This window comes from Lissotriton vulgaris, chromosome 3_2 (assembly GCF_964263255.1).
Source record: "Lissotriton vulgaris chromosome 3_2, aLisVul1.2, whole genome shotgun sequence".
Lineage (NCBI taxonomy): Eukaryota > Metazoa > Chordata > Amphibia > Caudata > Salamandridae > Lissotriton > Lissotriton vulgaris.
In genome coordinates, this window is record NC_141690.1 from 177,068,275 (window position 1) to 178,136,188 (window position 1,067,914).

The 1,067,914-nt window shown below is 45.9% G+C and overlaps 1 protein-coding gene across 2 annotated transcripts; it reads right to left on the reverse strand.

The window, feature by feature from the left end:
* Window positions 1-149,924: 149,924 nt before the first annotated feature.
* Window positions 149,925-874,540, reverse strand: HGFAC (HGF activator). Of its 2 annotated transcripts, XM_086964147.1 has the most exons (14): window positions 874,224-874,540; window positions 835,385-835,445; window positions 743,166-743,262; window positions 642,231-642,298; window positions 634,840-634,962; window positions 598,986-599,120; window positions 595,905-596,012; window positions 435,633-435,810; window positions 377,300-377,388; window positions 349,061-349,304; window positions 261,449-261,588; window positions 260,177-260,314; window positions 203,902-204,050; window positions 149,925-150,295 (listed from the first exon to the last, which is right to left on the reverse strand). In XM_086964147.1, exons 1-14 carry the CDS (start codon window positions 874,287-874,289, stop codon window positions 150,125-150,127), a joined length of 1,767 nt encoding a protein of 588 aa, XP_086820273.1. In that variant the 5' UTR covers window positions 874,290-874,540; the 3' UTR covers window positions 149,925-150,124. The 2 variants fall into 2 exon arrangements, with proteins under 2 accessions (XP_086820273.1, XP_086820274.1); XM_086964148.1 differs by lacking the exon at window positions 203,902-204,050 and having other exon boundaries at window positions 874,224-874,429.
* Window positions 874,541-1,067,914: the final 193,374 nt, after the last annotated feature.

Here is a 1,067,914-nt window from a genome sequence, read left to right on the forward strand (position 1 = left end):
CGCCCTGTCTTGGACCCTTTTGTGATGATTTGTAAGGCGAGACGATAGACGGTCTTCTGGTGGCGTGACAGACATCTTGGTTAAGTATAAGTGGGTCGCTCCCACTACTTTGTTTGGTTCTTAGTTTTGATTCGGTCATTGCAATTGCCGGAGCCGAGGGGCTCGTATCTTTGCGAGTGTATCGATAGAGATAACCACTTGAAGTTTGAAGCGAGACTAGTGAGCTTAAGATGCCTGGTCTTTGCAAATTTGGAAGATTGTTTTGCCTTGGTTGTAACAGAGATTCCCGATTGGAGGACTTGTGTCTGATACCTCCGGTTGGAACTCCGACTTATGAGCTCTATTCAAAGTATGGAGTGGGTCCCATTACGTATAATGAAGTATGGGTCCGCTATACACGTAAAGATGGAGTCTTAAAATGGCCACAACATGGTAGTTTCGAATCAAATGTTTTAGATAATTTGGAAGTTGCGCTATTTAGGAAGAAAGCCCGGCCGGAGATGTTTGACTCTTTCCGCCTCTGGCGTAAGGAAGCCAAACAGCGAGAAATTAAGCAAGCTGAAAGAGATAAGAAAGATAAGAATATGTCGATAATGCAAGCTGCTAGGCAGTTTAAAGAAGATGAAGAAGATCATGCGATTGAGGTGTCAGATAGACAACATTGCATTGCCATTGATAAGTGTTATCCGGCTTTGCCACCTCTCGTCTCGAATGTGACTAAGGACCCTGAAAAGGATCCTTTGATGTCGAATTTGTTGAGTTCACAACCCCCTTATGTGCAGAGTGCTACGGCACCTCCACAACCTCCAGTTGTTCAACCCCCTGCTGTTGTTCAGCCATCCGTTCTTCCACAGTTGGTTCTCCCACCTCTGGCGCAGCCTTCTCTAGGGCTACCAGCTTTGCCTACAGCTTTGCCTCAAACTCCTTTGCCTTCTTCTCCTTTACCTTCGACTTCCTTTGCTACTGACCCCGCGTCTCTGTTGCCTCAAAATACTTTGTCTCCTGTCCTCATGTGGTAAATATAATTTTTCCATATAATTACTGACAAGTAAAAGAATAGCTCAATCAATAAGAGTCAGAGTCCGTGGTGTCTGAGTCATACGGGCTTTAATCGGGATGGCTCGAGCCATAGAAATCAATTCCATCAATACAAGGGTTCGGGGGTATATGCAATGATGGCAAAAAGATGTCAACGATTTATTAACAGTACATGACATATATAGTAGAACTGTACAATGGCAATGGATACAGTAGGCGTGACAAGTGAAAGAATGTGATAAGAACATATGTACATAGCAAAAAGGCGTGTACAAAGGTGTGCACGGAGGCGTGTGCTGAAAACGTCACAAAAACGTGTCATAAATGGGTGGGTGCATAGAGGATTCTGCAGAGTCAGCTGAAACCTATGACCTGGGTGCGCGCGCAACTGGTATGACGTGTATCTGGCGTGTATCTGGGGAAAACTGAAGGCTTGACTTTAGCACTAGTAGGGGAGACAGAAGTCTGGCATGTCAGATCGACCTGTTCCTATAACATGTCTGATATCTTGTGTTTGGGGAATGTTTAATCTGAAGTAAAAGGTCTCTCGGGCAGAGGCTATTCTATACTAAATGTATATGTGTCTAAGTGCAATGCGCGGGCCATGGGCCTACCATGGTAACGGGAGGCAATGAATTACATGAAGGAGACAGGAAGGCTTGGCCCTTTGCTCTGCAGCCGGGAAGATGTTTACCTATTTCACTAGACTGGAATGTGTTTTCGAGGAGGCTGAGCAGATACCTGTAGGCAAAACATGAACTTGGCAGGCAGTCCAGGCCGAGCCGGGCACCGCCGCGCTGGCAGGAAGTAAGGCAGGGGTCAGGGATGCGTGCAGCTGTCGGAGACAGGAGAGATGAGGCAGAGAGGCCTCGTTAAGGGCTTGGCTTGACTTGGTCAGGAAACATGGAGAAAACGTGTGCGAATTTCAGAAGTGCACTACATAAAGACGGTGGTAACACATGTTTAGGAACATATTTAACAGGCTTTCTTGGTATGGTTGGATAGCTAACAGGTTAAGGATGGACGCAAATGTATTTGCGTCTCTCTAACATGAACAGAACGGGAATTACACGACATACATGGAACATGGGTACATGGATAGGGTGCGAGCTGGGGGACACTTTGGCTACCTAAAAATTTCTATTACCTCATTCCCTCCTTGGACCCCACTACACCCTTCAGGATATATCTATTTTCATGAGACCATCTATCTGTTCGTAAAGCATCATTTGTTCATCTTTCTTTATTCGAGAACGGGAACGTATACTTGGACGGGGAATGCAGACTGTGGCGCACAAGCCGCAAATCGCTGGCCCACATTGCAGACAAAGGCAACAACTGAATACTATGAACAGTGCAATTCCTAGGAATGACAGTAGCTTCCATCCCCAGGCAGATACTACACTCCAGAACCAACCGGACCAAGTCCAGGAGCCTGGATTCTGGTGTATCTGATGAGCTATTTCATGATGCCGAGTTATGGCCTTATAGACTGATGGCGCGTTATTAGGAATAAACACACAACAACTGGATCCGATGACTCTACAAGCTCCGCCCCTATCGGCCAGGATGACGTCAAGGACAAGGCGGTTCTGAAGAACAACAAGTCTCATAGCAGACTGTTCTTCTGTTAAGTTACCCAGGGCAGAAGTAGTTTCGTTCACTACTGCTTCAAGGATTCTGGTCAATTGGCGTATAAGTTTACTATTTGAGACAGTGCCTAAATAAGGAAAGAAACCTTTATTGAAGTCTGTATATTGTTCCGATGTAGTTTCAGTCTGATCGACTATTGGGAGATCTCTCTTATGTCTAACGTGAATAAGGCGAGAATTTCTATGATAATCAGATGGGGCTAGAAAAACAGGTGGCAGTAGGAATGCAATGAAACAAGTACCATCCCAGTCTGGAGGTAAACGTAAATAGGCAGTCTGACCACAAACGAAATAGGAATGTCGGGAAGCTTTGAAAGTAGACTTGCCTTTATCACTGAATTCGACAACAGTATCACAATCACTGTGTCCTAGATGTACTGAACCACTTTTTCTGACACATAATTCACCTTTTACTGGTAAAACTGTAAAAGACGGCAAGTCCGAATTAGTCTCGGACTGGACGTTCAGGATCATGAGGTTGAGGGAAAAGTTACCTAATGCATACTCTTCGTTTTCTAGATCGGTCCCTGTCATTTGTGGAAGACCTTTGTCTGGGAAACATGCTTTGTTCATAACTGTGTTCAGGTTTCCCCATATCCAATTGCCTTGGGAAACTTTGGACTTACTATCTAAGGAGGACATTAAAGCAAACCATGCACCACATGAACCATTATGTGTAAACGGGTAAGGAAAGAGGGGCAGAGCTCCCTTGTATTTATGATAGGGAGGGAGTCGGCCACATATCCAGCAATTAGTAGCATTGCTGGTTTGGTGTGAATGATGTAACATACGAATGAAGGTATTGTTGCGCATTGCTAAACGATAAGAAAGCTCATGGGGAGGTAGGTCACTAAACGTGTGCTCTGCAGTGTCATTAGAAAAAGAGTGTGCAATGGGAAAGTACATAAATAACATCCAACTGATGCAAATTAACGTAAGACTCAGAAAAAACATAACAAGTAACGTGCAGATACAACGGCTTTGGAGATTTTTACAATAATTTCTTTTCTTGATCTCCTGTCTATCTCTCTCTCTATTGGGGTCTAACTTGTGCATGTCAAGAAACTTTCTAACCGCTTCACCCAGGAGGGGACTTAAACAATTAAACTGTCTGACTTACTAGACCTCAATTTCAATCGATACTCCTGTTGAGGAGTTTTCTCTACCAGGGGGAGTTTAGTATCAGTGTCTGGAATGCAGTAGGGCTGAGAATCAGTCTTTGGCGGAAGTCCATAGAATTTTTTCACATGGCTCGAGTGGAGCCAGCCTTTTCTTCCTTCAAGTTTCACCGCAGTCCTTGTGGTCAGTAAAACGATCTTCGGTTCTTTCCAGCGGGGCTCCAGAGGGCTTGACCTGTCGAAATTTCGGACTACGACGACATCTCCTGGGACCAGCTCATGCGGTTTCACCTCGGTGTTGTCTGGAAAGGCTGCCGCAACCTGTGAACGACATGATAGTAGTGCAGACATCAAGGAAGCAAGGTAATCTGTCAGCATAGTACTGTCAACATCGGTTATTTTTCGTGGCATAGGCGTCCCCCACATATTAGGAGGCCTACCGAAGACCACCTCATACGGGGATAGTCCTGTCCTAGAATGGGCTACCATTCGCATATAAAAAAGGGCAACTGGTAAAGCTACTATCCAATCTACACCTTTCTCTTTACACACTTTGGCAAGACGAGTTTTTAGAGTCTGATTGTGTCCCTCCACGAGACCTGCTGCCTCGGGATGTCGGACACAGTGAAACTTCCATTGATAACCTAACAGAAGTGAAACCTGCTTCATGAGTTCGGACGAGAATGGCTGACCATTATCTGAATACACGACACGGGGCAAACCGTACCGTGGGAAGAATTCACGAACCAACTGCTTGGCAGTGGTCGGGGCAGGGTAATCTGGAACGGGATATGCTTCTGTCCATCTGGATAGGGCACATACAACTACGAGGACATACTTGAATCCTCACAAAAAGGGGTGGTGAGGGACAGAGTCTCTGAATTAAACAGAAAGCTCTCACCCAGTCAAAAGATCAGGGCTAGATCCAACACCGTTTTTTAGCTCACTGCACCATCCCAGTTTCAGAACCTGACTGTATGCAAATTAGTCTGTTCCTGTCCCAGTGCATGATGGGAACAGGACAAACCAAACTACAGAAGCCAATTCTTACACTGGGAAGGAAACAAGCTCCCGGGGACCGGTTTCTGGCATTACAGCCGTCTTCGGCCCGGTTTGCTTGAATCCTGATGGTGCAATGAGCAAGGGTCTCACATCTGAGAATACCCTTCCACGCTTAGGGTGGACAAAAATATTTACAAAAAGGGGTGGTGAGGGACAGAGTATCTGAATTAAACAGAACACTCATACCCAGTCAACAGATCAGGGCTTGATCCATCACCGTCTGCTCAATTCAGACACTCTGTTCATCACCACCCCCTTTTGTAAATCGATTTTGGCCACTATAGGTGTGGCAGGGTATACTCAGACATGAGTCCCTTTCTCACTGCTCCATCAGGATTCAAGCAAGCCGGGCCGAAGAGGCTGAAATGCCAGAAACCGGTCCCCGGTAGCTTGTCTCCTTTCTGGTAAAGAATTGGCTTGGTAGTTTAGTCTGCCCTGTTCCCATGATGCACTGGGCCAGGGACAGACTGATTTGCATATAGCCAGGTTCTGAGCTGGGATGGGGCAGTGAGATAAATAACGGTGATGGATCAAGCCCTGATCTTTGGACTGGGTAAGAGTGGTCTGCTCAATTCAGACACTCTGTTCATCACCACCCCCTTTTGTAAATCGATTTTGGCCACTATAGGTGTGGCAGGGTATACTCAGACATGAGTCCCTTTCTCACTGCTCCATCAGGATTCAAGCAAGCCGGGCCGAAGAGGCTGAAATGCCAGAAACCGGTCGCCGGTAGCTTGTCTCCTTTCTGGTAAAGAATTGGCTTGGTAGTTTAGTCTGCCCTGTTCCCATGATGCACTGGGCCAGGGACAGACTGATTTGCATATAGCCAGGTTCTGAGCTGGGATGGGGCAGTGAGATAAATAACGGTGATGGATCTAGCCCTGATCTTTGGACTGGGTAAGAGTGGTCTGCTCAATTCAGACACTCTGTTCATCACCACCCCCTTTTGTAAATCGATTTTGGCCACTATAGGTGTGGCAGGGTATACTCAGACATGAGTCCCTTTCTCACTGCTCCATCAGGATTCAAGCAAGCCGGGCCGAAGAGGCTGAAATGCCAGAAACCGGTCCCCGGTAGCTTGTCTCCTTTCTGGTAAAGAATTGGCTTGGTAGTTTAGTCTGCCCTGTTCCCATGATGCACTGGGCCAGGGACAGACTGATTTGCATATAGCCAGGTTCTGAGCTGGGATGGGGCAGTGAGATAAATAACGGTGATGGATCAAGCCCTGATCTTTGGACTGGGTAAGAGTGGTCTGCTCAATTCAGACACTCTGTTCATCACCACCCCCTTTTGTAAATCGATTTTGGCCACTATAGGTGTGGCAGGGTATACTCAGACATGAGTCCCTTTCTCACTGCTCCATCAGGATTCAAGCAAGCCGGGCCGAAGAGGCTGAAATGCCAGAAACCGGTCCCCGGTAGCTTGTCTCCTTTCTGGTAAAGAATTGGCTTGGTAGTTTAGTCTGCCCTGTTCCCATGATGCACTGGGCCAGGGACAGACTGATTTGCATATAGCCAGGTTCTGAGCTGGGATGGGGCAGTGAGATAAATAACGGTGATGGATCAAGCCCTGATCTTTGGACTGGGTAAGAGTGGTCTGCTCAATTCAGACACTCTGTTCATCACCACCCCCTTTTGTAAATCATACTTGAATCCTCGGCATCTGTCCATCTGGATATAATCCATCTGGAGGACTTCAAAAGGATGGTCGGGAGGATGAAATCCACCTCGTTCCACGGGAATACCTTTTCCTGGATTGAACTGACAACAGATCATGCAGGTACGCACTTTCTGTTTTGCTGCTGCTCGTAAATGTTTGTTAAACCAGAGGTTCTGTAAACTGTCTAACATGGCTTTCTCTCCCAAATGTGCTGGACTGTGTGCAGTGTTGATAATAACTTGAACCATAGAGTCGGGGAGAAACCATGTGGTCTTTCCCTTCGTCATCCATCCCTGTTCAGTCTGGACCCCTCCTTGTTCAGTCCATCTCTTTATTTCATCAGGAGTAGCATGTGTCTGTATGTCAATGACATCTTGTGTGGGGTCCCTAACTGTCATGCAATGTGTCAGTGAAGATACGTCAGTCTTTGTCATATCAGTCGTCTGAGTATGAGTCTGGGCTGTATGTTTCGCTGTTCGATCGGCCAGGACGTTACCCTGGGAAATAGTGTCTGTGACTTTTGTTTGTGCTTTGCACTTCATGATGGCTATGGCTGTAGGCAAATGTATTGCTTCCAACAGAGCTTGGATGAGGGGACCATGCTGGATTTTGGCTCCGTGAGAGGTCAGGAAACCCCTCTCTTGCTAGAGGACACCGAAGTCGTGTACGACTCCAAATGCATAACGTGAATCTGTGTATATATTTACTTTAAGGTACTTGGCTCGTATACAGGCTTGGGTCAGAGCAATGAGCTCTGCTGCCTGAGCTGACAGGGTGTCAATGCAATGTGTTTCTAAGACTTCAGTTTCAGTGGTCACTGCATATGCGGCCACTAGCTCTCCTGTACTTGTTCTCATACATGAACCGTCCACATAAAGTGTCAGGTCTGGATCGGGTAGTGCAACATCTGTCAGGTCTTGTCTGGGCTTCGTGATCGTGTTAATGACATCCACGCAGTCATGTGGTGTCGGATCTGTTGTGCTCGATGGTAAAAGTGTAGCAGGATTTAATGTATTGCAGCGTCTGATTTCTATGTGTGGTTGGAATAATGTCAATTCATAACCTGTCAATCGTGCTATAGTCAAGTGCTGGGTCTGTGTTCTGTTCAGGAGAACTTCCACAGAGTGTGGAACCTGTACTGTCAATTGATGTCCCAATACAATGGAATCACTTTGTCTGATTGCTAGAGCTGTTGCTGCAACTGATTTTAAGCAGGCAGGCAAGGCCTGGGCTACAGGATCCAATGTACTCGAAAAATAAGCACACGGTCTGTGTTTGTCTGCTTGAACCTGAGTGAGAACTGATAACGCTGTGCCATCGCGTTCTGTGACAAAAAGTGTAAAAGGTTTGCTGTAACATGGTGTCGCTAAAACAGGTGCTTGACATAAGGCTTTCTTTAATTCGTCAAAAGCTTGTGTATGTTCCTGAGTCCAAGGGAGAACAGACGAAGACGCTGCTTCCTGTGTTGTCAATTGTATAAGCGGTTTAGCTAGAAATGCGTATTGGGGAATCCATTGTCTGCAATAGGAAGTGAGTCCAATAAAAGCTCGTACTTCCTTCTGTGTCTTGGGTTGTGGAAGATGTGCTATTAACTGGATACGATCAGGTGTCAGCTGCCTACCCCACTTGGACAGCAAGTGCCCAAGGTACACCACTTGCTGGGCACAGAACTGTAACTTCGAAGGAGACACCTTGTGTCCCTTGTCCGCCAGGAAATACAAAACTGTCAGTGATGCTTGTTCACACTCTTGTTCACTTCGGGCGGTGATCAACAGATCATCGACGTATTGGAGTAGGGCAGTGTTAGGAGGCATGTGAATACTGTCAAGCTGTCTTTTCAATGCTTGGCTGTAGATGCTGGGACTTTCTGTGAATCCTTGAGGGGCGCGTGCAAATTTGAAGCTACGGCCATTTAAACAGAATCCGAAAAGGTACTGGCTTTCCGGATCAATGGGGACACTAAAGAAGGCGTTCTTGAGATCGATTACAGTAAAGAACGTCGCCTCTGAATCAATAGCTGTTAATAATGAAGAGATGTCTGGGACCACTGGATACTGTGGTACAATGCATTTATTCAATTCTCGTAAATCGATCACCAACCGATAAACTGGAGGTGCATTTGGATCAGTGCGTTTAAGAATCGGAATGATAGGGGAATTACAAACATTCGAGTCGGTTTCTACAACCACTCCTTGTGCAATGAGCTTGTCAATGATTTCCAGTAAAGCCACTACAGCATCAGGTGGTAACTTGTATTGTCGGATTCGGGGCAGTACAACTCCTGGCTTGAGTGTAACACGGTATGGTGTAATGTGCATACAACCTACATCAGTGGGGCCTTGTGCCCATAAATGTGCAGGAACATTCTGTAACCTGGGATCAAAATCTCTCAACACATAATGACCCTTGAAATCACGAAGGAACAGCCTTACTCCTTACGGAGAACAACAAATCACCGCTCCTAGAGCTTTCAGTGTCTTGATACCAAGCAAGTTTTCTGGACATGATTTCGTGAGCAATAAATCTGTAGTACGAGATAATGGACCAACTGCAAGGAGAACAGGTTTCGATACTTCATTAACAATAGGCTTTCCTGAGAATCCAAGGGAAACATTCTGTGAGCCTGAGAGGGGTGCCCCTGGAACCTCGTCATGACTAATGGTAGTTCTGCTTGCCCCTGTGTAAATCAAAAACTTTCTATCCTTTCCTAATACCTGACTATGTACATAAGGACCCTCTTGATCTACAGGAACCTCAATAAGAGGCAAGCCAACCTCCCTCTCTAGGCTGTTTCATGTGTATTGCTGATAATCGGGGTAGTCGGATTGTGCATACTGGTACATCTGCTGTGTGACATGCTGTGTCGCGGCAATGGGCTGGGGCTGTGGTACCGCTACGGTCTGTTGTGGAACCTGCATAGGCTGCACGTTCTGCGGAATATGTTGTTGGACCTGGTCCTGTCTAGGTGGACGTGGTCTCTCTTTGGTTTTACCTGTGGCTATATTGTGTTTCAGAACTGCACAATCGTTTACATAGTGACCTGGCTGTTTACAATAGTTACAGGTCCCTTTAACAGGAGCCGTCGAATTATTGGACAGTGTCGTACCCCTTTTCTGACCATTAGCTGGAACTGACTGAGCAACTAGCACTTTCATTTTCGTGTCTTTCATACGTCTCTGTTCGTGTTCATGTTCCTCCCTAATTCTGTTCTGGTGGTACTGTAACATTTGTAACATTTGGGAAGGCGTATTTGCTTGCCATGTGCTCTCGACTTTCAATACACGGTTCTTAACCTGGGGTAAGGAATTCTCGACTAATTTGGTCACAAATAGGTGTGGGTAAGACTCGCTACTTGTTTTCAGGCCACTATTAATAATAAAACATTTCTCGAATCTAGAATAAAAATCACTAGTATCCTCATCGTGTTTCTGTTTGCAGGCTGAGATTGCATCCCAGTCCTCCTTTTTAGTTGTCAACAATCTTGGCAAAACCTGTACTAATAATCCTGGTAATGCTTTAGTCTTCTCCCGAAGACCTAAACCTGGGGTTCGGCCTGTTTCCTCATTTTCCAATTCAGTCCAATTGATCTTTTTATCTCCCACCTCCCATTCTTTTTCTTTGAGTTTCTCGTAAATACCGGCAGGTAATAACACTTTTAGTATTTTCATAATATCGGGATAGGTATAATCTCCCATGAGTAACATGTCTTTTATTTCACGGTGAAACCCTGCTGGATCCTTATCATGACTAGGCACTATTTTCTTAATTTCTAATAATTCCATTTTAGTTATGGGCGTGTATACAAATACGCGTTCAAGTGTATCATCTGGTTTACGGATGGGATGTACTTCTCGCAAAGGATTCTGTCTGTCTAGGTCAAAAGGATAGCTTACTGGGGGTGGAACCGGAACGAAATGTGGAGTCAAGAACGTTCTGTATTTACGGCGTTGTTCGAGAATTACATTAATCAAATCAGTACCTAAACCTCTCCATCTATTAAGGAGTAAGTCTTGCAATAGATTATACAATGGACCTGGATCAGATTGTTCGTTTTCATACTGTATGATAAGATGTTGGGTCATGTATATACCAGCTAGTCGCTGTTCTTCTGGAGCAAGACTCAAAAATGTTTGCACTACTAAATCATCTTTATATCTACTGTCATCCCCGGCCCATTGGACTGCGGACTGGGCTAGCTCCTGATCACGTAAGGTATTGAGTTCATGATAACCTACTCTTTCTTTCAGGATTTTATCAGTAACTTGGAAAATATGTTCAAGGGAACACTGCTCTGGTATCGGAGAAAGAAAACGTTTCTTGCTTTCTGGACGAATGGGTCTGTTGAAAGGTCTGTCAAGAGAATACTGTTTAGGGAGTTTTTCTCTACCTACGTACGCTAATATGTCTTGAGTCGCTGCTGGATTCTCTTGTTCTTCCTCCTCTGAGGATTCCCTTTCGTCTGACTCGGGTGTTTTATCAGCTTTGCGTCGGGCATGTATGGCCACTATTGCCTTACAGATCTTTCTAGTCATGGCATCTACACATTTCTCTTTGTCATGCTTACATTCTGCAATATTCTGACTCCATTTTGTCAATCCTTCCATTTCTTTTTGAGAATAACCTGGCTGATCTTGTTCCCTAATCAAACAATTAATCAAAAATCGCAATAATAATCCTTGAGTCTCGACTTTCTGATATGCCATGGCTTCACGAACACATTCTGGACCCTCTCCCGAACGAATGAAGTGATATATTTTGTCTAGATGTTCTGGCATGTCTGGTAATGTCATCAAGTAATCTGTAACACGTCTTAAACGTAATGATGCTAACAACAGGTCCCCTTGCTGGCCAGGAACAGGATCGTATCTACAATCTCAAGTCAAGTCAAGTCAAAAAAATTTGTATAGCGCACTACATACCCAGAGGGTTTCAAGGCGCTTAGGGAGGGGAGGAGGATTATTTGTCAAATATCCACGTTTTAAGCTGCTTTCTGAACGCTAGGTGGTTCTGGGTGAGGCGGAGGTGAGCGGGGAGTGAGTTCCATGTTTTAGCAGCCAGGTATGAAAAGGATCTGCCTCCCATGGTGGTCTTGTTGATGCGAGGTATAGTGGCGAGGGCTTGGCTGGAAGAGCGTAGTTGGCGGGAGGGGGTGTAGAAGGACAGTCGAGAGTTGAGGCAATCTGGTCCGATGTCGTAGAGTGATTTGTGTGCGTGGGTAAGCAGTCGGAAAGTGATTCTCTTATTGACGGGTAGCCAGTGGAGGTCTTTAAGGTGACCAGAGATGTGTTCGTTGCGTGGGATGTCTAATATGAGTCTGGCTGAGGCGTTTTGGATTCGTTGGAGTTTCTTCTGGAGTTTAGCGGTGGTACCTGCGTAGAGGGTGTTTCCGTAGTCCAGTCGGCTCGTGACCAGAGCGTGGGTGACTGTTTTCCTTGTTTCGGAGGGGATCCAGCGAAATGTTTTTCTGAGCATGCGAAGAATGTTGAAGCAGGAAGAGGATACGGCGTTGACTTGTCTGTTCATTGAGAGTGAAGAATCTAGGATGACGCCAAGGTTCCGTGCGTGGTCTGTCGGGATGGGTGCTTTTCCGAGGGCTTCCGGCCACCAGGAGTCGTCCCAAGCAGAGGGGGATGTGCCTAAGATGAGGACTTCTGTTTTGTCTGAGTTCAGTTTCAGACGGCTTTGTTTCATCCATTCGGCAACTTCTTTCATTCCTTCGTGTAGGTTAGTTTTGGCGGTGCTGGGGTCATTGGTGAGAGAAAGGATCAGTTGAGTGTCATCCGCGTAAGAGATGATGTTGAGGTTGTGTTGGCGTGCGATGGCCGCGAGGGGGCTCATGTATACGTTGAAGAGGGTGGGACTGAGTGAGGATCCTTGAGGTACGCCGCAGATGACTTCAGAGGCCTCGGACTTGAATGGAGGAAGGCGGACTCTCTGGGTTCTTCCGGTGAGGAACGAGGTGATCCATTCAAGTGCTTTTCCTTGAATTCCGATGTTATTGAGGCGTTGTAGAAGGGTGCTGTGGCAGACTGTATCGAATGCTGCAGAGAGGTCGAGGAGGATGAGGGCGACTGTGTCTCCATTGTCCATTAGAGTTCGAATGTCGTCTGTTGCTGCAATGAGGGCGGTCTCAGTGCTGTGTTTTGCTCGGAAGCCAGATTGTGAGGGGTCGAGGGATTTGTTGGCTTCGAGGAAGGTGGCGAGCTGGTTGTTGACGGCTTTCTCGATGACTTTGGCCGGGAATGGAAGAAGCGAGATGGGGCGGTAATTTTTGAGTTCGGTGGGGTCCGCTGTTGGTTTTTTCAGAAGGGCGGTGAGTTCAGCGTGTTTCCAGTCTTCTGGGAAGGTAGCGGAGTTGAAGGAGTAGTTAATGACGTCTCGGAGGTGCGGTGCTATGACGGAGTCTGCTTTGTTGAAGATGTGGTGAGGGCATGGGTCTGTGGGGGAACCTGAGTGGATGGAATTCATCAGGCGGATGGTGTCCTCGGTGGAGATTGGGTTCCAGGCATTAAGGGTGTTCACGGGGGGAAGATGGTCAGCAGATGGTGGGGTGGGTTGGTTTCCGGGTTGGTTGTCAAAGCTGTTGTGGATGTCTGCAATCTTGTTGTGGAAAAAAGAGGCTAGGGAGTCGCAGAGGGTTTGAGAGGGGGTGATGTCGTTGGAATTGGCCGAGGGATTTGAGGAAATATAAATTTTTGGTCAAGTTATGTTCCCTATCGTGTACCCCACCGTCTCCATGTATGAGTTTAAATTGCATGTAACTTCCCTCCTGTGCCAGCTATGAAGACGCAAATACATTTGCGTCCAACGTTAACATGTCCTCTTTCAGACCCACCCTGAATGGGTTGAATAGTCCGTTCCTAAGTATGCCATGCCAACGTCTTTTTGTGGTGTACTTTACACGTTTTTCAGCTCTGGCAAAGTAGGCCCGGAATTCTGCCATCGAGCCTTTTTCCTGCCTTCTGACTCGGAAAGCCCAGGCTGCCCAGGCTGCCCCCGTACCTGTGAACTCTGCCTTACTTCCAGCGCGGCCCACCGCGCTTAGCTCAGCCTGCTGCCTGCCAAGAATGAATTCAACCTTCGAGTTATCTGTTTCCCTCTCCGAAGATACATTCCTGCCTACTAGTTTAAGTAAACATTCCCCCAGCTGCAGAGCGAAGGGCCTGGCCTTACTGTCTCTGTGCAAGTAATTCATAGCCTCTGTTACCATGCCCCACGCCTCTCATGCAGACACTTAGGCGCTTATACATGCACTCCAGTCAGTATAGAATAGCTTCTGCCCCAGAAACCTTTCCGTCCAGATAGCTCAGTTCCTAAACATCAGATATCAGATATGATAGAAGCACAAGTTGATCTGACATGCCAGACTTCTGTCTCTTTCCGCTAGTTGAAATGTCAAGTCCCCTGCACCCTTCAGCTTCACGTCAATCACACGTCATGCAGCTGCGCGCGCATCCAGGCCTCAGATTTCTGCTGACATTGCAAGATTCTGCTCTTGTTGCCACCCACTTATGACACCTACCTGTGACGTTTCTAGCACACACCTCTATGTTCACGCCTAGTTCACGCCTTCTAATTACGTATCATGACCACGTGTGTGTTTTATCTTGTTTCTCTCAGCTGTTACGCCTACTATATTGGTTTCCTATAATGTAACTCAAGTATATAAGCTATGTATTGTCAATAAAATATTGCTCTATCCCTTCTTACACCCCTGTGGTGGTAAGAACCAGATATCCAGGTCATGACCATTCCTTTTTAAGGAATAAAACCCCTAAGAACTCTAACACCACGGACTCTGCGTCTTTCTTTCCGATTGAGTTATTATTGATTAAGTACTTACCTGCATAGAAATTAAGACGGTAAATCATATATTTACCACATTATTTTGGCGCCCGAACAGGGACCCCTCCCCCACCTCACGCGCCGGTTGGTGCGTTGCAAACTCTGTCCCCTGCCATCAGTTAGACGGAAACTACGCGTACCGGCAGGATTTCCTGTATCTCCCTCTGGCCCACGGAGGTGACGAAGACTGCAATTAGCACCCAGACGAGGCGGTGAGGAGCGCGGAGGATCCCGACTAGAGCCTAGCCGAAAGAAGCAAGGTCCGAGGTGTCAAGAGGCCCACCAGTTTTTCCGAAGTATCCACGTGTCGAGTCGAGTCGAATCCAGTCCAGTCCAGTCAAGTTTTCCGAGGCCTTCTGTTTTCCGTGCTTCCCGGTGAGTACCATTGCTGGGACGTATCTAGACGGGTTTGGGTACACAAGTCCGGTCTGCACTGTTTTAGACAGTGTATCTGTACTGTTTAGCAGTATATCCGATGATTCAAGTTCTTGCACTGTTCTCAGCAGTGTATCTGTGCTGTTTAGCAGTACATCCGGTATAGGGGGTAGTAATAAGTGTTTTTAAATGTCTTTTTTCATGTGATTAATGTCGTTGTATGAGTGACTGTTTTATGTACATTATTGTGTTTTTGTGTAACTAGCTGTATTCAGTATTAAGTAGCAAGGATTGAGCATTCAGTATTAAGTAAACAAGATGCCGTTTTTCAACAAGTTAAAACAGATAGGAACTAGGAAAGGGATGCTAGAGGAAGAAATTCCTATCCCCCCTAGGGACACTCCTGGAAATTTCATGTACCATAAACATGGCATAGACGCCATACTGTATCTAGAATTATGGGCAGATTATACTAAGCATCTAGACGAAAGACACAGATGGCCCGTTACCGGAACATGGGATGCCGAGTGCATCATGAAGGTAGAAGAAGCATTATGGAAAAAGAAAGCCAGACAATCTCAGAAAGACGCCATAGAATTTTGGCGTAAGGAATCACATAAGCGTGCTGAAAAAGCACTCCGTAGAGAAGACAGACTTAAAGAATCAGATAAAGCTCAAGAAAACGAATTAGTTACTGAGGGGATCCGAGTAAAATCAGAGCAAATAGACCGCGCACGAAACAATCTCGTAAATGGCATGTATCTCGTGGCCGAGGGTTCGCCAGAGGCCACTTCAGAAATACCGAAAAATCTGCCGCCACCATTAATTCCAACTAAAGTAACTCACAGGACCACTAAAGACATATTCCTGAATTCCTATCTAGAGGATGTAGCTCCCGCTTACACCAATCTGCCTGTCCGCGTCCCGCCTACCGACGGTGACGGGGGTGGTAACCCGCCCCGAGATCGTATCCCGCCAGTACCACAGCAAGGTTCTCCCGTCCGACAGGTTCCCCCTGTCCCACCACCTCCACCACTTCCCGCACCTAAAATTAATATACCGAAACCGCTTCTACCTGATCCTACTAAAAGACAAATTCAAGTGCCGATACAGACTCCACAAAGAGATAACGCTCAAGCTTCAGCCTCAGGAGGTGCGTCTGGGGGTCCCCAGACCCCGCCGCCAACACGTAGATTACACTTGCAGAAGCCCTTTATGCTCCACTCACCCCGCCTTGACCCACTCAAAGAACCGCTTCAAGTTTGCAGATACGACCCAGTACCCGGTAAAGATGATAGGATGTTTATAGCATCACTACGCTTACGACAAGCTACCGATTACCTACTGTACTTCCCAGGAATGAAAGAGTACCTAGATAGAATATACAATTTTGTCTGGACTGGCGAAGACCCTGACAGTATTAAGGAAGCCATGGCACATCAGAAAGTTGACACTCAAGCGTATCTACTACGTTTTCTCATAAATTGCTTAATAAGAGAACGAGACAGGCCTGAGACAGACCAGGATGAATTAGATGGACTCAACAAGTGGGGTCAAAATATATCTGAAGGAAAACATGATAAAGGGGGTTGCATAGCCAGTATGTACAAGAAAATAAGAAAAGAAGTAATAGAGATACACAAAAAAGAAAAAGAAAAAGAGAATGCCTCCTCCGGGGAGGAGGAAGAACCTGAAGAACCAGAAAAGACTACAGATACGATAGCGTATGTAGGTAAGGGGACTTACCTTAGGAAAGGCATCCGTCCAGAAAGCAAGAGAGTTTTTCTCTCTGGCATAACAAAACCGAATTCTCCTGAACATCAGTTCCAGGAGACTGATAAAAGGCTTCGAGAACGAATGGGGTACCATGTACTCAATTCTATGGATGAACAAGAACTAGCCCGGTCAGCTGTACTATGGGCTGACAGCCCGAATATATACAATGATGACACCGTAGCACAGACATTTCTGAACCTTTCCCCAGACGAGCAGAAGTTAGCAGGTGTGTACATGATTCAACACCTCCTCACGCTATTCAGATATCAACACGCTGACCCAGGTCCCTTACACGATACATTAGAAGCACTACTCATGGATAGATGGAGAGGTTTAAGTACCAAATTAATTCAAATAATTCTAGAACAACGACACAGACATAACACTTTCCTGGGTTCGCAATATGTTCCTGCTCCGCCCCCAGAAAGAAAAATGTATCATATGGAGCGCCTGCATGGCATTGAAAGTCAGAACCCCTTACGAGAAGTACATCCAGTCATGGGTGCCGATCATAATCTGATACGTGTGTATGTACATACGCCTCTGACCAAGTTAGAACTATTGGAAATGAAGAAACTAGTACCCTGTCATGATAAAGACCCTGCAGGTTTTCATAGAGAACTTAAAGACATGTTACTGATGGGGGATTACACATATGAAGATATCATGAAAATGTTGAAGGTACTGCTGCCCACGGGCATCTACGAGAAACTCAAGGAAAAAGAATGGGAAGTGGGAGACAAAAAGATTGTATGGGCAGAAATAGAAGAAGAGGAGGGAAAACGTACCCCAGGGCTAGGCCTTGGGGATAAAACTAAAGCATTACCAGGTTTGATAGTACAGGTTCTCCCAAGATTACTGACAACTAGAAAGGAAGATTGGGACGCAATCTCGTCCTGTAAGCAGAAACACGATGAAGATACTAGTGACTTCTATTCAAGATTCGAGAAATGTTTCATTATTAATAGTGGCCTTAAACCAAGTAGTGAGTCATACCCGCATCTTTTTGTATCAAAATTAGTCGAGAATTCCCTGCCATTAGTTAAGAACCGCGTGTATAAAGTTGAAAGTACTTGGCAGGCAAATACGCCATCCCAGATGTTACAGATGTTACAATATCATCAGAACAGAATTAGAGAAGAACAGGATCAGGAACAGAAACGCATGAAAGACACGAAAATGAAAATGTTAGTGGCCCAATCGGTTCCAGCCGACGGCCAGAGAAAGGGTACGACCCAGACAGGCCATTCCGCAGCTCCCGTTAAAGGGACATGCAACTATTGCAAGCAGCCAGGTCACTACGTACACGAATGTCCAGTTCTGAAACATAATATAGCGACAGGTAAAACTAAGGAAAGACCGCATCCGCCTAGACAAGACCATAACCAGCATCAGTCTTCACAGAATGTACAGCCCATGCAGAATACACAGCCTATGCATGCTCCATCACATACAGCACAGACAGTAGCGGTACCTCAGAGACAGTCACAGCCACAGCCCATTGCCGCGACTCAGCAAGTATCGCAACAGATGTACCAGTATGCCCAATCTGATTATCCCGATTATCAACGATACACATGAAACAGCCTAGAGAGGGAGGGTGGCTTGCCTCTTATTGAAATTCCTGTAGATCAAGAGGGTCCTTATGTACACAGTCAAGTATTGGGAAAAGACAGAAAGTTTTTAATTGATACAGGGGCAAGTCGCACCACAATCAGCCATTATGAAGTCCCAGGGGCACCCCTCTCAGGCTCACAGAATGTTTCCCTTGGTTTTTCAGGACAGCCTATTGTAAATGAGGTATCGAAACCAGTTCCCCTGGCTGTGGGTCCATTATCACGTGTTACAGACCTGTTACTCACGAAATCATGTCCAGAAAATCTGTTAGGAATAAAAACATTGAAAGCCCTAGGAGCTGTTATATGTTGCTCCCCGGAAGGAGTTAGACTTTTCTTGAGAGACTTTAAGGGTCATTATGTGTTACGTGAGTTTGATGTCAGATTGAAAAATGTACCAGATCACTTGTGGGCAAAAGGCCCAACTGATGTAGGTTGTATGCACATTACACCATACCGTGTTACACTCAAACCAGGTGTAGTTTTACCCAGAATCAGACAATACAAGTTACCACCCGATGCTGTAGTGGCTTTACTGGAAATCATTGAAGAGCTCATTGCCCAAGGAGTGGTCGTAGAAACCGACTCCAATATCTGTAATTCACCCATCATTCCGATTCTTAAACGTACTGATCCCAATGCACCACCAGTATATCGGCTGATGATTGATTTAAGAGAAATGAATAAATGCATTATTCCACAGTACCCTGTGGTTCCCGACATCTCATCCTTATTGACGGCTATTGATTCAGAAGCAACGTTCTTTACTGTAATTGACCTCAAGAACGCCTTCTTCAGTGTACCTATTGATCCAGAGAGCCAATATCTCTTCGGATTCAGTTTAAATGGACGAAGTTTCAAATTTTCACGCGCACCTCAAGGATTCACAGAAAGCCCCAGCATCTATAGCCAAGCACTGAAAAGACAACTTGATTGTATCATTATGCCAGTTAACACCGCTTTACTGCAATACGTCGATGATCTGCTGATCACCGCACGAAGTGAGCCCGAATGTGAACAAGCATCACTGACAGTTTTACATCACCTGGCCGACAAGGTGTCTCCTTCGAAGCTACAATTCTGTGTTCAGCAAGTTGTGTACTTGGGTCACTTGCTGTCCAAAGTGGGGAGACAGCTCACTCCCGATCGCATTCAGTTAATTGCAAATATGCCACAACCCCAGACACAAAAGGAAGTGCGGGCCTTTATAGGCCTCACCTCGTACTGCAGACAATGGATTCCCCAGTATGCATTTCTAGCTAAACCACTCATCCAGTTAACAACACAGGAGGCAGCGACTTCGACTGCCCTCCCTTGGACTCAGGAACATACACGGGCTTTTGAAGAATTAAAGAAAGCTTTATGCCAAGCACCAGTTCTAGCGACACCATGTTACAGCAAACCTTTTACACTTTTTGTTACAGAACGTGAGGGTACAGCATTGTCTGTCCTCACTCAAGATCAAGCAGGTTCATATAAGCCTTGCGCTTATTTTTCAAGTACATTGGATTCAGTAGCTCAGGCACTCCCTGCGTGCTTGAAGTCAGTAGCAGCAACAGCACTAGCAATCAGACAGAGCGACTCAATTGTTTTAGGACATCCATTAACAGTTCAAGTTCCACATTCTGTAGAGGTTCTTTTAAACAGAACCCAGACTCAGCACTTGACTATAGCACGACTGACAGGTTATGAATTGACACTATTCCAGCCACACATAGAAATCAGACGCTGTAGCATTCTGAACCCCGCAACATTGTTACCTACAATTATGACAGATCCAACCCCGCATGATTGCATAGAGATCATTAATACAGTAACAAAACCTCGACGAGACCTAACAGATGTTCCACTGGAAAATCCAGACCTGACACTTTATGTGGACGGTTCATGCATGAGAACAAGTACAGGAGAATTAGTGGCCGCGTATGCAGTGACCACTGAAACTGAAGTTAAAGAAACACATCGTATTGACACACTGTCTGCTCAAGCGGCGGAGCTCATCGCTCTGACCCGAGCTTGTATTCTAGCCAAGAACAGAAATGTTAACATATACACTGATTCCCGCTATGCGTTCGGAGTCGTACACGACTTCGGAATGTTATGGCAAGAAAGAGGTTTCTTGACCTCTCATGGTGCCAAGATCCAACACGGTTCCCTCATTCAAGCACTGTTAGAAGCAATACATTTGCCCTCGGGCATATCAGTCATGAAGTGTAAAGCACATACTAAAGTTACGGATTCTGTTTCCCAGGGTAATGACCTGGCAGACCAGACAGCAAAACATACAGCATTGACTCACACCCAGACTACTGATGTGACAAAGACAATAGTACCAACTCAGTGTATGTCAGTCAGGGATCCCACCCTAGACGTAATCGATATTCAGACACATGCCACTCCAGATGAAATAAAGAAATGGACTGAACTAGGAGGGATCCAGACAGATCAAGGATGGGTCACAAAGGGAAAATATACATGGTTCCTCCCTGACTCAATGGTCCAAATCATGATAAATACAGCACATAGTCCTGCACATCTAGGAGAGAAAGCTATGTTAGACAGTTTACAGAATCTCTGGTACAACAAACACTTACGAGCAGCAGCAAAACAGAAAGTGCGTACTTGCATGATCTGTTGTCAGTTCAATCCAGGTAAAAGCGTTCCTGTAGAGCAAGGTGGATTTCATCCTCCCGATCACGTTTTTGAAGTCCTCCAGATGGATTATATCCAGATGGACCGTTGTCGAGGATTCAAATATGTCCTCGTAGTTGTTTGTGCACTTTCTCGTTGGACCGAAGCATACCCAGTCTCAGATTACACTGCCCCGACCACTGCCAGGCAGCTGGTTCGAGAATTCTTCCCACGATACGGCTTGCCTCGTGTCGTGTACTCAGATAACGGACAGCCGTTCTCATCCGAACTCATGAAGCATGTCTCTCTTCTGCTAGGATATCAGTGGAGATTCCATTGTGTCCGACATCCCGAAGCAGCAGGCCTTGTAGAAAGGCATAACCAGACATTAAAAACCCGCCTTGCTAAAGTTTGTAAGGAGAAAGGGGTCGACTGGATAGTCGCCCTGCCAGTTGCATTGTTCTATATGAGAATGGTTGCCCATTCGAGATCAGGACTATACGTACGAAGTGGTTTTTGGCAGACCACCGAATATGTGGGGGACGCCCATGCCTAGGAAAATTACTGATGTCGATTGTAATATGCTGACAGATTACCTTGCCTCCTTGATGTCTGCACTCCAATCATGTCGTTCACAGGTTGCCGCAGCCTTCCCCGACAACACTGATGTAAAGCCGCACGATGTCCGACCAGGTGACACCGTCTTAATAAGGAACTTCGACAGGAAAAGTCCGCTGGAGCCCCGCTGGAAAGAGACGAAGACCGTCCTGCTCACTACGAGGACAGCAATCAAAGTGGAAGGCAGAAAGGGGTGGATAAATACGAGTCATATTAAAAAATGCAACGAACTGAAACCAGACCCTGACTCGTCCACCCCCACCAAAGACTGTATTAAACCTAGTGACTTTAAGGTTCCCGAACGAGAGAACACTCCCCAAGAGGAGTATAAACAGAAACTTCAATCTAGCAAGTCAGACAGTTTAATTGTTTAAGTCCTCCCCTAGGTGAATCGGTTAAATAGTTTCTGACATGTATCCCCTAGATCGAGATAGAGAGAGAATTCAAGAAACGTGCATATTGCAAATCACTCCGCAGCCACTGTATAGTGACTTTATTAATCATGTTTTTTCTAAGTCTTCTGATTATTGTGGCGAGTATATTGCTTCCTATATATTACCCTATCTTCAAGCGTGAACAATCTGTTTACAATGTTTCTGCTGAACATTCTTTTAGTACATTACCCCCTCACGAATTGTCTTACAGACTTGCGCTGCGCAACAACACATTCATTAGCATGTTACATCACTCCCATCAGACGAGCAATGCTACAAACTGTTGGATATGTGGCTGACTCCCTCCCCATCAGAAATACAAGGGAGTTTTGCCCCTCTTTCCGTATCCGTTCACTCACAATGGCTCCTGTGGTGCATGGAGTAGATTGATTAATTCTTTAGATTCTGATATTGCTGTTACCCGCGAAGGGGGCTGGGTTTGGGGAAACCTGAATTCAGTTCTGTTCGACGTCTGTTACCCTGAAAAAAGTGGACGATCCGTTAGAATAGGAACTGATCTAGAAAACGAAGTATATGGATTAGGTAATTACACAGTTAACCTCATGATCCTTACTATTGAGTCCGAAGCTGCACCCATTCTCCCCGCTATGTCAGTATTACCAGTCACTGGTCATCTTTGTGTTAGAAAGAAAGGTTCAGTACACTTAGGTCATAGTAAATGTACTACTGTGGTCGAATTCACTGATGAGGGTAGGTCCTCATTTCGAGCTACGCGCCATTCCTACTTTGTTTGCGGCCATACCGCATACATACGTTTACCTCCAGATTGGGATGGTACCTGTTACATTGCTTTCCTTCTGCCCCCTGTTTTTCTAGCTCCTCCTGATTATCATAGAAATACAAATCTAGTAAAAGATAGATTCCGAAGAGATCTCCCGATTGTCGACTATACTGAAACGGCATGGGAGCAATACACAGATTTTAATAAAGGATTCTTTTTCTTCACAGGCCCCGTCCAAAACAGTAAATTAATACGTAGATTAACTAGAACACTTGAAGCAGTAGTACATGAAACTGCCTCCGCCCTAGGTAACTTAACAGAGGAGCAGTCTGCTATGCGGATTGTTGTCCTTCAAAATCGTCTTGTTATTGACGTCATCTTGGCAGATAGAGGTGGAGCTTGTAAGGTCATCGGGTCAAGTTGCTGTGTTTTCATTCCAGAAAACGCGCCATCTGTATACAAGGCTATTACACGTCTTCATAAGATTGCAAGTTTAATACATCAGAATCCAGGCACCTGGACTTGGTCCGGTTGGTTCTGGACAACGTTGACCGCTTGGGGATGGAAGATCCTATCCTTCCTAGGCATTGGCCTTGTCATAGTATTCAGTTGCTGTTTGTGCCTACAGTGTGGGCCGGCGATATGTGGACTGTGCGCAACATCGTGCATTGAACATTCCAGTTTTCTCTCAAACCGACAACGGAAGAGAGACGAGCAAATGATGTTACAAGAACAGACTGATCGATTCATGATGATCGAGATATCATGAAGGGTCCGTAGGGAACAAGGAGGGAATGAGGAAATATACATTTTTGGTCAAGTTATGTTCCCTATCGTGTACCCCACCGTCTCCATGTATGAGTTTAAAGTGCATGTAACTTCCCTCCTGTGCCAGCTATGAAGATGCAAATACATTTGCGTCCAACGTTAACATGTCCTCTTTCAGACCCACCCTGAATGGGTTGAATAGTCCATTCCTAAGTATGCCATGCCAACGTCTTTTTGTGGTGTACTTTACACGTTTTTCAGCTCTGGCAAAGTAGGCCCGGAATTCTGCCATCGAGCCTTTTTCCTGCCTTCTGACTCTGAAAGCCCAGGCTGCCCAGGCTGCCCCCGTACCTGTGAACTCTGCCTTACTTCCAGCGCGGCCCACCGTGCTTAGCTCAGCCTGCTGCCTGCCAAGAATGAATTCAACCTTCGAGTTATCTGTTTCCCTCTCCGAAGATACATTCCTGCCTACTAGTTTAAGTAAACATTCCCCCAGCTGCAGAGCGAAGGGCCTGGCCTTACTGTCTCTGTGCAAGTAATTCATAGCCTCTGTTACCATGCCCCACGCCTCTCATGCAGACACTTAGGCGCTTATACACGCACTCCAGTCAGTATAGAATAGCTTCTGCCCCAGAAACCTTTCCGTCCAGATAGCTCAGTTCCTAAACATCAGATATCAGATATGATAGAAGCACAAGTTGATCTGACATGCCAGACTTCTGTCTCTTTCCGCTAGTTGAAATGTCAAGTCCCCTGCACCCTTCAGCTTCACGTCAATCACACGTCATGCAGCTGCGCGCGCATCCAGGCCTCAGATTTCTGCTGACATTGCAAGATTCTGCTCTTGTTGCCACCCACTTATGACACCTACCTGTGACGTTTCTAGCACACACCTCTATGTTCACGCCTAGTTCACGCCTTCTAATTACGTATCACGACCACGTGTGTGTTTTATCTTGTTTCTCTCAGCTGTTACGCCTACTATATTGGTTTCCTATAATGTAACTCAAGTATATAAGCTATGTATTGTCAATAAAATATTGCTCTATCCCTTCTTACACCCCTGTGGTGGTAAGAACCAGATATCCAGGTCATGACCATTCCTTTTTAAGGAATAAAACCCCTAAGAACTCTAACACCACGGACTCTGCGTCTTTCTTTCCGATTGAGTTATTATTGATTAAGTACTTACCTGCATAGAAATTAAGACGGTAAATCATATATTTACCACAGATTGGAAAATTCCTTGACGATGTTGAAAAGTTCCTTGCTGTTGTGGGCGTTGTTGTCAAGTCGATCCTTGAATGCTGTTTTCTTGGCTTTTCGGATCAGTTGGTGGTGAGTGCGGGTGGCGCTTTTGAAGGCGTCCTTGGTGCTGGTGGTTGGGTCTTTTTTCCAGGCCTTTTCAAGGGAACGGCAGAGTTTCTTGGACTTCTTGAGATCATCGTTGAACCATGAGGCCTTCTTGCTGCCAGGTTTACTTTGACGTTTTTTCAGTGGAGCTAAGGTGTCGGCGGTGTTGGATAACCATAGGGTGAGGTTGGCGGCGGCTTCGTTAGCGTTAGAAGAGAGGGCTGGGGTGTTTTGAAGGAGCGATGCGGAGATTTGGTCCGTGGTGATTTTGTTCCAGTTTCTTTGCAGGGTAGGTTGGAGGTGGATGTTGGGTTTTGGTTTGTTGTAGGTGAAGTGCACGCAGCTGTGGTCAGTCCAGAGGAGATCCGTAGTGTGGCTGAAGGAGACATGATTGCTGGAGGTGAAGATGGGGTCGAGTGTGTGACCTGCGATGTGGGTGGGGGAAGTGACTAGTTGTTTAAGTCTGAGGTTGGCGAGGTTGTCCAAGAGGGTGGTGGTGTTGCGGTCGTGACTCTTTTCAAGGTGAAAGTTGAGGTCTCCCAAAAGGATGTAGTCTTTGGAGGGGAGCGCGTGTGGGGTGATGAAGTCTGTGATGTCTTCACTGAATTTAGCGCGGGGTCCTGGTGGTCTGTAGAGGAGGGTGCCTCTGAGTGTGGTCTTGGGGTCGATGTGGATCTGGAAGTGGAGGTGTTCGGAGTTGGCGAGGTTGGCGTCAGAGCTGGTTGAGATGCGGATTGATTTCTTTTGGACGATCGCGATTCCTCCTCCTGTGTGGCTGGTACGGTCTTTGCGAGTGATCTTATAGTCTTCAGGGATGGCAATGGTGATGTCAGGTGCGGAGGAAGCATTCATCCATGTTTCTGTCAGGAAGGCGATGTCCGGAGAAATGGTGTCTAGTAGATTCCAAAGGTCAATGGCATGTCTGTGGACGGATCGGGTGTTGAGAAGGATGCATTGTAGGTGGTTGGGATCGGGGATCTGTGTTGTGGGCGTAGCGGAGATGTTGACAGTGCCGATGAATTTGCAGGAGTACCAAGAGAAAGGTCCATGGGTGTGACCGGGAGCGGCTTGGACGCAGTTGGGGGCGCGACCGGGGTTAAGGGCTAGGAGAGTGGCTGCATCGTAGGTAATGAGGGAGGGCTGGGGAGCGCGAGGGGCAGGGGGTCTGGCGCTGGGCGCGGTCCAGGCGCGGACGGGCGTAGACGGGCTTACCTTTGGCGCACCTTCGGCGCGGATTGGGCGCGGTCGCTGCGCGTAAACGCTGCGCGCGGGAACTACTGTCATATGTGGATAGTGGAGGGGGAGGGGCGAGGGCGTCACAGCTGGGAGGCGGGGCGGGCACACGAGGACAACAACAAACAAAATGGAGGCGGAGGGGGGGGCACAGCGTAGCACTACAATCAAACGCGCTAACAGGACTGAAAGCAGTGTGGAAACAAATAATAAAGCGCTAGCGAGGCAAAGCGGCAATGAGCAACACAGCAGATGAAGAGTATACAATTAAAGCAGTTCAGGCAAGGCAGCGCTATTAATACAGCAGGCGGAATGTAACAAATCAGTTCAAACAAGGCAGCGCTAAGAAATAATTAATGCAGCAGGCGATATGAAACCAAAATGAGAGACGCTTTTTAAATCAGAGTTCTAGCAATGCAGCGCGATAAAACCAGATGCCTGCAAGAGACACTGGGAGCGACCACTCAGCTTGTAGGCGAGGAGCGAGTCATCTCGCTCCAATCTCCAATTTTTTGTTTGAGCTTTTCAGCTGGACTTGCTTTAGGTGTACGCTGCATTGCTAATTCTCTCATTGTCAATCGATGTACTTGTGGCGGAGTGTGATAGGGACCTCCTGAAGCACCTCCTGAGGCAGAACCATGAGCATGACTTGACGTCATTGGGTGTGGGAAAGGTACATTTAACGGAGACGACTGACTCTGAGTCGCATCTGTAGCAAAAGGGTTATGAGGACCCATAGTAGGGGAAGTGACAACAGGTGCGGGAATTTGGTGACGTGGAGGGGTCGTGGCTTGATCAGCAGGAATATGCTGTGGCAGATTATTATTAGCAGGATGTACGGTGACATTGGTATATGCGGGAGCTACATCATCTAAATAGGAAGAAAGGAAAATGTCTGCTGCGGTCTTTTTATGACGTACTTTAGTCGGAACCAATGGAGGGGGCAGATCATTCGGTATTTCCGGGGTCGCCTTGGGCAGGCCCTCGGCCAGAACTGGATACAGTCCTGTAATAAGGGCATTACTCTGTCTATCGTGTTGTTCCATTCTGACTCGCTGTCCTTCTTCTAGTAGTTCTTTTTCTCTAGCTTTTTCGGAATCCTCTCTACTTCTCTCTACTTTTCTGAGTTCTTTCTCTGTCCGTCTATGCGATTCTTTGCACCACAGTTCTATGGCATCTTTCTGTGATTGTCTGGCTTTCTTTTTCCATAACGCTTCTTCTACTCTCATGATGCACTCAGCATCCCATGTCCCTGTAGCGGGCCATCTCTGTTTCTCTTCCAATTCTTTCGTATAGTCCACCCATAAGTCTAAGTACAGTATGGCATCTAAGCCATGCTTGTGGTACATGAAATGACCTGGAGTGTCCCTAGGTGGGACGGGTACTGCTTCTTCGAGTATCCCTTTCCTAGTTCCTATCTGTCGTAACTTCGAGAATAACGGCATTGCTACCTTACTCTGGACGTGAATACAATAAACACAGTAATGAAATGCAAACAATCACTCATACCACGACATTAAACACATTGAGACATTTCAAACAGATACTGACCAAAACATTCTATACCAAAAATACTGAATCACTGAATCACTGTATTACTAGATGTACTGCTAAACAGTACAGATATACTGCTAAAACTGTACAGACCGGATCTGTGTACCCAAACCCGTCTTGACCGGATACAAATTAATGCACCCGTCTTGATGCGTCCCCAGCAACGGTAATCACCGGGAAGCACGGAACGGAAGGCCTCGGAAACTCGACTGGACTGGACTAGACTGGACTGCTATGACGTCACTGCTGCTGCGCACTACGCATGCGCCTCGACGCTTCGGACAGGTGGGCCTCTGGACACCTCGGACACTGTTCTCTCGGCTGGGCTCTGGTTGGGATCCTCCGCACTCCTCACCGCCTCGTCTGGATGTCGACCGCAGTCTCCGTCACCTCCGTAGGCCTGAGGGAGATACAGGAAAACCTGCAGATGCGCATAGGAGTCCGTCACGGCTGTGGTAGGGTGCAAGGCCTGCGATGCATCGCCGGCGCGTGGGGTGGGGGAGGGTGCCTATTCGGGCGCCAAATTATGTGGTAAATATAATTTACCTAACAATTTTTCCATGTAATTACTGACAAGTAAAAGAATAGCTCAATCAATAAGAGTCAGAGTCCGTGGTGTCTGAGTCATACAGGCTTTAATCGGGATGGCTCGAGCCATGGAAATCAATTCCATCAATACAAGGGTTCGGGGGTATATGCAATGATGGCAAAAAGATGTCAACGATTTATTAACAGTACATGACATATATAGTAGAACTGTACAATGGCAATGGATACAGTAGGCGTGACAAGTGAAAGAATGTGATAAGAACATATCTGCGTAGCAAAAAGGCGTGTACAAAGGTGTGCACGGAGGCGTGTGCTGAAAACGTCACAAAAACGTGTCATAAATGGGTGGGTGCATAGAGGATTCTGCAGAGTCAGCTGAAACCTATGACCTGGGTGCGCGCGCAACTGGTATGACGTGTATCTGGCGTGTATCTGGGGAAAACTGAAGGCTTGACTTTAGCACTAGTAGGGGAGACAGTGAGGTTCCGTGAAAATTGTAAGTGGTGTTTTCGACTCGCACGAATATAGTCGAGTCTGGTATCTATGAACCGCAAATGACGAGTTTAGTGGGTGTATGCAGTTTCGCTGTGCTAACCTAAACCGTTCGTCTGTTACGTGGGTTATTCTATCTGTACCCATGGGTTCCATCTTAGATATGGGATCCATTTTGTCTCTTGCCCTCAAGTAGCCAGCGAACGGACGTTGTCCGCTTCGCGACCCTGGGATTCCCAAGGCATCTACGGAAGACACATGTTCTTTGAAAATGTCTTTATGACAAGGGGGATGATACTGTAAGGCAAATGGCCCCGCTCGAGGCTCATCTTGCCGTGCCGGTTTATTGTCTTAGCCGTGCATCTCATTAGGCACGTCCCTTTGATGCCAGGAGCTCGTGTTTCCCGATACCTCCCCTTTTACACCCTTTCCAATCTCCCCACTGTTTCCATCTTCCCCTGCACCTGTCCTTGTTCCTTCTTCGATCTGTTTTACTGCTGATTGGAATGTACTAATGGTGGGAAGATGGGTTTATACAGTTGGGAACCGCCAAATGTTTCCGCACTTATGTTCCGGACCTTGAATGTATCAAAGTGACCAAAGCGACCCCTCTGGGGGATAATCATGGGAACCGAGCCATAAACCTTTGTGTACCATGTAAACCTATGGGTGAATTATGTATAAAAGGAGCGATCCACAGAACCAATTTGAAGCAGTCTCCACAAGTAGCACGCGTTGTACTTGCCGTGATTTCTGTGTTCCCTGCAGTAAATAAAGCTCGAATCTTTGACGCCGAAGGAAGTGTCCCGTGTCTCTGTCACTTGTACGCCGGAGCAGGTTACCCACGAAGGTTTCAGGTGTTGTCCCCTGGCACCGCTGGGTCTTAAATAACCCAGTCCTTCAGTTGGCGCCCAACGTGGTGCTGCATCAGTGGTACCGGTCCAAGCCCGACGATCGTGAGGAACTTCGTGTGAAATCTCCGAGGGAAGGTGCACTCCGCTTCATCGATCCTGTTGTCGAAATAAGTGGCCCGAAGACTTTTCCCGCGAAGATTCCCGCCTCCTGACGGCTGCGACGGACTGCTGCCCTGACTGTAGACCTGTTTTGGCGCCTGGCGTAGACCTTGGTATAGCGAGACGATTGACGGGCCTTCCTGGTGACGCCATCGATCTTTGAGTTAAGTATTTGTGGGTCGCTCCCAGAGTTCTTGGTTGTGGTTACTTAGTTGTTGCATGGTTCCATTGCATTTGTGGTTCTTGGTACTTTGTTGTGATATTTGACGACTGCAGACGCCAAAAACCGAGGGTTTTTGCTCTTTGCTGGGACTTGGTAAATCCCGTAACCCTTGAAGTTTGTGAAACACGGCTAGTGTGCAACATGCCTGGTCGCTGTACTTTGTTTAGTTGTTTCAGACGTTGTGGTACCGATTCCCGACTGGAGGACTCGTGTCCGATACCTCCGGTTGGAACTCCCACTTATGAGCTCTACAGTAAGCATGGGCTAGGCCCGATTACTTTTAATGATTACTGGATTCGGTATACTAAGAAGGATGGTGTCCTTAGTTGGCCACCTCATGGTAGCTTTGAGACTCCAATCTTAGATAATCTAGAGGCTAAATTATTTGCGAAGAAGTCAAGGCCGGCCATGTTTGATGCCTTTCGGTTGTGGCGTAAAGAAGCCCGACAGAAAGAGATCAGACAGACTAAACGTAATCAGAGAGATGGTGTTGCTACCATTGTAAAGAAAGCAGAGCAGTTTCAGCGTGATAAGGAGGATAAGGAAAAGGAAGTGTTTGATAGGTTACAGCGTATGTCCATAGATAAATGCTATCCTGCTTTGCCTACGGAGTCGGATAAGAAGGAAGAACCAGTTGAGGATCCTCTAATGTCTTATCTTCTGAAATTGCCACCTCCGTATGTACAGGGTACCGCTGCTCCAGTGGTTCCCCCTGTACTTGTTCCTCCACCCATTCCTCAGCCTGTTCCTCAACCTGCACCCGTTCTTCCGACTGTTCCTGCTCCTTTGCCTACTGCTATTCCCACTGCTCCTCCACTTCCGCATACTCCTGCTCCCGCTACTGTTCCTGCTCTACTAACTCCTGTTGTTGCTTCTGTTTCTACTCCTTCTCTTGTTAGTCCCTTGTGCTATACTTCTTCAGCTACTCGTAGTCGTACTTCTCCTGTTGCGGCTAACTTCTTTCATTCTCTTGGACCTGTTCTTGGGTCCGCCGGTTCAGATGGTCCTCAGAGACGTAGTCAGCTTCCCGGTGGTAGGGAACGGGCTTCGCTATATAACATGGCGATGGGTTGGATGACGCATCCTCTTAGAAATCCTCCACGTATTGTACTTGATACGTTCTGTCAATTTAATGTACCGACACAAAGATTTGTTTTCGAAGAAATGTGCAAAGTTTTGCGCGATCAGATATCGGCCGATGCACCTGACGAGGTGTTGACCGCTTTGTCTGATCTACAACTTCAGTTCTCGAACGGACTGATAGTGGATACCAACGTTCGACGTGCTGTTGAGCGGTTGTTATCTTTCCGTCCCACTCCTATACCTCAAGCCCTGTTTGTTGAGGACGTTGAGAGGCAGTTCGATGCGTCTGGTCAGTTTCCCATGCGGGAAGTTCCACCAGTGTGGATGCCAGGCGATCCTAATGCTAACCCCATTGTTCCACCCTATTTCCAGAGAGTATGGATACATCTCCCATGGAAAAGATCGGAAGTGTTACAGGTGAAGCAATCTTTGCCTGACCCTCGCAAAAATCCTGCAGGGTACTATAAGGAATTGTCGCAGCTTGTAGATGCTACGATAATGAATCTTGCCGATATTGATATGCTGTTTGGCAATGTAGTACCGCAACCGGTATGGGCTAAGATTCGCCAGGAAAATCACGCAAACGAACTAGGTGGTGATTGGGCGGCCATTATAGCGGCGGATGGGTTGCAAACTGGTGGTGCTAAACCCGAACAGTTGATTACTGCTCTCCCTCAGAGAATAATTACACTGATGAAAACTCTTATGCCAGCTATGAGGGTGAATTGGGACAAATTGTCAGCTTGTAAGCAGAAAAAGGACGAGAGTGTCTCCGACTTCTTTACGAGATTTGAGGAGGCATTCATCGATCATAGTGGGCAGGATATGGGCACTGAGGGTGGTCACCGGTTGTTTGTGGATAAATTTGTCTCTAACTTGTTGCCTGATTTGGGCAGTAAATTGAAAAATTCTGAAAGTGCGTGGGCCGTTTCTACCTCGGCTCAAATATTGGCTACAGCACAGTATTATGAGAATAGAGAGAAAGAGGAGAACGACCGCGCTGATAAAAAGACGAAAGAACTTAAAACCAAAGTGTTGTTACAGCAAGCGTATCCTCTGCGGTCGAATCAGAATGCTTCACAGCAAAATAGATCACAGTCGCAGTCGAATCGATCACAATCTCAAAATGACTCCTCTTCTCAAAGATCTTCGTTAGGGTACAATCAGTGTGCCTATTGTAGACAGGAGGGTCATTTAAAATTCAATTGTCCTGTCCTAAACGATCGTAATAGTGGTAACACATCTAGAGGAGGTCGTGGTGGTTCTCAGCAGACATCACGTGGTAGAGGTCGTGGTGCTCAAAATGACCGTTCGGATAACCAATCAAATTCTAATAACTGTTTCGATCAACGTGGATCATCGCAAGGACGATCTGCGCAGTACAATGTAGACGATTATTACGTCGATCAGGGAACTGACGACAGTAATTACTAGGACAGCCATAGACAAGGAGAGGGAGTGGTATCAGTTCCGGTTGATCAGAGAGGGCCTTACGTCGCAGTTGCTACATCGGGCGTCGTTGAGCCTTTTTTGTTGGACACTGGTGCAGCGAAAAGTTCCATTATGCATTCGAAACTCCCTGGCGCACCTTTGTCTGGCTTAACAAATGTTTCCGTTGGATTCTCTGGCGCCCCCGTTAGCAATCCAGTTTCACGCCCTTTGCCTCTTACAATTGGACCACGTGAGCTTGAAGCTCCGTTGATTTTGACTACTGGTTGTGGTGAAAATCTCTTGGGTCTGGATTTGCTAAAACGTTTGTACGCAACTCTGTATTGTTCTCCTGCGGGTGTAAAGCTTACGTTAGGAGAGAGGGTTGTCTCTCCTATGTACTTGTCTCTCGATAAGCTTCCACCGGAATTGAGTTCTCTTCCTGCATCTCTATGGGCAACAGGTCCCAATGATGTGGGCCTGCTTGACATCTCCCCTTATGTTGTTCAGTTGAAATCTAATGTGCGATTGCCACGTATTCCCCAGTACCGTATCTCTCTTGATGGTGAACGAGCACTGTTAGCGAACCTCTATGATTTGATCGACAAAGACGTTATTGAAGAGACTCGGGGAAACGTGTGCAACAGCCCTGTACTGCCTATTTTAAAACATACTGATCCTTCGAAACCACTTGTTTATCGTTTTGTTATCGATTTACGGGAAGTAAATAAAATTGTGATTCCTCAGTTTCCCGTTGTGCCTGACATCACGGCACTACTGACTCTGATTCCAGCTTCTGCGTCTTGGTTTTCGGTGATTGATTTGAAGAATGCATTCTTCAGCATCCCGATCGCAGAAGAAAGTAGAGACCTTTTCGGTTTCTCTCTTGGTGGACGCAGCTTCCGGTTTAAACGCGCTCCTCAAGGCTACTGTGAGAGTCCATCGATTTACAGTCAAGCCTTGAAGGGTCAACTGGATGCGTTTACGTTGCCGGTTGGTGCGGCCTTAATCCAATATGTCGATGACTTATTGGTAGCTGCGGATACTCAGGACATTTGCAAAATTGCTACGGTGTCGTTGCTGCAACATCTCTGTGACTTACATCACAAGGTGTCACCTTCTAAACTCCAATATTGTTGTCAAGAAGTAACCTATCTAGGTCACTTATTGTCAAAGGAAGGAAGGCGGTTGACCCCAGAGAGAATTGCAGCAATTGCGCGAATGACTGTGCCAACAACACAAAGAGATGTGCGTGCCTTTCTAGGTATCACGTCGTATTGCAGACAGTGGATCCCGAATTTTTCATTGCTAGCAAAACCATTTGTGGCTCTTACGTGCAAGGATGTTTCAACTCCTTTACCATGGACGGAGGAATGTCAGAAGAGTTTTTCTGAATTACGTGATTCATTGTGTTCTGCTCCTGTGTTAGGTACCCCTGACTACAGTAAGCCGTTCACATTATATGTTCACGAGAGGGAAGGTTGTGCTTTGAGCGTCTTAACGCAACTTTTGGTGGTAAGCAACGTCCATGTGCATATTTTTCCTCGACCTTGGACCCGGTAGCTGGAGCATTGCCGAGTTGCCTGAGAGCAACAGCGGCAGCTGCGGTGTCCATCCGACAATCAGCAGGATTGGTCATGGATAATATGCTTACGGTGATGGTTCCGCATGCAGTCGATACTCTTTTGAATAGTACGAAAACTCAGCACTTGAAAAGTGCGAGGTTGTCTGGGTACGAGTTGACGCTGCTGGCAAGTCATATTCAGATAAAACGTTGCAATGTTCTGAACCCGGCAACTTTGTTACCCATTAGTACAGAGTCAGATGAAATAGCAGCCCATGACTGCTATTTGCGAACAGAAGAGGAAACAAAAGGTCGAGTGGACCTCAAAAACACCCCTTTAGAAGATCCAGATGGAACGTTGTATGTGGATGGCTCGTGTTTAAAATTGCCGAATGGTGATGTGACCACTGCGTATGCGGTTGTAACTTTGAGTACTGTTGTGGAAGCTGCAAGATTGAATCAGAATTCTGCCCAGGCTGCAGAGCTGATTGCCTTAACTAGAGCATGTGTGTTGTCGAAAGATAAACGTGTGAATGTGTATACTGACAGTCAGTATGCATTTGGTGTTGCGCATAGCTTTGGACGGTTGTGGAGAGAGAGAGGTTTTATGACGTCGCATGGTACGAAGATTCAGCATGGCCAGCTTGTGAATGATCTTCTGGATGCACTCACGTTGCCTAAACAGGTAGCGATTGTTAAATGTAGTGCACATCGTAAGGTGACGGATGATGTTGGACGAGGTAATGCGTTTGCGGATGAGACTGCTAAGGAGACTGCCCGGAACCTTAGCACTCGAATGTATGTGGCAAGTTCGGTTAGGTGGCCTGCGGAGACTAGTATGTGTGAGGACACTATCGAGAGTGTGAAGGCGATACAAAATGAGGCCACTGAGACTGAAAAGAAGAAGTGGAATGAAAGTACGGGAAAGTTGGATGCGAATGGTTGTTGGGTAGACTTGTCGGAACATAAGAGATGGATGTTGCCAGATGCGTATGTGCTGGCTATTGTGACAATGGCACATGGGTTAGCACATATTAGCATGAAAGGTATTTGTAAGTTGCTGTCCCCTGTGTGGAAGAATGATGGTATCACGAAATGTGCTGAACGATTGGTTAAGAATTGTATGGTATGTATGTTGTACAATCCTGGTAAGGGAACCCCAACTCCTCCTGGTAGTTTTGCTCCCCCTTCGTGTCCCTTTGAGGTGATTCAATTAGACTTTATCCATATGGAGCGATGCAATAACCTGAAATATGTTTTAGTTGTGGTTTGCGCGTTCTCCCGATGGATTGAAGCCTATCCTCTCAAGGACAACACTGCTTTGTCAACGGCAAAAATCCTACTGAAGGAATACTTTCCTCGGTACGGAATGCCTCGGGTTGTGTGGTCTGATAACGGAAGTGAGTTTGTGGGGAGTGTGATGAAGAGTGTGTGCAAAGGCCTTGGAATTAATCAAAAATTCAACAGCGCCAATCATCCCCAGTCAGCTGGTTTGGTTGAAGGATATAACGGCACCCTTAAACTAAAACTGCGAAGATTCAGGCTACGACTGGTCTTTCGTGGCCTGACGCTTTACCCTTAGCCTTACTGTCAACAAGGGCAACCGTACACTCCCGAGTAGGGCTTAGTCCCTATGAAATAGTGTTCGGTCGCCCTGCGAATGTGTGGGGGTCCCTAGACCAGGTGTGTTCCGTGATCTTGAGTACCCAATGTTGATTGACTATCTTCATGATCTGACTGCTAAACTGAGGTTAATTCACCAACAGGTTTACGAAGCATTGCCGACGCAGACGGAGGGTCCAGGCCACCAGCTCCAGCCCGGAGACTGGGTGGTCACCAGAAATTTTGCTCGGAAGAAGAACTTGGAGCCCAGGTTCACCGGACCCTACCAGGTCCTCCTTGCCACGAGAACTGCCGTTCGTTTAGAGGGTCGGAAAAATTGGGTGCATGCCACCCATACGAAGAAAGTTCCTATTCCGTTACCGGCAGACTCGTGGGTGAGGAGGGGCATTGCTTCAACTGAGTCCGAAGGATTGCCGGCGTTTGTACCTTTCAGCGACGCACAACCTGTCGGAGAATCCCCAGTGCAGCAGAAAGATACTGTTGAACATTTGTCATCAAAAGACTCGAGACCAGAACATTCGACTGATCAACAGAACTCTGTTTCTTCAACGGATCCTTTGTTCGATGAACAGACACGTCCTGGGAAAACTCGATACTTTTTGCGATCCAGCACTAAGGACAAATAAAATTCTGTTCTGCCCCTTGGCAATTGCATTATCCCGTTTTCCACGATCAGTTTGAACACCCGTATCATTGTAATTTTTTGTATATATATATATATATATTGAGTTTCGTTCCTCATATATTTTTTTTTTTGCTTCCACAGCTGAGAGACATTTGCATATATGTTGTAAATAAAGGCCGTAGGGCCGCGCGCGTACTTCCTTCTGGTTAGTAGGTCTTGACGCTAGGTTAAAGACCGTCGGTTCCTGGGAACTCCTAGGGATTGACTATTGCTACACAGAACGAAGTGCGTCAAGAACGTTGCGGACGGTCATAGGGGATGGCGTTTTCAAAGCTGATGGACTTGGAAGAAGCTCAGGCGCAAAGGTTCAAGTTACAACAACTTAGTCGTACCAAATGTTTTATGTTTCAAATATTCATATTGCTTTTGACTGTTTCTGCATTATTGGCGGGTGGGGTGTATTACATGATGTCTTACTTCTTACCTTCTGCCATACCTACTCCTACTCCTACTTCTGACTCTAAACTTACCTCTACTGCATCTCCTCATTCTTTCCATATCTTACCCGAACACGAGCAGGCTAGACGTGCAGAATTTCGCAATAATTCCTTTATTCAGCTCCTTCACCAGCACCAGTTAGTGGTTACCACTACTAATTGTTGGGTGTGTGGGTTGATGCCACATATCACAGATAAGGGAATTCCCTATTTGGTTTTGCCGTATAGTTCCCAGGGTTCCGCTCGAGCATTCCAAACAATGTTTCGAAGCGCACTAGGTTCCCACCCCAATCGAGAGCCACGATCCCCCTACTCTGGCCCTGGCTCGTATCAAAAGCCTTTGTCTATAGCGATAGAGGATTTAGATAGAGATATCTATGAACCCTCGCTTATTCCAGAAGAAGAGGTACAAGCCTATAGGGTCCTGAGTAGAGGCGAGTATAGTGTGTTCGCTGGTGAAAAACAGCTTAAAAGCTCGCCTCCGATATGGGTCGTACCCCACATTGGTAATTTTTGTCTAATAGGTCGTGGCCGAAGATCGAAAGCCCGACTTGGAGAGAGTGCTTGCACTGAAAATTACATTTTGCCGATGGTCTCGTCCCCTGTGTTTCTGGCTGCCAAGGGTACATAGTTTATCTGCCATGATCGTGCGTATGCATGGTTGCCCTTCGACTTTGTGGGCTCATGTTTTATCGCAAATTTGTTGCCTCCGACGTTCACTGTAGATGCAGACTATCACAAGACTAGAGTTGTGAGAGGCGTAATTAGCGAAGAGGACACTGCCGGTCAAGAGGCAGGAGACTTTTTCAAGGGTTTCCTCCCGTTTTGGGGGCCTATGGTTAATAGTAGGAACCTGAGACAGTTGACTCGAGTGGTGGAATCGACAGCTAATATTACTGCCAGTGCCCTTGGTAATATCACCACAGAACTTCAGGCGGATAGACTTATGACGTTACAAAACCGTATGGTTTTAGACGTGATCTTAGCAGATCGAGGTGGGGTATGTAAGGTGATCCATTCGAGCTGCTGTATTTTCATTCCAGATAACGCTCCGACTGTTTATCAAGCCATCTCAAAGTTGCATAAGATCTCTGAGTCCATACACGTGGACGTAGGGGATTGGACGCTACTTGGGTGGTTTTGGGGCCTGATGTCGACTTGGGGTTGGAAGATTCTGATGATTATCGGAGTTGTTGTGGCATTCCTGTTCACGTGTTGCCTTTGCGTGCAGTGTGGTCCTGCCTTATGTGGCCTCTGTGCTACAACGTGTATAAGACAGCCGCCTGTTACCAAAGAAGCTCGATTGGACAGAGCTATGTTACAGCAACATCTAGATGGTCTGATGAATATCGAGTATGATTCCGACTAGTGCTTGCCTACATGAGGGCAAAAGGAGCGTCTGAGGTTCCGTGACAATTGTAAGTGGTGTTTTCGACTCGCACGAATATAGTCGAGTCTGGTATCTATGAACCGCAAATGACGAGTTTAGTGGGTGTATGCAGTTTCGCTGTGCTAACCTAAACCGTTCGTCTGTTACGTGGGTTATTCTATCTGTACCCACGGGTTCCATCTTAGATATGGCATCCATTTTGTCTCTTGCCCTCAAGTAGCCAGCGAACGGACGTTGTCCGCTTCGCGACCCTGGGATTCCCAAGGCATCTACGGAAGACACATGTTCTTTGAAAATGTCTTTATGACAAGGGGGATGATACTGTAAGGCAAATGGCCCCGCTCGAGGCTCATCTTGCTGTGCCGGTTTATTGTCTTAGCCGTGCATCTCATTAGGCACGTCCCTTTGATGCCAGGAGCTCGTGTTTCCTGATACCTCCCCTTTTATACCCTTTCCAATCTCCCCACTGTTTCCATCTTCCCCTGCACCTGTCCTTGTTCCTTCTTCGATCTGTTTTACTGCTGATTGGAATGTACTAATGGTGGGAAGATGGGTTTATACAGTTGGGAACCGCCAAATGTTTCCGCACTTATGTTCCGGACCTTGAATGTATCAAAGTGACCAAAGCGACCCCTCTGGGGGATAATCATGGGAACCGAGCCATAAACCTTTGTGTACCATGTAAACCTATGGGTGAATTATGTATAAAAGGAGCGATCCACAGAACCAATTTGAAGCAGTCTCCACAAGTAGCACGCGTTGTACTTGCCGTGATTTCTGTGTTCCCTGCAGTAAATAAAGCTCGAATCTTTGACGCCGAAGGAAGTGTCCCGTGTCTCTGTCACTTGTACGCCGGAGCAGGTTACCCACGAAGGTTTCAGGTGTTGTCCCCTGGCACCGCTGGGTCTTAAATAACCCAGTCCTTCAACAGAAGTCTGGCATGTCAGATCGACCTGTTCCTATAACATGTCTGATATCTTGTGTTTGGGGAATGTTTAATCTGAAGTAAAAGGTCTCTCGGGCAGAGGCTATTCTATACTAAATGTATATGTGTCTAAGTGCAATGCGCGGGCCATGGGCCTACCATGGTAACGGGAGGCAATGAATTACATGAAGGAGACAGGAAGGCTTGGCCCTTTGCTCTGCAGCCGGGAAGATGTTTACCTATTTCACTAGACTGGAATGTGTTTTCGAGGAGGCTGAGCAGATACCTGTAGGCAAAACATGAACTTGGCAGGCAGTCCAGGCCGAGCCGGGCACCGCCGCGCTGGCAGGAAGTAAGGCAGGGGTCAGGGATGCGTGCAGCTGTCGGAGACAGGAGAGATGAGGCAGAGAGGCCTCGTTAAGGGCTTGGCTTGACTTGGTCAGGAAACATGGAGAAAACGTGTGCGAATTTCAGAAGTGCACTACATAAAGACGGTGGCAACACATGTTTAGGAACATATTTAACAGGCTTTCTTGGTATGGTTGGATAGCTAACAGGTTAAGGATGGACGCAAATGTATTTGCGTCTCTCTAACATGAACAGAACGGGAATTACACGACATACATGGAACATGGGTACATGGATAGGGTGCGAGCTGGGGGACACTTTGGCTACCTAAAAATTTCTATTACCTCACTCATGTCGACTTCTTCTCCTTCTGCTCGACAACGAATGACTGAGACTGTTACTAGCCTTTTGTCTCCTCTTTTTGGGTCGTTTAATATGACCCCAGTTTCGGTGAGGAAACAAACGCGTAGTCAGCTCCCTAGTTCCGAGGAGCGGACTGTGTTAGGTCTCCTTGCTCGTAGATGGGTTTTGAATGCCTCTAGGTATGATCTGCAAGCGGTTATGGATGTTTTCCTACAGTGGGAAGTGCCAAAACAAAGGTATGTTTTTGATGTTATGTGTACTTTCCTTCGTGAAGAGTGGGATGATGCTAAATTGGGTCCGATTCCATCGGAGTTACTTAATGTTCAGTCCGAATTTGCTAAAGGGACGATAGTGGGTCCCGATGTTGAGGAAGCGGTAGAGAAGCTTCTTGCGTTTAGGTGTAATCTTCCTTCTCAGTCGTTGTTTGAACCTGATTCTTCTGTTAGGAGAAAAGTGAAGCAGTACCCGATGAGAGAGGTTCCCCCCGTATGGAGAGAGGAAGTTGTGGCTAATCTTAATCAGGGTATTCAGGGAGTACCGGCTCATTTTCAGCGAGTGTGGGTACATGTTCCTTGGAAGAGAGCTGACGTTCTGGCTCTTAAGCAGACTTTGCCTGACCCCCGCAAGAATCCAGCAGGCTATTATAAGGATTTGTCCCAGACAGTTGATGCGTGTGTGATGAATTTAGCTGATATAGATATGTTGTTGGGGAATGTAGTCCCTCAACCTTTGTGGGCGAAGATCCGTCACGAGGATCATGCAGTAGAGTTAGGAGATACGTGGGTTAATATTGTTGCTGCAGATGGTCGACAGGTAGGAGGGGCTAAACATGAGCCTTTAGTTGCGGATTTACCAGGTAGGATTATTAATTTGATGAAGACTTTGATGCCTCCTATGCGAGTGAATTGGGATAAGTTAGCAGCATGTAAGCAGAAGAAAGACGAAAGTGTGTCTGATTTCTTCATTAGGTTTGAAGAAACATTCATCGATCATAGTGGTCAAGATATGAGTACAGAAGGTGGTCAAAGGTTGTTTGTGGATAAGTTTGTCTATAATTTGCTCCCCGAGCTTTCTAATAAGTTAAAGGACTCTGAGAGTTCATGGGCTGTTTCTTCTTCGGCCCAGATATTGGCTACTGCACAATATTACGAGAATAGAGATAAAGATGAGAAAGATAAAGCAGAGAAAAAGACTAAAGAATTAAAGACGAAGGTTCTTTTGCAACAGGCGTATCCACCTCGCTTTAATCAGCGTGAGTTTCAGCAACCCCCACAGTTTCAGAGATTGTTGCAGAAACCCGAGTCTTTTCCGCAGCGAATTCCGGTAGGCCCTAATCAGTGCGCTTATTGTAGGGAAGAGGGCCACTTCAAGCATAGTTGTCCGATTTTGTTACAACGTACGAGTGGTGCGTCTGGTGTGAGAGGTCGAGGTGTACAGGAGTCCCTAGGGGTAGAGGACGTGGTATTTTCCCCCAGAATGGACGTTCCTTTCCCCCACAGAATTCTATGAATTGTTTTGATCAGCAGAATGTTTTGTTTGGTCAGTCGGCTCAATATTATGCTGATGATTATTATGTTGAAAGTGAGAATGCTGATATGAATGATAGCTAGGACAGCCATAGACAAAGAGAGGGAGTAGTGTCAGTTCCAGTAGACCAGAGTGGACCTTATGTTGAAGTGATTACATCAGGTGTGTCAGAACCTTTTCTGTTGGATACTGGTGCGGCAAAGAGTTCTATTATGCACTCTAAACTCCCTGGCGCACCTTTGTCTGGCTTGATGAATGTTTCGGTAGGATTTTCTGGCTCCCCAGTTCGTAACCCGGTTTCTTGTCCTTTGTCTCTTTCCGTTGGGCCTTGTGAGCTGGAAGCACCCCTTATTCTAACGACCGGTTGTGGTGAGAATCTGTTGGGTTTGGACTTGTTGAAAAGATTGCATGCAACATTACATTGTTCTCCTGAAGGAGTACAGCTTACAGTTGGTAAGAAAGTGATTTCTCCGATGTATTTGTTTAAGGATCGGCTTCCACCTGAATTGCGTTCTCTTCCTGATACACTTTGGGCTACAGGTCCCAATGATGTTGGTCTCTTGCAGATTCCACTCTACGTTGTTACCCTCAAGTCGAATGCTAAGTTACCTCGCATTCCCCAGTACAAGATCTCTAGTGATGGCGAAAGAGCTCTTTTAGCGATTATCTATGATTTGGTCCAGAAAAATGTGATTGAAGAAACGAGAGGTAATGTGTGTAACAGTCCTGTTCTGCCTGTCCTTAAGCGTACTGACGCTTCCCAGCCACCTGTGTATCGGTTTGTGATCGACCTTCGAGAGGTCAATAAGATTGTGGTGCCACAGTTTCCTGTTGTCCCGGACATTACTGCTTTATTGACTATGATCCCTGCCTCAGCTGCCTGGTTTTCTGTTATTGATCTGAAAAATGCTTTCTTCAGTATACCGATTGCTGAGGAGAGTAGGGATATTTTTGGCTTCTCTTTAGGAGGCTGAAGTTTCCGGTTCAAACGCGCTCCTCAAGGTTATTGTGAGAGTCCCGCCATCTATAGTCAGGCGTTGAAAACTCAGCTTGATACTTTTTCCTTGCCTTCTGGTGCCACTCTTATCCAGTATGTTGATGATCTGTTGGTTGCTGCTGATGATGAAGAGATTTGTAAAGAAGCTACTCTTTCTTTGTTACGACACTTGTCTGACCTTCATCACAAAGTGTCACCTTCGAAGTTACAGTATTGCCGACAAGAAGTGACCTACTTAGGTCATCTCTTTTCGAAGGAGGGAAGACGATTGACCCCAGAGCGTATTCAAGCAATTGCTCAAATGACCGTGCCACGTACGCAGAGAGAAGTGCGTGCTTTCTTGGGTATTACGTCGTATTGTAGACAATGGATTCCGAATTTTTCTTTGCTAGCGAAACCTTTGTTGGCACTTACTCTTAAGGATACGCCACACCCTCTTCCTTGGTCTGACGAATGTCAGAAGAGTTTTATTGAATTGCGTGATGCAATATGTTCTGCTCCGGTGTTGGGTACCCCTGACTACAGTAAGCCTTTTACGCTTTATGTGCATGAGAGAGAAGATTGAGCGTTGTCAGTGTTGACACAACAGTTTGGAGACAAGCAGCGCCCATGTGCGTATTTTTTGGCTACTTTAGATCCGGTAGCCAAGGCGTTGCCTAGTTGTTTGAGAGCTGCAGCGGCTGTTTCTATTCGACAGTCTGCTAGTTTGGTATTGGATAATACGTTGATTGTGATGGTCCCACATGCAGTGGATACCTTATTGAATAAAACGAAGACGCAGAACCTTACTAGTGCGCGTTTGTCAGGTTACGAGTTGACGCTTTTGGCTAGCCATGTGCACATTAAGAGGTGCAACACATTGAATCCAGCTACGTTGTTGCCGATTTCAGTTGAGATGGATGATCAAGAACAGCATGATTGCTTTCTTAGGACAGAGGAAGAAACTAAGGGTAGAGTGGATCTGAAGGACACTCCACTCGTGAATCCTGATGGTACTTTGTGGGTGGATGGATCATGCTTTAGGCTGCCGAATGGTGAAACGACTGCAGCATATGCGGTTACGACTTTGCGAACAGTGGTTGAAACAGCACGTATCGTGCAGAATTCAGCGCAAGCAGCGGAATTGATTGCCTTGACCAGAGCGTGTGTGTTGTCAAAAGGAAGGAGAGTGAATGTTTATACGGATAGTCAGTATGCATTTGGCGTGGCTCACAGTTTTGGTCGTGTGTGGAAAGAGAGAGGATTTTTTACTTCGCATGGTACTAAGATTCAGCATGGACAGTTGGTGAATGAACTTCTTGAGTCACTTATTTTGCCTACACAGGATGAGATTGTGAAGTGTAGCGCACACAAGAGAGTTACGGATGATGTTGGTCGAGGAAATGCGTTTGCAGACGAGGTTGCGAAAGAAACCGCAAGAGATGTGACGAGTCAAATGTATGTTGCAGGCCCTGCTAATTGGAAGGTGGTATGTGTGAAGACACAATAGAAAGTGTGAAGATGATTCAGGCAGAAGTTACTGAGAAAGAATTGAGTATGTGGAGAGAGAGTACGGGAATGTTAGACTCTACAGGATGTTGGATTAAGTTGTCACAACGCCAGCGATGGTTATTACCAGATGCGTATGTGCTTTCGGTGGTTACTATGGCTCATGGGTTGGCTCACATTAGTGCGAAAGGGATATGCAAGTTGTTGGCTCCAGTATGGCAGAATAGTGGGATTCATAAGTGTGCAGAGAATTTGGTTAAGCATTGCATGATTTGTCTGATGCATAATCCTGGAAAGGGAACCCCAACTCCTGCAGGTCATTTTGCTCCTCCAACGTATCCGTTTGAGGTGTTACAAATAGACTACATTCACATGGAAAGATGCAGTAACTTGAAGTATGTCCTTGTGGTTGTTTTTGCCTTTTCCAGATAGATAGAGGCCTACCCCCTGAAGGATAATACTGCCTTGTCTACAGCCAAGGTTTTGCTCAAAGAATTCTGCCCTAGGTATGGAATGCCGAGAATTGTATGGAGTGACAACGGAAGTGAATTTGTGGGTCAGATTATGCAGAAAGTGTGTGCGGGATTGGGTATCAGACAGAAATTTCATGCTGAGAATCATCCCCAGTCAGCAGGCCTGGTTGAGTGCTATAATGGCACTCTGAAGCTAAAGCTAGCGAAAGTGCAGGCAAGCACTGGCCTTACATGGCCTGACGCTTTGCCGTTGGCACTTTTGTCAACAAGGACTACAGTACATTCTCGTGTGGGACTTAGCCCATATGAGATCGTGTTTGGGCGCCCGCTAACGTCTGGGGTGTCCCTAGACCCAGAGAGTATAGCAACATTGAACATCCTATGTTAATTGATTACTTACACGATTTGACTGTTAAACTGCGTGTCCTTCACCAACAGGTTCATGATAAACTCCCATCAGCATCTGTAGACCCAGGCCACGCTATCAACCCAGGTGATTGGGTGCTCGTCCGAAATTTTCAACGGACCAAGAACCTTCAGCCCCGCTGGAACGGACCGTATCAAGTCCTTTTGTCAACCCGGATGGCTGTGAAGGTGTTCGGCAAGAAGAACTGGATCCACGGCGTACACTGTAGGAGGGTACCTTTACCCCTACCGTAGGAGCATTGGGTCCGTGAAGGCATTGGCGATTCTGAGACTGAGAAAGTGCCTAGATTTGTGCCTTTTAGTGACACACAGCTTGAATGGACTCGGTCTGAACGAGAGGACGATGATATTTTACAAGCAGCTGTGCCTCCACATTTGAGATTGGACACTACAGAACCTGAACTATTGTTTTGTGATCAAACTGTGCCTGGCAAAGACCACTATAGCCTCAGATCTAATAAGGACAAATACATTTTGAGTTTTTTATGATTTATTTACTTCTTCCAAACACAGACTTTTTTGTTTGCTGCTTTTTCGAACCACCATCCGGGTTCAGCTGTAGGGTCGTGGTATAAAGACTTAAGGTTGTGAGCCGTGTGGACGCAAGGTCAGCGGTTCTGGTTTGTTCTAGGGCGTTCCCTGGACTTACAGTTGCACACTTGAGCGAAAAGAAACAAATGCAGCGAACAGCACGGTTAGAGGATGGAGTCTGTTGTTGAGAGAAGGAGTTTTTCAAAGTCGAAATCTAAATCAAAATGTGATGCATTATTACATAATAACGGTTTTATAGCAATGTGTATTTTAGTGTTTTTAAGTGTCATATTAGCTTGTGTGGGTTGGATTATTTCTGCTGCACCTACTTCCCAACCTATGCTTTCTTTCACTACTGTTTCTTTGCACCAGTTTCATACTTTGCCTGAACATTAACAGATAAGGAGATCAGAATTTGTCAACAACTCGTTCATACAGTTGTTGCATCAGCATCAGTTGATAATGAATACCACTAACTGTTGGGTTTGTGGCCTTATGCCTCATACGACAGATAAAGGTATGCCATATTTGGTTTTGCCTTTTTCTTTTAATGGGTCTGTGTGGGCTTTCCAGACTACGTTCATCTATGCAAATGAGGTATACCCCTTCCTTTCCTCTAAAGACAATCCGAACAATAGTGTCCTGATCAGAGGGATAGTAGATATGATCCGAGATATTGATGCATATAATGCTATTCCTAAAGATGAGTTGCAAGCTTATGTTGGTTGGAACGTGACTGGATACAGTGCTAGTTTGACAGAAAAGGAGAGACGAAAAAGGTCTCCCCCTATTTGGATTGTGCCCCATTGAGGTCAGTTTTGCCTGCAAGGTAATGGTAGGAATCCGCGAGCTCAGCTGGGTAAGAGTGTGTGAGCTCAAGCCTATGTTTATCCATCCCGGACTTCTCCACCGTTTGTGCCAGCTAAAGGTACATATTTCGTTTGTCACAACAGAGCCTACACATGGTTGCCACCTGATTTTTCAGGAACATGTTATGTGGCGTTTCTGCTTCCCCGGACATATACTGCCTCCTCAGACTATCATAGAACAAGATATGGTAGAGGTGTCTTCGATCAGGAAGATACTGCTGCACAGGAAGTAGGAGACTTCTTTAAGGGTTTCCTGCCCTTCTGGGGTCCTATGGTGAATAGTAAGCATATTCGACAGCTTGTCCGCGTAGTTGAAGCTACCATTAACGAGACAGCTGGAGCATTGAGTAATATTACAGCCGAGCTTCAAGCGGACGCCTTATGACTTTGCAGAATCGTATGGTTTTAGAAATTATACTTGCAGATCGAGGAGGAGTATGTAAATTGATCAGATCTAGTTGCTGTGTATACATACCAGATAATGCCCCGACAGTGTACCAGGCCATTTCTAGATTGCATAGGATCTCTGAGGGCCCGATGTAGGTCGGTCGGTAACGGACGAAAATCGGTATTTTCGGCCGTTACCGACCGGTATTCAAGGATTGGCATGTAGGGGCACAATTTTACAGAATCGGTAAATTTACCAATTCGGTAAATTTACCAATTCTGTAAAATACCGAATCGGTATTTTTACCGATTCAGTAAATCTCAGATGTAGGTGGGACTCTTCTGAGTCCCAAAGGCCCTACAAAATCGGTATTTTACCACACAATCCTATTGTGTGGTAAAATACCGAATTCAGGTGTGCATGCACATGTGTGCATGCACACCTAGCCATGTGACAGACAGACATGCCCTTAGGGCATGTCTGTGTGCCACATGGCGCACATGCCTATTTGTGGGGTGCCAGAGGGTGTCAAAGTGACACCCCCTGCACCCTTGCAAAATTCGGTATTTACCAATTCTGTAAATACAGAATCGGTATTTCCCACTGATTCCTATGGGCTTCAAAGCCCATAGGAATCAATGGGAAATACCAATTCTGTATTTACAGAATCGGTAAATACCGATTGTTACAGATTCGGTATTTCAACATCTGGAAATACCTACATATCCACCCTTTAGATTTACCGATTTTTAATTACCGAATCGGTAAAATTCGGTAATTAAAAATCGGTAAATCTAATTTACCTACATCTGGCCCTGAGTCTATTCACGTAGACGAAGGAGACTGGTCATTGACAGGATGGTTTTGGGGACTACTGTCCAAATGGGGATGGAAGATCCTGACATTCCTTGGTATGGTTTTAGCTATTCTCTTCTCGTGTTGCCTTTGCATCCAGTGTGGTCCCGCCATTTGTAGTCTTTGTGCTACTATGTGTGTTTGGAGACCTGTCCCGAGAGAAGTAGAGAATAATAAGATGATGCTACAGCAACACCTTGATGACCTAATGAACATCGATATAGAATTAGATTCAGATTAAAGTGAGTCTTAGGTTATTGCCTACGTAATGGCAAAAGGAGGGTCTGAGGTTCTGTAATTTCCAAGTACACTAGATTGCACAACTCCATTTTAAAATATGGGTTCCATTTTGTACTGTGCCACCAAAATTGTGTTGCCCTCACGTAGGCTCATGAAGGCAGCCTGACGAACAAAGTGACCTGGCCTTTTTGGTTCATGTACACATTAACTAGGTTTCCTTCTGACACTGGAGTGAACTATAGAAACTGACCTCTTCACCTGAAACTGGCCTCGCAAAACCAATTTCCCTGATCAATCTCGTTTTGAAATAGCCAATCAATGTTCAGGACATCGTTAACTTTTAGTTTCCTTGCAATCTGCCTTATCTTCTTCATCAGCTATAACTGTTCTTTCCTATGTTTCTTCAATTACATGGGTCATGCTTTCAATTATGGGTTTGTTCAGCTTTTGGAAAATGTACTTAAGACATTCCTAATAATTACCTTTTGGGTTGGGTTACTGTAAATTGAGTTTTTGATGTGTCATACTTTTTTTTAAAATGTTACCGATTGGTCAGAATTTTGTGCAGTGGGTGTGCATTTATAATGTGATTTTTCTGCATAAAAAGAGACGTCTCGCCTTAGTAAAGTGAGCAGTCTCCTGAGAACTTACACCGTGTTGTACTTCTAGGACCACTGTAACCAGCTGCAGCTAATAAACTTGGTCTCTGACGCCACCCAGAAGTATTCCGTGTCTCTGTATACCAAGGCAGGTGAATCCGGAGATTACAGGCGTGGCCCTGACGCCGCTGGGTTTAAAGGCCCGGTTCTCCAATGTCCTTTAAGTTCTTGCAAATACATATAATATGAATAAGATTCTCCGTGCCGCAGGTGCACAGACGACAAGACTGTTCGCCTCCCTTTCTTTCCCAAGGTGGTAGAAATGGGTTAATCAGGCCAACTCCCAGCCGAAGTCTTAAAAACTTTTCCTTGGTGGCAATCTTTGTATGTGCCATAAGGTAGGGTTGGAGTTTGAGGACTTCATAGTTATTAAGCACAGCCCAACCGTGAGCACGTTTGGACAATGTATTCTTGTCCTCTATTGATGATATTATTCTTGTTGTCTTTGTTACTAGTTTTTTAAACTCCAAGTAGCTGATTGAGATGTTTCAGGCGTCTGTCAGGCCTAAGGTTTTAATGGATTCTTGGACATACATGTAAGCTGGCAATTTTGCGGTTCGGTGCAACTCTATCCAGAGATGAATATTTAAGGACCCTATTTCTGCAGCTCTAATTTTGTGCCAACTTTTTATGAAGGTTCCCATCCTATCTACTGCCTGTTTTTGAAGGCCAAATTCCAGCCTAATTTGAGCTGGTGAAGTGTAATTGGGAAGATGGAAAATTGCTCTATAGGAGGATACCATTATGCTGTTAAGAGTTGCAGCGTCTCTACCGGTCATAGATTCACTTCCGTAGGTGATTATAGGTTTCAATTTGGCTCGGAGGACTTTTAGAAAGGGGTCGAGAGTTAAGTCCGGAAGCAGCTTCTTCAGAGGTTTCAGTGCTAAATAGGTCGTGACTCCCTTCCTTCGCAAGGAATCCCGCTGCGGCTTAAATGAGTTGTTATGGTCTAACAACACACCCAGGTATTTGTAGATTGTTACTTGGTCTAGATGTTTACCTGCCACATACCAACTAGGTTTTGCCTTCTTGTGATGGTTTACTGCCATGGATTTGTTTTTTTTAAAGTTTATATTTAGGCCATTCTGTTGCGAAAACTTGTGAGTCACGTCTAGAAGGCGCTGTAGTCCAATCAGGGTCCGGCTGATCAGGACCAGATCATCGGCGTATAACAGATTTGTTAGTGTTATGCCGCTTAATTTTGGAGCGTGGGAAGAGCAGCAGTTGAGCTTATCAGGTAGATCCGCCAGGAAAAGACTGAATAACAGGGGGGGCAAAACGCATCCTTGCTTTAGACCCTTTGTTGTGGTTATTTGGTAGAAAGATGGGTCCCAGCACCTAATTTAATTCTTACCCTCGTATTAGTATGCAGTTTAATGAGCTGATCTAAAAGGGGTGCTGGTATGCCCCATCTGTCCAGCTTGTGCCAGAGCTTCTTACGATCAACGTGGTCGAAGGCTGCTGAATAGTCTATGAAGCAGAGGTATAGAGGATATTTGCCCTGCTCTGCACATCCATAATCATAGTTAAGGCCATGATGTTAGTAGTGGTGCCGTGCCCTTGGCGGAAACCGGTTTGAGTTATGGGTATGATGTTGTTCGCAGAGGACCAGCTAGTCAGATCTTTTAAGATGATGCCCGCATAGTATTTGGCTTCAGTGTCTACGAGGGCTATCAATCGATAATTGTTTGGAGCTGTCCTTGACCCCTGCTTATGTATTGGGCTAATGATTGAGCCGCGAACCCAGTGTGTTCACACCAGGAGGACGCGCTGAGAGCCACGCACCCAGGGCGTACACACTAGGGGGCCGTGCTGAGAGCCACGCACCCACTGCTTTCAAACTAGGGGGCCGTGCTGAGCACCACGTTAATAACGTTATTCCAAACTTTTCTAAAAAAAATAAACGGTCCACTTCCATGAATTCATATTTGCCCCGAGTACCCCATCCCCCGGGGCATGCCCAATTCTTGAATGTTGTTTTGAATCATTAGGAAGGGGGGCAGCGTGGTCCCCCTTCCCTTATCTACTTCTGGCCCCGGGCACCCCATCTTCTCAGCAACTACTGAACGGATTTACACCCTTTAAAAAAAAGTTGCTTTTTGGATCAAGCACTACCTTTTTGGCAAATTTGGTGTAAATCCGTTCAGCAGTTCTGGCTGTAGCCTTGGCTAAAGTTTCCTATAGAAAATTGATTTTTTGTTTTTTATATTTTGAATTTCTCAACAGCTACTGAATGGATTTATACATTTAAAAAAAAGGTTGCTTTCTGAACCAACTGCTTGCCAAATTTGGGGGCAGATTTACAAGTCCCTTGCGCCTCTTTTACGCCACCGTTGCGTCACTTTTGTGACGCAGCGGCGGCTCAAAAGATGCGCCATGGTGCGGGGTATTTACAACGTGACGCATCTGGGAGATGCATCACGTTGTAAAGCCCTGCTCCATAAGGAGGCGTTCCGGCGCAGGGGGGGGGCGTTCCTGCGCAGGAACGCCTCCTAACAGTGGCTGAGTGAAATCTACAAGATTTGACTCATTCACTTTTAGGTCAATGCTGCATCAAAACCCTGCGCCTGCTTGAAGCAGGCGTAAGGCGTGACACAGCATTGGACAGATAGGGCCAACTCCAGCAATGCACCGCCTTTACGGCACAGATGCGTCATGCATCTGTCCCATTATTGCCCCATGGTGCGCCACATTGTAAATGCGGCGCACCATGGGTGGCAGAGCTGCGGTGCACAATAACTGGCGCATCCCTCGGGATGCGCCAGTTATTGTAAATCTGCCCGCGGTGTTATTCCGTTCAGAAGTTCGGGCTGTAGCATGTAATAAAATTTCCTATGGAAATTAACATGGAGAAAACACTTTTTGGAACCACCCTTTTTCTCAGCCCCCGCTTGACGATTCATCCCCAAACTTTCAGGATAGGAGTTGAACTGAATAGACCATTTTTTGGGGAGAATTGCGCGAAGATTCGTCAAGCGACACCAAAGTTCTTAGCAAATGAAAAAAATGCTTTTCCTATGTAAACTAGGTTCTAACTATAACTACCTACTTGCGACTCCCAGTAGGTAATATATATATATATATATATATATATATATATATATATATATATATATATATATATATATATACTAATATAATAAAGAGAGAGCCCAAACCTTTGAGGCGGGTAATCTCAGGAACCACAGCACCAATCACAACACCCAATACAGCGTTGGAAAGGGCAGTTGCAGCAGAAGGACATAGGCAATGCAAACGCCCATCTTGTACATTTAAAAGGTAAAAGAGCCGTGCCAGGAAAGTAGTCCTTTGTGGGCGTGTCTGCGTTGTGCTGTGGGCTTGTGCTGGGGGCGTGACAAACGCTGGGGGCGTGTGGTACGTTCCGCCCTTCATGACATGTCTCATATCGTGTGCTAATCCCACCCTGCTCCCTTTAAATACCCCTGCACCCCATAATCATAACCCACCCTTACTCCTTAAAATACCCCAACACCCTTAAACACTAACCCATCTTAATCCTATAAATATACCCTGTACCCCAAAACCCAAACCTATCCCTAAACCCGAAAAGTACCCCTGTACCCCAAAACCCAAACCTAGCCCTGAACCCTATAAATTCCCCTGTACCTCAAAACCCAAACCTACCACTGTAACCCTAAAAATACCCCTGTACCCCAAAACACAAACTTAGCCCTGAACCCTAAAAATACCACTGTACCCCAAAACCCAAACCTACCCCTGAACCCTAAAATACCCCTGTACCCCAAAACCCAAACCTAGCCCTGAACCCCAAAACCCAAACCTACCCATATAACCCTAAAAATACCCCTGTACCCCAAAACCCAAACCTAGCCCTGAACCCTAAAAATAACCCTGTACCCCCAAATCCAAACCTACCCCTGAACCCTAAAATACCCTTGTACCCCAATACCCAAACCTAGCCCTGAACCCTAAAAATACTCCTGTACCCCAAAACCCAAACCTAGCCCTGAACCCTTAAAATACCCCTGTACCCCAAAGCCCAAACCTACCCCTGAACCCTAATAATACCCCTATACCCCAAAACCCAAACCTAGCCCTGAACCCTAAAAATACTCCTGTACCCCAAAACCCAAACCTACCCCTGAATCCTAATAATACCCCTGTACCCCAAAACCCAAACCTACCCCTGAATCCTAATAATACCCCTATACCCCAAAACCCAAACCTAGCCCTGAACCCTAAAAATACCCCTGTACCCCAAAACCCATACCTATCCCTAAACCCTAAAACTACCCCTGTACCCCATAACCCAAAACTATATCTGAACCCTTAAAATACCCAAACACCCCAAAACATATACCTCAGTACCCCAAAACATATACCCCTATACCCATACTTACGTTATCCAAACATTAAAAAAAACATGCTTTTACTATTCATGCATTTACAACGAATTTCGTTGTAAATGTATATGTGGTAAAAGCATATAAAATGTAATGCCATGCGTTATAATGGCATTGCGGAGTCATGGTACTTTCGTAATGAAAGTATGCGGAGTGATGGTATGCGGAAAGAAAGTTGCGGAATAATGGGTGTTTACCCTCCCCCGGTAAGTACATTGGTGGCACGGCGGCCCACATCTCCAGCAACATACTCATATTTTTTCACCACCCATTTGAAAAATGTACAGGTCTCTCTCATTGATGGCCAGCACCGACAAACACTTTTAGACACACCTCCCGCCACAAGTTCTAGAATTGCGAACTTTAGAGCTGGGGAGCTACGTTCGAATCTCGGCATCAGCTCAACATCCTGTGATTCCAGGCAAATCGCTATGTCTCCCCGTGCCTACCACAAATGAATGTGTTCTTCTGTAATGTAAATTGTGCTCATGCCATGTTGTCGAGTTCGCGCTATATAATACTGCAAGGAATAATAAAGTAGGGAAACTCGAGTTCACACACTACTGAACGCGCACTCTTAAGTGCATCAGCAGTGCACTGTGAATCGGAGCGTTTCACAGGCCTGTCACAGATAAGAAATGCTATCAAAACCAAATCCTACAAAAAAATATACTACAGGCCGGCAGCAACTCATACCCGGACAACGTCGGGACGGGCTGCTAGTATTCTAATAAAGTGAGCATTGAAAGTGTCATGAACTCAAACGAAGGGCAACCGCCCCAACAGAAGACGGCAGACATCTTAGAGTGGTAAATATATATACAAATGAGCAGCATCTTAAGGGTCAGCCTAGTAGATAACACAAATGTACTGTCACGTAAATTTAGCTGTCCCTTCTATGGATGGTACATCCCACGCAGTAATGAGTAAATTACACAGAAATAAACGTGCATCTCGTAGTGTCATACAAATCCTGAATGGATACATAAAGTTAAAAATGCGGATGCACAAGAAAATATTCACATTAATGTTAGTAAATCACTATTAAAAATTTTGTCCAACAACAGTGACTTGTCTAAACCTGCGAGGGTGGGAATATCGCCAGGACGAGGAACTGGCGGTCCACCTTAAAGACAACTAACATTCTGGTCCTCCATCAGTTTCCCTATGATGTATTTGGGTCACGTCACTTCACTTGTTCTACACGACCCACTCCAGTCCTCATCCCTTTCCACTTGTTTTGTCACTTCTGCACAGAGCACGGTTAGAAGGGCAATAGTCCCAGAGACGGGACACGACAGGATGGTAATCGGTTCGGTTAATTGAGACCCTGTCCTTACCCGGCATTGTAAGGTATTTTACCTGGTAACTGGACTTAGCCCCGCTGCGATATTCCCACCCTCGCAGGTTTAGACAAGTCACTGTTGTTGGACACAATTTTTAATAGTGATTTACTTTTTGGAGAATTGAATGACCGGCGTGCTCGGCCAGAGTACACGCCACCTCCCACGGGGCCATCTGCAATCACTCGGAGCAAACGTGGATATATATATATATATATATATATATATATATATATATATATATATATATATATATATATATATATATATATATATGTGTCTTTACGTTTGCTCCCACGAAGACCCTGGAAAGCAGTAAGTGGCTGAACTTGCTGAACCCTCGAATGTAATTGCAGCATAATGACCCCTATGATTGTGACTTAATTGAAACTACCCTGGGTGTGCCACTTACTGCTTTTCAGGGTCTTCGTGGGAGCAAACGTAAAGACATATTTCGCGGTACAGCCCAGTGCCGGTAGAAGTGGGCCTCACCTCCAAAACGAGAGGGTCTCACAGGGCCATAATGATTGTGGGTCAGTGGTGGAACAAGCTGAACCCTCGAATGTAATTGCAGCATATTGACCCCTATGATTGTGACTTAATTGAAACTACCCTGCCCAGGATGCATTGCAGCGATGACACACAATTTCTTTGCATTTATTTTAGATCACCTGTGGGAGTGAGGAGTTCCTGTATTTGTCAATCCCGTGATCAAGACGAACTGTCAGAACGCGTTGGGAATATGAAAGGAGTGCTGCTACAATGATTAAAGGACACAGTTTCAGCTTGGGTGTGCCACTTACTGCTTTCCAGGGTCTTCGTGGGAGCAAACGTAAAGACATATTTCGCGGTACAGCCCAGTGCCGGTAGAAGTGGGCGTCACCTCCAAAACGAGAGGGTCTACCAGGGCCATAATGATTGTGGGTCCGCGGTGGAACAAGCTGAACCCTCGAATGTAATTGCAGCATATTGACCCCTATGATTGTGACTTAATTGAAACTACCCTGCCCAGGATGCATTGCAGCGATGACGCACAATTTCTTTGCATTTATTTTTGATCACCTGCGGGAGTGAGGAGTTCCTGTATTTGTCAATCCCGTGATCAACACGAACTGTCGAAACGCGTTGGGAATATGAAGGGAGTGCTGCTGCAATGATTAAAGGACACAGTTTCAGCTTGGGTGTGCCACTTATTGCTTTCCAGGGTCTTCGTGGGAGCAAACGTAAAGACATATTTCGCGGTACAGCCCAGTGCCGGTAGAAGTGGGCGTCACCTCCAAAACAAGAGGGTCTACCAGGGCCATAATGGTTGTGGGTCCGTGGTGAAACAAACTGAACCCTCGAATGTAATTGCAGCATATTGACCCCTATAATTGTAACTTAATTGAAACTACCCTGCCCAGGATGCATTGCAGCGATGACGCACAATTTCTTTGCATTTATTTTAGATCACCTGCGGGAGTGAGGAGTTCCTGTATTTGTCGATCCTGTGATCAAGACAAACTGTCGAAATGCATTGGGAATATGAAGGGAGTGCTGCTGCAATGATTAAAGGACACAGTTTCAGCTTGGGTGTGCCACTTACTGCTTTCCAGGGTCTTCGTGGGAGAAAACGTAAAGACATATTTCGCGGTACAGCCCAGTGCCGGTAGAAGTGGGCGTCACCTCCAAAACGAGAGGGTCTACCAGGGCCATAATGATTGTGGGTCCGCGGTGGAACAAGCTGAACCCTCGAATGTAATAGCAGCATATTGACCCCTATGATTGTGACTTAATTGAAACTACCCTGCCCAGGATGCATTGCAGCGATGACGCACAATTTCTTTGCATTTATTTTTGATCACCTGCGGGAGTGAGGAGTTCCTGTATTTGTCAATCCCGTGATCAACACGAACTGTCGAAACGCGTTGGGGAATATGAAGGGAGTGCTGCTCCAATGATTAAAGGACACAGTTTCAGCTTGGGTGTGCCACTTATTGCTTTCCAGGGTCTTCGTGGGAGCAAACGTAAAGACATATTTCGCGGTGCAGCCCAGTGCCGGTAGAAGTGGGCGTCACCTCCAAAACAAGAGGGTCTACCAGGGCCATAATGATTGTGGGTCCGTGGTGAAACAAACTGAACCCTCGAATGTAATTGCAGCATATTGACCCCTATAATTGTGACTTAATTGAAACTACCCTGCCCAGGATGCATTGCAGCGATGACGCACAATTTCTTTGCATTTATTTTAGATCACCTGCGGGAGTGAGGAGTTCCTGTATTTGTCAATCCTGTGATAAAGACAAACTGTCGAAATGCATTGGGAACATGAAGGGAGTGCTGGTGCAATGATTAAAGGACACAGTTTCAGCTTGGGTGTGCCACTTACTGCTTTCCAGGGTCTTTGTGGGAGCAAACATAAAGACATATTTCGTGGTACAGCCCAGTGCTGGTAGAAGTGGGCCTCACCTCCAAAAGGAGAGGGTCTAACAGGGCCATAATGATTGTGGGTCCGTGGTGGAACAAGCTGAACCCTCGAATGTAATTGCAGCATATTGACCCCTATGATTGTGACTTAAATGAAACTACCCTGCCCAGGATGCATTGCAGCGATGACGCACAATTTCTTTGCATTTATTTTAGATCACCTGTGGGAGTGAGGAGTTCCTAAATTTGTCAATCCTGTGATCAAGACGAACTGTCGAAACGCGTTGGGAATATGAAGGGATTGCTGCTGCAATGATTAAAGGACACAGTTCCAGCTTGGGTGTGCCACTTACTTCTTACCAGGGTCTTCGTGGGAGCAAACGTAAAGACATATATATATACATGTACTTGAGCACTGAAATAAGGCTTGTACTTGAGCACTGAAATAAAGGCTTGTACTTGAGCACTGAAATAAACCCTAAAACTTAAAACTAACGGAGTGCTGGAATTAATTTTCTCGTGTGAAATACAAACACGGAGCCCTGTCCTGGCTTCGACTCCAGCACCAACCAGCTAAGCGCTCCCTCTGCGACAGGACAAATTGTGTTGAATATATATACATATATATATATATATATATATATTTATATATATATATATAAATGTAATTGAAGCAGGATTGGAGGAGATGTAAAAGTGGAGGTCAGTTCTGCTTATCTGACACGCCCCTCGATCAGGAGCTCCGCGAATGCTGACAAACTTTGTGGACTGTGGTGCTTGGAAAGCACAACGCGGCCCCCCCCCCCAGCCTGGAGTGTGTTAAAGGTACTGGGGAGAGGGAGCAGACTGTCTGCTAAGGGGAGAACCGGCAACAACGAAATCCACCATACTAATCCCGCAAAATTAAAGGAGCACACAAAAAGAAAAGGCATTATCATGTGCTAAAGACTGGTCACTGTACCTTGTTCTGGTTCGTTTTGCCCTGTTCCACATTGCGGGACCCAGTGCGCTGTACACGAGGAACATTGGTGGGCTAATGGCGCCATACAACATCGGGAGAGACTTTCCCTGTCCGCTGTCTACTACAACGATACCCAGCCAATGAGAGTCCTCGGTGGGTTTATAACGGAAGCCCCACGAAAAGGTTCAACTTGGCACACTCAGCAGATACCCGGCACTGAGGAAGGCATCCGCCGAAACGCATCTGCCAGGGGCTGAAAGTGTGGACATCGCGAAGATTGGCAAGTGCACTTTGGTGGCAATTAAATTGAAGTTTGGCAACCCCCAGCATGTGTCAGACCTGGTTCGTAATTGAAGCAGGATTGGAGGAGATGTAAAAGCGGAGGTCAGCTCTGCTTATCTGACACGCCCCTCGATCAGGAGCTCCGCGAATGCTGACAAACTTTGTGGACTGTGGTGCTTGGAAGGCAGAACGCGGCGCCCCCCAGCCTGGAGTGTGTTAAAGGTACTGGGGAGAGGGAGCAGACTGTCTGCTAAGGGGAGAACCGGCAACAATGAAATCCACCATACTAATCCCGCAAAATTAAAGGAGCACACAAAACGAAAAGGCATTATCATGTGCTAAAGACTGGTCACTGTACCTTGTTCTGGTTCGTTTTGCCCTGTTCCACATTGCGGGACACAGTGCGCTGTACACGAGGAACATTGGTGGGCTAATGGCGCCATACAACATCGGGGGAGACTTTCCCTGTCCGCTGTCTACTACAACGATGCCCAGCCAATGAGAGTCCTCGGTGGGTTTATAACGGAAGCCCCGCGAAAAGGTTCAACTTGGCACACTCAGCAGATCATTGATCAAGGAGGATCAGTGGCAGTGGTCCTCCTTGATCTTAGTGCGGCGTTTGACACGGTCAGTCATAACACCTTACTGAACCGTATATCAAACGTCGGCATCGTGGACAAGGCCTGGCTCTGGATAAAATCTTTCCTAAGCAATAGGTCGTTCCAGGTGTTCGACGGACAAGCAGTCTCCTCCAGCATACCCCTGAAGTGTGGAGTCCCCCAGGGCTCCTCTCTAAGCCCTGTGCTTTTTAATATCTATATGAGGCCACTGGCTGAGGTAGTTCGTCCGTATGGAGTCAAGATCATATCCTATGTGGACGACACACAGCTGGTGGTCTCCTTAGCGCAGGAAGCCCAACACTCTCCATCGGGGGGCCTAACCAAATGCCTGGAGGAGGTGAAGTCCTGGATGACCCTGTCCTCACTAAAGCTGAATGGGGACAAAACGGAGCTCATGCTGTTAGGCCCGGCCGATCCGACCCTCTTCAAGTCATTATGGCCCACCTGTCTAGGCTCCCCCCCGGTTCCGAAAGATAACATCAAAAGCCTGGGGGTATGGCTGGACAGGAATCTGACTCTTAACACTCAGGCCACAAAGCTCTCCGCCACCTGCTTTGGACTTCTCCGGACACTGAAGAAGGTCCTTCCCTTGCTCCCAATGGAGGCAAAACAAACAGCTATTTAGGGCATAATACAATCACGCCTGGACTCAAATAACGTCCTTTACCTGGGAGCCCCAGAGTACACATTGAATAAACTACAACTGGTACAGAACTGTGCGGCCCGTACCCTACTGCAAATTCCACGCAGAAACCCAGTCAGAGAGGCACTGACCAGCCTTCACTGGCTGCCAGTACGTAAAAGAGTCACCTTCAAAGCAATGTGTATCGCCCACCAGGCCTTTTGGGACTCGGGCCCTAAAATCATGCGTAGCCTAGTTAGCCAATACCATCCAGGCAGAGACCTACGCTCTAGTCAGGCTTTTATGGCAACAGTCCCCAGAATTAAAAGGTCTAGAGCAGGCGGAAGAATGTTCACCTTAAACGCCTCAAAAATCTGGAACTCCCTTCCCCTTCACCTGAGATCTAATCCTAACCTTGCCTCCTTCCGCAAGCAACTTAAAACACATCTGTTCAAATCCCCGTAATCATTTCAGCCCCCTTCCCCTCCTCCCAGTCTCTGCCAGCCTCACTACATCCCTTTCTGGTTCCTTAGCGCTTGGACGCCCCAGGGCAGCAATCGCGCTGTATATAAATGCATTTTCATTCATTCATTCATTCATACCCGGCACTGAGGAAGGCATCCGCCGAAACGCGTCTGCCAGGGGCTGAAAGTGTGGACATCGCGAAGATTGGCAAGTGCACTTTGGTGGCAATTAAATTGAAGTTTGGCAACCCCCAGCATGTGTCAGACCTGGTTTGTAATTGAAGCAGGATTGGAGGAGATATATATATATATATATATTTATTCAGCAAGTATCCAAGTATTTACTGCCTCCACCAGATCGAGAGTTGCGTCGTCTCAATGGGACTCCTTGGACCGAGTCCCTCACAATCCCTGCAAAATGACCACGTCAAGTGAGGTTTCACGATTTTCTTTATTGCCGCTGCCAAACGCGTTTCGACTACACAGTAGTCTTGATCACTGGATGTGATATATATATATATATATATATATATATATATATATATATATATATATATGTTCAATCTTGCTACCGAGGACTAATCTTTAAAATCCCAGTGCTCTCACTCTAACTCAGTGCTGTGCTCAAGGGCAAACCCTCACCCAAACACACACACACACATATGATATTATGAAATATATATGTATATCTTCTCTATATAGATATACATATATATATATATATATATATATATATATATATATATATATATATATATATATATATATATATATACAGAGAGAGAGAGAGAGAGAGAGAGAGAGAGAGCGAGAAAGAGAGACAGAGAGTGAGAGAATCTTTGTTATTCTTTTCCTCTCTCTTTCTAAATATACATAGAAAGATACATATGTGTACATATATGTATTTATGTACACATATGTATCTTTCTATGTATATATACAGAGAAAAGGAGAGACAGAGAGAGAAAGAACAACAAAGATTAAAGCACTGGCTATACAACCTAAAAAACCTTAGAAAGTCACTTAAAATTGACAAATTACCCATACCACCTTGACAGAGTTGGCGATGAATGTAGCATGTAGTACCGGTAATTGGCTTGATTATGTGTTGTTATTTAATTACATTTTGTTTTTAGGTGTTTTTATTTATAGGTATACATATCGTTATGTTATACAATAGCAATTGTATCCCAGGTCCAGGAATAAATATTGCAAACTATAGACTTTGCTTCTATTAATTAATTTATAGACCAACTTATTTTTGACTATGAGATTATTGACTTTCTATTCATAAAGTCGACTTCGATAAATTACTCTAGTCTAGCGTATGCATTCAGAATTTATTATTCAATAAATATCATCTGGTAATACAGAGGCGTACAAAGTTATTTATATGTGCTCATAATCAACTCTAAGCCAAATGTTGAACACGTCATTGCAGTTTTAGACAGGGGCATTTAAACGAATACAGAAAGAACATGTGGAGATGAGAAATAATCTAGCAACAGAAGCTGAGATGAAATCCTACTTTTAAGAAATACATCTCAGGGTTATAGTAAAAGGCGGTCTGCGACAGGTTGTGCCAGAAGGTGAGCTGTAAGTCGCTTTACACATTCCAAGTCCTGTCGAGGTTCCTGCCACAGCTGACATCTGACAGAACTTCTTGTTCGTTACAGCGAGCTGACACACACCAGGCGGTCCCTCATTCCAAATTATGGTTGTTAAACTCAGAATCTGTCATCTGAAAACCTACAGAGACCGATTGTCTTCTTTCTTGACAATGTGCAATTACTCACCGGTTTCCTGTCGGCATGCATGTCACTTTTCATATGAGGCCCAAGACAGTTACCCAAGAGGCAGTAAGTGGGGGTCGCTGGCTACTTTTCTTCCTCAGATAAACTCCTTTAAAATGAAATTTGTATTTCTGTATTTTCTTGTTATACAAATTCAGGGGGGTCATTCTGTAGACTGTGAATCCATGCATTGCGTCATTTTGCACTTGCCGTTCTCCATGCCAGTTGAAACATTTACATTGCAATTATGCTTTCAATTCTTTTACCATATCCGCTGGCACCATTCTGGAGAACTTCTGTCCAGCACCATCCCCTCCATTGGCACTTGACGTGGTGTGCGAAATGGACAAGACATAGATGAGGCTTAAGTATGCATAGGAAACCTGACTTTCACTCTGGAGTGCATAATATTTATTCTACTTCACTAAGACTTTATTTTAAATGGAAGGTATCGTTTTTGCAAAATGATCGCTTACGCCCTTGTGGAGCAGCATAAAGTTAGTTCTACCCGCATTATCCTTGATTAAGCCACCCATGTATATTGAGGGCTCTTGCATTCATGAGATATAATGTAACCCGCAAGAGAAAAGTGCACTTAAGCCAAATAAGGAATGCACTTGCTATGTAACCACAACATTTATAAATGAATGTGTTCGCTAACGCTTTGTTTTCAATAATAACGACTTATAATTTAGATGCATTTATAAGAAGGTGTTTTGCTTTTTGCTATATAATGGAATGTCTATTAATGAGAAATGCATTTACTTTCATAACGTGACTATTCATGTACTAGCATTTTATCTAATATAATGTGCATTGACAGTTTGAATTTGTTAACTGTGGTTCACAAAAGAAAGAGTTTTCGAACAATACATCAAAGAAGAAGGGATTATGAGTGTGATTTGCCAAATAGAGTATTGTTTAAAGGTGGTCTTTAATTTGGTCCATGACAATAATTTAGGAGGGCCTTTGAGGAGATAAATAGGCAATATTCTGTGGCTTGGTACACACATTACGCTGATATTTTGTTAGGGTAGGAGAGTGTAGACCTGTGCGCCTTACATTCTATGCTTTATTCTCTTTGCATGTCTTCATGGAATGCATTACTTATTTTTAGGAACTTCTGAAGTTTCACGCTGACACCTTTCTCTTTATTTTATGGATCTGATTGAACCAAGTTTAGCATTTCTAGTGTAGTTTATTTGGGGAATTAGAAATCTACATGCATTATAGACAGGAGGATCAGACTTTTCAATCTTCTGATTCTGCTGTGTTGCTTTTACTTGGTACCATCGCTACTGAGGTTCTCATTGGTTATTCACTATTGAGAATTAATTTTGTTTGTATAGTTGGAAGGTCTTTGATAATTATGTATTGCTATGCAATGTTTATGATACTAATTGATAATCTGTTGTCTTTGAATTTGTAATAAATCTATTTTCAACGTAGTAGCGTTTTTAATGGGTCCGACAGTGGCCTACGTTCCCGGGATAGTATTAAAAGGTGTAGAAGACACCGGATTGCATTGTCTCCTAGAATTTTGTGGGATTTGTCATGCAATGTTGTCGGCAGCCAAAGAAGATAGGGACTATTCATTTGTGTGATTGAGGCGTACGATTAGTACAGTGGAAACCTTTGCGCAGGAGGATGTTTTATTGATTAAGGTGATTCTTCAAGGGTCGAAGTTTCACTTGATGTGTGCTTGACGAGATTTTCCTGTGTGACAGGATTCTGTTGATCTCTTTAGTAAATCAGACAATTGTTGTATTGTATTTGGTTGTATGTGTGAGGTTGAAAGAGTACGCTTGTAAAAAATTGTAAGGGAGGGTGAACTGTTGCAAAGAGTGAGATTGGCGTCACGCTGTGCTGTGCTGGGATTGGTCAGTTGGAGTGAAGCCGTGCTGTTATTCATTGATTACATCACACTGTGCTGCGCTGGTATTGGTTGCTGATTCACAAAATAAATTGTGCGAATATCTTTGATTTTCTGTTGGAATGGATAATATTGATTGTGATTTTTGATATATTGTACTAAAAGTTAAATGTTTTAAAGTGATACAGAACTTTTTAGAGATGTGTCTATTCCTGTAAGAGAGGAAGATGAGGCACCATCATATAATGATATGGTGATAAATATAGTGCTCAACACTTGTTTTTGGCTTAAACAATGGCACAGGATCACAGAAAAGGAGGCCGCATTAGCGTTTTCTCATTATGGTACATTTAATATACGAATGAATGAAAATTTGAGACAGATGTTTTTCCGAAATTAAGCCACAGCCCAGACTTGCACAGCTCAAGGCACTTAATGCATGGGAACACGCTGCACATGCTAGAGAGAAAGAAAGGTTTCAAGGAAGGGCTAGAAGACAGTACGTGTGTATGCAAATGCGTGATAGAATGCAGAACAGAAAAGGTGGAAGACGGACGTGATAGAAAGAGCTAAATTATATCCAGCATAAACAGTTGAAGAGTTTGGAAATCAAAGCAAAAAGAAAGTGAGAGGAGATGGGTTGAAGGAAGTAGTTGAAGGAGCAGAAACTGATGAAAGTTACCAGTGATGATCTTTTAAATGTTTTGCTGTCCGAGTGTCCATCTCCTTTACAATGAAACACAATTGAGAAAAGGTGGAAGTTTAAGGATTAACAGAAATTCAGAGGTTGCTACTGCACCAATGAATACAAGCACTAACGCAGTGGGAGATACCTTTACTAATTGGAACCAGAATATGACAGGAGCTGATTCAGGAACTTGACTACTTAGTCACCCTATAGCTCAAAAAAATTTTACAACCCCCAAATCTACTTGGTGCCCTTATGGTTCCAGTCACAATTGGGTCCATAGTCCTGATATATAACCCTAGTACTACAGGGAGTGTTATATGTGATTTTTCCGTTCCAGGTGAGACAAGACCCCCAGAAAAGGATTTGACTAGATCTAGTGTGAAGTTTGTTCAATTAGTTCCCATAAATGAGGATTCTCCTTGTGCTGCGACTGCAGATCCATCTATGAGTCGGATTTGGAACTTTAAGGTAATTTGTGGGATTGCCAGAATTGGGTTCCCTTGTATGGGAAACACCTTTGAATGTACCCAAAAGCACTCCTAAGGTTAATATAGTGTCTAAACCACCTGAGACAACATGTATACTGAAAGATGAAAATATAAATGAGTGTTTAAGGGAACGTAATGTTTCTCTAGGTAAGGTAATGTTCCGTCGAATGAGATTCAGAGTCCAGAAATAAGTCTGGGGAGGATTCAGTGAACTTTAAAGGTACATTTGGTAGATGTATGCAAATTAAAACTTGAATTGGATGAAATGATAAGTAGAAGTTTGGAGTTCAATTGGATTGAGATTTATCAACCGAATGAGCTTTTGTTTATGAGCAAGGATGTTATTCGAAAGGTAAGACAGACTCATGCGAAAATTGTCAGTAGTACAGAAATACTAGGTAGATTTAGAACAAACAAAAGCTTTACAGAAAAGTCATCAACTTAATTTTTCGAATCAGGATTTGGGAAACATGAGGATGGTACGCTTGAAAATGCAAATGAGGGAACTAATCCAAAGTATTCACATTTGGGAAACATTGGAGAAGTGGCAAGTTAAATAGTCAAAGAAGAAGACACCAGTGATTGATTCCAGCAGGGAATATTAAAAGAAACTCACCCATTGTGGACCTGCAGAAGCCTAGCAGTAAGTACTGCATAGTACAGGACCCATGTAAAATAAATGAAATTGTGGTCCCTTGTTGTTCTGTGGAACCGAATACTGCTGTAATATTGTTTCAGATTCCATCCGAGGCTGAGTGGTTTTCTGTTATCAATTTGTGCCAGGCATTTTTCTCCATAACCTTAACTGAGGACAGTTAGTTCCTCTCTGCATTCCAGCTAGGTAATTGTGTCTTGGCATGGTGCTGAATTCCACAAGGGTATATAGCGGGTCCTTCTATCTTCAAGATTCGGGAGTCTCTGGTCATGGCTAGTAATTCTGTCCTGGTCCAGTATATTGACGACTTGTTGGTTGTGTCAAATACTCGTGAAGCATGCAAGGTTGATACCATCGCATTGCTGAACCACTTGGCTGAGAATGGATATAAACTGTCCCCTGGAAAGTTGCAGTACTGTCTGAAATAGTTCAGTACCATCATATCAAAAAAGGAGTCAGAAAAGTGTCACAAGAAAGAATCTCAGAGATTTTGCAGGTGAAGCCGCCAGCAACCCATAAAGAGGTTAGAATGCTTTTGGGAATGATGGGCTACTTTCGTCAGTGGATACCCAACTTTTCCCTATTGGCTAAGAGGCTGACACACAATTATGTGTTGGATCCGGTACCATGACAATGACTGATTGCTTTCCTGGAGTTTAGAGAAAGTCTTTGTTGCACCCAGCGCTAGGAATGCCGGATTATAACAAAGCGTTTTCGCTTTTCTGCAGTGAGAGGGAGGACTGCGCTCTCTTGGTACTAACACAAACCAATGGGAATGCCTGTAGACTTGTGGCCTATTTTTCAGCTACTTTAAAACCAATAGCTGCAGCCCTGCCTGGGTGTCTTAAAGCTGGGGTGGCTGCAGGTGTCAGCATAGAGAGATGTGAAGGCACTGTCATGGCTCATCCTTTAACAGCATACGTGCCTCACACTTCACTGAACTGCCTTCACAGTAATGCAGACAAAGGTACTTTCATTTACACAGTATAGAGTTGTCCAACACCAGACACATTTTGGCAGGGGGTGTTCACATGTTTAAGTGATGCCTCTCCTGGCAGATCCCATGAAATCCAAAGCTGTCCCTTCTCCACCTTACGGAGGATGTGTGCGGGAAAATATATAAATTATCCCTACTCTGCTTGGGCTTTACACTGGTCAAACAAGATATTGCAAGATAATGGAACACCCAAAAATATGGCAGAGATGGACTGCCACCAGTCTGTCATACACAACTGCATGGATGATGAAATAAAAATGTTCCATGGCAGAAAGACAACCAAATAGAGACGAGTGCACTGACCTAGTGATATGCAAACCGCAGGGAATGAAGACCAGCATCACAGAGGTGACAGAACACTACCAGCAACTGACCCACTAGCAGACCACCTGGATTGCCATCGGAGTTCCGAGGAGGCCTATCCAGGGGGCCAATATGCGCCTGCATGACATGACTACCGAAACCAGGCACCAAACCGCTGCCAACAGGAAGGCAGCAATGGTGACAGGAGGTGGCAGTCCAGCACCACCGGAGGAGCTGGAGGAAACCCAGGCCACAGTCAGCTCACGAGGACCTGACACAACATCAATAGGGAGTGCAACGAACAGGGACTGGGGTGATGACGGGAGATGGGCACAATGGCATGCATGCACAATGAGGTGTAGCACACTGCACACCCACAATTACCCAGGATCATGTCCCAGATCCCCTTGGCAAACTGCAGCGCTCACACATAGCACAAGCAGCACACCCACATTGACGACAATGTGGAAAAACATGGATAGCCAACACAGAGGACACAACTGGCTCTGCACATGCACAGAAACATGCCTACTACATCTGACAGAGCCGGAAACTGTGAAATGGAAATGTACGCCTACTACCTTACATCCGTCATGTAGTCCAAAAGTACACTGTTCCACAGAGGAATCCAGCACCCCCAAACAGTCACAATTTACATTGCTGTACAGTCTGCATGCAAACCAGCACAATGCGCAAACATACATAACAACACAAAGTCAACATGCACCTCCCCTTCACACCGCAAAGGAGCACACAACACCTTCAAGAGCACAGAATACAAGACATCAGTGATGCCGGAGAGGACCACCACACCGCCGATACTGACGCCCTACCACAGCCCATGGATATCTCATGCAACCCCCCCACCAGGACCCGGGCAGCCAAGCCACTCAGGGGGGGAACACCGGTCCTGCCACAAACCACACAGCAGGAGGCACCCGCAAGCAAAGTTGGCTCACAACACTTCACCCACACACACATGGCACCCCAATGCCATGTGTCAGCACGCCAAAAGGAGGTGGCCCAACAGGTGTGGGTGGAGGCCAAACCCATAGAATGCAAACCAGGACACATACATAGGTGTCTATCACCATTCAGGGCCCACCCACACCCCACTAAGGAGACCCACACTGCCATAGAGACACGTGCAGATGCACATTCACAGTACAGAACCACGCCCAGATGCGCCCAAGTAGCAGTCACACAGCCATGTTGGCTCTGCGTACGACGGCTCTGGCCACACCCCTTACAAATTGAGTGGGTGACGACAAAGCTACATGTCCAAGCTCAAACTCGCTGCCTGCGGTGACATCTCTGCATCCGATGTACACAGCACAATGTAATGTCGTAGGGCCCAGAGTCCCCATGCATACAACAAGACCGCAGGCATACACGCAGATATTATGTTGAACTGGCTACGGGCACATGCGTCGCCCCCTTTATTGGCAGGGCCACATGGACTCCATCTATCTCAGATATTTACCTAAGGCAACGCGATCTCTTCCAGGCACCACCAAATTACCTTCTGCTTGGTTAACCAATCGCCAGCCCCATCTACCACCAGTAGGTAAAATTCAATATAGCACAATTGCTATGTCAGGTTAAAGCAGATGTCCTTCGTTAATATTTCTATCTATGCGTTAAAATGTCTTTTCGTATTCTTTTCCCTCTTTATCTAAAAAGCCTATATATTGATGTGGTACCTCTACTGTACAATTATTGTCTCTGGGCTTAGTCTGAACGGTACAAACTGTTAGTCATTATCAGTATGAGTATCTACGTATTCCTGTCCTATTGTGCCTTGAACCCATGCAAGTATGTCTTCTAAAATATATGTTTTTAATATGTTTCCCCATACAGAAGCTCTGTACATGTGTGGTTCCTCCTTCGCTACCCCACTTTGCCCTGATGAAGGTGTTGCCCCGGACGGGGCTACACACCGAAACGCGCGTTGGCGTCTGTTCCTATTTAGGAACCCATTGAACCAACCTGGACATTTGATCACCGGTCCCTCCTGTCATCTAAAACCATCTCTGCATAGTGCTGTAGGATGTATGATGCGTGAATGCTTTTTGTATGAATGTTAAGGGTATGTTAGTATGAAGTTAGAACCACCATTTAATTGTTGCCATGATGCTTATTTATTTTGATACTAAATTATTTATATCTATATACAATGACAATGAATTCACAGAAATAAATAATAAATTTTGATAAAATCAAACTTGTTATATGATTTGCTTGGGTTCAGGACAATTTTTATAATACTAAGGACCTCTCCTAGGCCATTGATTAAAATTAGTGCGGGCAGGTCCCCTTCCAGTGTTTGATTGTTACTCCCCATCGACCTGCCTAAATTGATGTGGGGTCCCCCTCCGATTTGAAGAAACCATTCAGGGCCCACCCACACCCCACTAAGGAGACCCACACTGCCATAGAGACACGTGCAGATGCACATTCACAGTACAGAACCACGCCCAGATGCGCCCAAGTAGCAGTCACACAGCCATGTTGGCTCTGCGTACGACGGCTCTGGCCACACCCCTTACAAATTGAGTGGGTGACGACAAAGCTACATGTCCAAGCTCAAACTCGCTGCCTGCGGTGACATCTCTGCATCCGATGTACACAGCACAATGTAATGTCGTAGGGCCCAGAGTCCCCATGCATACAACAAGACCGCAGGCATACACGCAGATATTATGTTGAACTGGCTACGGGCACATGCGTCGCCCCCTTTATTGGCAGGGCCACATGTACAGTGACGCTTGTGCTGGATGTGTGTGGGGTGAGTGTAAGCCAGCCCGCACAGATTGCCTGGTGCTGGCAACCACCTGAACATTGTACACCAGTGCAATGGAAACAGAAAAAACATGCATAACAGAGTCAACTGCTGAGCAACATGGAGTGAGCCGGAGAAAGTCCAGAGGACAGCCAACATGCAAACAGAAGTATCCGTGAGTTGCAGTGCACTGGGGTTGGAACCCTAGAGATGACCGTGCTCATGTGAAGAAAAAGTCTCGGATTGTGTCCCTTCGATATATTCATGATGCAGATGCAGTGAGGCATGTGAGACCTGCATCATATTCCCCATCAACATCTCAAGGCCCACACACTGTTTGAGGTGACATGTCAGAGCAACCGCTCAACAGCGCAAAACACAATCAGCCATGGACAATGGCCTGCGGTGCACTGAGTCACTGACACCTGGAGTGCTGAGCAGGGTATCAGGCAGATGACATCATCCACCACAGGTCTGAGCAACCCAGTAAGTCTGTCAGGACCACCACTTTGGCAGATGGCACTTGGAGATGGTCTTTGCGGTGGTGGCGTGTGCCTCCTGCAGTGATGCGATGTCCGGGCTGGCCTGGACTCACTTTGGTGTGTGAGCCCTGGTGGGACGCATTTGGGCCTGGAGGCTGCGTACAGCGCAAGGCCACACAGAAATGGCGTTGATGACCCCAAGGCCTACACTTCAGGGGCCATCCAATGTCCCTGAAGAAGAGGTCCCGGACCTGACCAGCACAGAGTTAGTGGCCCCAGAAGCACAGCGGCCGGCACAGGCACCCAGCCACGGTATGTTGACTTGCGGTGCAGTTAGATGGGCCATGCAACCTTTTTGGGTTCACCTTCAATGTCTGAGGTGTATGTTGCGAAAGGTTGCGGGGGACAGTGGAAGGTGTCCTCCAGGGCAGGACGCCAAATTGTTTGATTTTATCAGGAAGCAGCACATGGAGGATTGGAGTGCAACAGCCTCGTTGCCACCACCAATTCGGTATCGGCTACTTGAGGATGAAAACTGCTCCCTAGTCCATAGGCTCAGACACGACCAGAGAGTGTCCATGAATGTCGGGGAACAGACTTAGTGGCACCGGGCCGAGAGGGGATTCAGTCTGCGATGATGCCGGTACACTGATATGAACTCAGCCATTGCTAAATCATGACTCTGTGAGCTACTGGACAGTAGTGTAGGTCGGAGGCAGCGGTCAGCATTGGCCCACAGCCACGTGTCATTGGCTCGCAATGCACAGCGCTAGTGACAACAGAGCAGTTGTCTGTAGTGTACGAACACCTCCGTAATGATGATCCTGTCCTCTCCGCCAAGATGCAAGGCGTCATCCACTTACACCTCTCCTTGCGTGCAATGATGTGTAATCTGCCTTTGCATAATCGATGTTCAGTTCCAAACCTGTGACCTATTTGAGCAAAGACTATCCTTGAGCGGTGTAGGCCGGAGGGAGCGGTCAGCACGGCCATTCACCAAGTGTCACCGGCAAAGATTGGTGGCCCCACGGGCCTGCGTAGTTCAGGTTTAGTAGCACCACTTGTTCGGTCACCTCCGTGACTGTGGCCCGGCTTTCGTCCAGACAGAGCCGCATCTTCCTCTTACTCCTCTCCGTGTGACCACTCGTGATTCGCAAATAACTGCTGGATGTGAGACCTACTGGTCCACAGGGTAGTCATAGTCCCTCATCCATGTGTAGCCGGCTGGCGTGGAACAGGGTTTGTGGCACCACGTGGCGCCGGATGGCGTTGAACAGGGTTTGTGGCACCATGTGTTGCTGGATGTCGTTGAACATGGTTTGTGGCACCACATGTCGCACGTAGCCCATATGGAACTATGCCTCACCGATCGGGGGGTCTGGTGCTGTGGCCGCTGGCCTGGATTTGGGGTCACTGCCATTCAGGAGCTACGACACAGTTTCACATATGGGGCCTGCTGGGCTGTAGAGGACGCCGGTGGAATATGTAAATGAGGACAGAGTAATGTAGGCTAGCGCCGGGCCAGCGATGGTCTGATACGCTGGCAGGGTCGCGGGCCTTGGGCTTGGAGCTTACACAGGCACATGGTGAGCCCTCCTTGACACATGCCGGTGTCGGGTGGTAATAAGTGTGGTTGGCTGCGCAGGGTTGGACCTGATGTGTTCGTGGTCCAGCGGGCCGGGGTACGGCAGGTGCACAGGATCGCAGGCAACTTCGCTAACATGGACGGCATCTGCCTTGTGGCGGGGTGGGAGGCGCTGTCATGTCAGAGACGTTGGGCTTCCAGAAGAGGACCACGCCCAGGGCTAAGTGCTTTTTATTCACACCCCTACGCTGGCCTGGCGTACGCCGAGCTATCTCAATCTGCTCACGCTTACGGGGGGCGTAACAGGCAACATTTCCACGAGGACCCCCACTGGCTGGAGTAACACAGTGTATGTCACCGTGGATATGGGTGTGTTCTGCATACTGCGGACTGACCAGCACATCGCCACCGCTCTTGGCATCATGTACTTTCACAATCATGGTTCTACCGCATCCTTCACTCATGCCTGGTAGCCATCTCTCCCCACATTCGGCTATTGTGTGGCTGAGGTGCCATGCCGTCGATTGGTCATGTTCACCGCTTGCCAAGGTTACCATTGTAAGTTGTTCTATCGTGTCTGGTGGGTGGGCATGTTGGTTGTGATTTTGTGACGTGTGCTTTGCCAGATTTGTGGATTGCATTGTTGTGGAGTTGAGGTGAGTGGGGTGTTAATTTGGCACTTGCCAAGGGGCTGTGCATTTCCCGTGGTGCCATCCTGGGGACGCTGTTTGCTGATGGACTGTCGGAGGGTGAAGGGATCATGCACACTGGCTGTGTATTTGGAGGTGACATTGGTGAAGGTCCCACGGTGTTCTGATGTTGCCTGCACATTGATGTGTGATGTGTGCTTCCTGTTGCGCTTATTGTGTGCTGTGTCACCAGGGGGCACAGGTGGGACATGTGTGCAGTGGATTGCCCGCTACACGTGTGTGCATCCAGCTATGGCCAATGGTCCTTGCTTGGTCTCCAGTGGCATTGTGTTGGACGTATGGGGACTGGAGTGCCAGGGTGATGGTGATGTCCAGGACAGGTGTGGGGGACTCGAATGTGGCTTGCTGTGAGAATCCGCAGACTCTGGCGGGTGTTGGTTGGGGTGTGCCAGGAGCCAACAGGTACAGCACAGCCAGCAGCTTGGTGTGGGGTAGGATGTTGGCTGTCCACTGTGTTGGTGCTGTTGTCCTGTTGGGTGAGGATGGCCAGGATGCATTAGATGGTTGTTCCTTTCAGCCTGTAGTGGACAGTGACATTGTCAGATGTTGTGCTTGTGAGGCAGGTGCATTTCCTGGGGGGGCGCTGTCTTTGTATGCGCTGCCTCTGTGGTGGTCCGGGGTGGGGGTGTGCCGTGTGGGTGATGTGGCCCTCTTGGGTCTCCGGGCTGCATGTTCAGTTGCTTCATGGCATCTGTTGCCCTTCCAATGATGCCCTGGGCTTGGCTCCCTACTGTGGTACAGGCTGCCCTCCGACTTTACACCAGGTCGGAGCAGGTGTAAATTTCCTGCTGCTAACGTGCCTTATCGCGGGTTTTGTGTTCTTATCGCCGATCTTGCTGGTCATTGTCAATGTTGAGGTGTCGTGTTGTCGCGGCTCTCTGCACGGGAACGCCTACTCTGCATCTCATTAGAGATAGATGCCGGGGTCCTCTGTGGCAATGTTTTTTGCAACTACTATCGCGGAAAACTGGTGCTTTGGGCTGTTAGCACCGACTTGTGAAAGGTGGGGTAAATTTATCACTACTTTGGCTGTGATATTGTGCCATTAATGTGGCGATGGCTCCTTGTAAATATACCCCTGAGAGTGTAGTATTCTGAGTTACAGATGTGAGGTTGGGGTAGGTGGGCTGGATTTATTGATTTTTGTTCCTCATTTGTGTATTATTATGTTATTTATATTATTTGTCCACTGTACATTTTTATTGATACAGATTGCGTCAATTAGGCCATGTTGGCCTTGTTTTTTTTTTTTTTTTTTTTTTTTTTTTAAACCTTTATTTACGAATGCACAATACACAGCGTCTGCCTACAACCCCGCAGGGCCGGCCGCTATGACATAGACAGGCTGAGTGAAAAGTAGATCCCGAGGCAGTACGTTGCTGAAGCAGTCTATCAAGTCCACATTATAGGTGAGAGCATAGCATCATACAAGTAGGATAAGAAAGGTTTAATTTTATGTTTTTGTCGAAAGAACACCAACACACAAACACATGATATCATAGTGGCAAGGGTTGCTGGAGGCGGGGGGGGGGGAAAGTGATGTGGAAGAAGGGATGCTGGCAAGGGGGGGGTGACACGTGCGGGAAAACAGAGCATGTAATAGAATTAGAAGAGGAACGTAAATCATGGAGAGGAGGGGAGAGGGATCTCATAGTCAAGAGGAGGGGAACAGATATCTCCTCGATAAGCATTCCACTGAGCCCAAACTCTGGACCACTTCCCTGGACGCCCTCGAGCCTCATACACAGTCTTCTCTCGGAACATGGACCAGTCCATGTTCTCCTTCCAGGCACTTAGCAATGGTAATCTAGGGGAGCCCCAGAGCTGCGCGATATCCCTCTTCGCGACCATGTTGCCCAGGGTAACCCAAAGTGTCTGGGCAGCATTACAATCAGACGGTTCCCACACATTCAACAGACAACGACGTGCCTCGGGAAGTAGCGGGATCCCCGTAACACGACTCATAACATCATGCACCCTGGACCAGTACGCTGCAATCATCGGGCATTCCCACAGAACATGAAGAAAGGTACCGTCCATCCCACACCCACGCCTGCATCGTCCGTCCGAAACCAAACCCATTCGCACCAGACGCACCCCAGTCAGATACACACGGTGGAGGATCTTCAACTGGACGAAGCGAAGCCGTGCCGGAATAGCCACCTCCTTAGGGGAAGACACAGCTGACTGCCAGTCCTCGTCGTCTAATTCGAGTCCGTCAGCCGTCCAGGCCGCCCTGAGCTTCTCGAGCTGGTCAGCCCTGTTGTTAATAAGCTTTTTATAGATTAAGGAGATGGTACTATCCGGGACATGGCCATCTAGAACACGGTCTTCCAGGGGGGAGGACTGCGGAATATCGGTACCAGGTGGAAAGACGGAAGACAGGGAGTGTCTCACCTGCATATACCGGAAGTGTTCTCTATCGTCGAGCCGGTATTCCAGTTTCAAGGACTCAAAGGACTTAACCGCGCCCCGCGCCCACAGGTCCTCCACCGTGCTGATCCCAATCATGTCCCACTTTTCAAACCCTTTCGTCTTCCACAGGTTGCCCAACCGTTCCGAATCATACAGTGGCGTCTTACGTGTCAGCCTACCACCCCAGCCCGTGGCCACGGTAGCGTCCCTCCATGCCCGTACTGCACATTTCGTCGGGCCCGTAAGGAGTCGAAAGGGCGCCTTTGAATACAGAGCCCTATTAAAATTGCCACCAGGCAACAATAGTTTATCCAAGGCAAAGGCGGGAGCGGGCTCCGGCGCATAGGTCGCATGGTTGATGGCGCTCAGGTGTGAGGCCCAGTAGTACCGTCTAATATCCGGCAACGCGATACCCCCATCATACCAGGAGAGCGTGAGCTTGGACAAAGCAATGCGGGCACGGCCATCCCAAATAAGTTGTCGCTGTAGACTCTAGACTTCACGGAAATAGCGAGCTGGAACAGGGTCGAAGAAATTTTGCAAGGCGTAAAGAAATCGGGGGAGCGACATCATTTTAAAGAGTGCCGCCCGGCCCAATGGAGATAGAGGCAAATCGCGCCAACGCCGAACGTCTTGCTTCAGTCTACGGAGCGGAGCATACAAATTCCGCTCGTAGCGGACCGAAGAGGTCGTGGATACAAAGATCCCCAGATACTTAAAGCCGTCGGCCGCAACCAGAATGGGAAACCTGCGGGGGAGAGGCGGCAGCGTACCAGCTATGACGTAGACACAGGACTTGGTCCAGTTAATGACAAGTCCCGAGTTTTTACCGAAGGACGTGAGAACGTCGAAGAGAACGTTGAGCGATTTCTGAGGGGAAGTGAGATAAAGGAGGATATCATCCGCGTACAAGGAGACACGATCCTCGAGGTCAGGGGACCATCGGATCCCTTTGATAGAGGGTTCCCACCTGAGCCATGCGGCAAGGGGTTCGAGCGCCAATGCAAAGAGGAGCGGGGAGAGCGGACAGCCCTGACGTGTGCCTCGGCCTAAGGGGAAGGGGTCCGAGCATCTACCATTCACCGCAACCTGAGCAAGTGGGCGTTCATAAAGAAGCTTGACCCATGCGATGAAATTAGGGCCAAAGCCAAATTTAGCGAGGGCCGCCCATAGGTAGGGCCATTCGATAGTGTCGAATGCCATTGTGGCGTCCAGGGAGGCGACCACTGCCGGCTCGGCGAGGGTCGAAGCTCTCGCGAGAACGCTATGGAGTCTACGCAGATTGAGGGCAGTGTTCCTATGGGGGATAAAACCGGATTGATTTTGGGTTCCGCGTTAAGGAGGGAAATGGGGCGGTACGAGGCGCAGCGGTCACGCGGTTTGCCATCTTTATAAATGACGACTATGGTAGCGAGGCGCTGCTCGAGGGGGAGGCATCCGGCCTCAACCGCCTCGAGAAACATGTGACGCAGGTGGGCGGCCATCTTGTCGGGACAAAGTTTGTAAAGTTCAATGGGGAGTCCATTAGGGCCCATCGCCTTTCCCGAGCGAAGGGAGCGGATTGCGAGGGCAATCTCATCGACAGTAAAAGGGGCCTCCAGGGCAAGGCGGTCCTCCTCCGACACAGAGGGCAGGGCGATGTCACGCAGCAGTAGCCTGGAATCGGCCTCATCTCGATCGCTAACAGGCGTGTAAACCGTCCGGAAGTGGTCCACAAAGCAATCAACAATTTCACCCGGATCAGAGACACTCTCACCAGATTCACGAACAATGGCAGGAACAACACGACTCGCACGTTCAGTCTTATCCAACCACGCAAGAAGCTTGCTAGCCTTGTCACCCACATCATACAGTCGGCCTAGCTGATTCGCCCGCATCAATTTAGCAGCGTCCGTGACACAGGCTCTATAGTCCGCCTGCTTCAATTCCAAAGCGTGCAGCAGCGCCGGCGTGTCATTCCCACCCAGCTCACTTTCAAGCGAAGTAATTTCGGTTTCAAGAGCCACAACAGCCTCCCTCTTAACCCTACGCTCTGCAGCAATGAAGGATAGGGCGGAACCCCTAATAACCGTCTTGAAGGCCTCCCAAAGAACAGTGGGGGAAGTGACCGAGCCCACATTCTCAGAAAAGTAGCAATCTATTGCCTTAACCAAATCTGAGCGGAGCCTGGGGTTTCGAAAATGCCAGGGAGGAATGGGGGGGACCCTGTTGCAAAGTGGACCGCCCACAGAAATCGTAATCAGCAAGGGGGAGTGGTCAGAGATACCTCGGGGAAGATGTCGTATCTCCCGAACAGTGGACAGTGTGGAGGCTAACATAAGGAAATAATCGATACGGGAGAGGCTACCATGCGCACCAGAATGAAAAGTGTATTGCTGGAGTGTAGGGTGTAGTGAGCGCCAGACATCTACCAAGCCAAAAGTATCAGCCATCTCACTGAGCCACATCTGGGACTGCAACAATACCCTAGGGGGAAGTCGATCACATTCACCGGACATTACAGAATTAAAGTCCCCACCCAGGATCAACAATCCGTCCGGAAGCCCAAGGAGAGTCCTGCCAAGATCAGCATAGGTGGTGGCCTGCAGTCCCGGGGGGATATAGACAACAACAAACACGATCTGTTTACCCTCCCACCTCCCGGAAACAGCAGCATACCGCCCACGGTCATCAAGGACAACCTCGTCAATAGCAAGAGCAAGGGAAGACTTTACCATGATACCCACACCCCGAGATCCTGAAGTGAAACCAGAATGTGCAACCAGGCGATAACCCCGGCGGTCTAAGGCCTTGCAAGCATTTCCAATCAAGTGGGTCTCCTGAAGGAATACAACATCTGGGGTGTGGCGCCTCAAAAATTGCAGTACAATGCCCCGCTTAATCCTATCGCCCAAACCGTTTACGTTCCAAGAAAGAACCCGCATTTCACCCCCCCCCATTGTGGCAAAGACATTCCACCCCCACCCACCAGCAGAACCCACAGTTCAAAGTCATTGCAAAATGTGAAATACCATGAAAACAAAGACAAAACAAACTAAACGAAACATAACCAAGTACCCCGGAACCAACCCCAAAACCAAAACCCGTTACAACACCCCCCCCCCCTGCACCCCTGCTGACTAAAAAGCCACCCCCAACTGCAGTGTGCCTGTCGCCCCATATTATCTACACAAAGAACCCCCCGAGGAGGAAGGGAGAAATCACCCGTTCCCGCACCGTCACGGGCAGTGAAAAAATGAACAAAGTTAATTCACATAGTACGTTGCATAGTCTCAATCGGAACCTCTGGGGCCCCAATTACTCCTGGGCCGTTGCACCACCTTCCGCACCACCAGGGCCTCCACTCCCAGAGTCATCTGCCGGCAACGAGTCCAACCAGTCGGCAACACGTTCAGGCTGATCAAAAAAGTAGGCACGTTCTCGAAATTCGATTCGTAGCCGGGCCGGAAACAGCATGGCGTATTTCAGTCCCCGATCTCTCAAGCGACGTTTCACTCCAAGGAAACCTGATCTTTGTCGCTGCACTTGGGGAGTGAAATCGGGATATATGGAGACAGAGTTATTGTCATATTTCAAAGGACCATGCTTACGGGCGGCCTGAAGGATAGCGTCCCTGTCCCGGTAGTGAAAAAGCCTCGCAATAATCGGCCTCGGTGGGTTTCCTGGCTTCACTTGTCCTCCTGGAAAACGATAGGCGCGCTCCACGGCAAAGAATTTACTGAGTCCTGCCGGAGCCAGTTGAGCGACAATCAGTTCCTCGACCAACAGGTCGGTCGACACAGCACCATCACATTCCGGCACTCCGACCAGGCGTATTTTGTTCCGCCTGGCCCTGTTGTCATAGTCCTCCATCCTTTTGAGCAGCAGATCGTGCGAGGCACGCAGATTACCAATCTCGGATTGCGCCTCAGCCATGTCCGTCACCAGACTCGACGCTTTGAGATCTAGAGCCTTCACCCGCTCATTCGTTTTGGCTAAGTCGGCACGAATAAGAGTTACATCCACCGCCACCGTGTCTATTTTGGACACCACGGCTTCGAATTGCTGACTCATATCGGCCTTAAGTCCAGTGATGGCAGCCAAAAGATCTTGGAGCGATACTTCCGACGAAGATGGCATGTCCATTTGAAGTCCTTCAGCACCAACGTTTGTGGCCCCGGGGGAGCCCCTCGGCTGGGTGTAGCGTTCGATCATGTTGGACTGGATCAATCCCCCCCGGGTCGCAGCCTTCCGGCGTTTTTCGGCCTCCGCTTTGGTTGCCATCGCACGTTCAATGTTGGCCGGGTAGCCAGGAGAAGCGGCGAGAAGGAGGAAAAGTCTCGAAACTCCGATGTGCCAGTGAAATGGGAGTATCGCGACCTCCGTGCCAGTCCTACGGAGGGAAGTGTGGGCTGTAAGAGCAACAGGCGAGGGCAGAGTAGGAGGAGACAAGAACAAAGAGGTGGAAACCGAAAGTGAAAGCAGTACACCTCCGGTGGGCCAGATGCCAGTCAGCCGTTGTTGTTCAACTACAGGTCGGCCACAATGGGTAGCCGAGTCCCCGGTCGCGCCCGCGGGCAGGCCAAAAAGTTGCTGATGTCAGAAAAATGGTCCCCAGGGTCCGTTTTCGACCAAAAAAGGATCGTTAGCTTCAGTGAAGAGAGCGCTGCAAAAGCCCGTCAAAGTGACCAGGATAGGTGAAGGATAGATAAAGAAAGACGGCGCGGGTCTCGGGAGCTCTCTGCTCACGCGACCATCTTGGATGCCCGCGTAGCTCCTCCCCCCATGTTGGCCTTGTTGATGTTCTCATCTGCAAACAATAAAACATATATTTTTTTAAAGGTTTGAATGAGTACAAGGCTGCAATTTACAAACTGAAGAGTATAATATGGAAAACAAAGAAATGAAATTCTGGAGCGATACAGATACAGCAAATTCCTTGTGAGCCAATGGAAAAATGTGTGGCTCCATCAAGGACACTGGCAACTATGTGCAATACCAACTCCTTTCATGATTAAATGTTACGAGATCAGTTGATTAAAAAAAATCCATAGGAAGTTTAAAGAAAATGTACTCTATTGAAAATTTGACTTTGCATAGGACTAGAACATTAGATAGTATAGAAGGGAGAAAATACCTCTGGAGTTTGAGGGACATATTTCTTGGGACTACAACTGTGGTAATAATGGTCAAGGGTACAAGTGAAACTGCAAACAAAGGATGGATTTAGGAGTGGATGAAAAAGCAGAGGCTACTCAACCAGTTTGTTTTTCAAGGTTAAGATGGGGTTTCAATGGTAATTTAGCAATAGAAATAGTTTGTCCAGCCTGTATACAAATTTATAGAGAGTGCTAGGGCAGTGTCTGTTAAGCCCACATGGGGAAATAATTTGAAGTTTAGGGAAGAAGAGGACATCATGGTAAGATAATATTGTCACTGAAGGGAAGGATCAAAATGGGGTATAGATATTGTACACATCAGTGAGGTTGAGGTTAGAGAAAGGATAACCAATATCACACGGATAAGATTCAGGTTAGAGGGAGCAGTCCACTGATAAGTGACCTTATCAGTGGACTTCTCCCTTCTTTGTGCAGCTACGCCTGGTAGTTGCTGTCCCAGAGCTCTCTGCTGCTGCTGTCCATCTGACACTTGGGACAGTTGTTTAGGGCCCTCCTCTATCCGCAGGCATCCGCCTGCACCTGAGCCCTGGTGATCTAGTTGAAGAGCGTTTCTGCTGTGCTAATTGGCTGTCCTCTGTCTCTCTTTCTTCTGCCTTTTTCAGTCCTTTTCACCCTTTTTTGCACTATTCTCTCCTTTTACATCTTTTTTCCTTTTGTTTCTCTTTTGCTGCATTTTGCACCTGCCACTATGATCCCCTGTGGCCTGCCACTTTCCCACTGCCGCATTTCCTGCTTCCCAACTGTCCAGCTCTCCCTGCATACTACTCAATGGCGGCTGCCCAACGGGCATGCTACTGGCACGCCGAAGGTGCTCCAAAGGCAAGCCCCTCTGCGCCCATCCATGCCTGCACCTTGCCCAGGGCCACAGACCCTAGTCCTCGGATCTTCCACAGATATGATGCGAGCACCCGCAACACCGGGCGCCACGCTGCTTGCCACCTCGCGTCACCAAAGGACACCCAAGGATCCTTCTCCTGTTGAAACTGCAGCTACACCCTCAGCAACCTCCACACTCCAGCACCTCCCGCTGCTCAGCTGACCAACAGCATACCCCGCCAGATCAGCCTCATCCTCCTCAACATGTTCTCCCTTCACAAACACACCACAGAGATCTAGGACCTCCTCGACACCGTCTGTCTCGACATTGCCTTCCTCACGGAAACCTAGACAAACCCCAGCTCTGGCCTGGATATCGCCACCACCATATTTTGCCACTTTTTGCCCCTGCAATCCACTGTGGACTGCCCCCTTCCGGTGCCAATTTCATGCTACCCACGTTTCCTGCCTTTCGGCTCCCGCCTCTTTTAGAAGGGAGATCCTTTCAGGTCTTCGAGGGCAGTACCAACTCACGCCCCTTGCCTCTACAGTGCGGAGTCCCACAGGGCTCTTCGCTGAGTCCCACTCCTTTCAATGCCTACATGGCTCTGCTGGCTGAAGTGGTGGCCCCTTTTGGGATCCATATGGTAACCTACGCCAACGATTCACAGTTGGTTGTAGCCCTGAACCACCCTAGCCAACAGACCAATCTCCCCTCCTGCTTGCAAGAAGTGGTAAAATGGATAAGCCTATCCCATCTAAAACTCAATGGAGAGAAAACAGAGCTTATGATTCTTGGTAACTCTGTAAGTGCACTCCTAAAAAATCTTTGAACATTCACCATAGGCCCAGCACCGATCCCCAAAACAGAGATCAAAAGCCTTGGAATCTGGCTTGACCAGAATCTCACCTTTAAAGAACAGGCAAGGAAAACCGCCGCCCTATGCTACGGCCTATTGAGAATCGTTCGTAAAATCCTTCCCTTCCTACCGCTGACTGCAAAAAGATTAGTGATTCAGGCCTTGATTTTGTCCAGATTGGATTACCGAAATGCTCTATATTTAGGTGCCCCAAAGGAGGTGATCTTACAACTGCAGATCCTACAGAATTGCGGGGCGAGGATGCTTACTGACACCCCTAACCGATGCTCAGCTAGACCTTCATTACAATCCCTCCACAAGGCACTGAATGAAGGAAGGCCCATAATTACAAATACTATGATCCGCCCCCACAGGGCAAATAGGAAACTCCGCTCTAATGAACTCCACCTTGCAATAGACCCTAGGATCAATAAGGCGAGAAGTGGTGGAAGGCTTTTTTCGCTAAACGCCTCCAAACTCTGGGATGACCTCCTGTTACATTTACGGAGGGAACCGAACCATCTAAAGTTCTGGAAACAACTTAAGACCAGGCTCTTCCCCTAAAGGATCAGCGCCCCTAGCAACGTTCACAGCACTAGGATGCCTCCAGGTAGCCATGCGCTATACACGTTCCAATACAACACAATACAATACTCAGCTGTCCAGCCCCTGCACACTACTTAATGGCAGCTGCTGCTCAGCGTAGGTGCAATCCACTAACCTTGAAAGTGGATTGCTCCCTTCCTTGTGCAGCTCTGCCTTGTGGCTGCTGCCCTCAAGCTCCCTGCTGCTGCTGCTGTCCATCTTACCCTCGGATCAGTGGTTCGAGGCCGTCCTCCACCCGCATACACCTGCCTGCGCCTCATCCCTGGTGATCTAGTAAGAGAACGTATCTGCTCTGCTGCTGGACAGCCCTCTGTCTCTCTTTTTCTGCCTTTTTCTGTAGTTTTTACCCTTTTTTACACTTTCTTTCTCCTTTTGCATCTTTTTTCCTTTTCCTTCCCTTTTGCTGCTTTTTGCCCCTGCTGCTGCGATCCCCGCGACCCGCCTCTTCCAGTGCCACTTTCCTGCTCCCGCATTTCCCACCTCCCAGCTGTCCAGCCTCCTTGCACAATACTTGATGGTGGCCGTAGTGCGGCTGCTCAGCTGGCACTGTTGGCACGCATAGGTGCTCCAATGGCAAGCCTGTCTGCGCCTGTCCGCACCTGGACCGCACCCAGTGCCATGGACCCGGGTCCTTGGATCTTCCACTGATACGATGCAAGCACCCTCCTCACCCTCAACAATGGGCGCCATGCTGCTTGCCACCTCGCATCACCCAAGGAGCCTTCTTCTGTGGAAACTGCAGCTGCACCCGCCATCTTCGCACTCCAGCTCTTCCTGCTGCACAGCTGACCAACAGCGCACCTGACTGGCAGAGCTGTATACTCAACACATGCTCCCTTCACAAACACGCTACAAAGATCTGCAACCTCCTCGACTCTGTCTCTCCAGACAACGCCTTCCTCCGGAAACCTCCGCAAACCTGGACAAACCCCAGCCTTGGCCCGGATATTCGCCACCATCCTCTTTTGCCACTTTTTGCCTACCTCTGCGATCCCCCGTAGCCTATTCGCATCCACTGCCACTTTCCTTCTCGACCACGTTTCCCACCTCCCAGCTGTCCATCCCCCCACACACTACTTAATGGCAGCTGCTGCTTGGTTAAGGTGCAATTCACTGACCTTATCAGTGGACTGCTCCCTTCCTTGCGCGGCTCCGCCTGGTAGCTGCTGCCCGAGCTCCCTGCTGCTGCTGTCCATCGGACCCTCGGGTCAGTGGTTCGATACCCTCCTCCACCCACAGACAACTGCCTGTGCCTCATTCCTGGTGATCTAGTGGGAGAACATCTCTGCTCCACTTCTGGGCTGCCCTCTGTCTTTCTTTTTCTGCCATTTTCTCTCCTTTTCACCCTTTGTTCACTTTTTTTCTCCTTTTGCATCTTTTTTCTTTTTGCTTCTCTTTTGCCGCTTTTTGCCCCTGTCTCTGTGATCTTCTGCGGCCCCGTCCCTTCCAGTGCCACTTGCCCACTACCACGCTTGCTGCCTCCCAGCTGTTCAGCCCCTCCACATATGACTTAATGGCAGCCGTGTAGAAGGCGTTCCACTGGCACGCCAAAGATGCTCTAAAGGCAAGCCTGTCTGCGCCCGGCTGTGTCTGGACCACACCCAGTGCCACAGACCCTGGTTCTCGAACCTACCAATGATACGATGCCAGCTCCCTCCTCGCCCTCAAAACTAGATGCCCCGCTGATTGCCACCTCGCATCACCAAAGGACACTTCTGCCGAAACTCCAGCTGCTCCTGTCGCACAGCCAACCAACGGCGCACTTGACTGGCTCAGCTTCATCCTCCTCAGCACGTGCTCCCTTCACAAACATGCCTAAGAGATCTGGGACCTCCTCTCCCGACATCGCCTTCTTCGTGGAAACTGGGGCAAACTCGGCAAATCTCTGGCCCGGATATCGCTACCACCATCTCCGATGGCTACAAGATCGCTCACAAGAACTGCACCAACTGACTATAAGGAGGCATCACCATTGTCCACAAAAGCACCCTCAGCCAGACCAACCACTTGTATGACCCAACTAGAACCATGGAACACCTCCACTTCCAGGTCCAGAACAACCCCAACACCACCCTGCACGGCACCCTCGCCGACAGACCTCCGGGCCCATTCCGCCCTTCACTGACGCCATCATCGACTTCATCGCACCCCAGGCTCTCGCATCCACTGATTACATCCTACTTGGCAACCTCAACTTTCAGCTGGACAACGCCAATGACCAGAACACGTTGCCGGACAGGGGCGTCATCCCTGGACCTATGCCCTTTGTCCTGCGGATGGGGCGGGCCATGGTCCATAGTTGGCCTCCCCTCTCCCTAGGAGCACGAGGCTGAGTCTTCCCTGTTCAGATGTTTTCAGCTAATACGGGACACTCATCTATCCAATGGCCGTACAATAAGCACACTGATCAGTTTGGAGGGCTCCCGTGCGTTGAGGGCGTGAGGGGGTAGACTGGGGGTTGGGGCTGTGGTCTGAAATTCCGGCAGGCATCGGGACCTCGGGGAGGGTAAGCCTGCTGCAGAAGTACCTTAGTCTTAAGATCCCTAGCCTTCTTACTTTCCTTCTCTCTATCTTCATTCTCCCTATTCTCTTGATACTGTGCCATAGCCAAGATACCAGTCATAGTCTGGGCAGACCATGTACTCTCAACTTTCTTGAGCCTGGCGGAAATCTCAGGAAGCAAGTTGCTGACAAACTTATCGACAAATACTGGGCTAGAGCCTGGGATCCGGGGGTCCAAGCCACTATGTCCCTTGTATTCTGTTTCAAAACGGGTAAAGAAGTCAGCCACACTTTCATCTGTTCACTGCCTAGAGGTATTTATCTTATCGCAGTTAATGACTGTTTCTGGCAAAAATGTTTTCATAAGCTTTATTATTTTATTGAGCAAAGTCAGGATGGCAGCTTCTGGCTTAGTCCCTCCTGCCCTTGCGTCTTCCTTAGCTTCCAGATTAGCCCATTTACTTCCCAGCTCTACTTCATGGTCAGTATGTCGAATTTTTTCCCAAATTTCAGTAGGAACGGCCGAATTAAAGAGCAAGTCGATGTCTTCAAAAATAAGTGCACCAGCAGATATTATCTGGCTTAATTATTTGTAAAAGGCAGCCGGATTGTTTCGAGTATCTGGTAACTGCCCTTTCAACTGCATCACCTCTGACCTTTTCCAAGAGACATGAACCCATAGCCTAGGCCCGTGGGCTTCAACAGGCCCTCGGCCATTATTCTGGGCATCGGTGAGTGCGTTAACAAAGACAGGGGCCGCTTCTCTCATTGGCATAGCTGTCTCTAGAGGGGGTTTATATCACGGTAAGCTATCAAATCAGACATAGCGCCAAACATCCCCTCTCCCTGCACATCGCCTCTTCATATTTGTGAACTGAGGTCCACTAATCCGGCGGGTATCTGCATTAATGAATTCTCGAATCTCTGCATAACCAAGGTACACATGTATTCAGCCCAGGTGGTCTGTTCCATAATCGTCCACTGGGAAAAGGTGGACCATATTTCTTTAAATGGATAAATATTCCCGCTATTTATCCAACATTCACACTGTTACTTTTGCAGGTCATCTTCTTGAAGGGACGAAAAGCTGACTGCAGAGCGCAAGGAAGCCAGTCGGGGGAATTCAATAATCTATATAAATCCTGCTTAACCGTAGGCCACGGGGAAGAAGTGAAGGGACGGGCAGGGGTAAAGTTGCAGGGATTGGGCGGATGGGGACTCGTCATTCCCGTGGCGAAGACAGGGGTAGTGTGCGCAGTCGGTGTCAAAGGCGTCAAAATAGGGGGGTCGATGTGACGGGGGAACAGTAGGAGGGGCAGTGGGGGCAGGAGTGTGCAGCACGGCTGGTGCAGCTGCATGCGGGGCAGGGGGTGTCAGCGCAGGGTACATGGGGGCATAAGCAGGAGGACTTTCCAACATTTGTTGAGCAGGGAATCGCCCTCTTCTCCCCCTTCCATAAAGCATTTTCCTTTCTCTTCACGGCCCGGGTAGCACTTCTGCACCCGCGCCCTATGCTCCCTATCAGCTATCTCTACAGATTTTTCCATTCGGTCCTGTAAGTGCTCCCTAGCATGGTCAGCCATTGACATCCGCTCCTGCTTCCTTTCTAGTGGCATTTCCTTCTTTGCTCTCAGCTCAATTTCCTTCCTCTACAACCTGACAGACTTCAACATCAAGGGACGAATCTTCCGTTTAAATAGTTGTTCCTCTAGATTTGCCAGAACTTGCGGGTCAAATGACCCATAAGGCCATAAGGCGGCCATTGTAATTCTGAGTTACTTTGTTTAGTGTATTTGGTCCAAAAATGGGAAAACATTATAGCAGAAGGACCATGTTTAGTATACATGGTGTGACCAGGGGTCCCCTCTGGAGGAAGCGGACAGGCCGCCTCCAGCTGGGAGTCCTGTGCACACATACAACAACATAATTTCTTAAACTTACTACTGGCCGGCATGTTTGTAAACAGATAACAGACAACAGCGGGTTTAAAAAACTCACCTCGCTGGCTTGGCTTTTGCAAAAGTCAATAACAGCAAAATCACACAGACTCGGTGGGTGATTAGCCCACCCTTACCTGACAGGGGTAGTTCTCTTCTGCAGACGTAGGGCTGTGTCCTGTTCCAGAAATCACTTTGTTAGGGGACCCCAGCGAGGACGCAGTCATGTGGCCCAGACCGGGTGGGGAGGAACAGCGGATGAGTCGTTCGGCTACCGGACTGCAAGAATCCCTCGGGTAGGGTACCTCCGTCGGAGTCTCTCTGTGCACCTCCTCACATCCACCGGGCCTGACCTTTGTGCTTGTGGGGTACCTGTTCGGGCGCCATTTGAAGAACTGTTTATACCCACTTACTGGGTCTCAGAGGCAGGGGAACTGCCCAAGTCTTCCATACCCTCCTTATATAGGTAAAGGAGACACAGGAGCCTTCGTCTGCAGGAGGAACCAAGTTTTATTCGAATAGACCGGGCTATGGAACAGAGTCCCATGCTCGGCGGAGACAAGACAGAGGAGGCTGCTGTTTCACTCCGCAGCTTACAGGCCTTATATACACATTTCCCATCTTAAGAAGCCATTTCAGATGGGGCCCTGGCGCCTCTCAGTCAGAATGCAATTACGTCATTCTTTGTTCAGGCAGGACGGTGCTCCAACAGATGGTACAAAAGATTACGGACAGGTCTTACAAAACAGGATATGTACATGAGAGAACAGACAGATCTTGAACAGCAGGATATGTGAAAGAAACAAGTTTTGTGGCGGTGGTGTGACCAAGTCTTGCGAAATAGGTAGGGGTGTGCAGGAGCTTAGTCCGAGGGTGGTGAGGCCAATTCTTTGTTCCCTTTTTCGAAATTGGCTCAACCACAAGGAGCAGGAAGGGCAGAGTGGTCGTGACAGTTAGAGTTTCATCAGACATCAGCAGAAATGACCAGGAGGTTCGAGCAGAGGTGTTTGACACGAAATGGCAATGCAAAAATAATGGAGTCCTGACACAAAATAAATGCCAACAAGAAGGACACTTTTCCTCAGATCTAAAGACCTGGCTCTTCAACTGAACCGGGAATAGTTAAGTAGAGAAAAACCTACTTGTAGTGCGCACTGTTCCTACTGCTCTTCAACTGAACCCCAGCACCCAAATGGATCAGCAGCTCCCTTTCCCCCAAGCATCTTGGGACCCTCAGGGGTGAGTAGCCATGCTTTACAAACCCTGATTGATTAACTGATTGATTGAGCTGTTAGTACATTCACGAGTATCATACACTCTCTTTAAAGAAAATCTACTGCTTATTGTTGGGGACTTGGAGTGAATCCACCAGATATCAAATTAATTGCATATGGACGCACACAATACATGTGGGGGGAATATGGACTTCAAAATTATGATTATATTTGCAAGAGTATGGCGGCATGTATGGGGGTCTGCCAGGATGTACGTGTCCTGTTTGTTAGGTTATCCTGAGCAGTAGGATTTATTAATAGCGTTAAAGGGAGCTAATATCATTGAAGATGTTGGTGAAAAATCAATTAAGGTGTAGGAAAACTTTCCTGAGGTATTAAAACTCGTTTTGAGATTGTTAAAGGGGTTTGCTCACAAAATTATTCTGAAGGAAGGAGCAGTTCCAAAAGTACACAAAGTGAGGTCTATGCCATTAGAGATGCATTAGCTATTAGGGCAGTCACTTCAAAGGCTGTATGAAGAGAATTGACACATCTGAATATTTAGCATGTTCTGTTAAAGAAAGAAATCCATTGGAGATTTAAGACATTGTATTAACTTGTGTGACTTGAATTCTGAGGTTTGGGTAATTTTGTATCTACTGGTTTATTTCCACAGTGTTCACTGCTTTAGTTTTAACAGGTTCTTCTCATGTGAATTAACACTCTGCTATTAAGTCGGGTATCAGTGTTATTTCTTCTGGGGTTTATATTACATGTTTATGTATTATATTTTTGCCTGCAATCTTTTCATGATGTATGTATGCCTTTTACAATTTTTAATGCTATTTGATTTTAGATTGCAGCAGGTATTATTATTAATATTGTTTAATATCTGTATACAATTTCATTTATAATACAGCGCTGATTATTATCCACAGGAGTACTATGTGTTCTAGGGATAAATGTTACCAGTTCTTATGTTATGCTAGCTAAATTTTAATGACAGATTCTTAGTGCAATTTTCATTTGACGAAGCATGATGCAGTTATGATTGATAGTGTTTATTTGAGTAATTCAAATTTATGCTTACTTTATGAGTGGACATTATTTGTCTACGGTTACCGGTTTAAATGATATATATGATGTTTAAGTAATTCTAATTTATGCATGTTTTATGAGTGGACATTTTTTGTCTACGGTTACCGGTTCAAATGATACATATGATATTTAAGTAATTCAGATTCATGCATGCTTTATGAGTGGACATTATTTGTCTACGGTTACCGGTTTAAAATTATATATTTTTGAATTCAGTACTGTTTTATGATAGTTATTTTAGAGCTCTAATGATATTATTCTCTTCCTTTTGCGCAAAAGTGTCCTGTACATTTTCTGAGTTTTTCATTCTTTGTGGTTCAGTGCACGGAACCCTGCATTTAAAGTTGATGCCAGATTTTCATTCTTTATGCGTTTGATTTCTTATTACTGGTAAATTTAATTCATGTTTTTGTATTGCTTGGTTGTACTCCTGTTCAATGTACATATTCTCTTCTCTTTTCTCGCTTTGTAATGGAGTTTTCTCTTGAATTCTCCTGTTGGGAGTACGTTTCTTATTTTTTCTCTTCTTAGTGCTTTTGTTCGTTGGTTACTCTCCACCCTGGTCCGGCCAACTGGTGTGTGTTGTTGTGTCCGAGAACTCTTCACTAACTTTCCTTCATTTCTTTTTTTTTCTCTATTTCTTGTAAGTGTTTTACTCGTTCTTTTACCATTAAAGGGAGAAGATGTGGGCTCTCTTATATTCAAGCTTCATAGTTCTTTCATTCGATTTTCTTCTCATTCTTCTATTCTATTCTGTTTACATTTCTGCTTTCATTTGTATACTGTTCATTACATTTAGCATGTTTTATTCTTTCTTTGATTCTTCATTTCTGCTTTCATTGGTTTACTGTTTATTACATTTAGCATGTTTTATTCATTTTTTGATTCTTCTTTTTATTTGTTTCAAGTGTAAAGAAGGTGGATATGTTGTATGGTTATTTCTCTATCTTCTTACTTCCCATGCTCTCTGGTCAGTCTGTGTGGAATGTTGTACATGTCATAGAATGTTGGAGGGGTGAACTGATTCAGTTGGTGACTGAAGGCTGAGCTGCCAGGAGGACAGCTCCTGGTGGGGCATATTTACAGAGATACTTACTGGCTTACTTTCCATCTTGCTTCAACATCTTATTTCTGTAAACTTGTTTTACAATACTTACTTGAAACTACCACCTCTGGACTCATTATCATTGTAACAGTATCCCTTACCTAATACTGGTGAAATATTGATGACATTGAACATGGTGGAGTTATTCCCTGCCTTTGCTTTATCGCCAGCTTACCATCAGGTTGTATTACATGTGCATTCTATGAATGTAAATAGACAACCTTTAGACATGCTTTATCAGCTGCTATTTTCTAAAAGCCAGTGCATCAGTTGTTTAAAGGGATTCATTATGAACATATTTTCAGGATGGCATCTTGGGTTATGGTGGAAACAATTTAAAGCATAATAGGACCCAGTATACTATTTTGGATATGATGTGGAAGACTGGGTTAACTAATAAGCTGGGAAAATGCAAAAGAGGCGTGGATGGGATAGATTATTTTGATCACAGGTTGGAGTATGCCCATCACTGCAGTCTAAGGAACAGCTGCACTCATTTCTGGGGCTAGCCGAATAGCAGTTTCATTTTATCTTCATGTTTGCTGACAAAAACGAGACCATGAGAAAACTGACGAAAACTTAGAAGCTAAATTCATTGTGAGGGTTGTGAAGGGGAATTGTTATGATTAAAAAGAGACTGTGTCTGCTGCTGTGCTAAAACCACTGGACACCAAAATAAATCCATTGTGACCACTGATGCTAGTAATACAGGATTGGTAACAGTTGTAGAAATGGTAGGGAAGTTATTCCACTATTAAAAAAGAAGTAAACATTGGTTTGTTAGTGGGTATTAAACTCTTTCAACAGATATGTTTTGAGAACAGAATTTATAATTAGAACTGATTATAGATGGGGTGTGGCATGAGTGAGAACCTGACTTGATACTTCCCCTCGAAGCTCTGATGGGACCTCTCAATTTCCACCTCATTTCCAATCTGTAATAAATAGCTACTCAACATTCATTAATATGTGCTGATACCCAAGACTTTTGTACACTTGCGGGCACAAGTTGAAAGCAACACTCCATCCCTGGAATAGTCAACTGCATTAATGTGATTGACACCCTGAATGCTAGGGGAGCCATGTGGTTATAAGCATTGGTGAGCTTTGGATAGCGGAGAAGTGCAGCCAGCCTAAAAAAACACACATGCAGCAACTGGAGGCCAAAACCTCCAAAAAGCACTAGAGTCCTCTCTCTTTAGCACCAAAATGTTGATCCTAAATCCACGCATTGCCACTGGCTTCAGCGAGGCATGTTACAAGTTTGTCAGTGTCATGAATGGCCTTGGGAGTGGGCAGTAGTTTGTGGCTGGGACCAAGGAGGGGTGCCAGGTTCCTTGCAGTAGAGAGCAGAAGCAAGCATCATTAATTGGTGTGACATCGCTGGTAGCACCAGAGGCCAGTGGTGCGCCAGTTGATCAAGTGAGTCGCCTAGGGAGAAGAAAGAAGACATCCCATATACCCAGATGAAAGGCTATTTGTTGCAACATAGAAATAACTGCAGTTTAAACGGTATCATGAGATAATTATCTGGCTAACCTATTAGATTGGTCTTAAGCCTCTCAAGGTGAAACTTTGAAAGAAACTGCTAGGGTTATTGATCAATCCATTGAATCTGATGGAGGTTTTGAAAAGAAATTTCACAGCCCTAATGAGTGTTTGAGCCCACACTCCACTGATATCAAACAACAACTACCTGTAAGTCTGCGAGTATAGCACATTGGTTTTTTTTTTTTAAACGTTTATTTCGATAAAAGCAATACAGTTGCAGACCTACAACCACAGGGGCAGGCCGTTGTTAAAACGAAATAAAAACACAAAATTGCATCGTTACACAGCTCTTCAGCCGACAACACGAGGGCCCGGCAGCGATTTCGCATATTACTCTGAGAAGACCTGTGGTGGTAAGCAGGATGAATTAAGGTTTCACATTTTACATATATATAAATAAACAATAAACAGAAACAGAAAAACTAGCGAGGCAATAAGAAACTACAAGGTGAGTGTCTGTCTCAGGGCGGGGGGAGTCATATCAAAAAATTGGTGTATGCAATGTATAGAGATGAATCTCGGGGGGGCAGGGAGCGGGCGAACACAGCATAGACAGAAGTGTGTACCATACTAGGAATGTGCGGTCACGGGGACAGAGGTATTTCAGGGACGTCTACAAAAGGAGGAGTGCAGATCTCCCCACGATATAGGTTCCTTTGGTTCCATATTCTCCCCCACTTCTTGGGTCTACCACAAGCAACATACACAGTTTTCTCCCTAAACATGCACCAATCCATGTTTTCTTTCCAGGCTGAAATCAGATGTGCTCTTTGGGATCCCCATAGTTGGGCTATGTCCCTTTTTGCTACCATATTACCAAGGGTAGCCCATTGCGTCTGCGCCACATTATAATCGTTTGGCTCCCATACATTCAGTAAACAGCGTCTGGCCTCCGGCAACAACGAAACACCCGTAACCTCTTCCATAACAGCATGCACATGATTCCAAAATACCACAACATCCGGGCACTCCCATATGATATGAAGGAAGGTAGCAATCATACCACACCCGCGCTTGCACAACCCGTCCACTGAATAACCCATACGCAGCAGCCGTGGACCCGTGATATAGATGCAGTGTAGGATTTTTAATTGCACCAGCCGGAGACGGTCCGGAATCGCGACCTCTTTAGGAGAAGATATCGCAGCCTGCCAATCTTCATCGTCCAACTCCAGTCCATCGTCGGTCCAAGCACCACGGAGCCGTGAAATTAAATCCGACCGATCGTTAATAAGTTTTTTGTATATTAGGGAAATAGTGCTATCCGGGACGTGTCCGTCAAGCACCCTATCCTCAAGGGGAGAAGACTCCGGGATAACGGTCCCGACCGGGAAAAATGAACCAAGAGCATGACGGATCTGCATGTAATGAAAGTGTTCCTTATCACTTAGCGCATATTCTGATTTGAGCTCGTCAAAAGTCTTAATCCTGTTCTTAACCCAGAGATCCCCGACCCTGCTAATGCCGATGAGATCCCACTTCTCGAAGCCTTTCGTTGTCCAAAGATTGCCCAATCTCTCCGCCGCATAGAGCGGGGTCGCTCTAGTCAATCTGTCCGACCACCCCATTGCTGCGGTTGCACTACACCACACCCGTACCGCGACCTGAGTGGGGCCAGTCAGTTTCTTTCCAGTCGATCTGGAGTATAGCGCCCTATTATAGTTCCCTCTCAGCAGCTGCCATTTGTCCATTTCAAATGCGGGATTTGGAACGGGGCCGTACATTGCATGATTAATTGCACTTAATTGGGATGCCCAATAGTAACGTTTAATGTCAGGCAACGCGATGCCCCCATCATACCAGGGCAAAGTCAGCTTCGCTAAGGCAATGCGAGGGCGCCCGCCCCACATCAGCTTCCTCTGTAGGCTCTCAATCTCGCGAAAATAACTGGCGGGTACAAGATCAAGCGTATTTTGGATGGCATACAGGAATGGGGGAAGGGACATCTTCTTAAAAAGAGCTGGCCTTCCAACTGGGGACAGCGGCAGGCCGCACCAAGCCGTCACATCGGATTTAAGCCGGAGAAGGGGGGGAAGCAGGTTTCGCTCATATCGAGCTGCGGTGTCTAGTGATATAAAGATCCCCAAATATTTAAAACCAACGTGCGTGATCGGTATCGGGCAGACGCGTGGCAAGGGGGGGTACTTCTCCGTTGAGTGAATAAATACTAGATTTGGTCCAATTAATCACCAGACCAGAGTTCTTCCCGAACATCAAACAGTACCCCCAGTGATTTCCGGGGGGAGGTGAGGTAGTGTGGCTCACTGGTTAGAGGCGGCAGACCCGAGAGCAGAGGACGGCCCGGGACCAGGGTTCGATTCCCGGCGCGGCAGGTTTCTGGACCAGGGTCAGCGGACTCGTTAATTCTCTCGCCTCGGTGCCCACTCTGATCAGCGTTCACACTCGGGAACTCTGGGCATTAGCTTGCCTCATCTTCACTAACGGCCCCACCAGACCGCCGGGGATGCCTGGTCTCACCCTGGAGATACCCATTAAAGGACCATCTCTCAGGGAAGCCAGGAAGGGTTTCGCAGCGGTCGAAGCGCCTTGGGACCCTACGGGTAAGTAGTGCGCTATATAAATGCCAATACATTTACATTACACATTTACATATAGCAGAATGGTGTCCGCGTATAGCGATATGCGGTCCTCAAAATCAGGGGACCACCTAATGCCTTTAAGCGATGGTTCCCATCGCAGCCACGCAGCAAGTGGTTCTAAAGCAAGCGCAAAGAGCAATGGAGATAGAGGGCACCCCTGTCGCGTACCCCTGCCAAGAACAAAGGATTCCGAGACTCTGCCGTTGACCACCACCTGGGCCAACGGTTCCTCATATAGGAGTTTAATCCAACAGATGAACCCGGGGCCAAAACCAAATTTCACAAGGGCCGCCCATAAATATGGCCATTCCACCAAGTCGAAGGCCATCGAGGCATCCAAGGATACCAAGATGGCCGGCTCGGGCAACAACTCCGCTCTTGCCAGGACGCCATGAAGACGACGCAGGTTGAGCGCGGTGTTGCTGTGGGGAATAAACCCGGACTGACCTGGGTGTATCAGGTCGCCGATCACCTTTATCAGCCGGTTTGCCAGGAGTTTTGCCAAGATCTTGGGTTCGGCGTTCAAAAGTGATATCGGCCTATATTATGTGCATAGGTCTCGGGGTTTCCCTTCTTTATGAATGACTACAATGGACGCTAATCTCTGGTCTCGAGGAAGGGATCCGACGTCTCGCGATTCTAGGAACATCTGATGAAGATATGGCGCCATTTTGTCAGGACACAACTTATACAGTTCGATGGGGATGCCATTCGGGCTCGTTGCTTTCCCCGAGCGGATGGAGCGGATGGCGAGCGCTATTTCATCGTTAGAAAATTCCGCCTATATAAACTCTTTGTCCGAATAAGACAAGCTAGGTAATGCGATATCTCTAAGCAACAAGTGCAAGTCCTCCTCCGGTCTGCCTGAAACCGGCTCATACACCCTTTGGAAGTGGTGTGCGAAGACATCCACTATCTCAACCGGATCCACAACCCGCACTCCATCCGCTCTCTCAACAACAGGCACAACACGATTCAGCCTATCCCTTTTATCCAACCAAGCAATCAATTTCCCCGCTTTATCTCCAACGTCATACAGACGTCCCTGTTGCTCACGACTCATTGCCTTGGCCGCATCAGTCACCAGGGCTCTATAATCAGACTGTTTGAGGGCTAAAGCGTGTAGCCCCTCCTGTGTAACCCCAGATTGCAGTTCTTCTTCCAGGTCAGTAATTTCGGTCTCCAGTCGTACCACCTCCTCATTCATACTTTTCTTTGCAATAGCAATCAATGAAAGAGTTTGGCCACAGATTACCGTCTTGAAAGCCTCCCATAGTGAAATGGAGGAAGACACAGACCCCAAATTTTCAGCGAAATAGTAGTCCATAGACTTAACCACACCAGCCCTGGTTTTAGGATTGCGAAGGTGCCAGGGGTTAATCGGAGCCACTCGACCCTCCGCTCCCAGCTGTATATCAATAGAAAGCCAAAGTGGGGAGTGGTCCGAGATATCCCTGGCTAGGTGTCTAATTTCTCTCACCGAGACTGCCTGCACCGCCGGCACTAGGATATAATCAAGCCTTGAGAGGCTCCCGTGTGCGCCCGAATGAAAGGTATATTGTGCCTGTCCGGGGTGCAGCAGCCTCCAACAGTCCACCAGACCCAGTGTTTCCAGGAAGTTACCCATCCAAGATTGCGATCTCGCGAGATCCCTGGGGGGGCTGCGGAACATACACGGAGAGTATGGAGATCGTCTTCCCCTCCCACCTGCCCACGATAGCAGCATATCGTCCCCTATCGTTGAGTATAGTGTCATCTATTTCCAGGGGGAGGGTGTTCCTGACAAGAACGCCAGCCCCCCTCAACCCAGTAGTGAATCCAGAATGCGCTACCAGACGATAGCCTTGCCTGTTCAGTGCATGGCATGTGTTACCTATCAAATGCGTTTCTTGTAACAACACTACATCAGGGGAAAGACGTTTCAAATACTGCAATACTATCCCCCGCTTTATCCTGTCTCCCAGACCGTTAACATTCCAACTTAGCACCCTTAGCCCCCTACCCCCCATCCCGGAAACGAAGACAGAGCCCCTCCCATAACGAAACAGACTCCAAAGTCAAAATATGCAGTAGTACGTAGCCTCGAAATAAACAAATAGAAAGCAAAGTTCCCCCCACCACCCCCAAAGAAATTCCCCGAACACCCCCCTCCATCCTGCACCCCTGCGTTAGACCAAAAAGCCACCCCAACTTGCAGTGTGCCTGTCGCCCCAATAGAAACTAATCTACAAAAAGAGAAAAGACCCCTGGAAGGAGGAAGAGCCCCGGTTCCCTACCGCCCCTGGGTATTTACAAATATACATACAAGCACAAAACGTCATCGGACCACTGCTGCAAAGTCCATAGAGCACGCATGCCGGTCGGCATTCACTCCTCCTGTTCCGATGGACCACCTTCAGCGCCCCCTGATTGCTCTGGGCGGTCTCGATGCGTCGGCAAAGTATCAAGCCAGTCACTGACGACCTCTGGCCGGTCAAAGAAGAGCGCACGTTCCATGTACTCAATACGTAGTCAGGCAGGGAAGAGCATAGCGTATTTCAAGCCCATGTCCCTAAGTCTCCGTTTCACCCCCATGAATCCCATCCGTTGTTTTTGTACAGCCTGCGTGAAGTCAGGGTAGAAACCGATGGTCACACTCTCGAATTTCGTGGGGCCATTGGCCCGCGACGCCTGCAGGATAGCGTCCCTGTCCCTGAAGTTGAAAATCTTGGCTATGATAGGCCGTGGAGGGGTGCCCGGTTTATGTTTCCCACCTGGAACTCTGTGTGCACGCTCCACTGCAAAAAAGTTACTGAGGGCCTTGGGGTCCAGATGGTTCAGTATGAGGTCCTCTACAAGGAGATCTGTTGTTAATTAGGTGGACTTCTCCGGAGCCCCAATGATAAACACATTGTTGCGCCTAGCTCGACTTTCTAAGTCATCCAGCCGACGGGCAAACAAATCATTAGAGGACCGCAGATTACGAACTTCTGTCTGAAGATCGGACACGTCGGTCGTAAGGCTGGCGGTCTTAATATCCAGAGACTTGACCTGTTCATTGGTCTTCACCAGATCAGTCCTGATCAAATTGACATCGATGGCCACCGTGTCAATCTTTGAAGCCAATGTTTCGTATTACTGGCCCATGGATGTCTTCATGCTTGCAATGGCGCCCATACCATCTTGCAGTGTCAATTCCTCTGTCGCTGAGGAGCCATCCCCGGTCTCATCGAGGGCTTTACCGACACCACTAGGGGATCCTTTCGGACGAGTGTAACGGTCCATACTGTTGTATTGGATGGCACCCCCTCGGTGCGCGCCCTTGGAGGTCCACTTCTCACTATCCGACTTGCTCGCCATCTTGAGCGGCACGCCCCGGAGGGGCCTTTGGGACCGGGTGTGAATGGCTCCTCACAAATCAGACTTGCAGAGTCTAGAGACGAGGGGCAGAGGGCAAGTGATCAACCGGTGGCAGATCATGGGCCATCAAAGTCAAATGGCGGCGGGTTACGATAGACAAAGACCAAAAACGAAACCGAAAGTACTTCAGGGGCACTGGCAGACCTCCACCGGCCGCTGTTGTTCAATTGCCACCTGGGTATCTCGGGGACTCAAGTCCCGGGCTGCTCATCGGTGTAGGCCGCAAAATTCCAAAGTGGAGTAAGTCCGGGTCCCGGCAGCCGATTCGATTTCTGAAAAGAGCTTCTATGTCAGCAGGGTGATATCCATTAGAACCCGTCGTCTATATCAGGATCTGTGCCAGGATAGATGCGGGAGGTGGCGAGGGTCTCGGGAGCTCTGTGCTCACGCGACCATCTTGGATGCGCACTAAGCTTCTCCTCCTAGCACATTGTTCTTCGACATAACTGTACTGACTTCCTCTGAATCCAGAAGGATTGCAGCATTAGGATTATGGTAATGCTAGAGAGGGTTAGGACAAGGAACCCTACCATTAAATACCTATTCGAACCTGCCCCTACAAGGAATAAATATAGACAGTGCAAACCAAATATTTGATGGCTCCACAGATTATGACAGTAGCCACAAATAATGACATAAAATGGCTGATAATGGAGCTCTTCAAGGATCTCACCATGCTGGACTGAAGCAAATCAATAACGGGTCGGTACTGTTCCCTTCAAAAGGTGGAAACTAGATTTGACCATATCAAAATAAATTGGACTGAAGTTCATGATCACAATGAACTGGCATCAAGAGTGATTACCTTCGAACAACAAGATAGGATCATGGAAACGAAGGGCCCGATGTATGTACTGGCGGTATGTGTGCTCCATCTCAATCATGGAAGAGTATACATACAGCCAGTTTGAAGGTCCGCCTGCCCAATTTTATTGCGGGAAGACCTTGAGTTTGGCCATTGCAGAGACTACTCTGTCACTGCCGTGGTCCAACTTCTCAGCCGGTCATAGGGAATAAGGGCAGTCTGAGAAATGGCTACATGTCTCTCTTCCAAATTAGATGGGCAGAAATACATGAATTTTTTTATTGTTCCTTACCACCAGAGAAAAGTAAGGAACAGTAAAATCGTTATGATGCTCCCCCATCGACAAGCCTTATATTTTTACTTTAAAAAAATATAACATTTTTGGGATTTCCTTTTTGAAAAGAAAAAAATAGTGTTTCTTACAGGGCTGCGACCTTCCAATGCAGTCCAGTAGTAAAGAGTAAAATGCTTTGGCAGGAGCCTGCTTGATGGCGGATCCTGCTAACGCCTTTACAAATGACTGCTTGCTTGGCTACCATACATATTTGTCGAGTGGTCTGTCAGTCAGGGGGATCGAGTAAATTACTCTGTCTTCATAGCAGAAAGGCAGGCCACCCGCCGTTATATAAACTGGGCCCTAAGTTAGACAATGTTGAAAATTGTTCAAGATGCAACAATTTGTGCATTCAGGGACTCAACAAGGGGTCAGCCAATTCCAACCTGGGAATTAGGTTCAGGTGCTGATCTGACAACTTTTCAAGGCTTCTGACGGCAGTGAGATTGTCCTTGATGAGATGCATCAAGTGTATTCAATTTTCTGCATGAAGAATTATCTATCCCCAGATTTCCTAGCACTAGTATATCATTTGCAAATCAAAAGAAACTAGCCCCAGATGTCCTAGCACTGGTATATTATTTGCAAATCAAAGAGAAGATTTTAGTAGCTGCCAAATGCAAAAAAAATATAGCTCAGAGACAATAAAATCTCTATTGACCAGGATATGTCGTCCATCATGCTGGCCAAGAAGATATATGGCCAGGTGCTATGGTTTTGACATCTGAAAACATTCCCTACAGGTTGGTGCTATTGCCAGGAATGGGGTTATTCATTTGTGGTGGTGGTCACTATCAAGCTAACTATCTGGTTAAATCAAAGTTCTGAGAGGATCTCCGATCAATCCATGCTATTTATGGCATAATGGCAGAAGCAGCAAGCAATCCTCAAAGATGTTTAGTACAAACAATAGCAACAATTGTAAAGTAAGGAGCACAACAAAATAAAGTTCCCAAACCAAATTAAAAAATAGGGACATGTTTCATGAATGTTTAATGAAGAAAAGGATTCCGGGATCATTGAAACAGGTCTAGCGGAAATGGAAACATTAATTGTCAAAGGTTTTGGGCAAAATGCCCCAAGAACATGTAAAGCATTATTTAAAAGGCACTGTTCATGGGTGGCCAGGAGTTAGGTGCAATTTCAGGTGGACCATGATAGATCAAAGGTCATACACACAAGGTAGGCCATTCTCAGTTAAAGGTTTTACCATGGGAATTAATCTCTGGAATGAAAGTCAAACTCCTACAGGGGTGCAAGATCCAAGGATGTGGCTGGCAAGGGTCCCTTGAGGTTGACCCATCAAGCACCTGCTGAAGTTGTTGGTTTTAGTTCCAAAAGCTTCAAACAGGACAAACCTAGATTTTGTAGCCACTGAGGTTTCTTCACTGATCAGATAGAGTTGATGCCTTGCCGCGGTCTAATGTTTTACCTTCTGACTTGGTCACTTTTTTGGGAATTCAGAGTCCTCCTGTGGGGCATAGCAGGATGCTATTACTGGGCAGGGCTTCACTAATCTGGATGCCTTTGCCACGAAGTCCAGCAGAACCAGTTTTCAATGTAGCTAAAGTGGCCAAACCTGGTTTTCTTGCTTCATTGTCCCGGTCCTCCAGAGGTAGAAAAAATTACTAAGCCCTAATATTTTAAAGTGATGAAAAGTTCCACCTGCCAGTCCTGCAGCCCAATGTTCTCATGGCAGGCTTCTATGCACTAGGCCTCTCTCCAGCCAGGTCACATGGAGGGTCAAAGCCTGTGTGTCAGTTTGGCTCTCTTGGAGCTAGAAGTACTTTTACTTTTTGTGCCCCTGAAGCAAGCAAACAGGAGGGCACAAGTACCTGGTGGCCAGCAGAAAGAGTGGGTCAATCAATCAATCAATCAATCACAGCATTTGTATAGCACGCTACTCACCCGGAAAGGGGTCCGCTACTGCTCGAACAGCCAGGTCTTGAGTTGTCTCCTGAAGGCGAGGTGGTCCTGGGTCAGCCGGAGGTGGATGGGGAGGGAGTTCCATGTTTTGGCCGCCAGGTAGGAGAAGGATCTGCCTCCGGCGGTGGCTCTTCGGATGCGTGGTACGGTTGCGAGGGCGAGGCTGGTTGACGGTAGCTGGCGGGTGGGCGTGTAGAAGGTCAGGCGGTCGTTGAGGTACTTGGGGCCCAGGTCGTGGAGAGACTTGTGTGCGTGGGTGAGGTGCCTGAACGTGATCCTCTTGTCAACGGGGAGCCAGTGCAGGTCCCTCAGGTGGCCGGAGATGTGGCTGCGTCGGGGGATGTCCAGAATGAGTCGGGCGGAGGCGTTCTGGATGCGTTGGAGTCTTTTCTGTAGCTTGGCTGTGGTTCCGGCGTAGAGGGTGTTTCCGTAGTCCAGTCGGCTGGTGACGAGGGCCTGGGTGACCGTCTTCCTGGTTTCGGTCGGGATCCAGCGGAAGATCTTGCGAAGCATGCGAAGGGTGTGAAAGCATGATGAGGATACGGAGTTGACTTGTCTGGTCATCGAGAGGGAGGAGTCCAGGATGAAGCCCAGGTTGCGTGCGTGGTCTGTTGGCTTGGGGGCGGTGCCCAGGGCTGGGGGCCACCAGGAGTCGTTCCAGGCGGAGGGTGATGGTCCCAGGATGAGGACTTCCGTCTTGTCTGAGTTCAGTTTTCAGTCCTCTTTTTCGAGCAGGACAATCTTCTTCAGTTGAAGTCTTCCCAGGTCCTCAAATGTTACGGGAAGGGCCTGATTGATACTGTGCACTAGCCAGTAATGGAAGAAAAATTCTTAACTAGATCGAACTATTTTCTTGCAGTCTCTGCTGCATTTTGCAGCATCTCCTCTTTGCCTTACTGCAAAATTCCAAGGAGCCCATGTTTCAATATGATAGAAATCTGCTTCACCAGGTGGCAACATCTTAAGCTCCTTAGCAACTTCCCTATTTAAATGATCTCTCCTTCCATCTGTCAGGGCCGAAACTCATTCTCTCTCATACCGTGACTAGAGCCTGGCTGTCTCTGAAGGTCTTGGGTATCAATAGTAGAAGCCGTTCCTGACATCTATAGTGCCAAGACTGCCCTCTGTTCCTGTCCACTCCCATATAGCTAATCTCTGCTAATTGGTCAGCAGTTAAAACCTATTTATTCATCCAGGGCTCAAAGGCAGGCTATTGTTCTCTTATTCAAGGTTTTTAACTCCTCCAACCAAGCATGTGTATTCCAGCTGTGAAGGTACTGAGTGGCAAAACTGGTTTAAGATGGCTTTGGATCAGGCAGCACAAAGTACATTTTTACTAGGTTACTTTTTCACTTAAGTTCTCAAAAATCATATTCGGCCATTACATCAGGATTTGAGAATTAAGTAAGATATCATTTGAAAAATGTTCTATCTTTTTTACAAGCGGGGACAAGACATCACATTTTTTCATCCCATGTAGACCTTTTCTGGAAAAGTGTGGCAAAGCCTACACAGTAAAATTGCTTTTGCATTATATATCAATTTAAGAGCACTCTAATCCCAATACGCAATGTGCCCTATATTTATATATCAGCACCATGTCCGCTGGGCTACAAGGTACACTTTAGGGTTGAGAAATGAATAAGTAAAAATTGCCTTTTCCTATATGGCTTGGGTACTTTTTTCTGCCATGTCTCTCTACAGTAAATTTAAACTACTGTTGTGCCACAGCACATTGGTTCTCCTTGCAGACATATATTGTTTTTATATATATGGGTGGTGTAAATACACATATGGCACATAACTTCCACATCCTAGGTGCATTTTCTGTGTACTCTAAAATGATACTACTGGGCAGTTACATAGTCCAATTTGGTGAATACAATTTTCCCAATGCCAGTTTAGGGTCAAAGCACACACACTGTGGCACTGAATAGGAGTGTCACTATGCACAGAGTCCTAATACCAGCAACAATATGGTCCAGATAATGTCCAAAAACTCTGTGGTGACCAGGCAGAAAACACAAATTTGCTCAAACTATCCATTTAAATTGCTGTTTACCTTCAAGTGTGATGTGCAAGGGTAAAAGCCCAGGCAAAATAGAAAACACAATGTCTGACAAAAACAAATATGTATGGAGGTAGACACACCATAAGGAGAAAAAGACTCAAGGAAAATTTTTATATGATAACATAGAAAATTTAATTACATTTATAAAAATTGATATAATACCCATGGTTAAAAAAGAGATGGAAATTTGTTTTTTAAAAAGACAAATCTACAATACAAAGATTGTACAATAATCAGGGAATTGTTAACACATTAATGATTCCCGAAATTAATTGAAGATGCTGATTCCTGTCGACGCGTTTCGACACATACTTTGTGTCTTCCTCAGGACAAATTCAGCGTGATTCTAAAGTTTAAACAAAAAAGAGTCAAAATATCTCCTTATGCCAGTCGGGATAAATTCCACATTATTAAATACAGTTGTATTACCATCTGTTGTCAGACACATAAAAATAGAACATGATACATCGCTAGGAAGAAGTACACAGACAAATATATTCCTATATGCAAATATACAAATGTACAGCTAGTCAAAATTAATCTATAATGAAATTGCCCCTTTTTATGAGTCTGTTTCCCATTGGTATCGATACATCGATGACAACTTTTTTGTGTGGACCGATGGGGAACAGACTCTGAAGGAATTTTCAGAATGGCTCAACTTGACCGATGAGAATCTTCAGTTTACTGCCCACATGAACTCGCGTCAAGTGGAATTCCTTGACATTTACATCAGGCAGAATGAGGGTCATCTAGAGGTTGATTTATACACAAAACCTTCAGCAAGAAACATGTTGCTGCATTTCAAAAGCTATCACCCCAGGTGTCTAAAGGATAGTATTCCGTTCTCACAGTTCCTTAGTGTGAGGAGGAATTGTACGAATCTGAAGGACTATGACTCCCAGTCTATAAAGATGAAACAAAAATTTGCAGAATGTGGTTACCCCCATCATCTCATCAGAGAAGCTTTAATAAGGGCACGTGTCTACGATCGGGACTCCCTCCTTAATGCACATAGACAAAAACAGGACCCGAAACTTGTCTGCATAACCAAACATCCAACCCTGGATGCTACTGTTAGGCAGATAATCAATTTGAATTGGCACCTTCTAAATGTGAATCAGACCCACACAAACTGGCCAAACCTATGTTCGCACATCGCCGAAATAAATATTTGAAGGACTTTATAGTGAGGTCACGTTTCAACAAGCCCACAAGTAATCCATCACATATACAGAAATCTATTGAAGGAACGAATGGAGTGAAAGGCACATCTCACTGTGGTTCTTGCCAATCTTGTGATCAGATTATCAGCGGCGAGACCATGACATTCAACAGTCGTACCATACATGCAAAAGAACTTTGGACCTGTAATACACGGAATGCGGTGTACCTTATTGTATGCCCCTGCAATTTGGGCTATGTAGGGGAAACCTCACGTGCGATTAAAACAAGAATGACTGAACATAGGTCAGCAATCAAAACCTTGAAATACACAGCCCCACTGGTAAAACATTTTGCAGAACACAAACATTCCCCATCAGATGTGAAATGGCGGATTTTAGAAAAAATCCACATTTCGAATGACAAGGGAGGAGAGAAAATCAGAAAAAAGAAACGTTTTTTGGATTTTTTCTCTAGGCACTTTCACACGGGGCCTAAATAATGAGCTCCCTTGGGAAAATGCAATAATCTGATCTTGTTTTGAATATTAGTTTGCACTGAATTATTATAATTTTTTTTACTTATTTCTGTGGTCATATTTTTGTGACATTAGTTAGGCTGTTTATAAATTAAAATAGTCAAAATAGTTAAATGAGTCATTTAGACCCCTTTTTACCATCTAGTAACACCAATAATACGGGAGAGCAGAAGGCTTTTTTCACTATTCCTGTCGTCAAGCGTGTTTCTATGGACAATGTATTCTCTGCTATATATAATGCTATATATAAACGTCTAGCCCTTTAAGAGATAGAGCTCACACACCTGCAAACAATACAGGAGGCGGCGTACGTATAAAAACGCCTTTGCTTCAAACATGCAAATCTTTCAGGACACACGAACCGGGCTCCCGAGACACTGTGGAATAATCCAGTCCTAAGAAGGTACGTGCGTTACGGTCGAGCCAATATTCACTCTGATGTAAGGTCTTAAACCGTATAAGTGGCTTTATTTTACCGCTTGTCGTTTTAATTACCCTGTCTGCTAGGTCATAGACAACGCCTTTCTGGATACTAAGTATTGACTACGCCATCGAATATATGTAAAATCCCACGATAAAGGACAAAGGATTTACTTAACAGGCACTTTTTATCAGGTAACGTTATGCCCTGATTGTTTATAGTTCCACACGCTGAGAGTCCATACCATTAGCATTAAAATAATACCTGCACACTGTCCCTTTTAAGCCAGGGATAGAAAAAGGAGGCCTGCGCCTGACTTGTCCCCATCGGGGCCTGCAGCCGTTTTCAACCGGCTGGTGTGAGTAAACGTGCAGCACACGAGTGCAGGTAACATCTTTTTTTAACATCATTTAAACAGCTGATTTAGTGTTATTTAGCAACGTCGATCAAACTAGGAAGTCCGTTTCATAAGGTGTATTATTCTCTTTCTTGTATCTTGCAAACAAGAAATGGTTTTAAATTTAAAGAACACGCTAAACTTACGGCATTGAAAAAACGATTTGGTCTGTTCTGACTCCGCGCATGAAAGGTATAAGTTGAATATAAAATGCTAATTTTTTAATCATGAGGGAGAGACTAAAATTATTTTCTGTTTTCAATCTGACTAATTTCGGTCTATTATATGTTATCCATCTCTCTATAGTGTTTAAAACGAAGTCTACATCTCTACGCCGTTTTAACTTCAGAAACCTTTCCTTTTCTATAATTTCTAAAGGTAAGAACTATAGGCCCAAAATGAATTATAGACTTGATTTTGGAGATATGAATCAATTCTGTCCAAAACCTTTAAAATATAGGCTTCCCTGCCAACAAAACCTGGCTACTTAAAGTACCCTCCACGTGCCTCCCATAGGTTATACTATTGTGCACTGATGTCAATCTGATATCCAACTTTCTTCTTTTATAAATTTAAAACAAAGTAAAGAGAACGGCACGAGTCCAAACCTCTCTTTTTTCCTCCTGATGTCTTCTCTGCCTCTCAAATCTATCCCCTTTTTTCCCCTCTTTCTTCGTTCTCCTTTTTCCTTATTCCCACCAAACCCTCCCGGTCAACAAACCCCCCCCCCCCCTTTTTTTACCCACCTCTTTGCTCTCTCTCCCTTACTTTCCCCCCACCCCCAAACCCTCCTCCCTTTCCACCCCTCTCCTTTTTTCCTGCCCATCCTTTAGCCTCCGGCTTTTCCCCTTTCTTTTCCCTCTTCTTTCGTGTATCCTTCTTTTTCTTCTAAGCTTTTACCCTTTTTCTTTTTTCTTTTTTTCTTTCCACTCTTTGGCTTTTAAAATAATGTGGTAAACATATGACATTAAGCTTTAGAAATTACTGTTCTAGCTGTACATTTGCATATTTGTATATAGGAATATATTTGTCTGTGTACTTCTTCCTAGCGATGTATCATGTTCTATTTCTATGTGTCTGACAACAGATGGTAACACCACTGTATTTAATAATGTGGAATTTATCCGGACTGGCATAAGGAGATATTTTGACTCTTTTTTGTTTAAACTTTAGAATCTCGCTGAATTTGTCCTGAGGAAGACACAAAGTATGTGTCGAAACGCGTCGACAGAAATCAGCATCTTCAATTAATTTCGGGAATCATTAATGTGTTAACAATTCCCTGATTATTATACAATCTTTATATTGTAGATTTGTCTTTTTAAAAAACACATTTCCATCTCTTTTTTAACCATGTGTATTATTGAATATGTTCATATCAATTTATATAAATGTAATTACATTTTCTATGTTATCATATAATAGTTTTCCTTGAGTCTTTTTCTCCTTATGGTGTGTCTACCTCCATACATATTTGTTTTTGTCAGAGATTGTGTTTTCTATTTTGCCTGGGCTTTTACCCTTGCACATGATTGCTTTACCCTGACCCAGGAAATTTATCCCATTCAGGGGGTCCTTGTTACTTTACCATAAAATACCTTCAAGTGTGAGCCATATGGAGCTAATTTAATACTGGGAGCTGCAAGGATACTAGTACTACAGCCTTCAAAAGCAGTAGATGAGACTTCAACCCAGTAAACAACCAGTGTTCTTGAATGGCAGATGCACAAATCATCAAGAAGTCAGCGGGTTGTCCACTTTGCTCAGAAACAAGAAAGAATGCAACTCGGGGAATCCTCTGGAGAGGGTTGAAGTTATACTGAATTGACCTTGGACCTTATCCTACCTTGATCAGGTTTCTGTCCTCAAATTGAAATAATGTTATACTTTTTATTTTCTTTAACGTTAGCATGAAAATCTTAGACTATGGTTTAAAAGTATAAACTTTACAATGTATGCAGGATTCCCTGATCGACCTTATGAGGCGTTTAAGGTTATGTCTCAGAGCTATCCCTAACCGCTCATTGCTTTTGTTTTACTCTTGAGTGGAATGTCTAGGCAGAGGTTGTTGCATCATGTCCTCAAAGGTTGTCTTAATGTCCCTATCCTTGCTTTCGCTTTCCTCTTTTGTGAAATCTAATGAACTTGCAAGCCAGTGAGCTCAGCATTTTGGCTTTTGGATTACCGCTTCTTTCTACTTTCCTGCTGGCAGGGGACTTGATTCCGGTGGATAACAGGACTTAGGCTATCACAGCCTGGAAAGGGCCTAGGTGGTACTCTCTTTTTTTTTTTAAATCTCTTTATTAGCAACAGGTTGGTCCGTATAAGCATACAGTCAAATAGTAAACAGAGTACATTGACAACATCTGTAGACATTATACAAAATAAGCATCCGGAAGACGTGACCAAAAACATTACAGATGGTGTAACACATTCTAGAATCCAGTTTTCCGTTTTCCAGTTCTGGTTGTGAACCGCACGTATGCAAGGATAAGGCAAAGAGATACATATATTTCCAAACATAACAATAATGAAAATGCCAGCGTGAGAGAGAGAGCGACAAGCAACACAGCAATCATGACTGAGGTGGTGATAGTGTTGGCTTAGATAGACGAGGAGTGACGGAATGATACACAAGCAAACGTAAGTAGTGCAATATCGTCATTCGGAGTCAAGTAGGCGAAGAAATAGGGAAACAAGCACCCTCCCCTCAGGCACCATCAACAATTGGATCCGTGGTACCCCTCCCCCTCTCAGTCACAAAACAGTAATAGCAAGACATTCACTACACGGCAAGCCAGGCTCTCTCGATAGGGCATTGGTATCTATCCCACCCCTTCCGGGACAATAGAACTCGCAGCTTGAGATTGTGCAGCCTGCGTTAACTTGTTAATGTATTGTCGATATGGGCCCCAGATATCCACTGGGCGTGAAGCCGTCGGGACCTGTGTGGAGTATTCTACACTATTGACGTTGCAGTGAGCCAGACTGCGTAGCCACACCTTGGAGGTGGGGATTCGTCTGGACCCCCAGAGTATAGCAATTTCCCTCTTTGCGAGCAAAAAGCCTATGGCAGCAAGTTTCCGCGTAGCACGGGGGAACTCCACAACATAACCCAGCAGCGCAATCTCTGGTATGGGCAGCAGCTCGCATTCTAAAATGTCGCCCAATATGCGGTGCACCTGTAGCCAGTACTCATGTAGGTTGGGACATGTCCAGGTAAGATGTGCAAAATCGGTGTGTGGGGCTTTGCATTTGGGACAGCAGTGGGGCCTGGCCAGGTCGAGTTTGTGAGTTAGGGCCGGCGTGAAGTAAAGCCGCCTCAAAAATTTGAAATGTATAAATTTATGCCTACTATTAATTGAGACGTCTTTGGTAGCTTGGCAACAAGCAGCCCATTGGTCATCTGAGATAGAACCACCCAGATCAGTCTCCCATGCCGCACAAACCCGTGTATCCGAGGCAGGCAGCGCAGCCACACAGAGTTTATACAACCTAGAAACGATGTGTGCGCCCGTCTGGGACTGAATTAAGAAGGTTAGGGCCGCCATTTCATCCGGGGAGAGTGGAAACGAGGGGAACTTTGCTCTAAGCATGGATCGCAATCTGGTCAGGACAAATGAGTCCATAAACGTCCGGTCAGTGAATCGCTGATCTTCGGACACTGAAAAAACGTGTCCATCCGGGAACAAATCACCTATCATGGTGATCTGGTATTTGATAACGTGTTGCAGACCACTGTCTCAGCGGTGATAGGGAACCAGTGGGGGTTCGGCAGGGGGAGAGCCGGCGAGTACAGCACGTCAAGCTGAAGTAGCCTGCGCAACTGTAACCGTCCATCTGGGAACCACTGAAGACGCCGCTGCGCGGTCCGCCATGCCCGCCCCCCCAGGAGGAACCCACTCCTGGAATCTCCTGCTCTGCGACCCTTCCCAACCAGTAGGACCTGGATATGACCAGCCAGTCCATTACAGGACTCTGCCCTTGACCAGTACTTGACCCACGGTCAACTCGCTCTCTTGCCCCTGGCATTACAAAGACTACGCCTTGTGGCACCGGTTGCTGCCCCACCCCTCAGTGGCTCGTTTGATCCCCCAGGACCTTTAAGAAAAATTGTGCTTTAAACTTTACTCACCCCGCCGGCTGACGCCCTTACGTCGTATTCCAGTCTGCAGGATCCTGCGGGACCATACGCTTTTCATCCTCCTATCTACTGAGACTGCCTAGCAGAGCGCACCCCTTCACTTATCAGCTCAACCCTGGAGTATGCACGGCTGACCTGTCTCCCACTTATTGACCTTTTTACTCGGCTAGGCTCACCTCCGCTCCAGCCCCCCCGCAGTGTGTTCATCATTGCTTTGTCCCTGCCCCCCAAGGTCTCCCTCTCCCTGATGAAGATGCAGCCCCACTAGGCTAAGCATCGAAACGCGCGTCGGCGCAATCTACCTGGATGGCACTTATGCAGTATTATCTCTAAAAAACCATCAATTGCTTTTTGCCTCCTTATTCTCATTGCAGCACCTTGTGGCTTTAGTTTAAAACTGTATTTACATAGAATGTCATGTGTCTACGTTAGATTGGAGTATGAATGAATTGAATGCTTGAAGAGCTGAAAGAGAATGAATGTTTTTGAGTGATTGAGGGAGTATGTGGGACTTGTTATTATGACTTAACTGCTTACCCTCTTTCTTTGATGACATTTTTTTGACCATTTATTTATGCAGAATGTATTCTTTTTATGTCCTGTAAATAAAACTTTTGTACATTTTCCAATAGTGGCTGGAATCATAAGTTTATTCATTGATTGCTCAGACAGGTGTTCTTAGTCACTCGCAATTCCATTGTTAGGATCCCTGTATGGGACCTATTTATCGGCCCTGGCAGGGTTTTTGTCTTTCTATTTAGCAGCAGCAACTGTATCCAAGCCCAGGACGTAGTGGAAACGGTCTGTATGTCTTGTGGATCTCGGGGTATGCCCTTGGGTAGTATTGTCTTGAGGGTGATTGGCATCGCCAAGTCCACTTCCGGCTTCAGGTATGGAATCCTAGCGTCCGGGTGAAACCAGGGTTGTGCATAAGAGCATTGCGCGACTATGTAGTAAAGATAAAAAACGGGTACCCCAAATCCACCACGTTCATAAGGCAAAGTCAAGGTTCGCCAGGAGACCCATGGGTTTTTGTCTCCCCACACCAACCGTAGCAGCAACGAGCGCAGTTGAGTGAAGAAGATTTTGGTGAGTGGGATCGGGATGTTGTTGAACAAATATAGAAAACGGGGAAGCACTATCATTTTTATTATGGCGATGCGGCCAGCCATCGATAAAGGAAGGCGGAGCCAACGGGCGAGACCATCTTCCAGAAAGTCCAACGCCCGTCCATAATTTAGATGAATCATGGAGACCGTGTCTAGATGAATATGAATACCCAGATACTCCACAGAGTCTGCATTCCACTCAAGCAGAAACGGGCAGTCCCAGCGCTCTGTGGAAGGGGTGAGTGGGAAGATATCAGATTTGTGCCAGTTGATACGAAGGCCAGAGAACTCTCCGAACCGAGCCACCTCCAAAAGCAGGGGCTCGAGGTTGGTTTCTGGGGTCCGGACATATAGAATGGTATCGTCTGCATAGAGGGAAATGAGAAGCGGACCGGTGCGGAACTGGAGACCTTGGTGCATATGTTTTTCCTGAAAGTGTCTCACCAAAGGGTCCATGGCCAAGATATACAGCAGGGGGGACTTCATCCCTGTCTAGTTCCTCGCGAGAGAGGAAAGCTTTCAGAAATGGTGCCATTAAGGCGCAACCTCGCCCTGGGGGAGGTATATAGCAGTTCAACTGTGGCTACGAACATCGCAGGCATTCCCATCCGTCTCATGACTTGAAAAAAAAAGGGCCATTCTAAGGAGTCGAACGCCTTTTCAGCATCTAAAAACACTGCGGCCGCCGGGGTGTCAGGGTCTATTCTGTGTAGGACCGAAAACAGCGTTCTGAGGTTGAAGGAGGTGGAGCGGTGGGGGACAAATCCGGACTGAGCCGGCAAAACAATGTACTCCATCAGCAACGATAATCGGATTGCGAGGACCTTGGCCAAAATGTTGTAATCAATATTGAGTAGCGAAAGGGGCCTATAGGAGCCACACAGGGAGGGGTCACGACCAGGCTTGGGGAGCAGGACAATGACCGCCTCTCGGAGCGTGGGCGTCAAAACCCCCTTCTCAAGTGCCTCCGCATACAACTCCATCAGGCGCGGGACTAGTTCTTCTTTGTATTCCTTATAGAAATCGGCCGAGAAGCCGTCAAGACCCGGTGCCGAAGAGCCCTTTAATACATCTATGGCCTCGCTGACGTATTCAGGAGTGATAGGCATGGCCAAGAAGTCCGGCATATATTTCTCCAGATACACCATTGCTATCTCATTGATGTAGGGGCCAGGGTTGCGACGATCCCCCGTCAGAGTGGAAGTGTATAACTTTTTGTAATAGGATAGAAATGCATTGCAGACGCCAGGGGTGGTGTGGTGTCTAATGCCTAAGTCGTCCACTATGTCAGATATGTACGCGGCCTGACGGGGAAGGTGGAGCAGTCGCGCTAGGAGCCTGCCAGGTCTATCCCCTTCTCTATATTGTCTTGCTGAATGTTGTGCGCACAAAAACTTCAATTCTCTGTCTGCAGCATCCCTGAACTCCTGCAACAACCCCAACCTTTTCGCTTCGGTTGTGTCATCTGTGTCAGTGAGTGCGTCCCTGTCCACCTTGGATATTTCGCTCTCGATATGTGTCATGGCAGCACGAATCTCGCGCAAGGCACCCACGTGCTTAGTGATGCAAACCCCTCGAATAGTGGCCTTGAATCCCTCCCACAACGTGGCCCATGTGTCTGCTGTGCCCGTGTTGATCTCAAAATATTCCTCTATCGCTATACGGATGCCTTCTTTGAAGACCGGGTCAGACAGGGCCCTTCCGGGAAAACGCCACTGTCTCTCGTATCCCCCCAACCTGGGAATCAGTAGAGTCAGTACTATAGGAGAGTGGTCTGACAACGTGCGTGGGAGTGTCGTATGGTTATCCACCCAACCAGCCACCCCTGGAGAAAGAAGCCAGTAGTCGATCCTGGTGCTAGTGCTGTGATATCCAGAGTGATGCGTGTAGTTGGGTGAGTGAGGGTGTAGACGGGCCTCTATGTCGATTAACGGGTATTGTGCGCACATATCAGCCAGCACAGCTCGAGAGCGGGGTTTGCAATCTGGGGAGGGTGACGTACTGTCCCTAGTAGGGACCATCAACAAGTTAAAATCCCCACCTAACGCCAACATGTCAGTGTCAGTGCGCAGCAAAGCATCATGGAGGCCCTGGAAAAAGGCGGGGGAGTCAGTGTTGGGACCATACACCCCAACAAAGGTGATCTTGAAGCCAAGAAGCACCCCTGTGACAATAACATATCTGCCCTCTTCATCGATGATGCACAAAGGGGACGCGCCTGTGTACCAGTATCGCCACTCCCGGCGCATATCTGCTGTAGTAGGAGAAAAATCTATGCGCGCCCCAGCTTTTAGCAAAGGAGGAGGAGTCGGATCGCACCAAGTGTGTCACCTGCAGGAACAGCACATCCACCCCGTGTCGCGCTGCATAGTTGAGGACGTGTCTCCGCTTTCTCGTGTTATTTAAACCCCGTACATTCCATGTCATCAAAGTAAGTCTGGAAGGACCAGACTGCTGCCCTATCCTAGCCATTCAAAACCACAGATATCATAGTTGAACAGGCGTGTGCACATTCGCCGCCTCGCTCCCGCAAAATAGGCATTATTCAAGAAGAAAAACAGTGCATTTATAGGAACAATAGAACCAAGGAATGAAACAACCCCCTCCCCCCACCCACCACCCAGCCTCTCATTAAGCCCTAAGAGGCATCTCCCTACCCAAGGAGTAATATCAAGGTCAACTAGCAAAAGCAATGCTCCAGTGATAAACTCGAAAAAAAGAACAATCTAAGAAAGAGGCACAATACGGCCCGTGCCATGGGAGGAGGCAACGCTCCGCCATGCGGGTATCCCAGCCGGGACGACATCCAACTTTCAACAAGTATAGAAATATTGCAATGACATCGACAATTTTAGACGCATTATGCAAAAGTGAACGGCCTATGTGAAGAGGATATGTGTCAGCCCTGCCCGCTCTCAGCAAAGAGGTCAGCACTTATCTGTGAGTCTGTGTGTGGTGGCGATCGTTGTGCTTCGCCTGAGGCCCGAGGTGACCCTTTGTTTTTATAGGCTTGACAGAATTCTTGAGCCTCAGCGGGGAAGTCAAATATGCGGAACCTGCCATCCACGTCCACTCGTAGTCTGGCAGGGTGTAGCATTCCGTAGCGCAACCCCAGTTTACGCAGAGAGGCCTTGACACCAGTGTATTTGCGGCGTGCGTCTTGCACCATCATCGTAAAGTCTGGGAAAAATGATAGTGGCCCACCCTGCCATTTCACTTCGCCTGCTTCCCGGGCAGCCTTTAGAGCAGCGTCTCGATCTCTGAAGTTCATGATTCTAGCAATTATGGGTCGGGGTAGCAGTCCTGGAGGGGGCCGAGGCCCCAACGATCTGTGCGCACGTTCCACAATGAAGCCAGTAGTGAAAGTGTCCCTGCCGAATAACTCGATCAGGAGATTTTCAACAAACGTGTCGAAGCGTCCAGTCGCCGTCGTTTCCGCCACCCCTATTATGCGAATGTTATTGCGCCTGCTGCGCGCTTCTAAATCCTCATTCTTTATAGCAACATCTTTAAGGATCTTTTCCACTCGTTCCAGTCTCTTCAGCGTCGACGCAGCTCCATCTTCCAGGTCAGAAACCCTGGATTCGGCCACATCCAGACGTCTATCGTGCGTTTGAATCTTCGGGCCCATATCCTCCATTTTCTTTTCGAGGGTGTCAAAGCGGGAATCCAGGGTCTTGAATCCAGCACGCATTTCACCCAGCATCTCGGCGACCAAACCAGCGGCGTCTCCTGTTGTCGCTGGGACTGCAGTGTTCGTGGGTTGGTCAGGCAGGGCATCAGCTGAGCGGAGGGAAGCCTTGTCGAAACTGAGTTTCCTCTGATTAGGGTCTCTTTTCCCCATGGTGGGAATGATGGAGGGAGAGCTACAGTGCGACTAGCCCACCGCGATGAGCGTGCCCAGAAAGAGTATTGTAAACAGACCCAGGCCTCCCAACAGGGGAGGGGGGGGGCTTCCAGACCAAGGCAAATAGATCAGGGGCCCCAATCTCCACCCCGAGCCGGGTGTAGCCAGCGCCGCGGGAATCCAGGGGCTACGAAGGCCAAACTGCGCAACACCAGGGGTCAATTGATCCAGGGCAGCACTTCCGTCTAGTGGTAGTCCGGTGGTAAAGCCCCCGTGTTGTATAAGGCCGGAGTAGGGTCAGGGTGTTAACGCTGTGCCAGCAGTGCAGGTGATCTCTCCACTTCGTGGTGTGGCAAATGATGACGTCGCAGGGTGACCAGGCTCTCAGGGCAAGCGATGAAAGCGGGCAAATAAGCAGACCCACAGAGGTCATGCAGACCTATCGTGGCATTTCCACTTCTCCACTGGCAAGCCGTGTGTAGTATTGGCAGTAGCGGTGAAGAGATGATCAATTGCGCTTGTTGTAGGCTTATAAGGGGACAGGCACGCTTCAGGGGATTGTTACCGTGGTGGGGGCGAAGGTGTAGTGCCCTGTGAGGAAATGCTCACCGATGTAATCCCGTGGGTCGATAACATACAGCGGACTCCACAAACGATAACACCCAATCCGGATCCATGACGTCTTTTCCTTTCATTACAGAGAGACGTAAAACTGAGCCCGGAAGTGGATGACAGTAACCCCGGAAATGGTCTACGGGAACCAATGAAAACTGAGCACGGAGGAGGGTTTAGGAGAGAAGAAGAAGACCGGATGTGACGGGGAGGAGGATTCGGATCCACCTGGCTTACCTGTTTCACCTCTCTTTAATCAGCATACAGGAACATGGAGACACAGTGAAGAACCAGAAGATACGGATCCGGAAGACGCTGGAGATTCCTGTTACTTTAATTGGGCGGAGTTGGACAATGAAAACGTCACCGGTTACGCCCCCTCGGCTCAGGTAAAGGCCGCCCAAGAACTCTCACAGGTGTGTTATGCACTCGGAGGTGAAGGAGGAGTACGCGGCGGTTGGCGAGGAGAGGACGTGGACGAGTGGAGTTCGAAGGAGCAGAGCCGGGAGCAAGAAGGACCAGTGGAACAGGTTCGGAAGCCGGAGGAACTTCGGACACAGGAAGGAGAGACGAGAGCGGGAAGACAACGAGGAACCGAAGAGACAGTCAAGGACGAGGAAAGCGAGAGGAGTACGGAGAGAGGAGATCCGAAGGAAGAAAACGACAAGCCAGGAGGCCAACAGGAAGGCGCTTCGCCCAGCCACACTTCATCGAGGGAAGTGTGGCTACCAGAGGTACGATCACGGCTTTCAGGCTGGGCGGCATTTAAGTGGGTTTAACCACGAAAGTAAATTCGACACTCACACCCTATGCACTACCCTATCCTCACTACCCAGCACTGTAGTCTATAGACGGAGAATTGTGCACGTGTGATTCCTCACCCCCTTCCCCGTGTTATGGTCCAAAACCAGTAAGCTAAAACGCTGTTCTCTTTCCTCCCTGCACGGCGGAGACGTCCCGACATCGTGGAGGAGAACGCCAGGACCACCAGTCCCAGAATCCACCGGGACGTTCGACGAACAGCTGTGGAGAAACGCCACCAGAGACTCTCAGACGAGGCCGAGACAGCACTGCCTTACTATCGGAAACCAGTACACCGAAAACATACATTTAAGTTAATAAAACCAGCGTTACCCAGATTACCGGTGTCTGTAAGTCTATTAGACGGGAGTGTAGCCCCACCCACAAACCCGCTCAATGTACAGAGCAACCCCGAGGCGCCACACCGGAAGAGGACGCCGGGCGAGAGGACGCGAGGAGAAACTCCATACCGGAGCCGAGAGGACTACAAAGAGAAGACCGAGGAGAGAGAAACCCAGGACGAGGAAGTAGACGATCCCTGGACCGAGGAGTGGTGCATTCCACCGGAGGATGCTGAAGAGCGGCCCCGGACTCAGGAGAGTTTGCAGCAGGAGTCGGTGAGTTAAGGGTTTTCACTTATTACACGTGAGGTTAACGGGTGGTTTCTATAAGAGTGGCGGGTGGCAGTTAGTGTAAACGTTTGTACTATTCTGCACAGAGAACCTTTTTCATTCTTGAACCATTCGTCATACCTGATAAAGACGGTGTTTTGTGAACCTTTTTGCTGCTAAATGAGTAGAGGTGATTTCATATGCTTAAGTAATTTGACGTTAATCTCATAGGAAAAATCCTGCCTGTTGAAACGTTGTCGTATGAATTGCATTTGCGTAGACAACTGCCTTAGAAACTAATCACTCTATAAGAAGGGACACTACTGTTCTTAAGGGAGGGAATCTCACTATACTTTTGCTTTATTTATTCATGAGTCCCTTTGCCTCCCCTTTTCTTAGTTTAAAGCCACAACCCATTTTCCTAGCACAACTGTGGTGCGGTGACGGGTTAGATTCCCTGTTATAGGGTAAACTAGTGTTCTGACGACTCCCTATCTTTCCTCTTTTTATGAGCCTCCGGGGAACACCCTTCGATTCCGAAGATGACGAGCCAGGACCATTGCCAGGATCCGAAGAGGACTCTCAAGAGGAAGACTACCGTGACGCCCGAACATCTGTTTCACCTGATCCTACCCTTGTACAAAATAAACCGATACCTGTTCGAAAATGTATTCAGCCTCCTCGCCTGTATATTAGACCCGCGCTCCCACATGCCCCCACCTGTCTCGTAGATGCGGGCCGCCTAAGAGTTGCCCAAGAGCCCCCCGAGTGAACCCCCCGCCACCCCCCAAGCGCACGAAGGATCGGCCGCCCGCCGCCCCCGCCCGCCACCACACATCCCGGGCAGGCCCCAAAATCGAGGCCCCGGCTCCCGAGGCCGGACCAGGCCTCAAAGGCCGGTCCCGCTCCGGGGGCCCGCACCCCCACCAAAGGAGCCCACCGGGGACAAGCAGCGGGCCAGGGAGAGCCCGACAGCGACCCCAATGCCAAGGGGGGCAGCAAGGAGCCCCACAGAACACTCACCAGGCGCTCCGGCGCTGCAGGGTCACGTCCGGCGAGGCCCGACAGGCCTCACCACCCCTCCTCAATCTCGCCCTTCCGTGCCGTCCCCCAGCCTCAAGCCTCTGTCCGCCGCATCTGGATGTCTCCAGGGCCGTCACTGGGCATTTTCAGCCGTCTGGCAGCGTCGGCTCTCATGGGAATGTCCCCGTTCGCGGCCCGCACAGCGGAGCTCTACTTTCAGGCGGCCATTCCGATCGCCTGCGTAGCCACGCCCCCCTAGGTGGGACTCTCTTTAGGCCCACCATTGAGAGATGAGGCGAGTGGGAGTATATGGTCTTCCTGCTTAGGAGTGCATTCTAATCTCAGAGTGGTGCACTTAAAATGGTCCTGTTGTAAGAGACTCATGCACTTCAAATAGATGGACACCACTTGAACTCCTACTGATTACCTTACCAGTACCATTCCAATCAATCAGGTGACTTGTAAAGCATGTAAGGGTCTCAATACGCTGGGGGGGGTGAGTGGGAGGTGAGTATGGGCTGCTGATTCCACAGCTCTGAAAATGACTAGGGGCAGAGTATTACTTAGCATAAATTAGCAATTAACCTAGAAGTGTTGGGAGGGGGTAGTGTGTTGGGAGACCAAGGCAGGATTTTAAATGCAGAAGACTGCATTGGCAGGAAGGCTCTTCAGTGGTGTGAGTTCTATTTGAGGACAAGTCTCAGGCTGTTTATCTACCTCCGTTTTGTGTCAGAGTAGAAGTCACTGAGGCAAGGCGTTCCTCAAGTTTTGGCCTTAAGCCTGACGCTTTATAACATCTATATTCGTCCTTAGGCACAGTATGTAAAATATTTTGTTCTCAACTGCACCATACAGATAACACCCAAATAATGATTGCCATGGTCCAGTCAGGTACGGGACCCTTTCAATCTTTCCATCAGTGTATGTTGGCTGTTTCATTGTGGCTACAATTTAACTCCCTAAAGTTTAACTCTCACAAAATGGAGGATGCTTTGGATCAATCATTCTCCCATTTCCAGCCCGATTCCGCTGGATTGCTGGCCTCCACCCTGCCCTATCCATCTACAACTGTAATAAAAAACGTACACATTTACCTTGAGCCACGTACGCATTTACCTTGAGCCTCAGCTCTCACTTGAAAATAGGTTACCCACCTTGTCTCACTTTAATTGTTTTTTTTTAACTATTTGAACCGTAACATGCGACCGGGATGCTTATCAAGGCATCAGCTTTGGAGGTATTTAATGTGCATCCTCCACCAATGAATGATATTGCTATAACTCATTTGCATTGAATACTGTGAACGTATAAGAGGAAATTCATACCACACGATAACTTAATCACCAAATCAATTTATGAGTACTCAACAATACATTGGGAATTGGTAATGAAATAATGAGCCCTTATGAAGTTCAAAAGACCTTTCTTTGAACAAAACGCGTTGGCTGGGCTGAACGTTTGTCACACAAACAAGATTGTTCTTATATATGGATGTAAGACGAAGATGAAATATAAATAATAAAATCACAAAGTTTGCAACATTTACTGGATTTACTTGGACTCATTTAATTTCCGGGTGCACCTTTCCATCTGTAATTACACATTGCCTCATTTGTTTCTCCCTCCTGAGGGTATTAAGGAAGATCCTGCCCTTTTTTCCAAAGTATTTCCATTGTGTGGCGCCATTTTGAGTTGCCTGGATTATTGCAACTCTCTTTTTTAGGCTTGGTGGTAGGTCTGTTGAAGAAGCTGAAAAGGGTCTATAATGCGACGGCCCTACTGGCCCTCGGGCTCCCACAGTTTTTATCTGCTTGGTCTGCACTGAATACTCTTCACTGGCTAACGCTGGAGAACCGCATTTTCTTTAAATCCTTTAAAGTGGTATATATGATATTACTTGAGGAAGAAATTTACTAACTATGTACCAGTGTGCTCGCTTTGGTGTAAGGAGGCTCCTCTACGTACTATTCTGGGAGTCAGGTGGTCTCTCTCCGGGGTAAGTGAAGTCATGTTCGGAATTGGCAGTCAAACTTTGGGACACTTTTTTTCTGGCTTTCTAGGAGCTAAGGTATCGTTCTTCGCTCCTGTGATTTATTTTCAGGCTCTGGTAGAGCCAGGGAACCTGCATAGGTATTTAGTTGTTCTTTATAACGTAGCACAAGGTAAATCAATTGGTGGCATTTTTCTACATCTCTTGCCCAAATAAAAACAAGGAAAACATTTTTGTCTCATTTTTTTTCCTTTTGGTCGTCAATTTCGCAGGTGGAATTTTGATAGTGAAGGATGATTTCAACATTGTCCTAGATCATCTAACAGACTGCTCAACAGCTCACTATGGTAGCAGTGGCCCTCCTCCAGCTGTCTGAGAGGGAATGCAAGATTTATACCTTATTTATGTAAAGCATATCCAGCACATTTTGGATCAAGATCCTTTTTATGGAGGCATGCTGTATTCGAGTATGCACTTGGAGCTCCGCCCACTCTCCGCCCATATTTTTCCTATCGCTTGTGTCTTAGTCCTTTGTAAATGCTGGCTTCTGATTTGGTAATCAACTTGTTAGTCCCTCCTTAGCAACCCTTGTCTTCATTTGAAACCTCCCATGAGGACTGGCCCCTTTACTTCTGTTGCTAACCCGTCTGTGTCATTTAGTCTGTAAGCACTATTTTCTTTAGTGAGTATTGTCTTACTGAAGGCACGATGTGCTTTGCAGCAACATTCAGCTCGCCATGTGCACTCTCACTTTCCAGGCAGCCGGGACAATGGCAGCCGCTTTTTTGCAATGCAATAGGTCTTGCATTTTGGAGAGTTTGAGCTATTAGCATTGCAAGTGACACTAGCTTATATGGCTGAGATACCCGCCACCCCCTCTCAACACAATCCCCAAGAATTGGGAAACCGGAAACAGTTCTGAACTTTTGGAAGGCGGGAGGGAGTTACCCTCCCGGCCGTATTTATTAAAATATGAAACAAAATTAAAACATTAAAATAACAGTTTCATATCATGTACAATTTCATATCCACATTACGATGTTTTTGGCTAACCTTAACACATTTCTAATACAAAGGTTCTCCTAGCCGATACTAACATCCTTACAAATGCATTCCAATTTGAAATTGTACATCCTAACGTTAAGGGCCAACGGCAAGGTCGTAACCGGTGTCAGATCCCTAAACCAGAACTCCCCCCTCACTTGTGAGGGGCGGCCGCACAGAGGACTGCACCTCATGTGCCATACCAATTTCCCTTGTCTTGACGGGGGCCCCTGTTAACTCGACGCCATCTACGTGGTCGTCCGAGGACTCGTGTGAGGTGTCTAGAAGGTAGCGTAGACCCCCTCCCCACCCCACACAACTTACCACATCTGCCGTCGCAGATGTCCTGGCCCCGGGAAATTCCCAGGAGGGGCCCGTAGCCCCTCCTATCCAGGGAGGGGCCTTGACCGCCTTCCCTTTCCTTTAGGCGTCCCGTCCTTTAGAAGGGACCGCCTCCCCGTTGAGGGGCCAATGGCCACCTCCCCCCGGGCGCTCCCATCCGTAATGGGTGACGCCCCCCCCTAGGGATCTTCCAATGACTGCTCACCGATCATGACCTTACCGCCACAGGCCGGATAGTTGACCGGCTATCCGGACCCCCCACAAAACTCCTACCTAAAGGTCATGTTGTAAACTCCTTAACCAGGCTACGAGGTCTCCTATGAGTAAAGAATTCCCCACCCGGGACAAATGGTCCCCATCCTCTAGATACATATTGTCCCCCCTGATACAACCATGAGGAATCGAATGCAATGTACTGGTACGGAACAGTCTACCAAGCTTGTTATTAATCTTTTTCACAGAATGGTTTATAGCAGACACTGAATTAGCCCCCCGCCACACCTTTCGTGGAATCATATGGGACCATGCAATCGTGCACCCTGGAACCCTTCTCGCCAACCAACTTACTGTGGATAGTATCGCCTCGAGAAGTAGTCGTCTACCAGAGGTCACCAAATCATTGCCCCCAAGATGTACTATGATTATAGATGGCGGTGACCTTGTCCGCCCTAACAAACCCTCAAGAAAATGCTGAAACTGGTCAATACAGAGCCCGCCCCTTCCGTAGAAGGTCACCCTGTACCCGTATTCCCCAGCTGTGTGAATCATGTCACCTGCTTTGAATACGTCCGCGGCACGCCTCACGTATGAGTGGCCCACGACCCACACCACTCTTTCCTAAGCCGGTGATCTCTGACCGCTGGTTCCCAGGTGTCGGGTCGACTGCACAGTCCGCCCCGCCTCGAAGGTTTGCGAAACTGTAACCAAACAAAAACAAGAAGCGTGAGTACATGATATCAGCTTCACAACATGTGCAACCGCACATACCTTTTGTAACAATTCGAGGACCAACGCCCCAACTGTTTCACTTTTTCCACACTCAGACCCCTGGCTGTAGCCTCTGTAGCAGCCCCTATCCGGAAGGAATGAGTCCCAAACTCGCCCGGGTTCAAGCCCGCGGCCGAGATTGCCATTGCAAGCACCTGCTGGAACTGAAACCTCGTCAGTGGGGTGGCATCTGCGTGCCTCAGCAATGTCCCTCCCCATGATGCCGCCCTCTGCGCCAAATACTCCTCAACGCATGCAACCGGGCACATGGGAGATCCGGGAATCCGCTGGACTACTAGACTGTCCCCGATCGCCCCCTGATCGGTCTTGGACCTGACAAACGAGACAATCATCGTCTCCCCCTTTACTTGAATGTGCTCTCGGCACAGTCCACCCCCCGTATCCTGCTTGTTTTTTGCCACCAGTTCGCTTACCCGCATAGCCCCATGGAATGCTAATGCAAAAGCGGCCCGGAATAACACTGCTTCCGACTGGGATGAACATGTTGCAGGCAGTACGGACAGTAACAAGGTCAACCTATCCAGACCTATCGGGTGCCTTACATCTACTCTGCGACCCTCAAGGCGTTGCCACCCACACAGTGCTTTCTGTACTACGAAAGACGCTGTAGGGTCCTGGATACCATGGGCCCGTGCCATGAAGGAAATGGCGGCCCGATGCCTCTGAGCCGTGGCCACCGATTTGCCTGCCCTGCGTAATGACAGTAAAAACTTTATGACAAATTCTTCCTGGCCCCAAAGCTCCCTCCTAGCAGAACCCAAAAAGGACCAATAGGAACGGAACGCCCCTTCATATGCCTTCCTTGTCCTGGGTGCTAAACTCTCTCCCACGAGGTTTTGTAGTTCGGGGCACCGAGAGACCAGAGAGCTTCGGGAAATGGTGCCGCCACCGGGTCCGCTGTGGGCAGAAAACCCCAGAAGGCCTGCATACGGAAACGAGAAAGCGCATCAGCAGCCTGATTCAGCACCCCTGGCACATGCCTCGCTCTGAAGAGCACGTTCAATTGCATACATAGTAAAACAATTTCTTTGAGCAACCTCAGAATCCATTTGCATCGTGCTGCCTGACTATTGATACACTCAACCACGGTCATGTTATCAGACCAGAACACCACGGAGTGATCCCTAAACCCCTCAGGCCATGTTTTCAAAGCCACCAGAATAGGGAACAGTTCGAGAAAAGCAATGTTACTTGTAAGTCCACACTCGTGCCACCATGGCGGCCACATTTGAGCCGACCAGTGATTGCCAAATATGGCGCCAAAGCCTATACTCCCCGCCGAATCTGTCCACAGCCCCAACTCTTCGGAGGACACCGCCGGCTTGGTCCAGACAACCCGACCATTGAAATCCGCCAGGAATGCCAACCAAATGCGCATGTCCTGGCGAATCTCTGCCGAGAGCCTCGTGCGGTGGTGCCCCTCTTTAAGACCGACCATGGCTTGTGCAATCGAGCGGGAAAAAGGGGGGGCCATTGGCATTACTCTAAGGGCAAAATTCAACTGACCCACAGTCTGTTGCAATTGATGCAAGTTCACCTTAGTTTCCCTAATGCATGCCTCAAGCGAGGCCCTGAATTTCCGCACCTTTTCTTCTGGCAACCGGAAGCAGCCTTCTTCGGAATCGAGCTCTATTCCAAGAAACTCGAGCAAAGTTGATGGCCCCACAGTCTTACATGGCGCCAATGGCACACCAAACTGACTCATCAGATCACAAAATTCTTTCAAAGCCTGTGCACATTCTGTATCCCCGGCAGCCCCCAGGAACAGAAAATCGTCAAGATAATGCATAACATGCTGAAACCCCGTCATTCTTGTGAATGCCCATTGCAGGAAACAACTGAATTTCTCAAAATAAGCACAAGATATGGAACAGCCCATTGGCATACATTTATCCATGTAATAGCGCCCCTGAAACATAAAGCCCAGGAGACGCTGATCGTCTGGGTGTACCGGGAGCAACCGGAACGCTGACTCGATGTCCGACTTGGCCATCAGCGCTCCGGGCCCCAGGCGATTCAACATGGCGACGGCATCATCGAAGGATGCGTACCGCACCGAACAAACCTCCGGGTCTATCGCATCATTGACTGACAGACCTCTCGGAGCTGACAAATTATGTATCAGTCTAAACTCACCCGGGTCCTTCTTGGGGACCACTCCCAAGGGTGAACAAACAAAATTAGGAACTGGCGGCATGTCGAATGGTCCCGCAACCCGACCCCGGGTCACCTCTTTCCCAATCTTCGCTTGTACCACCGCCGTATTCTGCAGGACCGATAGTTGGTTCCTACAATGCGCTTTACCCTGAAAATTCCCCACCGGGATGCGGAAACCATAGGAATAACCGTCTCGCAACACCCCAGCGGAGACATGATCCGGGTATTCACTGAGCCAAGGAATCATTGCCATGGTATCAACTGGTGTAGGTAAAGGCGCCCCTCGGACTATGTCAGACCTGTTTGGCGCTTCCCCTACTTCCGTTATCACCCGTTTTGGCTCTGCACATGGTCTCGGGATGCGAGGACTGTCCACACCCCCCACAGTCGTGCCTAAACTTGCATGACCCCTGGGGCCTCGTACACTTTCCCCTGTTAAAATTCCAGCATACCCCTTTCTTACCTGTATTGCCATTCGACCTTGGGTGATGCTCATTACTTGGCCCCGCCCGAAAGGGCGCCCCGGATGAATGGCGGGAAAACTCACCCCCGCTCCCCCCAACAATGGCGCCTTTAACATGCCAGAGTTCTCCATTTTTTGCCAAGAAATGGAGTCGTAACAATGCCACGTCAGGCACGTGTCGAACTCCTTGGCCTTGCGAAAAATATTATCATAGCAAAACCATTCATTGCCCGCATATGTCTGAGAAAACTCCATAATACGTGTCTGGTACACGGGTAACTCGGCCAACAGTTCAGGTCTCTGTTCCCCCATAATTGAAGTGAATATGCCAAATGCTCTGCCCCAATTACCTATCGTCTCATCGACTCTAAAAGCGGCCATTTTGGCGCGCCAAACACTCGGATGCATAAGCTCTTTCTGGACTTTCACATGCTCAATCTCGTAATGATCAGTTAGCAAGGAAAACATGTTTACATATTTCTCAGCCCATATCCGTTCTTTGATTTCCATCGGGATATGCTGTGCCAATTTCTCCCTTCTCGAGGGTACAGACCCCTTCCCCGCAATCAGCATTAGCTGCTTACCTGAGCTAGAAGCTGTAACCGCAGTTGCTGCCGAACTCGTGCCCGCTGCGGGTTGACCTACTGGAGCCTGCGGGGAAACAAAAGGACAAGGTGGTTTTGCGGCCTCCCGTGACTGCCGCAACTGCCTCATTAATTGCTTGGCCTCCTCGGCCGTGTCCCCCGGAGCCACGGAACCCCCGCTGCTATTACCCAACCATGCCGCCAGCTGGGCGGCCAACTCCGGGGGCATGTCCCCATCGTTCACCGGGGTAACCACCACAGGGATCCGCTGGCCCTCGGCGGGAGCCGGCGCGGGAATCTCCGCTGGTCTAGGAGGGCTCGCCGGGGGAGCCTCCGGAACTGGGACCTCGTCCTCGTTTGCCCCATTCCTGGCCCTCTTCCTTCTTCCGGCCGGGACCTCCACTGGGCTGGATCTTTTTGGCCTTCCCGCATCGTCCCTGGCCGCCATTTTCCTCTTCATCTCTGCCATGTCTTTCACCAACATCCGGAGCATTTGGTCGGTGCTGACCTTCTTTGCGACTCTCTTGCCCGGCATTTTCCCTCGTAGGTGAATGGTCCTGAACGCGATTTGCAGTGCTAGAAGAGAAAAGAGAGAAATTACAAATTTCAAAATTGGCTCTTCGTTCCGTCTCGAGCTCACGTGCAGCGAGGAGGTGCAGCTTCAGAGCACAGGAACAAGAGGATGCTTCCTTGGACTATCGCTCCTTTTATTCTTCCTTGGGCGGGCGTAAACCCGCCTCCTCCCGCCTCCGGGGGCGTGGCTGATAGCTTCAGTGTCTAGGACAACCCACTCTTGGGCGGGAAAAAGCGCGCCCCGGCTACGCCGCTTTGGGCATACCAGCCGAGACGCGCCTCCCGCCCAAAATGGTTTCCCGGGGGGATGGGGGTACTCCACCATACGTTCGGGGGGACCGAGTGGTCGCCCCTTTCCAAACTCTCGCTAAAGCAAGACCTATTGGTTTACTAATATATCTTTTTAGGGTTGTTTCCAAGTGCCCCTGCCTCGCTTGCACTTAATAGAGCCCCATGGCCCTTTCTTTACACGCTGCTCGTCTAAAGAAAGGGACGTGGCCTCTATTCAGTGCAAGCGCAGAATGGGGCGCTGGGAAACAAACAATATATTCAATTCAGTAGGTAGTTTGCGAGAATTTAAGCTACTGACATTTACCGTGCCAAAAGCTCAAAGTCTCGGAAATGAGAGACCTATCCATTGCAAATGCTTGTTCTCTAGTGTACATAGGTCTATTTCCAGAATTATTCTTCATCCACAGGACCTCGCTTTCTAGAGTAATATCAACAACCATAGCAATACAAATATTTTTCAATCAGGATTCAGTAACATTTGAACTTGATTATTTTGCATTAGTCCCATCAATCAGAAGCTGTGGGTTATGAACAAAATAGCATTTCGCAAAAAAGTCCTAAGAAAATCCATACTTGAGAGATTAGGCCATTACTTTCCTATAAATGCTGATCAGGAAGTAACGTGGGACACTGTGAGAGATGAAGATAAAGTGAGTATACAGGGAGAACTTGTAGCTCATATGACCCATTTTACTTATCTTCAACAAGAGAGATAGCAAACTTGGAGACCAAATCGAAGATCTAATGTTGAAACATAAAATGTACAGCTGGTGGCTTGTGTAGGACTTAGAGATCTGAGGGCAGTGAGACGTGAACTAGAAGGGATTCTGATGAAGGAAGCCACACATTAAAAGCAGGACAAAGCAGATCAATTACTGGTGTAGAAGGTCTATAAGCAAAGGCACACAACCAAATGACATAAATAAGAAGCAGTCGGCAGAAGTATTTGCATGATTGATGATGACGTTATAAGAGTTCTCTCTTTTGTACACTTCTCAACTAGATGGATCACCAGAACATGATGACTTGTTGGCTGACGTTCGCTTTCCTCATCGACAACCTTAGTTAATGGAGGCTTTTGATTCACTGATAAGCTCCATTGACTTCAAATGTGAGACTGGGAATGGGAAATGAGAAATGGGAGACTCTGGACACCAGAGAGACTGGTACTGACATAGGGCTCGTCCATGCTGCCAAAAAAACAGCAAATAATAGAGTTTCCTCCTACTTCGCCATCACAGCTATCAAAGACTCACAGGTGCCGACAACAGGGAAACACAACATGGCAAACTGAGCATCATCCTCTGCACCCAAGAACTTAATATGAAAACATCTGGATTGCTGATGTGCAGCGTACTATAAACTTCTGTGAATCGTGAAAAAAAGAATTCGAATTACTAACTGTGTGCTTCATGTCCTGGATGGCAAAGCATCTGGAATGGCCTGTGCTAGGCTTTTACCTTAGAGATGGGGCAAACTCATGTCCACAGAGAGAAAACAGTCTGTCCCCCAAACTGATGCTGTTTGTTCCCATTTAGTACTCTTTCTTTGTCTACTTCCTTTGCTCCTATCCCCTCTCCCCTGAATCTCGCCCCTTGCCTGCTACACCGTCTAGCCCCCTGCCCTTTTGTGCCCTTTGACTAAGCACCCCTTCTCCCCTTGTTGGGGAAAGATCCAGTATTTATCACAGTTTACTGGACTTTGGACGCAGTTTTGTCTTGTGTACCGGTTTGTGTCCCGTCACCCTCCCCCTCCTCTTTTCATGCTGTGTCTCACTCTCCAGTCCTCTTTCCTTCCTCCATTCTCTACTTCTCCTGCTCCTACCCACCCTCCCTTGAATCTCTACCCATGCCTGCTTTTTCCCTTACGTATATGTCCTTCTTGTTTGTCTCGACCTTACATGTAACTATATTGACATTCTCTAATAACTGTGCAACCATTGTAACGATGTAACCTGCAACTATGGTCTGATACTCATGTAAAGTGCTCTGATACCTCCGGGTCTAGCCAGCGCTATATAAAACCTTTAAAATAAAATAAATACATGTGCAATCAGGCTCCTGACCCAATGGCTGTTATTCCTCATTCTACAAACTTAAAAATGTATATTAAAGCCAACAATTTATACAACAGACAATGATCAAAATAAATGGGCTTCCTTCGATAACTCATTCTTCTGGTACTAGGCAGGGCTGTCTTGCCTCTTCCTTACTTTTTCCACTCTCTTTGGAGCATCTTCTACAAACAATTATAAGGCACAAAAAAAGTGAATGGAATAAGAATGGCATCTGGACATCATAAGGCAGTCATGTTTGCTTCTGGACCATTGGTCAGCTCTGATTTCTGACCAGTGGGTCTTATCTGTCATCAGGGGGGTTTATCAGATTCCCTTCCGGAGTCCTACCCCTCTGGATTACTTTCAAGTTACCCCATTGTCAAGGAACCCAGTAAGGCAGTCTGCCATGTTGCCCAGCGTCGCCATGTTGTTGTTAAAGGGGGATGTTGTGCCGGTTCCAGTGGAGGAAGTGGGCCTGGGGTTCTATTCCCATCTGTTTCTGGTCCCAAAGTCAGATGGTTCCTTCCGCCCGATTCGGAATCTCCGAACTTTGAACAAGTTTGTGCAGTTAGATCATTTTGGGATGGTCACCTTACAGTCCGTCATTCCCCTCATACAGGAGGGTGATTTTTTGGCTTCTCTGGACTTGGAAGATGCCTATTTTCACGTTCCAGTCCAACCTGCCAGTCAGCGGTTCCTGAGGTTTGCTGTCCAGGGGATGCATTTCCAGTTTCAGGTTTTGCCTTTCGTCCTCTCCACTGCTCCCAGGACTTTTACCAAGGTATTGGCTCCTGGGGGTTTTGCAGCATCAGGGTTTCTCCATGTTTCCCTATATTGATGATTGTTTGATCTCTGCTTCCTCCTTTCCTAAGGCTCTTCTGGCAGTGGAGGCTACTTTGACCCTGTTCAGGATCTGGGGTTCAAGTTGAATCTGGCCAAGTCTCATCTGGATTCCATTCAGAGACTTCAGTTTATCGGAGGTCTGACCGACACCTCTCTGAGGGCGATATTTCACCCTCCTGTTTGCATCCTTTCCCTGCAGACTCTGTTGCAGGATCTGTTGAGTCATTCCTCTGCCCCTGCTTGTATTTGGTTGCTGGTCCAGGGGTTGATGGATGCCACCACTGCTGTGGTTCCTTGGGATCGCCTGCATCTCAAGTCCTTGGTGACTCATCTGTTGGCTCGGTGGGACTCCACCCAGGCGGATTACGAGATTCTGGTTCCTCTCTCTCCTGCTCTGGTACAGGACTTGTCCTGGTGGCTTTACACTCCCAATCTGGAGAAGGGGGGCGGTTTTGTCTTCTGCCTGCCCTTTTGTTGACCAAGGGTGCCAGTCTTTGGGGTTGGGGAAATCATTTACTCAGCCCAAAGCTCTCCTACCGGAAATTCCCCCATCACAAGAACTCTGTGACCAAATCTCCGACTTCTTCGAAGACAAGATTGCTTCCATCCAAAACAACTTTCCCGCCCCGGATACCTCCCTTTTCCCACCCCTTCCGGACTCTAGTGCCGGCACTCTCAGTAGCTTCTCGCCGGCCACGTTAGAGCAAACCAGAGAAATCATCCTGGCCTGCAAATCTGGCTCCCCATCCGATTCCCTGTCCCCCAAAAATACTGCACCAACTAATCGAGGTGTTGAATCCTACGATCAACAAAATAGTTAATTCCTCACTCCTCACAGGGTCTGTCCCCAGCCGTTGGAAGAAGGGAATTGTCAAACCCCTTATGAGAAAGGCCAATAAATCCCCGACAGATCTGACCAACCTTCGCCCGATTTCATTACTCCCTGCCCTGGGAAAAATAACGGAGCAACTAGTCTACAGAGAGTTAAAACGCCATCTCGAAGAAAACAACATTCTCCACCCCAAACAATCGGGTTTCCGTCCAAATCACTCGACAGAAACCGCTCTGATAGAGCTATCAGACACCATCAAATTATTACAAGATCAGAGGAAGAATTCTATTCTTATCCTCCTTGACTTAACGGCGGCGTTTGACACCATTTCCCATTCCATCTTGATCAGTAGATTGATGGACATTGGCGTTACCGACACTGTTTTAACCTGGATTAAGTCGTTCCTCACTGACCGCTCACAAACTGTAGCCCTTGGTCCCTTCCACTCGAAAGAGAAGATGGTCTCGTCTGGTGTACCACAGGGGTCCATCCTAAGTCCCCTCCTTTTCAATATTTATCTCATCCCACTCCTTTCCCTGATCGATTCCTTTGGTATACCAGTCACCTCGTACGCCGATGACACTCAACTCATCGTGCCTCTAGATGACAATTCCACCGATGCCGAGCTCAACCTTAAACTCTGTCTAACTGAAGTCTTCCGCTGGATGGATCGTAACCATTTAAAATGCAATTCCAGCAAAACTGAGATCCTTCCAATTGGAAAAAACGCGTCCTTCTGCCCAGCCCTCTGGTGGCCAGATGACTCAGCTCCTCCCCCCCAGACTGTCACATCCGCCAGAAACCTTGGCGTTATCTTTGACTCTGACCTCTCTTTTGACATACATGCCAGAACGGTAGCTGGAAAATGCTTTGGAATAATCAAATCTCTTAGAAAATTCTTCAACTTCCTTCCTACCGACGCCAGGAAAACTGTGACAGTAGCGCTCATAATCTCCCGCCTAGATTATTGCAACGGCCTTCTGGCAGGGGCAAAAAAGAACACACTATCAAAACTTCAAAGTGTGCTTCACTCTGCCGCACGATTGGTACTCAGGTTGCCTTGCAGATCCTCTATCTCTGCAGCTCTCCGTTCGCTACACTGGCTGCCTCTTCATAAGAGAATTCTTTTTAAAATACTGATCATTGCCTTCCGTGCCTTCAATAAAACAGGCCCTAAATACCTCTCCAGACGTTTTCCCCACTACACCCCCAGCCGTTCACTCCGCTCGTCCCTTGACAATCTCATCCTCCCTGCCAAATTTAACCTAAAGACAAAGGGTGGCAATACCCTAGGATCCCTGGCCACCAAAGCATGGAACAGTTTGCCCAAAACTCTCCGACAACAGACGCTTGAAAAACCCTTCAGAAAGCTTTTAAAAACCTGGATTTTCAACCTCTCTGATGATTACGCCAAAACGGCCATCTAACCCCCTCTTTAACCTCAGGCTCGTTCACTCAGGATCTTTAGTGCCAAGATGCTCCCTACGGAGCGAACGCCGCGCTCTACAAATAACCTCACAAATATCACAAATATCACGTTGGGGTCCTTGGAGGCCAAGGGTCAGTGGCCTCGGAGGAACAGTGCCGGTTCCTCAAACTGGCAGGAGTTGGCAGCCATCTGGGAGGCGGTGCAGTTCTTTCAGGTTCATCTCCACGGGACAAATCTGTTGGTTTGTACCGACAATCAGGTGGCTCGTTGTTACTTGAACCGTCGGGGGGACCAAGTGCGCATCTCTGAATCTGCTGGCCTCCATGATATGTGCTTGGGTGGAATCTTACCTGTTGGTCTTGAGGGCTGTGTACATTCTGGGGCAGTTGAATTTTCATGCAGACGCTTTGAGGCGCAACCTTCCAACCTTTTGTTCTGTACCATCCATCTCTTCCTCTGTTCCAGGCCCTTTGTCTTTGGTTCGAGACTCCCTGGATCGATCTCTTTGCCTCACCCCACAACACTCTTCTCCCCAGGTTTTATTCAAAAGTGATGTATCCTCAGGCTTGGGCGATGAATGCTCTTTCAATTCTCTGGCCTTCGGGCCTTCTGTATGCCTTCCCTCCTATTCCCCTCCTCCAGAGGGTGCTGCAGAAGATTCAGTGGGAGAGGGTGTCGGTCCTGTTAATTGCTCCCTTCTGGCCATGCAGCCTTTGGTTTTCTCTCCTGATGCGGCTTGCGGGGAAGCTTAGTCCGGCTTCCTTTGCTTCAGGCTCCTCTTTAGTTTCCGCTCCTGTCTCTGCCATGTCTTCATCGTTTGCAACTAACGGACTGGCCCTTAAGCGGTTGACATTATAGTCTTTGAGCTGTTCTTCTGTGGTGGCTTGTGACATCCAGTTGTCGCGTCGGCCTTCGACCCTTTTATGCTATGGTCGCCATTGGGGCTCTTTTGTCTCTTGGTGTTCTTCGCATGGTGTGGATACTGTGCTTGGGGATCTTGCTTCTGTGCTGGATTTTCTAGGGGACGGGTTTTTGAAGGACCTTTCCCCTTCCACTTTGTCTGCTCAATGGGCGGCAGTTCGTGCTTGTCGAGGTCCTGGGGCTTCCTTGGAGGTTGTTGCCCCTCTTGTGAGTCGGCTTCTTCGGAGCTTTAGGCTCATTCATCCCGTCCCTTGTGTTAGTGTGCCTTCCAGGGATTTGCCTACTGTTTTGCGGAGTCTGCAGTTGCCCCCTTTTGGGCCTTTGTTGGAGGCGGACTTGTTGTGGTTGTCTGCCAAAGTGGCTTTTTTGCTGGCCATCACCTGCGCTCATCGGTTGGGTGAGTTGGGTGCTTTGCTAATTTTTTTTCCTCTTATTTGCAGTTCCTGCGGGATTGTGTTGTTTTGCGGCTTGATCCGGCTTTTCTGCCTATGTTTCTTCCAAGTTCCGTTTTCAGCAAGAGGTGATACTTCCTGATTTGCCTGCGGAAGGAGATACCCTTGGTCCTTCTTCTTTGGATGTTCGGAGGGCTCTTCTGATTTACCTCCAGAGTTCACTGGAGTTTTGGCTTTCTCCTGCCCTGTTTGTCACTTGTGGAGGTGTGGCTAAGGGGAAGAAGGTTTCCACTTCTACGATCAGTCGATGGGTGCCTTTGGTGGTCTGCCAGTCATATAAGTCTGTGGGTCTACCTCCTCCATCTCTGGTGCAGGGTCGTTTGACTCATTCTGTGTCTGCTTCCTGGGCTGAGGTGGCGGGGATCTCCATCAAAGGGATTTGTAGGGCGGCCACCTGGGAGTCAGATCACACGTTTGTCCTGCATTATCGACTTGATGTTTTACATGCCTCTGTTGACAGTTTTCCTTTTACCGTTTTGAACGCTGTTGTTCATTGATCATTTATTTGATTAAAGTTTTGTACTTTTTGCATGCATCCCTGGTGTCCTGCATTTTTTCTTTCTGGTTCTCTGCTTGTGAGTTCCTTACGTTGTAAGGACTGGGAAGAGGACCCATGAGGGGGTAATGTTTGTTACTTACCAGTAATCTTCATTACCCCTAATAGGGTCCTCCTCGTCCCATTCCTCTTCCCTCCCGCCCTCCCTCCTGCTGTGTTTGTGTCTGGGTCTTGTTGATAACAGGCATTGCAGTAGTTGGGAGGGGTTTATGTGACCTTAAGCTTTTGGGTCATGCGTTTTGATTTTCTGGGTGGAGGCAAGACTGCCTCACGTTGTAAGGACTGGGACGAGGAGGACCCTAATCGGGGTAATGAAGAATACTGGTAAGTAACAAGACATTCACAGTTGCAAAGAGTTAAACATTTCTGGATATTTTAACTGGAACTCCAGATGTGTGTTTTGAGGTAGGAAGAGTACACTGTGAAGCCAGTCAAGGATCCAGGTCTTGGAGGGGTACTTATTGGGGATCAGAACTCACTTTAGCAGAGGCAAGCAGCAGGGCACAAGCAGGTCCAGGCAAGTCCGGTTGGTGCTGGTAAGATTGGCAGTTCCAGGAAGGCCCCTGGAAGCTTGTTGTGTCCTTATAGCTTAAACAGTAGATCAGCAAATCGATCCTTACAGCTACTACTGGGGAACGTGGGTTGAAGGCAAATAGGTCCAGTCTTCCTTCTTCAGACTGCAGGGCAGTCCTTTTTTGGACTTTTCCAAAGGTCCAGGAGTGTCCTGGTGAGAGGTTCTAAAAGTGCCACTTTAATCCCAAGTACCAACCTGTAGGCGGGGGTACACACTTATTCTAACCTTTCTGGTTGACTCCAAACTGTGTAGGGCAACAAAGGGGAGGCACCCGCAGAGTGGGCTGCATTTGACAGTGGCAGGCAGCTCTTAGGAGTCAGGAAGGGGGTGACTTGAGACTACCTTTTGATGCTTAGTAAGGTGGAGTACAACCCCCTGGACATACTTCTCTGGAGGTGAACACCTTGCCCAACATCCAAGGCCCTTTTATTCTCATGTCTAGATGAAATACACAAAACACCACAGGAGAGCCATTCAAAGTCATGTGACCCTGCACACTAGCATGAAAGCACATTTTGTTGAGGCAAAATACCAACTTTCCAGAAGTGGCCTTTTTCAAAATAGTAACTTAAAATGTGACTTTGCCATTAAAGAAGATTTTAAATTACAACTCATTTGAGTGGAAACACCATTGCTCTATCTGGTTCCAAACTGAAGTTATAACTTATTAAGAATAATAAGGTACCCCATTGTTAGTCTATTGGAAAGATAGCCTTGCAACAGTGAACAATGATATCAGGAGCTTTCATTGTGAGGAAATGTATAATTTAAATATACATGTTTTACTTTTTAAATACCATTCACCCTGCTCTACGAGTAGTTAGGGTCTACCATAAGGGGTGACTTATAAGTATTAACAAGCATTGGCATAGCCAATAGGTCTTGGTTTTGGGACCTTATAAGTATTTAGTTATGCAGCACAATATCCTTGGTGCAACACCATTAACTGTTGCATGGTTAAACACTTATAAGGTCCCAAAGGCTAGACCTATTGCCTATGCCAATGCTTGTTAATCTATAGATGTCTGATCTTCATACCAAATCTAGACAGTAAATTGCTGTCCTCCTAACTTCGGTGGTGTTCGAGTTATCATGCTGGCTTAAGCATATTAGCTCATGTTTGATACCCTCCTAGTGGTTTGCAGCATGTTAGTTGTGCTAGAGGACTATACAACTGTCTCTCGTAGTAAATCTAGTTTAAACATAAAACATAAATTATCATCTTTGCGAACCCAAGTTATAAGCGCTCATGAGACATTGGGGGGAAGATTATTGAATAGGTAAACTAATAATTAATTGGGTATAACAATTGATTATTTGGGTATATTTGTTTATTCAGAGTTGTTCTGGTTTGGGTTAGATAGAGGCTCTAAGAATTAAAAAGTGAAGCGCGGGTGCCGCGATTATAGCAAAAGTAAAGAAATAGATGTTTTTTACAATTTTTTTTACTTTTGCTATAATCACGTCACCAGTGCTTTACTTTTAATGTTAAAAGTAAAGAGCGGGTGGAGGCGCTAGGGGGCGCACAGCGGAATGGCTGCCTGAACCGCAGCTCCGCCGGGCTATCACACACGATGTGATCCGATGACGCTGTAACCCCACCATCCCGCATTTCACGACCAGATAAGGGTGTGGGAAGATGAGAGGCATAAGCGGTACTAAATAAATGCGGTCTCTGCCTCCGCTCTACAGAGAAATGCCATGAAAATCGCAACGAGTGTGGGACTGCCTGACAAGATGGCCGGCGGCAGGTAACGGACATCGCACAAGCATGGCGGATTCGGCGAAGGACGGCCCAGTGCATCCAGCACACAAGACCCGGGGGTATGCACCTACTGCCAGGCACGGAGTGCCAAACCTGCGCTGCTCTCACCCCTGAGCGGTAACGGCTCAGCCCATCGACACCCCGGCCGAGTGCCTGACAAAATGGCGGCGCCCGGTGCTGGGACGGCGGGCACTTCGGACTAGCGCTGGTGACCTCGAACTCGGCTGCGCTGTGCTGCCTGACCGGCGGATCGGCATGTGAGGAGGCTGGGACTACCTTTGCATGGCATACGAGTCTGGGGACAGCCCACTGCAGGCGTTTTGGTGCTGCTCGCACTGCCTAACAGAGGAGAGGGTTCATATACTACAAGACAAAGGCGGGACACCACACGAAGAGGTAACGTTCCGTGTGCCTGGCTTGTTGCGGCAGGACCCCCCTGCAGTAGAGGTTGAGTGCCGCCGTCTCACTTAAAGATACTGCTGACATGATATGACCACGACCCACCCATACCACATACACCCAGGTGGGAGGCGACTGACGGTGGCCTTGTTAAACTCGGAGCCCCACCACGTGCAGCTGCTGGCTAACACTGCCGAGGAACCACGGCGACAACGGCCAGAGTGACGAGGGCATCTGGGCCCACATTGCGGAAAGAGCGTTCCCAGGCCACCACAATGGGGAAACCAGATAAGCAGCAGCCGAAACTCTCCTTTGACAACAGGAAGGCGCCGAAGCCCGCAGAAGATATGGCGGAGGCCGGCGGAACTTCAGAACCACCGTCAACTAACAACATAGAGAAGATTCTGATAGCAATTCAGTCGAATTTGCAAGATATAAATGGTATGCGTTATGCTCGTGTGCTGAATATTTTTAAAATACCCGTATTTTTTCTCTGTTGTAATTTTATTTTAGTAGCGTCTCACCTGCTTTTAATTCCCCTGTGCGCATACTTGCATTTAAACTGTGTCCCTCACCGCTACTTTGGCGGCCCGGTCCCTTGCGCTTTCGAAATTCGGAGCGCCATCTTGGTAGGTTCAGGAAACGCTAGACACTCCCGCGCTCTAGCAGTCAGGAGGACTGGCTAGAGCTCCTCTTAAATCGAGGGCGATGACGCGCAGCGTGTGCGCGCAGCGTGTTCGCCGTAGCCACGCCGGAGTCACGCCAGAGTCCAGCCCATCTGCGCCCGTCCGCGCTGAGGCCGGGCTGGACGGCTGGTCTACTGGCCAAAATGAGGTAGGCGCCCTTGTCTTGAAATATTCTTTACAGGATGTACTGCGCCTTAAGCCCTCTCCTGCCCCATGCTTTCACCGGTACAGACCTGAGGAATTCGCTACACGTCCCGGCTGTGCTTGCTTTCAGAGAGATGCGGATGAGCCTCAGCTCTCTCTCCCTCCTGCTCCTCCGGAGCCTTGCCCTTTTTCAACACCTAAATGTCCTAGCGAAACTTGTCTTCTCCTCAATGCTCGCTCGCTTATTAAAAATAATATCGCTTTTAAGGAGCTTGTTCTTGATAAAACACCATCCTGGGTTTTTATCACGGAGACCTGGGCCAAAGACTCTTCAGGCCCTGATCTGGTCGAAGCGGTCCCTGAGGGTTACTGCATAACCCGATATGACAGAATAGGCCGTGTTGGCGGTGGCCTGGCTATTTTGTATCAGGACAAATTCCACTGCCATACTATACCCCTTTCTGACCCCAAGGATGTATTCCAGGTTTTATATTTTTCCTTATCTGACTCTGCTAACCCTGCATTTAATGGAATCTTGGTCTATCGCCCCCCCGGCCCAAGAGCAGGATTTGGGCTTAAACTGATGCAGGTTCTGGAACCCTACTTTAGCCGACAAAACCTTACTATTCTAGGCGATTTCAATTTCCACCTAGAGCTACTGGAGGCTCACGATACTATCTCCTTGGTGGACATAATGTCAGCCTGTGGACTCACCCAACTGGTGAATGGTCCCACCCACCGAGCGGGGCATACGCTCGATGGCATCTTTTCTAACGACCCAAGGCTGACAGTCACCAACCCTTTCCATCTTTCTTGGTCGGACCATCTGGCTGTTCCCTTTAATATGACGTATCTGACACGGGACTCTGTCAGAAGGGTTTCGAGCACTATGGAAGTGCGAAGGAACTTTAAAAAGATCAGGGAAGACTCTTTCCATCCATGGACAACTAGCCTGTCCATTCCTCGGGAGGTGGATACCTCCACTGCGGTTTCTATATACGAAAACATCATTTCGGAGGCCCTAGAGGAGCTGGCTCCAGCTAGGTCTTGTTACTCTGCTAGGAAAAGACCTTCAGCTCCCTGGTTCTCTGAACAACTACGGCTTCGTAGACAGGAAGTAAGGAGGCAGGAACGCCTATGGCACTCTAGCTGGGCCCCTAAGGATAGAGAAGCTCATAGGTTCCTGCTTAAAAACTATAAATTGGAAGTAATTAAAACCAAGCAAGAATATTTCACGGCACTCACTTCCTCACTTTCATCTCCTAGAGAACTTTTTAGGATTGTTGATTCCCTCACTTCCCTTCAGACCCCGGATCCTGTAGTTGCCTCTCAGGACCTGTGCAATAAGATAGCTGCCTTCTTTCAGTCAAAGATCGCCGACATCTACACTGCTTTGGAGGTCCAAAAATCCTTGACCGCCGTACCCTTGCCGTTTGCTCTTTTTGAGCCTGGTGATGCTGAACCATCTCAACATCAGGATCTGGTATCCTTTCCTCCTCTTTCCTGTCAGGATCTTGAAATCCTGCTTGATAAAACCAAATCTGGCTCTCCGCTGGATGTCTGCCCGCTAAAGATCCTCAAGCAGTGCAGAGAATCTCTCCTTCCCCCTCTGGTTGACATCAAGAACAGGGCGATGAAGGAAGGCATTTTTCCCCAGCAGTGGAAGAATGCTGTAGTAAAACCTTTGCTTAAAAAGCCTTCTCTGGATCCTGGGGTGTTAAAAAACTTTCGCCCCATCTCACTGCTCCCGGCTCCCGCAAAGCTGCTAGAAGCCCATCTGAACAAACATCTGGCTGCATTCGTGGAGAGCTCGGGCTGTTTGGATCTTTCCCAGCATGGTTTCAGGAGGGAGCACAGCACCGAGTCTGCCCTCACCATAGTGCTGGATAATATCCGCACCCGGGTTGATGAGGGTCAGACCTCCCTCCTGATCCTTCTAGATCTCACAGCGGCCTTCGATACCCTATCTCCCGCGGTGTTAACATCTCGCCTGAGGGAGACTGGGGTCCGCGGATCTGCTCTGGGACTCCTTTCCTCTTTTCTCGATCACAGAGAACAAAGGGTAATGCTGGGATCGTTTCTATCTCCATCCCTGTCTGTGCAATGTGGGGTCCCTCAAGGGTCAGCGCTTAGCCCTACCCTCTTCAATATCTATGTGACCCCCCTTGCCAGACTCATTAGATCTTTTGGGATGGAGGTAGTCTCCTACGCTGACGACACCCAGATCTTAGTCTCTCTCTCCCAGTCAGTTACGTCAACTGCCGCCAATTTTAAATCTTGTATGGAGGCAGTTGGCCAGTGGATGATTCACAATTCACTAAAACTGAATGGGGAGAAGACGGAGGTGATGGTTTTTGGAGGAAAGGAAACGATCTGGTCGGCTGAGTGGTGGCCGAACTCGCTGGGCCTATACCCAGAGCCCACCTCGTCAGCAAAAAACTTGGGAGTCATGATCGACCCCACCCTTAGTATGTGCCAACAGGTCAACAGGACTGTCTCGACCTGCTGGGGGATTATCCACATTCTAAGGAAAATCAGGCACTACTTGTCACCCCAGGCAAGAAAGCAACTTGCTGTCGCACTTCTGGGCTCGCGACTGGACTATTGCAATGCGCTGTATGCAGGACTGAACAAGAGTCAGCTACAGCGCTTGCAGGTGGTCCAGAACGCGGCAGCGAGATTTGCTCTTGACCTACCTAAACGTGCCTCTGCTACCGAAGCCCGAAAGCAGCTTCACTGGCTCCCTGTTGAGGACCGTATTCTTTTTAAATCCATGTGTCTGGTGTACAAAGCCCTAGCTAAATCTAGCCCCACAGGCATGAGATCGATTCTATCCCAGCACAACCCCGGCAGGAATCTTCGCTCTAGTCATAAACTTCTTCTCTCTGTACCTTGTGTTAGAAAAGCAAGATGGGGAGGCAAGGCCTTTTCTAACCTGGCACCTAAATGGTGGAATGCCCTCCCTTTGGAAGTAAGGTCCCGCCCCACTCTACAAGCCTTTAGATCTGCCCTTAAGACCCACCTTTTTACACGTGCATACCCCTAGTGGTGCTTTGCAAACTTTTTGTGATTGGCTTTGATAGGCGCCTTGACACCTTCGGGTTTAGTTTGCGCGTTACAAGTTGCTTAATAAATAAAATAAAAATAAATAAGCTGGACAATTTGACGTGCAGGATGGATGGCATGGCGGCTCGGCAAGAAAAGCATGGCAAACATTTAGATGAAGCGGAAACAAGAATCTCAGCCGTTGAAGATGAAGCGCGAACGTCCACCACTAAATGCGCGGGAATGGAACGAATTCTGGAGGTGATAAAAGCGAAGGAGGAGGATTTGGAAGCGCGCTCGAGGCGCAATAACGTGCGAATCGCGGGCCTGCCAGAATCGACCAACACAGGGCGAATGGAGCAGTACATCGAGGGACTGTGTAAGGATATCTTTGGTGTGGAGGCCCTGTCGCAGATCTTCATCGTGGAAAGAGCCCATAGGTCGCTAGGCCCCAAACCACCACCCGGTGCCGCGCCTAGGCCGATTGTGGCGCGGATTCTCAACTACAGAGACACGATCCTCAGGCTCGCAAGAGAGAAGGGCAAAATCACTCATCAGGGCAACTCTCTGGAGTTTTATCCTGATCACACGGTCGCTGTTCAACAGGCACGTAAGGAATACACCACGGTGAAGGCTAAGCTGCGAGAGTTGAATGTTGGCTATTCGATGTTATATCCTGCCCGACTTCGAGTGGTGTGGAAGGAGAAAACGATCGTGCTGGCGACACCCAAAGCGGCCCTTGACTTGGTCAAAAAAATACAGCGGGAAGCAAGGTCGGAATCCCAGCATGATCAGAACAGGGACTCGGAATGATGCACCTGGTGATTGTCGTCATTAACCAGGGGTGAGTGGTACTACGCAGATGGCTACAGTGGACTGCTGCATGGCCAACTTTAGCTGTACTGTGCAGAGCAGACCGATACGAGACTCACGGAGGTGAGAGGTTGGCGCTCTAATACGACACTGGGCATTGAAAAGGTGGGGAGCGGATGGGACAACATGGGCTGTAAAACACTCCTGTCCTGAAATGCGACAGAAACCCATGGCTGGGACTTGCTGCTGCGCTCTCCCCGCTGGATAACTAGTCCCGCGGTGGCGTTAACCTGTAACTATCACTGCTGCTGCGGGCGATGGGTCAGAACATTTCACGTGCCTGAACTCGCAGTCCCTATGCTCTGGGGGGGTGGTGAGGGAAGGAGCAGGCCACTAAACACTGATGTGCATATCATGTTGTGAGATGTAAACTAACAGAGATGTGATCATCCCGGCCCGCCACTGTTTGCATATCTGCATGGGATCGGGTGATAATTATGTGTGGGACAGGCTGAAGGCTTGACAATCATGACCTAGTTCCTACAATATGCGTCTGATTGATTTGGGGTGTGGATACCTTTCCTCTTTGACAGTGCCACTACTTGCGCCCATGTGGGGAGTGGTGATGGGGTGGTGGGGACTGCTGAATCATGGACACATATTTTGCGTAAATGTTTGAGTTTTTCAGTATCGCCTGCACCCGTCCACCGGGTGAAGGGTTGTGCTCCTGGCGGTCCTCCATGAGGGTAATACCCGACACAAGTTCTTAATAGGAGCACTGAGTTGATGGTTATGTGGTTAAGGGGGTTGTGCTCTGAAGGGGGATGGCTTCGGCAGGTTGGGGATGCTGGAGTGGGTGGGATTTGGGGAGGGGGGATATTTGATTGTTTCCTAAGACCGAAGGCATTGCAAATGTATGCATTATTGGTTGCTCCACGGAGAGAGTTTGTCCTTGCGACCTATGTTCGAGGTGCTGGGGGTGGACGGGATCCGGGTATGTCACCTGAGGGTGCAGAGATTAGTGATTTTGCATTGACTAAGACCGGCAGGTTCTAGAAGTGAAAATAGAATTGGTCTGAACGTTCTTACTTGGAACATACGGGGGTTCTCACGCCCTCAGAAAATTAGACAGATATTTACTAGCCTTACCAGGTGGAACGTTGATATAGCGTTCCTGCAGGAATCACACCTCGCACCGCACACTCACGCTTCACTAGGATCGAGATGGGCGGGGGCGACCTATAGGGCATCGTACTCATCTTACTCTCGGGGGTGCTTATACTGATTAAGAAGGGGATCAACTTTGAGGGGAAACATGTGACGCAAGACCCTGCTGGCAGGTATGTGCTGGTGACAGGTACACTAAGAGGCCGACATATAACACTCCTTAATGTATATGGCCCAAATACGGATGCTCCTGAATTCTATCGGGAAGTTTGGGGACACATGCAGAAACATGCTAACACACACATGTTATGTGGTGGGGACTAGAACGTGACATTACAAGATGGACTGGATCGCTCATCACATTCCGTGGAACAACACAAGCAGTCAAGAATAATGGTGGGTCACATGATGGGGGATCTTGCTTTAGAAGATCTCTGGAGACTGCAACACACTGACGCGCCAGGCGCCACGCACATCACCACATCGCACAACAGTTGGTCCAGGCTGGACTACTGGTTGGGTTCCAAAGATGTGGCTCTGTGGGTCCGTAAGATACAAGTACTACCGCGCACGTTATCGGACCACAATCCGGTCTTGATACAGATGGACATTCCACGTTACGCACCCCCGCCGTTCCAATGGCGATTTAACTCCCAAGCCCTCACAGACCCAATTTATGTTGACACCTTGACAAAGGCGATAAAAGACTACTTCGCTAATAACACTCAGACTACTGAGGACCCATGCCTCCTCTGGGAGGCCTTTAAGGCCACGATCAGGGGTGTATGCATTGGCACTACCATAGGAGTACTCAGGGACATAAGGGGCCAGATTCGCCGTTGTGAAAGTCAAATGAGGGACTTGGAACTGCAGTATGAAGCGACGCAGGCTGATTGCTATTACCCAAATTGCGCGACTTACACACCGAACATGCTGACTTTTTAACATCAGAAATTAAATATTTAGATCGCAAACATGTGGCTAGGGCCTTTGGAGAGGGGGGAAGACCGGGGAGGGTGCTGGCGCTGAAAATTTGTGAGGGGCAGGGACAATCAGCGATACTCCGAGTCAAATCTAGGGAAGGGGTATTACAAACACATTCCACTGATATACTGAAAAGCTTTGTGGACACCTACAGCACACTATATCAATCTCAACCAACAGCGGCAGCGGAAGAAACGTATGAGTACTTGCATGACGTGGCAATTGGCTGGCTATCAGACGCCCATAGGGAATATCTGGCTCGGCCAATCACGGTGGAGGAGGTCACTGAGGTGATCGCTTCACTCCCAAATGGAAAGGCACCGGGCCCTGACGGGTACACATCCGAATTTTATAAGAAATTTGTAGATATCATCGCCCCCTACCTAGTGGACATGTATGGGACCTCCTTTGAGCGAGCGCTGCTCCCCCCCACATTGAGAGAAGCAATGGTCATTGCACTCCTAAAACCATCAAAGGATCCGGAGCATTGAGATTCCTACAGACCCCTATCCCTGATCAACGTAGATTCGAAGATACTCGCTAAACTGCTAGCTGTTCGGCTGTCCCCCTTGATGACTCGTCTGGTCCTCCCGGACCAGGCGGGGTTTGTTCCCACCAGATCCACCTCGCATAACACCAGATCCCTGTTTGCACTAGCGCACTACCTGGAACCCTCGGTTAAGGCGGTGGCAGTCATGCCGGACGCCGCGAAAGCTTTCGATTCTATTGAATGGCGTTATATGCTAACTGTCCTCAATAGGATGGGCTTCCCTAAAAGGTTTGTCCAGTGGATCTCCCTGCTATATACTCAACCTTGTGCAAGGGTCAGGATCAATGGCTATGTTTCAGCACCGTTTGATATTGGGCGGGGCACTAGGCAGGGCTGCCCCCTGTCACCCCTGCTCTTTGCACTGGCGTTAGATCCGCTAACGTGCATAGTGCGACAAAATTACAAAGAATCGGTGCTGCAATTTGTAGCTAGGCCACTGCACATATCGCTCTATGCAGACGATATGCTGCTATATGTTCGCGACCCAGAGGTACTTCTGGGCCCGCTCCTCAGAGAGTACATCCGATTTGGGGGACACTCGGGGTTAGCGATTAATTGGTCCAAATCCTCACTCATACCCCTCACGGACACCACAACTCCATTTGAGGTTGATCACCCGCTAGAGTGGCAACAAGATCCGATTCGCTACCTAGGGGTCATGTTCCACAGAGATCCGGAAGAAGTCATGCGAGCGAACTATGGGGTGGTACTCTCCAAACTGGACGAAAAGGTCAGTCGTTGGATCCACTTACCTCTATCACTAGCTGATCGAATAGCGATCGTCAAAATGAACATCTTGCCCAAGCTCCTGTATCTCTTTAACAACATACCCATCACACCAACTCGAGAGGTCTTCCGCCGTATAAAATCCCTGGTACTAACCCTGATATGGGCGGGTAAACAAGCTCGTATTGATCTGCAGACACTATCACTCCCGATTGCGCAGGGTGGCTTCGGGGTGCCTGATTTTCTCCTATATTACCTCTGTGCTCAGGCACAGTATGCAGCATACTGGTACCACGAGGTCCCCTATCTCACTCACGTAGCCATTGAAGAGGGAGATGCCCACCCTGTCCCCCTGTCGGCGATATTATCGCACGCCAGACCGCCACTACACAGAGGGGATATCAACACTGTAGACACCACGATTAAAGCATGGAACAAACTGAGGCAGTTAGCTCGCAAAACCCCGCTATATGCACCGAACATGCCATTGCAGTATCATCAGGCGCTGTCAGTCACTAACGAAAAAGTGGGGTTGTCCTTGCTGAATAGGGCTGGGATCGACAAGATGAGCGACGTGTTCCAGGGGGCCACGTTTCTGGACATCACCCAATTGGACTATATCCAAAACCAGACTCCTATGTTTCGATTCACATACTATAGGTTAACAAGGGCACTGAGGGAACATTACCCATCCTTCCCTGCGGAACCGGGAAGCCTAGCACCTCTGCAAATGCTGATCACTACAAGGGATCTATCTCACTTAGTGTCCAGACTGTACGCTGCTGCACAATTAGAAATAGCGGGCCACACACTTAAGGCTAAGGAGAGGTGGGATGTCCTACTAGACACTCCACTAACAGAGGAGGAATGGCACAACACCTGCGCACTAACACAGATACTGACGCCAAACGGGAATCTTAGAATTATTCATTTCAAGTACATTCACCAGGCCTACTACACGCCGACGAAATTGCGTAAATTTGGATTGCAAGAGGAGGACAAATGTAAGCGTTGTGGCAGGGAGGGTGCGGACTTTGTGCATCTAGCCTGGACTTGTGAGAAGATAGCGGGTTATTGGGTAGAGATTACTGCCACACTCACGATCATGCTAGAGGATGAGGTGCAGTGCACGCCACAGGTCTGTTTACTAGGTGTTATACCTCAATTCAGAGCATTGAAACGAAAATTCTGTGCAATCGCCCTGTTATTAGCGAAAAGACAAGTGGCACAATGTTGGCACAGCCGTAGAGTACCGACTATAAAAGTATGGCTACATGACATGTCCATCTGCAGGGATAAACTGCAAACGTATGAGGAGAACTTGCCAGCGAAATCGAGACCGAAGGACGTGTGGTGTTTCTTATCAGACTACCTAACCTCATTGCAAGACGATGAGGGGGAATAACTTGGCACTGGCTATACTAACGGATGGGCTGTCTGGGATGTGGGTTGGAGGCGGATGGGAGCTGCACTAGGATAATGCCAGAATACTGTTCCACACTGTATAGGCTGTGTATGTGAGTAATGTAAGGTCTTAAGTTGGGGTATGTTGAACTTTCCGTTTTCTAAAAAATGACAAAATGTAAGACTCATATCGATTGTTTGCTAAGAGTACTACGGGAGGTATGCAAGGCAGCTCAGCCTGAAGATATTACACTGCGTTTCATGACTAACTTATTGTCTAATGGATACACAACATCAAGTGGCGAGCCGGCCTCCGGGTTGTAGGCTCATGCTGTGTAATTTGCTTTATGTTAATAAAGGTCTTACGCAAAAAAAAAAAAAGAAAAGTAAAGAGCGGGTGCCGCGATTATAGCAAAAGTAAAGAAGTAGATGTTTTTTCTATTTCTTTACTTTTGCTATAATCGCGGCTCTCGTGCTTTACTAGTAATGTTAAAAGTGAAGAGTGGGTGCCGCGATTATAGCAAAAGTAAAGAAATCAAATTTTTTTTTCTATTTCTTTACTTTTGCTATAATCGCGTCACCCGCAATGCCTGCAGATGCATGGGAGTGACTCCTTCACTCCAAGGGAGAGTTACTTGGGTGTCCTTGATGCCCACTGGTATGTTGAAGAACCTGGATGAAGCACAGACATAGACCATGAAGAGAACTTGAAGAACAGCAAGACCAAGAGCAGCAGGAATCTACCTTGGTGCAGTCTCGGTTCCAGGCGAAGTCCAACAAGGTCCAAGTGTCCTGACAAGTGAGGAGTGATGTAGTTTCAGGGTTTAGTCTTGTCCCATTATGAATCTAAGGTCCCACCCACAGGGGAGCCCTTAAGCACCCTAAGGAAATGGTTGGAACAACTTGGGGGACCCAGAGGAGGGGCAGGACAGAGGGGAGTATACTCCCATGTCATTTGTCTAGTTTCAACTAGAGGGAGAACCAGGGTTCCTGGACTGGCTCAAACTGGAGTATGCACGGGCCCCCACCCCAGTGAAATACACTAAGTTCTGTCTGGGAGGTGGTCATGCCACCCTGTTACAGGAAACCTATTGTTCTACCTTCCCCTGCTTGGCTCAGCAGCAGGAGGGCAGAATTGTGTCTGTGGTCAGCCGCAGCACTATCTTGCTTGCAGATCCTGAAAGGCTGTTTACTGGGAGTACAGGGGGTCCCCTAAGGAGCCCCATTGGACATGGGATCATACTTCCAACACTGGAATTGGTGTTGGGGTATGATTTCAACATGTTTGATACCAAACATGACTGGGTTTGGTGCAGCCCCTATATAGACATCTCAAAATGACTGATGTCCACTATGTGTCTAAAAACTCCTGACTACACTTACAAATACTGAAGAATCGACTCTAGGGTATGTAGGGGTGTCCTGCTCATGCAGGGGCACCCTCACACTTATAACCAAGCACCCTGATCTCATGACTGAAGTGCCTGTCATAGGGGTGGCACAATACATGCTGCAGCCCAAGGGAGACCCCTGGCTGCCTATGCCCTGGGTACCTTAGCACCATATACTAGGGACTTACAAAGGTACACCAGTAGCCAATAGTGGTGGTACCAAAGTACTTACTATAACCGATTTAAGGGAGAAAGCACAGTTGCTGGGGTCGTGATTAGCAGGATCCCAGCAGACCAAGTAAAAAACACACTGATAAAATTGGGGGTAACCATGCTAGAAGGATCCTACCTTTCTACATAACTCCCCCTAAACAAAATGAGATAAGACTAACCTTGCCCAGTTGAGTCTTTATTTTCTAAGTGGCCATATAAGGAAGGTCCAACTGCTCTGGCATGGATACTCCCTGTTCTATGGTTCACTGAGCAATTCCTCCTCTGTAGGGACTTGGAACCTCTCCAAAGTTTGTGGTCTCTACCTGCCAACTGTTTGAGCCAAGAGAGGGGCTTGTGGTGTGTCTGACTAGTGAAGCGAGGACCTAACAGGGGTTGCCTTAAGTTTTCCAAACACATACCATAGCAGATGCCTTTCTCTCTATGACTGACCTTAACTTTTTCCTAGGAGTCAAGCCTTTGCTGATTATAGCTTTGGTTAATCATGTCTGTTTGTAGCTATCTGGAGCCAGTGAAGGGGTGGAGCAGCTTTGTCCCAGGTCTTGCTTTGTCCAATATTGTCCACTTGGTAGATGTCACTTGCTTGTGTTAAGAGGGATCCCTTAGATTGCTGTAGGTCATCCAACTCCCTAGTACTACCAGGCTGAGGGTCCCTAATCTGAGGATGAGGGGATTCCTCTTGGCAGTGGGCCCTATGGGGTCCACTTACACCCTTGTCCCCTGCAGCACCAGGCTGACTAAGGATTTGCAGAGAGGAGCAGGATACGTTTCCAGACTTACTTCCTACTTGGATGGTCTCCCTTCTCCCAGTGGCTCTGCCAGGACAGGTCTGACCTCCTCAAGGGACGTTCCCTCCCAAGGGACATGCTCATCTCCCTGAGGAGGCTAACCCTCACCCCGTATGTCTGGGGGAAGTATGACTGTTCTTCCTCCCTTTTGCTCTCTGAGGTAGCTGAGTGGGCCATCATTTCAGGCTCCACTGCTCCTTGACATCCCTGCTGTTGGAGTTGTGACCTAGGGGTCCCACCAACTTGGTCAGGGAGGTCCAACATGTGGGCTTTTAACTCTACTACAGCCCAAGCTGAAGTTTCAAAATCATTGCCCAGGAGACAATCTACAGGCAGTTTGGTGGGTACTGCAACGCTTTTAGGGCCAGTTACCCAATCACAGCTAAGATGAACCACTGCCATGGTATGATCTGTTCTGACAGCGCCAACATTGGTCACCTGGTAAATTTGACCAGGTAGGAGCTGTAGGAGGGACGCAAGCCTCTGTGTGATCATGTTGATACTGGCCCCCAGGCCCCTATAAGCTACAGGCTATAGGCTACAGCTTCTTGACTATTTATAAGAGGCTCCTGTCTGTACTTGCCCAAGTTAGTCGGACTTGCAGCAAAAGTGGCAAGGCTGATGCCACCATCACAGACTAAGGTAGCCTGAGTGGGTGATCTGACTAGGCCAGACCCCACTTCAGTATCCAATGTGAACCCAACTAAATTCTTGGGGGTACTATTCCTATCAGTGCTACTGCTATGGGAACTAGGGGGTGTAGTAGTAGTGATGGTGCTAGCCTTAGGGCAATTTGAGTCCTTTCCTTATGGCCTTTCTCTGTACAGAGATAGCACAATGGTTCTTACCTGGGGAGGAAGAGGTTTAAGACCCACCCCCAGAGGAAGATTTTTGAGGACATTCAGAAGACTCTTTCTTCTCTTCAGATGTTCCCACCTTTCTCCTGCTTCTTCTGGTTACCACCACCTTGAGACTTGTGTTTCACCCTGGTGCGAACCCATTTGTCGGCCTTCTTTTCCAATTATTGGAGAGAGGGCAGATCTGAGTCTACCAGGTACTGGTGCGGTTGTTGATTTTGACAATTATTAAGGATGTGCTCTCTCACTAGTAAATGGAACTCATGTACTCTACTTTCATGAAGCTAGCCTTCCATAGCCTTAATAACACTGTCTACAAAATCTACCCAGTCTTGAGTCTGGGTCTTCTGTGTGTCTCTAAACTTAGCCCTGTGTTGCCCAGTGGTTAAACCAAACCCATGTAGGGGGGCATTCTTCAAGACTTTGTAATTATCTTCATCTTCTTCCCTTACAGTAAGAGGTTTGTCTCTACCTTTGTTAGCAAAGGAGAGCCATGAGATAGCTGCCCACTGACTTTGAGGTACCTTCTGTACCATGGCTCTTTCTAAAGCAGTGATCCATTTATGGATGTCATCCCTTTCCTGCTAAGGAGGGACTATCCTGCTCAGGTTTCTAGTGTCAAAGGAGTGTTCCCCAAGCCTAGGTTCACTAGTGCTGGCACCATGGGATCCTAATCCCAAATTGAGAAATGCGGTAAGAGGGTATTATTGAAACTAATGATTCTCCACTTAGATTGTCTCTAATTGTCATAGAACGCAAAAAGTATCAAGAGGAGCATTTATCTTCAAATCTTAAATCGTGCAGTCTGGTGAGGTGGGCCTCCCCTCCACAAAATATGTGAGATTATGTGGCTAATTAGCAATGCAAGATGTTTTTCAGACTAGACTTTAAGTCAGTCTTCCATTAAGTAGTTGTGACAAAACAGTTGTTGGGACGGAATTGGCATTTGCATGGAAAACAGGCGTTCTTCTCACCCTGAGGGCCCGACTGCATGTGAATCTGGCATTCTATTCGGCACTGCAATCAAGCTAATCTTGCGTGTTTACAGGGGCCTTGGACTGTCCATGGTACCAAGGCCCAGAACTTACTCTGTGTCGAGGAGGGGCACACCAAGCATATTGGTGTGGGGTAATTGTGGCAGTGTAGCAATATTTTGTTAATCACCAGTATCACTAGATAATTTTTCTGTGTCAAAGGTCTACTGAGCCCTCTTTTGTAAAGTTCTGCTTTTAAGTGAGTTCCAGATCCTTGTGCTGAAATTCTGTGTTATTGATGAGTACATGCATGTGCTGCGGCTTGCAACACGTGTGGTAGTTGGGCTCTGTGTGGTGAGGCTCTGAGACCAATACGATCCATTTTGGCTCCTAGTGTTGCATGGCATAAAAAGGAGGGTGAATACAGCTTCCGCTGGACAGTGGAAGTGTATTGACGGCATTCCTGTGGCTTGTGGGCAGAGATGTAGGCACTGACGTAAGTACAGATGGAGCCAGGGCTACCCTTCAAGTTTCATTGATGTCCTTCTTAGGAGAGGAATACTGGAATGCTTTATTTGATGAAAGGTGTGGGGTGAGACTGCAGTGTCTGTTGTGCAAGGTGAGGACATTACTAGGCAGGCTTTTGTCTGTCCGATTACAATCTCAGACATACTCCTGCTTGGAGCTAACATCATTGAACCATCAAGTTGCAAAAAGACTGTCTTAGCAAGGTCAGAAAATGAAATTTGAAATAAAACCAACCCAAATTAGCTATGAAACCGTGGGCAGTGAATCCAAATTTCCTGTCTGGAAAACGAGTATTGAAGTGGCCCCAAACCACCATATTTCTTTCCATTTCCAAGCTCCTTATGGGCAAAGAAGGGAATGCTTCACAGAGTACTAGAAGGGCTGCAGTGTGACCAGGGCTGCGGTCTGCATGATAGCCCTTCTCTCAGAGGTTCGTTAACATCACCTCTGAGAGAGGCTGCACTTTTTGCTGCAAGAGCTGACAGCCTGCCAGGCACCTAAAAGCCTGCCTGTAGGAAGGAAATGAGGGTGCTTGGCCCTGTAGCAGAAGATGCTGTCCAGAAGGAGAAGCCCAGTCAGGAACACCCAGAGGAAGCTCACTGAGAGAGAGGGAGATGCCAGGAGCAACCTGACAAGAGGTCCCCAAATCTTGTGATTGGTTCCCATCCTAAACCACGCCAAAACTTTCAAGAGCAAAGCCAGGAGCTTAATGTGATAAACTTATAAGCACTCAGGATCTGAAAAAAGAGAAGAGCATATGAAACCAATCAGGATTCAATGAAATTCCCGACACATCCACCAACAGTAAGTAGAGCAGCCAGCATGGCATTTAATACACATTACCTACAATTGACCTGAGTTTATTTGAGTGGTTATTAAATATTTTCACACTTGGAAATGACTGTCTTCATATAGCCAGAGACGGGTGGTACAGCTAAATAATGCAGAGTACTTTCAATTTCCTCAGCACTCAGCAGACCCCCCCCCCCCTGGAGTATTGCTAGTTGTGTACTGGTTTTTTGGTATTGGTTTTAGAGTGAATCCAGTCCACAAACTTAGACACTTTGGTATAAACGCCAGGCTTCAGGCCACATCCATCTCCCCAGCTGATGATTCCGTACAGGTATGACACCTTTCCATCCTGACAGGCCAGCGGTCCTCCTGAGTCTCCCTGTGTGAGGAGAAAAGAAAAATGTTTACTTTAAGCAGAAAACACTAATATAACATGCTAGAGGTTCGTATACAACACATTAAGGTCTCTTGCCCTTGTTTCTAGAACCAGAGCCACTGTTTCTTTGTAATGATAATTGTAGTCCTCACTGTTGGTGCTTGCAGCTACATCTTCATTCTGTGCAACTTTTTAAATGAGTCTATGGTTGTGTCCACCAGACGGTCTTGAATGCCTGATTGGTACTCGCCTCTTTGGGTACTCCATCAAGATCCTTCTTCATTATCCCTTCCTGAGTGTACATACGGTATGCATCTTTTTCTATGAGTCTTACTGTCTACATTGGAGCCCTTTACTGTCCATTGGATCCCATTGATATGCCACCATATAATGTTTTTCAATTGGGTGCATCTCGTGGTAATTCAGAAGCCATAAAATATATATTTTAGCTATCATCTGGTCATCAAAATAATAAGTCCAAAGTTCCTATTTCTACACTGTAATCAGTGGGGTTCTGTTTTCAAAAGTTCCTTTTGACTTGGGTGATATCTGGCTTTGCTTATGTGAGTGTATTTTCTACAATTTAAGTTCTCTTGGGGGAGATGCTGATTGGAGAGCTGGAGAGAAAGCTGTGGTTGGAGTTTGGTGTCCTCATCTTTAAATAAATACCATCTCAATCATTCGTTGTTTGAAATTAGGAGCTTTATTTTGGATTTTGTATAAAGGGACTGCTAGAAATTGGATTAGTGGCTGACTGGGGTGTGAGCCCTGATCAAGCAGCAACCACAATCCAAGATGGTGTAAGGCACAAGCAAACCCCAAATTGACCTGTGCTCAACCCTCTGGTTGCTTGGCACAGATCAGTCAGGCTTAACAGAGGCAATGTGTAAAGTATTTGTGAAATACGTCAAACAGTAAAACAGTGAAAACACTACACAAAAGATCTCAAAACAGATGTAAAAAAACAGTCTAATTTAATAAATAAAACAAGATAAAAACAACAAAAATCAAATCAGTAGAACCAGAGTTATTAATTAAAAAAAATAAACTGCAATATAGTGCCTAAAAGCAGAAAGCACCAACCGCAGCTATCTGGTTGCACTGGATCAAAATCTAAATTTTAGGCCGACTGTGATCGTGCGCAGGTCAGATACAGACCCAGATTAGCCGCGCTGAAGGTTTCCCTTCTTCAGTTTTTTGCCAAGAGTCTTGTTTGTGTTGGAGAGGGTCGCGAGAAGCAGGGGAAGCGTCGGGGATGGTAGTTGGCATTGTGTGAAGAACAGGCCGGGCGTTACGGAAGGGTGGGCTAGTGCTTCATGTCGGTGGTCTTCCGCGGGCAATTGATGCTTGTTGCTTGAAGGCTGTGGCTTGCTCTGGATTTCGTTGTGCTGTCTGTGCGAACTGGCACATGCGCGGTAACAAAGAGCATAAAAGCTCGATTTAAAGAGCCTGTGAGTCACACTAAGGGGTCTATTGTGATGTAGGGCGGATCCACCCTACATCATCCCCGCCCGCCTCCCATTTCCCCCGCCATATTATGTTGGTGGCAAGACCGTCCGCTGCTGTGAGCACCGCCCACCACAATGCTGTGCATGGGGGATGCCACCACCACCGTGGCATCCTAATTGCCGATGCGGGACCGCCGCACCACTGGTGGCCGGTCCTAGCACCGCTAGGGTGGCGGGCGGACGATAGCCCGCCTGCCATCCTAATAGGCCCCTAAGCATCCAGGACCACATAGGCTCCATGAGGGGGGGTCAGTAACTTGCTGCTGCTAGGTCCAGGAGCTGGTTGGAGAGCCTTTTAAGTCCCTGAGGCTCTAATCAAGAGGCCAGCAGACTAGCCCTTTGAGTAACTTTGGGGTCCTAGGTTCAAGGTCCAGGTCTTTTTCCATAGGCAAGAGGACATCAGGCAGCAGGTCAGCACAGCAGGGCAGAAGTTCCTTTACAGCAGCAGTTCAACAGAGTGGCAGTCCTTGTAGCCGCACAACAGTCCTTCATCCTGGCAGAGTATCAACATTTCCAGAAGTGTATTGAAGAGTTGATGTCTGAGGTCCTTTTATACACAGTTTTGCCATTGAAGTGGGGGGGAGGGCGCAATTTATTTGAAGTAGAACAGGGACCATTGATGAAGTGGGTCCTGGTTACAATTCAAAAGGACGGCTGATAACTAACAAAGAAAAAATCCTGTGTACTATTGCTAACACCAAGAAGGCCACCCCTCGGTCGCACACACGATGTGTGCATTCGCACCGTTTAGCTTCGACTGAATGAGTTTATTTCTTTGCCCTAATGATGACCTCCTGAACGACTTGTACATACATCTACAATGTTTTTAGGTCGAAAATGCGCTGGAACTTTTCTATAGGGATTTATTGGAAGTAACACCTCAAGCATTAAATTATTGATTAGGATTCTAACAAGAATCTATTCACTCTAAAAAGAAACGTAATCATTATTTGGACACCATTGAGTGTGTGAACATAATACTGGCTATATAATCCCATGTTATACACAAGGGGAAAGACAATCATTGGAGTGAGTTACTTTGGACTTATTGACATAAACTCCTGTTTGTTCAGCAGATAATGTATCTTTGAATCATTTCCATGTTTTGTGTTATATTGTGTTGTGATTTGTTTTGATAATTTTTGACGTAGTTTGTTTATAGTAGTGTTTTGATTGTACCAGATATATGTAATTATCATAAAAATAACAACTATTAAAAAAATATACGCGAAATAATATAAATACTCAAACAGATGAGCTTGATGTGCACGAAGTGTTTCTTGAATTAATGTGTTTTGATCTGACCTCTCCCCGCATATTAGGCCTACTGGATCAAACCCCTTTGCGTTCCTACATTTGAAGCGGGGAGAAGCTTCTAGGGGCATGCCTTTAAAATGCATAGATGCTCTGCCTTCCTGGCCCTGACTCTAGACTAACTCCACGGGGTATTCATTTCTTTGTTTGGATGCCTATTCAAGTGTAAGGTGGGATGTGCCCAGCCCCTCCCTCCTATTGTGTCAGTGATGGCCCATTAAGTCACACCTAAGCTCCCATTGTGTGTGGCTGTCTAGGAGGAATAAATAAAGCCCAACTGTCACCCATGTGACCCAGAGACAGGTTGCAGGCACCAAATGGCTAAGGCAAGAAAATTTCAACTCTCAAAAAGTGACGTTTTCAGAAATGCAATTTAACCATAAGTTAGGATTGTGAATTGTGATTCCAGAGACACCAAACATGAATTGGTTATCTCTTCCCATTTGGAAATTACACTTATAAAATGTAATAAGGCAACCCTAATGATATCCTATGGTAGAGATAGGCCTTGCAGTAGTGGAAAAACAAATTGAAGGGTTTTTCAGTACCAGAACATGTAAAACTTAAAAGTATATGTCCAATTTTTTAATTCTCTGCACCCCGCCCTTGTGGCTTGTCTGGGCCTAACTTAGGGGTGACATATATATAAAAAAGTAGAGTTTGGCCAGGCAAAAAGTTTATTTTTCCAGGTGGAAATGGAAGTTTAAACTGCACACACAAGCTCTGCAGTGGCAGGCCCGAGAAATGTTTAAAGCGCTTCTTAAACGGATGCCACAACCAGTGCTGCAGGCTCACGATTAGCATTTAATTTACAGGCCTTGGGCACATGTAGTGCCACTTTACTAGGGACATAGAATGCCACTTTACTAGGGACATAGAAGTAAATTAAATAGGTCAATTGGGTATAAGCCAATGTTACCATGTGTTAAGGGGAGAACACAAGCACTTTAGCACTGGTTAACAGTGGTAAAGTGCCCAGAGTCCTAAGGCCAATAAAAAAAGTCAGTTAAAACAGGAGGTCCGAAGGCAAAAGGTTAGGAGGAAATCATGCATGATATAAAGCTTAAAGTGGATGTTATACCTTTTTCCTGCAAGGAACATTCTTTATGGTGTTAGGGAAGCTGTTAAATAAAATGAAATAGGCTCTGTGGTGAAGTTGTCATTGAGAAAGTTGAGATAATAGACTAGTTGACTCCCATTGTTGTGGCCTACAAGTCCATTAATTCTATTAGGTTTTGCATTGACTTGAGAGAACTTAATAGGAGGGTGGTTGAACATAAATTCTCTTTCTCAAATATAACGGAAATAGTGGGTGCTCTTTCAAGAGCAATATGGTCCACTACATTAGATTTCACCTTGGCTTATCATCAGGTGAGACTCATAGACCGAGGCAAGGATTTCACTTCATTTATCACACCTTTTGGCACTAATAGCTTTGACCGCTTGCCCTTTGGTCTTTGCCCTGCTGCCTCAATGTTCCTAAGACTAATAATAAAAATGTTTGGAGACATAGAAGGGGTCCCGTTTTTAAGGATGACATTCTAATATTTCTATGAGTTAACTCAAAAAAGAGGGACTGGGGGCTTTTTAAGGTCTAGCATATGCGCCCCTATAATGATCAGTACAAGAAGGTATGAAGTTACTAAAATTGGAGGAGAGAGAGGACAGCAGGACTAGGTGGTATTTTAGTCCTTAAAATTACAGGAAGGATGAGGGATTCCTCCTGTTGGAATTCCGACCCTCACACACCTAGCAGGGTGTCATGTTTCATCATGGGGCATGCTCCTCGTCAGGTCGGCACTGCAGTACCTCAGGGGCTCCTTATGAGCGGCTTTTTGCCAGAGATCTTTTATTCCAAAGTGCCTTTGGGAGCCGTGGGGGTGAGGGGCCTAGGTGTGGAGATGAATGTGGTGCAGGTGAATGTTCAGAGTGAGTATTAAAACAGTGTATGGAAGTACCCCACAACATTATTTTAATCAGCGACTCTTCTACCCTGATTAAAAGCAGAGTGGCGCATTACTGAAATAATGTTTCAAGGATATCGCAAGGGGTCTTGCCTGAATAGTCCTCAGATCTAGTGGCAATTCCTCAAGACCTAAGTAAAAAAGCTATCTACACTGTGGTTGGTTGTCTCATAATGTGACCCTGATTAATGGAACCTAAAACCTACAGTGTGGTACCTGAAATTCAATGACCGACCTATTAAAACACAACACAATGCATTAGACAAACAAATCATTGATATTCTGTCAGTGATACATTAAAATAGGGTATGGAAGTGCTCCAGAAAATTATTTAATCCATGAGTCTTCCAACCTGATTAAAAACAGGTTGGTGCAATACTGAAATAATGTTTCAGGGATGTCGCACTATCAAGTGGTCAACATGTTTCTTGCCTGAATAGTCCTCAGATCTAGTGGCAATTCATCAAGATCTAAGTAAAAAGCTATCTACACTGTGGTTGGTTGTCTGGTAATGTGACCCTGATTAACCAAACCTAAAACCTACAGTGTGGTACATGAAATTCAATGATCAAACTATTAAAACAAAAAAAAATGCATTAGACAAATAAATCATTGATGTAGTCCAACACAAATTATGAACAAACTTAAGTGTCCTCTCATAATATGGCATACATTAAACCCATTGTGATAAACAATTCAAAACAACATGACAATCACGTGAATAAAAAACGAGCTAGTTGGTGCGAGAGAAAAGTACGGTGCGACAACCACAGTGGTAGCAGAAAATAGAACTCACCCTATTGGGGTTGGTATCAGTCGTCAACAACTCACGTCAGGAAGGACACTTGGAATTACCTAGTGTCCTGACGGAGTTGTGCAGGATATAAAGACAGCATCAAAATCAGCAAATAGAAATTAAAGAATGCTGGGAGCTAGGAGCAGGAGAGACAGTAAAGAGGCAACTACCCCGCAGGCTAAAAAGTGTAGCCAGGATACTCCTGGTTACTCAGCTGCAAGTAATCCGTCATACCTACCCACTCACTGCCGGAATTGGGCTGGTAAGGAGAAAGTGTGTGGTTGCTCACGTTCTACTCCGTAGTCTGGCGGAAGTGTGAGGAGACTCGTCACGGAAGATACTAGAAAGTGTGGCGGGACACACCTGGTGGCGGAAACGCCTCGAACACACTCTTGAAGTGTGTTCGAGGTACTCGAATCACTGAACAGGCTGACGTGTGCTTAGAGGCATACACCCAGGGGTAAAAGTGGCCACCATCTTGGGGTGTTTGGTAGAACATCACTGTTAGTCAATAAACATGACGATACCTGGACACAATGTGGTGATACTGATATTGCTACAGGATGCTCATTGTTACGTGGGAAACATACCACTCACCCAACTAAGGGAAGATGTGGTGAAAGTGGTATCGGGCACATCTTTATGGCTCTCAACGTTGGTGTGTAGCGGCACACCCAGGAATGTGAATGGCCACCGCCTTGAGATGTGTTGTAAACTATTGCTGTAGAGCAATGAACGCAGAGATGACAGGACACAGTGTGGTGAATTTTTTTAACCAAAGCATGCTCTGTGTGTCATAGCTACACTCGCTCCCCCCCCCCGATTGTGGAGATACATTGTGAAAGTAGTGTAGGGCCAATGTCTGTGTAACAAGGAGACCCATGTCTATGGAAATAGTCCCGCAAAGATTGTTACATGTCAAGCCTTTTTGTCATAGTAGGTGGCCCTACAGTGGTCTATTGATAAGGGGACTAGCACTATTCCTGTGTGTAACATTTGTGCATAACCTTTAGTAAAACAGAGTGGGAGCAGAGGATCAGGAAGGGCTCATGGCCCTGAAGGGTGTCTAACAAGATATTATCTGTTGAGCTCTGTCCAAGGGCTTTCCTCATTCAATCCCAGTTTATTGGTTGAGAGACGGTAAATTCACCTTTGTTCTTTCTGGAACAGTGTCCCTTTGCTCATTTTGGGGTGTGCCTCGAGTACTGCCCAACCTAAAGTGTCTGGTGTGTGTTTTCGCTGGTCAAAATGTGTGCCAGCCTGGTGTTCAATTTATGGTTACGGATACTACTGCGATGTTCAGTGATGTGGATTTTAACCATCCTATTGGTCATCCCTATGTAGAGTAAGTTACATGGGCATGTGATAATGTAGATACAATTGTAGCTATTGCAATTTTTGTGGGTCCTCAATTCTCATTTAAATTAACTGGAGAATTCAATATCTTTAGTAACCTCCGTCAGATAGCACACAGTGCAAGACCCACAAAGATAGTGTACTTTAACGGGGGAGGCCCCATAGAGGTCTTTGTGGGTTTGTGAAGGTTTGCCGAGGTCTGATATGGACTAGCACATGGGTACTCACAAACTTTCTCTCGGGGGCCAAATTTACAGTATGGTTTGTGGCCGAGGGGCGCACCGGTGGGGGCAGGATCAGAGGGGGAGGGGGCGAGTCTAAAGCAAAAAAATATTTGTGACCATGAGGTTGAACACAGGTCCCTGCAGCAGACACCTTCGTCCACTGAGCCACCAGATCTGGCATACACACATTTCTCTCTCTCTCTCTCTCTCTCCCCCCTCTCTTTCTCCCTCTATCTCCCCTCTCTCTACCTCCCTCTGTCTGTCTCCCTCTGTCTGTCTCCCTCTCTGTCTCCCTCTCTGTCTCCCTCTCTGTCTCCCTCTCTGTCTCCCTCCCTGTCCCCCTCTCTCTCTCTCTGTCTACCTCTCTCTGTCTCTCTCTTTCCCTCTCTCTGTCTCCGTCCCTCTGTCTGTCTCCCTCCCTCTGTCCCCCTCCCTCCTCTGCCTCCCTCTTTCTGTCTCCGTCCCCCTCTATTGAGCTCCCTCTGTCTCCCTCCCTCTCTCTCCCTCCTTCTCTGTCCATCCATCTCTCTCCATCCCTCTCTGTCTCCCTCCCTCTCTATCCCTCCCTCTCGGTCTCCCTCCCTCTCTGTCTCCCTCCCTCTCTGTCTCCCTCCCTCTGTCTCCCACTCTCTCTGTTTCCCTCCCTCTCTGTCTCCCTCCCTCTGTGCCTCCCCACCTCTGCGTCTCCCTCCCTCTGTGCCTTCCCCTCCTCTGCGTCTCCCTCCCTCTGTGTTTCCCACCCTCTCTGTCTCCCACCCTCTCTGTCTCCCCCTCTCTGTCTCCCTTCCTCTCTGTCTCCCTCCCTCTGTCTCCCTCCCTCTGTCTCCCTCCCTCTCTCTCTCTCTCTGCTTTCCTCTGTCTCCCTCCCTCTGTCTCCCTCCGTGTCTACCTCCCTGTCTCTCTCCGTCTCTCTCTCCCTCCCCCTCTGTCTACCTCCCTGTCTCCCTCCCTCTGTCTCCCTCTATGTCTCCCACACCCTCCCTCCCTCTCTGCCTCCCTCTGTCTCCTTCTCTGTTCATCTCTGTCTCCCTTCCTCTCCCGCCCTCTATCACCCTCTGTCTCCCTCCCTCCCTCCCTCTGTCACCTGCTGTCTCCCTCCCTTCCTCCCTCTGCCACGCTATGTCTCCCTCCCTCTGTCACCCTCTGTCTCCCACCCTCTCCCTCCGTCTCCCTCCTTCTGCCTCCCCCTGACTGCCTCTCTCTGTCTCCCTCTCTCACCCTCTGTCTCCCTCCTTCTGTCAACCTCGATCTCCCTCCCTCCCTCTCCCTCCCTCTGTCACCCTATGTCATCTCACCCGTGTGTGTGTCAGACCTCAGCCTGGGCTGAGACAGCTTCCTGGCGCACACAGACAGCCACACCCCAGTACTTCACAGGTTTTTAAAAGACCATTTACATGTTAATAAATCTTTGTATTTCACCTCTTAGCACCCCTGCATTTCCACGCTGACAATCACTGGAATCCCCCGGCCCACACAGAGCAGAGTCTCTCAGAGCCGGGCTGCTGCAACGCGCAGTGTTTGCTAGCACTATTGAATTCTTTTTTTTAAAACACAGGTAGGATGTCTGCAAGGTCCAAGCTTTCCTTGGCGGCCCACGGGCCGTACTATGAGTACCCGTGGACTAAGGTTTTTTTAAGTTTAAATACAAATCTAAATTAAGGTTTTTGGTAAGTTTAAATACAAATCTTGGAGGTTGCAGATCAAATTTGCCAGTCTGTAAAATGCCCCAGTGTTTTCTGATGATTTCCCGGATTCTGTTGGAATATGGGGTATAGGTCATTACACTTGTAAGAGGTTCTGATGTTTGTTTTGGTCGTGTTTCTAATAGTGCTTTCAGATTATTTTTTCTAGCTTATTTATTCGAGAGTGAGAGACCTCGTTTAGGGTATTCTCAACTGCCTAAGATGTTTGAGAGTTTCTCTGCCTCAATTTTGTAGTCCTATACAGAGCTACAATTCCGACAAAATCTAAGGAATTGGCCAAAAGTAAAATTGAAATTCAAGACTTTAGGATGATGACTACTGTAAAGGAAGAGGCTAATGCAGTCAGTTTTTTTTTTTTTACAAATGGTGGTACTGAGTTGTCCATCTTTAAGCCTGATCATGAGATCCTGGAAAGGGATGTTCGTGTGGGAGATGGTGCTATTGAAACGAAGATAAGGATTAAGGGTGTTAATCCATCCACAAAACTCTTCACAGCTAGATTTTCCCTTTTCCAGATGATTAGAAATTCATCTATATATCTCTTCTAGAGTAGTAAGTTCGTTTTGTAAGGGTTGGAGATATTGAAGATATTGAAGATCAAACATACATGCCACACCAGGAGCAAAGGTGTGGCAAAGGTACTACCCTGGGATTGATGGTATAACTGATTTTGAATTCAACAAAATTGTCTATAAGAGCAAGAGTGGCACATTTGAGAACAAAAGGGACCGGAGTCCCAAATTTCGTTACTGAGGGCATCTTCTCTCACATTCAGAGTGATTATTTGAGGAATATTCATATAGAGGGGCTCTAAATCCAGTTTAACCAATAAACTGATGTAATTAGTGTGTCTGACCTCGTCAATCAAGCGTAAGACACCCCATGTGCCCTGTAAAAAAGAGGGTGTCTTTCTTATCAAAGTTTGTAGGAAGTGGTCACAAAATTTGGATAAGAGTTTGAGGAGTAGTCAATTCTTGAAACAATTGGTCTACCCGGAGGAAGGACGGTGCCCTTGTGAATTTTGGGTAGAATGTAAATATAAGGCACTATTGCATCTTTTTTAATGAGGAAATGTGTTTCTTTATTGCTTATCTAACCCTCGAATCTCCGCTGCAAAGACCATTGCTGTGATGTTCGTGGTGAGCCGTGTCATGTGATTGGTTGCAATGGGGTGTAATATTGGAGGTTTTCCAATTGTCAGTTACATTTCATGCCATACTCCACAGTGGACATGATCACTGTGGCCCCTTCTTTGTAAGCTTGTTTGATGGTGATGTTGGGATCATTCGTTGGAGAATTTACAGCTGGGAGTTCCATTGGGGACAGGTTTTGGAAATGGGTAGAGGTCTTGCCTCCTGAAACTTTTTTCAACATGACTTGTTCAAATGTAAGAACCTCGTTGGGTACCATAAAGTGAAAGTAGAAGGATTATGAACTCCAGTGTCATTAGTTGCAGGAGTTGGCTTGTCCTGAAAGAACGCTTTTAGGCGTACTTTACGAAAAAAGTTCTGAAGTTCGCAATTATCACAGAACTTGTCAATTTTCGGTGAAGGCACATATCTTAGGCCCTTCTGCTTACCCTGGTTTCTGTCTCAGTAAAGGCTCCAAGGGAAAGGTTGACAATCAATTTTTCTTCTAGGACTGGTTCTGCGTTGCCACTGAGTATTGTGGAGGTTATTTGTACTCCTTGGTGATTCCCTCCTCTTTGACCTCTTCCTCTGGCAAACCTCTGTCTAAAAAAGGTGGTTTGCTGCCTGTTGGAAAGAATTGAGGTGGACCTTGTGAAAACATGGGGTACAGCCAAAAGGCAGCTCCCTGGAAGGGAGGTATTTGGGAATACTTGGTACCCAGACGTGGGCCTCGTGCTGAACCATTGCATCCCAGCTCTCTGTGCTGGAATCACTGTTTGAGGATGAACCTATCCTAGTGGTGTTGTTGCCTTCATCAGATGAATTGTTCATTCCAGTTGGAGTGAAATCATCCTTAAGATATGGAAAGAACTTTTCCTTGTCGAATTGTGAATGTCCTTTTGCAATTTTGTTATTTTTTGCTTCACTGCGTAGTCCTTGTTCTCCGCAATCTCATTGTTGATCTCTGCTAGTTTCGTTTTAAATGCAAAAACAACATTTGATGGACAGAATGCAGAACAATGTCATACATTCACCCCAGTACAGAGATCTGGGCTTAAATCCATCGTTTTTGCACTCCACACCACCCCAGTTCAGACATGGCCATATGCAAATCAGCCTTGACCCTGTGCCTCATGGGAACAGTCCAGCCCGAACTGCCAAGCCATGTCTTTCCTGGAGCGGAATCAAGCATCCTAGGACCGGTTTCTGGCTATCAGCCGTCTTCAGCCAGGATAGCTTGACTCCAGTGGTGTGGAGAGCATGGGACTCACTTCTGAGCATACCCATCCCACTCTGGGTGACAAATGCAAAAACAATAGTTGATGGACTGAATGCAGAGCAATGTCATACATTCACCCCAGTACAGAGATCTGGGCCTAAATCCATCGTTTTTTTGCACTCCACACCACCCCAGTTCAGACATGGCCATATGCAAATCAGACTTGACCTTGTGCCTCATGGGAACAGTCCTGCCCGAACTGCCAAGCCATGTCTTTCCTGGACCGGAATCAAGCATCCTAGTACCGGTTTCTGGCTATCAGCCGTCTTCAGCCAGGATAGCTTGACTCCAGTGGTGTGGAGAGCATGGGACTCACGTCTGGCCCCCAAGACTTCTCAGGTACATTGTGTGATATATGATATCTTATCTGTGGCTAACAGAGAAAAAGCTAGTATTACACGGTTGATGAGTCATGTAAATATAATGTCTTGAAAATATAATATCCTGAAATTGTACGAGTAATGACCATCTGTGAACCTTATCCATTAGTGAAGGAACCCGCAAGTAATACAAAACTTCATCATAGTCGTAGTAATATACTAATACGTGGTATAGTCTGAAAATGTCAGATCAAATATTTAACTCTACCATGGTTATGGTTTATAATGTATACAATGAAGTTCTAATTTACTCCCAATGTAGGAATTATAATTCTGGGCTCCAGTCAATGAAATTTGAAGGTACTAGCCCTCCAGCGCAGCATATTCCACCATATACCTGGGGTCTCTCCTATTTGTGTTATTAGAAAAAACATATATATACAGGTAAATATTATTATATGTGTTTAACAAAACAAGCCAAATTATGATTTTCTTCCGTTCCTCTTTATATATAGCTAGGAACTTAGTTACCAGTCTATAGCTGAGAAATACAACCTACTGTCTTTTAGAGAATTGGGCCTTCCTTTAATAAATTGGTCAATTGTGTGTAAGAGTGAAAATGTATGGATAGCTTAAAAAATATGTATGTATGATCTGTGTTAAGAAAAAAAGCTCTACGGTTCATTCAGTCTAGGCTATCATTATGCCTTCTATAGATTCCACGAAACAGGGAATCTATCCCAGGGAGTGTCTTTGGTTAGTTTGACACTGCACAGTTACAAAAGGTCAACATCATATATATCTCTTCAATATTTTTAAATGTGTGTCTAAAATGTCAAGATACATTTTAATTATGAACTATGAAAAGCATTTGTGGGAAATGTATATTTAACTGATTGTTATTATATGTATATAGAACAGAAAATTGAGGACTTTTTTTGCTTTCTATTTTCCAGATTTTATATTTGTGTCCCTCCCAGTGTACTGCCCATAGCCCTGACGAAGGTGTGGCCTCATTGGCCTGTCACTGAAACGCGCGTCGGCTTGTGTCTCCAGGAATACGGTTCTTTGTCCTAATTACATCAGGACCCGTAGTATAAGTCATCTGCCTGGAAAAACATCCCGATTTATGCAACATAGTTACCATCTTTGTGTTGCGTATGCCAGGAATAGAAGAATGAATGGAAGAATGAAAGTTGAATGATAGAATACAAGATAGAGTGAGAATATATAGAAGTAAGTGTGAGAGTGTGTTTGAAGTATGGCTTGTACTGGGTAGGCTTGATTGTAGCACAATTTTCCCTTTCTATCGTTGTCCCTATATCAGTGTTTGTCTTTTTTATACCTCGATTGTATCATGTGAAATGAAAGTACTGTTCACCTTTTATACTTTTTTGATATCTTTATTCTAAAATGAAAAAAATATACATTCAAAAGAAATAAAAAAATATATACTCTGAATATGTCTTGTTGAGTCCATTTGGTTTGACCTTGTGTTTCGTGTGTGCAGTGTCATCTCCCAGGTTAATCACCCCTTCTTATTCATTTTTGAGACCCTCTAGCTAGGGCCACTATATCCCGAGGCAGGGTTCTTTCTCTTGTTCTATTCACAGCTATCAGCCGTCTTCAGCCAGGATAGCTTGACTCCAGTGGTGTGGAGAACATGGGACTCACGTCTGAGCATACCATCCCACTCAAGCTGACAAATGCAAAAACAATAGTTGATGGACAGAATGCAGAACAATGTCATACATTCACCCCAGTACAGAGATCTGGGCCTAAATCCATTGTTTTTTTGCATTCCCCACCACCCCAGTTCAGACATGGCCATATGCAAATCAGCCTTGACCCTGTGCCTCATCGGAACAGTCCAGCCCGAACTGCCAAGCATGTCTTTCCTGGACCGGAATCAAGCATCCTAGGACCGGTTTCTGGCTATCAGCCATCTTCAGCCAGGATAGCTTGACTCTAGTGGTGTGGAGAGCATGGGAATCACGTCTGAGCATACCCATCAGACTCGGAGTGACAAATGCAAAAACAACAGTTGATGGACAGAATGCAGAACAATGTCATACATTCACCCCAGTACAGAGATCTGGGCCTAAATCCATTGGTTTTTTGCACTCCACACCACCACAGTTCAGACATGGCCATATGCAAATCAGCCTTGACCCTGTGCCTCATGGGAACAGTCCAACCCGAACTGCCAAGCCATGTCTTTCCTGGACCGGAATCAAGCATCCTAGGACCAGTTTCTGGCTATCAGCCGTCTTCAGCCAGGATAGCTTGACTCCAGTGGTGTGGAGAGCATGGGACTCACCTCTGAGCATACCATCCCACTCAGGCTGACAAATGCAAAAACAATAGTTGATGGACAGAATGCAGAACAATGTCATACATTCACCCCAGTACAGAGATCTGGGCCTAAATCCATTGTTTTTTTGCATTCCCCACCACCCCAGTTCAGACATGGCCATATGCAAATCAGCCTTGACCCTGTGCCTCATGGGAACAGTCCAGCCCAAACTGCCAAGCCATGTCTTTCCTGGAACGGAATCAAGCATCCTAGGACCGGTTTCTGGCTATCAGCCGTCTTCAGCCAGGATAGCTTCACTCCAGTGGTGTGGAGAGCATGGGACTCACGTCTGAGCATACCCATCCCACTCGGGGTGACAAATGCAAAAACAACAGTTGATGGACAGAATGCTGAACAATGTCATACATTCACCCCAGTACAGAGATCTGGGCCTGTAAAAACCATAATATATATATAAAATAAACCTATACTATTAATATCGTTTTTTTTATATAATAAGGTTATTTTTTAATAATATTTTACACTACATTAAATATAACAATACTAAATACGTTGCATAGCGTAAAGGATAACATTACTATTTCCACACCAACAAGTGGTACAGTAGGGAAAGTGTTGGACAGCGAGTGGAACAGTAAATAAAGTGTTGGATAGCAGGTGGGAAAAAATTACTATTCCCACTCCAGTGAGTTGAACAGTAGGGAAAGTGTTGGATAGCGGGAGGGTAAAAATTACTATTCCCACTCCAGTGAGTGCAACAGTAGGGAAATGTTGGATAGCCGGTGGGTAAAAATTACTATTCCCACTCCAGTGAGTGCAACAGTAGGGAAAGTGTTGGATAGCGGGTGTGTAAAAATTACTATTCGCACTCCAGTGTGTGCAACAGTAGGGAAAGTGTTGGATAGCTAGTGTGAATAATGTATTATTCCCACTCCATCAAGTGTAACAGTAGGGAAAGTGTTGGATAGCGGGTGGGTAAAGATTACTATTCCCACTCCAGTGAGTGCAACAGTAGGGAAAGTGTTGGATAGCAGGTGGGTGAAAATTACTATTCCCACTCCAGTGAGTTCATCAGTAGGGAAAGTGTTGGATAGCGGGTGGGTAAAAATTACTATTCCCACTCCTGTGAGTGCAACAGTAGAGAAAGTGTTGGATAGCGGGCGTGTAAACATTACTATTCCCACTCCAGTGAGTGCACCAGTAGGGAAAGTGTTGGATAGCTGGTGTGAATAATGTGTTATTCCCACTCCACCAAGTGTAACAGTAGGGAAAGTGTTGGATAGTGGGTGGGTAAAAATTACTATTACCACTCCAGGGAAAGTGTTGGATAGCAGAAGGGTAAACATTACTATTCCCACTCCAGTGAATGCACCAGTATGGAAAGTGTTGGATAGCGGGTGGGTAAAAATTACTATTCCCACTCAAGTGAGTGCAACAGTAGTAAAAGTGTTGGACAGTGGGAGGGTAAAAATTACTATTCCCACTCCAGCAAATGCAACAATAGGTAAAGTGTTGGATAGCGGGTGGGCATAGTTTAATATTCCCACTCCACCAAGTGTAACAGTAGGGAAAGTGTTGGATAGCGTAGGGGAATAATTTAGCATACCCACTCCTGCAGCATAATTACCATTAATTAACATTTTTTTCCAAAATTAATTGACCTCCCACTATTTTCCCCTATAAACGTCACCTCCAATATTGTAAAATATAAAATAATTATCATGATTTATTTAAGAATTAGTTAATTAACTAAAAACAATTACCACTAAAATTAATAACCATCAAACTTGAATGAATTCACACAATTAACATAATAAAATAACTTTTAATAAATATAATATAAAAAATAATAATTAAATTAAAACTAAATTACTTCCTACCCTACTCCCCTATCAACCCTCAACCCACTCCTAAAAAAGTACACAATTAACATATTTAAAAATTAATGATTAATAATTAATAAGCATCGATACATATGTAATAATAAATTAATTACTTTAATTAACAATATAAATTATTAAATACTAAATTATTAATTAATAAAATAATTAATTAATTAATTAATTGCAATTAAATTACTTCCCACCCTATTCCGCTATAAATCCACAACCCACTACAGAATTAAATTAGGCAAAAAGTAATTAACAAATAATTAATTAATTCTAAATAATTCTTAAAAAATATATTATAATTAACCGCATCGCTGCTGCGGTGATTTTTCCCCTACGCGGCTTTTTTTCAAAAGCAGCGTTAGATGACGAGCTCAGCTCGTCATCCGCAGACGCCCCCCCGTGGCTGATGACGAGCTGAGCTCGTCATCAGCATCGAAGGGGTTAAATTACTTCCCACCCTATTCCCCAACCCGCTATGGAATTAAATCACACAAAAATGAATTAACATAACATTCATTACTTTTAAAAAATTCAAACATACATTACAAAAATACATACTTTTAACACATATACTAACACTTAAAATACTAAAAAAATCGATATTTTTAACTATATTATGACTACCGATCATTACTAACTTCGATATTATGACAAACGATATTTCTTACCTGCATTTCGATATTCTGCACCACCATATTTTTGAAAGTCGATATTATGTAACTCGATATTTTAAACTCGATATTTTGCCATATCGATATTTAAAATTCGATATTTTGACTGTTTACTGTTTTAATACTCACCCTGAGCATTCACCTGCACCACATTCATATACACACCTAGACCCCTCACCCGCACGACACCCAACGGCACTTTAGAATAAAAGATCTCCAGCAAAGAGCCCCTCATAAGGAGCCCGTCAGGTATTGCAGCGTCGACCTGACGAGGAGCACGCCCTATCATGAAGCATGACACCCTGCCAGGTGTGTGAGGGCCCTAATTCCAACAGGAGGAATCCATCATCTTTCCTGCAACTCTTGGGACTAAAAGACAACCTAGTCCTGCTGTCCTCTCTCTCCTCCAATTTTATGTACTGCATACTTTCTTGTATTTAATATTTGTATGTGACCTTGAACAACATTTGGAAAGTGTCAAGAAGGTGCTTAGCATTTTAACTGAGAACAATGTCAAGCAAAAAGTCAAGAAGTGCAAACTTGTTGAGGAGGAGATATTTTACTAAGAGCAAAGCATTTCTGTCAAGGGTTTTAAACCACAGGAAGATCTTGTCAATGACCTTCAATTATCAAGAACAGAAAGGAAGGAAGATGTACAAACATTGTTGGGAATGGCAGACTTTTGAAGAAAGGTGTTGATTTTGAATGCAATGAATAATGTGAAGAGGAGTTTATGGGTGTTAAGATAAGTTTGAAGAGGGCTCAAAATGTAAGTACTTTTGTCCAGGACTGTTTTGTTCATTTTCCACTGATGCCAGTGATAAATGTATTGGGTGGTTTTTAAACAATTTCAAGGAGAAAATTAAGTGCCTATAACTTTTGCCCTGAGGGCACAGAGAGGGTTAGAGTCCAAAAATTGTCTATTATCGAAAAAGAGGCTTTGCAATTTATTGGTCCATAAAAAATGTAAGAAGATTTTATGGGGACAAAAGTTTGATGTGAATTTGGATCACAATCCTTTGCACGAAATGTTTGGAAAAAAAGGATTGGATTCTATATATAGTCGTATTTGTAAATGGATTGTGTTTTGCAGGATGTCCAGTTTAAAGCAAAACAAATGGAATCCCAAATAAGGCAGCAGACTGCCTCTCAAGGTTAGAGAGGGAGGATTATGGTACAAATGTTGCTGAGGATGAGTGGGTGGATGAGGGTATCTAAGTATGTAAGGTCACTTTAGGCTGCATTTCAGAGTCTGAGTGGTTGGATGTGTTGAGTAAGGACAGTGTTCTCATCAGTATTCGTGACAAGTTCCTCGGAGAATGAGTCTGAGAAGCATATAATTAAAGTAAGAATGCATTGGGTAGGATACATGATGAGTTGTCTGCAAAGAATGGTTTTACTTGTTTAATTTACAATACTTTCAGGGGCAATGTTACAAACATTGTTATCTGGTCAACATGGGTAACATTTCTATCATTAATTGAGGCTGGGGGAACTGTTAACCGGAGAAGTCTTGTGTAGCCTTTTTGATATCATAAAATACAAAATACTTTAGGGTGGTATCTTTAGAAGGTTTTTTGGAGAAAATAATTCAACCTTTTCTAATGAAATGAGTGGTTCTGGAATAATTTACAGAGTGGGGAGTGCTGCTATCAATGTTGCATCACTGAAGTAACGGGATTGTTGAATTTCCAAGCGCCATTCAAAGAACAAGTGTAGCAAATACATGCAACAGAAGAGTGGTAATGATGTACTATGTAGCTGATGGTGCTGTTTGGAGAACCCTGTTGGAAATATATTTCTAAAGCATGATGTGTTAGCACACTGACATTTACAGACAGCCCAGTTTCCAATGGAATGGCCACTAAATTCACTCAGACTTACAGTTTGTTGCTGATAAGAGTGCACAGGTACTGTGCGGATAACAGGTATCAGGAAATAAGTATGCTTTGATTTATTTAGGTCTCATTAAAATGTTTGTTTCCATCACACTTCAGAATTACTAAGAAAGTGTGTTGTCGTGTTTTCCCATCTGTTGGTATAGTCTGAAACATTTATGCAGTTAATTTACAGGTTAGAAACAAATTACACTACTACTCTGCACCTGAAAGATTGCCAAATAGTTCTCTACAAAATCATCTTGCTAGTTAAAGAAAATATACACCAGTCTCCATGTTAAAAGTATATATACAGCCATTTACCAGAAGTTATTGCAAGACATTTTACCTCTGTCTTTGAAGCAAAACAAATGTTACCAGATAAAAACAAAACTTAAAGATATTTTTATTGTTCATTCACCTTCTTAACTCCCACATGGTTATTTTGCGGGTGCAGCAGTACCCCCATAACCTCTACTTCCAGCGCCTATGGAAGGCTACCAGATTTGGTTTATTTGGAATTATTATAATCTATGTATTTGGTACATTCCATCTCCCCTCCTGTCCTAGCCCTTTTGGAATGTACCATGACTGTTATGACATGAAGATTCTACAGCTGACTCCAGCTGACTGGAACCTGTGGTGTTGGAGAGGTGAATAAAGAAATTTTTTGTAGTGCTTTGCGTCATCTCTTTGTAACACGTGCGACGATCTACTGTGTGGGGACGGTTTACCACTAGCCCCAACTCCTTCTCCAGTGACAGCTTAATTTATTTTTATTTTTATTTATTTTATTTGATTTTTATTTATAAAGTTTTATATAGCGCGAACTAGACCCAAGAAGGTATCAGAGCGCTTTACTTTTAGGATTGTTGTGTTAAGAGTTGCATCAGATACAAGAGCATTGTAAGATACAGTACACATAAACAATAATTCAGGAATGTGGATGAAGAAACTGACATAGAGGACGACAATGATGTCATTCTTAAACTGACAAGCTTGAATAAGGAAGAGTGAAATGAATGCGTGATGTCTGACATGGAGTTGGTTTAATTCAGAGTATACATATGAAATTTTTATCCTATTAGAAATATAATTCCTCCTTTATTGTCTAAATACTGGGATGTAAGGTTCGAGCTCAGTATTCAGGACAGCATGGTGTGCAAGGGAGAGAAAATTGTTCCTCCAGAGAAACTAAGGGAAAATATTTTGGAGTTGGCACACGAGGGACATTTCAGGAATAGTCTTACAAAAAAAAAATATGCCTTGGTTACTGGTGGCCGGGCATGGATACCATGATGGAGGCCAACATGAAAGACTGTATGGAGTGCAGAGTGAGTGACAAAACCCACCAGGCTAGGAAACTGCCCCTGCCCCCTGTGGAGGTCCCGGATAACACTTGGTCTAAGTTAGAGCTCGATATTATTGGCACACTAAATCTTAAAAGGCTGAATGAGCATTTCATCCTTGTGTTAGTGGGCTATCACACTCTCTGGGTAGTGTTTAAATGTGTACATCAAATCAATACCAATGCCCTTACCCAGTTCTTAGAAGGAGTATTTTTTACAGAAGGTGTCCCAGACATTTTAGTGACGGACAACGGGTTCACTTCACATCAGAAGTCATGAAAGAGTTTTTGTCTGATCTTCAAATTGTACACCACAAGACTGCATTATATTGCCCTTGGGCAAATGGATTGGTGGAACAGATGAATCGTATAATTAAAGAGTGTTTGCAAAAGGCGGAATCACTAAGTATTCCTGCTGTAGCTGCCTTACGTGACACTTTGTGGGCGTATCACACTACCCCTAATTGTGTAACAGGTGTTGCTCCTTTCACATCCCTAAAGGGTTGAGCCGCAAAGACCAAACTATCTGCTACTTGGTTAATGAAGAAGGGTGTGCGTGCTGTAGACAGGAGCAACATCTCTAGGAGAATTGCTACTCACCAGAATAAATAGAAAAGCAGATATGACCAAACCAAGCATGTGAAATTCTCAGTCATCCATGCGGGGATTGGGTCCATATTGCTCTTCCTAAACCACAGAGAAAGGATGTTTCCACGTACTCTGATCCTATCAGAATTGCTAGGGGAGGCAGGAATGCTGGTCATCTAAAACATGGGCAAACCTGGGTATGGACAAAATTGTTCCACACATGCCCATTCTTGTGCCCGGTGTACACCCTGTCCGTTGGGGGAACATCACTTAGAACGCATTTTTTACAACGCACTACCATTACAACGCATACCATTACAACGCATACCATTACAACGCATTGCGCTGGGGGGCGCTCTAGGATAGGGAATATATTTAATTTACTATCCAACACCTTCCCTGCTATCCACGGGGACTGGAGTTGGAATAGTAAATTAAATAATTCACTATCCAGCGCCTAAAAGCATTATGCGTTGTAATGGACTGTGTGGTAAAAACCGCGTTGTAAAGGCATGCGATGTAAAAGCATGCGTTGTAGTGACACCAATCCGTCCGTTGTAATGCTCTTATGGACGCAACTCTTAATGTTACCAGGAGATACATTTTCTCCTATTTGGCAAAATGACTACTGTAAAACATGACCTCTTTTTGCTTTTTCCGTCGTTTTACCTCATCTTTTTCTTTTTTCTTGTTCCAGTCTTTCCTAAGCCCTCCTTGGCTCCTTTTCTTGTTGCCTTTCTTTTGTGTCTTTCTTTATGCTGTAACTCCTCAATTTTTCCTCCCTTGCATGGGAGGTGAGTTACAATCTGTGTATGTGGTACATTCCATCTCCCCTCCTGTCCTAGCCCTGTTGGAATGTACCATGACTGTTATAAGTTGAAGATTATACAGCTGACTGGAACCTGTGGTGGTGGAGAGGTGAATAAAGAAATCTCTTGTACTTCTCTGCGTCATCTCTTTGGAACAGTAGTGCTATAAATAACTAGTGTTGATATGAAAGAATGGTTTAGTGCTGCCAGTATTTAAGATCATGATGGTGCAAAGTGCACCATGGGTCAGCTGTGAGTAATTAAATCTGTTAGCTTTGATACCAAAAAGTATGGGCCAGATTTTCAATGTTTTTGTGTCAGGTTTGCATTACTGTTTTACTGCAGAACTTACACAAAATCCCTTTTGGTATTTACAAAGCAATGCAAATGGCATCAGGGAGGCATTTCATGGGTGGTGCATGTGCTCTCCCATGCATTTACCCAAGTCTTTCAACACAAACTCATAATTACAAAGACTTGTACACGTGGATTTGAACCAAAATCCTGCATGATCCTGAGGATGGTGTAACGAGGAGAATTCATGTTTATTTCTCCTTGCTCTGGTTCCTCTTTTGCATGAGTGCTGAATTACACAGCACACATAGAAAAAGGAAATAGCCTCAAAGGAAAGACTTTGTGCTGGAAGGAACCTGCACAAAGCGTATCCTGACTACCACACAGACACCCTTGCACTCAGGTCAATGGGCGCTAAGCAGAAGAAAGTGCACCAGCACATGGAGAAAGCAGAACTGTGCCATTTCTTTGAAGATATGATGCAGCTCTGCTCTCTCTAGGCGATGCAGCACTGCAGTATTGCTTGCTGTGCTGTGGTGCACCATGTGTTAGTACATTTGGCCCAATATTTTGTGAAAGTTCTATTTGTCAAACGTATTTAAAAAAAAGGTAGTTTTAGGTCCATAGGTCTATTGCTGATTCCTATTAGGCAATCACACTGGAATCCATAATATAAATAAAATAAAAAAATAATCTCATGTTAGAAAATGCTACATCAAGTGAGAGATCTATTTAAAGCCAAAAAGTACGCCTTAAGGAATACCAGTACATTCAGAAGTGTGCCGAATTCCATTGAAGTGCGCATTCAGTAGTTGCTAAGCACCATGGTGTTATCAGTGCATACACTGGACAAATTAGCGGTTAAGGAAAGAAGTGCCCGTAGAGATTAACTTAAACTCTAGTAGCATAGGAAGTCATAAACGAGCATCCCAAAGGGACGGAGATCCCCCTTAGCAGTGTATGAGAGAGTGCTTAGTCAATGAATTTGATCTAAGTACAGTGTCATTAAATAAAATGTTTAGAATTAGAAACTAGAAGAAATTAAAAAAAATTGTAACAGATATGAAGAAAAAACAGCAGGAGAATAAAAATAGTTATAAAAAGAGTCAACACAAATGAGGTGCCTACACTAAACTTGAATCTATAGTTCCGTGTGTCTGGACAGACCACCGCCGCATTATTTTCCTCATCACCGAATCGCTGCCCTCAAAAAGAAAAAGAAAACAGACGCTGGATAAGGAGCACTTGTAACATAAACCTGAATGATCTGTCATCTATCAGCATTTATGTCTTTCCCACTCCTGAGGAAATGTCTGATGTCCTGGTCCTTACTGCTCATTACAATACCTCAATGACAACCATCTGTAATGAAGAACTATTGCATCTGAAACCGGAAATCTTCTTATAAATTTACTTTTATTCAGAAATAATGAATAGGGCCTTCAAGCCAATGCCAAATACTTCAAATTGAATGCTTCAACCCCCAACACGTAAAAAAAGTAACATTTTACACAAAATCCTTAGTATGTATGCCTGACATTCCATAGCTTTATGACATACCACAATGCGATGAACAAGCTGCTACGCGTACTTACCCCATGCAACACCATCCTTGGTGCTACTGCACCCCCTCCAACTTGAAAGAGTGTCCCCCAAAGGCTCCAAACCATGATACAATTGTAGCCTAAATGCTGAAAGACGCGATCTACAAGTAGCTGAACAGCTCAGAAGACTCTCTCTCGATCGCCTCAAACACCTGATATCTCAGAAATATTTATAACAAACGTATACAAACCTCAAAGGCAGACTTCTTTAGGAAACAGCTAAATGATGGCAGGAATTGACCAAAAGCACTGTTAGAAATCATCAAATTGCAATCTAACAGGCAAGCCATCTCCTTTTCTTGGGTCTAATCTGCAGCCTAACTGTGAAGAACAGTCTGACTTCTTCCTGGGTAAAATGAAAAAGATTGAAATAGACTTACGGACTGCTTTGAATCTCCTTGCGTACCTGCACATATTAGCCCCCACCAGTCTGTGGGTCCTGAGTGTCCTACACACACACCCAAAAACAATGTCTTTTGGTGCTCATTCAAACCCTACGATGAAGCTACTGTACTAAAAATACTGTCAACTCTCAAACCCTCAAACCACTTTAATGATCCACTGCCCTTAAATCTCTTCAGTGAGATAAAAACCTCTCTGCTCTCACTCTGGACCACAATAGTAAATGCTGCCCTACTTTATGGCGCTATACCAGAATGCCTCAAGTTGGTACAGGTTATACCCATTCTTAAAAAACCCACGGCGGACCACACTGATCTAAATAACTTCCGCCCTATCTCCAGCATCCCTACTCTTTCAAAGCTCATAGAGAAATGTGTCCATACCCAGCTACACAATCACATTGAGCAATTTAAACTCTTCAACCAATACAAATCTGGCTTCCGTCAAGGACACAGCACTGAATGATGACACTTTACAAATGCTTGATCAAAATGAATCCTGCCTGCTTATCCTCCTCGACCTCTCTTCAGCATTTGATACGGTCAAACAGGACAGCCTCCTTGATTTACTAGAACACAAGATGGGGCTCTCCGGTCCTGTCCGCACTGGTAATCTATCTCCTGACACTTTGCCTGTTCTGTTGATCTCTATCTTTGTGATTGAGATTATTGTTTATTATTGCCTGCCCTACCTCTCTCTCACCCTTATCTTGTTTATAACCTTAGGTTGGACTCTAGAGAGTTCTCCACCCCCATTATTACTGTTTATTATTGACTGACTTACCAGTTTTTCTCACCTGTTCATTTGTAAAGTGCTCTGATACCCTCTTGGGTCATGTTTGCTCTATATAAAGCAAAGGTGAAAGGAATAGAGATTAGAGAAAAATATTAGCCTAGTTTGTGCCGCACGGCTTCAATTACCTCTGGGTTAAATTGGGAAAATAATGGCTTTCTTTGCTACAGATATGAGATGTTGTGTCAGATTGATAAAGACCTTGTTGTTTTTCCAGTATTGGTTCAAATATTGAACAGCTCTAGATATGAGGTTGGGGAGCAAACGAACCAATAAATTAAAATTCAACTCTTTGCAACAGACACAACTAACATGTTAAATGACTCCCTCTGCTTAGGAGTTATGCTGAGCCCTGTAAAACACACTGTCATTGCCTCCTCCCAAAAAATTGTTGATCCTAACATTTTGTCAAACTTCCATCCAACCTCCAATCAGCCATGTGCCTGTAAGATCACAGAAATGCGAGATGAGAGAACTCGAAAAGCACACTGATTAAAACCAGCTTCTGTGTCAAGATTTAGGTTACTACGATTGTTGAATATGTACTAGCCAACATAAGGGAGGCACAACATTTCTTCATGGATTAAGACAAGAAACAGCCCTTATACTCCTTGACCTCTCTGTGTCCTATCACACTGTCAACTACCCAGCATAGGTAGAAAGGCTAGAATAGTGGGCAGGAGTATCTGGATCTGCTTTTTTCTAGATGATTTTAATTCAAGATAGTCAAGCCTCTTTAAAGGGGTAGTCACTTCATGCTTCTTGGGAACGACCCAAGAACACTTAGTTAATACTTAATTGAAAGTCTACATTGCCAAAAAAACACTTCATACTAACCAATAAGGCTTCAGTGAATGACATAAAACAGAACATACCACACTACACAAAGTCAACAATGCCCACAGAATATTAGACTAAAGGGAATCATGCATTCTAGTGTTCCTTCACCACATCTTACAAAAACCTTTGACGGTGTTAACCACTGAACTATAATAAATGTCATGCATAAAAGGGGAAATTCATTGGAAACCTAAATCGGTTCCTATCTTACTTCAAGGACAGATGAACTATAGTTAGGATAGGTAAACAGTGTTCACAAACAGTCTTCACAAATAATTCCATCTTCACATTATTGCTCTCAATCAATACCCCACCTCCGACTGGAATAATTTGATCATCTGTGCAGATGACGATATCGATAACCAGAAAGAAGATATTTCAGCAGAGAGTTTTTCAATATTGTTCATCTGCTGAAGAGAAGTGTTAGACCTGACACCCTTTAGTGGCAGTCCCCAAACGTTTTGTCTTCACCTCTTCTGTTTTACTGAATTTGGTTTTTGGGCTTTTGGACCCTGTGCACTTTACCCCGCTAACCAGTACTATAGCGCTTGGGCTCTCTCCCTAAAAATTAGTACAATTTGCTTATATCTAATTGACACCTTTAATTTACTTGTAAGTCCCTAGTTAATGGTACTCCATGTACCCAGGGCCTGTAAATTAAATTCTAGTAGTGGAATTGTAGCACGTATTGTGCAACCCACTTAAGTAACCCTTTAAAACATGTTTCAGGCCTGCCCCTGGAGCTTGTAGTGCAGTTTTAAACTGACATTTCAATGTGGCAAAATGAACCTTTTGCCAAGCCTAACACTTCCTTTTTAATACATATGTCACCCATTAAATAGTAAAGTCGGATTTTAAGATTCAATTCTGAAAATGTCACTTTTAGAAAGTTAGCATTTTCTTGTCTCAATCATTTGATTCCCAATGCCTCTGTCCTGGATCGCATGACTGTAATTAGTTGCCAGTTGGCATTTATATATTCCTCCCAGACAGTGAGACAAAGACAGACTAGGATTAGGTATTGGCAGAATGGCCCACCCTTCAAGAACAGTTGGGGCAGACCTGTTCTCTGCCCCACTTACATTTCTGAGGGCTGCCTCTAGTACACATACAAAGGAACTTGACTTCAGCCTTTTGTCATCTTAGAGTACTTGGAGTCTTGACAAGGGAAGGAGAATCTTTCTAGAACCAGATGTTAGGGTAGTATAAGGAGTCCCCCTATCTCACAGGCTGGCATTAGGTAAAAATATTGGACATCTTGAACCATTCATTAGATCTCCTCTGGGCATGTAGAAGAATTAGAAGAACTAATGCCCTGCTGTTGGAAGGACTGCTCTGCTTCCCAAGAAAGGAAGCCTTAACCTGCTTCTTGAAGCCCGTACCTCTAGAGTGACTCCAAGGGGTAGCAGGCTGGCCTTCTGTTCTGAGCTATGGGGACACAAAAAAGCTCCAGAGGCCTTCCTAAAACTGCCCAGCTGACATGCTGCTACTGGCTTGTTTGGCCTCTGCCGGCCTCTGCTAGAGTGAGTCCCTGATCCCCAAGACGTGACTTCTCAGGTTCTGGTCCCTTGACTGGCAACAGAGTGCACTCCTCTGACAAGAAAGGTGGAATCCTGGAGTTACAGGCTCTTTGCAACCACATACTCATTTTTGCTGCGACTATGCGGCCCACAATGACCGCCAACGCGAAGCTCCGATGAACCTCACTTCATGCTACATCCAGCACCAGTGACGACTGGCAAAGTGACATTTGCACGAAGTGCTATGGCAATGACAGCCAGCGGTGACCGCCAACATGAAGCTCCAGCAACGGTGTGATGCCTGACCAGATTTTTGTGCTACATAGGCACCCATTCACGGCGCCAGGCCTGCCCAATTCGCTACAGCTCCGCAACGCTCTCCCTGCTCTTCGCTCCATCTTCCACCATGAAATAGACCATTTGCTCCGGACTTTGATGAGGTTACTGTGATGATTGAGTCAGGTACAAGTTATGAGTTTCAGGTAGCTTTATTCAAGATGGTACAGAGACAAGAAGATTAGAGCAAGACCCAATCAAGACCCCACCAGGAGCAGCCAGCATGCTGCTCAGCCCAGTCAGCTGTGACTATTTGACTCACAACATTCTATAACATGTCATCACAGTATGATTCTACAGGCAGGGCATGAATAGCATTGAACTCAGGATATAACAGTTACTTTTTTTGTGGACCTAACCTGGTCCCTGCATCCGGCCCATGGTCTATCATGGTTGGCCTAAAATTGTGACCTTCATCTGGTCTATCACAGCGGCCAAATGATTGCAAGTGGTGATTTGTGCTTTTAGACATTATACTTACCTAAAACTTTGAATCGTATATTTCTAGTTCTACTAATTGGATTCTTGTCATTCTGGTATAATTACTTATTAATATTTACTCTATTTTTCTAAATTGGTGTGGGACTTTTCTTGTGTGTGTTTTCATTTTATTGCTGTTTGTATGCTGCATAAATACTTGACACATTACCTCTTAATGGATATATGATGTTACAACGCGGACTTTTACTCCGCATACCGTTACAACGCGGTTTTTACAACGCGGATACTGTAACAACGCATGTATTTACAGCGCATTTTTTTACAACGCAGGTACCTTTACAACGTAGACCATTACAACGTAAGTATTGGTAAGTATATATTAAACTTAATATTATAATCGCAAATTAAATTTAAAAAATATAATTTAAGGTAATTTTATATAATTTAATTTCCGTTAATTAAATTAATTTAAAATTAATAATACATTATTTTTACACTGTACCCCTGTACCCCAGAAACTCAAAACTGACCCTCAACCATCAAAATAAATTAAAGTAAATTAATTTAAATTAATTTAAATTAATTATTGTAATTTAAAAAAAAATTATTTTATTTTTACCCTGTACCCCTGTACCCCAAAAACTCAAAACTGACCCTCAACCCCAAAAATAATGTAATGTAATTTAAATTAATTTATTTACTATTAAATAATTTATTTTAAAATTTAATTTAATTTACCCTGTACCCCAAAAACTGAAAACTGACCCTGAACCCTAAAAATACCCCTTTACCCAAAAACTGAAAACTGACCCTGAACCCTAAAAATACCCCTTTACCCAAAAACTGAAAACTGACCCTGAACCCTAAAAATACCCCTTTACCCAAAAACTGAAAACTGACCCTGATCCCTAAAAATACCCCTTTACCCAAAAACTGAAAACTGACCCTGAACCCTAAAAATACCCCTTTACCCAAAAACTGAAAACTGACCCTGAACCCTAAAAATACCCCTTTACCCAAAAACTGAAAACTGACCCTGAACCCTAAAAATACCCCTTTACCCAAAAACTGAAAACTGACCCTGAACCCTAAAAATACCCCTTTACCCAAAAACTGAAAACTGACCCTGAACCCTAAAAATACCCCTTTACCCAAAAACTGAAAACTGACCCTGATCCCTAAAAATACCCCTTTACCCAAAAACTGAAAACTGACCCTGAACCCTAAAAATACCCCTTTACCCAAAAACTGAAAACTGACCCTGAACCCTAAAAATACCCCTTTACCCAAAAACTGAAAACTGACCCTGAACCCTAAAAATACCCCTTTACCCAAAAACTGAAAACTGACCCTGAACCCTAAAAATACCCCTTTACCCAAAAACTGAAAACTGACCCTGAACCCTAAAAATACCCCTTTACCCAAAAACCCAAAACTGTCCCTGAACCCTAAAAATACCCCTTTACCCAAAAACCCAAAACTGTCCCTAAACCCTAAAAATACCCCTTTACCCCAAACATATAACATTTAAAATATAACTATATACTTACCAATACTTACGTTGTAATGGTATGCGTTGTAAAGGTACCTGTGTTGTAAAAAAATGCGTTGTAAAAACATGAGTTGTAACAGTATCTGCGTTGTAATGGATGCGTTGTAACAGTAGTGCGTTGTAAAAAATGCGTTGTAACAGGTGCACACCCCTCTTAATTAATACTGACTGCTTTTGTGCCAAGCTACCAAGTGGTTAAACACGGGTTAATTTGGTGACTTTTTGTGGGTCACCGTCACAGGGATTGGTGTTGTTGATTGAGAAGGGTCTTCACACCCCTCAAACAAAAACCCAGTTTCATATAATAAGGTCAAGATTGAGAAGTCCTCTTACAATATTTGGTGTGTTTGGCTGCTCTGGGTCAGACAACACACAAGGCCTCAGGAACAAATGTAAAATCAACTCTAGAAGCACCCAGTTATACAAACACTTCTGCTGGGGGAAAGAAGAAGAGAGCTAAAGACACACTGAAACTCTTCAGGTATACAGGTCGCACAGTCCCCAGTACTAATTGGCTCCACCCAGCAGCACTGCATTGGCACAATAGAGCCTGCAGATTGAAGCAGCTCAGACATCTTGGGCCCGATTACGACATTGGCGGTGCAGCACCAGGTCCGCCCTGCGGCCGCAATACCAAAGCCATTGTCAGACCGCCCGCCAGGTTAAGAGTTTCCTCCTGTTTGGTGGGTTTATTTTTATGTCCCCATTGCGGTGCCCTGAAAATGGGCACCGTAATGGGAATGCCAAAAACAGTTCCTGCATGGTATAGACCGAATAGCCCATGCTGTGCAGGAACTGGTGTGCATGCACATAGGGGGCACATGTTGTGCCCCCCTTTATGCATCCTCATGCGGAGGAGGCACAGGGGACCCTACAGGCCATCCATGACACCATCAGCGGAGAGGAAACTCGTAATATGCTTGGCGGGACCACATATTGCAGGTTCCTAACTGCCACAACACCGCCAGGGAACAACGGTTCACTGACAGCTGCAGCAGGGCTGTGGAGGTCCGACCGCCCAAATCATATTAGGAAAGTCAAGAGACTGCCAACGTCGCACCCCCACGACTCTGGCAGTCTGTGGACCAGGAGGTGTAAACTTGCTTCCAGAACTGAGACAAAGGCCATCAGTGTGGGGAAGTGTTCTGTTTTTCTGGTAGGCTGGCTATCTGAGCTGTGCCCAGGAACTTAACTTCAAAGTTGCCTTCAATGTCACAGGCAGCTGTAGCTAACACCTGGACCTTCCCTTCCTTTGCCCCCCTTAACAGTCAGGCAACAGGCCCAGTGGGAGAGGAGCTGCCACCAAGAACAGTTTTGATTGACCATTTAGGAGGATTTGATCAATTTCCTGGACACGTGTCTAGGGTGTGCAGAGTAGCTCTTATAGGGGAAGAAAGGTTCTGCTATGTTGAGTTTGGGCCGTTAGGCGCACTATGGCATTGTTTGCAGTAAAACACACAAGAAGTGCCACAAAAGCGGCCATGGTTGGTGCACTGACAAAATAGTGACACTCAAAGTATCCCATATTGTGACCAAAATATCAATGTTAAAAATATTGACATTGTATCATTTTGACATTGTATAAAGGTAAGTACAAAACAATTAGGGGAAAAATATCGATGTCATTAATATAGTTGTAAAAAATATTCTTTTTTTAATATATATGGAATAAATAATAAGTATATCAAATATTAACATTAATTTTAAAGTTTTTAAAGATATGTAATATATATGTTAAGAAATATAACAAATAAACGTAATTAAAAAAAGTAAACGCATATAATTAAAGATATTTACAAATATCTACTTACAAAAAAGTTATTAAACTAATATTTTATTTTATATTATAATTAACAAATTATATGAAAACAAATAAACATCCATATATCTGCATCTATATATATGTACTTATAAATATCTTATATATATATATACATACATCATTAACATTAAATCTTCAAAAAAGAAACCGTTATAATTAAATACAATACTAAACAACTTTAAATTCTTTAAATGTAGCAAAAATATTTTACGCATTACAAATATTAATAATTAAAAATATTATCATTTTAAATAAACAAAAACATTATAATATACATTATTACAGCATACAACAAATTATAAAATATAAACTTTTATACTTATTGTGTTCCCACTACAAATTATTCCAAACTACGTAAACTATTAAAATTAATATGTATAAAATGTACTACTACCATGCCACACAACGCAAAAATATTAAAACTGGTTAAAATTTACAAATCTCCCTCCAATCAATGCAACAGTAGTAAAATCTTTGGATTGCAGATAAGCAATATTTGCTTTACCCATTCCAGCCAGTACAAAAGTCACAAAAGTGTTGGAGTGTGAAGGAATACATTTACTATTCCCACTCTAATCCCTACAACAGAAGGGAATGTGTTAGTTTGCAGAGGGAAAAATGTACTATTCCCATCCCAATGAGTTTAACAGTAGGGTAAGTGTTGGATAGTGGAGGGGTAAAATGTACTATTCCCACTCCAGTCAGTACAACAGTAGGGAAAGGGTTGGATTGTGGAAGGGTATAATTTTCTATTCACACTCCAATGAGTTCAACAGTAGGGAAAGTGTTGGATAGCGGAGGGGTCAAATTTACTCTTCCCACTCCAGTCAGTGCAATAATAGGTAAAGTGCTGGATTGGGCGGGGTAAAATTTACCATTCCCACCCTAATGAGTGCAACAGGCGGGAAAGTGTAGGATAGCGGAGGGGTAAAATGTACTATTTCCAATCCAGTCTGTACAACAGTAGGTAAAGTGTTGGATTACGGAGGGGTAACATTTACTATTCCCAGTCCTATAAGTGCAACAGTAGAGAAAGGGTTGGGTTGCGGAGGGGTATAATTTACTATCCTCACTCCACTAAGTGCAACGGTAGGGAAAGTGTTGGAAAGGGGAGGAGTAAAATTTACTATTCCCACTCCAATAAGTGCAACAGTAGGGAAAGTGTTGGATAGCGGAGGGGTCAAATGTACTCTTCTCACTCCAGTCAGTGCAACAATAGGGAAAGTGCTGGATTGGGTGGGGTAAAATTTACCATTCCCACCCTATTGAGTGCATCAGGCGGGAAAGTGTAGGATAGCGGAGGGGTAAAATGTACTATTTCCAATCCAGTCTGTACAACAGTAGGTAAAGTGTTGGATTACGGAGGGGTAACATTTACTATTCCCAGTCTTATAAGTGCAACAGTAGAGAAAGTGTTGGATTGCGGAGGGGTATAATTTACTAGCCTCACTCCAATAAGTGCAACAGTAGGGAAAGTGTTGGAAAGCGGAGGAGTAAAATTTACTATTCCCACTCCAATAAGTGCAACAGTAGGGAAAGTGTTGGATAGCGGAGGGGTCAAATTTACTCTTCCCACTCCAGTCAGTGCAACAATAGGGAAAGTGCTGGATTGGGCGGGGTAAAATGTACCATTCCCACCCTAATGAGTGCAACAGGCGGGAAAGTGTAGGATAGCGGAGGGGTAAAATGTACTATTTCCAATCCAGTCTGTACAACAGTAGGTAAAGTGTTGGATTACGGAGGGGTAATATTTACTATTCCCAGTCCTATAAGTGCAACAGTAGAGAAAGTGTTGGAATGCGGAGGGGTATAATTTACTATCCTCACTCAAATAAGTGCAACAGTAGGGAAAGTGTTGGAAAGCGGAGGAGTAAAATTTACTATTTCCACACCAATAGGTGCAACAGTAGGGAAAGTGTTGGATAGCGGAGGGGTAAAATTTACTATTCCCACGCCAGTCTGTTCAACATTAAAAACAAGCACAATATCTTCAACAAAATAAAACATTTTTAGAAAAGTTAATAAAAAATATATAAATATGTTGAAAAATAAAATAATAATATATTTATTATAAAAACAAATTAAAAATAAAAACGTCACAAATAATATTATAAATAAAATACAAAAATATTTTTCATACAATCCCCACAACCTGAACCTAAATTCAAACTTTAAAAAAATTAATTACACAATTAAAATTAATTTTCAATTAAATAACTAATAATATTTAACAACTAATTATAAAGTAATAAAAAATAATTTACGCCCCACCCTTTACACCTATAAACCCAAAACCTGCACCTAAAAAAATGTAATTAAACAATTAACATAATTAATTATCAATGAATTAATTGATATTAATTATCAACTAATTATTAACTAAAATAAATTACTTCCCACCCATTACCCCTATAATCCCACAACCTGCATCTAAAAAAGAATTACACAATTATCATAATTAATTATCAATTAATTCATATTAACAACTAATTATTAATTATTTAAAAATAAATTACTTCCCACCCTTTATTACTATAACCCAACCCCACAACCCACACCTAAAAAACAAAATGAAAAAATTAATATAACTAATGATCAATTAATTAATTAATATTAATTATCAACCAATGATATATTTTTCAATTACTTTCCACTCTTTACCCCCATAACCCTACAACCAACACCTAAAAAAATTACACCAATAACATAATTAAATATCAATTAATTTAATTCATATTAATTAAGATCAAATTATTAATTAATTAAAAATATATTACTTACCACACTTTACCCCTATAAACCCCACACCCCACATAAAGGGGCAGATTCTGATTCGGTAAAATCCCGTCCGAATCGTTGTACGGAGCCTTTTTCCCCAACGAATCGTACAGAGAACCGTACCAGTACGTACGATGTAGTACGATGTGTACCGAATGCAGTTCTCCGTACGATTCGTACGACTCAATGATCCGAACGAATCGTATTCAGAACACGCAGTATGCGACGTCCAGACGGATCGAAACAGCTTTTTCCGACCCAGAAAGTACGATTCGTGTTGACAGCACTCCGTACAACGCTTTTTCTACGGGAGTTTAAAACATCAGAAAAACCAGATTTCGGCTCGAAATGGGTGCGGAACGGACCCCCCGTGTACGGTACGGTGCATAGGGGTATGGTGCGTACACCCCTGGATTACAGGGGTACGGTGCGTATGTCCCCTTGCATAGCCCCCATGAATGTAGGTGTACGGTGCGTAGGGGTACAGTCCGTACCCCCCAAGGTCGTACGTGTACGGTGCATACACCCCCTGCATACTCCCCTTGAATTTAGGGGTACGGTGCTTATGCGATAGTGTAGATCTCCGTACGAATTGCTCATAACCGATGTATCCGTACGAATCACGTCCCCAGTCCCCGGTCCGGATCGTACTTGGCGGGTCGTACGGCATGTTTACGATTCGTACGGTTTACTGTGCGGGTCTACGTCGTACGGACTCACCCTTGACTTTCGTACTGTTTGCGACGATTCGTACGTATTTCGAGCCAACGGATCATACTACGTGATTCGGACGGATTACTACGATTCGTGCGGAAACGGCTAAGAATACGAAGCGTCGTACGGAATCAACCCCAAAATGTACCGCAAAAAAATTGAAGCACAATTAATACAATTAAATATCAATTAAATAAATATTATTACATTAAAATAATACTCAATTTGTTATAAACATTTCCCACCATATTCCCCTATGAACCCACAACACAGTACGGAAATAAAAAACAAAAGATTTATTTAAATTAAATTTAATAACTACTGAAGATTTAACACATATATTAAAAAAATAAACACATACAAAAAATGATATCACATACAATTAAAATAAATACCAAAATATATAACACTAATTTAAAAACGATATTTTAAACAACTGTATTTTTGCAAATGATATTAATGACTTCTGTATTTTAAAAATTTATATTACTTACCTTCAAATCGATATTCTTGACATCAATATTCTTGACATCAATATTTCCATGACAAGATATTTTAAACCTTATATTCTTCTACATCGATATATGTGCAACTCGATATTTTGTCTATACACCGCCATGGTTACCCCTAGGACCTTTTTTCTACTAGTTAGGGAGTGGCCAGGAATTTCCCCCACCCACAGGCTAGCACTAGGCATAAATATGGCACCCACAGTACACTCCTCAGATCGTTTGGACCTGGGTAAGAACTGAAGATAACTGGACCTGATAGCTGTCTCCTGGGACTGTGAAGACTGGATCTGCCCTCCCTTGTGCACGCAGGAAAAAGACGTGAACTCCAAGGGTCACAAGACTAACCTCCTGTTTGGGCTACAGGCACATAACAATCTTCAAGAGGTCTTCTTTCTGCAGGGTGAACAGTTCCAAGTGGGCCTGACTTGCCCCCTGCTGCTGGCCTCTACTGAAGGGGGTCTTGACCCCTAGGTGCTGTCCACAAGATCCTGGACCCTTGGATGATGTCAAAGTGTACTCCTCCTAAGAAATCTTGAGACCTTGGACTTACAAATGATTTGCTCTGAGAACCAATGGGCGACCGGGGCCAACCTGCCAAGCAGATCCAAGAAAACTGCATTGCCTTTGGGCCAAATATTTAAGGTACTTCCACTATGTTCTCCTACATAGCAGCAGATCTGATTCTGCTAGACCTCAAAGAAAAGCTATCAATCCTTGTTCAGCTGCAGCCTGTCTGCTCTGTGCCACATCTACCAGGGGATTGAGCTCAGATTAATTTAGTGACTTTAAGGATTCGCCCTAACAAGGATTCGGGTTATTATTTGAGGTGGGTACTAACCATACTCAACTAATGGCCCAATTACTCATGCATGTATCTTGTGGCAATGCAACAAAATATTCGGAGATAGCATTTGTTTAATTCACATTCAGACACTGATTATTTTGATTCAGATTTAGACCTTTGCCTGTTTAAAGTCTTGTTCACATTTTGGATCAGTCCATGGCACGGACCAGTGACTGTCGGCACAGGTAAGAGCATTGAGGCGGAAAGACGATGGGCTAGGTAAAATGAAATAAAAAAATTAATAAAACCATTAACCTTGCCCTCGGCGATATGGAGAACACAAGGTAAGTGGTTTTATTTGTTAATTTTACCTATCTCATTGTCAACTTCTCCCTCCACACAGCCCCACCCCAGCCACTGCCCCACGGCTCTTAACTGTCCCGGCCGCCACTGCCACAGGTATTGGAAGTACGAAATGTCAGTGATGATGCAAGGCATTTTGTGGATTATTAATTTTTTTTAGTAGTGATTACAAAAAGAATCCATCTCCCAGTCGGACAGGTCAGAGGAGCAGGATGAACCTCAGTAGGTTGCTAGGGGATTCCCCCTCCGAATGTCTGACATAATATCGACAGACAGAATATCTACATACAAAAATATCGACACAAAAATATCGAAATCAAAAATATCGGAGTCATATCTTCATAAAGGTAAGTACAAAAATATCGAAAAATTAATATCGTAGTACAAAAATATCGAAATTAAAAATATCGTTTTTTTAAATGTATTAATAATAATGTAAAAATAATTTTAAAATACATATAATTTTACAAATATTAAATAAAAATATTAAAACATAATTAAAAAATTAAAACTAATACATATACATTTAAAATAAATTAAAAACTTAATAATTTAATGTAATTTTATTTTTTTTAATTTCATTTAATTGATTTAATTTAAATTTATTTTATTTTTACCCTGTACGCCTGTACCCCAAAAACCCAAAACTGACCCTGAACCCTAAAAATATCCCTGTCCCCCAAAAACCCAAAACTGACCCTGAACCCTAAAAATACCCCTTTACCCAAAAACCCAAAACTGACCCTGAACCCTAAAAATACCCCTTTACCCAAAAACTGAAAACTGACCCTGAACCCAAATAATACCCCTTTACCCAAGAACTGAAAACTGACCCTGAACCCTAAAAATACCCCTTTACCCAAAAACCCAAAACTGACCCTGAACCCTAAAAATACTCCTTCACCCAAAATTAATTAATATTATTTAATTACCAATTAATTATTAATTAACAATAACAATAAAGTAAATTTATTAGCACATTAGCTGTAATTAATTTAATTTAATAATTAATATTATTTTTTCCCAATTAATTAATTAACAATAACAAAAAATTATATATATATATAAAAATTACTCTAATTAATGTAAATAACTAATTAATATTAATTAATTACCAATTAATTAATAATTAAAAATATGTACAAAATTATATTAATTAATTAACTAATTAATATTAAATAATTACCAATTATTATTAATTAAAAATATTTACAAACATATATTAATTAATTAATTCTTATTAACCACTTGGATGCTATGCTTCTTCTGGCACTTCAATGTAATTTCCATTGAAATCAATGGAAACTCCATGACGAGTTACCCTTGTCATTAGCACTGAAGGGGTTAAATTACTTCCCACCCTATTCCCCTATAAACCCACAACCCGCTCTGATACTAAAACGCAAAATGTAAACAAATTTACAAATTTTCAAACATACATTACAAAACATGTTTAACAAACATATAAACAACATAATAAAATACATAACACTAAACAAAATTTCGATATTAGTAAAATTCGATATTAGTAACATACATACCTTAAAAAACGATATTCTGTCTGTCGATATTTTGGACATCGATATTCTATACTGTCGAAATTAAAACATCGATATTATTGTATATCGATATTTTAATTTTGATATTTTGTCTGTATACCCCCCTCCGTAAGATGGCTGCCATATGATTACACGTAAGCATGAGCGAATTTTGCGAATCTGGCGTTCGCGAATTTTGCGAATTTGCGAACTCGCAATCCGCAAAATCCGCGAATTCTCGCGAATTTTTTTTTTGTGTTCGCAAGGATTTCTGCCAGTTCGCGAGGGTTTTGTACCAGTTCGCAATTGCGAACTTACATGTCGGCTCGCAACGGTCGTGATTATGTTGTTTCTACGTCTGGTTCATCATCACAGGTTCCCAGCACCCTCTGTTTCACCTCTGCCACCCTCTGTTTCACCCATGCCACCCTCTGGTACATCAATGCTACCCTCTGGTTCATCATCACTGTAGATTATGGGGGGAAAAAGCAAGCACACCTGCCCTGCTTCAACTGACATGAATTAATTTGGGGTTGATTTATTAATGTGTCACTGTTTTAAAATTCCAGTCTGGCACCTGCTTCCTTATCTGTAATTTGCTTTCTGTTGCAGTGCAATTTTTTTTTCCAGGACCTTTGTGGCCTACTTGTAGCTATTCTATGAGCCTGCTGTGAGGGTCAGAGCAGGGTCATACAATTGTTGCAACTAGCAACTGAACTCTGGAGGGGCCCCAGTCACGAAGCACTACAGGGAATGGTTACTAATGATGAGTTTGAACTTTTGAACCTGCTGAATGCTTTCAATTTTGCAAAACTCGTTTTTCTGCAGAACAGCATTACAGCAACTGTAATGCCCCAAACAAGCTTACTTGTGAAAGTTGATTTCTAATCCAAAAGTGATCCAAAGAAAGTCAAAAGGTCTCAAATCCAAAAAAGTGCAGGCAAATGTCAACCTGAGGAGTTATTCTGATAAAAATCATCATTTTCAGAAGGTCTATGCTGCTTGCTAGTGGATTTCTTGTGCAGAATTGCAATTTTTGTAATTTCGCGAGTGCGAGATTGTTGCTGCCTACATGTTCGCAATTGCGAACTTACACCGCACGCGGCAAAATTGTATCACCAAGAAAAAAAAATCCGCTGCGTGCGAATTTGCGGATTTTCGGTAAATTCGCGAGCGTTCGCGGATTGCAAATTTACCAAAAATCCTCAAAATTCGCGAGCGGAACGGATTTTCCACCCATGCTTAATTACACGGCCATTGTAGATCACAATCTAATAGAGTCCATCAGCATTGCCATTTAATTTTAGGTATTTGTGATGGGAGGTACACTATCTTGAGATTTGCTGGGGGACCTCTCGCCCGTTGTTTGGTTGCAGAGTCCGGCTGCTCATGTGAGCATAAAATGTAGCTAGTGCATAACACATAGCAGTATATTAAAACTCTCTTCACATTGCGGATTTGCTGTCAATGACAGGTCACACACCCTATCCAGCCACCATTCTTCCTCTACCACCACCATTAAGACATTGCCTGGTCTGCCTTTCTCAATCCTCCCCTGTGCCCCAAGCCTGGCCCTCTCTCCTGTGGAGACAAGGCCAACCACCTTCTGCACTTGGAGAAGAGGATAGGTCTGCATTTCCTGTCCGTCCATCTGGTCACACCCATGATGTCTTCCTGTGTCTCTCTAAGTCATTGTGTCTTTCACATTGGCGTCACAGCAAAGATGAGTCAAATGCAGGAGCAGAGCCATACACCTGCCCTTGATTTTGAATAGAAAGGGCATACCTTATCAGTAATCTCTCAGCCTATGCTCACCCTGATTACAGACAGTTTCTGCTTGCTGCTACAATTTTGGGAGTTTAATGCTGATGCGGGGCTATTTCTACAGCCACAGATACAACGAGAGTGCTGAGAGGCTTCCATCCCAAAGACAGTCTTCTGGTAAGAAAGAGCGACTGCAGGGCAAAGCTCCAGCATGTGCTTGGAGTCTGTGATATAAACCAGGGTTCTCCAAAGTCAGTCCTGGAGGGCAGGATCCATGCCAGATTTTTAGTGTATCAACATTTAGATAAATGTAGTTATCTTGCAATCTGGCATGGATCCGGACCGCAAGGACCGACTTTGGAGACCCCTAATATAAACCAAGGTCTCTTGATCCGACAGTTAACAGCTGAGCCACTAAATAACATTTTAAATTGGGCTCCTTTGAAAAATATTAGCGGTTTTACATATAGCTCCCTAGAAAGTGCCAAAAGATACATAGAAACCTGTCTGCTCATTTTACAGCCAATGCCAATCCCTTTGCTTGAGAAGCTATTTTTTAATAAATGGGCGTCTGCAATCCCTGTATAAAAGCTAGTCTCTAGTTTCTTTGTGACAGTCCATTTGTGAGATCTCCTAGCTGCTCATCTGTAATAACTTATTTCATTAGAATTCGAACATCACAGTGCTTCGTGCTATCAGAGTCAGCAGCCAGGATGAAAGGCAGTTCATGGAGCATAATTACAGCTGCAGTTTATAGAAGTAGAGTGGGAACTCGCGTTTCTTTTTTCTGATATCCTTTTTTAAAAAGAAAAAGTGATCAGTGGCAACATACTTATTTTTTCACACAATAGTCATTGCAGAAAGGATACAACATCAGCATGTTTATATACTTTCGGGGGCGTAGCTTGTGAAGATGGCCGTGTAGACTTGTCTGTCAGAGTTCACGTCGGCAGTGAAGGAATCTGCCATAATCCTGTGGTGTATTAGTAACACCGATCCCACAAAAACCATGGAAAAGCAGTAGCTCGTATCCTAGGACCCAAGGCAGCACTGCCGAGCAAGTAGCGAGCAGGCAAGCTCCAGGCAGCCAGGAAGACGGAGCCCCACGGAGTCTCCCAGCACCATCTTGAACTGGAACCGAGCGCCGCAATTCCAGGCTCCAGAGGTCTGTGCAACGAACATTGGAAAAGTTAACCCTGGCAGGGCCCAATGGAACACAGCAGAGTCTTCAGTCTAACCCTGGGCATAGTTTGCATAGTAGCGCTACGCGTAGCTACGCGAATTGCGCTTTGCACTACGCAAGCTACGCGTAACTACGTGAACTGCATAGTGCAGTAGGGAAAATGCTGTTCGCACTGATTGCACAGTGCCGGATGCTTGTCCGCACTGTGCAATCATTACAAACTATATCGTGCACAGTGCAAGCAGTTGTTTTCTGCCGCTCGAGTAGATTTATACTCAAGCTGCAGCTTTCTCAACGCGGACTGGTAGTTTCTCATTGTGAACGGTCGCGAGCCTACGCGACTACTCGCAATGAGAAACTTGACCTCTCCGCATAGAGAATCTCGCCGGGAGGTTTATTTTTCATGCTTGCGATAGGCAACTTGATGTTGCTGATCGCGAACGAGGAAAAAGTCTCGCCGGGATGTTTATTTTGCTCACTCGCGGTCGCCAACTTGACGTTGAGGACCATGAGCAAGCAAAAAATGCCCGCTACGCTACTCATTTTTGCACTGTGCTACGTGCAAGTCGCGTTGCGCATAGTACGTAGTAGTGCGATCTATGCATGCTACGATAGCGTAGCGTAGTCCTACGCCCAGGCCTAGTCTCCACCCAGCAGAGACGACGTGATCGGCATTCATAACTACTGTTTGGCAGAGCTCCGGGAAAGGCGGAGAGCCCCCATAGGTGAATTGATAATTGATCAGCGGCGGCCACCTGAAAAGATTGATTAAGAGAGGAGGTCGGCAATCACGCAGTCATGGAGGTTGAGGAGGTGAGCCTCGTGAAGCTGAGTGGCCTCCGTCAGGATAAGCTGCACGAACTGCAGCACGGCGAGAGAGCGGATGATCATCTTTCTGAAAAGACCAAGCCCCAACTGCGGACGTGATGCTGGAAGACTGGAAGGTGAGGAGCGCTGCCCTATCGACGCTTCCCAGGAGCAGCGTCGGCATGAGACCCAAATTTAAACTTGTGTGGTGCAGACCCCATTTAATGCCACGAGACCGGATCTGCCGCGGAAAGATTAGAGGAAGGGAGCCCCGACCCATATGAGGAAAAAGACCAGACAACATAGCATAAAAGGGTGCATCAACCCAGGGAGACTTGTGGCACAAAACAAGCTGGCCAGACAGGGAAATCCAGATAACGGACTGGACAACTAACAAAAGGTAACTACGAGCCACATGAGCTCGGAGCTGGGGAAAGAGGCAATCCCCCCAGTTGTTGAAAGAACAGAGAGAGAGAGATCCTGTAACTTTGGCCTGAGTTCAGCTAATGAACAATAACCAGAGGGCGCACTGAGTAAAATCCCTAAGTACAGTGCCTATAGGACCTTACTGTATTCAGGGGTCGTAGAGGGAGAAAGAATGTTCTGGATGTACTGGTAGCATGGTTGGGCCAAAACAAAGGGAGGAAGTGCCTGCACAATAATTGGTCCCTGTAGCAAGAGGTGACAAAATAAACAATGAGGGCGGTGGAGTCTAAGGGCCCATCCGCTTCATGATACAGAGCCTCATCCTCCACCATTACTGAGCAAGTCCACTTGCAGTAAGGTAAACTCATGGCTTCCATTTCAATGAAATTACTCACCTGGAATGTCTGAGGATTTGCAGCATTCGAAAAGCGTAGACGAGTACATGCTTATTTAAAACGTTATAAAGTGTCAGTTGCATGTTTGCAGGAAAGACACTTGTGAGGGGACTCATTGCCTTGTATTAGACGTAGATGGAGGGGCCAGAAGTACGCCACCTGTTACTCGGGATTCGCAAGGGAAGCACTTATTTTGGTGGCGCCCGGGGTGCCCTTTCAACACTTGCGCGGTACAAAAGGGGGTGGTGATGGACGGAGAATCCGAATCAATCAAACACTCACACCCAGTCAAAAGATCTGGGTTTAATCCATTACCGTTCTTTAGCCCACTTTGTCACCCCAGTTCAGACATGGCTATATGCAAAACAGTCTGACCCTGTGCCTCACGGGAACAGTCCAGCCCGAACTGCCAAGCCATGTCTTCCCTGGACCGGAAACAAGCTTCCGAGGACCGGTTTCTGGCATTCCAGCCATCTTCAGCCCGAGTTGCTTGAATCCAGTGGGAAAGTGAGCAAGGGACTCACGTCTGAGCATACCCTGCCACACTTATGGCGGCCAAAAGCGGTACAAAAGGGGGTGGTGATGAACGGAGCATTCGAATCAATCAAACACTCACACCCAGTCAAAAGATCTGGGTTTAATCCATCACCCTTCTTTAGCCCACTCTGTCACCCTAGTTAAGACATGGCTATATGCAAATCAGTCTGACCCTGTGCCTCATGGGAACAGTCCAGCCCGAACGGCCAAGCCATGTCTTCCCTGGACCGGAAACAAGCTTCCGAGGACCGGTTTCTGGCATTCCAGCCGTCTTCAGCCCAGCTTGCTTGAATCCAGTGGCAAAGTGAGCAAGGGAGTCACGTCTGAGCATACCCTGCCACACGTATGGCGGCCAAAAGCGGTACAAAAGGGGGTGGTGATGGACGGAGCATCCGAATCAATCAAACACTCACACCCAGTCAAAAGATCTGGGTTTAATCCATCACCGTTCTTTAGCCCACTCTGTCACCCCAGTTCAGACATGGCTATATGCAAATCAGTCTGACCCTGTGCCTCATGGGAACAGTCCAGCCCGAACTGCCAAGCCATGTCTTCCCTGGACCGGAAACAAGCTTCCGAGGACCGGTTTCTGGCATTCCAGCCGTCTTCAGCCCGAGTTGCTTGAATCCAGTGGGAAAGTGAGCAAGGGACTCACGTCTGAGCATACCCTGCCACACTTATGGCGGCCAAAAGCGGTACAAAAGGGGGTGGTGATGAATGGAGCATCCGAATCAATCAAACACTCACACCCAGTCAAAAGATCTGGGTTTAATCCATCACCCTTCTTTAGCCCACTCTGTCACCCCAGTTCAGACATGGCTATATGCAAATCAGTCTGACCCTGTGCCTCATGGGAACAGTCCAGCTCGAACGGCCAAGCCATGTCTTCCCTGGACTGGAAACAAGCTTCCGAGGACCGGTTTCTGGCATTCCAGCCGTCTTCAGCCCGGCTTGCTTGAATCCAGTGGCAAAGTGAGCAAGGGACTCACGGCTGAGTATACCTTGCCACACTTATGGCGGCCAAAAGCGGTACAAAAGGGGGTGGTGATGGACGGAGCATCCGAATCAATCAAACACTCACACCCAGTCAAAAGATCTGGGTTTAATCCATCACCGTTCTTTAGCCCACTCTGTCACCCCAGTTCAGACATGGCTATATGCAAATCAGTCTGACCCTGTGCCTCATGGGAACAGTCCAGCCCAAACTGCCAAGCCATGTCTTCCCTGGACCGGAAACAAGCTTCCGAGGAACGGTTTCTGGCATTCCAGCCGTCTTCAGCCCGGCTTGCTTGAATCCAGTGGCAAAGTGAGCAAGGGACTCACGTCTGAGCATACCCTGCCACACTTATGGCGGCCAAAAGCGGTACAAAAGGGGGTGGTGATGGACGGAGCATCCGAATCAATCAAACACTCACACCCAGTCAAAAGATCTGGGTTTAATCCATCACCGTTCTTTAGCCCACTCTGTCACCCCATTTCAGACATGGCTATATACAAAATCAGTCTCACCCTGTGCCTCATGTAAACAGTCCAGCCCGAACTGCCAAGCCATGTTTTCCGTGGAACGGAAACAAGCTTCCGAGGACCGGTTTCTGGCATTCCAGCCGTCTTCAGCCCGGCTTGCTTGAATCCAGTGGGAAAGTGAGCAAGGGACCCACGTCTGAGCATACCCTGCCACACTTATGGCGGCCAAAAGAGGTACAAAAGGGGGTGGTGATGGACGGAGCATCCGAATCAATCAAACACTCACACCCAGTCAAAAGATCTGGGTTTAATCCATCACCGTTCTTTAGCCCACTCTGTCACCCCAGTTCAGACATGGCTATATGTAAATCAGTCTGACCATGTGCCTCACGGGAACAGTCCAGCCCGAACTGCCAAGCCATGTCTTCCCTGGACCGGAAACAAGCTTCCGAGGACCGGTTTCTGGCATTCCAGCCGTCTTCAGCCCGAGTTGCTTGAATCCAGTGGGAAAGTGAGCAAGGGACTCATGTCTGAGCATACCCTGCCACACTTATGGCGGCCAAAAGCGGTACAAAAGGGGGTGGTGATGAACGGAGCATTCGAATCAATCAAACACTCACACCCAGTCAAAAGATCTGGGTTTAATCCATCACCCTTCTTTAGCCCACTCTGTCACCCCAGTTCAGACATGGCTATATGCAAATCAGTCTGACCCTGTGCCTCATGGGAACAGTCCAGCCCGAACGGCCAAGCCATGTCTTCCCTGGACCGGAAACAAGCTTCCGAGGACCGGTTTCTGGCATTCCAGCCGTCTTCAGCCCAGCTTGCTTGAATCCAGTGGCAAAGTGAGCAAGGGAGTCACGTCTGAGCATACCCTGCCACACGTATGGCGGCCAAAAGCGGTACAAAAGGGGGTGGTGATGGACGGAGCATCCGAATCAATCAAACACTCACACCCAGTCAAAAGATCTGGGTTTAATCCATCACCGTTCTTTAGCCCACTCTGTCACCCCAGTTCAGACATGGCTATATGCAAATCAGTCTGACCCTGTGCCTCATGGGAACAGTCCAGCCCGAACTGCCAAGCCATGTCTTCCCTGGACCGGAAACAAGCTTCCGAGGACCGGTTTCTGGCATTCCAGCCGTCTTCAGCCCGGCTTGCTTGAATCCAGTGGCAAAGTGAGCAAGGGACTCACGTCTGAGCATACCCTGCCACACTTATGGCGGCCAAAAGCGGTACAAAAGGGGGTGGTGATGGACGGAGCATCCGAATCAATCAAACACTCACACCCAGTCAAAAGATCTGGGTTTAATCCATCACCGTTCTTTAGCCCACTCTGTCACCCCATTTCAGACATGGCTATATACAAAATCAGTCTCACCCTGTGCCTCATGTAAACAGTCCAGCCCAAACTGCCAAGCCATGTCTTCCCTGGAACGGAAACAAGCTTCCGAGGACCGGTTTCTGGCATTCCAGCCGTCTTCAGCCCGGCTTGCTTGAATCCAGTGGGAAAGTGAGCAAGGGACCCACGTCTGAGCATACCCTGCCACACTTATGGCGGCCAAAAGAGGTACAAAAGGGGGTGGTGATGGACGGAGCATCCGAATCAATCAAACACTCACACCCAGTCAAAAGATGTGGGTTTAATCCATCACCGTTCTTTAGCCCACTCTGTCACCCCAGTTCAGACATGGCTATATGCAAATCAGTCTGACCCTGTGCCTCATGGGAACAGTCCATCCCGAACTGCCAAGCCATGCCTTCCCTGGACCGGAAACAAGCTCCCGAGGACCGGTTTCTGGCACACTTACATCATGCAACCAACCCAGAGGGAAGATTTGTGATCCTATATGTTAGCTGGAGGGCCGGTAATTAAGTTTTATTAATATATACACCCTCAATGCGGACTTTCTTACCTTTTTCCCCTCTGTCATGAAGATAGCGACCCCACACTTAGGCGCAGCAGTAATATTGATAGGTGATGTCAAGTGTGTCCTAGACGGAACATTGGATCGTGAGCCTCCCCGACTGAACACAAAACCCTGCGTGACAGAGACTCTGAAAGATACTCTGCAGGGTACGCAGCATAGTGATATTTGGAGGACACAGTTCCCTAGAAAGAGGATATTCTCTTGCCATACCCCAGCGTCTAATCCGCTTAGTCGTCTGGATTATTGTTTCCTTTCTGAGGAACTAACTCCTGAGGTAGAAGGGATAACTTATTTGCCCAGGTACCTCTCTAACAATTCACCAGTTCGGCTTAGTATTGGGGGTCAACGACCGCATCGAGCAATACCTATGTGGAGACTCCGGGCAGAAGTGCTATCGGATCCTCCTTTTACTGCAGCAGTTTCAACTGCCCTGGTCATATACTTTGAGGAAAATTTAGGATCGGTCTCCAGCAGGGCATATGAATGGGAGGCCATGAAGGTGGTCCTTAAAGGGGTTTGTATGCAGATGGCATTTGGAGTGAAACGTCAATTGGAGGAGGATATACGCACACAGGAGAGAAGTTTGGGCAAACTGGAGGCGGATCTCCATACCTTTTCTCACATAATAGGAGAGTGGTGCACGCTCATACGGAATTATTAGAGTCCTGGAAAGTTATAATTATATGGTGTATCGGCAACACTTACACAGACAAGGGGATAGCTCAGGGGCCATGCTTGCCAGGTTGATGAAAAGAGAGTCTTCCATGATGCCTATAATACAAATACAGGATAGTAATGGGAAACTGGAGCAAAATGAAGAGATGATGTTATGTTATGTTATGTTATTATTCATTTATAAAGCGCTATATCACCCCGAGGTATCTAAGCGCTCACAATGGACACATAACACTGGCAAGAACACATAACCTCTCACTACGAAGAACCCCAAGCTTCCAAGAAGAGCAGCGTCTTCAGGTGCTTTCTAAAAATGAGGAGATTAGTTTCTTTCCTCAAACTGACTGGAAGCAGATTCCATACTCGGGGGGCCATGCTGGAATAGGCTCTGCCACCCTTGGATACTAAACTGAACTTCGGGCATGTCAGATTACATGCGTCAGCAGACCGAAGGGTCCTATTTGGCACGTATTTAGTCAGTCGATCCTTGATATAGATGGGGGCTGAGCCATGGACCGCTTTATGAGCGATGCATAGACTCTTGAATTTCACTCTCTGAGCTATTGGCAGCCAGTGTAGATCCTGAAGTAAGGGCGTTGCCCTAGTGCGCCGAGGCTTGTTAAAAATCAGCCTGGCCGCATCGTTCATCACTACTTGAAGTCTGGCTAAAAGATTGTTAGGCAGGCCCAGATACAAGGAGTTACCGTAATCCAGCCGTGCTAGAATTAAGGCAGAAACAGCCAGCCTAAGAGTGGAGACGGACAGCAGTGAGGAAAATTTCCGAAGCTGGCGCAGTAGACCAACACAAGTGCCCACCACTGCTGACACCTGCTGTGTCAAGGTCAACAGAGCATCAATTTTGATTCCCAGACTTTTTACTGCTACCGCAGGTTCTGGACATGGCCCCAATTCAACTGGCCAGAACCGATCATTCCATGGATCGGTAGCTGTATTAACTGCCAAAACTTCGGTTTTGTCTGGGTTAATTTTCAACCAATTATCCGACATCCAGTTAATCGTAAATTTGAGAATGTCTTGCATTCTCAAATATGCGTTCGAGGAGTGTTCAGTCTGGATCAGAATTTGTGTGTCATCCGCGTAATTATAGACCCTACAGTTCAACTTATTTAGGGCTGCAATCAGTGGCTGTAGGTATATATTGAAGAGCAGGGGCGACAGAGCTGAACCCTGAGGCACCCCACATGTCAATTTGGCTGGGCTTGACACGAGGTCAGATAGTTGGACTCGCTGTGAGCGATTTTCTAAAAAAGAAGTCAGCCAGGCCAGGGCCGTACCCTGGATCCCACAGTCCTCAACCCGCGACAATAGTTGACAATGGTTTACGGTATCAAATGCCGCGGATAAGTCCAGAAGGACCAGGGCACAGGGATTTCTTTTGTCCGCCTTCAATCTCAAATCATCCAACACCGAAAGCATCACCAATTCGGTGCTGTGATGAGCTCTGAACCCTGCCTGATTGGGCTCCAGAAGAAGGTTGCTTTCTACAAAATGAGTGAGGGAGTGCAGGACATGTTGTTCTAAAATTTTAGAGAGAAAGGGTAGCTGCGAGATTGGCCTAAAGTTCTTGAGAACTTTTGGGTCGGCACCAGGTTTCTTTAGAAGGGGTATCACCCGTGCTTCCTTAAAGTTATGGGGGACCCGTCCCTCTGCCAAGGAACGATTCAACAGGTTGAGAATTTTATCCTCCATACCAGGCCAGCCCAGTTTAAAAATTTTGGGCGGGCAAGGATCGGCTGGGGATCCTGATTTCACCCGATTCATTATAGTGAGTAGCGACTCCGTTGTGAGAGCTGGAAGGTCTGTTAACGTACCCAGTGTTGACCTTGGGGATATGTGGGGAGGCTCAATAGAACAGGGAAAATGGGAGGTTAGGCTAATCTCTACCATCAGATCCTTTATTTTATTCAGAAAAAAGGCCTGAAAATCTTGACAATCCTTCAAATTGAAGGTCGGGGTTGGGCCTTTCACTGTCCGCAGATCATTCAGGACTTTGAATATTTCTTTCTGCGGATTAGCCGCCTCTGCAATGGCCGTTTCATAGAAATCGGCTTTCCTCAGGCGGATAGCCTTTTTATAATCTGCGAACTGTGTAGTATAGGCATCGCGGGCAGCAGGCAAACGGGATTTGCGCCAGGCTCTCTCAAACTTACGAAGAGCTTGCTTTTTTTCTCTAAGAGCATTGTTAAACCAAAGTGCTCTTTTGCCCTTATCCCTCAATTTGATTTTATGGGCAGGGGCGACTACTTCCATAGCCTCCTTGATTACCGACACCAAGGCAATGCTTTCACTTTCCAGATTTTCCCCGCATGACGGGGGGAGGTCCGACTGTGATAGAATAGCTGACAATTCTGTTGCACTAACCTGGCTCCAGCTTCGTAGCCATTTCCAGTCAGATTTGACTTCTGGCCGTTTGAAGGAAAGCGGAAAATGGCCTTTAATCAAATAGTGGTCTGACCAAGGACAGGGGGAGATCGCGGGCGGGGCCAGAGATGGACTAGAGGACCAGATCAGGTCCAGCGTGTGACCCTTCTCATGTGTTGGCCCTCTCACCAACTGAGTGAGACCTAGGGACACTAAGACCTCTTCCAGGTGTTGGGCCTGACTCTCTTTAGGGGTCCTTTCCCAGTGAAAATTGAAGTCACCAAGCACCACCAACCCTTCATAGCGGGAACGAAGGTCATGCACCACTTTCAGGAAGGGGTCCATGAACTTAGCAGATGTGCCAGGCGGGCGGTAAGCTAACAAGAATACCACACAATCTGTGGGAGAACAGATTTTCACGGCCAAGACATCAGCACCCTCAATACACTCCGAACACAGGGTTTCAGTCTTTAGAGTGTCTCTAAACAAGATGGCAACCCCCCCCCCTCTAATATTCTCTGGGCGGTTAGCATAAATGGCAAAGAAATTAGGGGGCAGGGCCGCCACCAACTCTGGCGTAGAAAAATCGTTAAGCCAGGATTCGGTGACACAGAGGAGATCAACGTCATCCTCCTGCAAGAGGGTGAAAACCTCCAAGCAATGCTTTGATAGTGAACGAGTGTTAAGTAGTGCAAACTTACAGTCCTGTTTTGGCGACGGTACCGGGAGGAGTGGCCTGATTGCCAGCGTCAAACTAGCAGATGATCTCAAGAGCCCTTCCTGCCTAAGTTTCGCCAATGTTGGTCCTTGATATACTCGCCAAACATTTAGCTAACGTCTATAGAAAGCTTCCCCCGCCTCCAAGAGAGATGATAAAGGAATTCTTGGCCTCATTAGAGATACCCCGGTTGGATCAGGTTTCTGCTGAGGTGCTGGGGGCTCCTATTACAAAAGAGACAACTGAAAACAGGCAAAACTCCGGGAAGCGATGGTTTCTCGGCTGAAGTTTATCAGCAGTTTGAACCCTTATTAGTAGACGGACTACTGGTGGTATATAATGAAGCTATGCTGACTCAGATTCTACCGATTCAGAAAAGGGGGGGGTGATGGACAGAGTATCTGAGTTAAACAGAACACTCCTACCCAGTCAACAGATCAGGGCTTGATCCATCACCGTTTTTTAGCTCACTGCACTACAGCCGTCTTCGGCCCGGCAGAAACCGGTCCCCGGAAGCTTGTTTCCTTTCCAGTAAAAGAATTGGCTTGGTAGTTTGGTCTGCCCTGTTCCCATGATGCACTGGGCCAGGGACAGACTAATTTGCATGTAGCCAGGTTCTGAGCTGCGATGGTGCAGTGAGCTAAAAAACGGTGAAGGATCAAGCCCTGATCTGTTGACTGGGTATAAGTGTTCTGATTAATTCAGATACTCTGTCCATCACCACCCCCTTTTCTGAATCGACTCAGATTCTACCGGCATCCATGAGGAAGGCACTGGTAATTATGATTCCAAAACTGGACAGGGACCCCCGGCTGCCGAGCTCATATAGAACAATCTCGCTTATAAATCTGGATGTGAAACTGTTAAGTGGGATCCTAGCAGCTAGACTCCTCCCACACATGCCCTACCTGATCCACACAGATCAGGCTGGATTTATACCAAAGTGAAAAACCACTCATAATTTAAGGTGCCCTTGCCTTAATGAGGAGGATTACGCCATAGCCCTGCTCGAAATAGAACAGGCTTTTGATTCAGTGGACTGATAATATGTGTGGTCCGTTGTACAAAAAGGGGGGTGGGCAGGGGTTTCTTAAATGGACACAACTACTCTATACAGCTCCTCATGCCAGAATCTGAGCTCGGAGAAGGGTGTCGGTCGCATTACTGCTGGACAGGGTAACCAGATAGGGATGACCCTCATCACCACTCATATTTGCGACTGCGATGGAGCCCTTGGCGGCAGCGTTGAGGGATTGACTGAGCACATGGGGGATACCACTGGGAGAGACTAACCACGTGGTTCCCTATATGCTGATGATACGTTAGTATAAACTCAACGACTGACAGTCGGCGCCCTTTCTACTTAGGACACTACAGGAGTTTGGGGAAGTATTTGGTCTCAGAACGAATCATGAGAAGTCCAAACTAGTCACAGTCGGGAGATTAGCAAAGAAACCAAGTGACCCTCCCAGTAGTGGGGCTTCCCTGGGTGTCTACCGCTCCTAGGCACTTAGGGATTAAACTGGCACCCACACCTGCCTTGTCTGCAGAACTCAATTTAGGGAAAGTTGTGGAAGGTATTCGAGGATCCATATGATTCTAGAGGGAATTGCTCTTGTCCCTCATGGGAAGGATCGCCATCACAAAAATTATTATCCTGCCTCGATGCCTTTATGCGTTACAACTTCATTATACAAAATCCCTAGTAATTTCTTCAAAGTGCTAGATGGGTTAAAGATTGACGTTATGTGGGGCACCAAACGTAAATGTATCCACTTGACAACAATGTAGAGAGCATGGTAGCACGGGGGCTTGGAAGCCAACTCTATGTCAGTGTGGAGATGGAAAGAAGGAGGCTTTCTAATGAAGGGAGACGTATATAACACCGGCCAGTTTATATCTAGAGTTAATGCAGAAACCTCCTTTGAACTAGGTAGATTGCAGTTTCTGCAATACGAAAAGATAGTCCAGGTAGCTAGGGAGATATGGTCAACCTTCCCTGAGGAACCTCCTACAGCCAAAGTGCTGCAGGTAATGCTCTGTTTGGCCCAAGGGAGGGCATTTGATCTCCCACTTATACCCAGCGATCTGGGACGACCTACTGGGGGTACACCCCCTATCCAGGCAAGGTGGGATGAAGGGGTGGGAGATCCCCTGACGGAACAGGAAGGGGTACGAATCCATGAAGGGGTCAGAACAGTGAGCTTGAATACACGTTTTAAGCTGATACAATATAATGTTGATCATCAGGCCTACCTCACCTCCAAAACACTAAGCAAAATATATCCAGAGCGCTCCAGTGAGTGCCCCCGATGTAAAGAAGCAGATACAGGGTTCCTACATATGGGGTGGACGTGACCGATTTTAACTCCATATTATATCGAAATCCTAAATAAGCTAAAAGACGCCACAGGCTGTGAGATGGCTAGAGAAATCTGTACGGTATTGTTAGGTCTATTACCCACTCCAAAAAAAAAGAAACTAAGGGGCATATGTAGGAAGCTGTTTGCGATTCGCAAATGCCGGAATTAGCAGAATTTCGGCGTTTGCGAATCGCAAACAGAGTTTTGGTTGTATGGGCCACATTGCAAAATAAGGAATCTCAAAAATTGCGATTCCTTATTTTGCTCAAGCATTTAAGGAATCGCAATTTTGCGATTCCTTAAATGCTATGTAGGGGTGCCTCGCAAATTGCGATTTTGGCTTAAGGAATCGCAAAATACCACCTACTCCAAGTAGATGGTATTTTGCGATTTCCTGTCAAAATGCATTTTTCTTTTAATTCAAAGTGCCATTAGGGCAAGTATGTGCACCACATGTACTTACATGCACATTCCAGAGGTGCAACAGTTGTCCTTTGGATACTCTGGCACCCTTGGAAAAGCGATTCTCAAATTGCGAGTTTCTCATAGAAAATCGCAATTTGAGAATGTATCCTCATTCATTCCTATGGGCCTCTTGGCCCATAGGAATGAATGGGACACTCATTCCTTAATTGCGATTCGCAATTTGCTAATCGCAATTAAGGAATTTTTGAGATTCACTAAAAAATTGCGATTTACTACCTACATTCCATTTTGCAATTCTCAAATAGCGATTCCGTAAAAATCGCAATTTGAGAATCGGAAAATGGAAATTACCTATATATGCCCCTACGTAGAAAGTTTGTACTCTTGGGGTTAATATTAGCGAAAAAGCGGATCGCTATAACATGGATGAGCCCTATGCCCCCCAGAATTGAGGCATGGACGAAGGACATGTGCAAATGGGCAACAGCAGAAAAGGTCCGAATGAAACAGATCCGGAAACATGACAAACTCGAGGACGATATTGGGGCATGGACGGCCATGACCAGAGATGTGCAAGCCCCCTCAAGCCTGAGACCACTGGGAAGATCTGACTTATAGGGACGTACGACACTTTAGGGTGACACTGAAGGTGATGATTGACTGATACACAAGAGACAATTTACCACAGGATAATAGACACCCTCTAGATTTAATAAAACAGGATCAACACCGACATAAAGACACAGAAAGAGTTACGGGTGGGAGGGAGGGAGGGAGGGAGGAAGGGGAGTTTTGCTGGTTATAATGGCCTATGAGATAACAGGCAGAGATAAAATTGTACTAAAAAGGATATTGTTCTTTTGAGAAACAATATAAGATAAAGAAGATGAGGGAATTGTCACAATGTCATTTGTCTCCTGGAACTGTTAAAAAAATGAATTTACAAAACATTTTCGGGTCTATGGCAGGAAATCTGCTTCTGACTCACGTTTGAGGAGTTAGCTGGAAAAGATTTATTTTCAAACAAAATAATATAAAAGGCAACTGGTGTGTTACCCTTTTCGTCTGCATTTCTGATCAAACATTACATGAAGATGCTTTTCAAAGTACATGATCGTAGGAAGGCAATCAGCCGCATTCACACCTCACCTGGCAAGCATCAATTCTGCAATCAGTGTACCCGGCGCAGAACATATTGTCGGTGATTTCACTTCCATACACTTCAGGGCTACTGCATTTATTTTCAGGCAGGATTGGGACGATTGCCTCTTGCAAGTGGTTTGCGTATTCCGTTGAGTCTAAAAGAAAATTTACAAAACAATGATTATACAAGACGGAGAGAAAAATAAAGGGTTGCTCTGGCTGAAATTAAGATGTGATACTTTCACCTTCGGGACAGAAGGGGAATAAGGCTAATTGAATTGTAAGTGAGAAACCACAGGACTCGGATTCAGGTAATCACAGAGCCTAGCCAAAGTCTCTCTAAATTATGTCTTGGCCAGTGGAGCTAGACATTGGGGAGCAGCAGGCGTTTGATTAATCAGGTCCAGCGCTGCTGTACAGCAAAGCAAGGCCTCAGCCTTAGGGCACCATCTAGTGGTTGTGAAAATACCTACAGGATGTATGAAAAAGATGCCTTTTCCAGTGTTTACACACTATGAGGAGCTCTCATGGTAAAATACCATTTTATCTGGAGCACTTAATGTCACCCCATCGTTCTTGCCCACAGATGTAGATCACCTGCAGACATCCACATCCAACTCTACAGGGGAGAATCATCAGCCCTCATCCTCCTCGACCTCTCTGCAGGGTTTGACACTGTATCTCACCACACACTATTAACCCCTTCGATGCTGATGACGAGCTCAGCTCGTCATCAGCTACGGCGCTCGTATGCTGATGATGAGCTCGTCATGTAACGCAGTATTTTGAAAATAGCCGCACACAGCGGGAAAAGCCGCCGCAGCGATGCGGTTAAGAGACCGCACCAGATTGAGATCAAGGGAGACGTACTCAAATGGATTGCATCATTCCTCATGGGACGCACACAGAGAATCCGCCCACCTCCCCTCACCTTGGAACCCAAGAGCACCATCTGGGGTGTCCCTCAAGGTTCATCCCTCAACCCCACCCTCTTCAATACCTACATGACACCGCACGCTCACGCCAGAGCCCCATTGAGTGTAAACGCACTATCAGGGTTCCTGCTTTGCTTTTGTACGAAACCTGTGCTTTGAGATCCCCACTCATTCCTAGAAACCTACGGGTAGATGTCCTATTTAACTGACCCACCCCAGTCTTTCTGCCAAAGCTCTGCCAACAAGATTTCTGCTCCTAAAGGTCCTTTGTTCAGTCGTGAGATTCACTTCCAACCTTATCAACACCTGGCAGAGTGGGAGCTTGGTAGAAGCAGTTCAGTTTTGGCTAGGATTAAGGTAACTAAAATACAGAGAGAGGAGCCCGACAAAACCAAAAGGGACAGGGCACCGGATACGACTTAATTGTCAAATGTGTAATTCCCTTTGGATACGTTTATGTACAAACACTCCACAGCCAATCACATACAAGAAACCAACGGGAGCACAAATTCACAGGATATCGAAACACTTATAAATTAAATTTAATAAAAAGCCTGTAAACCGGTATGCCCCTATATGAAGAGCAACCCAGGGGAATGGGCTAATACTTATGTCCATCTCCACTTGTGTTATTTTATATCTCATATGCAGGTTAAAGTTTGCCTCGCTGTTAGGTTATTTTAATCAAAAAAGGCACCTCATCGAGTGTTTGACCAGTGAGTGGATAATTATTAATCTGTAGCAGGAAATATGAATGGCAGTTGTTGAAATGAGGATGAGTGAGATGTTAATGTGAACAAATTGAACAGATGGTGGTTTATTGGATATGGGGGTAGCATGAATGCTGTATTGATGCTCCAAATTTTGGGTAAGCACTTGACTGTATGGATACAGGAACAGTTAAAGTAACGATTGTGCTAATTTTAGGTGATATAATGCATTGTCTCAAAATATGTATGTTATGTGAATTTCATGTAACAATGGATTATAGATGGCTTTTTGTATGTCTCGACTAGCGTTGCTGCGCACATACGCAGCTCGCTCTGCGAGATTTAATGTAAATGAGTACTTTTACAAAAGGGCTTTAAGCCCCGCCCTCATTCCCATTGGCTGGCATCACCGTTTATGGTAAACGGTGGTCAGCCATTGGAAAATAGCTTTGTATGTTGCCTACCTTTGGCTTGTTGGGACGGTCCACTTGGACTGGCTCTCCTGCTTTCCATTCGTCGTAAACTTTTTCTTATCTTAGTGGGCGTGTGCACGTGCCTGTCCGGGTCTGTGATTGAGCATGTATTAGAAATCATGCCGCATTCCCGGGCTTGTTATTGCTTCCTTCATTGACTCTGAACGGCAAAGACTCATGTTGCACAGGCACAAGTCTGACATTACGGCACAAATTGCTCTCTGTTACCTAGACTCGGCTCGTTAACGTGGGTGCTCAGTAAGAGCCAGCGTGACTACTCTTCCACCCCGGCCATTCCCGACAGCTGACAGGCCAAGAAATCAATACCGAGAGCTGGAGCCCTGTCTGTCTGAGCTGGTGCCTCTCACGCACACCCGGCTCTGCCTGGGGGCTACAATTATTGCCATTAGCCTGCCCAGCAGTGTTTTTTCAGTCAGAAATGAGTGCCCTCAGCAAGATGCACCACGGGGAGCGCGGGCAGGATGGGCATTAATCACGCAACCTGACTTCGGATCTTCCGGTGATTAGTAATTCCCGAGCGTGGCCCGCTCGTTGGATTTTGTTCTTCACTTGCCTTGGGCCCATCACGGGTTGTCTTTGTCTGCTAACATTACATTTTGAAACTCGGGACGACGGTGTGTTTTTTTTTCATTTCACTCTCATTCGCCATCTTCTCTTCCTATCTTTGTCCTACACCACCCCACTCGCACCCACCCTCTTGCAGCCTTCCCTGTTCTTCTGAGCACAACCAGCCTGGCTCACACCCCCGCCAGCCACCCCCCCCCAGCTCCCCCACCCACACTCCACCCTCAGGCTCCCCCCGCACCAGTCACAGGGTGGTCTGTGCTGCTCGTTACCTTGTAGGGCCAGCACAGAAGCCACACACTCCACACACGCACTGGGGCCTCACTGGTGAAGTCTTGAGAGGGGGGGCCTCAAGATGGAGAGTGTGGCGGCAGAAGGGACCCCCACTCCACTCCCACCCTCTCATCCCTGCCCTTTCTCCAGCTGGATCAGGCCTCGTTGCTATGGCGCCTCTGAGAGGCCCTTCACTGCGCTCTCAGCACCTCTGTGCTCCTCTAGCAGCAGACTCTGGGAGGGGGAGGGGTGCACTTGGCTTATCGCCCCTTTAACCCTCCTCTGGCACCACCACGCTGCTGAGAGCCCCCTCCCACCAACGCACAGATTCGTCTGGGTATCTGGGCTCTATGTGAATGTCCACCCTGCCCTCGTCTGTGTGTGTGCTTCCGTGAGTCGGGGGAGGGAGGGTCCGTGAGTGGGGGAGGGAGGTCTGTGTGTTGGGGGCGGGGATGCGTGTGTGTGTGTGTGCAGGTAGGTGCGCATGTGTATGTGTTTTGAAGGCTCTAATCACATATGGGTATATATGTGAATGGGTGTGTGCCTGACTGTGTGTGCATGAAGTAGAAGTGCATGTTTCCTTCTACATGTGTCAGTGTGTGCTTCTGTGTGTGCTTCCACGAGTGTGTGTGTGCTTCTGTTTGTGTTTGCTTGCTTGCACGAGTATGTGTGTTTTCTTGCAGGAGTGTGTGTGTTCCTGTCTGTGTGTGCATAGAAATATAAGTGTTTGTTTCCTTCTGCATGTGTCAGTGTTGGCTTGTGCGTTTACTTGCACAAGTTTGTGTGCGTGTCTGTGTGTATGTGTGTGTTCAAAGAAACCGGCCAATGTGCTTCCATCACAAGTGCAGATTAGCACCCCGCGTTACCCCCATTCCTGGAAGCAGCCCACTTCCCAGAGGTCTCCGTGGTGTAGTATTTATATCCCCCACAGCCAAGTGTTGGTTAACTCCTCGATCTGATGTTCAGGCATCGCTGCTCACTCTCACCTCCGACAGCAGACATCCGAGCAGACACATCACGGAGACGCACTACAAGCTCTCGCTGCGCTTCTGTGTGTCCATGTGTCTCTGTGCATTGAAAATGCAATAGGTCTCGCCTTTCATTTAGTTAAAGCCATTTGCTTTGCTATACAATACCATTAGCAAAGCAAATGGCTTTAACTTAATCAAAGGCGAGACCTATTGCATTTTTTATGCTTTTCTTAACTAGGTCTTATGAAAAATACATAGGAGAGGAGAAGATATAATTGTTTGTCCTGAAGAAGGTGGTTTGATTGTTTTTAATCCACTGAAACGCGTTGACGCCTTGTCTGTTGTTAAACTTGCTCTGTACGGAACCATATTCGGATAAAGAATTGATTTCTTGCAATATGTTGGTTTTTTGTACTTTTACAAATTAACGTCCTGATGTCAAATGTAATTGTCTCTTTTAAGTCCTTTCCGATTTTTATATCACTACATTTGTATGATTTATGTTTTTACATTTTTTAACACTTAATTCGATGTACATGTGATTGAAGGCTTGTTATTGAATTGAATTTATAAGTGTTTCAATATCCTGCGAATTTGTGCTCCCGTTGGTTTTGGTTCTATGTATGTGAGTGGCTGTGGAGTGTTTGTAAATAAACGTATCCAAAGGGAATTACACATTTGATAATTAAGTAGGATTAAGGTAGCGACAAACAACTTTCACACAAATCAGTTACCGAAAAGAAAAATATACACAAATAGTTATTATACTGCAGCAAATATAGTTTCTAAAGTGGTTACCAAAGAATAGTTATGAGAAAGTTACTTTAAATGATAACGTCTGAGCATATCCGTCCCACTCCGGGTGACAAATGCAAAAACAACAGTTGATGGACAGAATGTAGAACAATGTCCTAGGATGCTTGTTTCCAGTCCAGGGAGGACCTGGCTTGGCAGTTCGGGGTGGACTGTTCACATGGGGCACAGGGTCAAGACTGATTTGTATACAGCTGGTTTCAAACTGGAATGCCATGGTGAGCAAAAAAACGACAGATGTAGGCCCAGATCCCTGTACTGGGGTGAATGTATGACATTGTTCTGCATTCTGTCCATCAACTGTTTTTTTTGCATTTGTCACCCCAAGTGGGACGGGTATGCTCAGACGTGAGTCGTGTGCTTTCCATGCCACTGGAATCAAGCTATCCTGGCTGATGAGGGCTGAAAGCTCAAAACCGGTCCTAGGATGCTTGTTTCCAGTCCAGGGAGGACCATCAACTGTTGTTTTTGCATACGTCCAAATCGTAAGCCTCGATAGAGGTGTTGCTCTTGTATCTGCCTTACAAGGGGGTCCAGTGCTATGATAGCAAGTAGAGGGGGCAGCCCTGCAAGGACATCCCTAGTCACTGGGAATGGATCTGTAGGGAACGCATGGGCCCTCAAACAGGCCACTGGATCAGAATATAACAACATGATAAGGTCAATGTCCCCCCTAGGAATTTCCATCTTACCCAATGCGGCCCTCAAAAACAGTGATTCTAACTAATCAAGTCCCTTCTCTACAACGAAAAGGGTGTTTGCTGCCGGCACATGAGGGGATATCTGATTGAATACTGCAATAATCGTGTGCTAATTGAGAGAAGTAGATCTGTGTTGGACGAAACCAGTTTCTATTGCTGATATTATTTGCGCCACTAACAGAGCAAGGCTTGTAGTGATGACCTTAGCAAGGATTTTATTATCAAGGTTGAGGAGGGAGAGGGGTTGATATGATGTACATAAGTTAGGTGCCTTGTTGGGTTTCAAAAGCTGGGTGATTACAGTTTTGTTGAGTGTTGGAGGGAGGGGCCTGTACTCTAATGCCTCAGTGTACACCTCAAGAAAACTTGGGGCTGGCAGATGCTTATTATCCTTATAAAAATGGTCCATGAGGCCATCTAGCCCGGGAGCCTTGGACCCATCTAGGACATCTGTCACCTGGATAATCACTTCTCAGGAAATAGGTTCACAGAGGATCTGCCCCTTGCCACCTCAGCCAGGTAATCCGCGACAGTTGCAGTATTGTTTGGGCACCCGGTTGGGGGATAGCTGCTTGTAATATCGCATTAGTTCTCACAGTACGTTCTTGCTGTCTACTATCGATTGCCCCCTTGCGTGCAATAGTTCCATGAAATACCCGCCCTGCTGATTAGGGTTTAATAAAGCAGGCCAGCGCACATCCCGGCTGTTAGCCCTCTCTAAAGCGTTGTACCTGTGCATGTTTCCCTATGTTGCATGTTTCCCTATGTAAGCCACTTCTCTGTCTGTCAATTCATGAAACTCGTCCATCAGAGTTGAGTGGCGATGTCGCTGATCTATAAGTAGCAGTTCAGTTTCTAATCGGAGCATGCGGGTACCAATATCTCACAGGATGCCTGAATGCCTGGCTATGCTAACTTATTGATATATACCATAAAGGCCTCACATAAGGTGGTGTGTGTGTGTCAACATAACCAGAATTTAGTGCAAAGAATTCTACAATAGAGTCTCGTAGTTCCACCTGAAAGACCGAGTCACAAAAAGCGGTGCGTTGGAAGCGTCACTGTCACTGTTGGGCTGGACCAGATCTATGGGGAACCCACAGGATCAGTTTTACTGGAGAATGGTCCGACAATGTGTAGGGGAGGTGCAACTCGTCCAACACCAAAAGAACAGCGCAAGCAGAGAGGAACCAGTAATCAATGTGGGCTCATATACCATGAGGGGCAAAATAAAAAGTGTTGGAGGATGAGGCGGCATTGCGAGTTCGAAAGTATTGACTATATCTCACAATATTTGCATTGCACATGGTTTTCTGGCCACTATAGAGCCCATTGTGTCTACCAAAGGATTAATCACCATATTAAGGTATCTACCCTAGACCCCCAGATCCGCTTCCACCCAGCCCATGAGTGTAGAAACCTTGTGGTTAGAATCAGGGTCATTGATACTGGGAGCAATAGGACGTGCGTGTCAGTTAAAACACCGGACAGTATCACATATATCCCAGAGTTGTCAATAAAGCTTGCTCTGTATGTAAATGAACACTCTTCTGTATCAATGTTCACAGCCCAGTAAATGGTGGTCTCCCCATGTTGATGCAGAGGGGCAGCTTTCTTGGGGCGAGAGATGAGCCTCCTGGAGGAGCTCAATCTTGATGCCATGGTGTGCTAATTAGGATAGCATCTGCTTGCCTTTACGAGGGTAGTAGAGGCCCCTGATGTTCCAAGTCAAGCATACCAATTCAGGTGTCTGTGCATCTCTAACATGGGCACCATCACCTAACATCGTGTATGGTCCTTATCTGAGTGGTGCACCTGAGATGTGTTGTGATAGCCGACAGCCTGGATTCCAGTATCTTATAACAAAACATCAATAGAACCCTCCCTCCACCCACTCTGGAATTCAGAATATCCAGTGAATGTCAAAACAACGTAAACATAAACCTAACAGTAGGCAGCAGGGTGTACACCTCAAAACGTGGCAACACCCTGGCAGCCGGTGCCTGCCTGAGTAAGCATTAGGACAGGTTATATGTAGCGTAACAACAATCAGCACTCTCAGATGGCTAGGGGTACTCAAGGCATCTGACAGTTCACGTCAATATACATATATCAACAGGAGTAAGGAGGCATAGCATTGAGGAGCACTCAAGGATCATTCTGTGGGCATTCTGTGTGCTTCTTATGGGGAGGTAGAAGGTGATGGATAATCAGGGATATTGTTCAAAGAGAAGCCTCCCGCCCTACAGTATCACTTGCAAAAATCCACAGCTTCAGCTGGTATTGCAAAGTACCAAGCCCTCCAATTGACTTCGACCATCAGCCGTGCCGGATACAGAACACTCTCCTTAAGGCCCTGCTTGTGAATGGTGTTCTTAACTTCCAGAAATGTGCACCTCGCTTCCTTGACCGCCAGCATAAAATTGGGGAAAAAAGTGACGGAAGAGCCTTGGAATGACAGGGGCTTCTTCCAGACGCAGAGCTGTATCCCTGTCCCTAAAATTGAGTAGGCAGGCCAGGAGGAGGAATGGTGGTTGCCTGGTGGAGGCCACAGCCCACGCGATCTGTGGGCCCACTCCACCACCAATGTGTCCATGACACTCTGCCTGCCAAAGAGCTCTGTCAGGAGGCGTTCGATGAAAAGGTTGGGGTGGCCCATGTCTGTGTATTCCACCTCTCCCAGGATCTGAATGTTATTGCAGCTGGACCTAGCTTTGAGGTCTTCATTCTTGCTCACCGCAGCCTTTAGCAGCTTTTCAGCTTTGTCTAGGTGCTTCATGACCAATGAGGTGTCATCTTCTATTGCAGAGATGCGCTTCTCGGAAACCATCAAACTTCTAGGTTTGTCGGTCGAGCAGCTCACTCATGTAGACCAGTCTAAGCATAAGGGTGTCAAAGCGTGCATTGATAGATTTTAAGCTTGCTTGTAGTTCTGCCATCATTGCAGCGTGACATCTGTTGCCCCTCCGGGGGAACTCTCCATCGGCCCCTCCTCAGTGTTAGGTTTACTCTACTCGAACAGGAGCTTCTGCTGCTTGGGATCTCACCATTCCATTTCGTGGCAGAGTGTGGAAAATGGGGGCCAGAGGTCTGACAGTTGGGATAATGTAGAAAGGGTTGTAGCAGTAGCTGTCAGCTTCTGCCCAAGTTCATCTAGGCATCATGCATTACACTCTCGTGGTATAGTTATACTTAAGGAGGTCAGCACGTAGTGTGTATGACTGTGAACAGTGTCCAAAGATGCCTCTGCTGGAATATGCTCGTTGTCATCCATGTGAAATGGTATGTCATTTCTGTGCCTTCATGTCACTCAGCACCAGTGTCCTCACCATTCATCCCGGCCGTGTCAGTGGCCTAGTAGGGGCAAGAATGGCCGCCAGCGTGACGAGGGGCCCAGCCACATGTGATGCGAGGCAGGCCCCTAACTGTGAAAGAGGACTCGCCAGAGGCAGGCAGGAGGTCCGCGAGTCAGCCCACATATGGAAGGGGCACTCTGACCCTCCTCCGGCCCTGTAGGAGAAGTGAAAAGCAGGCACAGGGCCCGGCCGACTGCCGTACTAACCAGTTCCCAATGCAGAATGTCAAGGGGAGTGCTGGGGTCAGCCCTCCACTCTGCTTTGGACACCGCCAGACGTATAGCGACAGCAGCGCTGGTTCCCGTCTCCCCTTATTTGAAGTAACCAGAACCACCAAAGAGCTATTCAGTGCCCTTTGGTGCATCCAATTTTTGAAGGGAAGAGCAGATTTTATATTGGATGGTCCTTCTTTGGGGCTGGACTCCCTCATGTATGTGGATGGTAAATGCTGGATATGATCGGCTGAACGTGCAGACTTCCCGCTCTCGTTCCACTAGGAGCCTACGAGCCCACCTACCACAAGTTTGGCCCTCCCTGTAGGACTGTTTATGGTGCCCACCGCCCTATCACAGTCCTGAGGAAGACCCCTACGTAAGGTGGTAATGAACCTACAATTTATTGCGCTTGAAACCTCGGCACTTCGTCTTACGGCCAGCGCACAAACAACAAAGATTGTTCTATTGTATTTATTGTATATCATTTTGTAAAACTGTGGCGGATTAATATGCCAATGTTGTGATGTTATATATGATTAAGTCTTCTTGCATAGTGATCTTACTCTCCTGTATCACTTCATTCACACGTAACCACCAAACATCCTTCACAATAATACCCTCTCCATTTTTCCGGGCACCTCTTTTATGAATTTGATGATGTTATTTATATACAGTACTACTGTGACAGTGTGATTAAGTAACACTGTTTCATCATTGATTTAATTTGCGGTCCTTTTTCATTTCCTTTTGATGCTAATGTATGTATATTTTGCTGTTTGCTAAACGTGTTATTTTACGGGGACCACCTTTTATTGTACTGGGTCATCAGGAGGGCCCAACGGGTCCCAGTTGTGGCCCCCCCAAGCATACAAATGCCACAGGGCCCCTGAGGCACCACTTAACTCATGCACAGGCCCGCACCAGCAGGCCCCAGTCAAAGTAGGCCCTGTCTTTCAAGCCCGCCAGCCAGTAACAGCCCAGGCCCCGAGGGGGGCCCCACGCCCCATCCACCAGAGCTGAGCAATGTGCAAGGGTGGGGCTGACGCACAGTCCAGCAAGGCTCAGTGGTCTCATGCTCGCCTACGGCCCCTGTGTCTGTGGATGCTCCGTGGGTTGTGCTAGGTCGCACCGACCACGCCACCCCCGCATCCTTCAATGGAAATCGCCATCCAAACCACACTCCTGGGGCCGCCGGCGCTGTGTCCAATGGGCCCCTAATCGCCCACCCCGGCCATCCTGGGCTGTTTAATGGGGATGGATTCGGCCATAGAGTGAAGTCGGTGCTTCACGTTTAGGCGGCCAATTTGATCATTAGTATGACCACGCCAACACCCAACTTTACATTTCTTAATAGTTCCCGAGCCAAGAAATCTAGTTTTGTGAACATAAATGTAAATATAAACACAGATTAAAAAGGTCTGGTCCCACCACTCCGCTACATACGAAATTTATGATAAGGGCAGGATTTCTCTGTCTAACCAATGAGGGCACGCTTTGTGCACCCCTCGAAGTGCAAGCCAAGTCCGGGACCACTCTCATGTCAAATGACAGGTCTACGCCTTCTTGCATACGCTGGATTACTGTGATGCTGTGGCCTAAATCAAACACCAGGATACTAGATACGTCCACTAGGACACTCATGGCAGGGGAGCATGACTGTACACCATGCAAGGTATACACGGCTGTACACCATGCAAGGTATACACAACTGTACACCATGCAAGGTATATTCCAGTCCCAGCACAAACTATGATGTTTCCATATTCAATAAAGCTTGGAAACACTTGCTACGTGCACAGTGATGCGCTTTCACTCCAGTCTCTCTTGGACTCGTAGGACTACTACTTTCTCAGCCAAGTTTTGCAAGCAGCTGTCAAATAGCTAAGAGTACAACGTTGTTCCCCTTGCTTTACTTTTGTCCTACTGTTGCCTTACATATTAATTTATTTGTTATTTATGAAAAATACACTTCAATCTAAATTTCTTTTAGACACCAATTCTTAAATATAACTTGATGAAAAAAATGCCTCTCTGAAATTCAATCTCCCAAGTGTCTTCTACCGTCTAGCATTTTGTCCTTCTTACGGGTTGTCTCCTTGCAATCTGCACATATGGTTTGTCTCCTTGCAGTTTGCACTTTCTCTAGTTCCCTAGATTCCTCCTGTTGTCTTTAGGCTACATTTTTAGGAGCCCATCCAGAGAATCCCCTTACACTTGATCAACAGAACAAGGAATATTTCCTCCAGTGGGGAAGATATTTAAAAGAAATTCTACAACACTTGCAAACAAACGTGCATAGTCCATGAATCTGCCATTCAATCTTAAACTCCAGTTTTACATATGTAATTAAAAAAGTTTATTATAAAGCAAATCTGAAAGGGAGCCTCCAAAATATGCTGTAGCTCACTGTATAATTCGAACTTTCCAATGCTGATTTATAAATGCTTGCAAACATTGCTGAACCACTCCAGTGACCTAACTGCATTATGTGACATTGTGTTGGTTTCTGAACATTTTAGTGATCTCAATCAGTATTTGGAGTGCACCGTCATGGTCCCTGGTTTGTCTAATGTATGTTGTTATACTACTATTTTCACTGTGTATTGTAATTGTTTTTATCATTTGAGTTCCCATTTCTACTCTTAATATATTTGTATTTTTCAAAGAAATTATTAAAGAGTTTTTTACTCACACCGTTGGCTGGACATTCACATCTTCATTGCAACTGTGCTAAATGTGTTGGATGGTACCCTACACAGCTTCCCTTGACTGCTCGTCCACGTCTAACCTGAGAGTTAAGGAGACTTACAAGGCCAATTTTTAGTGATAAACCAATTACCTGGCGCATACATTAGTGTGGAATACCAGGACTCTCACACTTGTTATCATTGCAGCTGCATGTGAAGCCTGACAATAAACGATATCAAATCGCTTTGGAAATGAATTAAAAAAATAAACCAAGAAAAGGTCAAATAATATGTGGACCGCTGAAGCTAAATAATGCCTTCTCGGTCAAGACTTCAAACCATGCTATGTTAACATTAAATTAAATGGTCTGTTCCATTTTAACCAAATCATTGTAAACATACATATGGACTAAGTTTGGGAACAGAGAATTAAATCAACCTAATTGCACTAGAAATGATTAGATAATATTATTCTGCTAATGATAGCCCATTGAAACAATTTGATGAAATATGAAGAGGATCTGCATTAGTTAAATTTCTTTTTGAGGCGTTCACTGGCCTTTAATTGCGCAAATGAAAGTAGACACAGCACAATCAGCAGTCTTTTAATTTGCTAACTTGTGTTTAAAAGCAATAAATATATTGTAGATCCTCGTTGTTAACTGATTCATGAAATATGAAACTTCTAAAATACGAAGCAAGAAAAATAAGTTTCAACTTTAATAAATTATGGGGAGGGTGACAAACAAGATGGAGCTTCAGTCTGCCGGTGACCCCTTTCAGGCACCATTTGGTGGAGCAGTTGGTTTTGCTCAACACAGGCTGGGATGATAAAGCTCCTGAGGGACTGAGGCTGCAGACAAAGAGAGGAACTCCCCCCTCTTCCTCCTCTATGGTTCACAGCCTGTGAGATTGCCGAGGAGGAAGGAGTGGGGTGAGAGGTTCTGCAGTGGGGTGGGGTAAGTCTGCCCTGACGCTCCTTCTCTGCCTGACTCCTCCATACAGATGGTTGGAGCTCAGCAGCCTGCTGGATTTCTATGGGCTGGTTGCAAATATGTAGACTACAGCCTATTTGTGCCAGATATTCATACCTGCTGTGGAGATTAAGAGTGGCTCTTTACAGGGCTTTGGCCTCCGAACGGCTGGCCCTGCATGTACAGTGTGGAGACCCAGGAGCAGCAGTGATGTTGTTAATGGCTAAATGAGGCCTGAAGACCTGAAGATTGGAGAACCTGAATGTGAATGCCACAGTATCCTTGGTGGTAAACACATACATGAAACACTGGTCAATGCCTGTTTGGGTGAACTTACAATTAGGAAATATTGTTGAGTGTGGCACCAGCTGCTGTGTTTCTGAAAATAGCAGAGTTTGTGTAAGTGGGGACTGATAGACTGTAGGGTACAAAAAGAACAAATGATGGACAGAATGCAGAACAATGTCATACATTCACCCCAGTACTGAGATCGGGGCCTAAATCCATTGTTTTTTTGCTCACCATGTCATTCCAGTTTGGACCAAGCCATATGCAAATCTTGCCTTAGTCTTTACTGCTCCTCCTGAGGCGTGAGCCGGGAGAAGCTGTGTTGCAAGGCTAGGTACCGAAAAACCCTTATCTGAAGCGTTTTTAACTGTGTTGCTGATTTTAAAGTACAAAAATATATGGATAATTTGATTACATAGGAAATCCCGGAAAACTTACAGAAGGGCTTCTAAACACCTAGGGACGCTCGGAGACGCGGCACCGCCATCTTGGGTGGAGTCGGGTGAGCGCGCTAGTGTTTCAGGCGGGGGGATAAAAATGGCAATAGCACGACTGCGCAGCGGGCGCCCGTCCACGCTGGATCCGCGCGTAGCGCCCAAACCCCTGGCCTTTTTAAAAGCTATGCATCTGCTCAGATAGTATTTACACGGGAGGAATTGATACTGATAGGAAAAAGGTCCAGAAATTGTGGATACTCTTTTCCCGATCTAAGAACAGAACCTAAAACATGTAAGCATTGTAACTTACGGCTTAGTTTCGATCTCTCCAGCAGCTGCAAGATACATTCTAGTAAGACCAAGTTGGACAGGAAGAAGGCTACTGGAATTAAAGCAATGTTAATAAATGCGCGCTCATTAGTAAAACACGGGGTAGAGATGGCAGAATTAACTCAGACTCTCCAAGTGGATATCGCTTTCATAATGGAAACCTGGGCGGACGCATCATCCGACCCTGACCTGCATATGACAATTCCTGCCCACTACAAAATGATCAGAGTAGACAGAATGAAAAAAAGAGGGGGGGGGCTGGCTGTTATTGCAAGAAAAGACCTGAAGATAATGGGAGGGCTGGACTCGAGCTCGCAGGATTGTGAAATGCTACCCTTTCAAATACAAATTAATAACAATTACACCTTTAAAGGGCTTCTTGTTTACTGTCCGCCCAAATCCCAAGCTTCGTTGCTGGAAAAGATCAGCCCTTATCTAGAAGATAGCGTAAAATGTGCCGATTACACAGTCTTGGGCGATTTTAATTATCACCTGGAGAAGATAGAAGATAATAACACGAGCGCATTTATTGAGGGCATGGCGAGTTTCTCCCTAAGACAATTGGTCACACAAGGGACTCACAAGGCAGAACACACATTAGATGGAATTTTCACATCCAACAATAAGATAGAAATACTGGAAGTCATCCCAGTGACCTGGTCAGACCATAAAGCAATTGTATTTGCAATACAGGACACCCACCAATTATTAACATCAGTAATTGGGCCAGACACAGTTGTATTCCAGGACTGGAGTAAGATCAATCACATAAATTTTATTACCCAGCTGGAAAAAACTAAACCAACACGTGTGGGGGGAGTTAACAATATGGTCAACGAAGCAAATTCCTGGATCAAAACAGCAGTGGACCAATCGGTCCCGAATAAAAGGATGCGAACAAAACGAAAGAAACCTTCGGAACCTTGGTTCACTGACAAACTAAGAGAGTTGAAAAAAGTCTGCAGAAAACTAGAAAGACTTTGGAGAACAGATTACGCAGAGGCAGGGAAACGAGTATATGCAAGAAGTCTGTCGGAATATAAAAAGACGATAGTTATTGAGAAAAGTAATTACTTCACCCAAAAAATTTTGGAGTCCAAAAATTCCAGCAAGGAGCTGTTTAGCACAGTCAGGAAATTAGCGAAACTCCCGGAAAATGCACATAAATCAGATAATCCTGAGTTCTGTAACGTACTAGGAGAATTCTTCATTAACAAAGTGGAGGATGTATATAATACCTTTAAGGAAAGCACTAGTAAATTGGCAGAGATAAATACGTCCACGGTCATTAAGCTTGCTCCGAATGCACCAACTTTCTCCTTCCATTCTCCAACAGAAAAACAGATACTACAAGTAGTAAAAACAACAAAGGCAGGGGCCCCATCAGATCCCTGCCCCCCTAAAATATTTCAACTCTGCCCAGAATTAATCGCTGAACAACTCAGTTTAATATTCTTAGAGATGACCCACTCAGACACTTTCCTAGAAGCCTGGAAGAAGGCCTCGGTTAGACCACTACTAAAAAAAGAGAAGTTGGATCCAACAGAACCGAAAAATTATAGGCCAATATCCAGGATCCCTTTTGGGGCCAAGGTACTGGAAAAGCTGATGAATGGGCAAATTATGTCCTTCATCGCTCAGGGTGAACTATTAGACCACTCACAGTATGGTTTCAGGGAAGGGCATGGAACTGAAACCGCTCTGGTGATGGCAGCAGATGAGGTAAGAAAAACCCTAGATGAGGGTAAGAAGGCCGCCTTGATCCTATTAGATCTGCCGACGGCCTTCGATACCGTCAATCACCAAATTCTGATTAAAAGATTAACTGAATTGGGTTTCCAAGCGAGTGCCACTAAGTTACTGACGTCATTCTTAAACAATAGAACATTTGCAGTAGAAATGGACGGTAAATCTTCTAAGCCCTTTAAGCTGCCTTGCGGGGTGCCTCAGGGTTCATCTCTGAGCCCTACACTTTTTAAAGTTTATGCAGCCCCGTTGGCAGATATCATTAGGCATTTTGGCTTCACTGCAATATCATATGCGGATGGCACACAGGTGGTAATCTCGTTATCTGATAATGTTGAGGAAACGGCCGACCGTTTTAATAAATGCATGCAGCAGATTAAGTCCTGGATGCCGAAGAACTGTCTCAAATTAAATAGCGAGAAGACTGAGGTTTTGCTACTGGGCAACCATACCTCCTTCTGGTCCCCAAAGTGGTGGCCAGATGATTTTGGCGATTGTCCAGTACCAGTGACAAAGGTAAGAAATCTGGGGGTCATATTTGACCAAAGACTAACCTTTGAAGAGCATATCAACAAACTTACCTCTACCTTCTGGAGGATCCTTAAAATCATCAGGAAGACCCGCCCATATATACCTTGGGATGCGCTAAAAACGTTGGTCACCACCTTAGCATTATCAAGGCTGGACTATGGAAATGCCTTGTTCACAGGGCTTCAGACGAAGCTCCTGCTCAGACTCCAGCGAATGCAAAACGCAGCTGCAAGGCTGATATTAGACATCCCCAAATACGAATCAATATCGCATGGGCTGAAGTATCTTCACTGGCTGCCAGTGGGCAAGAGGATTATTTTTAAATCGCAATGTCTTGCATACAAGGCATTACTGGGGAAAGGACCATTGTACCTTAGAACACATCTTAGGAAATACCAACCCTCCAGAAATCTATGCTCAGCACAGGCTCAGCTATTGGTAGTTCCCCGGTATAGACAGGTACGCTGGGGAGGGAGGAGTTTCATCGTTGGTACGGCTAAGGTATGGAACTCCCTACCCTTAGAGATTAAAAATAGCAACTCTCTGATGATGTTCAGAAAACAGCTGAAAACTTGGTTGTTCAATAATTAATTAGGCATTCAGATTTAGACGCAGATGGTACTCTAGACTGCTGACTATTCTAGCGACAAGATGCCTTCGGGCAATCGCTGTGCTTTATAAAATGTAAAATCAAATCAAATCAAATCAAATCTTGACCCAGCGTCTAATGGGAACAGTACAGCCCGAACTGTCAGGCCAGGTCCTCCCTGGACTGCAAACAAGCATCCTAGGACCGGTTTCGGGCTTTCAGCCCTCATCAGCCGGGATAGCTTGACTCCAGTGGCATGGAGAGCACGGGACCCATGTCTAGGCATACCCGTCCCACTCGGGGTGACAAATGCAAAAAGAACAAATGATGGACAGAATGCAGAACAATTGCTCACTCTGCCACTGGATTCAAGCTAGCCTCGCTGATGAAGGGTGTTACCCAGAAACCGGTCCCAGGATGCTTGTTTCCGGTTCAGGGAAGACCTGGCTTGGAAGTTTGGGCTGGAATGTTCCCATGAGGCACAGGGTCAAGACTGATTTGCATATAGCTGGGTCTGAACTGAGGTGATGAAGTGAGCTAAAGAATGATAATGTATTCAACCCAGATATCTGACTGGGGGTGAGTGTCTGAAAAGTTTCAGCGCTCCGTCCATCATCTCCTTGTATTAGACTGTAGGGTACAACATTATGTTTTTATCGTCACGTTCTCCATAACTCGTCATGCACTTAACATTGATTTCAATGGAAATCATATAAGATAAGTACTTTTTCCCATAGCATCGAAGTGGTTAGGGAAGGAGGACTTGTCATGCCCTAACTGGTGACAGTTGATTGTCTGGTGCTGGGCCTGGTCCACCTCCTCCCTCTTCCCTGCTGCTTGATTGAACAGCTGTGATATTTGCTTGATCTGGATGCTCGGTTGGCCGGATATGGTGTGCAAGCTGGGATCAACCTTTGTGATATATTGTGATTTTCAAAGACCTGTTGCTAAAACTCCCATTGGGATGCTATGACATTTTCTTAGCCCCCTAGTTGTGTGTGTTGTGACCCATGCTGTTGTACCATTTCCATGTTTTACTTCTAACTTCTAAATCTTGCTATACTGGATGTTGATATGGTTGGATGGGTCATTGCTTCAGGGCCGAACATAGTCTATGTGACATAAGTGTTTACTGACTGGTTAGCAACACTCTTCCAATATAGATCATGATGGAAAAGTAAAGATTGCAAAAGCATCTGTCTTGAAATGTTATGGACTGGGTGATAAGATAATGTGTGGGTTGGAGGGTAATGCAAACATTACTAAGACACAAGGTGAGGCTATGCTATTGCAAGAAAACACACGGTGAGAAATCGATTCACTTTATAGGTAGGAGCTGTGATGTCTTCAGGTACATGCACGCCTTACTGTTGGATCCAGGGGAATCCTGATAGTATGTCAAGTGCAAAAATATCAACCTTTAGTAATATTGCAGCCAAAATATCAACTACCACATATAGAATTGAGTATGAAGGTGACATATTAGCAGGTATTTTCCCTGAAAGGTTCCTAGAGTTCTTGGATGAATGTTGTGTCTTATGTCAATATGTCGAACGTTGCGTTTGAGGGAATGGAACTTGGAATGGAGAGAGCAGTCAGTCGGTGATAGCGGTGTGGGAGCTCCTTCTTTCATCCTGGTGTGATGCTATTACATGGAAAGTAAACTTTAACTATCTTGACGAGCACTGCATCTTTTTAGCTGCAATGAGCAGATGGTAACAGGGTGTTTCTTTCCATGTGTACTGCCGGACCCTCAATCAACTTCTACCTCTTCAGTCCAGCAGAGCGTTCTTCTCCCACTGATATGCGTAGTGTCTATTTGGCAATTTAGAAGCCACACAGGTATTGTGCAGCTCTTAATCTGGCAGTCCTCCATTTTGAGTAGCTTTGTCTCAGTGCTCCCAAGATCCTGCACAGGCCACTGCTGACACAAAAATCGCGTTTCCATGACGAAGCGTCCTGATCATCATCATCATCCACTATTTTGCTTTGGGCTCACACAACTTCTGCACTGACTGTTACCGCGTCAACTGTGAGTGTTGATGTCGCAGAGTGCTGCCATTTTGTATTGGTCACTCTCTGCTCACTTTGCTTTGGGGTTCTTGGCGATTCGTGAACCACCATCTTTACACTTCAGCAGTGTGATTATTTAGCCGTTACTTTCTGTCGTTTTACACACTGAGGGAACATAGTTACTGCATATTTACTTTCTGTCTTCACCCTGTATAATCTTCCACGTCAAAGATACACAAAACGTTTGCATAATAAAGCAATTCATCGTACCACAGTCCTCTTTTTTTCCAGATCCTGTGGTACCTGAAGCTGACTGGAAGCAATGGAAGGAAGGTTTTGAGGCATATCTTGATGGCTTAGAAGGAGAATCCTTTACACAAAAGAAAATATTTGCCTTGTTGGTCCACATTTGGGGCAGAGGGGCAGAAAATCTTAAAACATACTCCAAAGGACGTTTTTATGCTAAGTGATGGTGATAGAGAGGGTGATGGCAATGATGAGTATGCTTCTGCCATCAAATCTTTAGATGCAAGATTTAAAGTACCGAAGAATGTCACTAATGAGAACCATACGTTTTATAAAAGAGCCCACATTCCTTGGCAATCATTGTTAAGTTTTGTGGGAGCATTGAGGATTCTCACAGTATCATGTGAATATAAATACTTTCAGGGAAAGCTGATTAGGGACCACCTAGTGGAAAAAAACAATAACAAAAAGGTTCAGAGGGTTTGTTGTCCACACCTATTTTGACCTTGGAGAAAACTAAAGAAACAGCAGCCAGAATTGAGATCACAACTTTGTTAATGGTACAAATGCCTTTGATGGATAGTACATTTTATAATCAAAGTGTATTGCTGGTAAACAGCAAGCACAAGAGAATGGAGGGAAACGAATCCCCGGTCGAACAAAAAGTATTTTGACATTTCTATAGGAGTGGAAGTTCTTCACATTTGGACTATGCAACTATCTGTCCTGCCACTGATAGCACAAGTGATAAATGTAAGAAAAAAAGGGCATTTTGCCTCAGTTTGTTGGTACTCTGGTAGTGTTGGACACAAAAGAATTCACAAGATAGACAAAAACAAATAGAGCGATAATGATGCTAATACGAGTGGTGAAAATAAAGTTTTAACTATCCAAAGTGCAGGATGTTTTTAATGTTGCAACTTCTAGCAATACTAATACAGAGGCAATTTCGGGAGTGTCGATGTACATGTTGAAAGTCCACCTTGTTTATTAGCGAGTGACGGTATAGCAGTAAAGGTAATGGCAGATTCTGGATTGCCATTTACGTTATTCAGTTAGAAAATTTGGTGAGTGCCATTTAGCATATTTTCTCTCAAGAATTTCTTCATGCATTCTAGAGCAGATGGAGGTAAATCTATAGAGGTAATGGGTGAGTTTGATGCAAACTTCAAGTTTAAACACAGTTTTACAACAGTGTTTAGGTAGACAAGGACAATTCCTTTTTAGGTTTCGCCTGGGGCCGGAGCTCCTAGCTCCGCCCAGGAGAAATCTATTGTCCCTACAGTGTACTGCTTAGTCCAGCCCTCTGTTCCATTGGCTAGCTCCATAAATGGAGGCTAGCCATTGGAACAGAGATCTGTCCGTCATGGCCGGACCAGATTCGTGGGCGTTCCCGAGATTTTTTCGCTCTCCGCCTCTGCGATGTCGTCATCGCGGCCGTGGGCGGGGTTTATTTTTGTTTGTTTCCAGGTTTGTGTTCGTCATTCACGGCCGCCCGCCGCCCGAGGAAGTCCAGGTGAGTGCGTTCCTTTCCCGCCCCCCCCCCTCCCGCTGTCCGTGTCTTTCCCGCCCCCCCCTCCCGCTGTCCGTTCCTTTCCCGCCCCCACCTCCCGCTGTCCGTTCCTTTCCCGCCCCCCCTCCCGCTGTCCGTTCCTTTCCCGCCCCCCTCCCGCTGTCCGTGTGCCTGCCCGCCACGTTTCTGCTGCTTGTTTCACTAAGGCCAATGCATGCTGAACACTTCCTCTTTCATCAAGCTCAGTGCGGGTTCAACGCTTAGTGTGCACTCAAAGCAAGTGTGTGTGTCCCAGCGCCGCAATTGCTGAGGAGAATCGCCAAAGAATTAAACAAAACTCTCCTGACACTGGACCTGCATTGCCGTAGAAACCGGCTTTCCCTTTACGACGCGGCTATGTCAGTCATACTGCTGCCACAGGAAGACGACCAGCGTGACTGCAGGCAGTCCCCAATCACCCTGAGTAATCCTGCAAGTCCCAGCCGTGCACTGCCTGAAGACAGAGGGAGCCCTCAGTGCCGCGAGCACAGCCCCATTACGAAGGGTTTGTGCCTCTCAGATGGGACTTGCGACGTCTGCTGTGATCGCTCAATAACACTCTTCAGCTCCGTCGTGCCTGCCCGCCACGTTTCTGCTGCTTGTTTCACTAAGGCCAATGCATGCTGAACACTTCCTCTTTCATCAAGCTCAGTGCGGGTTCAACGCTTAGTGTGCACTCAAAGCAGTGTGTGTGTCCCAGCGCCGCACTTGCTGAGGAGAATCGCCAAAGAATTAAATAAAACTCTCCTGACACTGGACCTGCATTGCCGTAGAAACCGGCTTTACCTTTACGACGCGGCTATGTCAGTCATGCTGCTGCCACAGGAAGACGACCAGCGTGACTGCAGGCAGTCCCCAATCACCCTGAGTAATCCTGCAAGTCCCAGCCGTGCACTGCCTGAAGACAGAGGGAGCCCTCAGTGCCGCGAGCACAGCCCCATTACGAAGGGTTTGTGCCTCTCAGATGGGACTTGCGACGTCTGCTGTGATCGCTCAATAACACTCTTCAGCTCCGTCGTGCCTGCCCGCCACGTTTCTGCTGCTTGTTTCACTAAGGCCAATGCATGCTGAACACTTCCTCTTTCATCAAGCTCAGTGCGGGTTCAACGCTTAGTGTGCACTCAAAGCAGTGTGTGTGTCCCAGCGCCGCACTTGCTGAGGAGAATCGCCAAAGAATTAAATAAAACTCTCCTGACACTGGACCTGCATTGCCGTAGAAACCGGCTTTACCTTTACGACGCGGCTATGTCAGTCATGCTGCTGCCACAGGAAGACGACCAGCGTGACTGCAGGCAGTCCCCAATCACCCTGAGTAATCCTGCAAGTCCCAGCCGTGCACTGCCTGAAGACAGAGGAAGCCCTCAGTGCTGCGAGCACAGCCCCATTACGAAGGGTTTGTGCCTCTCAGATGGGTGAGAGAAAATTAAGAGTAATAAAAGTGCTCCTCCCTGGTTATATTTAAGTGCGCGCGAATGCACATCTGTGTGTGAGCGGTAGCTCCTTCCCCGTAAGGTGTGCGTATTTGCACGTGTAAGAAAGTTGCCAACAATGGATGCCTTTTCTCGTGAGGGTAATGAGGGTAATGAGTGTAGGCATGCATGAGTAGTTGAGCAGTCTGTAACATTTCTTACATCTACATGAGAATGTGTTTGGGTGTATATGAGAGCAGTTAGAGCCCTTCAGTGTGAGGTGTGTGCGTGCATGCGTGTGTGTGAGGTGTGTGTGTGTACTTCCTAATGAGAGTTGTGTCTCATTGTGAGAGTGAAATGTGAGCAGCTGGTTTTAGTACTTGAAGTTGTGTGCGTGTTTGAGTGAAAGAGAGACCACCTTGTATTCATTCTAGTGAGATGTGTGTGTGTGGTGTGTGCGTGCAGTTTGTGTACTTCCTAATGAGAGTTGTGTGTCTTCATATATGAGAGTGAAATGTGAGCAGTTGTTAGTACTTAAAGTGGTATGCGTGCCTGTGTGAAAGAGTGACCAGCCTGTATTCTTTCTAGTAACGTGTGATTTTCGGACTGTGTGGGCGTGTGCATGAGCAGTATGTTTACTTCCTAATGAGGGCTGTGTGCCTGTGTCTGTATCTGTGTGGGAGTGACGTGAGCAGTTCTGTTAGTACTTGTTACTAAAGGCATGCGGAGTCGGTTCCCATCCATCCACTCATCTCTCGAAAGATATCAGGCACACCACCATCCCTTCATACTACCCTGGAGTATATGGCATGTACGTTTTTTTTATAACCAGCGCAAACTCAACCTATCATGAGCACCAGTTACATTACAGGAGGACACATTCATTTTTGGTAGGCACGGGGAATTAAAGAGAGTTGCCCAGATTCACAGGATGGTGAGCCAGCGCCAAGAGTCCAAACTAGTTCCCAGCTCCAAAGTGGGCAGCTCTGGCCTAAGTCACCCCTTGAATATATAACGTGTTCCTTGTGTTTGTGATATGCTAATTGAACACCAGTACACTTTGTAAACAAAACATGCAGTTGTTCGGGCATATTTTAGTGGGGACGAGTTTATGATGCGTTTAAAGTGTCTGGGCGCTCAGCTTACGTTTACTGCTCATTGGCCACTTTGGTTGCCAGTTCCTCTGAAGGAATGTGCACCGTAATAAAACCATTAATACAAATGCTGCGTGTGAATGCCTGTCACTAGCATCAAAGTGGACAGAAGCTTAAGAGGCGCTTTAGGTGTAAATACTGCAGTGTTGTGTTTGGTATAGCATTTAAGATGCAATATTAATTTTTTTTGTTTAAATCTTGTACAGATATTGTATTAATTGTATTGTTTGCTAAGAGCTGATTTTCGATAATAATGTTTTGAATAAACACAACCTGTGTGATGAATCCAAATTAGAGATATTCAGTATTGTCAGTGACTCAGCTGAGTTGGAGGGTGCGGGATCCAAATTGGGTGTCTCCCTGGCCCAAGCAATACAGAGAGTGTTACTGATTCTTACTCAACTAGCTGGCTAACAGACATGTTGAAATGCAATCATCTTATCCCCAAACATCAGCTGATCAATTTTTGAAAATAGCCATATGTTGCTATCAAATACACATTTTCTTTTTGAAAAGAGCAAACAAAATGACAAAAGCTTATTAAGAAAAAATGAAATAAAATAAAACCTGTTTTGCCACAAATATCTTTTCATTTTTCGTAAATACACATTTGACAATCAAACTTCAATTTGTCATTTTCATCACATACTCACATGCATCACTGCCACACATGAATGCCATGTATCACTATTTCATGCAGGTCTACAATATGCCAAGAATCATCATGCTTGGATCAACATTAGACCAAGGGTGGGAATCCTGATGCCATGTGTGCCAACAACAAGAAGCAAGTAATTGCCAAGGTTATACCTTGGCCACCACTATACTAGGTTGAGCAACATCATTCAGTGGTGGAAAACAATATTTCAAAAATTGACATCAATATGTCAGAGGTGGCATTTGCCAGCGGTTGCCATCATGAAATTGATTCTCACATTATGCAAAGCATTTCCACCTGTATGCCATGGCCACCAATACCAAAGGTGGGAACCATCAATACATTAAGAATTCCAATCAATATGCCCGGGACAACATTTTGCCAGGAGTGGGAACCATCTTTTATATTGAAGCACACAATATGCAAATAATGAGTGCTAGGAAGTGAGAGTGACTAAGCAGTGCTAGGGAGTGCAGAGTGACTAGGGAGTGCTAGGGAGAGCTAGGGAGTGCAGAGTGACTGCAGAGTGAATAGGGAGTGCAGAGTGACTGCAGAGTGACTAGGGAGTGCTAGGGAGTGCAGAGTGTCTAGGGAGTGCAGAGTGCTAGGGTGTGCTAGGGAGTGCTAGGGAGTGCAGAGTGACTGCAGAGTGCTAGGGAGTGCAGAGTGACTGCAGAGTGCTAGGGAGTGCTAGGGAGTGCTAGGGAGTGCAGAGTGAGTGCAGAGTGCTAGGGAGTGCAGAGTGACTGCAGAGTGCTAGGGAGTGCAGAGTGACTGCAGAGTGCTAGGGAGTGCAGAGTGACTAGGGAGTGCTAGGGAGTGCAGAGTGACTAGGGAGTGCTAGGGAGTGCAGAGTGACTAGGGAGTGCTATGGAGTGCTAGGGACTGCTGAGTGACTGCAGAGGCTAATGGCAATGTAAATGACAATGCCATTTATTTATCTGTTTTCAAAACCAACACATAAATACAAATGTTGTCATTTACTAACTTTTCCAAAGGCGAAACCATTGCATTGCAAATGCTTGTTGTTAGTGTGGCTGAATCTCAGGAATCTGTGAATACTGTTAGATCCGTACAATTCTCAACAGGTCGTGTTAAAAAAGGAACATTATGAAGTTCATTCTATCATCAATGATGAATGGCTGAGTGCTTATCCTAAGAGAAGTTAGGCCTGTTTCAAGGATATGTGAGCAAAATTAGGGATGTGAGCAGTGCGCATCCTGCTGTATACACAAGGTTTGCAGAGTGGAAATAGCTTTGAGGTTAAAAAAGGAACTTGACAAACTGATGTTATTTAACCAATTCAGAGTTCTGATTGATTGGCCCTGATTGTTTTGGCCCACAAAGCCAATGTCTTGTTGTGCATGTTTGTGGACTTGCATGATTTAAATTCTTAAATTTGGGTGGATAGGCATCCTCTTCCTAATATTACGGCGATGTTGACCACTCTTAAGGGAAGAACATTTTTTAGTTTATTGGATCGGATCCCAGCTTATCAATATGTTGCATCATGTGTCGATGCATCTCACATTCTTCACCACATTTGAGAGAGCTTGTCAATTTAAATGCATGCCATTTGGCTTAGCTTCAGCTTCATCAGTCTTTCAAATGATTGTGGAGAGTTTGAGAGGTGTCACAGCTTTCAAGGATGATATGTTGGTTTATGGATGGGATCAGAAGCATCATTGTGAAAGGTTGCATCTAGTATTGTCCATTTTAAAAGAAATTGGAGTCATACAGTGAGGAAAATGTTTTATTTGCAATTCGAAGCATTGACTATCTGGGTTACAAATTATCAGCCAATGATGATGAACCTAAACAAAGTCTTGTCAAGGCCATTGAAGATTTTGCTCCTCCTATGATCAAAGATTAGTTACAATTGTCCATGGAATTGATGGAATTTTACACAAGATTCATTCCCAAATGTGCTAAAAAATGTTTAGTATGAGGAAACTGTAGAAAAAGAATGAGAAAACGGAGTGGAGTAATATGAGGGGTTAAGAATTCAGCTTGGTAAAGAATGAGATAGATTATGCTATTTCGCTGAGTGTACTGAGATGACGTATGCTAGTCAGAGAGGTTTGAGGGTGGTGTTGCTACAAAGAAAAGAGTGGAGAGAAGAGGTGGTTGCCTTAGCTTGTAGGAGCCTAAGAGAAGGAGAATCATTGTATTATGTGGGAGAAAGAGAAACTCTAGCATGTTGATGTGGCATTGACCATTTTAAACCATATTTGTGGGGAACATAGTTCACTGTGCGAGTCGATCACAAACCACTTATAGATCTTTTTACTACCAAAGGGGGATAAAGATCTACCTTGAGAATTACCACACGGCAAAGCAGATTACCTGAGTATGATTATTGTGTGGAATATGCTCCAGGAGCCAGGAATCCTCTGGCTGATTGTCTTTCGCAGCTTCCTGAAATAACCAGGGTGAGGATGAGTATAGTGTGGATGATTTTGTATCAGTGTGCACGGTTGAAAGCCACTGTGAGGGGCCATTAGGTGATTAGGCGATTAGATGACCACATTCCATTTGGATAAGGAGTTAACAGAAGTAAGCAAGGGTATTCTCAGAGGGTGGACTGATTGGAGGTCATGTGAGGAATCAAGTAACAATCAAAACATGAGTTTGAGGAAATGTCCAGTCAATGGTCTTCTTTTTCAGTTGGATGTGTTAGATCTGCCTTATCGAATGAGGGATAACGTTTTAACTTTAGATCATGAGGGGCATATAGGAATGCGAGCAAAGCCCCAGTCACTGTTCCTAGTCCTGTGAAGGCTGTAGCTGGTCCAACAAGGCTTGGAGCAAATTAGCCTTGGATGTTACAGGACCCATGGTAGTTTTGGGGGGCGTGGGGGGGCTGCATTGGAATCATCGATGTTTACATGTGGCAAGAAGTCATACTTTTAAAGGCAGCTAGTAGCACTAAGGAAATTGAATTTGTGGAGTCTATATTTGCACGAGATAGGCAATCAGATGAATTTGTAATGGATAATAAAAGACAGTTTACATCTCCTTAGCTTGTTGCATTTATTAATCATTTGGGTGTGAAACATTCTAAAACCCTGTTGTACTATACCAGGAATAATGGTCTTGTTGCGAGATTTAATAGGTTTCTTCAAATATAATGTGCAACTTGCCAAACCCAATGGGTTGAATGGTATGTTTGAGCTAAGGAAACTTATTTGAGCTGTGAGGATGACTGCTAATGTTGATACTTTAGCATCACCTTTTGTGTTGCTGAGGGGCAGGATTCCTTTGTCTAAGATGTTGAGCAACTGGATGGGGGTGTTTTCTGTTTCCAAGAATAAGATGGGAGATGTGGGAAAAAAAGATTGCAGGGTCAGGGGAACTATGTTGGCAAGAGTGGTAGGCGTGTTAAAGCGTCTGTTGAAGATTAAGTGAGAGTCAAGATTTCAAGATTTTACCCAAGGAGTAGTCTAAGTTTTCTGTGCCCAAAAAGAGGATGGAGGTGAAACTGGATGGTGGAAAGTGGTGGAAAAGGACCAAATTTCCATAGCTCATAATGTAGATCATGGAGTTTCAGATGTAGTCAATGGATTGACTGAGCATGGTGTGAATGAGGAAGAATGGAATCAGTTGGGAGAAGGTGGTGTGAAACATCTGGATGGCACTTGTTGAGTGCATTTCTCAGAGGAAGAGATACACTCGTGACAAGTTTCATGATTTTGTAATGAAGGTGTATTGGGAGCATTGTAGGTAGAGCCTAGACAGCGCATGTGCTATCGCAAGACCTGTAGTAAACAATATTCGGAGGTAATCCCGCCTGCCGCTTGGCATTGGCTCACTCCTCCGTTGCTCAGCTTTCCTGAGTCCTTATTGGTTGGTGCTCCTGCTACGTCACATCTGTTTTAAGCAATCAGCACCAACTTTTGTGACACAGCGGCTGCGCATAGCCAGCGCAAAGCCAGCACCATGCCGCAGGGTATTTGCATCTCGTTGTAAAGCCCTGGGCCACATGTGGGCGTTCCGGCACGGGGGGGGGAGGGGGATTGTGGCGCAGGAACGCCTCCTAAAAGTGGCTGAGTGAAATCTACAAGATTTCACTCAGTCACTTTTACGGCCATGCTGCATCAAAACCATGCACCTGCTTGAAGCAGGCGTAAGCATTGACGCAGCATGTTAGGCATAGGGGCTCCCCGAGCCTTGCTGGAGCTGCGCAGACGCAACTCCGGCAATGCGTCACCTTTACGGCATGAGCTGAGTCACGCATCTGTCTATTCTTGCCCCATGGTGCGCCGCATTGTAAATGCTGCGCATCCATGGTGGCGCAAGAGGTGTCTGCCGTGACGCAAAATAACTGGCGCATCCCTGCTGATATGCAGGGATGCGCCAGTAATTGTAAATTTGCCCCCAAATGTACATTTTCTGACATGTTCATTTGTTTTTAGAGATACAAAATGGGCTCGCTGTGACAAAGCTCCATCAGCCCACAGTAAAGCTGCACTCTGTTACATTTTTATGAAATGTTTAATAATTGCATTTTCATTGAGTTAGTTGCAGGAGGTAATTAATGATCCTTTATATTTTAAAAACGCCAACTGTGTACATCGAAGCTAGTTCAGATTGGAGGTATCGTTTTGTGTTTTTATTAGTTTGCCCGTCACGTAGTAAGGAAGGCCACGTGATCACAGCTTGAAACCCTCCTTTTAGCATAGTGCACAGTGCACAATGCAACTGAGATTTCCTGCAGTGTAGTTAGTTGAAGGATGTACTTCAATTTCCTCTGGCTATCCCCTTAATCTGGGCCTTCAACAGTTTTCTTCAAAGCAGCCCGATTCTCTGACCCCACCTGTGGGTGCAGTAGGGCGTCATTACTCAAACCCTTTCCCCTTGGGCAGACCAAGAGGTATGGTCTGTTGTTTTGCCCAGGGCCGCATTGATGCCAGCAAGGTGGGGGTGAGTTGGTCCTAGTTGTTCCTCAAGTTGTGATATTTTTTTTGTTATTGGGAGGCGGGTTACAGTACCTATTTTGTGGAATCAGCCCGGAGAAAAGGTTTAATCTGCTTTCGCAAAACAAAAGTAATTTATAATAAAGAAAAATACCTTCAATTATTCAATGCAGACATTTGTCTTTAACACATTGAAAGCAAGTGGTTACTTGTTGAACATTTATTTGATGTCGTTATTATGTAACTTAGACAGGTGTTGACAGTAAAAAAGACAAACATTGCAGTACATTTATGATTTGTTTTGTAATGAATTGGTTTTATGACATTTTATTTTTTTAAGTTGTAGAAGTCCTTTGTGTCTGCAGCACCTACTGAGTAGATAAGAGTGACTATTAACAAAATAATTATTTTTGAAAAAAGTACAGTTGCAGAAAATTTTATTTAAAAAGCAAAAAAACTTCAGCTCTTGTCAATAACATAAACAACATATATTTCCATTCCACTCCAAACCATATATTTACAGTCCACTCAACACAATTCAACTCCATATAATTTCACTCCACATAAATACACTCCAACCTACATTTCACACAAGATATCTGCACTGCACATGTATCCACTCAAATTCCAAAACACATAATTACACCCTACAAAAGAAAATCAACTTTGCAACATGCAACATAATTCAACACCATAACATACTATTCCACACTATGCCACATAATATAACACAACACGATTCAATGCCACACTCTTCTGCACCACACAACATAATTACGCTCCACATTACACCACTCAGCTCCACATAATTACACTACACATAATTACACTCTACTCAATACAACATAAATACACCCCACATAAATGCACTCTATGCCACATACCATAAATGCACTCCATACCATAACACATAAATCCAATATGCATAATTACACTCAATGCCACAAAATTCAACTCCACACATTTACTAAATACACCATATAATTCAACACACCCCACATACATCCAAAACACACAACAAATGCACACGTCATAACATAACTAATAATTCCTAAACAACCCACATAATTCCACGCCAAACTACAAACATCCCCTACACTACAAACCAAAACATTTAGGTAAAAGTCATTGTCAATTACAACGCCAATAGCGCTAACTCTCGCAAATGTGAGTCCTACTGCATTGCAAATGCTTGTTTTAAATGTAATTTAACAAATTGTGTGGGTAGCATTTTCAGTTGTGCTTTGTTAATTACTATTGAAAACATGTGTAATGGGGTGGTATGTTTGGTCTTAAGTCAATCTGTGGAATGTTAGGTTCAAGGGGTTTCCAAGAGAATGGAACTTGGAATGGAGTGAGGAGTTGGTTGACAGTTGGTGATAGTGGTCTGACGGCCTCTACTCTTTTCCTGTTGTGCTCCTATTACTTGGAAAAGAAACTTTACCTACCTTGATGAGCACTGAATCTTTTTAATGAACAAGGGAGGAAAAGGCTCCACTCTCTAAGGGCAGACATAAACTGCAGTGTTCAACAGACTTCACTAACGTCCTTGCTACCAGGACACTTCTAAGAGTGTGTGAAAATTACAAACTGGCAGGGCTCGATGGACCTGAACCTAGAAATGCCAAAAACAGTTTGCAGATGATAAGGCTGTGAAGAAGAGAGTCAGAAGGACGGGATCAAGTGCCCAGGAATCGAGAAAGCTATCCTAAAGAAACTGCAACCAGAATTGAATTAGTAGGGGGTAGTTTGATTTTGCCTAGAAACTCCCTAGATGATCCCATGTCTAGATTTCTTGGGTAAACAAGATGGGGAAAGGCTCAGCTTTCACACGTCAGACATGAGTTCCAGTGTCCTGTAAAATCCAACACACAATGAGTTGTTTAGAAAATGACACCTGTTTGGCTTCAATTATTTGGACAAAGGTCCCTTGTTAGAGGGCAGAGCAAAGTTAATGGGACTGCGGATGAAAGGGGAGTGAAGAGACAAGCCATAGGTGATTAAAATAAAAGTTAACTTATAAAGACATATTAAAGTCATTTTCATAAGGCTCACAGTTCAAACAAGAGCTTGGATAATATTTAACTAAATGAAAATGAGAACTATCAAAAGTATGCTGTGTTACCATACTAGCCAAACAATATAATCAGGATAAGTGTTCCTTTACCACGTTGTCTCTTTTTAAGCCTGAAATATAATTTCCTTTATTAATGAAACTTACAGTAATAAATGGATGGGCTTGTGTGAGGCCAGAACAATCTCTGATGGTAGACCATGATACAATGGGCTACAAAGGATACCTGCAGGATTTATCTGTTTATGTGTAACAAGCCTTCCTGGCCACAGAAGAGTGAGGCAGGATTGAAATTTCACTACTAAACATCTAAACTTGCAGGGTGTAATAACCAAGTAGAGTCCCCTCACAACGGGACCGATTCACAGAACTAATCTGAGACAAAATCCCAAACCTACTACTTTTGATATTCACAGAGGCATTTAGTAGTAGTAAAGTTAGGATTCCTAACTTTACTACTAGCAAACTGAGACAAATTCCTTACTTTACGACTTTTGGTATTCAAAAGGCATTTAGTAATAGTAGTTAGGAATCATAACGTTACTGCTGCTAAATCCCTTATGTGAATACCGAAAGTGGTAAAGTTAGGATTTTATCTCAGTTTAGTAGTAGTAAAGTTAGGAATCCTAACTTTACTACTACTAAAGGCCTTCTGTGGATACCAAAAGTAGTAAGTTTAGGATTTTGTCTCAGATTAGAAAGGATTTGCAGCGTGAGTCGTTATAAGATTCTCTATTACCTTAGGAACACATATGGACCAAGGCCAGCTCTTATTGGAGCCTATCGTAATACACCTTTAGTATGCAGTAGAACAATACACTAATCTTGCAGGACTCATCCTCTTTCCTTAGACTCCTGCTTAGAAAAACAGAGCACGCTCTAAATCTCTACAGATAAAGACAATATTCAAGACCTATAAAATCCTTGGTAGTTTAATTGGAGGTTAAATGGGTGGAGAGCATGAGTTGGGAGGAGGTGCTAATACCCAAAATGCGTTCAAGGTTCTGACTTGCACAATACAAGATTCTAAACAGTGTGTACAGATGTTCAACTTCGGTAGGGCTAAGAATGATTTATGCCTAATTGGCTATAATCAATGGGGTGCAGTTTTATATGGATTTGCTCCAAGCCACATGTGTTCTGGAAGGCAGTTAAAGAAACTCTTGAGACGGACACTGAAATATATATGCCCCTACAAGTTAAAAATTATGTTATTACTAGTCTTGGAGAAACTAGAGAGGAGGCCAAAAGTGTCATGGTGAAGAAGGGGTTTATTAATTAGAATTAATTACACAAGCACTCCACATGGAAAAATAGGATCCATCGCTGATCTTTTAACTGTCCATTCAGCTGACATATCTCTCTCCTCTCGAACATTCTAAGATTGAATGCTTGCTGGAAAAGGCAAACTTTTCTAGGATTCTTGACACATGCTCTAGTGTGTCACTGTGTCCTTTCTTGTTTCTTCCATATAGAAGGATATTATCTTGGATATACTAAACATATTTGACATTCATTAACAAAATTATGCATCTATCTCTGGAAAATAGATGCTGTAGTGGCCAACTAAGAAGGGAGGACTGGAATGTGCCCTGTGAGGTTAGAAAGGCAATTCCTTTCGAGTCAGGATAGAGTGGTATTGGGTTGTATGCAGACTTTACATCTACTTTACTGCACACTGTTGTTCCTTCTAAAGTGGTCAGCATCTCATTTATATTGGGAAGTGGATATCTAGCCAACCTTATACTCTTATTTACAGGGTGCAAATTGACACATAATTTTCTTGTTGACATTACCACCAGTGATAGTTACTCTGCGGCTTCTACTAGTTAAATAATATCTTTACTTTCCATACTTTGTAGCTTTGCTTTAACTTCGTGTCTTATAGATTTTTTTTTAAAAAGAACTTTATTCGTGAATGTACAGTCAGCACATTTGTATTTTGTATACATTTACGACAGATATGCAATACATCACGTTTTTCTATTTTCTCCCCATCTACACATAAAGAACAAAGCTTTGTCCCCTAGATCATGACCCTCCAACTTTGCGTACTGTAGGAAATGTCTCCTATTATCAGCAGGACGTGTACATATACCCACCCACTCGCTCCCCAACTATCCCTCCCCCACCCTGCCAACTGTAGTGCTCCGTCTCTCCTAACAGGTCTGTTGTTTGCTCCCCAGCGTTATTCACTCCCCACGAGGATTATGGAGTAGAAGTTTTTCCAACCACGCCTGTCCCGCCTCTGGGCCCAGTGCAGTCTACAGCCCTCCCTCAGGGTCTTAGTGTGTTTAGGTGTCCTGGGACAATGGCTGGTCCATACCCTCCAATTCTAATATCATGACCTCCCAGGCCAGTGCCAGCGGGATTTTATGCCTCCCACCTTCTTCCTCCTTCATAAGGGCTACACATTCTATCCTGCCCCACTGCACTACATCCACTCGCCATGTCTCTATTCTAGGCGCTCTCGGGGATTTCCACTGCATTGGGATCGTCCTAACTGCAAAGAGGAGGGCTAAGTCCACAAATCTCAGCTTGGGTTTTAAAGGCTTAGGGCAAGGTCGAGCTCCTGCCAGGCAATACAGCGCACTCTCCCTCACTTGTATCCTGGTCACCTCTCGTGGCGTCCGGCACACCTCGTTTTTTTTTTTGTTTTTTTTGTTTTTTAAAGCGCGATAGTCACCCGGAGGTATCCCAGCGCTGAGGAACCCTGAAATCACCAAATCAGCCGGGCAAGAAGCTGAGAAAGGAAGAAAGGGAGGGTGAAGGATCAGAGTCAGGGGGGGGGTGCACAGGTTAGGGAAAGAGATGGGTTTTTAACAACTTCCTGAAGCGCAGGTATTGCGGTTCAAGTCGTAGATTACGAGGAAGTGAATTCCAAAGGCGGGAGGCTTGTACCGAGAAACGTCTTCCTCCTCATTCCAGTACCCACATAGCCGTGGGCACGACCAAAGCAGGTGGAGAAAGTCTGCTCGTCAGCTCCACATCGCGGGCACTGGTGAGAGGCATTGGGGAACATCTTGTGGATCCTGACCAGGGTAAGGTATGCCCTGTGTAGAATCATGGCCTGTATGTATTTAAATCTCACATTTCTAGAGACTCTCTTTGGGTGTTCCAGGGCCACCCGCCAAGTTGTATCTGTAAAGTCCTCCCCCGTGTCCCGTGACCAGGTCTCCCTCAGTGCGTCGAGGGAGAGTGCAGCACAAGTCCTAATCCCGGTGTACAGCCATCTTACCAAGTGACCACCGGCCCCCATGTAGTGCATCAGATGTACTACTTCATGTTGTTGTGGGTGAATGCGTTGCGGCGCCCAAGTCGTTCGAATGAAGTGAGAGACAGTGGCATGTAACATGTAATGTCTGTCCGAGGTCCCAGTCACGTGCACGAAGGTGCAGTAGTCTAACAATAGGTTGTCCCCGAAGAAGCTGCCCACACCTTCAATCCCATTCGCCGTCCAATCCCTGAGTGCGCGTGTGGTAAGTCGTCCCTGTGGTGTCGGAATACCCAGTAATGGGATATTATCTGCGTATGGCTTGATTGTGGACTTGAAAGCTAAAGCCTTTTTCCAACATAGTAGAGCAGTGCGGAGCAGTGGGTGGCACTCTCCCTGGATCCTACTCCTGGGTAGAAATAGGGCGTGCAGATCGCCCCGTTCAAGCCGGCCTGCTGTCCATCCAATTTCCTGGAGATTTCTCCCCGCCAGCCAAAAAGACAGCCATTGGAGTTGACTGGCGTAAAAGTAGACAAGGAAGTCAGGGGCTCCCAGTCCTCTCTGGGAGGTGCTGAGTTGTAGTTTCCGCAAGCTAATCCGCCTTCTGCCCGTCCCCCAGATAAGGGTGATCAATAGGTAGTTAAGGGACTCAAAGGTACATCACCGAATGCATATGGGCAGGTTCACGAAATAGTATAGCAGACGTGGTAGCATTACCATCTTTGCTATTGCAATGCGTCCCATAACAGACAAGGGGAGCGATGTCCAAAAGCCAATACTACCCCGGAAACCAGTAATGGTCCTAGAAATGTTACCGTCCAGCTGGTCCTTCAATCTCCTGTATATGCGAATACCCAGATATTTAAAGCTGGTTTGGGCTGCCGGGATCATGTAAATGCCGAACTGCAGAGAGGGCAGGCTAGGTTCTTGTCTTATAGATAACGGGACAGGTTTTCGTGACCCTTTAACTTCCCAGCTATCTTTTCAAATAAATGACCAAATTCAATCTCAATGTTGTTTTAAACAACCAATACCGATTTCCCATGTTTACGTTTCAAAGTCATGCATAATTCATATTGTTGGACAATCCCAGTATTGGCGGGCTACTTTCTCCTTCTACTATCCTTAAATTCAATTCTCCCTTTCCATCCCGCCCCAACCCCCCCCCGCGCGCCCGCCATATCTATACTTCCTCCATTGTACCCATCCAATTTCGTGGTCGTTGAGCTTAGTCACTTGTCTGGCTGCAATTCTTTCCACGTTTCCTTAAGCATTATAGTATACAGTGACCATGAAGCCTGTCATCTACTTTTACACCACAAGTCGTTTTTTAAATTTTTTATTATTATTTCAGTATCTTTTCCTTCTAAATCTGTTTCACCTTTAATCCACGCACGGAATTATGTTTTGTATTTCTGCCAGCAAATCTTCGCCTTCACCGTCTTACGTGTAATTTACTTTTTCTTTGCTCCTGTTGATGATCTAAACATACATGCGAAGTGTCCCTTGCCATGACACTTATCACACCTTTTTTATTGCACTGGGAAAAGAAAACATTCATTAGAATTGGGTCAGTTCAACTCACATGCATCTCTTCTCAGGAATGCTCTAGGATTTAACACTCACAAGTAAAGATAAAGAACATCACCACCTGGGAAAACATGCGAATGATAAGCTCCTGGTGCATACAAAAAAACTAGCTGCAGCAAGGGTGGGTTGCCACTAGTGGTGTGAGCAAGCTTGGGCCCATCAAGAACTATCATGCACCACATTGAACTAATCAAAACATCCGATATGTGCATCTTTGATTGTCAACTGATGGAGTTCCCTCTGGTTGCTCCACCTACATGAGCGTTAGTTCCATTCTGGTGCCTGTTTTAGATGGTATACTTTGTTGTAGATTATTCATCTGCCTTCTGCACCTGGACTCTTTCTTTTTGGTTCTTTGGCTCCCAGTAGGGACTTTTGGTGCACAGATGTATGATGAAGCTTGTAAAATGTTCCCATTGATGACTTTAATAAGGTGCTCCCGGGCTCACAGTGTGTAGTGAACCGAAGTCTTAACTATGATATCTCTAAAAGCCATGAGAGGCTGAGTGGACCTCTGGAGCCAAAGGCGCTGAGAAGCATCTTTCTGAATGACACATTGATTAGTAGTGGATTCAATAATACAATGGTCTCCATTTTTAGGAAAAATACAACTTGAATATGCGTTTTTGTAGAATGAAATAGACAATTAAATTATTTTATCTCATCCTTATTGAGGGCTTACACATAAGGTGATTTAAAAAAAAATGTTCAAAGATAAACTTTTCCGATGTATTTAGCAGGCAGGCTCCTTCAGTTAACCTCACTTCCCAGTATGTCTAAGGTTTAGTTCCAGACCAATGCACCACAGAAGTGAGAGATAGGAAGCATCTCTGCATTTACTGTCTATCCCCGTGACAGGTGATGTGATTGGTGCCAGCGTGAGCTAAACTCGACTCGCATGACTAGGCTCCATTTAACGCTGCGTTGATTCAAATTGACCTATTCAACTAGATTCAAGGAGATGGAATTAGAAGCAAGAAATATGGTGCCGCATCACATGACGTGAGCACTGTGGCATGTGTCTTAAATTGTTTAAGAGAGCTGGAACAGTAATATTTTACCATACTAGACATTGCTTCTCACAGGAACTTTGAGGAAAAAGTGCTACATTTGGCTTCAAATGTGGCAGCATGTGTTGACATATCTCAAGTACACAACAGGACGTAACGCAATAACATACACAAAGCAACATAACATATTTAAATATAAGAGGGTACAAAACAGAAAGCAAAGCAAAAAACGAAGTAAAAACAAAACATCACATTGCAACAGTGGTGGCTGGTGTACTTTCATTTCAAGCTGGTGCGGCTTGCTTGGCACGACATGGCTACAAGCTATGCCAACCCAATCCAAGGGAACAAGAAATGTTTTATACTCGTGGTTGGGGGTGCCTCAGTACCCTGAAGCATTGTTCTTCCTCAGCAGCAAAAAGGTGAATACATCTTTGAAATTATATTACAAACCACCAAATACCTTAATAATTTCCCTGAAAATGTTACTTCCTAAGATTTAGAATAGATCTAGAGTAGTTTACATTGTTTGAGAATCACTACGAATGCAAAAAACAGCCTACAACAGCAAAATCATGTGTGCGCAACTACTAAATCCTTCCATTGAGCAACCACGGCTACTTCCTCAATAGGAACACACATAGGACTACCAGTGTGCCAAAAGTCTTTCCCTGTATCAGTCCTGCTGCTCCTCCCTTAGAGCAAACACAACCTGAACCAGTGCCTACAATGGACACTGCCTTGCTTGTTTACCCCCATCTTTCCTCATTGCATCAAATACTCTGATATTCTAACATTGGGGAACAGGCACCTCTGCCAGGGCACCTCACCCCTTCCCCAGAGCAGCAGCTGCTACTCCTTCACGGGCATCACACTAGGGGGCAGACGTACAAGGAAAGTGGTGAAGCGTGAAGTTAAGCCAAGAAGGCTTACGACACGCTCCGTCACTTTAGAAACGCAGGGCTGGAGCATATTTCCAAGAATATGGTGCATCCCTGCATTTCCCCCTGCACTGGCACTACATTTAGCTACCTGGCACCAACACAGGCACCATTGTCCCACAGTGCGAGGGTTGGTGCATTAAGTGGAGTGATTGTTTATGTGTAGGAACCTCCTGCACATAAACAATCTGAAATGGTGATTTGAAACTTCTATGTGTACTGCTTAATGGTGCATAAACAATCAACCGCATTTTGCTGTTTCCATGTGTGCTGCACAACACAGCACACAATAAAACAGCAAAAATGAGGAGAAATTAAACATTTCTCCTCGTTTCAACAGGGTAAGAGCAGGTTTTCCCTGGTATTAATTTTGGTGCTGCCCTATATTTATGCCACCCTTGTAAATATGAGGCAATTCAATGGGTGTTGCAGAAGAACGCCTGCAGCAACGCCACATTTCCCATTTCCCATAGTGTTAAAAGGTGCAATATTTACAAGGCAGAGTTAAGCCACATTAAGTGGCTTAACTCCGCCTTGTAAATAAGGAGAAGTCCGTATCGCCACCACATCTTTAAAAGTGACATTGGGGTGGCGATAGAGGCTTGTAAATATGCTCCTAAGTTCTCCCAGTGCAAATCAGCCGCACTCTAGAGCACCTGGAATACAGAGATCTCCACCAGTGCACCACTACACCACAATTTTAGCTTGCAACACCCTATTCTTCCATAATTGGGAAGCAAGCAACTCTACTCTGCCAGTCAGTGCTTAAGTTGAGCAAGTGGTTTCTGGCACTTAACTGTCAACACCAGTACTTGTGACCATCTGCCACAAGGTGGTGCTGCCTGGCTAATTTAGAGATGACCACAACAGCATTTAATTATTAATTCAATATACATTAAAATGATTATTACTTGCTGCCCAAGCCATTCGTATAGCTTTGGGGGCCTGGAATAGTCTTAATTGTCACACTTGTAGGAGTGTAATGGTTAGTAGTTGTGTTGTTACTATCATTGCCAGTTAGAAAGGATTAATTGCGATTCACTTCTTTATACCAGCAGTTGCTGGTGGCAAAAGATTTACAAATTAATTATTCCTTTTCTATCTTTTCCTTCCTTTTTTCAATATTTCTTTGTGCTTTATTCACTTTTCACAGTTGTTTAAAAATGTATTGTTGAATGTTGCACATGTATAAATTGTTCTGTTTGTTTCAGATTTGTCACCTTATTTGCTTTTGACTGTTTTCATGCTCAGTTTGGAATACATTTGTACAGAAAAAAGTGTGACACTCATGGTGTAAATATATAATGTAGAGAAGTGTTTTTGTGTGTCTTTTATTCATTCTTTTTGACAAACTTTGATCAATTGAAAAGAAATTCTGGTAAAAATAAAAATACCTTGTTGAATACGACAGTTAGCGAGTTCATCTTTCCTCAAATGTGGATATAAATGTAGGTGATGAGGCAATTTTTTGATATATTTGTTACTATCATTGCCCGCATGGCAAGGGCAATCTGCAAAGGCCTCCTAACGAGAGCCCTAGCCCTAGCACTTATTATTTTACAAATTAAGCACTGCCGCTAGTGCATCTTCACCCTTCCTTGACAAAAGTGGGACGTTTGAACACACACAAAGCACCCAAACCTAGGTTTCGTGTGGTTATTCTATAAGGCTTATGGAGTGGAATGGTAGCTGGCTAGAGATGTGTTTAGTCACATTCTTCTGCTGTTACGTAGTGTAGCTCCACATGCAGTAAGCATTCAGTTCTACTTCTTTCCTTTAACAAAACTATGCACTAAAGCCACTTTGAAAGGCAAATATAAAAGCATTACAATATTATTTTCACACGGTTAGATTGATCTAATTTAAAATGTGCAAAGTCTCCCAATATCCTATCAGAAAAGAGCATCCTGAAGTTGTGTAATGCTGGGCAGAGCCTTATAGACAATTTGGAGGCATTATCCTTTTGGATGATCACATTGCTAAACCTTGGAAGTTGATGCAAAACCGGCTAAATGTTTTAGTCACTCTAATAGCAGCATGGTTCGATGTATTGCTATAAGTCAGCATTTCACCATTTTGATTTTCCCTTCTGTACGTCCTCAGGCTGACATTTCAAAAGTTAGTAAATCTTTAAAGCCTTATAATTCATTATAAAGAATCTGACCTATCTTTTTGCATTGAGACAAACTCAGTAGATCTTAAACAACCCATGGCTAACATGACAGCAATTTGTGACTTTCAGCCTGATCATCTTCACTCCACATCACAGCCCTTACAATAAAACCAAACAATTTTCACAAAACCACACTAAAATCATTTTCAAGGGAAGAGTTTGTTCTGGCATTTGCACAATAAGGCCCATATTTATCCCGAGTTTGCATTGCCTAGGCCCTAGAATGATATGTACCAAGCCACCCAAGGCCTCCTTGTATGGCTCTCTGTGGCTTGGTAAATGTGGAGTAACTCAAGGCAGCGCAAGTCACTGCCTTGCATTACTTTGCCTCAGGGAGGTGTCACATTATAGAGCGAAGGTGTTTCCACTCATCACCCAAGTATTTTGGCGTAGTTCCAGATTTACCATTACTGGTAGACCAGGGAATGCATAAAAGTGCTATGCCTCCCCAGGGGAAACATAACCAGTCAAAATATGTTTATTTCTCCTCATTTGTCCCTCTGTCTACATGTGCTGCATTCTACACCACACGTAGAAAGAGAAATATACCTCTGAGAACAGATTTCCTGCAGGAAGGTGTCCCATCCTGCACAAAAACAATCCTGCCTACAACGTTATTTTTCTTTAACTTCACTTCACAGGATGTGAATGGAACCCGTTTGTGGGTCCATCGGTACCAATTGGAGTGACATCATGCGGCAGATTGGCCCAAACCATCAATGTGGCAAATTTCACATGGTGGTGGACAGATGCTGAGTGATAGACCCTCTTTGGAGGATTGGATAATTTAATACAATTTGGTACCAAAAATTGTGCGAATTGGCCCAAACCACCAGTATAGCATATTTCGTATGGCTGGGAGTAAGTAAGTAAGTAAATTTCATTGTATAAGTTAGTTAAAACCTTTAAAAAAAATCTCTTGACAGCGGGCAATTACATCGTTAATGGAATCCAACAATAAAAAAGAGCTGTGGGGCAGTTTATGTTAACTACCCAACGTTTTCTGTTCAGCTGGCTTATGCCGTGCTGCTACGGAGTATCTATTAGTCTGATCTGCTTTGGGCCATCCTTAATCTCCCCTTAAGACAATCTTATAAGGAACCTGTGACATATATACATGAGTATATTGGTGCCTTTGGTTTCCATACATTTTAAAAATAACAAGCATATGACTGGGAGTGGAAATTGATTAATATACTTTTATTGGAGATTGTGATCATTTGACTGAACGTGCCCTGAAGATGTCCATTTTTATGGATGAAACGCGTTGGCTGCCATCTCTGTAACGTTTGATGTGTTTAACAAAGAAAATATAGCAAAGAATTGACAATACTCGGGACTTAAAATAGGACCTTTTCCTTCATTATGATATTGATTGTGGTGCACCTCTACTTTGGATTATTATATGTCTTTGACTCAAAGGTTGCATCTTGGAAGTAGGTGCTTGTAGTGAGTGCATGCACATGAGAATGGAATTGTTGACACAAATGTGTATTGGAACACGGGATAGGTGCGGTTCTCCATGGTCTGCTGCAGGGCTTTTTTGGTGTACTAAAACGTAGGCACCCTTGCTTTGTTGGTGCAAGTGAGCCTGCACGGCCGCTATGCAGCACATTGTGTGCCACCACAGGCAGAGAGCATGACTGTGCTGCATCATGTCCTCTCCCTTTCACGCAGCACAACGCATCAAGGTAACATCCTGCTTTGAGTTGCATGAAAACGTAATAAATATGCTCCTAAATTTGTAAACACATCTGAAAAATAATTCAATAGGCACTTCAGCGGATGCCTCAGGAACATTATCAGAGAGAGTCATAACGTTTTAATGGCCTCTTGGTGCAGCTTTTGTTTAGCAGCGTTTGAGCAAGCAATAAAAAGTTATAATTACATTGACAGAACACCCAGCTCTGTTGCTATTTGCTTCTCAGTTGATCAATGAAGACAATCAAATAAATAACATCTATGCATCCGCTAAACTTACTTTCCTACCATTGGCTAGTACAGCAGGCTTCAAGGATTCTGCTACAGACAGGTTTACAAGTCAGTTGTTTGTCTTGCATGGACTTTGTCTCCAGTCGCCTTCAAGACTCGGACAGTGAAGGCATTATATCAGTTCTCATTCAGTTCCCTTTTAGTAAAGCCCAGGGCCTGCCCTTGCGTCACAGCCTCTAGTATCCTCCTTATGGCTGGGCTAGTGGAGAGACTCCTCATCTGGTCCTACCCATTCTTGTGTGGTCAGCAAGTCTTGCTGATGCCACACCAATCTGTGAAACACTAGCAAAGGGTGGATTCATATCAGAAAAGCGCGGGAACAGTGACCTCTCTTCCAGCATCGGTCTGAGCAATAGTATTTCTGAGGCCAAATTCACATTCGAGACAGTGAGACCCAAACATTACCAATGTACATGGCGGGCGACACAGTGTTCAGTTCTACACGTATGTACTAGCGCTGTCACAGGCTCATAATATGAAGCTGACATTGACAGCAGAGCACTACTCTACATGTTGGCATTGAAGATCATGGTGTCTCTGTTACTGTTCAGGCAGTCAATCACTGGAGGGGAGGTGCCCAAAAGTTCTGACGAAGCAGCCAACACTACATAATTACAATATGTTATGTTATGGTAAGGGATTTATAAAAGTGCCTGATAACTCCAAGGAGTGTCTCCGCGCTAGAGATGTAGCACCATAATCGGTTGACAGGTAAAGTCAGGTTCAACTACGGGGCCAGGAAATCCTATGTTCTTTGTCTAAATAGCCAGGTCTTGAGATTTTTCTGGAAACTCACGTCTGATGGTTTAAGTCTCAGGTCGAATGGCATCGAATCCCAGAGTTTGGCTGCCAGGACTCCAAAAGAACTGCCCCCCAGGCGCATTCTGTTTACTGGAGGGATCACAGTCAGGGCCGCCCCACAAGACCTGAGATGTCTGAAGGGAGTGTACGCTCATATCAGAGGACGCAGATAACTTGGGCCCCTCTGATTTAGTATCCCATGCGTAAAACTAATGTTATTCAGAAAGACCCGGGCTTATGGTGGGCTGTTTTGGAGTTTTTAGTAGCTGCCGGGCCGCTGTATTGTTACTCTTTAAAGAATGCCCAACTTGCAAGAGCTTGTATTGCAGTTTTATTGCTAAGTTCGTTAGGACCCCTAGAATCTTCCTTAACAGCTTTAGCACTCCAAAGCAGGCGCCAGCCGTGGCCTTGATCTGATTATCAAAGATAGCAGCGCATCAAAGATGATGCCCAGATTTTTATCTTTAGGTTTAGGAATCAGAGTCGGGCCCAGTTCACAAGGCCACCACTCGGAAGACCAAATTGTGGGCTATTTTCAGATCACCAGGACCTCTGTCTTGTTTGTATTAAATTATAGACAACTGGCAGTGTTTCATGCCGCGAGGTCCACTAGACAGGACTTGAAATTTGCTGCGGCACTACCGTCAATCTTGTGCCAGTGTGGTGATCAGCTGAGTGTCGTCAGCATAGGGCACAATCCTCATGCCATGGCATTCGATTACATCTGCCAAGAGATGGAGATACAGTTTAAAAAGGGGATGGTATCTGAGGTGTGTGGCTTCTGGGGCACCTGGAATGAGAGGTTGTGCAAAAAATCTGCAAGCCATTCAAATTCTCATCCTCCATGCCCTGTGACCACAGCCATTTCAAAAGCAGGCCATGCGATACTGTGTCAAATGCAGCACTTACGTTGCCTGACTAGTTCAGCAGTTTTACCTTTTCTCAGCCATCATGCATAGCATCTCGGAGGTTAGTAGGAGGGCGGATTCCTTCCTGTACAGTGGCCTTGTAGGCTTATCGCTGTGTTTATGTCACTATCAGAATCGCTGTGTTTATGTCACTATCAGAATTACCCCACTTATGGGGCCGCAATAAAAAGATTTGAACATAAAACCTGATTGTGTCTCATAAAGGAGTTTGTTCTCATCAATAAAATTCATTAGTGGAAGATTGACATGCTTTTTAGCAATTTTTGCAAAGAATGGAGCATAGAGATTAGTCGGAAGTTCTCCGCCTTAGAAGGATCCAGTGAGGGTTTCTTAAGAAGAGTAACGACCATAGCATGTTTCCACTCAACTGGAAGTTGCCCTGCTTCAAAGGATAATTCAAGCAGTGTACATAATGTAGGGACGAAGGCTGTAAACCCTTGCTCCAAAATTACCAGAGACGCCGGGTCTGGTGGGGAGCCAGATTTAATTTTGGCAGCAAGCATGTTCCCTATGCAAAAAGAACCTTCTAGTGAGGGATGGAGTGTGTTTCTTGAACGAGAGAAGCTATAATTCATAGCACTTTCTGGAAAAGAGGCATAGCAGGACAATATTTTATTTAAAAAGAAGTGAGCAATCTGATTGCAGCTACTGATGGTTGGAGCTCTAACCGCCAACACAGCGTCTAATGACATGAGGGATTTAACTATTCTAAAAGTGTCCCAAGGGGAGTTTTTGGCCATGTCTATCTTTTGCGTAAAAAAATTGTGTCCGAGATAGTCTGATCTGCCTATGGTATTCCTTAAGCCCATGTAAGTAGATGTCTTTGTCTAAGATGTGATAGTTCTTACTCCATTTGCGTTCTAGGCACTTGCATCCCTTTTTTGTCTGCAGAAGGTCCTCCATAATCCAATCAGCAGAAGGTCTAGAGCAAGAGATGTTCTGCGTTTTCCAAGAGGCTATAGAATCTAGATCCTCCTCAATCCAGGCAAAAACTAGCTGGTTGTCATCCTGGGGACAAGTGTCTAGGCATGGCGGTCTGCAGCTCAAGGCAGACGTAAGGGCCTCTCAGGAGATCATGGGCAGTTTGTGAGTTTTAATAGAGTGGCCATGTAATGGTTTTGGCAAAGGGCAGGTTTCAAGGATCTGAAAAGGAATAAAAGAGTGATCTGACCAGGCAATGGAACCAGGGAAGCTACTTTAACTTCGGCCAAGTTGGCAAAGATGGGGTCAAGCATATGCCCCTGGATGTGAGTGGGCTCCTGCACTAGCTGTTGGAAATGAAGCGCCCTTAAGTCCTCCATGAGGCTTGTGGCTGTATGGGAGGTCAGATCATCAAAGTGAAGGTTAAAATCCCCTATCATTAGGAGATTTGAATGTTGCAGAACAGAGTCCGGGGATAATGTCTAATAAGACCGTGGTAAAAGGGGTGGCAGGCCCAGGGGGTTGATAAATCAAGAAACCATTGAGAGATCAGCGGCCCATCAGCAACAGTCAATAGAAAGCTACTTCAGATCCACTTATCTGTGCTTCGGATAAAGTACAGTCCAAGTATTGTTTATACACCACCGCCAAACCGCCAGACGGCCACCCCTCCCCTTCGGTCTATCCAGTCTTGTGATTGCATAACATATGTGAATAGTCTCTAAGATGTCCGGAGCAGACTGAGCATGGAGCAAGGTTTCCACCAGGAAAAGCGCTGTTGGCTGCTGGGCAGATATAAAATCGGCAATTTAAATGTTATGCTTGGGAAGGGATCATCAATTTAATAGAAAGCATTGGGAGATCTCTGGGCTGCTACAGGTGTTCCTGCACTCCTGCCTCGCTGAAAGCCTCGGGGAAAATTCAAAGGAGCACCCGAAGGATGCAGCCTGTCCGGTGCCCACATTTACAGAGTGGCTGTAGTTCGCTTACATTCAAGGAGCGTAGTTTGGCTGATGCGTAGTGCACAATGTCTGAACTACGACTGACAGAGGGCCTTACCCTTGGCGCCATCCAGGCGTGGACGAGTGCAGACAGGCTTGCCTTTGGCATGTCTTCAGAGCGCCAGAGGGGCACTCACTGTGCGCGTCCACTACACGGTCACGCAAGCCTGCTGCTTTTATAGACTGCAAGACTAGAGTGTGTGAGGCCTAAAAATGGCAGACCTGCTCTTACTGACGGGAACTGTCAAGGTTCAAAATGAGCAGCCGAACTAAGAAGTGTGTCGAAGTACGGACACAATGGTAAACACAGCCTTATTCCCCCAGGTAGGGCAGCCTCAGATTAAACCATAAAACACATTTCAATTTCAATTTTCTAAGTAAACAATCAGACCAACTTAAAAGAATCCAATCGTAAAAACCCCTAGAAGGATTAGTTACTTACCTGTAATCCTAGTTCTCTTCCAGGGGTATCCTCATCAAAGTCACAAGCATTAGAATATTCCTGCCCATGCGCAGGACCCCGGAAACACTATATTATATGTGCCCCACATATATATAACTATATATATATATATATATATATATATATATATATAGATGTATATATATATATATATATGTATATAAAAGCAAAAGCAGCCTACTAAACACCAGAGCTGAATCATGCTGTAAAGAATTTCCACCATACATGAAAAAACATGCATTCGAAACATGAGATACAACAATAAAGTTTGTTTTATAACTGTTTTAATGCTCAGAAAGCAGTAGAAATTCTTATAAAACACTGAAAGCATAGGAAGCTCCCAGGCTGCATTGAAAATCCCCAGTCTAAAAAGACTGAAAAGCTAACCTGCAGCTGAATGCAATAAACTGACACCGTGCATTAAAGGCACCCATGACCCCCAGCTTCCCATCATGCCTCAGGGGTGATAGTTAGGTCAATTGTTCTTTGCGGAGACTGAAAAAACCATGAAACAATAGGTTAACAATATCTCCAAGTTAAAATAGTCCTTTGTCCGGGGAAATGCGAGGGTTGCTTATGACTTTGATGAGGATACCACTGGAAGAGAACTAGGATTACAGGTAAGTAACTAATCCTTCTCTTCCAGGGGATCCTCATCAATAGTCATAAGCATTAGAATAGAATAGCGAGCCTCACCTCATCTCCCTGCGGGCAAAGGATCAATAAAACAGTATATCATTCATAAGCCTAGACAAAATTAGCTCGAACAGGCCGCAGGATACCCAAATAGATTCCTCGAAGAGGCCTGCCCTACTTGAGTATCAGTCCTGGAATCAGATTCTAGGAAGTAATGCCTTGTAAAGGTATGAACTGATCTCCAGGTTGCAGCCTTGCAAATCTCTGACATCGGGACATCATGTAGGAAAGCTACTGTGGCCGCGTTCCCCCTAGTAGAGTGTGCCTTAGGTGTAAACAGTAAGGGCTTGCCCGCTAGCTGATAAGCCAATTTGATTCAGGAGAAGATCCATCTGGAGATGGATCGTTTGGCAGCTGGAAAACCCGTTCTCATGGAACTATAATTGACAAAAAGCTGATCCGTCTTCCTAATACTCTTAGTATTTTCCAAATAAAATTTAAGTACTTTTTTGAGATCTAAAGAATGCAGCGACCGCTCAGCCGGGGTCGCAGGGTTTGGTAAAAAGGATGGAAGAGAAATAGACTGATTAATATGAAAATCAGACACAACCTTTGGTAGAAAGGATGGATGAGTCCTTAATACTACTCTATTGTGGTGGAAAACAGTGTAAGGCTCTTTTGTACACAAAGCTTGGATTTCGCTTACTCTGCGCGCTGATGTGATAGCAACTAAGACAGTGGCCTTCCAAGATAAATGTTGTAACGTTGCTTTGTGGATGGGCTCAAAAGGAGCTCCCATCAACTTGGATAATACCAGGTTCAACTCACAGGGAGGAGAAGGATTTTGAACAGGGGGGTAGACTTTCTTTACCCCCTGAAGGAAGTCCTTGACCACTTGCATCTGGAAGAAAGACTTTTAGTTTGGCGATTTCCTATACGCCACAATGGCTGACAAGTGCACTCTAATGGAAGCATACTTCAAACCAGATGTTGATAAGGAAAGAAGATATGGAAGAATAACATCCTCCTGCCCTTTAATAAGGTCAAGATGATGTTCCCTACACCAAATATAGAACCTCTTCCACTTGAACGCATATGACGCTCTTGTGGAGGGCCTCTTAGCTTCCTTTAAAAATGTGCATACAATCAGGAGGTAAATTCAGATGTCCATGCTGCAGGACTTCAGGAGCCATGCCGTCAAGTTCAGAGAGGGGAGGTTGGGATGTAGAATCCTTCCGCTCATCTTGCTCAACAGGTCCGGCCTGCAAGGTAGACGTCTGTGTGGACACACAGACAGATGAAGAAGATCCAGGTACCACCACTGCCGTGGCCAATCCGGAGCTATTAGGATCATCTCCATGTCCGATCTGAGGAGCTTGGAAACCACCTTCGGAATCAGAGACAGGGGAGGAAATGCGTATGCAAATGTCCCTGACAATCCATCAAGAGTGCATTCCCCTGCGTCCCTGGGCGGTGGAATCTGGGCGCGAAGGCGTGGCATTTTCTGTTTTCGTCATCTGCGAACAAGTCTATAGTTGGACGACCCCAGCAATGAAAAAGTTCTGCCACTACCTCGTCGTTGAGCACCCAGTCTGGTTGATCTTCGAAGTGCCTGCTGAGTGCGTCTGCCTTGATGTTTAGCTCGCCTGGAAGGTGCACTGCTACCAGCGAGAGGTTCCGAGCGAGAAGCCAGTGCCAGATCCCCTGGGACTCCAGAGAGAGAGGGCATGATTGTGTGCCGCCTTGTTTGTTCAGGTAAAACATGGTGGTCGTATTGTCTGTCTGCACCAAGACCGAGTTGGCTTTGATTGCAGGGAGAAAGGCTTTGAGAGCGAGATGCACCGTTGATGCGGTAGGTCTGTTCTTGAGCCGACCACCGACCTTGTATTTGAAGGCACCCCATGTGTGCCCCCAACCTTGAAGAGAATCGTCTGTCACTATTGACTGAGTCGGGAGAGGTTGGTGAAAAGGAACTCCCACCAACAGATTTTGAGGTAGAGTCCACCACTTAATGGAAATCGTTGCTGCCTGGGAAAGATTGATCCGGTCTTCCCAGCCTCCTGTCGATTGGTCCCACTGGTCCTCCAGAGACTGTTGCAAAGGACACATCCTCAGCCTGGCGTGTGGTATGGGAAAGATGCAGGACGCCATGGAACCCAGCAGGGAGGATACCTGACGGACTGTTGGACTTCGGGTCTCGAGCAGAATCCTGCACTTCTGCTGCATCGAAAAAAGTCTCTCCTCCGAATGAAACGCTCTTCCCAAACTTGTGTCCAGAACGGAGCCTAGGTAGTGGATGGACTGGGTTGGCTGTTGAACTGACTTTTCCATGTTGACATGGAGGCCGAGATTGTGCAATTGTTGCAGGCGAAGGCGGAAGTCACTCTCTACTTGAAGAGGAGATGGACTTTTTTTGAGCCAGTCGTCTAGGTACGGATGAACGAAGAGCCCTTTTTTGTGAAGAAAAGCTGACACCACTGCCATGCATTTGGTGAAGACTCGCAGTGCTGATTTGAGCCCGAAGGGTAGCACCTTGTACTGGTAGTGTTTGTTGCCGACCACAAACCTCAGATACTTGCAATGATGCAGTGCAATTGGAATATGAAAGTATGCATTTTGCAGATCCACCGAACACATCCAATCGCCTTCCTGCAGATGTGGACATATTTGGTGAAGAGCCAACATGCGGAACTTCTCTTTGACTATGACCTTGTTTAGAAGACGAAGGTCTAGGATGGGACGGAACTTGTTCTCCTGATCCTTCTTAGGGACAAGAAAATATCTGGAGTAGACTCCCTTTCCTCTTTGCGAGGGAGATACTTCTTCTATAGCTTGTTTTTGAAGAAGAACCTTCACCTCTCTTCGGAGAAGATCTAACTGGTGAGGAGGAGATTTCTTTGGAGAAATGTTCTTTGGGGGCGCACTGAAACAAAGCGTGTATCCATTGTGCAGTATATTCAGCACCCAACAATCTTTTGTGATGCTGCACCACTCTGCCAGATGTTGTGAAGCACTTCCTCCCACTGGAGTGGACAACGGCACCAGAGGAAGCCACTGCTCATGACTTCCCCCCTCTCGTTGATGTAGAGGATTTCTGTTGTTGACCTCCTCTACCTGGGTTGGATTTTCCCCTTTGAAACTGGGTCTTGCCCTGATTCTTGTTTTGGGACCACTGAGGGGTTTAACCCTTTCGATGCTGATGACGAGCTGGGCTCGTCATGGTGCACAGTGGTCGTGTGCTGATGACGAGCCCAGCTCGTCATAAAACAATGTAAAATAGCAATTTCCAGCACAGGAGGGGAATTGCCTTAGCAGCGAAGGTGTTAAACTCTCTGTTGAGCCCCTCTGCTCTTGTTGGTCTTAAAACGGCGCTTGAACTCCTTTTTCTTTTCCAAAATGACTGCTTTGACTGTTTCTTGCTCGGCTTTCATTCTACTCATCTCTTCGTCAGTGTGTTCACCGAAGAGAGAGGAACCAGAAAAAGGAAGGTTTAAGATGCGTTGTTGTGCATCGGGCTTGAGGCCTGTCAGGCGTAACCAAGACGACCTTCTGGCGCAAATTCCATGGGCATAGGAATGCGCCGCAAGGGCTGCGTCGTCCGCAGCCGTGCTAATCATCTGGTTCGCCACCAGACAGCCTTCTCTCATTGTCTCTTCAAAGTCCTTCTGGTCTTCTTTCGGCAGTTTGGACTTCAAACGCTCCATGGAGTCCCATAAGGCTCTATCATATCTACCCAACAGAGCAGCTGCACTGGAGACCTTCAGTGTAGAAGAGGCAGAGTTGCAGACCTTACGACCCCACGAGTCCTGTGATCTGCTGTCCTTATCTGGAGGGACTGAGGAGGTAGCAGTGACCGAGTGTGTTTTTCGTGCTACTGCTATGATCACTGAGTCTGCAGGAGGGTCAGTCTTGACAAAGACCGGGTCAGAGGTAGCTGGCTTGTACTTTTTCTGGATGAGAGCCGGCACCGCTTTAATGGTCACTGGAGCCAGGAATATGTCTTTGACATGGTTTATTATCCCTGGAACCAATGGCAGCAAAGGACGTGAAGCACACTTCTGGTGAATTGTCTCAAAAATCACTGTCGTAGTGATTTGTGGAATAGACAGTTCAATGTTGAGCATCTGAGCTCCTCTTTGCAGGACATCATGGAAAGTGTTGATGTCATCAACCGGTGAGACCCTAGAGATAGGGCTATCCGAAAGTGTGGGAGAATAATCCCTCTTGGAAGATCTGGTAGAGGAGGTAGAAGAAGTCGATGGCATCCTCCTACTCCTGTGATGAGCACTGTGCCTCCTATCGCATGATCTTCCTGAACGTTCCTCCCTTCTGGGGGAACGAGATCTAGTAGGCCTCCTCCCAGACGATCTTTCAGCTTGCACTCTGTGCCTGGGAGGGCTTTGTCTGTTCACTTCTTCAACTAGTCTCTGAAGCAGAGACCTGTGTGTAGGACTGGCGTAATCTTGCATCCGCCTCGTAGCCCCTGAATCTCGCCAATGATCCAATGGCAGATTCCATCTAGGGGACAACCTCACATCTGCAGAAGAACGGTCTCGCAAAGGTGACTTGCGTGCAGGGCTTCTAGACTTTGAGGCAGCTCGCCCAGACGAATGCGCGGATGAGTGGCAGGAGGCTGATTCCGTAACTAGAATCACCGATTCCCCTCTGGATCTTCTTGAAGCGGAGTTACTCGACGTCGACCCAGCTCGCTCATTATGCCTTGACGTCGGGTGTTCTGACGTCGAATGTCTCGCCGGCGAGCAATGCACGGATCGGCGATGTCTCAACATTGAACGGCGATGTGAAGCCGACGAAGGAGCCCTAGACGCCGAATGCCACTGGGGAGATGGCGGAGCAGTCAATCTCGATGTCGAGTGTCTACGTGACGACGGCTGAGGGGTATTTGTCACCCTCAACGCCGAAAGCCTACGAGACATCGACGGAGATGTCCTCCTCGACGCCGATCGACGTCTGGTTGTCGACGGCAGAGGATTTTGGACTCTCTGCGACGGCAGAGCTGAGCCTCTCCTCGACGCCGAACGTCTTGATTTCTTTGGAGAAATGTTCTTTGGGGGCGCACGGAAACAAAGCGTGTTTCCATTGTGCAGTATATTCAGCACCCAACAATCTTTTGTGATGCTGCACCACTCTGCCAGATGTTGTGAAGCACTTCCTCCCACTGGAGTGGACAACGGCGCCAGAGGAAGCCACTGCTCATGACTTCCCCCCTCTCGTTGATGTAGAGGATTTCTGTTGTTGACCTCCTCTACCTCGGTTGGATTTTCCCCTTTGAAACTGGGTCTTGCCCTGATTCTTGTTTTGGGACCACTGAGGGGTTTAAACTCTCTGTTGAGCCCCTCTGCTCTTGTTGGTCTTAAAACGGCGCTTGAACTCCTTTTTCTTTTCCAAAATGACTGCTTTGACTGTTTCTTGCTCGGCTTTCATTCTACTCATCTCTTCGTCAGTGTGTTCACCGAAGAGAGAGGAACCAGAAAAAGGAAGGTTTAAGATGCGTTGTTGTGCATCGGGCTTGAGGCCTGTCAGGCGTAACCAAGACGACCTTCTGGTGCAAATTCCATGGGCATAGGAATGCGCCGCAAGGGCTGCGTCTTCCGCAGCCGTGCTAATCATCTGGTTCGCCACCAGACAGCCTTCTCTCATTGTCTCTTCAAAGTCCTTCTGGTCTTCTTTCGGCAGTTTGGACTTGAAACGCTCCATGGAGTCCCATAAGGCTCTATCATATCTACCCAACAGAGCAGCTGCACTGGAGACCTTCAGTGTAGAAGAGGCAGAGTTGCAGACCTTACGACCCCACGAGTCCTGTGATCTGCTGTCCTTATCTGGAGGGACTGAGGAGGTAGCAGTGACCGAGTGTGTTTTTCACCAGGTTGACGACGGTGGAGGGGCACACTTCTCGACGCCGATCGTCGCCTGGTTGACGATGGCGGAAGTGTGATGGTCCTCGACGCCGATCTTCGCCGGGTTGACGACGGCGGAGGGGTCTTGGTCCTCGACACCGATCGTCGCCAAGTTGACGATGACGGAGGGTCTTGAATTCTAGACGTCGACGACGTACCTGAATCTCTTCTTCTCGACAGCGAGCCCGCCGTCGAAGGTCGTTTTTTAGATAAATGACCCACCAGTAGCTCTTTCCTCAGCGCTGAGCCCGACGCTGAAGCTGAAGGGTGTGAAGACTTGTCCTTTGAAGGTGTTCTAGCCCTCTTGAAGCCCTTCTTTACCGGAGACCTTCCTCTGGATGACCTTTGGGCTAGGCCATAGATGCGAATCCTCTCCCTGTCCTTCAGAGTTGTTCCTGTCAGGGTTTTGCAGTGAGGACAGGCCTTTGGGTCATGTTCTTCAGGCAGACAAAGAATACAGACCTCATGGCTGTCTGTCTTGGCCTTCTTGTTGCCACAAGAAGGGCAGTTGTCAAAAAGGGAAGGCATTTCAAAGTAGAAAATACCCACCAAACTGTCAAAAAAAGACAGATTCTTACTTGACAAGGTGTAAAATGTTAAAGTAAGACAAAAAACTGTGAAAAGTAAAGTAAATTTATGTCAGAAAAACAGAAAAGAGTGGAGCTGTGTTGTCGGGATCCTTCCTGAAGGAGCCAGAAAGAACAACTGACCTAACTTTCACCCCTGAGGCATGGTGGGAAGCTGGGGGTCTTGGGTGCCTTAAAGGCACGGTATCAGTTTATTGCATTCAGCTGCAGGTTAGCTTTTCAGTCTTTTTAGACTGGGGATTTGCAATGCAGCCTGGGAGCTTCCTATGCTTTCAGTGTTTTATAAGAATTTCTACTGCTTTCTGAGCATTAATCAGGTCTAAATCAGTTGAGAGAAGGGCGTCGGCCCCGTGGTTTACTCCCCAGTTGAGGACGCTACGGCAGGATTGTAAGAAGGCTGAGAGAGCTTGGAGGCGGGTCTACGACCCGACAGAAAGACTGAAATTTTGAGCGGTAACCAAAACCTACCATAAGCTGATCTGGGAAGAAAAAAGACCTATCTAGAGCGCCGAATTGATGAGGCTGAGAACACCTGCAAAGAGATTTTTAAAGTGGTTCAGGATTTCACATCTCCTGCCATGTGTACCCCTACTCATACACACTCAGAACCCTGGATAAAACAACTAGCCGTCTTCTTTGTCAATAAAATTACAACCATTCAGGCCTCCCTTTCCTATTCTTGCCCACAGTTGGATCTGAGTCCTTTACCCTTTTCATCCTCTCCGGAGGGTCAGGGCCCTTTTCTTTATGAATTTCCCCCTATGTGCCTCAACACATCTTTGGATCTTCTGTCAGGCTTGAAATCTGGCTCGCCGCTGGACCTGTGCCCGGCTAAATGCCTGGGAAAAGTGGCACCAGCTCTAAATGCTTTGCTGAACTCTCTTCTGAACTCCTCCCTGTCCACAGGTGTGGTTCCGCAGGCATGGAAGCGCACCATGATTCTACCACTGCTCAAAAAACCTGCCCTAGATCCCCTCATTCATGCAAACTACAGGCCAATCTCCCTCCTCCCTGCATTGGCGAAAGTGACCGAGAGACACGTGCATAGGTCGATTTCCAGTTTCATTGAGGGAAACAACCTTTTGCACGCATCACAATCTGGTTTCCGTGCTAATTTTAGCACGGAAACGGCCCTACTCGAGGTCACTGACGCCATCAGGGAGGTGCTCGACTCTGGGGGAAAGGCCATGTTAGTCATGCTTGATTTGTCGGCGGCGTTCGACACCGTTCCCCACGAGGGCCTCCTTTTAAGACTATGGGAATGTGGCCTTCGTGGAACGGTGTGGAACTGGTTCAAATCCTTTCTGGCCGGCCGCCGGCAAACGATCTGGGCACCCCCTTACTCCGCTGATATGGCACCGCTAGAGGTGGGGGTCCCACAGCGTTCCATTCTTAGCCCCGTGCTCTTTAACATCTTTATGGCCCCTCTGGCGGTGGTTGCGGAGTCCTTCGGCGCCCAGATCATATCCTATGCCGATGATACCCAGCTCCTGTTCACATGTGACAGGGGCGGGATGTTTTTATGGCACACAGATCAGGGAATGTCTAGGTGCGGTTTTTGAGTGGTTCAGGCGTCACGGCCTGAAGTGCAACTCAGACAAGTCTGAGCTGCTCTTCTTTGGATGTGCTCCCGAGCCAAACTGGAAATCCTGGTGGCCACAGGATATGTTTCCTCCTGACAGTGTGTCCTTCAAGGATAAGAACCTTGGAGTGATAGTGGACAGTGATCTATCCTTTGGGCCCCATATCTCGTGCCTTTCGGGGAAGTGCTTCGGCATTCTGCGGATGCTGAGAAAGTTCCTTCCTTTGGTGTCACTTCACCATAGGAAAATAATTGTTCAGGCCTTGATTGGATCACGACTGGACTACGCAAACGTCCTTTTTTTGGGTCTACCGAAGTATCTTCTGACCCGTTTGCAAGTAGTACAGAACTCGGCAGCCCGAGCCATCTACGGACTCCCGAGAAGAGCAGGTGCCACTGTATTACTTAACACCTTGCATTGGCTACCTACTCCTAAGAGGATCCTCTTCAAAAGCCTGACACTGGCTTTCAAAGCTCTACATGGCGTAGGCCCCAAGTATATTGGGAAACGCCTTTTTTTTACCAACCCAGCAGGGCCCTGAGGTCAACTTGTCTGTCCAAAATGACGGTTCCTGCCATTAGGCGTGCTAGAATGGGAGGCCGGTCGTTCCGCTACCTGGCCCCGCTGGCTTGGAACGAACTACCACAGTCCCTACCAGCCTTCTTGCTTTTAGGAAGGGCTTGAAAACATGGCTTTTTACTAAATAGTTTTTCTCAGTTTTTTTTATCCTCTTTTAGTCTCCGTTTAAGCTGTTATGTTGCCCTTCTACCTGCAGATATTCTTCGCCAAAGCGCCGGGATGCATGGAGTAGCCGAGCGCTATAGAAGAAATAATTAACATAACATAACATAACATTAAAACAGTTCTAAAACAAACTTTATTGTTGTTTCTCATGTTTATAATGCATGTTTTTTCATGTATGGTGGAAATTCTTTACAGCTCTGGTGTTTAGTAGGCTGCTATTGCCTATTTATTTATATCTATCTATCTATCTATCTATCTATCTATCTATCTATATATATATATATATATATATATATATATATATATATATATATATATATATCCCAAGAGCCGCTTAGGAAAGTCAGATGCAGCGTGATGTCTCCAGCATGCAAACGATAAGCAGACACGAGCCCAAGTTGAGTGCAGAAAGTAGCATTTATTCTTTTCAGTCGGCCATAACGCGTTTCACCACTGGTGGTGGCTTGATCACATATATATATATATATAGTTATATATAGTTATATATATGTGGGGCACTTGTAATATAGTGTTTCCGGGGTCCCTCGCATGGGCGGGAATATTCTAATGCTCATGACTATTGATGAGGATCCCCTGGAAGAGAGCTGACTTTGTCCTAGATAGTAGTACTGCACGGTCATGCCAACCTGCTGCATTTATAGACTGCAGGAGTAGAGCGTGTGGGCCTAAAAATGGCGGACCCGCTCTTACTGACAGGAACCGTCAATGTTAGAAATGAGCAGCGCAAACTAAAACGTGTGCAGAAGTATGGACACACACAGTGGTAAACCCAGTCTTATTCCCCCAGGTAAAACAGCCTCGGATTAAATAATTCAGTTCAGCAGCATAAAACAAATTTCAAATTACATGTTTTTTATCAGTAAATAATCAGACCAAGGTAAAAGAATCTAATCATAAAAAAACACCAGAACTGACTTTGTCCTGAACAGTAGCTCTGCACCACGAAGACACACCAGTACATAAAACGACAGACTACATTATCATTGCAACAGAATGCCATAAACAAATATGCACAAACATTTCTGTAACACTGTACCGCCTTCAGGAACATGCTTCCGTAATGCGAAGGTAAACAGATGTTTGCAACAAAAACATATGAGGATTAAAATATATTTTCTTACCGTCATTCATGTGCCCCCATCCAGCAATCTCACACGTGTGCCCGGGTGGAAAATAAACTCCCTCTTCTGGTAAACAGATCGTCTGAACAAACTGCGTCTTCTTGGCGCAGCTTTTGTTCTTTTTCAGTTTAATCAACGCTATAATGTTGTGTAAATAAAAAGGTTAAAGATTTGGTAATGATGCATAATCATAAATACATTTTTTGTAGATAACAATTATTAAAGAAACATAACCTTAAATCAATTTTGAGCGTGCCTCTTTAATTTACCACCAATCACCATTATGAATGGGATGCATTAGCCTTTTTTAGGTCTCGGCTTCACGCAGCTTTAGCTGCCTTATGGCAAGACCTATTGTTTCCAGTGCATACACATACACTAAGAGAGGTTTTAGGTCAGCCCCTTGCTTATGGTTTGATGGCTTTGTTCTCTATCCCAGGTGCATGCTTCTAATTGTATTGCTTTCTTCCCTATTCTTGTGTTTATGGGGACCAGGAGCATCTTGGTCTCCCAGGTTCTGACTGGATGAGCTGAATCCTTCCAGTGCTAATTTGATGGAAACATTTTTTTATTTAGTATTCGGCACTTCATGGAAGTGCACGTGTTTCCTTACTCTCTTCCCTTCTTGGTTCTGTAACTTTGGTGCGAGCTCCCTTTTTACTCCCACCCCGTTCCACTTCACGTGTTATATATTTTTTTTGTTGCAATTTTATGGGGGACCGGCAGCAGCAAGTGGCTACCAGCTAGCTTGTTTCCTTTGTTAGGCAGTCTTGCCCTTGGTTTTCCTTGCAATTACTTTTAATTTACAGTTCTAACTTAGCTGTCCACCATATTAGAATGGTGATTTAAACAAAATGACTACCATGCGTTCTTACGCATACGTACACGATTGAGAGGTTGCATGTGTGTGCATCAGCGGCCATCTTGGTGGGCGTTATTAAAATCTACTGCAAAATTAACTGACATGAATACACAAGATTCTCTGTGAATTGAAGTGCCCTAGGACTCTTTAACCACATGGCGGCTGCCATGATTTTTGCTGTGTGCTGGATATTGCCATTTTGCTGTTTCCATGACGAGCTCAGCTCGTCATCAGCACACGACACCCGTGGGTGATGACGAGCTGAGCTCGTCATCAGCGGCGAAAGGGTTAAATGGGCTACAGCAAAGCTGTAATTTGTTTGTGTCAAAGTGTATTTGAAATGAAAAGATTTTGATTAGTTACAGTAAAAAAAAAATTACTTTTCCTTGGTAAATTATTATTGCACTCACCAATATCATTTTCAGTCTGACTAAATATAGAGAAGTGGTCATATAGGATATATTTGTCGATTTCAAAAGTCTGTGTTACATCCGTTGATTTGTTGAAGTAATGTTGTCCTAGTACCACTCTGACTGTCGATTTCTTTGGACTGCAAAGCAAACAACAGATTTAAAAAATAAAACAAGCAATAAAAAATAGAATTCCATGATTAGTTTTCTTAACGGCTGTTATTTTACAAACCAAGCTTAAAAAACATTTGTTTTTGAGGAGACAACTAAGAACTGAACTAAATGTCTACATACTTTTATACCTCCTTTCTCCCAGATATCCAGCTTCAGTCTGTGGTGGTGCTTTAAGCATAAAGGTAGCCAATTTTCATCCATACAATTTACATTTTCCAAGTCTTGGAGTCAGAAAGGCTAGATTTTATTAAAGACACAGAGGCGAGTATTATGCTATTTTTTCTTTTTCTTTATTAACAGCAGCCAAGCAAGAGAAAAAGTACAGGAAACTAGAAAACCTGGTAAAGAACTAAAAACAGTATGGGTCGTTGAGAAACCTAATAATTATCTTGATCGACGGCAACAATTCTTCTTTTCTTGTAATGAATTAACTAAGATGCGGCATGGAAAGAAACAACAACACTGAACAAAAGGTAATCAGCAAAGTCAAAAAATCTGCAAAGCAGTCCAAAAGGAGGTGAAGAACCCTCTTCCGAATAGAAGGAAAAGATCCACGGAATAGTCCAGCAGGGTCCAAAGCAGAAGAGAATCCAGCAGGATTAAATAGAATCAACAGTACCAGAGGATGACGCTGGAACTGTGGAAAAACAGACCAGAGAGGGTTAATGAAACAGTGGTGGGATAATACTCGCCTCCGTTTCTTTAGTAAAATCTAGACTTTCTTACACCAAGGCAAGGAAAATCTCATTTTTATTACAAGACTGGAGGGTCATATTATGCTTGTTCACAGCATTGCAATAACAGAATCAGATACATTGGTAATTGATTTACAGTAAAAGGTTCTGAAAGTATCAATGTTCGACCAATTTGCAGAAATGAGAATGTCGTTCAAAATTCCATCTGCCCAAAAAGCCCTAGAGGCCATAGCCCCTCTGTCTTAATACCAAAGGAATCAGTATTAACACCAGCCCAGGACATAATCCATATTTAGTATTGTTGTATATCAGACCCTTCCCTCTGAAGCAGTTCAAGAAATCCTTCGATGTTTAATCTCTTTGATTCCCGATTATGTATGGCTGAAGATCAGATATCTGAATATCCTACCCCAGGCGCTTCTTCCCTGCAGTAATATGCCCACTCCCCTAGATCCCCTAGATCTCACGCCTGCTTATTAATGTATATGATGTATATGTTGTGAAGCACTCTTATACCCTTTGGTCTAGCCAGCACTATACAAACCTTCTAAAATAAATTTCACCGAGCTGGCTAAAGTGGTAGAAGAGGCAGGTTTCTGGGGTTTCTGTAAAGAAATAAGTAATTGAGAAGAAGACGACGATCTCAGCGCTGCAGTTCATGGAACGTACAATTTTAAACAATCTCCCACACATAACTTTGGTTGAGAAGGGACAAATGGATACTGAATTCTTGTTAAATTGGTTTTGGTACGATTGTGAGCTTGAAAGTAAACACCAAGAGGTGAATAGTGAAAAGAAGACACATCAAGGGCTTTTGAAGCGGAAATACGTTTCAAGGAAATTAAACATAAAAGAATTGTCAATTTTGCTGACAACTGTTTGAGAGAAAGAATCACATTATCTTTCAATGAAATACACATTTCCAACACCAAATTAACATTTCACACTGTATTATATTTAGGAACAAGAGGATTAACAAATCTTACTCCCTTCAATTGACAAAAAACTAAGGAGTTTTCCCCAATGGGTCTGCCATCCACTCCGAGATGCCCATCCGTAAGTATTAATTGTGCAATAGGCTTTCCCTTGAGAAGCCAAAGAGGCAAAAAAATTAACTACCAAAGTTACATCTGTTGAAATGGGATCTGAATTTCTATCCACACACCAGCTATACCGGGCTAACCAAGCTGACTTTTGCAGTGTCAAGGGCCCAGGCTTGTTGAATGAGGTGGATATCATCCTCTGAAATTCCTGGGGTTCTCCAGAAATACCCAAAATCCTCCCGGCGATGAGGAAGTGAACACTCTAGAATCATGTTGTGCCAAACTACCTGAGGACTGAGGAGCAGATCGGGAAAGTGAGGAATTCAGACTGGGAAATTTGACGCCAGCTCTAATTGATTTGGATACCAAGGTTGACCCTGCCAAAAGGGAGTGATTAGAACCAAAGATGAAAGTTGTCTGTGGGCCTGAGCTAGGACTCGCACAATCAGCAGAAAAGAGGGAAAGGCATAGAGAATAGATTGTGGCCAAGTTTGGAGAAACGTATTTGTGGCCAGAGCACAAGGATCTGGTCTCTAATTGAAAAAAAAGGAAGTTGGGTAATCAGTTGAGAGGCAAAAAGGTTGAGTAACATGTTGTCAAAGATGGAAGAAAGCCAATTGAAATCTAAAGATGCGCTGCAAATCACTTGAGTCCAGAAGGTGTCTGGAATACCAATCTGCTAAGACATTCAAATTTCCTGAAAGGTAAACCGCTCTGATTGAGAGATTCCAGACAGAACTCCTAAAGATGTTTGGCGAGATCTGCAAAGGGTTTTGATCTTGTACCCTGAGGTGATTTATATATCTGACTGCTGACAGATTGTCCATCTGTATGAGAATGGTGCATTTTGCCTTGTCTTTTGTAAAGGATTGGATGGCAAAGTAAACTGCAAGCATCTCTAAACTGTTGATATGCAAGAGGGACTCCAGAAAAGACCATGTACCTCCAGTCGAGAACTGACCTCATCTTGCGCCCCAAAATGCCCGACTTTCATCGGACTCTACGACTATATCTGGGGTGGCAGCTAATATTGTTCTCCCGCTCCAGGCGTCTAAGTGAGTCAGCCACCAAAGGACTTCATCTCGAGATTCTGCATCCAGGGAAATGGGGTCTGAATGGGATAGGCCTCTGCGGAGATGTAAAATTTTCAGTATTTGAAGGGCATGAAAATGAAATTGGCCAAGAAAGACTGCTTGAATCAAAGAAGACAGAAGACCCACAATACGGGCCATAGATCTGAGAGAAAAATGAAGAAAGTTAAGGAATTCCACATCTCCTTTTCATGAGAGTCACCATGCAATGATGTCGTTAGAGTATAGATGAAGAGGTATCTTTGAGGAGCCCTAGCAATTCCAGACGTTGAGAAGGAGTTAGAGCAGATTTCTGGATATTGATAAGGAAATCTAGTCAAAGTAAAAGGTCTTAGAAAAGATGTAAATGAGATAGAAGAGCACTTTTGTCCTGGGTCACAATCAGAAAATCATCAAGATGCACAATTAATCTGATCCCTTGGGCTCTAAGTAAGGCTACGACCGGTTTGAGAATCTTGGTGAAACACCAAGGAGCTGATGATAGGCCGACAGGAAAAGATTTGAAGTGGGAGAAGGAAGTGCGCCATTGAAATCAGAACTATTTCCTGTGGGAGGAATGAACCAGAATTGGAAGGAAACCATGTTGAAGTTCCAGTCTGACCAGCCAGTCATCCTGGAGCAATATGTCCCTGAGGTGGAGATTGGTCTTTATCTTGAAGTGATGATAAACCACGAAGTTGTTGAAAACTTTTAAGTTTATGACAAGATGGAATTTGGGCTTCTTTTTCTGTACCAAAAAGATGGTACTGAGGAAACTCTATATGTTTGATAACCTGTTTTGAAAGAATATATTGGATTTTGTCCTGGAACAGAAGGAATTGATCCTGGGAAAAATGAAGAGTATGGTGAAATTGCAACTGTACTAGGTGCTGGTAAAGCTCTATAGAATACCCTTGAGCCATTTGTATTATCTTGGTATCTGTGGTGAGAGAAAGGCAAGCACTCAGACAAACAGCTAATCTGCCTCCTATGGGTCAACCCATTTTTTCTGGTCCTTTCCAAATTTAGTAAAAAAACAATAGCATACTTCAATGACCAGAGTAGCCATAATGTTATTGGGAAGTGAAGGATGGGGACATTCTGATTAATTTGTTCCTATAAGATTTATTAAGAGCATGGCGAAGATAAAATTAAACATATTCAGTCACATGCTCTGAAGGGAACCACTCTATGGAATTGGGGTCATGGAATAAGGGAGGGATCAAACATAGGTGCCCCAAAATAGTCAACTAATTTGTTAGACACTGGGTGAGAATCAGCTCCATTATTAGGAGAAATATTATGCCTTTTCTCCAGAAACCCATATTTAAAAGGATCTGAAGATCCGTAAAACTTGTGTGTCATTCAAGACATCATCATTAGTGTAATTTAAATAGGTAACATGCAGAGGGGAAGAAGGGAGCCCCGAAAAAGAAGCTTCTCAGGTGGGAGGATCAGATTTAATGAAACGCCTTTGACAAAGCCACCAGGGGTCTCTTAAAGAAAAGAACCTTTAAGAACTTGGCTCTAAGGAAGAGGTCGTGTGAAGGGGGAGGAGTTAACCCGACAGTCAAAGACTGTAGTTGAGGGAAGCAAAGGGAAGGAAAAGGAGGATACCGCTAAGCGGTTCACGAAAACCCCCCTGAGGCAACAGAAAAACATTGTAGATTCCAGCACTACAGAGGACAACTAGATGGGGAAGCGAGCAAGGCTATAATATCTGTTACGGTAAAAAAACACTGGAGGCAAAGCAGACGTTGGTGCAAGCGCATGCAGGGGCAGTTGAAACAATGCAACAGAAGTGAAAACCACATAATGTACACATATAACGTCATGTAAATAATATAATAGTAAAGGAAAACAAATTTAGAACTATCTTGACTGCGAGCAGCAAGAAAAGAGGAATTGTTTCTCTTAGTCAAAATAATTATTAGGTTACGTCTCATTAGTTGTGCTATTATGATGTCACTTTTTGTAGTTCTTTACCAGGTTTCCTGAGTAATGTCATTTTTTCTCTTGCTTGGCTGCTGTCAATAAATAGCAAGAAGAGATAGCAGAACATGAGCCTCCGGTCTTGTAATAAAATTATCTACATACCCTTAATTATGAGGAGGTATTTCTTAGGAATACTTTGTGGACTGACTGGGAGGAGAAACATGGCGGCCGCCAGCTAAACGGCCGCGGTCATGCTCACCTGTCAGTGCTGAATTATGGACGGCGGCTCGATGTTGGGCTGATTTTTTGCAGAATCCTGTTCCGGTAACTTTCCCGTCTGCAAGAAGTCTTTTCTTTCGATGCTGGGGGGCTCGGCTGAGGCAGCTGTAAGTGCAGTGGTTCCTGCAGAGTCGGCTGGCTCGGCAGGCTCGGCCGGCTCACCGGATGACGCGGTGAGTGACTGGAGGTGGGAGGAGGCAGCTCGGCTTTGGAAACGCTGAGACGCTGCCTGCTTCTGCTTTTGGTCCGGGACTGGTAACAACACAGTCAGCAGCACCATATTGACAGCGGTAAGGTCGCCATTAGCGCTGCCGCTTAGACTGGAGTTTTTTCCCCTGGATCAGAGAGCAAGTTTGACACCAAAAGAGAGACTGGATCTGGAGACGATTAGCCAGCTGGGTGTAACTCTCGGTTTCCTTTTAAGAGGGGACTTAGAGGGGACGATTTTCTCATTGTATGGGTATTGCATAGCGGGGTGTTTTCTTGGCAGTAACTTGCAGTTTATGGAGGAAAAAAATGGAGTAGCGAGGAACCAGCATCAGTGGTGGAGGACAGAGGTGTATTCCCTTTAAAAACAGTGCGGTATACGCTCAGAACACGAGCAGCGTTATTAGCCCCAACCTAGACATTACTCTTCCCATAGTGATCCCAAGGAAATCTCCGCCCATTATTGAAATCAATAGAAAGGATCAACGAAAGAGCCAAAATACTATAAAAGAAGGGAAAAAAAGGTCAAGGGAAGTCCCGAAGAACAGAGGGAAGAATAAGGGGAAGAAGGTGGCTGTTGTAAAAAATAGAATATCACCTTCTCTCAAAACATACCAAAAAATAATGTTCTCCGCAGTAAGCCCAAGCAAGGTGCCCGAAACAAACACCCAAAAAGAGCAGGAAAAGGAAAAGGGGGATGGGAAAATTTAAAATAATAAGGCCAAACTTAAAACTTCATATCTTGATAAGGACTCAGCACCTCTTTTGACCCCTTTTCAGAAGTGTAAACAGAGGGAGGCTAAGCAAACCAATACTATGAGCCAGATAGATTCACTGTCGGCGGACCCTGAAGCACAGCCACACTCCGAGGTGCTTCTGTCTAATAGATTTAAGGCGCTGGAGGTTCAGGATCAGTGTACACTCCCCCGGTTCCTCTGGATGTACAAGAACATTTGTGTGGGGGTTTAAATCAAGGTATAACAGGTGCGAACGGCACCATTGATTTCGAACTTGAACCCGAGCCCTTTCCTGAGCGTGAGGAAGTAGAAATTGGCCTGGAGAACTTTAGAGCCTTAGGCGACAACATAAGGGTACCTCACTCCCTATCTGATATTCTAATGGCCATGAAGAAGGAAATGATATCGGGTTTTAAGATTTGAGACAAATCAAGCTGAGCTTGCAAGCAGATTTTCTGTCTCTGAGGCCACAGCTATTAAATTATCTTGTGAGGTATTGGCTCAGAGGTTGGAGGAGGGCGTAGCGAGAACAGACAAGATTGAAGTGGAAATCCCTGTCATTAAGAAAGTACTAAGCTCCGCTAAATCGTGAATGGCAAAATTGGCAGCTCAGAATAAAACTCTTCAGGAGGAGTTGGAAAGATTGGAAAATCACTCCAGGAAGAACAACCTGAGATTCTTAAATGTTCCAGAGACCATCAAAGGGACAGACTTGAAGGGGTTTATAATCTCATTGTTGCAGGGAACTGTATTAAAAGACTCGTCCGTAATAAATCTCTCCCAAGAGATCCAAAGGGTCCATAGGGACCCATTCAAGAGGAGACAAGGTCAACTTAGGCGGGTTCCATCCCTTTCTCCTTAACCGGGCAAGCACCGATCACTTTCCAGATAAGATCTGATATATCTCACACTACAGCTATGAGGCAATGGGAGCTTGGGAGCAGACTTGAGGAATTAAAAGGTCTAGGGGTTAAGGCCCAATTGAGGTTCCGAGCTCAAATCCGAGCAATGTCTAACAATAAAATGCACCTGTTTCGCACCACTGAAGAGGTCGGCAATTACATAACAGATATAAAAGAAAGTAGAACTGGGAAGTCTGGGAACCGATAGGGGTAGCGTGCCATAATGAGCCCATAAGAATATTAAGGAAAGTCAGTAATCAGGATTCCTCTCGTATTGCGGCGTCTATCCATTTCTTTTTTCTTTTGAAGTTTATTTTGAGGTAGAGGTGAGCGGGGACTAAATAGGCTCGCCTATTTGGAAGGGAGGGTTTCTCAAGGGAGTATGGGGGCATAGGTGGATGGGAGGAGTCGGGGCGGACGGCACATGGGGGTAACAGAGGGAAAAAAAAAATACTCATCTCACGGTAGAATTTTGTTTACGGGCCGTTGGCTTTTTGGCAAAGATCTCAGAAGACATGGCGGGAGTAGAGACTCAGGGTAGGAAGAGAAGCTTTGTCTCCTGGAACATTAATGGAATGAGGTGCCCCAGAAGACAACGAATGGTTATGAAATATTTAGAACTTTCTGAGGCACAGATATGTATTCTCAAAGAGACACACTTGACAGCAGGTGAAGCTGGGAAACTGTTTAAAAACTTTTTTTGGGTTGAGAGTTTTTGTGTGTCTGGTCAAATAACAAATACCCGTGGTGTCGCAATTTGAATAAAACGGGGGTCAGCTTGTTCAATAAAATCTTTTCAGACAGACCAAACTGGGAGGTGGGTATTCGCACGTATAGCTCTGGAAGGAATGGAAGTGATTTTTGTGTCCTTCTATGGACCCAACGTGGATGACTCAACACATATTTCAAAACTGTATTCTAAGTTAATGATGGAAAATCTCGGGGGAGGAGCTACGACGGCAAACAGGATGGCTGCTTAGGCTCCCGGCTCCGCCGACCTCCGTATCCCGCCACAAGATCCTGCACAATATCCTGATTTTACGGCTGGTTTCACGAAGTTACACCGAGTTGAAGATTGTGGCCTATTCCAGCGGTGAAGCCGGGGCCTCGAGTATCTGCAAGGCCAGGCTGCAGTGCAACAACAACGGCTGAGAGACCCAGGCAGGGCCCGGTCAATCGTAGTGGAGGCTTCTTTTGCGCCCGAATTTGGCAGCGATTGTTTTCTTTGCTCAGCATTGATGGAGAGGTGACCTTGCTTGCTACTGACAGTGGGTGGGGGTTCCCGTCCCGCGGACCTGGTGTTGGCTCCCGCCGGGGTTCGGCGGGTCGGGGCCCCGGCCTGCGGCGTTAAGCCGGGTGAACGCGGCTGTAGAGAACGACGGGTCAACCGTCCACGCTTGCCCTCTCGTGATCCTGTTTGTCCCCCCGGAGATACCGAATTCACCCGGGCGGTGATTGTGATTGGTTTCGGGCGTGAGACTATGGATCGAACTGTGTCTGAGCCATCGCTGAGGTCAATATTGGCAGAACTTTGGGCGTTTCACTCACAAGTGGATGTTTTATTGACTAAAATGGATGCAAGCCTATCTGGGATGCTGCTTGTTGTACCGGACCCTGCCCCACTGTTGGAACAGCAGTCTGCAGCCATTCAAGCTGCGGCCATTTTGACTCACTGCGAGGACCCCGTGGGGGAGCGAATATTGGAACCATCGGATGATGCCCTGGAAGATGGTGTCCCAGAGGTCGTGAGTGTGCTACCACACCTTCCACCATTATTGACTTTGGAGGTATTGACTGGTGTTCCCCCACCGGAGACTTGTGTTGTAGAGTCTTCTCTCATCTTGTGGTCCTCTCCTCCCTTTTTGGAGACGTTACGACCCGGGGGCAAGAAACATCGGGACTGTCCAGCTGGGAGAGGGAGACTTCCTGCGCCTGAAGTACTCGTGGACTTACTTGCTACAAGTGGTAACGGATTGACTCTCGATGACTTCCCTCTCCTCCATGACTCAGTTGTGTGCTTTTGGGTCTCGCTGGGGAGGGTTTGTGTGCTGGTTCGAAAGGGTCAAGGTTAAGATCAATCAACTCGGGCGGTTTGGAATGGCATTATGGATGTTCGATCTGCACTGTTTGATTTAAGAGGCTGGGCGGTGTATCACGGTGCCCCCTAATTTCTTTTATAAGGGTCGCTCAACATCTGTCTTTTTGCGATAGGGGGTGTCTGTTTCTGGCGGGGGGACTAAGGGGCTGGGAGCACGTACAAATATGCCCTCCTCCACTCTTCTTCTTCTTTTCCCTTCTTTTAGAGTTTTAGTTACTTAGGGCGACAGGCACGCTGCTAGTGGGGTTAGGCTATAGCCATCGGCAGGGGTACAGGGTGGGGGGTTGGAGGGGGGTTTTTTATTTTGCCTTTTTTATTTTCTATGGCCTTTTTCTCCCTTCCCTTTCTTTCCTTTCGGGTCAGTATAGTCTGTGCTTTATTCTGATTACACTGTGTTCTGGAATTTCGTGCTCATGCTTCCTACGTTAATCGGACTTCCGGGTGGGCAGGGCCTGAGAACCGGCGCTTACGAAACAGTGTATTGTATTGTTGTTTACTTCGATCCATAAGCATTGGCGCCAGAGTTCCGCATATGGCTGTTTCTAGATGCATATCCTGTTTCTTGGCCTGTCCCCCATATCTTTTTGTTTGATTGTATGGCACCTGATCCGTTTATTTAGATCATATAAAATAAAACCTTTATTATATCCTGTGACCTATTCATGCGTTCCAATACAAGTTTAATCCTGAATCGCTGCCGGACCTCAGGGTTGTCGGCTGATGAGCTGTGTTGTGCTGCGATATGATGGGTTCTAATTATGACTAGCGGCCGGCCCCTGCGGTTGTAGGCCCATACTTGCACTTTCTAAATGTTGCAATAAAGGTTTTTCAAAAAAAAAAAAAAAAGAAATGATGGAAAATCTCCCTATAATCATAGGGGGGGATTTTAATGTAAATGTAAATGTAAATGTACATGTATTTATATAGCGCAAACCGCCCACATCGCAGGCATCTAAGCGCTTGCTTAGGGAACCCGTCCTGGTATTCCCCTGTGAGATAACCCCGGCAGGGTATCCACAAGGTGAAAGCCAGGCATCCCGCCGCGAGGGGCCGTTGTGGAGATTAAGCAAGCTATTGCCCAGAGTCGCAGAGTGTGAACCCGTGAGTCGAGTAGGCACCGGAGCGAGAATTATCGAGTCCGTGGAATTATTGAGCCCAAGCCCCGTCGAGGCAGGGAATTGAACCCTGGTCCAGGGCCGATCTCAGCTTCCGGGTCTGCCGCCTCTAACCCCTGAGCCACACTGTCCTCCTTGACCCGAACAAGGATAGGTCAAATCAGTGCCATTACATAGGGGCACCCCATGTACGGCGCGTAATGAAAAATCTGATCCACAATATGGGGTTGGTAGACGTCTGGAGAGAGTTGAAGGGAGAGGCAGCTGGCTTCACATTTTATAGCAAAAGACATCATCACTTTTCTAGGATCGATTACATACTTATGAGTAGAAATTTCTTGCCCGGAACCATGGCTATTTCCATTCTAGCTAGTCACGTTTCAGACCACGCCCCTATCTTATTTTCATATAAAAGATCAATGAAGGCAGTTGAGTCGAGATGGACTCTGAACAAAAGAATGTTATCGGATCCTGAAATAATTTCAGCCATCAAGGTCTCCTCTTTGGAGTTTTTTTAGCTTAATATCGGTTCAGCAGTAATAGGGGTTGTATGGGACGCTTTTAAGGCCAGTCTTAGAGGCAGGTTGCATGGCATTATATCCTCCAAAAACAAAATTGAATCCTGTGAGTTCAAATTAAGGAAAGACAGAATTAAGATGTTCGAAGCAGATCTTTTACAGTTAGGGAGTGGTCTATTCTATTTCTATTTCTATTTAGGGGGTTTTATAGAGCGCTTGGTGACGCACAACGGCGTGTCCCCGCGCTAAGGAGCTCATACCTAATGGAACTTACCAGTGTGGAAGAACTACTGTGTAAATAAAGCAGTCTTCAGCTTGGCTCTAAAGATTGATTCTGAAAGTTCTAATCGCAGGGCCATAGGTAGTTTGTTCCATCTTGATGCTGCGAGGAACCTAAAAGATCTTCCACCCATCCGGGCTCTGGACACCTTAGGAATTGCCAGGAGTCCTGAGCCGGAAGATCTCAAGGATCGAGACGGCTCATAGGGTGTCAGCAGTCCTTTCAAAGGGAGAGGAGATCTCCCGTTGATGATCCGGTGGCACGTGCACAAGGCTTTGAATACCACCCTGCTTCGGATCGGGAGCCAGTGCAGAGACCGGAGGGCCGCTGTGGATCCTGCTCTTCTGGGTAGTCTAAGCACTAATCTGGCAGCGGCATTCTGGAGAACCTGTAGACGGCTCAGATTCTTCTCCAAAGTTCCTAAGTAGAGAAGATTGCCGTAATCCATCTTTGACGTGACTAGTGAATGTACCAGGGTTTGGCGGGCTCTGATAGGTAAGAATTTTAATACCTTCCTGAGACTTTTGAGGGTCCCGAAGCATGATCCCACCACCTGATTGATTTGGGGGCCAAAGGTAAGGTCAGAGTCAAACCAGATACCCAGGTTCTTTGCTTTCTGGCAAGGGGTGGGTGCTGGACCTAAACACGGTGGCCACCACGCCGACGTCCACGCCGATCGGTCTCCCCCCACCACCAGCACCTCGGTCTTGCCTCCGTTGAGCTTGAGGCAGTTGGCGGACATCCAGGCCGCTAGGTCTTGCATGCAAGCTCTGAAGATGTCCGCCGAGGGACCGGGCGCACGTGACAGGGAGATGACCAACTGCGTGTCGTCCGCATATGACACCATTCGAAGGCCGTAACTCTCTACTAAGGTAGCGATCGGGGCAACATAAAGATTAAAAAGGGTTGGGCTCAGGGATGAGCCCTGCGGCACCCCTTGATCCAAAGAGATGCGCTCAGAGTACTGATCGCCTTGCCTTACCTGGAAGCCTCGGCCTGCAAGAAATGAATAAATCCATTTCAGTGCTGCCCCTCTTATCCCACCTTTGCTCAGACACTGTAGCAAGATGGAATGTGCTACAGTGTCGAACGCCGCACTTAGGTCCAGGAGGATTAAGGCCATGGTTTGTCCCTCATCAGCACCTTGCCTAAGGGTTTCGGTGGCCCTAAGAAGGGCAGACTCCGTAGAGTGACGAGGCCGAAACCCGAATTGCGTAGGATGAAGGAGGTTGTTTTCTTCCACAAATTTCATTAGCTGCTTATTTACCACCTTCTCCGCTACCTTAGAGAAATAAGGCAGCAAGGAGATGGGACGAAGGTTTTCTAACTTCTCAAAGCTAATGTTGGGCTTCTTACGTAGGGGGAGCACCACGGCCTGTTTCCAGTCCTCTGGTATAGAGCTGGATAAGAAGGAGATATCTAACAAGTGTCTGATATAAGGTTCTAGTGTTTCCAGACTGTCTCCCAACCTTTTAGGGGAGGCGGGATCCCGAGGGGAGCCAGATTTAACAGATCTGCAGATTTTAATTAAATCCAGCGGTGAAGGGGTGGTGAAATTAAGTAGCAGATTTTGGTCGGCTTCATCATTCAATAAGTCTGCTGGCATTTCCGCTGCAGGAGGTATGTGGGGGAAAGCAGAGTAAATTTTGGACACTTTGTCCCCAAAGTAGTTCGCAATGCGGTTACATGCTGCTACTGAGTGACCTTCCTCTAAGGTAGAGGTTATTGGGGTGGCCAGAGTTTTATATATGCTGAACAGTTCCCTAGCCGAGTTCTCTGCCTCGTGGATTCTGTCAGCATAATATGTGGCCTTCTCTATCCGGATCTTGTTGTGATAGGTGCGTCTCTTAGCGAGATAGGCCTCTTTCATCCGGTCGTCATATGCCACTCTCCACTGCCTTTCTGCACGTTTACAGTCCCTTTTGGCGCAACGCAGCGCCTCGCCAAACCAGCCGAAAGAGTCGAAAAAGTACAGGACGACCTTACAAAAGCTAGATCAGAATACAGAGGTAAACTTGACGAAAAATGTAGGGCTCAATGGTTAGTTACAAACATGGAAAACTTTGAATATGGGGAAAAGGCTAGTGCCTTGCTAGCCTGCAAGGCCAGAACAGAGCGCTCCAAAAACGACATAAGCGAGTTAGTCATCAATGAAAGGGGAGATAAATCGAAAGATATAGAAGATATAAAGAATTGTCTTCTCTCTCTCTTTACAGATCTTTACAAAGAGGATTTGAAACCCTCAAAAAATAAAATTGGCGCTTGGTTGAGTTCCAAATTGTTGCCATCTCTAACGCAGGAGGGTAGAGACCTTATGGACTCCCCGATCTCGTTGGAGGAAATTAAGACGCAAATAAAAAACAAGAAAGCGTCAGGTTTGGACGCCCTCCCAAACAAAATATATAAACTTTTGGAGAATGAGATAGCGCCAACATTGGGCTCCCTGTTTCAATCGATCCACAGCACTTCGGGAGTCATACCAAGCTCCTGGTGAGAAGCTACTATTGTTTTAATACGTAAGCCTGGTAAGGATCCTCTGAGGGCTGATTCCTATCGACCCATCTCCCTGCTAAATTCTGATTATAAAATTCTTATGGGTATTTTAGCAGGGAAATTGGCAAAACTGGCCCCGGGGCTGGTCAGCCATGATCAAAAAGGTTTCATTAGTGGCTGTTTTATTGAGGAACAGACACACCTCCTTATTGGTAATATTGATTTGGCCTTAGCGACATCCGACCCCTTGGCGGTAGTTGCCTTAGACGCCGCCAAGGCGTTTGACAGGGTGTGTTGGTCTTACCTTTGGGAAGTCTTGAAGGTCATGGGTTTTGGACCTGTATTTGTTAATACACTTAGACAATGCTATCAGGGAGCGACCGCAAAAATGTTCGTAAATGGGACGCTCACTTCTGGCTTTGAGATCCAAAGGGTATCCAGGCAGGGTTGTCCCATCTCCCCCCTTTTGTTTGACTTATATATAGAGCCGCTAGTCCCGGCTATAAAGCTAGATGATCAGATTCTGCCCTTTATATCTCAACAGTATGAATCTAAGATAGCATTATACGCGGATGATATTATTCTTTATACCAGCGATCCGGAGGCTACAATGCCAAGGGTGGAGGCTCTTTTGGGGGAATTTGGGTCAATTTCTGGATACCTAGCTAACTCCTCCAAAACAGAGGTAATGTGCTGGAATATAACACACTGGACGGGGCATACCAGCAAAGAGTTTAAATACCTAGGTGTCACAATAGTAAGCGATTTGGACAGAATTGCTCCCCTAAATTTGAAAAGGGTAATTAATAAATTGGATCGTCTATTTGCAGTGTGGAAAAATCTCCCACTGACCATTTTTGGTCAAGTGAATTTGGTCAAAATGACGGTCCCACCCAAATTGACTTACATTTTTAATGCTGTCCCTTTGAAATTCCCTCAGCATGATATTTCTAAAATACAGGGTAAGATTGGAAGATTTATCTGGGGAGACAAGGGAGTGAGACTATCTTGGAAAAAATTGAGTCGCAGGATGCTTAAAGGTGGGTTGGCCCTCCCAGATATAAGTTGGTACCTGGTGGCATTTCAATTTAAAGCAATCAGGATGCCTTTTTGGAAAACCACAACTTCTTCCTGGGAGACCCTGCTCAGCCAACAGATGTGTAACACCGAAGGGGGCAAAACAGAAGGGTTTCTCAACAAATTTGGGGCACCAAAATTCTTCAAAAAAGTGCGCTTGAAGATCTTGAAGAACGCATCAGAAATTTGGTGTAAAGTAAGGACAAAGTGCAGGATAGGCTACTTTTCGGACCACGCCCCCATCTGGGATTTCCCAGGGACTCCGCTTTGTCTTAAAGATGGGTTGGCTGCCCCCATCAGGGAGGCAGGAATCTCTATCTGGTCGTATCTGGGGAACACCAATGGGGTACATTCGTGGGAAGTACTGTAAGCTACGATAGGCTCTGGGCTTTCTAAATTTAAGTTTTTACAGTTAAAATCTTGGTTCGAGGCAGAGAGTCGGGGTATAATGGGAGACTGGGAAACTGAGCTCCTTTTTTTGTCAGAGAATCGCATTAAGAGAGAGGTATCGATCTGGTACAAGAAATTGGTTGAAGCGGATGACAAAGATGTTCCAACTCAGATTTTGGTGTAGAGACAATCCCCCTTTGAACCAATAATAGAGGAACTATTAGAACCTTCCTTAATACTCTTATATAAATACACCAAATCCACCAGCTTAAAGAAAAACCATTTCTTTGTAACTAACCGTATTTACTACACTCCAGCGAAAATAGCAAAATTTGCTCCAGAACCAAAATGTTACAGATGCAAGGCCCCTAAAGCTAATGATATTCATGTTTTTTTTGGTTGTGCTAAGCTGGAAACATTCTGGGAATGGGTTGGAGGCTATCTCTGCAGGACCTTTCGCACCAACATTACAAGACCCTAGTTTTCTTTGCGGATGATCGCCTTTCATCACAGGACCTAGCAGTAAGGGATAGAGGTCTCTTACTGTGCTTGATTTTATTGGCTCGTAGAGAAATCTGCCTGAAATGGAAGGACCCTAATCTCCCAAGGCTGGAGGATTGGCTGAACTCTGCCTTTGCGATGGCCCGATTAGATCTGACTAGTGTTGGCAACCTTCCTAATAGCCTTTGCCACCCTTTTATCACCATGGGCAAAGATCTGAGACTGTATAGGAACTGAAAAGCAAAAGCCCCCAGTCCAATGATTACACCTTAAAACTTCTGTACAAGGAGTTGGTCTGGGGACCTAAGCCACGGCAGTTGGCCGGAGGGTGCCCAGGTTCAAAATACGGCTGTAACATTCTACACAGTGCTTAAAGGTGAGATAGGGACTAAAAAAAAAAAAGGAATACTTTGTGGAGCAGGCGGAATGTACTGACAATATGCAAATATTTGATAAAGGAACACTCTTAAAAGTCTTGTCGGCAGTGGTGCTCAAACAATTTTAAGAGTGGGGGTATTGTCATCAACATTTCATCACTGAAGTCATCGTGATTATGAAAAATCCAAGCATTACACAAAGAACAAGTGTGGCACGTGAGCCATGCCCATTCAGCAGGAGAGTGGTATGGGTGTGGTATGCAGCCGGTGGCTCATTTTGGGGCACACTGTTGCAAATATATCACCTAAGCATGGTGTGGGAGTGCACTGTCATTGACAGACTACACATTTCTATGGAATGGTCACTAAATATGCACAGACATTCAGTTTTACCATAAAAATATATAGGGCATGTAAGAAATTAGGTTGTTGGTTGACTGTGGTGTGAGACCTGGTAAAGCAGAAATCACAAACCTTGTCATGGTGAGTCACAAGCCAAAACTAAATTAACCTGTGCTCAACCCTCTGGTAGCTTGGCACAGAGCAGTGAGGCTTAATTTAGAGGCAATGTGTAAAGTATTTGTGCAACACTTCAAATAATAATAATGTGAAAAACATCATGCATAAAGCACCCCACACCAACTTAGAAAAATAGAGCTTTCTTTAATAAATAAAATGATACCAAAAGAACAAAACTCCAATCCAGTCCAATAGAACCGGAGTTATGCAATTTTAAAGATATTAGTATAAATAGTGTCAAAAAGCACAACATGCCAACTGTGGGTATCTGGCCTCGCTTGTCTAGGACATAGTCACAAGTTCAGGCCAATCCCAATGGAGTGTGAGCCGGCTTCAGGGACCCAGATAGGCCTGCTGAACAGAGTACCTTAAATCCTGATTTGCAGAGTGTGGCAGGGATCTGAATCGAAGATGCATTGTGCAGCTGAGGCAATGTGTCGGTTCTGAGTTGCAGTGAGACTGCGATCAGGAGTCCGTTGTCGTCATCGAGGACAAGAGATGCGAGGGCCTGCATCGAAAGTGTATTGCGCAGTGGTGGTTCCAATGGGGCTGCAGAGGCGATGCAGGTCTTTGCGATGGGTCCAAGTCATGCAACAGCGGCGATGCGGCGGTTCTGCTCTGGTTTGCCCAGCAGAAGAGATGTGTCAATACTGCTGCGTCCACAGTGGCTGACAGAGGTCATTAAGCCCACTTCCTAGGGTCCTGGACTGGGGTGGCACCACTTGGCAGGGTAGACTCACAGATGGCAGAGTCAATGTGAAGGTGCATGGTTGTGGAAAGCCTGTTCTGTCCCTGAGGCTTCAGATCAGGAGGCCAACCAACTAACCCTTGGAATCACTCTGGATTCTGGGTTTAAGAGATACAGGTTCAGTCCTTCTCGCCCAGGCATGAGGGCAGCAGGTCAGCACAACAAGGCAGCACTTCCTTCAGAATAGTAGTCCAGGAGAGAGGCAGTCCTTTCAGCAGCACATGAGCCCTTTTTCCTGGCAGAGTATCCACAGGTGCAAAAGTGTAGGGAAGTGGTGGTGTCTGAGGTCAACCCCAGGAGTGGGGTGAAGCTTCCAGAGGCAGGCCTTTGAAGATCACAGACTAACTACACGAGGTATGCTGCCTTTGTGTGGAGACAGGACACATACTATTCAACGGTAGGCAGGGTTGGGCCCAGCTGCCTCCTCACATCCTGCCAGTGATGGCCCATCCAGGCACACCTATGTAACTGTCCAGGAGGAATATGCAAAGACCAAATGTCAGCTACACCCAGTCATGTGACCCAGATATAGGCTGCAGGACCCAATTGCTAAGGCAGGAAAATGGAAACTTTCTAAAAGCGGCATTTTCAAAATTGTAATTTAAAAATAATACTACACCACAAGTTAGGATTTTTCATTATAATTTCAGAGACACCAAACATAAACTGGTTACCTGTTCCCATCTGAAAATTAAAGCTTAATAAATGGAATAAGGTAGCTCCAATGTTATCCTAAGAGAGAAGTAGGCCTTGCAGTAGTGAAAAATGCATTTAAGGGGTTTTCACTACCAGGATATGTAAAATTTAACAGTGCATGTCCTACTTTTTACATTGTATCCTGCCCTCTGAGCTATCTATCACCTTCCCCTGGGGATGACTTATCTGTACTAAAAAGGAAGGTTTCGGCCGGGCAAAAGGTTTATCTTATCAGGTCGAAATGTCAGTTGAAAAATGCTCACACACAGGCTGCAATGGCAGACCTCAGAGCTAAGACATGCTTACAGTGCTACTTAAGTGGGTGGCTCAATCAGTACTGCAGGCTGGCTACTAGCATTTAATTTACAGGCCCTGGGCACAGGTAATACCACTTTACTAGGGACATACAAGTAAATTAAAAAGGCCAATTGGGTGTAAGCCAATTCTACCATGTTTTAAGGAAAGAACACAGGCACTTAAGCACTTTAGAGTCCTAAAGCCAGCAAAATCGATGTCAGCACACAGGAGGTTTGAAGGCGAAATGTTAGGGAGTTTACCACACCAAGGATGCTAGAGCTAACAGGGCATAAGTAACAATAAGTAGAAATTTTGTGTTTCCGCAAATACTTAGCATTTGTGCATCACCAAGTAAAATGCCTTGATTTATTTTGCTCCCATTAAAATCTTGGTATCCATCAACCTTTAGAATGACAAAAAAATTCTTAATTTGTGCTGTCCTAATGGCTGATATATTTTGAAATATCTGTACAGTTCATTTACAGGTATTTAAATATTGTTGTGTTAGAAAAAACTGACATTCTATTGCCTTTCCTTTTATTCTTCCCTTTTATTCTTCCCCTATGGGTAAGGTTATCAGATAGTTCACTTTACAAAATCCTCTCAATTTCCCTTAAAACAAAATTTGTCAGAAGATATAGGCTGACATTTAACCTCTATCTTTGAACACACAACAGATGTGACAAGATAAAATTAAAATGTAAAGTGATTTATATTACAGATTCACTTTCTGAACTCCTGCATGGTTATGCATCTCAGCTGCATGGGAGTGCAGCATGCTGAAGTTTTTAATATATACATTGCGTGGTGATTGGTAGAGCACAAAATTCAGTATCAAACAAGTAAACATAGCTAGGCAACATGAGGTCTTTCTGCAATAAATGGCCAGAGATACCGACTTTGGAGCTTAGGAACCAGGTTCGAGTCTCGGCGTCGGCTCAACATCCTGGGATACTGGGCAAATCACCTAATCTCCCCGTGCCTACCACAAAATGAATGTGTTGTTTTGTAATGTAACTGGTGCTCATGTAAAGTGCTCCAATAGCTTCCGGACTAGTTTGTGCTATATAAAACTGCAACAAAAAAATCTAAGTGAAACCGATAGTGTTTCCAAGGTATGGGAGACTGTAAGCATTTGTACTTGTTGCATGTAATGTTGGTGGTAATATCAGGGAAGTCAACAGTAAAAACTAGCCTCCCAGACCATAAAACAGGCCCACAAACAGCCAAAGAAACTAGCCACACACTAACCTTTTAGACCAGCCCTTTAGACATTACTAGATTACACTTTAGCCCAGTCCGAGTCTGCACACCCAATCAACACCACATTGATAAAACATATAATTAGGCATCACCATGCACATAACAAGACTCGCCCACACCAACAACAGAAAGCCCAGTGGGATACGGTCCATCAGATGTCAAGTTCTTGTAAAGCCATCCTTATGTCAAGTCAGTCGTTGTTGGATATTGGTGGTGCTGGAGACGACCACGGCATGCTGAACTGGGAGCTGGTGGTGCTGGGGAAGACCATGGCATGCTGACCTGGGCTGGTGGTGCTGGGGAAGGCCATGGCATGCTGAACTGGGCAGCTGGGGAATACCATGGCATGCTGAACTGGGCTGGTGGTGCTGGAGACGACCAGGGCATGCTGAACTGGGCAGCTGGTGGTGCTGGAGACGACCAGGGCATGCTGAACTGGGCAGCTGGTGGTGCTGGAGAGGACTATGGCATGCTGAACTAGGCTGGTGGTGCTGGGGAAGACCATGGCATGCTGAACTGGGCTGGTGGTGCTGGAGACGACCAGGGCATGCGAACTGGGCAGCTGGTGGTGCTGGGGATGACTATGGTGTGCTGGACTGGGCTGCTGCTGCTGGAGAAGACCATGGCATGCTGGACTGGCAGCCGGTGATGCTGGGGATGACCATGGCATGCTGGACTGGCAGCCGGTGATGCTGGGGATGACCATGGCATGCGGAACTAGGCAGCTGGTGATGCTGGGGAAGACCATGGCATGCAGAACTGGGCAGCTGGTGATGCTGGGGAAGACAATGGCATGCAGAACTGGGCAGCTGGTGATGCTGCAGTAGACCATGGCATGCAGAACTGGGCAGCTGGTGGTGCTGGGGAAAACCATGGCATGCAGAACTGGGCAGCTGGTGATGCTGGGGAAAACCATGGCATGCAGAACTGGGCAGCTGGTGATGCTGGGGAAAACCATGGCATGCAGAACTGGGCAGCTGGTGATGCTGGGGAAGACCATGGCATGCTGAACTGGGCAGCTGGTGGTGCTGGAGTAGACCATGGCATGCTTACCGCATTAAATATACAGCAGGTAGGTGGCACTGTGCTAGTGTGCTTGCACAGCCCCGACTGAGTAATTCAAATAATGTTGCCTGGTGGTATGCGTATATGACAATGCATCAGCCAAATCACCCATCATATTCTGTGCGGGATACAAATCCCTTCAATTAAATTCTGATGGGCAAAGAACTAATTAAGCGCCGGCAGCCTTATTAAATCTGCTTACATTAGTTTGCAATACATATTTTCCTTTATTACCTACATCTGGTATGTGTTAGGCTTTTATAAAACTACTCAAAAAGTCACTGTAAGCATTTTTTTTCTGCTGAAGTGAACATTGTAGTGGGCGAAAGTTAATTATTCACTCTGGATGCGGGCAACAAATAATCTAATTTTTACTTTTAGTGACAAGAAAAACCAATTACCGACCAGATGGAAACTCTTTCAGAGCCAGATATTAAACTGCAGCTAGGAGACAAAAAGACAAAGAGAGCCTTATTCATCGTCCCCTCATCCAGCCACCCACGCACAGAAAAGTTCATATCTTATAAAGAGTATTTTACATTTTTAAGCCTGGCCTAAAGACACCTTTAGCGCTCTCGTCAGCGTTATGTAATGAGAAAAATTAATAAATAAAAAGGAGAGACATATGTACATACATACAGGGGCTCTTTGGCGGCCATCTTCCTCCATTGGCCATTAAACTGCCATTCGCAGCTTTTGCCCTCCACAGAGTACTGCGCAGGGCGAGAGGCTTGCCCAATTCAGCTCATAACTATCTTGTACTAAAAGTGCCAGCACTTTACCTGATGCGTTAACTCACATATCATATGATAATATCTAAACAGTGCAGAATAATGATTTGTGTATACAGAGATGAGTCACTGATAGTTATCTTTTTATTGCCTAGGATGCACCGGAACCTATATAGCCAGGTTGTGCGTGTGTGTAAGTACTTTATCTGTGCCCAAGTGTGAAATAATGGCCTGTAGCACCTCGCAGAGTGCCAGGCTGATGTGCTGACCTTGCCTGGATCTCAGGGCGAAGGTCAGAGAGTTGGCGAGGCCTAAGATAATATAGGCAGGGAAGTGCGGAGGTTGTATGTCGAAGTAGGTGTCTATGTCTGTTAGCAGGAGTGGCCTTAGGCATGTGCAAGCCGTGCACCTCCACAGGGCCACCACGCCAATATATATCCTTAATATAATATTCCTCTGAGGATGGATACATATTTGCGTGGTGGCCCCTGGCAGGGATTTGGTGGCCTCAGTCTCTGTTCCACTTCCAAACACCCTGACCCCCCCTCTTCACTGGCCTCCGTGCTCTGCCCCGCCCAGACCCCCTCTTCCGGGGCCCCCTATCTACGCTCCCTGCCCAGGGCCGCCATGAGCCTAGAGCCGCCCCTGCTATTAGAACTGTATCCCAGTATTGAGTCAGCTTCGGACAAGTCCGAATTAGGTGCAGGAGAGTTCCAGGCACTCTACAAGCCCTGGAACAGTCTTCAATACAGGTCTGGTTACCCCTGTGTAACCTGGCGGGTGTGAGATACCAGGAGGTCACTATCTTGGCAGCAGTTTTAACCCTTGATGTGTTACCAGGCATGTGTCAATCCCGTTAGTATATGTCTCCCCATTCTTTATGTGTAAGTGACTGTACCAGCTCATATCCCTCTGCGGGATTGGGTCAGGAGGGCATATAAATCGGACATAATACGCTTGTCTCTGTCTTGGAGGAGAATCAATTTCTCAAAAGAATGGAGGGGGCTCTGTGATCCCCGTACCACATTTGAGTGGGTGGCCTGGTGTCTTATCTGGAGATGTCCTGTTTCTGGGATACTGTTGGTTTTCAGTTGCTCGAAGAGGATGGGTCCATCAGTATCAAAAAAGTGCTGGTGGACATGCAGCTGGTACACTCCTATGCAGAAATGTGAGGTGAAGGTGAGGCGAGGGCTCGGAGCAAAGTCCAGGTTACCCAACACGGGGGTAAAGGGTGAGGGAAAGGACGTCAATTCTTTCAGAGTAGCCACTCTATCCCAAATCACAAGGGTGTCTCTAGCAATCGGTGAAGAGCAGAGGTCCCACGCCCTTTGCTTTCACTGTAACCTTGGTATTGTCCAGTGATGCTCTCTCGCTATAGCGCGTTCCATGAAGTCGGAGTCCTTTCACTTTCAGGAAGACTCCACCCCACCAGAAAATGGAGCTGTGCTTCTTGGTAGTAATGCAGGGGATTGGGGACCCCCAGAATCCCCTCCACCATGAGGTGGTGTATCCGATCAATTGTGGCACATAGGAGTAGTGTATCTGATTGATCGGGCCCATACTGAGTTTCGCTCGCTTTGGTTTCAGCGGAAGTGCCTGGAATAAAAATAGGGCCATGTGGAGTATTGTAATTGTTTTTGTCAAACTTGTTTTTATTAAGTTTTCGATGACAATAAACAATACACTTAGTAATACCTTTACACCTTATACTCGTATGCATCTATTAGCATTCTATTTCCTTGTACTGAGTCTGGAGGGTGACCCTTCAAGTATCTGCGCAGCAGGGGCGGATTGGCACTGCGGGCATTCGGGAATCGGCCGAAGGGCCGCTGTTTCAGTGCCCTCTGTGGGCCGTTTTTTTTGTCCCCTTTCCCAGTCCACAGAGAGTGCTCTCTGCTGTCTGCTCTCTGTCAACTGGGAAATGGGAGAAAAAAAACGGCCCACAGCACGGAGACAGAGACAGAAATGAAAGCGCTTCACTGTGCCGGCCATACAGCGATTATCAGCTGTGGCCTCTACTGCACCTCCTGCCCTGCAGAGCAATCACGCTGAGGGTGGCTGGGGAGGGGGTGATTGTTTACAAGAATCGGCCTCCCTGGGGGCCAGGTGTTTCTCAGGCCTTTTGAGCCATTTTCATCATGGCCCCCCTGGGGCCCACGCATCCGGGGAAACAGTGTTAGTCTTAACACCTCACCCACAGCCCCTCACATTCAGGGCACAGTGGGCGAGGAAGAATGGGTCTGGCTGTGGGGGCCAGGTGATGTTTTGAAAGCGCACAATCTTCACCTTAGCCTCCCCGCCCCCCCCCCCCTGCAAGAAGTTTAAAAAAAAAAGGGTTATAGTTATTTCTCTGTGTCATCATTTTAGAACTGATGCATTTTCAATATTACATTCAAGGAAGTCATGGTTGCAGCTTTTCTATTTTATGCAACTAACAACCATTGACAAAACCTATAGTTCTGGCTTGTTGTAGGTGTAACATTACTTGCTGTATTATATATCTGAACGCAATGACAGAAGCAGCAAAATACCAGTCGGGCGGCACATTATGCTAAGCACAGATTTGCAGCTTAGGTGTTTTAAGCTACGCCCATAATTACATTGAACACCCCCTTTGGAGAGACCCCTCAGATTTGTCATCCCACTTAAAGCCCTGGAACAACACCATGTCACAGACACCTCAGGGCCTGGCACTGTGCATCATGCATGACTCATGACTTCCAAGGTTTCAGATTGACTATGTGCAGGGGCATCTTGAACGCCTCCCTTTGCTTTAGGAACTACATCGAGGGGTGAGTTCCTGATGAGTTTCTTCTGTCTGCAACTCTGCGTACAAAGGCTCAGCTCACAATTATTGTGAAAAGGTGGGTGAGAGAGTAAGTGAAGGGATGGCTGGATGGATCAGTGAAAGGGTGAATGGATGAATGAATGGGTGAATGGATGGATGATGAGAGACAATGGGTGGATGGATTTGTGAAATGATGGATGGATTGATTAATTGATAAGTGAAAGAGTGAATGGATGAACAGATGTGTGAAAGGGTGGCCGTAAGGATGGATGAGTGAGTGAAAGGGAGGGTACATGCGCAAAAGATTGGATAGATGAGTGAAGGAGTGAAAGGAAGGATGAGAGAAAAGATGGATGGATGATTGAAAGGATGGATGAGTGATAGGGTCAATGGATGGATGCATGAGTGGATGAGTAGATGGATAGTTGGGTGGATGGAAGGAAGGATGGATGGCTAAGTGAAAGGGTCGATGGAGAGAGAAAGGGAGAATGGATGGCTGAAAGGGTGAATAGGTGGAAGGATGAGTGACTGGGTGGATGGATAAGAAAGTGAAAGGATGGCTGGATGGGTGAGAGGGCAAATGGCTAGATGGATGAGTGAAGAGATGGATTGGGTTAAAGGGTGGATGGAGAGAAAAAGTGAGGATGGATGTGTGGATGACTGAAAGGGTGAATGTGTCTAAGGGTGAGTGACTGGGTGGATGGATGAGTAAGTGAAAGGGTGGCTGGATGGGTGAAAGGGTAAATGGATGGATGAGTGAATGGATGGATGGGTGGAAGAGTGGATGAATGGGCGGATAATGGGTGGATGAGTAAAAGGGTGGATGGAGGGATGGATGAGTGAAATGATGGATGGAAGAATACATGATGGATAGGTTTGCAAATGGTTGAATATGTTTGGATCTGGATTAGCAGCATCTTATGTTTGCCACTTTACATCTCACAATGACTATCCAAGCAGATCTTCCCGACCATTTCTCTCACCAAACATGCCTGCTCAGAACCATGAATTGTAAACAAAATATCAGACTGGACAACCCAGTGCTGTAACCATATATATAGATTATTATCATATGAAATATCACAAAAAGACCTGCGCAGTTGATCAAAGCTGCGTGCATACTGAAAAACCGTGAAGTACACGATTGGTTCAACCTGATATAAACTTATTTTGACTAGTGCTTAAATGGTTGTCTATTTACTTACTTACATAATAAAGCGCAACCTCCTGTGATGGGTCTGTAAAACGTACCTTTTGTCCAGAAGGTTTGTTCTGAATTTTAACCCTCTGTCCAGAATTTTTACACTCACCATCCTGAATTTGCACCCATGCTAGTTGGTCACCCTAGTCCTGACACTCCCATACAGAACTACAGAGTGATCACCCTGCCTTTTCTATTTGGTTACTCTTGTAACCAGATGCACCACACTGCCAAGCTCTAACTCAAGAGGGGCCATCTAATACCCTTGGCATCCCACTCTCCACAGGGCTGACCAAAGTAGGCTGAGTAAAGCAGTACTCAAAGCTACATCGAGTGTGCCTCAATTGTCATCCCACCGAATCCAGAAAATACTGCACTAGACTCTGTGCAGTAGGTCTTCCTCAAAGGTTTACTTGACTTGCCACATCCAGCACCCAAAAATGCAATGTGTTGCTAGCCGATCCCTTCCTCTGAAGCAAGAAGGAACCGGTAGGAAGCATTTTGTTTACCATTTCTTTGCACAATTTACTGATTCATTTGTGTGCCAGTTAATAATGTAACTTTATTTTAAAGGCCTCATCCAAAATGCAGACAAGGGGCATATTTCTCTATATGCCAAAAATAGTAATTAGTAAGTTTTGGTTAGTTTTTGTTTGTAGTGTGTAGGTCTGACTGCACTCTATTTTAGGTCCTAGGCCAGAATGTGGCAACATGTTTGTGTGCTGATTTCAGGACATGTCTAAGACTTTGTGTAATGCGATTTCTCAAAAGAGAGCTGTTTAGCCTCATTCTATGCTAGGCCTTGTTCGAGGCCTAAGCAAAATTTGCAAACTTGGCACTTCTTTCTCTGTGCAGAAGAATTAACTTTTCTAGCATGTTCAGGTTAGAATTCCTTTTTGCAGATTTTATATCATTTTCATGGTTAATTGAGTAATCCTCAGTCTCCTCATGGCCCTGACTTGAAGGCAGCAACAGATGTGAATAAAACTGTGTTTTTTGTATATAGGCATCACTTGCTGGCTGTGAAATAAATTTATGACTAGATTGCACAGATACATTTTTTCAGCATTCTTTACACCCCAGACTGCCTTTTCCTCATTTGTGAATTCTTACTTTTGTTATTACATGTTCTGTTCCCAGAGATTCCAGTCTTACCCTTTCTCCTTGACTTTGTACTAGATTTCTGATTTATGTGATGATTAGCTGGTTGGGAAAGAGTATCTAACGACCTTGTGCAGGGCGTTAAGACTGCATGTAAGTATTCAGTTATCAGACCTGCAGTGCTCCTAGTCTTTACCAATGTTACTTGCTCTGTAAGCTTTAAAAGGCTTAATTTACTAAATATTTCTCTACGAATTAGACCTCAAAGAGTAACCAAATAGTGTGTCATGAAAGGGCATGCCCCTTGAATGTGGGCCATGCCCCTTAACTGTAGACCACGCCCCTTAAATGTATGCCACGCCCCTTGAATGTGGGCCACTTTTTTCGTCAGTGCCCAGGCCAAATTGTGATCCCAATCCGACCCTGCTGCGCAGGTATGACCTTGAAGCATACATAACTTTTGAAAAAGAAAACAGCACAGATAAAAAAATCCTTTCAGTAAACAAACCCCTCCCTTTCCCCGGTATCCCTCCCATGAGTCTATTACCCGTAATAAATTATTGTCATACTGCTCCCACTTGTGGGTAGAAGACAGAGAACCGGAAATGTAAAAATAGCTCAAGAAAGACTGGAACTAAAAATGAAATGCCAAATTCTATGCGCTGAAGAAAACAAAAGAGGCAAAAGTGATCAAGGGTAAAAGAGTAATGTAATTTGTATAAGACTTGTGTAAAAAACTGCTTATCAAATGGTCAACACAGTCAAGTTAAAGCATCTCAATTGAGCTTAATGACTAACCTGAATTGCAAAAATAGATAAAGAGACATTAGACCTAACAGTCGCGAGCCTGAAGCAGTGGCTGGGCACAGTGGCCATATTGGTGTAAGAGTGTCCCAGCAAATAGTGATGCAAAGCACACTTTGTTTGCTGAGGAATATAAAAGGAAGCAAAAAATAAACGGAGATGAAAGAGCAATGTAAGGTATACAAAGAATGTGTAAAAATAGAGCATATCGATGGACTATATATCGGGCTGGGAAACAGGAAAGAAATGAAAGAGGAAAATTCAGTAATCAAACAAAGAATTATTAGCATGGTGCTTAGGTGAACATTAAATATGTGGTTTGATGAAAGGATCAAATCCAATTTTAAATAATAATTCAACTGTCTGATATTCAGACGGTCCTTTGTAGGTAGCCAGAGCCAGTGCCCTTGCACCCTCGGTCTCGGCTGCCCATTCCTGGGCGCTGTCTTTCCTCGCCACCCCGTGCCCCTGCTCGCCGTTCCCGCCGCAGCTGCCCCTGCGGCCCGCGCCCATTTGCTAAACCCTGTCTCCCGCCTCCCAGCTGCTCCTCCCTCCCAGCTCCCCTTAAAATGGCGGCAGCTGCACGGGTGTGCAGCAGACGTGCGCAGCGGGCGTGCTGCTGCCGCGCCAATGGTGCACCTAAGGCAAGCCCATCTGCCCCCGTCCTCGCCTGGACCGCGCCCAGCGCCAGAACCTCTGGACCCCATGAACGCCACAACACCAGACTCCACTACGATGCCAGCAGCCTCCATGCCGAAACCACACCTGCTTCCAGGCCACCCCGAAACGGACCCTTGTCCTGCTGCACCTGCAGCTTCACCTGCGACAGAACCACCAAACCTCCATGGACTGGACCCAACCACCTCCGCTGCATACTCCTCAACACCCGCTCCGCACGCAAACACGCCATCGAACTCTGGGATCTGCTTGACACCTCCGCCCAAGACATGGCCTTCCTGACCGAGATCTTATGGAACGACTCCTCGGCGCCCAACATAGCCATAGCCATCCAGGACGGCGACAAGATCACCCACAGGGATCGCGCAAACGGAACCGGAGGAGGAATAGCCATCGTCCACAAGTCCACCCTCAAGCTCGCCACCCACGCAGATGACACCCTCAACAACGCCGAACACCTGCACTTCTGGATCCACACCGACCCCAACACCACCCTCAGAGGAACACTCATCTACAAACCCCCCGGACCCCGGGCTCAGTTCAGTGACTCCATCACCGACCTCGCCAGCACCCACGCATTCGCCTCCACAGACTACATCCTCCTCGGGGAGCTGAATTTCCACCTCAAGAACAACAACGCCAACTCCGCCATCCTGATCGACAAGCTCGCCAACCTCGGCCTCAGACAACTTGTCACTGCACCCACCCACGCCGCCAGCCACACGCTGGACCCCGTCTTTTCCACAAGCACCCACGTCACGTTCGACCACACAACCGAACTCCACTGGACCGACCACCACTGCATCCATTTCACCTTCAAGAAACCAACCACGCACCACCGCACCCAACAGCTGCCTCGCCGCTGCTGGAGCAAAGTCACCGAAGACCAGCTGATCATCACCCTCGCCCAGAACCCACCCACCGAATCCACCAACCCAGACACCGCAGCCCGCAACCTCAGATAGTGGATCGACGACTGCGCCAACACCCTTGCGCCGCTCAAGAAACCCTCCAACAGCCACGCCAGCAAGAGAGCCACCTGGTACACCGACGAACTTCAGACCTCCAAACGCGTATGCTGGAAACTGGAGAAAATATGGCTCCACTAATGCACACTGGAAAACCATGCTGCCCACAAGGACACCACGCGCAGACATCACCACCTCATCAGATTAGCCAAGAGATCCTCCTTCAAAGACCGCTTGGATAACAACGCACATGACAGCAAAGAGCTCTTCAGCATCGTAAAGGAACTCTCCAACCCCAGCGCCAACGCCAACGACATCCCACCCTCACAAGAACTGTGCGACTCACTAGCCATCTTCTTCCACGCAAGATTGCTGACATCCACAACAGCTTCAACACCACGACCGCCCCAACTACGCCAGACTCCACCTCCCCTGTGAACACCACCAGCACCATCCGCCTGACCTCCTGGTCCAACGTCAACGACGACGAGACACGCAAGGTAATGAACTCCATCCACTTTGGGTCTCCGTCAGACCCGTGCCCACACTACGTATTCAACAAAGCAGACGCAGCCATCACACCCCAACTACGGAAGGTCATCAACACCTCCTTCGAAACAGCGACATTCCCGGAAAGCTGGAAGCACGCCGAAATCAACGCCCTCCTCAAGAAGCCCAAGGCAGACCCCAAGGACCTCAAGAACGTCCTGCTCTCGTTCCCGGCAAAGGTCATCGAAAAAAATCATCAACAAGCAATTGGCCCGCCACCTGGAAGATAACAACATCTTGGACCCAATCCTGTCCGGATTCAGACGAAACCACAGCACAGAGACAGCCCTCATCGCCGCCACAGATGACATCAGGCGCCAAATAGACAACGACCTCACATCAGCTCTCATCCTCCTGGACCTGTCGGCTGCCTTCGACACGGTCTGCTATCGGACTCTAAAGGCACGCCTCCTAGAAGCCGGAATCCAAGAGAAGGCCCTTGACTGGACCACGTCCTTCCTCTCCGGCAGAACTCAGAGCGTCCGCCTCCCACCCTTCCAATCCCAAGCCACTGACATCATCTGCGGTGTCCCCCAGGGCTCATCTCTCAGCCCGGCACTGTTCAACATCTTCATGGACCCCCTGGCACAAGTGGCTCGCCATCATGACCTCAACATCATCTCGTACGCCGACGACACCCAGCTCATCCTCTCCCTCACCAAGGACCCACACACCACCAAAACCAACCTCCACGAGGGAATGAAGGCCATCGCCGACTGGATGAGGAGCAGCCGTCTGAAGCTGAACTCGGACAAGACAGAGGTACTCATCCTCTGACCCACCCCCTCAGCCTGGGACGACTCCTGGTGATCGACCACACTGGGAACATCACTAACACCCACCGACCATGCACGCAACCTAGGATTCATCCTAGACTTCACCCTCTCCATGTCTAAGCAGGTCAACGCCGTCTCCACCTGCTGCTACAACACCCTCCGCATGCTCCGCAGGATCTACAAGTGGACCGACCAAAACAAGAAAAACTGTGACACAGGCCCTCGTCAGCAGCAGACTGGACTATAGCAACGCACTCTATGCAAGAATCCCAGGCAAACGCCTACAACGACTACAACGCATCCAAAATGCCTCCGCCCGACTGATCATCAACGTCCCCCGCCGCAGCCACATCACCCCCCACCTGAGAGTCCTACACTGGCTCCCCGTCGACAAGAGGATCACCTTCAAGCTCCTCACCCACGCACACAAAGCACTCCACAACGCCGAATCAGCCTACCTGAACAGCAGACTCAACTTCTACACCCCCATCCGCCTGCTCCGCTCCGCCAGCCTTGCACTTGCTGTTGTCCCCCGCATCCAACGAACGACCTCCGGTGGCAGATCCTTCTCCCACCTCGCCGCCAAGTCCTGGAACACCCTCCCTACCCACATATGGCAGACCCAAGACCTACTGGCCTTCAGAAGACTCCTCAAGACCTGGCCTTCGAGCAGTAGCAGCCCTGCCCCCCACCCTCTCCTCAGCGCCTTGAAACCCTCACGGGTAAGTAGCGCGCTCTACAAGTACTTTGATTGATTGATTGATTGATTGATTGTACAAAGTCATCTTAGGAAATGCCAGTCCTCCATATTTTTCAAGCCTTTGTTCACAGTATCACATTGAAAAAATAATTTTTAGTTCTTCTTTATTCAAGAGGCTTGAAAGTTCACCCTGCTCCACGAAATAAGACCACTTTAACCACTTGCCATGTCAGATCTTCTTCAGAGTGGTTCTTTTCCTGAAAATATTCCACCAAAAGCGCATTGGGAATCCAGAACCTGATGGAACTCCCATGCTGGCAAATGCACATGCACATTTCTGGCTTTTTTTTTCTATGTAAAGTTGGCCGAATGGGCAAACAATGCTGTAGATGGCATGGGTAATATTGTAATTAGAGAACTGTCAGAGGACATACACTACATTGGCCACATTTGTAGTGGCCTACAAGACCTAAAAGGCCCCACATATCATTAAGATTTTCAGGGGCATCAATGGATGGAAGGGCTACCATCACCTGAAGGTTTTTCAGGTTCTTTCTTCTTTTGAATGCTAGCATAGGAGGCTCAAGTTCGAGGTCCTCTGCTGATAATATCTTCCAATGCTTTTTTAATACATCTAGAGCCAGATGTACAACCATTGAATTTTGTGACTCACAAACTGCTACAAATTGTGAGTCGCAATTTGCGAGTCACAACATTCAATGTACAACAGTGTCTAAGACACTGTTTGCGATTCCCAATGTGGTCGCAAATTGCATGGCTCATGAATATTAATGAGGCTGTCGCAATTTGCGACCCCATTGGGAATGGCTAGCACTTCCAGGGATGGAGGCCTGCTGGAGTCTGCAGACCACCATGTCTGGGACTGCCTTGTCAATAAAGCAGTTTTTTTTCTAAATGCAGCCCGTTTTTCGAAAAGGAAAACAGGATGCATTTAAAAATGTAAAATGATTTTTTTCTTCAGTTTCTTGTTTAAGGGCAGACAGTGGTCCCTGGGACCACTGCCTGCTCTTAAAATGTATTTGCGCACCCATTCACATAGGGGAAGGGTTCCTTGGGGACCCTATCCCATTTGCGAGTGGCTTACCACCCTTCTTAGAAGGGTGGTAAACTGCAAGTGTTTTGCGAGACTATCATACATTGGGTATGGATTCGCTGTTAGAAAGGGACGTTAAAGGGACACACACCCTTGGCACGCGCCTTCCTAATATCGAGTCGCTAACCATATTTTGCGAGTCACTAATAGGTTAGCGACTTGCAAAATAGGGTCAGTACATTGGGCTGACCTTTTTTGCGGTCGCAACGGGCCGAAATCCCCTTTGCCACTGCAAACAACAGTTGTACATCTGGCCCGTAGACCCTACAGTTATGATTAGGTCAACCATGGAAATCAGTAGAACATTTTTCTGGGCCTTATGACATCATAAAGGCATCAATGTATTATTTCCAACACAATGGGGCATATTCACAAAGAAAAGGAGCAGCGCAGCACTGCAAGCCATTTGCAAGCGCCGCACTGCGTCATTGCAAAAACAGGTCACTTTCCGGTACATAAACAATCATTAATGGTGATTTGCTCCTCCTAGGTGGGCTGCAGAATGCAGCACACATGAAAGAGCAGAAATTAGGGGAAATAAAAGTATTTCTCCTTGTTGCCCCAATCTAACGCTTGCTTTTCAGTAGCTTTAGTTTGTGGTGCTCCCTCAGATTTACAGATTGTGACGGGGCCGGTCGAACGACCAAAGGACAAACCCCGGACTCGAACTGGTGGACAGTCGCCCCCCTCTTACCCACTTCTGTCCCTTCTCCGCAGCAGCCTGATCCCTGTCTCCAAGAGGACTGGCCAGAGGAAGACGACAAGAATCGTTGGGACCCCGAGGGTTTCGGACAGTATACCTTTAAGGGGGAGGGCACCTATGGCGAGACCCCGCCCCTACTCAACGTCACATCCCGACCCTCGTCAAAAAGAGGAGGAACCCAGGAAGCAACGGACGGCGTTTCCCTGGAGGAGAGAGGGGTACGGTGTGGAGGAAGGAACTGGAGAAGGACGAGCGAGGACGCTGAGAAGCCCGAGGACGAGGAGAACGTTGAGGAAGACCCGGAGAAGCCAGGAGGCCACCGACTTCACGAGTCGCCCCGCCATGCTCCCACGGGAGGGGCGTGGCTCCAACAGGTACGGGGCAAAGTAGCAGGCTGGGTGGGACGGCGTACCCGACCCTTTGAGTAAACGTGTATATAGTGTAAAGCCCCCCCTGTGTATAGTCTTGATCTCACCCCTACCTCCTCACGAGCACTAGTAAATCACAGCGACCGAGGGTTACTTGCACTTATGCACGTGGTTTTCCTCACACGCAAAGTTGAGTCTGAAAATCATTCCCATCGATGTCGCTTTAATTTAATAATAGCATTGGATAGCAAAAAAAATGAAATTCTTGAGCAAGGCAGCTGTAATAGGGAATGTATGAACCCAGGAGGGACCTGCACAGGCAGAGGTCTTGGACCTAAAAGCATGGATGTCATCTGAGTTGCTTGGGATCCCAACTGCGACCCCTGCTAGACCCTTGCTACCCCTGGTACTGCTCTTGCGACCCCTGTTACTGTTTTAATTTGTCAGCCAGCAGTACGTCCTTCAAGGCCTTACAGGCCCCAAGCTCCCCTATCCAGTGTGTATGTTTGCCCTGTAGAACAGGGATTTTGATATTTTTCTTCACTTGTCTTTAGTAGAAAAGGTAGGAATTAGAAAGATGTGTATCTTTAAGGGGGTTTTCCTGGTTTTCCAGTTCTGCTGCAACCTAGGTGTCACTGTGGGCCTGTAAACTATGTAAAGGTTTAAAAATGCATCATTATGTAATATCGTTGACTAAATTATGTGGCAAGAAAAGCCAAATTAGACATCAAAATGTGTGCACATTCTGTGGTATTGTTATTACTCCATTTTCTAATTTGATTATAGGTTAAGTAATATTTTATTGTAATTGCAATTACATAGGGCTTCCTATACCTGATGAAGAGCCGAAGCACATTAATGGCTGGATAGTATGCTACACAGTATGGGAGTATTTGATTGAAACAGTTGTCAATTGCCATGTGCCTTACATGGGGAGTGTTTGTATTCTGTCGGTATGACCAGAGTGGTGCTCTCTCTGTGGTGTGTGAAATTCAATCTTAAAGGTTGGTGATGTCACATGTTCAAAGGTCACATGATGTCACTTTCACTACCCCTTACAATTTTGTGAATCGACATCCATGCCTAAAAGATCTTGGAATTCTCATCTATTTTCCCTTTTTTTTCTGTTTTATATTTACAGCAACTTCATAATATTTCCTGGGGCTTTGCTCATTTCATATGAAGATCCGTGTATGGGGTAAGCACTGTGTATGTTTGCCCTGCAGAATAGGGATTTTTATGTTTTTCTCCACTTGTCTTTAGTAGAAAAGGTAGGAATTAGAGAGACGTGTATCTTTCAGCAGGCTTTCCTGGTTTTCCAGTTCTACAGGAACCTGGTGTCACTGTGGGCCTGTAAGCTATGCAAAAGTTTTAAAATGCATCATTATCTAATGTCGTTGACTAAATTATGTGTCAAGAAAAGCCAAATTAGACATCAAAATGTGTGCACATCCTGTGGTATGGTTATTACTCCATTCTCTATTTTGAATATAGTTTAAGCAATATTTTATTGTAATTGCAGGTGTGAGCGGTGGGGGGGGGGGGGAGGGGGGGGGAGATTTTGGGCCGTGGCTGTCTTCTTCTGACACGTTTTCCCAACATCCTCCAATCTCCGACCACTCCTCTTACAAACTGCTGTCACACACACATTCACACCTTTCTCTTTTTTATTTTAAAAACTTTTTATTGGAATGTTTTGCCTCATACAGCATTCGGGACAATGTGACTACATATGTGTAATCCGCATTTATATCAACATGAATATTTGAATTCTCATAACACACTTAGGAAAGAAGACAAATATGACTTACAGCGACTAGGGAGATAATAATAGAAACGTAAGATAAATGATATGAACCTCAAGCCAGAGCTCTACTTTTGGGTGCGTGTGTGATGGCCAGTGAGTGATATGAGCGATGCGGAGTCCGAAACCGTAATGGTCAACGTTTCTCAGTCCGGCCCATGGTTTCGCACCTCTTTTCTCATGCTCATCAGATCCTACCCTCCTTCTCTCAAATACTCATTTCCCTCATAAACCCTTCTAAAAACCCACTTCATTCCTCCTCACTGACCGGTCTTTACTTCTCTCGTACCCAGTCTTCTCTCTTCGCCTGCTGTCTTTCACATCTTTCTTGTTCACATGCAGTTTTGCTCTCTCTCTCTTATACGTGCACGTCAAGGATGGATGTGTTACACAGGCTGCAAATAACTAGTGCCAATGTTAAACAGTAATGTTTGACACTTGCAGTGGAGAAAACAAATCTGAGCTCAAAAATTCTTCTGACAAATTTAAAATAATCAGTGGAGAAGGCAAGTATGTCATTGCATTACTGCACAGTCATGTCCCACTCTTCGGGCCTCGTATACAACCCTATTGCGCTGCTGCTGCGTCACTTTTTTGACACACCAGCAGCGCAATTGGCTTGCACATATTTACAAGCCACATAAAGTCACCGGGCGTGACTTTTCATGGCCTTGTAAATATGAGCCCCTTTTACGCATTACTCTACGTGAAAGGGGCGTTCCATGGTGTTGCTGTGGTTTTTCCCAAGCAACATCCATGAAACCTGACACATTCCTAGATTTACAATGTTTTGTAAAGCTGGGAATGCGTCGGAATCAGAGGCGCAACGAAAAAAAATACTTTTATTTCTCCTCGTTTTTTTCCTCTTTCTAAGCATGCTCTATCCTGCAGCACATATAGAAAGAGGTAAATACCATCAATTATTGTGTCCTGCACAAAAAAACAATCATCCCTGCAATGCAGGCAGCCTTCCAACATGATGCACAGGTGTCTACGTTGGGGCACGGCTACTGTTAGTGCGCCGGCGCTGGGGAGAAGGACAGGAATGGGCCGTATCCTGTAGATACGGCCCATTCCGGACCTTTTATTTTGACGCACGGCAGTGCAGCAGGAAGGCTTGCCACACTGCAGTGCGTCAAAATAAGGTAAATGACGCCCTGAAAGTTTATTGTGACTAAATGAGGTAACACTTGCAGGAATAAGCATGACACCAGCAGAAGATAAATGCTATACTTTAAACAAGGTCAAAGTGCACCACTTTAGGATTTGTAAACACTGATAACTTTGGATGAGGTTAACAGCAATAATCACATTAGTTTGTTACTTGTGTTCTTTTAGAGTTCTTTATTGAGTTCAGTTGAGAGTAAAAAAACACACAGGAGCTACAGCCGACGCGTTTCGTCCTCTTGGGACTTCTTCAGGGCTGTTTACAAAAAAATGACAATACACGGGGTACAATATGCAATAACCCAGAACACCCTGACAATTTTTGAAAGAAAAATTTCAGTAAAATTCCAAAAAGTTCAAACTGCTCTCTGTCAATTAATGCAGACATCTAGTCCTAACTGTTGTTGGCAATTTGTTTTGACTACTTGCACTAGATTTTATTCCTGTAAAGAAGTGTTTATGAAGCCTGGTATTTTCTATATGAGCATAATTGCTTTTGTTTTTAATGTAGATTTTAATCGTATGTCTTTTGTATATTGTCATTTTTTTGTAAACAGCCCTGAAGAAGTCCCAAGAGGACGAAACGCGTCGGCTGTAGCTCCTGTGTGTTTTTTTACTCTCAACTGAACTCAATAAAGAACTCTAAAAGAACACAAGTAACAAACTAATGTGATTATTGCTGTTAACCTCATCAAAAGTTATCAGTGTTTACAAATCCTAAAGTGGTGCACCTTGACCTTGTTTAAAGTATACTATAGTTCATGTTCTTGAACCAACATTGTAACGGTGGGTGTTATAGAAGTGTGCACACAGATTTTCCCATATATTATAGTGTGGATCTAAACTAATATTGTGAGAATATTTGACCAGGTGCTGTTCGGTTGGGAATCCTCCACCGTTGTCTTTTTTCTGAAGATAAATGCTATGTTAAAAGTAGAAAATCTCTAACACTGTGTAATTTGAATAGTGTCAAATGAATGATTGATGTACGAAATCAAACTAAAATTTATATATTGTTATATTTTTTGTTCTTGATACAGCACCATATAGTTTAGGGTGACCTACTGAGCGCCTGATAACAGCAGCACATTTCAAAATACAGTAGTACGGGTCAGATGAGAAGGACATTTAGAGAGACATTTGCACATTGTCCTGACTCAGGCGCTGGAGGCATATTACGCAAGAACTCTTGGAAAGTGTTACGACACGGATTGATGTGGCCTGTGTGATATGACTGGAAGGTACTAAACATATCTGATGCATTTCCAGAGAAGCCTGTTTGAGTGTAAAAGTTTTTCTAATTCTTGGAGAGACCATCTTGAGAAGGACTTGGCTTCTAAAGATTTTGGGCCTCATTTATGAGAAATGACGCATATTTAATGCATGACGCATCATGTCGCAAGAAGTTACAGATACGTCAGTATTTCTGACGTATCTGTAAGCGCAAAAGTGACGCATTGCTGGAGTGTGTCACAAAAGTGACGCAACTTCAGCAATGCGTCCTTTCACATGGGGCAAGGCCCATGTGAAAGGGCCTGCGTCAGTCTTACGCCTGCTGTGAGGCAGGCGCAAGATTTTGACGCAACGGCGTCCTAGAAGTGACGCAGTGAAATCTCATAGATTTCACTGCGTCACTTCTACGCGGCTTTTTGCGGGGGAACGCCCCCCTGCATACATTATACCTGATGCAGGTATAATGTAGTGCAGGGGTTTACAAAGTGACGCATCTGCTTATATGCGTCACTTTGTAAATAGTGCGCAACAGGAGGCATGTTTTACGCCGTCGATGCGTCACAAAACGTGATGCAACGGAAGCGCAAAACTGATGAAAAGCATCGTAAATGAGGCCCTCTATTTCTACCAGAGAGCTGAAGTTTTTCATACAGGTAATCGAAATTGCGATGCAGTGCGTAAAATGGAATGCACCCTGTAGGATTCTAAAGGAAGAAGGATGCTCTAAATGTCTGCCATGAGTGCAGTCTGATAGTAACACAGCCTCCTGGCCGCCACTGCGAAGCAGTCGCATTAAAAACAGACGTTTGGTCTACAAAGGGGCAGATCCAAAAAAAGGCTTCTCACAATCGGCGCTTTGTGAGGCCAGCAGTTCTAATGTAATGTTGGCCAAAAAGGTATGTTTAGCCTTTTGAGGATTCAAAAGGAACTCACATTAAAGAAATTCAACTCTTCAACAAAAGACTTTGAAAATGAAATAATGAAGAAGAAAGGTAGTTGGAGGTCTGTATGCTTTACGTTTTCTGTTCATTTTTTCATCACTATCTTAAAATGCAGATTTTACATGTAAGCCTACGGACAATTTTGTTTGCACAGGACACACGTTATGCAGCCTCAAAGAGACCTACGACTGGATTGCTTTATTGCTTTAAAGGCCTTTGTAAAGCAAAGACATCCTGTATGAGATAATTACTGTGGTTAAGGATATTTTGAATGATTAAGTAAGAAAAATAGGTATTGGCTGTTACAAGAATCCAGGCAGTATTTTGTTGAAAAATTGATTTATTCGAATCTTAGGTAAGGGCCAACAAATCCCACCTCATCTTATCTTATCTTATCTTAGGTGCAATTTGTAAAGCGCACTGACGCCGAAGCTTCCTGGTGCTGATAGACAGAGTGAGAGAGGAAGGAGCATGAGTGGCGGGATTCTAGCTAAGGGGGGGGGAGAGGTGAGTTTTTAGCAATTTTCTGAAGTTCAGAAGAGAAGAGGAGGATTTAATTGAAAGAGGAAGGAGGTTCCAAAGCACGGGAGCTAGGTAGGAGAAACGGCGACCGCCAAATTTCTTGGTTTTGTTTTTAGGAGTGACTAGCAGATGACGGTGAGCTGATCGAAGGTTACGTATTGGACAATGAGGACGGATGAGAGATTTGAGGAACGCGGGGCCAGAGCAGTGAAGGGCTTAGAAAGCGAGGCATGCCACCTTGAAGGCTGCCCTTTGGTCTATTGGGAGCCAATGAAGGCTATGGAGCAAAGGCTTGGCTGATTGCCATCTGGGGGTTCCATGAATTAAGCGGGCAGCTTGATTCTGGACGACTTGGAGGCGATGTAGCAAGAATTGTGGAAGACCATGGTAAATGGAGTTAGAGAAGTCCAGACGGGAGAGCACAAGTGAGATGACAGTTTGGGTAAGTGCAGCAGGGGGAAGAAGATGGCGAACTTTGCGGATCCTCCGAAGTTGGTACATGCAGGATGAGACTACCGCTCCAACTTGGGCTCTAAGGGAGAGTTCGGCGTCAATGATTACACCCAAACTCTTTACTGTTTTTGCCGGGACAGGGGGAGAGCCAAACTCCGGAGGCCAGAACTGCGGGCCCCAGTGGGCGTGACTGAGTCCAGGGAGAAGGAGCTCAGTTTTACCGGGGTTCAACTTCAATTGGTTCTGGTTCATCCAGAGTTGGATGTGAATCATGGCTGCGTGAAACGTATTGATGGCATGTGGTGAGTTGAGTGATAGAATGATTTGTAAATCGTCGGCGTAGTTATAGACGATGATGTCCCATTTCAGAAGAGATTGAATCAGTGGCCGGAGGTATAGATTAAATAGGAGCGGGGAAAGGGAGGAGCCTTGGGGGACTCCGCAAGACGTGTTTTTTTTTTGGCAGTGTAGGGACCCAGGCGGACCGCCTGTGTTCTTCCAGTGAGGAAGGCCCTGACCCACTCAAGAGCAGTACCCTGGATGCCTGCCTGCTCGACACAGTGGAGGAGGATGTTATGATCCACTGTGTCGAATGCGGCCGACAAGTCCAGAAGAACGAGGGCTTGGGGGAGCCTACGTCCGCGTTGCTCCTGAGTGTGTCAAGGACTGCCAAGATGACGGCCTCTGTAGAGTGGGCGGGTCTGAAGCCGGCCTGGTTAGGCTCAAGATGACAGGAAGATTCAATAAAGTTTGACAGGCACCGGGTTACGTGGGCCTCCATTAGTTTGGAGAAGTATGGGAGGAGGGAGATGGGGCGATAATTCGACGGCTCCGCAGGGTCGGCACCGGGTTTTTTGAGAAGGGGCACTAGGATGACCTCCTTGAAAGAGGTAGGAAAGATGCCACTGCTAAGAGACCTGTTAAGTAAATGTAGGATACAATCTGGCAAGTTGAGGCATATACTCCGCAGGACGGACGGTGGACAGCAGTCGTTCAGAGAGCCAGATTTCACGCGGGTGGCGAGTTCCGCTAGGGAAGTAGGGTCTAAAGCGGGGAAAGTGGTACAAGTCGAGGAGTTATTAGAGGAGATATCCGGTGAATGTGACTGGGGAAGGGGGGGGGGGATAGATTTTAAATTTTTTTAAATCTTTTCCAAGAAGAAAGAGTTGAGGGTGTCGCAAGCCTCCTGAGTGGGGGTCTGGGCTGGGAGGGTTCTGTCATCTGTAGTTAGCTCGTTCAGAACTCTGAACACCTCCTTAGATTTGTCAACCGCCGAAGAGATCCTGTTGGAAAAGTGTTCCATCTTAGCTAAACTGATGGCTACTTTATCATCTTTACGCGCGGCCAGAGAGGACTGTCTGGCTGAATAGGAATAATCGGGTCTACAGGTGCGTTCTAACTGGCGCGTTTTTAATTTCTGAGCCTTGAGGTCGTCAGAGAACCACCTATGGGAGTTCCGATGCCTGGTGCAGGGGAATTTGACTAGGGGAGCAAACAGGTCACTGGCCGATGGCTTGTTCTAGTTCGTCGATGTCGTTAGAAGGGGGAGAGGCTGGGTGGGTGTCGGCCAGGGCAGTGAGGAAACCCTGAGAATCGTATGTGCTCCATTTCCGTGAGAGGCTACCAGCCATCAGGGGGGCGGAAATCTGACCGGCGACTGTAATGGTGGTGTCAACTAGGTAATAGTCAGACCAGACGCAAGGGAGTATGTCTGGTGGGGACAGGGCCAGATTGCAAGTCCAGATCTGGTCCAGGATGTGTCCCTTGATATGGGTGGGTTGGGTGACCTGTTGAGTACGATTCAGACTTTTAAGAGTCTCGAAGAGCTCTGTGGCATGGGGGCCGGCATTAGTGTCGTTAAACCTATAGTTTAGGTCGCCAAAGATGGCGAAGCTGGAATGCAGCGTTAAGAGAGTGGCCAGTTGTTCGCACATAATGGAGGAGAAGGATGGCATGGAATGGGGAGGCCGGTACAAGAGGAGGAAGGTAAGGGTGCCGATGTCCGTTTGCACACTAATGAGTAAGTTCTCCACCACCGGGAGGGGAAGAGAGTGAGAGGAGATAGAGTTCAGGCGTTTGGATATGATGGCTGCCACCCCACCCCGGGCCGATCACCAGGGCGATCGGCGTGGAGGATGTCATAATCAGGGGGTAGGGCAGCAAGGATATCTGGGAGGGACTCTGATGTTAGCCAAGTTTCCGTAAGCAGGAGCATGTCAGGATTGGTGTTGGATAACAAGATGAAAATGTCCTCGGAGTGTCTCACTAACGAACGAGTGTTCAAATATAACACCCTGATGGACGTGGTGTTCCTAATCAGCATAGCTAAAGGTGTGCGTCCGCATAGATGGAGTAGGTCAGGGCGCATAAGGCCAGCAGTGACTATGCGGCGGATGGCCGTTTGGGATGGCATGGTGGCAGTATATTGTAGATCTCTGAGTGATTGAGGTGAGTACGTGATAAGATGGTCAGCGTGGCGTGCCCTAGGGCCCGTCCTGGCGCGGACGGGCACAGACGGGCTTGCCTTAGGCGCTCCCGCTGCGCTCGTCCGCTGCGCTTCCGGTGGATGCAACTGACAACTGTGGAATGCACAGACGCTGACTGTGATTATTATATAGGTACATTCTACTTTCAAGAATAAACACAACACATCTTCTCTCTTACACAAAATGAATACAGTGACAACACAATTTAAATCCTAAAATACTTAATATATAACACACAAAAAACACAATAATGAAGGTATACATTCAACTCTTATAAACGTGCATACTTTTAAATAGTATAAATACTTAAGAATAAACTACAGGAAATAACAACACAATATGCAGGTATACATTTAAATAATATAATCCTGCAGGCATTCAGGTCGTTTGATTCCTCTTCCATACCTGCTATTCAATTGAGCATCCTGCGCTTTACCTTCCTCAGCTTCACCCTCAAACAACACCACTACCGTCAATCTCTTTACCACCTGCACAATTCGCATGAATACAAATACCATACTCACCTTGAGGAACTAACTCAAACCATATCTCCTTCCTTGATCTTACACTCTCTAGCACTCTTTTTAATGTTCTGCTACTTTTTGTAAAATCCCTGAGCGTTTAAAATATTTTCTCTAATCTCAACAGGAGACTAATGCAAAAATCTGGAATTTACTAACCATCCCTGAGTATCTTTCATGTAAGGAAATCATATCGGTAAAAGGGCTACACCCTGTGACAGTCGCAGTTTCGGATCATATGGAGGTTTCCGATACAGGCCGCAGAAACCTGATCGATTTGATTTTTACAAGAAAGTTCATTATTGAGCCAGAATCCCAGATTCCTGGCTGACGTCACTGGTATAGGAGGGGGGGGGGGTTCAGTTCTGATGGCCACCAGAGAGGAGGAGGAGGGCTTGTTTGATTGAAAAATGGCACCTCCGTTTTATCCGAATTGAGCTTAAGGGTATTTTGGGCCATCCAGGAGGAAATGTTGAGCAAGCAACGTCTACAATTGGAGAAGGTTGCTTCGGAGTGGTCCCTTAATGAAAACACTAATTGGGTGTCATCAGAGTAGGAGATCACTCTGACACCACAGGATTCTACTACAGTGGCCAGAGGGGAAAGATATACATAAAAAAACAGTGGGCTAAGTGCGGAGCCTTGAGGGATGCCCAAGTTCAGTGGTTTCTCCTCAGACACAAACGGCTGAAGAAGGACCTGTTGAGTGCGTTTTTTTAAAACTATCTGCTAGAGGGGTGCCCTGGATCCCAAGGCTAAGTAGTCTCTCAATTAAAATAGCATGGTTTTGGGAATAGGGAGATGGGGCAAAAGTTTTTAAAAACCGAGGGGTCAGTATCAGGTTTTTTCAGGATAGGTATTGGCCTGTTTCCAGGCAGAGGGGAAGACTCCAGACTGCAATGACGAGTCCCATATAGAGTTCAGGGGCGAAATGTTGAGGGGGGCCAGAAAACTAAGAAGTGATGCCGGACAAAGGTCTTTGGGAGAGCCAGATTTACAAGCAAGCCATTTTTGAAGAGCAAGCTTGGTGGGAGGTAAACGAGCCAAGATTTGAAACCACCGGGTTTTGGCCCGGGAGTTCCTGGGTGGGGCCAAATGTGGAGAAGATGTCCAGAATGTTATCGTAAAAAAAGTCTGGAAGGCCATTGCAGAGTTCCTGACTGGACAGAGCGGCAGGTTTAGTAAAATCTTTGACAATTTTAAAAAGGGTTTTGGAAGAATCACCGGCAGAGTTTACCTTCTTAACAAAGTATTCTTTAATTTCAGTACGCTTTAGTCTATGAAAGTTCTTGATTGAGGCTCTATAAATAGCTTTGGCCTCAATATTATAAGTGAGTCTCCAGCTTCGCTCCTGTTTTTTGCACAGACTTTTTTCAGCACGTAGCGCGGGGTGAACCAAGGGGCGGAAGGTTTTTGTCTGGAGGAGACTATGGGTTGAATAGGGGCAACTAACACATACCAAGTACTACCATCTTTTTCATACACTGGACCCATAATGTCTACACCAATGGTTTCCCACAGCATGTCTGGACACGGTGCAGAATATAAAGGTGGTCTCATCACCACTTGAGACTTGTCAGCTTCCTCACATAAATTACATTCTCTGACAATCCTTTCAATCAATCAATCAATCAATCAATGACATTTATAGAGCGCGCTACATACCCGTAGGGTCTCAAGGCGCTGGGGGGGGGGGGAGGGGGGGGGGGGTGCTGCTACTGCTCGAACAGCCAGGTCTTCAGCTTCTTCCTGAAGGAGAGGTGGTCTTGGGTCAGGCGCAGGTCGGGAGGGAGGGAGTTCCAGGTCTTGGCGGCCAGGTGGGAGAAGGACCTTCCTCCTGTTGTCGCTCTTCGGATGCGGGGGACGGCGGCGAGGGCGTGGTTGGCTGATCGGAGGTGGCGTTTGGGAGCGTAGAAGTTGATCCGGCTGTTGAGGTAGCGCGGGCCTTGGTCGTGTAGGGCTTTGTGTGCGTGGGTGAGGAGGCGGAAGGTGATTCTTTTGTTGACGGGGAGCCAGTGAAGGTCTCTCAGATGTCGGGTGATGTGGCTGGTTCGTGGGATGTCGAGGATGAGTCTGGCTGAGGCATTCTGGATCCGCTGGAGTCTCTTCTGGAGCTTGGCGGTGGTACCGGCGTAGAGGGCGTTGCCGTAGTCCAGTCGGCTGGTGACGAGGGCCTGGGTGACGGTCTTCCTGGTCTCGGTGGGGATCCACCGGAAGATCTTCCGTAGCATGCGTAGGATGTTGAAGCACGCCGAGGAGACGTTGTTGACCTGCCTGGTCATGGAGAGGGAGGAGTCCAGGATGAAGCCCAGGTTGCGTGCATGGTCTGTCGGTTTGGGTGCGGTGCCCAGGGCGGGAGGCCACCAGGAGTCGTCCCAGGCGGAGGGGGAAGAGCCCAGGATGAGGACCTCCGTCTTGTCTGAGTTCAGTTTCAGGCGGCTGGTCGTCATCCACTCGGCTACCTCTTTCATCCCTTCGTGCAGGTTGGCTCTGGCGGAGGCGGGGTCGTTGGTCAGGGAGAGGATCAGCTGGGTGTCGTCGGCGTAGGAGATTATGCTGAGGTTGTGTTTGCGTACGATGGCCGCGAGGGGGCTCATGTAGACGTTGAAGAGGGTGGGGCTCAGAGATGATCCTTGAGGGACGCCGCAGATGACTTCGGAGGCCTCTGACTTGTACGGTGGTAGGCGGACTCTCTGTGTTCTTCCGTCGAGGAAGGAGGTGATCCATTCCAGCGCCTTGTCCTGGATTCCGATGTTGCTGAGGCGCTGTACTAGGGTGCGGTGGCAGACCGTGTCGAATGCCGCGGAGAGGTCTAGGAGGATGAGGGCCGCTGTTTCTCCATTGTCCATCAGGGCTCGGATGTCATCGGTGGCGGCGATGAGGGCGGTCTCGGTGCTGTGATTGGCTCGGAAGCCGGACTGTGAGGGGTCGAGGGATCCGTTCGTCTCGAGGAAGGCGGCCATCTGCTTGTTGACGGTCTTCTCGATGACTTTGGCTGGAAACGGGAGGAGCGAGATGGGGCGGTAGTTCTTGAGTTCGGTGGGGTCCGCTGTTGGTTTCTTGAGTAGAGCGCTGAGTTCGGCGTGTTTCCAGCTCTCAGGGAAGGTGGCGGTGTCGAAGGATGTGTTGATGATGTCTCGCAGGTGGGGAGCGATGACAGCGTCGGCCTTGTTGAAGACGTGGTGAGGGCAGGGTTCGGTCGGTGATCCGGAGTGGATGGAGTTCATCGTGCGGATGGTGTCTTCGGTGCTGATCGGGGTCCAGGCGTGGAGGGTGGTGGTGGGGGGTGATTGTTCGGTCATGGTGTGCGTTGGTTGGTTGTTGAAGCTGTTGTGTATGTCCGCGATCTTGTTGTGGAAGTATGAAGCGAGTGAGTTGCAGAGGTCTTGCGATGGGGTGATGTTGTTGTTTCCTGCGCTGGGGTTGGAAAGCTCTTTCACGATGTTGAAGAGTTCCTTGCAGTTGTGTGCGTTGTTGTCCAGCCGTTCCTTGAATGCTGTTTTCTTGGCGGCACGGATCAGCTGGTGGTGCTTCCGGGTGGCAAGCTTGAAGGAGGTCCTGTTGTCCGGTGTAGGTTCCCTTCTCCAGACTTTCTCGAGGGCTCGGCAGTTCTTCTTGGAGCTCTTGAGTTCGTCGGTGAACCATGGGGCTTTCTTGCTGCCGGGTCTGCTGGGCGGGGTCCTCAGCGGGGCGAGCTCATCCGCGCAGCTGCTGATCCACTTCGTGAGGTTGTCGGCGGCCTGGCTGGGGTCCTCTGAGCTGGCAGGAGGGTGCTGGCTCAGGGAGGTGGCGAGCTGGTCTGCTGTGACCTTGTTCCAGCTTCTGCGGGCGGTCTGTTGCTGGTGGTGGTGGGTCGTCGTTCTCTTGAAGGTGAAGTGGACGCAGCTGTGGTCCGTCCATTGAAGCTCTGTGGCGTGGCTGACGTCGATGTCTGTGCTGGAAGAGAAGACTGCGTCGAGTGTGTGTCCGGCGAGGTGGGTGGGGGTGCTCACCAGCTGCTTGAGTCCAAGGTTGGCGAGGTTGTCGAGCAGGGTGCTGGTGTTGCGGTCGTTGTTGTTCTCCAGGTGGAAGTTGAGGTCCCCCAGGAGGATGTAGTCAGAGGAGGGGAGGGCAAGCGGGCTGACGAAGTCGGCGATGTCCTCGCTGAATTGTGTGCGTGGTCCAGGGGGTCGGTAGATCAGGGTGCCTCTGAGGGTGGTGTTCGGGTTGGTGTGGATCTGGAAATGCAGGTGTTCGGCGGTGGTCAGGGTATTGTCGGTGCTGGTTGTTAGACGGATGGTGTTCCTGTGGATGATGGCGATGCCTCCTCCCATCTGGTTGGTGTTGCGGTCCCTCCGGACGATCTTGTAGCCCTCTGGGATAGCGATGGCGATGTCGGGAGCTGAAGAGGCGTTCATCCAGGTCTCCGTGAGGAAGGCAACGTCAGGGGCTGTGGCGTCAAGGAGGTTCCAGAGTTCGATGGCGTGTCTGTGGACGGAGCGGGTGTTGAGCAGGATGCACTTGAGGTGGGTGCTGTTGGTGTTCGATTTGGCGGGTGCTGGTGTGAGGCAGGTCCGGATGCAGGTGAATTTGCAGGCGTGGCAGCTGAAAGGTCCGTGGGTACGTCGTGGAGTGGCTTGGTGGCATTCTGGGAGTCGGCCGGTGTTGAGTTCGTTGAGGGTGGCGGCGGAGTACGTCAGGCGGGTCGGTCGGGGTCTTCGGGGGCCAGGGGTCCTGGCGCTGGTTGCGATCCGCTCGCGGACGGGCGCAGACGGGCTTATCTTTGGCGCGCCTTCGGCGCACAATCGGCACGCCCGCTGCGCGTGACCGCTGCGCGTTCGCACGGTCGCCATTTAAGGCGAAGTGCGCGGGTGGGCGGAGCAGCTGGGAGGCGGGAGCGGGGAGGGAACAGAAGAGAAAGGGGCGGGGCTAATGGCGGTGGCGGGAAGCGGGGAGGGAGAGCGGGGGGCGGCGAGGTAGGCGGGCAAACAGGAAGGAGACAAGCACAAATGCAGCGATGGAGGGCAAAACACGAAGAAAAACGGCGAAAAGAAACAGGCACAAATGCAGGACAAAAACGGAGGAAAAACAGAATAACAAACGCTCATACGGCACACAGAGAAACAAGCACAAATGTAGGTCAAAACCAAGGGGAGCGATCAGGCGGCAGCGAGGCCGGCGCTGAGGCAGAGGCAGGCACTGGAGCACACGCAGCAGCTGGTGGCCATGCGGCGCGGGGGTGTCCCACAAGAGCTTACGGATCGGAGGTGGAGCTTACGGGCCGGAGGCGGAGCTTGCGGCTTGGAGGCGGAGCTTCCGGCTCGGAGGTGGGTATTTAGCCATGGCTGAAATCTCCACCTCTGGGCCGGAAGCTCCGCCTCCAAGCCGCAAGCTCCGCCTCCGGCCCGTAAGCTCCGCCCCCAAGCCGGAAACTCCGCCTCCGGGCCGGAATTTACGGCCCGAGTGCGGACGTAAAGTTAGTAGTCTTAAATCTATTCTGTGAATACCGAAAGTAGTAAGTTCATTCTGTGAATCCCGAAAGTAGTAAGTTTAATCTGTGAATCCCGAAAGTAGTATGTGCATTCTGTGAATACCAAATAGTAGTAAGTTTAGGATTTAGTCTTAAGTTCATTCTGTGAATCGGGCCCTTGGGCGGCACAATCGTTACTACTCTCAAAATGTTAACATTCATCACCGTCAATTTGTTACATATCTCCCAGAAAACTTTATATTCCTGTTTCAAATATTTCTTATTCGGCCAATCTTCCACTACAGACTTTTTACATCACCATAAGATCATCTTCACACGCTTTCTCCCATTCATCTTTAATAATAGCATTCTTCTTTTCCACACACGTCCATGCTACACTCACTTTATCGCAGCTACCCTTGGATAGTTCTTCCAAAGGTAGTGGTTACCTGCTCAATCAGCCACCTTATTTTTGATACCAGGAAGATAAAGTAAATTGTACCAAAAGCCCATTAACCTCATGGACAATGGTGGTATTTAATAGACCCTTTGGAGTTATGGCTTTCAATAAAGATTTGTTGTCACACCATAACTTGTCCTCATACCCCCCCAAAAAATACCTAAAATGTTCTAAACCCTAAACAATTGCCAATGTCTCATTTTCAATAACAGAGTACCTTTCTTCGGAAGGTGACAATGATCTTAATGCAAAAGCCACCGTGTACTCATTACCCTTGACTCTTTGGCTGGCCACAACGCCTATGTTACAAGCATCTGTGGTGATAATGCCCATTAGGTTTGGGTCAAACCCATGTAAAATCTTTGCCCTACAAATGCTCCTTTTTATGCACTCAAAACTGGATTATTTCTAACTTGCTTTTCCAAACTTCCAAATTTCACTTTGTTTTTTAATAACTGAAACAAGCTATGCAACCTTTCAAAAACAAGTGTCGACAAATTTCGCATAAAATTTGACCAGCCTAAGAAAAGATCTAAGGTTATCTTTATCTGTGAGAAAGGGAGTTTCCTTGATGGCTTCTTCCTTTCCTCATGACCCCGATAATTCAAACATTTTACCTTGAATATACATTTTGTGAGCTCAGCCGTTAACCTATGATCCAGAAAATTCCAATTACCTTGTTTATTCTGGCATTATGCTGTCCCTTTCTCTCCCCTATAATCAATATGTCATCATGGAAAGATGACAGTTAAATCCTTAAATAATTTGTGCATTAAGTTGTGAAATACGGCTGCCGCCAAAGCGAGTCACACAGCATATATACATAGCAGAAACAATCTGATGGTATCATGATAGCTGTTACAGTCTTAATATCCATGTGTAACTTGATTTGGTGATACACTGAAGACAAGTCAATCAAAGTGAAGCACTTCATCCCCTTGGTGTGTGACACCATCTCATTTATTCTATGTAAATTAAACTTCTCTATCACTATATTAATATTCAAATTACTCAAGTTCACGCATATGCAGATTTTCCCATTAGCTTGCCTCGCAATGACTATCGGGACAATCCACTCTGCCGCGTCCTCCAATTGAATTATCTCTTCTTTAAGTAGCCTTTCTATCTCCTGGTCAACTTCCTTCCTCACTATCCAAGGAAGTTCCCTATGCTTGTGCATCTTAGGAATAGCACGATTTCCCAGAAAATTCATTTGGGAACTTGCTCTGAGTGACAAAGACGTGATCCTCACTATTCGAGTCTCAGACAATTTCTAAAGCCCTCTGATCAACCCAACTTAAGACAGGTGGACCATTCTCTGCTACATGGAATTTACTAACAGCCCCTCCCCTTAAATTCAAAAGTTAACCTCCTGTAGCCAACCATATGGATCCGATGTATTTAAAGTTTTAACCAACATACCAGCAAACTTTTCATCCCACAATTTTTTTGCCACAATAGTATATGGGGACCAAGAATCCGCTACTAGGATTATCTCAAACACACCTAATTTGAGATTACAGCCCGTTTTATTCCTGGACTGTTTAGAAAGGAGATTCACATTTCCAATTTCTTGGGCCTCTATCATTTCTGGGACACACTAATTTTTGTTAAACGAATGCTCTTCACAGGATTTATCTGGCCATGAATCTGATCCTGATTCAGACCTACCTTGGACCACAGCTACTTTTCTCTTAAAATTACTCTATCTACATACTTTAACGAAGTATCCAACGGTACAAAGTTCACCACATTTTTTATTGCGAGCTGGGCACCTCCTACTGTAAGCTAATTGGTCCTTACTGCCACATGTATAGCATCTCCTTTCCTTCTGTTTATTTTCCTGTTGTCTAGATAAACTCTTCCTCGTGTCTTCTTAACTCTGTACCCCTTTTCTTTTGCTTGACCTTGTAAATCATTTATTTTTTAAAAAATTTTGTTCAGTCTCTGCCGCTTTGGCAAATTTATTGGAATATTCTGCCTTCTTAACCACTGCAATTACCTCACTGAGAGACGCATCACCATAAATCCATAGTCTCTCCTGAGCATGTTCGTTGTTCACATGCATGATTATTTGGTCTCTCACCAATTTAACATGAAAAGTGGCAAACCTACAGGTGAGTGCCAATTTTTTTAAAGACAGATACATACTTTTCTCTAGGTTCTTGTTTGTTTTGCTTCCTCCTGAAAAAATTATGTTTGTCTATTGCTATGCAAACCAACATGGAGTAATAACTGTCTAAATCAACAAAGGCATTTTGAAAGACATCAAATTCACTAGCACCACATGTTTTTATTATCCATAGTTTTATACACAATAATCAATTGATGCCCTAGAGAATGTAGAAGAATGTCCTTCTTATTTTCTTGAGACATTTCCTCATCTTCGATTGTGTCAATATAATTTAAAAAACATCATTTGCATTCTTTCCACTGAATAGGTGGATCTTCTGTTCTTGTTCAAAATGGTTGCGGTGGTGTCAGGGAAAAAGTGTGTGATGCGCACATGCTAAAATTAAAAACCACACAAAATATTTAAATAATACTGCGAAAACTATTAACCACAAGCTGTGCAATCTGAAATGTAATACTGAAACACCTACAGGTTGTAGTGTAGTTCCTATATTCCCAATAGGCTCTGCGCATTGGAATAATATATACTATAGATTTGACGTAGAACTTATGTCTACTAGGTTTCTATTGAATATTTTAGACTTAATTGTGAGTGCCAGCTAGCTCAGTGGTCACTAGAAACGTTCTCGAATAAACAAGAAGGGATTCGTTTCTGACAATCGCATAAACATGACAACTTTGTTTCCCAAGAATAAGAAATGTATCTCTAGAGTCGCGGAAACAATAGATAGTTATTTCACTCAGTCAATCGTGCATGCTTTGTTTCACCAGAGGGGCAGAGAAATAGAGAGACAGGCTTTTTCAATAAAAAGTATGTATTGAACAGTCTTCTGTCTGATGCAGGAGAAATGAACTGCTACAATTGTAATACTGGTTGCAAAGTATAATGCGTACAGTATGAAGAGTTTTATAAAACAATACTGTAAAAGCATAATATGGTTTCTAAGCCATAAAATACATAGAATACATACATTAATAAATAGAGACTAAAAGTACTCAACCGGTGATTCTAAAATACGCCCACCCCGGTGTACCTAACCTAGGTCTAGTACAAGGGAAGAAGTAAGTGAGGTGTAGCTTAGTTTCAGTATTCTTTTGCCAAGAATCTATCCAAGAATTCTCTAAGGGTCTAATCAGCTCCGTACCTTAGTTTTGGAATGAAGGAGGTCTGGTATCTCTCTCTCTCAGGACTCGATTCCCAACAACCCGCAAGGGTAGCTTGGGAACACTGGAGCTGGATTTCTCGGCAAGAGAAAAGACAGCTTCTCTCTCAGTGTGTCTGCTGGAGGGTTGGCTTCCTTCGGCACTTGCTTCGGTGAGCTGTGTCGTGTAGGTAGATAGCCGAACTGCTCCAAACCACCGTCTGTTTGCCTGAGCAAGTGTGGGCATAGTTATACCTTGAAGGTGCCTAGTTTGACGTAAGGTTGGACATAATAACGTCATCAAAGACTCAGTTCTTTGAAAACTCTATGGATTGTTGGATAAATCAATATTCAAGCAAGGGGAAGTCCCTACTGCTGAAGGCGGGATTTTCCAAGAAATCGTTGTGGACTTTCGGAACTAGTGGAAGTAGCCATGCTGTATTTGGACTGCATAGGCTAAGTCTAAATTTGGTTATGATTTCTATGCCTATATAAGGATAGGGTGATTTATACCTAGATATGGGCATGAATCGGGAAAATTACACTAGGGTCCTAAATTCATATACAATACCCACTCCACTTTATTATGTTTAACATTACTAAATTATAAGCACTAAAACATATCTAAAGCATGTGTTTACAATCCCACCCAAAATACACAAAATGCATTTGATAAGGTTGCACACGAAAAATGAGCATTTGTACAGTACGCATTTAAAAGCAATAGGCGTCATTCAAAACATGAATTATGATGTTGGCAAAGCTAACTGAATGAATCATGTAATGACATTTATGAAATTGCTCTAAGTTACAGAATAAAAGGTCGAGACCATTCCATAGAAGAAATAATTTACTGTTTTGGTTTTGAGGACAAGGTCAAATATTGTCTCTAGGAAGTATTTAAAGAATTCCTGTTCTCTAAAAATAGTTCTACTTTAACCAGATTACTTTGTGCCCAAAAAATGTTTTCAAGTTTTTGGGAAAAAGTCAAAATTAGCCATAGAAAAATAGAGTTCCAAAGCTTTGGAAGAATTGTTATGAAAAGTGAAGGCCACATTTAGAGTTCATGGAACGCTGTGTGCAGATTTCAAAAGTTATTCTCTGTGTCAGGAGAAAACATCAAATCGTCTAGGCTGGCAAAGAAATTGTCTACCACAGTAGGTGAAAGTGGAACTACTTCATTAAGTAGATCAATTGTGCACAGATGAGAAGCAGCGCCGTCAGCGTCATCCGCATTAGCGATGTTCGCAGCAGATGGTACCTGTGTGCCTATTGTTCCACGCACCTCACCATTAGCTGTAGTTGCTGGTGAGATGTCCACGAATGCCGTCATCAGGATTGGCAGCCGTTGGGGGCAACATGATGCATGAGCCGTTACCAGACCTAGCAAAGCGTCAACATTGGCAGTGCTGATGGACGTGTAAGACAAACGTCCAACATGCATTCTTCTCCGCAAAACAGGCATCGGAGAACAGGTAAGATGCAATCTTGCCAGATTGGTCTGAATGAGAGAAACCATGTGGTGTTCAGATCTCTTAAACGAGCCAAGCCAAGAATCTGTGTAATACTGTCACGGTACCGCATGGCTAGGAGGGCGTCCTCCATGGTAGTCTGGGTATCGCTGGTGACTGGACTTGCCATATCGGGGCAGAAGGAACAAAAATAGAATTCCTGCTACGAGTCCCAAAAGAAGAGGCAGGCCGCCGAACACAGAATGCACGAAATTTGGAAAAATGCCTAGGACTGCTTGAAAGGGTGCTAACAGTCCCGAAAAAAAATGTCTTAAATACATGTACAATACCACTGGTATCAGACATGTTTAAGATACGACCTAACATTTCTGCAAAATGTATCGGGCAGTTTGTTGATAATAGGGCATGTATCTCCGCAGAAGTCCTTGCGACTTGCAGATCATACGTTTCTCTGGACGAGGTCAGTGGCACAGTTTTTTGCAAAAGAATGGCTTTCATTCTGCTTAAAGTATCTATTCATATAGAAGAGATATTCAGTGAAGGCCATAACAGCGACTCCCCGTCTGTCTTCGTTTTAGGAAACAATACTTGCATACAACAAGTGACCCTGGCTGACACACTAACGAGATAGGCTATACCTGGCATCATTACACAACAGCTGTGATCACTTAACATTATGTAGCTACCATTGGATAGCTGCCTAAAAACTGGGTCTATCACTGCTGCTGGAGAACCGTGCAGGTGGCAAGAAAGGTTATTTGAAGAACCCTCGCAGGCCCCGTGTAAATTATTACCTTGACATAAAAGTGTACAGCCAAGCGAGTTCTTACAATTTTTGCCACTGAGAAATACCTCCTTTCCCCCACTCCAACATTTGTGTGTGTATGGTAAATTCCAGGTTGACTTAATGTACACTTTACCCAACCTTCCATACAGGCCCGCTGGTATGTGTCTTAAGCAATACTGAAACTGGAAAATTGTCACTGGTATTGTGATGGTGCCATGTATTATCCATTCCACAACTGGTTTCTCAGAAACAGTTAATGGTAATCTTTCCAGATGTTCTATGCTCAGCTCCGTATAGTCTGCTCCTCTTTGTGCCAAAGAGATTTGTTTATCTATAAGGTTAAAGACAGTAAACAATGACGTGGTTTTGATTAGACGCCATGGCATGTAGCCTAAACGGAGATTTTGTAATGTCCAGCCTAGCAGCATTATAGAACGTAGTTGAGACTGGCCATGTTGTAACATTAACAAGTCCTGTTCTATTATGTCAATGGCAGATGATACAATGCTGTCCAAAGAATAAATTCTGGAGGACAGAGTCGTTAACCCATTGTCCACTACAGAGAGAGCTTTCTCTAAATTAATACGATCAACTTCTCGTATCCTTTCTGCAGTTTCCATTTGCGTGGCTTTCCATGCTTCATTGTAAGCAGAGTATATACCGGCGTTATGAAACATTCTTGACGTGGTTTACGAGGTCCAAGTAAGAAATCTCGTAAATCAACGCCTTCTTTAAGTAAAGTTAAATGTTGTTTAATTTCTGGAAGTGTGGATTTCTGTAGCCACTCAATGCATAGTTTTCCTACACTGTATGTTGTAACTATACCTGGATGTTGTCTCTGGGAATATCTTGGATCTGGCCTAGTTACTGTGAACCCTTGTGTTTTGTTCAGGAATCTATCTTGACAGTTATTCGTATCTGTGGGCCAGATTAACCATTTTTTCCAATCAGGATTAGTTCTGTTCTTTTGTAAAATCTGTTTTACGTCTACCTCCTCATCTGCAGTGTCATTACTGTCAGGTGTGGCTTTAGGTATGGACGGTTTGTTTAAATCTTTTATCTTAGCTAAGCCAAGACAAGATGTTTGTTGAACAGTGTCATTTAAAAACATTATTTGTTCTGGGATAATGCAGGCTCTGAATAAGGCTTCTAAACCTTGCACCTGCCAGTCTTTTGTACCCCAGACAGTTTTTGTCTCAATGTTGTCTTTCCAAAAGTAAAAACCTAATGTAGACAGCTGAGCATAAAAGTTCGCAGAATAAATTTGTTTAGTATTGGTCATCATGTTTTTCATTCTTGTCTTATTCACATTTTTAAAATAAAACGTTTCTGCATTTGTGACATTAAAAAACCTGAGAAGTATGAAAACTTTTCATAAAATGTTTTTGAGCTGCCCTTTGGCGGCGTTGGACAATGTTCCCATTGATTATAAGTTAAAATATTTCTAGGGTTTGCAGATTTGTGCAAATAATGGTGACCATAATGATTAAGACAATACATTTGTTCATAATCTGATGAACCTTCTAAGTATTCATGTTTTGCGAATTTAGCTGACATTTCTAAATCTGTCATCATATTATTACCAGTTTCAAAGTCCCAATCGTCAGAAAATGTGCTGAGTGAAACAAAGTCACTCAAAGAAACCTTAAACTGGTGTAGAATATTCAACAGCTCCACCGGGCCATAAATGTCATAATCAGTTGTGTCCCATGCTATACCACCAGGTATAGGAACGGCTGTGATGTTCACTGTTGACAGGTGTCTTCGTTCACGATGAGATGATTTGTGAGGTTTCAGGAGCAAGTTGATATTCTTACTTGCTGTGTCCATTGTACTGTATTTTCCATCTATCATCTTTCCCAAACTTAAAACAAGAATGAGCCAAAGTAGGAGAAAAAGTACACCTAACACAATCCAAAAAATTAAACCCATGGTGGAAACCATATATATTTATTCAAGTTGATGAAAGAGTTCTGTTATTTTTTCTTTGAAAGTTTTATTTGCTAGCGTAGTTTCAGGTTCACTGGGATCCTCAGAAAATGTATCAAAGTTGATGAAATAGCCAAAGGCAGTTCTGTCAATTGTTAGGATTGCATCCGGATTTTTCGGAATCGCTGGAGCTGTTTCTTCCTTTGTCATATTAGTATAGTCAGAGGCTATATCATTGTAGACAGGTGTTTCTTGACGAACTGGTATTTGGGGTTAAAGAGGTACAAATTCCATTGATTTGTTGCATAGTCCTTCTTTTCTTATTGCAGGCTTATCAAAGGTGATGAGTCTTTCAGTTTGAACCTCTTGGATTGTAGCAAGATTTGGTCGTCTGCTACATCTCGGGAGTCCACTGGGCCTACTACTTATTATTGGCCACATGGTGTGGTTTTACCAGGTCAATTGACACAGACCTGTTCTCCTTTCTTCCAGCAAGGGGCGGCAGTAACACTGTTCTTGATCCGTGGATTGCTAGTACAGGTGCTGGTTTTCTGTAAGAAGGCCCAAATTCCTTCTTATCCGCGATCTTTTCTCTGACTAGATCCCCAATCTTTGGAATCCAGACAGACCTTGCTGTGACAGGTGGTTTTTCTTTAGTGGTCGTTGGCTTTTGTGTTGTGGTGCTCAGACTTCTTCTTGTTTCATTTAAATCCTGTAAAACAACCAAACGGTCTTTGATATCAAAGGGTTTTTGTTCCACCACTGAAGTTTGATGATCAAGATCCTGGATGAGCATTCTAGTACCAAATAGTATTTCATATGGAGTGAATCCACCCAGAGAATTTCTTGGCAGATTATTAAGACTACGCTAGAAGAGAATTTATTGCTTCTAGCATTCAGAAAGCGGACCACTCGGGGAAAGAAGTTTTTAATGTAGTCCAATCCTTCTTTAAGCCAAGAGCTATTGAGACGGAGGTGTCTTCAACTCCGGCTATGTGCGATGACATTTCCAACTTTTTTGACAATAAAATTCAAAAGGTATATGACACCTTCTCTGCCCCGACTGTGACAGAGAGGTCAGATTCTACTCCAGCCAGTGTGCCTCCTCTATCGTTGTCATCTTTTTCTCAAATTTCACATCAGGAGGGGCTAGCAGAGATTGGAAAATGTAAATCAGGGGCCCCTGACGATCCCTGCCCCCCAAAACTCTGGAAGACGATTTTACATTCCTTAGTCACCACACTAACCCATGTTTGGAACTCATCCCTCACTACTGGAATTTTCCCAGACTGCTGGAAGCATGCTACGCTGCTCCCCTTGAAAAAAAACCTCTGGAGCACTGGGGGACCTTAGTAACCTTAGGCCAATCTCTTTACTTCCTGTGCCAGGGAAAATGTTGGAGAAACTGATCCCACGCCAACTGAACAAGTTCATTGAAGGGAACAATGTACTACATGAAACGCAGTCAGGGTTTCGGTCGGGTTTCAGCACCGAGACGGCCCTCATAGAGGTTGCGGAGTCGATCAGATGGTCATTAGATTCAGGAGCATCAGCAATGCTGGTGCTCCTGGATCTATCTGCGGCTTTCGACACGGTCGATCATGCTAGGCTGATTGAGAGACTAGAATGTATCGGCCTGGGTGTGAAGGCGCTGGCCTGGCTCCAATCCTACCTGAGTGCTCAGTCTCAGAAAGTCGCCCTTCGCCCTTTTTCATCCTCACCTAAACCTATACGATGTGGTGTTCCCCAGGGGTCTGCCCTGAGCCCTTTACTTTTTAATGTGTATCTGGCCCCCCTCTTCACCTTAATCGCCAACTGGGGCGTTAAAGCAATTTCTTACGCCAACAATACTCAGTTGGTGCTCCCTTACCAAGATCTGACGTAGGAAGCTTTTAGAAATATTAAGGGATGTCTCCGTGATGTCGCCATCTGGATAAACACGAACAAACTAAAATTAAATGCAGGGAAAACGGAGGTGATCTTTTTTGGGAAAAGCCCCGCACCCTCACTGGATCTTTGGTGGCCCACTGAAATGGGGCCTCCCCCCACTCCCAGTACGAGTGCAAAACACCTAGGGGTGAGGTGGGACGACGACCTCTCCTTTTCTGCCCACATTCAACAAGTAACGGCTGGCTGCCTTAATAAATTGAGAAATTTACGTAAATTCCTGGACTTGTTACCCAAAGACTGCCGCAAACTTGTAATCCATGCCACAGTAACATCTAGGCTGGACTATGCCAATGGCAAGTACTTGGGCCTGCCGAAGTATGCTATCCAGCGATTACAACTGGTACAAAATGCGGCGGCAAGGCTGATCAAACACATACCGTTCAAACAACATATCTCACCACATCTGCGGGAGCTGCACTGGTTACCAGTGAAAAGCAGAATTGAGTTTAAGGCTTTGACACTTGCCTACCGTGCTTTGCAGGGCAACTGCCCATACTATCTCAAACTAAGACTCCCTCGCTACAAACAGACACGCTCCATGGGATCAAATGCGCAAAATTTGCTCCTGGTCCCACGCATCTTAAGAGCTCGGCTTGGAGGGAGGACGTTCTCAGCCGCAATAGCCAGATTGTGGAAGGCCCTACCACCTGAACTGCGCAATGCAAGCTCAGAAATGTTTTCCAGGAAACAGCTAAAAACCTGGCTTTTTAATAACTAAACTTCTTTGTGGCACTTGATTCACGGTCCCCCGCTCAACTTGCTCACTAAGCGCCGGGACACCTCAGTGGGAGGTAGCTGTTGCGCTATGTAAACTTCAGTATTATTAGTCTTACTAACGAACCTTTCACTGACTATCTCATGGAAGTTATTACGGCTAAGAACTCCCCAAACACCAAGGATATCTTCCTCAGCGACTTCAACCTGCACTGGAATGACCTTAAGGATCCCCATGTCAACGCCATTAAAGACCTCTTGGCCGATCTAGCCCTGACCCAAGCTTGCCCTCTCCCAACACACTCGAAAGGAGCCACTCTAGACTGGATCATCTCTAAGGAGACCACCGTCAAGCTCACATCGATTGACCCCTGCGACTGGTCTGACCACCATGCCATCGCCTTTCTGCTACCTAGCACCCGCAAGACAAGGACGCCACAACAGGTACTCCCAAAATGCTGGGTCAGAGACACCAAAAACCTAGACATCAACAAACTTGAGATCCGCTGCTAAACCGACTTACCCCCTCCCCCCCACATCACCTCGGTCAGTGACCTCAATGATCACTACTCTGCTACAATGTCAAGCATCTTGGATGACCTAGCCCCTCTTAAACTAATAAGAACTCGTGTCAGAGATAGAAACCCATGGTTCACTGGTTCCCTCAACGACGAGAGAAGATCCCTCTGGCAATATGAAAGAATCTGGAGACAGCACCCCTCGGCAGATCACCTAAAACTTTTTCGCCAGGCCAGAAATACCTACAACAAGAACATCGTCAACTCAAAAAAAGAATTCTTCAGAGCAGAACTAGGAAATGCCCAGAACAGACCTCGCAAACTCTTTGAGATGGTCAAACTCCAATCGAACAAACTGTCCAAAACAGCGAAAGAAAACCCCAAGTCTCTCATCTCCGCTGAGGATGTCTCCTCATTTTTCGCAAACAAAATCAAAACCTTAGATACTGAACTCAAGGCTGCCTCCTTCCCCCCTCCGAACTTTGACCCTCCGCATCCTCCCCCTTTGCCGCCATGGTCCTTACCGAAGAATTTAGCACACTGGTCTGAATTTGCACCCTATGATGAAGTCGCTGTCGCGAAAATCCTTTCCTCCCTGAACCCCAACAACCACTTCAATGACCCGCTCCCTTCAAACTGTCTCGCGACCGTTGCCAAATCCATCATTCCTAGCTGGACTGCAATAATCAACGCCTCCCTACGACAGGGATCAATACCGACCTCGCTGAAAGCAGGCCAACTCCTACCCATTCTGAAAAAGCTGTCGCTGGACCCAGCCTCCCCAGACAACTTTAGACCAATTTCCAACATTCCGCTCCTGGCTAAAGTGCTGGAAAAGTGTGTACAAATACAGCTAAGTCACCACATCAACAACTTCCATCTACTCGATGACTGCCAATCAGGCTTCCGACCGGGGCACAGCACCGAAACCACCATGCTCCACATCGTTGATGACGCTCTTCAAGCCCTTGACCAAGACAAAACCTGTCTCCTGATCCTCCTTGATCTATCATCGGCCTTCAACACGGTCAACCATGAGATGCTACTCGAACGCCTCAAACTTAGGATGGGATTAGATGGCACAGTCCTCGACTGCTTTAGTTCCTACCTCCAAAACCAATCTCAGAGATTCCTAATCAATGGCGAACTGTCTGCTCCCTCCGTGGTCACGGTGGGAGTCCCTTAGGGATCAACATTGTCCCCCAACCTTTTCAATCTCTATCTGGAACCCCTTGCCGAAGTCCTGCGCACTGCAAATATCTCCTTCCATATGTACGCTGATGACACTCAGATCTACATAAAAATCTCATCTCTTGCAGAGATCCTCACCCTGAATGAGGCCCTGAAGCTGACCGTCAGATGGCTCTCCTCCAATCAACTCAAACTCAATGCTAAGAAAACTGCTAAGAAAACTGATTCCTTCTAATCTCCCCGCTCAAGAGCAACCCTGAGATCCAGACATGGATTAAAGCTATCACAGCCTTAAACTGTTCCCGACCATTGTGAATTTGGCCAAATCTCTGGGAATTACCTTGGATTATAACCTAAATATGCAAGACCACATCAACGCAATGGCGAAATCTGCCAGATTCTACCTGAGCTACCTATGGAAATTGAAACCCTTTCTAGACGCTCCTAACCTAAAACTCGCAGTCCAATCATTAGTCATCTCTCGACTGGAATATGGTTGCTCCACCCTCTCTGGCTTACCCAAGATCTCGCTGGCACCCTTAAAAGCCTGCCTCAACGCAGCCGCCAGACTACTTACAGGCTCAAAAAAATTCGATCACATCACTCCTAATTTGAAAGCGTTAAACTGGCTCCCCTTCGAGGCTAGGATTCACCTCAAGCTGGCATGCATCACGCACAAGGCCCTACACTCTAACTCCCCTGCGTATCTTGCACAGAAGCTTGTGTTATCCGGAGGAAACAGAAACTCACGATCGGCCAAGGCCCTCCTACTCCGGCCTGCACGCTTTAGGAAACTCCCTCCCTCCCGACATCAGAAAAATCCCCTCCTTAGCACGCTTCAAAAAAGAGGCCAAGTCCTTCCTCATGGGTAAATTCCTTGGCTAAACTCATTCCCACAGCCACCTGAGAGACTATTGCCTTATCCTGCGACCTTGTACATTACTCTTGTGATTTGTCCTGCTCTATAGCTTATCCTATCCCTCAATGTACAGTACTTGTATGTTATCCCGCCTACCTACGACCCCTTGACTCTTTATGCTCTCCGATGTACTAATCTCCTGTGTTTTTACCTGCCTTGACCTTGTATTACTTCTATGAATCTGTAAAGCACTCTGATACCCTCACAGAACATGTTCACGCTCTATAAAACCTTAAAATAAATAAAATAAAATAATAAATTATTAAATGTTTGACCCACCCGTCACCCGAACCTAATGCCCTAGCTGTTATAGATTGCTTTATGTCATGTTTTTTTCTTTCCACTACCGCATTTTCCTCAGGATGGAATGGACTTGAGTACCGCAAGGCAATGCCCAAGCTGGCCATGGCCTCTTTGTAAGCTTGAGAGCTAAACGCAGGACCCTGGTCAGAATGCAGCGTTCCGATTGCGTTTGTGCCGATAAAGACTCGCAAATCTTTTATAACAGTTCGGGCGTCAGCCGAGTGCTGAGGCCACATCCAAATGAATCTTGTCCTAATAGTTGTGGGACCGCATCCATCCATGGTGACGTCTGCGTGTAAAAAGTCTAATGCTGTCTAACAGTGGTGTCTGTACTGGGCTGGCTACACTGTAGTCAGGTACCTGGTGGTTTTCAAAGCTATGATCTCTGTAACAGGTATCACAGTTAATTCCGAATTTGTAAACTTTGACGCTCATTCCCGGCCACCAGTACTTCTCTTCTAATTCTATTAGAGATTTTAAGATCCCTTGATGTGTCAGACCCTCTCCCATATGTGCTTCGTGAACCAAAGCACCTCTCTGGTTCCTGTTTGGAATTACTCTAGCCCCCACTCCAGGGACTCAAGCAAAAGGAACGGAGTTTGCATCAATTATGTATGTATATCCGAGCGGATAATTTAGAGGTAACGCTGCATAGCTGCCTTTCATTGAGGCATTTACAGCTAGCATTGTTTCACCGTCTATTTTTGTTTTTGAATGAGTGATTGCAGCTACGGAAGCTGTTTGCACAGCTGCCTTCGCTGCTTCATCAGCCAATGAATTCCCTGCTACGTGAATGCCATCACGCTGAGGACTCAGTGTATGAATCACGTGAGTCTTTTGTAGTTCTTTTTGTAATAGAATTACTTGTTCGCAAAGCAATTTATGCTTTATTGTACCACCTCTTGCATCTTTGAAACCGTTTTGAACCCAGTTCTGCAGATATTCATTGTAAGACTGGACGCAGTAATACGAATGACACACTATGAGTGTGGGGAATTCGCGATCAGTATTTTCAAGCGCCATCTTGAAAGCCTGTAGTTCAGCTCGCTGAGCTGTACAGTCTCCGAGTGATTGAGTTATTGTAACCATAGGTCTAAATTTACCTTCGCGCCAGCGACCTTTAACAATTGTGCATGCAGCACTATATGCTTGTTTACCCCCAAGTGCGGGTTGTGCTGATCCGTCTGTATAAATTATACATCCGTAATGTTCTAGAGGCAGAATCTCAGTAGGCAGAGGACATTTGTGTTCGTATTGTAGAAATTCTTATGTTTTCAAGTAGGGGTCAAAAACGTATTTAACGTCTGTTGCAGCAAGAGAATTAACCCATTGTATCCATCTCGGATGTACATTTTTAGCATTTGGAATGCTCGTTTTTGTTACTGCCTCTAAGGCAGGTACTGGTGTAACGATCATTATGCGTTTACCCTGCGCAAGAGCTCTCTCTTTTGCTACTGCAATTTGAACCGCTGTCAGAATTTTTTCTGTAGAAGGGAATTTCATTTCAGCTTGTGTGTACAAGTGTGATTTGTATGCTATTAGTACCTTTTCACCTTCATTAAAGGTTAGGTATGTGAATCTGCATCTCCCTGGGATGATTCGGATTACAAGATTGCGCACGTTGTCACGTGTCTGTAACTGTGTTTTTGCTAACATGTCAGTTTTCACTGAACGCGAAATTTCTGTGTGTTTTTGAGTCCAATTAGTTGATTTGAAATCAGGTTTTATTAGTTCGTAGAGAGATTCACCCTTTCGGAGTAATTTAGAACATAAGTTCTTCCAAAATTCAGGAAACCTAGAATTGACTGTAAGTTTTTCAGCGTTTTTGGAGGTTGGAGCAGCGCACATTTCTCTAGAAAGTTGGCTGCCAGGCTTTTGCCTTCACTTGATAATTCGTATCCTAAGAATAGGACGTTGAGGTGGGCAATTCGTGATTTCTTAAAATTGAATTTGTACCCCTCAGAAGCGAACCCAAGTATTATGGTATTCACTCTTTTCAAGTGCACGCCCAAATCATCGTCTGTAAGATAGATGTCATCGACATAAGATAATGCCTCATCATCATACGTTTGCAGTAACTCTGTTACTCTGGCTGAGAATAAACCTGGACTATTCTTGAATCCCTGGGGGAGACGGCAAAATTGTCGCTGTGTCCCCATTATTGAGAAAGCTGTCAAGTACCTACTTTCTGGTGCAATGTTTTGACAGAAGAAATTGTCAGAAATATCTAATGTGGTTTTATATTTTTTCCGCACAACGTTATTCATGAGTGCTGCACTGTGTGCATTTTGTACTGCAAAAGTTTTGCAACAAGAGTTTAAGTATCTGTAGTCCAAAACTAGACGATATGTATTGTCTGGTTTGGCGACAGGAAACAAAGGATTGTTCATGGATGAGGTGCATGTTTCAATCACCCCTTGGTATTCAAGTTGATCTAAGATCTCCCTGACCTGTTTTTTAGCTTCCTGCTTAACTGGATACTGCCTTTGTGCAGTAAGTTGATTTTTTAACTGGATTTTATGATGAGGACAGTCCTCATCCCATCCTACGTGATTTTTGTATAATGCTGGAGCCTGGGCTACTGCCCATTTTCTGGCATATGTGTATTTTGTATGAATTGGAATGTGATTTGAGAAGGCTGGCATAATTATCTCTTCGCCATGTGGGCACTCCCTGACAAATTCAGGTGGCCAGTCTTGTTCAGCTAGAAGAATGTCATAACCCTTAGATAGCTTCTCCCAAAAGAGTGCTCTTATTTTCCTAGTTATGTCCCCCTCCATCCGGAGCGTTACTTCATATAACTTATGGGGTACACTAACCCTGGTGTCGGCAGTTTCAACTTGAATGCCTTCATTTAAGTCCACTGTCTCCAGATGATCCTTCAGGATCGTGCGAGCTATGGTGACCTCTGCTGCGCTGTCTAGCATTGTCTGGGCCCACTACCCGTTCTTGAGTTGTGTCCTCAAGATGATCGGCATATCTGATCTTTACACTTGCTACCTTCTTCTTGGTGAATTGAGTTTTCTTATTTTTTGGAACATGGTGTTCGTCTTTGGACTTCACGCATTCTTCCTTTTGTTCTGATCGTCCTCTTCTTTCGGATTTCTGCGAGGAAGTCTGAAAGGTACGAGAGGAACGTGTATCAGTATCTTGATATCTATCAGGTTTTCTCAAATTATCCCTATTTCTGAGGTTATACCTCTTTTCAGAGAGCACCTGTTGAGGAGACCTTCCTCTGGACTGAGATCGCTTCTCTTTAGGAAGTGTCTGTTTAGTGTTTTCCCACTTCTTTTTAGGAGTAGTGAGATTATTTATAATAAAAACTTTTTCAGGATTTTCAGTTAGTTGGGGTTTTACTGTTTTCCCATCCAAACTATCTCTACCTAATTCTTCATTGGATTTTTCAATAATTCTTGCAAGTTCATATGGTTGCTCTGTTATATCAGTTTCTTTTAGTTTTTGGAGGATTGCCACGGATGCTGCTTCATCTTTGATGTTAGCTAATAGTATAGTCGAGACCTGTTTGAAATCTTTTAGTAACTTCATACCAAGATTTAAGGCAGGCTCTGGTTCGTATTCATTTCGAATCTGTCTTAGGACGTCTGGTATTACCGCCATAGACGGAACACCATGTGTTTTTGTGTAGATTGAAGCAAAGACTGTACCCTGAGTGTCACAGTCCTCTGTGTGTGGTGCAATCCCCATTGGTAAACAGATTGTCAGAATTATGGGGCCGATTAGGATAGCGGTTTTTCCGCATCCTCCGGGCCGGCGGAAGCCACCGCCGGCCCGGAGGATGCGGAAAAACCGCAGCGGACCCACCAAAGACCCACTGCCACATTAGGATGGATGGTGGGTCCGGGTTTCTGTCCGCAGCTTTTCCACCGCGGTTGGCTTACAACCGCGGCGGAAAAGCCCTAATATGGTGGCGGTGTCTCTCAGACACCACCAGCTATATTAGGATGCCCAAAAAGAAATGCTTTTCCACGGCGGGATTTCCGCCATGGAAAAGCATACAGAGCTTCACTGCGGGGGCCCGTTGCGGGCCCCCTGGGTGAAGGGGGGGTGGGGGGTGCCTGCCGCTTTCTGCATACAAATGCAATGTATGCCTTTTTAACATTGCGGCGGGTGCAGCTTGAAGCCGCACCCGCCGCAATGTTAAAAATAGAGGATGTGACCGCCATGGTGGCGGTCACATCCTAATTGGACAGGAGGGAACTCCGCAGGCCATGCGGAGGTTCCCTCCTCCTCGATGGTCGCGGACGGACTAAAGTCCGTCCGCGATCATAATGTGCCCTTATGTGTTATTCATGAGGTGTACTATCAGGAAATACTGCCTCTATTTGAGTAATTTTTTGAGCTAACTAGAACGGAATTTGTTACCTTTTTGCGGGCAATTTACCAATGACGGATTGTATTGTCTGTGGTGTAATTTTGTTTGTGTTCCCCTGGTGAGGTGTGTGCTGTGGAATTCTTACAGCAGGTTGGACTGTTAAAGTCCGCATTACAAATTGAACCAACTGTCTATGTATTTTAATTGGCTGTTTTAGCTGAGCTAACAGTTCTGGACCTGTCATTTGTTCAATGTCAGGATGTGGTGTATAGCTGGCTAGTACCGGCCATGTTGCTCCTGGTCTACCAAGTGGACCGAGCCTGGTAATGTGATTTTGATGTTGTAGGGCGCCTTTTAACCAGAGCCGATGCTCTTGGTAAGTTAGTGGAATTTCAACATCCTCGAAAGGAACGTATTCCACTGGAGGTTCCTCTACTTTGTAGTAGTGGAACTTGTGTGTTACTGGATTTGCTGCAGGAAACAGAATCCATGAATAGAATACCTCTGTCTGCCGATATTTATGTGCCTCTATAACAAATATTACTTTACTACCACTCGATGATACTCCATTTTCTATAAGTTTTATAGTGATTGTTTTCCTTATATTTGCCGGGATGTGTATAGCATCCGGGTAATTTTGTTGGAGACTTGTGTCGTCTAAAACTGCCTGAGCTGCTGCTGCAGCTCTCTCCCTTTGGTCGTCACTCTCTGACATTTTGTTGACCAAAAGTTTGCAGAGCAAGTTTCAGGGAAACAAAGATTAGGTGCACAATATTTTGGAACACTGTATCCTTCAACGTTGAACAAACCAAAAACTAATACATAGGATTTTCGTCCTACTCAGTTATGGCGGATATTATATCCTTTAACCCACTCCAGACGTCTATTGGAGTATTTTACGGGAAAAAGGGGGTCTGTTTGAAAAGCACGACTGAGTTACTCTAGTATCTAGCGTTAAATTATCGCCTTACCAAACATTGGGTGCCATGTAGTGTAGTTCCTAAAGTCCCAATAGGCTATGTGTATTGGAATAATATATACTATAGATTTGATGTAGGACTTATGTCTACTAGGTCTCTAATCGAATATATTAGACTTAATTGTGAGTGGCAGCTAGCTCAGAGGTCACTAGAACTTTCTCGAATAAACAAGAAGGGATTCGTTTCTGACTACCGCATAAACATGACAACTTTGTTTCCCAAGAATAATAAATGTATCTCTAGAGTCGCGGAAACAATAGATAGTTATTTCACTCAGTCAATAGTGCATGCACCAGAGGTGCAGAGAAATAGAGAGACGGGCGTTTTCAATAATAAGTATTTATTTAACAGTCTTCTGTCTCATGCAGGAGAAATGAACTGCTACAATCGTAATACTGGTTGCAAAGTACAATGCGTACAGTATGAAGAGTATTATAAAATAATACTGTAAAAGCATGATATGGTTTCTAAGCCATAAAATACATACATTAATAAATAGAGACTAAAAGTACTCAACTGGTGCTTCTAAAATATGCCTACCCGGTGTACCTAACCTAGGTCTAGTACAAGGGAGAAGTAAGTGAGGTGTAGCTTAGTTTCAGTATTCTTTTGCCAAGAATCTATCCAAGAATTCTCTAAGGGTCTAATCAGCTCCGTACCTTAGTTTTGGAATGAAGGAGGTCTGGTATCTCTCTCTCAGAATTCGATTTCCCAACAACCCGCAAGGGTAGCTTGGAAACACTGCAGCTGGATTTCTCGGCAAGAGAAAAGACAGCGTCTCTCTCAGTGTGTCTGCTGGAGGGTCGGCTTCCTTCGGCACTTGCTTCGGCGAGCTGTGTCGTGTAGGTAGATAGTCGAACTGCTCCAAACCACCGTGTGTTTGCCTGGGCAAGTGTGGGCATATTTATACCTTGAAGGTGCCTAGTTTGACGTAACGTTGTACATAATACCGTCATCAAAGACTCAGTTCTTTGAAAACTCCATGAGTTCTTGGATACATCAATATTTAAGCAAGTGGAAGTCCCTGACTGCTGAAGTCGTGTTTTTCCAAGAAGTCGTTGTGGATTTTCGGAACTAGTGGAAGTAGCCATGCCGTATTTAGACTGCATAGGCTAAGTCTAAATATGATTATGATTTCTATGATTTCTATGCCTATATAAGGATAGGGGTGATTTATACCTATGGATCGGGAAAATTACACTAGGGTCCTAAATTCATATACAACCAGTAGTGTTGCCATATGCTGCCATATGCTAACACTCCAAAAGTTACCCCTTGAGATTGCTGAGCAAAAAATACACTGGAAAACACATTGTGCACTACCTTTAGTAATCGCTGAACTTCAAATTGTCCACTGCACCGCACCCACTTGCAGGTGTGTTACACACCTCTCACATCAGCTAATGCCTACAGTTCCTTACATTGGGAACCGTAGCGTGATGATACCTTGTAGCTCCGATGTGTAGCCGATGCGCCCTCACTATTTTATGCTGTCAAAAATGGTGCATGCAGAAACATTGTTCTGTGCTTTGTGGTTATGAGACGCTGGAATGTTAACTGCTGGAGAAATGCTGGATCGATAACTGAGTTGGTGCAAAAGAAAATGGCGTATGTATATTCCATTCAACACATGATGATTTGTGAATATCGTCCACTGCTAGAGCATAAACAAATTCAGAATCAGGGAAACAATGGCAGCATGTAGACATCAGCCTGCATATGATGTGTGCAGCACAACACTGGATACATGCGCTATCCTTCAACACACCTGCTCGATCAAACTGACATCAGCTGCAGTCTTTCACAAAACATTTGGCATGCCCAAAAATAGCCCAGTCGTGATTCTTTAGCATGTTTCCCTTGTGCTCCCTTTTCACGCCACTCGTGTTGGACCACTCACCACTGTGAATCCTGCTGACATTTTGCAGAGAATACTGCATCTCCAGTCCTTGTCAATCGTGGAAACCAGTAGGGGTTCCACCATGCATAGTATGCCCTAACTCCGGTTCGGAAGAAATCATTGCCAAATTGTTGCAAGAATCCAGGCAGTATTTTGTTGAAAGTTTGCTTTATTTGAATCTGAAGGGCCAACACGTCCCACCTCATCAGCGTCCAGTGAGCAACTGACATCCGTGGAATGCGCAGATGCGCACTGTGATTATTACGAAGCTACATTCTACTTTCAAGAATAAACACAGCATTGGCAATGCTAAAAGGTATTACTGATAAATGAAAGTGCCTTTTTAGACACTGGTGACTCTAGATACATAACAGGTTATCATCCATGCACTCTGTAATCATCCTTGCACTCATATATCCATTCATCCACCCACTGACTCATTCTTGCATTCATTCACTTACCCATCGGCAATAAAATAGGCACTCAAATGCAACACAAATATGGAAGTGTGGGAGTGCGGGAAGATAAACAGATGAGGAGGCTGTATTTAGTGTGCCAGTCGGCGGCTTTTATTCACAGACTCAGTTAAGGTACTATAGGGGGTTGGTGATTCCTTGGTGTCCTTGGGTTTGGTCTTTCTTTTGGACGAAAAGTAGTCTTCGGTGGTTCCCTTGTCTGTCTGGTCTCATTTGGGGTTCTCCAACGAAGGCTCATGGGAGTAAATGAAAGAAAAATTAGCTGTCAGTCCTCTATGCCCGTTTCTTATGACATTCCCGTCACCACACCCGGTTGGTGATTAAATGAGGCTCTATAGCAGTTCAGGGTCACTTGTGAGGGTAGGGGAATTATGTGTCTAAGGAAAAGGGTGGGAAGTGTGCACGATGGATGCCTTGTCTCACGCTACCTATCAGGCGTAAAACCAACAGTAGAGGCCAATCTCACGTGAAGATAGGGAATTAGGTAAAACACAGTTGTGCCCACATGATTGCTCCCTCCTTACTCACCCCTCTCCCACCTCCCCTGACCTGAGTCACTCACCGGCTCTGTTGCAACTCTCCTGTGTTGCGGCCGCTCTCCAGCCTCCTCCTGTGCGGACCACCACTCTTCACACCATCTCCTGTCTTCTTCTCCGTCTTCCTCCTCGTCTTCTCTTTGTTCCTCGTCTTCTCTTGGTTCCTTGTCTCCGCTTGATTCCGCAACCTTCGGCTTCTTCGTCTCTTCGTTTGAGCACTTCCTTTCCTCTAAGGCGTCTTTGCGCCCACTTCGATGTGATTGGCTCCTTTTTACTTCCGCCTTGAGACTGCTTCCGTGGTTACTCCCTCCTCCGTCCTTTGTGACGTCCTGGGGAGCTTGATCCTGTGTGGGTAGAATACGGAGGGGAGTGTTTATCTTCCTGAAGGGCGTTATGCGCGACATCTGAGCTTGCGTCCTAACTCCCACGGGTAAGCAGTCTCCATTAGGATTCATGAGCCAGGGACGTGATCCGCTCGGCATCCCCTCACAGGAAGATAAATTAAAAGATTAAAAGAAGTAAAAAAGAAAACATGACTCCGCCTAAAGTTGGTGGACATATGCCAGTAATTAAAAAATAATAATAATTAAACGTAGCACAGGGAACCGGCTAGCAATGGTATTTTACATTGTGTATGGCTGTTTTAAATGCTTTAGAAGGAGCTTGTTGATCATCTTGGAGCAGGTAGAAACAATGATACACAGTGCACAATTTCATTGCAAGATGGCTGCTCAGTAAACATTGCAGTAGGCAGCCATCTTTGAATGCAAAAGTCTATAGAGTATTATGTTTGTATTAATTCAGAACAGCCACAGTAATGCTTCAAAACATGGTGACTGTGTTGGAATGGCAAACAATGATACACTATGGACAATACCATTTTGAGATAGCTGTCCAGTTTAGAAATATGGACCACACATGATGCAGGACAATGCGGTGGAAATGAGCAGCAAGCAGGCAGCCTGATTGGACTGTCTGGTAAGCTGCAGAGCATTCCAAAAGAAAGGAGAAGAAAGAAATGAAAGGGGATCTATAAAAGATAATAATAATGGCCACTACCCCAGATTCTGAAGCACATTCATGTTTATGTTGAGGTGCATATGCGATAAGGCAAAATGCAGTAACTTTCGGGGCAATGAGCCAATAGCAGAAATGAGCTAACTCATTGTCCCATGCAGTATGATGTCATTGTGAGAAGCAGAATGTGAATGACACTCGAATAGAAACAAGCAGGCTGACCCAAAGGCCCTCAATGAATGTGTATTTATGTGGAGTTTTTTAAATGTTTTTTTTATTATAAGAGCCTGGCAACCATACCTACCAGGAACTCGTAAGAGGGTATAGCAAGGATTATGACAAAGCAAATCTCCTGTCCCCAAGATGTGTTAAAGGAAGTAATCAACACCAACATATTTGCCTACGACAGTAATCTGTGTAATTCCATGTAGCAAAATGCCTGCCTAGAAACATTAACACAGTATGATACAAATCCACCCTCTAAATCATTTTGACTTTAACATATAAGTGGTGTCTACTGCCTTTGTTGTAATTTTTCAAAAGAATAAGATTGGACCTATGACAACTGACATAACCTTCCCTGATGAACCACACAGGGATATACCTTTTCTAATTGGCCTAACACAATAACCATCACCAGCCTACTATATTGAGCATAAGCTGCCCAACAAGATAACCATCAAGTATTCAATCATAAAATTAGATATGCACCAAATTAGAGTTGGCAAAACCATGCACAACCCTTCCTAAGAGGTCTAAAACATTGCAGTAAAATCATAAAAATCTATGAGAATCCATGTAAAGCAATGCCTAGTTATAGGCTTTAACATGGTACAATGACAATCCAACATTAAGGCCTGTTTTCTTTAACATATGCTTTTCATAATAAATAAGCCAGCCCTACTGTTTTGTCATACATTTTCTTAAGAAAAAGATCAGACATAAGGCATCTGACATATTATTATAGGCCATTTATTCCCAACTCTCAACTGGTAGTGATAATGTGGCGTCCTCCGCTACTTTGGACTCTGACCTGCCCGTACCTTGTTCATTGGTCGCTTTTCCACTCTTGGATCCCAATACTCTAGATATATCGGTTCATAAAGTCACCTCAGGATCCCCAAACGACCCAGCCCCTCCTCAGACCTTAGTAAAAGTGATTGACACTATTCGCCCGTTCATTTTGGAGGCCCTTAACACCTCTATTACCTCCAACTCTGTCCCTGCCACATGGAAGTGCGCGATGGTAAGGGCACTGCTGAAAAAGCCGAATTTGGACCAGAACAATCTGTCCAATTTCCGCCCTATCTCACTGCTTCCATGGATGAGCAAATTGTTGGAGAGATACATCAATAACATTCTAGGGGACTATTTAGAGTCCAACAATCTTCTACAGGTCTCCCAGATGGGATTTCGTCCCCAGCAAGGTACGGAAACTGCCCTTCTGGCAGTGACAGAGGCACCTAGAGCTATAATGGACCAGGGAGGAAAAACAGCCATTATATTTCTTGACCTCAGTGCCGCGTTTGACACTGTTAACCATGCCACACTATTACATCGTTTGAATGGCATGGGGGTGTTGGGCGCGGCCTTGACCTGGCTGAATTCCTTCATGGAGGAACGTTTCAGGTGTTTGAGGGTGAGGTGGCATCATCAAAGCATCCACTTAGCTGTGGGGTTCCGCAGGGTTCCTCCTTGAGCCCCACACTTTTTAATGTCTATATGCAGCCTCTAGAGAAGATAGTCCTCCCTTTTGGTGTGCGGATTGTCACCTACGCAGACGATACCCAACTTGTGGTCTCTTTGGACCACAATGAGGGTTCGTCTAACACCTTGGGCCCTTGTCTGGAGGCTGTTGCTAGGTGGATGCAACTCTCCCACCTCAAACTCAACGGGGAGAAGACTGAGATCATGATGTTAGGTAATCCCTCCCCAACTTCCTTAGCTTCTAGCTGGCCTTTATGCCTCGGTGTCCCCCCTCCTCCTAAGGACCAGATAAAGAGCCTGGGAATCTGGCTTGATAGAGCGCTGGATTTTTCAGTCCAAGCCACCAAAACTGCCTCTACTTGTATGGGGCTAATGAAAATGCTCTGTAAAGTGCTCCCCCTACTTCCACTCCAGGCAAGAAGGGTCATGGTCCAGGCCCTGATACTCTCTCGCCTGGATTATGGAAACGTTTTATATCTAGGAGCCCCGGTAGCAGTGACGAAAAAACTTCAAGTCACCCAAAACTGTGCCGCCCGACTATTGTTCAACATCCCCCGCTGGCAATCAGCGAGGAATGCTTTAAAAGAACTCCACTGGCTTCCAGTGGCTGCCAGGACACAGTTTAAGGCCATGTGCATTTTGCACAAATCTTTCCATCAAACTGGCCCCGCAGTCCTGCGCCCTCTAGTGCGGCCTTACTCACCATCCAGAGCCCTGCGCTCGGCCTCATTGCATCTCGCAGCTATGGCAAAAGTCAAGAAAGCCCGTTGGGGTGGATGCTCCTTATCTCATACAGCGGCAAAATTATGGAACTCCCTGCCCCTAACTCTCAGACAAAACAGCAACCGAATGTCATTTAGGAGAGATTTAAAAACCTACTTGTTTTCAAAAGCGTACTAATTTTCTCCCAGTAGCCCGACACACTAATTCAGTCTAAAGCGCTGCGAGGCCTCCGGGTGGTTATGCGCTATACAAGTGAAATTTTTCATTTCATTTCATTTCACAAATCTTTTCCAATATACCAATCAGGCTTAAAGCATTTATCATTGGCTAGTCACGATAACCTCCCTGCGCCTGCTGTATTCAGCATGTTCTGTCTTGGGGTGGGCAGTATTTTTAATTCTGCCAGTGCAGGAAGGGTTGATCTTCCTTGGCCATAGGGATGGTAAAATAGGCATCTTTGAGATCTAGTTTGACCAACCAGTCTCTTTCTAACAAGAGATCTCTCAGAAGATGGATACTTTCCATCTTGAAATGTCTGTAAACAAGGTACTTGTTGAGTTCCCTGAGATTTATGACGGGTCTCCAACCTTTGTCCTTTTTTTCTACAAGAAAAAGAGTACTTACAAACCTCAGAAATTCCGTAGAGACTTCTATGATTGCGCCTTTCTGGAGCATTGAAGAGATCTCCTCTTCTATAATCTTCTCTTGATCCGGAGAGAGAGACATTTCTCTTGGGAAAGAAACCTGAATCGGAGTATCTATGAAATCTATTGTAAAACCAGTAACAGTGTTCAGAACCCAAGGACCTTGAGTGATTAGTTTCCAGTTGTGGAGAAAGAATTTTAGTCTGCCTCTCACTTTCGTGGGAGGGTAAAAAGGAATCAAAGCACTTACTTTGTGGGTTTGCGTCGTTAGACCCCCCTCTTGGTCTCGAACCTCTTGAACGGAAGCCTCTTCCCCTTGGAGGGTAAAATTGGAGTTGGTAGGAGGATTGGTAGCCGCCTCTTGCGTTATAACCTCTGGATCTACCGTAGGGCCTACGATTAAATCGGCCGAAAGATTGGCCCCTTCTTCCGGCCCTGCCAAAAAGGTTATTGTTGTTGATTTTGAAAACCTTTATCATGTTCTGATGTGCTTTATCCAGGGCTATAAAGGTGGACACGTATTTACCTAATGTTTTGTTAAGGTCTTCGCCAAAAAGTAGGCCTTTAGGATTAAGTGAGGGCTCTTTATCGGTTAAGTCGCTCAATTTTGGGCTAATCTTAGTGAGAACGACTCTTCTTCTTTCAGAGTTGAGACTGGCATTTGCGTTTCCTAAAAGTACTAGTGCCCTTTGACTCCAACCACGGATAAGATCAGTGTTCAAGGTGGAGCCGTTGATATGACTATTTTCAGCGGCATCAATAATTTTAGTGAGGGGACCTAAAATATCAAGAAGTCGGTCTTGACAAATTTTAAGGGATCTCTCCATACCCTTCCTGGGATCCCTACCGAGCTTGAAAAGATATTTTATCAGCTCGGGATCAAGATTAGGTGTTAGGCAGACTTTACCTTCGATAGAAGGTCTTGAGCATTCTGCTCGTAAGAGATTACGAATGTCTCTCTCTAGAGGATTCCTGATCCATTGGGTAATACATTTACTAACATGGTCCAGAGGAACCCACTCAGAGCTTCTAGGATGTCTGATGTTAAGAGGTGAAAACATCTCCTCGCCTAGAGGGTCTAGGGGGACACCCTTAAATGTTGTGCCGCTAGGGACACCCGAATCGTCTGAGGTAAGATGACCTGCAGTAAAATTTGAGGTACTAGGACCTGAAATAGTGCTCTTAGGGGTACAATCAATATTTTTAGTTTTTTTACTCTTCTTACCCCTTATTTCAGTGAGGTCATTATCATTTTCAAATTCATATTGAAATTCATCGTCCTCTTCAGGAGAAAAGGATCTCTTAGATGCCATGACTTTAGAAAGTGTAGAAAACATACAAGACCTCATTTCTTTATGTATTAGAGATTTAAATACCTCATTTTCAATGTTGGGGAGAGAAATATTATCTTGGTCTGAATCTGAGTCAGACATGATAAGGATGGGGAATAGAGAGGTATAATAATAAATAAATAAATAAGTAAAGACCTCTTTCTTTTTTTTTGTTTGATATAATATATATATATATATATATAAATCAATTCAAATGTAATTCCCCCCTTTTTTTTTTTTTTTGGAGAGAGATTAGGCTAGATGGGGTGGGATTGTGAATCGTTTTAGGATTGCAAAAGAAATATAATCTAAATTGGATTTAAATCCAAAGAAAGCGTAGCAGAGACGATGAATGTGTCCAAATCAGCTGATCGTGTCGGAAAACTGACAGTTTCCCCGTGCGCGATCAGCCGGTTGCCCAGAGACGCTCATTGTGAGCAGGAAGACTGAGGAAAGCAACTAGGCAACGATAGCACGCAGCGCCTGTGTTGCTAACAGTCTTTCCTCAGTTTTGGCAAAACACAGTCACGGGCACCGGTGAGAGGAGAAATACGATGAGGGTATCAAACGAGGCAAGGTATGTCGAAGCGGAAGGCGCTTAAGTCAAAAACAATGAATATAAATCTATCTCGCGAAGTGAGAGCGCGATTATCAAATAGTGTGAGCAAACAGGAAATGAAAAAGCGCGATTACCGAGTAAAATAAGGAAAACGAGCCGACCTCCATAAATTAGAGGACGGGCGATCGAGTCAGGGAAGGGGGAGGGAACAGAACGTCCCACGGGAAACAAGAGCAAGAAAAATTGAATAAAAGCATCACAATCATCAGGTAATATTGGCAGAAATGTAACAGTATTGGGTTAAGAATAAGTATAAGATATAAATAGCAGTAAATAAGCAATAATTAAAATGACTAGCAATGTCAAAGGAGAGTAAGAGAAAAACACGACTTATCTGCTTGGAGCCGCATTTAAAAGAGGCTGATTGCCTAGTGCTTACTGGAATTGTTTTGTTAAGAATGTTCTATATGGAACTATTGCTTTGTGACATAAGCGGCTGCTTGGGTCTGCATTAAAAGCTATATGCCTAATGGTAGCCTCCGGTCTTGTAATGAAATGTATTAATTCTGCTTTACTCTTATAACACGCAATTACTGATAGATTCCGCCGGCGGAATCAAATAAGCAGCGCTGAAATTAATGTGAATAGAGCTCACACAAGACCTTACTTCCACGGCACGGCTACAGTCCTTCTGTTATTCTCCTCAGCTCTCCTATTTGCTGTTTGAGAAGCTCAGCCCACTCAAGGCGGGGTTGATCCCTCAGTCGGTGTTCAGGCAGGGTTTGGATGGTTTTTTCACAGGGTGCTTAGTTAGGACCACTGCGGACTCAGAAAGGCCCCTGTGGACACTTACGATCCTTATGGGGTCCACAACTCAGAAAAACAAGGACCCTTTGTGGGAGACCCAGCTGGGACTGTGCCTCTGAGGGTGAGGCATATCCGCCCCTTCCCTCCCACTCACCCTAGACCAGAGACCTCCGCTGCCTTCGGCAACAAACAGCATGTGTGTTGGGTTCATATATGCCTAAATGTATGTGATGGGGCAATCCGAGTCCCCGGAGGGCTGGCTTATACGCAGTGCCCTGGACACTTTCCCGAAAGAGTGCACTGCTGAGACAGCCCAAGAGTAAACTAAGGACAAAAATGGACAGAGAGCTGAGGTTTGGAAGACACTCACTGTTGAGGCATGGAAAGCACAAAGTGAGAATGGAATGCTGAGAACTGGGTAAGTACTGGTACTGGTACTGGTACTAGGTAAGTACCTTCCGTCCTGCCCAGGCAAGGCCATCAGAATGCAGATGTATGCAGAGTGGTACTTAGACACACCTATCCTTCCTGTGTTATGGTTGTCTAGAGGGAATGCAAAAAGTGTGCCGGTCACCCACTCCAGACATGTATTGGAGAGAGGCTGTCAGGAACACAGGCCAGTAAGTGCAGAGAAATGCCCATTTTCTAAACATACAAAACAAGAAATGGGCACCCAAATAAACCCTTGGAGGCTTGGGTAATCTATGCGATCAGGTAATAAGGCCTTCAAAGGATTTGTTTTAAGATCAAAGTCTTCAGTAAATATAAAAAGTTAATTATCTTCAATCCCCAAGTGGTGGCTTAATACAAACACATGTCAAAGTGAATTATTTAATTATTCAACTAATCAAACACAAAACTGAACAACATTCAGCAGGAAAGAAATCATTCTTCACGAGTGTATACTTCATAAAGTCAAAGTTTATGTAAAAAATTGTGTAATATAAAAGGGCACCAATTACAATTCACATAAAGGCAAAAGTACCTGAGATGGCCATTCTTTCCTACAGATCTTTTTATCATGAACACTTATGCTGTAAATCATTTCACATACTGAAGACATTTCTGTTCCCCTAGTTCCTTCTGCCTCTCTCGTGTCTGGCCTAGCGCTGGGATGCTCCCAGGTAGCCATGTGCTTTATAAATGCCTTTTTCATTTCATTTAATTTCATATTGAATAACAGGAACACAATCATTGGCTATACGGTTAACAATTACTGAAAGGAGATGTTGACATAGAAAATGGGTCGGATTGTCTATGTTTCAGTCTTTATTGTGAAGGCATCTATAAGACCATCTCCAGGATGAAAGTTCTCATGTCTACTGTTGACCCTGAAAAATTAGGAACAAAGTCAAACTCATACTCTACAGCAACTAAAGTTAATGGCACTCCAAGAATCAAAGTTGAATGGTAGTAGCCGAAATGAGGCAAACCCTCACCAAAAAGTTCTTTTTGTCTCAGTTTCGCTGATCGGTGAAGTCAAGACGATTAGGAAGACACAGGCAACCCTCAATTAATATAGGAGTTGACACTTCTGCAACTACGTTTGTCTCCACCTTGGAAATATCTGAGACAAATAGAACTTTGGGCCGGTCGAGCGGAATTACTAGCGGCTGGTTACTATTCCCAGTCCGGCTAAAAAAAACAGCATTTAACTGTTGACAAAAATCCTGGGCTAGAACTAAACAGACTTTTGTCCATCTCTATTTTAGTCTTATGTTATGGTATGTCATGTCACGTATGTTTGTGCAGCGCACCTCTACCACTTGAAGTGTTCCGCAGCACTTTTGAAATGTGGGTGCCCTTTACAGTTCAGGGATTCTTGTTGACAGGAGTTATAGTGGCCAGTGCACATTGTAAATGGACGTATTTCGTAATCTAATGTCGTGAAGAGTGTCTGGCAGCGCTGGAACAGACATATATTGTTTATGATGGATTGTCGTTGATGGTGGGGCTCAATCCTTATAAGGATTTATGTAGAACATTATGTCCTACCCAGGGCTACCAAATGGAAAGTTTTGCTTTAGAGTTTGGTGAAGCAGGAGTCTGGCTGCAAATCAGCCAACAAGTACATGGTTCTTTCTTGCCATTTTGAGGTGGTGAAGCACTGACGGACTTCAGGTGGAGGCTACACTGGTGGTCAGTCATTAGAAGAAGCCCATGCACCAATGTTTTTACTGTGTTGAAAATTCTGTTATGCCTCCTGATGCCGATCTTTAGTTCCTAAATGGCAAACAGGACATGAAAAATCACCAATAGGCCAAACAGCAAGGGAGAGAACTGCCTGCATGTTAGGGCCATTACTGTTTCGTTTCCCAGAAACAACCACCCTCCCACCCGCCACATTAGGGTTTATTTCTGAAAAAGATGCTGAGCAGTAATACCGCCCAGAATTTTATGTTTTATGAAAGTGCTCCTACATTTTAATGTTTTCCCTATACTTTACTATACGGAGATCTCCACCCCGACTGCAGTCTCCCTACGATAAAGTCTACGGAAAAGTAAAAAAGTTTATTTTACTAAAAAACTGTCTACATGTTTTTAAGTATTATTCTAAATTAATTTTATATATTTATTTTAAATGTGAAACTAAATAAAAATGCCTTAATTTTGAATTAAATCTTTAATTCATTTTAGTATATTAAATTAAAGAAAGAAAAACGTTGCTAATGTTTAAATAAAAAATAAATTACCGCAAATAAATTCCTACCTAAAGTACAAAATAAAATATGTTTTATTATGCATTATTATGCATTAAAATGTATTAAAAACGATGTATAGAACCCATTAAAAGTAATGTCATTTTATTTTTCAACAAAAGTTAATGTTACATTAATTTTTAAATTAAAGGTTGTTGTAATATTTTATATTCAAACTATATATTTATATATGTATATATATAATACGTAATTAAATTAAATAATAATTATGTTTTATTTTGAAAGCATTAAATTATATGTATTGATATTTTCAACTATCTGGAATTATATTATTTAATGTAATCTTATCTCCTATGGGTTTTTTTTAGTCCGTACCTCCATTTTTTCTGGAGGAGGTTGTTGCAGTACCAGTAGTTGGCCATGTGTTTTGTTGAATGTACTTCAGCTCTTAGTAATGTATTACTGTCTTGGGACCCTTTTTGGCTGTATTAACTTTAGAAGTGCAGTTTAATAGGTTGGGGCTTATGCGTGTGAGTGGGTGCACGTTCCTCCCTACTCCCCTCCCTAGCCCTCCTCTAGCCCCTTCCTTACTTTTCCTTAATCGCATCCCCTTCAATCATAAGTATTCCTCATTTTCCTGCCACTCCTATCTGTCCTTCCCACATTTACTACTAAAACGTATACTTATGTGTGTGGAGACTCTGCAGTCGGAGTGGAGATCTTGCACAGAAAAATACAGAAGAAGCACGAGTAGCCAGAAACTGACAGCAACTAGATGGCGGTGGCGGCACCTCCGCGATGGTGGAGGAGCGCTGCCCCACTGCTTTTAAGCAGTGCAAATAAAAGAAACATAAAATTATAATAACTTTGAGTTATTATCATTTTATGTTTCCATGCTGCTTTGCAAGTGGGACTGCTCTATTCTTGGAGAAGGGCAGCGGAGGAGTGGTTTGCCCACTCCTAAGTGCACATGACTGTCTGGTCAGCCCTCTGGGGCCTGCCAAACAGTCATGCACACTTTCCCTGATCTCCAAACAGGCTGTTCTGTCCCTTGTCGGGAGCGGAACCACAATGCTCAGACCAATTACAACGCTGCATTGCAGCATTGTGATTGGTCAGGGGAGCCTGCCTATTTATGGAGTCCGACAGAGAAGAGCAGAAGCGGAGACGCAAGACCCGGCACCAAGGTAAGTGTTTTTTAAAAAAATACGTTTTTACACTGCAACCCCAATGACTGCACCTACCCCGTGCCCACCACCCATGAGCCATGCCAGCTGCCACTGCTAGGTGGTGGACCGTTCATCGTATTTACTGGGGGCAGAAGGTGGGTAGCAGCATAATAAAATAAATGGGAGTTGTTTTGTGTCACTGTGGGTTTGCGGCACAGACCTGTCTTGAATATAAATTTTGTTTGCCTGTGGCGAATGCGTTGGAACAGATTTGTCTTGAGTGTACATCATCAGGTACCAGCATCATAGCTGCAACAGCAATTCATTAGAGGAAGAACACAGGGAATGAGTAGCGCATCCATAACAACTGTGCATCAGTAGTGGAATGTTCATAGTAGCAACCTGGTCAGCATTATCAATATTTCCAATACTGTGTTCAGCCATCTGCTGGGCATGATGTCTTGAAGGTATCCCCAGCATTTTACGATTGTTGCTGTGGTTCAACACATTATGCATGAAGTAAAGGCTCAGAAAAGGGTCAGAATTGTTCCACATTCTAAATAAGAATTTTTTTACATTGGTGTACATTATAAGTCTTCCAAACCGCATACATGGTCACACTGAAATCTGCATGAGAGCAGTGCCAGGTTTGGCTTGGGAGTTGGGAGCCTTCCTGTCTAGAGGAGAGAAGGATCAAGGAGGCCGTCGCACTCCTACAAAAGGTAATTTTTTTTTGTTTTTTTATGTGCCCCCCGCCGCACCACCCTCTGGACATGTCAGCCGCCACTGTTCAGTACTCATTTTCAAATAAAGGAAACATCGAGAATTCCTATGAGGTTGATGCGTTTACAAGAATTTTATTTCAGGGTCGAGTACATGCCACAGAAGAAAAAGGTAATTGCAGACTACTTACCAAGGCCACCACTAAAAGATGTGTGAGGAGACCAGCCAGAGTGATGAGGAGTAGGGATATATAGCAGTCAGTGTGGACGAAGTGACAAGTGAAAATATCTCTAAGGGAAAATGAGTAAAGGCAAAGGACGAACATCTGGTGTATGAAGCCGTAAGATTTATTTGTATGTGTGCTTACAGATCGACTCCGCACAGTGGGATTGGAAAAAGTCTTGATACACTGATGTATGAAAGAAAACCGTGCACTACGTGAAGACCTGCTAGGGAATTAAGGTGATAGGGTAGTAAAGAATGAAGTTTATTGTCACACAAAACAAGGGCAGGTATATTCAGGATGTGAGAAAAGGGGAAATGGTTCAGCTCACTGGAAATTGTAGTGTCCTGCCTGGCATATATAGACACAGACACACGGCGTGAATGGGAGCTACTTAATTCTCTTCCTTCTTCGTCCTGGTACATCGGCTAACTGCCGAGCCTGGTCCCTGGCTCCTCCCTTTCCGCCCGCCCTCATCCTCCCTCGGGCAGGTCCGAGTACCCCGTGTGTGTGTACATCATTACTTCTCCCCCCTCTGTAAACAAAAATAGAAAAAACACAGCAATCTATCTACACCCTTTGCTTTCACGTCGCTGAGGATCGCCGCTTAAAGTTCTTCAATGAGGCGAGACGGTTTCCTCGTGGTCCGTCTGGGGTGCGACTGAGGATCAGGGATGTCTCGCTCGTGTTCATCAGCGATCTCCATCAATACTTGACTGCGGCTGGGCTGTGTCTCTGGTTCCCTTTTCTCAGCTCGCGGTTCAGTCAGTAGTTCTTTGACATTAGGGCTGCACTTCTTAAAGTGCGTCACATTCCTGGTGACTCGTCTTCCGTCGGTTTCCGCGTTAATCATAGTTCCTTTCTGTTGCACCACTTTCAGCGGAGTCTCATGATATTTGCAGTCAGTCTTTCGGTGCTGCTCTTGCTGCGCCAGCACCCAGGCTCCTTCTCGAATTTCAGCGTGAGAGGCAATCGACGTTCATCCGCATAGTCCTTCATTTTTTCTTTCTTCAGCTTGTCTATGGCCGCGATCTCCTCGTGGTCAGAATCGGGATACTGTTCACTCGCTGGGATGCTCATCATTGGTAATCTAGTGCGCACTGATCGGCCTAGCATGAGGGTGGCAGGACATTTGCCCGTGGTGGAGTGGGGCGTTTTTCGATAGGCTCTTAGTACCTCGTTGAGTGCTGTCTGGATGTTCTTTCGAGTGAGCTCTGCCTGCTGAATGGCTTTCTTGACCATGGCCATGAAGCGTTCAATCATTCCGTTCGCCTGAGGCCATAGTGGTGTGATCTTCCGGTGTTTGAAGTTTAGTTGTTGAGCAAACTCGGCGAAGTCGTGGCTGTTGAATGGGGGCCCATTGTCAGATTTTACCACTTGAGGAATGCCCCACGCAGCAAAGACTTCCTCTAGAATTGGTCTGGCGCTGGAGGCTTTTGTGGATGTGCACAGTTGTGCAATGGGGAATCTGGAATATTCGTCCATGATGACCAGGACATATTGGCCCGACCTGAATGGCCCAAAGAAATCAATGGCAATGTGTTGCCAGACACCCTCGGGCAGTGGAGACATTAGCAGCAGTGCAGGGGGATCTGGACGGCTCACTAGCTGACATTGTGGGCAATCCTCCAGTGTTGTTTCCACCATTAGATCCAGTGTTGGAAACCAGACTCTCTCGCAGAGTGCTCTTTTCGTGGCTACTATGCCCCGGTGGCTTTCATGTGCTAGACTTATTACCCCTTGTCTTAGTTGTCGTGGGATCACAATTCGAGTATCTCTTAGGATGAGCCCATTTGTCGCTATTGACAGTTCTTCGTGGATGTGTTTGAACGCTGCCATCTCTTGGTCGTTTTGTCCATTTGTTTGTGAATGTCGCCAGCTATTGGTTTGTATCCGGCGTTTCACTTCTTGTAGGGTGACCTCGGACTGTGTCGCCTCACAGATGTCTTCCAGCGGAACTGCAGGAGGTCTAGCCTGATCTACCACGAAGTGGATGTATTCGTCCGCAATCGATTGTTCGGATTTGCTGGTCCTGGTGGGGTGTCTGGACATGTAGTCGGCAGGGTTTGCGGCTTTCCCTGGCTTGTGTAAAATGGTGTAGGTGTATTCTTGTAGCCTGAGGCCCCATCTCTCTATTTGTGGCGGCATTTTTGCTCGAGGGTTTCCGAAAATTGTAACCAGAGCTTGATGATCAGTGACCAGGGTGAAGTGCTTTCCGAAGATGAATATGTGGAAATGTTCACAACCCCATACGACAGCTAAACTTTCCTTTTCTGGCTGGGAGTATGCTCTCTCCGTGTCTGTTAGACTCCTACTGGCATATGCTACAATGTGCCGTTGGTCCTCATCTCTGTCATATTGTGCTAGGATGGCCCCTAGCCCTACGGGGCTGGCATCTACTGTTATTTCTGTCTTCTTTTTTTGGATTGAAGTAAGCCATCTTTTTAGCTGACTCCACAGCTTCTTTGATCTCTCTGAACGCCCGTTCACATTGGGTGGACCACTGAAACGGCTGCCCTTGTTTGGTGAGCGTTCTCAGGGGGTGACTTATTGTGGCGTAGTCTGGTATATATCTGGAGCAGTAGCTGGCCATGCCCAGGAACGAGCGTACGTCACCAACGTCATCTGGGCTCGGTGTGTCATTTAGCTCTGCTACCTTTTCGGGGTCCGGTTTCATGCCATTTCCAGAGAAGACGTGGCCAAAAATGTCAGCGTTGGCTTATGAAATTCACACTTGTCCTGATTGAGTGTGAGGTTGGCTTCTGTCAGTGCATGACAGACCCGATCTAGCGCCCTGTCATGTTCTTGAGTGGTTTCTCCATAGACCAGGATGTCATCGCTATAGTTCAATACATGGGGACCATGATGAATTGTTCTCCTGATTGCTTCTTGAAAGATTTCTGCTGCTGAGGACACCCCAAAACGGAGTCTTTTGTACCTGAACAGCCCTAGATGTGTTGAGAATGTCGTGATATATCGGGACAGCTCGTGCAACTCTAGTTGGTGATATCCTTTGTTAAGGTCCAATTTTGAAAATATTTTGGCTCCTTTGAGTGACGTGATCATGTCACTGATGTGAGGGCCTGGGTGCCTCTCCCTCTCTATCCCTGTGTTAGGTGCTCTCATGTCCACACATAGACGGACTCGGTTTGTCTCTCCTTTCTTTGGAACCACTACAACCGGGGAGACCCATGGGGTTGGTCCATCAGTCCTCTCTATGATGTCAGCCTCGAGTAAGTCTTGAAGCTCCTTCTCCACAGCTTCCTGCAGATGAAACGGGATTTTTCGGTGGTGTTGTGCCACTGGTGTGATTTGCTCGTTGATGTGCAGTCTGATTTGGCAGTTTTTCATCTTCCCAAGACCTTGGAAGAGCTTGGGGAACTTCTGAATGATGTCTGGTTTGTCATCCACTTTGTACAGTATGTCTATCAACTTTAGTCGTTCTGCGGTGGGCAGGCTTAGTAGGCAGTCTGCCTCAGGTCCCTCGATGACGTGAATGTAGGCTTGTATTGTGCGATCTTGATATGATAGATCGGTCACGAACTTCCCAAGACAGGGGAGTGGTTTCTTTGACATCCACGTATATACTTGCACATGGGCATTGACCAATTTGGGAGGTGGCCTCATTCTTTGATATTCCGCCACAGGTAGGTAGTTTAGTGACGCCCCACTGTCCAGCACAAACTTGGTGTGATGAGAACCAACTCTGATGTCTAGCCGTGGATACTCTTTTAGACGATCAGTATCCGCTACAAAATATACATATTCGTCTCGGTCTTATGAGATGGGTGATAGGGATCTTGACTCTCTTGATGACGATCGTCCAGATTGATATGTTCGGCAGGAGTGACAGCTGGATTGTGACGACCCTGTGGAGGAGTCTCATCTATCCTGCACTGCTCTGACATGGGGACGACTGCTTGAGGGAAGATATGGCCGGGCATGTTCTCGTTGATCATTCTTGTGCGACGTCCCGCACATGCTTTCAAAATGGTTGTCTCTACCACACTTCCGACATTGTTGGTCTAGTGCTGGGCATGCGTCTGCATGTGGGAAATCGTAGCTGCATCTGTAGCACTTCAGTTGTCTTTCTGATCTTTTCTTGGTGCGACTTGCGGTTCTGCATCGACGACTTGATGGGTGGTATTGTTTCTTGGATCTGGAGGAGCGCACTTGAGGTGGGGACCGCCCGTGCGCTTGTCGAGACTGCATCCTGAATGCCTGTTTTTCGCTTCTCCCGGCTTCCATCTTCTTCGCATGTTCGTCGGCTTGATCATGGACTCTTGTCATTTCCTCAATCTCCTCTAGCGGGTAGCTTTTATTGAGCAGTTTGCGTCTCAAGGGCTCTGAAAGACAACCTTCTATGATTCTCAATCGGAGGGCATCCTCGGTGGAGAAATTATCAAAGTCACAATATCTTGCTAAACGTCTCAGACGTGTGACGAATACACCCATTGGCTCACCTTTCTCTTGTGAGGCCAGGTTGAATGTATATCGCTCATAATCAACATTCTTTTTGTGCAAGAACTTGCGGTTGAGTGCTTCACAGACTTTATCATATGAACCAGCAGACTCAGCAGGCAACTCTTTTATGATCTGTCCAACTTCTTTGCCTACAAGATTCTTGAGAGCGATCAATTGCTGTCCAACATCAGTTACCTGAGACCCTTTCATGATGTCCGTGAAATCTTCTAGCCATTCTTCCCACCGCAGGCCCATACCCCCGCCAGATTCAAGAGTGAGGGACTCTGGAGGGCGCAGGAACGAGACTCCCAAAACACCCATGGGAGCGGGGTCAGCCATCGCGAGATCACGTTATCTTAAAATGTGCTGACAAAATCCTTTCTGTAAACTCTTTAATTGAATTTGCTATTCCTTGCACTCGCCAGTGCTTGTTTACTTGTTCACTGCACTCGCCAGTGCTTGTTTATTTGTTTTGTTGCACTCGCCAGTGCTTGTTTACTTCACTTCTTGCACTCGCCAGTGCTTGTTTACTATGTTCCTTGCACTCGCCAGTGCTTGTTTGCTTCGCTTCTTGCACTCACCCGTGCTTGTTTACTATGTTCCTTGCACTCGCAAGTGCTTGTTTTCTTCACTTCTTGCACTCGCCAGTGCTTGTTTACTATGTTCCTTGCACTCGCCAGTGCTTGTTTATTTGTTTTGTTGCACTCGCCAGTGCTTGTTTATTCTTGCGCACCGTGCATTTATCAGTGCTTGATGGCTTTCAGGCTCTCTGCCTGACTTCAAGATGGCCGCCGAAGATCCCTGACAGGGGATTGGACAAAACTGCCTGACTCCAAAATGGCCGCCGCGAGAATCTCGTGTACAACGAGATTTGGCCTTTTTTTTTTTTTTTTTTACCGGAGACACGAATGCATTGATTTCTGCTCTCTCTCCCTCACCGATCGTCGGTTTCAGCTGGCACTCTCTTCAGCAGGAGCACCAGGTGAGACAGCTCTTTTTCTTCTTTTTTTTTTCGTGGTTTCACAGCCGGGGTGGGCTCCTGGCGAGCATGCAGGCAACAGGCTCCAGCCCCCAGGACGTGCAACACGCACACGCGGTACGGCGGGGCGAGCTCCGGACAGGTCAAACACACCGCCGGATAGCTGGGGTGAGCTCCCAGCGCGCGAGGACGCTCGTGCCGTGACTCGGTCGACACGCGGTCACCGGCCCCACAATTCTAGGTGCCTCCCCACTTCCAGGAACGTGCACCGAGTTAGCCGTCCTTCTCACACACGTACAGGTTCTTAGGACCCTCGTCGCCAGATGTAGTGTCCTGCCTGGCATATATAGACACGGACACACGGCGTGAGTGGGAGCTTCTTTATTCTCTTCCTTCTTCGTCCTGGTACATCGGCTAACTGCCGTCCCTGGTCCCTGGCTCCTCCCTTTCCGCCCGCCCTCGTCCTCCCTCGGGCAGGTCCTTGTGCTCCGTGTGTGTGTACATCATTACAGAAATGGAAGGCCATTTTTGTGATTGTTGATTTGGCAAAAGTTAAGAGTTCTAGATTGGTGAAAAGGGGATTGTCCAAATTTTCTCAACTACTGAAAGTGGTTAGGCTGAGGTAAGTTTGAGTGATGGAAATGTCGGAAACTTCAGAGTGTGCAACAGAATGACAGTGTGGCAGGAAATGGGAGTAAGAAAGGGAGAAAAAAATAATATATTGTATTGTGATCAAGAAGGATTCCCAAAGGGCGATACTGGATGTAGGATTTTGAAGTGGAATTTCCTTGACATCCCTCATAAATGTTATAGTACTTATATGCAGTTCTTTAGTGTGTATATTTTCCATAAGATTATTGTGATTTTTAATCGTATCAGAGTTTTAAGTTTTTAATGGCTATAAGAAAGAGAAATGTAAAGCATTGTGTACTGAAATTTGATTGTGTTCCCAGAGCAATGGAATGTTGCGGATAGTCTACACATTTGGTATGTTCACATACGTAGAGGCCTAAATTTACTAATATTTAGCATCAGGGTTGTGTCACTTTTTTGACACATCCCACAGCAATATCTATTCTGGTATTTACTAAGCCAGGAAAAGCCCAATTTGTAATGGATGTGCAGAAAACGCGCTGCCTTGCATTACCTCCCATCGGGGAGGTGGTACATGGGTGGAACATAGGTGTTCTCGTGCATCCACCCATGTATTCTGATGCAAACACATTTACTAAAATCAGTAAACATGGGTTTGCGCCTCAATGCTGCGTCTTCGCGAGGCTGGAGTAAAAATGAGAAATCATGAGTGAAGAATATATAATTATCTTACTTGTTGGCAAAGCAGTGTGCAGCGGTGACCACCCAGCAGGGCAGAATGAGGCTTCCTCCACAGAAACTCTCTCCAATGTATATGGCAGCCAACCAGGGGTGAGATGCAGGTAAGGCCGAAGTTCCACCAAGAACCCGACCTCTTGTAATAACTCGTTTACTGTGCTTTAACCCACATGTTGGTTTTACCACAAAGGGAGTCAGCGTTGGTTGGTCTTCAAGAATGACCTTCCTTCCTGCAGTTTCTGCAACAAAGAAGGACACTGGGTAACGACAACTCATTTTTTATTTTTTTGATTTACAGATTTTTTGTTAAATGGAAAATGCATTCATGCAGTTTGCAAGGCTGGTGGCCACCTGGGATTTCTGCTCACTGTTGTTGCATAAAAAAGTTAACATAATTGAAAGATCTCTTACTGTTCGTTTGGTTTTTAGATTAAAAACTGAACTTTTCGACTAGAAGGGCATTCCTAATATTGAGTTAGAACACACCAGCTGCATATATACATCCTTAAACTTTACCAAAAATGTGTCATAATGAGTCTTGTTGTGCATGGAAAGTTTCGGGGCAATCTGTCACTTGGGGGCGGAAAAAAATGGAGTTTAAAAAAGTTTTCTTTCCTATGTTAATTCCCATATTAGCTTGGAACACGACTACAGCCTGTACCGCTGGACAGCATAACACCAAAATTGGCAGAAAGGTAGATTTGGTTACGCAGATCATGCTATTAAACAGTGACTAAAAATGCTGCTCTGGTATGCTAGGCAAAGGTCGCTCAACCAGACGTGTGTCAGTTTCATGGGCTTCCATTGCTGTAATTTGTCAGACAGCCATTTGGGCTACGCCAAAAATGTGCATCATTACAGATTACAGAATGTGTTATATGACAGCACCAATTTAGGGGTTGTAGTGCTGCATTCAGTGTTACGACAAGTCCATTCCAATACATCACTTTTGGGTGTTGCAGTCAATGATTGGTCACAAGATGGACAGCGAATAGGAACTAATGACGACAGCTCCTGGGTTGGCAAATCCCCGGTTTATCCCTGCCATCCAACACTTTGACGCACCTTGGTGATTTGAAGATTACATTTCCTTGCGGATTTGTTGAAGTGCGGGCCTTCAGATCTCTGTACAGGAGTCGGATCCTGGGTTGAGGTGGCCTGCACTGCAGCTGCCCATTTCCGATTGCCTTTTTGAGGCAGACAGCAACCACCCCTCTTGCTGTTGCCGGTCAAGCTGTCGCCCTGCGGACCCTCGCTGAGGGAGAGCCGGGGCCCTGGATGCCCATCCAACTATGCATGTGGCGTCTGCACTGACCAAGGAAGGCAGCCTCCATCCATCGCCTGACCAGCTCTCTGGAGGGAGCCAGACATCTGAGGATCGGCTGTAGATGTTCGGTGCTGCAGGGGAAACATGGTTAGTGCTCCTCGCAGCCGATCTGTTTGCCCGCTGACACCTCTCGCACCTGAAGTGTCCCAGGCTTGATGGCAGAAAGCGGATGAGCGTGGGAGTTGTCTCATCCATGGCGGTCCAGATTCCTCCTGAGCCCACCATCAGCAGCTGCCCCTCCTTCTGCCCACATGGACTGCCTGATTTGTTCACAGTCTTTAATTTCTTCCCGCGCTGCCAGAGCACTCGTGCTGCTTGAGGCTGGGGTTCCTTTCCCCTCTCCAGGATTTGCATCCAAGTCCTAGGGGAGCGGAGACCCCTGGCATTGCTGGAGGCTGTCCGGGTAGGAGGCCTGCATGTCAAGTCTGCTGTGTGAGCCATGGTTGCATTGCCACCCACACTGGGACATTTGGGGAGGTCTCCGTGTCCTCCATTTTGGGGGTCCCTCTGCTCCTCTCTCCCTGGCTCTCCACAAGGAAGTTCCTCAAGATGGTGACCCCCTTCATGGAAAGGAAAATAGACATAGGACTCTATCCATGAGAAGTTCTATTAAAACTAAAAAAGGACTAAGCCTATCCCCTGCATTCTAGGAACCCCGATCTCAAAGGGGGCAGCCATCTTGGAATGGTGGTTGGTTATAATTCCTTCATATATATCTGCCTCTTGTTTAACCTCGCTTACTTGCTATACCATTCTATTGGCCCCCTGCTCATCTTTCACCAATTCCACTTGAGGAAGTTTTCAAGGACAATGGGCGCTCCATTGGAAGGGCATTTTGGCATATGACACTTTCTATGGAAACTGAAAACGGATTAAGCCTCTCTCCGGCCTTCTAGGAACTTCACTCTCAATATGGGGCACCCATCTTTGAATAGTTTGAATGGTTGCTGGTTCTAACGCCTACTATATCTGCCTCATCTTACCTTTTTGTCGCACTTGCTATACCATCCCATTGGCCACTGTAATCACTTACTCATGGCCCACTCACTATGAGTTCTCTCTGGGCATCGTTATAAATAAACACTAACTATAAAGCATTACTTTTCTTTAGCTATTTCACCCAAACAATGGACATACAACTAATATCATCAGGCTTTAAAACCTACACAATTAATTACCTCCCTAATCTCTAAAAGAAATGCTGCAAAAAAACTCAAACACTGACTAAATCCCACCCTGAAACTCTCATCTCTGACCCATATTTCTACTCGAGTAAGGGCACGCTAATTAGCGACCTCATCTTCTACACAAAAAGATGTGCACAGTGGAGAACTGCCATTTACTCCTTACTCCGAATCGCCAACTCCAGGAAAACACCCCATGGGCTTAGGCTATCTGTATCCCGTTCGCCCTTCTGTAGGACATACATTACTGTATATCTCTACAATAATGGATTCATCCTAACTCAATCCTCTAATGACAATCTAGCAGTAATGGGGGAGATTTTCCCTATCATCAAAAGTAATGTGAACAATAAGAACTCAACCCCCAACTAAGACACCCTAGCTCGCCTGACATCACTCCTGCACACCTATGTTCGCCCACCCTTACACTGGCATCATCCAGCCCTCTACCCATTGTTAGACTGAAGGCCCCTCTCTCTGTCTACCCTCTCTCTTTAATTCTCCGATCCAGTCCACATGCACCAGATGCCTCTAAAACAGCAAACATGGAATCCCTCTTTCCAGGTCCTATTCCCGTGACTTCACCCCCTTCTCCTGTATTATCCCTAACTGGTTCTCCCTGCACTCCCATATCTCCTTCCAGTGCACAGATATTGAATATATCTGATTAAATACCCCCTAACATGATGAACCGGACGCCTCTTAAATCTCTCACTCAGAAAACATTCCGCCACTTCTCCCACCCTGTGGCTATGCCCACAACCACTTAGACAATCCCTCCACATGGCATCACTGACTTTTAAACTCTCCCTTCCTCCATTACTAACTTTCCCTCCCAACCCATGACCACCTGCCTCCAAGCCTCTTTGGAATCTTGCCTTGTTGAGATTTCACTTAACTTGCTACATCTCAAGGATGATATTCAGGGGGGGGCGTGGCTAGCGACCAGACAAAATGGCCGCACACTAGCAGAGCTCTGTGACGGTATAAGCCATCCCCGCTAAATCCGTCCATTTATCCTGCAAAAGATTGGACCTGTGCCCACGCATCGGAATCGGCCAAACCTCCGGGCCACGGAGCACCGCTTAGATGACCTGTACCCCACGGATTAACACGGCGGTAAAGATTGCGGCCTCCTCGCTACGCCGGAGCTGTGGACTGAAGTAAAACGGTGGCCCGGCGGTGCGGCACCCCAGGCGGAAAAGAAAACATCGGCGCGAAGGTGAGGAGACGAGACCTGCCTCACGCAAACACCGCATAGGGGGAGATTGAGGGGACTCCCATCCGCTGCGCAGGAGGACAAGAGGGCCTGACACCGCGGTCACCAGCGATGCGGTCGTAACCCGGCGGCGGGAGCTTCCGCGCCAAATATATTCCGAAAGCGGCCATTACTCCGCAGTGGTGAAGCCATCCCCAGTGGGTGGGACACATTGGCGCGAGGATAGCGATGACACCTAACAGTTAAACGGGCCCCAGGGGGGCCACAGGCATCGTAACCCCAACCAAGACTACCCTCAACAGGGGGCAGGGGGTAGTGTAACCATCCGCACCACAGGACTGATAAATAAGGGTGCGCGACCCGTTTTCTGCAGCGCTCGGACCACAGCACCGTACCAGCACTGGGATCTGGGGGACACGGAGTGGGTCCTGCCAGCACGCTGTCATTCTGATACATATATTTACAACAAGGGGTGGTGAGGGACAGAGTCTCTGAATTAAGCAGAAAGCTCTCACCCAGTCAAGAGATCAGGGCTAGATTCAACACCGTTTTTTAGCTCACTGCACCATCCCAGTTTCAGAACCTGGCTGTATGCAAATTAGTCTGCTCCTGTCCCAGTGCATGATGGGAACAGAGCAAACCAAACTACAAAAGCCAATTCTTACACTGGGAAGGAAACAAGCTCCCGGGGACCGGTTTCTGGCATTACAGCCGTCTTCGGCCCGGTTTGCTTGAATCCTGATGGTGCAATGAGCAAGGGTCTCACATCTGAGAATACCCTTCCACGCTTAGGGTGGACAAAAATATTTACAACAAGGGGTGGTGAGGGACAGAGTCTCTGAATTAAGCAGAAAGCTCTCACCCAGTCAAGAGATCAGGGCTAGATCCAACATCGTTTTTTAGCTCACTGCACCATCCCAGTTTCAGAACCTGGCTGTATGCAAATTAGTCTGTTCCTGTCCCAGTGCATGATGGGAACAGGGCAAACCAAACTACAAAAGCCAATTCTTACACTGGGAAGGAAACAAGCTCCCGGGGACCGGTTTCTGGCATTACAGCCGTCTTCGGCCCGGTTTGCTTGAATCCTGATGGTGCAATGAGCAAGGGTCTCACATCTGAGAATACCCTTCCACGCTTAGGGTGGACAAAAATATTTACAACAAGGGGTGGTGAGGGACAGAGTCTCTGAATTAAGCAGAAAGCTCTCACCCAGTCAAGAGATCAGGGCTAGATCCAACACCGTTTTTTAGCTCACTGCACCATCCCAGTTTCAGAACCTGGCTGTATGCAAATTAGTCTGTTCCTGTCCCAGTGCATGATGGGAACAGGGCAAACCAAACTACAAAAGCCAATTCTTACACTGGGAAGGAAACAAGCTCCCGGGGACCGGTTTCTGGCATTACAGCCGTCTTCGGCCCGGTTTGCTTGAATCCTGATGGTGCAATGAGCAAGGGTCTCACATCTGAGAATACCCTTCCACGCTTAGGGTGGACAAAAATATTTACAACAAGGGGTGGTGAGGGACAGAGTCTCTGAATTAAGCAGAAAGCTCTCACCCAGTCAAGAGATCAGGGCTAGATCCAACACCGTTTTTTAGCTCACTGCACCATCCCAGTTTCAGAACCTGGCTGTATGCAAATTAGTCTGTTCCTGTCCCAGTGCATGATGGGAACAGGGCAAACCAAACTACAAAAGCCAACTCTTACACTGGGAAGGAAACAAGCTCCCGGGGACCGGTTTCTGGCATTACAGCCGTCTTCGGCCCGGTTTGCTTGAATCCTGATGGTGCAATGAGCAAGGGTCTCACATCTGAGAATACCCTTCCACGCTTAGGGTGGACAAAAATATTTACAACAAGGGGTGGTGAGGGACAGAGTCTCTGAATTAAGCAGAAAGCTCTCACCCAGTCAAGAGATCAGGGCTAGATCCAACACCGTTTTTTAGCTCACTGCACCATCCCAGTTTCAGAACCTGGCTGTATGCAAATTAGTCTGTTCCTGTCCCAGTGCATGTTGGGAACAGGGCAAACCAAACTACAAAAGCCAATTCTTACACTGGGAAGGAAACAAGCTCCCGGGGACCGGTTTCTGGCATTACAGCCGTCTTCGGCCCGGTTTGCTTGAATCCTGATGGTGCAATGAGCAAGGGTCTCACATCTGAGAATACCCTTCCACGCTTAGGGTGGACAAAAATATTTACAACAAGGGGTGGTGAGGGACAGAGTCTCTGAATTAAGCAGAAAGCTCTCACCCAGTCAAGAGATCAGGGCTAGATCCAACACCGTTTTTTAGCTCACTGCACCATCCCAGTTTCAGAACCTGGCTGTATGCAAATTAGTCTGTTCCTGTCCCAGTGCATGATGGGAACAGGGCAAACCAAACTACAAAAGCCAATTCTTACACTGGGAAGGAAACAAGCTCCCGGGGACCGGTTTCTGGCATTACAGCCGTCTTCGGCCCGGTTTGCTTGAATCCTGATGGTGCAATGAGCAAGGGTCTCACATCTGAGAATACCCTTCCACGCTTAGGGTGGACAAAAATATTTACAACAAGGGGTGGTGAGGGACAGAGTCTCTGAATTAAGCAGAAAGCTCTCACCCAGTCAAGAGATCAGGGCTAGATCCAACACCGTTTTTTAGCTCACTGCACCATCCCAGTTTCAGAACCTGGCTGTATGCAAATTAGTCTGTTCCTGTCCCAGTGCATGATGGGAACAGGGCAAACCAAACTACAAAAGCCAATTCTTACACTGGGAAGGAAACAAGCTCCCGGGGACCGGTTTCTGGCATTACAGCCGTCTTCGGCCCGGTTTGCTTGAATCCTGATGGTGCAATGAGCAAGGGTCTCACATCTGAGAATACCCTTCCACGCTTAGGGTGGGCAAAAATATTTACAACAAGGGGTGGTGAGGGACAGAGTCTCTGAATTAAGCAGAAAGCTCTCACCCAGTCAAGAGATCAGGGCTAGATCCAACACCGTTTTTTAGCTCACTGCACCATCCCAGTTTCAGAACCTGGCTGTATGCAAATTAGTCTGTTCCTGTCCCAGTGCATGATGGGAACAGGGCAAACCAAACTACAAAAGCCAATTCTTACACTGGGAAGGAAACAAGCTCCCGGGGACCGGTTTCTGGCATTACAGCCGTCTTCGGCCCGGTTTGCTTGAATCCTGATGGTGCAATGAGCAAGGGTCTCACATCTGAGAATACCCTTCCACGCTTAGGGTGGACAAAAATATTTACAACAAGGGGTGGTGAGGGACAGAGTCTCTGAATTAAGCAGAAAGCTCTCACCCAGTCAAGAGATCAGGGCTAGATCCAACACCGTTTTTTAGCTCACTGCACCATCCCAGTTTCAGAACCTGGCTGTATGCAAATTAGTCTGTTCCTGTCCCAGTGCATGATGGGAACAGGGCAAACCAAACTACAAAAGCCAATTCTTACACTGGGAAGGAAACAAGCTCCCGGGGACCGGTTTCTGGCATTACAGCCGTCTTCGGCCCGGTTTGCTTGAATCCTGATGGTGCAATGAGCAAGGGTCTCACATCTGAGAATACCCTTCCACGCTTAGGGTGGACAAAAATATTTACAACAAGGGGTGGTGAGGGACAGAGTCTCTGAATTAAGCAGAAAGCTCTCACCCAGTCAAGAGATCAGGCCTAGATCCAACACCGTTTTTTAGCTCACTGCACCATCCCAGTTTCAGAACCTGGCTGTATGCAAATTAGTCTGTTCCTGTCCCAGTGCATGATGGGAACAGGGCAAACCAAACTACAAAATCCAATTCTTACACTGGGAAGGAAACAAGCTCCCGGGGACCGGTTTCTGGCATTACAGCCGACTTCGGCCCGGTTTGCTTGAATCCTGATGGTGCAATGAGCAAGGGTCTCACATCTGAGAATACCCTTCCACGCTTAGGGTGGACAAAAATATTTACAACAAGGGGTGGTGAGGGACAGAGTCTCTGAATTAAGCAGAAAGCTCTCACCCAGTCAAGAGATCAGGGCTAGATCCAACACCGTTTATTAGCTCACTGCACCATCCCAGTTTCAGAACCTGGCTGTATGCAAATTAGTCTGTTCCTGTCCCAGTGCATGATGGGAACAGGGCAAACCAAACTACAAAAGCCAATTCTTACACTGGGAAGGAAACAAGCTCCCGGGGACCGGTTTCTGGCATTACAGCCGTCTTCGGCCCGGTTTGCTTGAATCCTGATGGTGCAATGAGCAAGGGTCTCACATCTGAGAATACCCTTCCACGCTTAGGGTGGACAAAAATATTTACGACAAGGGGTGGTGAGGGACAGAGTCTCTGAATTAAGCAGAAAGCTCTCACCCAGTCAAGAGATCAGGGCTAGATCCAACACCGTTTTTTAGCTCACTGCACCATCCCAGTTTCAGAACCTGGCTGTATGCAAATTAGTCTGTTCCTGTCCCAGTGCATGTTGGGAACAGGGCAAACCAAACTACAAAAGCCAATTCTTACACTGGGAAGGAAACAAGCTCCCGGGGACCGGTTTCTGGCATTACAGCCGTCTTCGGCCCGGTTTGCTTGAATCCTGATGGTGCAATGAGCAAGGGTCTCACATCTGAGAATACCCTTCCACGCTTAGGGTGGACAAAAATATTTACAACAAGGGGTGGTGAGGGACAGAGTCTCTGAATTAAGCAGAAAGCTCTCACCCAGCTAGAGATCAGGGCTAGATCCAACACCGTTTTTTAGCTCACTGCACCATCCCAGTTTCAGAACCTGGCTGTATGCAAATTAGTCTGTTCCTGTCCCAGTGCATGATGGGAACAGGGCAAACCAAACTACAAAAGCCAATTCTTACACTGGGAAGGAAACAAGCTCCCGGGGACCGGTTTCTGGCATTACAGCCGTCTTCGGCCCGGTTTGCTTGAATCCTGATGGTGCAATGAGCAAGGGTCTCACATCTGAGAATACCCTTCCACGCTTAGGGTGGACAAAAATATTTACAACAAGGGGTGGTGAGGGACAGAGTCTCTGAATTAAGCAGAAAGCTCTCACCCAGTCAAGAGATCAGGGCTAGATCCAACACCGTTTTTTAGCTCACTGCACCATCCCAGTTTCAGAACCTGGCTGTATGCAAATTAGTCTGTTCCTGTCCCAGTGCATGATGGGAACAGGGCAAACCAAACTACAAAAGCCAATTCTTACACTGGGAAGGAAACAAGCTCCCGGGGACCGGTTTCTGGCATTACAGCCGTCTTCGGCCCGGTTTGCTTGAATCCTGATGGTGCAATGAGCAAGGGTCTCACATCTGAGAATACCCTTCCACGCTTAGGGTGGACAAAAATATTTACAACAAGGGGTGGTGAGGGACAGAGTCTCTGAATTAAGTAGAAAGCTCTCACCCAGTCAAGAGATCAGGGCTAGATCCAACACTGTTTATTAGCTCACTGCACCATCCCAGTTTCAGAACCTGGCTGTATGCAAATTAGTCTGTTCCTGTCCCAGTGCATGATGGGAACAGGGCAAACCAAACTACAAAAGCCAATTCTTACACTGGGAAGGAAACAAGCTCCCGGGGACCGGTTTCTGGCATTACAGCTGTCTTCGGCCCGGTTTGCTTGAATCCTGATGGTGCAATGAGCAAGGGTCTCACATCTGAGAATACCCTTCCACGCTTAGGGTGGACAAAAATATTTACGACAAGGGGTGGTGAGGGACAGAGTCTCTGAATTAAGCAGAAAGCTCTCACCCAGTCAAGAGATCAGGGCTAGATCCAACACCGTTTTTTAGCTCACTGCACCATCCCAGTTTCAGAACCTGGCTGTATGCAAATTAGTCTGTTCCTGTCCCAGTGCATGTTGGGAACAGGGCAAACCAAACTACAAAAGCCAATTCTTACACTGGGAAGGAAACAAGCTCCCGGGGACCGGTTTCTGGCATTACAGCCGTCTTCGGCCCGGTTTGCTTGAATCCTGATGGTGCAATGAGCAAGGGTCTCACATCTGAGAATACCCTTCCACGCTTAGGGTGGACAAAAATATTTACAACAAGGGGTGGTGAGGGACAGAGTCTCTGAATTAAGCAGAAAGCTCTCACCCAGTCAAGAGATCAGGGCTAGATCCAACACCGTTTTTTAGCTCACTGCACCATCCCAGTTTCAGAACCTGGCTGTATGCAAATTAGTCTGTTCCTGTCCCAGTGCATGATGGGAACAGGGCAAACCAAACTACAAAAGCCAATTCTTACACTGGGAAGGAAACAAGCTCCCGGGGTCCGGTTTCTGGCATTACAGCCGTCTTCGGCCCGGTTTGCTTGAATCCTGATGGTGCAATGAGCAAGGGTCTCACATCTGAGAATACCCTTCCACGCTTAGGGTGGACAAAAATATTTACAACAAGGGGTGGTGAGGGACAGAGTCTCTGAATTAAGCAGAAAGCTCTCACCCAGTCAAGAGATCAGGGCTAGATCCAACACTGTTTTTTAGCTCACTGCACCATCCCAGTTTCAGAACCTGGCTGTATGCAAATTAGTCTGTTCCTGTCCCAGTGCATGATGGGAACAGGGCAAACCAAACTACAAAAGCCAATTCTTACACTGGGAAGGAAACAAGCTCCCGGGGACCGGTTTCTGGCATTACAGCCGTCTTCGGCCCGGTTTGCTTGAATCCTGATGGTGCAATGAGCAAGGGTCTCACATCTGAGAATACCCTTCCACGCTTAGGGTGGACAAAAATATTTACAACAAGGGGTGGTGAGGGACAGAGTCTCTGAATTAAGCAGAAAGCTCTCACCCAGTCAAGAGATCAGGGCTAGATCCAACACCGTTTTTTAGCTCACTGCACCATCCCAGTTTCAGAACCTGGCTGTATGCAAATTAGTCTGTTCCTGTCCCAGTGCATGATGGGAACAGGGCAAACCAAACTACAAAAGCCAATTCTTACACTGGGAAGGAAACAAGCTCCCGGGGACCGGTTTCTGGCATTACAGCCGTCTTCGGCCCGGTTTGCTTGAATCCTGATGGTGCAATGAGCAAGGGTCTCACATCTGAGAATACCCTTCCACGCTTAGGGTGGACAAAAATATTTACAACAAGGGGTGGTGAGGGACAGAGTCTCTGAATTAAGCAGAAAGCTCTCACCCAGTCAAGAGATCAGGGCTAGATCCAACACCGTTTTTTAGCTCACTGCACCATCCCAGTTTCAGAACCTGGCTGTATGCAAATTAGTCTGTTCCTGTCCCAGTGCATGATGGGAACAGGGCAAACCAAACTACAAAAGCCAATTCTTACACTGGGAAGGAAACAAGCTCCCGGGGACCGGTTTCTGGCATTACAGCCGTCTTCGGCCCGGTTTGCTTGAATCCTGATGGTGCAATGGGTAAGAGTGGTCTGCTTAATTCAGACACTCTGTTCATCACCACCCCCTTTTCTGAATCGTTTTTGGCCACTATAGGTGTGGCAGGGTATACTCAGACATGAGTCCCTTTCTCACTGCACCACCAGGACTCAAGCAAGCTGGGCCGAAGAAGGCTGAAATGCCAGAAACCGGTCCCCGGTAGCTTGTCTCCTTTCTGGTGAAGAATTGGCTTGGTAGTTTAGTCTGCCCTGTTCCCATGATGCACTGGGCCAGGGACAGACTGATTTGCATATAGCCAGGTTCTGAGCTGGGATGGTGCAGTGAGATAAATAACGGTGATGGATCAAGCCCTGATCTTTGGACTGGGTAAGAGTGGTCTGCTTAATTCAGACACTCTGTTCATCACCACCCCCCTTTCTGAATCGTCATTCTGATACAGGCGCCCCTCCATATTGGTGTGAGGAGCCCAGACAACGCGGAAAGGGCCCCGGAGTCATCGTGAGCCCGCTCTTGGCCGGAAAAGAAAGCCCCTGCAAGGCATTGATCAAGGCCTGAAAGATGAGTGGCAGAGGGACCAGAGGCCAACCCCCCCCGAGCCTAGATAAGTACGCCTACACTAATGACACCCCGAACACCCCCCGGGCGGACACATCACGCACCTCGCCCCAGCTGTCACAGCCCGACACCAGGGCTGCGGGCGACGACCAGGTCACGCTTCAAGATGTAATGGCAGCATTAAAAACAATGCGAACATCAATGGGATCAATCTCCACTGATGTCTCCCTAATCAGGGCGGACTTTGTGAAACTATCGGATCGCTTAATAGAAGTCGAAAAGACGACGTCGGGACTCACGGAAGACACGGCCAAACTCAAACACAAAATGCAGAGATTGGAGGATGACAACCGCCTCCTGAAAGCCAAACTTGATGATCAAGAAGGCCGTTCCCGGGGCAATAACGTGTGCTTGGTGGGAGGGCCGGAGTCCGCAGGTGGCCCAGCATTGGACCTATATGTGGAAGACCTCATCCAAAACCAACTCCAACCTAAAGGACTGTCCAATTACTTCTTGGTTGAACACGCCCACCGAGTGCCAGGAGGAAAGCCGCGTCCGGGAGCACCGCTGCGTCCGATACTGGCGAGGATCTTCAACTTCCGCGAACGTGACGCGATTTTACAGGCCGCACGAGTTGCCCCGCCGCTGAAAACTGATAACTCAGAGGTCACTTTTTATCCCGACTATACGGCGGCGGTGGCACAGCAACAACGCAGTTTTACGGAAATCAAGAAGGAACTTAGAACCCGGGAACTGAAATATGCAATGCTTTTCCCGGCGAAGCTGAGCGTCGAATGGGAGGGGAAAGTATGGTTTTTCGAATCTCCCGGAGACGCGCAAGACTGGCTGGAAGGCTGGAGACCAGCGGGAGGGCCCAAGAATCGAGACGCGAAGCGACACAACAGATAAAGGGACGACCAGTGAGCTCGACAGACAGACTTCACGGCAGAACTTTGAACCGTAAACACTCGTGGATTCCAGGTTGTAATGGACAACATGTATTACGCAGCCAAGTTACAGTGCAGCAATCCGGAACACGTACCGGGGTTTTCAGGTGGCAGAGGGGATGAGGGAGGCGGTTGTGCTTGCATTGTGGGTAAGCCGCCCAGCGGCGAAATGTTGGACTCAAAAGAAGACTGCCGCAGGTAGGACACATTAAGTTGGCACAGTACCACATGAACACTGTAAGGGGACGAGGGTTTCGTTGCCGTCACAGAAGTCTCACCCTCCAGAATGTTGCAATTGTTTCAGGGTAGCAAGCACTCTGCTCAGTTGGGGTGGAGGACAGTTTGGGATCCACCGGGCAGGGAGGCAGGGTGGGGGATGGGGGTTTTGGTTGTTTACGGCTTACTTTTGCACTGTTCTAGGTTATTCAGTTCGCAGTCTCTCCATAAACATTTACGATTACTTCCATGGACCAGGAACACACAAACTGATCTATTGCGTTAGCATGCATGGGCGCGTTCCTGACACACCTCAGCCATGCGGCGCAGAGGAATATTTGGCACATTATGGTTTTCAAGTCAATATACAATGGCACACTCTGAAGAAGAAGTCCCTAATTCCCAAGCTACGAGCTTGTCATGCCCGACACTATCAGTGATATCCTGGAGCGTTAATGGACTGGGACACAAGATAAAACGGGTCTGGTTCTACAATACCTGAAGAGAAAGGGCCCCACGGTCCAAGAAACACACTTAATGGGCGGGGCCTGCAAGGCTCTAGATCGGTGGGGGTTTAGAATGGTCACTCACGCTGAATTCACATCTGGCTCACGCGGGGTCGGTATACTAGTCCACAAAATCTCCCCACTGGTGATACACAAAACCTGCTCCGACGACCAAGGCCGGTTCACCGCCCTGTCTTGTCAGTGGGAAGGACGCAGGTACAACATGGTCTCCTTATACATACCCCGGCACTTCACCAGACAGCCTTCAGTGACCTGGGTAAATTCCTGTTAGACCTACCGGAAGGGGAGCTGATCCTGGGGGTGGACTTCAACGCTGTGGTAGACGCTTCCATGGATCGCAGGCCCCCTAGGGATGCTCACGGACACAATCAAGCCCTTAGAGACTTTATAGTTGCAATGGGACTGACGGATTTATGGTGGCTTAAGCACCCTACAGATCGACAGTTTACCTTCCACTCAGGGGCACACAATAGTCTTTTACGTATAGATTACTTGTTGACGATAGCGGTTCCCCCTGACAAAGTGAGTGCAGTGGAACATCTCCCCAGAGGCATCTCTGACCACTCCCCGATACACCTCACCTATACAACACAGACGCCTAGTCGGCGGCAGATCTACCCGGTATACCCAGGATATCTCCAAACTCCCACCATAGCAAAGGCCCTAAAGAAATCCACTGAACAATATTTCACAGAAAATATACACTCTGTAGAATCGCCGAGCATATTATGGGAGGCCTATAAGTCGGTGATCCGTGGTCACGCCATCTCCACCATTACCCGATACACTCGAGAACGCAGGGAACACTGAGACACACTGGAGACAGCAATACAGAGGGCAGAGGTGGCACACGCAGAAACACAAACTGAAGTGACAGCACAAGGCTTATCACTGGCGACCAAGGAATACAATGCGTGCGCGTGTGAACAACCGAAAACTAGGCACATGAACACCTTGCACAGAGTATATGAACTGGGGGACAAGACGGGCAAGATGCTGGCTTGGCTGGAGAAAAAGGAGAGAGCAAATAGATGCAGCTAATGCTAGGGGATGGCACCGTCTCCGCTGACCCTCAGCTTATTGTGGAGGAGCTAGCGACCTATTACGAACGGGTTTACACGCTAAGGGCCACGGCAACAGTGGACGACAACTTGCACTTTTTACAAGCTATAGACCTGCCTGCGTTACCATTAGAAGATATGCAGGCGTTAGAAGCAGACCTCACGGGAGAGGAACTGGGCCTAGCACTAGCGGCCCTCCACAGGGGAAAGGCTATGGGCCCCAACGGTTTACCAGTAGAACTAAAAAGATGTCGGGAACCATCACACCTCATTTGCTCGCAATGTATAATGACTGCCTGGAGAAGAGAACCCTGCCTAAAGATCAAAGACTAGCGGCGATCGTGGCAATTCATAAACCTGGTAAACCGAGGGAACAGCCATCGTCCTACCGCCCGATCTCGCTGTTAAATGCAGAGGCAAAAACACTGGCGAAGGCACTGGCGATCCGACTGCTGCCATACCTTGCCACCTTAGTCCATCCTGACCAGTCGGGATTTATGCCTGGCCTCAACACCTCCCTCAACCTACGACGCCTACATGGTGTACTGGCCCGCATACCTCTGATAAAGGAGAACACAGTCATCCTCTCATTGGACGCCATGATGGCGTTTGACCTGGTCGAATGGCCATTTCTTTTTGCAGTGCTTAGGAAGCTAGGATTCGGTCCCAAATTCTGTGGGTGGATTGAACTGTTGTATGCGGCGCCGCTGGCACATGTAGTGGCGAACGGACATATCTCCAGGGAAATTAAGTTGGGGAGAGGAACGCGACAGGGTTACCCACTGTCCCCCCTCCTCTTTGCCCTAGTGCTGGAGCCTCTGGCCGCGTGGCTGAGACAGGAGCCTCGAATCCGAGGGATACGAGGGGAGGGAGACTGGGAGGACCGAGTTTCCTTATATGCCGATGATGCGCTCATATATCTGACATCACCGGAAGACTCCCTGAGGGCCCTAATGGAAATCCTAACGCAGTACGGGACAATGTCCGGATATACCATTAACTGGTCGAAGTCACTACTGTATGTGCTATACGGGCCAGTGCCCGAACTGCCACCGGGATGTACACTCCAAATTGCGAGTAACGGGTTCAAGTACCTGGGGATATATATCACACCACAGGAAGATGTATTTATGGCGGAAAACCTAACAAAACCCCTTACACGGCTTAAGGCAGATGTTGGACATTGGCGATCACTGCCGTTGACACTGCTGGGGAGGGCGGCATTTTTCAAAATGTTGGCGCTGCCCAGGTTCCTCTACGCCCTCCAAAACACCCCTTTCCCGGTTCCTCTGTCTTATTTTAGGGCCATTAAAGCAGAAGTCACCTCACTGTTATGGGACGGTCAACAGCCCCGTATTGCGCAATGCAAACTGGTGCATAGCTGGTATGACGGTGGCATTGCCCTACCAGATGTGAAACTTTACTATTGGGCTTCCCAATTGATGATTATAAACCAGTGGCTACACGTTCCACACGATGAGCCGGCGTTCCGGTTAGATAGGGCCCTCCTTCCTGCACAAAACCTGATGAAAGCCCTCTACACTAACAAACGAAAACATATACTCATAGGTCCCACCGCACACACCATTAAGATCTGGCATGCCGCGCAGAGGGCGCTGGGATGGGAGGGAGTGCTAACACTCGCCACAACCCTCTGGGACACGCATCGGATAGGCACCCTAGTGAACACCAAAGGGTTCAGACAATGGGACCTCATTGGTATTTCAAAGATCGGAGACCTTTGGGTGAGGGGAGAGATGCTCACGTTCGCAACACTGCAGGCCAAATATGCCATGGGAGACACAGAACACTATCGCTATCTACAAATCAGGCACGCCCTCCAAAGCGCGATCCCCCAGGGCACCGAGTTGGCCGATTCCTAGCTCCTTGAGGATAGAATCTTGACAGATCACATGGACAAAAAAGCGATCTTGCATACTTATCGAAAGCTAGTCAATAACCAACTAGACCACACGCTGATTCTTCGGGCCAAATGGGAGGCAGACCTGGGAGACATAGATTATACTGACTGGTTGGGCGCATTAGCGTCAGCTCGTGAGGCGGCGATCCCATCGCGACTCAAGCTGATACAGCTCAAGGTGTTGCATCGTGTATACTATTCCCGCACCCTCCTACACAAGCTGGGACGCACATCAGACCCATTCTGCCTTAGGGCTCTTGGGCAAATAGGGACATTCTATCATGTCATGACCTTGCCTTAATCGCCCCTGAGCTTGTGAGCACTTAGAGCCAGCAGACACCCCACGAGCAGCGGAGCTAGCGCTGCATCGCGGGACAGCTGGTGGAAAGGCCGCCATCGCGGCATTCGAGAGGCCACGCCCACCTCGCTGGCCACGCCCACTCCCCCGCCTATAACTAGCGCTGAGTAAAAGCGCAGGTAGCCACTTACTACACCTCTGAGGCGGAAGCCGGAGGCACTATTCACTCGCCATTTTTTAAAATCATTATTTTGTGTTGCACTGCTTTTAAAACTTGCCTTAATCGCCCCTGAGCTTGTGAGCACTTAGAGCCAGCAGTCACCCCACGAGCAGCGGAGCTAGCGCTGCATCGTGGGACAGCTGGTGGAAAGGCCGCCATCGCGGCATTCGAGAGGCCACGCCCACCTCGCTGGCCACGCCCACTCCCCCGCCTATAACTAGCGCTGAGTAAAAGCGCAGGTAGCCACTTACTACACCTCTGAGGCGGAAGCCGGAGGCACTATTTACTCGCCATTTTTTAAAATCATTATTTTGTGTTGCACTGCTTTTAAAACTTGCCTTAATCGCCCCTGAGCTTGTGAGCACTTAGAGCCAGCAGACACCCCACGAGCAGCGGAGCTAGCGCTGCATCGCGGGACAGCTGGTGGAAAGGCCGCCATCGCGGCATTCGAGAGGCCACGCCCACCTCGCTGGCCACGCCTACCCTCTCCCTATGTGTGCCAACCACGCAAGCGCAGCGGACGAGCGCAGCGGGAGCGCCGTTTGCGCGCCTGAGGCGCGCCTAAGGCAAGCCCGTCTGCGCCCGTCCGCGACCAGCAGCGGCCCAGGCCCCGTCCCCCTGGCCAAACCATCTCAGAACAACATGGAATTATAAACTATACAAGGCAGGCGCTACTACAGCTGAATAAGAGGCTGCCGCCGGAATGCGAACACATGCTGCAGGTGGAAAAACGGCCCCTGAAGTGTGTCGGATGTGGACATACTATCCTCAAAGACCAAGCGACGAATAAGGAAGGTAATGAACTATCTGCCTTATTACTAAACTGCCGATCGATGAAACGCCATAGCTTGAACATTTATGACCTACTGTTAGATGACAAACCCGACCTAGTCTTCTTGACAGAGACATGGCTGGATGATCAATCCATCCCTGATATCTTAGAGGCCCTTCCTCCCGGCTTCAATATTCTTCACATTAACAGAGGGGATCAAAGAGGGGGAGGGATAGCCATTATTCACAATAGTGACCTACCAGTCTCTCTTGAACCGACTTCCATTAATAAATGTGAAGCGGGACTTTTCTCTATCGCGGTGAGCCCCAACTGCACCATTAAGGGCTACCTTATCTATCGTCCTCTGGGTGTAGCAACTGCGTTCATTGAAAGCCTCCTGGAAGCTCTAACGCAATCTGCTTTACGCCATAATAAGTTTATGATTGTAGGAGACCTCAACGTGCACTTGGATGATGTCAACTGCAGAGAGGCCGCTTCCTTAATTAATGAACTTAGAACTCTTATGCTTGTTTTAGCTGACAATAGAGCCACTCATCAAGCAGGACATTTGCTGGACCCAATTTTTACTAACTGGGAAGACATAAGTGTCTCTGCTCCGATTAAGATTCTGTGGTCAGATCACTATGTGATTCCATTCAAATTGAGGAAACTACCCAACAGGGGGCCCTTACAGAAACCTCCCGTCATTAGACGCAGGGACTGGAGAAAATTCAGCCACAACACTTTCAGTCAAGCCCTTGAACAGAAACCTCCAAAGCTCAGCGACAATTTGGTAGAGGCGTACAAGATATATGAAGATTGGGTGCAAGGTGCGCTGGATAATGTAGCCCCTTGGGCTCATAAAGCCATGGCTCGGAGCACGAAATCTGCTCCTTGGTTCACCGCTGAGCTGCGCGCCGCTAAAACCAAGTGCAAAACCTTGGAGCGTAGATGGAGAGTGGAATATGCCCCCTCACTACGCGAAGCCTATAAGAGTGAACTAAGGTTCTACCACAACCAGATCAGGAAAGCTAAAAGAGAGTACTATAATAAAAGGATAGACTGTGCGGAGAACACATCTAAAGAGCTTTTTATGATTCTAAAGGAACTCTCAGCCCCTCCAGCGAGTTCAGGGGAAGTCCCCCCCACGACTGAGTCATGCAATGACATCGCAGACTTCTTTATAGGGAAGGTAGAAAAAATCTATGCATCGTTTCAGACTAACTCTGAAGCTATAAATCCGCCCGACCCTAACTGCGGAAAGAAGGTCAGGGAAGAACTTAGGAAATTTGTGGTTCCCCAAACTGAGGAGCTTATCAATATCCTATCGAACATTCACTCAGGCTCTCCCCTAGATGCAGTACCAGCGAGAATTCTTCGAAATCATATCCCTCTGGTAGCGAAGCATATAGGTAACTTGGCTTCACTGTCTTTCCATGAATGTTTAGTTCCGGATAGCTGGAAACTGGCCCAAGTCGTCCCAATAAAAAAGAAAGCCCACATAAGCATCACGCAATTAGACAACCTGAGACCAATCTCCCTCCTCCCCTACTGTGCGAAGGTAGTAGAAAAATTGGTTAACCGACAGCTGGTGAGCTTTGTGGATGAAAACATGCTCCTTCACACGTCTCAATCGGGATTCAGAGCCAAACACTCGACAGAGACCGCCCTCCTCCTATCGACAGAACTGCTGCGAAGTAAGGCGGACGAGGGTCACACGGCTGCACTGGTCCTATTGGACTTAAGTGCGGCGTTTGATACCGTATCACACCCCGTATTACTGGACCGCCTGAATGAAAAGGGAATAACCGGACCTGCACATGAGTGGCTGGTCTCCTTCCTTAACAACAGGATATTTCAAGTGCACTGCCCACCATGTAAATCCAGTGTAAGATGTCTCAGGCAAGGGGTTCCTCAGGGCTCGATCCTGAGCCCCACTCTATTTAATCTGTACATGGAACCCCTTGCCAAATTGGTGGAGTCATATGGTGTTGCAATAGTCTCTTATGCAGACGATACACAACTGGTGATCAATCTATCCTGTGATCCAGTTGTGGACGCTGAGAATTTCTCGGCCTGCTTGGTGGCACTTGACGGCTGGATGAAACAGAACTGTCTCCGCCTCAATGGTAATAAGACGGAAGTTCTTATCGTAGGCCCCTGCCCTTCCATCTGGACCTCTGCCTGGTGGCCCATGGAACTGGGCTCGGTCCCGGCCCCAGTAGACACAGTCAAAAACCTTGGCTTTCTTCTCGACTCTAAGCTAGCATACACCAATCATGTTGGTAAGGTTGCGGGAAAATGCTATGGACTCCTGAAGGTCCTGAGGAAAGTCCTGGACCTTTTGCCCCCCAGCTCCAGAAAAACTATGGTACATGCCTTGGTCACCTCCCATCTAGACTATGGGAACTCCCTTCTATGCGGACTTAGCAAAAAAGGCCTAGCACAGTTACAACGCGTCCAGAACGCAGCTGCTAGGCTGGTCCTTAACCTCCCTAGGAGAGCCTCTGGGAAACATGCATTACGCTCCCTCCACTGGCTCCCAATAAAGGAACGAATCAAATTTAAAACTATGTGTATAACCCACCGTATAGCTCACAAAAAAGCACCTCCATATCTTCAGGACCTGCTTCCAGTCTATCGCCCCTCATGTCCTCTGAGGTCGATGGGTAGCATGCTTTTAGTGGCGCCTCGGATACATAGAGCAAGGATGGGAGGACGTTCCTTTAGACACCATGCCAGCAATGACTGGAACAACCTACCCATCGATTTGAGGATGGAGCTGTCTGAAACCAGGTTCAGACAGAGGCTGAAAACCCACCTTTTCTCCAAGCTAAATTCAGCATAGCAGGCCAGGCCCACCTTCTGTGAACTAGCTGAAGAGATGTAGGTAGGGCTGTCAGCGCGGGGGACGCACTGTTCTCTGTGCAACCATGCGCTTAACAAATGTCATTAACCTAACCTAACCTAATCATATGGGACTGCCCCAAAATACAATCATATTGGGACCAGGTCACAGCGGAAATATCGGAAGTGGGAGGGGCTGAGGTCCGGCGAGACCCTCGGTGTTGTCTCTTAAACATTTGGCCACCTACTGACCTAAACTTAGCGTTGCAAAACTGGGCGACCCTAGGCATGACCATTGCCAAGCGAAACATAGCCAGAAACTGGGGTTCAGGGACACCGCCAACAATGACTCAATGGGGCACCGACATGGACGTAGCCATGGTAGCAGAAAAAGCGGTCTACACTCACAGGGGTTGTCCCAAAAAGTGGTCCAGAATATGGAGTAAATGGAACGAAGCAAGAGGAAATATATGCGACCCACCACACACCACTTCCACCCCAGAGAATAGCCCATGAACGGATCTCAGTTTCCAGGGGCAGAGCTATAGCATCACATGCAAGGGTATGGGGAGAAGGGCGCAGTAAGGAATGGAACCGCAAATGTCGGGGGAATGTGGACCTGCCGAGGTTGGACTGTAATGTGTGTTATGAGATGTGATTTGCTCAAATTGTGTAATTGGAGATTATTGCAGTTTCATGATATTTCAGCGGATTGTAAATGTACACATACGAATTGATAATAAAAATGTTAAAAAAAAAAAAAGGATGATATTCAGAGACTTACATCCTTAACCACTGAGGTGTTGCACAACCAAAGGCCTGACAGTTCTTCGAGGAATCAAGCTGGCTCCCAAACCATCTTGTTCCCTAACCACAACTGTCACACCCCTTACTTCAATAGGAAAACCACACCTGCCCCCAATTCCCCCTCTCCCGAGTGCCTTTCAGACAGTGACATACATTCACTCCTCCATTCTTACACCCCCAATAAAGACACCAACAAGGTCTGTTTGGGACAAATCCAAACCCTCCAAAGTAATCTTTACAGAGTACCTAGTCACAACCTTAGAGGGGCTAACAATGACAACCTCAAGCGTATTAACCCCAATCGTTCTGTCACAGCCCACTCCAATACTCACCTGAAATCCATGCTCATTAATTGCAGACAGGCTGTTTGAAATGAGTCTGATATTTATTAACTCACCAGCACACATGAGCTCAACCTCGTTATCCTTAGAGAAACTTGGTTAAATGACTCATCCGCTCCTATTCTAGACCTACTAGTCCCCCATAGTCACAACATCATTAGATTAGACAGAACCTACAGACCTGGTGGGGGAGTAGCCTGCATTTACCGTAATACCCTCGTTTTGACTCAGGCAGCTACTGCTGCCCTTCTTGATAGACAATACTTTTGCATCAATATCGTCAGCAATGATAGATTCATCTGCAACCTTCACTTGATCTACCACCCTTGGAGACAACCTAGCTTTCATCAAACAAGCCATGGAAGTGATCTCAACCAACACCGATCAGCATGCTACCCAGATATTCCTTGGAGACTTCAACCTTCACCTGAATGACCTAAATGACCACGTAGTAAACACCTGTAAAACCTTTTTTATCAGACTTCGAGCTGACCCAAATATATGATAGCCCTACTCACATTAAAGGAGAGAATTTAGACTTGAATATTGCAAAATGGGGCACCAATACACTGAAGTCTATTTTGCCTTGCGATTGGATTAACCACTACCATATCACCTCCCTCATCAATGCAGATGTGATCCCAAAAAACGAAAGAAACCAAAACATTGGAAAATAAATCTACAGAATGTAAACCTTAATAATTCCCTACCTCCCCAGGTTGACATGGTGGATGTGCATGACCTTACAGAGCACTATATTATCTCCATCATGAACATCCTTGACTTGATTGCTCTCCTACAACTAAAAAACATATCCACCAAAGTCTCTAAACCTTGGTTCAACGAAAACCTTAATACTGAAAGACACAATTTGAGACTAGCAGAAAGAGCCGGGAGATCCTCACCATCCATAGAGCACCCGAAGAGGTTAAGAGCAGTGGGAAGCATTTAAAAACACACAAATCAGAGGCTCGAAAGTTAATTTCTTTAGAACTAAACTGAACCACGCTAGAAATCGCCCCAAAATCAAAATTGTCCAGCAACAATCAACTCATCCCTCTCTGTATTGGGTGCAACAAGCCTCCATATTGCAAACATTGAAAAGAAGCTGCAAACAATAATGGAGCTGCTGCCAGCTACCATACTCACCATTTGTCATTCCTCACAATCTGCTATTCATGTCTCTCACTGGGCATTCCCCCAAAAAGCATGCCTCCTGGCACATATTCACTTCCCTCAAGGAAAGTGAAATTCACTACTTGCTTACAGCGCTGAAACCTTCCAATCACTTCACCAGCCATTTACCTCTGAATATCTTTAAGTAGACCAAATTGTCTAGCTTCCCTTTATGGACCAAAATTGTAGAGGCCTCACTCCTTCAAGGCACTATCCCGGACTGCTAAAAGTAGGGCAGGTAACCCCCATCCTAAAAAGAACAACAGCAGATTGCTCAGACCTAAACAATTTCCACCCAATATCCAACGTTCCCACTGCGGCAAACCTTATTGAGAAATGTGTCCAGATCCAACTCTGCGACCACATAGATCATTACCAACTCCTAGACCAATAACAGTCTGGTTTTCACCAAGGTCACACCACACAAACAGCATTCACACACATAGTGAATGACGTATTATCAATGTTGGAGCAGAATGAAGCGTGTCTTCTTATCCTCCTTGACTTATCATCTGCGTTCGATACTGGTAAACACGACAATCTACTAAAAAGAAGACTGGGGTTATTAGGGACTGTCCTTCAATGGTTTACTTCATTCCTCCATAACAGAACCCTAAGAGCTATGGTCAACCAATCTCTGTCCAAGCCCTCTGCAGCCACCCTGGGGTTCCCACAGGGGGATTGGTGTCAGTACAACGCGATGTTTTACAACGCGTTCCGTTACAACGCGATTTTTACATCGCAAATACCATTACAATGCATGCCATTACAACGCATGGCATTACATAGCAGATGGTATTACAACGCATACCATTACATCGTAAGTATTGGTAAGTATATCTTTTTTAAAAAAAATGTAATAAAGTTAATTAAATTAATTTAAAATAATAAAAATAATATAACATTTTTAAAACAGTAATTAATTTAATTATAGTAATTTAAAATAATATAATTAATGATATATAAAAAATTTATAAATAGAAAATAATATAATGTAATTAATTACAATAAATATAATTATAATTTAATTAAGTTATAATTAATACATAATATAATTATAATTAATAAAATTAAAAGAATTTAATTAATTAAACATTTTTAAATAATATAATTTAATTATAATCGTTTATTAATACAATTAAATTAATAATATATTAATTTAATATATGTAAAATAATATAATTAATGATATATAAAAAATTTATAAATAGAAAATAATATAATGCAATTAATTACAAAAAATATAATTATAATTTAATTAAGTTATAAATAATACATAATATAATTATATTTAATAAAAATAAAAGAATTTAATTAATTAAACTTTTTTAAATAATATAATTTAATTGTAATCGTAAATTAATACAATTAAATTAATATTTGTAAATATTGTTATTAATTTAATTAAAATAAATAAAATTAATTTAATTAATTTAATTTATTTAAAGTCGTAATACCCCTGTACCCCAAAACCCCAACCCTGCCCTAAAACCTAAAAACACCCCTGTACCCCAAAACCCAAACCCTGCCCTAAAACCTAAAAACACCCCTGTACCCCAAAACCCAAACCCTACCCTAAAACCTAAAAACACCCCTGTACCCCAAAACCCAAACCCTACCCTAAAACCTAAAAACACCCCTGTACCCCAAAACCCAAACCCTGCCCTAAAACCTAAAAACACCCCTGTACCCCAAAACCCAAACCCTGCCCTAAAACCTAAAAACACCCCTGTACCCCAAAACCCAAACCCTGCCCTAAAACCTAAAAACACCCCAGTACCCCAAAACCCAAACCCTGCCCTAAAACCTAAAAACACCCCTGTACCCCAAAACCCAAACCCTGCCCTAAAACCTAAAAACACCCCTGTACCCCAAAACCCAAACCCTACCCTAAAACCTAAAAACACCCCTGTACCCCAAAACCCAAACCCTACCCTAAAACCTAAAAACACCCCTGTACCCCAAAACCCAAACCCTGCCCTAAAACCTAAAAACACCCCTGTACCCCAAAACCCAAACCCTACCCTAAAACCTAAAAACACCCCTGTACCCCAAAACCCAAACCCTACCCTAAAACCTAAAAACACCCCTGTACCCCAAAACCCAAACCCTGCCCTAAAACCTAAAAACACCCCTGTACCCCAAAACCCAAACACTGCCCTAAAACCTAAAAATACCCAAACACCCCAAAACATATACATCAGTACCCCAAAACATATACTCCTATACTCATACTTATTTTAAAAAATACTTAAATTAATATATTTAATTTATAATATTTAAAAACGAAATAAATATTTTTTTATAATTAATAATAATTAAATCAATAATAACATATTAAATAAAATAAAAAAAAAAATTAAATACTTACCAATACTTACGATGTAATGGTATGCGTTGTAATACCATCTGCTATGTAATGCCATGCGTTGTAATGGCATGCATTGTAATGGTATTTGCGATGTAATAGCTGCGTTGTAACAGCATTACGTTGTAAAAGATGCGTTCTGCCCTCTCTCCCACTCTCTTCAACTTATTAACACCTTGGGTGCTATGGGTTTTCCCCGCTGGGTGCTGAATTCTGAAAATCGCAGGTAACGTGACAAAGCCAGCTCGTCATCCGTGTAGCGGAGGTAACGCCCATGACAAGCTGGCTTTGTCATTAGCGTTGAAGGTGTTAATGGAACCTTTAAAAGGCTCCTTGTCATCCTCTAACATTCATTATCACATGTAGGCAGATGACACAGAATTGTACCTGAAAATCTCCTCCCCAGATGATTTCAGGACCCTCACCACTATTCCACAAAATACTCATAATTGGCTTGCTCTCAACCATCTGAAACTTAACGCCATGAAAACAGAATTCCTCATCATTACTCTACCTAAACACAATCTCAAGATCAACCTTTGGATGAAGCATCTATCCACCTTCCATTGCACTCCTCACCTTATAGACTCGGTGAGATCTCTGGAAAGTATATTAGACAAACATCTGCATATGCAGAACCAAATCAGTAACGCCACCAAAGGAGCGAACTACCAGATGAGCATCCTAAGGAAATGAAATCGCTTCCTTCCCAGGACAACCTTAAATCTGCGGTCCAAGCCCTAGTCATTCCCAGGCGTGATTACGGAATTGCTACGCTCAGTGGCCTGCCCAGATACAAGCTGGTCCCCCTACAGGCCTCTCTTAACTCTGCAGCCAGACTCGTCACAGGAACAAAAAGAAACAAACACATCTCCTCTGACCTGAAATCCCCAAACTGCTTCCCTTATGAGGCACAAATTCAACTAAAAATCGTAAACATGACTCATAAAGCCTTTCAATACTCCTAGGTATTTGGCAAAAAAGCTGGAATTATCTGGCGGATGTAGCTCATCGCGATGTACCAGCTCCCTGCTGATGAAACCACAGATTTTCCACCAAAAGAAAACATGCAACAGAGCGTTTTCGGTTATCGTACCGAAAATGTGAAATTCTTTGCCGAAGGAAATCCATCTAATTCAGTCGACCGCGTCCTTCAAAATAGAAGTTAAAACATTTCTGATGAACAAATGATTGGCCTAAAATCGTATTCATACCCTGTATCGGTTGATCTTACCTTGTATATTCTCATTTGTTGAACATGACTACTATCCTCCTAATCTCCTAGGGAGGTCCTGTTCCGCAATTTGTTATCCTTTTATGATTGTATTTATATCATATCTGCATTTTTATTACTGTGTCTTTACCTGTTTCTCACTTCCCCCCCCCGCCCCCCCCCCCCCCTGTAAAGTGCTCTGATATCCTCAGGGGTCATGTTCATGCTATATAAAACGTTATAAATAAATAAAATAAATAATGATGATCTGTGTCTTTTTCTGCTGTATGCGTTGTCCTGGTCTGTTAAGGCCAGTCTGAGAGGTGCTTTGGTAATGCTCATTAGTGAAGATGTGGACGAGGAGAAGGGGGACCTGGGAACATTGTCTCATTACCTACTTGCAATCTGCATTACTCCCACGCCTACTGTCCTCGTCCCAGTCATCACACCCCTCCATCCTTCCTGGATGCCTGGCCTTCAATTCGGGGAGGCTGAAAGCTAGGTCAGTATTACCTATATAGGCTGCAGCCTCAAGGCATTGGCAGGGGTATAAACTTATCCCAATCTTCTCTTTCTTTTTCTGTCTTGCGAGGTGAATTCATTTCATTACAGATAAATGGGACGAGGATAATAGGACTAGGAGTAATGAAAATTACCAGTAAGTAATGAGACAGTATATGTGGGGAATCAAAGCCCTGGTTTCGCCTTGTCTACAGGGGTCTGATATTTTTTCCTGCTTTTTCCGTGACCCCTCATCTGTTACTAAGGAATACATGGAGCTCAATGTGATTCTCCAGCTTGGTTTCCAAGAGTGCTGGCACTTGATGCGGTACTAAAGTACTTTCGCTTGGTGGTTCTGCGCCCCCCCCTATGTGGTCCAGCTTTCTGCTGTTGTGCCTCAGCAGTTTTTGGTGTTCATCATTTCAGAGGCTTTCCTGATAGAAGGTTGTATACACATCAATGTATGGACTTCCATTCCTGGTATCTGTCTGCCTGAGTGCAGACCCTTTCCTCAGTCGTCTTAGAATTTATAAGGGGCCGGTCAGTGGCTACATTACAAGTCCCATAGAATGTTATGAAGGCTTTCTATTAACCTCAGAATAGGTTGGCAGTTCTGCACCCTTCATTTGTAGGGTTTTTGCTGTTGAATCCGCCCCAGAAATGTGCTATTGCCTCCATAGGATTTTTCCTAAGTATTGCAGAGTTTACCAACCCACTCATTTGAACTAATGGTTTAAACCACTTTGGCCCTTGTGCCGCTTGCAGGAACTGGTATTATTAGGTGGTCCTATTACTCAATTTACTAGCATCTTGATGATGGAATGATTAATCGCTCTTGAAGAGACTGAACTCATGACCAGCAGATCCGTTTATATCTAGGTGACAAGTGTTTAACTCGCTGAGCCATCCCACCCAAAAAATCCTGCCAGGTGAAATGAAAGCTGGAGACCAACTATGTGGGCAGTTCCGGAGCAACAAAGCTAAATATTTCCATATTTTCATAGTCCTGTTTTCAAACAAATTAATGTGTCTTGATATCGGATATGATTAAAAAAAAAGACGTTACACTGCCTTATTTTCGTGTTCCTTCCATCACCAAAATTCAATATTTTCCCACGTGGCAACAAGAACAGCAATCCATGCACACATGCTTTTAATTCTTTGACTGCTTAGCAGTCTGCATTTATGTATTTGTCTTGCTGACAACTGCTTCCGTGCAACATACCACTGTAGCGCCAGGAAGGGGTAAGATACACAGCACTGTTTTGAAACTGAGGACATGTGTCCAGCAATAATTGGTAAGAATCAGAAAGCTTTCATAACATATGCCTGGCCCAAAGTGGTCTTTGTACTAATTGCATGCTGGCTTTACCAGCACCACTGTGTGGTCAATGAAAACAGGTCATTTACCTTTACACCGTGTCATGTTGCAATGTTCCCAGGTGATGTGTTGATCCTTTGTCGTGTAGCACCAGGGCAATTCATCCCCATCAGGACTCCTGAGTGAGAGAGTGAAAGTAGAGATTATTAGGAGTATGAAGGCTAGGTCAGAGGATGCTAAAACACAATCATTTGCAAACACCTACCCAATATTGACTGGATCACTTCATAATTTAAAACTATCAACTTTACTAGCAAAATATCAACTCACAAAAGTCCCAAAGAAAAACCAGTCACAACCCAGAAGTTGAGAAAAGCAAAGGCCCGGCAGGTTTACACTCAATACTGTTGATCCACCAAGACTGATCCAACAGCCTTGCTGTTGTCTAACACCAGGCAAACTCTAACTATCAGCCTGGCAAAAGGGGAACGCCCTCTTACCTGGCAGGCCGCTTACGTTCCACAGTACAGCGACACCCTCAAAACTACACTCCACGCAAATGACAGCCAACCACACAGCCTGACCACTCTTCCAACCAGTAATGGTCAATTCCTTCTCTCCAACATACCAACGAATGCTCGGTCAGCATGTGCCATCTTGGTAACTGATCCGGGCGGAGACCCAATGATGCTCAAGACGCAGCACACTGGTAAGTAACCAAATGTATGGCAGATCTACCATAAAATCATAGTACAACATTACAGAACAAGGTTGTACTTTGAAACCGCATTTGCGCACCGTTTGGAAAAAGTGCCACATGTCATGGGCTTAAGGCGCGATGAAGACCTGTATCACAAAATAGCAAGAAATATCATAATGTTCCGTGTTATTTTCCTTTTTGTCTTGCCTACAGTTTTAGCAAGCTGAGAAGACCTTTTTTTTAACATACAATACATGGAGGGGGGTACGAGTTACCACCTGTTCTTTTTTTTTTTTTTTTAAATTTTTGAAAACCTTTATTGTGCATCAAAGAAGAACAAATACGGGCCCACAACCATCTGGCCGGCCACAAAACTTATGGAGCACCAATGCAAGCAATACGGCGACACAGTAATACCCCATCATCCTAGACAAGCATTGAAGAGTTACATAGTAATTGCTGTAATACCGTGTCCCAGAATCAGTGAAGGTTAATTTTAAGGTTTTATGCGACTATTAAAATCAAATCGTACTTTTTCTGAATCATAAAAGAAGAAGAAACAAAGAAGAAGAATCCATGTGGGAGGAGCATCACGTTAGCTACAATTCACCACGCAGGAAATCAACCCAACCGTCAAGTCCCACCCAGGCAGCATGGCAGCAAGATGTATATCCAGCAAAATAACAATCCTAACGTCCCACCCAGTGTCCGCCGCCACCTATCCCCTAGTAACCTAGACATGGACCCAGACAAAAAGGAGAAAATCAACAATGAGAATAAAATAAGGCACCATAGAAACTATAACTAGAAACTAACTTCTAACCCCCCACCCTACACGCATGCAGAGGCTACGGCCTGCCCCCCCCTCCCCCCCAGCAGTGTGTCTGTCGCCCAATAAACCCGAAATATAGCAAGAAAGAAAAGAAAGGAAGAAGAAAAAGAAAAAGGTGTAACATCCAGATATAGAGAGGGAGAAAAGGACACCCTAATCATCGACTCTCAAAAAAACAAACGAGACAGGAGGAGGATCAATTCTAGGCAGTCCCGGTCCCCTCCAGCCACAAGTACATCTTCCACCCCAAGCTCAAATTAATCAGCAAGCAATGATGCAGATACAGGAGTGAAATGTCAATTTGCAGCGTGTGAGTAAACTGGACGCAAAAGACAGTCCCAAACCCGGCTCAACCAGCCAAGAAGCCGATAATAAAGGAAGCAGCCTAGCCCTGGCCCGATCGTGGATACATCCCCAAATACGCTCCCCGAGAGAGGCCCGCCCCCTGTGAAACAAAGAGACAATATGGCCACAGAATGAATGAGAGTGACTTAGGAACACAAAATGGCCGTCGAGAGTCACCATAAAATCCATCGACCGTAGTAGGGAGTTCCTCAGGGACACTCGGAGAGTACGAGTTCTTCGATGACAAAGTCAGAGGACACGAAACAGGAGCCGTCGACAGGGCCAGTGATGTCATGTACAGGTCCCAAGGCACTCGCGATGATAAATCCAACAATGTAGCACACTCCGGTGAAAGGGGAAACAAAGTATCCCAGGCGGGGTTGTCAGACGGGCGGTCTCGGGCGCTAATAGAGTTGGAAGCGGGCACATCCGTCCAGCGGGCAGAAGGAAGCACTGTATCCCCACGAAACGCAGGCGGAGGCGAATGAAGGCTTTGCTGGGTCCAAACGTTGCATCCCTGCCGCAGCGCAGACGCCATGTCGTCCAGTTTTCCTCCCAGTACGTGGTAGCCATGGTGCATGTCAGCTCGGAAGTCGCACAGGGCAATCAGGATAGTTCCGAGAGAAAGTGGTGGCTGTAGCCCCTGCTTCTCACTTCCCAGGGAAAGTGCTTGAGAATCAGACCCTAACACAGGCGGGGCAGCACAAACCACTGGCAGGGACGGGCGCTCTCCCCCACAACACGAAGCGCCAAACAAAGCCATTACGGCGAAATTCCGGGGCAATCACCAGGACGAGTGTGGCACAAGCGGGCGCCCAGCCAAGGCTTCAATAGCACCAAATACAGTGTCAATAAGGCACACGTCGCGGAGAGTTGCCCTGCAGCAGACCAGTGTAGTGAGACAGGGAATCAGGCAGCCGTTGCCGAGCAAACATGGCCGAGCGACCCACGTCGCATATCGCCAGCCCCAAACAAAGGATCCGTTCCGGAAGGGCGCCGCATCGCAGCAAGCACTCACATCACACCGCCTGCGACGAGTCTTTACAGGCAGCGCAGCACGGGTAGTGCCTCACGAGAACTGTACCGGTGCTCGGGTCTTCAGCGCCGAACGAATAGTCTGGCCGCCAGTAGTTCTCCGGGGCACGGCAGAAAGCGACTGTGCAGGCGGGGTCCAGGGCTGCAAACAGTTCCGCAGCTATCTCCGGCCGCCGGGCAGGTCGAGAGTCCGGGAAAGCACATCTGAAATCAGCGCCGCGCCACACACAATCCGCTGCCAAATTTCACCAGGATAGAAGTCAGGATGTCGGTGCGGCGGAGAAAGGCTGGTGGAGCCGGAAGCCTACAGGTCTGCTCCGGTCGCCATCTTGGCTCCTCCTCTACCACCTGTTCTTGATTGGATGGCTTTCTTCTCTGTCTCAGTTCACTGTTCCTTCATCATAGATGTTTCTCACTTTTCTTTTGTTTGTTCTGCTGTACCATTATTTGTATTTCAACACTGCATGGCGGAGCATTTCTTTGTTTGCTATTTGTCCCGTCTCCTTTTTCCCTCTTACATCGCCGGCCCCAGCACTCTCTGCTTTTCCAAATACCTCTGGGCTTCTGTTGCCTTGACCCTTCCAGCTTTCCGTTTTTTAAAATGTAGGGCCTTATTTATGGGCTTTAGCAGCCCTCCCTGCTGCGCTGCCCTACTGCAAAAGGAAAGGGCAGGAGTGCAAAAGTGCTGATAGGGCCTCATAAGCCCTATCAGCACTTTTTGAACCCCAGAACGTCACCCAGGCAAAACTGCCAATAGGATGCCCTATCGGCACTGTTGCGCCCCCAGAAAGTCCCTTTTTAGGTCTCGCCTGTCGATGCGCATGCGCATCGAGCAAGCGAGACTATGGTGGCTTATCCACTCTTTATCCAACTTGCAAGGAATCGTGGCGATTCCTTGCAGTGCCCGTGACTTTTAAGCTCAATGCGCATGCGCACTGAGCTTAAAAGCGCGTGCACATGCCCCCAGCTGCCTGCCTTGCCTACTCTCCCAGCTGGTGCCGCTCCACCCCCTGCGGCATCAAAGGCTTTCACGGCCGGCCGGCCATGCTTTCAGTTTCACGACCGGCCGGCCGTGTGAAGTGCATATCAAAGCCTGCTCTCCCTGCTCCGCCCCCTGCTCCGGCCGAGACGCGTCTGCTCTAGACTACTTGTGTCCGTGACTTATGCTGGTGGAACAATATCTCTACATATAAACGTTGATCAAAGTTTAAAATGAATCCCCTATTCAACGTATTGCTGAGATAGAAAATAGAAAGCATTTCTGTTCTTTTTTTTAAATCAATCTGTGCCGTAATAATTTTCTATAAACAATTTTAAACCGGACTATACTATGTTCATAATTAACTTCTCTTAATTAACTTTGACCCAATAAGTACTCTAATCGAAAATACATAGATCTCTGCCTGTAAACACACCAATTTTTTAACCGCCACTAATGGCAGCTACGAGCTTACATATGCCGATAGTCCTAACGGCAAAGTCCGCTTTTTGTTTCTATCATAGCACAGGCGGCTTCCCATAGTTTATTAGTGGCGGGAATGCGAAGACGGTCACAAACAGGAAAAGAAACACTACTCGGCGCTTCAACATACGACCTGAACGTAAAAACAAGGTAAGATTACTACAAAGTAATGGTATCTAATCAGGATGTGGACGCAGGCAGGATGCAGACAACGACGATAATTACGTTTTTAAACTCGGACAAGCTTTATATAGATGCACAAACGAGCATAGCAATTTAACGGGCACCTCACAATGTGGCCAAATAACGGAGCTCGCCCTGACATTTACTCTGTCCGTATTTTACTTTACGCATTGACGTCCCATATGAATCACCCTCACTCACCCTCAACCCCTCACCCTCACTCACCCTCACCCTCACTCACCCTCACTCACCCTCACCCTCACTCACCCTCACTCACCCTCACCCTCAACCCCTCACCCTCAACCCCTCACCCTCACTCACCCTCACTCACCCTCACTCACCCTCACCCACCCTCACCCACCCTCACTCACCCTCACCCTCACTCACCCTCAACCCCTCACCCTCACTCACCCTCACTCACCCTCAACCCCTCACCCTCACTCACCCTCAACCCCTCACCCTCACCCTCACTCACCCTCACTCACCCTCAACCCCACTCACCCTCACTCACCCTCACTCTCACTCACCCTCAACCCCTCACCCTCACTCTCACTCACCCTCACTCACCCTCAACCCCTCAGCCTCACCCTCACTCTCACTCACCCTCAAACACCCTCAACCCTTCAGCCTCACCCTCACTCACCCTCAACACTCACCCTCACTCACCCTCACTCACCCTCAACCCCTCACCCACCCTCACTCACCCTCACCCTCACTCACCCTCAACCCTCACCCTCACTCACCCTCACTCACCCTCAACCCCTCACCCACCCTCACTCACCCTCAACCCCTCACCCTCACTCACCCTCACTCTCACTCACCCTCACTCTCACTCACCCTCACTCACCCTCAACCCCTCAGCCTCACCCTCACTCTCACTCACCCTCAAACACCCTCAACCCTTCAGCCTCACCCTCACTCACCCTCACCCTCACTCACCCTCACTCACCCTCACTCACCCTTACCCTCACTCACCCTCAACCCTCACCCTCACTCACCCTCAACCCTTCAGCCTCACCCTCACTCACCCTCACCCTCACTCACCCTCAACCCTCACCCTCACTCACCCTCACTCACCCTCAACCCCTCACCCTCACTCACCCTCACCCTCACTCACCCTCACTCACCCTCAACCCCTCACCCTGACTCACCCTCAACCCCTCACCCTCACTCACCCTCAACCCCTCACTCACCCTCAACCCCTCACTCACCCTCACCCACCCTCACTCAGCGCAACCACAGCATCTTCACTAAATATATTTAATAAACTTTAAGCTATTGGCAATATAAAATAAAATCCATTTTATTTACGTATTAATTATTAATTGTTTTTTAAAGCCATTGATTTTTTTTATATCAATACATATAAGTCACATATAAGTCCCGTTAATATAAAACATGTTGCTTTACAAATGCTAGAGGTGTCACATTTACAAAAATTATAACTATTGGCTTTGTAAAGAAGAAAGCTATTAATTTTGCTATTCAGAAAAAACAACACATAAATAAAAAACAAAAAAATAAATAACACCTATAGCTCTAACTTTCCTACTTTCCTCAACCCCTCACCCTCACTCACCCTCAACCCCTCACCCCCTCTCCGTCAACACCTCACCCACTCACTCACCCTCACTCACCCTCACTCACCCTCACTCACCCTCACTCACCCTCACTCACCCTCACCCTCAACCCCTCACTCACCCTCACCCTCAACCCCTCACTCACCCTCACCCTCACTCACCCTCACCCTCACCCTCACTCACCCTCACTCAGCGCAACAACAGCATCTTCACTAAATATATTTAATAAACTTTAAGCTATTGGCAATATAAAATAAAATCCATTTTATTTACGTATTAATTATTAATTGTTTTTTAAAGCCATTGATTTTTTTTATATCAATACATATAAGTCACATATAAGTCCCGTTAATACAAAAAATGTTGCTTTACAAATGCTAGAGGTGTCACAATTACAAAAATTATAACTATTGGCTTTGTAAATAAGAAAGCTATTAATTTAGCTATTTAGAAAAAACAACACATAAATAAAAAACAAAAAAATAAATAACACCTATAGCTCAAACTTTCCTACTGCGAGACCTATTGCATTTCCAATGCTTGTTTTACATTCCGGGGGTGCAATGTGCGACCGTATATTTATAAGGCCACGTAATGCCACATGGCTTTTCATGGACTTATAAATATGTGCCCTCGTCACGCAGAAAAATGTGTGAAAGTGGCGTTCCATGGAACCTGACACATTCCTTGATTTCCGAGGCATTGTAAACTTGGGAATGCGTCGGAACCTAACGCCACCCCAAAGGTGGCGTTTGGGAGGAACAGCGAAGGGAAATGAAAACATTTCTCCTCGTGCTTTCATTTTTCCATGTGTGCTGCAAGTACATTCTGCAGCACACATATAAAAAAGAAAGCGCCTGAATGCATTGATTTTGTGCAGGAAGGATCCCTTCCTGCACAAAACCAACCATCCCCACAACGCAGGCACCCTTGCACCATGGAGGTGGTTAGGGGGACGCATTTAAGGTTCTAAAACTTACTTACCTAAAACGTACATCCTGATTACTGTTTGAAAACCATTTATATCACACCTGCAGGTGTAAGATCAACTGCAATGATTAAGTCTGTTAAATGTGCACTGGTACCAATTCTTGCAATCACTGCCCGTGTAAGAAACCGTCAACCAATGTAACCACAGACGGATATCATATGTTTATGCATGAACTGAAAATCAAATAAAATTTGTGTAAAAAAAAAAAACCTGCCTCAGTGCAAAAATCTGAAATCAGTGATGAATAAGTACGAGAGGTAGAAGGGCTGCTTATGGTCTAGAAAAAGATGGTGCCCTATGACCTCTGATCAGCCGTGACAACCCAGGAGCAAGCATGCGGCCAGCGCTTGCAGGAGGTACCGGTCCAGAACAACAGCTGCCGACAGCTGAACAGCAGATACTCTCAACGGCAGCTGAACAGACCTTGAGGGTACTGTGCAGCTTCATTTCTGAAACCACCGTCAGCAGAATATCAGCACCAGATGGAATGTATGGTACGAAACATTCAATGATTTCAGGGATGCCCTAGAATATCTAGATGAGAAGAAAATCATTATTTATTTATTTGAAAGGTTTTATATAGCGCTGGCTAGACCCAGAGGTATCAGAGCACTTTACTTGACCAGAAACAATCAAGAAAAGCAATTGTTCAAAGTAAAACCAAACAAGCAAGTACATATAAAATTAAGTTAAAAGGGGGCAAAAAGCACTTTAAGCCCTTGTGTGCTGCCGTCGGCCGTTGGCCGATGGGAGAACCACCTCCCAAGCGCTACCGTCGGCCAATGGCCGACGGAGCCCTGCCCACCCTTTAGAACGCCCGCACCCCGGCGGAAAAACCGCTGCGGTTAAGGCGTTAAATGAGCAGAAGCAATCAAGAAAAGCAATTGTGGAGGAGGAGCTACGACACCAACCAAGATGGCCGCATAGTCTCTCGGCTCCGCTGACCCCCGTCCTCCGCTCGCTTATCCTGTCAAATATCCTGATCTCCTGCCCCGGATTCGTGTGGGTGAACTAGTCTGCATCCCGATGGTGTGATCGTGGAATTTTTCTGATGTTCTGGTGTGAAGTAACATCGAAAATGTTTTGAGACCTAACCCAGACTGGAAGCCGGGGTCTCGATTTCTGGTCTACCCGGGTCCAAAGTGAACAACAACGGACTGCTGAGGGTGGTTGGGTCCGGTCCCTGGAACTTTCGAAAATTTCTCTGAACTACTTTGCAACCATCTGCTGCCTGGTGCTGTACCTGAGGTGAGGCGACGGGTGGTGCGCGGTGCTGCGTCGCAGGGGGCCCCGGCCCGGAGGCCCGGCACTAGCACCGCTGGTGCCCCGGGGTGGGGGTCCCGCCGCGCATTGCTGCTTGTTGCTGGCCCGTCCCTCACGGCCTGTTTCTGCTCCGGCGTACCCTGCCCCGGAGAGGGAGCCTCTCCGTGGGGATCTTTATGCCTGCGGCCGAATGGAACCCGGCGGAACGGACTCAATGTGGCCCTTCCTTGCGGATGGTAATGGCGGAAGTTGCGGCGCTTCACGCGATGGTGAGGGCCCAGGTCAATCATTGGCTGTCGGCAACAGATGGAATCATAGGACCGGGAACGAGCCCTGACTTGCTCTTTGAGACCCGGCAGCCGACTTGCCCCCTGTTGGAAGCCCTACTGGTGTGTTTGGACCCGGTGCTGGAAGCTGTGCCTGCCCCCGAAGAAACGGAATTAATCGTGTGTGCTGAGATTGGTGACTCTCTTAAGTTCTCGGAAACATCGGTCCTACAGTTATCGGAGCATTTCACTGCTTCCCCCATCCTGGACACTGTTGGCCCACACTTTGATCTGTGTCAGAACGAGTCGCACCCCCTCCCCAATCGGTCTCCCAATATGGCGGATGGAACGATGCTTGGCCTCGGGGACGGGGAGGGACATCGTTGGTACAAGCTGTGTGCGTTGGGACCTGCTATTCCTCTCCTAAGTGCTGACTCAAGCTCCGGCTGCTTCTGTGTGAACTTTAACTTTCCGGGGATGTGGCTTTTCTTATCCGAGGGACACGGCAACGTTGTTAGACGGGGCCAAGGCTGAGATTGTGGGTTTAATCATTTACGATGGATCTATTGGTAACGGGACTGCTTCATCAACAGACGGATTCCGGGGCGGGGGGGTTTGTGGTTCCCCCCCAGGGTATTTTTATGGTGGACAACTTTACTTGTGTTGGCTTAGGGGGCCCCTTTGATAGGGGGGGGGGGGAGACCGGGAGCACATAGACTATTGCCCTCCTCCGCTTCCCCGTTAGGTGGGGTTTCCTTTCTTTCTCTTTTTTCTCTTCTTCTTCTATATTTCGGGTTTGGTTCTCGGGCGACAGGCACACTGCTGGGGGGGGGGCCGTAGTCATCTGCAGGGGTGCAGGGTGGGGGGGTGGGGGAGGGGATCTTTCATTTTTATTTTTGTTTCTATGGCCTTTTTTCTCTTCTCTTATCTTTCTTTGTCTTTTTCTTTTCTGGGTCAGTGCAGTGGGTTTCCTTTGGTATCAATCCCTGCTTTTTCATCTGTGCCTCAATTTTCTTGGTGTTTTTTGGGTCTTAGGGCAGGTAACTGCAGGCGCGAATTGACTGTAATATTTCTTCACATCCTGACCTCTTGTTTCAGGGCCATTGATTTGATCGATTACTGTTCATCGTCGATACGTTTACTATTCTGCCTGCCATTTTCGCTGCTGGGAAATTGTTCGGCACCTGATCCTTCCATCTTATATTATAAAATGAAAACCTTTTATATCCTGTTTTTCTAATTGTGCTGTTCAGTGGCCAAGAGTACGCTAGCATGGAGATTCTGCTCTCCGAGGTGCTGCATGTGATTAAAATTGCTTTCTGTTAATCTAACTGCTTAGCGGCCGGCCCCCGGGGTTGTAGGCCCATACTTGTATTTGGTTTCAAATGTCAATAAAGGTTTTAAAAAAAAAAAGCAATTGTTCAGGGTAATCGAAACAAGCAAGTACATCTCACATTAAGTAAAGGTGGGCAAATTCAGGGGGGATCACAGGTTATATACATCTAAAAATATGATGGGGGTAACAACTCAGGGCAGAGAGGAGAGAATCGACAGGGAAGACCAAATTGTCGGAGCAGGGAGGTAAGGGCAAGAGAAGGGGAGATGAACGGGCAAAAGGGGGTAGGGTCAAGGAACAGGGATAATATGTAAAAAGGAGGGTGAGAGAGGGCCAGGAAGAACAGAAAGATAACCAATGTAGGGGAAACAGAAAGCAAGGTCATAGGAGTGAATTATGGACCATAATATTTGTTGAGAAGGTGATGTTTTAGGTCTTTTTAAAAGCTGAGGTAGGATGGGTTACAGCGCAGGTCCCTCAGGAGGGCATTCCGATGTTCAGGCATTTCCGGAGAAGGAGCGATATTGGGTGTTTTTCTTTTTTAGTAGCGGGGGGACAAGGAGGAGCGCATTGGTGCTTCTCATCAGTCTGGAGCGCCCTGATTTAATGAGTTTGTTAGTTAGGTACAGCGGGGATTGTTGGTGAAGAGCTTTGTGTGTGATGTAGGCAGTCTTATAAAAGCATCTACCTTCGATGGGCAGCCAATTTAGGAATTTAAGGGCCAGCATGATGTAGTCAAAACATTTACAGTCAGTGATGAGACTGGCCGCTAAGGTGAGCACAGCTCTAAGGGGGGCTAGGTGTACTTTAGGGCTTCCAGTGAGGATAGGATTGCCGTAGTCCAGTTTAGAGAGGACTAGAGATTGGACAACCCATTTGAAGTCGTCTAGAGGAATGAATGGTTTGATTTTCTTAAGGTTTCGTAGAATGAAGAGTGTTCCTTTGACTGAGATTTTTATGTCATCCTTAAGAGCCAGATTTTTGTCAAGAGTGAAACCTAGGGGGGGAGGAGCCAAGCCTGCAACCACGATGGCCGCTTAGGCTCTCGGCTCCGCCGACCTCCTTGCTTTGTTCATACATCCTGAATATCATCCTGAACTCGAGCCGTGTTTTTGTGAAGGAGAAATGATACTGCTTTCGTTGGCGTGTTCCCGGGATTTCTACCAGCTGTAACACCGGTGAAACGTCCTCACCTAATCTCCGGCCCTTAATATCCATGAGACCGGGGCTTTGAGTGTTGGTGACGGCCAGCCCCTGATGCAATAACAACGGCCATCTGAGTCGGGGAGGAGTAGGCCGGCCGGAGTGAGTTTGCCGAACTGCCCTTCCCTTGCTGCGGCCATCCAGACCACCCAGCGGTGTCGTGTGCCTGCGGGACATCGCGGATCTGGGGGATTACAATGTATCTGGTTCTCCGCTCGTGAACCGCCCAAGCAATTTCTTTATCTTTCCTTGAGTTATTGTGGGCGACATCTTGAGCATCACGTAATCGGCGCTTGGCACTGAGGGCTCTGGATCGCGATTGCGGGACCTGGTGACCACTGGGACCGCATCCACGCCACCGACCGCAACGCTATGGAGTCTGCTATTCCCGTGCTCCTGACCCGATTATATTCCGGTGAGTGGAAGTGTGGTGACCGGTTGGACGCATGGGAGTGCAACGGTCGGGCTCAAGAGTTGCGATTTGCTGGGGAGCCTCGTGTGAGGAGGAATGCTGGAGCCTATGCTTTTGGGGCAACGCCAGGAATTAGTGATGTACTGGTTGCTCTAGGTACTTTTCGCACTGCCCTGGATTGTAGTGCCTGAGACCTGGGGAGTCGGCTGGATGCCATTGCTCCCGCTGTGTGCTTTGCTACACGTGATTGCTCATGATTGCGGGACACTGCGCCACACCCTGCACCCGACCGCAGTGTACTGCCTACCCCGGTGGATATGGGGATGTCGGAGGACCAGGATCTCGAGCCAGCCATGGGGCTGATCGTTGCCGCTGGGAAGAGGTCCGGTGGTGGTGGACCTGCACCGTGGTTGGAGGATCGGCTCCGGACATCGCGTCCGGCTACTCGGTTGTGGACTGATAGGGTGACTCTCCCTCTTCTCCTGGAACTGATGCTGCTGGGCTGGTTAACAGACATTGGGGGATTATTGCTAAGCGTGGATCTCCCACACATCGTCTTTGACCACACACTATTGTTCTTGGCTGGCTTTGGTGGGCAGCCTAACGTACTATCATGGCCACTCCGCTCACTCTTTCCATCTAAAATGGCGGCTGGCCAGCTGGACTCCGTTGATAGAATTGACCGCATGGGACAAGGCTGAGGATGTTTTCTTGAGTACTGGTGCACGGACGGCTGGTGACTACGCGGGACAGGCGGTATAATGACTGATTCGAATGTTTGCTCTGTATTGGTTTGAGAGTCTGGGCTCGGAGAGTGGGCGGCCGGGAGCCCGTATATTAACTTTCTTCTCCTCCTCCGCTTTCCTTATTCTTTTCTTACTACATTTCGGGTCTCTTATTTAGGGCGACAGGCACACTGCTGGGGGGGGGGGGGGTAGGCCGTAGCCTTCTGCAGGGGTGCGGGGTGGTGGGTTGGGGGAGGGTTTTTTTCTCTTTTTACCTTTCTGTTTCTTTATTTCTATGGCCCTTTTTTTTTCTCTTTTATGGCGTCATCGTCTCCTGTGGTTCCCACAGAATATTCAGTTCGGAGGGGTGGGGCGGCGGTTTGTTATGAAACCTGTTTGTACTGATGTCTATCCTGATTAGCGTACTTCGCCTCCACCACTCCTACTGTAATTGTGTTGCTTGCTGACTTTCGCTACATGTTTTTCAACTGCGGGACCTGGTATGATCGTGTGGCTTTGATTTTGTGACTCTTATATGGTAAAATGAACCTCTTGAATCCTGACTGCCTACTGTGAAGCATGTTATATCGTGAACCTTAGTTGGAATCCCTGACCTTGGTCTGCTACGATTGTTTTTCCTAGGTTTGCCTTGTGCTAATCATGTCGTGTTTAGTGGCCGGCCAAGATGGTTGTAGGCCTCTGCTTGTAACTGCTTGACAGATCAATAAAGGTTCCCCAAAAATTAAAAAAAAAAAAAGAGTGAATCCTAGGGATTTTGCCGAGCCAGACAAGGTGAGCGGATAATTGAGGGCATTGAGGTCCGTGATCCAGCCTTGTATGGTGAGACAGTTGTTTTTAGGAGAGAAAATAATAATTTCTGTTTTATTAGGGTTCAGTTTGAGATGGTTGAGGTAGAACCAGGATTGGATTTTGCTCAGGGTATTGTTTAAATGAAATACATTGGAATGGGACTTAATCTAATAGTAGAGTTGGGTGTCATCAGCATAGAGGTGGTAGTTAATTCCAGCTTATTTCAAAATTAGGGTAAGGGGTTCCATAAAGGGGCTTAAGAGAGAGGGAGAGAAAAAGGAGCCCTGGTGGACACCCAGGGAGGTTGGAGATGCAGGCATTGATTTGTAATTGTTGTGTTCTGTGCTGGAGGAAGGAAGAGAGCCATTTTAGGACCAAACCATTAAGGTCAAAGCAAGCTTTAAGCGAATTAAGTAAGGAAGAATGGTTGACTGTATCGAACCCTGCAGAGAGGTCGAGGAGTATTAGCAGGCAAGCTTCTCCATTGTCTAGGGAACTGTGGATGATATCCACAATGTTCAGCAAGGCGGTTCCTGTCCTGTAGCCTTTCCTGAAACCGGATTGAAAGGAGTCAAGTAAGTTGAAATTACTTATGTGATTGTCCAATTGAAGCAATGCACATTTTTCAAGAGTTTTAGCAAGGAGTGGGAGATTAGAGATAGGGTGAAGGTGATTAGGATCATTGGGATCAGCAGTCAGGTTTTTAAGAATGGGAGTGATCTGTCCGAGTTGGAGAGAGTCGGGGACACAACCAGCGGTAAGGGAGGTGTTGATGATTTTAGTCAAATAATGTTATGTTATGTTATGTTATTTTTGATTTCTATAGCGCCCGGCTACTCCATTGGAGTGTCCCGGCGCTTATTATTGGCAGCTTGTAAGCATAAAGACATAACACAGTGGGACAAAAGAAAAACAACAAAAAAAAGGAGGGAGCATGCTAAGGGGCAAAGAGCTAAGTTTTAAGGCCCTTCCTAAAGGTCAGCAAATTAGAAGTGCTACGTAGAGCCAATGGCAAAGCATTCCAAAGCTGCGATGCCTTCAGCTTGAAGGAGCGACCCCCTACGCGGACCCTCTTTACTCGAGGGACCACCGCAAGGAAGAGAGATTCGGATCGCAGAGATCGGGCCGGGCGATAAAAGGTAAGCCTCCGTTGCAGATATTTCGTGCCCGAGGCATAAAGAGCCTTATGAGCCAGCGTCAACGCCTTGAAAACTATCCGCTTCCGGATAGGCAGCCAATGAAGCGACTGCAAAAGGCCGGACACTCTGGCTCGCCTGTGAAGGCCGAAAATAGCCCGAGCAGCCGAATTCTGCACCACCTGAAGGCGCTATAGTAGATACTCCGGTAGGCCCAGATATAGGACGTTGGAATAGTCCAATCTGGAGCCAATTAAGGCCTGCACAGTGATAAGGGGCAATGATGTGTTTAAGATTGTGAACTAGGTGAGAAGGGAATGAGTCCCTGGTGCGCGAGGTCAGCTTTAGTTTAGCAATGATGTTAAAGACTTCAAGCTCAGTCATAGGTTGGAAATTATACCAGAAGGCATTATTTTTCAGTTGTAAATATACCAAGGGTGACATCGGGCGAAGTTTGGATGGGTAGGTGAGAAAAAGGATTAGGCGGTAGTGACAGAGCAGAACAAGGGGGTGTGTCAATGGCAATGTCTAAGGCATATTGAGGGCTGGGTAGGACCAGGCTTTGAGGGAAGGTTTGGTCAATTTTTGCAATTTTACCGGAGAGGAAGTTGGCAATTCCCTCACATTTTTCAATTGAGGCCGTCAGTCTGGAGGGGCAGATGACGTTTGTTTTCTAATAATGTTAAACAGCTCTCATGTCCTGTTTCTGGCACAATCAAGTTGAGCTCAAAATAAAGATGCCTTTTCATTGAAAATGGGTTTCTTATAAGTTGATCCAGCAGCTCTGAGGAGGGCCAGATGGGAGGGTGAAGGGAATTGTCTCCATGTTCTTTCTGAGAGTCTAAGTTGTCTTCTTTCGTTTTTGAGTTCAGGATTGAACAAAGATTTGGATTTTTCTTTGCTGTTTTAGTTTAAGAGGAGTGACTTGGTCGAGGACATCACTAATGGCCTTATTGAAATTCTCAGTGAGCTCATTAGCATTTTGGGAGGGAGGGTTGAGATGAAGTTGAGCTTGGAGTTTAGACTCACGTTCACAGGGGAGGGACTTGTTTAAGGTTTCTGGTCCACTTCAAGGGCTTGTTATTTGCTGCTGGAGGGATTAGGGCACTGGTTGCAATCTTATTTAGAATAAGGTGGTGGTTGGACCAGTCGATGGGGATTATGTTGGAAAGGGAGGCCAAGTCAATATTGGAGTTTATAGCGTGTGGCCCCTTTGATATGGGTAGTATTGTGGCTTAGTTGTTTAAGGTCATACATCTCAAAAAGGTTAATCAGGTGCATGACTGTGGGATCCACTGAACTATTCCAGTGGATGTTGAAGTCTCCTTAAAAGAGATTTTTTGAGGCAGAAAGGGAGGCGTGAGTGAGAAGATCAGAAAATTTATCGAAGAGGAGAGGATAACCCAGAGGGTGGTAGATGTTATGTAGTCTAATCGGAGAAGAGCCCTTGAAAGTGAGTTCAACACCAAGGTATTTAAATGTCAAGGGATCCAAGGGCCATATTATCAAGAAACGGTGATACATTATTGACGCTTTTATCGGCAGGAAACTGCAGCTAAAGCGGCGATAATGCGCTTGAAAATATGCCCATGTGAATTCCCATAGAAGCCCAGGTTAACACCAGTACCTGGGCTTCTATGGGAATTCACAAGGGCATATTATCAAGCACATTATCGCCGCTTTAGCGGCAGTTTCCTGCCGATAAAAGCGGCGATAATGTATCGCCATTTCTTGATAATATGGCCCCTTGTTCTTTAAAAGGTAGAGTGGAAATTTCTTTCTATAGATTGTAGCTAGTCCACCCCCTTTTCTGTCGATTCTGTCCTGCCTAATGATGGAGTAACCGGAGGGTGAGTAAATCAAGCTTAGCCAGAGAGTGGTCGTTGAGCGAGGTTTTGGTGAGGAAGGCAATGTCAATAGCCTCGCTGAAGATGGTTTCTGATATTTCAGTAGTGTGTAGGACTGCCGATCTGCAGTTAAAAAGCATGCAAAAAAGGGATTTGAGGCATCCTTAACAGGATTAAGAGAGTGGATGGTGGTGAGTTGAGCTGGTGGTCTAGGTGAAATGGGTGTAGAGGGGACTCTGTTAACACCCACAATAACTGGGATGGTGGGGTAAGGGAGGAGGATATCAGTTATCAGAGGCTTAGGTAGGTAGGAGTTACATAGGTTAATGAGGTAAGAAGTGGAGAGGTAGCTAACAGCACGGCGAGGCCTGTGTGTTCGGCTGCAAAGGGGTGTAGTCAGCCTTCAGGAGTGTTGGGAAAATTTATGGGATCAAGAGTGACAGGCATCAGTGTGTTTAGGGTAGGCCCTAGGGTTAAGGGTGTTGATATCCCCTCTGAGTCTTGTTAGTTCAATGGTCATAGCAGAATGTTTTCGTTCTATACTGATGGTAGGAGTAGGACGAGGAGACAAAGGATTAGACAATGAGAGAGTGCAGGGGGAGTCCCAGGGAGGGGTAAGAGAGTAGGAGAAGATTTAGAGGGAGTGTCAGGGAAGATGGTAGGAGCAGGAGGGGGCAGTCAATGGCATGAGTAAAGGAGAGATCAAATGGTCTTGGGGGTTTAGGGGGGAGGGTCCTCCCAAGAGGTGTGGTTCCTCATCAGAGATGGTGAGTGAGGTTGGGAAGGGTAGGGGAAAGAGGGCCAGAATCAGTACGAGTTTCACAAGACCAAACTCTAATTCTTTGGACACATACTCTCTGATGAAGGAATGACTCCTGACCCTGACAAAGAAGGAAAAGAACTGTCAGCTACTTGCCCCCGCAAGATGTCCCCATGCTGAAATCCTCTCTGGGTATGGCCAGCTATTGCTCAAGGTACATGTGTGATTTTGCTACTGTAAGTGCTCCTTTAAGAGAGTTGACAAAATGAAATGTCCTGTTACAGTGGTCTGTTGAATATGATCAAAGTTTCAAAGAAATAAAACATGCAATTGAGAATGTAACCGAGGTGGCCTACTATGACCCCAAACTGCACACTGAGATCACAGTGGATGCGAGCCTGGTGGGTCTCGGGGCAATCTTTTCTTTTTTTTTTTTTGTTGTCCTCATACATGCCACCAGATGTTGAAAAACTCTAGATAGGAGCACCTCATGCCTTTCACACTGTTGATCTTGATGCCGCCCTGAAGTCAGTGTTAGGAGGACAGGACCGACAAACCTCTGGCATAATCATTGGACCGCCCTTAGATCTTCGACCAGGCCACCAATGCCGACCAGACCCTTTCTGTGCTCTCCCCCTGACATGCCATATCCAATTTGCTTACCGACATAATATTTCTCAAACAGTCAGCGAACCTAGGCGGGGCCTTGACTTCCATTCTCTACATATCTCTCTCCTTGCTAAGACTATCACATAGAATATAAATTGTGTTGAAAAGTTATTAATATTATATCCGGTTGGTAAACCAAAAAAGACTAGCCTGGGGGAGCACGGGACATTGATGGATAAAACCTTTTCCAGAAACCCCACCCCCTCCTTCCAATAATCGAGAATCTCTGGGCATTCTAAGAACATATGCCTGTCATCCGCTGCCAGTAGTTTGCATCTAGGGCACCGATATGCATCCGGTGTTATTTTGGATAATTTTGCAGGGGTCTAGTATACCCTATAGGCTGTGAACAGATGATTCCTCCTAAAGTTTGCTGGTTTTGTTAGCCTTTGAGAGACGGTGAATGAATCTGACCAGATCTTCTGAGTTTCCTTATGGCTATCTGATAGCACAGTACCCCAAGGCTCGCCAACTCAGAATTTAACAACCCAGTACTATCCGTAAGTGCCCTATACCAAAGCGAGACCTCTCGTTTAGAGACTCCTTCTCTACAGACAGAATCCAGGAACTCGTTATCAAGTTCCAGCTCCATCCCCTGCCTTGACCACCAGGCAGAGATCTGGTAGAACTTAAATCTTGTTAAAGATCCATTTGTCAGAGATGAGAAAGAATCCCAATCCATAAGACCCGAGATCCCACAGAGATCTCCCCACCTCTTCAATCCTGCAGTTTTTAGAGGCAGAGATAATTGGTCCTGCAAACACTCCGGAGTGCCCGTGGAGTCCCAAATTGGGGCATAATAGTTATAATATGGAATCCCAAGGGTTCTCCGGAAATATACCCAGTTCTTCAAAGCTGTCTGCAGGATCTTTAATCAGACTTTTTTTTTAAATTTAAAGGCGGCCGTTTGATGAAGAATCCAAATTATTGGCCAATAACCCAAAATTTTTTAAATGAAAGGCATGACAATACAAAAATAAGTATGGTAGTGCCAGACCACCTATTCTCAACCCTCTCCTTAATTTCTTCCAGGCTATCCTAGGGGATTTGGAAGCCCAAATAAAAGAACCAATCTTCCCTTGAAGACTCATAATATCTTTCTGAGAAAAAGATAACGGGATGGTATTATATAGGAAGGTTAGTTTGGGAAGTATTGACATATAAATGAGGTTCACACGTCCGTATATATTTAGTGGCAGATTCACCCATTTTGTTAACGTTTTGGAGATCTCTCATGCGACAATCTGCCAGCTAGATTTCGAGATATCTTTCAGCTCCTGAGTCAACTGAATTCCCAAATACCTCATTTTGTACATAGCACCCTGAATAACCGAAATATTATTCCACCCCATTATTTCTGTCTTGTCCTTATTAATTTGATATCCTGAAAACTTTCCAAATTCTTCAGCCAAGTGGAATAGTCTGGGAATCGCCTGCTCATGGTTAGCAGTATATAGAAGAAGATCGTCTGCGTATAGAGCAGTCTTAAGTTCCAGGTCCGCTATCTTAAAGGGTAAAATGATCTGATCTTCCCGGATTGCACAAACAAAAGGTTCAATATAAATATCAAACAAAAGAGGGGATAGGGGACAGCCTTGTCTGGTACCACGGGAGATCTTAAACCAATCAGACAAGCCTTCATTGACCAGGACTTTTGCTTGTGGGTTCTGATAAAGTGACTTGACACCTTCTATAAAGACCGAAGGAAAAACTAACCCCGCCATTGGGGCCCATAGATAAGACCAATTTACCTGGTTCATAGGCTTTGGCCGCATCAATCGCTATTATGGCCAGTGGCTGCCCCCTATCCTCCGCAAAATCAATTGCTCCTATTGGCTGGAATGTAAATTCATTTAGCTGCCTGCCTGGGATAAACCCTCTTTGATCAGGGTGAATAATTGAGTTGATAATTTTTGCGAGTCGGGCAGCCAATATCCCGGAATAGATTTTCAGATCAGAATTCAGAAGAGAGATAGGCCTATGGGACTCTATTTTCTTCAGATCTTTATTAGGCTTCCCTATCAAAGTAATCGTGGCTTCAGACCACGAGGGGGGCATTCTATGGCCCTGAATCAAAAGATGGTTAAAGAGAGTAGTAAGAACCGGTATCAATAGCTCTAAGCATTCGGTATACACCTCAATTGGTAATCCGTCAGGGCCAGCCGCTTTGCCCCTCCTCATTTTCTTAAGTTGGTCCCTTACTTCCCCCTCCATAATCTCGCTTGTCAGAAAATTCTTGTCTATATCCGATATTTGAGGTAGGTTCCTCCGAGACAACCAAGCTTGGGCCTCCTCTAATTCAAAATTCATATCCTCTTGATATAAACCTTTCATAAACCCCCTTGCTTCCTCCCTGATGGCCCCATCCTCCATGATTGAGATGCCTGAATCTCTCTGGATTAAAACTTTAATATTGTTCCTAGACCTCTCTTCTCTGGCCTTCCATGCCAATAAGGCCCCACATTTTTCTCCGTACTCATAATTTCTTAACTTACTAGTCTCCCATCTCTCCCATCTCTCCCTAATAATCTTTTCATCCGCTACTTTAAGTAAGAGTTGTAGCTCCAAGAGTTCCTTCTCTAACTCCGGTATCCTACCCCTGTCTAAGACCGTCGCTCGCTGTAACTCCAAATCCTTTTCTGTTATTGCTTTCAAATCCTCAGATTTTTTGTTTTTTATGGACTTCCTTTTATGCGCCATTAAAGAACTCAGCAACCCACATGAATACGCTTTAAATGATATCCATACAATCTGAGGGGTAGAGGAACCAATATTAATAGTAAAAAATTCAGTAACTTTTTCTTTCACTTCTACCACAACTCTGTCTTCAAGAAGCAGCGTCCTGTCTAATGTCCATCTAATATCCGCAGGTCTTGAACTCAGTATAGTAACTAGTTCTACAACAGAGTGATCGGATATGAGACGGGAGTATGGGAGACAGAAATAAAATCCGCTAACAGATGTTGATCTATCAGAAAATAATCAATTCTCGAGTACTCTTTGTACTTTTTACTATAAAATGAATAACCTCTAGTGGTGCCAATTTTTGATCTCCATACATCCATCAAGTTATGATCTTTCATGATGGATACCAAGGCAGAGATAGATTTAGTGGGAGCTTGATAGTTCACCTTTGAGGTTCTATCTAAAATATGATCAAATACCAAGTTAAAATTCCCCCCCAGAATCACGGGAGCTGAAGTCTCCAATAAAGCTGCCCCAATTTCAACAAGGGGCCCGGGTTGTCATCATTAGGACCGTAATATATGGCATAGGTATAATGAATGCCAGAAATAGAAAGAGCTGCCACAAGCCACCTTCCTGTCTGATCTGTATCCCACCTTAGCAACCTTATCCCACTATTTGCCCTAATGATTAATGCAACTCCCCTCGAGACCCCCTTCTGTCTGGAACACAATATTTCCTGAACCCACCCTAACCTCCCAAAAAGCATCTTACAAGCGCTCGACTCTAAATGTGTTTCTTGAAGTAACATGATGTAGGCATCTGAATTCTTTAAAAAATCACAGACCCTGGATTGTTTTTTCCCTTCTCCTATTCCCTTCAAATTCCAAGAGAGGGATTTTATGGTTATCGACCTACTCATGGCCCGGCTCCACCCTTCTACCTATCCCGAGTATTAATATAACAAATCTTTTTTCTACGTATGAGGACTTTTTTCAATCTTTTCTCACACCACCCTGTGACCCCGCCCACACCCACCCCTGAGGAATGCCCCCATCGTTCCTGGCGTTAAACCGCCCTTAAGAGCCCCCGGAGGGCTGCCCGTGACTGAATTATGCTGTAGCGCAGTGGTGTAGTACTATGGCTCCCATAGATATGACGTTTCAATAAAGGTTACATTCAATCTCTATCCTCACTTTTATTCATTCATAACTAAGACTTCTCATCACCCCCCCCCCCCCAACCCGTTTTTACAAAAAAACCTTGAAGTGGAATGCCTCACCATATCCAAGTGTTACACTCTTACATATACATTCTTATATTTTTCTCTTTTTTTTCCCTTTTCCCTCTTTTTTTTTTCCTCCTCTTCCCCTCCCCGCCTTCCTTTCTTCTCTCTTCCCTCATCTTTTCCTCTTATTCCTCCCTCTCTCTCCCCCTTCCCCTCCCGCTATCTCACTTTCCCTTCTTCTTTCTTTCCCTCCCATCCCCTCTCCCTCCTCCCTTGTCCCCCTGTCTTCCCTCCAATCACTCACCCCGACACCGACCCCCCTGCAAACTTATTGCATAATTTCTGTCTCAACTGTACAAGTAGATCGTCCACCTCCTCAGGCTGGCTACAATTAAACATTTTGTTCCTCAACATGATCTTTAGTAGGGCGGGGAACTTCATTTGTACTTGAGCTCCTAGTGATCTCAGCTCTGGCATTCCAGAACCCAGTTCCCACTGTCTCTGGGCTGTTCTTCCTCCTAGGTCAGATCTGATAAGGTATGGGATTGCCCGATGATGAAGGACAGATTTAGATAAACATCTTCCCAAAATTAGCTCTTTTATGCTATACGTCTGAAAATTCACCAGAATCTTCCTTGGGGCCTTCCTGTCCGCGTGAAGCTTAAAAGGGTCCCTATGCACCCTCTGAATCTCGGCCTCTAAATCGATGTCCGGACAATCTTTTAAGACCCCATCCCTTAAGAGCTTACAGACAAAAGCTTTAATGTCATCTGACTCCTCTCCTTCTGGGATCTTCAAAATTCTGAGATTGTTCCTTCGGGCTTGGGTTATCTCTCCAAATCCATAGCCAGAGCTCTTTTCTTCTATTTCAAGATATCAATTTCTTATGAGTTCCCTTGAACAAGATCCGAAACGGCAGCAACTTCCACCTCCAATTTTCCAGTACGAGTTATGACGTCATTCAGTTTAGACTCCAATAGGTCAAACCTATTGTGAATAGCCTTTTGAATATTTTCTGATATATCAATTTTAGACATCAATTCACCCCTTAAGGACTGAAAGAAGGAGCCCAATCTGTCGGCATCATAACTCTCTAACTGCTGCCTGCCTCCCTGTGCCTGAACCGCTTTGTTTACCTGAGAGTGGACCTGAGTCGTGGCCACCGGCTGACTGTTTGGACTTTCCTCAATATTCCCTCCTGTTTCAAGAAAATGTGGTGTAACACCTGCTTTTAACGAGGGATCCAGAGGGACCTGAATATTTGTTAAATCTAATGAGGCATCCGCGATTATATTTCCATAAACACAGGGAGGGAGGCTAACTACTAATTGTTCGACCTGAAAATCTGGGTTAGGCGCCCCTATCTCCCCCTCCAACAATTCAAGTCCTCCTGCTTCCGGTGACCCCTCTAGAGGCGCAAAGTAATTCTCTAAAGAGAGTAGAGGGGGCCCAGACCCAAGAGTAGTTGCCTGCGCAACAGAGGGGGTAACTTTTTGAGCCTCAGAGCCCGTCACCTGCTCCATGATTTTAAAGTATGTTTTTAGGGAAGGAGTGTTTTTGGGGGGAAGTTGAGCTGCTTTCTGTGCCTTGGCTTTTTTTACTCACCCTACCTTTCTGCTCCCCTTACAAGGGGTCAAAGGTATAGGTCATCCTCTTTCTACTTGATCCAGCACCCCCTCTGATCTTAACTTCTGCTGTGATCTAAGTTGATACCTATTCCTGCGCCTCCCGGGGGTCGGGGGGGAGAAGGAGGTAGCTTGCAACTGCCCCCACTCCCGTGCCGACTTGCTGCAAACAGATGTGGCTCCCAAAGTGAAATTTGGAGCTGGCCAACCGCGGGCACAGCAGAATTTTGAGCTAGCTTCTGACAAGGAGCCCTTTCTTTCCTTTTCTCCGCACTTCCCGCTCTTATAAGGATGACCGGGGGGACTGCAGGTAACTCACACTCCATACACTCGTAGCCCCCCTCCAGTGCCACCTTACAACTCCTGGCTGCCGATACCTGCGCACTATTCTTGCCACAAGAGGAAGTACAGTACACTCCTTTACAGACCGTCCGCCGAAGCTGCAGCTGTGCTAACGCCAGGCGGGTCCAAAACCAAAGACTCCTCCGACTCTCCCCCATGCGTCCTTGCTCTGCCAAAGCCTCACGCGTCATGCAGACCTTCAATGCCTTGACACCGAATCCTTAAGCTACTCCCCCAGCCACTTCTGAAACAGGAATGCGACCGCTCCATACCAGCTCCAAGGGAAGGGGAAAAGGAACACCGCAGAAGCCTCGAAATACCTCGGAGAGAGAAAAGCAAAAAAAAAAGAACGAAGGATTAATGTGACAGCCTCTCAGAAACCTCTGAGAAACGCCATCTGATTCTTACCCCTTCTGATTTCAGAGTCCAGCTTTTAAACGTAATTTCGCCACCATCCGCCGCCATCCTCTCAGTATTTTCCGTTTTCTGCCGAGAAGCAGCCTCCTGGGAAGCTCCGCGACCGGCGTTCAGCCTGCCGCCATGTTCCTCCAAGCTCCGCCCCTCCGGGGCAATCTTTTCTTCACATAACGGTCATATGAATACTCAGAGACACAATGTGGCCTATGCCAGTCGGAGCCTACCTAACACTAAACATGCGTATTCTCAGCCAGAGAAGGAGAGTTCCTAGTCAAATTTAATGTCAAGCATCAAAAGAGTATAGCTCTGTGACCCCAAGCAAATGGTGTAGTGAAATGCTTTATGGGTACCCTCAAAAGGGTTATTCAGCAAGCTCCCTTGAGGGGATTGAATTGAAGCACACCCTGTGACAAGTCCTCCATGCATATCATTCAACTCCTCACTGCACAACAGGTGAAAACCCTGCCAGCTTGCTGTTTGCGAGAGCCATCTGCACTAAACTGCCACAATGGAGAGCAGGGCGATCCTTGAGTGCTGACAAGGTTTGTGTCACTGACACTTCTCAAAAGTGCAAGATGAAGATGAAGACATACGAAGATCAGCGTCGGAGAGGCAAAGAAACAGCCTTCACCGTGGGTGACTCGGTCCTGGTTAGGCAAAAGGGAAAGCGAAAAACAAATACTCCATTTGCTGCCGATCCTCTGAGGGTTGTGGTGTGCAAAGGACACATGGTGACTGCACAATATCCCAGACAGTCCATCACCTGGGATTCGTCACATTTCAGACACCTGCCCCTGTGATTGTCAGTTCCTACCCCTGTCGATGAGGCTGTCACACCTGACAGTCCAGATCAAGCATCAGAACCTGATCCATCGGTGCCTGAATAGAGTTCTTCTCATCCACCCCCTGTCACTTGATCTGGTCAACTAGTGTGAACACCTCGACGACTCATCGAAAAAATAGAACTGTTGTTCATACTTTTTAGTTAACAAAGGGTGAAATGTAGTGTTGTCAGACTATTAGTGCTAGGACCTTTGCAGTTCTGGACGGACTTAGGAGAGGAAGTATGTAACAGTTGGGAGATGTTAAGGTGTGGTTATTACCGGTTATGACATAATCAGAGAGCAGAGTGAGCTTGAATGCTGAGGAATAAAGACGTGCAATCCAGAGCTCCGTGTGTGGCGTATTGATTTGTGTGCTCATGGGCTGGAAAGGATGCGACACTCACCAAAAATGTGTAATGTCTTGGGCACATTTTAAAGGTGAGACCTATTAGACTTGACATTGCTTGTTATAAATGAGACACATTTAACAAATATTTCCTTAAATACAAATAATTCTACACATTTTCTATGAATAACAAAAATGAGGACTATCGTTAAAAAACGTTGAAGCCTGTTATTCTCTAGTATTTATGAGAAATTACAACCTCTGTGTTATTTCACAAAATAGTGGAGAAAATTGAGAATCTATATAACGAACTGTTGTTGCTTTTTATATTTTTAAAGAACAATAGAAAGAAAGGGACCCGTTCAAGTCAACTTAACACAATAGCAAAGGCTGGTTTGACAGATTCCGGACCAGCTGATCCTGAAACGTAATAAAAGCTTTCAAATCCTCCGCAAATTCCTACTTGTGAGCAGCTTCAGTGACAGGATAATTAGGGCTGCATGTAAATACTAAGCCTCATTTGAATATGAGCAATCACATGTCTCACAAAGACCTTCCCTAGCAAGATCCTCATCAAAATACGATGTTTTTCTGTAATTAGAGAAAATGAAAATCTAAACCACGTGGAAGTGGTTATAGCAGCAAGGAAATGCGAGGATGTGTAACAAAAGAAGGAGAAATGGTTTTAGAGCCATTGTATAGTTATTTTTAAAACACATGTGGCTATGAAGTAACCGGCTCACACTCGCACTGACGTCAATCGGGGTTCGCCTGAGTTAGCAGATAGCATCCTTGCATGCATTTCGGGTCAGCCCTCTGACGTCAGAGGTTTGTAGAGTGACTGACACAATGCATGACATTTTCGTAAATCAACATCCAAGTGGCCTTCCTCGGAAGACATGCAAATTTGGATGTATGAATTGGAAGGATGTTGGTTGGTGTGACCTATATGGAGTGAAAGGAGGGGACTCCTAGGTATCCCCTGGCTAACCGTTATAGAAAATACTAGAAGGAGCATTACCACACTAACTGCCAGATTCATCAAAGACCCGTTTTGCGAGTCTGTAATAGCGATTCATAAGGAATCGCTATTACAGACTCGCAAAACGGGATTCATGTAGGAATCGAAAAATAAATTGCGATTCCTACACATTCCTTATTTGCGATTAGCAAATTGCTAATCACAAATAAGGAATAACTCCCCATTCATTCCTATGGGCCTAAAGGCCCATAGGAATGAATGGGGAGTTATTCCTTAATTGCGATTAGCAATTTGCTAATCGCAAATAAGGATGCAATTTCAAGGGTGCTAGGGGTGTCCAAAGGACACCCTGTAGCACCCCTGAAAGGTAAACTACATTGGTGGTGTGCAACATGCAACTTAGAAAAATGCTTTTAAAAGCATTTTTCTAAGTTTTCGCTATTTACCACGAGGTTTGACCTAGCGGGAAATAGCGGCCCGAAATTGCGATTTCGCAATTTAAAAATGGTTAATGTATTGCATTCAAGGAATCTCAAATAGAGATTCCTTAAATGTAATTCCTCGCAAATTAGCGAATTCGCTATTACCGATTTTTGCATTTGGGATGATGAATCCCAAATGCAAAAATTGCGCTCGCAAAGGGCCAGATTCTCAGAATCTGGCCCTTTGCGAGCACAATTAAGCTTCATGAATCTGGCCGTATGTGGTGTATTGTACTAAACACCAAACACCTCCAATACTGATCTCTGTCACCATTATTAGGCCTCGCCACGAGAGCACATGCACTGTCTCTTGCAGACATTTTGGGGCATATTTGCAAGGGAAGTGGCGGAGTGAGGTGTTAGTCTTCCTGGCTTAATGCCTCACTCTGCCGCTTCAGAAATGTATTTATTTATTTTGCATCTTGTACCGCGCAAACTAAAACCCGAAGGTGTCAAGAAACGCAGGGCTGCACCGTATTACCAAGAATATGGTGCAGCCCTGGGTTTCCGCATGCGCTGGCGCTACACTAAGCAGCCTAGCGCCAACGCAGGTACCCTTGCTCCATAGTGCAAGGGTGTCTGCGTGCAGGGGAAGATTGTTTATGTGCAGAAAGGTCTCCCTTCCTGCACATAAACAATCTTTAAATGCTGTTTTGTAACTTTTCTATGTGCTGCTTAATGCAGCATTTTTTTAAATGATTTTGCTGTTTTCATGTGTGCTGCACAACTTCTCCAACTCCTTGTTGCGCCCGGGTGAGACCAGGTTTTCCCTGGTCTTAATTTATGGCGCTGCCTCCTATTTATGCCTCCCTTGTAAATAGGGGGCAGCGTCAGAATCAATGGGTGGTGTGGTGGAACTCCCACGGCAACACTCATTTCCCTCCACTGTCACGCTAGGAGTAGCATGAAAAGGGACCTTATTTACAAGGCAGCGTTAAGCCACATTAGGTGGCTTAACGCTGCCTTGTAAATAAGGCGAAGCCCCAATCGCTACAGGAACGTTGTAAAAAGTAACGTTACTGTGAGTATATGGGCTTGTAAATAGGCCCCTTTGTTTACTTAAGAAGGACTTGGAGGCCACCCATCACTTACTAATGGTTGGCTTCATAGTCACCCTCATTTCCTTGCTTATTAGTCAGATGATGTAGGTTTACTTCCTCTGTATTTGCCTCATCGCTGGAGCATAACTTGTGACCTTCCACTGCTCATATATATGTGCCATTGTTTTATTTATATGCCACTCCACCAGATTGCTTTATTGTGTCCTGTCGTCCTCGTGTACTTGCCGGTATCCTTCATGTTTTCTCCTGCTAGTCTCTTCCTCCCCCCTCAGTTGTCATCACCTTGCCCCATTCCCTCTCTCCCACCTTCCATTGTCGTCAGCTGACCCCCAACACCTAGCCTCCCACCCTCCATTTTGTCAGCTGGCTCCAGCGCATCCCTTCTTCACTCCCTCTGTTGTCCCTGTTGCCCCAACTCGCCCCCCTTCCCCCAACTTGAATCAGTAACTAAAAAGATAACTAAGCACTGGTAAATGCATTAGGTTTCACCTATGGAATTAACAATAATATGCTTTTTAATGTAAGTTGTAGCTTGCTGAGTAGTTGTACGATATATTTTACAGGAAGTCTGTGAAAGTGTTATGTACAAAAAGGCAATATATTGTGTTGTTACGAGTGGTATAGTGGGGGTAATTAATAGCAAAAGTTTGACAAATGAAAGAGGGAAATAATAGAATTAATTGATGTTATAACAATATTATGTGTTTAGAGGAGTTCTGACAACTGTTGGGCCTGGTGCTACTGCACCTGCTGCACCATTCAAGTCATGCCCCAAGTGCCTGCAAGATAACTGCATTTGTGACTGACTGTCTAGTAGTAAAATCTAGCAAGATCAGGTGTTTAGAGGAGTTCTGACTACTTTTGGACCCGGTTCCACTGCACCTGCTGCACCATTCAAATAATGACCCTGTTGCCTGCAAGATAACTGCACTTGTGACTGCCTCTTTAGTAGTAAAATATAGCAATATTTGGTGTTTAGTGGAGTTATGACAACTTTTGGCTGCCGTCCCGCTACACCTGCTGCACCATTGAAATCAAGCCTCTTTCAACTGCAAGATAACTGAAATTATGGCTGGCTGTTTAGTAGTAAAATGCAGCAATAATCAATGTTTAGTGGGGTGCCTGGAACTTTTGGTCCCGGTGCCACTGCATCAGCTGCACTATTGAAATCATGATCCTAGCACTTGCTAGATAACTGCCTGTTTAGTTGTAAAATATAACAATGCAAGGTGTTTAGTGGAATCTGATCATTTTTGGGCCCAGTGCCACTGCACCTGCTGCACCATTTAAATAATGACCCTGCTGCCTGCAAGATAACTGCACTTGTGACTGTCTGTTTAGTAGTAAAATATAGCATTTTTAGGTGTTTAGTGGGTTGCCTAGAGATTATCGTCCTGGTGTCACTGTGCCTGCTGCATCATTGAAATAATGACCCTGTTGTCTGCAAGGTAACTGCACTTGTGACTGCCTGTTTAATTTAAAATGTTAGCAATAATCTGGGTTTAGTATGGTTCCTAGAGCTTTTGGCCCATGTGCCAGTGCACCTGCTGCACTATTCAAAACAAGCCCCTTTTAACTACAAGGTAACTGCAATTGTGACTGCCTGTTTAGTAATCAAATATAGCAATATTATGTGTTTAGAGGAGTTCCGACAACTTTTGGGCACAATGCTACTGCACCTGCTGTACCATTCAAGTCACGATCCTGTTGTCTGCAAGGTAACTGCACTTGTGGCTGGATGCCTGTTTAGCAGTAAAATATAGCATAGCTCATTTAGAATTTGAGCATAATGACCAAATAGATTATGTTGAAAAAAATTAATCCGATAATGCCTACTAAGTGTAAAGAAAAGTACTGAGGCATGAATAGGAAATGCCACAAATGTTCTAAGGCTAAAGCATTTGCTTTACACACCTAATTAATAAAAAGCAAGCATTCGAGCATACTGTTAGAAGCTGTCTGCCTTTTCCTGGGAAGAGATCTTATCTTGACAGTGAATGGGGCTTAAACAGTGTGAACAGCTTTAGTTGAAGTATCATAATGCGTGCAGCCAGAGGAAGTTGGCAAAAACAAGTGCCACACAAAGCGAATGAAGACAGCAATTTGATCGGGGACCTTTTTAGATATATTAAATACAAGAGATTTCATAAGCACAGCGCAAGCGCTGTTCAGGCGAAACCTCAAAAAGGGTCTGCGTCATTTTGAAGGCAAGTGCATGTGTGGTGTGTGCCCTTAACAAAATAATGCCGACAGGCACGTTTGAAGGCTTTTTGAAAAAAAAATTAGCCACCCTGCACAGCATCATGGATGCTGTGCAGCTTGGCTAAAAACAATTGCCAAAGCCTATAGGTCAGAAAGGCTTTGACAGTGCTGGTTAACTATGAGGTGGCGATTGGGATATTACTATTATGATAAAGTAGGCATGCTAAGCCTTGTTTGGTTTAGGAGTCAGATACTGTAGCTCTCTGAATTACTTAAGTAATTTGCTGATTAAAAGTGTCCGGATCGTTCTGAGTGACTCATACAATAGGACAAAGGCGATAGAACCTAAAAATAAATGAAAGAGACCAGTAAAGATGGTTATTCTTGCTCAGCCTGCACACGAAGGTGCATGCCATCTAGGTTTACATGCAGCTCGGCAGGTTGGCAGGTTTCTCCAGATCTGTACAGGGGGTTGATTCACAAATCAAAAGCCAAATGGCAAACATAAATCACCTAGTACAAATGGGCTGTTACTTTACACATGAGTTACATGCACCAGAGCGCTCAAGTTGTACAGTTCCATTCATTAGTTCCTTCATTACAGGTATTTTCTGGGACATTAAATCCTGGTTTCATAAAAGGTTAAAACAGGACTACACCCCTGGGGAGGGGAGGGAGTGTTTTGTTTGTGTTCTGGAGACCACGGTCTTTTAACAGGCTTCATACACACGGCTTCTGCCTCACACTCATGGTTGGACCCATGTATCTCAATAGCAGTTTGCTCTGTGGAGAAGACATGCTGGTCTGTCTCATACGCTGCCTATATGTGGAACCCTTCTTTTGCAATGTATTGCCTGTGTTTTTTTTAAACCAATAAAACGTATTTGAAATTAAAAACAGGACTACAAACCCCAGCAAGGAACAAAAACACCTGGACTGGATGCACCCAGTTGCACGCAGAAGCTGGAACAAGATCCCAGCCGACCAGCTCGCCGCCTCCCTGAGCCAGAACCCTCCCACCATCGTAGCGAACCCCAGCCAGGCCGCCAACAACCTCACGCAGTGGATCAGCAATTGCGCAGACGACCTCGCCCCTCTGAGGACCCCGCCCAGTAGACCCGGCAGCAAGAAAGCCCCATGGTTCACCGACGAACTCAAGAGCTCCAAGAAAAACTGCCGAGCCCTCGAGAAAGCCTGGCGTAGAGACCAAACAACATGACCACCCTCAAGCTCGCCACCCGAAAACACCACCAACTGATCCACGCCACCAAGAAAACTGCATTCAAGGATCGACTGGACAACAACGCACACAACAGCAAGGAACTCTTCAACATCGTTAAAGAGCTCTCCAACACCAACGCCGGAAACAACGACATCACTCCATCACAAGACCTCTGCAACTCCCTCGCCTCCTACTTCCACAACAAGATCAAAGACATACACAACAGCTTCAGCGCACAACCGACACACCCAACGACCGCACCTACGCCCCCCACCACCACCCTCCTCGCCTGGACCCCGATCAGCACCGAAGACACCATCCGCACGATGAACTCCATCCACTCCGGATCTCTAACCGACCCCTGCCCTCACCACGTCTTCAACAAAGCCGACTCTGTCATCGCACCCCATCTGCGGGACATCATCAACACCTCCTTCGACACCGCGACCTTCCCGGAGAGCTGGAAGCACGCCGGACTCAGCGCTCTATTGAAGAAACCTTCAGCGGACCCCACCGAACTCCAAAACTACCGCCCCCATCTCGCTCCTCCCGTTTCCGGCCAAAGTCATCGAGAAGACCGTCAACAAGCAGCTGGCCGCCTTCCTCGAGACGAACGGATCCCTCAACCTCTCGCAGTCTGGCTTCCGGGCCAACCACAGCACCGAGACCGCCCTCATCGCAGCCACCGATGACATCCGAGCCCTGCTCGACAACGGAGAAACAGCGGCCCTCATCCTCCTGGACCTCTCCGCGGCTTTCGACACTGTCTGCCACCGCACCCTAGTACAGCGCCTCTGCAAAGTCGGAATCCAGGAGAAGGCACTAGAATGGATCATCTCCTTCCTCGCCGGAAGGACACAGAGAGTCCGCCTCCCCCGTTCAGATCAGAAGCCACCAAAGTCATCTGCGGCGTTCCTCAAGGCTCCTCGCTCAGCCCCACCCTCTTCAATGTCTACATGAGCCCCCTCGCGGCCATCGCACGCCAACACAACCTCAACATCATCTCCTACACCGACGACACCCAGCTGATCCTCTCCCTCACCAACGACCCCGCCACCGCCAGAGCCAACCTGCACGAAGGGATGAAAGGCGTAGCCGAGTGGATGATGAACAGCGGCCTGAAACTGAACTCAGACAAGACGGAAGTCTTCATCCTGGGCTCCTCACCCTCTGCCTGGGACGACTCCTGGTGGCCCCCCCACCCTGGGCAGCGCACCCAAACCAACAGACCACGCACGCAACCTGGGCTTCATCCTGGACTCCTCCCTCTCCATGACCAGACAAGTCAACGCCGTCTCCTCGTCGTTCTTCAACATCCTGCGCATGCTACGTAAGATCTTCTGGTGGATCCCCACCGAGACCAGGAAGACGGTCACCCAGGCCCTCGTCACCAGCCGACTGGACTACGGCAACTCCCTCTACGCCGGAACCACTGCCAAACTCCAGAAGAGACTCCAGCGGATCCAGAACGCCTCAGCAAGACTCATCCTCGACATCCCCCGACACAGCCACATCTCCGGACACCTGAGAGACCTGCACTGGCTCCCGGTCAACAAGAGAATCACCTTCCGGCTCCTCACCCACGCACACAAAGCCTTATACAACCAAGGCCCAGGATACCTCAACAGCCGCCTCAACTTCTACAAACCCACACGCCAGCTTCGATCAACCGGCCACGCCCTCGCCACCGTCCACCGCATCCGAAGAGCCACCACAGGAGGAAGGTCCTTCTCCTACCTGGCCGCCAAGACTTGGAACTCCCTCCCGACCCACCTCCGCCTGACCCAAGACCACCTCGCCTTCAGGAAACAGCTCAAGACCTGGCTGTTCGAGCAGTAGCGGACCCCCCTCCCTAAGCGCTTTGAGACCCTCCGTGTGAGTAGTGCGCTGTATAAATGCATTGATTGATTGATTGAATGACAACTGGATTCACAAGTGCAACTTATGCTCTACTTTGGGTAATTCCTTAGAATCGTGGTATATTGCACCAGGTAGAACAGACCGTCTAGATTTATGATTTATCGCTGGAAGAATCACAAAAGTTATCCACCTAACTGTGAATAAATTATGCAGGCTCTAAATTATTCACGTAACTGCATGGTATTGCCAAAAATTGCTGAATTAAGCCTGTTTTCCTAACTATGTGTGTGTGGAATCTACGCAGCCTGTAGTTTAGACAAGTTCAGATTTAGGAAATTGTAAACAAGCCATTTTGTTTGGTGTATTCCTTTTAGGTTTCGCCTGGCATTCGCTGCGCAGCAGCGGTCGCGCAGGCGAAATCTTTTGCGAAGCAGTCTGGGGCTTTGCCCCGCCTCTCTGTTCCAGTGGCTAGCTCCATAAATGGAGGCTAGCCATTGGAACAGAGATGCGTCAGTCATTGTGGGAGCAGATTCGTGGGTGTTCCGGCGATTTTTTCGCTCTCCGCCCCTTTGCGAACGTCATTGCAGCGGTGGTTTATTTATTTAGGCTTTTTTGGGTCATTCCTCCAGGCCGACCACCGCCGGAAGAAATCCTGGTGAGTGCTCCCCTCCCCTCCTGCTGTCCGTGTGCCCGTTCCCGCCCCCCTCCCGCTGTCCATGTGCCTGTTCCCGCCCCCCCTCCCGCTGTCCATGTGCCTGTTCCCGCCCCCCCTCCCGCTGTCCGTGTGCCCGTTCCCGCCCCCCCTCCCGCTGTCCGTGTCTCCGGCCCCGGCCCCACCTGTAAATGCTTGTTTCATCTTGAGCACGAGGCAGCACGGAGGCACGAGAACAAAGAGGCTCTAGATTTCTGAATGTTCTGCATTTCTCCAAACGTAATTCGATATGTAGGATGACCCGATCAAATTAGAATAAAAGGATTGGACAACCTATGAAGATAAGATCTATACTTCCAAGTTGGACCGGCGCATCTATCTCACAGGATGACGCAATTCAACCTGTGGGTAACTAGAGTGTCGCACCGCAATATGCCCACGTACAAAAGACCGTAGAGGAAAGAGGAGGCGCCGCTATCCAGGAGTCCTTTCATCCAGAGGCTGGTCAGAGTTTTTAAAGTTCGAACACATTACGACATGCCAGGCCCAAACATCAATGGCAAACACATGCCCATTGTGCGGGTGCATGCACAACGGCGCGTGTGGGGGAAAGGGGGGGGGGTGTAGCTAAACTATAGTGTGTGTTACAACAAGCGCTGCGCCCCCGCCCGGGCCCTGGGCTGCTGTGTGTCCCGAGTGAAGGCATCATGGCAGACCGCACGGTGGAGCGGTGTTTCAATGTATGGCGAAGGAGATGGGTGAAGAACATGCATTACTCTGTATACATTGAGATTCTGTCCCAGAGCAGGAAGTGGGGGCGGGCTCTTCCTAGAAATCACAGCTGGTTGCGAAAGGTTGCAAAAGTTACACCCCGAGTGAGCACTGAGTCAATGAGGTCTGGCGGCCTCGGGGCGCTATTCATCAGCACCGAGTCACCGTGGAGGGGCCGCCACATGGACGGTTCAGATGGGCGGCTTCATGCTCTGGACCAAACCTCCATGGACTGTCAGTGATTGGAACTATAGAAGTGCAGGTGCTCGCTGTCCCAGAGGGCCTGTGTGCTATTGAGAAGTGCAGCTACTCGCTGTCCCAGAGGGCCTTTGTGCTATTGAGAAGTGCAGCTACTCGCTGTCCCAGAGTGTCTGTGTGTGCTACTGAGAAGTGCAGGTGCTCTCCCTTTCACAATATAGAAGCACAGGTACTCAGCACCTGTTCATTTAAAGCACTATGTATTGTACTGCATTAGCAGAGTAGTCCTGATTTGCACAGTCGCTGCCGAGGCCCACAATGTGCTGTGGTCCACGTCAGAGGTAAGCATCGCGGGCAGAGAGCGTGTTTACTAACCTACGTGTTAGAGCCAACAAATTAAAAGAAAGAGAAAAGCCCTAAAGTAGCTAGCAACTAACTTGTGCAACAAAATACATGTAAAAGTAGGTTGGGCTCTGTAAATTTTTTTTTAAAAGATATTACTTTAACATGTATAAGTGTTTTACCTTTAATTCTTCAGATTATTTTTGTATAGCGCCCACAATGATTTAATATTTTGGAAGGTACTCACACGTAATAAAGAAAAAACGACATTCTAAAATATAATAATTGTCAAGAATCACACAATTTATTCATTGAGGGAAAGCCAGGATTGGTTCCAGGTTTTCCGATTTCACATCATGCAGTTCACCCACTAACAGGGTATCTCTTGCTCATTTTTAAACACCAATAGTTCATGCTTTTTTCCCCCTCTTTTTTGTTTTTAGGTTTCGCCTGGCGTCCACTGCGCAGCAGAGTTCGCGCAGGCGAAATCTTTTGTTAGGCAGTACGGGGCTTTGTCCCGCCTCTCTTCCATTGGCTAGCTCCATAAATGGAGGCTAGCCATTGGAAGAGAGACCTGTCCGTTATTCTCTGACCAGATTCGTGGACGTTCCGTAGATTTATTCTCATCCCGCCCCTTTTAGAACGTCATGCGGCGGTGGGCGGATGTTTTATTTTTTCTCTCCAAGGTTTGGTTTGTCATTCCCCCGAAGATGGCGGCCGGGCAGAAGCGATCCCTGGGACTGGTCCGGACTGCACTCCTGTGCCTGGCTCGCCCGGTGTTCCTGGGGGCACAACCCGCGGCTCACCCACTGCGGCCTCCCAGCCACTGACTTGTCCCCACTGGCGCCGAGACTGAACCTGGTTCCCGTTCCAAAGTCGGCAGCTCTTGCAGGTAGATTTTACTGAAGCGTAGTGATATTTTACATTCCTAGTTGACCCCTCCCCCAGCTCCGGGAATGTAGACGAGACGGGAGAATCGTGAATCAAAGCTGACGGGTGGTGCTGCAGCTGCGAGGGAGGGCGGGGCTGGCTGCAGACCCCGCCACTTCTCTGACGTGAGCGAGGTGTCTCTTGTTTTTAGCTGTCGCTCGTCCTCCTCATGCCCGGTGTGGATTAGCCATCGTCATTCGTTGACGGAGGTCAGTGGTGTCGAGAGAGGGGCAGGCAGCGGGAGAAGCGGGGGAGCTCTGCGTCAAGGATTGGCTGAACCTGATCGGCGGACAGCAGAGGACTGTGATCGGCTTGCGATGAAGAGCATGGCACGATCGGCTGGCCGTCCCGCATGCCGGAGTGTACAGGCTGAGGTATAGTATGGTGATCAGCTGTTTAGTACGATCGGCACACAGATCAGATGTGTGCACTGCAGCGAAGGAATGTCTCTCCCTGGACCGATCGGGAGTTTGTCTTTAGCTATGTCTGGCCGTCCCGCAATTTTTGGATTTATGCACATTGCAGCAGAGGGGGGCATGAGCTGAGGTACAGTGGTGTGGGTCCTCGGGGAGGTGATCAGCTGTTTTTGGGGGCGATCGTACCAAGTCGAGCTGCAGCTGAGTGGCGTATCCCTCCTTTGGGTAATCAGTTGTTTTTTGTGTCGGCTACGGCTGACTGTGCCGCAGTTTGGCTTTGCACGCGATTATGGCAGCGATTCATTTGCAGCCAAGGGTAATCTCAACCATATAGATTTCATGTCCCTGGCGGCAGGGTGGGGGAGGCAGACAATACATTTTTCCTGTGATAGTTTGTATTCCTCTGGACTGCTTTCTTTGGTATTTCGCTGGACCCTGCTTTCTACTTGTCCTAACTTAGAATCCTCTGAGAAGGACTGCCTAGAGCCTGCACAACCTTTACATCGCATGGGAACAGTTTTAATCTGTAGCAGAAGTTTTTGCTGTTTCTTGTCCCTCATCGTGAGTGACTCTTGATGAAGCTACCTGAAAAAGATGGGAGGGCACACAGGTCTATGGGAGGCCTCTGGCTGAGTTGAAGATTGGGAGGGATGAACTTTTAAATAGGGATCCATTTACTTACTACACCGCTTGCGTTTTAGCATGTCTTCAAGGAGTGCTTCAGCCACGATGGGTCGCGCGTCTGCCTATCTTTTAATGCTTAGGTGAGTTCGATTGTAGAATTATTTGCTGATGATATTTTGGTTTTGAGCCTTTTTGTGGAGCTCTGCATGTTCATTGATTGATTTCTTCGGAGAGTCAGTCACTGTTAAATAGGTGTAGAGCGCCTGCAAAGGTGCGATTCAGCGTGGGCAGTGTACATCTAGAAGGGAGGCTCCTCTGATTCACAAGAGGCCGGTCCTCTCCTCTGCCACTACCCCTGACTTTTTTTTACCAGTTTTGATTCCATAATCTGTGGTGGTGATGTTTTTTTAGAGTGTTTCCTATGGTGGGACAGCTGACTGTGCCCAGTTTCAGAAGAGGCGGTCCTCTTCTCTGCCATTTCCCCAGACTCTTTGTTCAGTTTTATTTCCATAATCTGAAATGGTGATGTGTTTCAGAATGTTTCCTCTAGTGGGACAGCTGACCGTGCCTGGAGTACCGCCGGTTGGTATAGGCCCTGCTCGTTGGTACCAGGTGTATAGGGCAGAGACACAGAGGTAACCTAGGCACAGACAGTTGGAAATACACTAAGCTCTGCCCCCCTTCTATCACTCGTCGATTATAGGTATGCACACAAAACAACCGTAATTTATTATTAATTCCTATTTGTAGAGCACAGACATAGCATCTCTTAGTGTTTCAAGGTACCAGGGCCAGCAAGGAGATTGGGTGGGTTGATGCCTGGAGCACATGGTGCAGGGGAGCTAACTTAACGCCCACCTTATCGGCCGCTGGAAATATAGATGAGGATGGTTGCCGGTTTGGAATCCACCAATAGTTTGTTCAGAATAGCCAAGCACTGGAAACATGGCTGTGCTTGCTTCCCAGCCCCCTGGCTGTGCTTGCTTCCCTGCTCCCTGGCTGTGCTTGCTTCCCTGCCCGTGCTTGCTTCCCTGCCCCCTGGCTGTGCTTGCTCCCCCGCCCCCTGGTTCCCCTTCCCCTGGCTGTGCTTGCTCCCCTGCAACCTGGCTGTGCTTGCTTCCCTGCCACCTGGCTGTGCTTGCTTCCCTGCCCCCTCGTTGTGCTTGCTTCCCTGCCCCCTCGCTGTGCTTGCTTCCCTGCCCCCTCGCTGTGCTTGCTTCCTGGCCCCTCGCTGTGCTTGCTTCCCTGCCCCCTCGCTGCGCTTGCCTCCCTGCCCCCTCGCTGTGCTTGCTTCCCTGCCCCCTCGCTGTGCTTGCTTCCCTGCCCCCTGAGTGTGTGTGTGGCTCTGGGTGGGTGTGTGTGGCTCTGGATGGGTGTGTGTGGCTCTGGGTGGGGGTGTGTGTGTGTGTGTATGTGTGGCTCTGGGTGTGTGTGTGTGGTTCTGTGTGTGTGTATGTGGCTCTGGGTGTGTGTGTGTGTGTTGCTCTGGGTGTGTGTGTGGCTCTGGGTGTGCGTGTGGCTCTGAGTGTGTGTGTGGCTCTGGGTATGTGTGTGTGTGTATGTGTGGCTCTGTGTGTGTGTGTGGCTCTGGGTGGGTGTGTGTGTGGCTCTGGGTGTGTGTGTGTGTGTGTGGCTGGGTGTGTGTGTGTGTGTGTGGCTCTGGGTGTGTGTGTGTGTGTGTGGCTCTGGGTGTGTGTGTGTGTGGCTCTGGGTGTGTGTGTGTGGCTGGCTCTGGGTGTGTGTGGCTGGCTTTGGGTGTGTGTGTGTGGCTCTGGGTGTGTGTGTGGTAGTAATTGCTGTCTGCTGAGCTCGTCCGTAGGGTACAATAGGCCTCACATTTGCGAGAGATTAAGCTAATGGCAATGTAAATAACAATGCCATTTATTTATCTGTTTACAAAACCAACACATAAATACAAATGTTGTCATTTACAATACCAATAGCTCTAACTTTTCCAAAGGCGAAACCATTGCATTGTAAATGCTTGTTTTTCTTTCTTTGAAATCTTTTTCCTTGCTACTATCTCTTTGAGCCAGATGTATGAACCACATAGAAAAAACGAATCCTAACATATTACCTTGAAAAGTTTCCTACCTCAGGTTTTATTTACGTTTAAATTATGAGAAAGCAGCCATACCTAGGGAACTGTATAAGCAAAGGAAACAAGCTATTCAGGTCAATGGCAGAAGCAGGGTTGCTGATTTATAAAATAGGAGCCTTTGCTGCGAGGAAGTCTATTTGTGTATTTAGACCTACATAGTGTCTGCATTCGTTTTAACACTGCCAAGGCAATATTCTAATAGTAAAGTTTGTTGCGGGTATGTGTCAGACAACCTTTCAATTATTTACTGCTAGAATCCTGTGAAATATCTGTAAGTGCGCCCTGAAAGTGATCAGGTTCAAGCCATTGGTGGAAGTATTGGACTCCATCGTGAAAGCTCTATGATGAAGAATGCCTTCAGGATTTCTTGAAGGGTGAGAGTTTTATAGTATTTTATTTTATTTTATTTTTGTTTTTTATAGAGCCCCGAACTTGACCCATGAGGGTATCAGAGCGCTTTACACGGTATACATTGTTGAACAAGCAAAAGGTTTAAAGTGCAGAGACAAACAAGATCAACATGTATGGTTACAATCACCGTCAGAGTCAGAATCAGTAACAACAACAAAGGTTCCATATGTTCTCGTCGTGGGGAGTTGGTGATATGGGAAAGCGGTAGTCATAGAATAGTCCCGCACAATAAGGTGGTTGCGGGCAGAACTTAGGCGAGGAATTTACCTATAAGGAAGGTTTTGGTCTCATTTTTGAAGCGTGCTAGAGAAGGGATTTTCCTGATGGATTTACGTGCCAGTACCGCCCAGACAGACTGGGCTCGAAGGGGACCCCTTATTTTGCTTTACATATGTATGCATGCATGCATGTATATGGTATTTCTTTAGTGCAAAACTAACAAGAAGGCGGTGGAGCGCTGTTTATGGTCTAAGGCACGTACAAAGACAATGAATAATAGGAGAGGATGCTGGGTTGTGAACAGTAATTGCATTGGGATGTAGTGTTCTCTAAAGAGGTGAGTCTTCAACTCCTTCTTAAATTGGAGAAGCTGGGGGGGTCCTGATGGATACAGGGATGTGTTGTTCAAGTTCCTGGGAGCATAGATGGAGAAGAGCTGCTGTCTTATTTTTTCTTTCTTACATGTCATAGTCTGCAGTCTGATGGCTCGTTGGATGTGGGTGTCCCAAGCACAACCAGAGATGGTGAGATGGTTTGCTAAATAAGTGGGGTTGCTGGTCGTGCTGGCTTTGATAATGATGCAGCTGGTTTTGAAGATAGAGCTGGGCTGCAAGGGAAGCCAATGGAGTTCCATCGGGATTCATGCAGAATCACTGAATAATTCACAACCTAGAATGTCCCAATTTATGTTTTTTTTCAAATACATCTGTCCACAGGATACGTCTTTGTAGTGATTGAGTCAGGTACTCATGATGAGTTTCAGGTAGCTTTATTCAAGATGGTACATTAGACCCCACCAGGAGCAGCCAGCATGCTGCTCAGCCCAGCCAACTGTGGGTATTTCACTCCCAACAATCCATGTTATGTTATTGCACCAAGATTCCATTGGAAGGGCTAGAAAAACATCAGAGCCAAGATACAACAGTCTTGTATGATTTATTGAGAGATAACAACCCAAGCGTAGTAATCCCACACCAGCCAGGGAACAACTGACTGGTTGTAGAATCCTTGCACAATTCTACAAATGGCAACAGATTCTTGAAAGATAACATTCTGTAAGCTTAGATAATGTCATCAAGCTTATCCTATCCCCTTACAGATCAAAACATTTTGTTAAAACGAAGTAGGAGGCGTAGACATGTCTTGTAGATGATTATAGTAGATTTATTCATGTAGTAATCTACAGGTTCTCAGTTACAAGAAGATCCTTAGTAAAGCCTGGAGATGCCTGGAAATACCCCACCAGGAGCAAGGTCCACTCTGCTCAGCCCATCACACCAACTGATTCTCTGCTACATACAAACCAACCTCAACATTCCAAGTGACCTCACCACAGGCTGAGCAGACAGGCAGAGAACCACAGTGGAGAGACTGCATTAGTAAATAGCACATTACAACACATCTACCCTTTTAATAATCAAAACATTCAAAAGAAACAGAAGATAAAATCACAAAAAAGAATACACAAGTCTGCAAAGAAAATACAAAAGCACAAGTCTGGAAAGAGAATACACAAGTCAGGAATAGAAGCAGATAAAATACAGAAAATATAGAAGTCAGGAAAAGAAGAATGCATTAAAACAATATATAACACATCCTTCCCCCACACAAGTCAGGAAAAGAAGAATGCATTAAAACAATATATAACACATCCTTCCCCCTTAATAACGATCATAAACACAAAAATGCAACAAGATGGTAAACACACTTTTGACAGCGAGAAGAAGAGGACGCACCACCAAAACATTGTAATACATCCTTACAACCTTCTCCTTGAAAATGATCAAAACAAAAATAGAAAGAAACCAAAACCGCACCAATTTCCTAAAGTGCTGCACAAATCTCAAAAACCAAGGGTAAAATACAATAGCAAAACTGATAGGAGAAGTTACACACACCAGAAGTAACCCCCCACGTGTGTACCCGTCACACACAGTCTAAGTAATGTGTATATAACACAAGACAAAACCTGAAAATCTAGGGTATCCCTTAACCCAAAACAAAACTAGGGTATCCTTTAAACCCAAAACAAAACTAGGGTATCCTTTTAAACCAAAACACTCTTGAATCATACAATGAGTACCAAAAAACTCATAAATCCAAAAAAACTAAGAGTAAATCTATATCCAAAACAATAAGAACATGAGTATTTCTAACTCAAGGCAAACATATTACGGGTTTAAACATGACACACTCACAAAAACAATAGGTAAACCCCAACCCAACACTCAACACACACGAGCACTCTATGGGTATGTTTAAACCCAAAACCACAAATTCTGAAAAGGAATGGAGATGCACAACCAAAAATTGGAACAGCCACCACCCTCAAAATGACAATTTTAAGCTGTAAGAAGACAAAAGATTGCAAGTTAAACATGTTAAGCAATAAAAAAACAATGCAAATCACAGTATAAATCAATACAAGTTGAGCCCCCACATTGCAAAACATATATGTTAAAATGTACAAAAAAAAATAAACTCATACACCGGTGAGCGATGTCTCACCAGAGGATCGCCATCCAAAAAAAGCATTAAACAAAAGAGTGTTCTGTTATATCTCTACTTGCCCTCTGGTAATCAAGGATTAAATCGTAAAACTTGAAGAACATCGCAGTCTTGAATAAAAAAAAATCATGTGAAGCGTCAACCATAAAGTGTACAGCAGTAGGAGGAAATCGTAGATAATTCACAAGACTCTGAATATTTAAAATCAAACCATGAAGTACACAGTAAAAAAAACGAGACACTACGATCACAACAGATATCCTTTGTGTTGAGTTTGCATGAGAAATCGAAGGTAAGTCCAAAAATAGTTCAAAATGTAGAAAGTCTGGGCGAAGCAACGCTATAAAACAGAAGCGAAGACAAACCTCAAAGCTCTCCGTGAACGATGTTGTGTCCGGTTGAGTCCAGTAATCAAGGATACACAAAATGGCGGCTTACGTGCTCAGATGACGTTTAAGCGCAATGACATCACACGCCATACGCACATCCAGGCAGTCAGTGAAGTTCCACAGCGTGAGGAAGAAGAATGGCCGAACGTAGAGGAGACGGAGCAGCGCGAGCAAGAAGAGAGCGAGACAGCATGCAAGGCATGCTCAATAACGGTAAGAACAACCGTTATGAATCAAGGGTAAACAGAGGCTTACATTTGCTGTATTAGTTTGGTTTCTTCCCAAAACAATAAAAGAAAAACGTTACCTTGGTTTGTTTCTGAATCAATGCGACAAAGTTCACGGAGGTGTAGACAAAAGTAAAGATGAATTAACATGCAATTTTCATGAAAAGTAGAGAAAGTCACAATTCATCCAACAATCCAAACAAAGTTATATATCCCCCAAAAAAAACGCTCCGCAATCCTCACGTGAAAGCAAGTCCTGCCTGCACACATCGCTGCATCTTTTACTGCAGACAATACCTAAGGCGCATCGCTGCTTTCCATACTGATATTCATACCCAGCACTCATCGCTACTTTCTACCACTGGGGTGATGAGGCATACACTTGAAAACAGCTTATTTGAAGTGTAGTTTTCCTTTAGCACTTGTCACAGCTGCCAATCCATTGAAGAGTCAGTCAGAGTCAATGCAGGGATAATGTAGCAGAGACTTCCAGTCATTTCTCAAAGGCAGCAAGCAGACAAACAGAAACTGGCACAATCTAGTCAAAGGGCGACCGTTGACAGGGTCACTGGTGGGGGATATGGGGTGCCTAGTTTCTTCTATTCCACTTACTTGAAGTCTTTAAGTCTTTAAGTTCCAAAACTTCAAATCCTTTTTTAAAAGCGCTTGTTCTTCTTCTAAATCAGCTCCTTATACTTCAGTTTCAAAAGTCAAATCCATCCAAGGTAGCTCCATGGGTTCTTTTTAAATCGTCGCCAGTGTTAAAGCGAAGTAGGAGGCTTAGACATGTCTTGTAGATGATTATAGTAGATGTATTCATGTAGTAATCTACAGGTTCTCAGTTACAAGAAGATCCTTAGTAAAGCCTGAAGATGCCTGGAAATACCCCACCAGGAGCAAGGTCCACTCTGCTCTGCCCATCACACCAACTGATTCTCTGCTACATACAAACCAACCTCAACATTCCAAGTGACCTCACCACAGGCTGAGCAGACAGGCAGAGAACCACAGTGGAGAAACTGCATTAGTAAATAGCACATTACAACACATTTCAAACATCGGAATACAAAAACCAACAACAATGAAAACACAAAGACTAATAATACATATTAACAATAACACATTACATGCATTTAAAAATAGAAATGAGAACATTATTCTAAACAGCTTATCATAATACATATTTAACAAAAAACATCACATGTATTTAAAGGGAGAAAAGAAAACATTATGCTAGATACTTCATCTTACAAAATCAGGTAAACACCCAGGAGGTCTCCGCAATCTGTGAATACCCAATTGTCCCCTACCTCCCAACCTAATATCACTCTCTTGCTCAACAGGCCTTACATTGGGAACACTATGAACACCTGCCATGTCCATATTCTGCAAGCTTACAGGTGGCTCTAGTCTTCCACTAGATCTACAAAGTACATCAATATCCTCCATCAACATAAAACTGCTACAACTCTCCTCATCATTTACATTACCATCGCGCCCTTTGCTATCCAATGCCATTCTTCTTAAGTACCAAAGTTCCCTGCTTTCCAACACTACAAGCAAATCATGAATCTCCTTAATTCTCTATGGCCCACAACATTTTGACAATCCTTTCTCTGAATGACCTGATCTTACTTTTACTAAATTGCCCATATTCCTTCTACTCCAGCCTCCTTTGACCCACCAATTCAGAGTTTTACTCACAAATTAATGACTTCATTCATGCAGGCATAATTTTAGTACTAGCATTCCTTACCTTCATTACATCAAAAGGAACTTTATTCATAACACTAGTCCGGGTGGTGGCGGTACGCCCAAACCAAATCGCTTACCATCAACCTCACATTAAGTGTTTTCACCAAAGCCTTCTGGATAGCTCCCGTCACTGTACAGGAATGTACAAAAATGAGAAATGCTACAAAATTCTAAGTACCTACTCATCTCTCATCTCCTACTATCTTTTGTATGCCATTTCCTGTAATGAGTACACAAGCTTACCTCACTTCTTTGAATATTTCTTCCAACATCTTAATGGTGGCTCTAGTGGTAATATCATGCATTAACTTCACAACCAACTACTTAGAGTAAACATCCACTGTAACCAATTGGAATCTCAAGTCTCACCCCATACCACCTAAAGGCCCAACGAAATCCATATATAGATAATGCTATACCTTACCAAGATCAGATATTCTCCACTTTTTCAATCTCAATCTTTTTACTTCTTCCTTACAAACCGCACACCTCTCCACCCAAACATTGACATCATTATCTATACCCGGCCACCAAAACATGCTTGCCGCTGATGACAAGTGAAATTGCATCTTGGTGAATTGAAAAATTCCCTCCATAGTTGTAAATACTATGAGAGGCCTAGAATCTTTATGTAATTTAACCTTGTGGTGCACACTCATAAGATCCAATTTGCTGAAAAACTTACCACTCTTAAGTAATAGTACCAATTCATTGATGTTTGGCAATGGTTAATTGTCCACTACTATATTCGGGTTGACTGTACGAAGGTCAACACAAAAAGGTAAACTTCTGTCTGGTTTCTCTGTAGTGACCACTGGAGAAATCTAGCTCGAAGTCTCAATAGGTTCAATGATACCTTCCTTAACCATGTTATGTAACATCTTCTTTACATCCTGTCTGTCCACCACAGGTACCCTCCTCAATTTATGCTGTACTGGAACAGCACCGGGGTTGACAATACTTTTATGGACATATTCCTTCAATTCACCAAATTTATCTGAAAATACCTGTTTGGCTCTTTCCACAAATTCTTCAATTAAGGTGTGTTCAATAAACACGACTTAATTGGGAGATCTTGGATTAATGATTACATGCAGATCAAATTGATGGGCCCATCCCAAAATTGGCAGGCCACTCTCTGCCACATACACTTTTCCTTTAACATGTATTTCTTGAAATTCTATGTTAGTCAACATTTACCCAATGATATCTGTCTTTTCTCTTTGATAACTCCCCTGGATTTATGTTCTGAGGTAACAATCGGAATTTGTGACCATTCGGACATAAACATGTCTTTAGAAATAATAGTATATTGACATTCTGTATCCACCATAAGATGGATGCTTTTGCCTCTGATATTAAATTCTGCTTTTGGTCTACGGAGTCTACCTATTTTACACTCAGCACCACTCAACATAAAAGTATATCCATCTTTCCACTAACATTTAGATTTAAATTTTACTTTTGGAATTATCCCTACACATTCATGCAAAATGGCCTTTGCACCCACACTTTCTGCGTTCTTTACTGACAAACTGGAAATTAATGTATTCATTGTTTCCCCTGCCCTTTGTGGTATAAAATTTAACACATAGCTATATTAGCGACTTTTGCAAACCTGTTTTCCAACCTTGTTTTTGCTTCTGAAACTTGGTCATGAATTTACTGACCATCTGAATCTACAGCTACAAGTAATTACTTAAAAACATGTTGACCCTCTTTGCCTTAAGTATTTAAAAGATTGGCCCATTTCCTTCATGAACGAACGTCTTGACCATCCAACACCACAATAAGTTTTCAAATATGTCAATCCACTCTTCCAATTCAATGGGTGGGTTTCTGAGCTTGTGTTAAAAATAGTGGCAGTGGAATTTCTGGAGAAGACTCTATGATGATCCAGGTTGCAGAAAAACAAAGAATTATATTGAGAACAGTACCTGCAATATGTTGGCAAAATTCTAACAACAAACAGAAAAAACTCTCTCACAGCTGCAGGGAAGGTTCTATTTCTGTTTTTATGGTAGAATTTCCAGTGTAGGTGCAGTCAGATTGCTATTGTATTCCAATAATTGTACATTCACAACAGGCAGGGCCTTGAAAAGAGAGATTCCTGAGACACATGGACATCGAGCAGACGGAGCCTTGCAGAAATAAATTCCTGTAATAGACGAGCTGCCACACACAGTAAGAATCCAGAGTTTTGTACCATTTACAAATGCACCACAAGGCACAGCTTGTACTTTGTCGCGCTCAAGCGCCTGTGAATGTCTGATGCTGATCAGTTGTGAGTGTACCAGTGTGCCCATAGTGGGTGCTATGGCAATGCACCAATGCCACTCATACTCCACTATAAGGATGATCCAATAGTTTGCTCGGGCCTGTTTTTTAATTATTGCAGCTCACTTTGACCCACACACACATATAATGGGTGATAAAGTCATACTCCAATGCCTCATGCAGTATCAATATGCTAATCCTAACTAGCACTTGCCATGCAAATGTTTCAGAATAGTTGAGAGGCAAAAGCGCAAGCAGCTGAGAGCTCTGAGATAGCTGTCAGCAGTTAAAAGCACAAAGCTCCTAAAAATGCCAGTCACGCCCACAGTATCTGAGTATGGTTGCTATGAATGTAAAGTCCTCAATCCAGTTATATCAGAGATTTCCTCAGATATCTCTCCTGCCGGTACCTTGTGACTCAATGTTGTGGGTTGTTTATAACCCTGTTGGGTTGTTCTTGTCCCGTGGTTGTAGCGCATCACCAATTTTGTAAATAAATCGGTCTACAAAATAAGTCTTCGTATGATTTATTGAGCGATAACTACCCAAGTGCGGTGGTCCCATACAAGCTAAGGAAAAAACGGACTGGTTGTCGAATCCCCAAACATTTCTACCCATGGCAACAGATTCTTGAAAGATAATATTCTTTAAGCTTAGATGAGGCCATCAAGCTTAAAGGTATGCAATGTTCCCTACAAGGTGTGTCTGAAAATAGTCAATCTTTCTATCATCATACTGAAAGTCTGAGATATCTAATCCCTCTGCATTATGGTCAATACATGTTTTCAAAACCAGATTCATTGGTTACACTTGCCAAGTCTTTAGCAACTGTAGTCACGGCCCTGTCATGGCAATCTGACAGGTTAGGTATTTAAGTAAATCTTTTGCACACTCTCGCTACGCTTTGCTTATAATGATCGCAATATATCATGTATAACTTGGCTAGCATCCACAATGATTACAGACTGCAGTGTAATTAATTGAAAATGTAAGAGAAGGTGGGAACTTAGTAATTGTTGGAACCACTGAAGATATATAATGAACCCATCTTCACTAATGTCATGCCCCAAGTACTCAACACTTATTAGGAATCTTCACACCTCCTTATGTTTCTTACAGGTAGATAATAATCCAACAAACTGGGTGCTTTCACCTCCTTATCCTTTCATGTTAAGTGGGCAGTGCCCCAAGAATCCTTTCTATCCAGTCTTCTATTTAATCGCATGCCACCTTTGACAGGCTGTGTTAGTTGAGCACACTGCAACCAGGATGGTGTTGTTCATTGTATTTTTTAGCCCTGAAGAAGTCGTGGGTTATTCCCTACATGACGAAACACATGTTGGCTGTTTAATAGAAGACAGGAAGGAAACAATGAAACTTGATTGTGTTTTGAATTACCTGTAATTGTGGGGGTTGACAATAGAGTGTTTGCTCAGGGACATGGGTTAATACAGCCACCAGTAACCAGATGATCTCTTTAACTGTCCTTGCTAGAATACCACATCCCTCAGATTCCATCTGGTGACACCATGAATTTAAAGGAACAGTATGGTATGTAAAGCACAGGCCATACCAGTATTTTCAATCATAACCCAATTTATTATTCACACAACTATTGTGAGTTTGATGGGGCAGAACTTCGTGGAGATTATCCCCTCCAAATTCAAAATGCTACCCATTTGCTGTAAATTCAATCTATGGGAAAACTGTCTTTGGCCCCTAACCTCGGGGAATATACCTCCCTGATGCACAAGGCCAGGAATCTGGGTATCTTATTGGATACCTAACTGGAACATAAGGCCATAATCTCCCAAGCAGCCAAAACATGCTCTTATCAAATACAGCTCCTAAGCAGAGTATTCCTCTTTCTAACCTTTTCTCAGAGAATCATGGCAGCTAATGTCCTTTGTCCATGCCAGGCTAGATTATAGGAATATGGTTTACTTGGACTTCCCTAAATCCTCAACCAACAGTCTCCAAAGTATCCAGAAGGTGCTGGTCAGATCCTACTTTCATCTCATTAGGTTTAATTCCACTTCTAGCCACCTACAACAGCTGGAGGTCTTATAAACATAATTCTCTTCAAATCCACTTGTATGTTTCAAATTTTCATGGAGAGAACCCCCTCCTACATTCATCACAAAATTAAGAAATACTGGTGAAGTCGCTTACTAAGTTCAAGTAACAAAATGATGATGATTGTCCCGCCGTTCAAGTGGGCACATTGGGGAGGACGTATCTTTACGGTACATCGACCTAAACTTTGTAACTCTATACTGGTTAAAATCAGAAACAGATCAGAACTGAATCTGTTCAGGAAATCCCTTAAAACTGAATTTTCGATCAGTAAACTAACCTTTCCTGTTCGGCCTCGCAAGTGACACCATCCCCTAGCCTTTAGCCTTTCCAATATGGTATTCAAGGCCTGGGTTGGTTGCTGGCCTTTGCGACTGACCGTATCAGTTGTTATCTCTGCCTCCTTTTAGATCAAAACCCATAGGTCACAGTTTTGATGTCTGACCCTGGTCGATTTTATCACCTTTCTTGTTGAACATTTATATCCGCACACTGGCCTCCCTCCTTCATCAGATGCCTATCTGATTTTACATGTACGCTGTCGACACCTAAGTGGTCTTTGGATTGTCTCGTATGATGCAGAGCTTGTCCAGCATGGCTGGAAGTTTATCCTTAACCTGATGGTGGCTATCAGGCAACCATCTGAAACTGAACCATAGCAAACCCTATCCACTTTTAATGTCACTGAATCCCAGGATCTTAGAAGAACTTCAGTGGCTTCAGGTTATGGGTCCATTACCTACAATGGTGTCACCTGAGTGCATACTGATCATCTATTATAATTCCAACCTGGCCTTCAGTGGCGGCCGGCATGGATCGCAGTTGAGGGGGGCAGGAAGGGGGGACACGGGTGTAAATAAAAAAAAAAGAACTTACCTTCTCACCGTTTCCTAGCCGCGTCTATTCTTGTAGTCCTTCACTCCAGCTGTAACAGGAAGCACACCTAGGCTCCCAGACAGCTATTCACAACACTGCAATGCAGTGCTGCGATTGGTCTGAGCATCGTGGTTCAGCGCTCAGACCCTGACTGGGAGCCCGTGCATGATCTCCATGCAGGCTGTAATGCAGCCTGGGTGGAGAATATGCAAAGTGCATATGAATGTTTGTCTGGCCGAGACGGTCGGCCAAACATTCATGTGCACTCCTCCTGTGCCTGTTGTAAGAGCAGCCCCGCCCCGCAAAGTTGCCGGACAACAGGACACAATAAAATGATAATAACACAAGGGCGTGGCCAAGAGCGTCAAGATGGCGGTCGCACCTTAGGAGTGCTCCGGACCCCTCTGTCATCCGCACTGCAATTGCCTGCCATAGGGACCCTAATGACCCCTAAAATCCTTGACCCGCTCACCTGGAAGTCCGGAGGGCCCCACTGACGTGCTGCCTTGCGATCCTTGGGGCAGCGGAGGCCCTTCAATCCTGGAGCCGCCTCACGGCCTCCTCTAAGATGGCGGCTGCCGCCGCAACCGTCGGATCCCTGCTCTGCCTTGGGCCCTGACCGCGTTGCTGCGGAGTGCTGAGTCGCCTGGCCTTCTGTTACCGGCCGGCGAGACTGTGGACCTGCTTTTCCGCTTTCTAGTGCAGCTGACGCGGCGATGAACTGGGAGACGGCCCGCCCGTCTCAGCGAGCTCCCCCTGCCTCTCAGGAGCCCCAGGCTGCCTAGATCCGCCTTTCAGCCCTGACTGCTTGGCCTGGGGTGGAGCTGCGTTGACTCCGCTGCCACCCGGCATGCCTGTGGACCCGCTTCCCCACTGGAGCGGCTGCCGCCTTGCTCTGATGTGCCCCCCGAGCTGCCGAGAATCCAGAGGCTGACCTGGTTGCCGGCCGGGCTGTGTGGGGAGCTGATGCCTGTGACCCCGATGACAGCCTCGTGGCACCACGCTGTGGCTCTTGGAGGTGGGGCTGTGGAGACCTCCTGAGGGCCTGGGCCGTGCTGCGCTGGTGTCTGCGGGCTGCCGACTGACACCCCCCCTTCAACGATTGCGGCTGTCAGGTGAAGAGGTGTCCACGTTACTGTGGGGGTGTGGGCCTCTGAAAGGGGGATCAGCCGTCGATCGGGCGGCGGGGGAGGAAGTGTGTGAAACCTCTGGGTCTGACCCGTGCCCGCCTGGGCTTCTCTTTCCTCCCCCTCCCCCCACCCTCGAAGTCCCGGAGGGTCAGGGGTTCCTCGACTGCCAGGTCGGGCAGTGGCGCTTGGGCTGACCGGCGAGGGCCTGTGGCTGGCCCTACAGATCCGCTCTCTTTCTGCGTCTGAGGGAGGGCCCGAACTGCCTGGGCCTGCTCTCCTGGCCCGGCGCACCCGCCTGGAATGGTGAACCCGGGCTGCAGCTGCTGCCTGGGGTTTCAAATCTGCTGCACGGCTCGGGCAGAATGTGGTCCTGGTAGCCGGCTCCTGTCCTCTGCACCTGCAACGCCCTGTTCATGCCTTGGTGGTTGACTTTGGCCCCTTACACCATAGGCCCGGAGGCCGACGCCACCCCCTTCATTCATCCTCAGTGATCTGGTGAGCCTGGCACTGGTCTGTGGTCCACTGGGGCCCCCGCAGAGTCCGATCAGATTGACGCAGGGCGGCGGGGTCTGGCTGCGCCCCTCTCTTCCATCCAAGATAGATTGCTTTACCACCACTGATGCTGGGGCTGCCGGTGGACCTGCGGGCGCGGCTGCCCCTGCCGCGCCCGACCTCTCCGTCATCCTTCAGGCGATCCAGATGTCACAGTCCTCAGTTGAGGGCAAGATTGCGGAGGTTCGTGTAGACATAACACTGATCCGACAGGACCTTTGCAACGCTAACACCCGGATTAAGGAAGCGGAGTCCCGCGTGTCTGCCGTGGAGGACGACATTCAGCAGCTCAAAATTCAGATGACCAGGCTCCAGTCTGGGTGGACTTTCTGAGGGCGTGGAACAGGGTCCGGCAGCGGACTTTGTAGAGTGCTGGATACACTCCTGGATGCCCGAGGGTGCGCTCTCCCCCTGTTTCACGATTGAGAGGGTACACCGATCGCTCGCCCCCCGGTCGCAGTCGGGTGCCCCTCTGCGACCAATTATCCTGCAAATCCTCAACTACCATGACAGAGACGCTATCCTGGCCGAATCCCGGAAGAAACAACCTCTCAAGCACGAAAACCTGAGGATAATGGTCTTCCCTGACTACACCCTGGAAGTCTAGTCTCAAAGTCGTTCCTTTGATGAGGTCAAGCAAAAGCTGCGAGCTTAACATTCAATATAGGCTCCTCTTCCCAGCACGGCTGCGTGTGGTCTTTCAGGACAAATCCATCTTCTTTGAGACTCCTGAGGAGTCATGGACATGAGCAACAGAAGAACGCCTGCTGTGACTGCCTGCCCAAAATCACGTTCTACCTACTGCCACCGGCGGCACCTGGCGGGACATGCCGGTACTTCACCCACACCGTAGACACTACGGGAGGCACAGGGGCCAGCGGCATGCGCACTCTGCCTCTCCGATTGGCCCCTAACAGGGCTGCACGCCTGGGCCATCTAGGGGGACCTCTCCGGCCGGGCAGCGCTCTGGCTCCTTAGGCTGTTCCGACCCCAGTTTGGCTTCACCTCGACCGACCTTGATAGATCTTCCAGACACCGATCTTTCCCGTAGCCCGACACTTCTCACCGGGCCGGCCTGAGCCCATCACAGCGATGTCAGCCTTTGCTTTGTTGTTTGGATTCCTGGTTGGGGTCGACCGAGACTAGTAACCCATCTGGTCACTAACTATTCACTGATGGTTATAAGATAAGAAGATCCTGCTGTGAGGAGGGGTCCTCCACGACTTTCCCCTTTTCCAAACATTTTTAGTTTGGTGTTTCAGTTCCCTGTTACTGTTTGGGCGACAGATGCTTCTGTTCGGGAAGTGTGGGGTGGGGGGTTGGGAGGGGTTGGAGCTCGGGCTCCCATTTGAATTGATATTTAGGTTTTACGCGTTCTGCACTGCCTCTGTTCCATTACACCTGGGTGAACACATCCCACGCACTGATACGCTACCTATTCCACGAGCGCTGGGCGGTACCACACTTCCAGTATCCCAGCTATGTCACCTAGCGGCCTGACTCCCCCCATGACCTCCTCCTGCCCCGGGATTCTAGCGTGCTCTTACCGCTCCGCCTAATGTCCTGTAATGTTAATGGCCTGCTGGACAAGATCAAGCGCACAGCCGTCCTGCGATATGCCCAGCGTCAGGCGGTGAGCATACTCCTGCTTCAGGAAACCCATTTACTAGGCCACTGATGTCCTTTCCTTGCCCGCTATGGCTATGGCGCTGTCTGGCATTCTGGGTTTCGTAGGAGGTCCAGAGGGGTCGCAATTCTGGCGCATCGTAATCTTCCCCTAGTGGCGCGTAAGGTGACATACGACTCTCAGGGCTGCTTTATTCTTTTAGGAGGGACCCTTGGGGATCGCCCGCTTAATATACTGTCTGTCTATTACCCTACTGCTCTGCTGGCCCCTATACTCCGTGGACTTACCCCGCTGATCGCGGCTTTGCCCCTGGGACTGACCGCAGTGGGGGTGATTTCCAAGCCATGATGGATTCCGGCCTTGATACTGTGAACCCCTCCCTCTACCTCCAGGACTGCCCAATCCGGTCTCCTCTCCTCATGGGCAGCCAGCCTGGGTCTCAGAGATGCCTGGAGACTGTGGCACCCGACCGCAAGGCACTACACCCATACTTATGCCTCTCATCACACCCATGCACGCCTAGACTACGCTTTCCTGCAGGTTCAGGACTGCCGAGCGCTCCAGGCAATCTCTATCCTCACGAGGGGCCTGTCGGACCACTCCCAAGAGCTACTCAATGTAGGGGCCCTCCCGACCGCTTTGGCAACTCAACGCCTTGTTCCTCCAAGACATAGATTTCAAGGACAGCTTAGGTGCCGAACTCTGTACCTACTTCACCACTAATCAAGGCTCAGTGTCCTCCTCTCTCACCCTTTGGGAGGCTGGTATGGCCACCATTCGGGGGTTTGCCATGGGCCAGTTGAAACTCACCCGTGCGGCACGTGACTCCCAGCTCACACACTTGGAAGCACAAACCACCCTGATTGAGGCGCTGAGCCCCGAGGATAGGTCTGATGTCCAGGAATGGAGTCTGGCGTTTCTACGGGATGAGCTCAGACAGACCTCTCTGGAAGCTGCCAAGCTTCTTTGGCGTTCATCTGTGGCCCGAGCGTACGGCTGGGGAGACAAAAATGGGAAGCTCCTCCACCGCCGCGCCACCTACCCTATGGCCAACCATATCATACCGGAAATGGCGGACGCAAACGGCAAGCCCCACCGCGCCCTGGTAGCAGTGGCCCAATGATTTGCCTCCTACTATGCTACCCTCTATTCGGCATGGTCGCCAGGTCTTTCTCTCTCTGACCTCCTCCGACGGGAAGAGTTCCCCCTTCAACGCCTTAGCGGCTCCGATGCGGCTGCGTTGGACCTTCCGCTCACCCCTGCGGAGGTGTCTGATGCCATATCGTGCCTAGCGGCTGGTAGGACTCCTGGGTCAGATGGGCTCCCCCAGTAGTTTTATTTGTCCTACCGTGATACCCTGGTTCCACCTCTCATAGCGATGTACAATGAAGTGGTGGAGTGGGGCTCATTCCGGTCGGAGTCGGATCTCGCTACCATTGTAGTGATCCCTAAGTCCCAGCCCCCTTAACAATGCTGCTCGAACTATCGTCCCATTTCGCTCATCAATACAGAGCTCAAGATCTTCGCTTCCATATTGGCCAATCGCATACAGCCGCATTTAGCCCAGCTTGTCCACCCTGACCAATGTAGCTTCATGCCTCTCCGAGGGACTAGGCACTGTCTTCGACGCCTTCATCTTTCCCTTGTGAACCGACACCTTCTGACTCCATACTTGTCCCATCTCCTTATTGATTTTGAGAAGGCTTTTGCCTCTCTTGACTGGAGCTATTTAGAAAAGGTGCTGGACCAGATGTGTTTTGGCACTCCTATCCGCAACTTGGTAGGATACTCTATCACTGTCCCTGGGCACAGGTGCTCGTCAACGGAGCTCTTTCCCGACCGTTCCCCATTAGACTGCATACGCAGCAGGGCTGCCCCCTCTCCCCGATACTTTTTGCTCTGGCGATGGAACCGCTCGCTTGCCTTATCCGCAGTGATCACTCCCTGACTGGCTGGAGGTGGCCCGGCCTAGCGGAGGATAAAATTGCGCTATACACGGATGATATGCTGCTATTCCTGGCTGACCCGGCCCGATACGGACCTCGATGCCTTCGAGCACTGGCCATTTTTGAGCGTGTTTCCGGTCTGCGGCTTAACCCAGCTAAGTCCGTCCTTGTCCCCTTGCACTTATCGCGCGAGTGCTTTGACTGGCAGTCGATGATCCCCCTTCTGCGACTGTCTTTCAAGTACTTGGGGATTTGGGTTTCCCTTCTCCCCGACCTTGCATGGGAGCTCAATGTCACCCCGCTGGTTAAGCAGGTCCGCGCCGACCTCCTTAAATGGCACACATTGCCCCTGAATTCTCTGGGCAGGATAACCCTATACAAAATGATGATCCTAGCCCGTTTTTTGTACATGCTCCAGAACACACACCTCTCCTTTGCTAGATCTTGGTTCCGGGACATGGACGGTTTGGCCACTAAGTTCCTCTGGGGAGGCCGGAGGCCCAGGCTGGCCCTGGCCCACTGCCGAATCCCATCTTTTAACGGAGGTCTCGGAATGACGAACCTCTACCTCTATTATTTAGCAACTCATCTACTTACAATCCACGACTGGTTTAATGGCGGCTGGTCCGACCCGGCGTATCGCTTGGTACTTCACACCATGGGCTTCTGCTCTATCGAGGGTATGCTTTACGGAGCCGTAGTTCCTCGAGCTCTCCCTGAGGTCACGCGAGGAGTATTCCTGGCTTGGCATGCATCACTACATCATACTCACTGGGCAGGGAGGCTGACTCAATACACTCACTTGTAGTGTGGCCCCAGGCTCCATGAAGTTGCCTCCTTGTCAGGGTTCCGGCAATGGGATCTCATTGGGGTAACCTTGTTGGGCGACGTCTAGAGGGGTACTCATATTCGATCCTTTCAAGATTTACAGGCTACACACTCCCTCCATCCCTCTCAATTCTTCCGATATCTGCAGTCGCCCCACTCCCTTCACTCTCACATTCCAGATGGCACTTCCCTGCCTGAATATAGCCCGCCTGAGACTCAAGTTCTGACCGGCTACTTGGATAAGGTGGGATCTCTCGGATCTACTGCTCACTCACCAACAATACCCCTAACTCCCTTTCCCTATTCCGATTCAAATGGGAGGGCTGGCATGGGGCTCTGGAGGATGAGGATTGGAGGGACGCCCTGATGGCTCCTTGAACGAATGCAGTATCAGCGAGGCTCCGCCTGGTCCAAGTTTATTTCTTGCATGCCGCCTATCTTACACCCCTACGTCTTCACCGCGCTGGGCTTCGGCCTTACGCCCACTGACCCCGCTGCTCTCACCCCCACGCCGACTTTTACCATATGGTGTGGTTGTGTCCTGCGATACAGGGGTACTGGGAATCTTTAACACAAGACCTGACAGGGGTTCTGGGCTGAGAGGTGCCTCTTGATCCCATACATGTTCTGCTGGGCATCACGGACGGATTGGATGGCTCCAGGGCTGAGAAGCTCTTGCTCAATACAGCGTTGGTGGTTGCCAAAAGGGACATTGCTGCTCATTGGCTGGACACTACACCACCCACTCTAGGGCGCTGGTACAGGGGGGTGGACTGGTGCGCTGCGCAGGAGTGCCCTCTTTATGTAGCCAGGGGATGTCCTGAGAAATTTCGCCGCATGTTGGGCAAATGGGTTGGGGTAATAGAAGACTGGTATGGAGTGGTCAGCTCTTCAGGTACACGTGGATTAGTCATTATTGATTTACTTGAGTAGCCTTGATGTCACTGCGATGTGTTTTTCCCCTACTCTGACAGTGTACAATGTAGCTCTGAATGGTGCAGTTTGTTGTTACATTCAAAACTCAATAAAAATTGATTGTAAAAAAAAAGAAAAATGATAATAACACAAGTTATTATCATTTTATTTTTCCCTAACTTTACTGCTATAAAGCAGTGGGTCGACGCTCATAAGCCTTAGCGGAGGAGCCACGACTGCTGGCCTTTCACATGCAGGCGGGTTAAGAAGATACGAGAGTCTATGTTTATTTCAGATGAAGAACCTGAGATCCATTTTTCCCTTAATTGATAAATGCATGAGCTTGTGATCAATGTTCCATTTATGGAGAAAAACTTCAGGCATCTTGAACTTACTCAGAACATTGCAGCTTGCCTTATCAGTTGTCTAGTGAGATCTGACTCAGTATCACTAATCATGAGACATCTACAGAGTAGGGTAATTTTTAAACCCTAGACTATTGTTCACAGACCACCAGGCATGCGGTCATCCCCCGGATATGACTGTTGAGGGAAAATCAGGCGTGTAACTCCCTCCATCAGAATTGAAGTACTCCCCATCGGACGCCTGGGCACTACTTGTCAGTGGCAGCACAGAGTGGTAGCTAGTAAATCACCCACTGGACAGACAATGTTTGATGTTCACGGAATACATGGCACTAGCCGCGCATTAAGCTCTTCCTAACAGACAGTAGTCTTTCACTTCCTGTCCATGACATTCTGCTGCAGAAATCATCTAGCCATATAAATATCACCCATCCCTACACCAAGAAAAGCAGACAAGTGTTCTGTATAGAAGATTAAACCTGTTAAATGGTGAAATATGCAAACTACTACAGCAGTCTGTTGTGTTCTAGCTACAGTACATTGCCCTATGGATTCACGCACGTCATTTGTGACATCTGCATCTAGGGTTGTCTCTTACTGTTGATCTGTATACATTGGTGGTTGTATGCCTGCTGCCTTCTGTGCAGTATGTCTGTGTGTATAGGTCCCAGTGTGTCTGTTTGTGCACATGGTTCTGTCTGTTGGTCAGTGTAAATGATAATGTGTTGGTCTGCTAGCATGTACCTTTGCTCAATATGTGCCTCTGCATCTGCATGCTGTGTGCCTCTGTGTGCATGCACTATAAAATCCCTAAACCTATTGGCTTTGCCATTGCCTGGCTTCAGTTTTAGCAATTCAGTGGCCATTCATAATCGCTCTATAAGTGATACTGGGTATGATCTTCACTCCATCTCTTTCTATTTTTTAATCCAACTTTATTTGTCTATCTCTATCTCTGGGTTTGTTAGTCTCTATGTGCCCACCTACTGCCACTTTTTAGTGGTATTTTGTCTTTGATCGCTGTGGCGTTCTCTAGTTAGTTATTGCACAGTTTGTTCAGTGCATATGTAATTTGCCACTGACAAGACAATCGAAATTCGCTGCTGAAGGTTCATTCTCAATTATTGAATACACCTGCATGCTTTCAGCTAGCAAGGAACAATACTTCGAGGCCCCACTCATGACACAATGTGCCGAATCAATGTCAATGCACTTTGGGCTTGAGTGATCAGATCATCTTGAAAGTCGGTGCCCGCCTACGTAAATATAATATATAGACCAGAGTTTTCCAAAGTCAGTCCTGGAGGGCCACCTATATGCCATATTTTTATCATAAGTACATTCATCTAAATGGGGATATGCAGAAAATCTGGCATGGCTCCGTCCTTCCAGGACCCACTTTTTAGAACCCTGATATAGAGGCTCCAGCAGTTGGCTGCAGCATAAGCTTGCTCACCTGCAGTATGAGTGGGACCCCAGTCCTTTCTCTGTAGCATCTTCAACCACATCAGAGTGGATCTCCTCGTGAAGCAGATCTGAATTCCACGGTAAGCACTCTCTTCCGGACCGAGTCGTCCTCGCAATCCCTCTGTATGTTTCAGCGCTATGGCGATGATAGCATTTTTGGTTGGGATCTACAAGACAGAGAGAGAACTGATGAGTGAAAGTGACTTTGAATAAGTACAGTAGAAGGTAACTCATAGAAAATGTAATTTGTTTGTTAAAGCTGTTGAAATTCTTTACATTAACCATTATTTATCATGTTCTTCTACAGTCTTTTCTCATCTTAAATTTTATTAAAAAAGAGACACCAAACATGACTTTTCTACCTGTTTCCAAACAAAGCTTTTAACTTATTTAATGTAATAAATTAACCTAATGTTGTTCTATAGGAGAGGTAGACCTCACTGTAGTAAAAAATAAATTAAGGAGTTTTTTACTACCATGACATGTAAAACTTAGAAGTGCGTTCCCACAATTTAAATACAATGCACTTTATGTGCTGTTTAGGCCTTACTCTAGAAATTACATCACTAAGGGCCCGATGTAGGTGGCAAATTCCGGTCGGAAACGGCCGAAATCGGCCGTTTCCGACCGGTATTTGGCACTTTGAGATGTAGGGGGCCAGTATTTACCTATTCGGTATATTTACCGAATCGGTAAATTTACAGAATCTGTAAAATACCGAATCGGTATTTTTACCGATTCGGTATCTTCCAGATGTAGGTGGGACTCTTCTGAGTCCCACAGGCCTTTCAGATTCGGTATTTTAACACCCAATCTAATTGGGTGTTAAAATACCGAATCCAGGTGAGCATGCACATGTGTGCATGCACACCTATGCCATGTGACAGACAGACATGCCCTTAGGGCATGTCTGTGTGCCACATGGCACACAAGCCAGTATTGGGGGTGCTAGAGGGTGTCAAAGTGACACCCCCTGCACCCTTGCTGGAATCGGTATTTACCGATTCTGTAAATACCGAATCGGTAATGCCCATTGATTCCTATGGGCTTCAAGGCCCATAGGAATCAATGGGGGATACCGATTCGGTATTTACAGAATCGGTAAATACTGAATCTTACAGATTCGGTATTTACCGAATCTGAAATACCTACATCTCCCCCCCTCTAATTTACCACTTCATAAATACCGAATCGGTATGATTCGGTATTTATGAAGTGGTAAATATAGATTTACCTACATCGGGCCCTAAATGACAATGTATCCTTTGGCAGACTATATATTGTTCACTATTTACATTAGAAAGTTGGCATTTTCTTGTCCTAACCATTTGGTTCCTACAGCCTGTACTCTATGTCATATGTGGAGTAGTGCAAAATTGGGTACATCCATGTAAATATTGATTAGGCTTCATATGTGTATACTAAGACTAATGAGATGTAATGTAACCTAGGAAAGAAAGGTGCACTTAAAGCTATATACACCTGCCATGTAATCTCAACAGTTATAAATATGTGTCCATTAATGCTTTATTTTTCGTAACGAGTTTCAGTTTAAGATTTTTGCTTCATATAATGAAATGTGTATTCATATGAATGCATTTACCCTGATAACAGGACTGTTCATACATTAGCGTTTAACAAGTTATAACCTGTATTGGAGTCTTTAATTTGCTAATTTGACCAAACGCCTTAATCATTTGAGTTTCACAATGTTCATTCTTCAGTGTGAATATTTTTCTCGGACGGAGTGTTTTTCTTTCCTCTCCAGGTGCCTGGTACGATGACCTAATGAATGGGGAAAGGCTTTTTGTGTGAAACAGAAATGGAAGTGTGAAGGGAGTCAAGGACGATAGAATGTATGGTCTGAAGGGAGGACTACTGTCTGTGTGGAATGAAGGGACAAATCCAAGGCCGTCTTCAAATATATGGATCAAAGAAGAAGTGTTAGTAGTGTGTTGTTTGAATTGTACATCACAAGAAAGGAGAATTACCAGTGTGCTTGCCAAAGAGAGTACTGTTTGAAGGTGGTCACTAATTGGAACTTTAACCTTGATTTAGGAGTGTCTCTGAGGGTATAACTGGGCAATGTTCTGTGGCTTTGTAGTGCATATGCAGATATTTCCTTTAGGCTAAGAGAGGTTTAGACCTCTATGCTCTATGCTTTATTCTTGTTGAGTGGCTTGATGCTATAAAATACTTTACTCTAGAAAACTACTACTGAAGTTTTCCTACGCTGACACCTTTCTTACTTTATGGATCTAATTGGGATGTAGCTTAGCATTCTTTAGCGTAGTTTAACCTCGGAATTAGAAACCCTCATGCATCATAGATGGAAATATTGGAACTTTCAATCTTCTCATTATGATGTATTTCGTATAATATACACAATTGCTACTGAGGTTGTCATTGGTTATTTACTTTTGTGAATTAACTTTGTTAACAGAGTTGGAAGTTCTTTGATAATATTGAATTGTTATGCAGTGTTTATGATACTGATTTATATTACTCTGGCTTTGAATTTGTAATAAAGCCAAACTTAACGAGAATTCTTGACTCTGAGCTTTACTGTGTGACCAGAAGGGTAACACTGTAATTTTAAACTTGGATTGAAGAACTAACTTCTTTATTCCTCAAGCTTTCTAAAAAGATCCGTTAGAAGGGGTAAGGAAAAGAGCCCATACCCTTCCATGCCAGCGCATGCCTGAGTTAGTTGGCAGTCAGCCAGGCAGTAACACAAAGGGGTACTAGGTGTTGGCAGGATGGCTCATCCTAAAAGGATACAAGGGGCGGAGCTGTGCACAGCACCACTTTCTTTTCAAAGAAGCTGCTTCAGCACACACACAAAGCCTTTTGTGACCCCAGAACCAGCGGAACTGGGGCAGGGAGGCAGGAAATTACAAGACCATCTGTTGGGGGATGACTCTCGAAGTTTCTACTATTTCAACGCTGCCACCAGGTATAAATATTGAATCCCGAGATCCACTCTTTAGTACACTCCTGGACTTATGGATATTACAGTACAAGTACTATCCTGCTGCCAGTGGAGTGCCCTGCTGCTTGAGGCCTGCCTTGCTCTCTGAGAAGGGAGACTGGACCTACTCCCTTTACCCCTGCAGAGTGCAGGCAAGGGTTGTCTTGCTGACATTCTGCTCTTAGCTACAGGGACTACACCACTTATGCCCCACATACCTAAACAGTTGCATCTCTTTCCACCAACCACCCAGAGATATCTGCTCCACTGGGCTCCTACTTGCACACATCCCATGCATACACAGAACCAGACCAGGAGGACAGGTGTTCTCTTACAATGTTCTTAAAGCATGGAACGGCCTCCCTCTCCAAATCAGATCCTTCATCTCTCTTCTTGAATTCCGCAAGTAGCTGAAGACCTGGCTTTTCAATTAACCAACCTACCTCAGGCGGGGCTATACACACAGGGCCGGACTGGCTACCGGGCATTTTGGTGGACTGCCGAGCTAGCGGTAAATTTCACTGCGGTGGGGGCTGATTTTGTTGATGGGGACCTGCATGGGCGTCTAAATAAAGAAAGCAAAACAAATGGTTTAAAGTATACTTTAAGACCATTTGTTTTTCCATTGTTTACTTAGAAATACCAGCCCTGTATACACACTCCTCGTTAGTGCCAGGATACAAATGACAAAGGTTACAAATAAACATCACATAACTTACCATTACTCGTCCCACTCGTTGTTTGAAGAGTGATATTAAAGTCACATACCTGCTTTGGAAGTATAAATAAAAAGAGGCAACGCGTACTGCAGAAAACAGTGACTTCAATAGTGAAACATAACAGGTCAGGAGAGAATTGAATTAGAATCCCCATATCAAAGAACTCCCCTTCACCGCCAGCCTTTGCAAATGTTAACAGTGAATAAAAGTGGGAGAACAGACCCTGGTAGCTGACCTGCAAATCTCAGTAGGAGGGACACCGTGCACGTCAGTAAAAGTGGCCACAAACCACAAGTTGCCTGACCCTAAATCCACTCTCGAAAAGAAACACCAGCTAAGTCAAGAACTCAATATCTACATACCCAAAGGTTCCAAGCAGCTGCCTGCAAAGCATGCAGGACTATAAGCACATTCCAGAGAGGGGCTAGAGGATGCATCATAGAATAGGTAAAAGAAAAGCTCTTCAAAAGACGAGATGCCAGCAAGTCACCATTCCCCAAGCTATTCCAGACCTCACAGCATGCTTTAATATGTGCCAGCTGAGTCCCTAAGATGGACAGTTATGCCAGCCTCGAGGTGGAAATCAACTCTTGAGTAAATGACTGGGATGAGTATGAGGGGCATTTTGGTAGTGTTGTATCATGTGACTGCCTGGTTTTACTTCTCTGAATGCGGCATCCAAACTGAAACTGGTACAGAAGTAATTGTTAGAATGAAACAAAATGAGAAGGTGGAAAGCTTAAATTCAATGCATCCTAAGATGGTGCCTATTACAGGCACCATGTAAGGAATTGGGGCCCAGATTTAATAATATTTTGCGCCTGGGTTGTGTAATGTTTTTGGCACAGCCCGGACACAAAATCCATTTGGGATTTATAAAGCAATGCAAACCCTGATTGGCATGGCTTCGTAAAAAAAGAAAATGCCCTGCCTTATGTTACCTTGCATTAGGTAGGCATTACATAGGCGGTGCATGGGCTTTACTGTGCATACTCCCATGCATTCTGATGCAAACCCATATTTACAAAAGACTTGTAAACATGGATTTGCATCAAAGGGGGTTCCTACCCGATACTGGGGTAACAAGGAGAACTATCTTTATTTCCCCTCTTTTCTTTACTCTTTCCATGTGAGCTGCATTCTAAAGCATACATACTAAAAGGAAATAGCCTCAAATGATAGTTTTTGTGCAGGAAGTATTCTGTCATACATAAAACTATCCTGACTGCAAAGCAGGCACTATTTACCATGACGCAAGGGTGCCTATGTTGGGGGGGCGTGGCCAACTGCCGACCATGGCGGACGCTAGGTGAACGGGCTCCGGCCTGGAGCGATCAAAATCCTGCTTTAATGTGCCAATAACTGATTACATCGTGCCGCCGGTGATGGAGCGGAGCAGTGTGCCCGAATTGGTCTACACGGAAACGTGTAATTCCTTGCTGTGAGGTCCGATTGCAGGGAACTGCTGCTGGCGTCTGATGGGCGTGGAGGCCGCGAATCGGACCGCGGACGCGACTGTGAGGTGCCTCTGAAGCGGCAACGTTGGTGCGGGGCTGCGGGAGACCAGCACTTGCGGCGGAAGTGGGCGCGAGGCTTTGATGACCAGCCGGAAGCCGCGATTGACTGCCCCGGGACTGTGACTGCGATCGGCGCACTACCTCGCTCCCTGCCCGACTCCCGGATCGTGTGTCTACGTTAGCCCGGGGATCTCCTGGGGCCTTCCTCCTGAAGACGGCGTGGACGCTGAATGACTCTACAGCAGTGCACCACCCCTCTGCGCCTCTCCTGTCGTAACCCATGGTACTGGATGTCCTGCTTCGTGTCCCGACGCGGTGGGGGTCGGGGAATGCTCCCTCGCTGTTGGCCACTTATCAATAACTAGGCCCTTCATTTTTGCGAGCAGGCCCAAAACACTATCCCTTTCCTATATTACTACGAGCCGTACACGGGCCCAGGTCCTTGTCAGAGGGCCCGTAGTGCCATCGGAGTCCTGCCAGAGTGGACCTGCCTGCCTGGTGCATCCCCCGAGTGGGGAGCCGCCCGCCATCCCTCCATGCATGGGTCCGCTGTGTAGGCCCCACCTGTGGTTGGTGTGCACCCGATGAGGAGTGGGACGTCACGCCTGGTGCTGTGGGGGCAACGACCAGCCTAGTGGTGCTACTGGACAATCGCGGAGCACTATTTGGCCCATATAGCGTGCTGCCCCACTGCTTACCTAACAACGCGGCAGGTGGTACTGGGCATTCTACTACATCTCTCCAAGACGCGAAGGGCGGTGAGTGCTACAGAACTGTTGGCCGTCCTGTTTGCGATTGCCCCCATCCTTTTTGCAACCAGGCCTAGCACGCTTTGCCTCTACGGTCCGATCGCCAATCGTGCACAGACCTCTGACCGCGTTGGAGGGCCCGATCTACCATCGAGGCCCAGCCGTGGTGAATCTACCTGCGTGGTGAGTTCCCTGCGGGTGCAGTTGCTCATCGTCCCCTCACCTTGGGCGCGCTGTGCGGGTCCTGGCTGTGCCTGGTGTGCGCCGATCGCGGACTGGGGGGCCGTGTCTGGAGTTGTAGGAGTAACGGTCGTTGGTGCTGCTGGTAGTCTGCGACAAGCTCCTTGATCCCATACTATACTGGTGCACACATTGCTGAGCTACCCTCACGGAGAGACACCCCCTCTATTTTACGCCTCCCCTCGTTGTCGCCTGTTGGATGAACTATTGGTAAAATGGTGCGTCCTAAACCGAAGATGTCTGACCCCAACAGTGCGCACCACCCCCAAGGTGATCTGGGGAGTTCTGGTGAAGCAATGGGTTCTGGCTATGTGGCTCCAACTACGGCGCCCGTTCAAGAGGATAAGCTGGATCTGCACTAGAGACGCAAATAGATGCTCTCTCCACGAACCTGAATTTGCTTCGAGATGACCATGTAAAAACAGCGGAAACAGTTAAAGAACAGGGGGCGACTCTGGCTGAATTGGTACCCAAACAAAAGCAGACGGACTCTGATGTCAAACAGCTCCAGACGCAAGTGGCCACCTTGATGGACAGAGTAGAGGATGCAGAAGGCAGAGCGCGCAGAAATAATGTTCGCATCATTGGCCTTCCGGAGAGAAGCGAGGAGCTGGACGTGGTTGCGTTTATGGAGCAATGGTTCAAGGACAATGTCACAGCAGAGGGCCTGTCTCCGCAATATTGTATCGAAAGGGCGCACAGAATTCCGACAGGTCGCCCAAAACCCGGAGTCCCACCGAGACCCCTTATCGTGAAGTTCTTAAACTTTTGCGATCGCGATGTCCTGCTCCAGAAGGCTAGAACGGCAGCACCGATTAACTTTGAGAATGCCCGGATCTCGTTATTCCCGGACTATACCGTGATGGTGCAAAAACAGAGGGCTTCTTTCTTGGCTGTGAAACGGCGTCTCCGGGACTTGCAACTTCAATATGCGCTCCTATTTCCTGCACGCCTCAAGATCATTCATGACCAAAAATCGTACTTTTTTGAGAGCCCTGGTGATGTCGAGGATTGGCTGGAGGTAATGGTACTCACTAATGCGGAGGAGAGGACCTTGCTTGCGGAAGAAAGGCGGAGTCCATTGGCGGCCCCTTCGCCCAGACATAGAGGCCGGAGACAGCAGAGGGCCAAAGACAACATGAGGATCTCCTTGCAACAAGCCCAACAGAACAAACAACAGGCGGTGCTGGCCACGGCGACCTTCACGAACGTGTTGACATCACCCCATCATTCATCATCGGCTGCAGAGGACACTGATGGTTCGGACTCCGAGGGTAGTGTGGCTCTGTTTCCCTCGGCAACGCCGCAACTGATAGCGAACCTGTTTGGTTGACGGACTCACACAAGTATTGTAGACCTCCATTTTTTCTTATTATAGTATATTACACTGTGGCTGCATTGCTCCCTTGTCCCGAATGGTATGCCTTTTATTTTTCTCCTGTAATTAGGCGCTCAGATTATGCTCATGTGCTGTTCTAGCTCGATCTGGCAATTGTCTATTAAGCACTACCATAAGTAAGGCAACGCCGCAACCCCCTATATGGTGAAGGGGTGATGTAATTTTCTTTAATTTCTTGCTTGGTACGTTTATTCGTATTATTCACTCATTGCAGATTTTCCTATGTTTATAGGATCAGTTTGCAGGAGTTGTGGTCCGATGCTTGTTTTTGGTTGCACCTAGTATTGTTGGGGAAGGGATGGGTCGCGGTCTTGAGTTGTTTGCTATTCTGGGACTATATAACTGCAGATGTATGTTGTGCTGTTCTTATTTGTCCTGTTTCACGATTACATGCATACAACGGGAAAGTACAAACTTATCACATGGAACGTAAGGGGTATGGGCACTGCTCATAAAAGGCACAGGATACATGCGCAATTACAGCGCCGCAAAGCGCACATAGTCTACTTCCAGGAATCACACATGATAGAAAGCGAGGTTGCAAAGCTTTAGAAAAAGTGGAGGGGTCAAGTGTTTTCCACTGGGTACTCCAACTATGCTCGGGGTGCCACGATTTGGATCCTTCACAGCGTACCCTTCATAGCCCATGACCAGCGAATTGACAAACATGGCAGATATGCGTTTATAAAAGGACTTTTGGATGGCCAATTGGTGGTGCTAGGCCCTTTTTACGCCCCTAACTACGAACAAGCCCAATTCTGGCCCACACTGAATGGGGCCCTAGCTGGTTGGGAGTATTACCCCTGGCTACTGGGAGGGGACTGCAATGTAGTACTGGACGTGTTAATGGATAGATCACACCCTCCACTGCCGGGCACTATGGTCTTGAAGCAGGCAGATGCTTTCTCCAACTGGTTGATGGGCTGGGACCTCAGAGATGTATGGCGCATGAGACACCCCCTTGTTAGGGAATACTCAAACTACTCTAGAGTACATGACCTCCACACAAGAATAGACAGATTCCTCTATACGGGTAGGATATCCATGCAGGTGATAGACTCCACTTTTCTACCAAAGACACTCTCCGACCATAACCTCCTAGAAACCACTATTACATGGGGCAGAATCCCTACACCAGTTCCCACCTGGCGGCTCTGGCCGAAGCTGTTGGAAGACCAAGTCTTCCGTAGTATCCTTTCTGATACTATTGTTAATTATTTTGCGGAAAACAGCCATACCGCATCTAATGTGCTAATAGAATGGGGCGCGTTCAAGGTGGTGGTGCGGGTTAGGGCCGTAGGTGCAACGGTAGGGGCGCGTCAGGAACTCCATAAGTCGCTCGTTGAGGTGGAAGATCGTATGGGCACTCTAGAGAAGGATGTGATCACAGATGAGGGGAAAAAAGAGTCACTGCATGATGCGTGAATACGACACGCGGAACTGCTGGAGTCATTAAGAGTGATAGACCATACAGCGTTTACACAGCGTATACATAGTGAGGCAGATAGAGCGGGGCCCTTGCTGGCTCGAATATTACGAGACTTTCCCCCGTCTGTGGTAATACCCCACATCATGACAGATACGGGCGATGTGCTTACTGCGCAAGGGGACATAAACACAGCGTTCCGTGACTATTATGCCACCTTGTATGGTTCACCGTCTGGCCATGCAGGAACGCGTATAGACACCTTTTTATCTGATTTAACATACCCGACGATCCCGGAACCACTCCGTAATAGTCTGACGGGCCATATCACCACACAAGAGATCAAACAGGCTATGAAGGACCTACCTCGCAACAAAACGCCTGGTATTGACGGCCTACCCATAGAGTTCTATGATACCTATGCGAAGACATTGGTGCCACAGCTGGTAGCTCTATACCGGGAGGTATGGGAGAGGGGCTCGCTGCCTACTACGTCGGCGCAAGCCCTAGTTATTGCGCTTCCAAAACCGGCTAGGGATCACGCTGGCTCCGTTATTTGCAGCATTCCACAGCTTTGAGTGCATATCTGGGTTAGCTTTAAACACCTCTAAAACGCATGCTTTTTTCTTTAGAGACGGGGCTGACATTGAGGAACTGGATATTGGGGACACCACAATTCAGGTTACACCTACGACATTCTGCTATTTAGGCATTCAAATTTACAGGACACCCATGGATATGCTGGACGGTAACCTGAATAAAGCAATCAGGGCATTGAGAGCTAGTGTTGCATTCTGGACGACGTTACCACTATCCGCCGCGGGCAGGGCTGCTATAGCGAAAAGGGTTGTGTTACCCCGCATGGTTTATTATTTCACAAACCTACCTATATTAGTACCACAGCACACTTTTACATTACTGAACACGCTGTTAATTGATCTCATCTGGGGTACAGGCAGGAGGCGTATTAGCCTAAAAAAACTCCAAGTCAGTACTGCGGCGGCCGGTTTGGGAGTGCCAGATTTCCGTGCCTATTACTATGCTTGTCAATTGCAGTGGCTGTCCTATTGGACAGCAGGACGTAACCTACACAAAATTGATTATACACTGTCTGATTTGGATAACGGTAGGCTACACGCCCTCTTATTGCCGGGTGGTAGGACTCCAACGACCCTCCCCCCACTATTGCAGACGGCCCTACGATGCTGTACGGCACGCTAAAGTACACACATCTGGGTGGTAGGTACTCAGGGAATACTCCGTTGCTGGGGATTCCGCTGGCCAGTGGCAGGCTGACGAAGCGTATTCTGTCACCTTGGTCGGAGGTTGGTGTGAGTACGGTGGCTGACCTGTTTGGGGAGGAAACACTAATGGACCACAACACATTTGTACAATGCACCGGCGCCCCGGAATCCATGTTTCTTACATATACGGCGCTGATTGGATTTGTTAAGAAAACTTGGGCTCCATAGAGAACATCTCCCCCTGAAAATGAGCTGATCAAAATGGAGTATTATATGGGCGGGGGGAGACATTTGGTCAAATGGTTATATACTGGCATTAGCACACACACGAGAATCCCCCTACATGCATTGAAAACTCAATGGGAGGCAGAATTAGGGAGAGATCTCTCGTAGAGGGACTGGGCGATAGTGCTGGAACACCCCAGGAAGATCCCTCGGAATGCTAGATTCAAATTTATATAGACGATGATTTTGCACCGGGCATATCTCACTCCCCATAGATTGGATAGGATGTTTCCCCAGACACAACACCACTGTCCGCGCTGCCTGTTGGAGGGGGGCAGACTTTCAACACATGATATGGGACTGCCCTAAACTTAGAAACTATTGGGACTCAGTGCGACAATTATTGGAATCTTCCACCCACCTTGCTGTCACAGATACAGCGGCAGAATGCATCCTGGGGCTTCATGCCCGGATCACCACTAATAAGGTGCAATACCGCTTCATAAATCTGGCATGCATACTAGCCATACGAAACATAACTAGAAAGTGGAAATCCCGTAAACCCACAGAAGTGCATATCTGTCAGGGAGAGGTGCTACGTTGGGCTACAGCAGAGGGCGCAACACTCCGCAGGGAGGAAATTAGGGGTCTGCGGAGGACACCGATCTCCCTTGACTGGGAAGTTATGTTGGAAGGTTTGCGAGCGCAAGAAGTGGCATTGTTTTAAGCTGTGATACCAATGTACCGTGGAGTTATTGTTACGGCCACTGGATGTACCGCACACTTGTATTGTGGCATGCTAATGGAAGCTCTTCCACCCTGCTCACCTTTGTGACACTGCCCACCCTTAAGTAGTTCCGGCAGTATACATTCAATGGCAACACCGACCGCGACCTTGGGGAGGGGGGTAGTTGGGATTCATAGGGGGCTGTTTCCCCTTTTTTTTCTCCCTTTTCCTCTTTTTTTGAATCCTTTTCTCTTTAATTTGTAGTTCTGTTGCAGGTATGTTACGTATAGCACATTCCTGCACAATTGCTTCTCCCTGTATTGATCCTCACAGCTGAGTGAGCCAGGTCTACCTCTTATTGTAATTGCAGGGACATCTCGCTCCTGGACTCATGCAACATGTTCTAAATATCGTACCTCAAATGGGTTTATTGTACAATCAGAAGTTACATACTGTGTACTGAATTGTATGTTGCGTAAACCAAAAAACATGTTTCCAAAAAAAAAAAAAGTGCCTATGTTGGCGATAGATAGCACCAGGGCTAGGAGAGAGCAGAACTGAGCCATATCTTTGAAAATATGGTGCTGGTCTGCTCTCACCCTTTCATGCTATGCAACTTCTCTTGCAGCACTGCGTTGCATCAAATGTTAGTAAATAGGTCCCTAGATTGCCACTAGTCAGCAAGTAGCTAGAAAGACAGCAAAATAAAATACTTATTCATAACACATTTAAACATTTGTTTTTTTTGCATAATTCATTTTTTTCCTTGGAGGATATTAATCCCTGCTGTATTTTTGTCTCTATTGTCTTTCCTAGAGTGATGAGTTCATACCTCTCAACTCAACCGCTTTAGGTAGGTGTCACATGACCTGGGGTTGGAGAAGTGCAGTTGTACTCTTTAAGTTTTCCTTCGGTCTTTCTTTTCGAATTTCTGTAGGAGTGCATTATAATCATGAGCAGGCTGCACTCACATGTAATCTATGTAATTAATTTAGGACTAAAAGAGTACATGTTCAAGATGTGAAAGTATTTTACTGTTCAATCGTATTTTTTGTGTGCGTTAGAAATGTAACTGACTACTTCGAATTTCATATTGACAACTAAGTATAACGTGTCTGTTGAGACCTATTTGTGAAATGATTTAATTATAACTTAGTTAATTGGTTATTCGTGATGTTTAAAATTTTGATATAATGACTTATGAGTAGCAGAAAAGATGTATTCTAAACCATGTTATGTTGTTAGCTTAGTGGTATGCCTGAATTTTGCCTAATTCACTTCTAAACTAGAGTTTAACTTTTCTTTTGCTTGTACTGTTAATTGTTGCATGTATTTGTGTTCCCACTGCAGGTGGAAAAGACATTGTTAGTTTAGAGGAGGGCCTATTGTTTAGTGTATAGCTAGCCCTGGGAAGGAATTCAATAAGAAGACAAGATGAATTCTCATGGGAGACAGAGATGGCACCAATGACGAGTGAGAAGTTTACTGTGTGAAGCAGGAGGCAGAGAGGAGAGTCGATGAAGGCTGTAGGGTTAATGGAAAGTTACCCAAAGTTTGCAGGAGGTGTTTGTATTGGATGGTTGCTTTTGTACTAATGAAGTTAGGGACTGCTGACACTTCTCTTTGAGACGCTTCGAGGACGTACAGACCTCTCCTAGTGACTGTGGCATTAGGCTGCATGACCAGAGTTAGAGTTTCCTTTTAGGAGGACTCTGACGGCTGACACCTTTTATGCTTTCCTTTGAAACTCGCTTAGTTTAGATATCCCCTTTATGTTGAGTAGAGATAGTTAGGGAACTCAGAGTTTTTCTTTAAGGAGTTAGATGCAGTCTAATTAACATTTTTGTGTTTTAATAACCTATGTGGCAATAACTCAGTTGGTCGTTTTCTTCTTATTATGTAGGGTGAATTGGTTCCAGAGATTTTGCTTCATTCCTATTATCTTTGTATTTCTATTCTATCATACTAAGATTGATATATTTGAATCTGTTTCAAAATGTACAGTCAACCTACTAATCCGAATCCTGTGGTGGACCTGAGTTTCTGAGAAATTTCTGTCTAGGGGTCTAATGAGTTAGGAAGTTTCTGACCTCTCATGCTTCTTAACAAGAACCATCGACCAAAAGTTGAGGAGACACATGTTCGCGCTAGCAGGGTCTGCATCCGTCCACGCTAGCCTCTCCTGCTCACCTCCCTGGGTAGCCTTGCTGCTGTGTTCATTTGCAATTGAGCATTGCAATTTGAGGCTCTGACATCAAACACAGTTCTCTGGCTAGCTTGCCTACTTGAAATTTTACAGGCAGTGATAAGAACAGCATGCAGAGGCCTTGTCTCAAAGCATTGCTATGTTGTGAAACATGATCACACTAAAACTGACATTTTTTCAGTGCTTCAAATGAGCACAAAGGATAAGTAACTCAGCACTGTAAAAAAAGAATGAGTCTTTCTAAATGTGGTTTAAGCATAAGGTTTCAAATAGGCCCAGAAAAGTAAAATAATGGGATTTTTGTGTAAAAAAATGAAAGCATGAGTGTACTTCAACATTGAGTGTTGGCATGCATGAGATCACATTTTGATTTATCGCCCACCAAGCAGCTGTTAAAGGTTTGGAGGTATGTGAATTTGCTTGATTAGTAATCATTGAATAGTACCCTGAAAAAGGAAATATTTGGTTCAAAATGCATTGGGGTATGATTGATACTCAAGGCTTTCTAACAAGAACATGTATGCGAACTCACATTGTACAATATGGAGTGAAACTGTGCACCATTCACAAAAGTAGACACTAAAGTGGATTAGGACGAGTAAAGTCTTAGAGGGGAGAACAACAGGATAACTTTATGGTGGACTAATATATATACAAGTGTACTTAATTTAAATCATTAGAATTAGGGGTTCGATGGTGGTGCTTGAGAGAGTTCATTCCTTAAATAGAAGGGTGTACTCAGAAGTTTGTTAATTCTGCATTTTGTTAAATCCTTGCCTTATTACCAAAAATAAACATTGTAAAATGTTTAGAAGAACTGGAGTTATACAATACAATAAAATTCATTATTTCAACTGAAAAATGTTGGTACGCAGTAACGACAAGCAGACCTACATATTGTTGCACACAGGTGCACACAGCTAATCAGGTAGATGGAATTATACTGTCAGCGGAGACTAAGCTGCTGGCTTGGTTTCTGCCTACCGTCTCATTGAAATGTTTGTGTGTGTTTTTTTAGAGGCTTATAGGCCGCCCATTGCTTACCATTGGTTGGCTCTATTGTCAGTCACTCATTTTCTTGCTGCTTATTCAATAGCTTTCCTCATACCAACGTGTCCATCTTGTGTTTGTCCTTAACCTGCAGCCTATCCTGTTCACCATCTTTCTGTTTGGCTGGCTTCTATTCTTCCAGTGCTCATTAGGGAACTATTTCTCTTTTGATTAGGCACTCCATGAAAGTTAATGTGCTTCCAGAGCGCTCATTCACTCCCCTGTCTGCTCCCTCAAATGCCCACTCCCTGAGTTCTGTTTTTCTACCCGGATATTTTTTTTCTATGCTTTCTCACTATCTGTGTTTTTCTCAACATCCATGCGTTGCTTTCACTTTCATGAGCTTCTCGCACTCTCTTGTGTTCACCCCGTTTCACCCGTGCTGTGTGTTCTTCTTTCCCCAGACTCTGCAGTGGCGTAACAAAACTGGAGAGCCGCCCCCCCCACTGCCAGGTTCAAGGAGGGCCCTACTCCGGTCTTAAACAGGAGCTCTCAGGTCAGGGCACAGTCCGGAGGGGGCCCTCGGAGCTTGACTGCCGCCTCACACTGCAGTGGCTGCGCGGGCCTATGTTACGCCACTGAGTCTCTGAGCTGTGTTCTTTTTGTCTCCCTACCACCATGTTCCTCTCTCCCGCAGTGTTTTCCCACCCCTCGCCCATTCACTCCTCCAGCACGCTCTTAACCCTGTAGTCCTTTTTAGGGCTCGGGCTTGCCGTACACTGCGCTGCAGTGTTGCGCAGTAAGTCCTTTTCCGAGGGGAATTGAAAATGGACCTGGAAATTCCACGCATTTGTGCGTGTTATTTCCAAGGTCCATTCTCATTGGCCTTCGCGTGCGTGCTGTTTTGTAACAGAACATGGAATAGGCCACGGGCGGTCGCGTAGCTCCGCCCATGGCCTATTGGTGTCTGTTACGCGCACCAGAGGCCATATGTTTTGAATTATCGCGGCTTGACAGCCGCGATAATTCAAAACATATGCTCGCAGTGAGCGTGCAGGGTGAACACTGTGTGAGTGTGTAGGGTGAGCAGTGTGTGAGTGTGCAGGGTGAACATTGTGTGAGTTTGTAGGGTGAGCAGTGTGTGAGTGTGTAGGGTGAGCAGTGTGTGAGTGTGTAGTGTGAGCAGTGTGAGAGTGTGTAGGGTGAGCAGTGTGTGAGGGTGCAGGGTGAACATTGTGTGAGTATGCAGGGTGAACATTGTGTGAGTCTGCAGGGTGAACAGTGTGTGAGTGTGCAGGGTGAGCAGTGTGTGAGTGTGCAGGGTGAACATTGTGTGAGTGTGTAGGGTGAGCAGTGTGTGAGTGTGTAGGGGCAGTGTGTGAGTGTGCAGGGTACGAAAACTCGAACTAAGTTCACCACACACACACATAAGACCACACACATAAGACCACACACACACACACACACCACCACACACACACACTCGCACCACCGCACACTCACCACCATACACGGACCACCACACACTCACCACCAGCAGTCAGTGCACGCTTTCACCGGGCACAAACACCACCAGCCGTCAGTGCACACTTTCACCGGGCACAAACACCACCAGCCGTCAGTGCACGTTTTCACCAGGCACATACACCACCAGCCGTCAGTGCAGGCTTCCACCAGGCACACACCACCAGACGTCAGTGCACGCTTTCACCAAACACACACACACCCCCAGCCATCAGTGCACACTTTCACCATGCACACACACCACCAGCCATCAGTGCACATATCAATTGTTAACGCATCCACAATTAACTATTGTAGCAATCGCAATATGGTGCACTTTACTTTTACACATATTCATCTAATGCGCAGCATGTCACCATTGCTACAATTCCAATCCAACCCACATATTTCCACTACACACCACATGCATACACTCCATAACACATGGCTAAAAGACATTGCCATTTACAATGCCATTAGCTCTAACTCAAATAAATCAGCGACCTATTGCATTTCCAATGCTTGTTTTAGCTTGCTGTTTAACGCAAAAAAATCTTTCATTTGTATTTATTGATCTAATTGTTATCTGACATCTTAGATCAGAAAATAAAAAAATAAAGCTTATTGTGTCCATGGTATGCACACGTCAGCACGCCTACTCATTCCAGTAGAATGACAGAAGCATCGAGTATGTGCTCCTTGTTACCTGCTGATGCCCATGCATAGGGGCGGTCAAAACTTAGTTTTTTATTTAGCAGTAAGACTATGTGAATCAGGGAGTGAATCTGCCTTTGTAGTAGGATCCATATCTGCTTACAATAACTGTAAAATACTACAGACCAAAATGAATAGATGCAAGTCTTAAGGGTTAGCCACTGTCACTGCTGAGCCCATGACAGTGGCTTCCCAGCTGTTGCCTGTTATAGAATTAATCTAATGTATTTTGCATACTATTTGTTATACAGTGGTCTTCTGTCAGAGTCACAACGAAGACAACTGCCTATTTAAAACAAGCAATGACAAAGCTTATAGGTCTGGTGGTGGAATGTAGCTTTTTGGCTTTGACAATGCTTGTTTTAGTTTGTTTGAATTTTTTGCAAAACATTATTGTCGAGGAAGTTAGCAGCCCCTCATCAAGCTAACCAAAAACAGTGGTTAAATGCAAAAATATATTTTATTGTCTCAAAACCAAAAATTGCCATAGTAGTCCCTACCACTGAAGGGAGTTACTTTGAGTGTGGATATGCTCCTTGTGAAAGAGCAAAATCCTATCACTCACAGTCCCCCCGTGACATAACAGGCCAATGGATGAAAAAGTCTGTGTGAAAGTCCCTGCAAATAAGTATATTATGCATTACATTTTGTGAACAGATTCCACTAATCTTTACACCTGCATTTCATTGGTTGCCTGTTGGACCTGGCCCTTTTTGCAGGGTTTTCCCCAAACTGTTTGCCTTCTTCCGCCTATTTTTCTGACCCTCTTATTGTTGGCTCTAGGACTCTCTGCACTTTACCACTGCTAATCAGTGCTAAAGTGCATGTGCTCTCTCCTTTAAAACATGATTGTTTTACACCTGTTTGCATATTTAATGTACTTGGAAGTCCCTTGTACAGTCATATTCCATATACCCAGGGCCTGTAAATTAAATGCTACTAGTGGGCCTCCAGAACTGCTTGTGCCACCCACTGGCGTAGCCTTTCAAACTGTTCTCAGGCCTGTCACCGCAGAGCCTGCATGTGTGTTTATTGCCAAATTGACTTGGCATTTAAAACTACTTGCCAAACCTTAATCTCCCTTTTGACTACATATAGGTCACCCATATGGTAGGTCTAAGGTAGCTCTATAGGCAGGGTGCTGTGTAAGTAAAAGGTGGGGCATGTTCCCTTTATTATGTGGCATGTCCACATAGTGACAAACAGCCTATTTTGTTTCTCACTGCTGTGAGGCCTACTCCTCTAATAGGCTAGTATTTGGAATTACCTTATATATGTTTAAGTGGTAATTCCTAATATGAAAGGAGTAGCGTTGCCATGCTAGGTATGTTTAGTATGGTAGTGATAAATCCTGCTTACTGGTGTAGATGTATTTTACAATGCTATTTTAGAAATGCCACATTTAGAATGTGGGTATTTCTCTGCGCTTATGACTCTTTGTGCTTTGCAGCTTGACTCCAATCCACATCTGGGTGACAACTACACTTTGTGCATACTTTCCAGACATTCATCCCACAGGAGGGGTTGGATGTTACATCTGCATTCATCTGCATACTGAGGGTCTTCCTGGGGTGGGAGAGAGATGTGTGTTCACACTTTGCATTTGTATAGGCTGAGTCCTGCTCTCATACACAGGGTTTATTTACCCACTACTAATGTCTGGAGCAAGGGCTGCTGTTGAAAGGGAGTGCTGTGTATTTCAAAGGTTTCTTTTGAAGTGCCACATTAAACAAATACAATTTTGAGTATAAGTACAGAGGCTCTGACCCCATGATTTTAGACACTGCGTGGGACTTACAGCCAGATGCTGATGGCTCTATCTGCTGCACATTGTCAGGGGATGTCTGTGCTGCAAGGAGAAACCACCATTGGGACTACTTGCTCTGTTGTGTTGGCCTGCTGCCTGCTGAATTGCTGTCACTTTGCATCTGGCCTGATTGTGCTGGCCTGCCTACCTTGCTTTGTATCTCAGTGCTCTCCAGGGGGTTGTGTGCTGTCCCCCCAAACCCTTCCTTTTGAGGCTTCAAGTTTTCCACTAATCTGTCTATAAAGCATCAGAGGGACTCATTAGTCCAGCCCTTAGAATCTTCTTAAGGAGTGCATTTGTAGCGCTTTGTATTGCAGGGAACGTTGGTGTCTGATCCTTGAGGAGGTGGGTATCTGCCTAAGACTTTGCTTGTTGGTGCTTTCTCAGGCCGGAACAGCCTTTCGATCAGTACAGAGCACCCCCGATTTGCATGAAATCAAAGTTTTATCGCTTTGCAGGATAAATCCTCTTCCAGTGTGGCCCCTGTAGTGTACTGGTAAGGGCCTAGGAATCAGAGGCTGCAGGACATACGTGTACCGTTAGTGGTTGGCTCGTAACCTGACCACGCCCAGAGCCCTGGGCCTTTTATTCACTACTTTGCGTGTCCAACGCTTACGTTGGGCTGAACCAAAGTCCCCTTAGGCTAGAGGGGACAAACTCAGAGAAACAGTGGGAGGGGGTGTGTGCTGCAGTGGTACACCCCACTGCCAGCGACACTACATTCCTCCTTTACCTAGGGATAAAACAAACTGGAGTACAATGGCACACAAATGTCTCTCATAGTCAGTGGGTGTGCTGTGACAAACATGATGTGCTGTTTTTAACAAAGTTCGCCAAATTGTCTCTGGTATAGTCTCTGAACTTACTGTGAGATCCACAACATACAGGATATAAAACAGAACAGTTTTACTTTATTCTCGGCGGGGTCAACCATCTCGGTCAGTTCAACGCCAGCACTGGGCCACAAAGTCTCGGTACCTCTGGGAAGGTTTGGGGCATGGACGTAGACTGTATTTTGCTTGGCTTCGCCCTTCCGCCGTAGTCGGGGACTGTTCTTCCGATTCTCTGGTCTCGTTGACGCTGGGGCTTTCTGCCGGTCTCTCTGGCTCATTCTCACTCAGGGTGATGTCGCCGGTCTGGCTCGTCAGGGTGCCTGCTCCAGGTGGTTCTGACGGTCTGCGCTGGGGGGCCGGGTGCCAGTCGTCCAGTTCCGGCTCATCACCTCCTCCGGGTACTTTTTTGAAAAACGAGATGTTCCTTGTTACTACTTCTCCGTTCCTGACAGCAGTGATCATTGTCCCGTTTATCTCTGTTACTCTCCAGGGGTCAAGCTCAAATGGTAGACGGAACTTCACGCCAGGATGGCGATCCTTTACAAGAACCCTGTCCCCGACTTGGATCGGGCTGTCTGCCGCCTTCCGTCTTCGGGAAGCTTTCTGGTTGTTCTTGGCGCGCTGTTCCATGGACCGGTTCCTGGGCGTTGGGGCTAGCTCCCACGTGGGGTGGTGTGGGATGGTGTCGGGGATAGCCCGGTTAAAGGAGAGTCGGCTTGGGGAGACTCCTGTGGTGCAATGTGGAGTCAAGCGATATTCTCAAAGAAATTGATAGATGGCTAGCTCCAGACAGTGGCCGTCGGCTATTGCGATTTGGATTGTTTTGTTTAGAGTTCTCATTAGTCTTTCGACCTCTCCGTTGGCCTGGGGCCATCTTGGTGTTATCCGTTTGTGCTTGATGCCATGGCTCTGCAGGTATTCCGTAAACTCACTGCCATTGAACGGGGGTCCATTGTCAGTGCGGACTTCATCCATGAGCCCATGGGTGGCGACGATTTTTTCGAATTTAGGGATCACTTCAGACGCCGCTGTCGATGTCACGATCTCCACTTCGGGGTAGCGAGAGAAGTCATCTACCACGACGAGCATGTACTTGCCCCCGGGGAGGCTGCCGAAGTCTGCGCTCACTTGTACCCACGGGGACGTTGGCCCAACTTCTGTGATTACCGGTGCTGGGGGTTTGGTAGGCTTGTCGCTAGGCACACTGGGCAACTTTGGACCACTTCCTCGACGGCTTTGTCGAGTCCTGGGAACCACAATTTGCTTTGGAGTCTGTTCTTAGACTTGACAATCCCCTGGTGTGACCCGTGTGCCAACAAGGCAGCTTGTTGGGCGAGGCTGTTGGGCAACACAAGGCGAGGGCCTCTCAGGAGGCATCCTTCGGCTGAGATGGATAGCTCGTGCCTGACTTGATACAGGGCTTTCAGGATAGCCTGGGCGTCTGGAGTGCGAAAAGACGCTGGGCTTTGCAGCGCCTTCCAGTCGCCAGATTCTATGGCGTGGATTGCAATTCGGAGGCAGTCGTCATCTTTGGTGGCTCTCGCTACTTCATCCAGGGACATCGGCCGTGGTCTTGACCGTTCGACGATTAGCCAGACGTACTCTTCCGTGGCTGCTGCTTCGGCTGCCTCAGCATCGCTGACTGGACGGGCATGCCTCGACAGGTAATCCGCGGGGTTCCGTGTGCCGGGCCGGTATTCCACCGTAAACTGGAACTCCTGCAACTGCAGTACCCATTTCTCGATTCTCGGGGGTGGGCGAGAGGAAGAGCCTTGGAAGAGCGGTATGAGTGGCTTATGATCTGTGATCACTGAGAAGGGATGTCCATAGAGGTAAATATGGAAGTGGCGGCACCCCCATAGAATGGCGATGGCCTCTCTTTCAATTTGCGAATAACGTTGTTCGGTAGGCGTCAGGGTACGGCTGGCGTACGCCACTGGGGCCCACTCTCCACACGCCTGTTGTTGTGACAGGACGGACCAGAGGGCGGTGGGGCTGGCATCGACTAGCCGATGTGATTCGTGTTGCCGGTTGAAGTAGGCCAGGGTTGTGTCAGCCGACAGGGCTGCTTTAGTCTTTATAAATGACTCTTGTTGTTCCGGGCCCCACGTCCAGGCGGTATTTGACTTTGTGAGGTCGCGGAGGGGCCCTGTCAGGTCCGACAGTTCCTTAATGAAACGCCCGCAGTATGTCACCATACCCAGGAAACTGCGGACGGCTGTTACAGATGTGGGAGCTGGCGCGTTGTGGATGTCCTTGACTTTCTCCGGGTCTGGGCCTACTCCTTGATCGGAGAACTTGTATCCAAAGAAGCTGATGTCTTTGCGTAGAAATTCACATTTGTCCTTGTGGAGAGTCAGTCCTCTTTCTTTTAGCCAGTTGAATACTGCTTGGAGGCGTCTGATGTGTTCGTTCAAGGTCGGGGCGTGAACCAGAATATCATCGCTCACATTGAGCACTCCGTCGAGGCCTTGTAGGACATTGTGAATGATGTTTTAGAATACCTCGGCTGCACTTGATATGCCGAAGTTGAGTCTCGTGTATCTCCACAGGCCTGCGTGGGTGGAGAAGGTCGTGATCGGGCGTGAGTCTGGGTGAAGAGGAATCTGATGGTACCCCGACCTCAGGTCCATCTTGGAAAACCACTTGGAACCTGCGAGCTCCCCAATGATGTTGTCAATGGTCGGCGTCAGGTGGCGTTCTCTCTTAATTGCTAGGTTGGGGAGGCGCATATCCACACAGATTCTTACTGCCTCGGGTTGCTTTGGCTTTTTGGCAACTACAATGGGGGATACCCATGGTGTGGGGCCAGTCACTCGTTCAATAATGCCAGCTTGTTCAAGCATCCTCAACTCGGCTTCAACTTTGGGCCGGAGGTGAAAAGCGATCCGTCTGTGCCGGAGGGCTACCGGGTCCACAGACTGGTCAATGTGGAGTCGGACGGGGGGGCCTCTTAAACATCCGATGCCCTCGAACAGCGAGGAGTGTTCCGAAACCAGATGATCCAAACCTTGTGCTTGTGCTGTGAGGGCAAAGTGTATGAGTCCGAGTTCTCGTGCTGTTCTGCAACCAAGAAGGAACCCTGACCCTTCTTGGGATACGTAGATTTTTGTTTGCAGCTGCGTTGAGTCGTGGGACACAGCCGTCCGGAATACCCCGCACAGGCGCAGCGGGCACCGGGTTCCGTAGGCAAACACTTGCACTCTTGTGGGGTGAAGTGTGGGAGCATTTTCGAGGCACTGGTACACGCTGGCGGCCATGAGGTTTATCGTCGCGCCTGTGTCGATGAGGGCTCTGACTGCTTGGCCATTGACTTGGACGGTGCACATTGGTTCAGTTGAAGATGTGGCTGCTAGAGTATTGAGCATGCGCACCACGTGGACGGATGCGGCGTCTTCTTCATCGTCGTCCATGTCGCTGCTGTTTGACGTGTTCGGTAGCGGTGCCATCTGTTGCACCCTCCTGGGCGGGCCACTCTGCTTCCTTCTTTGCGACGACAGGCAGACACTCGCAAAGTGATTGGCTTTGCCGCACGCGCTGCAGATTTTGCCTTGGGCTGGGCAGGCGCCTTTGTGGGGAGTGGCACCTCCGCACCACATGCATGCTTGATCGTGGGTGGATTGGGCCTGCTTCGGCCGCCCTTTTCTGGGAGGCCTCGTCCGGTTGTCTGTAGGTTGCGACTTGATGGCGCACACGGGTTCCGTCTTGACCGTGACCGCTGGTTTCGGCTCCATGCGGGCAGCACGGGCCTTGGAAAGTTCTTTAGACCGCCCCAGGGCTAGGATGTCGTGCATAGACATGGCGTCCGTTTCTAGCACCCTCTCCCGCAATTTCAGGAAGGCGCACCCCTGTATGAATTGGGCGCGAATTTCATCTTCCGCATCCGTGAGAGTGCACGTGCTGGCTAACTTCTTGAGCCGAGCGTAGAACACGTCTACGGACTCCTCTGGGAGTTGGCGTGCTTGGCGGAGTAGGAAGCGTTCGTAATCCGCGCTGGCAAATGGTTCAAAATACCTTGTGATAGCGTCCCGTAGGGTGTTATACGTGTGAGGCGGGTCTCCCACGTAATGTCTTTGGATATGTCGTGGATGGCTTCACCCCCTAGGTGTAACAGCATTGCGCACCGTCGTGCTACTGCAATGTCCGCTGCGATGAAGTAATTTTCAAGCCGCTCCACCCACTTCCTCCACCGGGCAGCCTGGGAAGGGGGGGTTCCAGTGACCGCGAACGGCTCCAAGGGCGGTACGTTGGCCATGAGGGCTGACACCCAGCAGGGAGGGTCGACAGGGGGGCTTCAGACAGTTGCAGTAGGCTCCGGCAGCCAGCAGAAGAGGAACAGGCACTGTGGATGACTTGCCGGTACAGTGGAGGGTTCGTAGGCCCCGTTCCGCGAGAAGTGTGAGGTTTGGCAAGGTCCGATGACACTCGCGATGCGTGAGGAATGGCAGGGAGGCCACATAGCGCGCCAGACACGTGGTGCGGGGCGCACACAGCGCATGCGCGGGCTCACCGGGGAACTGCACCGGACTGGGGCCGGGGGCAGAGACTTGACTTGGGGCCGGAGGCCGCGGTGCAGCGGGCAGACAACCCGGGGTACCTGACAGTGGCGCTCCAGGCCACGCGGCAGCGGAGGTCCCTGGATGGCCTGGGAGGCAGGGCGAAGGCACTCCGGAGACGTGACGGCCAGCGACCTAATCTTAGGGAAAATCCCAACCGATTAGGTACATTTAATAAAGGCAGCACTATTGTGAGATCTCTTTGATAAGATGCATATTGAGAGGCACCAAATTACATTATAACCGGGTCAGTTCCCATCAAAGAAAATCTGTGATATTAATTTGAGAGGGGAGGCCACATCTGTGGGTACATTGTAGATGCATGTGTTAGACTAGTGTACCCTGGACATGAACAGTTTCAATAAATGTTTTCGAAATACTAAGTTACTGAAATAACTGTTGCAGTACAGATGGTAATTTTGGAAAAAGAACAAAAGCTGTAATGAGTGAATGTAAAAACACAAGTTGATAATGAGATATGATACATCGAAAACAACAGGATATTAAAGAAGACATTTCTTTGCTGGAATAGTTCTTAAGTCACCCTGAATACGCATTGTTGTCAAGTACTTACATGTTATACGTGGCATCAACAGCCAAATCCACTTTCTATACTACATACGCCTAACCTTTTAGGCCTTGATTGCAAATATGCCAGAAGACTGGTTTTGGTATTTAAGGCACCTAGTTAGTATTGATAAACCAGGGTGAAGCAACTACTGGGTGTATTAAATACCTCTGTTGCAGAACTTTGCACCATGCACATTTTGGTGCAAATTCAAGTTCAGTCTGCACTCAGTCGGATGGATCTTTAGACTGACAGGATAATCAATATTTCAATAATGTGAAGCATGTTAGGCCTCACAAAGATGGTAGAGAATATTAGATTTCCAAACCACGAAGGTTCATTAGAAGATTTTTAAAGTTCAATCATCAAATTATATGACTTTCAATGGCCAGTATATGAATGCATTAGCCAATGTATATAGTCAAAGCAATTCAAAATCACAAATGCAAAGACAAACTGTTATAAAGTTGTCTCCAATGACATAAAGCAGACTCAATTACCTATGAAGGGAAACCCAACACTGCAAAGCTTGGAGGAAGTTGGGAATATTAGGGAAGAAGTTCGGATGAAGGTCTCAGCATGTAAAAGTCTCTGAAAGGCAGTAGGTATGGATCAAGCAAATCTTTTTCTAGCTTGTGGGGAAGGCATCTCTGAACTAACTCTGCATTGCAGCGGGGTGCCGCTCGAGTGGAGAACTCTGACCTTCGGATTTGCTCGCCATTTCCACTGGCTGGGAGCCAACGCTTGGGGAAACATCATCCTTGGAAGTTCGGCCGCAGCGGAGGTGAGAGGCGCAGGCGAGCGGGACTGCGAGGACCAGCATTCCAGTGGTCATCGCCAGCTGGTTCCTCTTCCCGCCGCGCCGCGCCCCCTCCCAGTGCCGCGCCCCCCCGCCTGTAATTGCTCAAAACTCCTCGCGCCCCCGCTCCGCGGGTGCCGCTCGAGTGGAGAACTCTGACCTTCGGATTTGCTCGCCATTTCCACTGGCTGGGAGCCAACGCTTGGGGAAACATCATCCTTGGAAGTTCGGCCGCAGCGGAGGTGAGAGGCGCAGGCGAGCGGGACTGCGAGGACCAGCATTCCAGTGGTCATCGCCAGCTGGTTCCTCTTCCCGCCGCGCCGCGCCCCCTCCCAGTGCCGCGCCCCCCCCGCCTGTAATTGCTCAAAACTCCTCGCGGCCCCCGCTCCGCGGGTGCCGCTCGAGTGGAGAACTCTGACCTTCGGATTTGCTCGCCATTTCCACTGGCTGGGAGCCAACGCTTGGGGAAACATCATCCTTGGAAGTTCGGCCGCAGCGGAGGTGAGAGGCGCAGGCGAGCGGGACTGCGAGGACCAGCATTCCAGTGGTCATCGCCGGCTGGTTCCTCTTCCCGCCGCGCCGCGCCCCCTCCCAGTGCCGCGCCCCCCCGCCTGTAATTGCTCAAAACTCCTCGCGGCCCCCGCTCCGCGGGAGCCGCTCGAGTGGAGAACTCTGACCTTCGGATTTGCTCGCCATTTCCACTGGCTGGGAGCCAACGCTTGGGGAAACATCATCCTTGGAAGTTCGGCCGCAGCGGAGGTGAGAGGCGCAGGCGAGCGGGACTGCGAGGACCAGCATTCCAGTGGTCATCGCCAGCTGGTTCCTCTTCCCGCCGCGCCGCGCCCCCTCCCAGTGCCACGCCCCCCAGTTATACTTAGGTGTACCTGCTCACGCGCATCGCGGGACGCGCGCGGGGCGGCCACCGGGGCGAAGACCGGGCAAAGAGCGGGCCGTTCTAGGCCGTTAGAGGCCGGCAGAGACCGGACCGGGCCACCCCTCTGATGCTCCCGGCCCTGTAGCCTTCCCCACACATCCCATAATGGCGACCAGAACTTCACGAAGCAAGTCCGCCCAACAAGGTACAAGCACCCTGGAAAACTTTTTCCCTAAGGCGAGCAACTTAGCCAGTAAATGCTCGTCTATTACAGAGGCGCCCCTTGAGATGGGTTCGGAAAGTGTGTTTTTGGATCAGGGGGATACTCTCTCCACAGACGCTAGTACACCAATCCCACTGGATGCTACCCATATGTCATTAATGGACAGTATTGATCAGACGATCGAGTCGGTCCTCCAGCAGTTAAGGACTCCCTTGACGCAGAGGGACAGGAACTCCTCTCGGCTATCTGGGATCTCGGATCATCCTACCATTCTGGAAAGTAGGGGACCAGTCTTGCAAGATGCAGGCCAGGCCGACCTGCTTACAGATCCGGTAGGCAGTAGAGTGGAACAGCCTCCCAAAAGGAAAAGGTCCAGGAAAGCAAAGAAGGCAAAGAGGGCCAAAGTCGATACAATAGAGCCAAACCAGACTGACAATACAGACATCTCTGCCTCTCCTGATCTTAACTTATCAAGGACCAGGTCGAATCACATGGGCTCTCCAGCTCCCGCCTCCTCATCCCTGCCCCCGGGCCCTTTTGTATTCGGTGGGGCAACTTCTTCTAGCACTGACTCACTAATCAAATCACTCACAGACATCATGAAGAACTTGCTAAACCCCATCGCAGCTAAACTGGACGCCATAGAGTCCAGACTGAAGGCACTGGAAAGTACTCACCTAAGGAATAGCTCTGGGTCAGCCACAAATGTGACAAATGCCCCTCCAGTCCCCCGGGCTTCCTTGGGGAATAGTCTGCTGCCCGCTGCACCACCTCAGGGCGCCAACAGGGTGCTGCCAGGTACAGACGGTGCGCCTGTCCCCCAGACGCACCCCCTGTTACCTTCGGCACCTAGGCCCCCTGTCCCGGCCCCTAGGAGATCAAAGCAAATTCCTGCGCCGCAGATAGGGGGAGGAGCGAACCCTACTAATGGCCCCACTGATGGTCCCGCTCCCCATTTTGACAGGCGCAGGGTGGTGAATCTGCCCCCAGAAGCAGTCCCATATACGGTTATCATGGTGGGAGTACCTGAGTTAACTGGTGACATGAGGGAGCCCCAGGACTCGCTACGTAACAAGGTGATAAGCTGGCTTAGTATCAACAGGCCGCTGCCTCCTAACCTGAAAGGCGAGGTCCTGATGGTCAGGAGGATCCCTTGGATTGGTCACACCCCAAAGAACAGGGCAGGGGACTGCATCATCATAAGCTTTAAAAGCCCCCATGTAGCTAACTACATCTCCAACTGGCTTGTAAGGCCTGACAAGTCCAATATTGAACTTGTCCCCCTCTCATACTTTTACCCAAATGTAAGCACTAGTGAGGCAGGGGGGGAGAAGGGGTGGACTAGAGTAGGTTTTGCTGTGGATGGCTCACGCTATAGACCAAGGCACCACCCACCACATGCCCAGGCAAACTTCATACACCATAATAGGTTTTCCTGCCTAGACCAGGTCGACTGACCACAAACCAGGGAGACCTCCTCCAGCCCTGGGAAGAGGGTGCATGACGCTCTAAGTCAGGTGGGAGAAAGTATAGCCCCTGTGACTGAACCGGGCCTGCAGGACAATGCTACAGTTGAGGTGCATAATCGGGTGGGAATGGCTGCAGCCCCTGCGACTGAACACGGTCCGCAGGATAACGCCAAAGCCCGACCGCTTAGCAGAGGTGACAGTTTGGGCTTACAGGGGTCTCATCACAACATCGGGACTGACCGCACCCTGCAATGCGGGGGGCGGAGTTGGCTGGTCCATTCGCTATCACGGAGTGCACTACTGCCTTGCTAGGAATTCAGCCACCCGCAGCCCCTGGTCAACCCCCTACTGTAGGTCAAGGCCCCTCACCAATAGATCAGGGCTTGAGAATTGTCTCATGGAATGTAGCGGGCATTGCAAATAAGGAAGGCACACCGGAGTGGGATCATTTAGTGGGCAGTAGCGACATCCTCCTTCTCCAGGAAACATGGGCGAGGGACACCGCAACTAGGAGCGGGTTTGAAGTATTTGAAATCCCTGCCAAATGGGGTGGGAAGGGGAGGCCGTCAGGTGGTCTGGCAATCTGGATCGCGAGCCACGCTGGGTGCCAGGCGGAACTGGTGCACACGTTCTCGCAGGACATCCAGTGTGTCCGGCTCACATGGCCTGGTAAACCATCATGGGCTATTGTGAACGTCTACTCGCGACCGGTTGCCGCACCAAACGAATCTCCAACCCTAAACGATCTGTCCTCCTTCCTGGGGCAACTCCCGGGAGATCTCAGGGTGGTGCTTGGAGGAGACTTCAACTGCCACTTTGAACCTTTGGAGGGCATGGCGGAGGGTGCCCTCACGGCCGAGGATGATTACTGGGGGGTTCCACCCTCGTCCTCCCCCTATCCCAAAGCTTGGTCCCCCCTGGCAATACAGCTTATGTCCCTAACCCTGAACTACGCACTGAGGGCTTGTAATGGTCGTACCCCTTCCGACACTCCCTCAGTGTGTACCTTCAATAGGAGGGGTCACGAGTCGAGGCTAGATTACATCATGGTAGACATTACACTCTGGCCCAAAGTCCTCGACTTCAGGGTAATAAACAGGTTAGATAGCGACCATAATGCCCTTTGTTTAAATATTCAGTGGCCCATCCATATAGTGGGCGAAGTGGCAGAAAACCCAGGGGGAGACACGGGGGAATTGGTCCTTACAACCAATAGGCGCAGGGTCAAGTGGGGGAAGCTTGTGAGCTCAGAAGAGACCATTAGCAAGCTATACGAGTTGGCACTCCCAAGGTTCATGGAGGTGGATGCACTTCTAAATGCACCAAGAACCCCGGAATACAATGAGAAACTGGGCGATATCCATCAGGATCTTGTAAGAGATTTGGCTGAGGTATTCTACCCGGTGGTGCCCAATAGAAAGAAAAAGACCCATGTTCCCACCTGGTACACCTCCTCTTGTAGGGCAGCAAAGACTGAGCTCATTGCTGCAATAAAAGAGGGGACAAATAAGGCCAAGGTACGTGACCTTAGGAAATACTACAAAGCTGTGTTAGCGACTGCCAGGACCGAGTGGGACTGGAACCACTGGCATGAACTTCATGATAACCTAAAAGTCAGGGACTCCCGCAAATTCTGGGCCCTTGTCAACAATGGCACAGGGGAACTTAAAAAAGCAGTGGAACCCAATATTGCCCCCGAGGTTTGGGAGGCCCACTATGGGGAGCTCTATCAAGACACCAACCTCTGCCCTGACACAGCCCTGCTTGTGCCCTGTGGCACACGGGATTGTGAAATGGAACTATCCCTGGGGGAAGTGGAGGCAGCCCTGAAGCACTTATCACCGGGGAAGGCGCCAGGTCTGGACAGGCTACCTGGGGATCTGTTCAGGCATCACATGGACATCTGGGGCCCATACCTTCTTATTCTTTTTAATGCCATCCTAGGAGGTATGTCAATCCCTGGTCGTGGCTGGGGGCAGAGATTGTTCCGATCCACAAGAAGGGATCTACTCTGCTCCCCGCCAACTACAGGCCTATTAGCCTAATAGATGTACCCCAAAAGCTCTTTGCGCGCCTCATCCTTAATCACCTCCTGGACTGGGTGGAGGACAATGATATCATGAGCCCCCTCCAGGCTGGCTTCAGAAAGAACACGTCGACCATGGACCAGATCTTCCGCCTTCTCCTCCTATACTGGAAGACTGTAACTATAGAGGGAGGGAGACTGTACATGGTCTTCGTGGATCTGAGGTCAGCCTTTGACCTAGTTCCCAGAGGGAAACTTTGGGAGGTTCTGCAGAAGCTAGGAGTGCCCCCCCACCTCCTTAGCATTATCATCAGGCTGCACGAAAACAACTATGCCCAAGTGAGGTGTGGGAGGGATGGTAAGCTCTCGGGCAAATTTCCGGTCCGCCGAGGAGTCAGACAGGGCTGTGTCTTGGCGCCGACCCTGTTCTGCCTTTTCATCAACAGTGTCATTCAACATCTTGACACTGTTGAGGACAATGATGCCCCGGTCTTGGCAGGCAGGAGGGTTCCGGCAATTATGTTTGCTGACGATACCCTCCTGCTTTCCAAATCCCCCATGGGGATCCAGAGGGTTGTGAATGGTTTTGGCCTTTTCTGTCGTCAACATGGGTTGGAGGTCAACACAGATAAAACCAAGTTTATGATCTTCAATCCCCCTGCCAGAACCAGACCCAACCCAAAACTGGGGGAAGTTAGTCTTGAGAGGGTCTCGACCTTTATGTATCTGGGGGTAACGCTACAAGAAAACTTAGCTTGGGACTGCCAGATAGCGAGATCAAGGCTGAAACTATCCCAGCTAGCAGGTGCACTCCTGAAGGTGGTAAATAAGTCCACCTTCAAGCCTGTAAGCCCGGCCCTTGAAACATACAGATCCCAAGCGAAGGCAGCAGCCATGTACGGCAGCGAGTTGTGGGGTCACAAAGCAGGGAAGGCACTGGCAGCGGTGGAAAACAGTTTTCTGAGACGCCTACTTGCTCTCCCGCAAGGCACGCCACTCCTCCCCCTAAGATTGGATTTGGGGATACATTCCATTGCTGAAGATCTCCTATCGAAACCCGTGAAGTTTTGGCACCGGATATGGTCTACCGAGGAACTGTATCACTACAGGCAGGACCTCACCCATGTTCTGAGGCTGAATGGCAGCAACAATATCCCCTGGCTGGCTTATATTAAATCAGAATTGCTCAGTTTGAACTTACCAGACCTTTGGGATGATCCAGCTCAGGGTTGCCAAAGGATCACGCGTAAAACTCTTGCCCAGCTCTACAGAAACAAAAATCTGGCTGACATGGATAATGCCCATACCAGTGGCACCTTGACGGGACGTTTTATCGAATCCAAAAATTCTTACCTTTTTGAATCTTTTATGGATTTTATTTTTCCTCTTTTGGCGAGGAAACTGTTCCTGCAATGGAGGTTTGGCACACTCCCCACTAAAGTATTCACCCACAAATGGTCCACAGGGGGTGACAAACTCTGTCCTTGCTGCAAATCCAAGGATGAAGATGATTTGCACATAATGTTTGTTTGTCACGCGTACCAGAGTCCCAGGAAGCGATGGATAGCACCGATGTGCCGAAACCTGGGCTTTCGGGAGTATCAACAAGCCTATAGGGTCATGAAAACCAATACCCTGGGACATATTGTCTTTGCTGTCTCAAAATTTCTAATCGATTTACAAAAGGGGGTGGTGATGAACAGAGTGTCTGAATTGAGCAGACCACTCTTACCCAGTCCAAAGATCAGGGCTTGATCCATCACCGTTATTTATCTCACTGCCCCATCCCAGCTCAGAACCTGGCTATATGCAAATCAGTCTGTCCCTGGCCCAGTGCATCATGGGAACAGGGCAGACTAAACTACCAAGCCAATTCTTTACCAGAAAGGAGACAAGCTACCGGGGACCGGTTTCTGGCATTTCAGCCTCTTCGGCCCGGCTTGCTTGAATCCTGATGGAGCAGTGAGAAAGGGACTCATGTCTGAGTATACCCTGCCACACCTATAGTGGCCAAAATCGATTTACAAAAGGGGGTGGTGATGAACAGAGTGTCTGAATTGAGCAGACCACTCTTACCCAGTCCAAAGATCAGGGCTTGATCCATCACCGTTATTTATCTCACTGCCCCATCCCAGCTCAGAACCTGGCTATATGCAAATCAGTCTGTCCCTGGCCCAGTGCATCATGGGAACAGGGCAGACTAAACTACCAAGCCAATTCTTTACCAGAAAGGAGACAAGCTACCGGGGACCGGTTTCTGGCATTTCAGCCTCTTCGGCCCGGCTTGCTTGAATCCTGATGGAGCAGTGAGAAAGGGACTCATGTCTGAGTATACCCTGCCACACCTATAGTGGCCAAAATCGATTTACAAAAGGGGGTGGTGATGAACAGAGTGTCTGAATTGAGCAGACCACTCTTACCCAGTCCAAAGATCAGGGCTTGATCCATCACCGTTATTTATCTCACTGCCCCATCCCAGCTCAGAACCTGGCTATATGCAAATCAGTCTGTCCCTGGCCCAGTGCATCATGGGAACAGGGCAGACTAAACTACCAAGCCAATTCTTTACCAGAAAGGAGACAAGCTACCGGGGACCGGTTTCTGGCATTTCAGCCTCTTCGGCCCGGCTTGCTTGAATCCTGATGGAGCAGTGAGAAAGGGACTCATGTCTGAGTATACCCTGCCACACCTATAGTGGCCAAAATCGATTTACAAAAGGGGGTGGTGATGAACAGAGTGTCTGAATTGAGCAGACCACTCTTACCCAGTCCAAAGATCAGGGCTTGATCCATCACCGTTATTTATCTCACTGCCCCATCCCAGCTCAGAACCTGGCTATATGCAAATCAGTCTGTCCCTGGCCCAGTGCATCATGGGAACAGGGCAGACTAAACTACCAAGCCAATTCTTTACCAGAAAGGAGACAAGCTACCGGGGACCGGTTTCTGGCATTTCAGCCTCTTCGGCCCGGCTTGCTTGAATCCTGATGGAGCAGTGAGAAAGGGACTCATGTCTGAGTATACCCTGCCACACCTATAGTGGCCAAAATCGATTTACAAAAGGGGGTGGTGATGAACAGAGTGTCTGAATTGAGCAGACCACTCTTACCCAGTCCAAAGATCAGGGCTTGATCCATCACCGTTATTTATCTCACTGCCCCATCCCAGCTCAGAACCTGGCTATATGCAAATCAGTCTGTCCCTGGCCCAGTGCATCATGGGAACAGGGCAGACTAAACTACCAAGCCAATTCTTTACCAGAAAGGAGACAAGCTACCGGGGACCGGTTTCTGGCATTTCAGCCTCTTCGGCCCGGCTTGCTTGAATCCTGATGGAGCAGTGAGAAAGGGACTCATGTCTGAGTATACCCTGCCACACCTATAGTGGCCAAAATCGATTTACAAAAGGGGGTGGTGATGAACAGAGTGTCTGAATTGAGCAGACCACTCTTACCCAGTCCAAAGATCAGGGCTTGATCCATCACCGTTATTTATCTCACTGCCCCATCCCAGCTCAGAACCTGGCTATATGCAAATCAGTCTGTCCCTGGCCCAGTGCATCATGGGAACAGGGCAGACTAAACTACCAAGCCAATTCTTTACCAGAAAGGAGACAAGCTACCGGGGACCGGTTTCTGGCATTTCAGCCTCTTCGGCCCGGCTTGCTTGAATCCTGATGGAGCAGTGAGAAAGGGACTCATGTCTGAGTATACCCTGCCACACCTATAGTGGCCAAAATCGATTTACAAAAGGGGGTGGTGATGAACAGAGTGTCTGAATTGAGCAGACCACTCTTACCCAGTCCAAAGATCAGGGCTTGATCCATCACCGTTATTTATCTCACTGCCCCATCCCAGCTCAGAACCTGGCTATATGCAAATCAGTCTGTCCCTGGCCCAGTGCATCATGGGAACAGGGCAGACTAAACTACCAAGCCAATTCTTTACCAGAAAGGAGACAAGCTACCGGGGACCGGTTTCTGGCATTTCAGCCTCTTCGGCCCGGCTTGCTTGAATCCTGATGGAGCAGTGAGAAAGGGACTCATGTCTGAGTATACCATGCCACACCTATAGTGGCCAAAATCGATTTACAAAAGGGGGTGGTGATGAACAGAGTGTCTGAATTGAGCAGACCACTCTTACCCAGTCCAAAGATCAGGGCTTGATCCATCACCGTTATTTATCAGGATTCAAGCAAGCCGGGCCGAAGAGGCTGAAATGCCAGAAACCGGTCCCCGGTAGCTTGTTTCCTTCCCAGTGTAAGAATTGGCTTTTGTAGTTTGGTTTGCCCTGTTCCCATCATGCACTGGGACAGGAACAGACTAATTTGCATACAGCCAGGTTCTGAAACTGGGATGGTGCAGTGAGCTAAAAAACGGTGTTGGATCTAGCCCTGATCTCTTGACTGGGTGAGAGTATTCTGTTTAATTCAGAGACTCTGTCCCTCACCACCCCTTGTTGTAAATATTTGTGTCCACCCTAAGCGTGGAAGGGTATACTCAGATGTGAGTCCCTTGCTCATTGCACCATCAGGATTCAAGCAAGCCGGGCCGAAGAGGCTGAAATGCCAGAAACCGGTCCCCGGTAGCTTGTTTCCTTCCCAGTGTAAGAATTGGCTTTTGTAGTTTGGTTTGCCCTGTTCCCATCATGCACTGGGACAGGAACAGACTAATTTGCATACAGCCAGGTTCTGAAACTGGGATGGTGCAGTGAGCTAAAAAACGGTGTTGGATCTAGCCCTGATCTCTTGACTGGGTGAGAGTATTCTGTTTAATTCAGAGACTCTGTCCCTCACCACCCCTTGTTGTAAATATTTGTGTCCACCCTAAGCGTGGAAGGGTATACTCAGATGTGAGTCCCTTGCTCATTGCACCATCAGGATTCAAGCAAGCCGGGCCGAAGAGGCTGAAATGCCAGAAACCGGTCCCCGGTAGCTTGTTTCCTTCCCAGTGTAAGAATTGGCTTTTGTAGTTTGGTTTGCCCTGTTCCCATCATGCACTGGGACAGGAACAGACTAATTTGCATACAGCCAGGTTCTGAAACTGGGATGGTGCAGTGAGCTAAAAAACGGTGTTGGATCTAGCCCTGATCTCTTGACTGGGTGAGAGTATTCTGTTTAATTCAGAGACTCTGTCCCTCACCACCCCTTGTTGTAAATATTTGTGTCCACCCTAAGCGTGGAAGGGTATACTCAGATGTGAGTCCCTTGCTCATTGCACCATCAGGATTCAAGCAAGCCGGGCCGAAGAGGCTGAAATGCCAGAAACCGGTCCCCGGTAGCTTGTTTCCTTCCCAGTGTAAGAATTGGCTTTTGTAGTTTGGTTTGCCCTGTTCCCATCATGCACTGGGACAGGAACAGACTAATTTGCATACAGCCAGGTTCTGAAACTGGGATGGTGCAGTGAGCTAAAAAACGGTGTTGGATCTAGCCCTGATCTCTTGACTGGGTGAGAGTATTCTGTTTAATTCAGAGACTCTGTCCCTCACCACCCCTTGTTGTAAATATCAAAATTTCTAATGGCAGTTTGGATAATATGGAACAAAATGTCCCCCTGAACTGGTACAGCTGTGCAGTCCTTACCCCATGCAGTTCCCTAGACTTTTTATATATAAATATCGTGTATTTTTTATACTGTATTTTATTGTGTAATATATGTATGTATTGTATTTTATTGCATCTTTTATGGCCTATGTGGCCGAAATAAAGAATTTTTGGAATTGGAATTGGAATTAATTCATTATTTTTCTACATTTCGCTACACCTACACACAGTTTCCATGAAAGAGAACAATGAGGTTAAAGTACATTTCAATAAACATCATTTATTAGTAGAAGACACAGATGGGCGCTTCTTGATAGTGCTAGGGCAGTTGAAAAAACTCCATACAATACTAGTGAATTCTTATGCGGCCAACACAGACAGCCCTGAAGTTTTTTCACACTTAATCTCTCGAATCCACTCCATGGAAACTCATGCTATTTTATAGGGAGGTGACCATAACTTGGTCCTAGACCCAACACTAGATTGCACCAAGGGGCTTGCTCCCGGTCACAGTGAAGCAGGGGAAACCCTAGCCAACATCATACAGAACAGTGAATTGGTGGATATATAAAGAGTACACCACCCACAGGACAAGAGAAACACATTTCACTTCTCGGTGCTTGACTCATCCTCTAGATTAGACTACTGGGTTAGTACAAAGGATGTCATGGATTGGAAGATTCAAATCATCCAGCATCTCCCGTGCAAATCACAATTAGGAAATCGCTATTTCAAAAGTATGAAACTCTTTTGAGTTTCATTTGTGATTCCTACTGGGTCTCAAGTAGACCAACCTCATGAATATGGGAATCTTTCTCATTTGCAAATGGGTTACCACCTCCTTCAAGGAGCCGGTAAAATATGAATGTTTTGCGAACATAATTTGGTCACCAAACATTCATATATGCCAATCAGGCTCGGTATTTGGAAGGGTCGCCCTAAACACGCCCCTTCCAAATATCAAATCGCAAACACAAATGGCGATTCAGCAACGTGCTACCGAATCGCAATTTGTGTTTTCTACATATGTAAATGCGTTTTTGCTGTCAGAATCGGCTGATCGGCCATTTTAAACCGCAAAGATTCTTCGTGCATGGGGCCCTTGATGTTGTGTGGGGAGCGGGTGGAGCTTTAAGCAGACCCTCTGCCACAAGCCTCACTGCTGAAAGACTCCTGGGGACTCATAAGAGAATACTTTGCCTATACAAAACCCGAATGAATATGCTCTATGAAAAGGTAAGTATCTAGCTTCCCAGTACCTAATGGAACAGTGAGATTACTCATGCTGGGTGGTCTGCCCACTCCTAATAAACATAATATAGAGATGTAAACTTGTGAGCGGTCTTTTGTTTTGTTTTAGAGAGCATGCCATATACAGACTGACCTTCTCTCCAGAAATGTGTGGCTGCAAGCTTCTGCAACTACTGGTTGTTTTATGCATAGGTTATAACACTGCATACTTTAAGATAAATAAAATACATTTAAAAACATTATTCATTAGTTTTACAAACTATAGCACAGAGAAACCTCCCCCAGCGTCCTTCAAACTTCAGTAATCTACAACATAAGAAGATACATTGGCTCCAGGATGGTGCCTCGCAGGTGCTCGTTACTGCATGCCACAAGGATTGCGTGCAGTTAAACAGTCACATGAGAAAATAAATGAATAATCATTCGAAGTTGCTGGCACAGTTTTTCTCCTGAAAAACAGAAGATACACAGCAGGAAGACATATGGCAGTCTCACGTTGGCCATTTTAAATCCAGCCTATGCTGCTAACTGCAGTCAGTTAAAAAGTGAAAAAAACACAGTAAATGCATGTACGTGTTGCATGTTAATATTGTTATGTGTGCAAAACATTTAATTATGGAAATTTCGATGTACCTTCTAATCTGGCACAGCATGTAGATGCAATAGCTAACACAGTGAGATACACATGTTTTGCAGATCAGCAGAAAGCAGTCATGCACAAATCATTTACAATATGTTACTCAGAATCAAGGCCTTAACAGGGAACGGGCAACTATATGTTTCACAAAACGTAGTAGAGATGGATAACATAACAGGACTAGATCAATGTGCTACACGTGAGTCCGGGCCACTTTGCAGCGATGAAAATGTGCATGGTGATGCAGGCTGAGGTTTCCTTTTTACTGCTCCAAACTCCTCTGAATCGCTGACTTCCCTCCCAAATAGGGCCAGACCCAAAACTGATTGCAAGCTCACATTACAAAAGTTTAAAAAGTGGTTCCTTCATATATAACGTTATTTATAATTCTAAAAATTTACCACCTACAGTATCATTAAACATTGACTGATTTGCACATATCCTACATAGAGCACCTAGGAGCCACACAGACTAAAAAGCATTGAATTGTGAGGTATGTAACTGTCAAGGAACAATCTTGTGTTTTTTTCACGTTTCCAAGATGCCAAGATTGAGCACGAATGTGCTACAACTTACTTATCAAATAATCGTGAATAAAAACATTTGAATATATCTAGTGGAGGATATTTTTAGGCCTTGCATGAGACAGAGCATGTGCTGCCACTTGCAGCTATCTATTGTTTCTTTAAAAGACTTTTAGCCCACCCATTACATACCATTGGTTGGCTTCATTGTCAAACAAATTTTCTTCCTTTTCATTGGTGAGTATATTTCAATACCTGCCGTTCGCCTTCACTCTGTTTACATGTGCCTGTTGTCTTCCCTAGAGCAGGGACCTAGTACTGATTGATTTCTTGATTACTGTTCTTCCGTGCTGCTTGTGCTCGGACCTCACTATTTTTTTTTGTTGCTTTTGCTTTCAAGGAAGCATGAAACCATCAGAGTTGAAACGTGTGCTTCCTGGTATTTTCAAGAGCTGATCATAAGTAACTAGCAATAACAAACATTGTGGCATATGACCTAAGTCCGAAACATACATTTCGGCCGCCTGTCTCATTTATTGAGATTGAATCTGTAACTTACTCCCTTCACTTAAGACTGTTCCCATACAGTATGTATTTTCCAAAATTAACATCTGCCACTGTGTCACATCTATTTATAAACTAGCTATCTCTTTCATAATTTAGAGGATAATTTATGCATTATCAAAAACAAGGTGAATTCAAAAGGTTTATGTTGTAGCTTTACCTCCACCCACCCCTAAACTGTAAAATTACCCTTATCTCTACCTACCCTGGACCATAAATTAAAACTTAACTCACTTTACCTCTACCCACCACAGAGCCCCAGAAACCTAAATTCACCCTAATCTCCCTTTACCAACCACCTAGATTCATCCTGACCCGCTTTACCTCTACCCACCCCGAATACTAAAATTACCTTAAACCTCCTTTATCTCCACCTTGCCCTGAACCCCAAAATTACCCTTATGTCCCTTGACCTCTACCCACCCTTTAACTCTAAAATCACCATTACCTCCATTTCCCTCTACCCAGTCCAGAATATTAAAAGCACCCTATAGGCTTTACTTCAAGCAAATCCCAAACCCTAAAATCACCCTTACCTCCCTCTCCCTCTTCCCATCCCCAGAAACGAAACCCACCCTTGCCTCCCTTTACCTCTACCCACCCCTGAGTTCTAAATTCACCCATACCTCCCTTATCAACCCTGAAACCTAAAATCAACCTTAGTTCCCCTTAACCTCTATCTACCCTTGAAGCCTAAACTCACCCTTACGTCCCTTTACCTCCACACACCCCTGGAGCTAATTCCACCCATAACTCCCTTTACCTCTACCCATCCTAGAACCCTGAAATGAATCACCCTTACCTCCCTTTTCCTTTACCCTCTCTAAACCCTAATTTTACTTGCACCCCTTCCTCCCCAACCCTCCTGCATTGTTGTTTACCCTGCCCCCCTCCCTCCTCCTGCATTTTTGCTTGTCCGGTACACCACTACCCCCGTTCTTGCTTTCCATGTTTGCCTCCACCACCTTCCACCTCCTTCTTTGTTGCTTGCCCCCTCCTGACCCACCACATAAAAGCACCCAAAAATCAATCCTACAGGTTTCAAGATGCAACAAAATGCAGATAGTGCTGCTCTCCCTGCTCTGCCTGGCCTTTTTGGTGCCGTCTTCATGCAGGACCAACACTGCAAACTTCAGCTCAGAGGTAAAATAATTAAGCAAGTGTAATGTTTTCTTTGAATACCTTTTTAGGTCTCACACTGCGAACCGATCGCGAAGCGATCGTCGCTGCTAGACTCTATTGTAATCATTTCTGCTTACAAGGAGTCAAGGGAGACAGGAGACAAGTGATGTGCACGCGCAACCTTGCGGAATCGGATCAGGTTGCACGCGTTCACAATCTCCTGTCTCCTTTGGCTCCTTGTAAGCAGACACGCACACACACACACACACACACATAGAGAACCTCCCCGCGCGCGCACACACACACACACACACACACAAGCATGCATGCATGCACACACACATACATACAGAGAGAAACCCCCCCAACACTCGCAGCACAGCAAAGGAAGAAGGCCCCCACACGAACCCTCGCAGCTCAGCAAAGGAAGAAGGCCCCCACTCACCGGCTCTCCAGGCGGGGCTCTTTGCAGGCGGCAGCAGTCTCTTCGTCAGTGCGGGGCTCTCTCACCTCACGGGAGCCCCGCTAGCGCCTGCCGCCCTTCTCCTCCTGCCCACATGTCCCAGTGCTGGGTAGGCTCCCGCCTGGGCTTCCCGATTGTCTTGTCGTCCCGCCTCCGGGCTGCCTGACTTCCGGCCGGGCGGCGGCGGCGATTCTTTCTTTTTTATTTTAATTAGCCATCGCACCTGCTTGTTTTATAATGGCATTTATATACAAATGTATCTCTTGGAACTATATTTCTATTTAGAATTTACAAGCCTAATCGAGTTGGTGTTTTGGGTGCGGTGAGATGGCAGATGAACTGCGGCGCTGCCTTAGGCTTCGCAGACATTGGAGCTGTGCGAGCAGATGACTTTAATGCCAGGTGCTAGAGATGTCCTGCAATATAGCCTGAATATGTTGTCCCCTTTTTTCAGTAGCACCCACCGCCTTCTGGCCTGAGGGGCCGCTCTCGGCCCCGTGCCAGGACCAGGGTCGGGGGCAAGTGCTCTGATAGTCAGTTGGCGGCGTGAGTGCCCCGCTGGCCTTGTGGTAAGCGCGCTAATGGGGCCTTCTACCCCTGTGGCAGGGAGAGTGCTCAGCTGTGCCCCTGGCAGCAGTGAGGGCCCAGCTGTCTTCGTGTCAAGGTGAGGGGCGGGGGTTAGGGCCCGGCCAGGTTTGTGAGGGGACCAGGCGACATTGTAGTGAACTGGGGCAAAGGGCCTCCTGGCCCTGTGACAGGGGGGTAGTGCCATGCAATGCCTGTGGAGGGCCGATGGCGTTGTGGTGTGGTGATCTAGGGGGCGTGACTCAAGTTAGTCATAAATTGCACCTTTAGCTAATCCTGGTTTTATTTTCATCCAAAAGAACATTGCATTTTGGGAGTTGTAGTTGCACTACAACTCCCAGAATGGGCTTAAAAGACACTACTACAAGTCCGACCCCGGGAAGTGGGCTAAAATGCCCAGACCGGCTGAGGGTGGCAAGTAAGAAATGGCGCCGGGCTAGCGCTATTGTGTCCCATTAATGGTGGAAGGCACTACACGAGTGATGTCCTAACTCGGGGCTGCTTGGCAGTGAGAGCTCCGAGCAGGGATCTGCGAGGGGAACCGAAGGTCGGGGCTGGATTACGTGGCTTGTCCGACACATAGCTCATGAGATGTAAAACTCGAAGCGTCTCTTGCTAATGGGAAGCTTCTGCAGGGCCAGGGAGGCAGCCAGGAACGCATTCATTGGGTCCCCGGGAAGCAAAACCCTGAGCAAAATAATAAACCCGTCCCTTCCCATCGCTGTTTGCAGTTGGAGGAATTTCACTGGGCGAGGGGGGTAGGGCGCTCGTCTAAACATTTCCAGATGGTGTCTGTAGGTTTCGGATTTCCAAGCGGAGGGCGAAGCCTGGTGACCCGGGGAGGAAAGTGGGGACTTATGAGCTGGAGGAGGTGGCATTGAGATGAGCGAGTGGAGGGTGGGGGGCACGCTCTGTAGGGTTGGGGGAAAGCGTGTGTGTGGTGGGGGGGCTTATTGACTGTATTATTGAGCGTGTAGGGTGGGGGGGGCAGGGTTTAAATGCAAGGTAGAATGATGTTGAGTGTGACCAGGAACGCCTAAATTGTGCTATTGCAACGTCACAGAGTGCATTTTTATGACACTTACAAGCCCGCTCCCAGACGACAATATCAAATTTAGATTTATTTTATAATTTTCTGAGTGGAATGGACAGTACGGCGGTGTACATCTTGTGAACAATATGCCATAATTGGAGCTCTTACGAATGTAAGTTTCACAGTGCTGCGCGTCTGTTTCTAAGCGCTGTCTCCCAAGTGCAGGATGTCCAACGTGGGTCTCGGAGGGCCGCATCATGCCAGATGTTTACACTAGATAATTGTGCAAACAATGGCCAGATATTATATGTTCTAGAGTGAATGGTTAACACAGTGTGTCATGAACTCGTGGATCACAACATTCTATTACTGTGAGGTCCTCAGGCTGTGTCTTACTTGAATCCATTCACAAACAATGTTTATATACCAATTGCAAATAATAAAAAATGAATGCAAAGCATTGTCATTTACAATGCCAGTAACTCAAACTTTAATGCTGCGAGACCTATTGCATAGTAAATGCTTGTTAATGTATGTGTGAGGCATGCCATGATCCTTCACGTTTTGACAAATACAGATCGCTTTAAGTAGATTGCAGCCCTAGCATCCGTTTATTGGTGGTGGTTATCTGCTATCCCGGGAGACAGCTACCTTCAGCTCTCTGACTGCCACGCAGGATGCTCTTGACAAACCACTGTACGTTTTTTCTGTGTATTACTGTTAAAGACCATATGGGACCTGTTCTTTCGTCTACAAGCTTAGTTTGCATTTTGATGACTAAGCAGTTTTCCAGTTTCACTTTGTGCTACCGCCTACACCCTCGCACCTCTCTGCTCCTCTTGCAGACTGCACTCATCTTTGTACCATGCATTGCCCATTTTCCGCTCTGCGTCCCCCTTTTCGAACAGTCGTTCACTCGGACCTTGCAGTCTATCTTCCATCCAGAAACCCAACGCATTCTGCCCTCCCACATTCTCTGACTGCTCCGCTTGTTCAGCCTTCCAGCCCGCTCCCCCTCCCAAAGACCCTTTTGTCTACCCATTTACACAATACATGCTCTCGGCTTGCACCATGTTTTGTCCATCTTGCATACTGTATTCCACCTTGCACCCTGGCACCTTCTCCCTTGCACCCCTGAGATCTTGCATCTACCCCTCAATGCAAACTGCCCTCTCCTTGCACTCTGTGTTCCATGAACCCTGCACCATATACACTCTCTGCTCTCCCTTGGCATTGCCAATTGTTGGTCTTTTAGCCCCTTCATTTCCTAAGATGAGCACAGGTGGATCATGGGCAAACTCTGTTGATGAATGTTTGCCTACATGGAGCTGCCTCCTACTGTCCGCAATGGGGCCATAACGCCCCATTATTAGTATAACTCCAGACACTGTGAGCAAAAAACTGTGAGTTTCCCAGTATGCTGTGTTTGTTGAGTGTTATTCTGCAGCCCTATGACCACACACATTACACACAATAGGTAGAAAGGTTAAGTATTTGGTACCCAAGTTCTGAGAAAGCCCACTGGCCCGAATGCGCCTTATTGTTGATTGAAACGTGTCAACTATTCATATGATGCAGGGATAATAGGCATTCTAGAGCATCTTTCTTTTACATGCTTTTAATCTTATGATAGGCACCTTGAATACATTTGGTTTGGGTGACCTACTACATAATATTCTCTCCTCTTTTCATTCTGAATCCTCTATCTAAAATACAGCTCCCGAGATCAGTTCATCCCATCCAGGCAAGGACTCGCCTTGAATCTGGGTGATACCCAAAGATGAAATATGCCACAAATTATGGACGAACATCTCCAGTCCAGAACCGATTACATATTTATGGTTGTCTATACATTTTTGCGTCGTGTATATACCTGCGAAGGATGGTATAGTCATTTCCCCTCCTCCCACTCCCCTTAGGCAAGTAGTGTTTTCTCAGTATGCCTTGTGCTGGTGTACAAGTCCTCAAATGTAATCCTGGCATTCATTGGCAGCCAACGACCAGCTGTAATGGTTTGATGTGGTGCTGTTTACCAGGGTTAAGGCATATCCTGGCCGCCTGGCTCTGGAGAGTTTACAGCCTTGAGATGGGTTTTTGCAGCAGTGAAGGGTTCATCACACACTAAGGTAACAGGTGCAGCATGTACACCAATAAAGGGCGATTCCCTGTCTGTGGGAAACACTTATCTGCCACTCCCACTCCGCTTCATTATTCAAAATTGGAAATATATTTTAAATGTTTTCGTAGGTCTAATGCCTAAAAAGAATGAAAATGTTCAGATTCGTTGATCTTGCTTTAGCAATAGCCAAAAGGAACATAGCCACGAGCTGTAAGACGACTGGACCACCGAGGCTGACATCCAGGCAGGAAGATGGAATCCAATGGACCAAGGGTGAACAGCTCTGCTACAGAATCAGACAGAAAGCACGCGCGTGGGACCATAACAACTCAGACTGGGATGAATTATGGCTCAAACTAGAGGGTAAATCAGACACCAGACCTCCGTGAATCCCCTCTTAACCTAAACCCAGGGCTCAAGTATATCTAGGTTATGCAAAAACTCTTTCTACGCAGCTGTGTGGACATATATGGAACACACCCAAAGAAGCCACCGGAAAGCACCAGCAGGCTGCCGTGCACATGCGACAAGCTGGATGTGTCAAGGAAACAAGGGAACTGGAAACCAAGGACCCAGGGAACGGAACGTGACAATAGGAGGGATATTTTAATATTGTTATCTTCTTTACTGGTTAATATTTTTAAAGTATTTTATTGACGCACGTAGACTGCGTCAATGTGAGAAAAAGTACTCACTGATGAATGAATATCAAAGACATAATATTAAAAATTCAAGATTACAGTACAGAGCTATTTAAAAAAAAATTGAAAACATATTTTATACAAAAGAGAAAACATATGTCAGTGCCAATTCTTGCTATTTCTATTTGGAATCACCTCTGGCTTTTTTAAAATACTGTCAGGGAGGCCAGTGCATCTGTCCAAGTTATTTAACAGCAATTTTTCTTTGCAGATTGAAGCTAGAGTACATAATGGGCTCATCTGCAGACACATTAAATGCCATGCCCAGCATAACATTGCATAAAGATATTGGATATTCTTGCAAAAGCAAGAAAAAAATGCCACTTTGAGGTTCAGTTTTTTGCGCCTAATTTTCTTTTTTTTTTTAAAACCTTTATTATATTGTTCAACACAAGATACAAAAGTAGCCCTGCAACAGCAAAGGTTTTAAAAAAAAAAAGAAAATTAGGCGCAAAAAACTGAACCTCAAAGTGGCATTTTTTTCTTGCTTTTGCAAGAATATCCAATATCTTTATGCAAAAGCCACCGGAAAGCACCAGCAGGCCGCCGTGCACATGCGACAAGCTGGATGTGTCAAGGAAACAAGGGAACTGGAAACCAAGGACCCAGGGAACGGAACGTGACAATAGGAGGGATATTTTAATATTGTTATCTTCTTTACTGGTTAATATTTTTAAAGTATTTTATTGACGCACGTAGACTGCGTCAATGTGAGAAAAAGTACTCACTGATGAATGAATATCAAAGACATAATATTAAAAATTCAAGATTACAGTACAGAGCTATTTAAAAAAAAATTGAAAACATATTTTATACAAAAGAGAAAACATGTATGCAACACGGATCAGTAATGCCAATAACACAGCTATTCAGCCGACAACCCATGGGTCCGGCAGCGGTAAAGGATAGGCGGTGTATCGGAAACATTTTGAATCAAGGATATGAATAAGGTTTCACTTTATATTTAACCCCTCCCCCTCCCACCCCCCCAAGAATGTGATAAAGAAGAAAATACAGGATATCCGGAGCTACACACTCAGAGGTACAAAAATGCGGGTAGGTGTTAAAAGTGGTCGTGAATCAAAATAGACCAACAATATAAATGCAAGCGTCAGTTAGTTCACTAAGAGTAAAGAACAGAGCTACCTATCTATCATCGCAGCCACCCACCCCAGACCCCGCCCACTCATCTACTTCAGGATGAAACCGAAAGTTATCGCTACCGGACCCTGCATGAAAAAGAAAAGGGGCCATAGAACACAACAAAGGCAAAATAACAAACCCCCCTCACACCCCCCACCCTGCTGCCCCGCAATGGCTACGGCCTACCCCACTAGCAGCGCGCCTGTCGCCCAGAGGAATACCCGAAAGAGAGAAAGAGAGAAGAAAAAGAAGAAAAAGGGGCCATAGGACAAAACAAAGGCAAAATAACAAACCCCCCCACCACCCTGCACCCCTGCAATGGCTACGGCCTAACCCACTAGCAGCGTGCCTGTCGCCCAGAAGCATCCCTAAAAGAAGAAAGTGGCGGAGGAGGAGAAACAGAAAAACACACTCCCGGACTCCCCAATCCCCCACCAGATGTGACCCCCGGAAACAAGTTCAAAATAAATGCAGCGAAATGCACTATCAATCCGGGGAAGCACCAAACATACCACCCGACTCCCGCAGTTAACAGGTCACAATCCCAACAGCAGAGTAAATTGTTGTCCCGTATCCTGAAAAGCCCCACAAGTTAACCCTGGCCAGTACGAATGTTCACTGGAGCACTTATAACCCAGGCCCCAGCAGCAGTGAGAGCGATAATGCTTGCATGAAGATTCAAGTCAGTACGAACAAGCCAAGTAAAGGATAAGTGTTCACGATCCACACAAAGCAAGCGAGGAAAAGCGTGACAGAATGTGTCTGCTGGGCGGAGGCGGCTTCCGTGAACAACTCGCCGGACCCGCTTCGCGGGTCCCGCAGCGCGCCCGTGACAGAGGAGGCGGTTGGGCACAGGCTGCTGAGGACTGCGGGAGGAGCGCGAGAGAGGCGTTGGGACCAGCGGGGTTGCGAGTGCCAAGCAGGGACTCCAGTATCCAGGAGCCCCTGCGCGCCCAATCAGTAACACCTGGGCTGCTCTCCCCGCTGGCCACGCCCCCCCGGTGAGGAAGTGAAAACCGGCATCCTCCCCTTCCCTCCTGGGACCCTTGTGACTTGCTGTTTTCCTGAAAGGCTCACCGTCGTGCACCCTGCTTTGGTGTGTCTGCTGGGCGGAGGCGGCTTCCGTGAACAACTCGCCGGACCCGCTTCGCGGGTCCCGCAGCGCGCCCGTGACAGAGGAGGCGGTTGGGCACAGGCTGCTGAGGACTGCGGGAGGAGCGCGAGAGAGGCGTTGGGACCAGCGGGGTTGCGAGTGCCAAGCAGGGACTCCAGTATCCAGGAGCCCCTGCGCGCCCAATCAGTAACACCTGGGCTGCTCTCCCCGCTGGCCACGCCCCCCTGCCTATCAGCCAACCAACAAACCGGTCCTGTGTACTTTGGCCTGCGCAGTAACCGCTACGCGGGAGCGTGCGGGAGCGCGCCGGGAGAAGCCCGGGACAAGGGCGAGACCGTCTGTGGCCGTCCGGGGCAGGAGGTGGCAGAGCAGGGCCACCCCATTTACATCTACCGTACCGGTTTCAACTTGTGGTGTTGCAAGTCAGTATGTCAACCCGTTCCGGTAAGGCCTTGAGGGGTGGCGGGGAAAGTGCCCTTGGGGGTGCTATGTTCGGCTCTATGGACAAATTCCTGACAAGGGTGGCGGCTGTCATCGACAATGAACTTGCCATATCTGAACGGCGCCTTTCTCTTGACTTTCCCCCCTCTAAAAGTCCATCTCCAGCAATAGTGTTGTCCCCTCAAAACTCTATTTCCCCTGCACTTTTGCTTGGGGATCTACCTGGGGATTCTTTTATTGCACCACTAGAGGGTGGTACAGAAGGGTTAGAAAGCTCACTGACCGGTAACCACGGTACTAGCCCGTGTGCCGTGCTTACAGATCCATGCAATGAGTTTTCCTTAGCAGGCTCACCTGGCATTCAGTCCCAACACTGCCCTGAGGCCCCTGTTCGTGTTTCACAAGCTCCGACTAAAAATCGTTCTAACCAGGAGCCTATTAAAAGGAAGGGGAAAAGGGCAATTTCCACTCGAAAGGGCTGGTTACCCAAGACTATTAACCATCCCAGGCACCCGCCCCAGAGGGATCCTCCCCCCCTGGGTGCCGCAGGACCTGTATCTTTAGGGACACCTGCTTGCGCTCCAGCTGTCATCGACACAGTACTACCTCCCCTGTTGGCCCCACCAATGCCTGTCCAGGCCAACGTGGGTCCCTCTTTGGAGTCGATTGAGAAGCTGGTCAAGTTTCTCGTGTTGCCACTTATAGATCAGGTTAAGAGGTTGGGGGACAGGCTCGACTGTTTTGAACAGGTTACTAGGGACAATTTTTTTGCCCTAAAAACCCTTCTCAAGCTCCAGCCAAAGCTCAGTGAGGATAGGACAGATAGGTTAGATAAGTCCAATAGGATAGAGGTTCCAGTGAGACCCCCCTTGGGAGATCAGCTGATGCAGCCGCCCAAGCAATCAGCCCCTGGGAATACTACCTTGGCTGCTCCTAAGGCTGGTCCTAGACAGATAAAGCCGAATGCTTCCACTCATGCCGTTCAAGTGCATGCCACCCCTCCCCCAGTAGTAATAACCCCGGTGTCTACCCAGGGCCCAAAGCAATATCAGAAGGGAGGGAGGGCCCTACTTTGCAACCTGGGGCTGTTATATCTGACACAACTGGCGGTGTAGCATCAACTCCTAAAGTTGCATCTATTCCCGTCCCATCTAAAAACTGTCCCCCTTTAGGTCCTCCTCAGAATAGTAGACGAAAGTGCCCCCCCGTTAACCTCCCCCCCGAGTGCCACCCGTATGTTGTCATCCTTACCAAAGTCCCCCCTATTGGGAGTACCCAGCGGGAAAACCATCAGGCACTCAAGAATAAGGTCATCCACTGGCTGAGAGCCAACAGGCCCCTGCCTGCGGGAGTGGATGGTATTATTCTTGGTGTACGCAGGGTGGGATGGATTGGAAACGGGAATAAATCGCTCGAAGGGGATTGTGTGGTGGTAAACTTCCAGGATGCTAGGGTTGCCCATCTAATATGCTCTCAAGGTCAACCCACGGTTGGATCGGGTATCGACATAGTCGATTTGACATTTTTTTACCCACGGTCGATTATGACCACTCCCTCCATCCACCCTGGAAAACCCACCTATATTAGCAGCCCTGGGGGCCAATTTCTTGTGGAGAACATTGCCCACGGCCTTTCGACCCCGGGAGTCTTGCCCCAGCAGCCAAGCCTAGCTCCAGTGATACCAAATTGGGGACCCTGGAGCTGTTGACTCAGTTATGATCCGGGGGAGGTCGCTGTGGCTCCAAGCTTTGTCGCTGAGCCAATACCATACCCCAAATCCAATGGCTCCTCTTACTCGTCGCAGACTCAGGCTACGGCCGAGTCTGTAGAGGGGAAGGGGGAGACTGGGGCATCCTATAACCTTTTTGCTAGCCCCCCTGGTGCGGGTTCTGTGGTCTTATCACCCCCTGTCGAGGCTTGTAGCACTGCAGCTGTAACGGACCCCCAGATTAGGGTTTTCAGCTGGAATGTGGCGGGCCTCGAGAGGAAGCTGGCGCTGCCGGACTGGAGCGAGCGTGTGGAGCAATACTCCATATGCCTGTTCCAGGAAACCTGGAGTCGGGTGCCCCTACACAAGGCGGGTTATTCCACCCACTTTTTGCCGGCAGTAGAAAGTGCAACCGGCAGGGGCCGCCCCTCTGGTGGCCTGTTAATCTGGGTAGCCACTGAACTCAACTGTAGGGTGGAGGAGAGGGACACTAATTGCCCTGACCTCCTAAATATTTTGCTTAGAAATTCCCAGGGTAGAGTTATTTTAAATATTTTTAACATCTACGCCCGTGGCACTAAGGGGGGAAGAGAATCCCCAGTAATAGCTTGCCTGGAAGCGCAACTCCGCTCATCTCCCCACAGGTCTTGTACCTTGGTGGCAGGTGACCTGAACTGCACTTTCGAGCCCCTGGACCTGGACATCCTAGCAGACCAAGAGGAACTTGATAATGGGTGGGGGATTCCGCCCCTCGAGCTTAGTCCTGTTAAAAAGTGGACAGAAGTGGCCCTCCAGATTAACTCATTAGTTATGGAGTTTGGTCTTAGAGCTGCAAATGGCAGGACCAGATCCGACAAAGTAGGGGCGTACACCTACAACAGGCCAGGACATATGTCACGGATTGATTATTTTCTCCTTGACATACACCTGTGGAGCCTGGTGGTAGACATGGAAATTGTACCTTCCGTGGAGAGTGACCACAATCTCCTGTCCCTCACCCTGTCCCACAGGTGTTTCAATAGCACCGTGAGTAGATCTCCTTGTAACCCCGCTCCGGACCCGTTAGTGGTCACAAATTGTGGTCGAAGGTTAAAGTGGGCGAAGCTAGCTCTTTCGGAGGAGAAAACCTCTGTGATTAGGCAACTTCTGGTCTCAGCCCTAGCCAATCTTGACTGCCAAGAGGAAGGGCTGACGGAGGTGGCACCCAGGTTTTGTGTCATAATTCAGGCCATTGGCGACCTCTTTGTAGTCCCAGCTCACCCGAGCGGAAGGAAACCAAGCCCACGATCGGGTCAGGGCTGGTACAACCAGAAGTGTAGGGAGGCGAAATCACTTCTTATTGAGGCAGTCCAGTCCAAATTACCGTCTAGGACTAGGGAGGCCAGGAAACACTATGCACTCTGCCAGAAAAATGCAAGGATGGAGTGGGAGGTTAATTTCTGGCAGGACCTCCTGGCTGCCAGTCGTGGGAAAGACGCCAAAGGTTTTTGGGACATGGTGGGTAAAAGGAACCGTCCCGACGATTCCCGGAGGACTTGTGCCATCAACGCCCAGACTTGGTTCTCCCATTTCCAAAATCTTTATTCTGCTGTCGAAGGCCCACTTAATGACTCCTTTAATATCCCTCCCTCTACTCTAGTTCATGACCTGGAATTGTTTTCTCCCCTGGATGTAACAAAGCAGATCAAAACCTTGGTCCCTTTGAAAGCAGCTGGTCCGGATGGCCTACCAGGGGATATCCTCCGGGCTTACCCGGAAGAATGGGGGGTACTAATCTCTGCACTCCTTAATGCAATCATGGGGGGAGGGCTTGTGCCTGACTCCTGGAGAGGTGCGGAGGTGGTCCCCATTTTTAAAAAGGGCAGTCGGGACCTACCCGGGAACTATAGGCCCATAAGCCTAATAGACTCCAGCCAGAAATTGGCCGGGAAAACCATCTTGGGGAGAATCACTCAATGGGTGGATGACAATCACATTCTGTCCGATATGCAGGCTGGGTTCCGATCGGGCACAGGAACTATTGAACAGGTCTTTAGGCTCTTGTTGTTACACTGGAAGGTGGTGGTGCTGGGCAAAGGCAGTCTTTACTTGGCCTTTATTGACCTTAAGACTGCCTTTGACCTGGTACCAAGGGAGGAACTTTGGAGGGTGCTTCATGGTTTAGGGATGCCCCCGTACCTATTGAACCTCCTTATTAACCTGCACACCAACACCTATGCCCAGGTTAGATGGGGGCTGAATGGGGAAAAGACCGATAAGATCAGGGTCGAGAGGGGAGTAAGACAGGGCTGTGTCTTGGCCCCTACCTTATTCTCCCTCTATATTAACGGGGTGGTAGATCATCTACTGGGCGAACCATCAGACGCTCCCAGTTTGGGAGGAGTAAAAATACCAACTCTGTTGTTCGCCGACGACACCCTCCTCATTTCTAAAACCCCCCAAGGTTTACAGACATTGTTGAACCGCTTCCAGGACTTCTGTACCACCAAGGGCCTCGTCATCAACATAGACAAGACCAAGTACCTAGTCATGCATCCACCCCGCAAACTTGGCCGCCCTCCAATTCTGAACTCTATACTCCTAGAAAGAGTGGCGGAATTTGATTATCTGGGAATCCGACTAAATGATGCAATGAGCTGGACTGCCCACATCGATAAAATGACTCTGGCCCACAAAAGGGTGGGAGGCGCCCTCCTTAAGGAGTACAATAACTCTACAAAACATTGTGTTGCTCCTATACTTGAGATCTATAGAGCACGTGCGGTCCCAGCGTCACTATATGGATCGGAATTGTGGGGCTTGGGCAAAGTTGACTCATTGAGCAAGGCCGAAAACAAATTCATCAAGGACCTTCTGGCCATTCCATCGAGCAGCCCGACCATCCCAGTGCTTATGGACACTGGCTGTAAAGCCATAAGGGACCAGGCTCGGCTTCGTCCCCTTCTGCTCTGGGCACGCTTGTGGAGGGTCCCGGAGCTACAATCTTATGCCAACGGCCTGGCAGAAGTGATGCATGCTGATGGTTGGAGTAGCATCAAATGGCTGAAGGACATAAAACATCTCTTAGGGGAACTAGGTTTGGACTCTTGCTGGCATAGTCACTCCGCTCCTCCAAAGAAGATTTTAAAAAAACTTTTCTGGGAGTGGGTTAGTGTGAAGCGCTCTAGAAGCCAGCAGCACTGCAAAACCACCGCAGCTTTCCTGCTGTTCAAAGACGATGTTTTGTATGAGCCATACATGGATATTATATCAGTTGCTATGGATAGGTCCTTGTACATTAAATTTCGGCTAGGAACTTTGCCCTTGGCCGACCTTTGTTCAAGGTGGAATAAAGTCCAGTCCACATCACGCTTCTGTGCCTTCTGCCAGGACAAACCAGAGACGGTGCCACACTTCCTTTTCGAATGCCCGGACTATGGTCGCCCCAGATCACGTTGGCTTGGTCCCATTTGCAGGGAACTGGGGACTCGTCAGTACTCTGTTGCCCTTCGGATTCTTTTAACTAATACAGCCCCTCCTATTGTCTGTGCAGTTGCTAAATTTTTAAAATGGGCTTGGTTGATTAGACTTAGAAGACTGACCATATCAATTTAATTCCCTTTTATCCTATTTATGCTGACTTAACGTGTTTTTAATTTCCATTCAATCTGTACAGTCTTACTTATTTCGACATGCTGTTTTGATCTTTTTGTACTGCTTTTATGATATGTGCATATCGAAATAAAGCAATCAATCAATCAATCAGAATGATAAAACTCTCCAATAGTCACAGGTGATCTTGGTAAGGCAGTCAAGGTTGTCAATAGTGAAATTCGACGAGACTGGGTTCAAGCAGGGGACGCAGACAATGTTCATGGGCGTGCGATCCGTAGGGTAGGAATCCGCAGCGCCAAAGGGATCCGGCGTCTGCACGGGGACCTCGAAGTTGGATATACGATGTTCTGTTGGCGCCAACGCTGGCTGCAATGATGGCAAAAAGCCACTGTCCGATCTCCGGCAAAGATCTTCCATTGTTACCGAGAGCGCCTGGTAGTTGACGGTGATCTGTGAGTGGAGCGCTCTAATGGCCGCCATTACGGCGTGCAGCGGGAGCGAGTCTTCTGTCTCCTCCATCTCCCCTCGCAAGCCACAGATCGGGATGCAGACCCTGGAGGCCGGCTTCTCCGGGGTAGCAAGCAAATCTGGAGCGGACACCAGCAACGGGCGCTCTCACCTCACAACGTTACTCCATTGCCACTGATCAGGGCTCCCGTCTTCACTCCCACGACAAGCTTACTGTGTCTCCGGACGTAGGATACGGGGCCGCAGCAAACGATATGACACGCCGTATCGTGTGTGCTGCAGGCAGGATATGAAATCGCCGTCAAAAACAGGAAGATTATATCTCCGTTCGGGAGACCGGACAAAGCCCAGGGTTCACAGCCGATGTTGTTCAATTCCAGCCCGGATGGGTTGGAAATCGAGGCCCCGGCTTCCGCTCCGGAGTAGGCCGAGAATAAAACACGGCGTATCTCTGTCACCCGGTATGATAGAAAGTTCGGGATTGCGCCTTCAGAGTCAGTTACTCCTCATACATACGGGAGTCCGGTGTGAAATCAGGATAATTTGCAGGATATACGAGCTGCTGGCGGAGGTCGGCGGAGCCGGGAGTTTATGCGGCCATCTTGGTTGCTGGCGTAGCTCCTCCTCTTGCGCCTAATTTTTAAAGCTATTTGCTCACTTAACCGACTAGACTACCAGGTGAGGAAGCACTGTCATTTAGAGATGCAAACCCGTTGAGCTGATTCACAGAATATACAATTCCACTCACAAAAGTATTTCTTCACACAGAAAATGTCACCACTATGGTGGAACTGTAACCGTTATCAGATCTGTTCACAGTTCTGGGTTTGTGAGTATTCAATCTGCCAAAATTTGTGAATATGTTAGGGAACTGAGTAACGTATGGCAGATACTATGCCACTCTGAAAACAATGAGAGATTTACTCCCGTCAAGAGCAGGGGTACATTTGTTTCAGGGTGACAAAAAGAGGGAACGCCGGGAATTGGTGAGATTGTAGAGGAAAGGAGTTCTCCACAAGGATAACTATTTCCCTGCAAAGAAATGAAAAAAGGTTTATAGTGCAAATGTATCTTTGTGGGACAATTCTGTTTGCACAAATATACAAATGTATATACTGTTTTGCTGCTAAGAATACTGGGTGGTAGAGGGATGTGGCCCGCGCCTGGAAAGACCCTAGGGCTCCCCCGATTGAGGTATGGAAACGGGGCTTGGACTATTATATGGGACTGGAACGTCCAGTGTTTGAGGCCCGTGGCTGCCCCAGAAAGCACTATAAAATTTGGAAGAGGTGGGCAGAATACAGGGGGCTGTGGCTGGAGCCGCCGCCGCGGCAGGATGTAACTGGAGACCAATTGTTCTGAGAACCGGGGCGAGGGTGAGAGTGTATTACCACTATTGTATAGACTGATTAGCTTAGATCCAGGTGACCATCGTGAACAGGGCTAGGGTGGGACCCGGGAGGGGGTAGCTTTACGGGGTTGGGGGGGTACGGGTAGTTCAATGTTAATGCCTTATCCTGCTTACTGTACTGATTGCTATACTTTGCTTCTTGATTATATGCTCACAGCCCCTCCGGTGTTCGGAGTACTGTGGATGTTTTGCAATCGTATCTGAAATGTCAATAAAATTTGGTTCTGAAAAAAAAGAATACTGGGTGGCGTGCAATTAGCAGGCTCTGCATCCTTTGGGCTGTCACTGCGAACCAGTACTGGCCTCATCTGATAATGTGAGGGTTGTGAGAGCCGAAACATCTGACCGTGTGACTGTTCTCTTTCTGCTTTATGTATGTATCCGTGCATGTGTTATTTCTATAGTGCGAACCTAGTATAAGGCAGTGGAATGCAAAAGGCAAGTATAAAGCTAATGAGTGATAGGGGAGGTAGCTTGTGTCTGGACTATTAATGCCTGGTGATGTAGTGTTCTTTAAAGAGGTGCGTCTTCAACCATTTCCTGAAGTGGAGGAGTTTTGGCACGTCCTTGTTGGATAAAGCGATGTTATCCAGATCCCGGCTGCATAGATGGAAAACGTCTGCTGCCTTGTTTTTCTTTTTTATATTTCTTAGCCTATATTTAGATTCTGTACTGGCAGCAAGTATGCCAAGAACCACCAAAGATGGTAGACCTGCCAGCCTTAGGGTGGTCTTCCCCCAAACCTTTTTCCTTCTCCCCTCATGTTGTACTGAATTTGTTTTTGTTGGCCCTTAGGGCTCTGTGCACTTTACCACTGCTAACTAGTGCTTGTGCTCACTCCCTAAAATGGGTTAAATGGGTTAAAATTGGCATTTACCTGATTGACATATTTAGTTTACTTATAGGTCCCTAGAAAAGTGGTATACCATATACCCAAGGCCAGTAAATAAAATGCTGCTAGTGGGCCTGCAACACTTACAGTCACCCCAACACAGGTCTCAGGCCTAACGGGGCAGCCTGTGTGAAGGGTTAAACTGCCAATTTGAGCCGGCAAAATAAACTTTTTGCCAAGCCTATGACTCAGAGGAGCAGCACATGAGAGGAGGTGCAGAGAGGAGCAGATGTTTCCCCCATTCGTGCTAAGTGGATTTAGTTGCCTATGCCGTTTTTGTTTACAAATTGGATTCTATAGATTGATTTGTGGTTTGAAGTTTGTTTTCTTCTTGTGTCTTGTAAGGAATCGAACGTGAGGAGATTTTATGGGCCGAAATTACACTGAGGGTGGTGGCATTGAGGGCGCCTGAGACATAACTTAGTATACGTGATGGACTTATAATGCCATAAGTGTGGTTTCCAGATACACTATACATGTTTATGCGCAATAATGAATGCCAACGGTTCTGTTGGTGATGGCATGGGCATGTTGATTGCTTTCAGTATGTGGCCACACTTTGTTTTGTATATTCACTCTTGGTGGAATTCTTCACCACAGTGTAAAGTATAGCGTTCATGTCAAGACTATATCATTTGACCCACACCAGCTCTGACCTGAAGACAGATAAAATAATTTCTTTCATTCAAGAGATTTCTAAATGTATTTCAGGTCCCGGAACCTTCCTACTCAAGAATGAAGTTTGCTGGGCTTCCTAGATGTTACTCTAGGGTTTATAACTTAACACTTGCTTCATTGCAGGAGCATGTAAATATGATAGGATTACTCACAATCTACATTTGTTAGTTCTTTACGTTGTTAAGCTAAGCTTAATCATAAAGCTCTTTCATCAACCACCCTTTCTGGCCACTAAAATGGTTTTAGTGAAGGAAAGAGCTTCTGTTTGGATCTTGAAATACTAAGGCTTTCCAAAGCTCCAAACCTTTCACCGGTTTCCGTGTTGTACCCTCTCTTTTTTGGAACCCGCTTCCTTTTAGGGGCTCATTGAAGTGTCAAGGGACTGCATCCAGTAATTCAGCCTGGGGATATTGGTACCAGGCATACCAGTAATTCTGGAGAAATTACCAGCCAATTAGATTCTCCTAAGAAATGAGGAATGTCTGGGAGAATTGGTAATTCCTGTCCGGATAGGCCGAGTAAATTCCCCATTTTCCACCTGTCTTTTATTCAGAAACTTCACCTACTTCTTACAGGTGGAAGACACTGGACCTGTAGTTTTCAATCATGTCACTTGTGAAGCGCGACTACTCAGCCGTAACGGTCTCATAGCACTGGGAGGAGGCTTCTGGGGGACTGCTGATCTGTCAAAGGCACTGTGGTTCAGTCAAAGAGCCAGGTCTTGAGGTCCTTCCTGAATTGGACACAATACATACATTAAAGTACAATCTTGATAACATACGCCTATACCTCTGTATTCTGGAGGAACCCCCTAACTCGAATCATGTATTTCCCCAAAGCGCAGGCTATATCCAGGTTTCCCATCCCCACCAGGAGCTCTGCAGCTTGCTTCTTATTCGTAATCCTGTCATTTTTGAATAACGGGCCTAAGATCTCCTTACGTATATCAAGGGTCCTCCTACAGTCTAATAAAACATGAGTAATGTCACAGGTGGAGCCTAACGTACATGTGCAATTGCCATTACTATTAATCATGAGGTTTTTAACCCTGGTATTAATATAACTGGGGTTTACACCCATTCTCAGTTTTAAAACCTCTCTTCTTAGTTTTTGATTCGGCAACCTATCCAAGTACGGGTAGGGATGATCTACTGAAATCCATACTTGGATCATATGGGACACTGATATTTTTTGCCGAAGGTACTCGTGATCACATGTACGGGACACATCCGCTCCCAATGACCGTAGTTCTTTTTTGCCTATATTGGTGTGTCCTAACTGGGCATCTAGTTCTATTCCTAACTTCCCATAAGCTTCCTTTAATGAGAGTCTGGCTTCTTTAGCCCATGATAACTCACTGGAGGTAATTTCCTCTCTACACCACTGTGATATTTTTCTGGGCGCCTCCCCTATCTCCAGACGCTGCCCAAACCGTATTAGTGCCATCCTGGTTGTATTTGCCCAGGAAGTGACTCCCATCTCCAATCTTGCTGCCTGTACCATAGCTGATTTAGGTAACGAGAATAAGCTTTTCAGGATCATACCCTCCTCTTTATCCCAACCTTTTTTCCCACTGAGGAGGAGAACCTCTGATCCATATAGGAATTGCGCGGGGGCCATTGCCAGATAGACCTTAATAACCGGCCCGTCTGACAAGTCTCCGTAAAAGCTATTGAACCTTTTTAAGCCCTTTATAGAAGCTGTTGCCCTGATTTTTAAAGCTTCCAGATGGGTGGTCCAATTCAGGTTACTCGTGAACCATACTCCAAAATATCTATATTCCGATTCCCTCTCAAGAAGTTCCGTACCCAAATACCAAGGGAACCGGGTCTTACTTTTGCCGAAACATAGGATTTTGGACTTTTCCATATTTACTACCAATTTTTTATTTAGGCAGTATTTATGGAACATATCTAGTTTCCTCTGCAAGCCTATCTCCGTCTAGTCCATGATCACCAGATCGTCTGCATAAAGCAGACAGGATATATGGTTACCCCCTAGCTTTGGGCTCGCCCCTCTAACCTCTTTTAAATTCCGAGGTAAGTCCGCTATAAACAGAGAAAAAAGCAACGGGGCTAATACGCACCCCTTGCCTCAGGCCATTTCCAATCTGGATCCTACCAGATAATCCACCCTCCTCATCCAGGACTACCTGGGCCCAGTTGTCTGTATGCAAGGCCTAGATAAGGGCTAACAGGTCTGCATGTAATTTATAGCCTTTCAAGGTAGACCATAGTTGCTCCCTGCTTACAAGATCAAATGCAGCGCGGAAGTCCACAAAGCAGCAAAACAGGTTACCCCTTTGCTCTATAGACTTCTGCGCTACCGCCCAGAGGGCAAAGCAATGATCCACAGTTGAATGACCTTCTTTAAAACCCCCCTGTTCAGGAGGTACTACACCATTATCTTCAGACCAATCTTTTAGCAACCCCAAAATAATTTTAGAGAACACTTTTCCCCCAATGTCCAAGAGATTTATCAGGCGATAGTTTTTGGGGTAGTTTACATCACCTTTTTTGTGTATGGGTCTAATGATAGCCTCTTTCCAGCTATCTGGTAATGTTCCTGTTTTTAGTATACTTAAGAACGTCTTTGCAAACAAATCTGCCCACCAATCTATATTTGTTTTTATAATAATGGCGGGTAGATTGTCTGGGCCAGCAGCTCGTGTTAAATTTAAGGTGGCTATCACGATTTTAATGTAACCTAGGGAGAACTGCTCCATTACTTTTTCCCTCACTCCAGGCCAACTAGATGGTTGTATTGCCTCCCTCCTTGGCCAATTGCCATAGATCTCCTCGAGGTAAATTACCCACTTATCCTCATGGAACAGAACATTGCATGGAACCTGCTGTTTTCCCTGTACATTCCTGTATCAATTTCCAGAAGCCTTTGAATTTTTTTTCTTTAATTGCCACTAATAGGCTCTTCCAGCAATTTTCTTTAAAATATCTTTTTTTGTCTCTTAATGATGCCTTATATTTTATCCTTTGTTTCTTAAGGGTTTGATGTTCTAATTCATTGTAACTACGCCTGAGGCTTCTTTCACTCTTTCTAATAGCGGCCTTTGCTTTGCGGCACTCTGCATCAAACCATGGGTTATTAGTAGCATGTAATGGGAGTTTTGTTGTCAAACTGTGCTTCCCCCGTTTAATGTTTATTCTGAGGCATTCTACAAGTTGTCTTATCATTTCCTCATACCAGGGTAACTCTTCCCCCATTACTAGGTTTTCTAAGTCAGCTACTATCTGAAAGTCCTTCAGTTTGTTTAGATGTTCTTCACTTATCCGAGTTGTAAGTCGCTTCGGATATTCAACCTCAACGTTCAACACCTTCTGTCTTGGCGGAGCCTTATTTACCAACATTTCTAAAAATAATGGGAAATGATCGCTGCCCTCTACTTGAAGAATTTCGAAATGTAGAATTGAGTGGAAGCACAAGGCCTGGATAAAAACATAATCAATCGGGCACAATTGCTGTCCTATTCTAAATGTCCGCTTAGCGGGCCGATCTCCTTCTTTCCTACCGTTCACACAAACCAGACCCATAGCCCCCAGCAGCCGTCCAAGCTCCACATCCTGATTTGAGAGCTCGGTGCTGATGAACATTGCAGGCTCTATGTTATACGCTTTTCGTATATCACTATTCCAGGCATCTGTTTTTAGGGGATTCAATCTATGATTAAAATCCCCCAAAATTAAAATCACATCTCCTGGGTAGAGTTCTTGTAAGTTTTCTAAATCCTTTTTTAAACGATCCAACTCTGCTTTATACTCATGTTTTTCGCCTTTCTGTATGTACATGTTGATGATACAAAAACCTTCACCCCTTGTGTTGTTATTTAGGATCGACACTCTGCTCCCTAGTGCCCAAGTAGAGAAGGATGTGGAGACCAGCGTCATCTGACCACCTGACGCCCTACCCATTTTATTCTTTCTTGCAGGTTTTATGTGACTGGTAAAACCTTCCGTAACGGGGGATTCGTCACACAGCCATGTCTCCTGTAGGCACAAGATATCGGTCTTTCCGAGGAGATTTCTGAAAATCTCTCGAGGCCATATTCTTTTGTAGCCATTAATATTCCAAGACAAGATACGCAGGCTGTGCGACGACCCAATTTCCTAATCGATGTTACTTAAATTCCCCTCCTCCTCCTGGTCTAAGTAAGCCAGCTCTCTATACCTGTTCCCATCCAAGACATCTTCCTCCCCCCACCCCAGCTTTTTAGGAACAATTGTAATTGCCAGGCCTTCCTTGTTACTCCATCCAGATGAGATAATTTGTATTTGCCGTTCTCCCAGCCCTGCATGGTTTCTAAGAAATTTGTGCCCTTGATTAACCATTTTCAGATCCTCTCTCTTTACTGATCTAATTCCTTCTCTTAACATCTCTGCTTCCGCTTTTTCCACTGTGACTTTTATTAAAGCTGAGTGGAGGAGGACCTTTGTTATTTCCTCACCTTTAGCATTAACCAAAAACCCCACTTCTTTTAAATCCTTAGTACTGACATATTTTAAGCTGGGGCATTTAGCAAACGAGAATAGTAACTGCGAGCGGTTTAGGGGTTTTAATTTCTTACCCCTTTTTCCCCCATTTCCCTGACCCATTGGTTCTAGGTATAGCCAGGTGTCCACAATTCTGGGTGCCTGTAAAGACTTATGACTTTCCTCTGGGCTTTTATTTCTTCTCTTCAAGTTACTTTCTACTCTATCACCCTTCATCCAATTATTCACCGGGGATAAGTTACTGGACCCTGCCTCGGTGGACGTTTCTATTTCCCGTATAGGTTCTGAACCCTCTTTCCTCCCCCTTGGCATCCTCTTAGCGGCCCTTGAGTTCTTGGTCACACATTTACCTTGGACCCAACATGATTTTTCCTGGGGACCGGGGGTGCTTTCTCCAGTGTCTACTGGGGTTACATTAACCAATTCTACTCTCCCTGCCTTGTCCCTGGGCCTTAGGTCATAGGGTGCCTGTTTCCTGTTCACCTGTTCTGCAACCGGTCTGACACGTTGGACCTTTTTCCCTATTCTCCTCTTCAGGCAACACCTACTTTCACCATATCTCCTTATGATCATGGGACAGCGGGAAATATATACATTGGGCTCCTCCTCATTTGGTGTATTTGTCCTTGCTGTTTCTCCCACCTCGTTAGCTTCGTTCTCTACAGATCTTACAAGGGAAGGCATTTGGACTTTAATCTGCATCAATTCCCCAATTATGTTATTAAACTGCTTACTATGGGTTTTTTAAATTTCGTTATTTACCACTGAAACCTCTAGGATTCCTTGTAGAGTTTTCTGGAGCATCAACATAACCTCAAGCATTGATGAGCTCGAGGTACCCATCACCTCTAAACTATTCACGGGTTGGCCTGATATCACAGTATAGGCCATATTTACGTTTTCCAGACTGTCTTTTTCATTGAGTCCAAATTCTTCTTCAGCAGCTTCTCTCTCCGGGTGTAAATCACTCTGATTTGCATTTTCATTTTCTTTTTCTTTCTCTTCCTACCCCTCTCCCACTGAGTCTTGGCTTAATACTGATTGAAACAGCCGTGGGGAGGAAGACAGCCGAGGTACTATCGGGATGTTAGCAGTGTCAAAATTTGTCTGGTTCAGGGAATCGGAGTCTGATATCATGATCTCACTCAATTTTGGGGACTCCACCGCTTTCAATTCCCTTTCTGGTGTCTCCTTTCCTTTAAAATGCTTACCAAAGAAGTCTTTAATAGATTTTGAGACTGTGGAGCCACCCTTTCCACCTGCAGACTTAGAGGGCATCGGACCCTTTTGTTTAATTGTACTTGAGGATGCTGTTGACACCAGTACCGATGTTATATTTCTGGTAGGTGTTGTTGTCGCATTTTCCAAGTCAGTGGGAAGATCTATTATGTCCTCTACTCCTTCGCTTGTATTACCTGGGCGTTTTGAGTTCTTAGATGCTTTCCGACGTTTATTCTTTCCTAGTGCCATGTCTTTAAGCTCTCCCTCTCCGCTTACTTGCTTCCAAGGGAGCAGGGACTTTCCAGGCTGTTTTCCTTCGCTTTTCCTTTCCTTTTGCTTTCTAGGTGTAATACAGCCACCTCTGGAATTACCTCTTGCTAAAGACCCTCAACTATAAATGTTTCCTTTTTTTTTTGTTATCCACTTACCTCTGTCCTGTGGGCCCGCTTTCTGCCGCTCTCTATGCCTCCACCACCTTTTCCTCCTTTCCTCAGTCTTTTCAGGTACACGAGCATCCAGTCCTGCTCGGCTCCCGTGTATTTTGCAGGTTATGGATCCAGGGGGCACTATCCTCCCCCTAACCTGCTAGTGGCGACACCCAGCAGCTTCCAGCAACCTCCGACCACCAGATGGCGCCCAAGATGCTCAGAGACTACTGTCTCTCCCGTGGCGTCTCCCTTACTCCTTGCCAACGGGGGACAGTGAGGTCAGTGAGGACGACACTTGGTCCAAGTCCAAAGCAGCCACGCCGTGTAACCTCCCGTGCAGCGCCACACTGCACCGCCGACTCCGCCGAAACCAGCACGGAACAGTGAGGCAGAACCCCAAGAGTCGTCCGCGCAACGCTGCGCCGCCGATACCGCCGAAGCTGCCCCGGAACCGGAAACCCAGAATCGACGACGGCGACAATGAAGGTGGGAGGTGGCAGGGAACAGAAAGGCGAGCCTCGGCACACAGGTCAGAGGGCGCAATCAGTGGAAGAGTGGTATTTTGGGAAAATGTAACAACTTTCTATGACATTTTGTTGGCTGAGGCCGACTGGCCCCCACCCTTCGTTCTGGCCGCTCCAAGAGGGGAGGAGGTAATCCTCCCTAGTTTCGCACACACTGTGCTGAAAGAGCAGGCTCTGAATTTTGCGGAAGAGTGGACTAAGGTGCTTGCACTGGCTTTGTACCGTACTCAAGTGGATGGGACAAACTTTCCCCCAGACATGAGATATCATTGCGGTCTGTGCCACAGCCTCAACCCCAATATCCCATGCGACGTGAAACGAAAGCTCCAGTGGCAGAAATCCTTGAACAATTGGAATATCAAGGTGTGATTGAAACGTGTGTCACCAATGAATAATCCTCTGTTTACTGTGACCAAGCCTGATGGCTCGTACCGTATTGGATTACGGGCACTTGAACTCTCATTGTCAGACCTGCGAGGTACAGAATACTCACATTTCAGCCCTTGTGGGTAGTCTCGTGCGTAAACGGTTTAAGACCACACTTGACATATGCAATGGCTTTTTTAGCCATAACCTGTCCTCTATTAGTAGCCAATTGACATCGTTCACGTATGTCGGTAAAGAAAAACAGTTCAGAAGGCTAGCCATGGGCTAAAAGAACAGTCCAGGCGTCTTTGCCGCTCGCATTGTTTCTTTTTTGGAGGGATTTGACCTTGATGCATGCTCGTATGTAGATAACATTTATCTCACAGACGACGAATTATGGATGCATCTGTGTTGCGTTGACTGCATCATTTACATGTTTGCGGACTTCGGTTACCAATTTAACTTTGCAAAATCACACATTGCAGAGTACACAGTGTTGTTCCTGGGCTATGAGCTCAACAATGAAGGTCGAGGTTTAGCACCTCACTTCCTGGAGAATTGCGCACAACTGCGCGCTCCTACAACTCTGAAAAAACTACAATCTTTACTGGGTTTTTTGAACTTCAGGTGTACTTATATTCCCGATTATGCCCAGCGTATTAAGCCACTTTATGCCTTGGTACAACCTATTTTCACCAAATCTTGCTGGCTGTCTGAACATTCAGCTATCTTGCAATCTTTGCAGGCTGATCTTCTTGAATCTAAGTTCTTACTGACTCATGACAACCACACCAACCTGGTAATAGGAGCTGTGCCTGGGGCGGTGGGTTTCACGTACCTGACTTTTAATGAGGGTGACACAGTCCCTATCGCTTACAAGTCACAGTTGTACACTTCACTGAAATGCGATTTTCCTCTGTGGAATAAGTTCTAACTGCAGTGCAGATGGCGATTCTGAAAGAACGAGTGCTGTCGCAGGGTAAATGCATGTTGGTTGTTACACTGTATCCTGCCTTGGAAGCAGTGACGAAAGACAGTGCACCAAATTTGAAAGCTTGGCATCCTCGCTGGATACAATGGGCCACATCCTTGACATCGCCGGATGTCACTTTAATTTTCGATTCCCCTTTGCAAACACAGGAGTACTTGCAGTATAAATTTGTTCATCCGGCTCCTCTGACCATGCGCTCGCTGGAGGATTTCCATTGTATCATTTACACTGATGGATCGCCGCAACCGGCGACAGAATTGAAGCATGCTTATTCGGCGGCCTGCGATATAGTGGTTGGTACTATGGTGAATGGAGAATTCAAGTCAAATGTCGTGCATACACAGACATTAGGGAACTGTACCCCCCAGATGGCAAAGCTACGTGCTCTGGTGCTTGCACTGGAGTATGCTGACCCTTGTGTGACTACTCTTATTGTGAGTGACTCTTACTACTGTGTTCAGTCTTACAATGACAATTTATTCTTTTGGACTCAGAATGAATATCATGATTCCAAAGGTAGCACAATCAAACACAAAATGCTATTGATTCGAGTGGCTGAGATTAAAGAACGGCAGCCGCTCGTGTTTGTAATTCATTCTCTTGGTCTTCAGTGCGTAGGGGTACATGCTGTTGGTAAGAGTCTTGCTGACAAAGCAGCAAAGACAGCATTAGCGACATATGTAGTAGCAGCAGTTACACATTCCAAAAGTAAGATTGATGATGACATCTTGGCAGCCATTGCTGCAACAGAAGGGGGAGGTAATTACCCAAGAAGTTTCCCTTCCAGATACTCCTGTCATTTTAGTCCTGATAAAGTTCCCTATGTGAGAATTAACGATGTTAGTGACAGATTGATTCCCAATGTGGACCGCAGGTCATCCTTGATAACTGCCGCTCACGAGGCTCATGCTGGCGTTTCAGCGACAGTATCTCTTCTACAACAGCATTACTAGTGGTGGGGATTGTACAAACAAATGCGTGATTATGTCCTTCAATGTGACATTTGCCAGCAGATTAAACCTTCTACTGCTGCGTGCCCGCCCCAGACACAGTTGTACATATCTAATAAAGCACTTGGGTGTGTTTATTTAGATCACTGCAGTCCTTTCTCCTCTGACAATGCGTATAGGTACATCTTAGTTGCAATGGATTTGTGCACACGCTTTGTTGGGTCTGGCTGGAACGGAGTGCTGATGCCCGAACTGTCATAAGGGATTTGCATGTCTTTGTGGGAATTTTTGAATGTGGTACCTTTCATTCGCACCAGGGTCCAGTGTTCGCCTCTGAGGCATACAAAGATGCCATGCGTTCATTGGGGATCCAAGTCAAATTTTCGTCTCCATATAGGCCTGAGGGTAATACAGTTGTGGAGCAGATGAACCGTGACTTAAAGCAATCCTTGACAGCTAGGGTTTTAGGTACTGAAAGAAACTGGCTGGGCCATCTCTATATCGTTCAACGTACACTTAATAATCTACCTAGAAGGTCTCTGGGTGGGCGGACTCCATATGAAATGCTCTTTGGCATCAAAATGTTTGTTCCGGACCTTGAGGGTCTAGACATGGCGGCATCTGTCGCACCCTTTGACGTAGATGACCATTCTGCTGTGTTACAGAACCTACAAAAGACCAGAGAAAGTCTTGCAAAGGAACACTTACCCTCCACAACTGATGCTGCGCTTCAGATTCCGGTAGTTGGCTGGCTGCCCGAGTCGGTGACCTGGTCTGTGAGAAGGTGGAGAACAAGACGGAGTTTGGCCCCTCATTTTGTGCACCGGTTCCTGTGCTTGACGTGCAGGGTACAAGAACAGTCGTTTTACCTCCACTTCCTGGTCACAAGGAAAACAGGTACATCTCCATTGACAATGTCAAACTACAACGAGTGGCCGATTCTTCTTAGTATGACACCTGCGGTCTCTTGTCCAGCAATGCTGAGAAATTCTGTTTTGGCTCCGGCAACTAGCACCAGGCCTGACATTGCCTTTGAGATTCATACAGTTACAAATCCTTTATTGAATCTGCCGGCTAGTGATCCCCTTGATGGTACTAAGTATACTTACTCCACAGACTTGTCGATGCCCGATTTGCATACATGTGCAGCTAATCAGTCATGCTTTTCATTTGACACTGAATCTACCACATCAAAGTCCCCATAAAAAGTTTAGATTTTTGCTATTTGGATTAAAAAACAAATTGATAACCCCTTGGACTTACATTTGGCTGGTGCTTTTTTCTATTTTTTTGTTCATGTCAGTTGTATTTGTAGTTTATTTTTTCCGCTTTGTAAATGGACATTATGTTAAAGAAAGAACTTCAATTAGACTAATTGATGGAACTTTGGCACCCCACTCCTCCTCACGCATCATGAAGAGGGACCAGACTTTTGTAACTATCACAGCTTGGCCTGTATTGGATGGGATTATGTGGGATGCAGTCAAATTTCAGAATCACGGTCCTACAGAAATTATAAATATCGCCAATGTACTTTGTGTTTCTATGGGGGATGTTGTAAAACAGAATATACACTCTGATGATTGGGATGTCCAAGCCGTAGAGGCTCTGTTTTCTGATTTGAAATATTATGCTTCTTTTGATGCTGAAGATTTGTACTTAGATTCAGCCAACTATGCAGATTTATTCTGCTACCAACATTATGGCAATCATTTTCTGCACAAAGCAAACACGTTTCGAAATGTGGTTAATTACACACAATGGGAACATTGTCCATCTCCCGTTGAAGGCTGCTCAAAAACTCTTTTGAATAAGTTCACTTATTTTACTGATTTTAATCAATCCAATCCTACAATCCTAACGCATTTTATTTTAAGATGACTGCTAAGTCCAAAGTTAGACTCATTCACACTAAATTACTATATCCGAAGTCCTTTATCGACCTATTAGCAATAGGGGAGTATGAGCTGTGGAAAGATACTATTGATCTTAAATCTGTTTGGGGTTCAAAAAAGTGGCAAGTGCAAGTCACTGAGGCTTTGCATCGTGCATGTCTCATCCTGAACCATATGTTGTTTTTGAATTTGACTGTTTCGCAAACCACTTGCTTTGGATTGGCTACGTCTAAAGAATGAAATGCTCCTTCTCCTCCTGCTGTGGGAGAATACCCCACATGGTACAATCACACCGATAGGTCCCTTAATGAATTACAGTCTCTGATACTAAATTCCTCTTTCAATATTTCCAGTTTGGTACCCAAGGTTAGTTGTTATGGCAAAAAAGTTCAGATTCATGCCAACATCGTTTTCTTGGTCTGGCCCCTGGCTATACACAGGTTAGGGTGGATCCTCATTTTGAAAGCGACCATTCGATCACTACCTATTCAGTAGGCAAGCTACGTCAGAACTGGCTCAAACATTCCACTTTAGCGTCAGTTAAGCTCCATTTGTCTAAATTGACTAATGATGTTGATTTGAATGACTTTTCGAAAGGTCCTGCAGCAGGCAGGTCCAAAAGATAGATATATGCAATATACAATGAAGTTTGGAAACTGTCTCATATTGTAGCTGCTTCTAGATTACATGCTATTGATCAGGCTAATTTAGAAAAGTGCGTGCGGTTGTGGATAATAGCATTAATACCATTTCTTCCTGAATTTACACATTAGATAATATTGTTTCATCTGTTGTTGATATTGTTCAGGATGAAGTGTCTGTTTTGTAACATGGTCAAAATCAGTTACGTTCCATTATGCAGTTTGCATGAACATTACAAACGTTAAAGGCTGGTAAAGTGCCTTGGGATTACATGAATACCTCTTCTCTATTTTTACCATTTAATTTGACTGTAAAGCAACAATTTATGTCTATGAAGGATGCTGCATATTCACTTTTGCATATAGAAAAGTTAGAACATTTACCATTCCCTGTGGCTGAAACAAATTCAGCAGTTTGGCTCATTCATGGGTTAATAACACTGCCCTTTCCCCTGTTTAAATTTGATTCATGTATGAAACACTATGCCATAGGCAGATATGAACCTTTGGGTAGTGCCTATCTCCATGACGTTTGGCCTCTGCCATTAACCTATAGGTGCCTGAGGGAAGGTAAAGAAGTTTCCTTGAAAGGTGAAGATTGCACTTCAACACCCGATCACTCATTGGTTTGTAGGAACATACAATTGCACGGCTCGCGTAATGCACAAGCTCCGAACTTAGCCTGCATTTTAAAGGGTAATCCAATCCCACTAATAATACCGACTTTCACGTTGCTGGCTAACGGTAGCTATTTGCTTTTAAATATTGAAGATTGCTGTGGTATGCTGGCAGAGATTCAGTACATTGTGACTGTCTCCCAACGTGTAGTCTTCTGTTAAAATGTGTTATTTCCGCCTCTGCAAGGGAAGCTCGATGTATCCATCTGGCCTTCCATTCCGACCTTGAAAGCAGAGTTCAACAAGATGAGTCGAATAAGGGATCTATTGTCTCAAAAAGAAGTTGCCCTTACTTCTTTGTGCATTTCAGTGCTTTGATTCACACTATATTCAATGCCTCATCGACCACAGGCTTGGCGCACTTTTTTAAAGTAGTAAGTTCTGGCCTTGTGACTTTATTCCAAACTATATTTGGTGTTGTACCGGCATTTGTTCATTCTATTTTTTCCAGCCTCTTCGGTGGTTTGCCGTTAATTCTCGCCTTGGCTGCTGGTATGCTGCTGTTAATTTGCTGCTTCTACTTCACAACCGAATGCTTGAATATTATGGAAAGCTGCCTCTGGCTACATTGAGTGCAGCATATGGATTATCATTCCGGTTCTCCTACGTTGCATGCGTGCAGCCTGTCTTTCATTGCCTGGATTGCTATTTTGAATGGGCTCTGAATTTGTGTCTCTGCAATACGGTGTCTCCTAACCTGGATTATGACCAGCTGATGAGCCCCTTAGTTGCTCATGAGTTGCAATGTTACGGCATCGGGATTATGGTCTTTGCATCGATGCATGGAGTCCTAGGGAATTAGAATGTTTGTGCAGCGGCACATGACTTCCTGGCATGCAGTTATATTGAAGAATACCCGAGTTGTCCTCTGATGGTGCTAGAGGCTCCGGCTGTCGAAGAACATATATGTTCCTTTCCATTACTGAATTGGATGGCTGAAATGTTTTCTGATAAGAACAATGACTGCCTATTGGAGGCAGTTGCAACGTACTGTGCCTATACGCTGTTGGATTGAAGTGACATTTTTCCGACTCCATAACGCGTACTAGACTCGTGATTTTTCATTCATTTTTTCCCTCTTCTCATTCTTTGTATTGGACACTATACGGCCCCTGCTTGGTTTTCAGATTTTTTGTGGTTTCTAATTCGGAATTTACTCCCAATTATCCAGTTTGGCAAATTTTGAACTTGGTTCTGTCTCACTCGAACTTGAACTCTGCGTTCCTAACTTGCCTCCGGTTTGTGCGTGTTCTGATCAAGGGAGGGTGTAGTGAAGTCAGCGCCCTTCTTGCGCACATTGCTATGTTAGCATAGGCTTATTAGAAGTTTACACACAACACTGTATGTAACTGTTGTTGTAAGTTAGGCTGCGTGAATTTCTTCACATGAGAATGGCTCGTTTTCAACATCCCTAGACTTACATTGAGACCTTAGTCTGCACAGTAAGTGCTGAAGCCTCCAAGGTTATCATAACAATGTTACCTGTTATTCAGGCTGATAGGCCCACGCTTAGACACAATATGCACGCAGCTGCAGATAACTGACATTCTGGCGCCTTTAATATTGCACTGCATGCATAATTTGAACACTTGGAGAAAATCCGTTTCCAGAGAGAGCTTTTGCAGACCCTGATGTGATTCATCTCTACTGATCTTGGAGGTATGGGGTTCCCCATTCAAGCTTAAAATACCTTCTATCATTATATAAAACATAGTTCCTAGCAAGGGAGGGTGGTACACGAGGCACTATAAGACCTTTTTCCACTATCATTATAATATGATTTCTCCTTTTGTGTTTTATTGAATTGTGACAATGCTGATCGTATTATTTTTAATCATATGCCTGCTTATGTTATGTCTCTATTTACTCACGTTGTGGACTGGTATGAGAATAACAAACGAAAGAGTTTTCTTGATTCCCACCATTCCTGAGAGTAACCTAAGTCGCATGTTCTGGATTGTCTAATCATTGGTACCTTTGCTATGGGACGAAGAGCTAATGTGACACTGAAGCTAGTTGTTTAGGAGTTCTAGCTACTGAGGTGAGTTATTTGGTCCACCACAATTCACTGAGGTCCTGGGTATCTGTGCACAGTTCTGTGTATGAGCAGAATCCCTGCAACAAGCGCTGTGTGTAAGAGATGTAATCTAGGGCAATGAATGTCTCCCACAGCGTAGATGTCTCCCATAGTCTTCAGACCTGCCCTGTTAAGGATCTCAAGTGTGTGCGGCTCCTGCGTAACTGAGATAGCTAGGCAAAACACCAAATGAAGTACAGGCACAAGTAAGGGAACCTTCTTGGTGCGCGCCCCAAGTAGGTGCTATGCCCTTGTGGTGCAATGAATGGTGTTGAATTCAGATCAATCAAAATATGTGTGTGTGTTTGTGGCAGGAGAGCAGTCAGCAGAAGCAGGCGGGCTTCATCATGTCCACTAGCTAAATGCAGGATATAGTCATGATGGCGGTACAAAATGAGTTTGCGCACAAAGGTAATAAAGTGCTCTGAATTCACCCTGTATAGATGGTAGAGTAAGCATTTCCCACTGAATTCTAGGTTGCTTTTTCACCCATGCTAATGTTCAGCGTTTTAAAGAAGTGTAACGAGAAATTTAGGCAATATCACCATTTTCATATTGGCCACCCTGTCCGCCATGGACAGTTGTAATCTGGACTAACTAGTTAACTGATCCTCAAGTCGTAACACCGCCTTGCCATAGGTATATTGGAGCACCAGATAAGGGTCTTTATGAATCTAGATTTCAAGGTATTTTACAAGGTCTGTACTCCATAGTAATGAGGATTCCAACGTATGGTGCTTAGTGCTGGAGTCAGAAGGAAGACAATGGGTTTGGACCAAATAATACCCAGGCCTGACTAGCATCTGAACCTTATGTAGTTAGGTGTTATGGGTGCCAAATGTTATGGGGGGGGGGAAGGGGCCTCTCACAATTTATCGCCATATCATCTGAATATAAAGAAATGCCCAGGGTTCGCAGTGTGAATTTTAGGGCCAAAGCTGCATGTGGTTGGTGGAGGATACAAGCGAGCAGCTCCAAAGCGAGTGCGAATAGTAACAGGGGTAGCCCAGCCGGGTGCCTCTATGTATATGCAGTTCTTCAGATACCGTCCCATTGAATTGCACCCAGGCAATGGGTCAGTGTATAGCAATTGAATCCATTGCAGGAAGCACGCTGGGATTATCATACGTCGTAAAATAGTATGCATGTATTCCCACTTAATGGAATCGAAAGCCTTAGCGGCATCCAGGAGGATCACCACTGCTTCCAGGGAAGTTTTCAAGTGATGCAGCAGCGCAAAGATCGTGTGCGGGTTCAGCGTGGTCGAGCAGATTGGAATAAATCCCAATTGATCAGGCTGCACTAAGCTAGGGAGGAGTAGTTGCAGACAGGTCGTTAACATTTTGGTCAGGATTTTTACATCATTATTGATTACAGACAATGGTCGATATGACTCACAGCTCTCCGGCGCTTTGTAAGGTTTTAGTAGCGCAATGATCAGTGCATCCCTTAGGGAGGGTTGAAAGATACGCTTAGCATTTTCTTCCTCATACGGGGCATGCAGGTGAGGTGCAAGGGTAGAGATATATGTTTTACAAAATTCACTTGTTAAGCCATTAGGTAGCTTAATGATGGCTTCCCCAACTTTGTCCAGTGTAATAGGGTGGGATAGTTATTCTGTCTGACCAGCTGACAGCCACACCAGTGCAATGTCCTCAAGGTAGTATGCTGTGTCATCTGCAGAGGCGGTCACGCACATGTCAGAGAGATGCACATAAAATGAGTAATGCTGGTTAGGATAGCAAGAGTATCATAGTGTTAAGTGCCCTCCGGGTATATAATCTTATTAATATACGCATGAGCCCATGATGTCTTCATCTTAGCAACCCTAGGTGCTCACCCCATCATATGCTCTCGCCACATGAAGCTTGGACAGGTAGCAGATTTCCTGACTGGTAACGTCATTAAACATTAAAGGTAGTGATGTGTTCACGTATCGCAGCAAGGGTGCGGGGTATGCATTGGAAGCCAACAGAAAGTTAAAGTTATTATGTGAAGAAGAGTAAAGAAGCGCCATTCTAACTTGTTTTTTAGATAAACAACAGGACAACTTAAGGTTTAAAGGGTTCAGTGCTTAACATGTAAAAAAAAAAAACATAAGTTCAGGGCCTAAGGTTGGTGCTTTCTGGGAAAACACTTGCACCACCCACACTGCTCTAGGCAGCAATGTCAAATGCCAGTGCCAACATTATCTATTACTGGTTGAAATTGCCTAACTGGTTTATTGGGGTATGAGCCTTGGTCAAGCAGCAACCACAATCCTAGTCAGGGTAAGGCACAAACAAACCCCAAATTAACTTGTGCTTAACCATCAGGCAGCTTGGCACAGAGCAGCGAGGCTTAACTTAGAGATAATGCATAAAGTATGTGTGCATCTCTTCAAACAGTAAAACATTGAAAATGTTCCCACACCAGGTTAGAAGAATAGAGCTGAATTGAATCCAATCAATAAAATAGGACCAAAACAACAAAAATGCAATCAGTATAACTGGAGCTATGAATTTTTAAAGGATAAACTGTAAAATAGCGCCAAAAAGCAGAATGCATCAATTTCGCTACCCAGACACGCTGGATTGAGCCAGAGAATTTCAGCCCGACCGTGATGGAGTGTGGGTCAGATACAGTACCATATTAGTCCTGCTGAAGGTTTACCAGCTAAAGTGTTGTGCCAATAGTCTCATTCGTGTTGGAGAGGGTTGGTAGGAACAAGAAGAGCATTACAGGCGGTGGTTGGCAAAGAGCAGGATGGGCGTAGCAGACGGGCAGGCTGGTGCTTCACAGTGGCGGTCCTCTGCAGGCGATAGATGTTTGCTTTGTGAAGAGATGGGCCGGTTGTGGGTCACTCTGAACTTTGGTGCAAGCGGCACAGTTACGGTGTGAACAGGCAAGTTCATTATCGCAAAAAGCCCAAAAGCTTGATTTAAAGAGCCTCACCAAGGGTTCAGGACCTGAGAGAAGGGATGTGGAATTCCTATAGCCCAATACCTGGGACATAATGTTTGTGATTCAGAAAAGGGGGTGGTGATGAACAGTGTCCGAATTAAGCAGACCACTCTTACCCAGACCAAAGATCAGGGCTTGATCCATCACCATTTTTTAGCTCACTGCACCATCCCAGCTCAGAACCTGGCTACATGCAAATTAGTCTGTTCCTGTCCCAGTGCATGATGGGAACAGGGCAAACCAAACTACCAAGCCAATTCTTATACTGGGAAGGAAACAATCTTCCGGGGACCGGTTTCTGGCATTTCAGCCGTCGTCGGCCCGGCTTGCTTGAATCCTGATGGTGCAATGAGCAAGGGACTCACATCTGAGTATACCCTTCCACGCGTATGGTGGACAAAATGATTCAGAAAAGTGGGTAGTGATGAACAGAGTGTCCGAATTAAGCAGACCACTCTTACCCAGTCCAAAGATCAGAGCTTGATCCATCACCGTTTTTTAGCTCACTGCACCATCCCAGCTCAGAACCTGGCTACATGCAAATTAGTCTGTTCCTGTCCCAGTGCATGATGGGAACAGGGCAAACCAAACTACCAAGCCAATTCTTATACTGGGAAGGAAACAAGCTTCCGGGGACCGGTTTCTGGCATTTCAGCCGTCGTCGGCCCGGCTTGCTTGAATCCTGATGGTGCAATAGCAAGGGACTCACATCTGAGTATACCCTTCCACGCTTATGGTGGACAAAATGATTCAGAAAAGGGGGTGGTGATGAACAGAGTGTCCGAATTAAGCAGACCACTCTTACCCAGTCCAAAGATCAGGGCTTGATCCATCACCGTTTTTTAGCTCACTGCACCATCCCAGCTCAGAACCTGGCTACATGCAAATTAGTCTGTTCCTGTCCCAGTGCATGATGGGAACAGGGCAAACCAAACTACCAAGCCAATTCTTATACTGGGAAGGAAACAAGCTTCCGGGGACCGGTTTCTGGCATTTTTGCCGTCGTCGGCCCGGCTTGCTTGAATCCTGATGGTGCAATGAGCAAGGGACTCACATCTGAGTATACCCTTCCACGCTTATGGTGGACAAAATGATTCAGAAAAGGGGGTGGTGATGAACAGAGTGTCCGAATTAAGCAGACCACTCTTACCCAGTCCAAAGATCAGGGCTTGATCCATCACCATTTTTTAGCTCACTGCACCATCCCAGCTCAGAACCTGGCTACATGCAAAGTAGTCTGTTCCTGTCCCAGTGCATGATGGGAACAGGGCAAACCAAACTACCAAGCCAATTCTTATACTGGGAAGGAAACAATCTTCCGGGGACCGGTTTCTGGCATTTCAGCCGTCGTCGGCCCGGCTTGCTTGAATCCTGATGGTGCAATGAGCAAGGGACTCACATCTGAGTATACCCTTCCACGCGTATGGTGGACAAAATGATTCAGAAAAGTGGGTGGTGATGAACAGAGTGTCCGAATTAAGCAGACTACTCTTACCCAGTCCAAAGATCAGAGCTTGATCCATCACCGTTTTTTAGCTCACTGCACCATCCCAGCTCAGAACCTGGCTACATGCAAATTAGTCTGTTCCTGTCCCAGTGCATGATGGGAACAGGGCAAACCAAACTACCAAGCCAATTCTTATACTGGGAAGGAAACAAGCTTCCGGGGACCGGTTTCTGGCATTTCAGCCGTCGTCGGCCCGGCTTGCTTGAATCCTGATGGTGCAATGAGCAAGGGACTCACATCTGAGTATACCCTTCCACGCTTATGGTGGACAAAATGATTCAGAAAAGGGGGTGGTGATGAACAGAGTGTCCGAATTAAGCAGACCACTCTTACCCAGTCCAAAGATCAGGGCTTGATCCATCACCGTTTTTTAGCTCACTGCACCATCCCAGCTCAGAACCTGGCTACATGCAAATTAGTCTGTTCCTGTCCCAGTGCATGATGGGAACAGGGCAAACCAAACTACCAAGCCAATTCTTATACTGGGAAGGAAACAAGCTTCCGGGGACCGGTTTCTGGCATTTTAGCCGTCGTCGGCCCGGCTTGCTTAAATCCTGATGGTGCAATGAGCAAGGGACTCACATCTGAGTATACCCTTCCACGCTTATGGTGGACAAAATGATTCAGAAAAGGGGGTGGTGATGAACAGAGTGTCCGAATTAAGCAGACCACTCTTACCCAGTCCAAAGATCAGGGCTTGATCCATCACCGTTTTTTAGCTCACTGCACCATCCCAGCTCAGAACCTGGCTACATGCAAATTAGTCTGTTCCTGTCCCAGTGCATGATGGGAACAGGGCAAACCAAACTACCAAGCCAATTCTTATACTGAGAAGGAAACAAGCTTCCGGGGACCGGTTTCTGGCATTTCAGCCGTCGTCGGCCCGGCTTGCTTGAATCCTGATGGTGCAATGAGCAAGGGACTCACAGAACAGAATGCCACTGAAAATGCCACTTTTAGAAAGAAAACTGGAACGGCACAGGAGCAAAAAAGCAATGGATTTAGGCCCAGATCTCAGTACTGAGGTGAATGTAGGACATTGCTCTACATTCTGTCCATCAGCTGTTCTTTTTGCATTTGTCACCCGAAGTGGGACGGGTATGCTCTGACGTGAGTCCCGTTCTCTCCATGCCACTGGAGTCAAGCTATCCTGGCTGAGGAAGGGTGAAACCCCTAAACTGGTCATAGGATGCTTGTTTCCAGTCCAGGGAGGACCTGACCTATCAGTTAGGGCTGGACTGTTCCCATTGGTCGCAGGGTCAAGACTGATTTGCATATGGCTGAGTTCAATCTGGAATGGCATGGGGAGCAAAAAAAACGATGGATTTAGGCCCAGATCTCTGTACTGGGGTGAATGTATTATATTATTCTGCATTCTGTCCATCAATTATTATTTTTGCAATTTGTCAGCCCTGGTGGGACGGGTATGCCCAAATGTGGTTTCCGTGCTCTCCATGGTGGAGTCAAGCTATCCTGGCTGATGAGGGGTGAAGCCCCGAAACTGTTCCTAGGATGGTTGTTTCCAGTCCAGGAAGCACCTGACCTGGCAGTTCGGTCTGGACTATTATTGGGTGTAGGGTCAAGACTGATTTGCATATGGCTGGGTTCAAACTGGAATGGCATGGGAAGCAAAAAAGCGATGGATTTTGGACCAGATCTCTGTACTGGAGTGAATGTATGACATTGTTCTGCATTCTGTCCATCAATTGTTCTTTTTGCATTTGTCACCACGAGTGGGACTGGTATGCCCAGACGTAGGTCCCGTGCTCTCCATGCCACTAGAGTCAAGCTATCCTGGGTGATGAGGGGTTCCCATTGAGCGCAGGGTCAAGACCGATTTCTTTTTACTTTTAGAAAGTTGGCATCTTCTAGTCTTAGTCAAATAGTGCCTATAGCCTGTCTCTGGTTACATGACTGATTTAGCTGACAGTAGAGATTTTTGTATTCCTCCTAGGCAACCACACACACTAGGGAGCTTAGGTGTGCCTGGATTGGCTGTCACTGGCAGGATGAGAGGGAGAAGCTGGGCACAGCCCAACTTACACGTGGGTAAGCTGTGCCCAGTCTCCACACAAAGGGCTGCATACCCCTGTAGTTAGTCCGGAGCCAGGGCAGGAGGGCAGGATGCCTGGGGACTGCAAAGGGAAACCTCTCGAAGCTTTTACCCACTTCAGGAGCACCACTGGATATAAATCCTTTACCATGTCAGGTTTTTAAATTGCGACTCCAGAGACACCAAACATGAAGGGGTTACGTGTTCCCATTTAAAAATTATACTTAGGAAATGTTATAAGGTAATGTTATCCTATGTAATGAAAAACAAATGGAAAGATTTTTCACCACCAGGACATGTAAAACTTAAAATTACATGTCACACTTTTTAAGTACATGCACCATGCCCTCTAGGCTGCCCAGGGCCTACCCTAGAAGTTACATATATGAATTAAAGAGGAAGGTTTGGGCCTGGCAAAAGTAAATTAAATAAGCCAATTGGGTATAACCCAATTCCACTATGTTTTCGGGAGAGAATCCAAGCACTTTAGGTCTGGTTAGCAGTGGTTATGTGCACAGAGACCTTTGGCCAACAAAAATTAATTCAGTATAAATAGGAGGAGCGAAGGCAAAAGGTTTGGGGGTGACCCTGCAGAAAGGTCTAACCAGCAATTATCCGTCCATTCATCACATTCCAAAAAATTGGCAATTTTAATCAATCCATTTCATCCAAAGCTGTGAGATGGCCTGGGCGAGTTGGTATTGATATATTTTTTTATATATAATGAAGTATTACACATTGTTGTTGATATGGTCTGTTCTAAAATAGAAAGACAGCACCACCAAGTGATAGATTGTCAGACATAAGTGCTGAGCACCGGCAAACAAGGGCACAAATTAAGTACTGAAAGAGGCATTGTGGCAGAAATCGTAAATGACAGTGGTACACCCAATATTGGGCGAATTGGGGGACAGTGTTAGCCTCAAAATCTATGAGGTAATGTGTCCCCAGAGACACGAGTAAAATTTCAAAATACAGACAACAAGAAAGGACTGACTCAAAAAGGGAAATTAGAGATCATAAAATGTAGAAAAGCCATGAAGGTTTAAAAATTCAAAGGTACAGTGAAGAAGTAGTGTAATCCAGATGCAGTAGTAATCTCATTGAATTAAATAGAGGTCATTTGCCATGAAGGCTATAAATATGGAGTAATGCAATAAGGGTCAAATTCAGGGAACTGTTCATTCCCACGTGTGCAGCAAATCAATAGGAAATCAGACAGCATCCCTGTAGGTTCAGAAAGGTCTCTGGCTCAAACCCAAATTCAAGGGTTTATGTACAGTTGCCTTGCATAGAGAATTATAAAACTGCCAAGTCGACATGGTATGACCATTGCTCTAACAAATCATATTTTCGTGTCACTTAACCCTATCCCCCTGATTAGCACTAGCCTACTATATGGAATGATTGCCCCTTCTGGCCTAATGTTGTGCAGGGGTGTTAGAGCAAACTAGTTACATAATCAATAGAGAACCATTGTGAATGAATGCCTTACAGTGTGTTAATAGGAAGAAACTTGGAGATGCAGCAGAAGGCTTCCTTCACGGTGTTCTCAGAAAAAAATATGCCATACAGAAATAAACAATTCACATCTTGCTGCATGTAATGCCAACAAGAAATTCAAACACAGAGTTAACATCATGACGAGGAATCTATTTTAAGAAAAATGGCAATGAGGTCTAGTTAGCCTAAGGCAGCAAACGCACTTAAACACATCTAGTAATTTCATTCCACTTACAATGGCTCTATGTCAATACATATGGATAAAGTCACGTGTAAAGCAACTAACATTAGTAGACATTTTAATGTAATCACACAAAAGCTCCTACTCGTTAAACAACCTCGTTATTGTTTTATGGGCCAGTAATTAGTCTCTCATCATATTGCATACAAGTTACCAAGAAATGTGGCTGTTTTCATAATAGAAGGAAGATTGAATAATAAATCTACATTCTACCAATAACTTTGGAATCATTTTATTGATCACCCAAGGAGTGCCTCATTCGGGGGATGTACATGCATATTTTTGCGTACACAACATGTTCGCTATTTTCATAATGCCACATGATGTGTACACAAAATGCCTGCATATAAGAGTGAGGAACCTCTCTGCAGGGAGACCCGTCCTCATCCCAGCAGCATCCCCTGCTATTCCAACAGTGAGAATACACACAGCTCCACCATTGAGCGTCAATCCTTTCTTGAAGTTTTCAATATCATTCCCTATTTTTGAACACAAAGAACACAGATTTTTTTATTTTAACTGCATTCTTCACCTCAAAATGTATGTCTTTTTTGGGGAAGAATCGTTCAGGAGATGTGTTTAGTGTTGTCATACCACTTGCTGTGATGATAACAACAGGGTGTGTCCAATTGTGGGCTTTTGTTTAACAAAACAGTGCATTCTGGGGTTTGTAGTGTTAGTTTGCTTCAATTAAACCAACTGACCAAACACCTCCGACAACATTAATAGGTAAAAGGAAAGAGCAGGACTAGAAGCAAGGTGTCCTCCTGACATGCAGCCATGTGACAGATCTAGGGCTGATGGGCTGAGGAGCACAGACAACTGTGTAATCTCTAAATCCTCCAGACTAGAGCCCCATATGCAGCTGAAAAAAAATGATTTGAAGTATTTTTAACACATGTGGTGAGCAGTAAACAATGGACACTGATGGTCTGATTTATATCTCTGTCACAGCGGTGACGGATATCCCATCGGCCGAAAAAGAAATCCCATAGGAAATAATGGAATTTAAATTTTGAAGGACGGGCTATCTATCACCATTGTGATGGAGTAACCCATCGGCCGAGATCTAACTCAGGTCTTGAGTCACCAAACTATCTGTACTAGTGACAGTTACACAGTACCTTTGACACAAGATGACATCACAGCGTTCACCCCTTGTCCCACTCTTAGCTCCAAAGGCACCACTTATTTGCTAATGAAGAGCTTGGGGAGAACAAGCAGAGGAAGATGAAGAAAATAACCAAGGCTTATATTTTGTTGCCCTGAATTCATAAAAGCTCGAACCAGGTACAGCAAGGGCAGTACCACAACTACAAAAAGGTAAATCATGGTTAATAACTGTTACCGCGACAAAGCCCTGGACTGGATCACCTCCTTCCTCACCGACAGAACCCGAAGAGTCTGCCTCCCTCCATTCTGATCCGAAGCCACCAAGATCACCTGCGGCGTACCCCAAGGATCATCCCTCAGCCCGACCCTTTTCAACGCCTACATGACACCACTCATCAACATCGTCCGATCACAAGACCTCAAGATCATCTCATACGCCGACGACACCCAGCTGATCCTCTCCCTCACCAAAGCCCGCGTCTAAAACCAACTTCCACAAAGGAATGAAGGACGTCGCCGAATGGATGAAGAATAGTCAGTCACCTGAAACTGTTTTTGTGTTTTTTGTACTTGTATAGCGCACAGCTACCCGCAGTGGGTTTACCGGCGCTTGTACAAATACCGCAAGGGAACCCTTCCTGGCTTTCCCTGTGAAGTGTCCACTCCTGGGCACCCCCATGGTGCAGATCAGGCATCCCTCACGTTGTGGGGGCCGTTGTGGAGAATAAGCAAGCTATTGCCCAGAGTTGCAGCGTGGGACCCATGATCAGAATAGGCACTGAGGCGAGAATATCCGGTCAGGGGAATTAATGAGCCCGAAACCCGCCGGGGCAGGAATCAAACCCTGGTCCCTGGCCAGAGCTCTGCATCGAGGTCTGCCTGCTCTAACCATTGAGCCACACTTCTCCACTGAAACTGAACTCGGACAAGACGGAGGTCCTCATCCTGGGCTTCAACCCCTCTGCCTGGGACGACTCCTGGGGGGTCAGCCTCGCTGGGAGCTGCGCCGACACCAACCGGCCACGCACGCAACCTGGGGTTCATCTTGGACTCAGCACTGTCAATGACCCAGCAAGTCAACACCGACTCCTCCTCCTGCTTCAACACCCTCTGCATGCTTCGCAAGATCTACAGATGGATCCCCACCAGAACCAGAAGGATGGTCACCAAGGCCCTAGTCACCAGCAGGCTGGACTGTGGCAACACCCTCTACACGGGAATCATGGCCAAACTCCAGAAAAGACTTCAACGCATACAGAACGCCTCCGCACACCTTATCCTCGACAGCCCCCGCCACAGCCACATCACTGCCCACCTGAGGGACCTGCACTGGCTCCTCGTCAACAAGAGGATCCCCTTCAAGCTCCTCACCAACGCGCATAAAGCACTCCACGACGCCGGACCAGCATACCTCAAGAAACGACTCACATTCTACGCCCCCAACCGCCAGCTTCGTTCCGCTGACCTAGCTCTCGCCACCGTTCCGCGCATCAACTGAATTACCACCGGCGACAGATCCTTCTCCTACCTCGCCGCCAAGAGATGGAACAACCTCCCCATCCACCTTCGCCCGACCCAGGACTTGCTAACCTTCAGGAGACTTCTCAAGACCTGGCTGTTCGAGCAGTAGCAGCTCCCCCCCTTAGCGCCTTGAGACCCTCGCGGGTGAGTAGTGCGCTCTATCAATGTCTGATTGATTGATTGATTACCCTTGGCTACCCCAATTGACGTCCATGCAGGAATGCCCTTTAAATTTCCTTTTTCTCTACCGTGTTGTGCAGTTCATCCATTAAACATCTTTACTCATTCAATGTATCTCCAGATTACAGAACAATGGTAGACATAGAGCAGTAGCAGTGGTCTTAAAGCTATTGTACAAGACAAACTCTTAGCATGATATTTTTGTTTGAAATCTGTTTTTATTTTCTACATAAGGAGTAAAATATAGGTCCAGACTTACACAGTGTCAGGCCCACAACCCATTTAGGGCCAGCCGCGTATTATAAGAAGGTCTCCAAATATATGGAGAGGCATTAGTGGAGTAGTTTGAACACAGCATGTCGCCTACGACCCTTATTGGGCCGACTGCGTGACATATTATATAGAGCAATATCAGTCCATTGTGGGAAGTTTCAGGACCTTTTTGTTAAAAATTTTAACAAAAAACAACAACATTGAGAACACGGGCAAGAGTCCCATATAAGATGAGTAGTGGTGAGTGGACAGAAACATGTCGAAAAGAGAAGAGGCAGTAAGAAAGAGAAGCAGACAGCAGCTACAGGGGCCGTGCAGGTGGACGGGTGAAAGGGGTGGCGGCACATGTTGTTAAGATTGGAGGTCGTAGCACTTGTCGGAGGGACTACGCGCAAAGTTTATCTGATTACTTGAGTAACCTGTTAGGATCTGGCGGGAGTATAGCGTCTTCAAAAAGTAGTAGAACTCTAAGTTTGGAGGGTAGATAGCGCACATGTTCTATTTTACAGAGGTATTAAACTAGGGGTCGCCAGACAGCGGTGAAGCTGGTGTTGTGTGCTTACAGTTGCGCTGTAAAAAGTTCCAGGGTTATTACATGCCATAAGCGCACGAACCAAGTGGCAATTGGGGGAGCCTCCGCTTTTTTCCAATATAATGCTATGAGTTGTTTGGCCGCCCTAAGCATGTGAAGTGCTATAATCCAATCACTGCGGATAAGTGCCTTTAGGCTGTCAGTCTTAAGGCCTAAGAAAATCGTATTTGGGAGGAGCCAAGATTGCGACGGAGACGGACGTGTAGTCGCCCGGCTCCCCGAGCCTATCTCTCCTGCAGCACTATCCTGTCCACTATCCTGGTGTAACTCTACTGTGGGAGGAAGAAGATAGCGCGCTGATACCGGGGTGCTTCTCCGGTGTCTCTACCTGCCTGTTTCCCGATGTTACGGGCACATTGATCTTCCGACCAGTGCCGAGCCCTGAAACCGAAACTCCTGTCCCTGCGCACCGCCGGAGAGGGCTGCAGCCCCGATTGTTGCTTGATCAGTGGTGTGACGGGTGTCCACTGTCGGATTCCCTACTATGGAGGCACCTGCACTGACCTTCGTGTGCACAGGACGCACCGACCGATTGCGGTGAGACTTTACAGCTCCGTCTTTCTGAGATGCCGAAGTGAGCCGCGCCGCTCCTTCCTGTGTGTGTGTGGGACTGGCTGCTGTCCATCGCCTCATTGCTCGCTCCTGCCCGACCTTGCAAGAAGGGAACTCTCGTTACTTGCCGCTTAGGAGCGACTGGCTCAGTTAGAGTCGGAAGATTGCGTCCCACCTTAATGCTGTCGGATTTGCCTACGCTTTCTGCGAAATCCCTGGCTGACACAACATGGCGGCCGTCCCCACCGTGGCAATTGCGAGCTCTACCTCGGATCAGGATTGTGTAGAACCGATTGGACTCCAGCGTGGTCGGGGATGCGGTGCTGTGCTTAAGACTGAGGACACGTCGGATCACCCGTCTGATTACTCCTGTGCTTCCATTCTGGCCGCGATTGCCGACTTAAGGGCTGAATGGCGAGAATGCTCCCGAGCGCTGATCATACAGCTGGACACCGTCTTACTTGGGCCGGGGTATACATCGCCGGCTTGTTCTCATCACCGCGCTGATCTGGCCCCTCTCAGCACTGAGCGCGCTACATTGTTGCCACGCGATGTTGAACTGGGGCAAACCTCTGGCGCGGGTGACTACAGCGGTCTGCCGTCTGCTTATCCCGGCGAGGCTACATTGTTTCCTGCTATGTCGAAGCCTTCCATCATGGCTACAGACTCGCTACCTTTCGGCATGGATCCGCTGCTGTTGCTTCACATGAAGGCCTATCCCACACGCGCTAAGACCCCATTCTCTTGTGCACTGAAATACTTGATGGCCTTGGGACTGGCGCCCCTTTGGATTGCTGAATCTGCGTGTGCTTGGAAGTGCTTGGATTGTCTTGGGGGGCTTCTTCTCCACCGTGAGTGGCCATTTTGCCTCTTTGTTCTTTTTGATGCGGATCCTTCTCCGGCGCCATTTTTGGATGGACGCTTGAGATCTGGCCAGGGTTAGACGGGCCCTCGCTCGACGCTCACACGGTCTGTTTTAAGTGGGCGGGTGGAGACTCGGGATGGGGTGCCTCCTAGGCGCAGAATGTTGTGCTATAATGTCTCTTTCCCGGTTTATATTGTACTTTATGATTCTTGGTTTGGCCATCATGTCTGGGGGAGAGAGTATTTTAGGGTCGGGGTAGTCCGGGAGATATAGGATTTGGCCCTCCTCTGGGGTGGGGTTTCATGGGAGTTTTAGATTAGATCGCTCTTTTTAGATTGCTCTTTTCTTGCTCCCTATGACTTATGTGATGCGATAACCTTTTTTTTCTTTCTCTTACTCTTATTCTATATTTCGGGTTTATTGGGCGACAGACACACTGCTAGGGGGGGGTAGGCCGTAGCCTTTGCATGGGTGTAGGGTGGGGGGTGGGGGGGGGATTTTATTTCTTTTCTGTTTCTATGGTGCCTTGTTTTTCTTCTTTATTTTATTTCCTCTTCTTTCTGTCTTGGGTTTGCGTAGGTGATGCTGGTGGGCGGGTGGCGGTCGGCTTTGTTATGATCCTGGCTTTGATATTCCTGCTGCATACTTAATGGGCCGTCTTGCCGCCTGGAGGGACCAGCGGATTGGGATGCTGGGCGATGTGTGCCTTGGTTGCTATCGATATGTCGTGCCTACGTGAACCCTGCTTTTTAGTTTATGGTTTATTCTCTATTCTAACGGAACAGTTTGGACTTTAATGGTTGCTAGAACTCGGAATGCAGATTTAAAATTTTAAAATTAACCTTCATTGCTCCTTAGGCGTGATAGCAAATGATCTCCAGTGTAACTGCTGACTAATTGTTTATCGATATTGCCGTGCTATTGCGTCTCCGTATTGCTTGCACCTGTGCCTACTCAGTTTTCGTGGCCGGCCTCAGGGTTGTGGGCCCGTATTTGTATTTCCTTGGATGCACTAATAAAGGTTTTCAAAAATTTCAAAAAAAAAAAAAAAAAAAGAAAATCGTATTTGCGAATTCAGGCAGGGGGAAGCCCAATACTTCTTTAATATGACTAATGACTTCCTTCCAGAGCAGGGTCAGGAGCGGGCAATCCCACCAGAAGTGAATATAGTCTCCAGAAGCATTCGAACACCTCCAGCACAGGGGGGATGTGGCAGGGAACATTTTGTGCAGTCGAGTGGGCGTGTAATACTATTGTGTCATAATTTTGTATGCATTTTCCCTCTGTGAGATGCTACGATAGACCTTAGGAATTTCCCGCCATAAGCGAGTCCACTGCTTGGGTGTGATTTCCGTGGACAACGTCAGCTGCTTTGGCGTTGATATGGATGTGCAGTTACTACCGGAGGATGCTGCAGGATCCAGTATGTCCGAGAGATAAGGCCCTTCGATTCAATGAAGGAGCGGACCAGCCGCTCAAAGGGGGTGAATGGCCGGACAGCTGCCTGTTGCATCTCTGGTGAGGACACCCAATGCCGCAGCTGTGCATTTTGCAGTCCCACTCCCAGTGGAAGATGAAATTCCTCCCTGCACGGGGTGAATGTCTTAAGCATTCCCCCTTCGTACAGGTCTCTGATCGCTCTACATCCCCCCTGTAACCATTTAGCAAATATTTGTGGGTGAAGGGCCGGAGGAAATTGTGGGTTACCAGCAATGGGAGTAGAGGGGGAAGGGAAAGGTCGTAAGTCACTTACGCACGGCTACTTTGTCCCATATATCTAGAACCGTTTTTGTGGGCACAGCAATATAGGTGCTGCGGGAGCGTGCAGTACGGTGGAGCCACGTAAGATCCCAGATGGTACGCCCAGTGACCATCCGGTCCATATATAATCAGATCTTCTCATTTTCAGTGGTTGTCCACTCCAAGACAAAGCGAAGGCGGGAGGCCCAATAGTATTCCAGAAGGTTGGGGCATGCTAGCGTTCCTCTATTGCGCGGAAGAATGAGGATCTTGTGGGAAAATCGTGGTCTACGTCCGCTCCATATAAAGCTAGTGAGATCTCGTTGGAGGCCCTGTATTTGGTGTTGCAGGATAGGGGTGGGAAGACATTGGAAAAGATACAAGATTTTAGGGAGTATTGACATTTTGATGGCGTTAAGCCTACCCAACTAGGAGAGAGTCAAGAATTTCCACCCTCTTAAATCTTCCAAGACAGCTCTCCTGTATTCCCGCCAATTTTCCTGGGTCCTTGTGTCCAGAGAGGGAGTCAGTTGGAACCCTAAATATCGGATATGATCAGTGGCCCATTGATAAGGAACGAGCGTCTTCAAGACTGGTATCTCCTCATCCGGGATGGTAAGGTTCAAAGCCCAGGATTTGCCATGATTGATTTTAAGACCTTAGACCCGCTCAAAGGACTATAGCGAAGAGTGAAGTGCCGGAAGGGATGTATGTGGACGCGATAGTGTGAGGATAAGATCATCTGCGAAGAGCACTACCTTGTTCTGTTGACCTCCAAAGGAGAGACCATGTATGCCCTCAGTCTGCCTGCTCATTTCTGCTAAAGGTTCTATCACTAGGGCAAACAGCAGAGGGGAAAGGGGGCAACCCTGCTGTGTACCCCTATGTATGGAAAAGGGTTCTGTAAGCTGTCCATGGACCCGAACCCTAGCTTGCGGGGAGGGTAAGGGGCCATGATCATAGAGATCCTGTTCCAGCCCAGTCCGATTTTCTGCAACACCGCTCGAAGGAAACCCCAGTCCACCCAGTCAAACGCCTTCTCTGCGTCAAGCGACAGAAGGCAGGCTGGTATGTACTATTGGCGCACTTTCCCCACCAGGTGCGCAATTCTACGCACATTATCCGCTCCTTGTCTATTGCGCATGAAGTCAACTTGGTCCGGCTCCACAAGGCCAGGCATGTGGGGATCTAGGTGTTTAGCAAGCATTTTAGTATAGACTTTGAGGTCCGTGTTCAACAACGCTAGGGGGCGATAGGATGCATATAACCTGGGATCTTTTCCTGGTTTGGGGATAAGAGCTATTTCTGCCATACCCATAGAGGGCATTGACCCTTCCGTGTCCGAAAAGGAATTATATTGTCGCAAGAGGTGGGGCTGGAGTTGCGCTATGAACATACAATAAAAGGCCAATGGTAAACCGTCCTGGCCCGGTGTCTTCCAGAGAGGTAGGTCTTATAACGCCGCCGTCAGTTCCTCTACAATCAGAGGACCGTCCAGTTGTTGGGCACGGTGTGGATGTATTGGGGTCCAGGGGCACTGGTTGAGGACGTCTTCGATGTGAACTCAGGAGGGTGCTTCTACTGTGTAAAGGGCAGCATAATAGGCCCGAAAGTACTCTTTTAGCCCATTCTGTGGTGACCTTTTCTCCATCCGGCAGTTGAATGTTAGCTATATTGGCCTTCGCTGCACGCGCCCGCAGGCGCCTTGCCAGTATTCTGCCCACTTGTCTCCCCCTCGTAGTATCGTTGTTTTAAGGCTTGCAGGGATCTCTCTGCTTTATTGGCATGCAGGGAGCATATTTGTCCCCAAAGGTTTGCGAGTTGCCGCCGACATGCAAGCGAGGGGTGTTCCTGGTCTTGTCTCTCCAACTTCTTAATGTCCTGGGAGAGGCTATCTTTCAGGCGTCAGGCCTCGCGTTCCCGTGCAATCGATAGAGAGGTGATGTGGGCGCGGATTGTAGCCTTGAAGGCATCCCACACAACAGGGAAAGGTTTTTCGGGGAAATCATTACTCGCAAAATAAGAGTCAATGGCAGTTCGTCTGCTTTCCACGTCAGCTGTGTCCCGCAGGACATGTGGCGGCAGGCGCTACCAAGGGGGACGGGTGGGGCAAGCGGCTGGGTCCTGCAGGAGAAGTTCAACATGAGCATGGTCTGTGGAATTTTAGTACACGAGCTGAACATCATCTGCGCCAGCTTGTCACCCACGTACAACATGCACGACAGCCATTATAGGTATCATGGTCTCCCTGTCCACGATTGATCGCCAGCGTGCTCCCCTGACCCTACGAGCATCCTCCGCGCACCCTGGCTTCCCCTCCCCCTCCCTCACATGGGCAAGTCATAAACCTTCTTCTTCTGCATGACTCTGTCCTTGGGAGTCACGCTCGCGCCTGACCAACACCTCCTTTCCTTTCATGAATACCCCTCTGTTGGTAAACTCTCCCTCCGCGCTTGATTGTCCACGCAGCATGAATACCTCTCCTTTGATGACCCCTTCCCCCGAGTCCGATTGTCCACACAGGTCCGAGGCCATCGCCTAAGCCGGGGGATACAGTTTACTGCCCCCTATTGTATGGAGTCGCTCCTCTTCAAAGGACTCACTATTGATCATGGGCTCCCCACCCCCTGGGATACGATCAGGCGCACACATCCTAAGAATCAACGGAACACCCAGCTGCGTGATGGCCCCCTCCTATTATCAGCGGTGTGAGGACCTCTATTGTGGATGCATGTGGGGGTGGGTCTGACACGAGGATTACGGGGATGTCTTTTTATAAGTTCAAAGAGTTCTTATACAATAAAGAATGTTCACATGTCATAAACCAGGGTATGAGAGGCCAGGCCTCAGAGAGGCTGTTAGAGCACCTCGAGACGATACCTTGTTGTCTGATCTGATGTGTTCTGCTCCGTCGGAATAAAACTTCTGTTTCCTGCCTTCCAGTCTCCAGCGCCTGCCTCTTTGTTTGGTAACTAGAGTGGTATAGAGGCGGTTAACGCCGGGCAATCTTGAAACAGGCCATCAGCCCTACCCTTTTTCTACAATTGGCGTCCCAAAGCGTGGGGCCCATCAGCGACACGTGGATCCAGTGGGAGAGGTCCCGACGACAGAGTGAACGACTGCAACGATCGGGAGAGCTCCTGTCCGATAGACCCTCGTCTGACAGCCGATCATCCGAACTTCACTAGTTCTGAACAGACCTCTCTCGAGTGATCTACGGTCCTGACTGGGAACCATCAGGAGTGCCGCGAACATCACGAAGAATAGAGGACGATCGGGCGCTGGATCCGGAAGACAGGAAACTGTCCATGCGGTCCGGGTAAGGTCGTGTAAATGCGACAAGTATGAAATGATTGTTTGATTTGGATAATACTAGTATTACTCTTTTGTTGATTCTTCTGGAGATTCACCGTCTGCAAACGGAGAAACAACAGGCTCTCTCTTTGCAAGCAGTGAAGGATAGGTAACGCAGACTTTTGTCCCCGTTGTAATCCGTCGTACCTATCTTCCTCCCCCACTGTTTTCCCGAACTGTTGTTCGCGGATTGTTGTCTGGAGATTCTCTGTCTGCAAACAGGGAAGAACAAGGTCTCTCTTTGCAGGTAGAGAAAAAGTAGGTAACGCAAACTTTTAACCCGTCGTACCTACTTATTTTCCCCACTGATTGTTTGATTGACCGTACATTAAGTGTTCGGTATTGGTTCTTTTGAGGTATTCACCGCCTGCAAACAACGGAGAATAGAAATATTCTGTCTAGTCTTTGCCCGCCGTGATAAGATAGGTAGTGCAGATCTTTTTCCCCGTTGTAACCCGTCATGCCTATCTTCTCCCCACTGATTGGTAGCCTGTTTAGCCCGGACCGCTTATTAGAGATGAACCATCCAGCTCCACTGGAGGGCACCCCTAATAAGGACATGTTCACTAAGCATGGACTAGTCGCTATAGCTTATACTAAGTTATGGCATAAATATACAAAGAAGAACCCCGAAAGTCAGTGGCCACTGATAGGTTCCTTTGATGATCATAAAATAAAAACATTAGAAATAGCGCTCCAGAAAAATAAGACTACACCCACTATGCTCGATAGTATCGGCATGTGGCGCAAAGAAACGGAACAACGAAGAAAAAGAGAAGAAGCAAAAATAGGGAAAGAATTATGAAAGGCAGCCCACCTAGCCGCTAAGCAACTAGAAGAAGAAATAAAAGAAAGAAAGGAAGCTACACAAAAACAAGAATCAGGGTTGACAGGTCAATGTCCTGTTAGGACCCCCTCTACGCTCTACCCTGAATTGCCCTCCAAACAACGATGAATTACTGCTAGGTCCCCCAATCATCTACATGCCCCCTCCATATGCCCCCTGCCAACAACACCTGCAAGCCCTGAGTGCGAACGAGAGCGACCTTAGCGCTAGTGCACCAGCCCTCACGGCCTCCGCACCAGCCACATTAGCAACACCGCCAGATGACCCAGAGGCTAGCAAGCAACCACCAGCCAGACCAAATAGGTTGAGTAAAGATGAGCGGGATGGGATTGACAAAATAGCAAAGACACTAGTAGAACGAAAGGAGAGCGAAGAATATACAATGAACATGTATAATTCACATGCCGACAGCCACAGACGGCATTTCATTTTACGATTCAGCTACCACACCCTGAACGCATATGAGGATAGGTATCAGAGTAAGGGCCCCTCTAAACTGACAACGCTATATAGAAAGATTGATGTTGGAGACGGGACTGAACGTGATGCGACGGACCTCTTCATGCAAATGCTTGAGGTCTTCCGCCACCTCACGGAACAGAAACCAGAAGTCAAGGTTACAGTCCCTGAAACAACCGAGTCCTCAGTAGAAGTAGCCAACACTATGATGCCCATCAGAGAGGCGGCTCCTTACTGGATTCCGCCACGTGGTCAGGGAACAAACGACGATATTAACCACGCAGATGCAAAACGGAGGGTTGTGTACAATTGGGTTTACCAACCATGGGACCGACAAGATATCTTAACCTTTAGACAAACTCTGCCCGATTTAAGAAAGAACCCGACAGCATTCTATACCGAATTAGGCACAGCCTTGGGTTCGACGATAATGACTTTAGCGGACATTGACTTGTTTTTCGGGTTATGCCTGCCAGCTGATGTGTGGAAGCAAATCCGGAAGGCTGACCACACGGATCTGTTCAGACATACCTGGAAGCAACTCAGTGATCTTGATAGACAGCGAGAGCCCGGAAGGAAACCAGTAAAAGACACATTAGAACTCCCAGACAAATTGGTTCAGAAGTTAAAGACACTGATCCCAGAGAAAAAGGTAGATTGGTCGGTAGTCACGGCCTGTCGTCAGAAACCCCAGGAAGATGTATCGGAATACTTCTCCCGATTCGAGACAGTGTTCTCCGACTACAGTGGCCAAGACATGACCACCGCAACCGGACAACACCTGTTTGTGCAAAATTATGTAAAGGGTCTATCGCAAGAGGTCTCCCAAAAGCTGCAGACGAGTGAGAGTAGTTGGGGGGCCTCCAAACCCGCAGCTATCCTTCAGATGGCTCAGTATTACGAGCACTAGAAGAATGAGAATGATAGGGCATCCGAGAAAAAGAAGAAAGATTTGAAAGAAAGAGTGATGATAGCCCAGATACAAGGTATAGCGGTCGGATGGGAACCCCACAGGGGGAACTACCAATCGACCACCCCTAGAAATCCACCTCCCAAAGACAACACCCCAACACCCCACATTGGACGTAGAGACATTAGCGAGGACCAGTGTGCCTTCTGCAAAGGATTCGGCCACTGGAAATCCCAGTGTCCGGTTCTGTTAGAGATGAACAGAAATAGGGACCCCAAGGACGTAGCGGGTGGGCCGAGAAATAGGGGACAAGGACGAGGGTACACGAACGACACCAACAACGACAGACCAGGGAGATCGAACACATTTGACCGTCCCCGACAGAACCAGTATCAACTATCCGATGGCGAGAATGCCCCCGATTTTGCATAGGACTGCCAGGGGCAAGGGAGGGATCCAGTCGAGCTCTGCGTTGACCAGCAAGGTCCTTACGTCACTGCTAAGGTCCTGGGTACAGAGTCTCCATTTTTGGTAGACACTGGGGCGACACGTAGTGTGTTATCAAAACGACTGATTCCAAGGGCACCCTTGTCTGGCTCACACATTACATCGATAGGTTTCGATGGGACGCCCTCCACTAACCCCCTGTCTGTACCTATCTCCTTTGACCTAGATAACAACACCACTGCCACAACATTTTTGCTCTCCTCCAACTCCCCTGATGCCATTATGGGCATTGATTTGCTGAAACATTTTCGAGCTACTATCGGGTGTTCCCCAGATGGAGTCCGAGTCATCCTGTACGACAACCCGAGCGTGCCTAAACCTTGCCCAACACGACACATGTACTCTCTGACTGACTGTGATCTGTCCTTGCTCGACGCCCTGCCCCCGTACCTATGGGCCAAAAATGACTCTGATGTAGGACGAATGATGATTGACCCCATTCATATAACTGTAAGACAGGACGCCATGCTCCCGAAACTCCCACAGTATCGGATATCGCCAGAGGGCGAGAAGGCACTGGTAGCGATCATTCAGTCTCTGGTAGATGCAGGAGTGGTCGAAGAAGTGGTTAGCAATGTCTGCAACAGCCCTATCCTACCCATTGTTAAGAAGCAAGGCGAGGGAGATGAGAAAGCGTACCCCTTCATCATCGACCTGCGAGAGATTAACAAAGTGGTTGTACCCCAATACCCCGTAGTCTCAGACATCACCACCATTCTGACCCTCATCCCGTCCACTGCCACCACTTTCACTGTTATTGATCTCAAAAATGCGTTTTTCTCTATCCCCATCCATCCAGACAGCCGTTATCTCTTCGGCTTCACCCTAAAATCCCGCTCGTACCGATTTTGTAGAGCTCCCCAGGGGTACACTGAAAGTCCCAGTATTTACAGCCAGGCCCTCAAAAGACAGCTGGACGCCGTCCAGCTACCAGATAGAGTGGTGTTGATCCAATATGTCGATGATATCCTTTTGGCGGCCGACACCACCCCACTTTCAATCACAGCCACTGTCCAACTCCTACACTTTCTCGCAGAAAATGGCCACAAAGTCTCCAAAAAGAAGTTACAGTTCTGCCAGCCACAAGTGACATACCTAGGCCATCTCCTGTCCAAAGAAGGGAGGAAACTTACGCCCGATCGAATCCAAACCATCCTAGACACCCCCATCCCAAAAACACAAAAGCAAGTCCGCTCTTTGATTGGCCTTACCTCTTTCTGCAGACAATGGTTACCAAATTTCAGCCTCATTGTAAAACCCCTACTTGCCTTGTTGACCAAAGATGCCCCCTTCCCGCTCCCTTGGACCCCTGAGTGTCAAGCATCCTTTAAGGAGTTACGGGATGCCCTTTGTTCAGCCCCCGTCCTAGGAACACCGGATTACTCCAAACCCTTTTCCCTCTTCACCCACGAAAGGGAGGGATGCGCATTGTCGGTCCTAACTCAGTCTATCGGTCCTAAGCAGCGCCCTTGTGCCTACTTCTCTGCCACTCTGGACCCTGTAGCCAGAGCTTTGCCTGCCTGCCTTCGAGCAGTAGCTGCCGCTGCTGTCTCTATCCGTCAGAGCGAGGGAATCGTACTTTCAAACTCCCTCACCGTGTTAGTACCCCATGCGGTCGACACCCTTTTGAACCAAACCAAGACTCAACACCTGACTAGCGCACGACTGACAGGGTACGAACTGACGCTACTCGCACCCCACATCACACTAAAGAGATGCACGACTTTGAATCCTGCCACACTGTTGCCCCTGCCTGAAGATGACCCCGACGTGCCTCCCCTACACGACTGTGTGACCCTCACGGACGAACAAACTAGGAGTAGAGTTGACCTCCGAGACACTGCCTTTACAGACCCTGATGGAGAGCTATGGGTAGACGGCTCATGCACCAAACTCCCAGATGGCACCACTTCAGCTGCCTATGCGGTAACGACAGCCCGAACAGTAGTTGAGACAGCCTGCATCACACAACGATCTGCACAGGCGGCAGAGCTGATAGCCCTCACACGAGCATGCATCATAGCAACAGGAACCACTGCGAACATATACACAGACAGCCAGTATGCCTTCGGGGTGGTTCGCCATTTTGGGCTCCTGTGGAGGGAAAGGGGATTCCTGACGTCCCACGGCACACCCATCCTTCACGGAGATCTGGTTTCTGCCCTGATTGAAGCAGTTCTCCTCCCCAAACGATTAGCAGTGATCAAATGCCAGGCACACAAGAAGGTGACAGACTTAGTCGGACAAGGGAACGCACTGGCCGACATCACTGCACGAACCACAGCTGAGAATAGGACGGTGACACGCATGTATGTGACCAGGTCACAAGCAGAGAAATGGACTGACGCTAGGGAAATGATTAGAGACATCCAGTCGGCTAGCACCCCTCACGAACTGACCGAGTGGGCACGGGTGGGTTTGAAGGACGATGAGGGCTGCTGGCGGACAAAAGATGCAAACAGATGGCTGCTGCCTGACTCATACCTGATCCCGATACTGACTATGGCACATTCCCCCGCACACATAGGATCTGCACCCATGATCGAACTCATTTCCAAAGTCTGGTACAACGACAAAATCCCCGACTCAGCCAAACGCCTGGTCCAGCAGTGCCTTATCTGTTTGCAACACAACCCCGGGAAAGGAACTGTGGTGCCCCGGGGAGGGTTTGGGATCCCCGATCACCCCTTTGAGGTCCTCCAGATGGATTACATCCAGCTAGAGAGATGCCAAGGCTTGAAGTATGTACTAGTCATTGTATGTGCCTTCAGCAAATGGGTAGAGGCCTATCCAACCCGTGACAACACTGCCATGACTACTGCCAAAGTACTACTGAAAGAGTTTTTCCCTCGCTATGGCCTTTGTCGAATTTTATGGAGCGACAATGGCCCCCACTTCATAGCTGAAGTTATCCAACTAATCTTGAAAGGGTTGGGGGTGAAGCAGAGATTTCATGCAGTCTTCCACCCCCAGTCCGCCGGTTTGGTGGAGCGACATAATGCCACATTGAAGCTGAAACTGTCAAAAATAGTGGCCACCACTGGACTTAAGTGGCCAGATGCCCTCCCACTGGCATTGCTTTCGATGCGCTCCACTCCCACCAAACACCATTTGACCCCCTACGAGGTTGTATTCGGGCGACCGATGAACCTCTGGACTGCCCCCAAACCGACCTCCATTCATGACGTCCCGGACGTCCTACTGTCTGATTATTTGGGCAAGTTAACTAAAACGTTGTCTGTCATTCATCAACAGGTGCAGCAGGCCATCCCCGATGCTTCCAGGGGCCCAGGCCACGACATCCAACCGGGGGACTACGTATTAGTCCGGAACTTTCAACGGGCCAAGAGTCTGGAACCCCGGTGGATGGGCCCCTGGCAAGTTCTGATCACCACCCGGACGGCGCTTCGAGTGGAGGGGAAGAGGCACTGGCTGCACGCGCACCACTGCAGGAGGGTCCCCCCGACCCTGGCCACAACAGAAAACGTCAACACCCAAGAAGAGCTCCTGAGCAAAGACCGGCCAGCATTGAACTGTTATCCCGATACCGAGGCACTTGAACTTGCAAAATTCCCTGATCCCACTGTGCCATCCAGAGAAGGGTATTTCCTGTGTTGAAAGGAGGGAGCTTCGGCTAAGTAGGCCACGGACTAAGTTAAATCTCAGAACGGTGACCTAAGCACAACTAAGGGTTACCCGAAGAGAAGCTAAACGAAGTCTGTGGTTCTGCCCATTACCGAGCACCTTGAAGATGATGGAAGCGCCAGATAAGAAGATGATGGAAGCGCCAGATAAGAAGATGATGGAAGCAACCGGAAATACCCACTATAGAAACCCAAAGACTAACAATTTGCACAAATCAAAGACAATCGCCCTCTTCATTGTCTTCCTCTTCTGCCTCCTCCTCATGACCTCCTTCTGGATTCTGGAGGAAAGCACACCCGCTCATCAGGCATTGCTGCCCACTGCACAACCGACCCCCATGAAAGAGCATCACCTGATCTCCCTGTCGCCTCAGCTCCGAGAAAGGCGCAGGGAATTCTGGAACAATTCCTTCGTGCAACTGTTGCACCAACACAACCTTGCGGCAAATGCCACGAACTGCTGGATCTGCGGGTTGCTCCCGCATGCCACTGGACACTCCATCCCCTTCATCCCTTCTCCTTTCTCAGTTCACGGCTCCTGCCTCGCCTGGTTGATCCTCATGCAAGAGAGCCACAAGGACAACGCCTCTTCCGGCCAGACAGTATCACACTTCTACTATGGGTTTTGGCTGAACAAAACCGGAAGGACCTCTGCTCCCCTGTGTCCTGTGTCCTCGGGTGCCACCTTCCTTATGAACATCCCAGCCAAAGAACGTGTTGAAGTGCAAGTGCTCCACAATCGGGCTAGACCCACCTTCTCTCATCTGCAGAAACAAACTGCCGCCACACTGACTGTGGCCCTGTCCGTTATCAATGTCACAGGTCTTGTGTGCCTCGAAGGCCGGGGAACGCAGCTGGTGGGTCACAGTACCTGCCGCATCACCAAAACATTGGATTCAGTTGATCCCCCTTCCTTTGTTGCTTCTACAAATATGTACTTTGTTTGTGGCACCAAAGCTTACACCTGGCTCCCGAAAGGTTGGAAGGGTCCTTGCTACATCGCCTTCGTTCTCCCTCCCACGTATGTAGCCCCTGCTAACCATCACCGGCAGAGGCGCGCAAATGACCTTGGACAAGCCGACTCCACTGGAGCACAGTTCCTGGATGCAGCAAAGGGACTTGTTCCTCTGTGGGGCCCAATGGCGTACAGTCGCGCTATCCGACACCTGACCCAGGCAGTAGAGACAACGATCAACATCACGGCTGGCATCCTCGCTAACAACACGGCTGAGCTTCAGGCGGTCCGCCTTGTGGCCCTTCAAAACCGCCTTGTTCTAGATGTGGTTCTAGCCGATCGAGGAGGAGCATGCCGTATCATCGGATCTAGCTGTTGCACCTACGTGCCAGATAACTCGCCCTCAGTCTATAAAGCAATTGCACACCTCCACAGACTTTCCTCGGAGGTTCACCAAGAACAAGAAGGATGGTCGCTTGGGAGCTGGTTCTGGGACACTTTGAAGGACTGGGGTTGGAGGTTGTTTTCCTTTTTATTGATACCGATTGTGATACTATGTGTGTGTTGCTTAAGTATCCAATGCTTGCCCTCCTTGTGTGCACTCGTTACTAACTGTATGCGCCCAAAGACTTTGGACTTCAGAAATGAGCGCATGAGTCCCCTCTATGAAGTAGAAATACGTGGCCTTATGGGGATAAATCCGAACTGACAAGTTGGCGAGACATGTTAAAAGGGAGGACTGTGGAATTTTAGTACACGAGCTGAACATCATCTGCGCCAGCTTGTCACCCACGTACAACATGCACGACAGCGATTATAGGTATCATGGTCTCCCTGTCCACGATCGATCGCCAGCGTGCTCCCCTGACCCTACGAGCATCCTCCGCGCACCCTGGCTTCCCCTCCCCCTCCCTCACATGGGCAAGTCATAAACCTTCTTCTTCTGCATGACTCTGTCCTTGGGAGTCACGCTCGCGCCTGACCAACACCTCCTTTCCTTTCTTGAATACCCCTCTGTTGGTAAACTCTCCCTCCGCGCTTGATTGTCCACGCGGCATGAATACCTCTCCTTTGATGACCCCTTCCCCCGAGTCCGATTGTCCACACAGGTCCGAGGCCATCGCCTAAGCCGGGGGATACAGTTTACTGCCCCCTATTGTATGGAGTCGCTCCTCTTCAAAGGACTCACTATTGATCATGGCCTCCCCACCCCCTGGGATACGATCAGGCGCACACATCCTAAGAATCAACGGAACACCCAGCTGCGTGATGGCCCCCTCCTATTATCAGCAGGGTGAGGACCTCTATTGTGGATGCATGTGGGGGTGGGTCTGACACGAGGATTACGGGGATGTCTTTTTATAAGTTCAAAGAGTTCTTATACAATAAAGAATGTTCACATGTCATAAACCAGGGTATAAGAGGCCAGGCCTCAGAGAGGCTGTTAGAGCACCTCGAGACGATACCTTATTGTCTGATCTGATGTGTTCTGCTCCGTCGGAATAAAACTTCTGTTTCCTGCCTTCCAGTCTCCAGCGCCTGCCTCTTTGTTTGGTAACTAGAGTGGTATAGAGGCGGTTAACGCCGGGCAATCTTGAAACAGGCCATCAGCCCTACCCTTTTTCTACAGGTCAAAAAGCGATATGGCGGACAAAGACGCGCCAGCGTGTCCCTTATCAGGGCGTGAGAGATAAAAAGATAATCATTATGCGAGTACGAGCAGAGAACGTGTGAGTAGTACGAATAATTCCACGCCTCAGGAGAATGATATTGCCATGAATCCATCAAGCCAAGATCTGCTATCTGTCTCCGGAGAGTGGAGGACATGGCCCACGACCCATCCAAAGAAGCTTCACTATGGTCCATCGCAGGATCCCACACTAGCTTAAAATCTCGACCCAGTATCAAGTCGGGGTCGCCCTGTCGCATATGTTCCCGCAGTCGCGTCCGGACGTAGGAGTTCGGCATCTGGTTAGGTGCTTAGACATTACACAGTGTAAATAGGCGTTTCTCAATCCCTACCCCTGCTCTGACAAACCGTCCATCCGGGCTGCGAAAGACTTTAGGTTCCACTTGCCTGATGCTATTTCTGCACAAAATAGCGAGTCCAACAGTCTTGGTGGTTGCTGTGGCCCAGAATTGGGGGGATATTTAGGATGCGCCATGCGGGGAACGTTCTATTTTCAATAGATGGGTTTCTTGAAGAAAAATAATGTCTGGATTGTGTTGGGGGAGGTAAAGCCACAATTGCTGCCATTTGTTGGGAGAGTTAAGCCCCTTGACATTAACGGAGAAAACCTTTAAAGGGCAGGGGAGAGCCATAAGTATATCTGATCTAAAACTAGTCCATCATGCCACCATAGAAAGCATGTCAGTAGAAAGGGACTGGGTTCAGGAGAGGGCCTTTCCTATCAGCAGGAGCGCGCCATAGCATTGGGGTGTCCCGTCCGCCACACTTAGGAGACAAGAAAAAGTAATAAAGAAGAATCAGGCAAGGAGGAAAACATAGGAGTGAAGAGTAAGTAACCAACATTGGCCAACCAGGCCACATTATTCTGTTCCAGCCACGGGCCAGCCTGCACCACAAGGTTTGGATGCTCCCAGAGACGTCACTCTCTCAAGAACAGATGAGGGTAGGTCATCTACGTCTCTTGAATTCGTCCAGGTGGGATGCTACGGCACCAGCTGCACTGCAGGTGGGGAGCTGGGGTGGTGTCTAGCTCACAGTAACAAACATCAGTCTCGTCCAGGGAGAACCGTGCTCCCAGAAGCAGGTCCCGAAGGCCATTACAGGCACGTGAGATGTCTATCAAGGGGATGGAGAGCGCCAGCTTGCCTCTGATTTTTCCCCCTCCAAGGACCTGATGTGTTCGATAATGTCCTGTTTAGCCTGCGAAGATGATTGCTCAGCAAGGGGAGACGAGCGTCTGCGACGGTGCACAGTAGACCAGGATGGCTTGGCTGCCCCCCGTGTAGAAAGCGGGAGACGGGTGGGACTGGCAAGCCGTGTAGAGGGAAGTCGGAGTAGTTGAGCCGCTTCTTTGTAGGACCGTAGCACTCTGTTTGGACTCCCATTGGAAAATAAGGGCGAATGGGCCCCACTGATAGGAAATGTCCATGCTCTGCAGCTTGTCTGTCACAGGTTTAAAGTCAAGGCAGCGTCGTAAGGTATTAGGTGCTAGGTCCTGAAAAATTTGAATCTTGTTCCCATCATAGGTGAAGTCCTGCTTTGCTCGCGCCGCCCGAAGGATAGCCTCCTTTTCTGTGAAGAAGTGGACCCTGGTTAAAATGTCCGGGAGGATGCCCGACCTGCCCGCGGGCCCGGAGACCCGATGGGCCCGGTCCAAAGTCGGTGGGGTAGCATCATCATCCCTCCAGACCTCGTGGAGGAGCTGTGCCACATAGGTCATAATGTCTTTCCCTTCCACCCCGAGAGGGACCCCCGGGATGTGGAAGTTGTTCCGGCGACTCCGATTTTCCAGGTCCGCCTGCTTCAGTTGCAATTCTATGTGCTGGTCCTCCAGTGCGGACAGGCCTTGCCAGAGTTGCTCCTGACCCTCTGTACGGGCGTCAACCGTCCTCTCCAACTCGTTCACTCGCTCCCCTAAGTCCGTAACTTCTTTCCTGAGCTCCCGAACACAGGAATGTACGTCAGCGCGCAGGGAACCTATTTCAGTCTTCAACTCAGACATAAAGGTGGCCATAAATGCTTGTGTTACCGATGGCGAGTCCCCTTCAGCCTGCAGAGCACCTAAGCAGGGGTAGATGAGCCCGCCTTGCCCCACATTGCCGCTACAGGATTGTCTCTGGGGGCCGCTGCCGAGGCGTCCTTGCCCCCTCTTGGAGCATGTCATTGCGGATCCGTAGGTGTTCTGCAGAATGCCTGTCGCTAAGGCCAGCAAAGGTCCGTAGTAGTGCTCACAGAAACGTCTTGTGTTCCAGGACAGGTGCTATGTATCAGATGCAGGGGCCTCCAGGGAAAACAGCAGCGGCTAGAATGCCAGTCGTCTGCTCCCCCTACTTGCTCGTGGTGCTCGCCGGCGACGCAGTCCGCAATATCCAGTGCAACCGCGTACAGCACTCCTGTCACGATCGTAAGTAGCACAAGAATAATAAAACGCCACTAACCTTTCTTTTGTGACCAGCAGAGACGAGCCAGATGTTGTCCCCCCATTCCCCCTTACACAACCCCCAACAGAGGAAGGCAATCCTTCTGCGTGAAATTGTGCCCAGGGGAAAAGGAAAGTGGTTAAAATAATAAACCAGTACTTTCTGTAATCCCTTCAAGGTCTGGTCTTAGAAACTGCACGGCAACAGGAAGGTTTGTAATATACTGCAGTACAGGAAGACAAGACAGCAGGAATGAAGTATACTCATCTGTGTTTAAAACGTAAGTATAACAGTTATCCCGCTATCTTACTAACCAGAATACATACAGCTAGAAATTGAAATATATGTAATCATGCCTTGGCTTTCCAGGGTAGAGGGAAATCTCCCCACAGAAGTAGGCATAAATTAGAGCAGGGTAACTAGTGCGTGACAATGCTGGAGTAACATTAAAGAAAAGGCACATGGAAAGATGTCCAATACTCCTCAGAAAATAACAGAACCCAGTAGCTTGTGTCACACAAGTGAGCTAGGACCAGATCTGCAGGAACATCATCAATTCAATGAACATAAAACGAATTAACAAAAGTAGGCTTGAAGAATAGTCATGGCCTGGCAAGGAGCTGCCTAGCGCGGGGAATATTGAGCAGCCCCAAATGTCGAAGACTTCCGCGTCTCCTGAACTCGGCAATCCCTTTTGCGAGGCAAATAAAAGAATAAGGTGTCCACAACAAAAAACAGAAAAACTGCGGCTTTAGAAATTCGGCGGGAATGTGTCTTAAAATAGCAGACGCATAACACACCAAATTCCTATTACAGAGTCGGGTAACGAGTTAACGAGCACAGCGCGTGTAAAGTTACCACGGCTCACTGACAAAGTAAACAAGGTCTGATGTACGGAGGAGGCGAGCCCGCGCTCCTACCGTGATACCTGAGAACAACGGGGCACACTCCGGAGGGCTGAATTCACTGGAACCAAAAATGAGCAGGAACAAGGATCAAATGGGAACAAAGGCTGTCGTCTTCACGCTGGGATCCGGCGGGGACACACCGTCCGCCATTCCACCTCGGCGAGAAGATTGTCAAGCACCTTCCCATTGTGGAGGAGGTGCTTATATCAAGACCGCCCCGATCCTCACTCTGGCTCGCCCCATGGCCTGCTTGTTGTTGTAGTTCCAGACACCCTTATGCCCTATAAGGCGGGGAATTACCCTAGGAATTGCACAAGGATGGGTTAGGGTGTTGGCACCTGGGTAGGAAATCGCTACAACTGCCTCTGCAAAACAACAGGGCCCAGATTTAGTGCTCTAGTGGAGAGGGGCAAGTGAAGTAATCAATAGCGATGGCGATCATGGTCCATTCCACCCCACATTGAGCTTCCACGTGGCAGGCACCTTCATAGCAGGGACCCTAAGGAGGGCACCATCCCCACACAGTAGACTGTTCGTGTGTCTGCAGGCCCCGGATCAACCCCAAGGGGGTGAGGAGTCTCAATGCTACAGGCCTAAGCATGCAGGCCGTCACAGCTATTCAGAAGATTGTAGCAATGCCTGTTCCCGGTGTCTCCTGCTAGGCCCACAGTGCTCCCTCAGGGCCAACGGTGCTCCTGCAAAAGCTCAGCCTCCAATAGCTCAGGATAGGCCTCAGACTCGCCCCACTTCAACCTCAAGGGGGCAGGTGGGCCTCAAAGCGATCGACCCAATCTCTCGGGGTCCAAAACGTCATCCAGGGGGACTTATCGCTTCAGGCCGACAACACTATTCCAAGTCCGTGCGCCTGCCAAATACTGTTCCCAAGATGGCGGCGAAATCTGCAGGGTCCGCAGTCTGACAGCCCACCCCGCAGCAGCTCCAGGAGGCGAACGGGGTTTAGGGCAACAGGGCCAAAGACAGAGGGGACCGCAGCAATAGCCGGGGATGCAAAGGCGCCCACTCCGGGGGCCCTCTACGGCTCAGAAAGGACTGTGCAGGCGGCGCGCTCACCAGATACAAAATGGCGGTCATCAGCACCTTAGGTTTCCCAAGGCCAAGCACTCACACTCTCTGGCAGGGTCCCCTCTGCCGCCCCCAACCGTGAGGGATACACTGCCTCCTCCACCACCGATCAGTTCTTGCACATGCAGGGGGGCCAGCCCGTCCTCTCGTAGTGGCAACAACACCTCCCCCTCTTCTATGGAGCCGTCCTCGTGGCCCCAGCCTGCTGCTTGCGTTGTGGTCGTTGGGCTTAGCGCCCCTATTGCTCTGCCTCCCAGGTTGGTGTTAACCGTGGTCCCCGGGCTCCCCGGGCGCAGGGACAGTCTACACCGCGACTCTGAGGCCCCCCCGCTTGGAGGACTCAAGATAGCGGGCTTCCTTCGCTGGGTTGTGCAGCTTACCCTTATCTTCAAGCAGAGAGTCCACCTCGTCAGGGGAGACCCTCAGCGGACACCGCGTTCCGGGACCTAGCCCCACCAGGGCCCAATTCTCCAAGGCACCCGGCGGGGCGCTGCAAGGTGGGCCCGCCAGGCCAAATGGATGCCGTATGCTACTTCCACCTCAGGGGATGCACTCAGTGCGGCCTGTAGGATGCCGCCCGAGCCTGCCTCTGATCTTCTCCCCGGCATCGGGCAGCCAAGCATCATACGCCCCTGGGCTCTCCGCCTCTACGTCAGCCGTCTCCGCCTCAAGAAGACCCTGGGAAGCCTCTGGGGCACAGAAAGGGCTCCGCTGCAAGCTCCACAAAATGGCGGGCGACTCCACGCGTCAGGCGATCCCCAACAGCACCTGCGCTCCAGACTCCTCTAGGCAAATCTCGCCACTCACTGTCAGCTGTCCGGGCCCCCCCAGGGATGGCGATGATGGCCCCCCCAGCTCCTCTAAAATAGCTTATTAAAGTAGCTGTCGGCCAAAGCTCTCCCAACGCGTGTCTCACCGCATTGCTCGCAAGACCACGCCCAGCGTGACATTTTTAAAAACAGGGGGCAGATTAGGCAAAAATAGAGTTGGCCTTTTATTATGATAAAAATATTGACTTCATTAATATCGCGTCCAGAAAATCGACCTTACTACTACATTGCAAGGTGCTTCTAGGTAAGTGCATGTGCAGTTAAGAACAGTAAAAACACAATTCTCTTGAGATTTAGGGCCTGATTCACAAAGGTAAACTGACACTTTTGAGTAAGTTTACGATTGTTAACTATTCACAAAGGTATTTTACTAGTAGTAGCACCCGTTGTGTCAATAGAGTGGCGGCCGGGACAGGAGGGAAGGGGGGACGGATGACGAGACAAATCAAAAAGATTAAATCACTTACCTGCCACATCACGCTCCTCACCACTGCAGGCTCCCAGAGACCACTGAGGACAATTCTGATGCTGCTTTCATGCTGCTGATAGCAGCATCAGGATTGGCCTAGTGCCAATGATTTGCACTACCAGTTACACAGGGAGCCAGAGCGCATGACGGTTTGGCCGTCGTGAGGTCCTCATTCAGTGCAGCCTCTCCTGCTGCTCATCAACACTCCCAACTCTGGCCCATAATCTGCAAATGGGAGCAGGCCCCTCCCACAAGGCAATATTCGGCATGGCTCCAATCGGCCTCTCTGTGCCCGGCCCTCAGGGCGTCCAGTGTCCAACTGCACCTCACCACCAAGAGCAGTCGATGCGGGCGCACTGAGATACCCGTGCTTGACTGTGCCTCTAGGGCAGGGGTCTCCAAACCGGTCCTGGAGGGCCGGATCCATGGCAGATTTTTAAAATTACTACATGTATCTCAATGGGGATATCCCAAAAATCTGGCATGGATCCGGCCCTCCAGGACCGGTTTGGAGACCCCTGCTCTAAGGACTCCATTGGGCGCTTCGGCTATCGGGTGCTGCACCGATCTGAGCCTCCTCACACCAGACAGGATGCCCACTCCAATTTGCAGCCCGACAGCATTGGGCAGCGGCGTAGCTAGGGGGGGGCGTTAGGGGCGGTCCGCCCCAGGCGGCACTATTTTGAGGGCGGTCGCGCGGCACTGGCCCGTTGAGGCGGCCTTTATAATTTATTTGGGGACATTCACTTACACTTCTGTCAGTCAGCGTACCCAAATAAATTATAAAGGCCGCCTCAACGGGCTGTGCCGAACGGCCGCCGTACCGCACGTGACTTCCTAGTTACTGCTTCTTGCTGCTGCCCGATGCGGGCGTCTGCAGTGCCTCGCTCTGTGCCTGAGATTGGTTGTGGGAAGCTTTAGGGGCAATGAGCGAGCCTCACACGCAGGAAATATTTTCAAATAGTTGTCCCTGCTACCAGACTCACCCACCCAACCTGAGGATCGCAGCGGCCTCTGCAGCCCAGGGCATTCACGTGACATGGAGAGGTCACGTGAATGCAACTAACAGTGTATACATAACTGTCTCTGGGCGCGAAGGCAGGGCAAGCGGTAGTTACGTGTTATTACTTTGCCAATGCCCGCCACTCCGCAATCAGTCTTTTGGTGCCTTCTTGATCATGCGTGCAAACACCAGCTTTCACTGGACATGGCAGAGGCAGAGATGCATGCAGGGTCGGATGATTATTACAAAAGGTGAGGAGTATCCTGCCGCTCGGACCACCGCAGGCGTGCCTCGGCTTCTGTGAATTTCATCCGGGCCTACCAGTTTCAATGGCTGCTGACTCGTCCTGACCCGGCTGCTTGCTACTTTCGGCCTGCTAGGTGCTCTGTGCATAGTGGTATAATTGTGGTCCCGTGGCCTAGGGTTTAATCGATTCGGGACCGGGCTACTGCCTGTAGCTGTGACAGTGTGTACCAGCCCTGAGGAAGGCGCCTGTTGCCGCTGGACCATCTCCGCTCGTTCCCTGCCTCAAGAAGTAAGAAGTGTAAAATTAAACATAACTTATAACCTCTGACATCGCAATCTGTGCTCTTAATAAAAGTTATGTCCCTTTGGTTTTATTAGATTTATAGCAGGCGAGTAGTATCGAGAAAGGTAATGCTTTTGTTTTATGTTTGTCAGAGCGGAAGAAATTAAAGCGTTACACCTGCTCAAAATTTCGGTAGTGGAGTCTAGATTCAGTGCCCCAGCGAACCATGATGGGTGCTTTTAAGTGAGGACATCAAACCTTTAAAACAGTCCTCATCCGCCTCCTTCCCTCCCCGCCCCCACTATAGTAGTCAATATGTTATTTTCTATGCTTGAGTTTAGAAAGTGGCAGGCACACTGCGCCGGTTTCTCAACAGATAATCTGACCCTACTATAATAACGGACTTTGTCGAAATCTACAGAAACATTCTTTTGTTTGCAGTGGCGCGGTACACACTAAGTGGTGCAGATCCCAGTGAGTCCTCGTTTTGCTTACCAATCAGCTCAGAAGGGCACTCGGTGCTTGAGTTTCTGGTGCTTTCCAGCACTTGTAACCTCTTCTTACAGTGCATTGTTGCTGAAATGGGTTCAATTCTTGATATTTATATGTTTTCCTGGTCTTCATTGCTTGATTTTGCGTGCGAGAAAGTGTCACTCCTAGTCATTGAAATGTCGCTCAAAATTACACTGAAATTATGAAAATGTCACACTTTGCAATCTGAAACCTTGGCAGCGATGTTGTATGTCATCTTAGGTTGGGCGGGGCAGTCAGGTTTGATGCGCAGTAGGGGAGGAAGTGTAAATTAGGCAGCTTGATAGACAAAGCACTGACACATTTTACCTGGGCACAGGCAGTGGATTTTGGGACAGGTAGTAGATTTAGATTTTGGCAAATATCACGAAGGACGGATTTAGAAGAGTGGGGTCACTTCGATTGTAACAAGGTTACCAGGGTAAGATGAAGGGGAGGTTACTATTGTGAAAAGACGTTGACACGTTAAATACATCACTAATGATTATGAAGTACATGAAAGGAAAGGTTACTGCCTAACGCGGCATGGAAGAGGGAGATATAGGGTTAACAGAGGTGGTTAAGAAAAGGAGGAGGGTGAACATAGAGCACAGACGTTAAAAGCACAGGTTAAGGAAAGCATGCAGTACGTGGGGCTTGTATTTCAATCGTGAGGTGTTTATGGAAGCTGATTTCGAAGGTAAAGGTCCGGGGTGACTTAGCTGTTGGGCAACAATTTGTTTATGAATGGGTGTCACGTAAATGTATTGGGATGCTGGGTTTGAAATGTGGGAAGTGGAGAGGTGGTTTTGGGCATCAACTTAGGGGTTGCTCTAGGGATACTTTTAGCGGGGAAAACGTTAATTTATACAAGGTAAAAACAGTATAATACAGCGTAGATATCAATGCATTGTATTGATTCAAATGCACGTTTTGACAATAATGTTTTTTAATTGTAGAGTACCCCTGATGAAGGGCCGGAAATAGGCCCGAAATGCATTGTGTTATTTGGATCAATGAATGAGGATTACTTATGTACCGTGCTACAGTATAAGGCCATGATTGGCATGTCTGCAGTTGATAAGGATTCAAAGAACATAAGTTGTCTCTCATGCAACAATAAGAACTAAGGATAAAAACGTTAAAGTTGGAAGAAATTGGAATAAAAATGATGAAAATGGTTTATTTTGGCATCAGAGTCGTGCTTAATGTATGCTGTGAGTCTGATTGGGGTTATACATCGCCCCATTTCTACAGGTTCCTTTAAATTATACATCACTGAGCCACACTGTCTGTGACAAAGTTGTGGGACGCTGTGGTGGGAATCCGCGCAGCTCGCACCACGGGAATTATTTAAAACATCAAGTGAGCCCTGCCGCCTATGACCCTCCCCATCCCGCCCCACGACCGCAGCGGCTGTGGAGCCTAGAGCACTCGGTTGTGCAGCTTTGCTGCTTAGCTGTTTGAATAATTCCCGGCGGCAAGGTTTGCCCCAGGAATCATTGCGGCTACTACGAGGCAGCCACGCCGTACCGAATTGCCCCACATCTCGAGTCAGTGCATAGAGTGAAGTAATGGTATCTCTCACTCTGCTAGTTTCTCATAAAATTAAAGATGTGCTTGCTGCCTTTTAAACTAACAGCGCCTAGTGCGCAATCATGATTATCTTCAGCTGCCTGCTCTGTTACAAGCTGTAGTTTTGCAGTCACTCACAGCCTGTGTAAGTTGAAAAACTCGTTTTCACGAGACGCGCCACTCCACATACAGCCGCACTATAATCGTGTTAGGCCGCTCGCGGTTTTTGAGACACACTGTGTCACTTAAGTCAATAGAACCTAGTGTAGCTCTGACAGCATGTGGGGGTCATTGTGTGATCTGTGCCTTGGGTAGATAGAGGTTCCCCAACAGGGGGAGGAGTGGGCGCAGACCTCTCAGGGTTAATGATTTTTATTGCGGTTGTACTCATTTATGTTGCATTTTTTTATTCAACCCCAGTGCGTTTCCCTCATCTTTATTGCTTACTGTTACTCTTGTGAAGGTGTCACTCATTGTCATTGAAATGTCACTCATAATTTCACTGAAAATATGAAAGGTCACACACAGCAGTCAGAAACCTTAGCATCTATGGTGCTTTCTCTGCTATGTGTAGAGGGAGTGGGTTGCAGGCTCTGGCCTTGGCCTTGGACACAGGGACAAACGGGCACAGTAACAGGGGCATTGTTTTAAATGGGTCTGCACTTCAAAATACTCTTCTCTTTAGTAATGGAACTTTTGTTTCGCAGTTTTGTAGCAGAACAGATGTGTTAAAAGTACTACAATGTTCCTTGATTATTGAGCAGTTTTCGGGCAACACACAGTGTCAAATAAACTCTGGTGATTAATGTACCTGTTGGAGAGAAATGGGAGTTTAATCTAGTGGCAGGTTTCATTTGTGTTAGGTAGCACAGGTGGTTAATATCATAGCTGCCAAGTATTTGCATTTCAAATGTGACATTTCCATTGATGCAGTGACTTATGAAAGACATTCCACAGCGAAATGTGACACTTCAAAAACATTTTATACTGTGTTAAAATAATGAGTTGCATATTCATTGTGCTTTAAGTCATAGGCTGGGACATCGTAGCACTTTAAATACAGAAGTCGTTAACCACCACCAGGAATCTATTCCTTTACTGTTTGGTTACACTCATCTGTAGTGACTGAATTAATCAATAAAATATCATAATGCAAACAAATGCATTTCCTACTGATTACTTTAACTTGGATTTATCTTTAAACATACAGTGTGCCTTTATTTTATATGCTGTTACCTGAAGGTGAAGACAATCAAAACTTGGGACAGAATAAACATATTTTGTGTTTCCAGCTTTGTTTTTAACTTACTGCCCCTCCCAACCCTCTTCCCCCTCATCCGGCCTGGTACTGCCCCAACTGCAGAACTCAAGTTAGTCTAGTGATCAGGTGCATTGGACTCACCTGCAGTATCCTGAAGGTGCTGCCAGGGGAATCGTGGTCAAACCCAATGTGGTGGGTTTGCTGAGATCATGGACAGGGCAGATAGGGGACAGGGGACAAGGGTCCTGCACAAGCTGTGAAGTTATGAGTGAGATGTCACAAACAGGGTAGGTAGAACTGATGTAAGTTTTGGGTTTTCTTCAGCTTTTCCTTCAGCGGTGTAGCTAGGTGGGGGCGGTCCGCCCCAGGCGGCACTATTTTCGGGACGGGGCTGTCTAGCCCTGGACCGTGTCATGTATGTGCATGTAATTTGCATGATCGAGGTAACTATTAGCGGCGATACTACGTGTCTCTCGAACCTCTATCAGTTGCTCGCCATCCTTTTTCTCCAGCACCACCCCCAGGGGGACGGCAATCTGAAGGATAGCCCCGGGTGCCACAAGCTCTAGCTACGCCTCTGGCATTGGGTAATATGGGGTGGGTGACACACCCAAGCAAAGGGCGGGATGAGCCAGGGCACCCAGGATGATGCCGAATTCAGCCGGGCAAAGACTGAGCTCAGGCAAAGATGCCAGCTTCGGCTGCCATCTTGGCCACGCCCCCTTGCGCTGCATAAATAATTTACACATTGTCTTTAAGGTAAGCCTGACTGCTTTTGTGCCAGGCTACTACAGGATTAAGCATAGATTTATTTAGTGACTTTTCTGGTTCACCTTAACAAGAAATGTGTTTATTATTTGAGTGGGCTTCCTCCTCTCTAAACTAATAACCTCATTACTTCATGCCTCAACATGAGTCAGAGTAAAACTGGATTCTAATGAAGGCCATTCGCCTGAGGTAACAAGCCTAAATGGTTGAATCAGGCCTGTCTTTCAGACGCTGTTTCTTGGAGTGGCCACCTGGATCATTCCATTTTGCCCGGTGATTAAAAGAGCCATTTACATACATATTGTTCCTAAATGGTAGAATCAAGAAACACTCTAGGTAGCTAACTTGTTCATGTATCAGAACAGGGTGATCTTATTTACGCTCCTGTTTGATGGCACAAGTAAAAACATAATTTGAAGACTTTGTTTACTATATAGACTACTGTTATAAGTGGAGGGGAGTTTGAACAGCATGCAAAAGGTAGTATCGGTGATAAAAACCTATGGCCAGTAATTAGAGAATATGGGAAGCTGTAAATTTGTACTTTTATGGTTCTACAAGTAGGATTATTTGCTGTGCAAGGACATTTTATCTTTAGTCCCATCCACAATTATTTCTGGTTGCAAAACTTAACACATGTATAGTTAAATGTACACTATTTATAAGGTATCGTAATTCAAAATCAGGTACAAATTATCAGTTGGGATGAGTTGTGACAAATATTTTAATGGAAATAATGACTCTTTTGTGACCTATAATAAGATTTTAATTGAAAGTTCTTCATTTCAGTTTGAAATTGTAGCCATGATTAAAGTTTTTTCAAGTCTCGACTATAGACAGCCTTTAGGTGTCTGTAGTTGAAAAATCTGAGGTGGACCACACCAAACCCTTACAGTAGGCTTAAAGCCCACTCAATATTCAAGAAAGCAGATAGACAAAATCCATCAATCTATTGCCTTTTTGCACTTTTGGATGTAGATGCAAAATCATATGCAAAAATCCTATTGGAGGAGATAGAACGATGGACTAACAACAAATATATCATTCCATTTCTTTTAGTTTGGATTTCTGCCTTACTGTAGCAGAATGGACAATGTTTCCGCATTAAAAGACATGGCTTATAATTCTATCAACAACTCTGGTTCTTCCCTTTTGCATGCTTCATAGACTATCCAGCAGCCTACAACAGAGTGGAGTGCAATATACTGTGCTCCAAATTAGCAAAACAGGATATCCCAAAACATCTGCTAAGAACCATAATGTCACTTGACACAGACAGCTGGGTTCGAATCAAGACTGGTCCTGGCAATAGTGTTCAAGAGCCTAGGAATACAGCCACTGGACTCTAACAGGGCTGCAACCTGGATCCCTTCTTTTTTAACCTTTAGACTGCAGATTTAGCTTCAGCCTTGACCCAAGCATGCTCTCTCTCCCAAGATCAGACAGCAAAAGCTCCATCTACTCCAATACGTAAATGACCTGGTAATATTTGATCAAACAAAGATGGACCACTGGAGAGCATTGAATGAGCTTTACACGTACAGTCAGGAAAACACGCTTACAGCTAATGAAGCCAAAACAAGAATAATGATTTTTGGGAAAAGTAAATATAAAGCAAAACAGTGTTGGACTCATGGCACCAGCAATCTGCATCACTCTTCATTATAAAACTACTTGGGCATTTGGCTTTCTGGCAACGGCTCTGCACAATATCAACTGGCAAACAATCAGAGGAAAGCATCTGCTTTAACATTCACCAGCTTCAGAATAAATTCTTCAAATTTCAAAGCTTTATTCGACAGCAAGTCATAATAGCAGTTATACATCCTACACTACACAATAAATACTACAATGTTAATTTCATTATTTTAAAAAAACTCATTAAACCATAATGCTGTCATGTTCCTAATACGAAGACAATTTATACATGATAATTAAAAATAGTTCAATAAAAAAAGAATTATAAAAAGTTGATCTACAATAAGCTGTGTCAGTTAGTTCATTGAGCAGTATCTAACTGTTGTAAAGTGCGGGTGCGTATAGTCCATGCCCAACCTAAATATTTTGCAACGGCAATCGCCATGCAGGGTGTGCAATCTGATTCCAGCACTCTTAGCGCCTCTATACACCTACGAGTGCCTAAGTTTAGACACACAGGTTTTATCCACTTCCGTCGTGGATTTACATAAAGGGGACAAACAAACAGTATATGAGCAATATTCTCAATCGAGTCTTTACAATGGGGACATTTGTCGTCCTGTGTAGCTGACCATTTGCTGGTAAATGCCTTTAAAGGAAGGTTCCCGGTTCTGAATTGAAAATACAAATTTCTATCAAACGGCCTTTCAATAATGTCCCAGTAAGGCTCACAAGATGGTAAGGGTTTGATATCCAAAAAACGTCCTGTTAAATTTGTGTTGGATCCAATACTATAAGCGGTCGACCATACCATTTCCCAAAACATTTTTTTCAATGTTACCTTTGATGGAAAACTTTCGGCATTGGGAGAGTTCCATAGGTGGTCTAGTTCCAGCTTAATAAGCAAACCTCTTATTTCCTTTAACCACGGGATCGAATGGAAACAATCTGCCCTGATGATATCCTTCAGGGCAGTGGCATAATGCACTAGTTCAGGGGTAGTCATAATGCGTCTCCAGTATAATAAGGGTCGCAGCCGTGCCAAATCCTCAATGTTCTTCCTGCCAAGGTCATATGCCAGTGGAACGGTTGGGGTACTTTGGGGAACCCCAACAAGACGGCGTAGAAACCTGTTTTCCGCCAGTTTTAGTTGTTTCAAATTGGAGAATCCCCAAACTTCCGAGCCGTATAAAGAGGCACTAATCACCTTCATGTTATAAATTTCTAAAGCAGGGGTGATTGGCTTAGTCAATGAGGCTTTATGTTTAAGGGCCACTGCACCTACCAGCTGATGGAATTTTAAAACAGCCATGTCGATGTGGTTTTTCCAACTCATGTTACACTGAAGGGATATTCCTAGATACGTGAAGGCCTCAACCTGTTCTAGGGGAGTACCATTAAAATTAATTGAACCCTTAAAAGTGTTCCGCTGGTTCAAGCACATGAACTTGGTTTTGGAGGTGTTTATCTCAAGTCCACATGTTTGACAGAACTCACCGTTAACTGCCTTCTGAAGCCCACTCGGTGTTCGAGAAACTATAAGCGTGTCGTCCGCAAACATGAGGACTGGCACGCGTGCCCCTGCTAAAACAGGAGCATCGGTGGGAGAGCGGCTTAGATGGTCTACGATGCCATTGATGTAAATAGAAAACAGTGTGGGTGCCAGAACACACCCCTGTCGGACCCCACGTTTGACAGGGAAGGGAAGGTGTCCGTCACCTCACCCTGAGCCTCCCACCTGATTCTAGAATAATTATTCTCATGTAAGCGGACAAGAAGCGTCAGCAATTCCGGGGCCAACCCAGCTTCGGCGAGTACCCTCCAAAGTTTGGAACGAGGAACTAGATCAAAAGCTGATTTTAAATCTACAAAAACAGCGTAAAGAGTCCCATTAGTTAGCATCACGTTCCTCCAGTATAGAGCTATGAAAAAAAAGACCTGATCAACTGAACTTGTACAGGGACGGAAACCAGCTTGGTAAGGGGATAAAATATCTTTTTCAACTATCCAAGTTTGCAGTTTGTTTTGCACTAGTCGACCTATTAACTTTTGGGCAGAGTCTATAACACTGATAGGTCTATAGTTGCTAGGTTGTGATTTGTCTCCCTTTTTAAAAACTGGAATTATTTCTGCACCCTTCCATGAGGTCGGTATTGGTGCACCCCTGGCCACAGAATTAGCTAGCCACTCAAAGTACTGACACCAAGATAATCGATCACTTAAAAACACATCAGCAGGTATGCCATCCATTCCTGGGGCTCGGCCCCCTATCACGCAGTCTAGCGCTATGCTAACATCTTTTTTAGTAAATAGCTGACATTGATAAAAAAACTGTAGGAGGTAGTATACACTCTCCTTACGCTAGGTCACAAGCGTATTGTGGTTTGAAGAAGTCTACCCACTGGTTTTTAGCGACATTATTTTGCGGGGGTTGTGCTATCCCCCTCTGTCCCACTTGACCAAGGCCCAAAATTGACTTTGATTCTTTGCAGCACAGGCGGATTTGAGATCACGCCAGTGAGCCTCATCCCACTGTTTCCTGGCCTCTTTTTGTGCCTTCCTATATATATCCCTCGCCTTTCTCACACCTAAGATGTTCTTGTTTCTAAGTTCGCTGCTGAGATTCTGGTGGGCTACTCTACAGTACCATACCATTTTTGGTAATTTTTTATGAACATTGTCTAATTTTGTGGGCTTATTGAAAAACTCCTGAAGCTTGGCAAAAAAGTCCGTATGAGCCTCAAGCATAGTTTCAGGAAAGTTTTGATTAATAGTATGTAAATTTATCTTACTCACTTCTTCGACCACCATTTTTTTAAGATCCTCCAACCTCTCTGTATTCTCAATTAGTCTACCCCATTTTATGTGGCGCAGGTTATTCGAGGCTACAATATCTAAGGTGACTTTGCCACCCCCATAATTTGGTTCTCTTAACCCCTTATTTGCTTTGAAGACCATACAAAGAGGGTTGTGGTCACTCTCCATCCTGTTTTTTACAACCATATCAATCAGCCTGTGCCATTTTCTAATGTCCACCAAGAAGTAGTCTATTCGGCTGGAGAACCTATCATTATCGAATGTTTTGTCCCCCTGTCGATCTGAAGGGGTACGTCCATTAGCTGCTCTGAGTCCTCTTGCTAGACATAAAGCCTTCAGTTGGATGGCCACCGCTGTCCATCTTCTGACTACGGGTAATTCTAGCTGGGGGACAACCCACTTGCTATCCTCCTCTTCTTCTAGGATTTGGTCTTCTTGGCCGAGCGGTTCAAATGTGGTGTTGACATCACCCCCCACAATAAAAGACAGCTGTGTTGGGAGTGCCTCGAGCTCAAGGTCAAGAGCAGCGATTACTTCTGATATTTGACCTCCCGCTACTCCCCTGGCAAAAATGTTGAAAACAGCCATCCCCTGTCCGTTAGCCCATGTGAGATTAACTGACAATATATCATTTGATGGAGAACTCCTTTGCTGGATTCTACAGCATAATGTTTGGCGGATCCAGATTGTCAGGCCCCCTGATGGGCGACCCTTTGGATTTTTTGTAGCTGGGATTTGAAAATTAAGAAACCCTAGATGATGTACTGGGGTCAATAAACATGTTTCCTGGAACAGTAGAATGTCAAATTGATCTATAAAGTTACACCATTCTGGTGATGACAACTTGTTTGTAATTCCGGCAATATTCCAGGAAAGAAAAGACAACCCCGCTTCATCTGCTTCATCTGCTGCTAAGCATAAGGGGGCTGAGTTATTAATAAGCCTTGGGTTTCATCCTCCAGCCCTGGTTCTGGTTCTGTGTTAGTACAATGATGACCTAATAGTTCGGGTGAAGGTGCTTTTGGACCAGGAACAAAACATGTTTCTAACAAGGTAGGGACGGACTGTACCTCGGAGTATTTGTTCTCCTTTCTATTTACTAGAAAAATTATATCATCTACCATTTTCCCTGGGGTCATGAAAGTAGCATTTGTAAGGCCAATCTCCTCGTCTATGGGAATATATGTTCTATTTAGCTCAGCTGGTTCATTGAGCACTACACTGTCTGCCCTCTCAAGTCAATCACATTCGTTCAAGTCTGACAGTGCCGCAAATCTATTTTCAAGACTGATTCCCCATTCGCTGAGCTGGGCACCCCTACCCCACTTATTTGACACTGAGTTCCACTTGTTCCTTAATATACTTGGATTCACTGTACTACCTCTACGATAGAAAAAATCTAGAGTTAGCGGGATGATGTCAGTGCTCCTGCGTTGTGGGGGAAATATGTTTCTCAAGACATCAGGGAGTACTTCTGGACTTAAAAAATGCAGAACTACGCAATCTCCTTTAAATTTTTTCACACTGTTCCCTATCCAGTCCACCCTTCTTGCCATAGTAATTTCCCCAGCTAGCTGCTGTTTACCCCATGGAGATATCATAATGTTATTACATAACCAGTGGAATGCTTTGCTGATCAAGGAAGATGTAGATTCCACTTGACCCGGCTTTAATGGAGGTACATTGGCCAGGACCAGAACAAGGGGGGAGGCCTCTACGATGAGTTGGACCGGGCCTTTCTCTAAACCCTTCCCAGTGGATTTTGATGGGAGGTCTTCATTGACTGTTTCCTGAACATCTTTAACTACTGGGTCCTGAATAGGGGGAGGATTTGATACCACTTTATCCCTACACCCTGGCCCATCCCCAAGAACATTCGCAGTTGGTTCAACTCTGTTTGAAACTAGAATTGGTATATTACCCACCTCCTCCACTGTCTTGTTTATGAGCCCCCCTAGCCTATTTACCTCTGCTGTTAGCTGATCAATTTTGGCTACCAATGGTTTGATAATGCAATTAATCTTGGAATCAATCATACTTACTAGCTTTTTAATTTGATCATCCTCCAATATCTCCTTCCCACCATACTCCCCATTTGCCTCTTTGGAGAAGTGTGGCTCACTGGTTAGAGGAGGCATACCCTGAAGCAGAGGTCAGACCTTGGACCAGAATTCAATTCCCGACGCGGCAGGGTCTTGAGTCCAATTGTCCACGGACTCGATAATTCTCGCTTCGGTGCCCACTCTAATCACGTGTTCACACTCTGCAACTCTGGGCATTAAGCTTGCTTAATCTCCACAACGCCCCCCCCGCGGCGGGATGCCTGGCTTTCACCTTGGGGATGCCCAGTACGGGTTATCTCACAGGGAAAAGCCAGGACGGGTTCCCAAGGCAAGCGCCGAGATGCCCTAGGGTAAGTCGAGCGCTATATAAGAACATACATACATAAATACATACATACCTCTTTTGTAGCCATATTTCTGGGTGGAGAGGCTGTCCTTTTCCTGCTAGAGCGTAACCCACCACGTTTATTCTGGCCTTTTCTACATGCTCTGACTGCTCTAGTTGCAGGCTTAGACACAGGGGAGGGGGAATTATCTTCTATCGTGTTTGACTGATCTACGGAATCATTGTCTAGGTTAACAACAGTAGGTATGTTTTGGTCAAAATTGTCATCAGGGGGAAACTCAATATCTGGGGCATCACTGCAATGCACCTGTATCGGGACTTCTACCAGGGTAGGTTCTGGCAGAGAGCTCTGTGTGGGGGTAATGGGTGGAGAACTCAAGCCCAGCGATATCCTTCCCATGCTATTGATTTTACTCACAACCTGCACTAGGTAATTGTCCATGGTATTAGATACAGAAGAAGACTTTTGCTTGGACATGTTACACACAGTGAGATGGTAGCAAGCTTGCACTGATAACCCTAGGGCAAACAATGAATAGCGGTTGCCAATAGAACGAAAGCACAAAGGTTCCACAAAAATATTGACAACAGTAAGTCTTACTAGAGGGATACCACAGATGGACCACGGCAACAACAGACAAGGATCCTGGCCCAGCCCAGTCACGGTCAGTCTCGGACCTTCTCAGACTGTCCGCCCTTTGTCCAGGCTTCGTCCGGCGTCCCGCTCGCCTCCCGCTGAGCATTAAACTGGCCGTTGATATACAAGAGCGTCGCAAGCGGAGGGCGTGGCTACCAGGGGGCGCGGCCAAGATGACCGAGGCTATGCAGGGACTCCTGGGCAAGAGAGTCCCTGCCGCGCACCACCCCTGAAGCTGCTGCTGTAGCTCCCCGACTCGTGCTCGGTACTGAGATGTGGTTTCTGGTCAGCCCCGACCTGGAGCCGTGAAGCGGCACCCGCGAAGCGGGTGCGGCGAGAAGTGGCTGCAGCAACAAGGAACCGCAAGGCAAGATGAAGAGGGCAGCCCCAGGTCAGTTTCCTCCTTCAAAGTTCAAAATGTAGCGTCAGCGTCCCACTGGGTCCAAGGGAAACACTGTTTTTCTAATCCCGGTCAAGCGGGGGGCGTGGCTACCAGGGGGCGCGGCGGAGATGATCGAGGCTATGCAGGGACTCCTGGGCAAGAGAGTCCCTGCCGCGCACCACCCCTGAAGCTGCTGCTGTAGCTCCCCGACTCGTGCTCGGTCCTGAGATGTGGTTTCAGGTCAGCCCCCACCTGGAGCCGCGAAGCGGCACCCGCAAAGCGGGTGCGGCGAGAAGTGGCTGCAGCAACGAGGAACCACAAGGCAAGATGAAGAGGGCAGCCCCAGGTCAGTTTCCTCCTTCAAAGTTCAAAATGTAGCATGAGCGTCCCACTAGGTCCAAGGTGCTTTTCTAATCCCGGTCAAGCGGGGGCGCGGCTACCAGGGGGCGCGGTCGAGATGACCGAGGCTATGCTGGGACTCCTGGGCAAGAGAGTCCCTGCCCCACACCACCCCTGAAGCTGCTGCTTTAGCTCCCCGACTCGTGCTCGGTCCTGAGATGTGGTTTCAGGTCAGCCCCCACCTGGAGCCGCGAAGGGGCACCCGCGAAGCGGCACCCGAGAAGCGGGTGCGGCGAGAAGTGGCTGCAGCAACAAGGAACCGCAAGGCAAGATGAAGAGGGCAGCCCCAGGTCAGTTTCCTCCTTCAAAGTTCAAAATGTAGAATTCTTTGCTGCAAAGCCAGTCCGCGGAGGGAATCCTAAAAGTGATAATATTTATGGGGTTCATTACGACGACGGGCGGACCTGAGTCTGCTCGCCATCGTTGCAGTGTTTGGGACCGCCCGCCAGACATGTGGCGGTCCCACCACTGCAATTAGGATGCCCAGGGCCTTTAACATTGAGGACGGTGCTGCTGGCTGCAGCACCATATGCAATGCCAAAATGCCATGCTGTGCATTTCCCTGTACTATGTGGCAGGCACCACGCTGTGCCTGCCACGCAGTGCAGGGACCCCCCAGTGCACAGCTACCCCCTCCCAAGGGGGGTCCATCCATTTCCGCCTGTCTTTTCGGGGTGGGATGTCAGTCGCAAAAAGACGGGCAGAAAGGGATATTGTAATCCCTGGGGCATTGTCTGCTACCAGTATAAGTATCTAAAGCCAAAGCAAATCCAATATGAACCCAACTCTGCCATCACTGGCTTAAGTGTTCCCAAGGTACGAATAAATAAGTTAGGCAGTGCAGGAGACATAGGGAATTGGGTAATGAGAAGAAAAGTGGCTCTGGTAGTCTCGGAAAGCAGATAAATATCATCAGAGACACATCCTAGTGTGACATGGCTTTTAATAGTGTAAACTAAATAGGAACTCCATAATCTCTAAAACCAGGTATTTATTTATTTATTTTATTTATATATTTTGAATTGACATTAATTAAATATCCAGAAGGTGAGTAAACAAAGTGTGAAGAGGAATCTTCCTTAATTGGTTTTAAATTTACTGGTACTCTCTATAAGGAGGCTGTGACGAAAGCTGAGGAAGACTAGTACACATTTCAAGCAACCATATGGTGGTGGAGGCCACAACATCCAACATAACCTGCAGATGGATAAAGCATAGACTGCACAAAACAAGAAAGCTTTCAATAAGATCAGGTAAGGAAGGGCGGGAAACTGAGGAACTAGAGCTAGAGAACTAGAGCTAGAACTAGAGAAGCGTAACTACAATAAACATGAGGGGCAGAAGGGGCAAGTAAAATACTTAAGTGGCAGTGAAAAGCCAAAGCAATCTGCTCAGGGGCCAAGTAACGAATAATTGTCTCCACGTCTTCTTTTGCAATTGATCCTACATTGACCGTGAAGGCGGGACTAGAGTGAACAGGAAGCATTCTCCAGAGCAGTGGAAACCCTAGCCTTCATACCTAGCAGCCTAGCTGCAATGTTCCTTTCCTGCATACTCTCAAACCTCTGTCTGTATTGTCTTGTCAGTAACACCACTGTATATGTCGAAGTAAGGCTGAGATAGCTGGACCTCGATCCCTTCTATTTGTCAAATGCCTGACAACCGGGCATTGACCAGAAACCTTTTTAGAACTGTGTTATGATCTAAATAGTTTATGTTAATTATGTTGAGAGTAAATAATTGGGTTGGTAGAAATAGATGTTTATTAAGTTGGTAGTAATACCCACATTTCTAACACACTGCACATATTCTTTACAACTATTTCCGAATACCAAAAAAAACATTTACGTGAGGACACAGATCGCTATTGCCCTTCCTTGATGCAGGTAATGCGCGTCAAGCCTCCGTGAACACTGCCAGCAGCCAGCACAGAGCAGAGAGAATCAAGGACACCACCTTGAGACTGCCAAAAGCGTCACCAAGGAGCACCAGAGTTGGAGTTTGGGGGAAACACATGATCAAAGACCTTACAAACTCGTAAGAACTAAAAAATAAAGATAAAGTTGCGAGAACAAAGAAATGATGGTGGGCATGGTACAGATACATAGTCGGGCAGGATATTCATCTTTGCAGTCACACATAACTGTGGGGGAGAGGGCAGAGCCATAATACTCTCATGAAGATGCAACTCTGTTTATAGGGTGTATGTTTAATTATGATAATGCTGATATTTGTCTTTTTATCCTTGATCCTTGGACAGGTAGTTTCTTTTAATTGTTTCTCTTTAAAGAAGCTACTATTAATGTTACAGAGATTGAAAGCTTTATACTTGCCTACCTCCCTTTACCATAAGGTGGACAAATCTCCATCTGATTTTGTCTCTAAGCACCTAAAGGCCATTTGCATTGATGCATCGTGAAAAACACTGTATATTTAATTTCATGTAGTTATGTAATTGTGTTTTTTCACATCACAGTGCAGTAACTGTCAACCACCTTGAGAAAAAAGATGACATTTTGGAAAAATAAAGAATATATAAGTGAACAGGAAATGCATGTTTTTCATAATGTAAACCTTAAAGAAAACATTTAAACCCTAAGGGATGTTACAGAGAAGAGAGCCAAGGAAGAAGGCCTTTATATGAGCCACTTCGAAAAGCTGCAAATAGTAGGATGCAAGCCTACGAGGGGCAAGAGACATCCACACGTATAGATTCAGCATCCACTGGGCAAAGTTGTTAACGCCCTCTTTTGGATCTACGTAGTACATCAGTGCTTTGCAGGCAGAAATTATTGATCCATTGTGTAGCATCTTCTCGAGCTCAGGAGCATGCAGATAAATCAGGCCACATGGGAGCTGTTGTCAAACATTACTTTAGTCTTCAGCATCCACTCATGCACTGCACATTACATTATACTTCATAATCAACCACACGCTAACACCTCCCTTCATATTACATATTGCCTTTTCAGAGTCCGCCTGTAATCATGAGGGTCTTAGTGCGCATAGTATCAATATGCTACAGCTCCCATTTTGTTAAATAAAAAGTGGCAGACATCATTAAGATCACATTTCTTTGATTAGTCGGCGAGGTGCCTGCAATTATCTGTCAGCTCGGGTGATCTAAGGTGATTGAGGTCCATCCTGATTGGGCAACAGTAATATAGGCTTGGGCGCTTGAGCCGGACCTTCTGTCGGGGTCACCTCGAGTGGTTTGAGGACTCGACAAGTGTCACAGTAGGTGCGTATAATCTAATATACATGCAATCATGTCCAAAATCATGGAGAAACATATAAATAAACAACTCGCAATTTTTTGGGAGTCCCAAAACTTCACCCATCTGAATCTGCATTCAGAGCTGGACACAGTACTGAATCCGCCTTTCTAGGAGTCATAGAAAACCTCAGACAGCACCTGGATGAAGGTAAGACTGCGCATTATTCTCTTACAGAGGTTGGCTGATCTAGGTCTCCAAGGGACAGCCCTAGCCCTAGCCCTAGCCTGTCCCTTGGAGACCTGGGTGACATTCTTCTTAAAAGATCGCTCCTTCAAAGTTACCTCAGCAAGTGCCTCTTGCAAACTGCATGCCGTTACCTCAGGGGTTCCCCAAGGTTCCATCCTAAGCCCAGCATTATTCAACATGTATGTATACCCATTAGCTGACTTGGCGGAAAGCTGCAGCCTCAGCTTATTTTCTTAGGCTGATGAGATACAAATCATCTTCTTGTCATCTGGTCAAGTTCACAATCCTGAAGCCTTGAACTCCTGTTTGAGCCCGGTCGCCATGTGGATAAACAACAACTCATTCAAACTTAATGGAGAAATGACCAATGTATTGGTGCGGAGAAACAACATGGCACTTTAGGGTCCTCAGCATTAGCCAGATACTTTGGTCACTATTCCAAACCTAGCTCCCAAGGTAAAAAATCTTGGTTTCCTGTTGAACGAAAAGTTGTTTATTAAGCTCCAGGTAGTGAAGGTGGCTGTTACCTGTTTCACTGTCTTAAAATGGTTGCGGAAAATCATTTGGTTATTCCCAGCTTAAAGGACAGTTGTTCAGGAACTCATTATGACAAGACTAGACTACGGCAACGTTCTTTACCTCGGGCCAGATAAAGCATCCATCAGACGTCTGCAAGTGGTTCAGAACTCGGCTGCAAGGATGTTATGTAGACTCCACAATGCCGCCTCTGCCTCACTTCTCCTCCAAGAGCTTTATTGGCTCGCAGTGGAGAAACATATTTACTTCAAAGCCTTGTGCTACGTGTACAGAGCCAGATCAGGGGCAGGCCCACGCAACATTCATGATCTTGTGAAATCACATCAGCAGGCCCATTCCTTCTTCTAACACATTGTCACTGTGTACTGAATCCAGAGTCAAACGTACAAGCATAGGAGGCCTTTCCTTTTGCATACCTGGGTCCTAGGTTGTGTAATGCCACACTGGAACCTTTTTAGTAGCTGTACCTTACTGCCCACCTTTCGCACACACCTGAAGAGTTGGTTGTTCTGAGCTAGTGGGGCCTGGATGTATGACATTACAACGCATGCTTTTACCGCGCATGCTGTTACAACGTAAGTATTACAACGCAAACCTTTACAACGCATAGTGCTTTGGGGTGCTGGATAGTGAATAGTTTAATTTACTATTCCATCTCCAGTCCCCGTGGACACTAGGGAAGGTGTTGGATAGTAAATTAAATCTATTCCCTATCCTAGATCGCCCCCCAGTGCAATGCGTCGTAATGGTTTGCGTTGTAATAGTTGCGTCGTAAAGGCACTGCGTGGTAAAAGTTGCATTGTAAAGGATGTTCCCCATCCGACCTGCCGCTTGAGTGCCAGGGTACCCAGCGCGGGTAGCTGTGCGCTATATATGACTCGCTAATAAAATAATAAGAATAAATTGCCACTGGGTGCTGCGTCAATTTGGGGGACAAACAATTGCAAATGTGGCAGACCTTCAGTTCTTTCTCGACTCACTCATCTAGCCGGGAGAACTACACTCGATCTCTTAAGGCTGTTTTAGTGGCTATGATACCATGGTATCCTTCATGGGCCACCTCAATGACCCGCTGTCTTAGACTTTCAAGTATGACGATTCTGGAGCCTCGCAGTTTTGTGTAATCTTGGGTGATTGCTAACTCATCCTGTACATTTTTGAACTCTTGGAATTCAACATCATCAGTGAGGGGGCTGGTACTTCTCCTCCATGATTGTGTGGTGGTAATAAGTTCTTTGATTATGGTGGTGTCTTTATCTGCATTAGTGGCAGCAATGATTTGTTTCACAGGCAGAGCCACTGGTTTGCTGGATCTCACAATACAGTTGAGATATGCTTCAGGTCTTGGATGTTGAACTGTGACTAAGTAGCAGCACTTGAGAAAAATAATCTGCTGGGTTTTGATCCTTCCCTGGTTTCTGCAGAATACCATGGTCATACTCCTGCAGTCTTAATCTCCACCTCTCAATGCGATGCAACATCATTGCATTTCGGTTTCTGAAAATTGGAAGTAATGCCAGGAGATCTGTGATGATGGTGAGTCATTTTATATAGAGGAATACATGAAAATGGTTGCAGGCCCACACCACAGCCAGACTATTTTTCTCCGGCTGAGAGTAAGCACATTCTGTTTCAGATAGACTTCGCCTGGCATAGGCCACAATGTGTCTCTGAGCATTAGGATGGCCATTGTGTTGAGCAAGGATTGCCCCTTACCACACTGGGCTCGCATCAACTGTTATTTTGGTACGTAACTTGGGGTCAAAGTAGGCCATTTCCATGTCATTCTCAATTGCATGTTTAATACCTTTGAAACGCTGGTCACATTCTGGAGACATTGGAACAGTACATTTCGCTTTGTCAAGTCTCTCAGTGGGGCACTGAATCTAGCAAAATTGGGACTGTATATTGAGCACTAACTGCCCATGCCTAAAAAATATCACAGCATGGTACTATCTTGAGGGGGGCAAGTGGATGACAGGGCTGGAACTTTATCTGGGGGTGGAGTAATTCCCCAACAGAGAAACTCACAATTTGGGGTATTCTGAGTGAAACCTACCTCAACGAGTAAATGGCACACTTGGGTAAGGACTTTTTTGCGTTCTTGTGTTCTCCCAAAAAACAGTATGTCATCACCGTAATTTAAAGCACGAGTAACAAGGTGGATTAACTTGGTGAATACGATCCTAAAATATCTCAGCAGTTGAAGATACTTCAAAACCCAGTTATCCTTTGTTCAGGTCAAGATGGGAAAACACTTTGGCTCCGTTCAATTGCAATATCATGTCAGTGATGTGTGCACCAGGGTGTCTAGCCCTCTTAATGGCTTTGTTTGCCTGGTGCATATCAATGCAAATGCTCACTACTCCGCTACTGTCCTTTTTCGGTACTACTACTGTGGGAAAAACCCATTGCATGGGGCCTGTGGAGCATTCAATGATGTCATGTTTTAAGAGCGCTTCCAACTCTTTCTCTACAGCTTCTTGTAGATGAAAAGCAACTCTACAGTACTGCTGAGCAACACAGCGGATGTCCTCATTTATATGAAGATGCAATTTTATTTCCTTGAGTTTTCCCAGGCCATTGAAAACTACGAGAACCGACTCGTGATCTCAGACTGAGCACAGAGGTTGTAATTGAGGGATATCAACCATGTCAGCAGCGGTGGCAAAGCTGAGCAAACAGGTACTCAACAAAGTCCCTTGTAGAACATGAATGATGATTTGCACCGATGTCTTTTAGTGTCGCATTGCAATGGCTCAGAAGCAGCCCAAGTGTATACCTTTGAGCCAGATGGAGTGAGGCGAGGCACTAGGGATAGGCTGTTAAACCTTTCCACTGGCAAAATGTTAATCAACGTGCCTCTTTTTACGATGAAAGTTATTGGGTGATCGTTCCCTTCTAATGTGATTTTGGGACAGTGTCCAAAGGACGTTTGTCGTTTGATTTAATAAGCTTTCTTTGAACTGTGATTTACTTTACAGGCAGCTAATCCCACATGTTTACGTCGTTCTTTTGTAGATATCATCAGCACACATTCATCTTCTTTGTTGATACTCGGTAGTGACATCGAAGAACATTTGTATGATGAGCTTGACGAGTATTGATGTTGATTAGTTCCTAGCTGATGTTTCCCACAACCTTTGCAGACTTGTCCTACGGTTAGACATTTACCTTCATTGGGAAATGAAAATCCATCTTTGTTTACTTTGAAGATGTCAACTTATGTGTATCTTGTTTATGCTGGTGCTCGCTTTTCAAGATCAATGGCGATTGATTGTGTGCTGTTCCTGCTTCCATGTCAGCAGCTTGTCAGTCTGCTCGCTCTTCTACTCTCGCAGTCATCAGCATTTTTTCTACACTGTGTGTTTCTTCCAGCCTTTGCCTTCTAAATGAATCTGAAAGGCAGCCATCAATGACTCTAAGGCGCATGAATTCTTCAACCGTGAAGTCACAGAACTTACAAAGTTTATTGAGTGCATCAAGTCTTCCAAGAAACTTTTCCATTATTTCACCAACCTTCTGTCATTCTTGGTTGAAGATAATCTTTCATAGTTGACATTTCGCATTGGACTATACTTGGTCTCCAACGCTTATTTTACCTTTTGGTATGATTTTACATCAGTCTGTGAGATTTTCTTTAGCACTTCTTTCACTTCATCATCTGCAAGGCTTTAAAAAATATTTGCTGATCTTTTTGTCATCTTCTTTCTCTACTACATCTATTAAGTCATTGATATGTTTTAATCTATGCAGCCCATCTGGCACCAATGTTCTGCCTCTTAGAAGTGCCGAAAGGTGGTGGTGGCTTCAGGAACATGTCTATTGTATTTTGCAATCCCTTCTGCTGACATTGTGTTGGCACGTGCCGGTCAGGCGATCGTGGTGCAGGTTGGCACCCAACGACAACTTCTGCATACAAAAGTCGCTTGGGAATCATGCTTTTGCAATATGCTTCAGTCGTTCTTGACGATGAGTAAGTTCTCTGTTTCTCTTACCTTGTTGGTGCTATTGTTATTTTTTGCTGCATGTGACTATGCTTTTCAATATCTATTTGACACCCCTGATTTTTTTAGCTGAGGAGCAGGGCGCTAAAATAATGGCCTATGCCGATGACACTCAGCTTCTATTCACTTGGAAGGACTCTGACCTACGAACTGATATTGCTCGTAAGTGCCTCTCAACGCTATTATCCTGGCTGGCACATGCTCAACTTAAGTGCAATGAAGATAAGTCAGAGGTGCTCCTTTATGGCCAGTTTCCTCCTGCCTTCAGAGAGACTCTATGGCCTCCTGGCTTTCCGTGCCCGAATTCAGAGGGTGGGCCTGTGATGAATCTATGGGTATGGTTTGTGGAAGATCTTCGGTTCCCGGACCAAATCAAAAAACACACTGGATTCTGTTTTGGCTCCCTGTGTCCCGAGTGCATTTTAAAGCATTGACCATGACACACAAGGCCCTTCATGGCTCTGGTCCAGCCTACATCAGAACACGTTTCTCGTTCTATACGCCTAGGCGACCTTTGCGCTTATCCCTCCAACGTCGGCTGGTGGTCCCAAGGTTCCGTCGGTCGCGGATTGGGGGCCAGTCTTCGTCGGTCAAAGCAGCTATGGTTTGGAATTCTCTACCGGCTGATCTCCAGCATATGCAAGATTTCCGTATCTTTAAAAAACATCTTAAAACTTTTCTGTTTAAACAGCTGCCTTAATATCTTTGCTCCCTCCTGCCACTGTCCACCTGCACGCCAGGACACTCCAGAGTATTAGTGCACACTATAAATTCCCCTATAACAGAACTATGGCTCTGTCTTCAGAGCACAGCGTCTCTGTCGACCACCTCAGCAGCGGTTTTGGCGAGCATTTTGAGAATGCTTCTCTGCAGGGCCTTCAATTTATTCTGTGGCCGTGTGTTGGCTGGAGCAGGGCCTTGACTGCAGATGTGCCTATTGCAGACCGCTCTGCATCGATTCTGGGCACACGTGGCACACACACGCACTTGTCCCTAGTTGTAGCTTCTTTCCCAGCCCAGGAGCATGCAGATGAATTACACCACAGAGGAGCTGCAGGCACTCATTACTTCCACTCATGCATTACATCACACTTCGAAATTGACCACACCCTAACACGTTACCGCATATTACGTATTTCCTCTTCAGAGTCCGCCCAGAACCATGAGGCTCCTAGTGCCCATAGCATCAATATGCTACACATTGCATACCGACTCACAGAGTAGACGGGGTGCCATTACATGCTACTTGCGTTTTGGTTCGGTATGCTTTGCAAAATGGATATTTCCGACTTACAAAGTACATTTTGTACATCGCTGGGCACTATTTTACGTGATTTTGTGGAACACAGGATTTGCAACCACTAAATTGTTCTGCTCAACTGGTCCATATTGTTTTAGATATATTAGTGCTATAAACACAAGAGGAATAAAATCTACATAATGTTCAATTAGATATGTTTTAATCTCATCGTCCAGGGATATCAAAAAACTACCAGTGAAAAAATATCAGAACTGTAGAGTGTTCGATAGAAAAGAATCTTTAACAGATCTGATGACTTACAAACCGGTGCACTTCTCAAGAAGCACATCCGCCAGTCTCAAGCTGAGATTTTCCAAACTAATTATAGAGCGTGATAGTAAACATACACACATCCTTCTATCAACTGCGGTGCTGTCATCAATGGCACAGGAATCAAGCTGTGATTCACAGGAGATTTACAAATTAAATATATCCTTTGTGATGGTGTGTTATTTGTCTTGTAAAGAGGGTTAAGATGCTTGAAAAAATGTAAACAATAAATTTGTACTTAACAAATATCTTTACCAGTAAGTATGTTTGGCTCCACAGACTGCCTCGGGGGTGCCTGGTTGAACTGTTAGTGAGGCGCTGTAAGTGTAATAACAGTGTAAACAAGCATTGGCAAAGCCAATACGTTTTGACTATGTGAGATCTATTGGCTTTGTCAATGTTTTTAAGCATGTTATACAGCAGAACGGTTGTTGTAATACATGGCAAAAGAAAGCCTTTGACAAAACCTAAAGTAAAGCTATTCCGTGTTTGTCTGTATTGCAGCATTGTTGAAAGTAAAAAACAAAAAAGCGCTCTGACATGGCCAGTGCTGACAGCATCATAGTGCTTGTTTTTCATTCATGCTGCACAGGAGCCACATTGCCGTACTTCATGGAAAAAAAAGGACAAAGCCAAATTGTAGAGTTATTTCGATTCAGTGGCGGCTGGTGACATTTGAAAGTGGTGTGCCGCAAATGTTTGGGACCTGTTCGCGAGCAAGCCTGATTGCCTCTCCCACACACACACACACACAATTTGCAAGTTAATACAGGGAGAGGGTACAGAGGGGAGGGCACTGCTAACACACACCACATCAGTCACCCGCACAGGATGGCCAGCTTTCTTATCTGCCCAGCATATAGAAGCAAGTACCTTCACCACTGCCACTCAGAAGCCTGTTTCAGTGTAGAGCCAGTAAAAAGACAAAGCAGCCTCCTTTGAAAGCTAGACAAGAAACAAACTAGTGACACATAATAAAACACAGGCATCTCTCTGATCAATGTATCACAAATCACGCCTAGAAAAGTTGTCTCCAGTCTTCTGATTACCATTCTATCATTTGTTTTGCAAATGTATTTATTCGGTATTGTGGGTAAAACAAATTCACACATATTGCACAGGAATGTTCCCGTTCGATTGAGAAAGGTCCGTTACTGTTCATGTCGCAATATGTGCCGTACAATAAACATCAAACAAGTGGATCACAAGTTGGTGTTAAATGCTGCAAAGACGAAGGTGAATGTCTTCGGGAAATGCAAGAACAAATCAATCAACACACAGCTGGAGCCTTGGCAATCTTAAAATCTCTTCAACTTCAAATTACAATTACTTAGGCATCTGGTTCTCGGAGTATGGCAAACTAAATCTACATCTTAAACACCTCACAGGGAAAGCCAGGGCCTCAGCTTTAACATTCGCGTTAGACAAACTACACAGCTTTGTACACAGCCCATCAGCAGAAGCTATATTAATAACTATCATGCGGCGGAGTGGATGGGGGGGGACGGGAGGACGGATAATTAAATATTAACAAACTAAACTTACCTTAGTTAATGGCTTCCCGCTTTTCTTTCCTGACTGAGGCTCCGGACTTCTGACTCCCGCCGTCGCTGTAGAATTCCGACGTCATCAGAAGGCAGCAGGCAGCCTCCCTCCCCTCGACAGCAGCCAGCGCTGTGATTGGTTCGGCCGGCTGCCCTACCGAAGTAATTTCTCTCTGTATGCTGCAGCACAGCAGCATTCAGAGAGACAGGGAGAGTGGGAGGGGTTACTCGAGGGCAGGGGGAGCGGCTTGCCTACTGTGTTAATACTGTCTGTTTGGGTAGCCTCTCAGGCTGCCCAAACAGACAGTATTACCAACAGTGGGCAAGCCGCTCCCCCCTGCCCTCGAGTAACACCGCCCACACAGGAACTTCTGCTTTCTCGCCGTGCGAGAAGGCAAGGCAGAAACAAATGGTAGTTATTATCATTGGTAATAATAACTACCTTTGTTTGCCTTCTCGCACGGCGAGAAAACGGAGGGGGCCGCGCCCAAACGCCCCCATGGACCAGCCGCCACTGTACTGTTTGGATTTGTTAATGATTTTATTTGTTTACTATGTTGTACAGAGTGCAGCTGCAGTGCAGCGTGGCTGAAAGTGAAAAGAAAAGCTCTATGACTTCTTTTTTTTACTTTCAGTCATGCTGAACATCAGCTGCTCTACTGTAGAACATATCTAAAAAAATTGACAAAGCATAGGCGATACCTATTGGCTTTGCCAACGCTTGTTACATATTTTACTGCCTGCTGACCTAAGGTGCTATCTTTGTCCAAAGGCAGGGGTCATATAATACCCTTACCGTACAGACTGATTCTTCTATGGTGCAGAACAAAAAATAATTTATATTTACCATACAGTAGAAATAATAGCCTCTCATTGTTCAGTTGTGTAAGTGGAGTTGCTGTCAGCCAACTCTATTTCCATGACCATACTACTACAATTTTTAACCAATTTTCTATATAACTGGGATTGTAATACAAGCCTCTACTGTTTAGTGGTGAGTAGATAGTGTATGTGCTTGTAATTAATATTATAAAATGTGTATACGCAGAGGCTGCATGGCTACGGGGAAGTGAGCAGACTCGATCAGCTGAATCCGGATGTGATGGAGGATTACACCAGGGATAGAAGAAAACCTCTCAAATGAGTTAGTTTCAGTTATGCGTTTAGTGCATTATTTATACATTTCCCATTTCAGAATATATAAATCTATTTTGACAGTATAATGCTGTATTTATGCTTTTCTAGAAAAAAGTGCTCCTTAAAGATGACCATGCAGTGAAAGTGATATATGGTGAATAAAAAAGTGCATAAGTGATATGTACAACAATATATACATGTGGCTGATAGAGATAGTAAAATGTTTGAAGTCAACACCCATGAAACGAGTGTTGATATCCACCATCAAATGTTTTCAAAAACACAGTTCACTGCTGGTTGAGAGGCAAGATGGCGTCTGACTAGCGGCACTCGAGATCGCTCCCGATGCCCTAGTCTTGAAACCGAGGAATGCCGAAATGGTGTGCTAAAACATTACCTTCATGGAAGCGGCTCTCAAGGACGGCGTTTGGATTTCTGCAGAGAGTTTAGTTTTCGGGCTCCTGGCGACCGCGGCAGCTGTGCTTACGGAGCTCCGAGTTCAACGTCTCGGAAAGGAAGTGGGCGGATCCGGCATAGCAAGCGGAGCCGGCGGAGTGCTCCGCGAGAACGGCAGCGAATGCAGTGCGAGGTCTGGAGCTGCGTGCAGTGTGACAGATCACCTGGAGCTTTCCCTGAAGAGCTGGCAGAGGGACACCCTGATCAGAGCTACTGCCTACAAACTTCGCAGAGGCAGAGAAGGGTTGGTGGGCAGGCAGCACAACCCAAAAACTGGTAACTGCTTGTTAGGCGATATGGCGCCAAAAAACACAAGAGGGGGTAGAGGAAAAGCCCCAGATGCTGAGCAAGGTGCTCCTAAACAGGCAGCGACCCAGAAGGAAATCGGGAAAAGCAAGGAAAAGAACAAAGACTTTGAAAATACCCCAGGTGAGAGCGGTGGGATTGCAAATGATACTGGGACACGCAGCAATATCAGGGGAAAGAGAGGGGGGGCACCAACCCCAGGGACAGTAGTAAGCTCTATTACAGGATATTTCTCTCCGGTGGTCCAAAATATCCCAAGTAATACATCTGACGCAACTGATGCTGTCCACATAGTTGAGAAAACCCCACGAGCGTTGGAGAAAAAAAAGAGAAGACTGGGGTTACACGAAAGGACAACGCAAATATGCAAGAAAATCCTCTTATAGTCAGTAATATGTGGGAAGCTAACCTAGAGACTCAGTGGGGGGAGATGGTGGAGGCCCATGAACTAAATAAGGAAAGCGGAGATCCAGGATTGATATTAGATCTAACGCAAAACCAAGAGAATGGTCTAGAAGTGGGAGTAGAGGAGATGGAAGCAGCCACTCCGCGGGATATAAATGATGCAGGGGCTCTAAGAACTGAAACTCTGATCTAGGAGCTCACAGCAAGCAGTGGTCCGAGTGGTGTGGAGGACAATCTAGATATACCGGACAATTTTTACTCAGTCACTGACGGATCTGAGGATACCCCATCTGGGTCAGGCGAGGCGAGGGAGAGAACCTAACAGACGCGAGCCTCGGCTCTAGCTCAGGGAATAGAAGAGCCTCCCCCAATGAGAGGGATACAGTCACCAGGAGAAAAAAAAGGCTGTCAAGGCGACAAAGAGATACGCAGTCACAAGAGAAAGCATCCAGTGGGCAACGACGTATCAGTGGAGCCAACAACGTAAACACCTTAAAGTGGGACTACTCCGCCACACAGGGCACCTATCCGGAACATATGTTGCAGGATGGTACAGCCGGGTCAGGAGCTGAGATCCCCCCCATTGCAGCAGATACTGGACTCAATAAAGCAGTTGCAAGAAGCAACAAAGATTGAGGGGAAGAAAAACCGATTGGCAACCAAGAACCTGCAATGTTCAGCAAAAAAGTGGCTAAGATTTGCGTAGACACAAAAACAAGGGTATCTCATCTTGAGGATCGCACAAGCACCTTGGAAGATCAGCAAGTAAATGATGTGGCCAAAGTAAAGGGACATGAGCAGCAACTAACTGACATCCAATGGAAACTGGAAGATTTAGAGAATCGCCAGCGGCGAAATAATCTTAGGATCCTGGGCATAGAGGAAGGGAAGGAAGGGGATGACGTGAGAGCCTATGTATTGAAGCTATTGAACGGCGCATTCCCGGAACTGAGCCACTGGTATTGGGATAGGGAAGTTCAACGAGTGCATAGATTTCCCATGACCATGAAGAAAAATCCAACCCTAACCCAGGGGGGAACCCAGAAACAGCAGAGGCCCGAGCGATTTTGATATTTTTCGGGAATTTTTTACTGCGGGAGGAAATTTACGTCAAAGCCAGACCAAACGCAAAGCGGTCATTTGACAACCAATCTTTTTTCACAACCCCGGACTACTGTCATACGACAGTCGAAAGGCGATGAAGACTGAGAGAACTATTGGAACCATGCCATCAAATGGGAATACAGGCATATCTAATGAATCCGGCTAGGTTGAAGATTATATATAAATCCACGGTCAGAGTTTTCACCTCCGAAGTACAAGCAAAGGCGTATATTGACACATTAAAAGCAAGTGGCCCAGTAAATACTATAACATGATCCCCTTTTTTTTGGGGGGGGGGCATGAAAATTGAGAAACAAATGGATGCATAATGCATAATGCCAGGGTCACGTATGCATACAGCTGAGAAGCACGGATGTGGTAGGGGGGGGGGGAAGGTGAATAATGTATAGCACAATAGTATAGCACACCAGAAGCATATACAGAAGGATGCAGGGCTGAGGGAGACTGGTAGTCAGACACCATCACAGAGGCTTTAGTTCTACTTGCCTCAGAAGGAGGGGGGGTAGGGGGGGACAGGGGGGGCAAGGAGGGGGGGGGGAAAAGGGGGAAAAATCATCATCATCAAGAAAACATATAGAGGAGGGGGGAAGAGGGAAGGGAAAAAGGAAAATGGGGGAAAAATGTCATTTTTTAATGCGGATAGTCACAATTAATATATGTGGTTTGAATGACGCTAGAAAACGAAGAGAGATGAAGGAATATCTAAGATCAGTACAGGCAGATATTGTATGTATACAAGAAACCCATATTGAGATATGTCGCAAATTTCTGCTAGAACAGCTTGGATACCAGTTAATAACATGTACCACACAAGGGCATAGGACGCGTGGGGTGGCAATATTGGCACGGGGCAGGTTCATAACAGTAAAAAAGCAAAAAGCAGATCCATATGGTCGATGGGCTATGATCGAATGCAAAGTATATGGATCTAGCTTCACTCTTTGCTCTATCTATGCTCCAATAGTAGACGACCCAGAGACCCTAGACCATGTTAATGTAGAACTGGCAAATTGGCCTATACTCATCATAGTCTGTGGCGATCTGAATATCAATGGGCTTCATGGGCTGTGGAAAAACGATCCTGCTAGGTTCTCGGGCCGAAAAAAGAGAAGTCACAGGGCTCTAATACAAATGATGCAAGACAATGGACTTGTCGATGCATGGGAACAGCAAAATACTGGTGGAGGAGGGAGTACATACTACTCAATGCCACATAAATCTCTTGCCAGGCTGGATTATTTTCTGATCTCACCTGCATTGATACCTAGTATCAAGATAAGAAAGCTACCACGGGTGATGCCAGATCATAATCCTTTGGTCCTGGATATCTCTGTTACAAATCAGCAAAGGGAAAAATTTAGTTGGACCTTCGAGAGAGCCTTGCTATATGATCCCAAGTATGTAGCACAGATGGACTGCTGGTTAAAAGAATGTTTAAGACTGAATAAAGGCTCCGCTTCTCCCGCAACAGTCTGGGATACCATGAAGGCTAGCATAAGGGGGGAAACTATTAGTTTCTCTATGAAGAGAATTAAGACAGAAAAGGAGGAAATAGAGAGAAAGCTAAGGGTAATAGCTGACATTGAAGAAGAACTAACAGAAGCAATTAGGGCCAAACATGATGTAACAGAGACATTACAAAAACTGGGAATAGCAAAGGCAGTTGTAGGCGAGGCATTCGCAGTTAAAGCAGCAGAAAAGTACATGGCATGGAAGCAGGAACAGTATGAGTACAGTGAAAATATTGGTCGTATACTAGCCATTAGAACCTGACAGGGGGCAACAAAAGGGGAAATTTTACAAATTATCTCAGAGGGAGGGCTTTCAGCCACCACACCAAAGGGGATTTGTTCAATCTTTCAAGATTTTTATCAGAATTCATATAATCCTGACACTGATGTTGATAGCGGGGAGATAGAAAGCTATTTAGAAAATGCACAAGTCGAGAAGTTGACAGCAGCGGATAAAGCAAGGTTGGAAATGGATTTCACAATAGAAGAAATACAAATAGCAATCAAAGATCTACCCGCTGGAAAAGCTGTGGGCCCTGATCTTATCCCGCTGGAATTTTACAAAATTTTCTTATCCAACTTAGCAGAGGATCTCTATCAGCTTATGGGGTCGATACAGGAAGGAGCAACACCTCCAGAGTCCTGGGGGAGGGCAACAATGGTGGTATTCCTGAAAAAAATAAACCTCCAACAGAACCTGGGTCCTATAGGCCTATAAGCCTGATGAACAGTGATACGAAGGTTTATTCTAAGATCTTGGCCAACAGATTAAGCTCAGTCATAGGCAAAATTATATCCCCTAGACAACAGTGGTTCATCCCGGGTAGGGGCACGGCAGATCACATTAGAAGAGTGTGCACGATGTTTGATGGGACGGCAGCCTCACGAGACCCTAAGGCTTTAATATTGCTAGATGCCGAAAAAGCATTTGATAGGGTCTCGTGGGGCTCCCTTTGGACGGCATTGGCCAAGGCAAACATCGGCAATGTCTGCATCAAAGCGTTAAGTGCCCTATATAAAGATCCGACGATAAGACTCAGGATAATGGGAGAACTGAGTGGGATTATAAATATTGGACGAGGAACAAGACAAGGGTGCCCCTGCTCCCTGTTGATCTTCGCCTTCTATATAGATGCTTTTATCAGAAAGATAGAGTTAAATGTGAATATTAAACCAATCTTGCTGAATGGATTCGAAACTAAAATCCTAGGGTATGCTGACGATTTGGCTGTAACATCTGCTGAGCCGGCTACGGCGATATCGGAAATAGAAAGAGAAGCAAATTTATATGGGGCACTGTCGGGTTATAAACTAAACCAAAGCAAAACTCAAATTGTAATTAATCAAAAAATAACTATGGCAGATCAAAGCCAGTTTATCTAGGTATAACGATAACCTCAGATCTCTCTAAGATAGTCGAAATGAACTTGGGACCGCTGATTAAAAAGGCCAAAAAGGATCTAGACAGATTAAATAATCTGCATTTAACAATAATAGGCCGCTGCAATTTAATAAAAATGATATTTCTGCCTAAGATACTATATCTGTTTCGAACCATTCCGCTGAAATTTAATAATAACTGGTTCGGTGAAATAGAGGGAGTTGTAAACCGCTTTATATTTGCCAAGGGCAGAACACGGCGAGCACTAAAATTCCTGTCATTACCAAGGGAACGAGGAGGCCTTGCGGTCCCAGACTTCAAGGCTTACTACTGGGCGGCTGTCCTGCAGTACATCAGAGGGTTAGTGGGGGGGGAATATGGAGGACCAATGGAGAGGGGGGATAGTATCCCTGATACATATGAGTTATTAATCAAGGGATCTAACAAGTGGCTCCTTACATTTAATGAAGCCAGTTATTATAAAAAAGTTAAGTTTAAGACCCTTGGATCAGCAATATCAATTTGGTCTGCCCTTAGGAAGAAAATAAAAATGAGGAGAATGAATTATTATACGCCTTTATTTAAGAACCAACTTTTACCAACGATATTCCATGATCAAGTAATGAAGAAATGGGACACATTGGGTGTAAAAACCATTGGCGATCTCATAGATACGACAGGCCTTATGACATTTGAGCATTTACAGCAGCTACATAACTTAGATCGTAGAGACTTTTTCAAGTATTTACAAATCAGATCAGCCTTGACAAAAAAACAGGGAGGGGATATCAATTATAAGAGAGAGGAAATCATGGAATTTTTAAGAGATAAAAAGGGCTGCTCGATATCCCAGATTTATGGGGAATTGAATCAGCTCAAGGAGGATGACTGCGGAAGGGTTGTATTGAAATGGAATACTAAGCTAAACTTAACTGGCAATGAAGTCGAAAAATCATTTCAACTATTAAATTCAGTGCTAAAAGTAACCAACTTACAAGCTCAGCAATATAAGACCCTGTTTGAGCTCTACTATACACCGCACAGAATCGCTCAATGGGGCGGAACAACGGGGATTGTCTGCCCTAGATGCCAAGCTTCACAGGCAGACACTATACATATGTTTGCGGCATGTCCAGCCCTAGACTTATTTAAAAACTCAATAGAGAAATTCCTTGATCGAGAATTAGGGATTAAAATCAATATAACAAACAAAGTAATGGTTCTAGGGGTTACTAGGGATGATGTAGAAATACCTGAATATAAATTGATATATTTAGCAATGGCATTAAGCCGGTTATGTGTCGCAACAATGTGGAAAGACCAAAATCCGCCAACATTTCAACAATGGTTATCGCGGTTGTTAGCGATATATATATTAGAAAAAGCGATGTATGATAAAAAGGGTCGGAAGATAAAGCAACTGGGGAATAGGATATGGGCTCCTATAACTGATTGGAAACAAAAGTTGGAAAATGACTAAAGAAGTGTATAATTTCCCCTTTATTCTCTCTTTCACTTTTTCTGTAGTCTAATAGCAAATGCATAATCTGTTTAGTTTCTCATTTTATTATGAAGCGATATATTGTATGTATCCTTTTTTTCCTACTCATTTAAGATTGTGATTCATAAACTGACGAAATAATATGAAAGATGAAATGCTTTATGTTTGATGATGATGAATAAAACAATTTAATTAAAAAAAAACACAGCTCACATAACTTATTTGTCGATGTTTTGACACTTTTTATTCACCATATATCACTTTCAGTGTGCCATCACCTTGTAGGAGCACCTTGTTTCTGGAAAAGTATAAATATTGCATTATAGTGTCAAAATGTATTCGTATATTCTGAAATGGGATATGTATAAATAAATGCACTAAAGGCATAACTGATCTCACTCATTTGAGAGGTTTTCTTCTATCCCTGGTGTAATACTATTGCTGTGGACGTCAAGGGCTACACTTCCCCCATAGGTACCAATTTATTGTTAATAATTGTCTAGTCCAGGTCCCTGAGTTCCTGAGTTGCAGTGGTGGCTCCGCCATTAAGGAGGTAAGGAGGAGGAGAGTCGCCCCACTATTCTTCAGCAGTTGAGAAAATTAACAATTAAAAGGATAATAATGTAATGTTATGATCATTTTAGTTTGTCCTCCTGCTGCGGCAGCTTTGCGTGAGGGGGCAGGCTGCAGAGCAGGAGAGGAGTGGTTTGCCCACTCCCAGGTGCGCAATGACAAACAGTAATGTGCACTTCCCTGTTCTCCATGCAGGCTGCATTACAACCTGCATGGAGAACATGCCCACCCCTCCAGCCCATGGCTGAGCACCGTGTCATGGCGCTCAGACCAATCACAACGCTGCATTGCAGCATTGTGATTGGCTTAGGGGATGAAGCCTGGCTTCCTGCTTACTGTTCCTAGAGTCTGACGCAGGAGAGCAGGAGCAGAGATGCGGGACCCGGCGGCAAGGTAAGTGTTATTTTTTTCATTCTTTTTTTACATTGCACCCGCACCCACTCCTCCCCCACGTGCCCAGCCCGCCACCTGTGATCCATGCCGGCCACAACTGCTGGGTTGTCCCTTTTGTTCTAATAAATTATAAAGAAGAGGCTGCTTGTAACAATAACTGTCCTTCCATATGCAATGACAATAGTAGATGCATATATTTACAGTCGCGGCCGGCATGGCTCACAGGTGGAGGGGGTGGGAGGGGAGGGCAAGAGGTCGCGAGGGAAGTGGGGGTTGCGCGTGGAGGGAGGGGTTTGGATAATGTCTTCACTGCTGGGGCTGCTCCTGCTTTCCTGCCTGAACAGGTACAGGAAGCAGTCAGACTCCCTTACCTCCCCTAAGCCAATCACAACGCTGCAATGGCAGTGTTGTGATTGGTTGGGACGCCGACCACACCGGCATCTATGTGGAGGCCATTTTCTCCATGTAGGCTGCATGCAGCGTACATGGAGAAAAATGAGAGTGCGCATGACTGGTTTGGTCGGCCCTAGAGTGCTGACCAAACAGTCAGGGCCCGCAGCATTGGGCTAGCCACTCCTCCCCTGCCCTCAAGCAAACCCGCCCACCAACCCGCCCCTAACTTATCCCTTATGCTTTCCAGCAGTGTGAGAAGCAGAAAAATAAAATGTTATTTATAATACCGTTTCATGTTTCTGCTTCTCGCACTGCGAGAAAGCAGTGGGGTGACGCTCCTCCGCCCACTAGTAGGAGCCACCCCTGCTTTTTAATGTAATCTGCGATCTACATACTGCAGTAGTGGTGCTGCAGCTGTGCATTATTCTACTGAGGAATTCCAACACCTAACAACGTGAGTATGGAAAGACCTAGGAAGATCAGTGAGAACATCAGCAAAAATGTGCCCCTCCCGACACACTGTTTGTAAAAAAAAAGTTCAGTCACACTGGATCTGCGGGCTGTCAGACAGACACAAGCTTATATTTCAACTGGGAAACAAGAACGCGCCTGCAAGGACACAGAGATAAGCAAGCAAGCAAGATAAGCAAGAGCTGACAAAATGATTTCTTTTGCAACAAAGGTTCACAGTCTGTAAACGTGTGTAAACAGAAAAAACATTGCTGTTCATTCCTATCTATAAACGGTTTCCAGGCGTCTCCTAAACATAGTGGAGCACCGCGGCAGGCGCTGACGCATGCAGTGATGTAAAGATGATATTTTGTTCCTATAGGTTCATTCTAATCTCAACATCACTAACAGTTTATGAGGCAATTTATTACCCACAACCATTGATATACCCCGCTCTTAACAGTCACATATGAAACTATACAACTATTAATAAAGGTACATTTTGATAAAACAGGTACAATAATATATTCAGTAAAAAATGAACTCTTTTACTCTTGTTATGTGATTTTATTGTGCTCATGTCTGTGAAAAAGTCAGCAAATAAAAACAAACGATCCCCATCTGGTTTAAGCGGGTTTCCACTGCTTATTCCTAGGAAATTGCAAATATGAACATTATGTAGAACATGAATGTGAAAGTCAGTTAAAAAAGGTGAGCGGTCACCTGCAGTCAGGCGCGCAACACCCATTGGGCTCACCGGGCTTCAGCCCCCCTAGCCCCCCCCCCCCCCCCCCCCCCCCCCCGTCGCCTCCTCTGCCCGGGCTAAGATGACACGCACTGAAATGATGCAAGAAAGCTGCGCATCCGATCCGAGAATGTGATTTTTTTAATGCTTTCTGAGAGGCCCAGCAGCCCGAGTCAAAGAGGACAGTCCCCTCTAAATATGCAAATGTAGTGTAAGTTTGTAGTGTTCATTTTTTTTTGGGGTGCTAGTGGGTAATTTTAGAGTTCAGGGTGGGTGTGAGTTTTAGGGTGCCAGTGAGTAATTTTATGGTTCAGGGTGGGTTACGGATTGGGGTGCCAGGGGGTAATTTTAGGGTTCTGAGCGGGTATGGGTTTTGGAGTTCCAGGGGACAATTTTAGGGTTCAGGGTAGGTATGGGCTTTGGGGTGCATTTTAGGGTTCAGCGTGGGTATGTGTTTTGGTGTGCCAGGGGTAATTTTAGGGTTCAGGGTAGGTGTGGGTTTTGGGGTGTCAGGGGGAAATTTTAGGGTTCAGGGTGGGTATGTGTTATGGGGTGCCAGGGGGGAATGTATAGTTCAGGTGGGTATGGGTTATGGGGTGCCGGGGGGAATTTATGGTTCAGCATGGGTATGGGTTTTGGGGTGCCAGGGGTAATTTTAGGGTTTAGGGCAGGTGTGGGTTTTGGGATGTCAGGGGGCTATTTTAGGGTTCAGGGTGGGTATGGGGTGCCAGGGGACATTTTAGGGTTCAGCGTGGGTATGTGTTTTGGTGTGCCAGGGGTAATTTTAGGGTTCAGGGCAGGTGTGGGTTTTGGGGTGTCAGGGGGCAATTTTAGGGTTCAGACTGGGTATGGGTTATGGGGTGCGATGGGGGGAATTTATGGTTCAGGGTGGGTATGGGTTATGGGGTGCCGGGGGGAATTTATGGTTCAGCATGGGTATGGGTTTTGGGGTGCCAGGGGTAATTTTAGGGTTTAGGGCAGGTGTGGGTTTTGGGATGTCAGGGGGCTATTTTAGGGTTCAGGGTGGGTATGGGGTGCCCCGGGACATTTTAAGGTTCAGCGTGGGTATGTGTTTTGGTGTGCCAAGGGTAATTTTAGGGTTCAGGGCAGGTGTGGGTTTTGGGGTGTCAGGGGGCAATTTTAGGGTTCAGGGTGGGTATGGGGTGCCAGCTGGGAATTTATGATTCAGGGTGGGTATGGGTTATGGGGTGCCGGGGGGAAATGTATGGTTTAGCATGGGTATGCGGTTTGGGGTGCCAGGGGTAATTTTAAGGTACAGGATGGGTGTGGGTTTTGGGGTGCCATGGGATTAATTTTAGGGTTCAGCGTGGGTATGTGTTTTATAGTGCCAGGGGTAATTTTAGGGTTTAGGGCAGGTGTGGGTTTTGGGATGTCAGGGGGCTACTTTAGGGTTAGGGTGGGTATAGGTTATGGGGTGCCAGGGGACATTTTAGGGTTCAGCGTCGGTATGTGTTTTGGTGTGCCAGGGGTAATTTTAGGGTTCAGGGCAGGTGTGGGTTTTGGGGTGTCAGAGGGCTACTTTGGGGTTCAGGGTGGGTATGGGTTATGGGGTGCCAGGGGACATTTTAGGGTACAACATGGGTATGTGTTTTGGTGTGCCAGGGGTAATTTTAGGGTTCAGGGCAGGTGTGGGTTTTGGGGTGTCAGGGGGCAACTTTAGGGCTTAGGGTGGGTATGGGTTATGGGGTGCCAGGGGGGAATTTATGGTTCAGGGAGGGTGTGGGTTATGGGTTGGCGGGGGCATTTATGGTTCAGCATGGGTATGGGGTTTGGGGTGCCAGGGGTAATTTTAAGGTTCAGGGTGGGTGTGGGTTTTGAGGTGCCATGGGATTAATTTTAGGGTTCAGCGTGGGTATGTGTTTTATAGTGCCAGGGGTAATTTTAGGGTTTAGGGCAGGTGTGGGTTTGGGATGTCAGGGGGCTATTTTAGGGTTCAGGGTGGGTATGGGTTATGGGGTGCCAGATGGGAATTTATGGTTCAGCATGGGTATGGTTTCTGGGGTGCCAGGGGTAATTTAAGGTTCAGGGCGGGTATGGGTTTTGGGGCTCCAGGGGGGTGATTTTAGGGTTCAGGGTGGTATTGGGTTTTGGGGTGCCAGGGGGTAATTTTAGGGTGTGGGGTGGGTATGGGTTTTGGGGTGCCGGGGAGGGATAATTTTAGGGATAGGATGGGTTTTGGGGTGCCAGGGGTAATTATAGATTTCAGGGCGGGTATGGGTTTTAGTGTGTGAAGGGGTAAATTTTAGGGTTCAGCGTGGGTATGTGTTTTGGTGTGCCAGGGGTAATTTTAAGATTCAGGGTGAGTATGGGTTTTGGGGGGCAATGCATCAAACTAACAAATATGTGTGCTTTAATTGTTGTCCAGTTTCAAATGCAGAATTCACCACATTTTTTTCTCAGCTTGACCTGAGCATTAACCGATCCTGATTATCTGCCATTTTAGCTCCGCCCCATTGATTTACATTAGCCACGCCCCTTCATCTGCCATGTTAGCCCCCCCGAAATTAAGACCTAGTTGCGCCCCTGCCTGCAGTCATGTACAGTCCCAAAGCATTGTAACGGTGACGTAAGCACTAATAATCAAAGTGATCCAAATTCTTTTTTTAAACTTATTTTTAGCTTGGCCCGCCACGGCACCAGCCTGATGTGAGCAGCCAGTAGCAGAGCTTCTATAGGCTCAGTCAAGCTGTACATTTAAATGATATTTACAAGTAATACAGACCTGAGTGAGTCACGGCCATGACGAGTCTCCGGCCGTCCCTTTGTAATGAAAATTGTGTGTGTGCAGTCTCTCTGAGATGAAGACTGTGCGACCGCTCTCGGTGTGGTAGCTGCCTGCAGCATAATGAGGCTGGCACCAATTAATGGGCAGCACAGGCATCAATGTGAGCAGTGCATGCCCTCACGCACGCACACCCGCCTCACGAGTGACGACTTCTTGTCTCCAGACTCTCCACTATCAGTAAATCAAATGTATATTGTTGCAGCAACATGTGAAACCATATCAGGTGAATACAGCCGCTGATGAGTGACTCAAGTTACTTCAGGTACCGAAAATCGGCCCTACCCACACAACCGGCCCCCTGTCAGAAAACCAGCCCCCACCCCCTCCAGCCTACCGGGGGATTGCCCGGTGCCCGCAATTACCAGTCTGCCTGTGACGAGTAGGAATGGAAGGACTTCCTGCAGTTCAGTAAAATGCGAATCCAACCAATCCAGGAGCTGCTCTCATCGGCATGAGCGGTACAAAAGGGGGTGAGAGCAGCTCCCGAATTGGTGTGAGCAGGCTAACCTAGTGCTCATTTTGAGGCTGGGGGCCTGTGCCAGCAATCCCCATTGGTTTCACAGCCGAAAGATGGCTGTGTCTACAGTGAGCAGCCGGCCAACCCGATATGTGCATTGAAAGGGCCACCAGTAATCCTGCAATAGAAGGAGTCAGCCCCACCCACAGCCTCACGCTCGCAAAGCACACAGTGCGAGGTGGTGGCAAAATAAAATGCCATTATTATGCCATTTTATTTATGTGTATTTGCCTTCTGTGCTTGTAGCAGACGGGCGATGCTCCTCCACTCTTGTGGCGGAACCGCCGCTGCAATTAAGGAGACTGCTAAAAAGAGGGACGCTGAAGTCAACAAATGGTAAGCAATGGGTGGGATCCAAGCCCTTTTTCTAAACAATAGTGTCTTGCAAACGAGAGCACATGCTCTCACAGGCTCAGCCCTCAAAACAAGCATAGGCAAAGCCAATAGGTCACACTTTAGGGATCTTTTGGCTTTGCCAATGATTTTTGGCAATCCTGAGCAGGACCCACTAAAAGCCCTATGTTTTTGCACATGCTGAAACAAGGCGTTTTGGGGGAAGAAAAATATTAGAGCTCAATAAAGTAGACTTTTGTGACTCAAAGTTTACCGAAAGACATCCTTCATAGAAACATACATTTTTAATGACAATTTGAACACTGAGTTGTTTTGAAATCTTCTTATGATTTGAGACACCTGGGTTGACCACACTTTGTATGCTGTGATCTCTACACTCTGGCGGTGTAAGCATTCATGAATGCAAGAACAGATGCAAGCTACCCATGATACGTGCGCACTAGGAAGTAATAGACCTCTCCCCTGTGTCTTGCCACTGACAGTGCTGATTAGTATTAATTCCAGGAGGCGGCGAGGCAAGTATTCTGATTGTTAAAAGCTGATGCCATTTTCACTCTGTAGGTTTTGGTTCAGAGCGGGGCTGCACCGAATGTTCTGCTTTCAAGCACATTATATGTGCCTTGCTTAGTGAGGAAACCCTGAAGAATACAGAACAGGTTAAAATGACAGTTTTATATGGAAGTAATTCAAAGTAGTCTTAATTGGCATGGAGTAAGTATGGAATACCGCAAGCTTCACTCGCACCTTGCATTTTAATGTATTGCTAATATATAATAATAATAAAGAACATTTTTAAAGCGCACGGCTGCCCCGGGGGAGGTGTCCAGGCGCTCAAAGTGTTCAATGCCCAGAGATGTCGTTGATAATAATACCTTTCGGTGTGCAAGTCATTGAAAGCTGCCCATGTAGTGGCTGAATAGCATAGCGTGAAAGCAGAAAATCTTGGATCAATCCGGACGTCCCTATGATCAAAGTGATTGATCGTAGACAACTGCTTTCTCACTGAGGCTCCTATTTGTCCATTGCCACATATCAGAGCTCTTTCAATTGTGTGAGCTCATGGTGTGCGCTGTACAAAAACCTTTTCTGAGGTTGATTTAATGAACTATTAATGTTGCTCCGTGTATAAGTAGAATCTAGACCACATTTTAGGTACATATTATAACTGACTGCGCCTTAGTTTACTGATAGCACTGTAATGTAATGTAATGTAATGTATTGGCATTTATATAGCGCACTACTTACCCGTAGGGTCCCAAGGCGCTTCGACCGCTGCGAAACCCTTCCTGGCTTCCCTGAGAGATGGTCCCTTAATGGGTATCTCCTGGGTGAGACCAGGCATCCCCGGCGGTCTGGTGGGGCCGTTAGTGAAGATGAGGCAAGCTAATGCCCAGAGTTGCCGAGTGTGATCGCTGATCAGAGTGGGCACCGAGGCGAGAGAATTATCGAGTCCGCTGACCCTGGTCCAGAAACCTGCCGCACCGGAATCGAACCCTGGTCCCGGCCCGTCCTCTGCTCTCGGGTCTGCTGCCTCTAACCAGTGAGCCACACTACTTCACTGTCATCAATCACAGCGGGACAGGAATATTTCTGAATTTCTATTTAAAAACTATCACTTTTATTAAATACGTTTCGATGCAGGTATACAATCTGATGAACTACGGTGGAACACATGAGTTTTAAATAAATATGTTTCCTTATTGTCATAAATAAGTGTGGCAGCATTTCTTATGCAAGGATTGTTTTTCAGACATAGGCAACATGACATTTTGCCATTTGGGTGCTCTCCCTCCAATATGACAAGGCAAATTTAACTCAATGTGTTGCAGGATGGTGTCATCTTTTGGCCTTTTGGGAAGGGGCTATGAAGGGCCTTAATCTTGCACCAAACCTGACCAGGAAAGCTAGGGAGTGAGGCCAGGAAATGCAATAGCAATTATTGGTGCATGTGAGGACGGTAATACTTTAGTGTAGTTCCTATATTCCCAATAGGCTCTGCGCATTGGAATAACATATACTATAGTTTAGACGTAGGACTGAGGTCAACTAGGTCTCTATCGCATATATTAGACTTAATTCTAAGTGCCAGCTAGCTCAGAGGTCACTAGAAACTTTCTCAAATTCACAAGAAGGGATTAGTTTCTGACAACTGCATAAACATGACAACTTTGTTTCCCAAGAATAAGAAATCAATCTCTAGAGACGCGGAAACAATAGATGGCTATTTTACTCAGTCAATCGTGCATGCTTTGTTTCACCAGAGGTGCTGAGAAAATAGAGAGACATGCGTTTTCAATAAAAAGTATTTATTGAACAGTCTTCTTTCTCAGACATAAGAAATGTACTGCCACAATCGTAATACTGGTTATAATGTATAATGCGTACAGTATGAATAGTATTATAAAATAATACTGTAAAAGCATGGTATGGTTTCTAAGCCATATAAAATAACATACGATACATACATTAATAAATAATGACTAAAAGTACTCAACTGGTGCTTTTAAAATACGCCTACCCCGGTGTACCTAACCTAGGTATAGTACGAGGGAAGAAGTAAGTGAGGTGTAGCTTAAGTTTAGTATTCTTTTGCCAAGAATCTTTTCCAAGAATTCTCTAAGGGTCTAATCAGCTCAGTACCTTGGTTTTATAATGAAGGACGTCTTGTATCTCTCTCTCAGAACTCGATTTCCCAGCAACCCTCAAGGGTAGCCTGGAAACACCGGAGCTGGATTTCTCAGCAGGAGAAAAGACAGCGTCTCTCAGTGCGTCAGCTGGAGGGTCGGCTTCCTTCGGCACTTGCTGCTGCAGGGCGCGTCTGGCAAGTAGATAGTCGAACTGCTCCAAACCACTGTGTGTTTGTCTGGGCAAATGTAGGCATATTTATACCTTGAAGGTGCCGAGTTTGACGTATGATTGGACATAATAAAGTCATCAAAGACTCAGTTCTTTGAAAACTCCATGATTTCCTATATAAATTAGTATTCAGGCAAGGGGAAGTCCCTAGCTGCTGAAGGCGGGTTTTTCCAAGAAATCGTTGTGGATTCTCGGAACTTAGTGGAAGTAGCCATGCCGTATTTGGGCTGCATAGGCTCAGTCTAAATAAGGGTATGATTTCTATGCCTATATAAGGATCGGGTGATTTATACCTATATATGGGTATGAATCGGGAAAATTACACTAGGGTCCTAGATTCGTACATTACAATACAAAAGTAGAGTTGTGTGTGGGGCCAGTATGGTGCTAGAATATGCCGCGATCAAGGTGCATCAATGATGCTATTTGAAAGGGTGAAGTACAGGAATAGCAGAGGCAGCTGCCCCTTAGGGGAGACATGAAATAGCAGAGCTGTGGTACATGTGCAGGGCTGTGTGCGCTCCACTACTGGACTAACATGAAGTTTAACTTCTCAGAATTAGGAAATTGGTAGAGATGCGTGGAATACATCTCCAACACCGCTGCAGAGCAGTACTGAGGTACATTGGCAGAGTTGCATGTGGGCATGACGTGCTGGAATTACAAGAGGGTCACATTGCTGGATTGAGGTGCATCAGTAGCACCTGGTGACAGGGCCACAAGCCAAAGAGAAGACGAAGAACACATGTACTTGGTCCAAGCTCCAGGGAGGGACCAACAAAAGAAAGGAAGGGAAGTCTATAGCACCTAAGCAATGGAAAGACAGCAATGAGCATCACAATGAAAACAAACAGTTGTATACTTTGGGCGGTTGTAAGCCCACTGAATAGTAAACAATGTCTAGCAGCACAGCGCATGCACTCTGGTAGGCAAGGTCTAAAAAAAGAAGCATGACATGCACATTTTGTGACAATCCTCAACTTATCCGTTCACCCAGCAACTCAGATTCATAAGAGGGTGACCCCAATAAACCAAATAATCCTCCTTGAGAGGTTGGTACCCGTCTGCAAAGAGAGTGACTCTATTGAAGCCTTTTACTTCTGGGAGGATAGATTTGACTGAAAAGGAGGGTGACACCCACCCAACGATGATACGTGACTGGTAACTCTGAACTGGAACCGAGACTAAAGGCATGCCGCACTTTTACAAGCCCTGAACTGCTCCATTTTTATATCCAGGTATGCCATACTTTACCTCTGCCATACTGCTCCTGCTCCCGTTACGATCAGCATGCAGCACTTTACTTCCCGACCGGGGAAGCAACGGACTAGCACACCTGCACCCTCTTGAGGACCACAAGCCCCAGAGCGCATTGCCGCAGGAGCCGCGCGCGTAATGAATCACGTGCCAGGAGGCGCATATAGTGAGCCCACCCCCGTTGCGTGGGATGCGCACAGGACGCGCTCGGGCGAAGTCTGGGCGAAGGGCAGGCCCGTCTGAGCCCGACAGAGGCTGGACGAGGCAGGGCTGGGCCACCCCCCTTGATTTGTATATTTCAGAACAACAATATTTCGGGGGCAAGTATTTGTATTGTCCATAAGCTGATCATTATGTTTATTGGATTTTGTGCGCCACTGGCAAAACTTATAACCATTACGTGATTGGCAAACGGGCAGTTTTGTAACGATTCATTGTTTTATTTTATTGGGATTGTGAACAACAGCCTAGCAATCCGAAAGATGTGAAAATTACTTTGCTAAATTATCTCACGGGGACAGTAGGCATTATAGAAAAGCAGATTTTTTGTGTTGAAGATCCTTTAAATATAGACTCACAGGGGCTAACAACAAATGGCAAGGTATCATCTCTTCCCGAGATAGGGACAGAAAAGTCCGCATTTCGGGAATTTCAAAGCCAGAGCTACTAAAAAACGGCTGTATCCAGGTAATCGCTGATGATATCTCTACCAGCGAGCTGGATACTGAAAATTACCTTCGTCAAAAACCCTATAATCCAAGATCAACTGAGAATTTCGATGGATCCCCTCGAGTAATACACGAGGCCCCCTCTGAGATCAGACCATCTAAAAATAACCTGAAAAAACAACAAGGGATAAAAGGTAACCCTCAGTCTCAAAAGGGTAAAGGAAATAAACCCTGATCAAAAAATAAAGGCAGTGGTCCCTCTACTGAAAGCGGGAACATTTCTAATTTGATTATGGATTCAACAAAGTACGTTAACCAGTCCATCGTGTTCAGTTGCGGGCCGCAGCGTGGAGAGGCCTACATAGGTGGGGAAAGAATAGTCTAACGTACATTTAGGGGCGCATAGCAATAACCACACTCTTGCTCATGGTCAGAGTCGGAAGTGCCGCCCACTTGCGGACGGCCTCCTTTTATTACCTCCCCGCAGGCCACGCCTGGCCTGCGGATGTGTGGATCTGTGGGAGTGGTGTATACAACAACTAGAACGGGGATCTGAAAGCTAGATTGGAGAAAATGGAAGCAGGTATGGAGAAAGTTATTGGAAACCAGAGCCTAATTATGCAAAAGTGGAATATGTGTAAATCAGATTCACTAAGTGCCTCAAAAATACCTCAAGGTGTAAATCCTAATAATACCCCACAGCATTTGATAAACAGAATGGTGAAAAGGGTAAGGTCAAAGGGGTAGGGACAGCAATCATGCACAGTAGTCTAACAACAAAGGGATGAGTAGCTAACGAAAAGAGAAGCGCAGTTCAGAATTATATAAGGGGCGAGATATGAAAACGAGCTTCCAACAAAAATGTGTTCTACTAATTTTGATACATATGATAGATTATGCCGTTTACATAGCTTAAATTTACCCCCGGCAGCTACCCCTTCACTGTGCTTTTAGCTAATGTTCCAGCCCCTCGCCCAGGGGAAGATGAGGCATGGACATCATTGTCTAAGGAATAGAACAGGACTGACTAGGGAAATGTTTAGAGAATTTAAAATGGTCAGAAGTGTGCCATGGGTTGGCAATAGTATGAAAAGTTTTTTGGGAGACTGTGTTGTTCTTTCTTTTGGCGTTCCATCCCTGGTAGGGGAAATTTTATTTAGAGTCAAAACAGCACTGATTCAGATATTAATGTTCTACCTCTGGGCTATTTTTATCAGCGAAATATTCTATCCGACAAGAAGGAAATCAGCCATCAATTCAGCCAACCGACTATCTCTCCTATAACCTGGAGGTGTCAAATAGATTTGGGCTTCTTCAATCCTTGGACATGAATGATTGACTACTCAGACAAAAGAATCAGAGTGTTATAGCCAAGGATTTAGACAATAAGATAACTTACGTATCTCTCTATGATTTTCTGAGTACAGATCTGATGGTAAATATGATTATTAAGGGCAAAGTTCCTGGGTTAGACCTGATGATTAGGGACATTTTAGAACTAAGTGTGCTTAGTAATCCAAGTCGGGTTGAGCAATCTAGGTCTGAACTAAGCCACCAAATAGAATCTATGGATCAAATTCACCTAAAAATGTCAGTGCCTACATAATAAAGTGAATAATTTAGTCTGCATTGAGTTTATTGATAAATTTGATTTACTGTGTTTACAGGAGACTTGGGTGATAGATGAAGTCCACCGAAATGGATTTAAAACCTATCATACCCCTGCAATCCACTCACTACACAGGAGGCCAAAAGGGGAGATTTGTGTTTACATCTCTAATTTGCTAAGTGTACAAAAGATCGAACTGATAAAATCTGAAAATTACTAACAAATAATATTGATTTGCCCAGATTCTAGTTATACCCTGACTGTCGTAAATGTTTATAAAAATGTAGAAAAGGGACAGTTGTGGCTCATTTTGAAACAGCTAAGCAACGACCTTGGTAAATTAAGGGCAACTAATAGTACAGAAACTATTATTGTCTGGGAGGGGATTTTAATGTAAATGTATGCCCACAAGCTGGGCTTGGGATCTGTGGGATGGAGATAGAAGAGGATGTATATCTGATTCACTTTGAGCACATTGACAGGGGGAAGATGCTCAATGAAATCTTGTTTTCACATGATCTTGGTTTCGCCAACTGTCTGTGCTCCCCGAATGTGGAGTTTGACTATACTTTTATTGGCAGGGGATTACGATCTATAATAGATTTTATAATTGTCCCTAATCGGTATGCTAACTTTATTGCAAATTATAAAATCCATTCAAATGCACTGAGTGACCACTTGCCCTTGAGTCGAAAACTTTTTTTTCCCCACTGCTGTCGACCAACACATAAAAAATCAATTGGTCTGGACCAAAAATATCTCCCTTGCCCGCTTAAATAGATGCACTCTACGCTTGTCTAGCCATAATACTGTTGAGCTGAACAAGCAAATTATAACAATGGCCTACGATCTAATCTTAACATGTTTGGGGGAAACTACTACCCATGAAAATATTTTGAGGAAATTTTCTGAAATCACTTTGATTATTCAAAACCTCCTCAGAGAAGAAACGAAGGGCACATGAACCTGTAGCAATGGGTGGTCTGATTCACATTGTACAAAAACAAATACATAGCTTAAAGAGGCCTTACACAGGACTGTGAGAGCCCAGGAGGAAATTCGAGAATGTAGCAGGACGTACAACTTGGCTAGAAAATCCAGAAAGAAAGAGTTAAAAGACCTCGCTTGGGTTGCCCTCCACAAAGCATCCTTGAGTAAAGATAATTCTTCATTCTAGAAGGCAGTTAATGCAACGTTCTTTACTAAGTCGGAAGTTGCAACATTAGCAGTCGCAATTGATGAGAAAACTTGAATAGATTTTTTCTCAAGCGTCTATAAATTGCAGGGTAATGTAGATAGTACTACAGACTCTTTGAACAGCCAGGTGGGAGATCCTTCAATCTTTTCTCCAATTGAACTTGATTTTACTCATGACGAGATTATTGGGGTGATAAACGCAAACAAGGGCTGTAGGGCCCCTGGCCCTGACGGGATCCCAATTGATCTGTTTCAGCTAACACCTCTGCTATGGTCTCCACTGACAACACAGGTGCAGCTGCTGACTAGTGTTCATTGTATCAGTGTTATGGCCGGCTTCCTAAAGAACAGTCTTAAAGTAAGGAAAAGAATAAATAGTTACATTTTCATATATAGATAGATTTGTCTGTACCAGAAGCTGTAGCATTACCCTGTTCTTAAATGTTTATCACCCAAATACTAATATGTTCAATTTAAATATCTTTCTTAACAAGATTTTTTAAGCAGAATGCCATTAGAATCGGAAAACAACACTGAGACCAAAGAAGTGGATGAACCATGTGTAGCAAACATATGGGAGTGTACTAGTGGAATAACGAAGGAGAGGTGGCTGATGGAACAGAGTAAAGACAAGGAGGTGGAAACAGTAATGAAAATGATCAAAGAAGGCTGGGTAAGCAAAAACAAGTTAAATGAACAATTGAGGCATTTCTGGGAAGTGAAAGACGAGTTATCAATGGAGGAAGGACTACTAGTGAGGAGCGGAAGGTTTGTACCACCTACTGCCCTCAGGAAGGAAATACTGGAGATATGCCATGAGGGACACTTAGGCATAGCAAAAACCAAAAGCAGAGTAAAGAACATGTATTGGTGGCCAGGGGTTAGTCTGGACGTGGAGAGGAAGGTAAGAAATTGCAGGTTATGCATGGATGCCGACAAGACCCAAGTAACATTCAAGCCACCACTACATCCCATACCAAGTCCGTCCATGCCATGGGAGAGAATAGGCGTTGACATAATGGGGCCTGTGCACAGTGACGATGAACAACAATACGTGATCGTCATCATTGATCATTACACCAAGTGGCCAGAAATGAGAATTACAAAGAAAGCAGACACACGGCTTGTAGTCCAATTCCTGGAAGATACCTTCACACGCAAGGGACTGCCCAAACAGGTGGTGAGCGACAATGGAGTGCAGTTCACGTCTGATTTATTCAAGGATTACATGTTGAAGCACAACATTGAGCATAAAACAACGTCACTCTACCATCCCGCAGGAAATGGAGCAGTGGAAAGATTCAATAGAGTCCTCAAAGGTATCATCCAAATATCCAATTCCAATCAGCTGGACTGGAAGAAGGAAATAATGAAGACAGTATGGGCCTATAGAATAACACCATGTGAAACGACAGGTCACAGTCTGTTTGAATTCATGCGGGGGCGGACTCCACTCACAAAAGTCAATGTGGGCTTGGTTAAGGCAGCTCACAGGGTACACTGGTCATCAAAGATAGTGAAGGAGAGGCTAACTCAGGCTCAATTCAGGAGCAAGAGCATATATGATAAAAAGCACGGATGCAAGGATGTAACTATCAAGGCAGGAGATATAGTCAAGGTGAAGTAGAGCGGACACATTGGCAAGGGTCAAGAAAGGTATACCAAACCCCTGACTGTACAGGAGGTGTACTGTAATTCAGCACGCTTAAGCAATGGTAAAGTCTGGCACTTCTCAGCTCTTTCTGCCTACAAACATCCCACAGATGAGACGGAAGATAACACAACCATCGTATCTACTGGAGTACAACCTGGAGTGCGAGGAGATAGTGTTGTCAAACAATACTTTTCAGACACGGATTCAGATTGTGAATGGCCAGCACCTTCAGAAGAGAGGAGTGGAGGTTGTATGCTTGAGGACACCAGGCCAGAGGACTTTGCAACTGAACGGGTCAGACCAGAAGGCATCAGACGCAAGTTACCTACCATCCCGCCGTGTGAGCCTGCACAACCTATCGACAGAAACAGGGCAGGAAGACTGTTGGGACCACCTGCCAAACTAAAAGACTATGTTTGTGAATAGTGGAGCTTCATGCTCCTTCTTGTGTTTGTTGGTTCTTGTTCCCTAAGGGGGAGGATGTGTTATGCTTATGATACTTGTGTCCCTCCTGGGACACCGTACCAAGTGTGCGGGTTAGTGTCCCTGTGTGGACACCATACGGCAGTGAGGTCATCAGCTGGAACTGCCACTTCTGACAGTTATCAGCTGATCACCGAGCTGGCGGTTGTTCGCTCCAACCACTGTAGGAGCACTCGTGTTGGTTCATATAATAAATAGAACTTGACTTATCATCAGCCCGCACGCCCTCTGCTCCGCTGACTACATCCTCCTAGGGGACCTCAACTTCCACCTGGAGAACAACAACGACCGCAACACCACCACCCTGCTGGACAACCTCGCCAACCTGGGACTCAAGCAACTGGTGACCACCCCCACCCACTACGCCGGACACACACTCGACCCCGTCTTCTCATCCAGCAAGGACATCACCTTCAGCCACGCCACCGGACTCCACTGGACGGACCACAGCTGCGTCCACTTCAGCTTCGCAAGGACCACGATCACCACCACCAGCAACAGGCTGCACGCAGGAACTGGAACAAGATCACAGCCGACCAGCTCGCGTCCTCCCTGAGCACGAACCCTCCCACCAGCACAACGAACCCCAGCAAGGCGGCCACCAACCTCACGAAGTGGATCAACGACTGCGCAGACGAGCTCGCCCCCCTGAGGACCCCGCCCAGCAGACCCGGCAGCAAGAAAGCCCCATGGTTCACCGACGAACTCAAGAGCTCCAAGAAGATTTGCCAAGCCCTCGAGAGAACCTGGCGCAGAGACCCAACACCGGACAACATGACTGCCCTTAAGCTCGCCACCCGGAAACACCACCAACTCATCCGCGCCACCAAGAAAACTGCATTCAAGGAACAACTGGACAACAACGCACACAACAGCAAAGAACTCTTCAACATCGTCAAAGAGCTCTCCAACCCCAACGCCGGAAACAACGACATCACCCCTTTGCAAGACCTCTGCAACTCCCTCGCTTCCTACTTCCACAACAAGATCGCGGACATACACAACAGCTTCAGCACTCAACCGACGAGCACCACGACCGAACCACCGCCCCCCCACCACCACCCTCCGCGCCTGGACTCCGATCAGCACCGAAGACACCATCCGCACAATGAACTCCATCCACTCCGGATCTCCGACCGACCCCTGCCCTCACCACGTCTTCAACAAGGCCGAATCTATCATCGCACCCCACCTGCGGGACATCATCAACACCTCCTTCGACACCGCTACCTTCCCGGAGAGCTGGAAGCACGCCGAACTCAGCGCTCTACTCAAGAAGCCATCAGCTGACCCCACCGACCTCAAGAACTACTGCCCCATCTCGCTGCTCCAGTTTCCTGCAAAAGTCATCGAAAAGCCGTCAACAAGCAGCTGGCCGCCTTCCTCGAGACGAACGGATCCCTCGACCCCTCGCAGTCTGGCTTCCGGGCCAACCACAGCACCGAGACCGTCCTGATCGCAGTCACAGATGACATCCGAGCGCTGCTCGACAACGGAGAAACAGCGGCCCTCATCCTCCTTGACCTCTCTGCGGCCTTCGACACTGTTTGCCATCGTACCCTAGCACAACGCCTCAGCAACATCGGAGTCCAGGAGAAGACGACACCCAGCTGATCCTCTCCCTCACCAATTACCCCGCCACCGCCAGAGCCAACCTTCACGAAGGGATAAAAGAGGTAGCCGAATGGATGAAGAACAGCCGCCTGAAACTGAACTCGAACAAGACGGAAGTCCTCATCCTGGGATCCTCACCCTCCGCCTGGGACGACTCCTGGTGGCCCCCCGCCCTAGGCAGCGTACCCAAACCAACAGACCACGCACGCAACCTGGGCTTCATCCTGGACTCCTCCCTCTCCATGACCAGACAAGTCAACGCCGCCTCCTCGTCGTGCTTCAATATCCTGCGCATGCTACGTAAGATCTTCCGGTGGGTCCCCACCGAGACCAGGAAGACGGTCACCCAGGCCCTCGTCACCAGCCGTCTGGACTACGGCAACGCCCTCTACGCCAGAACCACCGCCAAACTCCAGAAGAGACTCCAGCGGATCCAGAACGCCTCAGCACGACTCATCCTGGACATCCCTCGTCGCTCCACATCTCCGGACACCTGAGAGATCTGCATTGGCTCCCGGTCAACAAGAGAATCACCTTCCGTCTCCTCACCCACGCACACAAAGCCCTACACAGCCAAGGCCCAGGATACCTCAACAGCCGCCTCAACTTCTATGCTCCCAAACGCCAGCTTCGTTCGACCACCCACGACCTCGCCGCCGTCCCCCGCATCCGCAGAGCCACCACAGGTGGACGGTCCTTCTCCTACCTCGCCGCCAAGACATGGAACTCCCTCCCCACCCACCTCCGCCTGACCCAGGACCACCTCGCCTTCAGGAAGCAACTCAAGACCTGGTTGTTCGAGCAGTAGCGGACCACCCCCCCAGCGCCTTGAGACCCTCTGGGTAAGTAGTGCGCTATATAAATACGATGATTGATTGATTGATTGACTTAACTATTGCGTTGGAGTTCTTAACATGTACGCAGATGGCACTGAATACAATAGAAAAAAACTCCTTTGTGACCTATTGACTTTCCAGGGTAAGTACTCCAGTTATACAGGCATAATCATTGTAATGCAACACATTTATTTTATTTTTTCATTATTTTTATTCTTTAAATTACTTTTTCATTTGAAATTTTCCTTTTTTCATGATTTTTTTCATATAAAAGATTTACACATCAAAGAGTTTCAAAATTACTCAAAGTACACAATACATTATTTCAAAACTTCTGTACAAGAAATACCAGGTAGAGAACAGAACCACACATACCACTTTCACTCTCTCACATTCACAACTTCACCTATCTGAGTACTATATACATGTCCTATTAGATGTTATCTTTGTTACTCAAGTACATGACCACTTTAGTTGGTAAAAAAATGTAGACTTGGTCAACGCGTTTCGGTGGGATTTGCACAACGATGGACACCACCTTCATCAGGACCCGTCAGATAAGATAAGTGTTCTCTAGACCTGGGAATATTCTCAGTAGTTCCTCACTAGGATGTCACTGGTCTAGTGGAAATTTCGGAGGCTATTAGGGAGTGCCTGGATGCAGGCGGCAGGGTGGCTCTGATTTTACTCGACCTCTCTGCCGCCTTCGATACGGTACCTCACCTCCAGCTCCTCTCCCGCCTGTCTGACATCGGTATTAATGGCACGGCCTGGGAATGGGTTAGATCGTTTTTGGACAACCGTTCACAACAGGTGTGGATGCCCCCTTCTCTTCATCAGATACCATGGTAGCCACCGGTGTCCCTCAAGGGTCTACATTGAGCCCCCTTTTGTTCAATGTCTACCTTACTCCCCTGATCGGTTTAGTGGAGAAGCTGGGTGCCAAAATTGTGACCTACGCTGACGACACCCAGCTTCTCTTCACCTGGAAGGGGGATGATCTGCAAACGGAGGTGGCCCATCGTTGCCTGTCAGCGTTTTTTTCATGGCTGGCCCAGGCCAGCCTTAAATGTAATGAAGAGAAATCAGCGGTGCTCCTTTATGGTCATTTTCCACCTGCCTTTAGAGAATCTCTCTGGCCTCCCGGATGTCCCTGTAACTCAGGAGATTGCGGTGTAGCAAAAAACCTGGGAATTTGGTTTGGGGGCGACTTAGGCTTCCATGAACAAATAATGCGTCTGTCAGGGGTGTGCTTTGGCACACTGAAAGCCCTGAGAAGATTCTTTCCCTTGCTTCCCCGCGCTGCTAGGGAGACGGTGGTTTGAGCACTTGCACTGGCACGCCTGGATTATGCCAATGCCCTTTATCATGGCATTCCAGGGTACCGTCTGGGAAAATTACAAGTCATCCAAAATGCGGCAGTTAGGCTTGTATTCAACATCCCCAGATGCCTTAGCGTGCGTAAGCAGTTGAGCAATCTGCACTGGTTACCTGTTGCCCAGCGTATGCATTTTAAAACACTAACTATGACACATAAGGCACTTCATGGTCAGGGCCCTGCCTATATCAGTTCCAGGCTCTCCTTCTACATTCCCAGTCGTCCCTTGCTTTCAGCTATGCAAAGACGGTGGTGATCCCTAGATTTCGGAGAGCTCGTCTGGGGAGGATGTCCTTTACGGTTAAGGCCGCCACTCTCTGGAATGCGCTTCCCGATGATCTTCGGCATATCAAGAAACTGTCTACATTTCAAAAAAGGCTAAAAACTCATCTGTTTAAACAGTCCATTTAGTCCCTTCTGCCTCCCATGTTTACTGTTTCCCCTACGCGCCAGGACACTCTCGAGTAGCAGTGCGCGATATATAAATACCTTTATAACATAACTTCAAAATTCTTTTAGATGGCACAGTATCCATGATTACGCTCTTAAAACAGCTCTAGTGATTGAACTGCGGTGGGAAATACTGATAGAGATTTAACACTGTTGCAGGCTTGGTTTGATTGTCCTCTCTTAAATATCACAACAAATAGGTTCCCTCTAGGATTCCATGTGGCAAGGATGTTGACCGGAAAAGACCTTGCTTCAAAGTTCTATTTTTGACCAAAAAGGCACCTTAAAATTGTTATCTTCTTGACTTAATTACATGCTTTCTTATTCATTTCTTTTCTGTCCTTTTTCAAAAATGTCGAATGGTCTCAGTCACCAGTTCATACGTAGTACATCACGTCACGTATCTGGCTGTCTTTTTCCCTCCGTTAACATCCGTCTCCATACGTGGTGTTACCGCGATCCAGCGATGGCACTGAAGACAGATGCTGTGGTGGCTGCGGATTGGGCAAGGGCGGAGATGCCGGGGATGCGGAAATAGAACCCCACAACAGAGGCTGTGGTGCCGAGCACCCATAGTGCGCGAGTCAGAAGGTATCGAGGACAGGCTCGAGCCAGGCAGCCTCCTCCCGAGGCTTCATGTGACAGAGTTCTTGCAGTGTCAATGATCAGCTGTGGGGCGCTGCGCTGATAAAGCCAAAGGTGCGATGGTGAAATATGAAAGCAGGCGCCATGCTGATAACTCAAGCGCTGGTGTTGAGTTAAAAATAAACAAATAAAAGTAGTTCCAAAACAAATGCTAAAATAGTAACTAGTGAATTTATATTGCACCTGGTCCCTGCACTTGGGGAGTGATAAAAACTGGAAGAGGCATGACAAATGCGTGCTATAAACTGAATAGTAGGGTGAAAATGGAGCCAGCAAATAGCAAGTCTATTGGGGTGCTTTAAGCCTACAGAGTGAATACAGTATGTCATTGAGAGACAGCACAAGCGCTGCACAGCTCCGACCTAATGAGTATTCACCAATAAAAACTTAAAAGTACGGGACGAGGCCTAAATCATCTACTGAATGTACTTTTATATTTCTTTGGCATTTACCAACATCTCAAGTAGTATGCTGGAAAGCTGAACCAGCACTTATATACTACTGACTGTGATCTAGCTAGTTCTGTGGGCTCATATTCCCAATGTGCGGAGTTCTATATAAAATATAAAAAATATTCCCATGAAGAAAGCCCTTCCTGTACACCCCTACCAAATCTAGGGATGATCTGTTCTACTTCCTATACATGACTGCAGCATCTCTCCGTCCAGTTCCAGGGTAGAAAGCAGTTGGAAAGGAGTCTTGGAACGCATCCGTGTAGAAAAGCAATTTGTTCAATATGGCGAGATGTCAGTGCAAAGCCACGCCAAGTGCAGGAAGACTTTACTAAGAGCTAAGTTTCATGGGTCTGTAGAAAAGTCTTAGTTTGTATACAGTAGTAATCTGTCAGTTGGGTACCTGTTACGTTATGTTATCAGGAGATTTATTGAGCGCTCAGCTACTCAGGCAAGAGTGTCCCGGCGCTATCAGGTACCTGGGTCATCAATCCACATTTGTCAAACATTGGATCCCTGTATTGTTCTACTGTTCAATGCCCTGCTGTGCATGAATATGACAAGGCGTTGAGAGCTGTGGGACCTATTAGGACATGTGAGATTAGTGTACCCTGTAGCTCAAAGGGATGAGTCGAGTAACATATTCACAATATATTACCAAGCCTATACCCTAGAAAAATATCCAAAGGATTAAGATCCATCTTAAACTGCTCCAACTTCAGAACCTGGAGCAAGTATGTGACACAGAGGGGCATGTGGACAAAACACGGCAAAACACGGGGAAAAGACAATCAGCATCAGAAGGTTGAATGGAACACGCGTGGGGAAGTATCACTGGCAATTGCAATTCAATTTTAAAACGTACTATAGTGAGATCCAGATTAGCTCACTGCCAACTGCCACACAAACAGAGTTTTGCTGACCTCGCAAACTCTCTTCAGTTCCTCTTCCTTTCTTTCCCTCTGTAGTTCTGTGAAATCCAGTTCACCTGGGACTCCATCACTCCTGACTTTTTTATTAAGTTACAGGAGTTTCTTCTCCCACCATGCTTAGAGATGGTGAACTGTTCTCTGTCCTCTGCCCCTGTACTCAGCGCCTGAAAGCACGTTAAGGTTATCCCCCTTTTGAAAAACCCTCTTTGGATGCCTCCAAGGCAGCCCAAAAATCTTCTGCCTATTTCCCTCCTACCTTTCCTTGCTAAAGTCACTGAGAAACATGTCAACGACATTCTGACTAGGTCTTTACTAGGTTTTTGGAAGACAATCATATTCTCAGCACCTCCCAAAATGGCTTCAGGTCTGCACTTAGCACGGAATCTGCCCTTCTTGCGGTCATCGAGCAGGGGCGGATCTAGGCTCATGGTGGCCCTGGGCAGGGAGCGTAGGTAGGGGGCCCAGGAAGAGGGGGTCCAGGCGGGGCGGAGCTCAGAGGCCAGAGAAGGGCGGGTCAGGGTGTTTGGAAGTGGAACAGAGCCGGAGGCCACCAAATCCCTGCCAGGGGCCGCCACGGAAATATGTATGCATCCTCAGAGGATTATTATATTAAGGATATATATTGGTGTGGTGGCCCCTGGGCTTTGGTGGCCCTGTGCAGTTGCACAGCTTGCACATGCCTAAAGCCGCCCCTGCACCGAGTATCGAAATCCATCCTTCAGGTTGGATAAGAAATGGCTAGGCAATCTGACAAAAGGCACTAACCGTTTACCTTGGATCCATTAGGGGCTGTGCACTCTTCCGTCTCTCACCACAACCACCACTGACCACAAACATTGACATACATGGGATAGGAAGAAAACAAAGGTATTCGGTATCACTCTCTGCCTCGTCACTGCTGGGCACAGACAGTTGCAGATTGGAATGAATATCTTTTAATTTCACTGTGGAATCAACTCTGTGACTCCCCATATGAAGTAGGCTTTTCCAGGAACTCTAACGTCATACATATGTGCTTTCAGGCATTAATGAATAATAGAACAGTTCAATTCTCTAACAAATTTAGTTCAAAGTATGTTTTCCCAACACGTCGACTTCCAGAATACTTCTATGCCATTTAGTGTTGCCCTTAGCAAACTCTGATGAAGATAAGTTACACAAGCACAAGTCGCGAATCCGTGAAGCAAGGGTCCTGGCTGCAGCAGCTTCATTGCCTCGCAAGAGCACCATGAGAAACAATGCAAGTTATACCCAGTACACCCAACCTGCAGACAAGGTGAGATTTCAGGAATTCTGGTACCTGTAGTCCAAAGGCAAGGGGCCCTTGCATAACATGCTCTCCGGGTGTGTACAGCCTTCTGCCAGGCAGCTTTCCATCGACACTGCAGGCACCACCAGAATAGGGACCTGGGCAGAGGTGGGATTCGAGCCCCGTGCCCAGCACCCGCTGGAACATGAACCCCAAGTCCTGCTTCCTGATCCACTCCCCTACATGGCACTTCTTACCTTTAGGCTCAAGCTGTCTCTCACATCTTTGCCCAGATCTTGCTCCAGTTTACAGTAACCTGCCAGTGAAGGCAGCTTCCACTGTGGAAATGGTAGCTGCAGGCATTAAAGGGTGCTCGCCCATGTCCTGTTTGCAGTTTGCGATTGGCCCTTTCAAGTGTGCTGGATTACTATATGCAGCCCAGCATGAAGAATCCCGGTTACATGGAATATGCAAGCAAGCACTCTTTACACATAGAGGTTTGTAGGCATGCACAGAAACAGACTCATACACTCGAGTCTGGAAAGCACACATTGTTTATGTTTCTATGTTTGCAGCGGAGCACTGCAAAGTGTGTTGCCATCAATGCTGGCTAATGTCATGCACTTAAAACTCTTTGTAGTGTTTGTAATGGAATTTGCATTTCATTCGTACCTATGTTGCAGTGCCTTCCCACATACTTCCCTCTGCAGGCGCAAACGGCTTCTCCAGTGGGGAGCATTCTACAGGCCGTCTCTGCTGGGCACGGATTGTTTGAGCAGGCTGCAAATAAAAATGCAAATCTTAAGAAACTGCGCCCAGTGTAGCGTTGGCTTGTTTACATTTTCATTTTCTCCAGTGTGATGCTGTACAGATGAGCTGTGAATGTGAATAATCTCCTTTATTTTTTTGTGGACAAATACTTGAAAGCACTATACATTTGTGGCACAAGAAACGGGAGTGGGTCTGAGCTCGGGGTTAAACTCGCCCTAGGCCCAACCACAAGTCGGCCGGAATGGGGGGTTCACAAGATGAATCAACCTGGATGATTCAGATTCCTTTCCTTTCACCATAGCACTCGGTTGAGTTTTCTTCTTTTTCTTTGCCACTAATTTTATTGCATTTAATGATTAAAGTATATCATGTTCCAGGAGAAAAGTGTCCACCCTAAGAGCATATTTAACAATGAGCCAACTACAACATTTTACACTGGTTAGTTTAACGGATTACATCATTGAGCGCATCAGATCAAGGATTGTTAATGAACATGGACAGAGGAGTGATCAATAAATGTAAAGCCCACCCACCCGGATCCCAACTCAAACTAATAGCTACTGTGTGAAATATTGGTGTGCACCTGGTAGGTATTCAGGTAATAGGGTATGAGGAGGCCAGGACCACAGAAGGACTGCTCACTGGGCACCTGCTTCCCTCCAGGATCCAGAGTTAGTGTTTTAAAGCTTTCCAATAGTATGTCCCACTCCATAGAGATTGGGGTCTTGCGTAATCCTCCTTGTTCTTTACGTCTAAGGGCCACGCTTTTGGCGGGACCCCACTGGCCTAGGTCCTCCCCACTGTCTGTTAGTTTGAGGGATTTCAAACGCCTGGTTGAGTTAATGACCCCATCGCCAGGCCATTAACTCAGAATGGAGTGTAATGGCTTGAGAATACCACAAGGTGCCAGTAATTCTGGGTGCAGAGTGTTTGCCCCACCATCACCGTGCCATGCGAGGTCGCCTCCCTGGAGTCTTGAGGACATGAGCTCTCCTCCTAGAGTTGCCACATGATACACTGTGCAGGGTGCTCACTCATTGGATGACTATGATGTAATTTTGTGAAGAAGCCAATCTTCTCCCAGGCCAGGGCCAGGTAGGAGCGTCATTGGGGAACGTTGCTGCCTGCCTAGATGAGTGCGCGTCAACGCACGTTTGACTTTGGTGTATTAATAAACTTTTGTCCTGCACATCTGCACTGTGGATGCCGTGAGAAATGAATGTCTGTCAAGGGCTCAAGTACGTTTCTGTCCCGTGTGGGAATGCAAAAGAAAAATGTGCAGTGGCGTAGGGGGATGCATTTCCACATAGGGAAAATAATTTCGAATCGCAAATTGCAATTTGCAATTAAGGAATACCTCCCCATTCATTCCTATGGGTGTACAGGCCCGTAGGAATGAATGGGAAGACATTCCCAATTGCGATTCTCAATTAGAGAGTCGCAAATTGACAATGCAATTTCAAGGGTGCCAGGGCGTCAAAAGGACACTCTGTTGCACCCCTGAAATGTACATGTGTGCACATGTGGCACACAAACATGCCCAAGGGCATGTGCCACATGGCACTTTGAAAAATGTGTTTCTTACATTGCATTTAAGGAATAGCAATTTTCGATTCCTTAAATGTAATCGCAAAATAAGGAATTGCAAATTTTGCGATTCCTTATTTTGCGAGGCAGTTTTGCTTTCATACATACCACTGAGCCAAATTGCAATTGCAAACGCTGAAATTCTGCGAATTTCGGCATTTGCAATCGCAGTTTGGAATGATACATATGGCCCTAAATCACATTCAGGCATGTCGCAGCTTCACAAAAGGCACTTGTGGAATTCTTCAGTAATTTCTGAATTTATTGTGAATCCATGACTTAATATTTGGGTGTCAAAAACCACAGCCATTAGGTTGGAGTCGATAAAAGTTTTCTTAGGACGTTAAAAATTAGTTGATTTTTTCCTAAACCCTACCTAGTGACATTTATTTGGCCATGATACATTACCACTTGGCACTACCTAATGCAGTACAAATGGACAACACCCATCTAGCGTCCCCAGGCGGGTGAATCTCTATTTTGGAGAGTTATCAAAATGTGAAAACCCTTTTCCACAAAATTAAAAATGAATGTTGTGAAAGAACAATGGTATTAAAGCACAGTACATATCAGATTAGGATGGAATTCCAGGCCTTGGTGGTATACATAGTTAAAAGAGCACTGGCAAAGACAATAGGTCAGACTTTGGTTGTTTGTCTTTTAGCTTTATCAATGGTTGCTTTGCTTTGTCATGGGTTTTCTAAAATGTTATTGTTGGGGAGCTGTCGAACCCTAGCCAATACTAAAAGAAATGTTGACTAAAAGCAAAAATGTTTTTCGTCTCAAAAAGAATAGTTTGCCATAGTAGGCTCAGCCTCTGGCAATGAAGGGAACTACTGTATGTGCAGATGTGCTCCCTGTGAGAGAACAAAATTACTAAAGCCCTGACTCACAGTGAAGTGAGTCAATGACTGAAGTGGGCTGACCCATTGCCCTATGCTGTAGTGGGTGGAAGAAAGTGTGAATGACACAGCAAGAAACCAAAGGATGAAGAGGAATGTCTAACAACCCATATAAGTATATTAGATACATATAATTGTAGCAACGTCAAATGCAATTCCATGAGTATTTGGAATTATACCAATACCTATTACACTGATGGATTGCAGTTGTCCTTTTCATCTAAAACAGTGGGCCTTGCATTCCTGCACTTGTTTTGTTCACTTATAATCAGACTTGACCAAAAGGAAAATGGGGATTTGCCATTTATATCTCCTTGATTATATATCCCCTACAAGCTACAGATTGCTGACTATCTCTGATAAATGACTGGAACCCCATAAGGTTCCCACATGCAACATCTCCGTATATCATTAGACAATCATTTTAAGAGAGATCCTAGGAACAAGTACAGTATTTCATTCGTAACACCCAATATTTCGAATGACTTTTCACCTGAATATCGCCGAGCCTTGTCGCACTCAATCTGCCCGTTGATGCAGGTGCACTGTTCTATTTCTCCCTGGTGTATCCTTGGCCAGCTTTCTCCAACATCAAAGTACTCATAGAGAGCGAAATCAAAGCATTTTGCTAGAAAAACAAGAATACATGTTGATTAGGATACATTTCCCTTAGCTTGTATATCTTATCTTAATACTGGTGCAGATTGTGATTACACATATTTAAAAAAAAGTTAGACTGCATACACTGTGATAGAATTAATAGCAGTTGTTGAGATAAGTCAAGAGCAATCAAGCAGCATTATGTCCCACCCATGTACACTTGCAACCTGTACAAGGTAAATTCTACTTCAGAATTCTTTTTCTTCTTTCTTTTTATTAACTGTGAGCCCAATTAGCTATCATATTCCAGTGAGTTTTGGGAGGCCCGTTTCTCTGACATTTACTTACTAGTATCACCTACTGATATCGAGTTCTCTTGGTTGTTAACAATTGCTCAGGCATTCAGGTAACTCTTCGAGAAGTAGAGGAGGCCATTGGCCAGAGGTTGTGTGGTAAGGCCCCAGGCCCAGATGGGGCCTTACCTCACAACCTAACATGTAACTATTGATCTTATAAAATTCAACCTGGAATTGTGGCCACCACTATTAACAAATGTTTTTAACAACCTTGTTAATTCCCCACTACCGAAGTCCTGGAACACTTCCATTATTGTACCCATAATTAAGGGAGATCCCTCACACCCGGGATGCTGCAAACCCATTTCCCTAATAGACACATTGGTTTAAATTTTAGGGAGGGTGTTGTATGACGGGATTAAAGAGTGGATACAGGAAACACCAGTTCGGTATTCTTGTCAATGCGGGTTCAGAAATCGAGTGCGAGCTGCTGAGCAATGGTTTAATTTGTCACTGATTATTGGAAAATGTACTGTTGCTAAATGTTCCCCTTTATACTTGGCATTTATGTTCCAGTCTCAAGCTTTTGTCTGTATTAATTGCTCAAAGTTATGGGAAACCCTTCTCTCTTATGGGATAGAGAAAGCACTGGTGCCCTTTATTGGGTATTTGCAGAGATATGAAGTGTAAGGTTAGAATAAGTACAGGCGGAAAGGTGTCCAAAGATATAAGTATTTTACGGGGTGAGACAAGGGTGTGTTTGGCCCCTCTTTTTTTATATTATATATTAATATGCTACACTTGTTTTTAGTCACTGCTACTCCAGATGTACCCAGAATCCAAGGGCTCCTGCCCACTTCTCTCCTTTACGCTCAATCAATCAATCAATCAATCAATCAGGGAATTCTGAAGCGCACTTCTCACCCGTGAGGGTCTCAAGGTGCTGGGGGTGGGGGAGAGCCCGTAAAGCAAAGAGTCAGCCAAAAAGCCAGGTCTTGAGGCTCTTCCTGAAGGTGTGCAGAGTGGGGGAGCATCTGATGTTGACAAGGAGCTTGTTCCATGCCTTGGCCATGACGTAGGAGAAGGCTCTTCCACTCGCTCTGGTTCTGCAGATGCGTGGGTTTTCTGCTAGGGTGAGGTCGGCAACCGGAAAGTTTCTTTTGGGTACGTGGAAGGGGACTCTTTCATTGAGGTATTTGGGTCCAGTGTTGTCGAGAGATTTGTGGGCATTGGTGAGTAGCTTGAAGGTTACTCTCTTCTTGACGGGGAGCCAGTGGAGGTTTTGAAGTGGTCCACTCTGCTTATTATGAGTGTGTGGGTGACGGCCTTTCTGGCTTCAGGGGGAATCCACTTGAAGGTCTTACGAAGGATGCAGAGGGTGTAGAAGCAGGTGGAGGCGACAAAGTTGATCTGGGGGGTCCTGGTGAGGGAGGGGTCGAGTATGATGCTGAGGTTCTGGGCGTGGGGGTGGGGTTGGGAGGGTTGCCGAGGGCCATGGGTCACCAGGTATTGTCCCAAGCTGAGGGGGTGGGTCCAAGGACGAGGACTTCTGTCTTCTCCGAGTTGAGCTTCTGACAGCTGATGCTCATCCAAGCTGCAATGTCTTTCATTCCTTCCTGGAAACTGAGTCTGGTGGCTTTGGGGTCCCTTGTGAGGGAGAGGATGAGCTGGGTGTCGGCTGCAAAGGATACTATGCTGAGTACATGCTGTCTGATGATGGCAGCGAGGGGGGCCCTGTAGAGGTTGAAGAGCGTTGGACTGAGCGACGAACCTTGGGGTACTCCACAGTTGATCTCTGTGGGTTCGGAGAGGAATGGCGGGAGTATGATCTTTTGGGTCCTGCCGGCAAGGAAGGAGTGGAGCTGGGGGAGGGCGGTTCCCTGTATGCCGGTGTCATGGATTCTGGCTGCGAGTGTGCGGTGGGAGACGGTGCTGAAGGCTGCGGAGAGGTCAAATAGGATGAAGACAGTGGTGTGGCCTTGGTCGAGGACTGTGCGGATGCTGTCTATGGTGGCGAGGAGGGCGGTCTGAGTGCTGTGGTTACTGTGGAATCTGGATTGGGAAGTGTCGAGAATGGCGTTCTCTTCAATGAAGTTTGTCAGCTGGGCGTTGACGATCTTCTCTGTGACTTTGGCTGTGAAGGGAAGAAGAGAGATAGGTCGGTAGTTTTTCAGGTCCGTCGGGTCTGCAGAGGGTTTCTTGAGGAGGGCTTGACTTCTGCACATTTCCAGTTGTGAGGGAAAGTGCCGGATTTGAAGTTGGTTATGATGGTGTGTCGTAGCCCAAGCGCTATGGCGGCGGCGGCTCTGTTGAAGATGTGCAGCGGGCAAGGGTCTGTTGGGGCTCCTGAGTGAGTGCTCTTTATGGTTGTGGTGGTATCTTCAGGAGTGGCCGGGTCCAGGTGGTGATGGTGGCTGTGTGTCGTTGCTGGAGGAAAGGGTGGGTTCTGGAGTCTGTTAGCTGAAGTTGTCGTAGAGGGCCTTGATTTTCAGGTGGAAGTAGGAGCCAAGCTTGTTGCAGGAGTCCTGGGAGGGTGTGACATCCGTGGCTTCGCTGGGGTGTTAAGTGAATTGCTGGAAGATGCTGAAGTGTTCCTTCGAGTTGCTGGAGTTGGTGCGCTGATGACGCAGTGCTGTTGCATCAGCTGGTGTATGCCGTTGTGAACTTTATGGGTTCCTTGGACAAACAAACCAACTTTGTTAAATCCTACATTATGGCAAGAGGTCAAGAGAGTAAGCAGTTAGCAACTCAATTTGTAGGTACTAACAGTTTAAAATACACCAGCACTTTTTCCTCTTTGGGGATTACCTTTGCTGCTTCTAGGTCCTGTACGCCTAATACCTCTCAGTCTAGGTCTGAATTGTCTAGGGCGGCTGGCTCTCTATGTAATCTACCCCAGCCCCCATAAGAAGGTGCTCTTGGCCCCTTGTTGCATATTTACGAAACTCCGTGCACTCCTGTCACAACATTCGGAGTTGGGATATAGGGTATCACCAACTGCAATGCCATACAGATTGGAGAAAATAGGTTCTGCAGGAAAGTGCTGTTGGTCCCTATATCAACCCACTACGTGATCTGCCATGAAGAACTGGGCTTACCATATATAAAAGAACCCATTAGAGCATGCCCTGCATTACTTTGGTTAGCAGTATGGCCACTTTAACCAGGGATGTTATTAGGAACTGTCTTTGGTGTGAAACAGTACACCAGATCCCATGGTTAGCAGCTGTGGAGTATGCTTAGACTGGTTTACAGCGTGTCTTCAAAAACCCTGAAAATATAGCGAATTTAAATAAGAAATCTGTGCAGCTAACCCTATTTAATTTTGAGCAGAGGACTAGATTGAACAAGGATGGGGGAAGTCAACAGCAACAGGTTATTTAAACATTGCTGTAGTCAGCCCTCCTACCACCTGCCTCTTTACAGCAAGAGGAAGCTGGGAACTAGATTGTTATTTCGGTTTAGGGCTGGCACATTAAAATAGTTATTATTGCTCTCACTTGGGTTTTCAAATGAACCTTGATGCGTGCCCTTGCCCCTGTGATGGGAGTTCTGGTCAGTCCATGCAGCACTTTGCACTTTTTTGCTGATTGAATTTATGAGATACAAAGCACTTTTTACTTCCACTCATTAAAAAACACAATATTACGGTTTTTAAAGTGGCATTCAGTTTTCTTTTAGAAATGTGATAATGAGACAAGCTTATATGTAGGCACTTTTCTGAAAGCGGCAGTTTGGGCCTGGTGTACTATGCTTTCTGGTTAGGATGTCCCTGTTGTAGTTGTAGTGATTATATAGATTGATTTTTATTTTTGTGTGCAATTAATTGTGTTTATTCTTTATAGTGTTTCCCATTCAAAACTGCCCCGTTGAAACTGTAGTGATAATATGTGTCACTGTTGTGTGTAATGAATTGTGTTTTATTTCACCAAACTGGTACAGAGGGGGGGAAACAGGTGTAGGTTCACTGGCAGTTTCTGACCCTCCATTTGATAGAGGGAGGTTTGGGGTCCCAGACCTACACTTGTACTATTTAGTGGCCCAATGCTGCTACGCATATGCCTGGTTCCATCCGGACGCCTGGATTCCGTATCTGCGCCCGGAGGCAGTCTTTGTACTACCCCAGAGGATGGCCACGGTGCTAACGAAGGGGGTCCCCAGAGACCCAAAGCACATACAGACAGTACTAATACTAGCTGGGCGTGGAATAAGCTGCTGCGGCTTTCTGGTGCCTCTACATTTTAACGATTAACCCCATCGCTGCTGCCGACGTTCACCGGATGTCGTGTGCACTACCTCGGTAGTGCTGCGCACGTCCGTTGAACGTTGCGGCCCCGCCCGCGCAATAGAACGTTTCGCACTAGCACGGAACGTTCAGGGAAGGGGTTAAAGAAAAAGGGGTAACCCTGTGTCCCTCAGAACCTGGGTAAATTATGGTTAAACAAGAAAGTGGTTCTGTTGGGTAAAACAAAATTACTTTTGGCACTGCTATGAAATGCAATCTAGGACGGATGCTCTCATATACACATTATATTCCAAAATAAATGCTTAACGAATAAGTCATAAGATCGACGGATTGGCTGTACTGTATCGTTTTATCAGAATTGCGTCATTCAATGATATCATTCAATATATGGGTAGACTGTCAGCATAAGTGGCAAAGTGAAGTTTAGTGACAATTGTGATTTAGTGCTCAAAAGGGGAAAGATATATACAGTGTAGACTATATCATATATACAGATATGTAAAAGGGTATCAGTGGCCAGCTAGCAATTTTTAACTAAGGTTTCCTATTCTTCTTGTTGGAATCCTGCTTGTGCTAGACCCCAGGAAAAGTGTCGATGTTTCGACCCTATGGTGCCTAAATCGGTGGTCACAGCGGGTCTTTTTCAAGACAGGAGTGGGAATGACAGTTTTGGAATCAGGGCCGGAGCTTCTCAGCCTGAACATGTATTGGCACAGTAGCTCGTGTACCCGAAATCTGGGTTGAAAACGGTCCAGGACAGTGGTGCAGTAACTCATCCGCCAGTTGCAGAGGAATCGATCCTCTGCAACACACATTAGGAAAGTACGACATCACAAAGGTGGGAGACTATATCCGATGGACATGTCTTCTCGGTGGCAGAAGACGCCCGATTCCAGAACGTCCCTTTAATGGACAATTTCATATTGGGGCGAATTTGTTCAGCCCTGCGATCCACTCTAATCTCCTACCCTATTGAGCCCGACTCTTTCGCACCACTAACATTGATCATTCAGGGAGAGACAGATGCACACCTTATCTCGAAACTATACAAAGGCCTCTGTCTGGTAAGCGATGATAAGGTACGCAAGGAATGGGAAGAGGACCTAGGTCGAGACATTACCGATGAGCAATGGGCCAAATGCTGTTCAGTAACACTGGAAGTCTCTCTCAACAGCACACACAAGCTGCTATATTCCACGTTTTTATGCCGCATTTATTGCACTCTGGCCAAACACACCGGTTAGACCCCTCCAGACCACATAACTGCCAGAAATGCAATGCTCCTCACTCAGATTTTGCGCACCTAACATGGAGCTGTCCTAGATTGCGGAACTATTGGGATCAAACAACCTCTGTACTGGGACCCATGATTAATCTAACCCTAATCCCCACGCCGGAAGTGGCGTTGTTAGGATACACTGTGAATTTCCCCAAGAAAGTCAGAAGGTTTGCGTCCCTGTGTCTATTACTGGCCATAAGAGAAATAGCATTAGTGTGGGGCAGCAGGAAGGCTCCTACTCTGCAGGGATGGCTACGTAGCTTGGCATACTGTAACATAAATAGCAAGGTTTATCCCAGCATCATGCTGAGTTCGTTGCGCCCCAAGTACATATGGGGCCCATATTGGGCATATGTGGAATGTCAAAGACAGGGCACTAATTCACAACTGGCAAGTGGGTTGGTCCCGGAGGGTGTGGGGTGATGAAACATGGACGCTAGGCTGGGAGCTACATGATTGCTCACCACGAACACGCCATTACACGTTGATAGGCATATCACATATATGTTGATGGAGGGACTGATTAGCTATGGGTATACAACTGAGACATGACTAAGCAGTTGTGACTAGATGCTATAAATAACAAAATGTACCAGAGGGTCTCAAAAACAAACACCGCCCAGAGGTGTACAGAAGCTGCCCAAACACCCACGACTCAAAATTGATTCGGCACCGGAAACTCTCAAGGGAAGAGGAAAATACCCATCAGTCAACATACGGATCCGCCCTTCATCATTTGGGATTTTATCCGGACCACCTGTCTGAGAAAATCAGTGCCACAATCAAAGGTTGACCCGGTGGTATGGGGGTCCCTTTGGTGGTGTTGACAGGAACAGTGTGGTCTACCACTCGATGTTAATGAGTGGACAAAGACATGGGACTGGGGTGTGCAGTGCAGGAAAAAGTGAGTGAAAGAAGAAAAAAACCAAGACAAAAAAGTGTGTTAAAATTGGTTTAGAAAAGCACAGAATGTTATTTATTCTATGTGTGCCTTAAATACCAAGATTAAAAATATGTGTGGCCTTAAGCTTAAGCGGGTGGTCCGGATAAAATCCCAAATGATGAAGGGCGGATCCGTATGTTGACTGATGGGTATTTTCCTCTTCCCTTGAGAGTTTCCGGTGCCGAATCAATTTTGAGTCGTGGGTGTTTGGGCAGCTTCTGTACACCTCTGGGCGGTGTTTGTTTTTGAGACCCTCTGGTACATTTTGTTATTTATAGGTTCTTTGGGGAACGTATACAGAGCTTGGTCTATAAATCTCCCCGAGGTCCTCCCCCACCGTAGTGTTTTTTTTTTTGGTGACTAGATGCTAAACAGATGCTGACTTGGATGGTCCAATATCAAAGGCGTGATGACAGATCATTGTGATAGTATGTGACTACGTCAAATGCTGATATGTAACTTTGTATAACAGGGAACCACCATTTCTGTAATGCGTGATTATGAGAACATTGGAAAATAAAGATATAAAAAAACTAATAATAATTGTGTTTTATTTCATATTTTATACTTCATATGTTTTTTTGGTGTTCTTAATGTGGTTTTTCTTTTACAGGTATTTGATCATCCAACTTAAGATGCTTTTGACTGACTGACTGACTACTTCTGAATAAAAGGTTGCCACCTCTGCCATTGGCCTACCTACTCAGCAATATGGCGACCTCTCCCTAAAAGTGCAACTGACAGGGTAGGGAAAACAGAAGTGGGAGAGATCCTCAAACACCAAGATGATACCCACGACCACAAACAGCATACACTTCAACGTGAGAAAAGATCAATGAACTGACCGAATTTACACCTCAGCTTATTAAGAGCATGTACATATCAATACTCCAAAAACATCAGAAGCCAGGACAGGAAAGACTGGCGAGAGGAAACTGATACCAGGCTACCCAAATTAGACTCATTTGAGGCATTGGGGGAAATTCAGAAGGGTATTTGTTCCCAAGCATATTTATCTAACTGGTAGTAAGGTTCAGAGTAAGAATCAGAATTAGTATTCACAGATATGGGAGAGGCACACCGTAAAAAATACAACTCTCGGTCCCAGAAGAAAGTTAGACTTACATATATAGGTTCCACTACAGTAGTTCAATCCCACAGATCAAAGAGTTGTGTATATACCAAGGAGCCACATTTTGTCATTCAGAATCAGAAATTATAAATGGTAGTTAGAAATGCAGTAATCACAGCTCCCAGTGGTTGTGTATCTTTATGGAAAACACTAACACTTTCAGTGATGGTGAGAACGGCGCTTTCATAGATGGCAATCTTTGACTAAGACACCAGACAAAGAGGTACCGCTCAGTCTATTCAAGGACTTAGACATTATCTCCCTTGACTTAATTTGGGACTCTAACAGGTGCATACTATCATTACACAAATTGCAATTGCCTGTTCCAAAGAGGGTCTGGGTGCCTCTGACCTTGAACTGTATTACATAGCTGCACTTCGATGGGCAGACAAATCTTTTGGCAAATGTACAAGGAACAGCATGATTAGAAACAAATCATATGAACATTCTGGTCGATACGTTTCTTAAACCCAAAAATGTGCCTTGGAAGCTCCCCAGATAGTGAAGCTAGCTAAATACTGCTGGAAAAATACCCGAAGCTGTCAGGAACACATTTGCGTATTTCTCCAGCATGCCACTTCAGGGTTATGGGATATAGGGTTGCTGGTTGAGCAAGGTGAAACCCCACTCAAGCAACAGCCACAGTACTTAGTAGGGTAGAACACCAGCAAAACCATAAACTAACCCATGCTTAATCCCCGGGTAGCTAAGCACAAAGCAATAAAGTGTAAAATTAGAGGCAATGAGTAGATTATTTATGCAGTCACACACAGTAATAAGGTGAAAATCTATCACAAAAAAACCCAAACTAATTTGGAAAAAAAGAGCAAAAAATGAATAAATAATTTAATTACAAAACAACAAAAAAACAATATGCAGAACAGGCATTATGCAATTTTAACGATTTAGGTAGAAATAGTGCCTAAAAGCACAAAGCTGCAACTGTGGTTATCTGGTTGCGCCAGACTGGGACAAAGTAACAGGTTCAGGGCGACTACGATGGAGCATCGGCTGGCTATTGGGGCCAAGCTAGACACACAGAGAAAAATACCTTAAGTTTTGGGTGTGGAGTGTTTAGCTGGACAGCGGTGGTCCCGAGGAGCGATATGAGGTCGGCGTTGGACGGTCATTATTTTAGACTGTTATACACTTTCTTTTTAATCTTGACACCATGGTTTACCCCGAATAAAGATTTCCCTATATCATGGTAGCCAATTTTAACTAGCACTTATTTGTGATTTTGATCACACTTTTTTCACTGCAATTTGTTCTCTCACACCATAGATACCCACGCATACTACTCTGGGTCGGATCCATCTTGGGTGGTCTTGGAGAATTGGAGATAAACACACACAATTCAATCAGGTGTGTCTCCTTATCTGGACCTTGACCTCTTTTAATCCCAGATGACGATACTCCGCCATATGGGTGGGCTGATGGGATTCATTTCCTCTTATTCATACACTTCTAGGTTCTAACACACATACACCTGCCTTCTTACAATCAGATTTTTTGCTCTAATCTTTAGGGTTGAACACAGACCGCTACCAGTCTTTATTTTCTTGCGACGTTGAGGATGTGTCATGCAGCAGCTGCGAGGGGTGCAATTTAGGCTCCTGTTGAGGCTGCAACGCGCTGTGTCGGTGCCGATGAGTAGCTGCAAGTCCACATCGAGCATGTGTTATGCAGTGGCAATTTCAATAAATTATGAAGGCTGTGTTGCAGGCTTGCATTGAGGCTGTGGCACGTTGCATCTGTTTCAATGAGATGCGACGAGGACTTGCAGTGGGTTTGCATCACGCTGCATAGGTTCTGGTGAGTACCACAGCTGGGGTGGCAAAATACCTTCCAAGGGTCCAGGACAGGAGGGGCACCACTTCGGGGGGTTAGGACTCTAGGCAGGCACAGTTCAAAATGATTGGCTTTCTCAGAAGGCCAGACAACTAACCCTTGGATTCACTCTTGGGTCCTGGGTTCAATGTGCATGTCCAGTACTTCTCATTCAGACAACAGGCAGCAAAGTAGAAGGTAATAGGGCAGTCTTTCTTGCAGCAGAGCACCATAGCAGTTCTTCTTCTGAGTCTTCTTCAGAGAACCAGCAGTGATCCAAAGAGTGGGCCTGAGGTTCCCCTTTTTACACCTAGTGCCCACATTGAAGAGGGAGTACATTCTGGAATTTCTACCTACAGAGGTGTTAAGAATATCCTGCCTCCCAGCCCTACTCCCAGTCTGTCTGGAGCAGGGGTCTTCAAACTGGGGTCTCATGTGATCCCAGGAGGGGACCAGACTCTGTCCAAAAGAAAATGTTGCTGATAACAGTGCTTCATTTTAAGTGGAAAAAATGGGCAGCATTAAGCTACTCTGTAAAGGGCCATCACTATCATCTTTTGACATTTATATCGTAGCTCGATGCCCGTGTCAAAAGGAAGGGACTCCATATATTCTTCAAAACCTCCATTTCAAATGATCACACTGTGGATACTTTTATATGGTAGGGAGGCCTGCCTGACCAGAATTGTATGTTTGGCAACCATGTATTTGATTCCGTTTTTAATTCAGAGGGGGCCTACTGTTTTTTCCCCCCCACTGAGGTTGGGGGATACATAGATTGAAAAGCATGAAGGTTACAAATCTCAAGTGAAGTTCTTTGTGTGAGGGCAGGGCACAGACAACTATGGTGCAAGTGTGGTAGATGACAACTTTGCCCCATATAAAGTCAGAGATGACTCACCGTGCCACTACTCACACCCTCTATGGTGATAGTGTCTGGGAGAAATACCCAAAGGCCAACTGCCAACTGCACCTAGTCATGTGACCCAAGAACAGGGGCCAGGACCCAAATGCTTAGGACACAAAATGCCAACCTTCTAAAATTGCAATTCCTTGGACACCAAATGTGACTTTCCTACCTGCTCCCAATCAAAAAATACAACATATTAAATTTGATAAGGTAACACAATGGTATCCTAAAGGAGAGGTAGGCCTTGCAATAATAAAAAAACAAATATGAGAGTTTTTCACTAGCAGGGCATGTAAAACATAAAAAGTACATGCTCACATTTTTTAATACACTGTGCCCTACCCTATTGGTTGTTAAGGGCCTACCCTAAGCATGACCTATATATACTTAAAAGGAAGGTTTAAGCCTGGCAAATGGTTTATATTGCCAAGTCAAATTGGCAGCTGAAAACTGCACACACAGGCTGCAATGGCAGGCTGAGGTATGTTTAAAAGGCTACATAAGTGAGTGGCACAATAAGGGCTGCTAGCACACTAGTAGCATTTTATTAATAGGCCCTGGATACATGTAGTAACACTTTACAATGGACTTACATGTAAATTAAATATGCCAATTGGGTTTAAGCTAATTTCATAATATTTAAAGAAGACAGCACACGCCCTTTAGCACTAGTTAGCAGTGGTTAGCAGTGGTAAAGTGCACAGAGTAAAACTGGGGGGTGAAGGCAAAACATTTTGCGATGACCCTGCCGAGAGGGCCACCTCCAACAAGGGTCTTCCAGGAAAGCAGGAACAAACAGCTGAAAATATGGTTGAGTAAGGGAAATGAGAGAGTAGCAGATTGTTTTTCCAGCTGGAATCATTAAAACTCTTGGGGACCTAGTATGACCATTAAGGAGGTAAATTTTTCATGTAAGGAGCAATATTTAGAGAAATAAGATGTATATGGGGAGAAGGCTAACTGGATCCTACCACTCACATGAGGCTACATATACTCTACAGAATGGGAGAACCTAATAATATGGTCACAATTCTTTAGCAAGCACTACTCTTCACCACTAAACTAATATAGCAGACTTGAAAGGAAACTGGGCTTCAAATCTTTTGAATTATACACATAAATTGTTAAAGAATGCACACTTCAAGTTTATGTAATGCAACTATTTACATAAAAAATATTGTGGAATTTAAAAGCATCTCAGAGGGAACCAAGGGCACCCAGAACTCTAAGACTGAACTACAGCGAGTCACCACAAACATCCTGTGCCTCACATGATAGTGAGGATTTATCAAGGTGCTGACTCCTCCTGCCAAAGATGTATGACTGTTGGGGATGATTTTCTTCACATAGAATAGACCTATCCAGTGACAGCACAAAATTTGAGGGCAATAACTCAAACTTTAACAGACATAACAGAGAGGCAAGCATACATAGTCAGTTTATTTCTACAACCCTAATGAGAAAAAACCCACAGATTTCTCGACATTGCATTGTTGTTGGCTAAAACACAGATGTGGAAATCTGCAAGATGACCTTGAACACCCTCAAGTTCTGGGATAAGCCCAAGATAGATTCCCTACACCAGGAAAGCACTAGCCCTCCTCCTTCCAAAAAGTGATGTTCCATCTCACCCTCTAATTCATCACAAGAATCCACATACTGTTTCTCTTGTACTCTTTTAATTCATAACTGAATCATGATTGAGGGAGGATATGGCTCCAGTCCTGTATGAAGCTGTTCCAGTTGGCTGTCAAACTATCACGCAAAATAGTATAGGCAAAAGAGGAGGTGGCCTAGCGGTTGTGTTCAAGCAAACATTAAATATCTCTAGAGCTGATGACGTCTCCATACAAGGTTGTGAGGCCCTCTTCACCCTCTTCTCCAGATGCAACCCTACACCATCTTCCTCCTGTAACTTCCTGCTCATTTAAATATCTCCACCTAGCAATGCAACATTCCCAAATGCGTTCTGGGTGGCTTCAACATTTGGGTTTAAAAACCCAATATACTCCATCCGAAAACAATAATCGCTGGCCTAAACGCCCTGAACCTGCATCAGATAGTTCACAAACTCACACTCATTGCTAGACACATCCAAGATGTCATTTTAGCTAACACAGAACTAGTTACCTTTCAAACAATGACTCCAGTCACATGGTCAGACCACCATTTGCTACTTTCCAGCATAAAACAACACTAAGCAATGGACCTAAAACCACCTTACATGCATCCACCTATCGCCCATGGAACAAACTCTATTTGGAACACTTAGGAGCACAACTAACATCCAGTACAGATCTAGACACAATAAACTCTGTTCGAAAACGATATGAATGGCTACAAGAAGCTTTTGATATCCTAATACCACTAAAAACAACACAACAGAACAAATGAAAACAAGCCCCTTGGAGAAATACAGAGATAAAGGAGATAAAACTTCAAATTAGAAATCCCAATCAAGACAAACTTTGCCTACAGAAAATTTACAGATTGTACAAGTCAGCTATCAAAAAAGCAAAAAAAACATACTATTCAGACAGAATTCAAAATGCTAAATGTGGAAATAAAGAATTCTATAAAATTCTCAATTAAGTTTGTAAACCAACTTCCCTAGAAGGAGCTCATCCTGTTACTCAAGATTTCACAGACAAACTAGCAAATCATTATACGGCCAAAGCAGACATGTTGGACTCATATTTAAAACAAAGACAAAGTATCAGCGCCAACCCTTTTTCAAAACAACAATCCACAAATACTCTAACCCATCCTCTATGTTTCTTCCAACACATTTCACACAATGAATTTATGGACCTAGGTCAAAGCAAGCAGTCCCTGCAGGCAGCCCTTCTGACCGTGTCCACCGCAAGCCTTCTAGGCAATTCTTCAGACAACCTCTGCTGCCACACCAGTAAGAAGAATCATCAAAAATTCCTTAGCTACCAGAAAATTTCCAAAACAACTCAAAAAAGTCATACATATGCCCATTACTGAAGAAAACAAACTTGTACCCGCTGAACTCTGACAACTACAGACCGATTACAAATGGATCTTTTCTGGGCAAACTGAAGGAAAGAGCAGCATTTGCCCAGATGTCAGAAGTTATTGAAGATAATGCCATACTTTCAGACTTCCAAACGGGATTCCGTTTAGGAAGCAGCACAAAATCTGCCCGCAACGGGTTGCTGCCGTACTTCTTGTGGACCTCTCGGCTGCCTTTGACATGGTTGACTATGACACTCTGATACTCTACGAAGGCGGTATAGAGGGGACTTCTCTAGACTGGATCACATCCTACCATCGCAGTCATCCATACTCCCCCTTTCTTGTCCAAACCGTACATCCCAAAAGCAGTGGTTCAGCAAGGCTCTATTATCTCGCCCATGCTTTCCAGCATCTACTTGAAGTCATTACCAGCACTGATCAATTAATTTCACCTCACATGCTCTAACTATGCAGATGACATGCAAATACTCCTTTAACTGGAATGCCCCAAAGACATTGGAAAGTCGCCTATTTTCAGTTGTCTCAGAGCCATGGTTCAATGGGTGACGTGGAGCCATCTCAAATTGAATGCTTCCAAAATGGAAATAATCATGTGTGGCAATTGGAAAAATTATGAACCGCTCGCTGCATGGCCTGATGATCTGGGAACACCGCCTAAGGTATCAAAGGAAGTAAGAAACCTCGGAATGACCATGGACTCCAAGCTATCAATGAATGCCCAATTGGACCAACTAGCTAGATCCAGCTTTATTACTATAAAAACACTGCGATAAATCTTCCCCTGTTTGGGATTTCCACACATGGTCCAGACTACCATCTCTCTTGTTCTGTCCAAACTCGATTACGCCAGTACCTCAGATCACCATTACCGACTATGAAAAGACTACCACTGATTCAGAACTTGGCTATCAGACTACTCTTACATATAAAGTCACATTCCACATCTCTCCTGTCTTGAAAGCCCTGCATTGGTTACCGGTGCCAGAAGATCCACATTCCAGCTGCTTTGTGTCACCCACAAAACGATACAGGGAACGGGACTGCTCTTCATCAGGAATAAAATCACCAAACACATTCAACAAAGGAACCTTAGCTCTATTGTGGCACCTCACCTCAAAATCCCAATGTTCAAGAAAAAACTATGGGTGCAACATCCGTCTCAGTTCAAGCGTCCAAACTATGGAACTCTTTACCCCCCCAACATAAAATCCACGGCTAACCACCTTGTCTTCAGAACACTACTCAAGAATTGGCTCTTACCCACATAACCACCATACCCAAACAGAAAATAGAGCATATACCTCTGTATATAAGCATGTATTTCCACTATATATATATATATATATATATATATATAATATATATATATATATATATATATATATATATATATATATATATATATATATATATATATATATATAATATACCTATATGAACCTGTGTAATAATTATGTTTTTAAAAATATAGACATTCATTAGTTCTGCTTAACACATATAGATATTATTGATAGTTATGGTATTGTACGTTTTCAATATGTACATAAGTGACTGCATAAATAAGAATCTTTTCTCATAACTATTTATCTATAATTGCTTCACTATTGAATCACAAAATAAACCCCAAAACAAATAAATTAATTTAAATTACAGCAACACTTGTAATGCATCTTTAATCTACATATACTACCGTCCTTATGCATATATATACCTTCCAAGTACTTATGTATCTATATAGGTATACCTTTTCTTCTAATTCAGCATATCCAATGCACTACCCTATTTCTCACTCTATATCGCTCTCAATATATCATCTACTTCAACTCTCTGACTCGTCTCAAACATCATTCTACTACTCTTTCGAATGCACTACCCTATACCTCTATCCATATATCCTCTACCTCCACTCTCTCATTCATCCCAAACCCCATACCACTATTATGATCCTCAAAATAACCCTTTCAAGACACTTCCCTACGCTACCCCTCCTTGCATCCTCTCGTACCTCTTTACCATTTAGATCTCCCAAACAAGCCTTATTAAACCCTTCCCTCTGACTCTTCCCCTCCACCTCCCTTTCACTCATCCCAAGCCTCATCCTTCTGCAATGAGCTAAAAAAAAAATACATTTCTGAATCATTCCCTCTTCTATCCCTCCATTGTCCTTTTCAATTCAAATAACAGACTAACAAATTAATTTCATATTTCACTATACTAATTCACCGCTAATCCTTTATGGGTTCCAGAGTAGCGTGCTACTCACCAAAAAAGCACTTCAACATCTCATCATGGTTAGCAAGCGATATATAAATGCAAACCTTTTCCCTCTTCTATCCTTCCACTATCCTTCTCAAGAAAAATAACTGACTAACATATGCACCACACAAATAACTTTCATATTTCACTATACTAATTCACCATTTAACCTTTATTGGTTCCAGGGAATGGTGCTACTCACCGAAAAAGCACTGGAACACGTCGTCATGGATGGCAAACGCTATATAAAAGCAAACCTTTTTCCATCTATCCCTGCACTATCCTTCTCAATCCAAATAACTGACTAACATATCCACCACTCAATTTGCTTTCATATTTCACAATACTAATTCACAACTAATCCTTTATGGGTTCCAGAGTAACGTGCTGCTTGACGAAAAAGTACTTCAACACCTCGCAAGGAGTAGTAAGCATTATATAAATGCAATTACAATACAATGCAATGCGCTGTGCGTTTCTACTCATCTATTCTTGACCCTGAAATCCCATCAATCAGACCTCCCTCACAGCGTTGTCATTATACACTGACAGCTACATACCAAGCCCAGCTATGAAATGTATATATGACAGGAGGTTCATCCTTCACTTTAAACCTCATTCCATCACACCAGAAGCAAACAAGCACTTTGTCATACGAGAAGACTCCATAGCAGCATCGATATCTGGTAAATACCCCTGCTGAGGCAGAGGAAGAACATATGCCAGAAAACCCTAAAGTCAAGGACAAGATACGCATTAAGTGGTCTCTTAACAATTTGACACTTTCATCTGTCATTCTTCTGCATCACAGGTGTGCCTATTGTCAGTGCTAAGTCCCCTGCATACAAATATTTCCATGGTTTATTCGGAAAGACAAGTCAGGCAGCTCAGACCAGAGAACAGAAGCTGTAGGGACAGTGAATACGTTGTTTGTAATACTGGAGGGTAATATACTAATTTAAATGCAGGTCAGTGGATTCAGGAGACACAGAGGGAGTTTAAAGAAACAGCAAGGGCACTCCCTTAACTATTTCAAACTCACTTAGCTTAGTCCTTTGACTGAGGACAACTCTCCTTGACCCGAGTGCCAAGAGAAGGTTGTTGGGCCCATCTCAGCACAGATCTTAGCCATTTTGTTTTTTAAAGAGGAGCTGAAACGCTTCACCTTCCCTGATTATTCAGGGTGGTAGTAGGCCCAGTAAAGGTATTGCTTGAACCCACCCTAAAGCTTGCACAGTTCATCAGTTTGCAGCTTGCACAGATAAGGTAGGCACAAAATGAGTGCCATTGTCACTTTCTACATAAAATACAACCCCATACCTAATCTGCCTTTTTGCCACTGTAATCACGTCTGTATGGGTATAGGGGTAAGCTTGAATACCACCAGAACACATACAAAGAGTAGGACATACATAAATGAGCGGTATTGAGGTATTTAGAAAAAGGCCTTTTGGGACCTCGTGGAGGTGGACTGGGTGGGTAGCGTGAGTGATTTTGAGATACTTACAAAGTAACTTCAGAACCTGCGGATAAATCAGTCTTTGTGGCAGTTAGATCACCTAAAGTATTTCCCCAGACACTTCATCTTAAGAGGACTGATGTATGGCACACTTTACAGTCACAAGTTTAGATGTAGCATAAAAGCATCAAGTAATTCTTTAATCTATTTTCAATGGGGATTCCCACTGAGTAATCCAGGTTGCATTCAGAGAAGCTCAAAATCATGAGCTAACTCCAAATGCATCGCCTGAAACATTAAATACAGAAACAAACGATCAGGCAGCAAGAATACTAGCATGGGTAAGAGAAACCAATTCAGCAACTTGAATGCAGTGTATATGAAGTAACTATCAGCTTTCAACAACTTAATACAGATAAATAGCCTACCCCCCACTAATGAGGTACAGTTATTTCTGAGACCTGATCCATCATTATATTTAAACCCGGGTGGAGTTCGAGGAGTTCCGCTCAGTGGAACTCCACGAAGTGACCAAAGTACTCAACCGCGCTATGCAGAGTTCCCCAAGCGACCAAGTGCATTATGTAGCGCTGTGCTTTGTAGCGCTGTGTTTGTTTGTCCCGCACTGTAAAATCAGTGCGAAAGGCACCACAAGCTGCGCAACCAGGCTCTGCTTCTTTCTGCCGCTCGAGTAGATGTTCTACTTGAGTGGCAGCTTCTTCAACAGAAAGGGAAGGTTTCTTAACGCAAGCAGTAGCGACCATCCATGACTGCCCACATTGAGAAATCTCCCCGGGAGGAGGTCTGGAGTAAGATTTTCCTCACTGGTGCTCGCCAACTTAACGTTGGCGAGTGAGGAAAAAGCTCAGCAGAGTTTTTCGGAAATCCACGCACTACACGGAGCGCAGAATGGGAAAAACTCAGCAAACTCTGCGAGTGGAGTGGAATTTTATGCCCAGTCCTAATTATAATGCACAAGATCACAATTTAATATTAGTGCATTAGAGAGACCAAACAGGTCTTATTCAGAAGGGCAAATACAATGAGACAGTTACGCAGCTTACTGTCCTGAACAGTAGGCGGTATGGAGGCAGGGTTTAGGGCAAGAAATCGAACTAGGGAAATCTGTAAAGCGGGCAACAAAAGAATTAAATACTGTGATAATCTTGCCATGGACAAATGTTTGAAGTTAGTTCTTAGCATAAGGGCAACAAGCAAAAGTTTATGCAAAATGCGAGACAGGCAGGAGAAGCAGATGATGCTTGCTTCAAGATCACAAAAGCTTGTACTGCCTCCTTGATCGAATACAAGGATCCTAGGGTATCTTTCTTGACATAATCTTGGAGGACTTTAACAATAGTCACACATCCTAATAGCCACTGTCTCTTACTGCTCTCTTTCATTCCTACGTATGCTAAATATCCTAAATATGAGCACTGAGCTGAACAATATGTTATTGGTTTGATGGCTAACTGTTGATTTCTGAACTTTTTCCCCACCACACTACCTCCTTCAAAAGGATTTGAGTACTTGCCCTCGATAGCCTGAGCGACAAGTGTGAAAAGGGTGTCCTTGGTGCAGTTCACAGCACCATAGCAGTATGGGCCCCAGGTTACCAGTGGCAAAGGACCTCAACCACCATGGTTAAAGCCATATTGCCCCTGTCGGCCCTTTGGCCCCTCAAACGCAGTCTGACAATGAAAAGCTGCCTTAACAATGCACTCTACAATGGTCTGAGAAATGCTCTGGATCCTCAGCTGAGTCATGATGTTGCGCTGGTTAGTTTCAATCACTAATTGAGTGCAGTTTAACAAGAACAGCCCTTCTGCCACGAGGTAATCAATAATAATGGATACTATATGAACTCTTCTGATTAAACCTTCCCCTCCTGAGGCGGAAGCCGGAAGGTCTCTCTCTTTACTTTGCATATTTTAGGACTTTCCCAGCATTTTAACTTTGTGTGATTTACAGCGCTTGATTAATAACCGTCAGAGATTTTGAGACTTCCTCAGCGCTCCTAAGCGCTTTGTGTTCCTTCCCCCCTCCCCTGCCTCCGGAACGCCCTCGGCCGAGAATCGACGCCGAGGGCTGGGATCCCCGTTTCTTGGCGGCCATATTGGTTGTTGGCCAGGCGGGTGACGCGCTCTAGCAGCGCTTTAAAAAGGAAATAGGCAGCGTCTTCCAGTGATAACCAACAGAAGCAACCTTTCCCCTCCCGAGGCGGAAGATGGGAGGTCTTTCTCTTTACTTTGCATATTTTAGGACTTTCCCAGCATTTTAACTTCGTGTGATTTACAGCGCTTGATTAATAAGCGTCAGAGATTTTGATACTTCCTCAGCGCTCCTAAGCGCTTTGTGTTCCTTCCCCCCTCCCCTGCCTCCGGACCGCCCTCGGCCGAGTATCGACGCCGAGGGCTGGGATACCGGTTTCTTGGCAGCCATATTGGGTGTGGGCCAGGCGGGTGACGCGCTCTAGCAGCGCTTTAAAAAGGAAATAGGCAGCGTCTTCCAGTGATAACCAACAGAAGCAACCTTTCCTCTCCTGAGGCGGAAGCCGGGAGGTCTCTCTCTTTACTTTGCATATTTTAGGACTTTCCCAGCATTTTAACATCGTGTGATTTACAGCGCTTGATTAATAAGCGTCAGAAATCTTGAGACTTCCTCAGCGCTCCTAAGCGCTTTGTGTTCCTTCCCCCCTCCCCTGCCTCCGGACCGCCCTCGGCCGAGTATCGACGCTGAGGGCTGGGATCCCGGTTTCTTGGCAGCCATATTGGGTGTGGGCCAGGCGGGTGACGCGCTCTAGCAGCGCTTTAAAAAGGAAATAGGCAGCGTCTTCCAGTGATAACCAACAGAAGCAACCTTTCCCCTCCTGAGGCGGAAGCCGGGAGGTCTCTCTCTTTACTTTGCATATTTTAGGACTTTCCCAGCATTTTAACCTCGTGTGATTTACAGCGCATGATTAATAAGCGTCAGAGATTTTGAGACTTCCTCAGCGCTCCTAAGGGCTTTGTGTTCCTTCCCCCCTCCCCTGCCTCCGGACCGCCCTCGGACGAGTATCGATGCCATTGGGCTGGGATCCCGGTTTCTTGGCGGCCATATTGGGTGTGAGCCAGGCGGGTGACGCGCTCTAGCAGTGCTTTAAAAAGAACGGCCATGACTCCGCGCAGCGGACGCGTACAGCGGACGCGCCGGACCTGCGCCGGAGTCGTGCCAGAGTCCTGCCGGTCTGCGCCCGTCCACGACAGGACGGGACCAGGGGCCATGGACCCTACACCCACACCTATTACTTCAGCAAAGGCCCCTCATATCAGGTATTCGGCGCAAGCTCTGTTAAACCTTAGACCAACCCCTTTCACAGAATGCTCCAGAGATTCCTGGCCGTGCCCTGAGGGCCCTTTCTCGTGTATACATTGCAAATATCAAGCCTCTCAAAAAAAACCTATTACTGAGATGTTAGATAAAAGGGAACACATTCCACCTAAAGGAACAAAGGGGACAAAGTGCCTCCTCCTAAATGTTCGCTCCCTACCTAGACATCAACTAGAGGTCTGGGACCTAATACATACTACACAACCCGACCTCTGCTTCCTAACGGAAACTTGATTGAATCCCCATACAGTTCCCGCTATTGCTGTAGGGGTTCCTCTTGGCTATACGTTTGTCCACTTCGACCGTCCAGAGAAAATAGGGGGTGGCTTAGCCATCGTGCATAAAGAACATCTGAAGATCACGATACTAGAACAGAAACAAAGCCCTCTCTTCGAGATCATAATTTTTAAAATGCAATACGCCACAAACATATTTTGGAAAGGAGCCTTAGTTTATCGCCCTCCGGGGCCCTCTACAGGCTTCTCCCTTGCACTATTGGAACTCTTGGCCCCACATTTCAAAGCAAAAGAAGATTTCCTACTTCTTGGCGATTTTAATGTCCATGTTGATAATCCCACACTTCCTGAAACAATTTCCCTGGTTTCAGAATTATCTTCCCTCGGTCTGACTTTGCAAAACCACGAACCCACCCATACAGGTGGTCACCTTCTCGATTTGGTTTTCACCAACTTCCCCAAAATACGATGCCTCTCCCCGGCTCAAATACTTTGGTCTGACCACCTCATCGTGGAATTCTCAATATCTAAGGCGGACAAGCCTTCTAATAAAAACTCCCAACCTCCTGTTTGGCGTCGACAATGGCATAAAGTCACCGTAGAGGAATTGCAAAAGGTATGGAAGCAGCCCACTCCCACAGAGACAGACAGTATAGAGACCGTTGTAACCAAATTCAATAATTCCCTCAAAGAAGCAATTGACAAAATAGCACCTTTAAAATTACACAAACAATACCCTGCCACCAAACAGGAAACATGGTATACTGAAGAGCTTAGAACAGAAAAACAAAAATGTAGGAGGCTGGAAAAGAAGTGGAGAAAAACACGAACCGAAGAAAACAAGAAGACACATCATGAGGCCCAGACTAAATATTACAAAAACATCAAACTTGCTTGGAGGAATAGCCTCTCTCAACAACTCGCAGAAGTGGGAAATCGATCTAAGGAATTATTTAAAATCCTTCAGGAATTTGTAAAACCTACTGCATGCAAAAGCCCTGATGACTTTTCCCAACAACTATGGGACGAAATCTCCTTGTTTTTCGAAAATAAAATTAACTTGATTTACGACAAAATTTTATTGGTCTCCAATCAAAATAGTAACAACTCTTTCCCCCTTTCCATCCTGCCCACATGGAGTAAAACCACACTCACGGCATTCCCAGCAGTCAATGACTCAGATCTCACCTCTCCTATGATCTCCAGATGATCTTTTATCAGCTAAAATAACAGCCTCCCTGCAAAATCTGCTCAGGCCCCATATTCAAACACTGATCAATCATTCTCTCAGGGAAGGATCAGTGCCTATGGAATGGAAAAAAGCAGTGGTGAACCCTATCCGAAAGAACGCAGCAATTCCTTGGACCGACCTCTCCAACCTCCGACCCATCTCCCTTCTACCCCTTCTCAGCAAGATGACCGAGAGACACGTAAACACTCACTTGTCCAAATACATCGAGGCAGTGGAGGGCCTAGACCCCTCTCAATCTGGATTTAGGCCCAATCAAGCACAGAATCTGCCCTCCTTTCAGTGACTGATAACATAAAGATGTCACTGGATGGAGGAAACTCAATGATTCTAGTGCTGTTGGACTTATCCGCTGCCTTCGACACTGTGTCCCATGAGATACTTCTCGGTCATCTGAGGGAGAGGGGAATAGAAGGGGTGGCTCTTTCTTGGCTGGAAAGCTTTCTTTCGGATCGCCAACAAGAGGTAAGATTGGGCTCCCACCATTCTATCTCAAGGGAGCTCACCAAGGGAGTGCCACAAGGCTCCTGCCTAAGTCCCACACTCTTCAACGTGTATGTGGCCCCCTTGGCGGATATTGTAAGATCTTATGGGTTCACCCCTGTGTCGTATGCTGACAACACTCAGCTTTTGTTCCCCTTTAAAACCTTAACGCCCGCAATAAAAAAATCTTTTGCGGACGGAATGAGGGCAATATCTCACTGGATGGCTACTAATCGCCTCCAGTGCAATGTAGGCAAGACTGAAGTAATGCTGTTCGGGGAGGCCACAATTTTGTGGTCCCCAGATCGGTGGCCTTTGGATTTAGTTCCAACTCCAAGCCCCAAACAGATCGTCAAAAATCTCGGTGTGCGCTTGGACAAAACATTCCTGTTTAAAGAGCACAGAAATCAAGTAGCAGGTTCCTGCTTCCACGTCATTGGTCTGCTACGACGAGTCTTCCCATTCCTATCAGATTTTTATAGAAAGACTCTCGTCCAGGCCTTGGTTATAAGCAGGCTGGACTACTGTAACGGCCTGCTGGTCTCGGCAAATGAGGAACAACTACAGAGACTACAGGTGGTCCAGAACACTGCTGCGAGACTAGTTCTCAACGCCCAGCCAAGGTCTGCCTCACTCCCCCTCTTGACTAAACTCCACTGGTTGCCAATTAGACAGCGTGTAAAATTTAAAATCTGCTGCATAATTCATAGATGTCTGTTTGGCAATGGACCTAAATATTTAAAAGAAATATTTATACCCTACAAACCCAGTCGAACCCTGCGCTCCAGCAGTCAGCAACAACTCCAGGTTCCCAGGATAAAAAGAGCTAGGCAGGGAGGGCGAGCCCTGTCCTACAAAGGCCCCATCCTCTGGAACTCATTGCCCCCTGCTCTTAAAAATACAATCAACTTTCAAATCTTCAAGAAGTCCCTGAAAACTTTTTTATTTGTTGCCTGTTAGGCTTCATCTTCATCTTCACTTGTCTTCACTTGTCTAGCTACAGGTATCTGGCTCTTTGGTCATGCGTTAGCGCGGAGATATCCTTTCGGGGGTTGACTTCCAGCGCTATACAAGAATATAAATAAATAAAATAAAATAAAGTATAACACTCACTGGACACAGTAGTGTCAACACAAGCTTGTCAGCTCAGTAGCTCAAGGGATCCTTTTAAAAAAGAATGAGGGTGAGAGCACACTGCCTTACATCCCATATGGGATGTGAGGTAGCGTGTTCCCGCTCTTTTTTTGTTTGAAAATGCTACCTTGAGCCAATGAGCTGACAAGCTCTGGCTGATGGACTTGTGCCCAGTTAGTGGTACAGAGACCTGAAAAGACTTTGGGCATCATTTCCAACACCCCCAAAACAATGTGTTGCTCTCTACTGAAGAAGGACATCTATCCTGAAACACGTATCTAGAGATACACAGCACTGACTGCACCAACAAGGGTGAAAAACTAAAGACCGTCACTGAAGTAGTGATGCATTTTGGTGAGCTTGGTGCTGGGATGTAAGGCAGTGTGTGCCCACCCTTTTTTTTTTTTATTTCTTTTTATCTGTTTATTGTTTTCATTCACAACTTTGGCAAGCACATCAGGCTGAAATGCCCACCCTTTTTATGTTTGAAAATACTCCTTTGAGCTAATGAGCTGAGGAGCTCTGGCTGACGCACCTGCAGTGAGTGGTACAGAGACCTGAGAAGACTTTGGACAGCATTTCTAGGTCTCTACCGGAGGGTAACTATCCTGAAACACTTGCCTAGGGATACACAGCACTGGCTGCACAAACAAGGGTGAAAAACTAAAGTCTGTTAATGAAGTGTTATCATGCACTGCTTTACTCACGTACATGAACAGGCACAAACACTTGCTGGATCTAAAATCACAAAGTTTATTGGTGGAATGTTGTAAACAAGATGGCCATAGATGACAGGATACTTCTAGTTGATTACATGTAGATTTATTGTAGGACACAGCCGAGTACACAAACCTCGCCAGCTGACCAGACCACCAACTGACACTAGTGGAATTCTCCAGGTAGAAGTCAGAACATACATAGGCATTGTGGTAGACAGAGAACAAGAAAACACAAAGAAAGGACTAAGACAAAAGACAACCATATTACATGAAGAATCGATGTACAACACATCTCCCTCCTTTATAGAAAAGAAAAGGAATAAAGGAAAACAAAGATTACAATACAAGAGACTGCAACGACAACCACAAAGACAAAAGAGTAATCAGAGACACAGGATGAAGAGTGAAGAGTGAGGTGAAACAAAACACTCAAACGACCAGACAACACCTACCCCATGGTGTACAATAACAAGATACACAACACCAATTAAGAACCATGCCAGGTATCCGAAATATCATTACACTCCATCCCCCTCCCTCAGATACACCGGGTAGAAACCCTATTAACAAAGGTAGGTATAAACATAGACCCTTGGGAGAAACACAACATACCCCAAGAAAGTAATAACACAACTTTCCTTAAACAGGGTACACCTCAGGATAGACAACCTGGGAACTGACATGGGCAATGACTAATAAGAGCAGCACTAACACTACTACCCATTTCAGAAAAACTAAACCAGTCAACCTGAGAACTAATATAGGTATTGATTGCTCACCAACTCCACACCCTCCAAAGTAGGCTACACCACACGACAGCACATGATGGTTAACTCGGAGATTGACTAACTTCCAACACTATTTCTCCAAAGAAGGGTACAACACAGAGTTCAAACCCTGAAACCAAACCTACAACATGCCCTACAAAGGGTAAACCATGGGTACCAACAGGCCCCACCCCCTCCCCAAAGAAGGGTACACCAATGGGTAAAAACAGCGCCATAGGAAAGTACAACAACAACTCTCAATACACTTTCCTCACCAACCCCAATAACACACAACAGGTTGCACAGGGTTCACACCCTGGAACTTATACACCAACATGCCCTACATGGGGTATGCCATGAGTACCAACTGGCCCCACACCCTCCTCAAAGAAGGGTACACCATTGGGTAAAAGACACCGCCATAGGAAAGTAGAGCCACAACAGCTCTCAAAACACTTTCCACACTGACCACCAAAATGCTCAAAAGGTTAATCCTCGTCGCCAAAATGTTGTAAATAAGATGGCCATAGATGACAGGATACTTCTAGTTGATTACATGTAGTTTTATTGTAGGACACAGCCGAGTACACAAACCTCGCCAGCTGACCAGACCACCAACTGACACTAGTGGAATTCTCCAGGTAGAAGTCAGAACATACATAGGCATTGTGGTAGACAGAGAACAAGAAAACACAAAGAAAGGACTAAGACAAAAGACAACCATATTACATGAAGAATCGATGTACAACATGGAACATAACTGTAACATGTTTCGGCTGGGTAAACAGCCTTTCTCACACACGTAGATGCCATTTCCAACCTCCCTTAAATAGAATGATGTGCACAGCACCGAACATCCTAATGACAGAGAAGAAATACTAAACGCCAATGAATGCTGTGCAATGCCACAAAAAGGAAAATTATAATATTAATAATGCTGGACTAGTGCAACAAAGTTTATAGCAATTGATAAATAACAAAAACAAGATTCAATGGTTTGTATAAGATGTCATCAGTGATGTCACTGACTATGTCATGAGTGAGGTAATATGTGAGGTCATAAGCAATGCACTATGGGGGCGTAAGATATAGTTAGCTCAGGTAACTATAACTGCTGAATTTCAATGGTTTTGTGCGAGTGAAATCTGAGCCTAACTATAATGTACCTGTAACGTTTGATTTTTTTTCAGTGAATTTTTACGTTTTTGTTTAATGTTACTTGTTAACTATGACATCCCTGTAACCTGTCGGTTTTTTGGTGAATTTCTACAGTTTTTAATGTTAGTTCCTAGCTATTTTTTTTTTTTTTTTTTTTTTTTTTCGATTTCAAGAAGATTTTATTAAGAGAGATAATGATCCAAGTAATAAAAACCAAGTACAATAGAGGTGATACAATCTGACATAAGTAAAAAAGAGAGAATATACATCACTCAAGAAGTAAGTAAAATAGATGTAAATAAAATTAAAAAAGACAATCAATGCGAAGTTGAGAAAAAGAACCAATATAGGCTGTCAGTGATCAAAAGCAAAAACGCATCACTCTCTAAATTGAGGATAGGGACAAGGGAGGAGATAGAAGAAAAGAAAGAAAAAAGGAAAGAAGGAAGAAAAACACAGCAGAAAGAAAGAACGGGATGAGAGGACAGGAAAGCTGAAAGAAGAGAAAAAAGAAGGATTCCCACATGAGCGACCCAATGTAACACAAAGAACAAACAACAATTAGACAGACGAATCAACAGGGAATTGAGGTACTAACCCTTTCGAGGAGAGTTCCATATAGTCATCCAAGGTTTTCCAAACCCCTTTAGAGATGGAAGGCAATAGATGTGCTAGATCTACTGAGGTGTGGGCACTGCGTAAGAAGGATACCCACGCCCACCACGTATGGTAAGAGACAGACGAAAAGGATTTCCATTCCATAAGAATGATTTTAACCGCTACAGTTAAGAGAAGATCTAACAGTTGTAGTTCTATCGGGTCTAAAGGAAGAGGAGTAGGAGCAGCCAAGGGGCCTAGTAAGACTATAGGAAAGGAAAGTTGGAGCTCAATATTAAAAATAAGGGATAAATGTTGCTGAATAAGGTCCCAGAAAGGTTGAAGTAAGGAGCAATGATAAAACATATGTGGAAAATCACCAGTCACCAAACCGCAACTCCAGCAAAGGTCGTCGTCTTTAAGGTTGAGCGCGTGAAGACGCGCAGGCGTCCAATGGAGGAGATTGATCGAGAAAAATTTAGACTGCATTAGGGAAGGAGCTATTTTATTACGGAGAGCCAATTTACCAATGGATTGCCAAGCTTCGGATGAGATATGATCTGTGATGTTGTGATCAAAATGGCGCGACCATTTTTGTTGTGCCACCGTCTGATCAAGAAGCGAAGTGGAAGACAAAAACTTATAAATTTTGGAAGCAACATGACCAGCTTTGAGCCAAATGTGGAAAAGCGAAGTGGTGGAGGAGGAGGGGTGAAGACGAGTTTTAGAAACAGCAACCTTGATTTTAAGAAAGGTATAGAAGTCAAGATTTGTTAAAGAGTGTACATGTGCCAAGGTAGAGAAAGGTAACGGATCACCAGAATCACTATATAAATGTTGGACAAGAGAGATTCCCTTTGCAGCCCAGTAAGACATGAGGGCGGGCGAAATAGTAATCTTAATTTTGGAGTTTCTCCAGATAGAAGACCACCTAGTTTTATGCAAAGGAATTGCCATTTTCCTATCTAATTTCTTAATCGCAGTAATTGTATCAATAATGATAGAGCGGGAAAACAGAACATGCAAAGTGGATGTAGTACAGAAAGAGGCAAGTGGTAAAGGTGATGCTAATTCCTGTTCTATGAGTATCCAAGAGGGGACATGACGAGTTGGAGGAGAAAACCAAAAAGCACCTTGAGAGGCCAAGAAAGCAATCTGGTATTTCTCCCAGTCCGGAAAGTTACATCCACCCATATCACAAGGTCGACGTAGATATTTGTATGCTAATCGAGCTCGTTTGCCATTCCATAAAAACTTAGAAGTGAGAGCATCAATTTCTCGAAAAAAGGAATCAGACAGTTTAAGCGGCAACATGGATGAGACGAAATTGATAATTGGCGTGATCATCATTTTAAGGGTTTGTAAACGACCCCACCATGAAATATGTTTTGGAGACCATGTATCCAGAAGACGACGTACTTTGGTAATAGTCTGAGATTCATTATAAGCAACGGTGGCATGCAGAGTAGAACAGAAATATATTCCCAGATATTTGAGATGTGTAGACTGCCATTTAAAACCAGCCGAACCCATATGAGCAGGAAAGCAATAGGCATTTAAAGGGAACATCTCCGTCTTATCTTTGTTTAGAGTATATCCCGACACCGTTGAAAACAAGGAGATGGTGTCAGAAATAGCAGGGATGGCCAAGGCGATATCATCTGAAAAAATGAGAACATCGTCAGCGTATGCGGCAGTCTTGAGACAGTGAGAACCAAAAGAAAAACCTTTAATATTAGGATGTAAATCAATCAATCGAAGAAGAGGATCAATAGATAATAAAAATAAGAGTGGGGATAGGGGACAACCCTGTCTTGTGCCCTGGCAAAGATTAAAAAATGAAGACGTAGCACCATTGACTCTAATGTTAGCTTTAGGTTGGGAATATAAAGACATTACCATATTAGTGAAAGAATCTCCAAGGTTATGTGCACAGAGGACAGCTCGAAGGAATGGCCAAGAGACTTTATCGAAGGCCTTTTCTGCATCAAGGGCCAAGGCCGCTGCCGGGAGTTGGGACCGTTTGGCAGCACCGATAATATGACAAAAAGTGCGGATATTGTCCCTTGCCAGACGACCCTTAACAAAGCCAGTTTGGGAGGGATGTACAAGGAGGGGAATAAAAGATTCTAAACGCTTAGCCAGGATTTTAGCAAAAATCTTTGCTTCCATGTTCAGGAGCGAAATAGGCCGGAAGTTTTTAGGATCCGAATGATCCTTCCCTTCTTTCGGGATCACAACTATGGTGGCTTCAGCAGCCGTACCAGAAACAGAGCCATCCTGAACAAAAGAATTAAAAACAGAGTGTAACCTAGGGACAAGCAACGGAAGAAAGGTTTTATAAAATAATATTGGATATCCATCCGGGCCAGGGGCTTTCCCAGAACGGGTGGCCTTGATCGCAGCAACAATTTCCTCAGGAGAAATAGGTTCGTTCAGGATGGAGCGATCTTCCTCAGAGACTGACTGAATCGGAATCGATTTTAAAAAATCTCGACACTTGTCAAAAGAGGATTGGTTAGAGGGGGTATATAGTTTTTTATAAAAATCACGAAAAACTTCAAGAATCTCCTCCGTTTGAAACTTTTTAGAGCCAGTGTGATCTGTAATAGAAGAAATTTGCGAGGACTTAAAAGAGAAATCTTGAAATTTTAGGGTAGCAGCCAAAAGTTTCCCAGCCCGATTCTTCAAAAGTAACTTCTTGGACTTTTGTGCTTGGACACCAATATGAGCCCTTTTAGTAACAATTGTATTATATTTGTATTTTAGGAGCTTTATTTGCTGTAGACTAGTCGGATCTTTGGTGTGTCGAAAGGAAGCTTCTAGAGTTTTGATTTCAGATGATAAGTCAGTAAGCTCTTTTTTAATAGCCGAATTACGTTTGGACATACATTTAATGACTTGACCCCGAAAAGTACATTTAAAAGAATCCCAAAGAGTTATTGGGGAAGAAACAGAGTTCTCGTTCTCACGGAAAAAAGTATCTATATCCGTAGAAAATTCCGCCACTTGAGAGGAGTCATGTAACACTTCAGTATTTAATCTCCATGAACGACCACGTGGTTTAGGAGTAAAGGAAGATAGCGTAAAAGTGACCGCGGCATGATCAGAGATGACAATGGGGTGTATAAGCGGAGAAGAAGAAGAGGAGACAAGAGAAGAATGAACTAGGAGATAATCAATACGAGAAAAGGAGGAATGCGGCGAGGAGAAGAAAGAGAAATCACTACCAGTGGGATTATGAAGACGCCAGATATCGTGAAGATGAGAAATGGAACACATGTTAAGCATTTGTTTGTGTGCTTTAGGAGGACGAAACTGAAATGCAGAATTCCTGTCTAAAAGAGGGTCCATTGGTAAATTAAAATCGCCACCAACAATTAGATTGCCAGCATGTGGGGTATTATGCAAAATTTTAGTAATGGATTTCCAAAACGCTGGATCATCAACATTCGGAGCGTAAATATTCATAACATACAAATCATGCTGTCCATCCGACAGTTTAGATAAGAGCCAACGACCCTCAGAATCATGCTCAGAAGAGAGAATTGATAGACCGGAATTCCTTGAAATTAACGTAACAACTCCATTCCGTTTGCCAGAGGCATCGGAACATGAAACATCCGACACCCATTCCTTCTTCAAAAACAGCGCTTCTCTGCTAGTGATCTTGGATTCTTGAAAAAGAACTAAATCTGCAGAGAGGGACTTACAGTAATCCAAGATTTTAGACCTTTTCACCGGGTGATTCAAACCCTTAACATTAAGGGATAACACATTTAAACCTGGCATGTAGAAAAGCAGGGATCAAAAGAAGACAACACTGATAACAGAAAAAGAACGAACGTGAAAAATATAAGGGACCAACTTTTAATCAAAAGAAATTCTGTGGGAGCATCCATGTGGGAGAACCAGGAGAAAGAAAGAAAAAGAAGAGATGAAAATAGAATAGAAAGGAGAGAGAGAAGAGGCAGGAGGGGAGGTCTAAAAAAGACCCGTATCATGCAAGGGAGAACGTGGAAGAAGCAAGTAAGGGACCCGTACTAGGAGCATAAGTGGGTAAAAAAGATTAGCCCAATACTAAAATACAGCAACTGATAATAAGAAAAGCAAGGAGCAAATAACCTGGAAAACATTATTATAATGCAATTCCTAAACTGATAAAGAGGAGAGTACTTCAATTCAGAATGGAGTAATAATATACTAACGAGAATAATATCTATACTAAGCAACAATAGTAGAAAAAATAATAACAGTGTAATTATGTACAAAAAAGCTAACCAGCATATAGCATTAAGTGAATATAATACATATTATAAAAAGTTACAACATAGTTAAAGAATAACGTATACCTGCATTTGATTTCACTATGAAGTCGACTAACAGAAATAAGAAAAAGAGGAGCATAAGAGAATAGAAAAAGAGTATAGTAGATAAAAAAGAGGGAGAGAATAGAAGGAAGAGAACAAGTATAGTAAATATCAGAGCAAATAAAGAAGAGAATTGTACATCAACTATAATATAAGAACATCCTAACAGGAGATATATATGAGTAAAAATGCAAGTGAAATAAGTAAAAATACGCTAATTATATACGAAAAGTCTTAAACAGTAGATAAATGTAAGGCAGGTAAAATGCATAATTAAAACAATAACATCATAAGTGAAAACAAATTATGACATTAATAGAGAAGAATATGAAGCTAAATCACCGAAGTAAGAAAACAGAGAGGTAAGGGAACTTGGATGAAAAAAGAGAATGGAAAAGACTCGGAAAAAAAAGAGGAATGACAATGTTGAAGAAATAATCAGGAGGAATTGAGAAAAGGACGACAGATAGGAAGTAAGAAGAGAAAGAGTGGAAGGATAAGAAAAAGTATTGACGTAGGATAAACAGGATGAACATATAAATAGGTTGAATATAAGGAAGAATGAGAAAAACGATATCAGTATGGACGAAAGATGGGCAACGTTAATACGAGCATTGTCAGAAGGATAGACCGACATGTAAATTAGCTGGAACAAGAATGATTGAAGACAGGTGAGAGATACAGAATAAGTTGATTAAAAGAGAAAGAATAAAGAACAACAAGCAGGAGAAAGTGGAGGAAGATAAAAGAAGAAGAAAGACAGTAAAGAGATACTAAGAGGTACCAAGAGAAAGAGAGCTATAAAAGGAACGAACAATTGTGGAAGCCAGAAAGAAGAATAGAACAAACATGAGTGGGAACACAAGAAAAACAGAAAAATATCATGAACATCCATGGGAGTTAAGGTCGGCCAAAAAGCTGACCAGGAGAGAAGAGGAGACCAATACTACAGAAAGATACATCCAGAGAAAAAAAAGGAGACAGTTCAAGTGCCCGAGGCACCAGGAGCCTGTGAAGTCGCTTTTTGGATCTCCATCTCGATCTCCAGCTGGTTGTCCAAGAAGGTAGTTAGATCAGCCGGCTCCTCGAAAATTCTAGAACGTCCTTTAAAAGTGATGCGGAATTTCGATGGACCAGAAAACGAGAAGGGAATACCCATCTCAGAAAGACGTTTTCGAAGATTCAGGAATCCTTTTCTCCTGATAACCGTATCCCTGGCAAAGTCCTGAGAAATGGATATCCTGTGACCGTCCCAAAAGACTTGTTTAGCTTTCCGCATATGAGATAAAATCAGTTCAGTATGCTGATGCCGCAATGGTTTAAAAATGATTGCTCTCGGCTGGGTAGCTGTCTTAGACCGAAACGTAGGAACACGGTGTGCTCTTTCAATTTCAAAGTCTCTGTGGAAAGAAATTTGTAAGGTATCCGGAATCCAATGAGATAAGAACTCTATCATAGATGAAGATGACTTCTCTGAATCTTCCGGCAGACCAAAAATGCGTAGGTTAGATCTACGATTACGGTCCTCCTGCTCGGTTAAGTCTCTGCGCAATGCCGCCATGGAGCGCTCCAAGTGGTTGAGGGATCTGGAGTGTTTTTGTACATCATCCTCTGCAGAACTGATTCGTGATTCAGTCGCGGATACACGAAGAGAGAGGGCCTTAAAGTCATTCCTGATAGCAGCCACCTCCACTTGTAATAAATCCGTGTTTGTTTTCGTGGACTGCGCAATATCATGTACTTCATTGAGGCGCGCTAAGATTGTGTCCAGCGTTGAAGCGGCTTCTGACTGAGGAGGATCAGGCGTAGGAGACTGTGACTTAAGCCTTTTCAACGACGTGCCAACATCCTTTGAGTCTTTATTGGTCGAAGAACGCCCCATAATTGCAGCCATAAAGAAGCAGCCTCCAGAAAAAATGCACAATCACTTGAGGAAAAAAAAGAGAGGAAAAACTGCGCAGACTATACCATAAAAAATATAGATATAGCACACTGAACTCAATGGGCGCTAAAATATGAACAGCGGCGGACTTATATGCAAGGCAGACAATTAGCAAAAAATAACACAGCTACAAAAACGCAGGGGAGCACAGTAATGAGCTCGTAGGAAAAAGATTCATACCACATGAGAAAGCTGCCCTGAGAGAAACAACGCGTGGACAGCTTATTCACCAGCCAAGCAGCAAAGATACAGCAGAAAAAAAAGTAAAAACGTTACCAATTGCAGGCATCATTATGAAGATGAAAGGAACATCCGCTACAAATTGCAAGTTTATAGCCCAGGCGGCGCTTCTGAGGAGAAGAGAGATTAGCGCGAAGAGCGGGAAGATGACGGCCGCTCGTGAGGTAAACGAGCGCCTCTGAGGAAATCAGCAGAAGTCATGCAGCCGGGGGCCAGACGCACATAAAAACACCTTCAGGCAGCGCTCCTCATGTTCCGGTGCCGAATGGTGTATTTTCCGCCGGTAGGGGCAGCTGAACACGGAGAAAGCAGCTCAACGGGCCAGACTTGCCACGGAGCTCAAGCGCGATCCGCCATACTGCAGCGGCGCGCAAGCCACGCCGTTAGTTCCTAGCTATAAACCCCCTGTTGCCTTTGATCTTTTAAGTGACTTTCTAAGGTTATTTTTTATTTCATTTCCTAACTGTAACTTGTAACATTTGAGGGTAAGTGTGTGAGTGAGAGCATCAGTGTCTCAATGGTTGTGTGAGTAAGTGCATGAGTACCTTAATGGATGTGTGAGTTGGTTTGTGAGTGTTTTTGAGTAGCTCTGTGAGCCACTGGAAAGTGTCTCACTAAGTGAGAGAGTGGATGCATGAGTGTCTGAATGGGTCTGTGAGTGGGTATGTGATGTGAGTCTCTGAGTAGGTCTGTGAGTGGCGTGTAGGTCTCTGAGTGGCTCTGTGAATGCGTATATGAGTCTTAGAGGGTCCATGAGTGGGTCCATGAGTTTCTGACAGCGTCTGTGAGTGGGCATATGAGTGTCTCAGTGGATCTGTGAGTGGGTGTGTGAGTATCTGAGTGGATCTGTGAGTAGGTGTTTGAGTGTATGAGTGCATTTGTTTTGCCCTCTTCTGCTCTGTTTCGCCTTTTTTGTACCATTTGTTTGCCCTTTGTTTTGCCTTTCCTGCTCGTTTTTCTGCCCTCTGTTTTGCCTTTTCTGCTTGTTTTTCTGCCCCCTGTTTTGCCTAGTCTGCTCGTTTTTCTGTCCTCCGTTTTGCCTTTTCTGTCCTCCGTTTTGCCTTTCCTGCTCTCTGTTTTGCCCTATTCTGCTCTGTTGTCCCTTTTTTGCTCATTCATCTGCCCTGTTTTGTCTTTTCCGCTTATGCTCTGTATTCTATTTTGCATTCTACTGCTCTTTTTTGCCTTTTCTTCTTGTTTTTCTGCCCTCTGTTTTGCTTTTTGGACAATTGGGGCCCCCCATTGCTGGGCTGATTTCAACTCCGGGAACCCCATCCAACGGGGCCTGGCCAAAATTCAATGTGAGAAATGGCTGAGCGCCCACCATCACCAGGCCGAATTCGGCACCGCAGACTTCATCCCCTAGCATCTGGCTACATCTACCTGGATGACCTGGCCAAACCGAGGACACCCAGGTTGAATTGTTGGGGTCTGTGGCAGGTGCCTGAAGGTTGAAGGTTTGAATTCAGTGAAAACAACAAAGGGTACAGGGATGTTATAGTATATATATGGGTTTAACATACCTTAACTATACTTATCTTGCGTGGCAAAGGCATATGCTATAAGCTTCATGAAGTCATACATGTGGTAAAGGCAGGACACACTGGATTTGCCAATGCTTGTTAAATTTGCTTCTGGGAAGAAGCCTACTATAAACACCCCTGCTCATAGTCAGTTTCCATGCGTGCCTAGTGCATTAAGGGGCCAGTGACATAATGCAAAATGATGACCCCACCCGCCACAACCCTCCAGGGGCCCCCAAAACCTTCAATGGGCCCATTTCAGGCCAAGGCTACTGAATATACTGAGAGTCTCCATATCTGCCAGATATTTATTCGCCTTGGGCCAAATCTGGCCCCATTGAAGATTTTGGGGGCCCATTAAAAGGTTGGGACCCCATGTATGAAACAAGTCCAACATCATTTTCCAGGTGACCTTTGGTTTTGGGTCCCAATCTGGCTTGAAACACTTTTCTACCCATTATAAATTGGAACGGCAATTATCTGGTCTATGGAGGATTAGAGAGAGGAAGAGAGGAAGAGAGAGAGAGAGAGAGAGAGGCAAAGAGAGAGAAGACTGTTCTTTAATGAATGCTTAAAAAATATTGTGGTCAGCATGGAATCACATACCTGTTTCACAGTCATGTCCTGTGAATTCCTCTGGGCATCGACAATGATACGAGCGATGATCGTAAGCATTAAAACACAAGCCTCCGTTTTTGCACGGGTTCCTTGCACAGTGATCTTGTATGACTATAAGACAAAATTCATTTGCATTAGTGTGACTATTGCATAATCTATTTAGTTCATGATACAAAGAGAGTGTCCGATCCGATCGGAGTTGATAAAATATCTGTGAAGCTGAATATTGGCTAGCATTCGGGAATGGTTCTATAACACAGTAGGGACACCGTTCAATGATGCATGCGGATCCCTCACAAGGAGGATGAATATAAAACCAAAGGGTCTTATGTACAAGCCTCTTGCGTCGCCGGTGCGTCACTTTTATTATCGGGAAAAACTGAGGCACTAGTGGCACAAAGGGCTTGGAAATAAGCCCAAAAGTTTAATAGAGAGAATTCTCATTTCCCTTCCAGTCCCTGAGCCAGATATGAATAGAGCAGTTTACAGCAAAACACATTCACAGGCTTAAACACGTTTGCTTTTGTTAGGAAATGCTATGCAGAATAGAACCACTCATCCACTCTCTATGCTAGCAATATACTCTAATATGGCATGACTGTGAATCGAAAAAAATGTCAGGGGTAACAGAGGTGACATCATACACCCATGACATCATGGGTCGACTCCTTGCCTCGCCCAAAGCCCTCATCAGACTCCTACTCCCACGCTTGGGCTGCAAACAATACATCCCATACATTCAAATTAGCATAAAGTTAATTCGACTGAAAACAACATAATTCTTAGAATTTTCTAAAATAAGTAGAAGAAATGTTATTGATCCAAGAAGTGCAGAGTCACTAGTTTACCAGTTGCAGCATTATTTAAAACACCAGTATGGCTAACTCCTTAAGTTATTTGCAAGTGAAGGTAGCAAGAGTCACTGTTCAAAATGCACAGAGCAATGACATCTGAACCTGAGCATGACAAGTTAAAGATGCAGTTTGTAGGAAAGTGGATTATGAATTGGGGTGGGCAGTATACTATGAGGAACCAGTGTTATTGAATCTTTAAAGTTTTAAGTAAATATGGCGCCAAAAAGCACTAAATGTCAATGACAGAATATGGAATCAGTAGATCGGGACCTAGGGTTATGTTAGGCCAACTGTAATGGAACGCGGAACTGATACCCCAAAAGGGTTTGTCCTCGTCAAAGATGTTATCTTCTGACTTGGTCTTTTTTATGGAGCTCAAAATCCTCCAGGTGGGTCAAGCTTGGTAATGTATCAGAGGAAGGTGCAATAAAATGTCCCTCTGACAGCTCTGGAGGTCTTTGAAGTCCAAAAAGTGTTTACGTTACAACTTTACATATTTCTAGATAATTTCTGAGCCTCCGAGTACTTCTGGGACAGCACATAGTAGTAGGTCTCACTCCAGCACAGGCCACTAGTAAGGTCCAGTCCAGGTCTTGTTGGTACTGGTCAACTAGTCACTTAGACTCTTGTAGCAAGTTGTGTCCCTATAGCCACACATGGGATCACCCAACTGACACTTGGAGTCCACATTTTAATCCTGGGTACAAAAGGGACAAAGTCCTGTCCTCCCGGGCTTCTCTTAGTCTTAAATCACAGACAGCAAGTCCAGCCCTCTTGTGATGCTCCACAGGTCCAGAAAGTGTTTTAAGGAGGGTACCTTGAGATGCCATATTTATAGTTAGTACTAGGTAGGGTCTGAAGGTGACTCCTGGCTCCTTCCTAACCAATAGAATAAAAGTTCCCAGGGGCAACTCTACCCACTTTAAAAATTATTTTTTATTCTTTTTATTAACGTGACAGGAAGCATAAACAATTTACACACTATTTTGGTACCCGTTGTCATTATTTGTACAATTTTACATTTCTGGGCATGACTCTTTTACCATCCAGCCTCTTTGCTTTCCACACCCCACCTATTTCTGTTACAATGAATCATTCATGTCCTACCCACTTTTTGAGCAATTCCTGTTTCCCCTTTTGCAAAACAATCCCAAAAAGCCCCTCTCTAGTAAACTCCAAGACAGGGAAAACATTTTCTCTTGTGCAGAGCTCCTAATTCCACACAGAGCCATGGCCTCCGCTGTATCTACTTCAATTGTATGTCGGGGAGTGGCCCCTTGGGCAAGATCAGCTTATATTGTAGGCCCATCTGCCACCAAGTGAGCCGGAAGCCCCTAGACCACCAGGAATTATTCTTATGTGGCATATAATGTTTTGGGAAGCGGCCCCCTTGGGCAAGGGTCGCTCCCCTTTTGGGGGGTTACTATTTTGGCAGTTTCTGCCCCACTTGGGGGCAGATCATCCTCGTATTTAGGGCCCCTCTTCCCCCAAGTAGGGCAGAAGCCACTAGACCACCAGGAATTTTATTGTAGATGGCGCATAATGTTTTGGGGATCGGCCTATTGGGCAAGGGTCGCTTCCCTTTTGGGGGTGAATATTTCAGCTGTTTTGGCCCCCTTGAGGGCAGAATGTCCATATATTTTTAATCCCATCGGCCCACAACGGAGGCAGGAGCCACTAGACGCCAGGGAAAGTTGTACAGAGTATTGCGCTGCATGAATGTGTTTTTTGTTAATGGTGTATTAGCAGTATATTTAGCTTCTGTTTTATTGTGTGTTAAATTCTCATTGTATTTGTACATGATGTGTAATGTGTAGTCTTGTGTATGATTCTTCTATTTTTCCTTTCTAGTGGGATATCGTTGGTGCTTGCTGTCTCTGTACAAAGTAGGTGCTGGTGAATCTAGCTGTCTCTGACGGATGTATGACGTTACAACGCATGCTTTTACCACGCATGCCTTTACAACGCGGTTTTTACAACGCATAGTGCTTTGGGGCGCTGGATAGTGAATAGTTTAATTTACTATTCCAACTCCAGTCCCCGTGGATAGTAGGGAAGGTGTTGAATAGTAAATTAAACCTATTCCCTATCCTAGAGCGCCCCCCAGCGCAATGCGTTGTAATGGTTTGCGTTGTAAAAGTTGCGTCGTAAAGGCACTGCGTGGTAAAAGTTGCGTTGTAAAGGTTGTTTACCCTCTCTGACATGTGAGTGGTATTGTCTTTTCAAAATATAGATCTTCGTGTGGTTTTTATTGGTTGACTTTTCCCCTTCAGTCTACCAGTAGTTTTACTCTCCGGTTTATAAAGCCACACTTCGTTGATTACTTATTTTACACAGTATTTGGTATTGTTGGCATATTTTTCAAGTTACTTTTCTTAGCAAGGATTATGGCTGGCCACAGGATTCCCACTTTACAGGTTGTTGATATGCTTTTCAAGTCTACCTCAGACCATGATTATGAGACTGACTCTGCATCTGAGAAGGAAGTCCAAGATTCTGGCAGTGAATTTTCTGTCTGGGACGAATCATCTGATGATGAGGCCACTGTTAGTGAGGATAAAGTGCCGCTTTTAGAGGTGTACAATGATGTGCCAATAGTGCAGATGAGGCATCTGTATTGCAGAATGGGGCTGAAAGGCTTCCTATTGGAAGTGCTGGACTCTAGGTTGCCCCAGACAAGGTGCAGCTAGTGTTGACTGACTTTAGTGGTGTTGCAGGGTGTAGAGTAAATACAGAAAGCTTTTTGCCTATACTTTTCTTTCAGTTGTTTATGGACGATGTATTATTGGATGAGAATGTTGAGAAGACTAATTTGTACGCTGAACACTATTTGAGAGACAACTGTGCCAGACCTGAGCCCACACCTAGAGCCACCCTGTAGATTCCCACCAATATGGTTGAGTTGAAGAAGTTCTTGGGTTTAACTTTTTTGATGGGCTTGATAATGAAGCCATCACTGTCTTCACATTGGTCTCCTAATCCCTTGATGGCAACAGCTATATTTCCTGCAACCATGAGTTGTGGTCGGTCTTTGCTTCTTCTTTTGCAAAAAAATCAACATTTTCCTCACATTGCTATCTTAGATTACAGCGCTGGCACAAATTTCCTACCACCCAGCATTCCCCTCAGTATCTCGAGTAAAATGATACCTCACTTATGTGGGTGGGCCAATGGCCGGAAACTGGGAAGGAGGGGATAACACAGCAAAATCTATGCGGTATGTTTTTTATACTTGCTTTTTTAGGTTAATGCTGCATTGGACAACCAAACAAGTGAGGTATCATTTTTATGGGGAGACCAAAGGGAACACTGGGTGGTAGGCAGTTGTGCCGGCATGGTAATCCTAGACAGCAATGTGAGGAAATTGTGATTCTGCATGTTTCTACTACCCCAAATAGTCACAAAGGGGCTCAGCACTGGTGGTGTGGGCGGGGGGTAAGGCACAGCAGTTGAGGAGTTGATGAATAGTTTAATGACCTCAACCCAGAAAGCATATAAACATGACTAACAACCTTATTTTCCTTGGTCTTTTGGGTGGAGGGACACTAAAACTGCATAACTAAAAACGCTGCGGAATCAACTAAAAACACTTCTTCTGTGTTCTGAAAGGGATTGCCATAAAATGGCAGTTAGCTTTCCCTCAGACACAGAAACAATGCCCCTCCTTTGGCTACTACTTAGACATCAGCCCTCTAATTGTTTGCTAAATAACTACAGAATATAAACAAAGAAAGCCAAATTTTATATTTGTCAATTTCCTACTCCCTAAGAAATCAATTGTCAGTACAAGCCTTTTTGTGGAATTTAAATGATATAGAATTTTTATTTTGATTGGCCCCATCTATAAATTAAGATATTATAGGAAGGACTTTTCTATTGGGGCCTTGAGCAAATGGTTCCCTCAAATGTATAGGTGGTCCTGCATCTGCATAAGTGCATGTAAATAGTAGATAGAAGACTGTGTGGTTCCTAATGTGGGCTCAAGGCAGTGGGGAGGTAAGTGCCCTCTCTGCCTACAGTGTTGGGGAAGGGCAGAGAATGACTTGTCTGCATCAATGGCATAGGTCGTCTGGAGCTGAAATTGCAGTCTCCATGGAGTTAATATACATAGGGTGAGCCAGTGGACACAAGAGGATGCCGGGACCCCTGCAACATCTAAGACACAGAGTAACCCTAAAAGGATAGTATCGCAATAATGCCCGCAAATTGTTAGCTTGTGACTCCCCATGCTCTAGATGGAGCAAGAGTGCTGGAAGGCCTAAAGGGCCATTGGGCATATAGGAGGCTGGAATTAACATGGATGCAAGTCAGGTCACCACAGAGCAGGGCGAAAAGCCTCTATAACCATGATATCCAGGCCTTCTAAGGAACAGGGAAACGGCTGAGGGCCATGAGCGCTGGCCACAGAAAAGCCTATTATTGAATATGGGGACAGGTGGCGATACCATAGTGCCCACAATTGGCACATCGGTACAAGCATATAGTGGCAGAATTTGAAAAAGAGCTTAGTTGTGGAGGAGCCAGATATATATTGGTTAGAAATAAAGAGCATGCGTAGTGGTGGTGTTGCAGGCCCCTTAAAAGGAGAGGAGAGTGGCCAAAGTTTAGATCACGGATCCCAGCATGGAGGGGCTGGATGAACACACAGCAAGGTGGATTAACCCAATTAGCACAGTTTAGAGAGGGTAGAGGTGGAGTGTGCCCCTCCTACCTGAGGAATATTGGGAGAGGCCTCGAATTTGCTTTTGTAGCTAGGGGTTCTTTGCAAGAGGGAGGGTAGGATCTTAGCATGGACAATTAAATTGGTAGAGGTATAATATCAGATCACAGACATGAAGAGGGATTCAGGACAGCAGTCTAGTTGTGAAGTAGTGATTACTCTGAAGACAGAGAAAAACACATGCAGAGGGCAGAGCTTAGAGAAAGTGGAAGGTGACAGCATAGGTCATGTGGCAAGGCCAAACCTTCAGAAAGACAACTTCCCTCAAGGCAATGATTCAGTTGTTGTTGGGAAGAGCAATGAAGAGGTGAGAAGATGAAAATTAGAGATCTTAGTGAAATAGTAATTAACGCAATAAAGCACTGTCCTCCCTTTCAGGGAGGAGGCTTCAAAGTACATAAAACTAGTGAATAAATGGTAAGTTTTCTTTGCTTCAGTTTCTAGACCCTGTCTACCACAGCATGACTATTACTAGTATTTTTAACACGAAAGAAATTGACTATTGCTGAAAGTCTGCCTCTACCTATACTGTGCAGTGTTTATTCTTCTTCATTCCCCATGCTTGTTCAATGTAGCTACTTAAATATTCTGGATACCCTTTGGCTTCTGCAGACTCTATTGAATCACAACTGGTAGCCAGGGTACCAACAAGGCGATCCTACGATTTGCATCCCAACAATAATAAAAAGCACAAGTACACTCTAAACGGATATTAGCACGTCTACTTTTCGTTACGAATGCATGTTTAAATAAAATCAGGAGGTCATCATGTTAAATCAGACCTCTTAGCAGAAGTGATGGAACAGAAATAGTACCTTGATTGACATTGGCCTCAGACAGACGCACCCAGTCATCAAGCTTGGTAGGGACAAAGCTGGAGACCGTGCAGAGTCATTGTATCAGAAGGTGACAAAAACAGTGATTGCATACATTCTAGAAGACTGGGTGCTCATTATTCCAGAGTACATGCTTCCTACTAGAAAGAAGACCTCTGTCTGTGGAAGCATTTTGACTGTGCTGGAAGTTGCAGGCATTCACCTGTTTCCAATCCAATCCAAAGATCCAATCCATGTGCTCTGTAAGTGCCTGCCCTTGTAAAGCAGTGGATGGAAGAGCGTGCAGCCTCGAAGGGCCATTTGGGAATACATGCAAAGATCACTGAGCAATTAGAACATTTGCTTTCTATGTGTCCAGATGTTGTATGATTTTCTAGAAAACCAAAAGCAGTTCGAAGTTTTTTAATCGAAATCTGATTGCTAGTTTAGGTTAGAGTGCGTTTGAATGTGAACAGTGACTGTGCACATTCACACATGCTATGTCTTTAACTGACAGTCAGCTGCCAACTAAAAACTTTAAAAATGCTTATGATTTAAACATATCGGTATTCATTTCATTTATACATACATGAAACAAATTGGGTAGGCAATACAGTAGTATTATTTATACTTGCTGAAACAATTATCATTATAGGAGAAAATTACTTTATACAGTTATTCAGCTCAAAATCCTTATGATTATTGACAGACAATATTTGGTTAGAGGTCAGAGGGCCCTTGAATAGCCTCCGTGAATTTCCAAGTGTCCAGGGACCACAGGTGAACAACCGCTGATCTAGAATGCCTAATTGTCTTAGACATATATCATGTACCGTATATCCTTATAATACTTTCTGATGTATTATTTTGTTCAAAATAGTAAAAAAGGTTAGAAAAAGTAAATAGATCAAAAACTACAGTGATGTTCACCAAACATTCGAGCAGCTTTAGTACACCATAAAAGTGAAGAAGCCATGGGCATAGGCTTACCTATTTCATCAACAATTTCACAGTGGCCCCATTCTCCATCACGATCATGGTTATGAGTAGTTGCACACCTGAAAATATTCAATTAGATATGCATAATTTATTTGGTTTATCTAGTGAGTGATTCAAATGAGAAAGTCTTGATTTACATACAAGAAGGTCGTTCGAAACTAAATATTTATGTGCTGCTGAAGAAGGTTGTTCAAAACTAACAATTTATATGAAGCATACGAACTTGACATTGATTAATAAAAACATAGGGTAGAATCAGATCACGAAATTGAGAGTTTGAGATGTTGATGGAAAAAAGAAACTTGGAAAATAATAAGTTGAGAATTGAAAAAGTAGGACAGCGATAATAACTCTGCACAATGTGTAAAAAAAACAGAAAGACCACAGTCTTCATTTAGAAAAGCAGGTTGTAATCCAGTAAAACACTCCGTTAGCTCAATAAACTATAACTGGTGAATGTCAGTGTTTTTTTAAAAATATCATTACAACACCTAGCTATAACATCACTTTACCCTTTGTATTTTCCAAGGCTATACATATATAATGCATGGGATTCTGTAATACCTGCAAAAAACGTCAGTCACTCCTTTCTTTATAATCAGTGACTTGTTATGCACCAAATCACCAATTATAAAGAAAAGTCATCAAAACTCGACTATTATAAGGTTATTACAGTCAAGTTCTGATTTCACTATACCTGCTGCCATAGCCACCCGCTAAGGTGAAAGGGAGGTCAGGTCACAGAGCATAATTAAAGTAGCTGTCTAAAGCAACAAACGGAACTTTTCTTTTCTTTCATATGATCTATTTTAATACCTTACATTCACAAGTAGATAGAATATGTTTATTTCATTGCACTCCATAGATAAAAAAAAAGCTAGAATCTTTTTGCTTGTTTCTACACATGGTGTGTTACTGCCACCTTTTTTTTTAAACTGACTTGTATTGAACCTTTTCTAATATCTGTTTGCAACAAATATCAGGTTTTTGATGTGCTTGAATTTGCACTAGAGGTTTTATTTTTATTTTTCATGTTTGCAAACATGCTCGTACTTTCATATGAAAGAGCCATGCACTAAGGTTTTAAGTGGTTTGTGGGAAAAGTGATGTTGTGAACATGTATTATATGCAATAAAGTCCCCTATGGCGTATGTGATAAGGATATTGCATGTCACCTCAGAGTTCCATAACCTCTGGCCTCTCTCCTCTATATGGTTATGGAACTCCTCGGTGACTTGCAATATCCTTATAACGTATGGTGGGGGTACTTTATTTGGAAATAGAAACGTATATATATATATATATATATATATATATGTGATCAAGCCTCGGCTGAGGTGAAACGCGTCATGGCGACTGGTGGGCTGTTTATTCTTCACGAATAAATGCACTAACGACATATGCACGGAGTCTGTGGCTTTACTCAATCTTCCGGTTTGGCTGTTTGACGTGCATGGCTGCGCTTGCTGCACTGTACCGGACTCGACACAATATATATATATATATATATATATATATATACAAAACACTTGATATCCTTCTTCGCTTGCTCTGCGCTCGGGACCCACGCCTCCACGCCAACAAAGAAAAGGAACGGACCACAGGAAATCAGCAAGATGTAGTTTTATTTAGTCTCTCACGGAACCATCAGCGACGCGTTTCGAGTACAAGTACCCTTGATCACGCTGCGACTAACTAAACATTCACTGTCTTTTTTTATGCATTACTACTCCTCCGTTACCACCCCCTGGTGGTAACCTCCAGTATTGTGTCAAGAATAAAAAGTGAGGAAAGTCTATTGCTGACACATAAGAAAATAAGCATAATGCACATGAAAAATACAGTTTTTGGTTAAAATCCAACAATGATGAGAGTAATGACTAAAAACACTCTTACCACACTACAATACAACTAGGTTAAAATCCAGAAGTAAAATTAGGTCAATAAATCCTAGTAGTGCAAAATAGCATAATGCCTGAAGGTTGGAGTGATTTAAGATCAAAAAACCATCATATCACAATAGAAGGAATTAAGTTATCATGTGCAAAATAGCAAAATTGAAATAGCAGCAATAGATCCAAAAAGTGCAAATAATTATATAAAGTGCAAAAAGTGAATACGAGGAATTATATTTCTCTTATGCAGGAAGAAGCGCATTATCATATGGTTAGAATATACTAAACAGAATATAAATGCATCCTAAACTCAGATCCCTGAGCTAGTAAGCAATATATATCATAAATAGTAACGATGTAAAAATCCCATATAATAAAAACTAGTATCAAAAAGAATTGCTATGTAAACATTAAAAATGGGTATATATCTAAAAAGCATTATATCCCATATGTAAATTCATATATGGCACCATACAAAAAACACACGAAACATACAAAACATTTAGAGCAAAATTGATAAAGGACAGCAAGATACAACATGCTATGAAAATATACTATCAGCATAAACTCCTAAGACCAAAGCATTGTAATGATGCAGATCGCAAATAGGGAACCTAACTTGCGAACTGCTGCTGTGGTACAAATACATATTAATGTAATGAAGGTAGACCGGTGGCTTTGCGTTGGAAGGGCTCTAGTGTGTTACTCTAGGAAATGATGTAACTCTTCAATGTTGTTGAGCCCGTTGGGCCAACGACTATCGAGCTCTAAAATGAACCGTGATTCCAACTTTCTAAGTGCCAACTCTCTATTGCCACCTTTTCTCAACACTGGAACAGATCCGATCACAAAATAATTAAGGCAAGATAAGTCTTTGTTATGGAATAAATTAAAATGCCTTGCGACTGGATAAGTTGAATCATTATGCAGTATAGCCCGCAAATGTTGTAAAATGCGGACATGCACCTGGAGCTTGGTACTGCCCACGTACCTAAGCCCACAGGTGCAAGTTAAAACATAAACTGCATAATCAGTTTTACATGAAAAATTACCTTGGATGGTTTTAGGTAAAGTGCTGAAAGGAGTGTTGTAACGTGTCGTGGAAATGCCAAAGTTACAAGCCCTACAACTCGAACATTTGAAGAAACCTCTGGTGGGTCTTAACCAGGGTACTTTGGCTTTCAGCTCAGGGGCAGGTGTGTCAAGTGAGTTCCCCATTGTTTTAGCTCTCCTGAAGGTAACAGATGGGGCTACAGGTAATTTAGTACTCAACACGTGATCACTCAGCACAATGGGCCAATTTTTGTTGAGGATGGCTCTAATCTTCCTTTCCTCCTTGCTGTAAGTAGTGATCATGCGTGGACAAGTAGTGGGGAGCTCAGATGTAGGAGTGATCAATGTTTCATGAATGTTGTCTGTGAACAGACTCTCCCTCGGCCGAGAGAGAGATTTAGTGTAGGCAGATTTAATGACCGCTTCAGAATAGCCCCTAGCTTTTAAGCGTGTAGTAAGTTCCCTAAGGCAAGATTCAAAATCAGATGCAGAGCTGCAGATTCTTTTTAATCTCAACATCTCGCCATAGGGAATACCTGCTATTGTGTGTCTGGGATGCATACTGGTAGCATGCAAAGTGGCATTGCCTGACGTGGATTTTCTATGCAAGGTGGTATTCATTTTGTTGTTCTCAATATAAAGTTCAACATCCAAAAATTGAATTTTATGTTTGTCCACATGAGCAGTAAAGTTTAAATTGAGATGATTATTACTGATGTCATCAATAAATGCTAATGCTTCATCTTCACTGCCTCGCCAGGCAATGAAGATGTCGTCAATGTAACGTAAAAAGCATACGACATGATTGTCCATCCACATTTTGTGGCGTACCATGAGGACCTGCTCCTCCCACCAGCCAACGTGTAAACACGCATAGCTGGGGGAGAAACAGGCCCCCATCGCCACGCCCCGAAGTTGTCTGAATATCTCTTTCCCGAAGCTGAAGAAATTGTTGTGCAGACACCAATCCATGAGACCAATAATGACCTTATTATGTTCATAGTGTATGATGGAGCGCTTAGACAGAAAATGTTGAACAGCAGCCATCCCTTGTTGGTGGTCAATGCTTGTATAAAGCGCTTCGACATCCAAGGTGATTAACCACATATCAGAGTCCCATTGTATTCCATCAATTTTACTTAAAAAGTGACTGGTGTCTCGCACAAAGCTGGGTAATTCTTTTACAAAGTCTTGGAGGAAATAGTCAATAAATTCCCCCACTTTCTCCCCCACGCTTCCTATGGCAGATACTATAGGTCTGCCCGGTATGGGAACCACAGCCTTGTGTATTTTAGGTATTAAATACAAAGATGGTAAGATAGGGTGGTCCACACACATAAATTTAGATTCTTCAGAGGATATCAGACCTTCTCGCTTGTATTGCGCCAACATTTTGTGCAACTTGTTTTTTGCACCCTCATATTCTTTAGTAGTAGTTCTCATATAGCAGAGGGGATCATCTAATTGTCGTTTAGCTTCACTAATGTAATCTGTTTTGGGCCAGATCACCAAGTTGCCGCCCTTGTCTGATTTCTTGATGACTATCTCAGGATTACTGCCCAATTTTTTCATTAGATTGTCATATGTTCTTTTTTTGTGTATTTCTTTTTTTCGATATTTATTGTTGGATTTAGAATAAAGTTTTTTTATATCGTTGACGACACAATCGTGGAACACATCCACTGCATCCCTGGGCATCATAGGGATGTATTTAGATTTACTCCGAAAAGGGCTGAGGCCCGCTCCAATTTGTTGGATAGATATTCTGCGAAGCCTAGTCTGAGTGGCTTCATCAGGGTCCTGGTCAGTTTCATTACCCCCATTCAATAAATCATTGGCATCTAGAAATGTATGCGTATCTGCTGCATTTAATGAAGCAATATCGGCATCATTGGCAGTGACTTCAGAGATTGTTGAGATATTTTCTCGCCTGTCTTTGGTGGATTTAAGAGTGAAATGTTTCTTTAATTTTAGTTTTCTAATAAAACAAAATAAATCTACCCTAGTTGTGGCATAGTTGAAACTCTGAATGGGAGAAAAGTTTAAGCCCAGGGATAATAACTGTTCCTCTGCTTTGTCCAGTGTAACATTGGATAGGTTAATAACAGTATTATCAGTTACTTGCGTTTCATCCATGGCTTCTTTTTCTTCTTCTGTTGTTGCACTGCGGTGCTGTTTCCGTTTGCGCCTCCTTGCTTTTCGGCGCTTGTTCCGCCTTTGTTTGTTTGTGGATTTGGCTGCCAAGACCGCAGAGTCTGCAATCTTTCCCCCACTACGAAATCCATCTCTTGCTGTAGATTTAGCCTTGCAAGTCCTATGGCATTTAAATCCGAAGTGGAGGAGCATGTAGATAACGCATCACTGTTGTACTCACTCTGCCCTGATGTAGAGTTGCTGCTGGTGTCATCATTAGCAGAAACTGTTGCAATGGAGGTACTTGCTGGTGCACTTGGGGCTGCTGAAACATTATCACCTACATTCGCTCCAGTATTTTTCTTGGAATATGCTTGTCTTTTTGCGTTGTTATACTTGCGTGCAAATGTGAAGATGCGACCCTGACTGTAATCCTCTGCATCTCGTGAGAATTTAGATGCCTTGCGTTCTTTTATTTTCTCTTCATATTTAAGCAAACGCTCAGTCATGGTGTCTCTAAGTTTCTTCACCTCTTGTACATCTGGGCAGGCATTAATTTCAAGTTCCAACGTTTTAATCTGTTCCAGCAATTTAAGACGGTCACTGGCTGCATACTTGATGAGGATGCATACAAGATTCATTGACGCAGCCAGGTTACTTTCACCCCACTCAAGTAACATGGCGGGGTCCGGATTATCGAAGCTTGGTGCTAATAATATGCGCAGCCCACGGGGGATACGCCCAACTTCCTCATATTTACTGAGGGATTTGTGTTCCCACCATTTAGTGCACTCGGTTTTGCAGAGTTTTTCTAAATCTTTAAACAATTGTTTCACGTTTTTAGTCTGTGTGAAGTTATTTCCACTTTGTGTTGGTGCCTGGGCGGGACGGCTGTTAGTCCCGTCAAATAAAGATAATGCGGCTTCCTCCCGCCGTCTGTCAATTTCTTCCTCGTTCATAGTCAGTTCCGTGCGTTTAGAGAGCAATAGCAGGCTATTATACCTTCCAGCCTACTGCAATAACGCTGTATGCACTCTTCGCCACCGTGAATAGAAGTGCTGTTTACACTCACCGCTCGTGGTTGGCAGAAGCTGCTCGCTGCTCCGCGTCTTCCGACACAATTCAGTGAACTGCTCCACCGCCGCCAGTCACAGGTGAGATAGTAGCAATCACGGGAGCAGCCGCTAGGAATCCCAATCGAGAAACAAGCAAGATGATTTGTAAGCGGCTGCCAGCCAAAGGCGAAGGGGTCCGTTTAACGGAAGCAAATCCTCTCCCGGTTTAAATATGCAAAACACTCGATATCCTTCTTCGCTTGCTCTGCGCTCGGGACCCACGCCTCCACGCCAACAAAGAAAAGGAACGGACCACAGGAAATCAGCAAGATGTAGTTTTATTTAGTCTCTCACGGAACCATCAGCGACGCGTTTCGAGTACAAGTACCCTTGATCACGCTGCGACTAACTAAACATTCACTGTCTTTTTTTATGCATTACTACTCCTCCGTTACCACCCCCTGGTGGTAACCTCCAGTATTGTGTCAAGAATAAAAAGTGAGGAAAGTCTATTGCTGACACATAAGAAAATAAGCATAATGCACATGAAAAATATAGTATACATTTATATATATTAACTGAAAAAAGCCATATGTTATAGTTAGGAATTAGCATTTAAAAAACCTTAGAAATTCAGTGAAAGAATAGGTTTCAGGGGTGTTGTAGTTAGCTGGACATTTAACTCGTACAAAACCACTATAACTCGCGCGCCCTCAATTCACTGCTGATGATGTAACATATTACATCATTCATGACATGGTCAGTGACATCACTGATGACATCACTGATGACATCTCAAATTACATCACTGATGACATCACTGAAGACATCTCAAATGACATCACTGATGACATCACTGATGACGTCATCCTGTGAATGTGGTTTGGTTCGATATTTATATATATATTTTATATATAGCAATCTGAATTGAAGACTGACTGGATGTATAAGTGTCTGGATGGAGGGTTTTGTAGCACTGTGATTGACTGTCTAAGTGACTAATTTAAAGTGTCTCACTAAATATATGGGATAGTGATTAAACTGTATGAATATCTGGTTCACTGTATCTCTTGGGCAAACTACTACATAAGTTGGTTACTAGCTATGTAAAGTCTATATTAGATTTAATTATTTAAGTGACTATTTGTATAGGATAGTGAATGTGTGTGTGGTTGGATGGGAGGTGTGTGACTGTCCAAAGATGTATAAATAGTTGATTTAGTAGGTATATGAGTTAAGATTGCACGTGGAAACACTGTTTGGGTAAGTGAATCTCTTTGTGGGTGTGGTGATGGGTAAATATATTTCTCAATGATACATGTCCAACGAAGTAGAAATATAAAAGGCAGTGTATGTGACAGTTGTTGTTTATAAATAAGTATACTTAACACTCAATGATTGTATGAGTGACTGTATCGAAAACTGTATACTTGTAGTAGTGATTTTATAACACACTAAGTATGAGTTACTATCTATATGAATCAATAAAGTGGTGTTTGTATAAGTGTGTAGCTTAGTAAATGTAAGTATGACCAATTGTTTGCATAATTGTGTAGGATAACTGCATAAGTGAATAGGATGTGTGCTGGTGTGTAATGTTGATGTAGGTGTATAAGTATATTTAATAATGTTCTATTGATCTTTGTTAGCATGTATGAGTGAATCTATAGGTACGTCTTTAGATGTGTGTGTAGATGTAGGAATCACTGAGTGGGTTTTTAGAAACTTGTATTAGTGTGTCAATGGTTTCAAACATTGTACTCCATATTTTATAATGAGTGTTGAAAGGTTATACTAGTGTATGATGAGGTGTATCTGATTGTCACGTGGATGATGTCATCAGTGATGTCATTTGAGATGTCATCAGTAATGTCACTGAGCATGTCTTGAACGATGTAATATGTGACATCATCAGCAGTGGACTGCGGGGGCGCAAGTTATAGTTAGAAGAACTAAGTATAGCGGAGGAATTTCAATGGTTTTGTACGAGTGAAATGTTCAGCTAACTATAACACCCCTGAAACCTATGTTTTTTTCAGTGTATTTCAAAGGTTTTTTTAAATGCGAATTCCTAACTATAACATATCTGAAACCTATGGTTTTTTCAATGAATTTCAAAGGTTTTGTAAATGACAATTTTTAAATGTATTAATTGTTATATTTACTTTCTTGATACTGATTCACTAAATTTTTTTAAACTATTTATTTTTTAGATATTTTATTTTTTAAATTACATTATACATTAACTTACTTTCTCAGAATGAATTACTTTAGTTTAAATACTTTGCAAATAGGCACTAGACAGTACAGTAGTTACAGGTATTGTAATAGGCAACATTGAGCTCAATGTAAATTTCTAGTTATCTAGTTAAATGCAATTAGTTACTTTACGGATTACTTTTCTAACCACAGGACTGGATCCTAGATTCAGTCATTGGACATCTCCTGTAAACAGTTGAGTAAAATCATTTTGGTTACAGTAGTGATTTTTAAGGAAAATTATTGTAGTTGACACTTAGAAATGTTTTCACATAGAAGCATCAATGTTATCTTATGGGAGGAAATTCATTTAGCAGTTAAGTAGTGTTATTGTTATTTTTTCTTACTCAGTGGTGGATCCTGGATCCAGCACTGTTGCATCTCTTGTACACAGTTGAAAGAATGTGATTAAGTCATGCAGGCGATTTTTAAGGAATATTTTTAGTTTGTGAAAATAGATAGAAACTTTTCTGGTGAAAACCAGATAATGGATTCCTACGGAAGGAAATATAAGTTGCTGGTAAGTACGGTTAGAATTGTTTTTCATTGGCAGTGCGGGGCCAAAAGATGCAGCACTGGGTTCTCTCATGATAACAGGTGAGTAAATCGGAATTCGTTGTTCAGATGATTTTAGTTGAATATTTTAAAGTTCCAAAACTCCACACTTAGAAGAATTTCCAAGTAAAACCAGTCAATGTTAGCCTATGGAAGTAAATTCAAGTTACTGGTAAGTATGGTTAGAATTACTTTTCAGGATCAGTACCGGGCTAAAAGATGCAGCACTGAGGTCTCTCCTGATAACAGGTGAGTAACTCGGAATTCGTAGTACATCCAGTAAGCGCCACAGAGCTGCGTAGCAGAGAGATATAAAAAGGGGCACGGCCTGCACCACCTCTCTGTAACGCAGCGCAGTGGCGCTTCCTGGAAGCAGCTGGTGGGCTACTTGGCCCCTACGGTCCCTCAGGTTTGAAGTGGAATTCATTCCCCAACTTAAATCGCGCCACAGGACGTGTTTACACACATCATGTCAGGCCCGTCCCCTCCCTTCACCACTGTGTAAACGCGCCCTGTCACCGTTCTAAGTTGAGAGATTAAGTCCCCTTCAATCCTAAGGGTCCCTAGGGTCAAACTAGCCCACTAGGTACCTCCAGTAAGCGCCATAGAGCTGCGTTGCAGAGAAGTGTAAAAAGGGGCATGGCCTCTGAATACCTGTCTGCAACGCAGCTACCTGGCGTATACTGGAGATACCTGTTAAGCTATTTGGCCCTCAGGGACCCCCAGTATTGAAAGAGAATTAATTCCCCAACTTAAAAGGCGCTACAGGGCGCATTTGCACAGTGGTGAAGGAAGGGGGCGTGTCCTGAGGTGATATGTCTGCAAACACGCCCTGTGGCGCGTTTTAGGTTAGAGAATTAATTCCTTCTCAATCCTGTGGGTCCCGGGGGGGCAACTAGCCCACCAGGTACCTCCAGTATGCGCCAGGAGGCTGTGTTGCAGAGAGATGTTCAGAGGCCACGCCCCTTTTTACAACACTACAACGCAGCTCCTTGGCGCTTACTGGAGGTACCTGGTGGGCTAGTTGGCCATCAGGATTGACAAGGAATTAATTCCCCAACCTAAACTGTGCCACAGGGTGTGTTTGCACACATGTGAACCGAGGCCCCGCCCCCTCCCTTCATCACTGTGCGCGTTTTCAGTTGTGGCTTTAACTCCCCTTGAATCCTGAGGGTCCCTGGGGTGCAACTAGCCCACCAGCTACCTCCAGTAAGCGCCAAAGAGCTGCGTTGCAGATAGGTGTAAAAATGGGCATGGCCTCAGAACACCTCTCTGCAAGCAGCCCCCTGGCGCATCCCGGAGGTTCATAGTGGGCTAGTTGGCCCCCAGGGACACCCATTATTCAAGGGAAATTCGTTCTCCTTCTGCAAACGTGCCAGGGGACGCATTTGCAGAGTGCTGCAAGAAGGGGGCGTGGCCTCTGGCGCAATGCCGGTCTTTTTTCATGTTATTTTTTTAAGAAGGGGGGCTGTGTAGCCCCCGTTCTTTTACAATGTTTTGGGCCTTGGGGACCGCATTCCCCAGGGCATGCCCCCAAATTAATTTTTTTAACAAAAAATTCAGGAAGTGGGCCGCGTGGCCCCCCTCCCAAGGCCATAATGGGCCCGAGGACCCCATCCCCCGGTATCTGGCCTTTTTTTTATAATTTCCATATAGGAGGGGGGCTGCCTTGCCCCCCCTCCTTAGGCCATTTATGGCCCCAGGGACCCTATCTCCTGGGGCCGGCCTTTATTTATTTATTTTTAATTACATTTTGGGGAGAAGGGCGCGTGGCCCCCCTCCCGGGCCACTAATTGCCCCAGGGACCCCATCCCCCGGGGCTGGCCCACTCCGTTGGGGACCGTGGGGGGTCACCAATCCCCCCATAGTCCCAGCCGGCTACCCGCGTCCTGTCGGAGCCGGCATTGCTTTTCCACATGGGGAGCACCATGTGGAAAAGTAATCTGCTTTGCTATTTGGAAGAGAGAGCAGGTTTCCTGCTCTCTCTTCCAAATAGCAAAGCAGTCTGCAATGACAGGGTGGGAGCCGCGAGGCTCCCGCCCTGTCATTGCAAACGGCAGTGTCCCGGGGGTGGGCACCCCGGGACACTGCAGGAGCCGGCCATGGGAGGTGGCGGTCCCCAGGGCCATCAAGGGCTCCAGGAGGGGCCCGCGTGGTCCCCCTCCCATCATTTGAAAAGCCCCGGGGGTTGTGGTCCCCGGGGCTTGGGGTCCATAATGGACCCCCAAATAAAAAACTTAGTGCACCGGGGAGGTGGCGGTTCCCGGGGCGTGTGGGGGGGCTCAAGCCCTGCCCCACACAGGTCTTTTTATTAAAAAAAAAAGCCCTGGGGTGGCGGTCCCCGAGGCTGCGGGGGGCCGTGATCCCAAGCATATATTAGCAAAAAGCCTTGGGGGGTGGCGGTCCCCAGGGCTTGGGGGGCCTTTGAACCCCTTCCCTCTTATGATGAAAGCACCAGGGGGTGGTGTTCCCCGGGGCTGGGGTGGCTATGAGCCCCCCGCACAATTTATAATAAAGCCCCGGGGGTGGCGGGCCCCCGGGCTGGGGGGCCCCTTTGGGTCCCCCACCTAAACTATTTAATTGCCCCCGGGATTTGGCGGCCCGGCTAATAACTAATATAGCGCGTGACCTGCGTGGATTTTGCCGTTTTTATTTATTAATAAAAAGAATTTGGGGCCTTGGGGGTCCTTGTGGGAACCCCTGAGCAGGCCTAGGGGATCAGGGTGTTTCTACCCTGCTCCCTTTTCGCGTTTTGCGCATTTGTTTCTTAGGTTTCTTGTGCCTCGGTTCTACCGAGGCACAAGATGGCTGCCAACACTTCCTGATTTGGAGTGTTGACAGCTAATTAGAATACAACTCGCGGACAGCAGGGTGCACGGCAGGGTACGCTTAGGGTGCGCGGATCCTGTGCGGCCATAGATATATATGTACTTTTAAATGTAATTTTCTCAGTAACTACAGAACGGATTTACACCAGTTAAGCATAAGGCATGAGTCTAAACTAAGGGCTACCTCTTTTCCAAATTTGGTGTAATTCCATTCAGCAGTTCGAGCTGTAGCCACGTTGAAAGGTTCCTATGGAAAATTGTATCTGGAATACACGTTTTGAGACCCCCCTTTTTTCTCAGCCCCCGCTTGACGAATCACCCAGAGAATTTCAGGATAGGAGCGGACCGGAGCGCGCCACCAGTTTTTAAAATTTCGCGAAGATTTATCAACCAGCGCCAGTTATTCCAAATAGAATGTTGCGGATTTCCTATGGAAAATAGGTCATAACTATAACTACCTTCCGGCGACCGCCAGTAGGTAATATATATATATATATATATATATATATATATATATATATATATATATATATATATATATATATATGCGGTATGTTTCGTCCTCAACCACAGCACATGCAGTAAGTTCGGCGTAGAGACGAGACGAGACCCAAATCTTGGTGTTAAAGTTTTATTGCGCCCAATACCAGTCTGCCATGACGCGTTTTCGGCTACCAAAAGCCTTGATTTGATTTGATTTGATTTGTCTATTTCTAAAGCGCACGAATGCCCGAAGGTGTCTTGGCGCTATGAATTGTCCGGATTCCGGGGCAAGTCTGGAGTTTATTAAAATTTATGCGGTGAATAGCCAGGTCTTGATTCTCTTTCTGAAAATCTCCAGGGTTGGGCAGTTTTTTATGTCGAGTGGTAGTGAGTTCCATGTCCGTGCTGCATGCACGAGGAAGCTTCTTCCTCCCCAGTTTGATCGTTTGAACTTGGGTATCGTTATCAGTTTTTTTTCACCTGATCTGAGAGGCCTTGATGGTTCGTAGTGCTTTAGGTGAGTTTTCAGGAAGTGAGGGCCTTTGCCCTGCAGTGCCTTGTAGGTCAAGCATAGTGCTTTAAACTTGACTCTTTTGGCTACAGGTAGCCAGTGGAGTGTCTCTAGTTTATGACTGATAGGCTGATACTTTGGGATTTCAAGTATCAGTCGTGCCGCTGCATTCTGGAGTCGCTGCATTTTTTCAATGATTTTTACTCTGGCTCCGGCGTACAATGCGTTACCGTAGTCCAGTCGAGATAGTGCTAGGGCTGTCACTACAGTTCTGCGTGTGTCTTGAGGTATGTATGGGAGTATTTTTCTGATCATTTTCAGTATCAGCCAGAAAGACGATGCCAGTTTGTTTACTTGGGCTTCGTATGTTAGTTTAGTGTCTATCATGACTCCCAAGTTTTTGGCTTTCTCTGAGGGTTCTGGTCTTGTTCCCAGTTCAGGGGACCAACAGTCTGGAGACCAGGTATCGGCGTTGCCTCCTAGAATCATTACCTCACTCTTTTCTCCGTTGAGTTTCGCAGTCATGGGGCCTGGCCCCATTTTTAAAGTGCAAAAGTGCGTGATAGAAATAGTAAACATACTATCACAAATGCATTGCAATATCAGCAAAGTTATTAAAACCAAAATGATATGCTATCAGTGAAATACATTGAAAAGCAATTTTAACTGTATAAATACATACATTTGATTTTGCTTGCGCTGAACTTACATTAGCAAATGTTGGAAATGCACAAAGTGTATGCAGCCCAATTCATAGTGGAATTGGCTGGAATTGTAAACATGTAGTGAACTGTAAACCGTATGTTTTATAAATAAGAACAACAATAAAATCAATTAAAAACATGTAAATCAAATACAATGTTTTCTAAAATCAATTCATAATGATAAAAGTACATGTTGTTAATAATGCCCATGTGGGCAATTCATTCACGTGTGCAAGAAGTCGCTAGAGGTACAGTGCTAGTTGGTTGTATGTGCAATATCATGCATGTAAACTCATAGATAAAAAGGTGATAAGAATAATTCATAATTTAAAAAGTAGTCTGTGTGGAGACAAAGGAAGTTTACTTAAGAAAACAGTTGCTAAAAAGAGAAAGTATTAGTGGAACAATGCTTTAATGGTTCAGAGTGGAATTGTTGGTAATCAGACCGGGTTAGAGGTAAGTATGGCAATCATCACTCTTGTTGAGCCCGTTGGGCATCTTGCTGTCCAGCAAGATGATATATTGGGTCTCGAGTTTGCGAAGGAGCCCTTCCCTGTCACCACCTCTTCGTTGGGGAGGGGCCCTGTCTATGACAAAGTATGTGAGGCCTTCTGGGTTCTTATTGTGTGCTATTTCAAAGTGTCTGGCCACTGGGTACGTGGGGTCTGCGTTGGAAATAGCCCTCAGATGCTGTAGAATTATTTTATGAACTTGGGGCCTTGTGCTCCCCACATGACGAAGCCCGCAGGGGCATTGTAAAACGTATACAGCAAATTCTGTCTTGCAATTAACTTTCTCTTTTATTTTTAAAGGAACAGGAGAGAAAGGTATGGTATACTCAGATTTGCTGATTCCATTTCTACAGGCCTTACAAGTGGCACATTTCAAGAACCCTTTACTCCCTGCTAACCACGTGCCCATGATTAGTTCAGGGCTACTTGAGACCAGACTATTTTCCATAGACCTGGCTTTTCTGTAGGTGATGTTGGGCCTAATCTTAACCAGATTACCAATAACCGGGTCGCTTCTAATCAGGAACCAATTGTTCTTCACTATGTTACGGATAGACTTATGTTGGTTGCTGAAGGTCATGAAAAGTCTAGTTTCATTATTTGCTTCAGTGCGCGACAGCTTCACTTTAGCATTAGTGGAACATAACAGTTGCTGTCTATCAAAGGAATTAGCCCTCCTCTGTGCATTGTCAATGGTGTGCAGATCATAGCCTCTGGCCAGAAATCTGGATCTGCAATCATCTTGTGCTTTTAGGCAATCTGTGTCGTTGCTGCAGATACGTCTTATGCGGAGCATCTCCCCATAGGGGATGCTCTTTATAAGGTGGGGTGGGTGATGACTGTACGCATGCAACACAGTATTGCCAGATGTTGGTTTCCTGTGGAGCTTTGTCTGTAATTCACCCTGATCTATATAAATCTCCACATCTAAAAACACAATAGAGGTAGGACTTACAGTGCTTGTGAAATGCAAATTAAGATTATTAGAATTTAAACAATCAATAAATGCAACGACATCATCTTCAGACCCATCCCAAATCATAAAAAGGTCGTCTATATACCTCCACCAACCTTTAACCTTAGTATTCATGGTGGCTGCATGGTCTACCATGAGGACCTGCTCCTCCCAAAAGCCCATATGGAGACAGGCGTAACTTGGGGAGAAGCAGGCCCCCATAGCCACGCCTCTTGTTTGGAGGAAAAGTTGGTTAGAAAATAAAACACATTGTTTTCCAAACAGGCAAGGATCATTTCTACCACCATTTTGGAATGTTCTGTGCAGTCAATAGGTCTTTTGGTGAGGTAGTATTTAACCGCCTTAATCCCATCCTTATGATGGATGCTGGTATAAAGGGATGTCACATCCAGAGATACTAAAAGAAAGTTGGGTTGCCATACAAAGTCAGAAAGTTTGTTCAAAAGGTCCCCTGTGTCGAGTATGAAAGATGGTAACGTTTTGACAAAGTCTTGCAGGAAAAAATCAATATATTTACTGGTATTTTCCAAGAGGCTGTTTCTGGCCGAAATAATCGGTCTCCCTGTTGGTTGCACTTGGTTTTTGTGTATCTTGGGGATGAAGTAAATGACAGGGGTTACTGGATGATCATTTTTTAGGAATTTGAATTCGTCCCACGTCAGTAAGCCTTTGCTCCGCCAAGCCATCAGTTTTGAATAAAAGTCATTTTTGGCTGCTTGAACTTCATGGGCGTCTGTTCTCCTATAGCACTCCCTGTCATTGAGTTGTTTTAATGCCTCTTCTAGGTACATCTTCCTGGGCCAAAGCACAACATTCCCGCCTTTGTCGGGCTGTATAATAGTCAATTGTTTATGCCCTCTCAGTTTTTTGATGAGTTTATGGTATTGAATATCACGGTAGTTGTATTTTTTCTTTTTTGTCATTTTTGCATTCTTAATCTGTAGTTCCTTTAATTCAGATGAAACCCTGTCATGAAAAATATCAAGATTGTCCTTCAGCAAAATAGGGCAAAACTTGGATTTCGGTTTAAAAGTAGTTCGTGGCAAGTTTGACACGGGTTCTCCTGCAGGTAATGGCTGAAAGATGTTAACTTCTTCATGCTGTAGTTCATAAAGTTCTTGTGTCAATGAGACCCCTAAATGTGGAGGATCGCTAGAGGTTGAAATTGGCGAACTCAAGGTGGTTGCGACATTGGATCTGTGTCTACTATGATATTTCTTGAGCTTAAGTTTACGTACATATTAAAACAGATCAATGCGAGTACTGGCATAATCAAAGTCACTTTTTGGACTGAAGGAGAGCCCCATACATAGAATGGTTAATTCACTGTCTGTTAGCGTAGTGTCGCTCAGGTTAACCACTGTGTTGGCATTGCTTAGTTGCTGGTTTGGTTGCGCTGCCATTTGGACCTTTGTCTCCTCTGTCTTCCACCTGTGCCTCCTCCTTTTTGAGCATTTCCTCCTCTCTGCGCGTTTGGCGTTGATTTGTTTGCGCCTATTCCTTGTGAGCCAGAGCGGAGTGTCTGCTTGCGGTCTTTTTGTACCATGGCCATTTTCTGAGCAGGCGTGAATTTGCGAAACCCCAATCTCACATTGCGTGTGGCTTCGTTATCGGATTCGCTTTCCGCCTGTGAGCTGTTGCCTGATACTGATGAAACCTCCAAAATGCTATTGGTATTTTGTTGAGTGGATGTGCCAGCAGTAATATTACCATTGCCATCTTTTTGTTGGTGTTTCTTTATAATGTCATATTTTCGAGCAAAGGTGAAAATTTGGCCATGCTCATAATCGAGCCTATCGCGTTGAAATTTATAAGCTTTACGCCGTTTGATAATGTCTTCCTCATGTTTTTGGCGTATTTGCATCTCCTCCCGGTATTTTGCAATAGTCGGTGTACTGGGGATCTTAGATATTTCCGCTTCCAGCCTTTCAATTTCTGACATCAGTTTCACCCTATCGCTCTCTGCATACTGTACCAAAATCTGCATGAGGCGTTTGGAGGAGTCGAGATTACACTGCGCCCAGTCCGTTAACATTTGAGGGTCAGGTTTTTCATAGGAAGGAGCTAGCATGATCCTGAGTCCACGAGGCACCCTTCCCACCTCCAAATAACCAGACAGGGAGCTGTGCTCCCACCATTTTGCCTGCTCGCTTTTATAGCATTTCTCAAGTGCCCTAAAGAGATCTTTAATGGTGTTACTCGGTTCCGTCACAGAGACTGCGCTAGCAACAGTAGCGGACCCCCCAGCCGGGGAGTCCGTAAACATTCCTTTTGAAGCCTCCACACGGCCCCGTACTGCGTCGGCCGACATGGCGTGTCTAACTAGGGGCAGAGTTTATAACACACGAGGGTCGCTTTGTGCGTGAATCCTACCCGACAATGCTGGGCAGCCGACCCTCTGTTCCACTCCACACAGGATTTCCCGCGGGGCTCCGGTGACGACGATAGTACTCCCGGTGCAGTCCCAGTTCGCAGCCGACCAACGCCGACCTCCGACCCGGAACAGCTCACGTTCTTCCACTCGTCGTCAGCACAGGAACAAGATAATTAATGCTGAGTGTGATTTTATTATGGTAGACAGCAGTATGGACAATAAAATAAGTTACTTTGTTGTAAAGTATTTGGGGATTACTTTAAAGAGACTGACTCAAGTAAGTTGATAAATGATATTGGTGAATAACATATTTTTTTTTCTTTTGCAATAAGGGTGCAGAGTTTATTATTTTTATACGATTTTTTCAAACCTTTTTGTTTATTTTTTTACATTTTAAGTACTGTTTATTATTTAAAGCATTTGATATGAATTGTACTGCACTTCAAGTATGCTGGAAAAAAAAATAAAGTTTGACTTGACTTATGGCCAGTGCTGAATGTGTGAGTTTACTATGTGGAAGTGGTCTTCAACAGCCTTAATATTATTGGATAGCGGCATGGAAAATAAATTCTGTTCCTCTGTCGTGAAGGATTTGGAGATGACCTTAAAGAGATTGGCTCAAGTAGGTTGATAAATGAAATTGGTAATTAACATACATTTTAGATCTTTTGCAATAAGGTTACACCATTTATTATTTTTATATCATTTACACTGTCATTTTTGTGTATTTTTTCATGTTTTAACTACTGTTTGCAATTTAAAACGTTTGATGTGAATTGTACTGTACATCAAGTTTGTGTTTACTATTTGTAAGTGGTCTTCAAAAGTTACATTCTTTATTGTTTATGTGTCTGCAAAGACTGAGCTACATCCTATATGTTTAAAAAAGGATATCACTATGTCCTTCCATGATACCACAGAATGATGTATGTGTGTTATTACGTATGTATTTTTCTAATATTTGAATATATTTAATATATATATATATATATATATAATAATGGCTTGTGTTTTAATTTTTTGTGCATTTCCCAAACTTTTATATAACGTGCATCTACTCCTGTACCTTTTTGGAAGTTTGCAAATTGTGCCCCTACTCTCTTATGATATGCACTACTACAGTATGCTCCTATTACTGAAGAAGAGTGTCACAATTCACAAACCTATTTCTACATGAAAGTTAACTTAAATGTGCAAAATATTTATTCACACAAACATTTTCATGTGAGTAGATTTACTACCAGTACTAAGGAGTGGATAGGGATAATGGGTATCCGGAAGGTAATGGGATGAATGTTTGTGAATGTCCACAAACATACCTGTATGCCCAAACTTTTCTCTGGCCCATTCAAAACTTGAAGATTCACTACTCCCCAACAAGTAGTGGAGTGCAGAGGAAGTGGTTTCATTACATGGAGAAAAGGTTTCCATTTAAAGAAACAATTAAGAAAATATAAGCATTTGAACATCTGTGAACGCATTCTCCATGCTCAACGGCGTAAAGGAAAATGTTTCCATACATTTAAGCAAGCTGGAATACAGCTTCCCAGCAGTAAGCCTGGGAACCAGTGGCATAACCCAAAATGATGTCCTACCCCTAAAAAATGAGACGAGGGTGTGGCATCTTGATGCTACACCTTTTAGATTAGAATGTTCTTACATCAGTGCCAGCAGCCTACTTAGAATGTTATGATTAGAAAGAGTGTGGAGTTGAAGCTGTCTGGCTGTATTGGGTTTTGTAACCTACTGGATGGGATCCTTTTATAAGAATAAATCATACCTTTACCTACCTACAAGGAGTGTTACTTCTTTACACTTGGCGACAAGAGTGGGATAAAGTAGAAGAAAGGATCTCAACATCTACAAAATAATCTACAAAAAGAAGAATACTTTACAAGACTTCCAACTCTTCTAACTTGGCGTTCTTTTTACTGGATTACAAAGACTTCAAAACGTCTCAAGGTACTGTTTGAAACTGCAAAAGTTAGACATTTGTCTTTTAAAACTTTTATTTTCTTCTTATACCCTTTAAATAACTTCACCGCTTGAACAACAACTATCACTGTGACTGAAATTTAATTTTGTCAAGTTTTGGCGCTGTCAATTTCATTTAGACCTCTTGTGCGCCTACATTACTTCTGTCACAGATTAGACTGAGTGTTCCTTGCAGTCTCACAATAAATTTTAACTTTCCCCTGTCACTCGCTTAAACAAAAGGGCAGTGCATCTTTCAAACGCACAAGCTACAACGCGCAAGCTGCAACGTTCAAGCGCGCGCTCTCCACCCTGCAAGCGTTACTCACCATCTCTGGAACTTCACGAGCGTCCATTCCTTCAATTATTCACGGAAGTTCGAGCTTTACCAGCGCGGAAGTTGACAGTGCGTCTACATCATCACGCTCAACGTCATGGCAGCCATATTTGTAAAGTTTTGAAGATTAAAGCGTGCCGTTTCAGTGACACGCACACTTTGGTCAAAATCTTCGAATTGATACTATTTTGGCGTGCCGTTCCAGTGACACGCACACTATTGTCAAGTTCCTCATTCCTGCATTACGGATTTCCAATACTTCAGTGACACGCCCACTTTCTTCATAATCTCGCCGCGTGCTGGACTTCCTTGCGTGTTTCTATTATTTCAGTGATACGCACACTGTCATCAGGTACTCTTCCCTATCCACATCTATTTAAATGTTCTTTTTGGCAATTAGGTGACTTATGACTCGAATACTTTTGGAATTCTCTTTGTTACAAGCATATTTTCTTTTTTATTTACTATATCAAAAATTTATACTGTGAACTACAATATGGAAATTTATGTTTTTATATATAACTCAAAGTGCTTTGTCATTTAGTGAAGGTGACTTTAACAAGGAGGTTGTGTACTTTGATATCATGTCATCCAGGCCACTCACCTGCCTGCTGTCTTTTGTTTAGAGGAGATCGGGATTGCTGTGCTGTTGCTTGCGCTGACGGAGGAGAAGGTTTATCAAGCGCTCTGTGTTCCGTGTGCTTTTGCTGCCTCCCCAGAGACTCGCTGGTGTGAGCGAGAGCAGCCGTCTGCTGCTCTGACCGTCGCTCCCAGCTTGAGTCTCCAGGGTCGAGGCAAGGGCGAAAAAGAACTACAGCCAGCCCGGGGGACTGCGAGGACCAGCTGCCCCTGCCTGGAGCAGCTGCTGCCTCTTCCCCCAGGCGACACGCCCACGGACACGCCTACCACTGATATCATTATTTAAATTTCGTGACCCCCGCTTCGCGGGCGCCACTCACCTGCCTGCTGTCTTTTGTTTAGAGGAGATCGGGATTGCTGTGCTGTTGCTTGCGCTGACGGAGGAGAAGGTTTATCAAGCGCTCTGTGTTCCGTGTGCTTTTGCTGCCTCCCCAGAGACTCGCTGGTGTGAGCGAGAGCAGCCGTCTGCTGCTCTGACCGTCGCTCCCAGCTTGAGTCTCCAGGGTCGAGGCAAGGGCGAAAAAGAACTACAGCCAGCCCGGGGGACTGCGAGGACCAGCTGCCCCTGCCTGGAGCAGCTGCTGCCTCTTCCCCCAGGCGACACGCCCACGGACACGCCTACCACTGATATCATTATTTAAATTTCGTGACCCCCGCTTCGCGGGCGCCACTCACCTGCCTGCTGTCTTTTGTTTAGAGGAGATCGGGATTGCTGTGCTGTTGCTTGCGCTGACGGAGGAGAAGGTTTATCAAGCGCTCTGTGTTCCGTGTGCTTTTGCTGCCTCCCCAGAGACTCGCTGGTGTGAGCGAGAGCAGCCGTCTGCTGCTCTGACCGTCGCTCCCAGCTTGAGTCTCCAGGGTCGAGGCAAGGGCGAAAAAGAACTACAGCCAGCCCGGGGGACTGCGAGGACCAGCTGCCCCCAGGCGACACGCCCACGGACACGCCCACCGGCACCACGCATTAAGTATTGTGTGGACTCACGCGAAGCGGGACGCGTGCGGGACCAAGCGCGGGACTAAGCCCGGACAAAGGGCGGGCCGTCTGTGGCCGTCCGGGGACGGCCGAGGACGGGACGGGCCAACCCATTAACATCCACGCCTCAGTTAACATCAATAAGAGATCGCCGTAGAGTCACACTTTCTGAGAAAGTTTACGGCCTCTTTCTACATCTCCCTACGTCCAGAGTTGCGATACTAGTGGTTGTCTCTACAGAAAATAAAAAATGGGTCTCAAGAAACTACGTTCGCGAACAATTTTTATGAAGCGAATGGGAACCGAGGAAGCCGTTAGAAAATCCACTGATAACGGAATAAAAGCTGGTCGCAGCAGCTTGACCCCAGCAATCAGTGAATATTTCTCGTCATTATCGGCAAAAAAGAAACCGGAAAAAACAATGTCTGCTTTCGAAAATAAAACACCAGGAAGCCTGGAAGATAGATCTTGCTTATCGGCATCCCCCCATCTGTCTCATAATGTCAGCGACACTGCGTTCAATAATAATAAGTCTACACACACAAAAAGAGATCAACAACCTGAAAACTCCAACACTAGTGCGGTGAAATCATCAACGCCTATAAAAAACCATGAGGGTGTACCCGATTCAGACGACTTGAGTATTTTAAACATCACAGCTGAACAAAAAAGTCTGATCTCTGAAATTTTCAAGATAAATGGTAACGGGAGCCCTCAAACACAAACACAAAAAGACTCACGTTTACCCAATCAAAAAGATGAAGAAAACAGCCCAAAGCTAAAGTCAACAAACACAGACGCAAAAAAACTTTCTATACACGAACAGGACTCCTTTTTAGATCCTTTTTTAACAGAAAGCAATAACCTTGAAAAATCGTCTATTCCCTTATCTAAGGCTTTCTTCACATTACAAGAAATTCTCGAATCAGTTCTCTCCTTCCTAGGAAACATCCTTGAAAACTCTGATCAAACTTTGGATGTCCAAATCGGCATCCTGAAGTTTTTAGTTGAAGAGAAAAGGAAAAAGGAGTCCTCAAAAAACACAGAAGGAAGACTAGAGGATACCAATCAACAAGCAAATGGAAACAAGCAAACCATCTGTCATTCATCTACTCAGACATCAGATGACAATTTCAAATCAACCGACAATATGAGAATGAATGATCATCTTAATGAATCCACTCTATTCTCTCTGAAACGTCTGTTTAGAGAAAATCCCCCAAAAAAGGAAAAACAATATCCGATATTCAATAAAAAAACGGGAAGGGAGAGACCTGACAAGGAATCTGCAAATGAAAGCGAGGAATCAAATGTTGAAATTAAATCAGAAAAATCTTCAGGAGAAATGACACCTAACTCTATTAAGGATGTTACGCTTAAGGAAAAAAATAAAAGGAAGAAAAAACCTCTGAGAAGGATTCATAAAAAGCAAGCACGTAAATTAAAATTTCAAAAAAATATAATACCACAAAAAGAACTACAAGTGAAAGACGACGAGAAAAGTACTCCGCGAAGGAGTAAAAAAGAAGAATCCCCTAAAAGAACAACAACAGATAGAAAGAAATCCTTGAACCCAAAGGCGGATGTATATCTCCCAGTAAACCCAGTTACTACGACAACAGAAGAAAACACTGTGAAACTCCTTTCTGAAAAAGAAAACTACTGCTGGAATGCCACACAATCTAAGGTGCTTCAATTTGTAGAACTTTTTCCCACTGACAATATCTCTCTTAACAGAAGTAGGATTCTACACCTCTTACATAACGTAAAACCTCTTCAATCCATGACTAGTAGAGACATTGACCTCGTATCACTCCCAACGCGAGGTCAAAGTAAAATTGCAATAGTCTCATTTTGGTCTCCAGTGATACCAAGTATCATTTTGAAAGAAAAAGAGATAATATACCGATTTGGTTATGACATCATAGAGAAACCGGAGTATACAGGAAACAAAAAACAACTAACCTTTAATAATAACACGACTCTCTTTTCTACATTACAATCAATAGAGGGACAAAGATCCTCGGGGACCTTAAGATATCTTGAGGGTTTGCAAAATAGAGATGCAGAACAGGGAGAAGAGATACTAAGAATTCGAATAAAAAAAGGGGAAAGGGAAGTGTGGCATATGGAACCAAAGGAAGAATATGCAGAAAACAAGATGGAGAATTCATGGACCTGGCTACCAGGGATTCTAAACTATAATAAAGGTTTTAACCACCTAAAACATCCCGTTTAACCAAGGTCTAAAGATCATTTCGTGGAACATCGCTGGAAGAACAAATAAAAAAATGAAGGAAGTCCTCAGAAATCAACCCGACATACTGACCCTGCAAGAAACCTGGGCAACTGAGCCCTTCTTACAAAAAGGTTACTATGTATACAATATAAATGCGAAAGCCTCTAATCGGGGCCATGCCAAAGGGGGACTGGCTTTATTAATGAGAGAGGACTACTTGTGGGCCCAAGAGATAGTGGAAACCCGCAGTGAGAACGTGCAATGTATGAAACTGTCTCTGAAAGCCTCTAATCTGACTACAATCAAACCAACATTGCTTTTCAATATATATGCTCCTCCAGGAAAAAACCACGACAGCTTATATGACGAGACCTTGCAAATTATTATACAAATAATTGAAGCCCACACATCTTTACCCTATATAATCATGGGAGATTTTAATGGGAAAATTTCTTATATAGAAATAAAAAAATGGGGAAAAATCCTGGAAGAAGAACGCCTGGAACATGTAATCCCCCAATTCCCCAATGATATCCGATCCAATAAAAGAGGGAAAACACTGTTATCTGTATTGCTCGCTATAAACGGAACAATTCTTAACGGGAACGTGGAAGGCGATATCCCGGCAGGGTATACAAGACAAGGAAATGGGAGACCATCTATAATAGACTATATTATTTGTGGTAGTGACCAGCTTGAAACAATGACCCATCTGTGCTCCAATTTTAATCCAGAGAGCGATCATGCCGTCTTGCAACTTGTAACCAAATGGTCGGCTCTATCTGATGAAGAAGGCCTGATGACCCTTGATAGAAAGGAAACTTTGGTAAGCAGCGACCAGAGACGAATCTTCTGGAACCCCACCTCGTTGAGTAAAATGACAAATCTGGTCGATCAACAACAGTTTTTAAGGAATCAATACTCAGAAGACCCTATAGAAAACTTCGAGACCATGCTCATTGAGCTCAAAGAGGTAATAATCGAAAGGAATCTTCAAAGAGCTGACATAATCCCAAAAAGAAAAAATAACAACAAAACAGGGAACTCATTGATAAAGAAAACTCTAAACAAATTATTACGTGCGCAATACTTACATTTCTCTCCCACTAAAAAGAAAGAAATAAATAAACTGAAAAACCAACTCAAGAGAGAAAAAATAAGCGAGAGAAAATCCTTTGAGGACCGAAACTGGGTAGACCTACAAAACGCCGCCAAAGAACCAAACCAAAGAACGTACTGGTCTATAATAGCCAAGATATCTGGGACAAAAAAGAAATTACACGCAGTACCTGTTCCTCCGAAAGAGTGGGAAATTTATCTGGCAGAACTGTATAAGAAAAACGTGGACAAATTTCAGACAAACAGTCCAGATAAGGTAAAGGAAAAATCTATGGAAAAAATAATCCCGAAAACTACTACTATAATGGTTGAAACACATATTCGGAGGGCAAGAAGCTCAGGAGCCTTTGGTCCCGACCAAATCCCTATAAAGGCCCTACAAACAAATTCCAGGGAATGGAGCCTTTTTCTAACTCCACTTTTCAACCATATTTTTTCCACCGGTCAGGTCCCTAAGTCATGGCAAGGGAGCACTATAATTCCCATCCACAAAAAAGGTTGTAAAACGGTAGCAGGCAACTACCGCCAAATAGCCCTGATGGACGCCACCGGAAAAATCTTCGCGGCAGAGGTATTATTGCAATTAAAAAACTGGGCCTTTTCGATGGGACTGATCCCTATGTTCCAGGCAGGTTTCAGACCCAAACATTCCGTCACGGACAACATTGCAATAATCCAGTTTTTTCTGGACAAATACGTCACAATAAGAAAACAGACGGTCTACATGGCTTTCATAGATTATTCAACCGCATTTGACCGCGTGGATCGCCCTACCCTGTGGAAAAAATTGAGGAGCCTGGGAATCAATGATCACCTGCTACAGGCAATAATAAGTCTCCATACAACGACATGGTGCCGTGTTCAAATGGGGGGCCAAAAAGGACTAACGAAAACAATAGACACCGAAAATGGCCTTAAACAGGGTTGTCTACTAGCACCCATGTTGTTTTCGCTATATCTCAGCGATTTGCCAACACAACTGCAAAAGGGCTCAAGTCTGCCCCCAAAAATTAACCAACAAAGAGTTCACCTGTTGCTCTATGCGGACGATATTGTCCTTTTTGATCTTACTCCATATGGTCTCCAAAAATCTCTGGATATTTTGTTTAGATATTCAAATGACAACTATCTAATCCCGAACATAAGAAAAACCAAAGTCGTAGCCTTTTCCGGGAGGAAGAAAAGTGCCAAATATATCTGGAAGCTAGGTGAGGAAAAGGTCGACGAAGAGAAAGAATATATTTACCTTGGCAGGATTCTCTCCAAGAATCTAACAAATATTCATCACATCGATAAGTTAACGAAAAAATCTGAAATACATGCTGGTGCTTTATCGAGATTCTATAACGCCACGGGGAGTAGACACTTTTCCTCACTAATAAAAATTTACAAAGCTAAAATACCAGCGGTTTTGTCTTATGCCACGGAATGTATTCCAATCCAACAATGGGGCTTCATGGACCGTCAAGAGGGAAAAATCCTGAAAAAAATAATGAAGGTCCCAATAGCTACTCCAGTTCAGGTCCTACGGCTGGAATTCGGAATCACTAGTGCCTTTGCCACGGCCGTGGCAAATATAATTAGATGGGCTTACCAGCTACTTCACGCTACGGAGGGAACTCTTCGGTTTCTGCTACAAAAAGAGACTTTTGGCACAGATATCGTCAAACAAACTTTCTTAATGAACATGTCTGCGGCGTTACAAATGGCTGAAATCTCGAGTGAAATCCTACAGACTTGGTCCACTTCACAATTAAAATTATTTCTTAAATGTTTTACACCAAGGTTAAGTTATGATTTGGACTATGCTCATAGCTATAGGCTAAAAACATTCAAGCCATTTACAACAGTTATTGAATATAAACATATACAGCCATATATTTCATTCTGTCTCTCTCATAGTGCAAGGAGGGTAATTTTCATGTATCGAGCGGGGATTTTACCTGTTCAAGTCTATAAAGCAAAATGGACACCCGGAGATCACTCCAACTTATGCTTGTTATGTCTAGGGGGTGAGCAGACTGTGGAGCACTTAATGTTTATTTGCCCCAATTCTAAGGCGGTAGCAGCTCGCGCCCAGTACATTTTACCGATTTACAGATCCTGCAGGTTAACAAAGGAAAAAGAATTTTTAACAATGGCCATAAATCCCCCGAATGAATTTGTATGTTATAACTTGTACAAATTTTTTAAATCCATGTTAGCTTTATACTGATTATTGTTGTATTTATCTTATGTAATGCTACTTTTATATCTTATGTTATATTTGTGGTCCTCGGTTGAGTACCAACACAAATAAAATCTTTTTGACTTTGATGTCATCCATGTTTAAAATGGATTTCAAAGATATTACTGTTTTTCTTTAATATAGCATTCAAGGCAATTGTGTACTGAATAATTTTGAGCATATATCAATTATTTATTTCTTCTCTTATCAACATGCAAAATGTCACCTCACCGCCATTTTTCCTATCTTCTCCTGGAGACCCTCCGATTAGATGGCAAAAATGGCACAAGGTTTTTGAGCGATATGCGAGAGTTTGTGGTTCCAGTCTTAGTGCTGAGAGGAAAACAGCCCTTTTATTACACTGTCTGGGTTCTGAAGGACAAGACGTGTTTGACCATCTTGCAGAACTTGATGACAGCTCTCTCAATGAGTATGAAATTTGCATGGCTAAACTAGACAAACATTATTTGCCAAAAGTCAGTACCATCTTAGAAAGGTATCATTTTGGTCGCAGGGCTCAACAAGAGGAAGAGAGTATTGAAAATTATATTACAGCTCTCAGGAAACTTGCTTCGAGTTGTAAATTTGGAGCATTGGTTGATGAACGTATAAGAGATCAATTTATGTTGGGTTGTATTAGTGAAAAAGTTAGGGATGAGCTGTGGCAAAAGGATGAGCCATGTTTAGATGAAGTCATCACAATAGCGAAGAGAATTGAACATTCCATCAAATGTGTAGAAGTAATTAAGAAGAATGGTGAAACAAAAAGTAAAGATATGGTCCACACTGTAAAGTTAAATCACAAAGTCAATACTTCTCAGAAGGTAAATAGAGAAGAAAATGTGTCCAACAGTATGCCTCCTAGGAAATTTCAGAGTAAATTCAACTTTTCTCAAATTAAATGCTTTAGATGCGGCAAAATGGGACATTTCGCCAACGACAGACAGTGTCCACGTTGGAAAATGACCTGTGGTAAGTGTAAAAAGAAAGGCCATGTATCCCATATGTGTAAAGGAAAAGATTATAAAGGTAAAGTGAATGAAATCTATTATGATCTTGATGAACTAACAGAAGATATTGAGGAAGTTGACTGTGGTCAGATTTTGGTACAAGTTATAAGCACTCAAGATAGCAGAAATTGTCCTTCTGATGACATCTATGTTGATGGACATCAAACCAAAGTCATGTTTGATTCTGGAGCCAAAATAACTATAGTTGCAAGGGATTTTTATTTAAAGAATTTAAAAGACAAGACAAGTTTATTTCGCCCTGATATCAGACCTTTGGCATATGGTAATAAGCCCATCAAGCTACTTGGCTATTTTATGGGACTCATCAATTACAAAGAAAGGTTGACCACGACTAAAGTCTACGTGTCTCAGGAGGGTGACAGCATTATAAGTTGGTTTGCACAAAGAGATCTCGGAGTTATGTTAGACCCGAATTCGTCACCTCCAATCATTTTGAAAGAGCCTTTTAGTCAAGATCTCAAAGCTGTTACAGTTGATGATCAGGAATGTAGTCGTGGTCTAGAGGAAAAATTCCCTAGTGTTTTTTCACAAAAATTAGGATGTCTAAGAAACTATATGCATCATATTAAGTTGAGAGATAACGCTGTTCCTGTGTGTTGTAAGGTGCGAAATGTACCCATTGCTGTCAGAGATCAGGTGAAAGCGGAGTTAGAGAAACTTGTTAGAGAAGGCATCATAGAAGTTGTTGAGGGGACCGAATGGGTCGCCCCCATTGTCGCAGTGAAGAAATCGGACGGTTCTTTACGCCTCTGTGTAGATTTGAGAGAATTAAATAAAAATGTGGTTAGTGATCATTACCCTTTGCCCAAGATCTCTGATATGTTGATTCTCTTGAAAGGTGCTAAAGTTTTCAGCACGGTGGATTTGAGATCTGCCTACCACCAGATTAGTCTTGATGAAAAGTCAAAAGATTTGACAGCATTTATCACCCCCTTTGGTTCTTTCCGTTTTGTGAGGCTACCTTTTGGGCTAGTTTCTGCTGCCTCAGTTTTTCAGCGAGCTTTGGAGAATGTACTTAAAGACATAAAAGGTGTCAAGATATATCAGGATGATATCCTGATTTTTGGTTCTGATAATAAAGAGCATGATTTGAGACTTATGAATGTTTTAGAAGCGTTATGTGTTGCTGGTCTTACTGTAAAAATTGAAAAATGCAAATTTAGGAAAGACTCTATTGAATATTTAGGTCATACTATCTCGAAGGGAGGTATTCTGCCGAAAGAGAGTTTAGTTTCCACCATTTCTAATATGTCTTCACCTACCAGCAAGGAAGAATTGATGAGTTTTTTAGGAATGGCAGAGTACTATAACAAGTTTATAAAAGGTTTTGCTTCTCTTTGTGTTAACATGAGACTTTTACTCAAGAAAGGATATAATTTTGTTTGGAGTGACAAGTGTGAACAAGAATTTTTGTTATTGAAAGAAAAATTGAGCTGTGCTCCCAAACTCAATAGTTTTGATCCTGCTCAGAAGTCTATTTTAATTACTGATGCCAGTTTAAGAGGTCTGGGTGCTGTTTTGGTCCAGAAATGTGAAGGAGTAGAAGTAGTAATTTTATTTTTGTCAAGGAGTCTAAGAGGCGCCGAAGTAGATACTCTGTTGTTGAGAGGGAAGCATTAGCAGTGTATTGGTCTGTCAAAATATTAAAGAATTTGTTGTGGGGAACTTCTTTTGAAATAAGGACAGACCATAAACCTTTATGTGAGATTCTAATGAAGAAAGGTATAGATGATATATCTAGTAGAATCACTAAGTGGGTTGTTGGATTGCAAGATTATGATTTTGAAGTTAAGTATCTTCCTGAAGTAGAAAATAAAGTTGCTGACGCTTTGCCTCGCCTTGTTCCATCTGGAGAGTCTAATGAGAATGATGACTTAGATGAAGAAGATGAGTTGGTGTGTTCCATACAAGATAGTATTATTGACAGAGAGAAATGGAACAAAGCTTTAGAAGTTGATGCAGTTCTTGTTGAGGTCTTAAAACGAATTAATACAGGTTGGAGGTGTAAAGGTAAAGGAGATGAAATGTTAGAGAAGTTCTGGCATGTCAAAGATCAGTTGGCGGAACATGATGGTTTATTAATGAGGGGTACAAGGTTAGTTCCACCACAGTCCATAAGAAATGAACTCATTTCTTTAGCTCACATTGGTCACATGGGCATTTCTAAGACTAAGGAAACTCTAAGATCTTGCAATTGGTGGCCAGGGATGGATTTAGAAGTAGAAAGGACAGTTAGGGATTGTGTTCAATGTGCTCTAAGTGACAGAGTAGCCAAGCCCAAAACACAACCCATGATCATTAGAGATCGTCCAGATTCTCCTTGGAAAGAAGTGGTCTTGGATATTCTAGGACCTATATCGTCATCAGGATCTGAATGGTATGTTTTAGTCTTAGTTGATTTTTACTCAAGGTGGCCTGAAATAGCTATTACACGTGGAATTGAAACAAAACATGTTATTAATTTCCTTGAAAAACTTTTTGACAGGGAAGGCATTCCTGACGCTATACTTACAGATAATGGTTGTCAATTTGTCTCAAAGGAGATGGAGATATTTCTTTCTAAACATGGCATTAGGCACAAGAAGTCATCTTTATATCACCCGGAAACTAATGGCATGCATAGTTGAGAGATTCAACCGGGTACTTAAGGAGACTGTTAGGATGGCTAAATCTTCAGGTACTGACTGGAGGTGTGATATCTTTAAAAAAGTTAAAGTATATAGGTTATCTCCACATGCCATGACCAATAAGTCTCCTTTTGAGCTTTTTAGATCTAGAAGAGCCAACACATTGGTAAATCCAGCCTGGGTTAATGATTTACAACCCAGATTGGATTCTACTAATGATCATGTTGACTGGAAATTACGTGAAGCTCAAAGAATACAAAATAGGAAAAGGCTTTTTGATGCGAGGAAGAGTGTTAAGAAAACTTGTGTCAAGGTGGGTGATTGGGTTCTCATAAACAAATCTATGAAATAAAAATAAGATGATGTCTGCTATGTTCATGAAACCTATTCAAGTCATCAAAGTTTTCCATAATGCAATTAAGACGGCTGATCATCGTATTTGGAATCTTAACAGAGTTGTGGTCATCAGAAAAAATCTTATCTCCAGTGGTAACATTTCTGATTTAAATCCTGATTCATCTTTGGATTCATCTCGTCATGGTGGACCATCTCTGTGTCTTCGCAAGTCGTCTAGGATCACCCGTGAACCAGCACATCGGAAAGACTTTGTCAAGTAGTTTTACTGTGTATGTGTTACTTTGTTGTAAGAAGGGAGATGTGTGACATCTTGATGCTACACCTTTTAGATTAGAATGTTCTTACATCAGTGCCAGCAGCCTACTTAGAATGTTATGATTAGAAAGAGTGTGGAGTTGAAGCTGGCTGGCTGTGTTGGGTTTTGTAACCTACTGGATGGGATCCTTTTATAAGAATAAATCATAACTTTATCTACCTACAAGGAGTGTTACTTCTTTACAGAGGGGCCCCTGAGTCTTCCATATCGCACAGATATGGTTTGGCCTTTGGATGAATGAGGGACCCCTAAAGGATTGGGGGGCCAAAAGGCCTGTCCACCACCCCACACCACAGGGGCCTGCATTGCTGAAAACCTGCGTCTTTTGCAAGTTTCTACGAGTTCTAAGTAGGAACGTTTGTTTTGAATTTCAAAAATACAGAATGCGAAGTCGGATTCCTACGGGTGTAGACTTCTGACTTTTCTATGAATCTGTTCACCAGTCTAGAACCAAAGCTGCTTCGTAATGCTGACCTGGTGGCTCGCCGCTACCTGGAGAAACCTGCAGGTTGTCTGGCCTTGTCATGTTGCCAGTAACATTATTCATGGCACGGAAAGCTGGCAAGACTGTGCAGTGAATTATACACAACACTGCCCTCTTCTGTGGTTTGCGGATCACAAGTTTGTCTTTGGAAAGGACAACTCACCCCTCCATCTTTATGAGGTTGGTAAATTGAGGGCCTTTGCTATGTAATAGTAACACCAGTTATGTACAGTGACTAGAAGAGTCAGGACCACTGTATGAATTGGTCTAAAGGACTGATTTACTATTAAACATGGTAGTGGTTCACCCATTTCATGTTTCAGGTAATGGTGTTGGGTAATACCATTCAAAGGATTCCCTTGCCCCTAAAGGACAGGATGGGCAATATTTTCTGTACTAGAATGCTCCAAAGCAGATGGTATATGCAGCCCTTGCCATGGTAACGTGTGCAGCTTGTGATTGGCAAGGCAACTGAATACTCCATAGCTAGACTTTGGGCATAATGAAAACAAGCATTTGCAATGCAATAGGTCTGGCATTTACGCGAGTTTAAGGTATTGGCATTGTTAATGACAATGTCTTTTATTTATGTTTTAAAAACCAAAACATAAATAAAGGGCATTGCTAATGGCATAGTCGTTGGGCTGTAGGGGGAGGGGGAAGTGGAGGTTGGATGGGCAGGAATGTTTATAAGATCATGTTTAAAAAGTATTACTTTTAATACCTATCTTTCAATGCAGTTCAATAATCTGATGTTCAAAGGTAAAACGCTTCGGCATGGAGGGTTAGAAAAAGTCTATGTTTCCTCCTGCAGTGTACAATTCCATTTGTTTCAAGTTCATTGCACTTATGGAGTGAAACAGCGTCCTTTAGTGTTGGAGATGTACAATGATGGCTCTGCGCTATTACCTGCCGGATATGAGTTTTTCATGTTAGAATGTGGGTAGGTAATGCACTTTTTCATTGGCCCAAAGCAGGTAATACGGAGTTGTTATAAATAAGTATGGCTTATGGGACAACACTGGGGCTCTTGTTCTAATAATTAAAGCCTAAAAGTTGGTTGGTTTTGATGAAGAAGCTTAAGAAGTGAAATGCATGCCCAATTTTTGTCGTTTTGCATGGCGCAAACTATTTTTAATTCTTGCAGTTTTATATTGCGCAAACTCGACCTGAAGGTATTGCAGCGCTTTAGAGGAGCACCGGTTACTGTAACATTACAAAAGGACCCATTTATATGTTTTGTTTTTTAGGCAAGTACAGTGAATAAAACAGCTTCCTAGTGCGTCCCATATGGCATACTTGTCCAAAAATTACTGCACTTGCAATCCTTGAAGTAGGCCAGTTTTGCGTTCTTTCTATTTTATCTCAACCCCGATTCCCTTAGACACCAGCAACTGCTGTGATGCAGCATCAGTTCCTTTAATGGACATGGGCTAGTTTTAGGGAAATGTTTCCTGTTTGGGAATGCAAAGGAAGGGGCAGAAGGCCGCTGTCCCTTGCCTGCCTTTATCCCTGCAGCTGTGGCCAAATCTAAGGGCTGGGATATTACTCTGTCAGGAGCTACAATATTCTCCCCTTTCTCTGTAGGAGTGCTCTCCTTTACTGGAGTCACTCCATCAGCAATCTCCTGACCACTATCCACTCACCTCTGACTCATTCCTCAGCACTTTTTCTCAACTTATCTTTACGTCATCATTGCCGCATATTAAATTATTATTCGCAAATCCATCGATCAGTACCAGTTCTTTATAAAGGAGTTAATGTTAATTCCCTGCCCATTCACAAGTCAAGTCAAGTCAAGTAAAGATTTATATAGCGCGCTACATACCCGGAGGGTCTCAAGGCGCTTGAAGAAGGGTGGGGAAATTACTTGTCAAATATCCAAGTTTTAAGTTGCTTTCTGAATGCTAGGTGGTTCTGAGTGAGACGAAGGTGAGTGGGGAGTGAGTTCCATGTTTTGTCTGCGAGGTAGGAGAAGGATCTACCTCCCATGGTGGTTTTGTTGATGTGAGGTACGGTAGCAAGGGCTTGGTTGGAAGATCGTAGCTGGCGGGAGGGGGTGTAGAAGGAAAGTCGTGTGTTGAGGCATTCGGGTCCAAGTTCGTAAAGTGCTTTGTGTGCGTGGGTTAGGAGGCGGAAAGTAATCCTCTTATTGACGGGGAGCCAGTGGAGGTTTTTCAGGTGACTAGAGATGTGGTCTTTATGCGGGATGTCTAGTATGAGTCTGGCTGATGCGTTCTGGATGCGTTGGAGTTTTTTCTGGAGTTTTGCGGTGATACCGGCGTATAGGGTGTTTCCGTGGTCCAGGCGGCTTGTAACCAGTGCATGGGTGACCGTTTTTCTGGTTTTGGTGGGGATCCAGCGAAATGTTTTTTTGAGCATGCGAAGAATGTTGAAGCAAGATGATGAAACGGCGTTGACATGTCTGTTCATAGAGAGTGAGGAGTCCAGGATGACGCCCAGGTTCCGTGCGTGGTCCGTCGGGATGGGTGCTTTTCCAAGGGCCTCTGGCCACCAAGAGTCATCCCAGGCGGAGGGGGAGGTACCTAAGATAAGGACTTCTGTTTTGTCTGAGTTCAGTTTCAGACGGCTGTGCTTCATCCACTCGGCTACTTCTTTCATTCCTTCATGTAGGTTGGTTTTGGCGGTGTTAGGGTCTTTGGTAAGGGAGAGGATCAGTTGAGTGTCGTCGGCGTAGGAGATGATGTTGAGGTTGTGTTGGCGTGCGATGGCCGCGAGGGGGCTCATGTATACGTTGAAGAGGGTGGGGCTGAGTGAGGATCCTTGTGGTACGCCGCAGATGACTTCAGTGGCCTCTGAGTTGAATGGTGGGAGGCGGACTCTCTGGGTTCTTCCGGTAAGGAACGAGGTGATCCATTCCAGTGCTTTTCCTTGGATTCCGATGTTTCCGAGGCGCTGTAGAAGGGTGCTATGGCAGACTGTGTCGAAGGCTGCGGAGAGGTTGAGGAGGATGAGGGCGGCTGTGTCACCATTGTCCAGTAGAGTTCGAATGTCGTCTGTTGCTGCGATGAGGGCGGTCTCCGTGCTGTGTTTGGCTCGGAAGCCAGACTGTGAGGAGTCGAGGGATTTGTTGGTTTCGAGGAAGGCCGCGAGCTGGTTGTGGACGGCTTTCTCGATGACTTTGGCCGGGAATGGAAGGAGCGAGATGGGGCGGTAGTTTTTGAGTTCGGTGGGGTCCGCAGTGGGTTTTTTCAGAAGGGCGCTAAGATCTGCGTGTTTCCAGCTTTCCGGGAAGGTGGCGGAGTTGAGGGAGCAGTTGATGACGTCTCGGAGGTGTGGTGCTATGATGGAGTCTGCTTTGTTGAAGATGTGGTGAGGGCAAGGGTCTGTGGGGGATCCTGAGTGGATGGAGTTCATCAGGCGGATGGTGTCCTCAGTGGAGATTGAGTTCCAGTCATTAAGGATGTTCAAGGGGGGTGAAGGTCCTGCAGAAGGTTGGGAGGGTTGGTCTCCGGGTCGGTTGTCGAAGCTGTTGTGGATGTCTGCGATTTTGTTGTGGAAGAACGAAGCTAGGGAGTCGCAGAGGGCTTGAGAGGGGGTGATGTCGTTGGAGTTGGCTGAGGGGTTGGTAAATTCTTTGACGATGTTGAATAGTTCCTTGCTGTTGTGGGCGTTGTTGTCTAGTCGGTCTTTGAATGCGGCTTTCTTGGCAGTCCGGATCAGTTGGTGGTGTATGCGGGTGGCGTTTTTGAAGGCGTCCCTGGTGCTGGTGTTTGGGTCTTTTTTCCAGGCCTTCTCAAGGGAGCGACAGAGTTTCTTGGATTTCTTAAGATCGCAAGATGGCGGAGTGAGGATCTGCTGTGAGCAAGCTCACCCGGGGGCTCCTCTAACTATCCCCACCGAGTGGTTCGGAAATGGCGACACGGCGTTTTTGACCGGGCAGTAGCGCTGCAGTGACTGCGAGGATTACAGGCGATATACTCTTCCCTCTAAAGACGGATAACGAAATTCAAAGAGAAGTGCTGAGGTGGGATGCGAGACACTCTGTGTGGAGAAACACTCTTCAGCGCTACTCACGAGCTTACTTCAAGACGCGCTGCTGATGCTTACCGCCACTGCAACTGCTGTGCTTCTCCGACGGACGATTGGCGGTCTGTTTAGGGGATCCGGGCTCGGCTGGTCGGGCCTTTACTCTCGCATTGCGAGCACCTGGCGGAGGAAGGGGATGTCGACGAAGAGGTTTCAGCGGACTACACGAAAACACCCAGCTGGGGATGCGGGTGTTACCGGTGCTGCCGGTGCTTTTCCTCTCTTGCCGGCTGTGGCTGCAGCTCTCCCGCCGGCTCTAGACAGCCGGCTCTACAAACATTAAAAATGAATATTCAAACGACTCCAGACGCTCCAGGAACTGTTTATGTGGAGAATACTAAAGGTGGCACGGCGCCAGTAGTAGGTGCGGGGAAGACCGCAAATCTGCAATTTGCTACTGCGCCCACAGTCGCTCCTGAGCTGCCAGATGATCAACAAGAGAACAGCATGGACTTTGACCCAGAGAACCAGGTACAGAACTCCCCTAATCTAGCCCCTAACCTACCCCCTGATGTGCCACTAAAAAAGGCAAACCAGAATGCTGCAAGGCTGCCGGCTAAAACCAAGTCACTGATGAAAACAGGAGGGGGAGATGTGGGGGGGGGCCCAATAAGTGCAAGCGCAAAACTGGTCCCAGAGACTGAGATCACAGAGGGGCAGAGTGGCAGTATATCTAAGTCTAAAAAATCTGCAACTGCAACTGCAACGAATAATAGTTTATCTGACTCTACAAAGAAAGACAGGGCAGATGCAGACAAGCCTCAGCCTAATCAGCCTAATCAGCATGTAGAGGGCCAGATAGAGGGCCGGATAGTTTCTGGCGACACTTCTGACTTGATGGGTAATATGGATAACACCGAAGCAGAAGATGAAGCAAGGGTGGTACCTGGTGGGCAAGTAGGTGGGCAAGCTGATGGGCTAACAGAAGCGGAGGTGGCTACGGATCAGATTGAGCAAGGCTCGTTCGAGGATATTGAAGATACTGAAGACACCGAACACACAGACGTAGAAATCGAAGATGATGATTTGAGGGAGAAGGGTGACAAGGGTGTCTATTTGGGTAATGCAACGAAAGCCCGCACTAAAAAAGGGCGAAAACAGAAAGTAAAATCGAAGGCAAAGAAATGCGGTAGAAATGGTGGCATACTAAATAAACATATGATAAATAACTGTCAGACCTCAATTAAAGCTTTACAGAACCAAAGTCCACTAAGAAGATGGATTGAAGCAAAGGGACTAGTCAAAAATATGACTCAGAGACTATCAGGGGAGAGCCCTACAGAACCTATATTCAATAAAGAGACTTTACCTGATACCGCCAGCTCTTCTAAATTAGACTCCTGCCCCTTGGATACTACAACAAACCTACCATCTAATATATCCAATACATCGTACATACCACCGTCCGCCTCTATACTTTTGATGGTGCCTGAATCCGAGCTTACTACAGAATCTTCTACAGAAGAGGCTGATATGGTACAACATACTGTAATCTCTGCTACAATAGCAGCCCCGAATATTTTCTCATCTTCAGAACCCTCTTCTTCCTATACAAATGTGGAGATCAATGAACATACAATTATCCCTAAACAAAGCTCAAGCTCAAGTCAAGAATCAGCCGATCCCGCTTCTTTAGATATGATACTGCAACTACTGAGCAACCAACGGGCAGAAGCACAGGAATACTATTTACAATTGAGGGAGGACAATAGCAAAACTCAATCTACTCTACAAGAAATCACCACTAAGCTCAGGGGATTCTCGCAAGATATTGAGGAGCTACAACAACGGGTGGTTTCGCTAGAAGAGAACAACTTAGAGACTACATCTGCAACAGACCGACATGAAAATCAACTTGCTTCGCTTCAACAAAAAGTTGAAGACTTGGAGAATCGCCAGAGACGTTCTAACCTAAAAAATTTTGGCGTGCCGGAGGGCGCAGAAGGCTCTGACCCAAGGGCGTACTTAGTAGGCTTATTTCAGAAAGCCTTCCCTGATTTAGCAGATTGGGACTGGGATTCACAAATCCAACGAGCCCATCGTCTCCCTCTGATACAGAGAAATAGGGAGAATCGATTCCCACGTCCTTTTCTAATTTTCTTTGGAAATTTTTTATTACGTCAGGCCATATGGCAGAGGGCACGCCCTAACACTCCGGTAGTTATTGGTGAATTCTCAATTTTTGCCCGTTCTGACCTCAGCAAAGAAACAATGGACAGACGATGGATGTTTCGAAAGCTAATAGATCCTATAAAATCAATCGGAGGCCAGGCATTTCTTCAAGAACCAGCAAGGCTCAAAGTTATCAAAGATGGCCATACACACTTTTTTCTTGAAGTCAAAGAAGCAGAGGTTTATTTAGCCAACGCTGATACGAACAAGAATAAGAACAAGAATAAGACTAAGAATTAGTCTAGTCCATTTACTTATTTCATTTATCTTCTCTTCCTCTGTGACCTAACAAGTATTGGAAACTACCAATATTTAATATTTTGGCTGCAGGGGGGATGAAACATTTGCTAAAATTGGCTATTCTTATTTAATATTTCTTATTATTGCAACTTTAGTAACTCTTAAGCAGCTAAATATCAAATGCCCAGGTTATTTTCAATATATATTCGCTGACAAACCTTTTACAGCGCAAGTGGGGGATGGGAGAGATTTCTCCGGGTGACTTGCCACGAAAGCTGCCCCTCTCAGCGGCAGCAGATGCAGAGGGTTGGTTCTTCCCCGGCCGGGGTAAGAACTAGGGGGGTGGGGGGTTGGAGGGTGGGAGTCTCCGCAATATGGGGGGTTGAGGGTGGGAGGGGAAAAACTATGAAAATTTGTTTGCAGGCTGAGGAATGAGGGGTTGGTCGCATATCATGAAGCCAGAAATTGTTTGTGCACATATAATACTAACAATATGCGATATATGAGGCCATGCGGATGTCATGAAACCTACCTTGGGAAAATTAAGACATGCTTAAAATTTAAGGGATTAATCTTCTGCATTTTTTAGATGTATGAAATAAAATATTTAGCCTGGAACGTAGCCGGGCTTAATAGTAAGAACAAAAGGTGCTTGGTTAAAGAGGAATTGAAAATGCATAACCCCCATATAATTTTATTATCCGAAACACACATTGCGGGTAAGGATAAGAAACTCCTTAAACATCTGGGTTACGACATCATAGTTTGTTCTGCTTTTGGACAATCTACAAGAGGGGTTGCCATACTTAAAGATACTCGATTTCGGGCTGAGACAACACAGACTTTTTTGGGTAAAGATGGCAGATGGGCAATAGCGCAGATAAGCCACGAGAATATTAAATATGTTTTATGTGTGGTCTATGGCTGCAATATAGATGACCCTAGCTTTTTTGACCATCTGAACGTTAAACTTTTGGGCTTGGAGGGAGAACTTATTATTATGGGGGACTTTAATTGCGTCATGGATTACAGAATTGATACAACTAGCTCTGTGCGATATCAAAGGATGCATAAAACAAGATCAGCTATCCTGGACTTATGCCGTGTACATAACATCAAAGACGCTTGGCGACGCTTAAACGCTAACAATCCTGGATATACATATTACTCTGCCCCTCATAAAACATGCTCCAGGCTTGACATGGCATTAGCAAGCGAAAATTTATTGGTGAATAGCTCTATGGTTATATGCCCTCGTATATCATCGGACCATAATGCAATATTATTGACAATCAAAACAATAAATACTAGAACTACACCCAGACCATTCTCTTTCCCGAGACATTTGATCTCAGATATATCTTTTATGACGCAACTAAAATCACACCTTACCGAATTTATAGGCATAAATATCAACTCAACATCACCTGATATGGTTTGGGATGCCTGTAAGGCAAGTATTAGGGGTTTTACTCAGGCTTATATAATTAGACAAAATTTTGAAAACAAAAAAAATAACGACCAACTATTGATTAAAATAACAGCTTTGGAAGAACAACTATCATTAGCTCTTCAAAATAATGTAGCAAAAAGCATAAAAATCGGCCTTGAACTTTGTTCAATCAAAAATAAAATGAAGTCTAAATTTATCCAGAAAAGCACAAATTGTTTACATAAATTTAAAATAACACAATATGAGGGGGGCGACAAAATCGGGAAAATCCTGGCCTACAAAGTTGCTGAGGATAGAGCTAACTCTACTATTACAAGCATACGGGGGGCTAGCAATAAAATCTATACAAAACCTCAAGATATAGTAGAACAATTTGCCGATTTCTATAGAAATTTATATACCCCAGAAGTGGACTCCAACCTAGACGACATATATACATATGTGGAGGAGCACTTGGGGGACATGCAGAATTGCTCAGAGATAGACTCACTGTCTGCGGACATAACATTGGCTGAATTACATCTAGCGATAGCTTTGTTACCCGTAGGGAAAGCGGCGGGTGAGGACACCATACCTCTAGAAATATATAAATTCTGCCTAGAAGAGCTTGAACAACTATTGTTGAAGGTCATGCAATCTGTAGGCCTAGAAGGAAAGACACCTAGGTCATGGAATAGGGCAAAAATAATATTTTTTTTGAAAAAAGGCAAACCGAAGGAAGAGAGGGGGTCTTATCGCCCCATCTCCTTAATAAACACAGATGCAAAAATCTTCGCTAAAATTTTAGCACTACGATTAGCTCCTATTATGCCTCAAATCATCAACCCACAACAGCATGGTTTCATAACTGGTAGGGACACCACTATACATACGAATACGGCAATAACTGCATTAGATGTGGCAGAGACAGAATCCACCCCACTTGGCATAATTCTATTAGATGCTGAAAAAGCTTTTGATCGAGTGGGGTGGGACTTTCTCTGGCACATACTTCTTAGGACTGGGTTTAAAGGACAATTTTTACGGAGTATTCAAGCACTGTATGATAAACCCTCAGCATATATCAGCTATGGGGGACTGAGATCGTCAGACTTCTCTATCTTACGAGGTACCCGTCAGGGATGCCCCCTATCCCCTCTTCTATTTGCCATTTCACTGGAGCCTTTTCTGTTCGCACTCCAACTTCAGAAACAGATCGCACCCTTTAGATCAGGAATACAAGAACTAAAAATAACAGCATACGCAGATGACATCGCGATCTACACTGAAGATGTTGTGAAAGCACTAAAGGGAATAGCATTAGAAGCCGAAAAATATGGTAAGGTGGCGGGCTATAAATTAAATCTACTAAAAACACAAGTAATAGCTAATTACACACCTGCAGTGGCTGTGCCTGAGATCTGCCACTCCGCCACATATCTCGGGGTTAAAATCACGGCTAAAGTACGTGAAATAAACAATCTAAACTATGACGAATTAATTAAATCAACCAGTCTACTGCTAAAAAAATGGCACAGATTACCTTTGAACCTAACTGGCAGAATTAACTTAATCAAGATGAAAGTTTTGCCCAAATTTATATACTTATTTCGGTCTATACCACTAGCATTAAACAATCAATTTTTTTAAAAACTTGACGGTATACTTAGCAGTTTTATTTGGGGGTATAAAAAAGCAAGAAGATCACTGGCCCTTATGAAAAATAATACGTACTTTGGCGGACTTAACTTCCCCGATTTCAAACTATACTTTTGGTCTGCTTTTATAATCTGTCTTCGATCCTTATTAAATGAAGGTAGGACTCTATTTTTTCATTTGTTTACACTAAAATCCGACTCGAATATGTTTCTGTTCCGAATTAACGACCCCAATTACTACAAAAGGGTTAGATTTAAGACTATAAGAGACTTAATAAAGATCTGGGGTAACATACTTTCTTTTTGCAACACTAGCTTTTTTCACCCAAAGCTTCCACTTTGGGGCAATCCAGGCCTACCAAACATTTTTTCTGACACTAATACTCGCTGCTGGCTAAGATCGGGCATCACGGTTTTAGGGGATTTTTATGGAATACAAGGTTTTTTAGATTTCAATACTCTCAAACTATTATATAATCTATCTGAAAATATGAGATATAAACACTTACAGATACACAATTACCTAATTAATAAAAAACAATTATTGGAGGTCACTGAAAGCGATATCTGGACATGTTTATACTCCTCCAAAAATAAATCCACAATAAGCGAAGCTTACAAGCTCTTTGTTGGATTTAAATCAAATGATTGTATTAAACTGGCTGACAAATGGAGCAGAATGCTGGGGTCAAATATGACATCTAAACAGATTGAGAGCTCTTTAATAAATATCAATAAACGAGTGCGATCTTCAAACCTTAGACTACAACAATTTAGAACAACCTGTATGTTGTACTATACCCCGGAAAGAATCTCAAAATGGCCATCTAATAATAACATTCATAGTGATCGCACAAAATGCCCTAAATGCTCTGCCGAAGCAGCTGACTTAGCACATGTTTTATTCTCATGCCCGAATCTCAAAACTTTTTGGCATGATGTAGAAAAAGTTCTTAAACTGAAACATATTCAGCTACCTACATTTACGGCCACTTCTGTTTTGTTAGATACTTACTCGGCATCTTTTCCACAAGCTGCTTTGGCCACGATATTAATGTCCTGTGCTAAGCTAACTTTGGCCAGAGCATGGATTAGTCCAGAAATACCTAAGGTCTGGGATTGGTGGGCCCTGGTAGTCGAGATATACTCAATGGAGCTAGCTCTAGCTAAGATCAGGGGCTTACAATCATTGAAAAAGCACCAAAAAATTTGGGGTACTTTTATAGATTTATGATGCTTTATTTTGTATATATTATATTTTCTCTTTTCTTGTGATTCAAGGGGGGGGTTTAGAAAATAGTTTGAACTACATTATTCGCATCAACGTTGAAAAGAAACTGATATTATATATATATATATATATATATTTTTTTTTTTTTTCTCTTTTTGCTGATTATCTATTTTCAAAACAATATTTCATGATTTAGCTGTATTTATTTTATATGGAAATAATTTATGTATGTCAAAATGAATTACTTATGAATTAATTCACTCATCCCTTGTACGCCTGCAAACAATAAAAACATTTAAAAAAAAAAAAAAAGGATTTCTTAAGATCATCGTTGAACCAGGAGGCATTTTTGCTGCCTGGTTTGATTTGACGTTTTTTCAAAGGTGCTAGGTTGTCGGCGCTGGTGGTTAGCCATTGGGTGAGGTTAATGGCTGCTTGGTCGGGGTTTGAGGAGTGGGCAGGGGGGTTTTGAAGAAGCGATGAGGAGATCTGGTCGATGGTGATTTTGTTCCAGTTTCTTCGCAGAGTAGGTTGAGGATGGTTGAGAGTTGTGGTCTTATTGTAGATAAAGTGTACGCAGCTGTGGTCCGTCCAATGGAGAGTTGTGGTGTGACTGAAGGAGACATGTTTGCTGGAGGTGAAGATAGGGTCGAGTGTGTGACCTGCGATGTGGGTGGTCGTAGTGACACGTTGTTTGAGTCCGAGGTTGGCGAGATTGTCCAGAAGGGAGGTGGCGTTGCTGTCATTGCTCTTTTCGAGGTGAAAGTTGAGGTCTCCCAATAGGATGTATTCCTCAGAGGGGAGGGCGTGTGGGGTGATAAAGTCAGTGATATCGTCACTGAATTGTGCACGGGGTCCTGGAGGTCGGTAGAGGAGGGTGCCTCTGAGTGTGGTCTTGGGGTCGGTGTGGATCTGGAAGTGAAGGTGTTCGGCGCTGGCAAGGTTGACGTCTGAGCTGGTTGAGATGCGGATGGAGTTCCTATGGACGATAGCGATGCCTCCTCCTGTTTGGTCGGTGCCACACGGTTGAGTGAATTCATTTTTCCATTCCAGTTCATCACAACTGAGCTTCAGGGCGCTGAAGAATCTCGCAGGCCGCCTTTCCTACTTGTGTGCGGCCTGCTCGCTGTGGGGGATGGGATCTGATTAGGTTTCCCTGTCATTAGATTCATGTGAGGCTGCCAACATTGAGACTGCAGCCAAGGGTGCTTGGGCCTCTCGGGGACCCACTGCTTATGGGCCTCAACTCAGGGACATCTTAAGGATTTTGGGGGCCCTGGGTCTAAGATATTTCCGAGGCCCCATTCAGAAAAATTCGAATTTATGATCCAGTGTCCGCCCAGGTCACTGCCGGTGCACAAACACGCTCATCCAAATTTTAAGTGTGTTTATATTGAATATTCAGGGATATTGACTTGTGTTTTCAATATTGTAACAGAGCAGCATCTCACTAACATTACTGCCGATAATCTCTGTGACACCATCCCATTTCTCATATGTGAGGTCCTGATTTGATCTAAAAGAATATTTTGATGTATGTTGCATGAAACATAAGCACAACATTTCTCTGCAAAATGACTGTAATAGACTCTAACACATCACCCACATTAAAAATAAATTAATGGAAAACGGTACTCAAAACAATTTGTTTAAGAATTATTCAAGGTCATTAGGGCAAGACTCTCTGCAGAACAAAGCTGGCCCCATAAAGGGGCCCCCTTAAAGGCTGGGGCCCTGGGCCAGAGCCGACTATGCCCATGACTTAAAACATCTCTGCATCAGCTCAGAACAGCCACCCGCACAGCTCACTCCGTCATTGACAGCCTGAAACCCGGGAACCTGCTTGCTGCGGAAGTATACGTTGTTCAGCATCACTGCTTGAGTACAGATGACACTACTGGGTGAGCAGAGCGTGAAAGCCCTCAGGCAAGAAACGAGGGGGGTCAGTGTGCCGCTACATTACGAGCCCGAGAACTGTAAGGAAACAAGCAGCCGAGATTGTCCAGGCTGCTTCAAAAGTGAAAGCGCACACAGCACGCTGAATGTAAACAAAGCACGTCGTCCTCCCCGAAATAGGGCAAACTCAATAAATAAAAATAGTGCATACAACACTAAAGATAATGCGTACTGTGTAAGAAGTAAATGGGCCAGTAGCCATGGGAGGTTACAAATGACGACACAGTGGTACTAACAGGCCTCTTTACGAATCAGAGGCCAACATTTACTAAGGACAAACACACAAGCCAATGAAAAATATGGCCGGGGGAGTGGGCGGGGCTTCTCTCCTTACTGTACTAGAACAGATCATCACCGGGACACTATAGCAGCACGTGCGCCCTGGCTCAGGCTCGACCTAAAAATGCATTTGAAACTTAGGCCCTCATTTAGAGTATGATTCAGTAAAGGGGGTGGTTATGAACAGAGTGTCTGAATTAAGCAGACCACTCTTACCCAGTCCAAAGATCAGGGCTTGATCCATCACCGTTATTTATCTCACTGCACCATCCCAGCTCAGAACCTGGCTATATGCAAATCAGTCTGTCCCTGGCCCAGTGCATCATGGGAACAGGGCAGACTAAACTACCAAGCCAATTCTTCACCAGAAAGGAGACAAGCTACCGGGGACCGGTTTCTGGCATTTCAGCCTTCTTCGGCCCGGCTTGCTTGAATCCTGATGGTGCAGTGAGAAAGGGACTCATGTCTGAGTATACCCTGCCACACCTATAGTGGCCAAAAACGATTCAGTAAAGGGGGTGGTAATGAACAGAGTGTCTGAATTAAGCAGACCACTCTTACCCAGTCCAAAGATCAGGGCTTGATCCATCACCGTTATTTATCTCACTGCACCATCCCAGCTCAGAACCTGGCTATATGCAAAACAGTCTGTCCCTGGCCCAGTGCGTCATGGGAACAGGGCAGACTAAACTACCAAGCCAATTCTTCACCAGAAAGGAGACAAGCTACCGGGGACCGGTTTCTGGCATTTCAGCCTTCTTCGGCCCGGCTTGCTTGAATCCTGATGGTGCAGTGAGAAAGGGACTCATGTCTGAGTGTACCCTGCCACACCTATAGTGGCCAAAAACGATTCAGTAAAGGGGGTGGTGATGAACAGAGTGTCTGAATTAAGCAGACCACTCTTACCCAGTCCAAAGATCAGGGCTTGATCCATCACCGTTATTTATCTCACTGCACCATCCCAGCTCAGAACCTGGCTATATGAAAATCAATCTGTCCCTGGCCCAGTGCATCATGGGAACAGGGCAGACTAAACTACCAAGCCAATTCTTCACCAGAAAGGAGACAAGCTACCGGGGACCGGTTTCTGGCATTTCACCCTTCTTCGGCCCGGCTTGCTTGAATCCTGATGGTGCAGTGAGAAAGGGACTCTTGTCTGAGTATACCTTTCCACACCGATAGTGGCCAAAAACGATTCAGTAAAGGGGGTGGTGATGAACAGAGTGTCTGAATTAAGCAGACCACTCTTACCCAGTCCAAAGATCAGGGCTTGATCCATCACCGTTATTTATCTCACTGCACCATTCCAGCTCAGAACCTGGCTATATGCAAATCAGTCTGTCCCTGGCCCAGTGCATCATGGGAACAGGGCAGACTAAACTACCAAGCCAATTCTTCACCAGAAAGGAGACAAGCTACCGGGGACCGGTTTCTGGCATTTCCGCCTTCTTCGGCCCGGCTTGCTTGAATCCTGATGGTGCAGTGAGAAAGGGACTCATGTCTGAGTATACCCTGCCACACCTATAGTGGCCAAAAACGATTCAGTAAAGGGGGTGGTGATGAACAGAGTGTCTGAATTAAGCAGACCACTCTTACCCAGTCCAAAGATCAGGGCTTGATCCATCACCGTTATTTATCTCACTGCACCATCCCAGCTCAGAACCTGGCTATATGCAAATCAGTCTGTCCCTGGCCCAGTGCATCATGGGAACAGGGCAGACTAAACTACCAAGCCAATTCTTCACCAGAAAGGAGACAAGCTACCGGGGACCGGTTTCTGGCATTTCAGCCTTCTTCGGCCCGGCTTGCTTGAATCCTGATGGTGCAGTGAGAAAGGAACTCATGTCTGAGTATACCCTGCCACACCTTTAGTGGCCAAAAACGATTCAGTAAAGGGGGTGGTGATGAACAGAGTGTCTGAATTAAGCAGACCACTCTTACCCAGTCCAAAGATCAGGGCTTGATCCATCACCGTTATTTATCTCACTGCACCATCCCAGCTCAGAACCTGGCTATATGCAAATCAGTCTGTCCCTGGCCCAGTGCATCATGGGAACAGGGCAGACTAAACTACCAAGCCAATTCTTCACCAGAAAGGAGACAAGCTACCGGGGACCGGTTTCTGGCATTTCAGCCTTCTTCGGCCCGGCTTGCTTGAATCCTGATGGTGCAGTGGGAAAGGGACTCATGTCTGAGTATACCCTGCCACACCTATAGTGGCCAAAAACGATTCAGTAAAGGGGGTGGTGATGAACAGAGTGTCTGAATTAAGCAGACCACTCTTACCCAGTCCAAAGATCAGGGCTTGATCCATCACCGTTATTTATCTCATGGCGCAGTGAGCTAAAAAACGGTGATGGATAAAGCCCTGATCTTTGGACTGGGTAAGAGTGGTCTGCTTAATTCAGACACTCTGTTCATCACCACCCCCTTTTCTGAATCATTTTTGTCCACCATAAGCGTGGAAGGGTATACTCAGATGTGAGTCCCTAGCTCATTGCACCATCAGGATTCAAGCAAGCCGGGCCGAAGACGGCTGAAATGCCAGAAACCGGTCCCCGGTAGCTTGTTTCCTTCCCAGTATAAGAATTGGCTTGGTAGTTTGGTCTGCCCTGTTCCCATGATGCACTGGGCCTGGGTCAGACTAATTTGCATATAGCCAATTTCTGAGCTGGGATGGTGCAGTGAGCTAAAAAACGGTGATGGATAAAGCCCTGATCTTTGGACTGGGTAAGAGTGGTCTGCTTAATTCAGACACTCTGTTCATCACCACCCCCTTTTCTGAATCATTTTTCTCCACCATAAGCGTGGAAGGGTATACTCAGATGTGAGTCCCTAGCTCATTGCACCATCAGGATTCAAGCAAGCCGGGCCGAAGATGGCTGAAATGCCAGAAACCGGTCCCCGGTAGCTTGTTTCCTTCCCAGTATAAGAATTGGCTTGGTAGTTTGGTCTGCCCTGTTCCCATGATGCACTGGGCCAGGGTCGGACTAATTTGCATATAGCCAATTTCTGAGCTGGGATGGTGCAGTGAGCTAAAAAACGGTGATGGATAAAGCCCTGATCTTTGGACTGGGTAAGAGTGGTCTGCTTAATTCAGACACTCTGTTCATCACCACCCCCTTTTCTGAATCATTTTTGTCCACCATAAGCGTGGAAGGGTATACTCAGATGTGAGTTCCTAGCTCAATGCACCATCAGGATTCAAGCAAGCCGGGCCGAAGACGGCTGAAATGCCAGAAACCGGTCCCCGGTAGCTTGTTTCCTTCCCAGTATAAGAATTGGCTTGGTAGTTTGGTCTGCCCTGTTCCCATGATGCACTGGGCCAGGGTCAGACTAATTTGCATATAGCCAATTTCTGAGCTGGGATGGTGCAGTGAGCTAAAAAACGGTGATGGATAAAGCCCTGATCTTTGGACTGGGTAAGAGTGGTCTGCTTAATTCAGACACTCTGTTCATCACCACCCCCTTTTCTGAATCATTTTTGTCCACCATAAGCGTGGAAGGGTATACCCAGATGTGAGTCCCTAGCTCATTGCACCATCAGGATTCAAGCAAGCCGGGCCGAAGACGGCTGAAATGCCAGAAACCGGTCCCCGGTAGCTTGTTTCCTTCCCAGTATAAGAATTGGCTTGGTAGTTTGGTCTGCCCTGTTCCCATGATGCACTGGGCCAGGGTCAGACTAATTTGCATATAGCCAATTTCTGAGCTGGGGTGGTGCAGTGAGCTAAAAACGGTGATGGATAAAGCCCTGATCTTTGGACTGGGTAAGAGTGGTCTGCTTAATTCAGACACTCTGTTCATCACCACCCCCTTTTCTGAATCTCATTTAGAGTATGGCAGCCTGTTCGTCAGTTCAAGAGGACAGCAGAGAGATGTATTCCATTGCACTGGAAGAAGTCCCTTCCTGCACAAAAAGAATCCTGTCTACAAGGTAGGCACCCTTGCAACATGACACCAGGGTTCCTGCATTGGGGCTAGCAGGCAAAAGTATGCCAGCACTAGAAAAGGACAACAATGCACTGTATAATTGTAAATATGGTTCATTCTTGCCCTTTCACGCAGCGCAACAAGATGGCTTGTTGTGGTGTGTGAAAGAATGATAACTCTGCCCCATGAGTTTAGCAGAGCGGACACTTGCCACTTTTTTGACGAGCCCCTTGGTCTTCTTTTTAAGACAGTTTTTACATCAGTACAACTGCAACATTTAACAGCGGCATACTAAGCCATAACCTACACCACACTTTTCATCCAGGGATTAGTAGTGCTGAAACGTTTCAGACAGTCACCCCAGTCACAGATCTGGGTTGAATCCATCATGGTTGTTCTGCTCACTAAGTCACCCCAGTTTGGACCCAGTCATATGCAAATCAGTCTTCGCCCTGCTCCTCATGGGAATAGCCCAGCACGACCAAGAAACAAGCACCATGGGACTGATTTCGGGGTATCAGCCAGGTTAGCTTGAATCCAGTGACACCGTGAGCAAGGGACCCACGTCTGGGCATACCCTGGCCACTTTGGGCGAAAAAAGCTAACACAATAAGATGATGGACGAAGTGCTCAAACTTTTCAGACACTCACCCACAGTCACATATCTTCATTGAATCCAACTTCGTTCTTTTGCTCACTAAGTCATCCCAGTTTAGACCAGTCACATGCAAATCAGTCTTGACGCTACTCCCCATGGGAACAGTCCAGTCCGAACTGCCAGGCCAGGTCTTCCCTGGACTGGAAACAAGCATCCTGCTCCAAACTAGGGTGACATGGCGGTGAAAAATAACGAAGGACTAAACCCAGATGTATGACTGGGGTGAGTGTTTGAAAAGTTTCAATACTTCGTCTATCATTTTGTTTTCTGATGTTGCGATTTTTCCAAGGCTACGTGGGTAGACAATACTTATAAAATGTTCAAAAGAATATTTCAGTGGTTGTGACTGAATGTCGCAGTATAAACCGGTATAACACCTGACCAAAATCAATATCAACATCATATTTTTTTATTGCGACCACTGCTTGATTGTTATTATATCATTGTGTAGCTATTGAGTGGATTTCTTGTCGTCGACTTTGTACTGAACAGAGTTTATGTGCATTATATTGTACTGTGCTTCTCTACAGTGTTGGACCCCCAAAGGCAATGCGGTGTTCTCCATTGAATCAAGATTTGGAGACCAGTGCACAGCTTTGGTTGAATATCTTTAGGAAACTAAGTTTATATGTTAAAGTAGGTGCTCCCAGGTGTCGTCCTCTGCCCAGTGGACGAGTAAATCCATAAAGTATAAAGTGTTATCCAGAAACTGATAACATCCCTTAGGGCACACTGATGGGCGATTCTTGCCTTCGCTATTTAAAGAACCAAGGTAAAATGTTCAAATCCGAAAAAAGTTTTTTAATCCATGGTATGAAATTCAAATAAATGTTACATCACATTTTGAATCCAGTCAGTGTAATCCACATAAACACTTATAGCTCCAATGCATTTCGGACCTTAGTCCTTCGTCGGGGATCGTGAGATGCTCCCCGACGAAGGACTAAGGTTGGACTGGATTCAAAATGTGATGTAACATTTATTTGAATTTCATACCATGGATTAAAAAACTTTTTTCGGATTTGAACATTTTACCTTGGTTCTTTAAATAGCGAAGGCAAGAATCGCCCATCAGTGTGCCCTAAGGGGTGTTCTCCATTGATTCACATCCAACAGAAATATTGTAAATTATATCATAATCTTAGGCGATTGCATTAGGAAACAACAGCAGTGCCAATGATTGTTCTCACCAGTAAAAAAAGATAACTGTGTGTGATTTGGCACACAGAACTTTAATTTGCATTTGCAGCGTATTTCTCAGTTACTTTTCGGTGACCTGTTATCCATCCCTGATGTGTAGTAGACGTAGCAGGGGCATGCTGATCATTAGTACGTGATGTGAACACTACATTGATCAAGAGTCTGTATGTTGGTTTAATCTGGCACTACAGGAGTTTCACCGTTGACGTCACGCCAGGGGTTCTAGTGCAAGCACTCTGCACTCAATTCTGTTCCTGCCAATAAACAAGCTTCTTCTTTCTTCCAGTTGTACCTACCCAGGATTCTCTAACGTCATTGGATACTTACTTGGATTGCCCTAAGTGCGGCCATCTTCCCGTAGCTCCCTTTAAACTTGTACATTTAACTAAATATGGATAGCCTCTGGTGTTTGGTGTGCAGATGTACCACTTGTATTCTTCCCATTACATCCAGACGCTGGATGTAATGGAGATTCAAGATTATTAGCACATATATTTCTTTTAATTGCATCAATGTTCGATTTCAGAAATCATTCGCCCTGGCGCTCAGCCACCCATCCATGCCCTTACTGCCAAGTGGTAACAGCTTTATGCAGCTGGCATAAAAAATGTACTGATTAATTATCTCAATTTAAATATTGGGATGGCGTGGAGAAGACGGAAGGGTAATTGTTTCAGTGGTATTCGGGTTTATGGTACTGCGCTCTACAGTCGCAGAGGAATCACTCCAATTAGCAAGATTTCCTTTTTTTGGACCCTTTGAACTTAGCAGTCGCATACATTATGCCTAATGACCCCCCTGAGGATCTCGCGGAAAATTGTGTCGAAGCCTTTCAGAACTGCAGCGTTCCCATGAAATTGGCTCATATTTATTCATTGAGCTGTGAGCTTAAATTCGCAGCAATCTTAAATCTTTTCGGCAAGGCGTTCTCTGCCTCAAGGGTTGGTTAAATAACTCCAAGACATATGTTCAAGTAATTGTCGGGGCATGGTCCTCAGTCCTGATATCCTCAGAGAAATCCACCAAAGGAGCCTCCCCTGCCTAGTACATGGACAACCCACAGAGGGGCAAAGACTCACACACACTCCAAGCCGTTGTTCGCCCCACAGTCATTGCGTTCTTTTTCATCAGTTTTTTTTTTTTTACTGGGGTGCCTTCCCCCCCCACCCCCCCCCACCCCCCTCCTGTGCCCTTGCTCCCTTCCCAATGCGCATTTCACCATTTCCAACTACATTGTTGTTTCATTAGGTACTGCAGTGATGGCAGTGAAATGTTCATGCAGGGGCGTAGCTTGGTCAGTAAATATGGGGGGAGGGAGGAGATGGGCTTCAGATTTTCCAACAATCACACTGGCATATAATGTTAAAATACAATATGCGACAAGCAGGATGCACAAGAGGGGCAGGCCTCAGGGGCAGTGGAAAGGGAGAGGAGTCTGGATTGGTAGGAATACTAAGTGAAACAAAACATAATATTTTGTAAAATATCTAACATTTCTTAGGACTTTCAAAACCAAAAGAGGGAGAGATTGTGTGTTTTTTTTGTGTGAATTTTATATAGCGCAAACTCGACCCAAAGGTATTGGAGCGCTTTACATGAGCACTGGTTACTTTAGAAATTCAGGCACGGGGAGATTAAGTGATTTGTCCAGAATCATAGGATGTGGACGCAACCCTGTGGCTCGAACCCTGGTTTCCAGCACCAAAGTCGGATGTTTGTCTGTGTGAGTGGAAAAATTCCCACTGAAATCTGACAGACACTTCACCATGCCCATGCACCCAACTAATTATCAGAAAACACATTTATTAAGGGGGGTTTAATACGCCAAATTGCCCCTCCCCCTGAAGCTACGCCCCTGTATTCGTCATAACAAGTGTGATCATACTCCGCACACCTACACCCAGGAGTGTGAGGAGACCTGTCAATGGAGTCGATCTCTGAAAGATCATGTCTATACGAGTGTGGTGCCGCGCCTATGCCACATTTATTGATAATCTCCTTGGGACCTGTTGGCGTTTCCATGAAAATTGTTGCTATTTATCGTCAGGCTGCAGAGCAGGATATCTCCTTTGGAATTTAAGATCTCTGGAAACATGCTCACTGGTAAAAGACTTCCTGTAGGGACAAGATTATAACTCGAGAACCTGTGAATTGTGTCATATCCACCTCCTTCCCTGAGGACTTGAAGACATGTGATCATTTCTGTACCTGTGCAGGCTCAATCAGAGAAGGGCATGCCATGTTCTAGTTTGGTCACAATGCAAAATAGTAGAGTTGTATGGAGACCTGATCCTGCAGCTGGGCTCAGAATCATTATTTTCTGCAAGAACCTACTTTGTTACTTACGATGCTGCCTCAGGAGCAATTAGCTGCATTACATTAAAATCATGGCGTATGTGTTCATAGAATTACATATGCACCATTTACAAGGCTGTCTTTCTACAAAAAAATTTGTACATGGTAGGATTTCTATATATGGTAATAAAAAAGGCTCATAAATCAGATTAAGTGATCGTGATATTTCTTAATCTGATAGAGGTCCCTGGCAATTTTGCCTCATGTAAAAAAATGGCTTAAATGCAAATAAGGTTATTAACGTGGAATCTACGGGGCCTTATTGGATTCCCTAAAAGCAGTGCCGTAGTGTGGGGAGTCCCCAGGAGCGGTTGCTCTGGGTGCAAAATTCTATGGGGCACAACATTTTAAAAGAAAGTATTGCGCCCCCTAACCTGTGGACTGTTAGCACACCTGAGCTAGGTCCACAGTTTAGGGGCCACGATGCTTTCTTTTAAAACTGTGTCCCGAGTGCTGGCAACCCGCGCTACGCCGCTGCCTAAAAGATAGAGACTGCATTCAAACTTAGGCCACACAGTAAACAAGTCACTGAGCTCAAAGAAACATACCTACTTTGCTGAAGTCGGAAAGCGGAGAACAAAATGAAGGATGCAGGTGTTCGCTGTCAAATATTTAATTTTCGCTAGAAGTCATCAACGATTTAAATGTTCAGCTGAAATCCACCTTGTTGGGTTTGTTAGTATTTGCAGCAAAGAAGCTCACATTCGGCGTCTATAAGTCTACGATCAGCAGTTTGCCAAAACAACAACAATACTGTTGTCTCTGACCTTTCACCTCATCGCAATCACAGAGATAACACATTCAGTGTGGGCTTGCGTTTGGTGTTCGCGTAATCAGATCGAGTTCAGACCAAAACAAGAAATCTGTCTCCTCACCAAGTTAGCACCTTCCCTGACGACAGCCCACTGCAATGTTTTAATTAGAACCTGCCTGCAGGCAGAGGCTGGTGTCATTACGAAAACTGTTTATGTGGCGATAATTCCTTTATCCCCTCTTCCTACAGACAGTTCCAGGAAAGCTCTACCAGACCTTTGCTGTCTTCAGTCCAGACGAAATGTTATCTGTAAACTGCCTAATTAAAAAGCGAACAATATGCCTTGAAAAATTGTTCTATGCTTCTTATAAACATTCGCATTACCACCTGGTCCACTCTCCCTGGCAATGTCCTTACTGTGTGTTCCAGAAAGGCATTTACAACTCTATATTCCCCTTGTGCAATGTTTTAAAAAAATGCTTTTATTTTATTTGCGATCTGACTGTAGAGTGCTTTAACCCCTTGCATGCTGATGACGGCCCCTAGCTGCCATGCACTACGGTGCTCGTGTGCTGATGACGGCTGGGGGCCGTCATGAACCCGCCCACTTGCGATTTTGCCGCACAGGCGCAGAATCGCGGCCGCATGCAAGGGGTTAATAGTAAGTGAGACCTCAGCTCATATTCTCACAAACAAAAGAGTAAAGAACAAGTATTAGAACGCAACTTTAGGTCAGCAATTTTGTTACTAGCGGGCATATTTACAAGCCCCTATCATCACCGGAGATAGGCCCCTTTCCACCACAGTCCACCGCAACACCCACTGCTTTTTGACACTGCCCCAGATTTACAAGACGAGACAGCACTGAAAACGGATGCCATGGATTACCAGACATTAGATTGGCAATGCGAGGAAAAATTATTCATTTATCCTTGGTTTTTACTCTTTCATGTGTGCTGAAGGATTGTGCAGCATTCTGCAGCACACATAGAAAGAGCAAATCGCCATTATTGATTGTCATGTGCACGAAGGTGTCCCTTCCTGCACATAAACAATCTCCCATGCAGTGCAGGCACCCTTGCAACATGGCGGCAGGGTGCCTGCGCTGGCTCTTTGCAGCTTTTTGTACGCCAGTGTTAGGGGAAACGCCGGGGTGCGCCGTATTCTTGTGAATATGGACCATCTCTGTGCTTTAAAAATGTTGGAGCGCTGTGATGCCAAATTTGGTGCAGCTCCGCGCTCCAACATTTCTTTGTAAATATTCCCCATAGTCTCTTCATGGTAACACAGCAGTCGATTAGCTAGCAATTGTGTTAGTCTGCTTACTTGCTTCCATTAAAGTGCCTGGACAGTGTAGAGTTGAAGCACTTCAATGAGTTGCAATGTTTCTCATCCTGCATTCCAGAAGAAACCACCCCTGCTGCTATGGTGTTGCATGCCCCCCCACATGCTTCATTCCCTGGTATCACAAGCTTTGACTGCTCCAAGATCATCAAGGCCATGGCCCCACTGAAGAGTAGCGGGGAGGCCATGTGTGCCATGAGCAACAGGTTCAGGGATTTGTACTGCTGATCTGTGAATGCTGGGAGAGAGTCAAGCAACAGGATGAGGAGAAGATGCGGGCAGAGAAGGAGGATCAGGGGCAAGGCAGCAGTGAGGGGCAGAGGACTGGAGAAACTGAAAAAGGAGGGTTGGTTAACGCGAAAGAGGTAAGTGAATATCCGTCAGCAGATGGGCTGCTGCCTGCACCTCTAGCAGCGGCAGGCAGGGAGAACATCAGCAGGCAGGGAGCTGGATGCACACTGGCATGCAGTGAGGACACGGCAAGAGGAGGCAAGGGCAGGACCACCTACTCCAAGCTCAAAATTCAAGCAACCCACTGAAGATGCCGAAACCCCATTTACACTTGTTCAGTCTCTTACAGCTCACGCTACCTGCAGAGTTGTGGCACTCATGTGCCTGCTCCACCTTGTACTCAGCTCTGCCTCTATACAGGCCTTGGGTACCCAATCTCACATAAAATGACACCTGACCTCAGCTAAAGCTCTCTTCCTCTTGCACAGTGGACTGAAGATGGCTTCCATGATCCAGGGGAATGAGGTGGAGGGAACACCCAACAGCAGGCGAGCCTCCGCTTTCAACGCAGGCAGTGGTGGCTCTTTCTGGCAGCGGCACCAGCACTCAGAAAGCAGGTAAGTGGCTGCAAATGGAAAATGCAACCAGCAGCATAGCAGGGAGAAGCAGTAGAAACACTGACCACAACTCCTGGTAGTGTCTGTGCAGCCACTACCAATACCCAACATGCACCGCTCTTCACATGGCTCGACCTTTACCTCGCCCCTGCTCTGTCTTGTCCACCAACCGACTTCTTCATAAGCTATGGGTACCTTCTCTCCTTTAATCTGGTGAATAACCTCGGGGCACTGCTCTCCCCCTTACACGTTGGCCAGGTTTTACATCGTATTTCTTCCAACACGATCGTTATATCGCAGTGCTATCAATACCAAGTGTACTCGTTTCATAAACGGGTATGTGTCTCACACGGATGCCATACACTTTATTCTACCACACTTTAGTTCTCCATTGTGCCTGCTGTTCTTTACTTCCATTTATTATTTTACTCCTCATCTCTACTGATCCTAATTATCCTATTGCACCAGTCTGCTTCCTTGCCGCCTCTGCCATGCATCCCACACTGTTGCTCTGTGTTCTGCATGTATTTCCCTGTCGCTTTACCATGCCCTCGTGCCCAGGCTCCAAACCCTGCTCCTCGCACCCCTATGAAGACGTCAAAGCAAGAACAGTAAAGGAACCAGATTCATTCTCCAAACTTCTTGCATTCTTGGGCCTGTCACCACACAAGCTGCTACTGTAAATGGAAAAAGCTCAGCCAAGGCCCCAATACAAGGCCGGTGGGAAGCAATTAGGTGCTGTGAGCAGACACAACAAAGATGGAATCAGAAACGTATTTGATGGCCTGTACCCTTGCAGTAACTACAGGGGAGGAGCAATTCCTGAGCCTTTTATTTCAATTGATTTTTAGGTCACAGCCAATCAGACAGCTGTCTGGTATGCTAAAGATATTGTGGGAACATTTGGAAAGTTGATCTACCAATGCATTCCACCCATTGCTTACTATTGGCTTTGTGGTTTGTAACTCACATTTTCTGGCTTTCTATTTACTGGCTTAATTTGCTTTAGGTTGTGCAGATCGAGTTTGTCTCTCCTGTTGGCCAAACCTTGTTTACTGTATACTTCAATGTACTCTCTTTCTGTAAACAGGACTTTAAATCTTGTTCTTATCTTGTCACATTTGCTGTGCAATCAAAGACAGGTCAAATGTCAGGCTGTGTCTTCCAGGGAGCTTGGTGTTTATTTTCTTTCTCTGACTTCAAAGTGAGAGAATTTATGTAACTGTGCTGGCTACTAGGGGCTGCTTGAGGAAGGCTCTAGAAGATATTTTGTTTTCTAGCACCCAACATGATGTAAATGCCTGTAAATGAACTGTGCGGATGTTCAGATCAGTACATTGGGTGATGACATTTCCATACATTATTTGTGTACTGTATACTTTTATCAGCACAACGGTATGTGAGTGCAAATGTAATGGTTGTTTCAATTGAAGATGTGTTCTCATTAATGGCAGTATTTATTTATTTATTTATTTATTTATGAGATTTTTAATGCGCAACTAATACCCTAGGGTGTCTAGGCACAATGAGATACTCTAGGATACACAAAATTCAGGACACGAACTTATTGATTAAATAACCAAGTTTTCAGGGCCTTACGAAAGGCAATGAGTGTTGGTGCTGTTTTAATATACAATGGAAGTGTGTTCCACAGTATGGGGGTCGCTACCAGGAAGCGTCTATCTCCCCATGTGGCCGTTCTTGCTACCATACCATGCATATTCCATGTTATCCCACTCTGCACCACTCCACACCACTGCACTCTTCTCTACACCATTCCACTCTATGCCTCTCTACTCCACACCACTCCACTCTACTCTATGCTAAGGCACTCTACCACACACTGCTCTATTATTTCGGTCCCTCATAACTATTATGCACCCATGCACTCTTCACCACTGCACTTTACACCACTCTTCACCACTCCACGCCACCGTACTCTGCAGCACTGCACTCTACGCCCATGTACTCTACCCTGTAACACTCCCCCAGGGCACTTTATGCTATTCCACTCTAAGCCGCTTCAATCTACTCTGCACCACTGCACTCTACACCACTCTACTCTGCACCACTGCACTCTACGCCAGTCCATCGACTCTATGCCACTGCACTCTCTTCCACTGCACTCCACACCACTCTACTATACACCACTGCACTCAACAACAGTATACTCTGCAACACTGCACTCTACCTTATGGTACTCTATGCCACTGAACTCTACTTTATGCCACTCTACACCGCTGAACTCTACATCACTGAACTCTGCATTGCTCCACTCTATACTAATTCACTCTAAGCCACTCTAATCTACTCTGAACCACTGCACTCTATGACACTCTACACTAATCCCCTGCACTCTGCACCACTTCACTCTACTCTGAAACAATCTACTCTATGCCACTGCAGTCTACGCCACTCTATTCCACCCTGTGCCACTCCACTCTACGCCACGGCACACTGCGCCACTGCACTCAAAACCCATACACTGTACGCCACTGCACTTTAAGGCAATCTATTCTGCACTACTGCACTCTATGCCACTCTACTCTGCACCACTGCGCCACTGCACTCTACGCCACTCCATCTACTCTATGCCACTGAACTCTACTTTATGCCACTCTAAACCACTGAACTCTACATCACTGAACTCTGCATTGCTCCACTCTATACTAATCCACTCTAAACCACTCTAATCTACTCTGCACCACTGCACTCTATGACACTCTACACTAATCCCCTGCACTCTGCACCACTTCACTCTACTCTGAAACAATCTACTCTATGCCACTGCAGTCTACGCCACTCTATTCCACTCTGTGCCACTCCACTCTACGCCACGGCACACTGCGCCACTGGACTCAAAACCCAAACACTGTGCGCCACTGCACTCTAAGGCAATCTATTCTGCACTACTGCACTCTATGCTACTCTACTCTACACCACTGCACCCTACAATCCTCTACTCTGCCAAACAAGCACGGGGACTCTTTAAATAAACACATCTAGCTAATGATAAACAAACCTGGGTAATCCTGGCACAATTTCTTTATTCACTCAGTGAAAACATTCGAAGCCCGTGAAATTTGGGCCACCCCTTTACCCATACCGGCAGCAGCAAAACCTCGAACAAAACGAGCACAAATAATCTCCGAGATCAATGATGCAACAAGCTTGGAAAAATGAAAGCACGGAAGCTGGGATTCAAAATTATATAATAGCAATGGCTTACCATACTATCTGTCTTCCTTCTTAAAGCCACCAACAAAGTACAATTAATGAGGCTACGATTCAGCCGAATCCCCTTGTTATAAAGAAATGGCAGCCACGCAGTGCCGTGCCTGTGGGATGATGAAGAGTCGCTAACTCACATATTATGTATTTGCGAGACACTGCGCCCATTAAGAACTTATTGGCTTCGCCCCATCTGGGGCATTTTAAATGTTAGGACATGTCAGGAGGCCCTGGTTGAATGTTTGAAGGGCGACTCGGCACAGCTGGCGGCACGCTTTATGACATTTCTGACAGCTGCAAAGGACATTCTGACCGCCAAAAAAACAATCAAACTATAATGTACAAATCCACCATCATTAGTTTTCATCTTTTTTTACTCTAAATGCCATAATCTCCTGAAAAAAAAGACATTTAATTTTTTTTTTAAAGAGATTTTTACCCTGCTATATTTTACCTTCAATATTGTAAAGTATGCACTTTATTATGTACTTTGTCAACCGCAAGTGCAATGATTCTATTCTATTCTACTCTGCAGCACTGAGTTCTCTCCCACTGAACGTTATGTCCCTGAACTTTATACCACTCTATTCTTTGCCACTCTGTGCCACTCTACACCACTCGACTGTACTTAATGCTAATGCACTATATGCCACTCTAAGCTACTATATACCACTGTACTTTGACACTGCACTCTACCCCTCTCTACGCTACTCTGCACCACTCTACTCTATGCCAGTGCACTCTACCCCACTCTGCAATGCACCATTGCACTGTACATCACTCTATGCCACTGCAATCAACGATGTGCTACTCTACTCTACACCACTTTACTCTATGCCACTGCGCTCTACCATGCACCACTATACTTTACCCTGCACCACTCCACTCCTCTCTGAAACAATCTACTCTATGCCACTACACTATGCCACTGCACTCTATGCAACTCTACTATACTCTATGCCACCGCACTCTAAACCACTGCACTCCAAGCCAAGGTACTCAACACCACTTTATTCAAAGCCAATGCACCCTATGCTACTGCACTTATGCCAACTGCTTTGCACCACTATACTCTACAACATTCTTCTCTATGCTACTGCATGCTATGTCACTGCACTCTACGCCACTCTGCACCTGTGTACTCTATGTTACTGCACTGAACACCACTCTACTCTACATCATTACACTCTATTCCACTCTACTCGACATTACTGCTTTCTGCACCACTCTATGACCCTGCACTCTACAACCCTGCTCTCTACGACCCTGCGCTCTACAACCCTGCACTCTGACACTCTACTCTGCGTGACTGCCCTCTATACAACTGCGCTCTATGCCACTGCACTCTACTATGCACCACTCAACACTATGCCATTCTACTACACTCTACGCCACTGCACTCTATGCCACTGCACTCTACGCCACTCAACTCCACACCTCTGCACTCTACCCTGCCCTACTGCACTCTACCCTGCACCACTCTAAGCCATTTCACTCAATGTCATTACACTCTAAGCCACTGCAATCTACTCTGGGCCACTCTAATCTATGCCACTGCACTCTCCGCTACTCTATGTCACTGTACTCCAGGCTAAAACACTCTCCACAACTCTTTTCAAAACCAATGCACTCTAAGCCACTGTACGCTATGCCTAGGCTATGCCAATCTACTCTGCAACTCCGTACTATGCCACTTAACTGTAGGTCACTCTACTCCACTCTAATATATTCTATTCTATGACACTCCATGATACTCCATTCCACAATACTCGACTCTTTGATGCTCTACTCAATTAAACACTGCTCCACTCCACTGACACTCTTCTTAACTCTATGCCACTGCAATCTACAACACTCTACTCCACTCTGTGCTATTCTATGACACTACTCTACTCTACGATGCTCTACGCACTGCCTCTATGCCACTCCATGTCACATTACTCTACAGTATTCTATGACACACTGCTCCACTCCACTGTATGCCACTACTCCACTCTAAGCCACTGTACTCTACAACACTCTACTCCACTCGATGCAACACCCTCTACGCCGATCCACTCTGCTCTACACCACTTCATGGCACTCTATGCCACTCAACTCTTTGCCCTTCTACTCTACGACACTTTACTCCCTCCACCACACTCCACAACACTGTACGCTACTCCATGACACTCTGCTACACTCTTCTCCTCTCCTCTCCTCTCCACGCCACTCAACTGTACTGTATGCAACTGTACACCACTCCATAACACTCCACTCTACTCCACGTTGCAACACTACACTCCACACCACTCTTCTTTACTCAACTAACGGAGCCATGCTGAACAACAGCCCCTCAGGCGTACAACATTGCTAAAACATATTGGTAAAGCCAATGATTGTTTCATAGGTGAGACCTATTGGCTTTGCCAATGCTTGTCTTATTTTAAAACCCCAGGTATTATATTTAAGTTTTTCGAATGTGGGCTATCATTGTTAATGCAGGCATGAACTAGCTCTGCCCTAACTCCTGTCTACAACACTAGAGCTAAAATTCTGGGGCTATATTTAGGTTTAGGCAAGTTTTAACAATTTACGAAATGTTTGAGTTTGAAATATACTCAGCAGTTCAATACTTAGGTTTGTTTATTATACATTGATAGTGCATTAATAACAACAGCCATTAACTAAGGTTGTCCCAAGGTAACCCTGTGGGCAGGTTACAGTGTAAGTGAAAGGTAGGACATGCCCTAATGTGTGTGCCATGTCCTGATAGTGAAATACTGCCAATTTCGTTTTCCAGTATTGTAAGTCTGTCTGTCCCAAAGAATAGAATGGGAGTTTGCTCATAACATCTTATGAGTATTTCTGCCCATGGGAACAAGATGGGAAAATAATGTTTGATATTGTTGAACTCAGAATGTTAAAATGCATCTTTTAGTGAGGCTGATTTTTATATTCTGGATTAGACATTACCACTTTTAGGAAGTAGGTATTTTCTTGCCTAACCATCCAGTGTACCTCTGCGTGGTTGTGTATTGACTGTCTGGCTATAGAGTCACAGGGGCTTGGGGTGTGCATTCTGTTGAGACCTCCACTTGCGGGGTTGAGATGTGTCCTGCCTTTCCATGGTGAGTCAGGGCTGGCATGAGTAGACCTGGGCTGCATTCAGAGTAGGGGAAGGAGATTTCTTTCACACCTGAATGGGCCTAGTCTGCCTTGGACTTTGAGGATCTGGACTTGCATTTGTGTCTTACCATCAGTGATTGGTGTACACTACTAGTAGAGTGCAGACCATCATGCAACCATATACAATTGGAACGTTTTCTTTGCAACTGAGAACTGCCAATCTTCATCATGACAAAGCCAGCATCACTTGCATCTGCGGATATTGAGTCTGAATAGGATAGGGCTGAAACCTACACTGTGCCACAATTGAAAGCTATCTTCAAAAAGTTTAAATCTCTGTAAGAGGCCTCTCCGGAAAGGAGGAATTCCAAAAGGTGCTGAGGGCCTGGTTGGAGTCAAGGGATGCCAGTGAGCATGCCGAGCAACCTAAGGAGGAGGTGGAAAATTTAGATGAACAGCAGGATAGGCTATTCAGTTTGCCTAGGGGGGGTTACTTTTCGGGGGGGGAGGGGGAGGCAGGAATCTTTAAAGGAGGACAGGGAGAAAAAGAGAATGCATGAATTGGAGCTCACAAAGCTCAAGCTGGGGGAAAGAGGATAAGGAGTTGACATTTCAGAGAGAGAAATTAGCCCTGGAAGAGAAAAAGATGCTCTTAGAGCATGAAAGAGGTTTGAGGGAACTGGATCTAAAAGCAAAAAGTATAGAGTTCAAACCCAATGGTGGCAGCGCACCATCACTGTCTGGAGAAGAGAAAGTATACATCCCCAAGGAGGTTATTAAGGATTTTGTGAAGCATGAGGACATTGGTCAGTGGTTCAAAGAATATGATGTTGCAATGAGGTCCTACGGAATCCCTGAGAGAAACTGGGAGAAGGGTTATGGAGCCACTTCCTGAGGGGAGGGATATGTTACTAGCATTGCCCACTGAAGATCAGGCAACATATGTACAAGGCCCTATTTCCATAGGATCGTCACTTTTTGTGATGTTTCCTTGGCGGAAGGGGCTTCGCCTTATTTACAAGGCAGCATTAAGCCACTTAACGTGTCCCAACGCTGCCTTGTAATTATGGCCGCCTTTCACGCTATGCTTAGTGTGAAAGGCGTGGGAAGGATGTTGCTGTGTGCATTCCACCGCAACACCCATTGATTTTGATGCTGCCCCCTATTTACAAGAGGGGCGAAAATAGGAGGCGGCGCTAAAATTAAGACCAGTGAAACCTGGACTTAAGTTGGCAAAACAAGCAGAAATGCTTAATTTCTCCTCGTTTTTCCTTTTTCCGTGTGCAGCACACATAGAAAAAGAAAAAAGCCTTGGATTGTTTATGTACAGGAAGGTGACCCTTCCTGTACATAAACAATCTTTTTAAAGGAAATGACATTTTGTGACTTCCATGTGTGCTGCATTAAGCAGCACACATAGAAGTGACAAGATGGCATTTCAAGATTGTTTATGTGCAGGAAGGGGGACCTTCCTGCACATTTTCCCCTGCATGCAGACACCCTTTCACTAAGGTACAAGAGTAATTGCGTTGGCACTACACTGCTACGTGTATCACCAGTGCAGGGGGAAATGCAAGGCTGCACCATATTGTTGTAAATATGGTGCAGCCTTGCATTACTGAAGTGAAGCCATGACGGCTAACACCTCACTCTCTTGTACAAATTCCCCCAGAAGTCTTATGCCTCCATGAAGGAAGCCTTGATAAGGAAATATGGTTTGACCCCAGAGCTTTACAGGCGGATGTTGAGGGCTTGTAGGAAGCTGGAATCAATCGCTTGGGTGGTGTAAGTCTCCTATTTTTGCAGAGCACTAGATGGATGGGTGATGGGTAGTCAGGTGAATGATTTTCAGGGGCTCTATGATTTGGTTGCATGGAAGCACTTGTCAAATAATTATTTTCCAGAGCTACACCAGCACTTGATTGACAGTAGGCTGAATGACCACTGGAAGCTTGCAGTGGAGGTGGACCGCTGGGTCAGTACCAGGCTCCAAAAAAGGTTGAGTGGGAGACTCCACCAAGAGTGGGCAGGGTCCCCAGCAGAAGAGTGGGGGGACAAGGGTAACCAGTAGGAGCTCCACAAAGGACCCCAAAATAATTCACAGGGGAACCAAGGGAAAGGTTCCCAGACTCCCACTGAAAAAAAGCCATGGGTCCTGCGGGTGAGCAGGCCCAGAGGGTCCCCGCACATGCTCTGCTTGTGGTCAGGTGGGTCACTCCCAGGGTGACCCTAGGTGACCCAAAATGATTACCACTGCACCCACTGGTGCACCGCCCCGGGTGATTGCTAGTGTAGCCTTGGGGGAGGAGTTGGGTACCCAAGGGGGGTGGGAGCCTGCAGAAATGATCCATGTCTCTTAAGAAGACAGTGAGATGGTGTCAAGGGCTCATCTGCCTGATAACACTAAAAAGGTCCGGCAGTGGGTGACTATCAGTGGCCATAGTGTGGAACCTCTGAGAGACACCAGAGCCAGTGTGACTTTTTTCTTTTTATTCAATAAATCTTTAAAACTGGCACACAGCCAACGCGTTTCGTTCCCGATTCTTTGCTAGAGGGAACTTAGTCACAAAAAGTCTTGATTCATCGCCGGTTATCACCCCTGCGACACAGAGCTTTTCTTTTATCAGCCCATACATCAAACCACCATAGATTTACAGTTGGCTGATGAATCAAGACATTTTGGATACTACTGTCAGTGCTACTTTTCTACATAGCAAATCTTCATGCCCATTACTTGGAGCTGTGAGAAATCATTTAAATCGTACTGGAATATTGGTCAATCACTTTTTGCTTTATTGAGCCAATGATTAATATTTGAGGCTGAGAAAAGCTTTGTTCTATAATCCATTATTGAGGCTTTGCTTATGTCCTCTTGGATTGAATATTCTAAATATATACGCCTCCATTGGTAACTGACCAACAGAAAAGATAGGAGCCCTGACGAAGTTCCCTCTGGCAAAGAATCGGGAACGAAACGCGTTGGCTGTGTGCCAGTTTAAAAGATTTATTGAATAAAAAGAAACACGTTTGGAACAATCCTTAATGTTGTCTGTACTGACTCCACAAGAGAAAAGTCACCTGCTTGGTGGACTTGCAATCTCCCAGGAACCATTTGCGGGTCCTACATGTGAACCACCTGAAAAACCCACTTGGAGAGGTCCGAAGTGGGCATGCTCCTAGCGACAGATGATGGGATGGAAGAGGAGGCTGAACCTCTCCCTAACCTCCTGTCGGTTAAGAAACACAATGGGTCAGTGGACGGTGTGAACCTCTCCCCCACCCTGACTCCTAAACAGCAGAGTGACTGCAGCCAACTGTTGGGACAGTTTGCTGCTCTATTCTCCCTGACTCCTGGTGTCACTTAGTGTTGTATTCATGACGTGGACATTGGGGATAGTCCTCCTGTAAAGCACAACATTTATAGGCTGACTGACAGGGTCAAGGCTAGCATCAAGGAGGTGGTCTCCAAGATGTTGGCGCTAGGAGTAATTGAGCCCTCTAACAGCCTTTGGTCCAGACCAGTGGTTTTGGTTCCAAAGGTTGCCACACCCGGTGCCACGCAAGAACTCCAGTTCTGTGTGGACTACTGAGGGCTCAATGCAGTCGTCAGGACTGACGCACACCCTAGCCCGATAGCTGGTGACCTCATAGATCGGTTGGGTGCTGCCAAGTACCTCAGTATGTTTGACTTACCATCTGGGTACTGGCAGATTGCCCTAACTGATAGGGCAAAGGAGAGGTCAGCATTTTCAATGCCAGAGTGGCACTACTAACTCCGGGTGATGCCCTTTGAGAAGAAGAATTCCCCTGCCACCCTTCAAAGACTAGTCAACCAGGTTTTGGATGGGCTGGAGAATTTCAGTGCAACCTACCTGGATGACATTGCAGTGTTCAGTGTAGCTTGGGAAGAGCACCTGCATCCCCTCTGGGAAGTGTTGAAGGCTCTGCAGAAGGCAGACCTCACGATCAAGGCCATCAAGTGTGAGGTTGGGCAGGGTACTGTGGTTTACTTGGGACACCAGGTAGGGAGCGGTCAGGTGGTTCCTCTACAGCCCAAGATTGATACCATTCTGGCTTGGGAACCCCCCCAAGACCCAGACAGAGGTGAGAGCCTTCTTAGGACTCACCAGGTATTACAGGAGATTCAGCAAGGGTTATGGCTCCGTTGTTGCCCCCTTGACTGAGCTGACTTCCAGGAAGCGGCCAAGGCAAGTGAACTGGATTTACGCCTGTCAAAAAGCTTTTGATGCCCTGAAATCTGCCATGTGCACTGCTCCTGTGCTCAAGGCGCCCAACTTCTCACAGGAATTCGTGATGCAGACAGATGCTTCACTTCAGAGCATGGCGTGGGAGAAGTGCTCTCACAACTAAATAAGGAGGTCCTAGACCAACTCGTAGCCTTCATTAGTTGGAGGTTACTGCCACAGGAACAGAGGGGGAATGCGATTGGGCGTGAGGCATTTGCTGCGGTCTGGACGCTGAAGAAGCTGAGGCCCTACCTGTTTAGGACTCACTTCCAGGTTCAGACCAACCACAGGCCCCTCGGATGGATGATGCAGATGAGGGGTGAGAATCTAAAGTTGTTGAGGTGGTCCATTTCCCTACAGGGGATGGACTTCAAGGTGGAACACCGCCCTAGTACATAGCAGGCCAATGCTGATGGTCTGTCCAGATTTTACCACCTTAGTGAAGAGAACTCCCAAGAGGGTGGGTAGTACTCCCCACATTTCAGCTGGAGGGGACATGTGTTAAACCTAGCAGCCTTGGGATGGGTTTCCCCTGCATTTGCTGCCTGATGCCTCCTGTATTTTTACTGTGTGATGGATTTTGTTTTGCTAGTCTAGATGCTTTGAGCACTTTGTCACTGCTGTTGAGTGCCAAAGTGCAAGTGCTCCCTTTGTAAATTGTTAATATGGATTGGTGCTTCCATGACTGGTTTATAGATTACTGGTAAGTCCCTAGTTCGGTACACTTGGGGCGCCCAGGGGCTGTAAACCAAATGCTGCTAGTAGGCTTGCAACACTGATTGTGCCACCCACTGAAGCAACCTTGCAACAAGGTCTCAGGCCTTCCATTGCGGTGTCTCTGTACAGTCTAGTACTGCCATGTCGACCCATTTGCCAGGCCGTAACCGTACTTTTTTTTTTACATGTACGGCAATACTAAGACAGGCCTAAATCTTTTAATGAGGGTTATTTTTACATTTTGAGTTAGACAATACCACTTTTAGAAAGTAGGTATTTTCTTGCCTAACCATCCAGTGTGCCTCTGCTAGGTTGTGTATTGACTGTCTAGCTTTGGAGTAACGGGGGCTGGGGATGTGCATTCTGTTCAGACAGCCACCTGGGGGGTCAAGATGTGTCCTGCATTTCCAGGGTGAGTCCGGGCTGGGCTGAATAGACCTGAGCTACATTCAGAGTAGGGGGAGGAGATTTATTTCACACCTGAATGGACCTGGTCTGCCTTGGACACTGCTGTCTCCACCTCCTGCCATGAAGCTGTACCAGAGAGGACAGAACTGGTTTTGGCTGGGGAAATAGCTTCTCTGACACAGAGAACAAAGGATTTTGTATCATAAAAACAGGGGTGCAGACCCCAGACGTTTAAATTACTTCTGGGAATCAAGAGGAACCTTTGCCAAGGAGAAGAGCTGGAGAAACTGAGAAGGAATACTGCCCATGTGCTGTAAGATGTTAGCCTGCAGTGGCTACTTTCTGTCAAGGAAAAGAGTAGGACTTTGCTGTGTGCTGTGTCCCCGGCATGAGGAATATTTCCAAGGGCTTGAAATAGAGCTTGTATCCTGTTCTGACGTTTCAGGGACATAAAGACTTCACCCACAGTTCGCCCTAAACTCATTTCCTGGGAGTTCTGACCTGGTGAGAGGCGCCTGCCCGTGTTCTGGACCTCTGGAGGTTGCTATGGGGCTGGAAACTGAAAGAACTGTGAAAATCGACACATCGCCTGTTTTCGATACACCGCACCGGTGTGAGAAGAATTTTCTGACACATAGCCGCTGCCGAAGAATAGACGCAGGGCCTGCTCGCGGCTGAAGTGTCTTCCGTGCGACGAATCCTGTGCAACGATCTCGTACGTCCGAGATCACCACACTGGTTCTGACGCAAGCTCTGTTGGGGAAGAATCAACGCATTGAGGGGACGTGGCTGAAATCACTGCAGCGCATCCCGGGTCTTCACGCATCGCATCGTACTTGATCGTCACGCATCGCATCAAAGCATCAAGTCTGTCGCATCATTGGGGGGCTCAGTGAGAAACCGACGCATCACCTACACACGCAGTAAGAAACCAATGCATTACCTCCTCTTCGGTAAGGAACTGACGCATGACCTCCCATGCACAACAGTAAGGAACTGACGCAGTACCTCCCCCGGAGAAAGGAACCAATGCATCACCTTCCCTGAGTGTAAGGAACCGACGCATCACCGACCCTGCAACCCTTTTTGCTGGTCTTTTTCGACGCGTCCAAAGTACTTTGTGTAAAAGTGTTGCATCCCACCTTTTTCTTGGAACAGAACTGTTTCCACATTTTAAGAATCATATTTTCAGTACTGTATTGTGGGTTTTGGTCTTGTTTTGGTTTAGATAAAGATTGCTTATTTTTCTAAACTGGTGTGGTTGTCCATGTGTAGTGTTTTCACTGTATTTCTGTATTTGTTCACAAATGGTTTGCACACTGTCTGGGAGATAAGCCTGTCTGCTCGTGCAAGCTACCAAAGGGGTAAGGAGCAGTTATTTTAGAAGTGCATCCACCTTACGCTGACTAGGAAGAAGGCTCCATACTTGGACAAAGGTGCAATCCCTTGCCAACTAGAGACCCCCATTTCTAACATGCAGCATACCATATTGTTTCTGGATTTGATTGCACCAATGGTTATTTGATAGTCTTTGCCCAGGAAGAAAACCAAACTATATGATGTTTAATCTGCAGTACACTCCCAAGTTTTATTTAAACATAGTTGGTATGTAATTTGAGTTTTACTTTTCAACATTTTATACTGCGAACCCTCTCTCCTTCATTCTTTAGATCTTCTTTCTTTTCATTTTGCTTTCATACTTTCTTTACTATTTGCCTTCTTTTTTCCTTCTTCCTTCTTTGCTTCTTTCCTCCTTATTTGACTTTCCTTTTTATGTTCCTGATTTTTCTTACTTGTCTTCAGTCCTTTCTACTTTTCTTTGTTTTTAACCCTCTTTCTCTCTCTTTCTCCTTTGCCAGCTTTCCATTTTCTTTTCTTCTTTCCTTTTTTAGTTTCCTTTTTTCTTTCCTTCATTCCTTCTTTGGTCCTTTTTTATTTCTTCTTTTGTCCTTCTTTCTCGTGTGGTTTTTCATTCTTTCTTTTCTTCTTTTTTTCCTATTTTCCTTTTTTCTTTCCATCATTTTTTCTTTCTTTCTTTCTTTCTTTCTTTCTTTCTGCAAAAGGATAGGAGCTCACCCTGCATAGAGGACCAGGTCCAACAGAAGGCAAGAAAAGAAATAAAGGATTCTTGCCTTCTGTTGTACCTGGCCCTATATACAGGGCCAGCCCCTATCCTTTTGTCTTTTTTCCTCCATTTGTTTGCTAAAATTAATTGTTGTTGGCCTTGGACTCTGTAATTTATCACAGCTAACAAGTGCTAAAGTGCTTGTTCTCATGCCTCTAAACATGGTAACATTGGCTTACACCTGATTGGCATACTCATGTACTTATATGTCCCCAGTAAAGTAGTATACCATATTTCCAAGGCCTGTAAATTAAGTTCCACTAGTGGGTCAGCAGCACTCATTGTGCCACTGAATTAAGTAGTCCCTTAAACATGTCCCAGGCTTGACATTACGGCCTGAATGCTGTTTTAAACTTCTAGTTTGACGTGGCAATATAACCCTCTAGCAAGGACTTTAACTCCCCTTCTATTGCATATGTTACCCCTGAGGCAGGCCACTAGGTGCCCATAAGGCAGGATACATTTTAATGAAAAAGTTGGACATGTACTTTTATGTTTTACATGTCCTGGTGGTGAAAAACTCCTAAGTTTGTTTCCCACTAATGTGAGGCCTACCTTTTCTATAGGATAACATTGGGTTGACCTATTACATTTAATAAGTGCTATCTTTTGAGTGGGTACAGGTGAGCATTTCATGTTTGGCATCGATGAAATTGTAATTAAAAATCCTCTTTAATGGTAAAGTCAGATTTTAAATTACAATTTGAAAATGTCACTTTAGTAAGTTGGCATTTTCCTGCCCATGCTGTGGGTTTTCTGCAGTCTGTCCTAGGTCTCGTGACTGGGTGTAGTTGGCAGTTGGACTTTGTCAATTCATCCCAAACAGTCACACAATAGAGGAATAATATGTGCCTGAATGGGCCATCTGCTGGCAAGAAGGGGCGAAGCAGGGCAGAGCCACATTTGCAACTGAATTGACTGTGCTCTGTCTTCACAAAATGGACTTGCCACCACTGTATTGTCCCTGCAGCCAGCTTGGACCCAGGCAGGGGAGTCAGGAAATTATATGCACTTCAGAGACAACTTCTAGAAACTTCTCTTCCTTCAAGGAAGGCACCAGGTATAAAAAGGGACCCTCAGACCCACTCTTCAGTTCACTTTCTGGACCTGCAAAGGGACTCTCAGAGGACTGCCTGCTGCTGTGATCTGTTGTGTATTCCACAAGACTGCTTTTCTGCAGCTGGAAGGACCGCTTTGCTGCCTTAAAATCTCAGAGGCCTGCCCTGCTGCTTGAGCCTGCTTCATCACTTGAACTCATGACTACCAGAGGGACTCCAAGGGCTAGTTTGTTGGCTTCCTGATCAGAGTCTCATGGTCAGAAAAGGTTCCAGTCCAAAATCCTTAGGTCACATGAACCCTAGCCAAATTGATGTTTGAATTTGTTTACGTTTTATGAATTAGTAATGTGATCATGCTGTATGTACATAGTTAAACCTACTGAATAAACTTGTAAAGAATAAACCAATTTGAATATTTTAATTTCCTTCAAGGTAAAAGGAACACTGTCAATGGTCCTAAGCCAAGAAGAATGAATGATATGTGCCATAATGATATCTTATCTCAAAAAACATGTTTAACCAGAAGACCCTGATGAACAAAAGGTGTATTTATGACACATGCAAATGTTTTAGCACTTTCCTCTATAAAAGAACTGAACAGCAGGTATGCAACTGACATGAATATATGTAGGTTTAAGTATCATGCAGTTGAAACAAAATACCTTCTTTAACTGGTTTTAAAGTTGATCATAAAAGAAGAGTACGTTGGTGATCAGAAAATTAGTGTGGTCCAGTTAGTCTAAAAGGAACCTTTTACTCATGTATAATATGGTGGACGTTTTTCTTAGCTATTCCATGTTTAACTACGACCAAAAGAATACAAACTGAGAATTACTAAATTCACAATGTAAATTGTCATGTATATTTTCTAGGTGGTCAGTTTCAGTGTCAAGTTTTACCAGGCTGCTTACACTCACTCCTTGCGAGATTGCTAGAAACCACTTTTGGTTTATGTAGGAGAGTAGGATCTGCTTACTATGGTTACCCCCACTTTTTGCTGCTGTTTCACTGTTTTTCAACTTTAGTCTGGCTGGGGCCCTGCTATCCAGAACCCCAGCCTAGCTGCTTCCTCTCTAAATTGATTGCATGTACTTTAGGTAAACCCCAGTTTAGTTACTGGGGTACCCTTGTGAGTCCCTAGTATATGGTACACTAGGTACTAAGGGCATAGGTACCCCAGAGGCCTACCAGGGGCTGAAGCATGTATTATGGCGCCCCTGGGAAGCTTTAAAAAAGTGACACCACAGGACATATACTGCAGCCTGAGTAAGGTGGTGCATGCACCCCTTACTAAGTTATAGGTTACCTATATCTACCTTTAATCACTGACACATATAAACCTATCAGTCACTCCTATGGCAGGCCTTATTAATCCTGAAGGCAGAGTGCTTGGTTTTGTGTGAGAGGGTGCCATGCATGAGCAGAGCCCCTCTGCAGCTTTCGAAGCCTATTCTCTGAGGCTGTTTTGTGAAGCAGCCAGACCATATACTCTTAAGTGCATTATAATCTCGCCGTAAATGCTAACTTTGGAATGGCTGCATGGAAACATGTCGTGTTTGGTGTCAAACACTTTGGAATCCTACCCCCCTGCCAGTCCTGGCAGCGGGGGTAGAATTCCACCCTTATAGAGGGAGAGACATGTACACACTGGTCTAACCGGTAATAGTTTAAAAGAGCCCTGGCATCACAAAATGGATGCTGCAGCCACAGACACGAGTCTAGCCTCCTGCTGCTGACCGAATCTCTGGCAGGGGAGGCCTGTCACAGGGAGATGTAACCACCTCCCACACAGGCTTTTGTGTATTGGGGCTGAGTGGGTGCACTCTGAGAGTGCTTTGAAGTCAGCACTGGGGGCACATTTGGTCTCCCTGTGCATAGCCCAGTTCGAACCGGTTGCAGGGGCTACTAGCCTATGCTCTGGCACGAAACTGGACAAAGGATATGGGTGTAGCCACCCCTCTTTCCAAACCCTCCCATAGGTGGGTCCCCAAGTATGTCCAACCCCTTTTCTTAGTGTAAGTAAGGGAACCCTGGCAACAGGAGATTAGATTACACCTGGACAAAACTCTGAAACTGAATCCTGGAACTTCGATGCTCTACTAAAGACTAGAGGACGGAAGAATCTCCCTTGGGGTCAAGGAGTGACTCCCCTGCTCAAGCAGGCACCAACAAAGCATTTGCCAATCTGCATCTCCGTAACTCCCGCCGGACTCTGAAGTATTTGCAGCCCAGAAAGAGGATTTCCAGACTACCTGAAGGCCGACTCAAGTCCCCAGCAAAGCTGAGACCTACAGCCCTCACGAGTGACGTGGAACCGGAACCCCTGGACACCGTGCACATTTGCTAAGTGCATTGACTTCCCGAGCTTTCCTGAAGTTGTGCTTTGGGTTACTAGTAGCCCAAGCCCAGAGCATTATCTGCACTAAAGATTGTGGGCCTACACTCCACAAGTGTTCCGTGAGCCCACTTCTTGCATTTCCGCTCTAGGTTCCTTCACGATCCCTGGTCAAACTTGAGGGTCCCCTCGAAGGTAACTACTTTTCCTTGGGCTTCCCTGGTTGCTCCAGATGTGCCCTGACTCCCTACCAACTGGTGAGTCCCTCGGACTTTGATGGTCTGCACCGAAGCCTATCTCTGCTTTCTGCGTGGGTTGCTGTTGCTAAGGCTTGTTGAGTCCAGTCTGGAAACTGACACCGCAGCAATCGACATCCTTTGTGGGACAGCTCGAATCCAGAACCTGGTCATCGTCGACACCTCCTGGTCCTCGTGGTCAAAGAGTCAAGCTTCACCTTCTTCACCTGTAATCACCCGACAAAGGTGGGCATTTGACTGGATCACACCAGACACTTTCCACTTGGACGCCAGCAGCACTTTGCAGAAGATCGCCATTGAAAATTACGACAAAACTTAACACAAACAGACACCTATGCACCCGGCTTCCCTGGGTGAGGTAACTCGAGTACTCCGGTGCTCCCGTGGGTGTTGACTCTAGAACCTCCTAGTTCTAAAGGGTTTTGCTCCAAGTCCTCTTCTAAGTGTTCCTTATCTTTAGATTCCAACCGCGACTGTCCCCATAGAAGTTAAGGGTGATTCGCGGCTGTGTTTAGACACTGCACGCTTCCCCCGTGGGTCCCCTGTGTCACCACCTTGGGTGGTTCCTGGTGGCCCAAGCAGTTCTAAAGGCTCTAGGCCTTGTATCTATGCAGGTTGCGGTTCTTATACCACTTATTTAATATATGGTTTGGTACGCCCCTAGGGCTCAACGTATATTGTGCTAATTTACTGTGTGTTATTGAGCTTACTGAATGTACTTTTGCCTCTAGCCTCATAAAGAGAATAGTGGGATGTGTTTAGAATAAATACATATATTTTATATATATACCTGGTCTGGCTCTCCTTTCATTTGGTCATTCACGAGATTATAAACTGGTAAAACAAGCTGCTTTACATTCCTCCAAGACTTAGCCTGAAGGCTGCTCTCCACAGCAACCACTAGGATAGCTTTCTATAAAGGTTGTCTTTAACCTACCATCAATAAGGGTCATATGGACTGGTGCAAGGTGCCCACTAGAATAGTGGACAGCATATGCCGGGCCAACTTCTCACAGTATGGTCCAAGGTACCGTACAAGCAGTGAAATGGGTAGTGCAAAGACATAATATCGCTTCTGGCACTGGGCACTACACTACTGCTTATGTTTGTCTGGGATGAGAGTCAATACAAAGCTGCACCACTGGAACAGCCAGAGTATAGACTGAGCTGCAGGAGAAGCTGTGCGCAAGTAACTGAGAGATAGCATAGTGCGGCTCACAGTCCCAAGTGCTACCGAGATGGTAGTGTGTACTCTGTGAGCAAGCCTTTTTGCCTCTCCTGCAAACCATAAGTTCAACTACTGTCTATCCAGTAGCTTCATAACAAAAAAAGATGAAAGCAAGAATTGGGTAGGATAGAGTGTTATCCCAAAAAGCAGCAAACATGTTTATAGTTCAGGATATACCACTTTTTCTTCACTTAACTGTGTCACAGCCTAAAGCATGACTTCCTACAAAGTGATTATACTGCATCTACCCTCATGGGAAAAAAAACATAAAAACAACCTCTGACCCTAATACAAGGAGCAACAGAATGTTCAGTGAGATGCTGCTGAGCGGCTCTGATAGGACCCAGCAGAGAGTTTACTTCGGGCAACTAGAGATCCGGCGAGGCCTACCCAAGAGCAAGATGAGAGAAGGGCTCAGGGCTGTCTCCTTGAAAATGCAACTTATACAGCAATAATGACGGAATTCATCTACTGGGATAACAAGGATCCCACATAACTGCAAACCCAATGAAGGGGGAGACAGATGTTACATTTGGAAGATGGTGAAGTAACCCCAGGTATTTCCCGAATGTTATAGCAGAGAAAATAAAGAGAAAGTCAAGAAATGCACTCAGTCCTAGACCCTTTTCACCCAGTAATAGAAAAGCCAAGAGGGGAGGGACACATCACAAGTTCAGCTCAGAAGTCAAAAACCAGTAGTTCTGAGATAAATAATAATGGGCATAAGCCCCACTGGGCAGCCTGTAGGTGCAGAGCTTTGCTGTATCCAACCATTCTCTGAACCCAAATGATTCTTTCCCCACAAACAATACAAGAAATTACATTCTACCTACCACACCATTTGCACTAACTTAAAATTTACAGCTTTTGTGAAAACCCAGGAAAATACGATAGGGGCCACGAAAGTGTTTTTGTTTGTGTAACCCAGGATTGTTTTCATTGTAATGGGCCTCAACATTTGCTGTTTCTGGACTCAGGGCAGTGAGACGCTGCTAAACAGCTGTCACTATATGGACATTCCATTCCCTTTCTTAAAGTAACATTTGGTCTATTTTAATGGACATATTTCACTCCTTCTGTACGTCAGCCATAAGTGTGGACAGACAGACTGTGCATGCAGTATAAAAGTCAAGTACCCTCATGAGCTGCGGAGAGGCAATAGTCACATGGGCTAAGAAGCAGCCATATTAGAGAGCAAAACCCCAGTTTTGAAATGTCACGTTCATCAGTTTTTCGGCATTTATGCATACATTCTAACCCAGGGTATGCCAGCTGTCAATATGCCTTTTTACAGAAAGGCAAGGTATTATGTCCAGATGTATAACATAGAATTTGGACCCACTTGTAGGTTTGTAAGTAACAAGGGCTTAATGGTACACTGGTATTCGATGCTGCAGCAGGCAGGCACATTAGTAAAGGCTGCAGTGCTTCAAAGTATACTTTTTCTAACATTAACCTTGAATGAGCTAGAAACACATTTCTTGCATCTAATTAGTTAGGAGGCGAAAATGAAAATAGTTGGTCTGTATGTTTTTATTTGATATATCACAATGATTATTTTGAGAAATGTTTACACATTACTCCATCTAGCTTAGCTGGCTACCTTTTGTTAAGTTATAATTATGTTTCTTCCTACAGCCCAGGATTGATTATGTCATAAGCAATAGGAGCTGTTAAGAAGGATAGCAAGGGGCTGTGCTCAACATGATTTGTTTGGGGAACTTCAGGGTCAACCCTAAAACAATTGGTGCTCCCACCACTGTCACATCAGAGTGCTGCTGGTACCTAAGAAGACCAGAAGAGAAAAGTAGCTGTGGGAAAACAGTGTGCCCAGGTGAGGAATGAGGACTGTATCTATTGTCCCTTGTATGTTGGACTCCCTAAAGTATTCTGAGGACCAGGGAAGCATAAGTCTTGCTGGTCTCCCAAGAGGAAAGGCAGTCCGGGACTTATCTAGGGGTGCACACTCCTGTTGTAAACCTTTTGCTAATCCCCCGAGGAGGATAGAGCCCAAAGAACAGAGTCCCCCGTACAGTCCTGTATGACCCAGCGTTACAGGCTGAAACTGGACTTTTTACATTGAGTCGTGACTGAGAGTGGGGAAAAGAATGTTCCTAACTTGAAACTGTGGCCCAGTGTCCAGAGCACATTCCCTGAAAGTTCACCTACCAGTCGCAGCATCCGAAAAAGAGATTTTCAACATGTGCTGCCGAGGGAACTTTCTCACCTCTGAAGGACGAAAGCGCAACAACTGCAGCTTCAATTTTTAGGTTTGTTGGCAAAGTCCAAGGCTACTACAGCACCGTGAAAAGAGGCTCTTGAAACTGATGGAGCGAGTTTCAGAAATAGTTTTATTCTGGCTCACGAAATTAATTCTCTAATGAATTGTTGCATGATTTGTTGTACTAATCAATCTAGATTAAAAGTTTTACTTACATCACACGCGGGACTAATATTAATGTGCTCATGTTGCATTTGCAAGTTTGTTTTGTAACACATAACTAATATTGTTTTGTTCGTCCTATTGTCTTTGTCAACATTAATGCGGCTGATTATTTGGTGGCATGTGCTTATATTATGTGTGCTTATGTGTTTGTTTATGTTGTGCCTGTTGATCCATGTTGTGTTTGTCTATCTGTTTAATCTTTCAGATATATGAAGTATCCAGCTGGACTTTATGAAGAATGGTAGATATTAAATGTGCTGCTTTATTTGTGCGCTTCAGCTAGGTGACATATATTAATGGGTTAAATATTAGCAATGGAGGGTGGGTGACGGAAGGGCATATTTTGTTTGAATTAATCACTTTTTTGTGTTTGTTTAAATACTAGCTCGAGAGATAGGCTTGAGTCCTAGTTCTGGTGGAAGTTGGTTTGGCTGACTGAAAGGAGCTGAGCACAGCTGAATTGAAGCTTTTTAATAAAATATTTCCTTGGAAATGTACTGAAGCTCAAACAAAAGACTTTGTGTAAAACGTGCTCTGAAAGTAAATTCGTCAAGGCCAAGGAAGCGAGTAAAGGCAGTTTGGCTAAAGTCCTGGAGGAAGCTGTGAACATTTAGTTTAATGTTGCAATCTCTCGGAAGCCGGTGTCGCTTCATGTCAATGGACAATGACATAATGATGTCATGAATTTCTGATGCGGTGGCCTCTTGATGGTCTGATGGACAGCAACCAATTGGGTTGCTGGTTTTATTAAAAATATCATTTTTAGTTAGATTAGTGGGTCAGAAAAAGTATAAGAACCTAGCCTTTTGAGGGAAGCGGGGATGACTGTTTCTGAGGGCGAAGTGCTGTCCGTTTTTCCTTGGACACGTAAGGCAATGCAAAGCAAAATTTAAATGTCTTTTTCTTACAGGGTCAGAAAAGTTTAATTTAGGGAAATAGGGTTTGTTTACTAAAGTTCATTAATTTTGAGCAATTTTATGTGTCAGACCTTTGTGCCAATAAACTAAACGTTATTACTGATTTTATTAAAAATGTTTGCTATTAATAAAGAGCTAATAAAGATTATTAAAATTGAAACTTAACTTTCAAATCTTAAATAAAATACTTAAAACGTCAAGCTGGTCTTGATTAATTTTAGTCGTTACCAATAGCATATATCCATTGACCATAATGGTCTAATTAAATGTTTTCTTCATTATGTTCTGTTTAGAAATGTCGTACTGCAGTTGTATATAATGTACATAGTGTTATTTGAATTGTGTGAATAATTAGGCCATATGATTCAGCTGCACTGATTTTCTGTCTCAGTATATGGGCCTTGGTATTAATTAGTTTGGTGAGTATTAGGTAGTGAATGGTGAGGTTGAGACGGAATTTCTATAGCTGCGCTGGATCAATTTTCTGGTAGCAGAGTTCGGTTCCTATGGTAACTGACATGTTACATGTTAATTACATAGGATACATGTCTAAAATATGTTGTTAGGTTTGTTCACTTGTTGTATGTAGTCGAAAGGATTTTTCGAGCAGTGTGAAAAATTCCTGGTTGTTTGCCGGCAAAGAGTAGTGTGACTAGAAGAGTTACACAGTGCATTTGTTCTGTTTCAAAAATTGTGGTATAGAATATATCGCAAAGTGTTGTGGACATACAGCACAAGTTTAGGGACCTTAGATGTGACTGGTTAAATGTAATAGTGAGGATTGTCTATGAAATTGTAGCATTAAACATAGGGACCTGGTGAGCCCGTTTTAAAACTTTTTGTGAAAAGAGTAATAGGATTTATCTAAGCTTGAGTGAAGGGAAAGATAGCGTCGTCTATTCTTATTAACGTTTGACGTTTTCTGTGGTTGGTTCAAGTCCTGCCAAGATTTCGTGTGTGTATGATTAGGGTTTCCGTTTGAATGCGTAAATGATCGTATAGAAATAGCGTTGTCTATTTTATGCGAAGTAGAATTCTGAATGTTCGTAAAACTATCAGTTTATTTAGTGAAACAGACAAATGGTTTGTTTATTTGTGGTTACTAATTGAAATTCATTGGAAAAGCATTGTTTAAAATGGCGCTGTGAAAAGTTTTTGTGAAGGAGGGGTGAGTTTACGGAGTAACACACAGTGAAGCTGCAGTGGCAGTGTACGTTATTTCGGTCCGCGCTGTGATTGGCTGACATACGTCACAGCAAGCGCACTGATTGGTTCACGTGACAGTGACGAGCTGATACCAGATTGGTCAGTTCTGATACTGTATTTCTATTGGTTGAGCAAGGTGGTGACGTAGCTTAACTTGATTGGCTTGTTGGTGTCTTTCGCGCACGGATTGGCTGAAGTAGCGGAACACCGAGAAAACATTTTGAACGCTTTGGAATAAGCGATTCTGAATTAAATCATGAGTTATTGGTATAGTGGAGAGAAAAAGAAGCCTTCATGGTTTCAGAAAATGAAAAATTTGTTTAAACCTGACAAGAAAATTGAAACGCGTGGTGGTAAATTACTTCATAAGTACAAAACACCCGCAGCCTATATGGAAGGCGAATATGGTTATCATACTGTAATTTGGTTTGAAAATTGGATACATTATACACAAGGATGGCATATTAGCATGGCCGGAAGATGGGTCATTTAATATGAAAGTATTGAGGAACTTGAGAGAAAAAATGATGGATCTTGTGCCGAAGCCTAGACCTACACAATTTGAGGCATTAGTTGAATGGGAAGTTGAGATGATGGAACTTGAACGTGAAAGCAAATGCTTAGCACCTAGAAATTCAAAGCAGATTCTAAATAGAGAAACACATGAAGATAAAGTGAGACGCTGGAGAAAAGCAGACATGTATAATGGTCTGTATCCAGTAAGAATAATGATCACTGATCTAGAACAAAAGAAAGCTCAGAAGAGACTTGATGAGGAATTAGATGATGCAGTTTTAGAAGACATTTATGCTTCAAAACGCAAACCGCCACCTTATCAAATAGATTCTCCATATACCCCAAGAGTTTTTACAGAAACTTCTCCAAGTGCACCTCCTAGGGAAGTTGAGGAAGGTTCACCCAGATTTTTAAAATTGCCTGAAAGAGTAGGGTCAATAAATAATTGTAGTACACCCAGAGAAAATAGAATTCCTGAACAGGGAAATAATTTAACGAGAAGTCAGGAAAGAATACTTGCTGATATGCCAGAGATTTCCAGTTATAATAAAGCGAAGGAAGAATTAATTCAACAGTTAACAAAAAGCATGGAAGCAGTGACAGTACCAGTAACAATTGGTCCTGTTGTACCAGTCTTTGATCAAGGAGAGAATAGACATTCCGCTTTAACAGTTCCATTGAATGCAGAAATTCAAAAAGTGGCTGAAAGATTTTATTCAGAACTTTCAGAAATTCATAGAGAAAAATCTATGATGCCAAATCTAACCTTAAATGGGAGTCTGTCAGGTTCCCAGACACCATCTGTTGAAGAATCAGATCCAGGTCCGTCAGAGAGAAGCTTAAACAGACTAGATTTAACACAAATTGCATTGTCTCCAGAAGCTCCTGACTATAAAAAGCTTGATGTTGCAAAATTAAAAGCTGATTTAGAAGAACTAATTATTGGCACAATTGGTACTGACAGTTTGAAATTGTATCAGGATGATGAACTTCCTTTCATCTGTAAGAGTATACAGTGGAAAACGAAAAACAGGTATGAACAACTGGAAGAAATGGCTGCTGAATTAGAAATTGATTTGAGTAAACAGAAACATTTGCAGAAACACTACAGAGTGGATTTTTCTGAAAAGGATATTGATAATCTCAATATTGCTGGAAGAATGACCAATATAAGAGAATTAATAGCTTTTCTCAGAAAATTAGGTGAGATAGGCAAATGGAGAATAAAATGGTCAAAGAATAAAGAACAAGACAAACGAGCCAGAAGTGAAACTGTTTCAGAATTTCCAATGAGGGAAATAGCAGGTGGAGGGTATGTGCATGTTCCTTGGTCAAGACAGGATATTCTGTTGTTTACCAATGATTTCCCTCGTCTGAGAGAGAAGCCAGTCGAATGGTATCGACAGGTAGATATATTTATAAAGGTGTCAAAGGTTCTGTGGATTGATCTGGATGGATTCTTTGACATTGTTGTCCCATCAGATCTTTGGACAGAATGCAAAATTTCTGTGGATTGGCCAAAAGAAGAACCTGCCCGAGACACAATTACAGGTGCCCCATCAAAAGATGTTATGGACATTTATAATAAAGTAATTTATTGGCCGAAAGGAAAAATTCCCCCGAAAGAAGTGGACTGGGTTAAGATTGATAGAACAAATCAAGAGCCAAAAGAATCAGTACATTCATTTTATGAAAGGTTACTGTTAGTTTTCAAACAGTACAGTGGCTATGAAAAATTAAGTGAAAAGGACATGAGCCACTTTATTTACAGATTTGTTTACAGCCTGAGACCTGAAATTGGTGAAATGATTAAAAATGGGATTGTGTGCTGGCAATCACTTTCAGTCAATGACATCCTGAGAAAGGCGAAATATTGCAGTGATGAGATAGACGCCAAGCAGAAGAATCTTAAGGAAAAAGCAATGTGGGCACAAGTGAAAGTAGATGAGCAACAGCAGATGGCTTTTGAGAATAAAAATGTGCAGCAGAATCAAGGCAAATTTAAGAATAATTTTAATAATAAACCTAAATTTAATGTAAATGTTGAAGAGCTAAAACAGAAGCTCCCATGTTTTAATTGCGGCGAAATTGGACACTGGAAACGCGAGTGTAAAAACCCGCCCAGAAAATTTAAAAATAATTCATTGAATCCACAGGTGCAGTGTGAGTTAAATCAGCAACAACAGCAACAGCTACAGTTAAACGAGTTAAGTCAGCAGCGACAGCTACAGCGACAGGTAGCGAATCAGCAGAGCCAGATTCAGCCGAACCAGATACAGCAGAGCCAAATTCAGCAGAGCCAGATTCCACAAGCACCATTTCCTAACTGTGTAAATGCTCAGAGGTTTACACCTGAAACAGGTTCCTGTGGAGGTAATCAGGTAAATAATGTGCCAAGAGTGAATATATCAAATGCTTCCCAACAGTTCTGGCTGAAAAATAAGGAAGAGAGTGATTCATCAGAAGATTACTCATGACGGTGCCTGAGAGAGGAAGAAGAGTGTGTGCTTGGACCCACTCTTGAGGTTGATCAATCTGGTCCATTTGTTAATGGTAAGGTGAATGATGTAGATATTACTTTTCTTGTGGACACAGGTGCTACCCGTTCTACTGTTAGATCAACAGAAATAGAAAACCTTCCTCTCTCTGGTGAGCCCATCCAAGTTGTAGGTGTAGCTAATCAGCAAATTAAAACAAATCTGACAGAACCTGTTAAGGTTGAGATTGGAAATTACAAAGATAAACACAGGTTTCTGGTTTGTGATAGCAGTCCAGTGAATCTGTTGGGTTGTGATATACTGTGCAAAATGAATTGCAAGATATATTGCTCACCAGATGGAATTGAGATGCAAACATCGGAAGAAGATGGGCTTTATAAATTGACAATGTTGATGGTCGAAGAGGAAAGAAAATTATTATTTCCTGTCTTTGATAAAAATGATTTGCCAGAGGAGCTCAAAAAGCCTGTCAAACCAGAAATTTGGAACCTAACTGGAAATGATATGGGTCTTATGAAAAATGTAGATCCAGTGAAAATTACTGTAAAGCAAGGAATAGATTTCCCAAATGTTCCACAATACAAAATGAAAGCTGAGACAATTGAAGGTGTCATTCCAGTGATTGAAAAATTCATAAGCCAAGGTGTGCTAAAAGAGATTGAGAGTAGTCCATGTAATTCACCGATTATGGGTATTAAAAAGCCAAATGGTACTTACAGAATTGTTCAAGATTTAAGAAAGATTAATCAAATTGTTGTTCCATGTTGCCCAATTGTTCCAAACCCTGCGGTAATTCTTTATCAGATTCCGCATGATGCAGAATGGTATGCGGTCATTGACCTATGTAATGCCTTCTTTACAGTTCCACTGCATCCAGAGAGCCAACAAATTTTTGCATTCAGGTTCCAGAACCGCATTTTAGCATGGTGTTGTATCCCACAGGGGTATACTGAGAGTCCATCTATCTTTAATCAGTTGTTAAAGAAATCCCTGGAAGATTTGATTTTGCCTGGAAATTCAACATTGGTGCAATATATTGATGACTTGCTCGTGGCAGCAAAGACACGAGAAAATTGTGGAACTGACACCATTACTCTTTTAAATGGATTGGCAGATGAGGGACATAAAGTGTCACCTGCGAAATTGCAGTTTTGTAAACAAGAAGTAAAGTATCTTGGTCACAGAATTGCAAAAGGAATCAGACAAGTGACAATTGAAAGAATTAAAATGATTCGAGCAATACAGCCTCCGACAACTCAAAGACCGGTCAGAATGTTTCTGGGAATGGTTGGATACTGTCGACAATGGATTAGTGGATTTTCAGTAATTGCGAAACCACTCCAAAGACTAACAAAAGCAGACATAAAAGATCCAATCAGATTGTCAAAAATTGAACTAGAAGCTTTTGAACAATTAAAAAGAAGCTTATGTGAAGCTCCAGCTTTAGGTATGCCAGACTATGAAAAAGAGTTTGAGCTGTACTGCAGCGAAAGGGAAGGATGTGCATTGTCAGTCCTGATTCAGAGACACGGAAAACTGAGAAAGCCAATTGCTTATTTCTCAGCTGTTTTGGATCCTGTTGCAAAATCTTTTCCAGGTTGCTTAAAAGCAGTGGCTGCAACAAGTGTAAGTCTTGAACAGAGTGAGGGTATCATTATGGGATTTCCTGTAAAAGTATATGTACCTCATTCGGTTGAAATTCTTCTTACCAGAAGCAAAACTCAGCATTTAACCAGTAGCAGATTGACAAAATATGAGAAAACAATTCTGGGATCAGATAATGTTTCTATTGCAAGATGTGTGAATTTAAACCCTTCCACATTATTGCCAGATGGAGTCGTTACTGAGGTAAATAATGAAAATGACATTGATCACAAATGCCTGGATGTTGTAGATTACTGCACCAAACCTCGACAGGACATAAAAGATGTTCCTTTACCTGAATCTGACTTGGTATATTTTGTTGATGGTTCCTGTTTAAGAACTGATGATGGAATTCTGAGAGCAGCATATTCAGTATATACAGTTTCAGATGTTGTAGAGGGTTCACCTCTTGATGGAATTCGTTCTGCTCAGATTGCAGAACTAATTGGTTTAATTTGAGCTTGTGAAAAAGCAGCTGGTAAAAAGGTAACCATAGTGACTGATAGTCAGTATGGATATGGCGTAGTTCATGACTATGGACAGCTCTGGTCTCAAAGAGGTTATTTGACCTCTGCGGGTACGCCAATCAGAAATGCAAAATTGATCAAAAGATTGATCGATGGCATTCCGTTACCAGAACAAATTGCTGTTGTAAAGTGTGCAGCTCATAAAAAAGGAGAAGATTACATCACTAAAGGTAACGCCTACGAAGATGAGATTGCAAGGTACTGCGCAAAGAACAATTATTCAATCAATCGGGAAAAAGACAAAAGTCACATGTTGAATTCTCTCATGCTAATTTCTGTAGTTGAAACTTGGCAGGGAGTGAAAGAATTACAAGATGAGGCAGAAGAAGAAGAGAAAAACACATGGTTAAAAGCAGAGTGCAGACAGCGAGAGGAAGATGGAGTTTGGGTTTACAAAGATGGCAGACCAGTGATGCCGAACTGTATGTTAGCTGACATGGCACGGATGTACCATGGTCCAGGGCATTTAGGAAGAGATTCAATGATCAGACTATTCAGAGAAACATTGTTCAGTCCAAAATTCAGAATCATAGCAGAGTCACTTTGCCAAAGATGTTTGACCTGTCAACAGATGAATCCGAATAGGAAAACTGTTGTAAGTTTGGGAACCATAGGACGGGAGGGTGGTCCATTTACCAGATTACAGATGGATTTCATTGACATGCCGAAGCACAACAAACTCAAATATGTGCTTGTGTTTGTTTGTCTGTTTTCAAGATGGGTGGAAGCTTTCCCAACTCGTCATAATGACTCAGTCACTGTGGCAAAATTGCTTTTGAGGGAGATCATACCTAGGTACGGATTTCCAGTAACTATTGAAAGTGATTGCGGAACGCATTTTGAAAACAGATTGCTGAAATTGATTTGTGAGGCTTTAAACATTGAGCAGAAACTGCATTGTGCATACAGACCAGAGGCATCAGGTATTGTTGAGCAGATAAATGGAACTATCAAAAACAGGATCTCAAAAATGTGTCTAGCCACAGGAGTGAAGTGGACAGATGCTCTTCCACTTGTTCTAATGTCTTTAAGAAGCACTCCAGAGAAAAAAACAGGCCTTAGTCCTCATGATATCTTAATGGGTAGAGTAATGAGGCAAGCATTTGTTCCAGTTGGCAAGCTATTGAGTATTAATGATAGTGCAATCATTGAATACTGCCAGAACCTTTCTGATGTAGTTAATTCTGTATTTCATCAGGTGGGAACAGATGTAATTACTAAGGAGAAAGAACAAGCTCATGATCTGTTGCCTGGAGATTGGGTGAGGACCAAAGTTCATCGAAGAAGAAATTGTTTAGTACCAAGGTGGCAGAAAGCAAGACAAGTCATTCTTGTTACAACAAATGCAATTAAATGTAGAGGTCTGAAAAGGTGGGTGCATGCGAGCCATACTATTCGTGTACCACCTCCTGAAAATTCTGATGAAGAAAGTGAGACAACAACTGATTCATATTCAGAAGGAGACCCTGAGGATCCAGAGTCTGATGATCAGCAAGAAAATCAACATCTGGAGAATCTAGATGCGAATCAGAACTTGAATGAAGAAGATCTGGGAATCGAAACTGGAGATCAAGATGTTGATGAAGACCTGTTAGAAAAAGAATCTCAAAAAGAAAAAGAATATTCAGAGGAAGAAGACTCTGAGCAAGACAGAAATCTAATCCAAGAGAGTATTGAAAGGCAAAGAAGTAGCTCTGTGAATAGGAGCAAGAAACCTGAAACTGGGAAGCTGAAGGTGATTCCTGAAGAAGAGGAAGAATTGCCAAGTACCAGCAGTAAGGATGATGTTCCTAATGGAGTGAAGCTGCCGAGTAAAGAAGTTCCTAGATACAGATTTGAAGTCTCAGATACAGATACGGCTGGGACTGATGAAGAATCTGAAATAAGAAAATTCAGAAAAAGATCTTGGAAAAGTGAGTCTAATGAAACTGTGCCAAAGAAAAAGGTCTTGAGAAAAGGAGACATTTGGCCAGAAGATAATCTGAAATTCAAATTAGTTAAGAAATCAAAAGAATAGATTAACAAAGTGTCTAGTCAGGGAGGAGACCCTGATAAGAAAAACGAAAATAATAAGAAAATTGAAGTGATCACTCGTAACACAAATAGAGTGATAAGGCCGAATCAAAAGTATAAGTCCCCAGAGTGGATTTATATTATAATCCCGCCAATTGTTGAGGTAGGGAGCAGCAGTCAAGAGGATTTGGAAGAAGCTAGTGACAATGATTGATGATGTTTAAGTTTTAGAAAGGTTTAGTTCCTGGCATAAGGCTGAAGAAAACTTGTTAGGTGTAATAAGGTCGAATAAAACTTGTTAGCTGGAAAACACACATTCATGTGACGCAAGGTCGAAGAAAAACTGTTTTAGGGTTCCTTAAAAGTAAAAAAAATTAAAAGGGGGGAATATTTAGTTTAGTTTTAGTTTTGTTATAATTTACATTACTTACATTATTTGAAATTTTTGTTTTTCATTTTTTATATTCTTTTAAAAATGCCTAGTTCAGATACTTCAAGGTGTTCAATCCTGAGGAGATGTTGCAAAATGTCTTCAATTTGTGTGGTTCTATTAATTTTAGTCTGGTTAATATTAGCTGTAGTATACCCTTTTGGTATTGACAAACAGAAACTTAAGACTAATATAACAAGTAAGGTTGAGACTAAACATGAGAAACATGCTGGCAAGTCTAGCAGAATTATTGAGCATAATCCAGAGATCCATCAAGATAGATCTGTTGGAGATTTTTCTAGCAATTCATTTTCTAGGCTTTTATCTGAATATGTTAAGGTAATGAATGTAAAAGATTGCTATGTTTGTGTGAAGCTGCCTGCTTCTGTTTCAGAGGGGGTTACTTATAATATGTTACCTCTCACTTATGGCATCACTTGCAGTGTAATTGCTAGTCTGTTTTATCAAACTGGACGTCTGGAGTATTATTATTCAGACTTTGATGAGGTTTTTGCAAACCTCAAAGTTGTAAATAGCTTAAACAACGTTAAGCCTGCGAAGCAGATGACGGAATTCTTTTTAGTAACTAATGAACTTAATTATGAGTACGCTTATAGAAATAATTTAACATGCAAAATGAGAGCAGAGGAAAAGACTTTTCTGAATATGGTTGAAGAGAGAAGGGCTGTTTATAAAAGAAATGAAGTCCTTAAGCATGCCAAGTCAAAGTTTTGGCAAATGGAGGACGCTAAGCTTAATGGTGTTAACACAAATGCAGCTATACATATAGATGAACCAGTTAGTGGTAAATTTTGCATTAGAAGAGATAATACTCTTTATGATAACTTTTTTGTTGGTGCCAGTCAATGTGAGGACACTTATCGTATCATAGGGGGATGGGTATTTAAAGGTGGAAAAGATCCAATTTTCCCTGGAATTTATTTTATCTGTGGTAACAAAGCATACTTTAGCCTCCCAGACCATTGGTATGGGTTGTGCTATCTTGGACTAGTTTTTCCAAAGATTTTTCATGCTGACAGAAATGAGAAGGGTACCTTCGAATTTTGAGAACACCTGAACAGGTTCAAAAGGGAAAGTTTTATAGAAGTTTTGGGAGACATATTTGGTGCAGTCATTCCCATGGTTGGAATAACTATGAATTCAATCAAGATTAGAAACGTTTCTACAATTGTAGACAGATTGTCAACAGATACTGCAAGTGGTTTTCAATTAGTAAACACAGAACTTGTTGCTACCAGGAGCATGGTTATGCAGAATCGTCTTGCATTAGACATTCTGCTTGCAAAAGAGGGAGGAGTCTGTGGGGTTTTACATGTCCAGCATTGTTGTACCTATATTCTTGACAAGAGTCGGAATATTGAGTCGCTTATTAAAAATATAACAGAATTTCACAAAGAAATAGATCCCCTGGAAGAAGAAAATTTCACTGAACGAATAGGCAAAATAATTGAGGCAATTAAAGAATGGTTTTCAGAGATTGGTGGCTCAATCATTGGCAAAGTGCTCTGTCCAGTAATCGTCATTATTATAGTGATATTGCTGCTAAAAATAAGTTGTATGATTCACAAGAGAAAGAAGCATCAGAAGGAAAAAAGGAGGATTTTTAAACTTAGAAGGGAACGGGAGAAGGAGTATGAGTTAGAAGAGATGCGAAGGGCCCAGTTTGAAAGAATCGAGCAAACAGCAGAAACAGGGGTTTAGGGAAACTAATACTGAAAGAACTCAAAATGTGACGTCTCTAAATTGGGTTTAAAATTTTCTAAATTTTGGGTGTTGTTTGGTGATTTTGAAATCACCAGATGAGGGAGTTGATGGAGCGAGTTCCAGAAATAGTTTTATTCTGGCTCGCGAAATTAATTCTCTGTAACATGAACTAATATATTAATGAATTGTTGCATGATTTGTTGTACTAATCAATCTAGATTAAAAGTTTTACTTTACATCACACGCGGGACTAATATTAATGTGCTCATGTTGTATTTGCAAGTTTGTTTTGTAACACATAACTAATATTGTTTCGTTCGTCCTATTGTCTTTGTCAACATTAATGCGGCTGATTATTTGGTGGCATGTGCTTATATTATGTGTGCTTATGTGTTTGTGTATGTTGTGCCTGTTTATCCATGTTGTGTTTGTCTATCTTTTTACTCTTTCAGATATATGAAGTATCCAGCTGGACTTTATGAAGAATGGTAGATATTAAATGTGCTGCTTTATTTGTGCGCTTCTGCTAGGTGACATATATTAATGGGTTAAATATTAGCAATGGAGGGTGGGTGACAGAAGGGCATATTTTGATTGAATTAATCACTTTTTTGTGTTTGTTTAAATACTAGCTCGAGAGAGAGGCTTGAGTCCTAGTTCTGGTGGAAGTTGGTTTGTCTGACTGAAAGGAGCTGAGCACAGCTGAATTGAAGCTTTTTAATAAAATATTTCCTTGGAAATGTACTGAAGCTCAAACATAAGATTTTGTGTAAAAGGTGCTCCGAAAGTAAATTCGTCAAGGCCAAGGAAGCGAGTAAAGGCAGTTTGGCTAAAGTCCTGGAGGAAGCTGTGAACATTTAGTTTAATGTTGCAATCTCTCCGAAGCCGGTGTCGCTTCATGTCAATGGACAATGACATAATGATGTCATGAATTTCTGATGCGGTGGCCTCTTGATGGTCTGATGGACAGCAACCAATTGGGTTGCTGGTTTTATTAAAAATATAATTTTTAGTTAGATTAGTGGGTCAGAAAAAGTATAAGAACCTAGCCTTTTGAGGGGAGCGGGGATGACTGTTCCTGAGGGCGAAGTGCTGTCCGTTTTTCCTTGGACACGTAAGGCAATGCAAAGCAAAATTTAAATGTCTTTTTCTTACAGGGTCAGAAAAGTTTAATTTAGGGAAATAGGGTTTGTTTACTAAAGTTCATTAATTTTGAGCAATTTTATGTGTCAGACCTTTTTGCCAATAAACTAAATGTTATTACTGATTTTATTAAAAATGTTTGCTATTAATAAAGAGCTAATAAAGATTATTAAAATTGAAACTTAACTTTCAAATCTTAAATAAAAGACTTAAAACGTCAAGCTGGTCTTGATTATTTTAGTCGTTACCAATAGCATATATCCATTGACCATAATGGTCTAATTAAATGTTTTCTTCATTATGTTATGTTTAGAAATGTCGTACTGCAGTTGTATATAATGTACATAGTGTTATTTGAATTGTGTGAATAATTAGGCCATATGATTCAGCTGCACTGATTTTCTGTCTCAGTATATGGGCCTTGGTATTAATTAGTTTGGTGAGTATTAGGTAGTGAATGGTGGTGTTGAGACGGAATTTCTATAGCTGCGCTGGATCAAAACCATTGGTGCCCTATTTAGTCGCAGTTTTCACAGACCTGCCAACTTCAAGAAACATTTAAGGGGAGGGAGGGAGGTCTAGCTGAGGGGGGGAGGGAGGTTTGGCTAAGGGGAGGGGCTTCAAGTTCCATTAACGTGTGAACCTTGTGGCCATGGAGAGGAGGTGTGGTTCTGTGCGAAGTACTGCTTAAAAGTCACTCCGAATCCCCTGCCTCTGCCCAACACAGAAGGATCTTGGGCTGCACTGATATCCTGTGGAGGTTGCTGAGCCCCATTAGACATCAGCTGTTGAGAGCCCCCTCAAACGAGCTGGAAACCCAATTTCAGCAGGGATTCCCAATCACCGTGTCTCGCACTGTGTAATATCCGCTCTCCATCCGGTGACCGTGTGAAGTAACGCATTGGGACCTTGTGAGGTGGCCGGTCTGCTTCCGACATCCAGAAAAAGTTACTAAAAGTGAAGGTAAAACTGTTGACCAGGATGAATAGCTAATTCTTACCTGGTCCTCACTCCATAGCTGGGGGGGGGGGTGCATAAGACACAATGAACCACACCCCATTAACTAACATTTCATATTTCTCTCTATTGATTACTGTGGTTGGCTTTTTAAAAATGAAAAATGTGTTACTACTTATCCCCTTAAGAAATATTTGTTACTTTGGTGCCTTTTTAATCACAAAGTCTTATTCTTTTTAATTAAGTGTGAAGTTTAACTTATTTGTTTCTTAACTTAGGTACTGTTTTTGCAACGACAGAGTAATAGGAAGTCACCAGCAATAATTCTAGTATTCATTTTGGTACTGTGACAGTATTGACTCGGTCTCATCGCCAGCCATCGTCCAGCTTCTTAACTTTCATCACCAAAACTAAATGATGCTCTAACTAATGAGCATTTGACTTCAAAGGAACCGGCTTTCATGACAACTCCTAGCTCAAGACAGGTAAATGGCATCATTCCGATCCTCAAAGTTTACAAGTCTCTAAGGAAAATGAGAAAATAGCAGCTTTGTATAAAGATAAATGGAATATAATTGCCAGTGTGGTCAAGCTTACATGATATGAACTCTTGCAAGCTCTGCATATTAAAAACACAGCCTGGCTTAGGAAAAAGACCGGAGTTGGACTTGTCAACTTGAATGACACACCGAGGACAAATTAGGGGCTGAACACGACAGCATAATTGTAGGTTGTGGAGTTTCAATTTTGTCAGAAACACCATAGCTCAATAGGGAACTGCAGAGAAAAGCAAATTCTATAATTGTATTTAAGAGTAGGAAGAAACTTTTTATACTTCTCATTACTATGTTTCCCTGATCCTTCGGTAATCCTTCTGGGCCACTAAGGATGGAAAACTTTGCGTGAATTTTTATTGTACCCAAATACAAGGATACATTCTACAAGCTTCCCACTTCAATTCTTGCGTGTGGTCTGATTCACGCCATTAATTACATACTGATGTATTTGGCCTCTGCTGCATCCCCCTTGACTCCCCAGAATAAACATAGCCATGTGCCTCATCAACTACAAGCACTTATTTGATCAACTGTCCTGTTTTCACTCTTTTGTTCCTTTCCTGTTTTTTATCAGATATTTGTTTTTTTTTGTATAATCTATCCTAAAGCATCAAAACCTGTTAGCTCATGACGAGGAGAGCAGACCAGGGCGACTGCTGGCCTTCTTCATTAGGCCAGAGGGTAAAGGAACCCCCATCACCAACCTACATTCCCCAGAGGGAGCAACGCACTACTCCCCTAAAGACATTAACCCGCGTTTTGAGACTATTATGTCGCAATATACCGACTGATCCGCACCACCCTGCTAGGGAATTATTGCACCCTCTTGAACTGTTTGACACCCCAACGCCTCCCCGATGGAGAGGCTTAAGCCTTGGAAGGCCCAATCACAGTTCAGGAAATAGGTAGCGCCTTCAAATATATGGCTACCGGTAGGTCTTGGGGACCAGTCGGGCTACTGGTGGAATTCTTTGAGGCCTCTGCCAGAATGCTGGCTCCGAGGCTGGTGGTGCTGTATGCCGGAGCACTTGCTTCGGGCTTCCTACGGGCCTCAACTTTAGAGAGGTACTGGTTGCTCCGCTACCTAAGTCTCAAACCCCGGGGGTTCACAGCTGCAACTTTCTGGCCCCCTTCCACGCTCAACATTGACTTCAAGATACTTAGGAAGGCGCTGGCCAGAAGGTTGCTGCTGCATATGCAGGAGCTGATCCATAAAGACTAAAATTGGTCCATCCTAGCACCCAACACTTCTCTCAATCTTCATCGGCTGGATAACATCGTACAACCGCAACTTGAGGACCAACCCGCGGGCTATTATCATGTCAGTAGATCTGGAGAAAACATTTGATACTTTATAATTGTTTCTGGATTTTTTGCAAAGATTCTTGTTCACCAGTTACATTCTATGATCTGTGGGCCTGATGGCACCCCCCAGCATGAATAGACTGTTCACATTTAAAGGTGCAGAGAAACATAAGGCACAAATGATGTATTGCATTGGATCTCATATTTGTACGCACCAGCATAAACATGTATATGTTAAATGTCAATAGAAACAAGTTTTTTTTTAAAGCATCAAAGACCTGTTGGCTAAATAGACTACAACAAAAAAACAAGCATTTGCACTGCAATGCAATTGGGACCTTTTGTATGTATTTAGCTATGCAGCACATTAGCCTGGGTGCTGAAACATCTACTGTTCTTTAACATGCATTGCAACTGACACATGACTGCCTTGCTGGTGATGTAAGACCGGCCCATGGTCTATGACTTCATTGCTCCAGATGGAAGAGTTACCTATGCTTTATGGCTTACATGCTGGATCCTGAAGTAGTATCCCTTGAAGTATGGCAGCATTGCTGGTCTTTTATGGCTGCTGTGCAGTTGTGAGCTGCCTTTGCGAGGTCTATGCCTGACCTGTTGGTATCATAAGAGTTATGCAAAGTTGCCCCAGCTCTATCCCTTTCCTGCTGGTGTTAAAGTAGCGACCTTTGACGTATGGCAGCATTGCTGGTGTGGTTAGACTGGGCATTGCCCTGTGGCTGCATCGCTGGTGCTGTAAATGTAACCCCTCTCAAAGCTCCGCCCGCACCCTTCTCAACTCTGAAGGGGTTGTTGTTGCCTCACCACAGTCTCTGTGTTGCCACAAGAGCCAAGGGAAACGCCTGTTCACGGAATGACCACACAACCCAACAGCTCTCAGAAATGCCTCCCAGGAGAGCAGGGGTGGGAGGGTGTCATGGCCCCTTTCCCGGCTATTTTAAGAACCACTGACACCCCCACTCCCTCGGGCAAACCCTCAATTCATATTCTTTCCTAGCCCATTAGCCACCCCATGGATCCTGCTGCAGCCATTCACTCCGCTGCTACAGCTCAAAGGGACATGCTCCCCTCACTATGTCTCTCAAGGGGCAAAGTTTTCACAAGCGACAAAAAACACAGCTTGAAATTGACAAAATCTGTATGAAATGAAAGGGCTTTCAAGATTTATACAGCATTCAAGACAACTTGAACCCTCAAAGCGGATTGTTCCTAAAACATATATCTGGCACCCTATGTAAAAAGTTTCAACGCACTCTGAATGTACAGCTGAGAAAGTGAGGTAAAGATATATGTGGGAGAAAAGGCAAAGGGACATTCACTTTGAATGACCACCAGGTTTCCTCTAATGAGAGTGAGTTTAACATGCATTAATATGGAGCCGTGAATGAGAGCCAGAGTATTTGGCATTTGAAAAAGGCATCAGCCGAAACGCGTCATGCCATGAGAAAATAAACAGACCTTTGCAAAGTCCCTGTGTTCCCTGTTGTTTCGTGAAGGAGGCGATGTTAAATGCTATATTTGCGTGCAGCCACTAGCATGCTGGGAAACCTGTCCCTTGGAGTTCAGGGTCAAAAGAGGCACTTGGTGTGTGTTGTTTTTCGAGGTATCGAAAGACCCAGGACCCCGCAAACCAAAGAGGTGAGGCAACCTGCCGGGAATCGGACCATGACTTCATGGAGAGACACGTTGTACTGACCCTGCACTTTCAGGTATGCAGAGCAATTCGAATTGCAGAGGACGTAGGCTATGCAGAGGCAGTGACATTATTTTCATGAAAAGACTCTGGTGGTGGAGAGTAATCAGCAGCACCCACTGAAGGGGATGCTGGGACATACAGTTTGAATGACCATCAGGTTTCTTCCAATGGGAGTGAGTTTAACATGCATTAAAATGGAACTGTGAGTCAGAGCCAGAGTGTTTGGCATTTAAAAAAGGCTTCAGCCGAAACGCGTCATGCCATGAGAAAAAAAACAGACCTTTGCAAAGCCGCTGTGTTCCCTGTTCTTCCGTGAAGGAAGCGATGTATATGTATATGTATATATATATATATATATATGTATATTACCTACTGGCGGTCGCCAGTAGGTATATATAGTTAGGATTTTTTCTCTATGGAACTTTTGAAAATTCTATGTCTACTAACTTTGGCGTTTGTGGACGGAATCGGCTGAAATTTTCAGGAAAATGGCACATTTTGTTTCTGAGGAGCCCCTGAAAATTTGGAGGTGTTTCGTCAAGGGGGGGCCGAGAAAAAAGGGGGGTCCCAAAATGCGTTTTTCCCAATCATTTTTCCATAGGGCGTTTGGCCTCACTTTTAGCTCGAACGGCTGAATGGATTTGCACGAAACTTGGCAAAATTGTAGGGACTGTTAGCCCGATGTGCCTTTGCTGGGTCTCAATATATGTGCTCCAGTGGATTTTGAGAAATTAACGTTTAAAAAAACAGATATATCTGTGACAGCGTACCGGGTAGCGCACCAGTTCGCGTACTTTTCGCGTAACGGAGCTTTGCGAAGCGAAGCTGATTGGATCTCCGGTGTCTGTCAACATTCTAAACAGTCCTGAGCGGCCGCCATCTTGTCTCTCGGTAGGATCGAGAGACAAGAGGAGGCCAAAACGAAGGGGAAAATGACCATAAGGGGGCATAGTAGATCCTCCCTGACCCCCTAGGTTTGATGTGGAGGCTTTAAAAGGGCCCCGCGGGGCAAAAAGAAAAAAAAAATCATTTTTTTCGTGGGGTGCGCCCGGTACGCGCACCGGAAAGCGGTCCGGGGAGCGTACTATAAGGAAACAAGAATGATTGACTTCTAGAATTCTAGAAATTTTTCATAAAGGGAAGGTAGTTCTTAAAAGAACTTTTTTTTATTATTTTTGTTGTTTTTTATTTTTTTAATTATTTTTCTGAACACTTTTTATACTTTTTTTTTATTTTTTGAACGGTTTTATATTTTTTGGGGGTTTTTTCAGGGGAAAGAACGAAAAACAGGCATTAGAAACGGCTCAACAGGAGCAACAAAAAAAAAATCACTTTCTGGGGCGTTTTGAGCACTTGTGATTTTCAAATGCTCTGTTCATTAATGGAAAGCTCATTTCGCCGTAACAAAGCAAACCCCCACAATAAATGCACACCAGCTTGATATGTTGAAAATTAGTTTGAATAGCGGGGACCATCTCCCTCGCCTCTGGTCCCGAAAGACTTTTATGGGATGAGGTGGTGGCCTCAAGAGTTGGTGGATTTTCACTTAGGTTACGCACCTCCGCCATACTATAATTTATAGGATGCCACCTTTGCATGTGGCGATGCATTGTATAGTTTCCAAAGCTATACTTTTTATCGGTGCCTCGAGACAGAGGTTCTTTACATATCAGGCATGTAACATAAAGTGCATTCACTTTTTTTGGCCTGCAGGAAATGAAAAAAACTGCCAAATAAAATTGGCCTTGCGGTGTGATTTCTGGGGCTCTTCAGGGAAAAATTTTATTTGATGTACATCTTGTTCTTCTTCTTCCTCCTCTTCTTCAGGGTTGGGAATAAACTGGGGAGGTGGTCCATCCTTCCTAGGAGGTTGTGGTGGTGGTGGGGGTCCACCAGCTGCAGCTACAATTGAAGCCATCTTCCAATAATGAAAATAGTTCTTCCTCTCACAAAGTTGAAAGTCAGAGTGAGAAAAATAGGAGGGGGCTTTCATCATTTTGGAAAAAAAATGTTCTAAACCAATGAAAAGTGTAATTTTTAGGTCACATGACCTAGCTTTACATCATTCGGAAATAAAAAATGAAATCAACCAATACAAAGTGTTATTTTCAAGTCACATGACCCGTTATGCTTACGTTACGCGTCCCGTAACGCGACCCGTATTGCTTTCGAGTAGCTGTGCTTCGCGCCTTGGTTTGCGTTCCAGAAGGCTTCCTGGTGCGCTAACGCGGCGCGTCATAAGACGTATTACGCGGTAACGCAATACGTCGCGCTTACGCGATGCCTCACGATATCGTTTTCTAACGCGGTGGTTGCGCTAATGGAACGTTTACCGGTTCGCCGAGCGGGTCGCGGAACCTTATTAAGCTAACAAATAAATATAAAGATAATATTACAAAACTATAAAATATATTTTTGAATTAGAATAAGAATACATTTTACAGCTTTTGATATTTGCTATTAAAAAACCATTGAAATTCACTGAAAAAACCATAGGTTATAGACCATATATAGTTAGGAATTAGCATTTACAAAACCTTGAAAATTCACTGAAAAAACCATAGGTTATAGACCATACATAGTTAGGGATTAGCATATACAAAACCTTAATTTACTCGCACAAAACCATAGAAATTCGCATATATAGTTAGTTGCAATAACTATATATCGCGCACCCGCAATCCACTGCTGATGATGTCACATATTACATCATTCATGACATGGTCAGTGACATCACTGATGACATCACTGATGACATTATCCAGTGACTGTATGTTTCTGTAAAGTTAAAATATGTCTTACATATTAAAGAATGAGTGGATGTATAAGTGTCTGGATGAAGCATTTAGTAGGTGCATGACTGACTGTATGAGAGAGTGATTAAATGAGTCTCACTGAGTGCATGGGTTAGTGACTAAACTGTCTTAATTTGTGCATCATTATATCTGTTCTGTAAACTGCTGCATGTGTTGATCAGTAGCTATATGAGTAACTATATGGGTTATTGATTGGTTGCCCAAGTATTTGTATGGGAGACTGAGTGTGTGTGTGGGTGGCTGGGAGGTGTGTGACTCTGTGCATAGATGTGTGAGCAGTTGATTCACTAGATGTATGGGTTTAAAAGTGCATGTGGAAACAGCTGTATGGCCGGTTGACTGTGTGCATGAGTGTATTGGTGAGTGAATGGATTTCTCAGTGCTACATGTCAAAGTAAGTACATATGTAAAACACAGTACATGTGAGAGTTGACATATATAAATAACTGTGCATAAGAGCCAGTGAATGTGTGAGTGGCTGTATGGATCATTGTGAACTTGTATCAGGAATTGTATAAGAGAGTAAATATGTGTTAGAATATGTTTGAATTAGTAAGGTGTGTATAACTGTATAGTTGAGGAAATGGAGGAGTGATTGATTCTTTTCATGACTGACTAGATGTATGAGTAACTCCATGGATGAGTGACAATCTGTGAGTGTCTGTTTACACTGATTGTATCTAAGGTTATATTAGAGTCTGAAGAGGTTCATCGTATTATCACATGAATGATATTATCAGTGATGTGATCAGTAATGTCAAATGAGATGTCATCAGTAATGTCATCAGTGATGTCATTTGAGATGTCATCAGTGATGTCATTTGAGATGTCATCAGTGATGTCATTTGAGATGTCATCAGTGATGTCACTGACCATGTCATGAATGATGTAATATATGACACCATCAGCAGTGGATTGCGGGTGCGCGATATATAGTTATTGCAACTAACTATATATGCGAATTTCTATGGTTTTGTGCGAGTAAATTAAGGTTTTGTAAATGCTAATCCCTAACTATATATGGTCTATAACCTATGGTTTTTTCAGTGAATATATATATATATATATATATATATTCGCACAAACGACCCAGAATCACGAACTCCGTGGCCCGTAAACAGTTGGGGAGTGTAAGCCAGGCAGGTCCCCTGGCTATTATAATCCCACAGCACACTTCTTTAAAGAAGCACTCGCACTCGGAACAAACCAGATTTTATTTTTCAAAGGCTACGCGTTTCGACAGCAAAGCTGTCTTGATCACTTGGTGTGATGAAGGTTGCTGCAGTGGATGTCAGAGTGCGTCTCCAACAGGTAGGAACCTTGGAGCCTTGATTTATACGTGGCCTCCCAGCCGCGGGAAATGCACCACCCGGAAATTTGGGGCCACGGAGCCCCGAATCGCAGAGTCTCAATGTGGAGGCATCCATGGAGGATTGACAAGCCGGATGTGCGAGTGGAGGCACATTGGTGGGCTTGAAACATCTCAGACATCGGCACATAACTGAAGCACACACCACAAGTCCCACAAACCAACGCGGACTCATTTGAGTCGCCCATTGGAGGGCTCATATTTTTAAGTGGGAGGCGTAACCTCTATGCCAAAATGACTGTTGCGCCGCTGAAGAGTGCAATGGGCACGAAACAAGTCCGGCGTGAATCGACAGGCATGCTGTAAACTGGATCTGTCCACCAATCCGGCTTTTACTTCATGAAGGTTGCTGCGGTGGATGTCAGAGTGCGTCTCCAACAGGTGGGAACCTTGGAGCTTTGATTTATACGCGGCCTCCCAGCTGTGGGAGATGCACCACCCAGAAACTTGGGGCCACGGAACTCCGAATCGCGGAGTCTCAATGTGGAGGCATCCATGGAGGATTGACAAGCCGGATGTGCGAGTGGAGGCCCATTGGTGTGCTTGAAACATCTCAGACAGCGGCACATAACTGAAGCACACACCACAAGACCCACAAACCAACGAGGACTCATTTGAGTCGCCCATTGGCAGGCTCATATTTTTAAGTGGGAGGTCCTCTATGCCAAATGACTGTCGCGCCCCTGAAGAGTGCAGTGAGCACGAAACGCGTCCGGCGTGACTCGACAGGCATGCTGTAAACTGGATCCGTCCGCCAAACCGGCTTTTACCTCATAAAGGTTGCTGCAGTGGATGTCAGAGTGCGTCTCCAACAGGTGGGAACCTTGGAGCTTTGTGTGTGTGTATATATATATGTATATATATATATATATATATATATATATATTCATATATTTGGCATATTAAGGTGCTGAGTTCCTCGGGTACTTGTTAAAGATCAAACGATGTGTTAAGTTCCCTTTATCGCATGTGGACAACTGAGGCAGAATGCTACATCGTCCCATAAAATGTGGACTTCGCTATGCTTTTTCACAGATGGCTTGAGTCGTGGGAGCTCATTCAGCGCTGTCACACTGAGCTCCCCACCTGTCCCCCCACCAGCGCATGAGGGGCGATGCACAGGAAGGTCTACCTGCTGCTTGACCCTTCAGAACCTTCTTTCAAAATAAGTGAACTGCACTGGACATTATATTAATTCAACATGCTATGTAGAAATCACAGCATATGCAAAAAACGTTTTCACTTTAAGTTCTTGTTTCAAATTTTGCAATATATATTAAGTGGTGGCAAGTAAATGAGCAAACCTTCCAGCTGCCTTCCCTGGGAGGTATTCATACCTGCACCGTTTCCATTAGTAGCTTTTGTGGGTGGTAAAAAAAGTCTTGCACATGATACGATCGAAGATCTGGGCTAGTCCAGTAAAAGTCCCTCATGGAGTGTACTCTTTACTCCGCTCTTCTAGGTGTGTAATACGTGTGCAGCAGACACTCACACCACAGTTATTTGGCGACGCCCCCTCATCTCCACCAAGGCTGCAGGCAGCACTGTCTTGGGCTCATTCATAAAGAGTTTCCTTCAAACACCGCTCGCGAAAAATCATTCATCCTTAGCTAGCACTGCCCACTCTTTGTCCTGTCACTTGTGCGCCACCCATGCAGGGCAAAGCACCATGCACGATCTCACGCTGTACCCACGTGGCTGGCCGCTTGCTAGTTCAGCACTCTCACCCAGTGCCGCTGGTGCACCGAAAGATGCCTGGAAGCCTCTAAAAGGATAAAGATCTGGAGGGACTCACCTGGGGCAGCTGCTGCACCTCTGGGTCCTCTATGGAGTGTGTGGGGCTCCACACTGGCCGCCGCTCACGTGGTGCTGAAAGGAGGCGAAGATCGAATGCACTTTGTCGCTAGGAAGAAAGGGCGACTCGAGAGGTGGGCAGAGGAGCTGGGCAAGGGGGACAATGAGTGACCCCGGAAAGGGGAGTTGAAGGGGAAAGCAGCCGCTCGTACAAAAATATTTGCAATGCTATAGCTCTCACATTTAAATGCAAGACATATGGCATAGCACACAAACAGCCGCATTGTCCTGGCTGCTTTCAAAGTGAAAGCGGGCATGGTGCACTAAATGTAAGCAAAGCACGTCATGCATAAAGTAGCAGAAACTCAATAAAGAAATTAGTTCATGTACCGTGTAACAATCAAGTAAAGGGGCCAGTAGCCATGGGAGTTACAAATGAAGACTTGGCTGTACTAAGGAGGGACTAACTAGCCTATTTAGGAATTAGAAGATAGAATTTACGATGGCCAAAGATACAAGCCAATGAAAAATGTGGGCAGGGGAGTGGGCTGGGCTTCTCTCCCGTACTCTACTACAACTGATCGCCAGAGCAGCAAGTGTGCACTGGCTCAGGCTCGACCTAATGAATACCAGTGAGTGAGTGAGTTAGTCAATGTGTCCTGTGGAACCAATGTCAACAAATCCCCTCTAGATAGGAAATATTGCCCTCTACACTACCACCGCTCTGTTGCTGAATGAGAACTAAGTAGCCATCTAAAGCATCAACATATTACAGAAATTTCATGATAGCACTTTGCTAGGCAAATATCATAGTTAGAAAGAAACACTTGCAGTGCTTTAAGGCAACAGCTGTGAAGAGATACTTACCACTTCTTCAGAGAGAAGCTGTTAGAGGTACACGAGTAATGGATCCGGCCCTTGTGTCTGAAGGGAAACTTACACTCCCTTCCGTCCACTGTCAGCACTGCAATAGGGAGGAAGGAAATTAGAGGATACATATCAAACTCCCTTCTGTTGGTAAAAAAAATAAAAACATTTTGTACTTTGAAACGAGAAAATACAGTTTCTTTACATCAACATATTTCATCGACTTCTTGAAGACCCTCTGTGATTAATTATACATTGTTCCCTTTTACATTTTTCAGTTTTATTTCGTTATTATTTGTCATAAGAGCATCTCTTTCTCTTGTATGAGTGCATTCATTGCAAGCCATAATTACCAATTTCCACACCACAGGCAGGTTTTCCAGTGGTGTGTGATTGTCCCCCAACAACTTTTTGCACTTTATAGAACACTAGCACTTTTCTTTATAATGAAATATATATATATATAAAAAACAATTAAATAATTGGTTATCAACTTTTTTTAAAGTCTCATTTATTTATTACTTAATTAACTTACCACACTATACCACCACAAACCTAGCAGCCCACACTAAAAATATAACAAAAATAAATAAATTTAACACAATTACCGGAATTAGGGGCCGTGGCCTAGCAAGATGGCCGAGTATATGTCTTTGCCAGTACTCTCTTTGGCAGCTCGATAATCTGCCCGCAACCTACAATATGCTGGTTATTCTACCGTCTAACTCTGGAGGGCAATAACGCGTACTCCATGTGGAGAAGTGTGACAGAAGAGCATTGCCAACACTACGGAGAACTGCAGGGAGTGAGAGAACGCCTTCGTGCGACTGTCAGTGCCATTTTAAAAGCACAGGTGATCCGAAGAAATGGCAGGAAAACAGAGCAGCACAGAAAGGAAAAAGGCAAGCAATGACCGAGAGGGAGGAGGGAACGAAAGAACTTGGGGAAAGCCTAGCAGCGTCTGCTGACCACAAAATTGCTGCGGACCGCGGGGGTTGGGGGTGGACTTGTTTCGATTCAGCCCTGGGGTCGGGCCCGAGGGGAAGTGGCACTGTGGCTCCAGCGCTCTTGAGGGTGTGCTGCAGGAACCGGGGGCTCGTCTCCGTTTCTGAAGGACAGCCTCCAGGAGTCGCGAGGTCTCGACGAAAAAAGACGGCCGGTAGACGCTGGCGGAAAATGACGAAGGGAGGAGTGGAGGCCGACCACTTCTGAGTGGGTAAGGATTCGGTATGAAGAACGAGACGAGAGGGCCTGAGGCATATAGAAGTTCACCAGATAGCTAGGAAACTGGATGGGAACCGGTTAACACAGCAGAAAGCCCCAGGAGGCGGTACCAAAGGGAAACACAAAAAAGAACTGCAGAAACAGCAGTGCACGACTTGGATGCGGGGCCATGGCCGAGTACCTCGGGAATTGCGGGAGGACCCGGAGGGCCCAAGTAGGAGACTGGACTCTGCCTTCCTGGGTCCAGTGCTGGGGAGTGGAATACAGGAATACAAGGGAGAGAAAAAAGAATTATGTGAAGTCCCTCTGAACTGAAATAGGGTAACAACATAGAAGAGCGAAAAGATTACACATAGAACAGCGATACCGGGGACATAAACAGTGCAGAGGGACACTATATCACAACCTGCAGGCAAGATGAGAGGTGCAAACAGAGCGGTCAAACACACTCCAGCAAAATGGTGAAAGACAAAGTGCCAAAACCACAAACTAATTACATTTCCAATTATGCGCAACTGCCACCCCAGGGACCAGAGGCCAGGGAGGAAGATGCAAACAGACGTGAGGGCCCAACAGTGCGAGGAACCGGAGACTCCCCCTCTCCGGCGGATGTGCTGCAAGCAATCCAATGGTCTATTGTCCACATAATAGATGCAGTCATATCAACGTCAATTTATTGCGATGTGACCTACGGAAAGTAGAGGAAAGAGTGACCACCACAGAGCACAACGTGGACACAGTGCAGAAGGAACTATGTAACCTCAGTATCACTGTAGTTGACCTCAAAAAGAGTGTAATACAGCTGGATGAGAAGGCAGAGGACTCCAAAGGGCATTTGCAAAGGAAGAACCTGTGAATCATAGGCTTTCCAGAAAAGACAGAGGGCCCCTCAGCAGAAGTCTTCAGTGAGGACTGGATAGTTCAGGTGTTTTCCTATATGGGGTACGGCAGCAACTAGAGAGGGATATGCAAATGCAAGAAGGACAGCTAGGGATTGTGTAGGAAACCGTACACATTACACTCCAAAACTTGGATAAATTGAGCACATCCATGGAGGATTTATTAGAATCATTGCACAGGTTAGAAAAATGTACATATTCAGCATATCGGGAACGACTCCATATGGAAGAGGATAGGATGAGTGCACTCCTTGAAAGGTTAATAAGAGTGTAGAGTACGGCAACACTGATACTCCAATTAAGAAATAAAGACGGAGACACAGTATGTACTCATAGGGTAATCATAGCTAGCAAGACACTTATTTGCGGTATGCAAAAATAAACTCTCCCCGCCCAAACAAACATTATGGGATTTTTTGGATGACCTACCTAGATTAAAGCAGGAGGCCATGGACACCCTCGGAGCACCAGTCTCCAAGGAAGAAATACTGGACTTACACTGGAGAAATTCCCCGGAAGTGACGGACTTCCAGCGGAATTCGATCAGCGGTTTGCTCCATGGCTGACTGACCAACCACTGGGAGTATATAATGAGGCTCTGGGAAATAGGTCCCTGCCTGCGTCTACGCAAGAGGCGGTGGTGACTACGATAATAAAAACAGATAAGAATCCCCTATTACCGGACTCCTACAGGCCGATCTCCCTTCTAAATTTAGAAGCAAAAATCCTGAGTGAAATATTGGCGCCCGTCTAATTGTCATACATGTCCCAGCTTATAATACCTTATCAAGGTGGAATTTTACATATAACCTACGGAGTGTGGCGCATGTATGGCATGCCCCATGTCTGGCGACTGAAGAAATCACACTGGCAATGTTAGACATCGAAAAAGCGTTCGATTTAGTGGAATGGGAATATGTATGGTTGAGAAAGATGGGTGTGTGACAGGGGTTCACGTAATGGGTACAATTACGCTACATTAATCCAACAAGGCAGGTGAAACTCCGTTGAATGGTGTAAGAAAAATGTGCACTAAGAAGGGGCACTCGTCGGGGGCGTGGCTTGGGCGCCGATGGCGATGGTCGCCTGAGAGCTCGGCTCCGGGACTAAGCCCGAAATTATCCTGAACATCGGTGGCTGAGGGGCACCCCAGACCCCGAATTCGGTTGAGCGAGGCGACGACACCCTGCCGAGGGCCCTGATGGAGTTTGGACGGGGGTGGCTTTGAAGAAATGCCGAAGTTTGCGGAGTGGCGGAGGACGACCCAATATGGCGCCCGGACCCCTTTGTCCCCTTGAACGGGCCTACGGAGTTGAGGAGGTCTCGCGGATGTCGCCCGGCACCCGGCTTCACCAGCCTCAGTGGCTTTAGGCATTGGACATTGGTTGGATCGGACCCTCCACAGCGGGACCATACTCGATTGGACGACCAGGCGGGTGCCCACGCGTTAGAGGGCGCCGGGCACGGGTGCCCTCAGGTCCAGGCGGTGGACTGCACCGCGACTCCGCAACTAGCTGCGAGTTCCTGGCCACCCCGACTACATGGATGGCGCGACACTCGGGCGCCACAGGTCAACCGGGGGAGTAGGTGGCCCTTGCCCCAGAGCTGTAGTGGGTGAACGGGCCTGCCCGACTCGGAGACGGGTGTCTCCGCCCCCTTATCGGTGCCCTCGGACGCCGTGGCGGTGGCGTGAGCCGAAACGGCGGAGTCTCCACAGGCTCTGGAGAAGGAGGTCGCCCATTCCGGACTGGAGGGCGAAATCCCGGGAAGGTCGTGCTGGACACTTGCACACGGAGACGCCTACTCCGGGACCTTTGCGGAGAGCCCCTGGCAGCATGGGGAAACCTAAAGGAGCCAAGGGATCCAGCCAGGCCACCTCGGACTCTGAGGCCCAGGACAAGGAAGAGCATGGAGATCCTAAACGACCTGGTGGCGCACCACTCCAGCAACAATTCGACCGTGTACTGGAAGCCATAGAGGCAACTCGGTCGGCTCTACAACAGGACATTGCCCAGGTGGCGACTGGCCTGGGCCTCCTTAGGGCAGACCATGGTAAACTCTCAGACCGGGTCAAGGAGGTGGAGAGCACGGTGAAGACTATCGAACCGGCGCAGAGGACCCTGGCTGCGACGATCAAGGATGCCATGTCCCGAATCGAGACCCTCGAACGGAGGGCGGAGGATGCGGAAGGCCGAAACAGGAGGAATAACATTCGGGTAGTGGGCCTGCCGGAAAAGATCGAGGAAGGCGATATGGTGCGCTACTTGGAGACCTGGCTCCGAGACACGGTGGTCCCGGAGGGCCTATCCTCCTTTTACACTCTAGAACGGGCCCACAGAGTTCCAGCGCGGCCCCCACAGCTGGGACGAGCCCCGAGGCCGGTGGTGGCGCGGTTGCTCCATTTCCGGGACAGAGATCTGATCCTAAATGCCGCCAGACACAATGGCCCGTTCCAGGTTGCAAACAGTCAGGTGAATATCTTCCCTGACTATACCTACGAGACGCAGCGCAAGCGGTTCTCCTTCCTGGCGGTTAAGCGTGAACTCAGGAGTGAGGGCATCCAATATTCACTCCTATTTCCCGCGAGGCTCCGAGTCATTGTCGACGACAAAACCCAGTTCTTCGACACCCCGGAGGAGGTCTGTGACTGGCTCGAACTGTACCGATCGGGGAAGGATGGTTATAACGCCTCGACCCATCAGGCGGAGGAGCCGGAACAAAGGAGGCGCTCTAAAAGGGTCAGGAACCGCCGCGGCCGCACGGGAGGGCCCTCGACAGCGGAGACATCATCTGAGCGGAGGGGAGTGTTGGAAGTTCTGTCGGAACTGTCGGGAGCGAGGGGCGAAGACATCGAAGAGGAGGAAAACAACCCGGGTGCTCAGGGGGCACCATCGGACTCGGAAGACTCAGTGGCAGACAGTACCCACACACCGGTGATCACACCGAAATCGGTGGAGGACCTTTTGGACGGACACGGGTAATGGGATAGGTTGCCTTGTTTTGGGTTGGGGCCCGGCAGGGGGGAGGCGGCTGCCGTTCTTTATTGCTGAAAATGGGAGAGGGAGGGTTGGGAGGCTTCTGCTCTTGCCCCGAAAGATTTTGACACAGGGGGGGGCTTATTATAGTCCTGGTGGCCTGGGCGACGAGGGCCCACTGCCTCCGCTCAGCCCGCACCTGGCCCATAAGGCCTTCCTACGGTGGCGACCGTGGGACTAGTGGGGTTTTAGGGGTTGTTCCTCATAGAAGTTTGGATGGGATCTAGATGGCGCAGTTTGGGTCCTGTTCTGGGGTGGTTGGGAGGGGGTTTTGTTGGTTTTTGGGGGGTTTGGATCTGGTTGGGGAAAATGGCCGCCGTCAGCGCTGGGAGAATTGATGTCCTTCTTTTGTGGGGACCCGGACGGGGAGACTGTGCAAGAACACTCTGGGACAATGGCTGATGTTGCTAACTTGAAATGTATTACTTGGAACGTGAGGGGGCTTCACACTATGTCCAGGCGTCACAGGGTCCACGCTTATTTAGTGCGTAGGGGAGTGCAAATGGCGCTGCTGCAGGAGACGCATCTGAACAAGGCGGAAGGGGCGGCGCTTCAGCGTAGGTGGCGAGGGCAGGTCTTTTCCACGGCGTACTCTGCTTATGCCAGGGGAGCGCTAATATGGATCAGGGCAGGAGTCCCCTTCCAGGTCACGAGGACAGTGTTGGACCCAGAGGGGCGTTTCGTGGCCATATCAGGCACGCTGGGAGGGAGGGACTTGAATGTTTGTTGTGTGTATGCCCCTAATGTGGACCAGACTGCCTTCCTTTCCAGGTTATCGGGCTCGTTGGCTCACTTTTTCGCCGGTCCCCTCCTGCTGGGGGGAGACTTTAACTCCGTGGTAGATGTAGACATAGACCGCTCGCATCCCCCGCTCCCCGATTCCCCGGTCCGGCGGACGGCTAAGGGCCGTCAAGATTGGCAGACCCGCTGGGGTTTGACGGACATCTGGAGGGCGCATCACCCCGCGTCTAGAGATTATTCGTACTTTTCGAGCCTTCATGAGCTGCATGTCAGACTGGATGGCTTTCTTGGTTCGTCCGAATTAGTCTCGGCAGCGGCCCGATCGGAGTATCTATCGCGGACCATCTCGGACCATAACCCCCTCCTGCTGGACATTCGCTGGTTCCCTGGGACGCCGGCGGTACCCACCTGGAAGATGCGCCCCGAGATCCTCGAGGACAGTGTCTTCAAGGCAGACCTAGGGGAGAGAATCACGGATTATTTTGCATCCAACGGCGGCTCCGCGAGTACTAGGGCGTTCGAATGGGACGCTTTCAAGGTGGTGGTGAGGGGGTACTGTATCTCTAAGAAGGTGGGCATGCGGCGAGTTATCCTGGCTGATCTGGACGCAGCGGACCGAACGCTCCGCGAGCTCGAAATTAGCCGACCCGGACACCCGGAATTGCAAACACAAACGGTAGAGGCGAGGGAGAAGGTGGCGGTGGAGGTCGAACGGCTCCGCTGTTTCGATTACAAGGCCTACACGGTCCGATCTATAGCGGAGGGCGACAGATCGAGCGCGTTACTGGCGTGGTTGGCCAACCCTGCGCGCCAGTCCCAAACGACGACTAGGATGCGTAGGGCGGATGGGACTGAGGTGTGCACCCAACCGGAGATTCTCAATTGCTTCCGGCATTATTACGAATGCCTATACCGCAGTCGCTCAGCGCGTGACCCAGACCGGCTTGATAACTATCTTAGCCCGCTGGAACTCCGCACAGTGGAACAAGAAGTGGCGGACGCCCTGGGATCTGACATCGGCTTGGGGGAGATCCGCGGGGCCATCAAACGGATGGCGAGGAACAAGACCCCGGGCCTAGATGGCCTGCCGGTGGAGTTCTATGCAGCTTATGCTGACCTCCTGGCCCCTCGTTTACTGGTGGTCTACAGGGAGGCGAAGAGGCTGGGTCGCCTCCCCGGCTCGATGTGTGAGGCGTTGGTGGTTCCTCTCCTCAAGCCAGGCCGAGACTCGTCTGACCCGGGGTCCTACCGTCCCCTCTCAATGCTGACGGTGGACTACAAAATATTGAGCAGCATCTTGGCCTCGAGACTGTTAGGACATATGAGCTCCCTAGTGCACGAGGACCAGGCCGGTTTCATCCCACGGCGAAATACGACCATGAACATCCGAAGGTTGTTTCGCTTGCTCGGGGAACCATTCGTGGATGCCCCGTCCCCGGTAGTTTTGTCGGTGGACCTGGAGAAGGCTTTTGATAGCCTGGAGTGGGACTACTTAAGCGCGGTATTGCGGAAATTCGGCCTCGGGGAAGGATTTGTCAAATGGACAGCAGTTCTCTACGCTTCCGCTTCAGCCAGGGTTAGAGCGGGCCCTTTGATTTCATCGCGATATCCGGTGGAGCGTGGCACGCGGCAAGGGTGCTCCCTATCCCCGCTTCTCTTTGCACTGGCGGTGGAGCCACTAGCGTTGCATCTTCGCTCGGGAGCCCACTATTCGGGCTTACGGACAGCGGCGGGCCCGCATTACGTCTCGCTCTATGCGGACGACCTGTTGCTCTTCCTGGAGGATCCGGTCGACGCATTACGGGGAGCGGAATTAGCGCTTACGGAGTTCGGAGACGTCTCAGGCCTACATGTGAACTGGTCTAAGACCTGCCTCTTCCCGATGCGTAGGGGTGTCCCCACTCCGGCGCTAAGTAAGGAGATCAGATGGGAACCCGACTGCTTTAAATACCTTGGGGTATTTGTGTACCACGACCAGCCCGACCTCCTAGACGGAAACATTGCCCGTTGCATACGAGCACTCCGAGGCAGCATGGACTTTTGGACCACGCTGCCGCTCTCCGTGGCAGGACGCGTCGCCCTGCTTAAAATGGTGGCGCTCCCCCGATTATTGTATTACTTTCGGGCTTTACCGATCTGGGTCCCGCCGGCTACGTTTCGCCGCTTGCGTTCCATGGTGGTCGGGTTCCTTTGGGGCACGGGCCGGCGGCGGGTGGCCCTCAATACCCTGATGAGGCCGAAGGACGAGGGGGGGCTCGCTGTGCCGGACTTCGAGAAGTATTACCTAGCGGCACAGCTCCAGACATACACCCAGGAGATAGCCAGGGAGTTCAGAGGCCCGGAAGACGGTAGAGGGACGGGTATGGCCAGGCACGTCCTCTCCTTTATCGCGCTGCGACAGCGTTTGGTCCTTCGGGACCTGTCAATGGAGGAGCGGACTATCCGACTCTGTTGGAATCGGGCTCATAACAGAGGTCACCTGCGGACCCCATATGCACCTGAAATTCCATTGGGGATGCTGACGGCCCTCCCCCACGGAGGAGACTGGTCACGACTGGCGGACTGGGAGGATTCGGGTTTACAGCTCGTCGGGGACCTGTATGAGGACGGAGTGCTCCTGTCCTTTCAGGATCTCATTGACCGCTTTGGGATCTCCCGGGGTGACTTTTTGCTGCACTCGGCCATTGTGCGAGTGATCCAGGCGCACTGGCAAAACGGACTAGAGGAACCTCAATTGTCCCAGGTGTGCCAGTATGTAATGATGTCGGCGGGCACAGTGAAGGCGGTCACTTGCCTTTACGGCAGGCTGATTACCGAGGGGTTGGTCCCTCTCACCACACTGAAGTCCCGCTGGGAAGAGGACATCGGTAGGGAGATCCCGGAGACGACCTGGTCCCAGCTAGTGAGGCGAGCATGGAAGGGTACACGTAGCGCCCGTTTCCAACTGGTCCACTATTATGTTCTCCATAGGGCGTACCTGACCCCGGTTAAGATCAGGCGTTATTTTGCCACGGCTTCGGCGGAATGCCCTAGGTGCCCGGCTCAGGAGGTGGACCTCCTACACATGCTATGGGCCTGTCCAGGATTGACGTCCTACTGGCAGGAGGTGGCGGCGACTTTGGAAGAGGTGACGGGGAGGCACTTATCGTTCGATGCGGCGGTGGGGCTATTGCACTGGTTCCCCCATACCCCCCGGAATAAAATCACCAGTAAATTTATCGACTTGGGGCTCCTACTTGCTAAACGAGAGGTGACCAGGAACTGGAAGGCACGTGCTGGTCCTGCAGGCGGCAGATGGCACGGTGAACTTTTGAAATGGGCGGCGGGGGAGAGCGCGCTGCGATATCAGTTGGCTTGGAGGCACAGCAATGAGAAGGCGCAGGAGGCCGCGTTAGAATGGGAAACGCTGGTGCAGGCCCTCAGGGATTATTGTGCCCCCAGCGACTCCGAAAGCGAAGAAGCAACTAGACCCGAGTCCCGTTAGACACTAGCATTAACAGCACTATTACCTTCCCCGTGGGTCAAGAAGTGGATCCTAAAGTGATAAGCTCCCTGGCGCTGATGGTGGGGGGGGGGGGGAGAGGGGAGTTTCATAATGACCGGAAGTTTGAGGGGGGGGTACCTTTTGGGGGTTGGGGTTTGTTTAGAAAAGCAGAGGACGGACAGTGTATTATCCGGACCAGCTCCCGCATCCTACTGACCCCAGCTACATTCGCCGCCCAACCCCAGGGATATGGGCTGCTTGGCTGTATAGCAATGCTATGGAAGGGGGTCGGTGGGCTATATCTGGTAAAAGTTGGCTATAATATGATGCTGGTCGTTACTGTATTGTTGTACTGATTCCTGCAATAAAAATATATTTAAAAAAAAAAAAAAAAAAAAAATAAGAAGGGGCACTCGTCAGGGTTGCCACCTATCCCCACTCCGATTTGTGATAGCAATGGAGCCATTGGCTGCAACATTAAAGGAAAAACTGGGGAGATGGGGAATTCAGTCGGGGGACACCAATCACATGATTTCATTATACGCAGATGATACACTGGTGTATTTGTGCCATCCAGATAGGGCTGTCCCAGTTCTTCTTAGAGAGTCAGGGGAATTTGAGGCATTGCCAGGTCTTCATCTTAATCCCGGAAAATCCAAATTGTTCCCTATGTGGAGACTGGCTAGGGTGCCGGAGAGTGCCTTGCCAACTGTGGGTCTGCCATGGGGGCCTGATGGTGTAAAATACTTAGGAATCCGTCTAACACATACAGTCACCACCTATTTAGAGAATAACATGGGGAGGGTAGTGGAAGGTATAAATAATTCTATAAAATTCTGGAAGGAGCTCCCACTGTCCCTGATGGGGAGGATAGCAGTGGCGGTTTCTCTATGAGGGCGTCAGGGCTCCGCCCCCGCGTTACATTGCTGGATATGCTCAGCTCAAAGTAGTTTATAAAAAATACTCATTTACGAGCTGCCAAAATGCTATTAACATTACTCTGTCAGTAGATCTTAAACATGGGACTGAGGGGCACTGTATGCCCCACTCAACGATATCGCCGCTGTTAATTGACATCACGTGACTCACTGACAAGTCTCACTCTCCCCCTGCCCTGTTTGCTCAAGCCTAGCCTACGTATTTGCCGGCTGAGAACCTCACAGCCCTGAAGGCTATGATGTCATCAGCTCGGCAAAGAGTTAGCTGCCGGGAGCAATCTCCACCCCCTGATGGCCTGGAGGTTAAGTTAGCCCCGGGCGTTTTGAAAACAAGCCCGGGATCGCTAACCCTCCACATCAATCAGCGAGAGTGGCGCTTGTCACCACACCCTTTCCCACCTCGTTACAGGACGTGGGTGGGACCCCTCCCTGTGACGAGTTGGGAAAGGGTGTGGTCAGTGGGATAAACGTCCACAACACAGCTTTCTCTCCTAGTACTGGTTCACTTTAGGCTTGGCTTTGAGCATGTACAGAGGTTCGCTGCCTTTTATCTAGGTTTGCGCTATAGAAATACCATATGCATATATACATATATACGTACAAATACACAATTGCCATTGTTCATTTTTTTGTCATCATCATTAAGGAACTGCAAAACGTTCCTTTAAATTTGCAAATAATACAAGCCTGCAGACATCAAGACTGAAATCTACTTTTGGAGAGAAGTACTGGAGTCCTCTAAGATGCCTACATTCCATTCTGACTTCATAGGCTTAGGATGAGATCACAGCTCTGCAGCCCAAAAAGAGGCTATCAGAGATCCACACCAGCATAAACTCGTTTTTTTATCCATACGCATCTCAGTCTTTAGTAATGCCCCCTCCTTTCTTTATGCTGTATAATGTAACTATATCACATTCCTAATTTTCTATGGTAAGGCCTCCTACTAAGATACAGATTATGAGTTGAGCAGAGCACAATTCCTATTTGGAATTCCACTTCATTCAATCCGGTGTGGGCTGTTGGTTGCACAACTTCCTGCACACAGATTTACTCAACGTAGGAGCAATGCACCCAATACCACCATCCGTAAAATCCAGACAGTAAAATCACATTGGGAATATCCCTTCTCTGGCCCTGCACCTGACCCTCAAACCCGGCACATCTAAGAGGGCTACCCTCACTGCGGGAAAAATAAATTTGTTATTGCAAAGCGACATTGCTTCTTTCGTATGTGTATTGTTCTAAAATGATTCTCGAACACATAATCGTAAAGCACCCCAATCCACCCCACACCAATTCATCCCACTCAAGCCAATACACCCCACCCCAATTCAATTCACTCACCCCAATCCAATCCACCACACTCGAATCTGCCCCAATCCAAAGCAATCTGATCCACTCAAACTATTTGGCCCACTCCAGTCTGCCTCACTCCAAAACAGTCTGGCCCACTCCAGTCTGGCCTCACTCCAGCCATTCCGTTCCCATTCCTGGTCTTCTAAGGAAAGAGGAGTCGACTCTTGCCCTGATGTTGAGGGGGCCCACAAGGTGGGCCACAACTGGTAAAAAAAATGCATGTTGCAGAGTCAATAGACACGGCCGTATTACCTCCCACCATGTCATCCTCCCCACCTGTTGATATAATTGCCTGTGGTTGTGTTGTCTGATAGGACCTGAATGGTACTCTCTGAGATGGGAGGCAGTCCTTCAGGGAAAGGCAGGCTGAACTAATTTCTAACACCTGTATGAGCAGCACTGCTTAGACGGGGACCAAAAGCTCCTCTCTATGATGTTGCCCAGATAAGCGCCCCAACCTTCAGAGAAGGATTCTGTAACCCCTGCAGCTTTGGAAGGGTGAAAGGACAACCAACCAAAAGACTGGATGTACCCATTCTCCAGTGCATATCTTAGGGAAAGAGTGGTAAATCTGCACCGCCTCAAGAATCCATGGATTCTGCAGCCACTATTTCCTCAAACACCACTAAAGGGAACCTCATCTGCCATTTCACTTGCTTCGCTAATGAGATGCATGAAGCCATCAAACCTAATCAATCAGTACTTGTTAAGCGCGGTTACTCACCCGTGAGGGTACCAAGGTGCTGCATGGGGGAGGGGAGGGTGAAGGAATGGTAAATCACGCCATATTGTGGCAAACCTTAGCAGGAATGGGCGCACCTGGCGATATGATACATTTTCTTTCACAGATATACGCCCATCTAACTTCAAAATTACGCTATAGCCAGAAAGGAGAATGCACCACGCACTTTAGGGTTACTAGAGGAATCAGACAAGGCTGTGTCCTTGCCCCTCTTTTATTTTCCCTTTATATTAATGGTATTATCCTTCCTTTACAGAGCCTGCAAGCTGATGCCCCTGTGATTGGTAAACGTGTGACCCCAGTTTTATTATATGCAGATTACGCAGTCCTAATATCTAGGACTGCAAATGGCCTCCAACTCCTGATTGATAATTTTACATCTTTCATGACTGAAAAGAATCTAAAAATAAATCTGAGTAAAATACTGGTCATGACATGTGGGAAAACAAAATCGAAAAATAGAAATCACTATGTTGGGGGGACTAAAATTGAAAGAACATCTACTTTTTTGTATCTGGGGCTACTTTTTAATGGCAAGGGACCATGGGCAGCACATGTAAATTCTTGCAAATTGAAGTTCTTGAGATCTAGTGAGGCGATACTCAGATTTTCAGAGAACATAGGGAATAAGCCCATATGTGAAATATTAGCTATATGGGAGCAAGTGTATTACAGGGGTGAGCTACGGAGGAGCACTTTGGGGTATGGCAGATATCTCCCAATACAAACTCTCGAGAATAAATTCTTGAGATGGGTTTTATCTGTGCCCAGTTCAACAGCGACCTATATATTTCATAAGGAGCTAAATACACAGTATATAAGTGACCTGATTAGCATTGGGGCCCTCGTACTGTGGCACCGAATTTGCACCAAAGAAGAAGCCCATTTCACTAAAGAATTTTTTTTAGGTTGCCTCACATTAGACCACCATAGGAACTCACCCTGGCTGCAATACATTCGTAGCCTTACGGCTGAGTACAATATGGTAACTCATTTTAAAGATCCTGTGAGCATTCAGATTTATAGCAAGATTGAGCTCAATAGGAGATTCCTGAAATGCAGAGAAACTAAGAAGCTAACCGAACTCAGTACAAAATCAGGCGTTAAATCATACTGCAAAGGACCATTTCTCCTTGGTATATAACCATATCTCATTTTTATTAGAAATGTACAGCACAGATTCTCCTTGACAAGATTAAGGCTGTGTACACTCCACTTTAAAGTAGCATTTCCTAGAGATGGGAAAGTGGAGTCGTAATTTACCTAAGTGCCCGTGCGATGGCACAAGCCCTCGGAGTACTTTGTATTTTATACTTTTTTGCTACTTTTACAGGGACATCAGAAAATCGATCTTAAGACCCCTTTTTATATCAAACAAATTGTATTTTTATAAGTCTGCTTTGTATCCTGTTTGTAATTTGGAAAATTCATCGATATGTAATGCAGTGATCCTTTTTACCCAGATGGCAATTAAACGGAGAAAGGATCTCACTTATCTGGAATCGCTAAATTACGAATCTGATTAGTCTGAATTTTCCTTATAACATTTTTATTATACATTCCGGATCCAAGGCTTTTATACATATCGTGCTTCTATTGCCTTGAATTTACAAATTAAATTTGTATGTACTTTATTGAGTCGAGTGAAGCTCTGTATAATCCATTCTGTGTTTTCTTGAAAGTTTTTAAGGATACCGTTGTTTACATTCATGAGGAAATACGCTCCAGTGTAAATCTGTGACATCATTGTATTTTCCCCCAAATGCTATGATGGTTGCTTTTTTTAAATATATGTAGTATGCTTTCATGGTTATATATTTATATACCGAATAAAGCTTGTTTTGTTTGTTGTTGAATGGGAGGGGAGGGAGGTCCGACTGGGCACTGTGGTTCATTCTAAAAGCCAGGTCTTGAGATTCTTCCTCAATTGGGATGGGGAGAACCTGAAGTGAAGAGGCACAGCGTTCCAGGATTTGGCGGCGAGGTAGGAGAAGGATCTACCTCTGGTCCTGCAGATCAGAGGAACAGTGGCAAGTGCCAGTTGGGCAGAGCGGAGTTGTCTGGTGGGTGCATGGATTGAGAGGCTAGGATTCAGGCATAGGACTTGCAGAAATTAAATCTGTAGCTGGGCCAGAAACATAACAAAATTGTTTCCTAGCTGCTTTCTTTTAATGGCCAAAAGTCTTTGTATGCCATATCTAACACTATACCGGTGAAGGTCAGGCTCTGCATAGGGATGAAGTGGCACTTTTGGGCATTGAAGGTAAAGCACAGGCATTGCAAAAAGCTCATGATGTAATGAAGGTATTCTGTGACTATCAAAGGGACCAAGCCGTCGCCGGCTGGTTTTCCAAGTGTGGAAATACATATTCTGTTCTCCTTGGTCAAGCTGCTGCTAGAATCTTGGTAAGCACTCATGGTGCGGCTGTCAGACCAAGTGGTAGAGGAGCATGCTGATGGTAAAGCAACCCCTCTGTTAATTGCACAAGTGAGCATGAATGATTGGTAGATATATTTAGCATCCTAGCTGTCCATGAAGACAGCTAATTTAAGGCATTGAGTGGCAATAGCTCCTGGCTCAAGGACCACATTTTAAACTTGCCTTGCTTAATGGACATTTTGAGTTGGAGACCCAAATGGGGTTTTGGCATCTATCCCTCTTGGGAATCAAGTAGATGGAGTAAAATCCTGTGCACCTTTCCTCCAAGGGTCTCCACGTTGGTCCCCTTTGTGCATCATAATAAGAACTTCCCTCTGACAGACTGAGGCATGTGTTGGAAAGCATGTCCTGATGGAAGGAGTGTGGTCCAGTAGAGAAGACTGGAAGGGTAAGACTCAGAAATTGCCTATAATCTGGGTGGTCGAGTTATCAGTCGTGCTTATCTCACAGTTGATTAAGAAAATGGGAGATGTGTACCCCCCCCCCCCCCTTTCATGTAAAATTGTAGTGTAGGTGAAAGGGGTAAGTCAGAGATTTTGAGGCATCAGAGCCATTGGATCTTGGCAGGAACATGGTCAGGTAGTGATGACATATCCTGACCACTTCTTCCCCGAAAGGAGTGGTATCTGCTAGGGGGTTTGGATTAGTAGTTGTGATTGACTGGGCTGGTGTGCCCTGGCGAATTTCCTCAAAAATCTATATTGTTGAACGGTTTGCCAGGTAGGTTCAGCAAGTTTATTGTTGCACAGCAGTTTCTAAACTATTACAGTGAGAAAATAGCTGTCCCATCAAAGAATCCTAGAAGTTGATCAGACATCTCCTGAATCTTGTAGAATGTATCCAGGCATAGTAGTTCATGGTAATGTGTATGATCATAGAATGAACCACTGCTTATGGAGTCAAGCTGCACTACAGGCTTTTTTTGGAGGTGTGCAGCCCATCATTACCAAAGATCTGAACGTGTATTTATGTGATTAGGTCTGCTAAAGGTAAATGTCTTTATATGGTTAAGAAGGCTGCTAATTATCATTTTCTCTAGCTCGCATGCTGGCCTCCAAGCTTCCCCTAGGAAGCCGAAACTGACTTCAGAGCAGCAGATGGTTGCAAGATTATAGTCAAATTGTTGGATTCCCTCCATGGTAGGCAAGGACAATTCTTGCCTCCTCAACTTTCCGTGCCATTAAAGTGTATCTATTGATTTCTCTAAAGGAGTCGCAGGGGGTAAAAGACATCCCTTTCTGGGGAATTAACTGTTAAAATTAATTGTGGTTTATTGCAATTTAGAATGGTTTATTCATGAGGCCTTGGAACTGATGATACTTTTAGGGGAGGCAGTTGCCTGTTTCTGTTAAGCACAATGGCTTCTGAAAGTCTTGAAAATCCACCATTTGGCTGCTAATTTTTCAAAATTTTCTCGGGGGGAGAACCCCCCCGAACCCTCCTTAGGTCTTATGGCCTTAAAACTTCAACACGCATTCCACTGGTTAGATGAGAATGATAACTGGGAGAAATAGCTTCTGGCAAGAAAACATGGCGGGGCCACCCTCCCGGAGCTCTGTGTGCTTGGAACGGGGGTCCCAGCTCTTACCCATATGTCATCCAACACGTAGTGGCAGTCTAGGAAACAGCAGTTAAGAAGGTTGTCCGACATGCGCCCTATGCCCTGTAAATGCCATTGTGGGTGGTGATACCCTTAAAAAAAAGCAGATTCAATGTCCATCAGAAATTGGATATGGTGGTGTGTCTCACAATGGGAGACCTCTACAGTAATGAACATTGTATAACCCGTGCGGCTGAGCTCGCCTTTGAAATGGTAAAGGGGCAGTTCCAACAATATGGGAAGATCGCCCTGTGGCTTGAGAGCTATGGGCCTTCTTTCTGCAGCACCATCCCAGCACCTCAGTGCTAAGGGCAATGCTTTGCATGACAGAAGGCCCTCCACTGGTCTCCCATATATACAAAACACTACAGGACGATCTCCCGGTGGGGCCCCTCCCACAAGAGGCCAGATGGGGAGTAGCAATAGACGAGCCCCTGACAGACCGAGAGTGGTTGAAAATACACAAGGGAGTTCAACAGGTGAGTTCCAATGTGAGATTTAAACTAATGCCATCAACACCATACATTCGAACATATTTAACTCCGCAGACCTTAAGCAAAATTTACCCGGAACGCAGAAACTCATGCCCTAGATGCGGTCAAACAGAAACACATTTCATTCATATGATGTGGGAGTGTCCATCACTCACACAATTCTGGGAAAATATAGTAGATGAATGCACATTGCTACAGGATGGAGAATTCACTAGACAATATGTGTTGTAATATTGGGGCTGCTTCCTAAGATCAAATCCAAAAAACTTAGCAGAAGGTTTGAGCAATTGGGATTGGTACTGGCGGAGAGATGAATAGCGATCAGGTGGGTAAGTTCAGACCTCCGACAATGGAGGGATGGCGGAAATATCTAAGAGAATGGGCGACCGCAGAACTAATCCTTATGAAATGGGTCAGGAAAGATGATAAGATAGAGGAGGATGCACGTGCCTGGTCACTCATGATGGTGGACGCAAGGGACCCCCCTGCCTCTTCTGCAAAGGCGAATAGGGAAGGTGTAAATAGGGCAGGCAGAGAAGGCGAAGTTTGATGAAGGGACAAAAGACAGGGAATGCACATCATAAGCAATAGGTCAGCCCCTAAGTGAGGCGAAAAAAATGACACTTGAGACGAAAAAACAACTGGGGAGGGCAGGAAGGGCGGGAGTTTGTACAGTTATATTGGTACAGACAGTATGGCAAGGAAAATGATATGGCTAAAGTTAACGCCATCAAATAAGACATGATAAAGGAATATGATTACAGAGAACGTAGGAGAGGGTGAAAGGGGAAGAACCATGACGATGCTGTATTAATCTTGTATATATCCCTTGCTGATATACTGAAAATGCCAATACAGATGTTTTAAAAACAGTTACAAGAATGAATAATCAATTAAATATTCATTGCATAATTATTACACAATTAATAGTCAATTATTAATTCATTAAAAAATTAATAAATATCATCCACCCTATGCCGTGACAAACCCAGCAGCCCGGACCTAATATATAACTTTAAAAAATCAGTTATTACACAATTTATAAAATTAAAAATCAATTAAATAAATAATAATATTTTGCTAATTAATTATTACTTAATTAACTTCCTGCCCTACACACCCAACAGCCGCACTTAATATATAACTTAAAAAATATAATTATTACACAATTTACATATTTTTAATCAATAAAATAATTAATAACAAATGAATAAATACCTGTTCATTATTACTTAACTTCCCACCGTATACCCCTGCAAACATAGAAGCCCACACATACTATGTAACTTAAAAATATTATTATTATTACACAATTAACATAATAATCAATTAAATATCATAATACATTAATTAATTGTTCATTAATCATAGTTAACGCCTACCCTACACCCTTCCAAACCTAGCAACCCGCTTAAATAATATAAATTACTGTTAGAAATTAAATTACAAATGATAAATCACTTCAAATTACAAACTATTTCTAAATATATTATTACCACTTATACAAACCATAATACATATAAATAATATATGAACTAAGATGCATAAAGATAATTAAAACATGATGTTTTTACAACTATATTATTAAAAGCGATATTACCTACCCCGAAAAATCGATATTCTTGACAACGATATTTCTGCATCACAACATTTTTGTATCACAATATTTTTTGCCGATGTTTCTGCAACTCGATATTAAAAACTTTTTTTGTTCAAATTCCTCTTTTCTTTCTTCAGGTGAATGACATTTATCTTCTCTTTAGCTAAGACTGTACACAGAGCCTGAACTGGTAGAGAAGGAGTAACCTTGATTTGATTGTGATTTGATTTGTAATTGTAAAGCGCGACAATCACCCTAAGGCATCAAGGCGCTAGAGACCGACCGTCCGGAAGAAGTTTGAAGAGGAAAATCGCCCGGACAGCTGCTAGGCTTAGAAAAGCCAGGTCTTAAGAGCCTTTCTTGAAATCGGGAGGGCATTCTAAGTAGATGCAGTTGAGAGAGCGCAAACTGCACAAAATGTATGAGTGCACCACACCTACACGTAGTACGCACAAGTCATGAAGAGAAATGCCATGAGTGCTGATATTATATTCACCTATATTCTGAAATGAGTAGGTAATCTAGAGATTTTATATAGAAGTGGAATTAATGCAGAAATGTGTGAAAAAGTAACCTTACTAGGCGTGATTAATCCTGATCCATTTTATGTAGCTGCTAATGAAAGAATGTCAAGCACAGAACGGAATAGGCCTCATGGCCAGAGCTGAAAGAGTTGGGAAAGGGGTCCACATACATCAATATGGATTGCACTAATGTTATTTAGTAGTCATGTTTAATAGGTTTATATTTTATAGATGTGTTTACATAATCATAAAGCAGAGTATTAACATGATATTGATTAATGAAGGACTGGACGAATATAATCGTTATGAGAAATGTTGTAGGCCTGAAATGTTTAAAGACTCAGGTTTACACGTATTTGCCTGTGTTGAGAATAATGTTGCAAACTTTCGTTAGAAGTTTATGAGTATTGGGATCCTGGCTGCAGATGTCTGTCTGCAAGTGAGAGGGGGGATCCAATTATACACAGAATGAATAGAGGGTTGTTCAGGAGACTGGCACAGACACGGAGGAGGGTTCAGGAATGTTTGAGGGGTATCGGCGGGCCGGAGAAGAGTCTGAGAAGCAAGGTCAACTCTAACGCACGAGGCCCAAAAGAAGAGCAGCATGGAAAAAGCCAGAAGCAATACCACGTGAGGGGCGTCTCACGAGGGGCGTCTCAAATGTTGTTGTATGTTTGGTATTAGGGACAGCACCCCTGGGTGGAGTTAGAGCAGATGCCTGAGGACCCTTTAGAGAGCGGATGGGTAGGCAGAGAGGGGTCATGACTGGAGATCATAGGCTTTCACCTAGAGACCAAGAGTGAGTGATCTTCCTTGGAAGTCATTCACAACTGACACCTTTTGGTAGGTTGGGATTCTGTTAAGTAGGGATACCATCCAGAGCAGGGTAGGGACAGCCTAACCTGACACCTTTATTCCAGCCGTAAATGACTGAGAGATCACAATACGTGTCTATGCTTGCAACTCTATTAATTCTGGAATTGGTTCTGGTAGTTTTCTTTGCTCGTCTGAGGGCTTTCAGAGAGCACATGTATGTAGTTGTACCCGTATATCTTTTGAATCTCATTTTGAGATGCCTGTATTTGCAACTTACCCTAACCTTATAATAAATCTTTGAAAGCTAGAAGTGGTTTGTGGTTCTTCCGAGCGGAGTTCATTATTGATTGAACTAACCTGGTAAGAGATGCACTTTCTTCCCTCAATGACAGGCAACAAAGGTTCAGACGACCAGAACGGGGTTTAGATCAAGAGTGATAAGGTAGCGATCAAAATCTCGCCCCAGCAGTTGGTAGCTATAGAGGATGGTTGCCTTCTTGAGGAAGGTGATCTAGGCCAGGTTAGATTACCCCAAGGCCCCTAGAGATCGATGATCAGAAGAACCGCCCGCCGAAGAAGGTCCGGATGACGTGAGACAGAAAAGCAGCAGTATCGGTCGAGAGTGAGTATAAAGGGTCATGCGTGTTAGATTGCGGTGTTTTTGTATTGTATCTATGTTGTAATGTCTGGCGGAGTTGAATGCCTGTAGAGTGATTGTGGAACAGGTTGTGAGCGCGCGCAACCGGTGGAAATCTTAAGTTCAAGGAGAGCTTAAGTGGTTCGGGTGTATCGGACATCCAGAGTAATTGTCAACCAGTGTGAAGGGGGTCATGAGGTACCATTGATCGCCCGCAGGACCGAGATAGGGGGAACGTAAGAGTGAGTGCGTGAGTAACGGACGCTGGTCGGAAGTTACTGTGTGTGTAAGAAACCTATCAGAGAGCAGTTGTGGTGACAATTACAGATAGACTGTGGACGTACAGTCGAGAGAAGTGACCGCTTGGTCGGAAGTAGTCATTTTTTTCAGTGTATGAATGGGACGCATGCATGACCGGGAGACGAGCTGAGAAAGGAGGGGTGCTGCTGCGAAGCGGAGACGAGTGACGTCAGAAAGTGCCACGCTGGGATTGGCCGGCCGGAGCAAGACCGCGCTGCGATAGGCCAGCTAGCAAAGCCGCGCTAGGATTGGTGGATTGTCATCAGGAAGTAAACAGAGTAGTGAGGCTGGAAATTGTGCGTAAAATCATGAAGTGTTTTAAATGGTTAAGAGCGGCTTTTAAAAGAGAGAGGCGGGGATCTTATGAAGGGGAAGAAGCCCCGCCGGAGGGTACGCCGGCTCGTTATATGGCGGCAAATGTTGGGCTGCACACAATATTGTGGATTTCAGAGTGGAGCAAGATTACAGAAGGAAATGAGGAACTGACGTTTCCGAAGTATGGGACGTTCAGATTAGAGGTGCTACACAGATTAAAAGCAGTTATGACCTCAATGAGACCTATGCCTAGACCGACCCAGTTTGAAGCTCTCAATGCCTGGATTAGGGCCGCGCATGAGAAGAACCTGAATAGACGACAAGAAAGGGTGAAACGATCGGTAAGAGCAGTGCAGGAGGCCAAATGGGATGCGGATGCTAAAAGATGGAGAGTGCATAACATTGAAGTAAATAAATTGTACCCAGTGTTAGAAGCGCCCGGTAACAAAAGCCCCCTAGAAGAAGATGATGAGAGCGAAACAGAGGACAGCCTGATAAATAGGTTACTGACAGATAGGCCACCCCTGTATAACAAGGAGACAGAAGAGGTAGAGCGAAGTGAAGGGGGGGGGCCAGCGTAGGGGAGTATAGACCGCTTCCCGTTTCCCATTGGGATCCTCCTGCAAAGAAAGAACTATCACAGCCTAGTCCGTTGCCGCAGGTGGTCGGGAGGTTTGTGGTACAAAGGGTGCCAGAAACGGAGTGTGCCACATCCTACGCACTGCCAGATGCCCTGCAAGTACCTGTTACTATAGGCCCTATAGTATCGATTTATGACCCAGAAAGAGCACGGGGGGAGGAACAGGTACGGAGGGACAGGGAAAACGCAGAGATGGCAAGGAGGAATGATACCATCACTTCCTCAAGTCAGTTGCCCAGACCGAGAGATTGGAGCACCCCAGTACACACAGCAGCAGATCCGACAGGAGATCAGGGGGGCCCCAGATGGCCGATGGATCTAAGGGGGGCAAGACCGCCATCCTTCCAGGAGTTCAATGAGTACATGAAGAAATGGGACGAGGCAGTAGAGGCTCACAAGAGCATCATAGCTGCGGAAGCTGGAAGGGAAAGCCAGGACAGCAGGACCCGGACTCACTGCGGGGCTGATGAAAGCAGTCCGGAGTGGGACGGGAGGGGTCCGGACAGTAGGGGAGATACCCATCATACCAGGAGTGGAGGTAGACCAGATCTGGAAAGCAGGAGTCCCGAGTGTGGGGGGGTGTCCCGCCCAATACATAGTGAAGGAGACAGGAGAACGCAGGAGTACAGAGACAGCTTTAAGTGTACCCACTGTGTGCCTGGCAATGGTGAACAGAACGGGAGTTGTGAGAGGCCTCGCCATAGCCCCTGTGATTACGGACAAGAGCGCAGTCCAGGGAATATGGGGAACCGAGAAGGATCTTACCAGATACTGAGTGACACTAGACAGAGAGAGAATGGCGACCGGAGGGAGAATAGCAGGGAATCTTACCGTGGAGTGAGAGAAGAAAGAGAGAGTGGACAAAATAAGATTGGGGGTAACAGGCCCGTGTTCCATCACCTTCCAAGATCGGACGGACGGGCATGGGACCTAGAGAGATGGGAGCAAGGGAGAACTCTCCTTAACTCTCCTGAGCCCAAGCGTAGGGCTCGGAGTTGGGATGGTAGAGAGGCCAGCGAACCCCCTTCGAAAGACATACTGCGAGCTGAGATAAAAGCCAAAAGACTCGATGTCGCCAGCTTAAAGTCAGATCTGGATGACATGGTGGATGGTACCCTGCCTCTAGAAAGGATGGAAATGTATGAGCAGGATGAAATACTGTTCATGGCAAAGGACATCACTCGAAAGGCGAGAACAATCCACGAGAAGTTAGTTGAACTAGCAGGCAAATATATGGTGGACCTGTCAAGAACCAAAGCATTACAGGGTAACCACAGGCTACATTATTCAGATCGAGATCTAGATGAGAGAAGAACAATAGGATTGAAAACACACATAAGGGAACTGATCACTGGGATAAGAACGTGGAGGGCACTAGATAAATGGGAAGAAAGGTGGTCCAAGAAAGGGACCGTCAGGAGAAGCATGCTTGGTATGACACCAGGAGGACTGCAGAGAATAGAGGCATACCCTTTGCGTGAGGTTGCAAATGGGAACTATGTGCATGTGCCATGGAGTAGGGGGGATTTAGCGGCCTTTACAAATTCCTTCCCCAAACTGAGGGAGAACCCAGTCGAGTGGTACAAACAAGTGGAGAGGTTTGTAAAAATATCCAAGGTGCTATGGATAGACCTGAACACACTGTTTGACATTGTGGTACCAGGAGATTTGTGGACCGCATGTAAGGTTAGTGCCGAGTGGCCCGCAGCAGAACCAGAGAGAGATGCACGGACTAATGGACCGTCCGAGACAGTCATGGTAAAATATGAGAGAGTGATGACGTGGCTGAAAGACAAGGTGCCAATGCAGGACATAGACTGGGTCAAAATAGACCGAACTAGACAGGAACCCAAAGAAACAGTTCATGAATATTATGAGAGATTGCTGAAGGCGTTTAAACAGTATAGCGGGTTGGACGTAATGGACCCAAAAGACATAGGGCAGTTTGTGTCTAAATTTGTTTTGGGTCTAAGACCGGATATTAGTTTGATGATTCAGCAACATTCGATTTGTTGGCAAAGTAAACCGCTGGACGAAATCCTGCGATATGCTAGGTATTGCTGGGATGAGATTGATTCAAAGACAAAGAAGCTAAAAGAGAAACTAATGGTGGTGCAGATGCAGTCAGCTGGTAAGGGTGGGCAACAGCAACAGCAACAAGGAACTGGAACAGGAGGCAGGAAGCAGAACAACCAGAATAAGGGCAATGAGGAGAATTCCACCTTTAGACCTAGGGTAGACATAGCCGCCTTGAAGAAAACGACTCGGTGCCACCAGTGTAACGAGGTGGGGCATTGGAAACGTGAGTGTCCCTACAACGTTGAAATTGGGGAGCAGGAGATAGAGGAGGAAGAGGTCCAAAGTACACCTGCGAGAGGGGTAACGCCATACCAAGGAAAGGTGCTCAAAGGGGGGACCCCTCCTCCACGAGCCCAGTTCCCTCAGCCACCCAGAGTAGGGACCATGGGTAAGACATATAGACAGATGCCTCTGTTTGTAGGAGGAGAAGAATGCTATTACGTTGATCCGCTAACTGGACGGAGAGTGGAAAGAGAAGACTGCACCCTCGGGGCAGCCTTAGAAGTGGACCAAAGGGGACCCTACGTTGAGGCCGAAGTGGCAGGGTGCCCCACGACATTCCTAGTGGACACAGGAGCCACTCGATCCACGATTAGATCAGCCGCAGTTCCAGGTATGCCCATGTCTGGAGAGACCATACAAGTGGTAGGGGTCGCAAACAGGAGGATAACCAGCCCGTTGACCGAACCAGTGCAGGTGAAGATAGGGAAATACAGCGATGAGCATCAGTTTGTGGTTTGCGATTCTAGTCCTGTATGTCTGCTAGGAAGAGACCTTTTGTGCAAATTAAATTGTACAATATACTGCACACCACAGGGAGTGGAGGTATTGACCAATGACGATGATGCTGACTTCAAAGTCGCAAATTCAAGAATATGTGTGGAGCTGTATCCCACTTTGACTGTGGACGAGCTCCCATGGGATCTGAGAGAGACAGTGGCACCAGAAGTGTGGGATTTCACTGGGGAAGAGATTGGACTGGTTAAGGGAGTGGACCCAGTGAAAATCGTAGTGAAACCGCATGCTGAGTTTCCAAAAACACCCCAATATAAATTAACTCCAGAAACGATTGCAGGTATAAAGCCCGTGATCGAGTCTATGATTAAGCAGGGAATACTGAAAGAAATCGTGGGTAGTCCATGCAACTCCCCGATTATGGGTTTGCAGAAACCAAATGGGAAATTTCGGATAGTGCAGGACCTCCGAAAGATTAATAACATAGTTGTCTCATGTTGTCCAGTGGTACCGAATCCCTCAGTGATACTGTTTCAGATACCGTTTCAAGCCGAATGGTTCACTGTGATAGATCTTTGTCAGGCTTTCTTTTCGATCCCTCTGGACGAAGAGAGCCATTTTCTTTTCGCATTTAAGCTGGAAGGTCGCGTACTAACATGGTGTTGTATCCCCCAGGGGTATACAGAGAGCCCATCGATCTTCAACCAGCTTCTGAAGAAAAATCTTGAAAGTCTAGTACTGCCTCAGAAGTCAGTTCTGGTACAGTACATAGACGACCTGCTTGTGGCGTCAGAAACAGAAGAGGCTTGCAGGGAGGACTCCATTGCTTTGCTAAACCACCTAGCTGCAAATGGGCACAAGGTGTCCCCGGGAAAATTGCAGTACTGCCTGACAGAAGTGCAGTACTTGGGGCACAGAATTGAGAAAGGCAAACGAAAGGTGTCACCAGACAGGATAGAGGCGATCATGAAAATGAATGCGCCTAAAACACAGAGAGAAGTCAGGATGTTCCTAGGGATGGTGGGTTATTGCCGACAGTGGATCGCAAACTTTTCACTGAAAGCAAAACCCCTGCAAAAACTGACGCACAAGGAGGTGAGCGATCCGGTACCATGGGACAAAGACTGTTTGATGGCGTTCCTGCAGCTGAGAGAGGACCTGTGTCGTGCTCCTGCTCTGGGAATGCCTGATTACGATAAACCATTCTTGCTTTACTGTTGTGAGAGAGAGGGTTGTGCGCTGTCTGTGTTGGTCCAAATTCATGGGAATGCCCGTAGACCAGTCGCCTATTTCTCAGCTACTTTAGACCCAGTAGCCGCAGCGTTGCCCGGATGTCTCAAATCCGTTGCTGCAACAGGTGTCAGTATCGAGAGGTGCGAGAACATAGTGATGGGGCACCCGTTAGAGGTGTACGTGCCCCATTCTGTTGAACTGTTGATGACCAGGACCAAAACACAGCATCTGACCAATAGCAGGCTCACGCACTATGAGCAGGTCATTCTTGCTGCAGAGAACGTGACCCTCAAGAGATGCTCTGTTTTGAACCCTGCTACCTTGATGCCACTCCCAAATGATATCGATGATGACGAATGTACAGACCATGACTGCCTCGATGTGACTGAACTATGCACCAAACCGAGACCCGACATCGTTGATGAGCCACTGACTGACCCCGATGAAGTTTTCTTTGTCGATGGCTCATGTGTAAGAGACGAAGTTGGGCAATTAAGAGCAGCTTACGCTGTATGTACAATTACTGGAATTGTGGAAGCTGGATGCCTGGAAGGAGTACACTCCGCTCAGGTAGCTGAGATTATTGCATTGACGTGTGCCTGCCTGGCAAGCAACCAAATTCGAGTCACCATATACACCGACAGCCAATATGGTTACGGGGTAGTTCACGATTACGGGCAGTTATGGTCTCAAAGAGGTTTCATGACCTCTTCAGGCTCTCCCATTCGCAATGGAGAGTTTGTGCGTTTGTTGTTAGAGGCTTTGCAATGTCCAGCAGGTATCGCAGTTGTAAAATGTACTGCACATACTAGGAACATGGACTTCGTGTCACAAGGCAATAGATATGCCGACGAAGTTGCGTGGTACTGCGCAGAACAAGGGTACTCTTTCACAGAGGTGGAAGTGGGCGGAATAAATGTAAGAACTGAATTAGCCATGATATTGGAAACTGTCGACACCTGGGATGAGCTGAAGTGCATGCAGGAAAACGCACCCGATTTTGAAAAGCAAACATGGGAAAAGGCAGGATGTGTGGTGGGTGAAGCTCATTTCTGGGTTTCGGCAGATGGAAGGGCAGTGTTACCCAATGAGATGGTGAGCCCAATGGCTAGACAAATACATGGTCCAGTACACTTAGGGAGAGATGCTATGCTGAGGGTATTCAGGCAAACCTGGTACAACCCTAAGTTTAGAGTAGCAGCCGAAGCAGTGTGCCAGCGTTGTGTGACCTGTCAACAGATGAATGTAGGGAAAAGAACACCAGTTGCACTGAGCCACATAGGGAGATCTGGAGGTCCATTCAATCGTATGCAGTTAGACTTTATCGAACTGCCAAGGTGCAACCGCCTTCGTTATGTCTTGGTGGTTGTTTGTGTATTTTCCAGATGGGTTGAGGCGTACCCTACACGTAGGTGTGACACCCTCACAGTAGCCAAGTTACTGCTTAGGGAGCTCATCCCTAGATTCGGGGTGCCGGCCTCTTTGGAATCAGATAGGGGAACGCATTTCAACAGCGAGCTTGTGAAGATGATGTGTGCGGCTCTGAACATAGATCAGAAATTGCATTGCAGTTACCGACCAGAAGCCTCAGGAATTGTGGAGCAGATAAATAGCACCATTAAGGCCCGAATTGCAAAGATGTGTTCATCAACATCCCTGAGTTGGCCTGATGCCCTGCCATTGGTCCTTATGAGCCTCCGTAGTACCCCAGACAGAAGAACGGGACTGTCACCTCACGAGGTGTTAATGGGGAGAGCAATGAGGTTGCCGTCTGTACCAACTGCTGCATTGTTAAACATCACAGATGATATGATCCTGGACTATTGTAAGGGGCTGTCTGACGCCATTCATTCTGTGTCCCTTCAGGTGCAGGCTGCCGAGGTTCCGTCGTGCCAGGACCCGTGCCATGACTTGTGCCCTGGTGATTGGGTGCTTGTGCGAAAGCACGTAAGAAGAAGCTGCCTGGATGTTCGTTGGCGTGGGCCCTACCAGATCATCCTGATCACGAACACTGCAGTAAAGGTGGGAGGCCTGCCCAACTGGATCCACGCGTCGCATACGCGGAGGGTTCCGGCACCTCTGGAAGAAACAGCTCCTCTCTCGGATAGAAGTCCAGCTGCGGACCGAGAAGCCATAGAAGGGACCAGCCAAGCTGTAGAGGTGCCAGAAGAAGCAGGGAACGAGTCTGACCAGCCTGAGGACGGTCAGTACAACAGCGAAACGGACGACGCTACTGAAGGAGAAAGTAGCTGGGAGTACGAATCAGACACTGATCAGGCTGAAAGAGAGCGAGAGCAAAGCAGGAGAACAAGGAGTAGAAGGGTAAGGCGTGGAGAAGCCAGCTGGCCTCAAAGAAGGAGTTCAAGCCTGAGGTCGACTCCAGAGAGAACCCTTCCTCCGATATCCGAAGACTCAGACCTGGAAGAAGGTGCTCAGGGCGCTGAAGCACCAGACCTAAGAAGGTCAAGAAGAGTACGCGTGCCTAACAGAAGATACGCCACCCCTGAGTGGACATATCTGGCGACAAATGTCTTGGGAACGAGCGACAGGGAGGATCAGAGCGGTGCTGGTGTCCAGCTCTGAACCCATCATCACAGTGGAAGTACAGCTGTTAGTACCCGGAGTCGAAGCAGAAGGGTCACTAACGTTCACACTCCCCAACCCTCCCCGCCTCAGCAAGTTAAAGCACATGTTTTTCACAGAATTGCAATTCCCTGATTTTGGAACAAAGATAACCAGCCATGAAGAGCACATTCTTCGTTTGGAAATATTGAACTATGCTGTCCAAGCCGCAGGAGCAAACCTTATAGTTGATGCTTAAAGACTTTGTAAATAAGCAAGAAAAAGAAGATTACCTAGCGCCTAGGAAGCAGAGAATCTTAGGGACCTTCCTTTGAGTTGACGGAGAAGGGCTAGGGTTGTCTGTGTTAAAGCTTTAAAAGACTTTCGCAAAGGAGGTTGTCAGCTTCCAGTTGTGTGGTTCTAAAGACTGAAGGAGCAAAAGAGACTGTAAAAGAACGAGAAGAACAGAACTTTGTGTTGGAATAAAAGAGAGAATCCTTCTGTCTGACGAAATGGAAGCCGGCACCCCGAATCGTAGAGCCAAATGTATAATAGGCACACTAATAGTAGGAGTGATATTTTTAATAGCTTTAGTAGTTACAGTTTCATATGTAAAGGGACATGAGGATGAGGCAAAGGTAACCGAAGAGAAATCTGTAGTGACACCAAAACCCACTGTTGCTGGTAAGAAAGGGGAAAACATACAGGAGAAAGCGTTATTAGCAGCAGAAGCCCGTAGGTTACATGTGGATGAGTCCCAAGGCGACTTTAGGTCAAACGCTTATGCTAAACCTTTGTATGAATACGTGGATGCCATGGAGGTTAAGGACTGCTACGTCTGCATGCAGTTGCCGGCGTCTGTAGATGAAGGCATTAGATATCATCACCTCCCGCTGACATATGGCATTACATGTAGCTTATTGCTTAGTATATTTTATGGGAGAGATAGTTTTGAATACTATTTCTCCAATTACGATTCAGTGTTACCAGAAGTCCCAAATTACAAGCAGATGAACAAATGGGACTACTGGAAGAGTGAAGACCGATTGGCCAAGTTCTTCATTCCTTGGATTACCTTAGATACTTCACATGCCCGCAGAAATAACTTGACATGCAAAGTGTCAGAAGTCGAGAAGAAGTTTATAGGGCAAGTGGATGATCGATACAGGAGGCAAAAGATTTTGAAAAAATCAGGACAATGGAAAACAGATTGGACCGAGGAAGAGAAGGCACACAAGAGAAAGGGTAGTAGTGGTCCAATAGCTTTGGATAAAACGCAGAGAGGAAAGTTATGTCTTCACAGAGCCAAAACGTATTACGAAAATGTATACGTAGGAGAGGTCAGTTGTGAACATGCTTTCAATTTAGAATATTACACAAAGGATTTCCTGAAAGGAATGCAAGTGATTCCCAATGTATATTTTGTATGTGGGAGAAATGCCTACGTGAGACTACCTGATAACTGGTATGGATCATGTTATTTGGCAATTATCTTCCCCAAAATATACCATGCCCAAGACTTAGAGATCATCGAGGGCAAGGCCTCAGCAAGGGGGAGGAGAGACCTAGGAGATGCGGAAATGGTTGGAGATGTATTTGGAGCTGCATTTCCTCTTATAGGACTGATCCTTAATGATGTCAAAATTAGACGACTGACAACAGTCGTAGACAGGTTGTCTGCCAGCACTGCTAGGTCCTTAATGCTGGTGGAAGGAGAGATGCAATCGATAAGGGCCATGGTTCTTCAAAACCGTCTTGCATTAGACGTCCTGCTAGCAAAAGAGGGCGGAGTCTGTAAGGCTTTGAAGGTCCAGGAATGTTGTACTTACATTCCAGACAATTCAAAGCCCCTTGAGAGAGTTATTATGAACATAACTGATATTCACAAGGAGATCGAAGACCTGAGTAAAGAAAATGTCTGGGAAAAGGTGGGCCACGGAATGAGTGAAGCTGGAGGTTGGTTCGCCACCTTAGGAAAGAGCTTCGTGTGGTATGTGCTGAAACCAATCATCATAATATTGATCTGTGTGATCATATTGTGGGGATTGGTGAGGGCATGCAAATGGTATAGAGCAAGGAGATTGGAGAGATCCCAGAGAGAACAGCTACAGAGATTGACTGCCATACAAGACAACCAGTACAGGAGCCTGAGGGCTCTAGAAACGCAGAAGCGAGGAACACTAGCAATCACTGCAGTTTAATTGTTAGTGATGACCCCGAGAGGTCATCAAAGGGGGGAACTGAGAGAGCGCAAACTGCACAAAATGTATGAGTGCACCACACCTACACGTAGTACGCACAAGTCATGAAGAGAAATGCCATGAGTGCTGATATTATATTCACCTAGATTCTGAAATGAGTAGGTAATCTAGAGATTTTATATAGAAGTGGAATTAATGCAGAAATGTGTGAAAAAGTAACCTTACTAGGCGTGATTAATCCTGATCCATATTATGTAGCTGCTAATGAAAGAATGTCAAGCACAGAACGGAATAGGCCTCATGGCCAGAGCTGAAAGAGTTGGGAAAGGGGTCCACATACATCAATATGGATTGCACTAATGTTATTTAGTAGTCATGTTTAATAGGTTTATATTTTATAGATGTGTTTACATAATCATAAAGCAGAGTATTAACATGATATTGATTAATGAAGGACTGGACGAATATAATCGTTATGAGAAATGTTGTAGGCCTGAAATGTTTAAAGACTCAGGTTTACACGTATTTGCCTGTGTTGAGAATAATGTTGCAAACTTTCGTTAGAAGTTTATGAGTATTGGGATCCTGGCTGCAGATGTCTGTCTGCAAGTGAGAGGGGGGATCCAATTATACACAGAATGAATAGAGGGTTGTTCAGGAGACTGGCACAGACACGGAGGAGGGTTCAGGAATGTTTGAGGGGTATCGGCGGGCCGGAGAAGAGTCTGAGAAGCAAGGTCAACTCTAACGCACGAGGCCCAAAAGAAGAGCAGCATGGAAAAAGCCAGAAGCAATACCACGTGAGGGGCGTCTCACGAGGGGCGTCTCAAATGTTGTTGTATGTTTGGTATTAGGGACAGCACCCCTGGGTGGAGTTAGAGCAGATGCCTGAGGAACCTTTAGAGAGCGGATGGGTAGGCAGAGAGGGGTCATGACTGGAGATCATAGGCTTTCACCTAGAGACTAAGAGTGAGTGATCTTCCTTGGAAGTCATTCACAACTGACACCTTTTGGTAGGTTGGGATTCTGTTAAGTAGGGATACCATCCAGAGCAGGGTAGGGACAGCCTAACCTGACACCTTTATTCCAGCCGTAAATGACTGAGAGATCACAATACGTGTCTATGCTTGCAACTCTATTAATTCTGGAATTAGTTCTGGTAGTTTTCTTTGCTCGTCTGAGGGCTTTCAGAGAGCACATGTATGTAGTTGTACCCGTATATCTTTTGAATCTCATTTTGAGATGCCTGTATTTGCAACTTACCCTAACCTTATAATAAATCTTTGAAAGCTAGAAGGGGTTTGTGGTTCTTCCGAGCGGAGTTCATTATTGATTGAACTAACCTGGTAAGAGATGCACTTTCTTCCCTCAATGACAGGCAACAAAGGTTCAGACGACCAGAACGGGGTTTAGATCAAGAGTGATAAGGTAGCGATCAAAATCTCGCCCCAGCACAGTGTGCAGAAAAGGTATGGACCACAGTGGGTTCTGGGAACAGAGAGTAAGAAACGATTAGCAAAGTGCTGCAGACAAGCTGCACAGTATCAGGGCATTCCCCACCCACCTGACAATGCACGTCTGGAGGAATCGATACTTTTGCTAAAATGCATCTTACGGGTATTTTGTGTCTTGCCAGGAGACGAGAGTGCTAAAGCTCGATAGTCCTGGGGAAATACAGATTTTAGGACAAACCTCGAAATAATTACTTCTGTTATCACATGAACAGGAAAGCAGCCAGTTGTAAATCAGGTGCGAGAGATATATGAGGTGCAAGCGAATATAAACTCCGAGCATCCATTGTAACTGAATGCAGCAAGCACATGGGGCACTGTGAAGCTTACAAACAGGCATAAGAGGGGAACCTGAGCAAAGGTGTGCAAAGGTGCAGACACCATAGCATCATGACATAAAAAAGCCTTCAGGATGCACAAATTGAAGCTGAACAGAAATTTGCGTGAAGTGATTCGCTTGCATTGTAAACATATAGAAATCATGTAATGAAATAATAATTGAATACAGTGAGTATGTTGTGTTTAGTGTCATTTTCGCAATATTTTTTACATTTGCCTATGAAGCACAAATATGATGTATCGTTGTTTATGTTAATTAGGTTTATTGCCTGAAATCTGAAAATATTTCTGCAGATTTGTACATATTTTTCCGCAGATTCACACCGGTAAGTTCATCAGTCAATAGAACACCTCAACTCTCCACTCTCTCTCTTCATGCTCTTGCCTGTGTCTTTTCCCTCTGTCTGCACAGTTCGTTGTTGGGCAGCCCCAAATTCTGATCAACTTCCTCAAGGCTGGTGGGGTTCCGAAATAGGGCATGACAAATGGGAATGCGATGACGTGTGCACACCCAGCAGGGATAATTTGCAATTACAATTTAAATGCAGTGGAATAGTCATAATCTGTGCCATCTGCCACTTAAATGTTGTGTAACACATGAATGACCTTAACTGCCTGCATGATGAGTAATTAAGCATCTCTCATGAGCACTGACATCCCTAACATTGACACCAGCGAAGGAAATTGAAGAGGTATTTCAACATTTATTTTGGGTGAAGTATTATAGCAAAATACTCTTCGAGTATAAGGCTGAAATGCCACAATTATTCCTAGCACCGAGATGTTACTTTGCAAGCACAGGCCTCAAACTCTGAAGCATCTGTGACATACTTTGTATGTGTTTGTGCTGTGCACACAGCTTCGCATTGTACCTCATGGCTGTTGTTAGACCTGGCATCCTTGGTGTAGTTTACCCCTTAACGTTTTCCCTCCTGTTTGCTGACTTCATTTTTTCAGGCATTAGGACTCACTTTGCCACTGGCAAACTGTACTAAAGTGCTTGTGCACGATCCTTAAGGCATGATAGAATTGTCTATACCCAATTGGCATATTCAATTTGCTTGTAAGTCTCCAGCAAAGTGCCACTACCTGTGCCCATGGCCTGTAAATTAAATGGCACTGGAGGGCTGGCGCCACTGATTGTGTCACCCACTTAAGTAGCACTTTAGACATACCTCAGGGCTGCCATTGCAGCCTGTGTGTGCAGTTTTAAGCTGTCATTTTCACCTAGCAAAATATAACTTTTTGGCACACTCAAACCTTCCTTTTCAATACATATAAGTCACCCCTATGGTAGGCTCTGGATAGCCCAGTGGGCAGGGGGCAGTGTATTTAAAAAGTTGGCCGTGTACTGTTACGTTTTACATGTTCTGGTAGTAAAACACTCTTTAGTTGGTTTTTCACTACTGCATGGCCTACCTTTCCCGTAGGCTAAAATGGGACACATCTTATTACATTTATTGAGCTGTAATTTCCAAATGCGAACCAGTTCATGTTTGATGTCTTTGGAATTGTAATGAAGAATCCCAATCATGGTGAAGTCATATTTGAAATTACAATTTGCTGTGTACTGAAAGGACTGCTACTCTCATGGACTGCTGCTCTGAAGGAACTGTTTCCCTGCCAGCTGACCTGCTGCCTGCTACCCTCTTGTCTGGATGAAAATGTCTGGACCTGCATCTCTTGAGCCCAGAACCTAGAGTGACTCCCAGGGTTAGTTAGCTGGCCTCCTGATCTGAAGCCTCAGGGACAAACTGGCTTCCAACACCTCTGTTCCAGGTCTCTGCCATCTGTGAGTCTACCCATCAAAGTGGTGCCACCCCAGTCCTGGCTCCTTGGAAGTGGGCCTAAGGTGCTCACCAGCCTCTGCGGATCCAGCTGACGCATCTCTTCTGCTGCACTGCTTAATCCTGAGCAGAAACAAAGCATCAGCACTGCAGCATGGATTGGACCCGCCACAAAGACCATCATCGCCACCGCAGCTCGCAAGCTCCTTCGGAGCTGCTGCTGCACAACACATTCTAACTGCAGGCCTTCGCATCATTCGTAGACGGCAGCCTTGACGACAATGTCAGACTCCGCATCGCAAGTCCTCGGAACCGATGCAGTGCTCCAACTGCACAACACATCCTCAATGCCGGACTTTGCAATGCAAGCCTTCATTGGCAGAATCTTCACTGATGATACAAGACCTTGCACCACAGGGCATCTCGAAATCCATGCATCACTTTCACTGTGCAACATATCTTCGACACGGATCCTCACAATGATCCGCACACCAGGATTTAGGGTACTCTGTTCAACCGGCCTAACTGGGTCCCTGTAGCTGGCTCGCAATCTCTTGTGGTCGGCCTGAACTTGTGACTTGGTCCCGGTCTGGCGCGGGTCGATATCTACAGTTGGCGCTTTGTGCTTTTTGACAGTATTTCTGCTAGAAACTTTACAATTGCATATCTTTGGTTCTACTAATTGTTTTCTTGATCTTGGTTTATTTATTAGAGAAAGCTTTATTATTCTAACTTCTTTACGGTCCTTTTTGTGTGCTGTTATTGCTACTTGAAATATTGAATAAATACTTTACACATTGCCTCTAAGTTAAGCCTGACTGCTCTGTGCCTAGCTACCAGAGTGTTGAGCAAAAGCCGGCATATACCTCACCCTGACAAGGATTGTGGTGCTGTTTGAGCAGGGTTCCAACCCCGTCAACTAGTAACCCAGCTGCCCACTGTGAGAACGTTATAAGTACCTCTGAATAAGATTGAGAAATAATGCAACCAAAATTACTTATCTCCCTCCTTTAACCAGAGCTCCAAATTAAAAGGTGTGCATGTCAAATTAAATAGGTGTCTACTAGAGCCAAAGTTTGAACAGTCCCTTGCTTGCAACAAGTCGTGAGTCCCTTGTTCACGGTGCCACTGGAACCAACCTACACCCAACTGATGAGCGTTAATCAGAGAAGAGAAAGTGAAGCCTTTGTATGACCTGATTTCTCCCACATTTTCTTCTAAACAGTGGCTGAGTGCACATACTGATATCTTGCCTGCTGTACAAGCAGACATGCCTGATACTAAATAGTTACAAACTAAGAGACAACAAAATCAGCCAAGTTATCATAGCCATATCCAGTTACTATGGTAACACCTACATGACCTACAATGAAGGACATACTTTCCCCATTGTCTACAAGTCTCACTTATATTCTCTAGCTGAAGCACGATTTGCTTCCATTGAAAAAATCTGACCGCGTACAACAGCTATTTTAAAGGAGCGCCCAGTAGTGCAGGGATAACATATAATAATGTTTTCCCATACCAGCACTAGAGGAAGCCGCAAAGGAAAGCATTCCTAATGTTCGTGCCCTACACGCACACAGGGTAAAGTGGACCTCTTCTTCAAGTGCAGTCAATGTAAGGTTTCAGTATAATCCCTGTCTTCGTACACAAGCTTTCCTCCAATATGAACAGAAAACTGTTCCTACTCCAGACTCTTTACCTTTTGAGTCTTATCATAGCATCGTTTACATAAAGGCTCTGCCCAACCTGCATTAGGAACCAAATGTAAGTACTCCACAGCCTGCACAGCCGTGCATGGTGTAGTGAAGGAAGTGAGTTCACCTTACAATGCACTCACACCAAAACACCAAAACTCTTATATGATAGTACTGCACTACATGCATAATTACATGCCCTGCTACTTGCATTAGAGGAGAAGGCTGATTCATTAGTTTTCACACTCATTGTCTCTGACTCAGCCTTCAGTATGCAAGGCTACAATGTCGATTTGCAATACTGACGAATGAATGGATTCAAGGAGGCAAAGAGAAAGCCTGTAAAAAAATTAACAGCTGTGGGGAAAGGTAGCTGTCTTACAAGGCAAAATTCAATTGGTCCATATGAGGCACAATTTGGGCTATTAGTGTAGTGGTATTCACGCTAAAGGGAACTGGGCAGATGACCAAGCAAAAAAAGCTGCAATTCAGGCTGCCCAGGTAGCAGTCTTAACTAGATCTCAAAGGAACATGAACATAGATATTTTAACAGCCATAAATGTAGCCAAGCAAGCTGGGAAACCTACTGCAGGTTTTCATCCCAGATGCTCCTACACTGTTAATTTAGACAAGATTACGGTAGTTGCAATACCAGAGTGGGATACAGGAAAAATGCCCAATAATCTGTCCAGATTATAATTAATCAAAGAAGCACATGAGAGGTTGGCATCTGCACATGCAGAAATAAATGCAACCGTAACAATGCTACAGCAATTAGGAACTATGTTAGACAGAGTGAAATTTGTCAGCAGATTAACCGATTAGTGCCGAAAGACTTTTGCCAGCTCCCCTCATGATCACAAATATCCCCTTCTGGGTGATTTATTTGGACCATAGTGGTCCCCTAAATTCAGCTAACCAATATATGTACATATAAATGGCTATTGATTCATGTTCTCAATTCTTATGGGTTTGTCCCCTGAGAAATTGCAATTGCCTTATGTGATAAAAGTTTCAATGAATGATGTTACAATTCCCGGTTCTCTTTCAGATGATTGGGACATTTTAAACAAATGATGTCTAATTTGCAGGCATATGCTACGTTGAATAATAAAGACCCCTTTTTGAATTCAGCAAATGAAATGTATTGCTATCATCACTATGCACAATATTTCATACATAGGACCAGCTACCCATAAGAAATACACAATTACAAACAATGGAAACATTGTGATGCTACGCCTCCTGAGTGCCATTCTAAATTCTTTAAAAAAAATTCTCACTTTCAGAGTTCTGACAGGTCACACCCTTCAGCCATCCATTTTTCATAGAAGGCACAGTAGCGTCTCAAAAATTCCTACTAACAAGCTGATATTCTCCACTGAGCTTAGTCAAAACCTGGCTGTTTAAGAATGCGAGAATTGGAAAAGAAATGTTGATGAGAGAAGCTTTTGGGGAACCCCATTCTGGCACATTCAAGGTAAAGAAGCTGTATTTTAAGTCTATGTAATATAAAAAGAAATTATCTTTCTAAACAAAACTATCCAGCAGTCTACTTGTCTGGGATTGGGAACAATGAAGGATCTAGGGAAACGTTCTATTCCAAAGGCCAGGCTGACTATGTTCAGTAATTGACAAGTCTCAATGAATATGTCTGAATCAGATATAAACTATATGATACAGAATGGAACCTATAATTCAGCACAATTTTCTGTTGGAGATTTGGCCTTATGGCCATATAATTCTAAAACATGAATTCAGCGTTTTTCTTTAAAACACTCCTGGACCCAAACGTAATCATCCTGATTCATGTTACAATACAGACACCTGTAGTGGCTACCACATACAGAGCAGGCAAGTTATGATAAAGATGACTGTAACAATCTAGTCCCCCAGCTGTGAAGGAATACTTCTCTTCCATTAATGAAAATATGGATTTATGCGACTTTCATCTGGGGCCGCATCCTCGAAGAAACAGAAGATTCCTTGCCACAGGAATATATGCCATTTGCAATTAATTAAATAAATATTCTCAAAATGAAGGTGTCAAAGAATTATGTAAATAGACCAGGAAAACATGCAAACAGTTTTTAAAGTTATTCACAATGGAATGCACACACTTTCTGAAACAGTATACTCCTTGAATTACATCTTGTCCTCTGCCTTGGACCTCATGAAAGGAGATCTGAAATTGTTACAACACGGGCAGGCTGAATTCAGAGGGATTATACAACTAAATTAGGCATTACAAGCACTTAGATGAGGTTCTGGCACATCCTTGGAAAGGGTAACACGGATAGCACAAACACTCCTAGCTACCACATCCAGCCGGAGGTCTGGGTTGAGCACTTTACTACACTATATTCTAGGAACCCCGAAGCTGATTGCACACACAATATAAGAACTGAACAAGTCACTTTTAATACTCTCCCTGCTATGCCCATGACTGGCACAGTGCTAGTTTTTAGTTTGGATGAGACTGTGCTAGTTATAAACCGACTTAAGGCAGGAAAGGCCCCTGGTCCCGATCAAATACCCGGTGACCTGTACAAATCAGAACCTCTGGTATGGGCTCTAACAATAAACATCTTAACAAACTATATATCGACTGGTGGGGCTATTCCTACAATCTGGAGAGGAGCTGAGATAATCATCATACATAAGAAGGGTGATACTTCTGTCCCATCCAATTATAGACCAATTAGCTTATTAGATAATTTGCAAAAAAACTTTGCACATCAAGTCCTGGACAAATTCCAGAGCTCGATGGATGAGAAGACGATATTGTCCCCCTACCAAGTGGGCTTCTGCTCCAAAATTAGCACGTGCAACCAGGCTTTCAGATTTACTCTGTTAACCTGGGAAAATGTGTTACTGAAAAAACAAAAGCTTTACGTAGCATTTGTCGACCTAAGAGCTGTGTTTGACTTAGTACCACATAAACTGTTGTGGAAAGTAATGCTCGACCTAGGGGCTCCCACTGAACTGGTGCCTTTGATAGCTAGACTCCACCAGGATAACTATGCCCACATCAGATGGGGAACAAGTGGTGAATTAACTTACAACATTCTGATACAGTGGAGGTGCGCCAGGGATGCGTGCTTGCTCCTACATTATTTTATCTGTTTATCAACGATGTGTCCAGCAGCCTACTGGAATGCAGGAATGACCCTCCTGTCATGAATGGCACGAAACACCCAATCCTGCTCTTTGCAGATGATTCTTTACTTATTTTCACAACCCCAATGGGCTTGCAAGTCTTAGTGAATACTTTTTGGGATTTATGCAGGAGTTTGGAGCTTAACATTGCCAAAACCAAATTTATGGTGTTCGGGAAAGTTAAGGGCAAATCAAGAGAGGTCTGGATTGGATTGGAACCTTTAGAGCGGGTGAAAAGCTTTCACTACCTGGGGATAAGACTGAGCGATGCATTTGGCTGTAAGCAACAACTGGAAAAGCGCCATTTAATCCTCTGTCACAGGTCAAATTCAATACTGAGATATTACAGGCAGTCCCACACTTGATTATTGACCCAAGCACTAGAAGTATATCCAGCAAAAGCTCAGAGGGGTGATTTGTGTGGGGCAGAGATATGGAGGTACATCAATACAAACAAATTGACGACATCAGAAAATATCTCTGCTAGATCATTTACCTCTTTAATCCCATTGTTCTTCTCAATGAAACCTCTAATGTATTGGCTGCATCTGTGGACAACACTGCAGCTTTCTGATTTCTGCAATTCCCTGAGGGAGGTTTTGAAAATGAGTAGCGCCAAAAGTTTACCCTGGTTTAAGCATGTTGCAAGTTGGTTTACAACACTAGGTATATCAGAATTATGGGAATATCCTGAGAAGGCAAATAGAAAAGGTCATTCAAATGTTAAGATTAGATACTGGGTGGCTGTGGGAGAGCGCTATGCCACGAGGGCAGCAAATAGCCAATTAACTTCACAATTTGTATGTGCTAACCCTTCCTTTGAACCCTTCCTGGATCAAATGACACCACCACTTGCTAAAAGTTTATACATCAGATTTAGGTATGCAACTTTTACTAAGGTTTCCTAGCAATTAGGCTGCAGGTCTATCGCTAGAACTTTGCCCCGCCTGTGCCCAAACAAAAGAGACAGAAGAGCACACCCTTTTTTTCTGCATAAAATACCAAATGATCTGTAAGAGATGGATACGACCGATCAGCCTAAACATTGGAGTTAGGCAACACCAGGTTGCCTACAGAATCCTGAAAACTGATACTACAGGACCAATACTCTACGCGGTCAGTCGTTTCTTACTCTCGCTCTGGATCAAACGACAGACGTTTTGCACGTAGCTGGCACCAATCATTATTATTAGAATTAATCTCTGTGATTATGAAAGTTGATTATCGGCACAAATGAACTGCATGTTGAATACAAGATTTTATTGCATGCTACCCAAGTGCTGTGCTTTTTTTAATTGATGATTTAACGGTTTTAGAGTTTTATCCATGCCCTTTTTATTACATATCTAAGATTTAATCCAAGAATTTTACCTTGTCTAATCGTTTTAAATTGTAAAATCTTGAATGTATTTGTACACTTTGATGGTTTTAAGTAAACAGCCGAAAAAATTTATTTAAACACTTAGATGAGGTTATGTTTGTTGGCAACTCCTTGAAGAAACAGCCTTAATAGAACCATATGATTTGACACTCACACAAAAAACAATGGCCAAGAAAGAATCCACATATACTCTATGAAGTATAAAAGAAGTTGCAGATGCAGCACTTACAGTCAGTGACACTCCACCTTTTGCCGGGTGAATATATGGTCTTATTTCTTTACCCATAACATCTTTTCATTTTCATCACTGACAAAATATAAATCAATTGGTTGGTATGAAACTACGCACAATTCCCAACTGTTCCATTCATGAAAATTTTCTTTCGCCCACATCTGTTTAAATGAAAATGAAGATGATCCTGTGTATATCAGTGCAGTAAATTGCAGAAATCCACTTGGACACTCTCTTCTGTGTGAGACTATATCATTGCATGGAATGTGTCACGCTTTGATACCAGGGTTAACTTGTGTTTTCTGTGTCCCACCATGAATTTCTGAATAACGGTTCCCATTTATTTTTAACAAATGTTACTTCCTGTGTGTTGGAACCTGGCCAGCCGGACCTGATAAAGGTTTCAGAAACAATACAGTTTTATGGAAGCACTTTGTATCCTCTGCCTCGAAATGCTATTATGAACATCATTTGGCCTAGTATAGCATATAATCTATGTGTTTTGGTGACTTTAGCAAACTATTCTCTGTTCTCTTACAAAAATATGTCCCTTTGACTTCAGTGGTTAACGTTTATAACCTGCAAACAGCCAGAACTGTGAGCTTGCATTTAAATGGGGCTTGATTTGGATGGTGTAGCAGGTGCAGTGGCACCAGGGCTAAAAGCTCTAGGGACCCAAAAATAAATGCAGAATGTTACTAAACTTCACCACTAAACAGACAGTCACAATTGTAGTTATCTAGCAGGCACTAGGGCCATGATTTCAATGGTGCTGCGGGTGCAGAGGCACTGGGGTCAGAAGTTGTCAAGACTCCTCTAAACACTAAATATTACTATATTTAGCTACTATATAAGCTCTTACACACAAAACTGACACATTTGCAGATATCATTCAAACAATATTTAATTTACCAATAACAATTGGTGTGGTGCATTTTTTTAAGAACATTGGATATGGTCTAGTGACTGGATTTGGACCAATTCCGTCATTTTTTTATTCTCTGATCCCGAGCCTTTTGGAGGATTTACAATCATAATACTGCTAATTGGCTGTGGTATCATGATCTTTCTCCTGTTGCACCAAGGAAATCGACACAATGCAGTACCCATATCCAACTGAACAAAGTTGCAGAGAGACTCTAGCATGCTACATGTGACATGCCTGGCTGTCTGAACTCAACAAACACTAGATGCTCACCTTTCGCAAAATGAATGCTACACAAGTCAAACGTGTTCTGGTGCATAAACTGTCTGACTGTCATCATCTTGGACATACATCTGGAGTGGTCCCCAGTGGCTTCTCTTGATATAGAACTGATCTTGCAACAGAGCACCAGAAACAATGCAGAGTAATGCACCTTTCCCTTCGAAAGAGAATACCACCAGGACAGCAGTATCACCACTGGCACTTTTCGACGAAGCTGTTGACGAATGGCTTGACTCATTGTTATTCTTTGAGCCCCTTGGAGAGGAGCCGCAACCAACACTGAGTGCTTCAGATGAGCAACCAATTGCTGGTCCATCTAGCAAGCCAACTCTCAACTACGAACATGCTAAGTACGGAATTTGTGTAGACCACACATATGCTGTGTGCGCACCTGATGATGTCAACATGTCCTCTGTTGATGAGTAAACTCAACAAGTAAGTCGACCAATGATTCCTGACATGTATCCATCATATATACCACAAAGCCTATACGAAATAAGTAGAAGCTTTTTTTCCTTCCTTTTAATGGACTCTTTTTCTTTCTTTTTTAGGTCGAGCCTGCACTAGCGCATGCATCGCGCTTGCGAGACACTATTGTATATGATAATGGAAATTGAACCCACCCGTTGCTTATCATTTGTGAGCACCATTCTCGCTGCCTTCTCCTATGGCAGCACTTGCACTTCAGGTACTTCCTTTTATTGCTGTGGCTCACGGACCAAGTACTGATTAATTAACTTTGATTAGTGCCCCTCCGCCAGCCATCTTTTCTTTTTTTGCTGTTTTATATATCATTTTTTATGAGGCACAGGAAGAGTGTAGTGTTTGGTCCAAAATCACAGGATGTTGAGTCACCGCCGAAATTCCAACCGGATTCTCCAGCTGCCACGTCACCAGCTCTGGCCCTTACACCACTTCCTCTCTTGCAGCTCCCGCTGGAGGTCATGGGCCATATGTATCATACAAATTCGCATTCGCAAAGGACGAAATTATGCAATTATGAATTTGCTAAATTGGATGTATGAATGAAAATCCTGTGCAAAATAAGGAATTGCAAAATTTGCGATTCCTTATTTTGCAATTGCATTTAAGGAATCGCAAATTTTGCGATTCCTTAAATGCTATGTATGAAGCTAAAAAAAAATGCTAATTGTCCCTAAGGAATCGCAAATTACCACCAACTTCAAGTTGGTGGTAATTTGCGAATTTCTTGAAAAATGCCCATTTTTGCATTTTTCAAAAGTGCCATGTGACGCACATACATGTCCTTAGGGCATGTATGTGCACCACATGTGCACCCATACTTATTTTGGGGTGCAACAGGGTGTCCTTTGGACACCCCTGCACCCTTGAAATTATTCTCAATTTGCGATTAGCAAATTGCGAATCGCAAATTGATAATAAATTTCCATTCCTTCCTATGGGCCAGGAGGCCCATAAAAATGAATGGGAAAGTATTCCTTAATTGCGAATTCGCAATTTGCTAATTCGCAATTAAGGAATATCAAGAAATCGCTAAAAATTGCAATTTTCTTGATACATACCAATTAGCGATTCTGAAATAGCGATTTCTTAAAAATTGCTATTACAGAATCGCTAATTGGTATCTTGATACATATGGCCCCAGGTATCATCTATGCTATATGACATGGTCTACGTTGTGCCATAGCTCTTATGTAAATTCTCCTTACCCACTCTCCCATTTTCTTCTCATCACGTCCTCGATGTTGTTTTTGCAGCTCTGTGTATTCCTCGAAATTGACAGAACTTTTGATTATTTTTATGTTTGCCACAGTTACACGGGCTTACTAACCCTATTTATCTTACACCACCTGGAAAGACACATTTGCATACCTGGAGCTAAAACTTGACCTTCTGCTATTCTGCTTATAATTTCAACTTGATAAAATCATTTTTTCAAATATTTGCTATTTTATGTGTGAATGACAAGGTTATTTGCTGCTCCAGTACTTCGGGGAGATATCAAAAGTTATTTAATGAATAGAATCTTTACTAGTCTTCTCCCGGAGGTAGGCTCTGCATCACATGTCTTGAGGTGTCTAAGCTGTGATTTCATATGTCTTTGAAAAGGCTGGTGATGCGTTACGTCACTTTGGCAAACTTTACTAGTTTTGCGTTGTAGCGCCTGTGTTAAAACCTGTGCCTATCCTTTTTTGTTTTTTTTTATTTTATGTAGCGCAAACTTGACTTGAATGTATTTGAGCGCTTTATACGAACAGCAGTTACATTACACGAGGCTCATTCATTCATTGTTTGTTTGTTTTGGCACGAGTGATAAAGTGATTTGCACAGAATCACGGGATGTTGAGGGGATGTTGAGGAGATGCTTCCCCAGTTCCAACGTCGACAGCTCTGGCCAGTGCACCACAACCTCTGGCCAATTCAGCTGTAGTGTAAGCAGTAGCCTCTGGCGTGTCAGTTTAGCAGGGGGAAAACAAATGTGTCTTTATCAAGTACCAGCACACGGTTTTTGAGTCACGTCCTTCCTGTAGGAGGACTGAAGCACCGCAGCAACAGTATGTTGCGAACTTGCTTTTGGATATGCTACGGACAACCTAGCCAGGTAAGCTGCTTGAAGGTACACGGCAGCTTTTCTCACCTTTAAGAAAGGCAGTCGAAATGCGGTTGGCCCTTGTAAACCTCTGAATTGTAAGGCATGCTGTCAAGTTTAAGAGACAATATTTTTTCTGAGCACAATAAGCTCTAAAAATAGTGCTGCATTGACTTTCATTTTAAGGGCATTCAGTGCTCTGTGTCTTCTGTGTGTTGCTTGCTTGCAGATAGCAGTTGCTTTGATTTTCAGGAACTTCTGCCCCTGGGAAAGCTGTGCGCAAATGGTCTTGGATCCCCATTGCTGCACTGCGGAGTCCGAGGTAGACCTGTCTTTGCCAGAACATCCTATATTGGGCTTGTAGGACAGTTACCGCTTTCTTCCACTGGTGCATTTGTTTCCTGATCAAATGCCTCCTCAAGGAAGCCTGCAAACAAATACAAGATTCCAGCTTATATCCAAGTTCTGCTTTATTCTGCATGATGCACTTCTTTCAGCAGTAATGTCTTTGAACAAAGAGCACAGCTGTCCTTGCCTCATCCTCACATTAGCCTGGATTCTCGGGATGGCACACTTCAAAGTTTGCAACTTTTTCCTGGTTATGTGTCACATTTCCCTCTTTTTATTCCTCCTTTCTCTCAGCACAGGTCGCATCTATAGTGCTTTTTCAAATCATCCCATAAGCCACCCCTTCCCCCGTTAGCTTCCTTTCCCCCCTTCCAACCCCCAATTGCCAAAGTCAAAAGCTCTCTCAGGCGCGAAACCTATTGGCTTTATCAATGCTTATGCCAATGCTGGTATGTTTATTTGCCAACATGTATAACATACATTACCTAGATCATAAAATACGATTTATTATTATTAGCTGTAAAACACAAGGTTGACAAATATTCATGCTTCGCTATGTGAAATATATTATCACATATGTTTTATTTATCTTGTATATCAACTATGGACTACTGACTTTTATATTTCACCAGAAGTATATTGCATATACATTTTTCCAGACATGTATCTTGTCTTAGATAAATGTAGACGTTAGTTTGAGAGCATGAATTTTTCTACACATTAGTGAAATTACTATTGAACAAAGTCCCATTATGGCACATCTTGATGTGCAAGCAAGGGATGACGTAAGGCCCATAAGGTCTGACTCCATTTCATGTAGGCCCCAACTCCATCTTAGTTCATGGAGGCTGCCATCTTCCTTAACTTAGAGAATAGAAGCCGCCACATACCGTGATTTATGCAGAATCATTGTCATGTCTGCCTTTAAACGCAGAGGTCGATCTGTTTTAGGTAGTCGTTACGACATTGGGCCGCCGGTTTTGCCAACATCTCTGACTCTATCTCTGGGCTAGAGTCAGTGAGTCCAAAGAAGCTGTGAAAACAGATAATGGCACTCATAATGGCCCCATGAAAAAGACGCTGACTATTGCGCGTTGACCAACACGAAGTATCGGCGGTTCCCGCAAATTCACCGCCAGATGTTGGCAAAACCGGCGGCCCAATGTCGTAACGACTACCTAAAACAGGCTGAATAACCAGGAAAGAATTAGTGAACACTAAACTAAAGAACGAACAGGAAAAGAAAAACAACCCTAGAAAAAGAAAATAAAAGGTGCAAGCACACGCAATAAGAGGACTGCTTGTGTAAGAGACGCCGAAGGCAGGAAGCAGAATAGAAGGACATCCTTCCCTCATACAAAAGAAAGCGAATCTGTGGACCGATTGTTGCTGGAAAACAGACAAGTTCAGAACAGAGCCCTGATGAGAACCTGAAAATTGATGTGAGAGGGTTCGAAACGCGTTGGCACATTGAGAAGCAATTGACATGGAAGTCCTTTAGACTAATTAATTCATGGCACATTGAGAAGCAATTGACATGGAAGTCCTTTAGACTAATTAATTCATGTGTGGTCTTTTTGGAATGATTTGTTGCTTAGAGTATTTCTTACTTTTTTCCTTGCATTAAGTTGTAATGGACAGGAAATTAACTTGGTGTCAAGATAGGGCACCCCACAATAATTGATGCCTGTTGATGAAATTGTTTCTATGTGATGAATTCTATTTCTATATATTGTTGAAATGTTCTAGAGTATATATGTTGTCTTGTATAAATTGTAAATATGTATGTATAGTGCTTTTTCTTTGATGAAATAATACAGAAACATTTAAAAAAATAACGAAATAAAACAGGTATGAACAAAGTATACCTTACAAACTAAATTGAAATTGGTTTGTAGTTCTCAAATGTGAGACATGAAAGAAATGTGCAGCTGGTAATTCTTTGTATAAGTATTTAATGATGGTCCATCCAACTGCACGTCCCAGGACCTAACTCCTTATATTCAAAAAGTATTTTTGTGAAAAGCACATGTTTTGTCTGCTGCCAAAATCTTGGGGGTCTAGTAGTAAGGGATGGATGGTGTATGGCAATAGTGAGGAGTTTTTAAAGGTCAGGGAAAGATTTAGTTTGGGGGAGTTAGCAGTTTTTAAGCTTTAGGGATGGGTAATCTATATGGGTAGTTAGGTGTTTTGGAGTTCAGAATGGGTAGTGCCAAGGGCCACCACACGGCCGCCAGCTGCTTCACACCTGTTCCCTGCCACCCGCCTGTTTTCCCGCTGTTCCCCGCTCCTTCCTGCCGCTGCGTCCCTGCGGCCCCGCCCCCCTGCTACCCATTGGCCACCCCGCTCCCAGCTGCTCCTCCCTCCTTACCCCCTTCTTATGGAGGCCGCGCAGCAGCCGCGCAGCGGACGTGTGCAGCGGGCGCGCCGCTGGCGCGCCAAAGGCGAGCCTGTCCGCGCCCAGCGCCCGTACCCCTGGACCCCGCGAACGCCACAACACCAGACTCCGCTACGACACCAGCACCCTCTATGCACTCAACGCCGGCCGAAACCACACCTGCTTCCAAGCCGCCCCGAAACGGACTCACGGACCTTTCTCCTGCCAGACCTGCAGCTTCACCTGCGACAGAGCCACCAAACCTCCAAGGACTGGACCCAACCACCTCCGCTGCATACTCCTCAACACCCGCTCCGCACGCAAACACGCCGTCGAGCTCTGGGATCTGCTCGACACCTCCACCCCAGACGTGGCCTTCCTGACCGAGACCTAGTGGAACAACTCCTCGGCGTCCGACATCGCCATAGCCATTCCGGACGGCTACAAGATCACCCGCAGGGATCGCGCCAACGTAATCGGAAGAGGAATAGCCATCGTCCACAAGTCCACCCTCAAGGTCGCCACCCACGCAGACGACACCCTCAACATAGCTGAACACCTGCACTTCCGGATCCACACTGACCCCAACACCACCCTCATAGGAACACTCATCTACAGACCCCCCGGACCCCGAGCTCAATTCAGCGACTCCATCGCCAACCTCCCCAGCACCCAGGCACTCGCCTCCGCAGACTACATCCTCCTCAGGGACCTGAATTTCCACCTAGAGAATAACAACGACGCCAACTCCGCCACCCTGATTGACAACCTCGCCAAACCTCGGCCTCAGACAACTCATCACCGCACCCACCCCCACCGCTGGCCACAAGCTGGACCCCGTCTTCTCCACAGGCACCCACGTCACCTTCGACCACACCACCGAACTCCACTGGACAGACCACCACTGCATCCATTTCACCTTCAATAAACCAACCACGCACCACTGCACCCAACAGCTAACTCGCCGCTGCTCGAGCAAAGTCACCGAAGACCCGCTGATCACCACCCTCGCCCAAAACCAACCCACTGACCCCACCAACCCAGACACCGCTGCCTGCAACCTCAGACAGTGGATCGACGACTGCGCCAACACCCTCGCCCCACTCAAGAAACCCTCCAACAACCACGCCAGCAAGAGAGCCACCTGGTTCACTGATGAGCTGCAGACCTCCAAAGGCGCATGCTGGAAACTGGAGAAGATATGGCTCCACGAACGCACTCCGGACAACCATGCAGCCCACAAGGACGCCAGCCACAGACATCACCACCTCATCAGATTAGCCAAGAGATCCTATTTCAAAGACCGCCAAGACAGTAACGCACACAACAGCAAAGAGCTTTTCAGCATCGTAAAGGAACTCTCCAACCCCAGTGCCAACTCCAATGACATACCGCCCTCACAAGAACTGTGCAACTCACTGGCCATCTTCTTCCACCACAAGATCGCTGACATCCATGACAGCTTCAACACCATGACCGACCTGACTACGCCAGACCCCACCTCCCCTGTGAACACCGCCAGCGCCAATCGCCTGACCTCCTGGTCTAACGTCAATGACAACGAGACACGCAAGGTCATGAATTCAATCCACTCAGGATCGCCATCAGACCCGTGCCCACACCACGTATTCAACAAAGCAGACGCTGCCATCGCACCCCAACTACGGAAGGTCATCAACATCTCCTTCGAAACAGCGACATTCCCGGAAAGCTGGAAATACACTGAAATCAACGCCCTCCTCAAGAAGCCTAAGGCGGACCCCAAGGACCTCAAGAACTTCCGGCCCATCTCCCTGCTCCCGTTCCCGGCGAAGGTCATCGAGAAAATCGTCAACATGCAACTGGACCGCCACCTGGAAGACAACAACAGCTTGGACCCGTCCCAGTCCGGGTTCAGACAAAACCACAGCACCGAGGCAGCCCTCATCGTCGCCACAGACAACATCAGGTGCCAACTAGACAACGGCGAAACATCAGCCCTCATCCTCCTGGACCTGTCAGTCGCCTTCGACGGGGTCTGGCATCGCACTCAAAAGACAAGCCTCCTAGAAGCCGGAATCCAAGAGAAGGCCCTTGACTTGACCACGCCCTTTCTCTCCGGCAGAACCCAGAGTGACCGCCTCCCGCCCTTTCGATCCGAGGCCACCGACATCATAAGTGGCATCTTCCAGGGCTCATCCCTCAGCCCGACGCTGTTCAACGTCTACATGGCCCCCCTCGCACACTGGCCCGCCAACACGACCTCAATATCATCTCCTACGCTGACGACACCCAGCTCATCCTCTCCGTCACCAAGGACCCGCACACCACCAAAACCACCCTCCACAAGGGAATGAAGGCTGTCGCCGACTGGATGAGGAACAGCCGTCTGAAGCTGAACTCGGACAAGACAGAGGTACTCATCCTTGGACCCACCCCCTCACCCTGGGACGACTCCTGGTGGCCGACCACACTGGGAACAGCAACGACACCCACCGACCATGCAAGCAACCTAGGAATCATCCTGGACTCCTCCCTCTCCATGTCTAAACAGGTCAACGCAGTCTCCTTCTCCTGCTACAACACCCTCCGCATGCTCCGCAGGATCCACAAGTGGATCCCGACCGAAACAAGACGAACGGTGACACAGGCCCTCGTCAGCAGCAGACTGGACTACGGCAACGCACTCTATGCAGGAATCCCAGCCAAACACCTACGACGACCACAACGGAACACCCTTCCTACCCACCTACTGCAGACCCCAGACCTACTCGCCTTCAGAAGACTCCTCAAGACTTGGCTCTTCGAGTAGTAGCGGCACCCCCTCCCCTCAGCGCCTTGAGACCATCACGGGTAAGTAGCGCGCTTTACAAGTACTCTGATTGATTGATTGATTGATTTGTAGCCCTCGTGGATAGTCTGTGTTTAGGGGTGTAAGAACGTTTTTACAGTTCAGCAATGGGTAGTCTATAGGGGTAGTGAGTTGTTTTTAGGCTTATGGGATGGGTAATCTAGAGGGGTAGTTAGGTGTTTTGGAGTTCAGAATGAGTCGTGTCAAGGGATATTTAGGAGTGTGTAGCCCTCGTGGATAGGCTGTATATAGGGGTGTTAGAACATTTTTACGGTTCAGCAATGGGTAGTCTATACGGGCAGTGAGGTGTTTTTAGGCTTATGGGATGGGTAATCTATAGGGGTAGTTAGGTATTTTGGAGTTCAGAATGAGTCGTGTCAAGGGATATTTAGGAGTTTGCAGCCCTCATGGATAGTCTGTGTTTATTGGTGTTAGAACGTTTTTACAGTTCAGCAATGGGTAATCTATAGGGGTAGTGAGGTGACCTGAACATCCATTTCGATAAAAAAGAAGCCAAACCAGCTGCCGACCTAATAGCAGATCTCGAAACTCTCCAATTAAAGTTACTAAGCTGTCTACCTACCCACTCACGGGGACATTTGCTGGACCCGATATTCTCCAACATCAATGATCTTACTGTCCTAGACCCTATCCCGGTACCATGGACTGACCATTTCTTAGTCCCACTAAATTGGCAGCTAACTCCCAGTCCGCACCCTACTACCCCACCCAACAAGCCTACGTGCCCCTGGTCCAAACTAGATCTAGAAAAATGGAAACATCACCTAGAGCGCTCCCCTCCTGAACTTGATGCTAACCCCATTCATGCGGACGCAGAATTCTCGATTTGGATAGGAGATACACTGGATAAAACACTTCCAAAAAAACTCTCTAGTAAACCACGGGGTAAAGCTACCTCCCCTTGGTTTACGTGTGAAATGCGGCTTCTAAAGAAAGCTTGCAAGAGATCAGAAAGAGACTGGAGAAAAAACTTCGATCCCACAAAAAAAACTGAATATAAAAAATCCTCCTCAATTACAAAAAGCACTTAAAACCGCTCAAGTCAATTACTTCGAGGAGAAAATAAGATCATCTACCAACTCATCGCGGGAAACGTTTCAAATAGCCAAGAAACTTCTCAAAGTGCCAGAGCCCCCCCCCCTGGTAGAGCCGTCAGTTATCCGCTGCAATGAACTTGCAGAATTCTTTAATCTAAAGATTATTAACATCATCAACTCCCTCCCTCTGCCAACTTTGGACGCTTCCTCCGCTGTCGATCAGCCCTATCACACACATCTTGCAACAGCATGCCAACTGTCACACTTCACTCCCCTGACTATTGACACTATCCTTCCCATACTCAACTCTATTAAAAGCGGTTGTCCTACTGACCCCGCACCACTCAACATCCTTAAATTAGTTGCGCCCACCATTCTTCCCTATCTGACTAAACTAATCAACAGTTCACTCACCCTCGGCATCGTTCCCCCTAGCTGGAAAAAAGCAACGGTGAAAGCACTGATCAAAAAACCTCATCTAGACCCACTGGAATTAGGCAATTACAGGCCGATCTCCCTGCTCCCAGGCATTAGCAAAATAGCTGAGAAGCACGTCAATTACAGCTTATCTCACCATCTCGAAACCAATGGACTACTGGAACCCTCCCAGACGGGATTTAGGCCGGACCAGAGCACAGAAACTGCAATATTGGCGGTTGTCGAAGAGGCAAGGAAAATCATGGATTCAGGAGGATCAGTGGCAGTGATCATCCTGGACCTAAGCGCTGCCTTCGACACCGTCAACCATTCAATACTGGTCCACAGGCTCAGTGACCTTGGAATTGCAGGAACAGCCCTGGCTTGGCTTAAATCCTTTCTAGAGAATAGATCTTTCCAGGTAGCAGATGGCAACTTCAAGTCCAGGCCCACGGCCATCAGCTGCGGGGTCCCTCAGGGCTCGTCCCTGAGCCCGACCCTTTTTAATGTTTATATGTCCCCCCTTGAGAAAGTTGTCGCCCCTTTTGGGATCAAGCTTCTAACCTACGCTGACGACACTCAATTGGTGGTATCCTTAAGTCAGCAAGACCATTCTCTCCCTAACCTCCAAACCTGTCTAATTGAAATAACTAAATGGATGAATATTTCCCACCTCAAGCTGAACAACGACAAGACAGAGATAATGATCCTGGGCAATAAATCTCTCTACCACTCTAAATACCTATGGCCACCCTGCATGGGCACTCCCCCCGTTCCGAAACAAGAAATTAAGAGCCTGGGTATATGGCTAGACGAAGGCCTTAATTTATCTGCCCAGGCCAGGAAAACGGCTGGAATGTGCCACGGCCTCCTACGGTCAGCGAGGAAAATTCTTCCCCTACTTCCGGCACAATTCCGTAAACTCCTAATCCATGGCCTTGTGCTGACACGCCTGGACTATGGGAATGCCCTATATCTGGGGGCCCCCAAAAAAGCACTGTCAAAACTTCAGACAGTACAAAATGCAGCAGCCCGCATCCTCACAGGAACCCACCGCCGTTGTTCAGCCAAACCCACTCTGAATGCCTTACACTGGCTCCCCGTCCAAGAGAGAATACAATTCAAAGCTCTCTGCACTACATACAAAATTCTACACGGCAAGGCCCCACCAATACTACAAAACCTCATCACACCTCACACCACTAAAAGAACGCTTCGATCCTCTAACTGTAACCTAGCTTCTGTACCGAGAATTAAGAAGGCCCGCTCTGGCGGTCGACTGTTCTCATACAATGCCTCCAAACTATGGAACACTCTACCCCCAAACATCAGAGCCCAACCCAACCTTCTCTCATTCCGCAGAGCACTTAAAACTTGGCTATTCCCGTGAGGTCCACCTACAGCTGGTTCTTTGTCATTTAGCGCTGGGACGCTCACGGGCAGCCATGCGCTCTACAAATCAGTAAAATAAATAAATAAAATAAAAATTTTAGGCTTCAGGGATGAGTAAACTATAGGGGTAGTTAGGTGTTTTGGAGTTCAGAATCTGCAGTGCCAAGGGATAGTTAGGAGTTTGTAGCCCTCGTGGATAGGCTGTGTTTAGGGGTGTTAGAAAGTTTTTCGGGTTCAGCTATGGGTAGTCGATAGGGGTAGTGAGATGTTTTTAGGCTTTAGGGATGGGTAATCTATAGGGGTAGTTAGGTGTTTTGGAGTTCAGAATGGGTAGTGCCAAGGAATATTTAAGAGCTTGTAGCCCTCGTGGTTAGGCTGTATTAAGGGGTGTTAGGACGTTTTTTGACTGTTCAGTAATGGGTAGCCTATAGGGGTAGTGAGATGTTTTTAGGCTTTAGGGATGGGTTGAGTTTAGGGGTAGTAAGGTTTTTTTTACTGTTCATGGATAGGTAGTGTAATGGTAGCAAGAGTTTTTAGGTTTCAGGGATGGGCAGTGTATGGTCTTATAAGGAGGCTTTATGGTTCAAGAACAGGTAGTTTGTAGAGGAAGTTAGATCATTAGAATGTATAGTAATGATATCTGAAAATTCATATAAATTGACTACAAATACTCTATTGGAATACATTTTAAAAAGTTAAAATTGAATAATTTATCATTTTAATAGTGTAATTAAATGTATTCACATAAAACATATTTAAAGAAATAAACGTTTGATATATATATATATATATATATATGTGTGTACACACACACAGTATGCATATATAAATGTAAATGAATTCAAACATACATTGTCAATGTCTCCCTTTTTCATTTTTACTGATTTTTTACAGATAAATGCAGACAGAAAGCTACTATTTTCCAGTGTGCATTTATTTTCAAATAAGGATGAAAACGGAAATTTCTGTTGTGTTTTGAGTGATTCTAAATGCCTTCAGTCGCGACTGTCAGTGTGGATTGACAGGTAAGAGAGTTAAAAAGAGATACAATTTCCTAATGTGGCTTATATAGCTGTAGATGTGTACATGACTGATGTTAAAATGTTTATGTTTTCACAACAGTGTGTTGATTTATCATTTGTGGGTATTCATGTGACTTGAAGCCTGTCAGGTGTTCGAGTTTGAGTGTACAATTATTGCCTAAAGAATGTGGAAAAGATTCAGCTTCATTTTTCCACAAAACCCAGAAACAATATGGATAAATAAATATAAAATGATCAGAAAATAAATGAGGGTAAATACAGACAGAAATATCAAAAAATAAATGCCATAAAACTGGGAGCCCTAGCTAAAAATGAATATTACTATGTCTACATTAAAGTAACAGGAGTTAAAAATTATAATTACCTGCAAAGTAAAAGACTGTAGATGCAAAGGAATGAGATGTAAAAGTTCTCCTTATGTAATGACATGCAATGTAAAGACGTTCTCGATGTAAAAACCGCAATTTAATAACTCCCAATGTAATTAACTGTAAAGTAACAACTAACAATCGTCTACAAGATGTTATGTCATGTTAATTGGTTTTTTGAGCGCACAGCTGCCCCAGCAAAGGGGCGTCCTGGCGCTATATCTGGAAAAGTAACATAACTAAACACACAGAGAAGGTAGGAAATGATTAGTAAGACAGAGGGAAAAAATACGTTTTGACCGCTTTCCTAAAGGCCAATAGATCATCCAAAGAACGAATGGAGAGAGGGAGTGTGTTCCAGAGCAATCAGTATGAATGGAACATGATTTAGGATGACATTACATATTCTAATAAATAAGCCCTTAGAGAACTGGATCCGTTGGGAGGATGACAAGGACTGGCAAGACAATTCCCAGATGTTTCCCCATCCAAACCCTTGCTCACATCAGCTCCTGATCAGTGCCACCACAATGAGGTCATTCATGTGCCCAGTATTGAATAGCCAGCCATACTCCACCTCGTCCCTACCCCCATCTGTTTCCCATACTCTTCAATTAACCCAATCACACTAATTCTGATTACAATCCTATCTGGAAGTGGTGATGGAAGCTAAGACACCATCATCAACAGGCAATAACACCCAGAAACCAGGACTGGGCAATGCCAGCTATTCACCCAATGTATGTATGTAATTGGGTATTTATTAATCCCATAGAGCTAGCTGATATCCAGAGCACCAGAAGGGGTGGGGCAAAGCGCTAGATTAGCCAGGTTTTGAGGTCTATGCGGATTTTTTTGTGGTCGGTTTTCAAAGCGAAGTTGTAAAGGCAATGTGTTCCATAATTCAGGAGCAGTTCTGGAAAAGGATCTGCAACCGTTCCTTACTGTGCGGAACTTGGGTACAGTTAGAAATTGTTTACTGGTGGAACGGAGGGTTCTAACTGGCTGGTGTTTTATGAGTTTCTTTGCTAGATATTGTGGTCCTTTATTGTTTAGTTTTTTGTGTACCAAACAGCAGAGTTTGAAGTTGATCCTCTTTCTGATAAGGAGCCAGTGGAGGGTCTTTAGACTGGGCGCCAATGGAAAGCGGGGGGGAGGTTTGAAACCAGCCTTGCCGCAGTATTCTGTAGACCTTGAAGCTTTGTCAGATGCTTTTCATTTATGGATGCAAATAGCGCATTACCATAGTCCAAGCGACTAATGATTAGACTGTACGAGGGGCATGCGAGAGGAAAGGGGAATCCATTTGAAGATTTTCCTAATATTGCGCATTAGACTATAGCTGGTGCGAACCACAGAGTTAACGTGGTCCACCATGGAGAGTTTATTATTTATTACCACTCCAAGATTGTGGGCTGCTGTCTTGGGCGGGGGCACGGTCCCAAAGAAGACGGCCAACAGTCAGAGGTCTATAGGTTCTGTGCATCACCAAAGAGCATGATTTCTGTTTTACTCGCGTTGATCAATAGGTGGTTATTTGACATCTAATCGTTTACGGTTGTCATGCATTGTTTGAATCTGTTTTGGGTGTCGGTGGGATCGGGTCTGAGGGTGATTAGTAATTGCGTGTCATTGGCGTAAGACACTGTTTCAAAGCAGTGGGCTCCAATTATCTTAGCCAAGGGCAACATATATAGGTTAAAAAGTGTGGGGCTTAGAATTCATCCTTGGGGGACTCCCTTGTCGTTCGTATGGCTTTTGGAGGAGAAATCTCCTATTTGGACCTTGGAAGACCGTCCCATCAGGTAGCTCTTAAGCCATTTCAGTGCGGGGCCTTCGACACCAAACTCCTGTAGGCACTCCAAAAAGGTGCCATGTGAGGTGGTGTCGAAGGCATCCAACAGATCAAATAGGATCAGAATGGCAGATTGTCTTGCATCAAGTGAGAACCTGAGGTTGTCGACTATCTCTACCAAGGCAGTTTCGGTGCTATGAAAAGCCCGGAAACCCGACTGAGATAAATCTAACAGGTTGTTACTTTCTAAGTATTCAGGTAGTTGACTATAGACCAGTGATTCCATTAATTTGCCAAACAGGGGTAGGAGAGAAATTGGTATGTAGTTAGAAAGTTAATTAGGGTCGGCTGTTGGCTTTTTTAGAATCAGTCTGACTGTGGCTTCGTTCCAATGTGAAGGTACGGTGGATTGTGATAGGGAAAGACCCTTATCATACAGGTGCCCAACTATATTACTACCCTCAGCTTAAGGCCTCCTCCAAGAGGACCAGAGAGCCACCCCAGTGCGACGGTCAGAGTATCTACACCCATTAGACCTCCACATTCTGGGAAACCAGGCAAGTTGAGTTGGGTGGGCAAGAATAGAAAAAGAGTGGCAGCTGGGTGAAGAAGATGAGCCATGATGCTGCACACATGAAGAGAAGAGAAGCAGTGCCATCTTAAGTATCATACAAATCCCAGGCAAGACATACTTTAAGGGTCCCTGCTTGAAACAACTTTGTATTTCCTAGGCACTCCCGCAGGCATTGAGGGGGAATGTGGGGGGTCTGGTGTTCTAGGAAATCCTGGTAGCAGAAAGTGGAGGAGTGGAGAGGACTGGGTTTCTGGGCCTTCCCGCTGGCACTGAGTGTACTAGTAGAGAGGTCTGGGGTTCCAGGCACTCCCGCTGGCACAGAGTAGAGGAGTAGAGGTCTTGGTTTCTAGGCACCCCCTCTGGCACAGAGTGGAGGAGTAGAGGCCTGAGATTCTAGGCACTCCCTTCGCTGACATAGAGTGGAGGAGTAGAGAGGTCTGGAGGTTCTAGGCACTACCGCAGGCTTAGAGTGGAAGAGGAGTGGGACATGGGTTTCTAGGCACTCCTGCAGGCATAGAGTGGAGTATTAATGAGGTCTGGCGTGCTAAGCAGTCCCGCTAGCATAGAGTGGAGGAGTAGAGAGGTCTGGGTTTCTAGGCAGACACGCTGGCATAGAGTGGAGAAATACAGGTCTGGTTTCTAGGTACTCCCGCTTGCATACAGTGGAGGGGTAGAGAGGTCTTGGGTTTTAGGTACTCCCACTTGCACAGAGTGTAGGATCAGAGAAGTCTGGACTTCTAGGCACTTCGGCACAGAGGGGAGTAGTAGAGAAGTCTGGGGGTTCTAGGCACTCCCATTGGCATACTGGAATGGAGAAGTAGAGAGGTCTGAGTTTTAAAGCATTCCCACTGGCACACAGTAGAGGAGTAGAAAAGCCTGGGGTTCTAGGCACTACAGCTGGCATAGAGTGGAGAAGTAGAGAGGTCTGGGGTTCTAGGCACTCCTGCAGGCATAGAGTGGAGGAATAGAGAGGTCTGGTGGTTCTAGGCACTACCGCAGGCTCAGAGTGAGAGAGTAGTGAGACCAGGGTTTCTAGGCACTCCCGCTGGCATAGAGTGGATAATTAGAGAAGTCTGGTTTCTAAGCACTCCTGCTAGGATAGATTGGAGGAGCAGAGAGGTCTGGGGTTCTAGGCACTCCACCTGGCATAGAGTGAGGAAGTAGAGAGGTCTGAGTTTCTAAGCACTCCTGCTAGGATACATTGGAGGAGCAGAGAGGTCTGGGTTTCTAGACAGTCCCGCTGGCATAGAGTGGAGGAATACAGGTCTGGGTACTAGGCACTCCCGCTGGCATAAAGTGATGGAATAGAGAGGTCTGGGTCGCTAGAAACTCCTGCAGGCACAGAATTGAGGAGTAAAGAAGTCTAGGATTCTAGTCACTCCTGCTGGTATAGAGTGGAGGAATAGAGAGGACTGGAATTCTATGCACTCCTGCTGGCAGAGTAGAGTGGAGAAGTAGAGTGGTCTGGATTTCTAAGGACTCCCGCTGGCATAGAGTGGAGGAGTAGAGTAGCCAGGGTTTCTAGGCACTCCTGCTGGCACAGAGTGGAGGAGTAGAGAGGTCTGGGTTTCTAGGCACTACTGCTGGCACTCCTGCTGGCACAGAGCGGTGGGATAGAGAGGTCTGAGTCTCTAGGCACTCCAGCTGGCACAGAGTGGTGGAATAGAGAGGTCTGGGTCGCTAGGCACTCACGCTGGCACAGAATTGAGGAGTAAAGAGGCCTGGGATTTTAGTCACTCCTGATGGTATAGAGTGGAGGAGTAGAGAGGACTTGATTTCTAGGCACTCCCGCTGGCATAGTAGAGTGGAGAAGTAGAGTGGTCAGGATTTCTAAGGACTCCCGCTGGCATAGAGTGGAGGAGTAGAGTGGCCAGGGTTTCTAGGCACTCCTGCTGGCACAGAGTGAAGGAGTAGAGAGGTCTGGGATTCTAGGCACTCCCGCTGGCATAGTAGAGTGGAGAAGTAGAGTGGTCTGGATTTCTAAGCACTCCTGCTGGCATAGAGTGGAGGAGTAGAGCGGCCAGGGTTTCTAGGCACTCCTGCTGGCACAGAGTGAAGGAGTAGAGAGGTCTGGGATTCTAGGCACTCCCGCTGGCATAGTAGAGTGGAGAAGTAGAGTGGTCTGGATTTCTAAGCACTCCTGCTGGCATAGAGTGGAGGAGTAGAGAGATCTGGGGTTCTTGGCACTGCCACTCGTATAGAGTGGGTGAGTAGGGATGTCTGGGGGTCTAGGCACTCCAGTTGAAATAGAATGGAGTAGTGTGGAGGTTTGGGTTTCTAGGCACTCCCTCTGGCACAGAGTGGAGGAGTAGAGAGGTCTAGGTTTCTAGGCACTCCTGCTGGCACAGAGTGGTGGGATAGAGAGGCCTGGGGCGCTAGGCACTCACACTGGCACAGAATTGAGGAGTAAAGAGGCCTGGGATTTTAGTCACTCCTGCTGGTATAGAGTGGAGGAGTAGAGAGGACTTGATTTCTAGGCACTCCCGCTGGCATAGTAGAGTGGAGAAGTAGAGTGCTCTGGATTTATAAGCACTCCAGCTGGCATAGAGTGGAGGAGTAGAGAGGTCTGGGTTTCTTGGCACTACTGCTGGCACTCCTGCTGGCACAGAGCGGTGGGATAGAGAGGTCTGAGTCTCTAAGCACTCCAGCTGGCACAGAGTGGTGGAATAGAGAGGTCTGGGTCGCTAGGCACTCACGCTGGCACAGAATTGAGGAGTAAAGAGGCCTGGGATTTTAGTCACTCCTGATGGTATAGAGTGGAGGAGTAGAGAGGACTTGATTTCTAGGCACTCCCGCTGGCATAGTAGAGTGGAGAAGTAGAGTGCTCTGGATTTATAAGCACTCCAGCTGGCATAGAGTGGAGGAGTAGAGAGGTCTGGGTTTCTTGGCACTACTGCTGGCACTCCTGCTGGCACAGAGCGGTGGGATAGAGAGGTCTGAGTCTCTAAGCACTCCAGCTGGCACAGAGTGGTGGAATAGAGAGGTCTGGGTCGCTAGGCACTCACGTTGGCACAGAATTGAGGAGTAAAGAGGCCTGGGATTTTAGTCACTCCTGATGGTATAGAGTGGAGGAGTAGAGAGGACTTGATTTCTAGGCACTCCCGCTGGCATAGTAGAGTGGAGAAGTAGAGTGCTCTGGATTTATAAGCACTCCAGCTGGCATAGAGTGGAGGAGTAGAGAGGTCTGGGTTTCTTGGCACTACTGCTGGCACTCCTGCTGGCACAGAGCGGTGGGATAGAGAGGTCTGAGTCTCTAAGCACTCCAGCTGGCACAGAGTGGTGGAATAGAGAGGTCTGGGTCGCTAGGCACTCACGTTGGCACAGAATTGAGGAGTAAAGAGGCCTGGGATTGTAGTCACTCCTGCTGTTATAGAGTGGAGGAGTAGAGAGGACTGGATTTCCAGGCACTCCCGCTGGCATAGTAGAGCGGAGACGTAGAGTGAAATGGATTTATAAGCACTCCAGCTGGCATAGAGTGGAGGAGTAGAGTGGTTTGGGTTTCTAGGCATTCCCGCTGGCATAGAATGGAGGAATAGAAAGTGCTGGGTTTATAGGCACTCCCGCTGGCACAGAGTGGAGGAGTAGAGAGGTCTGGGTTTCTAGGTACTCCAGCTTTTGAGTCACAGTGAAAAAGCCTCATTGGCAACGTTCGCAACAACTATAATTAAACAGAGATCCGTCTGCCTGTAAGCTGATATAGAAAGTGCTAAGAACGTTCCAAACAAGCTTTTACAATGCAATAGTTCTCACATTTGCAAGAGTTTAAGCTATTGGCATCGTAAGTGACAATGGGCCAGATGTATCAATATTGGATTTTGTGATTCCATAATAGAGAGTTTTAAAGAGTCGCTATTATGGAATCGCAAAATGCAATGTAAGTAGGTTTTGCAATAATAATTGCAATTCCTACATATTCCTTATTTGCAACTCGCAAATTGCGAGTCAAAAATAAGGAATTGCTTCCCATTCATGCCAATGGGTCTAGAGGCCCATAGAATGAATGGGAATTGCATGCGCAATTTGCGAGTACTCAATAGGTACTCGCAAATTGTGAATGCAATTTCAAGGGTGCAAGGATGCCAAATGGACACCCTGTTGCACCCCTGAAATATGCATGTGTGCACATGTGGCGCACATATACGCCAAATGGCACCTAGAAAAATGCAAAAAAGTGTTTTTTTCTTGGAATTTGCAAATTACCACCAACTTGAAGTTGGTGCTAATTTGCGATTCCTTAAAGCCAGGTTGCAATTTTTTTTTTGCTTCCTTAATTGCATTTAAGTAATCGCAAATTGCGATTCCTAAAATGCATTTGCAAAATAGGTAATCGCAAAAATCGCGATTCCCTATTTTGCGAATGCCTTTTGGGATGATACATCTCAAAAGGCTTTTTCTCATTCGCAAACGGGCCGTTTCTGGGAATCGGCCTGTTTGCGAACGGGAAAACGTTTGATACATCTGGCCCAATGCCTTTTATTTATCTGTTTTGATAATTAACACATAAATAAAAGGCATTGTCATTTACAATGCCAATAGCTCAAACTCTTGTAAATTCATTTAAAAGAAGCGGACGCCATAGTCCTGGGCTGCTTGGGAAGCATGTTGTGCCTGCAGTAGGAGAAACTCATTAAAGAAAATAGTGTTACAGACTAAATAAGACATACCGTAGAACAACAGAAGTAAAAGAGCCAGTCCTCATGGGAAGGCGGTACTACGAGGGACTAACAAGCCTATTAACGAATCAGAAGCCAGCATTTGCGAAGGACAATGACACAAGCCAATGAAAATTATGGGCGGATAGTGTGCGGCCTTCAAGTACATACTCGAATACAACATGCCTCGCAGAGTAGCACATGTGGTGCCCATGCTCGGCATAAAATGGTAGAAGTATGGGATGTAATTTTGCATGTCTGTGGAGGAGAAGAAAAGCAGGATAGGAAACGGGGGTGTCGCTTATTCGCAATATTTGGTCGCTATTTACCACGAAGTCTGACTTCGTGGTAAATACCGAAAAAATAGAACAAAGCACTTTAGTGCATTTTTCTCTGTTACACACACACATGTCCTTTGGACATGTGTGTGCGCAGCACCTGTGTAAATTTGCATTTCAGGGGTGCTACAGGGTGTCCTTTGGACACCCCTGGCACCCTTGAAACCGCTATCTTATTTGCGATTAGCTAATTGCTAATCGCAAAAAAGGAATAACTCCCCATTCATTCCTATGGGCCTTAGGCCCATAGGAATGAATGGGGAGTTATTCCTTATTTGCGATTAGCAATTTGCTAATCGCAAATAAGGAAGATGTAGGAATCGTAATATTTTTTGCGATTCCTACATGAATCCCGTTTTGCAAGTCCTTAATAGCGATTCCTTATGAACCGCTATTAAGGACTCGCAAAACGGGATTTTGATGAATCTAGGGGATAATCTTCACGTGCCTATAAAAATGAATATGTCAGTCTGTAATGCAACTGGTGCCCATGTAAAGCGCTCTGATACCTCCGGGTGGAGTTTGCGCTATATAAAACTGCAAAAAAAAAGTATAACAATATGTTTGCAAATCATACATTCTCCAGAAGTTACTAGACTGTAGTTGTTATTATGACCGTGCTTTGTAACAATCGTTTCGCAGTAAAGGCGTTCATCTGCCAACCTCTTCAGGAAGAGTTGCTTCACTCCCGCTGCGCAAGTGCGCAAGAGTTTGTCATTAATGACACATTAATCACAGGTTCTAGTGGCCCCACTCCAGGGTGGCAGCCACCCGCCCATACTAATGACAGCGCCCCCTGCCGGGCCCCTCTGACACGCAGAAACCGAGAAACTAATGGCGCTCAGCCGCACAGCCCCCAGCTGATGAAGTGCGACGCCACACGACTGCCCATCAATTCTGCATAAATACTATCCATGCAATTTCACAACATGGCGGCAATTACTGCAAGCCTGGGAGGGAAGGGGCCCCAAGCGGCGCATCACTTATCCTCTTAGCGCCTCTTAGTCAAGATGTACTTGAGAGACCTTGCAGGAAATGCAAAATTAGAGTTTTACACACTTTCATGTCGGGTTTTCACGTGTTTTAGAAGAATTATTTATTAGGGAAATGAATGAGAGATGGTAACCCATGGCGTAATTTAATTTCCAGCCCGCAGCTATGGAGGGTTGGGGACATTATAAGAAGCCATTAACATTCTTGGCACAGTTTTACTTTCTACTTCCCCTTAAAGTAAAATACGGAATGCAGATACCACGGGAAGCGGAAAATGAAAGCCATAAATGAAACGTGCACTTACTTCATAGTAATGCAAAAGAGAGATGCGAGAGAGCCTGGTTCAAAACAGGATTTCAAGTCCCGACCACCTACTGGCAATATAATATGTGAAGATATGTCACGTCACCGTATGCTATGCTATCTTATGCTACGTTATGCTGGCTTTTTAAATAGCATTACATGCTGTGCACCTAAAAGCTCTAAGAGTCAAGAGGGGCGCTCTTGCTCTCATCTCACTATTGAATGAACTGTTTTTGATGAGGTAGGTGTGCAAAGTGTAACGCCTGCAGCGACTGTGTCTTTCTCTCAATTTTTCAGTGTGTTCCAACTACTACTGTCGCACAACAGAAACTCGATGTTTTGGTTTTCACTTGTTGTTATACGCAGTACACCACTGAGAAAACATCCAGTAGTATTTTGTCCTTACGCCTCAATGCATCTACTTTACTAATCACAGTCAGGTTCACCGCTCCATCCTCAAGGTATGCTCCTGTGAAGGACACCCGTCCGTGGGCAGTCGGGGTCAGGTTGCTATTGGATTCCAGGAGTTCGGCGTCTTCTCTCAGGGACCTTCCAGCAGAACCCTATCTTGCGAGCACTTCCAGCTACATTATTCTTACCTCATACGTCCTCGTCACAGTCAATTACTCTCGAGGTGCACCCACCTCGCTGACAGGACCAAAACCAGGAAGTAGGCGTTGACTTGTACTAATCCCACCCATTAAGAGTGGTATAAGACATGGCCAGTCCCCTTCCACTTCCAATGAGGCGTCCTTACCCATATGTCAGATAAAACAGAATGGAGACTAACTACACTTTGGGCAGGATGACGTTATCTACTGGCACTCCTCATGCAGCTCTTCTCGTCTCCATCCCAGTCTATTCTAGGACGTGGCACTCATGAATTTTGAGGCACTGTCACCACATGTTGCTAACCCAGCCCACCTCAATCCAATCTCTCTAAGCCCCAAGGACCAAGAAAAAGAAATGTGCCGAGCTTCGCACCTTTTGTGGGGATAGTGATGCATTGAGCATCTTACTTGAAGATACTTTTGGTTCTATGTAAGTGTGGCCGATTTTCAGACTCCTTTATGTAATGTTGGGGGCCCTGGGCCCTCATGCTAGAGAATGACTGACGCAGACACCAACAGCTGCATAGTGCAACTGGCCCAGAGCACGTGCGCTCGGCCCCTTTTATTAAAGCTGTGTCACCTGACCAGTGACATCAGTGGTGGGTGGGTGTTCAGTGTGCTGGCTTACAGAGCACTGGACTGCTGACCGTGATTCTGGATTACTACATCCCTCCCAAACTTCGGGGAAAATGAAAACAAATGAGAGTCCAACCTGTGGGAGAAAAAGTACAGTTCGCAAACCCCACGATAAAGTTCCACCTGTGGGAAAGAAAATGTATATACAAAATAACACTGGACTCCATACTTTGAAGTGAGTCTCTTTGGTGGATTGCAGGTCGCAGATGGTGTAGTTGCTGCATCCAGGACTCATGAGTCACTGTGGCATGGTTTGCCGTTGTTTGGCGGGTCCTATCTTCTGTCTGCGCCGCCTGGACGTTGTTCTTGGTCTTGCCTTTGCTTGGCACCACTGGTGACAGTTGGTAGTTAGATAAGAAGGGTGACGTGAGCCGAGTATTGTTTGTCTTCTCGGTTCTCCTCTTCAGTCCTGGTCCTTGGTGATGTCTCGGGGCAGGCTTCAAAGTATTTCTGGGCAGATGAAATGAGTAGGTGCATACATCCCTCTCACTAGGATGCCCCTCTTCGCCGGTATTCCTCTCTCACAAGATGTCCGGGAGGACCTCTTTGCCAGGCTTCCACTGGACTGGTGTTGTCGGTCATGTTGCTCCACCATAGCCTTCGGGCCGTGAGCGGGGCGCTCCACAATCTTCACCGTTGTGCCTTAGTTCCACCTGAAGGTTACGCTGTTGACTCTTTTCTTGCACGCGAAGCCTCCTTCTCAGTGGGTCTTGCAGACGCACCGTCGTGGATCTGTCTCTCTTGCGGGACTTGCTGCCACCAGAGTCCCTTGAGGCCTTTGCTTCTTGGGCTGCCACGGGTTGGTGTGGAGTGGTCAGTTCCTCAGCCGGATGTGTGAGCACTCTCGCCATCCAATCTTCCGCTCAACCCCAAAGATAGATTGTTGTCAACAGTCCAAACTTGCCCTCTTCTGCGATTGCCACATTGATGGATGGCTTGTAGGTGGATATCTTTGACTTGTGCCGCCGGTGTTCATGCCAGGCCTTGTTCTCCGCTGCACTCCGGTGTTCTGGTGCATGTCGCCATCTTCTCCTGATGTTTGTGTGAGTTGGCTGGTCACATCTCTTCTCTTCTTGTGATCTTCTAGTGGCACCGTGGCACTCACTACCCTTCTTCTCCTCCATTCCTTTCACGACGTGGTCTGTCCCATTGCTTTTCTTCAACCACCCAGGCCATCTCCGTGTGGCGTGCACTCCACACGAATCTCCCTGGTTGCGTCCTACCCTTAGGACACGCCTTCTCTTCTTCCGATGGCCAAACCAGGCATCGCACCTTTCTTCCTGTCGCTCCTTCTTTACTTCGGGTCGGTGTCATCAGGCTTCTTCTGGGTCCCGTCCATGGACCTCTTCTTGATCTATTCAGTTACTATGCCTTTGATCTTCTGGCATGTCTTCGCAGTCGTGATCTTCTGACTGTCCGCTTCTCCTTTCTTTTTCCCGGCGACCAACTGACTGGTCATCTTCTCCTTTTCTTTCCGGGCGACCAACTGACTGGTCATCTTCTCCTTTTCTTTCTGGGCGACCAACTGACTGGTCATCTTCTCCTTTTCTTTCCGGGCGACCAACTGACTGGTCATCTGGCGGTGACTTTTTGGCAAGTCATCTTCGCGGTGACCTACTGACAGTTCTCCGAGGACGCGATCCATGCGTCACTCAGTCGTGGTGGTGTGGAGTTCCTTCACTCCTTGCGCGGTCCTGCGCAATGCTGCGCTGTCCTGATGTGTGGAGTTCCGTCACTCCTTTCGCGGTCTGCGCAATGCTGTTCGGTCCTGAGGTGTGGAGTTCCTTCACTCCTTGCGCATTCTGCGCAATGTTGTTCTGTGGCGTTGGCGTGTCGCTGGGCAGCGTCACTCGGGCGCTCCTGACTTCTGGCGCTCCTGGCGCAGTGTTGCGCTGTCCTGTGTCACTGGGCAGTGACAATGGGTTTGTGAACCCTGTGTCCGTGCTGAAACAGCAGTCCTGCGCAGATTGCACTGCGTCTTTGGTCGGGCTGTGGTGTCCTCTGCCGTGAGCCTACTTTGCTTTCTGCGGTCCCAGTTGCCTCTGTGCTAGTCCTGCACTCTTGGGACGCCGCTGCGTAGTGCCTCTTGTCTTCACCACTGAGTGGTGCTCTGGCACCGTTCTGGCATGTCTGGGTTCCTCACATCGTCCTGGGGCACGTTCAGTGCTTTGGCAGCCTTGGGTTTTTGCAATGCTTGTTTGTTTCTCTTAGCCTGCAGTTTGGAGACTTTGCCACTAGGTGGCAGTGTTGTACTCCTTCCTCCGCGTGTCTCTAGCGGTGTTCTCAGTCTCTGCAGGGAAGAGAAGGGGGGGGGCGGACGGTGTGCGCTCCTCGTTCCTTTCACCCCCCTCATTCATCCGCCCTGCCTCTGGCCTCCACTCGGGATCTCTTCACTAGGGCAGCCTGGGGCCCACACTGTCTCCTGGTGCATGCTTCTCCCGGCGGCAGGCTCTTCACGCTCTCCTGGCCGCGTGGGGATCAGCGCCTCTGGCAGTCCAACCGGTGACTTCACAGAGGAGCCTCGCCTAGACGCAGGTGAGTCACAGTTGTTTTCCTCCTCTGAGGCTTGGTCTGCTATGTTGCCTTGCGGGTGTGTAGTGCTGGACTCAGGGCACCGAGAGGCGGTGCAGGCGGCAGTTTCTTTTCCTCCCGCGGCCCTGTAGCCGTGCGGGATGGCACCCGCCGGTTACTTTTAAATTTGTGGCAGTGTTCAGTGATGGCGGGTGGGCTCCGCTTTACTGCGTGTTCAGCGCGGGTGGGCTCCGCTGACGGTTCGGATCATCGCGGGTGGGCTCCGCTTCCGCTATTAGGCGCCTGGCAGCTCTCCTCACGCTGCGGGCGCTTTTCGGTAGTCTTCCACCCCTCCGCCGCACTTCACACACGCGGCGGGGGAAACGCTGCGGGCAGGCCGCGGGTGGGCTCCGCGAGTCCTGCTTAACTAAAGTTCATTCACCCTCGCAGCGGGGGACAGGAGGCATCACAGGCAGGCCGCGGGTGGGCTCCACTGGTCCTGCTTTCACATAAAGTTTATTCCCTCGCCGCCGCACTTAACAAACACGGCGGGGACGCTGCAGGCAGGCCGCGGGTGGGCTCCGCTGGCCTCGCTTTACTGTATAAAGTTTATTGTAGGCCGCATTTCGCTCGGCAAAACGCCATTACTACGCAGGTGGGCTCCGCTTGTCATGCAGTCATGGGGGGATCGCCTCAGTCTCGTGCGGCCCCCCAGGCAATTCCTTTATGCCCGAGCTCACCTCCGGTCGACGGGCCTCGTCCCGGTGGGGGTCACGCTGTTGCGGCCGGCGCAGGTGGGCTCTGCTCGGCTCCGCTTACTCCTGGGCACATCGGGCTGCGCCTCCACATGGTGCTCAGTTGCGGCCGGCACAGGTGGGCTCTGGTCGGTCCGCTGTAACTTCTCTTCACGCCGGGAGGCTCACGCTGGGCATGGAGGTGCGGGGTGAGCTCCCGGTCACCTCTGCTGGATGCCTAGGCCCCGGGGCACGGCACACGCCCCTCAGGCCTCTCGGCGGCCGGCGCTGCTTCCCCAGAGGGGTGCCCTGCACATGGGCACTTCCCTTATTCTTTCCGGGGATTTTCAGCTGCGGCACGCGTGGTATTTCGTTACCGCCTCGTCGCCAATGTAATGTTGGGGGCCCTGGGCCCTCATTGTAGAGAATGACTGACGCAGACACCAACAGCTACATAGTGCAACTGGCCCAGAGCACGTGCGCTCGGCCCCTTTTATTAAAGCTGTGTCACCTGACCAGTGACATCAGTGGTGGGTGGGTGTTCAGTGTGCTGGCTTACAGAGCACTAGACTGCTGACCGTGATTCTGGATTACTACACTTTACACTGTACTCAAGTGCAATGCATTGTTATTCCCTACCAGAATAAGATATGTTTACTCATACCGTCGAGTGTCAGTCATCCTTTCTGTCTATGAGGGCCTCAATTCAAGTATCCCAGGTGTGGTTTGACTGAGCTGGTGCAGCATGGAGATTCTCCAAGTGTAATGAACAGAGAATCAAGATTTCATTAAAGACACAGAGGCTAACATCCTGCATTCAACCTTTCAATTGCCACTCCTGCAGCACCTTTAAAGAATCTTCAAACAAAACAATTCCAAACTAGAACCAGAACATAGTATTCCATAGATAGTCCCTTCACACAACACTTGTCCTCTTTAAATGTAGCAAAGTTCCTTAAACTCGGAAACTCCTCATGTAACTGTTCCTCTTCCGTCAAAATTCTTCTTCATCCTTTTTTATTTCACCTCTAAAAAATAAACAATAAAAAGAATGCAGTCTATCTTCATAACCGTATAAACCCCCAAACGTAAAACATTGGTTAATACTATCAAAAGTACTTGCACGTGTTTCTATAACACATTCTGCTTATACTGTAAAAGATTTGGGGGCGTGGCCAAGCCAGTGACCAACATGGCCGCCTAACACGAATGCTCCGGAGCAGCCGTGCAAACAATGCCATCTGCCGGCTAAAACTGCTGCTGAAACAAGCAGCCGACATCACCAAATAACGGCTGACGGAACCGAGAGTAACCCGGTATGTACAATAACGCTCTGGGATACTGGCAAGGCGAAGATCTGCTCGCGGTGATCCTGAGCCTGGCGTAGCCCTCTGAGGCCCGAGTCGACAGGGGACTCAGGTGAGCCTGAGGGCGGGGCCAGGATTGTGCGGCTCTGCCATGTGTCCCTGGAATTAATCTGATATGTTGGACGACAGAAGCGGACTACGGCAAGCCTGAATTCAGTTTCCTGCACCGATGTCCTGACGGGGGCCAGAGCCAATGTGAAGCGGACCGATCCTGACGACGCCTTACGCCCGGTAGGAGCCCGCTTTGACCGGTTCATACACGTTGCCCCGTTGTGTGCGCAGCTGTTGCCCCACATTGCTACGGGGTGCTAGGAAGCACGGCCACTTGTATTTCTTTTTGAACTGGCCCGGGCCGACAAATAAAGCATAAAATACAGCATTGTGCTTAGCAGCCCACCCCTCATGTTGGCAAATACGGTGCAAGTTAATTCTGTGCAGCCCCGCGCCATGGGCTGGAGTGATTGAAGGTCGCCCTCCTGGGGCATACCATCCCGTATTTGACTGGCTCATGATCGTATATTGACTTGCCACTCCATTGCTACCGGACGAATCCATTATTGGCGTTACTGGGTGTACAGCTTACAAAAGTGTGCCAATCCATAATTGTCCTGAATTTGATGCCCTCAATCAGGGGTGGACGCTGAATTTGAATCCTGTTGAGTGACCTGGGGCTCATTATTCTTTTTCCTCAACCCTGCCACGCCACAGGCCATAACAGAGACGAACCCTGGCCTAGGTCTCCATTACCTTCCAAGAAGGGCCAAACCGACCCAAAACAAAAGCAACTGAGCTTCGATGGGGGCAAGCCCTCCCGACGAGATGAAGTAGATGGAGCCTCGGGCTAAGACCAACCCCCATTGGATGGAGCAGCAGCCATTTTGGCGAAACTCAGGGCGGGATTCTAATCTATTGACCCCCGACTTGACACACTGACTACCTGCCTGAATGATATCAATGGGCGCCTAGAGGAGCATGCCACTAGGCGCACGTTCACTGCAGAGCGAGCACTTTGATCGCTGGGCCCACCACCAGCTCCAGGCGCTACCCCTGGATAATTATCGCCAAATTACTAAATTGCAACGATCGGGACACTGCCCTACGTTTGTGAAGAGAGCGTGGTGCGCTTACCTATCAGGGATCTAACATCTCCTTGTGCCCCAATTTTACGCCCATCGTACAGGACTCTTGCCAAAAATATGCAGACGTAAAGCGCTTGTTACAAAAAGCCAGCCTGCGCTACTCAATGCTGTATCCTGCCAGACTCACGGTGCAGGTTGGTAATAAATTACAGATCTTCGATACCCCAGAATCTGTGACCCAATTCTTGAAGAACCACCAACAGTTAGCACAACACCAGGACAAGGACAACTGATGTCAATGCTGACGTTTTAATGACGGTTGGAACTACGGAGACCCACAGTGCTTGGCAATCACAGTCTTTATATACAACATCCCTATCTAGACCCGGTTCCTCACTTCTACTGGCGGATTGGCTATAGGCCGAACAATAACTGTCTTCACAAGTGTTCGGCTCCACCGGACTGTTGCCGCGTTCCTCAGGAAATTTCCTCATGCTTTTTCCCTTTCCCTCCTCCCTTCTCCCTCTCTTCCTACCCTCTCTTTCTTGTATCTTATGTCTTTCTTGGGATTCACCAGGTGCTGCATATTTGAGTATCCGATGGGGATGAGGGGGCCGTTATTGTGGGATGTTTATTTCTGGTTATGTTTCTGTAGTTATTTTTGGTTTGGAGCTCATTAATAAGTATAGTATGTCACACATCAATCAACTATTACACTTCATTCATAATCCGTTATTATTCCTGACAAGTGCATGAACAGTTCCACCATTGCGGACCTCCATGTTAGATGTAGGTCCTGGAATATTAGAGGACTTTCCTGCCCCCAAAAATGTAGACAAGTGTTGGCATATCTGACAAGGCACTCCATTAAGATAGCAATGCTCCAGGAGACACATTATGCACCCCTTACGACACAATCAATCAATCAATCAATCATAGCATTTATAAAGTGCACTACATACCTGGAGAGTCTCAAGGTGCTGGAGGGGGGGGGGGAACACTGCTATTGTTCGAAGAGCCAGGTCTTGAGGAGTCTCCTGAAGATTAGGAGGTCTTCGGTCTGCCACAGGCAGATAGGGAGGGTGTTCCATGTTTTGGCAGCGAGGTGGGAGAATGATCTGCCACCAGTGGTCACTCTTCGGATGCCGGGGACGGTGGCGAGGGCGTGGTCTGCAGATCGGTGCTGGCGGGTGGGGGTGTAGAGGCTGAGTCGGCTGTTGAGGTATGCTAGTCCGGTGTCGTGGAGTGCCTTGTGTGCATGGGTGAGGAGCTTGAAGGTTATCCTCTTGTTGATGGGGAGTCAGTGCAGGTCTCTCAGGTGAGGTGTGATGTAGCTGTGGCGAGGGATGTCGAGGATCAGGCGTGGGGAGGCGTTCTGGATGCGTTGGAGCCGTTTCAGGAGTTTAGGCTGGGCTCCTGCGTAGAGTGCATTGCCGTAGTCCAGTCTACTGCTGACGAGGGCCTGGGTGACCGTCCTTCTAGTTTCGGTGGGGATCCATTTGAAGATCCTGCGAAGCATGCGGAGGGTGTTGAAGCAAGAAGAGGAGACGGCGTTGACCTGCTTTGTCATGGAGCGGGTGGAGTGGAGGATGACCCCTAGGTTGCGTGCGTGGTCGGTGGGTGTAGGGGGTGCTCCTAGTGCAGTTAGTCACCAGCAGTTGTCCCAGGCCAAGGGGGTGGATCCGAGGGTGAGGACCTCTGTCTTGTCCGAGTTCAGCTTCAGTGGGCTGGTTTTCATCCAGTCGGCGACGGCCTTCATTCCTTCGTGGAGGTTGGTTTTGGCGGTGTGGGGGTCTGTGGTGAGGAAGAGGATCAGCTGGGTGTTGTCAGCGTAGGGAAGGATGTTAAGGTCGTGCCGTCGTGCGACGTGGGCGAGCGGTGCCATGTAGACGTTGAACAATGTTGGGCTGTGGAATGAGCCTTGGGGTATGCTGCAGATGATCTCAGTGGCTTTGGCGCGGAAGGGGAGGAGGCAGACGCTCTGAGTTCTGCCGGAGAGGAAGGAGATGGTCCAGTTCAAGGCCTTCTCTTGGATTCCAGCGTCGTGTAGGCGTGTTCTTAGTGTGCGGTGGCAGACCGTGTCGAAGGTAGATGACAGGTTTTGAAAAAATAGAGAGTGAAACACCCTCAATAGCAAACAGTTATCTCAAAACTGCCCTTTGTATAATCAACATCTGAAATTTACCTTGCGACATTTATGTATTAATAACTAAAACAACATATTTTATCCTTTATATTTTTTGGTTTTATTGTATATATGTTATCTTTGATGTATAAAAAAATATAGTTTTTTTCTCTTTCGTTTTTATATAAACATACATAAATTATTTGTGATAAAATGAAATTGATTATATAGACACAAAATACAGATGATTGTATAACATATACATAAAGCAAAAGAATTTTTGTGAACAGACATGAAATTAGGTCGATGGAAAACTGAGGTTGGCAACAAGATGGAACAGAGCACAAGGCTTAAGGTAGGTAATGCGGTGGAATTAAACACTACGCGCGTTTCGGCCTGTGGCCTTCGTCAGGTGACCGTCATTCGTGAAGTGCAGACATAACAGTGTGTAATATGCAACAAAAAATCTAAGGGGAAAAACACATAAATATATCAGTCGCATTCAAAACCAAACATGATATTTTTTACATTTTTTAACATAGGGTCAGTATCAATTTATTATAAAACAGAGTACGGCAGGTTTCATTCATATGTTCATCATTGCTTATTATCAATTTTTAGAATCATTGGTCAAATTGACATCATTCTAGGCTCATCTAAATACATGTATATCCAAATAATGTGCATTGAAGGACAAATTACATGTCCATTCAACTAACTTATTTATAGGTTCTTAAAACATTGGGAAGATAGAGAGAGAGGAGCAAAAACTTAAACCAGTATATAGATATATAACGTCAGTTGGGATAGTATCTATCTATCGCTACAGTTCTATGCTCTGATGATAATCCAATATAAAGTCTTTACTTACTTTTAATGAGTGAATGTACATGGGGTGATGGGTATCCAATAGGGATAGAGTATTAAAAACTTAGAACAGGTGGTTGGCTGATGGCACGACTCTGTAAATAAGAGAGACTATTATTGATTATAGTACTTGCAAAAAGAAGGTAGCTGACAGGTCCAGGAGGATCAGGGCCACAGTTTCTCCATGTCAAGCAGGGTCCTGATGTCGTCGGTGGCGGCGATGAGGTCAGTTTCGGTGCTGTGGTTGCTGAGGAACCCGGACTGGGATGAGTCTAAGATGCTGTTCTGCTTGAGGAAGCAGGTTAGTTGCTTGTTGACAGCTTTTTCAATGACTTTTGCCGGGAACGGGAGCAGGGAGAAGGGTCGGAGGTTTTTGAGGTCCTTGGGGTCCGCCTTGGGCTTCTTGAGTAAGGCGTTGATCTCGTCGTCTTTCCAGTACTCTGGGAAGGTTGCTGTCTCGAAGGAGATGTTGATGGTTTTCCGGAGGTGGGGTTTCGATAGTGCTGCTGGCTTTGTTGAAGATGTGGTGTGGGCAAGGGTCTTCCGGGGATCCGTAGTGGATGGTGTTCATGAACTTGATGGTGTCGTCGTCATTGATGTTGGTCCAGGCGGTTGGTGCGGGTGGTGGTTGTGGGAGCGGGGTTCTCGGTGTTTGCCGGGGTCGTGACTGCGTCAAAGCTGTCGTGGATGTCTGCGATCTCGTGGTGGAAGAAGGTGGCCAGTGAGTCGCACAGGTCTTGTGACGGTGGGATGTCATTGGTGTTGGAGCTGGGGTTGGAGAGTTCCTTCACGATGCTGAAGAGCTCTTTGCTATTGTGTGCGTTGTTGTCTAGGCGGTCTTTGAAGGAGGTCCTTTTGGCAGATCTGATGAGGTGGTGGTGTCTGCGAGTGGCATTCTTGTGGGCTGTGTAGCTTTCCAGTGTTTGTTCACGGATCCAGTTTTTTTTTAGTTTTGGGCAGGTTCGCTTGGAGGCCTGGAGTTCTTCAGTGAACCAGCAGGCTCTCTTGCTGGTATGAGTGTTGGGGGGTTTCTTGAGCGGGCAAGGGTGCTGGCGCAGTCATTGATCCATTGTCTGAGGCTGCGGGCTGCGGCATCGGGGTCAGTCGGATCTGCGGGTTGGCTCTGGGTGAGGGCGGTGGTTAGCTGGTCCTCGGTGACCTTGCTCCAGTGGCGGCGAGGCATCTGCTGGGTGTGGTAGTGTGTGGTGAGTTTCCGGAAGGTGAAGTGGATGCAGCGGTGGTCGGTCCAGTGGAGTTCGTTGGTGAGGTTAAAGAAGACATGGGAGCTTGCTGAGAAGATGGGATCAAGCGTATGGCCTGCGGTGTGGGTGGGCGTAGTGACGAATTGTCTGAGTCCGAGGTTGTCAATCAGAGTGGACGAGTTGGGGTCGTTGTTGTTCTCAAGGTGGAAGTTCAGGTTCCTGAGGAGGATGTAGCCCGTGGAGGCAAGGGCGTGTGTGCTGATGAAGTTGGCAATAGAGTCGTTGAACTGCAGTCAGGGTCCGGGGGTTCTGTAGATGAGGGTGCCTCTGAGGGTGGTCTTGGGGTCGGTGTGGATCTGGAAGTGCAGGTGTTCGGTAGTGCTGAGGGTGTCATCAGTGTCTGTCGAGATTTTGAGAGTGTTTCTGTGGACGATGGCAATTCCTCCTCCTACTCCGTTGGTGTGGTTCTTGCGGGTGATTTTGTCGCCTTCCGGGATGGACCATGGCGATGTCGGGTGCTGAGGAGGGGTTCAGCCAGGTCTCCGTCAGGAAGGCGACGTCTGGGGCATTGATGTCGAGTAGGTCCCAGAGTTCGATGGCGTGTTCGCGGGCGGAGCGGATGTTGAGCAGGATGGATCTGAGGAAGTTGGGTTCTTTGGTGGGTGGGTTGGCGGGCCGGATGCTGTTGAAGGTGCAGTTAAAGCAGGAGAATGGTCCTTGAGTGCGCTTCGGGGTGGCCAGGCAGCAGGTGCATGATTGTCTGTTGTTGAGTGAGTGGAGGGTGCTGGAGTCGTAGCAGAGGCGGGCTTCTTGGCGTTTGCGGGGGCCAGGGGTCCTGGCACTGGGCGTGGTCCATGGGTGGAAGGGCGCAGGCGGGCTTGCCTTAGGCGCGCCATTGGCACGCCAGTACCGTGCTCGCTATGCACGTCTGCTGCGCAGCCTCCATATGAGGGGATGTGGGTGAAGGAGTAGCTGGGAGGGAGAGCAGGCAGCAAATGGAATGCAGGGGGCGGGCGGCAGGGAACGCATCGGCGGGGAACAGCGAGGGGGGAGCGGGCGTGGGTTACAGAAAGCAAAGGGACACCAGGGGGAGAATAACAGTGCAGTAATAAGACAGGAACACGGGCAAGAAAGTACAGAAATACACAAGATTACACAGTACTTTCCAAGGCAAGCACAATGCAGGCACTAACGCTGGGCACGTCCCAAGTGCAAGCGGCAGCAGCAGCGGGCTCGGGCACACCGGTGGGGCTGTGTGGCGGTGAGGGAGCGACCTGCCTGGTGGCAGGGTCAAAGGTCGCTCTCTTCACCTCCGCGCGGCCTCCATATGAGGGGATGTGGGAGGGAGGAGCAGCTGGGAAGGGGAACGGGCGGCGAATGGGATGCAGGGGGCGGGCCGCAGGGATTGCAGCGGCGGGGAACAGCGAGGGGGGAGCGGGCGGGGGTTACAGAAAGCAAAGGGACACAAGGGGGAGAACCACAGTGCAGTAATAAGACAGGAACACGGGCAAGAAGTACAGAAATACACAAGAATACACAGTACTGACCAGGGCAAGCACAATGCAGGCACTAATGCTGGGCACGTCCCAAGTGCGAGCAGCAGCGGGCTCGGGCACACCGGTGAGGCTGTGTGGCGGTGAGGGGAGCGACCTGTCTGGTGGCAGGGTGAAAGGTCGCTCTCTTCACCTCCGCGCGGCCTCCATATGAGGGGTTGTAGAAGGGAGGGGCAGCTGGGAGGGGGAGCGGGGTGGCAAATGGGATGCAGGGGGGAGGGCCGCAGGGAACGCAGCGGCGGGGAACAGTGAGAGGGAAGCGGGCAGGTGTTACAGAAAGCAAAGGACACAAGGGGGAGAACAACAGTGTGGTAATAACATAGGAACACAGCCAAGAAAGTACAGAAATACACTAGATCACACAGTACTGACCAAGGCAAGCACAATGCAGGCACTAACTGTGGGGCTGTGTGGCAGTGGAAGGGTCAAAGGTTGCACACAGTTTTGCAGCGTCCTTGGGCCAACATAGTTTTTTTTCTTGCTATTGTATATACTCACATGGAGTGTGTATACTGGTGCATCGCTGCCTTCCACATTGTGTTGATTACATCAGACCCAGATGGGAGATTTTCATTAATCCAGGGTTTCCTCGGATGACAGCCCATATTACTGATAAATATCTATGCCCCCGACATTGACACATCTGACTTTTTCACTACAAATTCCTCACATATTGACCGTTTTGATTCAGACACAGTCCTGATGGGAGGAGATTTTAACCTCACCCTTGATCCAATCAATCATACTACTGGCCTAGGACGAGTCACTAAACCCTTAGCCACTATGGACCTTCTGGCACTCCTGAAAACATCACAGTTAGCAGACCCTTGGTGTCTCAACATCCCGGGAGTTCGTAATTATTCTTTTTATTCAGCCCCCCATGGTACATGGTCACGTATGGACCATTGGTACTTAACACCAAAGTTACAGACAGAGGTGTGCAGGGTTGAGTACTTTCCCCGCACCATATCCGACCATTCCTCGGTATTATTTGAAATAGCCTTCCCATCCATCCTTAGGCAACGCCCTTTATGGCGATTCCCCGTACATGCGCTGCTAGATTCTGAGTTTCATATTGAAGTCGGAAATGCTATTACTGAGTACTTTGAGCTTAACGAGGGCTCAGTTGAGTCCCAACTCATGCTCTGGGATGCCTTTAGAGCATTTATTCCTGGGGTATGTATCTCCAAATGCGCTGGAGTCTTGTGCTTCATTCAGACTGAACTATGGCCACTCAAAAAGAATTTGAAAGATTTTAAATCATATTCGGCAATATGTATGTAAAGCTTCTCCCCTCTGCTATCAGTAAAATTCCCAGGATAGCAGCAAGTAATTGACAACTTGCTGGCAGTTAGGCCCAGGGGAATTTTCTCTTATGCTGCAAAAATGTTGCCGAATTTTTTGTTATTCTTTTAATGCAAAATTGACAAAATTACTCCTTTTCTCGTAATTGCATGCCATTTGCGGCAAAAATTTAGCTCCGGTGCACAAGAATAATGAGACCGTAAACAGCTTCTTTTTGTGGTGCTTGTGTTTTCTGTGTGGTTTTTTTAGCGCAAAATGTGTCCCACTTCTTTAGCGTCAAATGCAGGTATATGATTTTTTTGCAGTTTCACATAGTTTTTCTAAAATTTCACTTAATTAAGCAAAACCAAATCATGCAAATTTTGCCCATCCTTATTGGTAATGCACTCTGTTATTGGTTGGCATTATCATTGAACGTTCCTTATCAACTAGCTTTGTCCAGACATTTGAGGTGAGCAGATCTAGAGTGTCGCTGGTGTTGAGAGTGCTCTAACAGGAGCTGCTTTCCACCTAAACTTGAGAACTAACCAGAGTTGTCTCCTTCTTTTTTCCATAATTTATGCGTCACTCTATGCCTGAAAGGGTTTTGTTTTGACTTATACTGGGTGCTCCCTTGTGTCTGGACAAAGCTATACCTCTCTGAATAGCTCTAATTAGAGCAAAACACTGTGTCAGGGGTTGCTTTTACTCATTTCAGGTTGGCTTGAGTTGATATTTTATCAATTCAAAGCTGTAATACTGTGCCTGGAGTGATAAATGGCTTCTGTCATTTTACAGCTCGGCAAGGACAGCACTGTGTTAGTCCTATGCTTAAAGACTTTGCTGTAGAAATGGCAAAAAACTTTGTCCTTTTCTATCTCGGAGCGGATGGCACTTTGGTAATCCTATGCTTAAAGACTTTCATAGAAAAACAGACATTTGTGGTGAGTGTCGCTGGTGTTGAGAGTGCTCTAACAGTAGCTGCTTTCCACCTGAACTTGCGAACTTCCCCGAGTTTTCTCCTTCTTTTTTTGCATAATATATGCGTCACTCTATGCCTGGAAGGGTTTTTGTTAAATGGTGTAAATCCGTTCAGTTCTATTGCCGCGGAGGATCCGATCACCCTCCGCTCACTCTCCCGAGCACGAGCTTCATTCTAATTGGCAGTCAACAATACAAACCAAGAAGTGTTGGCAGCCATCTTGTGCCTTGGTAAAACCGAGGCACAAGAAAGCAGAGAAAAAAAACTTGCAAAACACGTAAAGGGGGCAGGGTAGAAACACCCTGACCCCCTAGGTCTGCTTAGGGGGGTCCCACAAGGACCCTCAGGGACATAATTATTATTTTTGTTTTAAAAAATTGTCAAAATCTGTGCAGGGTGCGCGGATCCGGCTGTGGAAAAAAAAAACGAAGCCCGGGCTCCCGCGCTTCGTTAATATTTAGCCCCCGGGTGGGTCAAATCCCGGGGGCAATCTTTGTATAGTGATAGGGGCCCAAAGGGGCCCCCCAGCCACAGGGACAGCCACCCCTCACTGCTTTAAAGTAATATATGTGGGGGCTCACAGCCCCCCCATCCCCGGGGACCGCCACCCCCTAGGGCTTTTGTAAAATAAATGGTTGGGGGGCTAAAAAGCCCCCCCAAGCACCAGAGACTGCCACCCCTGGGGCTTTGTGATATTTGCGGAGGGGCTCACAAATACATGGGGGGACTCAAAGGCCCCCCCAATCCCCAGGGACTGCCACCCCCTGTGGTTTTAAGAAAATATTTGCGGGGGCTCCTGGCCCCCCGCAGCCCCGGGGACTGCCAATCCCTGGGGCTTGTGTTTTTAAAAAATTTAAATAACCTGTGTGAGGGGGCTCAAGCCCCCCACACACACCCTGGGGACCGCCACCTCCCCGGGGATCTAAATATTAAAAGTGGGGGGACCACCACCGGGGCTTTGGTAATGGTGGGAGGGGGGCTGCACGGCCTCCCCTCCTGGAGTCGTGTCATGGCCCTGGGGACCGCCACCCCCCAGAACCGGCTCCTCCAGTCTCCCGGGGTGCCCACCCCCGGGACACTGTGGTTTGCTATGGCAGGGCAGGAGTCTTGCGGCTCCCGCCCTGCCATAGCAAACTCTGCTTTGGTATTTGGAAGAGAGAGCAGGAAACCTGCTCTCTCTTTCAAATACCAAAGCAGATTGCTTTTCTACACGGGGAGCTGCATCTTAGCAGCTCCCCGTGTGGAAAAGCAATGCCGGCTCCCGTCGGAGGCGGGGAGCCGGCGGGACCGTGGTGGGATTGGGGACCACCCACGGTCCCCAACGGAGAGGGCTAGCCCCGGGGAATGGAGCCCACGGACCTATTAGTGGCCCGGGAGGGGGGCAAAGCGGCCCCCCTCCACAAAAAACTAACAATATTAATAAAAAAGAAAAGAAAAATAAAGGCTGGTGCTGGGGGATGGGGTCCCGGGGCCATAAAGGGCCTGAGGAGCGGGGCAAGGCAGCCCCCCTCCAAATCCATATTAAAGTTTAAAAAAATGGCTATGACCGGGGGCTGCGGTCCCCGGGGCCGATTATGGCCTTTGGAGTGGGGCCACGCGGCTCCCTTCCAAACTTTAAAAACAAATAATAAAATAGGGGGCAGGCCCTGGGGGATGGGGTCCCCAGGGCCAATATTATTAGGAAAAGAAAGGAGCTACACAGCCCCCGTTCTTAACATTTTTTTTAAAAAAAGACCGGCATTGCGCCGAAGGCCACGTCCCCAACTTGCAGCACTATGCAAACGCACCCCCTGGCGCGTTTGCAGTTGGGGAACTAATTCCTCTTGAACACTGGGTGTCCCTGGGGGACAACTAGCCCACCAGGAACCTCCAGTATACGCCAGGAAGCTGCGTTGCAGAGAGGTGTTCTGAGGCCATGCCCCTTTTTACACCTCTCTGCAACGCAGCTCTGTGGCGCATAATGGCGGTACCTGGTGGGCTAGTTGCACCCCAGGGACCCTCAGGATTCAAGAGGAGTTAATCCCCCAACTTAAAACGCGCCACGGGCACGTTTGCACAGTGGTGAAGGGAGCCTGAGTTGACATATGTGCAAACACACTGTGGTGCATTTTAAATTGGGGAATTAATTCATCTTCAATCCTGAGGGTCCCTGGGGGCAAACTAGCCCACCAGGTACCTCCAGTAAGCACAACGGAGCGGCGTTGCAGAGTGTTGTAAAAAGGGGTGTGGCCTCTTAACACCTCTCTGCAATGTAGCTCTCTGGCCCATACCGGAGGTACATGGTGGGCTAGTTGGTCCCCAGGGACCCTCAGGATTGAAGAGGAATAAATTACCCAACTTAAAATGCGCCACAGGGTGTGTTTACAGACATGTCACCTCTGGCCCGCCCCCTTCCTTCACCACTGTGCAAACGCACCCCCTGGCGAGTTGTAAGTTGGGGATTTAATTCCCCTTGAATCCTGAGGGTCCCTGGGGGCCAACTAGCCCACCAGGTACCTCCAGTATGCGCCAGGGAGCTGCGTGGCAGAGAGGTGTTCAGAGGCCACGCCCCTTTTTACACCTCTCTGCAACACAGCTCTGTGATGCTTACTGGAGGTACCTAGTGGGCTAATTTGACCCTAGGGACCCTCAGGATTCAACAGGACTTAATTTCCCAACTTAAAGCTGCCACAGGGCACGTTTACAGAGTGGTGAAGGGCGGGACGGGGCCTTAGGCGGAGTGTGCAAACACGCCCTGTGGTGTGTTTTAAGTTGGGGAAATAATTCCACTTCAATCCTGAGGGCCCCTGGGGGCCAACTAGCCCATCAGGTGCTTCCAGTAAACGCCACTGCGCTATGTTGCAGAGAGGTGGTCCAGGCATGCCACTTTTTACACCTCTCTGCAACGGCTCTTACTGGAGGTATCTAGTGGGCTAGTTGGACCCTAGGGACCCTCAGGATTCAAGGGGACTTAATCTCCCAACTTAAAACGACCACAGGGTGTGTTTACACAGTGGGGAAGGAAGGGGACGGAGCACAACGGAGCGGCGTTGCAGAGTGACGTGACGGTGACGTGTAGAAAAACGCCTGAGGTGAGGTATAGAAAAACGCCCTGTGGCACATTTTAAGTTGGGGAAATTGTTCCCCTTCAATCCTGAGGGCCCCTGGGGGCCAACTAGACCACAAGGTGCTTCCAGTAAGCGCCACTGCGCTGCGCTGCAGAGAGGTAGTCTAGGCCATGCCCCTTTTCACACCTCTCAGCAACGCAGCTCTGTGGCGCTTACTGGAGGTACCTATTTTTTCGGCCAGTTCCTGAGACTGAGGAGGAATTGTTTGGACACTGCTGATTACGATGCGCAAGCCAAAGAGCTAGTTGATAAACCCAAAATACGTCAATACCTAACCCAAACCATCCACGCCCTTTTAGAAACCTATGAAAAGGAAGACACAGTGAAAGAAACCAAACCAATATGCATTACTACATTTAACATCGCGTTGGACCAAGTCGCAAAATTTGTCAAGAAACATTGGCAAATAGTTAACAGAGGTAAACTGAACATACCCACACCAATGTTTTCCCACAGGCGAGCCTAGAACTTAAGAGATTTACTGGTACACACCCGCCCTAAACCACATGACAAAGCCAACCAACAAGTTATCAGTACTCTACCCACTGGCCACCACCCGTGTGGCAACTGCAGTGTTTGCCACCTCACCAGCACCACGAAGAGAGTGGTTTTCAACACAGGCCAAACGTGGGAATTACGTAAATTCACAAATTGTAACACAGTGGGAGTTGTATACCTCATAACATGCGTTTGCAACTTACACTATGTGGGAATGACCACAAGAAAAGTAAGTACAAGAATCTGTGAACATCGCAGTAATATCCGGTGCCACAGAGCAAGAACTAAGATGGCGGCCCATTTCAATGAAAAACAACACACCCCAAACGATCTGCGATGGGTAATCCTTGAACACATAAAACAAGGTGATAACCTTGAACAAGCCCTGCTAGAGAAAGAACAAAGATGGGTGTTCAAATTGCACACAGATAGTGTGGGACTTAATGAGAATATACCTTGGTGGCAGTTTATGAGATAACACACCACCCCCCTATGAACATATCCCAGAACGGTGTGCATTAAGGTCCCTGCATGAGACAAGCTAATTGTTTAAAAAATTGTGGTCAAAATATTGTGGATATTCACGATCATTTAATAACACTACATCTGTTTAAGCGGACTAGATTAGGGGGTCAGTCGATAGCTGTGGTGGCTGCCAGGGCATGGAATACCCTTCCCCTTCACCTGCGCTCTATTCAGTGCGCGGGTCAGTTTAAGAAGAATCTGAAAACTCATCTGTTTATCGGTGTGGTATAAGCTGGTTCCCCCGTTGTGTTCTGTCTTTCTCCATCGCGCCAGGATACTCCCAAGTAACAGAGCACGTTATAAAATGGTTTATACATACATACATACATTTAACATAGTATTGTCTACGATTTCCCCTGACTTTACATTTCCATTGTCTAATTTTTCATTTCCGGCCTTTGTGAGACAATTACCCAATTTTCTCAAGAATTAATATAGAGTCTACAACACTAGACTCCACCTACAGCCACTATACTAGGTGCAAACTGTAGAATTGAACATGCGATGGGTATTCCTCCAGCTACCCAACCCAAAATGGCAGCCTAAATTCATCCAAGAAAGAGTGGGTTCAATCCCCGCTTTTGCAAGTAGTTATAATACAGCCCGAAAGAATTTCCAAATTAGACTCCCATGGTAGGCGATACAATTATTGTATATATGGCGAATAGCTACACTATTATCATCAGGCGTTAGTTGAGCCTAGAACGCGCCACGGTCAGTGAGAGAAATGGCGACCGCAATAGGCCGTCAGACACAGCCTACGCGCAGTAGTGTTTTTCCAAACACCACGTGGTCTGCCGGAATCACAACCCCAAAATACTCAAAATGGCCCCGCGACTCGGACACACTAAGATGCGGTCGCACCTGGGACTAATAGGTTCTAAAAGACGGAGGGCTGCCGAGCTAAGTAAGTGTACCTTAATCTTTGTAACAGACCCTGACCACCTTTTCCTTTGGGCAGATGCCGGACGAGATACACACCAACGATCCCCGGTTTGCACATGTAACTCTTTTTTCACATGTAAAGTAGAAACGAGCGAGGAAAGAATGCCTAAAGCTTATCGCCATTAGACTTAGCGCAAAACGAGCCTTTGCACGGATAAAAACGTATGGAAATGCCTAATTAAATGGATACATATCCCCACTATTAGAAACAACGCAGCATTCCATGTTCAATACTCTTGCTCGCTACGAACATAATCGCAGCACTACTGCTTTCTGAAATCAGTCGGAACATCTAAGGTTGACAAAGAAATATCGTATTTTTGACCTCTGAGCATATCATGACCCCGTTTCTTCGATATTGGAAACACCACGCATTCAGGGAGAGGAATTACGAGGATTGCTTTCTGTATATAAAACCTTTTTTTTTGGACGACCACAAAAAAGCCTTAAAAAGTCAAACAAATTCTAATGCATCCCAAACGAATTCTAATTACAAGTCTTGCATACTATTGTTTTCTGACTCCACTGAGTCTACAGGCCCCTCCACCCAGGCGGACCATGGAGCATATTACTGCTAATGACTAAGTATGTCTATGCAGTGTCCAAACCAATACAGGGTCGATGTTATATGTTACATGTTGTGTTTGTCTTTTTGTAAGTGTGCAACCTAAACGAGTGTGCTATATGTGTACATATAATTGTATATTTTAATTTTAAATCCTTTGAACAGGAACACCATGCACAGACGTAGATGGAGTTGTTGTAAATTGGCAGCAATGGGTTAGCATTAGCAGAAGCCATCCTGTATTTAGAAGTTACCTTATCTGCTTTGTGAAAGCTATTTTGTATTTCTGGCAGCCATCTTGTCTGCCATGTGCTGCAATATGCTCACCATGTGTTTTGTCCTACCTTCTTGTTAACTGCGCCTGAAGTCTGTCCAGCAACAGGCTATATTTAGCATCCCCCACTTTAACGCATGCCCAGACATGCCCAGTAGGGTCTGCAGCTGTTGCTGATTAGTTTCAGATAGGAATGTGTTTACTACTTTCTGAAAACTGTTAGCTCCTCCCACTTGGTTAAGCAAGCAGATCTTGCATGTCCATATTAGGCATTTCTGCATGCTTCATGAGCCAGGACTGCCCCTTGCATTTATGCTTACTATGTAACCCTAAGCACATAAAAAGCCCCAGCTTTCTGCACTCTTTAGGCTGCCTCATTCAGTAGCTACGGCTTCTGTGTGACGTAGCCTCAACTCATTTGAGTTTAATAAAGATATTCTTTTATATTACAGCTTCTGTGCCAAGTTCTTCTTTATCAGTGAGACCCCTGAGAAGGAGTTTTGATTTCTACAAATGGCGCGCCAACGTGGCGCTCATCAGAGAAGTGGCTATCTGAGGGAGTGATCTTGTCAGGAGACAGAAATCTACTGAGGAGGACAGTACAGGATTCTACTAAGGAGGTACTTTGTGCAAGGAGATTCTGGGGTTTCTTTGTCTCTGCAGCCCAGTATGTTTCTGATCTTCCTGATTTTGATCCTCCACATGATGTCACTCCTGACTGAGAACCTTTTTGGCGTGAGTATTCTAAAAAAGACTGTTAGGTCATTCAGAACTTGGCAGTTAGAATTTGGACAACCTTTTGATTGGTAAGAGTCGTTTTGCGGCGCTTACTGTGGGTTTGATGCCCGTGATTGGTAAGGTAGTTTAGCAACGCTTACTGTGGCTTTGGAAATATATGAATTTGTGTTGGCCAACTTTGGATTGGTATGGGATTGATATGCAAATTGCAATTTGTGTAGGCAGGTAATGAGGAGACTTTTCTCTACTTTGTATAAAATCTGAACGGTGCAACATACGGAGAGTCCCTTAAGCACTACTTTGATTATAATATTTGCATATTCTGTAGTGTTTTTGGCATGCCTGTTTTCAAGCTCACATCAAATAATGTGTTGTTTTTTGGAAGGTACCATAGTGTGATGTGAAGTAAATTAGCCGGCTCCCCTAGAGGGAATACCTAAATAGGTTTAGGTATAAAAACATATTTCTTCCTTGGTGATTCTGTATCCCTAAGGAATTAAAATATGGACATAATACATACAAGGATCCTTTGTTCTGTGCAATTTTATGAATGGAGATATGTAGAGCAATTTTTTTTGGTGTTCTGCCAGCCAAAACTAGTGAATTGAGTGTATTTTGGCTTCTTGGAAATAAACACTGTGGTGGGCTGTTTTTGCAGTCTTTTGGAACACTATTGAGAAGCGCTTCTTGTAAATATGACTTACAACTAGTATTTACCAATGGTTTGGTTTAAGTACAGTCTGTGGACTGTCCTTTGTTTCTGTTATAAGTATTGATCTGTGGGTTAAATGTGTGTTTAAATGTCTATGTGGTTTTCCCATTAGTGCAACTTCTGTAAGTAAATAGCGATGGCGCTATTTATGAAATAAATGGCAAAAGCTGCTGTATTGTGTGTCCTGAGTGTTTGACCCCTTTCTGTTTATGTCTGAAATGAGCTCAACGTGTGTTTGTGTTTTTTTTTTATGTTTTCAGTCTGTTAAGCAAAATGTCAGTTAATTAATATTAAGTAGAAATTAAATAAAAATCCAGGAATGAACCATGTGATATGCTAAAATAGCCGTATGTTGCTATTTAATTTATAGAGTAAGCAATTATGCACATGTACAAACTGTTAAATGCTTAAAAGATAAAATTAAAATTCACATTCACTAGGAATAAAAAAGGCCTCAAAAACGAAATTGTGTGTTTTGCAGAAAAATAAACTTATAGTATTTTTACTTACATACATTGTATTAGATATTAACAGGCACACACTTCAGCTGAAGTAAATTTTTGCTGAACTCAAACGCATATCATAGAACACGCATTGATATGTCTTAGTTTGAAAAAGACTATCACCATGACATGTTGCAATACTGAGAAGAGCTTTTACTGCCGTTGAGCAAACAGCTGTTGTTTTTGTAGGCCACGAATAGAGAGGAATGTTTACTCGGCCAGGACTTCGCCTTCAGTTAAACGCGGGTGAAACTTTGCATTTCAGAATAGTGTTTTAAAAAGGTTACAAAAATAAGGTTCATTATTTTGTATTACAGGAAAACATTTCAATTAAGGGTTTTCCTCTCTTTAAGCATTTTTGTAAGCATATGCTTGGTTCTGTTGCTAAATAATAATTGCTGCTTTTGAAAAATAATATCTATGTAGTTGCCTTAATTTAAGATGGTTGGTTACAGTTGGTATTTTGTGTGTTATGTGAAGTATCAGCAGTATGTTGAAACAAGATGAGTTTTTTTTATGACTCCTTTGAAAAAAAAATGTTTTTTTTTTCATGTTTTTGCATTTTGTCCTATGAATTGTTCCTGCTCGTCCTGTGTGTCAGAAGCGACACAGTAAGTCGTATTTGACAGCCAATCTCCATTAAATGGTGATCTGCTGTCAAAGGGGCATGAAGAAAGTAAGGAAAGTGCATTTTTATTTAAAGCCTGACAAATTAAGCAGGCCCGAATATGTGGTTTTGGGCTGCAGGTTCACATTGCATGAAGTGCATGACACGATGTTGTGCATCACCGCTTATTTACATATGCTATTGTAATTTGTCTATGCTTTTTGTGCTTGGTATACAGCAAGTATATCTGATGGCTTGACATGTGCGTTTTTATTTTTTGCATGTTTTTGTTTTATGTTGTTGCTTCTGATACTATTACAACTTCCCCTGTGTTGTGAAGGGATAGTCATGACAATGCATATCGCTGCGCAACAGTTGGTTGGATTTGTTCTGATACTAAATTTCACAGATATGATATTTCATGCTGTGAACAAGACAGACAGCACTTCACCAGTGCATGTCTATTTGGCTATAATGGTATTGAAGAAAATTAAAAGAGATATACAGGATCAAAGTGTGTCACCTGCAGTTAGTCACGTTACTGCCCCTTCCCTTAAGGAACAGGCAGCCCTAGATTTATGTTTCCTGATTGGACATAAGAATGAATTATAGATATGTGACTCTTGTACAAGGTGACCAAATTTCTATATTGCATTAGTTTTGTTCTGCTTCCTAAGTAGTGTATGGCTTTTGTTCCTTAAAGGAAACCAGATTTCATTTTCCCCGGGGAAGGAACTGGAGCAGTAGCCGAGATTACCGTATATGGTGTAGCGGCCAGCGGTAGAGTTAAAATTTGGTAACTTTGGTCTTTTGTGTATCACCCGTACTCTTGGTGTTGTGTCACATGCCTGAATATCACCCAAGTAATTTCTTGTTCTTCCTATAGATTTTTCTTTTGCCGCTTCTCCCCTGACCGATGTCGCTTTGTGCCTAGTTATTGGGGATTTTAGCTGTGTCCTAGTCCCATTTCCCTTTTCCGTATTCTTTTCACCAGTCAGCCCATTTATTATTGTTGGTGTATTGTTCATGTTCACACTTCCAGACTGCAGTGATGTACCAGGGACCCCCATATTATGTATAATTACCTTTTGTATGGCCAGACTGGTTTTCAAGAATTTTCTTTAGGCCCACTTCGATGTTTTCCAGTCTGACTGTCAGGGTAGTGATGGACTGGTTAACTGACTCAATACTATAGTAAGACAAGTTTTCCACCTCAATAGGAGATATCTTAAGTTTTGTTTTTTTTTGAGCATGACAAATTTTCAATGTCTATTTTAAATTTTTTGTTTTTTACCCTTTTGTTCCTGCTGCTTTAATTTTTGGTGAGATCAGATGTGTTCTAACAATGGAAATACCAGGACGCTCTAGTTCTTGTCTTTTGTTTCCACATTTGATCATTAGCCTGTGTATTGCATAGTGCACCTGATGCACAGTTATTAAAGGGAGGTATCTACATGTCCCTGATAATCTGTATCATGCGATTTCTCTTTTGAAATGTTCTAGATAAGGAATTTAGGAACACCTAGACGTAATCATTGAGAGAAAAATGTTTACCCCATTAGACAATGCCACTATGTGTGAGGACATCCATTCAGATAGAATTCCCATGTAGCTACCTACCCTTAGATGGTAGAGGATATGCTCTCACATTGAAGCCCAATTGAAGAGATTAGAAGTACTGCCTTTGCCTTTGAGAGTGACAGTGCTTTCTAGACCAGAATTGTCCCATGGCGTATGGCCACTCCTTCGCAGATTGCAGGCCACCTGCTTGCAGTCCCCTTGTTAAATACAATAAACTGTTTTTGTACTGAATTGAAGGAAACTAACTACTGTGTCATATTTCCTACGTCACTAGGTTCTGCTGGATCGAGTCATGACCTGCAGAACACTGATTTAAGCCTAATTCCCATCAGTGACAGCTACAGATGAATGGCAGACCTCTTGGCCCTACAGTCCCAGCACCCAGAAAGTAGCAAGGCTGGACAGCGATCGCCAGCGCGCCATCAGTGGTATCTCCAAAGCATTGTGCTTGCTTCATCAGAAGGCGTTGAACATCAGAGAAGAAGGAGGAGCTGGTTTTGCCACAGAACCAGAGTTTCAGTGCAAAAGAGCGAAAGAGAAGCATCCCTGTTGTTGATGGCAGGGTTGGTTTGAGGCTTGAGTTGTCTACCTGTCATGTGCTGATAACCTCTGACAGTGTGCGGTCCCTTGAGCCCTTGGCCTGAGTTTTGCCCCCCTTTTTCTTTGCTCCAACGGAAGGGCAGTGTACCGGAGGATCTACGGCACTACATTGTGGTAAAGGAAAAATTAAATGAAAGAGCAGCCTGAGTGTCCTCTGACACTGAATAATGAGTGTTGGAGCTTGAGAATGTAGACCCGGGTCTACACGAGATGATCTGTGCCCATGACCAACGAAGAACACAATATCTGCAGTGTCTGCCGCAGAGGAGAGACACTGGTGCACTGCATTGAGACATTGAGACTTTCGAGTGAGCTGTGAGTGTTTGCAAGAGGGCACTCGCGCGGATACTGAGAAGTACTATTTTCATGGAAGGCCTGAATCAAGAGGCCCAATGCAACAATGGAAGCAGATTTGATGGACGATAGAAGCCTACCAGAGAGACTTAGAACGGACTTTGAGCATAGTTGTGGTTGCACAAGCGGTTCCCGTGCGATTGCATAGAATGGGTGTTAGGAGACTGATTCTTATTGTTTTGCTGGCATTGTTTTAGAGTAGTATTCTGTTTAGTAAAATCAGAATAAAGTCCATTCTCTGTTGAAGAGTATCCCCATTTCACCTGAGAGCATTTATAAGGATCGCCACTGTCTCACCTGAGTATATAACAGTCACTGAAATGCATAAGAGCCCTGAAAATGTTTGCTACATCATTTTAGGATTTGCTTTTGCTTAGGGTTGTGAAAAATGATAATTTTGTTTGTAATAATGGTCATTACGTTCTCCTGCTGCCTGTATGTTAATTATGACCCAATGCCCCGTTCTCTATGTACTCCTGCTCATACCCTTAATGAAATGTTTAGAATGGAAAATGCCCACCTAGCAATGAATTAGGAAATTGATAAAATTATGAAAATTGATGAGCACATATTTTCTATGTTCCTACTGGATCATAGGAATGTCTTCAGGTAATGCTAAAACGGCCGTCTGTTGTAAATTGGCAACAATGGGTTAGCATTAGCAGAAGCCATCCTGTATTTAGAAGTTATCTTATCTGCTGTGTGAAAGCCATTTTGTATTTCTGGCAGCCATCTTGTCTGCCATGTGCTGCAATGTGCTCACCATGTGTTTTGTCCTACCTTCTTGTTAACTGCGCCTGAAGTCTGTCCAGCAACAGGCTATATTTAGCATCCCCACTTTAACGCATGCCCTGATATGCCCAGTAGGGTCTGCAGCTGTTACTGATTAGTTTCAGATAGGAATGTGTTTACTACTTTCTGAAAACTGTTAGCTCCTCCCACTTGGTTGAGCAAGCAGATCTTGCATGTCCATATTAGGCATTTTTGCATGCTTACATGAGCCAGGACTGCCCCTTGCATTTATGCTTACTATGTAACCCTAAGCATATATAAAGCCCCAGCTTTCTGCACTCTTTAGGCTGCCTCATTCAGTAGCTACGGCTTCTGTGTGACGTAGCCTCAACTCATTTGAGTTTAATGCAGATATTCTTTTATATTACAGCTTCTGTGCCAACTTCTTCTTTATCAGTGAGACGCCTGAGTAGGAGTTTTAATTTCTACAGAGCAACACCCACCGTTTGTTTTTTTCTTCTGTTTTTAGGGGCACCAGACTAAGCACCTAATGTTAGGTTTCACTCCATAGGCACAAACCACAAGGATCAACCAATGTATTTTAAGTTGGCCTGCCCACATGGGCAGGCACCATGTACTAATTTTCATATCTATTTTTCTTCCTAAATACAGATACTACGGATACAACATTAACCGTATGTATACCTGATAGATACACACATTAGGTGTGTCTATCCACTCATTTCTTAACCTTATTCTAGGTTTATAACCGGAGTGGCATACATGGGGCTGGCCCCCATGTTGTCCTGAAGAAAAAGTGTAAGGAACACCTTGAAACAGGTCGACAAGATAGCTAGGACTTTGACCACATTATTGATCTAATTCCTATATCCAACCCACTTTTTAACAGACCAACTAGAGGCAAAAATAAATGTGTTGGCTTAAGAACTAGGTATTTTTAATACTCACTAATCACCACTCCACCACCATACACCGCACCACACATACAGGCAGATGCATCAAAGAAAATACCGGTAGCAAACGGGCAGATTCTCTGAATCTGGCCGTTTGCTCCCGGTATTTTTGCATTTGGGATGCATCATCCCAAATGCAGAAATCGCAATTTAAGGAATCTCTAAATAGCGATTCCTTAAATTGCTCTTGCATTTAAGGAATCCCAAAATGAGATTCCTTAAATGCAATGCATGAAACCCAAAAAAGTAGCGATTTCGCTAATAGGGTGAGCAAATTACCATGAAGTTGAACTTCGTGGTAATTTGCTAAAACTTTGAAAAATGCACTTTTGTGCATTTTTCAAAGTTACATGTTGCGCACACACATGCCCTTAGGGCATGTGTGTGTGTAACATTTGAGCACAGGTCCATTTCAGGGGTGCAACAGGGTGCAACAGGGTGTCCTTTGGACACCCTGGCACCCTTGAAATAGCGGAACATTAGCGATTCGGTAACAGCTAATCGCTATTAAGGAATGGCTTTCCCATTCATTCCTATGGGCCTTTAGGCCCATAGGAATGAATGGGAAAGCCATTCCTTATTAGCGATTAGCTATTACCGAATCGCTAATAAGGAATCTGTAGGAATCGCTAATAACATTGCGATTCCTACATGCATCCCGTTTTGCGAGTCTTTAATAGCGATTCCTTAAAATTTGCTATTAAGGACTCGCAAAACATAACTTTGATGCATCTGCCAGATAGTCTCACCATAAAGTGCTCCTACGTATCCTTCGCAAGTCGCAGCACGCCCCAAGCAGTAGATGCTTGGGATGGCTCCAATGATGAAGCATGTCACCCAAGGGCAACCTCTGGTGAGTGAGGGGACTAAAGAAAATAATATTCTTTTCCAAAGAAGGCGTACCGAATTTGTGAAAACCTGCTATTACTGTTCCATAAGCTAGGTTCTCACAATCCATTGATTATGGGTTATAGTGTATATAGTGCTGATTTTATGTGTGCTGCTCAATACAGCACAAATAAAAATAGTAAAAACAAGGAGAAATAAAGCTTTTCTCCTCATTGCGCCCTATTGAGATCAGGTTTTCCCTGGTCTTAATTTTGGCGCTGCCTCCTATTTACGCCACTCTTGTAAATATGGGGCAGCGACAAAATCAATGGGTGTTGCGGCGGAACGCCCACCGCAATACCCATTGCCCACCCCTTCAACGCTAAGTATAGCGTAAAAGAGTGCCTTATTTACAAGGTAGCATTAAGCCACGTTAAATAAGGCGAAGCCGGTATCGCCACCACAACGTGAAGGACTTGTAAATATGCCCTTAAGTCCTGCTGAAGTCCGTCTGGACCCCTCTTGAAACATAATTTGTATTAAATCCACTTAATGTAAGATTGCACATTAAACTGCCTTATATTTCAGATATGCATACATACATTTAAATATAGCTACATAGAAATTGAAGTAATGATGCTGATGGACGGAGGTAACTTTGCAAGCGTCTTCATTTTAACCTGACCTCTACTTTCGCTCTAGAAAAATAACAAGTGGGTGATACACTGAAGTAGAACAAGAAACAAGCTACCTGGACGCCTTTCTTCTCCTGTTTCCATTCCAGTCCGAGATCCAAAAAAAAACATTCTGTTCTACAAGAAAATGGAGAAAACAGTAAATCACTATACTTGCAAAGCATGAGGTTTTACATATGGGTACACTTACTTTAAACGGGAGGGAAAGGATAATAGTTGCTGAAGGAAGAAAATCTATGTTCTAATTTTCACTCCCCCTAAAATCTTTGGTTTTTACAAGCAAAACTGAGAATTTGACATCCACTTTACTCATAATTGTACACAGGTCTTTGGAATTCGATTGATATTTTCCCAAAATGTGAACATATAGCAACAAATAATTATATTTCTTATTTTTATATTGATGGTGCAAAATTTGAGGATGATTTTGCAAATGATATCAACAGAAGTTGATTTTTCTAAAATAAATCATCTGTTTGATTCTTGCAAACCCAAGCTAGTGAAAGCTAGTTTTCTCTTTTACAAAAGCATTTTTGTAACAGGTAGTCGGTTTCTCCCAGTGACGTTTTAAGAGAGCTACGCCTTGGAGGAAACAATCATTTGCAATGCAATAGGTCTCACATTTGTTAAAGTTAGAGCTGTTGGTTTTGAAACTAACAATGTTTTTTACTTTTGTTTTTTTATTTGCAGTGGAGTTATTATAATTGCATAGCACTATTGCCAATGGTGTAAAAAAGCAAAAGTAAAAACATTGCCAACAGCTCTAACTTTATCAAACGCGAGACATATTGCATTGGAAATGCAATCGGTTTCGCCTTTGTTACAGTTAACGTGTTGTTGAACGCCAGGAAGCATTGGGGGCTTCCTAGCTCTGCAGAATTGGCAGTTTGAATTAGACGTGTTTAGTGAAAGAATGATGTGAAACTGCCCAGAAAGAGGTCGTCATGCTTTTGAAAATGTGTTTATCTGCCCATTTTCCTATCTCGTGCTCTCGAGATCAGGGTGATGCAGAGATTACTAGCGCCACACTCAAAAACATAAAAGTGCCAAAGATAAAGTTTACAGTCTCCCCCACCCCTCCACAGGCAGACCCCCATGCCTGCCTTAGAAAGAATGTAATTGACGAGAGTGGTCTGTGGAAGGGTCCGCACTGACTTAACTACCGCTCGCCCTGTGGTGTAACCTCATCATCTCTTGTTGGGCTGGTGCGTAAAGTTCAACCACTCTAACGCGCCTCTTCCTGAAACTTTACACGCCCAGTGGTGTTGTCGAGGCGCTTCCAAGCCACAGTAAGGAAGAGCTGTCTTCCAGCTTGAGCTGGGGCGCCTTTTTAAGAAAATCTAGGCAAAGTGGTGTGGAGGTTGGCGTGGCAGGTGTTAACACTATCACTGCTTCAGCAATTCCCCCTCTGTGCTGCAGATCCATGGAATACATTGTTTCATGACGAGCTCAGCTCGTCATAAGCACACGACCAGTGTACTGCATGACGAGCTGAGCTCGTCATGAGCATCGAAGGGGTTAAACAGAGCAGGGGTTAATTGTCTTTGTTTAACAGTTTGCATCTATTGCCTCTTTTACAACCCTCCGCGTCTGAACCGATGCTCAGAGCCCTTTGAAGCGACATAATCTTCTGTCAAGAAAGGGTTAGGGTCTGAAGCCCAAGCGGCAATCAATTACCCACACCCCTCCCTACCAGCCCACGCTCCACACACCTAGGTACACAGAGACACGCTGTTGTGGGCATGGCAGTTAGGAAGCAACACTCAACATGACACTGTGAGCAAAAGTGTGCCTGGCAAAATATTAGCAGATTAGTAGCCCAAATTCAGAAGGGGCAGTTTTTGGTGCGTGCCTTCTGTGCCTTGCGGGGCTGGGGTTAAGTGAGTGAATTACTCTGTAAACATCACAAGTGGCAAAGGGAAAGTCAAGGAGCCTTGAATTTGCACTTTCATTTTATTGTTAAATGTGAACACTGCGAGTGGGGGGGTTTATGTGAGTTAGTGCGTGTGTGTATAAGAGTGAGTGTGGTGTGTTTGTGTGTTGTTTGTGTGTATGTGGGTGAGAGTGTGTGTGTGATTGTGTGTGTGTATGTGAGTGAGTGTGAGTGTATGTGCACGTGTTGCTGTCTGTGCATGCACCACTGTCCCTCTTTCTCCCTGTGGCACACATTCTGTGCAGTCATGTGCTCAGGGGAGCCCGGGCTGTGAAGCGCTAGTCTTGATTTGCAAACAAAGTTTGAGAGGGCAGCAGAAATCGCTGCTCCCTGGCAGGAAGCGCCGGCCGGCTGAGCTATGCCTTCGGCGCATGCAGCGCAGGCTGCACCTTCCCCACAGGGTCATGGGATCTGTGTCACGGTGGAGATGTGGCTCCTGTCTCAGCACCTCCATGCGCTAGCTCCAGCGACCCCCACACGGGTGCTGGGACCAAGCGCAGCGGTGCAGGTAGCTGGCTTTTGTGACTGTGGCTGTAAAATAAAGCTCTTGGGGGTGCCGCTTGGTGCCCTGTATTTGAATGCGAACCTGCCATGCCCATGTTGTTGCTGTGTTTGGTTGGTAGATAGAGTCTGCGTGCTGATGCAGCTGCTGAATTAGGGAGCCGAGTCCATGCGAACAGCCATCTGATCCCCTCTTATCAATGAAGCAGCAGATCATGGCGGATGGCCCCAGGTGTAAGAGGCGAAAACAAGCCAATCCAAGGAGGACCAGTGGTGCGCGCGCACCACAGAGGAGCGGGGGCGAGGGAGCCTGTTGTCTGTGCCGCTGCTGCGCGTAACAGACACCACTGGTACATTGGACATTTCTGAAGAAGCTGGGACATGCACATGCCTTTCACAAATGGCGTGCTGCCTTTTTTACAAAGATGCACGCAAAAGCCAATAGCAGCTGACGAAAACAAAAGCACACGCACAAGCTTGTGGTCAGCTTTCTGAAGCCCCTTCATGAGGTCTCTTGCTGCACACTGCAACACTAGGCGCGAGACCTAAAAAGGAACCACAAACAGGGAAAGCAACAGGGCTATTCATTTCTAAAGAAAAACTCAACTCCTAAATTTAAGAAGGGAATCAGTATTTCAACTAAGATGCGCCTGCCAGGGATTGTCATCAAATCGATGGCTCATAAACATACCATTGAGCTCGAACAATAGGACGCTATCATCAGAAATAAAATCATTTTTAAAATGGGATTATGTAAGTAACAAATACATAAAGCTGAGTCAATATTAACACGGTTAAGGAGCCCGTTGCTACTTTGTCCACCTTCCCCCCATATCCTGTACACAAATTAAAACTCTACTTATGCGTATGAAATCGGGCTCCCAAAGAATCTTTTTTTTTTTTAATTTTCAAAAACCTTTATTAGGCAAAACATCGTAAGACACAGCTTCGTGCCTACATCCGTGGAGCGGCGGGCAACGCGTAGATCAATAGATAAAGTATAAATCTTTGCAAGTAATATAAAAAGTACACAGCAAGCCCCCTACAACCGCTTCGGGCTGGCTGCGTTCAGCAATCAATATAAAAATGGAGATTCAGGCATTGTACCAAAAACATGGTCAAGCAGTTACGGTACATGGTAGTGCAGTTAGATTCTCCCTGCCTACTACAGCATGTGGTGACCCGGGTAGCACGTGCACACTACTCTTGTCTACAATAATACTTGTGGAATAGGAGGGAGCGGCCAAGAGCACACGCAGATACCGCCAGTCCTCGCTCACCCAGCAGTCACACCCAATATCAGTCAGCTGGCTCAATCCGCTACACCATTCCGTGCATGAGTCCGTGTGTACTAGCAGCAACCAACATGCACTCCTGAGCACTCAGGAGCCGTTAGTTACCTCGGGCCTCTCCGTCAAATAGGACATCAGTGGTGATCAGATATCCCTAGGACTAGACGCATCAGGCAGCAGTTCAGCATATACAGCAGCCTGTTCCTGACGGTATACCATATCCTTTAGCCAGTCCTTGAATTTGGGCGCTCTTCCCCTGCCCCAGCGACAAGCTATGTGCCTCTTGGCCATCAAGAGTGCTATGGCTGTGTATCTTCAATGGATCAAGGGAACATTACTCCCAAAGAATCTTTGTCTCCCCAGAGTCTTACAACTTAAAAAAAGTCCATAACCAGATAATCTGCACATGAGTCTATCTACAAATCTGGGAAGAGGCCATTGTTATTCCCATTAAAAAGAAGCCGAACGGGAAGCCAGACGATTTGAAAAACCTGCACCCAATTTCGCTTTTGCTTGCGCCGGCAAACATTTTTGAAAAAATGCATTAATCGAACCATGGCAGCGTTTCTTTTTATGCAGAACCTGCTGGACCCTTCACAGAATGGTTTCCATAGCTATCACAGTACCGAATCGGCTCTAGTCACTGCAGCAGAATACATTCGCTGCCAGGTGGACCAGGGTGGCATAGCCTTCCTGGTCATGCTCGATCTGTCAGCAGCATTTGATAAGTTGTCCTCCCGTTTTGTGCAGAGATTGTGCCGGGCATGGGTGAGGGTCACTCGCTGGCTTTACTGTGGTCCCTTCTCACTAACAGAACTCAGACTGTCAGCTGTGTTGACTCATGGCAGAAACCTTTCGGCTCCTTTGTGCCCCAAAGAGGTCCACGCTAAGCCCCACTTTGTTTAATCTGTATGTGTCACCAATGGGAACTCTAGTGCGATTATTTGGTTTCCAGGTTTTGTCATATGCAGATGACACCCAGATTATTGTCTCATTGTCTGACGATATGATATCAGTGGCAGAAAAATCCAAACTCTGTATGGTGAACATTGTGATCTATATGAAGGAGAACTGTCTGAAATTGAATACAGAGAAGACAGAGATCCTGATCTTTGGGGCTCAGCACTCAGCGTGGTCAGAGCTGTAGTGACCAGAAAAATGTGGCCCTCTAGCTACTCCAGTTGCTTCTGTTAAACATGTAGGAGTCATCTTTGATAACACACTCACTTTTGATACTCAGGTCAATAGGACCACAAACACATGTTTTTTCATCATTAAAATTTTGAAAAAGATCCTTCCTTTTATTCCTGTTGAGCATAGAACTACAGTAGTCATTGCATCGATTACCTCTCGTCTTGGCTACTGCAATAAATCCTCACTAAATAAACTCCAGGTTATTCATTACGCTGCTGCCCATTTGATATTTAATATACCCAAATGCCAGTCAGTGAGGGAGGGTTTGCATTCTTTATACTGGATACCTGTGAGTAAGCTGGTAATTTTCTAAGCATTGTGCATGGTCTATCAGGCACTGTACCTTCAGGGACCACTTCCCCTCAGTTCAGGATTCCAATAGTATTTGCCTAAAAGACAGCTTAGATCATCTTCTGTGAAGATGGTGATGGTTCCTAGGTTTCATTAGGTGAGATGGGGTGGCCGCACCTTTTTGGAAGCGCCTGCTAAATTGTGGAACACATTGCTCATCCACATTTCTAGTTTAACCTCTCACATAGCCTTCCGTAAGAAATATAAGACGTGGTTAGTGTTCCTTCTGTGGGTAGCTTCTTCCCTGTTGGTAGCGCGTTGACACCCTAAGGCATGGGCTTTATACATCTAAAGTCAATCAAAATTCTGAAAATTTAAACAAGCACTAAGTAAGGGAGTATTCAGGAAATCCCTACTCTTGCTGAATGTCTACATGTGTGCCAGAGATAGGCCAAGACACATCACCTAACTGCTGCCGTCACGGGAGCCCAGCATCAGACTAATAGAGAGTTACACCAAGTTAAGGATAAGTTGGGTACACTGGAGGCACAGGCAACCCTTGATCCGGCCGTGAAGCCTGCACTACAAGAAGCCTGCATAAAATATGCAGAGTTGTTAGAAAAATTGCAGATTGTAGATCACCGTTCATACACACAGAAAATACACATAGAAGTGGATAGACCTGGTGCACTGTTGCCGCGAATGATTAGAGATGCTCCACCTCCTACGCCAATAGTAGAAATCACAACACCACACCATATTCAGGTTTCCACTCAGGCAGACATTAATGAAACCTTCTATAATCATTATCAAGCCACATACATGACCCCACAACGGGCGGACCCACTTGAGCTGCACTCCTTTTTAAGAAGAGTAAACTTACCCCAAATTACCGGAGATGCCAGGGAAACTCTAACTAGCCCCATTACAACCGGGAAAATAAAAGCAGCAATAAAAAGCCTCCCCAAAAACAAGACTGGATTGGATGGACTACCGGTGGAGTTCTATGTTGCCTACATGCAATAATTGACTCAACGTAAAAAATTATACTCCTCATATTTCCGAAACAGGAACATTACCACCCTCAACAGCACAGGCCCTAATAACTTAATTTCCTAAACCAGGACGCGATCCCACGATGCTGAACGCATATCGCCCGCTATCATTGTTGAACACTGAAAACAAAATCCTCAGCAAAATCTTAGCAGCCTGACTGAAACCGCTTCTGACAGGAGTAATGCATATTGACCAATGCCGATTCATACCAACGCGCAATACATCCCTCAATATACATCGGCTCTGCTCTATAATGTTATCTTGCACTAGGATCTACCAGAAGCTGGGTGCATATCTCTTGATATAACTCAAGCTATTGGCACATTAAGCTGGGAGTACATGTTAGCTACACTAGAGAAATTGGGAATCCCCCAGGAATATATTAAGTGGGTACAAACGCTATATCACCTTCCAACCGCCAGTGTATGTACCGGGCTACACATTTCAAAACCTCTTGATTTACAGAGAGGCAGGAGGCAGGGTTGTCCCCTCTCGCCTATGTTGTTTGCTCTAGCTCTGGAGCCACTAGCTTGCAGAATACGATTCTAGGCACTTGGATGGGACATCTCCCTTTCTAATACACAGCATGCCATCTCACTGTACACTGACAACATTATTTTGTACGTCCGCAAATTACAGGATAACGCTCTGGTTGCAGCACAGGCTTTTATACAATTTGAATCCATTGAAGGACTAGCCATTAATTGTGAGAAATCCTATATGTTCTCTTTCCGTGACAGTGTAGACGCCACAGTCATCCCTTTAGGTAATAGGCACATGGCAAAAGCGCATACCACCTTTCGGAATCTAGGAATACAGGTATACAGGGACCCACAAGATATTATAGACGGAAACCTACAGAAGGCAATTAACACATTAAGAGCACAAACAGGGCCGGACTGAGAGCCAAAACCTGCCCTGGCAGAGTGCTCGGCCGGACCCCTGGGGGGCGACCGAACTCTTTGTCGGGCCGGTTTTAGGCCGATTTTGTTACCGGGCCGCGGCCCGGTAACAAAAACGGCCCCCTGGGCCCAAAACCGGCCCAAACCCTTGCGGCGCACCAGGAGATTGCCCGGTGCCCGCAACGGCCAGTCCGGGCCTGAGCACAAGTAACGTTCTGGACGTCCCTACCCTTTGAGTTGCAGGCAGGCTGGCAATTTCAAAGATGGTAATGCTGCCGCAGCTGTTACACTTCTTTATGAACCTGCTAGTACGGTTCCCTGCAACTAATTTTGAAACTCTGAATATGCTATTGACTAGTTTAATATGGGACACAGGCCGTCAACGGTTAAACTTAGAGAAATTGCAACTCCCATGCAATGCGGAAGGACTGGGTGAGCCCGACTTCTATGCCTACTGCCTTGCTGCACAACTGCAATGCTTATCATATTGGTTAGCAGGGCGATATCTATGTGAAATTGCATACACTCTGCAAATGCTTATGCAGGGTAGACTGCACCTCTTGCTGTGCCCCAATGTTACGCCCCAGGGGCGGCTCTAGGCTCATGGTGGCCCTGGACAGGGAGCGTAGGTAGGGGGCCCAGGAGGAGGGGTGGTCAGGGTGTTTGAAAGTGGAACAGAGCCGGAGGCCGCCAAATCCCTGCCAGGGCCGCCATGCAAATATGAATACATCCTCAGAGGATTATTATATGAAGGATATATATTGGCATGGCGGCCCCTGGGGTTTGGCGGCCCTGTGCAGGTGCACAGCTTGCACATGCCTAAGGCCGCCCCTTTACGCCCCCTCTCACGTCTCACATACTGCTCAGAATAGCACTAGATTACTGGAGATATGATACACGGCAGACGCTCCAGCATATGCGCCCAACATACCACTATTAGGCATCCCCACAAACACTGGAGCGTTAACTGCTCGACAGTTGGAACCCTGGACACAAGCTGGGGTGGACACGGTAGGCGACCTATTTGGGGAGGTAACATTATTAACACATAACGATTTTGTTAACGAACAGGGCATACCAGAAACACTGGGGCATATTACCAACAACTAGCGATAATTATCGCTATGTTGGTTTAGCAGCGATATTTTTATCGCCGAGCTGCGGCGATTTTTATCGCTTAGGAACCTTGCTATTATCAAGGTATATCTCCTAAGCGATAAAAATCAGCCGAAATGCATGAATATCGCTGAAAAGTCAGCGATATTCATGCATTACAGAGCTAATGCTCTTAGCCATGTTATCCACCTACCATTGGATAACATGGCTAAGAACTGCTCAGGGGCAGGTGTTAGCTTTTGGAGATATTCGCGCATAGCTCGAATATCTCCAAAAGTTGGTAATAGGAGATAGCGATGTTAGCGACTGTTTCCAGTCGCTAACATCTTGGCACGCCCTCTTTGCATGTCATTAGTGATAAATATCACTGACATGCAAAGCGGGGCCCAAGATGGTCGCTATCTCCTACTAGCTGTCGCTAACTGGTGTTAGCGACAGCTAGGTAATAGGGAGATAATTTTATCTCCGCTTTCTTGGCTTTTAAAGCCAAAAAAGCAGAGATAAACCCCCTTGATAATATGCCCTACTGTTCCTAACTCATGCTAGCCTAACAGCTTATATTAAGAGCAAGTGGGCTCCTCAGGGAACGGAACCCCCAATAAACAAACTTGTTCACCTAGTGTATCTTATGGGAATAGGTAGCCACATGATGAGCTGGTTCTGTCACGAGTTACGTACACACCAACTGAACCCGCTAACTGTAGTGTGCAGTAAATGGGATCGAGACATAAATAGTCCTTTGCTATACAAGGAATGGGCTACCATACTGCAATATCCTAAAGGAGTGTCCCAAAATACTCCTTTTAAGTTTATCCAATATATGGTAACTCAGAGAGCATATTTAACACCCCATAAAATAAATTCCATATATCCTGTTGCTAATGCAACATGTCCCAGATGCTCCGACCACGATACTGACTTGACACATATGTTGTGGACCTGTAATATACTACGAGGATACTGGGAGGGATAGCTAAAGTGTTGACAGGGATACTGGGCGACGTGGGTCTCCACACAATGGACGTTTGTATCCTTGAGTTATATAAACGACGGAAAGGCTACAAAGTTCACGCTAAATATAGACTTGACCATATTGTTGGCTAAATGAGCTATAACTAGGAGATGGAAATCTCCAACAGCTCCTACTTTCCCAGCCTGGCAGCACTACGGGGCAGATTTACAAGCCCCATGCGCCTCATTTACGCCACCGTTGCTTCACTTTTGTGACGCAGCGGTGGCGCAAATCCTGCGCCATGGTGCGGGGTACTTACAACGTGACGCATCTGGGAGATGCGTCATGTTGTAAAGCCCTGAGCCACATGTAGACCTTCCTGCGCGGGGGGGGGGGGGGCTTTCCGGCTCAGGAACGCCTCCTAAAAGTGGCTGAGTGAAATCTACAAGATTTCACTCAGCCACTTTTAGGTCCATGCTGCGTCAAAACCCTGCACCTGCCTGAAGCAGGCGTGAGGATTGACGCAGCATTAACTGCAAAACATTACTGGAGCTGCGTCGCGCTTGCGACGCAACTCCAGCAATGCGCCACTTTTACAGCACAGATGCGTCACGCATCTGTGCCGTTTTTGCCCCATGGTGCGCCGCATTGTAAATGCGGCGCATCCTGATATGCAGGGATGCGCCAGTTATTGTAAATATGCCCCTAAGTAGTTAAATGGGGACTAGCGGAAAGTGTGGCCATTCGCACTGAAGAAAGCAAGGGGCTACGGAACATTCCCATAGCCATGTCTTGGGACACTACACTGGAATCCTTTAAATGAACCACCCCCCTCACTCCTGGACATTAGTAGGTCTGATAGTGTCCAGTACTTAACTCTTTTTGGAACCCACAGGCATCAGAGCTCCCTATATTACTCTGTATGATGTCCCACAATAGGAATCCTTGTACAGCAGTGACTTTCTCAGCAGAAAACGTGACAATGTACCCCATTCCCTTGGTGTCTTGCCTTTCTTCTTTTTCTTTATCTAATTATGGAGCCGTCAGCGGGGAGGATGGAGGGATTACTTGAAAGTGTAATTGTTGTATTAATAACATTTTACACACTGTAATGCTGGCATTGAATCAGCAGGACTACCACCAACGGTTATTATGAGGAGTGTGCGGACAAGCGATCCACTGAGTGAACAGTAATCTGCGTAAAATATATATTGTAAACTGCCACCTTGTTTCGCTTGTATGATTGCTTGTTGTATTCTCCTGCTGAATGACTGTACTATTGGCTAATATGTGGAAAATGGATAAAGTTTGTTTAAAAAAGAAAAAAAGACACATCACCTGACATCCCAGGGATAGTACAAAGTCTTGTCTACAAATGTGATGATATATACAATCTCCGCAATGTGCATAGCTGCAAGCATGCAGACATCAAAACTACAATCACATTTAAAATCAGCCACACAGGATCAACTCACAGCAAGGCTTCGTGTGCCACGTTCCCACACAAAAGGGTTGAGGTTCGACTGCTGAAACTTAAAAGAGATTCAAAATTTACGTCCAAAAAAACCGCATGGATCAGCATGGCAGAGTATGGTGCCTGTACCCGGTGCCTCTTCCTCTAATTCTTCCCCAACATAATGTGTAAGCACCTCTAGGGTGTAGAGCAACCTGAGAGCCTTGATAAGTGGCGGTGAAAGACATGGTTGGGTATGACAAGCTGAAACACAGAAGTATCAGCACAAACTACCCCACAGACAGTGTACACGAACTGTTGATGAAACTAAACATATGTCCTATTGGCTTTAAATACAATAGATGTCCTTGTCTTTGTAGAGGAGGTTGACCAGATTGTAGCAGCAGTGTTGGTGGGCCCCTAAACACCCTGTAATTGAGTCTAGTATAGCTACTGCCCTTCAAATGCCTCTGGGTGTGTCAGACTGTCACTGTGTCTCTGCACTTGGAACATGTGGCGGAGCAGAGAACCATCTATCTCATAAATACTGTCCCTTACAATAGATCATTACTCCTTGAATCTACTGATGTCTATGTCGCTGCTCAGACATTCCTGTATGTATGTTTAGGTTTTTATATAGCACAGCCCTAGCTAAGAAGCAAAATAGCATTTATACATTATGGGAGATGTTGGGGGACGATGCAGGATCACATACATTAAGGGAGGGTTCACATGCTTTTGAATTAAGCAAGTGCACTTTATATATTTACACCTTTATTTTACATATTTATATGTTAGTCATAGAGAGAATAGGTGATTTGCGTAGGATCACTCCCTTTTCAGTCACATGCATAGGCCCTGATTTCAACCTAGGGCCACTGATTCCAGAGTCAGCAGCTTAACCACTACACCAAGATTCTCTAGAATCAATCCTTTCACGCGATATTCAAATCTCCTCTCCCCCTACATTAGAAAGTTATGCTCCTCACATTGTAATGCAGTGTTGTATTTAAGAGTTGTTTATGTTTCTCTGGGTCCTGGACACTCAATGGACATGGGTCTGGATCAGTTATGATAAGAATCATTTGTGCAGGTGTCTGAGGCCCTCAGAAACCATTAGCCCCAGTTGGATAAGTAACTATTGTTTATTGTCTCGATCCTTCAAGGTGTGGTTGTCGCAATTACTTCAATATGGGATAGTAGGTCTGGAAGTAGGATACATAATGATATGGTTGATACAGAGATGCCTGTGCTCAAGCAAGCCAATATTTTGAAGAAGAAGAGGTCATTTTTACAGGTATGTAATGTAGGATAGTTTGAATGATAGCCAACTATGAAAGCCAACTTGAATGGCCAAGTGATTCCCGCAAACATTATAGTGCTGAAATAGTAAGCGGCTCTAATTTGAATGACTTTGTAGTCTGTAGGTAACGTTATCCTATAAGCGAAAGATTATGAATCCTCACCAATATCCTTGGATCAAAGTATATCCACTATGGATTCTGTTTCTCAATAGATGTAGCTTACAGACAGAATGACATAAAGGATCCAGTGTGTTATTATGATTACACTTAGTACTAGTCATTCAGCTAACCTTGACACAAAAGCATTAACTTACAGTGCTTAGGACCATGACAAAAACTCTAAATCCCACAACTGAAAAGTAAATTTGTCTTATGTGAGTGAGGGTAGTGGACTAAAGTCAGTTTTACCAGTGTCTAGGTCATGTGGACGGCAGACATAGTTTAAAGAACCAGTAAGAGCACCTGTGAAAAGTGGTTTTTAAGTCAAAGTTTGTAGGAAACTCTGTTATTGGTCGAGAGGGTGAAACACTACTCCAGCAGCAACCACAATTATTGTCAGGCTTAAACACAGGCATGTCTCAAATTAACCTGTGCTTAACCCTCCAGTAGCTTGCACAAAAACAGTCGGACGTAACTCATAGGCATTGTGCAAAGTATTTATGTAGCAGTTTAAACAATAATAAAGTGGAATCCTAACACAAGAAAAATCCCATACCAATTTAGAAGAATAGAGTAAAATGTATTAAAATGTTTGACACCAAAACAACAAAAATACAATCAGTAAAACTGGTGATATGACATTTTAAAGATTTAAGTAAAAATAGTGCTTACAGCACAAAGCGCCAACTGTGGCTATAAGGCCGACCATGATGGAGCCGGTTACAGGGACCAAATTAGGCCCGCTGAACAAAGTACCTTAAATCCTGGTTGCAGAGTGTTGTGAGGTCCCATGTCCAGAATGCATCATACTGTGGTGAGATGGGGTTGCGATGCACAGCAGCGGTACTGGGGTGCTCGGGGCTAGGATACAAGGTCTTGTGTTCCAGATGCATTGTGCAGCAGAGGTTCTGAGGAGAAGCTGGGCAACGATGCCAAATCTTGTATTGATGGTGGTCACACCGCAGCGGTTCTGAGGAGCTGTAAGGTCCTTCATCAGCGATGAGTTTTGCACAGCGGTGTTTCTGATGCGAGGCGATGTGTCACGCTGCTTTTGTTGCACTTGGACCACAGCTGGGCCAGCAGAGAACCTTCAGACCCACTTTCCAGGGTCCTCGACATGGAGGGGGGCAAAACTCACAGCAAATGGAGTTCGGATGCTGGCTTCTAGGTAGTTGGAGCCTTTTCTAACCCTGAGGCTCTGATCAGGAGGCCTAGCTAACTGGCCCTTGGAGTCCTGGGTTCAAGATGCAGGTCCAGTCTTTCTCACTCATGCGGCTGCAGGGCCGCAGGACAGCCAACTAGCAGGCCAGCAGAACAGCAGTGCTTCTTGCAGCAGAGTATTACACCATACCTTATGAGTCTTCCACAAACCCAGAGGTGTGCTGAAGAGTTGAGTCTGAGGTCCAATATTGATACCATGGCCAAGCTTTAAAGTAAGAGAAGTTTCTAGAAGGTTCCATCCTCCCTGCCCTGGCATCAACTTACCTTGAAGCACAAAATAGTAGTGTAAAACCCTTCTGTGAGTACCCTGAGGCATAGTCTTCTGCCTCAGAGATGGCCCACCTGCCAACGTCCATTTCCCCTTTGTCTCACTTTCTGGGAGTAATCTACAAAGACCAACTGCCAACTACACCTAGTCATGTGACCCATGACACAGGCTGCAGGCACCAAATGGTTTTAACAAGAAAATGTCAACTGCAGGCACATGTTTCTGAACGTACGCCGTCTTTTCATGTTGATGGACTGGGCACGTAGGACTGGTGTGAATCACTGGGGTGCGTCACTTGACATTGAAAAGGCATTTGAGACCCTGGGATGGGATTACATACATACATACATACATACGTACATACATAAATACATACATTCTATTTTAAGCTTTTAAGGCAATCTCTTATTTCTCGCCCTTATTCCTTCTTTCCACTCTTCTGGGACTTTTGTTGTGTTTTTTTTGCTTTCTTTCCCATACTTAATGGCAGATGCCTGCATAGGGTGCGCCGTTGTTGTGTCCAAGGTGCACCAATGGCAAGCAAGTCTGCATCTAGTACCAAGATCACTGGTCTTCCCCCCACCCACCGTCACTACTCCTCTGTCCACAATCCTTGGCTCTCCTCTCCGAGTTGCTGCTGAGCCTCACTGGCAAACACCAATAGGGCCTTCTCCTGTGACTCTTGCACCCTATCACAGCCTCTAACCCTCACTGAATGCAACAACACACAACATGGTTAAAATCTTTCCTGGAGAATAGATCCCAGGCAGTTTGTCTTGGAAACCTGGTTGCCTCTAAACAGTCAATCACCTGCGGTGTTCCACAGGGATCCTCCCTGTCCCCCCACCTTTCAATCTATATATCTTCCCCTTAATTCAGTCCTTAAGAGATAGGCAAGTGACGGTTTTCAATTATGCAGATGATTTACAACTGCTTTTTAAGATTGACAATACCGAGAATTCAATTACCAGCTTTCAGTCTACCATGAGGTTCATCCAATCTTGGATGGACCAAGACCACCTTAAACTAAACAAGGACAAGACTGAGCTGGTACTCACAGGGGACAGTCCGAAATACTGGGGACCACATTACTGGCCGTCAGAAATGGGGCCACCACTGTCTCCCTCACCATTGGCTAAAACACTTGGAGTCACACTAAACAGTGACCTCTCACTGAAATTACAAGTGTGCCATGTAGTATCCAAGTGTTTTTTTCAACTCAGGAAAATAAGGAAGGTACGTCGCCTCCTCACACCAGAGGCTATTACCCAGGTGGTGATAGCTATGGTTCTATCCCACCTGCACTATGCCAATTCCCTATATCTTGGCATACCTCTTTATTTACTGAAGTCAGATGGTCCAGAACTATGCAGACAGATTGATCCTGAGCCAACCTAGATGGCAACCTGCCACCCCACTGCTTATGAAACTACACTGGCTACCTGTGTCCCAACGCTGCACCTTTAAAACAGGTTGTTTGATCTTCAAATCCCTGCACTGTAAAAGTTCCAAATTTATAGACAAATTGATAATTAGGCACACCCCCACCCGTAACCTGCGCTCAGCACATCTCTAACTTCTGCACACACACCCCCCACCCCCCTTCAGACTGACGCGCACAGGCGGCTGTCGATTTGCGACACTCGCCCTTCGCCTTTGGAACTCTTTCCCTCTCGAGATTCGAGTCTGCTCGGACCTCATGAAATTCAGAGGAGCACTTAAGACATGGCTCTATAAGCAAGCATACAAGTAAAAGCAAGTACACAACCATGAGCTCTGCTGCGTTCATACTCTCTCATCTCTACTGCACCATGAAACCAACCGGTGTAAGCGCGCTCTACAAGTAATTTTTTAACATTAACATTAACATTAACATATACAACATTCACAGCAAACAGAACACACCTGGCCACCCCCACCCTGCTCCCAGCCTTATCCCTACCTATCCTGCACCATTTTCAACACCCGCTCAGTCACCAAACAAGCCACCGAAATCTAGAACCTGCTTCACCACCACACACTGGGTCTCCCCTTCCTGATGGAAAACTGTCAGACTCCCACGTCGGCCCCCAACATCATCACAGTGATCCCTCCTGAATGCAAGATCATAAGATACGACAGGAACATCAGACCTGGAGGTGGTATTGCCATAATCTTCAAGGAGCATATCCAGTGCACCACAACAGCAGCAGACACCAATGGCAACATGGAATACCTGTCTTTCAAGCTCCTCAAACCCGCCAAATTCACGTTGAGTGTCATTCTTGTCTATCGACCCCCTGGGACTCGCAGGCAACTTTGTGAAGCACACTTGTGAATATTGTTGCACCTCTGATATTCGAATTCAGTGCCTTTATACTACTCCAGGACCTCAATTACTATTGGGAGGACCCCCACTGAAACCAACACATCCAAACTCCTGGAGAATCTATCTAGCCTTAAACTCAACCCGAGTGGAAGGCATCACCAATGCCATGGACACCTTTTGGACCCCATCTTCACCAGCTTCAGCAACCTCACAGTGAATAGGATTGCCACCGTTAATTCCCCTGATCTCGACTGGAACAAAGTCTCTGAAGAATTGTGGTCCTCAGAGCTCCGACACCACTGACCACAACACTTCAACAGTCATACCAGATCAGACTCCATTTCAATGCCTGGATTACTTCATGCACAGGCACCACTTGTCAAGAACACCAAGGCCGCCAGAAGCTGACCTCAAGCAGGCTCATAGAAGAGCTCAAACCATTACAAGCAGCTAAAGCGCAGAAAATACAGACAAGAGCACCTACAAGTCATGACTCAGACGATACCACTAACAGATCAGAGCCACCAAATTCACCGCCCTCATCAAATGCACCGAGAACAGCTCCAATAGTGTCATGGAAATCTTAGCTATCATGAAAGCCTTCACCCCTCTTGCAGCAAGCTCCAACAGCAATACTCCCGCGCCTGACCTCTGCGACCAGTTGTACCATTCCATTAACAAAAAAGATCCCCAGTTGTACCATTCCATTAGCAAAAAAGATCACCAGCATCTTCAACAACTACGACAACTTCAAGCATCAACTAGACCCCTCAACTCTCACAGGCCATCTAACCATCATCTTGGACAACCAGAAGACCACCCTGACCACCTCCCCCACCATCACTGTCACAATTCAAGAAAGCACAGCTGCCATTCAATGTATAGACTTCGGAGCACCACTGGACTGATACCCTCATCACATCTTCAAGAAGGAACTGGATGTACCTCACCCCATCCTGAATGACTCATTCTACACAGCCACCTTATTGGGCCCCTGGAAACACGTCACAGTGGCCCCCCTCCTTTAGAAGCCCTCAGATAACCCTATTACACTTTCCAACTACCAGCCCATCTCCCTGCTACCTCCCAGTGAAAGACTTAGGGGCAGATTTATGTTAACTGGCGCATCCCGAGGGATGCGCCAGTTAACGTGCGCCACAGTGCGCCACAGCTACGCCACCCATGGTGCGCCGCATTTATAATGCGGCGCACCATGGTGCAAATACGGCACAGATGCGTGACGCATCTGTGCCGGAAATGTGGCGCATTGCTGGAGTTGCGTCGCAAGCGCGATGCAGCTCCAGCAAGGCTCGGGGGTGCCGCATCTACACAATGCTGCATCAAGACCTACGCCTGCTTCAAGCAGGCGCAGGGTTTTGACGCAGCATTGGCCAGAAAGTGACTGAGTGAAATCTCATAGATTTCACTCAGCCACTTTCAGGAGGCGTTCCTGCGCAGGAACGCCCCCCCCTGCACAGGAACGCCTCCTAATGGCGCAGGGCTTTACAACGTGACGCATCTCCTAGATGCGTCACGTTGTAAATAGGGCGCATTGTTTGCGCCGCAGTTGTGTCAAATAAAGTGACGCAATTGCGGCGCAAGGGCATCATAAATCTGCCCCCAAGAGTAGACCTAGAACAAAAGACAAGCAGTACACCTCAGCGACAACCAGCTCCTTCGCATTACCCAATCTGGTTCCAGACCAAAGCACAGCATTGAGACCACCCTCATCACTGCAATTGAGGACATCCGTCTGAACATAGACAGATGAGACACTGCGGCCCTCCTCCTTCTGGATCTTTTTGCTGCATCTGATAACATGTCACACCCCAAGCATGTAGAATAATACTTTCAGGATGTATAAAAACGGATACAATTTTAATGATAAATGTGTACATGCAATGGGATACCTTAGAGCAATATGAAAAGGAAATGGCTCTCTTCAAGGAGGACATAGACTACCTTGGTGAAAAATACGGTGGGGATATGCTTATTCTCAAATCACAAACTTCACCCTGAGAAGGTCGATTATTGGTTTCTAGATATACTGGAGGCCTATGAAATACCTCAAGCGAGCTTCCCCGAATGTATATTTGGTGCTAAAGATATACAGTTGGGAAATCTCTTGGGAACTAAAAACCTGTTTTGTTTGAATGGAAGATGCGAGTTAGACTGCCCCGCCAAAAAAACATTTAAACCAGGCTCCCAATTCTGTCCCATAGACTATGCCTTTACCACACCTTGGAACTTTAGACTAATCTCAGAATTCAGAATTGTGAATAGAGAGGGAAGTGACCATAACCTGGTAACCATGGAGATCCCGGATACGCACTTTGAATCTAGCCAAAAGGTTATGGAACAAGAGGTGGATTACCCTAGACGCCGGACAACTAGGCTTACGGAAGAATATGTTGCCAGATTAATAAAATTACAGCAGAACCTAGACCTAAAGACAGCAAGGGGTCGAAACCTCGATTGGTATGTACAAAAAATAGAAGAGGTGGTCCTAACCCTTAGTATAGGTCTAAAAAATATAAATAGAGGAAAATATAAAAATAAGGTAAAAAACCAGAAGATAGAGAAACCCACCGGCTGGTTCACAAGGGAATGCCAGGAGAAAAAAAGGGAAGTTAGGAGAATGACCCGCCGCATTCAGAAATAGAGAGACCAAGATAGTGTAAACACTCTAGAGGGCATAAAAAGAGAATATAGCATGCTTATCAGAAGGGCAAAAAGGGAATTTAAAGAGGGATGCTGGCAAAAATTACTCGAGGCAATCGAAACTAAGAATATACGCAATTTTTGGAAGTTAGTCCACGCAGCAGCAGACCACCAGCCAGGGAAAATGAACTGCATAGTAGAAGAGTCTGCATGGGAGGAGTATTTACAGGACCTGTATTGTGCTCGGAAAGACCGGGAAGAAATTCTGTACACAGACTGGAGCGGTCTGGTAGCAGATATAAAACCCGCTTTTTCCACTCAAGAGGTTAAAAAAACGATAAAGGGTTTCAACCTCACAAGAGCGGCAGGCCCAGATAACCTCCCGGCTCAAATAATTAAAACCCATGTAGATTGGTGGGCGGAATTCTTTGCAAATATGTTTGAAGTCATTTTAGATACTGGGAAATTCCCCGATAACTGGAATGGGGCTATAATTAGGCCAATTCACAAGAAAGGGGAAATGAGCAACCCAAAAAACTATAGATTAATCAATCTATTGGACATCGGGGAGAAAATATTTGCAAAGATAGTGCTTGGCAAACTAAAGGACTGGGTGGAAGAGAAATTAATTATCCCAGTGGAACAGGGGGGCTTTAAAGAAGGGCACTCCACCATGGATCACTGCTATGCCTTGTGGGCTCTTGCCCGGAAGTCGATAGAACAAAAGGGGAACCTGTTTTGTTGTTTCGACGACTTCCGGGCAGCCTTTGATTTGGTGGACAGGGCAAAACTATGGGAGTGCCTGATCAAATATGAAATCCCGGTGTGCTTACTAGAAATCTTGAAGGAATTACATAAAGGGAACTGGGCCCAAGTCATTAAAGACACACAAGGGGCGCTGACAAAGAGAATTGGAATAGGGAACGGGCTGAGACAGGGCTGCGTCCTAGCTCCGCTCCTTTTTTCAATATTTCTAGCGGATCTGCCAGCAGCGCTGGAGGTGGAAAGAAGCGCGAGCCCGAGAATAAATAGTAGAAAGGTCTCATGTTTGCTATACGCAGACGACCTTGTGATTACTGACTTGACAGAACTCGGGCTACAAAGAAAACTAAACGCATTCCATGATTACTGTAAGGATTAATTGCTTACAGTGAACATGGAAAAAACAAAAATCATGTGCTTCGGCAAAAGGACCAAGAATTTTAGTTGGTACCTAGATAGAACAAAACTAGAAACAGTAAAAGAATATAAATATCTAGGCCTTTGGTTTGAATCCTCCTTAAAATGGGACGTACATCTGGGACACCAAAACGCAAAAGCATCTTCCTCTATCAGTGGCCTGAAAAAATTCAATAAAAACTATGGGGACATGTCACACAAACCGCTATTAAAAGCATATGAGGCCATGATACCACCCCAAGTACTGTATGGTGCAGAAGTGCTCCTTCTAATCGGAAAGGGAGGCTGGGATCGGGAGGAAGGTAGGGCCCTGAAAACATTATTGTCACTGCCAAAGTCATCAATGATACAGGCTGTTAGACTGGAAACAGATATGATTGGATGGAATACCTTGGCCAAAATGGCAATGATAAGATTCTGGAAACGCCAATCACAGGGGCTAGGGGAAAAGGTCTCACTTTGGTGTAGTGAGGAAATCCGCCACAGTAACCTTAGATGGGCATTAGATGCTAAAAGAAAAATAAAGGAAATAATTGGGAACCTAAAAGTGGGAGTAAACCAAAATTCCCTAGATGTGGAGTTCACGAAGAGTGCACTTAGAGCACAAGGAAGGGAGTACTCCAGAAGCCAGGATATAAGATATCTAAGAAACAAAAAATCTGTGGTAAATATGATAGAAGCATGGGAATACGAGACGGGGTATCCATACCTAGAAACCTTGCCAAATTACGCTTTTAGGTGGGAGATACTAAAAATTCGAATTGGCATCATCCCTTGGCAAATGGAGGGGAGAGTTAAGGCAGAAATGTTATACCCAGATGGTATATGTAAATGTGGCTTGGGAGCCAAGTGTGAAATGTTACATATACTTCTTGATTGCTTGACATGTCTAAAAGTGAGACAACGGTTCCTACGTCCTTTATTCATAAAACATGGCATAAGACAACGTGTACAAGCAACAAACTTGTTGATAGGAATGGAAAATCTAGAAATAGCAATTGCTCTTGGTAACTACCTGAAAGAGATAAATCGCTTAGCGCAGGAAGCTAAAAACTAAAGTATGAGGGATTGCAAGCCCATAAGACATCAGATAGTACTGTAATGAGCAACATATCAAAATTGTCTATTTTAAATGTAACAATCTCCAATTTTATTATGTATAGCATGTGTTTTAAATTCTTTTTTAACGATTTTATAATTTTTAAAATTGTGTACAGTTTTGTTTGTTTATTGATGTGACGCAGCTCTACTTTGGATCTCATTGTTTAAAGACTACGGTCTAAATAAACAGAGTTTCTCTCTCTCTCACACCCCAAACTTCTTTAGTGCCTAGAGGACACGAGCATGCAAGGACTTGCACTACAATGGATCTTCCTAATAGGCTGCATTTAGTCAGACAACTTGACACCTTTTACTCCATCCACCGCCCACCTCATCCGTGGAGTACTACAAGGATTCTGGCTTAGACCCTCGCAGTTCATGACCCCACCCGCCATCATCATTCAGATTCACAGAATCAATGTTATATGATATGCAGGCAACAGCCAGCCCCTCTCACTTCCCAAAAAAATGTCATACACCCGGACTAACTTCTCAACCTGTGTATCTGAAGTCACCAGATGGATGAAGACCAAATCCCTCAAACTTAACACAGATTAGAGAGAAGTGGACATCTTCGGCAAAGACACCTCGATATGTAACTCCACCTGGTGGCCTGCCGATCTCAAATCCACTCCCAACCTTGCCAACCATGCGATGAACATGCACCCCGAAGATGCTAAAAAACATCTTAACATGGATTTCTCTAAACACCCGTAGAACTGTCACCAAGGCCCTCATCACCAGCAAGTTAGACTACAGGAATGCAATATACATCGGAATCAACAGACTACTGACCAGGAGACTTCAGACAGTACAGAACTCATCAGCCAGAGTCACACTCAGTCTCCCTCCCTGTTCCCATATTACCCTACACCTCAAAAATCTAACTGGCTCCCCGTCCACAAGTAGCCTCCTTTCAACCTCCGCATGCATACATACAAAGCCTTACACAACATCAGTCCCACCTATCTCAAAAATAGCATAATCTTCCACAAACTTATCAGACACCTCTGCTCTGCCTGACTCCTACTCATACACGCCACACATACACAGAACCAGATTCAGTGGCTGTGCATTCTCCTTCCTTGCTCCGAAAACCTGAAACGACCTGTATCTACACATCAGGCCCAGCTCCTCAGTTCTCGAGTTTCACAAGAAATTGAAGACCTCGCTCTTCACCTAATTCTCTGCCCTGAGACGGGGCGGAGCTTGACGGCGTCCATGGTAGACGCGTGAGCGTTGAGCTCCTCGCCAAAGCCCCATTAAAATCCGGCAATATAATCCTACGAAGTGCCAAACAGGTTCTAACAGCTGCTATTCACTCCCTAGCAGCCCCCAGGTGTGAGCGACGGAGTCTTGGCGTTCCGACCGACAGAATAACAGGACGTCCCGGAGGGAAGATTCCGGCGGTAGCAGAGCAGGCCTGCATCCACGGCCTGGCCTGAAAAGCCGTCCGAGCGACGTCACTCGACGTGCGGCCTGAGAGGTACCGGGCGAACCGGCAGCGCAATCCTACCAGTGGAATTGGGACGCCCTGGAGCTGCAGCCTTCATACCTCCCCCCGAAGCGGGCAGTGCCTTGGATATATTGCACTGCGGCACAACGAGCCTTTGCTGGACGCTTTGGGGGACGGTGGCGCTGGGGGCCCGGGAGCGCTCCTGGCGGTTTGCCCCGACTGAATTCCCCTACCCGATCTGCCATCCGGACTAGCTGTGAGAGGCCCTACACTGCCGGCGGGGCCCGCTGATCGGGCGTGACACAGGACACAGCGGCGCACCCTCGGACCTCGGGGGCCTGGCGCGGATCTAACTGCGGACCGGAGCACCATCAGTGAGTACCTGCGGGGGCCCGGTTGCTGCGCGGCGCTGGGGAACGAACTCGCGTCTGTTGCAGACGCCACCATTGAGCCCCTCACACAGTCAGGAGACAACGGTGGGCGCGCAAAAAAGATTGGGCAGGGGCGGCATTTGCAAGAAACCTGCTGCCGCGCTTCCGGCCTTTCGGTTGCCACCATTTTGGAGACCGTTCTGCCTCGGTGGCGGCCATTTGCTGCAGTGATCGCGGCCTGTAGTTGTAGCTGGGCTTAGCGACTGGGGCACCAATGCACAAAGACTGAGGATCCTGAGCCGCACGGACGACGGCAAAGAGTGTGATTGTACGCCCTGGCGAGGGCACCCTGTTACTTGGGTTGCGAAGTTCTGTGGAAGCCTTGGGAACAACTTGCCCCGGAGACGGACTGGGTCCCTGGCAGAAGGCGTTTGGCGCAGAAGGGCTGTGACATAAATTGGACACTGCGCGTCCGGCTTGGGGGACTCACAGTTGGCTGCCAATTGGTACTATCGAGGTGAGCGGTTCACTGGATCACTGGAGCGGCTGCACGTGCTCTTGGGAGCACGCACGTGTGTATTGGGCTCCGGTGCTTGGAGCTTGAAGTACACGCTTGAACGCGGAAAGACACTAGTCTGCTCCGACTAGGTACAGGAGCCTGCGGCACGGTACGCTTTGATGTCCAGCAGGATAGCCATGGGCAAAAACGACAGAACACAATCCAAACTCACCTTTGAGCAGCGACGGACCAAGGGGACTGAGGTGCCGGCTACGGAGGCGTCCCCGTGGGGAGCCACCTCTGACGGTCCCATGGGCGCCGACATCCGCGAAATGCTGGTATCGATGGAAAAAGGGCTACAAGACAGTATAGCGTCAATTGGAACTAAAATCGATGCCCTGACATATCGTATGGAATGCATGTCGGAACGAGTGGACAAGCACGCTGAACGTCTTGACATGGCGGAAAGACGACTGACAGAAGCGGAGGAGGCACAGCGGAGTGGGACAAAGACCGTAAGCAATTCGGCAGACTTTTGCAGGTGATCCAAGACAAGTCAGAGGATTTGGAGGCGAGATCGCGGAGATCCAACATTCGCATAACGGGTGTGGCGGAGACTACACAAACTGGCAAGATGGAGCTTTTTGTGGAAAAACTCTTGAAAGCGCTACTTGGAGACGAGGTTTTTTCCCCTATGTTTATAGTGGAGGGGGCCCATCGCACGCTAGGACCCAGACCAAAGCCTGGTGCAAATCCGCGTCCCATAATAGCGAAACTGCTGAATTACCGGGATAGGGACACAGCGCTCCGTTTAGCCAGAGACAAAGGCAAGCTACAATATGAAGGAATGGATATCTCACTTTATCCGGACTTCACCGCAAAAGTGCAAGAGGAAAGGAGGCAATTTGCTCCATACAAAAAACAACTGCGCAAACTTGGGTTGGACTATGCCATGATGTACCCAGCGAAGCTCCGGATAAACAAGCAAGGGCATTCACATTTCTTTACTGACCCCAGGGAGCTGCAAAAATCTCTGAAGGAATGGTCCAGAGAGCGTAGGAATAGCCCGAGGAGTGACCGAGATGACATTAATGCCTCTTCGCAACTGGAGGAACAGGAATGAACACTAAGTGATTGTTTGATTCGGACATAATATTGATATGGTCGGTACGTCCCCCTTGGATTGCTCAAGCTCCAAGTTGTGTTGTAAGCTGCAAGGACGCTACGCAGTGTCTGCTCCCAAACGCTGGAGCCCTGGAAGAACTCTGAAGACGCCCTGCTGGGTGAGATCTTACTGATTTGTCTCTATGTCATGGAGGGCCAGGGGGGCTCTTTAACCGGGGCTGTTGCTACACGCCTAAGGGTTTTGATAGTTGGGTTTGTGGAGCGGGCCGCAAGTGGACCTATGAGGGGAGCTGGGCTACAAGATAGGGGCGGGAATATAACTATGCACCTATTGGACTGGGACTCATGTAGGCACCGAATGCTCGACATGGGCATGGCACTGGGACGCTTCAGCATTGCAGTTTCGTACTGGTAGATAACTGCTCTTGGCTGGCAACGTCTGCCCCTGCGCTTTCGGCCCTCAGGCTCCGATGAGAGCCAGTTAAGGGACTGTTTAAGTTTGTTTCTCAGGGGAGATGGGGGGTAGGACTGGGCTCTGCCTGACCAGGTTGGGGGTGGTCGGCTGTGGGTGGGTGAGGGCGATTACTCTCTGATCAAGTTGGGGCTTGTTGCCTGGGGAATTTGGGAGGTTTGGTTTAAATGGAGTATTATGCTGGGTATTGTGCGTGTCGTTGCTGCAACTGTGGTCCTACCTACAACTTTTAGATATTCAAGATATCCTGCAGGAGACTGCCCACTCGTATTGTTTCTAGATGGAGGACCATGAAGATCTAAGTATGGACAATGGTCCCGATCTTGTGAGGGTGTTGACCTGGAATGTAAGGGGGCTTGATGACTACCGCAAGCTTAGAAAAGTAATGAGCTATCTTCACAGACACCGTATTGATGTAGCCCTCCTGCAAGAAACACACCTCCCACTTATGAATAAGATGTTGTCTGCGAGAGGTTTGGGAGGTAACTGTGTGGCAGCTGGTTTCACTACCCACTCTAGGGGGGTGGTGACATGAGTAAATCCCCGTTCGCAACTAATGTTGACGCCCCTGTCTGCTGATCCGGAGGGTCGATTCACCATTTCACGATGTACAGGTAAAGGTCATGACTTGATTGTGGTGAATGTCTATGGTCCCAACTACGATAACCCTGCTTTTTACTCCACCTTAGCAGATACATGCAGGATGTATGTTGGTTCTAGAATGGTATGGGGAGGGGATTTTAACTTTGTGATGCACCCGGACCTGGATCGGTCAGCTGGGACGGCCCGCAGCCCTGCGGCAGCCGCCGTTCTTATGCACACGGAACTAATCAAGCTAGACATGGTCGACATATGGAGGCACAGACACCCAGGGAAGGGAGGGTTTACACATTACTCGGCCTACCATAATATACATACGAGGATTGATTATTGGTTCATATCTTCCACTCTCTTGAACTCGGTGAAATGTTTTACAATTCTCCCTCGCACACTGTCGGACCACTCACCACTGCTTCTGTTCCTCACCGCTCCTGCTAGGAAAATCCCCCCGTTTACTTGGAGGTTCCCGCCATATTCTCTCCTAGATGAGGCTTTCAGAGGGGAGATAGCGGAAGACATAGAAACATTCTTCGACACTATCTTGGGGTCTGTGGACAGCTTTCAGACAGTGTGGGATACCTTTAAGGTTTACATCCGGGTAATGACAATGGCGAAACATTCTGGGGTGCTAAAATCTATTAGACACAGACTCAAAAGCCTTGAAACACAATTGGCAGATTTAGAAAGGCAACACAGGTGCACATCGGACAATGACACGGAAGAGCAGATTAAAAAACTGATCATAGAATTTAATGAGGAAGCTGACAGAGAGGTTAAACATATGGGGAAGTATGCCACGGCACGAACATATGGGGAGAGGGATTGCCCAGGTTCATTGCTGGCCAGATTGATGCGCAATAGTAGACCCAGACTTGTTGTAGAGGAATTAGTCACATCCACTGGAGAGGTAGTTACAGAGGAGGCTGACATCATTGCAGAATTTAAGGATTACTACTCTAAATTTTATAGGTCTAGGTCTGAACATATGGAGGAGGAGATGGATGACTACCTTAGTTATATTAAAATGCCCTTCCTGGAGAATTTCCAAAGAGAATTTCTGATGATGCCCATACAGCGAGACGAGATTCTAGAGGCGCTGGAGGGAATGAGATCAGGCAGTGCTCCGGGTGCAGATGGACTTACGGTAGTCTTCTATAAGGCCTTCAAAGATACCCTCGTACCACACTTGATGTCCCTTTTTGATGACATATGTCAACAGGGTAGTATGTCGAAATCTATGAGAGAATCCCTTCTTATCACTATCCCTAAACCAGGGAAGTCCCCCAGGGAATGCGGCTCATACAGGCCACTTTCTCTACTGAATGTGGATGCCAAGTTGTACGCAAAAGTACTTGCTGCGAGGTTGGCTATAATCGTCCCGGAGATGGTTGCTCAGGAACAGGCGGGATTTGTTCCCGCAAGGAACTTGACATATAACCTCCGCACTGTCCTAGGCACTATGCAACACGTGAAACAAGACAACAAGGCAGTTGCGATATTTCTAGACATGGAGAAGGCCTTCGACTCTTTGGAGTGGCCCTTCATGCTAAGGGTATTGCGGAAGTATGGGCTGGGGGAGCCTTTCCTACAGATGCTAGGTGCACTTTATTACAAACCCTCGGCTCGCCTGAAACTAGGAGACACGGTCACTGACCCAATTGCAATAAGCAGAGGCACTAGACAGGGTTGCCCCTTGTCTCCTCTGTTGTATGCGCTTGTGGCAGAACCCCTGGCGTGTGCGATCAGAGAATACTACGAACACGAAGGGATCAACTTTCCTGCGTATAAGATCGGTATATCCACGTATGCGGATGATACCTTGCTATATGTCAGAGTACCGGAAGTCAATCTTGCATCAGTGCTGTGGGAGGTGGTGAGATTTGGGGCACTATCTGGTCTACGCATGAACTGGGACAAATCGGTTGCTCTTCCACTAACGCCGGTGACTATCCCGTTTGCAGCGGAGTACCCGCTGCAGTGGACCTCGGACTCCATAAGATATCTGGGGATCCGTCTGCACACCGATCCTGAGTTATTGGTTCGTGAGAACTACGGGAGGGCATACAGTAAACTGGTGGACGATATGGAGGTCTGGTGTAGACTACCACTATCTCTAATGGGGCGGATAGCGATTATGAAAATGGTGGTACTACCTCGGTTCCTGTTTCTCTTTAATAACATACCGGTTGTCCTGTCTAAATCCTTCTTTCGGCGACTCACGCAAGTCCATGTTAGGTTGGCCTGGGGAGGTAAACAACCCAGAGTCCAATGGAAGATTTTGACCCTTCCCTACGAACAGGGAGGTCTGGGAGCGCCGGAATTCGAACAGTATTATCGAATTGCGCAGGCGTCACACCTGCACACGTGGATCCATGGAAATCCTGATATACCGCATGTAAAATTGGAACGGCTGTTTGCGGATCCGGTACCACTCCCAGCCACGATATGTCACCCGGTGGACCGCAGGACGGGGATACTAGATTCCATTAAAGCCACGAATCATGCGTGGCATGAGTTGTTGAGAATGCAAGACGGTGATAGACTGTACTCTCCAATTATGCGGGTGGAGTGGGCTGTGTGGATACCTCCTCTTGTGGAGAAAGGGGTAACGAAGGCACTACAGGAACTGGGTATTACCAAGCTGGGGGCTTTGTTCCTTGACGGCACTATGAAAACTCTCCACAAGGTTCTGCAATCGCAGACAGGGAAGTCGCTGCTTCATAGCTTCCAATACCATAGGGTGCGCAGTGCCCTACAGGAACTTCTTGGTCCGGAGTTGGCTGAGCCTCCGGAAGTGCAGGAACTCACCTATGTTATCAAGAACCCTGCAGCTGGTAAACTGGTGTCCAAACTTAAAAAAATGGGGGACCGTCATAGGTCTGGTCTGCAATCTAAGGCAGATCACTGATGAGATATGGAGTTATTGTTGCACCAGTACCAGGAAAATATCTCTGAATAACAGACATAGGCTGATTCATTTCAAATACTTGCAGCGTGTCTATTACACCCCGGAGAGACTGCATAGGTATGGCCTGAGAGGATCCGCGGAATGTGAACGCTTCCATCTCCCGAGAGCAGACTTCATACGTATGGCTTGGTCCTGCCCCGGAATTTACAGATTTTGGACGGAGATATTCTCCGAGCTGGGGCTGATTCTAGGAGTAGACGTCCCGCCCGACCCGGCCCTGGCACTGCTGGGTTATTCCAAACCGCTACCGGTAGCGTTGCGGAGACTGGCAGATATAGCCCTGCTAACTGCCAAACGAACGGTAGCACTGTGCTGGATGAGAGGGCCACTACCGACGAAAAAAAGGTGGGAGGCGGATCTGCTATACTGCTGTACACAGTCGGAGACATGCAGCGAATTACTACCTCCCAAGAATCGTCCCAAGAATTTCTGGGGTCTGTACAGGGCCTATCTGGATGCTAGAGATAGCGCAGACACAGGATCTGACCTGGAGGATGCATGGGGAGGAGAAACTCAGGATGAAGCCACGGGGCACCAGGGGTGCGATACCTCAAGCATTTAAGGATGCTCCGGGCGAAAGGCGTAGGTCCTAGGCACAGGGGGCCTGGCAGTACGCAGAGGGAGCTACACCTCGTAGTGACATGAGATATAAATAGCGGGAGGGAGGCGGTGACACTCGGGGGCCTGGTTCCAACTCTGAATATCTACGGGTGGGTGGACTGCAGGGACTGACACCACGGCACACGGGCAGCACACACAACTGTAGCGCATGCTAGAACGGCAGGCACACTTTGGGTTGGGGGTGGTTGTTGGGAAGGGGGGGTAGCTTAAGGGGTACGCATTTCGAACAGTTTCTGAAAGGGCACTATTTTGGGCCTATAAGCCTGGGAGCTCCGACGTACTATGTTACCAACAGCAGTATGGTCGGGGGCAGTTTGCTCCTCCTAGACGCACAGTTAAGAGGGATTAAGTGTTTGATGGGGCCCTACTACATGCATTGCATTCCTATTTGTCCTTCTATTACTCAATTTGCCGCCAGGCCCCAGGGATGCTGGCATATAGGCTGTGTACGATACATCTAAACTGAAGTGATGTGATGATGTGGACTGCTGCCGGCCTCAGGGTTGTAGGCTATAAGAGCTGTGTGACAATTGTATATGCAATAAAGTATAAAGTTAATAAAAAAAAGAACTGCCAAAAAAAAAAAAAAATTCTCTGCCCTGAGACAGGTCCACTCTGAACCTGCTTCTACCAACAGAATGCCCTCCTGGGTGAGTCATGTGCTTTACAAATACACATAACATGGCAGGCGTTGATGTAAGTACATTGCACCTTCCACCCTATGTTAATGGTCTGATATATTTTTTTCTGTTTGGGAAAGCCTGGTAAATCAAAAAACTAGAGCCCAACTCATACACAGTAGCAGTCAGTCGTGGGAGTGCTGTCGGGCGGTGACGTGGGGAGGGGAGGGGCAGGGTGGGGGGTAGTAAAGTATGGATTCCTGCCGATTACAGGTAAGTAAACATAAAAAAAAAATGAAACGAATTTCGTTGCACGCACTCCATCGCCTTTGCGATGCAGTGCGCGCAACAAAATGTGTTTTATTTATTTTTATGTTTACTTACCTGTAATCGGCCGGAATCCATTACTACCCCCCACCCTGCCCCTCCCGCTCCCGAAGTCACCGCCTGACAGCACTCCCACGACTGACCGCTACTGCTCATACATGTGGGACAATTCTCCTATTACGAAAAAAGCACACAGCGTTTTGTTTGATAACCCGCAGCCACCAGGGCTACCCCTTGGTAGAATGCTTCATCTTTGGGTTCTCCCCGTTCCGCCGCAGAATGGGGGGAGCTGCTACTTGTGACTTACAGGGGAGCACTGTATATCGACTCAAAATGATAGAGGATAGGAGTTGGAGGGGTTCTTTGGAGGTTAGAAATATCTGTCTGGTAGGAAAACCTTGTTTTATTCCATCCTCCATACAGTATCATTAAAATGGTGAATAACAGTAGAAAGTGTGTTCGAATTTAATGATCCTACTTTCTAAAGGGTCTACATGTTTTAGGCCACCCTTCCCAGTAGTTTTGTCAGGACCAAGGAATGCACTTCCTGAGACCACTCCAGGCTCAAACTTAGTAGAAATTGCAGTGTGTTATGACTTCACACACTCTGCATGCGCAAAAAAACCATACATCTACTTGGTGTTACTTTCTGTGTTACCTGGAGCATATAAACAGAGGATTAATCTGCCATGGTAAATTGCACATTCCGAGAAATTATGCGCGCCACAGCCATGTAATATGCATGGAGAGTCATGCATATTACTAAATACACCCTCATACGGTTTTGGCCCGTGCTTCTAGAAGGGAGGCTTACTCAATACAGTGTCATACTATACAAGACAATACATACAAAGGAGACACTACATACACATAAAAAGCATCAACGGCGCCTGAATATGACCTGTTTAGCCCTGTTTGCCGGGGTTTTGAATGCTTTGTTTAACAGCAAGCAAGAGTAGTGTGTGACTTGATCTGGCTGCTGGATGCCGGGGATGGGCCGCGCACCCAGCACAAATGGCGGCGATGAATGTAACCATTCCCTGATTCCAGTCTACCGATTACTAGCAACAACTCGCATGGCAGGTACGTAGGAAGGATCGGATGGTCTAATGTTGGCCATATTCAGGGTGTAAAAGAAGTGCCGTGCGATTACAGGCTGTTGTCCTGTAGAAGGAACATAAATCATGGACTACCACAAATTAAAATCAAAATCGGGGTGAATTAGAGCTATATAAACAAGGTACAAAACTACAAAAATTAAAAATGATTTTTTATCCTATGGAGAAACATGATAGACAATGAACAGGACAAACTGCAAAGGGCAAGTCAGAATAATTCGACAGGCTGAAATGTTGGTGTATAAGAAGAAGGTACTCCTTCCCCATTAATCAATCCGAGCATACCATTATTTTGTCATGCGACCCATATTTAAGGACGTAAGGACTGATATAGTAGGGGCTTATGCTGTGAACTGGCCCCATGGGATATTGTCATTTAGACCCACGTTGTGTGTATTAAGTTTTTTGACCCATCGTTGCTCTTTCTCCAAGAGTCTCTTTTCATAATTAGCAGGGCCGGACTGGCTACCGGGCGTTATGGAATGCTACTGAGCTGGTGGCTGATGTCGTTGATGGGGACCTGCGTGTACTGAACGAAATTCGTTTTGCTTTAATTATTTCGAAGTACACGCAGGTCTCCATGAATGTAAATGTATGTGTAAATGTAATGTAAATGTATAGGCATTTATATAGCGCACTACTTACCCGGAGGGTCCCAAGGCGCTTCGACCGCTGCGAAACCCTTCCTGGCTTCCCTGAGAGATGGTCCCTTAATGGGTATCTCCAGGGTGAGACCAGGCATCCCCGGCGGTCTGGTGGGGCCGTTAGTGAAGATGAGGCAAGCTAATGCCCAGAGTTGCCGAGTGTGATCGCTGATCAGAGTGGGCACCGGGGCGAGAGAATTATCGAGTCCGCTGACCCTGGTCCAGAAACCTGCCGCGCCGGGAATCGAACCCTGGTCCCGGGCCGTCCCCTGTTCTCGGGTTTGCCGCCTTTAACCAGTGAGCCACACTACTTCATGAAATCCGCCCCCACCACAGTGAAATCAGCCCCCAGCTCGGCAGAATTCCAAAACTCCCGGTAGTCAGTCCGGCCCTGATAATGAGCTGCATCATACACATGTTTGAGTACCACCCACTGGTAGCCTTATACAGTAGGACTCTTTTCCATGTAATTGATGAACATATTTTTTATTGCCTGGCCACATCTTAAGCAACTGTGGTGTTCGATAATCCTAGTTTTCACCTTTCGTGTGGTCATCCTATGTAGGGTAGATGGCATGGGCAGGTGATCATGTACACTACTCTGGGGGTATTGCAGTTTGTGATATTTCTTAATTCCCATGCTCACCTGCCATCTACGCTCTACTTTCTACTGTTTTTCCCCGTTTTAATCATACTTTCTGGAGGATGGAATAAAAAAAGATTTTCCTACCAGACAGGTATTTTTAACCTCTAAAGAACTCCTCCAACTCCTATCCCCTATCATTTTGTGTAGACAATACAGTGCTCCGGTGTTAGTCACAGGTAGCAGCACGCCTGTACCGCAGCGGAGCGGGAAGAGCCCAATGATGAAGCATGCCACCAAGAGGTAACCCTGGTGCCTGAGGCTTATACAACAAAAAACCTTGTGCTTTTTTCCGAATAGGAGAATTGGCCCACATGTCTGAGTAGGGCTCCAGTATTTGGATGTACTTGCAAATAAGGGGGATGAGCCCTCCTCTGTAAATGCCTCTGGTCTCCCCCTTCTTATATGAATGCTAGGGAAAGCATGATGGGCCGGAACAGAAAAAAAAGAAAAACTCCCAGTGTGTCAGGGTTATTAGTGTGTTGTTTTATGAAAACAATCTCAAGCTTTGGGAGCTTGTTTTTGTGAAATGCACTAAAGTCTGCTTAGTGACTGCATGAAACATGCTGAGCACTCAGCAAATATTTAGTCCGCTCAGAGGTGCGGCCTTGAAGTCACAGATATCAATGCCAGACGGGCGGAGAGCGCCAAATATGGTGCGCGGTGATGACCACCACCACTCTGGCAGGTCAGCCGCCAAACGTCAAATGAGGCCATGTCAGACCACATTCTGAAGACCACAGGGCAGGCAGGGGCTACAGGGTCACAGCTGTATTGGCTGGGCCATTTGCCTCTACTGCCCCGGGGTCCGTCCTGCTACGACACTGTGAAGCTGGGCAAAGAACAACCCCTTCAGCACTTGACTGCCAGGGGTTGAAAGTCCAGTATGTGTCAGGGTGTCCTACCCCATGCAGTCTGCCCGCCTCCCCATTTCTGGTGTGGCAGAGTTAGTGAAGGTGCAGCCTCTCCCCTTTGTTACTATAGAGTTTCTTTCTGACTTGGGTCAGCTAAATAGTTTACTGGTCTCCTGGACGGCCACGATTGGCCTTGCTGGGCCACTCCGGCCACGCAGGCACAGGCAGCTCAGCAAGATCCTGAAGACAGAGGGGGAGAGGTTGGCTTCTGACGGTAGCCATTGTATGGCCTCTGGTAGTGTCAGCAGCAGACAGGCTTCTGCATTGATCCAGTTCTTACATTCTGGTAAGTCACAATGGAAGTATGCTGGGACCTCCTTGGGATGCGGCAATCTTCTAGTACTCAGGCACTGAGGCTCTGGTAGTAACTTAACAGCTTTGAGGGACTTTTGAGGCACTGCAGCCAAGTCAAATCGGGGGCATGTATCTCTAGCTCTACAGAAGCCAGCCAGAGCTTTGACACAGAGGGCATATTATCAAGAAACGGCGTTAAAATTATCGCCGCTTTAGAAGCCCATGTTCTGGTGTGAACATGGGCTTCTATTGGAAATCTCAAGGGCAAATTATCAAGCCCATTATCGCAGCTTTAGCTGCAGTTTCCTGCTGCTAAAGCGGCGATAATTTTAACGCCCTTCTTGATAATATGCCCCAGAGTTCCTTGAGGCAGCAGCTTCGTACTAAAGAGCAGTATAGTTAGTCTGTTCAGCACACATTGGCTCCCTGCAGGACTAGACACTTAAGCTTGTTGATTGTGTACTTTACAGTGGGCACCACAGGGTGCAGGCTGCTTCTTCTAGGGTGACAGAGAACATTTGAGCACAGGGAAGTTAATACCGCAGTTGTGCCAGGACAACAGAGATCCAGGCTTCAGCTAGGCAGACAGATTGGACGCACTTTGACAGTTTCCTCTCTATTTGTTTTTTACCACTCAAATATCAGCTTTGAAATATATTCTGGAAATTCAAACATTTTTCTACAAACATCAGCTTATGAGGTCTGAACCAGCACCCAATTTTGTCTCAAAAACATGCTTTTCAATTTTAGTATGCATACATTAATTCAAACAAGCAAACGCTTCTATTTTAATATGCTTGGCTGCACACAGGAGATCTACTTAGAGGTAGTTGGAGAGTTACCAGTAACACACAAACTAGTCGTTGGAGAAGCTTGGTTTAAGATAAATGGGTAATGCAAGAGGAAAATCTTAATAAAACCAAAAGCAAACCTCAGGCAAAAAACATAGACCATAATAAAACATCAGGAGAAGTAAGACTGAAGGGCTAGTTGGAGATGGCAAATACATTAGAAGGTTAGAGGAAAAACATTTAAGTGAAGGGGTCAAAAACACAAAGGGACTAAGGCTTTTAGATGTCAAAATTATAATAAATGTTGTGTAAATTCCTCTGCAGAATTGCATCGCTAAATGTATTCTAATAATCATCTGCAGACTCACAAAAATGAACTGACTATTAGATACCATAACACAAGAAATCACTGGATCTTTGCCTATGGCCACCACTCTTGTGGGTATGTCTGGGCGCTGGGAAACCTCTACTAAGTTTTTAGTGGAGTTTGGCCCCTGACCTGGGGTCTGCCGGTCAACAGGTGCATCTTAAATCCTGTTAACCACTTATGCTGTTACTCAAGCCCTACTTCTGGACTCATACACCCTGTCATGCAGGAATTTCCTCATAAAGGGTGTGCATCAACTAGCTGCCAACACTACTCATCCAGTTCTATGGACATTACAAAGATAGGTTAACCAAAGAATCTGGATGGCCGCACACACCCCCCGGGTGTCGGGCTTCAACATTGGCCATCCCGCGTTCGTCAAAGCATCTTCTAATGGCGAAAGATCCCCTCATTCAGAGCTACGAGTGAGTCATTAGAAGGGAACCAAGGGAAAAAGAGTGTCCAATAAAATAAACTACCGTCTACCATCCAAACCATGCTAGTCTTTATTCTTTGTTGGAAGAGGGATGATTAAACACAAAAAAGGGCAATCAAAGCCCTGTTATGGTGCTTGTGTCCACATATGGTCCGGGAGGTGTGTGAGGCCATCCCGAATATTTTTTTACATATCTATTGTAACGTCCATAGAACTGGATGATGAGTAGTGTTGCCAGCTAGTCGAGTCACACCCTTCATGAGGTAATTCCTACATGATAGAGTGTAGGAGTCCAGAAGTAGGGCTTGAGTAACAGGGGTGTGTTTGGTTTTGGTGGTTGCTGCATCTTAAATCCTGGCCTAACAAATGTTTAGCAGCCCAATCATGTATAGGTTTTTAGAGGAGGGGGAATGGAAAGGGCACCTCCCTCACTTTAGACCCACAGAGCCAGCACTGTACACAAGAATACTCTGCAAGTGTTCGCAATTGTGGAGGGAAGGGAGAAAAAAACACTTACCTTGCCACCACATGGTCCCGTCTCTGCTTCTCGTCCCCTGCTTCCAACACAGGAACAGGAAGCAGGCAGCCAGGCTCCCTCCCCTAAGCCAATCACAACATCGCAATGCAGCATTGTGATTGGTCTGAGCATAGTGACACGGCACTCAGCCAGGGGCTGGAGGGGTGGGCATCTTCTCCATGCAGGCTGTAATGCATCCTGCATGGAGAAGGGGAAAGTGTGTATGACTGGTTTGTGCGGCCGAGATGGTCAACCAAACAGTCATTGCGCACTTAGGAGTGGGCAAACTACTCCTCTACTGCCCTGCTCGCAGAGCAGCCGACCACCCGCCCGCCTGCAAAGCAGCACAAAACACATAAAATGATAAGAACTGAAAGCTATTACCATTTTATGTTTTTGCTACTCACACTGCTTGAAATCAGTGGGGCGACGCTCCTTCACCATAGCAGAGGAGCCGCCACTGGGGCCTTTGACAACTGGTATAGCCCTCAGCAGGGGTCTATACGGCTACATTATGTACTTTTTTGTTTGCACAAAATGTACCCAAGTTATATAAATTTACAAAAGGCAGTGGGAATATGATGAAATCAGACAAAAAAACAATGTTTTTAGGGTCTACACACACATATCTAAGTATACACCACTGAATGGCTGTTCCAGGCCTCCTGTTAGCCAAAAGACTTATATAGCTAGTCACTGGATGCAGCCCTGTGTTTCGCCATTGATGCAAACATATAAGAGAGTAGTCACCGATATACGAAATTAGGACAGGGAGATCATTTGGGGTCTTGGAGGGGAATTAATAGGTGTCTAGATAATACTACAGACCCAGATGACTCTTCTGAGGGCACTTAGGTAGAGTTCTTCCAACACTATGTTAATACAGCTCATGTGAGTTTGTGTGTTCCCACGACCATGACAATGTAATTGCAAGTAAGAGGTCGGTGTCTATTTATTTATTTATCTGTTTTGCATTTTTATATGCCACGGACCAGGTATGCTAGGGCAATAGAGAACTTTACATGGGACCATGAGATTTAAATTTAGATGTGAAGGTAAAAAATTGGACATAATAGACTCTAAGTGTATACATACAAGCTAGAACAGTAAACAATCTGATGTACGTAACAAAAATGGGCTGGTGGGACGATTGTACAGTTGATTTCCCCAATATTGTTATAAACATTGTCTGCAATAAGCACATATGAATGCAGTCTGTCATATCTTGGAAAACACCTGTACCTGTAATCTGTTAGTCTAACTCCTGATAGGCGGCTCTTGGAAAGACAGGGGCGTGTTTACATGTTCAAAACTGCACCGTTTGCAAATGTGGGGCACTTTTTTAGCTATTTGATTGGCAGATGAGGCCTCTTCAACGTTAATGCCTGGACCGACTTTCTGTCTGAGTTCGACCCTGACCTCCTCCAGGCCATTAAATCACAGGAACAAAATCGATAGAAACCAGGCGTGCCAAATATCACCTATCAGGGATTAGACTAGGGTATTTAAGTGCTCGAGCCACATCACTGCACCACAGTGCATTCGTCTCGCATTCGTAAACTCCTAGCAGCGCTTCGAGGCGCTGCGGGCAAAAGAAACGCAGCAAGCCAGGGGTGAGCTGAATCCTGCCTTGTGAACCAATGCCAGCTGCAGCCTCGAGGCCGCATGCACCTAACCAGCATCGCTGAAAACAAACAAGCAAGCTGCAAGCAAAGGATACTGTGGTTCTGTCCAATAGCCATGGTCAAGACAGTCAAGGTCATCCGCGCGGGTTTATGAGTCTGCATTTGCTCTACGCGTACCGACTAAGCGTTATTGTTTATGAATGGGATACTTTAAAATAACTCGAGACTGGAGCTGTCAAAAATGCAGCGAGAGAAGTGAAACATGGTATATGCTGATTAAAACTTGTTTTGAAGGGTCACCACAGGAAACTGGCCGGCCACTTTGAATGAAGCGGGTCTGTGTGGAGTCACATGTTCATGTCTTCCACATCAGCAAACCACAATCTCCGTTCATTATCAGCATTTCACTTCTGAAGGCAGTATTGTGTGCTGAGCTGCTACTAACGTTGCATCGGTTTACACGAACCTCTGGAGGCATGCCGTGGAGGGCCAGAGCAAGCGGAAACAGATGAAGGCAGGTTGTGACAAGTATTAAAAAACATTTTCACAGGTGTGATTAATGCGCTGATAGTGGAAACACACTGGAGTCAATCTAGCGTGGCTGATGAGGGCTGAAAGCCCGAAACCGGTCCAAGGATGCTTGTTTCCAGTCCAGGGAGAACCTGGCCTAGCAGTTTGGGCTGGACTGTTCCCATTGGGCGCAGGGTCAAGACTGATTTGCAAATGGCTGGGCTCAAACTGAAATGACATGATGAGCAAAAAAAACGATGGATTTAGGCCCAGATCTCTGTACTGGAGTGAATGTATGACATTGTTTGCTCACGTCCTGTTGTTCCTGTGCGTTCACAGTGAAGTTAAACATGCATTCCCACTAAGGGGCAGATTTACAAGCCCCTTGCGCTACTTTTGCCATGTTAAAAGTGACGCAAAAGTGGCGGATGGGGCTTGTAAATCTGCCCCTATATTTTAAAGCAGAATGGCACATAATCACGAGAAGTGGCGTGATGGCATGATTTTTAGGAATTTCCCATAAGTAGTGTAATGCAAAATTCCTGAAATTACACAGCTCACGCCGGTGTTATTTACATTTCGCCCAGGCCTAGTGTTCAGCCTTCCTTCATGCAGATCTTCAAAGCCTTGTGAGTCTTCCAGTGCTCTAGTGTGGGCCCACAGGGCAGCCAGCCCCTCACCTTCCACAGCTCACTGCAGCAAGGGCTTCTCCTTCTAGCCTGACAAGGAGAGGGTACATCAACAAAGGCTCAGCTCCTAGCAACCGGCCAGCCCATCCCAAACCAGAAGCGCCTCCTCAGTCCAGATCATGCGCCCCTTGTGGCGCCCAGAGCAAGCACATCTCTGCTTTATTCAAAATGCAGTTTTCTCTCAGTCAGGAGTGACGCGCCTTTCTTTGTGTTCAGCCTCACTTTCTTGAGAGGTTTTCCTCTCAAGAATGGTGCACTCGAACTGTCTCACATTTTGGTGGTAGAATGTCACAGGAACCATGGGAACGTCACGCAAAGTCAATCTAAAAACTCGGCACCTATGCCAACGCAAAGACTAAAACCACAATTCCAGAAGAACGGAAGCACGACATCTTACCGTTGGAGCCTGGACAGGGCTGCAGCAGGCGGCGAGGGCCAGCGCGAGGATCAGACGGGTCCCCATGCCGCGGGAGCGCCGGGATTCTGGACTGAGCTGCTCAGATCTGCTGAGCTGACACGGAGGTAACCAGCTCAAACTGTGTCTTTCGCAAGGGGCCCGGAGTCCGCGAGGCCAGCCTTGCAGTGGGTTTGCTGTTTTCCCAATGTTTTCTACAGATGCCCAGTTAATAGCTAGCACCCACGAGGTTAATTATTAATAGTTTGGGGTGAGGGGTTGGGGCGCTACTCCCATCCGCTTTAAGGGCACTGGCCAAGAACCTCGGCCCGAGCCTGCTTTCAAAGCACAGGCCACAAGCACGTTCTCACAACCCTTTGTTTCCTGTTTATTGTTCTGCCTCCAGTTGAATGTGTGCCAAGCCAACAGGACAAGATAAGCCACGCTTTTTATTCACCATGACCATGTACTGACCCCTCAGAAAGTTTCACGTTTGGGACAGACACACAAGAAACGACCAGAAATATTTTCTAGATTTAAATAATGCACAAACATCTGTAATTTTTATTTATGTATTTAATGCATTTTTTTTATAAAGCGCGGACCTTACCCAAAGGTGTCAGAGCACTGTACAATAGAACCAGTTACGTTCCATGAGAGAACTGTTACAGGAATGGAACAAAACAAAAGTAGCAGGCCATAGAATCAAAATAACGCAGGCAAAAGGAACACAATATTTAACACAGCAAGCACAGAATGTACAAACAAAAATATAAATATATATGACAAATTTACAATGACTAAAGAACTTCCTGGCGAAAAATAGCAGGCCATTGAATCAAAACAACTCTGGCAAAAGGGACACAATATCAAACGCCGGAAGCACAGGATGTGGATCACCACCAGATGAGGACCACCACCACCACCAGCAACAGGTTGCACGCAGGAGCTGGAACAAGATCACAGCCGACCAGCTCGCGACCTCCCTGAGCATGAACCCTCCCACCAGCACAACGAACCCCAGCCAGGCGGCCACCAACCTCACGAAGTGGATCAGCGACTGCGCAGACGAGCTCGCCCCCCTGAGGACCCCGCCTAGCAGACCCGGTAGCAAGAAAGCCCCATGGTTCACCGACGAACTCAAGAGCTCCAAGAAGAACTGCCGAGCCCTCGAGAGAACCTGGCGCAGAGACCCAACACCGGACAACATGCTGCCCTCAAGCTCGCCACCCGAAAACACCACCAACTCATCCACGCCACCAAGAAAACTGCATTCAAGGAACGACTAGACAACAACGCACACAACAGCAAGGAACTCTTCAACATCGTCAAAGAGCTTTCCAACCCCAACGCCGGAAACAACGACATCACCCCTTTGCAAGACCTCTGCAACTCCCTCGCCTCCTACTTCCACAACAAGATCGCGGACATACACAACAGCTTCAGCACTCAACCGACGAACGCCACGACCGAACCACCGCCCCCCACCACCACCCTCCACGCCTGGACTCCGAGCAGCACCAAAGACACCGTCTGCACGATGAACTCCATCCACTCCGGATCTCCGACCGATCCCTGCCCTCACCACGTCTTCAACAAGGCCGACGCTGTCATCGCACCCCACCTGCGGGACATCATCAACACCTCCTTCGACACCGCTACCTTCCCGGAGAGCTGGAAGCACGCAGAACTCAGCGCCCTACTCAAGAAGCCATCGGCCGACCCCACCGACCTCAACAACTACCGCCCCATCTCGCTGCTCCCGTTTCCTGCAAAAGTCATCGAGAAGACCGTCAACAAGCAGCTGGCCGCCTTCCTCGAGACAAACAGATCCCTCGACCCCTCGCAGTCTGGCTTCCGGGCCAACCACAGCACCGAGACCGCCCTGATCGCAGCCACCGATGACATCCGAGCGCTGCTCGACAACGGAGAAACAGCGGCCCTCATCCTCCTCGACCTCTCCGCGGCCTTCGACACTGTCTGCCACCGTACCCTAGTACAACGCCACAGCAACATCGGAGTCCAGGAGAAGGCACTGGAGTGGATCATCTCCTTCCTCGCCGGAAGGACACAGAGAGTCCGCCTCCCTCCGTTCAGATCTGAAGCCACCGAAGTCATCTGCGGCGTTCCTCAAGGCTCCTCGCTCAGTCCAACCCTCTTCAACGTCTACATGAGCCCCCTCGCAGACATCGCACGCCAGCACAACCTCAACATCATCTCCTACGCCGACAACACCCAGCTGATCCTCTCCCTCACCAACGACCCCGCCACCGCCAGAGCCAACCTTCACAAAGGGATGAAAGAGGTAGCCGAATGGATGAAGAACAGCCGCATGAAACTGAACTCAGACAAGACGGAAGTCCTCATCCTGGGATCCTCACCCGCCGCTTGGGACGACTCATGGTGGCCCCCCGCCCTAGGCAGCGCACCCAAACCAACAGACCACGCACGCAACCTGGGCTTCATCCTGGACTCCTCCCTCTCCATGTCCAGACAAGTCAACGCCGTCTCCTCGTCGTGCTTTAACATCCTGCGCATGCTATGTAAGATCTTCCGGTGGATTCCCACCGAGACCAGGAAGACGGTCACCCTGGCCCTCGTCACCAGCCGTCTGGACTACGGCAACTCCCTCTACGCCGGAACCACCGCCAAACTCCAGAAGAGACTCCAGCGGATCCAGAACGCCTCAGCATGACTCATCCTGGACATCCCCCGTCGCAGCCACATCTCCGGACACCTGAAAGACCTGCACTGGCTCCCGGTCAACAAAAGAATCACCTTCCGTCTCCTCACCCACGCACGCAAAGCCCTACACAACCAAGGCCCAGGATACCTCAACAGCCGCCTCAACTTCTACGCTCCCAAATGCCAGCTTCGATCGACCAGCCACGCCCTCGCCGCCGTCCCCCGCATCCGAAGAGCCACCACAGGGGGACGGTCCTTCTCCTACCTCGCCGCCAAGACATGGAACTCCCTCCCCACCCACCTCCGCCTGACCCAGGACCACCTCACCTTCAGGAAGCAACTCAAGGCCTGGCTGTTCGAGCAGTAGCGGACCCCTCTCCCCCAGCGCCTTGAGACCCTCTAGTGCGCTATATAAATGCGATGATTGATTGATTGATTGATGTACAAACAAAATATAAATATATATGACAAATTTACAGTGACTAAAGAACTTTCTGGTGGGGTCTGAGAAGGAGGGAATTAGTTCTGAAAGTGTCATTGGAATAGAAGAGAATTGAGGTCTGCTTTGAAGATCTGGATGGAGATGATGGCACGGAGAGAAGGGGGAAGCGAGTTCCAGATTCTCACCGCATTACCTGAGAACGATTGTGCCATCAATTTTTCCCTTTTGAAGGAGGGGGATCAAGAAGGAACTTTTCCGCATTCCGAAAACGTCTTGAGCCTCCAGACAATTTCAGTTTATTTGCCAGATAGCGAGGGGAGGAAGAGTGCAAAGCTTTGTGGGTGATGCACACCGTTTTGTAGATAGCTCTAGCCTCGATGGGAAGCCATCAGAGTGAAGACAGGATAGGAGTGATGTTGTCACTTCGTTTGGACCCTGAAATGAAGCGAGCTGCTGAGTGGAGGACGGATTTGAGGGGGGAGAGGTGAGATTTGGGAAGGCCAGTCAGAAGAGATTACAATAATCCAGTCTAGAGAGAACTAGCGATTGGACCAAGGTTTTAGGTCATTCTCCAGGAAGAACCGACGAATCCCCCATAGAAGGCGCTGCTGAAAAAGTGTGCTCTTGGCAATGTAATTGATGTGTGAGATGAGGTTGAGTCTTTTGTCAAGTATGACACCTAAGGATTTAGAGCAGTCCACAATGATGGGTTTACTGTTGAGTAGATTCAACTGATCCAACCAGGATTGAACAGGAGGCGGGGAGAGAGAGCTAGATAAGAGGAGGAATTCCATGTTGGTAGGATTGAGAATGAGTTGGTGAACTAACATCCAGTTGTAAATACAGTTGAGAGTAGAGTTGAGCAGTGAGAGATCATGAGGGGAAGACACCTTGAGGTAGATTTGGGTGTCATCCGCATAGAGATGATAGAGGATTCCAGATTTGCTTAGGAGGTTCCCTAATGGTTCCAGATAGAGATTAAACAGAGTGGGAGCAAGGATAGAACCTTGAGGAACGCCTTGACCAACCACCAGTGGAGCCGAGAGACTGTTCGCAATCTTGATAATTTGGGATTTGTCCGAGAGGAAAGAGGCAAACCATTTGAGTACTGCCTTCCACACCCATTCTCTGTAGAAGAATGTTAAGGAGGGTGTTGTCATTGACAGTGTCAAAAGCTGCAGAGAGGTCAAGAAGAATCAGAAGGCACGATTCCCCCGAATCAAGAATATGCAGCGCATCATTGATCACTCCCAGCAGGGCTGTTTCAGTGCTGCAATTTTGAATAAAGCCAGACTGGAACATGTCAAGGAGATTATTGTCCACAATGTGTTGGGTCAAGTTGTTTTGCAACTCATTTTTCTGTGATCTTTGAAAGAAAAGGGAGATTGGTGATAGGGCGGAAGTTATTGAGGTCGTTTGCATCTGTAGAATGTTTTTTTTAGAAGGGGGTTAACCTGTCCTTTTTTGAGGACAACTGGGAGAGATCCTTGACTGAGGAAGAGATTGACTAGCCTGATCCAGTAGGAGAGAGTGTTAGTAAAGAAATCAATGGCGATGCCACTGGGTATGGGGTCAGAAGAATGGTTGGAGGGTTTGGTTTCGCGGATGCATTTGAGGAGATCATCCTTCGAGACAGCGGCAATGTTCTGCCAAGTGACTAAGGATTTTCGCTCCTCAATGGGGGTGGGGTGGGTGATCTGTTCCACCAGAGATTTTACATTTTGATCGAAGAATAAAGCAAACTCAGTTGCTTTCTTTGAGGCATCCTCAGGCTTGATGGTTTGGGGAGAGCAAGTTGGGCTTTTGATGAAGTCGAAAAGTTTTTTGGGTCTGTTTTTAGCTGAATCGAGGAGGGATCTGAAATGTGATGTTTTTTCCTGGAAGATGTGCTTGTGGTATTTGGATCTTGCTGAACGTAAAAGGGAGAGGTTGGAGGTGGATGGAGAATGTCTCCAGTGCTTCTCCAAGATTCTAAGATATTTCCTTTCATCATAGAGAGCTTTATTGAACCAAGGAGCTGATGGGGTGGGTCTTTTCCTTGTGCTTTGGAGTGGAGCAACCTTGTTGATTTCGACAGCAAGGATTGAGAGGCAATGGGGAGTGAGATCGTTGACATCCGTAATGTGGTCTAGACTAGGAAGTGAACACATAGCAGAATCACAGAGTCCCAAGATCAATGTTTTTTGTGTTGCGGAACCACATAGAGGCTCTTTTAGGTTGGCCGAGAGTTAAAATGTGTGAGAGGTGAAAACAGAAGGGAATGAGGAAATGGTCAGACCAGTCAACACGGATGGGTGGGGCAGTGGTAATCTGGTCTGATTTGGATATAACAAGGTCCAGAATTGAGCCCTTAGTATGAGTAATTTCCCAGCAGTGTTGGGCAAGATCGTTAGCTGAGAGAAAAGTTGCAATCTTGTTGGCAGCCGAATCTTACACGGAGCCCCAGTGGAGATTGAAATCACCTAGGAAGATCTTTTACCTGCTATATTAAATCTATTTAGCTTTTTCTGTAAGCCTGGTGTTTTTCCAGCCGCATATGTTGGTGAGGGGGTGGGTACTTTCCGACAGCCTGTCTATAGCGCAAAGAGGGACAGTAATTTCTAATTAGTAACGTCAGTCGTTACTGAAGTAAAGCTTTTGTGTTCATCTTTAGTGTGCCACATATTACTCCTAAAATAACATAGTTTATTGTACCATAGCACAACATTCCCACTACCTCGTAGCATACCATACCATACTATACAATAGCATACCACATTATGATATAAGATTAAGGGGGAGATTAAGAGTTTGGCAGACAGGGTACTCCATGAAGCTCATGGTCCACCCGCCTTATTTAGAGACAAGTTGCAGCTGCACCTCCCCCCTTCCTCCCCGGTTTGGGCAGAGGAGCATCACACCCTGCTGTCAATGAAGCAAAAGTAGAAAAAAAAGTAAAAAAATGAATTACCTTTTTATTTCTCACTGCTCCCAACCTGAGCAGTGTTTGGGGCAGGCATAGCTAATGCCTGGCAGATGGGAGTGGTGCTCACTGCACCAGTTTACACTGCGGGAGTCACTTTGGCCGGCTGTCTTGCGATGGCCAGCTTGACATGTGCAGTGTAAACCTCTCCACCTAGCTGTCTCAGACAGCTGGGTGAAGAGCAGGCACAGACCTCCTGTGCTTGCTGAAGCATTGAGGCAGCGCACTCCTGCCAATTCTGCTGCTGCTCTCATGCTGCTTATCTGCAGCTGGAGAGCAGCGTTGGGATTTGCAGAAGGGGGTTTCCTGAGGCTCCACGTGGTGCTGTCTCACTGTCGGCTTCCAAGCAGAAAGAAGAAAAAGACAGAGGAGAGCAAAACAAGGGTAAGTACATTTAAAAACATTTTTACATCTTTTTGGCCCCCACTGGTTTTGTCACTCGGTCCCCTCAACGCCTCTCCAGTGTTGAGGGTCACCACCCGCCACTGGATGAGTGAACTGTCATCTTTCCACTGGCACAGCATCCTTTGGCTCCATCGACGGAGGCTGTTGGAGTAAAGCCATTACACTGCACTCATTATTTTGAGTGGACAATCTGCACAATCATTAAGCATACATCATTAAGCAGACAGCCCATCAAAGAGACAGGGATTGACACGTTTGAACCCACAAAAGATGGTTATGAAGCAGAACTGCCTTTACAGGCAAGTAGCTCATCCTTCTCCAGTGTTGCTTTTTTGTACATTCAGATGCCATTGGAATAGAATAGTAAGCAGTGGAATGTCAGTTGCTACTTTGTGATAGTTTACATCGCAATACTTTACAATGCTTTCTTTTACAACTCCACCTCCCTCCCTAGACTGAACCACGACTGGGGCTTAATTCCTACCTTTCCATCGCCGCGCAGCAGAGCTAAACGCTGCAGCGGGATCGCCCAGTTCTTCGCCGCCATCAGCGAGTGAGCCGGTCCTGTGGCCACGCGCACTCGCTCGAGGCCACGCCCCCCTCCGCCTACATAAACCGAGCTGAATGCGAGCTCTGGTTAGATTCTACTCCTGAGGCACAGCCGGGAGCATTTTAACTAGAAAGTTGCGATTGATTTGACAATTTGTGTGTTCTGAATTGTTTTTTAAAACTCCACCTCCCTCCCTAGACTGAACCACGACTGGGGCTTAATTCCTACCTTTCCACCGCCGCGCAGCAGAGCTAAACGCTGCAGCGGGATCGCCCAGTTCTCCGCCACCATCAGCGAGTGAGCCGGTCCTGTGGCCACGCCCACCCGCTCGAGGCCACGCCCCCCTCCGCCTACAAAAACATGTGCACTTCACGTACGCGCAGCGGACGGGCGCAGCGGGCGCGCCGTCAGCGCGCCGAAGGTGCGCCTAAGGCAAGCCCGTCTGGGCCCGTCCGGGCCCAGCCGGACCCGGGCCCAGGGACTCTGCCCGTTTCACCTCACGACCGTTTGGTATACACAAGTGACATGCTCCGGGCTCTCCACCCGGAAAAAAATCAGGAGTGTCGCTACATCCACGTAGAAGGTAAACCTTATATCAACTGTGAACGCTGTAACCCAATCGCTCAGACCTCGGGCAATCCTGGACTACAGATGGGCCTTCTTAACTGTCGGTCCCTCCCTAAGCATGCTCACGAAACTAACTACAGTACCAAGGTTTGGACGTGCTGTTTCTTACAGAAACCTGGCTCTCTGTTTGGTCAGATTCTGATATCATCAACGCCCTACCCCCAGGATACCTTATTCAAACTCTTCATAGACCGCGGGGTAGAGGAGGGGGCCTTGCAATAATCCACAGAGAACACCTTGTCTGTAGAACCAGCAATGCCAACATTGAAGACTGTGAAAGCTGCCACTTCGCTCTTCAAACATCCCCGGCACTCTCCCTCTCTGGGTTGCTGATCTACCGTCCTCCGGGAACACCAGGGAAATTCCCTAATGCGCTCATTGACACAGTGTCACAGTTAGCTACCTCCTCCCCTAACTTCCTCCTCGTGGGCAACCTCAATCTCCACCTAACAGACCCCACAGATCTAACAGCGGCTGATCTCCTTCAGGACCTTATGTCATTTAACATTCGGCTAGTCAATACAGGACCTACCCACGACAAGGGACACCTTCTGGATCCTGTCCTTACTAACATCACGGACATCACCACTGCCCCCCCCCCTTCCACTCCCCTGGACAGATCATTTCTTAATCCCCATCTCCTGGTCTTTCTTTGTATCCCCTACCCAACACCCCAAAACCCGGGTGTGAGAAGTTGGCCTGATATATAATGTTCACTATTCTAGTGAGCACTTTGTATCAGTCCAAACAACCCTTATGGTGATTGGTTGTAAGTCAACCTTATAGACCAGCTATCCTAGTAGCGTGGATACGAGCAGTCTTCGGGCTAAACTCTAGAGGGCGTGTTAAGCCAGCTGTTATACCATCACATATACCCCTTGAACACCAAGTGAAAGGAAGCCACACAAGTGTTATGAAAATAAACAGTGTATTTATTAGAATCACAACAGCCCTGTACTCTTTATGAGGACAGGGTACTAAGCACACAACAAAACTCTTATAAAAATACTTCAAGTTGCACAATTTACACAAATGCCCGAGGGGCACGACAAACCATATACTATGAAAGTGGAATGCGAAATTACTAGCAGGTAAGTACTGTACTAATAGGCTTTGGAATCGCTAGGACTTGACTACTGAACCTTCAGATTACTAATAGGAGGCCTAGGGGACTCGGGTGCAGAGTGTGCACTCCCACGCGGGATGCGGGACAAAGTCTATGGGAGCTAGTAAAGGCAAAGTTAGTGTTCTCGGGCGAACCCGACTAGGTAGATCGAAAACGACAGTGGATCCTGACCCTTGGATAGTGAGGCTATGCTGGGGCACCGAAATGCCGAGTTTACCTAGCCCAGGGGCTGCAGCTGCATAGGTCTCAAAAGACGTCGGGAATCCTTGTAGACGAACCAGGAGCCTGAAGAAAGGAGTTGCTGGCAGGCGACCAGTGAAGATAGTTTGAGTGATCCAAGCCTGGATCGAAGATGGATGACACCTGAAAGCAGAGGGGACCAAGTTCGTGACTACTACCCAGTAGTCAGGTGGCACCAGGAGGGCACCGGATGGTAGTCACCTCGACTAGGTGAGTGGGCGACGCTGTGCTCTTCAGATCTCACGGACCAGGAGGCGTTGTCGGCGACCAGGATGGAGGTGCGAGCTGTCCCACGATGGATGAAGCTGTCGACGTCGCTGGACCCAGGATTGGGGCAACAAGTCTTGGCAAATTCAAGCCCACGCGGTGGACTCAAAATGGCGTCTGGAGTGGACCAGGAGGGTCCGGGGTGCTCCTCTTTTGGAAGGGAGCAAGGGCCAGTCTGGAGCAACCAGACCAGCAGCAGTGATGTCGGCGGGCGTCATTAAGAAGGCCACAAGCCAGCGGGCTAGTAGCCAAACAACGCGGTGAGCAGCAAAAAGCAGAAGGGCCCCACGCAGATCGTGGAGATGCTGGGAGGCTGGACTTCGGTGCTGGAGCTGCTCAGGGTCGGGGCTTCTCGGACCCCAAAGCACTCACCAGAGGATCCCTCGGCGGTCATGCTGGTTCGAAGTCGTGCAGTTCTGATGATGGCTGGTCCCTCGAGGTCTCGTCGCACCTACGGTTCTCAGCTTAGCTGTAGAGGTAGGTATAGGTCAGAGGTGCCAGGGAAGCCGGGTCTCGTCATGCTGGTCGGTCGGATTCCTGAGGAAGGACGTGCAACAAACCGCAGAGTTCTTAGATGGTGCCTGCGGATGCAGGGTGACTACTCCTTAGCCACAAGGGAGAAATCTTGAGAAGAAGTCGAGAGTTCCTTTCGTAGAAAGTAGTTTCTTGATTCAAAGATGATCTAATTTGGAAGGGTCCCCGCTCCTGCCTTTATCCTAAAGAAAGGGGTGGGTACGCGACTAGGTCCTGCCCTAGGGGTGGGACCAGGAAGGGGGGTGGTTACACCCCTCTCCCATGCCGGGCTTTCCCCAGGCCAGGGGCTGGTGTGCCCCTGGAACTGGTTCTAGCCGGCAGATGCGTAGTGAGCACCGGGGTGCCACTCAGCAGTCACCTTCCTGTAAAGCCCTGCCTACCCAGGATACACAAAACCCTGGCTGGGATGGTGCTAGCACCGCCCCTGACAGGAAACCCTTTGTCCAAGCTCTCCTCGCTGGAAGGACTCCCAGCAGCAGGAGGTCAGACTCGTGTCTGTGGTGGCAGCATCCATTTTGTGGAGCTGAGGCTTCGTTTAACTTTAACCGGGGTTCACAGTTACATACATGTCGTGTCCCTCTAGAAGGGTGGAATGCTAACCCCATCGCCAGAATTGGCGAGGGGTTAGTATTCCAATTCGTATGACACCTTACTCGACATGTTTTGATAAAGCAATACCAAAGATAGCATTTAACCGCGAGGATTATAATGCACTTAAGAGTATATGGTATGCGTTATCATGGAACAGCTATTAGGACTTGGTTCCGCAAGCTGCAAACAGGCTCAGCTCATGCCAGAGCACCATTTCACACGAATCCAAGCACTCTGCCTTCAGGATTGCCACGGCCTGTGTTACATCCTGCACTGTATACATGTATCCTTCTTACTTCCCCTTTAATGGCATGAGCCTTTCTCCTTGATGTTCTGGTTCTCAGAACTTTCCTAGTGATGCATTCTGCATCTTGATGTCAGTTGTACTTGGACTTGAAGCTGTCTACATGATGCTGTGCTGCTCAATAAACCTACTTGGATTTTAACCTGTTTCCTAGATTATTACATATTTTGGCGACGAGGACTCCAGCCATCTACAGCACAGGAGCGGAGTGAACCCAATTTTACCTCTTCTGAAAATGTTTTGGGACTTTTAAACCATCTTTTCTTCTTTTGCGTTGAAGAAAACTGGAATCTTGGATTTGTGCCCTATTGGATTTGATTCTCTCCCTTCTCCATTTACTGTGGAGTTTTTCTCGTGTTTTTTTTACAATTTTTCATAGTTTTCTGGACTTGTGCATCATTCAAGTCTCCCACTGGTTCAGCGCGTTAGACTTGCTGTCTAAATTCCATGACGCAGAGCTGCCAGCTGAACAAGCATTCCTGTTGCCTGGAAACGTGAACGCGGAGCTGCCAGCTGAACAAGCATCCTTGTTGCCTGGAAACGTGAACGCCGAGCGGACTTCGAGCGTCAACACGTCAACGCCTCCCAGCAACCAAGCTCTGTTTACAACGCGAACTTTCCTAGTGATGCATTCTGCATCTTAATGTCAGTTGTACTTGGACTTGAAGCTGTCTACATGATGCTGTGCTGCTCAATAAACCTACTTGGATTTTAACCTGTTTCCTGGATTATTACAGCCTGCCATAGGAGTGACTGATAGGAATCTGTGTGTCCATTTTTAGGGTTAGATATAGGTATACTATATCTAAAGCAAAGGGTGATTACACCACCTTGCCCCAGCTGTCGTGCAGCCAGTTGTGTCAGATTTAGATGGCCATCCAGGGGTGGCATAATACATGCTTCAGCCCCTGGTAGGCCCTGGGTACACCTATGCCCTGAGTTACAGGGTCTGATAAGGTGCCCCAGTTCCAATTGGATAATGCACCTAAGGTACACCTATCAATTTAGTGAGAGAACAGCTAGGCTGTGGGTCTGCTTGGCAGGCCCACAGCCAGGGAAAGTCGTAAACCAGTGAAACAAAAGCAAAAAATCTGGGTGATCATAGGATTGCAGACCCTACTCTCCTACATGACCCCCCCCCCAAACCTTGGGACAATAAACTAACCTTGACCAGGTGAGTCTTCTTGCTCTAAGTGGAAATACCTGGAGAGCCCATCTGCATTGCCATGATCAGTGCCAGGTCTATGCTCCACTGTAAAATCCATCCCCTGTAGGGAAATGGACCACCTAAGCAGTTTGGGGTTTTCACCCTTCATCTGATTTAGCCACAAGAGGGGCTTATGGTCGGTCTGAATATTGAAATGAGTGCCAAACAAGTATGGCCTCAGTTTCTTCAGGGCCCAAACCACAGCAAAGGCCTCCCTCTCAATAGCTGACCAATTTTTCTCTCTGGGGGTCAGCCTTCTGCTTATAAAAGCAATGGGCTGGTCTTGACCATCAAAATTCAGTTGAGATAGAACAGCTCCCACACCCAACTCAGAAGCATCTGTTTGGACAATGAATGGTTTGGAGTAGTCTGGACTCTTGAGGATAGGTGCTGTGCACATGGCCTGCTTTAGGTCATCCAATGCTTTTTGACAGCCTGCTGTCCACTGAACCTTTTTTGGCATTTTCCTATTTGTCAGTACATTAAGTGGAGTCACAATTGATCCATAATTCCTGACAAACTTTCTGTAGTAACCAGTCAGGCCCAAGAAAGCTCGAACCTGAGTCTGGGTGGTTGGAGGAGCCCAGTCCCTGATTGACTGTATTTTGCTCTCCAGTGGTTGAACTTGGCCTCCACCTACAAGGTGGCCCAAGTATACAACCTGTGTCTGCCCTATCTGGCACTTGGTGGCCTTGATAGTGAGACCTGCTGCTTGCAGTGCCTCTAACACTTTCCTCAGGTGGACCAGGTGATCCTCCCAGGTGGATCTAAAGACAGCAATATCATCAAGATATGCTGCACAGAAGTCATCCAGCCCAGTGAGAACATGATTCACCAACCTTTGGAAGGTGGCAGGTGCATTTTTCAGACCAAAGGGCATTACCACAAATTGATAATGCCCACCAGGGGTTGAAAATGCTGTCTTGGCATCCTCAGCTAACCTGATTTGCCAATACCCAGCTGTCAGGTCAAATGTACTTAAGTAGTTGGCAGAAGCCAATCTATCTATAAGTTCATCTGCCCTTGGTATTGGGTGGGCATCAGTCTTAGTGACTGCATTGAGACCCCTGTAGTCTACGCAGAACCTCATCTCTTTCTTACCACCCTGGGTGTGAGGTTTTGGCACTAGAACTACTGGACTAGCCCAGGAGCTATCTGAGGGTTCAATGACTCCCAACTCCAACATTTTCTGCACTTCTGTTTTGATGCAGTCTCTAACATGATCAGGCTGCCTGTAGATTTTACTCTTGACTGGCAAGCTGTCACCAGTGTCAACCTCATGGGTACACCAATTGGTCTGACTGGGTGTTAGAGAGAACATATGTCTGAAGGATTGAAGAACCTGTTTGCAATCCTTCTGTTGATGTTCAGAGAGGCTGCCACAAAAGACAACACCATCTACTGACCCATCATCAGGATTCTGAGTGAGCAGGTCTGGGAGAGGGTCACTCTCTTCCTCCTGTCCCTCATCTATGGCCATGAGCAAGCTCATGTCCTTCCTGTCGACATATGCTTTGAGCCTGTTGACACGGAGCACCCCGTGGGGGCTCCTGGGAGGTCCAAGGTCCATCAGGTAGGTGACCTCTCCGTTTTGCTCAAGAATTGTGTGGGGCCCAGACCATTTGTCTTTGAGTTCTGCTGGGGCCACTGGCTCCAACACCCACACCTTCTGTCCAGGCTGATAAACAGTCAGGACAGCCTTTTGGTCATGCCAAGCTTTTTGAAGTTCTTGACTGGCCTTAAGGTTTTCAGATGCCTTTTCCATATACTCAGCCATCCTGGAGCGGAGACCAAGTACATAGTCCACTATGCTGGTTGCAGGCTTTTTGAGAGGTCTCTCCCATCCTTCCTTAACCAAACACAGGGGTCCTCTCACAGGATGCCCATACAGAAGTTCAAAAGGGCTGAAGCCAACCCCCTTCTGTGGGACCTCTCTGTAAGCAAACAAAAGGCAGGGAATCAGGACATCCCATCTACGCCTGAGCTTTTCAGGTAGTCCATGAATCATCCCTTTCAGGGTCCTGTTGAACCTTTCAACAAGCCCATTGCATTGTGGATGATAGGGTGTAGTGAACTTGTAGTTGACACCACATTCCTTCCACATAGCAGTTAAGTAGCTTGACATGAAGTTTGCACCTCTGTCAGAGACAACCTCCTTAGGGAAGCCCACTCTGGAGAACACTCCAACTAGGGCTCTTGCCACAACAGGTGCTGTAGTGGTCCTAAGGGGAATAGCTTCAGGATACCTGGTGGCATGATCCACTACCACCAGTATAAACTTGTGCCCTGATGCTGTCTGGGGTTCCATTGGACCAACAATGTCAATCCCCACTCTTTCAAAGGGCACCCCCACCACAGGCATTGGTATAAGGGGGGCCTTTGTTGTGCCACCTGACTTACCACTGGCTTGGCAAGTGACACAGGAGCGACAAAACTCCTTGGTATCCTCATTCATGTGAGGCCAGTGAAAGTGTGAGACAAGCCTGTCCCAAGTCTTTGTCTGGCCTAAGTGACCTGCTAAGGGAATCTCATGGGCCAAGGTAAGAAGGAAACCTCTCTGAGACAAGGGGATAACCAGCCTCCTGGCCATGCCAGGCTTGGGGTCTCTTGCCTCAGTGTACAGGAGTCCATCATCCCAGTATACCCTGTGGGTACCTGTGGCGTTCCCAGCAGCCTCAGCAGCAGCCTGCTGTCTGAGGGGTTCAAGGGAAGGGCAGTCTAATTGGTCCTTCCCCAGGTCTTCTCTTGAGGGTCCCCCTGAGCCCAGGAATTCAACTTGATCAAGTTCAAACTCCTTAGGCTCAGTTTCCCTCAGTTCCTGTAGGTCAGCCTCCTCTGAGACTTGATCATCAACCTGGGGAAAGGGGGAAGGCAATGCCTTAACCCTACTGCTCTTCTTCTTGGATGGTGGCTGGTCCATTGTTCCAGGATCCAGCACCTGTTCAGTGGGGCATCTTCTGGCCTGTGACCTAGTCACAGCAAGCACATGTGCTGGCAAGCCTAACATCTCCATGTGAGTCCTATGCTCCACTTCTGACCATTGTGATGACTCCAAATCATTGCCCAACAAACAATCCACTGGGAGGTCTGAGCTAACTACAACCTTCTTTTGGCCAATTACCCCTCCCCAGGAGAAAGCAACAATTGCCATACTGTGACTGGTAGTGACATTGCTCGCATTGGTCACCAGGAAATCTGTTCCTGGCATGATCTGTCCAGGGTCCACAAAGTTAGGTGTCACCATTGTGACACTGGCACAAGTGTCCCTATAGGCCTGAGCCATTTTTCCATTGATAAAAGGTGTCTGTCTGTATTTGCCCAAAGTATTGGGACTGACATCAGGGGATATATCCATATCCCCTGTACAGACAAGGACAGCCTGAGTGAGTGTGCCAACTAAGTTGTCATACCCCTCAGAACCCAAGGTTAACCCAACTAAACCCTTGGGAGGTGCACTACTACTGCTGGCTGTACTAGGGGGGCACAGGTGCCTTAGGGGCTGCAGTAGCAGGAGTCTGCCCTCCTTTCTTGGTGCACTCACTAAACCAGTGAGTTTTACTTTTACAGTATTGGCACCACCTTTTTGATTGGCCTTCTTGATTCTTCTTTTTCTGGGAAGCCTGACCCCCCCTCTTTGGGTTGTTGGGGACCTGTCGAAGACTTCTGGTCATTTTGTTCACCCTTAGAATCTTTACCCTTCTGGTCTGCTTTCTTCTGACCACCCTGGTTCTGGCCCTGGTTTTGCTTAACTCTTGTTCTGACCCATCTGTCTGCCTTCTTTCCCAATTCTTGGGGAGAGGTCAGATCTGAGTCAACAAGATGCTGATGCAACAACTGGTTCTGACAATTGTTTAAAATTTGTTCTCTCATGATCAAATTATACAATCCTGTGTAATCAGTAACCTTACTGCCCAGCAACCAGCCCTCGAAAGCCTTAGTGGCACAATCTACAAAGTCAGATCAATCCTGAGACTGAGTTTTCTGGGTATCCCTGAACAGCAACCTGTACTGCTCAGTGGTTAGGCCAAACCCATCTATCAGTGTACTTTTCAGGACTTGGTAATCATTAGCATCCTCAGCTCTAGTAGTGAGGAGCTTGTCTCTTCCTTTACCTTCAACGGAGAGCCACAAGATAGCTGCCCACTGACTCTGGGGGACACACTGTACAGTGCAAGCCTTCTCCAAAGCAGTAATCCATTTGTGGATATCATCCCCTTGTTTAAAGGGGGGCACTATCTTACTCAGGTGTCTAGTGTCTAAACTCCTGTTTTCCCTTGGGGGAATGCTGCCACCAGTGGAATCTTGTCCACTTAACTTTTGCTCTCTAGCAAAGGCAAGTCTCTCTTTGGCCTGGGCAAGTTCTTCCCTTTCAATCCTCAGATTGACTTCCCTCACTTTAGCTTCATACACTCTCCTCTGAGGGGATGTCATCCCTCTTTGAGAAGAGCCTTGAGAGCCATTGGTTCGAATGGATCTGTTAGAGCCTCTGGATAGAGACCTAACTCGTCCATTTCCAATGTTAAGCTGGCCTGAGAGGGGTGCCAGGGGTCTCCTAGTACCATTCTCATGCCTGCTTAAGTTGTCCCTGGTTAGCTGACTAACTACTTCTGGACCTTTGTCTGCCTCATCCTCAGATGGCTCTAGATCCTCATCCTCCTCTTCACCTTCTGCAGAGAGATGGATAAGGTCAGGGTCACCTAAGGTTCCCTCTAGGGGAGGCATGTTCCCATCTGGATGAGAAGGTTCTGTGTTACTAGCCCTCCTAGCATCATAAGTCTCTAAGAGACCAATCAGAAATGGAATTGTGGGGTTAGACCCCTGTTTTAGTTTCCTGGAGGTACACACTTGTCTCATCTCCTGGAAGCTAAGAGCAGCATATCTGGAAGTGACCTGTGGAGGGTCCACTGACACAAGGGGAGACTCAGTGTTTCCTCCTTTGTCTGACATGCTGATTCTAGTGTGGTGAAAGTGATGCACCTACCTACACTATATGTTTGCCTACTGATCCCTTGCTAAGAGTTGCAGCCAAGGTGTGCTAAGCCTTGAGGAGCTACAACAGCTGGTTCAGTAGAACTCAGAGTATTCTAAGCTAAGTTATATGTACCTGAAGTACTTATGTGGTCTTTCACAAGATATTCTTAGGATACGTGTGGTAAAACAACAGCAAGCTCAAATCCCAACCGCTGCTCACCAATGTGAGAAGTTGGCCTGATATATAATGTTCACTATTCTAGTGAGCACTTTGTATCAGTCCAAACAACCCTTATGGTGATTGGTTGTAAGTCAACCTTATAGACCAGCTATCCTAGTAGCGTGAATACGAGCAGTCTTCGGGCTAAACTCTAGAGGGCGTGTTAAGCCAGCTGTTATACCATCACATATACCCCTTGAACACCAAGTGAAAGGACACCACACAAGTGTTATGAAAATAAACAGTGTATTTATTAGAATCACAACAGCCCTGTACTCTTTATGAGGACAGGGTACTAAGCACACAACAAAACTCTTATAAAAATACTTCAAGTTGCACAATTTACACAAATGCCCGAGGGGCACGACAAACCATATACTATGAAAGTGGAATGCGAAATTACTAGCAAGTAAGTACTGTACTAATAGGCTTTGGAATCGCTAGGACTTGACTACTGAACCTTCAGATTACTAATAGGAGGCCTAGGGGACTCGGGTGCAGAGTGTGCACTCTCACGCGTGATGCGGGACAAACTCTATGGGAGCTAGTAAAGGCAAAGTTAGTGTTCTCGGGCGAACCCGACTAGGTAGATCGAAAACGACAGTGGATCCTGACCCTTGGATAGTGAGGCTATGCTGGGGCACCGAAATGCCGAGTTTACCTAGCCCAGGGGCTGCAGCTGCATAGGTCTCAAAAGACGTCGGGAATCCTCGTAGACGAACCAGGAGCCTGAAGAAAGGAGTTGCTGGCAGGCGACCAGTGAAGATAGTTCGAGTGATCCAAGCCTGGATCGAAGATGGATGACACCTGAAAGCAGAGGGGACCAAGTTCGTGACTACTAGCCAGTAGTCAGGTGGCACCAGGAGGGCACCGGATGGTAGTCACCTCGACCAGGTGAGTGGGCGACGCTGTGCTCTGCAGATCTCACGGACCAGGAGGCGTTGTCGGCGACCAGGATGAAGGCGCGAGCTGTCCCACGATGGATGAAGCTGTCGACGTCGCTGGACCCAGGATTGGGGCAACAAGTCTTGGCAAATTCAAACCCACGCGGTGGACTCAAAATGGCGTCTGGAGTGGACCAGGAGGGTCCGGGGTGCTCCTCTTTTGGAAGGGAGCAAGGGCCAGTCTGGAGCAACCAGACCAGCAGCAGTGATGTCGTCGGGCGTCGTTAAGAAGGCCACAAGCCAGCGGGCTAGTAGCCAAACAACGCGGTGAGCAGCAAAAAGCAGAAGGGCCCCACGCAGATCGTGGAGATGCTGAGAGGCTGGACTTCGGTGCTGGAGCTGCTCAGGGTCGGGGCTTCTCGGACCCCAAAGCACTCACCAGAGGATCCCTCGGCGGTTGTGCTGGTTCGAAGTCGTGCAGTTCTGATGATGGCCGGTCCCTCGAGGTCTCGTCGCACCTACGGTTCTCAGCTTAGCTGTAGAGGTAGGTAGAGGTCAGAGGTGCCAGGGAAGCCGGGTCTCGTTGTGCTGGTCGGTCGGATTCCTGAGGAAGGACGTGCAGCTAACCGCAGAGTTCTTAGATGGTGCCTGCGGATGCAGGGTGACTTCTCCTTAGCCACAAGGGAGAAATCTTGAGAAGAAGTCGAGAGTTCCTTTCGTAGAAAGTAGTTTCTTGATTCAAAGATGATCTAATTTGGAAGGTTCCCCGCTCCTGCCTTTATCCTAAAGAAAGGGGTGGGTACGCGACTAGGTCCTGCCCTAGGGGTGGGACCAGGAAGGGGGTGGTTACACCCTTCTCCCATGCCGGGCTTTCCCCAGGCCAGGGGCTGGTGTGCCCCTTGAACTGGTTCTAGCCTGCAGATGCGTAGTGAGAACCGGGGTGCCACTCAGCAGTCACCTTCCTGTAAAGCCCTGCCTACCCAGGATACACAAAACCCTGGCTGGGATGGTGCTAGCACCGCCCCTGACAGGAAACCCTTTGTCCAAGCTCTCCTCGCTGGAAGGACTCCCAGCAGCAGGAGGTCAGACTCGTGTCTGTGGTGGCAGCATCCATTTTGTGGAGCTGAGGCTTCGTTTAACTTTAACCGAGGTTCACAGTTACATACATGTCGTGTCCCTCTAGAAGGGTGGAATGCTAACCCCGTCGCCAGAATTGGCGAGGGGTTAGTATTCCAATTCGTATGACACCTTACTCAACATGTTTTGATAAAGCAATACCAAAGATAGCATTTAACCGCGAGGCTTATAATGCACTTAAGAGTATATGGTATGCGTTATCATGGAACAACTATTAGGACTTGGTTCCGCAAGCTACAAACGGGCTCAGCTCATGCCAGAGCACCATTTCACACGAATCCAAGCACTCTGCCTTCAGGATTGTCAAGGCCTGCCATAGGAGTGACTGATAGGAATCTGTGTGTCCATTTTTAGGGTTAGATATAGGTATACTATATCTAAAGCAAAGGGTGATTACACCACCTTGCCCCAGCTATCGTGCAGCCAGTTGTGTCAGATTTTGATGGCAATCCAGGGGTGGCATAATACATGCTTCAGCCCCTGGTAGGCCCTGGGTACACCTATGCCCTGAGTTACAGGGTCTGATAAGGTGGCCCAGTTCCAATTGGATAATGCACCTAAGGTACACCTGTCAATTTAGTGAGAGAACAGCTAGGCTGTGGGTCTGCTTGGCAGGCCCACAGCCAGGGAAAGTCGTAAACCAGTGAAACAAAAGAAAAAAATCTGGGTGATCATAGGATTGCAGACCCTACTCTCCTACACCGGGTTACTGACAGGCGCTGGCACAAACTTGTACCAGGCGAATGGACCACCAGGCTTATGAACTCTATCCCTGTCTTTTCCACCGATCCAGTCGATGCCGATAAACAGTTCAACTCTTGGCTTGCATCCTCACTGGACAAACTCCTCCCCAAAACTACCACCCTCAAGCACACCAAAAGAGTGAGCCCCGCCCCTTGGTACACTCCGGAGCTCAATCTTTTACGAAAGGAATGTAAGAGAACGGAACGCTCCTGGAGGAAGGATAAGTCAACTGTAAAGAAGGATGCCTACCACACCTCATTACAAATTTACAAGACCGCTCTTCGCAAGACTAAAAATACATTCTTCCAAGAAAGAATAGAAAACTCCTCCTGCTCCAGCAAGGAATCTTTTATTATTTTAAAAGAACTTCTTAAGGTCCCAGACCCCGGACCTAGAACTCCACCAGACCCCAAAGCAGATGAGGAAAAATGCCAGAAACTGGCTAACTTCTTTGAGGAGAAGATCCAGAAAATCCTTGCCTCCATTCCATCCACCAACTTGAGCGAGGAAAAACAGACCAACACTACTCCCACTTCTCCCCGTCTAACTTCCTGGGGACCAGTGACTGTCGAAGAGGTCGAAAGCACGCTAGATACCATCAAAAGCGGATCTCCCAGGGACCCCGCTCCTCTATGTATCCTTAAGAAAGTAGCACCTACCATCGTTCCCCCCCTTACCCATCTCATTAATGCCTCATTGCAACAGGGAGTCGTCCCCTCCAGCTGGAAGGCTGCAGTCGTCAAGGCTTTATTGAAAAAACCCTCCCTGGACCCAGCGGACTTGGCCAACTATAGGCCAATCTCCCTCCTTCCTGGAACCAGTAAGATTGCTGAAAAGCTTGTGAATAAAAAACTCTCACAATTTTTGGAAATCAACAATCGGCTTAAAAACTCACAGACTGGATTCCTCCCAGGGCAGGGTACCGACATCGCCCTCCTCGCAGCGGTGGAGGAGGCCAGAGCACTTCTGGGCGCAGGGGGATCAGTGGCAGTGATCCTCCTGGACCTCAGTGCGGCCTTCGACACCGTTAATCACCAGCTCCTTATTCACCGACTCAGGAATATCGGCGTTGAGGGAACCGCACTGACATAGCTCACGTCTTTTCTGGGCCAACGCTCTTTTCAGATCTGGGAGAATGACACCCGTTCCCCCGAAACACCCCTCCAATGCGGCGTGCCTCAGGGCTCTTCCCTGAGCCCGACACTATTCAATGTCTACATGTCCCCATTGGAGGAGGTTGTCAACCCGTTTGGAGTGAGTATCGTCAGCTATGCTGATGACACTCAATTAGTGGTGTCCCTATCTCACCCAAGTCAAGAACCAGCGGACTTATACAACTGTCTGACGCAGATACAAGGATGGATGAACAGCTCATCTTTGAAACTTAACGGTTCAAAGACAGACATTCTCCTCCTTGGTCAGAAGGGGCTGTCCCTTTCACAGAACATCTGGCCCCCCTCTCTGGGTGCGCCTCCAGACCCGAAGTCCGAGGTTAAAAGCCTCGGTATTTGGCTCGAAAAAGATCTGTCTTTCACGACACAAGCCAAAAAAGTAGCCGGCACGTGCTTTGGGCTCCTCAAGTCGATTAGGAAGAATCTGCCTCTACTTCCTCCCACCTCCCAAAAACTGTTAATCCAAGGCCTTATCTTACCAAGGCTGGATTACAGTAACACCATCTATCTAGGCGCCCCTGAGGCAACCTTGAACAAACTACAAAGGATCCAGAATTCCGCTGCCCGGATCCTCACCAATACCCCCGCCAGAGCTTCAGCCAAACCAGCCTTGAAGCTTCTCCACTGGCTCCCAGTGAGAGAGCGAGTGAAGTTCAAGGCCCTATGTCTGGCTCACAGACTTCTACAAAACAAAGGACCCCCTATTTTAAGAAAATTTATCAGACCACACAAAGCCCCAAGATCCCTACGATCCGATCAGGAATATCTGATCATCGTCCCGAGAGCCAAGAAGGCACGCACGGGTGGAACTCGCTTCTCTGTCCACACTGCACGCCTTTGGAACGCGTTACCCCGCGACCTTAGAACAGAACCTGACTATCTCCGATTCAGGAAGCGGTTGAAAACTCATCTCTTTCCCTACATTTTTACTCCTCCCCCTTGCCCCCACTGACCCACAGTTGTATGGATCTTAGCGCTGGTATACTCACGGGTGACTACGCGCTTTATAAAATTTAATAATAATAATAATAATACATCAGATACCTTTACATTGGTTTATAATGTACCACTATCTAACCTACTGCTACAACGCATACAATTGCATCACGTCACTTTTGCAACTTGGCATTTGTAAAGAAAATAACAGTTACAAAAATTATTAAAAAATACATTGCACTATGGATAAAATATGAGTAATACAAAAAATCCCCAACCAAGATGTCGGAGCCAGCATATCCAAGCATGTAGGTCATCATGTAATTTTCCAATGAAGGAATAAAAATATGTTTCTGTCATGAATTTACACGGACAATTAAACAAACTCTGGTGAACATTTTTCAAAAAATTCACTCAAGCACAAAAAAACAATATAATTGAACAGCAACAATTTTGTGGTCACGTGTCAGGACCAGAGGACCTCAAGGAGCTGGTACAGTTTCATTGCAGAGTGCCACCGTTCTACTGAACTATGTAAGAGCAAAAGGGAAAAAAGTCTGTTAAAAAAATATTACATTGAGGGCGTGGCTTGAGGTGTCAAGATGGCGGTCGCACTCTAAGAATGCTCCGGAACCCATCCGTCATCCGCCTTGTATCGGCCCGCTTGTACCTGGTATCACCGCTACCTCGCTCCCAAACCCCCTCATGGGGCTCCTGCTCATCCCATTATCCTTCAAATATTCAACTTCTGGGACAGGGATGTGATTCTGGAGGCCACCAGGGTACTGGGTCCACTGCACTTCCAAAACTCCAAAATTATGGTCTTCCCGAATTACTCTAGAGAGGTGCAGACTCAGCACCGTTCTTACGACGAGGTCAAGCAAAAACTCAGGGCCATGGGCCTCCAATACGGACTCCTCTTCCCGGCTCACCCTAAGGTGTTTTTCCAGGACAAAACATTTTTCTTTGACACCCCTTAGGTGGCATGGACTTGGCTTACGGAGGAGCGGCCCCTCCTACCTGTTGTGGCCCCCTCCCCTGCCCGAAGAACAATCACGCAGCCTGGCCAGGAAGTACCCAAAGCGCAGCAGCACCGAACTAGATCTAGAAGACGAGGCAACCACCGACGGGGAGTTCTCATTCGCCGGGGGCGCAGTCCCGGCGCTCCCCGACTCAGACCTCGAACCAAAGGGCCTCCTCCCCCACCCTGGTGTCTTCACTTATCGATATGGGTAGCGCCCTCAGATCAGATGTTATCCGGCGGAGGGCCATGTCGGACTCGTACCTGTCTGGGAGCCCCGTGATCCGTGGCTCTGGTGGGGAGGAGGGGGTGTGATCAGTGCTATAGGTGGTGCACCTTCATTTCACCCTTCAGAACCCTGTGTAGCGGGCCTATTCCTGTCCCATTGAACGGGGCTCTACCTGGCTCCTTTGGATCACCTGGCCAGGGTTAACCTTTTCATTGCAATCCCGGATCTGTACCATCCTATGACTCTTATTTTAACCACTCCATGTTTATCTACTGTGGGCAATAATCCGTTTACATGGAGGGGGCTCCAACTCAGCCATGCTCCTGTCTGTTTGTTGCTGACCATTTTAGAGTAGCAAATCACCTCTTTGTGGGGTAGTTAGTGGTTGGGGTTTTTGGGCTGACAGATGCTTCCACTTCAGAAGTGTAGGATGGGGCGAGTTGGGGGGAAAGGGAAGGAAGGGGGACCGTTGTTCCCCAACAGATTGTTATTTTTAGCCACCTACGGGTCGCTGGTTGCAGTCCTCCTTGTAAATGTAAATGTAAATTGATACTTGTATAGCGCACTACTCACCCGCAAGGGTCTCAAGGCGCTTGTACGAATACCACTGTGGAACCCATCCTGGCTTTCCCTGTGAGGCGTCCACTCCTGGGCACCCCCAAGGTGGAGGCCAGGCATCCTTAGCGTTGTGGGGGCCGTTGTGGAGATTAAGCAAGCTATTGCCCAGAGTTGCAGAGTGGGACTCCATGATTGGAATAGGCACCGAGGCGAGAATGATCAGGTCTGTGGAATTTTTGAGCCTAAGACCCGATAAGGCGGGGAATTGAACCCTGGTCCCGGGCTAGACCTCTGCATCAGGGTCTGACACTCTAATCATTGAGCCACACTTCTCCTTGGTAGCCATGTCTCCCCGATTGGTCCACAGTTGACAAGCAGATCACATCTTCCATCAGTTTGTTCTTTTTGGCCACCTACGGGCTGCTGTCTGAGGTTCTCATTGGTAGTCATGTATCCCTTTTTAGTTTCCACAGTTGACGAGCAGATCACCACTTCCCATGGCCCCTTTGCTGAACCCGGATCTGGGTGGGTGCTGCCCTCGGGCTGGGCACGGTCCCACGTCGACATCCGCCCCTCCGCATTCCATTCCTCTAGATGACTTACACCCCCATTAGGCCTATCCACACCCTCTCCTGGAATGTTAATGGCCTCTAGGTCCAAATCAAGCACACAGCCTTACTCTGCGCTGCTCACCGCCTCACACCGGACATTCTCTTCCTCCAGGAGACGCACCTCCTGGGTACACAATGCAACTTCCTAGCTCGCTAAGGATTTGACAGGGTCTGGCACTCTGGTTTTACACGGGGCTCCCGAGGAGTGGCTATCTTACTCCCTTTACCCTGGCTAAAGCCGAGACTGATGCACAGGGCCGTTACGTGGCCGTCTCAGGAACCATTGAAGGGTGCCCCTTGAACCTCCTAAGAATTTACATTCCCCCCTGCACTCCTGCCTCCAACTCTTCGCCACCTTACACAGGTAATCTCATCCTTTCAACAGGGTCTTACAGTGGTAGGGCTGCAGCCCCTGCGTGACACGACGGGGACCCCATCGGAGGCCCGTGGCACCATACGTGAGAATCCTCTCGAGCTGGTCCTCGGCCCTGGGCCTCTGTGACGTGTGGCGGGTTTGGAACCCCTGCGAGGAACAATACACCCACTCATCGGCAGCCCACCATACTCACTCCCGTATTGACCTTCTCCTGATGCCTACCACAGACTGCCAGCTGGTATCTGGGGCCACGATATTGCCTAGGGGGGTTTCGGATCACTCCCCATCTCCCTCCGTCTCGAGTCCTCCCCGACGGGTCCACGGGCGACTTGGCGGCTAAACGCCTGGTTCCTGCAGGACTCTGAGATAGTGGAGTCACTTGGTCAGAAATTGCGTCACGATTTTTCCACTAATACCGGCTCGCCGGGGACGCTGTGGGAGGTCAGCAAGGCCGTTGTCTGGGGGGTGGCTAGGGGACTGGTCCACGCAAAGCGGTCAGAGCAAACGGCCCAACTTGTCCAGCTGGAGTCTCGGGGGCGCGGCTGGAAACAACCCAGCTCATTAGCGCTTACGAGGCTTCCTCCCAACAATTGACAGCGGTTCACGAGGAGATTCGCCGGATCTCGTTGGTAGCCCGTATTTATGGGTGGGGTGATAAGAATGGCAAGCTCCTCCACAACCTAGTGTCCTATCCCAAAGTCAACCGTATTATTCCCGAAATCCGTTCGGATACCGGGGCCCTTCGAGTGACGTCCTCAGCCATCTCGCAAACCTTTGCTGCTTACTACGCGCTCGTCCCCCGGGCGCTTCTCTGGCTGATTTGCTGGACAGGACTGGTACTCAGCTGCCGTGTCTCCCTCAGGAGACTGCAGAGGCTCTGGACCGCCCCTTCACCATGGAGGAAATGCAGGAGGCTATTTCCCTATTACACCCCGGTAAAACGCCTGGTCCCGATGGTTACCCTCATGAGTACTACGTGGCATTTCGGGATATTTTGACCCACCATTTGGTGGACCTAGTCATGTGGCGGAGACAGGGTCATTCCCACCTGAATTTGATGTGGCCACAATAGTGGTCATTCCAAAGATGCAACCACCCTCCCTGAATTGTGCGGACTACCACCCGATCTCGCTGATTAACATGGAGATCAAGATCTTCGCTACTGTGTTGGCTCAGAGACTCAGACCCCTCCTGCAAGACCTGGTCCGCCCCGACCAATGCGGGTTCATGCCTGCCAGGGGCACTCGTCACTGCATTTGTCGCCTCCACCTGGCTCTAGCCCACCGTGGTCGCCTAACCCCGTATTTGGCACTGCTTTTCATCGACTTTGAAAAGGCCTTTGATATGGTGGACTGGGGTTATCTTGAGGATGTGCTGGAAAGGATGGGTTTCGGTCTCTCCGCCACCTGATCAGAGTTCTCCATACTAACCCCTGAGCCCGTGTTCTAATTAACGGTGAGCTTTCCGAGACATTCCCAATCCGGAGGGGCACGCTTCAGGGGTGTCCGCTTTCACCATTCTTATTCGCTCTGGTGATGGAGCCCCTGGCAGTGCTTATCCGACAGGACCCACGTATCCGGGGTTGGGCCTGGGACTTGAGCCAGGTCGATAAGATAGCCCTATATGTGGACGACGTTCTGCTTTATTTGGCGGACCCAGACAGCTCTGGCCCCAGGTGCCTGGAGGTCCTTTCCGCTTTCGAGTGGGTCTCTCGACTCCGCCTCAACCCGGCGAAGTCGACTCTGGTGCCTCTGCATCCTTCCCGGGATTGCTTTGACTCGCAGGCGGACATCCCCCTTAGGAGACAATCGGTCAAATACCTAGGCGTGTGGGTAACTCTTCTGCCAGAGCTCGAATGGGCTTTGAATATCACACCTTTGGGGTCAGGATGAAGACAGACCTCAAGAGATGGCAGACCCTCCCCCTTAACCCCCTGGGCAGGAGTGCACTCTTCAAAAAGATGATTCTCCCCCGTTTTCTTTACATACTGCAAAACATTACTATCCACCTCCCGGGTGGTTGGTTCCGCGAACTTGACGGTGTTCTCACCCAGTTCCTCTGGGGAGGAGGGAGGCCACGTTTATCCCTGGAGCACTGTCGTATCCCCCCCTTTGATGGGGGCATGAGAGTAACTAATCTTCACCTCTACTACCTGGCTACGAAACTCATCGTGATCCACGATTGGTTTACGGACGTCTGGTCCGACCCAGCATACCGCGTGGAACTCAGCAGATCCAAGCGTTTTTATATGGCAGTCCGGTGCCACTGGTTCTGCCCCCTGTCACCAGGACGCTGCTTCTGGCCTGGCGCACGGCCCAACGTCACGTGCGGTTGGACCGGAAACTCACTCTTCAGACGCCACTTTGGCATGGGTCCTGGATGCAAGAGGTCTCATCCTTGCAGGGGTTCTGACGCTGGGACCTCATTGGGATTTCGCTGCTTGGAGATATATGGGTAGGGGATCACATCCGATCCTTTGCGGACCTGCAGCAGCACCACGCTCTTTCCCACTCCTAATTCTATAAGTACCTACAACTCAGACACGCCCTTCATACACACGTCTCACCCCCTGTCTCCCTTCTGGAGTTCAGCCTGCTGGAGGCCTAGGTGATGATGGGGAACCTAGGGAGGGGGGGGAGTGTCCCGCATATACCGGTCACTGGTGAACAATGGTCCCGTTTCCGGAGGGATGGTTGGGCCCACTAGAAGAGGCGGATTGGAGGGATGCCCTTATGGCACCCAAAACCCTGACCACATCCTCCAAGTTAAGCCTGGTCCAACTTTACTACCTTCATGCTGCATACCTCACCCGACACGTCTATTCCGGGCCCAGATGAGATCCTCCCCAGCGTGCGCGCGATGTGACTCCACCCCATCCGATTTCTATCACATGGTATGGTGTTGTCCGGCTTTGGCACCGTTCTGGAGAGGGGTGGAACTCGAACTCACGCAAGCCCTGGGATGGGAGGTTCCCCACGACCCGATACGCCTGCTGTAGGCCAAAAAAATCTGTATTTATTTTTGTAGCAATTGTGGCATGCTGCGCTTTAGATAAGTATGTTTAAAAGTAAAGTAGTGGAGACTCCTGGTCTATTGACACGCGAGTAGACATTTATGTTACTGAATTCTCACTTTGCTCATTGTAAATAATTGTTCTATTTTAAGTCTATTTGTTTATACATATTTTTGTTTGCATACAACTTTATTGACATGCTTTAAACAGTCAAAATCGATGTAACTATAAGCTCACTCTGCCATTAGCCAGATTTTGGTCACATGATCGGACTTTAGACCAATAGGAACACTTGAAACATTGCGCGTTTCACCCTCTAACTCATACTAATACATTGATAGGCTAACAGCGCTGGCTGCTTAAAAATCATTCACGAGTAACGCCGAGGTGAATATCTAACTTGTGAAACGCTGTTGCGAGCTTTAAAGTAAGTTTACATTTTAAGAACTTGTTGCTGACTGTTCATGTGGCTCGGAAAGTTACGTATAGGATGTTTATCCGTATACTTAATACTGGCTGTTTTTTACAGCGTCACTTACTATTCATTTTACCATCAAATTATTTGATCACGCTGACAACATGAAATGTGAGTGCCGAACGGTGTTTTTTGAATATGACAGCTTTTTCACACTTTGGGGTCACACTGGTGTGCATGAATTCTATAATCTTCAGATATTATGATAGGTTTTGATTACGTTTATGTTATATTTATAACTTTTTGTTAATATACCTTGTTTCAGCTTCTTGGTCCCCGATGAAGGGCTAAATAGCCCGAAATGCATTGGACGTTGATTAACATTTGATCATGCTCAAAAAATAAGTAAAAAATGAAGATAATTTGCACCTGAAAAATGAACTTATGAATAAAATAAGGTGGTAAATAAGGATGAATATTCGTATCTTTTCACTACTAATCTGTTGTAAGGAATTCTGGCAAATTCCCAGAAAATTAAAGTGGAGCGCCGGAGGATGCTTCTAACGATTCGTTAGAAGCACTACTTTTAAAAGTAAAGTTCACCATCCTGCGATTGCTACAATAGTTAATTGTGGATGCGATAACAATTGCTGTGTGCACTGATGGCTGGTGGTGTGTGTGCCTGTAGAAATTGTGCACTGATGGCTGGTGGTGTGTGTTCCTTGTGCAAGCATGCACTGACGGCTGGTGGTGTGTGTGCCTGGTGAAAGCGTGCTCTGACGGCTGGTGGTGTGTGTGTGTGCCTGGTGAAAGCGTGCACTGACAGCTGGTGGTGTGTGTGTGCCTGGTGAAAGCGTGCACTGACGTCTGTTGGTGTGTGCCTGGTGCAAGCGTGCACTGACGGCTGCTGGTGTTTGTGCCCGGTGAAAGTGTGCACTGACGGCTGGTGGTGTTTGTGCCCGGTGAAAGCATGTCTGGTGGAAGTGTGCACTGACGGTGTGGTTGTGTGTGTGATTGTGTGTGTGTGGTTGTGTGTGTGTGTGGTAGTATGTGTGGTTGTGTGTGTGGTTGTGTGTGTGGTTGTGTGTAGTTGTGTGTGTGTGGTTGTGTGTGTAGTTGTGTGTGTGTGGTTGTGTTTGTGGTTGTGTGTGTGGTTGTGTTTGTGGTTGTGTTTGTGTGTGTGGTTGTGTGTGTGGTTGTGTGTGTGGTTGTGTGTGCGTGGTTGTGTGTGTGGTTGTGTGTGTGGTTGTGTGTGTTGTTGTGTGGTTGTGTTTGTTGTGTTGTGTGTGTGGTTGTGTGTGTGCTTGTGTGTGTGTGGTTGTGTGTGTGGTTATAGTTGTGTGTGTGGTTGTGTGTTTGTGGGTGTTTGTGTGTGGTTGTGTGTGTGAAAGTGCTTGTGTGTGTGTGGTTGTGTGTGGTTGTGTGTGTGGTTGTGTGTGTAGTTGTGTTGTGTCTGTGGTTGTGTGGCTGTGTGAATGTGTGGTTGTGTGTGTGTGTGTGGTTGTATGGTTGGGTGTGGTTGTAGTTTGTATATGTGTGGTTGGGAGTGTGGTTGTGTGTGTGGTTGTGTGTGTGTGGTTGTGTATGTTTGTGTGTGTGGTTGTGTGTGTGTGGTTGTGGTTGTGTGTGTGGTTGGGTGTGTTTGTGTGTGTGGTTGGGAGTAGTTGTTTGTGGTTGTGTGTGTGGTTGTGTGTGTGGTCGTGGTTGTGTGTGTGGTCGTGGTTGTGTGTGTGCTGCTGGGAAGCCTGTACTTGTATGCGCATAGAGGTGTTGGGAGAGAGGGAGGAGGTCGGGCAGAGCAGGGAATGGCTGCGGGAGGAGGAATGAGGAAGCGTTGCCATTTGATTGAGAAAGGCTCCGTTTGTGCTCAGAGGATGAGGGTGGGTTTATAATGTGAAGCAGGGGGGCGCAAAAACATCTGCAATGAACCTGCTACACCACGCAAAACAAAAGAAAGGCGGTGCGGCTCAATAAGTTTATTTATCCACCCTTCTGTTGAAAGTGTGCACCTGTGTTATAAATAACGCGCGGTATGAGTTCTGGGTAAAATAAATTTTTTTTTTTTTAAAAAGCAGTCGCAGTGTTAAAGAAAAGCACGGTGTGCGGATGGTAAAAACACATAAAATGTTTCAGCTACAAGATGGCCCCTTGCGTCAAGCCGCTTCTTTTGCATGTTGGAAGCTGTAAAAATCTACGCACTCAAATATTTACCAGTAGTGACTGAACATTTACAAACTGCAAATGCCTAAATACGCTATTCTTTTGAAAATACATATGCTGCAGCTGCGAAGCCCGTATCTTGTAGGCGCCCATGGGACGTGTGCCTGGGGGTTTTGGGAGCGAGGGAGGAGGTCGGGCAGAGCAAGGCTGAGGATGGAAAAGCCTACACATGCTACATTTTTAAAAATAGAAATGCTGCTGTGAAGCCTGTACTTGTATGCGCTCGTGGGACCTATGCAAAGGGGTGTTGGGAGAGGGAGGAGGTCGGTCAGAGCAGGGAATGGCTACGGGAGGAGGAATGAGGAAGCGTTGTCGTTTGATTGAGAAAGGCTCAGTTTGTGCTCAGAGGATGAGGGGGGTTTTAATGCGAAGCAGGGGGGGCGCAAAAACAGCTTCAATGATCGTGCTGCACCACGCAAAACAAAAGAAAGGCGGCGCGGCTCAATAAGTTTATTTACCCACGCTTCTGTTGAAAGTGTGCACCTGTTTTATAAATAACGCGCGGTATGATTTCTGGGTGAAATAAAAATGATTTTTTTTTAAAAGCAGTCACAGTGTTAAAGAAAAGCACGGTGTGCGGTTTGTAAAAACAAATACAATGATTTAGCTACAAGATGGCCCTTTGCGTCATGCTGCTTCTTTTGCATGTTGGAAGCTGTAAAAATCTACGCACTCAAATATTTACCAGTAGTGACTGAACATTTACAAACTGCAAATGCCTAAATACGCTATTCTTTTGAAAATACATATGCTGCAGCTGCGAAGGCCGTACCTTGTATGCGCCCATGGGACCTGTGCATGGGGGTGTTGGGAGCGAGGGAGGAGGTCGGACAGAGCAAGTCTGAGGATGGAAATGCCTACACATGCTACATTTTTAAAAATAGAAATGCTGCTGTTAAGCCTGTACTAATATGCGCTCGTGGGACCTATGCATAGGGGTGTTGGGAGAGAGGGAGGAGGTCGAGCAGAGCAGGGAATGGCTGCGGAAGGAGGAATGAGGAAGAAACTGCAAATGCCTAAACACGATATTCATTTGAAAATATATATGCAGCAGCTGCGAAGCCCGTACCTTGTAGGTGCCCATGGGACCTGTGCATGGGGGTGTTGGGAGCGAGGGAGGAGGTCGGGCAGAGCATGGCTGAGGATGGAAAAGCCTACACATGCTACATTTATAAAAATAGAAATGCTGCTGTGAAGCCTGTACTTGTATGCGCTCGTGGGACTTATGCAAAGGGGTGTTGGGAGAGAGGGAGGAGGTCGGGCAGAGCAGGGAATGGCTGCGGGAGAAGGAATGAGGAAGCGTTGTCGTTTGATTGAGAAAGGCTCCATTTGTGCTCAGAGGATGAGGGGGGGTTTAATGCAAAGCAGGGGGGGGCACAAAAACAGCTTCAATGATCGTGCTGCACCACGCAAAACAAAAGAAAGGCGGCGTGGCTCAATGCGTTTGTTTACCCACGCTTCTTTTGAAAGTGTGCACCTGTGTTATAAATAAACCGCAATATGAGTTCCCTGTAAAATAAAATGTTTTTTTTAAAAGAGCAGTCGCAGTGTTAAAGTAAAGCACGGTGTGCGGTTTGTAAAAACAAATAAAATGTTTTAGCTACAAGATGGCCCCTCGCATCATGCCGCTTCTTTTGCATGTTGGAAGCGGTAAAAATCTACTCACTCAAATATTTACCAGTAGTGACTAAAGTACCGTCTGTGAGTGTACTGACAACATGACAGTCGTGTTTTTTTCTGCAACTGATCCCAGTTGTATTGGTAAAGAAAAAAGAAGCTAAAGTGTTTGTTTTTTTTAAAAAAAATTACGCGAAAAAAACAGTAGTGTGGGGGAAGCAATTGGCTAAAGGTATTATGAAGAGGGCAGCAAATGTAGGAGACAGCACAGTGTAGAGCTTGGAGGAGAAGCATACAGGCAAGAAAACCAAGTAGGGAAAAGCACACAAGTGCAAAACACATGTGCAAGGAAAGAGCAACACACCTCGAAGGAGCAGAATGTAATGATAATTACGGCGAGTGGTTCTGCCACTTACAGAATCCTTCGGATGGCAAATGGTGATCACTTTCGCATCCGCTTTGATGTTCTCAGTGGCCGCGAGGCTCACTGAGAACATCAAAGCAGCTGTGAATTGATCATGCAGGCTGACAAATGGTGCGTGCGCCTGGCGCACATGAACTGTACCCAAGCCGCCTGCAGACTTTGGGAGCATTTTCAAAAGCCCCATACTAAATATCTTGCATAGCATCGCTTACGCGATAGCTAGGCGAGACCTAAAAACAACCTGTCACCTCACATGAAGGAAGTCAAAAGGTACTGAACCTAACACAATATTTCAAGAGGATTGAAACAAGGAATAAACATCAACCTACTCTAGAATTTTAGTGAAATAAATGTTCTTTTTAAGAAAAGGAGAATAAATGACTGACAAACATTCTTTTTAAAGGCTGTTAAAAACCAAAATTATATTCATAAAACATATTTTCTAAAAATATATACAATTGTTTCAAATAATGAAAATTAAATTTTATTTACAAGAAAATAAATTATTTTATAAAGAAATATTACATTTATAAATAATTTTGTTCCATAGCAGACAAGGCATATTAGCCACCACCACAGAAACTCGACCACATGGGATGTGAGAAAGAAAACGCACCTATTTAACTGCAGCCTTTGAACTAAAAAGGTAGGTAAAGAGTGTGCATGATAAAAAAAAAATAGGATATGAATATAATATGTTATAGAACAAATAATTAAATAATGTCTTTGACTTGTTTGGTGTTCCTATTTTAAACATTTTACACTTACCCACCCACAGCCCCTTCAATGCTGCAACCCATCCATAATGCTTAACACATTAGAAAAAATACATGCCCATGTTAAACCCTAAGAAGCCAAAACATAAGTAATAGCCCTCTCTACATATGTAAGTATGTTATGTTATGTTATGTTATATTGATTTATTATGCGCACAGATACCCCAGCCAAGGGGCGTCCCGGCGCAGAGACAAGGTAGAACATAACACAACAGGAAACTAAAAACATGAAAGCAGCTAAAACAGGAAAGTTTTTAAAGCCCTCCGGAAAGTCAAGAGGTCCTCCATCAGACGAATTTCAACAGGAAGGGAGTTCCATGCTGACGCGGCCTTTACACTAAACGAGCGGCCACCCATGCGACTAAGCCTAAATCTGGGGACCACCGCAAGGGCCAAACCCTGGGAACGGAGGGTGCGGGTGGGAACATAAAAGGAAAGACAGCTGGATAGGATTTCCGGGCCAATACCTCTCAGAATCTTAAAAGCGAGACACAAGACCTTAAAAAGGATGCGCTTCCTGACAGGGAGCCAATGTAGGGTACGAAGGACAGTTGCCACCGAGCTGAATCTGGGCAGGCCGACAATCGCCCTCGCCGCAGCATTCTGAACCCGCTGCAGACGGGTTAGCTCGGCCTGGTTAGCCCCAGCCAGAAGAGAGCTGGCATAATCCAGGCGGGAGATGATAGTTGCCTGGATCACCAGCTGCCTGGTCGGGGCGTCAAAGAACTTGAGAACAGGTCTCAAGCCCCTTAGGAGACCGAAACAACAGGCCGCAGTTTTTTTAGTATGCCCTACAAAGGAGAGGCCCGCATCCAGCCAGACCCCCAGGTTTTTCATCTCAGATACCGGGGTCGGAGTGGGTCCCAGCTCAGAGGGCCACCATTGGTCACCCCACAGCTCCACTCCCTTACCGACAACCATCACCTCCGTTTTTGTGGCATTTAGCTGAAGGCAGTTGCCTGTCAACCAGCTAGCCACCGCCTTCAGTCCAGACTGAAACCTGGGGGCCTCAGTCTCCGCATCCCCGCTGAGAGTAACCGCCAGCTGTGTGTCGTCGGCATATGAGACCAAAGTTAGGCCCCACTGCCTAGCGACATCAGCCAGCGGTCTCACGTAAAGATTGAACAACGTGGGACTCAGCGAGGACCCTTGCGGAACCCCCATGGCCAGCGGTTGGAAATTGGACTTGAAGGGAGGGATGGCAACACAGAAGGAGCGGTTATCTAGAAAGGAGTGGAACCATTGCAACACCTGACCGCCAATGCCGGTCTCCTCAAGCCGATGCAGGAGGATGCTGTGGTCTACCGTGTCAAAGGCGGCGCTAAGGTCTAACAATATAAGCGCCGCCGTTTGACCAGCATCCAACCTTGCACGGAGATGTTCCACCATCACAAGTAACGCGGTTTCCGTGCTGTGGCCGGCACGGAATCCGTTTTGTGTGGGGTCGAGGGCATTGGTCCGTACAAGATGTTCAGACAGGGCCAAGTTGACATGGGCCTCAGTGATCTTGGCTGGCCAAGGTAGCAACGAAATGGGGCGATAGCTTTCAGGCTTGGCCGGGTCCAGGGAGGGCTTTTTGATAATTGGGGACACCACAGCTTGCTTCCACTTAGCTGGAACTACTCCCGTTTCCAAGGAAAGGTTGACGAGGGAACATACAGCTGCACGTCCCATAAAAGCCTGATCTCGAAAGAGAGCAGGCCTTACTGGATCGGATGGAGATCCAGATTTGACTTGCAACGCAAGTTTATCAAACCCGTCCAAGGTAAGGGGGGGGAAGACAAGCAGAGTAGACTGATGGTGGGTCCCATTGATACTTTCCCGACCGGACCCTATGCTAGGGAATGTCCGATAAATAGCTTGGACTTTCCCCAGAAAATAGGAAGCAAGGGATTCACAGTGGGAAAGAGAGCTTACGGTCGTAGAGGTAGTCCGCTTTGACATAAGATCTTTTACGGCCTTAAAGATGGCTTTCGACGGATTAGTACTGTTCCGGAATTCCGCGGCATAAAAAGCCGCTCGAGCTCGACAGATAGCCCGATGGTAGAGCTTGACGGACCTGGCGTATGCAGCTTTTAGATCAGCTCCATAGGTTTTCCTCCAGGCCCTCTCAGCCCGTCTACAGGCACCCTTTAGGGCCCGAAGGGCACTATCGTACCAGGGGCTCGACTCTCTGGAGTTGATTTTAGTAGATACAATAGGTATCAGAGAGTCCAAGGCCCTAGTAATCCAGGAACAGAAGAGGTCATACCCCTTTTCTACCTCCGTCAACGGGCCCAGCGGCTCCTCTAATAGAAGACGATGGAAGTCTTCTAACCTAAGCTTCTTCCAGGCCCTCTTCTGAACCCGTCTAGCCGAGGAGATGGAAGGGGTGGCTAAGACCGGGCATAGGATGGACACCAAAAAGTGGTCAGTCCATTCCACCGGCGAGATAGAGGTGATTGTAATCCCCGGCAGATTGGTAAACAGGGGATCCAGAATATGCCCCCCCGAATGGGTAGGCTGGGAGACCATCTGGGGAAGTTGAAAGGCCTCTAGGTCAGAGGAGATGGAGCGCACTGTCAGGCCTGAGAGGGTGTCGAAATGCAGGTTCAAATCACCCATGATGGAAAAGTTGGCACAGTCTGCGACCAAAGGGCCAACAATGTCGGGAAAAGCATTTCTAAACGCCACATCGCTGCCGGGCGGGCGATAAACGACCATCCCGGACAGCGTAAACTCAGGGCTGACAGAGACCTTGAACAAGGCACTTTCACACCCAGAGATGTTTAGGGCACTCCAGACACAGGAATAGGAGGACCTTACCACTAAAGCTATACCCCCACCTCTAGACAACCTGTTCAAGGTGTACATAGAATAACCGGGTGGGCAGGATAGATTTGTAATAGCGGTATCCGCATCCTGTAGCCATGTTTCAGTCATGGCAAAGATGTCTGGAGCTTCCTCCTCAATGAGGTCAAAGATGTTCTGATAGTGTTTCAGCGCAGACCTGACATTCAGGTTCAGGATCCGCAAGGAGGAAGGAAAGTCTGTAATACGGCGGGTCACCAGAGAAGTAGTCCTTGGGAGAGGACTCGGAGAGTCAAGAGCCCAGCCATTACAGGGGCAATGGTACGGGCCTCGCAATGGATGTACCGATGGAAGGGTACAACAGCGGCTTACCTGACCGATGGCAAACAGGCACTCCCGCGAGTATGTCAGCATGGCGACGCTAAGATGGAAAAATAGCCGTTACCCGGAATCCCGCGACGTCCAGCGCATCCGTAGCGCGGACGGGCGCAGACGGGCAGGACTCTGGCACGACTCCGGCCACGCGAGGACACGCCCGCTGCGCGATCCCGCTGCGCTAGGGGAGGAGCCTTAAATAGGTGTTCCCAGGCGTCACATGCACATTCAAGCGCTGTCAGCTGGAAAAGCCTCACTCCACTCACCCCACTCCAAGATGTCTGCCAAAAACGAACCAGGCACCCACCCCAGGACCAGACCCGCCAAAACGGCAGTGAAGGGGCACAATTTATGGTGCAGGTAAGGGGCAATTTAAAAAGGGTCAAAATGACCAAAAACAAACTAAATTAATATTTTACGTTTTTAAAACAGCAGTTTTACTGCAAAAACGCGCAAGCGCTCTCGCAGCAGCAGCTACCTTGTCAGGGGCTGAAAGCAGGAGGGACTCGCCCTAAATAGGTGTTCCCAGGCGTCACATGCACATTCAAGCGCTGTCAGCTGGAAAAGCCTCACTCTACTCACCCCACTCCAAGATGTCTGCCAAAAACGAACCAGGCACCCACCCCAGGACCAGACCCGCCAAAACGGCAGTGAAGGGGCACAATTTATGGTGCAGGTAAAAAAACACTAACCCAGACCTAGTGCCACTATAATCTCTGCAACCCGTCCCCAGTTCCTAACCCACTAAGAATGCATTGAATAAATAATACATACCCATACTCAAAAAAGTAAATACCCACAGTGAAAAATGAGAGCGGTATAGTGCCCCTGCAGTGGATTTCTGGCACTTAGCATGGGAGTGAGGAAATGTACTGGCATTCTGGGTATCTATCACTACTAGTATGCATGAAATGTATGGTCTTGAATTAGCCTCTACCCCACACATATGTCTGCTGGGCTTGACACCGACCCTGAAGGGAGCTGTGGGAAGACTCATAACAGTAGCTTTGTTATTAGCAAGACGAAGGGTGCCAATGTCCTGGGAGAGTCGTGCAAGCCCCTCTTCTAAACAGTGGTTGGGAGATATGTTCTACTGTCATGACACCCTTGCCTTATATGCTGAAGAACTCCCCACTACTTCTATACCCCAGGACATCTGGAAACCACTCATGCAATATCTCATGTTGATGAGACATCATCTACCCCAATGCATAGCTCTGCTGTATTATGATATTGCCTTTCACTAACTGTAATACTCTTTATGTATAGAACTCCGACAATGTACACACTACTGTATCTTTCAAAGCCACGTGTTGATATGTTGTTATATTGACTAAAGTATGATGAGATTCTATAAATGTACATGTTCAAGTTTAAATAAAATAATAATAAAAAAAATACCCTCAGTGAATCCTAAAAAAGTTAGCACAAATATAATACCCCTCTCTACCTACATAACTATTCAAAACAAATAATACACAGCCCACCCAATGTTCATCAACCTGCAACACATCCCCAAAGCTAACACACTGACAATAGATAAGAAATACCTGCACCACAAGAAAAATAAATACCTGCCTGGACCATGAAAATAGTTAACCATGAAAGTTAAAAAGCAATCCATTTAGACTAATAACTACCTACCCTGGACCCCTGCAATTCACCCCTAAACCTAACATTCTAAACTTATATTTAAAATTAAATAATTGACTACACCCAAAAAAATACTCACCCTAAAATCTAAAATAAAGGACCTCAAAAATAAAATAGGAAACCTCTACATTTAAATAAGAACATAAAATGATACACTACCCACCCTCTGCCACTATTATCTCTACATCCTGCCCCTAAAATATAACACACTTACACACTTCTCTTAAGTTAAAAACATTTTTTTTACTGCTTCCTCAAAGTTAAGACCATTCCTGAACCCTAAAACCCTCTGCTACCCCCTGGACTGCAACCGTCCCTGAACCCCAAAAACCCTTGCTACCACTAATCACTGCCAATCTGTGAACAGTAACTTCCCTGACTACTCCTAAGCACCACCCATCTTCAAACTCTCCAAAAACCCTTTGCTCTACTTAACTATACTTACCATTGTAAAGTAACAACTATCAGTGTGAAACAGCACGATGTAACAACTCTGGATGTATAGTTTAAACCGCGAAAAACACAGAGGTAGCTTTTGCAATGTAATGATTGCGATGGAATGGTAATATACCAGGCAAGGTGGAGTGGAGTGGTGTGGCTCACTGGTTAGAGGCGGCAGACCCAGAAGTAGAGGTCGGCCCGGGACCAGGGTTCAATTCCCTACGCGGCAGGGTGTTGGGCCAATGTCAGCGGGCTCGATAAATCTCGCCTTCGGTGCCACTCTAACCATGGGTCCCACTCAGCAACTCTGGGCAATAGCTTGCTTAATCTCCACAAACGGCCCCATCAACGCCGGGGATGCCTGGCTTCACCTTGGGGGTGCCCAATAGGGACCATCTCACAGGGAAAGCCAGGACAGGTTCCCCAGCGTTATACAGCGCCAGGAAACCTACGGGTAGCAGTGTGCTTTACAAGCTCAAATACATTTACATTTACAAGGTGGGAGGAATGTGAAGACTCAGAGCTGCGCTATCTTTAAAATTAGCTGGTATAATGGAATTATTTTTTTGTTTTATATAGCGCTAGTTAGACCCGAAGGTATCAGAGTGCTTTACATGTTATGTGCATAACTTTACACAATTTGTAAGCAAGTATTCATGTGGTCATAAACAGTCAACAGAAGAGTATACAACAATACAGCAATTAAGGTAGTAAAAAGTAGGTAATAATAAAACATTACAGTAAACGGCGTTGGTGCCAGTTAAGAGACTGAGAGAGTCACTTAGGAAAGGTCCAGTATGACCGCATGGTAGCTGTCTTACAGATGATATATCGAAGGCATGTTAACAATGGATAGGCTTTCTCTTCTATTGGGCCTTCATCGGTCTGGGCAATTGAATGGCCACCTCTGGTACTCAAAATTAACAAGGCCACTCGAATGTGGATGCTGTCGCAGGCATGTGAAATTAGATCGTACTGGTGAAGAACATGAACCCAGCCCTTTGCAGAAGGGTATTGGGTTTTAAGATTGTTATATATTAAAAGATAGCTTTATTTAGGGGTAAAGGAGGTATCAATGTACAATACACACAAATAATCATTAAAGAATAAAATGCATTGATATTCCAGCATAAACACTTGTATAAAAACAGATGATACAATTACTGCAACGAGTAAACAAGGAAAATATAATAAATATATTACAAAATCAATAAAAGGAAAGCTAGAGGAACTATGGAGGCTTGAGTACTTCTTTTTTTAAAAAACAGATTTTATTGACTGAATGGACAGGAAAATATATGCACTGCTCTGTAAGCCAGAAGCCAATGCCAGAATCATAGTAGCATTGTCTACTCTAGTAGTTTACATACGTGAATACTTAAACTGTAAAGGAACAACTTTACCCCCCACCCGCCCTACCCACCCCCCTAAGTGCTGCAGCTTGCTCAACCCACACAGAGTGTAAAACACCGACAGTATCAGCCATGTACATTTAACACAGTCCAACCATCCTACCCGACAGTTCAAATGGAGGGCAGTGAGGCAGCTTCTTCCGGTGGTGGGTCCAGCTCCAGGCACCGATAGTCCGCCCACCGTTTCCAAATCTTAAAATGCTTCCGAGGGCAACCCCTGGCCATAAAAATGGGCAACTCAAGCCCCATGCAGAAGTCTAGCCCATTTTTCCAGGCCGCCAACGGCGGAGCCTACGATGCCTTCCATGCTTGGGTGTCAAACGACTTGAGGACGCTGTCGAACATAACATCCCCCAGAGTCGAGATGCCAATCACATCCCAGCCTCCAAATCTCATCAGAGCATCCATCTGTGGCAACCTGCCATTACGCCACAGCGGGGTTTCCCGAGTCAGCACGCCCCACCAGCCCATGCGGCGTAGGGCCTGCCTCCAGACCAGAAATACCACCTGCGTGACCGACGGAAGGGATTTCCGGAGCTGCACTGAGTATAGGAGCCTGTGAAGGGACGCAGTCCTCATCAACACCCGCTCTACCGCATAGGCCGGATCCCTCTTGTCCGCGTACCACCAGTCGTTCAGCACCAGCAGGTGAGATGCCTGGTAATAGGAGAGCATATCCGACGTGGCCAGTCCCCCGGTGTACGTTGACAAGAAACAGGTTTGCAGGGCCACGCGCACTGCGCCGCCCGCCCACAGGAACCCATTCAATGCAGAGTTCAGGCGTCGAAACCAACTGGGCGGAATCACAAGGGGATAGTTCTGGAGTTGAAAAAGCAGGCGTGGAAGTGCCACCATCTTGAAGATAGCGGATCTACCCATGATCGTCAAAGGCATTTTAGACCAGATTTTCATGTCTTCTCGCGTACGGTCCCAAACCGGAGCACGGTTACGTTCATACGAGAGTGTCGCATCTTCCGACAAGAACACTCCCAAGTACTTCAAAGGCCAGCTGGAGTCCCGTCGCCCAGTCTCCGACCGCCTGGCGGCCTCCCAGCAGCCTCAGCGTGTATTTACTCGGGTTCATATATAGACCGGACGTCTCACCAAAGATTTGCAGAATGCGCAGGAGGCGCGGCCCGGACCTATCAAGGTCCGTAAGGAAGAACAAGACGTCGTCGGTGTAAAGCGCAATCCTATCGGTATGGTCCGCCGACCACCGAAAGCCTTTAAGTTGGGCGTCTATACGCACCCATGCAGCCAGGGGCTCCATTGCGAGAGCAAATAAGTATGGGGAGAGGGGGCAACCCTGCCGCGTCCCGCGTCGGATCGGAAAGGGGCGAGATACGTATCCACTCACTCGCACCGCCGCTGTGAGATCTGTGTACAGCAGCCGAATGTAGGCCAGAAACCGCGGGCCTAGGTTCAGGCGTCCCAACAGTGCGAACAGGTACGTCCAGCTCAGGGAGTCAAATGCCCTGTCCATATCTACCAGGAACAAGGCCGCTTGCTCCCCCAAATGCCTCCAGGCCGCAACCGCCACCTGGGCTCTCCGGATATTGTGGCGGGTGGCTCTCTGCGGCATAAAGCCCGCCTGAGGGGGCGGAGTCGCGGCCATTATCCTTAAGACCTTTAAGTTTCGCTCCTTGTCGCCTTTAGTTCTCCCAGGAACCGAGAACCTAGTCATCAAATTGGACTCTGAAAGCGGGGCTTTAATATTAGTACTATTATATCGCCCACCCCAATACATGGCCAACTTTCCGGCACTCTTAACTGAACAGCTGGCCTCACATGTAGTCAACTATTCCAAAATCATATTAATTGGGGACTTAAACTTTTGGTTCGACTGCGTGGAACAAGATCCCCACGCTGCCAAGCTCAAAGTTCTACTGGAAGATTTGAACCTGACCCAGCATATTCACCTCCCCACTCATCAGAAAGGTCACAGTTTAGACCAAATTTGGCCACATAACCTGCCGGTTCACTCACTCTCCATTTCTCCCTGTATATGGTCAGACCATCATTTTATCTACTTCTCACTTAGCATAGGAGGTATGACTAAAGCAAGACCACCAACAACCAAGGAGTTTCGCAAATGGAAATCCATGGATCTTCCGGGATTCTTAGAAACACTTACTACTACCCTCCCCTTAATGGTTGAGGATGTAGAACCTAACGAAACTTTGCTATCTAAGTGGCTACTTCAAGCCGCTGACCTCCATGCCCCTACAGTGAAGTTCCCTAATATACGAGGGAAAGACGCACACAAATGGTTCACTGCAGAACTAAAACTATTAAAACTAGGGATCAGACAGAAGGAAAGAAAGTGGAGGGCAAACTATTCACCTCAAGACAGAGAAATATACTGTTCTGCGAGGAAGCTTTACCAAAAAACTCTGCTCCTACATAAGACCAATTACTTCTCTGCTAAGATCTTGAACTCTACGAATCAGTCCAAAGACATATTCAATATCGTAAATGAGCTCTGTGACGACAACCGGACTGCCCCTTCTATAGCACCCACGCAGGAACTATGTGACTCTATGAATGACTTCTTCCTTGAGAAAATAGCGACCATAAAACGGAGCATCACCATCCCTCCTAATGCACCACCCATGGAAGATACATTCTATAATAAGTCTACTCTTGACACCTTTCCTCCTATCGACACCAAAACACTGGCCGAATTGATGGTCAGGGTTAAATCAGGGTCTCCAGACGACATTTGTCCACCCTATATCATGAAGGCGGTAGCACAGGCTATTCCTCACAGCATCCTTCCGCTTTTAAATAAATCTCTGGAACAAGGGGCGGTGCCAAGCAACTTCAAGAAAGCGCTCCTAATCCCCTTGATCAAGAAACCCGGACTGGACCTCTTTGAGCCCTCCAGCTACAGACCTATTTCTTTGCTGCCTTTTCTGTCAAAAATACTGGAGGCATATGTCTCGAGCTGCTTATTAAAGTTCATTGAGGGTACAGACTATCTAGAACCTAATCAGGCAGGGTTTCGTCCCTGCCACTCCACAGAGACGGTGATTCTAGCAGTCCAGAACACCTTGTACTCCAACGCAGACAGGGACATTCACCAGGCACTCGTACTGCTGGACTTGTCGGCCGCATTCGACACGGTGGACCATGTTATCTTGGTCAACCGTGTCGAGCAGGCCGGCCTCAGGGGGCCCGCCCGTGGCTGGTTGAGGTCCTTCATCTCAAACCGTACCCAAGCAGTAAGACTGGGAACTTACACAGCCCCCAAGAGAATCTCTTTGTGTGGTGTGCCTCAGGGCTCGTCCCTATCCCCGCTTCTTTTTAATTTGTATTTGCGCCCCCTGCTTTACTCTTTAAGAGATTACAAGGTCAAAATTTTTAACTACGCCGATGACCTGCAATTGGTGTTTCCTCTGAACTCCCCTGAGGCAGTATCAGAATTCCAACAGGTCATGTGCCATATCCAGAGATGGATGAACCTAAATCACCTGAAGCTTAACCCAGGCAAGACAGAGTTGGTCCTGCCTGGGAAAAGCGAAATCAGCTGGGGCCCACACTTCTGGCCTTCTGACCTGGGAGTCCCCCCGACCAAATCCAATACTGTTAAGAGCCTCGGGGTCACCCTCTGCAGCGATTTATCCCTCAAAGCTCAGATTGGAACGGTCGTATCTTCCAGCTTCTTCCAGCTACGGAAGATTAAGAAAATCTCCCATGTGCTGACTCATTCTGCCCTTATTCTAGCAGTGACTGCTCTAGTCTTATCTCGCCTCGACTATTCCAACAGTCTTTATCTGGGTCTTCCTGTGGGCCAATTGAAGAGACTTCAATACGTTCAAAACCAGGCTGCTAGACTCATCCTTAATTTACCTAAATGGCACTCTATCAGATCTGGAATGGCCGAACTCCATTGGCTACCTATAGATCAAAGGGCCATATTTAAAACGGGCTGCATTGTATTTAAGGCTTTACAAGGGAAAGGCCCGAAATTCATCACCAACATGCTGTGTAAACACAATCCGTCACGTAACCTCAGATCTGCACACAAAAATCTGCTGACTATCCCCTAAGTCAAGAGGAAACGCCATGGGGGCAGCTCTTTCCAGTACTTGGCTGCATCCTTATGGAACTCCTTGCCTTCTTCTCTGAGACACAGTGACAATCTGCTTACATTCAGACATGCCTTTAAGACCCTGCTATTTAGACAGGCATACCCGTAGACTGGCTTTCTCTCTCTGGTCATTCTGTGTTGTGTTATGGTTTCCAAAAGTTTTAGTAGCGCCAAGAAGCCCATGGGCGTACGTGCGCTGTATAAATAAAAATTTAACATAACATTTAACATAACCAGGTCCAAGATGTATGGCTTTAGTCTATTCGCCAGAGCCTTGGCCAGATTCTTGGCCTTTGAGTTCAGGAGGGAGATGGGGCGGTACGACGCGTGACTCTCCGGAAGCCTCCCTGGTTTCAGAAATACCACTATTTCGGCATGGCGCCAGTCAGGGGTGAGTATCCCGTGTTCATATGCATCCTCAACCACCGGACGGAAGTGAGGACTCAACATCGTCGCGAAGCACCGATAGTATTCGCTCGGAAACCCATTGGGGATGGGCGCCTTGCCCGGGTTTAATTCGCCCAGGGCTGCAGCTCGTCCCCGGTCAGAGGGCGGTCCAGGAGGTCACGCACCTCGTCCGTGACAGCCCTTGGGGGCAGGTCATCAATGAAGCGCTGTACTTCTTCCGCCTCCAGGCACTCCGCAGGCGCATATTGGCCCTCGAAATACGTCGCGAAGCTTTCGGCCTACAATTTGGGGCAGCGGCTAGGCATGCATCATACCTTGGCATAACCGGTGCAGCATCTTGCTAGACTTGTCCCCCCATTCGTACACTCGACTGCGCGTAGCCAGCCAGGCCTGTCGTGCCTCATCCAGTAGCACCGACGTGTATTGCTGCTGGTCCAGTGGCAGTTGCCGCCTAACGGGTCCGCCGCCCTCACTCCAGCCCCTACGCTCCAACTCCACTAATTCCGCCTCCCGACGCACTAGGTCCCTGCGCTTCTCACGACGAGCCGCAGCACATCATGATATGTCTATGCCCCGAATCGTGGGTTTCACGGCCTCCCAAAACGTTGCCGGCGATTCCACCGTACCTACGTTAGTCGTGAGGAAATGGTCAAGCTCGGCGGTTAAATGCGTATGATAAGCTGTTTGCGTTAAGTGCCAGGCCGACATGCGCCACCGGAACGGCTGTCTGGCACCCCCAGTATCAAATGTGAGAGTGAGAGTGATCGGACAACACCCTGGGAAAGATTTCTACTGATAGTACCCTATGGATCAAGGCGCGGGGCACAAATATGTAATAGAAAAGGAAAAGGAGTCGCGTGCCGTGGAAAAGTACGTGAAGTCTCTGTGGGACCCATGCTTGTGTCGCCAGGTGTCTACCCAATCCAATCCGGTCGCTAGCGCCCGCAGCTTGGTGGCAACACCCCTGTATCCCCCCCGCGCCATGGATCGCAGCGGCAGCCCGCCATCTATCTGTGCACCGGTCCATCACATAGTTCCAGTCCCCACTATGATAGACATGGCCGTCGGTAATTCATCCCAGAGGGACATGAGCTTTTCTACCAGGGGCCACTGCAATGCAGGTGGGGCATATACGCTGCCTAGGAGCACGGTGTCCCTCCTAACCTCTCCCTGAACCAACACATACCTGCCCTGTGTGTCCACCCACGTGCGCCTGAGAATAAAAGGTAGCCTACGGTGAACAAGGACCGCTACTCCCCTGGAGCCCCTAGTGAACCCAGAGTGGAATGCATGTATATAGCCAGTGCGCTGGAGGCACAGAGCATGTGTCCACAGCAGATGAGTCTCCTGTAGGAATAGGACGTCTGCCCCCGCCCGCTTAGCATATTGAAAGACAGCACCCCTCTTCACCTTATCCAGCAGCCCGCGCACATTCCAGCTCAAGATTTTCATGGTGCCCGGACCTAGCCGCCCACCCACTCCAGTATTAGCCATATGAACAAAACAGCAAGAAATGACCCCTCCCCTCCTTCAAACAGACTGTGTCGTACATAGCAATCAGCAAGCAGCAGCAAGAACGCCAACAAACCTTCCCCCCAAAACTCCCAACTCCCAGACCCTCCCCTCCCCGCACCCCACCCTGCACCACCCAACATGGAAGCACCTGTCGCGGTCGGATGTAGGCCAAGTCCCCAACGGGAGACCCGGAACCATCCCTCCCAATGGATCCCCATGCAGCAGCCCATGGAACTAGGCCGTCGTTCCCTCCCCCAACTGGGCTGGAGTAGACCCCCAGCCTGAATAACACAGCACCTGGGCACTTCGATTAGACGTATATAAGGTCATCATCTCAAACCCCCCAAATGTCAAATGTCAAGACCCAGCATCCTGCTGCTCTGGTGCCGGGTCCCCCCGACGGGCGGCCGAACCGAACCGCGAACCTCCGCCCTGGCGTGATCGTTCACTGGCTCCTGAGGCCCCCCTTGGCAATGCTTCCTGTAGAGGAATCCGATTCCCCTCCCCGCGCTGTATTAACTGGGACCTTCACCGTCTCATCGGTCCATTGAAAAAGCTCCTCCGGGCTGTCAAAAAACAGCATGCGGGACTGGAAGACGACCCGCAGCCGTGCTGGTTACAACAATGCATATTGGAGTTTGAGGCCCCGGAGCCGGGCTTTGGCCGCAGTGAAAGACTGTCGCTGTTGCTGGACCAATTTGGTGTAGTCCGGAAAGGACATTATGGCTGCATTGTTATGTGTCAGGGTGCCCTTCAGGCGTGCCTGTCGCAGAATAGTGTCTCGGTCCGCATAGGTCAGGAATTTAGCAATAATGGCCCTCGGACGTGCACCCACGGGGGGCTTTTGGACTAACGCTCGATGTGCCCTCTCAACCACCAAACAGCTAGAGAGAGCGTCCGCCGGGATCCAACTCTCCAGCCATTCAGTCAGAAAGCGTTCCGTGTTTGACCCCTCGCAATTGTCAGGAAAGCCTACAAAGCGGAGGTTGCTCCTCCGAGCCCGCCCCTCTGCATCTTCAGCCCGCTGCACGAGGTCCCTCTGCCCTTTCTCCAGAGCCAGCACCTTCTTCTTGAGGGCAGAGACATCGCCTTCGACCTCTGATATGCGAGTCTCAGTTCCGGTAATGCGTTCGACCGCATTCCGCAGATCTTGGCGGAGGAGCATGACGTTTGATCCAACTGCCCCAATTTTAGCGTCAAGCGCATCTTGCGACTGTGTAATCGCCGCCAATAGCGCCGCATTATCCGGGACTGTGGGCTGCAAGCCCCCAGTACCCACTGCTTCTGTGTACTTGTCAATGGGCCCCTGCTTGCCCTGACCTCCACTAGCTCCTCCGCGCGTCATGATGGCCCGTGAGTCAGGGGCAGCCGTTGATGGTTCCCGGGTGCAGCACAGATTACCAAGGTATGGGGGGGATAGGCCCATGAGGGCGCCCCACTGGACGTGGCCCCAAACGCACTGCCCCGGCCCCCCTGCTGCGCAGCCAGCCTCGTAAGGCTCCCCAGGCCGGGGCCCGACCTGACCCCGTGGCCCCAAGCCCTCACTGCCCGGCCACACTGCCAAAGTCCCTCACCAGGACCACCGGACACCCCGCAGGCCTCTCTCCAGGTCCACCCCACTGCAGTGCTTCAAGTGTCCACGCGTCCTCCTCGCCCTGCCAGGCGGCAAATCACCAGTCTACAACACCACCTCCGGCCGAGCAGCCAACGGCGTCTCTCCAGGGGCCACCCACACCTCTCTGGGCTCCACCTGATCGCCCCACTGCCCGATCCTTTGCGGGTTCTTCCAGGCTACCCCACCGGGGCAAGACCTAGCCCCCGAGTAGTCTCCACCACCACGTGGGCACGTCTGGCTTACCTCCTGCGTCGCCGGGGCCCTCAGATCACCTCAGGCATATGCTTCATCGCATGGCACAGGATGGAGCCGCTCTCGCCAGACTGTCCTGCCGGGTCTGCAGGTCTCTCCCACACAGGTAGGGCCACTCTCCGTCCACAGCCGACGACCAGCCGTCCCGCCAAGCGCCACATCCACCAGTGCTGGGGGATGCAAGATGGCGACCCTCGACCCCCCGGCCGTCACCGGCACTTGTCCACTGCGCCCCCAGCAGGGCGCCGCCTCAGGAGCCACGGGCAGGGGAGCAAGGCAGGTCGGGGGGATCACCAGCCACACGGTCCCCCCGGAGAATAAAAGGCTTCAAACGTCTCCACCTGCCAGCGCGGCTGTCTCTCTCAGGCCGGGCTACTCCAAACTTTAGTCCCCGGTTATGCAGGCCTCCCGGGGCCCGCCGGAGCAATCACGCCGCCCTGCCGGACCACCTTCCCCAGGTCTGAGCTCCGGGCTCCGCTACCGCCCTCACAGCCCCGCCAAGGATATGGGCGCAGAGGTCAGTCCCGCCCGGGCACCAGCAGGCATGCCCGGCCCGGGCCGCCGCCAAAATCGAGGTCCCGGCTGATTAGGCCTCGCCGGTCCTCCCGTGATCCACAGTGTCCGCACGGCTTCACACCGGCCCCAGAGCAGCTACCGGGATGAAATCTTCACCGAGGGCAGCCCGATGTTACCGCTGCCGATTCCGCCTGCAGGGAGCCCCCTCCGATGCCCAGGGCCAGGATAAGATGGTAGGATATTGTCAGGCTGGCCGGAGCTTAACGCTGTAAACGACCGCCATGATCGCCGGCTAAGCCACGCCCCCCAGCTTGAGTACTTCTTGTTCAGAGGGTGTCAGCAAGGAGTGTGTTTTGGCACAGGTATCAAAGAAAGTCGTAACCGGTAACCATAACTGGAGTCTTTTCATAGTTATAGGTGTGCGTGAAGTAGAGAATGTGTCTAGTCTATGATTATGACAAACATCATACCACCAGGCCTTAAATGAAATGTTTGTAAAGTCCTTCCAATTTCTTGTTATTTGCTGGAAGGCAACTGCTATTAATAAGTCAATTATTTTAGAATTAGTTGGGATAGTATTCCAAATCGATGAAAGGCTGCCTAGGTAGATGTTTGTTATAGAAAATAGGATATGCAAACCAAAAATTAGATTAATTTGAGACTAGACCTGTTTCCAAAAACTGTAAACTGGTGGACATGAAATCAACATATGGAATAGATCTGCATTCGGGGAGGTGCATGACCAACAGATGTCCAGTACATTAGGAAATCTTTTGTGCATAATGTGAAGAGATAACAAGAGCCTATTATAAACATAAAACAGAGTTTGTGTTAGGCTAGCTGATCTTGAAGATTTGCATATTTTAGTCCATATACTGTTCCACAAAGTGAGAAGCCATACAGTCTTAAAGTATTTCTCTCATAACTCCTCAACGCTTGATTTCTGTCTTAATGTAGGAGAGGACTGGACGTAACCATATAAGGTTGACGCTTTGGGTTGAGTTTGTAAAAGGTTAGATACGTCCATGTGTATAGGATGGATAGGATTGATACCGGTTTGGTTTGATAATTGTATGTACACATCAAGCACAGCTTTACGAAGAATCTGAAATTTGGAAATGAATGAGGAAGATAAAGCATATAGCTGTTGTAATGAAGAGAACTAAATAAATTCTTCATTTGAGAATAATTGGTGTACACATATTATGCCAAGTTGTTTCCACGTTTTCCAATAAAAGGGTTTGTCACAAATCAGTATACTTTTGTTATGCCAAATGGGTGAGGTCAAAAAGGATTCAAGAGTATCATATAATAAGGGGAATATAGGGCTTAATAATTTTGAAGTAAACTTGAATAACGGAGTGGATAATGTTTGGGGCTTACGGGAAAAAGAGAGATATTCTCGGAATGAAAATGGAGAAAGGAATGAAAGTTCAACTAATGCCCAGAGGGGGTAATTCTCATTAGAGTCAATCACCCATTATGAAGCCTGCCGCAATAGAAATGCTTTGTGATGAGGTGAAAAAATTGGGATAATTGACTCCACCTTCAGCTTTAGGGAATGATAACTTAGAGGCAGAAATACGTGTATTTTTTTTTTGTTCCATAAAAAGGAAGATAATATTGAGTTGATGGATTAAAAGTGGAGATGGAAACTGGAATGTTGGAAATGGTATATAAAACTATGGGGGAAAGCATCATCTTAATAGTATCTAGGTGGCCTCACCAAGAAAGATAAAGCGGATGACATTTATTGGTGAGCTCTGTGAGTCTTTGAATGCAATTATTCATGCATAGCGCGACTGTAACTTTTAATGTCGATGTAAAGTTCAAACCTAAATATTTAATAGAAGATGGTTTCCAAGTAAAATTTGCTGAAGTAAAATCAGCGCTATAAGTGTATTTAGTCAGAGGTGGAATTTCTCATTTATCGCTGTTTAATTTATCACCTGATATTAAAGAAAAAGATCGAACTTCCTCTAAAAAGCCTGGAATCGACTCACTGGGGTTTGAAATAAAAAGCAAAATGTCGTCAGCATATGCTGCAAGTTTAATATTAGTGGTAGGTAATAACGGGGTAAACCCTTGATACTCACCGACATGGGTCAACGTGTAATTGCAGAAAAGTGGTCGGCTATATAACATTTCATAAAACAAATTTTGCAATGAATGCTTAAAGTGGTACACAAAACTAAGGAAATTTAAGAGACTGAATTTTAATTCAGCTGTATGCAATAATATCAATTTCATTCACATATGCTAAATTTCCCATTTCATCACATACAGAGTAATTACCAACATAGTTCATATAGTAATCACTTAATATAGTGCTCCGTAGGTGTCAAAGAAGGGGGTTAAAACAGATGGGGTGGGGTGTGATTGGAATAGATAAAGGGACAAAGAAAAGGAATTGTGTCCTGTGAACAATTCTACATCAATCTAAGAACATTTCCAGTCTTAAATAGATCACAAGGTTCCCTACATAAACATTACACGAGAGCCATCTATGGCTAATTGTAATTTGACGTGTATGTTGAAGAAGAGACTGTCGACGTTTCGACCCCCGTGGTAAGGGCAAGTTATTCCTCAGTATGGGGTCTTCATCAGGACTATAGGGATTATGAGCACCTAAGGAAATAAATACGAATATCACTCAGTTGATTAATTATAGAAAGGCGTCTATAAATGGCCCACAAACATGTGTACCTACATTAATTGTGGCGTTTGTGATGTCCCAGTTAGGTTTGAGACTCGCGCCGCTATGATGATTCTGTGGGAAAAATGTCCCATTAGGAAGGATATTGACGGACAACCACTCGAAAGTGAGTGTCTAATGTGACAAAAGACACTTACTTTGTGTTCTTCTACGAGAGAGAACTGAAGGTATGGTGTGTATGGAGTCCCAGTTGAGTTGGAGACTAGCGCCGCTATGGTGATTCTGTGGGGAAAAATACCCCATTAGGAAGGATAATGAAAATGAAAAACAGCCTGTGGGACTGAGTGTCTGATGTGGCAAAGGCACTTACTTGGTGTTTTCCTCCGAAGGGGAAAAGGAGATGCAGGATTCCTTATTAAACTGCAACTTAGCTTTTATAAGGGAGTTAAGAACATCCTTTGATTTGGATGTGTAAAAAGAATGCTCCAGTCTCTTAATTCCTTGAAATAAAGAATGCGTACGATTACGAGCAATAGTACGCTTCTTTGTCACATAAGTTATAATAAAGTCCCTTGTGGAGGCTTTAAAAGCATCCCAAATAATTGAAGAAGGTAAAGAATCTGTTTGATTTAGGCGAAAGTATTCATCAAAAAAGGTTTTGAAAGAGGAAGAAAATTGTGTATCTAGGAGTAGAGAATCGTTAAATCGCCACCTCATGGGACCGTTCGTTTTAGGTAAAATGTCCAAATCAATTGCAATAGGGGCATGATCTGATAATAATATAGGGCCAATTTCTGCACAAGTATGCTTGCGAGAGGTTATGCAAAACAAAATAAAAATCAAGTTGTGACTGAGAGTGATGCACCAGGGAGTAAAAGGTGTATTGTTTCGTAGTCGGATTACATAATCTCCGGCCATCTGAAAATTTATGTTGTACAAACGTATGAATAAAAGATTTGTGAGTTTTGTTAGGGACAAATGCCACTTTAGAATTTCGATCTATAAAAGGATCGAAAACCTGATCACAGTCACCTGCCAAAATAAAGTTATCTTTCATATGAAGAGTGATCTGCTCGGCTACTGAAAGCCAAAAAGAAGCGTCACCACCAGTAGGGGCATAGACAACGAAAAAAGAGTCTGGAACATCCTTCAGCATCAATTTAACATTAAGCCAGTGGCCATCTGCGCGGAGTCCTGTGAGATAAGTTTAAATAGAAGGGACTTGCGACATAACATCATAACCCCATTAACGTTTACCATCACCGCTAGAGTAAAATAAGTTGCCCATCCAACCTTTTTTTAATTTTAATGACTCATCTGCTATAAGATGGGTTTCTTGCAGGAATACTATATCTGCATTTAACTTAGCCAGATGGGATAATACTCTGTCGTTTAACATTCCATGAAACTAACTTTAACGGCATCATGAGTTAAGAAAAACAGAAAATAGGAAGAACCTACAGTAACAAACCAGAAATATCAAACCACGAAGAAAAACATAAGAAAAATAAAGTGTTGTACATAGAATAATCATAGCTGGAACGAGGAAAGAAAAAATAGATAAAAAAATAGTGCAAGAAGGAGAAGAAATTTGGATAGAAATAAAGAAAGAAACAATAAGTAGAAACGAATTTAGCAAAGAGTATGACAGCAATGAGAAGGGGAGAGAGGGAATTGCAATAACAGAAACAATTAACAATATAGATAGGGGAAAAACAACATCAATTCTAGAACTAGACCTAGAATAAAGAGTAGTGTGATGAAAAGAAGCAAAAAGAAAGAGAATATCAATGACACCTAAATGGTGAAAAAGAGAACTAATTACAAGAAAAAAGAGAGGAAGGAATAGGGGAAAAGGAAGAATAGACATGTGATATAGGAACATACCTACAAGGGCAGAGAACATGTAGACAAGGAGGAGGGATGGAACCACAATGAACGGACGGCACATCTAAGATCGGCTGAACAGGGAACTAGGAACACATAGTGAGACTGGGATAGGGAACCTGTGGAAGTGAAGAGGGAGAAGAAAAAATTAAGGTATCGAACTGGAATACAAATTAACAATTATAACAATGCACATAAGTGAACATCAGCCATTAACAGATGCATAATAGCAGAAACTATGGCGAAAAGTCCCAAATGTGATGAGAATTAACAAAAGGATCAACATTCAAACAATCAAAAAGTATAATTCAAAGAGCAAGAATACAGAAGAGAGCATCATGAAGTTCAACCAGTGGATGAAGAGGAAGGTCCAGATAAATCCATTGCAGACGTTTTGCAAGAGTTAATGAAACTTTGCAGGCACAGCGGATCTTCATACGTAGTTGTTCTATTGTTGTATGTAACTTTGAATAAGCAAGGGTGAAAAAGACCATATCTGGCACCCATTGAGCGGAGATCAGCTCTCATGTTTAGAAAGGCCTTACGTTTGTTATCAGTAGCTCTAGCATAGTCCTGAGCAAAAAACAAAGAAGAACCAGACCAGGTAATTTTTAGGGAAGATTTAACTGCCACCAAGACTTTCAATAAATCTGTGTATTCTTAAAATTACAAGATGACTCCTCTTGGCCATTGTGAAAGAGATGCCGGAGATGGTGGACAACCTAGCCGGTGCGCTCGTTGGATATTTAGAGCTATGTCTTCTGGCAAATGCAGCGATTTAGTGAGGAATGATTTGAAGAAAGCCAACGGGTTAGACTCTTCGAGTCCTTCACTTAAACCATAAATACCCAAATTATTCCACCTATTGCGGTTTTCCAAGTCCTTGACCTGCTTCTGGAGTGTAGAGACTTGAGAATGAAGATGGGAAACTTTGACACAAGTTTCTTTTAGAGTGGTAACCGTTTGCTCAACTGAAGAGACTCTTGTTTCAAGTTGTGACCAGTTGTCAGTCAAGACATGGAGTTTGGCATTAGTCTCTTCCATGAAAGGAAGGAGTGCTCTAATTTTCTCCAGTAATAGCTCCATGGAAACAAGCGATGTTTGTTTAGGAGGTGAAGAAGGGTCTTTTTTCAGTCTTTTGGTATTTGATTTCCCGGAAGCAATTTGAGAGGAATCCATCGTTGTTTCTGATCTGTGTGAGGAGAATGACAAACAATCTTCTAACTTGGAAAATTCAGAGAAAATATTTGAATTCTTTACAAAGATGCGCTTCTGTTCAGAAGATGGAGAATGTAGTGATTTTGTTCTGCCCATAAAGTCTTCTAGCACCCTAAAATTCGCCTTACGCACTTAAGGAAAGTGAAGCACCATGCACTGAGGCTACGCATACATGAGGGAGGTATTACAGACAAGAGACCTAGCGTAGCTATTGATGAATATTCTTGTGAATCCAAAAGGCAGAGTTCACTTTTAATCAAGTAAAACAATCATAAACAAATGCGACACCTCCTTGAAAGTCAAGCGATAAAGGCCATAGACGGTGCGTAATGAATATTTGTGGCGATTAGACTGAAGCTAAAATGACCACCTTACAACTTGTTTCATCAGCGTTGACACGAAAGGCAGATGAATAAATGTGGCGTTAAAGCATCAGATTCCAGCAAAGCATAAATAAGTAAAGCGTATGAAATATGGCATCACCACATAGTGGTATGAGGAAAATGCCTGGGAAGAGGCAGTTCTTCTAAAATGGCTGCCATACAAAATGTGCTGTATCCCACACATCTATTCTAAAATGCTGCAAAGGCTTGACAATTCTCGTCTTTATAAACATTAGAGAGCATCTATTTTGGAGGGACTTTGCTGAGGAAAGCTTTGAAGGAGCGCAGTTAATCGCGCAAGTTAATCAAAATGGCGGCCACATCAGAAACGGGATCGCAGTAGATTCACTACCTAAAAATATAAGTCCACTGTGTGTTGTGAAGGTCGTCAGGCACCTCGAAACATTCCCTGTGTCTTCCGACGTCCTCTCACATCATCAGAGCGAGTGAGAGCAGCTTGCAGCGCCGTGTCTCCTAATCCCACCGCAGAGCCTCACTCAGCAGCCACCATGTCCCTAAGGCGCCAAGCCACTCCCCCTTAAGATTGTTATAGTCAAAACATATTTCTGATTCCCAATTTTGAGATAAACCTGAAGCTTGTCTCACTATCTAATCTGTCAATATGTTCATGGAATAATTGTTGGTTTTGATACAATTCGTTTTATAAATTGATTGCTTTCAAATGTTATTGGATTCCAACTAAAGTATTCATATTTCCACATATATATATATATATACATATATATATATATATATATATGTATATATATATATATATATATATACACACATCACGCTCCACCCCACTATGTCAGGATGAACTCAGTGCGAAGTCTATATGTGACAACAATTAATTATAGCATTAGCAACACAACATCAGTAAATAACACTAATGTAAACAAGGGTGAGTTACGATTATGTTGTTAACTGTAAGTGGAGAATTTTAGCAGACGGGTTTAAAGTGGAAATATTACATCACTTGAACAGAATCGAAAAGTATTCTTCGCTTTGAATGTTTGTTCAATTTTTTCATACAGACATCGAGGAAAAATACAACAATTAACTACACCTCAGTTAGCTTTGTGCCAAACAAGATATACACACTCATCTTCAAACTCTAATGCCCTTGTGATGCGGCCAGCAAGCTGACGCTGGATTCAATCTTGCGTGCTTCAGCAGGTTGCAATATTTATTCAAAACTGGCTGCTGGTTCCTGCTGCTTATGTAAACCAGCACACTAGAAACAGTCAATCAAAAGTTCTTTAATTTCAACTTGTAAACATTCTGCTTTCTCAACAAATGGTGACATTTAGGTGGAATGTTCTACTAGCCTTATAGTGTTGTGTGGTTACGTAGGCGACGCAGAGAGAACACCGCTAATTTAAATGCTCATGCTTAAAGTTGACATCTTTTTGGATGATATCTTTTAACACACTTTTTCTTGTACACCCGTATGGGATAATGTTCTCAGAAATAGGTTTGCTCACAATTAAACTACTTTGTCAATCAATCAATCAATCAATCAATCAATCAATCAATCAGGGTTCTTTTAGAGCGCAGGCTAATCATCCATTAGGGTCTCAACGTGCTAGGGGTTGGTTTTCTAGTTCAGTCAAAGTGCCAATTCAGTTGATGAGCCAGGTCTTGAGGTGCTTCCTGAATTGAGGCAGTGAGGGTGATTGCCTGAGATGTATAGGAAGAGAGTCACAGATTTTTGCGGCGAGGTAGGAGAAGGATCTTTCTCCGGCCGTGCGCTTGCAGATTCTTGCAATAGTGACCAGGGCCAGGTTGGCAGAGCAGATGTGTCTGGTGGGTGTGTAGAAGGAGAGGCAGTGGTTGAGGTATGAAGGTCCGATGTTGTGAAGGGCCTTGTAGGCTTGCGTGAGGAGTTTGAAGGTGAATATTTTGTGGTTCAAGAGCAAGTGGAAGATTCTCAGGTGATCGTTGATGTGGCTGCAGTTGGGGATGTGCAGGATAAGTCTCGCTGTGGTGGTTTGGATTCTTTGCAAGGTCTTTTATAGCTTCTGGGTTGTGCCGGCGTAGAGTGTGTTGCATAGTCGAGTTTGCAGCTGAGAAGCGTTTTCGTAGGCCTATTATCAGGCTCTTGAACATTCTGTACAAGGACTAAGTTCACTGCTCAAAATGTAGTTGTTTGCTATTGTCTGTTTGACGACAGCTCTGCAAGAGTAGAATAAACAATAATGGCCATACTAGAACTCTGGCATAGAGAGTATGGGTGAAGTTTATTATAAAAAGTCTCCCAGCCTCTGAGGAACTAAATGTTCAAGGTCACCCCATGCTGCGATTCCAGCCCAGCGGAATCCGGTCACCATCCTGAGAAGCACAATGGCCCATTCTATACCAATGACAGGCTCCCAGATGACACATACCCTTAGGTAAATGGGGAGTTAGACTACTCTAGTTTATTGAGGCAGATCCACACAGTGTATGCACCTTAGGATAGGAAGCGCTAGGTAGGAGTATAGATATAATTACATGTATTAATATAATCATTATTACAGCACAATGGTTGAAATGTTTATTTTCTTTACCATTCTCATGATGTTGATTACTCTGTTTTGTTTCCTTCTATTATTTCAGCACATTTATTTCACACAACCATCTTATTGCTCAATAAATGTTCGAAATACCAATTTAAATCTTTCTTGTGTTACCCCCTGGGTATGTATGAGTTACTCACAAAAGGGTTAGATCTATTTCCACAATTTCCTTGGGGAGTCAGGGTTGTCATGTTCTGTGGTCGCACATACCTTCCAGTACCTTGTAAGGTTAGAGGTCCAGATGGTGCACTGTGAGCTAGCCAGGACTAAGGTCAACATATCTTGTTGGTGTACATGAACTCAGTCCTGCACAGTTTTGACATTTATGTTGTCCAAACACACAGGTCTTACTTAAATAGTATGAACTGTACGACAATAGACCTTCGGCTTTGGGCTATACAGGTTTTAAAAGCCCTCTCTGTATAAATCAGGTTCAAGGCCTTTAAAAACAGGTATAGGTCTCTGGGGATATAAGGTTACAGTGAATTTTGTGCTATAGTAATAAACAACTACCATACCGGTTACATGTAAACAGAGAAAATACTTTCTTCTAGGGGGAGTTTCAAGTAAACAGACTCCATTTTAATTTTTCAAACTGACATCACAGTATATAGTAGTCACATTGTCTGAAGACAATTTTAAGTAATTTTTATTAATTTAATTGAAATTTCATTTTCAGATATACATCATCACCATCCTTAACTTATAACTCCCATAGTACATATTAATGAGGCCACCTTTTTAACAAATTAAAGCATTTTTCTTGCTCTCCTTAAAACAACCAAATCTCTGCCATGTGGAATTTTATCAAAATGGTGAAACTCTGCTATCACGTTATCCCGTAATGCCTGGATGTTTACTGGTGTATTTCTTATTGTTATCACTTTAACCCTAATGTGGCAAAGTTGTGTACTGAACATATTTATTCAGCCTGACTAATAATTAAAGACATCCATCTAGCTTTGTTCCTGTGGACAAAACTAAGTTCAGGATAAACACTTTTTAATATTGATCAGCAAATTACTTACCTACATCAAGTAAACCATTATGTATTTTTGATATTAAATGTGCTCTTTTCTGGTAATTAGCTTAAAAAAAACTGTTTTAATTAAGACACAGCTAACAATGGGCACTAATTAGAATGATTAGGCTTTGTTTACCTAGCTTAAATGCATTCTTGATAAAGCAATGGGCAGAGTTGAAGATCAGTGGATTTATTTAGTTCTGTAGCTGTAGTATTTTCAGCACAATTATTGATTTACCACATTTGTCACATAATATGCAGATGACTGAAATTTGTTGTTTGTAGCTCAAATGAATTAAAATAATCACCCCAGAGAATGTACAGCATAATTGTCATTTATTTCTCATAACTTAGATAACATTGCCACATAATTTGGTCCTCCGTGCTACATAAGTAGCTCTGACAATGGAAAACACTCTTTAGGGTGGTATGGGGCCTGCATTTATAATGATGATACAACCCATATATCAAAGCAAAGCTTTAAATATTGTGCATATTTCATGGTACCCAATGAAATATGAGTTGTTATACCACTGCATTTTGTGCAATAAAAACATCCAAATGTTTAGGTTGAAACCAACCAATCATGATTGACCAGTCTCTTAATTGGCCAATCAAAGCATCTCTGGATACCAATTGTCCAGATATCTATATTTTGTTTAATCTTAATTTTTCAAAAACTACTGAATGGTTTACACCAAATCACAAAAAGCTCATTCTGTGGGCCAAGATCTAGCTTCCTTTCTACATTTCGTGTCAATCCGTTCAGCAGGTTTTGCTGTAGCCCGTCTTAAAGAAGTCTACGGAAAATGCATGGAGATTTTGCATTTTGGGACACCCCTTTTTTCTTAGCCCCTGCTTGATGGATCATCCCGAGCCCTTCCAGGAAGGAGCTGAGGTGGATTCACTTTTTATTTGGATAGTTTTGTGAATATTCACCAAAAAGGCCAAGGTTGTTAGAAAACCAAAATACGCTCTTTACCTTTGCACTATCACATGAGACATAAAAAGAGTAATAAGTGTAAACATGCAATTCTGTAAGAGACGAAACAACGTTAGAAGATGGCCGCCATATATTTGTACCTTGTAAATGTTATTCCACACAGTCCTACTTTTATGGTAAAGGGGCATCACATGGTCAAAAAGAATGACGTAGTAAAAACCAATGACCTGTGAACAAGAAGTAAAATCTTTGAAATGCGTCAGGGGTTTTATGCTGCTGAAATTTAATTGAACACGCAGAAGAAATAAGAGTCCTGGCTGTCTCTCTTTTCAGTACGTGTACTACATTTGAATAGTGGAAAAGATTGGAGGTATAATTAGGGGTTAGCCACCCTGCAAACAGCTCACGTCAAAAAGTGGCAAGAGGATCGGCTTTAGGGTGTAGGATATATATATAGACTTTGTGAAACAGATTTTTGATGTACACTGGGGGGCTGGCTTTCTTTTGGTGTGTCTGTATGTCAATTCCTTATATACCAGCGCTCGTCATGAAGATGGACTGAGAGCCATCGAACATTTTTTGAATCGCAGACCGAGAAAATATGCTGAACACAATGTCATGTTAATCAAAATGATAAAGGGGTGCTTGTCATGTAACATATTATTTAACAAAATTGTTTACAAACAGCAACAGGGGACCATAATGGGTACCTGCTTCGCCCCCAGCTATAAGAATTTGCATATGGGTTGGTGGGAGGAGCAGGTGCTACACGGTCCAGAAATGTAAAAGTAGTCATCCCATATTGTTATATGGTTACGCTATATAGATGGCCTTTTCATTTTATGGCAAGGTAATATCGAGTCTGTAGAGATGTTTGTAAAATGTATTAATTCCAACAAACTGATTCTAACATTTACAAGTCAAATCAGCAATATTGAGATTGAGTTTCTGGATGTCAAAATAGAGGTCAAAGACCAATGCCTCTTTACTACAGTTTTCCACAAACCTACAGCGGGTAACACAATGCTACACGCCAACAGATCACATCCACAGTCACTCAAAAATAGTATACCCTACAGGAAACTATTGAGAGCTAAATAAATCTGTGGCTCTACCAAGACATATGAGATAGCAGAGAAGGATATCTGTGACAGATTGGAAGACAGAGGGCATCAGCGATCTGTTTAACAGCTGGCCGTAAACAAAACCAGAGAGGCAAAGAGAATAGATCTACTGTTTAAACAAAACAAATCTGACAGGGAGACTGTACAAGTCAACAGGTTTATAACCACCTTTAAATTACACCAAAAAGATCTGAGAAAAACCCTCAACAGGCATTGGCATTTAAAAAAGAGAGACCCTGTTATAGGAGTAGACGTTACCACCAGACCAGACATAACCTATTGAAGATCACAGACACTAGGAAATAAACTAGTAAGCACATATACTGTCCACACCTAAAATGGCTAAAACCTAGCAATGGGTTCTAAAGATGTACTAAATGCAAGGCATGTCAGCAAAGTAGAAACACAACAGAGGTCAAAACCTGCCTTGGAGAACGCCTGATTATTTCTAAACCATTTAACTGTAAATCAGACTAGGTGGTTTATCTGCTAGAATGTCCCTGCCCGAAGAGCAGCATTGGGAGCACAAAGTTAGAAGTCCATAAGCTGGTTCTACAACATTTACGTGCTATCAAGAATGTGGATACCACATATCCGGGAGTCATGCACTTCATGTAACACCTCACTAGAGACACCTCCAAACAGACTTCTTGAATTTTAGATCAAGTAGTTAAAACGTTGAGAGGAGGGGGTAGATAGAAGGCCCTTAGACAATTGGAATGCAGATAAATTCTCAGGAAGGGTACCAAAGAACCAGTAGACATGAATATTGATGAGGAAATGTATACATTTCTCTAATACAGCGCCGCTTTGAAGCCATTCCCTGTTAACATGTAGATACATCTAGTTTCATTCAATGCTGTCTTTATAAGCTTGCATGTAGTCTAATACTAAGATTTCAATGTGTTTTAATGTGTTTTCTGTTCCCGGGGAAATGTATTCATATTTTGAATGTTTACTTCTGTTCGAGGTTGTCCATGATGAACACAGAGATGAGACTGCAAAAGAGCTATCAATTTCTTTAGATTTATTTTTGCTTTTAATTTTATGGCAACATTGACTTATCTAACCTGTTGCCACAATTGCTCTTTTTGGACTTTTCCAGGGTGCAGCCCAATGGGGGCCTAATTGACCATATGATTGTATTATTTTTATGATGTGTGGTTACATCTGAGTTCATATATATTCTAATATGGACATTTCTGTAATGAGAGAAAAAAACAGTTGGTATAACTTTTACACGCATATTGGATGCCATTTTGCGGCTGCATATTGACATATTTCAGGTGTTTTTTTATTTTTATTTTAGATTTTCTTGACCATCTGTACATAAGGGAATAAGCCCAATGGGGTTTTATTATGAATATGTTTAGTTGGTGCTATTTTTCTGAATTGTTCAAATTTGGGATTTTTACAGCAGACATATGTATTAGACTAAGCCCAATTGGGATATATTTTAAGTAGTTTTGGACAATATATTTTCCTACATTACTACAAGCTGGCATTGTGGTAACGAAAATATCTGATTTATTTTCTAATTAAAACATTATCTTTTGATTCAACATGAATTGTAATATGTATATATCTGAAATGTCTGCCCAAATCCAAACCTGTTTATCCCTATGGAAAATGAGCATGTTACAAGTTGGCCGATGTTGTTTATTACACTGGAGCAGTATTGTATCGAAATGCCACTTTCTATGTCTATTGTTTCTCAAACTTTATTTAACATTCCCTGTGGTAACACATGAACGTCTTGAACAAGGCTGTCTCAGCCGAAACGTGTAGACGTTTGTCTGTCTACACGCCACCTGCAATAAAAGAAAATTTCCGGTCCTACGGAGTGCCGTCTCCTGAGTTATCTTTCTTTTAGGAGCAGATATATATCAATACACGAATCCTGCCAAGACAGAACAAAGCGGAGTGCACTCACGGAAGGTTGTTCACAATGCTTTATTCAAAAGTCCAAATTCATAGACACAGGTTTAATCCACAGCAAAACCAACGCATTTTGGTCTCCATGAGTTCTTGGTCATGGTTAGAGACAATTCTGTTTGCGTGTTACTTATTCAAAAAGTCACATGACTTCCTGTTACAACCCATTTTTTAAAAAAAAGAAATGAAAAAATAGGCACATTGCATTGTGGTTTCTGTAGTCACATACATTAAACAGTTTGGTTTTACTTCCAACCTGATTGCAATTACTTGGTAGTTAATACAGTGATACTCCATTATGATGTAGGAGTAAGTATACGGTTTTTACCCTCCAGTGGGTTATTAGAAATACCATAATCTAATTTTATAATCTATTTAGTGCAACCATTCGAGTTTAAACAGCTGTAGATACTGCTGTATATCTATAAACCCTCCTGTGGGTGATTTCACAACACATATGATTGCATTAAAATAATATGGAACCATCATATCAAGCAATTGTTATCACAACATATGTGTGCTAGTAGTGCCATAATTAAAAAACCTTTTTTTTCACACAAAAATTAATAAGTGACTTTAAAATTGGGGTCTAAGCCCCGAATGTCGGGTAAGCAAAACACTTTTTAAATTCATAAATATACATACATTTCTTCATCCTGGTTGAGGCCGTGCAGCATGTATGTGCGTAATGCAAGAATCTGTTGCGATTCCTTTTGTCGTAGTCTCTTTTCGCGATTCCCACCTCTCACATGTTGCTCTACAGTCTCAATACCATAAAATCTCATCTGTTTCCAATCATTGTTGTGTACCTGTTCCATATGTTTGGCCACAGCGTTGCTTCTAACCTTCACTATTATTGCACGTAAGTGCTCCAAAATTAGGTTTTTAAGTTCACATATCGTGCTTCCAACATACTTTAAGTGGCAGGGGCTTTCGATGACATAGACTACAAACTGTGTCTTGCAAGTTATTAACTTTTGTATTTTCCATATCTTCTTGTCGTCTCTTGTTTTTGATTCAGCTCTTCTCTGGCAACGGGTTATTATTTCATCCTTGTATCCTCTGCCTCTAAATCTTTGCGCTGTTTCATCTCTATGTTTTTGCCATTCTTTATTTTCTGAGCATATATTTTTGATGCGTAGAAATTCCCCGTATGGAATATTCTGGATCAGTGAATTTTGGTGGAAACTTTGCGCATGCAGAATAGCATTGGTCGCTGATTTTTTACAATGCAAAGTTGTACGTATCCTCCCATTTTTTACATAAACTTCAGTGTCCCAAAAAAATTACTCTTTCAGAATTGATCTCATATGTGAAATGTAAATTTGCCTCTGTGTTGTTCAATATTTCAAAATATTGTTTGAATTCCTGCTCAGTCTCATCCCATATTATGAAGAGATCATCTATAAATCTCAGCCAACTAACGGTCTTGTTGACATGTACAACATGGTTTGGGTGCCAGGAAAGGTGCTGCTCCCACCAGCCCATTGCTAGGCAGGCGTAGTTGGGACTGAAGGAAAATCCCATTGCTGTCCCTTTTGATTGTAAGTACAATTCATCGCCAAATAGGAAGACATTTTGGGTTAAGCAATTCTCAATCATTCGACTTAACAGATGTTACGTTTGCTTAAAAAGTATTTACAGGCTGTCATTCCAATTTGGTTTTCAATGTTAGAATAAAGAGAAATTACATCCATAGTTATCCACTTGTAAGAACTTTGTCATGGGATGTCCTGGATATGTTGTAAAAAAATCACTTGTATCTTTTATGTACAATGTCAAATTCTGTACAAAAGTCAATAGAAAAAAATCCACATAATTCGAAGCAGCTTCCATCAAAGATTCATTGGCTGCAATTATCGGCCTTCCTGGGGGTTTAGTGGCATGCCTTTGTATTTTAGGCAGGAAATAGATCATTGCAGTGATTGGTGTTTCTGTTTTCAAATACTTGACTTCGTCTTCATCTAAGAGGTTTATATCTTGCCATTTTCTGACTATCCCATGTTCTTTTGAAATCCGGTATTGGATTCATTTTTAATTTGGCATAGTATACAAGGTTATTCAGCTGAGAGTGTGTTTCCCTGGCATAATCTTTTTTGTCCCAGATAACGACGTTCCCGCCTTTGTCAGCGATTTTAATTACTATTTGGTCATCTTGTTTAAGGTTCCACATTGCTGCTCTCTCTTCTTTAGACAAATTGTCTTTGTAGTGTGTTGGTTTGATTTTATAGCTATCTTGTGTCACTGCTTCCTGAAAGAGATCTATTTTATTGCCAGGGGGTAGTTGAGGATAAAATTTGGATTTTTTTTTCATCCCACTTAGACTTGAGCCTAGTTGTTCACATACTGTTGCTAATTCAATGTCATCTTCTTTGGTCGTATTATCCAGATTCATTAGGGTCATTAGAGGGACCGCATCTTTTACAGCGAGTGTTTCGGTGGTTTTCAGGGCATGTTTTTTGTATTCCCATATTTTTTTATTTTCTGCAAATACTTTTGCCAGTTGGATTTTCCTTACATATTGGTATATGTCCATTCATGTTTGGGCTAGATATTCATATTTCTATTGGAGTCATGATTCTTTTGGATACATTTATTACTTGCAGTTCCTCCATTATAGTCTCCTCTGCCTCATGCTGTGTGTTAATGTTCCGACCTGTTCCACTTTGTCTGCTTTTTTTGCCTCTCCTTGTTTGCTTGTTTTTTGTTTTCGTTGGCCCCGTGCTGGGCATTTTCCTCTTCCTCTGTAATTTTGCGGCTGGTTGCTCATGCGTTGCTCCCACGGTTTCTGCTGCAGTACCAGCCTCATATCCCTGAAAATAGAAATTTTGGATATACCCTTGACATTTAAAACTGATTCATTTTCACTCACATCTGTGGATGTCAGTGATGATTGACTAGTGGAGGCTGTTGTTGTATATCCTGTATTATTATTTTTGCTTAACATATCATATTTCTTAGCATAAGTAAAGATTCTTCCAGTAGTGTAATCCTCCTTGTCTCTCTGAAATTTAGTTTGTGTACGGCGTTGCACGCTCTCCTCATGTTTCTTAATTTGTAGTTCCAATCTTCCTTGAACTTAACCATATCCGTGCTTAAATCCAATTTTGAGATTTCCAGTTCTATTGTTTTCACTTGTTCTTTAATTTTTTCTAGTGCTTTCTCCAAATGTTTTACTAAAATTGCCATTAGTCCCAGTGATGAATTCAAAATGTATGCGCCCCACTCCTGGAGCAAATCATTACTTGTGTCCTGGTGGTTGGGCATTAGATGTATTCGCAAACCTCTAGGTACACGACGCACCTCCAGGTACTTTTTTAGTGATACCACTTCCCACCATATGTTTATTTCCTTTTTTGAAAGCTTCTCCCAAGCTCTTATTTTACTCTTTACATCCGTTTTTAGGTGTGGGGGGGGTCTTATTGCCAGGTTCCGTGCTGATTACATCTATTTGCTCGAAAACAGAAAAGTCCATTAACTCCGTACGTTTTGCTTCCCGTTTCTCCATAGCTGTGGCTAGTAAGCTGAACTAACTATAACAGGGGAATTTCTATGGTTTTGTACGAGTGAAATGTCCGACTAACTATAACGCCACTGAAACCTATAGTTTTTTCTGTGAATTTCTAAGGTTTTTTAAATGCTAATTTCGAACTATAACATGCCTGAAACCTATGTTTTTTTCAGTGAATTTCAAAGGTTTTTTAAATGCTAATTTCTAACTATGCCTACAGAGGTTGGACATGTGAAGAAAAAAGAAAAAACGCACAGAAAGAAGCAAAAGAAATGCAGAAAGAGGCAACAGAAGTCCACAAAGACGAAGAAAAGTGCAGGTAGAAGCTAAACATGTGCAGAAAGAACCAACAGAGGAGCAGAAAAAGGCCTTGTTGCAAAATCATCCTGTACTCACAACTTTTTTAGATGGGTACTGGATGTAACTGACTGACTAACCAGGCCTAGAGCCAGTGCTAAGCTAAAAGACACTTAGAATACAGTAAAAACACCTACATGCACTAGGAAACATTAAACGTTGGGGTACCCCTGTGATTAGCATGACCTCCTCTGTAAGGCCCTAGTACATAATAGGACAGGAGGATTAAAACTACCTCCAAAAATGTTCCACGGGCGCGTTTGCACAGTGGTGAAAGGAGGGGGGCCTGAGGTGACCTTTGTGCAAACAAGCCCTGTGGCCGTTTTTAAGTTGGGAGACTAAGTCCCTTTGAATCCTGAGGGTCGCTGGGGTCCAACTAGCCCACTAGGTACCTCCAGTAAGCGCCACAGAGCGCTTATAGGGACCCTCAGGATTGAAGAGGAATTAATTCCCCAACTTAAAACACACCACAGTGTGTGTTTGCATACGTCACGTCAGGCCCGCCCCCTCCCTTCACCACTGTGCAAACGCACCTGTGGCGCATTTTGAGGTGGGGGATTAAGTTCCCTTAAATCCTGAGGGTCCCTGGGGTCCAACTAGCTCACCGGGTACCTCCAGTAAGCGCCACAGAGCTGTTATGCAGAGAGGTGTAAAAAGGGCCGTGGCCTCTGAACACCTCTCTGCAATGCAGCGACCTGACGCATACTGGAGGTACCTGGTGGGCTAATTGGCCCCCAGGGACCCTAAATATTTAAGGGGAATTAATTCCCCAATTTAAAATGTGCCACGGGCCCATTTGCAGAGTGTTTCTGGAAGGGGGCGGGGCCTCTGGAATTATCACAGTCTTTTTTTTTGTTATTAGGGGGGCTGTGTGGCCCCCCTTCTTTCCCCTTTTTTTGGGCCCTGGGGACCCCATCCCCCGGGGCCTCATCCCTTTTTAAAAAATAAAAAAATGAACGGGAAGGGAGCCGCATGGGGCCCCTTCCCATGGCCAATTCTGGCCCAGGGGACCCAATCCCTCGGGGCCTGGCCATCCTTTTTTTTTACTTGGAGAGTGTCTGGGTGACCCCCCTCCTCAGGCCTCTTTTGCCCCGGGTACCCCATCCCCCAGGGCCCTCCTTTAATTTTTATGTATTTGAGGGGGAGGTGGGCCGCGTAGCCCCTCCCATGCCAATTCTGACCCCGGGGACCCATCCCCTGGGGCCTGGCCAAACATTGTTTTTGTATAGGAAGGGGGGGTTACATGGCCCCCCTCCTAAGCCCTCTTTTGGCCCTGGGTACCCCATCCCCCAGGGCCCACCTTTAATTTTTATCTATTTGAGGGGGAGGGGGTCCGCGTGGCCCCCTCCCGGGCCAATTTTGGCCCCGGGGACCCCATCCCCCAGGGCCTGGCCATCCTTTTTTTTATACTTAGAGAGTGTCTGTGTGACCCCCCTCCTCAGGCCTCTATTGACCCCGGGTACCCCATCCCCCAGGGCCCGCCTTTAATTTTTATGTATTTGAGGGGGAGGGGTGCCGCGTGGCCGGCTCCAGGGCCAATTCTGGCCCCAGGGACCCCATCCCCCGGGGCCTGGCCATGCTTTTTGTTTATTTGGAGGGGGTCGGCGTGACCCCACTCCTCAGGTCTCTATTGGCCCGAGTACCCCATCCCCCAGGGCCCGCTTTAAATTTTTATGTATTTGAGGGGTAGGTGGGCCGTGTGGCCCCTCCAGGAAATCCACAAAATTCTATTTGGAATAACTTTGGCGCTGGTGGACGAATCTTACCCAATTTCTCCAAGAAAATGGCCTGCACCGCTCCACTCCTTCCCTGAAAGTTTGGGGGTGATTCGTCAAGTGGGGATGACAAAAAAAGGGGGTCCCAAAACGTGTTTTCCCCATGCAATTTTCCATAGGGACATTTAGCCAGGGCTACAGCCTGAACGGCTGAACGGAATTACACAAAATTTGGCAGAGAGGTAGAGTTCGGTTCGCAGATTGTGCTTTTTGTTAAATGGTGTAAATCCGTTCCGTAGTTCCTGAGAAAATCATAGCGATATCTAGAGACGATGTACAGCACGCGTACCGAAATCCGTACAATTATGAGCACGAGCTGCATGCTGATTGGATGTCAACTGTCTGTCAACACTCCAAACCAGGAAGTGTTGGCAGCCATCTTGTCCCTCGGTAGCACCGAGTCACAAGAAAACAGTAAAACAAAGTTGAAAAATAAGGAAAGGGGGCAGGGTAGAAACATGTTGACCATCTAGGCCTGCTCAGGGGTCTCACATGCATCTTTAGGAGCAAACATTTTTTTCGTTTTTAAAAATAAAAATAAAACGTTGTACACATATTGTACTCGTACGCTGTGGAAAAGAAAAAAAAACCTAGAAGTTCGTTTTATTCTTAATTAGCTCCCGGGGGGTCCAAATCCCGGGGGCAATTTTTTTCTATAATGGGGGGCTTGGAAGTGTCCAACAGGAACAAAAGAATGAAAAAAAGTAATGTTGAGGACAGTGATGCTCCTGCTTCCTGCGTTTTATCAGGTCAATAGACTGTTTCCCATAACACAACAGTTTATTGCAATAAATGTATAGAATTTTAACTTGAGCAAAGTCAGGATGAATTTGTGGGTGAGGACTGCTTGCTGAAAATGCTGGTGCAGCAGTTGATGTCCTTGGTGCAGCAGCAGGTGGGTTGTACTTCAACCTCTGTGTTGCAGCTCGAGCAAAGTTGTTGAGGTGTAAGTTCTTCACGTGTCGCTCCATATTTGCTGTGCCAAAGGAGTATTTTTTAGATGGATCACCCCTTGAAAGAGTTTGGAAAATTTTACAGGTTACTTTTGGAGCATTAACCTTTTTTTGCACATCTGGAAAAGTAAAAAACTGCCAAATTAGAGCATATTTCCTCTTCTTTGGAGGTTCTTTAGGAATGAAAGATTCCTCTGAAGAATGGCGGGAAGATGAGTCCATTGCTGTTATTATGGTAAACTTCGTTCTATTTGACAAGATTTTCAGAAGAGATGGTTTTTGTTAGAAAGTCAAAGTAGAATTATTAAAATGGGACGGTAGTTTCAACAGTTGTAATAGGAAGTGTTATGAACCAATGAAATCTCTTCTTTTAAAGTCACATGGCTTTACATACGCTTACGCTGTGAATATGGTGCTCTTATGATGCGAATACGCATGACGTTTCACAGCGATTGGTGTAATTGCTTTTAAAAGTAATATAGGATTTTTGGAACTTAAAAAAATATTTTCATAATTATCCTAGATAATGTGTTCTGTTAGTATGTTCAAAAATACATAAATATATGTTTTTAAACAATTAAAAACATTCGCCTTTGAGTATGGGGCACCGTACATAACGTCACACGGAAGCTTTGATGGGACGTGTAACGTGAAAGCGTATTTGTCGCGTATGCTGAGAATGATTAGCAGTACAAACTATGGTGCGATCACTCTCTCACTGTCAAATCAGAGCACAGGGGGCGCTATGATAATGGTTACAAGTGGTCACTCATTGGAGGTCCGATTCAGCTGTGTGGCTTATCCATGGTATCATAATGTTACTTTTTAGCCTGTTTAAGTTTGAGGTTTGCATGAAATACTATGCTATAGGCAGATATGGATCTTTAGGCAGCGCTTATCTGCATGAAGCTTGGTTATTATCATTTATATATAGGTGCCTGAGGGAGGGAAAAGAAGTCTATGTGTATGGCGAGGATTGCACAATAGCACCAGATCACTCCTTAATTTGTAGAGACATACAATTGCATGGCTCTTGTAATCAAGATGCGCCTAATTTGGCCTGAGTTTTGAAAGGCACTGTGACACCTGCTATCATACCAACGTTCAGTTTACTGGAAACGTGAGTTATTTAATTTGAAATAATGCAGATTGTTGTGCAATGTTAGCAGGCATTGGTTACATGATTACGGTAACTGAGAGTGTGGTTTGCTATAAAAAAGTTGTGTTTACTTCTCTGCATGGGAAGCTGGATGTTTCCATCTGGCCGTCGATTCCGACCTTGAAAGAAGAATCAACCAAATGAGCCGTATAAGAGCGCTATTGTCTCAAAAAGAGGTTGCTCTTACATCTGCTAGAGAAACATTTGTCCTTCATGTAGCAAACACCCGCACAGAAGTGTATGATTTATTAAATACAGACGTGCCTCTGTATTTTGGGGAGTTAATTCATAGTATCTTTAATGCGTCCTTGACTACGGGGTTACCGTACTTTTTTAAAGTTAGAAGCAGTAGTCTTGTGACTTCTTTTCAAAGTATATTTTGTGTCTTCTCTGCATTTTTTCATTCAATGTTTTCCAGCATCTTTGGTGAATTCCGCTTAATACTCTCATTAGTTGCCGGTGTGCTTTTATTAATTTGTTTAGTTAAATATGGATGCACATCCTGCAGCACACGACAATATGTCCCGGCTGTTGCTGCTCCGCAACCGAATGCTTAGTTATTACGGAGCGCTGCCTCAGTGCAGTTTATGGATTATCGTTTCAATTTTCCTTTTTCACATGCGTTCAACCTGTCTTCCATTGTCTGAGCTGCGATTTCGACTGGGCCCTGGATTTCTGTCTCTGCAGTACGATGTCTCCCAACGCGGATTATGACCAACTGAGTTAGTGGTTTATGACTTGCTCTGTTCTGGCAGTGGGATTATGGCTTTAGCAGCGATACATGGAATAATGGGACGTTGGAATGTTTTTTCAGCAGGCGCATGACTTCTTGGCACGCAGTTACATTGAAGATGACCCGAGTTTTCCTCTGATGGTGATAGTGGCTCCGGTCGTTGAGGAACATGTATGTTCATTCTCACTATTGAATTGGATGGCTGAAATGTTTTCAGATAAGAACAATGACGTCCTCTTGGAGACTGTTGCTACATACTGTGCTTATACGCTGTTGGATTAAGACTCTTTGATTTTTCTACCTATTCTTTAATATTTAGTTACTGTTTTCTATCAAACAGCGAATAATTTTTTATGCAAATTTGAACTTGACTACTTTTCAGGCTTGGACTCTGCGTTCCTAATTCGCCCACGTTTATATCACGTGGTTCAATCGAGGGAGGGTGTCGTGGGCTGAGCCTTGCACTCACACCGTGTTAAGTTAGCATGGGTTCATTAGAAGGTTAAACGCCATTTTTGCTTTCCTGCTCTGCTTTGCGCACGACACGCACTAGTGATATTGTTTAGAGAAGGCTATGTATTTTGTTTCACATGAGAATAATTTGTTATGCTACATTTCTAGACTGCATCGCTAGTTTAATGTGTATAGTGAGAGCATGGAACATCAAGGTTATCTTGGATACTGTGTCTGTTATTCAGAATGATCCTCGCACGTTCGACCTATAACATATATGCAGCTGTGGCCACATCTGATACTGGCGTGTTTAATAATGTATTGTGGAAGCATAATTAGACACAGTTGGAGAACATTTGTATCCTGACAGTTTGTGCAGAACTCAATGTGATCCACTACTGCTGAGTACCAGAGGTATGGGGCTGTCCATGTAATCCTATGAGACCTTCTGTAGTTATAAACTAACCTGGTAGGTAGGGAGGGTGAAATGTAGGTATATTTTAAACCTGTTTCCCGTTAATAATATAAGATGCTTTCTCCCTTTGTATTTTATGGAATAGTAACAATGCTGACAACCTTGTTTCTGATAATATGTTTGGTTGTATTATCTAAGGTACTGCTTCTGAGATTACGGCTTTAGAAATAAACATTTCAAACTTGCACGTGTCTTTATTTACTCCTTGTTTTGGACTGCTGTAAGACTATAACGAAAGAGTGCTCTTTTTATCCACCTTACTTGAGCTAATCTAAGTCGCAAGTTATGGGTTGACTAGTCATTGGTGTTTTTGCTAAAGGACGAAGAACCCATGAGTCACTGATTGCTAGTCTGCTAGGGGGTTTGGGTACTAAGGTGAGTTTTGGTACACCGTAATTCATTGAGGTCCTAAGTCTTTATGCACAGTTCTGTGTAGGAGCAGAATTCCTGCAACAGTAATTACAACAAAAAGGCCCCGATAAAGGGCCTTGAGTTTGAATCAGAATATGAAATTGAAGAATAATTGATAACCCCAGCCAAGAAAGGGAGCAAGTGTGCAAATTTACAGTGCCTTCGGCTGGGGTACTTGTTACAATAAAAATGCTCGATAAAGGCCTGCACTTTGAATAGGAATATGAAATAGAAGAATAGTTGATAATCCCAGCTAAAGTATGCAGCAAGTAGTTGTGTGTAAGTGTGGATGATGTGTTGATTGAGTGGAAGATGAAAAAGGTGAAAAATAATAAAAAGGTTGGAGACACGCAAACTACCCACTGTCTTGTCAGTCAAGAGAATCTTTGGATTTCCAGCTCATTACACAGATAGGGTGTTGGATTCTGGAGTGGGAGCAAGAGAAACGAGTACCACATCTAAGGAAGCAAGCTAGTGCATAAAGTATACATAGTGTGCAGTAGAAAGGACGCAAGAAAGGACGGAAGTGTGCAAATTACCCACTGCTATTCATGGGTAGTAGTTACGAAGAAGGCTCAATAAAGGGCCTGCACTTTGAATTTGAATTAAAGAAGAATAATTGATAAGCCCAGCCAAGAAAGGCAGTAAGTAGGTGTGTGTATTTGTGGATGATGTGTTGATTGAGCGGAAGATGAATAAGGTGAAAAATAAGAGAGGCTGCAGAGATGCAAACTTTCCATTATATATATATATATATATATATATATATATATATATATATATATATATATATATATATATATATATATATATATATATATATTCGGAATAAGTTCACAGCTGTTGAAGTATTACGCTGAAAGCATCCAGGCACTCACGGGCAAAGTTGTATCAAAGCTTATTTATTCGGCATTCATCTACGCGTTTCGGGAGTCAGGCTCCCTTGATCACGGTCGCCAGTAGGTATATATAGTTAGGATTTTTTCCCTATGGGATTTCTGAAAATTCTATGCCTAATAACTTTGGCGTTTGTGGACGGAATCGGCTGAAATTTTCAGGAAAATGGCACATTTTGTTTCTGAGCAGCCCCTAAAAATTTGGGGGGGTTTCGTCAAGGGGGGCCTGAGAAAAAAGGGGGGTCCCAAAACACGTTTTTCCCATTCATTTTTCCATAGGGCGGTTGGACTCACTTTTAGCTCGAACGGCTGAATGGATTTGCACGAAACTTGGCAAAATTGTAGGGACTGTTAGCCCGATGTGCCTTTGCTAGGTCTCAATATATGTGCTCCAGTAGTTTTTGAGAAATTAACGTTCAAAACAAGATATATATCTGTAACAGCGCTCCGGGCAGCGATCCGGTCCGCTTACTTTTCGCGAAACGGAACTTTGCGCGCAGAAAGCTGATTGGCTCTCCGGTGTCTGTCAACATTCTAAATAGTCCGGAGCGGCCGCCATCTTATCTCTCGGTAGGATCGAGAGAGAAGAAGAGGTGAAAAACGAAGGGGGAATTTATTGAAAGGGGGCAAGGAATACCCCTCTTGACCCCCTAGGAATGTTGTTGGAGTTATTAAAGGGTCCCGTGGGGAAAATAAAAAAAAATTGATTTTTCACGGTAGAAGCGCTTCACGGGCCGCGAACTGGGCCGCAAACTGGTAGTGAAACGGGAATTTGCCATTTTGTGCTTCGTTTTAATTGTTTAGAGACAAAAATTATCGCCGCACATCGGCCACAATGCATGAATATTGCTGAAAAGTCAGCGATATTCATGCATTATCCAGCAAATGCTCTTAGCCATGTTATCCACCTTCCATTGGATAACATGGCTAAAAACCGCTCTGTGCGTGAGCTTTTTTTTTTTTTTTTTTTTGCTGCGTGACGTTTGTTAACGTTCGATTAGATGGAAATCAGGAAGTGTTGAACACCATTTTGTCACTGCGAGTAAATATTTTGTTATAAATGAATCCTTATTGATAAACATTGTCTGCGCCATCTTGCGTTTTTGTCCAATGCCACAATTTTGTCGTGCACGGCAGCCATTTTAGATGCCTTGACCAGGGCCACTCTCTGCACGCCGTCGATTCTCAGCATGGCTCCCACCCTCGCACGCATCTCCCCCACGCAATGGTCACCCCCGCTCTCTCTCTCATGCATGGGCCATATACTTCCCCCATCTGTTTGCTCTTCTCTGAGAATCACACCCTGTGCCCGTTCGACACCTCCCTTTCACCCTATTCACTACCGCACCCTCTGACACTTCTCTTCCTCTGTGTCCGATTGTCCAGGCCGGACCTAGGCTATCACCTAGCCCTGCGGATGTAGTCTATGGCTCCAGCTGTAGAGTATCCAGACATGGCAACCCTCCCGATTCAGGTGTGAGACTACTGATTTCAGTGCTAGTCTTTCGCTTCCCGATTCCTGCAAGGAAAAACCCGGGGGCATATTTCCAACATCTAGCGGTAATTTTTGTCTCTAACTTGTTTAGAGACAATAATTATCGCCGCACTTCGGCGAATTTTATCGCACATAAACCTTGCTATTAGCAAGGTTTATCGCAAATGCGATAAAAAACGGCCGCAATGCATGAATATCGCTGAAAAGTCAGCGATATTCATGCATTAGTCAGCAAATGCTCTTAGCCATGTTATCCACTTCCCATTGAACAAGCGCATGGTCTTTTAAAGATTTGTGAAGTACTCGGGGCGGCGGTGTGTGTGTGTCCTCTTTCAGGAGCGGGCGGGGGGGCATTGGCAGCAATTTGCAGGCCAGGCAGTGTTCAACACGTGCATCACCTTTTCTCTGCCTGCTATTGCGCTCCATGCTTCGGAAAGGTAAGAAAAAGAACGTGCATTTGAGTTTGAAATGTCCGATCTTGTAGTAGTACACTTGCAAAGCCCACACATGACAATAACCCGATTCAAGGCCCCATTCACCCGATTTTTTAAAAAAATATAGTACTCCAAGACAGTTACATTTTAAAACTTTATTAATATTTAAATATAACGAACGCAACAAAAACTGTAAATATATTTAACCATTTTTTGAAATTAACCAGAACTATAACGATAACAACAACAACAACAATAATATAACTTTTATGCCTAAATTACGCAAACATTTAGCTAATCTGCTAAAGGGGGGAGTCGCCATTTCTTTACAATAATCAATAATGAAAAATCCACATCAATAGGGTTGCCCGTTTTCTCGATGCAGCACTATAGTGCAATATACACAGCACCTGGGGTGTCAAGAGTGAACAGGTCTTTCTTTGTTCCTTAAGATCCTCCGAGAATGCTGATGCATTGGTGTCTGTACACTTCTTTGTCAATTCTGTCAAGATGATAACTGCTTTATAAACAGACGATATCTTTGTTTCGTCATTAGTGTTAAGTGTGTCTGAAACTACAGTGCCCTTCTGTTTTTTTTTCTTCAGGCTCTACAGAGTTTTGTGTGTTGTTCTTTTGAGCGACAATTATTCCAGAGGTTTCAGGTTCACTTGTTTTGTTCTGCAGTGAGTTAACAGCTTTAGAGAGTTCATGTTTATTTGCTATGTCCTGCTGTTCGTGAACTGCTTCAGAGACGTCAGGCTCATTTTTTATGTTTCAGTAGATCCTGGACCTGCCCGGCCGCGCCCAAAATGGCGCCGGTGTAAATGGGACTCGTAACTGCTTGTTCTGTACTGGTTGCCCAACCTTGATATCACGAGATACATATGCAGTTTTGAAGCACATGGCGGAGGCTTGTCTGCTGTAGTGGGGCGCCCCTTTATCGTTTCAGTCGCCATTCCGCCCGCTTTTGCTACACTGTGCCTCATCCGCCATTCAGCTGTTTACCGCCCGCTCTTACGGCTACAGCGTCTCGCTCACCATGTAGTTGAGTTGTTCCCACTCTTGCGGTGCAGCGGTAGGCGGCTGCCACAGGACTCTTAAAATGGCGGCCGGCTCTTCGGATTTGGGCCTGGTCCAGTAAAATGGCCCTGGGACACCTTGGAACTCGGACGCTTGTCTGCCAGGGCTTGGGTTCCATTCTCGAAAGCGTCCCCTCAGCCTTGAAGATTGTATAAAAGTCTTGGGGGCCCTCGACTCCCGCAGGCTTCCGGTGGGGAGCGGCTGCCATGATTGCTTGCGGAATGGCCACGACGGAGCTACGAGATGGTGGTGCTCTCATGGTGACGCCAGCTTCAGTCTGAAACATCCAGAAACAAGGTGGGGCTTTCATCGTTTGGGGAAAAAAAATGTTTTAATCCAATGAAAAGTGTTATTTTTAGGTCACATGACCTAGTCTTACATAATTAGGAAAAGAAAAGTAAAATGAACCAATGAAAAGTTTTATTAACAAGTCACATGACCTGTTATGCTTACGTTACGCGCTGCGCGGCGCGCTCTGGATCGTTTCCGGGAAGCTGCGCCTTGCGCACCGGAGCACTTCCGGGTGCGCTAACGCGTCGCGTCATATGACGCATTACGCGACAATGCAGGTGCCGAATATAGTCAAAATGTCTCCACCAACCAGCGGTCGGAATTCCACCGCAGTCCAAAAAGTTCGGTCAAATCTTAAGAGCGGGAGCAACTCAACTACATGGTGAGCGAGACGTTGTAGTCGCAAGAGCGAGCGGTAAACAGTTGAATGGCGGAAGAGGCACAGAGTACCAAAAGCGGGCGGAATGGCAACTAAAACGGTAAAGGGGCGCCCTACGACAGCGTGTCTTCAGGTGAAACGGATTGTGGGACAAGGTCCAGAATGAAAGATTCTTCAAAAGGGAAAAAATTCCGCCGGACCCCGGGAGCCGGCCGCCTATGCCGGGGGCGATCTCAGGCCTCACCAGGGCAACACGACTTGGGGAGGGGGCAGGAGCCAAGCGCCCCCTCTCAGTCCGCGCCATCTCACCGCCCCTCGGGGGCCTCCGTCAAGCGGTTTAGGGAGGCACCGTATCACATTGTTTTCCAATGCAGTCAGGTCCACAAATGGACCCCACTTACTTTGAATAGTGCAGCTGCAGCAGGTGCAAATAAGGTTTAAACAGTGTTACAAGAACTGCTTAGAATTCTGAAGTATGGCACTCAATAACCAAGACTTATGCCATTTATGTAAGGCAGTGACATGGAAGCAACTCAGGGACAAAAAGCATGAACGAACATTCACGTATGAAAATCTTATTTGGAGAAGGGGTAGAATCCAAACGCCCCCTGCCAGTTCGCGCCACTACACCGTATGTGGAAAATCTGAAGCCATCATTCTACAAACTCTCAACGCTTGTTATCAGTGCATGAGTTTCATGCTCGATCGATTGAGCTAGCCGGATCGGGCAATAAAAAGTATAAAATAGTTATGTAAATAGTTATTTAATAAAATGTTTTACTCTGTTTCTTTGCTGGTGTGTTGTGTATATTTATAATATTTGCATAGGGTTTGTCGTTATTTTGGGCGGTGTGGGTGGTGGAGTCGAGCTGTTTTGCAGCCCTCATGGTGTGGAGCTCAGTTCATTTCACTATTTTCGTATTTCTCATGAAGGGTTATTCCTAATGTTTGTATTTTACCGAGGTCAAAAAGAGATCGAATTAGTGGTCTACTGATTTTGCTCGATTACTTTTATTTTTTTTCACGATTTTTCACTATCTGCAAAGACTAAACAGAGTATTGCGACTTTGTGCTTGTTTGTAAATAGAGAATGATCCAAAGAGAACCAATTGTAAAACAGTAAATGCTTGGATAATAATCAATCAAATGGAGAGACAAGCAGGTACGACGGATTACAACAGGGGTAAAGGTCTGCGTTAACTACCGTTCACTATCTGCAAAGAGAGAGTACTACTAAGAGAAAAGAGGGGAGTGGGGAGGGGGGGCAGCGTTTAAAGCACATCAGCGTGCATAAACACGAAAACGTTTTTACCTATCACGTACTTGACATTTGACAGCTTTTGATGTTTGCTATTAAAAAACCATTGAAATTCACAGAAAAAACCATAGGTTATACTCCATATATAGTTAGGAATTTGCATTTACAAAACCTTGAAAATTCAATGAAAAAACCATTGGTTTTAGGCCATATATAGTTAGGGATTTGCATTTAGAAAACCTTATTTTACTCGCATAAAACCATTGAAATTCCATATATAGTTATAAGCGCTAACTATATATCGCGCACCCGCAATCCACTGCTGATGATGTCACATATTACATCATTCATGACATGGTTAGTGACATCACTGATGACATCACTGATGACATCTCAAATGACATCACTGATGACATCACTGATAACATCTCATTTGACATGACTGATCACATCACTGATGATATCATTCATGTGATAATACCATGAACCTCTTCAGACTCTAATATAACCTTAGATACAATCAGTGTAAACAGACAGTCACTCATCCATGGAGTTACTCACACACCTAGTCAGTTATGCCAAAAATCAATCACACCTCCATTTTCTCAACTATACAGTTATACACACCTTACTTATTCAAACATATACTAACACATATTTACTTTACTCTCTTATACAATCTCTGATACATGTTCACAATGATCCATACAGCCACTCACACATTCACTGGCTCTTATGCACAGTTATTTATAGATGTCAACTCTCACATGTACTGTGTTTTACATATGTACTTAATTTGACATGTAGCACTGAGATATCCATTCACTCACTAATACACTCATGCACAGTCAACCGCCCATACAGCTGTTTGCACATGCACTTTTGAATCTATACATATAGTGAATCAACTACTCACACATCTATGTACAGAGTCACACACCTTCCAGCCACCCATACACACACACTCAGTTTCCCATACAAATACTTGGACAACCAATCAATAACCCATACAGTTACTCATATAGCTACTGATCAACATATGCAGCAGTTTGTAGAACAACAGATATAATGATGCACAAATTAAAACAGTTTAGTCACTAACCTATGCACTCAGTGAGACACATTTAATCACTCACTCAATCAGTCAGTCATGCACCTACTAAATCCTTCATCCAGACACTTATACATCCACTCATTCTTCAATATGTAAGACATATTTTAACTTTACAGAAACATACAGTCACTGGATGTTGTCATCAGTGATGTCATCAGTGATGTCATTTGAGATGTCATCAGTGATGTCATCAGTGATGTCACTAACCATGTCATGAATGATGTAATATGTGACATCATCAGCAGTGGATTGCGGGTGCGCGATATATAGTTAGCGCTTATAACTATATATGGAATTTCAATGGTTTTATGCGAGTAAAATAAGGTTTTCTAAATGCAAATCCCTAACTATATATGGCCTAAAACCAATGGTTTTTTCATTGAATATATATATATATATATATATATATATATATATATATATATATATATATATATATATATATATATATATATATATATATATATATATTTCAACACATCCGTGGTTCAACAAAAGTAGACGGCACTCCAAGTTCGTGTTTCAAAAATTGATTTATTGGCAGACCCCCATGCCCCCTTCGACAGACGCGTTTCACCCTTGCGGCTTCATCAGTGTAAAAAAAAAAAATATATATATATATATATATATATATGTATATATATGTATATACATATATTCACTGAAAAAAACTTACATTTTAGGCACATTATAGTTAGGAATTAGCATTTAAAAACCTTGCAAATTCACTGAAAAAACCATAGATTTTAGCCACGTTATAGTTAGGAATTAGGGTTTAAAAAACCTTAGAAATTCACTGAAAAAAACATAGGTTTTACACATGTTATAGTTATCTGGATGTTTCACTCATAGAAAACCATTGGAATTCCCCTATTATAGTTAGTTCAGCTAACTATAACTTGCGCGCCCGCAATGCACTGCTAATAACGTCACATATTAAATCACTCATGACATGGTCAGTGACATCACTTATGACATCTCAAATGACATCACTGATGAAATCACTGATGACATCATCCTTGTGAAAGAGTGGCAGACCTCCGCTCACCCTAATATAACCTTCGATAAACAGATTGAAAATTAGAAACTACAATTTTCAAAACAAGGAGATACCTATATCAGTTAGAAGAACCTATTCAGTAATTCCAAAATCTACATGCATATCCACTCATTCACCAACAGTTCTATATAGTGACTCATACATGTAGTCACTCATCATATGTACTCATACACCTATACATATGTTACACACTAATAGTCATCCATAGGGTTGCTCACACACATACTCACACATGCAAAAAAAACTATCAAACATCCATTTACTTCCATATACAGCTATACATACACCACTACACTTACTTCTACATAAACCTACACATACTTACTCTCTTAGACATTCACTGATAGAAATAGATACTTATTTATATAGCAACTCTTCCAATCTTTCACTCTCTTAAATACTCACTTATATACATCAATGCTCACATGTACTATTTTAAAACATATGTACTTACTCATAAAGACACTATTGAGACAGTCATTCCCTCACTTTCACACACACTCTTCCACCCATACATTCCTGCACACATGCTGTCTTCAAAACACATACAAACAGTGAGTTACTTATTCATGCATCTATGCACTAAGTAATATCCCACAGCGAAGCATACAGACAGTCATACTGATACTAAAAAAACAACTAATAACCCATATACACACTCATGTAGCTACTCACCAACCCATGTGAGACAGTGATAGAGATATTTAAATATTTAAACATTATTCGCTAATACATGTATTCACTAAGACACACTTAATAAGTCAGTTATACAATCAATTTTACAAAAAAACTTCAATTTAGACACTTATTTACCCATTTATTCTTCCATCAACCTTTAGATATAAATATATAAAAAATATTTATTTTTCAGGTAGACATACATTCACCTGATGATGTCATCAGTGATGTCATTTGAGATGTCATGAGTGATGTCATGAGTGATGTCACTGACCATGTCATGAGTGATGTAATATGTGACCGCATCAGCAGTGCATTGCGGGCGTGCGAGTTATAGTTAGCTGAACTAACAATAATGGGTAAATTTCAATGGTTTTGTATGAGTGAAACATCCAGCTAACTATAACATGTGTGAAACCTATGGTTTCACACATGTTGGCTTAACTATTACTACACAATGGCAGTCACCATTGTGTAGTAATAGTTAAGACCACATTGTTAAATATTGCAGGGATTTGTTAGCATGAGCTGAAAGCCATTTTGTATTTCTGGCAGCCATCTTGTTTGGTACTGCACGTGCTCGCCATGTGCTCTGTCCTCCCTCAGTGTTGACTGCTCTTGTAATCTGCCTAGAAACAAACTATATTTAGCATCTTCCACCTTCGCACATGCTCAGAAGACCTGGCTAGTAGAATGCACCTGCTCTTCTTGTAGATCTGTCAGGCTATTTTTGCTGCTATATGGAGAAGTAACTCTCCTCCCACGTTGTTGTGCCAGGACTGCTCCTTGGTCTTATGCTGACTATGTAACCCTAAGCATATATAAGGCCTCTGTTTTCTGTACTCCTCAGACTGCCTCATTCAGTTGCTAAGGCTTCTGTGTGATGTAGTCTCCCTCATTTGAGGTTAATAAAGATGTTACTTTTATATTTTAGCTTCTGTGCCAATTTCTTCTTTGTTTGTTTAAAAGGACCAAGTATCAGTGGGACCCCTGAGAAGGTTTCTATTTTCTACAAATGGCGCTCCAACGTGGACCTCATCAGAGAAGTGGCTATCTAAGGGGTGATCTTGTCAGGAGACAGAAATCTACTGTGGAGGACAGGACAGGACTCTACTAAGGAGGTACTCTGTGCTCGGAGATTCTGGGGATTCTCTGTTTCCGCAGCCCAGTATATTTCTGATCTTCCTGATTTTGTTCCTCCACATGATGTCACTCTTGACTGACAACCTTTTTGGCGTGAGTATTCTAAAAAAGATCGTTCGGTCATTCAGAACTTGGCACTTAGAATTTGGACAACCATTTGTTTGGTAAGAGTCGTTCTGTGGCGCTTGCTGTTGGTTTTTGATGCCTTGGATTTGTTAGGTAGTTTAGTAACTCTTACTGTGGCTTTAGGTTAGTATGATTGGCCAATATTTGTATTTGTTTGTATGTAATATGTAAATTGCAATTTATATAGGCAGGTAATGAGGAGATTTTTTCTCTGTTTTGAATTGATTTGAACGGCACATAGTTCAAGAGTACCTTAAGTGCTACTTTGATTATAATACTGCATATTTTGCACTATTTTTGGCATGCCTGTTTCAAGCATACATCAGAGAATGTGTTGCTTTTTGGAGGTACCATAGTGAGATGTAAAGTGAATTAGCCGGCTCCACTGAGGGAATACCTAAATAGGTTTAGTTATAAAAACATATTTCTTCCTTGGTGATTCTGTATCCCCAGGGAATTAAAATATGACAATAACACAAACAAGGATCCTTTTCTGCGCACCTTTATGAATGGAGAAATGCAGAGCAATTTTTTGGTGTTCTGCCAGACAAAGCTAGTGAATTGAGTGTATTTTGGCTTCTTGGAAATAAAATAGTTTGTTGGGCTGTTTTTTTTGGAGTCTTTTGGAATACTATTGAGAAACGTTTCTTGTAAATATGACTTACAACTAGTATTTACAAATGGTTTGATTTAAGTACAGTCTGTGGGCTGTCCTTTGTTTCTGTCCTAAGTGTTGATCTGTGGGTTAATCATGTGTTTAAATGTCTATGTGGTTCGTGGTTTCACATTAGTGATACTTCTGTGAGTAAATAGCGATTGCACTAATTGTTAAATAATGGCTCTTAACCGCGCTGTATCATGTGTTCTGACTGTATGACCCCTTCTGTATATGTCTGGAATGAGCTCACTGTGTTTGTTTGTGTTTTCTTGCTGTCATCAGTCTGTTATGCAAAATATAATTTAATTAATATTAAATAAAAATTAAATAAAAATCCAGAAATGAACCATATGATATGTTAAATAACTACATGTTACTATTTGATGGATAAGAGTAAGCAACTATGCACATGTAGAAACTGTCAATGCTAAAAAGATAAAATTAGAATTCACATTGAATAGGAATAAAATAGGCCAAAAAAATGAAATTGTGTGTTTTTGCAATACATAAACAATTATAAAATGTTACAACATTTTCCTTAGATACATTGTGTTAGATATAAACAGGCAAACACATCATCTGAGTAAATTGGATGTTGTTGAACTAAAACACATATTATAGAACATGAATTGAAATGCCTCAGTTTTAAATAGACAGTCACCGTGCTTTCATTTCAACACTAAAAAATGCTTTACAACAGCTGTGTTTTAACTGCCGCTTAGCAGCAGCTGTTGTTTTAATTGTAGGCAACGGAGGGAGAGGAATGTTGACTCAGCTAGGATTTTGTCAGTTAAACACGGGGTAAAATCCTGCATTTCAGACTGCCGTTTTAGAAAGTTACAAAAATCAGGTTCATTATTTTAGATAACAGGAAAACATTTAAAGTAGGGATTTCCTTTCCAAAGGACTTTTTACATAAGCACATTCTTGGTTCTGAAAATAAATAATGATTGTCCTTTTAAAAAGTGGCGCAAAACTTTTCATGTTTCAAGTTAGGCTTCTGTACTTAGGCTTATGAATGAATGCATTTAAATATGATAGGCAAGAAATGAAGCTTGCTTTTCCTATGTGAAATTATCAAAATGATTGGTTTTATTAAAAAAAAATACTTTTATGGAAAAATAAATTATCAAAAAATAAGCGCTTTTAAATTCGTTTAATATTTATAAAGCTTAATACTCATACTGTGACCTCCTAGCATTAAAATTAAATTTAAGTTGTGTTGTACCACATAATGGGGTAATTTGCATATGAAATATCACTCTGCACAGGCGTAATAAACTCATTTTTATAAGGGTATATATGATGGATTTCTGATTTCTCAATCCTGGGCTATCTAGAGAACATTCTGAGGATTCCTATTATGCAAAACCATTATAGGATATTCATTTTAAGTGCCTCAAATATCAAAGTCGAAATTGGGCAAAATTCACTAATTTAAAAACAGATTCTGCGTTTAGAGCAGCTTTTAAAATGCCTTAGGCCTCAGTAAATGCATACATTTAGCTATAATACAAACAGCTGACTTCTACATTGTTAGACAAGTATACTGCACACTGCTTATAATTGAAAATATGTATAAAAAATTAGCAGAAGTTATTTTCTTAACTCTAAACTGACAAACAGGGGAATGGGGCTGCATTCGCACACAGAATAGGACAGCTTGCACAAGTTAAATGCCAGTTCTATATTTAGAAGCCTGGCAGGGCTCCCAGAGAAGGTCTGCTTTGACATTCCGACCTCTGAAACTTTTTGAAAGACGACAGGGGAGAGAAGGAGAAGTTTTACTTTTTTTGGCAAAAGCAAGCACTTTATGCAATCATGTGATAGAAAACCTTATAATGGTATATGTACACATTGATTAACAGATAAGCTTTGCCACATATATACAGCACTAATGCTTTTAGTCTGAGGATTACTGTAAAAGCTAAGGCAATGAAATTTAGTTTGAATTCATTCGCCTTCATGTTTCATTTGTACATTTGCTAAAAGGATTGGGGTTTGGGTATTCATGTTTTTTTAGTTCCCTCAAATGTACTATCTAGCTCCTATAACTTTGTTTATGCCCAGTTGCTACAAATAGGGGTTGATAGTGTTTACAGAAGTGAAACCTGTTTCAGGTTTCCTACTGTCAAACTGGGGGAAGGAGGCTATCTCCTCTACAAATTAAGGCTAGGTAAAATGTATGTTGCTCTCTCCTTTTCTCAATTTTTTTTAGCCTGTCTAAGCTGTCTGTGAAATAGCAATGAGACATTTAATTGGCTATTCAGTAATACTGTTTTTAAACATTGTTAGCATTAATAAAATGAAAAATATATATGTTATGTTACTGCCCATCCTGTTTGATGAAATTATGACAGGATCAGTAGACTAGATTGTTGTTCCCTTATTTGACCTTTATGGGGAACTAGATGTGGGTCGCTTTTGTTCTACAAGTCTTAAGGTGATAACACCATTATTGTATGTTATTCCATGCTACATAGTTTTGCAAGGGCATTGCTAGTTTTTTTTAATTATATTAGCTAGTCTGTGTAAATAAACTGACAGTCCTTATTAGAGCTGATGTTGCATAGTTTGGATCATGAAAAGTAGAACGTAGGGAAGATGCCCATGTGATCCTTAGTAAAAAAATGTTTTGAAGGAAATGTTGTTTTATAGATAAGAACTCCTGTTAAATTAGCAGTTTTAGATTTTCCTGTTGCTCCTATAACATGAGAGCATGGTCCTAAGCATACAATGTAGGTGCTTTTATTGAGAAGAATCATTTTAGAAGTGTCTGTAGTCCTGTACAAGTAATGTAAAGTTTATGAGCAAAAGTGTAGAACATTTCCTTTTTTGAAGGTTTTCAGATTAGTACACAGGAATACACCAATGTAAGGAGTTGGGGATCTCAAATGGGGTGCCACAGGGGTCTTGCTTAAGCCCGACCCTGTTTAATATCTATGTGGCCCCCCTGGCAAACATCATGAGATCCCATGGGTTCATCCCTATGTCATACGCGGATGACACCCAACTCCTCTTCCCATTTAAACATCTTACGGATACGGTCAGGAACTCTTTCTCCTTGGGGATGAAGGCAGTAGCTCACTGGATGGCATCAAACTTCCTGCAATGCAATGTGGCAAAAACGGAGGTGATGCTGTTCGGTGAGGCAAAGCTCCTATGGTCCCCAGACTGGTTGCCGCAAGACCTTGGCTCAGTCCCAGAGCCAAAGCAGGTGGTAAAAAATCTCGGTGTGCGTCTGGACCAGGAGCTCTATTTAAAACAAAACAGCAATCAAGTAGTGGGCTCATGTTTCCATGTGATCGCTATGCTGAGGAAAGTCTTCCCCTTGCTCCCTGATACAACTAGGAGAACGTTAGTGCAGGCCCTTATACTGAGTCGACTGGACTACTGCAACGGGATGCTCCTATCAGTAAACGAGGGAGTTATCGCGAGATTGCAGGTAGTCCAGAACACGGCGCCCGTCTTGTCCTAAATCAGCCTCCCCGCACACCATCGAAGCCTCTTCTGAACACCCTACATTGGCTACCTATCAAACAAAGGGTGAAATACAAGATAGGGTGCACTATACATAGAAGTCTCCAGAACAAAGGCCCAGAGTATCTAAACAATAGATTCTCTCTCTATAGGCCTGCTCGATCCTTGAGATCCAGTGAACAAGGTCTTTTACAAGTTCCAAGAGCCAGAAAGACCAGACAAGGTGGAAGAGCTCTGTCCATTGCCGGACCAAGATTGTGGAACAGCCTTCCTCTCTCCTTGAGACTTTGTCAGGAGTATCTCCCATTTAGGAAACAGTTAAAAACCTTCTTATTTCCTAATTAATTAATGACATCTGCCTACCTATTGTTACAAGCTGAAAAGGTTCTCAAAGGCGCGGAGATACTCCTCCGGGAGATGATCCTAGCGCGATACAAACCCGCAAATAAATAAATAAATAAGGATTTAGGGTATGTCTGTGTTGTTTTTCTCTTTTCCTCACAATTTAGAAAATGAATACAGACTTCCTTGGCTGCTTAGGATTGGGTGATGTATTACTCTTGTCAGTTCACCAAAGAGTTCCTTTTATACTTACCAATAGGTCCAGGATGTTGTTTTTTTACTCTCTCATAGATAGATGAAAGTGGTTCTTCAGTTCCTTTGCTAATATATGGGGCCTCTGAAGATTAGGAAGTTTCTGAGACTATCCTCTCTGTTGATAGACTGCTTCTGTGCCTTGTCTAAAGACCTTTTGTTATGTCCACCAATAGATATTTGCTGCCTTACAATCATTGCCAGAGGGGCCCGGACATCAGATTCAGCCTGGAGAGTCAGCGCCAGCACCAGTCCAGCTTGAAGCCAAAGTGAAGGTAACCAGCACAGGCATTGCTGGCAACTAGGACCTCAGTGAAGGCAGAAGCCCGGTGATCAAGTGTGTACCCCTGCCACTGTATTGGGCGAAAGACGGGGTCACAAACCAGGAAGGAGAAATTGTGGATAAGTATTTGATTCCCAGCTGAGAGTCACAGACCGACCAGAATGGTGGGGAGGCTTTGCTTGAGGCGACCCCTTTTGAAACAAGGGTTGCTTTAGAGATCCTCGCATCAGGCCTCTGAATTCTGGTCCCGAAGTGAATGCAAGTTTGCTCCTGTGTTTGTTGGTCAAGAGTACCTGAGCGCACTGGATGCAATGTGTGGCCCCAACAAATGAGCAGTGCGCCAGTAGAGCAATACAGGAGTTAGGGAAGGACTTGAGTTTAGGGTACAGGTGCTGTGTCTCTGGTGCCTGTTAGATTGAAGTGAAGAAAACTGGTGCACTGCTTGAGACACTGGACAGGATCGCTAAGAGCATTTGCCCTGGTGGGTGACTGCCCTATCCTGAAAGAAGAGACTTTTTCCTTAAAACTGGGCTGTGATTCTTGAGTTGCGAGTTGTGCAGCTACACCATGGAAACAACAAGAGCCTGCCTGTGAGGCTCAAATGGACACAGGGAGAAGACTCCCCTCTGGTTGGTTGTACAGCGGCTTCAATTTCCCCAAGGACTTCTTCTTTGTGTCAATAATGTAACCCTTTGGATGTCCCGTGTTTAAGGAGGAGCAGCCCTTTGCAGCTCTTCGTCCTAATTCCTATGGCCCTGTGTGGTCCTCCCTGTCCCTTGGAGCCAGGATTGTTTTTGTAATAATAATCTGTTTAGTAGACTTAATATTTGCATCAGTTATATTTATTATGCACGAAAAAAAAAATTCTGAGCAATTGAAAAATGTGACTTTGCCCTTTCCTTGAATGTATTAAATCGATGTTCTAGCCCTCATAAAAGGAAAATATAACAGTCAATTGGAAAATGTTTTTATTAGAGATGTCCTGTTAACTATTCTGAAACTGAAATAGATGGTCACTGCAATGCATAGGAGCCCTGAAAATGTTTACTAGATGATTTTAGGATTTGCTTTTGCTTAGGACTGGAAAAATGATCATTCTGTTTGTAATAGTGGTCATTACTTTCTCCTCTCATATGTTAATGATGACCCGATGCTCCGTTCCCTTTGTATTCCTGCTTATACCTCACATATACCCGCTTAATGAAATGTTTAGAATGGAAAATGCCCACCTAGCAATGAATTAGAATATTGATAAATTTATGAAAATTAATGTGCAAATATTTTCTATGTTCCTACTGGATCATAGGAATGTCTTTAGCTCATGCTAAAAGAACCATCTGTTAAAGATTGCAGGGATTTGTTAGCATGAGCTGAAAGCCATTTTGTATTTCTGGCAGCCATCTTGTTTGCCATGTGCTGCCATGTGCTCACCATGTGCTCTGTCCTCCCTCAGTGTTGACTGCTCTTGTAATCTGCCTTGAAACGAACTATATTTAGCATCTTCCACCTTCGCACATGCTCAGAAGGGCCTAGCTAGTAGAATGCACCTGCTCTTCTTGTAGAACTGCCAGGCTATTTTTGCCGCTGTATGGAGAAGTAAATCTCCTCCCACTTTGTTGAGCAAGCAGATCTTGCATGTCCATATTAGTCATTTTGCATGCTTACATGTGCCAGGACTGCCCCTTGGTCTTATGCTGACTATATAACCCTAAGCATATATAAGGCCTCTGTTTTCTGTACTCCTCAGACTGCCTCATTCAGTTGCTAAGGCTTCTGTATGACGTAGTCTCCCTCATTTGAGGTTAATAAAGATGTTACTTTTATATTTCAGCTTCTCTGACAATTTCTTCCTTGCTGGTTTAAAAGAACCAAGTATCAGTCGGACCCCTGAGAAGGTTTCTATTTTCTACAACATTTCCATGGAAAATATGGATTTTTTGGTTTTTCAATTACTTTGACACTGTTTGACGGGGGCCAAAGCAAAAAGGGGGTTCCAAAATGCATTTTACCATGCAATTATCAATAGGAAAATTGAAGTGCTATACCACATAAACGGCTGAATGGAATTACACCAAATTTGGCAGAAACCTAGATCTGGGTCCAGAAAGCATGCATCTTATGATATATTGTAAATCCATTCAGTAGTTTTTGAGAAATTAAGGTTCACAATTACTGTATGTATAGAGACGCAGAGGGTCTGTGGATCCAACAGATCAAAAGATAATATCTAATTTGTTTCCACCATATCACCAAACATGTGGCAACAGATGTTTTTGGACTCTGGGTCTCAGTACACTGTTCAAGTAAAATAAAAAAATATATAGGTGGCCTGTTGGAAGGGAGAATGGGGAGGAAAGAGGTCCAAAATTGTGAATTTAGTTTAGTACTGTGGAACTGCGCAATATTAAAAAAAGGCAGGCGGCCACCTTTTAAAAAATAAGCATCCTGAGGTGGGTCAAGGTCCAGACAGTCATTAATGTGGAGCTGTATACTCTTCACTGGAATGCAGAGACTTCTTGTAGTTGGCCTTGTGACTGCAGTTTGTGTCTTGAAAATGTAAAAAAAATAAAAACTCATAGACCTGTTTAATGTTTTTTTAAAGCTTTATTAAAACTAGTTTGTGACAATGCTTTTTATTAAACATTGCAATGTATGAATTTTTAAAATATACATTTGATTATAATTATTTGTGACTTTTTGACGAAGCCTACAGGTCTGTGTTATATATGTTGATGTGCCGTCTGCTAATTACCTCACATATTACATCACACAACATATACTATGACATCATTGATAACATAACTGCAACATCAGAAATTACATCATTGATGACAACACTGTGCATTGGGGGTTGCAAGTTAGTTTGCTATGAGCCTCAATGTACCCAATTATAGGCCTAGGTAGATGCACAACCTTTTACCTACATTTGTCCTACCTTGCCCTACATAAGGCTGACCTTCAACCTAGATATGTGCCAAATAAATGTTGTGAGGTTTTCCTCAAAGACTAGCCTCATTTATTAAGTATGAGAATTCTTAGTATCATATCTTAATTACCTGCCTAGGACATGCAAAGCAGGATTATCTACTTGTGTTTAATAACTCTGTACAAAAGTCACTGCTATTGTCATCCTTAAATGACAGACCTACACTACCATTACACATCTAAGTAGAAACCCAGAGGGTACGTTTCGGGTATAAAAGAACCACATCTTCACTGGAGAACCAAAGCAGAAGCTTTCACGCTGACTCTATACGCTGATATCCTGGCCTGCAGAACCTCCATTAGGCAGTGGTCTGACATCCCTTGCGGCGTGTCCAACTCGAGACCATGACGGGTCCTTCATTCTCTCCCAAAAGGTACTGGGGGGTGCTCTTTCCTAGGGGATTCTTGTCTTTACACCTACATACATGCTAGGTACACTTAGGTACACTTAGACAGGGTTTGCATCGTAGGAGTACGCTTGATTACTGCCATATATTAATATTCCTGCATGAATTTACTGTTTTAGCACCATGGCATAATTCTACCTTTTATTTACTCTATCAGTGCTTGTAATCTTATATATCTGTTCCTGTCTAATGTTGTCGCAGAAAACATATTTTATACTAGAATGACACTGGTTCAATAAATACTTATTGAAAACCTCCCAAACGTTTATTCCGTATACCAGTCTGAGAATAAGTGATCCAGACTGACTGAGCGAAAGGTACTGTACTGTTTCCACGATCCCTGAAGGATCAAGGGTGGTCATGTTCAAAGTTGTCAGAAACTATTCACTCCCTGGTGAGATTACGGGGCTTATAGTGGCAACATGAGCTAGCTGGTCTAAAAGCTAACATATCCTTTGGGGTGTCTTGAATCAGTCTGGACACCAATCCCTTAGTTTATGTTATCTAAACGCACAGATCCTATGCATTATTAGGAACTACACGACAAATTACTTGAGGGAAAATTAATTTTTACTTAAGATAACTAGAACTGGTGAATTTCTGTGGTTTTGATAGTTTAAAATTGTATACTTTTGCTGACATTTTCATCTGACAATAACTATATGTATACATATGAGGTAGAGAGAGAGAGAGACAGAGACAGAGAAAGAGGAAGAACACAACCCAGCAGGGAACCTTCAACACAAGTTTTCACTTGTTTCCACTGTTCAGTCTGGCAGGCCGTGATGAGAGACAGCAGGGTCTCATGTCTGAGGTCCCTTCGTTCCTCAAAGAGAACTAGGAGCAGGAACAACAAGTGGGTCAGTAGATCCTACTTTTATACAGTCACAAGACAGACAGACAGACAGGAGAGGTGGATCCACAGTCCGTATTTTCAGAACAAGTTTGAGTAGATCTTATTTCAAGTGTCTTTTGCAGACATCTCTGCAGATACAGCCCTTGTGTAGACTGATGCTGTTCGCAAGCAGGGTTGTCTCTAGCCCATGCACAACAGAGGCACAGTGAGTAATAAACTTCTGTTTATTAAGGTTACAAAGCAGTAAACCTTAACAGTAGCAGTAAGTCAGAATAATATTGACGTATTCCTAATAGCTTACAACTGCATATGAGAAACTTGGTAACAGACTTTATATTCATCACAGATTGCTTGTACTGACTTAACTTAGAACAGGAAATAAAGAGGATCAGGAGGAAAGGAGAATCTAGGAAAGGAAGAAGGAAACAAAAAAGGGGAATGGGGGGCCTCAACGCATAAGCCAAAGTTACAGATCATCCCACCTATCATCCGAAAGTCAAGCATACCAGGGGGGCCTCCCCTACATCTCTCTCCAGCTAGTTAGCGCCTGCCATCAGGGAAGAATGGCTATTCATCCACCACCTGAGAAGGGTCCCTACTACCATCATGCCCTGCAGTCTCAAGTAATCTTGGAGCGGGCCCCAAATTTTTTCGGGCACGAACCACCCAGCATTAAATCCCAATATGTCTCCAGCTTACTCTGGCAATATACTGCATCTTTGAGCCAATCTTCCAGTTGGGGGACCAAGCAACAGCCTCAGCACATTGTCACCTGTTGCTTGCCAAGCAGTAATAACAATTAAATCAACTTCCAGTTGTCCCTGGGGACCTTCCTAACATATCCAAACAGAGCAATGAGGGGGTGCCCTCTAACCGCAAACTCGTCATCTCCTCGATCGCATTAAATACAGACCTGCAATATGTCCAGGCATTCCTAGGACACGTGCAAAAAATGCACGCAAGGTGCTGAACATCGGATGAAGCGCGCTTCTTCAATTTTTTTTTTAATTTTCAAAACCTTTATTGAGGAAATTCAATCCAGACACATTACATTGTGCAACAGATCAGATCAATGTGCGCAGTAAGTTCCAAGTCAAGCATCATAAATGTAAAGAAACTCCTTCCTGCAAAAAGCAAAATCATTGTGACACTGTAAATACAATAAAGCTACACGTTAAGTCCCTTCCCCGAAGGGGGTTGTGAGTGCGGCTACAGCTCTAGTGGATAGTGCTGCGGGCTGGGGGGGCAAAGAAGGGAAGAAAGGCAATTACTGACCAACACCGGCGGACACCGCGGGCGGGGTGCCAGTGGGGAGCGCAGGAGAGGCAGCGCCACTGGGAGAAGCTTGGGAGTGGAGGTATGTCACCAAGGGTCCCCCCATATGTCAGCAGGACGGGACCGCCCGGGCTGTAAATCCCTTAATTCTGACAGCAAGGTCTGACACCAATAGGCATCCTCCAGCCAGTGATCAACTTTAGGCGCAGTTCTGTTGCCCCACCACATGGCCACCCTATGTCTGGCAAGGACCTGCAGCATCGCAATCAAGCGGCGAGAGGCATCTGGACAGAATTTGACAAAGCCCAGCAGGCACAGGGAGGGATCAGTTTGCACCGCCGCGCTAGTAATTTGTGAGACAGCGGAGCATACTGCCTGCCAAAACTCAGACACCTTAGGGCATAACTACGCTAAATGAGCAAAGTCTGTGGCAGGGGCAGAGCAGCTCCTTCAAGTGTCACTAGATAAGAGACCGAGTTTTGGAGCTGGGCAGGAGTGTGGTACAGTCTATGTAAATACTTAAAATGTATCAGACGAAGCCGGTAGTTTGGTGACAGTTTCTTCGTCTGATTGCAGCAATATAGCCCGTCACCCTGCGCGATGTCCATGCCAAGGTCCGCAGCCCACGCGACGCGTGCCCGATCTATAGAGATGGTAGTGGACGACAATGTGATGGCATTTAATTTGGTGACTATTTTGTGTAGGGTCGGGATGTGTATATAAAATCCAGAGCCGGCATTGTGGGCGGGGGCTGAGGGAATGTAGAGTGCAGCTCCCGACAGATGGAACTCAACTGGTAAAATAAAAGTGTGTCCAGCGGGCCAGAAGGATCAGGAAGAGAGTAAAACGTGTTCCATGGATATAAGTCTGCAACTGTCTGCAAGACCAGGGGCGACGCATGCCTGGACATGCCGGAAGGCTGGAGAGGAGGAAAATCAGAGTTACGCACTATTGACATAGCGTTAGCAGAGAGCATTGAGAGATTGGAGTGCCAGCGCAGGCCAGACCAGGCCCAGCGCAGTGTCTCGACCATGTTTACCTTCGACCGCGGGCGCACCGCCGGAGCAAATAATGCTGTGGCCAACGGCCAGTGGGAGGCAATATCAGTCTCTACGGCCACATGTGGCTGATAAGAAGAGGGATGGATCCAGAAGTGCAGAAAGTTGGCCTGAGCGCATAAGGCATAAAGCCTGAAATCAGGATCGCCCATACCACCGACCGACATAGGGAGAGTGAGAATATCATACGCAACTCTTGGTTGTTTACCCGTCCAGATGAGTAAAATGATTAAGGAACGTTGCTTGCGAAAAAAATGAGCAGTAAGGGCGATATTGAAGTTCAAGAACAGATAGAGGAATTTCGTCAGAACCACCATCTTGGCAATGGCAATCTGGCCGGCAAGAGATAATGGAAGACGACTCCAAGTCGGAATCCAGGATTCCAGCCCATCCACCACACACCCAAAATTAGATCTCCAGAGTTCATCCAGATCCCTACTCAGCCAGATGCCGAGATAGCGAGTGGGACCGGAGGCCCACAAAAAAGGAAATTGCGGCATTAATGGCCTGGTGGCGTCAGTCACAGAGAGAACAATACGGACTTGCTTCAGTTAACCTGTAGGCCGGACAGTCCGCCAAATCGTATGATTTCTCGGATATGGGGGGTAAAATTTTCCTGAGGATGACGGACATACAAGGTTACATCATCTGCGTACATGGAGACAAGGAGGGAGCGAGCTAGGAAACCTATTCCCCTCTCGGTTTGGTGCTGCCGAAGTCTGGCCGCAAGGGGTTCCATTGCGATAGCGAAAAGCATGGGCAATAGCGGGCACCCCTGCCGGGTGCCGCGTTCAATACTGATGGGGTCAGAGATCTGTCCATTGATGCGGAGGTGAGCCGAAGGGCTACTGTAAAGAAGCATTATCTTACATATAAATATATTGCTGAAGCCTATGCGCGGTAGGAGAAAGAATAAAAATGGCCATTCAAGCGTGTTAAACGCCTTTGTAGCGTCCAGCAGGGCAGCCACTGCGGGGAGGCTGGGGTTAATCTGGTGTAGAACCGAAAATACTGTTCGGAGGTTGTGCAAGGTAGCTCTGCCGGGAATAGAACCAGATTGGTCCGGGAAGGACAATGTGGGGCATGAGTAGTAAAAGGCGAGAAGAGATCAATTTAGCAAAAAAATGTATTGTTAGTGTTAATAAGAGAGAGGGGCCGATAGGAATCGCGGTGTCAGCTGACTTGATGGGCACGGAGAGACTGAGGGAGGAGGCCATTATCAAAAGATTTGTCATACATAGCACCAAGTGTCGTTCTAAGAGATCAGCATATGTTTTGTAGAAAGAGACCGGAAGACCATCCAGGCCTGGGGCCTTGTCCCCGGGTAAGCTACTAATGGCAGGGAGTATCTCCTCCCTAGTGAATGGCTCATCTAATAATTTCCGATGATAATCCTCTAGCCAAACGAAACGAGATGGTCACGAAGTATTGTTCGAAGGTCTTGCATGAGGGGGGCAACCAGCAGAATAGAGCTGCGAATTAAAGTCCATGAAGCAGGTCTTAATCTCCTCTAGGGAGGTGGTTCTAGCAGAACCCCCGTCGCTGTGAGCCGTAATATACGATGCAGCACGAGGAGGGCGTAAGAGGTTTGCTAAAGTCCTTCCAGGAAGGTCCCACTCACCGAAGCGACGAGCCCGGCCCTCTCTGCCCAAAAAGGATAGCTCTCTGTCAGCTTCTTCAGAAAATTCTGTGTGTCATATAAGCGCGAGAGTCTCGGGCCTGGGAAGTGCAGCCTGGGCCGCATCCAGGGCCTTAATTTCAGCCTCCAGCTTTGCAAGATTGGAGAGGATGGAACGGAAGACGCCGGCCTGTTTAGAGATGCACTCTCCCCGAATGACAGTCTTGAAGCCTTCCCAGAGTACCGAAGCGTTTAGATCAAAATAGTTGGTGATGGCAGTTTGAATATCAGCACAGAAGACAGTGTCGCGGAGAGCGTTCGGAGAGAGTCGCCAAGTGAATGCTCGCTGTGGGGAGTGGGGGAGGCAAAGACTAATCTGAACCGGTGCATGGTCTGAAAAAGTGTGCGCCATGTGAGTCGCGTCAGTGAGCCAAGTGAGGACGTCTGGGGAGGTTAACCAGAAATCTATCCGCGACCAGCAGCTCCTGGCCCCAGTAACACAGGTTCCCTCTCGGGCATAGGGCCACACGTGGCGCCAGGCATCGAAGAGTGAGTGGTCAGTAAGTATGGATGTGAAAGTTGCAGTGGTGCTCGGGTGTGAAGAGTGGAGACCAGACCGGACGAGCGCAGATAACAGCTGCTGGGCCGCAAGAGGAGATGAGGTGCCATATGTGATTAAAAAAATCTGGGTCGTCTGAGTTTGGACCCAAGACTGAGGCGATCGTCACAGGTTGGGCCAACAGGGAGCCGTGCAGAATTACATATCTGCCATCAGGATCATTTAGTGCCTGAAATGTTTGCATGGGGAGGACCCTGCGTATCAGAATGGAGACCCCCTTGCATATGAAGAGTAAAAAGAGGAGTGTGATTCACCCCAGTAACGCGCCTGGAGTCTGGAGAAGGACCCGGACGTTAGGTGTGTCTCTTGTAAGAGGCATATGTCCACCCTGTGATGCTGTAAATGAGAGTGAACGAGAGTGAACGAGCCTGGCCTTACGGTGGTCATTCAGACCATGAACATTCCAGGTCCAGCAGACAGTGTAAGTTATGTCATAGTGACCCTGAGTGTAATAGTACGCAGCGTGAGTGAGGGATGCCGCAGGCAGACGCAGATGGTGCATCGCAAGGCGAGAATGCCAGCCGGCGTGATAACAAGGGAAGCGCCCACAGACAGAAATATGGTTAATATGTGACAGAGTAGTGGAACAGGCCAAGGGTCAAAAGGAACCCCAAAAACGCAAAGACTGGGTGAGTGCATCTGACAAAAACGGGGAGGGAAAGAGTGCTTCTTCTATTAAGTCCACCTTGAGCAATCATTCAGACGTCCGGTACAATCTGTGTAAGAATTTGAAATGTATCAGGCGTAGCCTGTATTTGGGTGATAGTGCCCTTGCCTGGGCACAGCAGAAGGCCTATTGCTTCTCTGATATAGCTACACCCAGCTGGACCTCCCACTCTAGGCATGCATTAGGGTTTCGCATTGGTGCTGCACTGAATTTCCAAATACTATTGCGTTATTAATTTGCGTGGGGAGGGGTTGCCAAGAAAGCCCTCCAGTGCCTGCAGGGTGGGTGGTGCTGCAGGGATAGACTTGAAACTAGCCAGCAGGGCAGCACGCAGTTGTTAATATATAAACCTCTCAATGGCAGTGGTTTCGGTATCTGCAAAGGCCTGCTGCGGCATAATAAACAAACCATTCGTGAAGGCGTCCTCCATGGTATGAAGCTGAAATCTCTTCAGCCGGTCATAGGCGCCTGCATCTTGGGAGAAGGACAGGGGAGGGTGCATGGCCAGCGGAATGGAGGGGGCAAATAGTAACTCCAGGCGAGCCCGCTGTCGCTGCTCATGCCATTCCCAAACAGTGCAGCTGCTCGCAGCCTAGTCGGAGGCCTAACTAGGGTCATATGTAAAGGTGTGGGTGCCGTATGATCGTGCTCCAGAGCAGTGTGGGCCATCAACTATGTAGGGTAAAGGCAAAAAAAAACCTGTGCCTGTGCACTCAGCACCCCCCCTGTTCGAAGGGGAGAGTAAGGTTTTCCCAAGCAGTTCTTGGCTGTTTCCCTGCCCATGCCAGTGATATAAAACCTGAGCGAAGTCTTCGCATGAAACCTCTAGTGAGGGGAATGGGGAGATTGATGAAAAGATAAAGGAGTTTGGGCAATATAATCATTTTAGCAATGGCCAGTCATCCTGCCAAAGAGAGATGGAGATGCATCAACAGAGCCAATCGGTCTTTGAACCATTCCATCAGACTCCCATAATTCACCCTCCAGAGAACATCTGTCTCCCGGCTCAACCATATTACCAGATACTTTATTGGTTCAGTCATCCATCTGAGCAGAAATTCTGAGCGGAACTGCACTGTGGCCCAAATGAGCAGTAAAATGACCGACTTGGCCCAATGATTTATATGCGGGACAATTCTCCAAACCTGGTGAATTCTCTTATCAAAGGATCTAAATTGACGGCGGGGTGTGCGACGTATAAAGTCACATCGTCCATGCACATAGAGACCAGCACCACTCATGTGGTGAAAGCCAGGACTCCGTGCGCATGGTGCTGCCTAAGACATGACGCCAGGGGTTCCATTGCCATAGCAAAAAGTATGGGGAGAGTGGGCATCCCTTGCTCGTTCCCCGCGAGATTGTAAATGATGGAGAGATCATCCCATTAATCCGGAGGCTTGCCGTGGGTCTAGTATTGAGAAGACCAATTAATTGAATGAATTTAGAGCCATTACCCAGGCGGGCCAGTGTCACATAAAGATACAGCCATTCAAGTGCGTCAAATGCCTTGGTGGATTCAAGAAAAACTGTAACTGCTTCAAGCGAAGGCTCCACCTCCTGAAGAATGGCAAAAAGTGAACGCAGATTATGCATGGTGGCTCTACCCGGTAAGAATCCTGATTGATCTGGCTGCCCTATTAGGGGAAGCAAAGGGAGAAGCCACGAGGCAATTAACTTGGGCAGAAGGTTATTGTCCATGTTAATCATTGACAGTGGCCTATACGATTCACAGTGCTGCGGGTCTTTATCAGGCTTCAGGATGGTGATAATAAGCGACCCCCTAAGTGATGGAGGTAATTCATCCCTCTTCAAAGGTTCGCTAAACATATTAATAAGATGGGGGGGCAAAATAGCCACAAACCGCAGCAGATAGGCCATCCAGTCCCGGGCACTTATCTCCAGGGAGAGCCCTGGGGACCTGTATGACCTCGTCCTCTGTGAAAGGCTCATCTAAAAATCGTGGATGACCATTTTCAAGCAAGAGTATCTGTAGTGAGTCAAAAAAGAAATCAAGATCCCGGGGTATGCACACTTGGGACGTCTTATAGAGCGATGAATAAAAGGAGAGCATTGCTTCATGCGCCGTAGCCTTGCCCACCGCTGGCTCGTTCACATCAGAGCAGAGTTTGGCAATATAATCATTAGCCCAGGGTTTTCGAAGCAAGCCCGCCAGGGACTTACCCGCCCCCTCCTCCTTCCCAAATCTTTGAGTGTAGGCCTCTTTACTATAATAGTGTGCCTCCCGCATTGAAGCCTCCTTAAAGTCGTTCAACTTATCACGCATGCAGCTCAGCACCTCTGCAATGCAAGTTGCAAAGTACTGCCGCTCAAAGCCTCTGCTCAATTATTTCAGTTGCCCTGTGATCGCCCTCAGCACTCCTGCATGTTTGGCTATGAGTTCTCCTTTATTCATAGTTTTAAATGCTTCCCATAAGACCGAGAAGGAGTTCACTGTGCCAGCATTATACAGAAAGTAGTCCATGATTGCAACACAAATGGAATGGCCTCATGGAACATCTGATCTTGTAAGGCCCCAAGAGCCACGTGAATGCCCTACCAGGGTACTCCTTGAAGCAAAGAAGGGTTTGGCTTGAGCGCAGTAAGGCTACGCCTACAACTATATGTAACAAAACAACTGCCAGTACTGCTCGAGCTATTTAATCAGAGACTCAATAAGCTGAGTTGACACTTCTCAACTTAGAAGGACCAATCATTCAGTCCACACCAAATGTTGTTGTGTAGATGTTTAATTTCTACTTACAAAATTAGAGTGTCAACTCAGTTTATTGAGTCTCAGTGTACCCCCTTCACACACATTTCCACAGAATTTCAGTTGGAAATGGAATACACAAATATTGTTCTGTGTGCTCTGCAGAGAGAGAGGCCAACCCACTGACAGGCACTTTGTTTGGCCATAGCGCCTGCGTGCTCAATCAAAGCCCCTCAAACACATCGCATGACTCAAGCCTCAAAGTATGGTAAGAGATTCATCACTTTATGGGGGTCAGCAAGCTCGAGACCCGTACTACCTGATGTAATCAAACCAGTGCCCCTGGCCTAATGCCACAATATGGTTGAAGAGGGCAGCACTGGGCATCCCCATGACAGTGGACCCACTTCTCAGGTGACAAATACTGGTGCAAGCCCTTCATTAATTATCAGACACCATCCTATGGCAATTTGCATCCAACCTTTCAGCCGAAATGAGGAAAAAAATCTGACTGCTGCAAGTGAACTGTAATAGAATACACCGCCTCTCATCAATCGTTTTGTGAGAAACCAACTGATTAATTGCTTGATGAAAAGTTACATTAGGAATGCTTTGCTTTTTTCCCCCCTGATATTAATCACCATTGGAAACTGCTCCTACACGAAGGATTAAGGTTTTACATCCTGTTGTCTGGGAGTGGAACATTATTGCTACCCTGAAAGGCCCTCTCTGGGTAAAGCAATCAGCTTTCATAATTACAGCTGCGATAACTTCTGACTTAATTGAAATGATCACTCAATGCCCTCGCATGCACGTCATTCATTATCATTAGTAATGTATGGATATATTGGAGGCAGCTGTGTCCTACTTTAGGAGTGGCCTGTATTCATTGGCATTACTTTACCTTCCCGGATTTACCATTACTGTCGGTTCCTGATACATGTAGGGGCGGGGAATAGCAGCAGTTATGAACTTTTGGGCGATGAGGACATGCGGAAATCAGACTTGTCATAACCAATCAGAACACTTTCCAAATCACAATAACCAGGCATAGTTTTCACAACAGTTATCGGCTGCACTGCGTGGCCTTTTACAAAGATTGGTCGCACTGGCCCTTCTGTTTGTTACAATGCTAATCAGGTCCAGAAGAATGAAATAAATGAGGATTAATCTGGGTAGTTGTAACATAAACTTGCTTACTCTTTTGAAACACAATCTAAACACCTACCACATGCAAACTATAGTGCGCGACCAGCACTACCAAATGTACCCACATGAGAAATGCCAGGGCTCAACATTTTTTTCTAGATGGGCTCACAGTCTTTGTAATGCAAGCAGCACACGGTCTTTGTATCTAAACGTCTCACGCATTCTGTGGCCAAAGCAAACTCTTCACTGTCTAGTGCCTAAACTAACAGTGCATACGCCCCACAAAGCTGACCGAACCCCTCGCGCAGTCTGTGTGCCTGAAACAACCTCCTTAGTCTACATGTCTTAACTAGAACCACAGTACATACATTTCCAACTCCTCGAAGTATATATTCTCACGAGCCCATAATCCCAAGTGGCCATGAGGCACGCAAAGAATCAGCCTGTTACTGATCCTGTGTCGATGAAATGCAGAGCGTTGAGGTGCGGGAAGCAAGAGGCTGGTGCTCCCGCCTCTCTCTGTGCACATATCACTCTATCCTCGGAAACCATGAATTATCGACAGACCGGAACGTGGACACCCAGCACGTTATTTACACTTTAACACTCGCAGTTGTTTCCATTACATCTATTGCAAACCCAACTCTTGTCTGTCCTGAAAATCACCCTTGTATAATTGTGGAAGTACAGGTCCCACTCCCACCTCAACACACGTCCCGTGCCTGCTGTACACCAGGATACGGTCCGTCTCCTGTCAGGACTGCATGGGCAGAACACAAACATTTCATTCCAAAGTCCACAACCGAATGGCTGACCAGCTGTTTCTGGGCCCAAAAGGACAGCGCTTCTTTAGCATCAACACCAGCAAGGAGTCTGTCTCCTCGAATGCTTCCAACCAGTGAACATTGCAGTCAATTGATATAAGTGGCCACGGGACACGGTGTCCATCATTCGTGTTTTGGAGGGGCCCATCCTAAATGCGAGAGTTGTAACAAATAGCAGATGATCTGAGCATACCATTCCAAACTTCACAAAATCAACATCAGACAGTAGTTTATCAACACAATTGTCCACACAGCAATGCGCCAGACTAGATAAAGACCGGTACCCAAAGTTGGTCTACGAGGAGGCAAATATATTAGATTATCAAGGCAGCTCACTGGAGAAATGTGCTTACAATGCACCTCACTAAGTTTTTTTTATATAGTGTTTAGTCTGAAAAAGAGCGTGGCCCTGAGCAAACTTTATTAGGAGTTTTTGCAAACTAACATGTCGCCTGCAGGGTGCCGGAGTGTAAGTGAATGGTGCATTGAAAGCCATGGACTACACGTAGCAGAAACATTACTTCCGGGGTCAAGTAGGGGCGGAGGACCTGTGCCAAAAGGACTTCAGTCACAAAAATACTACCTCTTGCACAGGACTCAAACTGCATAAAGTGTCTGTTGTGCACCATTGGCTGTATGAAGGCTGCACTGTGAGTGCAGCTCTCATCAGAAAAAAATGCTGGGGACCAATGGCAAACTTGGCTTCAGTAAAACTGGACATTGATTGCAGAAATACCTACCCGAGACCTGGTGCTGCACACTTCACGAGTCACAACACGCTCCTGCTTCCATAGCTGCCAAGGCTTCAGATTGCTATGTGTGACATTTTCATAATTTCATTGTAATTATGAGTGACATTTCAATGGCTATGAGTGACACTTTCTTGCAAGCAAAATCAAGCATGAAGACGAGGGAAACTTACAAATATCATAAATTACACCCATTTTTGAACCCCGACTGAGTCTGTAACAGGGTGTTAGAGGCCCCAACATGGATCTTAGCAGTCAACTGACTATCGGATTTCGGCTGCCGCAGAGTCACAGCATGGCATGGTTAGGCAGTACTGATAAGGCAGCTGCTAGATCAGTACTTACGCTTTTATTGAAGTAGCAGGACAGCCATTATTGTTATTTGAGGCAAAGGATGAGGATCTTTGTCTATTTAGCCAAACAAGCCCATGTCATGTGAAAGAACAATAGCTAATTCAGTTTTTTTGGGCTACAACCCTTTGTATGATGGCATTTTAAGCACATACTTACACTGGTTTAAGTAAAACCACAAGTCCCAGAATACAATGTGTTGTAAGCTAAAAAGGCAAAAATCGCAGGAGTCTCACTTGGCATGGACATACTTAGCAGATATGTGCATAGCAGAAAATAGTTCCTGAAGGAGCATTGGTTTTAATTTCGGTTGTGCGTCATCCTAGGAGAGTAGGGGCATTTTTAAATTGTTTTAATTTTTTTTTAATGAAGTACCTTTTCAATGTGTTGCTTGGATTCCTGAACAAGTTTGCATCATTTCCAATCAAAGCACTCACTCATCATTATTGAAAAAAAAAACAGATTGCTATACAAAAGTATTTCTTGAAGTAGAAATAAAGCAGGACTGCATTTAAAAAAAATATATTTACATTATATACCACAGTAGTACCTCATCTTGGAGATACCAGGCAAAATTGGTAAAACAACCTGAAACACGTTGTGTCAGTGTTTGAAACAACAAAACACGCAAGATGATGGACGGAATGTTGCACAATGGCAAACCACTCACCCCTAGTCACAGATCTGGGTTTAATCCATCATTATATTGCTCACCAAGCCACCCCAGTTCAGACATGCCCCATGCAAATCAGTCTCGACCCTGTGCCTCATGGGAACAGTCCAGATCGAATTGCCAAGCCATGTCTTTCCTGGACCGGAATCAAGCATCCTAGGACCGGTTTCTGTCCATCAGCCTTAATCAGCCAGTATAGCTTGACTCCAGTGGCGTAGTGAGCACGGGACCCACATCTGGGCATACCCTTCCCACATAGGATGAACAGCAAAACACGCAAGATGATGGACGGAATGTTGCACAATGGCAAAACACTCATCCCCAGTCACAGATCTGGGTTTAATCCATCGTTATGTTTGAAACCAAGCACGTCGTATAGGCAGGGTGTCTGCTATAGTTATAACTGTCTTAAAAGCGTGTGAATATAAAAGACAATAAAATTCCTCATAAAATATTTTTTGTGCAGAAGCCCACATTTCACTTTGACAATGATGAATGAAATTTGTTGATTATGATGAGGCCTTTTTGGGTTCATCTGTCACAGGGAAGCAGGCCGACTTCAGTTTAACAAAGCGGAACACGTAAGGATTGTTAAACGACTTTTGTGCAACTGCCTTCAACTTGCATCTAATCTGAATACTCCATGTACACAATAAAAATGTTACTAGAACGAAGTTGAAAAGTTGATTAAAATAAAAAATAATCAGTTTGTGACCTCTTCCGGCCTCAGACTAGTGCCTATTCTAGCTCGCACCTACCTTTCTGTGTGCTGCGCATTGCTCCCACCCACCCTCTTCTGTGTCTGATAAGGATCTCTATAGGTGATGACTCGGCTGATCGCGCAAGAACTCACTGTCCACAACTTCTTAGTTAGCAAGAAAGGCCACTTTATTAAGACAAGTGTAAATAAAATTCTGATCAAACATCTTTTAAATCATTATTTAATAAACCAAAACTTTCCTCAGCTTATCTTAGCATTCTTACTAAAGAGGAAACCCCCCACCAAGTTAACCCCAATAAACCCAGAAGCAACTGTCTCATGTTCATACCCCCTCCTTTCCTTTAACTGCCCTTTGAGGATGGACCAACCCGCTCCAGGCTGCCCACACCCCATAAAAACCCGCCAACAAGGAAAACCGAATAGAGTTTTCCTGCCCCACCAAGAAAATTGAAACCCGTTCATTAGAACACCACGGATGCACATTCAAAAGTTTAGCAATCAAATCCCGCAATTCCAGGAAATAGAAAAACTGACCCATCTGATAAAGGTGGACCCAATCTTCCCGAAAAAGGTGTTGTTCTTCAAGCTGTAAATGCGTGTGAAACAAAATATGAAAACCAATCCCCGCACAAAAAAGTCTCATAGCTGTAGTCAGTTTCCTCTGTGCTCTTCCCATCGCTGCTTGCTCACGTGCTCCGCTCCAGTGCAATCGTGGTACAAACTCTGTCGAAATCACCATGGTGCTCAACCAGGTGACCGTGATGACCACCAGATCCAACGTCATCATTGGTAGTAAAGACAGGCCAGATAGAGCCACCAGATTGTTCTCGCCCAGGTGAAGTACCAGTAGATCTGGAGGCCCCCCACGCATATTGCAGACAACAAAGGAAACAACCCCCCCCCAACGCATCCCCCCGTACCATGCCAGAAAACCTCATATGTAACACTGTTGCGACCGAGCGCTCTCCCTCAAAATCCGCTGCTCAGCAGAAAACGCAGCCCATATAACAAAGGAGTGTCACACAAGCCAAGTCGTCCGTGTACCTTGAACAATCCTGTGCAAAGAACCTAGGCAGAAAAAACATGGATTAAAAAGAAAAGAAGAAAATTGAACTATTTTCCGACATATTTTTCGCAACATTTCAACCGCCATCTCCAAATTCTGCGGATCTGCGACCAATCCCACCCCAAACGAGCAGCCTCAGTCGCCGCCCAAAGGCGAAAGGGATGCGTCCCAAAACCAAAGGCTCCTCCCCCAAAGCCAACAACCTTCCTCAAAAACAGGCAACAACTGGGCAATAGAAATAGGACTCCTGTCAATGTGAAAGAAAAACAACACCAGGCAGAAAAACAAGAAGAGAACAAGAAAACAAGAAGAAACAAGAAGAAACCCAAAAACCTTCCACTTCCGAACCGGCAACAGAAATCCAAACCACTCCTCCCCAAGAAAACCCATTTGCCTCTGCCCAACTGATCCGTCTTAGAAACCCTCAGCCACAGTCTCAACCAAACACCCTCCACAAAGACCACATGAATAGTCATGCCAACCCTGCTTCTCACACCCAATATCCCAGAAAACCCGGGATTGCCCCAGAAATACCATAGAAAACACAAACTGAAGTTTGGCACACTCAAAAGCATCATGATAACAACAGGGCAACTTAAGCAACATCTTCTGAAGCAAAGCAAACTTCACTGGCTACCGCAACCGCGTAGATCCAGCTCCCCAGACAACCCCCATGAAAAGGAAACACATTACCAAATCTCAAAAATACCTGCCATGTTCACAGATAACTCTGTCCCGTAGATTAAGCCACCGAATTCTCAACCAAATGGCCAATCCCCAATCCTCCCACGCCCATACGTACTGTGGGATCTGAGTCTGATTGAGCTCTGCCCCAGGAGCCAGTCTGCGGGAATCCGTCCACTGAAAAAACTAAACAAAGCGTCCTCTATATGTTATGTTATGTTATGTTATTTTTACTTATACCGCGCACAGCTGCCCCAGCAAAGGGGTGTCCTGGCGCTTTGACAAGGCAAGCACAACACAACACTAAAGAAACTCAGAAGAATAGACCACAGCAAAAGAGCTAAACAAATAAAAAGGTCTTGATGGCCCGTCTGAACTGGAGAAGCTCATCGATAACCCGGATATGCATGGGGAGAGAGTTCCACCAGCTTGCCGCCAGAACTCGAAAAGAGCGGCCACCAGCTCTACTCAGTCTGAAACGCGGGACCACTGCTAAATTCTGACCCAGGGATCTAAGGGTACGCGGAGGAGCGTATGGTGTCAGCAAATTCTCCAAGATTTGGGGAGACGTACCCTTGAGAATTTTAAACGCAAGGCAAAGGACCTTGAATTTAATCCTCTGGTTGCACAGGGAGCCAATGTAGGGAGTGCAAAGATTTAGACACCGAGCAGCGCCTTGGCAGGCCTATCACCACTCGGACTGCAGCATTTTGGACTTGCTGCAACCGAGAGAGTTCTGATTGATTGATCCCAGCCAGTAGAGAGCTGGCGTAGTCCAACCTAGACAACACTGATGCTTGAACCACCAGTTGTCTAGTGGATGCATCAAAGAATTTGAGGATCGGTCTAAGTCCTCTGATAATGCCATAGCAAGAAGCCGCCACCTTCTTGGTATGACAGACAAAACTGAGGGACTGGTCAAGCCATACCCCCAGATATTTTATCTCTGATGCTGGGGAAGGAGTCACACCCAATTCAGAAGGCCACCACTTGTCCCCCCACAATGCCACCTGCTTACCAACTACCATAATCTCAGTCTTCTTGGTGTTTAACTGGAGACAGTTGGAATTCATCCAGTTAGCCACTGCCCGTAAACCGTCACAAAATCTGGGAGCCTCCATGTCTGAGTCCCCCACTCAGTGTGACCGCCAGCTGCGGTATACAATCATTAACTCCTGGGATATGTCTCGCTTTCAAAACAATATTCGCCGTAAACACCTCAACACGAAAGCAAGCAGCAACTTCAGCACACGCAAATCCTTTGCTCTCTGCCTGTTGAGCAAGGCAACCAACGCCAAGTTATCCACATGGAACAACACAGCCCTGTTACGAAAATCCTCACCCCAGACATACAGAGCCAGCAGCAGTGGGAATAGTTCCAAGAACGCAATACTGCGGCCCTGATTCTGCCATTTTGAAGGCCAACTGCTGCACACCATCGCCCCTCCCAGAATATGCCAAAACCGTTGGCACCAGAAGCATCTGTGTAAATTTGTACCTGCCTAAACTGTGTCTTCATCTGCAAAAACAAAGACACGCCATTGAAATCTTTGAGAAAAGTCAACCAAATATACAAAGCTGCCCTGACAGCTGCAGAAATGCGCACTTGATGATGGAAGAGACATGCCCCTGACAAAGACATACCCAACCTTCTACAAAATGTCCGACCAGCACGAACCACTCTACAATGCAAAGTTCTGGTAACCTAACAACTGTTGTACTTGACGAAGCTCCAACTTACGCAGCTCCACAACAGACAACAAAAATGCAGAAATCTCCTGAACCTTAGCCACTGGCAACCCCGCTACCATGTGGCACATATAAGGAAGGCAGAAATCCAATTCTCAATCGACTTTGTGAGCATAGGACGCCGAGCTAACTCCCACTCCGCCTCCTTAGACCTTCCTCAGCATGGATATCCTGATGAAGTAATTGAAAAACATCAACAAACTCATGACTCCAAAGTCTGGACATAGTCTTAACCGCCAAATGTGACCCCAAAGTCATGCCAATTCCCACGTAAGGCAATGTTTAAAAAAAAAAAATGTTTATGTATGTTCTTAACCTCAACCACATGCTCCTGTGACGTAGAAATCTCCTCTGAAGGAATTTCCTTTTTTTTTTTTGATGACTGCTTCAATGTGCTCTTGTCCCCTAAGCTGTGTTATGCAGTTGGTGTTTCAGTTCAGCCAGGTTTTTGTTTTTTCACTGTACTGTCATGACATATGACTGGAATTTACCCTTTTTTTTTCATAGTGGAGCCATGTACTGGTTGTGTATTTTCTATTTTGTTTATGTTGCATACAATCAATAACAATATATTTTTTAAACGGAAGCAAAGTAAGTAAATAAAAAATACAATAACTTAACATTAATCTAACAAACTCCAGTAAACAAAAACATCTATCATTTATATATACATATATATGTATATACATAATTTTCAATGGTTATTTTGAAACAAAGAAGAAACGCAATGTGAGAAAAAAGAAACTGTCAAAATAAAGAATCAAAACTCAGAAAAGGTAAGTTTATAGTGTAAAATGTATTTAAAAATGTAACAACGTGTATAACATAAACTGCTAATTATAAATATTCTCATATTTCTATAAATCACAGACATTATAATGTCACAAAGTGCAACATATATACAAGGAAAGACGCTATTAAGCTACAGAGACTACACCTACAGCAACAAGAGTGCTAGTAATGAAAAAAGACATTGGAAATGCACTAAATATTACTCCAATGCATGCTACAGAAGAGCAATAAAAAATGACATCCCCCAAATGTAACAGAAATACAAGCATCAAATGTTCTATAAGATTTAAGAGAAGCAAGCACTAGTTCCCAAGCACTTGTAGTAACTATACTTAAAGACATTATACCCCAAGTTCCTGAAGAAGCCACAGCACAACTGTCAATAATACCAACCCTAAAAAGACTGATAACAAGAACCAAGGCAGTAGCAAGACAAACCCCAAAAGCTCCAAAATCATTCAGAGACAAAATTAAATCAAAGAAAACCTGACACTAACACATATTAGAACATTAGAATGTTGGGAGCTCCATTGAAAACAATGGAGTGCTCCAGGCTTATAATGGCTGGTATAAGCCTGGAGCTCCAACATTCCAATGTTTCTTTGTTCACAGCTCTGGCTGTGAACAAAGGCTTCAGGGAACCTGAGCGGATTCCAATCCCCTCACTCTCCCATAAGGCTTTGTTTTTTTTTGTTAGAAAATTCTGCCCTCTAGTGGCAGAATGTTCCAATAGCCTTATAGCATTCGTAGCTGGGCTATACCGTCTATTCAAGTCCCTCTCCCTTGTTAAAGGCCCTCGCAAATGCTGGAGAGGACCTTAAATAGCCGGTATAGCCCTCTACGGCGGGCTATAAGTCTATACTTACCACAAATTCATATTGCATGACAATTACTATAATGTGAAAAGAAATTGGGCCTTATTAGGAGTTTGGCGGTCGATGGTCCTCGGTTGGTCCGCCCGCCGTATTACAAGTTGGGAGTATTACCTGTGCAGACTGCTGCTGAACCACCAGCACTGGCAGCACACCACGGAGTGCCGGGATCGAGGTCGGGGGAAGGCAGCCTCCATAGGGCAGTACAGAGGCGAAACACCACCGTCAGTATTACGAGTTGTCTTTCCGATGAGCAGACTGCGGCGGTTGGACCACCGCCTAAAGGTCAATGGAGACAAAAAGCTTGCAGTGCATACTCACCCCTTTCTAGTTCATTTCGAGGTGATTTGCCTTGTATCCCTTTCTCCAGGTCCCCCCTACACAGGTCCATCTTCACCCTAAGGAATACGACCCCCTTTGTGGCGATACACGGGTTAGTGCTCTTTATACCATATACCCATTGCAAGGACTGCCCATAAATGGGTCAGACTCTGGCAATGGGGAGGTGGTATTTTTCCATATGTATCATGTTTATGTGTGAATTTGACATATATGCTGTCAAAATGTGCACACCGGCATCAATATGTATGGATATACATTGCCCACCACCGCAGGAACGCCACAGTAAACACCACAGGCTCCGCGGTCAACTTGTAATACAGCAGTCAGAAGACCGCCGGCGCTGTGGGCTACTGGCAGATGCAGTCCTTTGACAGTCGGATGCCAACTCGTAATAAGGCCCTAAATATTTTTGCAACCAACAATAACCTACTGATATAAACAAAATGCTAACACTGTATGATGGATGGGACGTTTAAGTATTGCACCCCATCATTCTCACAAATATATACAATACACGACCAGTACAGAGAATGCTTTCTTACTTTGGTAATTTAAGCTAAAGTGCCTACACAGGATGGTGTTGAACCTCAAGAACATACAAGGCCTTCTGTCCCTGACAGTATCCAAACACACATGTAATAATTGGCATTTTAAGGAAGCCCTCTGGAATCAGCAATAAATTGCAAACCATGAAAGTTTATTCAAAATAATTCAAGGTGAGGCACTTCCTATTGAGCTGGAGGAGGATTTCTTCACACGTCTCAAGACCATGCTCCTGAAGTTTGTATGGCAGGGGGGAAGGGCACGCTTCTCCTTTTACATGCTAAGGCGTCCGCAGCGTGAGGGGGGGGCAGGGCTCCCAGACCTTCGTCTCTATTATAAGGCAGCCCAATTGCGCATCCTGGTTGAGTGGGCACAGATGGAGTCGGAAAAACACTGGCTCCACATGGACCGCAGCGTGGCGGGCAGAACAATCTGGGATCTAGTATGGCGCGCTAAGAGAGACAGGCCCCTTAATGCGTACATCAGCACCCCAACGCGCACCACCCTAAAAGTGTGGGACACTGTAGCTGAGAGGGAGGGCTGGACATCTTACCCTTCTCAGCTCACCCCGATCCATTTCACCTCTTCCTTTCCTCCGGCACGCCGAGAGGGGCCTTTCGATGCCTGGAGGTCAGGGGGTTGTCTCGCACTCACGCACCTGTTCCACAACTATGACCCACTCACTTTTGACAACTGCAAGAGGGAGTATGGGGTGGGGGACGGGGAACGGTATCGCCATGCACAACTCCTTCACTTGTTCCTGAGCCCGCAGATTAGGGATGGTGCCACCAGACCGCTTACTCCGCTCGAATTATTCCTGCTCAAGGCCAAGTCCATGAAGGGGGCAATCTCGACATTGTATAAGCTCTTACTCTCTACCGAGACTGCACCACGGCCGCACTACATGTCATGGTGGGAGGGTGTGGCGCAACAGGACATTGGGGAGGAGGATTGGAAGCACCTGTGGGCAGATATCTTCCGCTTTAATCGCTCCACGAAACTGAGGGAGGCACACAAAGGTAATGGCAGACTGGTACCTGTACCCGACTAGACTGGCTAAGATCTACCCAGGGACATCCGATAGGTGTTGGAGGGGGTGCGGACTACTGGGTGACTTCCAACACATTTGGTGGGACTGCCCCACCATCAGGCCGTTCTGGGAGGAGATCCTTGCTCAGGTGAAATCCATTTTGGGGTATCCGGTCCCGATCACGATGGCAGAAGCACTTCTGGGCCTTCGGGACCCCCAGTTAGAACACCAAACCAGGGCAGATAAAAGGATCATGTGGTTGTGTTTGGGGGCAGCTAAACTAACCATTGCAAAAACCTGGAAACAGAAGGAGGCACCAGCGTTGTCATTATGGCATTCCCGCCTGAGGCAACTGCTCAGTCTGGAACGCATGTCCGACATTTCACGTGAGGACTTCAAGAACTTTGCGTACCGATGGGGGCCACTGGTCTCGTTCCTCTCTAAAGGCCTCCCATCTGCAGTATGCCCCTCTACGATCAGGGCCTTACACTTGTTCCAGTTTTAGATGCTGTACACAGTCTTCGAGGGACGACTCCACACTTTAGAGTACTTTCACCACTGGGGGGGTGGGAGAGGGAGTTTGGGGCTGGGGGGGTGGGTAGTTGAGGGTTCTGGGGTTCATGGTTTGGGGTTAAACTGTCCACTCTTAGCGGTACTGGCGCTCTGGGAACGCGAGAAGGGCCAAGGCTCGCGCTGGGATGGCTAGTGCGTAGCGGTTGAGCGGGCCAGGCCTACGAGGGAGTATTATGAGGTGCCATGGCATTGGGGGACTCTTCCTTCTGGACTTTGCTGAGACTTGACCCAGGCAGCCCGAGTGATGCCTGTTTTAGACTTACGGTGCCTGTTCCAAGGGTGTCCTAAGTCGCGGTTAATTGTTGCCCCTTCACCGGGCTATGCTTTGAATGCAATGCTCCTTGTCTTATGGGCCCCTGCGTGGGCATGATGGCGGTTTGTGCCTTGCATTTTTTTTTTCGAATGTGGACAACAATAAAATCTGTTTACAAAAAAAAAAAAAATTCAAGGTGCAATACAGAAGGCACAAATAATAGATATAATGCATAGTAAATCAATAGTTGGGATTACCAGAAGGCTGAATCAAATGCACTATAAAGGGAAATGATGAAGTTACAGCAAAAATATTCTGCGACCCAAGCATGTGACAAACCGACAAGGGTTCAGTCTGTAGAGGTAGGGCAGATCAGAAATGGCTCACCTCAAAAAGTACCATCTTTCATAGGAAAACTCCCAATAGAACTCAATGGAGATTGTACAGTCAGCAAAGCTAAATGAATCACAATGCAGAATTATGCAATGTCATCTAATACCCCCATCCTAGCACTACCCTCTAAAAACTATAAATGTTTACTCCTCTGACCTTCTAGTATTGGATGTGGCAGTACAAATCAAGTTACACAAAACAATGGAGGTCTCATATATGAATGGGTCTCCAGTATCACACAAAGGAAGAAACTTGAAAGTAGCAAAATACTTCCTCCATAGTATTTTAAGAACAGAATGTCAACAGAGAACATTGGTGCAAATTTTACTGCCTGCGGCTCAATCACAAATTAAAACATGGCTGTATAAAGACAAAGATGGAGTCAGGGCCTAGTTTTGAGCCTGGTTTACAAATCACAGAAAAATACAGTTCTATAAAAGTGCAGTGTTTACTTTTCACCGCAGAAATGTTCATAATGTTAAGCACACCATTTTATTAAATCAAAGACAACTCTAACAGTGCCATTACACAAACTTTTCATTAATATGTGCCCAACTTCCAAATAAAGGGTACAACGTATAATGAGCTCCCCACAGTACTAAAACAAAAAACAATAACTGCAACCCCAAAATAATTACCATCAACTTTGAGCAAGCCACGAGCAAAATATATTAAAGCTGTATACACACACACACACACACACACACACACACAGCGCCTATGAGTGTGCTACTACCATTTTAATCACTCAATACGGAGACACACACAAAAATCAACCTGACACCAACACATACTAACCATGAATTCATATTGCATGACAATGAAAATAATGCAAAAAGAAATATGACTTAATTACAGGTTTGGCGGTCCATGGACCACCATATCGGCTTTATGTCACAAACCTAGAATTTGTCTATGAAATAAAAAATAATAATTCCTATGTGCCTATCACAGAGGTAATTAAGCACTGCAACACCCTATCTAATTCACCCGCCTATCAAAGACACTAGCATAAACTGTTGACTACTTTGAAGACACTTGGGTTGTCTACCTGCCACGCGATCAAGACACAGATGCCAACCCAAGTTTCAAACACCACAGCAGAATGTATTACAGGAAAATATCACAAGACCCCAAAATAAACAATGCAGTGGGGGAGTGACACAATTCCTTCCAAGGAACATTTAGAAGAAGCCACCCAGCAGTATATCAATTCATTGAAATATTAAAAAGCTTCCAAGAGCGGAAATTGACCCAATCCTTTACTTAAATAAAAATAAAAGTATCCAAACTAATCAAAACTATTGTACAGAATGATTCAAAGCAAAATATTTTCATTTGCAAACAATCAAGGCCTACAGTACCTCAAAACAATAGCCAAAACACTTTATAAAAACAAACTACACTATAAAAACACATACACTAAACTAGACAGAAGATCAAGCTCAAAAATGAAACCATAACTAACCAATCATGTTTTTATAAATAAAAGAAATTATACAATTATTCTTATCACTGAAAAAAAATGACAATATGTAAAAAATTCAGAATTATAAGCAAAATAATTTATTTATAAAAATAAGTGCAAAAACAGCACAACAAGACATACGGTATTAGAAAACGGAACCAATTAGTATACAAGATAAAATAAAGCATCCTAAAATCAATAGCAAACTCATTTAAACAATTAACAACCTCATTAAATCATACACAATAATACATCACAATGTTAACAAATAAATTAAATACATTTCAGCAAATAGTCATTACACACAAATACTAACAAATGAGAATTTGATAAAACATATCTCCAGGAAAATGCAAACATAAGTAAAGAAAAATTCAACAATCCATAAAATAAATCCATATCAAATTTATAAACACTCAAAAAATCTTGAAAAAAATTGAATAAATATTCCAGGAAATCTGAAAAATCAAGGGAATATAAAGTGAAAAGTTGTTAAAAAAAATCTAAAAAATCTTATATTGCATGAAAAAATATAAAACACAAATGCGAAACCTAAATTAAAGTATCCAGGTCGATAAAACTAAATACTGAAAAGAAGAATATACAAAATGCACCTTCACAATAAATAACCCACACATAAAAAGAAAACTACACAACTCAGCCTACTGTACATCCAATATGATCCAATATGAAATCTCGACAAGGCCCTCTACTAACTAAATAAAAATTGAACACTATATTATTCAACATAACTCAGTGCAGTTCACAATGCACCCCCTAAAGCAGGGTTCTCCAAACCGGTCCTGGGGGGGGGGGGAGGGGGGGGCGGATCCATGCCATATTTTTAAAATAACTACAAGTATCTAAATGGGGAAATGTACAAAATCTGCCATGGATCCTGAACCAGAGAACCACATTGAAGAACTACTGTGCCGAAGATCCACCACCAAACTGGAAAGAAGAAGGAAAACTACAAAATACAGACAACAATAGAAAGAATGACAATTAATTGAACTAAAAGGACTTTATTTACCGAAAACCTATTCAAAACCTTCCATAATATATTTAAACAAATATAAAAAAAATTGTAAAAAATATTGTAAAAATAATATCATATAAAAATATATATGCATATCAAAAATATAAAATCTATATTAAGAAATACTGATAAAACAATGTATTTACAGTATTTAATACTGCATTTAAAATTTACAACAAATATTTTTTTAAATGTAAGAAAATGTTAATGCACCATATAAAAACTGTACAGCTACATGTAACATAACAAAGATGCATATGTACTACTATAGTGTAAATATATAACTGAGAATATTTAATTACATTATAAACTACATAATTTCATATTAACAATAAAATAGTGCCCTAAATATATTAAAAATAGGAAAATGTATCAAATGATTGAGTAAATTTTTTTTTGATGATATCATGTACAAATGTGCTGAAAGATAATTAAAACCAAGTTTTAACTTTGCACTCCTATGCCAAACTAAGATACTTTTAAAAAACTGTTGGAATCTAGGACAATCAACGTTACTATTCCTACTTCAAACCTAACATGTTTAGGGAAGATGTTGAACTCTCTGTAGGTAAATCTTACTATTTCTACTCCAAACCCTTCTGCTTCAGGTTAATTGTTGGACTCTGGGGGCCGTTTGAGTTGTCAGGTTTATGTACTTATTTATTTATTTTAAGCTTTTATAAAGAGTGCTCATTCACCTTTCGGAATCTTGAATACACAACTATCACATGCTTACAAATAGGTTTTTAGTAGCTTCCTAAACCTTAGCAAAGAGGTTTCCACCCGCAGAGTCCCGGGACTGAGTTACACAGTTTGGTAGTAGCCACCAGGAGTGAGTGTTTCCGAACTCAAACTGAGTCTTGGGGTGTAAAATAAGACCCTTTTGGTTAGAGGGCCGGTTATATAGCACTTTATGTACAAGACATAAGGATTTAAATCTGACCCTATGACAGATTGTCAGCCTATGAAGTTTGACTAGACCAGCAAAGGTGAACTCAAATTTCCTTATATTTAAAATCACTGTGGCTAGCAAATGTTCATCTATTTGCAGTTTATTAACCAATTTTGATGGTAAGCCTAGGTAGACTGATTTACAGTAGCACAGTCTTGTGGAAAAAAAGCGTTAGTAATCTGTATTCTTGCTTGAAAAATTATTAGGTAGCTGATCTGTTTCAGAATCCAGAGTTGAAAGAAACAGGTCATCACTGGTGCATAAATCTCTTTCACTATTGACAAGCCTGAATCAAACTTTATCCTTAGATTTCTAAAATAATGAACAGGGGAAAAGTGCTGACCAAGAGAAGAGCGTCAGAAAGCATGCTTGCGCACAGTTCATTCACGGTAGGGGGAATTTATTTCTGTTTACCCCATTCAATTTAAATAGATTTTCTGGCATCAAAAAATGAACATTGGCCAGATATTTTTGTGTGCAGGCAGATCTTTTGCTAGGGTTGCCGTTAACCACAAACAAAATCTGGTTGTAATCTGCATATATCAGGGAAAGAAGTCTGTAGTTTGCAATCAAACGAACCAACGGCATCAGATAAAAATTAAACAACATTTACTATTCCTCCCACGGCGATCACTGGAAGGGTGTACTAGTGTATCCCACCCTCATACATAGATAGTCTCTGACTTTGATATGTCCCTCCTACTATCTGATCTTGAAATGCTAGGCTTACACCTGAATGTTATTGGGCATATGCACTCGTAGGGCCATACTCTAGACCTCATTTTTACTAATTCCCAGCTTCTACATACTCCTTCTCCAGAGCCCTTAACATGGACTGCAATTGCAAAAACAACAAGTGATGGACCGAATGTGGATCAATGTCACACATTCCCCCAGTCAAAAGATCTGGGCCCAAATCCATCGTTTTTTTGCACTCCACACCACCCTGGGTTAGACAATGGCGATATGCAAATCAGCTCTGACCCTGTTGCCCCATGGGAACAGTCCAGTCCGAACTACAAAAGCCATGTCCTTCCCAGAACGGAATCAAGCATCCGAGGACCGGACCGGTTTCGAGGTAACACCTCTCATCAGCCCGGCTAGCTTGACTCCAAGTGGTGTGGAGTGCCTGGGACCCACGTCTGGGCATCCCCAGCGCACTTAGGGCGGCAATTGCAAAAACAACAAGTGATGGACCGAATGTGGATCAATGTCACACATTCCCCCAGTCAAAAGATCTGGGCCCAAATCCATCGTTTTTTTGCACTCCACACCACCCTGGGTTAGACAATGGCGATATGCAAATCAGCTCTGACCCTGTTGCCCCATGGGAACAGTCCAGTCCGAACTACAAAAGCCATGTCCTTCCCAGAACGGAATCAAGCATCCGAGGACCGGACCGGTTTCGAGGTAACACCTCTCATCAGCCCGGCTAGCTTGACTCCAAGTGGTGTGGAGTGCCTGGGACCCACGTCTGGGCATCCCCAGCGCACTTAGGGCGGCAATTGCAAAAACAACAAGTGATGGACCGAATGTGGATCAATGTCATACATTCCCCCAGTCAAAAGATCTGGGCCCAAATCCATCGTTTTTTTGCACTCCACACCACCCTGGGTTAGACAATGGCGATATGCAAATCAGCTCTGACCCTGTTGCCCCATGGGAACAGTCCAGTCCGAACTACAAAAGCCATGTCCTTCCCAGAACGGAATCAAGCATTCGAGGACCGGACCGGTTTCGAGGTAACACCTCTCATCAGCCCGGCTAGCTTGACTCCAAGTGGTGTGGAGTGCCTGGGACCCACGTCTGGGCATCCCCAGCGCACTTAGGGCGGCAATTGCAAAAACAACAAGTGATGGACCGAATGTGGATCAATGTCACACATTCCCCCAGTCAAAAGATCTGGGCCCAAATCCATCGTTTTTTTGCACTCCACACCACCCTGGGTTAGACAATGGCGATATGCAAATCAGCTCTGACCCTGTTGCCCCATGGGAACAGTCCAGTCCGAACTACAAAAGCCATGTCCTTCCCAGAACGGAATCAAGCATCCGAGGACCGGACCGGATTCGAGGTAACACCTCTCATCAGCCCGGCTAGCTTGACTCCAAGTGGTGTGGAGTGCCTGGGACCCACGTCTGGGCATCCCCAGCGCACTTAGGGCGGCAATTGCAAAAACAACAAGTGATGGACCGAATGTGGATCAATGTCACACATTCCCCCAGTCAAAAGATCTGGGCCCAAATCCATCGTTTTTTTGCACTCCACACCACCCTGGGTTAGACAATGGCGATATGCAAATCAGCTCTGACCCTGTTGCCCCATGGGAACAGTCCAGTCCGAACTACAAAAGCCATGTCCTTCCCAGAACGGGATCAAGCATCCGAGGACCGGACCGGTTTCGAGGTAACACCTCTCATCAGCCCGGCTAGCTTGACTCCAAGTGGTGTGGAGTGCCTGGGACCCACGTCTGGGCATCCCCAGCGCACTTAGGGCGGCAATTGCAAAAACAACAAGTGATGGACCGAATGTGGATCAATGTCACACATTCCCCCAGTCAAAAGATCTGGGCCCAAATCCATCGTTTTTTTGCACTCCACACCACCCTGGGTTAGACAATGGCGATATGCAAATCAGCTCTGACCCTGTTGCCCCATGGGAACAGTCCAGTCCGAACTACAAAAGCCATGTCCTTCCCAGAACGGAATCAAGCATCCGAGGACCGGACCGGTTTCGAGGTAACACCTCTCATCAGCCCGGCTAGCTTGACTCCAAGTGGTGTGGAGTGCCTGGGACCCACGTCTGGGCATCCCCAGCGCACTAGGGCGGCAATTGCAAAAACAACAAGTGATGGACCGAATGTGGATCAATGTCACACATTCCCCCAGTCAAAAGATCTGGGCCCAAATCCATCGTTTTTTTGCACTCCACACCACCCTGGGTTAGACAATGGCGATATGCAAATCAGCTCTGACCCTGTTGCCCCATGGGAACAGTCCAGTCCGAACTACAAAAGCCATGTCCTTCCCAGAACGGAATCAAGCATCCGAGGACCAGACCGGTTTCGAGGTAACACCTCTCATCAGCCCGGCTAGCTTGACTCCAAGTGGTGTGGAGTGCCTGGGACCCACGTCTGGGCATCCCCAGCGCACTTAGGGCGGCAATTGCAAAAACAACAAGTGATGGACCGAATGTGGATCAATGTCACACATTCCCCCAGTCAAAAGATCTGGGCCCAAATCCATCGTTTTTCTGCACTCCACACCACCCTGGGTTAGACAATGGCGATATGCAAATCAGCTCTGACCCTGTTGCCCCATGGGAACAGTCCAGTCCGAACTACAAAAGCCATGTCCTTCCCAGAACGGAATCAAGCATCCGAGGACCGGACCGGTTTCGAGGTAACACCTCTCATCAGCCCGGCTAGCTTGACTCCAAGTGGTGTGGAGTGCCTGGGACCCACGTCTGGGCATCCCCAGCGCACTTAGGGCGGCAATTGCAAAAACAACAAGTGATGGACCGAATGTGGATCAATGTCACACATTCCCCCAGTCAAAAGATCTGGGCCCAAATCCATCGTTTTTTTGCACTCCACACCACCCTGGGTTAGACAATGGCGATATGCAAATCAGCTCTGACCCTGTTGCCCCATGGGAACAGTCCAGTCCGAACTACAAAAGCCATGTCCTTCCCAGAACGGAATCAAGCATCCGAGGACCGGACCGGTTTCGAGGTAACACCTCTCATCAGCCCGGCTAGCTTGACTCCAAGTGGTGTGGAGTGCCTGGGACCCACGTCTGGGCATCCCCAGCGCACTTAGGGCGGCAATTGCAAAAACAACAAGTGATGGACCGAATGTGGATCAATGTCACACATTCCCCCAGTCAAAAGATCTGGGCCCAAATCCATCGTTTTTTTGCACTCCACACCACCCTGGGTTAGACAATGGCGATATGCAAATCAGCTCTGACCCTGTTGCCCCATGGGAACAGTCCAGTCCGAACTACAAAAGCCATGTCCTTCCCAGAACGGAATCAAGCATTCGAGGACCGGACCGGTTTCGAGGTAACACCTCTCATCAGCCCGGCTAGCTTGACTCCAAGTGGTGTGGAGTGCCTGGGACCCACGTCTGGGCATCCCCAGCGCACTTAGGGCGGCAATTGCAAAAACAACAAGTGATGGACCGAATGTGGATCAATGTCACACATTCCCCCAGTCAAAAGATCTGGGCCCAAATCCATCGTTTTTTTGCACTCCACACCACCCTGGGTTAGACAATGGCGATATGCAAATCAGCTCTGACCCTGTTGCCCCATGGGAACAGTCCAGTCCGAACTACAAAAGCCATGTCCTTCCCAGAACGGAATCAAGCATCCGAGGACCGGACCGGTTTCGAGGTAACACCTCTCATCAGCCCGGCTAGCTTGACTCCAAGTGGTGTGGAGTGCCTGGGACCCACGTCTGGGCATCCCCAGCGCACTTAGGGCGGCAATTGCAAAAACAACAAGTGATGGACCGAATGTGGATCAATGTCACACATTCCCCCAGTCAAAAGATCTGGGCCCAAATCCATCGTTTTTTTGCACTCCACACCACCCTGGGTTAGACAATGGCGATATGCAAATCAGCTCTGACCCTGTTGCCCCATGGGAACAGTCCAGTCCGAACTACAAAAGCCATGTCCTTCCCAGAACGGAATCAAGCATCCGAGGACCGGACCGGTTTCGAGGTAACACCTCTCATCAGCCCGGCTAGCTTGACTCCAAGTGGTGTGGAGTGCCTGGGACCCACGTCTGGGCATCCCAGCTTGATTCCGTTCTGGGAAGGACATGGCTTTTGTAGTTCGGACTGGACTGTTCCCATGGGGCACAGGGTCAGAGCTGATTTGCATATCGCCATTGTCTAACCCAGGGTGGTGTGGAGTGCAAAAAAACGATGGATTAGGACCCAGATCTTTTGACTGGGTTGAATGTGTGACATTGATCCTCATTCGGTCCATCACCTGTTGTTTTTGCAAACTCGCTATAAGTGTACTGGGGATGCCCAGACGTGGGTCCCAGGCACTCCACACCACTGGAGTCAAGCTAGCCGGGCTGATGAGAGGTGTTACCTCGAAACCGGTCCGGTCCTCGGATGCTTGATTCCGTTCTGGGAAGGACATGGCTTTTGTAGTTCGGACTGGACTGTTCCCATGGGGCACAGGGTCAGAGCTGATTTGCATATCGCCATTGTCTAACCCAGGGTGGTGTGGAGTGCAAAAAAACGATGGATTAGGACCCAGATCTTTTGACTGGGTTGAATGTGTGACATTGATCCTCATTCGGTCCATCACCTGTTGTTTTTGCAAACTCGCTATAAGTGTACTGGGGATGCCCAGACGTGGGTCCCAGGCACTCCACACCACTGGAGTCAAGCTAGCCGGGCTGATGAGAGGTGTTACCTCGAAACCGGTCCGGTCCTCGGATGCTTGATTCCGTTCTGGGAAGGACATGGCTTTTGTAGTTCGGACTGGACTGTTCCCATGGGGCACAGGGTCAGAGCTGATTTGCATATCGCCATTGTCTAACCCAGGGTGGTGTGGAGTGCAAAAAAACGATGGATTAGGACCCAGATCTTTTGACTGGGTTGAATGTGTGACATTGATCCTCATTCGGTCCATCACCTGTTGTTTTTGCAAACTCGCTATAAGTGTACTGGGGATGCCCAGACGTGGGTCCCAGGCACTCCACACCACTGGAGTCAAGCTAGCCGGGCTGATGAGAGGTGTTACCTCGAAACCGGTCCGGTCCTCGGGTGCTTGATTCCGTTCTGGGAAGGACATGGCTTTTGTAGTTCGGACTGGACTGTTCCCATGGGGCACAGGGTCAGAGCTGATTTGCATATCGCCATTGTCTAACCCAGGGTGGTGTGGAGTGCAAAAAAACGATGGATTAGGACCCAGATCTTTTGACTGGGTTGAATGTGTGACATTGATCCTCATTCGGTCCATCACCTGTTGTTTTTGCAAACTTAACATGGACTGATCATTATTTGATCAGCTTTGAGATCCCAGTCAGGATCACTCTTTCAAAACCAAAAATAAATTACCGCATGAGATCGAGACCATGGAGGAAGGTCACTCTAGAGTCCTTCAATCGAGCCATCTGTGCCCCCAATCTAGATAATACTCAGGATATTAATTCCACCTTAGCAATGTTTCAAGCTTCTCTCTCCCAAGCACTAGATATAGTTGGCCCATATAAACAGAACATCCCTAAAGGCATCAGACATAATGCCCCATGATACTCAGCTGAACTGAGGCTTGAAAAGACAAACTGTAGACGGTTGAAACGGAGATGGTGGGCTTCGAAATCTGCTGCCGATAAAATCAAATATAAATTAGGAGCCTACCAACACAATATCAGGGAAACGTGCAGACAATATACTATCAATAGGACTGATCAAGTTGGAAATTTCGCTAAAGAGTTATTCAATGTACTAAATGAATTTACCAAACCTCTTGCCTGCACATCAGCCATTCTGGCTTCTCAATCAGTATTTGACACTTTAGCGAATAATTTTGATACTAAAATTGAAAATATTTACCAGAATTTTTGCACCACCCTTACAAACCTTCCCCTCAGAGACACTTCAGTGGTGCGTGAAAGGTTTGAGCCTATCACTCAAACTTAGGGGAAACAGCCTTTACAACGAGGTCTTTACCTCATTGTGCCTTTACCACACATTTTTTGTGTGCATATTTTTACTGCAAATATGCATTACAACGCATGCCAATACCACACATTTAAGGTAAGTTGGATGGGGTGGAGGGTCTCCCCTCTCCACCACAAATACATTGTTTTTAAATCTAAAAACAATGTGTGGTATTGGCATGCGTTCGCAGTAAAAACATGCTTGCTAAAAATGCATGTTAAAGGCATGCAAAGTATTTGCATGCGTTGTGCCATTGTACAACTAAACTCAGTTACCAGACCTGTTAACTGAAGTTAATCAGGCTCTCCCTCTGATCTCCTTTATCCACTCTTCCCACTCCTACCATTACATCACAATGATGTAACCTATTGTTAACCCTAGCAGCTGTATATCAAGAGTAGAAATCTGAACATGTTTTGCCCATTGTAAAAAAGCTGAATGCTGATCCAAAGGAGTCAGCCACCTACAGCCCAATCTCTCTTCTCCCTTTACTAGGCAAAGTTCTGGAGTCATATGTGAATATACAACTCTTTTTCAATTTGGAGAACCATCATTTCTTGGATCCTTCACAATCTGGATTCAGTGCCTCCATAGTACTGAAACTGTCTTACTAGCAGTAATCGATTCTATCAGACTATCTCTAGATGCTGGAACTCTGGCAATGTTGGTTCTTCTTGACTTGTCAGTAGCATTTGATACCATCTCACATTCCAGCTTGATTTAACATCTTTAGGAGATAGGTATTCAGGGAACAGCCCTTGATTGGTTCAAAGATTTTCTTTTCTGAGAGGACCCAAATGGTCTCTATTGGCATCTTTCAATCAAAGATGCTTTCTCTGGGCAAGAGGGTCTCCAGGAGTAATCCTAGAACACCACTCTTTTCAACATTTATGTTGCACCCATTGCCCAGATACTTAAGTCCTGCGGTATTGAATACTTTCCTATGCAGGCAACACCCAATTAGTCATCTCCTTTGGACATAGAAAATGGCATACACAGATTCATCATTCTTCATGAGGAAAATTGCTACGTGGATGACCCTCAACTGTCTTCAGTGAAATGGAGACAAAACAGAGATCCTTCTGTTTGGAAAAGCTCAGCTATACTGGTCAGAGGAATGGCGGCTTCCTGGGATAGGTCCCGCCCCTTCTCATAGTAGAATGGCGAAAAATCTAAGTGTCCTTCTTGATGAAAATCTATCTATGACGGATCAGGTTATATCCACTTGTAGTACCTGTTTTAGAACTATGCGCCTTCTCAGGAGAGCATTTCAATGGCTTCCGCTGAGATCAAGGCGAACTCTTTCTCAGGTATTATTAATTAGTCACCTTGACAATGGAATGCCTCACTACTAGCGTCCAGTGAATCTCTTCTTTCTAAAATGCCCGTCGTCCAGAACACTGCTGCCCGCCTGGTTAACGAACTGCGACCAGGCGCACCTTCGGCTCCTTTGCTCAGAGCCCTTCCTTGGCTCCGTATCAGGAAAAGATCATTGTTCAAACTGCTCTGCCTGACTCACAAGTCCCTGATTGTCAAAGGCTCAGCATACCTACAGGAGAAACTCACCTACTACTGTCCTGGTAGAAACTTAAGATCAAAAACCAAATTGCTACTATCTCCCAGCCACGCGTAAAAAGCCTTTTCTTACCTTGCCCCCTACCATTGAAATAGGCTTCCCTGATACATCTGCTCCTGTACTGACTTCACAGGTTTTTAAAAATATCTTAAAACTGGTTGTTCTGACTTGCCACTCCGAACTGACTCTGAAATACCCCTTCGGGGGTAGTCGCTGCACTATACTAAATGTCCATTAACATAATATGTTCCCACTTCAAACTTAGTCACTTTGGGGAAAGTGCTAGACTCTGGTGGGGGAGGAGGAGTGAGTCAGATTCACTATTCATAGTCCAAACGTAGTCACATTGGGTGCATGGTCGGACTCTGGGAATGGTCAGATTTACTATTCACACTCCAAACTTACCACACTGGAGAAAGAGTTAGATTTATTATTCTCCCTCCAAAGTTTGGCACTGGTGAAAATATGTTTCAACAATATTCAGGTCAAACGCCGATAAAACACAAAAGCATGACATCTTAATTAGTTACTAAGTCCACATCTACGGCCCTGATCCTACAGACATACCTCTCCCCAAAAGAATCAGGCAGATTGAAAAGAGACTCTGTTGCAAGAGTGATAAGTAGTGGTAGAATGCCCCAGAACACACACTTCCAAGACTTCTTTCGAAGCTCCTCCTCTACCAAGAGACGCAAAATGGCATTACTGAACCAGAAGACTAGACAGTGCATGATTTAAAAGATATAAGTTGACCCAATGCGAGATGTGCATTTGCCAAATCAACACCCTAGTCTCATATTAACTCAGTATATACCGCTATCGCTGGCAAAGCTTATTTTCCAACATCTATCTCCGGGACCTTGGCTGCATTTAGCTCTACACGGGTAGTGAATATCATCTTGTTATAGGTGCAATAATCAACCATTATGGACTTAATGATAAGATTAGCACCAAAGACTGAGGCTAACAATGAGGTGTAATGGAAGACCTTGGTTTACCTGAATGCCTACATTTAACACACCCACAAAGAATACTCATTTGAATTATGCGTACATGGTATCTGTTCCAAGATCACATTACCTCTTCACCTCTAATTCAGTATTGCCAGGGTTAGCCAATTTCTTTATATTAGTGGAAGGGATTTTAAATTATTATTATTATTTTTTTTTTCTTTTTCTTTTTATTAACCCCTTAAGTGCTGCTGACGGCCAATGGTCGTCAGCAGCGCTACCTCCCCAGTGCTGCGCACGACCATTGAACGTCCATTCAGCACTAGTTCTAATGGACAGCGCAGCACTGGGGAGAAATGTTTACACGCAGCTAAGGTGTTAAAGCAAGGCAACCACAGAATACATGAGTGCAGAGTACATACGAGGGTCGGTCACAATGTCAACATACAATACAGTAAATAATGAAAGGTGGGGGGGAAGGAGGGAAGAGGAGAAGGTACAGAATAAAGATGGCATCAGCATTCACAGCAAGGGGTCATGGGGAAAGTGGGACATCAAAGATTGCATTCGCAGGCGGTACAACTATGTTTCTCCTATATTGATATCAAGGGTCCCAAACATTATTCCATTTCCGCGGGTGGCCCAGAGTCAAATACAGTTTTTTCCCGGAACATGCACCAGTCCATGTTTTCTATCCACACCTCAATAGCGGGCGGCCTCTGGGACCCCCACTGCTGTGCTCTGTTCCGTTTGGCAATCATAGCCCCCAAAGTCACCCATTGGGTCTGTGCCGTATTAAGATCAGTCAGCTCCCAAATATTCAGCAGACATCTCCTAGGTTCCGGCAAGAGAGCCACCCCCGTCACTTCTTGCATCACTTCATGGACCCTGCCCCAGTATTCAACCATATTTTGACATTCCCATATGATATGCATAAACGTCCCCAATAGGCCACATCCTCGCTGACACAGACCCTCCGTCGTGAAACCCATTCGAATCAAACGGAGACCCGTGACATAGACCCTGTGCAGAATTTTAAGCTGAACTAATCTCAATCGTGCCGGAATCGCGACCTACTTCGGTGAGGAGATCGCCGATTGCCAGTCCTCATCATCAAGTTCAAGGCCCTCTCGGGTCCACTTATCCCTCAATTGTATCAAAACGTCAGCTCTATGATTGATCAGCTTCTTATACACAAGGGAAATGGTGCTATCAGGCAAATGACCATCCAATATACGGTCCTCCAATGGGGTTGCTTCCGGTATCTCTGCTCCCTCCGGGAAAACCGATGTCAGTGCGTGACGAACCTATGCATAACGAAAGTACTCCGTCCCTCCCAATTCATATTCAATTTGTAAGGCTGCAAAGGACTTAACCTTCCCTTTCACCCAGAGGTCGCCCACTGTGGAAATGCCTATAAGATCCCATTTATCGAAACCCTTGGTATTCCATAGTCTGCCAAATCTCTCCGAGTCGAAGAGCGGGGTCGCTAAAGTCAAACGATCTTTCCATCCAAGCGAGCTAGTGGCATCATGCCATATCCGTATGGCCGCCCTGGTCGGCCCAGTCAAACTCTTCTCCACAGACCTAGTGTACAGCGCTCGGCTATAATTGCCTCCAGGAAGTATCCATCTATCCATGGCATAGTAAGGATCCGATGCGGTCCCGTACGTACCATGGTTAATAGCCCCCAACTGCGATGCCCAATAATATCTCTTGATATCAGGGAGAGCAATTCCCCCATCATACCCCGGGAGCGTCAATTTAGCTAACGCTATACGTGTAAATGTAAATGTGGCGTATTTGTATAGCGCGAACAGTGACCCGGAGACATCCCGGCGCTTGTACTCCTACCACAAGGGAACCCCTCCTGGCTTTTCCTTGTGGGGTGTCCACTCCTGGGCATCCCATGGTGAAATCAGGCATCCCTTGTGTATCAGGGGCCTTTGTGGAGACTAAGCAAGCTATTGCCCAGAGTTGCAGCGTGGGACCCATGCTTAGAATCAGCACTGAGGCGAGAATATCCGGTCAGAGGAATTTAAGCCTGAAACCCGCCGAGGCGGGAATCGAACTCTGGTCCCTGGCCAGCGTTCTGCATCAAGGTCTGCTGGTCTAAGCATTGAGCCACATTTCTCCACCACGTGGCCTACCATCCCACAACAACTTCCGCTGTAAACCCTCCAGTTCTCGAAAATAACTAGCTGGAACAACATGAAGAGTATTTTGAAGGGCATAGAGAAAACGAGGGAGCAACATCATTTTAAAAAGGGCAGCCCGCCCCAACATCGAAAGCAGAAGCTTCTGCCAGCCCGCAACATCTCGCTTCAGCCGAATCAACAGAGGGAGAAGGTTCTTTTCGTATCTAACCACGGGATCCAGGGATATATATATATCCCAAGATACTTGAACCCCTCAGTTGTAATCTGAATAGGACAGTTATGAGGCAGAACAGGGGCATCACCACACAGAACATACAAATAGGATTTCTCCCAGTTTATGATCAATCCCGAATTTCTACCATAGGAAGCCAACACGTTACGAGCACAATCAAAGATTTCCAGGGAGAAGTCAAATAAAGTAATATATCGTCCGCATATAAGGAAATGCAATCTTCGAACTGCGGAGACCATTGAATACCCTTGATCGATGGCTCCCAGCGAAGCCAAGCCGCGAAAGGTTCGAGGGCCAATGAAAACAAAAGAGTAGAGAGCGGGCAGCCCTGTCGAGTGCCCCGCCCAAGACAAAATGGCGCCGAAACACGACAGTTAACGAGTACTTGAGCGAGAGGCTCTGTATAGAGGAGACGCACCCAGCCGATGAATTCCGGGCCGAAACCAAATTTAGCCAAAACTGCCCATAAATGCAGCCACTCCACAGTATCAAAAGCCATCGTGGGATCCAGCAACGCCAGTATGGCCGGCTCCCGCAACGTAGAGGCCCTCGCAAGAACCCCGTGCAAACGCCTATGATTCAACGCCGTATTCCTATGCGAAATAAAGCCCGATTGATACGGATGGACAAGCTCACTAATGACCTTAATCAATCTGTTAGATAATATTTTGGCCAGAATCTTGGGTTCCGAGTTTAACAACGAGATCGGCCGATACGAAGCACATCTGTTTCTAGGCTTGCCTTCCTTTTGAATCACCACTATCGACGCCAGTCTCTGATGTTGGGGGAAAAGACCACACTCCCGGGACTCCAGGAACATGTCCCTCAAATAGGGAGCAATCTTGTCCGGTCTAAGCTTTTAAAGCTCAATCGGGAGACCATTTGGGCCCATTGCTTTACCAGAGTTCAGGGATCGCACCGCTAAGGCCACCTCATCTGCGGTAATCCTACCGTCCATGAGGTCACGATCTTCTACAGACAGGCACGGAAGCGCTATGTCCCGCAACAGTAAGCAAGAATCTTCCTCCGGCCTATCCGACACAGAAGAATAGATAGTACGAAAGTGGTCGACAAAACAGTCCACTATCCCCTGTGGGTCGGTTATACAAGCACCACCCTCCATCTCAACCTCAGGAACCACACGACTAGCTCTATCCTTCTTATCCAGCCAGGCAATTAATTTACCAGCCTTGTCACCGACGTCATAAAGACGCCCTTGCTGTTCTCGACTAAGGGCCTTCGCCCCATCAGTAACCAACGTTCTGTATTCTAGCTGCTTCAATTGCAAGACATGCAGTCTAGCGCGGGTCACCTCATGCTCTAGTTCCAGTTCTAAGGCGGTTATCTCGGCCTCAAATCTAACCACATCTTCCTCTCTCTGCTTTTTGACACCTGCAATAAGGGATAAAGCCTGACCTCTGAGCACCGTTTTAAAGGCCTCCCATAGCGAGATCGACGAGGAAACTGAACCCTCATTCTCCTAGAAATAATTCTCCAACGCCTTCACTAAATCATTCCGAATCTTAGGATTACGCAGATACCAAGGATTAATGGGGGCTATCCTACCCCCCGAGCCAGGAGCCAGTTCAAATCTAAGCCAAAGCGGGGAGTGATCTGAGATACCTCTAGCCATATGCTTGACCTCCGCAACATATGACGCCTGGGCCGCAGGTACCAGAACATAGTCGATCCTCGAAAGACTACCATGGGCGCCTGAGTGGAAGGTATATTGCTGCTGACTAGAATGAAGCAATCTCCAGCAATCCGTTAGGCCCAGTGTCTCAATGAAGGCAGCCAGTTATGGGCCCTTCTAACATCTCTTGGCGGATACCTATCTAACACACCGGAGACCATCGCATTAAAATCACCACCAAGAATCAGGAAACCACCAGGAAGATCTAGTGTAACCTTCCCAAGTCAACAAAGGTCGTAGACTGCAGTCCGGGAGAAACATATATAGACATCAGAGAGAGAGTACGGCCTTCCCAGCGTCCCGATACCGCAACATAGCGCCCCCTGTCATCCAAAACAATAGATTCCACCTATTACGGAAGAGAATTCTTGAGAAGGATCCCAACTCCTCGGGACCCAGACGTAAACCCAGCGTGAGCCACAAGTCGATACCCTTTCCTATTCATCGCTTTGCAAGTATTCCCTACCAAGTGGGTTTCTTGAAGTAGCACCACATCAGGAGAATGCCTTTTGAGAAATTGCAATACTTCGCTGCGTTTAATCTTATCTCCCAACCCATTCACATTCCAGCTCAACACCCTCAACCCCCAATCATGAAAGAAAAAGAAGACCCAACCCTCACCTGAGTTCAGCACAACAATGAAAAATTCTTGCGATACAGTGCCTTGCAGAAACATGAACAAAACAAAACAAAGATTCAATATCCCCCCACGCCCCCCAAACATCCTGTTACAATACCCCCCCTCCCTACACCCCTGCTTCCGACTATAAAGCCACCCCAACTCGCAGTGTGCCTGTCTCCCCCACATCTAAACTAAACTACAAGAAGTAGATCTGAAGAGGAGAGAGACCCACCGATAACCCGTTAACCCCCCAATCGTACTGCGTACATCAATATGATGAGAACAGAACCACAACAATAGTCAGCACCCTGGTGTCCCCAGATACCAGAACAACAACACTCATTCCTGCTCCTGTGATCCCCCCTCTGCACCACCGCTCTGTCTCTCTGGTTCTTGCTGGGCCGAAAAAGTGTCCAACCAGTCGGCCGTGTTTTCCGGCTTGTCGAACAACTAGACCCGCTCTCCGTGTTCGATCCTCAGCTTAGCCGGGTAGAGCATGGAATACTTTAGTCCCATGTCCCGAAGTCTTCATTTCACTCCCAGAAAACTGAGTCTCTGCTTTTGGACAGCTTGCGTGAAGTCCGGAAAGAAACTGATGGACGAGTTTTCAAACTTCAAGGGCTCACCTGCTCTGGAGGCCTGGAGGATGGCATCTCTGTCTCTAAAGTTAAATATCCGAGCTATCATGGGCCTAGGCGGGGCGCCCACACGCGGTTTCCCGCCAGAGATCCTGCTTGCCCGCTCAACAGTAAAGAACTTGCTCAGACCTTTGGGTGCAAGATGGTTGACAATGAGATCCTCGACAAAGAGATCAGCCGCTTGGTCTTCCGCTTTTTCCGGCACTCCGATGATACGCACGTTGTTCCTCCGGGCCCTTCCTTCAAAATCCTCCAGGCGACGGACAACGAGGTAATTGGAGGCCCTCAGATTCCGAACCTCGGTCTGCAAGTCTGTGACGTCATCCGTGAGACTCAACGTTTTAATGTCCAACGATTTGACCTTTTCGCCAGTTTTCGTGAGGTCTGCACGAATTAAATTAACCTCGATGGATACTGTGTCCGACTTATGAGCAAGGGTCTCCATTTGCTTCCCAAGGGAGGACTTGATCCCATCGATGGCGGCCATTACATCTTGCAACGTTGGCTCGGCCGCCAGAGCTGAGGAGTCTTACGCCTCGTCCTGTGACCTACCCGGACCACTAGGTGACCCCTTAACTTGAGCATAGCGATCTATAACATTCAATTGGGTGTATCCACCCCGTCTAGTGGTCTTCAATTTCTGCTTGTCCCCCTCCGATTTGTTCGCCATTGCGGACAATCCCAATTCGTCGTCCAATTCAGGGAGGAGTGGGGGGGGGCAGGACTCAAGCCTGACCGTCAACAGATAAGATCGATCTCCCAGTTTCCGGGGTAATCAATCAGCGATACGCGATTGCTCCGCTCTCACAGAGTCAAAGTACAGGAAGGTATCGACCCCAAAGCACCAGCGATGGACTGCCAGACACCTAGCCCTCGAGGCAAGAGGTCGCCACTCAGCAGACTGTACAAATTATCGGACACACCAACAGCGATAGGAGCGGCCGTTCTAACGAGATATGCCCAGGTCCGAGTATGATGCCCAATTGTCGAATTCGAAAGTGAAAGTAAGGCCAGACCGGCCACTTCCAGCAAACTGCGCCGTTGTTGTTGAATTATACCTCGGGCACTCTGCCAACGCTGGCGCCGGGCTTCTAAGAGGTAGAGGCCGCAAACTCTTCAACTTCACAACTCTGGCATCCGGGGTCCGTTCGGGACACAACTTACGGCGTTCGATTCTCCCGTGGTTCAGCTACAAGAAGAACTCAACAGCAGACAGAATTAGTGGCAGGATGTATACAGGGGGCTAGGAGGGTCTCGGGAGCCCTGTGCTCACATGGCCATCTTGGATGCGCGCGAAGCTCCTCCCGCTTTTAAATTATTTGATGGTATTATTTGAACTTGGCCACGGAGGTCCCACATCTAAACGATGGAGACTGTGCACTGCCAAATACAAAGTGCCAGCAGAAAAGGCAGCCATAATGGAAGTTTATGGTCTTATCTAGATGCAAACAAAGACTTGGTCACTTCAGCCAAACCTTGTGGGCTGCCAGAAAGAAAACAGTATTGACGTCATTTAGACTATGGTGTCAATTAGACTACATTGTGCCGACCATGTACGTGGTGGATTGTTGTAAACCTCATTGGAGCAATTTTGCCCTGAAGAAGTTCTCTGCAGAATGAAAGGTGCTAAAGAAGAACAAGAGAACAAGAACAAGAAAATCAACTCTCATGGTCACTGCATGGGCTTCTTTGGACTGTATACAAAGTGCTACCTGGTCAATTCTCTGTGTCTGTTTCCGCTTCTAGCAGCTGCCCCTCTGCAGCTGGAGCACCAGTTACTACTGGGATACGGATTGGAGGTCATATTTTTCATTTCTGTTTAGCTGCTTTGAGAACTGTATGTCACTGTGGTATGAAACAGGATATTCCCTTTCACCACTCCTTGTCTTGCTCGCACTAAAACCTCCTACATTAGCCACTAGAAAAGCCAAGGTTGTAGGCACTGTGGCAGGAGGATCCACGATTATACTACATGCAGATGACCTTCTGAGGTGACCCAGAACTTTGACTCCCAGTTTGAACACATTCACTGAAATATTATCATACTTCTCAGGATATGAAATCAACTGGGTTATGAATGAAATTCTCCCACTGACCAAGAGAGATGCTGTAATATATGGGTTCACATGGCCATTGTCAAACCAGAAATACCTAGGTGTTAAGGGGCATATGTATCATTCGTTTTTTTAGTCGCAAACGCTGCGATTCGCAAAAAAGCAGCGTTTAAGTCTAAAAATTCGGAAAATGCGATGTATGATTGAAATTGCACTGCAAAATTAAGGAATCGCAAAATTTGCGATTCCTTAATGTTTTGTCAGCATTTGCTATGTATGAAGCACCCAAGTTGTGCGATTTCTAATTAAGAAATCGCAAATTACCACCAACTTGAAGTTGGTGGTAATTTGCAATTTCTTTCACAAATGCACTTTTTGCCATTTGTGAAGGTGCCATGTGGCACACATACATGCCCTTAGGGCATGTATGTGCGTCATATGCGCATTTCAGGCTCAGTCCTCTTATGTCTTCGGAATTGTGCTGAAGATAAATGGGTTCCACCTCCTGACGTCCCCGGTGTCTGGAATATATATATATATATATATATATATATATGTATATATATATATATATATATATATATATATAAATATATATATATATATATATATATATATATATATACAGAGCACCAGGATAGTCAAGTGAGGGAGGAAAAGGAAGGGGACAGCGGGGAGGGAGATCTATAACAACAATAACAAATGCACTCAATACACATAATACCAGGATGAGTATGTGTCATGTACATTCACTTCCTTTACCTCAAGTAACAATATGGAATACCCCCTACCTGAAAAGGAAAATGTAGTGCTTTGTAGATAAGAAGAGATAAGGAGACTTCAGGAGATATCAGACCACTAGAAAGAAACAACATTCATTAATTGACATTGTATTCTGAGCGTAGACATATGTTAATAATGTGCGCCACTACATACCAACACAGTAGGTGCTATATCTTAGGACTGTTCCCCTGTAAATCCCCTGTCATTCTCTCTTCTATCGTGAAACAAAAAGAACAGGCTGCAGAGAAAAGAAAACACGTAAGCACTGCAAGAAACGGTAAATCCTTTAGCGTCTTCTGTACATTAGGGAATATCACAACGAATAAACTCTGTATAGTCAGTGAAGTCCTTCATCCAATATGATACAGTGCTATGGTTTCCTTGGGTGTACAACGTGAACTCCCAATGCCAATAATAGTTCCCTCTCACTGCACACAATGACTCGTGTTGCTCCACACGGTAAAGTTCAGTTCTCGTGTTACACCACACGAAGAAAACAGCGACTGTCTCTGATCACACAGCCTGAAACACAGTTCCGATATGAACGCTATCAACCAGAAGGCGATCACGATCACCAAAGAAAGAAAGCAACACGGGTTCCAAACCAGCAACACATGAAGAGTAGCGAACCACGCAACTCTTGAACAAAAGCTCAATATTAGAATTCCAAGCACTCGGCGACCTCGGGGTATCAGAGAGGCAGTGCACAGCTTCACAGAACTTACCCCGATTCAGACGTCCGTAGGTGCATCCGCAAAGGCACGAATAATCGGCAATGCCGGGTCCCGCTGTTCCATACTTAATTCCTGGTCACGTGACAGCGTAACACGTCGATTACGTCCCGGGCATGATGGGAACTGTAGTTTCATGCCCTGGAACGTAGGAAGACCAATACAAGCAAGGTCAACGTTACATTCATAACCAATGAACTGTGACAGTACATACCCCTTCACGAGGAACGCTGATCAGCACCCGGCTTACCCGGATACATCCAGTGGAAGTTCGCCACCAAACGGGGGGCATGAACAGCCCCCGCAGGTTCCCATGAGTTTTCTTCAGGTCCATAACCCTTCCAAGAGATCAAATAGTGCACACGACCCCTCACCCTCTTGGAATCCAGCACCCGCTGTACCTCATACTCCTGTTCATGGTGTACCCACACAGGTGAAGGGGACCTCCGAACAGGACAAAGTGAGGGCTTCAAGAGGGATACATAGAAAACAGGGTGAATTCTGAGATGCGTTGGCAATCGTAGTTTCACCACCACAGGGTTAACATGCTTTATCACCCGATAGGGGCCAATGAACCTGGGATTGAATACACTATGTTTTTTTAACCTAATGTACCTGGTGGATAACCACACCCTCTCCCCCTTCTAGTACTCTGGGAAAGGACGTCTACGCTTGTCTGCCTGGGTCTTGTACCTAGACTTGGCTCGCAAGAGATTCGAGCGTGTGGCAAGAAGGATCTTGCGGACACGCAACAATCTATCCCCGACGTCTGGTAATTGTGTGTTGGTACTGGGCATCAACAGTGGGTTGAACCTAGGATGGTGACCATAGGAACAGAAAAATGGGGTATGTAATGTGGAGGAGTGCTGCATGCTGTTGTATGCAATCTCCACCACCCACAACCAACCCACCCAGGCATATGTGTTATCCTGCACATAACACCGCAGATATTGTTTAAGTGTTTGGTTCAGCCGTTCTGTTTGTCCATCGGTTTGGGGGTGAAAACTACTAGAAAGGGAAGAGGAAATCTGTAATTCTGCACACCATGTTTTCCAGAAACGAGCCGTGAATTGAGCTCCCCTATCAGAGACTATGACCCTGGGGAGACCATGTAGTCGCACGACATGCACAAGAAGGAGATGCGCCAATTGCCCTGCGGTGGGAACTTGTTGACAGGCAATAAAATGTCCCATTTTAGTGAGGTAATCTATAACCACTATAATGGCCGTTTTTCCTTGGTCCTTGGGGAGGCCTACAATGAAGTCCATAGAGAATCTTTCCAACGGCAAATCAGGAGTGGGCATAGGTTGCAACAACCCTTGAGGCTGTTGCCTATCCGATTTCATTTGCGCGCATTTCACACATTTCTTCACCCATTCCTGCACATCAGGACGTATGGAGGACCACCAGAACTGTCTTAAGGCCTTTTCCAATGTTTTTGCATACCCAGTATGTCCCGCAAAAGGAGAATCATGACACCATGAAAACACGACCTTCCGTAAAGCGATGGTGGGAATCAGCACCTGTGGCCCTTTCATGGGTATTCCATGTTTCAACTTCCACTCCTTGTGATGTCTCAACCAAGTTCTCCAAGTACAGGTTTGGACTCCTGATTTCACTTGTTCTAGGAAATCTGCCGTCTTTGTTGCACACAATACATTAGAAGGGTTGATTATGGCTCTCTCCGGGGTCACAGCATGCATGGTCGGATTTTCTTGGCGCGTTAAGGCTACGCCTTCTTGTTGTTTGCCCCAGGTCTGTAGGTCAACTTGAAATGGAATTCTTCAAAGAATAGTATCCACCGCAACTGCCTAGGTGTGAGATGGCGTGCAGATCGCATATACTGTAAATTGCGATGATCCGTATAGACAATTACCTGATGACGAGCCCCCATGAGCCAATGTCTCCATTCCCGGAACGCATCTCGTATGGCCAATAACTCTTTTTCAGCGATCGTGTAGTTCATCTCAGCCTGTTTCAGTTTTCTGGACATAAAAGCAATAGGGTGAAGTTGCCCTGTCGTGTCATTTCTCTGGGCTAGAACTGCTCCTAACGCTACTTCAGATGCGTCAGCTTCCACCAAAAAAGGCAAATCTGGGTCTGCATGAACAAGAACGGGAGCCGAAGAAAACGCCTTTTTAGGGCTCGCTGCTGATGCGCTTGCGCATAGCTGGCGAGCTATATTGCAGTTTAAACAGAGTTAAACCAACTCGGCGATTTCTTGCAGTGCCCGAGAGAGAGCGCGTGCACATCAAAGCCACCAGCCTCGGGCATCACAAGCTTCCCCCAGCCGGCATTTCTCCTCCCCTAATTAGTCATGCACGGCCGGCCGGCCAGCACATCAAAGGCTGCTGCTCCCGGCCCCTATTCTTCCCTTCTTGCCTCATCCCGCCCCCCCTTCCCACCACAGCAATGCCGAGGGCTTGTTTATATTGCAGTCTAACCAGCTCGCAAGCTGCTCTGGAAACAATAACCATTGTTGGTCATGATATAATTAAACGCTCTAATTACTTTATCAGGGTCACACAGAATTTTATAAAGTCTTTTGCTGGCATTTTCGTTTTATGCTGATTGCTATTTTACACCTTTCACATGCTGGCGATTTGCTTCAAAGATATATATTCATCCTGAATCCCGTTACTAGAGCTTTCTCCTCTTCTGCTATATATGGGTTTTAGTTGAATGTCATTGATCTCTTTTACTAATGATTTATAAAAAGTGCCACCCACCACACAGCTCCACCTACACAGCTCCACCGATGCACCCACCACACAGCTCCACCGATGCACCCACCACACAGTTCCACCGATGCACCCACCACACAGCTCCACCGAGGCACCCACCACACAGCTCCACAGATGCACCCACCACACAGCTCCACAGATGCACCCACCACACAGCTCCACAGATGCACCCACCACACAGCTCCACCGATGGACCCACCACACAGCTCCACCGAGGCACCCACCATACAGCTCCACAGATGCACCCACCACACAGCTCCACCGATGCACCCACCACACAGCTCCACCGAGGCACCCACCACACAGCTCCACAGATGCACCCACCACACAGCTCCACAGATGCACCCAGCTCCACAGATGCACCCACCACACAGCTCCACAGATGCACCCACCACACAGCTCCACCGAGGCACCCACCACACAGCTCCACAAAGCCACCCACCACACAGCTCCACAGAGCCACCCACCACACAGCTCCACCGATGCACCCACCACACAGCTCCACTGATGCACCCACCACACAGCTCCACCGATGCACCCACCACACAGCTCCACCGATGCACCCACCACACAGCTCCACCGAGGCACCAACCACACAGCTCCAGCGATGCACCCACCACACAGCTTCACCCATGCACCCACCACACAGCTCCAGCGATGCAGCCACCACACAGCTCCAGCGATGCAGCCAGCACACAGCTCCACCGACACAGCTCCACCAATGCACCCACCACACAGCTCCACAGAGGCACCCACCACACAGCTCCACCGATGCACCCACCAGACAGCTCCACCGATGCACCCACCACAGAGCTCCACAGATGACCCCACCACACAGCTCCACTGATGCACCCAAGACACAGCTCCACCGAGGCACCCACCACACAGCTCCACCGAGGCACCTACCACACAGCTCCACCGATGCACCCACCACACAGCTCCACCGATGCACCCACCACACAGCTCCACCGAGGCACCCACCACATAGCTCCACAGAGCCACCCACCACACAGCTCCACCGATGCGCCCACCACACAGCTCCACCGATGCACCCACCACACAGCTCCACCGATGCACCCACCACACAGCTCCACCGATGCACCCACACCACAGCTCCACCGAGGCACCAACCACACAGCTCCACCGATGCACCCACCACACAGCTTCACCCATGCACCCACCACACAGCTCCAGCGATGCAGCCACCACACAGCTTCACCGACACAGCTCCACCAATGCACCCACCACACAGCTCCACAGAGGCACCCACCACAAAGCTCCACCGATGCACCCACCACACAGCTCCACCGAGGCACCCACCACACAGCACCACTGATGCAACCACCACACAGCTCCACCGACACAGCTCCACAGATGCACCCACCACAGAGCTCCACAGATGCCCCCACCACACAGCTCCACCGATGCACCCACCACACAGCTCCACCAAGGCACCCACCACACAGCTCCACCGACGCACCCACCACACAGCTCCACCGAGACACCTACCACACAGCTCCACCGATGCACCCACCACACAGCTCCACCTATGCACCCACCACACAGCTCCACCGAGGCACCCACCACACAGCTCCACAGATGCACCCACCGCACAGCTCCACAGAGGCACCCACCACACAGCTCCACAGATGCACCCACCACACAGCTCCACAGATGCACCCACCACACAGCTCCACCGAAGCACCCACCACACAGCTCCACTGATGCACCCACCACACAGCTCCACCGAGGCACCCACCACACAGCTCCATCGAGGCACCCACCACACAGCTCCACCGATGCACCCACCACACAGCTCCACCGAAGCAACCACAACACAGCTCCAGCGACGTAGCCACCACACAGCTCCACCGACGTAGCCACCACACAGCTCCACCGACACAGCTCCACCGATGCACCCACCACACAGCTCCACCGATGCACCCACCACACAGCTCCACCGACACAGCTCCACCGATGCACCCACCACACAGTGCCACCGATGCACCCACCACACAGCTCCACCGAAGCACCCACCACACAGCTCCACCGAGGCACCCACCACACAGCTCCACAGATGCACCCACCACACAGCTCCACAGATGCACCCACCACACAGCTCCACAGATGCACCCACCACCCAGCTCCACCGATGCACCCACCACCCACCTCCACAGATGCACCCACCACACAGCTCCACCGATGCACCCACCACCCACCTCCACAGATGCACCCACCACACAGCTCCACAGATGCACCCACCACACAGCTCCACAGATGCACCCACCACCCAGCTCCACCGATGCACCCACCACACAACTCCACTGATGCACCCACCACCCAGCTCCACCAATGCACTCACCACCCAGCTCCACCGACACAGCTCCACCGATGCACCCACCACACAGCTCCACTGATGCAGCCACCACACAGCTCCACCAACAAGGCTCCACCGATGCACCCACCACACAGCTCCACTGATGCAACCACCACACAGCTCCACCGAGGTTGCAGTCTAACCATCTCGCAAGCTGCTCTGGAAACAATAACCATTGTTGGTCATGATATAATTAAACGCTCTAATTATTTTATCAGGGCCACACAGAATTTTATAAAGTCTTTTGCTGGCATTTTCGTTTTATGCTGATTGCTATTTTACACCTTTCACATGCTGGCGATTTGCTTCAAAGATATACATTCATCCTGAATCCCGTTACTAAAGCTTTCTCCTCTTCTGCTATATATGGGTTTTAGTTGAATTTCATTGATCTCTTTTACTAATGATTTATAAAAAGTGCCACCCACCACACAGCTCCACCTACACAGCTCCACCGATGCACCCACCACACAGCTCCACCGATGCACCCACCACACAGTTCCACCGATGCACCCACCACACAGCTCCACCGATGCACCCACCACACAGCTCCACCAACACAGCTCCACCGATGCACCCACCACACAGCTCCACCGAGGCACCCACCACACAGCTCCACCGAGGCACCCACCACACAGCTCCACCGATGCACCCACCACACAGCTCCACCGATGCACCCACCACACAGCTCCACCGATGCAGCCACCACACAGCTCCACCGACACAGCTCCACCGATGCACCCACCACCCAGCTCCACCGATGCACCCACCACACAGCTCCACCGACACAGCTCCACCGATGCACCCACCACACAGCTCCACCGATGCACCCACCACACTGCTCCACCGAGGCACCCACCATACAGCTCCACCAAGGCACCCACCACACAGCTCCACCGATGCACCCAGCACACAGCTCCACCGAGGCACCCACCACACAGCTCCACAGATGCACCCACCACACAGCTCCACAGATGCACCCACCACACAGCTCCACAGATGCACCCACCACACAGCTCCGCCGATGCACCCACCACACAGCTCCGCCGATGCACCCACCACACAGCTCCGCCGAGGCACCCACCACACAGCTCCACCGAGGCACCCACCACACAGCTCCGCCGATGCTCCAACTAAGCTCCACCAATGCACCCCCCAAACAGCTCCACCAATGCACCCACTAAGCTCCACCGATGCACACACCACTCAGCGCAACCACAGCATCACTCAGCGCAACCACAGCATCACTGGTTCAAATATGTTCTTTCAATGTTTCAAGCTGTTTTCAAGCTTTCACGCTTTATTACAAATCACAAAAAGATGTTAATATTTCACTTCTGTTCTTGAATTTTCGTCACAATAAAAAACACTGAACATAATCTTCACAAAAGTTATTTACAAAAGTTTAAGCTATTGCCATTACAAATTAAATAAATTATTTAAGTATTAATCATTTTTAAAAATTAAAAGCCATTGTTATTTGTAATATCAATACATCTAAGTCACGTAAATACAAAACATGTTGTATTACAAATGCTATAGGTGTCACATTTGGGAAAGTTATAACTATTGGCATTGTAAATGACAAAGCTATTAATTTAGCTATTTAACAAAAAACACATAAATAAAAAAAAATTCATTTATAAGACCAATAGCTCAAACTTTCCTAATGCGAGCCCTATTGCATTTCCAATGCTTGTTTAATTTAAGGAAAGCGTTCTGTGCTTGTTCGTTCCATTCAAACGGAGTGTTTTTCCTCGTAAGACGAGTCAATGGGGTAACCGTCTCGGAGAAACCCCGAATGAATCTGCGATAAAAATTGGCAAAGCTAAGCAAACTTTGGATATCCTTAACGTTTTCGGGGCGAGGCCAGTTCTTTACGGCCTGAACTTTCCTTTCAGCCATCACCTGACCGGACGGAGTTAACATAACCCCCAAAAATTCCACTGTAGTCACATGGAACTCACACTTGGTGATTTTACAATACAATCGATGTGTCTGGAGAGAGTGAAAAGTTATTTTAACGTGTTCCACATGTTCCTCCGTGTTGTTTGAGTAGATCAAAATATCGTCTATATAGACAACAACGTATTGGTCCAGATGTTCCCTCAATACCTCGTTCAAGAAAAATTTAAATGCGGCTGGGGCATTACAAAGCCCAAAGGGCATTACCAAATATTCATAGAGCCCAAACCGCGTCTTGAATGCTGTTTTCCATTCATCTCCTTTTTTGATGCGAACAAGATGGTAGGCGCCCCTCAAGTCAAGTTTGGTATATATTTTGGCCTGACGCACTTGTTCCAATAGAACCGGGATCAATGGTAACGGATATTGGTTTCTCACCGGTATAGAGTTGAGGGCCCTATAATCGATGCAACATCGTTTCTCCCCGTTCGCCTTCAGAATGAAGAACAAAGGGGACGCTGCAGGAGATCTCGAGGGTGGAATAAACCCCGCTGCCAGATATTTGTCCAAATAGGCATGGAGTAGATCATTTTTGGGCAGAGTAAGTGCATAAATCCGTCCGCTAGGAACCACAGATCCTGGGAGGAGATTGATACGGCAATCATATTCCCTGTGTGGGGGAAGAACTTCTGCTTGGACATCGCAAAAAACCTCTTCATACGCTCGGCACACATGAGGCAGCACCGTTTCCTTCTCCGCAGCTGTGGCGATGTAAGAGGAACAAGCAAGGTCTTTTTCAGGATTGCCTGACTGTAATATGCAATGGGACAGGCAGTAATCAGATTCAAACCGCACTGTACTGAAAGACCAATGTATAACAGGTTCGTGTGTCTGTAGCCACGGAAGACCCAATATAACTCCATACTGGGGGGCTTGAATTATGTTAAAGGACAAAAGTTCTTGATGAAAAGATCCGTATGTAAGGACATACCCACGAGTATGATACCGAATGGGTCCAGCTTCCAATTCTTTCCCATCTACAGCATACACGGTTTCTGGTACATTCTTGGCCACGAGAAGAGCCCCGAGTTTATGTGCCACATCATAATCCATAAAACAGCCCGTGGCTCCTGAATCCACCATTGCACGTATCGTATTCTCTACTTCGTTTATGACCATAGTCATGGTAATGAACACATGGTTGTTCACTTGCATGGTACCCGGAGACAATGAAGGAATAATGTTCATGCTCGAAGGTCCTCCTTCATCAACCTTCAAGCTTTGGAGTTTTCCGCCTCCTTCTCAGCGATCCCAGCCACATTTTGTCCGGATCGGAATCTTCCGGGTTTTGGTTTAACTGGACACTCTCGAAGATAGTGCCCCTTTTTTCCACAGTAAAGGCACAATCCTTGTTTTCTTCGGTGATCCCGTTCACTAACTGTTAGTGAGGCCCTCACGGCCCGATCTCCATGGGTTCTACTGCAGTTGTAGGTTTTTCGCCTTGTCCCGCTCTGTCATAAGGTGGTAAAGGGCGTTCTTTTTTCTTATGGTCCCCTTTTCTATCCCTCAGTCTATGGTCCAACCGTAATGTGAGTTCGATAAGTGCAGTACTGGTACGAGGTTGAGGATCAATGTGAGCCAATGCGTCTTTTAACTCATCATTGAGTCCTTGATAGAAGACAGCAGACTGTTTGGACTCAGGCCAGTCGGTTTCTGTCACCAACCTACGATAGTGGTTGAGATATGTTACCAGGTCTGATGATCCCTGCTTCAACTCCAAAAGATCTCTATCCGCAGAGAAGGTTTCTGCTCTCTGATCAAAAGTTTTTTCAAATTCTCTGCGGAACTCATCCCAATCGTACAGCAAGGAATCTTCCCTTTTCACTATAGGTACCGCCCACTGCGCTGCATCGCCCCCTAAGTATGAAATTACAAAAGCCACCCTGGCCTGATTGGTGGAAAACATTTTAGGTTTACACATGAAGTGGAGTAGGACTTGTGTCATGAATACCTGTACCTTTTTGTTATCCCCAAAATAGCGTTCTGGGGGAGCTAAGGGTATCTGAGCAGGCATTTCCACTACCACTGAAGCCTGAGGGGCTTGGCTCCCACTGGCGCTGAAAGGATTTCCCTGTAACCTGTCTACACGGGCTTGTAATTGAGCGGTTTCTGCTCTGGAGTCGGCTACTTCTTGACGAGAAGCAGCCAACTCGGTTTGTACCAACGCCAGGGCAGCCATAACATAATCAAGGGATGCCATGATAGATTATCTTCAGCACAACCAGGAAGTAAATCGATTCTTGGGCCGATTATTCTGTCAGGCTCAGTCTTCTTATGTCTTCGGAATTGTGCTGAAGATAAATGGGTTCCACCTCCTGACGTCCCCGCTGTATGGAATATATGTATATATACAGAGCACCAGGATAGTCAAGCGAAGGAGGGAAAGGAAGGGGACAGCGGGGAGGGAGATCTATAACAACAATAACAAATGCACTCAATACACATAATACCAGGATGAGTATGTGTCATGTACATTCACTTCCTTTACCACAAGTAACAATATGGAATACCCCCTACCTGAAAAGGAAAATGTAGTGCTTTGTACATAAGAAGAGATAAGGAGACTTCAGGAGATATCAGACCACTAGAAAGAAACAACATTCATTAATTGACATTGTATTCTGAGCGTAGACATATGTTAATAATGTGCGCCACTACATACCAACACAGTAAGTGCTATATCTTAGGACTGTTCCCCTGAAATCCCCTGTAATTCTCTTTTCTATCGTGAAACAAAAAGAACAGGTTGCGGAGAAAAGAAAACAGGTAAGCACTGCAAGAAACGGTAAATCCTTTAGCGTCTTCTGTACATTAGGGAATATCACAACGAATAAATTCTGTATAGTCAGTGAAGTCCTTCATCCAATATGATACAGTGCTATGGTTTCCTTGGGTGTACAACGTGAACAACGTGAACTCCCAATGCCAATAATAGTTCCCTCTCACTGCACACAATGACTCGTGTTGCTCCACACGGTAAAGTTCAGTTCTCGTGTTACACCACACAAAGAAAACAGCGACTGTCTCTGATCACACAGCCTGAAACACAGTTCCGATATGAACGCTATCAACCAGAAGGCGATCACGATCACCAAAGAAAGAAAAGCAACACGGGTTCCAAACCAGCAACACATGAAGAGTAGCGAACCACGCAACTCTTGAACAAAAGCTCGATATTAGAATTCCAAGCACTCGGCGACCTCGGGGTATCAGAGAGGCAGTGCACAGCTTCACAGAACTTACCCCGATTCAGACGTCCGTAGGTGCATCCGCAAAGGCAAGAATAATCGGCAATGCCGGGTCCCGCTGTTCCATACTTATTTCCTGGTCACGTGACAGCGTAACACGTCGATTACATCCCGGGCATGATGGGAACTGTAGTTTCATGCCCTGGAACGTAGGAAGACCTATAATCAATCAATCAATCAATCAAAGCATTTGTATAGCGCGCTACTCACCCGGAGGGTCTCAAGGCACTTGGGGAGGGGGGTCCGCTACTGCTCGAACAGCCAGGTCTTGAGCTGCTTCCTGAAGGCGAGGTGGTCCTGGGTCAGGCGGAGGTGGGAGGGAGGGAGTTCCAGGTCTTGGCGGCGAGGTAGGAGAAGGACCTTCCCCCTGTGGTAGCTCTTCGGATGCGGGGGACGGCTGCGAGGGCGTGGCCGGTCGATCGGAGCTGGCGTTTGGGAGCGTAGAAGTTGAGGCGGCTGTTGAGGTATCCTGGTCCTTGGTTGTGCAGGGCTTTGTGTGTGTGGGTAAATCCAATACAAGCAAGGTCAGCGTTACATTCATAACCAGTGAACTGTGACAGCGCACACATGTAAATTTCAGGGGTGCATCGGGGTGTCCTTATAACACCCTTGCACCCTTGAAAATATTCTCAAATTGCGAATCGCAAATTGAGAATTACTTCCCATTCATTCCTATGGGCCTCTTGGTCCATAGAAATGAATGGGAAAGTATTCCTTAATTGCGATTTCACAATTTGCGCATCGCAATTAAGGAAAACTAAGAAATCGCAAAAAAATAGCGATTTTTTTACATACATACCATTTTGCAATTCTCAAATAGCGATTCTCAAGAAATCGCTATTTGAGAATCGCAAACACGGATATTGATACATCTGCCCTTCAGTCAATAGAGGACTGAAAAATATAGTATAAGATAACATGCAATGCGCTGGTAACATAAACTAACAGCAATTTCACTAGGTGGTTATCCTTGTGATTGCCCACAAATTATAAAAATAGTAGTAGCACTAATGTACATCTACTTACTAGGAAGGCTCCTTCCCATCCACAGAGCTATGCAACACAAAGATGGATAAAACATATCAAATATTTTTTATAGGCAGACTGAAAACCCTTGTTTAAGCCCAGCAAATAGCATTCTGCAAGTATATCAGGAGGCTTGTACTTACCAAACATTAGCCTCTACCAGCTGACACATGAACTTTCGCAGCTCATATGGATCGTCCCTCATTGTTGAGATCCCTGATGTGGGCTGTCATTGAATGCACATAACTTGGAACCTTCATGGAACCTACTTTCCTTTGAGGCTTTATGCTTTTAGTTGCACTTACCAACATCCCTTGACTGAAGATCAACAGCTCACACGCTTCTATAATTAATTAAGGTAATATAGGCCACAGCTCTCAGCAACTGCGCACTATGCAGTATTTTCCGGTCATGAAATGGAGCAAGATAAAATACCCTGGCACCATAGAGCAAACAAAGCAAACACAATATGATGATGAACGCACCGATGAAAACTTTTAAGACACTCACTCCCAGTCACTATTAGATCTGGGTTTAATCCATCATCGTTGTTCTGCTCACTTCGCCAAACCAGTTTAGACACAGCCAACAGTAAACACGACTCTAGTGGAAAACATAATTGTCCACAGAATACACTAAAGAGGATTGGGCCACTTTACTTGGCACACATATCAGAGAACCTAGAGAAGGCAGGCTCAAATACAGAAACTTTAAAAATATTACTTTATTGGCACTGGTCCACTTCTAGGTTATTGAAGGCAACATGAATTTCAAATGACCTCTGTTGGAGGTGGAGGGCACCTAGTTGTTACATGATGCATGTGCTTTGGACATGCCCTTCTTCAGTTCACTACTGGTGAGATGTATGGCACTTACTAGGACTACCTGTGATTCGATCTTTCAACCCTCCACCTCCGGGAAAAGATGGATGGTTACATTGAATCCCAGCCAAAAATCAGCATCTTTAGGAACAGGAGATCAGTTACAATCCCTTCCCAGAGTCAAGGGATAACAGAACTACTCCAGATGGTACTGCATGAATGTATGTTATAAAGACTGAGGGACCAGATATCACAGTTTGAACGTGTATAGGGCCCATATCTTGAACTTTGTGCAACACCACACCAGTATACAATGAAAACACGTCGTATATCATTGCAGGCACCGGTCACCAGCAGACTGGACTACAGCAACACACTATGCAGGCACCACCACTGAAATCTTGAGGAGACTCAAGATGATCCAGAATGCAGCAGCCAAACTCCTCCTTGACCTTCCAAAGAGGACCCACATCACCCAGCACCTGAAGGACCTCCACTGGCTCCACCTCCAGAAAAGATGTCAATTCAAGCTCCTGGCCCACGCCTACAAAGCCATCCACGATTAAGGACTCGCCTACATGAACCACCAGCTGAACTTCCTCCATCCTTCCAGGAACCTCTGATCCGCTCATCTGGCCCTTGCACAGATACCATGCATCCAACACTGCCGCAATGGAGGATGCCCCTTCTCCGATCATGCTGCCAAGACCTGGAACGCCATTCCTATCCACCTCCGCACTTCACCTTCAATGACCCACTTTAGGAAGGGTCTAAAAACCTGTATTTTTTATTGACTCCACAGTATAGTGCCTGGATACCCTCTCAGGTGAGAAGCAGTGCTTTATAAATGTTTGACTGATTCATTTTTTTTTTTTTGAGGGGAGTTTTATACAGCGCAAACTAAACCCAAAGGTAGCAGAGTGCTTTACATGAGCACCAGTTGTGTTACAGAATGACACATTCATTTTTGTTAGGCACCAGGAGATTAAGTGATTTGCCCAGAATCATAGAATGTTGCGCGTCCCTGCCAAACTCGAACCTGGTTCCCCAGCTTCAAGGTCGACCGCCCTAAAAAATTGTGATCTCAGATTACAGCATACTTTAGATAAAACTTATGACAGAACGAAGTGCTGAATCATTGTTATGGTTCTTCTACGGCTTTTCTGGCACATTAAAAATTATTGTTTCAGCCAAAAGATCGATCATCATGTGATTTGTGAGGGTATTTATAGAGCGCAGCGGTCGCTCCGGAAGGAGCATCATGGCGCTGAATTTCCAGGTAGCGGATCAAAACACTTCGTAGTAGATGTGGGAATTAGATGGCTGCCTTGGTGTAGTCATCCGGAAGGTTAAAGATCCAGGTTTTAAGCGATTTTCTGAAGTGTTTTTCTTGGGTTTGAAGTCTAAGATTTTTGGGCATGAGGTTCCAGGCTTTTGTGGCCAAGTAGCTTAAGGTTTTGCCACCTTTTGTCTTCATGTTGAACCTGGCTGGAAGGATGAGATTGTCATGGGAGGAGCGGAGAGATCTACTCGGGTTGTAGTGAGGGAAACGTTTGGTAAGGTATTTTGGGCCGGAGTTATTGAAAGCCCGAAAAGCGACAATCAGCATCTTACAAAATATTCTCTTGTGAAGTGGGAGCCAGTGCAGGGATCTTAAAGCTGCGGATATTGATGATTTTCTGGGCAGCTTTAGAACTAGTCGGGCTGCGGTGTGAAGTACACTTTGAACATGTCACCCACCTCCTTCTCTCTTCCCAATCCTATGATCTTTTCCTGATACCCATTATGTTGTTCAGTATCACACCTTTAGTCAGCAAATGTCTCATTAGTACACACAAATACACTCAAAGTATGTACAGCGGTGTCCAATCACGGATATTATTGCGATTAATAATGCCACAATGTATAGGCACATTTGACATACTAAAATGTAATAAAGACATACTCTAAAAATGGTAAGTTGCAGTGTGCTATGACTGGTTTTGTCTGCCAGTTGAGAAAAATCCTTAATATGTAAGAGTGTAAAATTGAAGAATCAGTGGGATCCATTTTTGTCTAATCATAAAATAATTAATTGCATGATTTTACTAACACAGCAGTCCTTTATTGTGTTTTCAGCGTATAGGTAGACGCATTAAAAGACACAGAGCAGTTGCATATTTCAAAACAATATATAATGTAGTACATACTACACTTCCATAGTGTGGCTCCCTCTATTTCAAATAGCAGTCAGTCCTATTGTCTGGTGCCCAGGCCCTATGTAGTTCGTATGTAGTCGGGGTAGTACATAGTTGGTATGTAGTTGGGGTTAAAGCACCCTGGTATCTGTCGCATGAGAGATACTGCCACATTATTTGACAATTGGCAACAACTCGCCATCGCACGGACACACAGCGTAGCTCGAGACACGCTTGATCTTCGGGTGCCCCCGATTACAGGGCACCTCTGGTGAGTGTCTCAGGCTGCAAACAGCACACACAAACAGCGTTGCTGAGACACACTTGCCCTTCTAGTTTGCACGATCACGGGATGATCCTCTAGAAGGACTCAGGCTGCACCAAGCACATGCACACTGCGTCGCTGAGACTTACTTGGCTTCCCGGTGCACACGTTCACAGGACGATCCCCTCGAAGGACTCAGGCTGCACCAAGCACACGCACACTGCGTCGCTGAGTCTCATTTGGAACTCTCGTGATCAAGCGGCTGCGGCTGCGAAACCGTAGTAGTCCTTTATCGTGTTTTCAGCGTATAGGTCCACGCAGTAAAGGACACAGAGCAGTTGCATATTACAAACAAATATATAATGTAGTATATACTACACTTCTACAGTGTGGCTCCCTTTGTTTCAAATAGTAGTCAGTCCTATTGTATGGTGCCCAGGCCCTATGTAGTTCGTATGTAGTCGGGGTAGTACATAGTTGGGATGTAGTCGGGGTTAAAGCACCCTGGTATCTGTCGCATGAGAGATTCTGCCACATTATTTGACAATTGGTAACAACTCGACATCGCACGGACAGGGCACAACCCATAACATTTGCATGAAATCTGTCTTGCGCCCATTTCTCGGGAAACACGATCACTCAATGTGTCTGAGTGTACATCTGGGGTGGGGGGAGGCTGCGCTGAGCCCGTGGAGCAGATAACGAGTAAGAAAGGAGGTGCTATAGTCACACTCTCAAGGGGTAGGAAGCAGGACCACCATGAATTGATACACTAAGCGTCCACTGCCAATTGCACAGGAGCATGGCAGCCGATGAATGCAAAGCCTGAAGGTGGTTGCTCCTCTGTCTTTGCGGCCAGTTTTTCTTACCACATGTCCCTCGCATCCTAGTGGGTCGCCGCTCCCCGCTGTAGCAGAAGTGAGCGCCAGGCAGTGGTCTCAGCAGTTGCCCATTTAAAAAGTTCTCTAAGCCATAGGAACAATGGCAGGGCCGTAGTGGACCTCCACACCATCTCCACACCACACCATCTCCATGCAGCATTTTAACAAGATATGAAGGAAAATCACCTATATGAGACTTCTCGCACTGCCCATCGCAGATTTCAATCCATTCTGGGCACGGTTAGGCGATTCAACCACTTATAGTCTATGCAGTTACCAATGCTAATCTTGGTTTCACCTGCTGTGCTGCTGCCCAAAGGTGTCAAGTGAACAACGCTGCTTGCTAATCCAGTTATGCAGGACCTACGGCCTGAGACACTGCAGAGAAGCCTACGATCTCTGCTTCTCCTCCAAAACTACGCAGACCCTAGCCAGGCTGGGGAATTGTATCGACCAATGCGGACCTCCCTTCCAAAAACAACCAAAGCAGTAATATCAACGTTGGAAGGAACAGTAAAGCAATGTTGGAAGAAACAGTAAAGCACCATACCAATCTTGCTTCAACATTGAAAGCCAACATTTGAAAGAGTTTTCTAATGTGTTTTAACATGATACATTGGCAAATCTGATTTCAGGTGTTTACATGTAACGATTTTAAGTAATCAATCATGAATAAATTATTTACTTAACAGGATATATGCCACGTCAACAAACCTTGTGACATATTCGTTCTAGAGTATACGGGATCTCAGACTAAACAGTGTAGGGGATCCAGCTATAGGCATTCTCCCATGATATCCACTAGTGTAGCCACAGTGTTCGTCCAGTATGGCCCAATTTCTAAGCTGGCCCACACCATATGATAAAAGCCTACCTCCGTACAAAAACACTGTGAACACTTCGAGCCTACCCCGGGAAGATGAGATGTAGGCACGCAGGAGTAAGGTAGTTAAGCTGAGTGCATTTTAAACATGGGTTTCTGTAGTGCCAGAGGCACTCCTATATATTGGGACCACATAATGACTTTTGACTACCATTGATTTATTTGACTTTAGGTGTTTTAATTTACTCTAACCTGAATGTACGACATCACGTTTTCTGCACTTGTATAGGCTTATGAGTCTGAGTGTGTGGTGTGGTGTATTTATATATACATATATGTATATATATTGTTAGTATCCCCGGATCCCTGGTTGGCTGAGGTAGGTACCGTAGGCCAAACAGGCACCCATGAGTCCCCAACGTTAGGGAAAGACAGGTCGCCTCTAGAGATAGCCCTGCTCCACCCCCTTGGTAGCTTGGCACGAGCAGCCAGGCTTATCTTCAAGGCCAATGTGTAAAGTATTTGAAATTTCACTCACAGAAACCCAATGATGACTCCAGAAATGGACTCCACACGAGATTCATAGGAAAACAAGTATATGTTTATAAATAGATATACGATGCGACCACACAATACTAAACTAACATATGCGTCAGGGTAAAGCTCCCCCTGGCCTATTACTATTGAGCTAAACTAAACAATCCTATGTACTCCTAATGTCGTAATATGTAGTTCATTATGCAACAATCAGGTATTTCACAACATAAGAATAATGCAGATCGTAATACGGCTATCTGTAAATTGATACTTGTATAGTGCACTACTCACCCGCAAGGGTCTCAAGGCGCATGTACGAATACCGCTGTGGAACCCATCCTGGCTTTCCCTGTGAGGCGTCCACTCCTGGGCACCCACAAGGAGATTAAGCAAGCTATTGCCCAGGGTTGCAGAGTGGGACTCCATGATTGGAATCGGCACTGAGGCGAGAATTATCAGGTCCGTGGAATTTTGAGCCCAAGACCCGCCGAGGCGGGGAATTGAACCCTGGTCCCGGGCTAGACCTCTGCATCAGGGTCTGCCGCTCTAATCATTGAGCCACACTTCTCCATTTGTACTGGCGATTTGTACTGTTACAGTAATGCAGTGTGTAATGCAACAACGTTGTAAACGGTTATGCCCTGTAATGTAATGCGTACAATCCCCTTCAGATACTCTGTTAGGAAAAAGAAATGCAACTTGTAATACAGTTATCAGGCAGTCCGTTATGCGAAACTAATACAATGCGGAACACATATATCAGGCAGCTCGGTATGCAACACTAAAGCAATGTGTAATACGACAATCCAGCAGTTCATGATGCAGGACTAAGACAAGGCGTAACACATCTATCAGACAGTTCGTTATGGAAACCTAGTGCAATGCGTAACACAGCTATCAGGAAGTTTGTTATGCAAAACTAATGCAATGGGAAATACAACAAACAGACAGTTTGCTGTGCAGAAAGAAGGCAATGTGTCATACAATCATCAGATACTCCGTCATGTAGGAATAATATACAATACGTAATTTACTCCTGCACCGTTCACCGTGCCTCCTGCGGTCTCTCTGCCACTCATGCTGGCTTGTGGTTAGTCGCTGGCCACCGTTGCCCCCCCACACGGGTAAGATATAACACAGTAAATGCAGCTTCGCACACCGGCCCAGGTGTTGCGACTCCCTTGGTACACAGGCCACGATCCGAGCCAAGGCAGAGGCTTGTGCTGCAGGACAGAGAAAGAGGCAGAGAACGTCTCCCTCTGAACCTGCGCCCCGCTCCAGGAGTCGACACACGTTACCTGGGGATCGCGAACCCACTTTCCTCTCCTCGTCCAGCGAGTTGGGGCTCCGATGCAATCTCTCTGAACTTCCGGGCAATGGGAAGATCCCAGGCTGCACACTACACCCACACTTAGAGTCAATGAGACTCACTGGACTCCGGGTGCACAATAACCAGACAACTCCTCATGAGGGCTGCACACAACACACGCACGCAGCGTCGCTGAGACACACTTTATCTTCTAGTGCCCCCAATCACAGGGCACAACTTGCGCAGGTCTCCGGCTGTAGAAAGCACACGCACATAGCGTGGCTCGAGACACGCTTGATCTTCGGGTGCCCCCGATCACAGGGCACCTCTGGTGAGGGTCTCAGGCTGTAAACAGCACACACAAACAGCGTTGCTGAGACTCACTTGCCCTTCTAGTTTGCACGATCACAGGATGATCCTCTAGAAGGACTCAGGCTGCACCAAGCACACGCAAACTGCGTCGCTGAGACTTACTTGGCTTCCCGGTGCACACGTTCACAGGACGATCCCCTTGAATGACTCAGGCTGCACCAAGCACACGCACACTGCGTCGCTGAGTCTCGTTTGGAACTCTTGTGATCAAGCGGCTGCGAAACGCGTTGGGTGTTACAGCTATTAAAACTTCACCGTGAATGCATTTGAGCCTCAGCTTGTTGTCTTTTTGGATATTGCGTGACAACTTCGTCGTTGGCTATATATATATATATATATATATATATATATATATTACCTACTGGCGGTCGCCAGTAGGTAGTTATAGTTAGGATTTTTTTCAATGTTAAATCTGAAAATTCTATTTGGAATAACTTTGGCGCCGGTTGACGAATCTGCCTGAAAATTTCCTCAAAATGGCCTCGCGGCGTTCCGGTCCTTCCCTGAAAGTTTGGGGGGGATTCGTCAAGCGGGGGCCGAGATAAAAGGGGGGTCCCAAAACGCGTTTTCCCCATGTTAATTTCCATAGGGCGGTCGATTTCACTTTTAGCCCGAACGGCTGAATGGATTTCCACCAAACTTGGCAAAATTGTAGGGACTGGTAACCCGATGTGCCTTTGCTATGTCTCAAGATATGTGCTCCAGTGGATTTTGAGTAATTAAGGTTCAAAAAAATATATATATCTATAGCCGCGCTCCGGTACGCGCACCGGTACGCGCACCGGGCGCTTACCGCGACTTGCGCGCTGAAAGCTGATTGGCTCTGGGATGTCTGTAAACATTCTAAACAGTCCGGAGCGGCCGCCATCTTGTGTCTCGGTAGGATCGAGACACGAGAGGTGGCCAAAACAAAGAGGGAAATGACCATAAGGGGGCAGAGTAGACCCCCCTTGACCCCCTAGGTTTGATGTGGGGGCCATAAAAGGGCCCCGCGGAGCAAAAAAAAAATTTAAAAAAAATTTGATTTTCGCGGGGTGAGCGCCCGGTACGCGCACCGGTACGCGCACCGGTAAGCGTACCGGGGAGTGTACCATGGGGAAAAAGAATGACAGTTTTAAAAGTAGCTGTTTAAAAAAAAAAATGTTTTGTTGTTTTTTTTTATACATACACATACATATATATATAAATGCATATGCATATATATATATGCATATATGTGTATATGTGTGCGTGTAGAGAGAGGTAGAGAGGTAGAGGTGTAGAGGTAGAGAGGTAGAGAGGTAGCGGTAGAGAGGTAGAGATTAGTAGAGAGAGAAGAAGAGAGAGGTAGAGAGGTAGAGAGTAGAGAGTGAGTAATAGAGAGTAGAGAGTGAGTAGTAGATAGTAGTAGAGAGCAGTAGAGAGAGTAGCAGTGAGTGAGTAGTAGAGAGTAGTAGAGTGAATAGTAGAGTGAGTAGTAGAGAGTAGTAGAGAGTGAGTAGTAGAGAGTGAGTAGTAGACAGTAGTAGAGAGTAAGTAGTAGAGTGAGTAGTAGAGAGCAGTAGAAAGTGAGTAGTAGAGAGTAGTAAAGAGTGAGTAGTAGAGAGTGAGTAGTAGAGAGTGAGTAGTAGAGAGTAGTAGAGAATGAGTAGCAGAGAGAATAGTAGTGAGTAGTAGAGAGTGAGTAGTAGAGTGAGTAGTAGAGACTAGTAGAGAGAGAGTAGTAGAGAGTGAGTAGTAGACAGTAGTAGAGAGTGAGAAGTAGAGAGTGAGTAGTAGAGAGTAGTAGTGAGTAGTAAAGAGTGAGTAGTAGAGAGAGTAGTAGAGAGTGAGTAGTAGAGAGTAGTAGATAGTGAGTAGTAGGGAGTAGTGAGTAGCGAGTAGTAGGGAGTGAGTAGTAGAGAGAGAGTAGTAGAGTAGTAGAGAATGAGTAGTAGACAGTGAGTATTTGAGAGTAGTGGAGTAGGAGAGAGTAAGTAGTAGAGAGTAGTGGAGAATATTCCAAAGTTTGGCACAGCACCACTTTCACAATGAGTCCAATCAAATCATATCACTTAGAGTCCTTATTGAAGCGCTGAATCTTGGTGTATATTCAAATGCTTTTATTTTCCTTAAGTTTATGTACCACAGCCAGCCGAAAGGTTTCGTTCTGTACAACAGAACTTCTTCAGGGCGTTCTTATTTCCTTCAAGTTATGTCGGTATCCAGTTGTCATATAACTAGATATTTCTTCCAAATGTTAGACGAGACATAAGTATATTCTTATTCAAAGTGACTAGGTATCAATTTTACCCACACAATTCGGGCAGACTTGAGTAATTTATAGCATCCTCAAAGTCAGTCTTTCAAAAATTCCAAAGTATAGGACATGATAATCCAAATCCAAATGTTTCTCAAGAAAAGTAATTTACAATCGTTCAGAATATCGGTGTTTGGGCAGATATGATCCAGGGACCCCCAGTATGCAAGGGGAATTAGTCCCCCCTCTACAAACGCGCCAGTGGCCTGCATTGCAGAGAGGTGTAACAAGGGTGTGGCCTCATTACACTTCTCTGCAATGCAGCTCCCTCGCGCATACTGGAGGCTCCTGGTGGACCAGTTGACCCCAGGGACCCCCAGTATGCAAGGGGAATTAGTTCCCCCTCTGCAAACGCGGCAGTGGGCTGCGTTGCAGAGAGGTGTAACAAGGGGCATAGTCTCATTACACCTCTGCAATGCAGCCCCTGGCGCATACTGGAGGTTCCAGGTGGGCTAATTGGCCCCCAGGGGCCCCCAGTATGCAAGGGGAATTAGTTCCCCCTCTTCAAACATGCACGGGGGCTGCGTTGCAGAGAGGTGTAAAAAGGGTTGTGGCTTCATTACACCTCTCTGCAATGCAGTCCCCTGGCGCATACTGGAGATTCCTGGTGGGCTTTCAGGTCTTATATAGTTAGGAATTAGCATTAAAAAAACCTTTGAAATTCACTGAAAAAACCATAGGTTTCACACCAGTTATAGTTAGGAATTAGCATTTAAAAAACCTTTGAAATTCACTGAAAAAACCATAGGTTTCACACCAGTTATAGTTAGGAATTAGCATTTAAAAAACCTATTAAATTCACTGACAAAACCATAGATTTCACACCATTTATAGTTAGCTGGAAATTTTACTGACATAAAACCATTGAAATTCCCACGTTATAGTTAGTTGGACTCACTATAACTTGCGCGCCTGTAATGCACTGCTGATGACGTCACATATTACATCACTCATGACATGGTCAGTGACATCACTCATGACATCACTGATGACACCATCCTTGTGACAGAGTGACAGACCTAATTTCAGTGTAATGTAACGCTTGAAACACATATTCAAAAATAGAAACAAACATTTTCTAAAAAATGGAGATACCCAAACCAGTAACAACAACCAATTCAGTAATTCCACCATCTATATACACATCCACTCATTCACCAACAGTTCTATATAGTCACTCATATATATACTCACTCATCATATGTAGTGATACACCTATACATCCTGTTACACATCAGCAGTCATCCAAAAGTTACTCACACACATACTCACACATGCAAATAAACTATTGAACATCCATTTATTTGCATATACATTTATACACACACTACCACCTTACTTCTAAGGAAACTTACCCATACTTACTCTCTTAAACAATCACTTATAGAAACACATACTTATTTAAACAGGAACTCCTACAATCTCTCACTATATATACTATACTCACTTATATACATCAATACTCACATATACTAGATTAAAACATATGTCGTTACTAATGAAGACACTAGTGAGACAGTCATTCACTCACTAACACACATATACACACTCATCCACCCATACAGTCCTGCACATATGCTGTCTTCAAAACACATACAAACAGTGAGTCAGTCACCAACCCCTGCAGCCACTTATACACAAAGAGAAACACTGATACAAACATTTAAATATTTAAACAATACTCGCTAATATATGTATTCACTAAGATACACGTAATAAGCCAGTTACCCAACCAATTTTTTTTAAAAAAAACATCCATTTACACACTTATTTAAACATTTATTCTTCCATCGACCTTTACAAATACATATATAAAACAAATTTATTTTTCAGAAAGACACACATTCACTGGATGGTGTCATCAGTGATGTCATGAGTGATGTCACTGACCATGTCATGAGTGATGTAATATGTGACGTCATCAGCAGTGCATTACAGGCGCGCAAGTTATAGTGAGTCCAACTAACTATAACGTGGGAATTTCAATGGTTTTATGTCAGTAAAATTTCCAGCTAACTATAAATGGTGTGAAATCTATGGTTTTGTCAGTGAATTTAATAGGTTTTTTAAATGCTAATTCCTAACTATAACTGGTGTGAAACCTATGGTTTTTTCAGTGAATTTCAAAGGTTTTTTAAATGCTAATTCCTAACTATAACTGGTGTGAAACCTATGGTTTTTTCAGTGAATATATATATATATATACACATTTGCATATTGTTTCATTTGACATCTGCAAAAGCCTTTTTATTAGAGAGTGTTCCACAAATAAAAACCCCACGCTTTATTCTGAAAACTGTCTTTTGCTGTGCCTCATTTTACGGGTGAAACCCCTTTTCATGTGTTTCTTGCTTAACCGTGTGTGTGCCTCCGTGTGGGAGTGCTGTATTGCTTTTATATAAGAGGGCAACGCAGGACAGTTCCTGGAAACCTTAAGGACCTGCTCCCGCGCAAGAGACCACTGCCCGTCTGTGAGCTCTCGCCCATGGGAGAGGACCTATATATCCTTTTTATTTTTTTTATTGGTTCCGATCATCATTGAGCAATTGTTCACATACCTTAATAGTACACATTAATACAGAAAGCAATAGGTAGAGTAATGACATAAAGAATGTACATCACAGTTCGTACATACATAATGACAAATATCCTTATTTTGACGTGGTTAGGAGCACTAAGTGCATGACATGTGTCCTTGTCAATCTTTCGTCTGTCTTGTTCGTGGCTTGACGAAGTGCGCCCCAAGTGCGTTACAACATTTTGCAAATCACAGGAATAAGAGCAGTGCTTCTATATATTCTTATTCTATCAATTCACACATTTCTAAACCCTAACTTAACCCGGACAAAACCGAGTTGGTATTGACGGGCGGTTCATCCAGCCCCTGGTCCCCCCTTTTCTGGCCTCCCTCTCTTGGTTCTCCTCCTGTCCCCTCCTCCTCAGTTAAAACACTAGGCATTAAGCTCAATTCCCAACTCACCCTCCACTCCCAGGTTAGCTCTGTGGTTTCTTCTTCTTTCCTCTCACTGCGTACTATTCGCAAGGTGTCCCGTTTCTTTACTTTTTCCGCTCTCAAACTCATCATTCTGGCCATGGTGGTGTCCCGCCTGGACTACGGGAACGCGCTGTATGCCGGTATTCCTGCATACAGTCTGCGCCGCCTACAACAGATCCAAAACCAGGCGGCCCGCCTAGCCTTCAACCTTCCCAAATTCCACCACTCTACCCCACTTCTGAAATCTCTCCACTGGCTCCCAGTGCGGGCTAGAATTCAATTCAAGCTCGCATCCATCACTTTTCTGGCCCGATTGGACCTGGCACCTGCCTTCATCTCCTCTGAGATTGTTCCCTATGTCCCCTCTAGGGACCTACGTTCTTCTTCCCAGTCCCTCCTCACCATCCCTCGCTTCCGGAGAAAGAAGTGGGGCGGCTCCAAATTTGTCATTCTAGCACCAACCCTTTGGAATTCCCTTCCCCTTCATCTTCGTGCCATTACCCTCTATCCCCAATTCCGTAAAAGTCTTAAAACCTACCTATTCACAAAATCCTTTGAATAAATGCCCACTCCTCTCTCCCTGCTCTTAAACCTCAGCCCCCACTAGCTACAGCGCCAAGAAACCGCCGGTATACGTGCGCTTTAAAAGTGCTTTTAAACTCAAACTCAAACTCAAACTAAGGCGGCATAGAAATATAGATATTCCATACCTAAACTGTCTCATCAGGTGCCACATCACTCCCCTCCCCCTGTGCATGCTGTAAGTATTGTACCAGAGGTTCCCAGTAGTCCCTGGGTCTGGATGACCACGGCAGTTCCTCCGGATAGACTTCCAATGTGTCTCTAAAGTATAAATAAATAAATAAATGACATATCCTTTAGCCAATCCTGAAATCTGGGGGGCATCTACTACCCCATCTCATAGCAACACAGCGCTTTGCCAGTAAAAGCGCCACCGCCAAAAATGTTCTCCTTTTTACAAGTGTTATTCTATTAATCCCTAATAGGCATACTAATGGGGCATTAGGTATCATTTCCGATAGCATTGTTGCGAGTGCTCCTGTTAAATCTTCCCTGTATGCATGAACCTGCGGGCAGGCCCATGCTACATGTAAGAAGTCTGCATGCAAAGCCTCGCATCTATAGCATTTGTCCTCCTGTTGCAGCCCGTACCTGTGTAACTGAGTCGGTGTGTAGTAAAATTGGCGCAAGAATTGAAGTGTATTATACGGAGATTGCAATTTGGCGTCATCAATTGTAGTTGTGTACAACTATATTCCCAGTCCTGCACACTCACCGTGTCCCCCAGTAGTGTCTCCCATTTATTTAGCGACCTATTCGCAGTTCCACTATGTTCCGCTTGTGCCGCAGTGTATACCAGTTTACGGCGACTGGGTGCAACTATCATTGTCTGTAGTGTCTGTAAAGTAGACGGTTTCTCTGGGTATGAGTCATAAAGTTTATTAAAGGATCGAATAAAGATTTAAATGGAAAGAAAATGGAGTCATAGAGTTCCTTCATCGCCTTCTGCAACCGCATATGAGCAAACACCTTCATGGGGGTGTTGTGTGTACTCAGTGTTGGGTCGTCCCTCCCAATACATCTCCCCTGCGGGACTACATCCGCCATGGTGGTCAATTGCATTTCGCCAAACAGTCGTAACATACCTTTGTCTTGCGTAACTGGTAGTCGCAGGTGGTATGCGATCGGTAGTGCTGGTGCATAAACGGGAAGTTTGTTCGCAAGCTGAGCCAGCTTGTACCAGGCTTTAGAGGTGCATTGTACAGTCTGAATCCTGTCATGATGGGTAAAGGATCTCAGGTCTGCCACATAGGCCGTCAACGGGGTCAGGTCAACACTGTCCTTTTCCATAGCCACACAGGCGTGTTGCGTCCATTGGGGCTTAGGGGCATAGCCCCACCAAGCCTCGTGGACGCACCGCGTCAAGCACTGCAATCAGTATCATTAGGATTGCTTGCTGTTCCTCACGCCAGACACAACAATCGGAGTGTGCCGGGGGGGGGGGGGGGGGCTGGGCTGGGCTGCTGCAGCTTGAGTGACAGTCCACACACTGAGCTGCAGCAGTACTAGTGCGCATATGTATTTTTGGCCTTTGTTCAGCCCACACATGCACTTACGTCTTCTTCCCCTTAGAGAGGTACCCAAGAGGTGCTGTTTCATACAGCACCCCAGGGCCGCATCCCCCAGGGTTGAAAGGGCGAATGGTAACTGTGCCCCCCTGGCCAATCCTGGCTCTGCATGCAGCGCCAGGATTGGTTGGTCCACCGCGCAGCAATCCATTATTGGGTGCTGTGCGTGGGTGGTGGCACACTGCCGCAGCCGCACTTTCTATGGCCAATCACTGTGTGACTTCATGTGAAGCCATGCAGTGATTGGCCATTTCGGGACGCACGCACGCTGTCTGTCTGGCTGGCTGCTCCCTGACAGTCTGCTGGTGCCTGCTGCTCGTCGACTCATGATGGTGGACTTGGAGGACTCGTGTCACTCACGTGTGTCGTCGACGTAGTCACTCACTACTAGTCAATGTAGACCAGGACTACTAGAGAGAGAATAGAGATCCTGTGCTGCGATTGCGAAAACATTTAAAAGTAAGAGTCTACTCTAGTCTAACTCTACTCTCGAATGTGTTAGTTAGTAGTGGCTCGGTCGCAGTATGTGACAGATCGAGTGAGTGTTGTGATGTTTTCTAATTTATAGTTGTCGATGCATGCTGCACAGTAATTCTTTTTTTTCCTGATCTTTGATGGCCTGAGGGATCGATTGTGTATGTAATAGACGGACCTCGCGAGGTTTTTGCCCTCACACCTCCGTCACAGCTCTGGTCCCCCCTACGGCGCATCTTAACAGAGTCCTGTGGTGGTGCCCTCCACGTGCCTCCATGTCCCCCCCACAGTGAGACTTATGCTTCAGTCCCAGGGCCGACCCAATGCTGCAAGGCCGGGTCAGCAAGTAGGCCCAAGTCTCAGAAATCACCGCCTGGGGCAAAAGTGTATCCCAAAACACCAACAATGGCCTCTGTCAACTACGGATCCCCTTGTGGGCAGCCCGCACAACCAGGGCAGCCCGTTGCAGCCCCCAATCAGTCTATGCACACCTCACATTCAGTGCCAGCGTAGGGCACCCAGTGCCGCATTCCACTAGGCCTCCCACATCCACAGGCCTGTTCATCAGTTCACCTCCCAGCCACTGTCCAACATGGGCTCTTGCACGCTCAGACTCATTCATCCGTATCCCCCTCTCACCTCCTGTTTGGTTGTGGCAATCGGGCCGATCATACCCCTGGCGACAGCGGCCTGCCAGTCCGGCCCGACCCCCTTGTGGCCCACCGCAGCCCAGCGAGCAGATCGCCGACGCTGGGCCAAAGCCGCCAGCCAGCCCTGGCACCAATGTCTCAATCCGTGGTCCCCCGGGTCCTCCAGCTCATCGAACCTTCAGGTGCACCCAATGGTTGTGCCAGAGAAAGTCTCCTGCCTCTGGGCCTCCTGTTGCTTGATAAACGGCTGCCCGGTCCACTATCGTATTGTTGCTGCGTTCTTTCCTCTCTGGCCGGGCTGACAACAGTGAGTGTCATGAGCTGCCCGCATTTCCTAATAAAAGTTAATAAACACAGGTGGCATGCTTTGATTTTGAGACCACGTGGCACCCCCACCTCCGGGAGGGTACATTAGAGCCATGACGGAAAGGCAGCACTAAAGTAACGCATTTCTCTGACTGATTGTTGCACTAAAACAAATGGCCACATCTTTAGAGCTGTTGAGTGCTCATTTGTGTCACAGCCTTTTTCCGACTCTTGCTGTCCTCAAAACACTTCTGCACTTACGAAGACAACTGGAGTTTGGAGGGGCAAAAATGCAGCCCTCGAGAAGAACGACCCGCCAGATAGGTGGTGAAAAGGTTTTCATGTTTGTGCAAAGTTCTTCATTCCAGCCGGCGCTTTATCTCTCAAGGGCTGTAGTCATACAAACACTCTGCCCTCTTCATGTCTCTGCTGCCAGCCATGGGAACAGAAAGCCAGGCCCCAGTCATTGCTATAGGGCAGAGAACCATCAGTCTCTGGGGGGCGAGGACACATGAACACTTTCTGGCAGAGCAGAGCAGAGAAGGCTTAAGTGGGCCTTTGTACCTACAAAAACAGCAGCGTGCGAATTCACTGTCGCAAACTAGGGCAGATTTTTCTCATTTTCCTCTTCGGGTCTTTATGGAGCTGGTAAACTCTAAAATCTCCCTATGTCAACTGTGGGTCTACTCTGTGCAATGTTGACAAAGTTCCTTTGTTGTCAGATTTTTTTTCAAAACTTTTCTAACTTTCAGTTCTTCACAAAAGTTGTTCAAGATTACTGGGAAGTTAAAAAAAAAATGCAAAAAATTCCATTAAAAGTTGGGTTGCAAGACAAGAAAACCTGCAGGTGAATTGCCTTGGAAAAAAAACTCTTGCTGGTAAAATGTCCTACAAAATACTTTGGACTGGAAATGCCACTCACAGGCAATGTTGTGCAAATTTCACAAGCTTCCCAACTTCAAGCAATTGTGAAGTGTAAAGCTGCACAACTTCACTGGCAAAATGTTTATCTTGTGCACCAATAATGGCTTCGTTCATAGCTAGGTTCTTGTTGTTTAGGTCTGACCATAAGACAGCTTTAGTTGTCTTACCAGGCTCATGCTTTCAAGACAGACATACATATTAAAATTACAAACAGCTTCACACGACTAGAGGGGCTTTCAGTCAGCTCTCTTCATCCACTGGTCTCTTCAAGTGTCATGCAGATTTCGCTTACTGCCCATCACAGCAGATAACCTGGAACAATTGGTCAATCCACTTTATTATTTGGCTGTACTATGATTCAAGCATTTTGCCAGATTGCAGTTGCCTGAAGAAGTGCACGTTAGTGCCAGAACAGATGTACTCCGGCTGGTCCTTCATTTTCCTGCTTGTTCTATTTTGTTGTTTATTGAAGGCAAAATCTGTAGACTTGTTTTTTTAATTCGAAATAGTCAATTTTTATCATTTTGTCTCACAGTTGTATCTGGATATTAAGTTATTGATTTATTTGCGTATTTCAATATTGTCATTTTTTCCTTTTTTGGAAGGTGGCCTCACCTTCACCCAACCCTGAGGGCTTTTGTTCCATCTCTCGTGGCAGCATTTATTAGAATTACTGCTTACAAAGTATGTTGTGCAATCTGACCGGAATATTTGGTAGAAATGTTGTAGTCAAATCATAAACACATGACCCACAATTCACCCCATTTGACTAGTGCCAAGTCATACTATAAAACCCTACAACATAGCACCGGACACAAGAGGCCTAAAGGCCCCACTGACAGGCGCGGTAACGAGAGACAATAAAAATGTTGTAACGCTGATGGGTAATATTCTTCCTAGAGAGAGATCATAGTTTGGTCTAGTGGAAGTTTTGGCTCATGGAAAGGTATCGCAGAAGGTTAATGTGCCTGCTGCAAAGAACATGTACCTGATGCAGATCACAAAATGCATATGATAAATAGGTCAGTGAGTCACTGCTTTTGTCAGAGAGATTCTTTTGTTACTTGCAGTTTGTAAGTTAGAATACTAACATACAACAGCGAGCTATTAACTGTCATCTAAGAGTTGCATGCAAACTGCAAGGAAAAAATTGGAGCGTTATGTTTTTTTCCCCACAGTCTTAGTTTGATTACCCTAGTGTTTCAAAAATAAATTGTTATCTTTTCATTTTCAGCACCTGGTAAAGCCTGACAACCTGAAACATTACCACATTTTGGGGCAATTTCTCGGCGAACAACAAGACCCCCCCAACCTCCTTTGCTGCTCTTTCACCCCGGCTACGACCCAGCAAACACCAGTGTTAAAGGTAAGGAAACTGATGATATACTTTTTTACATGGGAGTTAGGGCTTTGTATATGTGGTCACTCTCAAGGCCCTCAAGCAGTGTCTGTTTCAGTGCCTCCAGCAACCACTATGGCACAGAGAGGCAGGAGGCAGTAAGGCTTTATTTATAGCAGTCATATTGTGGAAAGGGGAGCTGTTGGAGATGTATTTTAATACTGCACAAGATATATGTATTTATACTGAAATTTGATATTATTGTTCTGCACCTTATACGTTGTACTTTGATTATTGACAGGTTTCTTTAATATATATTGGTAAGGCCAGCATCGGCATCACGAATACAGTACAAGAGCTGATTACAAGGTCATTCCAGGCACGGTCACTTGAAGAGAAACTACTTTTAAAGCAATTAGGACCTCATCAGCCTGACATAAACCTACAGAAAACTTCCAAGGACAGAGGAAAAATGTCAAAACGTACATTACCAAATGCCTGGTACACAAAAGCTGATTGGCTTACAGGGTGCCCTTTAAGAAATTCTCTGTTCTGCTTCCCCTGCTTGCTGTTTGGTGGTGAGTTTTCTTGGACACATCGAGGAATCACAGACTTGAAGCATTTGTCGGAAAAAATAAAGATGCATGCATACACAAGAAAGCATATGGAAAACCTGAAGAGACTGGGAATGTTGGGGGAAGACACACCAATTGAGCAGCAGATGAACGATGCATACCGCAAAACCATGCAGAAACACAATGAAGCCGTTGATAGGAACAGACAAATTCTATCCAAGATAATTGATTGCATTCATTTCTGTGATGCTTTCGAACTGGCACTGCGAGGCCATGATGAATCAGAAAGTTCCTCAAAACATGGGATCTTCAGAGGCCTAGTGGATTTAATAGCGAGCATAGACAAGGATTTGGAAACACATTTAGTAAGTGCTATAGTCTTTAAGGGCACCTCTAAAACGATACAAAATTAACTCCTTGAGTGTATGCTCAAAATTATAAGAAGCCATATTGTGGAAGAGTTGCAAAACACAGACTTTGTGGCTATTCAGGCTGATGACACCACTGATGTGGCCACTAAAACACAGTCCATATTAGTGTTTCGGTACCTTGACAATGACAGAGACGTTGTGGAGAGGTTCTATGGTTTCACACATTTAAGAGACTCTAGTGCAGCAACCATTACTGCAGCTATACTGTGTCAACTGAACTTAATTTTTCCGGAGCTGCTCAAAAACAAAAACTTATCGACAAAGCTATGATGGTGCGTCCATAATTAGTGGAAGCCTTAGTGGAGTACAGAAAATAATTCGAGATGTGTACCCTAATGCTCATTATGTGCACTGTTACGCCCACCAACTCAATCCCATTATGCAACAGACAGAATCAAAGATCACCGAGACACAAATTTTCTTTCAGGATATAGGAGGCATGGCAGCAGTCTTCTCACGTTCCCCCAAAAGAACAGAAGCCCTTCAGGAGATTGTGGACCAAAGCGTCCCAAGGTGATCCTCAACTCGTTGGAAGTTTAACATCCGTACAGTCAACCTAATCTTTGAACATAGGGAGGACCTTGAGAAATGTTTTTTTGCGCCATAGAAGCCAATGATGAGTTTGATTACACAAGTCAGAATGAAGCCCGTGGCTTTGTTAGAACACTACAAGACAGAGTTTCAGTTCTTACTGTTTTTATGTCTTGAAATAATGCTTGCTGTCAACACGTTATACAATCGGTTACCAGGAAGAGAGGTAGATACTGTCAAAGTACAAGAATGTACCACTACGTTTGTACAAAGCATAAGGAAAGTGAGAGATGGGGTTGACAATTTAGAGAGCAAACCGCCAGAGCATTCTACTTTTGCAAACCGCAGGAAAAACATCACCACTCTGGTTCGAATTGCAAAGGAGATATGTGACATTGTAATTGTGCAGGCGCAAGAACATTTTTCATTCACTAAACATTTGGTGAGTGCCACATTATTGCAAAGTGAAGAGTTTTCAAAATATGATGAAGATATGAAGAGCAGCTGATAACTGAGTTGACTGTACTGTACGCAATGCCTGTGTACCGGAAGGCCACAAGTGACTTGACTTTGCTAGCATTAATACATAAACTGAATATGGAAAAGTCACTTACAGAGACAGTGACTTTACTAAAAATTGTCATTACCACTCCAATGACAACATCCGAATCTGAACGATGTTTTTCAGCCTTAAAGCACATTAAGACATTCCTCAGGAACACCATGCAAGAGGAAAGACTCAATGTTTTAGCGATGCTCTCTGTAGGGAGCAAGCTAGTCCAAAAAATACCGGACTTCAACATTAAAGTTATTGACAAGTTCGCTACTCTTAAAGAGAGGCGTGCTGATTTCATTTACAAAAAGTAAACAAAGTTGAATGCTGCTACTTGTTTGTTAAATAAAAAACATCTGTGAGTGAGGAACTCAGAAATGCATTGTTATCTCAGTTTTTAAATGTTTTCTAGTTCTACTTGGGGACTAAACAGATTTTACTGATTAAATGGCATATTAAGTACATTCTGTAGCACCTAAACACGATAAACTGTGTGGAATGACATGCAAGGTAAAGTCACATGCATTGTAATGGAAATGTGGTAAAAGTAATGCATGGTTCCCAATGCTTTGTAAAGGCTGTTTCCCAACTGCTGTGCAGCTTCTGCTACTCTTAGAGCTTAGATTTTCATGATTCTTATAGTCTGAATTCAGCAGCATAATAGGACGGCATGCATGAAGCTCTGTGGTTATACTGAATAAGCAGCTACCTATGTTATGACATATATTCATGTAATAACTGCACTTTCACAATTGCTTTATTAACCTTCCTGCTTACTCAAATTTGCTTGAAAATGCACGATTTTTCTTCTCCTTTTTCAAAGTTTTCTCGGGGGAGAACCCCCCAAACTCCATTATGGTGGTTCGGGCCCGCTCGCTGCGCTCGCAGCGGTGCAGTATGCCAATCATTTTACGCCCCACAACTTCCAAATGTCACCAGCCACCCCTGCAGTCACATGAGAAATGAACGCGTGTGGTTGTAGCCAGTAATGAGCATATTGCGCCTGTGTGCAATAGTAATATAGTTGAAAGTCCGGTGCACCGAAACCTCCCTTGTGATATGGCTCCGTCAGTATATCCCACCACACCCTGGCCTGTTTCCCCACCCATGTCAGCTTAACATTGCGAACATTGCCTACGTTAGCCAGATAGGTGTTTAAGAGTAGTGGGGGCGCACTATCACAAAGTCCAAAAAGCCAAGGTTTGTATCAAAATTATTCCTTCTTTATTCATTAAGTTTTGTAGAAAAGTTCATCATTTTAATCATACAAGAATCAGCCAACGCGTTTCTCCCCCACATCGGGAGCTTCCTCAGGGCAGATAGTTTTGATGATCTCCAATTTTAGTTCCGTATTCTCCCTATAAATAGCGAAGTGGCGATTGTGTTAAAGGACCACTGTCACCTTGATTAGTCGGCTCCTATGTGTATCTGATGGCCTAAATTGTATTTGTAGACAGCCTCGAGTAGGTGGTTGCAAGTCAGCAAGGTAGTTGCATACAGGTAATGCAGCGTAGGACCTTTTAACTGCTATTATCAATTAAGTCATCAATTGGACGTTCACGCAGCATATCCTTGTCTAGGTGGAGAAGAATTAAAGTAGATTCTTCTGCATAGGACTGCACAGCCTTGTAATGGTGACAGAGAACTAAAATAGGTTCTTCTGCATAAAATCAGGCATTGTCCCTGGATCCGGACAATTCGAACTCGGCGTCGCGGTATAATTCGGCGTCTGTGGTCCAAGTGCACCCATGTCAGCTTCTGCATTGCAGTACGTAACATTGAGAACATTTCCTACGTTAGCCAGATAGGTATGTTACTAAATAAATATAAAAATGTTGGTAGAACAATCATCTTTTGCAGAGCTATCTGATCTGCCATTGAAAGAGGCAACTTTTTCCATCTGTCTATTTGCTCATTTAGTTTGGTTATTGCCCTGCCGTAGTTGTACCTGACTAACTGTTCCGGGTCCCTGTGAATCCATATGCCTAAGTATTTCACCGGGTCAGTTTGCCACTTTAGAGGGTAATCCAAAACTTGGTTGTGTTGTGACCAGTGTCAGCGGTATGACCACCGACTTGTCCCAATTAATACGCAGTCCTGAATGTTGTTCAAAGCGCACATATTCCCTAATAAGCTTGTTTAAATGCATATCATTGTTTCGATTGAAAAGCACCATATCATCAACATAGAGAGATATACTGAGAGGGAGTAGAGGGAATAGTAGAGCCGTCTCTGGGTGCTGTTGTCTGATTATGCAAGCCAAGGGTTCTATGACCAACGTAAACAGGACAGGAAAGAGCGGGCAGCCCTGCCTTATGCCTCTTTGTAGGTCTATGGGAGCCGATGTGTGTCCATTTATGCGAACTCTAGCAGTGGGACGGTTATATAATAATTCTATCTATTTCAGGAACGGCTCCGGAAAGCCCATTCTACATAGCACTGTAAACATATACCCCCATTCAATCGAATCGAAGGCTTTCGCCGCATCTAATAAAGCTGCCGCTTCTGGTGTTTCTGGGTCTAAATGATGATATGATGCAAATATTGTACTGAGATTATGAGATGTGGATCTATGTGGTACAAAACCTGCCTGGTCAGGCAGCACCAGTTTCTCCTGTAGGAGCTTTATCCTGGTTGCGATGATTTTTGCTAAGATTGATTAAGGATAGTGGTCGATAGGAGTCACATGTTGTAAGATCTTTATCTGGTTTAGGAATGGGCCACCAATAGTGCCTCCCGCAATGAAGTGGGTAGTTTACCTTCCTCATACTCTTCTTCGAACATCTCACCTAAGTGTGGTACTAGGAAATCCCGGTATACTTTATAAAATTCACCAGGAAGCCCGTCCAGGCCAGGTGCTTTGTTGTTTGGGAGGGAGTTTATGGCGTCTATAATTTCATTCTTAGTAATATGATGACTCAGAAACTTCCTATGTGTGTCCGACAACAGGCTATACCGATATCCTGCAGGTACTGATTTATTTCTAATGGGGAAACCGTTGTGTTTGTGTCATAGAGATGGCTGGAGTAGCGTTTAAAGCAGTCCAAAATAGATGAAGTGTCATACAAGTTGCAGTTGTGTTCGTCCACTATGTGTGTAATGAACGACGTAGTTGGCGCCGGTTTTATTTTGCTTGATAAAGCCTATCCCGGTCTACCACCCTTGCCGTAGTTGTGCGCTGTGAACCTACGTGACTTGTATTTTACCTCATCTGCAGCTCGTGAATGATAATCATCCATTTTCCCCTGTACTTGTGCTAGAAGTGTAGGGTCATGCGTCCGTGTGTGTTCTTCCTCGAGTCGAGCTATGTCCCTTTCCATCAAATTCAGTTGTTGCAGAATGTCCTTGAGTATGCCAGTATGCTTATTAATACAGTGCCCCCTTTTCGTGACCTTAAACGCTTCCCACAGTACTCCTGCACTATCCACCGATCCTTCATTGAATTCAAAATAGTCTGTTAATGCTAGTTTGCTGTTAAACACAGGGTGTAATAGAGCGCCCCCATAGCCTCCAAGTAAACTGTCTAGGCACGTTGGTAGGGATTTCTAATTGAAGACGAACTGGTGGATGATCAGATAATGTTTTAGGTAGGTGTTCTATTTCCTTCATCCATGTGCACACATCCTGTGTAAGCAGCCAGTAATCTATTCTGGACCATGTATTGTGTGTCGTCGACGTGCAGGTTCCTTCTCTGCGTCTACCATGTCTGAGACTCCAAATGTCCGTCATTTCCCATGCGTCCATGCCCTCCCTCAATGCATTAGCAGCGTGTTTTCCATAACATTCATTACCTGTCGACCTATCCACAGCCGGGTCTAGGCATGTGTTGAAGTCACCTCCCCATATAACTGTTGCCCTGGGCATGTCTCTAAGTTTGGACCATATTGCTTCATAAAAATCTGGGTCATCAGTTTTCAGGCCATATGACGTAATTATGGTCAATATATTTCCCCCAAAGTTCACATGCACCATTACATATCTGCCCATATCATCTTTAGCAGTAGCTATAGGTTGGAAGGGAGTGCCGCGTCTAACCAATAACATAACTCCCCGTGCATACGTTGAGAAGGAGGACGCTATTTGATACGTCGCCCACCGGATGCCCACTCTAGCCTCCGTCTAAGATGTAAGATGTATTTCCTAACTATGCCTATCCAAGTACGCCAGCACTTTACGTATCTTCTGTGCATTATGAAATCCTCGAACATTCCATGACAGAAACGCCAATTTAAAGGTATTCAAGTTTGTGTCAGCCATTTCTATGTCTGCCCCTACCTCTGACCTCTCTCACTGTGATGTCCATGTGTTGGTTTGGAAGAAAAAAACATATGTATCTCAGCTCAACGTCAACCGGAATTTTCCACACATTCCCGATCCCCTCCCACCTCCCACTCCACCCCCTCGCATGCAGCGGAGACATTCCCAAAAAACATTGCTCAGCCCATCCCTCAAATACTCCACCTCTACCCCTCCCTTCAAAAAACATAAAAGTCAATAAAAAGGGAAAAAAACAATGAAGAACAGTTGTGGTTCACACTGAAGGGTAGGAGCTGCCAACCCTTTTCCTGTGGGGAAACCACATGGGTAAGGATGTATGACATCACAACGCATGCTTTTCCATTGCATGCTTTTACATCGCAACTTTTACAACGCATGCCTTTACAACGCATAGTGTTGAGGGGTGCTGGATAGTGAATAGTTTAATTTACTATTCCAACTCCAGTCCCCGTGGATAGGAGGGAAGGTGTTGGATAGTAAATTAAATCTATTCCCTATCCTAGAGCGCCCCCCAGCTTAATACGTTGTAATGGTTTGCGTTGTAAAAGTTGTGATGTAAAAGCACTGCGTGGTAAAAGTTGCGTTGTAAAGGATGTTTCCCCATAGGTAAACGCCTTGTCAGCTAAAATATTAGACTTCCGACATTTATAATATTTCCAAATCTAATGAGCGATGAGGTAGAGAAAAAAAACAAACACCAACTCCTTAATCCGGTATCCCCCCAGAGAACAACAAAAATGTACATAAGCATTTGATTCAATATGCAAGCGTTCTCAAATTGTTCGACTTATCTGGTTATTCATGTCTCCAGGACCCAGCTACCAAGCCTCCTGCGATCAGAGTAGTTCACGTCGGTATGGAGCAGTCCCTGCCTTTCAACATGTAGGGCAGTCTTTAGGCTTGGCGTCGGCCAGTCAGCAAGCCTGATTATTTATTTTATTTAGGAGATTTGTAGAGCGCATGGCTGCCCGGGAGCGTCCCAGCGCTGACAGAATCCACTAAGGTCTCCAGGGAAGGGGTCGGGGGGAAAGCAAGGGATCAAGGGAACAGCCATGTCTTAAGGGATTTGCGGAATGTCAAGAGATTAGGTTGGGCCCTGAGGGGCGGTGGGAGAGTATTCCACAACTTGGATGCCAGGAAAGAGAATTGTCGACCTCCGACACGTGACTTTTTGATTTTGGGTATTTTGGTCAGGTGGGCATTGGTAGAGCGCAGGGTTCTGGTTGTAGTGTGGGGAGATACGAGATTTTTCAGAACCGGGGGGGCTTTTCCGTGCAGGATTTTGTGGGTTAGGCACATGGCCTTGAAATGCACCCTTTGTTCCACCGGGAGCCAGTGCAGTTCTTTGAGTGCGGGCTTGGCAGAGCAGCGTTTTTTGGTGCCAGTAAGAATTCTGGCCGCGGCATTTTGCACCACCTGAAGCTTAGCGGTGACTTTTTTTTGGGGCTCCAAGATATAAGGCATTGCCGTAGTCCAATCTGGACAGTATGAGGCCCTGGATAACCAGTTTTCTGGACTGGTATGGTAGGAGTGGAAGAATTTTGCGGATGGAGCGGAGCAAGCCAAAGCAAGTTCCTGCAGTTTTTTTGGCCTGGGTGCTGAGAGTGAGTTTATCGTCCAACCAGATCCCCAAGCTTTTGATATCGGTTTTGGGGATTGGTGGTGGGCCCATGCTGGGCGGCCATAGAGACTCCGGGCGAAAAAGGGACTGGTTGCCTAGTACCATTAGCTCCGTTTTTTCCCCATTGAGCTTTAAATGGGAGTTGCTCATCCAACTGACGATATTCTCCAGGCAGGAATACAGATCGATGGAGGGGGGTTCTGACTGGCTCAGAGAAACGACCAGCTGTGTGTCATCCGCGTAGGTCAGGAGTTTGATGCCATAGGGGACGACGATTTGTTCCAGAGGTGCCATGTATACGTTGAAGAGTGTCGGGCTCAGAGAAGAGCCCTGGGGCACTCCGCAACGTATCGGGGTTTCCTTGGAGATACAGTCTCCATCTGCTACCTGAAAGGAGCGGTTGTGGAGGAAGGATTTTAGCCATTTAAGGGCTGTCCCTGTGATGGCGAGGTTTCCTAGGCGTTGGGCAAGAATGCTATGGTTGACGGTGTCGAATGCTGCACTAAGGTCCAGGAGGATCACTGCCACTGATCCTCCTGCATCGATGATCTTCCTGGCTTCTTCGACTACCGCCACCATTGCTGTTTCTGTCCCTTGGCCCGGGCGGAAGCCCGTTTGAGAGGTTTTTAGCAGTTCATTGGACTCCAGATAATGTGAGAGCTGGGAGTTTATGTGTTTTTCCGTCGGTTTACTGATGCCCGGGAGGAGAGATATAGGTCTGAAGTTGGCCAAATTATCCGGGTCAAGGTTAGGTTTTTTTATGAGTGCTTTCACTACAGCTTTTTTCCAGTTTGTGGGCACTGTTCCAGAATCAACGGAGGTGTTTACAAGGTTAGTTAAGAGAGGCAGGATGCTCGGGGCTACCAGTTTAAGATGTCTCATCGGGGCTGGGTCGTGGGGAGATCCGCTTTTGAGGGCTTGTAGTATAGAGCCCAGAGTTTCCGCGTTGATGGGTTGGAAATTGCTTAGTTCAACACCATTGCTCTGATGTTGGGAAGTGGGGGGGGGGAAGGGTCTAAAGGGGAGAGCGGCGGAAGTTGTTTAAGTATATTTTGAATTTTAGAGTCAAAAAAGTTGGCTAGCTCATTGCAGTGTTCTGTTGTAGGATCTCGCGCAGCTGGGGGAGTGGGGGGTTTAAGAAGCTTTTTCAAAGTGAGGAACGTCTCCCTCGAGGAGTTTGCTGCTTGGTTAATTTTCTCGTTGTAAAAGGAGGTTTGTGCGTTTTTCAGGGCTTTTTTATAGTTGAGAATCATCAGTCTGTAGTTGTTTTTATCGATGGGGTTGAAATCTTTTCTCCAGACTCTTTCTGCTCTCTTGCAGGCTTTCTTTAGAAGGCGTATTTCTTGGGTAAACCATGGGGAGGTAGCTTTTGTCCTTGGTTTACGATGAGGCTTTTTTGGGAGGGCCAAGTCTAAAGAGTTGGTAATCCAGAGTGAAAATTCCCTGTCAGCGAGGTCGATGGTTGAGCTAAGGGTGGGGACTGAGTCCTCGAGAGCTTGTTTCCATTTGGCAACGTCTAGTTTTGCCCAGGGTCTGGATGGTCTGCCGGGGGCTTGGAATTGGGGCGGTTTGGAGTAAATGTGCCAGCTGAAAGGAATAAGAAAGTGGTCGGACCATGGCACAGCAGTGGGGGGCCTGGTCTCAAGGTCCTGGAAGTTACAGAATATGGGGTCAAGCAAATGCCCCCGATTGTGAGTGGGGAGGGAATTCTGTAAGTGCAGTTGGTGAGTGGCCAGGTCTTGGATCAGTTCTAAGGCTGTATTATCTTTGCCGTCTTCCAAATGGACATTAAAGTCCCCTAAAATGAGGAAGTTAGTTCGAGTGCTAGATCTGGCTAAGGAGCATTCTAGAATGGAGTCAAGGAATTTTCCCATAGCACCAGGGGGGCGGTAAATAAGTAGTCCAGAGAGAGAGGAACACGGGGAGATCTGCAAGGTGAATTGGACGTTTTCGCAGTCTACCAGGGGACTATCAAGGAAGCGGCAAGGTATTGAATCTTTGGAGATGACAGCAATGCCACCACCTCTACCTTTGGGCCGGTCAAGATGTTGGATACTAAATCCTGGGGGTAGTGCTAGGACTATGTCGGCGTCTGAGTTGGGTGCCAACCATGTTTCTGTGAGAAACAGTATATCAAGATTGAGGTCTTCAATAAGCATATTTATTTCAAGGGCGTGTTTGGGTAGAGATCTGCAATTAATCATTGCCATGTTTATGGCCGTCTGAGTGGGAGCGTTGGAGATGGAGGGAGTGTATTTAAAAGGGCAGTGTGGACAGTGATTGAGGCGGGAGTCTCCCATTAGTGTGTGGGAGCATAAAGATGGAACGGGTCTGTTGAGATTGCGAAGACCATCACCTGAGTAGGTCGTTCTTACCTCAGGCCCCTTGCCAGGCTCCAGGCGTGTACTGGCGCGGACGGGCGCAGACGGGCTTGCCTTAGGCGCGCCTTCGGCGCGCAGACGGCGCTCCCGCTGCGCTCGTCCGCTGCGCTTCCTAGCAAGGCACATAATTTATGCCTGAGAGGGGGCGTCAAGGGGGCGTGGCCAGCTGAGGTGGGCGTGTCCTGCTGACGCGCCTCGCCCTCGGTAGTGGCGAAAACAGGGGCTTGTTGCAGCGTGTCAGCACGCTGTTCAAAAGGCAGAGAGAGTTCTATTTTTAAAAAAGTGGTTACACAGTATCACACAAGTAGGTTAAAATCAAAGCACACTCCCGGCTTCCGCCTCAGGAGACTCAAAGGATTGTGGGAGTCGCGCTTGGAGCCGCGCGCTCTTTTAACGTCCAAGAAGGGGGCGTGGCCAGCTGAGGTGGGCGTGTCCTGCTGACGCGCCTCGCCCTCGGTAGTGGCGAAAACAGGGGCTCGTTGCAGCGTGTCAGCACGCTGTTCAAAAGGCAGAGAGAGTTCTATTTTTAAAAAAGTGGTTACACAGTATCACACAAGTAGGTTAAAATCAAAGCACACTCCCGGCTTCCGCCTCAGGAGACTCAAAGGATTGTGGGAGTCGCGCTTGGAGCCGCGCGCTCTTTTAACGTCCAAGAAGGGGGCGTGGCCAGCTGAGGTGGGCGTGTCCTGCTGACGCGCCTCACCCTCGGTAGTGGCGAAAACAGGGGCTCGTTGCAGCGTGTCAGCACGCTGTTCAAAAGGCAGAGAGAGTTCTATTTTTAAAAAAGTGGTTACACAGTATCACACAAGTAGGTTAAAATCAACGCACACTCCCGGCTTCCGCCTCGGGAGACTCAAAGGATTGTGGGAGTCGCGCTTGGAGCCGCGCGCTCTTTTAACGTCCAAGAAGGGGGCGTGGCCAGCTGAGGTGGGCGTGTCCTGCTGACGCGCCTCGCCCTCGGTAGTGGCGAAAACAGGGGCTCGTTGCAGCGTGTCAGCACGCTGTTCAAAAGGCAGAGAGAGTTCTATTTTTAAAAAAGTGGTTACACAGTATCACACAAGTAGGTTAAAATCAAAGCACACTCCCGGCTTCCGCCTCAGGAGACTCAAAGGATTGTGGGAGTCGCGCTTGGAGCCGCGCGCTCTTTTAACGTCCAAGAAGGGGGCGTGGCCAGCTGAGGTGGGCGTGTCCTGCTGACGCGCCTCACCCTCGGTAGTGGCGAAAACAGGGGCTCGTTGCAGCGTGTCAGCACGCTGTTCAAAAGGCAGAGAGAGTTCTATTTTTAAAAAAGTGGTTACACAGTATCACACAAGTAGGTTAAAATCAAAGCACACTCCCGGCTTCCGCCTCAGGAGACTCAAAGGATTGTGGGAGTCGCGCTTGGAGCCGCGCGCTCTTTTAACGTCCAAGAAGGGGGCGTGGCCAGCTGAGGTGGGCGTGTCCTGCTGACGCGCCTCACCCTCGGTAGTGGCGAAAACAGGGGCTCGTTGCAGCGTGTCAGCACGCTGTTCAAAAGGCAGAGAGAGTTCTATTTTTAAAAAAGTGGTTACACAGTATCACACAAGTAGGTTAAAATCAAAGCACACTCCCGGCTTCCGCCTCAGGAGACTCAAAGGATTGTGGACTGATGAACCGGCAATAAGGCATTATCCATTGCTGTTTCGGCAGTTATTTAGCATTTTCAGCTGTGTGTGTCCGTGCCTGCAGGTCCACATCGTTGAAGGTGTCCAGAACCTCTCATTCCCCATCCGATGTGGTAGATTGGTCCTCTGGGTCTCCTCGTGGCGATCTCCTCCTCGTGGTCCTCTGACTTCTCTGCTGCAGGAACTTTAACACATCTTGAGGGTCGCTGTAGATCCTAGATTTCCCCTCATCTGTAACCCTAAGTCTGGCGGGATACAACATGGCATATGGTATGTTCAAGTGTCTTAGCTTCTGCTTTGACCTGTTGAACTTTTTCCTTGCTTCTTGTACCGAGGCTGTGAAGTCAGGGTAGAGGGATATATCCATACCCTCATGGTTTAGTTTGCCATTTCTCTTTAGCCTCGAAAATTGTGTGCTGCGCCATGTCGATCCTCTCTGTGTGTTTATGTATGTGCTCAGACATTCTATCGACTCTATACGTCAGTGAGTCTATCTTTCTGCCAATATTGGATAGCGCAGTCTGTATCGTGGCAAACATGGCTTGGGCATCGACGTTCGTTACGCCACCCGTTGCTCCCGCCGTAGATTGCGTCGACGGCTGACTTTCTTAGCCCCTGGTCGGACCGGGTTTTTTTGTTTGGTCAAAAGTTAGTTTGGGCTGAGTACGGTCGGTCTTGCCCCTAATGCTTGCGCCTTCGGTCCGCCTCAGCGATGAGTTGTCCCGTAGTGATATATAGTTTACAAGCAGCTGGTGACCTCTGTCTTTTATCACTCAATTGCTTTGCGTTTTGTAGCAACCTGTTTGCGGTGTGGTCCCCTTATTTGGCTCTCAATTGCTGTCCAGACGGGGCCCGTCCGGTGGGTCACCCTATTTTCAGCCCCTTGTTTGTGCGCACTCTCTCAGAAGAACCAGCCCGTGCGCTCAGGGCCAAGCCCTTTGCGATCCTCTGCATGCTTATATGCCCATTTTCAGCCTGCGTTCACAAAAATTGTGTCACCCTTCTGCGCACACAGGCCGCAAACTCCAAGAGAGCACCAGGAGTTCTCCTGCGGGCACCACCACACTGTACAGTGGGGGAGGGGCAGTATAGATGCAACGCCCAGGTCCCAAAAACAGCATGAAGTGGGTTCTAGCACATTCTTCCTGGCACCATCAGGCAGTCATTAATCTCCACAGCAGGTGAGGTCAGGCAGTTCTGTGTTTTCAGGGGTCACCCCGCGTGTCTCACCGCCGGTACAATTTTAGCATGAAGTGGGGGGGGGGGGGGGGGGACGCGGAATGCGCAGATCTGGAGAGAGACTCTGAGGAAAACCCTCTCCACCCCCCGCCCGGTTCCACCAAACCCGCCACCACACTTCATGCGATGTGTCCTCCGATGCAGATTTACACTATTTTAATCAATAGCCGGTGTCCCTGCATGCTTTGTCCGCTCCTCGCGTCGCAGCTCCTTCCTTGCGTTCGCCGCCCTCCTTGGTCATTTATGTAGGATTTTGCAGGGTATTATTGGTGTCTGGAGAGGAGTTTGCTTAGAATGCGGCCATTGCTCTCCGTGGCTAGCTCCGCCCCCCCATATATCCTTCAAGGCATATAAACTAGGGCTACATGATTCCAGCACCATCCTGTACATTAATGTAATCACTTGTATACCTGTGCCATGCTCCAACATCAATTGCAACGTAGTGGGTTCTACTTTGTCAGGGTCCCTATCATGACTGTGAGGGTGATGTGGGTCAGAAATTGGCCCTCATCAATATCGTGACTCTCGGAGGCTGTGGATAGGCCATCAAATCAATTATCTCAAGTATGCCAGTTTCATTCCATGGTTTTATATTGTGCTTGTCAGGCACTATGCAAAATGCCGGAAGTACCCATTATGGCAGATTAGGTGCGTATTAAGTGGGGCTGCATCTGGGTTGGACATACATAAGCCAGCAGCGTTTGGCCACTGTGGCAAGCTGTCCCATGTAGAGAGCATTTCTCCGTTGATGCATAAGTCAGTCCAACAAAGCCTGGCCTCCCAAGGCTCACGAAACGGGCACTCTGGGTTAGGCGTGTCCGGTAGCTAACGAATACGCCACTATAGCTGCGCCATTGCATAATACAGCTCATATTGAGGGGCCCTTCAATCTCCCCTTTACCGAAAGGGCACATAATTCATGGAAGGCACCTCTCTTTCTCCCAGTACCCCATATTAAGTTAGATAAAACTGTATTTAAGCCCCGGAAGAAAGGTTGGGGAAGGGAGAGTGGGAGTGCAGAAAGTGGTAGAGAAGCTTGGGGAAGACCAGAATCTTTGCTATTGTGACTCTACCCCTCTGCGACAGCAGTAGTGACTTCCAGAATGTCCAACAGCGAAGTACGCCATCAAGCACCAGCCCTGGGTTGCTTGCACTAAGTTGTTGTCTGAATGATAAATCCTAACTCCCAACAGCTCCAAACTTGTCTAGCACTTGCAGCGCTCAGGCCGGTCCCTATGTGTATCTCTAAGATCTATCTGTGAGTACTGAGGCGACCGGATCCGCGTACAGGAGACCTATCTCTTGTAAGTAAACTCTCCAATGCCAGTAGTAGATATAGTGGATTTATTTGCAGATTAGAGCAGAGCACAGCAGTAGATGAACCCAACACCTGCTGACCAGTGACCAACTGACCCAACAAAACCATAGCCCCCACACAACAATATAGTGTTCTAGAATAGAAACAAGACCATAGAGAAAAGAGATGATCATAGAGAAACAGTACAATGTTAATAGCATACATCTATAACACATCTCCCTTCTTTACAAAACAAAGAAATAAACAATAATTGCAAATAAAATCATTTAAATAAGCAGGAGGTTTACGATACCTTTGAGGCTTAGAAGTAAGATCAGTAAGAGGTCCTTGAGAAGAAGAAGAAGAAGAATCAGTGATGGTGCTGCAAATATTAGTAAAACCAGAATCAGAAACATCACCACCATCACCAATCCTGTCAGAAGGAGAAGAGAATGAAGCAGGTTCATCAAATGAATTAGTTACCATGTAACCACTACCCCTCTCGTCATGAAAATCAACATTTGAATCATTGACCACATTGCGAGAAGATGATCCAACATTTCTCTCATACAATGCGACTCTTCTCAGGTTCCACTTTTCACCACTCTCAAGTACAATATAGTGTGGAAACACATTTTTGACACGGAAAGGGCCCCTAAATTTAGTCAAACCCCTCGATACTCCCCCTGGTTTGACTTTTACAAGATCTCCTTTCGAAATATTGCTTCTCACATTGGTCATTTCAAGTACCTGACTTCCACCCATTAAGTTCTTAATCCACGAAGGGAGCAATTTTGTTCCAGGAACCCTTCCCTGCATGAGCTCAAAGGGAGACTTAGACATACCAGAATAAACTGTGGTCCGATAAGCACACAACATCTCCTGTACCCATTCCAACACATTCCCATGACCAGACAGTGCGAATTGAATAGTCCCCTTAACTAACCTGTTTACTCTCTCGCAGAGACCATTGCCCTGTGGATTGTAAAGAGCAGTCCTATGGTGTGAAACCCCAAAAAGTGACATAAAGGAGGCATATTATGAGAAGTCAACTGCGTTCCATTGTCTGTCACCAAAACACTAGGACATCCCTCAACTTGAAAAAGTGACTTCAAGAACTCAATTGTGGTGTTAGTCGTGATATCCTTAACAAACTTGACCACAACCCATTTTGTATACACATCCACACAAACAATGCAAATTCTCACTAAGTTCAACCATTGGTCCAATAAAGTCTAAGCACACAGTATGCGAAGGTTCACTCGATGAAGAAATACGTCCTAAACTAGCTCCAACAGCAACCTTTAACCTCTTTTCACCTTCTTTACAAGTGACACAATTCTCTACCCACATTGAAACCTGAGCATCCAACCCAGGCCACCAAATATTTTCCTTGACTCTTCGCTGGGTCATAGTTTGTCCAAGATGCCCCTGATGCGTAATAGCAATCAACTTTCTCCTAATGTCAAAAGGTGGAATACATTTGTCATTTCACATCAGAACATCGCTGCCACATACTGAAAGCTCGTCCAGTATCTTAACAAAAGGACGTGCTCGAACCTGTAGACAACTCTGCCTTTTAGCACCATTTTTAACCATGAAAATAACATCTTTTAAGACAGATCCTTTTCCAAGGCTGTGGACCATTCCTCTCTAGAGCATGCCCCCTCACAAATAGAGACTACATCTTGAACCCATGCCACACTCATCTAAAAAATCTTCACTCAAATCTTTTTGTGCAATTTTGCTTGGCAATCTTGAAAAACAATCAGCCTGGAGATTCCTCCAGCCTTGCACATGTTGAACCTCAAAATGAAAATCCTGCAGTTTCGCTGCCAATCTCGCCAGCCTAGGTGAGCCACAAGCTGCACCTCCCGGAGACAAAATCCTAATCAAAGGTTTGTGGTCTGTCTTGAGCATAAAACCAATACCCCACAAATATGTGCGAAAATAGTGCGTCCCCCATGCAGCTGCCAAAGCTTCCTTCTCAATTACACTGTAATTGACTTCCGATTCTGACAAAGTCCTAGAATCAAAAGCAATAGGACGCTCACACCCCTCGTGTTTCTGAAGTAGAACAGCGCCTACGCCTAATGCACTCGCATCAACCATTAATATTGGAACCAGCCTTGTGTCAAACGGTGCCAAAATGCCAGCAGAACATATCTCACTCTTAATTTGACCAAAAGCCAAGTCCTATTCAGGTCCCCACAAAAATTTGCACCCTTTTTTAAGAAGAGATCTAAGACAAATTGTTTTTTCAGAGAAACTCTTTACAAACTTAGAGTAATACTCTATGAGTCCCATGAAGGACCTAAGTTGATCTTTATCAACAGGATGTGGAGCAGATTTGATCACCAACAGCAAATCTTTCTTTGGCCTAATCCCTGAAACATATCTCATGCCCTAAGTATTCAATTTGTTCCACAAGAAAAACATACTTTTCCTTATGCAACCTAAGACCTGCCTCTGAAATTCTCTTTAAAACACCTCTGAGAATCTGATTATGTTCCAAAATAGAGCTCCCGAACACCAGAATGTCATCTTGGAAATAAACCACTTTTTCCAGCCCCTTAAATATCTCATTCACCATTCGTTGAAACACACTAGCGGCGGAGATAAGGCTGAATGGAAGCCTGGTGAACTGAAAGATACCCTCAGTTGTAATAAAGGCTGTAAGGTGTTTACAACTCTCATGCAATTTTATTTGATGGTACGCACTCTTGAGGTCGAGTTTTGAAAAATACCTCGCACCATCAAGAGTGGAAACCAACTCTCCAATATTAGGAAGAGGGAAAGTGTCAGCTATGACACACTTATTTAAAGACCTAAGGTCTACACAAAACCTACGTTTGCCATCCGATTTTTTAGAAATGACAACCGGGGAAACCCACTGCGACCCTTCAACTGGCTCAATGACCCCATTTTGTAACATTTCCTCTATTAGTGACTTAACCTCACTCGTAATAGCTAAGGGAATCCTCCTCAACTTATGCTGGATGGGAATGGAATGATCTTTTAGTTTAATCAAGTTAGAGTACCCCTTGAACTCCCCCAATTCTCCATTAAACACAGAATTAAACTCCTTGAGGATGAGCTCAATAGAGTCATCCTCCAACACCATAACTTGCTCTGGTGCTCTTGGATTGATGATGATGTAAAGATCAAACTGGTGTATCCAGCCTAAAATAGGTGGTCCATCAACGGACACGTAAACCATACCTTTTGTGGATCTATTTTTGAAAACTATGTCTGACTCAAAATAACCCACAATTTCTATAGTCTCTCCCTGAAACCCTTTAGGAGAAATGTCACTATGTAATAATTTTTTATCACACCACAACATTTTGAAAGTTGAATTTGGAATTATTGTATAAAGTGAACCAGTGTCCACCATCAATGAAACTTCATGCCCATCAATCATGAAGTCAGCCTTAGGCCTATTTTGTCTCTTGTCTTCTATATTCGCCACAACAGTATCATTTACAACAAGTAATCTGTCCCTAACCGGTGATACATCGCTGTTGTAATCCTCTACTACAGCAATTTTCTGTTACCCTTTTGCCCTACACATCTTTGAAAAATGGCCATTACGGCCACATTTCAGGCATTCCTTATTTGCAGCAAAGCAAAATCTGGCCTCTGCAGTATGAGAAGTGCTGCCACATCTTGAACACAGTTTACTTGAAAACGAGTACTTCTTAAAGTTACTTTTTGGTTTGTTTTTTACCACAGCAACTGACTCGTCAGATCCACAGTTCACCTCACAGTCAGTACTTTTCTCGGACACTTCTGAAACTTCCTGTTCCATGGACTTCTTCGAATTCTCAATAACCTTAATACATTTCTCAAATTCCTCAACCACTTGAGCAAGGTCTATCGCCACTTTGAGTGTGGGATTCTTAGCCGCACAAGTCTTTCCAGTCTCGTATAAGCTCGTCACACATGGCTCCAAACTTGCATTTTAGGAGTATTTCCCTTAACCATGTGACAAAGTCATCTATAGACTCCTCTGGTCTCTGTTTTTGGGTGTAAAATTTGTAGCGGTTCATCACAAGATTCTCTTCTTTGGCAAACCTGACTTCCAATCTTGACACAGCTTCTTTAAACTGATCAGGGATTGCCTGGCCATTAGCTTGTAAAGCAATAGGCAAGAATCAAAAAACCCTCTGACCTTCTTTACCCAGAGTGCTGAGTAAAATGGCCTTCTTTCTTTTAGCAGAAAAGTCTTGCCCATCAAGTGCCTCCAGGTAGTTATTAAACATTATATACCAGTCCTCCCACTGTATACTTGGATTGCCTGGTTCTGTTAAAAAGGGAGGTGGAAGCGCTACCACAACTTGCTGAGCCATACCTTTAATAATCCACCAAAAACTACACATTCAAAAGTTATGAGTCTTATAGTTAAGAGTCTTATAAGCTATGAGTCTTTGGCTTCCTTCTAACACAATGAACTATTAAGAATGCGACTCACAAGTTCAAACAAAATCTTTAAAAAGAAATAAATAAATAAATAAATAATGTTTTCCTTTCCAAAGTCACTTCCCTGGTTATAATTTGCAAAAATAGACACTTGATACCTTTTTACTGCCAACCGCTTGTCAAAACGCCTTGATTTTAAGAGCATTTCACTCGAAAACGGCAAATTTTACTTGGTGTCATCATCCGATTTCCTAAATGGTCGCCAGCTTCAAAACGAGGCTTAGAACGCAACACTAGCCACTTGCACGTCACGTCGAAGTTCCGGATTCAAAATGGCCTCTGAAATTGAAAACGAGGCTTGAGACGCAGAGCCCTTCTTTGTTGCGTCACTTCCGCCCTTCTACAAGGCTGCGCGATGCTTGTAGAACGAAAGGAAAGCACCAAGGGTTGCTAGGCAACTCACTTTTCTGCCGTTTTCTTAACGCTCCAAATCGCCGTAGAAAGTCCCAAAAACTCTGTTTTTTCTCCAGATTTCGAGTCGGGTGAAGCCGAGTCAACACTCCTTGCTGTGTTACACCTACAGGTCCAAAAATTCATCGAGCTCCACTGCTGCTTCAACACTGCCCACCTCGATGTGTCTAAATTTGAAGAAAGACACCTCCTGACATCCTGGACAGCAGGACCAAGTCGCCAAAATGTTGTAGGTAAACTCTCCAATGCCAGTAGTAGATATAGTGGGTTTATTTGCAGATTAGAGCAGAGCACAGCAGTAGATGAACCCAACGCCTGCTGACTAGTGACCAACTGACCCAACAGAACCATAGCCCCCACACAACAATATAGTGTTCTAGAATAGAAACAAGACCATAGAGAAAAGAGATGATCATAGAGAAACAGTACAATGTTAATAGCATAAATCTATAACACTATCCATTTCCATATTTTGGGTCCCAAGCCCATTCTGCGTATCAATATCTTGTTCTATGCCTAGGCAAAGCGCTACATGTGAAGGTGCCACTTAAGGGTATTCCACCATGAGACGGAAGAGATGTCTCAGATTGAGATACGCATCACTCCCTGGGATTATCCGTTTTGGTTGTGGTGAGGTAGGGCAGAGGCCTATTCGTGATTGTCTTCCCAAGGACCTTACAGTTTGTATTGAGTAGAGAGAGGGTCATGGCCCAGTTTGGAAAGGACCACAATCAACGCCTCTCGTAAGGACGTGGGTGGAGTGCCTCTATCTTTGGCGAGCTGAAACATGTGAAGCAACCTCGCAGCAAGGATCGCCTTAACGATTGCATAAAACTCCACAGTAAGCCTATCTGTTCCTGGGGCTTTATTGGGCACCCTCTAGTCTATCAGACGTCAGACCGCATCCAGCTTGAGCGGTTCATTGAGAGTGGCATTACAGGGGTCTAAACACGGGATCGGCAAACTCTGCAGGTAGTTTTGCAATTGGGACCCCTCATCTCTCTCCCCCTCCTGATATAGAGAGCTGTAGTAATTAAGGAAAGTTGCATTAATGTTCGCTTGTGCATTGAGAATGTCTCCAGCCTGGGTTTGGATAGCATTCATTTGGGGTTGGTCAGCCTCTGAGTGCACCAGCCAAGCCATCCCTCCATGCACTATATGGCTAAATATTTTGCAGAATCCAGTTTGTCGTGCATGTCCACTAGGGCCCTATGAGCTGCCCTAAGAGTGGGGAGTGCACCCACAGGCCCCACTCCCTCTCCAACCCTCACCTCTGTCTCACGAGTAGCATTCTCTCTGGCCACTATTTTGCAGTGTAGTGGGAGTTCCACACAATACTGGGTCTTAATACATGGTCCCTGCATGACTACCAGGTAGGTGTTTCACTCTACCCCTGTCAGATGCCATTCCATAGTTTTCCGTAAACAATTGGGCAATGTGTGTGCCTAGAGTCAAACGAAAAGTGTCATTTTGTGTATGACCACCAAGTAGGAATGGGTGTTTGTCGTATGCCCCAATGTATCGTCATCTTGAGACCATGTCAGGGTTGCAGAAAAGAAGGTTGATTCTGGTGTGCATTTGGTAAACAGGTGAGAAGACTACAAAGTCCCATGTGAGGTAATGCATGGAGAACCACATGTCCGTCAGGCGGTTCTGTCCTAGCCAATCTACAACGGTGTATGCAGTTCTGGTCGCTGCAGTGCTGGGCAGCGGGAGAGGGATCTATCTAGAGTAGTGTTGTGTACACAGTTATAGCCTCCACCCAATATATTCAGTGTGTTTAGATCATGTATCATCATTGGGGAAGTGTGTCTAGGAATTAGGACTGACTAATGATGTGCACATAAAGCACCACTAGCGTGAGTAATGCACAATCTAGCCTCCCCTTGTCTACCATATAGCGCCTCTCGGGATTCACCAAATTGCTCGTGATTGCCAACGATACCTTTGGCTTCACCCAGAGAAGCACCCCTCTTGCAAATGCTGAATATGAGTTGCCAACTATCTGGCCTCTCCAGCAGCAGACAACTTAAGGAGCTCTGTGGCAGTCATGTGGGTTTCCTGCAGGTATGTTGTATGGATCTGTCGACATCTGCAGATCAGAGTATACTTGGTAGCAGCGCCTAGGCGTGGCAATAGCCCATACATTTCAGGTCATAAAGTTATATGTGGGGTAAGAATCTGTGAAACAGGTTGTCATGAGTAGGGTGTTGTTCTCCCCCCCCCCCCCCCCCCCGACCAATCAGGGAGGGCCCTACAGCCCATGTGTAGTCCAGACCGCCCTCGACACTGTATTTTTGTCAGGTCACACATAAAAACAATGTGATAACATAAACCCCAACTCCCACCCCCAGGTCAGGACAGCAACAAGCCTTGGACCAAATATAAACTGTACAATGCGACAAAAGTAAAGGTTTCCTTCAGAGTCTGTGGGGTGAAATATCCCTGCATGGTGAGGAGATGTAACCATGCCACACCTGCGAGATAAATGCAGCTATCCCCCCAGTGTAGATCACCCCCGCACAAACATATAGGCGTTTACAGTGGTCGAAGTGGGCGGGTTCGGCAGGGCACGGCGTACCCCTACTTCTTTAATTCTATAGATTCCGTTCCCCTACTTTTTTATTTTGCACATTCATCACTGGACGTAAGAAATATCCAAGGCCTGCAGAGAAGGCTCGGCATTAGTGGCTGTTCGGGGGACGGGCAGGGAGCAGAGAAGGAAAAGGTCTCTGTCTCTTACTTCCTGCCCAGACAAGACAAGGAAGATGTCCGCTTCTGCTCCGACGATAACAGATGCCCTCCCCTCTCTTTCTTACTCTTATTCTCTCTCTTTCTGTCCAACTGCCCCTCACTGACTCAAGAAATGGTTCTCACCCTCTCTTCCTGTCGTTCATTTGTTCCCCAGTGAAATGGATGCAAAAAAGAAAAACACTTTTGCTGGAAATGCCGTTTTGACATTTTTCTATTCCAATGTGCAGCTTTGGAAATAAAAGGTTCAAAATATGAAAAAATCAATCCATACTAATAATATAAAGAGAGAGCCCAAAACTTTGAGGCGGGTAATCTCAGGAACCACAGCACCAATCACAACACCCAATACAGCTTTGGAAAGGGCAGTTGCAGCAGAAGGACATAGGCTAAACAGACGCCCACCACATACATTTAAAAGGTAAAAGAACCGTGCCAGCAAAGTAGTCCCTTGTGGGCGTGTCTGCGTTGTGCTGTGGGCGTGTGGTGGGGGCATGACAAACACTGGGGGCGTGTGGTACGTTCCACCCTTCATGCCATCTCATATTGTGTGCTAATCCCACCCTGCTCCTTTTAAATACCCCTGCACCCCATGATCATAACTTATCCTTACTCCTTAAAATACCCCAACACCCTTAAACACTAACCCATCTTAACCCTATAAATATACCCTGTACCCCAAAACCCAAACCTATCCCTAAACCCTAAAAATACCCCTATACCCCAAAACCCAAACCTAGCCCTGAACCCTATAAATACCCTTGTACCTCAAAACCCAAACCTACCCCTGAACCCTAAAAATACCCCTGTACCCCAAACCTACCCCTGAACCGTAAAAATACCCTTTTACCCCAAACACCAAACCTAGCCCTGAACCCTAAAAATACCCCTGTACCCCAAAACCCAAACCTAACCCTGAACCCTTAAAATACCCCTGTACCCCAAACCTACCCCTGAACCGTAAAAATACCCTTTTACCCCAAACACCAAACCTAGCCCTGAACCCTAAAAATACCCCTGTACCCCAAAACCCAAACCTAGCCTTGAACCCTTAAAATACCCCTATACCCCAAAACCCAAACCTACCCCTGAACCCTACAAATACCCCTATACCCCAAAACCCAAAACTATATCTGAACTCTTAAAATACCCCTGTACCCCAAAACCCAAACCTAGCCCTGAACCCTAAAAACACCCCTGTACCCCAAAACCCAAACCTACCCCTGAACCCTAAAATACCTCTGTACCACAAAACCCAAACCTAGCCCTGAACCCTAAAAATACCCCTGTACCCCAAAACCCAAACCTACCCCTGAACCCTTAAAATACCCCTATACCCCAAACCTACCCCTGAACCCTAAAAATACCCCTATACCCCAAAACTATATCTGAACCCTTAAAATACCCCTGTACCCCAAAACCCAAACCTAGCCCTGAACCCTAAAAATACCCCTGTACCCCAAAACCCAAACCTAGCCCTAAACCCTTAAAATACCCCTTTACCCCAAAACTCAAATCTACCCCTGAACCCTAAAAATACCCCTGTACCCCTAAACCTAGCCCTGAACCCTAAAAATACCCCTGTACCCCAAAACCCATACCTAAACCCTAATACTACCCTGTACCCCATAACCCAAAACTATATCTGAACCCTTAAAATACCCAAACACCCAAAAACATATACCTCAGTACCCCAAAACATATACCCCTATACCCATACTTACCTTATCCAAACATTAAAAAAAAACATGCTTTTACCATTCATGCATTTACAATGAATTTCGTTGTAAATGTATGCGTAGTAAAAGCATATAAAATGTAATGCAATGCGTTATAATGGCATTGCGGAGTCATGGTACTTTCGTAATGAAAGTATGCGGAGTGATGGTATGCGGAAAAAAGTTGCGGAATAATCGGTGTTTACCCTCCCCTGGTAAGTACATTGTTGGCACGGCGGCCCACATCTCCAGCAACATACTCATATTTTTTCACCACCCATTTGCAAAATGCACAGGTCTCTCTCATTGATGGCCAGCCCCAACATACACTTTTAGACACACCTCCGGCCACAAGTTCTAGAATTGCGAACTTTAGAGCTGGGGAGCTACGTTCGAATCTCGGCACCAGCTCAACATCCTGTGATTCCAGGCAAATCGCTTTGTCTCCCCGTGCCTACCACAAATGAATGTGTTCTTCTGTAATGTAAATTCTGCTCATGCCATGTTGTCGAGTTTGCGCTATATAATATTGCAAAGAAATATAAAGTAGGGAAACTCGAGCTCACACACTACTGAACGCGCACTCTTAAGTGCATCAGCAGTGCACTGTGAATCGGAGCGTTTCACAGGCCTGTCACAGATAAAAAATGCTATCAAAACGAAATCCTACAAAACAATATACTACTGGCTGGCAGCAATTCATCCCCGGACAACGTCGGCACGGGCTGCTATCAACAATGAAATCATAAACCAAAGACTTATAGAAATTGAAGACTCACTGTATCTATTAAGCGAGAAGTCCTTACAAGATTTCAGCCTGCCGCCAGCGGTCCGAACTAACCTAACTGGATACCACAATATCGCTACTGCACACAATATTCCAGAGATAAATAACTACCTTGCTCAACACTTGCCTAACTTAGTTCCCGATCAACAACTCGCCTACAACACCATAGTTGATAGTGTTGAAAAGAAGCAAGGTGTCAGGGTCCGACTAAGCGCCTGCATTACAGCGCTAAGAGGAATATAAGATTGTAATCAGATTCAGGCAGAAAAGACTACATTTCCCAGAAGCCTCGGCTGAGGCTACTTTAGACTGGGCTTCCTGTTGCGTGTTATTCTGTGTTTTGGACTCGAGCGGAGGAAGGAGGTCGCTTCTCTGCTGTATCGTGAAGAACGCCTGGGACGCTGTCGTTGAGATCTTCGGCATTAGGTAGGAGCGGTCCTCCGCCCTTCTTAGACCGTCGTTGAGCGGAGCGCTGTGGTAGCTGCCACGCGTTGCCGTTTCGTGGTGCGAGCAGTGAAGGAACTGCCGCGCCTTGTCTTTTGTTTGGGTGGTCATTGAGCGGAGCGTGGTGGTATTCCGCCACACGCTGCCGTTTCATATTTGGTATCGGATGATATTTCATGTTATTGAATTCAGAGTGGAAGAGCGGAGCGGATTGGTAGAAGGCACCACACGCCGCCGTGTCTCCTTGTACTTTGTGTGATACCTTGTCGACTATCAATTATTCTTAACTACCTTGAGTAGGTGGTGCGCGGTGGCGGTCGCAGCTCCGTGTAACCAGAACAAGCGCTTTGTTACAGTGTGATCAAACTGGTTTAATCCTACATGCGGAGCGCGGTGGCGGTCGCAGCTACGCGTTGCCGTGTGTGCAAACTGTGGATTCTTGGGGATGTTGTGTTCTTATAGTATGAGTCTAATATAATACTATTCAACAACATTCCGTTCTTTCTTGTTGAACATCTTCATTTATGGTACCTGTGGATTATTATTGACTTGTTGGTGTTCAGTGGAAGAGCGGAGTGCTGTGGTTCTTGCTTCCCACGCATTACCGTGGTCTGTGTTTCTACGTATGTGCTTATATACTTTTTCTCCTCAGTCCATTTATTCTATTTCATTGGTGGAAACCCACCTCAGGAACCCCTTATACTAAAGCTTTACTTCATACGGAAGGTAGGGGAGGTGGTATCTTGCCAGGTCCAATTGCTTCAGTAGAAGATATGATATTGGTCTTAATGTATGTATATTCCATATAGGACTCAAGCATTACTGCCAAGAGGGGAATCAGAGAAACCTATTTCCGAGTCCTGCATATCCACACAGGTATCTAGCCTATTAGGAAAGTACATTGGGTTTTGGTAGAGTTGTATGAACGGTGTTCTTATCTATGTATGTTCTGTCGTTTCAGGTACTTCCCTTTCCCAGCTGACCCTTTCCCTCCCTTCCCTGTTTATTATTTTGTATTTACCCCTCACCTAATGGTTCAAATCCTCTGTTGATATTATATCAGAGTGTTTGTGACGTTTGGAGGTGGGCTTTATAATCATCACCCGGATCCCGTGGAGCGTACATGACACAAGGCAAACTATTGTTCATAGACGCCCCCGGTGGCACAGGAAAGACTTACCTAATCAACCTCATACTTGCCAAAGTTCGATCTTCTGGGAATTTGGCTCTAGCTGTTGCTTCATGTGGAATAGCTGCCACTTTGCTAACAGCTGGGAAAACTGCACATTCTACCTTAGAACTGCCTCTAACAGTTTCCCTTGAAAGGGATTCAATATGCTCTATTCGGAAAAACGGACCTTTGGGGACACTGCTTCAAAATGTGTCTCTTATCATGTGGGACGAATGTACAATGATACTAAAACCATTGCTGCCTAGCCTTTTTTTACCCGGACAACGTCGGGTCGGGCCGCTAGTAACTATATAAAGCAAGACAGAGTGTTCTTAAACCGGCCAGATTGGTTTTATTCAAACCCAAACACATTAGCGTCACTTTACAGAGTTTGCCAGTGAAGGGCTACTTTTGGTTTCTTGTCTTTCTTTGAACAGCATTGGTTTCCCCCGGTGGGAAAGTGCGCTAAACCTGGAGGTACTGCAATACCTGGTTGATGGGTGGATTGGAAAACAAAATGTTTATAGTAGCCTTACGTCCACAAATGTAGTCTTTTAAAACCATACTGCTTACGTTTTGTAAACATATAAGCAGTGGACATTGAAATGGGTCCTTTCTGGGCCCTGTAGTTTTCAGGCAAAAATACTGGTTGATTTCTGAATAATGACTGTAAAAGCGTTAAGTTCACCATGTTGTTTCTGCTTACATTTCACATGCTTTATTTAATCTTTCATTCTCTCGGAGTGTTTTTTTTTCCAGGATGCTCTTACTTTTTCCTTTAGGCAGCATATTGCTCTTGCCTAGTGCGTACTTTGAATTGAGTCGCATCCAGTTGTTTAAAGCAGGTCAAATTGCATTGTAGTTGAAGGCTCTGTGAATTTCTCTCAGTGGGGCAGTGTGGTGTTCAGTGAGGGAGCGGATGTAGCATTGGGGGCAGAGCAGCCAAATTTAGAACTGGGGAAACGGGTTCAACTTTCATGGACAGTCCCCTAGACTAGTCTGCTGAGGGAGCACATTCCCATGCTAGGCTTTAGAAGGTCCAGCAAAACCGGAAAAGCCCAGGTGTCTTAGCACCAGCGAGTGGACCCTAGCAGTGGCAAGTGTGGGTTACCCTTGAAGGCATGTCCACCACAATTCATACTGAAGGTCACCTCCAGTCTTGCGGGCAGGCCTACGAAGTAGCAGACTCTAGTGCAACAGTGACTCTGTTACTGAGGTCACATGACCCCTGAGAAGAGCTGGCTCTAGGGCAGTGCGACCCTTGTGACCGCAACGGGTGCTGATTTTGAGTGGGGGCGTTGTATATTATGGTTTTAAAAGCACTTGCTGCTTCCATCCTGGCCTACAGCAATTTTCGGCAATGATAAAAATGTCATGATAACTCTGTGAATAAACTTCTTCCTAGAGCGAGATCAGTTTTGTCTAGTGGAAGTTTCGACTCATGGAAAGAAAGTGCAGAGGGTTAATGTGCCTGCTGCAAGGAAAATGTACCATGCCCATCACAAAGTGCACATATTCTAAATAGGTCAGTTGGTTATTGCTTTTGTCAGTAGATCCTTTTGCTGCTTGCCGTTTATAAGTTAAAATTCTAACAAAGAACAGAGAGCTATTAACTTTCATATAAAAGCTGCATACAAACTGCAGGGTATAAACTAGAGCGTTATGGTTTTTTCCATAAGCCTTTGATTATCCTAAAGTTGCAAAAAGTGTTCATTTGGATATAAATCAATAATGATTATTAAAGAGAACCCTGAATCATGGTATTAAGTTTTAAATTCTGAGTTTGTGTTCCTCCAGATCAATCACTATTAAACTACACTGCCTACTAATATGGTTGTCATGCGACTCCTACACCTTGTAGTCCTTTGTCTTATGTAACATTTCCCATACAGTGATTTACACATGTAAAATTGATTGTCTCTGGGTATATTGCTGACAACAGAAACTCCATGATTCGAAACAAATGGCTTGTGCTTCCAGTTTTAAGTATATTTGGGACATTCTGTGATTAGAAACATATCCCACTTTGTGAATTTATTTTAATGACAATAACTCATTAATCGTTAGATAATCATGTGTGTCCATTGGTTGAATTACATAACATAATAGGCTGTAACTGGTCAGTGAAATGTCAAACAAATAATAAAGATTGGGATGTTTTGCCAATCCTGGTCACACCTCTAACTCACCCCACTGATACAATACTCAGGTTATTCCTGCCCTCTGATTCTCCACCCACAGTTTCCCTACTTTTTTTTATCCACTTCGACCACTGGGCGTATACAAATATGGAAAAGGATTTACCACCTCAGATCACTTGATCTGCTGTCATGGGAGTGAGTAATAAACAAAAGAAGATGCACGTGCTGCTACCTAATTAATCTCCCTACTTCTGGCAAAACATATGAAGTGAAACAAATGTTTTTATGATCAAAATGTACGTGGTGTTGTTTATTTTATTTATTTTATTTTATATTCTTATATAGCGCCTGATTAAACTCCCAAAGGGGTATCTCCGCGCTTTTTGCCAGTGGTAGAATATAACTCATAGTGACCATGATCAATGAGGGATTGAACTGTTGCCAAAAGAAGATTAGTTGCTTGTGAACAGGTGAGTTTTGAGAGTCTTTCGGAAGGCCAGATGGTTGGTATGTGATCTCAGTGTAAGAGGAAGTGAATTCCAGAGCTCTGGCCCTGCGTGGGCTAGAGCACGGCCTCCTTGCCTGGCTTTTTTTATTCTAGGAACCTGCAGCAACTGCAGATTGCTGGATCGTAAAGAGCGTCCAGGAACATAAGGTTGAAAGATTTTAGTCAGGTATTTGGGGCCGGTGCCTGTTAGACACTTGTGAATGGTGCATAGGGTCTTAAATTGTACTCGTTTTCGCACTGGAAGCCAGTGGAGTTTAGTCAGCAGGGGGCGGGAGGGAGTCCTGGGTGGAACATTCAGGACAATCCTTGCCGCAGTGTTTTGGACTACCTGTAACTTGTTGAGTTGTTCTTCGTTTGCTTCTAAGAGAAGACCATTACAGTAGTCCACTCTGCTAATGACTAGCGCCTGGACAAGTGTTTTTCTGTGGCAGTCTGGCAAATAAGGGAAGACCCTCCTTAGCAGTCCAATGGCCCAAAAGCATGTACCAGCCACTTGGTTAACGTGATCTTTTAGTGTGAGTGCCTGATCTAGTAGCACCCCCAAGTTTTTAACAGTATGCTTAGGACTGGGAGCGGGTCCCAGTTCCGGGGGCCACCACTCAGGGGACCAAAGTGCTGCTGCTTGCCCAAACAACATGACTTCTGTTTTCCCTACATTGCACTATAGGCAGTTTGATGACATCCACTCTGATACTGCCCTCATTCCATCTGCAAATGATTTTTTTAATGCAGGCGTCAAGGTTTTAAAGGGAAACAGGAGTTGGGTGTCGTCGGCATAAGACACCGGGGAGAACCTAAAGGATCTTACTAAGTCGGCCAAGGGGGCCACGTACACATTAAATAGTGTGGGGCTCAGGCATGAGCCCTGTGGCACTCCCTTGTTGAGCTCCCTAGAGGTGGATTTATGGGAGCCCAGCCTGACTTCTTGGGAGCGGCCGGACAGGAAACTCTCCATCCAGGACAGAGCTACGCCCCCCAGGCCTACATCCCTTAGACGGCCGAGAAGCACTTTGTGTGACACCGTATCAAAAGCAGCGGAAAGATCCAACAGCATCAGAATCATAGAACTTCCCCCGTCCAGTGCCATTCTGATATTATTGGTCACTGTTTGGAGGGCTGATTCGGTGCTGTGGTTGGGCCTGAACCCAGATTGTGAGTAGTCCAGGCCCTCCGTTGCTACAAGATGTTTGGATAGATAGGTGTTCACGTGCTTCTCTGCTATCTTGCCGATGTATGGCAAGAGGGAGATAGGGCGTAGGTTTGAGAGGTCTGACCATGGGGATGCTGCTTTTTTTCTTATTGGGTTCACCTCTGCCTTTTTCCATTCCGCAGGGACCTGTCCCTCAGTAAGGGAGATGTTGATCACGATCTGTATGGAGGGGCCAAGGAGGGAGATCAGGGGGGCAACCATTTTAGCAGGGAGAAAGTCGTTGGGGGACCCTGATTTTATGTGGGTAATAAGAGGGAGAAGATTTGTATTACCAATAGGTGGAAATGATAGCAGGGAATGTTTATTTTGATTGGGCGGGTTGAAGGGGGGGGGCTTATTATTATTTCCCATGTTGTTAGATGCTACTATTCTTTCGTAAATGAGATTGATTTTATCTTCAAAGAACCGTGAAATTTCGTCACAGAGAGTCTGCGAAAAGTCATCAGGGCTT

Excerpts from the sequence above, each read along its gene's own strand:
- HGFAC (XM_086964147.1), bottom strand. The coding sequence starts at position 874,289 with ATGGGGACCCGTCTGATCCTCGCGCTGGCCCTCGCCGCCTGCTGCAGC. Across the intron at positions 634,963-642,230 it reads TGAAATTGTTGATGAAATAG|TCATACAAGATCACTGTGCA; the intron begins GTAAGCCTATGC and ends TTTGTCTTATAG. Across the intron at positions 435,811-595,904 it reads GGGAAGGCACTGCAACATAG|ATCCCAACCAAAAATGCTAT; the intron begins GTACGAATGAAA and ends TCTGTCTTGTAG.